This window comes from Pongo abelii, chromosome 8 (genome assembly GCF_028885655.2).
Source record: "Pongo abelii isolate AG06213 chromosome 8, NHGRI_mPonAbe1-v2.0_pri, whole genome shotgun sequence".
Lineage (NCBI taxonomy): Eukaryota > Metazoa > Chordata > Mammalia > Primates > Hominidae > Pongo > Pongo abelii.
In genome coordinates this window covers 122,112,901-123,078,755 of record NC_071993.2, presented here as the reverse complement: position 1 = coordinate 123,078,755, position 965,855 = coordinate 122,112,901, and the positions used below count along the sequence as shown (strand labels likewise).

The 965,855-nt window shown below is 36.1% G+C and overlaps 1 protein-coding gene and 1 long non-coding RNA gene across 6 annotated transcripts; one reads left to right on the top strand and one right to left on the bottom strand.

Annotated features, from left to right (window-relative positions):
* Positions 1–91,104: 91,104 nt before the first annotated feature.
* On the bottom strand, positions 91,105–930,517 carry ATRNL1 (attractin like 1). 4 transcript variants are annotated; one of them, XM_024254146.3, is made up of 29 exons: positions 929,837–930,517; positions 903,132–903,215; positions 901,579–901,692; positions 895,672–895,800; positions 893,853–894,061; positions 862,744–862,918; positions 857,378–857,465; positions 851,714–851,969; positions 810,047–810,230; positions 784,435–784,589; positions 761,200–761,284; positions 759,463–759,671; positions 758,023–758,141; positions 744,833–744,965; positions 740,343–740,524; positions 726,525–726,738; positions 724,713–724,901; positions 709,557–709,775; positions 692,628–692,765; positions 634,103–634,196; positions 599,886–599,938; positions 564,980–565,074; positions 559,768–559,846; positions 557,685–557,842; positions 507,616–507,677; positions 484,088–484,166; positions 309,247–309,354; positions 192,132–192,246; positions 91,105–95,422 (listed from the first exon to the last, which is right to left on the bottom strand). In XM_024254146.3, exons 1-29 carry the CDS (start codon positions 930,127–930,129, stop codon positions 95,301–95,303), a joined length of 4,140 nt encoding a protein of 1,379 aa, XP_024109914.2. In that variant the 5' UTR covers positions 930,130–930,517; the 3' UTR covers positions 91,105–95,300. The 4 variants fall into 4 exon arrangements, with proteins under 4 accessions (XP_024109914.2, XP_054378886.2, XP_024109915.2 ...); XM_054522911.2 differs by lacking the exon at positions 929,837–930,517 and adding an exon at positions 927,013–928,343; XM_024254147.3 differs by lacking the exon at positions 692,628–692,765 and having other exon boundaries at positions 929,837–930,260.
* On the top strand, positions 491,286–502,913 carry LOC129048361 (uncharacterized). Of its 2 annotated transcripts, XR_008510640.2 has the most exons (4): positions 491,286–491,361; positions 499,485–499,610; positions 500,924–501,092; positions 501,182–502,913. It is a non-coding gene; the product is annotated as an uncharacterized LOC129048361 (long non-coding RNA). The 2 variants fall into 2 exon arrangements; XR_008510639.2 differs by lacking the exon at positions 499,485–499,610.
* Positions 930,518–965,855: the final 35,338 nt, after the last annotated feature.

Below are 965,855 nucleotides of genomic sequence, written 5' to 3'. Positions count from 1 at the left end.
CCCCCAGTAGGGGCAGACTGATGCCTCACATGGCCAGGGTACTCTTCTGAGACTAAACTTCCAGAGGAACGATCAGGCAGCAACATTTGCTGCTCACCAGTATCCACTGTTCTGCAGCCTCTGCTGCTGATACCCAGGCAAACAGAGTCTGGAGTGGACCTCCAGCAAACTCCAACAGACCTGCAGCTGAGGGTCCTGATTGTTAGAAGGAAAACTAACAAACAGAAAGGACACCCACACCAAAACCCCATCTGTACGTCACCGTCGTCAAAGACCAAAGGTAGATAAAACCACAAAGATGGGAAAAAGACAGAGCAGAAAAACTGGAAACTCTAAAAATCAGAGCACCTCTCCTCCTCCAAAGGAACACAGCTCCTCACCAGCAATGGAACAAAGCTGGACAGAGAATGACTTTGATGAGTTGAGAGAAGAAGGCTTCAGACGATCAAACTACTCCGAGCTAAAGGAGGAAGTTCGAACACATGGCAAAGAAGTTAAAAACCTTGAAAAAAAATTAGACAAATGGCTAACTAGAATAACCAATGCAGAGAAGTCCTTAAAGGACCTGATGGAGCTGAAAACCAAGGAATAAGAACTACGTGATGAATGCACAAGCCTCAGTAGCAGACTCGATCAACTGGAAGAAAGGGTATCAGTGAAGGAAGATTAAATGAATGAAATGAAGTGAGAAGAGAAGTTTAGAGAAAAAAGAGTAAAAAGAAATGAACAAAGCCTCCAAGAAATATGGGACTATGTGAAAAGACCAAATCTATGTCTGATTGGTGTACCTGAAAGTGACGGGGAGAATGGAACCAAGTTGGAAAACACTCTGCAGGATATTATCCAGGAGAACTTCCCCAATTTAACAAGGCAGGCCAACATTCAAATTCAGAAAATACAGAGAATGCCACAAAGATATTCCTCGAGAAGAGCAACTCCAAGACACATAATTGTCAGATTCACCAAAGTTCAAATGAAGGAAAAAATGTTAAGGGCAGCCAGAGAGAAAGGTCCGGTTACCCACAAAGGGAAGCCCATCAGACTAACAGCGGATCTCTCGGCAGAAACTCTACAACCCAGAAGAGAGTGGGGGCCAATATTCAACATTCTTAAAGAAAAGAATTTTCAACCCAGAATTTCATATCCAGCTAAAATAAGCTTCATAACTGAAGGAGAAATAAAATACTTTACAGACAAGCAAATGCTGAGAGATTTTGTCACCAGCAGGCCTGCCCTAAAAGAGCTCCTGAAGGGAGCACTAAACATGGAAAGGAACAACCGGTACCAGCCACTGCAAAAACATGCCAAATTTTAAAGACCATAGAGGCTAGGAAGAAACTGCATCAACTAATGAGCAAAATAACCAGCTAACATCATAATGACAGAATTAAATTCACACATAACAATATTAACTTTAAATGTAGATGGGCTAAATGCTCCAATTAAAAGACACAGACTAGCAAATTGGATAAAGAGTCGAGACCCATCAGTGTGCTGTATTCAGGAAACCCATCTCACATGCAGAGACAAACATAGGCTCAAAATAAAGGGATGGAGGAAGATCTACCAAGCAAATGGAAAACAAAGGCAGGGGTTGCAATCCTAGTCTCTGATAAAACAGACTTTAAACCAACAAAGATCAAAAGAGACAAAGAAGGCCATTACATAATGGTAAAGGGATCAATTCAACAAGAAGAGCTAAATATCCTAAATATATATGCACCCAATACAGGAACACCCAGATTCATAAAGCAAGTCCCTAGAGACCTAGAAAGAGACTTAGACTCCCACACAATAATAATGGGAGACTTTAACACCCCACTGTCAACATTAGACAGATCAATGAGACAGAAAGTTAACAAGGATATCCAGGAATTGAACTCAGCTCTGCACCAAGTGGAGCTAATAGACATCTACAGAACTCTCCACCCCAAATCAACAGAATATACATTCTTCTCAGCACCACACCGCACTTATTCCAAAATTGACCACATAGTTGGAAGTAAAGCACTCCTCAGCAAATGTAAAAGAACAGAAATTATAATAAACTGTCTCTCAGACCACAGTGCAATCAAACTAGAACTCAGGATTAAGAAACTCACTCAAAACCGCTCAACTACATGGAAACTGAACAACCTGCTCCTGAATGACTACGGGGTACATAATGAAATGAAGGCAGAATAAAGATGTTCTTTGAAACCATCGAGAACAAAGACACAACATACCAGAATCTCTGGGACACATTCAAAGCAGTGTGTAGAGGGAAATTTATAGCACTAAATGCCCACAAGAGAAAGCAGGAAAGATCTAAAATTGACACCCTAACACTACAATTAAAAGAACTAGAGAATCAAGAGCAAACACATTCAAAAGCCAGCAGAAGGCAAGAAATAACTAAGATCAGAGCAGAACTGAAGGAAATAGAGACAGAAAAAACCCTTCAAAAAAATCAATGAATCCAGGAGCTGGTTTTTTGAAAAGATCAACAAAATTGATAGACCACTAGCAAGACTAATAAAGTAAAAAAGAGAGAAGAATCAAATAGATGCAATAAAAAATGATAAAGGGGATATCACCACCGATCCCACAGAAATACAAACTACCATCAGAGAATACTATAAACACCTCTACACAAATAAACTAGAAAATATAGAAGAAATGGATAAATTCCTCGACACATACAACCTCCCAAGACTAAACCAGGAAGAAGTTAAATCTCTGAATAGACCAATAACAAGCTCTGAAATTGAGGCAATAATTAATAGCTTACCAACCAAAGTCCAGGACCAGACGGATTCACAGCCGAATTCTACCAGAGGTACAAGGAGGAGCTGGTACCATTCCTTCTGAAACTATTCCAATCAACAGAAAAAGAGGGAATCCTCCCTAACTCATTTTATGAGGCCAACATCATCCTGATACCGAAGCCTGGCAGAGACACAATAAAACAAAAGAGAATTTTAGACCAATATCCTTGATGAACATCGATGCAAAAACTGTCAATAAAATACTGGCAAACCGAATCCAGCAGCACATCAAAAAGCTTATCCACCATGATCAAGTGGGCTTCATCCCTGGGATGCAAGGCTGGTTCAACATATGCAAATCAATAAACATAATCCAGCATATAAACAGAACCAAAGACAAAAACCACATGATTATCCCAATAGATGCAGAAAAGGCCTTTGACAAAATTCAACAACGCTTCATGCTAAAAACTCTCAATAAATTAGGTATTGATGGGACGTATCTCAAAATAATAAGAGCTATTTATGACAAACCCACAGCCAATATCATACTGAATGGGCAAAAACTGGAAGCATTCCCTTTGAAAACTGGCACAAGACAGGGATGCCCTCTCTCACCACTCCTATTCAACATAGTGTTGGAAGTTCTGGCCAGGGCAATCAGGCAGGAGAAAGAAATAAAGGGTATTCAATTAGGAAAAGAGGAAGTCAAATTGTCCCTGTTTGCAGATGACATGATTGTATATCTAGAAAACCCCATCATCTCAGCCCAAAAGCTCCTTAAGCTGATAGGCAACTTCAGCAAAGTCTCAGGATACAAAATCAATGTGCAAAAATCACAAACATTCTTATACACCAATAACAGACAAACAGACAGCCAAATCATGAGTGAACTCCCATTCACAATTGCTTCAAAGAGAATAAAATACCTAGGAATCCAACTTACAAGGGATGTGAAGGACCTCTTCAGGGAGAACTACAAACCACTGCTCAATGAAATAAAAGAGGACACAAACAAATGGAAGAACATTCCATGCTCATGGGTAGGAAGAATCAATATCATGAAAATGGCCATACTGCCCAAAGTAATTTATAGATTCAATGCCATCCCCATCAAGCTACCAATGACTTTCTTCACAGAATTGGAAAAAACTACTTTAAAGTTCACATGGAACCAAAAAAGAGCCCACATTGCCAAGTCAATCCTAAGCCAAAAGAACAAAGCTGGAGGCATCATGCTACTTGACTTCAAACTGTACTACAAGGCTACAGTAACCAGAACAGCATGGTACTGGTACCAAAACAGAGATATAGACCAATGGAACAGAACAGAGCCCTCAGAAATAATGCTGCATATCTACAACCATCTGATCTTTGACAAACCTGACAAAAACAAGAAACGGGGAAACGATTCCCTATTTAATAAATGGTGCTAGGAAAACTGGCTAGCCATATGTAGAAAGTTGAAACTGGATCCCTTCCTTACACCTTATACAAAAATTAATTCAAGATGGATTAAAGACTTAAATGTTAGACCTAAAACCATAAAAACCCTAGAAGAAAACCTAGGCAATACCATTCAAGACATAGGCATGGGCAAGGACTTCATGTCTAAAACACCAAAAGCAATGGCAACAAAAGCCAAAATTGACAAATGGGATCTAATTAAACTAAAGAGCTTCTGCACAGCAAAAGAAACCACCATCAGAGTGAACAGGCAACCTACAGAACGGGAGAAAATTTTCGCAACCTACTCATCTGACAAAGGGCTAATATCCAGAATCTACAATGAACTCAAACAAATTTACAAGAAAAAAACAAACAAACCCATCAAAAAGTGGGCGAAGGATATGAACAGACACTTCTCAAAAGAATGTCACTTCGCAACATTTATGCAGCCAAAAGACACTTGAAAAAATGCTCATCATCACTGGCCATCAGAGAAATGCAAATCCAAACCACAATGAGATACCATCTCACACCAGTTAGAATGGCGATCATTAAAAAGTCAGGAAACAACAGGTGCTGGAGAGGATGTGGAGAAATAGAAACACTTTTACACTGTTGGTGGGACCGTAAACTGGTTCAAACATTGTGGAAGTCAGTGTGGCGATTCCTCAGGGATCTAGAACTAGAAATACCATTTGTCCCAGCCATCCCATTACTGGGTATATACCCAAAGGATTATAAATCATGCTGCTATAAAGACACACGCACACGTATGTTTATTGCGGCACTATTCACAATAGCAAAGACTTGGAACCAAGCCTAATGTCCAACAATGATAGACTGGATTAAGAAAATGTGGCACATATACACCATGGAATACTACACAGCCATAAAAAATGATGAGTTCATGTCCTTTGTAGGGACATGGATGAAGCCGGACAAACTATTGCAAGGACAGCAAACTATCGCAAGGACAAAAAAAACAAACATTGCATGTTCTCACTCATAGGTGGGAATTGAACAATGAGAACACTTGGACACAGGAAGGGGGACATCACACACCAGGGACTGTTGGGGGGTGGGGGGAGCGGGGATAGCACTAAGAGGTATACCTAATGTAAATGATGAGTTAATGGGTTCAGCACACCAACATGGCACATGTATACATATGTAACAAACCTGCACGTTGTACACATGTACCCTAGAACTTAAAGTATAATAAGAAACAGGCTGAAAAATTTTTTTAATTGTCAACCAAAGATTTTATGTCTAGCAAAATTATCTAGCAAAAATGAAAGGGAAATGCATTCCGAGATAAAAATGGAGATAATTTTTTGCTAGCTGAACTGCCTTGTAAGAAATGCTGAAGTTAGTTCTTCAACTTTGCTGAGAGCAAGTGACCTCAGATGGTAATTAGAATCTATGTGAAAAAAATAAAGACTGTCAATAAGGTGATTATGTATGTAATTATAAAAGACAGTATAACTGTATATACTTTCTCCATTCTATTATTGACTAATATAAAATGTACTTGTATAAAACATGTACATAATTGCATTGTTGGGGCTACAACATAAAGAAATATAAAATATTTGACAATAACAGCTCAAAGAAGTGGGTGGAAACAAAGCTGCATCAGAGTAAGAAAATGACAGCAGTTAGTCAATTCCACAGGAAAAAAGAAAGAGAACCAGAAACAGTAAGTAAGAAGGTTAATATAATCAACTCTGTAAATTTATATTTTTGTTCCACTCTTATTTTTAAGGACATATTATAAAATTATAAAATTATTACAGTAATTGCTGGGTTTGTAACATAGATAGACATAATATGCATAATAATAATAGTACAAAAAAGCAGAGAAATGAATAGAGCGATCTAGGAGCAACATTTGTGTATCTCATTGGAATTTAGTTAGTATAATTATGACATAGGTTATAAAAAGATGTATATTGCAAGACCTAGAACAACCGCTAATAAAATAACCTTTGAAATATGGTAAAATAAATCATAAAAAGAGTTAAGATTATACACTAGAAAATATTCACTTAATGCAAAAGAAATCAGAAACGTGGAACAGAGGAATAAAAAAGGCATAAGACATATAGGAACAGAAATCTAAATGGCAGACATATATCCAATTATATCAACAGTAACATTAAATGAAAATAGACAAAACAATCTAATCAAAAGGCAGAGGTTGTTAGACTGGATAAAACAAACAACATCTATTTGCTGTCTATCTACAGAAGACACATTTTAGGTTCAAAGACACAGAGATCAAAAGTTAAAGGATGGCAAAAAAATATATGATGCAAACAATTCCAGGAAATCTGGAGTTGCTAGACTACTAGCAGGCAAAGTAGAATTTCAGACAAAAAAAAAAAAATGTTACTAGTAATAAAGAGGGGCATTTTATAATGTAAAAAAGTCAATCCATCAGGAAGATATAAGAATTATAAATACATATGCACTTGACAACAAAACACCAAAATACCTGAAACAAAAACTGACAATAATGAGGGGAGAAAAGACAGTTCAACAACAATAGCTGGAGACTTTACTACCCCATTTTCAATAATGGATAACATCTAGGCACAGTATCAATGAGGAAACAGAAGATTTGAACAACACTATAAATAAACTAGATATAAAAGGCATCTGTAGAATATTCTACCCAAAAATAGCAGAACATACATTTTTTTTCACAAATACACATAGAACATTCTTCAGGATAGATCACAAGCCCTGATATAAAACAAACCTTAATTAATTTAAAATGACTGCAATCACACAAAGTATGTTCTCTCACCACAATGGAATGAAATTTAAAAGCAATGATAAAAATAAATTCAGGAAATTCAAAAGTATGCATAAATCAAACCACAAACTCCTAAACAACCAATTGATCAAAGAAATAAATCACAAAAGAAATTTGAAAATACTTTGAAATGAATGAAAATGGAAACACAACATACTGAAATTAATGGGATGCAGCTAAATCAGTACTTAGAGGAAAATTTATAGCTGTAAAATGCCTATATTGAAAAAAGGAGAAAGACTTCAAATCAATTATCTAACTTACCACCCCAAGACACTAGAAAAAGAGCCAAATAAACTGATAGCAAACAAGAGGAAAGAAAAAATAAAGATTAGAGTGAAAATTAATAAAATATTATGGAGTTACTTCTCTGTTTAAAGCCTTTCCGTGTCTCCTCAGTGCTTTTAGGATAAAATCCAAACTCCCAGGTCATTCAAATCTCTTCAGAATCTGACCTTTGTTGACCTCACTGACATTATCTCCCATCACTCCCCATTTTTATCCTGGGACTCAGCCATCCTGAGTGACTTATAAGCCATCTTTCAGATACTGTATATTGAAGTATAGTGGTTAAGTATAATCTCTGAAGAAATGAGGAGTGATTGCTAATGGGTACAGAATTTCTTTGGGAGATAACAAAATATTCTACAAGTGATTGTGATGGTGGTTGAACAACTTTGTGAACACACTAAAAATCACTGAATTATACACTTTAAATGAGTGAATATGTATAATAAGGGATGTGGCAGCAGACCCAGAACAGAGCCACACAGTCCACAGGGATGAACTGCCAGCAGATGACTAGCTGGAGAGCCATAAGGCTCCTTCACCTGTTCGCAGTGCACTGTCTTCAGGGGTTGCACAGAGGGGGTGCCCACATTGGGTATACTTCAGGAGGCACCTGACCTTGCTGTAAGAAAAGGTCCCATTGGGCAGGTCTGGTTCTTCACCAGTGTATTCCTCATTGTGGCTAGTTGAAATAATTACCAAATGAATGCAATGCCAGGTTAGATTTGAGGATTCCTGGGGAAACTGCTTCCTCCTACACAGACAGACCTTCCCTAATAACTTTCCAACCTGAGCCTCACCATAGCTCACATTTGAACACATGCTATGTGCTCCACACTATCTTAGGAGATTTGTAAATATCAACTCATGCAATCCTCAAAGCAACTCTAGGAGCTAGATATTATTCTTATCCCATTTGTGCATGAGGAAATTGAGGCACAAAGATGAAAAATAACATGCCCATAGCTAAGAAGTGGTGAATATGAGATATAAACCTAGACACACTAACTCTGGGGCCCATGTTTTTCACTTCTTTACAGTGTCTGCAATTTTACTATGCAATATTGTGTTTTCAGATTCCTCTGCCTAGGGTTTGTTTTTTTAATCTTAACAATATTCCTAAAGACTAACATATTAAATTGTTACCTATTCAGGTTTACTTCTTTTTCTCTTTCTTTCTTTTCTTTTTTGAGATGGAGTCTCGCTCTGTCACCCAGGCTGGACTGCAGTGGTGCAATCTCAGCTCACTGCAACCTCTGCCTCTGGGATTGAAGCAATTCTCCTGCCTCAGCCTCCAGAGTAGCGGGGATTACAGGCACGCACCACCATACCCAGCTAATTTTTGTATTTGTTGTAGAGATGGGGTTTCACTACATTGGCCAGGCTGGTCTCGAACTCCTGACGCCAAGGGATTCACCTACTTCGGCCTCCCAAAGTGCTGGGATTACAGGCGTGAGCCACCACGCCCAGGCCAGATTTACTTATTTTTGTTTTTCAAGGACCATGTCACTCAAGGAGGCCCAGGAAGAGTGTGGACAAGGACCCCTGGCACAGTTAGTGGCATCTTAAGGTGAACTGAGCCAGAGAGTAATTACAAAATTCAGTCTTTAGGGGCCAAGCAGCGGTCCGAAAGGTTGTATCAGTTCTGAGCTTTAAAGGCTAGGGCAGCCTCAGCCTATGGTTTGGTGGGGTAGATTAATTGCAAACATGGCTCCAGTTTGCCACGTCTCCCATGTATGTCCTTTGTAAAGTGATTTTGTAGCTCCTTCATCAAGAAATGGCATCTACTTCTTAACAAGAGCTGGTCTTGTGACGCACGTTAGCCAGTAGAGCTTCATGGCTCAAAGTTCTGAGCCCAGGATTCCAGTGGCCTCAAACTCCTCAGCACTCTCCTGGATCCCTGCCAACTGCCCCACAAACATGGTCAGCTGGCCTGATGGGGGATGAGAGATCATGTAGAGTAGAGCTCAGTTGTTCCAGCTGAGGCCATTCTAGACCAGCAAGACCCCAGCTGGCCTATCAGCTGACTGCATGAGTGAGCCCACCCAACGCCACAAGAAGTATCCAGTTGAGACCAGCCCAAATTACCAACTGCTAATAGTAACTGTTTTCTGCAATCATGTAGGGTGTGGTTTGTAACACAGCTACATTTATTTGATCCCACTGGTGAGAAGCAAGGTTTGGAAGTGGGCATATGCAGGAACAGAACAGGAACTGAGGCACAGGCTGAGGCCCTATGGGAGGCTGAGGACCCAGCCCCTGCAATGTGAGGTGCAATGGGAAGCATTAGGAGGAAAAATCCCAGGGTCTGGGGTCACTTTTCTTCCAACCGGATGGACTGCAAGGATCTGAGAGCCTCTCCAAGGTGCACAAGAACAGCACTCATGCTGGTCTGGAATCTTCAGGAAATAGAGTGCTTAGGGTAGGGAAGTGGGAGGATATGGATGGGATGGCAGAAGCGGATGGATGGGCAAAGACTGAAGCAACTCCTACTTTCCAGATGTGCCGCAGGCAGACTCATATCACATTAACCTCCCCTGCTCCAACCTTGGGTGGAGGACCTGCTGGATATGCTAAGTGGATGCTGCAGAGATCCAGGGGCCAGGGACGCCACCAGTCACTCATTCAAGGGTGCTTTTCCTGAAACTAGTGGAATGGAAAAGTGCTACTAACAATCAGCAAGATCAAAGAAGGAGGTCTGCCCTGTGCATGTGCTCTTCCGAAGAGCCATCTGTTGGCCCCAGCTTCTCTTATCAAGGCACAGCATTCCAACAGAAAGGATTGCAAAGAAGAAGTGGAACTTGCAACATGTTTATGGTCTAATGCAAACAGCAAGTGGGGTCTGTCAGGAGTACTGGGAAGCCCTAAGGAGCAGGGGGAAGGACAGGCCAGGCTTCTCGTTTGTCCCCAGACAATGGCAGCTCGGGATGGGGGATAGAGGGTGGGCTTAGCCAACCTTCACAGGTACCAGCCTCAACTTCCCAGTTCTCCCAAATCTTCCTGTGGACAGCAAGCCCCCTAGGGCTTCACTTCTCTCCTTTATAACTCTGCCCACTCCCAGACACCAAGAAATCAACATCAACAAAATTAACCCAATATTCACCCATCCTGGAGTCAGACAGACTGGATTAGAATCTTGACCCAACCAGATATCAACTGAGTGACGCCGGGCAGGTTACTTCTCAGGTTCTGTTTCTCTTATCCACCAAAGGACTTGGAAGATGGCAGTCCCTCCACCTCCTGGGGCTGTGGTGAGGAGGTGACATACTCAGCACAGGGTCCGGCATGGAGTAAGCCCACCTGTAGTAAGTATCTTTGTCACTGTCATCATTCAAACACTCATGAACATCTGCAGAGGGCCAGGAGTCGGGGGCTTGGGGTGCATCAGAAGTGGTTCCTACTGAAGAACTCAACAGAATGAATTAATGATTTATAAAGCAGACAAGAGCACCTTACCATCATAAAACCCCAGAATGGTGACAAGGCAAGGGGCTCCCCTAATTCAGAATACCTCAGAATGGTGACCAGGCAAGGGGCTCCCCTAATTCCTGGAGCAGAAAGAGCAGATGGAGCCTTTCTATGAGGCCATCTCTTTCTCTCCCCTGTCCTCTCACTGCTCATCCCCCAAGAGTTGAAAACTCGCAGAAGAATCATCTCTACAAATTAAAGTTGCCCAAGTACAATATAAAGTTTCCTGCACATTATACTCACAGCAGCAGGTCCAAGCTGGACTTCCTCCCTCTTGGAGAAGCATCCAAGAGGGAGGAAGCTTCCCAAAACATCCAGAAGATTCAGCTGCTGAGGATGAGGCTCTTAGGGCAGACAGAGGCAACAGACAATTCCAGAGGCCTGGTGGGGGTCTGTTAGAGAAGCTGGTTCTCAAACATGAATGTGCTCAGGAAGCACCTGGAGTTTTTGTTAAAATGCAGATGCTGATCCAGTAGGTCTGGGGCAGTGCCGGAGAACCTGCATTTCTAACAGACTCCCCTGTGAGGCCAGTGCTGCAGCTCTGTGGACCACACTTTGAGTAGCAAGTGTTCATCTAATATAGGCCACAGGAGAATCACCTGAGAAACTTTTTTAACAGGTTTATTGGGGCATAATTTACATATAGTATGTACAAAGAGCTATATTATACCATTCATCCATTTAAAGTTTATGATTCAATAGTTTTTAGTAGATTCACAGTTGTGCAACCATCACCATAACTAATTTTAGAACCAATCTTTGGTTGGGCCAAGATTCTAATCCAGTCTGTCTGACTACACTGGATGGGTGAATATTGGGTTAATTTTGTTGATGTGGGTTTCTTGGTGTCTGGGAGTGGACAGAGTTATAAAGGAGAGGTGTGAAGTCCTGTGGGCCTGCTGTCCACAGGGCGATCGGGAGAACTGGGAAGCTGAAGCTGGTACCCATGAAGGTTGGCTAAGCCCATCTTCCATGCCCCATCCCCAGCTGCCACTGTCTGGGGACAAATGAGAAGCCTGGCCTGGCCTTCCCCCTACTCATCAGGGCTTCCCAGAACACCTGACAAATCCCACCTGGTGCTTGCATCTACACATCAAGACCCAAAGAATATCAGTACCAGGTGGTGTTTGTCTATATGATACAAATAGTCTTATATTCAGAGCAATTTCACGTGCTAAGCCACTGCCACAGCCATCCCCTGGTGCACCCCAAAAATAAAACTACTCTTTGTTCAAACACCTCCTTCCAATTTTCTTTCAGGCCTTGGTAGTCACTAATCTATGTTCTGTCTCTACAGATTTTCCTCTTCTGGACACTTCACATAAATGACTAATACAATATGCGTCCTTCCTATTTTGCTTCTTTCACTTAGCATATTTTCAAAGATGCATCCATATTACAGCATGGATCAATACTGCGACCATCTTTATTGGCAAATAATAGTCCACTGTATGGATATACCACGTTTTACTTATCCCTTCATCAGTTGATGGACATTTGTGTTGTTTACACACACACACACACACATACACACGCACACACACACACGCACACAGCACATGTGATTTTGGAGGCTTTGCAAGTTTAAAATCTGCACAGTAGGCCAGCAGGCCAGAGTCCTAGGTAAAGAGTTTCAATTTCAGTCCAAAGGCCATCTGCTTATACATTAATTTTGGCTTGAAGAAGTCAGTCTTAGTCTATTAAGTACTTCAACTGATTAGACGAGGTCCACCCACATCATGGAGAGTAATCTGCTTTACTCAAAGGCCACCAATTAAATTAGTATCATCCAAATAATACCTTCACAGAGACATCTAGATTAGTGTTTGACCAAACATCTGGGCACTGTGGCCCAGACAAGCTGACACATGAAATTAACCAATGCAGGTCACTTATTCATTACAAAGCAACAACAATGAACCCCTTACTGTGAACTGCCCCAGGCACTGGGGATATTGAAATGGAGACATGGCCCCTACCCTCGGGAAGGTCATAGTGTAAAATGGGGACACTGACAGTGCCCACCTCACTGGCAGACCATGAGGAATAAGTGGAAAAATAATGCATGCGTGGCAATCAGCATCATGCCTGGCATCAGTAGGTGTCCAGAGCAGCATCTATATATCAGGACCCAAAGACTATCAGTACCAGGTGGTATTCTCTTAGGTGATACAAATAGTCTTACATTCAGAGCAATTTCATACACTAAGCCACTGCCACAGCCATTCCCTGGTGCAGTGTAAGACACCCTCACCCGAGAGAGATTTACTGCCATAAAAAATATTGCCCTGCTGGCCAGGAAAGCCGCAGTGCCTGCTGTACCCGTCGGAGGCCCGCTGCCCACGGCCACACACACCAATCTAAGCAGGATTATTAAAGCATAAATCCCTATCGCTTGTCTCCCTCTCATTGGGCTGAAGCATCACCATGTTCATTAACGGGAAATGTGAGGTTATATAATGTAATTTTTATAACTCTCCAAGGATAGTGCAGGTCATACATTAGGCTGAGACTTCAACCTTTAAAGATAAGGGGAATGTCATTTTTATTAAAAAGGACCACAAAGCATAATGAGAATTATTACCCCAAATAGCCAAAATAACCCAGAATCCATAGAAAGGAGTGCTGATAATTCTAATTCTAGGGTCTCTGAAGCAGGCGTGCAAATTAAGCAGCTCAAGGGCATTTGCCAGGGATGCCCAATCAGCACCCAGCCCCACACACAGACAGAGGGAGGTATGGCACCGTGAATCCTGACACCTGCTGGCCAGGGACTGCCCAGACTCCATCTGCGTTCTCTGCCTGGCCTGGGGAGGGGTAAATCCTGTGGGCTGCCCTGGCTACCCTCACCCTGGAAGACCTGGGCTGGCACCAAGGAACACTCAGCATGAGAAACCCAGGTGGCTCAGGTGAGAAGGCCAGGCCTCTGTGACTGCTCTAGACCTGCAAGTTTGGGTGCTGGACTTCTCTCCCTCCCCCAGACACTCCTCTCAGCCCTCTGTGAGCTGCCAGAGCCAATGATAGTGCTCCAGGGTCAGACGAAAGTGCTCTAGGGTCCGAAGCCACGTCATAGACATGGACTCTGAAGCATCAGCCAAAGTCACCAGCACTTGCCCCATCTGCCATATATTTAAGGGATCCCAGAACAGGTTTACAGGGGCTGGGTGCAGTGGCTCATACCTGGAATTCCAGTGCTTCAGGAGGCCAAGGCAAGAGTATCGCTTGAGACCAGGAGTTCAAGACCAGCCTGGGCAATATAGTGAGACCCAATTTCTACAAAAAATTTTTAAAATTAGCCAGATGTGTTGGCGTGTGCCTGTAGTCTCAGCTACTCAGGAGGCTGAGGTGAGAGGATTGCTTGAGTCCAGTAGTTCAAGGCTGCAGTGAGCTACGATCATGCCACTGCACTCCAACCTGGGCAACAGATCAAGACCCCGCCTCTCTAAAAAAGAAAAGAAATGAAATGAAATAGGTTTCATGGCACATTAGCTGTGTAGAAAACTGGCCATGGGTGGCCGAGATGTTCTTGACTACAGAGTTTCAAGAGATTTGAGAAAATACTGAAGAGTCCAAAGTTTTGACCTGAGAATGCAAATTGCTAGTTTCCCCAGTAAACCTAGTCTCCCTATGCCTGCACATGGCTGCATGCCCCGCCATGCTCAGGATGTAAGTGTTCTTACATGGGCAGCTTCCCTCATTGACTCTTCCTGTCTCCTGACCTTCATCCTACAAACATGGATTGGGAACTTCTGCACTGGAGTCTGGTTATTCACTCATCCATCCCTTTGCTCCAGGTACTCCTTGATCCTCTGCCTACCTGTCTTTGAAGATGTCCTACTCTGCGGGTGAAATCTCTTCGTGGCTGGTTCCCACTGCCTGCCCTTCCCCTTCTCTGTGCTTTCCTGCAGCTCTGCCTTGGGGGTGAGGTTGCTGTTGCTGCTCATGGCTTGGCCCCTTGGCCAGATGTTGAGGGCAGACACACAGTACCCAGACCAGTGCCCAGCATCGTGGAGAAGGTCTCAGTCACTCCTTCAGAATCCATCGCAGTTGCACAAATAGGAAGTGAGGAAGCAAGCCAAGCTCCTTCAAATTCATTTTCCCACATGTCCAATTATGCTGGAGACAGTAACGACCCATCTACTCTATAGCTCAGGGAGAAGTTCAAGGCCCAAAGAGAAGAAGAAGGGATGAAAATCTGAAGACATACAGGCCCAGTTCAGAGTGCACCCCCAGCCCCTCACCCTCACCCTCACCACCAAGAGTTGCTCAGGCAGGAAGTTCTGCTTCAGCTAATCTCAGTCTTTCTTGTTGCAGTTTAAGCCAATTTCTTGGGCAGCATGATGCACTTTTCATCAAGGACACATGGGTGGCAATTATCTTTGAGAGTGGCTATTACAGGCAGGCTTAGCGGATGACAGCCTTTTAAGTTTTCAGAAGTGTGTGTGTATTTATTCTATGCCATATGGACTTCCTGCTTTGTTGTTCTGCATATTTAAAAACTCATCTTCTAGCTTATCTATTTGAAATACATGTAATTCATTGGAACAGTCAGGACATCAAATAAAACCATGTTTGCAGTTTCTGATCAATACCCCAGCAAGGGAATTACTTAAGCAAAGAAGACTTACACTCCAACCTCAGAGCAAGCCTCGCTCAAGAATGTTCCAAAGCTTCACTTCTCTAACTCCCTAAAATCCTGAACTCCTGAGATTTCTGATGAAACACAGAAACAGGTGTTTATAATCAGGTTGTTTTAACCTTAAAAGTATGTTTTCTTTTTTTAAAAAAATTGTGCAGTGTTACAGATGTTTGTAATCAGGTATCCTAAGCTGGAAAACATGTTTCCTTAAGACAGTATGTGCAATTTAGATGATATCCTCTTATGTACAATTTAAAAAGTCATCCTTAGAGAATGATTGTAGCTGGGATTTTGGTAGCTCTTTTCTCGTAAAGAGCTCCAGGCCCTTGAACCTAGACTTTGTGGAAATAAATATTGAAGGAGATGCTGGTATTATTTTATCTTTACAAAATACCCATTGTGAAACCAAGTGTTAAAAAAAAGTAATCAAATCCTTAACACAGATCTGGATGGAGTACTGAAACTTTAATTAGAAGTGTCTCCTCCACCCCTCATTTAGTACAGGAGGCATTTTTCTGTCTGTATGGTCTGATTTGGGATGATATTAACTTTTTATAAAATGTGCATATGGGAATGTCTTCCCTTCCTATAACCTTCCAGTTCTCATTAATGTTGGGTATGAGTGAAATACTTAAGTTTTAAAATACCCCTTTGAGGAAGGAGGACAGACAGGTCTTTGCTGATCTGTATCAAATCTTTGCTTACAATGAAAAACAAGGAACATGTAGACATTTCAAAACAAGTTGTGGGGGTTTGCCAAGACAGACTTTCGATCTCTAGATGCTAGATCCAATAGACCCTCACAACAAGGTGCTCTGCTACAAACCGTGGGACCCCAGTAGGGCTGATGACATCCTTATAAGGGAAGGTCTTCTTAGGGTCATGGAGAAACGACCTGAGTCACTATGGTGGCAGGGGAGAGGCTGGGGAGTGGCTTTTGAACCCCAGTTCTGGGACTTGTGGATCACAAAATGTTCCCTAAGAGCCAGAAACACAGGTATCTGCAGCTTCTGTGAATAACCAACCCATTCTCCTAATGGTTCCATGGGAACAAAATGCCCACGGAACAGTGGCAGAAAGAAAACTAATTCTGAGCAGGAAACCAGTGAGAATCTCAAAGAGTTGAGGGAAAGAACAGAAACTGGTTATTTTCCTAATGGGGCAAGAAAGTATTTTTCATCCAGTTATGATTGATAAAACAGACAACCTAATTGTTATTAAAAATCAAAGGATTCGTTGGCCTCTGGAAAGGCACAATTGCCATGTTTCAGATCTGAACAAAAGGGTTTGGTCTTCATCATTTCAACTGACATGTGCTTAACTTTAGTGACAATTTAAAAAAATATATGTATACTGTCCGGATTTTCCTTTTAATTTTCAATGCTTTTTCTATCCTCAGAATGAGCACAAAATCAACAGATATTAGAACCAAAAATTCACTATAAAACCCCTTGAAAAACTGAATGCATTTAATTTTTGTCAACTCTCTAATAACTAAATCTATTTGCTAATACAAATAGAAAAATATTAAAATAAAAATCATTATATACCAAAAGATTCCATTATTTTCTCTCAGCCTCACCCTCCTTCCATTCTACTTTATTGTCTTTATTATAATAAGCACCGGGAGAGAGAAGATGTGAAAGCAAGAAATCCTGGTTCCAGGGAGGCAATTGCATTTCCAAGCACAATAATTGATCATCTACTTTTCCCATTCATGCTGTTCAAACTCATATTGGTCTTTCTAATTTTAACAGCAAAAGTCAGCTTGGAAAGAATGATTTTGTGCATATTTTCACAAGATGTTAACAATTCCAACAGTGAGGAGTCAATAGTTCCAGCATACATCATAATCATCAAGACTGCATTAAGATGAGATAATTATGAATGGAAAAAATATATATTATTTGTGTCTAATAGCATCTCTGAATGATGAGAATAGGGCCTTGCTCGTGAGAACACATGTTTGGTAATTGAGCTCTCATTTTGGAGATTAATTGTTCAGTGACAGCTGTCTGAGACACAGTGTCTTACCACTGATGGAAAATGGCCCCTCCAAGTCTGTCCTTCTGGAGTCCTAGGCTGGGTTGACAGTATAGGAAAAGTAAAAAGCTCAGGGCTGTGGTTTTGTAAGGGTGTTTGGTCATGGTTCTGCCTCAAATAGATCAATCCTTCTTAAGAAATTCAATCTCCCACCAGACATAGGGCTGTGATCCCCCAAAGGGTGCTTTGTATCCCAAAGATGGCAGGCAAGTTCATTTTAGGTGAGATAGATGTGTAATTTATTTTAATCACTATGTAGTTACTTTCTTGTATATTATTAAAAATATTATTAGCACCTCCAAATGTAATTTCAGAGGTAGGATTACTTAGAATGAAGCAAAGTAACAGAAGTCAGTATATTTAGGTACATGTAAAGAATAACAATAAGTACAGTTGCTTTTGGTGTACGTGGGGTATTGGTTCCAGGTCCAATGTGAATACCCAGATCTGTGCATACTCAAGCCCTGCAGTCAGCCCTGTGGAGCCCGCATATGCAAAACTTGGCCTTCAGTATATATGGATTTTGCCTCCCTTGATTATTGTATTTGAAAAAAATCCATGTATAATTGGACCTGTGCAGTTGAAACCCACGTTGTTCAGAGGTCAACTGCAAATTATAGTGCAGGCATTGCTCTGACATGGCAGGAGACATGAACATGGTTTGAAAATGACTGAGGTTTGGAAACCAGGCTGTGAAATTTTATCTCTACCTACATAGACAAGACAGAAACTCTGACTCTTTTCACTGGAAGAAAGGCCCAGAATGAGGGCAGGGGGTTTTGACTGCATATGTCCAGCACTCAAATTGAATTGAGATACAGCAATGCTCTCTAGTGGGTTTAAAAACAACACGAGTTCATGTTTCCAGGGTTATCCACATGTGGTCCTCAAAACTGCAGTCCAGCCTTCCGTTTTGGCACAGAAATAAGAAAGGTAGAAGCTAAACAATGTGCACATCTCTGAATTCTATGCCTTAAAAGTTTCCCAAGGCCTGCTTTTAAGAATCCTGCTGATATGGTTTGAGTGATATGGTCCCCATCCAAATCTCATCTTGAAATGTAGCTCCCATAATTCCCATGTGTTGTAGGAGGGACCTGGTGGGAGATAAACAAATCATGGGGGCAGTTTCCCCCCATACTGTTCTCATGGTAGTAAGTCTCATGAGATCTGATGGTTTTATAAGTGGTTTCTCCTTTTGTTTGTCTTTCATTCTCTCTTGCCTGCCGCCATGTAAGATGTGCCTTTTGCTTTCCACCATGATTGTGAGGCCTCCCAGTCACATGGAACTGTCAGTCCATTAAACCTCTTTTTCTTTATAAATTACCCAGTCTTGGGTGTGTCTTTATCAATAGTGTGAAAATGAACTAATACACCTGTTCTCTCAGATCCAAAGACCTGGAATTATAGAAACCACTGGGATCTGCAACAACCACCACAACATCTGCATTGTCCATGGTCAGGTGTTGTTCCAAGATCTTGACCCAAATTATCCCATTTCAGCCTCTAACACTCCTGGGGGATGAATTATTATCCCCATTTTATAAATGAAGCAACTGAGATGTGAAGAACTAACAGCTAGCACGAGAAGAACCTAGATTTGGGCCCAGGTCCAGAAGCTGACCTTACAATCTGTAATTTGTAATTAACCATTACAAATATTATACTGCCTGAAATTTTCTATCACTCAATGCACTCCCATCATCAAATGCTCTGGACTATGAAGATTCACAACAAAGAACAAGTCCAGAGAGACTGAGCCAGGAACATGGAGGTTGCTGCGATATCACCTCTTCACCCAATTGCTTGCTCCCTCTCCTGAAGGTTGTGGCCCTAGCTTACCATCTATTTTTGAGAAAAGAGTAAAGGTGCTGTCATTATAAAGTAAGATGCTTGCAAGAAATTGATAGGTAATTGTTTTCTTTCATTTTTCCTTAAATTTCTGGTAAGAAAGAAATGCAATGTTTGGTGATAGCACGATAGAAAAAAGTCTGATCACTACGTCTCAACTTGATCAGAGAAATAAACCACTTTTAGCCTTCTCTTTTTTCAAACTTGATCTTCTTTCCCAGGCTCCACCACTTCAAGATCAGATATGCCTTACGAGAAAACATGATTGAAGACAGTCTACTCATCATTTCTCAGCCTTCCTTGGTTTTTCCCAAAGAGAGTGCCTGTTAGGATGCACAGAGGTGATTTTTCAAATCTACTGTCAAATTGCCTATGAGAACAACTCCTCTTCTCAAGGTCAAATAAGTCTTTGAAAAATATTTGGGATCACTAAGGAGAATTGCTTTTAGGCATCATAATGATAGGCAAAAGCAAAAGAATTCCAATCCCTTTTAGGGTTATTATGAGAATTAATCAAATGCTAAACTCAGAAAATGAGAAAAATATGCACTGTGTGAAGAGAGACACACATCATTTGAGATGGGCAGGGTGCGGGTGTGGAGTTTCTTCTGCTTTTGTGCCAATGCTACTTAATGCCAAATTTCTGACGTGCATGTGGGGAAGCTGCTAGGTCAAAGACCCTGAGTGTGTTTTCTGGTTACAATAAACCCTGTTAAGTTAGGTTGCAAGAAACACATGTGTACTTAGCATGGGAACAAGACAGAAAACCATCAAACACTGGAAGTGCCAGCTCCTTCTTCACGTCTGAACAAAGGCAAGAAAAGAATACTTAACACTTGAAAAAAGCAAACTGTGTAGTTAAACAACCCAACAGGGACATCCCCAAAATGAAACCACTCAAAAATTCAACCAAGCAGCTTTTGACACTCATTTTTTCTTTCTTTTCTATTATCTCCATGTTAGGCCAGCACCGACCAATGGCAAACCCAGAACCACCATCTCCAACTCGGATTTGGGGGACAATCGGCTATAGGGTAGGCCCGAGTGAAGGGCATAGCCACATTCATGCCTCTAACCCTGACTGACACCCTATAGACCAGTCATTAAAATCTCCCATCCCATTCACACTGGAGTTTCAGAACAACAAAAACCATGGGCATCCACATTCTCCAAGTCACGAACTAGAATATTCAGAGAGCTATCACTAACCCCCTGTGTACAGTGCATGCTGAGAGCTTACCAGAGCCATACCATCCACTTCAGGAATGACTAACAGTGACTGGGCACTTACTGTGTGCCAGGCACTGTGTTTGCAACTCTGCTATGTCTTCTTTTGGACAGTGAAGAGTCTCATTTTACAGGTGAAAAAAACAGGCTGGGAGAGGTCCACCTGGCTGAAAGACACGTTAGACCAGCCCTGGCCCCTGGGTGAGGCTGCAGACTCCAGAGCTCATGCTGTCTATCCTGGCTAGTTCAAGTCCAACTGAAGCTGGGCCTCTGAAGTTGATGCTGACAACCACCACTCTGCTGCACAAGTCCCTCGAGAGGGACCCACACTAAGGGTAAAGCTGCCCTGAAAAGCATGCCTTTTCATTCATTAATTTGGCAAATATATGAATACCTCCCATGATCCAGACCTGTTTTGGACACTCCAATAAAGCAGTGAACAAAAGAGGTCAACTCTGTAAGTTAAGGAGCTTATATTCTAGTGAGGGGTGGCAGACATACCCATAAACAAATAGGGACTTCGGTGGTTAGTATTAGGGAAGAATGAAACAGAGTGTGTGTGTTGGAAGGGTGTTATTTCATACAAAATGGTCAGGGAAGTCCTCTCTGATGAGAGGGCTGAGTAGAGACCTGAAGGAAGCAAGTGAGAGAATCATGCAGACCACCGAGGGCAGAGTATTCTAGACAGTGGGGACAGTGAGGGAAGCCTCTGAGCACGGGTGTGCTTGGAGGAACATCAGGAAAGAACGGCTGGGTTTAGGGGAGAGGGAGCAGTGGGAATCTGACGATCACTCATTTAGTGGAACACACACTGAGAACCCACTCTGAGATGCTGGGCCCGGCGGAGACACGAAGAAGCAATCCCAGCCTTCAAGGAGGTAATAATCCCATGGGTGATTCAGAATACAGAAACCTGAAAGAATTACTTGGAGAACAAGTGAGAATGAAGCAAAATGAGCTGCAAGGGGAATGTCGAGGAGTCAGGAGAGATCTCTGTGGCCTGGGAGCATCTGAGAAGGCATAAGAGGTGCAAATGTCTCTTGGCCTTCAAGAATGGCAGAATTCAAAAAGGTAGGGAAAGGGTGGAGGATTATTTACCCCACAGCACAGTGCTGGGCACATAGCAGATACTCAGTGAATCCTGGTTACACAGGCAATAAACTATCAATGAATAAGGAGGCAGTGGGAGGTAAAAATGGAAGGCTACTTGAGATCATACCTTAGAAAGAGGTGAAAACCACCCTATAGGACTTCATAATTAGTGTGTTTCCCACGTGTTCTCTCTTACAAGTGAGAGCTGAACAATGAGAACACATGGACACAGGGAGGGAAACAACACACACTGAGGCCTGTCTGAAGGGTTGTGGGGGTGGGGGAGCATCAGGAAAAATAGCTAATGCATGCAGGACTTAATACCTAGGTGATAGGTTAATAGGTGCAGCAAACCACCATGGCACACATTTACCTATGTAGCAAACCTGCACATGTACCCCAGAACTTAAAATAAAATAAATTTTTTAAAAAAGAATTAGCATGTCTGTGTTCATTCCTACCTTAAGAACAATTATAAATGTATTCTGTAAATTGAAACCTCATTTTTCATAATCAACAACTTTGGAATACATTGGCTTAGCTTAGATGGAGCTAAGAAGATATATAGTACATAAGTTTAAATTTTTCTTTTACTGGCTTTGGCACCAGTGAGCCTGACATTAACAAGACTGGTCTATAAAAGCATGTCATCAAGTTGCATTTTTCACAAAGAGATGGGAGGCCAGGCAGAGCCTAGATCTCCTGAAGGAGAAACTCAAAAATTCACAGATAATTACTTCAGTAACCCCAGATTCTTGCTTATGTTAGGGATGCCTGCCAATGTAGATTTAAAGCGCTGATGGGCTTGTTTTGTTGGGAAATGTCTGAAGAATTTTCACACAGCCCTATTGCAGTAAAGCACTTGAAGGAGACTAGTAAATGACATCACATTGGTTGGGGAAATTTTGTTTTTGTTGTTGTGGAAAAAGTCTCAGGGTAGGTGAGCTGTTTCGTTTTTCCCTCAAGAACCAGCGCAATATGTACACTTCAAAAATGGACCATCCACGTCCGACTGTCAGGAGAATCAGTTTTGATGTAAAATTGCAATTTGAACTGAAGACCAATATCTTCCATGCCATATTAAATAAAACATCACATAAAGCTTAGAAGCAATAGGATAGACGGGAACAAAGTTTGCAAAAATTTAGCAGAGTCACAGATGCCACTGAAACCCAAGACGGAAGCTAACGTCCCAAGACACTGTATTATAGCCTATTGCTTCTAAAAATGAATGCAAAAACAAGTGGAATTAATCCACCATAGAGCTAGGAACTATTATAGGAAAAAGTGATTTGTTTATTTGATCAACGGAACTCTCTAACAGCAGCATCTGTGCCGCAAGAGGTAATTCACAATCAACATCGCTTGGCATCATTGCTGAATTTATTACAAATTTCAAAAATATCAACCTTTGTCAGCTTCTTCTGAGAAAACAAGGCTGGGGTTCAGAATTTCCAGCTTGTGAGGTGGGGTGATCAAGACAGCTCAGAGAGAATTAGTCAGGAAGGATAGAGCCCTTGCTTTAATCCCTCGCTTCAAATTCATTGGCTTCTTCTGCCAGAGTTTACCTAATCCAAGCCCACCCTGGCAGGCTAAATGCACACCATCCCCAAGACAATGGCATGGGTGCAGATGGAAGTGGGGGAAGTTCTCTTTTTTTTTTTTTTGAGATGGAGTCTCACTCTGTTGCCCAGGCTGGAGTGCAGTGGCGCGATCTCGGCTCACTGCAACTTCTGCCTCCTGGGTTCAAATGATTCTCCTCCCTCAGCCTCCCAAGTAGCTGGGATTACAGATGCCAATCACCATGCCCAGCTAATTTTTTTTTGTATTTTCAGTAGAGACAGGGTTTCACCATGTTGGCCAGACTGGTCTCGAACTCCTGACCTCGCGATCTACCCACCTCAGCCTCCCAAAGTGCTGGGATTACAGGCGTGAGCCACCAGGCCTGGCCAAGTTTTCTAGTCTCTTCCTTTAATCCTACAGACTCTTTTGTAATCAGCTAGTCAAGATGTGGGTACTTATTCCCTGTTGTGCAACACTGCCCCCGCAACAGCACAAGGACACCTGGAAGTGAGGGTTCCACAGGTGATGGAAAGCTTGGCCTGCCTGGGAAAGATTAAGCATCTCCTATTTTTTCAAAATGTGCATAAAAAAGGCCAATCAAAGGACACCTCCCCGTACCTCCTCAGGGCAATGACTCAAGCCCTGAAGCTGGGAGAGGCAAGTTTGGTGGATTTTCAGGAGATGAGAGCAGGAGCTGCTGTGATCAATCCCCCAGAACCACACACCGTGTGGGGTGGAAATGGGCATATTTCCTGCGCTCTGATGAGGACTTTATCTTCTCAAGTCCAGGAGGAGGAAGAAAAGCTTGACTGATCTTTCTGATGTCTGCATTATTAAAACTTTCTATCTCTCACCATTCCGTTTCTTTCTCATAGTCTAGTGACCTTTGTTATTAGATGGTGAAGAGAGAGCCTCGTTGCCTTAAACTTATGATCCATTGCCTCGATTTAGTATTCTATTTACTCAAAAACATATCTATGGCCCAGAACCTCTGGAAATATGTTGGAAATACAGATGGGAAAAATACGACTCTTATCAGCTTAAGTGCTTGGTTTAAAAAATAGCCCAGAGCATTATTTAGCAGAAAATATCAGACAATGTATGCAATGTGTTGTATCCCAGACAAAAAGGTTAAGAAAATGGGAAGGTGGCCAGGTATGGGGCTGCTATGTTTACCAAGGACACAGGTAAAGTCCAAGTACCAAGAGTACCAAATTGAAGGCAAGGATGGAGCCCATGTGGGTAAATCTTTATTTCCCAATTCTTCTCTCCTTGATGCGGTTGTCCCATTTACATACTGGCTTTGATGAATTATAATAATGGCTCTGAATGGTACAAGAGTGCTTGCAACATATATTTATAGAAGACTAATTTATTCATCACATAGTCTCCAGGGAAGAGGGCTTGACTGATGGTGTGTAAATCTGCACATGTGAACAAGCACCTTTCTTTTTCCTTGTAATGGAAAAGAAGCACGCATTTCCATAACTGACATATGGACTCTGAAGTCCCAGGTAGAGAAATGCAACATGAAAGGTCCGCCTCCTCATAAGAATATCTTCTGTGGAATCTAAAACTTGGAAATGTGTGATTTTTTAGTCCGTTTAGTTGAACTTCTGGTGACCTCAGAGAGACAGCCAGCAGGCTCAGATCATCATAACATCCAGGTCTAAGGGAACTGTAGTCTTCAGGGGCAGCCATGAGGAAATGAAACCAAAGACTCTAAACTCCTGGAGGTTGTCAAGCTTCTGTTTAACATCAGCTCTGACAAGCAGGTCTCAAGTTCTTAAATGCCTGTGGTAGGAGGTGCTGTGAAAACAGAACTTCACGGCTTTTATCTTTGCCCTCTTGGTGATTATAGTGTTAGAGAAAAATTCACTGAGGTTTTCGTTGGTGGTTTGTTTGTCCCTGAATTAAGATTCCACAAAGAGCTAGGGAAGGACTTTTTTCTCAGACTTCCTATATTATCTGTTTGTTTTTGTTTGTTTGTTTTTAATTGGCTGGCCAACTATCCCAATCATGTCAGGATCTAAGAAGCAAGCAGTAGTCAAGAAAAACAAGACCATTTTTGGCAAACATGAGTACTATTCCAGATTCAAGGCAGGTTCATGAGCCAGCTTAAAGGTCAAAAAAGAAAGAAAGAAGTTGCAAGTACCAGGAACTCTAAAAAGTGATGGTATGGAACCAAAAAGGTGGCATGCAAACTAATCACTGTCCAGGGTTTGTAGCAAACCTGCACTCTGTCTAAAATACTGGGTGACACCAGCACCAGTTTGGAATGTTGAGCTGGAACTCCATGTCTAGAACTGAAGCCTTTGCTATGGACATTCCTTCAACAGGAATGGGTAAGACCTGAGACCAGAGGTTCGCCTGGCCTTCCCACCAAGACTGTAGTTAAATCTAAGGCAGGCGAGTCCTTCAGAAGAAAAGCACATCTGACATCAAAACCCCTTCACAGAGTAGTTGCATTTAAGATGCTGCATTGAGAGGTGGAGTTCAGTTTCCCTCCCCTGAACTGGGGCCCTGTGTCTGCTTAACCAACAGAAGGCATGGAGGTGAAGCTCCTGAGCCCTTTCTAGCCTTCAATAGGGCTGGCGTCTTCAGATTCTTTCCTCCTGCAATGTGTGTGCTTGAGGAGAGAAGCTGGGCCTCCATGTATGTAGTCCAGCTACCGAGCTGGAGAGAACATGCAGAAAGACTGTGCAGAGAGAGAGAGGCCCTGAGACCACACAGAGAGGGAGAGAGGCCCAGACATCCCAGTATCTCAGGTGGCCTCCAGACAACTCCCACCATATTTTACTACAACCAGCAGAAAGACGCAAGTAAGATCAAAATAACTTCCAGGTTAAACCTAGTCTAACCACAGAACTGTGCAATATAAGAAAATGTTTGTTGTTTTAAACAGCTATACTCTGGGGTAATTGGTTACATAACAGTGAATAACTAAAACACAAAAGCATCTGAATGCATTTTCATCCACATGTTGATTTATTCATCTATTTGTCGATTTGACAAATACTTGCCTGCAATAGACCAGGCACTCTGCTAGTTGCTAGGGAATCAGAAGGAACATGACATACCTGGTTTTTTCTCCCTTGGCGCCTCCAGCATCAGAGACAACAATGACCTTCAAACAAGGAATTATAGCCATGATGGATGGCATAAAGGGTTAGGGCCAGGATGCTGTGATTGGAATACAAAATATTCAGCCCCAAACCATTTGTAAAACGCACAATGCCTGGCATCCACTCACAAATTACCAAGCATGTAAAGAATTAGAAAAAGTAGCCCATAATGAGGAAAAACACTAACAATTAAAACAGACTCAGAAATGACACAGAAAATTGAGTTAAAAGCCAAGAGCATCACAACAGCTACAATTATATTCCTTGCCAAGGCAAGACATGGAAGGAAAAAGAAAAGACCCAAACTAAGTTTCTAGAGATGAAAACTACCATAAGATGGAAAACACACTAGATAGTATTAACAGCATATTACATGTACTTGAAGATAGAACAATTGGAAATACATAAAACGAAGCACAGAGAGAGAAAAAAGATTAAAAACAAAACAAACAAAAAGCAGTGATCTGTGGAACATCAAATTCGCTGGGTGGGAGGAGATGGATAAAATATTTGAAAAAAAAATAACCATTTTTTCCTGAATGTGATGACAACTATAAATCCACAGATCCAAGATGCTCAGGAAACCCCAAGCCCAAGAAATATGCAGATGATCTTTGACTTACAGTAGGGGTATGTCTTGATAAACCCATCCCAAGTTGAAAATATTGTAAGTAAAAAAATGCATTTAATACACCTAATCTACCTAACAACACGGCTTAGCCTAGCCGACCTTAAACATACTCAAAACATTTACATTAGCTTACAGTTGGGCAAAATCATCTAACACAAAGCCTATTTTATAATAAAGTATCAAATATCTCATGTAATTTATTGAATATCATACTGAAAGTGAAAAACAGAATGGTTGTATCGGTTCTCAAAGTATGGTTTCAACTAAATGTGTATTGCTTTTGCACTGCCATGAAGTTGAAAAATCGTAAGTCAATCCAGCATAATTCAGGGACCCATCTGTATATCAAAATATATACAACACATTTCATAATCGGATTGTTTAAAATAAGTTATCATGCCTGTAATTCCAGCATTTTGGGAGGCTGAGGCAGGCGGATCACGAGGTCGGGAGATTGAGACCATCCTTGCTAACATGGTGAAACCCCGTCTCTACAAAAAATTAGCCGGGCGTGGTGGTGGGTGCCTGTAGTCCCAGCTACTTGGGAGGCTGAGGCAGAGAATGGCGTGACCTGGGAGGCAGAGCTTGCAGTGAGCCGAGATCGCACCACTGCACTCCAGCCTGGGTGACGAAGTGAGACTCCATCTCAAAATAAATAAATAAATAAATAAATAAATAAATAAATAAAAAGTTACAACAAGAAAAATCTTAAAATCAGCCAGAGGAAAAAATATGTTATATACAGAGGAACAAAAATAAGACTGATAGCAAATTTCTTGTCTAAGTAATGCAAGACAGAAGATAGTGGATTCACATCTTTAAGGTCCTGGGTGAGGATGGGTGGAAGGAAGCACCCAACCTAGAATTCTATGGCCATCAAAAATATCATTCATAAATAAGGATGAGAAGCTGAGTCAGCTTTTCATCTCACATTTTCTGGCTTCATAATTTAATTTGGTTTTCCAGAATTGACAAGCTGATTGTAAAATTTATATAGAAATGCTAAGGACCTAGAATAATCAAAATGACTTTGAACAAGAACAAAGTAGGAAGACACACTAAATTATTTCAAGGCTTATTATAAAGTTACAATAATTACAACAGTGTGGTACTGATATAACAGTTAAAAAGAAATTATCTAGGCAGATAGTGAGAGTAAAGAAGTCCTCAGTAAGGTTTCCCTTTTAATAAAAAGCAGCCCCAAAATTACTTCTTTTCTAACAAAAAGCAGCCTGTAAAAAGCAGCTGCAGACATTGCTAAGCAAGCTGGAAGCCTGCAAGAGTGAATGCCTGTAGGTATGACCATAGGAAAGGCTACATGGGGGCATGTTCAACATGGCGGCCCCATCTACCCTTTTCTTTGTCAACTAAAGGAAAATAAAGGAAATTTTTTGCAACAACGTGTACAACAAGAAGCAGACAACATGGTGCCAGCCAGGTAGAAAACTCATTTGCATAATAAAAGATTAGGATGGGGTGGCCAGCTTCTTCGCATGCTATGTAAACATCACACCTGGTCCAATCAATCTTTGGGCTCTATGTAAATCAGACACTGCCTCCTCAAGCCAGTCTATAAAATCCCATGCACTTCACCACAGGACCAGAAGACCCACTTGGGAACCCCTCTCTGCAGGAGAGAGAGCTTTTCTCTTTCTCTCTATTAAAACTCTGTCTCTATTAAACCTCTGTTCTTAAACTCACTTCTTGTGTGTCTGCATCCTTGATTTTCTTGGTGTGAGATGACAAACCTTGGGCATTTACTCCAGACAATGACATTGCTTCAGTACTGGTGTAAAATGGAAATATAGATTAATGTAACAGGATACAGTTTAATTAAAAAATACTTTATTGCTAAAAAAATCTAACAATCGTGTGAACCTTCAAGGAGTTATATAATATTTTTGCTGGTGGAGGATCTTGCCTCAATGTTGAGGGCTGCTGACTGATCAAGGTAGTAGTTGCTGAAGGATGGAATGGCTATGACAACTTCTAATTTTTTTTTCTTTGAGACAGAGTTTTGCTCTTATTGCCCAGGCTGGAGTGCAATGTCGCTATCTCAGCTCACCACAACCTCTGCCTCCCAGGTTCAAGTGATTCTCCTGCCTCAGCCTCCAGAGTAGCTCGGATTACAGGCATGTGCCACCACACCTGGCTAATTTTTTGTATTTTCAGTAGAGATGGGGTTTCTCCATGTTGGTCAGGCTGGTCTCGAACTCCTGACCTCAGGTGATCCACCTGCTTCGGCCTCCCAAAATGTTGGGATTACAGGCATGAGCCACCACGCTCGGCTGACAACTTTTTAAAATAAGACCGCAGTGAAGTTTTCCGCATTGATTGACTTCCCTTCAGAAAATTTTTCTCTTTAGCATGCCATGCTATTCGATAGCATTTCACCCACTGTAGAACTTTGAAAGTTTGCATCAATCCTTTCAAACTGCTCCATTATCAACTAAGTTTATGTAATATTCCAAATTTTTTGTTGTCATTTCAATAATATAGCATCTTCAGTAGGAGTCAATTTCAAGAAAACTTATTTTTTGCTCATTTATAAGAAGCATGTCCTCATCCACTAAAGTTTTATCATGAGATTGAAGCAACTCAGTCACATCAGGCTTCACTTCTACTTCTAGTTACCTTGCTGCTATTTCCACTACATCTGCAATTACTTCTAAGTTTTGAACTCCTCCAAGTCATTCATAAGGGTTGGAATTAACGTCTTCCAAACTCCTGCTAATGTTGATATTTCAACCTCTTCTTATGAATCACAAATTTTATCAGTGGCTTCTAGAATAGTGAATCCTTTCTAGAAGGTTTTAAATTTACCCAGATCCATCAGAGGAATCGCTAGCTATGGCAGCTATGGCCATATGAAATGTATTTCTTTTTTTTTTTTTTTTTTTTGAGATAAGGTCTGGTTCCATTACCCATGCTGGAGTACAGTGGCAAAATCATGGCTTGCTGCAGCCTCAAACTCCTGGGCTCAAATGATCCTCCTGCCTCAGCCTCCCAAGTATCTGGGACTATAGGCTCACACCACCGTGTCTGGCTGATTTTTTAAGTTTGTCCTTATATTTTTTTAGAGAGAAGTTCTCACTATGTTGCTCAGGCTGCTCTTGAGCTCCTGGCCTCAAGCAATCCTCCTGCCTCAGCCTCCCAAAGTGATAGGGTTACAGGTATGTGCAACCACGCCCTGCCAATATCTAATTCTTAAATAACAAAACCTGAAAGTCAAAATTACTCCTTGATCCATGAGCTGCAGAATGAATGTTAACAGGCATAAAAACAATATTAATTTCCTTGTACATCTCCATCAGAGTTCTTGGGTGGCTGGGTGGATTGTTAATGAACACTAATATTTTGAAAGGTAACCTTCTTTCTGAGCAGTAGTTCTCAACAGCAGGCTCAAATTATTCAGCAAACAATTCCGTAAACAGATGTGTTGCTATCCAGGCTTTGTTGTTCCCATTATAGAGCACAGGCAGAGTAGATTTAGTATAATTGGTAAGGATCCTAGTAGTTTTGGAATGGTGGACGAGCATTGGCTTCAACTTAAAGTTACCAGCTGCATTTGCTTCTAACAAGAGAGCTAGCTTGTCCTTTGAAGTTTTGAAGCTAGACATTGACTTCTCCTCTCTAACTATGAAAGTCTTAGATGGCATCTTCCTCCAATAGAAGGTTGTTTTGTTTGCATTGAAAAATCTATCCTCAATTATCTTAGTTAGGTCTTCCAGATGACTTGATGTAGCTTCTACATTAGCACCTGCTGCTTCACCTTGCCCTTTAATGTTATGAAGATGAGTTATTTCCTTAAACCACATAAACCAACCTCTGCTAGCTTAAAACTTTTCGTCTGCATCTTTATCACCTGTCTTAGCCTTCATAGAATTGAAAAGAGTTAGAACCTTGCTCTGGATTAGGCTTTGGCTTAAGGGAATGTTGTGGCTGGTTTGATCTCCTTTCCAGACCACTTTATATCAGCAATTAAGCCATTTTACTTTCTTTTCATTCATGTGTTCACTGGAGTAGCACTTTTAATTTCCTTCAAGCATTTTTACTTTGAATTTACAACTTGGCTAACTGCTGCAAGAGGTCTAGTATTTGGCCTACCTCAGCGTTCAACATACCTTCCTCACTAAGCTTAATCATTTCTAGCTTTTGATTTGAAGTGAGAGTTATGTGACTCTTCCCTTCACTTGAATAATTAGAAGCATTTGTGCATTGTTAGTTAACCCAATTTCAATATTGTTGTGTCACAGGGAATAGGGAGGTCTGAGGAGAGGGAGAGAGACAGGGAAATGGCTGGTCAGTACAGTAGCCAGAACACATGCAACATTTATCTATTAAGTTTGTCATTTTATAGGGCATGGTTTGTGGCACCCTAAAACTTTACAATAGTAAAATTAAAGACAACTGATCATAAATAACCATAGCAGATATAATAATTGTGAAATTGTTTGAAATATTGCAAGAGTTACCAAAATATGACGCAGAGACACAAAGTGAGTACATGCTGTTGGAAAAAAATGTCACCCATTGGTGTGTTCAATGCAATGTTACTACAAACCTTTAATTTTTAGAAAATGCAATATCTGTGATGTGCATTACAGCAAAGGACAATAAAATGAGTATAAAATGAGTATATAAAATGCCTGTATGTTTCACCACAATAAGAAAAGGAAAAAGCTATTCATATAAGATATCCCTTGCAGTGTTGTAATAGAAAAACGACCAAAAACATTCTAAGTACCTGTGGATTGGGGGCTGGTATAAAAATTATAGCACATTTAAAAAATGTAGCCATTAAAAATAATTAGATGGTTGCCTATATATAGGAGATGATCCCCAAAGCTTATTTGTAAAATAGACATAAGCAAGACACAGAACAGTGTGTGCTCCCAACTGCGTAAATAAAAAGCAAGAAGGAAGGGGCTAGGATTATGCACACACATCCAGACACACAGTTGCATATGCATATGGGTATTTCTGGAAAGATATATAAAGAACTGGCATCAACAGTTGCCTCTGGAAAGGGTGAGAGAGACACCTTTTTATTCTCTGATTTTTTACCATGAGCATGCATAACTTTTTCATTTTAAAAAGTTGTTAAAACAACTGGTCACCTACGCACTAGAAGATTTCATCCTTTTGCAGCTTCCAGGGAACATCACTCCCACACCGAGCTCCTCCCTCTTCAGTAACTTATCCAGCTTATTCCTCACTTCAAAGCCTCTCCTCAAATCTGCTGCCTCCGAATCTGCTGCCTCCTCTAGAGATCCTTTCTCCCTTCTTCCTTTTCCTGATAAGCCTCTGGAAATGGTGGTGATGCCTGCCATCCCTGCTTCCTCACCTGCCAATCACTTCTCAGTCTTCTGCCCTCTCGCTCTCCCTAGCTGCTGTCACTCCACGCCCTGCAACTGCTGCCTTCTTGCCTAACTCAAATGCTTTCCTCACTGACTTCCTGGCAGTATTCAGTAATGCTGACCACTTCCCTGTCCCCAAATTCTATCTTCTTCCCTCCCTGAACCATAACACCATGAGTCTAAGAGCTGCTTGATCACCACTGCCCTATCCTTGGTACTACACAACACCTGGCGCACACCAGGAGCTCAAGGCATGTTTCCCGAATGAACTGGCCCTCCTCCCTCTCCTACTTGTCTACCTACTCCTGTTCTTCTGCAGACTCTTCTCCTTCTCCCTAACTGTGCACATTCCTCAATGCTCACACTTTGCCTTTCTGCTCTTCTCTCTGTTGACAGAGTGTACACCTTTCCCCCACTCAGCCATTGACACGATAGTCCCTTATGTTGCTTCCTCTCTAACTCCTACCTCCAAGGCTTTGTAGAAAACATTCCTTGGATCGCATACCACCAATTCAGAGTCAGGAGCTTGTCTGAACTCATCTGCTCCTCCAAACTGGTCACCTTTCCACTTTTCAGCAATTTGTGATTGTTAATTCTCACTTACTCTTCTATGCAGTTGATAAGGCTGACTGGCTCTTCCTAGAAATATGGCTGCCCCTTCCTCACCCACCTCACCCCACTGCTGCATCCCTGATACAAGCTTCACCCTCTCAAATCCAGTGCCCTACAGCAGACTTCCAACTGGCTGTCCTGTCTCCTATTTCTTGCCTTATCAATACATCCTTCACACAGCCATCAGATTACTACTTTAAACACTTTCTCAGCCACAACTAAAAGTTAAGCTACTCACTTAAAAATGGTTAACTCTATGTTACGTGAATTCACTTTAATTTAAAAAAATCAATTACTGAAACATTGTAACATCTTACTAGTTCCCTCATTAACGAGTAAATAAAATCTTGAACAGGTGTTCATTAAAAAATTAAGCTACTTTACCCTTGTACAACCTGCGTAAAGTACTGTAAATGGTTCTTCAACACCCTCACGAAAAAGTCCATATTCCTTAGATTGGAATTCAGCATCCTGGGATGTCCATTAGAACTTTCTGCTGCGATGGAAATGCTCTATAACTGCAGCGCCCAATAGGGCAGACACTAGATACATGTGACTATTGAGCACTTGCAATGTGACTAGTACAATCAAGAAACTGCATTTTTATTTATTTAGTTTTAATTAAGAAGACTTTAAATAACAACACGTGCGTTCTGACTCTCATTTTGGACAGCACAGTCCTAGACAATCTGAGGAACACTGGTCTTTCCTTCTAATCTTTTCTCCCACTTGTCTTCAGTGTGAACTCCCTTTGCTGGTCTCTTCTTTCTCTTTGGAATGGGTTATGTCACTGAAGATTTTCATTCTTTGCTTATTTCTTTCCTCGATATCCCTTCTTGCTCTCATTCACCTACCTATCAAACCTTCTCCATGTCCAATCCTTATCACACCTTCTTCTGGAAGCTTCACTGATGATCAACAGTGCTTTCCTTGGCTCAGTTCCCTGGAGACTCCATCTGCAGTGCTTATCTTACTCTGGTGCTCAGTGAAACTGCTTTTGAAGAATGGCGTCCTATGGGTTTGTCTATATCCCCTCTCTAGATGGTGAGCTCTTGATCAAGAATACTTTGTACTGTTTTCTTGTCTCCATCTCCAGCTCATCTTATGCCTCACCCATACTCAGAGCATGGTTACAAGACAGCAGCGAAGTGACCAGATGACAACAGTGAGACCATATGCTCACTTCTCCATTCACACTGGCCACTGTGATATTCAAATGAGCATGAGCTGATAATATGAGAAGACTTGCCTGAGCTTTCATAACCAGGAGGAAAAATATTGTACAGTATCACACATGGTCTTCATGTTTTTGTTCAGTGGAAGATTTCTCTTTCAGTCTAAACCCCAAAATTTATTGAACATGTCCCACCAATCGTGTCATTGGGCCATGTAAAGAAAACAAAGGCAACTCAAGGGCACTTAGGTAGAGTTGTGTATCAAGCCAAGAGAGTGAGAAGCTGTGCCCTGGGGTAGTGAGATAAGCAGGCAGTGGCACTTTGGAAGGGAGGAAAACCAGTTTCTTGTGCAATGGTGTTGATCATTCTGTACTTAAATTTGAGCAAGTTCAAACACAGAGGCTGAGTGTAGGCTGCTTAGTACGATGAAATAAAATCTGAGTGCTAGGTAGGAAAACATAAGCACAGATAAATGCATAAAGAGAGAATCTGAGAACTCAGACAGTGCCTGAAAAGATGTACCAGGCTTTGATCATAAACTCTCTTCTCTTTTTGGCCATTTTTGTTAAAAAAAAATTTACTAGTTCTTTAGTGTAAAAGAACTAGAAATTAATCAGACCCTCGCTAAATACTACTGCTAGTAACAATAATAAGGAGGAGGAGAAGGAGAAAGAGGAGGAGAAATAAAGAATAAGAGAAAGAGGAGGAGGAGGGTGAGGAAGGGGAAGGGAGAGGGAAAGAAACAGGAGGAGGAGGAGATGGAGGGGGGAGACATCAAAAATAGCAGTTCTAATAAATATTATAATTGACTATGATAAAATATATATAGTTTTTCCTCCACACTGTGGTTTCAGTTGTACTCAACTAATTTGTTGGGCTGTCTTTGTAAAGCCTCCAGTGAAAGAACATTTCTACTTGGTGTTACAGATAAGTATCTGAACTGAGTAGACCCTGCCTGACTTTGCAGTCAAAATTATAGTGCCCAGAGCAGATAAACACAGGGAAGCAGTCAATTCCCCTACAGAATTGAGTCTTAACAGAGCTTATTTCTCTGTGGATAAGTGTAACTCAGGCTGGAAGCGAGTGGCCCCAGAATATAACGGATCATTCCTGTAGTCAAAGACCTATGTCATGGATATAACAATCCTGTGCAACTATTATAAAGACTAGAGAAAATGACCATAGCTGCTTGGCATATGGTAAAAGCTTAATCAATGGTGGTGATGATAATGACAATGAAGATTATAGGGACTTTGCAAAGGAGTGGTAAGGGCCTTTGTGGCCTGAAATCTTGTAGAAATGTGCCAGCTGTCTTGGCTCTGAAGGGTTTGGCCAGGCCTTCCTCATGTCCTGGGGCAGGGGTCAAGTTATAGAAAGGATCTTCCATAGGGAGAGGGGGTCTGCCTCAATCCTCCTCCCTCCCACCCAGGACTGCATGTAGGCGCCACGGTAGAAGGAGACATGGAGGCTGGACCAAGCTTGCAATGCAGTTATAGCCCACACAAACGAATGGAAAATTAAATTCAAAGAAATACAGAAGACATACAAATATTGTGAGAAATATTGTAACCCCCTGGGCTCGGCTTCTGTCTTAGATACATAAACACGGCTGGGCGCGGTCGCTCACACCTGTAATCCCAGTACTTTGGGAGGCTGAGGTGGGCGGATCATGAGGTCAAGAGATCAAGACCATCCTGGCCAACATGGTAAAACCCTATTTCTACTAAAAAAAAAAAAAAATTAGCTGGGCTTGGTGTATTCTCAGCTACTTGGGAGGCTGAGGCAGGAGACTCATTTGAACCCAGGAGGTAGAGGTTGCAGTGAGCCGAGATCACGCCACTGCATTCCAACCTGGTGACAGAGTGAGACCCCGTCTCAAAAAAGAAAGAAACATAAACATAAACACACACACACACACACACACACACACACACAGTAATTATACCAGAATGATCATTCCCAACACCCCTTTTCCTTTCAGTAAAGAAGAATTGCAGGCAGTACATTTCTCTAGCTGGGTTATTGATTTTTGAAGATAGCAGTATGACAAAGGGAGGGCCTGATCAGGACTGAGGTGATCAGAAATGTGGTAGAGGTACAAAATGGACAAGCCTGCAAGGAAGAAAGCCATGTATCGGCTGAATAGACCAAGCGACCCTTTCTACCCAAACAAACAGGAGCCACCTCTGACCTGGCTCTCTCCTCTTCTCTAATATAATTCAGGTTTGAAAACATCTGACCGCGACCAGAAAGAAGCACACGCTGTACCTGCTAACGCTGCCTATAACAGAAACCAATTCTTGACTTCTTTTTTCCAGTTCTGAATAATAAAGAACAGTTAAGGGGCCAAGGACTCCATGTAATCCTGCCAACTGCCCTAGGAGGTAAGTATCACTATTGTCCTCATCTTTCAGATGAGACAAACTTACTCAGAGAAGTTAAACCATTTACCCAAAGTCCACACATGCTAAGTGGCAAAGCCAGAATTTATACCAAAGATGACTAGAGGTGAAGCCCCTGCCTGTAACCCCTATGCTGTGCTGCATGCAAGCAATGTCTCCAAGGGCCGTGGTCACACTGGCCAAGTCCTCAGCATCTCCCTGTATAGAGAGGTTGCCCCCAACTACATGTCATGTGCCCAAGGCATTCCCTGGGCTGCAGGGAAGTTGCCTTAGGGTTGGGAATGTATGGGAGGGAGGGAGTCCTGCCTCAATTTCTCTGGCACTGGAGATGCTACTGCTTCCAGCCTAGATTATAGTTTCCTCTGTGCTCTGTCTGTGATTAAATCACGGCATCTTCTATGTCCTGTTTCCTCTGGAACTATTTTGGCAACTCTAGTTGCCAACCCCTATTGCCTTATCCGTTTCTCCCCGGTAATTCAATCCAGGAATGTGTTGTCTACAACCCATGATGACTCAGCACAATCCTCCTTCAACCCTCATATGGCTGTTCTGGACACTGAGCAGGTGGGGCCTTGTATTAGTCTGTTTTCACACTGCTATAAAGAAATATCTGAGACTGGGTAATTTATAAAGGAAAGAGGTGTAATTGACTCACCGTTCCTCATGGCGGGGGAGGCTTAAGGAAACTTACAATCATGGTGGAAGGGGAAGCAGGCACATCTTACATGGCAGCAGGCACATCTTACATGGTGGCAGGCATGTATTATATGGTGGCAGGCGAGAGAGAGCAGGGAAAACTGCCTTATAAAACCATCAGATATGGTGAGAACTCACTCATATCACGAGAACAGCATGGAGGAAACCACCCCCATGATCCAATCACCTCCCTCCCTCGACACATGGGGATTACAATTCAAGATGAGATGTGGGTGGGGACACATAGCCAAACCATATCAGGCCTGTTAACTTAGACATGGGCTGCCCAACATGGTAGCCACTGGCCACATGTGGCTCAAGGGCACTTGCAATATGGCTAGGCTGACTTGAGAAGTGCTATCAGTAATAAATGCACTGAAGTTCCTACGAGAAAATTAAAATATCTCATTAATAATATATTTATATTTATTCCATGTTGAAATAATATGTTGAATATATCATGTTGCATATGTTATTAAAATAATGTCACAGATTTCTTTTTTACCTTTTTATGTAGCTGTGAAAAATGCTAATTTCATATGTGGTTGACATTAATTTTCAACAGGGCAGCTGTGACTTTAGCTTTGGCATCTCCACCATCCCCCTGCCAGTCCTGGCTCCCAGTTCCTGCCAGGTGAGTGTTTGAAGACCTGACTCAGTTGTCACAGCCTTGCCCCTCTACCCTCGGAGCTCAAGGGGACAGACAGCTCAGGGTGACAGGCCCCTAGGGCCAAGAAGTTAACCTAAAGCACTTTTAAGGGGCAGCTTCCAGGTCCGCTTGGCTTAAGGTCCCCCTGGAAGCTGTTTTCTCAGCATTCAGAGCCAGAGGGGGGCAAGGGGCAGGGCAGCATCTGGTTAAAAACCAGAAAAATCCCCATGAGGTTCTCACAAACTTTGTCTCTGAAGGAATTTTGAATAATGAACAAGGGAAATAAAAACTCAATTTTCAAAAATAAAAAAAAGAGAGAGTCAAATTAAACTAAATTGAAAAAAAATAACTTCTCGGGGCCGTCAAACACCAGAAGAGAATTTGCGAAAACATATTATTCGTGTTTCAGGGGTTTACCAGATAGATTGATTTGGTGATAAGGGGCTCCGAAAGCTATTTTCTCAGCTTCAGCAGAAGTTAACCACCTCAGAATGCCTCAGTATTTAGCTGTGCAGCTGACGGCAACCATGTCGGGGAAAAGCAAGATAAATGAATGAACATACTGGATCAGAGCCTCTAGCAATCTGTACAGCTCTGTCCCCGGCGGCCACGATTAACATCGAGGCCAGTTTAGAAGTCTCACATTGTTATTCCGGGAACAGGACGGCAGCCAAAGTTCAGTGACATGGAACCTGTTGTCAGCAGCCCTACAAATAGCAAGGAAAGTTTTAATTGGTTTTTTAGCCAGGGAGACAAAGCGGGAAATGGGGAGTGGGGGCGGGGTGGGGAGAGGCTTTTTTGTCTAATGTTCTGCTGTAAGCAACTTCCAGCCTCCAGGCCCGAATCCCCAAAACATACCCACAGTTTTCACTCATTTTTGCTCTGGATGCAAAGCAAAGCAAAATCGTTTATTTATGTTTCTCACCATGAGACCGAGCCAATGACACACTTGTAAACATTTGTTCTTGCAGGGAAAAAGAGAAACCTAATTTCTTGTGTGACACTTGTACAACCCCACTGTGTTTGGATATTTTTGAGACAAGCAATAAAGGCTCTGTCTTCAAAGACTGGTTTGTTCCTGCCGTTTCTGAAAATAAAGGTGTTCTCGAAAACATGTCTAGAAAATGCTCCCAAATTCCAGGTGGTGCTTCTGTTCTCTCTTCCCTTCCCCTGCTCAGCTTCCCTGAGTTAATTACTAATTTCCCGTCACATCCCAAACCACAGATATATAATATTGCTGTTCCAGCCACCGGGGAGAGGGAAATGCCTTTTATTAAAGCTGATAAATAGAAGTGACAGATTGGAAGGTCTTGATGGGATGCACAAGTCAGAGTGTGTCCCCGGCTTGGTCATTCTGTCAGCTCAGGAAGGTTGTCGTTCTGACCTCTGTCTGACCTCAAGAATATATCAGAGCAAAATTTGCTCAGCTCCATCCTCCATCAATCAACAAACTCACACGGAGTGACAACTGTGTACTGTGCTCCTGGAAGAAGACACTGAACAAGCCAGCCAACCTCCTGTGGTAGGGTGGGCTGTGCAGGGTGTGCAGGCTGGGGTCCTGGGGGTTGAACTTGGACATCAAGAGCTCCCAGCTCAGGCTGGGCCAAGGAGTGCTGAGGTTTTTACAATATACGTGATCCTGGTAGACAAACACACACACACACACCCTCCTCTATCAGCCCGTGTGTGTCTCTACTCTCTTGTTTGGAATAAAAGTACACTTAGTCATAAATTTGAGCGACAGTAAAATGCAGCGGTCATGTGTATAGTATCTAGAGCCAGACAGGCCTAGGGTCAAATGCTAGCTCCTGCAGACACTAACCACGTGACCTCAAGTAATTTGTTAACCTCTCTGAGCTCAATTGTCCTCACCTGCAAAATGAAACTAACACCTGTGATTATTGCTATACTGCAGTGCTATCCAACAGGAACAGACTGAAAGCCACCAACGTAAACCATGTGTGTAATTTTAAATTTTCTAGTAACAATATTTTAGAAGGTAAAAATAAAACAGGTGAATTAAATTACATTCATATCTAACCCGATAGATCCAGAATGTAGCCTTTCAAGTCTTTGAAATCCAGTGTCTATTTTATACTGAAAGTGCATCTCAATTCAGATTCACCAGCAGTCACAAGTTGTTAGTGGCTACCATATTGGATAGCTCAGCTCTGGGGGTTAAATAAGTCAGCACAAGCCCAGATGCATAGAGAACCTTCAGCAAATGCTGGTCACTATGACTCTTATTAACACATCTGCTTAGAAAAATGTAGATGAGGAAGTCAGAACTTTCTTCCATCATGGCTGCACTGAGTTAAAGCTCGTTCATTCACAAGTCAGCCAGCAAGGGTTCATGCGGCATATCTAATGTGCTTTGCACCTGGCTAGGTCTTACAGGGTGAAATATACCCATAACCAATAAACCCATCATTCCTGCCTCCAGGAAACTTGCAGATTAGCTGATCATAGGAGTTAAAGTATCACAGAAAATTCATTAAAGACGAAAAAAAATACAGCTAGACAGGGGAAGGGACTAACTTAAGGAAGCAAAAATAGCCAGGGCCAATGATCTCCATGTATGAAACAATCAGTTCATTAAGTGCTTGGTCAAAGGCTTAGGGCTGTAAGTCAGAAAGGGTAAGGTCAGATAGGGCTGTAAGACTCTGGAAAATTTCACCCTTGAGGCATGAGGAGAGGGGCAGGCTGTGCTGGGAAAAGTCACTTATGTTGAGAGCACATGGATTCTCCTTTCATCAAAACTCACCTATCCCAGCCTCATACTGGGGCATGCCTTGGCACTGTACGGCAAAGGACAAATGACTTCAGCAACTATCCCAAATATAAGAACATATATTTTCCCTCTCCACAAACATGACAGCCCATTAATTAACCCCAAATCTCACCATGTTAGTGAGAATCCTGTCCCTATTACAAATCTGTGGGTGATATGTCTGGGGTAAGGAAGAGGCTATAATCCTGTCCTATGGTTTGCTACTCTGAGAGGCCCAGGTAGGTCAGCAGGCAGGCATCTTGCTCCATACCTGGAAGGTTAAGTGCCACCTTCAATGGGGGTCAATGCTCTCTTGAATTCCTGTAAGTTCTGAACAGATAATGATGCCTTACCAGCAACCAATTACAAAGACCAGGCAAATGTGAAGAGAGACAGCCAGCACAAGAAGAGAGTGTAGACCGTTCATGATGCTACCTGGTAAGGGTGTATTCTGCCAACCGCCAAGTCCTTATATGTGCGCAGCATTTTGTAAATTGTAACAGGTTTTATTTGAGCCTCACAAACACTTTGTTTGACAATGGAACAGGTAATATGAGGACCTTTTTAACTCCCATGTCTTCTGGCTCTGACTTCCAATCCTCTAGCCATGAGTCAAACACAGACCCAATTTTTTTTTTTTTGAGTCAGATTTGGGACACCAGGTCTGACAAAGGATGTTAGTATATGAATTTTTATGCAAAGCCCTACAAAGTATACATGTGTAATTATATTGAATGATACATAAAATAAGTTTTATTGAAGAGTGAGAAGAACTTAAAATCAGGACTTTCCTATAATAGCCATGCAGTAAGACCAGTTCAGGATGCCACAGGGCAGTGGATAACCATCTGCCTGACTCATCAGCCCAGCAAGTAGCACCAAGAGTCAGGTGATCTCATAACTGGGGATAGATGAAGTTGTTAAAAGGTGATTCTCCTGAGCCAAGGTCAAGGTAACCATTGCCAGAAGCTCAGACAGACCCAAATCCTTGGGGAGAGGTCTTCAAAAGGCCCCTTCTGACAGATCTCCAGGACTACCCTGCCCTCCCTTCTCTTCCCTTCTCTATTTGTCAATTAAAGGGAAGAGACTAAGTCAGGAATAAGGCACTCAGATCAGTGAGGTCTCCTTTAGACAAGGTCAACAGATCAAAAGAAAAACCGGAGGAGCCCTGAGTAGAAATGCTGTCCAGTCACCACCTCATCTCATTGGTGAGTGCATAGTGGCCTCAAGAGCTCAGCAGCAAGGTGTAGGCTAGACTCCAGATGATGATAATCCAGGGCTCCTGAGCGATCCCTGCTCAGAGGCCAAATCACTTTTCCAGGAAATTTTGTGCTCTAAGCAAGGGCAGGCTCCTTAGTGACTGGATGTATGGTTGCTCTGGCCTGGGTTGGGTGACTTGAGCTGCCTGGCATGTCTACCATGTCTACCCTGCAACTCCTAAACAACTAAGAAACCCAGTCCTTCTCACCCTCCCTGACTCATCCTATGCATTGACTGTCCAACCCAAAAGCATTTGCTGGACATCAACCATGGGGAGCTCAGGACTGTATCCCCAGAGCTTCTGAGCTCCTTTCTGCCCCATCTCTTCTCATGCTAAACATACTGTATAATATCAAAAAATGGATTTCCTAAAATACTTTTGTTTTGCCACTATGAAGTTCAGATTTTTCCTATGTTCTACCATAAGTTATTTTAAATATTAGAATTCCTTTTTCAAACAACTTCCTGTAGAATCCCAATAGTTGATGGACTTGGACCTTGAATCTCCAGCCTTGTGCTAAGTCCCTCGAAACTTTCCCTCATAGGCTGACCATCTCCTAGCCACAGGGCCTCAGATCCTATCTAATGGACTAGCTGAGCAACAGATGCCATGACACCTCTATCATTATTGAATCAGCCCGGACCTACTCTTTTGTGTCCTGGGGCTATTGTAACAAGCAGCACAAACTGAATAAGTTAACAGAAATGTGTTGGAGGCCAGCAGCCTGAATTGAAGTATCAACAGGGCGATGCTTCCTCTGAAGGCTCTTGGATAGTATCTGTCCTAGTTTCTGATAGTTCCTTGGCTTGTGGCAACATAATTGTAATCTCTACATGGTGTTCTCCCTGTGTGTATGTCTTATTTCCATCTCCACATTTCCCCTTTTCAGGAAGAAGCCAATCATATTGGAATGGAACCTACCCTAACAATCTCATCTTTACTTGATTACCTCTGTCAGAGGTGTTTAAACCAGAGCAACTCCATCTTGAATAGGGGCTGGGTAAAATAAGGCTAAGACCTGCTGGGCTGCATTCCTAGGTTAAGGGATTCTAAGTCACAGGATGAGATAGGAGGTCAGCACAAGATAAAAGGTCATAAAGACCTTGCTGATAAAATGGGTTGCAGTAAAGAAGCCAGCCAAAACCCACTAAAACCCAAACGGCAATGAGAGTGACTTCTGGTCATCCTCACTGCTATACTTCCACCAGCGCCATGAGAGTTTACAAATGCCATGGCAACATCAGGAAGTTACCCTATATGGTCTAAAAAGGGGAGGCATAAATAATCCACTCCTTGTTTAGCATACAATCAAAAACCTGTAAAATTGGGCAACCAGCAGTCCTTGGGGCTGCTCTGTCTATGGAGTAGCCATTCTTTATTCTTTTACTTTCCTAATAAACTTGCTTTTACTTTACTTTATGGTTTCACCTCGAATTCTTTTTGCACAAGATCCAAGAACCCTCTCTTGGGGTCTGGATTAGGACCCCTTTCCAGTAACATTTTTCTGGTGACCACAAAAGGGACAATACCGAGAAAACCCCCAACCCGAAGGCTAACTTTGGGTAAGTGGTGGAGTCTGTTAACACCTCTGTCAAGACTCTATTTCCAAATTAGGCCCTATTTGAAAGTACAGGAGGTTAGGAATTCAACATATCTTTTGGGAGTCATGATTTAATCCATAATATCTACCCAGAAGCATCTTTGTGTCTGCCCCCCAACCCAGGCCAACTTCCCTCTATGCTCCCAAAGCAGTTTTAAGCTTCTTGAAGCTTCTTAAAGCTACAGCTTGAATCTCAAGCATCTCCATTTCAGAAGAGAGTTTTGTCTTGACATTTCCGTAACTCCAGTTTGGTGTTTTTCCAAAAACAAAGAAACCATTTAGCCCATCACCACTTCTTATAAGATGGCAAGTTTTGGCTTTTTAAAGGCAAATTGGGTTTCCTTCATTGCTTTTTAGCTTTAGCCCACTAAGATTTCAAAAATTTTAACATCTGTGTTTCTGCTTAGGTACTGTGCAATATTAATATACATTTATTTCATGAGTTCAAATGATTAAATGTTTATGAATATAATGAAGTCAGTCAATGAAAAAAATGAACCTAAAACTTTGAAATCTGTGCCTATGGAAGAAAATGGCAATCTGATATCAGCCTCAACATCGAGTTTATTTGTATATGTAGTTTAAATTGTACAAAATGGAAAAAAATCTTGATTTGGTCCAGTAAAACTGGGACCATTTACAGTTTAATAGCACATACTACAATCTCAGAAGTGCCTTCCATTAAACAGCTATGGCCAGAGTTTTATTCAGAGAGTTGATCTAGTAGCACAAGTTAACCCACTGGAGGTCAACAATGTGTTAGAATTTAGCGTAAATCAAATTTGTGTGTGCCAATGTAATTGTATTACTGTTTAAAATATGTAATTTGGAAAATTAAATTTAAATTATTTACAGAACTCCTGAAGCGCCTCTGTGGTGCTCCGGGCTTCCTTGGAAGAACATAATTAGAATATCTCTGACCTACTCAGCCAGATCCAAGCTCCTCTGCGTCTTACCATCCCCTTCCACCTCATTCTCTTTTGCTCCTCCAACATGCAATAGGCACGTCTAGCTTCAGGCAGACCAGCTTCTCAAGGTTCCTGGTTCAAGTTCAGTATTAAGTCTTTTTCAAGTGTTTGGTTTACTCTGTTACTGCCCCAGCTCCACCAGCTCTACGTTCCCAACTCTTTCTTGAGTTTTGAGTCCTTTCCACTTTTCAGGCTCAAATCATCCATCCGTCCACTTATCCCTCCGCCAGACATCTGCTGGAAACTGTGATGTACAGAGTGTGGCTGTAAAGACGATAAGACCACAGTGCTATCCTGTGGAGCTCCAGGGGCAGGTTCAGGGGAGACACAGTGTGAACAGGATATTAGAATACGGTGAAGTTGCTGGTGGAATGAAGGGAAGGCAGGCATCTGCAGGATCACAGAAGAGCAAGGAATTCCCTCGGAGGCCTCCAGTATACCCTGGTTTCTGTCATTTATGAACATCAGGTTGCTGCCAGTTTTCATTTTATTGTTCATGAATGTGTTCTTAGGCATTAGCTCTATTTTCCCCCATCCCTATTCCATTAGAGACAAGCCTCAAACACCCTTGCAAGCCCTTCAGTGCCAGTCACAAGGATAGGAACATAAGTGTTCAGGAAATGTATGTTGATCAACAAAATAAATAAAAGGATAAATGTAGATGAGGTCAGAGGAGGGGAAGATTGTAGGCAGAAAAGTGTCCAGGGGTGCCCAGAAGGCTCTGCAGTATAGCACAGAAGGTCACATTAGCCCTGCCAGCATGGCATCCTGCAGGGACCATATGGTTGTGCATTTAGCCCTGGCCCCAGTGATGATGTGGCCTTGTTCTGGCAGCTTTCTGCTCTCACTCCCTGGAACTGCAAAGTAAGATTTTGCACCTTCAGAGCAGATGTGACTGGTCAGGCCAAAGCCAGTAGTGTTTTGCTAGAGGATTAACAAAAGCTCTGGTTTATAACACTTGCCAATTGCTGTAGTGTAAATATTCCCATCATGGTTAATTTCAAGCTACCAATGTGGTTTCACTGAACAGGGAGCTGAGAAGAAATGCATACAATTGGCCAGTATGAGGTAGCTCAGACACAACATTGCTTGAAGTTAATGTTTCATGCAAGGGCTCATCACTCAAGGATGGCTCCTATAATCAAACAGGACATTCTGTCTTTGATTAATTTCTATTTCACTGTCAAAAATAGAATATACAAGAGCTTATTTATAGTACAAGACAGAAAGACAGCCAAATGCCTCCCTTCCTTCTAACTGTCTGTTTTGATGAGTAAATAATGATTGACTGGCTTACAGATGAGACAGATCAAAACCAAGCACAAGATGCTATGCTTTGCAGGACTCTGAAGGTTCCAGCTCCTGAGTGTCTCATCACATTTGCATTCCAGAAATAAAGCCCATCCTAAGATCCTATGCAATGTTTCTAAAGGTAGGGTCTGCAGACCAGCCTGTGGAGCTGTGAAAATGAAGATTTTAGTCCCATCCAAACTGCATTCTCAGATTGCAATGTGATAGCTCTGTGGTAAGGTCCCTGAATGAGTACTAAGGTATAAGAACTACTACTCTACAAAAGATTTCAGGGAGAGATACAAGACTGCTCAGGCAACAACTTGCTATGGGCTAGTCTCTGTTCTAGGTGCTGGGCAAACAGTGACAAACAAACCAGATGCAGACCTTAAACTTTAATGGAGAGGTTTCCTCTTTCCCGCTTAAGCTTAACTCTCATACTCCCTTCCTTGCCTCGCTTACCCCATCTATTCTTATTGTAGGATCCTTCCTCCCCAGATGACAGCTGATCTGCCTTCCTGAGCCATAGGGCTAGACCTGGCATGTGTGGCCCCTTGGAGCTAAGACCCTGCTCAGGGGAGGGGGCAGAGGGTGTGCATAGCCCTTCAGACCCTCCATCATCTTACTGTGGGCATTGGGGTAAACAGGAATCTCAGAGTCCAGAATACTAGAACATTTCAGAGACACACACCTTGGAAAAGAGTAGAGCTTGGTGAATGCCCATTCATCTGTCAAAGAGGAGCGTTCTCTCAGAAAGATCCTGTAACCCCAAAGCCTCAGTGTCCCACCTTTTACTAGGTCAGCACAGCTCTTTTATTAGCTTCATCATTCTCCTTTCTCAAGGTCACCAGTTTCCACTCACTGGGAGTAGCTTAATGGGCTGACATAAGTTCAAAGGGATAGGGTTCTCTTGGCTACACTTTGGTACCATATTTATGAATGCTGCATGTCAGTAACAGTTGTTGCTTTGACTGATTAGCCAGCCTGTAAGAGCGATGAGTAAAATTGACTTCCATGAGATATTTATTCAAACTTCTCTTCCAATTCCTGAGCCATGTCTGCAGCGACTTTGAAACGCAGATGGTGGACACTATTGTTCTGCATCCAGATTCTCTCCTTAGAGAGCCTGATGGATTTGCTTTTCCTGCCACGGAAGAAGAAACACTTCTCTAAAGTGCATGCATTGAAAGCCCATCTGTTGGAGTCCTCTGACAGGCATCAGGGGTGGAGACACTCCTAATTTGTCTCTGTCTTTGCCACTGCATGGTCCCAAATTCATGAATGGGGTTTTATGCTTACCTCTTATAATTAATCTCTGTCTCATTGGGAGAAAAACCCAGCTAGCAACAGTGCAGCTTGTGTATCTGCAGGCAGCAGACATTACACCTATTAGAAGTACATGTACCAAGTTTATTTTTCCATAATTAACTCTTCAGGTTTCTAAAACCAGACAGCAGGGTGAGCAAACAAATGAGCCTGTGGATGGCAACTGGGCCACTTGGTGTGGCCTGGGGGAGGACACCGGGTCAGTGAGCAATGGATGGGATGCATCAGGTCTAAGGGCTTTCTGCTGAATGCTAGCCCCAGGGAGCACTTTTCTCCTCAGCAAGTATCTGCAGTTGAGTGGAGTGGTATGACGAGCAGCCTTTTTTCAGAAGCAGGCGACCACAGCTCCCTTCTGCGTGTAATGGCCTCTGTTTCCCCCTCCCTATTGGCAATTAATACTGATGCCATACTGGTTTTTAGGAGGTGCTATTTTCCTTAAGTGGGCTCCATCTGTGAACTTTGCTGAGTTCTGGCACCCTCCATGGGGGCTGGGAATAGCACCAGGCTTGGCCATTAACTTTCTTGTTGGCAATTTCTACTCTCTGCTGTTCTGCAGAATTATATATCTGATGGGAAGTACAAGCACACACGGCCCTAATCCAGAACTTGGTTCTCAGTGGTTTGGACACTGTATTAGTCCATTCTCACACTGCTAGAAAGAACTGGGTAAATTATAAAGAAAAGAGGTTTAATTGCCTCACAGTTCCACAAGGTTGGAGAGGCCTTAGGAAACTCACAATCATGACAGAAGGGGAAGCAAACACGTCTTTCCTCAGATAGTGGCAGGAAGGAGAAGAAAGAACTGAGCAAAGGGGGAAGCCCCTTATCAAACCATCAGCTCTCGTGAGAACTTACTCATTATCGTGAGAATACCATGGGGGAAACCAACCCCATGATTCAGTTACCTCCCACTGGGCCCCTCCCACAACACGTGGGGATTATAGGAACCACAATTCAAGATGAGATTTGGGTGGGGACACAGCCAAACCATTTTCGACACATCTGCTTTCCTGGTTTGTGGGTGCTGGTCTCCTTCTAGATGATGCTGTAAGTGGAATCTCTTGGCTTGTGGAATCTTAAGAGCAAAACATATGGGGCATAGGTGAGAGGAGGGGAAAAGAAGCAGGCTTTTCAAAATGTGGATGCTCATTACTTGAGGCCAACACATGCAAATTACCTTTTGGATGAAGGTTAAAATAAAGTATTTAGAGGAAGTGTTCACCTCCTTAACTTCTTTGGGCCTAATGTGCCTGTGGTTGTGGGCACCTGTTCTTCTACCTCGCTAGCCATTCCTTCTCAATTTTTATCTGAAGACTCACTTGTTACCGCCTTGGTAGCACAGCTTATCCACTGTAGTCTGAATGTGTCCCTCCAGAATTCATGTTCCCTTTGTGGTGATATTAAGAAGTAGAGCCTTTGGGGAGTGATTAAGTCAGAAGGGCTCCGCCCTTATGAATCAGATTAGTGCCCTTATAAAAGGGGTTTAAAGGTGCCCCCTTCCACCTTGAGAGGATGAGCCTAGAAGATACCATCTTTGACAGCCCTTATCTGACACCAAAGCTGCTGGCACCTTCATCTTGGACTTCCCAGCCTCCAAAGCAGTGAGCAAGAAATTTTTGTTGTTTAGAAAGTACCCAGTGTGAAGTATTTTGTTATAGCAACCCAAATGGACTGAGATACTGCCTAAAACTGAGTGTACAAAAATCATTCTGTATTTAAATCGAGTGAAGATCTCTGTGCTTTCTCTTTGTGACCCACCAGATTCATCAGCACATACATGCTCTGGGTAGATTGGTTGACTTCCAGACATTTGTTCCATCCCTGCCTCAATCCCCCTTACAGATGATTGGTCCAAGAAAGTCAAGCTAATTCATTCCCTTTGCTATTGACTGGTTCAAGAACAGGTTTGCAGCCCAATCAGAGACAACAAAATTTGAGGGGAAGAGAAAGCCTTAGAAATAAGTAGTTTCTTCCCTACATTCATCCAAGTTTCCACCTGGTCAGCCAAGATATCCCCCCCAAATCTACATTTTTAGTCTGTTTTTATCCTGAGCTCCAACTCCCTGTATCCGGCTGCCCATGGGAATCCCAGTGCAGTGGAGTGCCATGAGCAAAGCCCTGGGTAGGCATTCAGGAGAACTGTTGTTCCCTGACCTCTAAAATTGTTTACTTATTGGGTTGTTCCACATGACTCATGCTAGGTAAGATTCAATTTTACAACCAAATTTGACTCCAACCTTCTGAGCCCTGAGACCCTAAAGTAGTTAGCTGCTCCTCCTGCCTACCAACTCTGTTGGTTAATATCATCAGTATTCATCCTGTAACCAGGCTGCAAACCTCAGGTTTACCTTCTATTCTGCCTTTCCTTTATTCTACCACACCCAACCAGTTATCCAACCAGTGCCATTTCTCATAATTCAGTCTTGCTCCTGCCCCTGCCTGTGGGATCTGCCTCCTTGAGTATAAGGAGGATAATTATATTAGCTCCAGATCCCAGGTGCTTTGTACAGTCTCTTTCCTCTGAATTGATCTACCATGTGGATATCACACAATTTCTAAAGGTACTGATTTAACTCCCTCTGCCCTCTGCTCAGAAAGATGAAAAGGAAACTGATAGCCTTCAGAATAATTACACAACTTTGGCCCACGGATCAGCATGATATAGCACTAAATTCAATTTTCAGCCTTATTACTTGCTATACTCCTGTTTTCTTGATGCACATTTTACAGAACTTGGATTGGGTTCAATTGTATCCCCCCAAAATTCGTTTCTACCTAGAACCTCAGAATGTTCCCTTATTTGAAAATAGGGTCTTTGAAAATGTAATTAGTTAAGATGAGGTCACACTGGATTACAGTGGGTCTTAATCCAAAGACTGGTGTCTTTATACAAAAGCCATGTGGAGGCACAGATACACACAGAGGGAAACACTGTGTGCAAATGGGGGCAGAAGTCAAAGTTATGCTTCCACAAGCCAAAGAACACTAAGGACTGCTGAAAACCACCAGAAGCTAGAATAAGTGAGAAAGAATCCTTCCCCACAGGCTTCAGAGAGATTATGGCCCTGCCAACACCTTGATTTTGCACATCTAAATTCCAGAACTATGAGGCTAGTGTTCTAGGCTAAATTGCTACTATTTCAAGTCAGTTTATGTCATGGCATGCCCAAGGAAACCAATATAGGGCCTTTCCACAAACTACTCTCTGTTGTCCCATCTCCATTCTTCGGTCCACGTTTCCAAAAAACCCTTCTCTCACCTCTTGTCCTTTGACATCTGTAGATTTCTAGGAATTCAACTGGTAAGTTACCATAAGCAGCCCTACAAGGCCTGGAAGGGATTCTCTGCCTACTTTTCTCACGAGTACTTTGCATGATAGTTTTCCAAGCTGTCTCCCCCTAGACTGGGAATCAGACAACCCTAACCTGGTGCTCTTCATCTTTGGTGCTCTGCCACCCAGTGCAATAGGCCATGGGCTATGGTGGGATCTCAAATGTTAAGGGAAAGATGGAAAGAATGAATTAGTGAATGGACTCCTTGACAAGAGTTTGTACCAGGCTTCTTTTTGTGGAAAAGGGAATGGCATATTTGTGAGGCAGTTAGCAAGTTGGGGAGGGCTATGTCCATTTGTTTATTCTTCCAGGTGAACTTTAAGATAATTTTTTCAAACTCATAAAAAAATACATGAGGACTTCATAAGAATTCCTGTCTTTACATTATGTATTCAAGTATTCTTTTTATTAAATTTTTCTAAACAGCTTTGAGATATAACTAACACATAAACTGTACTTTTTTTTTTTTTTAAGACAGGGCCCCACTTCCTTTTCCCAGGCTGGAGTGGGGTGGCATGATCACAGTTCACTGCAGCCTTGACTTCCCAGGCTCACATGATTCTCCCATCCTAGCCTTCTGAGTAGCTTAGACTACCGGGGCACCCAACCACACCCCGGTATTTTTTTTTTTTAGTAGAGTTTTTTTGTATTTTTTGTATCTTTAGTAGAGATAGGGTTTTGCCATATCGCCCAGGCTGGTCTTGAACTCCTGGGCTCAAGTCATTCACCCACCTCAGCCTCCCAAAGGGCTGAGATTACAGGTGTGAGCCACCATGCCCAACCAAACTGTACATGTTTAAAGTGTACAAATTGATGTTTTGACATTTGTATACGGCCATGAAATTATCACCATAATCAAGATAAGGAACAATTTCCCCATAAGTTTCCTTGTGCCCATTTTAAAAATTGTGATAAAATTTGTATAATATTTACCATCTTAACCATTTTTCAGTGTCTAGTTCAGTGACATTAAGTACATTCACACTGTTGTGCAATAACTGCTACCATCCATCTCCAGAACTTTTTCATCTTCCAAAATGGAAACTCAGTTCCCATTAAACAGTAACTTCCATCCTACTCCCCTCTAGCCTCCAGTAATCACCATTCCACCTTCTGTCACCATGAGCTTGACTACCACACATACTTCACATACATAGAAGCATACAATATTTGACCTTTTGTGACTGGCTTGTTTCACTTAGTGTAATGTCCTCAGGGTTTATTCATGTTTTAGTATGTGTCAGAATGTCCTTCCTTTTTATGGCTGAGTAATATTTCATCTTATGTATATACCACATTTTCTTTATCCATTCATCTGTCAACAGATATTTGGGCTGCTTCCACCATTTGACTACTGTAAATAATGCTTCTGTGAAGATTGCTATACAAATATATGTTTGTAACCCTGCTTTCAATTATTTTAGGCATATATCCAGACATGGAATTAAGGAACTGTTATTTGTATACTTATGAAATTCCACCCTTCAGCCCCTCAAACCCCATTCCCAGGCAACTGCTGATCTACCTTGTCACTATAGGTTAGTTTGCATTTTCAAGAATTTTAAATAAGTGGAATCATACAGTATGTACTTTCTTGTCTTCTTTCACTCAGTGTACTTATTTTGAGGTGTGTGCATGCTGTTGGGTTTACCCATTCCTTTTTATTGCTGAGTAGTTTTCCGTTATATAACTATATCACAATTTCTTCATGCATTCACCTGTTGAAGGCCATTTGGGTTATTTCTAGTGTTTATTATAAATAGAGCTTGTATGAATGTGCATGTACAAGTCTTCCTATGGACATGTGCTTTCGTTTCTCTGAGGTAAATAGCTATGAGTGGAGTAGCTGGATCACATGATAGGTGTATGTTTCATATTTTCAGAAATAGTCAAACTATTTTTAAGTGATTGCATCATTTAACATTTCCATCAAGGTATGAAAGTTCCAATTGCTCCACATCCTTACCAACACTTGTATTGGGTGATCTTTTAAATTTAGGCCTTTCCAGTAGGTGCGCAGTGGTGATATGGTTTGGCTCTGTGTCCCACCCAATCTCAACTTGAATTGTAATCTCAATTGTAATCCCCACATGTCAAGGGAACAAGGGAGGGACCTGGTGGGAGGTGATAGGATCATGGGAGTGGTTTTCTGCATGCTTTTCTCATGAGATCTGGTGGTTTTAAAAAGTACAGTTCCCCCTGTGCTTGCTCGCTCGCTTGCTCTCTCTCTCACCTGCTGCTATGTAAGACGTGCTTGCTTCCCCTTCTCCTTTCGCCATGATTGTAAGTTTTCTGAGGCCTCTAAGCTATGCTTCCTGTTAAGCCTGTGGAACTACGAGTCAATTAAACCTCTTTTCTTTATAAATGACCCAGTCTCAGGTATTCTTTGTAACAGTGTAAAAATGGAGTAATACAAGTGGGATCTCACTGAGGCTCAATTTGCATTTTCCTATTGACTAATACTGTTGAACATCTTTTAATCTTTATCTGCCATCTGTATGTCATCTTTGGTGAAGTGTCTGTCTAAGTCTTTTGCCCTTTTAATTGGGTCATTTGCTTTTTGTATTGAGTTTTAACATCTCTTTATATATTCTGGATGAAAGTCCTTTAACACATATATACTATTTTCTACCACTCTATGACTTGTCTTTTCATTCTCTTTACAGTGTCTTTTGAAGAGCAGTGGTTCTTAATTTTTATGAAGTCTTATTTATCAATTTTTGCTTTTATGGCTCATCTTTTCAGCGATCCATATAACTCTGTCTAACCAAAGTAACAATTATTTGCTTCTGTGTTTCATTCTGGAAGTTTTATAGTTTCAGGTTTTACAGTTTGGTCTGTGATCCAACATGAGTTAATTTTTTTATATAGTGTGAGGTAGGGATCAAAGTTTATTTTTTAGAAGGGCCTATCAAATTGTTTCTGCAACATTTGTTAAAAAGACTATTCTTTTTCCACTGAATTGCCTTTGTAACTTTATCAAAAATCAATTGACCATATATATGTGGTCTTTTCCTGGACTCCTTTTTCTGTTTCATTGATCCATTTATCTGTCTTTACATCAATACTGTACCATCTTGGTGAAGTCTTGAACACAGACAGTATATGTCTTCTTTGTTATTTTTTAGGGTTTTGTTTTTTCCTTTTTCCAATTCTAAGGTCCTTTGAATTTCCATGTGTATTTTAGAATCAGCTTGCCAATTGTATTAGTTTTCTATTGTTTCTATAACAAATTACCACAAACTTAGCAGCTTACAACAACCTAAGTTTATTATCTCACATTTCTGCCGAAGCTTGACATGCATCTTACTGGGCTAAAATCAAAGTGTCAGCCAGGCTGTGTTACTTGCTGGAGGCTCTAGGGAATGCTCTGCTTCTAAGATCATGCAAGCTGCTGGTGGAATCCAGTTCCTTGCATCAGGGCAAAGCTCCCCATTGCCTTGTTGGCTGTCATCTGGAGGCTGCCCTAAGCTTCTTTATGCCTCTCTCATTCTTTCCACATGGGCCTCTACATCTCAGAGCCAGCAACGGTACATTGAAACTTTCTCATGTCTGGAATCTCTCTGACTTTTCCTTTTGCCACCTCTTTCTACTGCTGCCTCTTCTTTCAGTTCAAGACAGTTATTTCCTTTTAAGAACACCTGTGATTAGCTTAGATGGGCCTGCGGCTGGAGAAGAGTGTTTGGAGACACGGAATATAAGAACTTCCTAGAACTAAATCAAATGGAAACACTTCAGTTATAACAGGAAATATCGTCTCCGTTTATATAGGGTGTCTGCCAAGTAAATGACTTTGTAACTTTACTTCATCCTCTTCATTTACATAAGGCGTACACCAAGTAACCAATAGAAACCTGTAGAGGATGTCTAAACCCCAAAAAGTTCTGTAACGAGGCTCTTGAGCCCCTGTGCTCAGACCTGCTCCCACCCTGTGGAATCGTACTTTCATTTTCAATGAATCTCTGCTTTTGTTGCTTAATTCTTTCCTTGCTTTGTTTGTGCATTTTGCCCAATTCTTTGTTCAAGATGCCAAGAACCTGGACACCTTCCACTGGCAAGAGGTCTACCTGAATCATCCATGATAACTTCCCTATGTTAACACCCATAACCTTAATTATACGTAAAAAATCCCCATTGGTATGCAACATAACATATTCATCCAGGGATATGGGCATTGTTGAGGGGCTATTCTGCCTACTCAATTAAAAAGAAAAGCCTGCTAAGATTTTGATTTAGATTGCTTTGAATTTGTGTTTCAATTTGGGGAGAATTGACTTCTTAATGACATTGAGTCATCTGATTCTTTAACAAAGTATCATTCTCCATTTATTTAGGATTTCTTTGTCTCATCGATGTTTGTATTTTCAGTATACAGGTCTCACACATCTTTTGGTAAGATTTATCCCTAAGTGTTTCATGTTTTGATGGTGTTATAAGTGGTATTTTTATTGTAATTTTAATGATTTGTTCCTAGTAATAAAAATCTAATCAATACTTTATATTGACTTTGCCTCTCGCAAACTTGCTATACTCACTTATTAATTCTAGCAGGATTTTTTGTTTTTGTTTCTGGTAGTTTTCTTAAGGAGATAATCGTATCTACTGTGAATAAAGACAGTTTCAGTGCTTCATTTCTAATCTGAATACCTTTTATATTCTACCTTTTTGTGTTATTGCACTGGCTAGAACTTCCAGTATAATGTTGAATAAAAGAAATTAGATTAGCCATCTTTGCCTTGTTCAGGTGTTAGGGGCAAAACATTCTGTTCCCTGTTTAGTGTGATGTTACCTACAGGTTTTTCGTAGATGCCCTGTTATTCTTAGTTTGTTGACATCTTTTAGTAAGAACACTGGATTTTGACAAATGTCTCTTTTTTTGCATCCACTGAGAGGATTAGTTTTCTTTTTAAGTCTGTTAATATGATGAATTAAATTGATTTTCAAATGTTAAACCTATCTTGTATTCCTAGCATAAATCCCACTTGCTATGATGTATTATTCTTTTGATATGTTGTTTAATTCTATTTGTTAAAGTTTTGCTAAGAGCTTTTACTATATGTTCATGAGGGATATTGGTCAGTAGTTTGCTTGCAATGTCTTTGTCTAATTTTGGTATCAGAGTAATGGTGGCCTTACACAATGATTTGGTAAGTAGTTCCTCCTCTTTTATTACCTGGAAGAGTTTGCATAGAATTAATATCATTTGTTCCTTAAATATTCGGTTATAATTCACTAGTGAAGCCATCTGGGCCTGAAGCTTTTGATTTTTTATTACAACTTTATTTAACAGATACAGGACTATTTGAAATATCTATTTCTTCTTGAGTGAGCATTGGTAGTTTGTGTCTTTCAAGAAATTTTTCTGTTCATCCAAGGTTTTACATTTATTGGCATAAATTTGTTCTTAATATTCTCTTATTTATCTTTGTAATATCTTGTAGGATCTGCGGTAATATCATCTCTCTCATTCCCAATATTGGTAATTTGTGTTCTCTCTCTCTCTCTTTTACCTAAATAGTCTAGCTAGAATTATATTCATTTTATTGATGATGTCAAAGAACTAGATTTTTATTTTTTTGGCTTTATTGTTTATCTGTCTCCTATCTCATTGATTTCCACTCTGACATTTATTATTTCATTTCTTCTGCTTATTTTTTGTTCAGTTTGCTGTTATTTTTCTAGTTTTTTAAGGTGGAAACTGAGGTCATTTATTTTAGACTTTTCTCTTTTTTTATGTATTTCATGCTACAAATGTCCCTCTCAATAATGCTTTAGTTGCATTCCACAGATTTTGCTTGCATTTTTATTCTGTTCAAAGTATTTTCTAGCTTCTATTTGATTTCTTCTTTGATCTGTATGATATTTAGAGGTGTATTAGTTTCCAAATATTTGGGAATTTTCCAAATTTCTTTTTATAATCAATTTCTAATTTAATTCCATTGTGATCAGAGAAATACTTTGTGTGGCTTGAATCATTTTGTATTTATTGAGACTTGTTTTGTAACCCAGAATGTAATCTATCTTGGTAAATGTTCCATGCATATTTGAAAATAATTTGTATATTCCTATTTTGGGCTCAACTGTCCTATAAATGTCAACTGGGTCAAGTTGGGTGATATTGTTGTCTTTTATATCTTCATTACTTTTCTGGATTTTTTCCTTCTTCTAACAATTATTGAGAGAGGGTTGATGAAATCTCTGCCAATAACTGTGGATGTGTCTATTTCTCTTTGCAGTTCTTTGGAGTAGGGGGAGTATGGAGGTCAGGAGGCTGAGCGCTACCCCTGGCCAAGACCTAAGAACAAAGCATCACAGTTGAACACAGCAGAGAAGGGAAGCAGTTTGAGGGAAAAAAAAGGAATCCAAAGTACAAGAAGGGGCCCTGCTACAGTGGCCAGGATAGACAGAATGTCTCTTCCAGAAGGAAAGATGCTCAGATGGGCTGACCTCTTTGCTAACTTTCTCTAATGCAGAGGTTCTCAGACTAAGGTGTGAATCAGAATCACTTGAGGGCTTGTTCAAACCAACTGCTGGGCCCTACCCTTAGAGCTTCTGGTTCACTGAGTTTGATTTGCTTGTGATGCTGGTCTGGGAATCGCCCTTTGAGAAGCACTGCTCTCATGCAGCAGGCTCTGCCTTCACTTTGAGTCTTATACCTGTTCCCCTCTGTCTTGAACCCTCCTCTACCCCCACAGCCACCCAGCCCTGGTTAGTATTTCATCAACTTCTTCAATTCTTCATAACCAGGTTAGTTGCCTCCTTCTAGGTGCTCCTAAAGCCCCTGTACATCTCCTTGTCACATTCTGCAGTGATTGCTATCATCCGCCATTTGTCCTCTCCCCGAGGCTGTCAGATCCCTGGAACAAAGGCTCTGTCTTCCTTGTTCACCATCATACTCTCAGAGTGGAGCACATGCTCAAATATTCACTGCACAAATGATGTGTAATTCCGCAAAGTTTGAGTGGTCACACTAAGCCTTACCTGAGCTTTCCATAAATTCTGTGAACCAAATAGGAATTATAATGTTGGCACTATAAGATATCTGGGAATGGGACCAGAGTCTGTGGAGACCTTTCTTTCCTTCTTGGGTGTTAGATTTGGGCAAGAAACACATAGAACCGGAGTGGAGGTTTGCAATAATTTCAAATGTGCCTTCTCTTTGCAATTTCTTCCTGGAACACACACAAGTCACAGGGTGCCGTGGCTCACTCTCAGAGGAGCTGTTTCTGTCATTTCTTAGCCCTTCAGGGCAGCATCTGCTTTGTGTCGGCAGCAGCAGCCAGGTCTAAAGATGAATGATCCGGGTTCTGCCTTGATGGATAGCTGCCCCCAACAAATTGGCATATGATCTGCAGAGATCTTCTTTAGAAAATGTGACAAATGGTGACAGATGAGGAAGGTGAGCTGTACTTCTGTTGCCAGATACACCAGCTCTGAAAAACTTCCTGTAGTGGATGAAAAATCACCCATCAAAGATTAAAGGTGGGGAAAAAAACACCTAGTTCAAGTCGTGAAATTAGGAACACTATGAATTTGAATAATTCGGCACTTCTCAGAGATGCTTTCACTCAATTTTTGAAATTACCCGGTGAGACAGTCTGGAGGGGGAGTAGCATTCCCATTATTCTCATGCACAAATTGAGGCTGGAAGAGGTTCAATGTCAACCCCAAGGTCACAGGGAGCAGAGCCAGGGCCATAGACCCTCTTTTGAGATCCCTCATCCAGGGCTCGTCTTAAACACTAACAAGGCAGTGAGGTGAGGAAAATGCTTTCATTTATTTTGCTACAAAGTAATAAAGGAAAGGCTGACTGGTAAGAAATGTTTGTGTACACATGCTTTATTCTTGAGGCTGATTTATGGGAGAAAAACATCATGGGAAAGCGTATGGTTACAGTTGAAAATGAAAGAGAATCGCATTTTTTGTCATTTCAGGTACTCGGGCATGCCACATTGCCCAGCAAGCCCAAGGTGCATGGCGGGCGGGTGGTCTCTGCTGAGTGCCTTTGATGCAGCTTTATTCCCACTGTAAAAGGGCCTTGTGGAAGCCGCTCATCCACTCTCAGACTGAACTGCAGCATGCATCACTTTAGGGGACAAAGCTGGGGACCATGTACCAGCCTCGGGCCAATTAAGCCTAAAACAAATTCTTAGGCTGCCAGAGCACAGATTACACTTGAAGTGCCGTGGACTCCAACCTACAGTGTAAAGCCTGGATGCGCCCCAGTAATTGGGTTGATGCACCAGCTCCGTCAAAGGCCTCCCTAATGACCAGTGGTGCTGGCTGTTTGTTTAGCAGCATTTAAAAGCGAAAGTGCTAGAAAATGCAGTCAGGGAGCCCACAAGCCTGCCCCCCTTCACTTCCCCGGAAGCCATTTGTTGGACACACACTCTGGATTTTTCTGTCAAATCTAGGGGTGGATAGAGGAGCAGAGATGAAAGGTCAGAGAAACCAGTTATTAAAGCAAGGGCTGAGAAGGCTTCCAGTATGAACAGCAGCCTCAAATCAGGTGGGAAAAAAACCATGGATTTTTCATCAAGAAAATACAAGCTCAGCATTGAAGAGGAAATAATTATTCATAAAGTCCACCCGTTGTAAATGCATGACCCCTCGTCCCATTGGGGAGACATTCTAAATGGCTAATAGCTTCAGGATGATTAATTTGGGCTAGATTAACTTTGTGTTATAAATGGATCAAATCCACACAGTTTAGAGGTTACAAAATTGTCCCTTCCCTGCAGTGTATTTTCATACTCAGAAATAAGAAAATGAGACTTAAGAAGGAGATAACTTCATCTGCTGGATTCCACAGATGTTTTCTGAGTGCCTGCTACATGCCGACGAGGAATACGTCTATCCCCAGGAAGACACAATCTCCTAGGGGTTTGCCCCTTGGGCAGGAGATGTACAGTGACCAAGTGTTTGGATCAGATGGATCCTAACAGTCATCACTGTCTAGACTGAGGGTTGCACACCAAAACACACAGACTGGCCGGGCGCGGTGGTTCATGCCTGTAATCCCAGCACTTTGGGAGGCTGAGGCAGGTGGATCACTTGAGCCCAGGAGTTTGAGACCAGCTTGGCCAACATGGTGAAACCCTGTCTCTACTAAAAATACAAAACCTACCTGGGTGTGGTGGTTCACACCTGTAATTCCAACTACTCAGGAGGCTGAGGCAGGAGAATAACTTGAACCCAGGAGGAGGAGGTTGCAGTGAGCCGAGATCATGCCTCTGTACTCCAGCCTGGGTGACAGAGTGAGACTCTGTCTCAAAATAATAATAGTAATAATAATAATAATAATAATAATAATAATAGTAATAATACACAGGCTGCCTCTCCCTCTGATCCAACCACATTGGATCCAACCAAATTGGTCTGAGGCTAGTACCAGACACGTGTGTTGTTAAAAAGCTCCCCAGGTGAATTGGCTGGAAGCCAGTCTAGTCTAAGTCTCCCACTGTCCTGATGAAACTGACGCCCAGATTAGGGAAGGACCATGCCTGGAGTGAACCTCAGCCCTGCTGGGATGAGGAATCCACAGCTCCCAGCATCCCCAGCAATGCTCTTTCTCCTGTACCTTCTGGCCACTCACTGGTCGTCAGGAAGATTATGATGTCCACGGAGGTGTGCCCTGGCCATGAATAACAACCATTCCAACTGGGCAGATCTGGGAATGTTTCTTGGCAGAGGTGGGATCTGAGCTGAGCCTTGACACATGGGCAGTGATAGTAACAACTTGTTATCACTAATAACACCTGCCTGTCCAGCCCCCAGCCTCTGTTGAAATTTCCCTCCCCCACATCCCTGCCAACACCTCTGCTGACAGGTGGCTCTCTCCCCCACTCTTCCTCTGATTAGACAGAGATAATCTTCTTAATAGAAAAACATCTTCTGGAAATCAAGAAGGAAACCAAAAACAACCATTCAACTAGAAAATGGACAAAATACATGAACACCCAAATCACAGAAAAAGAAATGCTAATGACTTGTGCACCTGTACACTTATGAATAAGAGAAAGAGTGACATCATACTGGGGAAACCTCTTACCTAACAGGCCACGAAAAATCCCAGACCCTGAAAGCGGTTGGGGAACCTGTGGCAAAATAGACATTTGAGGGCATTTTTTTTTTTTTTTTAGACAGGGTTTGCTCTGTTGCTCAGGCTGGAGTGCATTGGTGCAATCATAGCTCACTGCAGCCTCAAAATCTTGGCTTCAAGTGATCCTCCTGCCTTAACCTCCCCAGTAGCTGTGATTACAGGTACGCACCACACTCGGCTAATGTTTTCATTTTTTGTAGAGACAGGGTCTCACTATGGTGCCGAGGCTGGTCTTGAACTTTTGGCTTCAAGCAATCCTCTCACCTCAGCCTCCCAAAGTGCTGGGATTACAGGCATGAGCCACCATGCCCATCCTGAGTGCATTTTTTATGCGAGTACAAAATGGCATAACCCATGTGCAGTCAATCTGACAACATCTATTATAATCACAATATTGTTTTAACTTGTGATTCAGCCAGCAACCCCACTTTTGGGTCCGAACCTTTCTAATCTCCACCCGCTCCAAACATCTACAAAATCACAAGATACAGTCAAGGCAATGGGTCCATGGCAAGTCAAGGTTGGGCAATGAAGCATTATTTGTAGTCATAAAAGACTGGAAACAGCTAAAGAATTCGTCTACAGAGAATAATGGAATCATGGCATGTTTGCCCAGTGCATCTACCACATTGCTAAGGAAGAATCAAGAATCTCACATGGAGAGATCTCCAGATATATTTTAAGAAATCAAAGAAAAAAATGTGTAAAACAGTGCATAATGCATGCTACATTTTGCATTAAAAGGGGGAAAATAATACATATTTGTATTTGCATGTGTTTGCATGAGGTAGCACTGTGAGAATTCTCAATAAATTAATAAAAGTCAATGTGGGTGTGGTAGACCCCGTGTGACAGACAAAACAGGTGTGAGCACAATTTGTCTGTGTATCCTTCCTTACGTCCTCTTTGATTTTTTGAACCTTGTGAATATATCACTTTCTCCAAAAAATTAAATGTAATGTTAACAAGTTCTTCCTCACATTCAGTTCAAATGTATGCCTGTGCCCCCAACTTTTGGCCCTGCCCAGCTCTGGCACTGAGCAGTGCACACATGGCCCTTCAGAACCTGGGGTGGATGTTAGGGTCCCTTTTCAAAGCCTTCCTCACCCCCCCGGACCAACTCAAACAAAGAGGGTCCCTTCCTAACCCACCATGTGTCCTCAGGTAATCGTTGGTGTTTGCATCCACTTGCCTTTATAATTCTAAGGCTGTTCCCCGACTTGGACCCTGTGAGCATCATTAAAGAGCCACCCTAGGAGCCGATATTTACAGAGCCTTTGCTGTGTGTTGGGACCACTGTGAGCACTCACAGTATCACCTCATTTCATCTGTGCTGCAGTCCTGTGGAGTATTATGGATATACCCATTTCGCAGAAGAGAAAATTGAGGCCTGGAGAGCTCAATCACTCGTCTGAAGACACACAGCCATCTCAGCCCTGAGGCAGGGCTCCTGGATGCTGTCTCTGCTGTCACAGTAACCTTCAACCCTCCTGCATCAAAATGAATGATAGTAAAAAATAAATAGCAGCCAGGACCTGCCAAGAGTCACTATTCACCAAGCTCGGTGTTAAACACACGTGTTCTTTCATGTCGTCCTTAGAACAAACCTGAGCAGTGGACACAGTCTCCCTTATACACAGGTGGAAACTGAGGCCCAGAGAGGTTAAGAAATGTGCTGTGGTCACAAGCTAGTGAGAGCAGAAGCTGCCTGAACTCTCAGTCTCCTGGTGCCCCCTACATTCCCCCAATTTCAATGTGCTTCTGGTTTCTCTTTCTAGACTCCAGCTCATGATAGTTGATAGGATTATGGACCTTTCTCCAAGTGTCATCTGCCCCCGACCTGTGTCATGTCCCCACACCTAGTGAATTCTCAGCACACAGGCGGGCAATCCAAGGTCTGTGTCCCTTCTTGCTACCTCTTAATCACCACTCTTTTAGTGCCTCCCTGACGCTCATCTCCAGTGCAGGGAGTGAGACCGGAGGGAGAGAAGGGAGAAATCTCTTTTGGCTTCTTGCATTGTCTTGGATGTGGGGGAAGGACTGAGTTTAAAGGGTCAACTCTCCTCTGGGACCTTCACCTTCCCTGCATCTGTGTCACAGCCACAGGGAGTGGCCCCTCCCAAAGGAGACCCCAGGGCAGAATTGGGATCAATTGACTTTTGAGCTGGCCTGTTGCACCCACAGTTTTCCACAGTGGCATAAGGTTTTATTGTTGTTTTATTGCTCAGGACATTAAAGTGTTTATACGCAGAGCCTGGCTGGGACAGCCCTAGTGCAGGCAGAGCTCATTTCTTCTTTTTCCATTTATCGTCAATGTTCTAAATTGCGGAGGACCCATTAGGACTATTAGGACAGAAAATTAGAAGGGACATAATGCAAGTCTTTCCCAGGATCTGGGACTGTCAAAGCCAGAGCCACACAGCAGGCTCCAAGCCCATGAGAGCAGAAAAAGTCTGGGGACAGAGAGTCAGCTTTAAGAAATGAAATTCAAGAAAAAGCCAGAGTTAAGAGAAAACTGCATTTTTTAGGAGAATTCATGAGGCAAGAAAAAAAAAGTTGTCACAGGAACATTTTTTTTTCTTATAACTCAAAATTTGCCAAGTTTGTAGAGGTCAGTGTCTGATTCTCATTCAAGGGGAATTTCAAAATCGGGAAAATAATGCACCGAGGAAAAAGTGCTGGATCAGGGAAACGCGGCTGAGAAGCAGCAGAGCTGCTAGGAGGCTGCTGGTCATTACTGAGGCAGGAGGTGGAAGGTGTCAGGGATCAGAATATCATTTGAACAGCTTGGGAAAATCTCAGAGGGAAAGAGGGTGTGTGATCCCTTCATTGGCACACACCCCCGCCTTCCTCCATCTCTCTTGTGGCGTCGGGTGTGGGTGTAAGCTCAGCAGCCCAGCTGTGCAAGGGGAGGGCTTCTTCCACTGTGATGGGCAGCCCAAGGGCAAGATGCACACACTGAAGTCTGCAGTGAAGTTGCTGGTTCCACCCAAGTCAGGGGAGCTCATGTCCACAAGAGCCCTACCAGCCAGGGATCAGATGCCATCCTAGGTACACACTTAGGAAACCTGAGAGAACCCTGAAGCTCTGTAAACCTCTGTTTCCTTATCTGTTAAGATTCCTTACAAGGAATCTCTGCTGGGCAGATGAAAAGAGGAAATGCGAAAGCCGTTGACCCAATACCTGTCCCTTCCAGGAATTCAATGTCCATCAGTTCACACATTCATTCCTTGTCAATAACTTAACCATCTTTATTTCACTCAAAGAACCCTGCAGTGCATTCTACACACAAAGGTGCCAAATAAAAAAGTTAAATTGATAGAAAACTAACCAACTAGAAATAAACCAAACCTTACACAAAACCCTCCCTCCCAAAACACAGCCAAAATCTTAGGCAATAGCTGAGGTTGCTTCAAACTTTGCCATTCTCCCTAATTTTTTCTGACTTCAGCCTGTCTTTTTTGTGTATTTGAAATAAATATGTTGCTGAGCATAAAAAGAATAAGAAGTGCTTCTGTTTGTCGAGTGCTGCCCGAGCTATGGATCCCCAAGCCCTGTGAGTTGCCTGCCAGTTACTGATGGGGAAACAGGACGGGCAAAATGTGAAGATTCACTACCTCACCTGCCGTGAGGAAGTCAGCAGCCCAGATTCACAGCTGGTTTTGCAGCGGTCCTTCTGCCCCACAAATGCTCTGGCCTCCCTGAGCAAAGTCATCTTATAGGGATGGAGGAGTGTCAGGCTGTGGGTAGATTCTTTTCTCTTTCCCAGTAGCACCTACTTAACACATCCTTAACAATAGCACCTCACAGCTGGTTTCCAACACAGGGTGAAATTGATCACATTGCTGCATCTTCAAATCTCTGTTTGCAGATCATTAAGTACTTAATCCAGGGTGAATTGGAGATGTTCTAAACAAATAAAGCAACAGTCAGACATTTTCGAAAAAATAAATCTGACTCCATAGTGACAAGATACCCTCACGCATGGAGAGGACATTGTATTCTGCTGTTTGTTTTTAATGTTTGATTTACTAGATAGAAAGCACAGCCCTTGTGGGTGTCTCCAGGGCTTTAGGGGGGTCTCCCTGTAGCCCTAATCCCTGCCCCCCACCAACCTTCCCGAGATTCAATGCCCCCCTCCCCGCCAAGGCCAAGGCCGAGCCCCCAGCCTGCCCAGGTCTAGGGAAGCTGCTTTTGTGCTACCGCAGGCCCAGTGTCTGAAGGTTGGCTTCCAGAAGGGCCTTTGAAAGCCCTTGAGCTGAGATGCACTCAGAGCCGCTTGAGACTGCTTCACAGTAAGGGTTTATAAAGCCCTTTTCCCAGCGAGAGGCACAGCCTGAGAAGTGTTTCCAAAATTGGTGCAATTTGGGACAGCGCAATGTTTAGTCTAACAGGCCCCGCTTCTCACGAGTCCACTTCCAAAAGTAGGGAAGATTCTGGCTGCCTCTAAAAGGGCCTGCTGTAGGCTTTCTCTCCTCTGGGCACCACATTCTTCCACAGTAGACAGGATCCTTAGAAAGAACTGGAAGGCCCTTACCCTATAGCCCTCATGGTGGCCCCAAGCCCTCTGATCTTCTCTCTACAGAGTGGAGGGAGGCTGCTCAGACCAGGCAGGGAACCAGGGAACCAGGAGGCAGTGAGGATCGGTTTGGAGAGGAAGCAGAGCTAAGCCCCCTCCTACAGCAGAGATGGGGAGCCCAGGGACCTGCCAGAACCCCAGGCCTCCCACTGCCCAGGCAGCTGCCTGACTTAACAAGAAATTAGTCAAGGGCAAGAACTGAGGGCTGGAGTCTCCTGCAGTCCATCAACAAGCACTTTTGGAGCACCCGCTAGCATGTCAGGGACCTTTCCAGACACCCTGTCCTGACGGAATAAGACTGAACACTTAAACTTATAAGATAAATGAAGACCATTTAAATGAGAACAGGCAGAGGCATGCAGAGCTTGCTATAGCAAGGGAGTCAGCCGCCGACACTGGTGTTTGGCAGAGGCTCCAAGGCAGGCAGGGGAGTGGGAAGGCTTTACAGCAGAAAAGAGGAAGGCTTCAGGCATGCTTGGATTGGAGGTTATTGGTATGGGGAAGCTGGAGGCACCTAGAAAAGAGGCATCCTATGCAACTGATTAGGGGTGTATGTTGGGCTGTCTCTGGTTGGTCTGAATTGAAGTTTGCGCTCACAGACCAAGTCCTGCCCAACCTGGGTAGGTTGCTGCAGAGGCTGTGGGTCAGAGTGCTATTGTCATGTATAGTCTGGCCACTGTCCATTTGTATATTCAGTCTCTTAGGAATCAATGTCTAATGATGGGACCGTGATAAGATGCTACTACATACCGGCTAGAATGGCTAAACAAACAATGAAACAAAAAGTGACAACATCAAGTGCTGATGAGCAGGTGTAGCAACTGCAGCTCACATCTATTGCTGGTGGGAATGTCAAATGGTACAACCACCCCGGAAAAAAGATTGTCAGAACCCAACTATCCCACCCCTAGATATCTACCCAAGAGAAATGAGGACGTATGTGTACACAAAAACTTGATCCCAAGGGGTTATAGCAGCCTTATTCATATTCACACAAAACTAGAAACAACCCAAATATCCTCAATAGAGAATGGATATACAAACTGTGGTATATGTATACAACAGAATACTATGCAGCAATCAAAAAGAATGAACTACTGATACCCAGCAACGTGAATCCTGAATGTATTATTATAACTTTTTAAAAGGAGATGGGAATCTTGCTGTGTTTCCCAGGCTGGCTCAAACTCCTGGGCTCAAGTGATCCTCCCACCTCAGCCTCCTGAGTAGCTGGGACGACAGGCATGCACCACCACACCTGACTTCCCAAATGCATTATTCTAAGTGAAAGAAGGTAGACTCAAAATGCCACATACTATATAATTCCATTTATGTGATATTATGGAAAACGCAAAACTGTAAGGACAGAAAAGCAATCCGCAAAGAGAGTGGTTATTAACAAAGGGCTGGGAAGGGGCTGAGTCCAAAGGGGGGCAAGTACATTTTGAGGGTGATGGAATTGTTCTCTGTCTTGATTGTGGTGGTGCTTATAGGGCCTGTATTTTTGTCAACACCCAGAGTAAATTTTATTGTACATAGGTTATATAAAAATATGGAAAAAATATAATTATGGGAAGTTATAAGTGCTCTGAAGAAAAAAAATAATGCAAAGGCGGGGCTTGGTGGCTTACGCCTGTAATCCCAGCACTTTGGGAGGCCAAGGCGGGCAGATCACTTGAGGTCAGGAGTTTGAGACCAGCCTGGCCAACATGGTAAAACCCCCATCTCTACTAAAAATATAAAAATTAGCTGGGTGTAGTGGTGGGTGCCTGTAATCCAGCTACTCAGGAGGCTGGGAGAGGAGAATCACTTGAACCTGGGAGGTGGAGGCTGCAATGAGCTGACTGTCTCAGAAAAAAAAAAAGTGAAAATAACGCAGGGGAAAGAGAAGGAGAGAGATACAGTGGGTGCAGTTTAGGTCAGTTTCCAGAGGGGAACTGGGAAATGACATTAGTTCAGAGACATTTGATTTGGGGAGGATGGGATTTCCTAGTGGAGACTGTTCTGGGCTGAGGGACACAGGATAGAGGCAGGGACAGGTGCTGCAGGGAGGTGAGTGAGAGAGGGGACACCAGTGCTGCAGGCAGATCATGGGGCCTGAAACCCAGCACACGCTTTAGATTTGTAGGTGGCTGGGGAGTGCCAGAGGGTTTTATGCAAGAGAAGGACTGGATCCAACTGACACCTGCCAAGGCTGGCCCTGGCTGAAGTGTGGAGCATGGAGCACAAGGGCAAGTGGGAGGCCAGCAGGTGCCCAAGGCCCGTGTCCAGGTGGCGGGTGATGTTGGCTTCACTCAGCAGGTGACCGTGAAGGGCTGAGGTGCAATTCCATTTGGGGCACCTTGGGTGATACAATGAGTATTTACTAACTGATTCTTAGTGAGTTGTGAGAAAATACGAGAGAAGGGGGTCTGGGGTGAATTAAATAGTGAGGCAGGTGGGCCCAGCTTGGCGTCAGGAACAGTCAGAGAAGGGGCTGTGAGATATTAGGTTGGTACAAAAGTAACTGTGGTTTTTGCCATTGAAAGTAAGGGCAAGTGCCACAATTACCTTTGCACCAGCCCAGTGAAAGCCTCTGGACTCCCAGGCTCCTGGCTCCAAAGCCCCATTCCCTTGAAAATCCTTAAGGAAGCTTGGAACCCCTCTGTCCCCAGGTCTCCACCTCCGCCTCTGCCTCCTCCCACGGCTCACCCACAGCCTGCGGTTCCTGCCCAGCCCTGGGCCATAGACCACCTCTGACTGCACTGCCAGCTCTCTGTCCCATGGCTTCCACACCCCTAACACTGAAGCCTCTCCAAGGGCTTTGCCAAGGGTCCTGGCCTGGCCTCTGTTCTGGCTGCACTGTCTCTCTGCTATTCCATGCCTTCCTTCCATTTCAAACGTCTGTCTCTCCATTGGCCACTCTCAAACTGGTCGGGCTTCTTGCCTATCATAAGCTGCCTTGCGTTTCCTTCTGCCTGTAAGATGCTCCTTGGAGCCTCTCATTTAAGAGTTCGAAAGCCAAGCCAGTTGTCTTTTCTGGTGTCTCTCTCTGTGATGGGCGTCCACTCAACCCACACTAGACACCTCGCGCCTCCCCTGCACTCTTGCACCGAAAAGTTCCAGTGTCACCTCAACTGGCCTTCGGGCATCTCTGGTCTAGAGCCTGGCTCCTTCCTGCCATTCCCACTGTCATTGCCTGGACTCTGGCTCTGACCTCCTCTGCCCCCATTGGAGTCTCTCTGTCTCCTTATTTTCTTCTCCATCCCCCTTCCTCCTTGCTACTGGGACAATCTTTCCAAAGCTTACTCGCTATCAGGGCCTTCTTTGTAAGCTCCAGCCATCCCCACCTGCAGGACCAAAGCCTCATTCTTTGGAAAGCACCCACTGCCACCCCAGACTCTTTCTGGCACGGGGTGATCATGGAATTTATCATCTAAACCAGGCCACTTCTGAGCACAGAGGGCACTATTAGAAGTCACGCTGTGACAATGGGCATGCATTGGGACGTGTGGGCTCCTGGCTCTGGCCTCATCTGCAGCCTTGTCTCCCACGTCTAGGCCCATCACGATGCTCACAGGGTCATCTCATCAGACCAGTGAAACCTCAGGCCAGCCTTGGTGCCCATGGGCCGTGTTTTTCCTTTTGTTTGAAATGACATTCTTTCTCCCCAGCTAAATTCAACCTCACTTCCCACTCAGACCCAGCTGTCTCCCCACTTGTCTGGAAAAGTCTGGGAAAACTGTCAGAGTGCCCTCAAAATCCATCCTGCTCCCTCTGGCTCTGCATTGGCGAGCGTTCCAGCCCTGAAGACTGACAGACAAAGCGGCAACCTTGAGCAATCCCATAAGATTCATCTCAGTTTCCAAATCCATGAAATGGGTATAACTGCAGTACATGTGCCTTTCTCATCCAGGCTGCTGTGGGCACTGAATAAGGGGTACGAGGGAGTCACGGGGTGCTGTGCCTGATGGATGGGAGCATTTGGGTCCTCAATCTGATTGTTTTCTCACAGTGCTGTAGACAGCAGCTTCCCTCATTAAAAAGTAAGAAGTGGCCAGACACAGTGGCTTATGCCTATAATCCCAGCACTTCGGGAGGCCCAGTGGAGCAGATCACTTGAGGTCAGAAGTTTGAGACCAGCCTGGCCAACATGGCAAAACACCATCTTTGCTAAAAATAAAATTAAAAGAAAGGCCGGGCGTGGTGGCTCACATCTGTAATCCCAGCACTTTGGGAGGCTGAGGCAGGTGGATCACGAGGTCAGGAGATCGAGACCATTCTGGCCAACATGATGAAACCCCATCTCTACTAAAATACAAAAAAATTAGCCAGGCATGGTGGCCGGTGCCTGTAATCCCAGCTACTTGGGAGGCTGAGGCAGGAGAATCGTTTGAACATGGGAGGCGGAGGTTGCAGTGAGCCGAGATCATGCCACTGCACTCCAGCCTGGTGACAGAGCAAGACTCCGTCTCAAACGAACAAACAAACAAAAAAATTAGCCGGGTATGGTGGTGCGCTTCTATAATCCTAGCTATTGGGAAGGCTGAGGCACGAGAATCACTTGAACCCAGGAGACAGAGGTTGCAGCGAGCCAAGATTGAGCTACTGCATTCCAGCCTGGGCAACAGAGCAAGACTCCGTCTCAAAAAAAAAAAAAAAAGAAAAGAAGCAGCATAAAGTTATGGTTTCCTCTTCTCTACGACCCTGGGTAAAGTCCTGACTTCTCAGCAAGTGCCCAAAAAACATCTGAATAATGGACAACACTGGAGGACGAGCAAAGAAGACCGGCATCTGAGCAATTGAGAGGCGCGCTCCAGGGCCAAGCAGAGTAATTAGCTACTGCTTTGCAAGGGTCCCTAGGAGGAGCCAAGCTCCTAGGAAGGCCTGGGGAGAAGGGGCGGCCCAGCTGATGCAGGCCTGGATGAAAAGTCTTGCAGGATCACTCCAGCCCAGGCGACAGAGCCGTCACCTCTTCTGACTCCTCTTCCAAGTGTTGTGGCTGGGTGTACTGTGAACTCATTAGTGGGAGTCTCCTGTCATCGGTCTTTAATAATTGAGTGTTTCCCCATCTCCTGGCACATCTTGTATACGTGTTAAACTCCCACTGAACACCACACTTGGCTGCTCTGCTCTTCAGCAGCCTGTGCCAGTGAGCCGGAGTGAGCAGAACTCGGGAGCATTTCCTAGCAACTTCTGCCTCCCCAAGCCTATTGTGTCTTAGTGGGTTATGAGGTGTCAGGTGGATCTGGCCAGTTCAGAGGCTGGCGTCTTGACAGTCCCACATCACCATGGACCACGTAAACCCCCTACCCCAAAAGAAAGGAAAAAGACAGAGCGCATGGAGCTTTAAATAGAACCAAAAGCTGTTTGCTGTTTTGCTAAAGCTGGAACAAGGGTGCTTCTTTCACGGAGGATAAAAGACTAAAAATCAATGGCAGGGTTGTCTGAAAACTCAGGTTTCATCTCATTTCAAGGGGGAAAGAAACCAACAGGAATCAGTTATTCCAGTCTTTCTCCATTAGATTTAGTTTAAAGATACCACTCACATTGGCAGTCAAGTGGTATGGGCTATTTATCTGAAAGATGCTTGATGATCCATTTGTTTATTGATTTAGTTAAGCAGGTGTAGGTAACCTTGTTTACTTGGAAGAAAAAGAGGTCTTGCTATGAGAAAGAAACTGTATGGGTTAAAAAAGAGTTCTGTTAACATAAATTAGAAAGTTGGAGTAGAATAACAAAACCCCGTACTGTCTAAGCTCTCAGTCAATTCAGAAGAATCTGGAATATTATGTCAAAATGATGGTTTGCAAAGAGGGGGAGATGTTCTCATAAAACCCAGAGGTGGAGAAAAATGAACCCAAGCGCCTGGAAGTAATGGGTTGTCAGGGAGCTAGAGAGAGAATGGTCCATGTGTTTTGTGTTTGATGCCTGAAGATTTGAAACCTTGTCAGGAACACGGGGAGGGAGTTGGAGATTCAACCAGAAAGATGGCTTGTTATCCTCAGGCAAAGAGATACGTTAGTGTGCACAAAACAGGGAGCATGCTTGAGGAAAACCAGGGCGTCTTCTAAAGAGTCAGGTATTTTAGGGAACAATGGATTTCTGGTTGCTTACAAAACTCTAGGACAAGGAGCTACACATGGACAGAGTTATAAGTCGGTTCTTCAGACATGAGCAGATAGTCTTACAAACAAATGTGTAACTATGAAAGGGAGTCGTGGCACATGAGCAGTAGGCTCTCTCGGAAGAAAACCATTTAAAAAGCTACTCTCCAATCTTCTCTCTCTCTCTGGAGCCTTCCAGGGGAATTTTCCTGTTTGGCTGGCGGGTGGCAGCTGCAGTCATTGTGGCTACCATGTCAAGAAGTGGGCCTTGCACATGGCACAGCACATATGAATGTTTTTCTGTGCCCTCCTGACAGGGTCCTGCACTCCTTCACCACTGGAGGCACCATTCCTGATGTCACAGGTCAAATGCTGGGTGACTTCCCACCAGCATGATCACAGGGGACTTTTCAAAATCCATCCAGACCTAACTGCCCTTTACCATCCAGACTACTTCCATTCTGATCCGATCAACCCTCACCTCCCCCAGATTGTCCCCAAGACTTGTCATTCATGTCCTGTATCCATTCCTGTCCCTTGGCACTTTTTAATCCATACTTAGCAAGCCAGAGTGGTTCTCTTAAAACATGTAACGGAACTCAAGCTAAGCAGCACATCTCTTGATACCACCTGGAAATGTGTGCATGGTCCCCCGAAGACCTGTGTAAGGATGCTCATGGCAGCACCATTCAAGAGCCTTCAACAGAGCCCATTAACAACAGAATGGATACACACACTGATAATGGTTTTGCTGTCCCCACCCACATCTCATCTTGAATTGTAGTTCCCATAATCCCCACATGTCATGGGAGGGACCTAGTGGGAGGTAACTGAATCATGGGGAGGGTTTCCACCATGCTGTTCTTGTGCTAGTGAGTGAATGCTCACCAGATTTGATGGTTTTATAAGGGGCTTTTCCCCTCCTTTGCTCTGCACTTCTCCTTGCTGCTGCCATGTGAAGGACATGTTTGCTTTCCCTTCTGCTATGATTCTAAGTTTCCTGAGACCTCCCCAGCCATGCTAAACTGTGAATCAATTAAACCTCTTTCCTTTATAAATCACCCAGTCTCAAGTATGTCTTTATTAGCAGCATGGGAACAGACTAATACACACACTATAGTCCTTCCGCACGATGACACAGCAGGGAGAACAAACCACTACTTGCCACAACATAGATGAATCTCACAAACATAATGTTGAGCAAAAGAAGTCAGACAGGAAAGAGAAAACATGTTATCATCCATTTCCATGAAGTTTACAAGGAGGCCAGTCTAGACTATGGAGATAGAGGTCAAGAAAGCAGTTACCTTGAGTGGGAGGCAGAGTAGCAACAAGGAGGAAGGAGTCACAGGGTTGCTCTGGGGAGGCCGAAATGCTGTGATTCTTGGTCTGGTCCTGGCTAAAGAGGCTCTCTTTGAGAAATTTCATCCAGCTGTACCCTAACTATTGGCATGCTTTTCTCTCTCTATGCTATACTTTAGTAAAGTGTAAAACATTTCAGATAGTTGCGTAAAGTGAGATTTAAAAATGGACGGTAATGAAAATCATGAGAACTGTTTTATATGCTATGGGCATAGAATATTTAGTGCAAATTTTGAGTGCTTTGTATTGGTGATATGAAAGAATTACTGTTAAATTAGAGCCGTTAAAGTTTATAAAAGAAAATTGGTACCGATATTACCATCTCCACACCATTTTTTTCAGCAAAGGTATTTGGTACTTTTATTCTAGATAATGTTTTTAGTGTAAGTTTTTGAGGCTGTTTTATACTATTTGATTGAGGGTATAGTAAGACCAACTTATTGATATCTTTATCCCAAATATCACAGGTACAGTGGAGAGCAAGTCCGATGATATAACTGCTATCTTCCAAACCTTTCAATGGTCCCATCTCACTCACAGTCAAAAGTGCAAAGTGGCCCTAAGGCCCACAAAGCTCTGCTTGGCCGTCATGCCCTCCCCCTATTTACTGGGCTTTGGGCACAGTAGACTCCAGCAAGCCAGGCATACAGTAACCTCAGAGCCTTTGTACCGGTTGCCTTGCCTTCTGGCTCTCCTTCTGAACATTCTTCCAGATGAAGGCAAGCTTTGTTTCCTCACCTCTTTCCATTTTTGTTTAAATGTCACTATATTAGTTCATTTTCACACACTATAAAGACATACCTGAGACTGGGTAATTTATAAAGAAAAGAGGTTTAATTGACTCACAGTTCCACATGGCTGGGGAGGCCTCAGGAAACTTACAATCATGGCAGAAGGGGAAGTAGGCACGCCTTATTATACTTGGCGGCAGGTGAGAGACAGCCAGCAAGAGCAGGGAAAACTGCCTTATAAAACCATCAGATTTGGTGAGGACTCACTCACTATCATGAGAACAGCATGGGGGAAATCACCCCCATGATCCAATCCCCTCCCTTCCTCAACACGTGGGGATTATAATTCGAGATGAGATTTGGGTGGGGACACAGAGCCAAACCATATCAGTCACTGTCTCTGTGAGTCCCTTCCTGACCACCAGCCATCCCCACCCTCCTCTGCTTTTCCTCCTCATAGCACTTACCTTTCATTACACTATATTATTTAGTTACTTATCTCTTTCCATTAGAACGTAAACTCCATGAATAAATGAATTTTTGTCTATTTTGTTCACTGCTTATGTCCTTAGTGCCTAGAAAAGGACTTGGCAGGTAGCAGAAACTTAGTATTCCAAGAATGCAAGGGTGAAGGAATTAATGAATTTACAAAACTCACTTTGAATCCCATATGGTGTGAAGCAAACTAGAAATGCAGGCAACATCCAGGTCAATAAAACTCAGTTGTAGGAATTCCTCAAGCCAAGTTTAAAGTCAGATCAGGGCTAAAGAAAGGGGGAAAGGATTATTCCCCTGACTATTCCCTGCCTTCACTCTCCCTGCATTCTTATTTGGGTGCTCCAGCTCACTCTTTCATTCTCACTAAACAATATTGGTGCACCTACTATGTGCTAGGCTGTGCTGGTTGCAGGATCCCTGGTTAAGTGGCACCATGATGAAAGATGCTGAAGGATGAGAATCATTTTTAAGGCTTAAGCATTACTGGCATTATCTCAGAACATCATCACTGAAACCATCACAAGAAACTACTATCTCCTAATTTTATATCCTAATTTTACAAAGAGCCTTTCTGAAGTTAAGTGACTTGCCCAATTTATCGGCACCAGGAAGTGGTAGAACAGGGGTCTGCACTAGCCTGCTGGGCTCCAGCCTGCACTCTGCTTTCTCCAGTGAGGGATGAGACTTCAGCCAGAGCTCATCAGGACGTGAGTGTTTAAACCAAATCACATAAGCACAGACCAAAGAACCAAAGCGCTGGCCACGGGGATGTTGTCAGGACATGCATCATGGGGCCTTTGAGGGGATCCTAAAAGACCGGCTGCATTTTGGCAGACAGGGCAGAGGACTGGGTGCAGAATCAAGGAGGGCAAAATCTGAGCAAATGGGTTGCAAATGAGCCAACCCCAGGTAAAAGTAACTCAAGGAACTTTCTCCGCCACCCATCCTACGGTGGACAAGATGATCAAGCTCTTTTTCTGAGATTATGATGGTGGATGCGAACAGGGTCTGGGATATACTAAGTTTGCAATAAATGTCAGTTTCCCTTCTTACTATGCCCAGGGGTTGGGGAGTCATAGGAAGAACGTAGACATGGAGCATTCTATTTCTTCTAAGCAGGCCTGCCTCTAACAAACGCTTTAGACTGATTGCATTTCCACAAGAGTGATGTCACAATCTTCTCCTTGCTGGGGATAAACCCCCTTTGCTATAATCAAAGAATCACAGTGTATCAGGACTGAGAGTGGCCTCAGCTCTCCCAAGACTCTCCTCTTCAGAGGAAGACAGGAGAGGAGAGGTAACTGATCCCTAATCACATAGCTAGTTGCTCAGAAGTAACTAATTTATGATTACACAGCTAGTTGCTGGCACCCTGAGAACTATACCAGGTGGTCCAAATGTGTGTGTGAGCAAATGATGGCCATCAGGGTGAGGGAAGAGTCATTTGAGGGAAAGATGCTCTCCCGCCTCGCCCCTCGCCCCACAAACCCTCTCCCCTTGCAACACCCCTCCCTCGCAGCATCCCTTAATGGCTACGGTTAGGAAAGTTAGCTGTCAGCAGCACTTGGGCCATGGCTGGTTCTTTCTCTTGCAGAGAGCACTTCTTTGGGATTTCTGGGTTCGTAGTCAAAGAATAAGACGCACAGTAGAATACTAGATTACTTGACTATCTGTGGGCTTATGATTTTCCATGTGACATCCATTTAATCAGACTATTCAGTGCCCTGGAACCTGCTATTTACTGATTATGCCTCATTTAAAATCATTTTCTCCACTGCCATCTACCAGACTGAATTCAAGCCCCTGGAGAAGCAGTTCCCTGGGTGGAGGCATATCGAATGTCTCTGGGGAATCTAATATTTTACCTACTTGCATACACTATTGTGAGTGACTATTAGTTTTTTGAAGCAGCTTTCTCAGGAGTGGGAAGAAAAGAAGCTGGCTAACAGTGGGATCTCAAATACCACCAGGCACAACTGAGAGACTGTCCTGAACAATGGAGGAATAGAGCTGGAAAGAGGGGCAGGCAGTGGAGTGTGGAGTGGCTGGGGCACAAGCAGCCCTGACACAGAGAAAGGAGAAAAAGCGTGGAGTCAGGGGAAGGCCTGACGCTTTGCCATCTGGCAGATCTGGGTGTGAATATAGCCCCACTTACCAGCAGGTGGCCTTTGAGAGTGACTTAACCCCTTTGAAGTTTCTGTTTCTTTCTTTATACAAATGAGGCCAATGATTCTGCACAAGTTGTCAGGAGGGTGAGTAGAACCGTGCCTGGCACATAGTAGGTGCTTCACTGAGCTGGCACCCTGCCTTTCTTGTTAAAGCAGATGACACCATTTACCAGCCTCGGCTCCATTAGCCTGGAAGGTGGATTGATTGCCAGGAAAATGCCTCAGTTCTCCAAAGCCTCTTGAATAATTATCTCATGGGCTTTGTCAGAGTAAATGAGGTTTTGCCATACTCAGTTTCCAACGATGCAAAACAGGGATGCATTAGAGGCCCCATTTTATTCAAGAGACCTTCTTACACCACCGGACATCACAGAGTAATGGGGAAACTAGGTTTGGAGTTAGAGTATGAACTGGATCCTTGGGGAAACTTTCCCAGCTTGGATAATGATGATAGGTAATGTCTTCACAGCACCACCATGTGCCAGGCCTGTCCTGAGTACTTTATGCCTGTAACTCATGTGCTCATCTCCAATTGTAGAGAAGCCTTGAAGTAGACACCACTATTATCTGTGTTTTGCAGATCAAGCAACTGAAGCACAGAGAGGCTAAATCACTTGCCCATGGTCAGTCCAGGACATGAACCCAGACTACTTGGCTCCACAGGTCACGAGTGCAGCCGCCGGGCCACACTACCTTCCAGTGCCTCAAAGGGCACAGGTTAAGTGACCCAGATTGGACAAACCTGTGGATTCAGCATAGCACTCTGGGCTTCTGTGCCATCTGAGGACTGCAAAGGATGTCAGTGCCAGGGAATAAGCCCGGACCCTCTTTTCTCCAGGAAGAACGGTGGTCCAGGACCGACTGCTGTGGTCCCTGCACCCTCCAGGGTCTGTTGCCTGTGTGCCCTTTCATCATCAGCTCTCACCTTTGCCAAAGCAATTTGATGGCTATGTTTTTAGGGAGGAAACTGAGGCACAGGGAAAGTGGTAGCCAAAGGTTAAATCCATTTAGAGCCAGCATTTTCTGCCTTCTAACTCTTAGGTCTCTTACAGATCTTGTATTCAGTGTATTTCTTTGTTTATTTGATGAGGCAGTTCAGTATGACCAATGCATCCTTGGGGAGGCACCAAATCTCTGCTTCCTCCTCTGTAGGTGGAGAATATGGCAGCCACATCACAGGTGACTAGAGGGAACTGAGTTGAGTAAGGTTCTACATATCACATCCCTAGGACAATGCACCACAGCAAGTATTTAATGAGTGGTAGTCCTTTTTGGATGGTGTTTATTTGTATCATAAATAATTTTAGTCATGCATGAACCATATTCAATGAGTCTGTGGGATGAGTGAGACCATTTTTAGGAAGTCGTCATCTGTTCAGATCAGCTCCATTGGGAATGACAGAGAAGGAAGTAGAAGTGAATAAAACGGCCAAGCCAAATCCCTCCAAACAATGAGCTGAAATCCAGAGCTGAAGGTGTATTTTTAGTTCATGGCAGGCTGAATCAATTTGGCATATTGGCTATATTTCACAATCCACATCCCCAAGTGTGAAAAGAAAATATTCTCTAATTGAACCTATTTTCTTCTCAAGCTTCCACTCCAACTGTGGCAGAATATTAGGCAAGTCAAGAAAACTCAGCCACTTGAAGGTTTCCCTGAAGGTTTCCAGTCGTTTCGGCCCTCGCCTCTTCCCTAAGCCACATCTACATTCTTGTGGGGGAGGGTGATGGCAGAGATGGGGGTCAAGCCTCTACATCATTTGGGAAGGTGTTTCCTGTTCTCCACCACCTTTTGTCCATGGTGGAATCTCTGGTGATGGCCACTGCATGGTTTTGCTCAGCTTCTATCCCCTTTGGTATCTGTTGAGACAGCTGGGTCCTTCACTGGCCATAGGCTTGCAGAATCTACAGGCTACTTCCAATAGCCAAGACCTTAAGACATCCCAACTTGCACGTGCACATATATCATGCACACACACATAATGCACGCACACATATGTATCCGCTTTGGTCTTGGTCCAAGGAGAGGGGCGAGGGGGCAGGGCCTGGACTCCCTTCCATACATTCTCCCTGCCTCCATCTGGTCATCTATCATCGTCTCTTTCCATGCCTAAGAGAAGTGGCCTTTGGCTAAATATTCTGTTCAACCTATTGCTTACGCTATTGCTTATTTTGGGCCTTTGTAACCTCAAAAATCCAGAATTGAATATTACTCTGTATTATTTCTTTTTGTATTTTAACTTGGGCCTTCTTTCTTTTGAGATAAGGAGCCAAGCTGTGGTTTTCTTGAGGATGTGTTTTATTTTCAGAGGGACACCACCAAGATGATGTAAATAAGGGGAACATTAAAGTGCATGCGTGCACGTGTGCGCACACACACACACACACACACACAACCACTCTAAACTTCATGTATCAGTCCTTGCCATTGGCAAAAGGTTGCACCACAAGGCTCAGATGTGCCAGTGAGGGAGTGCTGAATATTCCTTTATTTTCAAAAAAAGAAGTCAAGGGCCAGGGGATCAGGCTCTGAACCCAGCAGACCTGGAGGTGGAAAAGATGGTTCTGCAGCATGGTGGCCCACCAGCAGTGGAAAGAGCCACGAAGGTGGCTGCATTGCAATGAGCACCATTTAGAAGAACATGAGCTTAGGAGCAGACGGCAGGTCTGTGAGCACATTTCTGAGAAGAAGCTGTGCTTGCAAGATTGTGACAGCTTCTTCCCCCTCCTTCCCAGCAGTGAAAACAATTATTCTTCACATTAGTCTCCCTCAGTTCAGACCCTCATCCATCTCTATCCAAATGGCCTGAGATGAACACTGTCCAAAGAGCTTCTTTAAAAGCCTCCATCAGCACAAATGTGCCAGCTCCAGGAATGGCTTCTTCTCCTTGTTGGAGGACAGGCCTTCCCGTCTGCAGAATTATGGCCTCCCCCGGGCTGGCCTGAGCTGTGGCCTCTGCCTACGGCCATGGCTCTGCACGAGACCTTCACGTCCTCTCTGAGTCTTTCCCCAAGTCAGCTCGCGTCCCTTCAAGATTGCTAATGGCCGCCCTTTGTTCACTCCGGCGGCATGTTTAGCCTCCTCAGAGCTGGCACCTTGACCTTTCTCTGTCTTTATTGTCCTGTCAAATGGTTTTGGTGGAGCAAAGTACAATTTACCCAAATCACTGTAGAAAGGAATCAGAAAAACATCTGTAAAGTTGGTTGTCTAATTGTGCTCCTTCCTTTCTATTCCATGAGCAGCTGAAGTCAAGGGAAGCTGTGTGTGTGTGAGGGAGGAGGGGTCCTTCCTTTCTATTCCATGAGCAGCTGAAGTCAAGGGAAGCTGTGTGTGTGTGAGGGAGGAGGGGTCCTTCCTTTCTATTCCATGAGCAGCTGAAGTCAAGGGAAGCTGTGTGTGTGTGAGGGAGGAGGGGTCCTTCCTTTCTATTCCATGAGCAGCTGAAGTCAAGGGAAGCTGTGTGTGTGTAAGGGAGGAGGGGTGCTAATCTCAGGCCCACCCTCCCGTTACCACGTCTTGCAGGTGGGCAAGGTGATAATGGTAACCAATGACCTCCAAGTAAAATGGCGCAGGATAACTGCCTCTGTGAGCTTCCTGGAGTCCAAATCTTATCCTAACCCAACTGGGATTGTATTCTAACAGTTTTTGAATGTCTCGTCAAAAAAAAATCTACCTATAATGTCATTTGTATTTACACTAAAATAATTAAAAATAACATTGCTGGATTTAAAGCTGTCAAACAGGGAATGTCATGGGCTGCAAGATGGTCATGTTCATTTCTTGGTGGCTGCTGTAACAAATTACCACAAACCTAGTGGCATAAAACAATAGAAATGTGTTCTTTTATAGCTCTGGAGGCCAGAGGTCCAAAATGAGTGGTACATGGCTAAAATCAAGTTGCTGGCAGGTCTTGTTCCTTCTAGAAACTCCAGAGGAAAATCGATTCTGGTTCCTTCTAGAAACTCCAGAGGAGAATCCATCCTGCAGCCTCTCTGGTGGCTGATGACATTTCTTGGCTTATAGTGTCCTCACTCCAGTCTTTGCCTCTGTTGTCACATTGCCTTCTCCTCCTCCTCTGTAGTCAGTCAAATCTTCCTCTGCTTCACTCACAAAGACACTTGTGATCACATTTAGGGCCCAAGTGGATGACCCAGGATAATCTTCCCATCCTCATATCCTTACCTTAATCACATTTGCAAAGTCTCTTTTGCCATATCTGCTAACATTCTCCACACATTCTCCCAGGTTCCTGAGATTAGGACATGGATATTTGTCCTAATATTCCATCTGTCATGGTGAGGGGCCAGTTTCAGCTTGGACTCTATTCAGAAAGTGACGCTTCCTGTCAAAGGGAGTGGAAGACACACATGCCCTTTGTCTCAGCACCCAGGGAGAATACTGAAATGGTCAAAGTGCCAGTAGACGGGGAGAGAGCTGCAGGGCCACCCAAGTGCACCAAAACCATTCCCTGGGTTAGCAATAACATAAACAGCCAGTATTTTGCAGAGCATTTTGGAGAGAAAAGTAGTGGTCACCAAAACAGGTGACAATCCCAGTCTAAGTGATGAGGAATTTGAAGATTGCAAAGACACTGATGGTTGCCCACCCTAAAGCCATTTCCACCTTTCTTGCTAATATAATCTTGATTTTCCCAAGTTGCAGTGTGCTCAGCCCAGGAAACAATTCCTTTGGATCACACTTTGAATAGAGAGGGTCTAGGCAGATCCCATTCCCCCTTGCCAGAAGACTGATTGGTCTAGGGTAAGTATGTGGCTCAGTCTCAGCCCACGAAGGCTAAGAGAGGATATGCTGAAGGGCAGGTGGGCTTCTGAAGATTCCCCTTCCTGATGAAAGACAAGAGGGTTTTAAAGAGAAAGCAAGATCGCCCCTTCCCTGCCTTCTTGCTTTGCACAGTCGTGTGACGAGGTAAGGCCCAGAGCCGTGGCAGCCATCTTGTGACCGAGATGGACACATTGGTGGATAAAAGCCAATCCACTGAGGGCGAGAGGCAGGGGAAAACCTTTAAAACATCAAAACCTCAGGACTGCGCACTGCCATATTGTCTTTTTAAGTGAACTATAAATTCCTTATGGCTCATTCCACTGTTACTCAAATTGTCTGTTATTTGGAGCTCAATGCACCCTAAGTGATAAAACAAACATAAGGTCCTCAGAAGGAACTAACAGAACAGGGACAAGGCACAGAAAACTGGAGTTCAGATGCAGCCTCCCGGATACTAAAGATCCACCCATTCTTCCCAGGGAAGAGCAACCTTACATTGCTATCTGAACTCCAGTACATGGCAGCGTATCACTAAGCATCTTCCTGAGGAGTTACTATATGGCGATGTGCCTAGAGCACTTACTCCTGAGTTTGTAACAGAATCTCGAGCAAACTTTAATCATCTTCATACGTCACAAACTCAATATTCCCTTCAAGTACCATGATACCTGAATTGGTAGATGCTATCGATAAGAGTTAGGACTCTGATGCTTACATTGAACTGCTAAACTAGATAAGTCTCATTTCCTCAGCCCCTCCATTTAGAGATACTCAGGTGTGTCCTTTTTGGGATACTTATTTCAGGCTGGTTATATCACATCTCCTGCACGTACCTTCCAAATCGGAGGGATGTCTCTCAGCTCCATGCATCGCAGCAATCAACCACACGATTAATTAATCCTGAGTGTAACTTAAGCTACTTTAAAGAAAATTCCAGGCAAACAGAGATAAAATACCTATCTTTCTTGCTGAATTGCTTGTTTGAATTCCCTCACTGATATCAGACTTAATTATGCAATATCTCAGAAATACACAAACATCTGTGATTTTATTTCAGAGTGTATTTGAAAGACAAAGATTTAAATGACCAGTGTGGTTTCAGGAACATGATGGATCTTACAGAGGCAGAGATGGGGGAAAAAAAAGAAGAAGAAATAAACCAAACTCCCTTATTCAGGTGAAATAGATTATTCAACATAGTTTGAATTCCAAGGAGGAAGACATTGGCTCATTTCACAATGCAGATTCTAGGTCTTCTACTGATTTTTCTTTTAAGGAATACATCTTTAAAAAGTCACCACCTCTTTTGGGACACAGTTAAAGTATGCCTGTACCACTGATTAGCTACATAACTTTTAATCTAGGAGGTTACTAATTTGTCTGACAACTCCCTGACCATTCGGCTCTGTCCTTTTTTCTGAGTCAGCACACTCACTCTTAGAGAAGCCTGCATCTTGCAGAGCTGTCACTTCTATCAAACACAATGCCCTCAGGGTTTATGCTCATCATTAAAGAAAAAAAAACTTGTTAGAGTATTAGCCAGGCCCAGTGCAGCGCCGTTAAATTAATTTTAGAGATGTATCTAGGTCAGATATCTATCTGCATGTTGCATACAAACACACCAGCTAGTTACCTAGTATTTGCATGTTTCTAGGCTGTTAGGGCCATGCTTGATGGAGAATTACCCTTTATTTTGGCTCCAAATGGAAAAATGTCTGTTTCTGTTCAATATAACCATAAATTGTGGTATTTCTTCTGAAAGTTGGCCACCGCAGAATATTTCCAATGATTTTTTTAGAAGACTGTTTCTAAAGGGCATCAACATTTCTGTCTCTGTTAACTGGCAATTTTTATATAGAATCATTTGACACCCAAATAATTTATGAATCCTCCACATCTCATTTTATCTTCTGTGTAGAAAGAATGTGTTTCATAAAGTCCCTTTAGAGGTAATGAAGTTTCAACACAAAGCTGAGATGATGAAGTTATAATATATTGTCCTTTGGGTAGAAATTAAGCTTCACTGGTGGATAAAGAATATTTAAAGTATGTACGGTGCAGAGGATCTGTATTAGAAAAGATAAAGTCTGTGAGAAGAGTCTGCAATACCCATGTTCTTTCAATATGCTAGGATGCCAACCCAAGCATAACCAAAGGAGTCCAAAATTATTACAGAAGGAAACCTTTTGACCTTGCACATCACACTCCTAGGATGACTTGTGTGCCATTTTAAGAACATATATTTCTTGTGGAGTTGAATGAAACCGACAGGTCCTCACAGTCTTCTCAGAGCTATTTCATAAAAGGCATGACAATGTAGGTAAGCACAATAGCATTGTCACCAGCTGAGAATTCAGACAGAATCAGCCAGTATGTCCTGAAAAAGGCCCTTGTTAGACAAATGAGGAAACCAAGGTTGGGACAAAAAAAAAAAAAAAAGAAGTGACCTGCCTAGTCCCACAAGCATGCTTTAACTGAAAAGTGCTGTGTGTCAATTCCTGTTAGTATGCAATCCGTATAAAGATGACCTCCATGCTTAGATAGTGTTTATGATAGCAACACTAGAGTTCTAGGAAGGAATTGTAATGCCTTTCATAACAACTTGCACTGTGACTTGACCTGATACAAATACTATCTAGAGGACCCATGATAACTGGTGCTTTGTTTCTCCAAAGCTTAGAGTCAGGGGAAAAGCTGGGTAAATGACAGCACAAGACATAGTCCACTGCTCAGTAAGCCCAAGGAGTAGAGAAGGGAGGTGTGCTTAACACTATCCAAGGTAAGTACTAACAAAGCACAAGTGTCACTAGATTGGACTATTGTGCTGATGACTTTTTGCACTGGACTGAAACAAGCATTGCAACTACAGCCTAGAGATCTGAAAATCCCAGCAACGTGGAACACGGACAAAATAATGGCATCAAGATATAACTTGTAATAGCAAGTCACTTTTGATTAGATCACTAGCACTTTTGTGACCCAATGATGTGACATGATTAGGTCTGAAGCCAGCCCAGGAACACGCACAATGATGATTGTGTGATTAACTAGGCTGACTCATGGGAACGGTGGGTCACGGGCAACTGAAAGTCTAAGACTTCCTGGAGCTGGAGAGAGCTAGAGCTCATTTACTCTACATGGGAGATCGAGGACAACTTGAAAAATGAAGACTGCCCATTAGAAAAGGGAGACTATGTCTTGGATTAAAAGGGTTTCTGTCATTGGAAAGTATGATAAAGGAATGATGGTCAGAGTTTCTGACATCATTTTTTCTGACATTGTATGAAGGTTGTGTGCTAATCACAGCAGGTTTGGGGGAAGCAGCATGTTGTGGTAGATTTTTCCCCCTGTCTGCACTTGCTAGCCACGTGAGCTTAGACAGGTCAATGCTCTACGTCTCAGTAAAATGGGGACTCTAATATTCTTCTCTTACTGGTTGTGGGAGGATTAAATAACATGGCATGGTGGGTAGCCCATAGTAGGTGTCACCAAATACTTGAACTTTCAGAAGGTGCATTTCACCACAGGGTCATCTTTTGACTTGATTGCATGTCTACTAATTAATTCTATGTCCACTAATGAATTTTAAGGGAAAATGTAAATGCAATTAAATAATCAATGAAACCAGTATGAGGACCTTCTCTCTTCTCACCCTCCTAAAACTATCTTACAATATGAGAGTCAGAAAAAAATAAACCAGCACTGACAGAACAAAAACAAATCATAATTGAATGTATCACACTGTGCATGAAGATTATACAACCGAGAGGCACACTGGGCCAATTCACATCCACCAAGGAAATCATGCCACACGTCAGGGAAAGCCCCAGCAGAGGAGGTCAGCATGGGCAGCAAGGGGGTCACCTGCTCCAGACAGAGGCTTTATGTGAATGGCCTTCTCCCTGAAGCTCTATATGGGCAACGTTAGCAACTCCGTGAAGAATAGTTCTAAGGAAAACAGATTGCGTCCTTAAGTAGAGCTCCCCAAACTTGTCTGTTAAGAATCAATTGCAGCCTCATTTAAAATACTCATGTCCAACAGAACAGTAGATCATTCTTACTAACAGCAGAGCTGAGAAATGTCTCCCTGGTCTAGCTTTTCACAAGCCAGTTTGGTGCTAGCATTGCCCATTTGCACAGGTGTACCACGACACTATTTCCAGTTAAAAGCTTGTTTTCAGGTGTTTGTAATTCCAGCAAAGCCCTCCAAGGAGAACCCCATGAATTAAAATACAGACAATAATGTCATCCCACTTACCCAAGTCCACCACTTAGCCCCTGCCCAGAAATTCACCCTGGAGGCCACTTCAGAGACATACGAGGACTGCCTACTTTCTGGCAAAGACCCTGTGGAAAATATGCTGAAATATATGAGGAAGGCAGATTCTTTGCTCAGTGCTGCATTCAAACCATGCCCGCCTTATTTTTTATTTGTTTCTAACAGTTCTCACATGGTGATCCTTGAGTTCCAGCATTACTTGAGAATTTGTTGGAAATAAACATTCTGGTCCCACCCCAGACCTACTGAATGAGAAACTCTGGGAGTGGGCCCCAGCAATCTGTTTTAGCACACTTTCAGAAGATTCTAACATACTCTAAAGTTTGAGAGCCACTAGTTAAAAAACAGAAAAATAGGCCGGGCGCAGTGGCTCATGCCTATAATCCTAGCAGTTTGGGAGGCTGAGGCAAGCAGATCATTTGAGGTCAGAAGTTCGAGACCAGCCTGGTAAACATGGTTTCACTGTCTCTAATAAAAAACAAACAAACAAAAAAATTAGATGGGTGTGGTGGCGGGCGCCTGTAATCCCAGCTACTGGGTAGGCTGAGGCAGGAGAATCGCTTGAACCTGGGAGGTGGAGGTTGCAGTGAGCTGAGACCGCGCCATTGCACCCCAACCTGGGTGACAGAGCAAGACTCTGACTCAAAACAAAAACAAAAAACAGACAAACAAACAAAAAACCAGGCCATCTTCCCACTTACTTCAATACTGCGACCCACTAAGTTTGTAACTAGTTACGCCTCCCAAACATTTGTTGAGATTTTTCTACATTCAGTTAGAGGAAGGTAAAAAAACAAACATCATTTTCACACAATTGACATTCTGTAAAGTAGCTATGATTTGAAAACATCAGAGTGAGACAAAAGCTGATCATTAGAAAAGAAAAGCAGTTATTCTAATTTCACCACTTGAGTATTTACTTTCGTAAGGGCAAAGGCACCTGGTGAAGTCATTTTTCACACAAACTAGGATCTAATCAGGCTGCAATGCCTCTTCAAGGCGCAACGGCTGCAGAGCTTATGAATGTTTCTGTGTACATTGTATGGTTTGATTTTAGCGCTCAAAGTATGAACAGCCACTCAGTGACAATTGTCCAAGGGATACAAAGAATGTTTTAAATGTAATGCTTATTTGTAATGTATCCTCTAGCATTCTTTTGCTACATATATATGAGTATACTCTTACATACATGTTTCCTACTTTTCCTAGTGTATATAATAATTAAGGGTATTAAGATGTACGTATAAATATATTCTATATACAGAGAGAAATAAAGGTTGAATGTAAGTAGGCTTTAAATGGGAGAAATTGAAGTCCATTATATTTACACACAAATATATAAGGAAAAAGTGTACTACGGAATACAATATACTCTATTTATTAATTCTCGCATTGGTTTAGAAAACTCAAAAGAACACAGTTAAATGAACAGGAATTGAAGGTGCATGATGGATGCGTCCCTCATAGCATTTAAATCTCTTCCACTTGATTAAAAATTCCTAGTTCCTCTTCACTGAATTGTTTAGAGTTTTTGAGCAGCCTCTGCCCTGATTAAAACAAATTAGCATCAAAGATCCCCTGTTGAATGAGAAATCATTAATTGAGAAGCATGCAATGCTCCTTAATTACCTTTAGAACAGTGAGAGAACAAATAATCTCAGGTTCCAGAGGGCCCTGCCCGCTCTGCACCGTGGACTCATTTCGTGTAGCTGCTGGAATAAAACTCAAGTAGCAAACACTATTGGGAAATATCAATGCAAGCTTCAGTAAACACACTGTAGATTGTTTATCTAAAAGAAAAATATCTAGGTAATGACTAACCGGAAGAGAGGAAAACGTCTTAGTCTGTTATTTTGACGAGAGCTTTAAAAGGGTTTTACATATGCCAATATTGATTGAGAAAGAATGTGAGCTGCTCTTTCTGATACAAATTTTAATGCTTTGTGTAAAACACTTCATTTATGCAATTACCTGATAAGATTTCAGATTCTTAGGTACAGATGTGTAAACTTTATCATTTAACAGTGGAACGGAAAGCTCCAAAGTGTTAAACTGTACAAAATTCAGCTACAGATGGAAATTCAAATTATGATGGGGCACCATAGTTCTTCCTTCCTTTATATACCAATACAATGACAGCTTAGGTAGGTCAGCGATTAATGATGCATCCCCTCCACCTTCAAAATCTGGTAAACCTTTCATAAGACCCCATGGGAATGTCAATAGAAAATCAAATTGTTATAGGTATTATGACAATGTAAAGAATGTTGCCAAATGCTTGTATGCAGCGCCATATGGAGAGTCCTCTGACAAGAAGGGCATGGCACTGAGTGTGAGGTTCTGAAGATTCTAGAAGCACATTCCTCCCAAGCACCCTGGCAGAAAGCAATGTTCTCATTTTTCTACATGGGGTAAATAAAGCATAGTAAAGTATAGTTATTCTGCTGAGGGTAGAATTTTGGTTGTATTCTAGTTTTCCCAGGCCTCCGTTTTAACCACTAGCTCATGCATGCTTCCTCAGCAGTCTTTGAAAAAATTGACAGAATTGATTCAACTATCTCTATTTTTTGGATATTTTGGTTCACCATATAGTTTGCAGACCGATTCAGATAAAATAAAGCACAAAACTTCCCAAACAATACTGCCATATAAGATCTATTAATGTGATTAAGACCCAATTTGGGGAATTTGAATTTTTAGTGGCATGAAGTGACATGTTTTACAAGTTGAATTACACTTTTTACCAACAGTCTCAGATTTCAAACTTTGTAGAGATTATTAATCACTATTCTTTGTCTTGCGTCCCACCAAGATAATAAACTTGATGCTGCTACAGTCTTTGCTAATACCACCAAATAGTCCCTTAGTGCCTACATTATAAGGGCAATTATCAAGACTCCATCAAGAATATGTACACAAAGTAATTTGCACCAAAAAACAGAATGTTATTAACTGTCTTAATGCAGTATAGAGGACTATAAACATGGTCATAATATTTTGAAACAGTAGGAAAATTGTTTTTTCTCAAAGGGTTCCCAGGAAGGTATATGCTTTTTGGGATATCCACAATAATGATCAATCCAGTAATGTGCAAAATGAAAATGGTTCAGATATATCATCACTTACAAGAATTACTAAAAAAAAAGCCATCACATAACTGTCTTCTAGACATTGTTCATAAAAAGAAAATCATGTAATTTAAACATTGCATATTATGTATAAAAACACAACCAAGGCATCCTTGTATGTCGTTACAAACTTCTAGTTTGTAAAGCTCATCATAGACACAGCCTCCTGAGAAACAAAATGATGCTATTTTGTAGTTCTCCCTTCTAGAAACGCTGCTTCAGTTAACAGCCCACACTGGTAGCGTTTTTTGTTTTGTTTTGTTTTTGGCTTTGGAAGGTCAAATTGGAGCTGTCACTTCAGAAATCAACAAGGAGTGAACACCGGATTCTCAGAGTTTTTTCCCTCTTCTAATTAGTTCATCTGCCCCTAAATGTTTGGGGAGCCCATATTCTTTTATCCTCACATGGAAACAAGTTTCAAAGGAACTTGGAGATCTGACTCTCAGAAGGGAATAGTCTTGATAAGTAGCATATCCTGCTCGCCATTATCTATTTGTGTCGCAAGGTAATTCATTTCAGGTTGAAATCAAATTGCTTTAAGCTGAGCTGCTGTTTTTATTGGTGTCCTTCCAGCTGGCCTTCCCTTTTAAGTGCCATTGTATTTCAAACAAGCTGATCTAAAGGAAAAGATTACTGCTGCCAACGTGCATTGTAACAAGGGAATGAAGATGTGCAAGACCTATTTTATGTTATTTATTTATATTTAAAACATCGGTAGAGTTATGAGAGAACTAGTCTGCCACTGGGGGAATGAGCTGACTAGTCAGTGAAGGGTTAGGAGAGGTGTGTGAAGATGAGAAAGAACACCTAACACAATTTGTTAGAATTTGCTATAAAACTGTCACTTAAAGTTGAGGAAGGTAATTTTAAAAATATGTAATAGATATTGTAAAAATCTTGAAAAGCACAACTCTAGATCACCAGGCAACACATACCATTGGTTCCAATTGCAATTTAATTATTTGGGAACTGTGGCACATATAAGCACTTCAGTGTTAAGGCAACAACAACAAAAAAAATCAAGGAAAAAATCAACGCTTATGATTCACTGAATTTAAACCTGGACCTTTTCATAGTAGAAGGAGAGAACATTTAACTATGATCTACTTATTTCAACAACAACTAAAACTCATCACAAAACCTACATGAGTTAGCATTTTTATCTCAGCTTACTCAGAAATTTAGATAACTGGCCCATGGCATTAAAAAAAAAAAAAAAACAACTCGGCATTTGAGTTAAAATTCGAGTATTTCTTCACACAAGACCTGTTCTAAGAAAACTTATATGTCACTGGAAAGAACAAAATTTAAAATATCTTTGGGCAATAGAAGCTATAGAAACACAAAGAATTATAAAATAATTTGCTTGGTAATGCTATTTTCCTAGGCAGATTTTCTAGAGTGAGATTTCCTGACGGTGCACACAGCTGGGCTAAAGAAACTTATGTTTAAACAACTATCTTCCCTGAGTGAAAATACCACTCAGGCCAGATACCACTTCTGCCAAAAATAACCAGAAAATACCACTTCTGCCAAAAATAACCAGAAAATACCACTTCTGCCAAAAATAACACGGGTTAAAGCTTTTGACGGTGAGAAGAATACAGTGTTTCTGCAATGGTCTTTCAGGGGTTTGGTTTCTTGTTCAATTAAAACTACTCTGCACCCAATCCCTGAAGGGGGAAAAGGTTGGAATGGGGGTGGGGGTGGGCGTGGGGGGTGTAGTTTACAGAAGCTCATTTAAAATTATACTGTTGTTTCATATTTGGAAAACAAAATAATACTAGCTGTTTTCGTAGTAGGGCTGGAGAAAGTAAAGCTTGATACCATCTTGGCTGCCATGGCCATGCCAGGTACCCTGATTCTAAACAAGCGAGGAAGCACGTAAGAATCTGGAGCAGGAATTGTGTGTTTACCAAAAGGGTTAGAGGTTGGAGCCGAAAGAACGCCTATCACTCACATCCGCCACTCACCGGTGATTTCTCTGAGCAAACCCTTTTAGGCCAGAGAAAAGTCAGTTTCAAGCTAAACTCTCCAAATCTCCTTATAGCCACTGATCCACCATCAAAAAGCTGAAAAGGAGAGTGTGCAAGGCTTAGATAGATGTTCACAGAGCAGCTGCTGCTGTCTGTGGCGAGAGTCCACCCAACAGCCCTACCTACTTCGGGCGCATCTTCATCTAGGACCCTTCAAAAGCTTCTCTTTCTTCTCTGATGTTTCTAGGAGACGGCAGCCAGGCTGGGCATGTTTCTCAAGGTTCGGTGGTCCTTTTCTTCCCAGCCCCTTCCTGGCCTGGCCTCTTGGAGGTGCGATGGGGAGGAGACCACCATTCCATCCCCTGGAGCACAGGCAGGGCCAGCCTCAGGGTTAGGCCTCAGGTCAGGGTCCTGGAAGAGCCTGCTTGAGGCCCTGAGCCCAGGAGGTGTCCCAGGTGCTGGGCCCAGGTGCTGTGGGGGGAGGGGGCTGGAGAGAAGAGAGAAGTTTAGATCCTCCTTGGTTTTCTCCTTCTCGGTGAGACCTTACAGAGGCCTAGCAGAGCAGTGCCACTGAAAGAAGGCTGGGCCCCAGACGGCCACATAAGGACCAAGCCCAGAGCTTACCAGAGAATATGCAGGCTTTCCCCAGAAGACTCAGCCATGCCAGAGTTGCCCTGGTCTCAGATAGCTGACTTTTATTCTAAGTAAGAGCAATTTCTATAACACATGTCCTGTGGCGTAGACCCTCATTATAGCTAGATTCTTAGCTGCTGGGCCTTGTGAGTTTTGCCTTTAATTCTCAGGAACATTCCAAGTGCTCAGCACGCCCTTCATAGAGAACGCATAGGAAAGGTCAATGCAAATCTGGTGAAGAGGAAAAGAGGGGGAAATGTTTTTTGAATGTCAAAATTCAATAACAAACTATATAATCACCTCTTCGATGGAGAGGGGCTTTTTCAAGTTCTTAGAGTGCTTTTTCCTGTGTGACCACGAAAGGATAAAACAAAAACAAAAACAAAACAAAACTGCATTTGGCAGTGGGGGGTTGGAAGAGCCAATGTTTTTATTTCAATAAAGTCCTGATTAACAGCACATTATAACATAAAATGTTGGCTTTCTAAAATGGGCTTGAACTTTTACACAATCTGTTTTGAACACTGGCATGCACACCTGTGGACATATATATACTGATAGGAGCTCTGGTTCTAATTCTTAATTTCAAAAAATTTTGATAAAACTAAAATGTTAAATGTACACTCTAATGAAATCACTGCTGTAACACCAACCAGATGGCTTGTATTCCTTGGAAAATTCTTTAAAGCATTTTGAATTAGAGCAATAACTTCGTTATTTAGAGAACTCCCTCTGATGGTCGATAAAGGCAGCACTTTGACCCAATGCAGTGTTTCCCTAATTTGCCTAATGGTAAGAAGCACTGAGGAGCTTATTAAGAGTACTGCTCTCCAGGGCCTGCCCCAGTGTTTCTGAAGCTAAATCTCTAGAGGTGAAAGTGGGAATCTGCCTGAACCCAAGCAATTCCTGTAATCAGGTAAGTTTCAAGCTCACCCTAGTATACGGCAAATGGGTTTTGAAACTCGACATTTAAAAAGAGCATAGGTGGGTAGAATTAGTTCATTTGGTCAGTTTTCATTTTAAAATCTTTTTTAAATATAAGACACCTTTCAAATCATTGTCTTATGTTCACTGAGAAAAGATGTATCATGTATAACCACAAAATGTAAGCGCTGACCCTGTCTTGCCTAATTTGTACGTGAAAGGTGATAATTGATGCTCTTGTCTCAATGTCATCAGTCGGTAATTTTAAGAAACACTCTCCTAAAACTATACATTTAAAGAAGAGTTTAAGTCTTTATTAACTAAATGTCAAAGTCGTTTTGTAGAAATCCCTGTATCTTAGAAATACAGGAACTTAAGTTATTCAGGGTGTCTTTTTGCAAAACCTGATTGACCTTTACCTACGATGAAAAGATGGATGAAAATTAATAGGTGGATTCATAAAACAACTGGTAGAAAAAGAGTGGCCTGGTGTCCCCACGGTTGTTAATACCAGCTACGCTGCATCTGGGTCCCACTGTGGGAGCTTTCTGTGTGTTACCATCTAGCCTCGCAATGCCTCGAAAGGTGGGCACCATTACCGCCCTTTACAGATGGAAGGCTGAGGCCTCAAAGGTAAAACTTACCCAGCACCACACACCTGAAAGCTGGGTCCAGTGCCCGTTTTCCAGCCTGTGTGCCAGTGTGCACCCTAAATGACCTTATACCATGAACTGCAGCCAAAAGAAAATGAGATTTTGGGAAGTATAGCAAGGATCAATTACCTTTTTAAATACGAACTATTTGAAGTTTTCCTATTGAACATAACACTATAGTATACGGCATCTCTGTGTATCACTAAAATAAATTTTCATTTAAAGCATTATGAGAATCCTAATCCTCTTAAAATTTATTAGCTGAATCTGTAAGTATGTGCAAATTCTTTTCCAATAGGAATTTTCTAGTTCAAATAGAATCCCCAGGTTAATTTTTAAAACTCCATTGTATTTAACCATTTTTTTTTCATACTTGGCAGAATAAAACATCCTAAAATCTAAGGAATTTTTCAAAGTCATTCTAAACTGAAATGTTTAGAATTCCATTAAGGTTAGTTTTCAAGAGAATCAGCCATTTAACTGCAAAATTCTGGGAAAGTATCTGCATATTTGTGTGGTTTGATTTAAAAAAAATGAAAGCATCCAAATTTAAAGTGTCTGGAATGTAGGGGGAAAAACCAACAGATTCAAAGTGATTATCCTTGATCCTTGATGTCTTTTCAATCCACTTCACTTGAGGGCAAAGAATTTATTGCCAGTGAAAAGCTTTGGTAAGTTGAGAATTAACTGCATAATTAGCCACAGAGTTAGCCATATGTGGCCCAGAAAGGTATAGCATGACTTCAACTTAACATTGCATCGTGTCTCATAATTCTCTACAATTTGAATTTTCAAGTTTTAAGAACCCAATGGGATTTGAGGTGAATAAAACTTGATAATTCTTCCACTGTAATACTATCTGCTTAGCCTCCCTAAAAATATAGCTTATATAGATTTTACATCTAAATCTGTATGTTTTTGTATTTTTATTGTTATGCTCTCTCTTGTGACAATTGTTAGAGATATAAATTGGGCAATCACTTTTTAAAAAATGATTATATCTTTGTAATCATTAGTTTCATCAATTTATTTTTTCATGAGAGAAGTCAATATTTAGACGGTCCAAAAGAAGCTAATAAAATTACTTGATTGTTTTTAGGAGATATTTACAAACTTAGCTCATTCCTTTACTGAGAGAGAAAATATCATAGGGAAGTAGAAACAACCAGTGGCCTCCCCCTCCAAAAAAACCCCTCAGATTATAGATAAAATTACTAAAATTACTCTAAGAATTTGTCTTATTTTTAATGCACAGAAAATAGCAAAATTATCATGCCAACATGAGGAATATATACTATAATTCATAAATGCCTAATTATCAAAATAGTGACATAGTCATGGTTAGATGCAACCTAGCAATCTTATATAAGATGCAACTACATATTGTATGATCATTCCTCCTATATATTACATTCAATCCTCATCAAATTAAGTTATGTATAAACGGCATTATGAAATAAACATTTAATATCACAATAGGGTCGTAGTCTGCTACTGTACAATCATGGCATGCAAGTAACTATGCATTAGCTGTAAACAGTGAAGTGTCATTACCTTCCAGGAATCCAAAGAATGTGAAAAGTACATATATAGTACTAAACATCAATTGTATTTAAATGACCTTCATATTTAACAAAGCTATATCATATACAGCAGCTTTGGAGATTTCTGTCACTGTTATACATATCTTGTAGTCACCCTGAAGTTAGGAAACTGCAATTCCAAACTATATCTGTTAATGCTACCGAGCTTTAGTGAACTGTGGTCAGTATTCGGATGTAAATGATTCTATGTTCTAATGTGAAGTATGTTTTATTTTTCCTTTCTGCCATAATTCAGAATTTTGAGTCACTAAGAGTATGCTGACTGTGGGCAACCATGGACATATTTTCTAAACCATAGACTTTTTCTCATGACATGGATGCGCTTGTGTTGGGAAGAAGACTACTGTTGATGCTTGCCATCCAGTGCTCTTCTCTACTTGTATTCTAGGTGGAACAGTTGGCAGGAAGGAACTCAGGTCATCTTGAGAGATGTCGCCTCTAAAATACATTCTGTAACATTTGTAAAAGGTAGTTAAAATCTAGCAGCTAGGAGAGGAAGGGCAAAGAAAGATTCATTCTTATAAAAATGCAGATGGATCATTTAGGTCTGATCCAGTGATTCTTAGGCAATTAAAAATTATCATACTGGAGCAGAAGCTTGTATGCTGTAAAATAACCATTTCGGCTCTTTTCAGGTTGTGGCATTGGAGGCTCTTTTTGGAAGGAGGGGAACAACTGATCGTTGGACAGGCTTTTCCATGCTCTATCAGCTCTGATAACGAGTTAGGCAGTTGGCATGGATGACAGGAATGTCCTCTACACTGAGCATTCTAATAAGCCTCCTGTGAAGTTGCACAGAATGAGTTGAACTCATTCTGGTCTGCATTCCAGTTAGGTGGAAAGCTGTCACATTCTCAGACTGAGTTTGGACATGATATGGTCATATGAAATATTTAAATACATTACCTATATCCTACTACATCAAAATCTTGCCTTCACATTTACAACTAGATAAAAGAGCATTTAAAGCCATTGCAATGTGTTCATTCCCTGTTCATATACAGGTGATTCAAGTTTGCTTATGAGGCAAAAACTGTACAATTCTCATCATTCAGGCATTAAAAAACGTCTTTCTTTAAAGTCTTGGGATATAAACAGTTGATTTATATGAATTACATATTTTTCATCTTCATTAAGAAACAATATACATCTTTTTCCAGAGTAATTTAATGTTAGCTATAATAAGCCTAAGATAGTGGTAAAAACTGACTTTATCACCTGTGACTGTCAATACTTTTATAAAACTCATGAACATTCTTTGGCCACCTGGGTCGTTGTCCATTTGGAAGGAAACTGTACGCAGGCTCTGGATGATACAGAGATCTGCCTCCATGAAATCCGAGGCCATAGAACAGCTTTAACAGAAGCCCGAAGTAAAACAGTACAGAATATACAGGAGCGGTTTCCATTTCTCAGACACAAGTTCCTTGACGTGTTGAAAGGTGTTTTCGATTCCGGACTCCAGAACTCTTATCTTTACTATCTGAAGCTTTCTGTTGTGAAATATCTATTAGGGCACTGGCAATTGCAAGGCCTGGAAGAAAAGAGAAAAGCATTTAAATGCTTGCTTAGACATTTCTGGGATGGCAACAGTGGTGGTGAAGGGCCCTGTTTTTTATTGCTTTTCATTTAGTCATCACACGTTTGGCTGTTAATGGAAGTTTTCAAGTAGTTTGCCCTTTACCTAAAATGTTTCTTGACTTGGGCATGTGAACTTCACACAAGAAGAAGAACAAAGATCTAAGAAAGTTAACTGACTCTGACTTGGAACAATCAAATCAGTGTTTGACAAATTATCACATTTAGTTGTGCATATGACCCTAAACCTTCCTCTCCATGTCCGAACACAAGTTTGCTGTGGAGGTACTAGAAATTTTAAATGTTACTATTTTTTTTTTTTTTTAGGAACAAAACTAGTCATGTTAAGATTTTTAAAAACATTTCAAGTAGTTTTAGGTTTACAGAAAAATTGAACCAATATTGAGATAAAATTACCAACTAAAGTCCACAATTTACATTAGGGTTTCCGCTGGTTTTGACAAATGCATAATGCAGGGTATCTACCATTAAAGTATCATACAAAATAGTTTCACTGCCCTAAAATACCCCTGCACTTCACCAATTTATCCCTCTCTTTCCCCAAGTCTCTGGCAACCACTGATCTTTCTTTAATGTCTCTGTAGTTTAGCCTTTTCCAGAATGTTGTATGGTTGGAATCACACAGTACGTAGCCTTTCAGACGGTCTCCTTTCACTTAGAAATATGTATTTAATGTACCTCCATCTCTTTTTTTTTGGCTTGATAACTCATTTCCTTTTATTGCTGAATTATATTCCATTGTGCGGATGTGCCATAGTTTGTTTATGCATTCGCTACTGAAAGACATCTTGATTGTCCTTGCTTCCAATTTTTGGTAATTGTGAATAAAGCTGTTAAAAACATCTGTGTGCAGGTTTTTATGTGAACATAACATTTCAATTCATAAGTACCTAGGAGCCTGATTGCTGGATAATATGGTAAGCTTATGTTTTAGTTTAGTAAAAAAAAAAATCCCAAACTGTATTTCACAGTGGCTGTGCCATTTTGTATTTCCACCAGCAATGAATGAGAGTTCTTGTTGCTTCACAACCTCACCAGCATTTGTTGTTGTCAGTGTTTTAGGTGTTAGCCATTCTAATAGGTGTGTGGCAGTATCTTACAGTTGTTTAAATTTGCAATTCTCTAATGATATAGGATGCTGAGCACCTCTTGATATACTTCTTTGCCAAATGTATATCTTCTTTAGTGAGGTGTCTGTTCAGATCTTTTGCCTATTTTTAATTGGGTTGTTTGTTGTCTTACTGTTGAGTTTTAAGAGTTCTTTGAAGATTTTGGATATCAGTTCTTTATCAGATATGTGTTTTGTAAATATTTTTTTCCCAGTCTATGGCTTGACTTTTCATTCTCATAAACTGTTTTAAAAATTACAAAAGCACTCCATGGATAGAGTTATGCTATGTACAAATGGACATGGAAGAAAGACCACTTGACATTTAGCTGATAAGCATCTTAAGTACTAGAAAAGGACCTTGAGTATTATTGACCAAATGTGACCACAAATGCGGAGCTGTAGCTATCACAGATAATTTAAGAAGCATATTGTTTAATTATGTTGATATGCTTTGTTACATTGTTTGTCCAATGATGGACAGGAACACTTGGTAAGATGCTCAGGGATAGTAAAGACTTCATTAAAATTTATAGAAGCAATGGCTCAACCAGATAATTTGGCTTATCATAGCTACATATGAATCATTTTCATATCTGTCGAGCCCCATATAACTCTTGAGTAAAACCAAATGTATCAAATCACCATACTAAACCATGAGGCCAGATTGGCCTTGCTTAAGAAAGGGCCACAAAAGGACTTTTGGCTCATTTTCCTTTCTACAAGGTGTGGAAGACTCGACTTTGAATTGAGCTGACCTCTTCTCCACATGTTACTCTTAGAGAAAGATCATTTTCAGATCTTATCCTACGTAGAATATCATTATTTTATTCCTGTGGGTCAGTTAATTCTGGGTAAGCTTCACATATTTCCTGGCAGGAACAGAATTCAGAGATTTATGGACAGAAAGAAATGCCAATAAAGGGATGTGGGCACTGTAAGAGGAAAGCAAACTAGCCTAGTGCAGTGTTGCGGGAGTCAAGGGAGGGCCAAGCCCAAGGAGTCTGTAAAAAGTGGCAAACGGGCCAGCAGGGTAAGGCCTGTGGCAAAGGCCATTAGACTTCCTCCAAGAAGATTCTGATGATCTTTGAGTCATTTCTGTATCTAACTGAGGATGGAAGCCTGAAAGTTAAGCAAGGAATGGAGTAACAGGAAGTACGGCCAGCAGACATAAGTTCCATGTTTAAGATGTTTAGCAACAGGAAGAGAGATAAGTAAGCTTATCTACATAACAGAATTAGCAGGGTCAGATAGAATTTATGTGGATGCATGGAATTATGTAAGTGCATTATTTAAAGGAAAAGGGAGCCTTGGATACATTTGAAAACAAGAGATTTGTGGAGAAGGAGACATTTATGGTGTTAGCCAAGGAAAGAAATTACAAAATTATAATAAGCACTGGCTAAGCTGATAAATTTACAGATTTACCTTTTAAGGGTTGCTCTTAAGTAATTTGCTCTTTCAGGATATTAAATATCATCCTGAATGTTTTAGAGTTATTACAAGTTCAAAGTTTATATAAAAGCTGTTTTCTTGACCTTTGAAGAGCACGTGGGAACTTCTGAAGAGTCCAACATAGATGTTTTAAACACTTATTCTGCGGTAGTAAATAATTATTTCATTATTTGTTTAATTAATGGAGCTGAAGGACCTTGTTATTATTTTTAAAATTGCAGATTGTGGTGGTGCTAACTAAAAGTTCAGGCTGACTGTAAGTTTCCACTGATCTTCTGGCACACTTCTGTCATTATTTACAACTTCCTGCTATTTTATTCCTGGCACCAACTAATCCAGAGACAGCCAAATATGACAAATAATATATGTCTCCTTTAATGTGGACAGAGACCACTTACACTAATTTCAATGATCACAACATCCAAATATGAAATCATGTTATTCATTAAACTACTGCATGATGTAGTCCAAAGAAGCTCTGAAAAAATAATACTTTCCATTTACATGTGAATGCAAATGTTTTCATTACAGAAGATATAGCATCAGGAGAGGAGTAAGCAGTTTTGAGTTGCCAAAACAGGAAATTCTATGCTAATTCAAAACTGCCACTGTATCTCTGTATTTCATGAAGTCCAGAACCTAATTGAAGCAATGTCTCTCACAACATGTCCTGGGTTTACTAATGATTCTGAAACTTGGAAACACATTCAGTTGAAAATCATAAATATTTCAGTTCTTCATTTACAAATAAAATTGCAAATCATGCTTATTTTTAATTTGACAGCTTTTTGCCATTTCTTATGAAAATGTAACAATCAACTGCATTTTCAGATCTGCATAAATGGCAACGTGTATGTAGAAAGGCTTGCACTTCTCTAGGCAGAGATATTTAAGTGTTCACCATGGTGCACTCACAGAGAACACTCAGGACCATTTGCCCAAAGTCTTATCTGCCCATTTGATGGGCCAAACGATGTTTCATTAGGCTTAGGTCCTTTACTGGACCCCACCACTTGTGGCCCATCATGAGTTATTCTTCTTTATAAACCTTGTAGTTTAATTATGAACAGGATAATAATCATAATAACTGCATTTATATGTGTGTGTGCCTTAAATATCAAGTTATTACTACTTTTGCATTTCTTCATGTTAAATATAAGGTGAACCTTAAAAAAATCAGAAGTTCTTATGTTCTCTTTCAACCTATAAGAGAACCTAGATACAAGAATGAAAAAAAGAGACAAAGCCCCTATCTTATTGAATTCGATAGTGTGTATGGAAGACTCACTAAAAGAGAGAGAGAGAGAGGAGAGAGAGAGAGGGAGAAGAGAGAGAGAGAGTAATCTCTGTCATTGCCTTTCAGCACACTTTGTTATTGTAGGGAATCTAATTTTCTTAATTGATGAAAAGAAAAGCCAAGTCAATAGCTTTTTAAAAAGACAGTATTACCTCCCCCATCCCCTAAATGTAGCAGTTATATTCTGGTAAGACACTGAACATGTAGATAATGCCCAGACCATGTATAAATAGAATTCTGATCCACAACTTGTGGCAACCTGCTCAGGAAACCGAGCTATAATCTGCAATAACCAGCCCAGGAAGCCAGCCTGCTATGTCAGACTTGTAAGAAGTCAGACTGCTATCTCTACTAATAACCCATGAAGTTAAAGTGTAATCCCTGTCACGACTGGCCCCGAATGGCCAGGACTTGATTAATAAATAGCTTCCCTAATTTGTGTCCTCACTTCCAGCCAGAGGAAACCAAATATGTACCCCTAACCACATAGGATGCCCCACTTCTAGTTAGCCTGTCTACAGCTCCCACAAGCCAACAGTCTCTAATCAGGGCACACCTGAAGCTTCCCTTTTTTCACTATAAAGCTTTCCCACTCCTGCCTGTCCTTGAGTCTCCGCCAAAACACAAGTGAAAGTGGCTGACTCCCTTGCTATAGCAAGCTCAGAATACATAGCTTTTGCTTATTTTCATTTGCTTGGTCTTGGTTTATTTTCACACTGGCAACGAAGATATAAGGGTCGTTTGCGATCTTTTCTGGGTTTTAAAAAAGGTATGTATCAATAAAAGAAAAGCAACCTAGAAATAGGTTCTTTGTGTTGCCATTTTTGGCACACACTTTCTCTTGACTTTCCTGAGAATTTTTCCCAGTGAGAGGTCTTCTGGGGATGATCCCGCACTTCTTATGCCATAGGAGGAAGTGCTTCCTCCTAGTTGGATGCTGGGCCCATGCTGCACGCCGCTAGAGTTCCATTTAAAATCAGGTCACTCCAGAAGATCATTTTTCAAAACGTCACACAAATCATCTGATGAAATTCACTTATTGTGTTCTCTAGGCCTAGCATAGTTCCTTGTTATCAAAGCAATACAATTAACTGGGGGAACAATTCATTATTTTAGACTGATGGTCTAAAGGAATTTCATTTACCATGTAAAGATGATGCACAGATGCTGCAGGCTAGCAGGATTTACATAAAAATATACCAGTAGATTCAATAAAAATGCTGGGGTTTCAACAGTTATTATAAGCTTTACCTTTTTGTACTTTTAGTTCTTAAACACTAGACACTATGACATTTAGATTATTTAAATAGGAAGTATAAACCGCATAGGAAGGAACGTACCATCCTTTTTTTCCTGTTCCATTTTCCATGGTCTCTTGGTGTTTCAAACTGGTCCTTGCTAACAGAGAGCAGCCCCAGTGGGGAAATTCCCTCAGAAAATGGGCACAACTCAGTGGTCCCTGGGTTGGATGCCAAGAGTTACCACAGCTATTTTTAAAGCTTATTTTTAATTGACAAATAACTGTGGATATTTACGTGATACAATGTGGTGTTTTGATCTATGTATACATTGTGGAAAGATTCAATCAAGCTAATTAACATATCCATCACCTCTCCAACTTACCATCTTTTTTTTGTGGTGAGAATGTTAAAAATCTATTCTTTTAGTTGTTTTGAAATATATAATACATTATTATTAACTGTGGTAACCATGTAGTGCAATAGATCATTAAAACTTATTCCTCCAGTCTAACTGAAACTTTGTACCCTTAGATCAAAACCTTCCCTTTCCCCATCCCTCCCCCTTCCCCCAGCCTCTGGTAATCAGCTTCCTACTCTCAATTTCTGAGATCACCTTTTTTAGATTCTACATATAAGTGAAGTCATACAGTATTTGTCTTTCTGTGCCTGGCTTATTTCACTTAAAATAATATGCTCCAGTTCCATTCATGTGTTGCAAATGACTGAATTTCCTTCTTTTTTTAAGGCTGTATAATATTCCATTGTTTATAAAGACCACATTCTCTTTATTTATTTTTCCCTTTATCTATTGATGGACACATAGCTGCTTCTATATCTTGACTATTGTGAATAATGCTGAAATGAATGTGGGAGTACCCCACAGCTATTTAGTAAATACACCAAAATCAGACCTTCACCTGCAACCTTAGAAAAAAACAATATATGCCTCCTGAAATTTAAGAATTTTATTTCTCTTTAAACATGTGACAACATCACCTGAAGAGACAGCAATGTAAATAACAGCTAAATAATTAAATGGTAAACATGTCTTTTTAAACCACTAAATTTGCAATGAAAACCACCAAGGAGAAACATCAGGGATTTGGTTATTGTTAGCAAAACTCTAGTTTTCCCTAATGGAAGTGAAATGGTAATAGTAGACTTCAGCAGTAACAATCTAATCATAAAATTACTGATGTGTGTTTTTTACAATTATGCAGAACAATTAATAAGTACAGTAATAAAATACTGCACATCAAATGAAATTGCCTTGGAAAGCACATTCCCGCTTTATATACAAACACAGCACTTCCATTTTACATTTGAACAAAAGCCTCAGAAGTCATTCATTTTGAAATGCTCTCCTCCGAAGTCTGTGTAAAAGCAGGCACCACTATATATTTTAATTTTCCAGGAAAACAGCTTCATTAGGCGAGAAAGGTTAATTGTAGGTTTAAGTGGAGTTCAGGGAATGGTACCGGGTCTGTAGTGAATTGCACAGTCTGCTTCAGGACGACTGAATGAGTGCTATAAACTGTTTGCCCTGCCGAAATGTTTTACTACCTCATTTACTATCTGTCTTCTTTTACTGCTTGTATTTGTAGTTCTTCTAAACCTTTAATGGCTACAGTTTTATTTCACTGTAATCAGATTTAAATGGAAATACCATGCTGGGATGTTTAAATGTTTTTCCTCTGATTGTATATAGTTACATACTACTGATCAAAGTCTTGGCTATCCTTCACATGATTAAGAAAGTGACTTTGGGAAACTTTGATGTTACATAGACTCTAACTATTGTGCAGACTTAATTTAACATTCAGTGTGGCCACCCTCGCCAATATGCAACTAAGGCTGGATGCATAATTAGAAAATATGCATTTCCATTTTAATTTATCTGTTGGAAGGCCAGCACAAGTGAAGTCATTATTGGGCAAAACTCCAAAGGTTACACTGTTGAACAAAAATGGAAAAACTTCAAGTGCCGAAGACACTGGAATGACAAATGCACTAGTCATACTTGTCTGAATTTGAAGAGATATTTCCCCTCACTTGCTGAAAACCAGTGACAACTACAGATGCCAATGTTTAAATGCAAATGATCATTGTATTCTGGTTATAAAATTTTGCCTGGCCTTTAACATATCATAATATTTTACAATTTCATTTAAAGACACACTGTTCAAGTTATAGAAAATGTTATCCTACTCTAGCACCACAGACACCTCATCCAACACTTTCTATAACATTGCTGAGCACTCCCTGACTTTGATACGAATTGTTCTCTCATTGGGTAGAATGTGCTGAGTAAATCATGACTGTCTCAAATCATTGTTTTTAATGCAAATCCTCACGGTTCTTGGCAAGTGATCTCATCAGTTCTATTTTTAATTACATACTCAAAAACTTTACTTGGTTTATTTAAAATATTTTGTTGCCATTGATTTTGGAGACAGAAACACTTACCAGAATCAGACTTGCAGCTACCTTTCCAGATTGTTAAGTAAATTTGGAACTCAAATGGAAATTCCTTCTTTCTAAGCCAACTGGAGAAATCTTTTCTAGTATTTTCTTCTTTCAATTAAACAAAACCCCAACAATTCTGATACTTGACAATCCTTATTATAAACCCTCGTCATTCTTAATTTAAATGCTTACTGCTCATTGAAGAAATGGAATGATGGTAGTATTGTAATAATGGCTGTATTTTATTTTTCATTTGGTAGAGACATTGTATTTCAGTATTTCTAGTGGAAAAATGTCATTAACTGCCTTAAGTGAGGTTATGTATGTGAAAGTGTTTTATAAACTATAATGTATTATATAAATTTAGTTAATAATTTCAATAATAATCTGTTACTACCAATAAGAAATCACAGTCAAACTATAAATGCTCAGAAAACTCCAAGGCCTTGAGAATTAAAACATCATTTGAGAAGCAAATAACTTCACTCAGCAAGTGTTTCTTGAGCGCCTACTATATGCCAGGCACTGCTTTAGTCCCCAAGGATTTAGCAGTGAACAAAACTGATGATATATGAAAGATTCTGTACCTCATGGAGTTTACTTTTTAGTGGATCTAGCACATGAATTCTTTTGACCAAGTCATCGTGAGGATTAAATGTAAAGGGCTTAAAAAATGCCTGGTATATAAGAGTTCAAAAATGTCAATCTTCATTATCATCACCGTCATCCTCATTAACATCAAGTGAGAAGCTTGAAGTCAAATAGGAAATAGTAGACAAAACTCCGGGCACGCAAAGATTTTGCCTGTATCTGCAAAAGCATTCATTCATGCAAAAATCAGTACGTCTACCACGGGTTGAAATGCCATGTAAGGAAAAAATTATTAGAAAGATAGATTCGAAGACAAACAGACAATGTCAATTTAGAGCAACATCATCAGTGAGGTGATTCTGTGTGCAGTCCTCAAAGCAGAATTTATGTGATGCCTGGGATGATGAAATTGAGAATTTGCTCATGAGGAAATACATGACTTACGTGTGTTGTCCACTCACTAGGAAATGCAAAAATAACCGAAAGTGATAATGGCAAAATAGAGGAATGACAACATTCAACAGAGAAAGCATTGTTTATACTAATATTGCCTATGTCATTGGAAATACTACTAATAATTGACTTTTATCATTTTCAGAGTTACAAAATGCTTTTACATTCATTATCCAGGTTGTTTCTCAAAACTATTCTGTTGAAGTGGGTCAGGAAGCTATTTTTGTCCTGATGTCACAGATGGCCAAAATGAGGCACGGAGCGGTTAAATGACTAGTTTATGCCCAGCTAGTTTATGTCACAGCTGGTGACAGTGGTGGCACCTGAACCCACAACTCCAGATCCCTTGACCTGCACTCTGCTCATTTGCAGCCAGAAGAAGGAGGCCGCTACTTTGGTGCAAATGTCTCCCACATGATTGTGAACCAGAAGAAAAAGAAAAACAAAACCTAGTAGAGATGTGAAATCAGCCATGGTCATAAATATTGAGTAATTGCTGATAAAAACAATAATGATAATAATGCAAAAAACTATGATTGATTCTGTTAACATCAACTGAATGCTTGCAATAAGCCAGGCATTACCCTCAGCTCTATATATGCATTATTTTATCAGGATATGTAGTTAGGAGTGGATGACAATACAGGTTAAATTGAGAAACATGTATTGAGGGCATATTGCAGGCAGTGTTGTTGTAGCTGGCTGTTCTCAAAGAACATCAAACTAGGGCAAAGATTCAAGAGCTCCTAGATTTGCTAACAATTGTGCAGAGACCAACTCTATGAAGAAGGCAGAAGCCAAGAGGAAAAGAAAGATAGAGGTGTGATCTCTAAGGGGAATGTGGAGGTTGAAGATTCCCAAGAGAGATGATCTCTGAACTGAGATTTGAATGATGAAGAGGAAGAAGTACACTGGCAGGATGGGCGTGGTGTGTTCCGGATACTGGAAACTACAAAAGCAGCAGCATGGAGGGAAGGAATATTTGAGAAACTTCAGGACATACATTGTAAATGGAACAATGGGAGAAGGGTAAGAGAGAATACAGGAGGTCAGCAGCAAAGGGTCCATAAAGTGGCCTTAGGTGTTACACTAGGACTTTGATTTTTAATCTGCAAGGCACAAAGAGCCATGGAAGGATTTTAAGGAGTAGAGAGGCATAATCAGATTTTTATTTCAAAGAGACACCTCTAGTGTAGCATGGAGGACAGACCGGAGTAGGAGGTGAGGCTACTATTATCGAAACCAGATAAGAATATGGCAATAAGGAAAGATAAACTGGATGAACAGGATAGATATTTAGGAGAGAGAACTATAGGAGATAAAATAGGGCACTCTTGAGTACCTGGGTGCATACAATTGGTATTCACAAACATATGATGGAACAGGAATAGCCAGGGTGTGTGGGAAAGCAGTGGATCATTTGTCTGGCTTCAGACATACTGAATTTGGTGACCTGCAGGTCATTATAGTGGACCTGTCTACTTGGATATGCAGGTGTGAAGCTTAGGAATAAAGTCTGTGCCAGAGATGCAGAATTGGGAGTAATTCGCATAGATGGAATCTGAAGATTTTATAATTATATAGGTGGGGAATGCTAGCTGTTGCAATAGTTAAAGCCTGAAATCTCAAGGGTTTAACAAAATCAAAGTTCGTTTCTCACGATGTAAAGTGTTCCTGATTGGTGGCAGGCTGTCTGGAAGGGGATGGAGAGGAACACAGCTTAGCTCTGGTCTATGGCATTATTTAGGGCCTCAGACCGATGACACTTCTATCATCTTCAATCCAGGGCATCCACCATCGCCTTGAGCATTGGCATCTGGATGGTAGGCAGAAGATGAGCAGGTGGAAAAGGTACCTCCACTCTAAGACACTTTGTTCCCATGCCATTAGCAAGTACTGCTGCCAGGCAACACCTCTCCACTACTCAGTTGGGGCGGGGGTGTGTGTGCAAATCTTGGGTGGAAAACTAGCACTCTACCATTAGAGTGGATGAGGCTTCCCTGGTAGAAAAAATAGAGTAAGAAAGGGAGAAGACCCAGAGGAGGGCTGACGGTGGAGAACACAGGAAAAATGAAGAGAGGTAGGAGAAACCAGGAATGAGATTGTCCACAGGCTCTGTAACACTGGTCAGTAGCTAGTTATAACCTGTGGACCCTGTTTCTGTTTGCAGCAAAAGTCTCAAAATTCCATGGCAACTGTAAGCCAGCTGAGTTTGTGGCTTCCAAGCTGTTCTTGACTTGAAATTCAGCATGTCTCTTGAGAAATTTCTCTTGGAAAGCAGTTGGAGTAGGTGGCTGCTAATGTCACTTCTGGTTCTATGAATTCATGACTGCAGCTGCCTTTCTTCATCAGGCCATGGGCAAGGACCTGGACATCCCTGCTGGCTTCCCCTCCATGTGTGTTTGCGGGCGGCAGCAGAGTGGGCTGCCACAGCATCGCTGTTAAGTCAGGGGACTGGATGGGCTCAAGGACTCCCTTGCTAGAAATGTGCATTTGGTCTTGTTAGTTAATGACTTGAGAAGGACTGGACATGATTCTACAAGAGAACTGCACTGGTAGTACCAGCTATGGTTTGTATTTATGGTTAGGTGTGGATTCTATGATGCCAAAAGCACTAGTGAAGAAGCTGACTCTAAGTTTCACATTACAAGAGTAAAGAGACTGGGCAATGTCAAACACCTGGCTGGGACTTGATCTTGTGTCTAGCAATCTCTGAACAGCCTGGTTGTTTGTTTGTTTTAAAATTTACTTTTCTAATTGGAAGTCCCACCATAAGCATAACTCAGTTCCTGAAGGAATTGCTTGCCAAAGGGAAGAATCTGTTCACCTTTCATATGAGTTCTGATCTCTCTCAAGGGATCTGTGCAAAGTTAGAGCTAACATGAATGTGTTTTTATTTGTTTGTTTTTTAAAGCTCAGATACTTGTTTACAAGAAATTATATTACAGTTTTAAGTCAAGGCTAAAGTGTTGGGTAGTGATGCACATAATAATTTTCCATAGTATTTATGTGAGGGTATAGGAAAATATAGGAGACAGATACAAGGCTTGTAATATTACATAGCACAGATATACCACAATGAATATTAAAAGACAAGCTATCAACTAGAAAAAAAATGAATTTTAGTATTTTTCAAAGTGATATTTCTGCTCTCTTAAGTTCCTAGCAGTCAATATTTTTAAAAGTTTGGCATTAAAATAAATAGAAAATATACAATGATCTCTGCAAAGTCAAAATATTGTTTTAACAAACTCCATTGGTAGAACAAATTTATGACTTCCATATAAAACTAGATCATGGCAAAATGGGAGAAAAAAACTAGAAAAAAAATATGCAAACACTCACTTCTAGCCATTTAGATAAAATGGAAGGGAAAATGGTGTAGAGAATCATGATTTTTTTCTATTAATATTATTATAAATTGCTTAGACCTTACTGAAAGTTATTACAGATAATGTAATGGCCAAAGGCATTTTAATGAAAACAGGTATGTCTGTAACCAAATTTATCCTTGATAAATCTCCTTTGCTGAAGGAAAAAGCAGTAGAGTTGGACAGTACATTTCCCAAAACAGACTTGAAACCTTTCCTCTGATGTTTGCTAAGTGATCCAGGACCCTGATAGTACACATTCTCTCCAGTAATTCAAATCAGGGACTTTTGGAAAGTTGTTTGATTAAATGACCTCCTTTAATCTAACAGAGGATTCTCTGAAGCAATTTTGAGAATCTGACTGAGTATATCCCGTAAATGCTGGCCCTTTTGAGTGAAAAAAGTATCATGGTGCCCTATTTTGCCTTTGGGAGCAATCAAAGTGGCCTCTGAGCTACTATAGATTGAGAAGTGTCAGAAAGAGTCAGCACTAGTGGGGACCTTTCAAACTCCACAGGCAGGTAAATCAGAGAGAGAACAGACTTCAGAGTGATCTGGAATTTTCTGATGTTATATCCAGGGGGGTAAACACTGCCCTGCATCCGCTCCATGGTATTTTTCAGACACAAAGAGAATTCTCATAGATTGGTTCCACAATCGCTGCCGACATGTTTCCTAGATCATTTGACATGTGTATCTGCAGAAGGGGCCCCTTGTTAACCATAGGTTCCTCATAGGATGGCAACATGATGGGTTAAGGGATGGATGGAGATAGAAACTATTAGCACATGTCATTACAGAATGTCATTTGTGGGGAGAGTTGGAAAACTTTGTTCTCTTCATTAGGCATATTCACTTTGCATGCTGTCTACCTACTTTCAGTAAGTGCCTTAGCTGGCATGAAGATGAAAAAAACTTGCTTTCAGGTCAATAAAGGGAATCTCTTATGATCAATGGCTGATTAAAGCAAGATCTTCTGAGCAGTAAGCTCTGGGCTGTGTTCTGTAAAGAGTTTTCAAATTAATCTTCCTCTGAGGTCTGGGCAAGGGGCCAGTTCACCATCCAGCTGTCTCTGACTTTCAGCCCAATCGTACGTGAGTTCCCATAATTAGAGTAATCATTTTATTTTTAAATAAAGAAAAGAAACTTATAATATCATTATACTTTAGAGGCATTAAATCTAAGAAAGTGCAGTGCAGCAGAAGTATGGTACTATCAGGTTTCAAAAAGTATAATTTAATCAGATTTAGTTTCATTTTCTGTTAATCCCAAATCCTAAATTAAATTACTTAATTTAGTAATTTGGGATTGCTAAAATTGGAGAAATGCAGATTACAATTTTTATTTGCAAAGATATTTATCATTTTCCCTAAAGCAATGTAAAAGCAAGTCTTGAAAAGACAAATACATGGCTTATAATCAACCTGGATGTTCACCCCTCCCCCCTCCCTTAGTAAAACGCTGCAAGACTATGTTTCTAGAGCATTTGACAAATTGGGATCCTAATTATCAGAATAAAAGCAAATCCTCTATGAATAACTGCATATTTTAATTAATTATATTCTGTCCCTATTTCACTTTCAGGAGTTGGAAATAGACAGTTGTTTTTCTTTCTTTGTTGAAGTGCTAACTGACAGAAGAGGATGAAGTAAAAATACTGACCCTGAGCCAGTGAGCCACAGTGCCAAAGGGCTACCCATTATTTCTAGAGAGTTAGAATCATCTGCAAAGATGGAAGGTCAGTGTACAAAAACACATTAACTCATAATGCTCATGCCCAGACATTTACCATCCACCAGTATGACTCTTAGTTGTATATTTAATGTAGTCTTTGTATGAGATTTTAAAAAATGTTATCTTTAAAAATGTTGTGTGAGATGCTTGAGATAAAATGTGGCTATATCTTGGGGTAGAATCACTTATCTGACCAGAATTGACCCAGTTGAATATTTTAGCTAAGCCAATTATATCCCAAATTTGATTTTCATTCAAATAAAACCAATAGTTGAATTGTAGGTGGCTGAATTGCCTGGCTGTTGGACTGAACTGTTCAGATCAGTATCGGTTATGATGCCCTTCATGGGATGTATGACTAGTTCTGAAGCTTATGTATGGCTAGTTCTGAAGTTTATGGGATGTATGACACGTTCTGAGGCTTATGACCCGACCTGAAGAAGTTTATACTTCAACTCTGAGCATGGTCTGTATTCAGATGTGCAATCAAACATGACAGAAGCAACTTCTGGGGAAGGAAAAAAACCAAATAAATCTCTAGAATGACTGTGGTTAAAAACACATTGTTTAGTAATTTTAACTAATTTGGGAAAAGGCCTGCTGAGAAGAAAGAAACAAGGCATACAATGTCACATTAAAATAACGTTAAAATACCAAGCACTGGCATTGAAGTGTGAATTGGGCGTAGCTTATCAACCACAGCCACAGCCCCAGAGTTCAAGTTCAGAGGAAATATTTCCTAAACTTCCTAGAATGTCAATATTTTCATATGTAAGCATCTATACCACATTCTTTGGAAAGATTTTAGGAACTGCACCATCAAATTTCAAATGGTGCTTCTTTCACAGGTTGCTTAACCTTCCTCAAACATTTAGATTGGATTCGTATTTGAAAAGTAAGATGAACTTAGAAAAAAACATTTTTATATAGGAAAGCAATCTGTTCAACTTCCCATCTTTAACATATTGACATATGTTTTGCTGTAGTATTAGTCAAAATTAGCTTTGAGATAAAAGTTCATATTAATTATCCCATAATGTAGCCTAATCATTGCTGACATTTTGAAAGAAGACGTTAAGGCAGCCAAGATAAAAACTAAAAAGTGGGTGCAAAAATATTACACATGTTCATCACAAAAATTATAATGGTCCTCCGTGAAGTTATTTTTTCTTAAAGTAAAATCCGAAAGTGACCATGTCTGGAAGATGGACAAACTCATTGGACCCTCTGACCTACTCAAGCCTTGGGTTCCTTCATACCTGGTATGTCTCTGATTTGTAGGTAGATAAACCAAAAACATTTTGGATATGTTTCAGTTTAAATTTTATTGTTTTGTCCATTTTTATGACTTTTAATATGACATAAATATAGGATAGAATGAGTCAAAGGATTTATGCTTTAGTTTTCTCTTTTTCAACTAAAATGATTAGACCCAGAATTAAGTGAACATTAACTCCAATCAGGCATTACCTTCAGAATTTGGTGAACCTTGCAAGTTTTGATGTTAAAAATGAGAAGTGTTTATTATTACACAAATTCCTAAATACCAGTAAGAAATAAGTGTAATCAAACATAGCATCTATAAATTTTTCCTTTTTAAAAACATAAATTAGCCCCTACACTTTGTTTATTTAGTCAATATAAAAAGTTGAAATTTCCCCTTGTTGAAATGAGTAAAAATGCAATTATGATGCAAAAATCAAAAGAAAACACAGATTCTGATTCTCTCACGTTTTTCAGGATCAGTATTCAAAATGGGCTTTGTGAATAGTTAACACTAAAGAAGAACATAAGGATTCAGTGAGTTTGAAAATAACTTTGTTTTGGACAATCACATTGAAGTGAATTTAAATAATCTTAAAAGTATGAGAGAATCAAGTTTAAAGGACATGTTTCTAAAATCATTCTTAAAATCTTATTCCCAATAATAAAGGTGCTTTTCACACCCACAAACACAAACACATACATGAAACACTGATTAAGTCCTATGAACCAAGAAGTTGAAAAATATTTTATCACATGTATACTGGTACTCTTTGTATTATCAATATGAACAGAAGCAAAATACTTCTCTATTTAAAATAATCTGTTTTACTTCTGGTTTTGATCAGAATATTCAAACAGGAAAAAGATAAGAAAGTGATCACCAAAAACTGAACCTGGGACCCTTGGTTTGAGATAATTAACTAATCAATAGACAATTCTTCTCTGCAGGGAATGCACAGAAATGGACATTTATTCGGGAACTTTTCAGATTTTCATACAAGGTAATTAATACAAGCTTCACTATAGACAATTACATTTTAATGACTTTCTGTTCAAATTACATGAATTTTATGTAAGGAAAAGCTTATGAAGTCTAAGATTTTCTTTCCACCCAAGTTATTAAAATTTGTGTTTGAATATAGTTCCTTTCATTAACATTAAATCAGTCAGCTTTAATTTATAAAAAAGGATGCTAAGTTTTACCACAATAGTTTGCACAGCTTTAATTTGCATTCATGAAAAAACACAATAAATTAATTTGCTACTTGGAACAAATTTGACAAATGCATTAATCATAAAGAAACCAAATTCAGTTTTCTTTACTCTTTCTCACAAAGATAGATGTAAGATACGAGACTACTGATTTAGCATTCTTTAAGCAAAATGAGATGTAATGATAATAATGAGGATATTCATAGAACTAGAGAATTGGAGAGCTGGAAGGAGCCTTCGAAATTTCCTGGTTTAACAAATGGGAAAAGAACAATTCAGTCTCCCAAACAGTCCACGGAGCCGAATTCTGAAGAGGGATTATTTTCATTTTCTCCATTGGAAACCACCACAAAAGTTAGACTTTTTCAAGTACTGACTAGTTTGGCTTTGAAATTACTTTGGTTCTTCCTGAACCATACTACTTCTTGTTCCTAAAGTTTTGAGAGTACAGTTTGAGCTCAGAGATTATGCTAAATCACAACATGAAAATACAGCAAAATTTAGTTTTTTTAACAAATAGCATGAAAACAGCACTAAAACGATTCCCAACACCTACACTGTGCACTGATTCTCTTGACAAGTCAATAAAATATTGTCAAACACATTTACAAGTTTGTTTCTCTGTGAAAAGGTTTGGATAAAGAAGCATTTAACAGCAATATACTGTATTGCAAATATTTCTCTTATTTGCTAGTTGTCATTTCATGCTTATTTTTTAAGCTTCAAACTTTTGCTTTTATATATAGTTGAAGCTAAAGATCATCTTAATGTTTATATGGTGTTTGGAAAGGACTTCCCTACTCTTAGATCATAGCAAGATTCTCCCATGTTATCTTCTAATGCTTTTTTTAAATTTAATTTTTTGGTATTATTAAGAAAATTCAAAGGAAGTTACTGAAAGCAACAGTAATCACAGTATTCTTAGCAAAAGTTCAAACGTTATTAATCATTTTTGAATGAAATAGAATTCTACCAGTTTTCAAAGGGAATGCTTCCAGGTTTTGCCCATTCAATATGATATTGGCTGTGGATTTGTCATAAATAGCTCTTGTGATTTTGAGATATGTTCCATCAATACCTGAGAGCTTTTAACATGAAGGGATGTTGAATTTTATCAAAGGCCTTTTCTGCATCTATTGAGATAATCATGTGGTTTTTGTCTTTAGTTCTGTTTATGTGATGGATTGTATCTATTGATTTGTGTATGTTGAACCAGCTTGCATCCCAGGGATGAAGCTGACTTGATCATGGTGGATACGTTTTTTGATGTGCTGCTGGATTCGGTTTGCCAGTATTTTATTGAGGATTTTTGTATCGATGTTCATCAGTGATACTGGCCTAAATTTTTCTTTTTTTGTTGTGTCTCTGCCTGACTTTGGTATCAGGATGATGCTGGCTTCATAAAATGAGTCAGGGAAGAGTCCCTCCTTTTCAATTGTTTGGAATAGTTTCAGAAGGAATGGTACTGGCTCCTCTTTGTACCTCTGGTAGAATTTGGCTGTGAATCCTTCTGGTCCTAGACTTTTTTTTTTGGTTGGTAGGCTATTAATTACCGCCTCAATTTTAGAACTTGTTATTGGTCTATTCAGGGATTCAACTTCTTCCTGGTTTAGTCTTGGGAAGGTGTATGTGTCCAGGAATTTATCCATATCTTCTAGATTTTCTAGTTTATTTGCATAGAGGTGTTTATAGTATTCTCTGATGGTTTGTATGTCTGTGAGCTCAGTGGTGATATTCCCTTTATCATTTTTATTGTGTCTGTTTGATTCTTCTCTCTTTTCTTGTTTATTGGTTTCATTATGGTCTATCTATTTTGTTAATTTTTTCAAAAAACTAGCTCCTGGATTCACTGATTTTTTGGAGGATTTTTTTTTTGTGTCTCTATCTCCTTCAATTCTGCTCTGATCTTAGTTGTTTCTTGTCTTCTGCTACCTTTTGGATTAGTTTGCTCTTGCCTCTCTAGCTCTTTTAATTGTGATGTTAGGGTGTCGATTTGAGATCTTTCTAGCTTTCTGATGTGGGCATTTAGTGCTATGAATTTCCCTGTTAACACCACTTTAGCTGTGTCTCAGAGATTCTGATATGATGTCTCTTCGTTCTCACTGGTTTCAAAGAACTTCTTGATTTCTGCCTTAATTTCATTATTTACCCAGCAGTCATTCAGGAGCAGGTTGTTTAGTTTCCATGTAGTTGTGCAGTTTTGAGTGGGTTTCTTAATCCTGAGTTCTAATTTGATTGCACTGTGGTCTGAGAGACTGTTATGATTTTAGTTCTTTTGCATTTGCTGAGGAGTGTTTTACTTCTGATTATGTGGTCCATTTTAGAATAAGTGCCACGTGGCACTGAGAAGAATGTATATTCTGTTGATTTGGGGTGGAGAGTTCTGTAGATGTCTATTAGGTCCACTTGATCCAGAGCTGAATTCAGGTCCTGAATATCCTTGCTAATTTTCTATCTTGATCTGTCTAATATTGAAAGTGTGTTAAAATCTCCTACTATTATTGTGTAGGAGTCTAAGTCTCTTTATAGGTTTCTGATAACTTGTTTTATGAATCTGGCTGCTCCTGTATTGGGTGCATATATACTTAGAATAGTTAGCTCTTCTTGTTGAATTGTTCCCTTTACCACTACGTAATGCCCTTCTTCGTCTTTTTTGATCATTGTTGGTTTAAAGTCTGTTTTGTCAGATACTAGGATTGCAACCCCTGCTTTTTTTTTTCTTTCTTTCCATGTGCTTGGTAAATTTTCCTGCATCACTTTATTTTGAGCCTATGTGTGTCTTTGCACATGAGATGGGTCTCCTGAATACAGCACACTGATGGTTCTTGACTCTTTATCCAATTTGTCAGTCTGTGTCTTTTAATTGGGGCATTTAGCCCATTTACATTTAAGTTTAGTATTGTTATGTGTGAACCTGATCCTGTCATCCTGATGCTATCTGGTTATTTTGCACACTAGTTGATTCAGTTTCTTCATAGTGTCATTGGTCTTTATATTTTGCCCTCTCTCACCATTCTTATGCAACATAGTACTGGAAGTTCTGGCCAGGGCAATCAGGCAAGAGAAAGAAATAAAGGGTATTCAAATAGGAAGAGAGGAAGTAAAATTGTCTCTGTTTGCAGAGGACACGATTTTATATTTAGAAAGCCCCATCATCTCGGCCCCAAAACATCTTAAACTGATAAGCAACTTCAGCAAAGTCTCAGCATACAAAATAAATGTGCAAAAAATCACAAGCATTCCTTTACAACAACAACAGACAAGCAGGGGGCCAAATCATGAATGTACTCCCATTCACAATTGCTACAAAGAGAATCAAATACCTAGGAATACAGCTAACAAGGGATGTGAAGGATCTCTTCAAGGAGAACTACAAACCACTGCTCAAGGAAATAGGAGAGGACATAAACAAATGGAAAAACATTCCATGTTCATGGATAGGAAGAGTCAATATCGTGAAAATGGCCATACTGCCCAAAGTAATTTATAGATCCAATGCTAGTCTCATCAAACTACCATTGACATTTTCACAGAATTAGAAAAAACTACTTTAAATTTCATATGGAATCAAAGAAGACCCTGTAGAGCCAAGACAATCCTAAACAAAAAGAATAACGCTGGAGGCATCAGACTACCTGACTTCAAACTATCTTACAAGGCTACAGTAATCAAAATGGCATGGTACTGGTACCAAAACAGACATACAGACCAATAGAACAGAACAGAGACCTCAGAAACAATGCCACACATCTACAACCATCTGATCTGCTGACAAAAACAAGCAATGGGGAAAGGACCTCCTATTCAATAAATGGTGCTGGAAAAACTGGTTAGCCATATGCAGAAAACTGAAACAGGACCCCTTCCTTACACCTTATACAAAAATTAATTCAATAATGATTAAAAACTTAAATGTAAAACCCCAATCCATAAAAAAACCCTAGAAAACCTAGGCAATAACATTCAGGACATAGGCATGGGAAAAAACTTCATTACAGAAATGTCAAAAGCAATTGTAACAAAAGCCAAAATTGACAAATGAGATCTTATTAAACTAAAGAGCTTCTGCACAGCAAAAGAAGCTATCATCAGGGTGAACAGTCAACCTACAGAATGAGAGAAAAGTTTTGCAATCTACCCATCTGACAAAGGTCTAATATCCAGATTTTACAAGGAACTTAAGCAAATTTACAAGAAAAAAACAACCCCATAAAAAAGTGGCAAAGGGTATGAACAAACACTTCTCAAAAGAAGACATTTGCATAGCCAACAAATATGTGAAAAAAGCTCAACATCACTGATCACTGAAGAAATGCAAATCAAAACCACAGTGAGATACCACCTCACGCCAGTGAGAATGGTGATTATTAAAAAGTCAAGAAACAATAAATGCTGGTGAGGCTATGGAGAAACAGGAACGCTTTTACACTGTTGGTGGGAATGTACATTAGTTCAACCATTGTGGAAGACAGTATGGCGATTCCTCAAGGATCTAGAACCAGAAATACCATTTGACCCAGCAATCCCATTACTGGGTATATACCCGAAGTAATATATATCATTCTACTATAAAGACACATGCACATGTATGTTTATTGTGGCACTATTTACAACAGCAAAGTCATGGAACCAACCCAAATGCCTATTAATGATAGACTGGATAAAGAAAATGTGGTATATATACACCATGGAATACTACACAGCCATAAAGAGGAGTGAGATCATGTCCTTTGCAGGGACATGGATGGAGCTGGAAGCCATCATCCTCAGCAATCTAACACAGGAACAGAAAACCAAACGCCACATGTTCCCACCCATAAGTGGGAGTTGAACAGTGAGAACACATGGACACAAAGTGGGGAACAACACACACCAGGGCCTGTTGCGAGGGGTTGGGCGCAAAGGGAGGGAACTTAGAGATGGGTCAATAGGTGCAGCAAAGCACCATGGCACAGGTATATCTATGTAATAAACCTGTACATTCTATACATGTGTCCCAGAACTTAAAGTAAAATTTAAGAAAAATAGAATTCTAATTTTTGATCTACTACATATATATATACATATATGTTTTGTGTATATATGTGTATGTACATATATTTTGTTATTGGGTTACATGAAGATGTTGATACAATAATTTAAATCAGGAGACTACTTCATTAGAACCACTTCACTATCATTAGAAACACTTCAATCCTTCAGCTAAGGCTTGGACAAGAAAATACTGTAAGGGACTACAGAATAATCTTTTAAAAATTAAAAATCTTTTTGAGATTCATACATTATGTTGATTCATGGAAATTATTCATATTCCCCCTTTACCATGGGCTAAAGTAACACTGATATCTTAGGAATAGGAAGAGAATAACCCATCTACTACCTCACCATGCATGGGTATTTTCCTTGTGCTAAACATGCTAAATTCTTTTGATCCCACTGGGTCTTTGTTTCTATAGAAATAAATTTATTTCTTCTCCTCTTAACCTATTGTTCTTTCCTCTATACATTGTTGTTATATGAAGAACTTGCCTTACTTATTTTCTTATTAGTTTTTAAAATTTAAAACATGTTCTTACACTACTACATATGTCAGATTGGAAAAGTCAGCATTGATGGAGTATTTCTGCTAAAGATAATCTTAACTGACTTTTGAAAATGAAAACTATCCCACGCTTCCCAGCCTGAGTACAGTGATTCACGCCTGTAATTCCAACATTTTGGGAGGCCAAGGTGAGAGGATCACTTGAGCCCAGAGTTTGAGGCTGCAGTGAGCTTATGATTGCACCACTGCACTCTATCCTGGGTGACAGAGCAAAAACCTGTCTCTAAAAAAAGAAATTAAAACATAATAGATAGACAGATAGATAGAATGAAAACCATCCTGGTTGCTTATTTATATACATGAAAGGATTTTATTATATTATGTTAAGTATATTTAATTTTTCTGGGTTACTCATGATCAGAAAATTTAAATGACATGAAATTTTAGCTAAGTGACTACATGCAAACCACCTTTCATCTGCTTTCTTTATTAAAACATACAGATCCCTGTTGACAAATGATAGTTTTCCTAAAAGACAAGTATTAAAATAAAAATATTTTCCCATATTCAGACAATGTCAAACTGTCCATAGGCATCTAGAGAATTTCTTCACTTCAAGCAAATCTTAGTGCTGAAAACAGTGAACGTGGGGGCAGGGTTCAGAGTAGTTTCAGGCCCTGGTCTGGCACCTCCTTGACCTACAGCCCTGGGTAATGAGGCTGGCAGCAGTCTCAATAGCTGAGCTATCCTTCACCCTACAACTGGAGGTGAGTCAACAATGCCTAAGGCAGGGAAGCTGACTAACGTTTAAGAAACATTTTCAGTCGTAGGTTTGAAATACAATTTTTGGTTAACTCCTGATTAGTCACAATATTAAGTTAATCTGTTTTTATTTTCCAACACTTGAAAATGTGGTGTTATAAAAAGGTTATGTAAATTGGGATAACCCCATGTAAAAATGAGTGGGTTCACCAACACTTTACGCTAACACAATTTTTAAAAAAGATTAGCTACTGCGTGAAGTGAAATTAACTAACATAGTATTTCTTCTGGGTTTAATACTGGGTATACTTAGGTGTCTCTACTACTTGTTCTCAACACCTGAGCAATCTCCTTAAGAATCAAGCCCTAACAAGGAAGAAGAGCTATAGCTAAAAGGTAAATTAGGGCTGTATTATCCAACTATAATACAGTGAAAACCAGAAATATGGGGGTAAGTGGTGTAAAAGAATTAAAGAACCTTAACAGTTATTGTAACTGGAGCCTCTTTTATCATCCTTTAAGAAAGGTGCTAATTCCTAGAGTTTTCTTCTTTATCATTTTTAGAAAACTGCTTTATTGAGGCATGACTGACATACAAAAAGTTGTACATATTGCTTTTTTATCCTTTAATACATTTTAGTTCACATATAAACTTCTGAGACAAAAAATACTGCTTAAATACAACCTACATCCATATCCTTTAGACTATCTATAATTATTTTTTTCTCTTCTTTTTGTCATTTATTCTTCCTCTGTCTCTTTTTAAACCACCCCCTTTAGTTCCTAGCTTCCTTTACTTTCAAAAGCAGGTGGTGTGATTACTGGTATTTGACATTTTTGATTAAATAATAGCATTATCTAAACCATCTTCTATTCTTCAGGGAACTCCTTTCGTGAAACTCCAAAAATGTCTTCTAAAATCTTCCTAATACTATCTTATTCTGTGAGCAACTTAGACTGTCATATCATTATTTGATACTGTAGAAGAGAAGGAAATTTCAGATGATTTCAATAACCATTTCTGTTATTGTACTATTTCTAACTTCTCATTTTAGTTCACAGATAATTTCCATTTAAATATCTTCTATATATACATTAGTTATAGAAATAAATGCTGATATTTTGATACTTCTTAACTTCTTTTTTCTCTTAAAAACTGTTTTTTTGCAATTTTAGTCTTAATATCTATGTAATATTGGGTTTAAACGACTTCTTTTTATGTGTACTGACTAGAAGAGCTCCTGCTTTCATTAATGGTTCCATCTAATGCTGTGAAGGTGATTGTTGTAAAAGACACAGTAAAAATGAATCCAGATTTTGGTTAACCAGGCAAGGTCATTTCAAGGGACAGCTTAAATGTATTCCATGCACTTTTGGGCTCCTCTTCTCCTTATACAAATCCCCCCTGGGGGCCTTTAGCAAATGAGTCTCATGCCAGATCTGGCTAGATGGGTTCTTGTGCCTCTCTTAGATTCTGGGTGTCTGTAACACAGGTAAACAATTATATTATTCCCCAGCAGGGGGATAGGTGAGTGTCTCAGAATTACAGTCTTCATGTTACTCCCTCTTGCTCACAACCAGTCATTTGCTATTTCTTTGGAGGTGCTTGTACTAGCTCTGACTTTCCTGATCTGAGTTCCATGAGTAGCAGCAACGATGACAGAGGTGAGGACAGAACACATTTTACCACAACTTCACGTGCCTGATAAGATCAGAATAAACTGGTAAGGCAGAGTTTAGAGTGACCTGCTGGATATCTGTGAAGGTGAAAATAAAAAGAGTTCAAAATGTGTTTGTTTACAAAACCACGAGTCTAACATAACATGGGCATGGAGTAGTGGGGAATAATGTGACAAGAATGCTGTCCATGAGTCTAGATTTTGAGTTGTTAGGACGGATGATACTGGACTTCAATGAGAAGAGGATACTGGGGGACACAGGCAAGTGAGCAGACTCTTAAAACAACTATAAATTTCAATTTATAGGGTTATGTAGTGAATATGTCCCCCCAAATCCACATGTTGAAATCTTAGCCCACAATGTGATGATATTAGTAAGTGGTGCCTTTTGGTGGTGATTAGGTTATGAGGGTGGAGCCCTCATGAATAGGATTTGTGCCCTTACAAAAGAGATTCTAGAGAGCTTTCTCACTCCTTTCCACCACGTGAGAACACAGTGAGAAGACAGCATCCATGAATCAGCAAGAAGGGCCTCACCAGTCACCAAATCTTCTAGCACCTTGATCTTGGATGCCTCAGCCTCCAGAATTGTGAGAAATAAATGTTTGCTGTTTAAGCTACCCAATGATGTTTTTGTTGTTAACAGCCCATGGACTAAGACTATATATATATGTGTGTATGCATATGTACATATGTATACATATGTGTATACATAATATTAATTATGTATACACATTCAATATGGCATCTATAGCACAGAATGTTAATACCTTCATCATCATTTTATCTGAAGAAAACCAGCCAACATTCACTGTGATTTTTAAATGTTTGCACTTTTTGATGATAGACTTAGTAGGAAATAATTAGACATGTGGGAAGTTTCCAATATGCCTTCTGTACCTACCACTGAGGAACTCTGAGCTGAGATTATAATGAGTAGAGCTGTATTAGAAAACATTCTCCATTCTGCTGCACTTCCTCCGGGCTGAGTGAACACACCGTTTCTTACTGAGTATGTTTTATTTAGCATTTCAGCCAGCTTTCCAATTTAGCTAACTTTCAGGTTCTCTTGTTAACTTATTTACTTGTGTGCCCAAGTAGAATTGGAACACCTCTTTTGCATAATCACAATCAGTAGAATTGGATCACCTCTTTTGCATAATCACAATCTGTTGACCCCTTCTCTTTTGAAGATCTGATGCACAAATTCAGGGCAATGCTGGTTCCCAGCTGGAAATGTGGACCTCAGTGGTGGTATTTCTTCCTATGGGGTTATGTCTGTGAAGTTTTATTGCTGAGTCAGGGCTTTGAGATGGGTTTTATTTAAGTCTAGATGTTTTATTGCTGAATCATTTTAGGCATTCACAGTCAAGTTCTTAGGTTTGCTAGTTATTTGGAAATATTTTACATCCTTATAATGTGAAAGAATTTGCAGATTCCCACTGCAGATCAGCGGTATTAAACACTAAGGAACATTTATTACCTCTGCCTATCCAAATTCTGTTCATTCCTTCAGACCCAGATCAAGACCCAGCTTCACCAGCAAGTTTTTCTGATTATCAAAGACTACACTAAAATTTCTCTCCTTCTGAACTTCTTTAGCACCTAAAGCCCATACTACATAATTCGACCTCTGGTGGTTTTGTTGTTTATTGCTGTTTTAGCAGTTACCACAGAAGAGGCTCTGGCTGTGTGTTTTATCCCCTTTTGCCATTCCCAAATCTCTAACCCCACTACATCTCTACTATATAAATACTTATTGGTTAATTCTAAAAATTCTAATTATTTCTTTAAAGTTACTGAAATAATTGCCTTGAAATTATTTAAACTTTTCCTGGGAATTTCTTAACCTTACATTCTACAAGGAATGTAGCTAGCACTACTTCTTGATCTGTACAACTACTTAGAAGGCAAAGAAAAGACGCTAAAAAGGCCGGGCGCAGTGGCTCATGCCTGTAATCCTAGGACTTTGGGAGGCAAAGGTGGGTGGATTACCTGAGGTCAGGAGTTCAAGACCAGCCTGGCCAACATGGTGAAACCCCGTCTCTACTACAAATACAAAAAAATTAGCCGGCTACAGTGGTGCATGCTTGTAATCCCAGTTACTCGGGAGGCTGAGGCAAGATAATCGCTTGAACCCGGGAGGCGGAGGTTACGGTGAGCCGAGATTGTGCGACTGCACTCTAGCCTGGGCTACCCAGCAAGACTTCGTCTAAAAAAAAAAAAAAAAAAAAGACACTAAAAAATAGATTGCTGTAAGCTAGGACACATGTCACACAAATCAAATCTGAGATTTTTTTATTTTGCAGCAAGGCAATAAACATTTTGAAATGGAGTTTAAACATGATATAAATCTTATTTCTGGGACCTCTTATTTACTATTTTAACAATTATTAGAAATAGGGTTTTACATAAGAAAAGCCAATTAACCAAAGAATACTTATTAATAATTACAATAGCTGTGACTTTTGTTGCCCCTATTTATTTTGTTACTTGTTTACACATGGAAAATACCAGGTGAGGGAGTGCTGAGCTGACCTGAAATACTGTAGTAAGAATCAAGCCCTGCAGAAAATTTTCACTGGAGCATTATTACGAACAAAATGTGGTTCGCAGAAATATCTTAAATATCTGAGAAAAGTAAACAAGAAATTTTCCTTCAAAATATTAATCACATATGAGCTTTTACTCCATGGTAAGGATGTTATACATTTAAATAACCTCTCTCGTTGAAAACAACACAAACGAAAAAACAAAAACCACTACATAGTGAGCAGACGTTCTACTTACTTTGTCTAATGTGGTCCACACGATCACTCTAAAAGGTGAATATCATGGCCCCGTTTTTCTTTTTCTTTTTTTTTTTTTTTTTGAGATGGAGTCTTGCTCTGTCGCCCAGGCTGGAGTGCAGTGGTGTGATCTCGGATCACTGCAAGCTCCGCCTCCTGGGTTCACGCCATTCTCCTGCCTCAGCCTCCCGAGTAGCTGGGACTACAGGCACCCACCGCCATGCCCGGCTAATTTTTTGTATTTTTAGTAGAGACGGGGTTTCACCATGTTAGCCAGGATGGTCTTGATCTCCTGACCTCGTGATCCACCCGCCTCAGCCTCCCAAAGTGCTGGGATTACAGGCGTGAGCCACCACACCCAGCCGGCCCTGTTTTTGAGGAGAGGAAGAAAGTCAGGATCCAGAGAGTGCCCAAGGTAGCACAGCTACTAAAGAGGCAGTCAGAGTTAGACGCCATCTCAAAGCCCTGACAAGGTTCAGCATTGGCAGTGTCGCCACATTTCTGATTTGGACTGTATGACCTGTATGGCTGTATATAGCAGCTCTCTTCACTTATATTGCAAAAGTGAAAACTGGGAACTTAATTTTTTGTAACCACGCCTAGAGGCAGTTCCTGACAGGGGGCCAATCCTAAGCCTGGTCCTCCTAAGCAATATAAATACCCAGAGAGAAGGAAAAGGGAGGTGTTGGAAGCACAGATTCAGGGTATCTCAAAGTGGGATACAATTAACTTTCTCTTGGTCAGAGAAAGAGCTCCCAGTAAATAGAAGACCCTGAGCTCCCAAGGCGGCAGCTTGTATCAGCACTGAGACATCTGGACAGACACAGAGTGGTTGGGGAGTTGGATGTCCGGCAGTCTACATTGTCGGGATCTCTCTCCTAAAGAAATATTCAAATAAGATTTTCATGAATTCTAATGCACGTGGGATTACACAATGGAAATCAGTACAAAAATAGGATTTGCTTTACAGAAATTTACCATGCAGCCAAGTGCTATATAACCTATATAGTCCATGAGGCAAGGGAGAGCTGAAATCATAGCACTATGTTCCCTGTCTGTGCAAGTTCACTTGCTTTAAGCATTGTATTTACAGCCATTTTGCTTCTTTGCCTCTGTGTTGGTGCATGACCAATAGACCGAGACTATTTCAAACAAAAGGTCTCTGAGGGCAAGGCTATATTGACTTGACTTGATGTGTGGAACAGCAGACAGAGCCCAACAGGCATTGTAGGAATTTATAATGTTATTTTGGGCTGGTAATTATGATTAGGCTATAGCTTAAATCTGAAGCAATTCCGCAGTAAAGTTGAGACCAAAACATGGAGTCATTGCCTCCCAGCAGTCACAATCCAATATGTGGTGCATGAGCATGATGCTGCAATTTTAGGGAAGGTGACTGCCCTTTAAGATGGTCCATTTAAACTGGAAAGCCTTCTAGACAAATTCGTGAGAAGGAGCTGACTCACCTATGTGCCTGCAAATACTTTAAAACTATACTTTAAATGATGCTTTGCTTTGAACAGATCACTGGCCCAATTCTGCCCTTTCTCTGAGTCTGTAACTCCCATTGAAATCAATGAGAACTGAATATTCAAAAGGGACCAGAGAACAAAGTTGCAGGTTGAATTAATGGGATAAAGGAGTGTAGATCTCTTAAAGCCTATGCAATTAAATTGTGGCCTTATACAATTCTCTAGGGTCACCAGCAATTTGCTGGCCTAGGAAAGCCAGCTGACTTCACTTTCAGAGGTGTCACAATTTATAGCATGCATATTCTTAGACATTAACACATGATCCTTCTTAGCTCAAAATCTACCTCCTCACTCTAATCTCTTTAGAACCTGATACTTTGGAGTCTGGGATTTCATTCACATGTCCTTATCACCAGCTAAGATAATCAATCAAAAGGCAAGACATTCATTTAAAAGTGCACAGCTAAGCACATATGGATATATTATTTTTCTATACATATATTAGTTTATGCATCTTATCTATATATATACCAATACATATATTTATATATACCTATGTATGTTAATTATCTGATGTCTTTCCCAACTAGAATCAAAGCTCCAACTGACAAGAACTTTGTCTTATTTAATCATTATATCCTTAGCACTTGGCTTCATTGTAACTGTCAAAATTTTTTTTTTTTTTTTTGAGATGGAGTCTCGCTCTGTTGCCCAGGCTGGAGTGCAGTGGCGTGATCTCCGCTCACTGCAAGCTCCGCCCCCCAGTTTCATGCCATTCTCCTGCCTCAGCCTCCCGAGTAGCTGGGACTACAGGCGCCCACCACCACGCCTGGCTAATTTTTTTGTATTTTTAGTAGAGACGGGCTTTCACAGTGTTCACCAGGATGATCTCCATCTCCTGACTTCGTGATCCACCTGCCTCGGCCTCCCAAAGCGCTGGGATTACAGGTGTGAGCCACCGTGCCCAGCCATGACTGTCAAATATTTTTGATCATCAAGACATTTACAAACATATTTGACTAGATAGTCGTAATGCCACAAGAATAATATTTCAGTAATTCTCTTAAATTTTTTTTGTCTGAAGAGAAAAACAGTATCACTTACTAACTATATACTGTATTCTAGTTTTTTTTCCAAATACTTTTCTTTCTCAATAAATTTTTACAACAGTTGGGTGCGATGTCATATTTTTATATTTTTGTTACAAATAGTTTAGAAATGGAGGCTTAGAGAAATTAAACAACTTTGCCAAGGACACAGAACTAGGAAGGGGCACAGTAGAAGTGTGAATCCTCTTCTGACTGCAAAGGCCATACTCTTGTCCCTTATCTCATTTCTTAACATTTGAACAATCGGGAAAAGAAACATACTTATAAAATGGAAAGGTCTCCACCAGTCAACTGTAAGAAACAGTGATGACTACGACGTAGCCTTCAGCATGGGGAAGTACCAAGTAGGTGTCCAGATAAGCTGAGAGGCAATGAAGTGACAGGAAGGAAAGGTCTGGGACTGCCTCACCAGCAGAAATACACCAGGCACCTGGAAGTCCTTGCTGGTCACTTGCTCACTGCTCAGGGCAGGACCACTCAAGCTGGGTACGTATGTGGCATAAACCAATCTCCATCTGCCTTGACTCATTTGGTGGCCTATTCCATACCCCCAAATCCCTGCTCTTTGGTCAACATGACCTCAGAGTCCCATCATTTCCACAGGTGTAACAGACCACACCAGATTTCTTCCTTTCTATCCTATCCTTCCGCAGTGACTTCTGTCTTCCCCGATATACCACCTGTATTAGGTCTTTTCACACCACTATGAAGAAATACCTGAGATTTCTTCATAAATTGGTAAATTACAAAGAAAAGAGGTTTAATTGACTCACAGTTCTACATGGCTGGGGAGGCTTCAAGGAACTTACAATCATTGTGGAAGGGGAAGCAAACACGTTCTTCTTCACATGGTGGCAGGAGAGAGAAGTGCCGAGTGAAGCAGGGAAAAGCCCTTATAAAACCGTCAGATCTCCTGAGAACTCACTTACTATCATGAGAACAGCATGGGGGAACTGCTCCATGATCTAATCACCTCCCGTGAGGTCCCTCCCCCAAAACGTGGGGATTAGAATTTGTGTTACAATTCGAGATGAGATTTGGGTGGGGACACAGGGCTAGGTCATATCACCACCCCTCCCAATATCTTCATGAAGTGTTACAAATGCTAACCACATTCCCAATTTGTACCTATTTCCAAAACCTACATCACGGTAGGTTGAGATGCCCCCAGTCACAGTTTGGGGGCATCCATGAGCAGTCTGGATAGCCCCAAAGGCTGTGGGCCATGCATTGTGACTCCATTCATGCTTTCTGCACAGGCTGACATTGTCCTACACTCTGGAGGCTGCTTCTGTTGTCCGGAACTAGAACATGTGAGCAGTGCTGGGAGGCACAGCATTGTGTAACTGGAAGCTGAAAGCCATCTATGAGTTAGAGGCAGTTGTAGTAATAAAACCTACCATGTGCTGTTTCCTCTGTGCCAGGTATTGCACAGATGATTAAATGAAATAATCTAAATAAAAGCTCACCATCCCTAAGAAGTAGAAGCTGCTATCCCCGTTTTATAGTTGAGGAAACTGTGGCTTTACAGTAGTTAAGCACTTTGGCTAAGGGTCGGCAACTGATATGTGACAAAACTGGGCTTTGAATCAGGTCTTCTGGCCCTAGAGCTAGTCCTGTGCCATAGAGCTACCCTGCAGGGGTCTGGGTGATTTTTGGAGCCACCTTTAGGGGCTGGTGTGGATGGGGATGATCAAAGAACTCAGGACTGTTGGTGGAGGACATCTGCATAATTAGGCTTAAGATACTGGGGGCAGCTGGGGATATGAATGTTCTGGATGTGAAAAAGAATGAAAATTTGTAATCAGTTAAAATATTACTTTAGACACATACCGCAATTTAGTTCATAAAGTACTTTTGCAGCCTGTTATCCATCCCACTAATAGTTTTTTCTCTCCAGTGCCTGCATTCTATGCTACCAGCAGCAGCTGCCCCAGCTTCTTTACCACATCAAAGTTTTCATACACATTATCTCACAATTTGTCTGCTGAGGTAGGTGTAGGGGACACTGGGGGGAACTGGGAACTCTGGGCAGTCTAGTGACTTTGCCATGGCCACACGGTTAGTAAATGATGGCAGCCAGGTCTGGTCCAAAGCCCCATGCTCCTTCCCTGCCTTGTGTGGAGGAAGCCCCTTGTTACTTCACCATTGCTACCATATGAAGAGTGATGACATTCTTCCAAGATTTCAGGAGAATTAATTGTGGTTGACATTTTGTGACATCCTTAAATATTCTTTGCATTATTATGATACAGCACAGAGCTTTGTGATAATTCATGGAATTTTTTTTTTTACCATTCATCTAAGCTGTCAATTTTCTACTTTTACATATCATGTTGTCTTGAGCATTTCTGTTTTGAGTATTTGACCAAATTTCTAATTATTTCCTTAAGGTAGATTCCTAAAAATGAAATTACTGAACCTGAATATGAACTCCTTTGAAGCTCTTCATACATAGCTCCAGTTGCTTTTACTGAAAGACCTATCACACTGTTCTTCTACCAGCAGTATTTTTAAAATATGCCTATTTCATCACATGCACACACATACACACACAAAGATATATATATGTATTTCACTAATTTGACAGGTGAAGATTATTGTTTTAATATCTACTTTATTGACTACTGGTTAGACTACAGTCATTTTTATTAGTCATTAGTTTGTTTATCAAGTGCTCCTTTGTATATTTTGTCCCTTCATTGTATGGATATGTTAGTTTCCTTAATCGATTTCTGTGAGCTTTTCCTATAATCAACAATCAATGGTTTATCATTTGTTTGTACTATTTTCCTGGATTTCCCCCTTGCTTTGGCGGCCTTGTTGTATCTTCATTACTGATGATGACTTCTAGAACTAGGCTGCCCTGTCTCCTGTAGTTCTTCCCCCCAAATGCTTCCCGATGTCCCAATGTGTGGGAAGCTGTTTAAGTCACAAGCCTGAGATTCAATCATTGAATAGTCTTGTGTTAGGGCATGGTGTAGTGGTGAGAAACATAGTACATAAAGGAAGCACACCATACGGGGCTCTATTAAGGTATGCAGACGCAGGAAATGAATCATAAATCAGGACTTTCCAGGCTTCAAACTTTCCAAATGAGCATAGAATGAGTTACTGAAATAATAGGCAGCTCAAACAAGGAGGAATGGGGAGAAACACGGGATGGTGCATGGGAAAAGCAAGGCAGCAGCGGCTTGAGGGGAGAAAGTGGAGTTCATTTATTGGCGTCTCCCTTGTGCTCTTCCTGGTGCCCAGCCCATGGCAGCTGCCTGCTAAGGGCTTGGTGGAGGATGAACAGATGGATGACCACACTCTTCTCTCCTGACTGCCACGCCCACTGGCTCTGTGACTTTAGACAAGTCAACTGCCTCAGCTGACGAAATCGGGCCTCAATTTCATGACCTATAAAATGGGTTTTAGCCAGGTGCGGTGGCTCACGCCTTTAATCCCAGCACATTGGGAAGCCAAGGTGGGTGGATCACCTGAGGAGTTCGGGACCAGCCTGGCCAACATGGTGAAATCCTGTGTCTACTAAAAATACAAAAAATTAGCTGGGCATGGTGGCGGGTGCCTGTAATCCCAGCTGCTCGGGAGGCTGAGGCAGGAGAATCGCTTGAACACAGGAGGTGGAGGTTGCAGTGAGCCAAGATTGCACCATTGCCCTCCAGCCTGGGCAACAAGAGTGAAACTCCATCTTGAAAATAAATAAATAAATAAATAAATAAATAAATAAATAAATACATAAAATAGGTTTTAGGCCGGGCGTGGCGGCTCATGTGTGTAATCCTAGCACTTTGGGAGGCTGAGGCAGTCGGATTGCCTGAGCTCAGGAGTTTGAGAGCAGCCTGGGCAACATGGCAGAACTCTGTATCTACTATAAATACAAAAAATTAGCTGAGCATGGTGGTGCGTGCCTGTAGTGCCAGCAAAGGCTGAGACATGAGAATCATTAGAGCCTGGGAGGCGGAGGTTGCAGGGAGCTGAGATCGCACCATTGCACTCCAGCCTGGGTGACAAAGTGAGACCCTGTCTCCAAAATAAATAAATAAATAAATAATGAAAAATAAAATGAGTTTTACACGGGGTTGTTGCCAAGATCCACTGAGATAACGAATATGAAAACAACTTGTAAACTAGAAAGCAAAAAGAAATGTCAGTCATGCATTTTAGTAGAAGTTTTGCTGTAGTTATTTACTATCTTACAGGAAAAAAATATTGGCAGGTGGGATGAGAAGTTAGGATTTTTCTCATAGGGTTACTCTCATTTCTTTGTGTGCCCCCCTCCCTGCTACAGTGTACATCCAAATGCCTCCAAAAGGCAGGCACTGTAGTCATTTAACTTGATTTCTATAGTGACCAGCACAGACCAGTGAGCGAAATGTTTTCATGAAAAGTCTGCAGGAAAATTCTGTTCTACACACATATATATCCTGTATAGTCCATTAAAGGTTAGCATAAAATATTCATGAATGGCCTTTCCTTGCTTGTGTTGGGTGTGGCAGCTGCTAGGAAGAGCTTCACTGATCGGCTGCTGAGCACAGACAACGGGCAGGAACTGCCTGGTGAGCACATAAGGAGGGTGGGGGGTGGCTCAGTTACTGGAACAGCATGTATAGTGGTCAGGGGGTGTGACAGGGTAACAGGGCATGGCCTGGGTCCCAGAAGGCTTCTCCGAGATGGGGAGACAGGTGTTGACAAAAACTACCTATCAAAAATTCATCCACTCAGAATAGTCAAATTGAGTGCCCTTGACACAGCATTTAAGAAGTAAAAGAGGTCTATGTAAAGGGTATCAAGACCAAGAGTGCAGCTGAGAATGTGGTAACAGCAGCCTCTTTCCTCTGACCCTGTGGCTTTCACTCCTGTGGGTTTAGTCATTCATCCTCCATATGGAGGTGACTTGGGGAGGATGTAATGTCAGTGGCCCTTCTCAGGTTGGTTTCAGTTGCTTTCTTACCACCTAGTGGTGCTAAGGGATCAGGTGAATAAAAGGTGGAACTCTTCCCGAGTGCCAAGCCCCGTCCAGAGGTGAGAGTTCTCATAGTCTTCTCCTCCTCCACTCCTCCCCAAATCAGGCTGCAACATCCCCAGTAACAGCCAACTTTCAATTTATTTAGTTACTCCTAATGCCCATTGAGTAAAATGAGGACTCAGTTATTTGTGGGTATCCCATTTACTTTATTTAGGGAAGATAAGATTTAATAATGCCAAAAACATCCTTCTGGCTAGGAATCACTGATCGCTACAAAGTTATCTCTGATTAACTGTATGTTGTAAAAGGAAACATACATTTAATCTGAATTTAAACATATTCAGTATATGTCCTCCCCTTTCTCAAGGCATGATAATTCTCCTTGGGGGTTCTAGAAAATCCCTCTCTAACACTGGCTGGCATTTGTCCTCCCACCTCACTTCGTCTTTTTATTTTTTTTTTAACATTATCAAAGTGGAAAACAAACAAACAAACATGAAGCTAACCTGAAGTCATGTCCTGTCTTCAGTATGTCTGGCACCTGGCAAGCAGATCTGGTTTGGGGAGGGTGAGATGCAGTAGAAGCAATGGAAGACGAAGCTGGAAGGTCAGGATGGGATCTGATTTGGAAGAGCCCTGTATCTATCCTGAGGAGTTTGGCCTTTATCTTATAAGGGCTTTGTCTTAGCCTTGATGGCAGTTTAAAAATCAAATGAAGTACTGATTCCTGAGTGCAGTGTGAAGTGGAAAAGCTGCCACTATTTGCATTTAATCTATAAAGAAACTGACGCATACAGAGATTAAGGAATATGCGGAGGAGGATATCACAGCTGCTAAGTGGCAGATCTGAGTCTGACAAGTCTATGCCACTGTTGCTTCTGGTACCTTTAACTGACAGGGCATGAGGAGGAAGGGGAGGGGGATTGCGCCTAGGGGGAGAGAGAAAACAAGTTCACTACAGCCATGTACATTATTATTTCACACAAAGTCTTGAATGAATTCCTTGCATGTGGCAATTCTCTAAAGAATATATGTATATTTTCTGAATAAACAGTAGTGAAAACCCAGAGCTAAAGATGGGAAATAAAAATGACAGGGGTGTGCAGGCATGACGTGCACATGTGCCTACATACACTGCTCTGCCCACCAAGGGTCTACCGCACAGGGCATTATTACCAAGAGAATCAAAGGGAGGTAGTGAATCATACATTCCCTGTTATTAGGTTTAAGAAAAAAGTAATGAGTAGGAAGAGAGGCAGCAGCAACTTTAGAAGCAGAATGTAAGGTGCATTAGGGAACCAGTAGCAGGGGCAGAGTGAGATGAACCGAATATACCTCTGAGAATAACTAACGGTGTGTGCTGGGCAGCAGCTTAGGTGCCCTGAGAAATCTGTTCTTCTAGATTTTGCCATGTGCCTCTGTGGCAGGCAAAATAATGGCCCCTCAAGGATGCACATGTACTAAGTCTTGGAATTCTACATGGCAACAGGGACTTTACAGAAGTGATTACATGAAGGACTTTCAGATGCAGAGATTATCGTGGACAACCTGGGTGGGACCAATGTCATCATAAGCATTCTTCAAAGTAGAAGAGGGAGGCAGAAGAGGAGGTCAGAGGGGTGCAGGGTGAGAAATCCACCAACCAGATCCTGCTAGTTTTGAAGATGCAGAAAGGTAGGCATGAACTAAGGAATGCAGGCAGCCTCGAAAAGCTGGAAAAAGGCAAGGAAACAGATTCTTTCCCAGAGCCCCCAGAAAAAAAAATGAAGCTTTGCAGATCCATTTTAGACTTCCGACCTCCAGAACTGTAAGGTAATACATTTGTGTTCTATTTGAAGCTGCCTAGGTCGTGGTAATTTGCTAGGGCCTCCTACAAGCTCAGAATTGTACTCCGTGCAGAGAAGGAGTCATGGAATATTCAAAATCAAGCAAGCAGCCGAAGGGTTCTGGTCTTATGTGTTCACGGAATCTACATTTTCTGTTCTCTGCTGTTTCTTGTAGGAAGTAGATCTCAAAATGACCAAATCAGAAAAATGAGAAATGGAAATAATTCAGGAATTTTCATGGTAATGGATAGGAAAAATAGCTATTACTTTTAAAAAGTTGATTACTTATAAAACTCATAAATAAGACAGTGTATGCTTTCTTCTTTGCCTTATTCAGTATAGCTAGTGTGTACAGAGAAGTAGGCAGGCAGCTTGCTGGTTAGTTTGTCAAGGATTAAAATGAAGTAAGTCCTAACAAGGCCTTTAAGACCTTCATCAGATCCTCTACATGTCATGTCAGAGTAAAAGGTACTCATATTAAATGTAATATTTTATTATAAAATATTTTAAAATTTTTAAATAATTTTATTTTAAAATATTTGCTATAAGTATCTTATATAATGTATGATTGGTTATGATTATTCTGCAATGATCCTGCTTACTTGGGAATTCTAATGAAGTGAGCAATTAAACCTACAGACTGCAAGTGTATTGAAATGTGTATGAAAACTACATTTAACAATAATGTGGGCATTATATTACATGTTGTAGCTATTAAATTAAGGGATTTCTTAATTTTAATTTTGCAGCTTTCTTATTTTGGAGTAAAAATTTTGTTTTCATTCTCAAACATGTTCATAAGGCCCATGGCCTTTTGCTCATAGTGCTCGATGGATAAAGTAGTCCTGTGAGATGAAATAGCAAAACAGCACCTGCAACGAACTGAGCTCAACTGTATGAATGAGCACATACCGAAAGGGAAGAGTTAAGGTTACCATAGAAACTGTAATACAAAAATTCTGGAGCTAAATTATTACCAATCTAATCAGCTTGCTACCGCAGCTTCCTTTTTGATAATGATAAGCATTGTCATTAATGGGAGGCAGAATGGTACAAGGATCAAGAGAATGGACATTAAAGCAAGGCAATGATGAGCTCCAAGCTGGACTCTACCACTTAGAAGACGTGTAACTTTGGCCAGGTCACTTGGACTTTCTAGACCTCAAATTCCTCATCTAGGTAATGGGGATAATAACAGTACAGGTTGAGCATCCCTAATCTGAAAATTCAAAATCCAAAATGCTTCAAAATCTAAAACTCTTTGAGCACTGACTTGACACTCAAAGATCATATTTAAAGGAAATGCTCATTGAAGCATTTCGGATATTGAATTCCTTGATAAGGAATATTCAACCTGTACCAACCTCAGGGGATTATAAGGATTAAGTGAATTAATATTTACAAAGCGCTGGTACATAAGTGGTTTTATATATAGATTTCTGATTTTTTTTAAAAAAAGTATTTGTTCAAAATTTACAAAGTTCAACTATATGGCCTTCACTGTAAAGGTGAAATCTAGGATATAATCCTGTACTCTAGGTGCTGAAATTCTAGCGGGAGGCATGTACTGGAACCCAGGTATGAATAAAGTAATATGAAAACATTGAAGAAAGTAGTCAATTCTAATAATGAAAACTGTTTAACCCACTTATAGTTAAAATTGTTTAATGAAAATATCTCCAAATATTGAAAAATGAAATTAATCAGCAGATTTACTAAATGCCTATTTTGTCTGTAGGCCTGTATAATCTACTGTGATTGTTTTGAATAAAGGCATTTGTTAAGAGAGGAGGAAAACAAGACAGAGAGCCTGCTCTGTGCCAGGGCCTTTTAAGATTTTCTTCCTGAACTTTCTCAATCCTGAAACAAACTTTGAGGTATGTATAATCATTCCCATTTTATAAAATAGTTACCTGAGTCTAAAATATGTTAAGGCAGAGAGAAATCTGAATCCAGATCAAATTCTCACTCTCAAAGCCAATTTTACTTTCGCCAAGCCAGTAGTTTTCAAACTTTATTAGCAGAAACCTAGCTTTAAAACAAAATCATGCATTGTTAAATGTATTATTAGTGTAAATATAAGTTATGTTTATAATTTTTAAAACACAGTCATAACAGTAAATATTTACTTGTTGTAAAGTCAATCAGTGAGAATAACGTGAGTATAGTGATTAACATAGAAATTGGAAATCAAAGGTTATGGACGTTAGTCACAGTTATGCTAGTCTCAGAGCTTGATTTATTTTTTTGTTATTGTTTCATAGTATTAAGAAAACCCTGCATTACATAGTTGTAAATTTTAAAAGAGTTTTAACAGTTCACCCTATAAACCAGGCTGTTCTTCAACTAAGCTGATATAGAAGCTTGAATGACATGAGGAGGAATTAACTTCTCTTAAGTTCTATTTCATAAAAACAATTATTTATCAAGTCCCTCCTTTATGTTAGGCATGGGGCTGGATGCCAAGGATTCCACAGTGCTCATGACAGATGTGATTCCTGGCCTCCAGATAAGTGCTTTGAAAGGGGAATAACCAGGTCAAGAACATTTACTGGAGTAGACCATTTTCAAGAACATTTACTGGAGTTGACCATTTACACGGATGACTTTTTCCCATAAATATAAATGTATAGGGTCTAGTTAACCTCTTATGGAAAGATTTCTTTCAGTTGAATTTATATTCACAGGTCATAGATTCTGGGCATCAAGTATAGCCTGACTGGAATTGTTGGAAGACTAAAACCAGCCAGGCACAGTGGCTCACGCCTGTAGTCCCAGTACTTTGGGAGGCCAAGGTGGGTGGATCACTTGAGCTCAGGAGTTCGAGACCAACCTGGGCAACATAGGAAGACCCTGCCTCTACAAAACTTAAAAAAAAAAAAATTAACTGGGTGTGGTGGTATAGGCCTATGGTCCCAGCTACTCGGGAGGCTGAGGTAGGAGGATCGCTTGAGCCTGGCAGGTTGAGGTTGCAGTGAGCCATGATTGCACCACTGTACTCTAGCCTGGGTGACAGAGTAGGACCCTGTCTTCAAAGGAAAAAAAGACTAAAACCAATATTTTCTCCATCTACTCTCCTTTACTCACTTAGCACTCAATCTCTGCTACAGTTTTAGTAACCCTGGGCACTAGACTAATTACTTTAGTAGCTGGGGACTAGCTCACTTTCTCGTTTGGGTAAGTGCCAGGCCAATAATAATCTTGAGATTTTTAAGGATTTATTTTGAACCCTTTCAGACTTCAGCTGTAATTTATGAAGCACTGAAGGGACTACATCCATCTGAGTGATAGAAACTCCAGGCTGAAGCTGCTCAAGCAATCCTAACTCATCTTATGTATCAATAACCCCAGTACCTGGCACTGAGCAATATCAAAAATTGGAGAGAATAAACTGTGGATATATATTTTTAAAATTTAGCTCACTAGGACAAGAGAATCTGATTGCAGACTTTATGTTCTTTGGACTTTAATTTGTAAAGTGATTGAATATTTGGACTTAAATTTCTCTCCAGGAATTTGAAAATGGTAGGGAGTTTATATTCAAACTTAGGGCATCTTTATGTTGACAGTCGATTAAGTATCTTCACTTAATCAGGTTGTTTGATCTCTACAACCTGTTATGCTGTCTTTTAGAAACATGACTATATATAATTTGAAATGGGGAATAGGAAATAGATTTTGAGCCTTGGCTACAGTATAGTCTTGGAGCTAATTTCATGGATGTACAGGTGTCATTAATCTCAGAGCTTGTGAGGGGGAAATCCACACTGTCTATAGTGATCCCATGGTGACTGCCAAAGCAGCATTAGTTGGCCCTGGGAGAATGGCCAGTAGGAGTAAGACTGTCTTGACAGGTTGCTGATCTCTTCTCCTGAGGGCAACAGCCACACTGCAGGAGGAAAACAAACAGCTGAGAGTGGTGGCCTAAAAAGGTGCTAGTCAGATTTCCTGTGAAGGGGGGCACAGTTGACTCAAAACCCCAAATGCCACCCCTCTGGATCCAGCACCATGTGTGGTGCTGCCAAATTCTTCCAGGATGGTCCCAGCCAGCCAGTGCTGAGCCTGATGGGAGTAGCGGTACAGGTCCATTCCTGCCTGATGTGAAACTTTGCTGGCAGGTGATTGGCTTGAGGACTTTCCACTGGTCTTTTCAAAACTTTCATAGAACTGCACCATGCTACCCAATCATTGTTCCTTCCTTTAGCCTTCCCTCCACCGCCTCTCACAGGTGCCAGACTTACATCCTGGTCTGAGGCTGTCCTTACTTACTCATGCTTCCTCCCTGTACGCTTCATAGGCATGTCCCCCAATAAAGCTCTTGCACATTTCACCTCGTCTTGGCGTCAGCTTCTCAGAGGTCCTGAACTAACACACTAAAAAAATCTTAAGGGGATGAAAGGATTTTTAAAATGCAAAGTTAAAATGAAATGCTTATGGGATCTCCTCGCCATTGCCTTCTCCTTCTCCTCCAGCCCAAGTTCCTCTGGATACATTTTGCAAACCACTTCACAACATAGGAAGTATGGAGGAAAATGTGGTTTTACTGTGAGAAGAAAAATATAGATGATTCTTTAGGAAATTCTGACGAGAGCAGATGAAGGCTGAATTGGATCCCAAGACAGGAGAAGGTATTAAAGGTGATAAATATAAGACAGGGAAAGTCACACTTTAAGCTGAACAAAGAACTCTGGCTAAAGGATTTGAATCTCTTTTGGCTCCAAAGAAAGTTCCAGGTAAGGTTCTGAAGCAGGGAGTTTGTCATAGTTAAGAAAGGAAGCAATTAAAGTAAGAAAGTATCTTAGAAGCATTTTCCAGGTCAGTATGAATAGTAACAACATTCCAGAGATAGTGCTAACCAGACAGGGGGTGGGAGAGACTGGAGGCAAAATATAATGCTTCTGAGCCTGATTTAAGCAGCTAAAGCAAAGTCCAGGCCAGGGAAATGGAGGACAGTTGCAAGATACCACGGAGAGGTTTGTTACTCAGAAGACTGCTTGTATTTTTGAAGTACATTTTCAAAGGGTAAAAAGCAGTTTGAACTTAGCACCCACCAGATGCAAAATGAATGTATCAATATTTTAAAACAATATACAGCATGGAGAGCTAGTCGCACTTTAAATAATTAATTCCCTGGTAATTAACCCAAGAATGACATGATAAAAGAGAAACTTCCCCAGTGTGTGTCAGATTATGTACGTTTAAAATTTAAAACTTTCATAAGGTATACAAGGAGGCCAAGAGGATCACAGATTCAGAGGCTACACTGAAAAGTCAGAAGCAGTCTCCAGATTTTGATAGATTTCTGGAAAGATGTGTCAAAAGATCAGCTTGACACGGACAGCTGGTCTTCCTTGAAAATTAAGTTTCTGTGTACAGAGTTCTTCAGGTATCCAATTTCTACTCTCACCTCTGCCTCCAGAAGCAGGTCTCACAGGACTCCACTGCAGCAAAGACCTGTCAGATCCCCCCGTTGCTTTTCATTGCTGAGTTCCTCCTGTAAGTTGTGTCATTCGTGTTAAAATTACAAATTCATATCCAATTGATTTCTGAAGGAAGGAACTGCCTCCAAATATTCGCTGATTTTCCTCAATATACAAACAAGCAGAAAGCGTAGGGGGAAAACACATTTGTGAATTGAGCTATTTGCTTTTTGTGTAGCTTCTCTCATCAAAAACGTGGGGACATTCACTCCAGACTCTGCTGTTTTCACTTTCTAATATGAGGTCTCCACTCATCTCCATGCAAGTATTACCCTTCCATTAATGTTAATGGAAGTCACTCTGGTGTATCAAGGGGAGAATAGATCCCTTTGTCTTTTTAATTAGTCCTATAAAAAATAAATGAATGCACTATGTGAGTTCTATTGAGAAATATATTTTGGCCATCCACACTATGTGGCTTTTAAAAAAACATTTTCTTAAAAAGAAGATAATATGTAGCTTCCTGGTTGGACACTAGCTAGGAACCAAACACATAAAAAAGTACATCAAGATTAAAGGGATAATAGGTAATTTTGTTCTTTAGGAAGATGATGTTACTAAGTGTGTCTGCAGAGCATGGGGCAGAATACAAAGCACAAGGCGCCTTTTAAGATGAAGCAATTGCAACCGCAATTTAATGGAGGACAAGAAAGCAATTAACAGTGTAAAGTCATTGATGCGAAGGATAGACCTCAGGATTAGAATCTTATTAAAACAAAGGCTGTACAACTTGATTATAACGAGCTAAGTTAAAAGATCTCCAAAACAATCTCAGCGTGCAGATGTGAAAAAGAAAACATAATTTACCCTATTATTACATTTTGAGCCCTATAAGGTGCTGGTAGCATTGAGATCTTTCCCAGGTCAATCTCTAACAAACTGGACAGCCACTGTTTCCAGGACTTAATTCTGCAGGACTGAACTGAGGGGATAGAGGGCATTTGCTTGCTATCATGATTACCTAGTCAAAAAATGATAGTTCAAAGCATGACGGTTTTTAGAACTGTTAGAAACTGTTCTAGAAAAGCAAAGCTTTTTTTTTTTTTTTTTTTTCTCAGTTCTGTTCCTCTCTGGTGTTTTTCTAATAACATCACTAAGACTGTTCTGCAGGTCAGTGTAAAGATAAGCTGTGGTTTGCAATGAACTAAACTGTAATCTTCTGACACTTTCCTTGCTGATTTAGTATTTTAAGATAAAAGCATAAAAGGGACAGTGAGAAATGAGACAAAGGACACCACATTAAATGAAAAAACAAAAACAAAAACAAAAACAAAAAACAAAAAAAACAAAAAACCCACTGCCTAAAAACCTGCCATCAATTAACAGTTACCATTTTGGTTTGTCAATGCCTCCAAGTTGGAATAAAAATCTGTCTTAAATAGGCCCTTAAGAATAAGTTAAATAATTTTTTTCACTCAAATATGTACTATCTTTTTAATCAAAATAGACTTGAGTGAGGCTCATACTTTCCTTCAAGTTTTAAAGATGAATTTTATATTTTACAAACCACTTAATAAACTCCATATACATATTTTATCAATTGAGACATATTTGCTTCTCTTTTTAATAGAACTGTTTCATGTGTCCATGTGGGAGAAAAATGTGACCTAAAGAGATGACTTTTTCCATAAAATTTTTACATAGTAGGACCAAAATATCAATTAATTAACTCTTAAGAGAATGATGACATTAATATATTTGTCAATCTATGCTCCCTCCAGCAGTGTAGAAGAGTCCATATCTGTGCCATTATTTCACACTGGCAAGGATGTGGACTCTTCTACATCATTGTAAATCAGGTGGATGTAAAGTTGTAGCTATAATTTGCATTTCACTGATTACTAGTGAAACTGACTACTATTCATATATTTACTGACCATTTATTTTTCTTCTTCTGTAAAATGACCCTTAGATCTTTTGCCCTTTTTGCACTGTACTGCTAGTCTTTTTTATTATTAATTATAGGTGCTCTTCATATATTTTGAATTATCATCCTTTAATATAGCTGAGGCAGTATAATGTAATGTTGGAGTGATTAAAATAACAGACTTCGAAGCAACTCAGCCTGGGTTCAAATTCCAGCTCTGCTACTTCCTAACTACGTGGGCATGAGCAAGTTCCCTAACTTCTTTGTGCCTCAGTGCTATCTACAAAATGGGGATGACAATACTATTTGTCTCATGGGGTTGTGAAATTAGCAGCATTAATATATGTAAAGCCTTAGGATAAGCATCTGGCACATCATAAGCACTCAAAAATAACTAAATATTATTTTTTGCCTTTTGCAGGTTTTAAAAATATTATCTCCTGTTTTGTAGCTTATCTTCCAATTTTTTTAAATGAAATCTTTTAATGAACAGAAGTTCTCAACTTCAATGTAGTTGAATTAATTTTTTCATCATTTGAGATTTATATTAAAGAAATCTTTCTCTTCCTTTAAAGTCATTAAGATCTTTTGTAGACTGTCTTCTAAATGTTTTATGATATTACCTTTCATATTAAAATTTTAAGCTGAGAGGCATTAATTTTTGAGTTATAATGGGAGGTATGGGCCCAATTTATCTTTTTTAAAAAATATGGACAACCAATTTTCCAGCACAATTTATTGGAAACTCTATTTCTTTCCAACTTGTCTACAATGCCAACTACATCATGAATCAAGTTTCTGGATATGTGTAGACTCTCCACTTTTTAAAATTGGTTCACATATTTGTATTATGCCAGTAGCACATTGTCTTAATTAGTATAGCTTTATAATAATTCCTGAAATCCTGATAAGCAAATCTTTGCTCTTTGATCTTCATTTTCAGGAGTGCCTTGGCTAGTCTTGGCTCTATGACCAAGTTTTTATGAGACGAAGACATTTACTGTTTTGAGGGTGAAAAATTATTCTGGTGGAATCATTTTATGTTCTATATGGCTCTTGAGATTCTTTTAACCATCAGTCATGTAGAAATATTAATTTTTTTTTTACAAAGATGATTTGTTACAGGAAATCAAGAATACAGGAAAGTGGAAAAACTAGAGTAAAAGTAGTCCCAAGTCCAGCATCTCAAGACAATCACTATTAACAATTTTGCGTATCTAACAGGCCTTTTTTTAATACATATAGCTATATGGAGGTATATTAATATGCAACATTTTACTTTAAAAGTTTCATATAATGGGCCTGGCACAGTGGCTCAGGCCTGTAATCCCAGCACTTTGGAAGGCTGAGGTGGGCAGACCACCTGAGGTCGGGAGCTTGAGACCAGCCTGGCCAACGTGGAGGAACCCCGTTTCTACTAAAAATACAAAATTAGCAGGGCGTGGTGGCACATGCCTGTAATCCCAGCTGCTCGGTAGGCTGAGGCAGGAGAATCGCTTGAACCTGGGAGGTGGAGGTTGCGGTGAGCCGAGATCACTCCATTGCCTTCCCGTCTGGGCAATAAGAGCGAAACTCCGTCTCAAAAAAAAAACAAACAAAAAATAGGGACATGGATGAAGCTGGAAACCATCATTCTCAACAAACTATCGCAAGGACAAAACCAAACACCTCATGTTCTCACTCACAGGTGGGAATCGAACAATGAGAACACTTGGACACAGGAAGGGGAACATCACACACCTGGGCCTGTCGTGGGGTGGGGGATGGGGGAGGGATAGCATTAGGAGATATACCTAATGTAAATGAGGAGTTAATGGGTGCAGCACACCAACATGGCACATGTATACATATGTAACAAACCTGCACGTTGTGCACATGTACCCTAGAACTTAAAGTATAATTAAAAAAAAGAAAAAAAAGGAGAAGAAAAAAGTAAACAAACAAAAAGTTTCATATTATGTATTCTGTTTTGCTTCTGATTGTTTTCCTCCACTCAGCCATATAGTGTAGAGATCTTTTCATGTGAGTGAAAATTGCCATATTTTAAACAATTTTAAAAATTAGTCAGCTTTGCTACAAAAACGAACCCAACAGTTTTGGTGACTGGTAACTACAAGTATTGATTTCTTGTTTACACAACATATCAGGGGTTGGTCATTCATTACGGTTCTGCTTCATGTGCTGTCTCATTCCAGGATTCAGGTGGTCCCTGTTTAGGACATAGGCAGAGTATGGAACAGTGGAGTGGAGACCTGTTATGGCCTTAAGGTCTCCTAGACAAGGTGTGTGTCACCTCCACTCTTATGTGTTTGGCCAGAAGGAGACACACGCTCGGCCCCACATTAACGGGCTGGGCCAGTGCACTGCTCATACAGCAGCACTGCCAGGCACACAGTAGAGCATGGGATAGACAATCCTGTCTTGGAGATGGGAAAGCCCACGCTGGGGCAGCAGAACAGCCTGCCACAATGATGGCCTGGAAGTCTTTCACTGCACAAATCACATGGTGTGAACTGGATTTTGAAAGCTAAATTTGGTATTTAATTAATTAATTTTAAAGTAAATTTGTCAACAGGAAACTAGGAAAAGGAAGTGAATAGACAATTCACATACATATATACATTCATACCTATCAAAGAAATAAAAGGGGGGCCAGGCATAGTGGCTCATGCCTGTAATCCCATCACTTTGGGAGGCCAAGGTGGGCGGATCATGAGGTCAAGAGATTGAGACCATCCTGGCCAACACAGTGAAACCCCGTCTCTGCTAAAAATACAAAAATTAGCTGGGCGTGGTGGTGCGTGCCTATAGACCCAGCTACTCGGGAGGCTGAGGCAGGAGAATTGCTTGAACCCGGGAAGACGGAGGTTGCAGTGAGCTGAGACCACGCCATTGCACTCCAGCCTGGTAAGAGAGTGAGACTGTCTCAAAAAAAAAGGAATGACCTATGAGAATATATTTAATGTTGCTAATAATTTTAAAGAAATGCAAGTTATGACTAACGTGAATGATCACTTATGACCTATTAGATAAACAAAGAAGAAACAAATTTATGACATCCAGAGTTGGCGAAAGTGTTGGTTATATATATGATCCACATTGTGTTTTCTTTTACATTTCAGTTTAAAAATCTGGGGACTGCATTCTCAAATTTTGATTTTCAACTTCTCTTACACAAAAATCTGGCAGCCTGGGCTCAGCATTCCCTGATGGTGACAAATAGCTGCAGCTGAGAGTGCCTGTCCCTTTGTGAGGACACTCTCCCATTCGCTATGATCCCATCACTCCCTATTGTCTTCCACCTGAACCATTCCTTCATTTAACTAGCTCCATGATCCCTCTAAGCGTTTAAGCTTTGTATGTCTGCATAGATCAACTGTATCTCCTTCCGATTAACATTTAAAATATTTCAATTTTCATTAGGATCGAAAAAGCTGAAATCAATATCCTTGAATACTTCTTCAAATATCTTTAATTCCTAAGAGGGGTTGCTAGATAAAGTACCTTCCAAATTTTGATTAAGAATTGTCCCACTCCCTCCAACAATGCATGAGCATGCCCATTTCTTCAGGTACTGCCAACATATGATATTATGATTTGTTTCATATTTGTTTATCTAATAAATCATAAGTGATAATTCAGTATAGTCATAACTTGCATTTCTTTAATTATTAGCAAGATTGAATATATTTTCATGTTCATATAGGCCATTCCTATTTCTTTCTTTGGGATGTATGTATGTATGTATGTATAAGTGCCCATTCACTTCCTTTGCCTAGTTTCGTATTGGCAGATTAAAAAAATTAGTTAATCAGGACTCTTTATGTTAGGGATACTGATTCTAAGTGATATAAATAATTTGCTAGTTTGATTTAGTCTTTCACTGAGGTTTGGTTTTAGAATTTATGTGTCAGTGTTGCAGTCACCAGCGATTAGTCTCTTTCTTTGTGGGTCCTCCTTATTACAAATTTGTAAAAATGTTTATTCATATTTCGATCTTATGTATTTATGTATGCCTTTTTATAGTACACTATTTTATCTATCTGGAACTTAAAAATTAATATAAAGAGGAATGGTTGAATTCATATTTTTTGAACAGCTTCTAGCCAACTCTCCCTATACTACTATTGAAAAGTCATCCTTCCTTCATTTATTTTATATTCTTTATTATGGCACTAAATTACCACATATATTTGAGTCTACTTCTGTATTCTTTTTCTTTTTAACTAATTTGCGTAGTGAGGCCAAGGCCCACATTGCTTTAATCTCTATAGTTTTATGTTTTAATATCTGGGATAATTATTCATGCTCCATTAGACTTTTCATTATTATTTTTTCCAGACTTGTACCAGATCTTTTTATACCTTTATTGTCTTGAATAAATTATATCATCAGTTTTTCAAGGCATCATTTTACTGCGCTATCTTTGTCAGGTTTTGCATTCTATAATAAAAGGGTAACTATTTACACTTGCTTTGGAAAAAATTCAGTTTTTTCTCTATGCTGTGAAAGTTTAATTAGCACAGGAATTACTGATTTCTTTGAAATATAAAAAAGTGATATCTTTAAGTCATTTTGTGATTATCTGTCAATTTCAGCTTTCCAACTTGTGAGTCATTACTTACTTTATAATTTAATAGTACAGGCAGAACTATTATGTACAGCATACATATTAGGAAGACAGCATACTACTGAATCTTTATAGAATGGGCAATATGTTTTTATGGGTTTTTAAAAAAAATCAATCTGCTGAACGTGTTAGAAGAATTTTACAAACATGGTTTGATGATGAAGATGATGATGATGATAATGACAGTGACAATTATACAGAAAATGCTAACTGGGCTCCTTGTACACATCCCCTTCTCTCCTTTTATATTCCTTTTCTTGGATTATGGCAACCTCATCCACCTGGTAGAACAAATTAGTAAATACAAAGCCATCCTTTCCACATTCATATATGTTCTTTTCCCTGTGTCTGCTAATGTCTTGACTTCTCATTTGAACCACTTGGCAAATTCCTTGCATCTTTCTAGACCCAGTTCAAGCATCAGCTCCGCTGTGAAGGCCTCCCTGATTCCTCTTCTGCACATTACTCTTGGATAAAATTAGGTGTTACCTCTTTGATTAAGAGTTCTTATGCTTTATTGAAATTACTTGTCTAAATGTCTGTCTTCTTCACAAGACATTAGCATCTTCGAACACAGGGTCCAGGTCTTACTCACTTTTATATCCCTGGAATTCAGCAATGTCCAGTATTCAGTGGATTTTCAATAAGTGTTTGCTGAATGCACAAACAAGGTCTGTGGCTTTCCTGAGTGGAGGGGGACAGTGACAGGCAGAAGATGTTTCACTGAGGGTTTGTCAGATGAAGGAGTCATAGTCAAGAGCGAGTAGAAAGTGATTATAAATGTGCTGGAGCTTCCACAAAGCTGGAAATAATGCATTCACATTAGAATGGCAAGATGAGCACAGCCCGTGTGCAACACGCTGCTGTATGCCTAACCTTGCGGCAGCTGAGAAGGTACTGCACCCGGGAATACTGAATGACAACAAATACCTCCAGGTTATTCAGCTGTATCCCCGGTGGACCAGTGCAGTGTTGTTCCTTCAATACACACTACCACCTTGGACTGTGTACCTCTTGTTTCATTTCAGATCATGCAAGTATCTGATTATTTGTGCTAGTTATGAAGGTAAAATGCTCTTTTTATTTTATTTTTTACTTTTAGAAATGGTCTTTGGAGGAACCAAGAGAACATTACCAATATAATGGCAACTTAAAATACGAAGCTTTTGATGAAATTGTTTTAATTACATAGCCCACTTCAGCATACTTCAGTTTTGATCATTATTCTGGATCTCATGCACACGGCAATTTGAGTTTTACTTAAGAAAACAAGTAAACTAGAATTACCACACACAGCTTGTGAGTGAAACCACAGTTACAACTGAGCGATTGAGAGCCATCTAATTGACCTAGAGGTGTAGTAATTAACTACCAGGGGATAAACTAAAAGCTCATTTTGTAGACTCCAAGTGTTTCTACAGAGACCCCACATGTTATTTCAGTCTGCCGGAAGCAAAAACCATTATGGCTGTCTTTGTACAAACAGAAAGAGGGAGATATTTGTGTTGGATTTTTAAAGAACTGATATTGCCATTCTCTCTGTCCAGGAGTGTTACTGTGGGTAGCATAACAGACACCCCGCGATTTTGCTGCTGACTTAAACAATTATGATAAAAATTTCTTTCATAAGAACATATTCTAGATCTTTATAAGAATGCAACAATGGTCAATATCTTGGCACCAATTTCAAAAACTAATATTCCTTGGGATTTTTAGGTGGTTCCCAGCACATTTATAACTCCAGCAATTTTTTTCAGAGGTCTGGTAAATATCTTGTAATCTTAGAGAAAAAAAAAATTCTCTTGGGTGCTACCTGCCCTACATACATTACATCTATATGTACCCAATTTCAAAGCTCTTAGATTTCTGTAAAGGTGAGAGTAAAACAGTGCTTACTGGATAAACTGTGGCAAGGCTAGCAAGTTCATGACCAGTGCTCAGGAATTAGGGAGACGGAACTCAAGAGCCGAAATTCTGCTGCAGTCATTAATTGCATGTCCTATAAAGAAAAGAAACTCAGCCATCATCTCAGTCCCATTCCACCAACCACTTTGTGGACAGTGGACCTTCATCAATGCCCTTTGCTGCATCTTTGATCTAATATTATGCTAATTAGCATCACTGATTCCATGTCAGTTATGTTGAAGACACCTGGCTTTATATGTGGCCCAGGAATCAGCTCAGGGCTTCCTTGCCAACCGAAGTCTTACTGAAATTTCCATCTATTCCCCTTGTCTCTTTCCTCATCCTGTAGAAGTACAAAGTCTTTCCAAAGATTTTTTTTTTTTTGGTCCATTCTTGAATATCAAGTTGTGATGGTCTTTTGAATTTTGTCTTCCCTGAGAAACTTTCCTTTGCCCTACTGACCCTGGCATGAAACAAAGGTCCTTATTTGGTTCACACTATATCCACACCAAACATCTGTGAGTTCAACAGATATGACAGAAATTATTGTTTGCGTGGGGGCCCTATGGAAGTAGTCACGTTTCATGCCAGGCATCTGTCTCATTTGCTAGCCCTTCACTGCCTACTGCCACCTCTGCTGCCCAGCCACAGCCTCCTCAGTCATCTGGAGGAGTGGCTGGATCTCTGTTTTCTGAATCCAGGGCTATTCAGCTTTCCCCAGGCCTGCACCCAAAGTGCTTATGCTGACCCATCAACATGCTCAGTAGAATACAGTCTTCCAACAGAAGAAGGCAAGATATAAAGAAAAAGAACAAATTATGCTATATCATCTACATTTAACTTTATTCACCCAAAATCTTTTGAGTCATATGTTATTTCAGTTTTATAGAAGGAGCAGCTAGATGCTCAGGGGTTAAATATATTAATAAAAGGCACACAGATTGCAAATCCAAAACCTTGCTCTTTCCTCTGCATCATACTCATTAAACACCTTACTCTTTTAAAGTCTTTTTCTCTCATACATACCCTTTTAAAGTCCTTCCCAGCGATAGACTATCAACTTCTCCATAACTCCCTCCTCTCCACTTCACCTGGCTGCTGAATGATGCCACACAATCATGATCTCCAAGTTCTGCCCCCATTTCCCTCGACCTCATGCCTAAGATCTTGAAATCCAGCTTTTGCCCTTATCTATATGATGAAACTCGAACCTGCATTGTCGGCAGTGGCTCCTGAGTTGCCAAGCCCATGGCCTCTTCACATTCTTTATTTTCCTCCTATTCTTGAGGCATTGGCACACAATGGAGCATAATCTGTTTATGGAAATTCTCTCCTCCCTAGGTTTCCATGACATATATGTTTATAAAGAATTCAATAGCAATTTTTAAAAGCAACTTGTCTTGAGTCTCTCTAAAGTATTAATATAATTTTAATATAAACAACTTTTGAGCTAATATTTTATCAACTTATGGAACATTTAATTAAATTACTTCATTATAATACAGTACAAATATAATTAGAGTTACAATCACAAACACAGGGGCATAAGCAGGCTTGTGAAACAACTCGATCCCTTCTCTTTTCCCAGCTGCCTGAATTTTCTATATCTAGAGTAAATATTCCCTCATCATGAATGATTTCAATCAGAATTCAAATCCATTATGTAGTATGCAGTGCTATGACTTAATAAGATGGGTGGCTTGAGGAAACTCAGGCCCTCTGTAATCTCTAATGCATACAGTAGAGTTTAAATTATATGCTTGCTATGCCTGCTTTCAGAAAGTTCATAGTTTTACAAGATATGTATCATCAGCCTGAAATATTGCTAGCCTAGAATACACTATTCTTATTAGAAGGTAACAAAAAAGTGGTGTATCATATAAAAGTTTTTAAGAGTAAATATATATATTAAAATTGCTGGTAGCTACACAGGACAGAAAGTATATTACTAGATGTATATATAACATGGGGAAACTGAAGATTGTTTTTATATTACACTCTTGGAAACTATAAATCCCCCTTATTGGGTAAAGAGTCTCTTACACAAAAATTTACCATACTCCTTCCAAAGGAAATAGTAACTGATTGTGTTTGCACTGTTTGGCAGGTCTCATAAACAAAAGCCATCAAATTTTGCTTTAATAAAAATCACCATTACAATGTCATGAAATTTCAGAAATATCTTTCTGAGGAGAGAAAAAAAGCCTCAACTGCCTGACTTTAGAATAAACAGAGTAATATAACAACAACAACAAAACCCCAAAATATTTGAAAGGGTTTCAGCAGACTCAGCAGAATCTTGTCCGTATTCACCTTAATATGTATCTTGATCACAGATATCATGAAGCTGGTTTTGCTTTTCTTACCTGGCATCTATCATTCAGGAAGTGAATGTGTGAGCATCCGTACTGCACATTTGTAATGAAATGATGAACTGAATTAACAACGTCCTATTTAAACTGCACAAAATTTAGAATATACAAGATTGTTGGATTAATACAACAAAAAAAATCAGTCTTACTAAGGAAAGACAAACTTTTACTAGCTTACCTGACTGAGTTAAATCAACCTCAGCCAGATAATCTAACTAGTAAAACAAAATAAAACTAAAGCTACCTTTTCTTGTGATATTTGAAGTACCTGTCCATTTCGAGGATACAAATTATCTACAAAAAGGAACTAAGTGATCTTCTAGTATTTGGAGAAGAGTCATTTTAAAACAGAAGACATTGAAAAATAAATGTATAATGACTAGATCCAGGACAGAGGAGTAACTGACAGAAGATTCACGATCATCATTCTGCCTTGCAACTCAGTCATCTGCTCCGAACATTGGCATTATATACGCACCAGATAATTTGCTATACTGTTCACATGAAACGTTTGCTTGGAGATAGTTAAGTATCCCCTTATTTATTTGTGAAACTCTGTATTTCCAAAAAGAAAGACAAGGCTAGTAAGCCTGGTTTTTGGATGTTCTGTTCTTGGATGAAGTTCACAGGCATAGGCAGTTTAGAGATAACAGTTGGCCTCCCTTTTACTTCCAGAACACGATTCTTTGCATTCTCTGCTTCCTGACCCCTCGTTCTCCTCCTTTTATAAGTGTCCTCACTCTCAATTTTCTTCCATGGCTGCCCCAGCTTTGAATATAAAGATAAATGCTATTTTACAGGTTACAAGCTTTCATCTACCACTAAAAGAATCTGTTTAAAATAAGATGAGCATATGATTTTTTTTTAACCTGGGGAAGATAGAACATATTTTACAAAATAAAATGTCTGTTAATGCTGTAGGCAAGAGATGCTCTCCCCTGCCCACACACCTTGATTTGCACCCTTACAGCCAAACAAGAGTTGCTTGGGCATTTCATGAGTCCCCAGTCGGCATCTGCAGTAAAAGGTACCATTTGAGATTAAACCAGGCTGACCGCCTCCAACTTGACGGCCATAACTCTAATATCCAAACTGAATATTCTTCTCATCAGAAACCTCCCTCAACACTAATTTGGCACAGAAGCAAACAGGCCATCGAGCAAACCTGTAAACCGAAGGTGTCAGACACTAAAAGGTACCATTAAGCTGATAAAATATCTCTGCATATGAGTAGGCATCATTAAGGGGCTCTATTTCTTAGGACCTAAAGTTTATTGGCTCATTCTCCAAATCTGACAGTGTCCTTCATGAACTATCAAACATATCATAACATAAGCTATTAAAGGAAATAGAAAGTGTACGTTTCTCTAAATAATCATTTCCTGTTGCAGGTAAACTTAATGCACTTGGAAAAAAATATGTGAAATAACAAGCAGCAGCAATTTCCAAAAGATGATCTGAAGAAAAAAAATCATATTTTATAGGGACTGTGAGTCACATAAAGGCCCTTTTATACAGCACCATTACTGCAAATTTTAACAAAGATTCGGTGAAAATAGGTGATGAATGAGAGTGGTAGAGAAAGATGCATACTACAAAGTGCTCAATCAAATGTCTTTGTGTTCAATAAATAGCTTTAAAGATTAATCATGTTAGAGCTGGTGAAAAATGGAATCCTTCAACTTCTCATTCTCTGCTTAATAGGTTGCATTCTTAACATTACACAGACTGCCACTCTGTCCCCATGTGCACTGATGGTCCACCACCCACAGTGAGCTGGGTATACGGACAATGATTTATAAGGCTTACGACGGCTTCTCTGGTTTTCCTGTGATGAACACCTTCACGATTTAATGTTTGTATTGTACATAAAACTAAGCATAAAGCCAAAAGCTAGTCTTATTTGTGCAAACATATATGAGTATATATATCAATGGAAGAAATGACAAGGTACGTTGTGGCCGTTGTCTCATCTGGAAACCACCACTCCCCCAATGCACACACACCAGAAACATTATCCAAATTGCTCATCACCCTAGCTTTAGAATATGTAACTTAATTAAATACACATATATTCCTTGGAATTTGGCTACTGTCTTGGCAAAATTCTACAAGTGTTTCCTTAGAGTCTATTTCCCAAGGCTAAGTCACAGGGATTATAATGGATAGATTAATCACATTACTTATATGTGCTCATTCTCTGGGTTGATAAATATTCAGATGTTTAATAAACTTCAATGTGGTGTCGTGGTTAAGATCATAGGTTTTAGAGGCAGACAGAGTTCAATGCACATTCTAAGGCAGAAAATTGTGAGTTCTGTGATAAGAATGCCTGTACTGCAGAATTGTTGAAAGAATTACTGTATAGCAGTCTATGTAAAACACCTTGCACACTGTCCAGCACATGGGTGTTATTCTGAAACTTTTCAATAATATCACATATAGGAAGCCACGCTATTACAACAAAAACTAACTGCGGGTGGTGCGTGGTGGCACATGCCTGTTATCCTAGCTACTCAGGTGGCTGAGGCATGAGAATTGCTTGAACCTAGGAGGCTGAGGTTGCAGTGAGCACCATTGCACTCCAGCCTGGGTGACAGAGCAAGACTCTGTCTCAAAAACAAAAACCCCCAAAAACTGACTTTGGGAGGTGGGAGGTGGGGCTGAGGCAGGCTGTTTATCAATTTAGTTAGCACTGCCCAAAAGTGTGTCAGTAGCTGAAACAAATAGTAATGGACTAAGAGAGAGATGCTGTCTTCTAGTGCTGCTCTGTATCTGCCTTTCTGCTTCTCTCTGCTTTTGTCTCCCTCTTCTAAAATCCTCCGCCATTCACTGAATCAGCAATTTGTATTAATTGGCAAATATGGGAGAGGTTGAATACTTTAGTGTTCTGAAAGTGACTTGGGCTTAGATCTTGTCCTCTTTCAAGAGTTTACTACAGTTTGGTAGAGATGACTAGTTTTTACTCATATTTGGCTCTATGCATCCTCCTGGGCATGTAGGGGACTATATTCCATTGTACCATTCATTTAGGAGGAGTCAGATTACTAGTTCCAGCCAATGAAATATCAGCACAAGTGACATGCCATTTCTGTGCCTTGTCATTTAAGAGACTGTGAGGCCTCTCCATGCTTTGTGGCTGCCTTGTGAGCCACATGCTAGGAAAATGGCCTGATAAGATGAAAGGGGCCTAAATCGTCAAGTCACTGGATGAAGGAGTGCTTCAGTTAGCCCAAGTTGAACTGGGTATGAGTGAAATTCAACTTCTGTTTATCTTTTGCAGCAACTAATGGTTACTTACGTTGATTGATAGAGAGAAAAATGCATAGTAATTATTGTAGAAGGTAATAAGTACCTTATAAGAGGATTTGAAGAGGACTTCAGCCGGGAAGATCATATTGAGGAGTTGTTCCTTTAATTCAATCTTGAAAGACAGGTATTATTTATTTAAGTGACGGTGGAGGAGAAGGGCATTCCATCTGGAAGAACCATTCATGAAGAGAGCCAGAGTGGTAAGGACCTGTAAGACATCACCTATCATCTTCTGGCCCTGAAAAAACAGATGTGGTCTCTGCCCTAATGGAGCTTGCACTCTCATGGGGTGCCAGATATTAATCAAAGACACCAAAAATTAATGTTGAGTTACAACAGTGATAAAAATGCAGGGGAATAAGTGGTGTAATTTGAGATCACAGAACAAGAGGAATGAATCTAATTATGGAGGTCAACGAAGGTTTTCTGAGGAAGAAATGATTGAGCTACAATCTAAGGAACAATAGAAGTTCACTAGCTAAACTGAAGGGTAAGGAGAAAGCAAAGTGAGAGAGGACTGCTACCTTAGAGAACTTGGCATGGCACAAGTCTAGAGAGCAAGGAGGACTCGATCTCGTGGGACCACCTGACAGATTTCTGTCTTTATCATGAGAGCAATGTAAGGTCCTTGGGACGTTTTAAGCAAGCTGGTGATAAGTTCCAATATGCCTCTGCAAAAGATTACTCTTTTCCACAACTTACTGTGGAAAATAAACTAGAGGGGATAAGAATGGAAGCAGGGGGACCAGTTCAGAAGACACTGCAAAATACCCAGGTAACACACAAGAGTAGCTTAGATAAGGACGGTGGCAGTGGAGAGAAAGAGTGAAAAAATAGGAGGGAGGTGAGAGATAGTGAACTTGGTGATAAATTAGATATGGGGGGTAAAGTAGAGGAAGGTTTCTGGTTTGCATGAGAGAGTGGATGGTGATGCCATTCACTGAGAAGAGGAAAACTGGAAAAAGAACGAGGTATGGTGAAAAAAAAAAAAGAGCTCTATGTTGAGCATTGTTACGGCCTGAATGTTTGTGCCTCTCCCCGCCCCCTAAATTCATGTAGTGAAACCTAATCACCAGTGTGATGGCATTAGGAGATGAGGCCTTTAGGAGATGATTAGGTCACAAGGGTAGAGCCCTCATGAACGGACTAGTGCCCTTATAAGAGACCCCAGAAAGCTGTCCTGCACCTTCTACGGTGTGTTGTTAGTGAGAAGACATCCGTCTAGGAAGGAAGCTGCCCCTCACTAGACAGAAAATCTGCTGGTGCCTTGATCTTGCACTTCCTAACTTCAGAAATGAGGGTAATAAATGTTTGTTGTTTATAAGCTATCCAGTTTATGATATTTTGTAATATTTTGTAATACCAAAACTAAGACAAACATATTGTGTTTGGGGTAACTTCGAGATGGTCAAGAGGAAGTGTCAGAGAGACAGGCTACCTCCAGGTCTAGTTCTTGGAACAATGCACCTCAAACTTGAATATGCAATCGTATCACCTAGGGATCTTTTGAAAATGCAGATTCTGATTCAGTAGGTCTGGTGTGGGGTCCACGATGATGCATTTTTAACATGTTCACTAGTCAATGCCAATACATGATGCCTGCACATGGTTAGCACTCAATAAATATTTGGCAAACTAGAATGAATGTACTACTGCAGAAAGTATTAAAAATGAAGGGTAAACTAAAGGGAGAAAAGTAACTTGAACAGTCTGTACTCAAATTTGACAGAAACATCAAAAGCCTTAGAATGTTTATAACATTTGACAATAATTTTATGTTTAAGAAATTTCCCTGAGGAAATAATTTATTCCAAGGATATGCATAATGATGTAGCTATGAGGACAGTGTAATCCAAATCGAGAAAATGTATGGATCTATTTTAAAAATGGAAACTTCTTACAGACCCTCACTGTTGACTTAAATTAATTTTACTGTTACTTAGATGTATAAAAATGTGAAATTACACAGTAGCTCTTTAGGATTATGGTTCTTATACAACTATACAATCCAAACAAATGTAAAACAAATCTACAAATTAAATACAATATTTACAAAACACATGACATTCAAAACAACATTAATTTAGAGTTACTAATGTTTTTGTTCTTGTTTTTGTTTTTGTTTTTGAGACAGAGTTTCGCTCTTGTTGCCCAGGCTGGAGTGCAATGGTGCGATCTTGGCTCACTGCAACCTCCGCCTCATGGGTTCAAGCGATTCTCCTGCCTCTGCCTCCCGAGTAGCTGGGATTACAGGCATGCACCACCACACCCGGCTAATTTTGTATTTTTAGTAGAGGCGGGGTCTCTCCATGTTAGTCAGGCTGGTCTCGAAACTAATGATTTTTATGAGAGCCTTGATTGCTGTCTGCTGTGAATATGATATCAACTTCTTGGGTTTCTATTTTCTTTTTTAGTTTTGAGTTTGATGTATCTCTGCTACCTCCACGTGATGGCGCAATCCTGCCCCTGCTTTTTGCTATTTGAACTTCCATTCATCCTGCATACTATGAGGTCTTTTGGTTTCACTCGGTGGAACCAACTATATGATCATTTACTTATTAAGCAGACCTCTGTCCTTTCTCATCAGCTCACAACAATGAAAGTGACATGCAGCACAGCACACTGTGAATACAGATGCAAACGCAGACACTGACATTGTCACAAGGTAATAATTTAGAATGAATGACCTTTAATATGTTTTCATGAAAACACAACATTTAAAAATTCTTTTAGAGAACCCTCACATGGTGAGTGGTAAAATGATAGCAATTAATGTTGAAAAACTAGCCTAAACGTCCATCAAAACTGGTTAAATAATTTAGGGACTATCAATATTACAGAATATAATGGAGTCGTGAGAAATATGATAAAAGACAATAATACTTCATTAGAATGTTCACAATATACCGCTTCTAAAATGCAGGTTGCGAGAAGTATACATATATATGTATATTCAGTGAGATTCATCTACAAGACAGACTGAAAGCATATATGGAAAAAAGTTAACATTGATAAGGAATTATAAGTGATTTCTATTTTCTTCTGTGTGTTTTTCAATATTTTACAAACTTTCCATGATGAATATATGTTAGCATTGTGATCAGATGAAAACATTATTTTTTAAAAGAATTCTTGCACAAAGCATCTGACGTAAAACTACTGGATTTCATAGCTTAGAGACAGGTCAGATTTAGTAAGACAGTGTCTAAGTACTTGTTATTTGATGCATGCCAAGAAAAAAACCATGAGACTTGCTTGGCGCCACTCATCCCTGGTGCTAAGATGAACCACAGTGGGCATCTTCCTGACAGAGTGGCAGTACTATCATCTTCCCACCTTCAAGGAGCTAACAGTATTATTATCAATTCTCGACATGCTATACAATCTCCCTGAGAACAATGGAATTTCAAATGACACGTGAGTCTTTGCATCTGTTTATTTATTTATTTTTGATAAGACACAAATTTTACATAAGTACTCTCTACTTACACAGTCACTGTTCATCATTTAATTACATAGCTAATGCCACGGATTACGATAGTGAGTGCACAAAGATGTAATTATGGGATAAGTACCTGGTAATTTCTATTCTCTAAAGTGAAGACTGAATGTTAATTAGCTTTAAGCATATTATGGTAGGTGCAATTATCAGGTAATCTTTGGGAATGTGTACTTTTTGGATCAGCATTTATTAAGGAAGTCCCATGCAGTTACTGAGGAATGTTACAAAAAGCTGCAGACCTTTGTGCATGGATAAAAAGAAAGTATAATTAGAGAAGTCAATTCCACTGTCACCTTATTGGTATTACTATATTCCCATTGTTCCCTTGTAATTCTGTCCCTGTAAATGCTCAATTATTCACTATTCCCAGGTACCTGGGATATTTGAAAGACCTGTACATGTGATGCATATCTAAGTACGAAATGCCTGAAGAAGCCAAGTCCATCAAATAGAACCTCTCTTCAGCAGTTTTTTTGCATTTAAATATGAAATCATAATGAAGTGTCCAGGTGGCAGAATTTTTTGCTCCAGCAGCTGCAGTAGCGACTCAGGAATTCAAAAGCAGAAGCCCAACAGATTAACGATTCCCCATAATATTATCTCTGTAACATGCAATTTGTTCTCAATGATAATTAGATATTTAGAGAGAGACATAATTAGGAAGAAGCGGCCTAATGCTTTTTGTTGTTGTTGTTGTTTGCTGAGAATCTCCTGACAGCCAGATGATCCACTATGGGAGCAATGTGATTCCGGTATTGGAATTTGCAGTAGCTGGCTATGTTGAGATATGGCTTAAACATTCTGCATGGTGAAATAAAACCACCCTAAATTCAAACCTTCCTAGAGTTAATTGGTGTGTCATATCTCCCATCCTTGAAAATAGGCCAGGATTCTGTTTATAAGGGCTTCATAGCCATGGATTACCAAAAGAAATATTGGACCAGATATAAAGAGAAATGAGGTAAAATGTGATTTCAAATTCATTTTGGAAAGATGGTGGCTAAAACAGCCATGTAAAGGTAAGGTCCAGATGGAAACTGCTATTTTCTTTTGCCTGTTTATGACAGCTTGTTCCATTTTTCCTCAGCTTTAGCATTGTTGCCACAGAAGCCCATATTTAAATGCACACCATCCTTTCCTGAAATTTTACTTACTGAATCAATCATTAGGTTCCTTCCCATGAGCAGAGTGGACACCAAGCTACTCAAAATATCATTCTTCATATCCACTCCAAATGCCTCCACTACAGGCTGAATGGACAGTTTGAAAAGACTGCCTCTGCATCTGGTGAATGTAGGCCATTTCTGAACTGGTCAGAGATTCTTACCCAGGCAGAAGGCCCAGGCCTTAGTCAGAACGTTCACCCCCAAATCAGTTCTTTCTATACCAAAGCTCTAGAAGATCCCCTCTGCTCTCTCCTCCTGAAATATAACTACTAAACTGATTCCTAGCACTATTAATTAGTTGTTCTTTTAAAAAACTTCATATGAAACCATATAGTTCACACCCTTTTGTGGCTGGGTTTTTTTTAGCTCAACCTTATGCACATAGGATCCATCTGCATTGCTGCATGTAGTAGTAGTTTATTCCATTACTGTATACCATACCCGTGTATGAATATACTACACTTTATTTATCCATGTTGTTATTGATGGTTATTTGGATTGTTTCCAGTTTTTAGCTATAAAAATTATGCTGCTGTGAACATTCCTGTATAAGTCCTTTGGTACACATATCCACCCATTTCTGTGGGGTGTTTATCTAAAGATAGGATTGTCCTGCTCACTCCCAACAGCTGTAGCTCATTCACTCATATGCACGAGAGTTTGTTTTCCTAATAGAAGAGAGTTTTATTAAGGACAGGTCTTAGATGGAGTGGGAAGGATAGCGGGGGAAGAAATAGAACTTATTCTCCATTGGAGCTTGCAGACTGGATGTGCAGGAGGGGTAAAAAGTTTCTTGCATGGATGTTGTTCTTGGATGGGTATAGAGTTGTCCAGGGTCCAGAAGATGCACTCCTACCATCTGTGCAAAGCCCTGCCCAGAGCTGGTGCCTTAGAGAACAGGAGTTTGGGATTATCAAGAGGTCACAGGCTTGGATAGCTACTGGCATCTGTTCCCCTGATAGACCATGACAGTGGTGAGGCATCTGTAAAGGCTTTATGGGCAGAGAAGGTGGGCAAGGATGGCTAGAGCCAGAAAGTTCAAACAGCTGGAGTTACAATATATCGTAACTCGTTTATTCCTTCTAGAAATAACTAGTGGCCCATTGGGAGGCAGGGAGCACTAAAAGCTTGCTATATGGCAAGGATGAAGTACCTGTAGACATCTGTCTGTTTTACAAAACTATTCACCATACAAAGTGGCTAATGACATTGCAGCAGAATGAGCAAAGACCTAAGAGCCCTGGGGGGGAAGAGACGCCATTCTACTCCTCATCCTGCTTCTCATTCTCCAACTCAGACCCCTTCCTTACCAAAGCATTCTCCCTTTCTCTATAAAACCACAAAGAAGAGTTGTAACACTGCCTACAAGGAGTCTGGAAGGCTTCACAGAGAAGATGACAATAATGTGTGACCCTGGAGAGTGGAAAATTTTTCCAGATGACAACAAGTCTTACAGACTGAAAAAATAGCACATGTGAAGGAATGGAAGTACGAAAATACAGGGTACCTACGGGAAAGAACAACTAACTCAGTGTAACTAGGAAGTGCAATGTGGGTGTCACAGCCTGGGTTGGGGGCATCTTAAGCCCACTTATTTAGGCAGTTCAGTGAAAATCTTCCCAGCAGCCATCAGTGGGGCAGACCTGACCACTGGCCTTTCTCCCAAAGCCCGCCACACCCCTAACTAGTGTGGGCACCCTGCAGGCATTCTAATGCACGTGCTTATTTGCTCAGCTCTCAGTGTTTATTCAAGGCCTTTTGTGGCTCAGCTTTCCCAGCCACAAATCTCTTCCCCATAGACAACTGTTTTTGAATGCTGAGTGCCAATCCTGCAACATCTTCCCTTTACCATTTATGCCCAGGGCCTGAACGTGTTGGTCTCAGTCTGATGGTGTTGGAGATCGGGCATGAGTATTAGGAACCAAGGCTGGGGAAATAAGTAAAGACTGCATATGACAGGCTGGGAAGGGTGACCTTTATCTGTCAGAAATGGCTAGTCCTCAAACATCTGCAGGTGACAGGATAGGTGGTATGCATTTAAAAGAGTTACCTTCAGCACCAGTGTGGAAGATAGGCTGGTGGAGGGAAAGCGTGAGGTTGGCAAAGCCATTTAATGGTAGGTCCTGGAGCAGATTGATGCACACAGTGTAATGCAGGGCAGGTGACCTTGGAATTTAGAAGCAGACAGACCTGGGTAGGCAGCACTTACTAGCTTGAGGCCATGATACTTAAACTCTCCAAGCCTCGCTTTCCACGTTTATGAAATGAACATAGTGGATGAAGAAGATAGCCTATAATGAGTAAAAGAGACCTAAAGTACCTACCATATGGCAGGGCTCTGTCAATGTTAGTTCTCTTGGTTTTTGAACTACAGAAATAGTCTTTGAGAAATCAGAGGTGGGATCAACACTAGTATTTAACTGAATATAAAGGTTGAGGGAGGAGTCAAAGATGACTTCAATATTTTGGTTAGGTAAGCCAGAGAGAATATAGGAAATAAAGCTTTGCAGGCAAAAGCTATTGAGCTACAGAGTTGATGTGCTGGAGCACCCCTTCATCACCATCTGGCAGAAACAAAAGCAATCCATAGGGGCGCTGCAAACTGCAAATGGCTGTGTGAGTTCATCACTGCACAAGACTCCTGGCTAAGGGCTGGGTGCCGGCTGAAATGCAGATTCCACTCTGTGCGAAGCCATAAACTCTGGAGCAGGATGGCATTTGCTCAAAGGCAATGAAAGCTAGTGGTGGCCCTGGAACTACGGTACTCCCACGTATAGCTGGGTACGCAGCCTACCCTCAGTGGAAGTACCCAGAGATAGGCTCATGTTAGCTAGGCAATGCCCTGAGCACAAAACAGAGAAAGCCCTTCACAGCGAGAGCCTGAAGTCCCAGAAAAGACGGGCCACGCATTGAGGGCACAGGCCCCAGCACAGCTCCACAAAAATACAGTAGGTAGCACCTGCCTCTCAGTCATTTTCACCCTGGGGGAATCAGGACATTCAGAGACTCACAGAAAGTTAAAGTGGGAAGGGGCCTCACACCTCTATTCAGAGCTTGTTCTTTTTGGTTTCTCAAGGGGAAAACAACTCTTATGATTCCCTGCTTCCTCTCTTTCTCTTCTAGAGCAGTCCTTTCAAACCTCATTGATTACCACACATTGCAGCAAGATAAATACTTAAGAGCATAAAGGGTTTAACTACTCGTACATGCACAAAAGAAAAATCCAATACTGACTACGTAAATGACAGGGACACAATTGGCCTAGATGTTCTACAACATCCATCAAATTCTTCCAGGTCCTTCCAGTTCCACAGTACCATTCCCTTTCTTTTTTGTTTTTGTTTTTGAGATGGAGTCTCACTCTATCACCCAGGCTGAAGTGCAGTGGTGAGATCTCGGCTCACTGCAACTTCCACCCCCTGGGTTCAAGCGATTCTCCTCAGCCTCCCAAGTAGCTGAGATTACAGGCACCCATCACCACTCCTGGCTAATTTTTAAAATTTTTATTAGTAGAGACAGGGTTTCACCATGTTGGCCAGGCTGGTCTCAAACTCCTGACCCCAGGTGATCCACCCGCGTTGGCCTCTCAAAGTGCTAGGATTACAGGCATGAGCCACCACGCCTGGCCCCTTTCTCTTTATCACAGGTCTTCTCTAGCCAAAGCCTGGGATTCCTTCACTTTTCTCCATAGTTCACCCTCTCCCATGGCCAGGCTCAGGTTGACCCCACTGTCTCAGATCTCTGGGTCCTTGCAACAGCAGGCTTTTCAGTTAGAGCTACAGATTGTGTCTGTTTCTCCTTGGCTGACAGCCAATGCCAGTTGAGGTGAACCACTCTACTGAAAGGCTCCAGCAGGATGACTTTATCCTGGGAAATAATTTTGGTTCCTAGTCCAGCATATAAGCTGCTTTCTCCTGTCTGAAGCTGTTTTTGCCTTGTTTCCAGGTGCTTTTGGCATCATCTCTGCTATGTTGGCTTTTACCATCTGATGACTTTTGATTTCTAGCTTCTGAAAAATTTCTTGGCTCCTGAGCTCAGCTTTTACTGCCCCACCCTGACCCCAGGCTTCTGCATACTGTTCTTTCAACTTGTTCCCATCCATCACCCACAGCCTCTTCGAGGCTCCCCTGATTTCCTGATGCCCGTGAATGACTGCAGCCTCCGCTGCTGGTTGAAAATACTTTCCTTGCAGCCACTCGAACCACAGTTGGACCAGAATCTCTAGTATTCCCTTAAAAAAACTCACAGTGATTATTATTTATAATCTATTGCTAAAAAGGGGATTTAAAGCAGCTAAGTGACTACTATTGTTTTTATTTTCTGCTTATTTACTACAGTCAGGGTCTTCCCCAGTTCAGCTTCAGTTCAGCCCTCTATTTCTTTCAAAACTCTCGGTTCCCTTTCTCACAACTCCCTTTACCCCGTTATACAGACTCACTGAGTCTACACCCACCTTTTGGTTTATAAAGAAATCTTTCCTCTACCTGCATATATGACTCTCCTATGGCTACATAGCATCATGCTTTGAGTATTGACTTGACAGCTGGACTGTCTGGGTTCAAATCCTCACTCTGTCACTTGTTTGCCATGTCATCTTGGCCAAGGCACTGTACTTTGGTTTCCCCAATCTATAAAATTTCTTTCTTTCTTTCTTTTTTCTTTTTTTTTTTTTTTTTTGAGATAGAGTGTTGCACGTCACCCAGGCTGGAGTGCAGTGGCATGATCATGGCTCACTGCAACATGGAGCTCCTGGGCTCAAGCAATTCTCTAACTTCAGCCTCTTGAGTAGCTGGGACTACAGGCATGTGTCCCCATACCCAGCTATTTTTTTAAATGTAATCTTTAGTAGAAACAGGATCTTGCTATGTTACACAGACTAAAATTTCAGTAAGTATGTTTATCCCATGGGGGCTGCTGTACTATTTAAATGAGTATGTGAATGCACACACATAAATCTTTTTAACACTACCTGGCATAGAATATGCAACATATATATGATGCCATTATAATTTTTCTCTTTCTTATACTATTTTTATGCCTACACATTTTCATCTTTTTCATCTTTTCTGGTCCCTACCACTGGAATCTCTCAATTCTCCAATCAAACAATCAATATTTAGGGGGTCAGGAGGTAAATTTTTCTACAAGTACAGACCATGTTGCTGCTGGGTGAAGGAGCTACTTGTATGCCTCATTTATACACAGTATTAGGGGCACTAGTATTACATGGTATTAACGGTATTAACAAAACACATGCATTATGCAGCAGAGAGTCTTGAAACTGTAAGGCTCCAATACAATGTCAAGCAGGACTTTCTTGTTCTAATTATAAATGAAGCAGATCCCCAGGTCCCTGTTTTGCACAGAGGAAATGCAAAAGGAAACTGCTTGTAGAAACAACAACAAAAAAAAACAGAGAAAATATACTCATACCCCAGATTAATCTACCCAGACTAGAGATGCTCTGATATGTCTAATTATCTGATACTCTGCAAGTTCAGAACCCTTCATCAGGTTCAATAACATGTGTGTGTGTGTATGTGTGTGTAGACAGGTAAGCATATTGAGGCTTCTTGTCCACATCTATTTATTTCTTATTGTTTCTTATAATCTATTTATTTCCTGGGAGAAGAGTCTTCCTACTGGCATTCTCTCTGGCCTAGGCCATGCAGTAAGTAAATTGTGTCTTTCATTGTAATGAGCAAATAGTGTGGCTTTAGGCTGGTTGAAATGAAGGCTTTTTCTTGCGTGTGTGTGGCCGGTATGGCGAGGCTGGCCAGTAAGATCTGAAACAGATTTAGTCCAAATGAAATAGATTCAGCAAAGATTCTTCCATTTTTCTGCACATCAGAACCATATGTAAAGCAATCTTCAAACTAGATCTGCAGAGCCCTACAGAGGAGCGCTGACAGGGCAGTGGGGAGAAGGGGAGTGGCTGGTCTCCTAGCCCTGGGCCACTTCTACAGGCGCTGCTCCCCTCTGATCTGGGAGTCGTCCTAAGAGGGGAGGATACTGCAGAGAGAATACTGAGACACTATTTGCTTCCTGTCTGAATCCCACACAAGACTCTAAGTGTCCATTTAGTGCAGGGCCGTTTGGCACTAGTGCCTAGCACAGTGCTTAGGAATTTTCTTGGACTTAGTTAATATTTTTGAATAAATGAATAAAATATATGTGAAATCTGCCTATCAAGAAAAAAATATTGCCAAGTCCCTAGAGAGATTAAACTAACTTAGGATTTATATAGTTATGTGGTTGGCTGAACTATTTAAATTAATTGTAAAATTTGCTTACTGTTTATATTTACTAGGATTTAAATACTGCCAAACAATGCTTTTGTTCCCAAAGTCCAAATAAAATAATCTCATCCAGGTATTATTGCAAGGGAAATATTTAAACATCAGTATACTTTACCCATTTATTGTGACTAACCTATTTCTGATCTGCCTGTTTATACAAATAAATAAAGCTTTTATGTAGGTATATGTAGGGACCCTCTGGAGTGGGCTTTCCCAAACTTCCATATTCTGGAGAAATGCTAAGGAGAGGTTTTAGTAACTCCCATAGATGTACCTGGTTTGAGCAAACCTGTAGCTTCCCACTGTGATGACCAGAACAGTATCCTAGGGCCTGATTAGATTCAGGGAGGTCTAAGGCTATATGTGTAGCTTTGTTTCTAGCCATGTGTATGGGCTTTAGATATTTATTTGCTGGCTACATTCTAAAGAGAAGTGATATCTCTTTTCACATTAACAGCAAATAAAATGACTGCCTTTCTACCTAAAGTGAAGTACAATGCAAGTAGCATCCTAGCTTCAATCAGATAAATGCCTTCTTCCTAGTTTTGTCCTCGTGCTTCTAAGAAAGCCGGAAAAGGATTCTATGGTAATAGCAGCTCAAAGCCGAGTCTATTACAATATACCAGTTACTCATTTCAGTTTACAATTGCTTATAAAGCACAAAAGTTCTCTGGTTTTTGGCTTGGATCCATAAGGCAGAAAATTTACTGTACTATGCTTCTAATTGCCTACTATTCCTTTTAAAGGGAAAACCATTCTAGATAAATTGTTTGGCTGAAATGCTAGAAATGTTTTAAACAGAAAAAAATGTTTCCTTTCCTGGAACTGTCAGAACATTTCTCTGATTAAAACATGGTAGGTTTATAGTTAAGAGAATATTCAGAGAACAAAAGGTTGCAATTCAGTTTACTAACAACTTAAAAACACAAATTACTAAAAAATGCTTTAAAATTATTTTTTAACGTACACGATCTTAGCAATGAATTAACTATGGTTATCACTGTCAAATCTCTATAATTATACAGTAATCATTCATTCATCAAATCTTAATTGAGCACACACAGAATTCTATGTCTATTTACATATGAATCCCTTAACCCTTTCCCAATCTGAAGATTTCACTTCAGAGAGCCTCAAAGATATGAAACACAATTACAGATCAGGGAATAGGTGGAAAAGACTCAGATAAGCTTCTGAACAGCAAGGAAAATGCCTGTTATAAAGTTCCTACATTTTGCTAGGTATGTGGGTATCTTCATGTTGTTATCCAAATAAATGTGAATTAAATAGAATTACAAAAGAATTGGTGACATCAAGGAAGAGCATATATTGTCTGTCAGGTACTGAATTAAGTATATTGCAGACATTATCTCATTTGAGCCTTTCACAATCCCCAAGAGATAAGCAATATTAGCCCCATTGTACAGATTGAAAAATTAAAGCTGAGAAAGGGTAAGTGCCTTCCCAGGATAAAACAACCAAGAAGTGGTCCACATTCATCTGACTGCAAATCCTATGTTGTGATGTTCTGACCATTAAACATGCTGCCTTTTTCATTTCGCATGTGTCTGTAGGTTCTGAGCTGGGTAATCTGAGGACAATTTGTAATCACATCCATTCCAGGTTCCAGTTTCACCTTGTTCCAAAGCTTAAACCAAATACCTACTTCCTACTCCAAGATTCCCAGTATTCGATCTCCTACTTTGCCTTTCAGTGTCCTTGACATTCAACCTTTTAGTCTTCGCCTGGCTAATTCCCAGTCATCCTTCAAAGTTTCTGCTAGAATATTATTTACTCAGGAACACCATTTTTGACTGTGAAATCTAAGTGGAGAACTCTTGTTTTACCCCCATGCCGTTAGGTTCTTTGCTCAGCCAATACCTAGTAAGTGCTCAATACATACAAGTAACAAAAATGACCTATGCAAAGCTTTCAGCACGGAAGTAGGTACTCAATGCACTTAAGTAATATTATTTCATTAATGAATGGACTACTTAGATCCTTGAATCTCTATCCTCATTTCATGTTCTATTTTGTCTCAGAGACTGATGTCTTAGTTTGGGGAATTTCTTTTGGAGTCCCCTTCCCATTCTTAGAAAAAGTGCCCCTGAATTTGTTTCTCCACTTGTCCCTCAGGATAACTTATCCACAGAATGGTATCTGATCTGGCCAGTCCCTCTGGACTATCTCCCCAAATTGGGCAATGACAGCAAGCTTCAATTGTCTAAATATTTTATGTATTTAGGTTACCTAATTTTAATGATGCCAGATAAATGTGGCCTTGCCTACTAAGATGTTTAGGGTAAATCCAACAGCCTGCCAACTGTATTCAACTAGAAAAGATCTCTCAAATCAACTTACATTAAAAACTTTGCTATTAATATAAAAATCTCCTTAATGAGTTCACTGGTAGAGATGTAGAATGCTGAGGTGCACAAAATAATAAATGATTTATTAGTCAATTTAATTCAATTTGTCACCAAGTCCTATCAATTTCCACTTTCCAATAACTTTTGAATTCATCAGACTCTCCTTTTCTGCTGCAATCTAGACCCTCACCTGCCTGGATTACTGTAATTTTTCCTAGCTGATCTTTAGCTTCTGATCCCACTCTTTAACAGCTGAGTTTGTATACTCCAGAAAAGTAAATGTTCTTAAAACTGTGCATTTTAAGCTTGGATCCCTGCTCAAAAATCCAAAATGGTTTCCCAGTTCCTACCAGATCAAATTCAAGCTCATCTTGGAAGTAAGGGCCTTCCTAGCATCTTCGATCTTTCTCAGCAACCTCCCACTTCCAAAGAACTCTGATTTCTGAGTCTCCTTTGCTCATGTGACTCTCCACTTAGACTGTCCTTGTCCATCTCTGCTGCCTGTCCAGGTTTCTATCACTTGAAAATCTCAGGTTCTGCTGACTCCATTTAACTTTTAGTAAGTGCTCTTTCTCTCTCACCTACATTTTTATCTTTTGTAGAAATGGAAGATACCCATATTATCTATTATCTGCCTGAAGAGATTGTAGTTTCCTTCAGAAGATACCCATATTATCTATTATCTGCCTGAAGAGATTGTAGTTTCCTTCAGAGAAGTGATTATCTAAATGTTCTTTTGTATTCCTACAGTTTGTACATAATTAACATTAATTTCTTTCTCTGATAGTGCCTAGTACTTGAGAAACAAACTCAAGAAACACCTGTAAAGAAAAACAACATTTTATAAATTCTCAAGTTGTTATTGGATGGCAACCTAAGACAAGGTAGGGACCTGATTACCAGTAGGTGATGCTATCTCCTTCAATTAGTATTGGTCAGTGTGAGAACGGAAACTGCAATGGAGAGAGGCAGGGCAATCAGGGAGGTCATCTTCAAGCTGATAGGACTCAGCCCAGTGAGCTCAAGGCTCCTCCAGCTATGGAAGCTGCTTTCTAAGAAAGCCATAGAGTAAAGCCCAGTTGTGGCAGGAGACGTCACTGACTGCCAGAAAACGCAACAGATCTTCTCCAGCAGGCTGTCAGAAGGGCGTCAACCATGACTTTCCCCAAGTTGACAAGCATGAAGAGCTGTGGAGGAGATGTGAAGATGGAAACAGTGAAAGAGGGGAGAGTGGTGGTGCCATTTCTGGGTACCAATTTTGATCCTCTCAGACCTTCTGTCTCGAGTAATTCCTAATACATTTCCAGAACCTTGTCATTAGCCATTCCAGCAGTTATTTGCATCTGGATCAACACCTTTAACTGATCGATGCAATTATTGAAAGCCTTCTTAGAGAATTCTCAATATCATTTCTCCTACCTAAACACTAAAATTAATAAAGTTACTCAATAAAATATTAGAGAATAGTCCACAGGTGTTGTCTCAGTCTCATTGGTCTTTGAATAAATGACTGAAAAGTGGCCAATATATTTCCCTCTGCCGTTTTGACTGAAAATCAAAATGCTAACCTAAATAGTCAATCAATACAGTAAATCACAGACAAAAGCTTCGGAGAAACGAGGTGTCTTCTCCTTCTGGCCCAAAGGGTCCTCACTCCTCCCTTTCTGCAGCCAGAAACTACCTTAAAGAAAGGGTCAGATAATCTATATATACCTATATGTTAAAAGGTTAACAAAGCTTAAAACAAATAAATGAATTGTTAATCACAGAATTTCAGCAAGTTAGAGCAAGTATTTTGTGGGTTGACTAGGGTGGTAAAGACAAAAAGGCATAACTCTTAAAATCATACAGTATATAGCTTCTCACTCTGAACAAGAGGTTGAGTATTTTTCAATCCTACTAAAATTTACTTTTGGATGAATTTAGTAGGTTGTGAAAGAGTACTCCCAGGAGACTCTTCCCCACAATGTTTGCTACTTTAGGGTCTAGGTCCTGGTTCCTTGTCATCCTTGCCTTGGCAATATTTTTCTTTCACTGTGGCATCACCAGTGACACAAAAACAGCATCTCTGCTGACAGTACAGGTAGAAGTTATATGAAGGTCACAGGAAGCAAACACGTAGACAGACAAATGAATATCTTTCTGAAACCAGCCATATCTGGCATGTAGATCTCAACTGATTATGCTCAGCTATTGCACGGCTATCGTCTCCCATTTCAGGGTACTTATCTTTCACTATGAGGAAAACAAAGAAAGGAAACTGTGAAATATGATCGGAAAGATCCTCTTAAATGCTCAATAAATAGTGTGTACAGCTAGAATTTCAGGAGGAGCAGCTATGTTGTAATTCTTGAAGATTCCCAGAAAACCTGGGTTTCCCAGAATTCTGGCCTGATTTACATAAACAAATCAAGGAAATGTTTTCCTGATGGGTTCTTCATTATTTCTCTGACAAATGCTAGAAAAATTGGCAAACTGAAGCATCTGCCTGATTTACAGTTGCTCTTTCTCTGGGGCTCCTGCAGTCAGGATATAACAGTATCTCCCGGAAACTGCAAATATTCACTTTATTTCAATTAGTTTTCTCCACACAGTCCACTGCTTCTTCACCAGCTCAGAAAATATGACTTTTAGCCTTGCTTAAGCTGCTTGACTTGTGAGATAAGCACTGGACTTCTACCTAGTCATTCCCTAGCAAGATTGGATCCTTTGTGTCTTATCAGTTTACCTGCTGGTATTTATTTAACACCGTTTGTGATGAGCTCTCACTTTTTTTGTCTGTTTGAATTTTGACTTGATATTAATTTATCTTTATCTTCTGATTAACACAATTTTACCTTTGTGACCTATAGTCAAATTTTCCTTTGAATAGGCTAGTCTAAACACAAATGTTGGAATTGGACAGAACCCACTTCTGAATAAGACTTTTAAGCTGGCATAGTCTCTATTAGGCTTTTGAACATTTAACAACAGAAAGCACTGACATCTTTCTGTCAGCATTTTCCTGAACCACAAATTGTGCATACATTAGAAATTCTCTAGAAATGACATAGAAAGGCTAGGAAGCAAATGTATTCTTGTAGTGCAGGTCTGCAAGTCCGGGTAATTTCAGAATATACCACATAAGCTGAAAAGATGGCAGATGCAAGAACTGGATTTAACCATAGATGATAACCCAACTTTCTCCATAGCACTGTAACTCAATAAGTCTTTAATGGCTTCTTAGATAAACAGATGGATGTCATCAAAAGGCACAGGATGATAAATCTGATTGGTGTCTGAATAATTTGCACTGCTTTATCCCCAAAACAAGTAGCAAGAGAAAAATGGGAGAACACACACTTAAGCCCCAGCATGGGAGTTTAAATTATTTGATTAGAAACAGTTGTATATTCCCAGTGGCATAATATTGAAAACAACCAGAATGGCAAAGTCCAGGAAGTGCAATCTATCTTTTTTAATTAGGGTCCTTCTTTTGAAGATTTATATTGTTTAGTTTAGCTGTGTTTATTATTATTTAGTTGACTCAGTTTATTTTCATGCAAATTTTCAAATATTCAATTAAGCCCTTTGGAAAATTATGACTTTCAATTATCCATGATAGCCCAGAGTTTATAGACCCTCATGTCCATGGTCCAATTTCTGCTGGTCAAGAAGTTCCTGCTTCTTTGAGTAGTTCCTTTCCTTGGATGCTTTTCATTTAGCTCATTTATTTATCTGGATCATGCAGTGGAATTAGATTTCAAATGGTTCATTGTCAAAAGTCATATATATATATATATAAAGAATCTGACCAGGCCTTTCTAGGACTGGTACTGTCAAATTCTAGACACACTCTGATAACCTCAACCCATCAGTGAGATTTATCCAGATGAATCTAAGAGAAAGGCTATGGCAAAAAAAAAAGTCCTAAAAGGAAATACGCCTTTTGTTGTCATTGTCATTGTTATATCTGGGTTGTAAGATTATGGGAAAGTTGTAAGATTATGGGAATAATGCCTTAGTGTAAAGGGGAAAGTATCAGATGGGTGGTAATGCTAACGGTCCTTCTCCCCAGTATGAGACACTGCTTTCAAATATGTCTGAGAGATCCAAAAGTTTACTAAGTACAGTCATCATAAAAAAAAGAAAAACTTTTCAAGGACAGAACTGAAATATTATTGGGATCCTAGTTGAAAAAAAGCATTCCTTTTATTCCCAAAGCTCAAGCAATTGCTTTAAAATATTTGTATTATCTAATGTTAGTTCCTCTGCTAAAGTTAATTCTTAGCAACTTGAAATAATAACAGTAGGAAATTTGTATATAGCATTTACTATGGGCCTGATATTGTTCCTAGAAATTTATATGTTTTAACTCACTTACTCTTCATGACAACTATAAAGAAAAGAACTATTATTATCTTCAAATTTCGGATGAGAAAACTAAGGCACAGATAGATTAAGTGACTTGCCTAAGATCACACAGCTACTAAATTGTAGAGCTAGGAATTAAATCTCAGACAGTCTGGCTCCAGAGTCTATGCTCTTAGCCATTTTAATGTTTTACTGCGTTTCATAAAATCTTGATTGATATATAAAGATATGCATGATATTATCAGAAATAATGTCAAGATGGATTGGTTAGGTCACACTGAATATGACGATAATAATCTCTGCTTTGGAATATGGTTACTTAGTTATGTAGTCTGGGGAGTTCAGGGGTTAGTCCTTCAGGAGCAGTTGGGTCCCAGATAACCAGTGCTTACCTCAAATGCTTTTAGGATGCAGGTATGCGTCCAATAATAAACTGCATATTCCAAAAGCACTAGCTATATATTGGTATACTTTGCTACCTGGCCCTTCATACGCAAAAGGATGGCCTTGTCTTGATTTCAGATGATTTCTGCTAGACTCTTCCTCTGTTAGCCTCTGCCAGGCTTCTGCTTTGCCAAAGGCAGGAGCTAATAGCTAGTCAATTGTGATCAACCCCTTGATTTGGAAAATCTGACTGCCTTTCTATGTCCCACTGCCATTTTCCTTAGGGAGAGTATGGCCATTTACCATAATTTACTTTTTTGTGACATTCAAAATACCTCAGTTGGCTGAAAAAAGTTGGTAAAATTTTCCTGAAAAACAATTTAGCAATATGTATTGATAAACCTAAGTAAGGTTCATACATACTAGCTTCAGAACAAGTAATGTATCCCTAGGAAATAATCAGAGATGCGGACAAAAGTTTTATCCAGAAATCTTTTTCACGGCGTTATTTATAACACCAAAAAAAAAAAGGTCTGGGAACAACATAAATAGCCAAGAAGAGGAGAATAATTAGGAAGTTTATGATACATCCATAAAATGCAATATGCAGTCATTAAAATTATATTTCTGAAGAATTTTTAATGACATGGAGAAATACTCATTTTATAACATTCAGCAAAAATGCAGAATACAGAACTTCATTAAAAAATGATGCCACTTACGTAAAAAGAAATCCAAATATGTCTAAAGTCTTGAATAAAATATGTGTTTTATTGGTTATCTCGGGGTTGTAAGACTTTTATTTCTGTTTTCTAAATTTTAAACAATGAAAACATTAATTTTATAATCAGAAAATCAACCTATAAAACATAAATAGCCATGAGCTACAGGGAAGACTAGCAGATATTTGTGTGTGGTGGTAGGAGATGAGTGGAAGTGAACAGTAGAAGAGAAATGAGTCCTCCTTTCCCAGAAGGAATATCCCAACACCTCTGGCCCCTCTTCCACCTCCCCCATCCACAGCACCTGTGCATGTGGGCATGCACTCACAGGCACACACATGTAGACAAATATCTGACTGCCCAAGGAGCCTAGCTCTTTCCCACTAATGTTGGGGATTCCTGGCTACTACAGATGAGAATAGAGTCAAAGCCTCCCATTGTATATTTTTATGCAAATTTCTCTGGCTAATAATGCTCCCACTATGAGGCCTTAAATTATTTAGGCTAAAAGTAGAATGGACAGCTCTTTTAATACCCCTTTGCAGATTTTGTAATGCCTTATAGGTTGTGAAACACGTTGTGTGTCCTGGTAGCTTTAGGATAATTCCAAAAATAAAAGCCACCAATTAAAAGAATAAAGACTTGGCCGGGCGCGGTGGCTCACGCCTGTAATCCCAGCACTTTGGGAGGCCGAGGTGGGCGGATCACGAGGTTAGGAGATCAAGACAATTCTGGCCAACACGGTGAAACCCCGTCTCTACTAAAAACACAAAAAATTAGCCGGGCGTGGTGGCGGGCGCCTGGAGTCCCAGCTACTCGGGAGGCTGAGGCCGGAGAATGGCGTGAACCCGGGAGGCAGAGCTTGCAGTGAGCCGAGATCGCGCCACTGCACTCCAGCCTGGGCGACAGAGCGAGACTCCGTCTCAAAAAAAAAAAAAAAAAAAAAAAAGAATAAAGACTTGCCGCCAGATATATTCAAAAGAATATATTGTGGGCTTTGAAAACAATTTAAAAGGAGCCAAAACCTCTTTTGAGCCACATCAGTATTATATGAAACCAACTGGCATTGGCCTGGGAGTTACGAGACCTGAGGTCACATGCTGGTTCTCCGAATAATCAGCTGTATGACCTTGGGCAAACTGCATGCCTTCTTTAGGGCTTCTGTGTCTGTATGTGTAAAATGAGAGGCGGAGAGTATGCATTCATTCATTCATTCAGTGAAGCACTGACGGTCTGTGATATCAGGAGTGTGCTGGACATAGAGAATACTGTGATAAAGAAAGATGGCCCTCGCCTCCATGTTGCTCTTAGTTTAGTTAAGGAGGCAGATGATAACTCTTAGGGTAATGAGTGGGTTGGAGAAAATGAGAGTGCACCCAATTGTCCCTATTAAGAGACTTGGAGGTCATGGGTAACCTCATTGGTGAGAGTTTTAATACAGAAGTGAGTACTGAAGTCAGATTACAATGGGCTAGGGAATAAATGAAGATGGCAATAATAGATGCTAATGTAAGAAATTTTGGAAGAAGATGAAAGAGAAGGCACAGGAGCTAGAATAAGTTGTAACTCCCAGAGTCTTCTCTGTACCTAAAATATTAAGATGCATATCATTCGAATATATACATTTAACCTTCCAAGGTAACAGTCTTGAAAAGGGCAGCAACCAATTCAATGTAGAAGCTCTATGTTTGTATAAAAGTCACATCATGGGCTGGGCATGGTGGCTCAAGCCTGTAATCCCAGCACTTTGGGAGGCTGAGGCAGATGGATAGCTTGAGGCCAGGAGTTCGAGACCAGCCTCACCAACATGGCGAAACCCCATCACTACTAAAATACAAAAAAAAATTAATAATAAAATAAAAAAATAAATAGCTGGGAGTGGTGGCACATGCCTGTGATCCCAGCTATTTGAAAGGCTGAGGCAGGAGAATCACTTGAACTGGGAGGTGGAGGTTGCAGTGAGCCAAGATTGTGCCACTGCACTCCAGCCTGGGCGACAGAGTGAGACTTTGTCTCAAAAAAAAAAAAAAAAAAAAAAAAAAAAAAAAAAAAAAAAAAAAAAAAAATTAACACGGTGGCCACATTCCAAATACTAAAAGGAAATGAAGATGTGGAATTATTACTGTGAGAAACTGTGTGTTCCCAATCTGTGGCTATGTTAAAAAATATAAGATGGAAGTGGCACAAGACAGAGGGCTGAACAAGATGAACTCTAGTTGTCTGATCCTGTTATGCTAATGACACTGCACTTGGAAGAGAGGAAAGAGGACCACTTCAGTGAGAGGAAAAAGCATATGAGGATCCCTAAGCAGCCTGCCAGGCTGCTGATTCCAGTAAGAAGACTTTGACCTTGACTTGTACCATTCTTTTCTACTAAAGATGGTATAAGTAAATGGAAACTTCCTCTTATTATATGACATGGAAAAAATGTTAATGCTTAAGCAGTTAGTTGCTTGGTATTCCTAGATGTGTTATCAAGATGACATTAAATCTAACAAGTGACAGCATGGAATTCTATTGCTCTAAAAAAAGAAATCCAAAAATTGAATTTAATTGTATAAAACAGTTATTATTTTCAATTAAAATTTCTAGGTAATTCTTACATTACCAGTTCAACATTAACACTTTCTTAAAGGACAAATATGGTTTTATTTTTCTAAAGAAAAAATATGTTTTTTACTTGTGAAAAATAGGAACTTCAGAAAGGCAGTTACATTCATCTTTACTGGTCAGAATTCAGATTTATTATGGTAAAGGTTTGAATTTATTTTCTCATTAGCATTTTATCAATTGGACCAATTAGTCTGAGCAAGCCTGAAATTCCCAGGATTTCCTAAAACTGACATCTGTTCCCTTCTTAAGCTGCTGGTGACACACATGATGTAAATTTACCAATTACGAGACTCAGAGGCAGATGCGCATCAGCAGCGGTGAAGCCTTGGGTTTGAATCTGAAGTGCTCTGGGACAAAAGATAAAATCATGTTTGATCTTCGAATTACTCTTTAAAATCCCTTGTAGCTTTTCTTTTTGCTCCTTAAAAAAAAACTCATAAAACAGCAGATTAAATGTAAGCTTAACATATTTCATGTTGGGGCCATTTTTCCTTCTTAGTTTTCTATGCTGTATTTAATGCTTTCCTGTCAGGAAACACTAGAGTACTGTACAAGGATTAAAGGCATAAACTGTAGAGTAGACACAGAAACTAGGTTCATATCTTGGTCCTGTCAGTTATGAACTCTCTAACTACTGGTAGGTTTTTGAACTTTGATTTTGCTAATTTGTAAAACAGACACAGTAGTATCTACCTTACAGAGTTACCGCAAGATTAAATGAGAAAACATAAGAAAATACTTATGATAGTGACTGAATCACAGTAAGTACCTGATAAATGGTGGTTTTTGTTTGTTTTGATTTTGGTTTCTGTATATCTTTTGGACAGTTTCATAGACTACTTGAATGTATTTTCTAAGTTCAGAAAAAGTCATAATAGGAGTGACATTTGCATTAGGAGCCCCACTCCTTATAATTGTTCAGAACACCATGTTCATGTCAACATAATTTATGAATATTTTAATAGGAAAGAGCTTCTTAGCCTAATATTATAGTCTTGAGATGCTTAATTATCTAAAGCATTTAAAAATTTTAACAAAAATATGGTAGCACATTATACGCACAGTGTAATTTAGTAAATATATATCATCTTATTTTAAAATTGTATTAACTTTGCTCCAAATGTTGCACTAGGAGTTCTACACTTTTTGATTTATCTATAAAACATGGTTTTAAAATGGTAGGCAGAATTAGAGAAAAAAATCCACAAACTATTTAAAAGTCACTATTTCTAAAAATAAGGCAATTCTCATGAACAAAATAAACATGAACATTTTGTTCAACAACCCAGGAAAAGAAAAAGAATCAAGGGAAAGATTCCAGAGGACAGCACAGAAGCATTCATAAGATTTGCCCATTTTCAGTGGCTAATATGTGAGTGAGTGGCCTAGCAGATGAAGCTTCAGATACCTCGGCAGGGAAACTCAGCATATGGCATCACACAGACCTGGCTCTAAAATCAGGTCTGCAACTTGCTTGCTCTAAAATCTTAAAATAAAAAATGTGGGGCAAGTAAAGAAACCTTTCTGTAACCTCATTTCTTTACCTGTAAGATAGGGGTATTTTTCTATAATGGGAACATGGCTATACTATGTTATGTTCAAGAGTACAGTGAGACTACTTAGTAAATAGAGATACACATACATATATAAAAATTGTAAGTTAAGTAAGCTTTTGAGGCTGGCCCAGGAACCACACAATGAAATAAATATGATTTCTATGAGAAAATAGAGCCTGTAAACTATAGATTGAACTTTGGAATATGACCAACTTATAAAAGAGTCCTGACAAAGTACTTCTATTGACTTTTTACTTTGAGATAAATTTAGACATATAGGAACACTGCAAATGAGTACAGAGATCTCATTTATTCTTCATTCAGCTTCCCCAAACGAAAACATTTTACATAACCAGAGTACAATGATTAACACCGGAAAATCAACATTGATATACTATCATTGAGTAGTCAACAAACCCTATTTGAATTTTACCAGTTTTCTCAGTTATGTATTACTTTTGGTCCAGGATTTAATGCAGGATTTTATTGCATGTATATGTTATTAGACTCTAATGTATTATTTCCTCAGTCTTTGTCTTTTATGACCTTGGCACTTTTGAAGAGTTTTGGTGGTTTTGTTTGGTAAACTGTCCTTCAATTTGGATTTGTCTGGTCTTTTCTTATGATTACATTGGTGTTACACATTTAACAAGAATACCACAGAAGTGATATTTTGCTCTTCTCCATGCAACATGTCAGTGGTCATATGATTTCTATATGTTTTATTACTAGTTATATTGACCTTGATCATTTGGATAAGTCATGTCTGCTAGGGTTCTTTATTACAAATTTACTGCTTTCCCCTTTTTAATCAATAAATGTCTTGTGGGAAGATACTCTGACTATACATATGTGCTGTTTTACAACGTATTTTGTCCTATTAACTTTAGATTTCATCAATGGTTCTTGCCTTTAACAATTACCACTGTGGTATTTTTCTAATGGTGATTTTTCTATTTCCCTTATTTCTACATCCATTAATTAGAATTCTACTATAAGAAAGTACTGCTCTCTTCTCTCCCACTTCCTTTTTTTTTCTTGTGATACTGGGTCTCACTCTGTTACCCAGGCTTCGAGGCTGGAGTGCAGTGGTGCAATCTCAGCTTATTGCAGCCTCAATCTCCTGGGATCAAGCGATCCTCCCACCTCAGCCTCCTGAATAGCTGGAACTATAAGCACATGCCACCATGGCTGGCTAATTTTTGTATTTTTTGTGGAGACAGGTTTTTTATCATATTGACCAGGCTGGTCTCGAACTATCTCTTCTTTATCTATTCAATCTTTCAGTGTGGACTCATGGATCTTACATTTATTGAGTAATAATCCAATACTATACTTATTTACTTTGTTCGAGTTGTTCCAACTTTGGCCATTAGCTGCTCCTTCAGGTTGGCTCCTAAGTCCTTTTAACATGTCTCATAATTTTTTGAGTACTTATTTTCTGGAACCATTAGATATTCCAAGCTTATCTTGTGTTGGCCCTTCTTAGCCCTGGAATTGACCATATACCCAAAAGTCCTGGTTCATTTTATTGGAGAATGGTGTCAAGAAACCAAGAGATGAGTGCTAAGTACATTTATTGCTACTGAGATATGATTGCTTCTAGGACCTCTCAGCAGGCAGCATTAAGAAACATACAATTGTATACCAACACACATGCATATATCTATATTTCTATGTGCATCCACCTATATGTGAATAAACTCATACTGATCCCTCTAATTCCAACCCAATGCCACAGGGTTCATTCTAGTCTTCTCACTTTCCTGATATGTATCACTTTCTCTGACAGTGAGAAAACTAGCTCTCATTACCCAGAAAATATTTACTTTGTTCAATCCTAGCATGGACATTAAATAGTGTCAGAATTGCTTGTCCATGCTCCTGTTTGCAGAAGAGACAAATATACAACTATAGGACATTTGTATATATATTTTTGGTTGCCTTTACCGTTACAGTATATAGTCAAAATAATCATTTTCTAAAGGTACTTAGGTTGCTCTTTTCTTCTCTATACCCCCAGCATAGTTATTTATTCATTTGAATACATTTAGGTTCATTTTTTACAGTTTGTATTTCATTTTGGGTTCTCCCACATCCTAACTGATTGGGTAGGTGAAAGGTCAGGTTTTTTCTAAGGGTTGGAGTTATATACAAAAGTGTACTCAGAAAAGTGTCCCTCCAACTACCCCTCTCATTGCTCCATTTTTATACCCCATTTCGCTTTATTTCCTGTAGGTAAACAGTCTTGTTGGTTTCTGACTTATCTTTCTACACATCTTTTGCAAAAATGAGTAGACGTTTGTAGATTTCCTTATAGTCCCTATTTCTTACTTTAGGGACAGACACTCTAGATATCTGTATGCACTTTACTTTTCTCACTTAATATATTTTGGAAATAATTTCATATGAGTTTCTCAAGGTCTTCCTTGTTCTTTCTTACAGGTACAGTGTATTCCATTTATGCATGTACCAAATTCATTTTACTGCTTCCCTATGTATGGTCATTCAGGTTATTTCCAACATTTTGTGATTACAAAAAAGTACTAAAATAAATAACTCATGCATATGTAGTTTCATATTGCTGGAGGTGTATTTTAGGGTAAATTCCTAGAAGTGGGACTGCTGGGTCAAAAGAGTACAAGTGTAGCTGTGTTAGGTCTTGTCAAATTCCCCTCCAACAGGGTTGTTGTACCAGTTTGCATTCTTCCCAGCACTAGGTTGCCACACTTTTTAAATTTCACCAACGTAAGAGGTAAGAAATAGTATTTCAGTAGTGTTTTAATTTGCATTTCTGAGAAATACTTTTAATGCATATGAAAAAAGTTTGTTGAGGGGAAGTTCAAATGGACAGGCAAGAGCTGCACAAAGAGCTAAAATGGAACTTAGGAGTGCTCTAACAAGACTATAAGTCACCTAAGAAGCTGACAAAACACAATGATTCTGAAGCATCAGGGAAGGTGAAAAGCAATAAAGCGAGGACTAAAGTGATCCACTGGAAACATAAAGGGAAACAGAATATAACCTGTAATGCAGTAGGCAATAGGTTTAAAAATTTGGCTTGTTTTTATATGTAACAGAAAATACTAATAACAAATAATGCTTTAAAAAGAGACTTTCAAAGTGCTTGAAAAATTTCAGTCCCAAAGAACAACTGTGATCTAAAAATCCACAACAAAGGATACAGGAGCCATGTAGCCTAGCAAGAATCAGCAGAAACTATAAATGGATGGTCCAAGGAGTAGAAGCAGAGTCTGGTGAGTCATACCTAGGCCATCAAGAAAAGTGGTAAGGGCTCCGATCCTGCTTAAAGCACTGAGAATAAAGAATCTATGAAACATTATTTTTTTTTCTTTTCTAATTTTTGTAGAGATGGGGGTCTCACTATGTTGCCTGGGTTTGTCTCAAACGCCTGGCCTCAAGCGATCCTCATACCTTGGCCTCTCAAAGCACTGGGATTACAGGTGTGAGCTTCTGCACCCGGCCTCATTTTTGAGAAAAGGAAAAAGAATGGTGTTAAAAATGATCAAACAATGATCTTATGAATGACCAGAGTATCAAAGTGATATTTTTATATCTGGAAAAAAATAACAAAAGACCGAAAGAAATTTGTTAAACATAGAAAAAATCATGTATTGCGAAATGACTACTAAGACTTGAGACAAACAGGTCACAAGGATGGCGCTGAGACAACAGGCCTAGTTAGTAGTAAGGAACTGATTTAACCTCAATAAGGTTTTCATTTCTATTTCATAAGCCAAATTTCAGGCCAGAGTTTAGGGTGGTTTATCATTTTTAAAACCTGAGAAGCATCTATAATTAATTTATAGCAAGGTACATGACAAAGGGCAGTAGAAAGTGCGAATTTACAGCTAGCTTAAGAGTTGGACTCTGGGACGTTAGCACCAACATGCACAGGTAAGAGAAGTGGGGGAAATAATTAAGCAAGTTGCCTTTTACTATGTTGTAGGCACAATTTAGCCCCTACAGAAATAATAAGGGAAACATCCCTGCCCTTAGGTCGCCTGGGTGGGACGGAGACAGCATAAGAAAAATTTTATAATAGTAAATGAAAAAGCAAAGCAGAGGACTGAGGATGGGTAGACATGGGGACAAGTTTCATGGAAGAGGTGACCTTTGAATTCGAAATTGTCTTGGTGCAAAAGGGGAGGTGTGTATATTGGAGAGGGGCTGATGGGTAGGACAATCTAGGCAGAGGCAATGGTACCTGTAAAGGGACAGAGGTGTGGTGCATTCATAACAAATGGTATTTTAAAAGTCCCTTTGGAATCCAGCACGTGAGGCATCTAACATCTTCCTAAAATTATCATATTTTCAGAAAACATCAAATGGGTCACAGGGCACTGGAAAGGCATTTAAAAGGATAGGATTAAGCTTCAAATATGACCTTGAAACATAAGTGAAACTAACAAACTAACTGCTCCCTTTTTTGTGAAAGAAAAACTGTAGGCATAGATACAAAATGCAGAATGGCAGAAAAGGTCAGGCAGGGACAAAGGAGTCCTACCAAACTGCAAGTGGGGAAGCACTGCCTAGCAGGGCACGGCAGCTGGTTGAAAAGAGAGGTTAGGCACCGAGAAGCAAACAAGGAGAGGAAAGCCCGAGAGGGCTCTTGGATTGGCTCTGCCATACAGTAAATGATGGACTCTGAGGATATCTTTGGATGTCTTTTCTGATAAGCCTGTTTCCTCATCTGTCGAACAAACGGACAGAGTCTCTTTGTATTTCATGTCTCTTGAATCAATAATATTTGGGAAGGTTGAAGAGCATTCTGAGAGTCACCAGATGAGTCAAGCTAGAAGCCAGGCTCTTTAAAGGCCCAGATGGAAGGACTGGGAGTGCTGTATTGAACCTGAACTGAAGGCTGGGTGGTGATTTCAAAACTGCCTTCTACCACATGATGGATTATTATAGGGAGCATAATTAGCTGTTCTCTATTTCTAGAGAGATGAGAACAAGAAGAAAGAGAACAAAAGAAAATGGAATCAAATTGCAGTGAAGACTGTTAAATAACAGAATGAATTAGTCGCGGAAGTTATCAGCATGACTTTTGGGAATGTCTTTAGAAACAGTCTGTCTGTTCAAGATGATTCTGGACTGGGTCACCAGCTGTGGCTGCATGCACATATGTCATTTCAGTGCCCTTCCTAGCTGTGTGTTTCTGCAGTTGTACAACATTATGCATAAATAGAGTAATACCAAATTATCCCATTTATACATTTTATGTATCTATTAATATGGACAACAGCTTCCTTTCCATTTTACCAGTAAAGTTTTGAATACAAATGTAACTCAGCCTCTCTCCATTACAGCTCTGCCTTCAGAGTTAATTGCCTCGCAGAACACTTAAGGAGTCATTTTTCATTGTGATGGTGAGCAAAGGGAAGGCAGATGGCACAGTCATGTTATTGATTTGATGATCCTTGCCTGGCTTGTTGAATAAATGGAACTGAATGTATGGTCACTGCATCCAGACTTTTAGGGGCTTCAAGGTTCAATTCAAATTATATCAGACAGCAGGTTCACAGAACAAGAATCTTTATTCCCTCAAAGCTTCTAAATGATGATTCCAGGGACCATGTAGGATTCCTCAAACCACCTCCCTGAAATTCTGTGGACCAGTTTCAGTCCCAGCTCCTAAGGAAGCAGATGAACTCTCTCATGTTTTTTCCAGTGCTTTTACCTGCATGAAAGCTTTGGATATGCTACCCATCAGTGAGAGAAGCCTGCTCAACTTGCATAGGCTATGCTCATTTGCAAATTATAAAGTGGATAAAAGGAAATAAATTACTCTCTTTTCAGAAGGCCATTAACTTTTTCCCTACAAGCTCTTAGAGAAAGATCACTGTGGCCATAAGGAGTTAATATAATTGTAATCAACATTTACCTTTTATAGAATTACATTTCTGCTGCTGGCGCTTGCTCCTCCACCAGGACTTCCATTAAGAGTAAGGGGACAGCCATACTCAAAAATGCCTTTGGTAGATACTATGGCAACATTAAACAGTCTGTGGCAGGACCCAAGATTAAACCAGCTATCAGTATAACATGGAGTTTTGATCAAAACTTGAACATACTTCTGGATTTGCTGAGGGACCACTGGCCCTTTGAGGTGACCCTCAGAAAAATGCTTCTGTTACTAGAAGGAATTTGCAGAGCCACTTACCCAGTCTTAGCCTTTTACATATTTTCTCAAGTCACTTAATTTTCCTTTCTGGATCTAGGGAGTTCCCTTCTGCCTGCCTTTTCTGGGCTCTGTGTGGCAGAATTGTGCAGTACTGCCTGCTGGTAAGAGGTGAATTATATTATTTTCTTTTTCTGGTTAGGTTTTGCAACATGTTACAATAAATACGAGGGAGGGGTAATATGAGCAGGGACTAGAACCAAGGTCTCTGGATCTCTCACTCCCTGCTTGAGAGATCCAGAGACCTTGGTTCTAGTCATTCTGAGACTCAGAACCCATCCATTCTTGTTAACTACAGAAGAAGGCTGCTATGCCTGAATGTTTGTGCCCCACCTCCTACCAAATTCATACGTTGAAGCACTAATCCCTAATATAATGGTATTTGGAGGTGGGGGGTTTTTGGGGAGGACTAATCAGGTTTAGATAACGGCAAGACAGTGGAGCTTCATGACGAGATTAGTGCCCTTATAAGAAGAAATCAGAGCCCTTTCTCTCTGCCATGTGAGGATACAGCTAGAAGGTGATCATCTGCAAACCAGGAAAACGGCCCTTACCAGACACCAAATTGGCCAGGCATCTTGATCTTGGACTTCCCAGCTTCCAGAATTGTGAGAAACAAATGTTTGTTGTTTAAGTCACCTAGACTCTAATATTTTATTACAGCAGCCTGAGGTAATGAAGGCAGCAACCTTCTTCTGTTAAATTCTCCCAAACCTATGTAAAGTAGAACTATTTAATTCATAAACAATTAAAAGTAATTTTTTACCAATTGGCAGTTTTATATAAACCATGGCGTCAGCTATCATAAAAAAAATAATGGAGGACCTCACAAACTTACCCTTAACATTTATTTTATTTTAAGTTCCGAGGTCCATGTGCAGATGTGCAGGTTTGTTATGTAGGTAAACGTGTGCATGGTGGTTTGCTGAACCTATCAACCCATCACCTAGGTTTTAAGCCCAGCATGCATTAGCTATTTTTCCTAATGCTCTCCCCACAACTCCTCTCTCCCCCGACAGGCCCCAGTGTATGTTGTTCCCCTCACTATTTCCATGTGTTCTCACTGTTCAGCTCCCAGTTAGAAATAAGAATATGCAGTATTTGGCTTTCTCTTCCTGTGTTAGTTTGCTCAGGATAATGGCTTTCAGCTTCATCCATGTCCCTGCAAAGGACATGATCTCATTCCTTTTTATGGCTGTATAGTACTCCATGGTGTATATATACCACCACATTTTCTTTATCCAGGCTATCATTGATGGGCATTTTGGTCTTTGCTATTGTGAACAGTGCTGCAATGAACATACACGTGCATGTATCTTTATAATAGAATTATTTATATTCCTTTGCGTAAACACTCAGCAATGGGATTGTTGGGTTAAATGGTATTTCCAGTTCTAAATCTTTGAGGAATTACCACACTGTCTTTCACAATAGTCGACCCATAACATTGTATTCATACCCACAACGTTCTTGTTTTGTTGTTTTGTTGCTTCAAAGGCAGCTTGGTTATTGCAACACATTTTGATTTTCCTCTTTGGCTTTGTAAGTTGTCTTGTTGAGTTTTAATTTTTTCCTATTTTTCTCTTTGGCCACAGTAATTATTAACAGTCAATTCCAGAAATACCAGAAAGAGGTGGCAGGTGGGAAAGAAGGAAAAAGAAAAGAAAAATGTGTTGGTCATGTTTCAGTGCTGGTGGTCTCATTTTTCATTTCCATGAATCCTGATTTGTCATGTGAGTTTGTTTCTAATTGGTCAGTCTTTAAAGTATTTGAATTAACTTTTAAAGTTGCCTCTTTTCTGCAGCATGTTTAATTAGCCATGTTCACTATTCTTTAAGCTTCTCATCCTTATTTTCTTTTGTTTCCTTTACATATTAATCAATTTCTCACAATTAAAAGTGACAGAAAGATATATTTAAAAGTCTGAAATGGGAGGACCATCACCATGTCATTTTACAGTGACACTGGTCACTAAAAGAAAAAGCTTGTGCTGTCCTCAAAACACAAACAGCTAATGGTCTTTACTCATAGCTAAGAAATGAAACAGCAAAACAAAAACAAAAACATTTATAAAGAGCACTTTGATGTAAAAGTTTTCTGATTTTAAATTCTGACTCCATAATTATTTACTATGTGGCTGTAGGCAAGTTACTTAATATCTATGGTTCATTTTTCTCATATGTGAAAGAAAAGTGATAACATAGTTGACCTTTGAATAAAATGGGGGTTGGAGTGCCAACCCCCTGTGCAGTTTAAAGTCCCTGTATAACTTCTCACTCCTCTAGAACTTAACTACCAAGAGCCTACTTTTGATCAGAAGCCTTACCAATAATATAAACAGTTGATTAACACATATTTTGTATGTTGTATATGTTATATATTGTATTATTATAATAAAGTAAGCTAGAAAAAGGAAAATGTTATTAAGAAAATCATAAAGAAGAGAAAATACATTTACTATTCATTAAGTGGAAATAGGTCATTATAAAGATTTTTATCCTAATTGTCTTAATTTTTGAGTAAGCGGAGGAGGAGGAGGAGAAGGAAAAGGAGAGGCTGGTCTTGGTGTCTCAGGGTGGCATAGACAGAAGAAAATCTGCATATAAATGAACCCACACAGTTCAAACCCATGTTGTTCAAGGGTCAACTGTATATACCTCATAGCGAGGGCCCTCAACCCCAGGCTGCATACATGTACCAGCCTGTAGCCTATTGAGAACCGGGCCTCACAGCAGGAGGTGAGCAATGGGTGGGCGTGAGTGAGCATCACAGCCTGAGCTCCACCTTCTGTCGGATTAGCGGAGGCATTACATTCTCATAGGAGCACAAACCCTACTGTGAACTGCACATGCGAGGGATCTAGGTTGCAAACTCCTCATGAGAATGTAACTAATGCCTGATGACCTGAAGTGGAACAGTTTAATCCCAAAACCATCACCCCTGCCACTGACCCCTAGGTCTGTGGGAAAATTGTCTTCCATAAAACCCGTCCCTGGTGCCAAAAGGTTGGGGACTGCTGCCCTATAGGGTTACAGTAACTCAAAGAACGGCATGGTGCAAAGAACTGATTCACAACAAATAGTATGTATGGCTTTTTTTTTTCGAGACGGAGTTTTGCTCTTGTTGCCCAGGCTGGAGTGCAATGGCATGATCTCAGCTCACTGCAACCTCTGCCTCCTGGGTTCAAGCGTTTCTCCTGCCTCAGCCTCCCCAGTAGCTGGGATTACGGGCATCTGCCACCACGCCTGGCTAATTTTTGTATTTTCAGTAGAGACGGGATTTCACTATGTTGGCCAGGCTAGTCCTGAATTCTGACCTCAGGTGATCCACCTGCCTCGGCCTCCCAAAGTGCTGGGATTACAGGTGTGAGCTACCGTGCCCGGTCTTCCAAACAGTATGTTTTAATGACTACATCAATAATTGATGATTTTTATTTGCCAGTCATCTTTTGTGAGGTTATCTGTCCCGAGTATAACTAATATGTGGACATTTCCATAAGATTCGAAGTCATTTACTTTTCTGGTCATAAAGGGCAGAATTCAGTTGGGCTCTTTCAAACTTAAAATAGTTACAAAAAAAATTACTATCCAAGGAATAAATCAGTGTTCAAATAATGAAAACAGAAGATCTCTATGATAGGTTTCAGACATGCCATATTGGAAATATAAATTGCTTTACTGTTTTGTGTCACCTTTCACTAATATTCTCATGTTCATTGAACCTTAAAGCTAAACAAGTTAGTTCTCATAGATGTATTCCATTGAAAGTACAGTTTTGGGCTTGATTTCAGTCCCTGAAATATGTAGCTTGATCCATCCTACATGAATTATAAAAACACAAAATCCAGTCTATCGAGGTTATGGGCTTGAAGTGAAATTTTACATCGTAAAGTATACATTTGTGGAGTATACATCTTTTGTATATCTTTTTTGGTGAAGAGTCTCCAAAATTTAAAGATAATTTTATTCATCAATTAAATATTTATCAAGCAACTATTAAGTACCAGAAACTTGTTAGCAGCTAGGGATTCAAAGATAAAATAAGATATAGCCACTGCCTTCAGAGAGCTTACTACTGGGGAAAAAAGAAAAGAACATAGCAACTCTGATACATGTTAGAAGGCATGGATATATGTTAGAAGGCGTGGGATTTCAAGACAGTGAGGTCACATTTGTACGGAGGGGACTGAAAAGGTCTCAAGGAAGAGGAAATAGCATTTGAACCAGGCTTTGAAAATAAGCAGCCTAACAGAGGGGATTTCAGGTACAAGAAACAGCAATATGACAGACCACACCTACACTCAGAGAATCATAAGAAAAATACATATGGAATGATAGGCCTAGCAGCAATCACAAAGATATTTTATCTAGTCATTTTTCTCATGTTATACATGAAGAAACTAAAGGTCTGAGAGTTTAAAATAATTGTCCAAGGACCCCCATGTAGCCAGTGGTGCTGTGCAGGTAGGCTTAGGACTCTGAGGGTGCTAAACCTGGAAGAGAAGTTGAGGAGAAGTCAGAGAGGACCTTTCATTCCAGAGTAAACGTCTGGACCTATTTCAACAGGCAATGAAAAGTCTGCAAAGGTATGAGGAAGTGATATGATTAGAGCTGTGCCTTCCTTTGGGAGAAACCCAGGTGAGAAGCAACCACTCCCAGAACAAAGCATGGAGGGAATGAGAATGGAAAAAATAAGATGTCTTCTCTGTCCGCTCCAGGGATAAAATCTATAGAGCTTCACGATTACTGAGATGTAAAAGGGCAGAAAGACAGAGAAGACAGGCTAATTTGAAGGTTTCAAACTTGAGCCATTCCGAAACAGACCTTACAAAAACAGACAAGTCAGGGGAGAAGAGCTGGTCTGGGGAATGGTGGGAAGTGACAGAGGAAAGGGGGAAGGAAGGCTCACTTTACATCTGAACGGGGGGAAATCCAGGTTGAGATGCTGCTGCTCAGCAGGTGAGAGGTGTTGGCTGAAGACCACAGGACTGGCAGTTAGCTGCAGAGAAGTTTTCCTTAAGTGAGTGGAGAGGTAAAAGAAGCTGGCTAAGGATCAGACCTGGGGGAATGCCTGTATGCAAGGGGCAGACGAAGCTGAAGATGCACAGAAAGGAGGTGCTCTACAGCCACTGCCACTAAGTGAATTCTAAGTAGGTACCTGTGATGACTCAAGACACAAAACAACAGAGGAGGGGAAAGTTTCCAGAAGGTGGGGAGGTGAAGTGGGGAATAATCGACAGTCAAACACTACAGAGATGCGAGAATTGAGGAAAGGGCATTTTAATGACTATGTTTATCACTCGATTACTGCTGTAGACAAATATTAAACTTAGTAATTGTATATCTGTTTTATTTCATCTCTCTATTCTTTGTTCATAGCACTTTAACACAACTTGTAAGTATGAATTTATTTGCATGATTATTTGTTGAATGTTTATCTCTGCATAGGCTGTAACCTCTATGAGGGCAGGAACTCTGTTTGGTTCACTATAGTATATCCAGTGCTGTCATATAATAGATACTTTTACACATTTCTTGAATGAGTAAGGGTAGCAAGTGGGGATTCACAATAACTGTATTTTGGATACAAGGTAAAATATTTCCTTCTGTTGATGTTAAAGTCTTTTAATATCAGATATTTTTTGACATGGAGTCATATTTATTAACAAGAATCTCAGATATTTGTTCTTATCTCTGTTGTTTCCTGGGCTCTCTGCCTAATTTTCTAGTTTATTTTACCATGAATGCCACTTTTCCTTTCTTCTTTGTGAAGACACATACGTTGGCTATAAACAATATTTGTATTTGAGGTTAAAGGGTAACTAACATGCCAGATTTTTATAATGAAGTTTTGATATAATTCAGTAGTTCTATTTCTTATTCTAGCCACCTCTAACAAAGAAAGTGCTAAGATTATATCAACAGATGTGTTTCTACAAGTGTGAAGATATGGTGGCAGAATTATAAAAGAAAATCAAAGTGTGAAGGAATAGAAATTTCAGAGGCTGCTAGAAACTGGAAATTTGCTTTAAAAAACTGTCTTCAGAGGAGAAAGTACTACACTGTGAGCCAGCAGACCCGGAGTCCATTTCCAATCCATCTCTGAGATTATGGGAAATGTACCTCTCACTGGTGGTATTAGATTCCTTTTACTCACTTGTAAAATAAGGGCACTATAAACCATCTACATCTTTCAAACATGCTAGGAAGATTTAATTAACACAATTTTAAGATGTTTTTTAAATGTAAGGAGCAATGCTAATTATTTTTAGTCACTAATAATCAATACATATGAAAATAAAGTTTCCCAATGGCTCTGAGCAGCTGAAAAGATAAATCAAGGTACCACTCAGAAGCAAGTTATTTGCTCTCCCCACCCCAAACTGGCATGACTTAGCATAATTTGTAGTATTAAACTGTGCGATGGGGTTAGAGTGAAACGCATCCTAGGAATCTAACCCGAGCCCATCATTTTTTACATGGGAAAATGGAAGACCCAGAGACTAAAAGACTTGCCCATGGTCGCATTGCTAGTTAGTGGCAGAGCTAGGTCTAGATCTTAGGGCTTGTGATTCCAAGTCCAGAACGCAGACATACAAGTTTAATTTCTTTTCCTATGAGTTCCCGGGCTTCTTCCTATTACACCGACTCATAGTTTCATGAGCAGATGCGCCATGGCATGCACAGATTTGCATTTTACCAAATTTCTGAGGTCACCGGCAAAGATAAAATTGTTCTTACTACCATAAGCCCACTGCTTAGCAGAGACCCTCTAGGTCCTTCCTCCTTGACTCTGGATTTAAAGCATTTTCAGGAATAAGGGCTATGCCCCAGTATCTTTATCCACAGGAGCACAGTGATGAGGGAGAGTCACGCAGGCTGAGGAGCCAGTGGCCCTGGATTTGAATTCTGGCTCACTCACTCGCTAGCTGTATTTACCCTGGGAAAGTCATTTAATCTCTCTGGAGTTTTGGTTTTCTGAACAGTAAAAGTGGGATAATCATCTCCACAGAATCATTAAGAGGGTTACACCAATGAATACATAAAGCGCTTAATATAATGCCTGGTCCTCTTTCCCTTTCCTCTTTTCATTAAATTAAAGCAAAGTTCTCTTCTTGTTATCATTATAAATAAGAAAGACATCCATGACACTGTGGGTGAAGTATCATTTTAAACATTATGTAATATTTCTAGATTATTCAAAATAATGTAATCATTCTGCCCAAACTTCTAAGGCTAACGCAGAAAACTTCAAAATTTCAAAACCTTAGACTTTCTAGTAGTATTCTTTCGGTAATGGTATAGTCAATCATATATGAGGCAGGATCATGACAAAATTCTGCTTCTAGTTGTAGCACAAAGCTTCTTTTCAGCAGTGGATATTTGGGCCATTGGGATTTTTGATCCAGTGAGAAAAGTTAATCTGCTTCTCATTAGGAAGAATCCATAAACTATGAAATCCATAATCTTCCATCACAAAGTGACAGCAATCATTATCATTTTCAATTTATGCATCTGAAGAGCTCTATTTACTCTGTCCACATTTCATCTTAATGCGCCTCTAAAACGCTTGGGGACCATGCTGTCCGGGGTGACTGGAGACAAGCTTGGTTGTTTAGTGTCATGCAGGAGAGTTACTTAATGTGTCCTGTTTTCATGGAGATGTCAATCTTTCAACCACTTTGAGGTCAGAAGACAAAGTGGCTGCACAGTGAACATATGCATAAACAACAGCATAAATCCCACCTTAACCGAAGAGTCTGGTATGGATGGCAGTGTCTGCTCACAGAAAATACAGAAATGAAGCAGCAGGTTTACTGGGCGGGGGAGCAGGAAACCTAATTAGCCCAGCTCTAGGAATGCCAAAAAGCCTACTTAATATCTTTTGCCTTACTATTCTAAGCCCCCTAAAGGGAAAATTTCTCCCAAGCACCTAAATTTATATTAAAAAGAGATTAGTGCATGGGTAATCTAAGGGATGAGTCGGCACAGTTTTTCTTTTGACCTCTGGTTAAGACAAGATCCATAAGGAAGGGAGTTCACACATTTCAGAAAGAAACTCAAATGGCCATGTCTAAGCATTACTTGCCACATATTGCTGAAGCAGTTGCCGGTGGAAAGAAAATCAAGTCCAAAGATAATGCTATTTTTTAAATTAAAAAAAAAATCACTAGCTGTTCCTGAAAAGAGATGGCCAAACTAGCTCGTGTGCATTTCTGTCACTCATTTTCAGGGTTGAAATTCACTGTGTGAGAGAAATCCACCATGCTCATAGGATGCTTCTGCCTTTGCAGATCCTCAAGCTCATCCTTCTTAAATGCTCCTATTCATGCCAACGGAGAGTACACATGACACTGACATTTAGTAAGCTACGTTTTAAACAAGGAGCCTGACAAAAAAAAAAATTTAGTAAGCTACACTTCAAACAAGGAGCCTGACAAAAAAAATTGAGATTATGCGAAGTACTATAAGACTTTTAATCTATAAGAAGACTCTTAATAATGAATGCTAATTTAATAACTGAACAGATACACTAACATTTGGAGAAATAAATAACCCAATAGCCAAGAGAAGACCCCTGGCACCCTGTCCTTCACGCAGTGGGGGTGGGGTCAGGAGTCTGCCAACGAAGCTCCACCTCTACCTCCTCCTCAACTCCCCCAACCTGTCACCCTGCACAAATAGTGGAGGAGGCTCAAGAGAACATAGGGCTTCTAGGAGAGGAATCTGGGAAAGGGTAAATGAATTTGAACTCTATTGCTCATTTTACTGAAATTAACTGAAGCTAACAGATTCAAGTGGTTGCTAAAGGTCACATTTCCCAAGTCTCCTATCATTGTCATCAATGATATTATCAAAATAATCATCAATCATTATTATCAAAATAATTTATTAACTGATTTCTATGTGTAGGGCACTGGGATAAGCACAGGCATATATAAGGACTCTCTGTGAAGACACAGAATAAACCAAACTTCAGCAATGAGATAATCAGTGTCAGCATTTGGTTCCCAAGAACCAATATGGTTCCCAAATAATCATTGGAATATATTTCCTCTCAAATATGTGAAGTTTTAATTGGCTGTGCATACACTAAATATTTGGACGAGCACTGAAAAAAATAGTCATTTAGTTCATATATTGGTGTCAGTATTTGCCTTGTTCAGGGAAAACCTAGATGATGATATTGGAAAAATTTTTCTCTACAGATACTGCCTTTTTTCTTGCAGTGAAATCAAGACATTTTGTTTTATTGTTTCCCAACATTTCGTTATTAAATATTTAAACATATATCAGAGTTAAAAGAATTTTATAATGAATACCAGTATTCTTATCACCTAGATCCTACCATTAACATTTTACTTTACTTGCTTTATGACATATCAGTCCATCTACCCATCTTACCCATCTTCCGAACTGATGTAGATAACAGATAATGCTGCAATTTAAAGAGTAGAACCACTGTCTCACTCCTCTAAGAGCTTGAAAAATCTACTAGATTGTTTTTAGAAAACAAAGAACAAGCTCATTCTGAATTATGTACACAGATGCTCATCACAGTTTAATCCTCAGGCACTGTAAAAAGTATGGTAAGCTATTTCAATCTTTTGTCTAGCTCTATCAACCCTGTAGACATTTTCAGTATTCATCCAAATGCTTGCTTTTGTAAAGACATGGGCTGTTGATTTTAGAGAGACTCTCTGCTACAAATCATCAGGAACAATTACCTGGAATGCTAGCAGTAAGTATTTTTTATTCTTTTGCTCTATACTCTAGTATCCCCTCTCCCCAATTATTCCTTGAGTGTAGATATACAGTGCTTTCTACGTCTCACTCTCCTCATTTATAATGTTAGTTTTATAATACCTATCTCACAACCCTGTCATGAGGATCACATGTGAAAAACAGAAGAACATTTTAGAAAAAGTACTATGCATATCTAAGATAACATTACCATTAGTAATCATAATGCAGTTGTTAGAAAACACAGCTGAGGTAATGGTTCACACCACTACTTGTCTCTTTCATATCAGTCAAAAAGGACTTCAAAGGTTAAAGGGACAGAGAATTGGCAGTTGCCTTCAGTCTGCCCATCTCGTGAAGGATCGAGAAAAACCTTGGTGTATATCACACAGACTTGTTTTCATTAGTGAAGTGTTTGTTTTGGAAATCATCCCAGTTTTAAAACAATACTTCCATTAGCTGTGCAAGTACCTATAATTATCCATCTTATCTGACCAGTGCCAAACTATTTTACTTATTGCATCCCATTTACCTTCGAGGTGCTGAAAGCAAAAGAACAAGACATTCACTCAATGTATGAAAAGGTGCAGAAAATGTTTATTTCTTTGAATAAACATCCATAAATGAACTTTGGATAGAAATTCCTGCAATAAGATATCATCAGGTACCATGAATGATGAATCTGAAGGTGATGGAAACTCTCTGCTCCCATATATGGGAAAAATTCTGTTACATGAATACCTAACGTTTACATGGCATAAAGTAGTATGTTTTCCATTTTTTGTGTCTGGTTGGACACAAGTCAAGAAAGTGAGGAGCAAATTCAAAGCCAAGTAGGGAAGTAAGAAAAGATAAAATAAGCAAGGAGGCCAGTTCATCATCAATTACTGTTATTGAGAACTTGCCAGATTGCTGGCATTTTATTTTATGCTTAAGGGGAATTGAATAGAAAAACAGATTTGAAATCACCCTTGCCCTCAAAAAGCATTCATTCCAGTAGTGATTGGACAGATAAAATAATCAGGAGACAGAAAAATTCAAAATTATAAAGATGGAATAGTATATGCAAAAAGAGAGAAAAAAGTGTGGTCTGTAATTTAAGTATGATTTATATTCAACATTGAGCATGCTTAGAATGTGGACACCACCACTGCAATGAGCAGACCTCTAAGAGGACAGGTATAATTATCCTCAAATCAAAAACATGCTTTTCCTACAGGAAAAGGAGAATCAGAACAAAGGCTGGCTGTGCCCACCTAAGACAGAAGGTTTCCCTGGTCCATGAACTCCAGCTGGTGCTGAAAGCAAGGGCATATCTTAAACCTACTGAGATGGTTGCATGAGCTATCATCCTCTGATGCCACTCAACGTTCCAAACATACATGTTCCCTAGTTTGGTTCCACGTTCACAAAGCAAATTTCTAATCATATTTATAATTTGGTTTCCAACATGCCACACATACTGGAAGAAAGGAAGCTGGCTGGAAGGGTCTAGAACATGGTGGCCCTGCTAATGAGATTTCTCATTGTAATTCCAGCAATTAATGGGGGTGTATGTGTGAACATACATACATGTGTATATAATACACCAATAAACACATATTTAACATGTGTTTTTCAGAGAAACACCGGGAAATCTACCTTTATAACAATGCAGATATCTAGATAGTTGGGTAAAAGTTTGTATTCTCATAAAATTTTACCATGCTCTAAATTAGAACCTTGCAAAGGTCCTTACTGTGCTATTTAGTGGTATTGTTTATTTCTTCTGTTCAGTCTACAAGTTTTGCTTAACTGCTGAAGGCTCCTCATTTATCATACCTGACTGCCCAGGGGGAGGGGCACCTGATGATCCTCGTGGTAGACAAAGAAACACAGTCAGAACAGCAGCTCTGTTCCCAGCACATGGTTCAATGGCGATTGGCTTGGGTGCCCCCTGAAAAAGAAAACCCACTTTAAGTTTGCATAATTGACATAGCATTGCTATTTTAATTTTCACCTTATCTATCCTTTAGGTATCTGTGGTGTACATTCCTAGTTGTTCAGGACACACCATGTGTTATTTTAACACTAGCTCCTTGCACACTATAGATGTGCACTTGGCCTACACTTGAATAAATCAACAAATTTCACTATATTTGATGAGCAACTTGTGAGCCACAAAGCTATGCAACTTTTGTTCCTTTTTCCCAATTGTTTCCTCTCACCAATGATGTACAACATAGCGTAGTTTATCTAATTAAGTGATCACAATTCAAAATATTCTGTTGGCATATCTTAATTTTCTTATTTTTACTGTCTATAGAGTGTACAACATGATGTTTTGATATACATATACATATACATACACATATACATACACATGGTGAAATAATTACTACAGTCAACTGAAGTAACATATTCATCACCTGATAGTTACCTATTTTTTCGTGGAAAGAGCACCTAAAATACACTCTCTTAGCAAATTTTCAGTATACAATACAACAGTATTAACTACAGTCCTCCTGCTTACATTAGATCTATAGACTTATTCATCCTACATAAGTGCAAGTTTGTACCCTTTGACCCACATCTTCTCATATCCTCCCCCTCCTTGTCCCTGGTGAATATTGTTCTATTTTCTGTTTCTATGTCTTTGACTTTTTTTAAGAATCCACATGTAAAAGTGAGATCAGGTTGGCATATCTTTAATATTATTTTAGTGAAATACCTATTTACTAATCACCCACCAATGCACTTGTATAAATAACTTTAGAAATAACATAGAGTAAATAAATATATGATAATAATAATAGTAATAGCTAGTATTTTATTAAGTTGTTACTATGGGTTAGGTGTTCAAAGTGCATTACATATATTGACTTATTTAAACCCACAACAACTCTGTAACATGAGAACACTGAAGCAAGAGGTTAAAAAAGCTTGCTCGGATTCATATAGCTAGTTAGCAGTAGTTGGGCTAGCATTTAAGCTCAGGCAGGCTGCCTCCTGACTTCACATTCTTAATCACACAATGCAGGCTTATGACATGTGTGCATATGCAAACATGCAGCACCACACATGTACAAATAAACATATGCACAAGTACACACATGTGCACACAAATCCACATATGAAATTTGGAATTAAACACAGTGTGATCTTTGGAATAGTGAGGCTATCAGTTTAGCCTAGGAATGCTGGTTTTGGCCATCATTTAAAGAGCTATAGAAGAGACATGGTTGATATGTCAAAGCAACATTTCTGAGGAAAGGCAAAATTAAATAGAAGAATAAGTACCACGGCTTTAATTATTAGAACAAATGATTTGTTCAGGTTTTTTTCACTGATGATATTTAAACTTTTCAGAAGAAATACAGACATATGCAGTCATTCACCTAGAATATTCTAGAATACTGCCGTTTCTAGAAAGTTTAATGAGGCATTAAAGATGAAATATGTCTGCTTTCATGTAAAACTTAGACTGAAATTTCTGGTGACAATGGTTTTATGTGGTTATAAAGGATTTCTCCTTTATAGCAACATAAATCTCATGTTTTAAAATTATCCTCATATAGCTACATTTTGGGAGTATTCAATATAAAGGTGAAAGTGGCCATGGTGGCGGAAGCAAAGGGCATAAAAACGTTCCAGGAAAATGCTGTAAGCCACGTTGCAATACTTGTATCAAGTTACATGATCTATGGTTTTACACTTTAAAGCTTACATTTAATTTAACAGACTTATTTTTGAAAATGTTAAGTTAAAATCAGCATAAGTACATAGATACTCTCCAATGATGTAAATATTTAGAGAATAGGTTTGTCTTATTCCAAAGCTAAAAGAAAAATACTATGAAATGTTTCAAATCATATTTACAGGCTACTAAAAGTTATTTTAATTTAATAAATGCAAACAATATGTAAAGGTCAATTGATTAAAATATACTAACAGAACATAAAATAAACTCAAAGTTTAAATGATAGTGATATATTGGAAAAACCATACCTAAGAAACAATCAATCATTTCTACCAACAGGCAAGCTTTTTTTGTTTTTTTCTTTTTAAACTCTCAATGTATTAACTGATACTATTCAGCATATCCAGAGGCATGTTAAAAAAAAAAAAAAACTCGACTGCAAAAATTAGAACAGTAGAATTATATGTTTATATAAAAAAGTTGAGAAACAATGGGTCTTGGTTTAGGAGATTGAGAAAAACAACAAATGATTCAGTAGTACATCAATTTGATCTTTTTGCCAGGCTATCTTTCTGCTGCTTTTAACACAAGCAGAAAATATTTTAAAACATCAAATACTGGTGTTTAAAAATCAACAGCATCAACAGAGAAAAAAATTAATAAAAACTAACTAACCTTCAGGTGGAATATGGCCTAATTAACACTTTAAACTTCAGAGACTTAGCAACAAATAAGGACAGTGGAGTAGAATATCTCAAACGTGGAAAGGAAATTATGCCTGCATAAAAGCTACTTCTATAAAATCTTCCTTTAAAAAGTTACTCTCTCATTCTTAGTTCTACTGCTATTGTATAGAAAACATTCAGAAATTTCTGTATATTGATAAGCTATATAAAAGAAGATTATAATTCTATTTAAAAAAATCAAATTGACTTACAACTTAGTCTATTTTAGGTAAAATAATTTTCATAAAAGGATATTAGCAAAAATATGAATTATTCATTCTGTTTAAAATATTAGTTACTAGCACAGCTCTTTGATACTTCTGGAAGAAATTCACATAATTTAAAATATTATTTCCAAAGAGTATGTGGCAAATATAACTTCCAATACAGAATTTTATATACAAAAATACCAAACAAATCACTTTATAGCACTTGAATTTTACAACAGAAAATAGCAAAACCCCACAAATGATAATGTTTTTGATACCCTGAGGTTTGTCAGTTGTTTCGTGATAACTACATAACCATGAATCAAAATTATTTCACAATGACATAACATGTTCACTGAGCTGTGCAATTTATCATGTATTTTCCATTGCTGCCTTTCAAAGAGATAAGGCCTGGGTTTGTTTGCCCACAGCACTCAGCAACTGTGATTTACTTCTAGGCATTTTCATATTCGTTGTACTGCAAGAAGCTGGTGTTAGGCTCTGCCAGAAAACATCACTGACCATTATGTAATTAGCAGTCCTTGTGTATTAAGCCCACAGCACTTTTAAAAAGACTGCTTTTGTTCACTCTAGTGTTTGTAAAACTGTTGTACTCTTATTTTCAAGTTGCTGTTTTAGGGGCAAAAATTCTATATTAAATACTTTCCATTTTTCAGCTATTACAAACAGAAAAAAATGTTACCAGAGAAGCTTCTAGAATCATGAAGATTTTCAAGATTATAGTTCTTAAAACTTCTAATAATTTGTTCTGAAAATGAGGCGTTCATTTGAGCTCCGGATCAATCCTGGGAAACTGCTGCTACATGAATCACTGCACGTTTGGAAAACATCAATGAGTAAAGCTGGCTACTTGTTTCTTCTTCCACTGGCCCTCTCCAATGGCAAGTGAGGGATTCACTTCTGTAAATCACACTGAGACCCATCACTAGAAACCATATTCCAGCAGCTGAGGGCTTAACAGAATTATCTGATGTCCTTGGACTAGTCATTACAATTTAAGTGGGGTTTAGCAGAACATTCAAGGACTCAAGATTAAAAGATGTTACATCCTTTCTCAAAAACTTTTTCAGTAGTTCCAAAGTAGAACTTGTAAACTAAATCGCTTCAAGGCACAGGTGGGTAACATAGTAATAATAGCTAACATTTATTAAGCACTTACTATATGCCTGATGTCAATACCTACTCGATGAGACATTGACTGTTTCCATTTTACAGATGATGAAACTGAAGGTCTAAGAGTTCAAGTGACATAAATAAAGTTGTAGACCTAATAAGTAGCACAACCAGGAATTTGGACCAAAGCAGTCTATTTTCTGAGCTCGTATGCTTAACTTTATGCTATATTGCCTGTAATAGGTAGGAAGACTGACTTATCCTCTAGAGTAAGACAATAAAAACTAGTGGGTACTAACTAGAAAGTTCTTTAAAGACATTAACTCTTAAAACGTGTGCTGACCAACTGAATATGTCTTGGGTCAAAAGAGGCTTGAGTCCAAAATGACATTCCCTACGTACTCATCTAATCACATCCTTTATTCTGCACAAGCTCTATTTTTTAGTCAAATTAAGTGCTATTAATAACTGTTCAACAACTGTTCCCAGAGTTTTCAGAATCATCTGTGCCTTCTTCACTCTTAATCTTCCTACTGTCTAAGGCATCCTTCCCACAGGTCTCCAACGTTCCTGATCTTATGCGTCCCTCAAAGCCAACTCAAATGTCACCTCATCTATAAAGCCTTCTCTGATCTGAGATATTTAGTTTCTCCCTCTTTAGTTCTTTAACTTTACCTTTTGTGACCCTCTTTATTTTCTACTTTGAATAACAGCTGGGTAAATGTCTATTTCCCATTGGATCAAACTCCTTGAGAACAGGTCCGGTTTCTTATTCATCCCTGTATCCCCTATGCTCACTTCCTCTCTTTGAAATGTCCAAGCATGGTGCTTGTGCCGCCTTTTTGGGACCTATGTCTCCCAATGTTTTATTATACTTATTGATGTCCATGTTGTATAGCCCTGCTTCTGCAAGGCAGATATTATGTTAGATTCTTGTCTTACCTATAGCAACTACTAGAGTGCATTGCACATGGTAAGTGAAAGAGTTAATGAATGAATAAATGAAGTTGTCACAGAGGTCACATGGTGAAATAAGTGATAAGGCATGACCAAGTTTCTCTCCAAATTGTGGATATTAAAGGGATAATAAAACACTAATAATAATAATAATATGTAACATTTACTGAGTACTTACTAGATGCCAAGTGCCATGCTAAGCTTTTTACATGCATTATTGTATGTAATCTAAACAGCAATTCTATTAGCAGGATACTGTTATTTTCCATTTCCTACAGATGAAGTAATTGAAATTCAGAGAGGTCAGACGGTATTCTCAGGGTAAGACAGCTAGTGAGGGGCAGATCCAGGATTGGAACTCTGATTCTAGAATCTAGGTTTTCGGCCACTATACAATATTACTAAAACATATAGCTTAAGAAGCTAAGGAGAATCTCATTCTCTCAGCCTGACTATTAATAGTAAAAATCAATTTAGAATACCAGTTGTAACAATTATATGCAAATACCTACCCCATTTCTGACTAGTGATCAGAACATATGAGTCCTCAGACCAGCTCTCCCACTATCTAGCTGTGTGATCCTGGGCTTGTTACTAAGTCAGTTTCCCCAACTGGAAAATGAACAGGCAGGTTGGACGATTTTTAAGGTCCCTTTCCTCTTTAACATTCTGTGACTACGATTTATGGACAACCTCCAGAATCTGTGACATACCAATATCTAATAGTTTGTCTAAGTATGGTGAAATTTAAAATTTCCAATCCTTAGTATTTTTTTCTTCCTGCTCAGTTACTTTAAATGGCACATCTAATTTTTAAAGAACATTTTTATACCATATGATGAATACATCACATAAGACTAAATGGCCACCATCGCATGCCAAAAAAGCAATTAGAAAATTGAATCAAGGAATTAAGGATTAATGTGGATATGTTATACCTGTCAGCAGTAATAAGTATTTTGACAAGAACAGAATAAATTCTGACAGTATGCACAAATACTAATCTGATATATGAGTGAAATATTAAAAATTCAAACAACTACACATTAATCACTCTAACATTTCCCTACTAAAATACTTTTAATGCTATTCTTATCAGAATTCATCTATAAATAAAAATCAGTCTTTTTCAACAGCTTGCATGACTTGGTATTTGCAGCTTAATAAGTGTTTATATTGATATGAAATTTAGTTTTTAGTCACATTAGTAAAATTGAATTAATTTACTGAGTATTGTATTAAGTGAGCCTGATGACTTGGCTCGCAGATAATCAAGTGTGCTGATTCCATAGGATCAGCAAATACTAAGATTCCATATTTCAAAAACAGATTCTCTGATTCCATTGTTTAGGCTTGGGGAAAAAAATGAAAGCAAAAATCATATTCTTTCCTTATTTACTTTTTGTTTGCATGAAATGATAAAGAAGAAAAAAACACATTAGCTGGGTTTACTCAGTAGAAAGGAGAAGAATTCATATTAATAAAAGAAATTAAGCTAGTGGACACTCAAAAACAGGGTTAAATTGCATTAGAAGCCAATTCAAAGAGAATAAAGTATTACACGTGGGAACAGGTAAAGGAATAAAACACAGTCTTCACGGAATCAGGATGCTGCACTTGAGGTTCTGAAGGTATTCCAACCGTAAACTTCATTTTCATATCCTACCAAATATCTCTCCTTGCTGAAATGCCTCCATGTTCAATCTGTGTTCAAAATTTCTAACTAAACACACACATGTACACAAACACACACATTCATACATACCCATATTTAAGGATTATCTTTATAGTATACTATCTAGATTAACTGAGTTTTTTAGTTATTTTAATTGTGTGGCACTGACTTTGGGAGTAAAGAGGCTGGATTGTGACAGCTTCAGTTTTATCACCTACTTTTCCCTAGGTGTTTAGGTCCCAGAAAGTAAAATGAGACAACACTACCTCTTCTTGAGCTATTATATAATCATGCTTTGCCCTGAGTTGGTTAATAACATGAATGTTAATAGGAGGTGACTCTGAATAGACTATCCTTAAAAGTTGATTCTTGTTAGCATTTTTCAAAACTTTAAAATAGATTTCTATTAAATAATTATCTTAATTAGGTTTGTAACAACCTGTACTTTTCTCCACAGCTCAGTGCAAAAAGCAACCTAACCACTATACTTGATGTATGAGTTTCAAAATTAAGAACATCCTTTCTGGCCTTGAAAGGTACTGTTAAGTGTGAGAGACAACTGTGCCTGCCAAATCAGTCACTTCCCATCTTGCTCATGCCCAGACTTAGGCTTTTTTTCAGGCCCCTCCATTCACGTAGACTTCTTGCCAACATCTACCATTCCTGCCATATTGGCTTAAATCTCTCTACCTGCAAGAAGCCATGCCAGGTCATGCTAGGCCACTCCAGGACCTCTTTGCTCTACTCTCTTTCAACACTTCTGAGTAAATAATTTTTCCTTTTTAACCATTGAAAGGAAGTGTAACGTGGTGGTTATGAGAACAACTTTTAGCACCCAACTACCTGGGTTCAAGGCCATGCTCTCATCCAAGCATGAGTTTGGTTAAAGCACTTAACCTCCCTGTGCCTCAAGTTCTTCATCTGTAAAATAGAGCTAAAAATACCTTACTCACACTGTTATTATAATGATTAAAGGAGTAATATACATACATGAAGTATAGCACACAGTAAGTACTCAGTAAGTCAGTGATTATTATTACACCATTCTGTCCAGTTTTCACTTTGCTTTGGAATTGCTCTTTGTTCCGTATGAAGAATATGCTCAACTCAAAAGAAAGATATCTGAGAACACAGACCATATTTTAAAAATCTCTGTTAATGGCTTGAAATGAATTTATTAAGAAATTCAGCCTTGAGGAGAGATTTTTATTGATGGTTTTCAGGGTAGGAAAAATCTAATCCCAATGCCAAACTTCCCACACTTACCACATCAACACTGCCCCTGAAAGCCTGCCTGTTCTTCCCATTTTTGTTCCCTGCTTTTATCAAGGAATCTGACCTGACTGTAAGCATTATATGCTGCAGAGAATAGACTTTCCCTGGCACCTAAGACTGAGGCGTTTAGGAAATATTTTATGAATAAATGGATATTTGTTTTCCCTTTTCCAAACTGTACACAAGGTAAATCTCAAAGTTATAAACAAAATCTCAGTCTAGAATAGATAGATGTAAACCAGCTGGAAAGTTAGGAAAATCAAGATCTTGATATTACTTCCCAGGCTAGTCCATTCTAAAACACATTATGTTATTCATTAATGTAGAAGGCCACCATAAGAATATAGCTGATAGATCAATTCTTTTTAAAAGGTAAATGTGCTAATTATTGGTGGTAGAGTGCTACATAGGCACAGTACCCACTCTGGTGAAGCATCCTTTTAAGCTAAATGCAACTCTGACTAATTTAGAGCTGAATGCACTGGAAGAGTTATGCACAGAGTCCTGAGGGTAGCAACGGAGAGAGGCAGGCAGGAGAGGGTATGTGAAGTTCTGGAGAAGGACTTTACCTTGCAGAAGATGACTAGGAGTTCACCAAGAGAATGATGAATTTCTGGCAGAAGTAAGGAGGATTTCTGGCAGAAGTAAGGGCATGCACACAGAGGTGCAAAGATATATAGGTTGTACTGGAAATTGATAGAAGTTCATTGGGGATACAGCCTAGGAAATATTCTGTAAAGAGGGATGAGAAGAGGCAAGAGAGGAAGACTGAGGTCCTCCAAAATATCCAGATCCCCCGTTAGCCCTTCCCCATCCTTCCTGGCCATGACTGGGATTCTCACTACCTGCTTAAAATGCTGTGCTGAGATGCTCAGATGGAACTGGACACGTGCAGCACACAGTGGGTCATGGGCAGCCTTCACCAAGATGTGGTGCGCATCATTCCTCGCGAACACGAGCAAACCTCTCCCTATTAGAAACTTGCGGTGTCCCTTTATTAAACTATTAGTCAAATCTGTTATACTGAGGGAACATTAAATTAAAACATTTATTCCTGAAACTTCAATCATAAAAGTAAATCAAGAAGCACTGTGAAAACTAACTGTCAGCAGAAAGAATAAAAGTGCAGATTTGGCAATATTCTTAATGAGGAATCAGATGTTAATAGATCCACATAATAAATGACTTTCTTCTGTAATTATTATACCAGTTGCAACCTGTTATAAGTACAAAAGCATGGACATAATTATGAATGAAAGAGTTCAATATGACTTGGTACAAAAGCATGTATGAAACTACCTGGATTTCTTAGAGAATAAGTCATTCTGGATTACAGAATTTTCCCAGAAAGCTGAACATTAACTCTACAAGAGCTTAAACTTTGCCATTTTAGGGTATTAAAAAAATACTGCGAAATTGCTTAAAACAAATATCCTTTTCTCTGCTTCTCAACAAGTCTATATTAAACATAATTTAATATTATCTTGATGTTCCATGATCAACATTATGAACATCAGCTTTCACAGAATGCTAAAGACATATAGAGTTGCAAATGTGTGAATGAATAAGTATGTTACAGCTATAGCCCTAGGGGTTTCTTTTCTCTCCTCTTCCCCAGTCCCAGAAACCACCAATGCCAGCTTGCTTGTTACTTGTTTCTTTACATAAATACAACCTAAAACTTACGCAGCTGCCAGTGGATAAAGTGACTGCTTTTCTGTAAACCCCATCAGTGAAAGAAATACTGAAATGACCTTCTCAAGAGGTTGTCTTATTTTCCACAACATCTTCTTCCCTGTTGCTGTCAGTGTGCTGTGACCTGTCAGTAACATTCAAAGCACTGCCTAATTTCTACATTACCAATCCCATGTACCACAGACATCCTCTTGACAGTCTGTAACCATCCTCCTATGTCCCTTGAAGTTTGTAGATGGAGTAGCCTTTGCAATTTCAAGAATTTTCACAATAGAGCTTGGAAATAATCTTATTATAAAGTCTAGAAATACTTCAGCAGACCCCAAATGACTTTACTGGACATGAAGTGGGTGTGGGTTCAAATATGGGATTTTAAATAAATTATTGAACTTTTGTGTGCCACAGCTTTTCCATACAGAAAATAGAGATTATAATGCCATTCTTCCAAGTCTACATTGAGGATTATAAAGAATAATATAAGAATAAGGCACTTAGCATAGTGACTGGCAAAAAGTAGTTGTTTAAATACAATTTTATATTAGGTAAAATCACTTGCAAATGCAATTTTTAAAAGTCAAAACCAATTGAATATCAGCAATTTTATATGGGTCAATGTTAATAGTTCCCTTTCCCTTCCTTCCACTTTGTTTTGGTGATTGATGGCAGGTAAATAAAGGGGCTTACACATCAAGATCTTTTCTTATCTTTCTCTCCTGGGTGAAGTCATTCTCTCTGGCGTGGTCCGAAAGTATGGCACCAGTAGTCTAGTGTCTGGTCTAGAACTGAGTTCCAAGTTCAAACATTAGTCTATTTTGGAGAAGATGATAATTGATCAATGCTAGTGTTAGAAAGCTCAGAGGCAAAAGCCATTACAAACGATATATTCTACGCAAACCTTTCTGCTTATACAGCAAATAGAAAAATATTTTATGGATGGATATGCTTAGAAATGCCTCCTAAGGGTGTTCTGGTGTGTGTGTGTGTGTGTGTGGCTTGGGAAGCCTCTTTGCTCACTAGCTGTCTCCTCATTATTTCCTAAATTTAAATTTCCTAATTTTATAATCAAGTCGGGTAAGAGGGAAAAATGAGAGAAAGGCTGGTAGTAGACAGAGGATGCTTTTTGCAGGTCTCTGGGGTCTTCCTGCAGGAATCAAATTTATGGAACTCACAAGACAGGGCTTGCTACCCCTGCGCATGACCTGAGATATGTGGAGTCCTTGTGTGGCCAAACTGAATATATTTGTGTAGCATTCCTTTAGGTCTTTTCCTCAAATTATCTAATATTTGATTGTGTGAACTCAACTACCACATCATGTTGCTTTAGATAATGAAGTATATGAGAGTGAATAAAATATCTCTTCAAATCTGTCTTTTCCCCAAAGCTCCTTTTTTCAGTATGACTAAAAATTAATGGTCAGAGTCTGGGTAATGATCCTTTCCCTGGTTTTACTTATGCTGGTTTACCAACTCCCTGTTGGTCCTACTAATTATCTAATTGATTAAGCCTTCAAGGAGCCTTCTGTCATTGGGTGGCGCCCACTGCACACATCTGGCTCACTGTGTTTTCTTTTAAAGCAGTTAATTAAAAGATCCACAGCACAAATACAGGTATCAACTGGGAAGCAGATCTTGGTTGTTTCCTCAGTTGTTCTCTGCAGAGGGTTGAATAACATCTCCTAAAAGTTCATGTTCATCCAGAACCTCAGAATGTGACCTCTTTTGGAAATAGGGCCTTTGCCAATGTAATTAGTTAAGATTAGGTGAGAGGTCATACTCCATTAGGGTAGGCCTGGCCTACTTTTGATACAAGGAGATGCCACATGGGAGAGTCACCAAAGAGTTCACCACGTGAAGACAGAGGCAGAGACTGCCGTGATGCATCTACAAGCCAAGGAGCACCAAGGTTTGCAGGCAACGCCAGAAGCGAGGGGAGGGGCATAGAAAAACACTCTCCCTCAGGGTCTCAGAGGAATCAACTCTGCCAACACCTTCATTCCAGACTTCTGGCCCCCAGACTGTTTTTTTAAGCCACCAAGTTTGTTGTAATTTAGCCCTCAGGAGCTAATACAGTCTCTCTAGCCACAAACCGACCTTCAACAGAATGGCCAAGGAGTATTGATTGCTTGCCATCTTTTTCTTTTGTTTTGGAAACGATCATAAGTATAATATGGTAACTGGCCAGTCTCAATACCTCAGAATATTTCCCCTATTTGGGGGCCATTCAAGTCACTTTCACTTGAGAAATTAGCTACATATCACATAGCATGGCAAATGCAGCCCACACAAAGGTCAATGGGGAGATTCACTTAGTTATGGGAATTTTGTTCATTGTATGATTGATGATGTTCTTAAAATTGAAAATAGTTGTAATTGCTCCTTAGAATGCAAATGTAGTATATGTTATACGTTGGATTCCCCAGGAAATAGATTCTGAGATTCTGAGACATGTGTGCAGGAGGTTCATTGGGAAGTAGCCACAGGAACAACATCGGTGTGGGGTGACAGAGCAGAGCGTGGCAGAGGGAGAAGTTCACCTGTGGTGTGGCAGCCTCTGCCTGAGTGGGTGGTCCTTTAGAGTTGTATCACATTGAGACAAGAGGCTAAGCCTTTGAACCTATCCATGGATGGAGGCTGTCCTCAGGGAGGGGGCATGACCATTGTGAGAGGCAGCTTCTGTCAGCAGAGGGTGATTTATGGAGAATGACTCGGCTCAGAGCTGTGAAAATGAGAGGCTCAGTCTCGAAGTGGGAAGGCAGGCAGCACATCCCAGTCCTACTATAATATTCACAGTTCTAAAGAGAAATTTCTTTATTAGCTAAGAGTGACTGGGCCAAGGCCCAATTTTATATGTTATGGTATAGATAAGGTTATTGGGCATTTATACTTTTGTTCCTCACCAGGCTTCTGAGGCCGCTATATTATTGCCCTTCCTAATTCTCCCACATGAGTGCTTGCTCTTCAGGACTGAAAGCTTCCTCTTCAATTTTCCTACCTTGGCTGACAATTCTCATGGTGATTTTTATCTTCAAAAAAGGGCAGAAATTATGATCTTGGTGCTAACTCCATGGCTAGGTCAATAGTCTAAAGAACTGAGTAAGCATTACTCAATATTTTATTCTTCACAGTTGGCATTCAAATGATTCAATGTATCTTACTTTTTGTTAAGTCATGAAGCTTTCAGAGGAAGAGGTCACCTTTCCTCTGAAATAAGGTCACTCTTATTTTGCATTCAGGGACAGTGGAAGATGAGTAATTAATGAATCTCACCAAGGTTCTGTAAGGTGTCAAAAGGGATGGCAGAGAAGATGCCAATATCCTCTGTTTGCCTGCTAAGTCATATTCTCTCTTGGAAAACTGCAACTTTATATGTCTTTTCTCTAATAATAATAATAATAATAATGTCAACTATTATTAATTGAGCATGTACTATTTACTGAGCACTCCCTTGAGAAGTAGAGAGTGAACTAAAAAGCAGTTGATGGACACTGTGCTAAGTACTAATACATGTTCCAAGTATTAGCAAGATTAAAAGGTTTTTGAATCTAGAACTTGAATAAGTCACATTAGTTGTAAAAACTACTGCAACAAAGCAAACTAAACCCTTTAGGTGGAACATTTACATCAATACTTTTAAGATAAATATTGGTCCCTATCACACTAAGGCAAGAAAATACACAGCAGAGGAGAATTCATTATCTTGAAGATTAACACATGGTGGAAGGTACTAGGGGAAGGTGCGAGGTGACAACACTGTGGTTCTACATGTAGACATCCCATTGGAGAACAAACAAGGAAGATGCTTTGCTAATACAGATTCCAAATTTGACAACAGCTGCCTGTCTGTTGGCAATCTGATTCTATTCAAAACAAGTAGAAACTGATCATATTACCTAACCAGAGCAAAATGGTAAAGGGAACATTCCAATAAAATATAGGGGTTTGCCTAGAGACAGGCAAACTTTGAAAACAAAGTGGAAGAGTCTGAGAGGCAAGGGAGAAGTAGGGGATTGGGTCAGAAAAGAAGAGTTGTTGAGCCTTATGGACTCAGACATATATACTAAACTTAGGAAAGTGGGTTTCAAAAAGTTCAGAAAAAATTACAGCTATAATCCCACCACTAGAGAATCTAAAATAATATGGCTCAAAGGACAGGAAGCTTTAAAATATTGTATTGAAATCGCAAGTGAGAAAATAAAGAAGGAATACTGGATCTGCAGAAAGTAGTTTCTAATGGGATGCCAGTAGAATAAGAGTATACGACCTCAGACTCACAGGCCTACTGTGGGGAGCAAGTTCTTGGAGTGGACTAAAGGTGTGGGGAATGCAGGGATATGATAGACAACTGGCCCCTGAGATCATAGCAGTTGCCACCAAATTAACTGTAGAAAGAAAGACAGTCAGTCGCTGGCATTCCATTGAGGTATAGCAGTGAAGTGCTCTGGCAGCTGAGCATAGCACAGTCATGGAAAATCATTCCATAAGAAATGTTTGCTCCAAAGGATCTCCATCAGGGAATCATCCAGATTATGAACACATATGGTGAAGAGCAGGCCCTGTTGCTTATGTGGCAGACCTTTAAACTAAAGCTTTACAAGTTAATGTGCTTTATATTAGAATTCAAAAGAATTAGAACACAGGATTAAATTAACTAGGCAGTTTGTATTGGATAGAGGGTAAACATGTGGGCTCTGGTACATTATCACCTAGAATTAATTCTTAACTGCCACTTACTTGGGCATGTTTCTTAACTCTCTGTGATCAATCTCCTCATCTGTAAAATGGCAATAATTCTAATATGTACTTCACTGGATTGTTGTAAGGATAAACTAAATTGATACTTACAAAGCATTTAGAGTACTGCCTGGCATAGGGCAAGTGTTCAATAAATGTCAGCGATTATTATTTAATTTTATCATTTTAATGGTCTGTTTAACATAGCATACACTTTTACTATAATAACAACTTATTCTTATAACTTAGTCTATATCTTCTGATTTATGATAGAATAGCCCAGGAGCTTATATGTGGCCCTGGTGTGACACAGACTTTGAGAAAACTCTTGCAGGCAGGTTCTACATTCAGCACACTATGCCATGAAAAGTAAAATCAAGTTTGAATCTTGGCTCTACCACATACAGATCACGTGACTTTAGGTAACTAGACTACTCTTTCTAGGCCCAAATTTCTTCACCTATAAAAGAGAATGATAATAGTGCTAATTACTCATAGGGTTTTTGCAACGAGTAAACTCAATAACGTATTTAAAGCACCTGGTATATTGTATTGCATACAGTAGGCATTCAATGAACGGCAGCTATGTTATGATTTAGCTCGTTTATCTCCTTAAAAATATATTTAACTTTCCTGCTTATTACAAATGAACACCATACATTCTTAGTTTGCTATTTGAATTTCTTTTTTTTCTCCTCTTACATGTCCTGAAGGAATTTTTAAAAATCTCACTAAAAAGAAATACTGGGACATAAAAATACTTGTGATGGTCATTTTCCATTTAGAAGGGAATTATCTTGATACTTCATTGCATCTCTTCACCATAGATCTTTCTACAATGAAACTCTAATTCATGATCTTGTCAGAGCTGGAGCAGGGGATTCAGGTGTGAGTATCAGATAAAAGGTTGAGACAGAGATGCAGGATCAAGAAGGGGTGGCTTTGAAGCAAGCAAGCAAGGACAGCAAAAGTAAAGGGTTAGAGAATGGATAAATCAGTTGTGGGTTTAGAAGTGACATACACAATAATAATGGCCATTTTTGAATACCTAATGTTTCCTTTGCCTGTGCAAGGAAAGTGGAAGAGTCGAGACTTGGACTCAGACTTATCATCGTTCCAATGCCTAATTCTTCCTCACTTTCCATACTAGCATCTAGAAGTAATGAGATACCACAGGAGACAGACAGACTCATACGTTGTAGTTCAAGATCTGAGACTCAGAATCCAGAAAGTCTATGAGATTTGAAGGAATGAAGTGAGAGCAAAAACAATGTCAAATGATGAGCAAGTATAGAAGAAACACAACAGAAAGGGTTTTCTATCTTTCCCTTAGCATTATGCTCTGCTTCTTGGTAACAGAAGCCAATCTTCCCACTTAGGTTGGTGGAGGCTTTGCAGGTGAGAAAAGGTGAGTGGTAGCTCCTGACCAAGATGAGGCCCACAAGGCAGGAGTCAACAGCACGAGTGAATGGTGGGAAAATCCTGGATTCCTCCCTATTTTACCTTGGCTATTTGATAGCTTTCTGACCCAGACTACAGTTTTAATTTGAAAAGTTCCCCTTTCTACAGAAACTAAACAGGTTTCAAAGCAGAAATATAAATTAATTTTGCCAATTCTGGCAACCACTAACCCATAAATTTTCTATGACCTTAGCTTTTTCCCCCTTTATTTACCTCATAAAAGGGAAGTTAGGACATATTAATCTCTGTAAATAGCTCCATATTTTCTGAGATCACTTCAGAAGAAGACTATTTGAATAAGATGAAATTACTATTTGTCGGGGAATTTAATCATACTCTTTTTCTTGGTGTTGGTTTTCAAGTTTCTTAATGCCTTAGTTAATAGCAGGTAGCTATAGCAATTTTAAAGTATCTCTTTCAGTTATAACACTCTCTGTTGACTTTTTTAAAGCACCTAACAATTGACAAAGCTTTTTAAAAATCTCACTTGAAAAAAAAAAAAGACTCACTTGACTCTTCCAGCTACTATATGAGGTGGTGAGAGCAGCCTTTACTACCCAAACTTTACAAATGACAAAACTAAGGTTCTGAGAGTTAAGAGACTCGCTTGAGGACACCAAGTAGCTATGTCATGTTAGCCGGTGCATGAAGTGAACATCTAAACACTGACTCCTGGGCTCTTGGTAATACAGGAAACACCTTTCCAATTGGTTTGCTTTCCACGCTCCGCTCCACCCTCACCCCGGCGTGCTCGTCACTGGAGGGATTTTCTCATGAGCTCAGTTGGGCTCTGGGCTGTATCATGCTCATCCATATGCACTCATCTATGAGATGCTCATTCCTCTTTATTAAGGAACTATGACAAATAAAATCTGTTTAAAAAAAAGTTCTAGATCTCCAGTTCTCTCTCCTCAAATAATTCTGTACACTCTTGCAAATATGAAAGATGTAAGATTGAGAGATTAAAGGGAAACACATACAAAGAAGGAGGCTGAGAGGTGCTAAGAGGGGAGAGGGGCGTGAACAGGCCTCCTCTGGCTTTCACATGCTCATTCTCTCCCGGGAGTAAAGAGTCAGTGATGCACTTAGGGAAAAGGGAAGCAAACCGGGAAATACCAATGAACCAACCAGCCCATCTGTGTTTCTGGAAGAACAAGGGCAGGTGGGAGTATTTATCTTAGGAAACTGCTTTTCTTGATTTTTTTTTTTTCCAGAAAACGTGGAAAAATCTATGAAGAATGTGGGACAGGGAAGGGAGCAGAATACAAGAGAATGTATGTGGCTAAGGACTGGTGCTCACAGCCAAGGGATAAAAAGGCAAGGCCTGCTCTGTGTTGTAAAGCTGTAAAACTTTCCTTCTGCATACTTTCATATGAATTGGAGAAAAGTCATTCAGGCACTGAGGACTGATGGTCAGAAATTAGCTGATATCAGAGAGGCCAATAAGTTATCTTAGCACAATTGGCCAAAGGCACATAGTTTTCCATGGGAAATGACCACTGAGCTTTGGTTGAGGTTCCCCAAGAGGAAAAGCTCGATTGTGACAGCTTCTTCAATATGCCGCCAAGTGCTTGTGGTTCCATCTGAAACCAACAGTGCAAAAACACTCACACCTCTGCACCTTTTATTTGAAAAGCAAGACATTTTCAGATACTGCTATATTTTCTAACAGAGGGTCTACATCTGAACACGCTTGAATTTTAGGAACTGGTAAACACAAACCCAATGTGAACTATCATCACGACTCATCCCAGCCAAGCAGATGGTCAGGCTAAAACCCCTAAAGCTTATGGCTACAAAGTCTTGGTAACAAGACAGTCATTCAATAAATGTTTATTGAGCATGGCCTATGTGCAAGATACTGTAGCCATGCCAGATTTCTTATTACTCAGTGTGCTGCTCCATATAATGAGAAGGTTGATCTTGCTGAATTTCTAATGAAGAATTGCATCAAATCTTACCTCAAAGGTTGCCAATGATCCATTTATAAAGAGCAAACAAGAATTTATTCTGGTTGTAATTTTTTTCCTACATATTCTCAGGTTATTTAGCCAGATGAATTAGTTTCTGCTAAAAAAAAAAAAAAAAACAAAAAAAAACCCAAACCAAAGCCCTTTGTTCTTTGTATATCCACAAACCAAATATTATTGAGATCCGCCAATGCACCAGGAACTGCATATATGCAGCTAGAACTGCAGACTTTAGGCAGTATTAGGGCAGGAGAATTTTGTAGTAACAAAGGACTCTCTTGTTGCAGGTTTGCTGATTAAGTAATAGTAGCTAACACTTACTGCACTTAATGTAGAATAGAGTCAGCCCCTACATTAAGTGCTTTGCACTGCACAGACCAAGATAAAGATGAGTTCCTATTATGCAATTAAAATTAGTCATGTAAAATCCCTAAAAAGTGGGGCTAAAAGGTGGCATTGCTGTGTTTGTAAATGCCTAAGGAACTCTTCTCCAGGCAGTCAGACAAGAGACAAAACCATTAAGAGTACATCTTCTAGGGCCATCTAGTGTTGATTTTTTTCTGCTTTAGCTCTTGGGGAGTCTCCAAAACCATAAAGGAAAAGAAAATCCCTTGATCCTGCAACTACTGAAGTGGAATTCCTTGGTGGCATAAGACAGAGAAGGTCTTGGAAAAGGGTATATCTTTTTTTGGCTTAAAAGTATATGCTAGCTCAGGAAGGGAAATGAGTTATAAATATCAAGGAGCACTGTGCTGCTCAGCTCGCATTGCAGATAAGGAATATTTTACTTTCTTTCTTTTTTTTTTTTTTGAAAAAGAAAATTTAAAAAGAAAGCCTACTGAAATCTCCTGAAGAGACTGCAAAGTGGAAATCGACATAAGCTTGATCATGTAATACAGAATTAACCTTCCTAAAAAGTTGTTTTTATCTACCTATGTGTCTTACCTGCTTAAAATCTCTTTACTCTCTTCCCTATATAAACTCCAACCCAGTCATGGCTGGTCTGCTCTACTGGTCTTCCTCCTGACACCTCTGATGCTCTCAACTCCTATCTGCCATAAATTTCCCTTTTCTTTTCCTAAAGTAGAAATAATCTGTAGAGATAAAGGATTATCTTCCTGTAGGTCTGGTCATTCAGTGCATTTTTTTTCCCTCAAATGCTATGCGGCATATCACTCTTATGATCAAAATATTTTTTAAATCTTCACTTATGGCTTTTGGTCTTCATGTGATATTTATGGAGGGAAATTCTACAGATAGGAAAACTGAAGAAAAGGATGATTGTGAAATAATGCCCATCTGCAGAAGTTAGGACCCTTCATCTTGAATCCAAGGCCCTCTCCCCTAAAAACGCTATCAGCATGTAGACACCTTGAGGTTTCTAATGACATTGGGAATTTGGAGAGGGCTAATAATGGGACATTACATTTTTTAAAGAGGAATTTAGTAATGCTCTTTTAAATTTATTAGGAGACTCTTATATTTGTCCTGCACAGGCTGATAAATGCATACTTATTTCACTACTTGCACAGACTAGATCAAGGTGAAACTTGGGAGCCATTTAATAGACTCTTATGAAGGTTAGATTTGCAAACAACTCCCCCTAGGCCACGGAAATAGTAATAACATTTAGGGAGGTAAATATAATGATTATAATTTGAGCTTGTCTAAATAATACTGAATGTAAAACATTAATTAAATCCTGAGGAATTAGAAAACAACAACAAAAACAGGTAGACAACTGCCACCATGCTGTGTGCCAGAGTGAGAAGCAAACATCGTACTGTAGCTACCTATTTAAACCTTTCATTGCAATTGAAATATCCTTTAGAGTAAAATAACTGACAAGCCATGAAGAATCTCTGCTTTATTTCCTTGATTTCCATTTTCCACAGTGCCTTTCCACACAGCCTTAACAGCTTCAGGCAGTCTGCTCTTCCAAGCCTTGCACCAGGCTTGGTGTTTCTTTCTTTTTTTTTTTTTTTTTTTTTTGAGACGGAGTTTTGCTCTTGTTGCCCAGGCTGGAGTGCAGTGGTGTGATCTCGGCTCACCACAACCTCCGCCTCCCGGGTTCAAGAGATTCTCCTGCCTCAGCCTCCCAAGTAGCTGGGATTACAGGCATGTGCCACCACGCCCGGCTAATTTTGTATTTTTAGTAGAGACTGGGTTTCTCCATGTTGGTCAGGCTGGTATCGAACTCCGGACCTCAGGTGATCCGCCCAACTCGGTCTCCGAAAGTGCTGGGATTACAGGCGTGAGCCACCGCGCCCGGCTTCAGGCTTGGTGTTTCTTGAAGCATTCATTCCATTCCATGTGAGTTGGGGCCCTTGTTAATGGATCTGCCCTCAGCTCCATTTGGACTGCTGCAGTTCTCTGTGGTCCACTTGTCTTGCGTGCTGAGCAAGAAAGAGCTCTGGGGTACTGCCTTCAGAGACAGCCCCACGGAAACATTCTTTAGCCATGATTTCATTGTGACCACTGCTTAAGGCTAGTCTATTTCATGCTCACTGAGTCCAGGAAAGCTCCCTTGTGTCAGTATTCGACAACTGCTTTTGTTCATATGTCATCTCTTACCTATGCCAACATGTGGCATGTGGAGCCAGTCTGTTGACAAGGCAGCTCTCATCTCTTCTCTAAATTTCATATCTACCCCAGCCAGAAGTTTGGTACAGCCGTTAGGATGTCAGAATTCTTTTGTCCGTATGAAGACTGAAACCCCCACCACATTACGTAATGTGTTCATGATGTGGTCATTCTTTTGGATAATCATCAACATTAAAACCGACCAATATCCTGCCTGTGACCTCAAAGGGATTTAGACTGATGCAACACAACATGGGAAATTGTCTGAGACACCTTACGTCCTGCCAGCATTATCTGCTAAACTGGTATAGGGTTCATTAGATAACACATTAATCGTAGGCACTAATCATGCATATTTTAAACTGTGAAATCCCAGCACACAAGCCAATGTTATGACTGTTTTATCCAGAAACAGTTTGCAGGGAGTGTGGCCTGACTGAGCTGTAATACTTTGGCTCTTGCCTCATGGGCTTAGTTGTTTATAGTTTTTATGAAGCAATGAGTTAAAGTCAATGCTGTTGGACTTTCAGACGTTGGAGTCTCCGTCTATGGCAGGGACACTGTCTTCTAGACCTCTGGCTTTGGGCATGTTAATGTTCTGTCACACAGCACAAGAGGGCCAGCCATGATGTTCACTCCCATCCAGTTTTGCAAAGGAATCTGTGGGGAGACACACTTTGATAATATGTAGCTTTTTGATGTATGACACTTGAATGGAGGTGTCAGGAGACAGATTTCTAGGCAGACAGGGACGGGTCCCTGGTGAAACTTGACCTACAAGCTAAGGATCCTCTGAAGTCTGAAAACCAAACTACCAATTCTGGATAGAGTCCACGAACTAGAGTGAGAACTTTTATTCCTGTTACCTACTCTTTCTCAATTGGTTCTTTCTGCATAATGCTTTTTTATCATTTTTTAATCAAATGTTGCCTTTTCTAAGATTACCTACAGCCTGCGCTTCCTCATTCCAAATGCATAAAAAACCCCGGACTCAGCTTTACGGATGGCTACCCATTTTCAGGTGCCCACTCACTGTCGAGAGCTTTTCTTTTGCTCAATAAAATTCTATTCTGCCTTACTCGCTCTCCGGTGTCCATGACTTCACTCCTCTTAGTCATGGGACAAGAACTCGGAACTTGCTGAACTGTGGGAGCAAAAAGAGCTGTAACACCCCTGCTCACCAAGCTGCAGGAGGTGAGAGTAAAAGGGCTGTAACATTGTTTCCCATATGCCAAACTATGGGAGTGAAAAAGCTGCTGGGTGCCACTCCCTCCAGCTCACCGAGCTGCAGGCAGCTGGAGTAAAAAAAACGTAACCCTCCCTCTTGCTTGCTGAGCAATAGGAGAGAAGATGCCACTGGGTGCCACTCCCTCCCGCCAAGCTATGGGAGTGAAGAAGGGAAGCCACTGGGTACCACTCCTTCCTGCTTGCCTAACTGTGGGAGCAAGAAAGCTGCAACAGAGGGTGCCAGTGTCCAGCAACCCAAGAGAAATTCAGAGGGAAACAGATTTGAAAAAAAATGGGATAGTATATTGTTTGATCCATTTCCAAAAATATACTGGAGAACAGTCATAGCTAGCATGACCATCTATAGATTCCCCAGGAAACAGCTCTCCAAGGAGGTAGTTTTTATCATATGTGTATATTTCATGTGAGTTCACCCTTGCAAAAACTTCAAGATGTATAACACTAAATGACCAAAAGCTTAATTAATAGAAGCTGAAATCCCATGTCTACATATATAATACTAATTTCTATTTATAGCACTCATTCATTCAGCAGTGCACCATTGTGCTAGGCACTGAGCTTAACAGGTGGAATAGTTCAAGTGGGAAAGACCCTAAGGAAAAAAAAAGGTCACAATGCAATGATACATAGGCTGTACAAGCTTGCACAGCTTGACTAACTATATGAAGTTGACTAACTGCTAGAGCCAGGAATCTTCCAGGAGAAGACAGCATTTGGCCAGAAAGCTGGGTCACAAAGGACTAGTATTTATTAATGTTTGGGAAGTCCAGAGAGAGTCTGGCATGCAGCTTGACATGGTTAAAACACATTGACGATTAACAGGAAAAAGTTGAGAGATACAAATGGAGAGGCACCGTGTGGACAGATCTCAAAGGGTCTGTATGCCATTTGTAGGCAACGCATTTGTAACTTTAAGCATATTTTAGGTAATGAGATGCCACGTTGGGGGTGGGGGTGGCAGATCAGGGCAACTTTAAGCATGGGTGTACCAAGTTAATAATGTCTAGTATAGAAAGTCTACTATATGCTAGGTCCTTTTTTATTATTATACATTAAGTTCTGGGATGCATGTGCAGAAGAACGTGCAGGTTTGATACATAGGTATATACGTGTCAAACCCGTCATCTACATTAGGTATTTCTCCTAATGCTATCCCTCCCCTAGTCCCCCACCCCCCGACAGGCCCCGGTGTGAGATGTTCCCCTCTCTGCATCCATGTGTTCTCATTGTTCAACTCCCACTCATGAGTGAGAACATGCGATGTTTGGTTTTCAGTTCCTGTGTTAGTTTGTTGAGAATGATGGTTTCCAGCTTCATCCATGTCCCTGCAAAGGACATGAACTCATCCTTTTTTATGACTGCATAGTATTCCATGGTGTATATGTGCCACATTTTCTTTATACAGTTTATCATTGATGGGCATTTGTGTTGGTTCCAAGTCTTTGCTATTGTGAATAGTGCTGCAATAAACATACATGTGCATGTGTCTTTATAGTAAAATGATTTAAACTCCTTTGGGAATATACCCAGTAATGAGAATGCTGATTCTAGATCCTTAAGGAATCACCACACTGTCTTCCACAATGGCTGAACTAATTTACACACCCACCAACAGTGTACAAGCGTTTCTATTTCTCCACATCCTCTCCAGCATCTGACTTTTCAATGACTGCCATTCTAACTGGTGTGAGATGGTATCTCATTGTGGTTTTTATTTGCATTTCTCTAATCACCATTGATGATGAGCTTTTTTTCATATGTTTGTTGGCAGGATAAATGTCTTCTTTTGAGAAGTGTCTGTTCATATCCTTCGCCCACTTTTTGATGGGGTTGTTTTTTTCTTGTAAGTTTCTTTAAGTTCCTTGTAGATTCTGGATCCTTTGTCAGATGGATAGATTGCAAAAAGTTTCTCCCATTTTGTAGGTTGCCTGTTCACTCTGATGATAGTTTCTTTTGCTGTGCAGAAACTCTTTAGTTTAATCAGATCCCATTTTCCAATTTCGGCTTTTGTTGCCATTGCTTTTGGTGTTTTAGTCATGAAGTCCTTGCCCATGCCTATGTCCTGAATGGTATTGCCTAGGTTTTCTTCTAGGGTTTCTATGGTTTTAGGTCTTATGTTTAAGTCTTTAATCCATCTTGAGTTAATTTCTGTATAAGGTGTAGGGAAGGGGTCCAGTTTCAGTTTTCTTCATATGGCTATCCAGTTTTCCCAACAACATTTATTAAATAGGGAATCCTTTCCCCATTGCTTGTTTTTGTCAGATTCGTCAAACATCAGATGGTTGTAGAGGTGTGGCATTATTTCCGAGGCCTCTGTTCTGTTCCATTGGTCTACATATCTGTTTTGGTACCAGTATCATGCTGTTTTGGTTACTGTAGCCTTGTAGTATAGTTTGAAGTCAGGTAGTCTGATGCCTCCAGCTTTGTTCTTTTTGACTAGGATTGTCTTGGCTATACGGGCTCTTTTTTGGTTCCATATGAAATTTAAAGCAGCTTTTTCTAATTCTGTGAAGAAAGTCAATGGTAACTTGGTGGGGATGGCACTGAATCTATAAATTACTTTGGGCAGTATGGCCATATTCACAATATTGATTCTTCCTATCCATGAGCATGGAATGTTTTTTCATTTGTTTGTGTCCTCTCTTATTTCCTTGAGCAGTGGTTTGTCGTTCTCCTTGAAGAGGTCCTTCACATCCTTTGTAAGTTGTATGCCTAGGTATTTCATTCTCTTTGTAGCAATTGTGAATGGGAATTCACTCATGATTTGCTTCTCTGTTTGTCTATTATTGGTGTATGGAATGCTTGTGAGTTTTGTACATTTATTTTGTATCTTGAGACTTTGCTGAAGTTGCTTATCAGCTTAAAGTGATTTTGGGCTGAGACAATGGGGTTTTCTAAATATACAATCATGTCATCTGCAAACACAGACAATATGACTTCCTCTCTTCCGAATTGAATACCATTTATTTCTTTCTCTTGCCTGATTGCCCTGGCCAGAACTTCCAATACTATGTTGAATAGGAGTGATGAGAGAAGGCATCCTTGTCTTGTGCCAGTTTTCAAAGGGAATGCTTCCAGCTTTTGCCCATTCAGTATGATATTGGCTGTGGGTTTGTCATAAATATCTCTTATTATTTTGAGATATGTTCCATCAATACCTAGTTTATTGAGAATTTTTAGCATGAAGGGATGTTGAATTTTGTCAAAGGTCTTTTTTGCATCTATTGAGATAATCATGTGGTTTTTGTCATTGGTTCTGTTTATGTGATGGATTTTATTGATTAGCGTATGTTGAACCAGACTTGCAGCCCAGGGATGAAACCGATGTGATCATGGTGAATAAGCTTCTTGATGTGCTGCTGGATTCGGTTTGCCAGTATTTTATTGAGGATTTTCGCATTGATGTTCATCAGGGATATTAGACTGAAATTTTCTTTTCTTGTTGTGTCTCTGCCAAGTTTTGGTATCAGGATGATGCTGGCCTCATAAAATGAGTTAGGGAGGAGTCCCCCTTTTTCTGTTGTTTGGAATAGTTACAGAAGGAATGGTACCAGCTCCTTTTTGTACCTCTGGTAGAATTCGGCTGTGAATCCATCTGGTCCTGGGCTTTTTTTGGTTGGTAGGCTATTAGTTACTACCTCAATTTCAGAACTTGTTATTGGTCTATTCAGGGATTCGACTTCTTTCTGGTTTAGTCTTGGAAGGGTGTATGTGTCCAGGAATTTATCCATTTCTTCTAGATTTTCTAGTTTATTTGCACAGAGGTGTTTATAGTATTCTCTAATGGTAGTTTGTATTTCTGTGCGATCAGTGGTGATATTCCCTTTATTATTTTTTATTGTGTCTATTTGATTCTTCTCTCCTTTCTTCTTTATTAGTCTGGCTAGTGGTATATCTATTTTGTTAATCTTTTCAAAAAACCAGTTCCTGGATTCACTGATTTTTTTGAAGGGTTTTTCGTCTCTCTATCTCCTTCAGTTCTGCTCTGATCTTAAGTTATTTCTTACCTTCTTCTAGCTTTTGAATTTGTTTGCTCTTGCTTCTCTAGTTCTTTTACTTGTGATGTTAGGGTGTTGATTTTAGATCTTTCCTGCTTTCTCCTGTGGGCATTTAGTGCTATAAATTTCCCTCTAGACACTGCTTTAGCTGTGTCCCAGAGATTCTGGTATGTTGTGTCCTTGTTCTCATTGGTTTCAAAGAACTTATTTATTTCTGCTTTCATTTTGTTATTTACCCAGTAGTCATTCCAGAGCAGGTTGCTCAGTTTCTATGTAGTTGTGCAGTTTTGAGTGAGTTTCTTAATCCTGAGTTCTTATTTGATTGCACTGTGGTCTGAGAGACTGTTATGATTTCCATTCTTTTGCATTTGCTGAGGAGTGTTTTACTTCCAATTATGCGGTCAACTTTAGAATAAGTGTGATGTGGTGCTGAGTAGAATGTATATTCTGTTGATTTGGGGTGGAAAGTTCTGTAGATGTCTATTATCTCCGCTTGGTCCAGAGCTGAGTTCAAGTCCTGAATATCCCTGTTAATTTTCTGTCTTGTTGATCTAACATTGGCAGTGGGGTGTTAAAGTGTCCCACTATTATTGTGTGGGAGTCTAAGTCTCTTTGTAGGTCTCTACAAACTTGTTTTTATGAATCTGGGTGCTCCTGTATTCAGTGCATATATATTTAGGATAGTTAGCTCTTCTTGTTGCATTGATCCCTTTACCATCAAATAATGCCCTTCTTTGTCTTTTTTGATCTTTGTTGGTTTAAAGTATGTTTTATCAGAGGCTAGGTTTGCAACCCCTGCTTTTTTTGCTTTCCAACTTGGTAAATCTTCCTCCATCCCTTTATTTTGAGCCTATGTGTCTCTTTGCACGTGAGATGGGTCTCCTGAATATAGCACACCAATGGGTCTTGACTCTTTATCCATCTTGCCAGTCTGTGTCTTTTAATCGGGGGCATTTAGACCGTTTACATTTAAGGTTAATATTGTTATGTGGAAGCACTAAAAATGGAAAGTAAAAACCGGTACCAACCACTGCAAAAACATACCAAATTGTAAAGACCATTGACAGTATGAAGAAACTGCATCAACTAATGGGCAAAATAACCAGCTAGCATCATAATGACAGGATCAAATTCACATAAGCTACTTTTCTAAGAAAGATTGAATAACACATATTTAATCTTTGCAACTATTTATGAGGTAGGTGCTTTTATTTCCTGTATTAGTCTGTTCACACACTGCTATAAAGATATACCTGAGACTGGATAATTTATAAAGGAAAGAGGTTTAATTGACTCATAGTTCTACATGGCGAGGGAGGCCTCAGGAAATTTATAATCATGGTGGAAGGTGAGAGAGAGGCAAAGGCATGTATTACATGGCAGCAGGCCTGAGAAAGTGAATAAGCAAAGGGGAAAGAGCCCCTTATAAAACCATGAGATCTCATAAGAACTCACCCACTATCATCAGAACAGCATGGAGGAAACCATCCCCACGATCCCATCACCTCCCACCAGGTCCTGCCCTAGACACTGGGGATTATGCAGATTACAATTCAAGATGAGATTTGGGTGGGGACACAGAGCCAAACCATATCATCTCCCCATTATAAAATGAGGAAATTGAGGCACAAAGGGGTGAGACAGAAGTGACAAAGTTAGTCTTTGATAGAGCCAAGTCAGTGTGACTTCAGAGCACGCACTCTTTACCACAACTTTGTACTGCCTCTCAGATGAGGATCTGAAGGGGCGCTCTAGAGACTATGAAAAATGGACTAAATAGAGAAAACACTGGAACCAGAGTCCTTTGCCTCTGACAGGCTGTAGTAACTGGATGTGATATAGTTAAGGCTGACCTGCCTTCATCAGAAAAAAACGAACTGTCAGAGATCATTTTTTAAATCATGAATATCCAAAGTCTTGACATATGTTGCAAAAAGCACTTAGTAATTTCCCCCAAAGATGGTTCCATCTCCTTTCTGTATCCTGATGGAGGAATTGCTTGAAGCATTACAGTTCTGGAGCGCACACGTAATGGGGCTCCCTGCCATAAACACTGTGTAAAGCTGGAGATACACACAACTAGGGAAGACAACCAATATATTCTATTGTAACAGAAACTTACTAATCAGTAGTAGAGGGAACTTGATGGGCATGAAGATGACATTTACTTATGTGGGACAGATTGAAACGATGAAGGGGAAAATGAATATCATGTTCCAATAAATTATGAAATTTCTGGCAATGTTAAAACCTCAGTGATTTTTAGAGTGAGGCTCAGAGAAAAAGCTGTGTCCTACTCATGCTTTGAAAGAGGATGTACGTAAATGATAAAAAGAGAGCAGCCTAATATTGAGCTGTATTTTGGAGGCCATTTTCACATGTGGATTTGGGGCTGTAGTAACATAGCAGTGTTAGAGCATTTCCTGGTTTCATCTCCAAGCAAACAACCTCACTGCCACCTCTCCCACCTAGTCCTATTCCTCCACCTTAGCCAGGTGTTAGGGGTTTTTTTTTGACTTATTTCTTGGAAATAGAATTCTAGTTTATACATGAACGAAGGGGGTGAGGAGAAAAAGACCTGCTTTGAGATAAGGCAACGTTTCATGTTTAGTTTAGTGTTCAGTGGCAAGAGCCAGTGACTTGGGGTGGAAGAACATGAAAAACTCTGCCTATTTCAAGCACTTGCATCTATACTGAATTTACTTATGAAGTAAAACTTAATTTTCATATAAAATACGGGGTGCTACCGAGAGGGACAGAGATAGAAACAGTGATACAGAGAAGAAACAGTATGCTAAAAGTACAAAAGAAAGGGCTTGAATTAGGCAGAATGATAATAAAAAAGGGATGGATTTGGTGAGAGAATTTGGTGGTATAATTTGCAGGACTAGGGGATCACTTGAACAAATCATGCTAGCGGTGAGGAAGAAGAGTCAAGAAAACCTCTTAATTTACTTAACAAATATTTTGAATTCCTAAATTTCTTAAAACCTAGAGATATAGACCTGATCAGAAAAGTTCTCTATCCTCACAGAATTCAGTAGTGAAAATATTCTAGATAGATAGTAATGCAATTAACCAAGAAATCAAGTATTACTGGAGGGGGGAAACAGTATAAAGAGTACATATTAAAGTTAATGAGTTCAATTTTGAACATGTTTCATTTAAGACGCCAAAGGGACACTGAAGGGGAGATGTCTAGCAAGCTGGTGGCTGATGGGCTTGCAGATCCAGAGAACTGGCATCACAGGCATATGGAGTGTGGCTGAAATCTGAAAAGGAGCTGAAATTATCTGTAGAGAACAGGTGGGGTGAAAAGAGAGACTAGGAGGGATGCCTGAGCAACAGTCATCCTTAACACAAGGGCAAGCAGCCAGCAAATGATACTGTGATAGAGACGTCTGATAAGGTAGATAAAATCTGGATTGAACACAATCATGACATGAAAGGGAAGAGAGTTTTGTGGGCTGTAATTTCCGGTTTTCTTTGAACCTGCCACTGGACAGTAGACTCTGTGTGGGCGATGACCATGGCTCTCTTGCTCACCTTGTCTTCCCAGTGACTAGCATGGCATCTGGGACAAGGGTAGGACTCAATATATATTTTTGAGTGACTTAGTGAAGGAGGAACTGGCAGTACAAAAAGCTACAGCCAGTCAAGTAAGGAAAGGACTGGAAAGCCTCTTCCGGATTTGCCAATTAGGAGATTCCTGGTAGTGTGAGGAAAGTGCAATCTAAGTGACTAGAAGGAAAATAACATAATAAATATCACTGGCTTTTCAAATATTAGAGATGTGAAGAACTGTTAGGAAGGGCACAGCCAACATAATTTCTAGAAAATAACCTTTTCTCTGACAACAGTTTAACTACAATGGAGTCGCATCATATTAATGACTGCTGATTGCTAGACTAACATGAGAGCAGAATACAGATTAAAATCCTTATAATAAAACTATGAAACATTTTTGAATAGGGCATTAAGCCACCAATATAATGGCAAGTCATTTGAAAATCCTGAATAATACAATAAGCCAAATGAGTTCCAACTGTTGCTTAACCTGAACGTAGTTTAGGGACAGAATAGGCAAGACTTGCTTGCAGTGTGGCTTCATGGTAATAAAAGTCTATTCCTTTTCGTAAAGCTCAGCAGCTCCACGCTTCTGGTGCTTATTCACAGAAACTGAAACTAGTGAGTACAGCATTGGCTGACTGTCCAAAAAAAAAAAAAAGCAGAATCAAATAAACCCTGGACTTTAGCTTGGACTTAAGACAATTTGTTTCTAAACAAGCACTTAGAAGCCCTGGAAAGCAATAAAATGAAAGGCAATTTGCACAGACTAATGGAGCAGCTAAAAGAAGAGGGAGTGGAGAACGAGTACTGTGTAATAAAGGAAAAGTTTTGTTTTGGAATTTTGTTGTAAAATAGTCTCTCCCTGATGATAAAACACTGGCTAATGACATCTAGAATTTTCTGTTGGAGCCATGATAACTTCAAGTTTGTGTGACTAAACATTAAAACAGAAAAAAAAAAAAAACCACAACATAAAATCAAAGCCATATGCTAAAATTTTGTATTTGGGAAAGTAGCCTATGTCATAGGCTCAATTAAAATATCTCTCAATTAAAAACAAACCAAAAAAAAAAACTACTTTTTTATGGGCTACTTAGCATAGATATTTAATGCTAAGTGTTAATTCAGCACATGAAACATCTTGACAGTTTCTTTTCCTTCTTGTATAAGAGGTGATTTATTTTTACTAGTGAAACAAAAAGGTAGAAGAAGGAAAATTAAGATTGCTAAGGTGTACTTCAACATAATCACCCTTAAGTGTTTCTCAGTGGGTCCACACAGGTGGTTCACTCTTCTTTCATGTCCTTCTGTCATACATGTATGCATCTGGCTTTATTAGATTGTAAGTAACTTTCAGGTAAAAGGCTGTGTCTCATTCATTTTTGCCTGAGCCCTAGTGCCATATTTTATACTTAGTGCTTAATAAATATTGGTTAAATAAATTATGGTCTTTCAGGTGCTAGAACTCCTCAGATAATTTAGTCTCATGAAATGCATGCTGGGAATGTAATCCATGTTTATTATGACCTCATAAATAATTTCATGATTTTTTTCTGAAAAATTTTTAAATAGTAGTACAGGATAATTATATTGATCCTCATTTCAAAGATTCAGGGAAAACCTATGTTCTTGGTCATTCAAATCCGACCAGGAGATGGAGCTTAAATTCTTGGTTTTAATGAGGATGTCTTTATGTCCCTGTGTTTCACTGGCTCTAGGGCCAAATTTGTGTAAGTAAACATGCAGACGGAGGCCTGGGGATTCTAAAGGCATGGGGATTCTGAAGGGTCTATAAGCTCTTTATTTCTAATCTAGCCTGAGAGTTGGGTTTAGGGAATCAATTTTCTTGCAAATTATCCAGCAATGCAGTAGGAAAAGGAACAGTTAGGTTAAAAAAGTAGAATTTCTATTTGATGAAATAGAAAAATAAGGTTTGGTAAATACCTATTCTAACCCGCACGTAGCTCCAGACATGATTCTATTCCAACTGTTGCTAAAATATTTCAGAGGCATAGTATGGATCAGAGTTACCAGTTTTCTTTCTTCCATTCCTCACAGTGATGAGGGCATATGATACAGATGAAAAGAGACAGGCATTATGTGAAGAAACACCTTAACATCTTATAAGGTGGTTCTGCTAAAAAATAGGAAAATAGTTAAAGTGCCTAGTAGAGGACTGAAACTTAACAGGTAAGGCTGTTTTCTTCCTTCACATGTGTGTGTGTGTGTGTCTGTGTGTGTCTTTATAAGTGTGTCTAAACAGGTTGCTCACTCTTCTTCATGTCCTTCTGTAATATATGTATGTGTCTGTCCCTGATGATAAGACATTGGCTAATGACAATATATGGCCTTACTTGTTAGGTATATATACATTACTAATGATGTTAAATCTACAGAAATTCTTATGAGTGCCCCAGTATCTGGCACAGAGTAACTTCTCACTACATATTTGTTGAATGAATGAATGAATGACTTATACAATATCTGATTCTTAAGCCAATGGAATGTTTCACTGGATTTCTCATTGTTTAGCAACATTCCCGTGGAGTAACAGCCAAAAGAACTTAGTGATACAATGTAGGCAGTCCTCCTTTGCAGAACAAAGTGGCAGACTGTGAGAAACAGCAGTTGGCAGATCACATTGTGTGACCACAGACTCAAAGAATCTGACCGATTTGGCAGGTAGAGCTAGATGTGCAGTGATTAACATCTGCACTTGCTGAATTTCAGTGATAACATTGATGTTTCTTATGTTCTACTGTCACATTAGAGAGGGGTTTCTTTTTGCTTAAAATTGTCTTGGTTAGTCCTAAGACCGTAACTCACTGAATCTGTTTCTGGACAGTGTTTGCAGAGAACACAGTCAGGCCCAAAATGCATGCTTATGTGGGACAATACTGAAGGTTTATGAAATCAGCCTGGTTTCCTACTTATTCTCCTTTTACCTGGCAATTTGAGGCTATAATGTGATTTTTTAAAAGAATTATAAGGCAGGAAATCACTGAGAAGATAAAATGTATAGCATATATTCAGGGTTCTACTATTTTCTTATTTTCCAGCCTTTCTAAATAGACACAGATCTAGAGGCTTCTCCCACTACTGCCACTTATTCTTTGCACACATTTCTATTCATGGATACATATACTTTTGTTACATCCTTCCTGATAAAAGACCAAAGAGAAAAGATTGATTAAAAATGAAAAGAGCTTCTGTTCTGAAGTCAACCTCCACTTGAAGATAGTCCACTAACATTGACCTAAAGATGGTAGAGTATTTTCCAGTTAGGTTAGTGTTTTTGGATGTTTGTTAAGCTTCGTGTAATTTGTGATGTAAGAAAAGTACTGAAAAAAACACAATGGAAACTTATGAATTTAGCATATTCTATATTAAAATACACACACACACACACACACACGCACACCCCCACACACCACATACCAGTGGATGTGTGGATCTGTGGTGGTAAAATTCAATAGCAACTTCATTTTAGGTACTTTAAATAATTCAAATATTAACATATGAACAGAATAGGTCTATTAATTTCAAATAATAAAACTAGACTTTTCTACAATGTAGAGTTCTTACAATACGGGAGGAGATCCTCAGCCCCAGGTCTTAGCTTGTGAGACTCTATTATATTCAGTTAGAAGTGAGAATAAGTTAAGCCTGAAATAAGTATAGAAATAAACTATGCATATCATACTGCCATCACCTAGGATTAATTTTGTGGTGTTTGTTTATTTGTTTAATAGCCACTGTCTATTCATATCAGAAATCTGTAGGCAGGTTGTCTTGGAAATGTGTTCCTCAGATTTTCTTCTAACTTGATCAGGTATGTTACCTGAAACTAAGATATGTAATATTCTTTGCCATCTGAAAACGTTCATTTCACATAATTATGGAATTTAGGTAGCATAGTAATTCTGTGGTGTAGACATTACAATCATCTTTTTAATAGATTAAGCCACTGGGGCCCAGAGAAACTTGGTAACTTGCCACAGATTTTATACCAAGTAGGTAGAAGAGCTGGAACTCCAACTCAGGTCTCGTGACTAACTTTTTGTGTTTTCTGACCAAGCTGGACAGTAAGATAGGCTGCATAAAATGAAAGTGCTTTGTCAATGATCAAACCAGTGCTGCTTCTTCCTCTTTGTCCTTCTGCCTTACCCTGTCAATTAAAGCCCTTCCTGAGACAGGAAAGTTAAGAAGAAACCCTTAGGAAAAAAACATTTAGTCTGCCTTGTCCAGTAAGCAATTGCTCATTTTAATACTTGGATCTCTGTGGGACTGGTAACTCACTATCACATATGTCTATATAACTGAAATTCTTCTTGTACTTTCAAAAATTTATTTTCAAAATTTAAACTTTTGCTTTCAAAAGTTGAACTCTATAGTTTGATTAAAATGAGTATATAAAAGTATTATTATTAAAGGAACCACTGGAATATTCTGATCTTCAGCCAATAATGAGTCTTGAAAATTCTCTTGGGAAATTATTTTTTACTTAAGAATATTTTGTGGGGCAAGTAACTTGACATTGCCCACCATATCAAGATCATGATATTTTCTTCAATACAGTTATTATCATGACTCAAGGTTAAAAGTATGAACTGATCCATTAATTTTACTTTCATATTTGCTCCCTAAATTGAAATATAGGAATATTTAGAAGGCTGAACATTAGGTCATTCACTTACTTAATCTTACATTTATGTGATGTCAGGGAGTGAGCTGGGTGTTGACCTAATTTACTCATTTTTTAAACAAGACATAATTTAAATTTTCTTTCCATAAAACAAAACACAACGGTAGATTCTTAGCACCAACATAATGAGATTCACTGTCATTATGTCAACGAAGGAAAATGAAAAAAGGTAACTTATAAAGTTCTTCTTTTCAGAGTGTACTTGGTTGTCAAGTAATATCTTTTTGTAGGTACAAGATGATCTATGAATGTCCGAACAAACTTAATTAAAGGAGAAATAAAATATATTACTTAAAAATGTCTGCTATAGTTAGCTTTTCTATAAATAGACCAACCACATTTTTCATCAATACCCATTACTGTAGTTTATCTTTTAAGGATTTTAAAAAACTACATATTATTATTCAGGCATCTATTCTATTATTTAATACCATTTTGTAATTGCCACTAACATGATGTTTTAATGGTGATGCACTTTGTTGTGGAAATTTTAAAAATTAATTTAGAGGAGGTTATTTAAATGTTAGTGATAATCTAATGCCAAAAGAATGTTGTTTCATAAGGATACCAAGTACAACCAGCAGCTATCTTATTGCAATAGCATAAAATCAGTTTTTGATATTCTTTCAGTGATATAATCAGGCAACTATTAGTGAAAAACAACAGCACAGTATTTTCATCATCTCAGCTTCAGTTTTGTAAACTTATGGACATGCTTTTTTAGTTTGATAAATATAGAAATTACAGGAAATAGACCCTTCTTTGGGGTATTAATCTCTAAGAAACAATGAAACAAAAATGCAACATTATAGTTGAACAGACTATACATAATAACTCATATCCCTGCAGGGATGTCAGGGACCTCTCTCATATTTTTTTAAATTTAATTTAATTTTATTATTATTATACTTTAAGTTTTAGGGTACATGTGCACAACGTGCAGGTTTCTTACATATGTATACATGTGCCATGTTGTTGTGCTTTACCTATTAACTCATCATTTAGATGATCCCAGGCAGGGTGGGCAAAAGAACCCCACAGAGGCACTTCAAAATGACATTCTAACAGTGTGAAAGAATGGATTGCTGTCATGGCAATCTGGCTAAGGCATTCTCCTTTTATAGAGGAAGAGAAGACATCCATATTCACTCTCTAGCATACTTTCTTCCATTCACGGTTTAAATTAAATAATTAATATTGATATTAATTCTATTAATTCTAGGGATGGTGAAGCCAAAGTAGGGAAAGGCACCTGCTCTAGACTTGAAATATAAGAAAAGCTTCTTAGAGGAATACAATTTTACTGAGATCTGAAGGATGAGCAATAATTTGTTAAGTGTGGTTGAGAAAAAGGGGAAAGGCCAGGCACGGTGGTTCATGCCCGTAATGCCAGCACTTTGGGAGGCCGAGGTGGGTGGATCACCTGAGGTCAGGAGTTTGAGCCAGCCTGGCTAGCACGGTGAAACCCCGTTTCTACTAAAAATGCAAAAAATTATCTGGGTGTGGTGGTGCGTACCTGTAATCCCAGCTACTTGGGAGGCTGAAGCAGGAGAATCACTTGAACCCAGGAGGCAGAGACTGCAATGAGCCGAGATCGTGCCATTGCACTCCAGTTTGGGCAACAAGAACAAAACTCCGTCTGCTTAAGTAGGCAGAGAATAGCTTGTGAAAATATCGGTGGGGTATAAAAAATTGGCCCTTTGAAGGTATTAGAATAAGCTTATGAAGGCTACATGTAGAGTAGAAGAAAAGAAGTGTGAAATATTTATGAGACTATAGGGGTAGGACAACAAGATCCAAACAAGAACCTTGTAAACAAATAATAACGTAATAGATTTTATCCCAACCATACTGATAATTACACTAAATGCAAATGGTTTAAATAGATGAATTAAAAGGTAGAGATTGTCATTTTGGATACAAAAGTAAAAGCCAATTATAGTTGTCTATACGAAACCCATTTTTAAATATAAATATATAACACAGATTAAAAATAAAAAGGTAAAAGAGAAATTTCATGCAAACACAAAAGAAAGCTGAAGTGATGGATGTGCAACATTATGAACGTATTTAATACCACTGAACTGTATACTAAAAAAGAATGAAGATAGTAAATTTTATGTCTTTTACCATACTTATGAAGATAGTAAGTTTTATGTATTTTACCATAAAAATAAAACTTTAAAAGTAGGTATATACACAAAGTTGTTAACAGTGATTACTTTTGGGTAGTGAGCTTACGGCTGATTTTATCTTCCTATTTTTGACTATCAGTATTTTCAAATTTTCACATATTTTTATAATTAAATGTTTCTTACCTATATAATAAAAAAGAAATCTAAAAATGTTTAATTAAAGAAAGAAAGCTGGAGTGGCTATATTAAAGGCACAAAGAGACGACTTCAGATCAAAGAATAGTACCAGGAAAATGTGTAACATTATATAATAATAAAGAAGTCAATTCACCAAGAAGACCTATCGGCTTCTAGCTAACAGTAGACAGCTGAATGTGTATGTGCTTAAAGATAACAGAGCTTCAAAATACATGAAGCAAAAACTGATAGAATATAAAGAAGAAATAAATAAGACTACAATTATAGTTGGAGATTTTTGACACTTCTCTCTGAGGAAGAATCAGTAAGAATATAGAACTAAGTATGTGGAACACCTAATGGCATTATCAATGAAACTAATCTAATTGACAATTCTAGAACTCCACACAAGAGCAGAATACACCTTCAATTCAAATCTAAATGAATCTTTCACCATACAGACCATATTCTCAGCCATAAAACAAACCTTAACAAATTAAAAAAGATGAAAACCATACAGTAATATTCTCTGACCATAATAGGAATAAACTAAAAATAAATTTAAAAATCTGGAAAACTGTGAAACATTTAGAAACAACACACTTCTAAATAACCCAAAGATCAAAGAAATAGTCACAAGGAAAATTGAAAAAAGTTTTGAATTGAATAAAAATGAAAATATAACAAGTCAAAATTTTTGCAATGCAGCTAAAGGGTGCTGAAGGGAAATTTATAGCATCAAATGCTTATACTAAGAAAGAAAAAATGTCTCTAATCAATGTTCCAAACTTCCCTCCTAGGACACTAACAAATAGTAAATTAAACCTAAAGAGAGAGAAGGAAATAATAAAGATACAAATATCAATAACATGCAAAATAGAAAAACAAAGGAAAAAACCCGTAAAGCCCAAAAGCTATTTCTCAGACAATATCAATAAATATGATAAATCTCTAGCCAGACAGACCAAGAAATAGAAACAACATATATCAAGAATGAAAGAGAAGACATCACTATAGTTCCTATAGACATTTTAAAAAATAATAAGGGAATATTTAAAAGATAAGAGACTGCCAATAAATTTGACAACTTAGATAAAATAATGAATTCCTGGAAAATCTAAAACTACCAAAACTCATTCAAGAACTATATAACTTGAACAGCCATATATCTACTAAAGAAACAGAATTTATTAAAGAATATTATATATATTCACATGTATAAACACTTATGTTTTTACTTCCAATAATTAACAAGTATTCTTTTTTATGTTAAAGGTGTTTTAAATCAAACTTACTACTATAATTGCTACTTTATTATCTTACAGACACTGTCAAAATTACCTTGGCCGAAGGTTAGTATGTCAAATAAAAACCATCAAGTTCTTTCATGGAAAAATAAAAGAATTTGTCATTAAAACTATTCCACAGAAAACCCCAAGGACTAGGCAGCTTCAGTGGGCAATTTCTATCAAATACATTTGAGGATGATATAATATCAATTCTATGCAAACTCTCCAGAAAACAGATGAGGAGGAAATATGTCCCCAGTCATTTCATGAAACCAGCATTATTCTGATATTAAACTTGCAAAAGACATGGCAAGTAATAAAAATTACTGACTAGTATACTTTATCAACATCTCAGTAAAAATCCTTTTACAAATTGGCAAATTGAATCTAGCCATGCACAAAAAACATATGTCATGACAAGTGAGCTTAATCTTAAAAAGGCAATGTCAATTTGACATTGGAAAAACAAATTAATTTAATTTACCATAACAACAAACTATATGAAGTAAAAACCATAAGATTTTCTCAAAAAATAAGAAAAATATTGTTAAAAGTCAATATCCATTCCTAAAAAAAATTCTCAGCAAACTAAGAATAGAAAATTTCCTAAACTCTGATAAAGACCATCTTACAAAACCTAAAGTTAACATCATACTTAATGGTAAAAGACTGAATGTTTCCCCCTAATATATGAAATAATGTAGGGGTATTTGTTTGAATTGTTTCAATACCACAGTGTACTAGACAACCTAGCCAGTGCAACAAGGCAAGTAAAAGAAATAATAGGCATACAGATGAAAAAGGAAGAACTAAAATTGTGTTTATTTGAAGATGACAATATTGTTTCATAGGAAACCCTAAGGAATCTACAAAAAAGCTACTAAAATTAATAACTTGAGTGTTGCAATGTCACAAGATAAAAAGATAAATCCACAAAAATTAATTGCATTTCAGTATTCAATGGTAACAAACAATTGGAAATCGAAATGAAAAAAGCTACCATTTATAGTAGTATCAAAAATTTAGGTACAAATTTATTAAAATATTTCACTAAAAATCCATTACTGACAGAAGTTAAAGAAAATCTAAATAAAAGAAGTAATATTATTTAACTTGTAGATTAGAAGAGACACAAGACTTAAGATATCAATTCCCCCATATTGATCCATAGATTCAACCCAATCTCAATCATAATCTGATTTTTTTGATAAATTGAAAAAGTTCATGTCCTTCGCCCACTTTTTGATGGGGTTGTTTGTTTTTTTCTCGTAAATTTGTTGGAGTTCATTGTAGATTCTGGATATTAGCCCTTCGTCAGACGAGTAGGTTGCGAAAATTTTCTCCCATTTTGTAGGTTGCCTGTTCACTCTGATGGTAGTTTCCTTTGCTGTGCAGAAGCTCTCGAGTTTAATTAGATCCCATTTGTCAATTTTGGCTTTTGTTTCCATTGCTTTTGGTGTTTTAGACATGAAGTCCTTGCTCATGCCTATGTCCTGAATGGTCAAAAAGTGGGCGAAGGACATGAACAGACACTTCTCAAAAGAAGACGTTTATGCAGCCAAAAAACACATGAAAAAATGCTCACCATCACTGGCCATCAGAGAAATGCAAATCAAAACCACAATGAGATACCATCTCACACCAGTTAGAATGGCAATCATTAAAAAGTCAGGAAACAACAGGTGCTGGAGAGGATGTGGAGAAATAGGAACACTTTTACACTGTTGGTGGGACTGTAAACTAGTTCAACCCTTGTGGAAGTCAGTGTGGCGATTCCTCAGGGATCTAGAACTAGAAATTCCATTTGACCCAGCCATCCCATTACTGGGTATATACCCAAAGGACGATAAATCATGCTGCTATAAAGACACATGCACACATATGTTTATTGCGGCATTATTCACAATAGCAAAGACTTGGAACCAACCCAAATGTCCAACAATGATAGACTGGATTAAGAAAATGTGGCACATATACACCATGGAATACTATGCAGCCATAAAAAATGATGAGTTCGTGTCCTTTGTAGGGACATGGATGAAATTGGAAATCATCATTCTCAGTAAACTATCGCAAGAACAAAAAACCAAACACCGCATATTCTCACTCATAGGTGGGAACTGAACAATGAAAACACATGGACACAGGAAGGGGAACATCAGACTTCAGGGACTGTTGTGGGGTGGGGGGAGGGGGGAGGGATAGCATTGGGAGATATACCTAATGCTAGATGACGAGTTGGTGGGTGCAGCGCACCAGCATGGCACATGTATACATATGTAACTTACCTGCACGTTGCGCACATGTACCATAGAGCCTAAAGTATAATAATAATAATAGTAATAATAATAAAAAAAACAAAAAAAACAAAAAAAAACAAAAAAAAAGAGGGTCATTATATAATGCTAAAAGGACTAGTCCAACAGGATCACAATTGTAAATATATATGCACCTACCAAAAAAAAAAAAAAAAAAAAAAAAAAAGAAAAGAAAAAGTTGATTCTAAAATTTATACGGAAATGCAGAGTATCTAGAATAGCCAAAACAAATTTGGAAAAGAAGTACAAATTGGAGGCTTCACACTACTTTAAGACCTAATATAGTCACAATAACCAAGACATTGTGGGATTGGTGTTAGGATAGACCTATATATCAATGAAACAGAATGAAGTCAACAAATAGAATCATACATATATAGTTAATTGATTTGCAACAAAGTGGTTAAGGTAATCCAATGGGGGCAAAATAAATGCTGGAACAATTCGGTATTCTTACGAAAAAAACCTTCAGCCCTTATCACATACAACATTAAGAAAAACAAACAAACAAAACATGTGCCAAAATACAATACAGACCTAAATATAATAATAAAAGCAATAAAACTCCTAGGAGGAAGCATAAGAAAATCCTTGTTACCTTGAGTTAGGCAAAAAACTATCAGTTTGACATCAAAGCATGATTCATAAAAGGAGAAAAAGTCAATAAACTGAACATCATTAAAATTAACAGACACATCGCCAAAGTTATATCAGTGGTCAATAAGCAAATGAAAGGATGCTCAACCTCGGAAGTCATGAGGGAAATGGAAAAACAAATCACCATAAGGTACCCAATAGAAAGGCTAACATTAAAAATGCTGACTAGTTCAAGAGTTAATGGTGTGTGGAGCAACTGAAAATTTTGCATATTGCTAGTGGGAATGCATAGTGGTGCCACCCCTTTGAGAACAGTTTGGCAGTTTCTCATAAAGTTACACATATAATTAGCCATACAATCTAGCAGTACTATTCCTGGACTTTTACGTAAGAGAAATGAAGTCAAGTGTCTACAAGAAGACCTATAAACACATGTTCATAGCAGCTTTTATTCATAATAGCTCCAAACTAGAAACAAGCTAAAAGTCCATAAACTGATGAATGAATGAATGATGAAATATCTATAATCAGGATATTTTATTTACTTATAATAAAAATAAATCTACTTTCTTACAATAAAAAAATTTCTTCCTAGCACTGGTTTAAGTATTCTACACTGAAAAAGACATCATTTGGAAAAAGTCATTTATGTCATTTCCAACATGAAAACACGACAAATTTGCAACATCTTTCGAATAATGTCTTTCTCACTCCAGTCCACTTAAACCAGTACTAGAAAGGGGGAAAAAATAGATAAATTTGTTACTAAATATATTTCAATCATTTTATTAACATTTGTTTCAATCACTTATTGTTACTTAATGAAAAATAATAGCTGAATAATACACACATCAAAGATAAATCATATAAGATGGAATGATAAAAGGTAGTACTCTTCCAACTACCTTCTCCCCCAACTACCTTCTCCCTCACTTCACATACACACAAAAAGAACAAACCTCTGAAACCTAGGGAGGCTGTAATTGTAAGAGAAACCTTTAATTAACTTGGGAAATTAAAAACGACTTTTATAAGGCAGTCCTAGTAACAAGACACGCTCAGATGAGCACATAAACACATAATAAAGAACAAGAAGCTATTTCAGATACGTCATTGACTAGGCGGCATTTACATGCAGTTCAAAGGAAGCTAGAACTAAAATTTGTTAATGCTATTAACTAGATAAACAATAGAGTCAAAGCAGTAGGCCTTAATTCTATCTTGTATTATATCTTTATTTCAGTGGCAATACATATTGATCGTAGAATGAACATAAGCATGGCAATGAAAAGGCAACCACATTCTGAAAATCCTGCCACCCTTTCAACGTGGTTGAGGTACAGATCTAAATGCGAGTAATTTCTGTGTTTCTTTTTATATCCTGGTCAATTGCTAATATTCTTCCAAATATTTTCTCAACAATTTCTGAAATCTCAGCAAGAGAAATCCTTTTACTCATGGGGTAAAATTATCAGACACTTGAATTTGTTACCCATAGTATTCACTTAAAAGCACATTCAGTAGGCCAGGGGCAGTGGCTCACACCTGTAATCCCAGCACTTTGGGGGCTGAGGCAGATGGACTGCTTGAGGCCAGGAGTTCGAGAACAGCCTGGCTAACATGATGAAGCTCCATCTCTGCTACAATTACAAAAATTAGCCAGGTGTAGTGACACACGCTTGTAATCCCAGCTACTCGGGAGGCTGAGGTATGAGAATCACTTGAACCCAGGAGGCAGAGTTTGCAGTGAGCTGAGATCATGCCACTACACCACTGCACTCCAGCCTGGGCAACAGAGCGAGACTCCATCTCAAAGAAAAAAAAAAAAAGTACCTGAGTACAACTACATGCATTCGTTGTAGTTCCTGGTAACTCACTTAAAAAGAACTCAGAAAAACGAAGCAAAATTTGCAAATATTTTAAAAACTTAAATTTGTCATCTTAAGATTTGACTCCAGAGGTTGCAGAAAGGGATAGCTAAAGTAAGATGATTTTTCTTAAATTTTAATACTGAGGAAAAAACAGATGCTAATTGCCATCAATGCCTGTGTAGTACTTTCTATATACCAGGTACTATGCATATTAACTCATTTAATCCTCATACCAACCCTATAAGTGTTATTATAATTTGTATTTTAAACATAAAGAGGTACAGCAGGTTAAGTAAATTGTTAAAAGTTTCATGCTAGTAATGGCAAAGCCAGATTTTAAACTCAGGCAGTCTCTTTCTAGAATTTAACTTCTTAACCATTAAACAACACTGATCTGACAAATTTCATATTCTAATCAATTAATTAATGTATATTATATGAAAGTTGATCATTTTTAGATGGCCCTGTTTCTTTGTCAAATTTGCCTTAAGAATTGAGAGGCTTTATAGAATTACAAAAAAAGGAAACCTGTGCAGTTTAATTTATTCTGATGAATTTTAGTGACTTGCAACTGTAGCATATATTTATTCTTGCCGGCCACCCCCTCTTTCATTTTATTAATTTCCTACAGGAAATTGCAAGTTAATAGAAAAAGCAGCACTGGAACTGCCTCACATCCTATAGTTATTAATTAAAGCAAAGTCTGGTTCAGTAACTTTGGATACTAAAAATATAGAGTTAAACAAAGCTGACTGCCTCTTGAAATGAAATTTCAACTTCAATAGTCTGTCTAAAAAATTTATGCACTAAAATCCACATCTTCCCTTAAAGAAATTCTCCACAAAATATTTAGTGAATACAGCAACTCAATATGTGACTGTTCCTCACTAAGACTTCAGAAGTAAAAGGAATCCAAGAAACACAGAAATAAATTACTGAAGTTTAAGTAAGTTCTTTTAAAGGCAGTTAGGCACATTATTCCACTATATTCCCATCTACATGTTATTACCCACAATCAATAAAGCAAGAGACTGTATAAACTATCTTATTAATTTTATATAATGGTTAGTAAACTTTAAAATACTGTACTATAAAACTTTTAAATGTTTCTGATGGCTTTAGATCACACTAGATAATTTATCGTTTTATGTGGCATAAAGTGTTAGGTAAGTGGATACCATGCTGGGGAAAATGCACGCAATTTCTGAATGCAAAAATCTATTCCATTGTAGAGTTTTCTGACATGATTTAAGGTTATTATTGGGATGATTTTTAGAATCTAGTTCCATAAAAGTCCCTGAGTGACAAACATGCCAGATACGACTTTTAGTCACACAGGCTGCCTACCTGTACTTGTATTATCTTCCCCACAAGCACCAACCCTAACCCTGGTTTCTTCTACAGCTGAAGAAACAGGACCCTGACAAGTTTAAGGTGCTTTTTGGTTCTGTGATATTACATAGAACTAAGCTCCCTGATGCTCTCTCACTGAACTCTTAGTATAACAGGGTCAAGTAGGTGATGCTGTCATGGAGTGAAACAGATGGAAATAGTAGTAAATGTTTGATTTAATACAACTAAGATACGAGTGGTAGGAAGTTCCAATTTATGTAACCATTGTTTTATGGTTTCTACATAATTCTAAATGGTGACAGAGAGAGAATGGACCTGCAGAAGTGGGTAACTCCAAGATGTAAAGAAATGTAAAAGTCATGGCATTGTTTACAAAAAAATGCACCATCATGAAACCAACACAATTTGCTTTCACAAGTGAGTGAATCATCCAAGAATAACCTCCGAATGGCCTCTTTTAGGATAGGCAAAACTTCCCAATATCAAGGGAATAGAATGGACTAATAGGATTACAGATAAGTCACATTGGATTCTTGGGCTAAATAACCATGGGGCTGCTTCTTCCACGATTACGAGGTAGACGGGGAATGTTTGGGTGTAGAATTGTACCCCTTGAAAAATAACTCCTAGAATTTTACATATTTACCTAAGAGGCATACTGTGCTGAACTCGATCTTCACCCACTCAACACACAAATGTAGCACATACACATAGTTTGCAAATTATTCTTTAGACTTAACCAAAATGTTGTTAGACTAACCTACAAAACTATAGACTAAACTATAACTTAGACTAATCTTCTTTAAAAGAAATTAAGATATATTCCCAAGAAGTTATGAAGAATAAATTCTTTACATATGAAATAATAGTTCCAATTAACTCCCCTGTGATCTTAATATGTTTCCCACTTGGGAGAGGTATAGAGGAGAGGAAACCTACCTCCACTACATGATGTTACAACCCACTCAAAGTCTTGGTTTTTATTTTAAGGATCCTTGAGCCTTTGTTGTTTGTGGTACGCATGTGTCTCCATCAGTTCAGGCTATCATAACAATTTAGCATAAACTGGGTGGCTTAAACAACAAACGTTTATTTTTCACAGTTTTAGAGGCTGAAGAGACCAAGATCAAGGCACCAGTAGGTTCAGTGTCTTGCAAGGGCACTCATCCTACTTTGCACATGGCTGTCTTCTCACTGTACCCTCACGTGGCAAAGAGCAAAGAGCAGGAGCAAGGTCTCTGTCTCTATTAGTAAGGGCACTAATGCCATTTATGAGGGCCCCAACCTCATGACCTAACCACCTCCCAGAGGCCCTGATTCCTAATGCCATCACATTGAGGGTTAGGATTTCAACATATACACTGTAAAGGGACACAAACATTCAGGCCATAATAGCATGAATTCAGGTATTTTGTGTGTCCTGGGAAGATGTTAGTCAAATAGATAATCAAGAAAGTAAGTTTAAAAGGCAATGCATCAAAGTAGTTAAGAGCCCCAATTAGGGAGTAGTATACAAACCTGGATCTAAGTCCTGGATACTTTTTACTTGCTACATGTTTTGGACCTTCTATTTAACCTCTCTCTAAATGGAGTTTAGCTCCTTTCTGAAGTAATTATAACAGTTACTGTAAAAATTAAAGAAGATAATTATGTGACATTCTCATATGTACCTGGAACATACTAAAAACTAATTAAATGTCAGCAGTATGAGTCAAAATCATTCATTTACAATGCATAACATTACTAATTATTAAACAGATGTACCGTAGTCCATAGATATCTCATCATCTTTATGTGTATTGGTCAGGCCATGATCCCAAGTACCAAGGAGATGTTAATGAGTGCAGAAAAACACAAGACATAAAACTGGAATAAGTTAATATGTTCATAACAAAGTATACCCATTCTGAATTTGCAGTTAAAAGAGTTTATTTATATATTAGTAACCATGGTTAAAATTTCCATAAAAGAAAAAAACATGGAAAAATGGCCTATAGTGAGAATTTCACTAGGATTCAATCTGTAGTAAGGAATGCACCTAATCAAAAAGATATATAAAAAGCCCATTTGCTTAAAATGTAAAAAACAAAACAAACAAACAAAAAAACCCAAACTTCTAAAACAAAAATTATGCAAGAATAAAGTTTCCTCCATATCACTAGTGGAAACTATACATCAGGAAAAACTAAAAATAGAATGATTCTATTTGTTATCATTAACAGTTTACACAGTGATGTTTATCTGCAAGGCCACATAAAATCATAAATGTAGTCTATATAAAAATGTAGTCCTTATTCATATTTCAGAAATGGCTTAATTTACCTTTTACTTTCATGACTGTTGTAAATTTGGGTAAATGCAATATATTATATCCTTCAGGAAAAAAAACACTTAAAAATATTAACATATAAATTTTATTGAATGAGGATTTGAACCAAAATAATCTTGCCAAATTAATTTAGGTAAGTATACTAGGTAAATAAATCTGCACCCTTTTACTTCTAGAAAGCATTCCAAGCAATTTCAAGCCATTAAAAATACTTTCAGCTGCAGCATTTTGCCTTTTAGTGTGGTCTTAGTGGTTACATGACAGCATTTCTAGTACTGGCTGTGTGGCTTTTATTATGTCCTGATAGTAGCAGCATTTTAGAAAACTACAAAGAAAATGAAATTCAGGTGTAATTTTGGAAGAAGTCTTCTAAAATTGTTAAATCAAAAATGACACAAATGTTGTAAGCTCTTGAAAATTCTAATTTCATATATTCTTTTTGCCTGTCAATGGGAAATGAACCCTTCCTAAAAGGACATATAAAACAGGTAACAAATTGCAAAGGAGTAAGGAGCCCCTGGATAATATTCTGGAAAAGTTCTACTAATTTATCTGATTTGCTGATTTATGGATTAGCCTTATAGGCTTCTGACTTAATTTCTCTTAAGTTAACAAACGTCTCATATAGATGAATGTCATTTTGTTTCATATCTATTTAGATTAAAAGCCAAGTCCCACAAGGCAAGAGATAGTCAATTATTTTCATTTTATACTGTTATTATGAAATATTGCCATTTAAAAATGTACTTCTGGAGAATGAGATTTGTTCACCAACATATTTTAAAGTGAATTTTAGGTGTCTAAATGCCAGAGAGAAAATAATGTAATCTCAAAACATAACTTCAAATGAATTGTATTTATAATGATTTTGTAATTTTTTTCACTAAGTTTTCTCTCACAAAAATGATCAATTCTTTTTTTCCACTTCTGTGCTTACTATTACATGCTTCTGAGAGTTAGCATCCCTTCTTTTCAAATAGAAGTATGATGGACATACGGATTCCATATGATAGAGTGGAGAAACTTCCTCCCTGGGCAGAATCAGACCTTTAGTTTACTTTCATAAGTTTGAGAGGAAATGGCTTCAATCACTTGCCTGCTGAATGGTAGCTTTCCCAGAACATCAACAAAATCAGCTTTTTATAGCCTATCATATGACAAAGCTGAGTTCATTGTTTACCACCATAGGGGAGACAGCTTCCTTGACATGGCCTTAGTAGTCTCTGGGAGGAGGAAGGCAAAGTTGGGATATTTAAGAGAATTTGGGTGTGTGTGTGTGGTGGTGGGGGGCAGAAGGTAGAAATTCTGTTTTTTTTTTGTTTTGTGTGTGTGTGTGTGTGTGTGTGTGTGTGTGTGTGTTTCTTTTTTTTTTTAAGGCAAGTTTTTCCATAGGGGAGCATTTGATTTTGTGTCAGTAATGTTGACACTAATGTCTTAACATTGGTTAAGACACTACATAATAATTTAAGTTTCGAAGACACACAAGCTGAAGGTTTCACAATGAATTTTGGAGCATAAACATTCATCTGATGCTAACTGTGAAAGTTGAATTATTTAATATTCCTTTAAATGAATTTTCAAAAAGTTTCTGAAAGGGACAAGAAAATCATTTGCAATTTTTATCTTCCGAGGCAAGAGTTTCTTGGAATAGTAAAATCATGTTGATGAAGACAGTAGAACAGTAAAGTCATGTTAACAAAGACAGCTAAAAAGTAAAGTCATGTTAATGTTGACACTAAGCTGTGTGAGTGTAGATCATTTTGGTTTGTAACCAATATAGTCCTAAACAATATTCCCCATCCACAAGTTAAATACTTACAGAGTTTAGAAAATGAACAATGGTTAACCACATAATTTGCATTTCAAAGATAATAATACCCCAATATTTTTATTGCAAATAAAGGGCAGAATGTTTATTAAGTACAGTTGGAAGCAAAATAATTTGCTGAAATTTCAGAACTTTTTATACTAATAGTTGTAGTTTTCTCTTCCTCTCACTGATCTTTACTCTCTTTCTCTCCTTACTTGTTTCCTCTGTGGCAAGGTACCCTATTCCACCTTAAGGTTTTTCAAGTGGCCATAAAGATTGTAGTTCCTAGTGGACTCATATTTCCTCAAGGTCAAAACAGGCAATCATTTAAAGTCAGACGAGACAGGGGGTTAACTAGTATACCATTATCAGAGGTCTGAGTCTCTAATGAATGGAAAATACAGGGTGTTAAAGCAAGAGAGGAAGGGTTATCCTCACCAAAGAAAAGGAACAGACTAGGACTACAGATGGGCAAGCCTGTGTTTATGTGCAGACAATGACTAGGAAGACAAAAACTTTTCCATTTGGGTCAATGACTGGAAGATGGGGATGTGAACCTGTTTCTGAAGACAGGCCTGAGAAGAAGACCTATATTTTCCTTAGAGAATAACAAGTTACAGTTTTCACCTGCTCTGACTTCTATAACACAATGTCATAGACTGGGGTGGCTTAACCAACAGACATTTATTTCTTGTAGTTCTGGAGGCTGGGAAGTCCTAGATCAGGGAACCTGTGTGGCTAGGTCCTGGTGATGACTCTCCTCCTGGCTTGCAGATGGCTGCCTTCTTGCCATGTCCTCACATGACAGAAAGAGAGAGAGAGAAAACTCACCCTCATGACCTCATCTAAACCTAATTACCTTCCTGAAGCCCCACTTCTTAATACCATCACATTGGGGGTTAGGGCTTCAAGCTATGCATTTCGTAGGGACACAAAAACTCAGTCCATTAATGGTCATGGTAGGAGCCTCTGGTGCGGGAGATAAGCAGGGCAGGTGCAGAGATAAAGGACAGGCTAGAAGCAACTCTTTCCTGGGGGGGAATCAGACCTCTGGGGTTGAAAAAGACAGATGGTAACATACTTCATTTACTTTTCTTTCAAACATATCTTTCTCCCCTTCTCTTTCTGTTTCTTTCCCTACTTTTCTTCTCTACTGTCTCTTTCCTTCCTTTCTTTGATCATTAAATTGAAGTATAGCGGAAATATGACAAGTATGGCATTAGAGTGAGACAGGCTTGAATGTAATTCTTAGGTCTGTCACTTGTCACTTAGCTGTACAAGATACAGCTCTTGGGCAAGAGACATTTCTTCTCTTAGCATCAGATTCTTCCCTTTTTTTTTTTTTTTTTTTTTGAGACGGAGTTTTGCTCTTGTTGCCCAGTCTGGAGTGCAATGGAGCCATCTTGGCACACTGCAACCTCCATCTCCTGGGGTTCAAGCGATTCTCCTGCCTCAGCTTCCTGAGTAGCTGGGATTACAGGCATGCACCACCACGTCCAGCTAATTTTGTATTTTTAGTAGAGACGGAGTTTCTCCATGTTGGTCAGGCTAGTCTTGAACTCCTGACCTCAGGTGATCCACCCGCCTCGGCCTCCCAAAGTGCTGGGATTATAGGTGCGAGCCACTGTGCCCAGCTCAGATTCTTTACTAAAAGAAGAAAAGTATCAGTACCTATTACCGTACAGGTTACTCTGAGCATTAGAGATAAAGCCTGTAAAGTGGCTGGCAGAGTATCTGATATTGCAAGATTTTTAGAAAATGATACAACAAAACTGCCATAATACAATAAGTAGTGCCCCAGAAATTCAGCTGTGTAAAATGTAGGGTTGTGTTATTATGAGATTAGCTACATGGCCAAGGTGAGCCTGTGCATCTGGACATCTGGAAGTTCTGAGTCTATTTGATGCAAATTTCACCTACCCTGGGCTGAAGTTCGCCACCACCTAGTGGTGACTACTCTAACATAAAAATTGATGGGGAGAATTCTGGGGCCTGGCTGGGACTTCTGGGAGAGCAACTGTGATTCCAGGAATCTCTTCGTTAATTGGTGAATGTTTTGTTGGCCTGATCCAGAGAGAATGGGCTGGGAGAATACTGGGAACTAACCCCCACCTCTCTGTTTCCTGAAATAGGATTGTCTAATTTTTCCCTGTCCAGCATCCCCATGAGGGAGAGGCCTCCATGTTCCCTTCTCCTTCCTGAGAAAAGGAATCAGGTAGAGGACAAAAAGCTGCTTTCCAATCATTCCATGTTTGAATTCAAGCTATTCTAATTTGCATTATTGCCAGGTGTGTTATTGTAGAATTTACTACTATTACAATTAATGAGTTGCATTAATAACACTAAATTCAACAAGCATGTATTAAGTCCATATTGTATGCAAAGCAAAGAGACAGGTATTATAAATGTAAAGATAAATAAGACAGGATCTCTGACTTGAAGCTTATTAATGGTGTCTCACGCCTGTAATCCCAGTACTTTGGAAGGCTGAGGTGGGCGGATCACGAGGTCACGAGTTCAAGACCAGCCTGGCCAACATAGTGAAATCCCATCTCTGCTAAAAATTAAAAAATTAGCCAGGCACGGTGGCATGTGCCTGTCGTCCCAGCTACTCAGGAGGCTGAGGCAGGAGAATCGCTTGAGCCCAGGAGGCAGAGGTTGTGGTGAGCTGAGATCGCTGAGATCGCGCCACTGCTCTCCAGCCTGGTAAAGAGAGCGAGGCTCTGACTCAAAAAAAAAAAGAGAGAAAAAAAAGAAACCTTATTATTTGGTGGACAGAGAGATATTTAAGTAAAACTAAAACCAAGTAAGCAGTTTATTCTAATTGGAGAGATCAAGAAACATTTCAAGGAGAAGACTCTATTGGAGTTGAAATTGGAATGAAAAGATAGCCCTCAAGTTCTGAGACTGAACAAATATCCTCCAGGATGAGCAAAGGCATGGAGGTGTAGAGGAGCAGGTGATGGTCTGTAACAGGACAAAACCAGTTTGGTCAGCATATGGGGCAGATCATTTTATGGCATTTCTGAACATAGGGTCCTATACTTCTGCATTTTGGTATGGTGCATGAAAGCCACACAATGGGTCTTCTGAGTGAGAACACACAGTCAGTTATGTTTGAGACGAGCTCCAGCAGTGATGAGGGCAACAGGCAGCGGTATGGGGAGCAGAGAGCTTTGAGGCAGGAAGTTAGAAGCCTCCTGTAACAGGTGAGAGAGCAGGAATCTCACCTAGGCTAACTAAATTTGGAAAAGAAAAGATGGAACAAATTCCAGAAACGAGATTAGTGACGTGGGGAAAGGTAGGTGGGGTGTGGAGTAAAAAGAAGTCTCTGAGAGGCTGGGCGCGGTGGCTCCTGCCTGTAATCCCAGCACTTGGGGAGGCTGAGGTGGGCGGATCACAAGGTCAGGAGATAGAGACCATCCTGGCTAACACGGTGAAACCCCGTCTCTACGAAAAATACAAAAAATTAGCCGGCGTGGTGGCGGGTGCCTGTAGACCCAGCTACTCAGGAGGCTGAGGCAGGAGAACGGCGTGAACCCGGGAGGCAGGGCTTGCAGTGAGCCGAGATCGTGCCACTGCACTGCAGCCTGGGCGACAGAGCGAGACTCCGTCTCAAAAAAAGAAAAAAAAAGTCTCTGAGAAAATTGGACTGTCTCACTGAAGTATTTGCAGCATTGACTGAGAAGAAATTGCATTTGCTCCTGCCACTGCCTGCAGTATCTTGGCCCAGATAGCCCTATGGCTGGCTCCTGCACTTCTCCCAGATCTTTGCTTGAATGTCATCTTCTTAGTGAAGGCTTTCCTAACCTACTTCAAATTGCAGCCCATTTCTATCCACTACACTGAGTACTCCAAATCCCACTTTCCTGCTTTGTTTATTGATTGTCACAGGATTTATCACTACCTAACAGACACTACAGGCACGTGCACACATACGATTTTTTTTTAACTGAGTCTTCTGCTGACATGTGCATTCCATGATGCAGGGACTTTTTGTCTGTTTTGTTCATTCTAATATCCCCAGTGTCAGTCCAAAAACTGGCAGAAGAAGCCTTGCAGTTCGTGGGCTGTGGATGCCTGTACCCCAGCCCTTCCTTCTGCCCCAGGTGAGCCTTCAGGTGCCTATAAAAGTTGATACCTGCTTGGTGAGTACCTCAGTGCCTGAGTGTAAAATTAAATTGCAAATTAAAAGACACTATTCAGGCCAAGAGAGAGACCACGGAAGAAAGGAAAAGGTGTCATATTTTAGGACTTTTAAAGGCCTATTTTTCCTGCGTTTTGAACAAGAGGCCCTGCATTTTCATTTTGTACTGGGCCTCACAAATTATGTTGCCGGCCTGAGTTGTCTAATAACTACATTTTGAATAAATGAACAAACTTCCCAGAAAAGACACAAATAAAAGCTTGTTCCTGCCATTAACAGGAACTAAAAGTCAAGGTCCCTATATTTTAGAATAAAGCCTTTATGTTTGTTATTCCTATGTAATGCTTCAGTCCAAATATCATTTAATTCTCTTTTTGTTTATTACATTTCTTGGAGGAGCCATAAGGATGAAACTATATGGAAACTAATTCACTTGCCTATATTATGAAAATGGAAGAAAGAAGGCATAATTCTGATCAATGATTTTTGATACTAATTAAGAATAAAAGCGCTACATCTAATGAACATTGCTCTAAGTTTATGATTTCAAAATAAATCAATAGATTTAATTTATATTATTAGCAAATTGTATACAGAAGGGTTAGCCCCCATGAAAAAGCTTCATTTTGTTACACTTTTTCAGAAAGATCCTCTTTGGAAGACAACTGGCCAAACTGCTTATTATTTACTTTCCTTTCTAAAATAATGCTCAAAGGGTTTGACTGAGATCACTGATAAGAGCCAAAGACTGGAATTGCTTAAGTTCTCAGCTTTCCACTTGAATGGGGTTAATTTAACAAGCACTTATTGCATTGCTACCTACCTCTATGTATCAGATACTTTGTTAAGAGCTGAGAATAAAAAGACGGAAAAAATGTGGTTCCTTCTGCCATGAACTTCAGTCTAGTGGGTGAGAAAGATGCGTTAAGTTAAAACATTGCATGAGATTTTCCCCTTCCCCTTCCCTTTTGCTTCCTTTTGCTTACCTGTTTCAACAATTTAGTCCTAAAGCCGTTAGGGGCAGCAGAGCAAGGAAGGTGTCCATATTAGCGGGGAAGGGGAAACCATGGTGTGCCAGAACAGGCATCAGAGCCCCAATGGGGTGAGGAGGTGTACATGAAGGAGGGCAGATGTGGCATCAGAACATGAGTGGGGTGAAAAAGGCATCCACATGTGGCAGTTGCCTGGTTTAAAGCTGTCCCAAGCAGGGTGATGATGGCATCTCCACAGAGAGTCAGCCTGGCATGAAGTGTCTGAGAGCCAGCAGAGTGCAGCATGTTGTGGCCCATGTGGGGATCCAAAGCCTGAGTGAGGTGAGATGTGTGTGCATTCAGGGGACAGCTCTGCACAGGGATTTGGAGTTCAGGTGCCCAGGCAGAGTGAGGGGGAAGCTAGATGTGGGAGTGATCTGGCACTCAGCACAAGGGCATGAGCAGAATAAGGAGGGATCCGTGTGGGGCAGAAGCCAGCCCAGCACGGGTGTTGGAGATTGAATGGGGGATGATATGGTTTGGCTCTGTGTCCCCATCCAAATCTCATGGTGAATTGTGATCCCGAGTGTTGAAGGTGGGGCCTGGTGGGAGGTGATTGGATCATGGGGTGGTTTCCAGTGGTTTAGCACTTCGCACCATCCCTCTAGTGCTGTCTCATGGTAGAGTTTGCAAGAGATCTGGTTGTTTCAAAGTATTTAGCACCTCCTCTTTTGCTGTCTCTCTCCCTCTCCTGCCAACCACGTAACGATGCGCTTGCTTCCCCTTAGCCTTCCACCATGATTGTAAGTTTCCTGAGGCCTCCCCAGAAGCAGAAGCCTGTATAGCACACAGAACCATGAGCCAATTAAACTTCTTTTCTTTATAAATTACGCAGTCTCAGGTATGTCTTTATAGCAGTGTGAGAACAGACTAATACATGGGAAATTTGAATCTGCAGTGGGGATGGGAGGAAAGCTTAGACCAGGAGACTGGTCACATAAAAGGAGGCTTTATTTTTGACTCAATACATTAAGGATAATGGAAACCAGGTTCATCACCTAATCAGGTAAAGAAGTTATAAATATGGGAACAGATAAATGAACCTTGGATTCTGGATCAGAATTTTAGCCATTTATATATACTCATGGTGTTCAGTATATAGACAGAGAAATAAATATACATGTAAATGTATACATACATAGATATGTTTTCCAGCTCTGTCTACAGAGAGGCCTAGAAGCAATACCTCAATAGCAATAAGCACACCTAATGTCAGATTGTGGCTTCTAAATACCATTTTCCACTAAAAGAAACCAGGACTTTCTGGAGAAATCACTGAGGCATAGAAAGTACAAGATGAAACTGGAATATCTTGTGCCAGAAAGTAAAGAAATGCTCAAAGAATACAGAGCCTTTTCAAAAGGACACAGAAGCCATCTTAAAGGGGCCTCTCAGATCTGGGACAATTTGAGCATCAAAATAATGACAGTAACAGATGATTATTCAGTGAATAAAATAGGAAGGTGTCATATAAATAAGGAAATATTAAATTGAAAGTTTGATAAGGAATGGGAGGTTTACATAGTTTAATAGTACTTCCCATAAAGTACTTATTAATTGTACAAAGGAAAATAATAATTTTATATTGAAGAAAACACTACCTTATGCAAATGATTAAAGCAAACATCATCAGCAATGCACAAGATGAAATTGTGCACATCTCAATAGGATGCAACGAAAAGAATATAGAATCACTTTTGCTGAAGTGAATATCACCACTAAAGATTACATTACCTGGATGTAATCATGAGGAAACACTGAACAAATCCGAATTGAGGTACATTCTAAAATCCATTATAAAATAATTATTCAAAATTATCAAGCCCATGAAAGTCAAGGAAATACCGAGAAACTGTTGTATACTGAGGAAACGAAATGCAACGCATGATTCTAAACTGGATTCTTTTGCTATAATTTTGCTGTAAATGGAAAAATTGCTGTAACTTGAATGGAGTCTGAGGATTAGGTGGTAGTCATACATCAGTGTTAATTTCTCCATTTTGATGGCTACATTGTGGTTATGTGGAAAAATGTTCTTTTTTTAGGAGATACACATCAAAGTATTAGGAGATAAAAGGGTGTCAGGTGGCAAATTACTCTGAAATGGTATGAGAAAAAAATTCTTTATACTTGTAAATACTTTTTTGTAAATTTGTGATTGTTTAAAAACAAGCATGTAGTTTTTGTAAATTTGTGATTGTTTAAAAACAAGCATGTAGTTTTAAAAACAACCATGTGTCACAAGGCCTGAGTTTTCTTGTGCATGCAAAGCAGAGCAAATGTTAATCCCAAATCCAAATAGTCCGACTTCTTTAGGATTGTCTCATAAACTGTTTGATTCACACTTGTCTACTTGTTCAACACTGGCTGAGAGCCAATAACTTTATGATCAATATCATTATGACATTGTCGTCTTCCATCAATAAAGCTTTGTTTTCCTAAGTAGCTTTACTGAGATTTAATTCACATACCATAAAATCAACGTGTTTAGAGTGGATGCACATAGTTCATTGATTTTTAGTACAATCACAGAATTGTGTAACCATTATTGTCATCTAATTATACAACATTTTCATCACCCACCACAAAGAAAAATCCCACACTCATTGGGATTATCAGTCATTCCTCATTTGCACCCTTATTCATCGTATTTTAAAAACTTAATTCAGTTTCTACTGGTCCAAGGTGTGATGGTACATAAATATAGTGGGTAGTCAATAAATATTTGATGAATGAATCAATTGCCAACTAATTGGTATTACAGCTATTCGACTGGCATCTTCATGGTTCTTTCTCATCTGCTACTTTCCATGTTTTTATTAAAACCAAAGTGGTCCTCAAGCATCTTATTACTAAACTAAATGAAGCTTTCAGCTTCTTCAAAGTTATTTTATAAAATCCATGGTATTAATATTAACTTTATTGTGGTTTAACAGAATATAGATAATGAGCTACTATTATATCAATATATTTTGGAAAGTGTTGAGGTCACTTTAACACAGATAATAATCATCAGCATATCTGAACTTACAACCTTTGCCAGATGGGCAACCTACCATCATTTTCTATGATAAGAGACTACATAAAATTCTTCACATGCCAGATGAGTTTATTACATGATTGAGTTGAAGTTGAATATATAAAAGAAGACATTTCTTCAGATATAACCTTATGACCAAAAATCAGTAGGGCACAGATAATGACTAACCATACAATTATTTAAAAAACTATATTTTATTTTCACTGAAGTCTTGCAACAAGACTTTTTCTTTTCATAATCAGTTCAGTGCAGAACCCTTAAAAATGGTGAAATTATTATTTTGTGGTAGTGATGAAAAAATGTTTAAGCCTCTTCTTTAAAGTATCTCCTTAAAGTTTTACTACTTATATGGAAACAATCATTTGTATATTTGTATTCTTCCAAATACTACTTATTCTAAATATCTGGCAATAACATGTCTCTCAAAGAACTGGATCAGTTTGCCACTGAAGCTAGGTACCCTCTACAAAGAATGATTTTTTTTTCAAACTGAAAATAGATATTTCAGTTATATTTTTAGAAGTAGAGTTCTGTGTATATTTTTGCCTATTTAAACTTAACCGTATTGAGCAGAGGATATAATAATTTTAGCTATCAGTTAAAAACCTGTTCTTTGAATGAAGAACGAAATGAAAAATGCTGAAGCTAATAAATGAAAAAACTAAAGAAAAAGTTATATTTTTTCATATAACATTTTGAATATCCTTTATCAAAAGAGCTTCTAGACTGTCTATGGATAATTTACTGCTCCACAACTTTTGTTTCTGGTAAAATGCAGCCAATGTAGAGAAAAGGCAGAACACTGATAAAATGCTACAAAAGAAGTTAATTTAGATATATACTGCTACACTTACTGCATACTGCTTTAGATAAGTAAAATGGCAATATTCTCAACAGAAGATTTAGATGCTACACGTAATATATGTTGATAGTGCAGTGATTGCCCAATCTAAGAATTCATTTCAGGGGCCAGTGACACAGTGATTACAGCCATTGTAGAACTCAGATTATAGCTGAATGATACATCTAGTTCTAACAACATAAAAAGAAAATGAGTACAGTTCTCTGGACTCTGTAGCATACGAAAGAAAGGTGGACATTGTTCCACTGAAGATTCTGTAGAATAGAATAATAGCTAACTTCAGCTAGATGAGGATGAAGGATACTTGCAAATAGGCAGCAGTCCCAATGATGATAAAGTTTCATTTGCATAACCTCTGATTACTCATTTTGATTGTATATGAAATGATTGAGCACATTATCAAAACAAAATGAGATCATCCGTGAAGCAGTACGCTTGCTGGAATCTTTGGAATAAATCTAAATGGAAATTGTACATGGGATAACTGTAAGCAACCAAAGTCACTCTAAGGATTGCACCAGAGAACAAAAAGTTTGGCTGTCTGGATAAGCATGAGGTTTTCTGTTGCTAGAATAGGTAACACATAGCAGAAACTCTATAACCATTTAAATTTGTTTCAGGAATGAAAGAAATTACCTATTTTCAGTAAAATTTGATTACCTTGGTCAGTTGATTCTGACTTATATCAAAAGTGAAGACTGTCCTGTTAAGAGAATTGGAGAAGAATCTAAAAATCTAGTAGGGGTATGCCAAACTAGGGAAGAAAGGTTGGAAAGAGATGGAAGGTTGGGGGTAAAATAGAGTTAAGAGAGCTGGTGAAGGAAGAGGCAAGTTGATTGGGCTGAGAATAAGTTTTGGAGTATTCTGGAATAGGTCTAGGAACTCATCTATATACAAAGAGTGCCAGATATCTTAGTCTGTTGTTTTAACTAGAATAAATGACTAAATTATGTATTATTATTCACAAATATACATAATTGATAAAACAATAAGAAAACATACGGGAATGACTATCATAAAAGTTGAAACAGTGGTTACCTTTCCGAACACCCAGGGAGCTTCTTATTTCTTAACCTAGGTGGTGATTAGACAGGTGTTTGCTTACTCAGGTGTTTGTTCTAAACTGTGCATATGTATTTTGTACACTCTCCTGTACACATGATATATTTCACAAATAATAATGAGAAAAGGCATAGGTAAGATGATGATGGATGTTATTGAGAAAAATAAGGCAGGAAATGTTGGTGGTTAGAAGTATGTTGGCATGAGGAAGGGGGAAGTACAATTTTAAAGGGTCTGGCTCTGCAAGGCCTCACTGAAAAGGTGACATTTGAGTAAAGACTTGAAGCAGGTAAGGAAGTAAGCTATGTGGACCTTGGGGAGAAAAGATTTTCAGCAAAAAAGAGAAGGATATTAAAAAGTCCTGAGACAGGAACATGTATAATATATTCTTCCAAACATCACCATTGTCATTAGACAGATTCTAATTACCATTGATAGATTTTTAGTTTTTATCTATTTATGTCTCTGACTCTTCTGGGTTATCTCATGTAAATCATATAGGAACTGCATTGGTTTGGCAGATGGCAGAGTAAGAGAAAATGTGTTCATTTGAAAACCACTGAACATTTTTAATGCTAATGAACATCTATGTGAAGCTTGAAGTATGTGTAAGAAACTGAGTAAAGAAAATAGGTGCCTTTTAATTCTTTCTACTTTAAGTTTATTAAAAAAGTAGTAGAAGATAGAAAAAAGAGAATAAAGCTACAAAAGCAGATGAAATATTACCTTAGGCATAGAATTTCTAAAAACATACTGGTCTAGATCTCTCTGACACCAATATATTCAGTTTAAAAGTTTTTTTTTTTAAGTCAAGTTACAAGTTTCTAAAGGTAAATGAGGCAGAATATTTCATTTTCCTTCCCTCTCTCTACCCTCACTCAAATTTACATAATGTTCCTCTGGTTGGATATAAGCTTAACTGAATTATTGTTTGGTCACTGTTTAGGAATAGATATTAAATCAGCTAAAATTCAATCGTAACAGAAAGGCTGTAGAGGCCTTGGGGATTTGGAGGAAAGATTTAGTACATGAGCCTTTTGATATCTGAGACGTTGCCATTTATTCAGGGTCAGAACCTCCCTGTGGCAGTTCTGGGGAACAGCATCTGTGGGTGGAAGTTAGAATGAGCAAGTCAATTCAAGGAAAGGAGGCTCTTTCAAATAATAAGAGATTTTTTTTTCTTTTTAAACTAACAAGGCTGCTTTGGGGGCCACCGCTGGGTAGAGGCTGGGTGACCACTTGTCAGACTGTCCTGCTCTGGAGAGACAATGACAGACCATGCATTCTATGATCTCAAAATTGATTTGGGAAACACATGAAATACACAAACGTAAAAGAAAATGTGTCTGGAAAAAAAAAGCATAGAATATTGAATGGAATACAAATATCTTTATTCTCTGGCTAACAAAACTGTTTTATACTACATTTTAAGAAAAGTCTGATTATTCTTTGTCTCTTGTATAATTAATGCCTTTAATCTTCTTCACTATCCTTCAATCATGGCTAATTAAAAAAATAACCTCTTGGTTGTGTATTTATGTTGGATACCCTTTTCCAGAATTTAATCCTGAATTGTACTGGGGCATTTAAACTGCTCAACTCTAATAGCAGATTTGCATTTGTTTTGACTTTTACTTCAAGGCAAAATTTTCCCATAGTTCGAGACATTTTGCCCTGGCTTAGGAAGCAGGGGGTCCTGATTAAAGTAAATGACTAAGACTAGGCAGGAGGAATGATGGGAAAATACAGAGTAGGGCAAAGAAATTTTAAAATAGGAAAAAATGACAAAGGCATTTTCCCAGTTAAATCATTAATTCTTCTGGCATATTTGCTCTATTCTTGGAAACTCTGACCTAACAGTCCTTAGCTCTCGCAGGCAACTATCTGTGCACAACCCCCGCAGTTGAACCCTTTTAGCAGTAGTGCTCGGTGCCCTGGGAGGAGCACAGGGTGCTATTATCAACAGCACCATCAAGCACACTATAATTTGTGCTATGTATCCCCATTTTGAAATGTGTCAGGAGATGCAGCGATTCAGGCTTTTTCATTTTTCTTCACAGCAGACTTAAATTTTTCAGATAGAGTACCAACTTTCTCAACAAGTTTTATCTTCTTGTTACTTGAGAGCTAAGTTGTTTGACTTGCTGTCATATAAAACAAGTTTTTCTATTTCTACCCTTTCTCATTTACATGGGATAAATAGTTGGGTAATAAAGAACAAAGAGCCCAATCAGAAGCTTAATCGGGCATAAAACCTGCAGGGACTTCAACAACAAAACCTGCTAACCACGGGAGCTTTCTGCAAAAGATGAATTCACTGAAACATTTAACTGAAGTTCTGTTACTTAAAGAACTGGTCAGATGCAGTTGAAAAGCAACTAAACACAAGTGGCTTTCCCCACAGAATCCTTTATTTTATAACGTGTGTGATAACACAACATCATAAAAAATCGCCACTTGAGAATGGATTTCGTAATACGTTATTTCTAGGAATGAAAGAACTTTGAAGATCACAGTGCTCCTGACAGGGATACAAGTTCATGCGCAGGTTATTATTGGCAATAGGGAAACTGCCCCAATTGCAGCCCTTTGCCACAGTTAGAAAGGCTTCTGACAGCCCTCTGACAGGAGGTTGCTTACAGATTATGTAGGTCTAGTTGATGATTTGTTTTACTGCCTGCCATTCTAACATTGCGAGATGGATTAAGTTTCCTGTCACTTTCCAGGGACTGGTTTTCTGCCCAGTAGACACTGGTACCATTTTGGTGGGGACAATTTCCATTCTTGTAATTAGCTGTGGGCACTAATAATTGCTTTTCTAATTACCTGCTTGAGAATGCCAATTATCTCCTTGCCCCCACAAAAGCATATGCAATTGGCTAATCAGACCTTCAAGTAGGCAACTAGAAATATAATTAGCCATTTGAGAGAACAATTACTTGTACCATCAATTTTGCACCCACAAATGAGGGAAGCTTTGGTTTAATCTGTAATTTATAATGTGAAATGAAAACTGAACAGAAGTTGAGGCTTTATAAAGAAATATGAATATTTACAGGGGGGCAAATCTGAAATACACTATTTAGGTAGGAAAAGATGTGCCTCTTTATAAAAGACATCACTGAAATAGCCTCCCAATTTAAAAATCTATTTTACGGGGAAGTTCAGAATTAATTTGACAGGTTAAGTATTTCACTTAAGGACAAAGTGGAGGAATGTTACTCGAAACCCAGTATCAACTCAGAGGATGCACTTTCTGCATAGAACTACTGAGAAACATAACTACTATATATAAATCCAGCAGCCAATTACATTTTTGTTAGGAGTATGGTGTATCTCATATTTTCCAAGGGAAAATGTTACGTACCTGTATTATTTTCCTGAGGCTGCTGTAACAGATTACACAAATTTGGTGGCTTAAAACAACAGAAATGGATTTTCTCACAATTTTGGAGGCCAGGGATTAGAAATCGGTTTGTGTCTAAAGTGCTCAAATCTCTGCATCTACTATCATATTGCCTTTTTCTTTTCTATCTGTTTTCAAATCTTCCCCCGTCTCTTCCTCATAAGGACACTGGTGATTGCATTGAGGGTCTATCCCAATAATCCAGTGTAATCTCCCATCTCAAGGTCTTTAACCTAATCACATGTGCAAAGGTCCTTTTACCAAGTAAGGTAACATTCACAGGTCCCAGGGATTAGGACATGATATCTTTTGGGGGAAATGGGGTGCTGAAGAGGATTTTTTTTTTAGTCAACAACAAACCCAAATGAAATAGGAGCTTGGATCATATTTTCAAAATAAACCTCAAGAAATAACACTCCAATAAAGTTAATAAGTAGTGGGACATGAAGTTTCTAAATATAATATCCCTAGCATGTGGATTACTATGAAGGTAAGATAAGTAAAATACTGCAAGTATATGATGAGAAAAAAGCCTGTACAAAAACCAAAAGGATATTGTTTTGTAAGTTTCCAAATGATAAAACAGACATATCTTCTAAGAGCCAAGCAAGTAAAGAATAGTATTCCTGGAATTAGCTTCATCAAGTGAAAATAATTAAAGCTATGAGTATCAGTCTTAGTGGCCCGAATGGGTAAAGCCTGGCTATATATTGATGTTGCAAATCTCTACTCTCAAGAGCTTAGAAAGTACAATGAATTTACAGTCTTAGATATCATTCTTTTCTTAAAGAATGACCTTCAATTACAAACAAAGTACAAGACTATTGAATACAAAGATGCTTCCAAAATCACTAGCAGCTTATACATTGACTTTGCCATTGATTGATGTGTTAAAGTAACAAATCCCAGGCTAGGTAACCATGGCAGACCATGTATTAAATATCATTTCACAGAATCAGTTAAAGAACCTTTGATATTTTCAACTTGAGCATGTAATTAACTATGAATAAAAACAAAGATTATTATTTAACTACAGTTAGTAGCAGGCAGACATATTAATCCAATAACTTAAAAACAATGTTTTACTGTTTCTGACCTCATCTTGGCAAAAACATAATGTTTAGATTTCTCTAGATGTTGTCACAGTCTGACATAATAAAGGTTTAACATATAGGAAACACATTTTGAAAAGAAATAGAATGCAGATAGTGGGTCAAATAAATAAACTATCACCATAGCAACTTAATATTAGTGTCTTGTCACCTAAAAGAGAAGATGAGGAAGAATTAGAGGTCTGTAAGAACTCAAACTGGGTTGAATAGTGTCCCCTTTAAAATTCTTGTCCATCCAGAATCTCAGAATGTGACCTCACTTGGAAATAGAGTATTGGCTGATATAATTAATTAAGATGAGGTTCAACTGTGTTAGGATAAGCCTTAAATCCAATGACTTGTATCCTTCTACGAAGGCCATATGAAGACACATAAGAAGGAAGAGGAAGCGCATGTGATGAAGAAGGCCCAGATGGGAGTGATACAATTACAAGCCAAAGAATCCTAGGATTGCCAGGAACCACCCGAAGGTAGAAAGAGGCAGTGATTCTTCTTAGAACCTTCCAAGGAAGCATGGCCAACACCTTGATTTCAGACTTCCGGCCTCCAGAATGGTGAAACCATACATTTCTGTTGGTATAAGCCACCTAGTCTGTGGTAATTGGTTATGGTGGCCCTAGGAAACTGACACACATTTTGATACCAAGTAAAGGGTAATAGTACCTAAAAAAAAGTCTGCAAATGGCTTTGGAATTTGGAATTGGGTAATGGGTGGAGGCTAGAAGAATTATGAAGCACATGATAGGAAAAGTCTTGATGACTTAAAAAGAATATTAGTAGAAATATAAATGTTAAAGGTGATTTTGGTGAGGGTTCAAAAAGGAATGAGGGAAGCTGTAGAGAAAGCTTCTATCAGCTTAAAGAATATATAAATCGTCATGAACAGAATGTTCCTAGAAATAAGAACATTAACGGTGCCTCTGATGAGGTCTCATATGAAAATGAAGAACATATTATCGGAAACTAGAGGAAAGTCAGTACTTGTTATAAAGAAATGAGCTGTGTTCAACTCAGTTGTGTTGTGTGGAAGGTGAAACATGTAAAGGGTGAATTTGGATATTTAGCTGAGGAGATTTCGAAGCAAAGTATGAGAAGTGTGGCCTGCTTTCTTCTTACTGCTTACAGTAAAATGCAAGAGGGAAGAGATAAATTGAGGCACAAACTGTTAAGCAAAAACAAACCAGCACTTTATGATTTGGGAAATTCTCAGTCTATTTGGATAGCAAAAGATGAGAAAACATGCTCCGGAGAGAACGCAAAGGTTGTAGCTGGACATTTCATTGAATAGATTAGGTGTGTGGTTAACAGATCTAATAACCAATCTCGGCAGAAGCCAGCAATAGACAAGAGGTTATCTGGAAAAGATATGTGGAGGGAGGTTAAATGATATGTTCACAGTCTTGCATAATGGCATAGACTCCCATGAATTGCATGAGCAAACAACACAGTTTTTGAGAATTTTATACCAACAAGCACTGCTAGGCTTGGACTGAAAGAGACACAGATGAGAGAAAATGGAGGAGGAATGACTCTAAGTGTGGAGCCATGGATGAAGAGGCCATAGAGGGTGGGGATGCCCCAACAAGGGCCCACAAGATAGAATATCATGAGAGGATTATTCCCAAGCCTTGAAACCTAATGGAACTTTCTCTGCTTGATTTCAGATTTGCTTGGAACCAGTGATCCCTTTATTCATTTCATTTGCTCCCTTTTGGAATGGGAATGTCTAAACCTATGCCTCTCTCATCATTGTATTTTGAAAGCAGATAATTTGTTTTCTAGTTTCACACATCCACCGATGGAGAGGGGTTTTGCCCCAGGATAGATCATACTCACAGTCTTACCTATACCTGGTTTAGATGATGAGATTTGGGACTTTTTGAATTTTTAGATGAGAATTTGGATTTAGATTTAATGCTGGAATGGGTTAAGACTTCGGAGGATGTTGAAATGGGGCAAATGTATTTTGCACATGAAATAGAACTTAATTTGGGGGAACCAGAGGGTCCCTGTACTGGGTTGAATAGTGTCCCTCCAAAATTCATGTCCACCCAAAATGTGACCTTACTTGGAAGGAGGTCCTTTGCAAATATAATTAGTTAAAATGAGGTCATATCGGATTAGGGTGGACCTAATCCAATGACTGCTATCTTTATAAGAAGGCCGTGTGAAAACATACAGGTAAGAAGGCCATGTGAGGACTGAGGCAGAAACTGCAGTGATGTAACTGTAAGCTAGGGAACACCAAGGATGCCCAGCAACCGCCAACAGCTAAGAGAGAGGCATGGGATGGTTTCTCCCTCAGAGCCTCCAAAAGAAACCAACCCTGTTGACATCTTGATTTTGGCTTCCAGGACTGAGAGAGGATACATTTTTATTGTTTAAAGTTGCCAAGTTTATGACAATCTGTTACGGCAGTTCTAGAAAACTAATACAGAATCTGCCTTGCAACTGACACATATCTAACTCATTTGTCAACCCTCGGTTTAGGACCAGCTCCTGTGAAAATCTTTTCGGATTCTAATACTACTCCATGAACCTTGGGCATACCTATATCATGGGAATTATCATTTTTTATTGACATTATGTCTTAATATGTGATTCCCCCCACAATCGTTTATGGATTTGAAGGCAAGACTCACGTCTATTCCTATGTATCTACAGTATCTAGGACTATGTCTGGCATACAAAATAAATCTTAATCCTAAGAGCCAATAAGCCCTGTGTGTAGTGATTACATAGTCTCATTGAAGTTTTACAACACTCTATAAGGCATATTATTCCAATTTTACAGAAAAGAAAACTGACATTCAGAGAATTTAATCTCTTGTTTTACTTCACAAAACAAATAAGAGATAAAGCTAGGCCTTCAACACAGTTCTGACTCCGAATCATTTTTTTTGTTGTTGTTGTTGTTTTTGGGATGGAGTCTCGCTCTGTCACCAGGCTGGAGTGCAGTGGCACAATCTCCACTCACTGCAACCTCAGCCTCCCAGGTTCAAGTGACTCTCCTGCCTCAGCCTCCCAAGTAGCTGGGACAACAGGCGCCTGCCACCATGCCCGGCTAATTTTTGTACTTTTAGTAGAGACGGGGTTTCACTGTGTTGGCCAGGATGGTCTCAATCTCTTGACCTCATGATCTGCCTGCCTCGGCCTCCCAAAGTGCTGGGATTACAGGCGTGAGCTACCGTGCCCGGCCCCGAATCACTTTATACTTCTTTCTCATTACTATCTGAGCTAAAGAATTCCTGCTGATCTCCTGTAATTCACTTACAAGAATCAAAGAGTAACTATTCTATGATCTTAAATGACATTATATTTGAATGTGAAAACCCAAAGGTTATCTCAATAATATCTTAAATGTGTAGCTACTTTGCAATTTATACATATTTTAACATTTATTATCATACTTAATAGTCACAGTAAGCTCTTAAGCATTATTATTCTATTTTTCAAAATGAACCTGCTGAGGTGAATGGAGGTTAAATGATATCTTCACAGTTATTTAGCTAGTAAGTCTAAGGGACTTGAACCTCTACTTCCATTTCCAAATCTGAACTCTTTTTATTTGATCATGACAGAGGCCCATATGTCTATGGATTTTTATCAGTCTAATTTAGAACATTAAAAGCATATTTTAGTCTCTTTACTACCTGCCCTTAATGCACACTTAAATGTGTGTGTGTGTGTGTGTGTGTGTGTGTGTGTGTTTGGTATCATATAGACAAATATGAATCCAGAGCCTCCAGTTTTTCATCCTGTTCATAAACTATTGAGAAGGGCTAACAATTCACTGTCACCTCTGCAGTGCCATTAGACTTTAGATGTCCACAATAAATTATATACATTGTCTGCTTTTAGAAAAAAATTAATCCATGATGAATAATACCAACCAGATCACTAAGCACTTTTAATATCCTTAAATGAAATATTTAAGATTTGAAGACATTGTTTAAAAGAGGCTAAGTCATGTGTACTGATTAACAAAAATACCCCTAACAAATATATTTGATCAGTTAACATGACAACACTCTCTAGAATCTTTCATAACTGTCCTGTCCGTTTAAAAAATATTATGTGGCAAAACAATTTGTCCCAAGAGTAAGCTCCTAGAAACCCTTTTATATAGTTATAATCTTATATTTTTATGACTGCTGCTATGTTAAAAGTCACCATTCAAGACATTTCACTGCCAAGGGTTATTATTAAGTTACAGATTGAAAATCTGAAGGTCGGAGAGGTAAAATGATTTTCTAAAAGATCCAACAGAATGACCAATAGAATCAAGAACATGACAGACTCTCAGTTTCGACTTCTCAGCCCTTTTCTCTTTTCAGAGCACTGAAGAGTCATGCTGTAGGATAAGCACAGTTGCTTTACAGGTGGCCTACTATAGCCAGGTGAATGAAATCAGCCACTTAATAATCAATTAGATGATGTGAGGAGGTTTAACAAAATAAGGAGGCTTAACAACAAAATGTCAAGTTGTGATTGCATCAACATTTTTTCTTTTCATCATAATTATTTAACAGAAACAACAATCAACATTAGGGATAAAATAATGTTAATTTAATGTAAAGGTTCAATTTCATTTTGCCCTGTTTATTCCTTTAAAAACAGATTTTGCTGTGCCTGCTGTTAGTTTCTAAGGAGCTTGGTTAAATAAACCGTAAAGCAGAGGTGGTTAAGGTTTGAAGCAGTTAAGAAAAGCTAAAGATCTTACTTGCTTCAGATTGAAGAATGTTTACTGGTTCAAGAACATCTGGACTCTGTGGTATATGGCCTCCTTACATACCACTTTATATGAGTTAAAATAGTGTAAAGACATTTAAACCGAGACATTTGCAGTCTTTCCATTTTCAAAAGCATAGCGATATTAACTCGTTCTTTAATCCTTTCTTGGGTTCATGAATCATCATTTGGAACAAATATCCTAAATTATCTAAATATATCCATGGAGCTACAGGAATTATCATTCAGGGCAAAAAGGCAACAGAATAAAAAACACTGTGGATAAGAGTTGCTACTATATAACAGCTGACCATAATTACCCAATCTGGCCGATTTCAGCCCGTGGAGAAAGATTACTTTTCTTTAAATGGATGGGTTGTTATTGAAATATAGCTTATACAGAAAACTATAAAAATATTAAATGTATAGCTTGGTGAATTTTTATGAAGGGAACAGGCCTTCGTAACCATCACCCATATTAAAGGAGAAAAATACAAGATTTTCATCATCCCAGAAACTTGCCTTATTCCCTCTTCCAGGCACTTCCCCCACATTCCCAAGGGTAACCACTATGCTGGCTTGTACTACCATAGATGAGTCTTCCTGTTACTGAATTTCATATAAGTAGGATACTCTTTTAGTGTCTGGCTTCTTTTGTTCAACATTATGTTTGTGGGATTCACCCATATGGTTGCATGTAGTTGTGATTTGTTAACTTCAGTATTCCATTATGTGACTATACTAAAATGTATTTATTTTAATCTTGATTGACTTTTGACAGTATACAGAGCGCTGCCATAAATCATCTTCTACATTTTTTTTTGGTGAGCACTTGTACTCATTTCTGTTAGGCTTATATCTAGGAGAACTGCTTGGTCATAGAGTATGTATATGTTTAGCTTTAGAATATAGGACCAAATTGTTTCTCCAAATGGTTGTACCAATGGATATTCCCAAAAGTAATGTGTGAGATTTGTGGGTGCTTCACATCTTTGCTTGGATTTGGTGATGCTTCTCTTTAATTTTAGCCATTCTTGTGGATATGTAATGGCATTGCATTGTAGTTTCAATTTGTTTTTCTCTGATGACTAAATGAAGTCGAGCACCTTTATATATGCTCATTGGCCATTTGCAGATCCTCTTGTGAAGTGTCTCCTCAAGTATTTTGCTCATTTCTCTATCGAGTTGACTGTGCCTTTTAAAAACTGATTTGGAGTTCACATATATAGATGTATATGAGAACTTGCATACATATTCCCTCTTCCGGTCTCCCTCCACTTTGCTGAAGAAGTCCCTCACTGTAGCCGCCAAAGCTGGGAATGTGCTGGGTCTCACCTGAAACCAGTACATCTGAGTCTCATTCAAAGCCCATAGCATTCTACCCAAAGCCCACAGCATCACTCCTGGTTTTTAAGGGCCCAAAGACGCTTTAGTCAGCAGGTGATGAATCTTGCCTGGCCTGGGTCCTTCCTTTCAAGGCCAGCAGGTTCCCTTCTGGCCCAGGAGATATCTAGAAATGTCATCCAGGAGCTAGGGTCTGGAAAGTGGGCCTCATGACTCTGACCAGTGCCCTATCCTACTGTTGCTGAGCTGGTATCCAAGTTGCAAGACAAAGTCCTCTTTACTCTTCCCTCTCCTCTCCTCAAACAGAAAAGGAGTCACTTTCATTGCCATGAGCTGTGCAGCCTGGGGTTTGGGGAGGGGTGGCACAAGCACTTCTTTAGCAGCCCCGACTAGTGTCTCACTAGGTTCTGTGCCCCCAACCAAGGTCTACTGGCCCAGCACAGCACTAGGACTTGCCTAGGAGTTGACGTCCTCGCGGTCTAGACTGTGTTTAAAGTTTATTTAGAACCCCAGAGCACTTTAGCCTGTGATGTTGAGGCTTGCTAATACTCAAGTTCTGACCACTGGAACAGGTGATTCCCCTCTGGCTAGGGCTGGTCTAAATGCTCCTTCTGTGGGTGCTGGCTGAGTTCAGCCTGGTTTTGCTGTATCCTGTGACAGAGCAGCACTGAGTTCAATGCAATGTCCCACAATCACTGTGCTCTGCCTCTCCCCATCAAACAGATTCTTTCTCCGTACATATGGCTGCTACTGGGGGATGAAGGAGGAGTGGCAGCGGCAATTTAAGACAGTATTTCCTACTCTCTTCAGTGCCTCTTTCAGCAATATGAAGTTAAAACCAGAAAGTGTGATTGGTCAGCTGATTTCTGGTACTTATGAAGGTGCTTTTCTTGTGCGTAGAAAGTTGTTAAATTTGGTGTTCCTGCAGAAGGGATGATCAATGGCCATCTTGCTTTGCCCGTCTCAAAGAATCATTTTTCCAGGACATATCATTTGTATATAAGACACTATGTTTCATGCTAGTTTTATAGACTACATTGGCATTTTCTATATGTTTTGTACCAACCCTAGAGGAAGGCTAAGGCAGAACATTACCTTGTAAATCATTGAGAGTATTTCCTGTAAAAGCTAAGTTCTAATGTATTCAGTGTAATCTATTTTCTGATGTTTATAGTTATTTAGGCACAAATAATTAAGTTGTAGTGATAGAATTTAGAAAAAATAAAAAAGGATATATGCACAGTCCTCCTAATATTTACCTTTCAAGTGCCAATTATCTCAACTGTATTTTTGGCAGGAGCCAAAAGGAAGGAAATTCAAGATGGAAATTTCTGGTAGGTGCCCTTGATTGTGCACATTGAGTATTGTTTGGCTTAAGATCCACTAGCTTTAGAGACCAGATATGTGAGTGACATTGTAGATGCTCAATTATAAATATTAACTCCCTCAGACCTAGAGGCATTCCACTAGCTTTAATTGCCACCTCTAAACAGATGACTCGCTGACCTAGAGCGCTGTCCTAACTTCTCAGCTGAGTTACATCCACTATCACATTGAGAATGTTGGGCATTATCAATTGGCCAGCCAACCACAACTCACATTTAACATGTATAAAACTGAACTCATTCCCAAATCTGCTTTTATCTTCCTGATTTCCATTTCTATTAGAAGCACCATCAAACTCCCAGGTGCTAAGCTTGAATTTCTGAAGCTTCTTTAAGTGCTTCTGCTTCCATGCAATGGCCTGCCAGATGGGGGACACTGGGAGCAATCTGCCCCGGGTGCAGGCAGCAAAAGGAATATTGTTTTTAGGGAATTTAAGAACGATAATATAACTAAAAACTGGTCTGCTTTTTATCATCATCATGTATTGGCAATTCTAAACAATGTCAATATCTTACTGAACCCCACTTTGGTATACTCTGCTGTCCTGTTGCTCTTGATACTGAATTGGTTGCAAGATATCCTTTTATCCTCTGAAATAGCTCCTTTAATGTCCTTGGTTCAGGTCCTCATTGCCTTGTGGTCATTTTGCCTCTAGATTTTTCTTCCTCCAATTCCTCCTACACAAGCTACCAGACTAACACCAAACAATCAAAACAAAAAAGCTCTCAACTTTTCATTCCTCAGGTCACAATCCTTTAATGTCTTCCTGTTGCCGACAGAATAAGGCCCAAGACACTCAGCATGGTATTCAAGGCCCAGGTGGTCTGGCCCAATTTCCCTTCCAATCATCCTGCTCTCCATAGTCTGCACTGTAGCTGGAAAGAATCACATATTAAATGTCACGCATATGATTTAGTTTGTTCATTGGATCATTCTTATCCCTTTCCTTACTCTTTTACCGTATCTCTGTTCACAATCTACTTATTCCTCTTTAAAGACCAACTCAGTGTTACCTCCTGCATGAATACTTATCCTCCTTTATACAACTATAAGAAAACTCTTCTCTGAATTCACTTAGCATTTTATCTGGTCTTTTTAAATGGCATTTGACATTTTATACTTTGTATATTACAGTTTTGTTTCCTTACCTCTTCTAATAGGCCATAAGCTTTGACTAGCCTGGCATACTCTTGTAATCTAGTAGATAGCTCTTGTTATTGTTACTCTTAAACCTCTTGAAGTAAGGGCCAAATTTCATTCATAGTAACCCTCAGCACCTATCCTAATGCTTTATATGAACCAGACAATAAATAAGCACCTCTTGAAAGGAAGAGAGGTTGTAATATTCAGCTACAATTTCTAGCTGATTGTGGCTAAAAGTTCTGTTTTTATTCTTCCCTCCTCTCCATAATTCTCAAAGAAAGTCCTGCGCCTGAACATTACTCTTTATTCAATTGTGTTTTGTCTTCCACCAAAACCACATGTTCCCAATAAGTTTCTTTCATGTTCCAAAGGGCTTAAATAGGCAGTGAAACTCCCAAAATTTTCACTTCAAGGCTATAATGATTTTTTTCATCTTCTGAACTCTCAGCTCATATTATCTATGTTATTCACTTGATTCTTAATCATTTACTTCTTTGTTACATGTTTTATATTTTTAACTCATGCATTGTTCCTTTTTTGCCCAAGGGTTGCATATTTCTTCCTAACCACACTGAAAGTCTTTTGTGGGTGAGGGCCTTGTATTAAGCAGCTCAATTTTCTGTCCCACAGCATCTAGCACAGGGCCAGTTTTTGTTAAATGAACTGTTTATTTGAAAACAGTATATTCAGTTAGAATTGCATGCTGGATATCTTCTTTCTTGTGTTAAACTAGAGTTAAATTTAAATTTAGTAAAACTTATCTTAAAATACATCAAATACCATGGAATTTGGGTCAATTAATTTTTCTTAGTGCTACAGAATTATTACTGAATTTCAAGATCTATTATAGGAAATATACTACTTTCTTAGCAAGACTTTACATTTCTTGATATAACAAAGTCAAAATTGGTAAAATATCAATAATGATATTTTAGTATATCAAGTTATACTGAAATTAATATTTTAGAAGAATTTTTCAAGGAAATGAAGCTATATAAATACTTTATTCAGTTACTAGTAAATATAAAACTAGTAACAATTTTAAAATCCTTGCACTTTTTGAATGTTTACTAGGTGTCAAACACCTCACATCTTTGTTTTTCCCATCATTTCATAAAGGAAATGTTCAAGCATGCAAAAAAGTAAAGTTGTATATTAACCACCATATATATGCCTATCACCTCAATTCTACAATTCTTAATATTTTGCTACATTTGCTTTATCACCACCTTATCACAGATCTATCAGTTTGTTCCTTTATTAATCCACCTTTTCTTTTGAGACATTTCAAAGTTAGAGACATCAGTACATTTCATCCTTAAAACCTTCAGTATGTATTACAATTAATGTTTATGCTTATCTGTACTGAGAAGAACTCCTGGCCTCAAGTGATCTGCCTGCCTCAGCGTCCCAAAGTGCTGGGATTACAGGTGTGAGCCACCACGCCTGGCCCTTCTCATGCACTCTTAAGATGCTAACCACTGCTGCAAATGGCAGTAACCAATCCCAGAATTCCCAATACAACTGAATCTAATTTGGGTAGGGCTTGGAGGTGTGGCTCATCTCTCAAGATCTTTGCCAAGATAACATATTCATATGCCTAGAAAGCTGGTGCTGGCTGTCAGCTGTCAGCTCATCAAGGGCTGTCAGCAGGGACATTGGTTCCTTTCCACATGGGTCTCTTCAAACATTAAGATGTATGAGCCTCCTTACAGCATAATAGCTTGGTTTCAAGAACGAATATTATGAGAGATGGGAGGGGAATCTGCCATTGTCTTCAAGCCTGGACCCCAAAACTGACAAACTTCACTTCCACCATATTCTATTAGTCAGACAGTCAGATCCCACCCAGATTCAAGAGGAAGAGACCGAGACCCCACCTCTTAATAGAAGAAGTGTCAAAGAATTTGAAGCCATCTTTAATCTACCAAAAGAGGTAAGATTATCTAGCAACTGTACATTATTATGAAAGATTCTTTACGCTTCATCAGGTCACATTCTTCCAGGGAGGCCAAATGGTACTTGGTAGTGGCATATACTATCTAGCTACAGATACTCCATGTCCAGATTAACGTATGCTTTACATAATTGGAGGCCAAGGTCTACTTTGGAGTAAGATCCTAGAGACTGATTTTGGTACTGAATTTACTCGCTAGATAATATACCACTTATTCCTGAACTATCTCATTTATTTTAAATATGTATCGTCTCCCATTTGTGATTAAGCTTGATAACTGCCTAGATTACTCGCTAGATAATATACCACTTATTCCTGAACTATCTCATTTATTTTAAATATGTATCGTCTTCCATTTGTGATTAAGCTTGATAACTGCCTAGATTGCAAACTAATTGGCTATGACATCAAGAAAGCAAACAGCCTATTAACAGTGTTACCTCTTGTATAACGGAGCTGCTTTAATAAAAGAGTATTCAACTTCTCTGTAAATTCATTTTCTCCTTTTTTTTTTTTTTGAGATGGAGTTTCACTCTCATTGCCCAGGCTGGAGTGCAATGGTGCGATCTCGGCTCACTGCAACCTCCGCCTCCCGGGTTAAAGCAATTCTCCTGCCTCAGCCTCCTGAGTAGCTGGGATTACAGGTGCACACCACCATGCCTGGCTAATTTTTGTATTTTTTTAGTAGAGTCGGGGTTTCACCATGTTGGCCAGGCTGGTCTTGAACTCCTAACCTTGTGATCAGCCTGCCTTGGCCTCCCAAACTGCTGGGATTACAGGCATGAGCCACCGTGCCTGGCCCATTTTCTCCTTCTTAAACCCCTATCGTACCTTAAATAAAATTGTGCTTTAAAAAAATTATTGCACTGACTCCTTAAGATTTATTATATATTTTGAAGTCCATATAGGATATTTGTCTTTTTAAGTTCAAATATTATAACTTTTGCTCTAGAGCTTTGGTTTCATGTTAATTTTGTTATATTGGGTAATAATTGGAAGGCTTAAATCTTATAAAGATTCAATTTAGAAGAATAAGTCAATATTTTCTGATTGAAGAAAAAACGTTTCTTGAAGTCAAAGTAATCTATTAAGAAAGAAAGCTCTGTATACAATAAATTGAAGTTTAAAAATGAATACTATTTTACTTAGGTGTTTTCTGTAAGTAAGATGAAAGAATAATACTATTCTAAAAGATCCAGCCAAGTATTGCAAAACTGATTCAATATATTTTAACTTAAGTATTGAAATTCAATGCCAGTAAACTGACAAGCTAAAGCTATATGTTTTAGAAGGGATCATTCGGGGGTAAACATTTCAGAAGTATGCATTAGAATTGCATTGGACAGAATGTAGTTACTCAAAATATATTACTTTTAAAATAAGTTTTTTAATGGCCAACTCATCAAAAGCAGGATTTATTATTATTTTCTAAAGTATAATCTTAAAAATTAACAGCTGATCATTCAAAACCTCAATGGTATTCATTTCTTAGCTAATGTCTTATGACTATTAGTCAACATCACAATAGTCATTCTTTTATTTAACTTCCTTTGATGCCTGTGGGATGGGGGTGGGAAGAAGAAAAGACAGTTTACATTAAAAAAAAAAAAAGCACGACTTCACTAACTCCAAATATAACTGAGTGAAATGTTAGCAAGAAGTGTTATAAGTGCTAGCTAATCTTGAAAAAAAATAAGAGAAAATATTCCGGGGCATTCTGGCAGTGGTAGGAATTATGTGATACTAATTACAGTGCTGTGTCAACAAAAGATGAAGAGGGAGATTTTAATAGAGAATACGTATCTTATTGTTGGACGGTACTAAAGTTGAAACATATGCTAAGAGGAAATAAATATTGGCTTAAACAGCAGCATACTCAAGTTTGAATTGGAATGTAAAAACCTCTTCTACCCAGAAGTGTTTTTTATAGCTTAGGTGACCAAGACTCTTATAGGCTTAATTTCCCTATTATCTGGGCCCTTAGAGCACCTTGCCCAAGGCCACCCCTAGCTTTCACTAATCTAATTTTTTTTTTTGTTTGTTTGAGATGGAGTCTCGCTCTTGTCGCCCAGGCTGGAGTGCAGTGGTGTGATCTCGGCTCACTGCAACTTCCGCGGCCTGGGTTAAGCTTCTTCTGCCTCAGCCTCTTGAGTAGCTGGGATTACAGGTGCCTGCCATCATGCCTGGCTAATTTTTGTACTTTTAGTAGAGACGGGGTTTCCCCACATTGGCCAGGCCGGTCTCAAACTCCTGACCTCAGGTGATACGCCCGCCTCGGCCTCCCAAAGTGAATCTACTTTTAGTGTTTGGCACAACCAGGTATTATCCACACTCATCCTAACTCCAAACCTGGGGCTGGGGAAATTATTGGTTATTCTAGGATGAGTGCTGGTTTGGGGTGGCTATTAGAGAGCAGTCTTTGGCTATTTTCAGCTAGATGACTCATGAGTTAGGAATAGAAAGTGAAGATTAGGCTCTTGAACCTCAGGTTTAAGGGAGAGGTCCAAATCTGAAATGATAATGTGGAACATCATAAATCCTATACTTTCCCATAGAAGATCACACAAAAAGGGAGGCAGATAGGAACAAATAGTTAAATTTAGTGATTTGCAAAGCCCCTAATTAACCCAAAAAGAATTTGGGTTTGAATTTTTGGTATTAATATTAGTGTTGAGCATTTACAAGCCAAAATATTTAGGTAATCTGTAACGAACACTTTCATTAACTAAGTTTGGAATTCATTCAGTCCACTACTATCAAATAAAATGAGAGCTGATTTCATGAGCATGTGGTCTGTGCAGGTGCAGGGGTCCCCAGTCTTAGAAGGGCTCTAAGCTTGGCTGAATGCTCTGCTAAAATTCTTAATAATTTGTTTAACAAGTGGCTCATAGTTACATTTTGTACCATAGGTTACGTAGCCATACCTGAATAAGATCCATTATGACTGGGCTATATCTTATATATTACTAGTGAGAGAGAATAAAATAAATATTAAGCAAAAATGAGGTGTTGGCTAGCATAAGCTATATAGTAATCTTTTTTAAACACCGTGTTTTCCTGAGGCCTGATCTTCCCAAAGCAATTTTCTTGTGCTCCCTTTGTAGTCCAGATAGGAAATAACTTCATGTAGGAAGATTTTTACTCCTCTGGGCATATGAATTTTAAGGGCAACTGAGGAATGAACTCAATGAAGAAATCTAAAAGGAATGAATTGCTAATAGTAGACATTTAGGAGAAATTTTTTGGGAATGGATTTTTTGCCACTTTTCCTTTTATATACAATGTGCACTTCCCTTTAATATTTGAGCTGACAACTGTTAAAAAGAGCCATTCTCCCTGCTCTTGCTCCCTATAGCAATTTCATTTCTCATAGCAAAGTCCCTCTTTTTCTGCTTCCCTAGTAGTTTTCTTCACTAAAATTTCTCTAATGTTCTTTGTATAAAGAGGGTAGCAAGAAAACGCCTCCCCAATCAAATATCAATTGAAACTGCTTATTGGCTGTGGTTGATTTTTACCTCAGTCAGTAGCCACAATTTCCAAGACAATTTCCCTCCATGCTCTTTTATACCACCCCCAAATTTCTCTGCTCATAGCATTATGAATCTCAATACAGCTGAATCATGCAGGTCTGATTTAGCCTGCAAAAATGTCAGTCAAAGCAAGCAAGATGTACTCTTTGGCCTTGACTGCTCTAAGCTGCTATGAATCACAGGTTTAGTTTTTGCTAAATGAAAAGCAATTTCACTTGCAAAAAATATCTGTAGGGATACTTATGGCTTTTAGCTTACAGGGAAAATGTACTTAAATTGTCCAGGGAAAAGGAGAGTTTGTGTAATACACACACACACACACATACACACACACACACATAGAGTATATATTTTGTATATTTATACAGTATATATATACAGAATATTGAATATATATTCAATTTTTTATGAAACCAGATAAAAGCTAGCATTTACTTCATTTGCTTTTAATTAAAATCTTTTTCATTTTTGAGCTTCATCTAACAGGTGTTAACCATTAGACTAATAAATTGCTTCTTCAAATGGACCATGTCAATGAGTTGATACCTAATAAAGTTCACGTTTTCGTAAGGGAACACTTCAGGGAGACTTGGTAATCGAGAATTTTGTAATTAGTTGCCTAAATATTAAGCAACATGATATTTTCTCTGACTCCTATTTAAAAGCACCAGGCACAGTGTGAAATGCCATTGTGAATATTGTAATCAATAATTTTGGAATTTCTGTCCTCAAGAGAGGATTTTACACAAATTGTTAACCTTCTTTTTCACCTTGGAATTCAATTGCACAAACTGCAAGCTTTGTTCTGTTAGTGTGGCACTTCATCTCTAGCCACAGAACACCTATAACGGTCAAAGGAGCAGCTTTCGTTTCTTGTAAGGACTGTCTATCCTGACTTATAGTACAACTTAAGATGGTGTTCATCTTAAGAAAGAAAGAAAAAGGGTTTTTTAAGCATCTCTACAAAAGCAGAGAGACTATATAGTAATAAAAAGGCCACCATGTAGCTCTGATAATTTATGTACATTAGCTCTACTTCTCATAATTAGCAACATATATGTTATTATTCTTATTTTACATACAAAAAAACATGAGGCTAAGAGATTCAGCAATTTATACAAAGTCACAGAGCCAGAAACTGGAAGAGGTAGCACACAAATTATAGGCTGTGCAGGAAATGAATAGAAATATTTTTATATCACACTATCAGTTTATCAATTATTGAGCATTGGGTATATTGATGTCTTTAACATTCTTACTACCAGTAAATTTATAAATCTGTGGTCTGGAAGAGAAAAATGACCTGCTTAAAATATCCATGAAGATGTTCAAACCACTCAGTACTAAAATTATAATAACAAAGCTCTGTCTAGAATTAGAATCCCCAATCATGGTCCTGGGATTATATTAAGACAACAAACAAAACTCTACTGAGGTGATTCTGATATGCAGTCAGGATTGAGATCCACTATGATACATTAAGTTAAACTGACCAATAACAATGAGAGTGAAGTGATAAAAGAGATTAGAGTAAGCTGAGCTATAAAGAAAAAGAGAACATAGAGTAATAGGGATGATAGAGGTCTTGAAAGTTGGTGCTGGTTGATAGGTAAAGGAACAGGCGAAGAAAATTCTAGGCAGAAAAACATGATGAACAAAAGCATAGGTGCAAGAATGAGTCTGGTGCAAGGAAAGAAAAAGTAGTTAGGAGAATACGGGTAACAAGGAGTGCTGCTGAAATATAATTTGGGTTTGATGTGGCACTCAACAGGGGACTCTCAGCTTATAATCACAAGAAGGGACATGAAGAAGGAGGTAGTCTACTTCAACTAATCTAGTTGTGGTATGCAGGATCCACGGGACAGGGAGCACAAGCACAAGAGATGACTGCAAAGTTCCCACCCTCAAGACTAGAAAAATGATAGCATTGACAAAAATGGGGCTGTTGGGAGGAAAAGGCAGTTTGGGGGAAGACAATGGTACTTATTTAATGAATGTTGAATGAATGATGAGTCTATGTGGGACTTGTTCAGTTAGGAGGAGAATTGTTCTGAAATTATTTAGGCTACAGAGTTGAAGATATGGTAAGGCTACACAATGCCCGTGTTTAATAAATAAATGAGTGAGAACAGTTTGAGGTGATCGCAGAAGCACTGAGAAGAGAGAAACTCTCGGGACACTGTGAGTCATGAGATAAAGCAGTGGGTCATAAAACCTTCATAATAATTATCATAAACCCTTGCAATTGTGAAAGGCTTTGCAGTCTAAAAAATAATTCTTACAATAACTCAGTGATGTAGAGAGAGCAAATGTTATTATCCACAATTTTCAGATGAGTAAATTGCAGCTCAGAGTTTATGTGACTTCCCCAAGGTAACACAACTAGTAATTAGGAGAGCCTGCACTCAAATTCCAAGGCTTTTGACTCCAAATTTTGTTCATTAATCAAGGCCAGTTTATATAATTCTAGAGAAGATTCAGCCCATGAATGCATAATGGTCTGAAGATAAGAAAGGATTTATAAAACAGACATTTTAACAAAGAAAAATAAGAGCAAAAAGCACTTTTTCTACACTTGATTGTGGATTTCATATCTTCACTCTATCCCCTTCCCTCTACAATGGAAAACCAAACTTACCTTCATCATTACAATGTACAGTGCTGGAGATTTGTTATACAAAGTTCCACCAAAATGTGAATTCATATGCCAGTTAAAACTATGAGATACTACTTTTCACCATTAGATTTTTAGAGTGAACTGTTTCCTAAAAGACGATATTGGCAATGCTGTGGGGAGATATTTTCATAATTGTCAGTAAGAGTCAAAGGTTGTATAACAATCAGTGCTTCTTAACAAGGGACATTTAGTAATGTCTGGAAACATCTTTGGTTGTCACAACCAGACGATCTGTTAAATAGCCTACAGCACATACCTTCACACAGTAAAGAATTATCAGGCCAAAATGTCAGTAGTGTCAAAGTTGAAATACTCTGTTCTATAATGATCAATTTGGCAATATCTGTCAAAATTACAAATGCCTATCCCTTTTGAACCAGCAATTTGAATTCTATGATTTTTTCCCCTAGATACATTTGTGTAAGAGGCATTCAATCCACAAATATTCACTAAACATTTATTCTATGAGCTAGGGTTACAGTAGGAAACAAATAAAAAAAATCTCTACTTTTTGGATCTAACATGCTAGTATGTGACAGGAGTGAAGTTTGATAATGAAAACAATAAAGAAAATACATAGTATGTTAGATGATGATAAGATCTTTAGTGAGCAGGAGGGGAAAGGATGGTTAATAAGGAGAGCTGGACAAGAATATTCACTGTCTCATTGTTTGCAATAGCTAAAGATTGGAAAAAGTCTAATTGTACATCAGTGGGGGACTAGTTGAATATAGTACTGTGGAACACTATACAGCCACTACAAATGAGGTAGTACCCTCCACAAAAATTAACTCAAAATGAATTGTAGACCTAAATGTAAAATGCAAAATGATACAACCTGTAAAAGATAACAGCAGAAAACCTAGATGACCTGTGGTACTGTAATAATTTTTTACATATAACACCAAAGGCTTAATTCATGAAAGAAATTATTCCTGTGAAAGACAATGTAAGAGAATAAGAAGACAAGTTACAGACTGGGAGAAAATATTTGCAAAATACATCTGATAAAGGCATGTTATCCAAAACATATGAAGAACTCTTAAAACTCAACAATAAGAAACAATGGGTGAACGACTGTTAACTGACACCTTACCAAAGATGATATACACATGGCAAAGAAGCATATGAGATGATGTTCTATAGATCAGAGAAATGCAAAGTAAAACAGCAATGAGATACTATTTCACATCTCTTAAACTGACCAAAATCCAAAACACTGACAACACAAAATCCTGGCAAATACATACAATAACAGGAACTCTCATTCTTTGCTCATGGGAATGCAAAATGGTAAAGTCATTTTGGAAGGCAGTTTGGCAGTTTCTTACAAAACTAAACTATCCTGACCATATGATCCAGCAATTGTTCTCCCTGATACCTACCCAAAGGAGCTGAAAACTTATATCCATACAAAAATCTGCACATGGATGTTTGCAGCAGCATAATTCATAATTGCCAAAACTTGGAAACAACCAAGACTCCCTTCAGTAGGTGAATGAATAAATAAACTGTGATATATCCAGACAATGGGATATTATTTAGCTCTAAAAAGAAGTTAGCTATCAAGACATAAAAAGACATGGAGGAGGCTGGGCACGGTGGCTCACGCCTATAATGCCAGAACTTTGGGAGGCCAAGGCAGGCTGATTGCCTGAGGTCAGGAGTTTGAGACCAGCCTGGCCAACATGGCGAAACCCCGTCTCTACTAGAAATACAACAACTTAGCTGGGTGTGGTGGCAGGCACTTGGAATCCCAGATACTTGGGAGGCTGCGGCAGGGAGAATCGCTTGAACATGGGAGGCAGAGGTTGCAGTGAACCAAGATTGCACCATTGCACTCCAGCCTGGGCAACAGAGCGAGACTCCATCTCAAACAAACAAACAAACAAAACACACACACACAAAGACACGGAGGAAACTTAAATGTATATTTCTGTGTGAATATACATTTCACAGTCTGAAAAGTCTACATATTATCACAATGATCATAGAAATGTATGATTCAAACTATATTACATTCTGGAAAAGGCAAAATTATGGAGACAGTAAAAAGATCACTGTTTGCCAGGGGTTGGTGGGGGCAGGAGTGGGTGTGGGGATGCATAGGCAGAGCACAGAGAATTTTTAGGGCATTGAACATACTCTGTATGATATTATAATGATAAATACATGTCATTACACATTTGCCCAAACCCACAGAATGTAAAACACAAAGAGTGAACTCTAGTGTAAACAATGGACTCTGGATGATTATGATGTGTCAGTGTAGATTCATCAAGTGTAACAACTGTGTCACTCTGGTGGGGATGCTGATAATGATGAAGGCTGTGCACGTAGAGGCAGGAGGTATACAGGAAATCTGAGTACCAACCTCTAAATTTTGCTGTGAACCTAAAACTGCTCTAAAAAAATAAAGTCTTTAATTTTTAAAAAATGTAGTCGTTCCTTAATTGCTGATATGGAATTATCTAGCAAGGTAAGAATACTGCATCTATAAAGCAGAGAACACAAATACTAGTACCTGTATACAATACCTCAAAGAAACGCAAAAATCCCGAAAACAGTGATTGCCTCTAGGAAGGCAAGTAGGTGGCTAGAAAATTGAGATAGAAGAATGGCTTAGTTTTCATTTTCACCGTATCCTCTTCTGTTTCTTTCAAACTTTGAATGTGAATGTTATGTAATAGGCATTTAATATCTACTAAAACAATTCAATATTTCTTCTAAAAGTGTTTCCATGCTATAGAAGTTTTAAAAATACATATATTTTAAATACAAAAATATATATAAATACATACATACATATGTATATGTCTGTATATATACATTAATGGATATGTGTGTATACACACACATACACAGATATCTTTCTAAATACATATAACAGACACACACACATTTTCTTATTGATTGTGCTTAGAAGTCTTCTCCAGTCCCCCACTGTCTACAGAATTCCGAATCTTTGTGTCCATCCCCGACTCCCCTTCCTTGCCTCTCATCATTTTCCTTAGGCTCCATGTCACAACTAGGCCAACCAGACCATGTTCCCTCTTGAATGGAATGCCCTCTGTTCACTAGGGAAATTTATCTTTTTTCTTTTTCAAGATCCTGCTCAAATACTTCCCTCTCATTGAAATAATTACCCCACCTCTCCTGAGCATAATTAGTTTCTATTTTCTTTTTGTTCACAGAGAATATGTACATTTCTCTATGTATGTACTATGTCACATGGTCAAGTATCTGTGTCTCTCCCTTAGCAGATTATGAGAGTCTCAGGAGCAAGGCCTGCATTATATTCATGTTTGCAATTCCAGATTTAACATAGATCTTGGTCTAAAAGAGTTGTTCAATAAATATTTTTGAATGATGGATAAATGAATGAATAAATAAATACATTAATTCATGGATGAATCTTAACCTTTGATGCAAACTGCATAGAGTAATAGGATTAAAATATATATGCAAAACAAAAAAAAACTCACTGATAAGAATTTGAGTATATTTATTGCATGATAACGTTTATAACTTATATAAATTATTGAAACCTTCCCAATCCATCTGAAATTTTATAAATTATACAAATGCCATAAAAAGTGCCGATCACATTTTAATATACATTTATATTTTACCTATTAGTGTTTCTAAATAATTTTTATTTAACTTAAAGAACATTTCAAAAATTTAAACAAAAATGAGTAAAGATATTTCAACACAGTTAGAAAAATTATACGCTTTCATTTTCTAAGCCACTGAAGAAATTCAAAAGTAAAGTTATTAAAGAATAATTATGTTGATTAACTGGTTACATTTAAAACTTTTATGTCATTAGAATCTGTCAATATAAATTATTGATAGTAACTTTCTAAAGCATGGAGTAATTTGTATTATTATAATTTATATAATGTTATATACTATTTTTGGGAGGTTAGTTTTAGGTGGGATGTAAATATACCCTTTCTCCCAAAATCATGTTACAATCTAGATAAATTACATGGCAGATTTCAGTTCTCTAAGTTAATCCTTAAGAAAATAATTCGTTAAGTCCTGATTATTTTTTAAATACTGAGTTCTATATTACTGTTTTGTTTCTTCTCACATTAAATGACTGTTCTATCAATGAATTCTTAATTTTGAACTTTTCACTATTTTCTAGGATGTACTAGATTTTCTGCATTAAATTAATCTGACCCTTCTATATACTTTTAGCCATCATGGATGAGGTCATCCAAATCCTAGCGAATCTGCCAAAAGACCAGGCAGGCTTTCTGAAGAAGTCATCAGTGCAGTCTGAGCCAGGAGGAATAAAACTTTCAGGCTTACTGACATATCTATTAATAGTTTTTGAAACAGAAGAAAGAAGGAAACTTAGTGTTTTGAATTCCTTTTTCCAAGCAGCAAAGAGCCTTCTGCTGGGGCTGGGGTATGCCAGCTACTTCTCATATTCCCCAGAGTTCATGTGTGAGGTGTCATACATGGAGCAAGTGCTCAGAGAAGCTTTGGTGAATAATGAATTCTGACAATGGCCAATTTCTTTTTTACATAATTTGGAGACGTTTATTGTGATCTTAGGTACTTAAAAGACAATAAGTTGACAGAGAAAGAGAAAAGAGCCCTTGTGGGTAAGCTTCCTTAAAATCTCCATCTTCTTAAGGGAGGAAAGTAATGGTTATTGTTGAGCCCTGACTTTGTTTTGGGTAGTATCCTAGGTGTTTTACCTATTTTAGCTCATTTAATTCTCACCACAATCCTGAATTAATCATTATAGTGCCTGATTTTATTTAAGGAAACAAAGTTCAAAGAACTGAATTAACCTACCCAAGTCAAAATCTTATAAGAGAAAAAGCGAGGATTTTTATCCAGCTGATATGACTTCAAAGTTTATTCTAACACACCAATCACAAAACAAAACAAAACCCAACACCAACACCACCAGCAACAGCAAATGTGCTGTTATTTTGTCCTTCCTTTTAATTGTAAGTCATCTCAATTCTTTTTTGGAAGAAAAATTTATTACTTCGGAAGACCATAGTAATAAATGCTGTCAACAAGGGCATCATTCTTCAATCCTATTTTCTCAAATGGAGAATTTAATTGCAGAGATATTTAACTGGGGGGAAGTTATTTATGATTTTTGTGTCTCCACCATACACATATCTGGATCAGCAGGTGGTCCAATGAGGTCTTAGAGCACTGGAATGTGTCTTCTAACTTTTTCCTTATCTCGCCCAATGTGTATGTGTCTCCTCCACCTCCCAAATTATTCCAAAAGGAGATGACAAAGGGTGCCTACAAAGAGGCAAACTTACAAAGTGTAATTATTGGCTTCCTTAATATGTGTTTTAACAGTATTTGAGGCCAATTCCAAGCACTTCACATAATGCATTATTATAATAGAACAAAAGTTTTCTAATAAAACTAGCCTTTTGCTATTATTTTCAGCTTTCTTTTGATAACGTGATTTGATTTTTTAAAAAAGAGCTCCAACAGTGCAGTCTTTGAAACTCTACCTCAAATAGGTCAGAGTCTTACTTCCCTAGTTGTGTTGTGCAGCATGAAAGGCTGCCTATGTTTTCTCATGACTTCACTCCTCAGGAGACCTCCCATGGATCATTTCTCTTAGTAAAAAAGAATCTATTGACTGAGCCTATCCTAAAGCTAACAAACTGGGCTTTCCGTGGGGAAATAACAGCAAATTGAGTGCAGCTATTGACCAGCCTTCTGTAGTTAAAAATACAACAAACTATACCTTGTCTGATTACTTTTAAATTACTGGTCATTTTCATGCTCTGCTAGTATTACTTACTACTTGATAACCTTTCAAACAAGTAGAACAAAAATATTGGACACTATCTTCTATCTGTTTTTGTTATCTGATATCCAGTATATACATACTAATGTATTTTTTATTCATAGCTAATAAGAATAATATTGTTTTTTATATACGTGTGTGTGTATTGTTTCAGAAGAAAGATGTTTAAAATTCAATGGCTTAATTATACCAACAATAACCCAACATTTATATTTATCTTTCAATCAGGGTAATAGGATAATAGGAAATAATGTGCTCTACTAAGTCATATAATTAAACTATAAATTGTTTTATTCAATTTTTAAAAGTCTTCTAGACATACCATTTAGGAATGTTTAAAATTAGTTATAAATTATTTTTATTTAAAATTCAGTACCAATGAATACGTAAAAATATATTTTTCATTCATCTGCTGTCTTTTTGAAGGAGGAAAATGTCATGTCATCACGACAAAATTTATAGAATATTACATGTACTAGAGCAAAAAATAAAACTAAACTTCTTCCCTACTAACATTTAATCAGTATTTGTAAAACCAAAAACAAAACCATTAAAAGCAAAACCACGAATATATTTAGTACGAGTTTAGTCTCTTTTCTTTGGAAAGGGGAGTAATGAACAGTGTTTTGTAGAAAGTATTAATTGAAATAATATGTAATGAGCCACATGGAAAAATACATATTATATATAGTTCTCTTTGTTTTGACTAAAATTCACATTTTTTTTTCTGTAAATTCTATCATATCAATGTAAAATGTTCACAATTAGAAAGTTTTATTTACTCAGGCCAGGTGCGGTGGCTCACGCCTGTAATCCCAGCACTTTGGGAGGCTGAAGTGGGCAGATTATGAGGTCAAGAGTTCGAGATCAGTCTGCCAACATGGTGAAAACTGGTCTCTACTAAAAATACAAAAAAAAAAAAAAAAAAAAATTAGCCAGGCGTGGTGGTGCACACCTGTAATCCCAGCTACTCAGGAGGCTGAGGCAGGAGAATCACCTGAACCCAGGAGGCGGAGGTTGCAGTGAGCCAAGATCATGCCACTGCATTCCAGCCTGGGTGACAGGGAGAGATTCCATCTTAAAAAAAAATTAAAAAAAAGTTTTATTTACTCAATATTTAGTGACTATATCATAAAATGCTTTCAAATTATCATCTTTACTTTTTAATACAAAAGAAAACATTAGTCAAAACCTAACTAATTAAAACTTTGTTCTACTGTAGTTTAACACATCTCACTAATTCTCACTTTTTCCTCACTCATTTGTTCTCACAAATGTCCCCTGGTCACTCCCCCAGGGGCCATCTGACAATGTGGGTAGGAGACATTTTTGGTTATCACAAATGGAACAAGCGTGTTACTGGCATCTAGTGGGTGGTGGCTACAGAGGGTGCTAAACATCCTACGATTCACAGATCGGCCCTCCACAACAATGGATCACCAGTGCAAAATGTCACTAGTGCCTATGTTTTCTCATACAACAACCCAAATATGTATTCATTAGTGCAAACTGTCACTAGTGTCACTAGTTGAGAAACCCTGATTTAAAGAGAAAGGTAAATCAAAACAGAAATTTATTTAAAAATGCCAATTTCCTCAAGACAAAATACATTCAGTCTAACCCAGACTTCCTGCATCCACATAAACAAAATAGTACAATATTGTTGGCACTAATTTTTGTATTTCTGAGCTCCTTTTATTGCTCTATAAGATTCAGGTAGTATAAATGCCTATACTAATGGGCTGTTGCACAGATTGAATGAAGTATTTTAAAATTGTAATACAAATATTTTGTTATTGACACTATTACATAACAAAAAGTTTTTTTTTATAAAAACAAAATTGATTCTGTTGCATCTACTCTATACAGTAAAGTACAAAAATAAGCTAATGTATTTTAACATTTATGTACACCCATAAGAATTAAAAGTATTCTGCTATTGTTGAGGCTTTAGTAGGCGGGATTTACCCTCACAGTGCAAACAAAACCCCCAGGAAGTTCAGACTGGGCGGAGCCCACTGAAGCTCTCCGGGACAAAGCACCTGGGGGAAGGGGCGGCCTTGGGCGCAGCTTCAGTAGATTTAAACATCCCTGCCTGACAGCTCTGAAGAGAGCAGCGGTTCTCCCAGCACAGTGTTTGAGCTCTGATAAGGGACAGACTGCCTCCTCAAGTGGGTCCCTGACACCCCCGTGTATCCGGATTGGGAGACACCTCCCAGTAGGAGCCGACAGACACTTCATACAGGAGAGCTCTGGCTGGCATCTGGTGGGTGCCCCTCTGGGACGAAGCTTTCAGAGGTAGGAACAGGCAGCAATCTTTGTTGTTCTGCAGCCTCCACTGGTGATACCCAGGCAAACAGAGTCTGGAGTGGACCTTCAGCAAACTCCAGCAGACCTGTAGCAGAGGGGCCTGACTGTTAGAAGGAAAACTACCAAACAGAAAGGAATAGTATCAACATCACCAACATCAAAGACCAAAGGTAGATAAATCCATGAAGATGGGGAGAAACCAGTGCAAAAAGGCTGAAAATTCCAAAAACCAAAAGGCCTCTCCTCCTCCAAAGGATCACAACTTCTCACCAGCAAAGGAACAATATGGGACGGAGAATGAGTTTGATGAATTATCAGAAGTAGGCTTCAGAAGGTGGGTAATAACAAACTCCTTCGAGCTAAAGAAGCATGTGCTAACCCAATGCAAGGAAGCTAAGAACCTGGAAAAAAAGGTTATATGAATTGTTAACTAGAATAACCAGCTTAGAGAAGAACATAAATGACCTGATGGAGCTGAAAATCACAGCACGAGAACTTCGTGAAGCATACACAAGTATCAATAACCAAATCACAAGCAGAAGAAAGGATATCAGAGATTGCAGATCAACCCAATGAAATAAAGCAAGAAGACAAGATTAGAGAAAAAAGAGTGAAAAGAGATGAACAAAGCCTCCAAGAAATATGCGACTATGTGAAAAGGACCAAATCTACATTTGACTGTTGTACCTGACAGTGATGGGGAGAATGGAACCGAGCTGGAAAATACTCTTCAGGATATTATCCAAGAGACCTTCCCCAACCTAGCAAGGCAGGCCAACATTCAAATTCTGGAAATACAGAGAACAACACGAAGATATTCCTTGAGAAGAGCAACCCCAAGACACGTAATTGTCAAGATTCACCAAGGTTGAAATGAAGGAAAAAATGTTAAGGGCAGCCAAAGAGAAAGGCTGGGTTACCCACAAAGGGAAGCCCATCAGACTAACAGTGGGTTTCTTTACAGAAACCCTACAAACCAGAAGAGAGTGGCGGACAATATTCAACATTCTTAAAAGAATTTTCAACCCAGAATTTCATATCCAGCCAAACTGAGCTTCATAAGTGAAAGAGAAATAAAATCTTTTACAGACAAGCAAATGCTGAGAGATTTTGTCACCACCAGGCCTACCTTACAAGAGCTCCTGAAGGAAGCACTACACATGGAAAGAAACAACTGGTACCAGCCACTGCAAAAACATACCAAATTGTAAAGAACATCGACACTAGGAAGAAACTGCATCAGCTAAAGGGGAAAATAACCAGCTAGCATCATAATGACAGGATCAAATTCACACATAACCATATTAAACTTAAATGTAAACAGGCTAAATGCCCTAATTAAAAGACACAGACTGGCAAATTGGATAAACAGTCAAGACCCATCAGTGTGCTATATATTCAGGAGACTCATCTCACGTGTAGGGACACACATAGGCTGAAAATGAAGGGATGGAGGAAGATTTACCAAGCAAATGCAAAACAAAAAAAAGCAGGGGTTGCAATACTAGTCTCTAATAAAACAGTTAAACCAACAAAGATGAAAAGAGACAAGAGTATTACATAATGGTAAAGGGAGCAATGCAACAAGAATAGCTAACTATCCTAAATATATATGCACTGAATACAGGAGCACCCAGATTCATAAAGCAAGTTTTTAGAGACCTACAAAGAGACTTAGACTCCCACACAATAATAGGGGGAGACTTTAACACCCCACTGTCAAGATTAGACAGATCAATGAGACAGATAATTAACAAGGATATCCAGGACTTGAACTCAGCTCTGGACCAAGCAGACCTAACAGACATCTACAGAACTCTCCATCTCAAAGCAACAGAATATACATTCTTCTGAGCACCACATCGAACTTATTCTAAAATTGACCACATAATTGGAAGGAAAACACTCCTCGGCAGATGCAAAAGAATGGATCATAACAAACAGTTTCTGAGACCACAGTGCAATCAAATCAGAACTCAGGATTAAGAAACTCACTCAAAACTGCACAACTACATGGAAGCTGAACAACCTGCTCCTGAATGACTACTGGGTAAGTAATGAAATTAAGGCAGAAATAAACATGTTCTTTTAAACCAATGAGAACAAAGACACAATGTACCAGAATCTCTGGGACACAGCTAAAGCAGTGTGGAGAGGGAAATTTATAGCACTAAATACCCACAAGAGAAAGCAGGAAAGATCTAAAATTGACTCCCTAACATCACAATTAAAAGAACTAGAGAAGCAAGAGCAAACAAATTCAAAAGCTAGCAGAAGACAAGAAATAAGATCAGAGCGGAACTGAAGGAGATAGAAAGGTTTTGAAAAACTCTTCAAAAAAATCAATGAATCGAGGAGCTAGTTTTATGAAAAGATCAACGAAATAGATAGACCTCTAGCCAGACTAATAAAGAAGAAAAGAGAGAAGGATCAAATAGACGCAATAAAAAATGATAGAGGATATCACCACCAATCCCACAGAAATATAAACTACCAGCAGAGAATACTATAAACACCTCTATGCAAATAAACTAGAAAATCTAGAAGAAATGGAAAATTCCTGGACACATACACCCTCCCAAGACAAAACCAGGAAGAAGTCAAACCCTGAATAGACCAATAACAAGTTCTAAAACTGAGGCAGTAATTAATAGCCTACCAACCAGAAAATGTCCAGGACCAGACAAATTCACAGCCGAATTCTACCAGAGGTACAAAGAGGAGCTGGTACCATTCCTTTTGAAACTATTCCAAAAAATAGAAAAAAAGGGAATCCTCCCTGACTCATTTGATGAGGCCAGCATCATCCTGATACCAAAACCTGGCAGAAATGCAACCAAAAAAGAAAATTTCAGGCCAATATCCATAATGAACATTGATGCAAAAATCCTCAATAAAATACTGGCAAACTGATTCCAGCAGCACATCATAAAGCTTATCCACCATGATCAAGTCGGCTTCATCCCTGGGATGCAAGGCTAGTTCAACATACACTAATCAATAAAGGTAAACATCACATAAACAGAACCAATGACAAAAACCACATGATTATCTCAATAGATGCAGAAAAGGCCTTCAACAAAATTCAACAGCCCTTCATGCTAAAAACTCTCGATAAACTAGTTATTGATGGAACATATCTCAAAATCATAAGAGCTATTTATGACAAACCCACAGCCAATATCATACTGAACGGGCAAAAACTGGAAGCACTACCTTTTAAAACCAGCACAAGAAAAGGATGCCCTCTCTCACCACTCCTCTTCAACATAGTATTGGAAGTTCTGGCCAGGGCAATCAGACAAGAGAAAGAAACAAAGGGTATTCAATTAGGAAAAGAGGAAGTCAAATTGTCCCTGTTTGCAGATGACACGATTGTATATTTAGGAAACCCCATCATCTCAGCCCAAAATCTCCTTAAGCTGATAAGCAATTTCAGCAGTCTCAGGATACAAAATCAATGTGCAAAAATTAGAAGCATTCCTATACACCAATAACAGACAAACAGAGAGCCAAATCATGAGTCAACTCCCGTTCACAATTGCTACAAGGAGAATAAAATACCTAGGAATACAACTTTCAAGAAATGTGAAGGATCTCTTCAAGGCGAATGACAAACCACTGCTCAAGGAAATAAGAGAGGACACAAACAAATGGAAAAACATTCCACGCTCATGGATAGGAAGAATTAATATCATGAAAATGGCTGTACTGCCCAAGGCAATTTATAGATTCAATGCCATCCCCATCAAGCTACCAATGACTTTCTTCACAGAATTGGAAAAAACTACTTTAAAGTTCATATGGAACCAAAAAAGTGCCCTCACTGCCAAGACAATCCTAGTCAAAAAGAACAAAGCTGGAGGCATCACGCTACCTGACTTCAAACTACACTAAAAGGCAAAGCAAAACAGCATGGTACTGGTACCAAAACAGATATATAAACCAATGTAACAGAACCAGAGGCCTCAGAAATAACACCATACATCTACAACCATTGGATCACTGACAAACCTGACAAAAACAAGAAGTGGGGAAAGGATTCCCTGTTTAATAAATGGTGTTAGGAAAACTGGCTGGCCATATGCAGAAAGCTGAAACTGGATCCCTTCCTTACACCTTATACAGAAATTAACTCAAGATGGATTAAAGACTTAAATGTTAGACCTAAAACCACAAAAACCATAGAAGAAAACCTAGGCAATACCATTCAGGATGTAGGCATGGGCAAAGACTTTATGACTAAAACACCAAAAGCAATGGCGACAAAAGCCAAAATTGACAAATGGGATCTAATTATACTAAAGAGCTTCTGCAGAGCAAAAGAAACTATCATCAGAGTGAGCAGGCAACCTACAGAATGGGAGAAAATTTCTGCAATCTATCCATCTGACAAAGGGCTAATATCCAGAATCTACAAATAACTTAAACAAATTTACAAGAAGAAAACAACTCCATTAAAAAGTGGGCGAAGGATATGAACAGACACTTCTCAAAAGAAGACATTTATGCAGCCAACAAATATATTAAAAAATGCTCATCATCACTGGTCATTAGAGAAATGCAAATCAAAACCACAATGAGATACCATCTCACATCAGTTAGAATGGCAATCAATAAAAAGTCAGGAAACAATAGATGCTGGAGAAGATGTGGAGAAATAGGAAAGCTTTTACACTGTTGGTGGGACTGTAAATTAGTTCAACCATTGTGGAAGACAGTGTGGTGATTCCTCAAGGATCTAGAACCAGAAATACCATTTAACCCAACCATCCCATTACTGGGTATATACCCAAAGGATTATAAGTCATTCGACTATAAACACACATGCACACTTATGTTTATTGCAGCACTGTTTACAATAGCAAAGACCTGGAACCAACCCAAATGCCCATCAGTGATAGATTGGATAAGGAAAATGTGGCACATATATACTATGGAATACTATGCAGCCATTAAAAAGGATGAGTTCACATCCTTTGCAGGGACATGGATGAAGCTGGAAACCATCATTCTCAGCAAACTAACACAAGAACGGAAAACCAAACACTGCATGTTCTCACTCGTAAGTGGTAGCTGAACAATGAGGACACATGGACACAGGGAGGGGAACATCACACACTGGGGCCTGTTGCGGAATGAGGGGCTAGGGGAGAGATAGCATTAGGAGAAATACCTAATGTAGATGACAGATTGATGGGTGCAGCAAACCACTATGGCACATGTATACCTATGTAACAAACCTGCACGTTCTGCACATGTACCCCAGAACTTAAAGTATAATAAAAAAGGGACTTCTAGTTAAAGAGAATTTTTATTATCAAAAATATGTGATTAATAACATCAAATCTTCCATATGTGCATCCCATTTCATGTTCACAACATCACTGAACACAGGTATTATTATTCCTATCTCTTAAATGGAGAAACTGAGCTGTAGGTAAACTAATTCACCTAGTGTCATGCCCTTATTACATGGTAGAAGGGAGTCTCCCAAATTTGACCTTAGCCCTTGACCAAACTCACGCAGAACAGTCCTCATGCAAAACAGCACAGCTTCATTTACAAAAGTGTTGGAAATACTTTGTTTCTATGGAATTTCATTGGTAAAGCAAAGAAAATGAAAAGAACGCTACTTACTTAAAATACTAGGCATAAATATATCAGAGGCTGGACAGTATAAGTACAAAATAATTGCTAACATTAGTTTGCATAACTCTATCATTTTCTTGTCTATTTATGGAGTACTCACTGTCTATTAAAGTGCACAATGTACTACAAGCTCTATAGAGGCTTCTTTAAAATAGGTACGACATATCATACAACATAGTACTTGCTTATTTAAATGTCTGTCTTCATCTAGGGCGACTATGAATGTCCTGGCGATAGGAATGTGCATGCTCTTGCCATGGTCAACACTGATCTCCACTACACTAAATGTAATGGTCAATTCTCAGTTCTTTTCATCTTTTATTTATTGTCTGTTACCCTCATTCTTATAAGCATGCAAGCTCCATGAAGGTAGGAGTTTTTGACTGTTTTAAAAATCACTGAACCCTACTGCCTATAACAGAGTTTGCTCATAATAGGTGCTCAGTATGTATTTGTTGAATATATAACTAACTGAATGAGCACAAAATCTTTATTAGTCTCCTAGGTGGAAGTGCACTCTCATTTCTCTGAAATCCCTTTAAATCTCTCTTTTGGATGTTTCACCACCTTCCTTGCAGTATAATTATGTATCATCTGATTCCCCTACTTGAGGATGAGGCCATAATGAATTCTGAATAAATATTTTTAATGAACTCCATCGTCTATCAGTTTTGAAAACTGCTTTCTGTAAATTAGGGAATTCTCATAAGATTCAGTCATTCATATTTATATTCATTCACATATTAATTCTAACTTGTGCATATTTGAAATATTTTCAATTCCTAAATCAGTAAAACTTTATAGTTGTAATACATTTACAGGGCTATAGAGTCAGATCTGCAAAGTAAAGTACACTTAGGTCTACCTACCATCCCTATTTCCTTCATGCTGTTCTTTTCAGTCCTATGAATAACCACTAAAAAAGAAAAGAAAACCCAAATAATACTTTTTAGTTTATCATTTTATTGTTAAAAAAGCAAATATATATGTGTAGGTAAATGTATACTTATATTCTCCCTCTTCTTCGTCAAATAGTAACATACATTTGTTTTCAACTTGCCACTTTCACTTAACAATATTGCCTGAGATCATTCCACAGCAACATATGAAAACTTTAATTTTTTTACAACTGCGCAGTACAACATAATACCACACTTCTTTCAACCAATTTCTATGAATACATATTTGGGTTGTTCCCAGTATTTTTTGCTATTACAAATAGGGCTGAAAAATCTTTTTACAATATTTGATAGTGACAGAGATGTGTTTGTGGGATCTAAGGGTGAGTGTATATGTAAATATAGCAAAATTCTCCTCCACAGAGGCTGTACAGTTTGCATTCCCAACAATAAATGAAAGTGCCTGTTTTCTCACAACCTTCCTCTTAAGAGTATTGTATTTGTTGTCTAGTGCTATAGCAACAAGTTACCACAAACTTAGTAGATTAAAAACACAAATTTCTTATCTTATAATTCTGGAAATCAGAAGTCAAAAATAGCTCTCACAGAGCTAAAATCAGGGCGACAGCAGATTTGTATTCCTTTCAGAGGCTCTAGGAGAAAATCCATTTCATTGCCTTTTCCAGCTTGTAGAGGTTGCCCACATTCCTTGGCTTGCAGTCCCCTTCCACCTTCAAAGGCACTGATCACACCATTCTAACCTCTGCTTCCATCACCAGATACATCTCATCTGACTGACTCCTCTTTCACTGGTAAGGACCTTTGTGATTACTTTGGGCCCATCTGAGTAATCCAGGATAATCTTCATCTCTCATAATCCTTAATTTAATATCTTCAAAATCTCTTTTGCCATGCGAAGTTCTGGGAACTAGGATGTACACATCTTTGGGGGTCATTTTTCTGCTTACCACAAGTATGTTTTCAACCTTCTGTGCTTTTGCCAACCTTATTGATAAACAATAGTGATTTCAGTGATTTCAATTAGCATTTTTATGAGTGAATTGGAACATCTTTTCCTATGTTTAAGAACCCTTTGCATTTACGTTATGCAAACTATCTTTTGATGTCTCTTGCCCATTTTTATAGAGTTGCTGGTCTTCTTTTAATTTTAAAAGTGCTTTATATTTTAGGGATAACAACCCTTTGTTTATGACAAAAATTGCAAATATTTTCCATTTGTTATTTTGCATTAACAAGTGGAAAATATTTGCAATTATTTTAGTATAAAAAGTTTTTTTTTCTAAATTTTCATATTGTCACCTTTATTAGCCTTTTTCTTTATTGCTTCTGGATTTAGAATCAGTTAAGAAACTTTTGGCCATTCTGAGGTTACAGAGTAATTCACCTTTGTTTTCTTCTAGTAACATAATAGTTTCTGAATTTAAATTTTTCATCTTTTTAGAATTTGATTCTGTTACATTTGGAACAGATTCAGTTTTCTCTTTTCCCATATAGCTGTTCATCTATCCCAATACCACTTGCTGAGAAGCCCATCTTTTTCCTACTGATTAATGCCAATTTTTTCATTTACTAAATTTCCACACTTAATTTGATCTATATATATCTTAATTCTGTTTTTATTAATAGACCTTTCTTTTAAACTATTATATTTTATTATAAAACTACTTAAAGTTGGCAAACATTCTATTAGCAACCTGCCCATTAGTGTCTGTAATTGAAATTAAGTATTTTACTATGTGTTCACGTGTCCTTGCCCATGAGGATTTGAAGTGTTTGGGTACTATCTGAATTCCCTTTTATTTCCCTAGTGTCTAGCAGTGCTCCTTGCATATTGAAGATAATCAATAAATCACTATTTAAAATGTATAAATGAAAATGGTGGACAGTAATTCTCTGCTGGAATACATTATGTTTAGATAACAAATGTTGAGTTTTCCAACTAAATGTACAAATCTTGTTTGATCCAACAAGAACTCTGAGTGCTAGGCATAAAAGGTATTTCTTACCTCGACTTCATAAATGAGAAACTTGAAGCTCAGAAATGCTTAAGTAACTTTCTCAAGGTCACATAAGCTAAAAGTAGAACTGGAACTGAAATTCTGACTTCAAATTTAATTTTTTTTATGTTAGAGATAAGATGTTTGGCATGATTTCATCCCTTTTTGGATATCTCTCTTTCCATTCCAAAATAATTTTTATCATAGGGATGTACATGTTACTAAGGTCTAAACCTGACTAATAACGAGATGAATCAATTATTCTCCACCAAAAAGAATGCATGAGAGCTGAAATAACAGTTATAAAAGGTCAGTTTTAAACATTATTCTGAGGATAATAATATTAATTACATGCCTGAGGGTGGTATTAAAAAATAAAACGTGAGTTTTTGTTCAGCATCTTTACTGTACATGTCTTTTACCCGTTTTTCTACTTCACTTATTTTTTTACTAATATATAATGAAAACTATGTATAAATTTATATGTTTATATATCAGCACAAGGCTCTACACAAAAGCAGCCCAGGAAATGTCAATACTGTATTTCTAAGTACGATTAACAGGACAAAAAGGAATGAACAAGAATAAAAAGAATTAGTGAGTTTTCTTTGTTTTGGAATTATTGGTTTATTGTTTCTAATGATAAACAGATAAAACAAAATAAGTACAATGAAAATACATAAAATTAGTATAAAAAGATGGTTGAAATCCACTATGTTCTTATACTTAAAAAGTTGAATATCTATTTAACAAAGTTGCCCTGATAATATAGTATTCTATTCTAGTTTGTTTGGCAATACATTAACTAACTGATTAACTTAAGAACATCAATTTTGTATTGAGCTCTGCGGTTCATCTTGAGAGATTTACAGTAATATTTTTAATTTAAACACATTTCATTGTGATTATATTGAAAATCATCATAGACTCTAGTAAAATGTCTTATACATTTCATTGTTACTCTGGATCATTAAAAATATATTATTTAAGCTAAATACATTTGCATTTAATAAATAAGTATTCTGAATCTAGACAAAATGTTCATTTCCAGAATTAAGATTCCTAAGGGAGAAAACAAAATTGCTGCTATGGAAGCTAAACATAATGCTGTATAATCGATTGGTTCACTTAAAGGCATCGGCAATGCTCCCTTTGATGACAGATTAAGTAAATATGAGAGTAGACAGCAGAAACATTATGGTATTTTACAACATATTGTAGCAAAGACTATGAACATTGGTCATGCTCTAGAGCAAGCAATGTAGGTGAAAATGTTTTATGAGAAATGTATTTATAAAGAAATTGAGGAAAAATATTTATATTAATTATATAAATAGTGAGTAAATAGTGATATACAGCATAGGGTGATTGAAACCAAAAGAGTGTCCAGGGCTTTCAGAGACAGAAAAAATTTCCAGACCTTTAAAAATAACCAAAATGATCACAAAGATTTCTTTATGTAAAGAACAATCTCCATTTGCATGTGTAATGGAAAAATCCAACGTAAACAAGAAACTACAATCCCTACCAATTTACAACAGAGAGGCAAAAAAAAAAAAAGATGCAGCTGATCATTAACATTGATCAAATGAATTATAGATTAGATAAGCCTGATGACCTGTTACCCTTCCTTCATTGTATAAAACAGCCTGGAAGCTTCAGGAGAGGTCAAAATGTTGTCAACATTGCTGGCTGCCCTGGGAGTAGGTTTCTTTGTTAAATAATATCAGAAAAGCAATAGCAGCACATTCTACATGTCTTACAGGCTTCACTAGCAGGGCCAGTAGATTCAACCACTGTAGGAATGGTTACATGCTTAGGGGCAACAAAGAATATGTAGCTCTTGCTATGGTCTGAATGTTTGTATCCTCCCCCAAATTCATATGAAATCTAATCCACAAAGTGCTGGTGTTACCAGGTGAAGTCTTTGGGATGTAATTAGGTTATAAGAGCCAGACTCTCAAGAATGAGATTAGTGTCCTTATGAAAGAAGGCCAATGGAGTGTGTTTGCATCTTTCACCATAAGAGGATACAGCAAGAAGGCACTATTTATGAACCTGAAAGTTGGGCCCTCACCAGACACTGAATGTGCCAGTGCCTTGATCTTGAACTTACCAGTCCCTGAAACTGTGAGAAATAAATTTCTGTTGTTTATAAGTCAACAGAAGTTTATGGCATTTTTGTTGTAGCAGTCCAAATGGAATAACACACCCCTCACTAGTTGGAATAGTGAAGATCACTGGTGGGAACAATAAGATCAGAGGAAAAGAAGGCTGTCATTCCAGAGTCAAAAACAAGATCATGTCTCTCTCTACCACTCTAGATTCAAAAACAAGAGCATGTCTCATACAACCACAAAGAATGATACTGTATTTGGGTTCTATTCATTACATATTCCTTGGTTAAAGTCAGCCTCCTGAATAAGCATTTGGTGATCTTTCAAGTAATCTGAATCTATTCCCAGTATTACCACTGAGTTATTGATCCAGTTTTCCCACCTGCAAGATGGGGCCAATATCTTGATTGCCTTTCTTTCTTAACCAAGATGTGATGAGAGCAAGTAAGATAACATGCTGTCAGCTATTTGTAAGAACGAAGGAATGCAGAATTTGAAGGTGTTCTAACAGCATATGTAAGATAACAAGATCATCATTCTAGCACAGGTTGGGAGAATGAATACAAATGAATTGGAACCCAAAGCTGTTATCAATAGAGGGTGACATGACACAATAAGAAAAGGCTGCAGGCTGTATTTTGTTTCTTTTCTATCTATGATAACTATGTTCCTTATCAAAGTGAATCCCAACTACTATTGCTCCTTAAAGCTGTCATGTTTTCACAGTCTCATCTGCCTTATAATTGAAATTCTTATTTTAACAGCGTTATCTTAATGTTATTGCTAGCTATGGAATGTCTTGTGAAGAGTGCAACATTAAAGTTAATTTGGCCCTACATCTTTGGTAATGTATACTGTCTGGAATATAATAAACTACAGATACTCACCCAACTGAAATGTGTCAAGGTTACTTTCTCAATTATTGTAGTTTGTTATAGGTGACCCCAACATGGTTAGTTATCATTTCTCACATTTGACGAATCTCATATTGCTTGTGGTCTTTCTTGTTAGAGCAGCAGAAATCAGAATTCCTAATGATGTGAAGTTTTGTTTTCTTTCCTTTTTTAATTCTTAATTAAAACCTGTTATGCACTTCAGCTGAGCTTCCCAGTGAGAAAAATTAGACCAGTGTTATAATATCAGAATTAAGAAAGCACTCCTAGGATTATAGTCAATGTGTAACTCAAAAATATTATACAGTGAATAAAAAATAGGGGCCAATATTGTTAAGTGGCAACTTCCATTAAGCAAAACCTACAGTTCATATAATTTAATGTCTATAAAATGCTATCAAAGAAACTATATACAAAGTATGCTAATAAAGTAAAACAATCGCACTTAATAAGCTTTTATTCCCATTCAGGTATAATGATTTTCCTATTGTTTATTGAATAAATGCCTGGAATATCATTCCTAGCAAATACTTCACATGTAAATAGGTCAAATCAAGAGACTACTAAAACCTTAGGGATTAATACTAAAAGTTTAAAAATTTAAACATTTTAGGAAAATTATTTTCAATATTAATATGATAAATCAAAAACTCTGAGATTCAATTAAAAGTTAATCTTTGATGCCTGGGATTTGCTTCAAAATAATCAATGCTGAAGTTCGGGGTAAGAGAGCATAAAGATGAAACAAGATTGGCCATGGGTCAGCAATTTTCGAAGTTGAGTGATACGATTTATCTCTCTATTTCTATGTATGCTCAGTTTTTTCTTATAAAAGTTAAAAATTAACCTTTGATATTAATATTTCTTTTCTTATATAATGGAGTTATTTCACTAAGAAGGCCTCATAAGAACTGGAAATATACAGCTGTTTATTTTATGAAGATATTTTCCAAAATTCAATTTTTGGATTCTTGTTTTTTAAGCACATATTACATATTCCCCACCCCTTGTCTTTCATTACAGAATATTCCTCAATTGATATATATGCATATATAGCTATGGGAAAATTAACGTTTGAAGATATGCATACCTATAAATGGGTAGCCAGACCCCACCAATGTTGGAAACTAATTTACGTCTCTTCAAAACCAAATTTTGGGTTGCTGCAAAAGTAATTGCAGTTTTTGCCATTACTTCTGCACCAATCTAATACAACAAGATACCATCACACAGTCATTAGAATAACAAAACAAAATACAAAATCTCAACAATACCTAGTGCTGGTGAGGTTGTGAAGCAACTGAAACTCTCATGTGTTGTGGAGTGAAATACAAAATGGCATATACACTTTGGAAAATTGATAAAGTTAAACATACTTTTACCATATGGGCCCAGAAATCCTACTGATAGCTTTTTACCTGAGAGAAATAAAAACATATTTTATTAGAAAGACCTGTATGCAAACATTAATGATGGCTTTATTTACAGTAGCTCCAGGTTGTGAAAAATACAAATGTCTACTATCTGGTGACTGGATAAATAAACTGTGGTGGATATACAATAGAATAAACTACTGATATACGTAATGGCATGGTTGGAGCTCATTGAAAGTATTGTGCTAAGTGAAAGAAACAAGACACAGAAGTCTGCATATAACATGGTTCCCGGGAGGCGGAGGTTGCAGTGAACCGAGATCGCGCCACTGCACTCCAGCCTGGCGACAGAGTGAGACTCCGTCACAAAAAAAAAAAGTTCCATTTTCATGATGTTCTGGGAAAGGCAAAACTATAAAGGCACAAATAAGTGGTTCTAAGGGTCTTGGGGCAGAGGGATGGGCTTTGCTTTCCATGGTGATGAGCACATTGTATATCTTGATTACTGTGGTCACTGTATGACTGCACACACTTGCAGAACAAACAGTGATGCAGTAGGAATGAGGCTTTTTATTTGTATAATATATTTTTCTGTATTTTACAAAATTTTACAATTAAGATACATTACTTTTCTTAGAGAAATAGCTAACATTATTTAAAAATTAATAACTGATGTTATAACAATATTGCCCTCACTATTCAAAAATATGTAGGAAAATAATTATTGTGACAATCACATTGTTGTTCAGTGCTGGATGAAAACTGTGTATATGTATCATGCGTGCATTTACATATTCATACACTCACATTAAATTCAATACAGTGGGAGGCTGATTAGAGGTATATAGTTAATCAAATATTATGGTGAAATGAGGGTTTACATATTAATGTAAATATAATGAAGTATCTTTATTACTAATTATACTAACATTAAACTTACTTAGATGAATCAAAAGTATTCTGAGATCCTATGGTGCTTTGGGTTTATCATCATATGCATGTTATTATAACACATGAGAAATAGTGTGTAGTAAGAGAACTAGACTGAAAGAGAATGAAAGAAGAAGCAGTAGCAGAAGAAGAAAGAGATGATTCAAGGGGTGATATAATTAATGTCATCCTTAACAGCAGATTCTAAGATATTCTAGAGTATCAATTATGTCATAAGCACTTTTGTGCTGTCTGGAATGTCTAGTATAGAGCACTGTACATTATTTTGCTTAATGAATGAGGTCATCAAAATTTAATGTACTTTTAATAATATGTTATTTGGAACTGCTTGAAATTTAATTTATATAGGCATAATCATTCTATTTTGTGAACATAGTTTCTAAAAATTTCTAAAATTCCTCCAAACACATAGATGTTATGATGTATCTTTCAAAGAGATTTAAGAGGCCACATATGCAATACATTTTTAAAAGTTTTGAAAGAATGATTCTTCTAAGAGGAAGTTATAAGCAAAAAATTTATGGAAGTTCATTAATACTCAATATTTACTCACATTTATTCATGTTGAATACATATTCATTTATATTTACTCCTAGAATAAAAACATATGTGTAGATCTGTACAATATACTGGCTGAACAACTTCTTTCAATGTGGTTACAAAAAGATTTTTCCTGTTCACTTAAAATCTGTATTTTTTCTAAACAAAGTTCTTTTTGTTATTTTTTTAAGTCTGAGTTATTGCATGTGTATTTTAATACACATACAATTTTAATAAAATACACATACAATTTTAATAAAATACACATAGTATTTTAATGCATTAATACACATACAATTTTAATAAAATACACATAGTATTTTAATGCATTAATACACATACAATTTTAATAAAATACACATAGTATTTTAATGCATTAAAATACAATAAGAAAGTTGCAAAATTGAGCAACTAAAACACAGATCCACCTAATTGAGAATAATCAATAAATAAAGCAAAATCAGGCAGTCCTAATTACTTTGTAACTCAAATATTTTTTAAGATCTTAAACATCAGTTTCCCCTCTCACTTCCACTTGAATTGTTATTCACAAGAATAGGGACTGTGCTCCTACATAATTTCTATATCCTCAGTGCTTCACTGTTGCCCAGCAATCCTTTTTATCACCTTAAGATAATGTTTCCCATTCTTTTTTTTTATTATTTCTTTCTTTTGTTTCGAACTTTAAGAATTAGTTAAACTCTACCACTTTAGGCAGTTTCCTCTAGGACAAGAGAACAACAGAGACAGAGTCAGAGGCAAGGGCAGGGATGTTGTGTGGAGTCAGCTTATTGGGGTGAAATGGCAAGAAATGGCTTGATAGGAATGGTAGTATCAGATCCATGTAGGGTATATAGTACATTATATAGAGGAGTTGTATTTTTTTTTTTTTTTTTTTTTTTTTTTTACTATAAGAGATAGGAAGCTAATATGGTTTGTCTGTGTCCCCACCCAAATCTCATCTTGATTTGTAGTTCCCGTAATCCCCATGTGTGGTGTCCTGGGAAGCACCTGGTGGGAGGTAACTGAATCATGGAGTGGTTACCTCTATGCTGTTCTCATGATAGTGAGTGAGTTCTCATGAGATCTGATGGCTTTATAAGGGACTTTTCCCCTTTTACTCGGCACTTCTCCTTCCTGCTGCCATGTGGAGAAGGACATATTTGCTTCCCCTTCCTCCTTCATTGTAACTTTCCTGAAGCCTCCCCAGCCATGCTGAACTGTAAGTCAATTAAACCTCTTTCCTTTGTAAATTACCCAGTCTTGGGTATGTCTTTATTAGCAGTGTGAGAATGGACTAATAGAGAAGACGTTGGGGAATTTTGAGCAAGGTGATATGAGAAGATTTGCATGCTAGAAAGATTACTTTAGTAGCAATGTGGAAAATTGCCTGGAAGAGTGAAGGCAGGGAAACCAGTAAGGAGGATAATGTAACAGAGTGGGAAAAAAATCATGAAGGCTTGAAACACAGGGGCAGTAGTGATGATAAAGAGATTCATTTAAGATATACTTAGGCTGTAGAACAGGCAGGGCTCAACGACAGATAGAAAATGAAGAATAGAGTAAAAGGAGATGGATAACTCAGTTTTTGTCTTAACCATCATAGCCTTTGAAACAAGTGTTCTACATCTCTTACTATTCTTAAGCCTCAACCTTGTACATCAAGTTCACTCTCTGCAGGTGACCTTACTTCTAAATTATCATGAAAAATTATAAGATCATCGAAGGTAAACTCCTATCAAATAGAACGGCTCAAAATGTCCTTTCATCTTTACCCATCATTTTATTATCCTTTTTCATCTTTCTAAAATTAATACTTCTACTTGACTTCTTGATCCCTTCTCTGCTTTCACCTCCCCTTTATCCTACTAAACATTTTTTCCCTTGAATATTTCTTCCCAAAAAAACTTTCTCTTGAAACTGCCAATTTCTTAAATTACTATCTCATGTCCTTCCTTCCTTTCAATATTGTCAGTTTCAAAATGGGTCCTCTATCCTTGTTGAATCCAGTTTCTCATCTTCACACATCTCTTGTGGTCTGGCTTCTGCCATTTAATAGAAGTTACTTCCTCAAAAGCCACCAATGACGGCATAATTACCAAATTCCATCTTTTCTCCTAGTGCTTATCTTCATTGACTGCTTTGAAATGGATGATATATTTTACCATACCATCCTTCTTGGCATGCCGTCTTATTCTTAATTCTAATGGTTCTAAAACTCTTCAATCTTCTTAATTCTGTACTCTTTCTCAGCCTGTCATTTGAATCTTTGTTTCTTTGTAGCAATTTTCCTAGATTCTACCTTCAATTCTCTTTTCTCACTCCCATGAGTTCAAGTACATATGAAGAAGACCCAACCTTCTGACCCCTCCCTGTTTTTGACCCAGACTATCCCTATATTCAGTTACTTACATTCTGTATATTCTACATTGTCAAAGTTTTCAGTAATATTTGCACCTTAACATTTTGACAATCACTAGTTCAGTGCCTGCCCTTCCAAATTGTTTCTCTACCTCAATTATTCTTCAATCCAATTGATGCTACAAAATGCTGCCAGTGTAATCTTTCTAAAATTAATCATAAAACTATTCTCAAAAACCTTCTGTGTGATCCTCGGCACCTTGTTTAAATTGTCTTCCATGATACGCTCCTATATTTGCTACCTTAACGCTCACAGCTGCTTCCTCATTGGGTGAATGTGGCCTTCTCACTGCCTCACTCACACACCGCCGTTTTCTGTCTCTGTCCCTCGCTCACCTTGCTCTCTCAACTTGGCATGCTTCTTACTTGTCTCCATCCTCACCTATTCCTATCTCTGCCTACTGACATTTTATGTACCTTTAAAGCCCAAGATAAATGACCACAACCTTTCCTGAAACATTCAGCAATACATTGAATATTGTATTCCTTTTTCCTCTTCTTCATGCTTATTGCCCTTTTGGCATCAATAACATATTTTTATTAGAGGTATTTTTACACGTACATATCTCTCTTGTTAGTCTGTAAGTTTCTGAAAGGTAAAGATAGCATATTTTCCATATCTACCTCCTGTATTGCTTTGCATATAGGTCAATATTTGTGGAGCCAATTGTTCATAGTATATAGAGTTTGTTTTTAAGGTAGAATTTCCAGTTTAAAATATGGAAAAATAAAACTGAGCTGTTATTACTTTTATTTTCCAAGATGTGCTGGGATGAGTAAAAAAATCAAGAAATAAAAACTCCTTCATAAAAAATTGCACTTAAACTTTACATATTTGATAGTCTATTCCATAACATTGTGTGTGTGTGTGTGTGTGTGTGTGTGTGTGTGTGCACATGTGTGTTTAAAAAGATAGGATTGGCTGGGTGTGGTGGCTCACACCTGTAATCCCAGCACTCTGGGAGGCTAAGGCAGGTAGATCACTTGAGGTTAGGAGTTTGAGACCAGCCTGGCCAACATGGTGAATCACCATCTCTACTAAAAATACAAAAATTAGCAAGGCATGGCGGTGTGTGCCTGTATTCCCAGCTACTCAAGAGGTGGAGGCAGAAGAATTGCATGAACCCGGGAGGTGGAGGTTGCAGTGAGCCAAGATTGTGCCACTGCACTCCAGCCTGGGACAGAGCAAGACTCCGTCTCAAAAAAACAAGATAGATAGATAGATAGATAGATAGATAGATAGATAGATAGATAGGATCTTGATATTGCTCAGCCTGGCCTGGAACTTCTGGCCTCATATGATCCTCCCACCTCAGCCTCACAAGTACCTGGGACTATAGGTGTGTGCTGCTGCACCCAACTTTCTGCCCCACTTTTATATGTCATTAATGGTAAATCCAGAGCCTTTCTCTATAAAGCAAATTTAAAAAGGCATATAATAATATAAACAAAATTATCAAGTGTAAATATAAGAAAAGGTCTCTGGTATGAAATATGTAAGAACTATGACGTTTGATGAAAAAAAATCTATATTAAGATTTGAGGTAAATTTGCATATTTAATACTCTAAATTTTGACCTAGTTGCTATTTTATTTTCTAAGAAAGTAAAATATGGGAACACATGAAAATGTTTGTTTATCTAAAGTATAACATTATTGGTTTCTTAGATTCTACATATAAAATATCTAGCTTTACATTTTGAATATCTGGTAATTCACTTCATAAGATTCTATTTGATTTAACAGCATTTTATAAGATTCTTACAGTCAGTTATTCCATTGAGGATATAAACCTGATGAGATTATCACCTACTGCGTGTAACAGAAAAAAGGAAATACAAGTTAAATTAGTAACTGATTTTATGTGAAACATAAGCAAAAAATATATTAAACAAAATCATAAATTTAGTGTAAAAGTAACTGTCATAGGCAATAATAGCCTAATAAAATATTTAAACAAAAACTAGGAAATAACTACTGCATACTACCAGACATAAAATGAATGCTTCAAGACAATCTAAGAGGTTAGAAACAGGAGCCAAAAATATGACTAGCTGATTGCTGTTACAGAGAAAGTTGTATTAATTACGATGTTAATACCACTTTTGTGTTAATGTTTTAAACACAATCATTTTAACATACATAGGAATGAGTATTCAAAGGATTTGACAATACTCAAATTCACCCTACTGTGTTTCATAGATTGTGGAATGTTCTTGGGTGCAGGAGATAAAATCTTCCCATTCTGTTGGGCACAGTTATTTTTGGTGGATTCAATATGTTACCTCTTTTATCTGACGGTAAGTGAAGGGTGGAGGACAGTGTTGGCAATTCAGTCTTGTTTATCCAAAGCTATAACACTGTTCCCAAGCATTGTTAAACTGTATTTATAACTTTCCAATAAAGGATATTATAGTCTTACTTTACATAGCCATTTCTTACTTGCAAGGATGCTGTATAAAAATAGTTTATGCTAGATTGATTCAGCTGTGATATGACCATAAGCTTAAATAATACATTATTCTCTTGAATGGCAGCCAGTATGAGTAAGGTTGATCAGGACTATAAGCCTTTTGTACATCCAAATGTTTCTATTTATTATGTCAGACGCAGTGAAGAGAAACCAGTTTTTTGTTGTTGCTGTTGTTCATTTTCATCTTTACATTTTTCTCCATCATAGTTTATATTCATCTTAAATGATTTAAGATAAGATAAAAATAATATTTCAATAGCACAATGAAAAATTTTATTTGTAAAATTTTAATTTTGGATGTATACAATAATTATAAATATATATATTTAGCTTTGGACTCAGTGAATTCTGAATGAAAGATGATAGCAGTAATTTACTGTATTAGGACAGTTAACCTAGGGCATTTATCAAATTATTTATTTAAAATGTAAACAAATGACTTTTATCACGCTTAAACTTCAGATTATATTAACTTAAAACCATGTAGATTTCAATAATTTCAGTAATACATTATATTCATGCATTTTTAATAGTTCTATTTATATCACGTTAATATTGAAGCACCATTACTTAATTCTTATTTCATGCTTCAATCAATCATGAAACTCACGATATTTATGTTAATACTACAAATCTGACATTTCCAAAAAATTTTTTCCAAAACATTGTCCGCTAAATGGTTTTGGTGAAGAAAGGTCTTTTTATAATTTTAAAATAAAGATGAAGAAAATTCCAAAATGTAGCTGGAAAACTAGATCTTTCCTCACTTCAAGAACCAAAGGTGTGCCTACAAAAATCTCTTATTTATTGTAAATAATTTTCTTAAAATAAAAATTCATGGCCGGGCATGGCGGCTCATGCCTGTAATCCCAGCACTTTGGGAAGCCAAGGCAGGTGGATTACCTGAGGTCAGGAGTTCAAGACAAGCCTGGCCAACATGGTCAAACCCTGTCTCTACTAAACATACAAAAATCAGCTGGGCATTGTAGCATGTGTCTGTAATCCCAGCTACTCAGGAGGCTGAGGCAGGAGAATTGCCTGAATCTGGGAGGCAGAGGTTGCAGTGAGCCGAGATCATGCCACTGCACTCCAGCCTGGGCGACAGAGCAAGATTCCGTCTCAAAAAATAAATAAATAAATAAATAAATAAATAAACAAATAAATAAAAAGGAAAACTGAGTTTGAGATTCCTGCACTATTCCAGAGACCCTGGAAGAAGTGACTACAGAATAAGGAGAGGCCCTTGGTTTTTGGCAGAAGCAATCCTCTATGGAGGAAAGCATTCCTTAGGTCACTAGCAAACCACAAAGTAAGATCAAATAAGAGCTCACAAAGATCACCAAATACACAAGGAAATCAGTCATAATGAGTGAGAGCCAGCAGAAATAATCAACAGATTTAGATTTCCAAGGATTTCAGATATTGAAATGATCAGATACAACATAAAAATAATTTTGTTTGGAATGAAAAATGAAGTAATGAAACCAGTAAGGAAGAAGAGACTTTCAAAAACTGTCAGATTAAAAAAAAAAAACCAAATAGAACTTTAAAAAATAATAAATAATAAAATATAACTTTAAAAAGTAATAAAAATATGTGTTGAAAGTAATCCAAATGGATATAGTAGAAAGCAGGTCAAAAACAGATTTTATACACTTAAAATAATTAGTGAATTGGAACAATGTTCGGAATAAGCCAAAAGAAACAGCATTGAGAAGGAGAGAGAAAATAAAAGAGAAAGACTAAGAGATTGTGAAGATGGAAAGAGGTTTAACACGCATCTAATCAGAGTCTTAGAAGGGGAATAAAGAAAATACAAATGGGATAATGACTCAATAATTTTTAGAAATAACCAAAGACTTGGATCCTCAAATATAGGAAGCACAAAATATGCCAAGTAGGTTAAATACAAATAAAGGTATAATTTGTTAAATTGTGATAAAACTGCTGAACACCAAATACAGGGATTTTGGAGAGAAAAGCTAGATTGTCTATAAAGGAGTGACAATTATACTGAAGGAAAGTTTTTAGTACAGTAGTCTTCCCTTATCCATAGGTTCACTTTCCATGGTTTCAGTTATCTGTAGTCAACTGTGGTCTGAAAATATTAAATGGAAAAATTCCAGGAGAAAAAGATTAAATTGCACATAATTCTGACTTGAAACAAGATGCGAATCATCTCTGTCTAGCATATTCAGCCTGCATCTACACTGTATAAATTACTTGCCCATTAGTCACTTAGTAGCTGTCTTGGTCATCACATCAGCTTTGTAGTATCACAGTACTTGTGTTCAAGTACCCTTATTTTATTTAATAATGGCCCCAAAGTGCAAGAGTAGTGATGCTGGCATGTTATTAATATTGTTCTATTTTATTATTAGTTATGGCTGTTAATCTCTTATTGTGCTTAATTTATAAATTACACTTTATCATAGGTATGTATATCTCGGTTTGGTACTATCCCATATTTCAGGCATCCACGGGGACTCTTGGAACATACTCCCTGGGGATATGAAGGGACCTACTACAGCAACAACCGAAATCAGAAGCCAGCGTCAGAAAAATTTTCACGTGAACACAATGTGCGAGTGTGACCCTCCCACTGAAAGATAACTAGAATGCTTGATAAAGTATATTTTAAATACATTTCTTAGATTGTAAACAATAAGAGGATACTGAAACTGGAGAGGGGAATAGAAAGACTAAGAGAGTTTATTATCAAAAGACGTATGCTAAAGGAATTTCTTAAAGACAGAGCAGGAAAGTAGAAACATTTTAAAAGGAAGCTCTGAAGGCGAAGAACAACTGTGAGCCAAGAAAATACACAATATGTAAGTAAATTTAAACACATATTGATCATATAATACAACAACAATAATGTTTAATTCAAGGAATGACAAAACTCATAGAACTTAACAAAGGTAACAAAAACAATGAAAATTGGAAGCAAGATTTAAATTGTTCTTACATTGTTTGGGAAGAGGGAAAAATGTTCATTAATTTTTGACTTAAACTATGCCTGTGAAAATGTTAAGAGTAACCACTAAAATAAATAAATTTTATAACATGCAAATCAATTGAGGATAAAAGGGAATATTTTTTAAAGATGGAAAAATAATAGGAAATTCAGGATGAAAAGAAAGCAAAGGTAGGGTCTGAAAAATATTACCAAAAGACACAATAAGCTGATTAATTAAAAGTAGAGAAAATATAGCATTTAAAATCAATATCCAAAGAGAGAAAACACTTATAGCAGGTAATTTACAAATGTTTAATATATTTGATCTAGAAGTAAAAAGGCAAGGAATGTTCCAATAGAAAGATGAAGAAAGATATCGAATGAGCTATTCTATCATTTCTAAGTTTTCTAGAATACAATATTTCTTATATAATCAGATGACTATCAATAAATGATATTAAAATAGAAAAGGATTAGAGAATAATGATCAACAAATAAACATCTAGGAAAAATACAAGTGGTTACAGACAATACAAAAATATTCAATTTTACTAACAATAAAAATTTGATTAAAAGAAAGAAGGTAACATTTCTTGTATCAAATTAACAAAGTTGCAAAAATGCTAACAATCATTTTTGACAAGGATGCACGAAAATAGAAATTCTCATACTTTGCTAAAGATAGTGTGAACAGAGACATTTCTAGAAAGTAAATAAGCAATATACCTCAAGATCCTAAAAGTTAATAACTTTTGATTCAGTAGGTTTTTTTTCATAAAGTAAGATTGAGTTATATACAAAAATGAAGTGCAGTCTTATTTATAATAGTGTGAAATTAGAATAATGCTAATTGAAAATAAAATAGGCAAATAAATGATGATATACCACAAAATAATTAAAATGTATTTTTGAATCAAACTTAGATGTGAAAAATGTTCTTATTCTAATACTGAGAAAAACAGAATGCAAAATCACATATAAAATATGCTCTCAATTTTGTAAAAATACAAATATGCAAAATGACAATGTTATTGGAAGGAAATAAAAGTTCTGGCACTGAATATTTATGGGTAATGGGATAACGAAATATTTTAATTTGTATTATATCTGCATTAACATTTATCTATAATGAGGATGTATTCTTTACATAATCAGAATATTAATAGTAAATGATAATAATTAAAAATGTCAAATGTCACAAATCAGCTATAAGAAAAGAGGAAACCTGGGGAAAAGTAAATAAGCTGCTTAGGCCAGTCACTGGAACTACTGTCCATGGATATGGCGGGACAGGAATGAGGAACCAGCGAGACCAATGGCTGTGCCCAAGAGCAGAGGACTGGGCTTAATGTGCTCCAGGAATGAGGCCAGCAAAGCTCTTAACAGGACAGCTGCTTCACTTTGACTGCCTCAGACTTCAACTATGTGTTTTTCACCTTGGGAGAGAGGTTTCTTACATAAGATACGAGGCTGAACTGTCCCAATAAACAGAGAATGAAATTCAATGTGATGTCAAAATTAGCACTGTTAGAGCTACCAAATAGAAAGTAGACTCGAAATTAATTTTTTCTAGGTTACCGTAGCTTCTTACTTGTCCAGTGTCTTTTTGAAAACTCCACTTTATAGTACTCGAAAGCTATAATTTTCTTTATATGTGGAGAGAATCAAAACATTACAAATTTGTAAAATGAAAATTCTGGTATAAAGTAGTTAAAATATATACAGAGAATACTGATGAAATAATTAGTCTGGTAAAAATTAATCATGCTGTATGTAAACATTGTCTTTAAAATTATTAATTAGCCTAGTTGACTATAATTACCAAATAAAACCATCTTAAATTACTTTGTTTCTACAGAACTGTTACTTTATTAGCATAACAAAACTACAAAAGTTATTTTTATAAGAAACTTCTAATATAAAAATAACAGAAAGCTTGTGTGCTGAGTTTATTGCAGTTTAGTAAATCACTTTGATTTCTTTATAGCAATTTAGATTACAATGGATAACTGCTGGAATTCTCTGATACACTAAGACAGCCTATAACTTTCCAAGTGAAAGTTCTTCCTTAAGATCCACAATTATCTATGACTATTTGAGCACCCGGAATCAAAGTATACTACATGAACTTTAAGTAACTCTATTCTTTACAAAAAAAATATTCTACAGATATATTAAGGTCTAAGATGTCTTCTCAATTTGAACGAAAATCAGCATATATAGAGAGCAATGTTGGAAAGGAACCCTTAGGCCAATATAAGATTTGAACCCTGTTTCTCGCTCTACTGGTGACTGAATTTGTGATCTTCAGCATAGGTCTGAAGCTCTCAGAGCCTCAATTTCCTCAATAGTAAATAGAAAAAAAAGATGAAATATGCTCTGCTTATTTTATAGGATTGCCTTAAGACTCAAATGAGATTGAGATAGTGTATGTAAAGGAACTTTGAAAAATAATGTTTTAACCTCAATTTAAACATTTTGATCATTCCCAAGACCTAGGAAGTTCAAATTCAATCTTTAAAACAGTCTTTAAAAAGAACAAAGTTGGATGATTCACATTTTTAGATTCCAAAACTTGCTACAAAGGTAGAGTCATCAAGATAGTGTGGTACTGTCATAAGAATAGATACATAGATTGGTAGAATAATATTGAGATTCCAGAAATAAATCCTCATGGTTATGGTAAATTGATTTTCAACAAGGGTCCCTAGACTATTCAATGGAGAAAGAAAGTACTTTTCAACAAGTGGTAAAAAGTTACGATATAATCCAGCAATTCCACTCTTAGGCGTATACCCAAAAAAATGTAAACATGTTTATACAATTTTTTTTACACAAATGTTCACAGTGGCATCATTCATAGTATCCAAAAAGTGAAAACAACTCAAATAACCATCAACTAATTAATGTATAAACAAATTGTGCCACATCCATACAATGGAATATCATTTGACAATAGAAATGAATGAAGCACTAACACGCACTACAACATGTATCAACTTTAAAGACATTATGCTAAGCAAAAGAAGCTAATCACAAAAGATCACACTGTATATAGTTTTATTGGTATGAAATGTCCAAAACAGTAAAATCTTTAAAGATGGTAGAATAATTCTTGCCTAGGGCTAGGAGATGGGTGTGGGGTAGGGGGTGCAGGGGCTGAAGAAAAATGTCGGGTAGGGAGACTGCTAAAAGGCATAGGATTTCTTTCGGGGTGATGACAAGTTCCGAAATTGACTTTGGTGGTGGTTACGTAACTGTATATATACTAAAAATTAGTGCATTATATATATTAAATTGATGAACTATTGATATATGTTCTATATTTCAATAAAGCTATTTCCATAAAAATACCATATATTACTAACTAGATCTTGATCCCCAAATATAAAGGCCTTTCCTAAATGAGAATTTACATGTAATTATTTTTCTGCAAAAAGTCGTAAAAAAGAAATAGATGCATGCTAGTTATTAAGAGAACTGAGTAAAAAATAAAAATAGTAAGAATTGCAACAATTAATATAATGCTTTATGTTATACCAAGTACTTAAGAAAATGACCCCACAGACAACAAAATAGCAAATCAGAATGAGTCATTTGTTCCCTCTCCTGATTTTAAACATGGAGATAATATGGGCCACAGTCCACAATGTCCTGGATAGACTGGTACCTATCCTACCTGCTGTGGGGCAGGAAAGCAGCAGAACCTGTCAAGTGCCAGCCTAAGGCTGGAGACTGATTGTGATGGTTAATACTGTGTCAACTTGATTGCATTGAAGGATACAATGTATGGATCCTGGGTGTGTCTGTGAGGATGTGCCAAAGGAGATTAACATTTGAGTCAGTGGGCTGGGAAAGGCAGGCCCACCCTTATTCTGGGTGGGCACCATCTAATTATCTGCCAGTGAGGCTAGAATACAAAGCAGGCAGAAAAAAACATGAAAAGACTAGACTGGTCTAGTTCAGCTTTCTCCCATGCTGGATGCTTCCTGCCCTCAAATACTTGACTCCAAGTTCTTCAGTTTTGGGACTTGGACTGGCTCTCCTTGCTCCTCAACTTGCAGATGGCCTATTGTGGGACCTTGTGATCATGTAAGGTAATACTTAATAAACGCCTATATATATAGAATATACACATATACACAACTATATATCTCCTATTAGTTCTGTCCCTCTATAGAACCCTGACTAATACACTGATGACAGCGTAATTATAGGGCTCATCTCAGGGGAGAAATCTCATAGCTATAAAAGCAGACGGTTGGATAACCCTAAACATTCACCTCTCCCCACCTCAACCGCCGATCTAGCAAATACGTAAATTTACGTGTATCTTCCATTACTTGGGAAGAAATAAGAAACATATATATATATACACATCCACACACATATGGACACACTGGAGAAAAATGTATGAACACTGAGAAAGGAGAAAATTCTGAAAAATTCCAAAAAGAAAATGGAGATCATTTACAAAGGACAAAAAATCAAATTGACATCAGACTTGAGACAATGGTTAAAGCTCTGGAGAAGAGAACTTTGAACCTAAAATTTCATATTCAATTAAACTGTTTTGTACACATGAGAAAAACATATTGGTAGGCATTTAGGTTCTCAAAGATAATGCCATACAAAGTTTCTCTTTCTCTCTCTCTCTCTCTCTTTTTTTTTTTTTTTTGAGAAGGAGTCCTACTCTGTTGCCCAGGCTGGAGTGCAGTGGTGCAATCTTGGCTCACTGCAACTTCCATCTCCTGGGTTCAAGCAATTCTCCTGCCTCATTTTCCAGAGTAACTGGGATTACAGGCGTGCACCACCACACCCAGCTAATTTTTGTATTTTCAGTAGAGATGGCGTTTCACCATATTGGCCAGACAGGTCTTGAACTCTTAATCTCAAATGATCTATCCGCCTCGGGCCTCCCAAAGTGCTGGGATTACAGGAGTGAGCCACCGTGCTGGACCCAAAGTTTCTCTTTGAAAAAAATCTTTCAGAGAGGTTATCTTAGTGAAAAATAAAAGAAATGCATGAGCAAATGACTAGATATCAAAAGTAAAGGAGAACAAATAAAATTCATTGTTCTTTACATAGGCCGTAATAAAGAAAGAAGTACATCCATAATGTTTTAATAAAAATTCCAGGTGGTATTAATATATGGAAGGAGAAACAGAGGGAAGTTGAGAGCATGCTAAAGTATTAATTTTATTTGAGATGGGCAATGGAGGAATATGTTTTAATAAGATATAAGCATAGCTAGGGAAAAATCACTATGAATCTTGATAAGGAAAGGGTAGCTATCAGCAATATAAAAATAGAATATGCAATATTCTGTTTAGTAGATGAAAATCAGTTTATGGACAGAAGCTGGGAAAAAAAAAACAAAAAGAAGCAAGGCTAGTAACAACACACACACACACACACACACACACACACACAAAATGGGGTAGCTGAAATAAGCCTTGGTAGAACAGTAGTTAATGTCAGTGTTAACATCAATAAAAAACGAAGTAAACGAAAAAATAAAAAAGCTAACAGAAAAAATAAAAAAGCTAACAGTTTTTTCCAGAAAGTATAGGTGTAAAACAAAAGGATACAGTGAAATTGTAAGCGAAAGAATGAAATAAGGAATATCAGAAAATATGAACTAAAAGAAAGTAGGGCTAGACATTTTTTAACTCTACAAAATACAATTTAAGGTTAAAAATTCACAATGATAAAGAAAGAACCAAAATTTGGAAAAAATAGAACATGAAGATATAATGATTATGAACACATGGGCACCTAACAATACATTATTGAACACTATTAATGCGCAACTGACAAACTATGGTGACACATGTCTGTGTCATATTTGTTCCTTGAGTTTGTGAATTTTCTAGTTCTTTGATAATTTCTTTTTTTCTTTAGTCTATGTGTGCATTACTTACATTTTTTTCTCTTGTTACTCGATTTTTAGCACTATTTGAGAATGTTTTAAACAGATGGGGATAAAAAGAATTTATAATAGTCCAAAAATAGTCTAAGTTTTCTGTGTGTGAAAGGTTTTTTATAAAAGTCATTTGAAACAAGGAACCAAAATGAAATTAGAGCACTTGCTGTAACTTTCATTTAATCATTCTTTTTTGTTATTTTTTCCCCAACAAATAGAAGATATACACATAAATTTCCTAATGTTCTAAGCTTCCATGGCAACCTGTGATCTAGAGTAGTAAAAAATCAAGTACACAAAATGTCTTAAAAATCATAGGGAAACATGCACCCAATATTTCATTTCCTCTAAAAACTGACCCTTTGAGTAGCATCCATGAGTTGTGATTTTGTCTTATTTTTTCAGAAAAACCAAAAATGCTACAGACAGAATCTATTATATGTATACCTAGGTTTTTGAATGATTCTATTTTTCCATTCCTTATTTTCCTTGACAAAAAATAAAATCTGAAAATGGCAACATAAAATTAGTCAAACAAAGTCATTTTTTAAAAAGAGAATAAAATGTTTCAATTCTACAGTTTCTTAACCTTTCTACTTAAATATATCTTACCACATATAAAAGTAAATAAAAGTAATAAACATACAATTAAATTAGTATGCATCATAATGCTTTGAATAGTCATTAATCAGAATTTGTGAATTTTGCATCCTTTTTTTTTTTTTTTTTTTGAGGCGGAGTCTCACTCTGTCTGTCGCCCAGGCTAGAGTACAGTGGCGCGATCTGGGCTCACTGCAAACTCCGCCTCCTGGGTTCACGCCATTCTTCTGCCTCAGTCTCCTGAGTAGCTGGGACCACAGGTGCCCGCCACCACGCCCAGCTAATTTTTTGTATTTTTTTTTTTTTTTTTTTTTAGTAGAGACGGGGTTTCACCGTGTTAGCCAGGATGGTCTTGATCTCCTGACCGCGTGATCTGCCCACCTTGGCCTCCCAAAGTGCTGGGATTGCAGGCGTGAGCCACCGCGCCCGGCCGAATTTTGCATCTTTAGGGATTATTATTTTCAGAAACCACTTCATGTATTAGTTTTGGATTCTAATACCATATTTAGTTGCATATAATGATTTCTGTTTCATCATACTCTATTTCTGCCTTTGCAATAAAGGAATGTAATAATACAGCAATTAACCACAAATAAAAATATTCATTTTATATGTGAGAAACATTCACTTTTCAACATTCAAAAATGAAGCTATGTAATTAAAATGCAACTCATCTCCACCCACCTTTTCTAAGTAAACTTTGTTAACAAAGATAGATGTGAATTGTTAACTAGGGGCACAGAGTACTCCAAAGACTAAATATAGGCGCTTTGTTTCTTCGATCATACCTATATCTTAAATTCCCTCAGCTCCTATCTGTCAGAGAAAGGCTGCCAGGTGAGCAGTCTGTCACTCCTGCCTAGGCTAATAGATTCTCCAGTGGCTTTGTTTACAGCTCATGTCATACTATTAAAACTATGTGCCTTGAAAATGGCATAACATATGTAGCTGAATCTTGTCAACTGTAGATAATCAGACTCTGTTTGGCTTCATAAGCAGATGTAGATTAGAGAAGCAATATAATAAATATGCAAAGCACAGTGGTCCTCTTTCAGCACCGCTGTTCCTACCTCTAATGGCCCTCGCAGAAACTCTGTTTGTTCAGCTCCCACTTCCAGAGCTACATCAACAGAAGCAAAGGGACGGCTGGCCATCTGCTGTCGTTCTCGAAGCAGTTGCTGGAGGGGGTTAAAAATGATTTATCTTAAAATAGGTTTAAAAGCACATGAAATTCAACAATATCTGGTTCCCTTTTTTAACAAATGGCATTGAAAAGTTAGGAATCATATTATACAGATATCCATATCTAGAGTACTAAAGATGAAAATTACTTTCTCCCCACGGCCTCGGTTGTATGTCCACAGAAGCTTTAAACGTATGGTGCCTACAAATAACTTTTCCCCGACCTCTGTCCTGCAGGCCTAATAAAATGTACTCAAAAGCACTTCGAAAGCCGCAGGTGAGAGGTGCTACTTGAGTAAAAAGTGTTATTACAATGATGGCTATGCCAAATTTTCCTACTCAAAATAACTCATACTTTTGTCTTAGCTGAAAAAGAAAAAAAAACAGTAAAAATACTTAAGAAAAGATAATGAAAAGTTGCCAAAATGCATTAATAGAAATTAAATGAACATATACCTGCCAAGACTAAGTTTTGTAAGTCATCAGAATCCCCTGTGAACTGCTATGGAACCAGAAGGAATTATTATTGGCAGTGTTTATAATTTTGTTCAAAGCCTCTGTTTATTATTCAAAATGAGGCATGATTCGTAAGTTGCAGAAATTGTGTGCAAGGACTTCTACAGCAGCCCCAGATACTTGTTTCTTTCTCTTTGTGACTATTCTGGGCTTTGCCTAAGCTAAAACCAATAAACTAGCAAGTCCCCCCAACCAACTACTAAGCTAATTTATCTTTTTGCCTCTCCTTGTAATTATAATACTCATTAAGTCATGATAAAAAAAATTGATGACCAGCACTAGATATTGCAATTCTTGCCCTTCTCATTCTATACAGCTAATAAAATTATTGTTAAATATTAAAATAGGATGTGTGATGCAATTAAATACTCTTTAAAATGAGAAGAAAATTGTATTATTGAAGAAAGGCAAAATCCTTGAACACACGAATGGCTTCATTATTCACAGATATTTTTAAAGACTCTGTTATTAACTTAAAATGTTAACTACTAGTCTTTGAATGTAAATGGATGTAGTCCTGTGAGTGAACATTCATAAAATTCCCTTGTAGATGATAAACGGACACAGGCCAAATTATTTAAACACAAGTTTATTTAAGCAGAAGTTTAAATAATAAACTGACATCACATTTTATTATTTAAAATTTTTGTTTGAATACCTGGTTTTTATTATTAAAAACAGAACATTCACATGACAATATGGGATAGAAATAATGCAACTGTTAATGAGTAACAATTTAAGTTTGTAGATTACATTTTTTGAAATAACAAATTCATTTTAAAAACACATATTCAAAGTAAAAAGTGAATGTGATCTAAATTATCAAATTATTCACTTTAATATAACTTCAAAATTATATTATTAAAAATACAGTTCCTGGCAAATAGAATCTGGTTTATGCCTCTCTCAATAGGAATGGGAAATTGATCTGAACAGTATGTCTATGCAAAATGCAAACATAATGTTATCTCAAATGCTAAGGGATAGTAAATGCAGAAGACACCAGGTTCTTTGTCTTTGGTAAAAACACACACACCAACATGCCCAGACAACACACACAAATACACAATCTACCCTTCCTACAGTCATGTACAAAAAGTCTTGAGAAAATTGTAAATTCCACTTTGTGTTTGAACACAATTTTCTAAGATTTGTATTATCAATTTTCTCCATTTGTATTCGTTCTCCTCAGCATATAAACGGCATCTCATATGACAAGTCATTGCTAGACAAAATGAACAGCTTCTTTTTCCTCATCTTGCCTTTTCCTTATATCTAAAAGTAAAAGGTCTACAAAATAGAACTAATGAATACTCAATATCACATATTGTAATATAAATCAACAAATATTCCAAACTCACAATCGTTGACAAAAAATAGAGTTCCATGGACTGTAATCTATTATTGTGACTCCCAAAAACTCATAAAAAAAATCAGTGACTGATACTTTTGTTCAATTTTTAAATTTGTAGAATTCAAAAGTATATTTAAAAATTCTAGTTTGTTTCCTGAGCTTTGTGTTCCCATCACTTTTTAGGAACGGAATGTCTACTAAATTACTTTATATAAAGAGCAAGAAAAATATTCTTCTTGCCCAGGACTTTACTACTATAGTTTGTAAAGCAAATCTGGTAAAATGGAAATAATTAGGGCACAATATAGTGGATCAGTAAAGTTACAAATAAAGAATTAGACAAATAAATTTATTCTGTGTCACCTAGTGGAAGACTAGTTAGAGAGCCCTTGCTGAAACAGCTGAGTTTCTGCCTTTGGGAGACTAATGCAAATGTTCTTACTGTGAAATTTAGGAAGAGAAAATCATTTTCCCTTGTAGCACTCTTGCTTTAGTGTGATAGCCCTAAAATAATCAAATGGAGTAAATCATGATTATCTTTGCAACTAATTTCTGCCCTCCTCCCCTATTCTTAACAATTGTCCTACTTTTAAATACCAGTTTCTCCACTTTTTAGCTGTTTGAGCTTAACCAAATTATTTAGACCTCTCTAAGCCTCACTTTTTCTCATCTATAAATAACAGTACCTACACTACGCCTATACCTTAGAGGACCTGTTTTAAATCCCAGCTGTTGCACTTACCAGCAAATGGATCATAATCTAATTACTGAGACCTTTCACTCATTCTTTCTCTCCATAAAATGGGAATAGCAATAGTATCTTTAAGTCATAAGGTTGAGACTAAAGAGATAACACACTTGGGCTGTTCCACACAGAGGCTGGCACATTGTGAGCACTCAATAACTGCTAATTGGTACAATTATAATGTTAAATTTCAAGCACTATTTTTGTCTCAGAAGATGGCACACTAATTACAACAGGCCCATTTTCTTCAGCAACAGTGACACATTTTGCTCTACTAGTCTCCCTTTTAACAAATGTTGCAAATTTATGAGACAGTTGGAAACTGTCATTATTGTGGTAAAATGAATTTAGATTTGGAACTGCCTTCCACCATTTGTGACTAAGAATGATAAAAACTCATCCTGAAAATTAGGAAAAACTGTATCGTATTTTCTTAAGAAATTTTATAAATTAATATATTTTCCAGGATTATGTTGTATATAAAATGAAGCTTAACATTTTGTATACCCATAAGAAGCCATACAGCAGATGTGTCTGTTTTATAACTAATCTGCTATTGCCAATTATTCAGCAGAACAATAAAGCCAAAAGAACAAATTGATCATAATACAATAGATTATAATCATACTGCCATAAACATTGTTGTGAAGAAAATATAAAAATTAAAGAAATGTTACTATCTTATTTGTTGTACATAATAACTGTTTTGCTATTCAAAATCTCTTATAAAACAAACCATGGAATTAAAAATCATATGAACATCAGGCCAGGCTCAGCGGCTCACACCTGTAAGCACGTTGGGAGGCTGAGGCAGGTGGATCACCTGAGGTCAGGAGTTCAAGACCAGCCTGACCAACATGGTGAAATCCTGTCTCTGCTAAAAAATAAAAATAAAAATAAAAATAAATTAGCCAGGCATGGTGGCACATGCCTGTAATCCCAGCTACTCAGGAGGCTGAGACACGAGAATCACTTGAACCCGGGAGGTGGAGGTTGCAGTGATCTGAGATTGCGTCATTGCACTCCAGCCTGGGCAAAAGAGCGAAACTCTGTCTCAAAAATAAATAAATAAATAAATAAATAAATAAATAAATAAATAAATAAAAAAGAAAATATCTATGCTTAAATTTGACAACCAGGTAGAGTCAGTGATTCTATCAAATATGAATACAGATAATTCTTCAACTTAATACTATTACTTCAAATACGGTATCATTCCCCAAACTTCATACTAGCTAACTTTCCAAATACCACAAGGCATACAACTCTTTGAATGACTTTAGGATAACAGTCCTTAAAAATACACATACATAAAAAACAAAGCAGTGACTAACTCTGCCTGCAATTGTCTTGATACTTGCTACTACATGACTCTTTTGTATAGGTTCCCTATCTATTCTCTCCTCCACCTTCAAATGTCCTTCTACCTCACCTCAACTTTGAAATGATCAGCTCTTCTATGAATTATTTGTGATATTAATATGGCACCATCTCTTTATGTCTCCATGTTTTTCTGGGATCTTCTTTAAGGCAAAAGCCTATTTTTGTTTTTCATTCCCCACAATACTTAGTTGATAGTCAACAGTGTTTTATGAATGAACAATGAATGAGTGAATAAAATATTGTATAAGAATCTGTTTCATCCAAATGTGGGTAAAGGAAAGTTATGATAAAACTGACTCTAATTATGAATAAACTTTTAAAACTCTTATATATCCTTTGATATTCTAGAATTTATGTCTTATCCTTGAAAGTAGGTAGACATTTATTTTTTTAGAATGGGGAAGTTTTGTGGACCTGTCTTGCAAATCAATATCAGATTTCATATTGTTCCTCATCATCTAGCTTATGGCAATACTGCAAAGATCATAGAAAAAAACTGCCATAAAGTCATCACAATGCATTAATATTTCTAACAGCAATTATATTCAAAACAATTTGGAAAGGTATAAAAAGAGCACTCAGAATGATTTTGTCATTAGTTTTGAGCTACAATCTAAAATAAAGCCTCTGAAGAAAAGATAATGCAACAATTCATGAAATAAGAGGGTTTCTGTTATTAACACAAACATACTTAACATACAGTAGTAATACAAGCAAAAAATAATTTTTTGTTCTTTTGATGTTAGGATGGTGTAAAGAAGAGAAGTGGCAAGAACTTTTAGTATCATTAAATTAGGAAAGCATGGTATTCTACCATTTTATATAACTAAATCTTCAAGGCACAAGGTTCAAATTCTTGTTCAGAAAAATATAGGAAATCTTTTGCTTTCAGTCTTCCAGTGTGAGGTTAATTTTCCTAGATAGTGATGTTAGTCATTATGGGAGTGGTTTGGAAAAACATCTTTATTCAGGTTACAGTTGTTATTTTTTTTCTAGGCTTTTATAATCTTTGACCTACCGGCAATACGCCGTGTTTGAAATAATGTGTTAACTTAAAAATAAAAAAAAATTCTACCTAACACTGACAAGTATTCACTGAGTTGGCTGATAATATTCATTTCCAATGATTTTTGAAATTTCTTTGTCAAATGGTATTTTTGCAATATTTGTATTAACTTGCAAAATAAACTTCAGTGACTGTCCAGAAGGCCTTTAATAATTCAAGATTCCACAAAACCTTAAGATTAGTTATTTTTTCTTCATTATTCAAAAGCAAAGTGTTGTCAAATAGCCACAGCAGATTTTCCAGGTAGGTTGTTCAGTTATTTGGGGTTGCTATTTGGGCAGTAATGTGCCAAAACCTAAACCTACCTTTCACTGTCATCAAGCCTGCTGCCAGACAGAGGAAAGACAAAGGAAAAATGGAAAATGTTTCCGGATCTTTGATTAAAATATAGATTTCAAAATATCCTCTAAAATGTTAATAGCATATATAAGTGATATGGTTTGACTGTGTCCCCACCCAAATCTCAACTTGAATTGTATCTCCCAGAAATCTCTCATGTTGTGGGAGGGACCCAGTGGGAGGAACTGAATCGTGGGGGCTGGTCTTTCCCGTGTTATTCTCATGATAGTGAATAAGTTTCATGAGAACTGATGGGTTTATCAGGCGTTTCTGCTTCTGATTCTTCTTCATTTTCTCTTAACGCTGCCATGTAAGAAGTGCCTTTGGCCTCCCACCATGATTCTGAGGCCTCCCCAGCCATGTGGAACTGTAAGTCCAATTAAACCTCTTTTTCTTCCCAGTCTCAAGTATGTCTTTATCAGTAGTGTGAAAATGGACTAATACAATAAGCTTATATACATGTATATACCCATGCATATATAGTACATGTGCATGTCAATGTATGTAGAAAGTATAAGCATGACTGTGTATCAAAGTAAATACATGATCACTCAAAGTAAAATTAAACCAAAAGGTCAAAATAATGGATTAAATTACGTCAACAAATGAGGGTCTTGTTGTCATCTGGATAACACTGATTATATAATTCATATGACCAAGACACAATCTCCACAGATTTTTAGACCTGGCAGGAACCTCACAGAACCTCTAGGCCAGAGATTCTTCAACCTGCAGATCACAGACCTCTAAAGGGCAAATAGATGAGGACTGGAAAAGTCTATGAACCTGGCACTAATAGATGACACTTTAATTATTTCCCTGCAATTTCAGTGGATTCAATCATTAACTTAATGCTGTCTTCAGAAGCTAACAGCCCCTCATCCTGAACCAAAATGTAACTCTGCTTCCTTATTTCAAGAAATAAATCAATCAACTCACATTAATGCTTAAAAATAAAACAAAAGGGAATAAATTCTAAAAGCCGGCAAAACTACTTTAGAATTACTGACACATTCCTATTTGCTAGATAAGAATTTGAAAATTATCTTCAAGGCAGAATTAGTTCAAAGCTCAGACATTTTAATTGAAAACATTTCATTTATTTGTTTTCTTCATGTAGCTCACTGGTTCTCAAACTTTGTTTTTTCTGTAAACTTTGGTGTATATGCAATGCCACCTATACTCTATACTGAATGATCTTGTTTCTTAAAGATATCAGCCTTACATACTGATTGTAGATCATAACTTCAATGTAAAATCAGTCTCATGGAACTCTGGAAATTGTCAATATTAACAAGAGCAGGGGGGTACAAACTACATGACCTGATAGCATCACCATCATTTCCTTGTAATAAGGTATTTTTAAAAGGTTTCTACTCATAGGAATTAAATAAAATACACCTTACTTTTATAAGTATGGTCCTTTTAAGCATGGGCTGTCGTTGTTTAGGTTAATTTAGGAAATGTCAAAGAAAATGAATAATCTTCATTAGCAAATCTTCCTTATCTTTACATATCCATGCTATCCATTTCTACTTAAACATCATGGGAGACAAAATAGTACTTCTTACAGGGGCAATTCTTTGTAATTAAATTTTGAAGTCAAGAAAATGGAAGGGGTGCCTGACATCTGTCCATTTGTAAGTCTTCATGAAAATAAGTTTAATTTAAAAGGGATAGGGGCCAGACACAGTGGCTCACACCTATAATCCCAGCACTTTGGGAGGCCAAGGTGGGCAGATCACCTGAGGTCATGCGTTCAAGGCCAGCCTAGCCAACATAACGAAACTCTGTCTCTACTAAAAAATACAAAAAATGTATCCAGGCCTGGTGGCGCACACCTGTAATCCCAGCTACTCAGGAGGTTGAAGTAGGAGAATGGCTTGAATCTGGGAGGCAGAGGATACAGTGAGCCAAGACCACCACTGCACTCCAGCCTGCGGCAACACAGCAAGACTCCATCTCAAAAAAAAAAAAAAAAAAAAAAGAGTGTGGGGGGTGGTGGATAGAATTTTACCAAAATTTGAATTTTTCTCAACACAAAAGCTGTGTCTTGAAGCATATCACAAAGTTGTTAATCAAATCAGTTAAGCTTTGTATCTTTGGATAGACCTTGGTAAAATCATTTTTTGGTGGGGGGGATGATCATGCTAATTTGCAGTGTGGAGCAAACAAAGAAAAGTAAAATAATATCCCTATCTAATTATCACATCCATTCCAGAAATTTCTCATGTTTGCTAACACTGAGTATTTTGAAGTAAATTAGGAAAGGATTAGAATTTCATCATTTCTTTTTAGTCTAAGTGAAACAATAACATGATCCAGCATAGACAATCCCTGGTTTTTCTCAACTGTGTGCTTGCTGACTTCTCATTAACAAAGAATTCCAACTTGTGAACACTTTTTCAAAAGAAAATTACTTAAGTCTTCATAATACTGAAGATTAATATTCCATGCAAAACTTTGATTATGCAGATGATATACCTGTGTATACTTGTTTTTATCTTCTACTTGATCACATATCTCATTTTGTTCCTTAATGAGAAATGAAGTTCTGTACGTCATGTGGCACATGTCTTCATGCATTAGCAATAAGAAAATATTTTTCTGTAAAGTCTTAATGCCTTGTCAAGAAACTTCATTAAGGACTGGAAGCAAATTATGAAGTTCTTTACTTCAAATTCCAAAGGATGATCCTGAATAGTTTAGACTAAAATTCTAGGAAAAAAATTGTTCTTTCTTTCATTGTTTTTAAAAAATAAAAGCCTATTTGTAGAAAAATGTGATAGAGAGTTTGCTCATATCAAGATGTCCATGGTGAATAAATTTGCCTGTAATAATTAATTGAATGAATTTTTACTGAGCTCCTACTGCATGCCCTTTTTCTAGGAAGTGATGTATGGAGTGACTCTTTTGATTCTATTCAGCAAGTTTCTCCATGCCAGCAAAAAAAAATACCAGGGACTCTTCTGAACCATGTGCCAGGAAACTGGAAGCAGGCAGCTGGCAGACAGTATAGTCTGATATTGGAGGATGTACTTATGTAGCCTGGAGTTAAAAGCAACAAAGCCATTCGTTAGTGGACGAAGACCTCCACGTATGCAAAAATATTGCAGAATTTTTGAAGGTGACTCTTCGGGAAATTTTAAAATTAAAATACGGACTCTAAATCTTTTCTGTGTTGACACAGATAGCATCACCTATAAAGACTTTGCCAAAGATGATCTCATTTCAGGATAAAAGAAATAATGCAAAATGGATTTATCTAGGAGAGTCTTAAAAACTGTGCTATGGCTTGATACAGGCTATCCTTCCTGGTGACCAACAGGAAATTCAATGGACCTTTGCAAGATAGTATTTTATCTTGCTTTTTGTACTTGTTGACATTAAAACAAAATGTTGAAAAATGAATGCTTATTGCCAACTTTAAAGAATACTCTGGGCACTTAAGAATCATAATTAACAGCACATAGAAATCTTGTTTGTTCGACATTGACTTACATAAACAAATACATAAAAGTATTACGGAAAAAAAATTGCTGTGGGAAACAAAATGCTCAGGGGAAAGATACAGTGCAGAGTGAAAGTGCTTTAGATAGAGTGGTTACAGAAGAGAAATGACATTTGCCCTGAAACCCTGAATAGTTAATCAGAATAGGCACACATCCCCAAAAGCTCAGTAGTTGAACACAGAAAAGTTTATTTTTTGCTCACACAAAATCCTCTGGTCTAGGTAACTTCCCATCTGGTAAATCAGCAATATAGATTGCTTCAATCTTGTCACTTTCCATCTCAACCCAAGACTTCCCGAAGAATCATGGCAGAAAAAGGACTAGTGAATCGTGTACGGACTTTTCAGTGCTTCAGCCCACAAGTGACACACCTCATTATCAGAAATAGTCACACAGTCCAACCTAATTACACAGAAGCCAGAAAATGTAGGGTGGCAAATAGAATATTAGGTGAATGGAACAAAGGAAGCTAGAAAAGAACATTTCAGGCCGGGTGCGGAGGCTCATGCCTGTAATCCCAGCACTTTGGGAAGCTGAGGTGGGCGGATCATGAGGTCAAGAGATGGAGACCATGCTGACCAACAGACATGGTGAAATCCCGTCTCTACTAAAAATACAAAAATTAGCTGGGCATGATGGCACACGCCTGTAGTCCCAGCTACTCAGGAGGCTGAGGGAGGACAATCGCTTTAACCCGGGATGTGGAGATTGCAGTGTGCTGAGAATGCGCCACTGCACTCCAGCCCAGGCGACAGAGCGAGACTCCATCTCAAAAAAAAAAAAAAAAGAACATTTCAGGCAGCGGGAAAAGCAAGCACCAAGTTTTGAGGCAAGCCTGAGCTTAAAATATTCAAGAAACAGACAGAAAGAAGCTGGAATCTTAATAAGCAAGATGGTGAAGGGCAGACTGGCCAAAGGATAATATTGGGTTTATCAAGATTAAGATACATTGAAATCACATCTGTAAATCATTAGGCACACAGGAGCTGAATAAATTAGATTCATTATTTTCTAAAACATAATTTTCTTTGTATCTCTCAGATAGTCCATTCCTGTGGTGTTAGAATTAGCTTGGAACAAAATGGCACAAGAAATAGGCTTTACCATCCTCAAGTAAAGTTATTTAACACATCATTCAGAAAACAGCAACAGCAGTTAATCTCAAATACAATGAACCTAGCTCTCTCAATAAGTATCAAAAGGTCAATTTTGTATGTAACCTTTTTTAATACAAAAGGCCAGGTGGTTGTAATTTATCTGAGCAAATCAAAATGAGCAAAAGGATGAGTACTGAAAAGGTCATTTAAAAGCTAGATCCTCAGAATGGATTTTAATACATATTACTCCTCAAAGAGCAAAAATGAGAACCTGGTTAATTCCAAATTTTGAAATCTGCACTTGAAAAAATTTTTCACACATAGAATACCCCCACAGTCATACCATGGAGTATATTTCTTAAACTTAGAGGTTTAAGTTGTGAAAGAAATACCTGTCCTGCTCTCAAAGAGAGGGACAAATGAATGCTATGTCTCTGACATCCAGGAGGTGCACAATATGATCAAGTCAACCTTGACAAGTGGAAATATAAAAGCATCTGACTACAATAGAAATGACACACTGACTTCTGCTTGTGTGCCAGTAATTTATGACTTGATGCTCTTGCTGCAACAAAGCTCAGATCAATCTCTCAGTAGTTCCCCCAACCCCAAGAAGTAATTTACTAAAGAAAGATTTCTTTTCTCCCTGATTCTGGGAATTAATGCAAAGCTAATGATTCAATTCTGAGCCACAACATGCTAGCTTCTAGGTTAAAAAATTCTAAATGCAACATAATCCAGTTAGCTTTTTCATTTAGTGTATAAGGAGTTCGTGTTGAACATTTAAGTAGTTTATGACTATAATTTTGAAGTTCTTCAAGAGGTTCTTAAATCTTCCTGGATACGTAAATGACCCACACACTGGCATTTTCCTTTTAATCAATACATATATTAAAGATATTTTTTTCCTTTGAGGAAAATGGGATTATTTTGCTATTAGCTAATGGAGTCATTTTCAGTTCAATATTTCAAAATGCTAAAAAATGGTTCTCCAGTAAAATGCTCCTTTGTGAAGACATCTGCTAAATATAATTTTTTAAGTCTCCATTGGAAGATACCTATAATAATCATTGACTAACTGGTGTGATAAATGAATAAGCAATCTGACTTGTTTTTAATATTTTGTGAAAGGAGACATGACATGCTTTTTTTAAAATATGAATTTCAATTGTTTGAATTTTTTAAATGTGAAGGGCAGTTTGATGTAGCATAGATTACTCATGACTGATATAAATTGGCTTTCTTATGTACTTGGAACAATGTGTTAAACCACAAAAATCAGAATGTGAGAAAGTCACAGTCTCATTGGAATAACTCATTCTCGGATTTGGAAGGAATACTGGAGGTTACTTAGTCCAGTGTTCCTATTAAAGCAGGCTCAGAAGTGCTGTGACTTTCCTGACAGATGGTCATCTAGGACCCTTGAATACCTTGAGTGAACTTTGATCAAGACAAGTCTTCTTTACTTAGCATGTCTATGAGTAAATTTTTGAAACTAAATTCGGAACTTCACATTGGTATTTATTATACATATTTCATGTTTTACTGTTGTGATTGTTTTTAATCTATTTTTTTATTGAGTGCAGAATTCTCTTTGAACCTTTAAACTTCCAATGTGTTAGTTGTCTCTCTGCATGTTGTCTTTCATGTTGACCCCTATTCCATTCCCCTGAACAGGTCAATGAGGGCAAAGAGAATCAAGATAGTGAGTTGCCATACTTGCTAGTAATGCAACGCAAATCATAAAAGCCACCACAAGAATGAGTTTTGCTTTTTCATATTCCAGGGTTCCCTCCATGTAGTATATCAAAAGATAGGACAGATAAGGTATATGGATTTAGAAACATTCAGTTTATTATGTCTACTCTGGGTGGCAAGAGATATATGATACCCAAGAAGTTCCCTAGCTAGCAGACTAGGCATGTTTTCCCTTATTTTCAAACTTTGTGAAACCATCCTTTGTCCACTGCAAAACTTACCCAAAACTTAGCCCTCCTTAGCCCTTGCTCTGGAATACAACTTTTTGGACCATATGTTATTGAATTCTAATTTCTGTACTTTGTATATATTTTTATAAGGAGTGGGTTCCAAACTTGGGGCAACTGAGAAAGGCATCTGTGTATTTCTTACTTAGTCAGCCCCTCTGCAGCTGATGACCAGACAGATTTCTTGGCTCATTCAACCTCTCTTGGTCCAATGATGCTCCCAAAAACTTTGCAGCATCTTCCTCTGTGTTTTGTCTGCTTCACCAATCAACTGGTACATTTTCTTGAATGTACTGGCTTATGATATATTCCTGCTAAGAAGACATATCTAACCCTATGATTTTCTTCCCTTTACCAAAAGCATTTTAACTTTCACCAAATATAGTCTATATACTTCACAGTTAATCTACAAATTCCCTTTATTCTAATATATTTCCTTTCTATGAATTTTCCCATAAATATCTAAATTTGATAATCAGGCCATTTATTTCTTGGTTGATGAAAATTTTAAGTGGATAAGAGAAAGAAATACATGCTTCATTACCCTTTCTCTAGAAATGGACACTTACCTAGCAATCAATAATGAATCTATTGAACTGTTGGGGTCTCTGATAAGTTTTCTATTATTAAGTAGACCCTTCTCATCTGCTTGGGATTCTGAACAAGTTAAAAAGTAAAAAGTGAAGATAAAGAACATAATATCATTGAGACAGCCAAGTAAAATGGGCCGCCTGGCAGAACCTCTGACACGCCTGCGCAATGGGAGGAATGCACACTGGGTGCAGCCTCAGAAAGTTCGTGCTGTTTGCAGCGGGAGGAACTTGGCCTCTCCTGTTCTGGGGTGGTACCTGGGAGTCAATTGGTGAGATGGGGGCCTGTTAACAGGAAATTCTCTCACTTTGCTGAGTTTTTTTTCTTTTCACCCAATAAATTCCATTTTTCCCACCCTTCAATGTATCTGTGAGCCTAACCTTTCATGGTCATGTGATAAGGACCCCATTTTTAGCTGAACTAAGGAAAAGGTCCTACAACATCATCTTCGTTACTGATGCTGTTTATTTCACTTAAATTTAGAAATCAAATAAGCCACTCCATTTCCTTAAGGATAGAGCAAGTAATGGGGCAATCTAGAAAACAAAAATGAAGATCACTGGGCTTCAACTAGGGCCAAGGCCTTAATGTGCCATTTACTATGCAAGTGCAACTATTCCTAAGCTTTGCTGAGGCAATGACTTAATCATATGGAAAAAAAGGCTTTGGAAATTATTGAGCAGAATATTTGCTGTTACTAAACATAGTAAACTACAAAGAAGTCAATTTCTAAATTTATAGAACAATGAATTTTAATTTTTGTACTTTGTACAAATACATGAGGAGTGAGTCCCAAACTTGGGGCAACTGAGAAAGGTATCTGTGTATTTCTGTCTTAGCCAGTCCTTCAGCAACTGATGACTAGACAGCTTTCTTGGCTCATTCAATCTCTTACGGAGAGACGATAGATAGATAGATAGATAGATAGATAGATAGATAGATAGATAGATAGACAGATAGACAGATAGATAGAAAATAGAACCTGAATGAGTTTTAAATGGTTACTGTGTACATGTGTGTGTGTATATATATATAAACAGAATGTGAATGAGCTTTAAATGGTTAGTGTTAGGCTTAAGTAGCCAACACTAGTTCCTTTACCTAAAATTTCATTTTCTACTTCTTCCCTGACCACCTCAATTAAAATGTCAATCATCTTCACACAGACACACACACAAACACACACACACACACACACACACACACACGCTGCCACTTTCCCTCTTCCTTGTTTTGTTTTTCTCCACATTATTCTCTATCATCTAATATGCTATATATTTTGCTTGTTTATTTAAAGTTTGTCTCTACTGATAGTACTTGGATTTTTATATATGTTAATCTCAGCATCTAGAAAGTGTTTGATAGATGGAAGATGTTCAATAAATATTTGTTGAATTTAAAAATTAATTTAGGACCAAGATAGGACCTATGGATGAAACTTACAATCATTTAGTTTGAACACAAGCTCAAGGTCACTCTCTACCATGTGGTCTTAGATTGTCTCTGAATTGGCTAATGACAGAGGAGAGACAAATACTTCCTGGGAAGTAAAGTCATAGAGACATACAGTGGCAACAGCCACAGCAAAATAAGATTGAAATGCCTCTGGTTAGTCACAAAAGCATGGGTGCTATTCACCAAACACAGTCACTCTCAATTTAGGGTTGGGATAAATGGAAACTAAAAAGTTTTTAAAATACTGTCTTGGAGGAGAAGGCATGAATAAGATGTACTCAGGGCTGGGCTGATATGATTAAAAATTTCTAATTTTTTTTACTTTTTTTTTTTTTTTGAAACATTGTCTTACTCTGTTGCCCAGCCTGGAGTTAAGTGGCACAATCTTGGCTCACTGCAACCTCCGTCTCCTGGGTTCAAGTAATCATCGTGCCTCAGCCTCCTGAGTAGCTGGTATTACAGGTGCACATCAGCACACCTGGCTAATCTGTGTACTTTTAGTAGAGACAGTGTTTGCACCATGTTGGCCAGGCTGGTCTCAAACTCCTGACCTCAAGTGATCCACCTGCCTTGGCCTCCCAAAGTGCTGGGATTACAGGCATGAGCCACTCCGCCCAGCCACAAATTTCTAAATTTTGCAAGAAGGCAGCAATGTTTCTCTAAGAGGTAAGTATGCATAATACCAAAATCAACCATTTGTTTAGGGATTTCTCCCACTGGGATTTACACCCACAACTCATGAATTCTGGACAACTTGTATAGACCAATAGGTATCATGGCAAGATTAAAATCAGGGTTTACAATCTACCCTTCTTTCCTTAGATACCACTGAGTCTCTGGTATGGTGTTTGGCCACACTAAGAACTAGGTTTAGGCATATCATTTTGCCTGAGATAACTCATTTAAAGGGTAGGAATTGGTCTGCTTTCTAAATTTGGTCACTGTGTGACCAGTGCTCTGAAAATTTTCCATGTATTATTAATAATTTGTATTATTTAAAATCAGGCCCACAGAAGGCTTGGCATTGAACTAATATAGCAGTGTTGACGCTGAAGGAGCTCTAGGCATTCTGGTGAGAAACAGACAATCCCAACTCTTCCTGTGAATGGCGAATGCTTATGGCTGAGACTAATATTGAAGAATGTTTAATATTTTAATAAGAAATATTGAAGAATGGTTTTGGAATTTATTTGAAGAATTTTTAACTCACAAAGGCAAAATAATTTTAGACTTTACTTATGGTTTTAACTTGCCGAGAAATATAATCTTTTAAACTTTAATTACTGTTCCCTGGGAATTTGATAAAGTGAGGAGATTTTATTTAATTAGGGCATTTCTATGTTTTTGGAATTTTATTACTGATGTATCTTTACACATTCTAGTATTAGAGTTATTTAATATGGCCATAGAGTTATATATAATTTAAGATAAGAAATAAGTTGGCGGTAAATTTCCAGCTTCAGATACAGAGTGTCATTGAAGCTGATTTGATATGTGTCCTGTTCCAACCCATTTCAGAATCTTCTCAGTGTAGAATCAAAACTGACGATCATGGATCTCAGGATAATGCCCAAAGCAGCTGACATTAGAATTGGCCTCCTGCCCAAATAAATTGCTGATCTCCTCCCTCACATAGTTGACCACAGGCTTTATGGTTAAACTCAGTGGCCTAAGAGAACAGCTGCAAGGCAAAGTTAGAGGGGAAAATCTTTTGCCATTCCTAATTTTGATGAGGAGGTATTTTCCATGAATACTCTCCTAGCTTCTCTCCTGCTCTTACTCATTGTGTTCCAAGGAGGTGAAGTGATTAATTCTACAGATGAATCTGCCTCTCTTCCTTTTAGAAGCAAGTCTGCCTGCAGATGATGTGAATTTGGTTTGGATCCTCTCTCTCATAAGTTCTTATTTGGGAAGCCTACCCACAGGAGGCAGCATACCTTAATGTATTATCCATGGCAGGGTGACAAAAATCTGCCTAATTCTTGAGTTCAGAATTAGCAAAATAATTTGGTTTATGGACCCAGTTATGTCCTTCAGCATGACTTTTATCAACAAAAAAAATGATCTATTGACCAGTATTTTCAAATTAACTGTTTAGTTCCTATTTGTTTAGAACCCAGAGAAAGAAAAGAGTGCTAATTATTGGCCCCTCTCAGAAACCACCAACAATAACTATGCTATTACCCAGTGTCCATTTTTCTGTCAACTTTAAAAGAACACCAGATATTCATAAATGCCATTATAAAGTTAAGATATATCATATCTGCAGCATAACCTTGCTGTATCAGTCAGGTTATCCTAACAAAAAAAGAAAAAAATTCATTTTGAAGCCTTAACTCACTTATAGCTTTACACTTTCTAATACCATTACTTAAACAGAATAAATGAATGAATGATTTATTGGGGTATTTTATTTTAGCCCTCTTGCCACAGAATCAAAATAGCTTTCCTGTAAACATTTTGGAATAAATTTTGCCAAAATCTGGGGGTATGTAAATGCTTCTCTTCTCTATTCTCTTTCCTTTATATTATATACTCTCAAATGGCATGAAAATTTTCTCTCTCCCAGGACTCCTACATCCCCCACCTGTTGGTTATCTTACTATTCTCTCTGTCTTCTCAAAGTTAAAGCTATTAGCAAAGCAAATCAAGAATGGATGACATCTTCAGCTTTCAGTGGAATATCCAGACAGTTTCTACTTTCCTATAATTACTCTATCTTGATTCAGTGCCAATTTTGTAACCTGTCTGTGGGACAAAGACAATGTGTCACAGGTCATGCAATTATGACTACACACACTTTCAGCTCAAGCAAGATCTTTTGGAATTAATTCAAGTGCAGTACTCATTGCAGCCACCATCTTCAAAATGTAAATAATCTGATTCATGTACCCCTTTTCTATTTATTATACTCTTTCTGTCAATACTATCTTGGCTTACACTGATTTTCCATGTCAGGACTATCACATAAACAAAGTAAATAACTTACTGATGAAATACATGTTCCAAAGCTTCTAAATTTCACCCAAGTCTCTGCATGCTTTCAGTGTTATTTTATTGTTTTTTTTTTACTATAGGATAAATGACTCTTTTTGGTGAAAAATGCTATATATTATACTCAGTCATTAAAGAATTGAGATCCCTCTACAATGCGAGATGCTTTGCTAAAACTACAGAAACTAGCAAGAAATAGGACAGAGTGCTTTTCTTCCAGATTTGTATTCTACTTAGAAAATTGAGATTTAAAGCATAAAATGTTAACTTACAATAACAGATTTTAATCACAGAACAATTCAGAATTGCAAGTGTTCAATCAGTTGTCAAGTAAGTAGCATAAACAAGTGATGAGATTTTAGGAAAAGACATTGTCATGGACCGGACTGGTACTAAAGGCCTTAAGATGTCTGTGAGACAAAGATGTGCAGGATTTGAATAATAACATTGTGATAATTAAATAATTTGGGTTGGAATAATTCTTTTATTGTACAATTCTAGTTTTGTGAGACTAAATGTACCCTTTATCCTTCTTTATACTACAAATTCCTGTTCATTATTTCTTCTCATTTGTCAAAGTCTATACATTGCTCTTCTTTTCTACCTTCTTTTTCTTCAAATCTCTCAAATTTTCTCATCTCTGAATCGCATAAATCTTTTCCTGGCCTGCCTTTTCCATTCCCTTTTAGTTACAGTAACCACAGGAACAAGATTTTACTCTTCAGATATATTGGAATAAGTTTGTGATACCAGAATTCCAAAAAAACAGAACTACATTTGTGTCAATCATTTACTTGACATAAACTTTGCTCACCCAATATATATTTTGCTCACTATATTTGCTCTTCATTACATATATTTCAGTATATAATAATTAGACATGCAAGGTATCTGAATGTGTGACATGCCAACAAATACCGATTGAATTCTAGCATTGTAGTGAGTGTTTTGGGCTTTCTTCAGAAACTGCCTTATACTCACTGACAATTCTAAGGCCAAGTAGGTCAAAATTCAAATAAATATGCAAATTATTAAAAAGTGAATGAATTTGTATAAATATTATTAAAATAGACCTGAACATTTAACTGGTATCTGCTACCTTTTAACCAGCTCTTCTTTCCATCAGTAATAAAAAAGTAATGAATATAGCATAAATTATTATTCAATCTACTGAATGCCACTGTTGTCAAGAAAGCACGTGTGTTCCTTTTCTGAGAATCTTAAGTAAACAGTTATAATTTATTTTCCCAATTCATTGCTTACTTGCTTCAAAAAAAGTGAGATGACTAACTAAGCAAATTATATTCTAATTTAAATCTTGTCTTAACCTTAACAAAATGGACCAAAACTGTATTTTAATTCAAGTTAGAAGTCACTGTAGGCTTGTCAAAGTAATATACACCACAGACATTAGCAAATACACAGAACCAATAAGAGCTTAAATGATATCCTTTAGCAATTTTCTTGCTAACATTTCAGCTTGAACTTATAATAACATTTATGATAATTTACTGTATACTGCTGACTTAAAACATTTAATTGGAAATGATGCAAGCATACCTTCAGACAATGATGTATCAGATATGGCAAGGCTTTCTCTAGTGCAAACAAAAGAGGAAGAGCAAATATAATGTCACTGGAAATTATGTCCCCTTCCTATATAAAGATCTTAGCCATTTCTAACAAACAGTATTAAAAAGGAAGAAAGAGTTTACAAATTTTCAAATATTTTAAAATTATCAATGTATGTAGATTTTGTTAAAACAATAATTCCCTTTAGGAAGATGATTGTATCTTCATAAGAACCCTGAGAGTTCAGGCTCCAATTTTCTCAGGGAAAAGAAGTTACAAAGCAAATATGGGACTTACTAAAAGCTAAAGACACAAAAAATTCTAGTTAATAGTGCTACTTTTGTTCTCATTTTATTTCTATTGCAGTATTGACAACACTGATCTACATGAAGTAAGAAGCCAGAGAACTCTACTCTAAAAGATAAAGAGGACTCTGAATTCCATTCTGTAATCCCTTCCACCTTTAGAAATTATATTCATCATCTCAAATGTTTATGTTCCTTTTCAATATTAGTGGAGTAAGCTGGATAATGATTATTTTATATAAATATCATTATATATAATTTAAATAACTTGAAAGGGATTCATAAGATAAATTAGTAAACAGGAGCACATCAAGAAATATTTTTACCTAATTGGCAAAAATTAAATTAATGAAGCACTTTGGCAAGAGTATTAAGAGAATGCCACTGGTTTGGCCCTTCTGGAAAGCTATTTGCCAACAGATATCAAAAACATCAAAAGTCCACATATCCTTTGACCTAGTAATTCCACCGCTAAGATTCTATATTAATGAAATACATAATGAGAGATATAAGCAAGATTTATAAGTTTCTATGAAAGTGTCATTTATAATAGTGAAAAATTGGAGACAATTTGGTCTATTTGGTTAAACTGGAATACCAAAAAGGTGAAATATCATATGACCATTAAAAATTTTTCAAGGAATCTTAATAACATTGGAAAATGTTAAGAATATAACTTTATATGAAAAATCAGAATAAATTAATGTGTATATATATGTATATGTAAATGCACATACATATATAATCACATATATATATAAAATACAAATAAGATTTGGAATAATGTTTACTTTGGCTTGGGGGATACGGGGAGATGGAATAGGGGAGGGCCAATAAACTTAATATGATATTGTCGATGAGGTTCAAAAGAAGAAAAAACTCACTGTAAGAATCATCCCAATTATATTTCTGTATCATTGATATCCACATCTATACCTATATCTTTATGCCTGGGAAATACAAAAAGTGTTATCTTTAGAACATGAATTTTAACTTACTTAAATATATATTTTCTGAACTTTTCTATAAGTTTCTGTAAGAGGGAAAGAAGAATATTAGCTGTTATTTTGATGTCTCTGAATTGTTTAGACTGATACGATAAGAGTGCAATGATTTTGGAAAACAGTAGAACAATAAAATAATAAGTTTTGCTATTTTAGAAAGCTGCCTTATTTGTAGCCATTATTTTTATTATATATTATGTGATACTACAGGATAAAAGTGACACAGATTAGTACCTGCCTAAGTTGAATTCATTAATGAAACAAGTTCTAGGAAAAATTCTGTATATAAGTAATTAAAATTGAGATGAATAATTAATCATATCAATTAAATTTAGAATTTGTAAGAAATTACTCAAAAACTAAGAGAGACTGCATTGGAAGAATTTTCTGTGAAACAGAAGCATGCTTAGTTGTTGATTAGCTAGATAAGGAAGTAATCTTTTTCAGAAGCCATTAAAGTAGCTCCAATTAATATCTGATTATGTGTAGCTGTTCTCATAAAAAATGATCTAGTGTGATAAAACTTCAGTTGATCTAAACTGCATGGCACTATACAGGACTTTAAATTGGCATATTTAACTACTCAGGTTGTCAAATTAATTTAGATTAGGCCTAAAAATATAATGACAAAGTTTGCCATCTGGCGGTCAGTGTGATACAAGTCGGATGTCTGCACTTAACCTATTTCTATTTCAGAGTTTTGAACTGGGTGTAAAAATGGAAGACAATATCGGTATTAAATAAATTCATGGGCGAAATTAAAGCTGTGGCAGATAACAGTGCACTATGTGATTTGGTCAGATAGTAGCTGTGGTGGGCTGAATAATGCACCCCCCCCCCCTTAAAATCTGCAGGTCCTAATCTCTAGAATCTGTGCAAGTTTCCTTACATGGCAAAAGAGACTTTGCAGATGTGATTAAATTAAGTCTTAAGATGGGGATATTTTCCTGGATCATCCTGAGGGGCCCTACCTGTAATCCCAGTGCTCTTATAACAGAAGTCTAGGGAGATTTAAGTAGAGAAGAAATGAAGGTGATGTGACACTAAAGTAAGATGTGACAGTGCTGGCTTTGACAAGGGCCAGGAGCCAAGGAATGCAAGAAATGTAGTTTTAGAAACTAAAAAAGGCAAGAACATGGATTCTCCCCTACAGCCTCTAGCAGGGGCATGGCTACAGAGACCTTGATTTCAGCAGGGTGGGACTAATTTCAGACTTCTGATCTTCAGAACTGCAAGGGAATACATTGTTTAAAGTCATTGAGTTTACAGTAATTGTGTTGTACTAGCCACAGGGAACTAATATGACAGCTAAGGGGAAGACGGCCTGAGGCTGGGATGATACAAGAAAATATAAGAAGTGTGAAAAAATTAACTCTGTCCACTAACTAGATACTAAATATGACCATGTCTGTCAATAAGTAATGCATTAGCACACAAACTAATTTTTTAAGCCTAGAAAAAGTTGTTTAGAAAGAAACCAAACACAATGCACAAAAATAAACTACTTTCTGCATAATCCCTGTGGTCTGACCTGGTAATTCAAAGGAACAGAATAGTGAAAGTATTTTACTCTACAAATCTTTGGGAGACAGTAATCTTATAGTACACGCATATTTTATTATGACAGTGATCTTACAGTAATCTATAGTACAGTAATCTTACAGTAAAAGACAGTAATCTTATAGTACCTGCATAATTTTATAGTGATGGTAATCTTATAGTACATGCATATTTTACTCACCAAGGTAATGTGATATATTTTAAAAAGTTAAATATTAACCAAAGCAAGGAGCTATCCTGTAGTAGAGAACAGATTTAGAGTAAAATGAGGCTTGAGATAAAATTCACTAAGTATAAAAAAATGAAGAAATATCGCTGGTCTGAGAAGTAATAAATATACAGCATATTCCTTGCTTTTTTAAAATCGATACCTCTATTATTTTAACCAATCTTGTTTTCTGGGAAGTGAAGAAAATTTCTAGATGTAATGCTAAAATATCTGTTAGTATTTGAATCACTATAATGTGTACTTGTGCTTGAAAAATAGAAGCATACAGACAGTATTTTTAGTTCTCAGGATCCAGAGGAAGCAGGCAATCTGATGGCCAAGGTCATAGGTATAGATGAAATATAAATGAGATATTTAACATCATTGGTTTGGTTCAATTAACATTTACTGAGTACAGATCAGATTTCGGGGATCATCCTAGGCATTGAGATTCTCTGCCTTCAGTACATATAAATCAAATAAGCAACGAAAGAGAAATCCACATGCAGCCATGGAAGCAAAAGAGGAGGGCTGTCTCATATGAGAGTGACTGCAGAGTGGGGCCAGAAGGGTTCCACATGAAACGTGAAGGAGAAGAAGGAGTTAACTAGGAGAAGAAAGAGAAAGAGAAGAGGGTTATGGAAGAAGAAAGGAGGAGAAAGAGATAGAAGAAGAAAGATGAGGATATAATAAGCAGAAAGACTATAATAGGAAATGGAAAGACACCAATATTTCTATAAAATAGCATAGAACAGTCAATATTTTGCTTTCTTTAGAATATAAGAAAATGTGGTGGGAATGAAGCTAGACAGGTAGGCAACACCATATACCCCATATCACAAAAAGTATTCTATAGGGATTGCGAACCTAGGTGTGTTAGCTTTCATTTTTTATCTTAAAAATGTTAGTTTAAGGAACAAAGTAGTTATTGTTCATATTTATTCTGCTTAATATTTTTCCTAAAAATAAAATTATTAAATGTATCCTGAAAATAGTACATATAACTCATATATACAATTTAAAAATAACGATTACATGGGTTGAAAATATGTCTCCCCAAAAAGGTAATGTTAAAGTCCTAAACCCTAGTATGTCAGAGTGGGGCCTTATTTGGAAATAGGGCCATTGCAGATGTAACTAGTTAATATATCACAACAAAATAGGGTGGGCCCCCTAATTTAAGATGACCAGTTTCCTTATAAAGACAATTCAATGTAGAGAGACAGAGACATAGGGAGAAAGCCATATGAAGAAGGCAAAGATCAAAGGGATGCACTTACAAGTCAAGAAATGTCGAATATTGCCAGCAACTCACCAGAAGCTAGGGAGAGGCACACACAGCTCTCAGAAGGAACCAACCCTACTGATATTTTGATCTTAGACTTAGAGCCTCCAGAATCGTAAAAGAATACATTTCTGTTGTCTCAAATATTCTCCTATACTTTTTCAAGTTTAAAAATTTTCTTCCTTTTAAGTGAAAACTGACTGTCTTTAATAAATCTGGGATTCATTTTTGTGCATGTGCAAATCGGGATTCTATTTCATTTTTTTCCAGTCAGTTGTCCCACCATCATTAATTAAAGATTCCATCATTTTCCCACTAACTTGAAAATCAAGCCGTATATCAAATTTCCATATATTTGATAAGGGGCCTAAATCTAGACTTTCTATTCAGTTCCATAAATGATTTATCCTTCAGGAAGCTCCACAGTAAATTTTGATATTTGGAAAGAAAATTCCCCCAAACTATTCTATTTTTATAGAGCATTCTGGTTTTCTTTCTTTCATTTCTTTAATATGTTTGTTTTAAATATATTTTTAAATATACAAGAGATTATATGTTTATATATATTATCTACATATATGTTTGTATATTAAGTTAATGCATGTTACATGCATTTATTAAATTAAAAACATAAGATAATGAACATCCATGAACTCACCACTCAACCTAAAAACTAGAATGTTACTAGATCATCCATCAATTTATGTGCTACTTCCCTATTTTATCTCCCTGCTTATCACTCCAGAGGTAACCACTGTCATAAGTAGTTTTGGTACTTTTTGATATTTATAACAATGTTCTCTTTTGCTGTGCAGAAGCTCTTTAGTTTAATTAGATCTGACTTGTCAATTTTTGTTTTTGTTGCAATCGCTTTTGAAGACTTAGTCATAAATTCTTTCCCAAGGTCAGTGTCCAGAATGGTGTTTCCTATGTTGTCTTCTAGGATTCTTATAGTTTGAGGTCTTATATTTAAATCTTTAATTCATCTTGCATTAATTTTTGTATATGGTGAAAGGTAGAGGTCCAGTTTCATTCTTCTGCATATGGTTAGCCAGCTATGCCAGCACCATTTATTGAATAGGGAGTCATTTATCCATTGCTTATTTTTTTTGACTCTGTCAAAGACCACAGGGCCATAAGTGTGTGGCTTTATTTCTGCGATCTCTACCTTGTTCCACTGGTCTATGTGTCTGTCTTTGTACCAGCACCATCTGTTTTGATTACTGTACTCTTGTAGCATAGTTTGAAGTCTATAGTTTGTTCTTTTTGCTTAGGATTGCCTTGCCTATTTGGGCTTTTTTTTTCTTTTTGGTTCCATAGGAAATTTTTTTTTGGTTCCACAGGAACCTACATAATTAGCTTTTTCTAATTCTGTGAAAAATGACTTTGGTAGTTTGATAGGAATAGTGTTGAATCTGCAGATTATTTTTGGCAGTAGATATTGATTCTTCCAATCCATGAGTACAGAATGTTTTTCATTAGTCATCTATGACTTCTTTCAGCAGTGTTTTGTAGTTCTCCTTGTAGAGATCTTTCACCTCCTTGGTTAGATGGATTCCTGGGTATTTTATTTTTTGTGTGACTATTCTAAATGAGATTGTATTCTTGGTTTGGTTCTCAGCTTGAACGTTATTGGTGTATAGAAATCCTGCTGATTTGTGTACATTGATTTTGTATCCTAAAACCTCGCTGAAGATTAGTTCCAGGAGCATTTTGGTGGATTCTTTAGTGTTTTCTAAGTATAGAGTCATTAGTGTTTCCTAAGTTTAGAATTATATCATCAGCAAAGCGAGATAATTTGACTTATTCTTTTACTATTTAGATGCCTTTTCTTTTCCTTGCATGATTGCTCTGGCTAGGACTTCCAGAACTATGTTGAATAGGAACAGTGAGAGTGAGCATCGTTGTCTTATTCCAATTATCAAGGGAAAAGCTTCCAGCTTTTTCCCATCCAGTATTATGTTGGCTGTGGGTTTGTCAAAGATGGCTCTTATTATTTTGAGGTACATTCCTTTGATGACTAGTTTTTTGAGGATTTTTATCATGAAGGGATGTTGGATTTTATTGAAAACTTTTTGGTGTCTATAACAAAAAGTCATAAACTTTGTGTTTTTCATTCTGTTTATGTGTCGAATCACATTTATTTATTTGCATATGTTGAACCAACCTTGCATGCCAGGAATGTAGCTACTCAATCATGGTGAATTAACTTTTTCATGTGCTGCTGGATTCAATTTGCTAGTATTGTGTTGAGGACTTTTGCATAACTTTCTTTTTTTGTTGTGTTTTCCAGGTTTTGGTATCAGGGTGATGCTGGCTTCATAGAATGCTTAGGGAAGAGTCTCTCCTGCTGTATTTTTTGGAATAGTTTCAGTAGAATGAATACCAGCTCTCCTTTGTATGTCTAGTAGAATTCAGCTGTGAATCCATCTGGCCCAGGCTTTTTTTGGTTGGTAGGTTTTACTACTGATTCAGTTTTAGAACTCAATATTGCTCTGTTCAGGGTTTCATTTCTTCTTGATACAATCTTGCGGAAATTGTGTGTTTCTAGAAATTTATCAATTTTCTCTAGATTTTATAATTTGTGTGCAGAGGTGCTCATAATAGTCGCTGAGGAACTTTTATATTTTCGTGGGATTGGCTGTAATATCATCTTTGTTATTTCTGATTTTGGTTATTTGGATCTTCTTCAGTTTGTTTGCTAATCTACCTAGCAGTCTATCAATCTTATTTATCCTTCCAAATAACCAACTTTTGCTTTCGTTGATTCTTTGTATGGATTTTTGTGTCTCAACTTCATTCAGCTATGCTCTGATTTCAGTTATTTCTTTTCTTCTCCTAGCTTTGGGGTTAGTTTTTGTTTTTCTAGTTCCTCTAGCTGTGATGTTAGATAATTAAATTGAGATCTTTCTAATTTTTTGAGGTAGGTGTTTAGCACTATAAGCTTCCTCTGAATACTGCTTTTGCTGCATCCCAGAAATTTTGGTATGTTGTATCTATATTTTCACTTATTTCCAATAATTTTTTGATTCCTGCCTTAATTTTGTTGTTTATCCAAAAGTCATTCAAGGGCAGGTTTTTAAATTTCCATGTAATTGTGTGGTTTTGAGAGATCTTATTGGTATTGATTTCTACTTTTATTCCACTGTGGATTGAAGGTATGGTTGTTATATTTTCAATTTTAAAAATTTATTAAGACTTGTTTTATGGCCAAGCATGGGGTTGATCTTAGAGTATGTTTCATGTGCAGATGAGAATAATGTATATTCTGTGGTTAATAGGTATAGTTTTCTATAGCTATCTTTTAGGTCCAAATGGTCAAGCATAGAATTTAAGCCCAGAAATTCTTTGTTAGTCTTCTGCCTTGATGATCTATCTAATGCTGTTAGTGGGGTGTTGCACTTCCCTCTATTATTGTGTAGCTGTCTGTGTATTTTCATAGGTCTAGAAGGACTTGTTTTTATAACTCTGGGTGCTCCAATGTTGAGTGCATATATATTTAGAATAGTTAAGTCTTTTTGTTGAATTGAACTCTTTATCAATATATAATGCCCTTCTTTGTCCTTCTTTACTGTTATTGGTTTAAAGCCTGAAACTATCAACAAAGTATAACAGATAACATAAAGCATGGGAGAAAATATTCACAAGCTATGCAGCCAATAAAGGTCTAATATGCAGAATCTACAAGGAATTTAAACAATTCAACAAGGAAAAGTCAAATAACCCCAGTAAAAAGTGGGCAAAAGACATGAACAGACACTTCTCAAAAGAAGACATATAAGTGGCTAAAATATATATGAAAAAATGCTTCATATCACTCACCATCAGAGAAATGGAAATCAAAACCACAAAACCACAATGAGATACCATCTCACACCAGCCAGAATGCATATTTTTAAAAAGTCAAACAACAGTAGATGCTGGTGAGGCTGCAGAGAAAAAGAAACACTCACACAGTGTTGGTGGGAGTGTAAATTAGCTCAGCCACTGTGGAAAGCAGTTTGAAGATTTCTCAAAGAACTTAAAACAGAACTACAATTTGACCCAGCAATCCCATTACTGGGTATATATCCAAAAGAAATAAATCATTTAACCAAAAAAGGCACACACATTTGTATTTTTATTCCAGTACAATTCACAATGGTAAAGACATCGAGTCAACTTAAGTGTCCATTAATGACAGATGAATAAGGAAAATGTGGTACATATACACCATGGAATTCTACATAGCCATAAAAATGAATGAAATCTTGTCCTTTGCAGCAACATGGATGTAGCTGAAGGCCGTTATCCTAGGCAAATTAACATAGGAACAGAAAACCAAATACCACATGGTCTCATTTAAAAGTGGGAGCTAAACATTGAGCACTCATGGACATAATGATGACAGCAACAGACAGAGGAGGCTACTAGAGATGAGAGGGCAGAAGGAAAGGGCTGAAAAAGTAACTATGGGGTACTATGCTCACTACCCGGATGACGGGGTCAATGGTACCCCAAACCTCAGTCATGTAATGTACCCATGTAAGAAACCTGCACATGTATCCTTGAATCTAGAATAAAAGCTGCAATTATTTAAAATGATAAACGATAAATAAATAAACAAACAAACAAATAAATGTTCTCTGACTGTGAATGGTCCTTTATATCTTGCTTTTTTCACTTCAGCTTATGTTTCTAACATCCATTTGTGTTTCTGTGTGAAGCTCTCATTTATTCATTTTACTCCCAATAATTTGCAGTGACACATACCAAGTTTTTAATTCTATGTGAGTTTGTTGTTGAACTCTTTACTCTGTTCTCTTGATCTAATTGCCTATCCTTACACAAAAAAACACACTTCTTAATTACTCTAGTTTTATTAAAAAAAACAAAAACAAAACTAGGTATCTTGAAAGGCAAGTCATCTAATCTTATACTTTCTGGTCAAGAGTGTCTTGGATATTCTTGATACTTTGCTTTTCCATGTGAATGTTAGAACTATATTTCATGTTTTATAAAAACCTGTTGCAATGGGAATTTTATTAAATCTACAGATCAATTTGATAATTTTACTACACTGAATCTTCTTAGATTCAGTAGAATTGATGACTTTACTATACTAGACCTTTTTATCCATAAAGTTGCTATTTCTCTCCATTTGGCTGAGTCATCATTAATCCCTCTCAACAAAGCTTTATAAAACTATAATTTTATGACTTCATAATTTTCTACATAACAATCTCGGGCATCTGTTAAAATTATTCCTAAATAGCCATTTTTGTTGCTAATATAGATTTTTTTAAAAAAATCATATTTACTATTTGTTGCTCGTGTATATAAATATGAAATTTCCTTTAGTGTATTTACTTTATCTGGCTACTTTGTTAACTTTTAAATATTACTAAAATTTAATAACTTAATACAAAAAGCACTGAGAAGAATATTGCTAGTAATGGCCATTTCTGGATAGCTGCTCTTTTTTTTGTCTACTCATATTTCTTCTTCTTTTTTTTTTTTTGAGATGGAGTCTCGCTCTGTTGCCAGGCTGAAATGCAGTGGCACCATCTCGGCTCACTGCAACCTCTGCCTCGCAGGTTCAAGTGTCTCTCCTGCCTCAGCCTCCCGAGTAGCTGGGACTACAGGCCCACAACATCATGCCCAGCTAATTTTTGTATTTTTAGTAGAGATGGGTTTCACCATGTTGGTCAGGATGGTCTGGATCTCTTGACCTCGTGATCTGCCTGCCTCGGCCTCCCAAAGTGCTGGGATTACAGGCTTGAGCCACCGCGCCCAGCCCACATTTCTTCTTGACACTAGCAACAACTGTAGCATCTTTATGTTCAACTGAACTCTATCAGTATGCCATATGTTAAGAAAATTCATCATCTTAAAATGCCTTCATGATTTCCCCTGTCCTTACTTGTAAATTCTCCATGTATTCTGATTCAAGGGCATCAGATTTAGCAAAATTCACAAAAATCATGTGGATATAAATCCAGTATTTTACTTGGACTTAATTTGATTTTTTTTCTGTTAGAGTTGTTTGTTTTCATATCATTTAACTAGTTGCATGAGCATTAAATTAGTAGCCTCGTCATTACATTTCTTCTTATTATTTAATGGTTATTCTGGTAGTATATTTAAACTGGGTCCATTTCTCTGAGTGTTGTAGAGCCAAATATACGGAAACTATGCAAGTATCTATAAGGGGTTAATTCCCATTTCTCTATCACTACAATGAGTTTTTCAGTATTAATGTGACAAAGAGCATAAATCAAAATACTCTATCTGGCATTTTAAGCTCTACTTAGTGTGTTTCAAAAGGGAAAAGTGGAACAATTTAGAGTTCATCAATTATATCGCATTAAATTAGCCTCCATCATTGGCTTGGCTCGACAGCCTTCATCTATTTTAATTTACAACAGAAAGGACAGCCAAGTACAGGATAGTAGCAAAGACACGGTCAAAAGGAGGCTCTGTCTTCTTAGTTATAAAAAATGCTTTGTTTTTATAGCATTAAGATAGGCATTAAGATAAAGACCTCTAACTCAAATGAGATTCCAAAATAGCATATCATATATGTCATAATATTTACATTAATAAAAGTAAATTATAATAGAATTATATATGTGACCCACAGAAATTTTTTATTGATTAAAAAAATAGACCAGGTACAGTGGCTCATGCCTGTAACCCTAACACTTTGGGAGCCCGAGGCAGGTGGATCACTTGAGCCCAGGAGTTTCAGACCAGCCTGGGAAACGTGGTGAAACCTTGTCTTTACAAAAAATACAAAAATTAGCTGGGTGTGGTGGTATGCATCTGTATTGCCAGCTACTCGGGAGGCTGAGGTGCCAGAATCGCTTTAGCCCAGAAGGTGGAGGCTGCAGTGAGACATAATCACTCCAGCCTGAGCAACAGAGCAAGATCCTATCTCAAAAAAATACAAAATATGCTTGTACTGTAAAGTATAAATTCCAACTCTGATATTCTGTTAACATGGCAGAATACACTGGTTCTTTAAACAAATTTACAAGGAAAAAAACACACTAAAAAGTGGGCAAAGGACATGAACACTTTTCAAAAGACATACATGTGGCCAACAATTACATGAAAAAAAGCTCAACATCACTGATCATCAGAGAAATGCAAATCAAAACCACCATGAGACACCATCTCACAACAGTCAGAATGGCTATGATATAGTTTGGCTTTGTGTTCCCACCCAGATCTTATCTCAAATTGTAATCTCCACATGTCAAGGAAGAGGCCAGGCGGGAGGTGACTGGACATGGGGGTGGATTTTCCCCCTTGCTGTTCTCCTGATAGTGACTGTGTTCTCACGAGATCTGATGGTTTTAAAGTGTGGCATTTCCCCCCTAGCTCTCTCTCTCTCTCTCTTGCTCTGATATGTGATGACTGTACCTGCTTCCCCTTTGCCTTCTGCCATGATTATAAGTTTCCTGAAGCCTCTCAGCCATGTGGAACTGTGAGTCAATTAAACCTCTTTTCATCATAAATTACCCAGTCTCAAGTAGTTCTTTATAGCAGTGTGAAAATGGACTGATACAGGCTATTATTAGAAAGTCAAAAAAATAACAGATGCAGCAAGGTTGTGGACAAAAAGGAATGCTTACACACTGTTGGTGGGAGTGTAAAATAGTTCAACCATTGTGGAAGACAGTATGGAGATTCCTCAAAGACCTAAAAGCAAAAATATAATTTGATCTAGCAATCCTACCACTGGGCATATACCCAAAGGAACATAAATAGTCCTATTATTTTGTTTTGTTTTGATTTTTGAGACTGGGTATCTCTCTGTCAACCAGGCTGGAGTGCAGTGGCACGATCTTGGCTCACTGCAACCTCTGCCACCCAGGCTCAAGCAATCCTTCTACTTCAGCCTCCTGAGTAGCTGGGATTATAGGCACATGCCACCATGCCTAGCTAATTAAATCATTCCATTATAAAGACCATGCACAGGTATGCTTGTCACAGCACTGTTCACAATAGCAAAGACATGGAATCAACCTAAATGAGCATCAATGCTAGACTGGATAAAGAAGATGTTGTGGCTGGGTGCAGTGGCTCCCCTTTGTAATCCCAGCACTTTGGGAGGCCAAGGCAGGCGGATCACGAGCTCAGGAGATCGAGACCATCCTGGCTAACATGGTGAAACCCCGTCTCTACTAAAAATACAAAAAATTAGCCGGGTGTGGTAGCAGGCGCCTGTAGTCCCAGCTACTCAGGAGGCCGAGGCAGGAGAATGGCGTGAACCTGGGAGGTGGAGCTTGCAGTGAGCCAAGATCATGCCACTGCACTCCAGCCTGGGCGACAGAGCGAGACTCCGTCTCAAAAAAAAAAAAAGAAAAAAAAAGAAAATGTTGTACATATACACCATGGAATACCATGCAGCCATAAAAATAGAATAAGGTTGTATCTTTTCAGGAACATGGATGGAGCTGAAGGACATTGTCCTTAGCAAACTAATGCATTCATTCTTCAACTATTGTGATGCTACTATTAAATGGCTGGGAATAGTCAATGAATTTCTTATTATTTTATAATCTTTATCATTACCTAAGCATCAAGATGTAAATGTTCTTTATTTTTATTCAATTTAATATCCTTAGCATTTTCTTTGTTTATATTATAGAAAAGGATGGTATAGTTCTAATATATAAGGTTATCAATATCATGAATGTGCACTTCATACTGAATGTAAATTACAATACAAATCACATTTACTCCTCGTGGGTTTTAGAATGACATCATATTAGGTTTAAAATATTGAAGCTTGGACTGAATGCTAGGAGATTCAAATAATAACTTACCCATTACTAACTTCACCTTCCATCTTTCAAAAAAAAGAATGTTGAAATACTACTTATAAATACTTCATACTTTTCAGAATAAAACTCTTATAAAAATAACCAGTAGTATTTTCACATTATTGAATTCCAGCGCTGTTTAAATTCCTAACTTTGATAACGGCTCCTTGAATTTGGACCTGACTGATGAGCATAAAAAATTCTCCTTCAGATTTGTACTAAATAGCCAAAATTGAATTTGGCACAACTCAGGGTATTGACAACGGTCCTTTTCTAAACTAATAAAGGGTTTGGAATTTTTCTTTTTTTTCTTTTCTTTTAAAAAATGTGTCAGTTGATTTTTCTCTGAGCACAGTTTTGAAAGTATCACCCTTATTTTATGAAAAACAGTATTCCTTCGGTATTGAAGAAATATTAACTAAATCCAAACCATGTTTCTCAACCCCTTTTATCTCTAAGGAGTCATAAAAATGGATGAAGATACTCTGTGTGTGTGTGTGTGTGTGTGTGTGTGTGTGTGTGCATGAGATTTTATAACATTTGTAAAAAAAAAACCAGGAAAAATAGAATGCACTCATTCACTTGAAATTGCATTTCTACCATCCTCCACCCTCCCAAAATAAAGCAAGGAAAAGTGAATCTTTTATTTAGACTAGTCATAGAAAATGCCTTATTCCCACCTGGGGAAATGCTTTCCCAAATGAAGCTTCATTTTTATAATATCATTGTGTTCCACTCACAATTTTGTTAGTTGTATTGAACATCAAATCATGTTTAAATAAGCTTTAGTACTCTCCAAAATATCATTTATTTACTATCAAGAATCTAAAAGAATGTCAGAAATAACATTCAGTATACACAAAATGAATATAGCAGTATCTGTGTCTTTGAAAATGTATTTTATATATAAATTCAAAAGTCATGCTTTGCATAGCTATTTACATTATGAAAAGTTTTAACATTGCTACCTGAATTTTACTTTAATCAAGATATTTGTCTAGTATTGACTTCCTAAGAACTTATCCACATTAGTTCCATAATGTTAGAGCATCCAAAGTCTTTCTATAATAAATTGTATCTATTCAGAACATGCTTTTATATATTAAACACTTTATTTTTTGAATTCATATATGCCTATATTTTTCAGTAATTTATTACTATAAATATGAACATATTTGTAAACACAACCAATCATGAGACAGGTCTAGTTTTTATACACTGATATACAGTGGGAAGTGTGTGTGCGTGTGTGTGTGCGCGTCTGTGTAGACTGTGGGAGTAGAAGTGAAAAATATGAAAGTTATATTTAGGAACAGAAAATGGCAAATAGAAAGAGGCATAGATAAGGAACAAGTACTATGATTTAGGGATTATACATGGGTTACTATATGAATAGTTATCTGGTATTATGACTTCATACTATATGGATAGTCATTTGACTTACATTATATTTTCCATTCACAGGAGAATTAAAAGCCAGTAGGCTTCTGGCCCCTTATGCCTAGCACCCTCCTGTCAAAGATAACCATGTGTTGTTTAATTATGTTTCTGGTCAATGATGGACTGTATATATTACAGGGCGCCCATGAGAATTTAATGGAGCTACCCTATATATGTGTGCCCAATTTTTATCTTATATATTGCATTATTGCATTTTTACTCTACTTAATTTTTATATTTAGATACACAAATACTTATTGTGTTACAGTTGTTTACAGCATTCGGTACAGTAACATACAACACAGGTTTGTAGCCCAAGAGCAATAGGCCATACCGTATAGCCTAAGTGTGTAGTAGGCTATCCTATCTGGGTTTCTTTAAGGAAACTCTATGATGTTCACACTATGATGAACTTGTCTAACGAGGCATTTCTCAGAAGGTATCTTTTCATTAAGTGATGCCTGATTGTATAGTGTTTTTAATCTTGAACTTGTCTTACGTTTCAGCTTGTGAGTAATTTGGTTTGGACAAAAGGTACTGAAGCTAACAAAAAGCATGAAGCCAATACTCTACAGAAGAAATGTAAAACAGCCATTGGATAAATAGATTTGTCTGGTTCAATAGCTCTGCTAAATCTCAGCCAATATTTGCTTACATGAAATAGTGATGCACTTAGAATCTTAGACTATTGGTAACAACCTGAATTTAAGTCCCATTTCATTTCTGCCCATAATAGGATATTAAAACAGAAATAAATGTAAAAACATTTTTTAAAAAGTGGTTACCTTTCAGCCATTTAAATAGGAACAAAACTATTACTATATATAATGATAAAAGGGCTGGTAAAATGCCCTTATTTGAATGAAATCTTCCCTTTTTATTCTTTTGCATATAAACATATCTAATTAATTTAGGGAAGAATTTTCCACAAAAATGCTCTTAAGTACATAAATACATCAAATATCAATGATCTTACTCAGTGCCTTTTTAAGAATATGGCAACTTGGAAGCAATATTGCCTGGGATGTTGCATTCAAAAGAGATTATGAAAAAACAAGGACTCTCCTTTACTCATAGGTTATATCTTTGGCCAAATGATAACGATCTTAGCATCACATATACATTGAACAATAATCTGGAAATACTCTGTTCTAAAACATCAACGTCTTCTACAACTACGACTTGTTTTTTATAACTATTTTCTACATATTATTTATATTGGATTTCAGCAGGTTAAAATACATTCTAAATAAATAAATAAAATGTTTTAAAAATACATTCTATGAATCTCTTACAGGATTATATTTCATTTTATTTCAAATTTTTTAAAAATTATTTTATTATTTATAAAATTTATACAATTATTTTAGGAATACAAGTGCTATCGTATTACTAAGATATGTTAAGGGATTATTTTTAGAGTACTTGAACAATCTAACATCTGTTGTCAAGTTAAACTTTTAAGGGCCCATAGGCTCTTAAATGTAATACAGCGACCTTCACCTGTAATGTACCTAGAACAATATATGCTTTGGGTTCATGGCTCCTGACTGAAACTTTGTATGCTTTCAGTGATATATGTCAATTTATTCTTCAAATTCCTGCACAATCTTGTTTGCTAATCATTATTCCTGAACTCCTGCTTTACAAGTCTAGTAATCAAAGAATAAATAGTTCTGTCTGCAATTAGATCCTCAAAGCAATAGGGTCCCATCAGGCACCTATTAGCTTCACACATTATTAACAAGAGTTCAGTTGTTTAATAGCCAAAATTTTGCCTTACTATAGTTGGAGGAAATAGTTTTTCTTTAATTTGTTAAAGAATTAGGAATTTAAATTGTATTATTTGATTCAACTCCAGGAAAAAGTTTCAGAACCTCATCAAGTCAAAACTGCCTCATTGGTGAAGTTAAGAATTTCATATTTGGCTTTGTCAATGATTTCTTGGATATGACACAAAAGAGCACTGGCAACAAAACCTAAAATGGTCAAGTGGGATTACACCAAACTAAGAACCTTCCGCAAAGCAAAGGAAACAATCAGCAAAATGAAAAGGCATAGCTTTGGAGAAAATATTTGCAAACTATATATCTGGTAAATGACTAATATCCAAAAAATATAAACAAAATCGACAACTTAATAGCAAAAACAACAAGAAAATTTAAAAATGAAAAATAAGAAAAAAACCCAAAATTTAAAAATGAGCAAAGGAACTGAATAGATTTATTTATTTATTTATTTATTTATTTTTAGACAGGGTCTGCCTCTGTCACCCAGGCTGGAGTGCAGTAGCATGATCTCAGCTCACTGCAACTTATGCTTCCAGGGCTCAAGCCATCCTCTCAACTCAGCCTCCCAAATAGCTGGGACTACAGGCATGCACCACCATGCCCAGCTAATTTTTGTATTTTTTGTAGAGACGGAGTTTGGCCATGTTGCCCAGGCTGGTCTCCAATTCCTGAACTCAGGTGGTCCACCTGCCTCGGCCTCCCAAAGTGCTGGAATTACAGGCATGAGCTACCACGCCTGGCCTGAATAGATATTTTTTCAAAGAAGGTATACAAATGGCCAAAATGTATATGAAAAGGTGCTCAACTTTAGTACCCATCAGGGAAATGCAAATCAAAATAATGAGCTATCACCTCACACCTGTTAGGATGCCTATTACCCAAAAAGCAAAAGATAATCAATATTGGTAAGGAAGTGGAGAAAATGGAACTCTTGTACGTTGTTTGTGGGAATGTAAATTGGTACAGGCACTATGGAAAACACTATGGAAGTTCCTGAAGGTTAAAAATAAGAACACTGGTTCAAGATGGCTAACTACAGACATTGGGCACCTGCCTTCTCCAGAAGGAAGCACCAAAATTATGAATAGATAATCATACCTTGAATAGAACATCTAGGAAAGAACACTGATGTCAAACAGAGATGCCACAGGAAACACCTGAGGCAGAGAAGGAAAAGGTACCCAGCAGCCAGCTCAGAGAAGGTTGGCTTGGGAGCCCCAAGGGGCTTGGTATTGTAGGTAAAGAGTAATTCATCAGTCCACATCCCTACTGTGGACTGCTGCAATTTGAGCAATGGGAGAGTTCTTACGCCCACACAAACCCTGACACTAGCATGGGGGGTGATTTGCAGGGTCCATGAGGGCATTGCTCCAGAAAGAGGACTTGCACATGGTCACTCATTCCTGTCCCTGCCAAGACCTAAGCAGCAGCAGCTGGGCACCCTTGTGAAGGCACAGTTGCCATGGGACTGCATCCTGCCCTGGGAATCATAGCCCCCATATCTCTACGTCCCATGAGCCCCAACTGACATCTCTCAATGTCCACCCAGTGTCCACTAAAGTGGCACAGTGTTGGCTGGTTCCAAGATTCTGCAGAGTCCCCAATACTCTGGTCCAGGGGTCTCCAACCTCTGGGCCACAGACTGGTACCTGACTGTGGCTTGTTAGAAACCAGGCCACACAGCAAGAGATGAACAGTGGGTGAGTGAGCATTACCACCTGAGCCCCACTTCTTGTTAGATCAGCAGGGGCATTAGATTCTCACAGGAACGAGAACCCTATTGCAAACTGTGCCTTTGAGGGATCCAGGTTGTGTCCTCCTTGTCAGAATCTAACTAATGCCTGATGATCTGAGGTGGAACAGTTTCATCCTGAAAGTATCTCCTCCCAATACCCACCCCCATCTGTAGAAAAATTGTCTTCCATGAAACTGGTTCCTGGTTCCAAAAAGGTTGGGGACTGCCGCTGTAATCCACAGGGAGTACTATTTCCTGGGGAAAGGATGGTACAGCGCACCATCCATGGGACAAAGGAAACAAAGCACATGCTTTTCAGAGGCCAAGATCTCCCTGTCTGAGACTATGAGAAGCGACTCTTTCTCCAGCGGTAGTGCAAATTCTGTACTTGGCCTTGCAAGCAGAGAGTGAGATCCCCTCTCACCAGCAAAATGACCTCTCTGCTAGGGCTCATATGTACAGAGTAGGATGCCTTCTTTCCGTCTGCACACTGTTACAAGTACAGCCATTTCTGCTGCCACTGGAGGCTGAGGTGCATGAACAGAGGCTGCCTGTGTGGGGCTATGAATGGCAACTGTGCCCCCACTGATGGTGTGGCCCCAGCGTCCAGGACAGTGTGTGACAGGCAGGGTCCTTCCCCACCTCTACATAACTGTTGCTGCAGAGAGCAGGACAGCCTGAGAGCTGTGTGTCTGGGGCTGTGAATGGTGACCTCTGACTACAGCCACTATCAACACCAGTGCACACTGATCAAGACTCAGAGATACATACTTTCCTGGCCCACTGCTGCCACTACCAGCATCCAAGCAAGCAGCCACCTAGAGGCCTAAGAATCAGTCTGTCTGATCCTGCTAATACTGGTGCCAGTGTATGCTGCTCTGGGGCCCAAGATCAAGCATGCTCATCCCACTGCTGCCAATATGGGCATAGCAACATAAGAACAGTTCTTAGAGGAAAATTTCTTTAAGCAAATGAAAATGAAAACACAACATATGAAAACATAACATTGTTTTGCGGGACACAAAAACAAAGCAGTGCTAAGAGGCAAAGTTTTAGCAATAAATGCCTACATAAAAAAGCCAAAAAGATTTCAAATAAACAATCTAATAATGCATCTCAACAATCTAATGATGCATCTCAAGGAGCTAGAAAATCAAGAACAAACCACACAAAAAATTTGTAGAAGAAACAGCCAAGTTGGAGCCATCACATTACTTGACTTCAAAACATATTATAAGGTTATGGTAAACAAGGCAGCATGGTATTGGTATAAAAACAGACACATAGACCCATAGAATGGAGTAGAGAACCCAGAAACAAATTGAAATATTTACAGCCAACTGATCCTCAACAAAGCTACCAAGAACATACACTAGGGAAAGCACACTCTCTTCAATAAATGTTATTGGGAAAGCTAGATAACTGTATGCAGAAGAATGAAACTTGGACCCCTATCTCTCATCATACACAAAAGTAAACTCAAGATGGATTAATGACTTAAATTAAGACCCAAAACTATAAAACTACTAGAAGAAACAGAGAGAAAAATCTTCAGGACATTGGTATAGGCAAAGATTTTATGGCAAAGCCCTCAAAAGCACAATCATAAAAAAGCAGGGATAATACTAAATTTAAAAGTTTCTCCACAGCAAAGGAAACTATCAGCAGAGTGAATAGACAACTCCCTGAATGGGGAAAATATTGGCAAATTACTAACTGACATGAGACTAATATACAGAATATACAAGGAACTCAAACAACTCAACAGTTTCAAAAAAACCTCATTAAAACATGAGCAAAGGACATGAATAGTCATTTCTCAAAAGAAGACATAAAGATGGCCAATGGGTATATAAAAAAAAATGCCCCAACGTCACTAATCATCAGGAAAATCCAAATCAAAACCATAATCAGATACCATCTCACCCAAGTTAGAATGGCTATTACTAAAAAGACCAAAAATAACAGATGCTGGTGAGGATGCAGAGAACAGGTAACTCATATGTTGTTGGTGGGAATGTAAATTAGTGCAGCCACTGTGGAAACAGTATAGAGGTTTCTCATAAAACTTAAAGTATACCAACCTTATAATCCAACCATCCCACTACTGGGTATCTATCCAAAGGAAATCAGTATATCAAGGGGATACCTGGACTCACATGGTTACTGCCAGCACTGTTCATGATAGCAAAGCTATAGAATCAACCTACATGCTCATCAATGGATGAATGAGTAAAGGAAATGTAATATATATATACACAATGGAATACTACTCAGCCATAACAAAGAATGAAATCATGTCATTTCCAGCAACATGGATGGAACTGGAGGACATTATGTTAAGTGAAACAAGCCAGGCACAGAAAGACAAATACTGCATGTTCTCACTTATAGAAGATAAAAGACTTGATTTCATAGGTATAGAGAATAGAACCATAGATACCAGAGTCTGGGAAGGGTTGCAGTGGAGAGTAGGGGAGTGAATGAAGAGAGGTTAATTAGGGGTAAAAACATACAGTTAGATAAAATAAGTTCTAATCTAATATTTGATAGCAGGCTAGGATGACTATACTTAGCAATAATATAATGTATATTTGAAATAAGTACAAGAGAGAACTTGAAAGAATACCAATACACTAAAAATGATAAACATTCAAGGTGATTGATACCCCAATTACCCTGAATTGAACATTATACAATTTTTGCATACAACAAACACTCCCATGGACCCTGTAACTATATAAATTATTATATATCAATGAAAAGGGAAAAATTAAAAATAGAACTATCATTTGATGGAGAATCCTGCTTCCAAAGGGGCAATAAAATTAGTATCTCAAAGAGGTATCTGTATTCCTATGTTTATTTCAGCATTGCTTACAATACTAACAACCATGTCCATGTCCAACCTAAATGTCCATTAAATTTGAATGGATAAAGAAAATATGGTATATACACACAATGGAATATTACTTAGCCTCAAAAAAGAAGGCAATCTTGCAATTTGCAACAACACAGATGTACCCAGAGGACATTATGCTAAGTAAAATAAGCCAGACACAAAAGGGCAAATACTACCTGGTACCACTTATATGATAAATCTAAAATGACCAAACTCATAGAAGCAAGAGAGTAGAATTGTGATTTTCCAGGAAATGGGGGAAGATGGAAATGGAGAAGTGTGAGTCAAAGTGTACAAAATTTCAGTTAAGCAAGATGAACAAGTCCTAGAGACCTACTATACAACACAATTATATGTATAATTATAGCATAATGTGTATAGTTAATGATAATGTATTATATACTTAAAATTTTGCTAAGAAACTAGATTTTACATTCTGTTATGTAAAACATCATAATCCAAATCAAAATTGCTAATCATCAGGAAAATCCAAATCAAAACCATAATCACCTAAATAAATAAATAAATAAGGTGGAAGGAAATTTCTGGAGGTAATGAATAGGTTTATAGCATAGATGCTGTCGACAGTTCCATGGCTGTATACTTATCTCCAAACTCATCAAGTATATACATTAAATATGCAGAGTTTTTTGAATATAAGTCATCCTTAAATATAGTGGTTTAACAAAACTTTATATTATTACTCAATAAGGTGCTTAGCCAACTTCTCCAAATGTAGTAGTCAAGGTTTCTATCAGTTTTGTAATAGATGTAATGCAAAATGATGGAAGATAACTTGGATATCAAGCCTAAGAGTGTGAAACATGAATTAAATGACTCATTTGAAACATGACTCCTTAAAAGTAATCATACATTTGATATGTGCTGGTTTGGTTAGCTGACTTGAAATCCATTCAGTTTACAAATGCTAACTGAGCACCTATTAATATGCCTTGCAAGCATCATACTAAGTAACAGTGATGAAAAGATAAATAAGATACAGTATCTGCCACTTAGATTTTACATTCTAGGAATGGGATTTTGTTACTGTTCTAAAAACGCAGATTAATGAAGGTTAATAGCAGCTCCTACCAAACTCTCTCATTTTCCCATAAGGACAAAGGGCAAATCTTTCATACTTAGAAAAGGTCAGACTGAGGTTTCTAAGTAGGTGTAGCTCAAGAAATGGTGAGGCTAGAATTCTCTAGAACTATGTAAGGAAGCAGAGTCTTTTGCTGTAAGGAACCATTTGTGGTATTGCACTGTTCTTTCTCAAAAGGCAATTCTTTCTCAAAAGGCAATGCTTCGTCTTCAACCATTCAAATGTGGGTGTACATTTTGCTTACAGTGTGGCATTAATAATTCAGAATTTAGACAAAAATAGCACTTCCTTCTGAGAAAATAGAATAAATGCTATTCATATTGAAATAAAATGCTAACCTATTTTAAAAATGTTATTCAATTATTGGATAAATAATAAATTATAAACATTATTCTAATTTTCCTAAACTTCTATAAATAAAGTTTGTAGAAGTTTCTAGAGTTCTATGTATGGTAACTCAAAAGTGAACAAAAATTAGAAATAATATTTCATATTTGGCAATTATTTATTTTCATGTGAAATAGAACTATCGAGACTCTCATCATTGTGCATTTGGTATATGAAAAAGTATTCTTTAAGAAATATTCAAAAACTAAGAAAAATTTTGATACTTAAATTACATGCCATAGGGAGTGAAGATGGCCTAATAGGAACAGCTCCGGTCTACAGCTCCCAGCGTGAGCCACGCAGAAGACGGGTGATTTCTGCATTTCCATCTGAGGTACCGGGTTCATCTCACTAGGGAGTGCCAGACACTGGGCGCAGGTCAGTGGGTGCACGCACCGTGCGCGAGCCGAAGAAGGGCGAGGCATTGCCTCACTCGGGAAGCGCAAGGGGTCAGGGAGTTCCCTTTCCTAGTCAAAGGAAGGGGTGACAGAGGGCACCTGGAAAATCGGGTCACTCCCACCCAAATACTGCGCTTTTCCGACAGGCTTAAAAAACGGCGCACCAGGAGATTATATCCCGCACCTGGCTCAGAGGGTCCTACGCCCATGGAGTCTCGCTGACGGCTAGCACAGCAGTCTGAGATCAAACTGCAAGGTGGCAGCAAGGCTGGGGGAGGGGCGCCCGCCATTGCGCAGGCTTGCTTAGGTAAACAAAACAGCTGGGAAGCTGGAACTGGGTGGAGTCCACCACAGCTCAAGGAGGCCTGCCTGCCTCTGTAGGCTCCACCTCTGGGGGCAGGGCACAGACAAACAAAAAGACAGCAGTAGCCTCTGCAGACTTAAATGTCCCTGTCTGACAGCTTTGAAGAGAGCAGTGGTTCTCCCAGCACGCAGCTGGAGATCTGAGAACAGGCAGACTGCCTCCTCAAGTGGGTCCCTGACCCCTGACCCCCGAGCAGCCTAACTGGGAGGCACCCCCCAATAGGGGCAGACTGACACCTCACACGGCCGGGTACTCCAACAGACCTGCAGCTGAGGATCCTGTCTGTTAGAAGGAAAACAAACAAACACAAAGGATATCCACACCAAAAACCCATCTGTACATCACCATCATCAAAGACCAAAAGTAGATACAACCACAAAGATGGGGAAAAAACAGAGCAGAAAAACTGGAAACTCTAAAAAGCAGAGCGCCTCTCCTCCTCCAAAGGAACGCAGTTCCTCACCAGCAATGGAACAAAGCTGGACGGAGAATGCTTTGACGACCTGAGAGAAGAAGGCTTCAGACGATCAAATTACTCCGAGCTACGAGAGGATATTCAAACCAAAGGCAAAGAAGTTGAAAACTTTGAAAAAAATTTAGAAGAATGTATAACTAGAATAACCAATACAGAGAAGTGCTTAAAGGAGCTGATGGAGCTGAAAACCAAGGCTTGAGAACTACGTGAAGAATGCAGAAGCCTCAGGAGCCGATGCGATCAACTGGAAGAAAGGGTATCAGCGATGGAAGATAAAATGAATGAAATGAAGCAAGAAGGGAAGTTTAGAGAAAAAAGAATAAAAAGAAACGAGCAAAGCCTCCAAGAAATATGTTACTACGTGAAAAGACCAAATCTACGTCTGATTGCTGTACCTGAAAGTGACGGGGAGAACGGAACCAAGCTGGAAAACACTCTGCAGGATATTATCCAGGAGAACTTCCCCAATCTAGCAAGGCAGGCCAACATTCAGATTCAGGAAATACAGAGAATGCCACAAAGATACTCCTCGAGAAGAGCAACTCCAAGACACATAATTGTCAGATTCACCAAAGTTGAAATGAAGGAAAAAATGTTAAGGACAGCCAGAGAGAAAGGTCGGGTTACCCTCAAAGGGAAGCCCATCAGACTAACAGCAGATCTCTCGGCAGAAACCCTACAAGCCAGAAGAGAGTGGGGGCCAATATTCAACATTCTTAAAGAAAAGAATTTTCAACCCAGAATTTCATATCCAGCCAAACTAAGCTTCATAAGTGAAGGAGAAATAAAATCCTTTACAGGCAAGCAAATGCTGAGAGATTTTGTCACCACCAGGCCTGCCCTAAAAGAGCTCCTGAAGGAAGCGCTAAACATGGAAAGGAACAACTGGTACCAGCTGCTGCAAAATCATGCCAAAATGTAAAGACCATCGAGACTAGGAAGAAACTGCATCAACTAAAGAGCAAAATAACCAGCTAACATCATAATGACAGGATCAAATTCACACATAACAATATTAACTTTAAATGTAAATGGACTAAATGCTCCAATTAAAAGACACAGACTGGCAAATTGGATAAAGACTCAAGACCCATCAGTGTGCTGTATTCAGGAAACCCATCTCACACGCACAGACACACATAGGCTCAAAATAAAAGGATGGAGGAAGATCTACCAAGCAAATGGAAAGCAAAAAAAGGCAGGGGTTGCAATCCTAGTCTCTGATAAAACAGACATTAAACCAATGAAGATCAAAAGAGACAAAGAAGTCCATTACATAATGGTAAAGGGATCAATTCAACAAGAAGAGCTAACTATCCTAAATATATATGCACCCAATACAGGAGCACCCAGATTCATAAAGCAAGTCCTGAGTGACCTACAAAGAGACTTAGACTCCCACACATTAATAATGGGAGACTTTAACACCCCAATGTCAACATTAGACAGATCAACGAGACAGAAAGTCAACAAGGATACCCAGGAATTGAACTCAGCTCTGCACGAAGCGGACCTAATAGACATCTACAGAACTCTCCACCCCAAATCAACAGAATATACATTTTTTTCAGCACCACACCACACCTATTCCAAAATTGACCACATACTTGGAAGTAAATCACTCCTCAGCAAATGTAAAAGAACAGAAATTATAACAAATTGTCTCTCAGACCACAGTGCAATCAAACTAGAACTCAGGATTAAGAATCTCACTCAAAACCGCTCAACTACATGGAAACTGAACAGCCTGCTCCTGAATGACTACTGGGTACATAATGAAATGAAGGCAGAAATGAAGATGTTCTTTGAAACCAATGAGAACAAAGACACAACACACCAGAATCTCAGGGATGCATTCAAAGCAGTGTGTATCAGGAAATTTATAGCACTAAATGCCCACAAGAGAAAGCAGGAAAGATCCAAAATTAACACCCTAACCTCACAATTAAAAGAACTAGAAAAGCAAGAGCAAACACATTCAAAAGCTAGCAGAAGGCAAGAAATAACTAAAATCAGAGCAGAACTGAAGGAAATAGAGACACAAAAAACCCTTCAAAAAATTAATGAATTAATCATTAATTTTTTGAAGGGTTTATCCAATTTGCCAGTCTGTGTCTTTTAATTGGAGCATTTAGTCCATTTACATTTAAAGTTAATATTGTTATGTGTGAATTTGATCCTGTCATTATGATGTTAGCTGGTTATTTTGCTCTTTAGTTGATGCAGTTTCTTCCTAGTCTCGATGGTCTTTACATTTTGGCATGATTTTGCAGCGGCTGGTGCCGGTTGTTCCTTTCCATGTTTAGCGCTTCCTTCAAGGAGCTCTTTTAGGGCAGGCCTGGTGGTGACAAAATCTCTCAGCATTTGCTTGTCTGTAAAGGATTTTATTTCTCCTTCACTTATGAAGCTTAGTTTGGCTGGATATGAAATTCTGGGTTGAAAATTCTTTTCTTTAAGAATGTTGAATATTGGCCCCCACTCTCTTCTGGCTTGTAGGGTTTCTGCCGAGAGATCTGCTGTTAGTCTGATGGGCTTCCCTTTGTGGGTAACCCGACCTTTCTCTCTGGCTGCCCTTAATATTTTTTCCTTCATTTCAACTTTGGTGAATCTGATAATTATGTGTCTTGGAGTTGCGCTTCTCGTTTTCATTATCTAAGAGGATCTTCAGAAAAACTCTCTAGGTATAGAAGGTAGAAATAATGCTTTCCTTACAGATAATGAAATTAACTTAATGTTTGAGAAATTAAGTGGCAACAAATTCAATACTGGAAAGCTTATCATAATAAAAATTATATAAACGACAGTGTCTTTTTGTTTGGTCTTCTAGGAAGCTCAGAGTCAAATCTAAAGGTTAATATTTACACCTCTGTTGGTCCAGAATTCCATGAAATAATTGAAAAGATATTTTAATATGGAATAACATATGTGTTGGTAGACAAATGTATTTAAATTTAAAACATAATTTAATACATAATATACATATATAATTAAACATATATTAAATTAAAAACTTTATCAATTTATTTTACAAATGTATTCATTGTTTTACAAACACTTTAGTAATGCTAATACGTACTTAATAATAGCCTTATGAGAAAAGTTTTTTGATTGTTTCCCTATCCCCCTTTTACAGAAGATGAACTCAAATCTCTGAGAGAATACGCAACTTGCTTGAAGTTACATAGCTAGAAAAGGCAGAACCAGAATTCAAATCCAAGTAATCTCAGTCTAGATTCTGTGCCTTTAATCTCTTTCCTAATACTGCTTCTGTTGTGATACTTAAAAATGTAGTTTCTTGATGAAACTTTGACTTAGAGGTCTACAGCTTCTAAGAGCTAGCAGTTACCAACTGTTTTCTTCCTTTAGAGGGAGATTTCCACCGGTGGGGGCACAAGAGCATAAAGGTAGGGAACTGGCTGGCTCTTCTCCTATCATCATCATCATCATCATCATCATCATCATCATCATCATATGTATTATTATCTATTGAGTGTTTACTATAAAATGGGCACATTTCTATACAGTTTACAAATAGGCATTATTTGGTTCCCACAGCAACATATGAAGTACATATTCCTTTTTGTTTGTTTGTTTGTTTTGTTTGAGATGGCATCTCACTCTGTTGCCCAGGGTGGAGTGCAGTGGTGCGATCTTGGCTCACTGAAACCTCTGTCCCCCAACCGGGTTCAAGCAATTCTCCTGTACCAGCCCCCCAAGTAGCTGGGATTACAGGAACCCACCACAATGCCAGCTAATTTTTGTATTTTTAGTAGAGATGGGGTTCACCATGTTGGCCAGGCTGGTTTCGAACTCCTGACCTCAAGTGATCCACCCACCCTGGCCTCCCAAAGTGCTGGGATTACAGGCGTGAGCCACCATGCCCGGCCCATATTCCTTTTTTTTCTGTTTCACAGATCAGGAAACAAAGGCACAGGATCCTAAGGTAATTTGCCTAAATACACACAGTAAGTTGTGGAGCTAGGGTGAGACCTGTGTTCAGTTTACCTATCCTGCTAATCAAAGGGAACAAGAAAGGAAAACCCAATAGAGTTTTATCTTCACAGCTAGAGTAAGAACTGGTGTTAGACCTCTATCAAGTCTAAAACAGTCTAAAAAAATCACTATAACAATAGAGGGCTGCACACCAAGTTCACACCTTGTTTGACCATGAATCCTTTACTTTTAACCACTGCATTGTATCTCAGGATCAATTTATGGTAATGTGTTTCAGAAAAAATTACCTATATTTCTTTCACATGTCACCTTTCTCCTTACACAGCAAAAACAGTTACCAATATAACCAAGAGCAGTGGTTCTCAAAAAGAGGTGGTGGGTGGTATGGTGTATTAAAATTACATGAAAGTTCTTTTTTAGTTATATATTCACCCAGGTAAACATGTGAGAATGAATGACTGACTGTGAGGCAAGGGAGAAGAGCAGGAAAAAGATCTATGTAGCTTGAAGAATTCCCCTCAGTTGACTATGACATGATAACTACTGAGTTACAGTATAACAACACAAATACACTCTCGAGATGGTTCAATTTGATGATCTAACAAAAATACAACCTTCTATCAAACGGAAGGATACTAGTATACAGTTGGAATTAAGAATGTGGTCTTCTGGAGTCAGACTGCTTGGGTTTGAATACCAGTCCTGCTACTTTTTGTGTGACACTGGGTCAGCTGCTGAACCTACTGCTATCAGTTTTGACATCTTTAAAGTGGGGATAATAATTTTACTGCCAAACTGGATTATTATGAGAAATAAATGAGATAACACACGTAAAAGTCTTTACATGATAACTCAATGAATAACATTATTATTACAGCGACTTTGTCCAATACTCTGTATTAATTTTGATCTATTAACTTTTCAAGGACTTAGCCTCTAATTAACAGATGACATAGAAGGACCAAACAAATCTAGTTTTAATAATCCTATTAATTGACATTCAAAGTTATATTTTAAATCCTTCTATTTTGTATATGAGAAAGGTGTATTCATCATAATCCATTCCCTAGTAATAGTAGAATCCCATTCCACATGTCTGGAAAGAGGTATGTAATGTAAATTTTGATAGTTTAAAAAAGGATATTATTTATAGGCTGCCAACTAAAGCAGAACCACACTAGACTTCAAATATGGATACACTAAGGTATAAATCATTTCTCCTGAAACACAAAAAGTGCGATACCAGGTCACACAAGTGTTCTCTCAAGACCATCATTCAGTCTAATAAATGTCCCAAGTGCTCCCTGTTAAAGAGCATGGTATTCACATGATTATCTTTCCAAAGCTCAAGGATACACTTCAAGGATACCACTTGTTTTCTATAGTCCACTTGCTATATATATAGCTATTGCTTTCAATACATCTCTTTCTTGAACTTACTTTAAAAATTTTGTCCATATCATTCCTTAATGTGTTTGATAAATATATTATTAACCCACTGAAAGAAGAATTAGTTTTGTTTATCTGGTCTCGTCTTCCAAGACTACAAAGCTCAGGATTTCTAATAGCTCTGGAACTACAGCCTTAGCAAATACATACAGCCGTTAATTTACATAGACTTTTCATAACTGCATATACTTTAAGAGTTTTCTCTGTAGAAGAGACTGCAATGCTCACCAAATATTTCATATGATCCCCTATAGTTACTAGGCATCTTGAAATTAGGCAGGGCCATGTAACTAATTTTGCCAATAAACTGTGAGTGGAAATAACATCTATTATATCTGGGCCAAAGCAGAGAAGATGTCAACTCTCCATGTATTCTCTCTACATCTGCTTTGGTGACCAGTGAGGATCTAGATGTGGCTCTTCTGTTAGCCTAGGTCTCTGAGTAACTAGATGGAAGAGAGACCCTTTGCTGATCTGTCTTAGATATGCCTTAGAAGTGAGAAATAAACTCTTGTCATATAAAGCCATTGATATTTCAGGGTTAATTTGCCATCACAGCATAACAAAGCCTATCTAGACTAGTCCAGAAATTGGTATCAGGAGTAGAGTGCTGCTGTTACAAAAACCTAAACTCTGTGGCATTGACTTAGCAGGCAGATTATGAGAAAATTGATACTGGAAGCTGAAGAGCTAGCAATCTATGTTACGCAGTACAAAAACATTTGGTTAAATGTTGTCTTTGATAAAGTGGGAGACAGATCACATATCTCATGTGTTTAAGTTCTAGGAGAAGATAATGGAAAACAGAATATTAGTAGAGTATGTTGACTACTTTTAACAGGGTATTAAGGAAAGACCTTTAATCAAAAAGTAATGTCAGTTTGCAAAGAGAAATGAAATGGAATTCAGAGAGTCCAAAAATTTGAGGCCTTGCAATTTTGGAAAAGCTAACTACTAAAGGCCCTAAAGAGTAAGAAATATAGCTGAGGAAGACTTTGAATGACAGAGGCCCATTAAAATTTAATCAGTATCAAAGATATGATTAAAGGTATAGTGTTCATGCCTATTGTTACAATTGTTGAGCTCACTATGATGTCTCAGGGCAAATATCAAATTAGGGGTTATTACCCCAAAACATTTCAACTGGATAAAATGACTCAGGGTAAAGAACAGAATGAAAACTTAACCTTTCTGCAGAAGTCAGATAGTCTCAATGTAGCTCTCACTGAGTCTAGAGAGTGAAGCATGGGGAGAGAAAGCAAAGCAATACAGCAGATCTGAGAATTACATCTCTAAAAAAAACCTGCAGACAGGGTAATTGGCACATAGGACTCACTGTAATCAAACAGATAAGAAGCCCAGTGAGTTTCAGAGAGGGTTGTACTGCAAAAGGAACAACAAACCTGTAATTAAAAAAAAAAACAACAACCAACCAAACAAACAAAAACTAGTACTGTTCAAGACTTAAAATTACACTTGGGCTACCAACTTGCTTTAAGCACGAAGTAGGAAGAAAAGACTTCACTGAAGCCCCCAAGTAAGGCATATTCCATCACACGTACTTCAAATATGGCCAAAGAGGAAAATGGAAAAGAAGTACCTTCCAGAGAGTACATGCCATGCAGGGATTCCAGGAAATAGTAAGAGAAGGACCTCCTCCCAGGCATCAGGATCCTTCACTTTCACAATTACTGCACAGTGGATTTCCAAAATGCTTGCAGACTATGCCTAACGGTGCCTACCATTTCTTCCATTTTTGAATGGAGGGTTTGCACTGTTTAACTTATTCCTCTTCCACCATTGTCTACTGGGTATGGAGTGAGGAGATACTTTATTTTATCAGTTCCTAGGTCTCAGGACCAAGAAAGCCAAGTCAGAACATAATGTGCAGACTACATCATATGACCAGATTTCTAAACTTGAGCCAGTTGCAGTGACTGGATAGGATTTTTGGTTTGTTCTCCCTTGCTGGCATCTATGATATGCATATGACACCTTTAGTGACAGAAATGATATAAGTAACCTACATGCACTTACAGCATTTGACTTAAGATTTAAGTTCCTTTTGGAAGGGGACAGATAATATAAGACAAATATAAACTTTTGTCTTTAATGTTAATAAGTATTATTATGCTATGTGCATAAGAATGATTATAGATATTCAAATGATATTAAACACAGTTACAAACTGTTTCCCAAAACAGAAGCCAGAACTGAGTTTTCCTAATGAGCAGAGTGGTAATAAAAGAAAATGTAATGATGATTTACTTTTCTTCAGAGTTTACTTCATTTTAACTACTCCACATAAATTTTTAAAATATTAACAAAAGTGGAAGAGTTCATTTCATAATCAATTTTATAAAAAGATTCGTAGTTTATTTCTTAACCTATAGAGATTGGTATTTATTGTTCACTTGTACTTATATTAGTTAAATCATAGAAATGATCCTTAATTTTTGCACATGTACAGTGGTATAAACCTGTTTCTTAATATAATGTTTTAGCTTGATGTGCCTGAAGAAATTTAGTATATGAAAGAATGCTTGGTAAAAACCAATAAACTCACTTCCTCTCTTGGTTGAATTATTATTTTTTATATCATGCTTATTTACTGTTATATAAATCAGCCAAAGATGGCTCCTGTATATTGGTCCATAGATTGTTTATTTCTTCACAGCAGGCTAAGACCTGGTAGTTCAAAAGTAAACCCATACCAAACTCAAATTTTCATTTGTTTCACTATGTTTTCAACATAGACCAAATAAGTAGATATTTAAATAGTTAGAAACAGCCTACTTTGCATACCCCATGAAACTATGCCCGATATCTGCTGGCCCCAGGCTATAGATAGCACCTGGGCTATATATATGCCAAGTCACTGATACCCTTTGGAGCTCTCTGATGCAGTGACTCAATGTGGTGCTGCTGAGGAATATCACCTAGACAGGTAAGCCCCCTCCCTATTCTCTCCCTCCTCTGGGAGTTTCCTTGCTCTATTAGTCTGTTTTCACGTTGCTGATAAAGACATACCCGAGACGGGAAAGAAAAAGAGGTTTAATTGGACTTACAGTCCCACATAGCTAGGGAGGCCTCAGAATCATGGCAGGAGGCAAAAGGCACTTCTTACAGGGCGGCAGCAAAAGAAAAATAAGGAAGAAGCAAAAGCAGAAACCCCTGATAAACCCATCAGATCTCATGAGACTTGTTCACTATCATGAGACTAGCACTGGAAAGACAAGCCCCCATGATTCAATTACCTCCCCGAGTCCCTCCCACAACACATGGGAATTCTGGGAGAGACAATTCAAGTTGAGATTTGGGTGGGGGCACAGCCAAACCATATCACTTGCTGTCCTCCCTTTCTGAATGGTGGCTCCCATGCAGTAACTTCTGGACAGTTCCATGCTGTGAGGGACTTTCCTGTATGCAAACCTGTCAAAGTGTTAGCAAAATAAAGCTTATGTATGCTACCTCTACCTGTGGCCATATCTTTTCATTTTTCTTTTTTTATTATTATTATACTTTAAGTTTTAGGGTACATGTGCACAATGTGCAGGCTAGTTACATATGTATACATGTGCCATGCTGGTGTGCTGCACCCATTAACTCATCATTTAGCATTAGGTATATCTCCTAATGCTATCCCTCCACCCTCCCCCCACCCCACGACAGTCCCCAGAGTGTGATGTTCCCCTTCCTGTGTCCATGTGTTCTCATTGTTCAATTCCCATCTATGAGTGAGAACATGCAGTATTTGGTTTTTTGTCCTTGCGATAGTTTACTGAGAATGATGATTTCCAATTTCATCCATGTCCCTACAAAGGACATGAACTCATCATTTTTTATGGCTTTGTAGTATTCCATGGTGTATATGTGCCACATTTTCTTAATCCAGTCTATCATTGTTGGACATTTGGGTTGATTCCAAGTCTTTGCTATTGTGAATAGTGCCGCAATAAACATACGTGTGCATGTGTCTTTATAGCAGCATGATTTATAGTCCTTTGGGTATATACCCTGTAATGGGATGGCTGGGTCAAATGGTATTCCTAGTTCTAGATGCCTGAGGAATCGCCACACTGACTTCCACAATGGTTGAACTAGTTTACAGTCCCATCAACAAGGTAAAAGTGTTCTTATTTCTCCACATCCTCTCCAGCCCCTGTTGTTTCCTGACTTTTCAATGATTGCCATTCTAACTGGTGTGAGATGGTGTCTCATCGTGGTTTTGATTTGCATTTCTCTGATGGCCAGTGATGATGAGCATTTTTTCATGTGTCTTCTGGCTGCATAAATGTCTTCTTTTGAGAAGTGTCTGTTCATATCCTTTGCCCATTTTTGATGGGGTTGTTTGTTTTTTTCTTGTAAATTTGTTTGAGTTCATTGTAGATTCTGGATATTAGCCCTTTGTCAGATGAGTAGGTTGCAAAAATTTTCTCCCATTTTGTAGGTTGCCTGTTCACTCTGATGGTAGTTTCTTTTGCTGTGCAGAAGCTCTTTAGTTTAATGAGATCCCCTTTGTCAGTTTTGGCTTTTGTTGCCATTGCTTTTGGTGTTTTAGACATGAAGTCCTTGCCCATGCCTATGTCCTGAATGGTAATGCCTAGGTTTTCTTCTAGGGTTTTTACGGTTTTAGGTCTCACATTTAAGTCTTTAATCCATCTTGAATTACTTTTTGTATAAGGTGTAAGGAAGGGATCCAGTTTCAGCTTTCTACATATGGCTAGCCAGTTTTCCCAGCACCATTTATTAAATGGGGAATCCTTTCCCCATTGCTTGTTTTTCTCAGGTTTGTCAAAGATCAGATAGTTGTAGATATGCGGCGTTATTTCTGAGGGCTCTAAGTTCTGGCCAGGGCAATTAGGCAGAAGAAGGAAATAAAGGGTATTCAATTAGGAAAAGAGGAAGTCAAATTGTCCCTGTTTGCAGATGACATGATTGTATATCTAGAAAACCCCATTGTCTCAGCCCAAAATCTCCTTAAGCTGATAAGCAACTTCAGCAAAGCCTCAGGATACAAAATCAATGTACAAAAATCACAAGCATTCTTTTATACCAATAACAGACAAACAGAGAGCCGAATCATGAGTGAACTCCCGTTCACAATTGCTTCAAAGAGAATAAAATACCTAGGAATCCAACTTACAAGGGATGTGAAGGACCTCTTCAAGAAGAACTACAAACCACTGCTCAATGAAATAAAAGAGGATACAAACAAATGGAAGAACATTCCATGCTCATGGGTAGGAAGAATCAATATCGTGAAAATGGCCATACTGCCCAAGGTAATTTATAGATTCAATGCCATCCCCGTCAAGCTACCAAAGACTTTCTTCACAGAATTGGAAAAAACTACTTTAAAGTTCATATGGAACCAAAAAAGAGCCCGCATTGCCAAGTCAATCCTAAGCCAAAAGAACAAAGCTGGAGGCATCACGCCACCTGACTTCAAACTATACTACAAGGCTACAGTAACCAAAACAGCATGGTACTGGTACCAAAACAGAGATATAGATCAATGGAACAGAACAGGGCCATATCTTTTTCATTGAGCAGCCCTGAAATTCCTGGAACCCCTTATATTTGCATTTAGAGCTTTTAGCCCATGAGACTACGTACACATATCAATAGCCCTCTATGGACTTGTTTTCTTTTATTCATTCTTTCATGAATGCATTTATTCAACAGATATTAACCAAATGTGTACTATATGTAAGACGTTATGCTGGGTACTGAGAAATAAGCAAATAAAGCTTCCAGAAATAAAAACAAGTACAGCAATGGAAGAAGTACTGTAAATAAGAGGTATGTATCAGGAAATGTAAGCATTTGTCTTTTGTCTCTACTTTCTTTAACTGAGACATTGGTCATGGGTGTAGCAGAAAAAACACAAACTCAGAAATAAGTTCGATATTTAAGCATATCTGACATGATGTTCCCTGTGAGTGTCTCCATTCAGCAGATGCTGTAAGTAATCAGCCATCCTGCTCTTCTTGTTTATCCTTTTCCTGTCCCTCTTTCTCCACTGTTACTCTTTTTTCTTTCCCCCTCCACTCTATGCTCCTTTCCCCTGACTTATGTTTGCCTTTCTTCATCTTTTTTTAAAAAAAAATACATTTGACACAGCATAAATTAGACATTAGATGTTAGAAAGTTCAGAATTGTGTTCTTAACTTCATACTTACTGAATCATAAATATATATATACATATACAGATACAGTTGTAGATAATACAGATATACATACAGATATAGACAGAGATCTCAGTCACTCACTCCAGATTATATATAACTAATCTGCTATTTTTTCTCATTTGGAAAGTGAAGTTGCATGTGGATTAGAATTATTTAGATAACTGAGTAAATAATTCTACTAAATTTTGCAGATAAGATATGTATTGCAGATGGTTATGCCAAGGTATTGCTGAATAAACATATACTTCTCTAGAAGTATTATTGACTGTTTTCTTTAATGAGTTAAGCTATGATCGATCTCTAGTAAAATGTACAATATCTTTGAAAGTTTTTTTTTGTTTTCTCCAGCCATGATTACTGAGAAACTTGCTTTCTTTAGTTTTTGTGATTAAAGTTTTGTGCATCACAACATCCTTCCCTTATTGTCACCGTATATGGTTTCATATGCTAGAGTAAATTTCATCTAACATTAAGAATTATCCTTAGGAAACTATAATTATATGGATTGTTAACTTTTTGTTATTGGTTAATAGTCACTGAAACGACTATTAGATTTTCTTTCCAGATAGACTGATTTGCAAAATTTTGCCCGGTGTTATTTAGGAACAACTACAAAGGGCTTGGAACTTCCTGTCTTGCTGAGAGCATTGCCAGCACAGCTCTGGAGACAGACGGCCTGGGATCCTGCAATCTTGACTTACTGTTTTCTAGCTCACTAGCTTTTTGAGCGTTCTTCATGCTTCATCTTTAAGATATGAGCATAATAATAACCTATTTAATAAGGTTGTTATAAGAATTACACTGAATATATGTAAAGTATGTAAAAGACTATCTGGCACACAGTAGCACTCATAAATGTTAGCTATTACACCATTATTAACAATATCTTGCCAGGTATGTAACCACAGTGGGTACCCGAGTAGAAGTCCTATTGCCTTTTGCATTTTTCCATTCTTATTTGCTGTAATAAAAATAACTGCCGTGAATAAAATGAACACTGAATCTTGGAAGATAGCATGCCTAGAGAAATATCTGTTAAAAAGAACTTCATTACAATGTATTTCTAGGGAAGCAAGAACATAAGGCAAGACAGAAGCTCCTAAAATGTCTGTTTGGCTTAAGCAGAAAAATAATATACCCCATGACAGAAAATGAACTTTTCTTCTTTCTCTTTCTCTTCCACTTCTTGTTCTTCTTCTCCTTCTTCTTCTTCTTTTTTAAGAGACAGGGTCTTGCTCTGTTGCCCAGGCTGGAGCTGGAGTGTGCAGTCACACAATCATAGCTCACTGCAACCTTAAACTCCTGGGCTCATGAGATCCTCCACTCTCAGCCTCCCAACTAGCTAGGACTACAGGCTAATCTTTTTAGTTTTTGTATAGATTAGGTTTTGCTATCTTGCCCAGGCTGTCTCCAATTCCTGGCTTCAAGCAATCCTTCCACCTAGGCCTCCTGCTGCAATTACAGGCATGAGCCACCATGTGCAGCCAAACATGAGATTTTAAGTGCATTCTAGACTGTGTGTAGGTTCAGCAGAAATAAGTAGTTCTTGCTCTCAAGGAACCCACAGTCTAGTGGAGAGAGAGTAAAGAGAAATGAACACAAACTATCACTAAGGTTTTAGGAGAGAAATGTATCATATTTGGTGATATAGTCATGACATATTTCATAAAGAGGTGGTATTTTAACTGGGTTGTAAAGGCTGGGTTGAATTTTTATGAACAGAGATAATTTATGTCATTTTATGCAACGTTGCTAGCATACGCAAGAATCATAGTGGTCTAGAAATACAGTCCATTTTTTTAGAAAAGTGAGATGTGGTGTGGTTGGAATTTGTGAAAAATAATACATGTATGACAAGTAAAATCAGATTTGAAAGGCTTTGCATTCCAGGCTAAATAATTTGAATTTTCCAAGAAGATCTCTTTTGAAGAAAGTCTATAAATGGGCAAATAAACAGTTAAGTACTTAGAAAAATTTCATCAGTAGACTTGGAGGTCGTTGAGAACTGGGACTACATCTTATTCATCTTTCTATTCCCAGGATGTAGCTGACATGCAGTAGGAACTCAGTAAGTGTAATAAATCAATGATTAAGTAAAATGGAATTTTTTAAAAATGAAGAAAGTATATTATTCAAGAATAGGCCAGGTAGTAAAATAACTCCAAAATCTCAGTAGTGTAAGAATGTCTATTTTTCACTTACACTACATGATGTCTAACAGAGGTTGGCAGGGCTTTCTCTTTCACATAGTGACTTAAGGATCCAGGCTATCTAAAGCTCCGACATCAGAAATTTCATGTTTATTCATACTTGATCTTCTCTGTTATGGTTGGGAAGTGACATTTATCATGCTACTCATAGCTCACTCTTCAAGAATAATTACTTGGCCTCAAACAACTGCAAGGGGCCTAAAAAAATGTGAGTGTGTGCATAGAATATTTGGTAAGCATTATTGTCTCTGTGGCAATATATTCTTCTGGTCATCAAAGATCTCTTTGCTTTCTCCTTTGCACATAAAGACCTTCACTCATAAGTCTAGCACCTGAGTTGGGATGACTTGGAGGCTGGGCCCAGTTGGATGTATTAAGTGTAGTGCTGGCTTGCAGCCTTTTTATGTAGCCTGGGGTTTTGACAGCATGGCAGCTCCCAAGAGGAAGCATGCTGAAGGGGAATTTTCCAGAGAGTCAGTGTTCCAGAACAGTACACTAAGGAAGAAGCTACACGTCTTCTGATCTAGCCTTGGAAGGAACACACATGAATTCTTTTCCATTCCAATGGTTACAAATGAGTTGGTAAGGTCAGTCCACATTCAAAAAGAGGGGAATAAGATTACCTGTTTATGGGGAAGGAGCAAAATCACATTACAGAAGAATATATGGCTTAGGAGATATTGTGGTCATCACTGGAAAACACAAACTGTCACAGATGTTGAAGTTGGTTATATCAATTTGCTTTACTTTTATATTATCTAGTGTTTGGTTGCATATAGTTCTTGATCTTAACATTACTGTACTTGACTTAAAAATCACTGGTTCATATGAAGTGTCTCTCCCACCATTCCAATCATCTTTACCAATGGAGGTACCACTAGTTTTCTAGAAAATGCTGCTGTCACTGAGACTCAAATGCCTGTCTGATATTGCAGTTCAGCAACCCTTACATGCCAGCTCTTACTGTAGTTGTTTCTGACTCTGGGATTTGCAACATGCTCATGGGGCCAGTTGCCTATCAATGGTAGACCGGATGAAGAAAATGTGGTACATATATACCATGAAATACTACACAGCCATGAAAAAGAATAAAATAATGTCTTTTGCAGATTTCTTATTTTTACTTCCCTTAAAGGACAGCCATTATATCACTCAGATTTGAAACTACTGTCTTAAATAGGATCCTAAATTCTGACCTCCCAGGGACAATCTCAAACACCTGCTGGGCATCTCCATCAGAATGCCCTGGTGACACTTCAATATCTGCAAGCTTTACTAAACACTAGGAAACAACACGAACTTCTGGGACACCTTTTGGTAAATAAGGGGACCATATTCATTCCTAAAATCAGTACGATAAAAGATGAGCTGGATTGGATATGGGAGTGGAATAAAGGGAGGTGTGGCAGGATTTGGCAATGAACTAAGTTGCTAAAACAAGGTGTGGTGAGGGTGGAGGAAAAAATACTATAATGTCATACACTGAAGAAATAGTTATTAGTTTACTATAAACATAAAGCTTCAATGTGTATGGATATTCAGAAAGGAATTACTTTTGCCTTTTTTCTTTTTTCCCCAAATGAGATAGAAACATGAGATTAAAAGTAATTTAAGAAATACAAAAATTGGCCAATGTAACAACTTAGTAAGTTGGTGACATTAATGACAGATAATCTTTTTTTAGTAATAAGCATCATACATAAAAAACACTTTCTGTAATAAGTTATTACTTTGAAAATCTAAATCTAAGAAGCCTATATTCTTAACTTCTCAACGTTCAGCTTACATTTGCCTAACTTAATACTACTGCCTTGGGCTATTTTTATCCTCTTAATCATTTTCTTTGCACCAGTTGAAATGTTTTCCACTTTTTTTATATATTATATTCTAAAACGCTATAATTTAGGATTCAATTTATGAGACTATAAATATCGGATTAATAGGAGATGCTTCTATGAGTAATTCCTAAAATAAGTTGTGTTCTTTCAAAAGGAATACAATAAGTTGGAAAAAGAATAGGCTTCGGAGGCAACCTCAATTGAAATTCCAGCTCTGCAACTTCCTAGGCTGTTTAATCTAGGGCAAGTCACTTAACCCCTGAGCTTCCTTTTTCTAATATTAAAAATGAGGCTATCAACATCTACCATGTTTGAAGATAGATGTTTGAAGGGTGAGATCATATAAAGACATCTAGAATATTTCCTGGCTGGGCATATATAAATGGTAGTAGTAATTGTTGTTTTTATCATTAAAAGTACAATGTGTTATATACAATTATGTTATTTGTTTTTCTTTCAATTATTGACTTGTTTAGAGGTTGTGACCATAATATTTACAATTAAAATGTTATTTAAAGTGAATATTATGTAAAAATCTAGTGGCAGTGTCCCTGTATTTTGTTTATTTCTTTATAAATCTGTATGCAAAATTTATTGGGACATCTTGTTTCTCTCACCTTATGGGCAGTCTCAAGATAATATCATATCCAAAAATAACTCTAAATACCCACAACTTCAACTCAAACGGATCGAAATGAAATACAGAAGTTCAGTGACGCTTTCTTGGGATAAGAAGAGAAGGGTACATTACTTACAAACAAACTTCGTAAAAAACCTTCTTTAAATCTCTTGCCTCAAAGATCCCTTTCCTTTGGAGGCTGCCCTAATTGTTCCCTGCCGAGGCAGTGGTCTGGCTGCCCTCACCTACCCCACAAATTCTATTATTCATGCTCTCATCTTTGTCCTTACCCAACAACCTGATTAGGGAAACAGTGGAACTCTTTCAGATAGCTTGAGGAGAAATGTAGATACTTTCCTTGATAGATGTCTTTTCTCAACTAATTGAAGAATCTCAAAGACAAGGCAGGTCTAATCATCATTGGAATGCTATCAAAATGTGTAGCACAATAAATGTTAGTTAAAAATATCAAATATTTTTCCTTTTTCTTATATAGCACTCAGCCTATTGGAAATCTTTTATATTAGAAACATCTACTCTATCCATTACTTTTTCTTTTCTTCTCTTTCCTTTAGGTTATATTCTGGAGTCTATCTTGCAGAGTAAGGATGAAAAGGAGATACAACTGAAATCCGTTAATTTTGACAATTATTAATAGTTCTTAGAAAAATACTTGATAGGAAATTCGTCAAAAGGCTTTGGGCAAAAAGAAGACTTCTAAATCATCTTTTGGACACCATTGATCTGACCTCTAGCTTGGATCACTTCTGCCAAATGCAGCCCGTGTTTCACGACCACACAGTCCTTCTGAGACTTGGCTAGAAATCATTGTCCCTCTCCCTAAGCATGTACATCAGCATGTTCTGCAATGCTCCAAACCCACTACCACAGAATGTATATTCAAAACCAATTTAATCCTTAACCTCTTCAGCAGGATAAAGGTACAGTGGCTTCAATAACACTGCTTTTTATTTCTGTAATATTTTCAGCATCTAAAGTGTTTCGACATTATTTCTCATATTTGATTTTCATACTAATCACAGAATTAGCTGATAAAGAAACTGTGAGTCACAAAGGTAAGAGATCAACATAGCAAGTAAATGGCAGTGACCTTGACCTGAACTCAGGTGTTCCATACATACCTCACTGAAACACAGGGCACTCTCTCCTTCTCCCTCTTAAAGAAATATATTTTATAGTCAAAACAAGGTCTTAGTCTCTAATCAATGTTGAGAAATAGTAAGGTATCAACCTTATATGCTTTACAGAGTAACATGTATATGGCACCCACAAAATGGGCTGATTTCAAAGAGACTACTTGCTCAGTAGTTAAGAGAGTGATTTACTTTGCCTGGTTAAGATAGTGTTAGAGTCTTTAAGACTAGAGACTTTACTCACACAAGTTATTATTAAAGTCCCAATATCTCATATATTGTGAAATATTGTAGAATACGTTATATATACACTTAAAAATGCAACTTAAAATATTAAATAATAGCAAAAGGATCCATTGCATTCTTTTTCACTGCAGGAAAAATGAAATGAAATACATTAATAACAATGACTGGAACTAATTAAATGAGCAAATGTGCTTTCATTGTCTTTCAATAGCAACAATGATAGCAAACACATAGAATTTATTATATGACAGCCACTTTTAAGGCACTATACATATATTAACTCTTAATCCTCACCATAACTGTATAAAGTATGACTACCCCTATGTATATGGATATTATTTCCATTTTAAAGATGAAGAAACTGAGGCATTGAGACAGTAACATGTACAGTGTTAAAAGCAAGTAAGAAACAGAGATGAAATGTAAAACCCAGTTCTCTGGCTCCAGAGTCTGAGCTCTTAACCACTATGCTAGTATAATCTCTCTCAAAGTATTCTATTTTTTACATATATCAAATGTGAAAACTTCCAGGAGTATAACACATTTCTAAATCAAAGAAAAGGGAAATGACAAGTTATGAAATTGGAGAGCTGTTAAAAACACCTCTAAGTAATAACACCTTTTCTTGTTCTCAGTTTTTACATTCAGCTGGGAATTCAGGTGAAAAACATAACAATGTATATTGAAGTTCACAAACATCATCATATATGGGAATTAAACACCTGAAATTTGACCAAAGTTGTAGAAGAAAGGGCATTTAATCCAAATCTCCCTACTAGAATATCAATGTTTACCTGGTATATCACCAAAATATTTCTGTGCTCCAGTGAATATATACGTGATTTATTGCTTAGCAGAATGTACCTGGTCTACTGTTACAAAGTAATGCTTTGTTGGAAAGCTTCCGCACTTGCAGTATGTCAATAAAAAAGTCACTGTAGTTCACAAGAAAGGGATTCTCCCAGGAAAGGAAATGATGGGAATATATCAGGAGCACAATGAACCTGAACATAGAATGTCAGTTGCAAAGAAAAAAAGACACATGTTGCAAAGTTGGCATTTACCTTATGATAAGTCATAAAAATTTATTATAGCTGCAATGAAATATCACAGTAATGTGGTCTCAATATTACAAATCTAGTATTTCTATATCTAGATTAACTCTAGTGTATATCATATTAACAGGTTGTATCTGCTATATTCCCATTTAAAAATATTACATATCCTTCAGACAGCTATCATATTCTGTCAGAAAAATGAGCAAAAAAGTAAAAATTCAGATTTTCAATGATATGACATATACATTGTTAAATTTGTTTAGTATAAATGTTTTCTTAAGTCGGGGTAGTGGGCCATTTAAATTTGCTAAAGCCTTTTATTTCTTTAAGCAGAATAAAAAATAAATTATAAAATAAAACAATATGGTATCAGATATTTACAAATAATCATTTGGAAAACCACTTTAGGTTAATTAAAGGTGGAAAGCTCTCTTCCTTCTAGAATAGGAAGCATTTTTTTCTGGATTTAGTTCTATAAACCTTTAAATAATTTAATATCAAGAAATCAGTATGTCTGAGGGGAATAATGAAATTTAGTTTTTAAAATGCTCAATCCTGAAAACACTGAGTAATCATATGACCATCTGGTTTAAATTTCAATTGTTAAAACAAGCTCATTAATTTATTAATAAGTCAGAAGACAAGCATTGATGAGAGTAGTAAAAGTAGTGAATTCTATTGAACTTAAATGATATAAAAAGGTTAAAGTCGAATGCTTGGTGACCTGTTTAAGACACAAATGTAAAAGATTTATGTAATCCTAGAAAAAAAAATTGACATTTTAGTATACTACTGACATTGATACTGAACACAGAACACAGAACTGAGTCATACAGTTAAAGATTGTCAGTCTGGTCACTGGAGGTTGCAGATGTTACCAAAATCAGAAGATTTCATTTTGAAATAATGGTTTACAGATGTTAGTTAAATTTAATATTCATTCTCCATCAAGATTAAATCCTAATGTAAGAAATCATAAAGACTAAATGTAAAGCTAACTGGGTAAAGGAAAATTTTAAATGCTTTATGATTGCTAAAAAAATTAATAGAATATTGTGAACAATTTCAGGTATAAGGTAGTAAGATAAAGCAACATAACTAATTTTTGAGAATAGATGAAACAGGATCAAGCGGGAAAATAATTCTCCATTCAGGTATTTTGAAGTTACCCCATTGGGGTAAACAGGCATAGGAAATTCACAAGGTGTAATTCAGTGTGTAGGGATTCGTAAGAACCGGGGAGTCACACCACCCCTAAGCTTGGAGGGGTAAGGGGAACAAGTGGTTACCAAGAAATCAAAAGCAAGAAAGTCATGGACAAAGGTCCCTAGACTGAATCTGTGACTTTCAATGGTGGATATGGCTACCAGCAGTCCCTCCTGTATTTGTAGGTGCATGCTGCTTCTCCCATCAAGTCTCATCTCCATCCTTTGAAACTAAGTTGATTCATGACTTGCTTTGGCTGATAAAATGCAGTGATGGTCCAGGTGTGGTGGCTCACACCTGTAATCCCAGCACTTTGGGAGGCAGAGGCAGGCTGATTGCTTGAGCCCAGGGATTTGAGACAAGCCTGGGCAACATAGTGAGACCTCACCTCTACAAAAAAAATAGTAATTAAAAAATTAGCTGGTCATGGTAGCACACACCTGTAGTCCCAGCTACTGGGGAGGCTAAGGTAGGAGGATCACTTGAGCCCCCAGGAGTTTGAGACTGCACTGAGTCATGATCACACCACTGCACTCCAGCCTGGGTGACAGAGCAAGACCCTATCCCAAAGGAGAAAAAAGAAAAAAAAAGATGCAGTAGATGTAATGTTGTGGATGTAATGCTGGACCAGTTCCAGGCCTAGACTTTCAGAGGTCTAGAAACTTTTACTTTCCTCCTCTTGAACCCCTGAGCAATGATGTAGTGTCATTCAACTATAATATATACAGAAAAGATCAGCCACTCTGAGCTGTTCTAGCTACTCCAACTGAGATGCCAGACAGGTTCTGACTTAAGCAGACCTCCCAGTTCAATGTAATCGCATAAGCCAACAAAACTTGGAAAAGAGGAACTTCTCAGATTATTTATTAATGCAGAAAACCCATCGAATTGTGAGAATGAATACATTATTGTTGTTTTAAGTCATTAAATTTTGAGATAGTTCGTTACACCACAATAGGTAACTGATATACCTTGGGTTGTGCAGCACAGTCAGCCTTTGAGACCTTTTTAGAAGGAAGTGGGAGATGTAATATCCTGATCTCATACTCCATACCAAACCTACTGGAAGAAAAAGTGCAAGGAAGTCCGTTGGCATAGTAACTACAGTCAGCTTCTGGGGCAGAGAGCAGGGTAGACAGCGGTGAAGAGTGGACCTGGAGGGGCAGGCAGAATATACCTGGCACACTACCAAAATGTACATATTCATATAAAAGCTGTGCTATTCATCTATAGTCATCCATAGTCCCTAAACTGCATGTATTTGAGATATTGCTCAAAATACGAGCACTGTACCTTCCCTTAGATCCTATGGCAAAATTATTTGACTATCTTTAGTGTTGGCAAATTCTTTTACCCTTTAAAAGTGGATTTAAGTATTGCAAATAATTAAAAGTTCTACAGACTAGTCTTGTGAATAGGGTAGGTGGTCATTCTAGATGAGTGCTGTCCAATAGAACTTTTTGCTTTATATTTATGCTGTTTAATATCGAGAGGTTAAATACCAAGTATTTACTGTGCCTACTGAGGATCTGATATGATGCTGGTATGACTGGGGAACTAGATTTTAAATTGTATTTAATTTTAACTAACTTTAAATAGCCATATGTTGCCAGTGGCTGTCATATTGGATGGCTCAGATCTAGATATCTTTTTGGGGAAAAAATATGAGGCATAGCTATAGCAGTGAGGCTAATTTCTTTACGTGTTTTGCCAATTACCCCTGAAGGTAGTTCCAAATAATAAGTCTGAACTCTATTTTAATTACAAAAGTATGGAGTTGTAGAATTGCAGAAATATAGCTTTCCAAAGCAACCGAGCCAACTCTCAATAAACTAGGGTAATGGGTATTAAGGAAGCTATGAATAATCCAAACACAGAGTAAAAGCATAAACAAACACGTAAAAGCAACAATAAACTAGTCAAAACATGATACACAATGAATTGAATATAAACTTTATCAATTAATCATAACAGCCAATATTTAGACAGTGTAAGTCAGTGTTTTTCAAACCTTGGACGACCTTTAAAATACTCTGGAAGTTTCTTTTAAAATTATATATTCCTACGTCAGAATTTCTGAATATGAGGCTTAAGAATCTATACTTTTGTCAGTGAAACTTTTTACAGCTATCTTTCCATTTTCTTACAGGTGTCCTCTGAATTTCACTATGTCTTAGAACATCTAACCTTTATTTATATTTATCACAATCAAATTACCATACCAATGTTATTTTCATCAACTTTTCACCCTGAAACCTAAGCAAACAAACAAAACCAAAACTGCAAAACAGAAGATGCCTTAAAGTTACAACCCAGTTAAGAATCCTTAACATTTAATGAGTCTGATAGACCAGTGAGGAACAGGTACCACTTTCTGAACAAAAATATACAGGAAACACAACTTATTGAAATTGAGTCCTAGTCATAGGGTGGGGCTGCTTTGGTCCAATGTCTGCCTTATTCAGGTGAATCTTTCTAGATAATGACTCTTCACAGGTTGCCCTGGATGAGCAACAGTGGTCAAACTATGACTCAAGGGGAGTCGCAAGTTATGTTTTTGCTTGATTTCTAACATTAATTTAGTAATTTTTAAATATATATGGTGAAGAAAGAGAATTTCCAGATAGCAACGGATTTAAATTGGTGTCCATTTTTTATTAGAAGTTTTCACTGACTCTCAGTAGCTTTTTCATGGATTTCTTCTTCTTCCTCCTCGTCATCTGCTTCTTCTTCCCTCTCCTCTTCCTCCTTATATATTTTCCCCAAATATTGGTGCATACAAATACTTACGTAGGTTTGTATTTTTTCAAAGGCCAAAAGAGTACTGACTGAAAGTCATGAGATGATATCCTAGTCTTGGTTAATTATTAATTTTTTGGATTATACTGGGTTAAGCCACTTACCTTCTTTGTGTCTCAATTTTTTCTAGGAAAGTGAGGAGTTGTATTAGTGATGTTTAAATATCTTCATAGTTTAATAATCAATGACTCTGTTATATATTTCTATTAAAAATAGTGACTAAATCCCTCTCCCCAACTCCTGTCTTCCAACCTACATCAGCAGTCTTTACCTTCTTGATTACTTTTATTTTAATGCTGGCCACAACAACAAACATATCGCCTCTTCTATTGAACTACATTCTCTGGATTAATGAGAAACCATTAGATGTTTTCCCATCTGGTCTTCAGTTTCAGTGGCCAAATGATCAGGTAGTAACAACATTTCTGGGATAATGTTGAACCATTTTATCTGTGGCTTTAAAATTAAATAAACACAAACTCAGAATTTAATATCAAATGACATAGATTTTTAAGTACAGAAACAGTTAAGAAGTGGAATAGCTTGACATAGGGCAAGGTGACCCTGATCCTGTAGATTTTCACCGCTGGATAAAATTACATTTAGGTAAATTTAAAAGTAAGCATTAAAAGAAATACCTACAAATGATTTGGATTCTAATTCTAGGAGTGAAAATGAGAAAAAAATATTGATTTTTTTCTATATCTAAAAAATAAACTTTGAAATGTGAAGAGAGCAGAGTCTTAAATTATTTATATGATAATTTTCATGTATTGGAAAGTGATTATAAACCTGGATAAAAATAGACTAATTTGAAAAATGTATAACTATTTTATACCTGAATTTTGTTTTATTGCAAAACATTTAATTGTTTCAAAGTGGTATGCTTATTTATACACAGTGATAGGACATATATTTAATAAGCAAAATACTGACTCATCTTGAACACAAATATTTTCTTTTCACATATATATTAGTCACAGCAAATTAAAAATAGAAATTATCAAAAGCCTACATATATCCTCATAAACTATTATTGCTAATATCTAACAGCACAGCAAGAAAGAATACATTTGAGATTCATAATTGTGTCAGGATTTACTGCCTTTCTTTGCTATGCTTTTGCTATGGTGAAGCTGTTACTGCTTTTAAAACACAAGTTCTGAATATCTGACTCAGCCATGGAGAACACAGCATAATACTGACTGTGAGGCTTCTCATAGATTGGTACAGGGAGTTAGTAAGTTCTGGAGAAGCCAGCCACAGAAGCTGTGGGGAACATCTCTTTAGTGGAGAACACTGGCAAAGGGGCCAGGAAGGTAGTCTCCATGAAAACAGGAATCAGGGAAGGATGCTATTGTAGGAAGGCTGGATTTAGGTTAGAACATGGTGGGACAGACCACTCAGGATGAAACTCAGGTAAAGTGGGAGCTGTGGGAAAATGGTATGGGTCAAGCAGTGGGATTTGCCAATGAGCAAAGGCAGGTGCTAGAATTCCAAGTAAACTTCTGTGGCTACATCAGAGTAATATAAAGCAGTCACAGGGCATACAGATTCATGGGGCCACTGTGCTAAAAGCATTTTCAGAACCAGAAAACTCATGATGCTCTTCAGTTTTAGAGGAACCTTAATCCTAAAGCAGATGGATCTCAGCAGGTCCAGTTTGTGTGTACACAAGCCAATGTGATTTTTTGGCATCCATCCATGTTTAGTCCTCATCTCCCCCAAAAAAGTTCTACTTGATGACATATGCCTACATTGAACTCATTTTTAACAAAACTCCTATAGGATTTGCTGCCTCTAACACACACCTTTCATATATTATACTATTATATGATAATGTATATCATACAATTTGGATTATATAACTCACTATTTTACTCATATATGTCATCCTTTTCCAAGCAGAATGAAAGGTAGATAGCATATTATACATACTTGTAAATCATAATTCTTACAGCTGTTCTAAGCATAGTAACAGGTACCACATATTCTTTTAATGCATTTAAGATATATAAACAAATATAGCCTATTATATTATGTATACACAAATATTACATTTAAAGTATAGTCAAAATGTTGCAAATGGCTGAGATTATAATATACATAGTAAGGGTCTAGTGCATGAGCTTTCAAGTCACAGAAACCCAAATTTGAATCCGTGTTTTGCCTAGTTACTAGCCTGTGAGCATATCAAGTTATCTAAATTCTTTGAACCTCAGTTTACTCATTGGATAAGTGGAAATAATAATAATTCATAGTATTGCATAAATTAAATAATATAATGTATATTGAGCACTTAACACAGGCCTTGGCATATACTAACCAGTTACAAAGAGACAACGAGTTTTTAAAATTACACTAAATTTTAATTTATATAACAATAAAAATTTGAATAACTCTTCAGAAGAGATAACAGTACATATTTCTTCACTTGGTAGTTTTCATGTTTAACACTGTTTACTTTAAATGCGAATACAAAGTAATCTAATTTTTAGCAGCAGATGTCAAGGATATATCAACTATTTCCTTTTTCCCTTAAGTACTTTGAACATATGGATTTTAAAGTTTGTATAAGATCAATGGCAAAATTATTATGATTTTAAGTAAAACTTTTCTATTTGGAGCATCATTTTTTATAATATATGAAAATCAATTTGCCATCAAATTAATAATTCTGCCTTTGGAATGATCAGATAGGTGGAATTTGCCTTCTATCATTAAAAAGTAATTTTTTAAATGTATTTTGAAATTCTATTATGAGGGATATCATATAAATTCATAAATCAGATGTTATTGCCAACTAAGCATTTTACCAAAAATTCTCAAAAGATAAAATATCTTTTAAAAAATATTCAATAAGTTTCAGAAAGAAAGTGTGACAAATTGGCTACAGGTAACTGGTCAAAGAGTACACATCTGACTACCACGAGCATAATTAGATAAAATTTAATTTTGGGTATATACCCAGTAATGGGATTGCTGGGTCAAATGGTATTTCTAGTTCTAGATCCCTGAGGAATCGCCACACTGACTTCCACAATGGTTGAACTAGTTTACAGTCCCACCAACAGTGTAAAAGTGTTCCTATTTCTCCACATCCTCTCCAGCACCTGTTGTTTCCTGACTTTTTAATGATCACCATTCAAACTGGTGTGAGATGGTATCTATAAAGACACATGCACACATATGTTTATTGTGGCACTATTCACAAAAGCAAAGACTTGGAACCAACCCAAATGTCCAACAATGATAGACTGGATTAAGAAAATGTGGCACATATACACCATGGAATACTATGCAGCTATAAAAAATGATGAGTTCATGTCCTTTGTAGGGACATGGATGAAACTGGAAACCATCATTCTCAGCAAAGTATCGCAAGGACAAAAAACCAAACACCGCACGTTCTCACTCATAGGTGGGAATTGAACAATGAGGACACATGGACACAGGAAGGGGAACATCACACACTGGGGCCTGTTGTGGGGTGGGGGGACGGGGGACGGGGAGGGATAGCATTAGGAGATATACCTAATGTTAAATAACAAGGTAATGGGTGCAGCACATCAACATGTCACAGGTATACATATGTAACTAACCTGCACGTTGTGTACATGTACTCTAAAACTTAAAGTATAATAAAAAAAATTTAATTTTAATTGAGTCACAGCCAAGCTCCATAGCATATGTCATGATTTTTTATTATAGAATCTAGATTACTTCTGATCTTAAGTTTGAAATTTTAGTATGACAGAAAATCATGTGGCTGGTATATAGTCTAATCTAATGTAAACAGATTTGAGTCTCTTCAAATATAATCAATCAATAAAAAAGAACAGTTGAGATATAGGGTCACAAAAGCAAAAGCTTTCTGCACATAATCATCTTCTGACTGGAACTTATACATTGAGGGAGTTATTATCACATATCATAGTGATATCACCATAGAAATAATGTAGATTCTTTAATTTGAATTTTATTAAATTTAACCATATTGATCTAACTCATTTCTCCCATGTATCATTTTCTGTTTTCATTTAGTATATATCAGGAGAACACTTAAATGGCACTTAGTACTAATTCAAAATTATTAAAACTGTTATTTAATGTCTAAAAGGGATCATTTAAAAAACATTTCTATGGATAAAATACTTAAAGGACATATGTTTGACAGTTTTTGAAGGTAGGATATAATGCAAATGTTGGCTGAGGATCTTGGAAGAGTTCTGAGGTAAATTAACTATTTTATTTTAGCAAGCTATTATTCCTTTTTCCTAAAACTAAAATATAGAAGATTCCAGTATTCTCTAGGTAATGTCTTAGATGCTGAGGATACAAAGAAATATATAGCCTTTGCCTTTTTAGGGATCAAGCTAATAAGAAAGAACAATATACATTGATAATAACGATACTGCTCCTATCCTACCTTCCCCTAAATCTAAATCTAATGATTATTCTCATTTCCCTATACCTTTAACCCACTCCCTACTGCCTGTTTCCATCAGCATTTAAACCACTTTAAGATACCCCCATTAACAGACATAGAATTCTACATATTCATATGTGTACTTACATATGTAAATGCATGCATGCACGCAATCGATGCCCCTGAGCCACCACCATATTTACCAAGACTACAACCCTTTCTCTTCTCTTTCAGGGAAAAAAATACTTGAAAGAGTTATTTTTACTCACTCTACTTTCTCATCTCTTAGTTCTCTAATCTAGGCTTTCTTCCCCACCTTACCATGGAAATTGTCTCAATCAAGGTTTCTTTGTCACCCTGTTCATTTCGTTCTCTGAGCCCTTCTCAGTCCTTACTTATGTGTCATCCTGAAGCGTTCTTAAAATATCCTTGCCTTAGAATATGATACAATCATATTCTGACTTACTGCCCCCACTGCTTCATCTTATCTCCTTTGCTTTAATGGTCAGCTTATGTTGATGACTCTAAAACCATACTACCAATCCTCATCTGTCTCATAAAACTCAAGCCCACTTATCTATATAATTACTACACATTTCCACTTAGATTTATCTATTGCCGCCTTCATGGTTTTTCCTCCAAAACTTGCTCACAGTTCACCTTCTCTATTTCATTGACTATCACTACCAGCCAACTGGTTGCCTGCTCATAAACTTGGAGGTTTAGCCTTGAAATCTCCCACTGTCTTTAGGATTAGGGATTCAGACCCCCAAAATACCAGTAAATTACCCTGTCTTGTAGGTGCTATCTGTAAAATCTCTCTGAAATCTGATCACTCTTCTTCTTCCCCACCAGGTGAATATACATTGGTTCGTCCCCCCATCGTGGCCATACATCCAGTCTCCCTCTCTCCATTCTTATTCTCCTCTTACCTATGCTCTACAACTAATCAGAATAACATTCCCAAAGTTATAATCTGTTCATGTCATGCTTCTTGCTTCAGTGGGTCCTCATTAGAATAAAGGTAAACTTCTTAGCACAGTTTATAATGTCCTTTATAATCTGACCCATATTCTCCAGACTGATCTCTTGACACACCCTCATTCGTCATAAACACATCATCTGTTACCTTTCATTACTCAAATATGCCATGTCTTCCTTTTTTGGTTTTGTAAGTGTGTTTTTCTTGAGCTGGAACATTCCCTTCTCACCGTCAGCCCTCTCTGCGGGTCTAATTCTTACTCACTTTTCTGGTCTCAGCTTAGATTTCACATTCTTTGAGACAATGTCTCCAATGATTATGTGTAAGTTATGAACCTTTTTAATGAAGTTCCATAGCACCATAGACTTCTGTATGTGTAGGACTCATTACATTAAATAACTGCATTACAATAACTGCATAAATAACTGTATTACAATACATTAAATAATATAATGTAAATAACATTACATTAAATAACATTAAATAGCATACAACTGCCTAACTAATGCTGACATAACTTACATGGATATATTTTCCATGTGGGCCCAGGAGACTGCCTGACACTTAGTGGATGCACAATAAATATATGTTGAATTATGTAATAAAGAAATGAATAAAGGAGCTATATGCACAATGTCATGAGAACACCAAGCAGAGAATTAACTGTGCCTGGGGGTTATATCAGTCAGTGCCTAAGAGGAAAGAGATGACACATTCAAATTAGGATAATTTGAGGAAGGTTCACAAAAGGATTATTTACAAAGGTGTGGGCAGAGTGCAGGGAAACTACATTGGGTTGTGTAGGACCCTCCACAAGCAAAAAAGAGAAAAGGAGGGAGAGGTTATTAGAAGCCAGAGAAGAATGTTATGTAGAGATGGTGATATGTTTTGGCTGTGTCCCCACCCAAATCTCATCTTGAACTGTAGTTTCCATAATCCCTATGTGTGATGGGAGACACCCATCACAATTAAATCATGGGGCAGTTTCCCCCATGTTATTCTCCTGATAGTGAGTACATTCTTATGAGAGCTTATGGTTTTATAAGGGGCTTCCCCCATGGCCCAGATCTCATTCTTCTCCTTGCTGCCACCATATGAAGAAGAATGTGTTTTCTTCCCCTTCTGCCATGATTGTAAGTTTCCTGAGGCCTCCACAGCCATGCTGAACTGTGTGTCAGTTAAACCTGTTCCTTTATAAATTACCCAGTCTCGAGTATGCTTTTATTAGCAATATGAGAATGGACTGATACAGATGGCTACCTTGAGAAAAACTCTGCCCTTACAGCAAAGGACATAGTCAGCTTGAGGCAACCCTATGGGGAAGAGGCAGAGGGAATAAACACCCTTACCTCACTAGTGTGCTTTACACTCCAAGCTGGTGCCTGAACTGGTAGCCTTCTGACCAGATAGGGAGGATATTATACCCCCTGGAACTCTCCCTCCTTCAGTGGAGAATGCTGCTAATTTGAAACAAATTGCTTAAAAGTTTATCAAATTATTCCTATCATTAAAAAAGGTTGAAACTTCCAAGACTCATAATTATCCACAGAAAAAGGATACTAATAGAATAGTCTATTTTTCATTCATTCAACAAATATAACAAATACTATATACACATATCCATCTACTTTGGATAAGAGACCCCCTAAATACAAAAATGTGCTCTTTCCTTTAAGGGGCTTTGTATTATTACAAATGAGCAGACTCATATATAGATATAAAAGGAAAAAAATTCCCCGTCTCTACTAAAAATACAAAAAATTAGCCGGGCGTGGTGGCAGGTGCCTGTAGTCCTAGCTACTCGGGAGGCTGAGGCAGGAGAATGGCGTGAACCCAGGAGGTGGAGCTTGCAGTGAGCCAAGATTGCGCCACTGCACTCCAGCCTGGGCGACAGAGCAAGACTCCGTCTCAAAATAAAAAAAAAAAAAGGAAAAAAATTACTAACAGTATAAATTGAGAATTAAACAATATGATGAGTAATATTAGTTAAAAGGTATACTATTAAAAATAGGGTATAGTTTAACATTTATATGTCAAGATTTATGAGAATATATTTGGTAAGAGAATTCATAGAGTCACAATTATGTTATTACATAAGTTTGATAACATTTTGTGGTATGTTTAGTTAGGGTACATTTTATATATTAATCCAGAGAATTCAGGAAACATGTACTGTCAGCAAGATACAGGGGTAGAAACAGAAAAGATAAAGAAGAAAAGGGAGAGTGTTTAAAGCAAAGATTCTTAATTGGTGGAAGTGACATCCCAAAGGGATGTTACGGAAATTTCTTGGGTGTGTGTCAGTGTGGGCGTTATGACAATGAATGGGGAAACAGCTGGGCTGGCATTTAATGGGCCGGGAATTCTAAAGATCCTGCAATGCCCAAGATATTTCCCCCACTGTGAACCATTGTGACTCCTGCATGACATTCAAATGTCTAACCAAGTACTCACCCATTTATAATTATCTAAATCCAATCCCTAACTACATTTGTATGTAAACACTAAGTATATTTTGCACAGTTATTAACACTGAATTTTTCAAGAATGCAACTTCCATGTGCATTTTAAGAGAAGACTTCCCTTCACTTTGTTTCTAAATTTATCGTGAGCCATTTATCCTTTCAAAAAATGTCACTGTACTGCAATGCTGCCCATGGTGGATGAGTCACCAAAACAACAAGCATCTATTTGTTAGCATCTGTAGCCGTCTATTTCTGCTAATTCTATGAATAGATGCAAGCATCTAACTACATCATTATGTCTATAGCACAGTCATATAAACATTTAGCTATTAAATATATATTGATTTATTATAAATTACCTTCATTTTATGTAACTTTTACATTAGGGCATTTTACTGTATTTTTTAAAATCATGTATATTAAGTCCTCACCTAACATTATTGATAGGTCCTTGGAAACTGAGTTTAAGTGAAATGATGTATAATGAAACCAACTTTATTGTAGGCTAATTGATATAAACAAGAGTTAAGTTCCTCTGGTATAATTCTAATTATGTAACATCATCACTTCTAACTAAAGACCTCAAACACTTCTAATATTAAACATTGAAACAAATGTGAGCTATACATATATTTAAGAAGGAGTAATTAAAACAAGTAAGATAATGATTTACCCAATTTTTGGTGAGTCAGTGAGTGACAGTAATCATAGTGGTGGTGGGATATATCAAGGAATAAATATTTGTGAAGAGAAAATTATAAAGAGAACCTCCTGCCACCACTCAGTTCAAAAACAAACGATCACAAATTGGGGGTCAGTGAACACTCTCCTACCACATCATTTACTGCCATACACTTGCATGACTATAGTAAACTTTATGAAATTTTATTTTACAATCATTTTATTCATTCATTCATTCATTCATTCATTCATTCATATTCCAACCAACTTATTCCAGTTCAGGGTGGTGGGTGGCCAGAACCTATCCAGCTCAGGGCAGCAACGCAGGTACCCACCCTGGACAGGATGCTATCCCTTTGCAGGGTGCACACTCACACACACACCCATACTTACTCAGATTGGGACCATTTAGACAGGCCAATGAACCTAACATGCACATCTTTTGGATGTGGGAATAAACTGGAGTAGCCAGAGAAACCCATACAGATATGGGGAGAATGTGCAAACTCTATAAAAAGATACTGGCTTCATCCAGGAAGTATTTTTTTCTCTTTAATATTATATCGAAACAACATTGAATGAAAAGAAGTGATTTGAGGAGCTATATATGTAAGTCATGCTGGTGATGAGTTTCATTTCATGCTAATAAAGGGGACATTACAAAGTATTTGTTTTAATGACATGTAATTCAGAATCAGTGGTTTATATTCATGGAAGCACAACAATAAAACGGGCCAATAATACTGTTGGAGATCAATTAAGTATAGCAGAAGGCCTGGCTAATACCAAAGAGCAGAGGTGCTAATCTCAGTTGTCCTGGTCATGGGATCCTGATTTATGTTAATAACATAATAAAGAGAAAACTCATGTGCAAATAAAGAGTATTTAGGGGCAGCAGCACATATGGTCAGGCTTATTTTCCTATTTAGTGCATGGTGCAAGCAGGAGTTTGGGGAGGAAATTTTTGCAGTAGACAAAGGATAAAATCACAGGGCAAAGATCTTAGTTATAAATTAAAGAAAATACATTGACCCTAACAGCTCAAAGTATTCTTGCTTCTCCTACTGACATGATCATTGGTAGGATAAATAAACAGAACTTTCATTAATTCACATTTGAATTAATTTTAAGTTTTAAGTTTTATTCATTAATATATGGAGAAACTTAAATTGATTTGGATTACTAGCTATTTGTAGTGGCTTGTTGTTCTTGCTGCCACCTAAGAGGGCTGGGCTTGCCCAAAAGGTAAAAGTAAGCCTAAAAAATCAACATGCATATCAAAGAAACTGTTTACAAAATTCAGAAGAAGTAGTTATCACAGAATGAGATGGTCATCTTGCATTCTACTTTATTTACTAAAATTTTATTCCTTAGGGTCCTTCAAACTTTTTTCATGTCAATCTATGAAGAAAAAATAACTTTAATAATTAATTAATAAGGAATATGAAAAGAAATTTTGGCAACATATGCCTATTACTAAGGATGCTCAAGATATAATTCACAATCCACTCTTTATATGTACTATTCATAAATTAGAGAATAAACTATGTTAAACTTCCTTATTTGTATAAAGTGATTGCCCTTTTTTTCCAGTTATCAATGGCCAACCAACCATACCCATAGTTAAATCATGACTGTGAGTTAGGAATCTTGGAAGAACTTGGATAGGTGGTTCATCTCTGACTCATGTTGTGGCAGCTGAGGAAATTAGGACTGGAAAATCCACTTCCAAGATGGATTCACATTCTTCATTCACTTATCTGGTATCCTGGTGTTCTTTGGTCTCTCTCCATCTTTCTTTCTCCCTCCTCTTTTCCCTCTTTCATACCCCCTCACTCAGGGAAGACAGACTTCAATACATGGTAGCTGGCCTACCCAGAACAAACATTCTAAGAGCAAGTGCTCTAAGAGACAAGAAGCGGAAATTGTCAGTCTCTTAAGGTCTCGGCTAAGCAAGTGGCACAGCATCATTTCCACTGTATACAACTGGACAAAGCCTTCTTAGAGTCCATTCAGATTCAAGGGGAGGGGACATAAATGTCACCTTTCTTTGTGAGTAAGGTCAAAGAATTTGTGGTCATCTTAAATCCACCACATTTTGTCTGCAGCAATAATAAAAATGACCCTGTTTCCCATCAATAATTTTCATTACTCATCTAAACATGAACGCCAACAAATGCACAGTTAAGGAGCTATATAAAACACAGTGTCTTACTTAAAGGAATTATAATTTTTACTCAAAAAATGTAAAATGCAACCATTAACAGTTAAACAATCAGTTTCCCAGGTAACATTTTAAATTAGTCAATGAGAAAAGAAGAATGATGGGAATGGTAGTTGCTCATGCCTGTAATCCCTGCACTTTGGGAGGCTGAGGCGGGCAGATTACCTGAGGTCAGGAGTTGAAGACCAGCCTGGCAAACATGGCAAAACCCCGTCTCTACTAAAAATACAAAAAATACCCCGGTGTGGTGGCAGGTGCCTTAATCCCAGCTACTTGGGAGACTGAGGCAGGAGAATCGCTTGAACCCAGGAGGCAGAGGTTGCAGTGAGCCAAGATCGCGCCACTACACTCCAGCCTGGGTGACAGAGCAAGACTCCATCTCAAAAAAAAAAAAAAGAAATTCACAGATTTCCATTCTGTCTATAACAGCAATGCTAGTCTCTCAAACAAATAACTGGAAAACACTTCCATGTTTTGAGGAAATGTCAATAGTGAATATTTCAGACTGCATAGATTTCAATACATATTTCAGACTGCTTATATTGTATTTAGTTCTGAGGATAAAACATAGTTTTAGAGACAAATATGGTGGGTTATTTCACTATTTCACAGGAGATACCTGAGATAATCATATTTAATATCAGTATTCATGGTACATTGTTAATTCCAGAAGTTACACATAAAAAAGGATGTGATCACAGGCACATTTAAGATTGCATTTGTAGGTGAAACTCATGAGTGATTTTGTTTGATAAACACTAATGAAACAAACATTTATTTTGTGTCTGCTATGAGCCATGGCACTGTGCAGGATTGTTTTGGAGATAAAAAGATAAATAAGACACAATATTTGCAAACAAGGAGCTTAGAGTGTTGGGGAGAGAAATGAATAAACAGGAAATTCCATAACAGCATGACCATCACAGAGGTAAACACAGGCTGCTAGAGAACACAGAGAAAATACTTAGCCTGGACTGAGGGTTAATATGCATTGGAGGACCTTCCAGAAAACAATGATAACCAGAGTGCTAAAGGTCCATCAGAAGAATATTGTTATTGTTGTTTGAAAATAGGGGCCAGTTTTGGGTAACAGAGGACTTAGCAAACATTCCAAATGGAAAGGCAAAGTTTGCAAACAGATCTAGAAAACAAAAACCATGGTGGGTTCAGAGCAAAGCCAGTTGGGGTGAAGAGAAAATCTGGGGCAAGAAGTCACATTGAGAGATAGGCCTAAGATTACTGTGATCACATCACTTAGTGCCTTGTATTAGATGCTAATGAGTATGGATTTCATACTGAAAACCACGAAGAGGCACTCATGACCAAAATAAATGTACACGACAATTTCAGATGAATATTTACATGTGCATAGCTACATATATAAAAGCCTATTTGTAAACAGCCAATACAACACTTTTGAAAAGTGACACATCAGAGCTTAAAAATAAAAGCATGTGAAAGCCTTTACATTTAATGTCATAAATCTGAAGGGTTTTACTCACCAGCCAAACGTGTCTTTTCAGTTGCTTACATTTATTAGATTACCTGCTGATTTAGTTTACAGTTTAAGTGTTGTAATTATTTTACGCAATGACAAATAAAAACTAGTATTTAAAAAATAACTAAATCAAAAGCTTCAGTTCTAGTTTTTAACTAGAAACTACATAACTTACAATATATAAATTAGTAATAAACTTTCCTTTTTACTACATTGAAGGAAAATCTACATGCATTATAAATCTCTTAATAATTCATCTATAGTAAATGACAAATATTTAGTTAAAACATAAGATAACCTCAGAAAAATTATTTTTATCCAAGTAAAATTTAAATAAATAGCAAATGTTCTCTTGTCTAATGGCTTTTAGGATTAATAATATATAATGTTCTCTTAAAAGTAAACTGTATGCAGAATGGTATGCGCTCATTCTGATGCTTTTACAATATATGAGACCTCGAATATATACTGCTTCTTTAAGGTGCTGTCCTCAAAAAAGATCAATGACATTTTATTATCAATTAATAGTAAAGGTTATTAATATGTCCATTTCTTCTAGTTATTGTAAATACGTTCTCCATTCTTTAAGCCATCTGTTAATGTTCACTTGCACTGGTTTGGTATATCTGAGTAATAATTCAATAGAAAATAGGTATATTATTAATATGTTAGGGATAAAATATGCATCAGAACTTATTATTATTGGTCAGTGCAAGAATTTTATAGGTATCTGGCTTTTAACTCACATTGAATTCAGTGAATTACTTTCTAGTAATTGAGAACGATGAATGATTTTGTCATCTCAAATATAATGAGAAAAATACAAAACAGAAAAACCTCTAACTTTCCTTAGACTGTGTCAGTCTAATGGAAAAACAACAACAACAACTGATTTCTGGCAGGTATGTTTGCATAGAGAAATGCTAACAATCCCCTTTACAGCTGTGAAAATATGTAAAATTATATGAAAAACTAAAACTGCATAAATCTTAACTAACAATTATTTAGGATTCGACTTTGCAGCATAAATTTACTACAATTCAAAACAAATTTGTGAACAAAATGGTCATTTAATGAATAGAACAAAAAAATTCTTATAACCTATTTTATAAATCCTTTAAACAACGAAGCTACAGTTGTTTTCATGATCATAATAGTAGTTAACTAAACAGTTCATTCTAACATATATTTTCTACAAGTATCTTTTAGTTGGCCAGTTACAAATTTTTTATATCATATTTATTTACTGTTGCCATATAGAAGGATGATAAATTTATCACTAACCAATCATCAGTAAATAAAAAGCAAACTTCAAAATACAAAATTAAAGCAACCTAATCAAAGCTACCATTGCATTTTCTTATTAATCCCAATAGAAACATATTTAATAACTTCTAGCAAGATGCTTATGTAAAGATCCCCCTCTCTAATTTCTCGTAAGCTGTATTAGTTTCACGAATGCCTTGCTCACATTTTCATTTTCTTTAAATTCCCAAATTCATTGAAAAACGTTAATCTACACATCCAGGAAGCTAAACAAACATGAAGTAGGATAAATGCATAGAGATCCACATATAGATACATCGTGATTAAATTGCTGAAAGCCAAAGAAAGAAAAGGAGAAAATCTTGAAAGCAGTAAAAGGAAATGACTTGTCAGTTACAAGTGAAACCCAATAGTATTAATGACTAATTTCCTCTTTTTGATATTAGCATTTCTTTTTAAAATAATTTCGACTTTTATTTTAGATTTAAGGGGCATACGTGCAAGCTTTTGTTACATAGGCCTAATGCGGGACGCTGAAGTTTAGGGTACGAATGATCCCATCACCCAGGCAGTGAGCACAGTACCCAATAGGTAGTTATTCAGCCCTTGTCCTCTTCTCTCACTCCCCATTTAGTAGCATGAATAAAAAGACTGGATCACATTTTCAAACATACACTTTCTTTTAATTCATGCAGAGTCTAGGAACATTGATCTCCCCTTATAAACTAAGTCGTGGCCAATAGCTGAATAAGGGCTTGTAGTTATGTGTGTTTCCAAAGCAAGTCAGCAGAACATTCAAATTGACTCTCATTCTGCCTAGAACTAAGTATATGTATTGAAGCGCATGTAAATATTCTTAGACAGCACATATTCCACAAGGGGCAAATTAAAATATATTCAGAGTTATAAATTAGGAGACTTACTTTAGTGATCAGTACAAAAAGCCTCCCGCAGAGAGAGATTATTCAAGTGGGAATAATCAACGAACCAAAACACAGAAATGGCTTTGGGACAAGTCAATAAGGAAAAAATAAAACATAAAATACACAAAAAAATGAACAACACAACACTCCATAAGCTCTTTCTCTTATTTAGCAGAAGTCAGTGCCTCTAAGATGGCTGACTTAAGTATGTCATTTAATTTTTACGGGCAAAACAAAGCAAAGTGATAGGAGAAATTTAAAAAAAGAAGACAAAACAACAGATCCAATCCCCTTCCTCTATAGTTTCTTTGAAAATCTTTTTAAATCAACATGGTCAGTTTTTCTATTCAAACAAACATATCTGTGTGCATGTGTGTGCACTCCAGTGGAAGTTACTTATTTGTTTTGCTTTACCATTTCATTAGGTATCAAATTATCATCCAGATTTGATACCTCCATAATCATTAATAATTATATTAGTGCCTTATACTCAACCAGTAACTTGACTTATGAAAGTCTCCTGACCAATAAAATTTTATTTATATATAAATCATGATAAACAATATAAGATAAACAATGCCTCCATGATTTGAACAAACAGCATCTCAATTACCAAGATGTTGAACAATCATGTCCAATCGTGTCAGCTCTGCATACACCGAGATTTCGACATCTTTGAACATATTGGGAAGAAGGTCATTGAACTGATCTGTCCTGCATGTGCACAGCTTAAATGCTATAATAATGAAATCACATTTGCTTGGAAGAAAATTGCCCAGTGTTAAGTTGCCAGTGGCCATGTTAATAAGGCTTTCTACCTAACTTGGCTGATAGAAGCTTCCAGATCCAATACTATTTATTTAGTAATTGTAAAACTCATAAGCACAGAAATGAGAAAAGATACTTTGTAAAGAAACATAGATAATTCAGGTCTATTGTTGTTCTTCATAACAATAGAGCTTTTAGTTCTATTCTGTAATTTACTGTCACTTTATCACTTTTATCTTCCACTTTAAGTCTGCTTCTTTTATTGGACTATCTATTCAGCTGATAATTCATTTAGACTTTAGAAGTTCCATGCCATAAAAACTCCATTTAACTGCTTCCTAAATGGTGGTTAATCTGCACAAATTTTAAATTTGACCTTAATGCAACAGCTTATTCCTGAAGTTCTTATGACACTCGGAAAACAGATCATGTCCTTAAAAGTGTACTTTATTTTGAAGGTTTTTTCTTTTCATTCACAAAATGAATTTTGCACAGAGAGATATTTGCAAAGTGCCTTTTACAATAAAATGCACAGTCATTTTCCCATTTGAATTCCATCTAGACAGTTCAGAATCTCACTGAAGCATCAGATGAGGTGTCAAAGTGCTTTGTTAACAAACTTATTTCCCAGATGTGGATAGAACCGGGACAGAAGGCTCAAATGCTCTAACATACCTAACAATTCAATTACAGTTATCTTATGGTGCCATCACATATTTTTCTTCAACAATCAAACAACCTCAGCTGGAAACCTCTAGCAATAACATAAATAAAGGACCATCTGGCTAGAATAATTAAGGAAGGCTGGAAATAAAACGTTAATTAGTGCAGTATTTCAAACGACCTTCAGAGGCCTTATTATGAAATTATATCTAAAACAGGTAATCATTTATTTCATGTTGCTGTTAAATTTAACTAGGCCTGAATAAATACAAATAGCAAATTTTTACTCTTTTAGTGAGGACTGTTAACTCAAAATGATAACGTATTTCTTCAGCACAATAATTAAAGCGACAAATAAATAAATAAAACAAAATGTCACTATAAACCTTTAAAATTTATGTCACTCAAATATCATATAACTTTACCATTGTAAGGAACTTTGAAGATCATAACACATTATCTAACCTCCTTGATTTATGGATGAGGAAAGACAGGCTCAGAGAAATTAAGTGATTCTCCAAGGCCTCACACCTAGAGAGTTACAGAGGCTAGAGGTGAACACAGACCTGATTCTCACTCAAGAAATACTCTGCATTGCAATGAGAATTCACACACAAATGTTCTACCACAAAATGGCACACAACGAAGTGTGGTGGTTATTTTGCCACTTCAGTGAATTAAAATAAATATTTCACGAAACCCGCCAATATATTAAATTTCAGGGCCACATAATGAAACAATACCAAAAGTAATAAACTACCTTAAATAGAGTTTGTGCACAGATGAATAGCTAGTTATCAACGGTTCCCATTCCTTGGGGAGGAGTCAATGATAGGAAGTAACTCCCTAGAAAAGGACTACATATCTCTGAGGGCTCTGTTCCATTTCGTTGGTCTATATCTCTGTTTTGGTACCAGTACCATGCTGTTTTGGTTACTGTAGACTTGTAGTACAGTTTGAAGTCAGGTGGCATGATGCCTCCAGCTTTGTTCTTTTGGCTTAGGATTGTCTTGGCAATGTGGGCTCTTTTTTGGTTTCATGTGAACTTTAAAGTAGTTTTTTCCAATTCTGTGAAGACAGTCATTGGTAGCTTGATGGGGATGGCACTGAATCTATAAATTACTTTGGGCAGTATGGCCATTTTCATGATATTGATTCTTCCTATCCATGAGCATGGAATGTTCTTTCATTTGTTTGTGTCCTCTTTTATTTCATTGAGCAGTGGTATGTAGTTCTCCTTGAAGAGGTCCTTCACATCCCTTGTAAGTTGGATTCCTAGGTATTTTATTCTCTTTGAAGCAATTGTGAATGGGAGTTCACTCACGATTTGGCTCTCTGTCTGTTATTGGTGTATAGGAATGCTTGTGATTTTTGCACATTGATTTTGTATCCTGAACATCTACAACCATCTAATCTTTGACAAACCTGACAAAAACAAGAAATGGGGAAAGGATTCCCTATTTAATAAATGGTGCTGGGAAAACTGGCTAGCCATATGTAGAAAGCTGAAACTGGATTCCTTCCTTACACCTTATACTAAAATTAATTCAAGATGGATTAAAGATTTAAATGTTAGACTTAAAACCATAAAAACCCTGGAAGAAAACCTAGGCATTACCATTCAGGACATAGGCATGGGCAAGGACTTCATGTCTAAAACACCAAAAGCAATAGCAACGAAAGCCAAAATTGACAAATGGGATCTAATTAAACTAAAGAACTTCTGCAGAGCAAAAGAAACTATCATCAGAGTGAACAGGCAACCTACAGAATGGGAGAAAATTTTTACAATCTGCTCATCTGACAAAGGGCTAATATCCAGAATCTACAAAGAACTCAAACAAATTTACAAGAAAAAATCAAAAAACCCCATCAAAAAGTGGGCAAAGGATATGAACAGACACTTCTCAAAAGAAGACATTTAGGCAGCCAACAGACACATGAAAAAATGCTCATCATCGCTGGCCATTAGAGAAATGCAAATCAAAACCACAATGAGATACCATCTCACACCAGTTAGAATGGCAATCCTTAAAAAGTCAGGAAACAACAGGTGTTGGAGAGGATGTAGAGAAATAGGAATGCTTTTACACTGTTGGTGGGACTGTAAACTAGTTTAACCATTGTGGAAGTCAGTGTGGCGATTCCTCAAGGATCTAGAACTAGAAATACCATTTGACCCAGCCATCCCATTACTGGGTATATACTCAAAGGATTATAAATCATGTTGCTATAAAGACACATGCACACGTATGTTTACTGTGGCACTATTCACAATAGCAAAGACTTGGAATCAACCCAAATGTCCATCAATGATAGACTGGATTAAGAAAATGTGGCACATATACACCATGGAATACTATGCAGCCATAAAAAGGATGAGTTCATGTCCTTTGTAGGGACATGGATGAAGCTGAAATCATCATTCTGAGCAAACTATCGCAAGGACAGAAAACCAAACACCGCATGTTCTCACTCATAGGTGGGAATTGAACAATGAGAACACTTGGACGCAGGGTGGGGAACATCACACACTGGGGCCTGTTCTGGGGTGGGGGGAGGGGGGAGGGATAGCATTAGGAGATATACCTAATGTAAATGACGAGTTAATGGGTGCAGCACAGCAACATGGCACATGTATACATATGTAACAAACCTGCATGTTGTGCACATGTACCATAGAACTTAAAGTATAATAATAAAAAAAGCTCATAACATGCTATTCAGCGAAAAATTAAGCAATTAGATAATAGTATGTATGGTATTATGCCCTGCCTAATACACATACATGAATATATATATATATAAATATATTAATATATATATATTAGTCCATAGGGAAAAGTATGGGAGGGCTTTTAATAAAATATTAACAATGGTTATCAAAAAAAAAGAAAAAAAGTAAGGACTACATATCTCAGTCCTCTTCCAATCAGGTATGACCACATGATTACTATTTCTTGTTGCTGAAATGCAGCAGATGTGGTTATGCACATAACCACATCTTGAACCATATGGTTCAAGGCCATAGTTTTTAAGAACCAGATGCCTTCTCCACTGTCTCTTTAACATTTTGCTAGCTGTAGAGTCTAGAAAATGAGGCAGCCATAAACTGGAAAGAACAGGGGTCTTTAACACACTATATGGAGGAAAACATCTTACCGGTGCGAACATCCACATTAAACTGGTCCATGAGAAGTAAACATATTCCTTTGGTTATTACAATTAGTATTACTAAATTATCTAATAAAGGGTCCAAAGCAGACCTTATGGACATAGATGTTCACACTACAGCAGCCATTATTATAAAATAATATCAATGTACAGTTTTAAATGAATATTAGAATAAAGTTATTCTTCATTTTAAAAAATCAGTATAATTTTAAGGCTCTTTCAATAAAGATCATCTCCTTTATACAGATCATCCATAACTTCTAGTATTCCCTCAGCTTAAATGGGAATATATGTTTGTGTGTGTGTGTGTGTGTGTGTGTGTGTAAATTTTAAAATTTTGTAAAAACATACCAAAGAGGATGAAATGGACTAGAGCAAGGTATAGGTGAAAGAATATGGGATCTAAAGGCTGATATCTGGTTTCAAGTACCAATTTTGCCTTGAGGTGCCAAGGACTAAAACATGTCTGCGTTCCTCTTCACCATCTTACAACACTTTAGCTTTCTACTTCAAACACAATAGGGATGGGGTGGCAGGAAATGAGTGGGGCTTCAAGAACAGTAACAATGAAGTTCAATAACAGCTCCAGACTAACTCCATTCTGAATCACTGTCAGAGGCAAAACGATTAAGTAAAACTAGTAAACATTCAGAGTATGTTTCTAATGTCTGTTATTGTCAATCCTCTTAGCAGACATACTAGGGATCCACATGGAACAAACACATCTTTTCATCTAAATGGTGTGCCAAGAACTCAGTTTGGTTAAATGACAAAATTCTTGGCAAATTCTGTAGTGCTTTTATATGCATCCAAAAAAGGAGAAATATCCAGAGGGATATATATATATTTTTTATACTTATATATATACTTTATATATATACTTTATATACTTTTTATAAAGTATATATACTTTTTATATATATACTATATATACTTTATATACTTTATATACTTTTTATACTTTATATATATACTTTATATACTTATATATAAATCTATATAATATAGATATATAAATCTATATAATATAGATATATAAATCTATATTATATAGATATATAAATCTATATTATATAGATATATAAATCTATATAATATAGATATATATATCTATATAATAAATTTATATAGATATATAAATATATATATCTCCCATTGAGAATGGAATAGGAACAGTGTAGAGGAGGAACAACGGAGAAAGAACAATTTTCACTGCATTACTTTTTGGAAAATTTTTTTTTCAAGAAACACAGTGTATTTAAATGAACAGAATACTTTAAAAAAAATAAGTTATGGGCTTAAACAGAAGTATCCCATACAGTTTCTCATTTATATTATAAAATATCATGTAAGTGAATGAACTGGACAAGCCTGATATATACCCTTCTATTGTTGAACACAGAATAGCACAGTAAGCAATGAAAACCTTAAGTGTGCTTCAGAGTCTCTTCGAAAAATAAACTACTTCAGCTTGTCCATTAGTGTTCAGTAATGAAGCAAAAATCTTGATATCATCTCTGACTGTATATGCTCCAAACTCAACTGAGAATGTCAGAAGTGATATACGCCACTCTATCTTGCAAGTGACTGGTTCAGAAATGTAACTAGTTCACGAGAAATTTTAGATAGAATGCAAAGCACATTTTGAGAATGAACTTACTGGAATCAAAGAGGTTTCCCCAATTAAGCATGTATAACAAATACAAGAATAATAATTAAAGCTAACAACATCCCAGATACATTGCTTCTAAGCACCTTATATGTAGTTTTATAATTACTGCAACATCCCAACTATTTATACAGATGAGGAGAGGCATTGAGGCATAATAACAGTCAGCATTTATTTAGTGTTTACTTTACCAAATTGTATATCCTTTTATTACTTAAATTCTCACAGCACTGTGAAATAGCCACATCCAAATTTATCTTTAACATCTAGCAAATCTTAAGAGGAGTAAATGGCTAAACGAGGATTTGAACCCAGGTCTGTCTGACTCACAACCCTCTATATGGCAAAAGTATACAGACTTTGGAATAGATCTGAATACAAAATGTTTGGGCTATGCGACCTTGAGCAAGTTACTCTATCTCTTTGAGACTCATTCTCCTCTTCTGTAAAAATGAGTTTAAAATGCCTACATACAATATTGTCGTGGGAACTAAATGTGAGAGTGCAGCAGTGTTTGGTACACATTGTGCATAGTTAAGGTAAGGTTGGCCATTGTAACAGAGGCCTCCAAGAACACACAGATTAAAGAGTAAAAAAATGTTTTTCTGTAACACAAAACAAGCTCAATGTGATTGGTTCAGGCTGCTGGGGAATCAAATAAAATCTTAGTTTTTGAAATTTTGCTTCTTTTGTTTAGCATAATGCATTTGAGATTCATCCACGCTGTTGTATCAGTAGTTTAGTTCCTTTTAGTACCAGGTAGCATTCCATTGTGTAAATATACCACACTTTGTTTATATTTTGTAATATGTTTGTATGTATGTTTGTAATATTCACCAGGTGATGAATATTAGATTGTTTCCAGGTTTTGGTGTTTATGAATAAAGCCACTATAAACGTTCACATACAGCTTTTGTGTGCACCTAAGTTCTTGCTCCTTTGGGGTAAAGATGGAGAAATGAAATTATGTCATTGGTATGTATATGCTTAACTATACTTAAAAACTGCCTGTTTTTTCAAAGTGATGTACCATTTTGTATTTCCAACAGCAAGGCACAGGAATTGTAGAAGTTCTGTGTTCTCATCTGGTATTTTAAGGGGTTTTTGTTTGTTTGTTTGTTTGGGGGTGTGCGTGTGTGTGTGTGTAGTAGTAGTAGAAGTAGGAGCAGCAGTGGTGTCATACTGCATTCTTAATTTGTATTTGTCTAAGACTAATGATGTTGAGTATCATCATACTCTTACTGGTCATCCATATATCTTCTTTGTTAAAGTGTCTACTCAAATATTTTGCCCTTTTTAAAAACTGCATCATTTTTGTTTTCTTGAGTTTTGAGAACCCTTTATATATTTTAGATTCAAGTTTTTTGTCAGATACGCGCTCTACAAATTTTTATCCCTGTCTGTGGCTTATTTATTCATTATTACTTTGTAATTCTAATTTATCAATATGTTCTTACATGGATCATGGTTTTGATATCGTATCTAGAAAGTCTTTTCCTGGTCCAGGTCACAAAGATTTTCTCCTGTGTTTTGTTTAGGTATTTTATGATTTTTAGCTTTACGTTTAGGTTTATAATCAATTTTAATTTTTGTATATGAATGTGAAGTATGAGGTCAAAGTTATTATTTTTTGCATATTTATACCCAATTGTTCCAGCACTATTTGTTGAAGGGTTTATCTATTCTCCATTGAAACACCTTTGCATCTTGCTTGAAAATCAGTTGATCATATATGTGGTTATATTTATGTTTTATTGGTATATGGATCTACCATGTAATGAATGTTGCACTTTCTTGATTACTGGAGCTTAGATCAGGTTTTTTCAACCTTGCCAATATTAACATTTTGGGCTGGATAATTTGTCTGAGTGCCATACTTTGCATTGCAAATGTTTATCAGATTCCCTAGCCTCTATCCACTAGTTGCCAGTAGAAACCTCGAAGTTATGAGAAGCAAAATGTCCCCAGACATTGCCAAATGTTTCCTAAGGGTGCAAAAGAGTCCTCTGTTGAGAGCCACTGCTTTAGAATAAGCCTCGAAATCAAGTGTTACCAATCCTCCAACTTCATTCTTTCTCAAAATTGTTCAGGCCATTTTAGTTCCTTTGCATTTCCATATACATTTTATCAGCCTACTAATTCATAAAAATACACTAGAATTGGCCAGGCGCAGTGGCTCATGCCTGTAATCCCAGTACTTTGGGAGGCCAAGGCGGGCGGATCACCTGAGGTCAGGAGTTCGAGACCAGCCTGGCCAACATGGTGAAACCCTGTCTCTACTAAAAATACAATTAATTAGCCTGGCATGTTGATAGGCACCTGTAACCCCAACTACTAAGGAGGCTTAGGCAGGAGAATGGCTTGAACCTGGGAGGTGGAGGTTGCAGCGAACTAAGATTGTACCATTGCACTCTAGCCTGGGCAACAAGAGCAAAACTCCATCTCAAAAAAAAAATGCACTAGAATTTTTATTAGGAGTATGTTGAATCTATTGATCAATTTGAGGAAGACTGACAACATTAATTCTTCTAATTCAAAAAAATGTCTATTTCTTCATTAGTTAGGTATTCTTTGATTTTTTTCACCAGTGTTGTGTAGTTTTCAGAACATTTTGTTAAATTCATATGTAAGTATTTCCTATGTTAGGAGGTTTTAGGAATTGTATTCTTTTGATTTCAGTTTCTTATTGTTCATTGTGAATATATGGAAATACCCTTGATTTTATATTTTGGCCTTGTATGTGCTACCCTTACTAACATTACTGAGTTTGAAAACTTTTGTTATTATGCTGCACAATGTAATTTAAAATATTAGTAATATTATGATACTAAAATCTCTAGGTTCACACATATAGTAATAACTCTATTGCTCTGTGTGTTTATTTTATAATAGTGCCAGCTTACCTTATAGTTTACTTGTTTAAGTAATCAATCACATACTTTTGAAATATTCTATAGAGAGCTCATGAAATGATTATAATAATCAAGATGAAATCAGATTGAGAAAGAAGTCTATGATTATTACATGGGCAAAGAATATTAAAATATTTTATATAAAATAATTTTATAATTCTCTACAATAATGAATTACCTTGTTTTTCTGTCCCTTCAATAGATATGATTGAATATCTAATAAATATGTTTCTTATCTATTTGCATTGGCTCATCTTACAGTGCAAAATTAAAACAATTTTAACATAAAAGGTTTAAAAAAGTATGTTGTTAGCTAATGTTTTATGAGAAAATTATGTAAATAATTAAATGAAATAATCTAGAATTTAGTAGCAATCATCTATCTGTGGAGTCTAGTTTTTCTATCTAGGAAGATCTTCCTCTTAAACAACCTGATTTATTTTCTCAAATACTAAGAACCATATCTACAAAGATGATTGGTTTTGGCACTGTAACAATATTTCAGGAACTTAACTGGACAGTATAACTAGGGCAATGTGTGACTTTTTTATAGTAAAAGCTGCTTCTGTGAAAGCATGACAGAAGTAGAGCCTATCAAACAAGTAAATGGTAGCTCCTATTATATTCCAGCCTGGAAGGGTATAGAGAAGCATCAATTGATTATACGATCAAGTTGAAATCGGACTTAGAAAGGAAGCTATAATTATTCCTCAGACAAAGAATTTTAAAAGCTTTTATATAATGTTACAACTATCTGCAATAATGAATTATATTATTGTTTTGCTGTTTCTTCAATAGATATGATTGCATTACTAATAAATATGCTTCTTATCTGCTTACATTGGCTCATCTTCCAGATCAGGGCAAAATAACACTAGTGGTTGTAAGCAACTGCATTTTGTTCCTACCTTTAAAAGCAATGGGGAAAGGATTCCCTATTTAATAAATGGTGCTGGGAAAACTGGCTAGCCATATGCAGAAAACTGAAACTGGACCCCTTCCTTACACCTTATATAAAAATTAACTCAAGATGGATTAAAGGCTTAAATGTAAAACTTAAAACCATAAAAACTCTAGAAGAAAACCTAGGCAATACCATTCAGGACATAGGCATGGGCAAAGACTTCATGACTAAAACACCAAAGGCAATTGCAACAAAAGCGAAAATTGACAAATGGGATCTAATTAAACTAAAGAGCTTCTGCACAGCAAAAGAAATTATCATCAGTGAACAGGCAACCTACAGAATGGAAGAAAATTTTTGCAATCTATCCATCTGACAAAAGGCTAATATCCAGAATCTACAAGGAACTTAAACAAATTTACAAGAAAAATACAACACCATCAAAAAGTGGGTAAAGGATATGAACAGACACTTCTCAAAAGAACACATTTATGCGGCCAACAAACGTATGAAAAAAACTTCATCATCACTGATCATTAAAGAAATGCAAATCAAAACTACAATGAGACACCATCTCATGCCAGTTAGAATGGCGATCACTAAAAAGTCAGGGAACAACAGAGGCTGGCAAGGATGTGGAGAAACTGGAATGCTTACACTGCTGGTGGGAGTGTAAATTAGGTTCAACCATTGTGGAAGACAGTATAGCAATTCCTCAATGATCTAGAACCAGAAATACCATTTGACCCAGCAATCCCATTACTGGGTATATTCCCAAAGGATCATAAATCATTCTACTATAAAGACACATGCACACATATGTTTATTGCAGAGCTATTCACAATAGCAAAGACTTGGAACCAACCCAAATGCCCATCAATGATAGACTGGATAAAGAAACATGGCACATATATGCCATGGAATACTATGCAGCCAAATGAATGAGTTCATGTCCTTGGCAGGGACATGAATGAAGCTGGAAACCATCATTAACAGCAAACACAGGAACAGAAAACCAAACACCGGATGTTCGAGTTGAACAATAAGAACACATGGACCCAGGGAGGGGAACATCACACACCGGGCAGGTCGGGGTGTAGGGGGCCAGGGGAGGGAGAGCACTAGGACAAATACCTAATGCATGTGGAGCTTAAAACCTAGATGACGGTTGATGGGTGCAACAAACCACCATGGCACATGTATATACCTATGTAACAAACTGCACGTTCTGCACATGTATCTCAGAACTTAAAGTATAATCAAAAAAATTGAAAAAACCCCCACATTTTTATCATTTTATCCCTCTCTCTTCTTTTGCCTTCCTTTGGACTACTTTAACACACTTTAGGAATCTATTTTGATTTATTTATAGTGTTGAATGTATCTCCCTGTGTAGTTTTCATAGTGGTTGCTCTGTGTACTGCTACATACATATATGAATTAAAGTAGTTCACCAGTATCAGCATTTTCCACTTAGAATGAAGTGTGAAACCACATGTCCAATTTTTACCTTTACCCTCTCAACTTTTAAATATCATTGCATTGAGTATCAGATAGGATTATACTTTTTGTTTCAATCATAAAAGATTTACAAATTTCATGAGGAAGAGGATAGCCAATGGTATGTAGGTTATACTTTAAATTACTTTCCTTTGTCATTTCCTTTCCATTTGAAGAACTTCTGTTACACAATTTTAAAGGTAAGTCTGTAGCAGATAAATGATTTTAGTTTGCATTCATCTGACAGTGTTTTTGTTTCCCCTTCATTCATGAAGGATAGTTTCTCTAAACACAGAATTCACAGTTTGAAGTTCTTTTCTTATAGCACTTGGAAATTATGCCACTTCTTTACAGCCTCCATAGTTTAAAAAGAGAAATTCACTGACATTCAAATTGGTGTCAATACGTAGTGTGTTGTTTCTGGTTGCTTTTAAGATTTTCTTCTCTGATTATATTTTTCAAAAACTTAATTATGATGTATTTTGGTGAGGATTTCTTAGCATTTAACCTCTTTGGTGTTCAATTGTCTTCTTGGATCTGTAGGTTTCGGTATTTTGCCAAATTGGGATAGTTTTCAGCCTTTATTTCCTCAAATATTCTTTCAGCCCCACCCTCTTCTCCACTCCTGTGACTCAGATGGTACTAATGTTGGCTCTTTAGTCCCTATCACGTAAGAACTGATGCTATGTTCACAATCTTTCACTCTATTTTATCTGCAAAGTGAATACTATTGTTTTATCCTCAGTTTCAGTGATTCAATTCTCTGTCATCTCTACTTTACTACTGGCTAATCCAGCAAATTATTTTTATTTCTCTTACTGAATCTTTCAGTTTTATAATCTTCATTTGATTCTTTATTTAAAATAAGTTTTATACATACCATAAAATTCGCCATGTTCATGTCCAAATGAGTGGTTTTTAGTTTATCTATACAGTTGTGCAACTACCACCAATATCTAATTCCATGTTTTGGTTTTCCTTAAAAGATACTCCATACCCATTAGCAGTCACTACCCATTCCCTACTCTCATAGTGTCTGGAAACCACTAATTACTTTTTGTCTCTGGATTTGCCTATTTGGACATTGTGTACAATAAGTGGCCTTTTGTGTCTGGCTTCTTTCACTTAGAATAATGTATGCAAGGTTCAAGCTTACTATACATATTAATACAGCCATGTGATACTCAATGATGGGGATACATTTCGAGAAATACATCATTAGACAATTTTGTCATTGTGAGAACATCATGGAGTATATTAGGCTATACAGCATAGCCTATTGCTCCTAGGTTACAAACTGTACAGCATGTTACTGTACTGAAGACTGTAGGCAATTGTAATACTACGGTAAGTATCTATATATCTAAACATATCTAAATATAGAAAAGGTACAGTAAAAATACAGGATAAAAGATTAAAAATGTCACACCTATATAGGGCATTTATCATGAATGAAGTTTGCAGGACTGGAAGTTGTTCTTGGTGTCAGTGAGTGAGTAGTGAGTGAATGTGGAAGCCTAGGACATTACTGTATACTACTGTAGACTTTATAAAAACTGTATAGTATAAGTAGGTCACACTACATTTATAAACATATTTTTCTGTCTTTAATAAGAAGTTAATAGCTGGGCGCAGTGGCTCATGCCTGTAATCTTAGCACTTTGGGAGGCCGAGGCAGGCGGATCACGAGGTCAGGAGTTCGAGACCATCCTGATCAACATGGTGAAACCCCGTCTCTACTAAAAAAACAAAAATTAGCTGGGTGTGGTGGTGCGTGCCTGTAATCCCAGCTACTTGGGAGGCTGAGGCAGGTGAATTGCTTGAACCCGGGAGGCGGAGGTTGCAGTGAGCTGAGATTGCACCACTGCACTCCAGCCTGGGCGACAGAGTGAGATTCCATCTCAAAATAATAATAATAATGATGATGATGATGATGATGATAATAATAATAATAAATTGACTTTAGCTTACTTTTTAATTATTTTACTTTATAAGCTTTGTAATTTTTTTAACTTTCTGACTTTCATAATAACACAGGTTAAAACATACATACTGCTATACAAAAATATTTTCTTTAGGTCCTTACTCTATAAGCTTTGATTTACTTTCACATTTTTTTAATTTTAACTCGTTTTACTTTTTAAACTTTTTTTAAAAAACTAAGACAAATGCATATATTACCCTAGGCCTATACAGGGTCAGGTTAAGCAATATCACTGTCTTCCACCTCCACGTCTTATTACACTGGAATGTCTTCAGGAGCAATAACATGCATGAAGCTGTCATCTCCTAGACAAGCATGCCTTTTTCTGGAATGCTTCCTAAAGGACTTGTGTGGGGCTATTCTTGAGGAATTGTTACCCTTTTCAGAAATGTGTCCATGGTGATATGGTCAGTTTATTTTCATCATAGATTTGCTTTTAAGCAGATAGTACACCATGGACATTCTTCTCTGTTAGTTAAGACCACTAGGTATTGAGGTCCATGTTTTCAAACTTTTTAAGGAGCTTCTTGAGGTCTGCAACAGCTTCTTCTGACCCCTTTACTATGAATTTACTTGGGGGTTCTTCGTTTTTTATCTTCCTGTTCCAGTTCCTATAACTCCTGATCTCTTGGGACCATTGCTGTGTACGCAGTCTGACGATGAAATTTTGTTATGTGGCATATGACTGTACATCATTCCTTTTTATTACCAAATAATATTCCACTGTATGGATATGCTATGATTTGATTATTCATTAATCAGTTGCTAGACATTTGAGCTGTTTCCACTTTTTGTTTACTGTGAATAATATTGCTATGTACATTCATATGTAAGTTTTTGAGGCTTATGTTTTCATTTCTCTTGAGTAAATATCTAGTTAAATTTCTGAGCCATATGGTAGCCTATGTTTAATACTTTGAGGTATAGCCAAACTATTCCCTATAAAAGATGAAATCACTTTATATTTCTACAAGCAATTTTTGAGGAAACATGTTTCTCACATAGGAGACTCAGTTCTATTTAAATCTTTTATTTAGTAGGCATTCACCTTGTTAGCACATAACATGTAGGTCTTGACATACTATGGTGGGCTGTGGTTCCAATGATGGTTTAAATTTCATAGCCTTTGCAATCTTATGTTGGTCTTACAGTACATTTGGTGCCTCTGCAGCTCCCACTGGTATGTACTGGTGTTACCTGGGAAGAATTGAAGGGATTTTCTAGGGCTGGCCGCAGGATGTCTCTCTATGAGATAGGGATGTGGTGGGATCCCCCTATTGCTATTGCCAGCTGCCTCTAAGTCTCTAAGTGAGGGAGAAGAGTCTCGGACCCAAGGGATAAAAAGGCTACCAAGGTTTATCTCCTTGTTGTGAACTGGGTCCCTTTTGATGGTTGCCTACCTGCACTGAACACAATTTAAAATTTTACTGGAGTAGAAAATACAGAAATGACGAGAAATCGTAAGTATCTCAACTAATTTTCGAAAATTGAACATATCTGTGTAACTATGATCTAGAATAAGAAATCCTATGTTAGCAGTACTCCAAAAGCCCCCCTCATATTCTTCCCAGTGAAGACCACTCCTCACATGGGGAAGCATTGACCTGACATAACATACTGATTAGTTTTGTCTTTTATTGAACTTTAAATAAACCCAATCCTAAGTATTTATTCTTATGTTTCTAGCTTTGTGTATATGTAGACATTATTTCTTTGAAATCCATCTACCTTGTTATATTTACATGTAGTGGTTCACTCACTCATTTTTTTCCTGTACAGTGTCTGTGAGAATATATGATTATTATCTTTTGTTTTTAAAAATGCTACTATTGACGGGCATTTTGAGTAATACCAGGTTGTGGCTATTATTAGTAGTGCTATTATGAGCATACTTGTATGGTGGTTTTGGCAAACTTATGTTTGCATTGCTATTGGGTATGTATCTAAGAGTCAAATTTCTCAGTTGTAGGGTATCCATATACTCAGCTTTAATATATACTGCCAAATAATTATCAAAAAGAGTTGTACCAATTTACACTCTACAGTAGTGAATAAGAGGTTCAAGTGCTACACATCCTTTTCAAATCTTGTATTGTCTTTTTCATTTTAGCCATTTGATGTGTAATGGTATCTCATTGTAGTTTTATTTTGCATTTCTCAAATAACCAAGGAAGTTGAGATCCTTTACATATGCCTGTTGGGTGTCTGGACACCTATAATGAAGTTCTGTTCAATTTTTTATTTTTTACCACTTTTCCCACTCTGTTGTCTCTTTTTTCATTGATTTGTAAAACGTTCTTTATGTATTCTGAATATGAGATTTATGTATTGAAAATACCTTCTCTCACTCCATTGCTTGTTTTTTCATAAATTTAATAATGTACTTTGACGAAGATAAGTTCTTACTTTAATATGGTCCAGGTTATTAGTTTTATTCTTTTATGATTAATGATTTGAAAAGTCTCATTTAGAAAACTTTGCCTACTCCAAGGTCCTGAAAATATGTTAATAAATATTTTGTTTTCACATTTAGATTTATAACATCTTTTAGAGAATCTAAGACAGCATTTATTAAAATTTCTACAGGAAACTATAACTTTATTTTTGTAATTTTTTTTCAAACTCTCTAGGCCCTAAGGCCCTTTTGTTCTCATGGATACGCAATTTTTATAACACAGCTTTTGATAACTCAAGGTTTTCTGGGAACTACACTATCAGGTGGTGGCAGATCAGAGGCCATCTTGCCGGCACATGTAGACACTGACAATATTTGCATTGTAGACTTATAACCGCTTTAGAAGTGATAAAATGCATCTATTTTTAAACTCTTGAGCATGTTTATTTTTATCTAGTAAAAAATCATATAAATATTTTAAATATTTTAGATTAAGCATTTTTCTAAGTTACATTCAAACAGTAAAGAACTAAGCATTTTTCTAAATTGTATTCAAATAGTAACGGATGATTATCCAAAATAGAATTCCACTTGAATCCTTTGGCTTATATGGGATATAACTCCATTAGGCTTAATGGACTACTAAATTATATGAATTTTTGACATTTTATTTGCATAGTGTCTGGTGGTCAATTAAACTCATTGTTCCAGTATTAATTTCATTAGTCATAAAATATGTTACCTTTTACCAGAATCTAAAACTATCAATATCTAAATGTATGTATCACCATTGTTTGAACCATCCTGTAAATAGGTCAGTTCTTAACATGGTTGATTGAATTCAAGTGCCATTATAGACACTAATGAAATGCCACTGTATAGCATGAAGTGGAAAATATGTTTCATTATAGTGAGTCAGAAAATTGTAAGGATAATTTTGCAAAGACATAAAAGTGCATAATAACCACGGTAGATTGTATACATCAAAAGTTGATTTTAGGCGTTTTAGTGAATAAAATTAGTTTGGCTTACTTTTTCCACGGATACTAATTTTAATTTTCAGAGCTTGGTATCATTAATATTTCCTTATCAAGATGTTACATATAACACTTACTTTTTTATTCTTAAGAGGAAACAAAATTTCAAAATTCTCAGACCCAAGAACCCTCTTTTCCCTGTGATAGTACTGGCAATCCACTTGAGGATAATAAAACATAATAATGATAATAAAGGAAAATTTATTTTATAATAAAGGAATTTACCTACAACTACTAGCAAATATAGCCATGCTAATATGTCTATCAATGGAAATATCAAATTGCTCACTTTCCAAGAAATCACTGGTGTCAAATACTTTAGGATATCAATGTTTTATTATTCTTAGAAATACTCTATGACCAAAGGACTTGTTAGATAGCTAAAAGTGTTTTAAAAATTCCATATTAGATCTTGCTTTCAGTATCTGTAACTCTTAAAATGCACATGTCACATATCCAAATAGGATGGTTTGGGAGTCAATAATGATAAACCATCACTAATTTTATCTATCTTGCAAACAATTAACAAGTTAATTAACAACTCATAGCAAGTAACTACGAGTATTACTGATTGGACTTATTTTTGAATCAGAACCCATGGTTATGTAGTCTTCTATCAAAACATTTCAACTCATAACTTTGAAATAACTATAAATTCTTATAGAAGAAAATAATAAACTTGTTTCCTTATAGTGTAAATCTATAGACCAAATTCAAACACACAGTAAGAAACTGTCCAAGACAAGTCCCAAACAATCAAATGTACAAACTTACAGTGATAAAAATACTTACATTAGCATAGACAGAACCGAGACTCACACATCTTTATTTCAAGATAGAAGTGGTTATCCCATTAGAGATGTATGCATTTTTGCAATGAATAATGGGCAAGAAGATTGTTGCTTAAAATATTAACTTTAGGCCAGGTGCAGTGGCTCACGCCTGTAATCCTAGCACTTTGGGTGGCCAAGGTGGGAGGATCACTTGAGGTGAGGAGTTCGAGGCCAGCCTGGCCAACATGGTAAAACCCTGTCTCTACTACTTAAAACAAAACAAAACAAAATACAAAAATTACCCAGGTGTGGCAGTGCATGCCTTTAATCCCAGCTACTTGGGAGACTGAGGCATGAGAATCATTTAAACCCGGGAGGTGGAGGTTGTAGTGAGCTGGGATCGCACCACTGCACACCAAGCTGGGCAAAAAAATAAGACTCTGTCTCAAAAAATAAAATAAAATAAAATAAAAAGTTAATGTGAGGCCCTAGAATTTGTATTTATACTATTGACTCATTTTTTAAAGTTAGTTTAACATTATTCATGTATTGTGGCTTACCAAAAAATTGTGTGTTTGTGTGTGATAATCTCACCAGTCTCTACCTGCTACGATTTCCCAGTATGATGAATAACAAATAAATAATGCAGCATATTCATTCACCTGATGCATTTTCCCTTTATATTATTAGTTCTTTAGACCTCTTACAGAATATCAAGTATATCACAACATGTAAAATTAGGTTGCTTGTCAAGAAAATCAAAATCAGTACATATTTGAGTGAAATTTGTAAGAGAAAGACAGTTCTTGTCCTTTACAAAATAGATTCTTTAAAACTATAAACCATGTATTTTTAAAAAGAACCATCGTCTTTCTTATCCTTATTATTACTGTTAATATAACAGGAGTTCTTATTTATAACCAACTTGATTATTTCCCTGAAGATCATATAATCAAGCATTGATTTTTATTTATTTCTTTCTGTTTTCCAGTCATGAAGTTATAGTGCTTCTTTCCTTGCAACATTTATTGGATCCACCCAATCCTTTTCAGCGCCAACCTCGTAAGTCTGGTAGCATTATTCATTACTTCACATCTAGATAATTGGATTACTTGCCTATATGGTCTCCTTGCTTCCACCTAGTTCCTAGACTAAATAACTTACTGCTGGGATTTATATAATTCCACAGTTAATTGTTATCTAGAATTAATTCTTCCCTTCTTCTTTTTAGTAATAAAACATCCTGAATTTTAGAAAGGTACAAGGATGCATAACTAAAACCCATACTTCCCAGAATCCTTTTTAGCTAGCATTTAAATTTTGGTCAGCAGAGTATGAACACAGTGATGAGTACAACTATATATTGATATATATTCTTGATAGATGAATTTCCAAAGTGCCAAATCTTATTTCCCCCTAAATATGGGTTGGAATATAGACTTGACTTGCCATTGTTTTTCAGATTACCACTATTCACAGCTCAGTCCTAGAAAACCATTGAAAAGGGTCTCTAGGCATTCTCTTCCTTTCAAAATGTGATCTCGATAATATCAGAAGGTATCAGTATCTTAGATTTGGTAACAGCACTGTAGTTTACATATTTAATATGCTACTATAGGCAGTAATTAACAAGACCATATCATGATCTCTTTATTATAACTTTGATGCTTTGAAAACTCCTCAAGGTGTGGTATCAACACATCTGGCCTCAACAATTATATGCTTATTTAATTATGTTACTGTTGAGTTACAGCATTTCAAAGTGTCTCTCCCATCTATTCCCTTATACTCAATTATCTTCCTAAGAGGATTGATGTGAAACCTAGAAAACATATTACATATGATAGCATACATTGTCTATTTCTATATTCTATTATCCTATTTATACGTAAAATCTTTGTTAGCATGTGTAATATCTTAAGGCTCTTTTTAACTACCATTTGTGCTCCCTATTTATTTAATTATTGTCAATTTATTTTTATAAAATTTATGTATGTTTAAGGTATACAACATATTTTGATATACATATACATAGTGAACTACAGTCAAGCTAATTAATAAATCTATCCCTTCATATAGTTACTATTTTTTTGATGTGGTGGGAACATTTAGGATCTAGCCTCACTTTAGTAAGTTTTGAGTATACAATATTAGTAACTATACTCCCCATGCTGCACATTAGATCTCTAGAATATAGTCATTTCAGTATATGAAACGTTGTTCCATCTGACCAACATCTCCCCATTTCCCGTACACACCCCCCTCCCCACCCCTGGTAAGCATAGTCCTACTTTCTTCTATGATTAGGCCTTTTTACTTTCCACATATAAGTAAGATCCTGCAATATTTTTCTTTGGTGTCTGGCTTATTTCACTTAGCGTAATGTACTCTAGGTTCATCCAGGTTGTTGCAAAAGACAGGATCTCCTTTTTTAAGGCTGAAAAAATTCCAGTGTGTGTGTGTGTGTGTGTGTGTGTGTGTGTGTGTATAATACATATATTATATATCTATTAAATATAGATGTACAATACATATCTATTAAATATATATCTATTAAGTACATATCTATTAAATATATTATATATCTTAAATATAGATATATGATATCTATTAAATATCTATTCAATATAGATATAATATACATATATAAATACTAAATTTGTTAATATATATTTAAATATTCAAATATACATAAATAAATATTTCTTTATCCATTCATCTATCAATGGACAAATGGGTTGTTTGCATATTTTGACTATTATGAATAACGCTGTAATGGGAGTGCAGATGTCTCTTGGACAGACTTATTTCAATTCCTTTGAATATATTCCCAGAAGTAGATTTGTTGGATCATATGGTATTTTTATTTCTAATTTTTTGAGGAATCTCCATATTGTTTTCTATAATAGCTGTACCAATTGACACTCTCACTAACAGTGCTTAAAGTTTCCCTTTTCTCCACATCCTCACTAACACTTGTACTTTTTATTTTTTGATAACAGGCATCCTATCAGATGTAAGATAATATCTCATTGTGGTTTTAATTTTCATTTCCCTGATGCTTGGTAATGTTGAGCATCTTTTCATATATCTATTGTCCTTCTGTATGTTTTCTTTGGGAAAATGCCTATTCAAGTCTTTTGTCCATTTTTTAATTTTTTTTCTACTAAGTTGTATGAGAATTGAAACCATAAAATTCTGATAATTAAACAAAGGGAAACAGCTCCTTGACACTGGTCTTGGTAAAGATATTTTGGATATGACACCATATACAGGCAATGCAAGCAAAAATAAACATGTGGGACTGTATCAGACTAAAAGTCTTTTGCACAGTACAGGAAACAAAATGAAAAGGGAACCTATAAGTTGAGAGAAAATATTTTAAAATCATGCTGCTTCTTTTTAGCTAACTACTACTTGTTCTTTAACATTTAATTCAAAAGTCAACATTCAACTCAAATACCATCTTCTCCGAGAAGCCGTTTAAGTATTCCTTAATCTTATTTAGATGTACTTCTAGTACTGTGTTCCTTACAGGATTTTTTATCTTCAGGAAACAGAATTCCATGTTTAAACTATAATAAAGAGTTAAGGAAATGATGAGCTCACAGAAAAGGAAGACTAAAGATCGGTTCTGAATTCCGATTTGGTTCAACTAATGATTCAGTGATGCCATCAGAAGACAGTTCAGTCTTGACTCTCTGCTCTGCAGTCTCCAATATGGCTTCATGCAACAATTACCATTTTGGAAAACATTTCCTCATTTATTTTCACTGGGAAGAGAGAAGCTTCCTATACTTTCTTTTAAGAGCAATAAAACCATATCCAGAACTCCTCATTAACCTCTCCTGGGGACTCTCATAGCTTAAATTGACTTAGGCATACCTATCCTTGAAAAAATCATGTCTGGCAAGGAGAATAGGATTAATGATTACTTCAGACTAATTACTTGGAGTAGAATAGACATTGGTGAGTACACCTGTTACATCCCCTACACTCCTATAACATCCCGTATTCAATCTGAGCATTTATGAGACTGAACTTAAATTGTTGGTTTGCTAATGTTGGACCTGCACTAAACATTAAGCTCTTTCTTGAGAGTAAAGACAGTATCATATTCAAGTCTATGTTTGCTCTACATAGCACAGTGCCTACAACATATTATCTACATAATTATATCTTAATTTAAAATTCCAGATTAATCATTTAAAAACATTGTGGATAATGCCCAATTCCTAAGTTATTTAGCTTTGAAATATTTGTAAAGATAAACGTATAGAGTAATGGAATTAAAATGATATAAAAATAAAATGGTATTAAATAAAAATGGAATAAAAATGAGAGTAATGGAATAAAAATGAGAGATAAACTCATACATCTATAGCCAATTGATTTTAGAGATGAGGGCCAAGACTATTCAATTGGGAAAGAATAGACTTCAAAAAAATTGGACTGGGACAACTGGATATATTAGATTGGTGCAAAAATAATTGCAGTTTTTGCCATAAAAGTAATACCAAAACCACAATTACTTTTGCACCAAACAAACACTATTGCAAAAATAGAATGAAGTTGGACTCACACCATATACAAAAATTACCTCAAAGTTGATCAAAAACCTAATTATAAGAGCTAAAGCAAAACTGTTAGAAGAAAACAAAGAGATAAATCTTTATGATGTTGGATTTGGCAATGAATTCTTAGGCATGACACCAAAAAGTACAAGCAACAAAAGAAAAAAGTATAAATTGAACTTCATCAAAATTTAAAACTTTTGTGCATTAAATAATATTTTAAAGAAAGTGAAAAGACAATCTACGGAATGGGATAAAACACTTGCAAATCATTTATCTGATAGGGATCTAGCATCTAGATTATATAAAAAACCCTTACAATGCAACAACAAAAAATCATCAGTCCAACTAAGAAATGGGCAAAGAACTCGAATAGACGTTTCTCCAAAAAAGATATACAAATGGCCAAGAAGCATATGAAAAGATGTTCAACATTATTAGTTATTAGGGATAACCAAAATGAGATACACCTTCACACCCATGAGAATAGCTGTATAATTTTAAAAATCAAAAATAAGTGATGGCAAAAATGTGAAGAAACTAAAACTCGCATACATTGCTGATGGAAATACTATAAAATAGTTCATTTCTTTTTTTTTTTCTTTTTTCTTTTTTTTTTTTTGAGACAGAGTCTTGCTCTGTTGCCCAGGCTGGAGTGCAGTGGTGCAATCTCGGCTCACTGTAACCTCTGCCTCCCGGGTTCAAGCAATTCTCCTGCTTCAGCCTCCCAAGTAGCTGGAATTACAGGTGCACACCACCATGCCCAGCTAATTTTTGTATTTTTTTAGTAGAGATGGGGTTTCACTATGTTGGCCAGCCTGGTCTCGAGCTCCTGACCTTGTGATCTGCCTGCCTCAGCCAACATGGTTCATTTCGAACTGTGGAAAACATTCTGGTGGTTCCTCGAAAAGTTAAAAATAGAACAACCATATTAACCGGCAATTCCACTCCTAGGAGTATACCCAAAAGAAGTAAAAACAGGTTATCAAACAAATACACTCGTGTTCTTAGCAGCACTATTCACAATTGCCAAAAGGTAGAAACAGCCCAAATATCAATCAAGGGTTGAAGTGACAAATAAATTGTGGTATGAAAATACAGTGAGGTGGGGTGCAGTAGCTCACACCTGAATCCCACACTTTGGGAGGCTGAGGGGAGCGCATCACTTGAGGTCAGCAGTTCAAGACCAGCCTGGACAACTTGGTGAAACCCTGTCTCTGTTAAAAATACAAGAAATTAGCCAGGCGCGGTTGTGTGTGCCTGTAATCTCAGTTACTCGGGAGGCTGAGGCAAAAGAATAGCTAGAACCCAGGAGGCAGAGGTTGCAATGAGCTGAGGTCTTACCACTGCACTCCAGTCTTAGCAACAGAGTGAGACTATGTCTCAAAAAAAAAAGAAATACTAATACATGACATAATCTGAATAAACTTCAAAAACGTAAAGATAAGTGAAAGAAGCCAAACACAAAAGGTCACATACTGTGTAATTTTATTTATGTGAAATACTCAGAATAGGTAAATACAAAGACACACTTCAGGTTGGTGACTGCCAGGGATCTGGCAGGGGAGAGGAGAATGGGGAGCAACTGCTTAGTGGGTAAAGGGTTTTATTTTGTGGTGCTGAAATGTTTTGAAACTAGATGGAAGCGGTGGGTGCCCATCTTTGTGAATATATAAAATGACACTGGGCTGTTTAAAATAGTTGATTTTCAAGTTTTGCAAATTTTATCTCACTAAAAAATATTTTGTAAAAATTACCTCATTTATGTGCCTAATTATATTTCTATCATCAAATCATAAAATATGGAGGTTATATGGAGGCAAAAACCATGTTAAATATTAGGAGATAGAAATACATATGTGCTGAGGCTATTCAAGAGGCTAATCAACAGTATACCCTCTTTATTGATGATTTCTGCATTAGGAAATGGCTCATATGCAGATTCTACTCTGGAATTCACATGTAAATCAACAATAATACAATAACTTGAGTTTGAAAAATAAATTTTATATCTATATGAATAAGTAATAAATATTTTCTTTACTGTGACAATTCACCTATTTTTCTTTCAAATCTAACCTAATGTAGTCTGTGAAATCTGAGAAAACGATTTGCAAGTTCATTGTTAGTATCAAATTTGAATAAGATGAAAAGTAGATTAAGAGCCACTTAAAACGATTTAAATTGCTGCCTGTCTAAGAAAACATATTAAACATTATCCAAGGACTACTTTGAAAATCTATGGTATTAACTTACTGTAACAGAACCAAATATACCCAACATGAACCAGAACATATTGAAACATTACAAAAGCTAATTCATGGACAGATGCTTAAGCAATATGACCAAAAATAAAGTATTTGAGCCAAATTACTATTACCTCTTAAGTATGATAAGTACCAGAACAGCTGATGTTTAAAATGAACCTATGCTGATTTGGCCACTGAGCAACATATATAATAAAGTATAATTATTCCTAATTCCCTCTTCCACCTTCCAGAAACAGCAACAGACATAGGAAAAGAAAACAAATGCTTTATCTGACAACTTACAGATTATGTATGCCATTGTTTTTAAGTTCTCTTTATTTTTAACAAAGTAAGTGTATGTATATGATTGTGTGTGTTATAAAAATGATGAATGATAAGTAACCAAACTAGCTGAGAAGGGTTTAATATTTTGGAGTATTTTGATTCAGGTCAATACCAGTTTCAGGGGGCATGCAGATATACCATGTAGTACAAATTATTATTAGTAAAATATTTACTCTGCAAGGCAGGCTGGAGAAAATTCAGGAGATGAGGGGGAAAGTGTGAGGACTGTTTAAGTAAGGGTATGCATTCAAGGATAATCTTTATACTGACAGAGGAACGAACAAGTTGGGGCTGCTTGAGGGGCTTAGATTTGGAGGCTTGGAAATGTCATCTAGAAAAAGAAGAGTTTGTTCATTGAGGTTGGAAATATAAGCATATAGGGTCATTCCTATGCGCCTTGGCATCAAATTCTAGGTTCTTGATTAAATTGCATGAATGGAGTTCTGGGAACTCAGGGACTGAATGTGTGAAGTTTCCTTTTTTTGAACCCTCATTTTTCTGTATTTATGTACAGATAAACACCTGCAAAGGTGTTTCCAGAATGTTACGGATAAAACTTTCCAGATAGAATATTCCAGGTCTATTTTTTATTTCTTTTCTAAACTTTTTTGTTTGAATATTTTCAATAAACATGTGTAATATTTTTCAGCAACAATAGTGATTTTTCCTTATCAAAAAGGTATAAAACTACAAGCAACTGTGCCAAGAAATTAATAGCATTAAATTATGAGTGTGGAAATACAAATTATTATTTGCTTCTTAGTATTTTTGAAAATTTCCAAAGTAAAAAATTCAATCAGAAATTTCTATCAGCTCAAAAAATTTACAGTGACAACTCTTCCATTTTCAGTTTCATCCATACAATTTCGAATAAAATGCTAATCATCAGTGTTTGCAGCTATCAAAAGCCCTTGTATTGAAAAACAAAATGTACTGTTCCAAATATACTTATATTTTCCTTATTAAAGGCAGCATCCACTAACACTGTAAAGTATCAAATAAGACACTGTTATAAAACCCAATATCTTATTCAGCTTATAGGGAAGGTATATAATTTTTGTTTCTGCCAGTCTACACTGCTTGTTTCCCAACCTCCCTTCCACAAAGTATCACTTTGAATTTTAAAGGCCATACCTGTTTTGGTTTTAATTTAGTATTATGATAGTAAAATAATATTGCCTGAAAACATTTGAAATCATCTAAGGGGAATTAAAAAGTAGTTCTGGTTACAAATTCTAAAGATATTGCAGATCCAACTTAGAAACTTAAAGAAAAGGAAATATATCCTGTAAAGAAGAGAAGTTATACAAAGATAATCTCCTTATCACCCCCTAATTATTTTATATAGGAGCATTATAGACACTACTTTTATGTATCATATACTCCACACAGTAGTGTGGTAGTAAATGTTTAACAGTCAGCTGTCCAAACAGTGGGGGACGGGTCCTGATCTGCAGGGTTTGCAGATTCCTGTGTTGCAAACACTCTCATCATGGCCTACTTCAAAATACCAAGGTGATGACACTGAACGCAGAGTTGGGAAGAGCTGCACACAATAGGCTCCTACAAATTGGCTCCACGCAGCTTCCACATACCACTCTCACATTGCTTTTATATCTCATTGTTAAATTTTATAATAGAAGATGATATTGCTTAGCTTTTCCAAAACAATTATGTCATTCCAATAATGTTAATATCAAGTCTTATATTTACAACTATATAAACATATGTTTATTGCTGACTATTTTGCAATAAAAATTAAAAACTGATTCTTAAGAGGACCTTAATAAAATACTGTTTAATATTTTTCTATCTTTAGAAAACATAATTTAAACATGCAAAGTATTTTAGGAGGCATAATTATTATAAAATCATATAATATATATTGTACTTAACATAACTTGAGGTATTTTAAAATTTATTATTGTATGTTATTGAATTCAGGGCTGTATCATGACTTTAGTGGGTCCAAAGCACTTTTGCCTTTGTTAGCTCCTTCTTCCCTAAACATATATTAAAAAATAAATACATAAATTCAGCAATAGATATAGAAAAATAATATTTTATGACTATGTAGGTATAGAAACAAATTTAATCCTGCCTGGATTCATTATTAGATATTCATTATGACTATATTCATTTTTTTTACAATTTAAAAAGTAAAATTAAATCCTTTCATGTGTCCCTAAAAATATCCTGAGCCCTAGGCCCTGTACCTACTGTGACTAATAGACTGCTTGGCCTCGTTGAAATGCAGTAAATTTGTAAACACATTATTCTACTAAATATCTATATTTTTATATTACAAGAATCAAGAAAATGCATACTATTTTACTATGTCTACCTTTTCAAACCTACCATTGATTATGTATACCTTCTCTTTTATCTCTTTAATAATCTAGCCAGTCTCTCTCATATATTAGTACTTTTAAAAAAACTGATTGTGGTATTCGTTTACCCCCACTATTTAATTTTTAAAAAATTTTTGTTACTCACTTCATTATTTCTTCTTTGTACTTTATTTTGGTTTTTTTGTAGTTCTTAAATTTCTTACATGAGATACATAGCTCATTAATGTTCAGCTTTTGTATTTGTTTTAAATATGAATAGTTAAGACTATAGATTTTTCTCTAAGTAGTGCTTTTTCCATGTTTTGGTAAGTAACATTTCCAGTATTATCCAACTCCAAGTATTTTCTAATTTCTACCTCAATTACCTCTTTGTCATATTAGATAGTGCTTTCATTTTAAAATTTGTGAATTCCTGGCATTTCAGGTTCAATTTTTTAATTTCAGTTTGAAACTTTTTGCATTACAGTAACAGAATGCAGTCTGTCTGAAACTGATTCTTTAAAACATTCAGAAACTTGCTTTTTGGTGTCATATATAGTTAATCTTCATAAATGTTGTATGTGTACATACATTTTTGTTCCCTTTTTGATCAGGGTTCCATATACCTTATAAATCAAGGTGATTCATTATATGGTACAATTTTTAAATGATTTTTATATGCTTGACCTATCATTTACTGAGAAAGTTATGTTACAATTTTGCCATTTTTTAAAATACAATGATGCTATGCTATTAGATAATTATAAATTATAATGTATTATACCTTTGTGATAAAGACAACCTGTTAGCAGTGAAGATTTTCTATCTTTGCTTTCCGTTTTAAATTCTATTTTTTTTTTTTTTTTTGAGACACAGTCTCGCTCTGTCACCCAGGCTGGAGTGCAGTGGCGCGATCTCAGCTCACTGCAAGCTCCGCCTCCCCGGTTCATGCCATTCTCCTGCCTCAGCCTCCCACGTAGCTGGGACTACAGGCGCCTGCCACCTCGCCTGGCTAATTTTTTGTATTTTTAGTAGAGATGGGGTTTCACTGTGTTAGCCAGGATGGTCTCGATCTCCTGACCCCGTGATCCACCCACCTCGGCCTCCCAAAGTGCTGGGATTACAGGCGTGAGCCACTGCGCCCGGCCCTAAATTCTATTTTACATAATATTAATACAACTACATCAGTTTTCTTTTGCTTAGAATTTGCTTGATATTGTAAAAGTTATCAAACTCAAAATGGAGATGCTTGCGTCAAACCCCAACAAAACACAGATAAAGATGAGAGGTTAAGAAGCAAGGACCCTCACACACTCATGCTTATGATCAGAACAATTACAAATGTCTGTATCAAAAACTTTTGCCAATGACTTTTCAAACTTGAGCTTGCTACATGAGTTACAGGATAGCTAGCTGGATGCATAAGAACACTTGACTAACACTGTCTCCATAATGAACTGGTATCGACTCCTGAGATAAGCCCTTGTCACCAATATTCTCTTTGTTTTGAAATAAATTACATGTTCTTTTTCCTTTTGTCTTTAAAAGTTTCCCCGTTCCTCAATCTCTTTGGATAGGTCTATGAATCCTATAGGCTGCATACCCTGGAAGTGCAAATCCCTTGCACACTCCTGAATAAACTCAGTGTCTTTGGAGACTCTCTCTTCATCTTTTATTCAGGTTAACATATCTAGAGTCAGAAGTGGAGCAAGATTACCTTTGGAAAAAAGCAGTAATTCTTAAGAACAGTGTGCAGCAGTCACCTGAGCCCTCTGCTCTCCCCTTCCACACCTCACCTTTAGTGTCTGGTGAGTCTCCTCTCAGGCCAAGATGCCCTATTTTTGGCAGATGTTTCCTGCTGACTTTATTTGAGATTTGACTTAGATAAATCCACCTTCATAAGGAACCTGCATTTCTCTTAGGAAGACAAAAGACTTTTTGCATTTTTAAAACAAGTCCTTTCTATTAGAGACATTTTGAATTTCTGGTAAGTATATACTTTAAATTTCATACAGCAGGGAAAATGATTTTCTTTGCTCTGAAAGATTAATAAGAAATGGAACGGGATCTTCAAGTTCTAATGGCATTCCAGAACAACCTTCTTTCAGGGATTCTAGGAGGGCTATATTATAGCACATTCTTGTACACATTTTTAAACTGATGAGGAAATTACACAAAAAAATCAGAGCTTGGCCAGGAGCAGTGGCTCACACATTTAACCCCAGCACTATGGGAAGCTGAGGTGGGTGGATTGCTTGAGCCCAGGAGTTCAAGGCCAGCCTGGGCAATATGACAAAACCCCGTCTCTACAAAAAATTCAAAAATTAGCCAGGCATGGTGGTATGGGCCTGTAGCCCCAGTTACTCAGCATGCTGAAGGAGGATTCCCTGAGCCCAGGAGGTCAAGGCTGCAGTGAGCCATGATTAAGCTACTTCACTCCAGCCTGGGTGACAATTAAGACCCTGACTCACTCACTCTCTCTCTCTCTCTATAGACACTTGCAGTCAAGTGTTCTTATTTTCTCTCTCTCTCTGTGTATATATATATATATACATATATATATTCAGAGCTCAATGGCCATTATTTGAACTCTATAAGAAAACTGCATCTATAAGATTTACATGTACAGGCTTTCAAGTTCTCTATGTATTGTTTTTCTTCTGCCTACTCTGAATCTGCTGATTTTTTTTTTTGGCTTGTATTAAAATAAAAACTGAATGCTTCAACAGTCTTTGTAGTTACAAATTTAAATAAAAACAGGGGAAATCTCACTCAAAGATTGTTTTCCTAATGGCATTCCAATGATATAAGGTGGCAAGAAATTAACCCCTAACTCAACTGAAAATGAAAGAAAGGGGAAATGGAGTAAAATATGCATTTTTTAGAAAAAAATTTCTATGAAAACTGCTTTACCTAAAATTTGGTTTACAGCCATGATAAGATTACAGATCAGAACATATTAATGTCTCATGTCTAAAATTCTAAAATGAAAGCTACAATATCTTTGTGTGTATATATGTATTCATGTGTGTTTACACATGTAGTATGTTGTGTCTAAAGGGTAAAATCTAGCATAATTGGTCAGAAATACCTTAAGAAATTCTATTAAGATTGGTTTTAATAAATGAGAACTCATATAATTTAATACTTAAGACTGTTAAAATATTTACTAATTTATCCAAATGCCTTTTAGTTCACATGCTTTGAGTAAATCTTTAATAAATAAGGTGGCTTTAAATTTGTTGGTAAAATAAAAATAAAATTATATTTAGAATTGTTAGCATATATTTTTTAGCCTGGGTTTAATAGCCAGACAGTTTTATATTTGTCTCTAAAATGTTTTAAGGGCATAAAATTATATAAGCAGCTTAAAAGCAAAATGATCATCCTTTATGTAACTCCTTGATAAGTAAGACTGATATAATTTGCATATCTGTCCCTCCAATTCTCATGGTGAAATGTGATTTTCCAGTGTTGGGGGTGGGGCCTGGTGAGAGGTGCTTGGGTCATGAGGGTGGAACCTTCATGAACGGCTTGGTGTCATTCCTGAGGTAATGAGTTACCATGAGATCTGTTTCTTGAAAAGAGTTTCAGACCTCTCCCACCCACATCTTACCTATGTGACAGGCATGCTTCCCCTTCCTCTTCTGCCATGATTGTAAGCCTCCTGAGGCTTTACCAGAAGCAGATGCTAGTGTCACACTTCTACAGACTGCAGAACTGTGAGCAAAATAAACCTCTTTTATTTATGTTATCCAGCCTTAGGTATTCCTTTATAACGGGAAATGGATTAACATAAAGACTAATTAAATATTGCTGGCTTAATGAAAACACCTCTATCTTCTTAATTATCAGCAAAATACCAACACATTTAACCTTAAGATTCATACTTGGGTGATAAACACCTGATCTTGACAGGCTGTAACAAGAAGATAATTAGAAATGATGACTATCCCTGTCTAATATCCCAGTTTTTATAAGTAATCCAGGTATTGTTAAAAATAAATACATTAGGTAAATACAAATGAGACAAACTTTATAAATGAAATTTTTATGTAATTTAAAATATTAAAGTTAAATTAAGCAATGGATATTCATAAAAAGTCTGGGTCAATCCAAATGAGATAAAATACTGAAAAATAAATGGTTAAACATGAAGTTTAAAATTCTATACTTTTAAATTCATATTACAAAAGTATCACAGCATCCACGCATGCCACCCAGGGGCCTCAGGATCAGACTGCCTGGAGTCTGTCAATAGCACTATGGATGCCTGCAAGTGTGGCCTAGGGACCTGAAGACTGGCCCACCCAGCACCCACCCCTGACACAATCAAAGCTCATGTGTACTCACCAGGGGCCTGAGAATCAGTTTGCTCAGGGCACACAGTCCACTTCACTGGTGGAACTGCTATGCACCTCTGGTACTAGGGGCTGTGGGGCCAGCCTGCACAGGGCTCACAGTGGACCTTCCAGTGTTCACATGTGCCATCTATGGCCCCATGGAATGGCTCACCACACATGGGACTCACCACTGCTGCTACCAGCAAACCCACTCCCTTCAGTAGAGGGGCAACCATGCACTTACACATGACCCCAGAGACCCAAGGATTGGCCTGCCTGATGTCCCTGTCCCCAGCAAATCCACTCCACATCCTACACAAACAACCACAACCTAAACCGTGAGGAAGACACAGACATAACTGATGTTGATTACAGCCAAAGAAATCATATGAAGACTACCTTACGGTACAGTCACAGAACCAAAGCCAAAGTATCCTATTCAACTGACACTATAAATACATCTAAAGGAAAAATACATCCTATGAAAGCTATTTCGTAACACTGGAAGAAACAACAGTTACACCAGATGCACAGATATCCAGGTATGAACACAAAAAACACTAAAGGGCAAAGAAACATTGCATCACCCAAGGAACATAATAATACTCCAGGAGGAGACCACAGAAGAAAATGTTTTAAATGCATGAAAACCAAAATAATGATCTTAAGAAAACTCAGTGAGATAAAAGAACAAACAATTAGCCAATAAACAGAAATCAGGGAAAAACTGATAATCTAAATAAATAATTCTACAAAGTAATAGATATCATTATAAAAATCCAAATCTTGAAAACAAATAATTTAATGAACAAAATAAAAAATAGCGTCAACAACAGTGTAGATCAAGGAGAAGAAAGAATTTACCAACTTGAAGAAAGGAATTTGAAATAAACCAGTCCGAAAAAAGAAAAAGGAAAAGGAAAAAAAAATTTAAAAAGGCCAATGTGACATATGAAATACCATTATGCAAATAAGTTCAAATATTTGCATTAAGTGAGTTCCAGAAAGGGAAGAAATGGAAAGCTGCATAAAAAATTCTTATTTAATACAATAATAATTGAATACTTTTCAAGTCTTGGAAAAGATAAAGACATCCACATACAAGATGGTAAAAAATTCCCAAGTAAATTGAACTCAAAAGGTCTTCTCTGAGGAATACTATATTTAACATATCAGAAGTCAAAGAGAAAAACAGAATTCTAAAAACAGTAAGAGAAGAGCATTATATTAGTCCATTATCATATTGCTCTAAAGAAATACCTGAGACTAGGTAATTTATAAAGAAAAGAGGTTTAATTGGTTGATGGTTCTGCAGGCTGTACAAGAAGCATGACAACATCGGCTCAGCTTCAATCATGGCAGAAGACAAAGGGGAAGCTGAAACTTTACAAAGCCAAAACAGGAGAAAGAGAGATGGGGGAGGTGCTACACACTTTTAAAAGGCCAGATCTCATGAGAACTCACTCACTATCACAAGAATGGCAGCAACGAGGAAATCTACCCTATGATCCAATAACCTTCCACAAGACCCCACCTATAATATTAGGAAGTAGTTTTCAAGATGAGATTTGGGTAGGAACACTGATCCAAACAACGTAAGTCCACCCCAGGCCCTCCCAAATCTTATGTCCTTCTCACACTTCAAAATACAATCATGCCTTCCCAACAATCTCCATGCCTTAACTCATTCCAGCACTAACTCAAAAGCCCACAGTCCAGTCTCATCTGAGACAAGGCTAGTCCCTTCTACCTATGAGTGTGTAAAATAAAAACAAAGTTAGTTGGCTAGGCGTGGTGGCTCATGCCTGTAATCCCAGCACCTTGGGAGGCTGAGGCAGGTGGATCATGAGATGAGGAAATCACAACCATCTCGGCCAACATGGTGAAACCCCGTCTCTATAAAAAATACAAAAATTAGCTGGGTGTGGTGGTGCATGCCTGTAATCCTAGCTACTTAGGAGGCTGAGGCACTAGAATTGCTTGAATCCAGGAGGCAGATGTTGCAGTGAGCCGCAATTGTACCACTGCACTCCAGCCTGGTGACAGAGCAAGACTCTGTTTAAAAAAAAAACAAACAAACAAGTTAGTTACTTCCAAGACACAATGGGGTTATAGGCACTGACTAAATACTCGCATTCCAATATGGAGAAATTGGCCAAAAGAAAGTGGTTACAGGCCCCATGCGAGTCTGAAACCAAATAGGGCAGTCATTAAATAATCAGGCTTCAAAATAATATCCCTTGACTGCATGTTTCACATCTAGAGCACACTGGTGCAAGAGGTGGGCTCCCAAGGTCTTGGGCAACCCTGCCCCAGTGGCTTTGCAGGGGTTATTCTACACGACTGATCATGACTGATCTCATGGACTGCTGTTGAGTGTTTGGCTTTTCCAAACACATGGTGCAAGTTACAGTTGGCTCTAACGTTCTGGGGTCTGAGGGATGGTGACCCTCTTCTCACAGCTCCACTAGGCAGTGCCCCAGTGAGGACTCTGTGTAGGAGCTCCAACCTGACATATCCCCTCTGCACTGCCCTAGGAGGGTTTCTACATGAGGGCTCCAACCTGCAGTCCAGCCAGCTTCTGCCTGGCCATCCAGGCTTTCTCACACATCCTCTGAAATCTAGGCAGAGGTTCCCTAGCCTCAAATCTTGCACTGTGTGCATCTACAGGCTTGAAACGATGTGGAAGCCACCAAGGCTTATGGCTTGCACCCTCTGTAGCAGTGGCCTGAGCTGTACCTGGGTCCTTTTGGCCTTGGCTGGAGCTGAAGTGACTAGGATGTGGGGAGCAGTGTCCTGAGGTTGCACAAGGCTATAAGCATGGGCCTTACCCATGGAAGCATTCTTTCCTCTTAGGCCTCTGGGCTTGTGATAGGAGGAGCTTCCATGAAGGTCTCTGAAATGCCTTTGAGGAATTTTCCCCATTGTCTTGGCTACTGGTACTTGGCTCCTCTTTACTTCTGCAAATTTCTGTAGTCTGCTGGAATCCCCCTACCTGCCCAAAAATTGGTTTTTCTTTTCTACCACATGGTCGGGCTGTAAATTTTCCCAAATTGTATGCCCTGCTTTCTTTGTAAATATAACTTCCAGTTTCAAGTCATTTCTTTGCTCATGCATATCAGTGTAGGTGATTAGCTGCAGCCACACCACAACTTGAATGCTTTGTTGCTTAGAAATTTCTTCCACCAGATAACCTAAATCATCATTACCAAGTTCAAAGTTCCACAGATCACTAGGGCAATGATACAATGCAGCTAATTGCTTTGCTATGGAACAAAAGTGAACTTTGCTCCAGTTCTCAAAGAGTTTCTCATTTCCAACTGAGATCTCATCAGCCTCACCTTTACTGTCCATATCACTATCATCATTTTGGTTATAACAATTTAACAAGTCTCTAGGAAGTTCCAAACTTTCCTTCAACTTCCTGTCTTCTTCTGAGGCCTCCACTCTTTCAACCACTGCCCATTACCCAGTCCCAAAGTTCCTTCCACATTTTCAGGTATCTTTATAGCAATGCCTCCCTTGATACCAATTTTCTGTATTAGTCCATTCTCGCATTGCTATAAAGAAATACCTGTGACTGGGTAATTTATAAAGAAAATGGGTTTACTTGGCTCACGGTTCTGCAGGCTGTACAGGAAGATTGGCAGCATCTGCTTGGCTACAATCATGGCAAAAGCTGAAGGGGAACTGGTGCCTTGCAAAGCTGAAACAGGAGGAAGAAAGACAGCAAGGAGGTGCTACACATTTTTAAATGACAAGATCTCGTGAGTACTCACTATCACGAGCATGGCACTGATGGGGAAATCTACCTCCATGATCCAATCACCTCCAACCAGGACCTACCTCCAACAATAGGGACTACATTTCAACATTAGATTTGGGTGGGGACACAGATCCAGACCATATCAAGCATCAAGTCATATCTAAAGGAATCTCTATCAGACTAATAGCAGATTTCTCAACAGAAACTGTACACTCCAGAAAAGAATGATATTATATACCATAATCAAACCGCCAGAAGAAAAGAAAAAAAAAAGCGTTCAACCAAGAATATTATACCTGACAAATCTGTCTCTTCAGAAATGTGGAGAAATTTGCTTGTTGATATCTCAGACAAGCAAAAACTGAGGGAATTCATCACTACTGGTCAGCCCTACAAGATATTATTTAAAAATCCTATATCTGGAAGCAAAAATACAATATATATTATTATAAAAACACTCAAAAAGCATAAAAAATATTGGTATAGCAGATACCCACATGAGAAAGAGAAAGGAATCAAATGTTATTGCAGAAAACCACCAAACCACAAAAATAATAAAAGGAAGAAAGAAACAAAGGATATAAACAATAATCAGAAAATGATTAACAAAATGACAGGAATATGTTTCAATAGAAAAATAAAAACCTTGAATGTAAACACTTTAAATTCCCAAATGAAAAAATACAGAACTGCTGAATTGATTTAAAAAAAACAAGACCCAACAATATTATGGCTATAAGAAACTCACTTCACCTCTAAAGGCACACATAGACTTAAAGTGAAGGGATGAGAAAAAGATATTCCAGGCAAATGGAAAACAAAACCATGCAGGAGTACTATACTTATATCAGACAAAATCGATATTTTAAGTCAAAGAACAAAAGGGACAAATAAGGCAATTATATAATGATAAACAGATCAGTTTGGCAAGAAAATACAATTGTAAATACGCACACACACACACACACACACACGCACTGGAGCACACAGATGTATAAAGCAAATATTAATCAAAGACCGATATAGATAGCAATATAGTAACAGTTGGGTACTTGAACACTCTACTTTCAGCATTGGACAGATTATCTAGACAGAAAAACAAAAATAATCACCAGACTTAAATTGCATTATAGACCAAATAAACCTAACAGACATATACAGAATATTTCAGCCAAGAGCTGCAGAAAACAATCTTCTCTTCAGCGCATGAAATGTTCTCCAGGAGGGAACATATGTTAGGCCACAAAACAAGCGTCAACAAATATTGAAAAATCAAAAATCAAAATCACATCACATATCTTCTTAGATCACAAAGGACTAAAACTAGAAACAAATAACATGAAGAACTCTGGAAATTGTACAAATGCACTGAAATTAAACAACACGCTCCAGAAAGACTAATGGGTCATGGAAGAAATTAAGGAGAAAAAAAAAATCTTGAAACAACTGAAAATAGAAAACAACACCCCAAAACCTACAGGACACAGCAAAAGCAGTACTATGACGGATGTTTATGGCAATAGAAACCTACATCATAATAGTAGAAAGATTTTAAATAAATGATGTAGTGATGCACCTCAAGGAACTAAAAAAGTAAGAAGAAACCAAACAGAAAATTAGTATAAAAAATAAATAATAAAGATCAGAGCAGAACTAAACAAAATACAGACCAAAAAACCCATATAATACAAGATCAGCAAAAAAAAACCTAGTTGTTTGAAACTATAAACATAAGTCAATAAATTATTAGTTAGAGTAAGAAAAAAACAGTGGAGACCCAAATAAAAACAATCAGAAATGAAACAGGAGATATTACAACTGATATCATAGAAATGCAAAAAGACCATTTAGAAAAAAATATGAACAACTACATGCCAACTAGAAAACCTCAAGAAAATGAATAAATTCTGGGACAAATAAAACTTACCAAGATTGAACCAAGAAAAAATAGAAAACCCAAACATATATAAAATCAGTAACTGGACTGAACCAGTAATAGTCTTCTAATAACAAAATACCCAGTACCTGATGGGTTCACTGCTGAATTCTAAACAACTTTTAAAAAATAACTAACACAAATTCTTCTCTAATTATTCCAAAAAACTGATGAAGAAGGAATTTTTTCTAATTCATTTTATGAGGCTAGCATTAGCCTGAAACTAAAAATAGACAAGAATACAACAAAATAAGAAAACTATAGGCAAAAACCCCTGATGAATACAGATGGAAAAATCAACAGAAATACTAGCAAAGTGAATCTAACAGAGCATCAACAAGATTACACACAATAATACAGTGGGATTTACATGAGGGATGTAGGGGTGTTTCAACATGTGCAAATAACTAAATGTGGAACATCACATCAGAGAATAAAGAACAAACAACATGATAATCTCAACAGACATAGGCAAAACATTTGATAAAGATCAGTATCTCTTTGTTGCCTGTCTAACATCTGCAACAGCAAGACTCCTAATAGAATAATACTGGTCCAGTTTTGTTAAAATGATAGCCAACACCTTTGGAACTAACAAAATGGAACTTACCAATGGACTTCAGGCAAAATTAACCAGAGATCCAGGGCTTTCAAACATCCTTGTTGTGCCATTTTGCTAAAATGTTTTTAAAACCGACTCCGAATTTGCTGACCATCCTCACTGATATGAGAAGAACTGAACAATCAGGACAAGATCATACGAGCACTGAGAAATAAAACCTAACTATGAGATGCTTGAGATGGTTGAACAGCAACGCTTTTGGAGAAAGACCTTGATCAAATGAGGAAATGTGAAAGTTGTCAGGATCAAAATAGAGTCATTTGTGTCAAACTTGGACTCCACAAATGGAGTCATTTGTGTCAAAAGTTAAGCTGATAGGTTAGGAAGGGAGGGCCCTCATGCACACATACCTATGATAAGAACTATTACAAAGAACATCTGAAAGTCTCTTACTTGTACATATGCCTGTAAAAAGAACTTTTGCCAAGGACTTTTCAAACTGCATCTTGTTATATGAGTCACAAGGACAGCTAGTGAATGCATAAGAACACTTGCCTGACACACTGTCTCCACAATGACCTGGCATCAACTCCTGTGATAAGCCACTGTAATCAATATTTTGTTTGTTTTAAAACGAATTACGTTCACTTTTTCCTTTGAAAGCTTCCTCTTGTCTCAAACTCTTTGGCTATGCCTATGATCCCCACAGTCCTCATATCCTGGATTAGCATCTATACTGCACACTCCGGAATAGAATGAGTATCTTTAGATAATCTCTCTCTGTTATTTAGGTTGACAGTATGTTAGTAAACACTGTGGCAAGAAAGAAGTTGCACACTAAAACAGGTTATTATGGTGAGTTTATTGAAATAACAGTTTTAACAAAGGCCAAACTTCCTCGGTTGTCTTTTTTTTTTCTTTTGAGATGGAGTTTCACTCTTGTTGGCCTGGCTGGAGTGCAATGGCTTAATCTCGGCTCACTGCAACCTCCGCCTCCCAGGTTCAAGCGATTCTCCTGCCTCAGCCTCCCAAGTAGCTGGGATTACAGGCGTCTGCCACAACACCCAGCTAAGTTTTTGTATTTTTAGTAGAGATGGGGTTTCACCATGTTGGCCAGGCTGGTCTCGAACTCCTAACCTCAGGTGATCCACTTGCCTCGGCCTCCCAGAGTGCTGGAATTACAGGTGTGAGCCACCGTGCCCGGCCCTCAGTTGTCTTCTTATTTTCCAATTCCCCCTTCCTCTTAATTTTTGGCCTTGTAATGACTATCTCTCTTGTCAATTTAGTTCTTTGATGCTATTAATAAATTTTAAAAAATCATATCCACTATTCCAAAATTTACTGGAAAGTTTGCTCTGATTCACATATCCCATCAATAAAATTCCCTACATTACTGGCCTTGATTTTTTGGGATGAAATACTATCCTAAATTATAAATTATGTTTCAAAGAATATTAATCATCTTAATATTAATAAACTTTTACGTCTATATGCATTAGATGACAACTGATAGCATTTACAGAAATATATCACACCATTTAACTATTAAAATTGTAATTGTCTTTTTAAATCAATTAAAAATGAGTTATAAAAAATACTTATTTCCTCACTACAAATATCTTCACAGTAGAATATAAACACCTGAAAGACAGTAGTTAATAAATAATTTATAAGTGTACTTAATACATATGCTAAACCTACTGAATTATATCATCCTAAAAGGACACAAAATAACTATTCTATCAATTTATATTTTCTAAGATATCTATCTCTGTTTAACTTTAAATGTTATATTTTGACAATATCCAACCAATAATATCTGAAGTAGAATCTAAACAATCCAAGATAAGTAAAATAAAAATTACTCTCCAAAGGAAATGTATATATTTTGTAAGCCCGAAATACTACTTATAATTAAAGATTGCACATTAGATATAAAATTATTTTTCTAATTTTCTTATGATTTACCTTATTTATGTCACATGTATTAATCTGCTTGTTTAACAAATCAATTTCATGGGCAATTAAACAATACCCACAGAGGTATACAAATGTTCAATCCAATCAGTTCCATTTTAAGCTGTTTTTTCACTAATTTTATCAAGAGGTATATAGTAAAAAAAAAAAAAAAAAAAAAAGTCCTTTGAAAATTACTGTGTTGGCTGGAAAAGATTCATATTTTGAAACTCTAAATTTGTGTAATATATCATGTACATGTTTAAAATTTTAGAACAAATTAATGTTTATATTTATTATTTTCCCTTCAGGGTAATCTTTATTAATTTAAAGTTACAATGAAAATAGTCTTCATTCCGACATTTTGAAGGTTCCTTAAGTATATAACTCAAGTTGATGATATTTAGTTGAACTTCAATAAAAAAGAATCAACTTTGGTTTCCTTAACTTTGACATGCAATCCCATTTAACAATAATTGCTAAATAACATTTATCGTGTGCTTAGACAAGGTAAGCACTGTTCAAAGACCTCTACATACAGTGGTTTATTTATTGTGGACACAACTTTATAACTGAGGTACTATTATTTTCCCTGATTCACAGATAAAAAAATTGGGCACAAAAGACATTTAATAACATGATGAAAAACTGGCTCTAAGCCACCATGCTATTCTGTCTCTATAAAAGGTTAATCATAACCAAAATTAATTCACTCATAAGAATAAAATGATAAATAGCTGCAAGTATCATTTTGGGGAGTGTGCAGGCAAGAAATGAAAATTCTTGATGAGGCACTGACTCATCACTTCTATAGAAATAAGCTACCAAGAGAAAAAATAAAGTTTTTTTTTGTAGTCATAGAGGGTCTATAATGCAAAACTATTTTCAAAGAAATCAATTGCTTTCATTCGTTTATTAAATTTCCTCTATTTGCTACTAAAATTTGGTTTTAACTGCAAGTTTGGAAAGGCCATAGACTGTATGAGAATGTAGCAGTTAAGAGCACAGTTTCTAAAAGAGTGACACCCTGGGTTTGCATTGTGGTTGCTCCATTACTAGCTTTGTCATCTTGGTAGTTACATAACGTCTACAAGCTTCATTTATAAAATGGGGATAATAATTTTATTCATCTCACAAACTGAAAGTTTTAGAAAGTTGAAAGAAAAATGAAAGTTTATTTTAGAAAGTATTTAGCATAGAATGTAGCATAATACACGGTAAATAAGTTTATTTCTATTGTCAGTTATCTATTTCTATGGTCAGTTATCTCCTGTCCACATGATTAGACTCATAAACAACATGTCTCACAAAATCAGCATCCATAAACCTACTTGTCCCAAATGTACAGAGTGGGCCATGGATATCGTAAGAACAAATCTATCCTCCTTCCACTTACGATGAGGGATCTATGGACGCCAGATATTTCACCATTTACCTCTCCTCAGTGTAACCAACTATTTGACTCTCAGATTCACTCCTTTCTGTCTCATATTACCAGTGCCAAAATTTGAGATTTTATCCCCTGCTTCCCCCCACAACACACTGCCCATTTCCCTATTTTCAAGTACTGTGTTAAAAAAAAATGAATAGGAGAAAGCAGGCAAAATAATCACACTTGCGAACAGTAGGTGTAATAAAATACATTTGTGTATATTTCAGAACATAGAAAAATAAAATGTGAGTTGTTAAAGTACTGATACCATTTTAATGATTATTACAAAATAGTGATTCATAAAAACAAAGATTTATCCGGTTATTTAATATTTTTTAACTCTAATTTAATTCTAAATTAAGCATTCTTTTATAATAATGGCCTATATTACTTCAACTCGGGAGTTAGGGTAAAGTTCCCTGTGGGTGTAACTTCTGGTGCTTCAGAGCAGAGTGTCTTTCCTTGAAAGCTCCTCAGTGGTGCTCTCAACTGCACCCATCCTGGCTACTCCACTGACAAATACTCAGTGTATTCCACATCATGTCAGCAGGGTGCAGGAGAACTAAAGAAATAGTGATGCTTCTGGAGAAAGCTCTGTAATTTTGACAGAGTGAAGACTCTGTAGCTCTATTACAATTATATATTTAACAAATAATTTGGAATTTTCACCAACCATAACTCAGGTGAATTAGTGTTAACCCATTTTAATAACATAAAAATAGATAAACATTTCAACTTAACTTATATATTTTATTTAAATATATTTATTAGCAAAATATTTATATTAATAATACAAGTATAGTATTTAGATACACATAATCAGTAAGTTCATGGTATCCAAACAACTGGAAATTTAAAAATAATCCCCAGTAACTATTACCATTATAATACAGTAAAGCAAACAAAAGCTTGAAGCAATTTTTTTTTCAATTTTGTCTACTAGGATTTATAAGTATTGAGGAACTTATTGCTTCCAAATAAAAGTCCAAAGCATATTTTTGACAGCGAAAACAGAGAAAAGCCAAAGTTGTCTAGCTTTAATCTGTTGGTACTCTTGCTGAACCTAATCCTTTTAAGAACTAATGTTTTCATAATAGGTAAATAATTTTAAATTTCCAACAATGAAAACACTTCTATTTAGTGGCAGTGATGTATATTCTTGATATATTATGTATTTTACATATCTTTAATAATAAAAAATCTAGTGATTGTCCATGTATGATAATTAAAGTGACTGAAAATATGAACGCATACTTTTAGTAATAACAATGAATCCACTGTGATATACTTGGCCTACTATAATATAGGGTTATAATAAACTTTTGTCCAAAAGTATGGTACGTAGTGTTTTTTATTCTTGTTATTTGACCTACAGAAATTTTTCAAAATCAAAATTCTGATACAGAACTTCATAGTTCAGATCTGTTTCTCAAATGGTAGTTGCTCTAATAACCTTGAGGATTTTTTAACACCAGAGTTCAAATTTCTTAATTGTACATTTTACTCTTTAAGACTCTTTGTAGATGAGTAGCTATCGGTTATGGATGTTAACTGATTTATATCACATTGCTAGTAACACAGAATGTAAAAGGTTTGCAGAGTCTTCTTGAAAAATACCACTGAGTAGTGTAACTTTCAATGCAAATTACCATGTCCTTAAAAACTCTAAAAATGCTAAGGGGAAAGAATAAAGACAATTTATATCATATAAAGGTGGGCTGTAATTGGAAAGGCAGTTGCTACTAAACCAATAGCATATATACTGGTTCCTATTTAACCGATAAAATGTAATTATCCCATGTAAACATTTATAATCAATATATACCCTCCTAGGTGAAATTAGATCAACTACAGTAATTGAAAATCTATGAACAATGGCATCTCTAATCTGAGAAAATATTTCCAGTGGAAGAAGACGGTGATTTCCATATATGAAGAAGGAATAGGGTTGGCAATGAACCATGAAGTTTTGTGAATAATGAAATTACATCACTAGAATGGTGATTTAGAAATGCTAATCCAGAAGCAGTGAATATTTAATTACATTATCAGTAACTTCGTTATTCTATAACACATTGCAGTATTTATGTCAGTGATATGCAATCTGCAGATTCTCTATAAATATGAACAAATAAGAATGGAACTGAAGAAAAGATACTGGAATTGGGGTCCAAAATTCTAGATTTAAGTTCAATATCTGTGACCTTAGGGTACTAACAACAATGAGCTCAATTTCCTCAACTGTAAAAAGGGGGTTATATTTCCTAAAGTCTCTACTATATAGAATTGGTATTAGGGCAAAAATAACTATTGCTTGTGAAATCAAGCAATTTAAAGTTGTAAACTTTAAAAGATTATATAAATAAGACACAATTACTAAATACATAACATGAATGGTTATCATATAATGATTATCATTTTTTAAGTAATTTTTATATCCAGAGATCATAAACAGAAAGAGAATTCAGATAGATCAGAGAATTCTAGAGTCTATCTCAAGTTATATTTTCATAGGTAGCAACAAAAAGAACAATAACTAAATGCTGTTTTATTTATTTTAAAAGATGAATTGAAAAATAATGGTTGGTAATTTAAAATACAATTAAATGTAAAAATATGACACAGTCTTCTTTAAATTTTAATATACATTTGCTTCGAATTTTAAAATGTACCGAAAAAACTTGAAGGAACAGGCTAAGATGAAAAATATATTGATTAATAAACAAATTATTGAAAAGTACAGATGAATTTCATCATTTTGACCTTGAGTAAAAAGTCATTGAGAAATATCATCACTGCATTAATACATTTAGCAGTGCAAGAAGACAACGTCCCTCATACTTTATCATGCATCACTGAACTGTAACAAACGCTGACAGTTAGAGAGCGTATCTCTAAACATTATGACACCATCTTAGTGACAGCTAAAGAAGAAAACTGCGTACAATCATTGTTTCATATTTACTAGAACAGGAATGGCTAGAAAATATAAAATAAACTGATTTAAAGCATTTGGATAAACGTCTTTAATTCTGGCACTGTAGAAATAAAAATGGTGGGTGCATTTGTTTAGTCTTTTGCCATCAGCAATTTATTTTCAAGTCTTATGTATAATACTGTCATAGAAACAGCTCTTTAAAAAGTAGTGCTCAATAACCTTGCCCCATTACAAAGCAATTCATGACAAAGATCTTTTGCAGTAGCAATAATATTTGCATAATAATTGCAAGCACAGAAGAAAAGACTGAAATGCTACAACTGTATTCTAAGAGTTTTCTTTTTCATAAATTAAATTTACCCAAAAAGCACTGCAAAAACTCATTATTTTATTTCTGAAATTTGTTACTTAAACATTTGCTTTTAATGGAATATAATATTCCTGTGTTATACCTTGAAAATGAAAAGCAGATAAGACTACTTCTTAATGAACATTTTTGATTGAATATGTTGAACAAGAAGGGATATATTTTCAATGTAGCAATAAATTCAGCATGCAGCTCCCATTAACAGCTTTGGCAGCTGTGCATTTTTTTTCTACGAGTGTGTTGCTGAAAATGTACATTCCTAGAATCAAACATGCGAGCCTAATATGTACAATTGCTATCTGAACTTTTGCCTCTCAATTAAAGAGTCTATGTGAAAAATATTTGCAAAATATACAACAGTGTACATTTGCAAAAATAACAATCCAAGTCATCCCTAATACATTTCAGTTTATTTCAGAACAATGTCAGAAAATGAATCTTAGACTTTTGATACATAGGAATACAATAAACTCAGATAAAAATATCCTTTTCTTCTTTTTCTCCCTATCCCCACATTTATTGTTCATTACGCATGCATCTTTCTTACTGATATAGTAAAGATCATCTCATTCACATTTTTATTTCCAAAAGCTAAGTTATATAGTAACTCAGTCTGTAGGAATTAGGATTACAAATATTGGAAATACTTAGCATAGGATAAACAGATTGAATTATTATTATTATTATTTGTAGACTGATCGCACTCTGTTGCCCAGGTGAATACAGTGGTGCGATCACGGCTTGAATATTTTGATGAATGAGAGTCACTGATATTTTTTCGATGCATTTCTGTATATACATACTAAAAGGCACATGTCTATTTAATTATTCACTGTTGTATAATAAAATATGCTGAAATACAAGATGATCTTCGACTTACAATGAGGTTATTTCCCAATAAACCTGCTGTAAATTGAAAATACTATAAGTTGAAGTAGATTTAATTCCCTCATAAACCCACCATAAAGTCAAAAAAATTGGAAATCAAACCATCATAAGTTAGGGGTCATACGTATAAATATGAAAATAAATGTAAGTCATCTATGCAAAGGTGTATTATTAAAATATATATGCTAACTGTAGTTACAGAAATTTCTATTATTAGTTGTCATGTTTGGACATTCCTCAAGAAGTAAGCTTATTCCATCATCAAGATCTAGTATATTGTTTGTAAGTAAGAAAGACAAATTACTACCATCAGATGGAGAGGGAAATAAAAAATCCTGCTCAATTCCCAGGGATCAGAACAGATTGTTCCTCGTGAACAAAAGATGATAGCAACATTGGATGCAGAAAAACTTTGGCAGTCAAGGTATTATAAGGAGATAATAACTGTAGTAAAAACATTTAAATTGATGTATGCTTATAAACTGTGTAAAAATGACACTAAATATATATAATCTGTATCTGGTAAGTAGTTGTTATACATAATCAGCCATCTTCTAATATGTCCCTCATGTTAATTTACATTAAAAGTTAATATTTTAAATAATACAAAATGTTACAATCCTCTATTATCTAGGACCTGTATAAAGCTCACAATTGAGATAAATATCTTTGGTAACATATATTTCAAGTACTCATTTCACAAAGAAAGAAAATTGCAAATACAAAAATCAAGCAAAATAAGATCTCCACATCTGGCCTTAATTGAGTAACAGAGATCAGATTAACCTCCCACCATAAATAACTAGAAAAGTGGAGAGAATCTATGAAAGGCTTGCTTCCGGGTATTAGACAATAGGCAGAGAAGCACAGTGATTCTTTAGAGAAGGGAAACAAATAAAGTGAGTCAAAAATTGGCCTTGTTGTCTGTCTTGTAGCATAGTATAGCCTGTGATGTAGGAAGGGTATCCTAAATGGGAACTGACTTAAGGAGTAAAAGGTCTAAGTGCGGAGAGGCTGAGTTGTAGGGTGTCAATCAGAAGAGGATGGATATATGCTGAAAAAGAGCTCTAAATATCTCTTTGAATTTTTACCAAATCCTAAAAGGCACAAAGGCAGACAAAGGGTGACCAAAAACTGGTGACTTGCACAGTTTCTGAGCTCAGAAAGGGCTGGCTGGAAGACAGTTGAGCTCCAACTAGCCAGAGTGGAGTCTTTGCTGATCATTCAGAGTACTCAGTAGAAAATTCAAAAAAGATATACCTTAATAGTAGGCTGAATTCTAGGACAAAAGGACAGTCAAGGCTGTTCTATCATAATAAAGTTCAAAAACAAGCCTCAAAAGAATTAAACCTAATCACAAGTAACTTAACTGTCTAGCAGAACAAAACTCAATGCTTATTAAAAATACAACCAAATTCATATCCTCAGTAACGTAAATTTACAAAAATAACATAAAAATATAGAATATCTTGAATCAAATAAAAGTTTATTAGGCCAAGAAGCAGGAAATTGACTATAATGAGAGAAAAATAAGTCAGTAAAAAACAATAGACCCAGAAATGACATCGAAAGAATGACACATTATATGCAGATGAACAGATACAAGATAGCAGACATTTTTCAAGAGAAACTAGACAAAGATGAAAAAGAAAAGACATTTTTAAGGGCCTCCAAGAGGTCCACCTAGAATTCTATACTCAGTAAAAATATCTTTGAAAACTGCAGGCAAAATAAAACATTTTCCATATTAAGTGGAAAGAATCTGTTGCCAGCCTATCTGAACTAATGAAAACACTAAAGAAACGTTTTCAAGAGTAAGGAAAATGATACTAGCTAAAAACTTAAATCTAGACAAAGCAATGGAGAGCAATGGATAGGGTAAATATTTAGATAAATATCAAAACTTTTTCAACTCAAAATTTCACTTGAATGAGATTTGATGCCTGCTTATGATGATGCTTATAAAATAAGTTAAATGTATGACACAATAGTATAAGAAATAAATTGTCAGAAGTTTTATACATTGAAATGGAAATAAATTATGTTTCTTAAAATTTTATAATATGAGGGTAGACTGTTGTGATATAATAATAAATATGTATCTGCCCCCATAAAACTCTTGTAATTTTTTAAGTGATATGGGTACTAGGAGCATCATTTGCTCTAATGTTTGGTCTTTGGCTCTAGCTCCTAAAACGGTTTCTAAAACCCTTATAATTTCCTGATTGATGGGATGACAGGAGTCTCTTAATGTAAAGCCCCTAAATCCCTTGGTATTTCCCAGGCAATATTAGCATCTTTTGTTCTAATGAAGCAATTATTGGTGGGCTTTTGGATAACTTCAGGAGGGCTGGTCATGAGAAAGACTAATTTATCATTAGCTTGGAATTTTCAGTCCTATCCCCTGTACTCCAGGGAGGCGAACAGGGCTGGAGATTGAGTTAATTCATTATACCTATGAAATGAAACCTCCATTAAATCTCAAAACTGCAGTTTAAAGAGCTTCCAGGTTGGTGAACATCCACGTGCTGGGAGAGTGGCATACCCCCACTATGTGGAGACAGAAGCTACTCAGGAACTTTTCAGACCTTGCCCTACGTACCTCTTCATCTGGCTGTTCATTTGTATCTGTTTTAACATTCCTTATAATAAACCAGTAAATTTAAATAAAGTGTATCCCTGAGTTATGTGAGTCATTCTAGCAAATTCTCAGCCATTTGGGACTAGACTTGTGATTGCAATTTTTTTTTTTTTTTTTTTTTTTTTTTTTTTGAGACGAAGTCTCGCTCTGTCACCCAGTCTGGAGTGCAGTGGCGCGATCTCTGCTCACTGCAAACTTCACCTCCTGGGTTCACGCCATTCTCCTACCTCAGTAGCTGGGACTACAGGTGCCTGCCACCACGCCCAGCTAACTTTTTGTGTATTTAGTAGAGACGGGGTTTCACCGTGTTAGCCGGGATGGTCTCAATCTCCTGATCTTGTGATCCACCCGCCTTGGCCTCCCAAAGTGCTTGGATTACAGGCGTGAGCCACTGCACCCGGCCATGATTGCTATTTCAAGTGAGGGGCAGGCCTGTAGGACGGAGCCTCTAACCTTGTAGAGTCTGACACTAATTCTGAATAGTCAGTGTCAGAATTGAGTAAGCATATAAGACACTAAGTTGGTGTCCAGAGAGTTTCTTTGTGTAAACAAAAAAATCCCAAACATTTAGTGTCAGAAGTATTGTGAGTAAAGAAACAGTTTTCCTTTTACTTTATTTATTTATTTGAGACTGAGTTTTGCTCTTTTGCCCAGGCTGGAGTGAAGTGGCATGATCTCAGCTCACTGCAACCTCTGACCCCAGGGTTCGAGATTCTCCTGCCTCAGCCTCCCAAGTAGGTGGGATTATAGGTGCCCACCACCATGCCCAGCTAATTTTTGCATCTGTAGTAGAGACGAGGTTTCACCATGTTGGCCAGGCTGGTCTCGAACTCCTGACCTTAGTTGATCCACCTGCCTCAGGCTCCCAAAGTGCTAAGGTTACAGGCGTGAGCCACTGTGCCAGGCCTCCTTTTACTTCAATAAGTTCAAAATGCATATTGTAAACTCTAGAGCCATTGTCAAAAAGAAAAGTAGATCTAGTAAGAAAATAGTAAAAAAAAAAAATATCCAAAAAGTACTCAATTAGCCTGAAAAAAGGAGGGAAATGAGGAAAAAGCGAACAAGGAAAATATAGAGAAAAAATCCAGATGGGAGACACATAGTATTGATAATTACATTAAAAATATGTAGTCTAAACACTGCAATTAGAAATACAGGAAGAAATTACTGTGCTGGAATAACAAAAGAGTTACAACTATATGCTGTCTATAAGAAACTACTTTTAAATTAAATAAGCAGACAAGTTAGAAAGAAAGAAAAATGATATGTTGTGCAAATATTAAGCATAAAAAGCTAGTTGGCCACACTAATATCATAAAAATAGACTTCAGAACATGAGTTAATACTACGAATAAAAAGGGATATTCATAATAATATGTCAAATCATGAACAAGTCATACCAATCCTAAAACTGCATGCACGCAATAACAAAACTTCAAAGTACATGAAGCAAAACTGACAGAACTGAAAGGAGCAATAGATACATCCACAATTATAGATGGATGTTTCAACACTTCTCTTTGTCACATTATAGAATAAGCAGACAGAACATAAGCCGGAATATAGAAGACATGAAACTACAAGCAAACACTGTCTAATCTAATTGACATTACAATAATTAACCCAATAATTACGATTTTTTTCTAACATATATAGGACATGCATGAATGTAGATCATATTCTGAGCCATAAAACAAGTTTCCAATAGCACTACAATGATATGTATATGGTCTACGTATGTGGTCTACATATGCGGTCTAATACAGAACTAATTAGAATTCAAAACCAGAAATATATTTGGGAAACAATGTCAAATATTTGGAAATTATACAAAATACTTTTAAGTAAGTCATGAGCCAAAGAAGATATTAAAAGGGCAAATATAACTTATTTTGAAATGAAAAAAATGAAAATGCAACATATCAAAATTGAGAGATGCTACAAAAGCAGAAAAAGAACAGACTGTAGGAAATGCAATGCGGAAAGGATAGTGTTTTCGACAATGGTTCTAGAAAATGTGGACATCCATACAGGGCAAAAATAAAAATAAAAATAAAAAACCTCAATCCTTACCTTACATCAGACTCTGAAATCAACTTGAACTAATCATAGACTCAAATAAACAAGCTAAAACCATAAATTTTTAGAAAAAAATGGGAGAAACATTTTTGTAACCATCAAATAGATGTTTCCTTAACTGGAACAAAGAAAACACAAACCGCAGAATAAAATTTTATCAAATTCATCAAAATTAAAACACCTACACTTTGAAAGGTAGTAAAAATATACAAAGCAAGCTTATAGACCTGGGGAAAATACTTGCATTGCATAAAACTGACAAAGGATTTATAACCCAGAACATATTATATAAGAACCGTTTACATCTCAATAATAAGAATACTTTGTCAATTTTAAAAATGAGCAAAAAAATTGAAGACACACATGACAAAAGAGAAACAGATGAAAAGATATTCAATATCATTAGCCAACAAAAACTGAAAATCATAACTATGAGGTACTAGAGTAAAACTACTAGAATAGTTACAATGAAAAATACCAAGAATACTACATCCTTGCCAGCATGTGGAGAAACTCAAACTCTCACATGGAATAGGTGAAATGTGGTATTATACAATCCTTTTGGAAGAGGGTTTGGCATTTTCTAATAAAATCAAACATATTTACAGTAAAATCCAGAAATTCTACTCTTAGGCATTTACTCGAGTTAAATTTTTTAAAATTTCCCAAAAGCTTCTAAACAAACATTCATAACAGTTTTGGAATAGAACTTGGTGAAATCAACGAATGAAGTGGTATAATACATAAAATTACCTATATATCTCAACATTGTTAAGGTGGGTCAAAGAAGGAAGACAGGAAAAAAACACACACACATGCTGCATAATTCTATTTAAATGAAACTCTGGGAAAGACAAAATCAAATCCTTAGTGATAGAAAGCACATGCATGGTTGCCTGGGGTGGAGATGGGAGTGAGGAGTAAATGAAAAGGGTCATGAGGGAACCTTTTGAGATTATGGAAACGTTCTTTATCTTGATTGTGTTGGTGGTTAATTGGATACATACATTTGTCCAAATTCATTAAGCTGTACAGTTAACATCAGTTGCTTTATTGTATATGTTATATTTTTATAATATTGATTTTTTAAGTTAGCACATTACTATAGAGCGACAGTTTTCATAGTGTAGACAGTGGGTGTTGGGGAGTTCTAAAGAATCTTTTCGAGGATACAACTAAATCAAAACTATTTTAATAGTCATTCCAAATTTCCATTTGCCTTTTGCACAGTGCTGATGTTTGCAATGATGGTGAAAAAGCAATGATGGGTAAAACTGCTGGAACCTTAGCACAAATCAAAGCAGTGTTAGCAAACTACTAGTAGTCACTGAATTTTTCACTGCCGAGCCCTTGTAGAATAACAAAAAAATCCGGGTTTACTTTACTTAAAAATATCCTTGATGCATCAGTAAAATTATTAATTTTATTAAATCTTGACTCAAGTATACCAAATGGGAAGTACAAAAACAGCATTTCTGTAACTAAGTGTCTCCTGGAAATGCACTTATGAGACTGAGTTGCATGCTGATTTAGCTGCCTTTTTCAAGAAGCGCCATTTTTAATTGAAAGCACAAGTGACACACAAACCATTCACACTAGATATTTTACAGATATTTTCACAAAAATGAATAAAGTCTGTCACTTGAAGGAAAATAACTGACTGTATTTGTTGGCAATGATAAGATAGGAGGGTAAAGCAAAAATCATAGTTTGGGAAAAATTTTATAGTACACTGTGAGCCTGATAGCTTTCCAATACAGTACTTAAAGCTTGTTCTTCTTATATTGGTGGTGATTTCTTGGTATTACAAAATGAAATGGGTCAATATTCAGAAGACCTGCATAACTCAGTGAATCAATATTTTCCAGAGGACCAATGCATGATGCTAGCAACTCTTGCATGGGTACAAAAATATTTAAACCAACTTCAAGAAATTACCACTTGTCAACTTTCAATAAAGTATAACAGAAAAGTATTCGCAACTATGTGCAAAAACTTAAGAAATACTCCTCTCTTTTCTAACTATGTTTCTGTGTGAGGCTGGATTTTCTTTATATACCTCAACCTGATGAACATATTAAAACAGATTAAATATGGGAATCAGGTATGAGAATTTAGCTGACTTCTATTGAGCCAGGTATTAAAGAAACTTGTAAAGAGTGAAACAAAGCCACTCCTCTCACTTTTTAAAAAACCATAGTTACTTTTATAAAGAATATGTTATTTATTATAACAGATATGGGTTTTTCATTATTTTAAAAATAATTTTTACTTTGAGAGGCTGAGGCAGGTGGATCATGAGGTCAAGAGATTGAGATCATCCTGCCCAACATGGTGAAACCCCGTCTCTACTAAAAATGCAAAAATTAGCCAGGCGTGGTGGTGTGTGCCTGTAGTCCTGGCTACTCAGGAGGCTGAGGCAGGAGAATTGCTTCAACCTGGGAGGCAGAGGTTGCAGTGAGCCGAGATTACGCCTCTGCACCCCAGCTAGGGTGACAGAACGAGATTCCGTCTCAAAATAAATAAATAAATAAATAAATAAATAAATAAATAAATAATAAAATTTTTAAATAAATAATGTAAAATGTTCTCAATTTAAATTTCCAAAGTAGTAAATTTCTCAATTTATCAATTTAAATTTCTACATTTCTAAAGTAGTAAATATCTATAGTTATACTCTCACACCAAACAGTCTGAGAGCTGCTATACTGAATAAAGGAATATGCTGAAGCTATTGCTTTATTGCTTGCCTGGGCTTGCTCTCAGCCTGCTTCCCCATTTCTTCCTTCCTCACCTACCATGCAACAATTACATAATTATTCACCTCTAGTTAACTCACCATGTTCAAATTAGGTCTATTGCTTTTATGTCTTACAATCTTTCAATAGCAGCTAAATACCTGGATTTGTATGTGAAGCTTTTTAAATTTTTAAAACACTGTTTAGGCCAAAAATAATCTATATATCACGAGTTTAGAAGTTCAGTTATATGAACACACCTTAATCTACTACAGAAATGAACAGCAATGTTCTTGGAAATGTCTAAATTTAAAGAGTTCACATAGAGGCCCAGCATGGTGGCTCACGCCTGTAATCCCAGCACTTTAGGAGGCCGAGGTGGGCAGATCACCTGAGGTCCAGTCTGGCCAACATGGTGAAACCCCATCTCTACTAAAAAATACAAAAATTAGCTGAGCGTGGTAGTGGTCACCTGTAATGGAGAATTGCTTGACCCAGGATGCGGAGGTTGCAGTGAGCTGAGATCCTCACACTGCATGCCAGCCTGGGTGACAGAGTGTGACTCTGTCTCAAAAAAAAAAAAAAAAAAAAAAAAGCTCCCATAAATGAATTGTTTCATGTAATGTTTGCAAAGTTTTTTTTCATATTTTGTAATTAAAATTTCATCATTATTAACCCACATTTGTATTCAATTGCCATTTTAATTCATACAACAGATAAATATTTAGTAAATCTAAAAATACAATTTTCTAAAATTGTGTCATCAACATAGATAAGCAGGTACATAGATAGACATTACTGTATATTACATTTACTTCATTTCTCAACCTTTCATAAAACAATAATTTTGTGTAATTTATGAATAAATTATAATTTGAACTAGTTTTTAAATTTACATATGAATGTTTGTGTTACAGAACTTACATGATTCACTAGAGCCTTGAATCATTTTGGTAATACTGAGGAAAAAATTTTAGTAAACATAGAGAAAAATTATTACCTTACATTTAAAATAATTTAATGGTGTAACCTTTCGAGTAAATATAATCAAAATGTTTTACCAGACTATTTAAACTAGAAGAAACTCATTTAGGACTGAAATATTTTGTTAAATGTGGGCTGTGAATACCAAAGGAAATTAACAATACAGTGAAGGATTTTTTTTTTTTACCTTTTTTTGTTGTTCATACTTATTGGCAACCAAAATAAATAGCAAATAAATGTAACGTTATAAATCAATTATTGTAGTAACAATAAATTTCACTTGATTTTAGGATACCAATAACTAGTCCTATTTGATAAAGATTGATGTCTCAGATTTATGAATAATAATATTCTTAAACTAATATTCTTAAAAATAAATGGATTTATAACAATAAGTAATACTCGCATATTACCTTAAGGCTTAACAAAGTATATTTCCACATACAAACTTCCCATAGTCTATCATGTTAAATGTCAATTAATCTGACTGTCACGGGTTTCCAATACTGTCCTAGCTCTACCTTTTAGCCAACTCCAACTAAACACCCTCTTCAGCTCACTGATATTTGCCCATTTTCCCTACTGTAAGATGTCAGGTGAAATTGCTAAGATAAAAGCACAAAGACCTTCCTTTCCATTTGTGACTACTTTAACTTGTTCATGATAATCCATGAATGTCATTGTGTTTACCATAAGTTGAAAATTGTATGTAGTCATATATTTATTTAAATGATAATTTATACCAACTGATTCAAATGAGAATAATGACAGGCCGGGCGTGGTGGCTCATGCCTATAATCCTAGCACTTTGGGAGGCCAAGGCAGGTGGATCACCTGAGGTCGGGAGTTCAAGACCAGCCTTGACAACATGGTGAAACCCCGTCTCTACTAAAAATGCAAAAATTAGCCAGGCATGGTGGCAGGTGCCTGTAATCCCGGCTACTCAGGAGGCTGAGGCAGGAGAATCACTTGAACCCAGGAGGCGGAGCTTGCAGTGAGCCAAGATCATGTCATTGCACTCCTGCTTGGGTGACAAGAGCAAAACTCAGTCTCAAAAAAAAGAATAATGATATAATTCGGGCGTCACATTTCCAAACACCAACACAATATACATAGAAACCATTATGTAACTTTTACTAATAACACTTATTATAGTTCATACCTGTTTTCTAGTTACAAAACCACAGAGATGAAAACTTGGAACGTACCTTTAAAAGCTGTTATCTTTTGACTTGAGGTGAAGTAGTTAGGACTGGTGATTGTCTGATATATTAGTGAAATTCTCAGCCAATTCAAGGAATTTCACAATAAATATACTGACATTTTGATTTTAAGTTCTAACGATTAATCACTAATGCTTCATTATAATTAATACTAATCTTTCAAATTGAGACCAAATTGTAACATCTCCCGAAGAATAATCAATCCATAAAATACTGAGTCATAAATATAAAAAACTGAACAACTGCCATATTGCTATTTTCATGTATAAAAAGACTCAAATGAATCAAATATTATTGTGCACTCAGATCTTAAAAGGAAAAGATAATAAATAGATCCAGCCACTCCAAGTAAGTGGGAGTGTAATAAAAGAGCAAACAAGGAAATGAAAATCCCTGTTTTTCTTTTTGCACAACAATTAAGCTCTTAACTACTGCCTTAATAAATTTAACATATTAACAGAAAAATGTAAATGGAAAATAAATTACCAAATTCAAAGTGAAAGCACAACAGCTTTTAATAACTATTTTCACTAGTTAATATATATTACAAATCTCATGGCAGTCTATACTCAAAGTAGAAATATAATTCATGTGTGCTTGATATTTTCCAGTTGAAAACTCATAATTTTATATAGATTGTATCAGTGTCTCACACTTGACCCCTTTTAAAGCTAAAAAGAAGTAAGAAAAAAGGGAAGGAAGGAAGAATATGAAGGAAGAAAGGAAGGGAGGAAGAAGGAAAAAAATTCAAACACCCAAAGTAACCCATAGATGACTTTAATTAAAATGCCAGAACAGCTATCATTTTGGACAGGCCTGTGATTGGGAGGAGACTTAGTGGATCTTCTGTGGTGCCAGCAAGTTTCTATTGATTTACATGAATGTTTATGGATGATGGTTACACAGAAGTGTCCATTCTGTGAAAATTTATCAAGCTATATATTTCTGATTTGTTTACTGTTCTGTATGCAAATTACACCTCAATAGAACATTTATCTAATGAAAAACTTATGACTAGAGACTTGAAAAGAAGGCTCAAGAAGGATGTCATGTACCTCTAAAAGCTCTGTTTGACTTGGAGCCACAAACCACCTGCTGATCTCTTTAGAGACCTAGAGAATTTAGTTGAAATAGTGTTACTGGCCTGGCACGGTGGCTCACATCTGTAATTCCACCACTTTGGGAGGCTGAGGCAGGCAGATCACTTGAAGTCAGGAGTTTAAGACCAGCCTGGCAAACATGAGGAAACCTCATCTCCATCAAAAATACAAAAATTAGCCAGGTGGTTGTCTATGTCTGTGATCCCAGCTACTTGGTAGGCTGATACAGAAGAATCACTTGAACCCTGGAGGCGGAGATTACAGTAAGCCACGATCGCGCCACTGCACTCCAGCCTGGGTGAAAGAGTGAGACACAGTCTCAAAACAAAACAAAACAAAAAACATGTATTAGTGAAGAATTATTTTCTTATCCTACAGTTCCTCATTAGGATATGCAAATTAAGACCCACCCATAGTCACACTATACCTAACTCAAATTTTGAGTCCTTGAGCAAGTTTATTAAAGCAAAGATGAAATTTCCCAGATTAAAAAAGAAAAGCTCATAAAATCTGCTAAATTTTAGCTTAAAAACACATAAATTATATAATCTGTAATATGTGAGAAATATAAAATATTAAGTACTTATAGAATTCACATATGATATCATGCATATATATGTATAGATTATAGTACTTAGAATCTTGAAGTATTATTGCTTTTGGATATCAAATAATAACTAAGTGTTTCTCCTTCTTCCAAGAAGAATTCTAAATCACTCATAGGTATACGAAAGTATAGTTTTATTTCTTCTGAATCAATAAAAGAAATATGAATTATGTCACTGCTGATATAAATAGATCAAATATAAAGATATCTGAAATCTTACTGACCTAATAATATGTTTTAGAGTTTATTTTCTAGCAAGGTATGAAAACCCATCTCTTTTGGGTCATTTAAATAGATTAAATAAAGCATATATATTTGGAAGAAAATAACTGTATACTACCTGTAGAAAAAACAAGACAATTAAATTTTCATTTTAAAACTGGATAATGATAATAAGTGTAAGCAAAATTTTAATTTAAACAACAAAACTACCCATTTGACAACCATCTCAGAATTATTACAAGGAAATGTCTACACCAATTTTGTTTCAATGAAAATTTTAGATACAATTGTTCAATTATACCATTAAAATAGAGATGTATTGAGAATGTTTATGATATAGTTTTAATTGAAAAAATACTATAATTTCCACATATACAATGATCTCAACAATGTATTATGAGGTACATATATATAAGTGTAGGCATTTGTGGTAAAGTGATAAAATAAGAGTCCACTTTCATTCTTCTCCATGTGGGCATACAGTTTTCTCAGCACCCACTAGTGAAGAGACTGTCCTTTCCCCCATTGTGTGTTCTTGTCACCTTTGCCAAAGATCAGTTGACCATAGATGTGCAGATTTACTTCTGGGATCTTTATTCTGTTCCATTGGTCTATATTTCTGCTTTTGTGCCAAAACCATGCTGTTTTAATTATTGTAGCTTTGTATAGATTTTGGGATTAGGATGTGAGATGTCTCGGCTTTGCTCTTTTTGCTCAAGATTGCTTTGGCTATTTAGCATCTTTTGTGGTGATTAGGTCATGAGGTCCCTGACCCCATAAATGGATTGATGTTCATTTCAAGGGAGTGGGCTAGTTGCCAGGAGAATGGGCTTATTATAAAAGGAAGTTCAGCCCCTTCTGGGCTCCCTTACTCTTGCATTGTTTTGCCCTTCTGCCTTCTGCCATGGGATGATGCAGCAATAAAGCCCTCACTAGGTGCATGCCCCTCAACCTTGAACTTTTCAGGCTCCAGAACTCTAAGAAATACATTTCTACTCATTACAAATTACCCAGTCCGTGGTTATAGTGACACAAAATGGACTAAGATAGATAGACAGACAGACAGACAGTTAGATAAGAAAGAGGGACAGAGAGAAACAGAGAATCAGGAACTGACATTCCCCAAAAAGAATTGTAAGTAGGCACATGTAGCTGACTATAATCAAATATATAGAGTTTCAACAACAAAAGCAATTATGTTTTGAGGAAGCTGTGCTGTTAAAAATGCCACCATCCTGGATAAATAGAAACTGATTGCTAGAGAAATAAAAAAGATGATTTCTAGTATTATTTGGCAATAAAATGTACATGGATGAATGCTGAAAATATTATACCAAGTGAATGATGCTAGTCATAAAGGACCATATATTGTATGAGTTCACTTACATGAAATGTCCAGAATAGGCAAACCCACGGAGGCAAAAAGTAGAGGTGACTACCTAGGACTTAGCGGGGTGGAGTAAGGTAGAGCTGGGTGGGTCTGCTAATGGTTATGTTGTTTCTTTTTAGGATGATGAAAATGTTCTAAAACTGGAGTGACAGTTGTAGAGTTGCAGAATTTTGTGACTATAGTAAAAGCTGCTGAATCATACACTAAATGGCTAAAATGTATGGTGTATGAATTATATTTCAAGAAACACCATCATTGGCGATCTCTTGTTTGTTTGTTTCAACTTTTAGATCTCTACAGGAGGTACATGTGCAGGATTGTTACATGGGTATATTGCACAATGCTAAGGTTTGGGGTATACTGATCCCATCATCCAGGTAGTGAGCACAGTACCCAGTCGTTTTTCAAACCCTGCCTCTTCATCCCTCACTCCACCCCTAGTAGTCCCCAGTATCTATTGTTGCCATCTTTACGACCTTGTGTATCAAATGTTTAGCTCCCACTTAGAAGTGAGACCATCCAGTATTTGTTTTCTGTTCCCTGTGCTAATTAGCTTAGGAAAATGGCCACCAGCTACATACATGCTGCTGCAAAGGGCATGATTTTTTTCTCTTTTATGGCTGCATAGTATTCCATGCTGTACATGTACTACATTTTCTTTATCTACCCCAATTTTGATGGGCACCTAGGTTGACACCATGTCTTTGCTATTGGGAATAGTACTGTGATGAAAATAAGAGTGCATGTGTCTTTTTGGTAGAACAATTTATTTTCTTTTGGATACATGTGCAGTAATGGGATATATACCCAATCATCAAATGAGTAAGTTCTTTGAGTAATCAGCTGCTTTCCATGTGGCTGAAATAACTGAGATTCCCTCCAAAGTATATAAGCGTTTTGGACCTTCTTTGGACCAAAGTTATAGGTAGAAGAAAGGTTGAGAAAGCTACACCATGTCAGGAGACAATGCTCCACGAATATTTCATGTTTCTGCATGGTCAGAGCTTCCTGAACAAAAATTCCAAGTAACATGGGTTAAAAATGATTGAATAGCAAATAAGTCTTGTAAGATAAAGATAGAAATTTCCAAGAAAATTTATGGATATCTCCCTCAGAGAGTTTTGTTTACATTCCAGAGTGGTAAAGTAGAGACCTCTCCATCTTCTCCCCAGAGAGGATTTGCTTACATTCTAGAGAAGGTTCCCTCTCTAGTCTCCAGAGGGCAGAAGGGCCACATGTGCCAATTACCCTATATAAGCCCCAAGATTCGTAATTTCGGAGTTCCTCTCCAGTGTCATAAACCCCATTTTCTGTGCAGGATATATCTGATACTATGTTATCTTGTGGGAAATTGAGGTATAGGGAAGTGACACATGTTACTATGTGAGTAAAGAGTCTATCTCCAAACCAGAGATCTCAAGATATTGCTAATATGTGTGTGTGCATTTTTGTGTATGTGTATTCACATGTTAGTGTGTATACACGTATGTATTAATATATACACGTATACATGCATATCTTGTATGTGCAAGTACAGTGGTACCTAGAACCTTTCATAGTTTCAGACTCAGTGCTCAGATCCAAAAAAGGTGGATTCTCAAATGCCCTGTTCAGATATAACAAAGTGAGATAATTGAAACAGAAGGATTTGCCAGAGGCCAGAGCCAAGAGTCATGAACAATAACTAGGGAGTTGTTCCCAGAAAACCTAAGCAAAGATTTCCCACTCACACAGGAAGGGGGATGGTGAAACCTCTGACCAACAGGAGTTCAGAAATGCTAGTATTCAGGGACTACTATATGTGCCCATCCTTCTATTTCCAATGGAAGTGTTTATTATGATTATCTTGTTCTGTTTCCTCATTGAATGTTGAATGTGGTGAGTGGGGAGCCAGATAATTTGCATTTTTACTTCAAGGCTATTAAGATTAGACAATTAGATGAGACTTTTGAGTTTCTTCCTGGAGGAGGCAGGTGGCAAGTGACTATATTTTATATACAAAAGGAAGGGAAGTATGTATGATAAAACAGACTGTAGTAGATTTTATTAATATTCATAAATATTCCTCTTCCCTTCCTCCACTCCATAGTAGTAGTATATTCTTTTCATGTATTTACTTACTGGGCAAGCAATGGATCTAGAACACAAATAATAAAGAGCACAAGCAGAAAATATTAAATAGGTACCAAAGGAAACAATAATTAGACAACCAAAGGTTAATACACAGAAAGAAAGCAAACTGCTAAAGAAAAGAACTTTTAAGACATGATTAAAAACAGGGTGACACTAAAGATTCAAGCCTCTTCAACACGAAGAACAAAAGTCAGTCATGTGCTTAAATAAACCTACTCATCTTGTTAGGCTATGTATTCATTTAAAATTAGTCTCTGCATCTCTATCTGAAAGAAGCACTAAGACCTTTTACATTTCTGTGGCCTATGGCAGTATATGATCGTTATCTTTTAACGATCAGGCTCTACAATTCAGATTTATTCTTAAGGCTGGAGGAGTCAATGCTTTTAATTTAACTAACACAACATTGTATTATTTTGCCACAGTATATTTTACATTGTGAATCTGACAATGCTAAAGCAAACTGCTATATTAAAGCTAACTCACAGAGAACCAACACAAAGCTATGTCAGATAGAATTTGGTTTCACACAGAAAATAATAAAGAAGAGCAATGAAGATGGCTTCTCACCAACGGAACTGTCTGACAAAACTGGTACTGACCATGACGGGCTCCTGATCTTTCTTGTGGAAGACTAACAGAGTAATCTTTCATTAATACTCAATTTGACATTTTTGATCCAAAAGATTTTTGGGAAAAATTATGTGTTATATAAGTAATTTTAGATCACAACAATGTAATTCAAAGTTACAATCAAAATTAATGAGATTTGCTAAATTTTTGTTAAAAATTATTGCTAAAAAGACAGATATAAGTGTGTATCATGATCTAGGCCAAGGAAATATATCATCCTAACACTCAAATAATAAGAGGGAGAGGGAAATGTTGTCTTTTTGAAAGCATTTGAAAGTAGACTTTGTACAATGAGAATTTAAGCTTTGTGAGGTCTGGAACTCTAATACAATTACTGTCAAAGGAACAGATATTGAAGTATAGTTCCTATAACAATTTAATGTGTTTTCTTCATTAAGTAAATGAGAATCCAATGAAAAAGGTAGGATAATTATAAAATACTGTGAATAAATACAATATTTTCCATACTGATATAGGAAGCCCTAAGAACTTTTTGACCAAGATTATTGATCAGAGTAATTAATTTTAAATAGATCATTTAAATATTCCTCCAGCTTTATGTAACTAATAACCATTGCACATAATTCTCTGGAATTACTGGCAGAAGTTAATGTTTTACAGATCATAAGTTTGTTAATAATATTCAAAAATATCTTAATATGTTATAGTCAAAGTCTAATTATATCTTAAATTATTCTTTTTTCCAGTATCTACCATCAGAAATCATTGAGGTATGCATTTTTGTTATATTTCTTATCATATCTCTATGTCTTATCTATTTGCCATTCTCACAACCACTACTGATCAATATATTACCAGCTGGAATGTTAGTCATAACTTATTTAGCACTGAAAATTCACAATCTAATCCTTTGAAAAGAATGCTAAACATGGAAAATGCAACAACTGCAAGGAAATTACTTATACTTGTTTTATATCTACCATTCTGTCCCAAGGACGTTTGCAGTGGTAATATCTGCAAGATGGAAGAATAGGAAGCTCTTGATTTTCCCTCCTTCCACAGATGCACTAAATAAACAGCTACACATTGATGAATCCCTCTGGGAGAAAGCCAGAAACTAGTTGAGAGACTTGTACATACTGGGAAAATAAGAATATACCCACATCAACACAGGTAGGAAAATCTGGGACACACTCACAAACAAATCCTACCTGGGGACAGCACCTTATGACTGGGAAGGAACCCCAAACTCCCAGCTTTTCCGTGAGTAGCAAAGGGCTTAGACCACACATATAGCACCCCAATTTTTGTTGTTCCTCCCAAAGGGTTTGGTTCTTAAAACACTTAGCTTTGAAAGCAGAAAGAACTCTGCATTCATAAATCTTCCTAAGCCACAGAACACTGTGGAAGGCCATCTTACTAAAGTTGTGGCTTTTGACAGAGGAACACAGATACTGCCACTCTGTGGTCTCTCAGGAAGGGACTTAGGAGAACAATGCTCTGACCTCTCTATCTGCCAATGGTCTAAGCTCCAGATTGTGTCCCCCACAGGTTGAGACCATCAGAAGCTCCAGGGCAAAAGAGGCTCATTGATGTAGTCCATAAATAAATCACCATCCATGGCACAGAGCTGAGGTGAGAGTTGGGGGTGAGAGAGGGATGAGAAGGGAGGACGGTCTAGAATGGTTCTGGAGAGCCAAACTGATGCTACATATCGGGTTTAACATTTTCCATCCTTTCATTTTCAACAGTACTGTCTCTTTACGTTTTAGGGGTGTTTTAGTAAAAAAAGAGGAAAACTTCCATTTATTACCCAGTCTGATAATCCCTGTGTAACCTAGTGAATTTGAACCATTTGCATTTATCATGTTTACTATTATACTTGAATTTGATTTTCATTTCTTATTTCTTTCTCCCTTTCTTCATTTCATTTGAATTAATAAATTCCTCTCCTTTCTCCATTACTACTTCTATTCTATTTGTTTCCTCTACTGGTTTGGAATATAAACTTTGTTATTTTATCGGTTAAAATGGATATTTTTACATCTACTTTAAAAGTTTAGTGTCAATGGTTTCTTTACATACCTTCCAAACTTTGTAAGAATGGAAGACCTGTTTACCTTGGATCAATCTCTCTCCTGACTTATATCTGATTATTATCCACTACTTTAGCTATATCTTTTTACAATACTTTGAAATTATTATACATATGCACATATATATTTTAATTTACATATATCAAACTAGACTTTTAATATTTAATTTTTACATTGCTATGAGTTTTAATGCATGTGAGTTTTGAATGGGTGCACTTCCAATAGCTATGCCTCTAGATCAGAGTGTGTAGTTCAAATGAGAGTGCAGGAATTTCCCACAGATCCTCTTCCTGGCTTAGTGCAGAGTGAGTAAGAGGTAAACTCCCATCTTCAGCTTCTCCATGAGAATACACATCTAACATGCCAAATTTTCCAGATGCATCTCAAGTGACTGGCTTCTATCTTGTCTGTCTTGGGGCACTGACAAAACTTGGCACATACTAATTGGGGATCACTAAAAAAAAGAGATTAAGATAAGCATAAAAGTTGGGGCACCTAGAATCTCTTGCTGAATTGATTAGTGAGGTACGTCTCTTACAAGACACTAGTCTGATAACACAGGGAGAGACAGTTGTCTTATAGAATGTGCAGAAACCAACACAGAGTGTCAATAAAAGTGAAGAAACAAAGAAATAAGCTCCAAATAAAAAACCAAGATAAAGTTCCAGAAACCAGCCTTAGTGAAATAAAGCTATGTGATTTACCCAAGAGAAAATTCAAAGAAACAGTCATATGGGTGTTCACACCAAGGTCAGGAAAACAATGCACGACAAGCTGAGAATTTCAACAAAATGATAGAAAATATTAAAATGTACCAAACAGAAATCATAGAGCTGAAGATTACAATGACTGAACTGAAAAAATCAATAGAGGACTCTATTGATCAGCAAAACTGAAGACAGGTCATTGGAAATTAATCTAAGTAGAAAAAATAATGAAAAAGACTGAAGACAGCTTTATGGGACTTATGGGAAACAATTACAAACATTATAGGAGTATGAGAAGGAGAAAAAAAAAGAAAAAGGGACAAAAAGAGTATTCAAAGAAATAATGGCTGAAAACTTTCCAAACCTGGGAAAGAAAACAGAAATCCAGATTCAGGAAACCTAAGGTACACCAAATAATATGAATCCAAAGAGTTCCACACTGAAACACATTGTAATTGATTTGACAAAAGTTAAAGACAGAGAGAATTTTGAAAGCAGTGAGAAAAAAAGGCTTGTTACTCAGGAAATGCCATCAGACTATCAGTTGATTTTTCAGGAGAAACATTACAGGGCAGAAGGGGGCAGAATAGTATATTCAAAATGCTAAAAGAAACAAATTGCCAACTAAGAATTCTATACCCAGCAAACCAGCCTTTCAAAAACAAAGGGAAGATAAAGACTTCCACAGACATACAAAAGCTGAGGAAGTTTATCACCACTAGACATTTCTTATGAGAAATGCTGTAGGAAGTCACTGAAGTTGAAACAGCAGGATGCCAAACAGCAACATGAATGAACACCAAGTATGAAACTCATTAACAAAGGTAAACATATAGAAACAGAAAGAATATTGTATTACTGTAAGAGTGGTAGATAGATACATGGTAATTTGCTCTAATAGGTAAAAGAAAAAAGTTTCAAATACAACTATAACTAAATTGTGTGAATGGTTCTGCAATATAAGAAGTTGTAAATTGTGACATCAGCAGTGTATAATGTGAGGAGAGGAAAGGTAAAAGCAGTGAATTATGGCATGCAAGTGAAGTTAAGTTGTTATCAGCTAAGCAGAGACTGTTGTAACTACTAGATATTTAAGCCCCTTGATAACCACAAAGAAAATACCTATAAAAGTTACACAAAAGAAAAAGGAACAGCAATTAAAACCTAGCAATACAAACAATAAAAAAAGAGGCAGGAAGCAAGAAAAAGAGGAACAAAAGAACCACAACACAAAAAGAAAACAGTTAACAAAACGGCAATAGTAAATCATTCCTTGTTAATTATCACTTTAAATATAAATGGTTTAAGCTACCCAATAAAAAGATATAGACTGGTTAAATGAATTTTAAAAATCCAAGATTCAACTATATTCATCTATAAGATACTCACTTTTGATTCAAGAACACACATTGGCTGAAAGTGAAGGGATTGAATAAGACATTTCATGCAAATGGAAACCAAAAGAAAGCAGGGAAGCTAAGCTAATATCTGACAATAGGTTTTAAGTCACAAACTGTAACAAGTGACAAAGAAGGTCAATGATAATTACAGAAAGTCAATATAATTTTAGAAGGTCAACATAATGATAAAGATATTATTCTATCAAGAAGACATAATTATAATACACATATATGCATCTTAGATCAGAGAATATAAACATATAAAGCAAACCTTAACAACTAAAGAGAGAAACAGACAGCAATAACGATAGAGAACTTTGATACTACACTTTCAATAATGGATAGATCATCCAGATGAAAATTCAATAAAGAAACATTAAATTTAAGCTATACCTTAGACCTAATCAACATATATAGAACATTCTATTCAGCAGTAATGGAATACACATTCCTCTTAAGTGCACATGTAATAGTCTCTAGGATAGATCACGTTAGACCACAAAACAATTCTTAACAAATTTAAGAAGATCAAAATCATATCAAGAATCTTTTCTGACAACAATGGTATGAAAATAGAAATCAATAAGAGTAAAAAAATGGGAAAGTTCACAAATACGTGAAAATGAAACCAAATACTTTGAAAATGAGGTCAAGAAAAAAATCAAAAAGTATCTTGAGACAAATGAAGATGGAAATACAACATAAGAAAACTTATAGGATGCAGCAAAAGCAACCTAACAAGAAAGCTTAAAGTGAAAAATGTCTACATTAAAACAGAAGAAAGATCTCAAACAACATACCTCACCTCAAGAAACTAGAAAAAGAACAAACTGAATCAAAAGTTAGCAGAATGAAGAAACTAATAAAGACCAGCATAGGAATCAAATAGAAAAGAGAAAAACTATAGGAAATATTAACAAAACTAAAATTTTTTTGAAAATATAAACAAAACCAATATACCCTTAGCTAGAAGAAGAAAGAGAGAAGATGACATTAAAATTAGATATGAAAGAGGAAACATTATAAGGGATACCTCAGAAATAAAGAAGGATCATAAGGAATATTATGAACAATTACATGCCAAGAAATTGGATAATCTAGAGGAAATAAATTCCTGGAAACATGCAACATATAAAGACTGAACAGAGAAGAAATAGCCTGAAAAGACCAATGACAGAAAGTGATTGAAGTGGTAATCGAAATCCTCCTAACAGCAACAAAAGCCTAGGATCAGATGAATTTACAGCAGAATTCTGCCAATTATTAAAAGAAGAATTAATATCCGTAATTCTTAAACACCTCCAAAAAATGAAAATAGAGGGAATACTTCCAAACTCATTTTATGAAGCTAGTATCACCCTGACATCAAAGCTGACAGAGACATCACAAGAAAAGAAAACTATAGGCCAATATTGCTGCTAAACATACATGCAAACATCTTCAACAAAAAACTCGCAAACTAAATACAACAACACATCAAAAAGATTATTCACCATGACTAAGTGGAATTTATTCTTGGGAAGCAAGTTTGCTTTAACATACACGAATCAATATATGTGACACACCACATTAAAAGGATGAAAGATAAAAACCACAGGATCAAGTCAAAGATACAGTAAAGGCATTTGACAAAGTTCAATATCTGTTCATGATTTTTTTTAAATCTTAAAGAAATAGGTACAGAAGGAAATTTCTTGAACATAATAAAGGTCATTTATGAAAAGCCCAAAACTAATATCATAATCAATGGGAAAAAACTGAAAGCTTTGCCTCTAATATATGGTACAATGTAAGGATTTCTACTCTCTCTGCTTCTGTTAAACATAGCACTGATAGTACTAGCAGGAAAATCAGACAAGAAAAAGAAATTAAAGGTATCAAAATTGAAAAGGAAGAATAAAATTATAACTGCTTATAGACTGAATGATTATACATGTAAAATACCCTATAAGACTACATACACACACACACACACACAACCTGTTAGAACAAATAAATTCAGTAAAGTAATAGGGTACAAAATCAACATGGTAAGATCAGTTGTATTTCTTTGTATCAACAATGATCTATTAGATACACCATTAAGAAAACAATTCCATTTACACTGTCATCAAAAAGAATAAACTACTTAGGAATAAATTTAACCAAGAAAGTAAAAGATCTGAACAATAAAAACTATAAAATATTGATTAAAGAAACTGAAGAAGGTACAAATAAATGGAAAGTTCTGTGTTAATGGATTGAAGAATTAATATTGTCAAACTATCCATACTACCCAAAGAGCTCTGCAGATTCAACAGAATCCCTATTAAAATTCCAATGATATTTTTCATAGAAATAGAAAAAACAATATTAAAGTTTGAATAGAACCACAAGACTCTAAATAGCCACAACAATCTTGAGAAATGAAAACAAAGTTGGAAACATATCACTTTCTGATTTCAAATTATATTACAAAACCACAGTGATTAAATATTATGATACCGGCATTAAAACACATAGACCAATAGAACCGAAAAGAGAGCTTCAGAAATAAACCCAAGCACATATAGTAAGTTATTTTCCACAAGGCCACCAAGAGGACACAATAGGGAATGGATAGTCTCTTCCATAAATGGTGGTGGGAAAACTGAATGTCAACATGCAAAGAAATGAAAATGCCCATTATCTTACACCATTCACAAAGATCAACTTAAAATGAATTAAAGACCTAAACACAAGACCTCAAACTGAAAAACTCGTAAGAAATTCATACAGCTCAATAGTAAAATAACAAATAACCTAATTTTAAAAAGGGGAAAGAATGTAAATAGACATTTCTCCAAATAAGACACACAAATGGCTAACGGATATATGGAAAGGTGCTCAATAACACTAATCATCAGAGAAATGCAAATCAAAACCATAATGAGATATCACCTGACACATGTTATGATGGCTATTATAAAAAAGACAAGAGATAAAAAATGTTGGCCAAGATTTGGAGAAAAGTGAACCCTGTACACTATTAATTGAAACGTAAATTGACACAGCTATTATTGAAAACAGTATTGAGATTCCTCAAAAAATGAAAAAAAGAATTACCCTATGGCTCAGAAATCTCTCTGCTTTGTATATGTACATCCAGAGGAAACGAAATCAGCACACCACAGAGCTAGCTGTGATCCATGTTCACTGCAGCATTATCCACAATAGCCAGGATATGGGAACAACTCAGGTGTCCATCAATGCATGAATGGATAAAGAAATTGTGGTGTATATACCATGGAATATATTTAGTCTTAAAAAAAGAGATACTGGCATTTGTGGCAACATAGATGAGCCAGGAGGATATTATGCTGAGTGAAATGAACCAGACACAATGAAAAGTACTGCATGATCTCACCTATATGTGATACCTAAAAAAAGTTCAAATACATACAAATAGGGAGAATAACAGTGGTTTTCAAGGGGAGAGAGGCAGAGCAAAAGGAGAGATATTCATCAAAGTACAAACTTGAAGTTATGTAGGATGACTAATTATAGAGATCTGATGTATAGCAGAAGGATATAGCTAAAAATACTGTATTGTATATTGAAAATTTGCTAAGAGAGTAGATTTCAGGTGCTCTTACCACAAAAAAAGGTAAGAGCTTACTTATAATAATCATTTCACTATGTATATGTATATGAAAACATTATCTTGTACACCTTAAATATATGCAATGAAAAATAAATAAAAAATAAAAAAGAATATTTGCAAAAATGCAATTGTGGCAAGTAGGTGACATTAGCATGCAGAAAGAAAAAGGTTTCTAACACTTGGAAAACACTAACAGGAACGGCAAATGACTATGTGATGAACAATGAAATGAAAGTAAAACACATTATAAAACATGTTGAAAAACACTCCAGATGTCAACAACACTAAAACTTCAGACATTCAGATAATAAATGCAAGAAAGTATACAGAGTTTACTTCTCAACTTAATCTTAGTTAGGGCAGAATTCTGACACTATTCTCTGCTTCATTGCAAATGAACGTGGACATTCTTTAATGCAATGCATTCTGTTTTAAAGGTTTTACTACACACATAATTGCTCAAATCTCAGTTCTAGCTTAGTAAACAAAATGACTTGAAAGTCGATGGTCCATTAACAACACATATTCTAAAACTCAACATTAAGTGGTAAAAGATGAATATATATCACATGCTCTACTTAAATCATTTTTAAAATCTGATATTTTAAAATAATATATTTTATAAATTCTTGGGATAGAGAGTGTTTAAGCACTTTCCATTATAACAATGAGTTTAAAAGGTGCAAGGAAAAAGCAACAATGTTTACTAAAATTCTATTTTAAAATATCTATAAGTTTAGTTACATCGTATTATTCACATTAAGAGTCAGACCTAAAATGCAATAACCTGTTTTGAAATATTATCTCAACTAATTTCCACAAGTTATAGCCATTTCCAAATGATTTACATTTGTCTATTAGCAATTTAAGAGATGTTTCTAATATTTTACAAAGAAAATAGGCTATGTTTAAAATTAATAAGCAAAAAGGCAGAGAGATGGAAAGTCTTGTGCCAGCATCCTATGTGTAGGAAATTGGTAGTCAATAACAGGGCTGAGCAAACCTTAACCGGCTTTGGTATCAGCAATGGCCAGAGAATTTCTAGGGCTCCTGAAATCAGCATGCAGAAATCAACTAAGGAGCATCTGGTGCCCAAGTAACACAGGATTTAAATGTGATTGAGATTGAAGTAGATGGTAACACATTTAGCAAGGAATTTCAGCCAAATATTCAGTACAAGTTGCGGAAAATATAAAAGATTAAGATACATGGTAGATTTGATATTAAATATTTTTGATAATGATATACTAGTTACTGGCTTTTGATATAAGTTCCTAAAAACAAGTGAAGTAAATTTGAAGGAATTAGTTTTAGTGGAATAACATTGGCAACTATAGGCTTTTTTCTCAAAGAATTTCATTCATGCTTCATGTGTGCATATATATACATTTATATATATGTAGTTATATATATAAAACTACTTGTACATATGTAGATATATATATCTGCATAGTTATAGATATAGATATAGATGTACATATGTAGTTATGTATATATAGCTGTAGTTATATATATATAGCTGTAGTTATATTTGTATATATAGATACACATATATATGTATTATATATATAATTATATATAATGGCTGTAGTTATACATATAAAACTGCAGCTGTAGTTTGCTAGTTTGCTTTTTATCATAAGTAAGACAAACGGAATCATAATTTTGCAAGAAATAATTGAGATAACTACTTCCCAAAGAATTTTCTGCTTTAAGTGGTTTACACAAATTTAGGTTACCCATTTCTTTCCTGTCTGTCACAGGTTCTCCTACAATCAGACACAGAAGTATCCTTTCAGCTTTGTCTTTCAACTCTTTTCTTAATTACATACCTGGCATTTGATTATTCAGTATTTTGAAAACAATGGTACTGTCATAACTGCTAGTATTTTCCAAGGACCTTCTCTGTGCCCATACTGACTTTTAATAACATCCTAACCAATTTATCTATCAAGCAAAGGGCTACATATTCTCGATAGCTCAAATGGCACCTATTTGGTGAGGGCTATTCTAACCATCTGCCTTCACTTGGTATTGGAATTTAACACTTTGTGTTACCTATTTATCTTGTTCACTGAGTTGTAACATTCCCAAGGACACTGAGACTTCTGCTCCGAAAATAACACAGACAGGAGACGGAAATACTGGGTAGAAGAGGGCGGTTCCCCGGCAAAGACCCCACCCTCAAGCCTGGATATCCGTGGCCCTAAGTGAGAACAGGTATTTCTGTTTTTGTGCCCCAAAAGTTGCCTTTTGGCCTGCCACACTCCCTATCCTACCCCCAGCCATGCCCCCATCCTGCCCCCATGTAAACCCTGAACCCCAAGCTCCAGAGCAGACCAGCAAGTGAGGACATTGATGAGGACACAAGCAGACAGACAATGGAACAATGTAGGGGAGAAAGAGAGAAGAAGAGAGACATCTGAACACTGAGAAGAATTTGGCTGGGGGAAGTCAGGAAAGAGTCCGGCCACTGGGTGGCCCAACTCCAGACGAAGATCACCTTCCCACTCCATCCCTGCTTCCGGCTCCCCATCCGTATCACTGAGAGCCACCTCTACCACTCAATAAAACCTTGCACTCACCCTTTGAGCCCACATGTGATCCAATTCTTCCAAGATGCCTGAGAAGAGCTTAGGATACAGAAATCTGTCACACTGGTTCTTTACCCTTGCAATAAGGCAGAAGGTCCATTGAACTGATTAACACTCAAGCCTTCTGCAGAAGGCAAAGCTGAAACAGCTTTGCAAAACTGGCGTTGCAGACACTCACCCCTAGACACTACGGTTGAGCTGGAGCCCAAAGCGTTCACCTGGCCTCTGCATCTGCCCCTCTGCACGCTCCCCCTCCCTCAAGCAGTTTGAGCTTCAGGGCAACCAAACAGGCAAGCCACCCCACAGTCATATGTCCTGCAAGGGGAATCAGGGAACTTTCCCATTTCAAAAACAACCCCTGACAAACAGTATTTAACATTAATCAAGACTTGGACCTTGAATATCAGTTTTATGGTATTAATTAGGAAACTTACAGATTCAGCCCAGAACTCTCTCTGGAATCCCAGACTTGTATATCCAAATGTCTTTATGTCCAACTGCTATGTGAACCTTCCCCTCTTGAATCAATCTCTTTTAGGCATTGCAAACCTAACCTCAAATAATGCCCTTGACTGCTGTCTAACTTCCCTCACATTTTTGTCTCTCCCAGTTCTTATGGTTTAGGTTAAGGTACCACCATGTACCTAGTTGTTGAAGGTAAAACCCTAGATTGTGGAGTGAGAATTAGTCTTTTTCTTCCCCCACCCGTTGCATCCAATCTATCAGCAGTGACAATATATTAGGCCTCAAAAACAAATCCTAAATTTTTCTCTGTCTTTCCACCTCTATTACCACCTATGTAGTCCAAACAACTATTTTCTCTTATACCCTGGGCTCCAAATTGTTCCCCCTACTTCTTCCCTTGTTCCCCTATAATCCATTCTCCATACTGTAGCCAGAGCTATGATTTTCTTTTAACAATTTTACTGCAATACTATATATATAGTAAAATTTACTGTAATGTACAATTAAATGAATTTTAGTATATTTAGTCATATAACTGTCATTACACAATCTAATTTTAGAACATTTCCATCACCCCCAAAACCAAACTTCTGTCCATTTGCAATAATTCTTCATTCCAACATCCATCTCTAGGTAGTCTCTTTATATTTCCCTTTTTCTTCACATTTCATATAAACAGTATCATACAATGCATGGCTTTTTCTATGTGTGTATATAAACTTGAAAGAGAATATACAAAACCTACTTGAGGAAAACATTTTTAAATTCCCTAAAGACACAAAAGTAGAACAGATGGTAAGACATAGAAATATGTCTTATATGAATAGGAATATTTTATAATTTTATAAATGACATTTATAATAGAAATATTAGTTTATTATGAATAGTAATAGGAATATATGAATATGGATTAGAAGGTTCAAAATCATAAAGGTAATAGCTGCAAATAAATTAATTTATAATTTTAACTCTAACAATAAATATACCAAGCTATTTTCTCCAGAAAGTCACAAACCCTTTATAAAATCTATTTAGCAAAATAGTTATAGCAAAATAATACATAACAAAATTACACAAGCAAAAAATGAGAAGTAGCCAGCTTACTAGAGAGAAAATATATTGGAAGGTCTCAATACTTACAACAATGTTGTAGTAGTGCCTGGATGGGTAATTCAACAGAAGCTAACGGAAAGCCCAAAAGTATATGGGAATATAACATGCAGTAATAACAGCATCTCAAAATATGGGGGTAAAGAATGTATTAATAAATAGTGTTGGAATGACCTAATCTCTATCTGGAAAATGATAAGTTGAAGCAAATATTTAAATGAAGCAAATATTTAAATGTGTGGCAGATCAAAGATAGAAATTCTTCATCACTCCTTCCTTCCATGAAAAAGCAGGACAATCCATTTTTCCACACTTTTATGTCTGACCTGGTCCTATACTGATTTTGCCAATATACTACAGGTGCAGGTGACACTGTGGAAATTATAGGTCTAGTCTATAAAAGGACTAGAAGCTGCCACTTCCCTCCTATTAAAACAGTTGCCATGGTATAAGAAAAGCCAGCAGCTATATGGATAGGCCCATATGGAGGAAAATTGAGGTCCTTAGCCAACAGCCTGTGCTGAACTCTTAGTTAATGGGGGTAGAAGATTCTCCATCCCCAGTGAAGCTGACCTAGCCGGTGCCATGTTGGGGAGAGATAAGCTATCCCTGCTGAGCTCTGCTCAAATTATGAATAAACCCTATGCTTGGGTTGCTCGGGATGGCTGAAATCAACTGAAGGCTCAAATGAGAGCTCATGTGGAGTCCTAACTGAGGGCTCAGTTGAGGTCACTCTCTAGCAGTGTCAGCTCTCTGGATATAGGCCTCTCCCTGAGGATGCCTTTATACATGATAGCTAGATTCCAAAAAGGAGCATCTCATTAGTAAGCTCCAAAGAGGGAAGAAAAACAACTGTCAGTATAATTAAGGGCTAAACATAAAACTACCAACACATCACTCCAACCACAGTTGACTGGTCAAAGCATTCAGAGTCCCCATCTACAGTCAATACAGAGAGTACAGATAGGCATGAAAATCTGGATACTGAGTTCACTGGGGGGTGACCAAGCTAACAGTATACACAAAATGTAAAAATGAAGCCATAACTGGGTAAACTCCTTTGTAAACTTGAAGTAAGCTGAGTCTTTCTACCTATGACTCAAATTCCAGAAACCATAAAAGAAGTTTACAAAATTTGAAATCAAGCATAAATATATCTTCATGTTTGCTATGGTCAGAAAGTTTGTAACCTTCAAAATTTCATATGCTGAAATCTTAACCCCCAGGGTGATGGTGTTGAGAGGTGGGGTCTTTGGGGAGGTGTTTAGATTATGAGGGCAGAGCCCTCATGATTGGAATTAGTGCTTTAATAAAAGAGATGGCAGAGGCCAGGTGCGGTGGCTCATAGCTGAAATCCCAGCACTCTGGGAAGCCACGGCTGGTGGATCACAAGGTCAGGAGTTTGAGACCAGCCTGGCCAACATGGCGAAACCCCATCTCTACTAAAAAAATACAAAAATTAGCTGGGCATGGTGGTGTGCACCTGTAATCCCAGCTACTCAGGAGGCTGAGGCAGCAGAATTGCTGGAACATGGGAGGCGGAGGTTGCAGTGAGCTGAGATCGCACCATTGCACTCCAGCAGAAAGCTAGCTAGCTCCTTTCACCATGTGAAGATACAGCTGCGAGGTGCCATCTATGAACCAGGAAATAGCTCCTCGCCAGACACCAAATCTGCTGATGCCTAGATCTTAGACGTCCCAGCCTCCAGAGCTGTATGAAATATACTTCTGTTTTTTATAAGCTACCCAGTTTATGGTATTTTGTTACAGCAGCCTTAATAGAGTAATACATTGTTAAAAAAAAAAGTATTTAAAGAATTAAATGGTAAACAGAGAAAAAATATTTTCAACTCATACCAGAGACAAACAGTTATCCTACTCAAAGTTAAAGAGCTTCTAGAAATAAAGAATAAAAAGATCAACAATCTAATTGAAAAATGAGTAAAGGCATGAATAGTTTGCAGAAAAAGAAAATACCACCCTTGAACACTGGATAATATTTTTGGCTTTGCTTTTCTTCAAGATATGCAAATTAGAACCACTTTAAAACATCATTTCCCACTTATCAGGTAGCAAAAATCCAAAGTTTGACAAAACACTCTTCATGCAGTTGGTAGGAAAATAATGTGGCAAAACCCTATAGAGGGCAATCTGCTCATAGCTATAAAAATTACAAATATAATTTCCACTAAGCAAGCAATCCCATTTGGAATTTATCCTATAATTATACCTGCACACATTCAAAATGAACAATGTACAAAGTTCATAACAATGAAAAAGAAAAACATCAAGAGTCTGTTTATAGGGACTAAATAAGTTAGAGTATAATCATACTACAAAATAGAATGCATTTATAATAAAAGAAACAAAAGAGGTTGGCAATGGAAAGATATCCAAGTTATATTGATAAGTGACAAGAGTAATATGTAGTAGAGGGTACATACCATATTTCTTCAACTCTAACAGATGAGTTTTTTCACATTTTAATATTTCTAACATTGCAATGTACTTTATAATCAATGCTGTCACCCTTTAATTGCCAAGATTTTTTCTTTCTTGGTGGTACACAAAAATGTTGTGCAAATTGTCTGAACTCAGGTTTAATGAAATACAGAAATATATTATTTCGTATAATAAAGGAGGGATATATGTTTACATATTTGCATATGTTGATATTGGAATATGCAACATTCTGATAAAGGAAACCTGGAAGGATAGATAATAAACAAGTGTTTATCTATGAAGGCAGGGAGGGAAAGTGTGGACTAGGTTATAGATAAATGTGAAACTTTTTAATTTATAACTTTTTATTTTTTCCTAAATTTGAATTATGTTAATATATTACTTATTTTAAAAATTGAATTAAATTGAAATAAAGCCTAACACTCCAAAATCAAATTTCATTTTTAAAAATCCAGTATAGAAGACTCTACGTTTGTTTTTTATGCACTACCTCACATTCTTGCTAAGACAAAAGCTGAATTTTTTCCAAGCATTAAGAACTTGCTGAGAGCTTTATATTTAGAATCTAAATTCTGGCAAAGATATTTAAGATAATATCCAGTTCACGTAGACATGAATATATATGCTTTATGATCAATATTACCTGAAAATATTACTACCAAAGTGATGTTGCTGGCTTTAAAATCTTTAATAAAGCAAAAAGAACACAGCTTTAGTAATTGGGCATCCTATTTTCAATGGATATACTTAAATTGTTTAGCATTCCTGTATTCAGATAATTAAATTAACTTTAAATATTAAATTTTTAACATGAAGATGAAACCAATTATAATTTATTCTGTATCTTGTGAATTTCAATATTGAGTAAGGACTTCTCTTTTTCCTCTAGCTGAAATAACACGTATCACTATGATTTACTAGCCTGAACAAAAGGACACTGGCCACTTACTATGGTATGACAATAACTTCTGCCAGGCATGATTCTATGTACCTACATTAATAAAACATTATTCCACTGTTACCGTTAACTGTCAGCTTTCAGCATCAAAGTCACCTTCATTTGAAATCCAACAAACATTTATATTAAGAAAAAATAAGAAGTAATTCTAAGCACAGTAATTAGACATATTAAGTAGAATAACAACTAGATAAAGGATGACAGTACTCAGGCTGCCACCAAATATTTCACTCATCAGGTAGCAAAACTATACAGGTTTTATGAAGGTTAAACAAAAAGAGATCACAGACATTGTGACTGTTACTTACTATGCATTATTCTCCTTGCCAAGATTTTCTGGAGAATGTATTTGGTTTTCACCATTCTCATTAAACTAACTGTTATTAAAATACCTCCTAGTTGTTCACTAATGAGCAGGTAATTCCCTAATTAGGAAACATTAAAAATAAGTACGTTTTAACAAAATTTTAAAAAAAGTTCCTGCATTATTCTAAAATTACAAATCAACATAGAATTTGAATCAGTATATGATTAAAATTTTGGATTAAAAAGACTAAAACTATCAACAAAGACAGCAAAAGTGAAATGAATCTTAACAATTCTTCATCTTTTAATAGGTTGCTAGCATGCATGGCATTCCTGGCTAAATCATGTGATATGTACTTTTAATTAATATAAATTTCTGCATAAAATAGATCTGCAAAATTAAATGGAAAACAGTTTTCATTAGGCAAACTCTAATTTTGAATTAATCTTCAGGACAAAATGAGATATGTTTTCATTTAGAAAAACTTATCCCAATACACATCAAAGAGTAATTAAAACACAGTAGTTCACTTTACCACACATATTAAAGGAAAAGAAGGACAGCAGTCTAAAAAAGCATTATCTTTAATTTGTAAAATATTAACCTCACTAAACTGTGATTTAATACATTAAGATTCTAGATAATAATCACCTGGCTACATAACATTTCACAGCTACCATAAGATTCTACACTCAATCTTCATTATAAAATTAAGAAATTTTCAGTTTTAAAACTAAATGCAACAGTTGTTTACCCAATATTGGGTACTTGCTAAACAATGTGTGTTAAGCAAATAGGAGGTTCTTGACAAATACTTACTGTTTGTCCTGGCTAGACAAACAGGTATATCATTTACTATGCCTTCTATAAAATTGAATTTCAGTTGCTAGTAATTGGAATATGATTCATCAATAAGTATGCCATTAAGTGATTATAAATGTATAGATACTCGTTGTTCTTGAGCAGCCTCCTGGGGTGTGTGTGAAAGCCCCTGGGCAGAATACCTACAGCCACAATCAGCCTCCTTTACTAACCTTAGTGTATCTTGCAAACATTAATGTGTACCTTAATGTGAAATTGTCTAGGTATCATAATACAGTCACAATTGCATTATTTCTAAATATAGTATATGTAAAAAAAAATCCAATAATCTAAGTACCTGGGCAGTTTTCCTTGTTTCAGCTGACTGATAAAGTAACCTAAAGTAGTCCATAGAGGTTATAATTTAGCTTTCTTACATACTCCACTCAGATTCTTAAAATATTCATAACAGTCTCCATAGTATCATATAGCAACTCAACTGTCCTAAAATAGTGCATTTTAATTAGATTTTGCATTTCAAAGAACATTCTACATAGAAAACAATTTTACGCAACTTATATCAATACCCTAAGATAAAAGAATAACCAAAGGTTATATGTAAATTACTAATTATCTAAAGGAAGCAAAACTGATTTACTGCTTAATTTATGTTAGCTCTTCTGTTAGGCAAGTAACTATTCTGAAAGTAATAATAAATTGTCCACATCTACAAGAGATACGTGTTTCATATTAAACGATATAATACAAAACTGCTTCTAAGAATAGCATATTTCTTGCACTTTGATTAGAAAACTACAGCTCTTGCCCAGGTGCAACGGCTCACACCTGTAATCCCAACAATTTGGGAAGCTGAGATAGAAGGACTGCTTAAGCCTAGGTGTTCAAGACCAGCCTGGGCCATACAGCAAGACAACATCTCCGATAATAATAAAAAAAAAGAATTAAAAAAAGAAAACTACAGCTGTCATACAGAATTGTTTAAACAATTAGGTGTTTTCTGAAAGTCAAAGATAATTTACCAATTATAGACGTCATTGGAGTTCACAGTGTCAGTACTTCAGCATGAATAGAAATAAGAAATAAGAAGCTCACACTTTCACTCAAACAATTTTAGAGAAATAGACTGAGTAGAATCTTGTTAACCTGTACGTTGATGGAAATTAATGTTATTTTATGGCAATAACTTGGCATTTTTAAGAACAAAATATACTTTTATACTAGTAGAAAAATTTAGGCTGGCAATAATAAATAATAAAAATAATCAAATGGTAAATTTGCAAAATACATAATGGCTTTTAAAGTTTTTAATTATAATCTTACATAGTTTGATTGAAAATACTTAGCAAGTATAGATTTGAAATTTGGATGCTATTGTACCATAAGCTATTAGCAGTTGATGAGTGTGTGCTTCTAAGTCATTCTAAGTTAATTTCCAAAGCAAGCCATTAGGACCAAAGTAATAAATATTAATTGCTATAAATGCATAGGTAGAAAGCCAGAACTTGAATGCCGCTAAGTCTGTACCATTACTTAACACAATAATATGGTACAAATTTATACTTGCATAATATAATAACCATGCAATTACATAGTCTTTCTACACTAACATAAAAAGCAGTTACACACACACACACACAAACTCACACACACATTCATTTAAATGAAGGAAAAAGTAGCAGAAGCCTTTTTTTATTATTTTACATTATTGTCATATTTCATAGAATTTATAACATGATCTAAAGCAGTTTGCCAACATTTTAATTTAATTCTCTAAGACTGTAATTTAGCTTGCTGTGTCTTAAATTTCCTACTGAAATTCTCAGTCATTTTCCTTATATTACTGTTATAAACTTGAGTTAGAGCCATGTAGTTTTTGAGAGGTACTCCACTGTAGTGTGGTTCTAAAAATTATTTCTCAGAATTACATAGTCGGATTGGTATCCTGGAATTCTTAAAAATATCTCTCTAAAAGAATATTCTAAGTGCGTTAGAAATGCTCCACTGTAGAAATAAATAGTAAAGAGAAATAAAGATATAAAGTGTTCAAAATGTGACTATAATGAAAATAAGTTTGTACAGTTTTGACTTCTCATCAATAGATGTGAAATATTATTTTTATGTTGCTAAATAATTCAGAATTATAATAATTTATTAGAACTTTACAGTTACATGCAAAAATATACAAAAACAGGTTATAAAGAATATGCTATTATTAGTGTAAGTAATGTAGAAAAAGATGTATATTCATATTGCTTCTGTATGTATAAAATAACTTCAGAAAACTATACACACACAAAAAAACCCTGATAACACTGATTGGCTATAGAGGGGAGAGAATAATTGAGTGGGTGGGTAATGCTGGTGGCAATGTTGAACTCTGAAACATATAGACATATTACCTATTAAAAATAGATATGAAAAAATGTACAAGGTATAAAAATAATGCTTGATTTGATAGCAAACTGTCCACGTTTATTTCCAATAAAGAGGAGATGACTTCTAAAAATCTCTTCCATTAATAGAATAAAATTTTATAATACCAAATTGCCAAGGAAAGGAAAAAAACACATCTATTAAAAAGAGATATAAGAAAAAAATTATCTTCAATTCTAGCTACTCAAGGAACTAGAACAAATTGGCCCACAGAAAGTGAGTTTGAATGGGCTGTGGGAATACAGAATCAAGCTTTGATTGACTGCCCTTGTTCAAAGTACTGGTTACAATGCTTCATAATTGTTACAATATAATAACAGTGGATTTCAGACTCGAAATAATTAATATACTACAATAGTTAACATTTTCAATATTACATTCATGCATGAATCTAATACCATGTTCATTCAATATACTCTAATAATGGTTTACCTAAATATCACAATTAAAGTACATGAATCATTTCAGTGAATGACAATAAACTAAATTAGACCATAATTATGCTGGCATCAAAATAATTTAAAAATAAATAAATATACTATGCAGCAGGAATACCCTGTAATTTATAGATAAGGACAGTACAGGTCGAACACCAGTTCAGCATGATTTCCAGCACAGATGTGATTCTTGGACATGAGGAGAACAGAATTACTTATCTAATGGGGATATCAAAATCAACCAGACTAGACCTTTTTTTCTAATTATATTATTTTAAGACATCCTCTTTGGTTGAGAATCACTGTCATAGTGAACCACTGCTAGTGATGGAGTATGCACAATATCTGTCATTCAATATATTACCTATTTCCATGTTCCTTACAATGTGGTTGAATTATTGTGAAAGCCAATTATTCAAGATGCTATTATTGCAAACATATTTTTATTCTAAGATAAAATACAAAATAGTTACTAAGACAACTATGTATTTTTAAATGACTAAATTTATTTTCAGAAAATTAATAAAGCATTATAACTATGTTCAAATCACAATAAAATTATTTTGTTTAAAGCTTTTTTTTGCTTAAATTAGAACCAGTAGAATATATTTTAAAAGCTCACAAGACGAAACTTTATATATAAAATACATACTGCTGAATTGTGTATTAGGTTTAAATCTGTATATAAATGCCTAACTGTTAACAGTATATACCTAGCAAACAAATTCCCCTGTAAGGGGAGGTGGGTGGTGGTAGGAAGAGAATTGCTCAGCATGGATGTGCAAATTATGGCATAATTCTTTAAATGAAGGAAATTCTATATTTTAAGCAACAATTTACAGAATGATGAATGAAGTTAATATGGAATGCAGGTAGCATTATCACCTACAAACTCAACTTTTAACATGTCAAATCCTGTCAACAAAATTCAGGGAAACTGTATAACTATCATTCCACAGTAATTTATGCAGTATAAAGAATCTTACACTGTTGCTTTAACAGGCACTCACCAGAAGCAGATACTGGTCCCATGCTTCTTGTACAGCCTGTGGAACCATGAGGCAAATAAACCTGCTTCCTTTATAAATCACCCAGCCTCAGGTATGTTCTTTCATAGCAACACAAAAGAACTAAGAAATATACTGTGTAGTATAATAACACCATCTTGATTACTATAGTTTTGTAGTAAGTGTGAATTCAGGAACTGTAAATTTGTTCTTTTTCAAAAATGTTTCTGCTATTTAGGGTCCTTTGCATTTCCATGTAAGTTTTTGAATCTACTTGTCAATTTCTAGAAATGTATTAGCCCATTCTCACACTGGTTATGAACTTAAGCCCAATTTGTGCAAGACATACTTGAGACTGGTAAAGATGCTTAATTGACTCACAGGTCAGCATGGCTCGGGAGGCCTCAGCAAACTTACAATCATGGCAGAAGGGGAACTGAACACATCCTTATTCACATGGGGACAGGAGAGAGAATAAGTGCCCAGTGAAGGGGGAATCCCCTTATAAAACCATCTGATCTCAAGAGAACTAACTCACTATCATGAGAACAGGATGGGGGAAACGGCCCTCATGATTCAATTATCTCCATCTTGTCCCTCCCACGACATGTGGGGATTATGGGAACTACAATTCAAGATGAAATTTGGGTGGGACACAGTCAAACCATTTCAACAAAGAAGCTTGCCAATTTCTACAAAGAAATTTGTAAATCACCCATTTAGAGCATAAGATTCAATAATATTTAAATTTTTCATAAAGCTGTACAACAATTACCACAGTCTAATTTTAAAACATTTTCATCATCCCAGAAAGAACCCATGTACGCATTAACAATCATTCTCCATCTGGCCCCACATTCCATCAAATACCCAAGCACAGCCCAAGGCAACCGTGAATTTACTTACTGTCTCTTTAGATTTGCCTAATGTTTTCAAGGCTCTTTCATTGTTATAACATGCATCAGTACTTCATTCCTTTTTAATGTAGAATAATATTCCATTTACACACATATCACCTTTTATTTGTCCATTCATCAGTTGCTAGGCATTTGGGATATTTCTACTTTAAAGCTGTAATGAATAATGGTGCTATGAACATTAATGTAAAAGTTTTATATAGACCTACGTTTTCATTTTTCTTCAGTATTCACCTAAGAGTGGAATTGCTGGGTCATATGGAAACATTAATATTGCAAGGAATTGTCAGAGTGTATTACACTACAAAGTGACAGTTTTAAATATCCAACAACAATGTATGAGGAATCTAATTTCTCCACAGCCTCATCAACATTTTGGTGATAATTGGTGATGATTATTGGTGAATAATAATAACATTATTATCGATCACAAGCATTTAGTGGTATCTTATTGTATGTTTGATTTCTATTTCTGCTAATGCTAACGTTGTTGAGCATCTTTTCATTTTCATGAGTTACTGACTACATACATACACACACACACACACACACACACACACACACACACACAGAGTTGTCCCTCGGTATCTGCAGGAGATTGGTTCCAGGATCCCCACAAGGATACCAAAATCCACAGATGCTCAAGTAAATTGTTTAAAAATGGTGTCATAGTGGCATATAACCTATGCACATTTTCCCATTTATATCATCTCTAGATTACTTATAGTGCCCAATACAATGCAAATGTTATGTAAATAGTTGTTACGTAAATAGTTGTTATAATGTATTTTTATTTATTTTATATTTATTGTTATATTTTTCAACATTTTTTCAGAATATTTTCAATCCTTGATTGAGTGAATCCACAGATGTGGAAACCATGAATACAAAGGGCAAACTGCATATATTATATGGAGAATGCCTATTCAAATTCTTTATACATTTTTAAGTGGGTAATTTGCCTTTTGATTACTGACTTGGAAGAGTCCTTTGCATATGTAGATACAAATATCTTATCAGATATATGATATGCAAAAGTGTTCTCCCATTCTGGAGGTTGTATTTTCATTTTCTTCATGGTGTCTTTTAAGCACAAAAGATTTTAATTTCAATGAATTCCAATTTGTTTTTTTTCTTTAATCACCTTTTCTTTTGATGTAATGTCTAAGAAGATTCTGAAAGATCAAGAAGATTTTCTTCTGTATTTTCTTCTAAGAGTTTTATAGTTTAGGTGTCACATATTGGTGTATCAATTCCTATTGACTTAATTTGTGTATGGTGATACGAGTAATGGGTCCAACTTCACTCTTTTGCATGTGGCTACCCAGTTGCCTAGCCCCATTTGTTGCAAAGATGAATCTTTCTTCCATTTGATTGTCTTGGTACCCTTGCAAAAATCAATCAACTATAAATGTAAGAGTTTATTTCTAGATTCTCAGTTACATTCTATGGATCCAAATGTCCAGTCTTATGTCCATTTCACACCATCTTGATTACTATAGTTGCATAGTAAGTTTGAATTTATGAAGTGTAAGCTTTGTTCTTTTTCAAGAATGTTTTTGCTGTTTAGGGCCCTTTGCATCTCCCTGCGGATTTTAGGATCTACTTGTCAATTTCTACAAATAAACTACCTAGTATTTGGATAAGTATCATGTTGAATTTGTAGATCAGTTTGGGAGTACTGTCATCTTAACAACATAAAGTCTTTGAATCCATCAACATATAGTATCTTTCCATTTATTTAGGTCTTCTTTAATTTCTTTCAACAGTGTTTTATAGTTTTCAGAGTGATATGGTTTTGTTGTGTCCCCACCCAAATCTCATCTTGCATTGTAGCTCCCATAATTCCCACCTGTCATAGCAGGGACCCAGTGGGAGGTAACTGAATCATGGGGAGGGTCTCTCCCATGCTGTTCTCATGATAGTGAATAAGTTTCATTCACCTTCTGCCATGATTGTGGGGCCTCCCCAGCCATGTGGAACTGAGAGTCAATTAAGCCTCTTTTCTTTACAAATTACCCAGTCTTGGGTATGTCTTTATTAGCAGTGTGAATATGGACTAATACACATAGCATATGTTTTCTACTGCTTTTGTTAAATTTGTTCCTATGTATTTTATTCTTATTGATGCTATTTTGAATTGAATTGGTTTTTAGTTTTATTTTCAGATTTTTCATTGCTAATGTATAGAAATACAACTGATTTTTATATTGCTCTGCCATCCTGAACCTTGCTAAAATTGTGTATTACTTCTAACAGTTTTTTTAGTGGATTTCTAAGGAATTTTATTTACAAAACATGTTATTTGCAAATAGAGATAGCTTTACTTCTTTCTTCCCAATCTAGATGGCTCTTATGTCATTTCCTTGCCTAACTGCTCTGACTACAATATACAGTAGAATGTTGAATAGAATTAGAGAGAGTGGACATCCTTGACTTGTTCCTGATATAAGTGATTTAAAAAAAGTTAAGTATGATGCCAGATGTGGGTTATTGGCAGATGCCTTTTATCATGTTGAGGATTTCCTTTTCATTCCTAATTTGTTGGGTGTTGTTATGGTAAAAGGTTGTTGGACTTTGTCAAATGTGTTCTCTATATCTATTGAGATTCTCATGTGATTTGCATCCAAGCTCCTTTTATTGGTGAATGGTATTTAGAAATCAAGATCTAGGCAACATGTATGCTACAATAAAGGGAACGAGAGATCCTTGGAGAAATAGCTAATTCTGAGACTGGGGCAAGAAGTATACAAGCTAAACCTGAAGTTTCTTATGGTACCAAAACGTAAGAAGGGTTGCGCATGTGCACGTGCACACACACACACACACAAACACCAAGAATGAGAGTATGTCAGGAATGGAGGAACCATTGGAAAGAGTTCTCTAATATTAGAAAACAAGATCTGGGTGCTAGATGTGCTTGTTGCAAACAGAATGTTGATGTATCTAATTGGAAATTTTAAAAATAACAAATGCAATCTCTGTGCTTGCTATAGGTTTATTTAGATTTTATCTTTTTGAATTGGTTTTGCTAGTTTGTGCAAGCTCTAGAGCTAATGATGGGGACAGTGGCCCATAACTCTCTTATATAATGTTCCTGCTTCATGAGCAGGGTGTTGAGCAGAGGTGTTACTTTTTTGTATTCTCATATTATCTCCCCAGTCATGAAATTTCTACCCTATAAGCAAGGTGGAGAAAGGGAGACTGGGTCCCTGTTACTATCAGGCTGCTATGCCTTGAGAAGAGCTTCTTGCCATGCAGGTGAGGCTCATTAGAAGAAGAGAGCCTCAGGCCTCAGCTGATTTTGCCTGGAATATAGCATCTGCAAAAGGGAGCTGGGGGGATGAGAAATGCTAGTCACAGTGAGCTAGAAGGGGGTAGGAAGGGAGCAAGTTGAGGCTCAAATGCTATAGATTTGCTGTTCTTACTGAGAATTAGTAGATTTTCTTAAATAAGTTTGAGGCAGGAAAATAGGGTCTGCAGACAGGGAACTTAAGGCCAATTTGAGCAAATTTCTAAAACAGAAAACACCAAGGTCTGAGGGCAGAAAATCTAGGGCCAATTCATGCTGATTTCCCAAAGCTGGATCAAAAGGAAAACGCTTGGGTTTGGGGGCAGGGAACCCGAGGCCAATTAATACAAACTTCCTAAAACTAAACCAAAAAGAAAAAAAAAAAACTCTCTCCCCAAGCTGACTAACAAAGGATCAAAAGCTACTCTCCCTACAGCCCTCCCCCTTCCGCCACATCTCAGATGGAAAGGGAGAGTGCCTTGGATAGGCCACAGGCCAAGCAGGGACCACCCCTTTATCTGCATGGGCTGCCAATTCACCTCAGCCTTTAACTAGCCACAGACAAAACCTTCTTCCAGATAAGAGGTAGCCAATAAGAACCTCAAATTAGGTACTTAAAACCCAGAAAACTTTGCATCCAGGCCCTCAAGCAGCTTGCTCAGGCCTCCTCCCACTCTGTGGAGTGCTTTCTTTCTTTAATACATTTCTGCTTTTGCTGCTTCTTTGCTGCATTTCATTCCTCTGCTACCTGGTGCGTTTTGTTCAATTCTTTGTGCAAATCTCCAAGGACCCGGGCAACTCGTACTCAAGACCCTCCACCGGTAACAAGTGTTTCTTTGTTTTCCGTATGCACTTAAAACTATTTCCAGATATTTTAATTTTTTTTTTTTTTTTTTTGAGATGGAGGCTTGCTCTGTCGCCAGGCTGGAGTGCAGTGGCAGGATCTCGGCTCACTGCAACCTCTGCCTCCTGGGTTCAAGCAATTCTCCTGCCTCAGCCCCCCAAGTACTTGGGACTACAGGCATGCACCACCACACCTGGCTAATTCTTGTATTTTTAGTAGAGATGGGGTTTCACCATGTTCGCAGGATGGTCTCCATCTCTTGACCTCATGATCCGCCAACCTCGGCCTCCCAAAGTGTCGGGATTACAGGCATGAGCCACTGCGCCCAGCCGGTTGTTTGTTTTTTAAAGATTTTTCACTAGTTAGCGTTGTTTGTCTGGGGAATAGGTCTCAGGGGCTCCTCTTGCTGTCATTCTAGAAGTCATCTTGTTCTATTCTTTCTCATCAAACTTCAGTCAAACTTTTGCATCCATCAGTCCACTAAAATTGCTGTTGTTGGGGTCAGCAATTATTTCTAAGTGGCTAAATACAATGGTCAATTTTCAGTTATTTCACTTGAACCACCAGAATTTTTTAGACAACTGATAACTCTGCTCCTTTTTATACAGTGTTTGCTTGGCTTCCAGAAGCTCAGCGTTTTTCTCCACCTTCATTGGTAGCTGCTTTCCAGTATTCATGCTGGGTGCTTGTCTTCTCTCTGACTTCTTAAATTTGAATGCCTCAGGGCTTAATCCTCCTCTCTGGGTAATTTTATCTAGGCTCAGGGTTTCAAATGCCATCTATGTGCTGAGATTCCCAAATTTAGCTTCCTACTCAGCTCTGTTTCCTCATGCCAGATGCAACTCCTGCCTCTTCGATAGATCTAATTAGATGTCTAGTAGATATACCAAACTTAACATTAAAAATTTAACTCTTCTCCATAAACCAATTTTACTTGCAGTAAACACAGAAGCACAGTGATCAGCTTAAAATCAGATCTTTTAACTCAGATATCTTTACAAGTTTGTTGGAAACCCTTCTACAGTTTCCCAGCTCTGTCAGAGTAGAAGCTAAAGCAGTGTTTCTAGGCCAATAGTGCATATTAGAACATTTGAGGGCTTTAAAAATAAACACACTTGGCTGAGCCTCACTCATAGAAATTCTGATTTTGTATATCTGATGGGGATGGAACAGTAGAATGGCATGCAAATACACACATACACACACATACACACACGCCCACACACGTTTTAAAGATCCACAGGTGATTCTCAAGGGCCTACTAGATTGAGAACCATTGCATTACAGTAGAAATGGAGGAGTCCAAGATATACAAGAGTTGTTGTTAGTAATATTAATGTATAATGCTGATCATTCTTTATATTACATATCAATAACAGCTAATATTTATTGAAGTCTGTTAGGTAAAATGCAGTGGGGTAAGCCCTTAGTATGCATTAACTCGCTTAGTACTAAACACCTTATAAAGAAGGTTCTACCATATTTGATTGATTCTAAGAAACATTTTTTCACATTTTAATATCTCTGAATTCTAATGTGTTTTAAAAACAATGACATTATATAATCACTGCTGGCCAGATGACAGTTGTGATGTAGTTCTCATTGTCTGCACAGACATAAACTTGATTATTCTAGTCAATGCTACTATGTGAAACATACAATATATTTTAGCTTAACTCAAAAAGTGATTTTTAAAAACTTGGACTATGAAGGTGAATAAGTCGTAGCAAAACTTTACCCAATTTATTTTGCTTTTATTTTCCTCTCTGTATAAATATGAACGACATATGACAAAACTATATCTAAATAATTATATAACAGCTCTTTCAATAAGTAGAAAATATTCTCAGTGGGAAGTGAACATTGTGCAATAGTTGAATAAGTACTGTTTTCTTCGCAAGTGGTACATCAGATAATGATTGTGTCATAATATCAGATGAAATACAACATATTTCCCGTACAACAAACAGATGCATAAGTTACATTATAAGTGGCCCATTATGAAACCAACTTGTTCAAACTCAGGCTATCTCTAAAGTTCTCTGTATGGTTCAGTCTGACAGACTTGGTTTTAAGTTACAGCTTCTTCTTTTACTAGTTGTAAGCTTTGAGCATTGCACTCTAGTCTCCTCAAATTCCTTATACAGGTAAAGGGAAAAAATATATATATTTAGTGTGAAAATTAAATACTATTTTTATTAAGTGCCTAACTTAAAATGTTAGATCATGTTCTCTCAACTTGCCCATTATTTGACTATTTGTTTGTATTATAGTTATCAAATAACACAGTCATTCTTCTTTATCAAATACCAACAGACCCACAATTTCCATGCACATTATGCTTGTGCATGTGTGATTTATACAAATAGAAACATCATACAAACTATGTCATATATTTTCCAGTTAATAATATAGATTTTAAGATCTGTAAACATTTTTGAGGGCTGGGATTTTATTTGGCTTGTTCATTGCTGTATTTGTCTAAAAATGTGCTTGAAACAACAATAGTTGTTCAATAAATATTTGTTGAAGGAAGCAATAAATTAATATTAACACAAATATGCCTCATTATTTTTTTCAGTTACCTAATATCCCACTGTAAGAACACAGAATTTCTTTCTCGAATCTTTTTGAATGATATGAAATAGTTCTGATATACAAAAATCTCTCTGTAAGTGTCTATATATGAGTATACTTTGAAAAGCTAGGCAGATATATATCTTTAAGATATATTTTCAGAAATCTAACTATTGAGTCAAAGAGTTTTTAATTTTGATAGATAATATACGGAGTAAACATCTTTTATTTTTGCTTGCCCAGTATAACTTCCCCTTATTTTGAAAACAAATCAAGATTCTACTTAAGAGAATTATTCCTTTCTACTTCTTTCTGAGTTCCTGTGGATTTTATGAGGTTGAACCCACCCCTGAGCTCCAGGTTGAGCATTTGTGTTGAAAATAAGGTTGCCAGATTGAGCAAATAAAAATACAGAACACTTGGTTAAGTTTGCATTTTAGATAAAAAATGAACTTTTTAGCATAACACATATATACACATAAACATCAGACACATATATCGAGATATACATTCGTTTGAATATATAAGACAGATAAGATTTTGTGGTTAGTGAGACATTTTTTAGAATAAATCAATATAATGTTTTAGTCTAAGTAACTGGGTCTAATATAAAGATAATAGCATATAATAAAGAAAAAGTGATTTTAGACAAATTTGTTATATTGTATATACAGTAAAAACAGTGCCCAAAGTGTTTTTGTTTAGGAGTTTTTTTGAAATTAATCCTGTGTATAATTATGAAACAGTTCACATTTACTTCCATTACTAATCTGACTTCCAGAAAACTTTTCCATATATTCTATCTCCCTATGCATGACATCACAATAAAGTACATCCAGGTGCTCCCCTAAGAACTCTGCACGTGTATGTGTGTGTGTCTTTCTGCCTTACTGAAATGTTTTAAAACTACAAATTCCCCAATAATGGGGCCTATGTCTTTTTCTTTATATCCTCAGTATTTATCAATTTGTCTATAATATAGCAAGAAATTGATACACCTTTGTTGAACTGAGCAAAATGAAAGCACTATATTTACCATGAGGTCTTTGGAAACAGGTTTACAAGGCAAGTATCAGTTATTTGTCAAATCTTAACTGCATACATATTTGACTTCTCAAGTTATTTTAAAGTAAATTTATGTTAAAATTTTGAAAGTATGATAATGCAATAGGCATGCGGAAGACCTGTAATTTCTAGTCTCATAGGATAAAGGAAGAAAATTAATACAACAATAATCATTTTAGTTTGCAATTCAATAAAAAGCAAATGACAAGCAACAGTTAAGTTGACATTGTGGCCATTAACTGCAAAGACATTTATTTGAGTGAAATATTTACTAATGAGTTTTAAAAAGCATGTGTTTAATGGAAAGCTTTATCTATATGTTAAAATGTTTAAACATTTACAAAATACAGAGCTTTGAAGTGCTATGAAATTCTACAAAAGGTTGCAGGCAGTACCTAATCAGTTAATTTGAATTTATCCACCTAAAATAACACTTTCACTTTTTCCTTAAGGTTTTTATTCTGTGCCCAATCCTCTTTCTGTAAATATATTTAGTGTCTAAGGAGAAAAGAGCAGTTCAATTTATAAAACACTGCTACATTGCATTACTATTACTTAGATGAGAATCTATTTATCACTACGTCAGAGAATATTTTATAACTAATTGGTTTATATACCATAAAATGTCATTATTAAAGTATAGTTTAATATTATTACTTTTGTCTGGATTTGTACCAGTAAAACAGGTATAGAAGGAAAGAACTAATGCATTTGCCTCTGGAAAACTAGTTTGTTACTCAAAGCTACTAAAACTCTACTTGTGGGTATTGGTTTATTATTTTTAACTCAAATTTCAGGGTGATAATAAAAAATACAAATCTAAGTTTTATTCTTCATGATTACAAAATGTGCAGGGAGATAGGGTATTATGAACATAAATTCAATCCCTCACTGGGCATGTCTTATCCTCCAAAATTTCCTGTATTGATTTTGAAGCAGAAGAGAAGGGTAATATGTGAGAAATATTAAAAAGTAGTGTGGTAAAGTTCTACATTAAAATATTTTTAAACTTAAAAAAACTGTAAATTTACAAGAATTAAAAAGGGAAAAATTGCTATCACATGAAATGTAGAGCTCATTCAAATACTCAGACTCACTAGTAATAATGAAGTTAATGTAAAAATAACCCTTCCTTTGCCTATGGATCTATTATTCCACAGATTTTGCAGTTAGTTTCACAGAGACATGCTACATTTAAACAACTCAAAATGGAAAAAATTAACTTCTTGTAACTATTAAAATATGCATCATATTTTCACACGATAGCCAAATATATGATCAAATATCTTCATTGCAGGGAACAATTATATCTTCATATTTTTCTGCCTTATGATACCTATTAAAATTCAAATTTCAGATTAAGAATGAAGATTATCAAGCATAAAAATAGCTTAATAGACTCCTTTTTACATATGCTTGCTCCTGACAAATATTTTAGTAATGCGATGACTATAACTGAATGTGCCATTGAAGCTAAATGTTTTTAATACCTCTGTAAAAAGGACAAGCTATATAAATGAATTCATCTTTCTAGTGTATTACAATATTTCCACTTATCAATATACACTTATTGTTTCCATTCGTTAGCGCATCCCAAAAGAAAGTTTTCATCTTTTTAACAGGGTTACCATAGAAATTTGTTTGGGGTTAGTGTATGAAGGGGTTGTATCAAAATTGAAGCCTTTCGTAGTTTCATTTTTTTAATGTGTGTTTAAGAGCCCCTGAATTCTCAGGGGTGTTATTCAAAAGTCATAACATGACTAACTGTCCTCTGAATTTAAAATTATGCCACAAAAAGTATATCTGTGTTTATGAGAAAACAAAACTTTGGTTTAAAAAGTAACACATCTAGTTGAATGAACACAATATGTTAAAACATTTCCAAAGATTATTTTCATGTTAAACTTTCATTACATTTAGAAAAGCAACTAGTATAACTGCTGAAATAAAACTACGTAATTTCTAAGAAGAATCTTTTAAGTAACTTTCATTTACTATAACAGATAAACTGTCATTTTACTAATCAAAGGTGTCCTCTGAGCTTTACAATAATTGATTTCTTCAATGTTTTGAAGAGACAGTAACATCCACATAAAGAAATAATAGTGGGTTCTTTTTCTTTGGGAAATATTACAGTTAATCTAATATTTAAAACTGAATAAAGAGAGGATTAGATATAAACACATTTTTACCTCCACTCACATAAAGTCTATAAATGGAATTATCACATAACTACAACTAGTGTGGTTAAAAATCTCCAGGGCTCTTAAGACCAAAATGAAAAACCATTTCTTAACACAGTAGATCCCCCTTAAATATGTTTCAACACACCCAGGGGATGCCTAAAACTGTGGATACTACTAAGCCCTATATATACTATGTTTTTCCCTATACATACATACCAATGATAAATTTTAATTTATAAATTAGGTACAGCAAGAGATTAACCACAATAATAATGAAATAGAACAATTATAATAATATGCTGTCCTAAAATTTATGTGAATGTGGTCTCTCTCTCTCTGTCACTTCCCACCTCCCCCACCATTTCTTTCTCTCCAAATGTCTTAATAGTTTTGGACTGCAATTGTCTGTGACTAACTGAAACTATGGATAAGGGGGGACAATTGTAATATTAAAATTACTTGCTAATCGCAGATCTTTAATAATCATCAAAGACAATGTCATCTTTACTTTGGACATCAATATATGAATAGTTTCTATAACATTTAGGATTTTACATTTAAAGGAATTTAGTAAAATTAAATTTCAGAAAATTCCTCAAAATATTTTTTAACATGTAATGCTATAGCATAACATAAACCCTCAAGATACATTTTCTTTTTCGGAAGCAGTAGCAAATTAAATGCAAACACTATTATACACTTCAATAGAAAGAAGCACTACCTGGATGAGTTTTGGAAAGAAGGGCATTATATTAAAGGAATTTCCAGAGGACACATAATATTAATAATACAGATAAAAACTGGAAAGTGATCCTAATCCAGCTCCCCTCTACTATTTGTCTTTTATCCTTTCCACATCTACCACATATATTGAAAGATTTTGACTTCCAAAAGATAAATTTATATATATATTTTAAAAATGAAAGTAGTATCGACTTGCCAGAGCACCTAATTAGTATGTAATAAACAGCATTACTACACTGAGATAATACAATATTAGCCAAAATCAATCTGTCATTTTGAGAAGTATGAAAGTTTTATAGCTAAACTATTCATATTAGTTTTAACAAATATTAAATATCATTTCTAAACTTTAGCTACTACATGTAAACATTTATAGGGCTCGAAAGACTAGAACACAACTGAGAATTAGCTCTAGGGTACAAATCCTTTTAAGAGGTAAGGAAATTTAACTACACAACTAACATTCAGCTGCCAGTTAATGGCAGAGTTACAAATTGATATTTTCACAATGCTATATTTACATAGATGCATTTTATAAATTTTAGAGATCAGATATTTAAACAGTGCTCCTCATGATGCAATGGGAACAGAGGCTCCCTGACTGATTCAGCCTTCTCTTCTAATGATTAAGGACATAAATTGTCACTTGCCCTATTCCATTACAGAAAGAAGGCCTTCACACTACCTGCCTATAATTATGATTTTTCCTTCCTGAATCTATAATTTTACTGTAATAGATCATCTAACATGTCTAGAAGATTGTTTACCTCTGCAGAGAATTCCACTTCCTGCCAAATATTTATATATTTATATTTAACAAGCTCTTTTTCCATTGGATTACTTTTTAACATGCAGACTGATGTTGCACTGGCCATAAACAGAAAATCAGAGAGGCAGAGAGTATTAAGATGAATGATTTATCTGAAGGCAGGGAGGGACTCCAGTTTGCAAATATATTATAGATAGTACTGATCTTTGATGGGTGCTTAAAAATAGACTAAGAAGAACCCATATCACTCACTAATTCTATAGCTTAGAACACTCTGGATTATTTTTACATGTCTTTAAATATATTTTTTATGTGGAAAAAAGAAGGTAAGCAATTATACTGTTGTTTTATATTGTTACAAAAAACATCCATATAGAAATATATGGAGAAATGAAATAGCAAATAAAATATTAAGATTAATACAATAGAATACAGTATAATAAAAGAATACTGATAGAAACCAGCTTTTTGAATAAATGAGGTATAGAACAATAAATCTACTGCATACTTTCGCTCCTCAGATGATTTTGTTTCTTTGTTCCTTTCGATTAACGAATATACACAATTTATATAATCAGTTATTATTTTGTAAGAATATTATTGTTTTCATCAATTTTAGGATTATAAGAAAAATAATTAATTCTAATACAGAAATTTACCCAATGGATGTGCTCTTTAAACAGAGTTGGATTATTAGATAATCAAAAAATGGAAAAGATTTGATTCCCAAAAAAAGAATGTTATAATAAATTTCTAGGAGATAAAATCTTTTTCAAAAACCAAAAATAAATATTTATCACTCGTAATTTTAAATTTCAACAGACACTTATGAAAAATAAATTATGTCTTTATAGCATAACTAAATGCCCAAGTTAAATATATTACAAAATTATTTAAACATAATAAATAATTGTATTCACTATAAATTCCAATACCATTTTTAGAAACTGTTTGCAACAAACCAATGCTTTTACAAATACTAACTTAAAATTACAGTGAAAAAGTTTGCTCTACAGCTTAAAAAATACTAGAGTGATTTTTGAATATTAGTATGTAAAAATGATTTGAAATTCTGTATTCCAAGAGAGCATGGTAATTAACAGACAATAGAGATTAATATATTTGCTTAAATCTTTAAACAAAAGATTAAATAATATTACTGATACCTCTCTCCGTCGAGAAGCCCAACAGGTTTGTTTGATCTTCCATACCACAGCAGCCACCAGCAATAAGGATAGGAAACAACTGGAAAATAAAACACAAATAATTTTTGCTCAAAACTTATTTAAACTATGTAATGAAAAAACAGTACACGAAAGACTGAAATACATATATATATAAGTAATAACTTTGTCTAGGTAAACAATAAAAAATATGATAAATTTCCAATGTTTAAAATGTTCTCTCAAATAAAACCAAAATGTACAGGTAGAAAAAATATTTATATTCCTTGCTATAGATTATGGTCAATATTTAGAATTTTCTCTGTCAGAAGGAATGTAAATTTACAATTCCATTGGTCTTATGAAGCAACAGAAATCACAACCAAAATCTAGAATTGCTATTATGAGTCATAAAATATGGAAATGTTATAAATCCAAATGTCACACATGTACATTTATATTATTTTTATCACTATTTTATATATGAACATATTCCAGTGGTTCCCAACCAAAGGTTATTTTGCTCCCTCCCCCTAGGGATCATTTGGTAATGTCTGGAGACATTTTTGTTTGTCAGAACTGGGAGAGGAGTGCAGGGGTGTTGCAAGAATTCTACAATGCACAAGACTGTCCCCAACAGCAAAGGATCAGCAAAATGTCAGTAGTACCGAGGCTGAGAAACCCTGGCATATATTAATGTTTACTTTAAGAAATAAGTCAGTTACAATGTTCTAATGTGGTCTAATATATTAGGTACTATATGCAATAAACTATGATAATGCAGGGTACTTTGTTAGAAGTAACTCAAGCCTGACAAATCTCAAAATGACAGAGATTTACATGAATCTCATTAATCAATCTCAACCCTGTATCACTGTTTATTTTCCCTTTCTTTGCTCTGTGGTCATAGATTATGCTATGAGAAGACCCAGAAGTGAACAGACCTGGGACACTACAAATTCACTGGTCACTGGACACTACAAGAAAAACCTGGTTCTCATCCTTAATCATTGTGTTCATCACTTGAGTCACTCATAAACAGTGGCAATTTTTGACACTTTCCACTCTTGTCAAGTCTTCAATATATTTTGTCTCCTTGCCTTGCCACACTTGAAGCAGAAGACCTTAGAACATCCTTCAATGACAATGATAACAACAATGTCAATTTTAACATCTATCCATTGAGTGCTGCACACATTCCAGATGCTGTGCTAGTACGTCACATTGATGATTGGATTTAGTCTTAGAAATCCTTCAAGATAGTATATACTATTCTTATTTGAGAAAAGAGGAATCCAATCCTCAGAGATTTTGAAGTTAATTGCTTATAGTCACACATGGAGTAAGTCGTAGTACCAAAATACAAATCCAGCTACTTAAGCCTCAAACTTTTTTCCTTTCCATATGCTGGCAGCTCTAAGTGTGCCCACTATCCATCCCATAATCATTCTGTTTCCATATCCATTCTCTAATCCCGCCTCCAGAATCAAAGGAAATCTATTTTTTAAAAAGTCAGTGATACTAACCTTTCCAACCATAGAAGTGATTTTTTAACATAGCACCCTTTATGTAATATTCAATATTTTAGGGGACACTTTTCTCAGAATTTGCTTTCAACAGAGAGTCATCGTGATTTTCTAGAAATTGTATAAACTGGTGCTTTCTCTATTATCAGACTTTAACTTCTCAATTGACAATACCAATCATTCATTCTTTAAAACTCTCTCCTGAATACTTTCTTTCATTTTGTTTTGTTTTGTTTTCCTTAATACTTCCTAACCTAATATAGGTTAAATGAATGTAGGTTACTTTCCAAATTCCCTCTTTTAAATTATGGACATTCCTTAAAATTCACTTCATGCAATTGTGCTCTTCTTTTCTCTTGCCCTCAAAGAGAAAGCTCAGTTATTTTCCTGATGTCAACTACGATCTCAATTGAAATAATTTCCAAATCTGCATCTTTACACCTGTCAAAATAAGAGCATCTTATCCTTGAAAGGGATATAAAAGATTTCTTAGTTTCAAGTCCCTCCCAGGAAGGAAATTCCCAGTACAGCTCTGATAGTGATCCAGCACCTAATTAAATACTCATTGTAGCTGAGAAGTTGCTGACTCACAAGTTAGTGCATTCTATTTCTAGTTAATTCAAATTTTGAAAATATTCCTTTTTTTTATTTTTTTTTGAGATGGAGTCTCACTCTGTCACCCAGGCTGAAGTGTAGTGGCACAATCTTGGCTCACTGCAACCTCTGCCTCCCAGATTCCAGCAATTCTCCCACCTCGGCCTCCTGAGTAGCTAGAATTACAGGTGCACGCCACCACCTCGGCTAATTTTTTTGTATTTTTAGTAGACATGGGGTTTCACCATGTTGGCCAGGCTGGCCTCGAACTCATGACCTCAGGTGATCTGCCGGCCTCGGCCTTCCAAAGTGCTGAAATTACAAGGGTGAGCCACCACACCTGGCCAATATTCTAACTTTTATCAACCAGTGCTGTGTCTGCCTTCTAGGTTAAACAAAATCAGTCTGCTGTATGCTAAAACTTCTTTATATATTTAAAGAATATACAGGTTTTCTTGTATGCAGGATTGCCTCAAGTACAGTGTTTCTTAACCAGGAATGTTTTTGTTCTCCAGGCGATATCTGGCAGTGTATCTAGAAACATTTTTGGGTTTCACCACTTGACAGGCATCTAGTGGGATGTTACTTAAATATCATACATATATAGGTCGCCCTTCCAACAGCATTTTCCCAGCCCAGAATGCTAATATTGCCAAGGTTGAGGAACCCTTCTCTAGTCTGAATTATTATCATAGTGGTTATACTTCTCTTGTTATACCCGGAATAATAGTGTAACTTTTTTTTTTTTTGAGACAGAGTCTCACTCTGTTGCCCAGGCTGGAGTGCAGTGGGGTGATCTCAGCCTCACTGCAGTCTCTGCCTCCCGGGTTCAAGCAACTCTCCTGCCTCAGCCTCCTGAGTAGCTGGGACTACAGATGTGTGCCACCACACCCACTTAATTTGTTTTGTATTTTTAGTAGAGACGGAGTTTCACCATGTTGGCCAGGATGGTCTCGATCTCCTGACCTCATGATCCACCCTCCTCGGCCTCCCAAAGTGCTGGGATTACAGGCGTGAGCCACCGCGCCTGGCCAGTGTAACTCTTAAAATATGGTACTGAGAATGGACACTTTAGATATGATCTGAGGGTTCATTTTTCTGAATTTCAGTCAGACCATCATACCCTTAAGAATTGTGATACAAATATTAATATCACCTCAAACCTACCATGTCCAAGCTGAACCATTAATAATGTTCATGATTAGAAAAGCAACTAACATCTATTGAGTAATATGTACCAAGCACTATGCTGAGTGTTTTACATGAATTATCTCTTTAATTCCTAAAATTACAGGTGATAGATCAAGTATACTGTCATGTGTGCATTTAAAACATGGGAAAGCTAAGTCACAGAGAGTTGAAGTAAATTGTCTAAGGTTCAAAGTATTAAATTGCAAGTTCTTCCCTTTCCCCTGACTTCTCTGTTTCACCATTACTTTCCAGCTAAAATGTTAAAAACAATTTACATTTCAATTATATCATCCCTTACATCCAGATACCAGATCCTGTCAACAGTTTCTTTCAGAATATCTGTTGTAGTAAATACTAGTGTATATAGAAAAGTTACTTATATTCAGTAGATACAACTTAAATACCAAAATGTATTTTTATTTGATTAATAATTCACAACATTCCTCTTCCTTAAGAGTTACATAATAAAGATTCAGTTTGAGATGGGAATACTAGTTGAATTTCTCATGAGGAGCTTAAATTCTTTCTTATCTAAACTTTATGACTCAACTGAGTATCGTTTTTGTAATGATGTATAAGGACAGCATAAAATATACAATTTTCATAATTTCACTTTCTTGAAACAAGGAATTATACACTTTAAGGGTTTGTGTCAGATGCTTTCTATGGTAATTCCTATTAGGTTAGCAGTAAAAGAGCTAACGTGATGTAAAAACTTGGCTGCTAAAATGAATAAACAGTGTAAGAAAATATTTTTTAAATAATATTCTCATAATCTCCAATAAATATCAAAAATCCAGTAAAATATATGTTAGTACTTGGGATATAGTAGGTGTCAATACATTTTTGCTAAATAAATGATTTTTTTTTTTTGAGACGGAGTCTCGCTCTGTCACCCAGGCTGGAGCGACACCCAGTGGCGCGATCTCAGCTCAGTGCAAGCTCCGCCTCCCGGGTTCATGCCATTCTCCTGCCTCAGCCTCCCTAAATTGGTTTTTAAATTGATTTGAATAACATCATTTTTTCTAATACTAAATGTCTCATTTGGCATTATTATCCTTATATAGGGTAATACTTTATAAATGTTCTTGATTTCTAATAAATTACATTGCAAACAAAAGTGACAGTTCTCTTAAAAAATATACATACAAACAAAAAACAGTTTAAGAACACTTGCTTTGTTAGAAAGCAAAACAAACAAACAATAAATATTTGTCATACTTATTCAGCATAGTTAAAAAGTTATATTCTTCCTTTGGTGACTACTAGAGAGTCTCCGTCTTTACTGACAATCTTGGACACCTGAAGAATGACAGAATTTCCATCATCTGAATTTCTTGAATGACCATGTGAAGCTGTGTCCTGTATTCCATGCTATCCCTTCTGATATAGTTTGGATATTTGTCCCGACTCAAATCTCAAGTTGAATTTGTAATCCCCAGTGTTGGAGGTGGGGCCTGGTATTCGGGTCAGGGGAAAAGATCCTTCATGGCTTGATGCTGACTTCACAATAGTGAGTGAGTTCTCCTAAGATCTGGTCACTTAAAAATGTGTGGCACTTCTCCTCCCCTAACTCTCTTGCTTGTTCCTGCTTTCGCCATGGACAAGCCTGCCCCCCCTTCACCTTCTACCATGATTGTAAACTTCCTGAGGCTGCTCTAGAAGTTGAGCAGATGCCAGCACCATCCTTCCTGTAAAGTCTGCAGAACCGTGAGCCAATTAAACCTCTTTTCTTTATAATTTATCCAGACTCAGATATTTTTTATAGCATTGCAAGAACAGCCTACTACACCGTCCACTGGATCCTTTTTTGCCCACTGGACTTGATGTGACACAGAAGCATTGTAAACTTTTATTATGTTAAGTGACATATTTGTAGGTTTGTGTATTCTAGTTAGCTTTTCTCTATCTCTTAAATCAAAGGGTTTAATGGGTAACATTGAACATTAGTATGTTTTAATTTGGTATTGTGGAAAATTTGTCAGAGAAAAATAAATATTTACTGCTTTCTTTCAGGTCTTCTTTTCCTATCATATTATGCAAAAGCTTTTATGCTCCATGATATAGATATTGATGGGGGAATAATTGGGCTTTCTTTTTTTTAAAAAATTATGCTGTATGATAATAATATCAAAAGATCTGAAAGGTTCAACACCCCTCAGTATAATCCACCCAAAGGAAATAGGGAGTAAAAAGAACAAAGAAAGAAAGAAAGAAAACAAACATTAAAAAGCAAGTATATCAGCTACAGGAATAAAAAAGGGAAGCATAAAAACTTAGGGAGAGATATTTCAATAATTTGATTTTATTATTCATAAAATGGTCACTTTGAAAGGATTCTTAATGTAAAAAAATGGAACTTATTAGGTAATCTCATTTAGGGAAAATTAAAAGAATTCAATATAAGTAACATAGTGTGCTATAAGGTTACATTGTAACGCAGGTTGCTAGTGACAAATAAATACCCTCTGGTGGTAATCTAGTTGGCCAATTGTAAAAAGAGATAATATTGTCGCTATTTTATAGCAATTTGAGGTTAACTGATCATAAATGTCAAGTCTTAAGTACATATTTTAAAAGATGGTTTGGGCATATTATTATATTTCATCGAAAAATGTTAGAAACTGGGAAATTGTGTTGAAATGAAGAAATTTGCCTCCTAATAACTGTTATTCCACAAAATATTTTTCAATTTTATACCTTCACGACATTTAAAGGATTTTTTCTTACAAACTAAAATATTAACAGAATACACTTCTAACTTAAAATGCAATAAAAATATGAATGCTAAAAAGAACAAAATTGCTTATATGTTCAAGTCATCAGTTTGAAAAAGATGAAAAATCAAAAGCCCAGTGGCTGAACGTCATAAATAATACAGTGTATTATTGGTCAAACTTCTGAGGGTTGTTAAGCAAGAGTTACTGTACCTTAGGAGCACTATTAGTTAAGATTATTTCAAATGCAAGTAACAGAAAACCTAACTCAAACTGGTATAAAGAAGACATCTACATGAATTTTACACTCTCTGATATGAACTGAATTGTGTTCTTAAATTCATATGTTAAAGCCCTAACCCCCAGTGTGGCTGTATTTGGAGACAGGGCCTTTAGGACATAATTAGGTTTAAATGAAGTTAATAAACATGGGATCCTGATCTGATATAATTACTGTCCTTAAAGGAGAGACACCAAAGAACTTGCATACTCTCCCTCTCTTCCTGCATCTATGGAGGAAAGGCCACGTGAGTACACAGTGTGAAGGCAGCCATTTGCAGAGCCAGGAAGAGAGGTTTTACCAGAAACCAACAACTGGCACCCCGATCTTGAACTGTCTACCCTCTGGAACTGGGAGATAATACATTTCTATTGTTTAACCCACTCAGTCTGTGTTATTTTGTTATGGCAGCCCAAGCAGACTAAGACACTTCCCAAAGTCCAAAGGAAGAAAAGTTCCAGGTTTGGTCTGATCAGGGTCCTAGCTACATTTTCCTGTGATTCTCTGGACTATGCATAACACTATGCACTAACTTTATTTTCAGGCTTGTTTAATTCTTAGGAACAAAAATGAATGCAGCAGTTCCAAGGCTTGTATAATACACTATTATACATGCCCACTCCTTACCAAACATTGACGATGCAATAAATGGCATTGGCACAATCATGAAGCTAGTGAGAGATAAATCCCATTTTAATTGGATGGTTTGCTACACAGCCACGTGGAGGGAGTTAAATGAAGGCTGGGAAAGAATAAAATCTACTAGATATAATTTATGAAAAATGTTCTGTATAGAAGAGTACCTAAATTAACCCCCCTGCCACGGCTCTTTAACAGATTTTGAGGCTACAGAGCATCTTTAATCACTCTTAAATTTTTTCCTAAAACTCTACAGAAAATGGAGCCTCATCAAGCCTCATCTGATGGTGTATTAGAAAGACTAATATCTAACACGGAAAATCTTTCTGGGTAAGTCCTATTACAAGTAGCCTACTGGGATAATACCTTATTCTTCCAAACTTGCAACAAAAAGTGACAAAGGACAATATATACAGTGTTTTTTCCTACAATAAATGTTTTTTGAACCACATCTTTTAAAACCATAGTTAGGATAAAAATTTTAATTATTTTGAAAACCTTTCCTAAATCATTAATGTATAACACAATAGAGAAACCCTAAGTATATAGCTCAATAAATTACCACAAAGACAATATACCCTTGAAATCACCAGCTTGAAGAAACAGAACTTAATTCATTCTCTCCTTCTCAAAAGGAACTATCACATTTATTTTTAATGCCATACTTTAGTCTTGTCTATTCCTAAATTTTTTACAAATATAACACTATAGTATTTATTTTTCTGTTTCTGTCTCTAGCATTCAACACATGTTTGTGTTACCTATTTTAATCCTTTGGCAATTGTTTTATTTTCCCATTGCTCCACATTATATGAGTATATTTTTCCATTCTATTATTTTTGGGTATTTTGATTTTTCCCAGTTTGGGGCATGTAAAACATGCTTCTATAAATATGGTTCACATGACTTTGATGACATGGAATTGTTGGGCCATAGAGTATAGGTAAATTCAACTTTAGAATATAATGTCAACTTGTTTTCAAAGCGATTGCATCAATTTCTAGTGTACTAAAAGTATTAGTAGTTCCACATCCTCTCCAACACTTGGTATTGTCTTTTTCTTTTTATCCACTGTAGTAGGTATATAATAGTATTACATTGTGGTTTTAATTTGAATTCCCAGATAAAAATTAAGTTGAGCACACTTGCATATTCTATTGGACACTTGGATGTCTTCTTTTGTGAAGTGTATGTCAGTCTCTTGTCATTTTTGGAGAAAGGAGTTTTCGGACTATTTTTAATTCACTTATATGAGTTACATAGTGTGAATATAAGGCCTTTGGCTTTTATACAGTTTGCAAATATTTCATACCATTGTGTGACTTGACTCGTCATAATGTTAATGGTGTCTTTTGATAAGAAAAAGTGTTAGTTTTTTTTTGTAGTCTAATTTTGTTATAGTATTTTATGTGTCCTGTTTAAGAATCCATTCTATATTCTAATGTTATGAAGAATAACTCCTACATTACCTTCTAGATGCTTCATTGTTTTTACCTTTCCTCCTAGAACTTATTTTATATTCGAAGCAGGGATCAAACGTCACTTTTCCCATATGCATAGGTAATAGATCTAGTATCTGATGAAAGTTTTCTTAAAGCACTAAACATTGAAAGATAGTCCTTGACTTGGTAATTAAACTTAAGAATGACTACGTCCATTAGAGCCCTCTCCGATGTTCCCTTTTCTTTATTTTTTTTTTAAGATGGAGTTTTGCTCTTGTTGCCCAGGCTGCAGTGCAATGGCGTGATCTTTGTTCACTGCAACCTCTGCCTCCCGGGTTCAAGCAATTCTGCCTCAGCCTCCTGAGTAGCTAGGATTATAGGCACGTGCCACCACTCCCGACTAATTTTTGTATTTTTAGTAGAGACAGGGTTTCACTATCTTGGCCAGGCTGGTCTTGAACTCCTGACCTCGTGATCCACCTGCCTCAGCCTCCCAAAGTGCTGGGAGTACAGGTGTGAGCCACCACGCCCGGCCTCCGCTGTACCCTTTAATCCATCTCTCTTGTGCTACCTTGACTTTACAAAGGGATTGACGTCTTGTTTATACTCTATAGATAATGTTGACATTCTCTAGAGAGATATTTTGTTTTATCCATCTGGAGGCTATGGTCACAATATATCCAAAGCTTTTGAAGTGCTTCTTGAGTCTGTCCAGCGGGAGGACCACCCACTGTTCAGTCCGGGCCCAAAGGAGAGTTCTACCTATGAGCTCAGTTCTCAAATTCTTTGGTATGGTAATGTTAATCAGCATCAGATCAGCACACAGGCAGCTTAGGGGTGATCCCAGAAGTTTATAAAGCATTTGATGGGAAGGCTTTTCTATCTCCATTATCTCCCAGGTCCTTTCTGGTTTTGTGGGCTCTACTTTTCCATCATGTGGCCAGAAACTACACACTTTTCCTATTGTACCATGTTTTGTGCTGGGAGGACAGATAAGAAGGAAATCAAAAGAGTTTATCTTGGCTCTCTGTAGCCAGAGCTCCACTATGATTAGAGGAATATTCCCTTCCCTGGGGATTTTAGTTCTTACAGCTTCCTGCTGTGAGTCATTTTGCTGCTGCCCATGTTCCCGCTTCAGACTGCCTGGAGTATGGGTGAGTGAATTCAGGAAAAAGAGAAAAAATGGGAGGGAGGTCTCCCTCATTCTCTCTGAGCTTAAGAGTTCCCTTTTCCACATCATGGGCCAGAACTAGAGGACTTTTCCCTGTCCAAACTGTGGTACTTTCAAGTTTCAAATTGCATTGACTTCAGGTCAGGGGGCACTAAAGGGGAAAAATGGCAAGCTTCTAGACGGTTCAACAGTACTTTGAATTCTGGTGTTCTTCTCTGCTCTGCCTGCTGACATCATATACCAAATAGCTGCCCATGAATTTTGTCCAGGTTTTATGGTTGAGTTCAGTTAGAGAAAAAGAGATGTGTGTTTACATAATCTTACCTGGGGCTGGAACCCTATGGTGAATGTTTGACAAAGTTGCAAAAGCATTTCAAAATGGAAAGGCTAGTCTTTATAACAAATCATGGTGTAACAACTGGATATCCACATGTGAAATAATCAGCATGAATTACACTTCAACATAAACAAAAAATAACTGAAATGGATCACAGATCTAAAGGTACAATGTAAAAATACAGTCATGTGTCACTTAACAATGGGGATATGTTCTAAGAAATGTATCATTAGACAAATTTCATCCCTGTGCAAACATCATAGAGGGTGCTTAAACAAACACTGATGGTATACCCTACTACACATGAAAGCCATTGGTATAGCCTATTGTTACTAGGGTACAAACCTATATAGCATGTTACTGTATTGAATACTGTAGGTAATTATAACACAATGGTTTTTGTGTATGTAAACATAGAAAAGGTATAGTAAACATATAGTAATATAATCTTATAAGTACCATCATATATGTGGTCTGTCATAGACCAAAATGTTATGTAGTGCATTGACTGTATAAAACTGTTAGAAAGAAATCTATGTAAACTTGAGTTAGGGACAGTCCTTGGATATGACATCAAAAGCATAATCAATTTTTTAAAAAATGCATTAAATTGAATTTTATAAAAACTAAAACTTTTCACTCCATAAAAGATACTGTTAAGAGAATGAAAAGACAATTCAAAGACTAATATTTGCAAATCACATCTGGCAAAAGAGTTGTATCCAGAATATACAAAAAACATTCAATATTCAAAAATAAAAAGCAAAACTAAAAAGCAATTAAAAATAGGCAAAAGATTTGAAAAACATTTCACCAAAGAAAATGAAAGTGTAACTAATAAGCACATGAAAAGATATTCAACGTCATTAGCCATTAAGGAATTGCAAGTTAAAATTACCACAAGATACCACTACACACCTATCAGAATGGGTAAAATAAAAACTGTTGACAGGACCAAGCACTGGTGAGAATGTGCAACAACTGGAACCCTGAGCTTTGCTGGTCACAGCACAAAATTGTACAGTCACTCTGAAAAACAGTGGCAGTTATTATAAAGATGAATATACATCCACCCTGTGACCCAGCAACCCTACTTCCTGGTATTTATGCTAGAGAAATGAAAACTTATGTTTGTGTAAAACTTGTACGTATGTTGATCACAGCAGCATTATTTATAAGTACCAAAAACTGTAACAATCCATATCTCTCAATGGGTGAATGGATAAACAAAGTGTGATATATCCGTATAATGAGATACTACTTAGCAGTGAAATGAAATGGACTATTGATACAAAAAAGCACCTTGGATGAATCTTAAATGCAGTATACTAAGGGAAGGAAGCCATTTGAATGACATTCTGGAAAAGGCAAAACTGTGAGAACAGAGATCAGGTCAATGGTTGCCAGGGTGTATGGGTGGGGAGAAAGTCTGACTGCAAAGAAGGCTCTATGAGGTATTCACTGGGGCTTTGGCATTATTCTGTATCCTGGGAGAGCTGGTAATTATAATAAATGATGCATGTGTTAAAACTCATACAACTGTACTCCCTGCAAAAGGAATTTTACTGCACAGAAATTTTAAAATGCTTCCAACAGAAGTAAAAAACAAACAAACAATAAGGACCAAAAAAATGCTGGAAAAAAAGGCAAGTAATTAACCACTGCCCCCTCTAACAATGAAAAAGTGACTGGTATATTTTAAGTATGAGAATACTCATACTTTGAATTATAAATGTAAAAGGAAGATTTTAAACAGTGGAGTTAATAATTTATGTTTAAAATAACCACTTTGGCTAATTTACATACAATATATTGATAGAAAGAAGTTAGAACTGATGTTCATGTAGGGCATTAAGAGGATTTAAATGAGTCTCAAGTATTCAAGTGAGTTAAATAGTGATACCTATAACTGAGCTACAGAAAACTGGAAAAAAAGAGACTGTTTGCCAGTACAGTAAATTCAATTTAAAGCATGTTAAGTTTGAGGTGTAAAGCAATATTTAAGTCAAAGTGTGAAGTTACTGATATGACTCTTGGAGAAGTCTATTTCAGTGTCTAGTACGTTAAACCTCAGCTTTGTAAACTAGATGGGGAGCACTGGTTTAACTAAGTTGCTAGAAAACGTACCATCACTAGTTTACTCCCACTGCCTTAAATATTTTGGTTTACAAGAACAGTTAGGTCCTAAATATCCACTGTATTCCACAACAAAACCATGGAGAAAATTCCTAAGTGAACTTCCAATACAGTAAGAAATCATTTATTGTTTCTACTTAGCAAAATCCATATCTTCAGATCTCATTTCCATTAACATATCCATCATCATAATCTCATTTTTTTAAATAGGGACTTTTGTGTATTTGTAATTCTTCACAGTGTCCTTACACATTTTTTAAAAAACTTTCTGGCAAATATTCTAGGATTATAACACTTTGATGTAGAGATCCTGTAACTAAATTAGGTTCACCTTTTTTCTTCAGGGAGTTAACATTTTCTTCTTTTTTCTCTTTCAAAATATCTTTATGTACAACATGATTAAATGTCTTATTTTTCCCAAATCATTAACACTATACTTAACTTTGCATTATTTTGCTTACTTGCATGCTTGCTTCCATGTAGTCATCTTTGATTGTTTTTGTTTTTCAAGCGCTTAACTCTTATTATTTCTTTGCCTGTTGTATTCTTTAGACTCCTTTAATCTTTCATTTTTAATTCCTCTAAATATGCATCATCTCTCACCACTTTATGCCCACTAAGATGGCTATAAGAAAGGCTATAAGAAAGTTAATACAAACTTTAGTAAGAATGTGGAAAAAATAAATGTCTGATCCTCGCTGGTAAGATTATAAAATGATACATCTTCTTCAGAAAAAAGGTTGGCAGTTTATCACAATGTTTAACCTAGAGTTACCATGTGATCAACAGTTCTACTCCTAATTATATACTTAAGAGAAATGAAAACATATATCCATATAAAAACTTACATACAAATGTTCATAGTAGTATTATTCACAACAGTGAAAAAGAAGAACTCAAATAACCATCAACTAATAAATAGAGAAATAAAATGTGTTATACACATAAGATGAAATATTATTCAGCAATAAAAAGAAACGAAGTACTGATCCATACTATGTTATGGATAAGAAACATTGTGCTAAATGAAAGGAACCAGTCACAAAAGAACACACATTGATGATTCCATTTATATAAGATGTCCAGAATAGGCAAATCTATGGACAGAAAGTAGATTAGTGATTTTTCAGAACTAGGGGTATGTGAGGGGGGGAGTGACTACTGATGAGTACATGGCTTCTTTTGGGGATGATGATATGTTCTAAAATTGACTGCGATAATGGTTGAAGAATAACTGTGCACTTTCAATTGATGAATTGTATTGTATGTGAATTATATCACCAAAAAAAAACACAAATTAAAATTAGAAATTGGAAAATATGTTTAAAAATTAGACAATGATAAGTAAAAGTTTCAAAGTTTTTTAGTTCTCCTATATGATTCAGGAGAATAAAAGACATACTGATTAATATTATTGTTGGTCAGGGAAATATGCTTGTTAAAATTTAAGAGTAATCATTAAAAAAAATAAAACTATAATTCCTAAACTGCTAAAAGGAAAATAAAAGAATATTAGAAGCTCATTCAATCAATAAAAATCAGAAGAGAAGAAAAAAGAAAATTTCCATTTATTTCCCTGTCACATAAAATTAAGAGATTCTCAGATTATTGAAACAAAACCAAAATATCCAGATATTTTTGGTATAAAAGAAACATACACAAAATATAACAACAGAAAAAATGTTAAAAGATATGCAAAAAGACATAGACAAATTCTAATAAAGAAATACTATATTTAAGTTAAAAATGTTCTTTAAGACAAAAAGTAACAATAGGAACAGAGAGAAATCCAAATGATTAAAACAATAATTCAACTCCATTCTCAGTAAAGGATAGAACAATCAGACAGAAGATAATAAAGGAAACAGAGGTCTAGAGCAATGCAATAAACCACCAAGATCTAATAGATATATACAGGATATTCTACCTAAAAACAACAGAATACACGTTCTCCTGAAGGGCACAGGAGATATACTCCAGGACAGAATATATGTTAGGTAACAAATTATATCTCAATAGATTTTAAAAGATAAATATACAAAGTATCTTCACCACCCACAGTGGGATAAAGTTAGAAATCAATAACAGAAGAAAAACTTGAACATTAAAAAGTACGTGGAAATTACCAACACACATTTGATCAATGGATGAAAGACAAAATCACAATGAAATTAGAAAATATTTAGAGAAATGTGAAAATTAAAACACAACATTCCAAAACTCATGGAACACTGTAAAGCAGTGATAAAAGGGAAATTTATAGTTATAAACATACTAAAAAAGAAGAAAGATCTCAAATATGCAACTTAACTTTACAACTTGAACTAGAAAAAGAAGAACAAACTAAATTCAAAGGTAGCAGAATGAAGGAAATAATAAATATTAGAGCAAGATAAACAATAGAGAAAATCAACAATACCAAAAGTTGATTCTTGAAAAAGAGCAACAAAATTGGCAAACCTTTAGTTAGACTGACCAAAAAAAAGAAAAGAGAAAGAAAACTGAAATTACTAAATTTAGAAATGAAAATGGGGTCATTACTGCCAATTCTACAGAAATAAAAATGATTATAGGAGAGTACTATGAACAATTACACACTAATAAATTGGATAAGCTAGGTGAAATGGACGAATCCCTAGAAACATAAAACCTACCAAGATTGAATGATAAAGAAATAGAAAATGGAATAGATCTATAACCAGTAAGGAGATTGAATCAGTAATCAAATATACCACAACAAAGAAGCCCTGAACTCAATGGCTTCACTGATAAATTCTACCCAAACATTTAAAAAATAACTAATACCAATGCTCAAACTTTTCCCAAAAAGTGAAGAGGAAGGAACAATTCCTAAATCATTCTATGAGGCCAGCATACTACATATTAATGTCTACAGAATGCAGCTGAAGCAGATTATTTTTAGAAATGGGAAGGGGAAGGAAGGAAGGAGGGAGGGAGGGAAGGAAGGAAGGAAGGGAGGGAGGGAGGGAGGGAGGGAAGGAAGGAAAGAAGGAAGGAAGGAGAAGGAAAGAGGGAGGGAGGAAGGGAGGAAGGAAGGAAGGAAGGAAGGAAGGGAGGGAGGGAAGGAAGGAAAAATAGGCAAAATTCTCAATAAAAGGGTAGGCACAATTCTAATATAGAACAAACTTCAGAGTATTAATATTGTAAATATGTCAATGAATTTGTAAAATGAAACAAAGAGGACAATTTCCATTAAAAAGCCAATTACCAACTAGGTCAGGAAAAAATTAAAAACCTCCATAGACACAAATATTACTGAAACTTAGTCAAATTTAAAAATCTACCCTCAAAAATATAAACTACACAAAAATAAATACAAACACATTACCAAAATCATTTTTTACAGGTTTTATAGGTCAGTTCTATCAGTCATCACACAACAAATAACTCCATTGTGCCAACCACTAAGATATACTTCTCTAGCTGGGCACGGTGGCTCACGCCTGTAATCTCAGCACTTTGGAAGGCCGAGGTGAGTGGATCACTTGAGCTCAGGAGTTTGAGACCAGCCTGGGCAACATGGCAAAACCCCATCTCTACCAAAAATACAAAAAACTTAGTCAGGTGTAGTGGCAAGCTCCTGTGGTCCCAGCTACTCGGGAGACTGAGGTGGGAGGATCGCTTGAGCCTGGGAGGCAGAGGTAGAGTGAACTGAGATTGTGCCACTACACTACAGCCTGGGAGGCAGAGTGAGACACCATCTTGGGGGAAAAAAAAAAAAAAGTACCTCTCTGATCCCTGATGGCAGAGAGCATAACTGACTAGTGGCCCCAGCTACTGCACTCTGAAATCCACCATTTTATTCACACTGAGCCCATGTTTCCCAAGGGCTGTCCTTAGTCAAGGACTAAACATGGCAGAGAAACCAAGGCGGGCCTGTTCCTGGGAGATGGAAGACTCCTTTGATGGGTAACTTGCTCAAGGCTGCACCACTGGTGTTAAACATTCTTAGAAGTGCCCTGCATTCTCAGGCTCTTTCACTCACCTTCCCTTTCTTCCTTCTCTCCCTCACAAAGGCAGGTAGGCATTGTGGTCTAAAGTTCCCCCATTATCTCCCCTCCTCTCTCCCAATTTCCCCTCACAGAAGTTCCCCTAACACGTTTATTGCTTATCTAATCCCATCTTGGCTTCTGTGCCTCAGAGGACTTATGGTCCAAGTAAACAGAAGGTAAGATGGAGATGAGGAACTGATTCACTCACTGATTGGCAGGCTAACAGGACAACATCCATGTTGGTGGGTGGAACACAGTTCCTGGCAGAAGACTTAAATTGCTGGATTTCACCAGTGGTAACCTGAGAAAATGCACTGATAGAGAAAATACTTGAAGGTACAGCAATTCAGGTGCTTGGAAGATGGGGAAAACACCTTCAAAAGAGAGTAGAGTAGACTGATTATCATTATGTTGTATTGATACCTGCAGAGGGATAATGAGAGACTGAAGGCCATTAACAAACCATTTACTGGCTAAATAAAAGAGCCAGTGGGTCTCTTTCATAGCTTTAAATGAGGCCCTGATGACATAGCAGAAATGCCAACATGAATGACCAGCAGGATGATGATCTAATTGTTATACAGTTGCAGAGCTCCAGAGATGACAGAATGCTAAGCCAAAGAAGTTGTGTTATACAAAAGGGCCATGGTTCAGGAGACCTAGGAACCTGAAATATGGAATAGGAATATATAAATGAATGCTTCTGAGGATGTTGGTTTTACCAGCCGCTTCCCTAGTAACACCTAGCATTTTGTTATGCTGGAAGACACTAAAGAGCTCTCTTCTCTCTTAGGTAACAGGTGCCCCCTCATAAACCGTCACCACTTCTTTTCTTGGCTGCCAGACTGATCAGCGGGATTAAATCACAGCATGACCCAACTGAGCCTGATAGGAAAGACAATAGATTGCACAATTGAAACGGATGCAAGATTTAGGGAGCACGTACTGGCAGGAGCCATGAAGTATGACCAGATTTAAATATTTGATAAAGGGCAACGAAATGTTAAGACTGGATAAATAAAAATTCATTGGTTTTGGTGCATATTTTCAGGACCACAGAGATGTAATACCCTACTGAGGATTCCAGGAAACGGAGCAAACTTGTTGCTAGAGTGACTCGTAGAAGCCTGAAAAATGCAATGTCCGGTACAAGTGAAATTGAAATGCCTGAGTTGTCCTGGCTTATGGAAGAGAAAGTTATAACAACACTGTGAGAAGGGGATATGCTGGAACGTTTCATATTATGAGGCCAGAAGAACTACCAGGTTGTGTTCCATGGGAGGACTGAGAGGACAAACTATGCATTAAGGCTGTTATGAATATGCTGATAAGAGAGGCACCAGTATTATAAGGAGGCTTAGAGTTGGCTCTCCTCTTCAGAGCAGGCCCCAAAATAGGAGAGACAGTCACAGGGCTATGTTTGTTAATTGCCATAAAATGATGGAGACCCAAAGTAATAGATGACAGGTGTCAGTGCTTAACTGCCAGAATCCAGAAACCACAATTACCATAATTAGATCAACAAGATTGGATGAACTGCCAAGGGGGTTGGCTCACAAAGAGTTGTAGGAATTATTAATAAAGCATGGTATTCTGAAGGGCAAAATAGGTGGGCAGCCAACAGTGGCACTATTTAACATCTGGTTTCATTTTAAGTAAGAATGAAGGAACAGGAGACTGAGGGTTGTTGCTTCAATGGAGGGCCATGTTTCTCTTCACAGTTCCCAGATTTCAGCTAATTTTAAAATCCAAAACCCATTAACTAATCAGGTGACTGAGTCCATAGAAGGAAGGTCCCTGAAACATTTTGAAAAGTGGGTAAAATGATCCCTGAAAATACCTACACCATAAACTTGACTATATACACTGGTATATGCATGAGGATATATATACAGTACAGGAGGAATAAGCAGACATTTTGACTCCCATTAGACATGAGGGTCTAATTGACTCGCATTAGACACAGATAGCCAAGCATTCAAAATATCATCATGTCCTCTTATTAGAGTTGGGATGTTCAGGGGGTGGGGGCACATAACAAATTCTGACTAAATTCTTGCTCACAGTGTGCCCACTATGTCAATGGATCCACCCATTGGTCATTTCCCCACTCTTTAAGTGTATAAATAGAACTGATGTACAAGGTAGCTGGAATAACCTCTACACTGTGTCCCTGGCTTATAGGATAAGATCAGTCATAGTGGAAAAGACCAACTGGTAATCTCTGAAACTACTCCCAACTGGACAAGTTAATAAATACAAAATATTATGTCATCCAATGATATAGAAAATTAATGCCACCACTAAAAGTCTAACACAGGGATAGTAGTCTCCACCAAATTTCCATTTAATTTATTTCTTTACAATAAATAATTCAGATTTTTCTGACTCAGATACATCTACTCTTCCATTTTACACACAAGAAAAGAGTTTATTTAAAAAATTATTATTTTCAATTTTTGAATCATTTACTACATTATTTCACAGCAACAACAAGAAAAAAAAAAAGCCTTTAGTTCAATATATGAAAGGACTGAGATTTAGAGAAGCTAGGTGACTGCTATAGTTTGGATATTTGATCCTCCAAATCAAATGTTAAAATTTGATACTCAATGTTAGAGGTGTGGCCTAATGGGAGGTGTTTGGGTCACGGGGGTAGATCCATCATAAATGGATTGGTGCCATCGTTGTGTCTCATGTTCCCATGACAGCTGGTTATTTAAGAGTCTGGAACTTCTGTCCTCTCTCTCTTGCCTACTTTCTCACCATGTGATCTCTACACATACCAGCTCCCCTTCCTCTTCCACCATGAATGGCAACAGCTTGAGGCCCTCACCAGATGCAAATGCCAACACCATACTTCTTGCACAACCTGCAGAACCATGAGCCAAGTAAACTTCTTTCCTTTATATACTACTCAGCCTCATGTATTCTTTTATAGAAATGCAAATGGACTAAGACAGAAAATTGGTGCCAGGAAGTGGTATGTTGCTATAAAGACACCTAAAAATGTAAAAGTGGCTTTGGAACTGGAGTGCTCATAAGATAGGAAAATGAGGGAAAGTTTGGAACATCTTAGAAATTGGTTAAGTGGCTGTGACCAAAATGCTGATTGAAATATAGACAGTAAAGTCCATGTTGAGTGTCTCAGACTGAAATGAGGAAATCATTGGAACTGAAGCAAAGATAACCTTTATTATGCCCTGTCAAAGAACTTTGCTACATTGTGTCCATGCCAAGCAGCAAAGTGCTCAAGAAGTAATGTGGCTGCTTTTAACAGCTTATGTTCACATGCAGGAGCAAATGAATAACTTAGAGTTGGAATGTATAATCAAAAGGAAAGCAGGGGATAACAATTTGTAGAATCCTCAGCCTGGCCATGTGGCAGAGAAGGAAAGAGTGTTTTCAGAAGAGTGCTGAGGTAGCAAACACTTGTTAAAGAAAGTAGCATGAATAAAAGGAGCCAGGTACTATTAGTAAAGACAATGGGGGAAAGACCCTGAAGTCATTTCACAAATCTGGCAGGCTTCTGGGCTTCCCATGACAGACCAAGAGCCCAAGGAAGATGGTATGGTTTTGGATGACAGGCTTGGGACAACATTGCCATGCCCCATCTCTAGAAAGTGCTCCCCACATCTCGCTTCTCAAATGGCCCCAGGTATTGCGCCTGCTGCCACTGAAGGAGGCTAGAAAGTATGAGTAGTAGAGGCTTGGCGGCTTCCACTGAGATTTCAGGGGATGTATTGAAAAGCCTGAGTGCCCAGGCAGAAGCCTGCCATAGGGGTGGAGACCCTACAGACAGATGCTAGTGAGGCAATCCTGAGCAGAAATATGCGGTTGGAGGCCCTGAAGAGAGTACCCACCAGGGATTGTCTAGTAGAGCAGGGCTATGGTGCATCCATGTTCCCAGGGTGCAGGACATGGAACCAAGGGAGATAATTTTGGAGCTTTAGGATTTAATGTCTTCCTCGTTAGATTTTGGATTTTCATGCAGCATGTTATCACTATATTTTGACCAATTTCTCCCTTTTGGAATGAGATGTTTACTCAATATCTATTCCACCATTGTATCTTGGAGATAAATAATTTGATTTTGATTTTACAGGCTCAAAGCTGAAAGGAACATGCTTTGAGTTTCAGATGAGACTTTGGACTCTGGACATCTGAGTTGATGCTGAAACAAGTTAAGACTTCTGGGAAGTATTGGGATTAAATGATTATATTTTGTATGTGAGAAGGACACCAGGGATTTGAGGGGCCACGGATAGAATGCTATAGTTTTAATATTTGACCCTCCAAACCACATATTGAAATTTGATACCCATTGCTGGAGGTTGAGCCTAATGAAAGGTGTTTGAGTTGCAGGGGCAGATTCCTTGTGAATGACTTGGTGGTGTCCTTATGGTAGCAAATGAGTTCTCACTCTATTAGTTCCCATGAGAGCTGGCTGTTTAAAAGAGTCTCTGGCTCTCACCTCTTCCTTCCCCATGTGATTGCTACACATGCCAGCTCCGCTTCCTCTTCTGCCATGAGTGGAAGCAGTTTGATACCCTCACCAGATGCACATGCTGGCACCCTACTTCTTGTACAGCCAGCACAACTGTGAGCCAAATAAACCTCTTTTTATAAATTACCCAGCCTCAGGTATTCCTTTTCAGCAACACAAACAAACTAAAATAGTGACCTACTTAAGATGGCATAAAACATTAAGAACAGAGCCAGGGTATGTCTGTAAGTGATCTCCCTAGTACTGGCCCAATTATGTTTACCATCAGAACTACACACAATATAGAGGTAAAATCTAACAAAGAGTTTGAGAACCAGCCCCTACAGAACAATGGCTAAACTGCAAAGCTGACACACTCAGCTCTGTTACCAAAATAACAGCAATAACAGTAAAAATGGCCTGATTGAGGGGTCTCCATAAATGTTAACCTGTTTTAAAATCTCCTAAAGTTTAGCAGTAGCTTTATAAAACTTAATAATTAATAAGCTTCAAAATATCCTGTCCATATTTTTCTTAACAATGACACAGTTTTTTAAGTGATCTAATTTACATTTCACTACTAGAAGAATTTAAATGACAAAAAACCCATCAGATATATTTTATCACACCCAAAGATTAGAATATTTTATTTTACATTGTCCATGATGACAACATAATAAATAGGATAATCTCTAAGACATGGTACACATTAACAGTAATTTTCTTTTACTTAACAAAAGAGCTATTAAATTTAAATATGCACACAAATTCAAAAGCTTAAAATAAAAAACCTCAAAACTCAAATAATTTACATACATATTCAACTTTGTGAAATTTTGTACTTAACCAAACTTGCAGTGAATTTTCTTCCAGACTATTCTGCATCAAAAAGTTTTTTTAGGCCAGGCATGGTGGCTCACACTTGTAATCCCAGCACTTTGGGAGGCCGAGGTGGGCAGATCATCTGAGGTCAGGAGATTGAGACCAGCCTGGCCAACATGGTGAAACCCCGTATCTACTAAAAATACAAAAATTAGCTGGGCGTGGTGGCAGGTGCCTGTAATCCCAGCTACTCAGGAGCTGAGGCAGGAGAATTGCTTGAACCCGGGAGGTGGAGGTTGCAGTGAGCCGAAATAGCGCCACTGCACTCCAGCCTGGGTGACAGGGTGAGACCCTGTCTCAACAACAACAAAAGTTGTTTTAATGCATTCAATAATGCTTGTTCAATTGTAACTTCTAGTACTTTCTAAAACCATATCGTAACTTTGTTAATAGCCTTAAAATTCATTTGTTTTCTGAAGTACAAAGTTGTAAAATATTAAACATATTTAAGATGTTTCATCAAATTTCATTTTAAGGAACAATTTAAAGTACGAATGCACTTTTTACACATATTAGTGATAAATATGTTTATAGAAATACATTATAGAAATTATAATATTTTAAGGTGCATGGATGAACATGATTTTTTTCAGAGTAAACTGACCAATATGGCAAAGGTTTCTCTTATGAAGAGAAGTAGAAAAATGAACAAGGAATGTGTAAACTGTAGAAAATACTTTACAAATCTGAAGGGCTGTAAATGGAAATGAGAAATTGAAATTATTATATATGGGCCCATATGGAGGAATTAGGAGAGATATCATAGGGAGGCAGATTTCAGCTCAGTTATAAAGAACAATTTGTTATCTGATGATAGAAAATGCCATCTGAGTAGCTGGTGAGCTTCCTGTCATTAAAGGCATTCAGGCATAAAACTGATCAGTGGTTGGGCAAACTATGTCCACAGGCTGAATTCAATCCACCAGCTGTTTTTATAATAAAGTTTTATTGGAACACAGCCACTCCCATTTGTTTCCATATTGGCTTTGTCTGCTTTAACACTATAGCAGAAAAGTTGCATAGATGCGATGAAGACCATACAGCCCACAAATCTTGAAATATTTACTATCTGGCCCTTAATGGAAAATGTTTGCTGACTCCAGTGAAGAAGATATTAGAAATTCAAATACTTTATGGATATCTGGACAAGACAATCAACAAGATTATGGTTACTTTGTGTTTAGACAAGTTCCAAATACATCATCTGTGCTAAGGATTGAGTTGTGCAGGTCTTTACTGTATGGCAGCCCAGCCAAGTTGGTGAGTTAAAATTCATACTGCACTATTTCCAAACTTGTGTGCCACGATGTGGGGCTTTATCTGCCAGAAGGAGAAGTCATATTTGTCTAATTTGTACAAAGGCACCGAAATGACCAGCATAAACTTCACACGTGAATAATAATGTTAACAAAAATAAGATCTCTTCCAATCCAGAGGATCTACGATCTCATAACACAGATATTTTATAACTTAAACTCCTAACCCAGAGTCTCTACATTTACGTCCCATGGAAATGAAAATAAATGTTCCCTGAAAACAGTTTTCATGTTTTGAGAAATGCTACAAACTATAACCTCTCTTGTAGAATGACATATTGCAAATTAGCATTTTAAAAGTTCTGAGAAGTAATGCCAGTTGAAAACCAACCAAAAGAGCGCTATTTAACTTTAGGACATGCAGCATTTTACAAAGCTGCTTCACTGTGGAACCCTTTTCATGAACCTACAACGAATATGTCACACAATTAACAAAATTAACTAAGAAATAAACAAATTGGTTTAGTTCTTGTAGATGTAACTAATCCATGTGGTGCATGCTTGTTAACTTCATTAATTAAAACAGGCCATAATTATTTTTGTGATGGGGGACACAAAGTTATCCTCTTTCCACTGAATCCGTTAGCTATTAAGTAGTGTAACCGCAAAATAATCTTGCACAAGTACATTTCAGCTATGTTCCCTCTGCTCTGTGGGATATATTTAAGCATATAAAGCTATTTAAGACATACTCTATGATACTTTAAGGTTATAGAATTGGTTGATTATCTAACAGATTGACAGGACATATATCAGAATATAGGCTTGACAAGTTCAAAGTCAGTCAAAGCAAACTTTTACCTGAAGAAGGTGACAAAAAACTGCACAAGGTCCATGATTGTATTGTGTTGTGAGAATGCAATCTGAAAAATCAAAATAAAAAAAATTGAAAGTATGTTCTTCTCTAAAACCTGTGGTGATATTTCATGACATTTGTAACCATAGTTTTTCTAAATCACCAAGACATTTGGATCATGATATTATAAATCAAATATGTGATGGAATCAAAATTTCATCTAGAATACCTAATATATCCAACTGCTAATGATGGTCATAGTGTAGAATATGACATTAAATATTTTAAAAACTATTAGAAAATTACTTTAAGGATGCACGCTAAGAGTTTCATGTGAAATGCTATGACAGATTACATATGCCTAACCAAAACACCCACATTTCAACTCAGGTAAGAAAACAGGGAATTTTCTCCCTATATATCTTCATCTGGGGAAGCTTCATATATATATACAAATGTTTTGTTACAAACCATTCAAATAATAAAATATGTCACATCATTTTGAAACTTGTTAATAAGTTAATTTTAAAAGGTGAAAGTAGCCAAAAAGTTAAAGTCATTCTCCATTTCTGTTAACATTATAGAGATCATACTATAACATCTGTCCTGAGGAACTGTATTATAGTGTATCAATCAACAATATAGCATCTGGATAGAGAATACTGATTGTGTAATGTGGTTTTTCACTTACTAGCCCTGTATATTTTGAAAAACTAGTCTATTTCTCAGTTTTCCCATATGCGAATGGTAATAATAAAAGCATCTACCTTATAATGTTACAGAAAATCTAACTGAATTAATAGAAATTTAATGTTTACCATAATTTCTGGTATGTAAAAGTTACAATATAAACATTATTAAACTTTTGTATCATGTATAAATGAGATGTAAATATAAGTGAGTTTTCCCACACTGCTGAAGCTAAACCATTCAGGTATCAAAATCTCTTTTTCTTTTAATAATATTTTATGAAAATGTTTCAAAAACATAATAGAATTTCTACTGAAAATGGACTAAAAGGAATGAGTTTTCTCTCCTGCTGTAAATAACTGGAAAACTAGGTGAAGTACCTGAAACAACCAATTTCAGGCATTGGACAAGTGGCCAGAGATTATGATCCCTGAGTGAAGAAAAACAAAGGAAATTAATCCTATAACTGTCCCAGCTTTCAGTGCAAGGAAAGAACACTAAGGAATTTAAATGGCATTCTAAAATAAGGGATGTCAGTATTTCTTATGTAAAGAATTACAGTAAGTTGAGAAAATGATTCTTTGGCATCTACATGTAAGCTTAAATATAGTAATATTCATTTCCTACAAGCTTCTAAGCTATTGAATTATGAAACACTTATACAAAGGCTGAAGAAAGATAATTGGCATAGGAGATTGGTTATAGGTGAAAATATCATAAAAGATTAAAGAAAAAACATCTTTTAAAGTTTAAAAGAACGAATTTTCTTCCCAGGTGATTGTCCATAAGAATGTCATAGAAATGAAGCTTATCAAAGAATACTGTCAACAAGAACTTAAATCCATGGTAACAGAATTCTGGAAACAATAAGAACAGGAAAAATCTTCAAAATGAAACTATTTTGAAATCATAATAAAGAAAATTAGTTTATTTAAGACAAATTGGAATAGGAGGAAACCTTATGCAATGTTGATAAATACCTAAATGAAAAGGGGGCATAAGGACCTTGAACAAAGGCTTGAATAAATTAGCAAATATATAAAAAAAGAGAACAGATGAAATAACAAATAAAATAATAAACATAACATAAAATTAACTGAATAAGATAAAGTGCAAATGCAATAAATGTCAACAGGCTGAATCCACATTGAAAGACAGAGATTTTTGCAGTAAAGATAAAATTCAGCTTTACATTTTTAGCAGAAAACACATATAGAACAGTGACACATTTTTATCTAAAATATAAAATACTGTAAGAAGATATAATAGGCACTTAACAATAAAACATATAAACCAATATTAATAGCAAAGTGAAATTCAAAGTCAAAACCTGATCAAATAAAACACTGAGACAAAGAAAATATAACAATAATAAAACAATATGCACCAAAATTACAGGCCAAGTAAGTAAAAACACAATGCCTGGACATATAAGGGGAATTTGATAATGGCAAAATTTTGGAAGAAATTATTAACATGCATATCTCTTTTAAAAGTTATCTGATCAAACAGACACAAAATTGATCTACTTAAATCATTTAAATCATGTAAAAATATTCAAGAAATAGTCACTAAACAAGCTCTGTTCTAGGTGCTAGCGACACCATTGTAATAAGACAAAGCTCCTATTATTTTGGCGTTTATGTTCTAATAGCAGGAGGGAGAAAATAACCAGGTAAACTTGTAGGGGGATATCATAATTGTTGACAGTGGTGTTTTGAGTGGAAAAAAACAAAGATGACATGAGCAAGGAGGATTTGCGGCTAATTTGGATCAGGTGGTTAGAGCTGCTGGCCTCACTAAAGGGGTGATATATGAGCTTATATCCAAATAAGAAGTTTAAAACCACACAAATATCTGTTGGTAGAGGTTTCTCAAGTGTAAAAGATGACGATTAGGTTAGACATGTTTATGAAAAGTCATAAGATCTGGAGTATTGTGAGCAAAGGACAGAGTAGTTGTCAATAAATTCAGATTAGAAAGCAAAAAGCAAGTCACATAGGTCGTTGGCCATGACAAAGAGTTCGAAATATATTATAAGGGCAATGGGAACCCATGGAAAGTTTTGAGTTATGGGAATGACATGATCTAACTCTCAAGAAAAATATCATTCTGGCTGTTGGGTGAGAGAGAAATAATTGGGGAAATTCAGAAGATAAGAGAGGAGGATATTTGATTTTTCTAGTCATAAGGCGATAGTAGCTTGCACAAGAGTAGTAGTCATCAAGACAAAAATAAGTAGTTAGGTACATAATTTAGAGAGAGAAGTGAGGAGACGTGCTGAAGGATTAGATATGACAGGTGAATGAAGAAGGATTAGATATGACAGGTGAATGAAGGAGAACAATCAATCATGACTATTGCAGTTTGCTCTCACAAGAACAAGTGGAAAGATGATATTTCTACTTACTGAGAATAGAAAAGTGCCATGAGGAGCAAGGGAGAAATAAGGAAAGGAAAACTTACTTAGAATATGTTAAATGTGAAATACCTATTAAATGTTCAAGAGTAGACAGTAACTACTAGCTTGAAGCTCAGAGGAAAGGTTAGATTTAAAAATTTGGAAATCAAAGGAATATAAATGTCATCTTAAATCATGTACTTGTATGATAGTCCCTAGGAGACAGAATAGATGCAGGAGAAATTATCTCTAAGAGGATATTCAGGGCCACCCCATTATTAGAGCTTAAAAAAAAGAAGCGGAAAGGCAGGTGGGAGGAAACCAGGAAAGGGTTGTGTCAAGACGGTCAAAGAACACAAATGTTGCAAGAAGAAACTAGTGGTTGATTTTGTTGGTTAAGATAAGGATGAAAATATGGCTACTGGATTTGACAACATGAACTTCATGAGTCATTTAAACAAATGAACTTCCAACAGAGTGGTGGGTATGTTAATATAAACAGAATAATATAAGGAGAATGTGGAACATGACAAAGTAGAAACAAACTACAGGCTGAACTTTCAAGAAGTTATGTTACAAAACAGAGCAGAAATCATCAAGAACACAGATGATTTAAAATATATTTTTAATCCATAGAACATTTTAAAAAGAAGACAATAAACATTGTACAGAGAAAGTATTTTAAAAATCTAAATGGTAGCTTTTATGAGCTATATTAACATATTCCAATAAAATTAAATTAAAACTATAATTTCACATATGGCCAAAACAAGCTTAACTACTTAGAAATTAAAAAATGCAATCCAAGGGACAGAGTTCTGAGTGGGTAGTGGGAGTAGCCGGATAGTTTTTGATATCCTTGACTTCCAATATTAAAATATATAGTAGCTAAATTGAAAAGCCAAAAAAAAAAAAAAGAACAACTATTCTAACAAAAGTAAATGGCAGATTATCCCCTTAAATGTCAAAACATAAACTGGTACGGGTAAACGACAAACTTAAGCTGTGGAAGGTACCAGTGTCTATGAGGCAGGAAAAAGAGGGAATCAATAGGAAAATTCAAAAGTTTCAAAAAGGTATTAACTGGAACTAGGCCAGGCCAATTTGAATAAGGAAGTGAAAACAGAAGTGTAGAGTTACACAATACAAGAGTAGGTTAGTTGAAGGGATCCTGAGGAAGTTCTAAAGAAGCCTGGAACAGTTGGAGTACATGAATTTTCAAAAGCAACCAGTCAAATCTATATTCCAGGACTGGTCTCATAATGAGAAACTGCTAAAAGTGAAAATCAAAATTAAGCAGAACAAAATAAATATAGACAAAACAAAGAAGGTCCAACAAAAGTGGGGAAAGGAACTGAGACGGAAAATTTTCAAAGAGCAAGTGGCATATTTTTAGGGGAAAAAAGTATTAATTATTAAAATATATAATATTCAAATATGGGTCTTCACTAATCCCTTTGTGCAATCCCTATTTAACTCATTATCACTCCCAAATATCTGCCATTCTTTAACATATAAAGGATTTGGCATTTCTTTAATTTAAATGGTGTATAAGTAGTGGGAGTAACCAACAGAGTAACAATATACTTAAATTGATGAAGCACATGATTCAGGCTGGAACTGCAGAATTTTATTATGGTTTACCTGCCATCTGTGGGTCCATATAACTAAGTACCTTATAAGAAAGATCATAATTTCAGGCAAGTAAGCAAGACATAGGCACACATGAAACATCTCTCTATATTTTTTTTACATCTGCCCAAAGAATATTTGAATAAATAAAGTAGCCAGAGGAAAATGACTATTTCTTCAAGTAAAAGTCACAAAGTAAAGAACCAAAACATTCTAAAACTTGAAATAATTATATTATCTATCTTTACCTATTAATAAATATAATAAATACAAATGTAAAAGTTTTCATAAGAAATATGAATGCTATTTTGATTCCAGCTTGTTTTCAGAGAATATGCTGAAATACCACTTCTTGGGCGTGATGAGACACTTGGACCTCCCAAAATTAACACTGTTTCTAAAATTACCAAAAATAATAGCTGCAGTTCAAATTAGGTTACACATGATACTTGAACATTAAGTAAAGTACTGATTGAAGACCTCAACCAACTCCTGCTACAGACAATACTCTCCTACGTTTTACAATAATGAGTATTAATGGTGGGATGAAGTTTATGGGTAAAGTTTCTATAAAAAGTACCATCTGAAATACAGACTTTCTTAAAAACTGATGCAAGGGACACTCAGAGTAACTAATCTGTTAAAATAAATGGCACTCAAGAGTAAATGTAGACTCAGCACAAGCAGTTTTTGTACTTGGAGTCCCATCTGGAGGCTACAGGCTCAGGTTGAATATATTCCATACTGGCTATTCAACAGAAGAGTCAGCACTACAATTTGTTGTACAAATATTTCAAAATGTTCCTCCACCCGAGACTTTCCATAGAAAATTCCACAGGAAATTGTCTATGGAAAATACTGTTGCAGTCCATTGTCAGGTATATACTTTAAAAATAAGATATAATTGATTATGGAAATGGAAGGCAGATCCAAGGATGATTTGGTAAAATTAGTAAGCAATGCCAAGCAGACACTAACTCAATCAGATTCTCTTTCAAGATTCCCTCTTAAGGGGTATACATTTATGCATATATCAAATAAATCACTAAGTATCTATTATATTCTGGGCATTGTACCAGGTACTTGGATGTATCAGTTAAAAATAAAAGCTAGCAGTGAAAAAATTCTTACTGGGAGAGCAGATAATAAATGGCGATAATAATAAATTATATAATATGTTGGAACTCAGTAAGTGCTATGAGAAAAAAGAACATGAAAAATATCCTGTCTTCTACTATTTACATGGGTGGGACAAGAAATCGCTTTTTAACATCTAAAAATATGCAGAAGTGCTGAGATCAAACAGAAAAATTTGATACAGAGAGCAGAAAGAAATGAAGCACAGCATTAGGTTCAAGTGTATCTGGCTATTCTCAGTTTTTCTCTGTCTACAATAGCATACAGCAATTCCAGGTCCCTTCTAATAAAACTGGAAAGTGCAGGGTGACCAATCTTTTGGCTTCCCTGGGCCACAGTGGAAGAAAAAGAATTGTCTTAGGCCATACATAAAACACACTAACACTAACAATAGCTGATGAGCTAAAAACAAAAAAACAAATCGCAAAAAATCTCATAGTGTTTTAAGAAAGTTGACAAAATTTGTGTTGCACTGCATTCAAAGCTGTCCTGGGCTGCATGTGGCCTGTGGGCTGCAGGTTGGACAAGCCTGGTTTCTAGGAAAAGGAATAAGCACAAAGGAGAATCATTCTTAAGTGATGTAGGGCAACTGGTCTTCATATGGCTTGCTCTGTATCATGTAGGTCTCACCGTAAATATTACACTTCTTAAAGACACTCATGTAAAGTAGTTTACCGCCCCCTTACTCTATAGTATTGTATAAAACTATGCTTTTCAAACTACAATCTAAAATTATTTTATTTTACTGGTTGATCACTAGTTAAAATGTCTTTTCCCCACTAAAATGTAAGCTCCTCGAGAATAGTAGCCTTGTTCATATTCTTCACAGCACTCTTCCAATGACTAGAACAGTAGTTGGTAGACAGTATATAGAAAGCACTCATTAAAACTATTGAATAAATAAATAAATTGTTATAAATAAATGAATGTAATTTAGAAATATTTAAAATATAAATAAATAACGTCAAGAAATTTATAGAATAAATAGATTCAATAGCAAGATTTAGCACGGAAGTATTCTTAGGACTTCATATATCCTTATTAAGAGCTATGAAAGGAAGAAGGTACAGATGTTATTGTGTCTCAATTAGGTGGCATTACATGAAATATTATTTCTTAATGTATTAAAAATGATACCATCTTAAAAGAATGTTTATTTAGCCAACTGCTTTTAAAAAACAGTGAGACAAATCAATAACGGCAACAATATTCTAAATTTGTACTTTCTATGAAAGTATATCTTCTCAGGGTATGGGATATTTATGACTGTAAAATCTATTATGTTCTAATTAGGAAGATACCTATTTGTTGATGCCATGGCTAGAATATGACTCTTGCAAATAACGTTTTCCATTTAGTTCTGTGGTATTCCCATGAAAAATATGACATGTTTACACAAGTTACATTTAAAGTTAGTTTTAAAACTTAAGCCAGTATAAATGCACCTTTGTAATTCTGTCTTCTGTAATAATGTTATTCATTATACAGTGATTATTCAAAAAATAATCAAAATAAAGACTGATTAATGACACAATTTCATATTCTCATCTTCCCCATCTGTTTAAAGAACCCTCAAAATAATTGATAAGACAACATGCTAAAAATTAAGTTAGCTGAAACTACAGTAACCCTGATAATACATTTTGTCAATTCAAATATAAATGTAAATTCATATTGAAAATATGTCCAAAATCTAAAACTTGAATTTAAGATATGCTATATTTTTAATGAATTAATAATAATGATCAATATTTTAAATTTTATGATTTTATGAAAAAGTTGCATTAAATGCATTTGGACAGAGAAGTAGATTAATAGCTTGATATTTACTACAAAATGTCAAAATTTGTGAGAGAAAATTTCTTATTTTATGAAAGATAAATTGATGTGTTTGGGCAAAATGTCAGTTTGCCATACATAATAAACTCTGATATAATATTTCAGATAAACAAAAATGAAAATATAATATAAAAGAATGTGCTAAAATTATCAAGTTCATCTAATGAACTGAAGGGAAAGAGAGGATCTTGCAAACCACTATTTGGATTAAAAAGCGTAGTTACATAAAGGATGCTAGTTAGTCATATCTTAAAGACAATCGGGCTGTTTCAGGCAAGCAACCTGAGATCTTATTAGGTTATATTCTTACTTGTTCTTTTGAAAAATATAAACAAATTCAAATTGGAGATTAAATTAGCTGTTACTAAGATCCACGATGATAATCTATTCCATATAAACTTTCAACAGATAATTAATACAATAATAACGTATATAATTCAGACAAGGTAATATTTTTAAAAATATGGTTACACAGAAAATAGACAATTGTAAAAGACAAAATAAAACATATTTCTGGAATAAAACATGAGGAATAAATATACCAGACAGTTATGCATAAGTATTATAGCACATTATTCTGATGATAAATCCTTGGATATTGTTTATAAACATTACATAGTTTAAGTTCTTTCTACAGCAAACACATGCCTAACGAATGAAGGCACTCACAACTTTCCTCATGGTTTAATACACAAACTTAACTGACAAAGTGCTCTCTTTAACCCCAAAAGAGGTTTCTGTGATTCTCCTCCAAACACTTCTTAATTCCCTTGCTTAAATTTCCTCCGTGTTTCTCCCTCAGTTTTATGACATCCAATCACATTAACATATCATATATCAATCTTAGAAACTTAGCCTTGCTTCTTTCTCTACCAATAGCATTAACACTGCAGTCAAATAACAGTACAGGCATATGTTGGAGATGTTGCAAGTTCAGTTACAGACTACTGCAATAAAGTTAATATCGCAATACAGTGGGTCACAAATTTTTTTTGGTTTCCCAGTGCATATAACAGTAATGTTTACACAATGCTGTAGCCTATTAAATGTGCAATAATATTATGTCTAGAAGAAAATATATATAAAATACTTTATGGCTAAAAAATGCTAATGATCACCTGAGCCTTTAGCATGTTTTCTTTTGCTGGTGGAGGGTCTTGCCTCAATGTTAACAGCTGCTGCCTGATCAGGGTAATGGTTCCTGAGGGTTGGAGTGACTGTGGCAATTTCTTAAAATAAGACAACAATGATATTTGCCACAATGACTGACTGCACCTTTCATGAAAGATTTCTCTGCAGCATGCAATGCTGTTTCATAAAAATTTACTAACAGAACTTCTTTTGCAATTGGAGTCGATCCTCAAATCCAGCTGCTTCTTTATCAAGTTTATGTGATATTCCAACTCATTGTCATTTCAACAATGTTCACAGCATCTTCACCAGGAAAAGTTTCCATCTCCAGAAACTACTTTCTTTACTCATCCATAAAAACCAACATCTCATTAATAAAGTTTTATCATTACATTGCAGCAATTCAGTACATCTCCAAACTCCACTTATAATTCTATTAATATTACTCATGCTATCTCTACCACAAGTGCAGTTAGTTCTTCCACTAATATCTAGAACCCCTCAAAGTCATCCATGACGGTGGGAATCAACTTCTTCCAAACTCAAGTTAATGTTGATATCTTGATCTACTCCCATGAATCATGAATGTTATCAAAGGCAGTAAGAATGGTGAATTCTTTCCAGAGATTTTTCTTTGCCTAGATTCATCAGAGGAATCATCACCTATGTCAGCTATAGCCTTACAAAATGTATTTTAATAAAAATAGTACACAAAATCAAAATTACTCCTTGACCCACAGGCTGCCAAATAGTTATTGTACTTAGACCATTCTTGCATTACTATAAAGAAATACCCAAGACCGGGTAATTTATAAAGAAAAGGGGCTTAATTGGCTCATAGATCCACAGGTTGTACAGGAAGCATGATGCTGGCATCTGCAAGGCTTCTGGGGAGGCCTCAGTAAACTTAGAATCATGGTGCAAGATGAAGGCGGAGCAGGCACAGGAGCAGGAATGAGAGAGTGCAGAGGGGGTACTACACAATTTTAAACAACCAGATCTCTCAAGAACTCACTCACTATCAGCACCAAGAGAACAGCAAGAAGGGGATTGTGCTAAACCATTCATGAAGGATCCATCCCCATGATCCAATCACCTCCCACCAGGCCCCCACCTCCAACACTGGGGATTATAACTGAACATGAGATTTTGGTGGGAACGCCACCCAAACCGTATCAGTTATTGTGTCAGCAGGCATGAAAACAGCATTAATCTCCTTGCACATCACCATCAAAGCTCTTGAGTGACTAGGTACATTGTGAATGAGCTGTAATATTTTGAAAGAAGTCTTTTTTTTTCTAAGCAGTAGGCCTCAACAGTGGGCTTAAAATATTCAGTAAACCACACTGTAAATAGATATGCTGTCATGCTGGCTTTATTGTTCCATTTACAGAACATAGGCAGAACATATTTATCATAATTCTTAAGGACTGTAAGATTTTCAGAAGGGTAAATGAGCACTGGCTCATTACCAAGGCTCATAATCACCAGATGCATTAGCTCCTAACAAGAAAGTCATCCTGTCTTTTGAATTTTGATGTCAAGCATTTACATGTCTTCTTTGCTATAAAATTCGTAGGTGGTATCTTCTTTTAGAAAGCTGTTTCATATACATTGAGAATCTGTTATTTAGTGTAGCTACTGCATCAATTAAGTTAGACATGTATCTTCTATATCAGCACTTATTGCTTCACCACCTTGCACTTTTGTTATGAAGATGGCTTCCTTACTTAAACCTCATAAACCACCTTCTGCTGGCTTCCAAATTTTCTTCTGCATCTTCCCCACTTCTCTCAGACTTTGCAGAATTGAAGAAAGTTAGGCTCTACTCTAAATTAAGCTTAGGTTTACAGGAATGTTATAGTGGTGTTGATCTTATATTCGGACAACTAAAACTTTCTCCATATCATTAATAAGGCTATTTCATTTTCTTATGATTTGTGTGTTTACTAAAGTAGCATTCATTTCCTTCAAGAATTTTTCCTTTGCATTCACAGTTCAGCTAATTCTTCGGACAAGAGGCCTAGATTTTGGCCGTATTGGCATTCAACATGCCCTCCTCACTAAGCTTAATCACATGTAGCATTTGATTTAAAGTGACAAGACATGCAACAATTCTTTTCATTTGAACACTGGGAAGCAATTGTAGCATTATTAAACAGCTTAATTTCAATATTGCTGTGTCTCAATGAAAAGGAGGTTTAAGGAGATGGAGACAAGAGAACTTCCAGTCAATGGAGCACTCAGAACAAACACCACATTAATTAAGCTGACTTGTCTTATACAGGTACAGTTTGTGGCATCCCAAAACAATTACAAAAGTAACATCGAAGAGCACTGATCACAAATTGCCATAATCCATACAATAATAATTTAAAAAATAAAAATATTTTTTAAATAACCAAAATGTGGCACAGAGACACAAAGTGAGTACAAGATGTTGGAAAAATTGCACGAACAGACTTGCTTAACCTATGGTTACCACAAAACTTCAATTAGTAAAAAAACTACAACATCTCTGAAGTGCAATAATGTGAAGTAAAATACAACAAGGTATGCCTATACTGGCGGTTTCAAAAACTTGACATACATCAGCAAACCTCTGTAACCCTGTTTGGCACAAACTTTTCCCTCATCCCTTATACCTTCCACCCATGGGTAACTCTTATTCTAGAATCATTGCCTACCAGTTCTGGATTTTGTCTGAATGGCAATCCTCATTTTACTCCTGATTTCTCTACATATACTTCTACAATACTACTACTAAAAAGAGCTGATATTCATAAAGTGCTTACTATTTCCCAGGCACTGTGCTAATCACTTTTCGTACATTAACTGACTTAATACTCCGAGTTACCTCATCAATTAGGTAATGTCATTAATTTCATTTTATAGATGATAAATCAAGGCTTAGAAGGTTATCCAGTCAATAAGCAGTGAAGCTGAAATGAAAATCAGTGCATTCTGACTCTAGTTCTTAAGTACTATATTTTCCTAACAACAATTAGTCACAGTGTACAATCATTATTAGGTTACCTGTCCTTTTTCTTCATTTGACTTTATAATATTTGCAATCACACATTCGATTATTATATTCCTAGTAACTGGCAAAAAATCTTAGCATTTTTACTTATTGAATTGCAGTATCTACTAGAGATGTAACACTTGAGAAAGGAAAATAAATCTGGGAGCCCCCAAATCACTAAGCTAAAGGGAAGAATGAAGCTGGGAACGGCCTAGGGCCAACCTGCTTCCCATTTCATTCAAAGTCACTCCTCTGCTCACTAAGATAAATGCATATCTGATTTCCTCCTTTGGAGAAATTAATCAGAAACTCAAAGGAATGCAACCATTTGTCTCTTATCTACCTATAACCTGGAAGCCCCCTCCCTGCTTCAAGTCTTCCCACCTTTGCTTCAAGCTGTCCTGACTTTTTCAGACTGAACCAATGTTCATCTTATGTATGTTAATTAATGTCTCATGTCTCCCTAAAATGTATAAAACTAAACTGTGCTCTAATCACTTTGGGCACATGTCATCAAAACTTCCTGAGGCTGTGTCACAGGCGCATGTCCTCAACCTTGGCAAATAAACTTTCTAAATTAACTGAGATCTGTCTCAGATTTTGGGGGTTCACATTTTGGTAACCACAAGGGAATCCCGACTGGAGATGTCTCTGACCTTTCACAAATCTCCTATTGGTGCTTGATATCAGCATGAGCGAACATTATGGCTCAAATAGGACAATTTGCTGAGGTCTGGGAGCATACCGTCCAGAGAATCCCTGATCTCCCAAAATTTGGTCAAGATCTAAAGTTTATTTTGCCATACAACTTCCCTTTTTTGGAGTTTTACTTGCTTCCAACAAGGAAGGCAAGATTTTCTGTTTCCATGATGATGAAAGGCAGATAACTCCTTTACGGAGTTTGAGCTCATCTGCAGCAGGGAAGATGAGTTCAGGTTTTTGTTTTTTAGTTTTTTTTCCAGCTTCTAGGATGGTAGAGTACAGTCTTCAGCCTGAGACCCATCCCTAGGTAAGTAGCTAAATTGGGGTTTTGTCTTGGCTAAGTTTAACAACCAGCTGGTCTTAATTTCTCCTTACCATTACAATATTCAGTAATCACATAACTTGTTTGTTTGCTGTCGTTTGTTTAACTGTTTTTGTTGTTGTTGTATGTTTGTTCCTATTTTTATTGTTCCTTCAGTCTTTTTCCCATTGGGTTTAACCAACTCTATCAGACTTGATAAAATTTGAAGGAAAATTCCAAATTATGGGGAACAAGGCCTCTGAAGTGGCTAAATTCCCCACCACCACCCCTGACATCCTGCCACCGCACACACACACAAAGGTGGTGTAGTGGGGGAGAAAATGGAGAGCAAAAGGGAAAAAGAAATGAATATTTTTTTTAATTTTAACTACTAAAGGGGCTTCATTTACACAACAAGGCCACCTATTTACTAGCCAGGCCAAACTGAAAGAACAATGGCTGTCCACCCATGCTGGAGTTCAATAGCTAAGGTTCTGCCTTCTTTTTTTTTTTTTCTTCCACCAGGACACCCTGGATTTGGTTCCTGAATCCAGCCCTTTCTGGTTTGATACTTGGTACTTCTGAAATAGCAGCAATTTCTCCTAGCTTAAATATGATAATGAGATTTTAAAAATTTTTTTAAAGGAGCTCAATGGTTAAGCTTAATAAAAAGCTAACATCCAAGATGTGTGTGTGTGTATGTGTGTCCGTGTGCCTGTTTGTATTTAAAAGGCGTTCATGCTTTTTTTTCTCTCCTAGAACCTTGCCTTTTTTTGAGCAAAATATTTTTTCTTCTCAGTTAACTGAATTCTGTTTTCTTCATTTACATCTATTCTCTCTCCTTTCTCTTGCACCATCTACTGCATGAGGGACCTAAAATAGTTTAAAATAGCTTGGGGGTCCTTAAAGAAATCAGAGAAGGTACCAAGCTCCCTTTTGGGGAGGAACTTCTATTTTTTGTTTGTTTTTTATGGAATACCAAGAGAATATACAGACAAGTTTGTCTCAGCTCTTTAATAAACTGCTTGCTTTTGTATTTTGTAACCTGATTTTTTTAACTAAAATACCTATTACAACAGAGGCTACTTTTGGGTTTTAAGGAAGCATGCAGTTCAGACACTTAGAAATATCTTTGTTTAAAAAGAAATATTTTAAGTGCACTGTAAAAGCATCACATAGTCTAAGATCATAATTATTCTCCCTTTTTGGAGACCCAGGATTCAGTGTGGGCTCTGCCCAGAGCGCAAAGATCCAGTTACAATATAGGTAGTCTGTATCTAAATAAAATTGGTCTCCTTATACAATTCTATGATAGATTTCTATAATTTTATGTTTAATTTGGCATCCATCTTTAATCTCCCTCTAGCACCACCAGACTTTTTGTCTCAGTACCTTATTATGTAAATTTTGTAATTTGATTTTCACCTGAGTTGTCTCCTTTAATATGGAAATTTAAGACTATTTAGCTGAAAACTGCTCTGGGTTATAAAACAGGTTATTAAGAATCTAAAAGTCTAAGAAAAAAGGTCTTTATAAATCTATAAATCTAGAGATGTACTTCTATCGGCATGCCTAATACATCTATGTATTTTTGTGTTGGGTACACAATGTTTCACTACTGAAAATATATAAAAGATCTCTAATTGGCTTAAGAAAATAAAAGTGCTTAAATCAAATACTTTATCATGAAAAAAGGTTAGTCAAATGCTTTTTCAAGTTTATTTAACTTAAGTAAAATCTTTAATAAATAATCCAGCTTTAAAATTATTGGTAAAGTAATATTAAAAATGTCTTAAGAATTGCCAGCATACATTTTCTTTGTATTTATTAATCAAGTAATTTCATACTTATTCCTTTCAAATACTATACAATGTCAAAATTTGGCTATAAACTTTAAACCCAGCCCAAGAGAAAATAATCTTTGCTTCCATAATCTTTAGTAAATAAGACAATAATATGAGTTTAATAAAAATAGATACATCTTAAATTTAGTAAGATTACCATAACTTCTAATTCTGTGGCTTTAGGCGGACTAGTCCACAGGCAATACGGTTTGTTTTGGGAAGGGAATGTTATCTTCATCTTTGATTCAAAGCTAAACTATAAACTAAATTCCTCCTAATTTAGTTTGCTCAGCCAATACCCAGGAATGAACAAGAATCAAGATGAAGCCAGTTAGATTAAATCTTTTTTACTGTCTCAGGTATAATTTTGCAATGGCAGTTCAATAACTTTAAATAATGACTACTTCAGTTTTCATACACAATCTAGGTAAATGATAAAAAGAAAATAATTAGCTAAATGTAATGGGATAAATACTTGTAAACAAAAGTGTTATAATTTAAAATCTAAAGTTATACTAAATTAAATAATAGATATTTCATTATTTGGGCATTTTCCAATAATAATGTATTTGTATAAAAACATTCTTTCTTAAAAAAAAGTGTGTCCTTTTTGAAAAGGTGAACAAATTTTGTCTAATTCAAAGCTAATTTAAAGGTTATATTTTAAGAAGGTAAAAGGAACCAGGAAATAAGAAAGATGTAAAGGAAGTTGTAAAAATAAAAAGGGTTTTTTGGTAAAAAAGCTTAAAGAAAAATAATTTAATATGAAAAAAATCTTGTAGGGTAGATTTAGTCCTATAATAAAATAACTGGTTGTTTAAGAAAAAGTGATGTTCAGGACAAACCAGAAAGTCCAAGCATGTCATGAACAGTCTGGGTAAGTCACAAGAAGAAAATTTATTAAAAAAAATAAAACTTTTACATAATAAAGTTGTCTATAATTAAAGGGAAATTGTAATGGTCTTTCTAAAGACTGGGCTTGATGTATACAAAAACACTCATACACTACATAATTGGTTAAAACAATGAAATTTTCTTAAGGGATTGATTTACTCAATAAATTATATGAGATTTTAATTTGTTTTTAACACAATGTTCAACTTTTATTGCATCTCACTGTTTTAGGTTTTCCCTCCCGTTTTAAGGGTGTAAAATAGCAAAACTTCTCCTTCAACACATTTTCAGCTCATATAATTTTTTTTCCTCATGTTCTGTTTGTTATTGCCTGAGGCTAACAATGTTTTCTTAAAGCTCTAAAGAAAATATTTTCTTCCAACATAATATTGTGTGCAGTGCAAAAGGCCTTTTCTTTTCCCTTCGGTAACTGGCCTAAAAGATTTTACAGTTTATCGAAACAATTCCTATGCTATTATTATTAAGTTTTGGTTTGCTTAGGAAAATAAATAAAATTATTTTTTTTAATTAAGGTTATTACATACGTGTATCCTTCTTCATGTGCTTTTAAAGTCCCTGTAATATTAAGTTACTTGGTTTTAAATCCTGAGTCTAAAAAGGACACCAAGTCCTGCTAAAGCATAAACACTAAAAGCAGTGAAAGCCTCATCTTCAGGCCCGGTAAAATATGCCAGTCAAAATAAACTATATTCCTGAGACACAGGGCCAGAAATTAAAGCTATTCAACTCCTCAAGGCCCAAGAACTATCGTAGAGGAGGTGGGGATGTGAGACTGTTAGGGCCTTTTTTAAAAATTATACTTTAAGTTCTGGGGAACATATGCAGAACGTGCAGTTTTGTTACATAGATATACACGTGCCATGGGATTTGCTGCACTCATCAACCCATCATCTACATTTGGTATTTCTCCTAATGCTATAGGGCCATTTTTAACGATAAAATCAGTTCAGTTTATCTATAAATCAATAATCAATGTCAAAGGCACACTAAGGCAATACCAGCATATGTACAGCTGTGTCAGATTAACAAGGTTTTCTTAAAGCATTAACTGACTCCTTAATAAAGGTTATAAGAGGATTATGGAAGTTATATCCTATGGTCAGGATTAAAATTTTATAAATTGTTTATAAAATTAAAAAAAATTTTAATTGTCTTCATGCTATTTTTACTAGGGCTTCTTGTTTGGAAAATTAAGTCTCCTCTCTCAAAGAATAAGGGTTTTTGCCTCTTTTTAAAAATCCTCGAGTTAGCACTTCGGTTGAATGAATAACTTATTTTACAATAACCTGCTATATCAAGTGTTTTAAAGCTTTGATATTTAACAAACTTTCCAAAATAAAATTATAAATTATGTCTTTTTCTAACCTAATTAATCCTTTAAGATATTAGGGTCCCTAGAGTCCAAAAAAAACATAATTTGGCTTACTTGGTATAAAAATTATACAAGAAGCATTGTCAAATACAAAATGGCATGTGGTTTTCTCTGAGCTGTATTTGTATAAATACGTTATTGATATGTATTCCAAAATTATGGAAAACTCCCATAATTCTGATATAACTTACTGTGCATTATCAGTAATAATTATAATTGTTATGTTAAATTATTGTGTGCCACAGACATAACAAATTTACTTAATTGTGTCTTAAACTTTGGCTATCTTAAAACTTCTCTAATCCAAGGACAATTGTCTTCTTTTAGTCCTCTTTAGAAGGGGGTTTTATAATCAGCTATAAAACTCTAACAGGTGCTCTTGAATGCAATCTCTGATAACTTTGAAGATTTTGATATCTAAATAGAGGAAAAAATTTCAGGACACAGGGAGAGCTGAAATGTTCATAAATGTCAAGCAGAACAGGAATTAACTGCATGGACTGAACTAATAGACAACTACAGTAATCTTTTTAACTTTTTGCTTAAAACATTGCTAATCCTTTGTTTTGTTTTTTCAATGTCAAGAAAACTTTTCTTTAAAGCTATTAATAGCTTCTAATAATTTAGTATACTCCTATAAACAACATTGGTTTCTCTCTACCTGATTTCTACAGAATTTAAAAACTATTTGTTAGTATTCTTAACTTATGGCAATATAGTTATTTCCATATAACTATGGAATGTGCAATAAGAATCTGTTTTAATTTGTAACAGTACAGGACTGAAGAAATGGGTTATTTTTACCAAAGCATTAACTGGAATGATGTACTTTCCTTTAAGGAATCAAACAACTTATGGAGCCAATAAAAGCCCCATGGAAAAACTGGCCTCATACCTTGTCTACATTCCCTGTACAGAGTTCATAACCTGTGGGTTATGAACCATAGCCTGTCACTTTCTAACAGGCCCACGAGCCCCAAGTTTATCTTGAAACCTCAAGAGAAGAGGAATTCACCCAACTCATAGGTATTTAATGGTACAAATCCGTGGCTGGGCTCAGCTTTAAAAAAGTCTCACCTGGGCCAGACACAGTGGCTCACGCCTGTAATCCCAGCACTTTGGGAGGCCAAAACGGGTGGATCACCTGACGTCAGGAGTTCAAGACTAGCCTGGCAAACATGGTGTCTCTACCAAACAATACAAAAATAAGCCAGGCATGGTGGTGGGTGCCTGTAATCTCAGCTACTTGGGAGGCTAAGGCAGGAAGGAGAATTGCTTGAATCCAGGAGGCAGAGGTTGCAGTAAGTGGAGCTCGCACCATTGCACTCCAGCCTGGGCGACAAGAACGAAACTGTATCTCAAAAAAAAAAAAAAAAAGTCTTACCTGAAATTTCTGCTATGAAACAAAGTTCCATCAAAGCCAATTTAAAAGCCTTTGTAAAAAAAAATTATTATTTGGGACAGGCATGGTGGTTCACGCCTGTAATCCCAGCACTCTGGGAGGCCAAGGCAGGCGGATCACCTGAGGTCGGGAGTTTGAGACCAGCCTGACCAACATGGAGAAATCTCGTCTCCACTAAAATTACAAAATTAGCCAGGCGTGGTGGCACATGCCTATAATCCCAGCTACTCGGGAGGCTGGGGCTGGGAATTGCTTGAATCCAGACGCAGAGGTTGCAATGAGCTGAGATCACACCATTGCACTCCAGCCTGGGCAATAAGAGCAAAATTCCATTTCAAAAAAAAAATTATTCTTGCTGCACTGTATACAAATAATGAGGCCAAGTATAATAAAACAAATCAGTCCTACCATGATTTGTCTTTAATAAACATGGGAAACTGGAGAAAAAAAATATATTTCAAAAACTATAGGACATCTGATGTTAGATTCTAGTCTTGCCTAATGTTTTTCAATTTTTATTATTTTCTAAGATTTGGATCAAATTCTAATTTTTCTTGACTACAAATCTGCAAACTAATGTTTTCAATGTGTTTTCCTTATTTTTTCCCCATATTTCCTAATTTGGAGTTACTGAAAACTAAGCTGTGCTTTCGTGAAGCCCTGCAAACTAAAGCTAAACAACTTAAACTTCAGAAAATGTAACAGCAATCTATTTACATACATAAGCCACATTCGTACATGCCTACTGAGGGATGGACTTCAAAGTACTGTGGCCTGTGTCAATTATCCAGGATTGTTCCTTTGTTTGTGGTTGTTTTTCTCCCTTCCTCCCCCTATTTTCTCTTCATAAACATAAGTCTTCAAAACCTGCAAAAAATGAGCTTTCCTAATAACTTGGGACCTACCTGTCTAGGAATAATAAAGCATCCTAGCCATAAGAGATCAGACAAAATCTGAGACCAGAAACTTATTTTCTTCTGAAATGCTTTCTCCAAAAGATGATTAAAAGGAAAAGGGAGTAAACGTGAAAGGAAAATAAACCTTGGTGCCTCCAAATCACTAAGCTACAGGGAAAAAGCAAGCTGGAAACTGCTTAGGGCCAACCAGCCTCTCATTTCATTCAACGTCATCCCTCGGCTCACTAAGATAAATGCATATCTGACTTCCTCCTTTGGAGAGGTTAATCAGAAACTCAAATGAATGCAACTATTTGTCTCTTATCTACCTATAACCTAGAACCCTCTCCCTCCTTCAAGTCTTCCCATCTTTGCTTCCAGCTGTCTTGCCTTTCCAGACTGAATCAATGTTCATCTTATGTCTCCCTAAAATGTATAAAACCAAACTGTGCTCTAACCACCTTAGGCACATGTCATCAAAACCTTCTGAGGCTGTGTCACAGGTGCATGTCCTCAACCTTGGCAAAGAAGCTTTCTAAATTAACTGACACCTGTCTCATCTTTTCGGTGTTCACACACTCAGTGTTCAAAGTAAAAACTCTTAAAATAGTTTCATTTTAGCTAAAGGTCAAGCTGTACTAGGAAACAAGCATTACTTTTTCACAAAGATTATATCAGTTAAAATATGTAGAATTTTATATCTACATTAAAATTGAGCCCAATCTCTTGAGTTAGTTTCTTGAAGGGTATAATTTCTTGAAGTTAAAAGCTATTTTTGTCAAAAACAATATTGTTATAAATGTTAGAAAATAAAACAGAACCTTTAAAATGACAAGATAAAAATTAGTAATTATAATGATACCTGTATTTAATTATAGTATTTGCATATTTATGAGATTTCTTGAAGATTCTCAGATTTCAATTCACAAATCAAAGATTCATAATAGCAATTTGTACTTTTAACACCATTTTATAGAAATTATAATTTTTTTCATAACCTATCTTTTTCCACATACTGTGTTAAGTAGCCAAAGGTACTCATTTTGTAAAGGAAATACACTAAATCGACTTTGTCATTCAGTCTTATCTTTAAAACTTTAGAAATTTGGGTTACGTCTAAAAGCTGAAAGTAGCAAGTATATCCAACAGTCTAAGAGTAAAGCATGTTCTACTACCCAAAACGTTAATTTTTTAATGCATATGTGTTCCTATTAAATGAGTAATAAAACATTTGTACTACAAAACTACATTAACAGTTAAGGAAACAAAACGGCTAAAACTTTCAAATATTGATATCCATATTTATATTTTGTATATTAAAGTATATACTTATATATAGAAAGTATCTAATTTTTAAGAGATAGTCGCTATTCTGTTTTCACTGTTAGACTAATGAAACAGAATGTAGTAACAGTGAGGTGCTTTCCAGAAGAAAAATCTTAAAAAGGTGATTTATTAGGTACCCCACAATTACTGATATTTTTCCCTGATAAACATAGGTTTCCATTAATAAACTACATAAAAAAATGGCATCATAGAGCTTAAGACTCATTATAATCAAAACATGATAAATTTTCAAGTTGAGAGATCATGGCTTTTCAATTTTTTAAAAAATGAAATCTTATGATTATCCAATATAGCTAAAAACAAAGTTGAAAATCATGTAATGCCATATATAGTTTACAGGAATTTATTTGTAACTTTAAAAATCTTTTCTACCCTGTGGTATTTGGAAGGCCTTTTATACCAGAGTATATTAGGCAAAATAATAATAACAGGCAAAGAAAATAAATATCAGACATGTATTTTAATATGGTATTTAAAATATTATTTTCTTAAGTCATGGGTAACTATTATATTTAAATTAAATCTAATGTGGGAAATAAGATGTTGCTGAGCACTAGTCAAATTCAGATTTGGTATCAATTTAATGGCATAAAGTAATTTATTCTTTGAGAAGATTCTTTCTAATGAGTTTTCACTCACTCATAGATAATTTCATGCTTTGATGATTTTTAAAAAGTGCAGTAGGCCAGGCGTGATGCCTCACGCCTGTAATCTCAGCACTGTGGGAGGCCTAGGCAGGTGGATCATGAGGTCAGGAGATCGAGACCATCCTGGATAACATGGTGAAACCCCGTCTCTACTAAAAATACAAAAATTAGCTGGACATGGTGGCACATGCACCTAATCACAGCTATTCGGGAGGCTGAAGCAGGAGAATTGCTTGAACTAGGGAGTCAGAGGTTGCGGTGAGCTGAGATTGTGCCACTGCACTCCAGCATGGCAACAGAGCGAGACTCCGTCTCAAAAAAAAAAAAGAAAAAAAAAAGTACACTTAACTTACACTGAGACTTTACAAGATGGCTGATTAGAACCAATTAGTGTGCACCATTTTCATGGAGAGAAGAGAGTGGTGAGCAACACTAGCCCTTCAACTAGAACATCTAGGTAGACACATTGGGATTCATCAAGGCAAAAATGTGAGCCATGGAAAACAGAAAAGAGTGAGACAGAACTATTGCCCACTCAAAAGTGCCATTGAGCCAAGGGATGTCCTCCACCATGGGGAAATGATAAGTGAGTGATAGTCCCCATGGACTCACATATCTGCCACAGGCTTTTGCACCCTGCACTTAGATCCCCTATGAAGATCATAAAGATTCAGGAGATTCAGGAGCAAGATGAAACCCATCCATAGAATTTACGGATTTCAATAAAATAATGCAAGAGCTGATAGATAAAATGGCCATTACAAGAAAGAACCAAACTGATCTGATAGAGTTGCAAAACACACTACAAAAATTTCATAATGCAATCACAAGTATTCACAGTAGAACAGACCACGCTGAGGAACACATCTTAGAGCTTTTAGACTGGTTCTCCAAACTAACTCAATCAGAAAAAAATTTTTTTTAAGAATTTAAAAAAATGAACAAATCCTCTGAGAAATATGAGATTATGTAAAGAAACGAAATCTACAACTCACTGGTGTCACTGAAAGACAGGGAGAGAAAGCCAGCAACTTTCTCCCCTAGCCTTGCTAGAGAGGCCACATTCAAATTCAGGAAATGCAGGGAACCCCAAGAGATACCTCACAAGAAGACCATCCCTAAGACATATAGTCAACATATTCTCCAAGGTAGAAATGAAGGAAAAAATGTTAAATGGAGCTAGAGAGAAGGGGCAGGTCATCTACAAAGGGAACCCCATCAGGCTAACAGTAGACCTTTGAGCAGAAGCCTTATAAGCCAGAATAGATTGGGAGCTGATACTCAGCAATTTTAAAGAATAAAAACTCAAACCAAGAACTTCATTTCCAAACAAATTAAGAGGAAAGTTTATAGTGCTAAAGGTCCACATTGAAAAGTTAGAATGATCTCAAAATAACAACCTCACATCACACCCATAGGCTCAAAGTAAAAGGATGGAGAAAAATCTACCAATAAATGTGATTTATCACATAAACAGAGCTAAAAACAAAAACCACATAGTCATCTGAATATATGGAGAAAAAGCTTTCAATTAAACCAAACATTCCTTCATAAGCTTCATAAGTGAAGGGAAAATAAGATACTTGTCACACAAGCAAATAACGGAATTCATTACCTGCCTTATAAAAGGTCCTTAAGGAGTGCTAAATCTGGAGAAAAAAGACCATTACTATCCACCACAAAAAGACACTTAAGTACATAGATAACTGAAACCATAAAGAAACTGCACAAACAAGTCTGCATAATAACCAGCTTACATGCTGACCCATCTTACGTGCAATGACACCCATAGGCTCAAAGTAAAAGGATGGAGAAAAACCTACCAAGCAAATGAAAAACAGAAAACAGCAAGGGTTGCTATTATAGTTGCAGACAAAACAAACACTAAGCCAGTAATGATCAAAAAAGACAAAGATGGGTATTATACAATGGTAATGGTTACAATTAAAGAACAACTAACTATCCTAAATAGATATGCACCCAACACAAAAATACCCAATTCATAAAACAAGTTCTTAGAGACATATAAACAGACGTACATAACCACACAATAATAGTGGGTGATGTCAACATCCCAATGGCAATATTAGACAGATCATCAAAGCAGAAAACTAACAAAAATATTCAGAACCTGAACTCGACATTTGATCAAGTGGACCTAACATACATCTACAGAACTCTCCACTCAAAAACAAAAGAATATATTCTTCTCATCTGCAAATAGAACATACTCTGATATTGACCACACAATTGGCCATAAAACAATTCTCAGCAAATTAAAAAAAAACTGAAATCATACCAACAGCATTCTCAGACAGTAGTGCAATAAAAATAAAAATCAATACTTAGAAGATCACTCAAAACTATAAAATCACATGGAAGTTAAACAGCCTACTCCTGAATGACTTTGGGTTAATCAATGAAATTAAGTCAGAAATCAGAAAATTCTTTGAAACCAATGAGAACAAAGATGCAAAACACCAGAATCTCTGGAGCACAGCTAAAGCAGTGTTAAGAGGAAAGTGTATAGTGCTAAACGTCCACACCGAAAAGTTAGAATGATCTCAAATTAACAACCTAACATCATACCTAGAAGAACTAGGTATACAAGGGCATACAAAACCCAAAGCTAGCAGAAGATAAGAAGTAACCAAAATCAGAGCTCAACTGAAGGATACTGAGACACAAAATCATACAAAAAATTAATATATCCACTTCATTCTTTGAAACATAAGTAAGACTCATAGACCACTAGCTATACTAGCTATAGAAGACCACTAGCTATACTACTAAAGAAGAAAAAAGATCCAAATAAATACAATTATAAATGACAAACATAACATTACAACCATTCCCACAGAAATACAAAACACCCACAGAGACTACTATGAACACCTCTATACTAGACCACTAGCTATACTACTAAAGATGAAAAAAGATCCAAATAAATACAATCATAAATGACAAACATAACATTACAACCATTCCCACAGAAATACAAAACACCCACAGAGACTACTATGAACACCTCTATATACACAAACTAGAAAACCTAGAAGAAATAAATTCCTTGAAACATACAACGACCCAAGATTGAATGAGGAAGAAACTGATCGCTGAACAGACAAATAATGAGTTTCAAAATGGAATCAGAAATAAAAAGTCTACCTACCAGAAAAAACCCAAGACCAGACAGATTCACAGACAAAATATATCATTTGTATAAAGAGCTGGCACCATTCCTACTGAAACCATTCCAAAATTTTAGAAGGAGGGACTCCTCTCTAACTCATTCTACAAGGCCAGTGTCATTCTGAAACCAAAATCTGGCAAAGACACAATGAAAAAAGGAAACTTCAGGCTAATATCGTTGATGAACATTGATGGAAGAATTCTCAAAAAAAATACTAGCAAAGTGAATCCAGCAGCATATCAAAAATCCAATCCACCACAATTAAGTAGGCTTTATCTTTGGGATGCAAGGTTGGTTCAACATACCTAGATCAATAAATGTGATTTATCACATAAACAGAGCTAAAAACAAAAACCACATAATCATCTGAATATATGAAGAAAAAGCTTTCAATTAAACCAAACATTCCTTCACGTTAAAACCTTCAACAAACTAGGCACTGAAGGAACGTACCTTGAAATAACAAGAGTCATCTAGGACAAACCCACAGCCAACATCATACCGAATGGGCAAAAGCTATTAATAGCAGCATTCCCCTGGAGAACTGGGACAAAACAAGGATGCCTACTCTCACCACTCCTGTTCAACATAGTACTGGAAGTCCTGGCCACAGCAATCAGGCAAGAGAAAGGAATGAAATGCACCCAAACAGGATGAGAGGAAGTCAAACTATCTCTCTTCACAAATTATATGATTGTATACCTAGAAAACCTCATAGCGTCTGACCAAAAGCTCCTAGATCTGATAAACAACATCAGCAAAGTTTCAGGATACAAAATCATGATGAAGATGCCAAAAGCAATTGCAACAAAAACAAAACTTTACAAAATTTTTGACAAAAATTAAACTGAAGAGCTAGCTTCCAGCAAAAGAAGCTATCAGCATATTAAGCAGCCTATAGAATAAGAGAAAATATTTGCAAACTATGCATCCAACAATGGTCTAAGGATTTATAACCAGAATTTATAAGGAACTTAAAAATTAACAACCAAAAAAACCACAACCCCATTAAAATGTGGGCAAAGAACACAAACTGACACATTTCAAAAGAAGATATACATGTGGCCAAGAAGCATATGAAAAAAATGCTAAATATCACTAATTATTAAAGAAATGCAAATCAAAGCCACAATAATACCATTTCACACTAGTCAGAATATCTACTATTAAAAAGTCAAATAATAACAGAAGCTAGTAAGGTTGCAGAGAAAAGAGAAAACTTATACAGTGTTGGTAGAAATGTAAATTAGTTTGGCCAGTGTGGAAAGCAGTTTGGCAATTTCTCAAAGAACATTAAACAGAACTACCATTCAACCCAGCAATCCCATTATTGGGTATGTACCCAAAGGAATAGAAATCATTCTACCATAAAGAAACATGCACGTGTATGTTTATCACAGCAGTATTCACAATAGAAAAGACACATAATAAACCTAGATGGTCATCAATGGTGGGCTGGATAAAGAAAAAGTGGTACGTATATACTATAGAATACTATACAGCCATAAAAAGAACAAAATCATGTCCTCTGTAGCAACATGAATGGAGCTGAAGGTCAATATCCTAAGCGAAATAATGCAGGAGCAGAAAACCAAATATTGCATGTTCTCACTTACGAGAAGGTGCTAAACATAGAGTACACATAGACATGAAGAAGGGAACAATATACACAAGGGCCTACCTGAGGATGGAGGGTAAGAGGAGGGTGAGGATTGAAAACTACCTATTGTGTACTATGCTCATTACCTGGGCAATGAAATAATCTGTACACCACATCCCCACAAAACATAGTTTACCCATGTAACAAACCTCCACGTGTACCACTAAATCTAAAATAAAAGTTGATAAGAAATAAATAACAATTTCACAAAGCAAAAAAAAGATTTTTTTTATTTTATTGTAAATTGTCAAGTTATAATTCTATATACTTATGGAGTACAAGGTGATGTTGTTTTACATATACATATGAATGACAAAATGAAGCTAATGAACATTTCCATAAAAAAACACTTTAGTAAGGCCAGGTGCGGTGGCTCACGCCTGTAATCCCTGCACTTTGGGAGGCCGAGGCAGGTGGATCACGAGGTCAGGAGACTGAGACTATCCTGGCTAACATGGTGAAACCCCGTCTCTACTAAAAATATAAAAAATTAGCAGGGCATGGTGGCAGGCACCTGTAGTCCCAGATACTCAGGAGGCTGAGGCAGGAGAATGGTGTGAACCCGGGAGGCGGAGCTTGCAGTGAGCCGAGATTGTGCCACTACACTCCAGCCTGGGCAACAGAGTGAGACTCTGTCTCAAAAAAAAAAAAAAAAAAAAAATCACTTCAGTAAAAATGAAAGAATTAAAAGAAATGAATTATAATATATATAATATATAAAGTAAATGAAATATAAATATAAAATATATACATAAAATATATAAAATAAATGAAATATAGAACTCTAGAAACGATAAAAGGAACCTCAAAGTAAACTAATAGAAAGCCAAAAAAGGAAATACAATAACAAAGATAAAAGTAAGCACTAATGATGCAAGACTATGAAGAATGAGAGACCTAATTAAATCAAACTCTAATTTTTCAAAACATTAACAATGTAAGTAAATTGTCAGTTATAATGATCAAGAAGGCAAGGACGAATGCCCACCTCCAAAAAAAGAAATAACCATCGAAACAACAGAAGTTAATAGAATGAGGGATCACTTTGCAGACTTCTAACAAAAACCTCAGAAATCCTGTTAAAAATAAAGAGCTTGAGGATTTGCTAGCAAGATGGCCATACAGGAAGTGCTCCAGGCTGCAGCTCCCAGTGAGATTGACACAGAAGGCGAGTGATGTCTGTATTTCCAACTGAAGTAAACCGTTCATCTCACTGGGACTGGTTGGACAGTGGGTATAGCCCACAGAGGGTGAGCTGAAGCAGGATAGGGCGTTGCCTTACCCGGGAAGCCAAGGGGTCAGAGGATTTCCCTCCCCTAGCCAAGAGAAGCCATGAGAGACAGGAGGAACAGTGCACTCCAGGCCAGATACTGTGAGTTTCCCACGGTCTACACAACCAGCAGACCAGGAGATTCCCTCCAGTGTCTATGCCACCAGGGCCCTAGGTTTCAAGCACAAAACTGGGCAGCCATTTGGGCAGACACTGAGCTAGCTGCAAGAGTTCTTTTTCATATCCCAGTGGCACCTGGAACGCCAGCCAGGAAGAACCATTCACTCTCCTGGAAAGGGGGCTGAAGCCAGGGAGCCAAGTGGTCCAGCTCAGCTGGTCCTACCCCGACAGAGCCCAGCAAGCTAAGATCCACTGGCTTGAAATTCTCGCTGCCAGCACAGCAGTCTGAGGTCGAACTGGGATGCTCCAGCTTGATGGGGGGGTGGCGTCCACCACTGCTGAGGCTTGAGTAGGTGATTTTGCCCTCACAGTGTAAACAAAGCCACTGGGAATTTCAAACAGAGCCGAGCCCACTGCAGCTCAGCAAGGCCACTGCAGCCAGACTGCCTCCCTAGATTCCTCCTCTCTGTGCAGGACATCTCTGAAAAAAAGGCAGCAGCCCCAGTCAGGGACTTAAAGATAAAACCCCCATCTCCCTGGGACAGAGCATCTGCAGGAAGGGGCAGCTGTGGGGACTTAAACATCACTGCCTGACAGCTCTGAAGAGAGTAGCAGATCTCTCAGCACAGTGTTCAAGCTCTGATAAGAAACAGACGGCCTCAAGTGGGTCCTCAAGTGGGTCCCTGACCCCTGGTGTATCATGACTGGGAGACACCTTGCAGTAGGGGCCGACAGACCCCTCATACAGGAGAGCTCTGGCTGGCATTTGGCAGGTGCCCCTCTGGAACGAAGCTTGCTGAGAAAGGAACAGGCAGCAATCTTTGCTGTTTTGCTGGCTCCGCTGGTGATACTCAGGCAAAAAGAGTATGGAGTGGACCTCCAGCAAACTCCAGGAGACCTGCAGCAGAGGGGCCTGACTGTTAGAAGGAAAAACTAACAAACAGAAAGGAATAGTACCAATATCAACAAAAAGGATGTCCACTCAGAAACCCCATCTGAAGGTCACCAACGTCAAAGACCAAAGGTAGATAAATCTACGAAGATGGGGAGAAATAAGCGCAAAAAGGCTGAAAATTCCAACAAACAGAACACCTCTTCTCCTCCAAAGGATCACAACTCCTCGTCAGCAAGGGAACAAAACTGGATGGAGAATGAGTTTGACAAACTGACAGAAGTAGGCTTTAGAAGGTGGGTAATAACTAATTCCTCCAAGCTAAAGGAGCATATCCTAACCCAATGCAAGGAAGATAAGAACCTTGAAAAAAGGTTAGATGAATTGCTAACTAGAATAACCAATTTAGAGAAAAAAACATAAATGACCTGATGGAGCTGAAAAACACAGCACAAAACTTCGTGCAGCATACACAACTATCAATAGCTGAATCAATCAAGGGGAAGAAAGGATACCAGAGATTGAAGATCAGCTCAAAGAAATAAAGCCAGAAGACAAGATTAGAGAAAAAAGAGTAAAAAGAAACAAACAAAGCCTCCAAGAAATAAGGGATTATGAGAAAAGACCGAATCTACATTTGATTGGTATAGCAGAAAGTGACAAGGAGAATGGAACCAAGCTGGGAAAAATTCTTCAGGATATTATCCAGGAGAACTGCCCCAACCTAGCAATGCAGGCCAACATTCGAATTCAAGAAATACAGAGAACACCACAAAGATACTCCTCGAGAAGAGGAACCCCAAGACACATAATCGTCAGATTCACCGAGGTTCAAATGAAGGAAAAAAATGTTAAGGGCAGCCAGAGAGAAAGATCAGGTTACCCAAAAAGGGAAGCCCATCAGACTAACAGTGAATATCTTGGCAGACACCCTACAAGCCAGAAGAGACTGCGGGCTAATATTTAACATTCTTAAAGAAAAGAATTTTCAACCCAGAATTTCGTATACAGCCAAACTAAGCTTCAAAAGAGAAGGAGAAAATAAAATCCTTTACAGGCAAACAAATGCTGAGAGACTGTCACCAACAGGCCTGCCTTACAAGAGCTCCTGAAGGAAGCACTAAACATGGGAAGGAATGACCGGTACCAGCCACTGCAAAAACATACCAAATTGCAAAGACCATCAATGCTATGAAGAAACTGCGTCAACTAACAGGCAAAATAACCAATAACCAGCTAGCATCATAATGACAGGATCAAATTCACACATAACAATATTAACCTTAAATGTAAATGGGCTAAATGCCCCAATTAAAAGACACAGACTGGCAAATTGGATAGAGTCAAGACCCATCAGTGGGCTGTATTCAGGAGACCCATCTCACGTGCAAAGACACACACAGGCTCAAAATAAAGGAGTGGAAAAATATTTGTCAAGCAAATGGAAAGCAAAAAAGCGGCAGAGGTTGCAATCCTAGTCTCTGATAAAACAGACTTTAAACCAACAAAGATCAAAAGAGACAAAGAAGGCCATTACATAATGGTAAAGGGATCAATTCAACAAGAAGAGCTAACTATCCTAAATATATATGCACCCAATATAGGAGCACCCAGATTCAAAAAGTAAGTCCTTAGAGACCAACAAAGAGACTCAGGATCCCACACTATAATAATGGGAGACTTTAATACCACATATTAGACAGATCAATGAGACAGAAAATTAAAAAGGATATCTAGGATTTGAACTCAGCTCTGGACCAAGTGGACCTAATAGACATCCACAGAACTCTCCACCCCAAATCAACAGAATATACATTCTTCTCAGCACCACATTGCACTTATTCTAAAATTGACCACATGATTGTAAGTAAAATACTCCTCAGCAAATGCAAAAGAATGGAAATCATAAGAAACAGTCTCTCAGACACAGTGCAATCAAATTAGAACTCCAGATTAAGAAACTCACTTAAAACCACACAACTACATGGAAACTGAACAAACTGCTCCTGAATGACTACTGGGTAAATAACAAAATTAAGGCAGAAAGAAAGATGTTCTTTGAAACCAATGAGAACAAAGACACAACATACCAGAATCTCTGGGACACATTTAAAGCAGTGTGTAGAGGGATATTTATAGCACTAAATGCCCACAAGAGAAAGCAGGAAAGATCTAAAATTGACACCCTAACATCACAAGTAAAAGAACTAGAGAAGCAAGAACAAACAAACTCAAAAGCGAGCAGAAGACAAGAAATAACCAAGATCAGGGCAGAACTAAAGGAGATAGAGACAGGAAAAACCCTTCAAAAAAATCAGTGAATCCAGGAGCTGGTTTTTTGAAAAGATCCACAAAATACATAGACCGCTAGCCAGCCAGACTAATAAAGAAGAAAAGAGAGAAGGATCAAATAGATACAATAAAAAATGATAAAGGGGATATCACCACCGATCCCACAGAAATACAAACTTCTATCAGAAAATACTATAAACACTTCTATGCAAATAAACTAGAAAATCTAGAAGAAATGGATAAATTCCTGGACACATACACACTCCCAAGACTAAACCAGGAAGAAGTTGAATCCCTAAATAGACCAATAACAAGTTCTGAAATTGAGGCATTAATTAATAGCCTACCAACCAAAAAAAGCCCACTACCAGATGGATTCACAGCCGAATTCTACCAGAGGTACAAAGAGGAACTGGTACCATTCCTTCTGAAACTATTCCAAACAATCGGAAAAGAAGGAATCCTCCCTAACTCATTTTAAGAGGTCAGCATCATCCTGATACCAAAACCTGGTAGAGACACAGCAAAAGGAAAAATTTCAGGCCAATATCCCTGATGAACATCGATGCAAAAATCCTCAATAAAATACTGGCAAATTGAATCCAGCAGCACATCAAAAAGCTTATCCACCACGATCAAGTCAGCTTCATCCCTGAGATGCAAGACTGGTTCAACATATGCAAATCAATAAACTAGTCCATCACATAAACAGAATCAATGACAAAAAAACACGATTATCTCAATAGATGCAGGAAAGGCCTTCAACAAAATTCAACAGCCTTTCACACTAAAAACTCTCAATAAACTAGGATGGAACATATCTCAAAATAATAAGAGCTATTTATGACAAATGCACAGCCAATATCATACTGAATGGGCAAAAACTGGAAGCATTCCCTTTGAAAACTGCCACAAGACAAGGATGCCCTCTCTCATCACTCCTATTCAACAGTATTGGAAGTTCTGGCCAGGGCAATCAGGCAAGAGAAAGAAATAAAGGGTATTCAAATAGGAAAAGAGGAAGCCAAATTGTCTCTGTTTGCAGATGACATGATTGTATATTTAGAAAATCCCATCATCTCAGTCCAAAAACTCCTTAAGCTGACAAGCAACTTCAGCAAAGTGTCCAAATACAAAATCAATATGCAAAAATCACAAGCATTCCTATACACCAATAACAGTCAAATCATGAGTGAAGTCCCATTCACAATTGCTACAAAGAGAATAAAATACCTAGGAATACAACTTACAAGGGATGTGAAGGACCTCCTCAAGGACAACTACAAACCACTGCCGAAGGAAATAAGACAGGACACAAACAAATGGAAAAACATTCCATGGTCATGGATAGGAAGAATCAGTCTTGTGAAAATGGACATACTGCTCAAAGTAATTTATAGAATCAATGCTATCCCCATCAATCTACCATTGACTTTCTTCACAGAATTGGAAAAAAAAAACCTACTTTAAATTTCATATGGGACAAAAAAAGAGCCTGCATATCCCATATAGTCCTAAGCAAAAAGAACAGAGTTGGGGGCATCACGCTACCTGACTTCAAACTATACTACAAGGCTACGGTACCAAAACAGCATGGTACTGGTACCAAAACAGATATATAGACCAATGAAACAGAACAGAAGACTCAGAAATAATACCACACATCTACAACTATCTGATCTTTGACAAACCTGACAAAAAACAAGCAATGGGGGAAGGATTCCCTATTTAATAAATGTTATTGGGAAAACTGGCTAGCCATATGCAGAAAGCTGAAACTGGATCCCTTCCTTACGCCTTATACAAAAATTAACTCAAGATAGATTAAAGACTTAAATGTAAGACCTAAAACCATAAAAACCCTAGAAGAAAACCTGGGCAATACCATTCAGGACATAGGCATGGGCAAAGACTCATGACTAAAACACCAAAAGCAATTGCAACAAAAGCCAAAATTGACAAATGGGAATCTAACTAAACTAAAGAGCTTCTGCACAGCAGAAGAAACTATCGTCAGAGTGAACAGCAACCTACAGAATGGGAGAAAATTTTTGCACTCTATCCATCTGACAAAGGGCTAATATCCAGACTACAAGGAATTTAAACAAATTTACAAGAAAAAAAAAACCCATCAAAAAGTGGGCAAAGGATATGAACAGACACTTCTCAAAAGAAGACATTTCTGTGGCCAAGAAAAATATGAAAAAAAGCTCATCATCACCGGTGATTAGCGAAATGCAAATCAAAACCACAATGAGATACCATCTCATGCCAGTTAGAATGGTGATCATTAAAAAGTCAGGAAACGACAGATGCTGGAGAGGATGTGGAGAAATAGGAACACTTTTTACACTGCTGATGGGAGTGCAAATTAGTTCAACCATTGTGGAAGACAGTGTGGCGATTCCTCAAGGATCTACAACTAGAAATACTATTTGACCCAGTAATCTCATTACTGGGTATATACCGAAAGGATTATAAATCATTCTGTTATAGAGACACATGCACACAGATGTTTATTGCGGCACTGTTCACAATAGCAAAGACTTGGAACCAACCCAAATGCCCATCAATGATAGACTGTACAAAGAAAATGTGGCACATATACACCATGGAATACTATGCAGCCATAAAAAGGATGAGTTCATGTCCTTTGCAGGGACATGGATGAAGCTGGAAACCATCATTCTCAGGAAAGCAACACAAGAACAGAAAACCAAACACTGCATGTTCTCACTCATAAGTGGGAGTTGAACAATGAGAACACATGGACAGGAGTGGGGGCGGGGATCACACACCAGGGCCTATTGGGGGATGGGGGCTGTGGTAGGGATAGCATTATGAGAAATACCTAATGTAGCTAACAGGTTGATGGGTGCAGCAAACCACCATGGCACGTGTATACCTATGTAACAAACCTGCACATTCTGCACATGTATCCCAGAAATTAAAGTATAATAAAAAAAGAAAGATCTTCATTTCTAATGTGTAACACTAGCAGATTCAAATAATTGTAGCAATGCTTACAATAAAATAATTTATAAACTTTTAAAAAAATAAAGACGTTGGGTGATTGAGGAGGGGGTTTGGAGGGACACTGGTTAAAGGATACAAAATTAAAGTTACATAGGAAGAATAAATTTAACAGATTTATTGTATAGAATGGTCACTAAGGTTAATGACAATATGTTGTATTTTCAAAAAATGTTGAGAGACTGGATGTTAAACATTTGCACCAAAGAAATGACAACTATGTGAGGTAACGCATATTTTAATTAGCTAGATTTAACCATTCCAAAATGCATATATACCTTAAAACATCATGTTTACATTATAAATACAATTTTATCTGTTAATTAGAAATAAATAAATTTAGAAAAAAGTAGCTTAAATGGAAAACATTCTGTAGATGAAATAGAGGAAGTTATAAAGAAATTACTCTACAAAAAATACCAGTACCAGAGGTTTCATAGGGAAATTCTACTACGGTTTCAAAGACCAGGTAGTTTAAATGTTATATATATTTTTATAAAACAATAAAAATGAAGGAACACTTTTTAATTCTTTTTATGAAGAAATTATAACACAAATGCCACATCTGACATAGACAGTACAGGAAAAAAAGTTATCAATATCACTTATTAATATCAATGCACACCTACTAAATACTAGCAACACCATACAAAAAAACAGACCATGATCAAGTGATGGATCATTAACAGCTTACACTCATTTTTGCTCACATAGTGATTCTTGCCAACTCCTTCTCTCAATTTCATGATTAATTTTCTCCCTATTGCATGCTCCTGATTTTTACCTAATTTAAATTCTTTAGGTCAATAAATATCTTACATTTCTTCTTAGTCTCCCCCAGATAATTAGCATAGATAGAGCAAATTTAAAGCACTAAAACAAACATATTATTTGAATAGTCTAAAAACGGAAAGATTTTTGAACTATAAAATATGGTTAACTCTGAGAGAAATTTGTAGTCTTCCTCAGAAGACAACTACAGGCAATTCACGTATTGTATATTCAAATATTAAATGTAGAGTTTATGTTCAGATACTATAAGAATAAATATAAGCTAAGATGCTATGGGAATTCGAAGAAGGCAAATATCAATGAAAGTGGTGTTAAAGAAGCACTCATTGGGAAAATAAAATGACCCTTAAAAATTGTATGACTTATTTAAATACACACTGTCCTAAAAAGTATACTGCATATAATAAAAGTATGAAGACTGTAACTTGATACCTTATCCTATTTATTTAAGATAAATTAAATATTCTGCCACTATATTTGATATATATTAATACACTGATTCTTGTTTTTTTAACTGTAAAAGAGTGAACACAAACAAGACCTGAGATAAAATCTCAAAATTAAAATATAAAATAGCATAATCTGTAAGAAGACAGTGAATTGGAAGATTATTCAAAATATGACAAAACAAAATAAAAAAACATAATATTTAAGAACAGCATTTGGTAATTTGCAGAATACTTCATAACCTAAAATCAATGAGATATAGATTCAGAATTTTAAAAGATATGAAAAAGATCTAAGATTTGACATTTAGTGAAAAAAAAAAGATAATCAGAAACAGAGTCTCTTCAATTGCATTTCAAAATTATTACCATTATCCCAAGAAAGGAGTATAAGGCACTCTACTTCTGAGAGATCTAGTGTAGGTTTATTCAACTGTATTCTTACAAATTCTTACAAATGCTACTTGAATATTTCACTTGAGTGGTGGCCCTCTCTCCGCTTCTTTACAGTCTCACAAACAATTAGCCTAAAAGCATGTCAAACTCTAAAAACATGGGCAAATATGAGACTGATTCCTTCTTAGAGTGTGCAAAAATAATGAATATTTCAATATGTTTATTTCATGTGGACTCTATCAAAAACATTGACCTAGCATATAAAATGCTTTAAAAATCATAAGTAAAACGGAATCATAACACTCACATTTAGTTAATCATATTTGTATTAAACTTTACAGTACAATGTGTAAATAATTAAAACAACATATACATATAATTACACAATTTCTTCTAACATCTAGATTTTATGAAAATTAAGTATAATAAAATTGATAAATCTAAAGAAATAACTAAGTTAACAATTTGTAAATTAGGTCTGTACATACAGTCATGTGGTATATTTTGTTGTTACATCAAATTACATTAAATATATTTGGCAATAAGCCAAAATTGTATATGCACAAATGACCAATAAAATGTATGCTAAAAGTTGAAGGAATGAAAGAATTAAATAAAACATAAGCAATGAAAATCTATATTCGTTATATCTCTAGTAATTATGAGACAACATCATTAAAATTTCCTAAATTTTCTTAAAACTTCAATCAAGATGCCCTTTCTAAACAATTTTTTTCCCAGCATGAAAGTTAGAGAACAGTTCTTTATGCAATACAAGTTTCTGGTGACTTAACTTTCATTATATAAACTATTGTTGATTTATGAAGGCGTATGAAATAAATGATGGAACTAATTTCATATCTGACTTGTAAGATGCAGATGTCTTTCTATAGGAGATCAACATGCAATAAGTTTCTTTTTCCATTAGCACAGGGGTTGGTAAATTAATAATTACAAATAATAATGTTCATTTATAATTTGATAGGACCAAAATGTTTTAGGAAAAGCAAAAACTGTCCAGAAATGTTAAAATATACCATTTTATTTACTTAACAAATAAAATATATACTCTTCTATTAGCAAACAGATTATCCCTTACTCTTTCTTACCTTACGGTTAGTACAGAACTGGGAACCTAAGCAAAGAATATGTAAACGAATTATTCAATATCTAGGTATACGCTAAAACAAAGAATATCTAAGACCTTCACCTCTAACTTCTTTTATGCCTAAATTTTAGTTACTAACAACATTCAGTACAGAATAAAGTCTGCTTTTGTATAAATTTTGGATTCTACTTTACAATTCTCTGAGCTTCCTATATGAAGCAACAAAAAATGATTCTTAAATAAAGCTCTAATTCTTGGGACAGATTCAAACTTTATTAATTCTATTTTTATATGTGTTTTTACTGTAATTTATTAGACTACTCAAAGTGAATAATTCAGTAAATGCTTATTAATGAAGAAATTCATTACTACATAATTAATTAAAAATTATTATATTTGTTTATCCAATCATCAAAGTACAAAATAAGGAGAAATATATGATTTAGTATTATAAATATATTAATAAAAGAAGCATTTTTATTCTCGTCAAATTACATAAAAGTTAAAAGAACACGGAAATTTCAAAACTACCACAATTTACATTATCTTACATAATCATTTACTTTGCCATTTGAATAAGCAACTCTTGTAGAGCAATTACAAAAATAAAGACATTAGTAAAAATTCTAAATTTCAACCTACGGCTTTATACATAGAACCCACTGCGTGCTGAATATTAATTTGTAAGGCAATATTTAAAGAATTGCTGTAATCCTCTGTTCTGCATTAATTCAATATTTATTTAGTGATTCTAGTAACATTATATAACAATATGAAACATGAGTCTGAGTAGAAGTACAATCTTAAGTCACATATACCTTTATTACCTATTGAAAGATTCTGAAATATTTGCTATGCTAAGTCATTATATATTAATATTTCATTTGATCCATTATTGTAAACATAACTGCCTTCTGAGATTATGGATATTGATGAATTCTTAAAGGTATCAGTAGTTCACAGATCAAACCCAAAATATAGTACTCACACTTTAATACTTTTGCCAAAAATTAAGTCATTTTTTAAAAAATTTCTGAAGTAGAAGTTCTTAACAAACCCCAAGAGGTAATACTTAATTGTAATTGCAAACAAATCAAGTATAGTTATATTTTTTTCAAATGACTAACTTTTACACACTTCCAGTTTGGGTTTAAAATGGAAGAGTGTCTAGAGCTAAAACAAAATATCCTCAGGAAGCTGTCCTGAGATATAAATATAAGATTATAAATATGTTTGTTTATAAATTCTTCTCAGTAAATATTTTATAAATAGAAAAATGTTCAGCCTTAATATTAATACTAATAAAATGATAGTAAAATAGTGGTAGAATGGGATCTGGTGTCAAATTGACCAGTCTCATATCTCAATTCGATTGCCTACTGTATGAAATTGAACAAGTTATTTTGTTCATTTATAAAAATGTAGATAATAAAAATATTTTATAAGTTAGGAATAACAGCACTACATCATATACAATACCTTGAATAATGCCTAGTGCATAATATCCAATCATATATTTGTTTATATACTTTAACCCAATAATTTAATTTGGGGACATATGTGCAAAAGAAATAATTTTCTAAAATAGAAGATGAATGCACACAAAGATATTCATCACCTTGTTGTTTTTTAAAACAAAAATAACTCCAAATATCCAGTAACAGACTATGGAAGTATATGATCTGAAAAAATTCTCATAGTATTAAAAACATTAATTAATATTATATTAAAACTAAAATTGTCTACAATATGTTATATAAAAACCAGGGTAGTTTATAAAATAATATTATATTACGAGGGCAACCATCTAAAAATATCTATGGGATTATTATGAATATTTAACAAAACTGCATTAAAATTTTTAGAAGAGTTTCATTAGATTTCAAAATATAATTAATGACTTTTTAAAAATTACTAACATAAAGAAATGAAAAATCTTCTTTACTCAAATTTATTTTACCGCTGGAAAAGTTGAAAATGTTTGTCATAAGAAATTTTCTTAGAAAAGCAGATTTTACACTTATACCATCTCACCTAATTCAAACAGTTTTATTCCTTGTAAAGAATAGCTCTGGATAAGGGATTAGATAAGAGCATTTTGCATAAAAAGTCAACGAACTTTTTCTGTAAAGAACCAGACAGTAAATACTTTCAGCTTTGTGGGCAATATGGTCTCTGGTTTCACTACTCAATTCTGTCAATGTAGTGTAAATGTAATATATCTTCCTTGTGAGAATTTTCAGAACATTTGTACCTATCATAGCCAGTATTATTTTATAGCTATTAGAAAATCTTCCATTCTCCTCTATATGTGTTTCTTACATATTTGTTATATCATTCACATTTATGTTTCTAATTAGTATAGTTAATACATCTTTAACTGATAAAATTAACAATTTCTAATACTACCTTTTGAATTTATGTTACCTTGGTTGATTAAATAAGAAAAAGAATTGAAACTTTTTTAAAAAAGAAAAAAGTATATTTGAAAATATATATGATAACTTCTTCAAGCATATAACAATTTAAAAGACAAGAACCACAAATAACGAAAAGTGTTCTGTGTCAATTTGAAAAATATATATATACAAGGGCAACTCCATCAGCACATTTTTATGATAGACTTACTTTTCAAATCATATGTATAAGTTAAAACATCCTCTTTAATACCTACTTAACCAGTAGTTTTCTGTTTCGTGTGTGTGTGTGTGTGTTCGAATGACTCATCTATGTTGAAAATGCTAATTTATTTGTGATAAAATTTTATAGACATTAGCACTAGGATTCACTTCTTTTTCTATTTTGTTCTGTATAACTTAACCAATATTAGTAAGGAAATTAATCAGTATAGAATGGAAATTAGAATTGAAAATTGAAGAATAATTCCTAGCATCATTCTCATTAAAAAATCTAATCTAAATTATGACATCACTTTGCAGATTAATATAATAGTGAATTGTCAAAGCCAGTTTGCTCAGAAACAGGTAATTTAGAGTCAATCTAATTTAATTTAAACTGTGATATATAAATGTTGATGAACAGCACCACTGTAGAATACAAAGTACTTAAGTTCAATACACTTTTTTTGAAGTTATTAGCACTACTGCTATAGTAGTACTTTTTTTCTATTTTTTATTATCAAGATTTAATTGCATGACATTATAAATCATGAAGAACAAGTGCTACCAAAATAAAATCTCATATTACAAACATGCAAATGAACTCAATGGCATGATTCCCAGCATTTCAAAACAAAAAGATTTTTTCCCTGTTTAATTACTATATTATTGGAACATTTATCACATAACACTGCTATATTCTCACAGTCACAACTAGAATTTCTAAAGGATCTTAAGCATATTTAAATGCTAAAGAGATTGGCAACCTAAAACATAAAACACTCTATTAAAGTTTGAAGACAATGAAGAAAACTTTTGTTTGATTTACATTAGATTAAAACAGCTTTCCAAAGTACATAAATTAATCAAATAATATGTTTAAATGGTAGAGGATCTCAATGGCTAAATTAATGTCTGATTAATTCTGTACAAATAGCCACCAACTTAAAATTTCCTACTCTAGTTAGTATATTATGCATTTGACATTTTAAAACATTTCTTGATTTCTAGAATTCCATTCATAGATATAAGACTATGGTACTACAAGAAACTTTTACAACACATATAATTTAGGAACAGTAAAAGAAAAAACTTCTAATTAGTTATCAAAAACTTGGTACAGTATTAACAAAAAAAATCAAAAATCCTTAACAAAGATATTTATTCCTCAAACATCTTTATAAAGAAAAACAGAACCAGTGAATTTTGCCAACAATGATGCTAGTAAACTGAAAAGATAAAACTTGTCTTTTAAATAAACAGTTATCATCACTGTCTTTACCCCCATGAAGCCTTTATACCATAATAATTGCTTGATTGGCATGTAATTCACACAAAAATGTTTTACAGAATAAATTAATAAAAATAAAATTAAAATCTAATCAGTTTACAGAAGAAAGGACAGGAAGTAGGTAGTAGGAGTGAAAACATATTTGATAATATAAATTGTAATAAAATATATTTTATATAAAAAGAACTATTTTGATAAAACTGTAATACTTTTATTTCAGTCAATATCTTTACTCTATTTTCATATACTTTAAATAACTTTCCATTTTTTTACCCTAATTCAAAAGATAAACATATACACATTCTAATATTTTAGTACAATATATGTTAAAGCCTTTCCCTTAAGTATAAGTGGAATCTGTGAATACAATGGAAAATTCACTCCCTTGATTATGTTACATTATATGCCAAAGGTGGTAGAACAGTCACTCCTATGATTATTGAATTTTATCAGTCTCCGTTATAACAGACTGAAGAAAGAGATTTAAAGGAAAAGAGATTGTATAACTGGCCTAAAAGAAGCACAGTATCATGTTGTAGAGAGGGCCATGTGGCAGGGAACAGTGGCCATCTTCTAGAGGCTAAGAAGAGCCCCTGACTAACAGTAACTAGAAAAACCTAAGACCTACAACTTCAATGCACTGAACTCTGCCAACAACTAGTGACCTTGGAAGAAGTCCTTCTGCCTCAGATGAGACGGCAGCTCAACAGACCACAAATTCAGCCTGGTGAAGCCCTGAGGACAGGGTTTAACAAACGGCAGTTAACTCATGCCCAGATTCCCGACCAATGGACACTATAAAATAATAAATGTCCTTGTTTTAACCTGATAAGCTTGTGATAATTTGCTACACAGCAAGAGAAACTAATAAAGGTAGGCAATATTATCATCTCCCATTTGACAGAGGAAGAAATAGAAAGACTGTGACTTAAAAAACAAACAAAAAACCTTCCTCTCAATCCTATCACTTGTAATTTAAGAATTTCAAATTGAGGTAGTAGTTTGACTTAGAACCCGTGTTCTTAATACCTACTGCTTACTGACAATGAGAAAGCAAACTATGGTAACCTGGAAGCAAGATAAGAATATCTACATTAGAATTGGCATTGATGAAAATGTTACATATAATTCACTTTGCAGCAGATTAATTGCATATTTTTAAAAATCACAATAACTGAAGCCTTCTTACTTTAATAACAATTACATTATTTTATAGTCATATTATTTTCCTAGAATAAGGAAATACTGATTTCAGAAGGATATTCTTATTAGATATTAATATGCTTCTATCAAGGTTATCCATGATAATGAGTATTTGTTAACTTTTGATCACCAAATAGCTCCTGACCAAACAAAGAATTATTTCTTCAGATATTTTTTCCTTATTGGGGTTGTGAATCCAAGTCCCACATCTTCGAGCAAAGAAGCCAAAAACTACTTCCCAGGACAATTTTTTTTTCTTGCACCATTATGGGTCAGGAGGAAGTTAGACAGGTGTCCTAAATTTGCCACTTGGACTCATTCACTTAAGATTTTAGATCCTGAGTGAATATTTATAGGATGGGTTGGAGAAATCATGAGATTTCATTCAATATAGCAGGCATGCCCAGTTAAGAATGTCAACTAATGCACATGACTGAAAACTGCTGGAATGAAAGCTTTCTGCTTATTGAAAACCTGACGATTTATTCTTCCCTTTCATATTGTTAGCAACACCTTATGCTAACAATATATTTCCTTCTGTTTGTTAGTCATGCACAATTTCTGTTTCTTACAAAAAATCTTAACTAACAAAACAACTTACTATAAAATTTCATTTTGGGAGAAGAAAGAATTTGGGTTATTATTAAATAAGAAACCCATGTGATTTTTGTAAATATAAGGGAGAAATCTTTTATTGTACTAATAAACTATCTACATTGCATGTTAAAACTTTTTTAAGAGTATAAGAAAGCATATTTTATCTGTACATTCCTTTCTCCAGAGAAATATATTACTCATCTCTCAATTTAAAAACTATTCCTTTAGCTACCTCAGCTAAGTACTAAAAATACAAAAAATATACAGTTTCTTCTGTAAAGGAGTTTGAGGGCTAATAAGAGATAAATAAGTGAAGCAATAAATATAAATAAACTGTGATAAGCTGAAGAATATGCCAGTTGTAAGAAAAGAGTAATTTCTAGTAGTTAGGTATAAGAGGTGGTTATATTCACAATTAGACAAAAGCTAAGCAAGAGAAAAACAAGGTTAAGGCCAGAAAGGTCATTTGAAAGATAAAAATACAGAATGTAAAAATAACCAGCAAAACAAAATAAATGACAGAGGATAGATATTTGGAGAGCTGAAAGTAGTTTGGTATGCAGATTTAATAAAGACAAAAAAGAACATTTCATGAAAATAAAAGGGTCAGTAAAGGGACCTTTTATGTAAATGTATATGTACAAAAACTACAATTTCAAAAAACAAGAAGAAAATCTGACAATATTAAAAAAAGAAACACATCACCAAAAATAGTTGGAAATTTCCAAAATATTCTCAGTAATTGATAGAAAAGGTAGAAAGAAAATCAGCAATAATCTCAGACATTGAATAAGAATCAAATAAATATCCAACTGACATTAAAAGAATAACAAGAGCAGAAGGAACTTTGCTTTTTAAGCACGTGAATTTTCTGCAAAATAAAAAATATGCCAAAAACAAGCCTTATTAAAGTTAAAAAGTATTAATACTATAGTTTTTCTCTGACCATAGAGAAAACTAAATTGGAAATTAATAAAAAGGAGACACCTGAAATATCCCTAAGTATATGAGAATTAAATAACATTTTGGAATAACTTATGCATCAAAGAAAACATCACAGGAAAAATCAGGAAATATTTTGGACTAAATAAAAATGAAAATACAACATACCAAAATGTGTAAAATGTGGTCAAAGCAGTGCATACCGGTTAATTTACAGCTGTAGAGTATATATCAGAAAAAAGAAAAGTTCTAAAATCAATGATTTAAACTCTCACCATAGAAAGATGTAAAACAAGAGTGAATTAAACTAAATATTTTGTCTTTGTAATGATGAGCAGTTATAATTTTTATATGACTTGTAGGAGAAGTAATCAACCTAATATAGATAAGTAAAAGATAAAGGAATAAATTTATCTTAAATATTATGGGAAATCACCAAAGGTTTTAAACAGGTGAGGTAAATGATAAGAAGATTAAAAAAACTCTCTTAAATACCAATGACGTTGATGGTGATGATGAAGAAAAAGGAAATGATGATCATCTATTTACAATTTAGAACAATTATTACAATGTAATAGGTAAGGTTTTGTTTCACATAACTATCTCACATAATCATCATGATAACCCTATAATTAAGTACTACTAGTAATCTTCATTTTATAGATTGGGTAATTGAAGCTCAGAGGAATGAATAACTTGATTGAAACCACAAATATGGGAAAGATAAATGCAACAGAAATTGAAGAAACAGTTATTCCAAATGGAGAAATAAGTGAGATATGCCACAGAGAATTAAACACTATAACGATTAAGAAGTAATCCATTGACATTGGATTACTTCCATTGATAACAATTAGAACATCATTACTGACATCATAACTGACAAACTGATAGGTATAAAGGTGTTTTGCTACATATTAGCTGCCTAATTATCAAAATACATTACATAATGCACATAAATAATAGCAGCATTTCATGCATAATTAAAATAGTAGTTTAATAAGACAAGGATTATTCACTATGACATTAACTAATTTCAATCATCTCCAAAACTCATTAAAATGAAAAAAACATTAAAAACATCATATCTCTACTAATCTAGATGCAAGTGGAAAAAGACCCTAAAAATCTCATTGAGTTATGCTGTGAACCATAATTTAAGCCAATCCTCAAATTCCAAACTATTTCATATCTTCACAGACATAACTGAAAATACTATAGACAATTCCCAAATTAAGGAAATGGAGTGATTTTGGTGGTGGTGTTTTTCTATTAGACAATGGCTTGCAAGCATCTGTGCACATTATCACCTGGGGGGATTTGGGTAAAAAGCAGGATCTCATTCAGTGGCGACAGGGCTAAAATTCTACATTTCTGACATGCTCTTGGGTGATGTCAATGCCTTTGGTTAGTCAGTCTATACTTTGATAGCAGGGTATTGAAGAACTGTTTACTTTGTAATTATTCAAAAAGGGCTATTTTAGAAATTCTTGTTTGTATCCCCAAATTTAAATTTCATTGTTTATCAAAATTTGCTGAAAACTGCCCATAATTACTTTGTGTTTATATAACACTTGATTTTACTTAGTGGATGCTTTAAAAATGTATTCATCCACCACCAGACTCAAGACAGTGAAGAGTCCTAACACCACCAAGATACTCTTTAAAAACCTCTATATCTCCCTTCCATCCCTGCCCTATTTCACCCACAACAGTTCCTAAACTCGAGGCCTCTATTAACTTAAAAATAATGGCTCAAAACTTCCCAAATCTTATGAGAGATACAGATGTGTAGATCCATGAAGCTGAACATCACCAAACAGATTCAATCTAAAAAGGACTTCACTAGGACACATCATAATCCAATCATAAAAACTCAAAAAGAAAATTGCAGAAGAAGATAAAAGTGACCCATCACATATAAGAGAATACTTCTAAGGATATCAACAGATTTCTCAGCAGAAACCTCACAGGTGAGGAGTGAGATGATATATTTAAAGTGCTAAAAGAAAAGTACTACCAACCAAGAATACCTTACTTGGCAATGTTGCCCTTCAGAAATGAAGGAGACATAAAAGCTGATAAACAGAAGCTGAAGAACTTCATGACTACCAGGTCTACCTTACAATAAATGGCAATAGAATTGTTAAACTGTGAAGCCCAAAGTTAGCAGATGGAAGGAAATAATAAAGATCGTGGCGGAAATAAATGAAATACAGAATAGGAAAACAAAAGAAAAGATAAACAGTTGGTTTTTAAAACAATTTTAAAAATTGACAAACCTTGCACGGGACTAACCAAGAAAAAAGAGACATGACTTAAACAAATTATAAATGTATAAGGAGACATTACAACTGACACCATAGATACCAAAAGGTCATAAGAAATGACTGTGGGGAATTGTATGCCAACAAATTAAATAACTTAGAAAAAAATGAATAAATTCCTAGAAAAATACATCTTGCCAAGACTGAATCATGTGAAAATAGAAAACTTGGTCACACCAAAAATAACTAAGGTGATTGAATCAGCTACAAAAAGCTTTCCAACAAAGAAAAGCTCAGGAATAGATGGCTTCACTGCTGAATTCTAACAAACATTTAAAACATTAACACCAAGCCATCTCAAACTCTTCCAAAAAGATGAAGTAGAGTGAACACTTCCGAACTTATGCTGTAAGGCAAGCATTTCCCTGACACCCAAGTCAGACAAGGAGACTACAAGAAAAGAAAATCAATGGCATTTCAGAGACATTGGTAAAAGGACACAAAATTTTAGTTAAATAGATTGATTAAGTTGAAAATTTCTATTGTACAACATGGTGACTATAGTTAATAATGCTGTATTCTGTTCTTTAAAAAATAAATATAACAGCAACAGTAAGAGGGACAACAAATAAATAAAAATGAATACTATTGTACCATAGCTTACCACAGGGAACATATGGAAAAAAAAGAAAAATTACAGGCCAATGTCCTTGATGAATGTAAATGCAAATATCCTCAACAAAATGCTAGCCAACCACATTTGATTCAACAGCACATTGTAAGTATCATAAAACATGATCAAGTAGGATTTATCCCAGGAATGCATGGATGGTTCAACATATATGAATCAAAATGTGATATACCACATTAACAGAATGAAGGACAAAAATTATATGATCATCTCAATAGATGCTGAAAAAGCATTTGACAAAATTTAACACTGTTTCATGACAAAAACTTCCAACAAATTAGGTTTAAGCAGAATGTACCTCAACACAATAAAGAACATATACAACAAGCCAATAGCTAACATCCTACACAATGGCAAGATGCAGAAGGTTTTTCCTCTAATTTTAGGAAAGAAACAAAAATGCCCAGTTTCACTACTTCTATTCAACATAGGACTGGTAGTCCTAGACAAAGCAATTAGACAAGGAAAAGTTAAAGGCATCCAAATTGGAAAAGAAGAAGAAAACCTGTCTCTGTTTGCAGATGACATGTTCTCATACACAAGAAACCCTAGACACTCCACCAATAAACTGTTAAAAAGAATTAAAAACTCAGTCAAGTTGCAGGATACAAAATCAACATACAAAAATCAGTTGCAATTCTATACATTAACAATGAACTCTCCAAATCAGAAGTTAAGTAAACAAATCATATTTACCAGAGCATCAAAAAGAATAAAATACTTAAGAATAAGTTTAACCAAGGAAATGAAAGGCCTGTACACTCAAATTATAAAGCATTGATTAAAGAAATTGAAAACATCAAAAATAAATGGAAAAATACCCTATGTTCATTGATTGGAAGAGTTAACATTGTTTAAATGGCCACTCTACCCAAAGTGTTCTACAGAGTCAATACAATTGCTTTCAAAATTCCAATTACATTTTTCACAGAAATAGAAAAAAAAATTTAAAATACAAAAGGAACCACAAAAGACTGCAAATAGTCAAAGAAATTTTATAAAAGAAGAACAAAGCTGGAGGCATCATATTTACTGATTTCAAAATATATTATGAATCTATAGTAATCAAAATAAGAAGTTGCTGGCCTAAAAATACACTAATACCAATGGAGCAGAATAGAGAGGCTAGAAATAAACTCATAGACAGGGTCAACTGATCTTTGACTCAGTGCCAGGAATAAACAGTAAAGGAAACACAGTCTCTTCAACAAATGGTATTGGTAACACTGGGATATCTATATGCAGAAGATGAAATTGGATTCTTACTTTATACCATATACAAAAATCAACTCAAAATGGATTAAAGATGTAAATATAAGACATGTAATTATAAAAATCCTAAATAGAATAAAGGGACTAAGCTCCTTGACATTGGCTTTATCAATGATTTTTTTGGATATAATACCAAAAGTTCAGGCAACAAAAGCAAAAATAAACAAGTGGGACTGCATCAAACTAAAAAAAGCTTCCTTGCACAGCAAAGGAAACAATCAACAAACTGAAAAGGCAAACTACAGAATAGAAAAAAAATATTTGCAAATGATCTATTGAATAAGAAGTTAACATCCAAAATATGTAAGGAACTCATGAAACTCAATAGCAAGAAAACAAAAACCCAATGGAAACGATGGGCAAAGGACCTGATTATACATTTCTCCAAAGAAGACACACAAATGACCAATAGGTATATGAAATCGTGCTCAGCATTGCTAATCATCAAATAAATGCAAATCAAAACCACAATAAGATATCACCTCACAGCTGTTATGATGGCCATTATCAAAGATACAAAAGATAACAAAAGTGTTAGAATGGGTGTGGAGCAAGGGAAATTCTTACACACAATTGGTGGAATGTAAATTGGTATAGCCATCATGTAAAGCCGTATGAAGATTCCCCCAAAAATTAAAAATAAAACTACCAATGATCCAGCAATCCCACCACTGGGGATATATTCAAAGCAAGTGAAATCAGTATCTCAGAGATACAGCTGCACTCTCACATTCTTTGCAACATTATTTCCAATAGCCAAGATACAGAAGCAAACTGTTTCCATGGATAGATGAAAGCATAAAGAAATTGTGATTTATATCTATATGTTTCATATTCATAATATGTATATATTTATATACATACATATACACACATAACAATGGAATATTATTCAGCCTTTAAAAAGCAGGAAATCTTGCTATTTGTGACAACATAGAAGAAACTGAAGGACATTCTGCTAAATAAACAAGTCAGTCACAAAAAGACAAATATTGCATGATATCACTTATAGGTGGAATCTAAAAAACTTATGAACTTATTGAAAGGGAATACAATGATGGCTGTCAGTATTTACAATCATAATTAAAATAATTTTACTGTGTTTTATAGAATATTATAATTTAAAGTTTATTCTAGTCTTATAAATAAACACATATATTAATGCTTCTATGCTTTAATATAACATATTCCATAGGCATAATAAGTTTAATAAAGAGGATAAATTAGGCCTACATATCTTGTCCATCTCAATTATTTTCCACACTGTATTATTTTGAGAGAGTGGAGTATTTCAACCTCGTTACACAAATTTTGATTTTGCTTCCAGAAGAGTAAGTTCTCAAAAAAACCCAATTTAGAAAGTTAATTCCTAACCGTTAAGTATTCAAGAACATTCTAAAATAACTATGTAATGGTTTTTTCAAAAGTACATAAACAAGAAATGAGGATAGGAAGCAATTTAAAATATAATCATATTAATTTTAATAACTAATTACTAAGTTCTAAAGATGAACCCTTTTCCCTTTCAATCATAATTGAATAAATGAAGTGAAATTTGATAAATATTTCTCTATGAATCTTAGGAAGTAAAGTTATACATCCTTAATGTTAAAATTTTAAAAACAAATATTTATGGCATTTTTCTGACAGTATCAGCATCTAAATCAATCACTATACAATGAAGAAGTAAATTTCTCAAATTAATTCTCAAAAGTGAACTGAATAGTAATTTATACTCATATTTCTTGAACAGTTGAATAATTACCATAATTTAAGCATTACATCAACCATAAAAATAAGAAGAAAAATTTTTTCCAGTAAACATATGATTTTAAAAATCACTCGTTCTTTCCACAAATCACATAGAAATTAATATAAATGAAACCTGCAAACATTTCTAGTTACAGAGCATATGCTATAATTTATTAATATATAGGGAAGGGATGATCTGAAAATCTTTAAAAGATTTTAAAACATAAAAGCCATGAACAAGGATTGATATATATAAGCTATTCAAATAACTAATGTAAATTCAATATAATCAATCATTTGTAAAGGAATGAACAAATCCCAGCATCCCAATAGACAGGCTTTTCTTTCAGGAAAACATAAATTAAGAACACAAACCTTGACTACAAGATAGAAAGAATATTCCAATTCTTTCCTAGAAGTAAATCTGAAGTCTTCAGCAGCCTACCTCTAACTATAACAAAAATGAAATGTAAAACACATATGTAGTATAGATTAGGAAATTAATGATGAGAGGTAATTACTTAAAGAGGTAACTTAAATACTGCTAACTCAAAATCTTTAATGAAAGATCAGATTATTTTCAGAATGTGCTAAAGTAAAAATAAGACTACTCAGATGGAAAATAATTTCAAGTGGGGTTATATGAGAACAGTATTTATTTAACCCTCAGTTAAAGTATAGAATTAATCAGAAAACCAAAACATTTCAGTTGGCTGCATTGCTTAGTACATAATAATCACCGAAAAATTTAAGTATAGCGTTTATTGGTTCCATGAGGGTTTTTACAGAGAAATTCATCATCACAGACATTCGCAGACCTTTATTTATCAAAGGTCAATACACGTTTTTGTATTAGTCAAGTCAGGAAATGTATATATATCATCACTTTGGACAAAAGCACCATTCTTTTCTGAATGATATTGTGGTCATTAGAAGTAAATACTCTCTCAACACTTACCTGTATTTTAATAGGCCAGGAAAAGTTGCTGACGTACACATAGAATGTAATGTTAGGATTGCTTCTAAAGTTAAATTTTTCATAGGAAAAACTATCTCTGTATTCCTTTATATTATTCTTGGAAACTATAGGAGTCTCTTCCCCAGATATTGTTCCAGCTAAAATGTAAATAATTTAAATAATTAATATTAGGAAATATATTTATGAATTTAAAAATGCATATTATAGTTAATTTTTTATAATTGCTCTTATAAAAATACAATTATCAAAATATACTGTTTATAATTTTGAATTAAAGAAAATAAGTTTGCCATAAATATAATGGAAATAAATTTAGTATAAAAATTATTTTTAAAAATGCTACCACTGATTAAGTGCTATGTACTAGGCACTGGCTTAGAGACTTTATATTATTTTTTTAAACCAATAATATCCCAGAAGTATTATCACCTCCATTTTTCAGATTTCAACCTGAGCCTCAGAAAGATTAAAGCATTTGCCCCAAGTTTATAGCTACTAAGCAGTTGGAACTCAGGTATATGTGGCTCTAGAAACTGAGCTCATTCTGTTTACAATGCCACAGAGCATTTAAAAAGAAATCAGACCATATTTTCGTGTGTCTCAATCCAACTAAAAAATGTGAAAAAATCAATTTATTTGTCTTACCACAAATTGAACCATCATTGCTTTAAATAAATTGGGTGGAGGCCATAATTTAAAACATGAGCTAAATGCTCAATTGGTTAAACACATATTGAGTGCTGAATAAATATTTACTGAAGTTAATAAAATAGAACAAAGCATTTCCAACAATCTTAGCAATACTTTCACCTTAATCAACAGTAAAAATAAGTAGAATTAGTATACTGAGTAATTGAATTAATTTTTAACTAACCACTTATTCCATAATCACCTTGTGTGCATTTATAAAATGCAGATTCCATGACTTCATCTCCAAATCTGATAAATAAAAATTTCTGAGATTTGGTCTGGGAATCTGAAAGAACACGTGATTTCTTGCATACTAAAATTATTGTTCTAAAGTGATTAGAAATGTATTATAGACATTTTTGTAGACACATTTTTAAACCCTTACAGTTTTTTTACTGGTCAGAAATAACTTTCAAATTAACACGACAAGTTATTATGAATTTTTCCTTAATGAAACCCATAGCGCCAACATTTTACTATTAAGTTTGGTACTAATAGTAACAAAATGCCTATTCGCCTGAATTTCCATTTTTTCAAAGTAATATATAAATTTTGGAATTGCAAAAGATCTCTTAATTCTTGAATTCTATGTATCCATAATATTCTACATATTAAAATAGCATAATGACTTAAATTTCAGAAATCAAATATAAATTTCTAAGAATCCATAAATTTTCTATAAAAAAGAAACAATTTCCAGCATATTTATGCAACAGTATACCTTTAATATAGAAAATAGATACCAATAAAATTTTTAGAATAAAAGTAAAAATAAAATTAAAGTAAGAATACATTTCATAATTGAACATAAAAATCTGAACAGCTTCTCAGATATACTTTTTAAGTCAGTAATTTAAATTTATTAACCTTATTATGAAACATATATTATGTATCAGTTTTTTAACTCCTCTGAGCACTGAAGCTGACAAGAGGGGTTATATTTTCTAAGCTTGACAATAATAGATGTTTATTGTAATCAGCATGTACAGAAGAATTCCATTGTTTTATATAAATATTAAGGCTAATAATTAAATTTATAGTTTCAATAGTGAATCAAATAATTGAAATTTCAGTCTCTTTAGTCATTAAAGAAGCAATTTATCTTAATTAAAATCACTTTTTATAACACTGCCACTTAAAAATTTAATTTAGTGTATAATATGTTACCAATCTAATTTTAATTGAATAAAGGAGAAAGTTAACAAAATAATGAAGCTCTACTCATGTTTCTACTTATTATTTTTATCAGTAACAGCAAAATAATTATGGCATATAACATTTTTAAATTTCATTTAATTAACAGTAGATCATGTTAGAACAACTTCCAGATAGGAACACATGTAAAAGAGATATGACATCAACATTTTTTTACCTGTTGAACCGACAGACCACGTAATGTTGAGATTAAAGTTGTTTGATGCATTAATTGATATATCCAGATTTTTGTTCGACTACCAGAAAAGAAAATATTAAGGTTAAAAAATAAAAATTACACTAGATATGTATGATTTAGTCTACTGATTTAATTATGTCTGTTTATTCCTTAAACTCTACACATTTTGTAAATATTCAACTGAATATATGTAGATGCCATTTATACATTTTAATGAAGAAAATGTGTAATAAATTCAAAGGTAGATATGAAGTTCCTCATTTATCTTCTCTATTATAATTTGGTCTTTTGTATGCAAGCCAGAGGCTCCTGTAATTTAATATTTTTATTTGGATTGTCTTTGCTTAGTTGTAGACTAAGCTTAGTTTAAATTTGATATTTGTATTTTGATTCTTTTTGCTAGGTTTAAATGATACAGGTTTGGATCACTCCCAAGCAATTTTATAACAATATAAGATTATTTTTTTGAAAGACTTCTTCTTAGGTGTATATTTTTATTATTACACTCATATTTTCTAGTGGGAAAAATTACATAACCTAAAACTTTCAGGTAAAAATGATGAACCTACTCCAAAAAAACAGCAGATCACATTGTTTACACAGTTATAGAGAGGAACACTGAGAATTTAATTTTATGCCAGTCAACCTGCTTCTTGTCATTCATTAGTGGAGTACAGACTCTTTCCATTTAATTTCAGGGAAATATGCCTAAGAGATTTCTTTAAATGTTATTTGTGATTTTCTTACTCCAAGAGGTAAGGAGCAGAAAGTAGGTATACTTACAACTATTTGTTCCTGTGGAAAGGCAAAGAATGATGGTCATAATGGATAAGTTTAGCTTCAGATACTGAGTGTATTATGCTTTATTTTAAATATTCCCTACAAAGACTTGTAGAAAATTCCATACTGCTAAGATCTAGCTAGTGAAATGGAGTAAGAGAGATAGAGAATATATTAATTCCTTAGTTTTACTATTTTTCTAAATATGATAAAGCAGGTAAGCCAATAGAAAATATATTCCCAATTTTCTCAGTGGCTCTTAGGAGAAAGTAAATATGGAAGCAACTAAATTCCCCTTTTCTGATATAACAGTCTTAGGGGAAAACTGACAAGGAAAATGGCCTTTCCCTGATGAATAGCAGGAGAAATAAGGAACATCATAAAAAGCAAAGGCTGCTGGATGATGTGTGATGGCCATCCCATTTAACAGACGTATAAGCCCCAATCTTATGCCTCCAAATAACATCTACTCTTAATGATTTCTCTACATGGAAGAACAGCTTAGTCTCTATGAAGAACTCTTAACAGTGTTCCATATCCATCAAATGATATTGTCACAGTTTCCAGGAAGCAGATAAGATTTCAACAAGAATGATCATCTTGAAAGAGCATGTAAAATAAAATTTGTTATAATAAGGTTGAGTGATTGTCATGTATATTTTTAGAGTAGTACATAGTAATATTGTGGAGAAAGCATCTGAGAATTTGAAGTAGTCAAAGAAAAATAAAACCTTGGATTTTAAATACATAGAGTAAATCAGAAGGCTATTATATTATGCATCATAGTGATATTCATAAATGGCCATGAATATAAGGAAGTTAACTTCCTTCTTATTTTCTATTGATTATCAATTAATACTGAATTCTATTGACAAGCTGTTAACCCTTCTGCAGTACATGCCACAAAACTGTCAAAACATATTGAGATTTTCCTATTTCTTTTAAGATATCAGTGAACACAGAGTTGGCATAAATTCAATGGAAGGCCAGAAAAATAACTGAGTAACTCTTTGACTGTAACAATAAATGCAGAATACTTTTATGTCAGCATGCAGACAGGGACTATTCAATCGATTATGTTGCTCAGTTGTGGTATACAAATATACTTCCAAATATACACAATGTAGTCCTAAGGAAAATCCAGACATCAAAGGTAGATATCTGGTAGCAAATGTTGATTTATGTCATCATAATAAACTAACCAGGCTTGAATCCAGTAACAGTTTCATATACAGTAAATCATTTTCATGAAGCAATGAAAAGAATTAGTGAAGAGTCAGATAACCTTAGATTGAAATTTCAGGTCTTTAATGTACAGGCTGATTGATTAGGGGGAAATTACTTTTCCTTTCCAAAAATCACTTTTCTAATCTCTAAAATGGGGATGTAATTACTTCCCTCAAGAAGCTCTTGTGAGCATTAAATGAAATAATTTCTGGAAAAAACTTTGGTTTCAGCCCATAGTGCTCATAACTGTAGTGTTATCATTATTAGGTATAGTGACAGGGTATATTCTTTTTCTTCTCTTTCTTCATCTTCATCTTCACCCAGAGGACTGGGAACTCAAAAAAAGAACATGCTCTGAGGAGTGGATTTTTTTTTACTATTAATGAAACGGATCCAAAAAGTCACTTTTTTATGAAAGTAAAGGATGGTGAAAACAGTGTACCCTTAAGGAGGCTTAAATCTTTATTTCTCTTGAAATTGCCTCTTCTTAATTACGTGTATCTTATGCTGGATGAGATTAATATGAGCATAACTGTTGTCGCTAAAAGGTCACACAAAATTTCCAATTGATATTAAAAAAACCTATAAAATTCTTTTTGAACTTTTAGTTCATTCTCTATCAATTCCAAGTTTAGGCAATGCTGAATTATATGGTACCATAACTAAAGCAATATAAAAAGCATTTAGGGTTTAAAAAGCTGTACTGAAGAAGTGCACTGTAGTTATTCCAGTAAGTGATAAAATCAGTGATTTAGAACATTGTTCATTAGATATGGATAAGTTTGGCAAAATAACGTTATACAGAAACCTATTCAGAAATTGTTCACATGAAAGCACTGGCTAGAAGTGATGGATAGTGAGTTAAAATTAAATCTGTTTTTCAAAATGTAGGAAATGTATAAATAATTATCTAATTTTTATTATTATTTTCTTATAGAATAAGAAGCCTTGGCCAATAATACATAACAATTTCAGAGATTATTCTCAGGTGAATATATCTTTAAAGAGGGTTACACAAAATGATATTATAAGCATTCTTAGTGATGCCTCTCATGACAGTTATGCATCAAGCTTCAGAGAACACTTTTCTGGTTTCTTGGCTTCAATTGGACAAGATAGTAGAAAGTAAAACAAAGCTGGGACATTGGAAAGCACTTGGGATTGCTGGAAATTGAAGGAGAAAATGACAAAAAGACAAGCAAACTAGAATTGTGGCTAATCTGGACATAAGTGTATGACACTATGGACAATACTGTGGAGGAATATTATTCACTCTCAAATTTGAGTCAGATATCTCTCTTATATCAAATTTCTTAGATCTTCAAAGAACCCCACAGGTTTGGAATTACTATTAATCAACAAGCTAAAGGTAAAGAATGACCTCCGATACATGCTACAACATGGATGAACCTTGGAAACACTATGCTAAGTGAAATAAGCCAGATACAAAAGAACAAATGATTACATTTATATGAGGTACCTAGAGTAAGCCAATTAATACAGGCAGAGAGTAGAATAAAGATACCAGGGGCTGCAGAGAAGTGTGGAATGAGGCATTATTGCTTAATAATCATAGAGTTTCTGTTAGGGATAATGAAAATGTGGATGATGGTGATGATTGCATCACACTGTAAATATACTTAATGCCATTGAATTATATACCTAAAATTATTTAAATAAATGTTATTTTATGTCTATTTTACTACAATAAAAAGTCAATGGTAATTATAATGCAAGTATAAGAACTTTATCACATTGATAAATGTAGTTTCTGAGACTGTTAATATATCTATATAGAAACAGATAATCAGTGAAGGACGGCTTGTATTTGAAACAAAATATCTTTAAAATCCTTATTTAAAAGTCAAAACTTTAAATGTATTCCCCAAGAATACAGTCATTCTTAAAGTCTAGGGAATAAAGAGTCACATAAAATGTAAAATGAACTCTTCTTTTTTTTGGTGATGGGGGAGACAGAATGCTATTTTACTGGAAAAGAAAAATTTAAGAAATTATATTAGTTGTCAGCAAGTCCAGTGAACTACGTTAAAAGGAAAGGAGTTGCAAAATGTCATAGTATTAATATATTTAGATGTTTCACCTACTTGAAAAACCATTAAATATATGATATGGATTTAACATATCATTTAACAATATGGATGAATTCATAATAATATATATATTTAACATAACTTCATTTCAACTGTATGAGTGTTAGTTTTGAAAGAACTAAAATTCAACCCGAATAAACCCTATGGTTGATATTTCCATTCTCAGGATTTTCAAATTAATAAAGTCTCAGATGGATAGCAAAATATGTGTGTTATTTCGACACAACCTAAGAGTCTTTACCTGAATTGATGGATTGAAATTAAAATTCACAATGAATCTTTCATGTATTTAAACTTCAAAAGCTTATACAATATATCAATGATGTGGTAATTTCATTAAAGGAGCCATCATTTATATAACTCAGATAAACTACTGACTGAGAAAAACGACAAATCCTATCACTGTGGAATGGTATAAAGGAAAGGCAAATATATTTAATATAGTATGCTTTGAATTCATTAGTTTTATTTATTTATTTATTTTTTGAGATGAAGTCTCGCTCTGTCGCCAGGCTGGAGTGCAGTGGCGTGATCTCGGCTCACTGCAACCTCCACCTCCTGGGTTCAAGCAAATCTCCTGCCTCAGTCTCCTCAGTAGCTGGGACTACAGGCGCGCACCATCATGCCCAGCTAATTTTTGTATTTTTAGTAGAGACGGGGATTCACCACGTTGGCCAGGATAGTCTCCATCTCTGGGCCTCATGATCTGCCCACCTTGGCCTCCCAAAGTGCTGGGATTACAGGTGTGAGCCACTGCGCCCGACCGAGTTTTATTTTTAAATAAGAACAGTCCGTGCTTGTATAATTATCGGCATAAATTTTGTTACAAGACATATAAAGGGAGAAATTATATTTAATTTAAAATATAGGGCTATTTGCAAAATCTAAAATATCAAACTCACAAATTATTGAATCACGAAGAGAGAAAAAATTAATAGGATTAGTAGTTTCTACAAAGGCCCCACAATATGATAATTCTGAGAAGAGGTAAAATCAAATGAAATATGAAAAAAAAAGTTGTGTCCATTGACAGTAGGATAATTATACTTTAAAAGATAACAATCTTTCCTCACCTGTTCTGGGTTTGCTATAAAGTTTATGGCAGTATGGTGGCGATCATCTTCCTGTAATAAGCTGAAGGTAAACTGATAATCAATCAAAAGGCTGTCTGTAGGGAGGAAAAAAAGTACAATCTTGATATGTACTTTAAAAACTGTCTAAAAAGCAAAATTTAGGTTACAATATATTGTACACTGATATTTAAAATGATTATTGTTAAATACTAGTGGTATATTTAAGTATAACAAAATACAAATCTTTGTCCTCAATCAACAAAAAGCAAAACATAGTTACGGAAGAAGTACTAATGCCTTAAAAATTATATTTATTATTTCTGATGCTATCACAAAGTTAAAACATTATAGACATGCTGGAAACTATACAAAAGTAAGAGAATACAATAAAAATTATCTATAATTTTATAACTAGAAGGAAATACAGTTAACATTTTGGTGCATTTTATTCCAGTTAGAATTCTGTAGCTATAAAGATAGACATTTTCATAAAACTTTGTAACTTTCATAAACTCAAAATTCTTTGAAAACATGAAGTTTGATAGCTAAATAATATTTCTCATATAATGTATTTACTTGTTTTTCCATTGTGTTCACTTCTACTTTTAGTAATTTTAAAATGATTCTATGATAAACATCATTTTACAGATACACCCTTTATTCACAATGATACAAGGAATTCTGGGAAAAGATATTTTTAATTTTGTCCATACATAATGGTGGAACCAAGGTGAAACATTTAAATGTCATAAGTCATGAGTGGCTATGCATATTACATGAAGGTGACGTATTGCTAATAACATTAAACTTCTGCTTTTATAAAAATTATTTCCAATTATTTTAAATAAATATAAATTACTTCTGTCTTTTGGATACACACCTTTCATATACCCTTAACCATTAAAAAGTATTAATATAGAACATACAGATTAAATTACATTAACTGAATTTATTTTTAAAACTATTAAGGCATTATTCGTATGCTTACTTGTATACTTTATAAGATTCACCCTATATATTTATTGTATAATTTAGTGTAAGGCAACATTTTGAATAAGAATTTATAGGTATCCTTATATCTGATAATGAGAATTATGTAGTAGGTCATAGTTCCGATTTTCATCTGACTGCCAAAAAATCGCAGAGGAAAATTCAATGTGCCAGTGTTCTAGGCCCTGGAGATACAATAAAAAAATAAAAATTTCTGTCCTCTTGCAACTAATACTCTACTGAATGAACATCAGTCTTTTGGAGAAGAATAAACCGGTGAAGAGGAGAGAGATACTGTTAGGCAGGAGTATGCTTCCAGCTTTCAGAAGAAACATTTAGAGAATTGAGATAGTAAGAGAATAAGCCATGGAGTTTACCAGAAAAAAATATTCCAGGCAGAGAGGACAAGTACAAAAACCTCAAAGCAAGAGCAAGCCCTAACTGTGATTCTTGTAAAGGCTGTGCCAGTAATACAGGCAGGAGGTAATGGAGGCCAGGGTAACAGCCGTGAGGGCCACAGGAAGTGGTCAAATACAGGGAATGTATTTTGAAGGTACAGCAAACGGGATTAGCTAAATAAAAGAACGCAGCCTTTGTAAGAAAGAAAGGCAAAGTTTTATTTGTTTTTTTTTTTTATTTTTTCCTAAGACCAAGCAAAAATCACCATTAACTTAAATGGAGAAGAGGTTTGATTGCGATGGAACTTGGGGGAATAATTAGGAGCTTAATTTTAAAGATATTAAGTTTGAGAAATTTGTTGAATAGCCAGATGTTGAGTCAAGCTCAGGAGCATGCGTAGTAGATAACAATTTGTAAATTATCAGAAATTACATGGGATTGAAAGCCATGAAGGCAGGAAATCGTCTTTGTAGATAGACAAGAGGTCCAAGAGATTAGCCCTGAGGCAGACCAATGTTAAATAATCAGAGCCTGAAGAGAAACTGGCAAAGGAGACTGAGAAATGGCTACTCCAGGAGAGAAAAAGAAACCCAGAATTTAGTGCTATGGACATCAAGTAAATACAATGTTTAAAAGACTGAGTAGTGATCACCTTGGACAAATGCAGCTGAGTGAGATTCAAATGTAGGGCTGCAGTCTTGAGAAAGAGAATATCTATTTAGAATGAAGAAAAAAATATCACGAAGGAAAAGCAAGCACTTCAAAACTATTTCCACAAATTTGTCTGCTCAAGCATCTTTATTTTTTCAAGACTGCAACTAAGCATTAAGAAGTCAGGAAATAAATGCCCTTTAGGAGGTAGGAACTGGGAGACTTCAGACCCTGGAGCAGTCCTGAGTAAAGGCTGCAATGCCCCAGACCTACAGACATTTTTCTGTCTATATAGACTCCAGCATCTGCCACAAATATGCCCAACCACATTCTTGGCCAGGCATTCAAGCATGATTTTCTCTCTCTTCTTATATTTAATAGAGTTGAAAATACTAGATCAGTATGAAGTATCTTGTGTACGGTAATGATCAATCCTAATGTCAATCAGGCTAAAAATACAAAGCTGAGATCTAGAACAAAATTAGTAGGAGTATTAATCAATTCAAGTGTCTAATAAGAATACCAATGAATGAATGTGCATTACTATAAAGAAAGAAAATTTAGACTTCTACACAACATGTTTCCTTTTAAAGCTGCTTAGAATGAAATTACTCCAGAAGCCGACTACACAATCTTCCACTTAACTAGGAGATACACTTCTCCTCAGAATTTCAAAAATCATGATGGTGTATTTGGTTATGAATGGAAAATTTACCTGGCACTTAAACATGTAACTTAATGCTGAAATATGCTCTGAACTTCTTAGCTAAGTAGGGTACAGGATATAAAACATTAAAATTTAAAATATGTCTCAAGTTTATCCATAAATGTACATAACTTGAAAATAAATTTTTATGCTGCATTAATGAACTACTCTATTATGGTATAAAGAAATTATAACATGATTGACTATAAATCAATTCAAATAATTTATTGCTTAATTGATAAATACAGAGAAATGACAAATTAGCATGAAGAATAAGTATGATCAAGACATGTAAGAAAACTTCAGTTTTAGATTGGGGAAATAACAAAGTTTATGCCAATTGGAAAAAAATTAGTAGAAAAGAAAAAATTGCTAAGAGAGGAGAGGGAGTAGGAATTTTGGAACTATTCCCTGAGGTAGGTAAAAGGTGATGAGATCTTGTGAAAAAAACATAAAGACTGAACATACACAACATGCAGAGAGGAGATCATACTGAACACACAGCAGGAAGGGAAATGTGGTGGCGGGATCATATGGAAGCTCCCTTTGGATTGCTTCCATTTTCTCAATAAAATCAGAAAGGCCATCAGCTGAGAAAGAGAATGGAGGATGAGGGGTTGGGAAATGTGAGGGCAGGGGAAAGATCTAAAGCAGTCATTAAAAAGAGGGAAAGTAAATAGACTGAGGAAATATAGTATTTGTAGTGATAGCAGACAGACAAATTCCTAGGTGGACAGGGACAGGTCCCCGGTGAAAGCCAACCTTCAAGCCAAAGATAGCCTAAAGCCTGAAAAATTGAACTGCCAGTTCTGGATAGAGTCCACAACCAGAGTGAGAACTTCTATCACCAACCCACCCACTCTCTCGATTGGTTCCTGGTGTATGGTGCCTTTTAACTAATTGAATGCTGCTTTTTCCAAGACCACCCATGGACCAATTAGCAAGTACCAGCCTGCCCCCATTTTAAGCCCATAAAAACCCCAGACACAGCCTCACAGAGGGCTACCCACTTACAGGGTCCCCTCTCTCCACTGAGAGCTTGAGAGCTTGAGAGCTTTCCTTCTGTTGCTCAACAAAATTCTTCTCTGCCTTACTCACTCTCCGGTGTCCACATACCTTATTCCTCTTGGTCACGAGACAAGAACCCAGAACTCACTAAGCTGTGGGTGGTGGAAACAAAAGAGCTGTAACCCTCCCATTCACCAAGCTGCAGGTGGTAGGAACAAAAGAGCTGTAACACTTCATTCCACTTGCTGAACAGTGGGAGCAAAAGTCATTGCACACCATTCCTTCCTGCTCACCGAACAACGGGAGCAAAAAAGCCACTGGGTGCCACTCCCTCCCACTCGCTGAACTACAGGAATGAAGAAGCTGAAACAGTATGAGATTGGTGAGCATGCATCTGAAGTGAGACTGATTAGTATATCTGTATGTTTTTCTACAGCAGAGTGTTCAAAAAAAGCTTAGAAATTAGTTGATACTGTTATTAGAGTTTTGTCTGTGGATAGAGGATGAAGTAAAGACAGGGCAACGAAGTTGAGAATATATTCATTAGAGAGTATTATATATATTACTATTCAAATTTTTTTTTTTATTATTATACTTTAAGTTCTGGGATACATGTACAGAATGTGCAGGTGTGTAACATAGGTATACATGTGCCATGGTAGTTTGCCATCAACCTGTCATCTGTATTAGGTATTTCTCCGAAGGCTATCCTTCACCTTGCCTGTCACCCCCTGACAGGCCCTGGTGTGTGATGTTCCCCTCCCTGTGCCCACATGTTCTCGTTGTTCAACTCCCACTTATGAGTGAGAACATGCAGTGTTTGGTTTTCTGTTCTTGTGTTAGTTTGCTAAGAATGATGGTTTCCAGTTTCATCCATGTACCTGCAAAGGACATGAACTCATTCTTTATTATGGCTGCATAATATTCCATGGTGTATATGTGCCACATCTTCTTTGTCCAGTCTAACATAATGGGAATTTGGGTTGGTTCCAAGCCTTTGCTATTGTGAATAATGCTGCAATAAACATATGTGTGCATGTGTCTTTATAGTAGTATGATTTATAATTTTGGGGGTATATACCCAGTAATGGGATTGCTAGGTCAAATAGTATTTCTAGACTTAGATCCTTGAGGAATCGCCACACTTTTTTCCACAATGGTTGAACTATTTACACTCCCACCAACAATGCAAAAGCATTCCTATTTCTCTACATCCTCTCCAGCATCTGTTACTTCCTGACTTTTTAATGATCATCATTCTAACTGGTGTGAGATGGTGTCTCACTGTGGTTTTGATTTGCATTTCTCTAATCACCAGTGATTATGAGCATTTTTTCATATTTTTGTTGGCCACAGAAACATCTTCTGTCTGTTCATATCCTTTGCCCACTTTTTGATGGGGTTGTTTGATTTTTTTCTTGTAAATTTGTTTAAATTCCTTGTAGATTCTGGATATTAGCCCTCTGTCAGATGGATAGATTGCAAAAATTTTCTCCCATTCTGTAGGTTGCCTGTTCACTCTGATGATAGTTTCTTTTGCTGTGCAGAAGCTCTTTGGTTTAATTAGATCCCATTTGTCAATTTTGGCTTTTGTTGCAATTGCTTTTGGTGTTTTAGTCATGAACTCTTTGCCCATGCCTATGTCCTGAATGGTATTGCCTAGGTTTTCTCCTAGGGATTTTATGGTTATAGGTCTTACTTTAAATACTTAATCCATCTTGAGTAAATTTTTGCATAAGGTGTAAGGAAGGGGTCCAGTTTCAGTTTTCTGCATATGGTTATCCAGTTACCCCAACAGCATTTATTACATAGGGAATCCTTTCCTCATTGCTTGTTTCTGTCAGGTTTGTCAAAGATCGGATGGTTGTAGATGTGTGGTATTATTTCTGAGGCCTCTGTTCTGCTCAATTGGTCTATATGTCTGTTTTGGTACCAGTACCGTGCTGTTTTGGTTACTGTAGCCTTGTAGTATAGTTTGAAGTCAGGTAGCATAATGCCTCCAGCTTTGCTCTTTTTGCTTAGGATTGCCTTGGCTATGCAGGCTCTTTTTTGGTTCCATATAATTTAGAGTAGTTTTTTCTAATTCTGTGAAGAATGCCAATGGTAGCTTGATGAGAATAGCACTGAATATATAAATTACTTTGGGCAGCATGGCCATATTCACAATATTAATTCTTCCTATCCATGAGCATGGAATGTTTTTCCATTTGTGTCTTGTCTAATTTCCTTGAGCAGTGGTTTGTAGTTCTCCTTGAAGAGGTCCTTCACATCCCTTCTAAGTTGTATTCCTAGGTATTTTATTCTCTTTGTAGCAATTGTGAATGGGAATTTACTCATGATTTGTCTCTGTTTGTCTATTATTGGTGTATAGGAATGCCTGTGATTTTTGCACATTGGTTTTGTATCCTGAGACTTTGCTGAAGTTGCTTATCAGCTTAAGGAGTTTTGGGTCTGAGATGATATACAATCATGTCATCTGCAAACAGAGATAATTTTACTTCCTCTCTTCCTATTTGAATACCCTTTATTTCTTTTTCTTGCCTGACTTCCCTTGCCAGAACTTCCACTACTATGGTGAATAGGAGTGGTGAGTGCAAAAATCCTCAACAAAATGCTACCAAGCCTAGTTCAACAACACATTAAAAGGACCACACCCCGTGATCAAGTAGGCTTTATCTCTGAGATACAAGGATGGTTCAACATATACAAATCAATAAACGTGATACACTACATTAACAGAACGAAGGATAAAAATTATGTTATCATCAATAGATGCAGAAAAACATCTGACAAAGTTCAACACCCTTTCATGATAAAAAATACTGAACAACTAGGTATAGGAGAAACTTAACACAACAGAGACCATATGTGAATAGCCCACAGCTAATACCATATGCAATGATAAAAAGCTGTAAGTATTCCTTCTATGTTCCAGAACAAGGAAAGGATGTCCACTCTCATCATTTCTATTCAAGACAGTATTGCAAGTAAGGTCCAGGGCAATTAGGCAAGAAAAAGAAAAGGTATCTAAATCAGAAAGAAAAAGTAATCTCTGTTTGCTGATGATAATTATACAGATAAAATACTAAAGGCTCCACACATACACACCCACAAACACAAAAATCTGTTAGAACAAATAAATTCAACAGTGTTGCAGGATACAAAATCAACACACAAAAATCTGTTGCATTGCTATACACTAGCAATGAACTATCTGAAAAAGAAATTAAAGAAAACATTCTTACAATGGCATCAAAAGAAATAAAATACTTAGAAATAAACTTAACCAAAGAGAATAAATACTTGAACATTAAAAACTATAAAACATTGACAAAAGAAATTAAACACAAATAAATAATATGACATCCCATGTTCATGGACTGGAAAACTTAATATGGTTAAAATGTCCATGCTACTAAAAGTGATCTACAGATTCACTGCAAATCCTATCAAAATCCCAGTGCCTTTTTTTACATAAATAGAAAGATAAAACTCCTAAAATTCACATGGAACCACCAAATAACCCAAATGGTCAAAAGGATTTTGAGCAAGAAGAAAAAAGGCTGGAGGTATCATACCCCTGATTTCAAAATATATTACAAGGCTATAATAATCAAAACAGTTTGGTACTGGCATGAAAAAAGATATATAGATAAATGTAATGGGGTAAAGAACCCAGAAATAAACCCATGCATGTAGAGTTAACCGATCTTCAACAAGGATGCCAAGAACATAATGGGGAAGGGACAGTCTCTTCATTAAATGGTGTTGGGAAAACTGCATATTCACATGTAAAAGAATGAAATTGGACCCTTATAACATACAAAGAAATCAATTCAAAGTGGATTAAAAACTTAGATGTAAAACCTGAAACCATCAAACTCGTACAAGGAAACAGAAGAAATGCTTATCAACAGAGAACTTCATAATGATTTCTTGAACATAATACCAAAAGCACAGGCAACAAAAACAAACATTGACAACTGAAATTACATCAAACTAAAAAGTTTCTGCACAGCAAAGGCAACAATCAACAAAAGAAAATGGTACAAAATGAGAGAAAATATTTGCAAATCATACATTAGACAAGGGGTAAATATCCAAAACATAAAAGGAAATCAAACAACTAGATATCAAGTAAACAAATAACCCAATTAAAATTGGACAAAGAGACTGAATAGACATTTCTCTAAAAAACTCTTTTATACTGTTTATGGGAATGCAAATTGGTGCTGCCATTATGAAAAACAGTATGGTGTCTTCTCAAAAAATTAAAAATAGAACTACCATCTATTCCAGCAATCCCACTTTTAGGTATATACAGATCAAAAGAAACTAAACTCAAGATCTCAAAGTGATATCTAGACTTCTATGTTTCTTATAGCATTATTCTCAATAGACAAGACATGGAAGCAATCTTTGTGTTTGTTGACAGATGACAGATAAAGAAACTACAGTATATACATACAATTAAATATTGTTCAGCATTAAAAAGGATGGAAATTCTGCCATTTGCAACAACATAGATAGACCTGGAGAACATGATGCTAAGTGAAATAAGCCTGACCAGAAGAACAAATACTGTATTATCCCATATTTAGAAGAAATCTAAAATAATCAAATTCATACATGCAGAGAATAGAATGGTGGTTACCAGGTGCTGGGATAGGGAGAAAGAAAAGGGGAAGGGTTACTCAAAGGGTACAAAGCTTCAGTTACGCAAAATGATTAAGCTCTGATGATCTACTATACAGGATAGTACTTATAGTTAACAATACTGTATTGTATATTTTTAAAATTGCTAACAAGTTAGGTCTTATATGTTAAGAAAATTAATTAAATAACTTAAGGTGTTGGATGGATATATTTATAGTCTTGAATGTGATGATGTTTTCACGGATATATAATTATATATATTATATATTATATATTATATAATATATAATTATATATAATATATAATTATATATTATATAATATATAATTATATATATAATATATAATTATTTCCTAATTTGTCAAATTGTGGATATTTATTGTGTAAAGTTTTTCTATGCCAATTGTATCTCAATAAAGTACTTTAGAAAAATCTGTGGTGAAACGGAGACTGCAATAAATGGCACAGGAACAAACAATAAAAAAGAAAAACTACAGCATGGATTTATATCCTATATCAAACATAAAAATCAATTTCAGCTAATTAAAGATCTAAATATTAAAAGCAAAACTTTATAGCTTTTCAAAAATACACGAGAGCATCTGTTATGACCTTTAAAAAGCACATCATTAAGATCTAAATCATAAAGGAAAAAATTAATAAAGTTTAAAACCCCTCCACAATAAATATTGTTTTTAAAAAACTTTTATTTTAGGTTCAGAAGTATATGTGAAGATTTATTACATAGGTAAACTTATGTCACAGGGATTTGTCATACAGATTTTTTCATCACCCAGGTATTAAACCCAGTATCCAATAGCTGTCTCTCCCGCTTCCCATTCTCCACTCTCAAGTAGACCCCAGTGTCTGTTGTACCCTTCTTTGTGTTCTTTAGTTCTCATCATTTAGCTACCACTTGTAAGTGAGAACATGCAGTATTTGGTTTTCTGTACCTGCATTGGTTTGCTAAGGATAACAGTCTCTAGCCCTATCCATGTTCCCACAAAATATATGATCTCACTTTTTATGGCTACACAGTATTCCATGGTTTATGCATACCACATTTTCTTTATCTGATCTGTCACTGATGGGCATTTGGGTTGATTCCATGTTTTTGCTATTGTGAACAGTGCTGCAGTGGACATTTGTGTGCAAGTGTCTTTATGGTAGAATGATTTATATTCCTCTGGGCATATACCAAGTAATGGGAATACTGGGTTGAATGGTAGTTCTGCTTTTGGCTCTTTGAGGAATTGCCATACTGCTTTCCACAATGGGTGAACTAATTTACACTCCCACCAACAGTGTATAAGTGCTCCCTTTTCACCACAACCTCACCAGCATCTGTTATTTTTTGACTTTTTAATAATATCCATTCTGACTGGCATGAGATGGTATCTCAATGTGGTTTTGATTTGCATTTCTCTAATGATCAACAATACTGAGCTTTGTTTCATATGCTTGTTGGCCACATGTATGTCTTTTTTTGAAAGTTTCTGTTCATGTCCTTTGCCCACTTTTTAATGAGGTTGCTTGTTTCTTTCTTGAAAATTTAAGTTCCATATACATGCTGGATATTAGATCTCTGATAGATGCACAGTTTGCAAATATTTTCTCCCATTCTATAGGATAGTTGATAGTTTCTCTTGATAGTTTCTTTGCTGTGCAGAAGCTCTTTAATTAGATTCAACTTGTCAGGTTTTGCTTTTGTTGCAATTGCTTTTGGTGTCTTTGTCATGAAATCTTTGCCAGTTCTTTTGTCCAGGATGGCATTGCCTAGCTTGTCTTCCAGGATTTTTATAGTTTTGTGTTTTACATTTAAGTTTTTAATCCATCTTGAGTTAATTTTTGTATATGGTGTAAGGAAGGGGTCCAGTTTCAATCTTCTGCATATGGATAGCCAGTTATCCTAGCACCATTTATTGAAAAGAGAGTCTTCATTGCTTGTTTTTGTGAGCTTTGTTGAAGATCAGATGGTTATAGGTGTGTAGCCTAATTCCTGGCTCTCCATTTTGTTCCATTGGTCTATGTGCCTGTTTTTGTACCCGTATCATGCTGTTTTGGTTACTGTAGCCCTGTAATATAGTTTGAAGCTGGGTAACGTGATGCCTCCAGCTTCATTCTTTTTGCTTAGAATTGCCTTGGCTATTCAGGCTCTATTTGGGTTCCATATGAATTTTGAAATAGTTTTGTTCTAGTTCTGTGAAGAATGCTGCTGGTGGTTTTATGGGAATAGCATTGAATCTGTACATTGCTTTGGACAGTATAGCAATTTTAATGATATTGACAGTTCCTATCCATGATTCTGGATGTTTTTCCATTTGTCTGTGTCTTCTCTTTGAGCAGTGGTTTGTAATTCTCATTATAGAGATCTTTCACCTCCCTGGTTAGCTGTATTCTAAGGTATTTTATTCTTTTTGTAGCAATTGTGAATGGGATTGCCTTTCTGATTTGGCTTTCAGCTTGGCTGTTGGTGCACAGGAACACTAGTAACTTTTGTACAGTGATTTTGTATCTGACTACTTTGCTGAAGTTGTTTAAAAGTTGAAGGAGCTTTTGGACTCAGACTATAGGATTTTCTAAATATAGGATCATGTCTTCTAGAAAGAGGGATAGTTTGACTTCCTCTCTTCCTATTTGTATGCTCTTTATTTCTTTCTCTTGCCTGATTGCTCTGGCTAGGACTTCTAATACTATGTTGAATAAGAGTGGTGAGAGAAGGCATCCTTGTCTTGTGCCAGTTTTCAAGGGGAATGATTCCAGCTATTGTCCATTCAGTATGTTATTGGCTGTGGGTTTGTCATATATGGCTCTTATTATTTTGAGGTATGTTCTTTTAATACCTAAGTTATAGTTTTTAATTATAGAAAGCCTTTTCTGCACCTATTGAGATAATCATGTTGTTTCTGTCTTTAGTTCTGTTTTTGTGATGAATCACATTTATTGATTTGCTTGTGTCAAACCAATCTTGCATCCTGGGGATGAAGCCTACTTACTTACTTGATTGTGGTGTATTAGCTTTTTGATGTGCTGCTGGATTTGGTCTGCAAGTATTTTGTTGGGGAGTTTTGCATTTATGTTCATCCAAGATATCGGCCCGACATTTTCTTTTTCTGTTGTGTCTCCGCCAGGTTTTGGTATCAGGATGATGCTGGCATTGAAACAGAACATTTTCCCTGACCCCTTCATGGGTCTCACAAAAGGGGTGCCTCACTTACTCAGCCCACCGCTCTTAAATAACCCCTTGTGGGAGGGAGAGCATGCAAGTGAGCAGCTGCAGCAACCGGGATGAATGCTTCTGGGCGCCGGCAGAAGCAAAATTCTGTGTAGCCCCATGGCAGTGTCTGGGGGGCACCCACAACCCCTGAAGCCCCAGAGGGCATGTGTTACAGTGTCTTCTTAGCTTTGCCATCCACGGAAGCCTTAAGTGTTAAATAGCTCAAGTGTCCACACCCATGGCTCCTGAGCTCTTGTTCAACATCCAGGAAGAATCAGGTTGCATGAACAAATTGGAGGGTGGTGAATATGGAGGATTTTATTGCCAATGAAAGTGGCTTGCAGTGGGAAGAGGAGGTGGAAAGAATACGAGGTGAGAAGGTGGTCTTTCCCTGGAGTCTTGCTCTCCCCAGCCAAGCTGTTCTCTGATACTCCCCGTCAAGCCATCCCTCTAAAGTCAAGCTGCTTCTCTCCAATGTCTGGCTGCTGCTTCTCTTCTCCCCTTTTCTGCAGCACCTCTGCCAGTGGAGCCTGTGGTTTTTATGGGTACAGAATCAGGGGGGTGGGGTGTGCCAGTGTGATTTTGGAAAAGGCAACATTCGAGCAGAAATACGGTGATAGAAATTTCTCCCTCTGGGCTACTGTTCCAGGCTTGAGGGTGGGGCCCTCCCAGGGACTGCCCTCTTCTACTCAGCATTTCCATCAGTATCATCGAATGATTTGGGGAGGGGTCCCTTCTCCTCAATTTTTTGGAATAGTTTCCATAGGAATAGTACCAGCTCTTCTTTGCACATTTGGTTGAATTCATCTGTGAATTCATCAGGACCTATACTTTTTGTTGTTGTTGTTGTTGTTTGTTGTTGTTGTTGTTGGGCAGGCTATTACATTGCAGCAAAAGTAATTGCAGTTTTTGCCATTACTTTCAATGGCAAAAATAAGTCTAGCTTGCAATATATCTTATTAATAGTTTCAAAAAACCAACTCCTAGATTTGTTTATCTTTTAAAGTTTTTTTTGTGTGTGTGTCTTGATTTCCTTCAGTTCAGCTCTAATTTCAGTTATTTCTTGTCTTCTGCTAACTTTGAGGTTGTTCTTGCTTCTCTAATTATTTCAGTTGTGATGTTAGGTTGTTAATTTGAGATCTTTCTAACTTTTTGATGTGGGCATTTAGCCCTTTGAATTTCCCTCTTAACACTGCCTTAGCTATTATCCCAGAGATTCTGGTATGTTTTAGCTTTGGTCTCATTATTTTTAAAGAACTTCTTGATTTCTGTCTTAATTTCATTATTTATCCAAAAGTCATTCCGGAGCATGTTATTTAATTTCTTGAGCAATTTTCTTTGTCTTGACTTCTATTTTCACATGGTCCAAGAGTGTGTTTGTTATGATTTCAGTTCTTTTGCATTTGTTGAGGATTGTTTTATATCCAATTATGTGGTCAATATTTGATTTTAGGGTAGGTGCCATGTAGCAAAGAGAAGGGTGTATAAATGTCATTTTTAACAAAGATCAAGAGCCAAGTCATAGACTATGAGAAGATATTTGCTGTATAAATAATGAACAAAAAATTAATATCCAGAATTTATTACATTAAAACTAGTATAAATCAATAAGAAAATGCCAACAATATGAAAAAGACAAACTACAAAATAAGAAAAAGACAAAGAATAAGAGCAACAATTCAAAGAAGAGAAACTTAAATACACAATAAATATGTAAAATGATATTAAGTTTCAATTAGTCATAAAGAAATGCAACTAAAAACAAGATAGTATTTCAAAACTATCAGATTGGCAAATATTAAAGAGACTAAAAATATAAAATGTTGGTAAGGAATTGGAAGAAAGGTATTGTATACATGGTGGAGTATAAATTAATATAAATATTTGCAGTGTAATTTGGAAAAACCTAATAAATCTACAATTCTACTTCTACTTGTATATCTCAAAGAACTTCCAGTTCAAGTAGAAATGTATAAGAATTTTAATTCCAGAATTATGTATTATTTTGAAAAATAAAGTACAACTTAGATGTGCATCAAAAGGAGAATGAGTAAATAAATGTTATATCTGTAGAAATATTCTACATAACTAAAATAAATGCACTATGGCTGCATATATTAGCACTGATAAATCTCAAATATGTTGCACATAAAAGCAATTTGTAGGATTCACAGAGTATGTAATTTTTATATAAATAATGTGGTATAGTATTAATTTTTATGGATGATTAAGTGAGCTAATAAATTAAAGGTAGTTATAACAGTATTTGACATATACTAAAGTACTCAATAAATATTGATTATTATATATATTGCAAACAAATAACATTAGTATGATAAGGACAAAACAAAATACAGTTTGGTGGCTCTATCTAAAAAAAGACAGAAAAAAATTCAACTGTATCTGTGATGTTTACTTTCTTTTTAAAAAATCTAAAGCAAATAGAGCAAGACGTTAAGCTTTATTAAAGCTTGGTAACAGGTACACAATTTTTAAGTATATTCTATATACTATGAAATATATATACTACATAAATAGAAGTATATATACTATACCTTTTAACACATTTTAGATTTCCATAACTTAAAAAAAGATAAGCTATTCTTTATGTTTAAATATGCTAGGAACACTTTTTGGAAAACTTTGTTAATAGAAAAAAATACTAAATAGCTGTATTTCAAGGCTTGAAGAATCAAAGCTATAAGTATCTATAAATCAACCTTTTGATTTTAAAGACTGAGCCCAGAGGTTAGAACCACTTTAAATGATATATGTATCTGTTTTTAAATATTTTGGTGAACAATCTGCAAACCACTTCTCATAAATCCAAAAAAATCAGAGATCCACAATTAATTTCCCAATTTTATATAAAAAGAGTTTATAAAAATAGGTAAAATAGATAAAAAGAAAGACCTCTCTTATTTACACTTCTCACTTTTTGTATGAGCTTGGTAGAGCTTCAGGAGAATACAAAACCATTCATACTTCAGGCTCTAAATTCCAATTGCATAGATTTTTTTTAATCATAAAAACAAAAAGATAGGAAAAGTAGTAAACATTTTTGCTTTTCTTACATTATTTTGACTTGCAATGGTAAGAAGAGAAAAAGAGCAAAATCTCATTTTGACAACAATAGATGAAGTAGATACAATTAATTAATATAAGTACAGAGTTTTTTAGTTATTTAAAATACCCATGGGGAACATGTCAAGGGAAAAATAAAATCTAAAAAACACTGACTCCACAAAATTAAAGATGAAAGATGAGATAATAACACCAAAGATTACAATAAAAAGAGAGCGAAATAAATTACAAAAGGAAAAACAAAAAAGTAATAATGTAATGGCAAAATTTAAAAAGTTAATACGAGAATCAGAAAACAGAATAATTAATACAACATAAGACTGAAATAGTGCTATGTAGGTCAAATATGAAAAAGCCTCCCAAAATAGAAATAGAGATGAAAATCACCCAAGAGAAATGATACACAGAAAATTCAGTGTATGCATGACTAATGTAGTTAAAGCAGAGATCATAACGAGTTGAAGGGTAGCACATATAATATTAAATAAAGAAAAAAATCTGTTGATGAAGGAAACCTAAATATTTAAAGGAAGTATCTTGTATAAATATAAAAAGCATATTATATTACACCAATATTATTTATAATAGCCAAAATGTAAAAACAACCCATGTCCATCAACTGAATGGTAAACAAAATATGGTATGTTCACACAATAAAATATTATTTTGTCATAAAAAGAAATAAAGTAATGATATCTGCTATAACATGAATAAACTTCAAAAATACTGTGCTAATGAAAGAAATCAGTCACAAAAGACTGATTTGTCTATTTTGTTATGTCCAAAATAGACAAATCCATACAGACAAAAAGAAGATAAATGGTAGCCACTAGCTGGTGAAAAAAGAATGATAAGTGACTGCTGATATGTTCAGGTTTCTTTTTGGAGCGATAAACATGTTCCAAAATTAGATGGTGCAGATGGTTGCACAACTGTGTATAATATACTAAAAGCTACTGAATTGTACACTTTAAAATGGTGACTTTCATGGTTTGTGAATATATCTCTATGAAGTTATTGTTAAAAAAAAAAAAACAAACTACAGACATCCAGGCATGTCCATGTAGGTAAGTGTATACACACACACACACACACACACACACACACACACACACACACACATTCACACAGACAAATGAGTTATTTACAGAGTAGGATTAGACAACATGCCAAGTGCTTTTTTTTTTTTTTTTTTTTGAGGCGAAATCTCACTCTGTCACCCAGGCTGGAGTGCAGTGGCACGATCTTGGCTCACTGCAGCCTCTGCCTCCCGGGTTCAAGCGATTCTCGTGCCTCAGCTCCTGAGTAACTGGGATTACAGGCATAAGCCATTGTGCCCAGCAGCCAAGTGCTCTTAAGCAGAAATAAATGTCAAAATAAAAAAAATGAAGTAATATTTATGGAAAATATATACTCAGCAATGCTGTCCCCATTCAAGAACAATATAACAATAAATTCAGGGCCGGGCGCAGTGGCTCACGCCTGTAATCCCAGCACTTTGGGAGGCCAAGGCGGGCAGATCACCTGAGGTCAGGAGTTCGAGACCAGCCTGGCCAACATGGTGAAACCCCATCTCTACTAAAAATACAAAAATAGGCTGGTGTGGTGGTGCACGCTTGTAATCCCAGCTTCTCAGGAGGCTGAGGCAGGAGAATCGCATGAACCTGGAAGGCAGAAGTTGCAGTGAGCCAAGATGGCACCACTGCATTCCTTCCTGGGTGACAGAGCAAGACTCCATCTCAAAAATAAAATAAAATAAAATAAAATAATTTCAGGTAAACAGATGTCCTAAAAGGACATAATCTACATATCAATTTTGAAAAAAAAATCAACTCACACACACATTACAACTAAGAGACAAATACAAATACAAAAATGGCAAAGAAAAAAGGTGAATAGATGACACAGGTAAATTACAAAAATATAATTATACAGAAATATGAATATTTTAAAAAAGAAAACAAAGTTGTCTTTTTCTGCCTAGAATCAGTTTACCAAGAAATTAATATAAAACAACTAAAAAGCTATTAAATAATAAACAATTCAGTAATGCAGCCAGATATGACTTAAATATTAATATATAAATACCTTTAGCTTTTATTTGGAGATTATCTTATTACTTCAGTGACTATGCCTATCCCGGCACCAAAAAACAAAACAAAAACAACTCTACACTGCCGTAATTACTGTAACTATCTAGTTAGCCCTAACAGCTGGTAGAGAAACATGTCTAAGAAAGCACTTTAATATTAATTAATCTTGTATCCAACAACCTGACAAACATTCCTGTTATTTCTAATAATTTGCCTGTAGACACTTCGATTTCTTATGGAAACAATTATATCATCTGTAAAATAAATGCAAATTTAAATCCTCTTTTTAATCTTTATGGCTATAATTCATATTTCTATTAACTGTGTTCTTCAGATCTTTGATATTCTTTCTGAATTTTGTCTGCTTGATCTATTAATACTCTAAAGAGGTATGTTTAATTTTTTATTGTAATTTAATCAATTTTTGCTCCACATATTAAGTCTACTTTATTAGTTGCATACACTCAAATATGAAGGAATAATAAATACTCTGAGGCATAGAGACTTCAGAAGCTTTGACATGCAGATTTCTGTTAAAACAATTTTTGATTAAAGACTTAAAAAGAGAAGAGATAAATACAGAATGTGTAGCAAAAAATATATCAAGGGATACGGAGATGGGGCTGATAAAATACCTTGGTGAATTTGTTATCTTTGTAAAAATTGCAATGACCAAAGAAAAATGCATATCCATAATAACCAAGAATAGAAAGTCTAGAGAATATCAAAACACTGTGGTTTCGTAAAAGAATTTCAAAAAAAGTTACAGAATGCTAAAATCTTTATCTTACAGGAGGGGGATATCAGTATGTTTCCCCCTCCAAAAAAGCTATAAAAGGCTTAAAAACAAATATATAAAAAGTAAAAATACAAAATAAAAAAGTAAAATGGTATAAACAGATTCAAAGATATGAATAATAACACCAAAAATAAATGGATTCAACTCATCATTAATCACAAAAATGTACAGATTAGAAAAAAGCAAAATCAAAGTCTTCTATTTTTAAGAGATATGCCTATAAAAAGAGAGCCTACAGACTGAAAGGATGAAGGAAGACACATCAGGCAAATGCTCATCAAAAGAAACAGGTGTAATTACATTTATTTCAATTACAGACTTTGAGACCAAAAATTTGTCATTAACGACATCACTATAAATCATCAACAGAATAATTTGATGATATCAAATCACCAAAAAAATGCAAAAATTTAAACACATATAATCATCAATAGCTTTTCTTTTACATCAATAGAGGTTTTACATTCAACAGAAAATGTAATGGTTTAAAAATTCCATTCTGAATAGCAAACTAATAAAAATCTCCAAACCAAATGAAATCCTAGAAATAAACTAAATATTAATTTACAAAACTACAAAAAATTTAATTTACAAAATTGCAAAATCTATTTTAGGTCATAAAAGAAGATGTAACTATACATGATAAATAGACTGCTAAGAAGCATTCTAAATTTTAATACTTAAAAAAAAATACGTTCTCCTCAGATTAATCTTTTAAATTAATAAAACTCCAATCAGAATTATAGACAGAAGTGAGAAATCAAAGACCTTGTTCCTATGGAGTTTGCATTCTATTAATAGAAGAGAAAACCAAAAATAATCACACAAATAAACAAGACATTTTAAGACAGTGATATATGCTATGAAGATAGCAAGGTAATGTTTTGGAATAGGTGTTACAAATTACTGCCCACAGACCAAATCTGGTCCACAGCCTGTTTCTGTAGATAGTTTATGATAACATAGCCACAACCAATCATTTACATATTGTCTATGGTTGCTTGTCTACTACAGTGGCAGAGTTTAGTAGGAACAACAGAGACCATCTGGCCTGTCATGCCTAAAGTATCTATTATTTGGCCCTTTACAGCAAAAGCTTACCAATCCCTATTACAGGTTCAGAGAAGGTTGCTTTACAAAAGGCACACAAAAGGAAATAACATCTGAAATGATAAATGAAAAACGAGAAGCAAGTCATGTAAACAAAAGTTTACATGATTGAAAAAGTGAAAAGTTCCTGATTGTTTACAGTGAAAAAGTTCCTGATTATTTACACACACACATACAAATAGAGAGAGAGAGAGAGCGCAAAGACAAATGAAAATGAGGTTGCACTGTTTGAGGAAAAAAAATAATTTCACTCTGCTTACAATGATTTTTGGAGGGTTGTAACAGATAAAGTCAGAAAGCAGGTAAGGGCCACATCATGGAAAACCATGAGAAGATCTCAAGCTGGGTAGTGAGATGGTCTGATTTTTAATTTTTAAATGTCACCCTGGTGGCCAATTGCAGAATGTCTGAAGAAAATTAAAACTGAAAATGGGAAAACTACACAAGGAGACTTCTAAAAAGGACCAGAGTCAAAATGACAGTGCCTTGGACAGCGTGGGAGAAGTAGAAGAGAGAAAGATACATATCTTTGGGATATATTGTATAAGGAAATCCAACTGAAGTACTAAACACCCTCACAAAGTAAGGGTTGAGAAAGGAAAGGTATCAGAGAGGGGAGCTCAAAGAAGTCTTTGGAATCAGGAATGAAAGAAGGCTTTCAATATTTGACAAAAGCAAGTATATAGGCATTATGTACATTTACTGAAATGAGGAAGTCTGAGTAAAGAATGAACTTTTAGAAAATGAGGAAAAACCAAGAGTTCTGTTTTGAAAATATTGAATATGGCTTTCTAATAAAATATCTAAATGATGATATCAAACAGAAAGTCAGAGAAATCAGTTTGCAGCTCAGAAAAGTGATCAAAACTACAAGTTTTGGAACATCAAAATTTAGATGCTTCTTAAAACTATGGGAACTGATAAGGTCAAGTGGAAAGAAAAGTAAAAAAGACTAAAAAGGTGCAGTCAGTGACAGAGTAAGAAAAATTGGAAAGTATGATAGGAAAGTCAAGAAATAGACTGTTTCAACTGTTCGACTCTGTGGTATGCTTCCTTAGAAAAGCAATGTCTATGGAGTTCTGGGGATTGAAGAGGAAATGGGTGGTAAGGATTTGGTGACAAGTTTAGGCAACTATTTTGGGAAGGGTTGATCTGAAAGAAAATACAGAAATGGTTCAATAGTTGGAGAAGTACAAGGGGAATAGAAAAATTTTATTTTTAACATAAGATATATTAAAACATGTATATGTGTGCTAACGAAATTGGTTAAGTAGAGTCTAAGCAACTGTTGATAAGGGAGAAATGGAAGAGCAAAGGCCCTTATAGAGTTAAAGGTATAAAATTTAGAGCAAAACAAATTGAAAAATAGGCTTTTGTTAGGAACAGAGGCATTCTTTCCTTGATAATAAACTAAAGGCAGAGAAAATAAGTACAGGTGCAAAAAAGTTTGTTGATTGTGGTGGTAAAAAAAAATGGGGATATTCCCATCTATTTGCTTATATTTTCTCAATGAAGTAGGAGGTAAAATTATTAGCTGGTACAGATAAAGGTTTGAGAATAGAGATGAAGTTTTAAAACACTTATTTGGAGAGTATTAAAAAGGAAACGCAGGAAAACTACCAGGTATTTTTGCATTTTCCTTTGATAAAGCTCAAGACCAACCAGTCAACACAGCTACATGATTTTTTTTTCCCCCAGCAATGTGAGGGTGAAGAAAGTTCAGACACAGAGTAGTGAAGAGTTGGGTTAACCAGAGTTTGCATATTGCTACACAACTAGATAGAAGAAACAGGAGTGGGAAGAAAATATGCAGTTTTAGCTAAGGACTGATAACTATAACGGACCATAAAACCTCACATGGTTAAGGGTATAAAAGAAGACAGCAGGGCACTAGGAAAGGGTGAAAATGAGAAAACAAGTAGGGTTAATGAATTACAAATTTCAATGAGTTTGAATAATTATGGCATTGGTACTTAGTGAGCAAGAAGGACTAAAGGTGGTAAGATATTTGAATTTGGTATTTCATAGGTAATATTATTAATGACAAGGTATCAGGTAATACCATTGTTATACCCTAGTGCATGGGTCAGGAAACCCATAAAATTTTTAAAGGAAAGAAAGAACAAAACCCCAGAACCAATGAGCATATATAATCTCCAATTTTGGTTTCTAAATATTATTCTCCAATATAAGAAACCATGGCATCTTGGGGAAATGGTAACTAGTTGATTCCAGGGCTGGAAGAGGGAAAGTACAAGGTAAGCCCAAAATATCTTGTAGTGCTAGAAAATAAGGATGCACTCAACAAATGATGGAGTCATGTTAAAAAACACGGAAGCCAAATTGAGGGGGTTCTTAATGACCAGATCTGGAACAATTTCAGCTACAAAATAAATAATGACAGTAATTTCTTATAAATCATAAAATTAAATAGATATCCATGAGTTCATACTGATATAAATAAATAATTAAACAAATTAATGAGGAAGGAGAAGGAACAGCTCTCCCTTACAGTTAATAAATGTAAAATAAATGATGAAATAGAAAATCATCATTTGGTAAACACATTAATAATAATTCTTTCATATAAAAATAATCAATGTATGGTAAAAGCTGCCTTTTCCAGCTTCCAAAGCCTGTCCTCATTTGTTGGCTCATGGTCCCTTCCCTCACATCTCTCCACTTGCTTCCATCATCACATCTCCTACCACTGTAATCAAATTTCCTCCACTTCCCTTTCATAAGAATACTTCTTATTACATTGAGCACACCAGGATAGTCCAGAATAGTCTCTCTCAAAATCCTTAGTTTAAGCATATATAACTCCCTCTTATCATTTAAGGTAAGTATGTATCACAGGTTCTGGGGAGGATGTAGACATCTTTGGGGGTGCATTACTCACCCTAACACAGAGTATCAATACATAAATAAATGACTGGAAAACTAGTACAATGTAGTAACAATTTTCTCTAGGTAGAAAAATTAGTAATTTTTATTTTTATTTTTATTTATCTCTTTTCTAGAATAAATATGCAGTATTTCCACTATTGGGCCAAAAAAATGTAAACCAGTGTTCACAGAGTTCCTTTGTTTTAATCCTTGATCTTCAACATGTTTTTCACATGATGTATACTTACATATTAAATAATTAGATTGATATACAGATGACCCTATACAACACAGGTTTGAACTATGCAAGTCCACTCATACGTGAATTTTTTTCTACCTGTGCCACCTCTGAGACAGGAAGACCAACCCCTCCTCTTCCTCATCCTCAGTCTACTCAACATGATGACATTGAGAATGAAGACCTTTATGACAATCCATTTCCACTTCTACTTAATGAATACTAAATATATTTTCTCTTCCTTATGATTTTCTGAATACATTTTCTTTTCTCTAGCTTACTTTACTGTAAGAATACAGTATATAATGCATATAACATACAAAATATATGTGAATCAACTGTTTATGTTATTGGTAAGGTTTCTGGCCAACAGTATCCTATTAGTAGTTAAGTTCAGGGAGAGTAAAAAGATATATGCAGATTTTCGACTACATGCAGGGTTGGTGCCTCTATACCCCAGGGGATTCAAGGGTCAACTGTAGTTATGTTTCTTTCCAAAAATGGCATATTTCATTCCTAATACACAAACCTCTTAGATATAGGCTAACAAAAACATACAAGATAATCAGTCTCGCATCCTAGTCTTATATGACCAGAATATGCCCAGGATTAAGTTTCAACGTGCAGCAGTTGATTTTTTTTAAGGTTGTTTAGTCAATACTGGTCTAGCAGCCATAGTGCAAAAAAGTGTCTGCTATTTACTACAAGAAAAAATTATATACTAAATTAAGCTGATGAGTAAAACACATTGCATGAAAAAGGAGTTTAAGCAAAAAATATATATATAAAGAGAAAAGGCTTTTAACCTATACAAGATGTTTAAAGAAGTCAGATATTAAAAACTAATGATTAGGTGGAAAGTGATGACTAAAAATGTATATGCATAAAAAGACATTTTGAAAGAGAACTTAAACTAAGAAGAAAGTTTCTGAGTACATAATATGCTTGGGATGATGAACGGCAAGTAGTGAATATTTAAGATTTGCTTTACTCTTGCAACAAAATCTGCAGGAAATAATGTATTTTTTAAGAAGATAGTAACCAGTGATAAAAAATCATCAAGGTGTATACTGGAAATATCTTTATATCTGAGATGCAAGATGGCAGACATGTTAGGATAACAAATAAAAATAAACCTGATTTGCATATGCTGTATCAATGGCACTGCTCATGTAAATTTCAACTTATTTGGGAACAAGAATTCTTAGATATAAATTTTGAGTTGTTTCTGAAATTTTATATTTGAATTTTTTGAGAAACAAACTGCAGCTTAATAATTTGCTTTTTCACTGAGTTAATGATTCAGTTAATACTGTGTTTCAGTTTTCATTTAGCATCATCTATACCATTTAAGGAGATCGTGATTGTAATCTCCCATATAACAACTAGGTTATTTTATACAAGTTAATTAAGCTCAATGAGACCCAATGTTACAACAGAGATAAAACCGCCTATGTCATAGGACTGCCTGTAAATTAAACATAATTGTGTGAGTATGTATTTGCCTTAGAGAAGACTGTCTGATAAAATAAAGGCATTCGATAAAGTTATTTCACTGCCTTATTCACTGTAGTTATTTCTGAATGAATTCTGAAGGAATTCAAAAGTTAGATTCCCATATGTATGTTTATTTATATTCATATGTTTGTTAATAAACATATGTTTATGATCCTACAGTCAGCCATCCTGAGGAGTCTGTAAAGGATACATACAGACTTTGACAACAATATCAAGAGTCCAAAAACGTTTAAACAATGGTACGATTATAAATACAACTATTTGCAAACTTAGACAATTGTTTAGTAAATGATAAAAACCCATGTGAATAAAAGTACAAGTATTTTAATAGTCTCAATGTGCTGTAATGATATTTTACAGATAGCTCCAGGAACATGCCTCAAAAAATAAACCAAAAATGGTCTCTTTCATGCTTTATTGCCCCCACCAAGCTGTTTTACATACTGAAAGCAGACTGATTATTTTAAAAGCAAAATGTAACATTTTTCTCTCTTCTAAATACCCTTCAATGGCATCCTATCTTTCTTATGATAAAGACCGTATCTTACATGTTCTATAAAGCACAGCACTGTTTGGATCTTGCAGATCTCATAAGATTCCTATTTTTGCTTTGTATATTCTATGTGTTTCAGTATTGGTTTTCTTTTAGTAACTCAAAACATTGCATGTTCTTTCTAGTCACGAACCTTTGTACATGCTGTCCTTTTTGGTTCCACTTCTTCCTATCTACCCTCACACTATCACATCTTATCAAGTCATTTCTTCAAATCAAAGCTCAATCATTCCCTTACCTCACCTACTCCCTATCCCACAAATTAGGTCAGGCCCTCTTGTAATGTATTCCCAAAGCTCTATAAAGTTTAGAAATACATTCCCAAAACTCTATAATTCTCATTCAGAGTTCTTACGAAAATCACACCTATGAAAATCATATAACTGGTTTAATATCTATTTTCTCTAGTAGTGTATAAGCTTCAATAGAGGAAAAACCATTTTGTTCACCTTGCTATCCACGGAGTCTAACAAAGTAGCTCGTCAATAAATAAATGTAGAATGAATAAACACAAGTTAGTAAATGCAAGTAAATGACAGTCTCTCCAAGCTCTAACAGTTGAATCCTCCAGAAAGTAATTTAATGAGAAAAAAATATGTCACCCTTGGGAATACTGAAATTATTAATATAAAATTGTTTTGTACATAAATATTTAATAAATACTAGCTTTTTCCTTGTTTGCTCAACTGTACTATCCATGCTTAAAATTATTAAGAATTTCTATTGAACCTGGAACATTTAGAACAATTTCAAAAGTAAAATCTGTTGCACAAGTTTTGTAGGTTCAACATTTGCTAGATATCATATCATAGAAAAAACACAGTTGTAATCCAAACTCTGAAAACTACTAATTGCATGACCTAAGATATACAGTTAAATTCATTCAGTCTTACAAATAAATTTTTTAAATAAATAAATAAGAATGGATGATTATCACCAATGCCATACATTAATTCTTCTAATTTATGGGATTTTTAATAATATGCCATGACCTATTCAGAAGCCACCTTTTTTTACTTCATAATAGCTCAAAATCACTAAACTTTCAATTATCCTGCAATGATGAATCGTCATCTATTTAATTTCATTTGAAAGAAATGTTCAATGAAGAAAACAAACCTTGAAATTCATTTTTTCTTTAAATAAAAGACTGATGCTTAAAGTTTTTCAGTGATATAATAGTATTACCCTTTGTCCGTAATAAACTTAAAGCAACTTTTACTTGATAATCTACAATATGATCTCTGGACATTTTTGCTCAAGTAACCCAACAATAAAAATGCTTGCTCATACAGCTAAAATAAATGTAAATTCACTTATGTATTAATAACTTATATGAGTCTACTACCATTAAACATAACTGAAGGTCTGTTATGAGTCATACAGATTTCTAAGTATGGAGATCCAATAAAACAAGGTACTGTGTTCACAGAATTTCATTCTAGTAAAATTTCATTTTACTTAAAAACCTAAATTCAAGTTAAAAACAGAAAGCAACTGAGATAACTTTATACTATGTAAGTGTTAGGATGGAAACAAAAGGTTTGTGATATCTGGAAGAGTCATTTTTGTTAGGTTTGGAATATTAGCTGGGGATAGAGTACTTGAGAGAGAAAAGTAGTAAATACAAAAGCCATAATCTTCGTAAAGTTTGAGATATCTAAGAACAAGCAAATTAAGTCATTAAAGACATACAAATAAAATGACTTGCCATATGTTTTAGTCTGTTTTGTGCTATAACAGAATACCACAAAATGCCACATACTGGGTAATTTATAATAAATAGAAATTTATGGGCTCACAGTTCTGAAGGCTGGAAAGTAGAAGACCAAACAGCTGGCATCTGGTGAGGGCCTTCTTGCTGTCATCCCATGGCAGAAGGCCAAAGGGCAAGAGAGAACAAGAGGGGACTGAAGTTGCCTTTCAATAACAGCACAAATTCCACCTATGAGGGTGGAGTTTTCATGGCCTAGTCACCTCTTAAAGGTCCCAATCCCAGCACTTTGGGAAGCCGAGAAGGGCGGATCACAAGGTCAGGAGATCAAGACCATCCTGGCTAACACGGTGAAACCCCATCTCTACTAAAAATACAAAAACAAAATTAGCCAGGTGTGGTGGTGGGCGCCTGTAGTCCCAACTACTCAAGAGGCAGGGGAATGGCATGAACCCAGGAGGCGGAGCTTGCAGATTGGGCCACTGCACTCCAGCCTGGGCGACAGAGCAAGACTCCGTCACAAAAAAAAAAAAAAAAAAAAAAAAAAAAGTCCCAGGTTTTAATACTGTTAAAATGTCAATTAAATTTCAGCACGAATTTTGGAGGCAACAAACATTCAAACCATAGTACCATATAAATTCCCAAATTATCAGGAACTTAATCTTATACTCCATCTTGTTCATTGATTTAGTGGCATATTCTAATACAAGTTTGGGAGCCAGTGGATACAGTTAGAGTTACAGTTTGTTTGGATATCTACTAAAGTAGGAATTTCTTACTATTCTTCCTGTTTGTAATCTAACTGGATATTCTAAAAGTGTGTTATTTAACTTGAACCTTAAGGTAATTTATTGGAATGCATGCCTTTCAGAAAAAATTGAATGAAATTCTATAATGGAATTAAATAAAATTTTTATATCAATTTTGGGAAGTTATGATATCTTTGGATGAATATTTCTTATTTGAAAAAAGGTATATGATTTTTTAATTGTTTAGATCCTCTTATTTCCTTCAGCATAATGTTTTTATTTCATTCATATAAAAACTTTTTCCTTACATATACCACTAATTTCCACTTCTTTACTGGTTAAGAGGGTTGAAACCTGCCTTTACTGTTTCCTGTGTGATCTTATACAAATTAGTTCAGCTTTCTCTCTCTCTGTTTTCTTATCTATAAAATGGGAATAATAAGCATATCCTTCCCATTTGAGTATTACATAAGCTAATACATATAAAAAGCTGAGAACAGTCTAGTATAGTAAGTTCTCAATAAATGTTAACTAGTATGATCATTATTTTAAAGTCTGGTGGTTGTTCTTTTCCAGTTTGGGAAAAACTATGTTTTATTTACTAAACGCTAATAATGAGCTATGTATCTATAAGAAAAACATTCACAATAATAATATTATGCATGTTATGACCTCTAGGACATAAAATCATTCTCAGGACATGATGCAGAGATTTATTTAGAAGGCAGGCAGTCCCTTCAGTAGACCATTCAACATTTTATACACAAATAAAGAACTATATACCTCTAGCTCAAGGCAGACACAGCCCCACACTAGGGTACATGGCTTAGTGAAAAAGGTAAGTACGGCATATCAGCTCTCAATCTTCCACTTAGCTGAGTACCCTTACAAAGGATACATACTACACAACTCAACTTGGGGGACCTAGTGGGAGGTTTATGGACATTTTAATTTCCTTCCTTAAACTTTTTTATTATTTTTACAGTGAGTCTATGATTTTACATGAAAATAATAATGTAACACTTTTATTGTAAAACATATAAGTCAAATAAATTTTCATCCTCCTACATTAATAGCAATTTTTTTCCTTTTAGCTATTTTAAATTTTCTTATAATCATGTTTATTATCCAGTATTTTGGATTATGCTAAAGGAGTAAATAGTTCTGAAATAAAAATCTAAAAGTACAGGGATACAGGCTTCAGAAAATTTAATAAAAATACTGATGAATCAAAGAACAAGGTTAAAATACCAAAAATGTGACTCATTTATGTCTTGTCAGATACTGTTCAACCCATCATGTCTGCAATCTGTTAAATATAAGAATTTAGATTCTTGGTGTTTATTAAGGTCACTCTGCCCCATGTGTAAATTAAACAGCCAGATCCTACTTAAATAGCAATTTATATCCAATGGTTAAAAAGTCATATAAAACATTCACTAACAAAATGTTCAGTTTAAAACAGGAAAATTATTTTATTCAGTTTTAGAACAAAAACCAGGATAATTCCATTAAATATAAGGGTCAATTCAAGTTTTAATTGGTTTCATTGTTTTCTATGACATACTATTTTAAGTAATTAAACTGACATATTATTTTAAGTCATCTTTTTCAACTTAAATTTCCTACTCTCAAAATAGGTAGTTTATTATTACTACAAAATTCCACCATGAACTCTAAATAAAAGAAACTCTAATAAAAGAAATTCAACATAAAACAGTAATTTTTTTAAAGAGTAAAAGATGAAATAAAATGTGTTCAATTACTTGGAAATATATTAAAACACAATAATTAGGGGTGTGAGCATTGCAAATTACATGTGTTTAAAGAATTAGCACAATAGTGAAATAAAGTAAATGACTGCAGAAAGTGACTTTATGTACTCTCATTCTACTTTTTGAAATATATCATCTATACAGCATTTCTACAGCCTAGTCTTTCATTTTAAGGTTTTCTTTGTTAAAATTATTATTACAATTAAAAGAAAGCATTAAAAAAAACTACACTACTTTGTGATACTTTGTGACTACTACTTTTTGTATTTACTAAGAATATATTGAGTCATTCAATGTTTACAAGGGCCAATAAAATTAGTTAACACTGTTTGAACTTTTTCCTTTCTTTGTGAGGCATGCTTTATAATATACTTGGTTTTTGGTTTTAAAATGAACTTTGAAAAACTACTATAGTAGTAAATAGATTACAACTGCTGACATATTACTTTCAATTAAGTTAATACCACATTGCACTCAATGGCTTTAAGTTACAGTGTGGACTTGCATCTTAAATTTCGATCTAATCTTGAAAATTAGAATAGTTTCTATTAACATTATTACAAGAGTTATTGTCCTTTTCTTTTTTAAGCATCACTTCCTTTCAAATATTAAGCTTTAAACGTCTCACAGCAATACCAAGAGTGCCACCTAGTGCTGTACGATTACGCTTTTGATATTTCTGAAAGAACGCAGGGGTCCTATGTAATCTAGAGAAGAGTTGTCCAATAAGGTTACCACTAGCCATATGTGACTATTGACTAGTTGAAAAGTAACTGATTTGAATTAAAATGTGATGTAAGTATGGAATGTAAACTTTGTTTCAAACACTAGTACAAAAAAAGTAAGATATCTCATTAATGACTTAATGACTTTTAAAACTGATTACACATTAAAATGAAAAAATTTTAGATGTGTTAAGCTAAAAAAAGTTTTATTAACATTAATTTTACTCATTTTCTTTTACTTTTTAAAGGAAGCTACTAGAAACTTTTAAATCACATATGTGGCTCACATCATATTTGTATTGGACAACATTGACATAGGAGAAAAATTATGTTAGTTTTTATAAAAGGGTTAAATATTAGTATATTTGTAATAAACAGAGATTATATAATGTGTTCATAATGGTAACTAGTTACTCCTTTGGCAGGTAAAAGAAACTAAAGACTCAAAAAAATAGAAGAGGAATTTCTAATTTTAAAAAATCAAAGAAAAAAATCCTATAAAATAAATCCAGGATATTTGAAATAAGAAAAACAAAAATGATGTGGAAAAGCTAGAGAATAAAGATAATTTAAATGACACAGTAATTGGACAGCCTGAGCATCAGTAGGAATAATAATTGCACACGGATTAAAACATGTATGGATCTATAAGTTCATTAGTGACAAAAACTGTCATTTTTGAAAGATATTGAGCAAACTTTTTATTTTCAATAAATACATACATACATAAAAGTAGTAAAGGGAATAAATAAAAAATACAGGGAAAAACTGTAACATTTATCATGCCTTTCCTATGCGAACTGTAGCAATAAGTAACCAAACAGCTGATGAGCGAAAATTTGTTTTTACCGAAGTATTCAAACCAGAACATGAAGAAGAAATTGGAATATTATATCTTTTCTTTTCTTTTCTTTTCTTTCTTTTTTTTTTTTTTGAGACAGAGTTTCACTCTTGTTGCCCAGGTGCGAGTGCAATGGCACAATCTCGGTTCTTCGCAACCTCCACCACCTCTCAGGTTCAAGCGATTCTCCTGCCTCAGCCTCCCACGTAGCTGGGATTACAGGCGCACACCACCATGCCCAGCTAATTTTGTATTTTTAGTAGAGACGGGTTTCTCCATGTTGGTCAGGCTGGTCTTGAACTCCCTACCTCAGGTGATTTGCCCGCCTCGGCCTCCCAATTTGTTGGGATTACAGGCATGAGCCACTGTGCCTGGCAGAATATTATATCTTTTCAATCTTGATCAATTAAAATCTAAACATTGAGCGTCAGTGTGTGCCAAGAACGTAAGAGACACTAACAGACATGATATGACTCTTCTAGACAAAGAAAACCAAACCATCTACAATTATTATTTTCTCCAAAACCAGATATAAATTTGATTAAGCCTCTAAATCAGGATTTCTCAACCTAAATACTATTGATATTTTTGGCCACATAATTCTTTGTTCTGGGGAGGTTGTCCTTTTCACTGCAGGATGTTTACCAGCATCCCTAGCCTCTACTCATGAGATGTCCACGGCACCCACGTCCCACTCCCCTGTTGTGACAAGCAAAAATGCCTCCATACCCTGTCAAATGTGTCATAAAGGGCAAAAATACCTTAACAAAATTTGGGATTTTATATGCCACATTCTCAGTAACATTTTTAAAAAATTAAAAATAGCTAACAAATGTTTTGTGGATTGGAGGAGGGTGAGGATCTAAAAACTACCTATCAAATACTACACTTACTACCTGGGAGACGAAATAATCTGGACACCAAACCCCGACAACATGCAATTTACCTATATAACAGGCTGCACATGCAGCCCTGAGCCTAAAATAAAAGTTAAAAAATAAAAATCACTTAAGAAAAGAACTAAGAAAATAATTACATTTTTAAAGATAAAAATGGAATTCATAAATTCTGTAAAAAATGATAATTTTAAAATATTATAGCAAATATAGGCAAAACAACAACAAACAGTATATAAGAGAAGGAAATTATTAAAGACAAAATCTGAAATTGATGAACTAAAAAACAAGATCCACAGAAAAGATAAATAAAACCAAAAGCTAATGCTATGAAATAGCAAAAAATAAAAAAATAATAAATACCAATTAAAAAGCACTAGATCCAAAAATTTTTGTTGAAATACCTAATTTTTATTTAAAGTTTTAACTATTCCTGTTTCAAAAGAAGATAGCAATTGTTCCGAGTTCATTTTTAAAATCTATTACCACATTTGCAGATATATAGAATGGAAAACTTTTTTGTTGTTTGTTTTTGAGACAGAGTCTCACTCTGTAACCCAGGCTGGAGTGCAGTGGCGCGATCTTGGCTCACTGCAAGCTCCGCCTCCCAGGTTCATGACATTCTCCCATCTCAGTCTCTGGAGTAGCTGGGACTACAGGTGCCCGCCACCACGCCGGCTAATATTGTTTTTGTATTTTTAGTAGAGACGGGGTTTCAACGCATCAGCCAGGTGGTCTTGATCTCCTGACCTCGTGATTCGCCCTTCGCAGCCTTCCAAAGTGCTGGGATTACAGGTGTGAGCCACCGTGCCAGGCCGGAAAATAATTTTAAAAAACTGCAGTCATAGGTCATTTAGTTAGAAAAAATAACATACAAAAAAGAGATCATCTTCATTCATACTAAAAATATTCTAAATTAAAATATAAACAACTAATATTTAGCAGTATCCAAATACTAATATGCCATGACTAAGTTTGGTTTAGCCCAGAATGAAAAGATGTGTAATATGAGAAAATCTATTAATGTAACTTAGTATTTAATAAGGCAAAAGAAAGTTATTCATGGTATAACCTTGTCACAAAATAAGATAGGAATTTGTTTAATGTGATACAAGGAATAGTCCATAAATTATAATAAACATCCTACCTGATAAGGATATCTATTATCATCACTGTGATTCAGCCCAGAAATAGAGGTCTCAACATCCCAATAAGAGTGAAAAAATATTGAAAAAGGAAGAAAACTGTGCTTATTTTCATGTAATATAATTAACTGCATTTAAAAATCCAAGCAAATCTACAAACAGAATTTAGTAAGCGTTCACCAAAGTTAATGAATATAAGATCAATATACTAAAACGAATTTTATTTTTAGATATCAAACAAGAGTAGAAAACAAAATTTTGAAAAATACAATTTAAAACAGCAACAAAAACTGAAAAAAGGATAAATTTTACACACCCAGCAAATCATTTTCAAGGCATCAACACATAAAATCACGTTCAACATTATTAGTCGTTAAAGAAATACAAAACAAAACCACAAAATGCCACTACACACACTCTAGAATGTCTATGATCAAAGAGACAATGTTGTATTGATGAGGACGTCAAGGAATGAAATTTCTAGTATCAAAATTTTCTAGTATAAATTAAAAAATGTTACCAACATTCTGGAAAACCATTTGGCAGTTTCTAAAATAGTTAAGCAAAAGCTTATCATACAACCAAACTATACATTGCTAGGAATCTACCAAAGGAAAATAAAAACATATGTTCACATAAAGACCACATGAATACTCATTCACTGCAGCATTTTTCTTAATAGACAAAACCTAGAAAAAAATCCCAATGTCCATGAACTTATGAATGGACAAAAATGGTAGTATATTCTTATAATGTATACCGTTCATTAAATTAAAAATACTAAAATTACTATATTAAAGTAAAATAGAAATTTCTGATAATCATATAATGCAGGAAATGCATTGGACATAAACAACCATTTCTGATAAAAAATGTACCAAAAAGTAGGAATAGAAGGCAATTTCCTTAATCTGATAAAGGCAGTTAGCAAAAACCTACATCATATTTAATGATAAAAGACTGAATGCTTTCCCTCTTAGATCAGAAACAAGACAATAATAAATACTTTCATGTTCACATCTTTTCAACACATTATTAAAGGTGCTAGCTATAGCAATAAGGCAGAAAAAAGAAAGAAAACCATCAAGACAGGAAAAGAAATCCAACTGCCATTATTTGCAGAAAACATTGTATGTGTAGAAATTCTGAGAGAATCAATAAAAAATGGTACTAGAAGTAAAATGTGACTTTTGCAAAGCTACAGGATGTAAAACCAATATAAAATCAATTATAAATGCCAGAAACAATCAGGAATGAAATATTTTAAGCTAACATTATCAATAGTATCACAAATTTAAAATATACAGGGATAAATCTGAAAAAATGTGAAATATGTGTACAGTTATAACTATAAAATATTAATAATAAAAATTAAAGAATTGAGAAAAAATAAAAAATACAATAATTCCAAAGACTCACTATAGTTAACATGCCAATTCTCCCCAAATTCATCTATAAGTTAAACAAAATCACAAAACAAATTATAGCATTTTTTTGGAAAATTGAAAGGTAGATTCTAAAATTCACTTGCAAATGCAAAAAAAAAAAAAAAGAATAGTCAAAACAAGTTTGAAAAGGAAGAACAAAGTTGGAGAATAAATACTAACCAATTTCAGGACTTATAAAATCACATTAATTATAAATGTGCTACATTAGCATGAAAATAAGCAAATAGATTAATGAAACAGAAAAGAGTCCAGAAACAGACCCACACATTTATAGACAGGTGTTTTTCAGCAAAGGTGCACAGGAATTCATTGATTAAAGTATAGTCTTTACATAAAGTGTGCTTGAACATTTAAATATTTACATGGAGAAAAAAGAACTTCAATCCATCACCTACTATATATACAAATATTAATTCAAAATGGACCATATACTTAAATAGAAAACTTAAAAATATAATATTTCTACCAAAACCTGGGGAAAATTATAGTGACCTGTTAGGCTAAGATTTTACAAAAGAACAAACTAATAAGTCAAGCTTCATCTAAATTAAAATCTGTTCTTCAAGCAAATAGTGTTAATAAGATAAAAAGACAAGTTACCACTAGTAAAAAATATTTGCAAGTCATATATCTGATAAAGGACTTGTATCTAGAATGAAGCATGTGGAAAATTCGTTAATATAAAAACAATCTAAAAAGTGGGCAATGGTTTTCAACAGACCCTTCATCGAATAAAATATACAGATGGCAAACAACCCTATGAAAAGATGCTGAACATCATTAGTAATTAGGAAAGTGCAAATTAAAATGAGAGTTAGATACCATTACACACCTATTAGAGTGGCTAAAACTTGGACTAACTCTAAAAAAGTTTCTGAAATGTGGAAGAACTGAAACTTTCATACACTGCTGGTGGGAATGTAAAATGGTACAACCAGTTGGGGAAACAGCATTTGGCTGTTTCTTTAAAAGTTAAAGATAGGCTGGGTGCGGTGGCTCACGCCTGTAATCATAGCACTTTGGGAGGCCAACGTGGGCGGATCATGAGGTCAGGAATTCGAGACCAGCCTGACCAACATGGCAAAACCCCATCTCTACAAAAAACACAAAAATTAGCTGGGCGTGGTGGCAGGCACATGTAATCCCAGCTACCTGGGAGGCTGAGGCAGGAGAATCACTTGAACCTGGGAGGCAGAGGTTGCAGTGAACTGAGATTGTGCCGTTGCACTCCAGCCTGGGCGACAAGAGCAAGACTCCGTCTCAGAAAACAAAACAAAAGTTAAATATATACCTACCATATAATCAGTACCCAATGAAAGCATCTGTTGGTACAAAATCAGTGCAGCCTTTTAGTAATGCCCAAAATTCTGCAAAATATCTATTATAAAATTCAAGTTCTTCAAAAATCCATCATAATGAAAAAGACCACATTACAATCACATGAGTTTATTCAAGTTCTATACTTTGTTCTATGTTCAGAATAAAATCTATTGCTATTTTACTGTCCAGAGTAGAAAAAATGTACCAAATATAATTAAGATAATATATTTCTTAGCAATATATATAAAGTTGTATTATAAAATTTAAGAAATAGAAATTGCAAGATATTAATGACAATTTTAGTTATTCAAGATGACCTTTATTATTTGAAACTAATAGTATGCACCAATTATTTAAAATGAAGAATATACAAATACTTACAATAACATGTTCCTCTAAGTGGATTACCAACATAGCGATTTTCAGAGTCACATCTGCAGAAACACAAAAACTCATTTACTATTAAACAATGCAATTCAAAAGCCTCATGTTTTTCTTCAAGCAAAAAAGTATTTATATTCTACATCAAAACATATTTAAAACTATACCATTATTTGAAATTTTAAAAACACATCTTTGAAAGATGTGTTTGAAATTTGAATTAATTGTAGAAAGCTTTATATATGAGAAAAAGTGAGAGATGAAATAGTGAAGAAAAAGAAAATAAACATACATGATAGGCATATAAGGAATGTTAAAAGGCAGATGAAATATAATTATGAGCTTTGGGATATGTATCCTGCCTTAATAAAGAGAAGAAGTAAAAGTCTGAAATAAGATACAGAGATATTTTTAGGTAGAAGAAAATTCAGGGAATTCATAAATCCACACTATTTTCACACTTGTGGTATTCTTTGAAATTAACATATTTTCTACACCAGTTAAAAAAATTTTCTACACCAGTTTCTACACCAATTAATCTGTATTTTTAAAAACAGATCCCCTCCAGTAAATAATTAGAAAAAAAGGTTTCTCTAACCCAAACAAAATGGACTAATATAGATTAAATTCAGGAGCTCAAACTTTGAATTCACATAAACAGATTTTTAAAAAGTGAAAGAACATACGAGCATCCATACTCATGTACTCTTATATTTAATACATAAAAATATAGTTAACTATAGCAGTGGGAGAAAATCATAAGTATTTTCAAAATTTTTCAAGTTCACAAAACCTTGTTTGCCAAATAAAATTGACAATGTCTAATAGAGATATAGCATGGTTCTGCATAATATTTCTTGGAACGTCCTCCAAAATAAATTATTATAAAATTTATGCACCAGGGTAACTTAATAAAGTGACTTAATATTTAAATAATAAAAATTATATTTGCATATAGTTTATTACATACATATTTTATATAAATATATTACATATATTTCAACTCTAGTTAAAAGTTTAAAGAGGTAAAAGAGTCTAAAATGTCTTCAGTTTTTCAGAAGAGTTCATAAGAACAGAGAAATAGTAGAATACATATATATAATGAAGAGTCAAATAGTGAAAAATTAGAGGCTAAATAATCAGATTACATTCCCAATGCATTTTTCAGCCATGTGCCAGCTAGTTTTTATATTCATGGAAAAAATGAGTTGTAGAATAAATTTTACTGTATATTAATTATAAAATTAAAGTCAAAATATGATAATCCTTTAAAACACTAACTTGGAAGAAAAGGACTCTATGAAACAAAGGAACTTTGGGTGTTAGGTTTTCTGTGACATTTCCAAACACCACTTTTTTTAAAAATTATTATTATACTTTAAGTTTTAGGGTACATGTGCACAATGTGCAGGTTAGTTACATATGTATACATGTGCCATGCTGGTGTGCTGCACCCATTAACTCGTCATTTTAGCATTAGGTATATTTCCTAATGCTATCCCTCCCCTCTCCCCCCAACCCACAACAGTCCCCAGAGTGTGATGTTCCCCTTCCTGTGTCCATGTGTTCTCATTGTTCAATTCCCACCTATGAGTGAGAATATGCGGCCAAACACCACTTTTAAGATTTTGTCATTGACGGTAGTTTTCTAGTTTTAGAAATATGCAACAGAGCACCACAAAGTGTGATTCCTATCTAACTGTAACTTTGTATAAATTGACCAATCTCTCCCCATTCCACCTCCCCATACCCTCCCAAGCCTTTCAAAATCCTCCACAGCCTCTCATAACCACAATTCTCATAACCACAATTCTACATTCAACTTTTATGAGATCTCATAACCACAATTCTACTCTCAACTTCTATGAGATCAGTCTTTTTAGATTCTACATATAAGTGAGATCATGCAGTATTTTTCTTCTGTGCTTGACTTATTTCACATAATATAATGTCCTCTAGGTTCATCCATGTTGTGTCCCAAATGACAGGATTTCATTATTTTTTATGGATAAAACACATTCCAAAAATATATCACATATTTGTATCCATTCATCTCTTGATAGAGACTTAGATTGATTCCATATCTTGGCTACTGTACATAGTGCTGCAGTAAAAGTAAGAGTACAGATATATCTTCAAAATACGAATTTCAATTCCTTTGGATAAATATCCAGTAGTGAGATTATTGAATCATATTTTCGTTCTGTTTTTAATTTTTTCAGAAACTTCCATACTGTTGTCCACAAACAGCTGTATTAATGTGCATTTCCACCAATAGTGGATAGAAGATCCTCTTTCTCCACAACCTCACCAGTATTTGTTATTTTTTTGTCTTTTTCATAATAGCCATTCTAACTAGCGTGAGGTGATATCTCATCATGATTTTGATTTGCATTTTCCTAATGATTAGTGACGTTGAGTTTTTTCTTCTTATATCAGTGGGCCATTCGTATGTCTTCTTTTGAGAAATGTCTATTCAGATCTTTTGTCCACTCTTTACTACTTGTGGGGTTTTTTGCTATTGAGTTCTTTGGGTTCCTAACATATCTGGATATTAATCCCTTGTCAGATGCATAGTTTGCAAATATTTTCTCCCATTCTATAGGTTGTCTCTTTGCTCTGCTGATTATTTCCTTTACTGCGCAGAAGCTTTGTTTTGATGTAATCCCATTTCTCCATTTTTGCTTTTGTTGCCTGTGCTTTTGAGGTCTTTTCCAAAACAAACAAACAAAAACCTTCCCCAGAGAAACGTAATAAAGTGTTACCTCCGTGTTCTCTTCTAGTAGTCTCACAGTTTGAGGACTTACATTTAAATCTTTAATCCATTTTGATCTGATTTTTTTAAATGGTGACAGATGGGTTCTAGTTTCATTCTTCTTAATGAAACTTTTTCCCAGCATAATTTATTAAAGAAAATATTATCTCCCTAACGTGTATTCTTGGCACTTTTGCCAAAAATCAGATGGTATACATGCGTGTAGTTATTTCTGGGTCCTTTATTCTGTTTCATTACTTTGTGTGTCTTTTTAAATTTTTAACTTTTTTGTTTGTTTGTTCCTTTGCTTGTTTATTTTTGAGACACAGTCTCACTCTGTTGCCTAGGCTGGAATACAGTGGTGCAATCTCAGCTCACTGCAGCCTTCACCTCCTGTGCTCAGGTGATTATCCCACCTCAGCCTCCCTAGTAGCTGGGTCTACACACCACCACGCCTGGCTAGCTTTTTGTATTTTTCTTAAGAGAGGGTTTTGCAGTGTTGGCCAGGCTGGTCTCCAACTCCTGGACTCAAGCAATTCACCCACCTCAGCCTCCCAAAGTGCTGGGATTACAGTTTTGAGCCACTGCACCTGGCCAATTTTTACCTTTTAATGTTTATGGGTACATAGTAAGTGTGTTTATTTATGGGGTACATGAGATATTTTGATACAGGCATACATTGTATAATAATGACATCAGGGTAAGAAGGACATCCATCACCTCAAGGATTTATCATTTCTTTGTGTCACAAACTTTCCAATTACACTGTTTTATTTTAAAATGTACAATAAATTATTGTTTTCCTATCATTTTTCTTAACTTTTATTTTAGGTTATACTAGAGGTACATGCGCAGGTTTGTTACATAGGTAAATTGAGTGTCACAGAGGTTTGGGGTACAGATTATTTCACCACCCAGGTAATAAGCATAATACTTGATAGGTGTTTTTTCTAACTTTACCCTCCTCCCTTCCTCCACCCCTCCAGTAGGCTCTGGTGTCTGTTGTTCCCTTCTTTATGTTCGTATGTACACAATGTTTAGCTCCAACTAAAAAGTGAGAACATGTAGTACTTGGTTTTCTGTTTCGGTGTTAGTTCACTTAAGATAATGGCCTCCAGCTCCATCCATGTTGCTGCCAAAAACATGATCTTGTTCTTTTTTATAGCTGCAAGTGTTCCATTGCTGGGTCAAATGGTAACTCTGCTCTGAGTTCTTTCAGAAATTGCTAAACTGCTTTCCACAGTGGCTAAACTAATTTACATTCCCACCAGCAATGTATAAGGTTCCCTTTTCTCTGCAACCTTGCCAGCATCTGTTATTTTTTTAAATAATTCCCATTCTGACTGGTGTGAGATGGTATCATATTGTGGTTCTGATTTGCATCTCTAATGGTTAGTGATGTTGAGCATTTTTTCACATACTTGTTGGACACATGTATGTCTTCTTCTGAAAAGTGTGTGTTCATGTACTTTGCTCACTTTTTAATGGGGTTGTTCATTTTTTGCTTGTTGATTTAAGTTCCATATAGATTCTAGATATTAGATCCTTGTGGGATGCATAGTTTGCAAATATTTTCTCCTATTTTGTAGGGTGTCTGTTTACTCTGCTGGTAGTTTCTTTTGCCATGCAGAAGCTCTTCAGTTTAATTAGGCGCCATTTGTCAATTTTCTTTGTTGTTGCAATTACTCTTGTCATATTCGTCATGAAATCTTTGCCAGGTCCTACATCCAGAATGGTATCTAGGTTATCCTTCAGGGTTTTTATAGTTTTGGGTCTTACATTTAAGTCTTTAATCCATCTTGAGTTGACTTTTGTATATGGTGTAAGAAAGGGGTCCAGTTTCAACTTCTGCATATGGCTAGCCAGGTATTACAGCACCATTTATTGAATAGGGAGTCCTTTCATCACTACTTGTTTTTGTCAGCTTCATTGAAGACTAGATAGTTGTACATATGCAGAATTATTTCTTGGCTCTCTATTCTGATCCATTGGTCTATGTGTCTCTCTTTGTATAAGTACCATCCTGTTTTGGTTACCACAGTCTTGTAATATAGTTTGAAGTCAATTAACATGATATCCCCAGCTTTATTCTTTTTGTTTATGATTACCTTGGCTACTCGAGCTCTTTTTTGATTCCATATGAATTTTAAAATAGTTTTTTCCAATTACGTAAAGAATGTCATAGTTTGATAGGAATGCCATCATACTATGGCATTTGCTTCAGCATTCAAAGGGAAAGCTTTCAACTTTTCCCTGTTTGGTATGATGTTAGCTGTGGATGCATATATGTGCACATATGTTGAGGTGTGTTCCCTCCACACCTAATTTTTCAGGGGTTTTATCATGGAGGAATGTTAAATTTTACCAAATTCTTTTTTTTAGCATCTATTGAGATGATCCTATGGTTTTTGTCCTTCATCCTAGTAATGCAATGTAACACATTTATTGATTTTTGTGGTTTGAATTGTACTTGCATTACTGGGATGAATTTCACTAAATCATGGTCAATGACCTTATGATATGTTGTTGGATTCAGTTTGCTAGTACTGTATTATGGGTTTTTGCATCTATATCTATCATGAATATTGGCCTGTAGTTTATTTTATACTTTTATCCTTGTCTGGTTTTGTTATCAGGGTAATGCTGGCCTCATAGAATGAGTTTGGAAGAATGCCCTCTACTTCAATTTTTTGGAATAGTTTGATAATAATTGGTATGAGTTCATTTTTAAATATTTGCTAGAATTTAGCAATGAAGCAATCAGGTCCTGAACTTTTTTTGATAGGAGTCTTTGTTTTACTGATTCCGTCTTGTTTCTCATTATTGGTCTGTCCAGGTTTTCTATTTCTTCATGATCCAATCTTGGTAAGATAAGCTATAAGAAATTAATTCATCTCTTCTAAGTTTTCAAATTTGTTGGTCTATCATTGCTCATTATAGTCTCTAATGATCCTTTGTATTGCTGTGGTATCAGTTGTGATGTCTCCTTTTTCATCTTTGATTTTATTCATTTGAGTCATTCCTCTTTTTTTCTTAAGCTAGCTAAAGCTTTGTCAATTTCGTTTCTTATTTCAAAAACGAACTCATCATTTTCTTGATGCTTTGTATTTTTTAGTCTCTATTTCCTTTATTTCTTCTCTGTTCTTTATTATTTCTTTCCTTCTCATAATTTTGGACTTAGATCATTCTTGTTTTCTAGGTCTTCGAGGTACAACATTAGGCTGTTTATTTGAGATATTTCTACTTTTTCAAATAGGTGATTATTGCTATAAACTTTCCTTTAAAAACGGTTTTTGCTATATCCCATAAGTTTTGGTATGTTGTATTTCCATTGTGAGTTTTCTCAGGAAATGTTTTAATTTCCTTTTCAATTTCTTCATTGACTTGTTTAATTTCCATGTACATATATGGTTTCCAAAGTTCCTCCTATTATTGGTTTTAGTTTTATTCCACAGTGGTCAGAAAAAAAATACTTGATATGACTTTGATTTTTAAATATTTGAGGCCAGGCGCCATGGCTCATGCCTGTAATCCCAGCACTTTGGGAGGCCGAGGCAGGTGGATCACCTAAGGTCAGGAGTTCGAGATGAGCCTGGCCAACATGGTGAAACCCCGTCTCTACTAAAAATACAAAAATTAGCCAGGCATGGTGGCAGGCACCTGTAATCACAGCAACTCAGGAAGCCGAGGCAGGAGAATTGCTGGAACCTGGGAGGCGGAGGTTGCACTAAGCAGAGATCGCACCATTGCATTCCAGCCTGGGTGACAACAGTGAGACTCTGTCTCAAAAAAAAAAAAAAAAAAAAAAAATTGTTAAGACAAGTTTTGTGCCCTTACACATAATCTATCATAAACAATGTTACATGTGCTGTTGAGAAGACTGTGCCGTCTGCAGCTGTTAGACGGAATGCTCTGTAAATGTCTGTTAGGTCCATTTGGTCAAGAGTGTTGTCTGACACTGAAGTTTCTTTGTTGATTTTCTGTCTGGACGATCTGCACATTGCTGAAAGTGGAGTGTTGAAGTGTTGAAGTCCCCTACTATTATTGTGTTACAGTCTATCTCTCCCTTTAAATCTATTAATATTTGCTTTATATACATAGGTCCTCTGCTAGTGGGTACATATATGTTTATAATTGTATCTGCTTGCTGCATTGACCCCTGCTATTATTATATAATGGCCTTGTCTCTTTTTACAGTTTTTAACTTAAAGTCTATTTTGTTCATATAATTACAGCTACTTCTATTCTTTTTAGGGTTCCATTTCCATGAAATAGCTTTTCCCATCCATTTACTTTCTTTTTTTTTTCTTTTATTATTATTATTATTATTATTATACTTTAGGTTTTATGGTACATGTGCGCAATGTGCAGGTAAGTTACATATGTATACATGTGCCATGCTGGTGCACTGCACCCACCAACTCGTCATCTAGCATTAGGTATATCTCCCAATGCTATCCCTCCCCCCTCCCCCCACCCCACAACAGTCCCCAGAGTGTGATGTTCCCCTTCCTGTGTCCATGTGTTCTCATTGTTCAATTCCCTCCTATGAGTGAGAATATGTGGTGTTTGGTTTTTTGTTCTTGCGATAGTTTACTGAGAATGATGATTTCCAATTTCATCCATGTCCCTACAAAGGACGTGAACTCATCATTTTTTATGGCTGTGTAGTATTCCATGGTGTATATGTGCCACATTTTCTTAATCCAGTCTATCATTGTTGGACATTTGGGTTGGTTCCAAGTCTTTGCTATTGTGAATAATGCCGCAATAAACATACGTGTGCATGTGTCTTTATAGCAGCATGATTTATAGTCCTTTGGGTATATACCCAGTAATGGGATGGCTGGGTCAAATGGAATTTCTAGTTCTAGATCCCTGAGGAATCGCCACACTGACTTCCACAAGGGTTGAACTAGTTTACAGTCCCACCAACAGTGTAAAAGTGTTCCTATTTCTCCACATCCTCTCCAGCACCTGTTGTTTCCTGACTTTTTAATGATTGCCATTCTAACTGGTGTGAGATGGTATCTCATTGTGGTTTTGATTTGCATTTCTCTGATGGCCAGTGATGGTGAGCATTTTTTCATGTGTGTTTTGGCTGCATAAATGTCTTCTTTTGAGAAGTGTCTGTTCATGTCCTTCGCACACTTTTTGATGGGGTTGTTTGTTTTTTTCTTGTAAATTTGTTGGAGTTCATTGTAGATTCTGGATATTAGCCCTTTGTCAGATGAGTAGGTTGCGAAAATTTTCTCCCATTTTGTAGGTTGCCTGTTCACTCTGATGGTAGTTTCTTTTGCTGTGCAGAAGCTCTTGAGTTTAATTAGATCCCATTTGTCAATTTTGGCTTTTGTTGCCATTGCTTTTGGTGTTTTAGACATGAAGTCCTTGCCCATGCCTATGTCCTGAATGGTAATGCCTAGGTTTTCTTCTAGGGTTTTTATGGTTTTAGGTCTAACATTTAAGTCTTTAATCCATCTTGAATTGATTTTTGTATAAGGTGTAAGGAAGGGATCCAGTTTCAGCTTTCTACATATGGCTAGCCAGTTTTCCCAGCACCATTTATTAAATAGGGAATCCTTTCCCCGTTTCTTGTTTTTGTCAGGTTTGTCAAAGATCAGATACTTGTAGATATGTGGCATTATTTCTGACGGCTCTGTTCTGTTCCATTGATCTATATCTCTGTTTTGGTACCAGTACCATGCTGTTTTGGTTACTGTAGCCTTGTAGTATAGTTTGAAGTCAGGTAGTGTGATGCCTCCAGCTTTGTTCTTTTGGCTTAGGATTGACTTGGCGATGCGGGCTCTTTTTTGGGTCCATATGAACTTTAAAGTAGTTTTTTCCAATTCTGTGAAGAAAGTCATTGGTAGTTTGATGGGGATGGCATTGAATCTGTAAATTACCTTGGGAAGGATGGCCATTTTCATGATATTGATTCTTCCTACCCATGAGCATGGAATGTTCTTCCATTTGTTTGTATCCTCTTTTATTTCCTTGAGCAGTGGTTTGTAGTTCTCCTTGAAGAGGTCTTTCACATCCCTTGTAAGTTGGATTCCTAGGTATTTTATTCTCTTTGAAGCAATTGTGAATGGGAGTTCACTCATGATGCATATTGTTTTACACATAAAGTAAGTCTCCTGTAGGCAGCATAGTTTGGTCATATTTTTCTATCCGTTCAGCCCCTCTTTTAACTGAATAATTTCAACCATTTACACTCAAGGTAGTTATTGATAGGTAAGGGATGACTATCATGATTGTGTAACTTCTTTTCTAGTTGTCTAGATATTTTTTCCTTTTTTCCTCTCTTAAAGGCTTCCTTTGTGGTTATGTGATTCACTCTAGTAATGTGTTTTATTCCTTACTTTTTTAGTGTTATCTATTATAGCTTTTAGCTTTTCCGTTACCATGAGACTCACGAAAACATCTTATAGTCATAATAAGTTATTTTAAACCAATAAAAACTTAATTTTGATTGCAAAGGAAAGAATAAAACAACAAAAATAGTACATTTTAACTCATTATCCCTCCATATTTTGAATTTTGATGTCACAGCTTATATTTTTCATATTGCCTATCTCTTAACAAATTATCGTAGTTTTTTATAGTTTTGTCGTTTGTTCTTTATACAAAGACAAATGTGGTTCATACAACACAATTACAGTATTAGCCTAACAATCAATGTAAGTATTCTTTTCTTTAAGTTTGAACAGCTCTCTTTAGCATTTCTTGCAGAATTGGTCTGGTAGCCATTAATTCCCTCAGCTTTTGTTTGTCTGCAGAAGTCCTTCTCTCCTTCATTTTTAAAATACATCTTTTCTGGCTACAGTACTCTTGGTTGGCAGGTAGTTTCCTTCCATACTCTGAATATATTGTCACATTCCCTCCTGCCCTGAAAGGTTTCTGCTGAGAAATTTGCTGCCAGTTATATTAGATCTCTCTTAAATGTTATTTGCTTCTTTTTTCTCACTTCTTTCTAGACCCTCTCTTAGTCATTGATCTTTGTGAGTTTAATTGTGACATGCCTTGTGGTATTCTTATTTGGATTGAATCTGGTGATCTTTGACCTTGCTATAATTGGGCATTCACATCTTTCTCCAAGCTTGAAAAGTTTTCTTATTTTTAATAAGTTTTTGGCCCCTTTGTCTCTCAACTCCTTCTTGAATTCTAATAACACAAATATGTTATTTTGATGTTGTCCCATAGATCTGGTAAGCTTTCTTTGGCCCTTTTCATTCTTTTGGTGCTTTCACCTCTGACTATGTTCTCAAATAGCCTACCTTTGAACTCACTAATTCTTTCTTTTGTTTGATCTATTGTGCTGATGATGCTCTCTATTCCATTTTTATTTCATTCATTTTATTTCAGTCATTCATTTCATTCATCTCTAGGATTTCCATTTGTTTTATTATTAATATTTCAATCTCTTAAGTTTTGTTCATGTATTTCTGATTGCTTCTCTGAATTTTACTGAAGTTTGAGCTTCAGTGAATTTATTGAACTTTCTAAAAACAGCTATTTTGAATTCTTTGTCTGAAAGACCACATGTCTCCATCACCTTAGGGCCAGTCTCTGGCACCTTATTTTGTCTGTTTGGTGAGATCAGATTTCCCTGAATGATCTTGATGCTTATGGACATGCAATAATGTATGTGCACTGAGAGATCAGGTGTTTATTCCAGTCTTCCTAGTCTAGTTTTGTTTTTGCTCATCCTTCTTCAGAGGGCCTTCCAGAGTTTCTAAGGGGACTGACTGTTGTGTTCCCTGAGCCCATGACCGTTGCAACTCCCTAAACACTAGAGGGCAGTCTAAGCCCAGATCTGCCACAAGTCTCAGGAGGGCTCCAAGGTTGGCAGGGCTCTCCAGGGCAGATGGACCTAGGGAAGATCCAAGGAGGGTAACTGGGCTGTGTGGGAAAGCTGGCCAGGAAACCTAGCCCAGAAGACTATCCCAGTGCCCCAGACAATCATGCCTCCCAGGAGGTCTCTGAAAAGGTGAGATATGTCACCAACTGCAGCAGGAGGTGCCAAATCTGAGGCCGGGTCCCCTCAGGATCTACTGTGGGACAAAGGTTGGATAGCCCACCTGAATTCCTCAGATGGTTGCACATCTCCTAGCAGGTCCCTGCACAAATATGATAGTTACCTGACTACAGTGGGGGGAGCTGGGGGTCAGACTGGATCCCTCAGGATGTGCTGTGAGATGACAACCTGGGTATTACTAAAAGATAAGTTTGGCAAGCCTATCAAGGAGGCTCAGACTCACAGTCTGCAGGATATTGGCAAGTCTCCCTCTGGGGTTTTGTGTGAGCAGTTCTGTGCTGGGAACTCAACTGAAGAGAGCTGGAGTTGAGCCACAGGATTACTTCTAGGTTCACTGCTGAGACTGATATCAGTGGGCAAACAAGTCTCTTACACTAGTATACACGATTCCTCCTAGACCCCTTAGAAGATTATTTTAGTTGCGGGCTCAAGGCCAAACAGGGCTGTAGTCAAATCCCTTGGGGATCAAGGCCATTTCTGGGCTTGAACCTGGAAGCAAAATTAATGCATCTATTACCTGGGTGCCAGTCTGCATTCTCAAAACAACCCTCTTTGAGCCTTGGGCTCCACTGGGCTTTCACGCCCTCCTACCTGACTCTTGAGGCGTCTGCCAGTGACTTTTGTCAGTAAATGAGTGCAGAGTTCTTGTTGTTGTGAGGAAATATTAGTAGGTTATCTCCTATTCTGCCATCTTGCTGGCATCACTCTCCCTTAAGTGTTTTCAAAATGACAATACTGGGATATTGACTTAAAAAGCTCAAGGATACAAACTCATTTCTCTAATATACAAGTAATAACATTTTCTTTTTTGTTAACAATATTTGGTTTATTCAAATTACATAATCTTATATTGAACTGAAAATTACTATAATATATTTACCTTCAACACAGTATAAGTTTTACAAAGGAATGGTTGAAATTTTATTTTCTCTAAACTACAAATTTCTTGGAAGGATGAAATTATATGTTCTTGTGTATGAAGTAACTTTGGCATCCCAATTCTAAGCTTTCAATAGTCAACCACAGAAAATTAACAGAAATAACAAATCAACACCACCTTGTTAAGAATTAAACTGAAAAACTTTGCAGAGTTCTGGAAGGTGTCCAATAAAAGAACTACATTCTCTATTAAATATTTATAGCTCAAAAAAGCAAATTAGAAACATATATTATCTAAAGTGGTTTATATTAACAAATAATAATTTTTGAAATAATTTTGAATGTATTAAAAGCGTTTTCAAATTTTATGGGTTAAATTTAAACACCAGTTTTTGGGAGTTTAATTCCATGTGTCATTTAAGGAAACACAGGTACCTCCAAAAGCTAATGAAATAAATACTTTCTATAAAAACATAACAATATGATTTTGGGCATGAAATTCAGCTTGAAAAAGACAAAAGTACATGTAAATAAATGGAAAGACATTATTTATTCTTTTGCAGGACACCTCGACATCATCAGAATAGCAATTAATTTCAAAGATAATCTTTAACTTTAATGTGATTCAATGAAAACTCCAATGAGATTTTATACAAGCTAGAAAAGTTGATCTCAATGCTTAGGGGCAAAAGTAAACATACAAGAATAATTAGAAAAACACTGAAAAAGATGAGCTTTGAAGAGAGGTAGACCTAAAAGATATAAAATATACTCAAAGTCTCTATAATTAAATAGTATGGTACTAGCACGTAAATGGACCAAATGTATACAATAGAAATTCCAGAAACAGGCTCAACTATCACATACTAAAAATCTAGTAAATGATAAAAGTTGTCCTAAATGACTGGAATAAGACAGTCCTCATAATAAATTAAGACAACTTGATAGCTATTGTAAAACTATCAAATCAGATCCAATCCTCATACCATAAACTAAATAAAACTCTAAATGAAGCATAAGTCTAAATGTAAAAAATAAAATTTTCAATATGGTAAAAAAAGATAAGTTAATTACATAATAAAAGGCTTCCTAACCATGAATAAAATTCCAAATGTAATTTTTAAAAGACTAAGAAATATGACTACATTAAGAAAGCTGCATAGCAAAAAAAAAAAAGTGCAATTAGTACAGTCAAGAAACATATGACAAACTGGGAGGAAATATGTGCAACTTATGTCTCACTGAAAAAGAGCTATAATCCCTAATTCATAAAGAACTCTTTAAAAATAAGGGGGAAACTTGACAGTGATGGCTGATCCTTTTAATGTGTTAATAAATTTGGCTTTCTAGTTTTTGAGGAGTTTTGCATTTATGTCCATCAAATATATTGGCCTGTAATTTTCTTGTAATGTCCTTATCTGACTTTGGTATAAGGGCAATACTGGCCTCATAAAAAGAGTTTGGAAGCAGTCCTCCCTCTTCAATTTTTTTGAAATAGTTTGAGAAGGATTGGTGTTAATTCTTCTTTGAATGTTTGGTAGAATTTAGCAGTAATGTCATCAGGTACTGATCTTTGATGAGAGACTTTTTATTACGTATTCAATCTCTTTATCCATTATTGGTGTGTTCAGATTTTCTATTTCTTCATGATTCAGTCTTGGTAGGTTTTTTTTTTTATTTTTTTTATTTATTTTTTATTTATTTTTTATTATTATTATTATTATTATACTTTAGGCTCTATGGTACATGTGCGCAACGTTCAGGTAAGTTACATATGTATACATGTGCAATGCTGGTGCGCTGCACCCACCAACTCGTCATCTAGCATTAGGTATATCTCCCAACGCTATCCCTCCCCCCTCCCCCCACCCCACAACAGTCCCCAGAGTGTGATGTTCCCCCTCCTGTGTCCATGTGTTCTCATTGTTCAATTCCCACCTATGAGTGAGAATATGCAGTGTTTGGTTTTTTGTTCTTGCGATAGTTTACTGAGAATGATGATTTCCAATTTCATCCATGTCCCTACAAAGGACATGAACTCATCATTTTTTATGGCTGCATAGTATTCCATGGTATACACTAACAAAGAATTACCCAAAAAAGAAATCAAGAGAACAAATCATTCACATAGCTACAAACAAATAAATAAAATACTTAAGAATAAATTTAATCAAGGAGGTGAAAGACTTCTACCCTAAAAACTGTAAAAAATTGATGAAAGAAATTGAAATAAACAAATAAATGGAAAAATAAAAAATAAAAAAAGGGGGAAACTAATAATTTTATCGAAAAACTGGCAAAAGACATGAAGAGACAATTCACAAAAGTGATATAAAAATGGCTCTTAACCACATGAAAAAATATTCAACTTCACTTATAATAATGGAAATAGAAATTAAAACTACACAAATTATTCTCCACAAGACTGGCAAAATTTCAGATGCATAGCAATATATCCTGCTTATGAGCCTGTAGATAAATAGGCCATCCCATATTGGCCAGTGGGAATAGAAAATGAGAAAATTCATACGGAGGACAACTTGACAATATCTAAAAAACTACATATGCATGTATTCTTCGACCCAATAATCCCATTGAAAGGAATTTGCTCTTAAGAAAAACCTCCAATATTATAAAACTACATACATGCAAGTTTATTCAGTGTAGCATAATTTTAATTGCAAAATACTAGAAAAATGTCTAAATGTCCCTGAATAGATTTGTTAACTTATGGTACATATACATAATGGAATACTATACATCTGTAAACAAAACAGAATTTTAAAAAATGAACGTTTTTATGAGCTGATATTAACTGAGTTCCAGGAAGTATTATAAAGAAGAAAAAAATGTAAAACTCAAAAGAGTATCTAAAATACATCTAATAATATGTCAGCTTTTGTGTAAGAAGGTAAAATAATAACTATATATATAAATATAAGATATGCATATAGACAGAAACACACATAGCTCATACAGCTTTACTTTTATGAAAGGAAACACATGAAGGATAAACCAGAAAACAATAAAATTGGTTACCTACTGGAAGAGGGAGAAAGAAATGAACAATAATCTCTCTGAGTATACTGTAAGTAGTTTCAGCTTATTAATGTTCACCACATTTAATTAATTATTTTAATACAATAAGAATGGGAAAGGAAAAAATTCATAAAATGAGAAGTAGAAATAAAAGAGCCTAATAAACTTCAAGTGAATCCTATCTCTATACTGATGGAAAAAGAAAGTAAAAAAGGAGGGAAATAGGAGGAGAGGTAAGGGGAAGAGAAGAGGGAAAAAAGGAAGGAAAGAAGAAAGGAAGGGCGGGGGTAAGAGAAGAGGGAGGGAAGGAAGACTCAAAGTAACTTACGAACCCAAAATTTGACTACACACTCCGAATTGGTGCAGAGCAAGGTGGAGGAGGGAAGCTTGAAAGCAGATTCCAGAATCTTTTATGTAGGTTTTCTTATTGAAGTGATATAAGCAAAGTAAATCTGAAACTATTTTAGATTATAATATAGAATTGAGCAAACAAGGAAATATGTTGATGTCGTTGGAAGTCAGTGTTCATTTACTGTACAAGAAGGAACAAATACTGAGCCGGAGAAGGTACAAAGGCCTTGCAGAAATAGATCTGAATTGGAAGGTTTAGTATGAAGAAATGCTTTCTAAAATATTTATATGTGTGTATATACATGCATATGTATGCACATATGTGCACATATGTGTATTTATATGTGCACATAAATAGATTATTATTTCCTTTGTTCACCAAACAACCTACTAAGTAAAGATACCTCAAAGAGCAAAGAGCATACCTAGCACCAAGATCTTGGTCTCTAATATGATATTCCACTACAAGGAACTAGAGTTCCAAAAGGATATACAGCTGATTCCACAACTGAGGCAGAAGAGGAATAAGATGAGCCTGAAATACCTTCTTATACCAGAAAGTAAGGAAGTATTCACAAAATGATAGGTGTGTCACATAAACAAAAGAGCTAGCTTGAAGCCTCTCCTACTGGCCAAATCTTGGACAATGTGAGTGCCAAAGTGGTTAAAAAAAGTAGTGAATTATAAATCATTGGGAAAAAAATAGGAATTCATGAGTCCATTCCAATAATAAATAGATAAATAAATGGAGGAAGAAAGGAGGGCTCTTGCTTATAGAAAAATGTTGAGGTCTGTCTGGTAAATGTGAAGGTGTCTACCATAGCAGTTGGTAAACATCACCATAAAAATTAAGATTAGGCAAGAATAAACAAATTTTTATTTTCATTAATGTCACATCCTATCAGATAAATTTGTTCCATGTTTAATTCACTTAAAAAAGACAAGAGAAAAAAGAATGCAGGCCTACTTGTTATACTTCCACTCAAAATCCAAGATCCTCACAGGCTAGCGAATTGATTCTAATAGCAGAGTCACCACTCGTGGGAAAATATCTCATTACAAAGGATAAAACAGATGAAATCCCAAACAAATGTATAAAATATTACTTATACACAATGCAATGCTATGCAAACCAATGACTCCCCACCTCATTCCTCACATGCCAAAAATAAATGGATAAAACTGTGCTAACCTGTTATAAATATAATAGGTGATATCAAAATGTTCGGCATATACATTATGGATTATGATGTAACCTAATAATAATATGATCCGGAATCAAGGTTATCATAATCCATCAATTTCATTGTAGATCTCCCAAAGAAATGCAAATTAAGAAATCAGAATGGAAGATCTAACTATTTTCAACATAAGAAGAAAACAATATAACAAAATTATAAATACCTTATTAAGGCAGTTTTGCATATATAAATGTAAATTACTCAGATCAATTAAAATAGTTTAACTCATTTATTCTATAACAGTCTACTGTGTTTATTTACACAAAGGTAAAATTTCTTCAGCAATGCTCTGTTCTAGGAAAAGTCTTAATCTGCATTGTTGAAATTATTTTACCCCTTCAAGAAAATATCTACCAAAGACTAGAAATCTCCTTCATAGTCTGAAAACACTTAAGGAATATATTACGTAAATATCTAACGTAGAATTGTATAATTCGGTGAATAAAATATCAGAGTATTTGGATATAATATTTGTACTGGTTATCTATTGCTCAGTAAAAATACATAAATTTGGTAACTATAATCAACACATTTATTATATCACAGTTTCCGTGGATCAAGAGTCTGAGCATGGCATAAATAGGTTCTCTGATTCAGAGTCACAGCAGACTGCAATCAAGACGTTGGCTGCACCTAGGGTCCACTGTAATCCTGCAATCAGGTGTCAGCTGGGAATGGTTTTAATCAGAGGACTAACTAGGGATATGCCTGCTTCTATTTTCCCTCAGGTTTTTGGCAAAATTTATTTCCTTACCACTATAGGACTGAGGGCCTTGGTTTTTCACTGCTATTGGCTGGTGGCTATCCTCAGCTGCTAGAGGATACTCTCAGCTACATTTTTCTCAGAGCCAGCAAAAGAAAAAATCACTAGAGCAAGTTTTCTAGCAAGCACAGACTTCACAGCATACTTACAGAAGTGAAAACCATCACTTTTACCATGTAATGTAACAAAATAATAGGAGTAATATCCCATAAACTTTGCATTATTTTCTGGTTTAGAAACAAGCACAGGTCCTGCCCACACTCAAGGAAGGAAATGGAATTACACAACGGTATGAATACCAGAAGTCATAGATAATTAATGGTTAGTATAGGATCTGCCCAACGTAATATTTTTGTTATAGATAGAATTTTAAAATATAAAATATTTCAATATATTTACTTGAGATATGAACATGAACCACTAATCTAATTCACATAATAAAAAAGCAAATTGAGACATTAAATTATTTTAGCAAGTTCAACTTCAGATTACAACAGGTAAACAAAATGTAAAACGTTTAAATATAAATAATTCCTTAAACAAATTGATACTTTACAACATAAATCATGTTAATCTTTCTGATATTTGAGCTAAATAATATTATAAAAACTCAGAACCCTTCAAGACTGATAAAAACATTAAAAGCCTTTAGAAGTCTTCTGTATGGCTTAATTAAAAATATAATTTCAAAGGGTTTCTGTGTCTAAGCAAAGAGATAATCACACTCCTTTACCACTAAGCAAACTAATCAAGCAGCTGGACTTTCATGGAAAACAGATTTAGGCTGAACTATGTATTACAGACTTTGAAGACGTAAATAATCTTATTAAATGTCACCTAAATAATGATTATCATTTATGTAAATGCTAACATTATGTTATATACATTTTGTATAAAACAAAACATAAAATAATTCTACATTTATAAGTTTTAAAATATTTTTAATTTAAATGTATAAATTAAAATTTTAAAATTTAAATATTTAATTTATTTAAATATTCGAATTTATAATATGAACACTTAGATATTAAATATATTAAATATATATTCAAATGTTTAAATATATACATATACCTTGTCAAGAGATTTTTTTTTTTACTCAGAGACTAAAATAAGGGGCATGTAACAGCCATAATTTTAAAATATGACAGATTATTTAAAACAGCTGAAAATCTGCTAAATAATTTTGCATTTTTATGATTAAATATGAAGGGATAGGCCAAGCACGATGACTCAAGCCTGTAGTCCCAGTACTTTGGGATGCCGAGGTGGGTGGATCACGAGGTCAGGAGTTCAAGACCAGCCTGGCCAACATGGTAAAACCCTGTCTCTACTAAACATACAAAAATTAGCAGGGCATGGTGGCGCACACCTGTAATTCCAGCTACTCAGGAGGCTGAGACAGAAGAATCACTTGAACCCGCAAGGCAGAGGTTGCAGTGAGCCAAGATCGCATCACTGAACCCCAGCCTCGGTGACAAGTTGAGTGAGACTCTGTCTCTGAAAATAAAATAAAGTATTTCTTTTTAAATGAAGATATAAAGATATAAAAGATAAAACACACTTATTTTGCTCTTTTTTTTCCCTAATGAAACCCATCAAACTGCTATCACATAATATTTTTAAAACAGAGAGAGAGAGGCCAGGTGTGGTGGCTCACGCCTGTAATCCCAGCATTTTGGAAGGCCAAGGCGGGCAGATCATGAGGTCAAGAGATCGAGACCACCCTGGCCAACATGGTGAAACCACATCTCTACTAAAAATATAAAAATTAGCTGGGTATGTGGTGTGCACCTGTAGTCCCAGCTACTCGGGAGGCTGAGGCAGGAGAATCACTTGAACCCGGGAGGTGGAGGTTCCAGTGAGCCAAGATTGTGCCACTGCACTCCAGCCTAGAGTCAAAGCAAGACTCTGTCAAAAAAAAAATAAAAGTAGCAATTTTTACAGAGAAATGGCTAAACTTTCTGAAATCCCCAAACTGATAAATGAAAAAATATCAGTAAACAAGACCATCATAGTAAAACAGGATTAGGTTAACCCTGATACCAAAATCAGATAAGGACACAACAACAAAAAGAAAACTATAGGCTAATATCCCTGATGAACATTTTCAAAAATCCTGAACAGAATACTGCAAATCAAATCCAACAATATATAAAAAGATAATACACCAAGATCAAGTGGGGTTTATCCCTGGAATGTAAGGATGGTTCAACACAATGCAAATCAATAAATGTGACACATCACATCAACAAAATGAAGGGAAAAATTCATATGATAATCTCAAAAGATGCAGAAAGAGCATCTGACAAAATTCAACATCTCTCCATGATAAAAAAACTCCCCATAAATTAGGTATAGAAGGAAAGTACCTCAACACAATACAGACCATACATGACAAACCCCACCAAACACTAATTTGAATAGGGAAAAGCTGAATGTTTTTGTTTTGTTTGGGATTTTTGCATACATGTTCATCAGGGATATTAGCCTACAGTTTTTTTTTTTGTTGTTGTATCCTTGTCTGATTTTGGTATCAGGGTTAATCTACTCCTGTTTTACTATGATGCTCTTGGTCTTTTTTTTTTTTTTCCAGTAAGAACTAAAACAAGACAAAAATTCCCACTCTCACCATGCTTATTCAACATAGTGTTGAAAGTCCTAGCCAGAGCAATTGGACAAGAAAAAGATATAAAAGGCATCCAAATTGGAAAAGAGGAAGTGAAATTGTCCTGTTTGCAGATCACATGATCTTGTGTACAGAAAATCCTAAAGATTCTGCCAAAACACTATTATTTAATAGAATTGTTGAATGAATTCACTAAACTTGTAGGTTACAAAATCAACATTAAAAAATCAGTAGCATTTCAATACACAAAAAACAAAGCAGCTGAAAAAGAAATCAAGAAGAAAATCTCATCTAGAATAACTAACAAAAAAGTACCTAGATATAAATATAACCAAGGAGGTGAAAGAACTCTACAAGGAAAACTACAAAATGAACTGATAAAATTGAGGAGAATGCAAACAAATAAAAAGACATCTCATGCTCATGAATCACAATTAATATTGTTAAAATGGCCATATTACACAAAGCTATACAGATGGAATGCAATTCCTTTCAAACTACCAATGACATTGTTCACAGAAATAGAAAAAAATAATAAAATAAAATTTGTATAGAACCTCAGAAGACCTTTAGTAGTCAAAACAATCCTGAGCAAAAAAGAACAAAGCTGGAGGTATCACACTACCAGACTTCAAAATATACCACAAAGTAGTACTAACCAAAATGACTGGTACTGGCATAAAAACAGACACATAGATCAATGAAACATAATGGAGAACACAGAAATTCCATAACTACAGCCAACTGATTTTGACAAAGATGCCAAGAACAAAGATGACTTGGAGAAAAAATAATCTCTTCAATAAATGGTTCTGGGAAAACTGGATATCCATAGGCATTAGAATTAAACTAGACCCCTCACCTCTTGCCCTATATAAAAAACAACTGAAAAATGGATCAAATACCTAAATGTAAGGCCAGAAACAATAAAACTATTGGAAAAAAACACCAGGGGAATGCTTCGGGACATGGATCTGGGAAAAGATTTTATGAATAAGACTTCAAAAGCACAGGCAACAAAGGCAAAAATTAACAAACATAACTATATCAAGATAAAAAATTTCTGCACAGCAAAAGAAACAATCAACAGAGTAAAAAGACAACCCACAGAATGGGTTGCAAACTATTCATCTGACAGGATATTAAGAGCCAGAATACATAAGGAACTCAAACATTGCAACAGCAAGAAAACAAACAATCTAACTGTAAAATGGGCAAATAATCTGAACAGACATTTCTCAAAACAAAACATACAAAATCACGAGCAAATCTATGAAAAAATGGCCAGCATCACTAATCATCAAGAAATGCAAATCAAAACCACAATGAAATATCATCTGACCCCAGTTAAAATGGCTGTGTTAAAAAGACAAAAATATAAGATGCTGGTGGGGATGTGGTAAAAAGGAACGCTTATACATTGTTGATAAGAATGTAAACTAGTACAGCCAGTATGGAAAACTGTATGGAAATTTCTCAAAATACTAAAAATAGAACTACCATATATATGATGCAGACTTCCCACTACTGGGTATTTATACAAAGGAAAATAAATTAGTACGTCAAAGGCATACTTGCATCATCATATTTATTGCAATGCTATTTGCAATAGCAAAGATGTGTAATCAACCTAAGTGTACATCAATAGATGAATAAAGGAAATGTAGTATATATACACAATGGAATATTATTCAGCCATTAAAAAGAAGGAAATCCTGTCGTTCGTGGCAACATGGATGGAACTGGAAGACATTATATGAAGTAAAATAAGCCAGGAATAGAAAGTTAAACACTGCATGTCTTTAGTCATGTGGAAGCTAAAAAAAAGTTTATCTCATAGAAGTAAAAAGTAGAACAGAAGGTACTAGTGGCTGGGAAGGGTGTGGGGAAAGAGAAATAAGGAGAGATTTGTTAAAGCGTATTAAATTACAACTAGATAGGAGGAATAAGTTCTAATGTTCTATACTACTTTAAGAGGACTATAGTTAACAATAATATATTATATAGCTCAAATAGCTAGAAAGATAATATGTGTCAATGTTCCCAACACAAAGAGATTATAAATGCTGATTGCCCTGTCTGATCATTATGCACTGTATGTACTGAAACATCATTATGAACACCATAAATATGTATCATTATTGTGTGTCAATTTAAAAATAAAATCAAATTTAAATAAATAAATGAAAATATTTTAAAGGAAAAGAACAAAACAGACACTAGAAGAAACAAAAATCTGAATAGTTTATATCTTTTAAAGAAACTGGATGAAAGTTAAAACCTTCAGGCCAAAAATAAATTCCATGGCCAACTGGCTATCTGAATACTACTTGATAATGGAGAAGAGAAAGAATTTTTAAACAGAACCCAAAAAAGCAATAACCATAGGGAAAAGATGGATATACTGGATTATATTAAAATTAAGAATGTCTCATTATAGACATACAAATTGGTGTGAAAGTCCAACCACAGAGTGACATTTACTAAGCATATCACCAACAAAAACATGTACATAGCATGTATAAAATATTACTAAAAATGATTAAGAAAAGGAGAATCCAGCAGAAAAATCACAAGAAACTTGAGAGAATACTACGTCATAAAAAGAGAAAATTCCACTGGTGATTAAAGAGATGAAACCTTTAAAGATTAAACATAATAAACTTTTAAGAACTAAGGAATTTTTTAAGCTTAAGAACATAGCAATTACACATCCATCAGAAGTACCAAAATTAAAATGCCTTGGAATACCAACTATCAGCAAAGAAGCAAAGATGTGGAGCATTAATAAAATTCATGAAGACTTGGAATGAGTATAATTTAATATAATCACTTTACAAAATAGTTAATTTTCCAAAGTTGAAAATATGAATAATGAATATGCACTCAACAAAATGTATGCATTTGTAAGCCAGGAAACATAAGAATACTGATAAAACATTAACAGTAATGGTGAAAAAGGAAAAACAAAACAGGAATTATCAAAAAAGAAAACACGCATTGTGGAAGTCAGTGTGGCGATTCCTCAGGAATCTAGAACTAGAAATACCATTTGACCCAGCCATCCCATTACTGGGTATATATCCAAAGGACTATAAATCATGCTGCTATAAAGACACATGCACATGTATGTTTATTGCGGCACTATTCACAATAGCAAAGACTTGGAACTAACTCAAATGCCCAACAATGATAGACTGGATTAAGAAAATGTGGCACATATACACCATGGAATACTATGCAGCCATAAAAAATGATGAGTTCATGTCCTTTGTAGGGACATGGATGAAGCTAGAAACCATCATTCTCAGCAAACTATCGCAAGGACAAAAAATCAAACACCGCATGTTCTCACTCATAGGTGGGAACTGAACAATGAGAATACACGGACACAGGAAGGGGAAGATCACACACCAGGGCCTGTTGTGGGGTGGGGGAGGGGGGAGGGATAGCATTTGGAGATATACCTAATGTTAAATGACGAGTTACTGGGTGCAGCACACCAACATGGCACATGTAAACACATGTAACTAACCTGCACATTGTGCACATGTACCTTAAAACTTAAAGTATAATAATAATAAAAAAAGAAAACAGGCGAATGAATGAATGAAGTGTGTTATATAATGAAATACTCTACAACATTGAATAGGATCACATTACAGCTATCTGAATGCAGCAACTTGGATAAATTTCAAAACATTATGTTGAGGTGAGAGGACAAACATTATTAACCATAAAGAAAGGATATCATATTTGCACCTGCAAATTGCCAAAACAAGACAAAAAAAATTGTTATAAAAAGAGATTACACTGAAATATGTTCAGTCACTTACCATTTTTCCATAAAACTAAAAGTGCTAAACTATACAACACAGCCACTACACTGGAGCCCCCAGAAATAAATCAAAAGGACATACTAGTGTATAGCAGTAGTTCATCTTATAACACACATGCATTTGACATGAGTCCATATTTTGATAAACCATCTACACATATACCAGACATATTTTCTACATTTAAATGTTAAAACTTTATTTCTTCATACAACGTTAAGTTGGGACATACCAGGCTATTTATTTCATCCCCTGATATTTCAAGATAACTTAATAATAAATATATAGAAGACTGATCAAAGTAAAATAAATGCTTAAAGTGCTGTCTCTTTCTTTGACATACACATCTGTTTCTTTTTCTAATTTCTTCCAACTTGTAGGTAGTATATCCTAAATCTTAACTTGATACCCTGTTCTTTACTGTGCACTTTTTTATTAGCAATTCCAACAATTCTATCATGTATTGGGAATCATTCTGACCATCTAGAGTTAAATAAAGCCATTTAACTTTTATGCCTTATGTGAATGTAATAATCAAGTTGGAAATAATGGACTATACTAGTCTCCCAAAAAATAGCTTTAAATGAGAACAGCTTTGATTAAAAACAAACAAACAAAAAGCTAGGAGGTTTTTGCAAGTTTTAAGAGATGAATGGGGATTAAAGAAGAAATTAACCCTAAATACCCCCACACTGTTCACTAACCTACTCCAGCAGTCACACTTAATGAACAGGACCCTTAAGGTTATTTAAATGAAAGTACAGTAATTAAGGATGTCAAGCTAGATGCTAAGGGAATACTAATTACTCATGGAAGGATATGCTAACTCTAGCAAGCAACCTTAAAATCTCAGTAGTTCTATACAATAAGTTTGATTCCAGCTGAAGACACTGTCCAGTGTGGAATGGATTTGGAGAAAAGGTCTTGCTCTATGCAGTCTTCCAGGATCTGGGCTATTCCTAGCCTCTGCAATCTTTCCTCATCTTCCTCTCCATTGAACTGTTGAATGAGGAAACAGAGGGTGTATGGCACATGAGGTTTTTAAGAGCCAGGCCTAGAAGTGGTGGGTGTTACTTCTGTCTACTGGACAGAGCCCAATAACATGACTTCCAACCTAACTGCAATGGAGGCTGGGAAATACAGCTGAGTTGTGTTCAGAATGTTTTCAAAATTGGCGATTAAATGACATTCAATCTAGTACAGTTTTGAGGGACAAGGTGTTGGTATAGAAAGACAGATGGGAGAACTAACATTTAACTTCAAAAGTACATTCCTAAAATCCAAGAGCTTTAAATTCAGTAAGTCATACTCCAAAAGAACTCAAACATTTACCTGACATAGGAAGTTACATGCTCAAGTTAGACTTGTTACCAGAACATATTCCTCAAGGGTAGAAATTGGACAAAACCATATATGGTTTCATACTGGCCAACCTTAACATGAGTAACATGCTTTCTGAACTGATATTTTGAGATGTATGGCTTTTGGTACTGTCTCATAGCCTCTCAGTGAATAAATGTTTACAGAATAAAGCAAGCATAAGAGTTCCTCAAGTATCTTATACATTAGATATCAAGGCTGCTTAACTCATTATTACAAGGAAACCATTAGCCTTATCTGCAGTTGCAAATACAGCAACAAAACAACCTAGAAAAAATCTTAACAATATTTAGTGTTGGAGGCTGGGTGCAGTGGCTCATGCCTGTAATCCCAGCACCTTGGTAGGCTGAGGTGGGCGGATCACTTGAGGTCAGGAGTTTGAGACCAGCCTGGCCAACATGAAACCCCGTCTCTCATAAAAATACAAAAATTAGCCAGGTGTGGTGGCAAGTGCCTGTAGTCCCAGCTACTCGGGAGGCTGAGGCATGAGAATTGCTTGAACCCAGAGGGTGGAGGTTGCAGTAAGCCAAGATTGTGCCACGGCACTCCAGCCTGGGGAACAGAGCTAGACTTTGTCTCAAAACAAAACAAAACAAAAAATTAGTGTTAGTATTTGAAGACTATAGTCACTAGTTACTTATCCAATTGCGTTTATAAAGGTGATAATATATGTGCAGGCAGGCTGTACAGCAAATTATTCTTCCTCTGTAGTCTCTATTATAACAATGTAGACTAAGTCACATAGAGAAAAGATGTACTTTTTATCCCCATTCCCCATATAGCAGACTAAAAAAAAAAAAAAAAAAGATGAGCATAATTAGGAAAAATAAAGATCCAAGGTACATTATTTTTTAAAATATAAAGTCCCTACTATGTGCCAGAATCTGTTCTAGAAAAGAAGGCACAACTTTGATCTTCCTAAAATGGAAAGGAATTCATTGGCATCATCATTAAGGCAATTTCACAAAACAAACAAACAAACAAAAGAGACTTGATAAAACAAGATAGAGAAAAATGGGTAATAATCTTAGATATTACTGGCCTAAAGGTAAGCCAAGGAGGAAAAAAAATGTTCAGGAAGATCTTCCTATGGCAACATTTCTCAAAATGTATCAAGAATTTTTATTTCACAATTTACTATTAGTAAAGTAGAATTTTGGTTCCCATCCCAGGAGTTTAGTCACCATAACCCAGGAGATTCTTCTGTGCCCTAATTTTGAGAACCAGGGTCTTAAGCCTAAAGTAAGTAGCTATGAAGAAGTTGTAAGATCAGTAAATGGGAAAGGTATAAAGAACAGAAAAGGGGAGCCAGTTATAAGTTAATTAGCACAATTAAGAACCTGATTAGTAATATTGCCATATATCTTAGGAAATGGTATTTTTAATTCCAAATGCCTTTGAGAAGTTTATCTTCAATTTACTGTGAACAGAAAGTAAAACAATTTTGAATCAACTCATCAATTTTGACTAATCTACCAACAAAATATCTAAGAGTGCCATTTATATGTACTTTTCACCAGAAATCAATAAAATGATCTGAGATCTTATATTAAACAGTGAAACAATAAACTTTTTTTGGCTAGATAAGGGAAAACACTAATTTTTAAGGCACGTGGTTCTGAGTGGGGATAAATTTGTGAGTAACAATTCATTATTTCCATAATTATGGAGTTCCATTGGAATTTACTGAATGGAATGAAAGAGAAACCAGGGGTGCAGACATCCTACAAAAATACAAAGTAATTCTACAAAATAAAAAAGTGATCAAAATCTCATATAACTTTAGAATAACATGGCAGATGTTTAAGTAGGTGAAAAATGTGCTCATAAATATTTGAGCCTGGAATCTAATTCCATTTTACATATAAGCACAAAGTAGTTTTGCATATTTATAACACATATTGAATTTTCTAAGACTGCAACTATCATGTAAATTGAAAATCTACCTTTTATAATATTATTCAGAATTTGACCAAGAGGTATTCATTTAAGAAAATCTCATCACCAATAGCTATCCTGCTCACACACATCTGTGAGTATACAATGTGTCTGAAGAATATCTGAGACACCTCTTAAGAGATAAAAACAAAAACATATTAAATTGGTGCCAAATTATGAGTACTACTGAATTTCATAATATAGGAACTAAAATTATCATATTATTCCTGTCCTATGCATTTGTTAAAATTTCATGTGCTATAATATAAAATGTATGCGGTAGAAACTACATGGTAAAATTACTGTGGGGAAGATGGCAATTGTTTTTAAACAGGGGACTCTGATAATGTTCCAGAGGTCTACAACATGACTTGACTGGCTCTTATATTACTATTTCCTTTTCAAATAAGTCCCCTATTTCCTAAGACATGATATGGTCTCTACAGTCTTTTTACATACCAGAAACAGAATGTATACATTGACATGTGGTAGGATTTCAAGAAAGAAAATATATTTTCTGTTAGATTTTATCACAATTCTGTCCATATTTTAAGCTAGGGAATTATTTTGGCACTACACTTATAAATAGGATCCAGCTCATATTAGAGAATATCATAATCCCTCATTTTCTCTATTTCAGCAGCCTGCTATTTGTCTTGACATGAGATCTTTGATTTGCCATCTTGACTGGGTCCAGAATGAATGGAATTAGTTTCAAGAGTTTCTTTCTCTTGGCCCCTCTCTACCTTACTGGCTCTTTCTCCACAGGTCAGGAAGCCAATATGAGACATCTGCTGGCTGCTACATACATCCATTTTAATTATGAACTAAGGAACAGGGAAAATGACTACAGAGTGAGTTTGTAGATCTACTGTACTCAATGAAACACATTTGGACTTAGATTTTATTTATTTCTTGGTCTCTGTAAGTGCCCATTCTAATAAGAGGCTGTGACTATTCATCCTCTTATGCCAGTAGCACTCCCCAATTATTAGAATAATTTATTATGAAAACCTATGAAGTTCTAGGGGGTGCTATTCCATCTCCACCAAGAACCATTAACCTAATAAATCGATGTTTATCTTTTTCCAGCCAAAATACGTTTAGTTAGTACACTTACTGTGTATAAGACATAACAATGTCTTTGTTAAATTTTGTTGAAAATTAAATATTTTATGGTAACCTTAAATGTAAATGAGTTAAATGCCCCCAATTAAAAGACATAGAGTGGCAAACCAAATAAAGATCCAAGACCCATTGGTATGCTGTCTTCAAGAAACCCATTTCACATGCAATGACACACATAGCCTCAAAACGAAGGAATGGAGAAAAATCTACCTAGCAAATGAAAAAGAGAAAAAAGCAGGAGTTGTAATCCCAGTTTCTGACAAAACAGACTTTAAAGTAACAAAAATCAAAAAGGCAAAGAACAGCATTACATAATGGTAAAGGGTTCAATTCAATAAGAAAATCTAACTATCCTAAATATATATGCACCTATACAGGAGTATCCAGATTCATAAAGCAAGTTCTCAGAGATATTCAAAGAGACTTAAGCTCCCATACAATCATTGTGGGAGACATTAACACTCCACTGACAATATTAGACAGATCACTGAGACAGAAAACTAACAAAGGTATTCAGGACCTGAACTCAGCACTGGATCAAATGGATCTCATAGATACATGCAGAACTCTCCACTCACAAAGAACACAATATACATTCATCTCATCACTGCATGGCATATACTCTAAAATCAATCACATAATTAGAATTAAAACACTTTTCAACAAATGCAAAAGAACTGAAATCATTACAAACAGTCTCTTGGACCACAGCACAATCAAACTATATAGTTTTACATTTAAGTCTTTAATCCAACTTCAGTTAATTTTTGCATTAACAGTGTGAGGAAGAGGTCGAGTTTTAATTCTAATGATCAGTGATGTTGAACTTTTTTCATATGAGTTTTGGCCACATGTATGTCTTCTTTTGAAAGGTGTCTGTTCACGTCCTTTGCCCACTTTTTATGGGGTTGGTTTTTTCTTGTAAATTTGTTTAAATTCCTTATAGATGATAGAAATTAGACTTTTGTCATATGTATAGTTTGCAAAAACCTTCTCCAATTCTGTAGGCTGTTTACTCTGTTGATGCTTTATTTTGCTGTGCAGACGCTCTTTAATTAGATCCCATTTGCCAATTTTTGCTTTTGTTACAATTGCTTTTGGTGCCTTCATCATGAAATATTTGTCCATGCCTATGTCCTGAATGGCGTTGCCTAGGTTGTCTTCCAGGAAGTGTTAAGACAGAAATTAATAGCACTAAATGTCCACATCAAAAAGTTAGAAAGCTCTCAAGTTAACAACCTAACATCATAACTAAAAGAACTACAGAACCAAGAGCAAACAAATCCCAGAGCTAGCAGAAGACAAGAAATAAACAAAATCAGAGATGAAATGAAAGAGATAAAGACACACACACAAAAAAACAATAAAAAGATCAATGCATCCAGGAGCTGGTTTTTGAAGAAAATAATAAAATTCCTAGACCACTAGCTAGACTAACAAAGGAGAAAAAGAAGATTCAAATAAACACAATCAGAAACAACAAGAAGGGTATTACCACTGACCCCACAGAAATACAAACAACCATGAGAGAATATTATGAAGACCTCCATGCACATAAACTAGAAAATTTAAAAAGGATAAATTTCTGGACACATAAACCCTCCCAAGACTGAACCAGGATGAAACAGAATTCCTGAACAGACCAATAATCAGCTCTGAAATTGAGGCAGTAATAGCCTACCAATCAAAGAAACCCAGGACACGATGAGTTCACAGGTGAATTCTACCAGATATATTCTCCTCAATAAAAAAATTGAGGAAAAGGGACTCCTCCCTAACTCAATCTATGAGGCCAGCCTCATCTTGATACCAAAACCTGGCAGAGACACAACAAAAAAAGAAAATTACAGGTGGATATCCTGGATGAACATTGATGCCAAAATCCTCAACAAAACACTGGCAAACAATTCAGCAGCACATCAAAAAGCTTATCCACTATGATCAAGTAGGCTTTATCCCTGGGATGCAAGGTTGGTTCAACATAAGCAAATCAGTAAATGTGATTCATAATATAAACAGAACTAAACACAAAAAGCACATGATTATCTGAATAGATGCAGAAAGGGCTTTCTATAAAATTCAACATCCATTCATGTTAAAAACTCTCGGTAAATTAGGTACTGAAGGAACATACTTCAAAATATTAAGAGCCATCTATAACGAACCCACAGCTGACATCATACTGAATGCACAAAAGCTGGAAGCACTCCCCTTGAAAACCAGCACAAGACAAGGATGCCCTCTCTCACCGCTTCCATTCAACATTGTATCTGAAGTTCTCACCAGGGCAATCAGGCAAAAGAAATAAACAAAGGCATCCAAATAAAAAGAAGGGAAGTCAAACTATCCCTGTTTGCAGACAACATGATCCTACATCTAGAAAACCCCAGTCTCGGCCCAAAAGCTTCTTCAGCTGATAAACAACTTCAGCAAAGTATCAGGGTACAATGTGCAAAAATCAATAGCATTCCTATACACCAATAACAGTCAAGCTGAGAGCCAAATCAGGAAAGAACTTCCATTCATAACTGCCACACAATTACGTGTGCCTAGGAAAACACCCAGGCAAGAGAAAGATCTCTACAAGGAAAACTAAAAACCACCTTACAAAAAAATCAGAGATGACACAAATGGAAATTCATTTTTAAGTTACAATTTTTGATGATCAGCTGTGTTTTGGGCCAAAAAAAGACTGAGAACTGTCATTACTATGGCAAAATGAATCATTTGGTGATCATCTAAATGAATATTTTGACTGTACTACTGATGCCCTGCCCACTGTGGCTGCCAATCCCTTCCACAAGGTACAACACAAGGAATGCTCTCTTGAAATGTTCATTTTTTTCCCTGAGCAACTGGTGGAAGGGAATGGCAGCCACAATAGGTGGCTTGAAAACTCTACAAAGAGTATGCTCTCCACACTCTTCCAATTTCTGTGGCTCCCAGGAGCTTCACACTATTGACAGTGTATACCTAATCCCTGCCAAATATCAACCACCCTAGCTGATCTCCTCTCATCAGTTTCCAGATGATTTCACTCCAGGTAAGCCAATGTTCACGTCTCATCTCTCTGCAGTCTCTTGTCTCTCTTTAGATTTGTGGCCATTTGGTTACCCTGTCTTCTCAGTTCTCCAATGGTTTCAAGAAAACTCATGAATTTACAGTTTATCCAGCTTTTTTTCCCTTTCATTGTAAGGGTAGAAGCAATATTTTTCCAGCTCTCAACATTCTTGAGCAAAGACCGGAAATGCTATGATCATGTTCATTTTTACTTCTTTGCTTTTATTGATGCTGTTTCCCCTTGTTTCCTATTTTCTTTTTCCAGAAAGTTGATTTTATTACTCCTTCAGGTTCCAGTTCAAACATCCTCTGCTTAAATTTTTCTTATCCAACCAAAATAAATTAATACTTCCCTTTTCAGTGCTCCATCAATACTTTCTTCATTCCATTCTAATAAACAAATTTATTGAACACTTACATTGTGGTATTGTTGCAATGGTCCCCCCAAAAGTTCACTCTAGTAAAGGATATAGACAAGTACACAAATAATGCAAGAAAAGAAATTAACAGATATGAAGAGAACCAATTTCAGTTTAGGATGGTTATTAAGAATATATAAGACATGATATCTGACTAAATACTTAAAACCAAACAGAAATTATCCTAAGAAGTGGAAGGGGTTCATAAGCATATTAAATCACTAATGTAAGAAATTGGTATACTGTATTTTGGTCAGTATCTCCACTGCTAGTCTGAGATACTTTCAGCAAAAACCATATGTTATTCATCTTCATTAGTAGTATCAAGTACTCACTTAACAATTGTTTACTGATTTGAAGGACTAGCTCTCCTTCCTAACAAACCATTTTTTTCAGGTATAAGCACATTTAGCAATTAATTGCTCTAAAAATAATGAGCCTATTCTTTATTGCTCCATACTCAAAAGTTAAATAAACAAAAAAGTAAATGAATGGAATTCTGTGTACAAATACCACCTACGAAATACTCTTTACAAATTAGTATTCCATTATCATCCTCTTCATAAAAAGCCATAAATGAGAACGGGGAAAATGCACTTTTATCATTAAGAACTATATAACTGATTTTCTAATATTTTGCACATATGCCAAATCTTATAACTCTATTTTAGCTAAGCTTACAAGCTCACTATTTCAACAAATTAAAATTCTGCTTTCTTTTGTCTGTAAACAAAAATATGTTACTGCAATACTGTATCAAAGAACTATTTATTATGGATAGTTATATGGCTATACTATTTATGTAAAACTATACTAAGAATATTGTCAGTGTTTACTATCATGGTAGAATCTCATATATTATTTTTATCTGTAATACTGCCACCATGGTCTATAGAAAATATTTTCATTGCTGCACACTGCTATCCAACCAACATATTTAATAGAAGTTAATCAAGAGAAACATTACTTATAACCAGAACTTGCTATTATACATAATTTGAGGGAATAGGAGAGGATTGTGCAAAAGAAGAATGTAGAGTTCTTGTTTAAAAGTTATTAAGAATTTCAAGACGATGATAGCAGAGCACTAAACCAAGTGTGCTGCCCTTGTAAGTGTGGGAACCTGTATAAATTCACAGGCCACATGCCCATGAAGTTGGCCTTACTTATAATCAAGCTTTAGTGTTGCAAAGTATTAGAGGCATCCTGGATCTTAGAACAGAAGATAATGATTTAATTCCATTCGTTTTAAGACCAAAATGGCCTTCCTTAATAGGAATTTCCCCAAGATCTTTTGCTGTGAATTTGTATTTAACTTGAGACTATAGAGAAGGAATAAAAACTGATTGTGCTTACCTTGTCTGAATTTGAAAATCTGTAATACTTAGTTGGCTAAGCAAAGACATAATCACTTAACTTGAAACATTTAGGATAACTCTGCAACAAGTAATATATTTATTTTAAATAAAAATAAAAGGATCATTTTCCATGCTTAATAGACTTTAGGTATAAATTTTTATATATTTATAGTTTTGAAGAATTCTTTATTAAACTTTCCCTATGTTTCTGTAAGTATTATGGTTGGGATTTATTATTTGTGTCAAATACAGTACATATATACCTAATATAAACATGTATTTGTACATATATAATTCAAAACCATAAAAATTTGATTTTAATAATATACATAAACAAGAACAAGAATAAAAAACAATTTAAATAGCCTAAAATGCTGCCTTTTAAAGTTAATTTTTGAAGGAAAATAAAATTTTAGAATAACAACTAAATGCTAAGACAAAAATCCCTCATGAAAGTAAGGAGAGGAGAGTAGCAGTAGAGGGTTCCTGCATACTGAAAGAACAGAGAAAAGAGAGGAAGATGAATATAAGGAACCAGCTGAAAGGGTTAAAGGACAAGAATTAGAATTAATTATCAGAATTAATAATAAACGACTGAAAAAAGAAGGGCACAGAGACATTATATTAGGTATAATATGAAAGAAACGTGTAAAGATAATGTAGATTTGATACATAAGATTAAGAATGCATCTTTTTCTAGAAATACAAAAGATAACATGTTCTATGGAGTTGTTTTAAAGCCTCTACAAAATTGCTATTTAAAAGGTTTAATTTTTAAAGAGAATTCATTAGGTGCAAGTAAATTCTCAAAGAAAAATAAATCATTCTACCAAAAAGACACACGCACTTATATGTTCACTGCAGCACTATTCAGAATAGCAAGGACATGGAATCAACCTAAATGCTCATCAACACTGGACTGGATAAAGAAAATGTGGTCCACATACAACATGGAATACTATACAGCCATAAAAAATAAAATCATATCCTCTGCAACATGGATACATTATCCTAAGCAAATTAACATAGGAACAGAAATCCAAATACCACATGTTTTTGCTTATAAGTGGGAGCTAAATATTGGTACACAGGGACATAAAGATGGGAACAATAGACACTGGGAACTGCTAGAGAGAGAGAGGCAGGAAGGGGAAAAAGTACTTTAAAATTATCTATTGGGTACTATGCACAGTATCTGGATAATGGGATCAATCATATCCCAAACCTCAGCATCATGCAATACACCCATGTTAAAAACCTGCACATGTACCCTCAAATCTAAAATAAAAGTTAAAAATTGTAATAAAGGTATGCACAACACTAAATTAAAAAGTAAAACATAAAAATTACTTCAACAACACAAATTCAATCCAGGAAAGTTCTAAAAAGTCATTCTTACTTACAATTGGCATTGGTCACCTTTTATTCCTTTAGTTGTGCAGAAACATTTTCCTGTGTGCAGATGACAGATATTTGCATGGCCACTGCATGTACAAGCTGTAAGTCAAAACCAAAATGATATTGAATATTCTACATCACAGACATACACATTTCACATTTCAAGTATTATTATTACCTTATTTTTATGTCCTGTAACTTCCTCTTGCCATCCAAAAACTAAGGTTACCAGATAGCATAAATTATTTTTAATTAAAGGGAAGTAAATTCACTTGTCTGAAAATTTTGTAAAATTCCTTAAAGTCTTTGGGGGACATCCTAAGTCTACTGTGGATATAAGTATTTATCTAATTCTTCTTTGGGCTTCTCTCCATTTTTACTTTGGTATATTTCTTTAATAAAGTGAGTTTCAAAGCGTTAGTGCCAGAGCTTTGGACTCAAACAGCTTGGGTTCAAAATTTACATCTAAAATCATTATATGACCTTGGACAATTTACTTAACCTGTTTATGCTTAATTTCTTCATCTGCAAAAGAAGAATAACAGCACTTAGCTTTCAGGATTGATTTGAAAATTAAATGAGGTAATGTAATTTAAGACACCTAACACATATTGAGCACTTAATAATTGGCAGATAGTACTTCCACTGTTATTACTACTGCTAAGAATAATAAAAACATAGCTGCAGATTGTGTTTTAAAAAAGAACATCTATTTATTTCCTCTAAATTCACCTTTTTAAGCTTCTGAGATCATCCTCATCCTTTTAGAGTATCCCTTTAGATCTTTTTAGATCATCCTTTTAGAGTACTAGACGAAACTTTCCATTTGTAAAAGTTGCATGATTAATTTGGTTCATATACACTTGTCTCCTTTTCTTACTTTGCAATCCTTTCTTAAAGAGCACTGTTCAATTATTTAGGACATAAACCTCACACTTTATTGTGTCCAACATCCAGTCAATTGGTAGATTTTAATTTCTACATGTATAATCTTTCTTGTATCTGACCCCTCCTTTTCATTCTAACAGCCACCACAAAGTATTGTCATCCACTTTCTCTTACTGACAACAATATAATCACATAGCAGATATCTTTGCCTTCAGTATTTCTGGGTTACAATTAATTCTCCAATCCAATAACACATTCTAAACAGACAAGGCTGATGGTGTCACTAACTCTTTCAAAAACACCTAGTGAGAACTACTGCTGTTCTTGTACACTGCCAGTTAGCTAAACCATTCTATTGACAAAAATGAAATGATATGGTCTTTTCCTGAATTGTACAGATATATAAAATTAAGTGAATGAGTCAAAATTTCCCAATGTTCAACTTTTTCATTATTTTTCTTCCAATATCAATAGTAACTCTAACATATATGCTAATGAATTAATAAATGCAAACAAAAGTAACCAGATAATCATATTGCTAGTTCAATTGAGTCTCTGAAAGAAAATATATACTGTATATCTAAGTTAAATATAAGGCCAATATGAACATTTTCAAAAGAAGAGACTAAAACAAAAGTTCAAAACCAGTAATCTTTGAACCAGATAGTCAATAAAAGAGGCAAAAAGAGTGAAATTGGGGAACATTGGATGGGGATTATCAGAAAAGCCCATTTCAGTGTTAGTAATCCAGTCTCCTGCCTGCCAAGGGAGTGGTTGTCTGTCCTCTTACACAAGCCTAATGAGTGGGACTTCACAGAAGTTTTCGAAGAGTCTGCTGTGGGTCCTCTTAAAATCCAGGTGGCATATTAGAGGAAATTCTGAACTAGGTGTGACCAGCTATGGCTATTTAACTGAGGTGGAAGGACAAATAGAAACAGTTACTTTTAGGAAGTGTTTGTACTAACACTGAAGTCAAGAAAAAGAAAGTATGTTTCTTCCAGCTAGCCAGCATCTACTTCATATTCTGACCAAGAGGATTGCCTGGAAGCACTGGAGGACTTCAACTGAAAATCAAAGTAAAAGTTGCCAGAACAGGAAGAAAGTATGTGTCTCCCACACATCACGAGAATTGCATCTAGAAAGGTCAAGACTCAGAAGAGCCCCCAAAGACATTTATGTGAGAATGGATCAGCCATTGTGCATCTCTCACACAGAGGACCTTAACTAAATATGACAACTATTCTTCACACATAAGACTGTAATTTTCTCCTCTCCCCTAGAAAGATCAAAAAAATTATTGAGCCAGGAAAGGAGGAAAATCCTAGGTTAAGAATGAAAGAACATAAAGAATAGAGGAAAAGAGAAAATTTGGCTTCAAAATATGTTCAGAGCTCTTACTTTTATCTGATCTAGACAATTTTAATTATTTACTTACACACGTGTTTGCAAATTAAATTTTCTGGAGTTCCTTATATTAACTAAGAGTGAATCTGAGATTTCATACAAGATCAAGGGAAAAATGTAGTGCACTGAATATATTTTAAAGGGTCAGTGACAGAGAAAACTATTGTATTTTGATTATACTCTATGTCTTGCTTGGGAATGATATAAATTACATCTATATAAGAAAAAATCTGAAAAAAGTAAATACTGCTTATTATTTTTGTGAAGACAAAAGATTATGGTGGTGATTTTAAATAGCATATACATTTTATGCTTATAAAAGTGTTAGTAATTTATATAATGGGATAATTAAACTATCTAATTTAAGGACTAGATTTCTAATGCTACCACTTGTATCGATCTGTGTGTTGCTCCCTTAACCTATCTTACTGCCTCTTCCCACCAGAAGTAACCACTAGCCTAAATTTTATGTTTATCAATTCCTGTTTTTAAAAACCAGCATATATAAATCATTTATAATATTTAACTTGCCATTAGCAAATGAAGATAACTGCAACAAATTCCTAAAAATAGTATCATACAATGAGTCCTGATGACAATACAATTAAGTCAAAAATGAATAATAAATAAAACTCTACTAAAACCCCCATATATTTGGATTAAAAAAAAAAACTCTAGAGGAGTGATGTTAGGAAGATAGTGGAATAAGACTTTCTAGTGTTCATCTCTCATAGAAACATCCATTTGAAAAACTATCCATGCATGAAAATACCTTCCCAACAGCTAAGGAATCCAGGCAAGAGATTATATCACCTTACTGCAGTCCGAAAGAAAAAAAAATGCATATAATAGGGTAGAAAAGCCAGTTTAACATTATCCATATTACCCCTCCCGCAAGCCCAAGCAGCACAACACTGAGCAAGATACCCCCAAGTCAGGGAAGAATGAAATAAGCACTCAACTTTTCACTGGACTGCAACACCAGACCTGCCTCACTGAACCCAGTGTCAAGCATGACCCCACAGTCCCAAGCTCCATGCTGTCCACTGCAGTATCAGAATCCAGACCCATCCTACTACCAGACTAGTCCCTGCATTGTCAGGTTCCAGGCCTCAACACAATAAAGGCCATATATTCCACAATTACTTCTGCATCAACCTATGATATATCCACAGCTAACATCATACTGAAAGGTAAAAAGTTTAGCTTTTTTCTATAATCAAAAAAGAAGACAAGGATGTCCACCTTTACCACTTCTGTTCAATGTAGTACTAAAAGTTCTAGCCACAGCAAACAGACAAAAAGAAGAAATAAAGGGCATCCAAATATGAAATTAAAAAGTTAAACTGTTTCTGTTTGCTGATGACATGATCTTGTCTACAGAAAACCCTAAAGATTCCACCAAAAATATGTTAGAACTGATAAAGAAGTTCAGTAAAGTTGCAGAATACAAAATCCACATACAAAAATCAATAATATCCTTTCATACTAACAATGAACTAACTGAAAAAGAAATTAAGACATCAATCCCATTCATGATAGCATAAAAAATACTTGGAAGTAAATTTAACCAAGGACTTAAAAGATCTAAATACTGAAAACCACAAAACATTAAGGAAAGAAATAGTGAGTGACTTATATAAATGGAAAGGTAGCCCATGTTCATGGATTTGGATAATTAGTATTGTTAAAATGCCCATGCTACCAAAAGTAATATACTAAGTCAATGCAATTTCTGACAAAATGCCAATGGCATTTTTTACTGAAAGAGAAAAAGCAATTTTAAAATTCATATGGAAATTAAAAAGATACCCAGTAGCCAAAGCAATCTTGAGCAAGAATAAAAGTGAAGGCATCAAACTATTTGATCTCAAAATACACTACAAACCTATATTAAACAAAACAGCATAGTACCAACATAAAAAAAAGGAACATCAACCAAAGGAACAGAATATAGAGCCCAGCAATAAACCCAAGCACTGACAATCTACTGATTTTTGACAGAAGTGTCAAGAACACGCAATGGAGAAAAGATAGTCTCTTGAATAAATTATGCAGGGAAAACTAGATATTCACATGCAAAATAATGAAATTAGACCCTTATTTGATACACGAAACTCAACTCAAAATGCATTAAAGACTTAAAGGTAAGTCCCGAAACTGTAGAAGAAAACATAAGGGAAATGCTACATGACATTGATCTGGGCAAAAATTTCTTGGTTTTCCCAAAAGCACATGCAAAACAAAGCAAAAATAAACAAATGAGACTGCATCAAACTAAAATAATTAATAAAGAGACAATCCACATACTGGGAGAAAATATTCACAACCCATACATCTGGTAAGAGGCTAATATTCAAAATACATAAGTAATTCAAGCAACTCAATAGCAAGAAAACAAAGAACACAATTTTAAAATGGACAAAGGACCTAAATAAACTTTTTGTAAAAGCAGACATACAAATGGCCAATAGGTATGTGAAAAACTATGCACTATCACTAATCATTAGGAAAATGTAAATTAAAATGACAATGAGTTACCACCTCACACCTGTTTAAATGGCTATTATCAAAATGATGAAAGTTAACAAATGCTGGCAGGGATGAGCAGAAAAAGGAACCATGTGTACTGTTGGTGAAATAATAATAAATAATAGTCATTATAAAAAGAGTTTGGAGTGTCATCTGAAAAGTAAAATTACAATTACCATACAGCCCAGTAACTCCTCTTCTGCACATATATCCAAAGGAAATGAAATCAGTATGCCGAAGAGATAGTCGTATTCCTGTGTTCACTGCAGCATTATTCACAATAGCTAAGATATAGATGCAACCTAGGTGTCCATCATTGGATGAAATACATATACACACACATTTGAATACTATTCAGCTTTTTTTTTTTCTTGACAGAGTCTCAGACTGAAGTGCAATGGTGCAATCTTGGCTCACTGCAACCTCCACCTCCCGGGTTCAAGCGATTCTCCTGCCTCAGCCTCCCAAGTAGCTGGGATTACAAGCACCCGCCACCACTAATGCCCGCCTGGCTAATTTTTGTATTTTTAGTAGAGACGGGGTTTCACTATGTTGGCCAGGCTGGTCTCAAACTCCTGACCTCGTGATCCGCCCTCCTTGGCCTCCCAAAGTGCTGGTATTATAGGTGTGAGCCACCGCACCCGGCCTCAGCTTTTAAAAAGACAAGATGAATTAATGCTAAATGAAATAAACCAGGCAAAAAAGACAACTACTACATGATCTCAATTATATGTGGGATCTAAAAAATATCAAATTCATATCAGAAGAGAGTAGAATGATGATTACCACAAGCCAGGGTTAGGAGTGATGGAAGGGGAAAGAGGAAAGGCTGATCAAAGAGTACAAAATTTTGCTGAGGAGGAATAAGCTTTAGTAATCTACTGGACAGAATGGATACTTCAAAATTACTAAGAGTAGATTTTAAATGTTATTAACACAAAAATAATTAGCTTAGTTTCATCCTTCCAAAATGAAAACATATATCAAAATGTAAATGCCACATTTTACCCCACAAACATATAATACATATAATCATTTGTCAATTAAAAATTAAAAATAAAATTCAAAACATAAAGAACAAAGGTGAGTAATGGAACAAAAATACAAATCTCCATAAATCTAAATATTATTTTTTAATTAAAGAGCAGAGAAACACATCACAGAGAAATAAGCGCAACAAATATAATATGATACATATTATAAATAATGTGTATATATAACATAAATGAGAAAAAATAACCTATCAATAATAACAATGAAGATGAATAGGCTTAACTTAGCTATTTTGTCTCATAAAGCACAACCAACTACATGCTCTAAAGTAGAGCCACATTTAGAACCAAGTGACTCAGCAAAACTAAAAATAAGAGATAGAGAAGGTTTACCAGGCAAATGGAAACAATAAGAATGCAGAGATTACAAACCTGGTATCAATTAAATTAAAATAAAACTTAAACCAAAAAAGCATTAAATATGACAAAGACCTTTTTAGTACCAAAGCTAAAAGTCACCATGAATATATAACAGTTATGAATATTTCAGTGACAAATAACAACGCAACTATGTTTACAAAGCAAAATCATAGAAGATATAAGGAGTAAGGAGACAAATAAAAAGACTTTAGCACACCACACCTAGTAGAAACCAGCACATCACTCTTAGTACAAAACAGTAGATATAAAATATGAAAAACTGTAAAAGGCCTAAAGAAAATAATCACTAAGTTAGATATTATAACAAGATAGCTGAATAGATTCCAAGCTTATGCCTTGATACTAAAGAATACGCCTTCTTCCCAACTACACATAAAACATTCACAAAACATAATCATGTATTATGTCACAGGAAAACATCAGTACCTTACACAAAGTGGTAACGACACTTAATCACATAATAAAACTAAAAATTTATAATAAACACAAATTTCCTTCAAAAGTGATGATGACGATACTATATATCATAACGTAAGTAGTAGATTTATAGTAGTGATACGAGTGATCAGATTCACAATAGCCAATAAGTGGAAACAACCCAAAGGCCCATCAACTTATGAATGATAAAATATCCATACAATGGAATATAATTCAGCAATGAAAAGAAATTAAGTACTAATACATGCTACATAGATGAATCTTAAAAAAAAATGCAGTGAAAAAAAGCCAAACACAAAAGATTACATATTACATGATTCAATTTATAGGAGATATTTAAAACAGATAAATCCATAAAGTCTGAAAGCAGATTTGTAGCTGCCCAGGGCTGGGTTGTTTAATGATTATGGGTTTTGTTTTGCAGTGATGAAAATGGTTGGAAATTGATACAGCTGTTGGCTGCACAACACTGTGAATGTCCTAAATGCCACTGGATTGAAGATTTCATAATAATTTTGTGTTACCTGAATTGTACCTCAATAGAAAACAATTATATTAATAGAGTAATAACATGCAACTAGAAATTGAAATTAACATCTGTTGGGGTTCAATCAGGCTGGTGGCAAAAATATTAGAGATAGTTATAGAGATAGACACAAATCTTGAAAGGCTGAGAAGTTTGCATAGCTTCGGTAATAAAACTGGCTAAAGGCAGCCTGGTCCCTTTACCTTTAAACAAATTAAAGTAGCAACAAAGGAAGGCATAGTAGTTTACCTAGCTAGCTTGTTTACTTGTGTGATCTTAAGACTAACCTTTGATGTACCTTGGGTGCCTAATTGCTTTTTACTGGAGAAGTCCACAATGTCAATTACCTTCTACTGGTGTTGACTCAAGCCTTTGTTAATCAGCCTTACCAAACAAATGCGAGTCTCACTAGCTTATCAAGGCAGTCGCAACTGTTTACAGTACTCAGCGGGGAGTCTGTAAGCAGCTTGAACACCCTCAACTGGATTGGCAAAGCAGAATATCTGTGGGTCAAGTATACGTTTATTCATCCATCGCCAGGTCAAGGATCTGCAAGGGACAGACCCCCCGCAGCTGGTGCCCTCGTGAAAGGAGCGCTGCCGCAAACATTAACATCATTTATTAGCAACAGGTTGTGAAATATTTAGAGACAAATTTAACAAAATATGAGCAAGCTCTATACACTGACAACCATATCTACTGAAAGGATTTTTAAATATCTAAATAAATGGATATGCCACGCACATGAATTGGAAAATTACATATTGGTAAAGTATCATTTCTCCCAAAATTTATATAATAAATTTTATAAAATTTCAATAAAATTCCAGCCGGCTATTTTTGTAGAGACTTGCAAGCTACTTCTAAAACTTATATACATCTTAAAACATGAAGGCAAAAAAAGCATTTAAAAAAGACAAAGATAGAAGACTTAAAAGACATAATTTCAAGATGTGCTTTAAAACCGTAGCAATTAAGAAAGTTTGGTAATGACATTAGGCCAGAGAGAGTGATCAATGGACCAGAATAGAGAAGACAGAAACAATCCTACACATATTCCATCAACTTAGTTTTCAACCAATGTGCTAAAGTAATTCAATGAGAAAAGAATTGCCATTTCAACAAATGGTGCTAGAACAACTGGACATCTGTACGAGAAATAAGGAACCAGTAACACAACTTCACATTACACACAAATTTTACTCAGAATTAATCACAAATTTCCATGTAAGAGTTAACACTACACAATTTCTGGAAGAAAAAATAGAGAAAAAATATTTGCATCCTTGAGGTAAGTAAAGATTTCATGTACGTGATACAAAAAGTATAAAATATCAAAAAAACATATAATTTACCTACTTTAAAATATCTTCGTTTTATAAGAAGATACTCTTAATAAAATGAAAACTGAAGTCATAGGCTGAGGGAAATATTCGCAATCCATATATCTGAGGGAGATCTTCTATGTGAAATATTATAAGACCTCTTAAAATTTAACAGAAAGAAGAAAAATAGCCCAGTTTTTAAAAGTAGACAAAAGATCTGAATAGATACTTCATACACACAAGCAGAAAAGATAGACAACTTGCGAATAAACACATGAAAAGATATTTAATGTCCTTAGCCGACAGACAAATATAATTGTAAATCAACAAGACATACCATCAAACACATATTATAATGGCTAAAATGTAAAAAGATTGACAATACTAAATGTTGACAATAAAATGAAACACTAAAATCCTCATAAACTTCTGGCAGAAATATGCAATGATACAATTACTTTGAAAAACAGTTTGACAATTTCCTATAAGGTGACACATACGTTTACAAATTTATGATAGCACAAATGCAATTCCACTCTAAAGTATTTACCCAAGAGAAATGCAAGACATGCACACATACACTTACACATAAATATTAACATATAAATATTAACACTAATATTGTAAGTAACAATATTAACAAATAATATTGCTACTTACAAACTAGAAACAGACCAGGTGTGATGGAATAAACAAAATGTGGTATATCCAGACAATAAAATACTACTCAGCCAAAAAAAAAAAAAAAAAGAGAAATTAAAAATGGTGAGTGAAAGAAATCAGAAATGAAAGTTCTTTTTAATTCTATGTATGCAAAACTTTAGAAATAACAAATACAGTCTCTAGCAAGGATCATCAAACTATAGCCCATGAGCCAAATCTAGCTTGTCTTTTATTTTTGTATGACCCATGAGCTTAGGGTAGATTTTTAAAATGTTTAATGGTTGAAGAAAAAAAAATGAAGAAAAAATGCATACCATGAAAATTTCATGAAATTCAAATTTCAGTGTATATGAAATAAGTTCTACTGGAATACAGCCACATTCATTTGTTTAAATACTATACGTGACTGCTTTCATTTTATAGAAGCACAGTTGAGCTGCTGCGCACAAACCAAATGGCCCATAAACCATAAAATATTTTCTTAAAAGAAAAAAAAACCCTTATATTTGTGACCAAAAAAAATTAAAAAGCAGACAGTATTTGGCTGCACCTTGGGGCAGGTGAGGAAGTGATGGGAAGGAGATACAATGGAAACTTTTGGGGTGAAAAAAATGTTTATCTTGATTGTGGTAGTGATTTCTTGGATATAGAGAATTTGACATTTATCTAAGGGCACTTTTAAAGAACATGCATTTACTATTTATAACTAATTCTATGAAGATAAAATATATATAGTTATGACAACATGATGTTCCTTGATAGGGAATTGAGAAAAGTTAATATATTTACTTTCATTCGTTTGCATAGGTTTTGCATCTTTTAGTGCTTTAATGACACAAACTCACACTTTTTCAAATATGAAATGAAGATAATACTAATTAAATAATTTTAATTTTAAGACCTGTACTGTTAGATTGTGCCTATTTATAAATGCAAAATAATATATTTTAAATTATGTTACTTTTTGATATTTTCCTTGCTTCTCAGTCGATATCAAGTCAGCTCAAGTGTAATTACTTAAAGGGCATCAAAGAAAGTAAAACTTACATAAAATAAACAAAACCGCATTTTTTCTGAGTCTGTATTTGGAAAAGGTAACTAAATTTTACAGTATTTGAACATACATCATGCTGTCTTTACTTCATTTATTTTGTCAACAAATATTTATTATCTTAATTTGTAAAGTAGCATAATTTGTTATAAATAACATTTTGTGATAGGTGCCTCACATATCCAATTTAAAATATATTTCTGAATATTTGTATATTTTTGGAAGCAGCACCACGTATGATATATTAGATGCCGAATTTTGCAATTTTCTTATGTGACCCTTGATTTGGAAAGGTATCATTCTTATGCCAATAGCACAACTGGAAATTTTTCATTGATATTATATTCAATTTTATAAGTATAAACTTACAAACATAAATGCAGGAAGAGGAAAATGTCTGCAAGTCTTATACACATATACAAATATCTAACTATACACATAGTTAATCTAGCATGCATGTTACTTTTCTGAAATTACATACAGACACAAACCATACAGACACACAAAGATATGAAGATTTTCTCACCCAGTCATAATTATCATTTTTTAAAACATATGTTTTAATCAGGAATGAAAGAGGAGGCATCACTATCAACTTTACAGAAATCTTCAACAAAATATTAGCAAAGCAAATTTAGGCAAACATATTAAAAGATTCCCACCATGATCCAGTGGGCTTTATCCTAGGAAAATGAAGTTGGTTTCACATACAAAAATCAGTAAATGCAATGTACCACACTAACAGAAAAAAGACCAGTAGAGAAAAAAAAAAGAAAAAAAAAAAAACAAGAATAACCGAATAAATACAGAAAAATTATTTTGAAAAATCCAATGTTCTTTCATCATTAAAAATACTCAACTAGAAATAAAAAGAACTTCCTCTCTCTTTCTATTAAACCCACATGATAGTGGCATAAATATACAATGCATATCAGTGAAATGAAATTAAGAGTCCCAAAACAAACCATTACATTTATGGACAATTGATTCTTGACAAGGGTGCACAAATACAGGTACTTGATAAATAACATGGGCATTTTTTTAGAAACTCACATCTAACATGCTTAACAGTAAAAAACAGAATCTTTTCTCCCACTGCAATCAGGAACGAGACATGGATGCCTGCTCTTGCCACTTATTTTCATTCTTGTACTGGAGATTCTTATCAAATCAAGTAGCTAGTAAAAAAAAAAACAAAAAAGCAAAGAAAAGAACTAAAAGTATCCAGACTGGAAAGGAAGAAGTGAAGCTATCAGTACTCACATATGACATGATCTTGGATAGCCTAAATAATCCACAAAAAGTCTATTAGAACTAATAGATTAATTAAGCAAGGATACCAAATCAATGTTTAAGCAGGATATAAAATCAAGGTATAAAAGTCTATTGTACTTCCATACACTAGTAATAAACAATGTGAAAATGAAATTTAAAAAACAATTTCATATAAAATAGCATTAAAATAAAATTCTCATGAAATAATTTAATAAAAGTACAAGATGTACGTAAAAAATTATAAAACGTTTAAAAATTAAAGATGGTATAAATAAATTGAAAGACAGCCCATGTTCATGGATAAGAATTAATATTGGTAAGATGATTTATAAATTTACTCTATAGATTTCATGTAATCCTTACCAGAATCTGAGCTGTCTTATTTGTAGAAAATGACAGGCTGATTCTAAAATACACATATAATTACAAGGAGTCTCAAATAACCAAAAAATTTTTAAAAGAAGAATAAAGTTGGAGACTCAGCCATCCCAATTTCAAACATTACTACAAAGCAACAATATTAAAACTACATAATACTGGTATAAATATAAAATGTGTATAAATGGAAGAAAATTGAAAGTCCAAAAATAAACCATTAGACTTATAGCCAATCAATTCTTGTCAAGGGTGCCAAAATAAGTAAATGGGGGAAGAACAGCCATTTCAACAAATGATGGCAGGACAACTAGATATGCACATTTAAAAAAAATAGAGTTGGGCTCCTACACATCAGACCATGCCCTAAACATCACTCAAAATATATAAGGCACCTAAATATAAGAGTTAAAATTATAAAGCTCTCCAGGAAAATGTATGAATAAAACTTTGTGACCTTGAGTTAATTGTTTTAGTACTAGGAGCACACAAAAAACAAAAATATAAATTGGACTGGATCAGTCTTTAAAAATATTGTGCTACAAATGATACCATCAAAAAAACAAGAGGACAATAAAGAATGGAATAAAATTTTTGCAATTTGTATTTCTTATTTGTATCCAGAATATAAAGAACTCTTCTATTAAATAATAAAAAGATGGCCCGGCGCTGTGGCTTGCACCTGCAAATCCCAGCAGCACTTTGGGAGGCCAAGGTGGGCAGATCACCTGAAGTCAGGAGTTTGAGACCAGCCTGGCCAACATGGTGAAACCCCATGTCTACTAAAAAAAAAAAAAAAAAAAAAAAAAAAAAATAGCCGGGTATGGTGGCATGCATCTGTAGTCCCAGCTACCCAGGAGGCTGAGGCAGGAGAATTGCTTGAACCTGGGAGGCAGAAGTTGCAGTGAGTCGAGATCGCGCCACTGCACTCCAGCCGAGACTCCGTCTCAAAAAATAGTAATAATAAAAATAAACAAAAAACAAAGATAAACGCCCAACTAAAAAAAGTCCAGCAAAATATCTGAATATTCCAAAGAAGATTATTCCAAAGAATATTTACAAATGACTGATAAGCACAGATGAAGATATTTAAAATCATTACTCATTAGAGAAATGCAAATCAAAACTCCAATGAGATCACTTCCCACATATTGGGATGGCTATAATAAAAAAGACAGATAATAATAAGAGTTTGTGGAATGTGGAGAAATAGAAACACATATGAACTGCTGGTCAAGATGTATAATGATGCAGCTATTCTTGGAAACAGTTTGGTAGTGCATGAAAATATTAAACATAATATTTACATATAACCCAGCAAATCTCCTTCTAGAAATATATACCAAAGAGGATTTTTTTAAATGTTCACAATAAAACATACATGGAATGTTCATAGCAGCATTATTCATAATAGCCAAAGAATGGAAATAGGTCAAAAGTCCATCAACTAACGAAGAAACAAAATATGATATAGCCATATTTGAATTGGATATTATAATTGAATTTTATCTGGCAAAAAAAATTAGTAAAGTCCTGGTACATAATAGAACATGGATGAACCTTTATTATACCACATGAAAAAAGTCAGTCATGAAAGATCACATATTTGATAATTTCACTTATATGAAATTTCCAGAAGAACAAAACCTATAGAAATAGGAAGTAGATTATTGATTGTCCAGGGCTACCAGGGGCAGGGCTGGGGGACAAGGGAGGAAGGGGAATGGGTGCTAATGACTGAGGGCTTTTTAGAGGGGGGTGATGAAAACATTTTAGAGGTAGATTATAATTAGGTTTGCATGACCCGGTGAATACAGTAAAAACAACTGAATTATATACTTTCACATGGTAATCTTTTAAATGTATGAATTATATTTTAACAGAGATGTTTGAAAAATCATCAGTACTTGTCATATTATGAAATACTGTAGAACACTAAGTTTCTTGCTAATTGCTTATGATTATTACCTTTGAAAAAACAGATGATTAAAATAAATACACACATCTCCACATGCACACATAAAATTACTTTTGGTACTAGAAAGGTTTCTAAGAACCTGTTTTTCTACTAGAAGACATTTTTACATAAAGGTATAAAGTTGGCCAGGCGCTGTGGCTCACGCCTGTAATCCCAGCACTTTGGGAGGCTGAGGCGGGTGGATCACGAGGTCAGGAGATCGAGACCATCCTGGCTACCAGGGTGAAACCCCGTCTCTACTAAAAATACAAAAACAAAATTAGCCAAGCATGATGGCGGGCACCTGTAGTCCCAGCTACTAAGGAGGCTGAGGTGAGAGAAGGGTGTGAACCCGGGAGGCGGAGCTTGCAATGAGCCGAGATCACGGCCACTGCATTCCAGCCTGGGCCACAGAGCGAGACTCCGTCTCAAAGAAAAAAAAAAGGTATAAAGTTTACTTCATGAAGAATATTTAAATAAACCTACACAGTTTTTTCACTAAGTTTGTAGAATTAACTGCGGGAACATAAGATGTGAGAATTACAGAGTGAAACACAAGGCAGAGAACTGCAGGGAATAAAGGAAACTGTCATCAAGCAGTAAAGACACACCATAATATATTAGTAATATGTAACTTCAAAAATAATGAATATATCATGATGTCTTTTAATATTAATCTGCAGTTTCATATTAATACTGTCTTATATTCAGAGTTACACTAAAATGATGCATATTAATATTTTAAAACTTGGATAAACCTTTTGTTATCTGTTATGGCAAAACTGGATACTAGTTATGCTTGCCGCATTTCTTAAAAGAATTACCATCATACAGTAACTTGAATAATTTCTATGACAGTAACTTTTTGTGAGCTCATTTTGAGAGAATTCCCTTGTGGCACTGTATTTCAGAGTAAAATAGCACAAATGCATTTTAAATTCAATTGTTTAAAATTTATACTTCATGACAGTGCTGAAATTATTCTGTTGTTGTCAGCATTTGTGGCTATCCTTTTATGCTGAACCAGCATCTATGAAGGCATTATACGTGGCCTTTGTTTAAAATTTTATATATGATGATGATTTTATAGTCTAGATATACACTAAAGGAACATAATGAGGCCACATATTTCTGCCCCCTAGAATATAAAGTTGCAGTATCAACTTATAAGCAAAACCAAACAATAAGGATAAAAAAGATGCAAAAAAAGTTATCGAAAAAAGTTGTTTATTAAAAAAAAAACACTTTAGAAACATAAAACCAAAGAGTAGCCAATGGTAGTACCTGTTTCAAAATCAGTTTATGTTCCTATGCCCATTCCTTGCTATATCATTATTTCCTTGCTTGCATCATCATCACCTGTCATATACTTGTAACAACCCCTAGAGGTTAGGATATCATGTAAACTTAATTTTCTTTGTATCCTTACAGCATAATTATACTTAAAGAAATTTAATAGATATGTTATAGATTAAATTTCAAATATAGTAAGAATTCTAACAAAGACAAAAGTTCCAATAGACTATAATTTAAAATTCTATGCTTCAAAAACACTGGGAGACTTGCTGATCTGTGCCACTGTGACAGGCTTGTTGGTCTTATCCCAAAGCAGATCCTGAACAGGTCCCCAGTCTCAGCTCCAGCCCCTCTCTGCTGTGGCCTAGAAACAATCCCACACACACAGGGAACTGCTGGGAGACTAACTCCTCTGCCACTGTGAGAAGCTTGTCAGACTCAGTCCAATAGCACATCCTGGTACAGCCTTGGATCTTGGTCCTAGTATCTCTTATTTACAGTTGTAAAATAGTTCTGCCTAGTCAGGGTGCCACTGGGAAACAAACCCATCTGAGTCCCCAGGACAGCCTTATCAACTTTAGTTTCACAGTAGAACCTGAAATGGCCCTGGATCTTGGGCCTGGCTCATCTTGACTGCAGCCTGAAATCAGTTCTGCCTTCTCAGGGACCTACGGATGGGCGTGTCTGTTACTGCCCCTACAGGCTAACCTGCTGACATTAGTCCCACTGTGGATCTTGAAACGGCCCTATAAATCAGTTGTATCCCCTGTCAACTACAATCTGAGAGCAGGTGTGCCCACCAAAGAACATGCTGGTAAACACACATGTATGATACCCCAGAGACAGATATGAAGACCTTGGCCTCAGGTGTAGACCCTGAAGCAGCTCTGTGACTCAGTCCCAGTCCATCTTGGGTACAGACCAAGGAAGTGCTGTCTGGCTACTAAAGAACCCACCCAGAAATCCAGTAGCAGCCCTTACAAGAATGCAGAAGAAGCCATAGTAGTCCATATATGTGGTCACAGACCAAATGTCTGTTAACTCTGAACCCTCATCTCAGTCTAAGCCCTACAAACCAAGGTCCTGGAGAGAGTGCAGTCCACCTAGGGACCGGAGAGAATTTCTACTTGCTAGAGCCCCAGTAGCAGTGTCATCAACCTCAGACCCTACCACAGAAACAGCATCAGCCACATGAGACAACTCCAATTCCATTCAACCATAATTCCAGAGTCAATTCCATCAGCCCAAGGACCAACAGGAGAAAGACTTATAAAGACATATACAGACTGTCAAACAACATGCATAGACATTCTTCTCAAACACACAAGGAACTTTCTTCAGGATAGATAATATATTAGACCACAAAACAAGTCTTAAAAATTCAAGAAGACTGAAATCATGTCAAGCATCTTTGCCAACCACAATGGTAGTAAATTAGAAATCAGTAACAGGAGGAAAATTTGAAAATTCACAAAGATGTGGAAATTAAACTACCTGTTCCTAAACAAAAAGAATAATTCAAATGAGAAACTTAAATATGTCTTGACAAAAATAAACATGGAATCACAACCTACCAAAAGTTATGGGTTGAACACAACAATACTAATAGGGAAATTTTTGCAATTAATGGCTACTTCAAAAAAGAAGAACATTCTCAAATAAACAGTCTAACTTTAGATCTCAAGAAATAAAGAAGAAAGAAAAAGAAAGAAAAAAAGAAAGAAGGAGGAAGAAGAAGGAAGAAGGAAGAAGAAGGAAGGAAGGAAGGAAGGAAGGAAGGAAGGAAGGAAGGAAGGAAGGAAGGAAGGAAGGAAGGAAGGAAGGAGAGACGAAGAAAAAGAAGGAGAAGGAGAAGAAAGTTGAGTCCAAAGTGAGCAGAAGGGAGGAGGAAATAATAAAAATCACAGCAAAAAAGAAAAAATAAATGAAATAGGAACTAGAAAAACAATAAAAATGATCAATGAAACTAAGAGTTTTTTCTTTGAAAAGATAAACAAAATTGACAAACCATTAGCTAAACTAAGAAAACACAAAAAAGACTCATATGAAGAAAATTAAAGAAATACTACAACTAATATCATAGAGGATTATGAGACTACTATACACAATTTTATATCAACAAATAGAATCACCTATAAGAAATGAGTAAGTTTCTAGAAACATACAATCTACCAAAACTGAATCATGAAGAAATAGAAAATATAAACAGAGTCAAACAATTTAGAAGATTAAATAAATATTGAAAAGTCTACCATCAAAGAAAAGCTCAGATTCTGATGGATTCCCTGCTGAATTCTGCCAAACATTTAAAGAAGAATAAATATTAATGCTTCTGAAACTTTTCCAAAAACATTAAAATAGGAAATGTTTCCAAACTCATTTTTACACGGCCAGCATTACCTTAACCCTAAAGCCAGAAAAGAACACTAAGATAAAATAAATTACCAGTCAATATCTCTAATAAACATAGATGAAAAAAATCAACAAAATATTATGAAACAAATTCAATCATTTCAATAATCCTTTAATGAAAAAAAAAATCATTCATCAAGATCAAGTAAGATTTATCCCAGGGATGCAAGAATGGTCCAACATATGTAGATCAACAACTGTTATATACTACATTAAGAGAATGAAAATTAAAAATCACATAATATCAACAGATGTAGAACAACTATTTGACAGAATACAACATTCTTCCATGACTGAAAAAATGCTCAACAAATTAAGTATTGAATGTACTTCAACATAATAAAGAACTTTGATAAAAACCCATGGCTAACATCATACTCATTAGTGAAAAGTCAAAAGCATTTCCTCTAGAACAATAAATAAGACAAGGTTTCCAACACTCACCACTTCTATTCAACATAATGCTGGAAGTCCTAGCCACAAAAATTAGAAAAGAGAAAGAAATAAAAGCTATCCAAATGTTAAAGAAACAAGTAAAATTGTCCCTGTTTGCAGATGACATGTTTTTACAAAAAACCCCAAAGACTCCACCAAGAAACCATTAGAAATAACAAACAAATTCATTAATCTTCCAGGATACAAAATGAACATACAAAAATCAGCAGCATTTCTATATACTAACAGTGAACTCTCTAAAAACAAAATCAAGAAACAATCTCATTTATAATAGCTATGAAAAACAAAATACTTAGGAATAAATTTAACCAAAGAAGTGAATGACCTATATAATGAAAATTATAAAACATTGATGAAAAAAAGTTGAACAGGACATAAATGAATGGAACAATATCCTGTATTCATGGGCTAAAAGAATTAATTTTGTCAAGATGTCCATATTACCCAAAGTGATCTACTGATATAATGCAATCCCTATCAAAATGCCAATGGCATTTTAGCAGAAACAAAAAACACAACCCTAAAATTATTATGGAACCACAAAATAGCTCATATAGCCACAGCAATAATGAGCAAAAAGAACAAAACTGGAGGCACCACACTATCTTATCTCAAAATAAACTACAAAGCCATAGTAATCGAAACACCACACTACCAGCACAAAAGCAGACATTATGACTGATGAAATAAAATAGAAAGACTAGAAATAAATCCATAAGCATACAGTCAATTGATCTTCAACAAAAGTGGCAAGAACACACAATAAGGAAAGGATAGCCTCTTCAATGACTACTGTTAGGAACGCTGGATATTTACGTGCATAAGAACGAAAATGAAATTTTATCTTATACCATATTCGAAAATAAACTCAAAATGGATTAATGACTTAAAGGTAATCCCTGAAAATTATTAGAGAAAAACATAGGAAGCTTTCTTGACATTACTCTTGGCAAAAATATTTTGAACATGGTCCCAAAAGCACAGACAATTAAAGCTTAAAAATAATAGACAAAAAAAAGACAAATGGGATTGTTTCCAATTAAGAAGCTTCTGCAGAGACAAAGAAGCAATCCACACAGTGAAGAAACAACTTATGAAAATATTTTCAAATCATACACCTGGATGAGGGGTTAACATCAAAAAATATAAAAGGTACTCAAACAACTCAATAGCAAGAAAACAAGTAACCTGATTTTTAAAATGGGCAAAGAACATGTATTAGTCCATTTCCACGCTACTGATAAAGATATACCCAAGACTGGGCGCAATTTACAAAAGAAAGAGGTTTAATGGACTCACAGTTCCACATGGCTGGGGAGGCCACACAATCATGGCAGAAGGTGAAAGCTATGTCTCACATGGCAACAGACAAAAGAAGAGAGCTTGTGCAGAGAAACTCCCCTTTTTCAAACCATCAGATCTCGTGAGACTTATTCACTATCTCAAATAGCATGGAGAGGACCTGTCCCCATGATTCCATTATCTCCCACCAGGTCCTTCCCACAACACATGGGAATTATGGGAGCTACAATTCAAGATGAGACTTGGGTGGGGGCACAGCCAAACCATAACATTCTGACCCTGGCCCCTACCAAATCGAATGTCTTCACATTCCAAAACCAATCATGCCTTCCCAACATTCCCCCAAGTAATAACTCATTTCAGCATTAACTGAAAAGTCCACAGTCCACAGTCTCACCCGAGACAAGGAGAGTCCCTTCTGCCTATAAGCCTGTAAAATCAAAAGTAGGTTAGTTACTTCCTAGATACAATGGGGGTACAGGCATTCGGTAAATACAGTTGTTCCTAATTGGATAAATTGGCCAAAATAAAGGGGCTACAGGCTCCATGTAACTCCAAAATCCAGCAAGGCAATCAAATTTTAAAGCTCCAAAATGATCTCCTTTGACTCCATGTCTCACATCCAGGTTATGCTGATGCAAGAGGTGTGTTCCCACGGTCTTGGGCAGCTCTGCCCCTGTGGCTTTACAGGGTACAGCCTCCCTCCTGGCTGCTTTCACAGGCCAGCATTGAGTGTCTGTGGCTTTTCCAAGTGCAGGGTGCCAGCTGTTGGTGAATCTACCATTCTGGGGTCTGGAGGATGGTGGCCCTCTTCTCACAGCTCCACTAGGCATCACCCCAGCAGGGACTCTGTGTGGGGGTATCCACCCCACAATTCCCTTCCACACTGCCCCAGCAGAGGTTCTCCATGAGTGCCCCACCCCTGAAGCAAACTTCTGCCCAGACATCCAGGCATTTCTATACATTCTCTGAAATCTAGGCAGAGGTTCCCAAACCTCGATTCTTGACTTCTGTGTACCCGCAGGCTCAACACCACATGAAAGCTCCATGGCTTGGGGCTTGCACTTTCTGAACCCATGGCCCAAGCTGTACCTTGGCCCCTTTTATTCATGGCTGGAGCGGCTGGGATGCAGGGAACCAAGTTCCTAGAGCGGACACAGCAGAGGGACCCTGGGCCTGGCCCACAAAAAATGTTTTCCTCTAGGCCTCCTGGCCTGTGGTTGGAAAGCCTGCCTGAAAGTTCCCTGACATGCCCTGGAGACATTTCCCCCCACTGTCTTGGTGATTAGCATTCAGCTCCTCATTACTTATGCAAATTTCTGCAGCTGGCTTGAATTTCTCCTCAGAAAAATGGGATGTTCTTTTCTATCGTATTCTCAGGTTGCACATTTTCTAAACTTTTATGCTGTTTCCCTTTTTATTTTATTATTATTATACTTTAAGTTTTAGGATACATGTGCACAATGTGCAGGTTTGTTACATATGTATACATGTGCCATGTTGGTGTGCTGCACCCATTAACTCGTCATTTAGCATTAGGTATATCTCCTAATGCTATCCCTCCCCTCTCCCTGCACCCTACAACATTCCCTGGAGTGTGATGTTCCCCTTCCTGTGTCCATGTGTTCTCATTGTTCAATTCCCACCTATGAGTGAGAACATGCAGTGTTTGATTTTTTGAAACTGAATGCCTTTAATAGCACCCAAGTCAATTCTTAAATTCTTTGCTGCTTAGAAATTTCTTCCGCCAGATACCCTAAATCATCTCTCTCAAGTTCAAAGTTCCACAAATCTCTAGGGCAGGGGCAAAATGCTGCCAGTCTCTTTGCTAAAACATAACAAGAGTCACTTCTGCTCCAGTTCCCAACGAGTTCCTCATCTCCATCTGAGACCACCTCAGCCTGGATTTCATTGTCCATATCATTATCAGCATTTTAGTCAAAGCCATTCAACAAGTCGCTAGGGAGTTCCACACTTTCCCACATTTCCCTGTCTTCTTCTGAGCCCTCCAAACTGTTCCAACCTTGGCCTGTAACCCAGTTCCAAAGTTGCTTCCACATTTTCAGGTATCTCTTCAGAAGTGCCCCACTCTACTAGTACTAATTTACTGCATTAGTCCATTTTGACGCTGCTGATAAAGACATACTGAGACTGGGCAATTTATAAAAGAAAGAGGTTTAATGGACTCACAGTTCCACATGGCTGGGGAGGCCTCACAATCATGGCAGAATGTGAAAGGCACATCTCACATGGTGGCAGACAAGAGAAAAGATTTTGTGCAGGGAAACTCCCGTTTATAAAACCATCAGATCTTGGGAGACTTATTCACTATGACAAGAATAGCATGGGAAAGATCCACCCCCATGATTCAATTATCTTCTACCAGGTCCCTCCCACAACACCTGGGAATTACAGGAGCTCCAATTCAAGATGAGATTTGGGTGGGGACATAGCCAAACCATATCAGGATGTGAAAAGACACTTCTCAAAAGATTAAAAAATGGTCAATAAATATCAGAAAAGATACTCAACATCATTTATCATCAGGGAATAGCAAATTAAAACCATAGTGAGATACCACCTCACATCTGTTAGAATGGCTGTTATCAGTAAGACAAAAGATAACAAGTGTTAGAGAGGATGTGGAAAAAAGGGAACCTTTGTACATTGTTGGTGGGAATGTAAACTAATATGGCCATTATGGAATGTAGTATGCAGGTTACTCAGAAAACTGAAAATGGACCTTTCATATGATCCCCAAATCCCACTACTGTGTATATATATCCAAGGAAAATGAAATCAATTTTCAAAGAGACATGCACTCCCCATGTTTACTGCAGCATTATTCACAATAGCAAAGATAAAAAATCAACTTAAATATCCATCAACGGATGAATACTCCCCAAAAGTGATCTACTCATTCAAGCCTCATCCTCTCACAAAACCCCAATCCCCCTCACAGAATCCTTCATCCCTCTCACGGAACCCCATCGCCTTCACAGAACCCCTATCCCCTCATAGAACACCCTTCCCCCTCGCAGAACCCCAATCCCCTTCACAGAATTACCTCATCCCCCTCACAGAACCCCTCATCCCCCTCACACAACCCCTATCCTCATCACACAATCCTCCATCCCCCATATTTTCTCCACTTTATATACATAGTATTTATAATATATATATTTAAAAATGAAATATTATTCAGCCTTAAAAAGAAGCAAATCTGGTGTTTTACAACAATATGGATTAACCTAGAGGATATTATTTTATGTGAAAATAAGCCAGGTTAAAAAAAGACTAATACTGTATGATTTCACTTGTATGCAGAATCTAAAAAATCAAATTTACGGCTGCGCGCAGTGGCTTACGCCTGTAATCCCAGCACTTTGAGAGGCCAAGGCGGGCAAATCACTTGAGGTCAGGAGTTCCAGACCAGCTTTGCCAACATGGTGAAACCCCATCTCTACTAAATATACAAAAATTAGCCAGGCGTGGTGGTGGGCACCTGTAATCTCAGCTACTTGGGATGCTAAGGCAGGAGAATCACTTGAACCCAGGAGGTGGTGGTTGCAGTGAGCCAAGATCACACCACTGCATTCCAGCCTGGGCGGCAGAGTGAGAAAAAAAAAAAAAAAAGAATTGAATATACAAAAGCAGAGAGTTACAATGATGTTTACCAGGAGCTGGTGTGGAAAAGGGGATGGGAAATAAGGAGATGGTCAAAATGTACAAAGTTTTTGTTAGAAAGGAAGAATAATTTCTGGAGATCAATTGTACAGCACGGTGACTGTAGCTAAAAACAATGTACTGCATACTTGAAAACTGCTGAGCAGATTTTAAATGTTCTCATAACAAAAAATCATAAGTATGTTAGATGATAAATATGTTAATTTAAGCATTCCACAATATATCCTCATAAACCAAACATGATGTTGTATATCATAAATATATACAATTTTCATTGGTCAATTAAAAATATGAAAAATAAATTCCCATTCTATTTTTTAACTTACATTTTTATTTATAGCTCTAAGCCCAAATTTTCATCAATTTATAGTTTACGAAAAAGGAAAACAACATAGCCGTTTCTTTTTTATATAAATAAATATGAAATGCTGATATCAATATCTTCGCTATCTGATTTTTCTCACAAAAAAAGCCCTAGATTTACAACTATTGCCATATATAACCAGCTGTTAGGAGAAGTGTGAATTTTTTTTTCTTTTGGATACATGATAGCTCTTGCAATTTAAAAAAGGCTATATGACTTACAGATTACTTTGTTTATTTAGGATATTAGGCACCTGTACTTGCCTATATTAAAGAGTGGGAAAACAAGAAATCATTCTTTCTTTGATAAAAAAGGTACAGTAATTCATTCTTTGATCCAGTACTTACTGAATGTTTTCAAAGCATTGCTCCAGTAGTAATGTGAACATGATCATAAACAAGAATTTAAACCTTAAGTAACTGGAATCTTCCAGAAAATATCACTGTTTCAAAAATTTAAGTTATAAGTTGGAGACTCAAAGGGCCAAGAGTGCTATAAAATTTACATTTTACAGTCCAACATTGTATACCATATTAAAAAATGAGAGGAAACCCAAACCATATATTGTAAGGGTCACTAAACTATGATGTGGGGTCCAAATCCAGCCCATGTCCAATTTTTCTATGATTCTCAAGCTAAGAATGTTTTTGCATTTTTAAAGGATTGTGAAGAAGAAGGAAGAAATGAATATTGATGTGTGTGAGGTTATGCATATGTATGAAAATACATGTGTCTGTGGGTAGACATCTATGTAAGCATTTCTGTACACATACATGTATTCTCTAGTTTGTCTGCTGAGGTGATCCACAAACAATGATGCTCATGTAGTACACAGCCCACTAAAAGTACCAAAGCTGCTTGATAAATGCTAGCTTCCACAGCTATGGCTGGAAAAGTACAAGGTAAGTCGAAAATATAAGGAAATGCTCAAAGAATGAAAAGATTACACACATACATACATACATAGACAGACAAAAGAGAGAAAAGAAAGCTTCTCATTATAGTAGAAAGCCAACTAATCAATGTGGAAAGAATAAAGAAATTAGAAAATCACCATTTGGTAAAAATCATAATAATCATTGATTACACAAGAACTATCAATAGATGTTAGAACTAGCAGGTGAAAGACTGAGGACTAACACAACATGCACATAGTCTCAAAGTATCTCCCCTAAGATTCTCATTCATTGTAAAGGATAAAATAGCACCTTTACAGTGATGAAGCCTGGCAGACACCACTGTAACCAAAGGTTCATTGTGAGCATCACTATTAACAGCATGATGACAGCATGTGGCTCCTGATATGTTGATAAGAATTTAACATAATTTCAGAGGTATTCCTGCCAAAAGTGCATAATTGGAACATAATCATGAAGACATAGCAAACACAAATTGTAGCATATTCTATCCATACACAAAAATAATATAGTGTAGTCCTAAAAATGTCAAATGACATGAAATAAAATGAAAGAGTTGGGAAATTATCCAGGTTAAACAAGACTAAAACAGGTGCAGGAATCCACCATGGCACAAGTTTACCTATGTAACAAACCTCCACGTTCTGCAAATGTATCTGGAACTTAGAGTAAAATAAATTTTTTTTTTTAAAAAAGAAGACTAAGAAGGCATCAAAAATGAATACAACTAATAATCGGATTTTTTTTTTTTGCTTTAAAAAACAATATTGAGACAATTGGCAGAACCTGAATAAAATCTATATTTAATAACAATATGCATCAATGTTAAGTTTCTGATTTCAGTAATTATACTGTGGTTAAGAGAATTCCTAGTTTTTAAGAAATATGCACTAAAGTATTTAAGGGGTAAAGAGACCTCAAGTTTACAATGTTTAACTGAAAGCCATGAAGAGAAAAAGGCAATTTGGGGGAACTGTTTGTATTTTCTTTATAGCTCTTTCACATGGACTTACGTCAAAACAAACAAATTAAATAGAACTTTTCCGTTTTATAAATATTAAACATTTCTACACTTAGAAATAGATAATAAAATGCATTTTTATTCTTTTGACTTGTAAATCAATAATAACATTATGTGTAACAACTTTATTTGAAGAGTTCTTTGTTTTTCCTACATATATTAAGGGTAGTTATTTTTTCCTTTTGGGTATTGGGATGTTGTTAGGAATATATGAAATAAACAATTATTCCATTTGTCAAGAAAACACTAGTGCTTAATTTTTAAAATATATAAAACATTATATGTGAATAATTACTTAAATATCTTCTGTTACAAATAATGGGAGATATATAGTCTTATACTACTTTGAACTTCCAGAAGTTGGACGCTTACAGCTAGAAGAATGCACAAAATGTATGTTAAAAATCGCATAAAATACAATTGTTATGGTAAAGTGAAATATTAGTACTTTGAAGTTATCTAGTAACTTATCGTATAGAATAATACATTCTGCTAAAATGACTCCAGAATTAATAGGTTAGTCAAAATGTAAGATAGCTAAGCTTTGAAAAGTCAGATATGAAGATTCTATTTATCTTCTCTAGAAAAACTAGAAACTGAAGAGAGTTACATAAATTGCATTTTCTTCCTTATTTGAGCTTTTCATAACTTCTCTCAACAGTCTTCAATGAAAAAACTTAAATATAAAATATTGCATTATTGCTCAATAAGAGTTATGAGAATGGGAAATCATCTATAATAATTAAAGCCAATCCTCATTCAGAGCAAATATAATACATACATTGGAACTGCCAGTGTTATCTCACTGTTGGCTCAACTGCTGAAAATAAAAGCAAAGCAGAATAATCAATACTTTTAAAAACAGGAAGCTACTTTTTGCCTCTTCCTGTAAAGTAAAAACATTAGTTGAAACTAGAAAACGAGTTTGCTAGGAAGGCTAAATAATATTTTCTTTTAGATAACATAAAAATGATTTAAACAGATGAAACAAATATTATTTTGTAGTAATATTAATACAGCAAAATTCTAACTATGTAGCAAGTACAGTATTACCTATATAGTGAGGATACAAGAATGTAAAAAAATACAAAACAAATGAGACAAAAATTCTCTCACAAAGATGTTCACATCCTGCTAGATAGAAAGACAAGTAAGTTATGACTTGACAAGAACACTGATGGTAATAATCATGGAGGCACAAACCTGCCTGAAGTTAGGGGGGATATTATGACAAGTTTTTAGGCTGGAATTTTATTGGAGCTGAGATTTGAAAAACGAGTAATTTGAGTTCAAAGGCAGGGACATAACACCCATTTAAATGGGTAAAGACCTGGGTTTATATAGAGGAGTGGTTGGATATGAAGTAAAAACTATATAATATTGTGGAAGTCTTGGAAACAGAATAAAATACTGATTAAAAGATCTGTTTAGAAGCTAATATAACAGTCAAGGCTAAATAATAATAGACATAAGTAGGACAATGGATGTGCAATATTATGGCCTTCAAATGGATAAGAGCTGGCCACTAATTGCATGTGAGATTCAAAGAAAATATAAGAACGTACTGGTTTAGACCACTGTTAGAATCAGGTAGTTCAAGGTTCAATTCTCATTCTAGCACTTAATGACTTAACCTTTCAAAACGGGGTTAGGCTTATGTCCTTGGTTTACTCATTTGTAAAATAGGTATACTAAATAATAACTAAAATAGGTATACAAAAATCTTTAAAATGCTTAGAATTAAATGAAAAACACTTAGATTAGCTTCTTAGCAATGTGCCTGGCATAATCAATAAATATTATCCACATTTTTAGATATAATGCTTGGAGCTTAACTGACAAGGAAAATGTTAGTATTATTGACTAAAATGTGAATTGCAAAAAATGAAAAATAAAGATATGATAGAATATGAAAAATATGGTAAGACATAAAGCAAGAAAAGTTATCTGGGCTCAGCATAAAAGGATTTACAAGCCTTATAAAGGAGCTTTAAATGTACTTCATAGATAATTTGCAGGCAACAAATATTTTAGAAATGGTAATAAAATCAATTTTTGAATGACTTTAGGAAGAAAATTGTCTCTTTTTTCTTTTCCTATGAAGGAAGTATAAAGGTGGATTGTAAATGGAGAGAGTCTATATATACATAGTGAGAGCATTAATTCAACGAATATTTAATGAGAACTTATACCATGTCAGGTAATCTGTAACATCTAACAAGAACACAAGAGAAGCAGGATCATGGAGGCCTAAACTAACAAGGGCAATGAACTCCAAGAAGGGAATAAATATCATAGATAGTGCAGAGCCAGGATCAGTTTGGAATTGAATATACTGGTAGAGGGAAAAGATGGAATCAGAAGATGCTTTTGAAATTGAGCCTAAAAGGGTGACAGTATCATTAACTAAGATAGGGATGGAGAGAGAATATATTTAAAATAATAACAACAATGAATTCCATTTCTTAACTAATTAATTTGTATAGTAGTGGGACTTCTTTGGAAATGTTAAGCAGAAAGTTAAAAATTTAAAATTGCCTAATAAAACAGGCTGTACTGTTCAGCAAATATACAATTAAACGTTTATATACTTCCTTTAAAGCCTAAAAACATAAATTATTACTATAAAATCAATAAATTGGCCATAAAGTAAAGGTAAGATAAAAGATATAGATAAAAGTATGCGTAACTAAGAGAAAAGTAAATATTTGGATCCATGTCCTATGACATATCAAATGGATCTTTGAGAGAAAGGCACTTCTTCCTAAATAATATATTAAGGGGGATTTTAATGTGTTTATGAAATGCTTATAAACAATATTTATGCTGAAGCTTTCCTACACCTGCTCTAGGCATGACTAAAATATAATTAACTTCTCCACCATCACTAATTAGTATTCATGCACTATCTGAGCAATGCAAAAGTGTGTGTCCAAATAGGAATTTAGCTTGGTTTTGCCTTTTGAAAAAAATGTACAAATATCAGAATAAAACAAAAAGTATGTTTAAAGTTTCTTAGGTTAACCTATAATCTTCTGAACTGTACTAAATAAATGTTTTATACGTATTAGAATATAAGTAGAACTATGCCCCACTTTAAATTTATCTTTTCTTCACCCTAGGCCTGACATTTCAAGCCAGTAGGAATTCTACAACATTTGTGAGTTGGCATAAGAGCCATTTTTATTATTAAGTTAAATCATAATATCTTACATCACTTTTTAAAAAACCAAATAGTCCCATATTCTTGTAATGCAAACCTCAAGCGATACACTATAGGGGCTAAGCATCACATCAAATAAAATTAAAGAGAAATATTGAACCCTTAAACAAAATAATAGTTTCTCTCTGGCCCCAAATAAATAGTATTCTACCTACAGATCTAAAACTACTGAATAATATTCAAAACTACATAGAGATATATTAGTCCACTTGTTCCTGAAAAGAAAGCAAGTAAATGACACACTTCGTTGTCAAAAACTTGTAAACCAGAGGTGAAGATATTCTATAATATCAGATCTAAGGGCCTAAAATCACTATCCAAATAGCAAAAGTTGAAGTAATGCTTAGTCGAAGTTTGAAGAGGTAGAAAATAAAACTTTGTACAAATAAAATTTAGAAGAAGAGGTCCTGAGGAAGGGAGTAGGTTTGATAAAGCCATGGCAAAGTTCCCCAGGGGAACTTTGGGAATTAGCCCACAGTTCTTTTTAAAAGCATCTAACAGAAATAAGTAATAAACTGCATATTCCAGTAACACATAATGAAGGCATGCTAAAATATCTGACATCAGGGCCAAACAGTTTTCATAGCCTCAGTTCTCCTTACCCTTGAAATTTCTTTTATGAAAACAAAAAGAATGAAAACAGCTCAAAAGGATGGAGATTTTTATAACCTAGGGTTACTAAGCATTGAAGTCAGAGACACTTCTACCAAGGAAAACAAATGGTTTTGAAAACTGGTTTAGCAAGAAGAAAAACTAGCTAAAAACATCATAGAAGCCATGCAGTGAAGAACTTTTTAATCATGCAGTTGAAAGTAAGCAGCTCTGCTTTGCAAAAAGACTTTCTGGCTTTGCTTTACTAAATATGACTGACTTTATAAAAAATGTTTTTCTGTAGAGATTATTTATCAAAGTGTAACTTTATGGCTATATCATATCTAAACATCTATATATAGTTATATTTTGGCTCACATAATTCATTTAATGGCCTCTCTTTGGAATATTCAAAATCTCAAGCTGGCTTTCCTGCGTGACACAGAATGTAGTATGTACTGAGAAAATACAAACTTTTAACTTCGTTGTGTCAAAAGAATAAATAAAACCAATATTTCCATCTCAAGCTATTTTCATTTATCTGCAGCTTGAGATTTTTCAGGTCAATGTTCCTAGTTTGAGAGAATTAAGCTTCCTACACTTATTTTAAGAAATGCTCAACCTCATTTGGTAATAAATTTTCTGCTTCTCTGAATAATCTACAATGTGTGAGAATGGTTTAAAATGAAAAATTTCCTCATCTTAGAAGAGAGAAAAAAAGGTAATTCATCTTCCTTTTTACTACCCTTGAGTCTCAGAGAGTGTTTGGGTCACATTCTAGTGTGTTTATTAAAGTATTAAATACCTCTGTAAAAGTCTGCTATGAACAGATAGTCATAGTATGCCAAAAAGAGAAACGTAAGGTAAAAATAGAACTGTCAGTATGTTGAAAGAACTCTTTTTTCCCCAAAACTGAAAAATCAAAAAGTTTATCACTGTTAAAAACTTAATATAGAGAGAAAAATTAAGAAAATCAGATAAGCCTACTATTCAAAAACCTATAAAAAGATCAACAAAATGAACTAAAAACATAATATATATAAAAACAGACATTACCAATTACAAATCTAATATTAAAGGAAAAAAATGTATTCATAATACCAACAAAACCCATTAAGCACCTTGCAATAAACTTAACCCAAAAGAGTAAGACCTAAAGGGAGGAAACTGTTAGTTACACAGGATTGGAATTTTTTTTAATGTCTTTATATTTCATGATTTGAAGACATATTTTTCTTATAGTACATCTTTTGTTTTACAAATAATTGGATAAACAAATATGTACATAAAAAATGCCCATGCCACCCGTTCCCCAACTCCAGACAGTTCAGGGTAGAGAAGGGCTCCTTATGCTTCTGGAAAAGACAGACAGGGACTTTGCCTGATAACAAAAGGAATTCTCCCTTCACTTTCAGAAGTCTACCCAGGCTATGTACCTAGGAGTCTGCAAGAGTTCAGCATACTTGGGCTTAGGGCTCCCCCTAGTGCTAAAACAACTGCAAGGACCACAGAAATAAGTAATTTAACACTCAATCCCATTTGAATTCTCAGAAAACTTTCTCAAGGACAGGTATAAATAATGCCAGACTGGAAAGACTGGAATAAATACCTAAATTTTTAACGCTCATACATCATCAAATGTCCACAAGCATCAAGAGCATTCAGGAAAACATTACCTCATCACACGGAGTAAATGAGGCACCCATGACCAATTCTAGAGTGGCAGATATATATATTCTCAGACAAAGAATTCAATATACCCGTTTTGAGAAAACATGATGCATTTCAAGATAAAACAGAGAAATTTAACAAAGACACTGAAATAAACAATAAAAAATCACTCGAGCTGAAAAAGTCAACTGACTGAAAAATTCATCAGAATCTCTCAAAAACAAAATTGATCCAGCAAAAACAGAAATATTTAGTTCAAGACATACTATATGAAAATAGATTAAAAAGAATAAAATATGATTACAGGATCTAAAAAAGAGCCTCAAAAGGGAAAATCTAAGAGTCACTGGTCTTAAAGAGGATACAAAGAAAAAGACCGGGGTAGAAAGTTTATTCAAAGAAAGTAATAAGAGAACTTTTCAAACCTAGAAAAAGATACAAACATTTAGGTAAAGAAGGTGAAAGAACACCAAGAAGATTCAACTGAAATAAGACTACCACAAGGATATAATAATCAAACTATTAAAAGTCAGAGATGAAAGAATCATCCTAGAAGCAACAAGAAGAAAAAAGCAAATAACATATAAAGGAGCTCTGATATTTCTGGCAGCAGCCTTCTCAGCAGGGAGTTTACAGACCAGAATGAGCAAGATAGCATATTAAAAGTGCTAAAGGGAAAAAACTTCCAACCTAGAATACTGCATACAGGAAAGATATCCTTCAATATGGAGGAGAAATAAGACTTTCCCAGACAAACAAAAGCTGAGTAAATTCATCATCACCAGATGAATGCTGAAGAGATTTTACAAAAAACCTGCTGAAGAGATTTTATCACTCTGAAAGTAAAGGCTGCTAACATATAACAAGAAAACATCTGAAAGCATGAAATTCAGTGGAAAAGGTAAGAACAAAGACAAATTCAGAATACTCTAACAGAAGAATCCAACATTAGAAGAATTGTCATGCGCCACATATAAAATACACTATCACTAATGATAGTGCATGAGCTAAAAAAAAAAATTATAATGTTTTAAGAAAGTTTACCAATTTGTGTTGGGCCATATTCAAAGCTGTCCTGGGCTGCATGTGGCCCACAAGCTGCGGGTTAGACAACCTTGCTCTAGTATAACAATTGTGGTGTATAAACCACTTACATTTTCAGTATGAGGACCAAAAGAAAAATCTATCAAAAATAATAACTACAACAATTTTTGAAAGATAGACAATATGAAAAGATATAGAGACAACAAAAAGTCAAAAAGTAGGAGGGAGTTAGAGGAAAAGTTAAGAGTACAGATTTTTTTTAGTTTTTTCTTTGCTTGTTTTCCTTTTTTTCCCTCTTCTTTGAGATTAGAGTTTTTATCAATTTAACATTGTTGGCTATAAAATATTTTTGCAAGTCTCACAGTAATGACAAAGCAAACACCTAGATTAGAAATTGAAAAAATAAAAAGCAAGGAATTAAAACATACAGCCAGAGGAAATCACTAATCTAAAAAGGAAGAGAGGAAGAAAGGAAGAGAAAATTTACAAAACAATCAAGAAAAATGACAAACTGGAAGTAGTTAAGTCCTAACCTTTCAACAATAACATTGAATGTAAATGGACTAAATTCTTCAAATAAAAGACAGAGAGTGGCTGAATGGATTAAAACAAGACTCAAATATATGCTGCCCATAAGAAATTTACTTTAGCTATAAAAACAACATATACTAAAAATGAAGGAAATGAAATGAAATATTCCATGCAAATGGAAACAAAAAACAAGAATAGCTATACCTATGTCAGATAAAATAGATTTCAAGGCAAAAACTGTAAGAAGAGTCAAAGAAGGTCATTATATAATAATAAAATGGTCAAATTCAGCCAAAGAATATTAAAATTGCAAATATTTCTTGCACAAAACATTGGAGCATCCAGATAATATAAAGCAAACATTACTAGACCTAAAGAGAAAGACAGACTCCAATATAATAATGCCTGGGGACTTCAACACCCACTTTCAACACTGAGCATATATTTTCAATAGAAAATCCACAATGTAACATTAGACTTAATATGCACTATAGACCAGATGGACCTAATGATCATTAAGAGAACATTTCATCCAACAGGTGAAAAATATACATTCTTCTCATTAGCACATGGAATATTCTTGAGGAGAGACCATCTCTTAGGCCAGGAAGATAGTCTCAACAAAGTATTACATGTCAAAATAATATCAAGTTGTTTTTTGTTGTTTTTTTTTTTTAAAGACAGAGTTTTGCTCTTGTTGCCCAGGCTGGAGTGCAATGGCACAATCTCGGCTCACCACAACCTCCACCTCCTGGGTTTAAGTGATTCTCCTGCCTCAGCCTCCTGAGTAGCTGGGACTACAGGCATGTGCCACCACACTCAGCTAATTTTTTTGTATTTTTAGTACAGACAGGGTTTCTCCATTTTGATCAGGCTAGTCTTGAACTCCCAACCTCAGGTGATCCAGCTGCCTCGGCCTCCCAAAGAGAATATCAAGTATTTTTTCTAACAACAGTGGAATTAACTAGAAATGAATAATGACACTTTGGAAACTATACAAATATATGGAAATGAAACAATATGCTGCTGAAGGAATTAAAACATTAAATTTCAATTAAGAAATTAAGAATAAAACTTTAAAATGGCTTGAAACAAATAAAAATAGAATCACAACATACCAAAACCTATGGGACACCACAAAAACAATACTGCCTACATCAAAAAAGAAGAAAGATTTCAAATAAAAACACTTAATAGTGCACCTTAGAAAATAAAAAAGCAGAACAAACTAAACCCAAAATTAGGAGAAGAGAAGAACTAATAAAGACTACAGCACAAATGAATAAGTTAGAGACTAAAAAATAAATATAAAAGATCAACAAAAGGAGAAGTTATTTGGGAAGAAATAACTAAAATTTACAAACTTTTAGCTACACTAAGAAAAAAAGAGAGAAGATAAACATAATTAAGAAATGAAAAAGAAGACACTACAATTGATACCACAGGAATTCAAAGAATCATTAGAGACTATGATAAGCAACTATATCCCAATAAATTGTAAAGCCTGGGAGACAAGTATAAATTCCTAAATACATACAAACTACCAAAATTGAAACATGAAGAAACAGAAAAACTAAACAGACCAATAGCAAGTTATGAAATAGAAACAATAATAAAGACTCCCATCAAAGAAAAGCCCAATATCAGATAGTCTGACTGCTGAATTCTACAAATCATTTACAGAAGAACTAACAAATTCTACTTATTATATTCTACAAAGTCAAGGATGAGAGAATACTCTCAAATTCATCCTATCTGGCCAGCATTATCCTGATACCAAAACTAGACAAAGACACAATTAAAAAAAAAAAAAAAAAAAAACCAAGAAAAGAAAACTACAGGCCAATATTACTCATGAACAAGATGCAAAAATCTGTAACAAAATTCAGCAAACTGATTTCAACAACATATTAAAAAGATCGTTCATCGTAATGAAGTAAGATTCATCCCAGGGGTGCAAGATAGTTCAACATACAAATCGATAAATGTGATACGTCATATCGCATTTAACAAAATATAGCATATTTGCTAAAACATACAACAAAATAAAGGTCAAAAATTATTTCAGTGGTTGAAAAAGCATTCAATGAAATTCAACGTCCCTTAATGATTTAAAAAAAAAACTCTCAAAAAACAAGGGATACAAGAAATATAACTCAAAACAATAAAGGTCATATACAACAAACCCACCACTGGCATCATACTGACTAGGGAAACACTGAAAGCCTTTCCTCTAAGATCTGGAACACAACAAAGATGCCCACTTTCACCACTTTTATTAGACATAGTACTGGAAGTCCCACCTAGAGCAATTAGACAAAAGAAAGAAATAAAGAGCATCCAAACAGGAAAGGAGGAAGTAAAATTATCCTTGTTTACAGATCATACGATCTTATACTTCAAAAAACCCAAAGACTCCTCCAAAAACCTATTAGAACTAATAAATAAATTCAGTAGAGCTGCAGGATACAAAATTGAAATATAAATTCAGTAGCATTTCTGTATGGCAACAGAGAACAATCTGAAAAACCAAAAAGTAATCCCATTTAAAATAGCTACAAATAAAATAAATGGATTCAAAGTAGTAAAAGCTCTGTATAATTAAAACTACAAAACATTGATGAAAGAAACTGAAAAGGACACAAAAAAGAAAATATATATCATGTTCATGAATTGGAAGAACAAATATTGTTAAAATATCCATACAACCCAAAGGTATCTACAGATTAAATGCACACCTTATCAAAATACCAATGACATTTTTCTCAGAAATGGAAAAAAAAAAAATCCTAAAATTCATATTGAACCATAAAAGGCTCAGAATAGCCAAAGCAATCTTGACCAAAAAGAACAAAGCTAGAGGCAGCATATTACCTGACTTCAAATTATGGTATACAGCTATACAGTAAACAAAACAGCATGATACTGGCATAAAGACAAATAGTCCAATAGAACAGAGAGCCCAGAAATAAACCCACACACTTATAAACAACTCATTTTCAAAGAAGGTGCCAAGAACATACACTGGGGCAATAGTCTCTCAATAAATGGTGCTCAGAAAATTATATCCTGTATATACAGAAGAATGGAACTAGACCCCCTAACTCTCAAGATATATATAAATTAAAACAAAATAGATTTAAAACTTAAATGTAAGACCTGAAACTTTGAAACTACTAGAAGAAAACATTGAGGAAATTCTTTTTTTTTTTTTGAGACAGAGTCTTGCTCTGTCACCAGGCTGGAGTGCAGTGGCGCAATCTTGGCTCACTGCAACCTCCGCCTCCTGGGTTCAAGTGATTCTCCTGCCTCAGCCTCCCAAGTAGCTGGGACTGCAGGCGCACACCACCACGCCCAGCTAATTTTTGTATTTTTAGTAGAGACAGGGTTTCACCATGTTGGCCAGGATGGTCTCAATCTCTTGACGTCATGATCTGCCCACTTTGGCCTCCCAAAGTGATGGGATTACAGGCGTGAGCCATTGTGCCTGGCAAACATTGAGGAAATTCTACAGAACATTGGTCTGGGCAAAGATTTCGAGTAAGACCTCTAAATCACACGTAACCAAAGCAATATTGAAAAAATGAAATCACATCAAGCTAAAATGCTTCTGCAAAGCTAACAATCAACAAAGTAAAGAGAAAACCTACAGAATGGGGAGAAAGTATTTGCAAACAACTCATATGACAAGGGATTAATAACCAGAACACATAAGGAGCTCAAACAACTCAATAACAAAATAATAATAATAATACAATTAAAAATTGGGCTAAAGACCTGAAGAGACATTTCGGAAAAGAAGACTTATAAATGGCCAACAGGTTTATGAAAAAATGTTCAACGTCAGTAATAATCAGGGAAATGCAAACCAAAACCAAAAGGAGACATCATCTCACCACAGTTAAAATGGCTTTTATCTAAAAGACAGAATACAACAAATGCTGGTGAGGATGCAGAAACAGGGGCATGCTCTCACACACTGTTGGTCAGGATGTAAATTAGTACAACCACTATGGAAAACAGTATGGAGGTTTATGGAAGTTCTGCAAAAAACTACAAACAGAACTATGTATGATCCAGAAATTCCACTACTGGTTATATCCAAAAGAAGGAAAATCAGTATATCAAAGAAATATCTGCATATCCATGTTTATTGCAGCATTATTTGCAATAGGCAAGATTTGGAATCCATGTAGGTGTCCATCAACAGATGAACAATGAAAGAAAATGTGGTATATATACACAAATGGAACATTATTCCACCATTAAAAAAAATGAAATCCTGTCATTTGCAATGACACTGATGGACTACAGAACATTATGTTAAGTGAAATAAGCCAGGTCCAAAAGACAAATGTCTCATGTTCTCATTCATATGTGGGAGCTAAAACAATTGATATCCTGGAGGTAGTGAATGAAATGGTGGTTACTAGAGGCTGTGAACACTAGTGAGGAGGTGAGGATAAACAGAAATGGTTAATGGATATAAAAATACAATTAGAAAGAAAGAATAAGATCTAGTGTTCTACAGCATAATAAAGTGACTATAGTTTAAAATAATTTATTGTATATTTCAAAATATCCAGAAGAGTAGACTTGGAATGTTCACAACACAAAGAAATGATACATGTTTGAGGTGATGGATATTTCAATTATCCAGATTTGATCATTACACATTATCTATTTGTATTAAAATACCACATGTACCCCTTAAATATGTACAACTATTATATATCCAATTATTTTTTTAAATATTGAAGAAATGAAAGACCTTCCAAGACCAGATTCTTCAATGAGAATTCATTTCTTTGTCACTAATCCTATCACTCAATTTCTTCATAACACTATAATAGCACCCACACAATGTATATAAATTTAAGTCCTAACATTGTCCCTTGCATTTATTAGGCATTCAGTAAGTATTTATGGAGTTCAAGGATATTCCTTCATTGCAAATAACATAATTTGTAATGTACTGAGCCATTCTTCTATTCAACTAAATATTAATTTAGTTTCTTTTACTACAGTTTATAAGTCAGATTGGAAATAATATGACAAAAATAATACTGCCATAAAAGTTTGAATCATACATTTTTATCAAAATACTAAACTTATTGATATTATGAACAGTAATAATAATATCACAATAATAGCTAGGATTAGGGAGTTAACATTTGCCAGGAACATATATTATACAACATATAAAGTACCACATTTATGACTTACTATTCCACCATAAATTAAATTAGCTGCATTTTGTAGACGAGAAAACTAAGACACTAAAAAGTTAAATAGGCCAGGGGCGGTGCCTCATGCCTGTAATTCCAGCACTTTGGGAGGTCAAGGCAGGCGGATCACCTGAGGTCAGGAATCTGAGACCAGCCTGGCCAACATGTGAAACCCTGTCTCTACTAAAAATACAAAAATTAGCTCGGTGCAGTGGCGCGTGCCTGTCGTCCCAGCTACTAGGAAGGCTGAGGCAGGAGAATCCCTTGAACCCAGGAGGCTGGGGTTGCAGTGAACCGAGATCATACCACTGCACTCCAGCCTGGGCAACAGAGCAAGACTGCATCTCAAAAAATAAAATTAGGTTAAAAGTTAAATAATTTATCCAAGGTGACAGTGGCATTGCCAGCATGGAGACTCAAGTGGTATGATTCCAAAGCCCAAGCATTTAACATTGTTATATTTTTCCATAGCCACAAAGATTACATATACATATATATACTATATATACAGTATACATATACACACATAAGTATTTTATATATCTCCAAAGCAAGTTTTTAATCAGAGAATCTTCCTGAACATTATAAATAAAATTTTAATAAAACATTTTAAGAGTAAATTATAATAACTGACTAACCATAATATAATAATAATTGACAATAATGTTAGTTTGGCTTTATTAGGTTGGATTTTTAAAATAATATATATGCTGCAGTATACTTAAAGCTTTGCCATTCAAATATAAATTTATTTCCTACTTTCCCTTAATATTGGCATGCACTTTGAATTTTAATAAGTATATTTACTAGTTTTAAAAATGAGCTTTTCCCAATAAAGTGAACTAAAAATGAAAGAATAGTAATAAATGTTTACTTTATGAAAGAACAGTAATAAATGTTTACTTTCCACTCTTTATAAATTGATTTTAGACATTACTACATTAAAATAATTCATCAGATGTGACTTATTGTTTATTATTAGGTAGCTAATGTGGCCCCAAAAAATAAAAATGACTTTTACCCATCACATCACCATATAAAAGTCATAGACAGCAAAATATTTCCTGCCAACTTTAAGAAACACAGAAACTCTTAAAGAATTATTTAAAAATTTCATAAACTACCAGAGAAAGTATAACAGTGAATACAACAGGCATCTATTACTCTACTTAATTTTTCATTGCTTTTACTTTGGCTTGTCAAATGTATCATGTCAGTAACAAAAATTAATGTGAAATAACTAAACTCGTCTTCAACCTAGCAGAGAAGTATTATCCTTAAAGTGGAACATATTCCTAAAAGCACTCTGCCTGTTAGAATAGTAAAACTTACCAAAATAATTTAAAACATTTTGTAGCTAATAGAGCCATTCACATATTACTTTTACCTATGTTGGCAAAAAAATAATCATTGTGATGTTACATAGGGCAATGTATTTGTAGATATGACACCAAAAATATAAGCAACAAAATAAAAAAATAGATAAACTATCGAAATGGAAACTTTTGCGTTTTAAAGGATACCATCAAAAAAGTGAACACAACCAACAGAATGGTGGAAAATACAAATCATATATCTGATGCAAGCCTCATATCTAGAAGATACATAGAACTTTTTCAATTTTCAATTCAACAGCAAAAAAAAGCCTAATTAAAAAATAAGTAAAAGATTTGAATAGACATTTCTCTAAGGAAGATAAAGAAATGGCTAATAAGCATATGAAAAGACATAAATACTCAAAAAGATATTTGTAAGCTATATACTTAGCAGCATTATTTACAACAGCCAAAAGGTGGAAGCAACTCAACTGCCCATCAATGAATAAATAGATAGACAAAATATGATGTGTGTAAGAACTAGATAAAGGTGACAGTTGTACAACATTGTGAATGTACTAATACATAATGAAACATTATTCCACCTTAGAAAGGAAAGACAGTCTGATACATGCTATAACACGAATGAACCATGAAGGCATTATGCTAAGAGAAATAAGCCAGTCACCAAAGGACAAAAACTGCATGATTCCACTTACATGAGGTATCTATAGCCATCAAATTCACAGAAACAGAAAGTAGAATGGCAGTTCTTAGGGTCTGGAAGGAGGTAGGGGGAGTGGGTAGCTATTTTTTAATGGGTATAGAGTTTCAGACTTACAAGATTAAAAAGTTTTAAAGAGGAATGAAAATGATGGTGGCAAAACAATGCACATGTCCTTAATGCCACTAAACTGTATACTTAAAAATGGTTACAATGGTAAACTTTATATTATGTATATTTTTCAAAATTTAAGAAAACAAAGTTTCTTTAAACAGGCAAAGTACTTGAATAAGTATTTCTCCAAACTAAGATACAATGGCTAACAAGCACATCAAAACATATTCAATATTTAATCATTAAGGAAATGGAAATCAAAACCACAGTATTATTTAGCTGTGAAAAGGTATTAAGTATTGGTACTTGCTACAATGAGAACGAACATCAAAAACATTACATTTAGTGAAAGAAGGAAGTCCCAAGATGTTACATACTGTGATTCCATTTATATGAAATATCTAGAATATAAGTAAATTCATAAAGACAGATAGCAGAGCAGTGGTTGCCAGGGGCTGGGGTGACTCCTTAATGAGTACGGAGTTTCCTTTTGGGATGATAAAAAATGTTTAAGAAATAGATAAAGGTGATAGAGATGCAGAGCAAGACAGCAGAACAGAAGGTTCCATCAATCGTCCCCTCCAACAGGGACATCAATTTAACAACTACCTAAACAGAAGAAAACACCTTCATAAAACCAAAAATCAGGTGAGCCCTCATAGTACCTGGTGTTAACTTCTATCAGTGAAAGAGGCACTGAAGTGATTTCTTAAAAATTCTCCAATTGCCAACATCAGCCCTCTCCCACCTCCCTGCAGTGGCAGCATATGGTGAGGAGAGTATCTCTAGGCACTATAGGAGGGAGAAAACAAGAATCATGAGGGACTGAACTCACTGCTGTCCTGTTATAGCAGAAAGGAGAACTGAACAAAACTCAGGGGACACCTGCCTACAGAAGGCGCATATAAACAAAGGAAAATCGCCAATCCTAGCGGTCTGAACTTCAGTTCCCACTGACCTCACCACCAAGGGCTAAAATGCTCTGAGTCTTTGAGTAAAGTTGAAAGGCAGTCTGGGCCATAAGGACTACAATTCTCAGGCAAGTCCTAGTGCTGAACTGGGCCCAAAAACAGTGAACTGGAGGGCACAGGAACTGCTGGGACAGCAGAGGGGGTGAATAAGGGAGTACTGGCATTGCCTCTCGTCTAATCCCAGACTGCACAAATCGCGGTTCCAAAAGAGACCCCTAACTTCCACCTGAGAAAAGGTATGGGAAAAGTGGAGAGGACTTTGTCTTGGCACCAGTCAGAATGACGAGGCCCTCCTTCCAGGTCTTAGCTTCCAGATGACATTTCTAGACACATACTGGGCCAGAAAGGAACCCACCTGACTTGAAGGAAAGGACCCAGTCCTGGAAGCATTCATCACCTGGTTAACTGAAGAGTACTTGGGTCCTGAATAACCAGCAGCAATACCCACGTTCTATGTTGAGGGTCTTAGGTGAGCCTCTGAGACTTGCTGGCTTCAGGTGAAACACAGCACATTACCAGCTGTGGTGGCTAAAGGGCAAAACTCTTCTGCTTGAGAAAAGCACGGGGAAAAGTAAATAGTACTTTGCCTTGTACCTTAGGAATTAACAGTCACAGGTGGATGGAGCACCAAGTGGGGTCTTGGGGTCCCCAATTTTAGGGCTTGACTCTTGGATGGCATTTCTGAACATACCCTAGGCCAGAGGGGAGTCCACTCCCCTACAGAGTGAGTCCCAGGCCAGGCAGCATTCACCATAAGCTTACTTAAGAGCCCTTAGGCCTTAAGGGATTATCAGCTGTAGTCTGGCAGTACTCCCCATGGCCTTTGATGGCAGTGGCTATGAGGTGAGGCTCTTCTGCCTTTGGAAAAGGGAGGGAAGAGTGGGAAGGACTGTATATTGTGTTTTGAGTGCCAGCTCAGCCAAAGTACAATAGAACACTAAGTAGACTTCTAAGGTTTTTAACTGTAGTCCCTAACTCCTATATAGCACCTCTGGACCCACCAGGGGCCTGAGGGAACTCATCATCCAGAAGGGAAGAAGACAGGCCTAGCTGGCTTTGCCACCTGCTGATTGTAGAGCCCCAGGACCTTAGGCGAACACAGGCAGTAACCAGTGAGTGGATACAGCAGGCTGTAGGCAAGATCCAATGTTGTGCTGGCTTCATGTCTAGGCAGCACAGTCATACCGGTGATGGCCACAGTGGTACTTCTGTCACTCCACCCCCAGCTTTAAGTGGCCCAGAACAGAGAGAGAAATTCTGTTTGTTCAGGAGAAAATAAGGTAAGAGAACAATAGTCTCTGCCTGGTATTCCAGAATTCTCCCAGAACTTGTCCAAGACCATCAAGGCAGTTCCTCTATGAGTTTGTAAGTAAAGTGTTACTGGGCTTAGGGTCCCCTCTATAGCAGATACAACTAATACCATAACATCCAAGTCCCAAGTCCTTTCAAACATCTAGAAAGACTTCCCAAGGAGGACAGGTACAAACAAGCCCAGACAGTGGGGGCTACAATAAATAACTAACTGATCAATGCCCAGATAATGAAGAACATCTACTAGCACCAACACCATCCAGGAAAACACGACCTCATCAAATGAAACAGACAAGCCACCAGGGACCAATCCTGGAGAAACAGAAATATGTGACCTTTCAAACAGAGAATTTAAAATACCTGTGTTCATGAAACTCAAAGAAATGCAAGATAACAAAAAGAAGAAATTGAGAATTCTACTAGATGACTGTAACAAAGAGACTGAAATAATTAAAAGGTATCAAGGAGAAATTCTGTAGCTGGAAGATGTAATTCGCATATGGAAGAATGCATCAGTCTTTTAATAGCAGAATTAATCAAGCAAAAGAAAAAATTAGTGAGCTTAAAGACAGGCTATTTGAAAATACGCTGTCAGAAAAGACAAAAGAAGAAGATTAAAAACAATGAAGCACATCTACAGAATTTAGAGAATAGCTACAAAAGTGCAAATCTAAGAGTTTGCGGCCTTAAAAAGGAAGAAGTGAAACAGTTAAGGGTAGAAAGTTTATTCAAAGGGAAAACAACACAAAACTTCTCAAACTAGAGAAATATATCAATATCAAAGTACAAGAAGGTTATAGAACACCAAACAGAACTAATCCCAAAGAAGACTACATCAAGGCATTTAATAATCAATCAAACTCCCAAAGATCAAGAATAAAGAAAGGATCCTAAAAGCAGCAAGGGAAAAGCAACAAATCACATACAATGGAGCTCCAATACATCTGGCGGCAGACTGTTCAGTGGAAACCTTACGGGCCGGGAGACAGTGGCATGACATATTTAAAGTGCTGAAGGAAAATAACTTTTACATTTGAAATGTATATATATCCTAAAATGTATATATTTGAAGTGTATATATATCCTACAAACATGAAGGAGAAATAAAGCCTTTCCCAGACAAACAAAAGCTGAGTGATTTCATCAGCACCAGACCTGTCCTAAAAGAAATGCTAAAGGGAGTACTCCAGACAGAAAAAAAAATGACATTAATCAGCAATAAGTAATCACCTGAAAACACAAAACTCACTGGTAACAGTGAGTACACATAAAAACACAGAATATTATAACACTGCAACTGTGGTGAGTAAAATACTCTTATCCTACATAGAAAGACTAAACAATGAACCACTCAAAAATAATAACAACTTTTCAAGATGTTGACAGTAAAATAACATATAAATACAAACAACAAGTTAAAAAGCAGATGGATAAAGTTAAGGTATAGAGTTTTTATTAGTTTTCGTTTTGCTTGTTTGTTTATGCAAACAGTGTCAAGTTGTTATTAGGTTAAAATAATGGGCTATAAGGTAGTTTTTGCAAGACTCATGGTAACCTCAAACCAAAAACATACAATGGATACACAAAAAATAAAAACTAAAAAACTGTATCATGGGGAGGAACCAAGATGGCCGAATAGGAACAGCTCCGGTCTACAGCTCCCAGCGTGAGCCACGCAGAAGACGGGTGATTTCTGCATTTCCATCTGAGGTACCGGGTTCATCTCACTAGGGAGTGCCAGACAGTGGGTGCAGGTCAGTGGGTGCGCGCACCCTGCGCGAGCCAAAGAAGGGCCAGGCATTGCCTCACTCGGGAAGCGCAAGGGGTCAGGGAGTTGCCTTTCCTAGTCAAAGAAAGGGGTGACAGACGGCACCTGGAAAATCGGGTCACTCCCACCCAAATACCGCGCCTTTCCCACGGGCTTAAAAAACAGCGCACCAGGAGATTATATCCCGCACCTGGCTTGGAGGGTCCTACGCCCACGGAGTCTCCCTGATTGCTAGCACAGCAGTCTGAGATCAAACTGCAAGACGGCAGCGAGGCTGGGGGAGGGGCGCCCACCATTGCCCAGGCTTGCTTAGGTAAACAAAGCAGGTGGGAAGCTCGAACTGGGTGGAGCCCACCACAGCTCAAGGAGGCCTGCCTGCCTCTGTAGGCTCCACCTCTGGGGGCAGGGCACAGACAAACAAAAAGACAGCAGTAACCTCTGCAGACTTAAATGTCCCTGTCTGACAGCTTTGAAGAGAGTAGTGGTTCTCCCAGCACGCAGCTGGAGATCTGAGAACGGGCTGACTGCCTCCTCAAATGGGTCCCTGACCCCTGACCCCCGAGCAGCCTAACTGGGAGGCACCCCCACAGCGGGGGCAGACTGACACCTCACACCGCCAGGTACTCCAACAGACCTGCAGCTGAGGGTCCTGTCTGTTAGAAGGAAAACTAACAAACACAAAGGACATCCACACCAAAAACCCATCTGTACATCACCATCATCAAAGACCAAAAATAGATACAACCACAAAGATGGGGAAAAAACAGAGCAGAAAAACTGGAAACTCTAAAAAGCAGAGCGCCTCTCCTCCTCCAAAGGAACGCAGTTCCTCACCAACAACGGAACAAAGCTGGACAGAGAATGACTTTGACGAGCTGAGAGAAGAAGGCTTCAGACGATCAAATTACTCCGAGCTACGGGAGGATATTCAAAACAAAGCCAAAGAAGTTGAAAACTTTGAAAAAAATTTAAAAGAATGTATAACTAGAATAACCAATACAGAGAAGTGCTTAAAGGAGCTGATGGAGCTGAAAACCAAGGCTCGAGAACTACGTAAAGAATGCAGAAGCCTCAGGAGCTGATGCGATCAACTGGAAGAAAGGGTATCAGCCCTGGAAGATGAAATGAATGAAATGAAGCGAGAAGGGAAGTTTAGAGAAAAAAGGAGAAAAAGAAGCGAGCAAAGCCTCTAAGAAATATGGGACTATGTGAAAAGATCAAATCTACCTCTGATTGGTGTATCTGAAAGTGACGGGGAGAATGGAACCAAGTTGGAAAACACTCTGCAGGATATTATCCAGGAGAACTTCCCCAATCTAGCAAGGCAGGCCAACATTCAGATTCAGGAAATACAGAGAACGCCACAAAGATACTCCTCGAGAAGAGCAACTCCAAGACACATAATTGTCAGATTCACCAAAGCCGAAATGGAGGAAAAAATGTTAAGGACAGCTAGAGAGAAAGCTCGGGTTACCCTCAAAGGGAATCCCATCAGACTAACAGCGGATCTCTCGGCAGAAACCCTACAAGCTGGAAGAGAGTGGGGGCCAATAGTCAACATTCTTAAAGAAAATAATTTTCAACCCAGAATTTCATATCCAGCCAAAATAAGCTCCATAAGTGAAGGAGAAATAAAATACTTTACAGACAAGCAAAAGCTGAGAGATTTTGTCACCACCAGTCCTACCCTAAAAGAGCTCCTGAAGGAAGTGCTAAACATGGAAAGGAACAACTGGTACCAGCTGCTGCAAAATCATGCCAAAATGTAAAGACCATAGAGACTAGGAAAAGACTGCATCAACTAACAAGCAAAATAACCAGCTAACATCATAATGACAGGATCAAATTCACACATAACAATATTAACTTTAAATGTAAATGGACTAAATGCTCCAATTAAAAGACACAGACTGGCAAATTGGATAAAGACGCAAGACCCATCAGTGTGCTGTATTCAGGAAACCCATCTCACGTGCAGAGACACACATAGGCTCAAAATAAAAGGATGGAAGAAGATCTACCAAGCAAATGGAAAGCAAAAAAAGGCAGGGGTTGCAATCCTAGTCTCTGATAAAACAGACTTTAAACCAACAAGGATCAAAAGAGACAAAGAAAGCCATTAAATAATGGTAAAGGGATCAATTCAACAAGAAGAGCTAACTATCCTAAATATATATGCACCCAATACAGGAGCACCCAGATTCATAAAGCAAGTCCTGAGTGACCTACAAAGAGACTTAGACTCCCACACAGTAATAATGGGAGACTTTAACACCCCACTGTCAACATTAGACAGATCAACGAGACAGAAAGTCAACAAGGATACCCAGGAATTGAACTCAGCTCTGCACCAAGCAGACCTAATAGACATCTACAGAACTCTCCACCCCAAATCAACAGAATATACATTTTTTTCAGCACCGCACCACACCACACCTATTCCAGAATTGACCACATACTTGGAAGTAAAGCTCTCCTCAACAAATGTAAAAGAACAGAAATTATAACAAACTATCTCTCAGATCACAGTGCAATCAAGCTAGAACTCAGGATTAAGAATCTCACTCAAAACCGCTCAACTATATGGAAACTGAACAACCTGCTCCTGAATGACTACTGGGTACATAACGAAATGAAGGCAGAAATAAAGATGTTCTTTGAAACCACTGAGAACCAAGACACAACATACCAGAATCTCTGGGATGCATTCAAAGCAGTGTGTATCAGGAAATTTATAGCACTAAATGCCCACAAGAGAAAGCAGGAAAGATCCAAAATTCACACCCTAACATCACAATTAAAAGAACTAGAAAAGCAAGAGCAAACACATTTAAAAGCTAGCAGAAGGCAAGAAATAACTAAAATCAGAGCAGAACTGAAGGAAATAGAGACACAAAAAACCCTTCAAAAAATTAATGAATCCAGGAGCTGGTTTTTTGAAAGGATCAACAAAATTGATAGACCGCTAGCAAGACTAATAAAGAGAAAAAGAGAGAAGAATCAAATAGATGCAATAAAAAATGATAAAGGGGTATCACCACCGATCCCACAGAAATACAAACTACCATCAGAGAATACTACAAACACCTCTACGCAAATAAACTAGAAAATCTAGAATGAATGGATAAATTCCTCGACACATACACTCTCCCAAGACTAAACCAGGAAGAAGCTGAATCTCTGAATAGACCAATAACAGGAGCTGAAATTGTGGCATTAATCAATAGATTACCAACCAAAAAGAGTCCAGGACCAGATGGATTCACAGCCGAATTCTACCGGAGGTACAAGGAAGAACTGGTACCGTTACTTCTGAAACTATTCCAATCAATAGAAAAAGAGGGAATCCTCCCTAACTCATTTTATGACGCCAGCATCATCCTTATACCAAAGCCGGGCAGGGACACAACCAAAAAAGAGAATTTTAGACCAATATCCTTGATGAACATTGATGCGAAAATCCTCAATAAAATACTGGCAAACCGAATCCAGCAGCACATCTAAAAGCTTATCCACCATGATCAAGTGGGCTTCATCCCTGGGATGCAAGGCTGGTTCAACATATGCAAATCAATAAATGTAATCCAGCATATAAACAGAACCAAAGACAGAAACCACATGATTATCTCAATAGATGCAGAAAAGGCCTTTGACAAAATTCAACAACTCTTCATGCTAAAAACTCTCAATAATTTAGGTATTGATGGGACGTATCTCAAAATAATAAGAGCTATCTATGACAAACCCACAGCCAATATCATACTGAATGGGCAAAAACTGGAAGCATTCCCTTTGAAAACTGGCACAAGACAGGGATGCCCTCTCTCACCACTCCTATTCAACATAGTGTTGGAAGTTCTGGCGAGGGCAATTAGGCAGGAGAAGGAAATAAAGGGTATTCAATTAGGAAAAGAGGAAGTCAAATTGTCCCTGTTTGCAGATGACATGATTGTATATCTAGAAAACCCCATTGTCTCAGCCCAAAATCTCCTTAAACTGATAAGCAACTTCAGCAAAGTCTCAGGATACAAAATCAATGTACAAAAATCACAAGCATTCTTATACACCAACAACAGACAAACAGAGAGCCAAATCATGAGTGAACTCCCATTCACAATTGCTTCAAAGAGAATAAAATACCTAGGAATCCAACTTACAAGGGACGTGAAGGACCTCTTCAAGGAGAACTACAAACCACTGCTCAAGGAAATAAAAGAGGATACAAACAAATGGAAGAACATTCCATGCTCATGGGTAGGAAGAATCAATATCGTGAAAATAGCCATACTGCCCAAGGTAATTTACAGATTCAATGCCATCCCCATCAAGCTACCAATGACTTTCTTCACAGAATTGGAAAAAACTACTTTAAAGTTCATATGGAACCAAACAAGAGCCCGCATCGCCAAGTCAATCCTAAGCCAAAAGAACAGAGCCGGAGGCATCACGCTACCTGACTTCAAACTATACTACAAGGCTACAGTAACCAAAACAGCATGGTACTGGTACCAAAACAGAGATACAGATCAATGGAACAGAACAGAGCCGTCAGAAATAACACCACATATCTACAACTGTCTGATCTTTGACAAACCTGACAAAAACAAGAAATGGGGAAAGCATTCCCTATTTAATAAATGGTGCTGGGAAAACTGGCTAGCCATATGTAGAAAGCTGAAACTGGATCCCTTCCTTACACCTTATACAAAAATCAATTCAAGATAGATTAAAGACTTAAATGTTAGACCTAAAACCATAAAAACCATGGAAGAAAACCTAGGCATTACCATTCAGGACATAGGCATGGGCAAGGACTTCATGTCTAAAACACCAAAAGCAATGGCAACAAAAGCCAAAATTGACAAATGGGATCTCATTAAACTAAAGAGCTTCTGCACAGCAAAAGAAACTACCATCAGAGTGAACAGGCAACCTACAAAATGGGAGAAAATTTTCGCAACCTACTCATCTGACAAAGGGCTAATATCCAGAATCTACAATGAACTCCAACAAATTTACAAGAAAAAACCAAACAACCCCATCAAAAAGTGGGCGAAGGACATGAACAGACACTTCTCAAAAGAAGACGTTTATGCAGCCAAAACACACATGAAAAAATGCTCACCATCACTGTCCATCAGAGAAATGCAAATCAAAACCACAATGAGATACCATCTCACACCAGTTAGAATGGCGATCATTAAAAAGTCAGGAAACAACAGGTGCTGGAGAGGATGTGGAGAAATAGGAACACTTTTACACTGTTGGTGGGACTGTAAACTAGTTCAACCATTGTGGAAGTCAGTGTGGCGATTCCTCAGGGATCTAGAACTAGAAATACCATTTGACCCAGCAATCCCATTACTGGGTATATACCCAAAGGACTATAAGTCATGCTGCTATAAAGACACATGCACACGTATGTTTATTGAGGCATTATTCACAATAGCAAAGACTTGGAACCAACCCAAATGTCCAACAATGATAGACTGGATTAAGAAAATGTGGCACATATACACCATGGAATACTATGCAGCCATAAAAGATGATGAGTTCCTGTCCTTTGTAGGGACATGGATGAAATTGGAAATCATCATTCTTAGTAAACTATCGCAAGAACAAAAAACCAAACACCGCATATTCTCACTCATAGGTGTGAATTGAACAACGAGAACACATGGACACAGGAAGGGGAACATCACATTCTGGGGACTGTTGTGGGGTGAGGGGAGGGGGGAGGGATAGCATTGGGAGATATACCTAATGCTAGATGACGAGTTAGTGGGTCCAGCACACCAGCATGGCACATGTATACATATGTAACTAACCTGCACATTGCGCACATGTACCCTAAAACCTAAAGTATAATAATAATAAATTAATTAATTTAAAAAAAAACTATATCATATCACCAGGAAAAAAAATGACCTTCACTAAAGGAAGACAGGAGGGAAAGAAAGAAGGAAAAGAGGAACACAAAAAGTGTCAAGTTGTTATCAGCTTAAATAATGGGTTATAACGTACTATTTACAAGTCTCGTGGTAACCTCAAAACAAAAAACATGCAATGGATACACAAGAAATAAAAACCAAGAAACTAAATCATATCACCTTCACTAAAGGAAGACAGAAAGAAAGAAGGAAGAGAAGAACACAAAACAACCAGAAAACAAATAATAAAATGGCAGAAGTAAGTCCTTACTTATCAATAATAGCTTTCAATGTAAATAGACTAAACTCTTCAATCAAAAGAGAGTGGCTGAATGGATGTAAAAAAAATACTCAATAACTGTTGCCTACAATAAACATATTTTACAAATAAAGACACATGTAGGCTATGAATAAAGGAATGGAAAAAGATATTCCATGCAAATGGAAACCAAAAAAGAATAGGAGTAGCTATACTTACATCAAACAAAATAGATTTCAAGACGAAAAACAAAAGAATAGACAAAGAAGGTCACTATATAATGATAAAGCGGTCAATTCAGCAAGAAGATATAACAATTTTAAACATATGTATACACCCAACAATGAAGCACCCAGATATATAAAGCAAATATTATTATTAGAGGTAAACAGAGAGAGAGGCCCCAATAAAGTAATAGCTGGAGATTTCAACACTGCACTTTCAGCTATGAACAGATCTTTCTTCGAAGAAAATCAGCAAAGAAACATGGGACTTAATCTGCACTACAGACCAAATAGATCTATCAGATATTTACAGAAAATTTCATCCAACAGCTGCAGAATACACATTATTTTCTTCACCACATGGATCATTCTCAAGTATAGACCATATGTTAGGTCACAAAACAAGTTGTAAAACATTTTTAAAAAACTGAAATAATATAAAGCATCATCTCTGACCACAATGGAATAAAACTAGAAATTAATAAGAAGCGGAATTTACAAATACATGGAAATTAAACAATATGCTCCTGAATGACCAGAGGGTCAATGAAGAAAGTAAGAAGGAAACTGAAAATTTTCTTGAAACATGATAATAGAAACACAACATACTAAAACCTATAAGATACAGCAAAGCAATACTAAGAGGGAAGTATCTAGCTATAAGTGCCTACATCAAAAAAAGAGGAAAAGCTTCAAATAATCTAATGATGCATCTTAAAGAACTAGAAAAGGAAGAGCAAACCAAAACCAAAATTAGCAGAAGAAAATAAGAAAGATCAAAGCAGAAATAATAAAATTGAAATGAAGAAAACAATAAAAAAAGACTGATGAAACAAAAGGTTGATTTTTGAAAGGTTAAACAAAATAGAAAAACCTTTAGCCAGAGAAGACACACACACAAAAATTCAATCAGAAAGGAAAAGGAGACATTTCAAAGGATACTGCAAAAATTCAAAGGATCACTAGTGGCTACTATGAACAACTACATGCCAATAAATTGGAACATCTAGAAGAAGTAAAAGATTCCTACAGAGATACAACCTACCGAGATTGAACTAGGAAGAAATCCAAAACCTGAACAGACCAATAACAAGTAATATTATTGAAGGTATAATAAAAAGTCTCCCAATAAAGAAAAGCCTGGGGTCTGATGGCTTCACAGCTGAATTCTACCAAACATTTAAAGCAGAACTAATACCAATCCTACTCAAACTATTCTGAAAAATACAGGAGGAGGAAATACTTCCAAACTCATTCTACAAGGCCAATATTACCCTGATATTAAAACCAGACAAAGACACACACACACACACACAAAAAAAGAAAGAAAACTAGCTGGGTGTGGTGGCTCACGCCTGTAATCCCAGCACTTTGGGAGGCCAAGGCAGTCAGATCCCAAGGTCAGGAGATCTAGACCATCCTGGCTAACACGGTGAAACCCCATCTCTACTAAAAATCCAAAAAATTAACCGGGCATGTTGGCACGTGCCCAGCTACTCGGAGGCTGAGGCAGGAGAATCACTTGAACCCGGGAGGTGGAGGCTGCAATGAGCTGAGATCGTGCCACTGCACTCCAGCCTGGGCAACAGAGTGAGACTCCATGTCAAAAACAAACAAACAAACAAACAAAAAAAACCACAGGCCAATATCTCTAGTGAATGTTGGTGCAAAATACTAGCAAACAAAATTCAACAATACATCAGAAAGATCATTCATAATCAAGTGGGATTTATCCCCCTGGAATGCAAGAATGGTTCAACATATGCAAGTTAGTCCATGTGATGCATCATATCAACAGAATGAAGGATAAAAATGATCTAATCATTTCAATTGACAGTGAAAATGCATTTGATAAAATCCAACATCTCTTCATGATAAAAACCCTCAAAAAATTGGGGATTGAAGGAACATAACTCAACCTAATAAAAGCCATATATGACAGACCCACAGCTAGTATCATACTGAAGGGGGAAAAATTGAGAGGCTTTTTTCTAAAATCTGGAACACAATAAGGATGCCCACTTTCACCACTGTTATTGAACATAGTCCTGAATGTCCTAGCTAGAGCAATAAGAAAAAAGGAAGATATAAAGGGCATTCAAATAGGAAAGGAGGAAGCCAAATTATCCTTGTTTCCAGATAATATGATCTTATATTTGGAAAAACCTAAAGACTCCATAAAAATCTTAGAACTGATAAATTCAGTAAAATTGAAGGATACAAAATCAACATACAAAAATCAGTAGCATTTCTATATGCCAATAGTGAATAATATAAAAAAGAAATTAAGAAAGTAATCCCATTTATAATAGCCACACATAAAATTAAATACCTGGGAATTAACCAAAGAAGCAAAAGATCTCTATAATGAAAACTATAAAACACTAATTAAAGAAATTGAAGAGGACACCAAAAATGCACTGGAAGAATCAATTCATGGATTGGAAGAATCAATATTGTTAAAATGTCCATATTACCCAAGGCAGTCTACAGATACAGTGCAATCCCTCTCATAATAACATTTGTCACAGAAACAGAAAAAAAAAATTAAAATATATATGGAAACACAAAAGACCCAGAATAGCCAAAGCTATCCAAAGCAAAAAGAACTGAAGGAATGACATTACCTGACTTCAAGTTATACTAAGGAGCTATAGTAACCAAAGCAGCATAATACTGGCATAAAAACAGACACACAGTCCAATGGAACAGAACAGAGAACTCAGAAACAAATCGGCACAGCTACAGTGAATTCATTTTCAACAAAGGTGACCAGAACATATACTGGGGAAAAGACAGATTCTTCAATAAATGGTGCTGGGAAAACTGGAGATCCATATGCAGAAGAATGAAACTACAGCTATCTTTTGCCATATATAAAAAGCATATGGTATAAAGACTTAAATCTAAGACCTCAAACTATGAAACTACCAGAACAAAACATTGGGGAAAAATCTCCAGGACATTGGTCTGGGCCAAAATTTCTTAGACAATACCCTGTAAGCACAGGCAACTAAAGCAAAAATGGACAAATGGGATTACAACAAGTTAAACAGCTTCTGCACAGCAAAGGATACAATCAACAAAGTGAAGAGAAAACCCACAGAATGGGAGAGAATATTTGCAAACTACCCATCTAACAAAGGATTAGTAACCCAAATATATAAGGAGCTGAAACAATGCCACAGAAAAAAATCTAATAATCCAGTCAAAAAGTGGGCAAAATATTTGAAGAGATATTTCTCAAAAGAAGACATACAAATGACAAACAGGCATGTGCAAAGGTGCTCAAAATCATGGATCATCAGAGAAACACAAATCAGAACTGTAATGAGATATCACCCCAGTTAAAATGGCTTATATCCAAAGACAGGCAATAACAAATGTCTGTGAGGATGTGGAGAAACCAGAACCCTTGTACACAGTTGGTGAGAATGTAAATTAGTACAAGCACTATAGAGAAAAGTTTGAAGGTTCCTCAAAAAACTAAAAATTGAGCAACCATATGATCCAGCAAGTCCATGGCTGGATATAAACCTTAAAAATAGGACATTGGTATATCAAAGAGATACCTGCACTCCTATGTTGCAACAATGTTTACAACAGATAAAATCTGGAAGCAACCTAAGTGTCCATTAACACAGGGGTCCCCAGCCCCTGGGTATGGACTGGTACCGGTCTATTTCCTGTTAGGAACCAGCTGCACAGCAGAAGGTGATCAGCAGGTGAAAAAGCATTAAGGCCAGAGCTCTGCCTCCTGTCAGATCTGTGGTGGCATTAGATTCTCATAGGAGCTCAAACCCTATTGTGAACTGCACATGTGAGGAATCTAGACTGCACACTCCTTATGAGAATCTAACTAATGCCTGATGATCTGAGGCAGAATAGTTTCATCCACAAACTATACCCCACCACCATCCCATCCGTGGAAAAATTGTCTTCCCCAAAACTACTCCCTGATGCCAAAAATGTTGGGGACTGCTGTATTAACAGATGAGTGGATAAAGAAAATGTGGTATATATATTTTTATGGCATTCACCCATAAAAAAGAATGAGATCTTGTCATTTGCAACAACATGGATAGAACTGGAGATCACTATGTTAAGTGAAATAAGACAGGCACAGAAAGACAAACATCGCATGTTCTCACTTATTTGCGGAATCTAAAAATCAAAACAATTCAATTCATGAACATAGAGAGTAAAAGGATGGTTACCAGAGTCTGGGAAGGGTAATGGGGTGCTGGGGAGAAGGTAGGGATGATTAATGGGTACAAAAACAATATTTAGAGGGCTGGAGGGCAGGGGGTATAGTTAAGGGGTACAAAAAAATAGGAAGAATGAAGAAGACCTACTATTTGATAGCACAATAAGGGGACTATAGTCAATAGTAACTTAATTGTACATTTTAAAATAACTTGAAATAACTTAAAGAGTGTAATTAGATTGTTTGTAATACAAAGGATAAATGCTTGAGCATATGGTTACCCTATTCTCCATGAAGTGATTATTTCACATTGCATGCCTGTATCAAGACATTTCATGTACTCCATAAATATATACACCTACTATGTACCCACAAAATTAAAAATTGAATTCTTTTTAATTAAAAACTTTAAAAAATGCCCGGGCATGGTGGCTCACGCCTGTAACCACAGCACTTTGGGAGGCTGAGGCGGACAGATCATGAGGTTAGGAGTTTTAAGACCATCCTGGCCAACATAGTGAAACTCCGTCTCTATTAAAAATACAAAAAAAAAAAAAAAAAATAGCCAGGCGTGGTGGCGGGCCCCTGTAGTCCCAGTTACTTGGGAGGCTGAGGCAGGAGAATTGCTTGAACCCAGGATGCAGAGGTTGCAGTGAGCCAAGATCACACCACTGCACTCCAGCCTGGGCAACATAGCGAGACTCTGTCTAAAAAAAAAAAAGAAAAAAAATCAGATAGTTGCACAACACTGTACATAGTTAAGTGTCTGTTATGTGGGTTTCACTTTGCTAAAAAGTCATTCTCAAGAATTGGAGTTATGGTTAGAAGCATTATATAAATGCCAACACTAATATATTAAGTCAATTACAGAATGAACTAATTACATATGGACATTAAAATATGTTGGAAAATAGAACACCAGAACTCATTCCTTCTTCATTCTTTATTTTTATTTATTTATTTTTATTTTTATTTATTTTTTATTTTTTTTATTTTTTTATTTTTCTTTTTATTATTATTATTATTATTATACTTTAGGCTCTATGGTACATGTGCACAATGTGCAGGTAAGTTACATATGTATACATGTGCCATGCTGGTGCGCTGCACCCACCAACTCGTCATCTAGCATTAGGTATATCTCCCAATGCTATCCCTCCCCCCTCCCCCCACCCCACAATAGTTTACAGTAAGATTTAGTAAATTACAAAATAGCTAGATAAGAGGTTTTTGAATGTCTTCACCATTAAAAAAAAAAAAGATAAATGAAAAAAAAAAGAAAAAAGGCTTAAGTGATAATTTTAATGAGATAATGTTATTTGAGTGTGACTTCATTAATGTTATCAAGAAACCACAGATTTTTTGGCATATGGTTAACTACTCCTAAGTTTGATATGCATAGCATTAAAAATTCAAACTCAATTTACTCTTCCATTTTTTCTCTCTCTATTTGTTATTTTCTGGAGTTGGCCTATTGAGACTTCTGTTAATGAGTAAATCCATTCAACAATCTGTTTTTGAGAAGTAACATGAAAATAGTTGGAAGAAACACAAGTTCCATTTGGACAAACTATGCCCCTAAATAATTTGTGACAAGAAATAGCTCTAAATTGCCGTAGATTTCACTGAAGACTTATTTAGTTAAAGCAATGATTATCTTTCTTACTTAATGTCAAAGATGTTGATACTCTGTACATCTAAATAGCATTACTGTATGGGAAGCATCAGTCTGCCATGGGCTTTATTTGTACTATTTGTTGTCCTTTCTAAAAATAAACAGTTTCTGCTTTGATTAAAAAAAAAAAAAAAAAAAAAAAAAGAAAATATGTTGGAAAATATATCTAAAATAATTTTCATAAAAGTAAAATAAAACATACCACAATTTTATATTAAATACATGACAGTTTACAGAGACACACAAATTGTAATGTGAATGAAAACATCTCATAGTATATTTTTTCTTCAAATTATGCAATCAATACATTAACACACATAACCTATCTGAAACATGCACTTTCTCCAATAAAATGTATGGCCACGGAAAATTCGGTACTAAAACACTTTAGAAAGAGCTTGTCTTGAAAACCTTGGTCTTTTTAGAAACATAAAATTAAAAAACACTATGACTCTAGTATGTAGTCTAGTATGTAGACTCTAAATTTTGTGGATTCCACTTGGCCCATAATTACTGCACCTTATGTATCCACTGGACAGAGCACTAAGCTGTGGCTTTTAGGTGAGAACAACTGGATCTTCCTGGTCCATATTAACATAACTCCTGCATTAACAGTTAAGAGCGAGGTTTAGGAATGAGACATTTTCTTGCTCTAACTAGCAATATGATCTTGGGTATTTTAGATAACTTCTTTGTGCATTAAATATTTGTGTCCACATGTAAAATGAGGATCAAAGTAATACCATACAGTTTTGTAAAGCTAATATAAAATAATGACAATAAAGCTATTAGTACAGTGCCTAGGATATAAAAAATGCTAAATGTGAGCCAATGCATCTGTATTAGAGCTTCAAATGGATCAGAGCACTGCATAACACAAAACTTCCATTCACCTATCTTTATTTGTCACCCAACATACTACAGTAGGCCCTCCTTACTGATGGGTTCCACATCCGTGAACTCAACCAACAGCAGATCAAAAATATTCAGAAAAAAATTCCCCAAATTCCAAAATGCAAAATTTATATTTGCCATGCACCAAGTATACTTTGAATCCATGTGAATGAAGTGAAATGTAGGCATTGTATTAGGAATTACAACTAAAGATGATTTGAAGTACACAGGAGGATATGCATCAGTTATATGCAAATACTACACCACTATGTAAGGGACTTCACCATCTGCAGATGTTGGTACACAGGAAAGGTCTTGGAATTAATCCACATGGATACCAAGGTACAACTGTATTAGCTGCACAATTTTGTTGACTCAAAGGTTGAATCAGTTCATCATTCCCCATATGTCTCAACTCTGAGTGCATATTAGTCACTTGGGAAACATTTAAAAAGAACAATTACCTAAGAATCATCCTACAACCACAACCCAGATAATGATTTAACTGTTTTAGAAAGTGGCCCAGACATCCATATTTTTAAAAGCTTTCCAGCTGGTTCTAATATGCAGCTAGTGTTAAAAAAAAATTATCCAACCAGAGTCAGACTCCACTCCCTCCAATTCCTCACATCTTCACAGCCAAAAACATATTTCTGTGGGTGCTATGCAGGCAAACTCCATTTAGAGACGGTAGATTAAAAATTTAAAAGAAAAGTTCCAATCTAGAGATAATGAAGGATTTCTATTAAATTCTACTTTAAAAGGAAATTATATTTAAAGGCCAAATATTATTTACAAAGTAGGAGAAAGAAGTGGCAGAATAGAGAGGAAGATGGAGGAAAGCAGGATTTAGTAAACTAGAATGTGATGATTATGGCTAGCATTTATAATGCTCTTTTTTATGTGCTTCAATTCCTAAGGCCTATATTACATATAATCTCATTTGACCTTTAAAACAACTCAGTGAATTATTATCATCTCCATTTTACATATGGGAAAAATAAGACACTGAGAGGTTAATGAACCAAGGTCATACATTTGAACAGTGACAGAGTTGGGATTTCAGCCCAGAACTGGTTCCAAACCCATACTCTCCTAAATACTATCCTATACTGCCACCCTGTGCAATAAAAATCTTACCTGATCTAAGTTAAACACATTTAACTTTTAATTATTATTTCTGAAGTCAAAACAATAAATTAGTACTTATTAAAAAAAACTATCAGCAATGATTATTTTTGAATAGTGAGACAGTAGGTTATTTTTTCTTCTATTTAATCTGTATTTGATAAATTACAATAAGAAACATGCATTCATTTTGAAATAAGAAAAAGGAATATTTTTAAATCAAGCATATTACAGAATTTTTATAGTTCACAGTTTCTAATACGTATTACTTTAGAAAACATATTAAAACTGAGTAAAAAATTTTCTGTAGTAATATATATTCTCCATAACAGGCGCTGCTTTCTTAATTATCTTTTCCTTTAGTAAAAATACACTAAAATTTGCTTAAAAGAAACTTACCTGTGCACTGTCCTCCATTGGTTGGATCTCCATAATAACCTGGCATACAATCTTGACACTGCTTTCCTGTGGTGAGATTTTTACACTGTTCGCACACATTATTATTGATGCAAGTGCTATGTCCATTACACTGGCAAGCTAAAGGAAACAGTAAAAAGTATTACAAATATCTAACATAATATCAAGTATAATAGCTATCAAAACAAAGAATGTATCCTAAAAAGCTGGATTGTAAAAATGTCCAAAGAGCATCTTCCAAGTTTTGTTTAAAAATTAATAACACATATAGCCCAAAGTTTTGTGCAAGACAGTGTGTACCATAAATCATGTGTTGAAATTTTACCTTAACCTCTTTACAATGCCATGGTTAAAGATGAACTGGAACATAAAAGTTATAGCTAAAGAGGGAAAAATCTTTAGCATAATCCTTAAAAATTCATAAGAATAGTATGTCTGTTAAGTTATATAAACACAAGGCTAAATACTATAACTTTGATAAAGAATGCTAAAATTCATCTTAATTATATTAACACATAATAATAAAGAATCAATCAATATAGAAAATTGTGTGGCAATAGATTCTAACTAGAATAAAGTAAACTAATAGTAAAATTAATAAAAATAGTACTTTTGAGCCAGGCGTGGTGGCTCACGCCTGTAATTCCAGCACTTTGGGAGGCCGAGGTGGGCAGATCACTTGAGGTCAGGAGTTCGAGACCAGCCTGGCCAACTTGGTGAAACCCCGTCTCTACTAAAAATACAAAAAAATTAGCTGGGCATGGTGGTGCATGCCTGTAATCTTAGCTACTCGGGAGGCTGAGGCAGGAGAATTCGCTTGAACCTGGGAGACAGATGTTGCAGTGAGCCGAGATCATGCCACTGCACTCTAGCCTGGGCAACAGAGCAAGACTCCATCTCAAAAAAAAAAAAAAAAGTACTTTTGAATTAATTTGCATAAATGTGTATCTTCTTTAGGTAAGAAAAACTTCAAGATTTAACTGAAAGTCTATTTAAGTTTGAACTAAACAGAATGAAATATAAAGTATGAGATTGTTTCTATATCTGTGTAACTGAGACTTCCATGTTTCGATGTTAATATTACAGCAGAATACAAAAATTTCAGAATAAAGTTCATATATGAAAGGTTATGCTCTTTGTGCCTATTTGGGACATAATATTAACTTAGTCTGGTAACTGCTTGGCCAAAAATCATCTTAATTGTCACCCTCATGATTATTTTTACTTATTACAACTATGATAGCAAATAGCATTTAACTGAGCTCTCTCTCACTCCATGAGGAAAGCCAATATTCTGCTGATGCCAATTGTTTGTAGTTGGTATCTGTTCTGATTGGTAAGTGTACATAAGCATCAATTTTTAAACACTGTAAACACCATGCCTTGGCCAGACAGAGGACCAAATTGTACACATGAATTTTATTATTTAATCTTCAAAACAATGCTATGTGGAAGTTGCTGTGGTCAGGACTGATTCTAAGATGGGGAAATCTGGGTTAAGCAACTACACAAAGTCACACAGCTAATCAACGACAGAAACAAATACGTATATGGAACACTGAATGTAAAAAAAAACCAGATATTAAATAGCATGTAAAACTGCCTCTTATATTCAGAAAATCTGAAAGTGAGAGGAATTCCCAAGAGGCTAGCATGGGATCATCAAAACGAATTAGCATGTGAAGAAACAGACAAACAAAAGAGTAAAACCATATACTTAACAGAAATTCTTAGAGGTGCAACTCTATTGTAACGCATTATAGAAAGAATATGCAATTATGAAAAAATGGTCATCATCCTCTTTATGAAATTGAGAAAAATTATAATATGTTTTTAAACTCCATATTACATTATGAAACAATTAGAAAATTTAATAGCAAGGAATAATGTTCATGACAAATTAAGAGAAGCAATTAATACAGAGCATTATATTTAGAAAGATCGCAATGTTAAACTCAAGGAAGCAGAGCAAACAGCAAAATAGGTTTCTCCAACAATTATACCCATGAAGAAACATCAATTTGAACAACCACCCACACACACAATTGCCTTCATGAGGGCTAAAAAAAAACCTGAATGCACAAGTAAGGCTGTGAAGCCTCTCCAGACTACAGACTAGTAAAAGTATGGCTGGATGGTAAGAGAATCAGTTTTCTGTAACCACAATACCCATCCCCAAGCCCTTAGAGTACTATATGCAGAAAGGCCTCCAGGACTCAGGGATTCTACACTCAAAAGAGGAAGCTGGAGGTAGGCATTATGCTTCTCTACCATCCTGAATCCCTTTATGGGAGATTTGCTTCTGCATCAGCCCATGAAGAGCACCACAAGTACAATGGGGCTGAACCACCTGAGGCCACTTATGGAAAAAAGAAAGAGTAGGGCTGGTAACAGGCAGCACAGAGAACTTGGCAGTGGCTTACCATCCCTGGCAGAGAGGATGCCACACCACAGAGAATGTTTATGAGTGCCACAATGTCAGATGGATGGTCTACAATCCTTCACACGTGAGGGTCTGACCCTGATCTCTTACGTGGCCTGGGCACCCAATGTGGATCTCCCATGATCACAATGAGTTTGGATCCTGCATTAGACAATCATGTCAAAGCTGGGCTCAGGGCACCTTCTAGCACTAAAATGAAATACAAGAGTCAGTATGCTCAGAATATGTCAACAAGCCCACCGAAATAGAACAGTCACAAACAAATCCAGACTGCAAAGACTGGAAAAAAATACCTAGTTCGTCAATAAACATACAGAGACACATGTAAAGAAGAAATAAGATTAGCTTGGAAAAGATGGCCTCATAAATTCCCAAAACAAGGTGCCAATTACTAATCCTAAACATATGCACATAAATCATAGGCAATTAAAGAATTAAAATATAGCTGTTTTAAGAAAAATCAGCAATGTCAATACAACACAGAGGAACAAATGAGGAATTTGTTAGAGAAATTCAACAAACAAATTGAAATAATTTTAAAAAATCAAACAGTAATCCAGGAGCTAAAAATATTAATAAATGAAATGAAAAATGCAGGCTACACGCCTGTAATCCCAGCACTGTGGGAGGCCGAGGCGGGCAGATCACAAGGTCAGGAGATTGAGATGATCCTGGCTAACATGGTGAAACCCCATCTCTACTAAAAATACAAAAAAATTAGCCAGGCGTGGTGGCAGGCGCCTGTAGTCCCAGCTACTTGGGAGGCTGAGGTAGGAGAATGGCTTGAATCCAGGAGGCAGAGGTTGCAGTGAGCCGAGATCGCACCACTGCACTACAGCCTGGGCAACAGAGCAAGACTCCATCAAAAAAAAAAAAAATGCAATAAAGTACATCAATAGCAGAATTACAAAGCAGAAGAATCACTGATTTCAAAAACAAGCTATTGGAAAATACACACTCAGAGAAGAAAAAAGATAAGCAATGAAAAAAACACCGAGGTTCTATGAAACAGTGTCAAAAGAGTAAATCTGTGTATCATTAGTGTTCAAAAAAGAATAAAAAATGAAAATGGGGAAGAAAGCTTATTTAAAAAAATAATAACAGAAAATGTCCCAACCTGAAGAAAGATATAAATATTCAAGTACAGAAAGGTGAAAGGTAACAAAACAGATTCAATCCAAATAAGATAACCCTAAGACATATATAACCACTCTCTCAAAAGTCAAAGACAGAGAACACTGAAAGCAGCATGAGAAAAAAAAAAAAAAAGCAAATAACACATAAAGGAATTCCAATATGCCTGACAGGAGAGTTACCAGGAGAAACCCCACAGGCCAGGAGAGAGCGGAATGACATATTCAAAGACAACAAAACTGCCTGCCAAGAATACTGTATAGAGCAAACTTATTCATTAGAAATAAAGACTAAAGACATTCCCAGATAAACAAAAGCTGAAGAAAACCTTTGTAACCAGAACTACATTACAAAAAAATACTGAAAGGAGTTGTTCGAACTAAAAGAAAAAATAATAATCCTAATGTGTAACAAAAAAACGTTCAAAACTATAAAAGTGACAGGTAAAAACAAGTATCTAAACAAATTCAGAATACTCTAATATGGTAATCATGGGTCAAGAAACAATTATATCCTTATTAGGAAGGTTAAAAAACAAAGCAAATAAAAATAATAACAACTAAAATGATTTGGTTAAGGGATAAGCAATATAAGATGTAAATTATGACATCAAAAATGCAAAATGTAGAAGAGTAATGAAGTTAAAGAATAGAGTGGGTTTTTCCTTTTTTTCTGACCAAAATTAACTTATCAATACAAAATAGCCTTTTAAAATGATAAGATGTTTTTTGTTAGGCTCAAGGTAAGCAAAAACCAAAAGCCTACAATATATACACTAAAAATAAAAAGCAAGAAATCAAATCATATTGCTAGAGAAAATCACTTAACACAAAGGGAGGCAGTAAGAGAAGAAGAAAGAAAGAAATGTTCTACAAAACAACTAGAAAACAAGTAGCAATACGGCAGTACAAAATCCTTACCTTCCAATAATTACCTTGAATGTAAAGGGCTTAAATTCTCCAAATAAAAGACAACAGTGAGTCAATGAATAAAGAAACAAGACCCAACTACATACTGCCAACAAAAGATTCAATTCACCTTTAAGAATGTGCATAGACTTCAAGTAATGAGATGCAAAACATATTGCATGCAAATGGAAAAGTAAGCAGGATTAACTATACTTCTATTAGACAAAATAGACTTCAAGTCAAAAACTATACAAAGAGATAAATGAGGTCAATACTTACTGATAAAGGGATCAATACAAGAGGATAGAACAATTGAGAATTTATATGGAATGCACATTGGAGTAACTTAATATAGAAAGCAAACATTAATAGATCCAAAGGGAGGTATAGAAAGCAAAACGATAGTAGGGGAATGTTAACACCCAACTCTCAGCAATCGACCGATCATCAAGACAGAAAATAAATAAGGAAACACTGGACATAAACTGAATTTAAGACAAAAATGACTTCACATATACAAAATATTCCATCCAAAAGCTGCAGAATTCACATTCTTCTCAAATGCGTATGCAACATTCTTCAGGTTAGCTAATATGTTAGGAAAAAAGTCTTAATGAAGTAAATATATCAAAAATCATATGAAGTATCTTTTCTGACCATAATGAAATAAAACTAGAAGAAAAGAGAAGGAACTTCAAACACTGTACAAATAGATAGAAATTAAAGAACATGCTCCTAAACAGCCATGGGTAAATTATAAAATTGACAGTGAAAAAAACAAATGCTGGCATGTATGTGGAGAAAGGGGAACTCTATACATTTTCTATGGGAATATAAATTGGTACATCAAAAACAGTTGGAGGTTTCTCAAAAAAATAAAAATATAATACTATATGATCCAGCAAGCCCACTACTGGGTGTATATCCAAAGGAAATAAAATCAGTATGATGAAGAGACATCAGCACCTCAATGTATTAATATATTGCAGCACTACACACAATAGCCAAAATATAGGATCAACCTAAATACTAAACACAGATGGATAAAGTGTGAATAAATAAATAAATAAATACACACACACACACACACACACACACACACACACACACAATGAAATATTCTTCAGCCATGAAAAAGCTCCATAAAAAAATAAAATCCCATCATTTGGGACAACATGGATGAGTTTAGATGACATTTTCTTAAGTGAAATAAGCCAGGCACAGAAAGACAATCACCACATGATCTCAGTCATATATGGTTTCTTTAAAAAAAAGATCTCAGAGACATTAAGAGTATAATGATGATTACAAGAAACTGGAGAGAATAGGAGGAGGGGGAGATAGGGACATGTTGGTTAATGCATACAATGTTACACATAGGAGGAATACCTACTATGCAATAGAGTACAAGAACAGTAGTAAGGTGATTATAGCTAACAATAATGCATTTCAAATAGCTACAAGAGAGGATTCTGAATGTTCTCACAACAAAGACATTATAAATGTTTAAGGTAATAGATATGTTAATTACCATGATTCGACCACTATACAACGTATACCTGTATTAAAACATCGCATTGAACCCGTGAAACATGTGCATATTTTGTTTCAATTTAACATAATGACAATTTTGTGATGAAATGTATAAATATGCTTATGGAAAAGCTGATGGGTATCTTACTATAGTGAGATTTTTCTGTATTACCAATTGTCTATAATAAATTAATATTATCTTTACAATAATGTTATTAAAAACTTTAATTTTATAACACTATCCTTAAAAGCTTAAGGTATTGTTTCATAGAAAATTTACTCTGCGACACCACTAATTAATTCACTCAGGTAAAAACAAAATTTATTGAGTGCCCACTACATGTAAAGACTTACCAGAAGATTTAAAGTAAGAAATGGGTTACTGTAACAACTTCATGAAATTTCTGGCCATTTGGAAGAATCATTTAAAAAAAATGTTTTAACATCTGAATAAGACAGCTAAATTTAGCACTCATATCTAACATCTCCCTCACAGATTAACAGTAAAATAATAAGTAAATGTACCAGCAATGATAGGCATTATGGTGACCTACATGAACAAAACTAGAAGGTATTAATCTATAATACCTCTTGATGATAAAAGAGGTTCCCTAGCAAAATGCCACTCAACCCTCCTTTCCTGAGTAAGAAAAATTCTGAAAACAAAGGTTAGTCACAGGGCAGTCAAGAAGCATATCACTGGTATTCCTTCATCCATCTGGTGGAAAGTATAAATCAAGGAAGCCTGACATGGTCTACATATGATGCAGAAAGCCAGTATACTTTAGACCTAACTGCAGAAAAAATATCTGGTGAAAAAAGTCTGGTAATTGTCACACCTTATAACTACTATGGTAGCAATGGCAAAGGAGAAAGTATATTATAGAAAAAGGGACCCAGGCATAATGGCTGTATCAAATAACAACAAGAAAATGATATATTAGTAAGCCTATGGTTATGTTCTATTCCCCACTACCAAAAGAGTGTTAGATCGACAGGTAATGTAAGCTTGCACATAAGAGTGTTGAGGTTACATTGTTGCTTGAAAGGTTCTAATCTCATCTAATATCTCAGTAGCTATGGAATATAAATAAAACTAAAGAGAAGTCATCCATTCTATTTTCTCTAAATTTTAAAACCACTCCAGATGGCTCCTCATTTATGGACACACAAACAGAAAAAAATCAAAATAAAATATAATGACAACTCAGCATTTGATGTGCAAATAAGTACATAGTTTTGAAAAATAGTTACTCTGCAACAGATGCGCAACATTTAAAAATATCTTTGTGACAATCTTAATAAATTTTAAAAATATACACAGAAATTTAAGACAAAAATTTACCCAAAGCATTTTTTCAATACATATACCACTTTAAAAGAAATGGGAATTATCAGATGCTAGAAATGAAGCACAGATTCAAAATAAGAATAGTAAAGCTAAGTTTGAGCTAGCGACCAAATTTTACTATATGTAGAATAGACGAATAAGAACTAGGAGGCATGGGTTCCAAAATCCAGCAGAACAAGAGGATATAATTTTTGGCATCCTAAAGGAAGCAAGCTAAACTGAACCATGTTCATAAAGTGATCCTATCAACTGGAGACACTATGTATGAAAAAGGTATTAAAACACATCACAAGCTCTACAAAAAGCAGAAAAGAATTTCAAGTCCCCTGGGATATGTTTATGAAAGAAAAACATCACTTGTGAGAACTTAAAGGATATGTCAGGCTTATATGGTAATCTTAAACTCACATCATACATTTGGTGAACAAACCACCAAGTAAAATATTAATACAAACCTGCTCTGAAAACAAAAAAAAAACCCACAGATATTGTAAAAGCAGATGTAAATGGCCCTTGTAGATACATCCACAACCCAGGTCATACAAATATACTACAAGAAAGGAATTGGTAAAACTTTTTTTACATAAAAGACTAGATAGCATTTTATGCTTTGCAGGCCAGTCTCTATCACAACTATTCCTTTCTGCAACTGTAGTGCAAAAGCAAACAAACATAATACACAAATAACTGGGTAGAGTTTTACTTTGATAAAACATCCTTTACATAAATCTGCAGCAGACCAGATTTGGCCTACCGACCTTGGTTTGCCAAACCCTGACATGGAAGAGAAAAAAAAATTCTAAATTAAATCTCAAAATAAAAAATTCAAAAACACCATAAAAACCGGGATATTAAAAAAAGAGAGAGAGTTGATTTAAACAAAGAAGACACATAAAAGATAAAAATAGGTTGGGTGCGGTGGCTCACACCTGTAATCCCAGCACTTTGGGAGGCTGAGGCGGGCAGATCACGAGGTCAGGAGATCGAGACCATCCTGGCTAACATGGTGAAACCCTGTCTCTATTAAAAATACAAAAAATTAGCCAGGCGTGGTGGCGGGCACCTGTAGTTCCAGCTACTTGGGAAGCTGAGGCAGGAGAATGGCGTGAACCCAGGATGCGGAGCTTGCGGTGAGCCGAGATCGTGCCACTGCACTCCAGCCTGGGCAACAGAGTGAGACTCTGTCTCAGAAAAAAAAAAAAAAGAGATAAAAATATTCAAAAATAATTAAAGATATAAAAAATAAGGGGCCAGGCACGGTGGCTCATGCCTGTAATTCCAGCACTTTGGGAGGCCAAGGTGGGCAGATCACCTGAGGTCAGGAGTTGAAGGACAGCCTGGCCAACACAGCGAAAATCTATCTCTACTAAAAATACAAAATTAGTCAGGTGTGGTGGCACGTGCCTGTAATCCCAGCTACTCAGGAGGCTGAGGCAGGAGAATTGCTTGAACCCAGGAGGCGGAGGTTGCAGTGAGCTGAGATCCCGCCATTGCACTCCAGCCTAGGCAACAAGAGTGAAACTCTGTCTCAACAAATAAATGGGAAGGGAAGGGGAGGGGAGGGGAGGGGAGGGGAAGGGAGTGGAGGGAGAAATCATGCCTGAAGAAGAAGGGTATGATGACAATGTCTCATCAAATAGAGAATATCAACAAAGAAATAAAAATTTTTAAGAAAAAACAAATGAAGTAGAAACGTACAATAACATACACTAGAAGAATTCAACAGAAGATCTGAACTGGTAGAGAAATAATCAGCAAGCTTAAAGATAGACTGACAGATTATGTAATCTAAAATACAGAGAGAACTAGGAATGGAGAAAAGTAAGCAGAGCTTGGAAAAACATATGGGATATCATTAATTTTACCATCACATGAATAATAGAAACACTGGAAAGAGAGGAGGGAGAAAGAAAAGAAAATAAAAATTATTTGAAAACATCGTTTCTGAAAACTCAAATTTGATGAAAAACATTAACTTACACATCCAAGAAACCTAAAACACTCTAAATAGGACAAACACAAAGAGATCCACAAAAAGACCCATTATAATTAAAATGATGAAAGCAACAACAAGGACAAAATCTTGAAAGAAGAAAGAGATAAAATCATTTCTCACTTGCAAAAAAGCCCAATAAGATTAACAACTGATTTTAAATCAGAAATAATAGAGGCCAGTAAGCAGTATAATAATATATACTCAAAAGAACAATGCTAACTAAGAATCCTCTATCAAGCAAAGCTACCTTTAAAAAAATTAGAGAAATAATGACATTCCTAAATATTAAAAAATTAGGAGAATTAGATGCTAGAAGGCCAGCCATACAAGAAATACTAAAGGAAGTTGTTCAAGGAAAGCAAGTGACCCAGACGGTAGTTCAACTCCATGCAAAAAGAAGAAACAGTACTGGTAATTATTGTGTAATAATAAAAATAGGAAATGCATATTTATTTTCCTTTTTTCTATTACCTGATATTTTTAAGGAATTATTTTTAAATATATGTATATAATGGTATTATTTGTCCTATAACCATAAAAATGTAACATGTTTGCCAATAAAAGCACAAAATAAGTGAGTCAAGAAAACCTGTATTGGGCTAAAGACACGATACCTGATGGTTTGGAGCCATGGGAACAAATAAAGAAAACCAGAAATGGTAAAAAGATTAATATAATAAAAGCTATAAATATATACTTGCCCTCCTTTCATCACTCAAATTCTTTAAAAGATATAAAATTATATAAAGTAATCATTTTAATAAAGTACTGTTGGGTCCACAACATATATAGATGTAGTAGCAAAAATAAGACAAAAATGAAGAAAAAGAATAGACCTATATGAATAACATTATTATATGTCACCGGTAGTAATACAAATCTGAAAAATATTTTAACAAGTTAAAATGTATATGTTAAAGGTTTCTAGGTCTTTCATCTCCTTGGTTAAATTTATTCCTAAGTATTTTAATTATTTGTAGCTACTGTAAATGGTATTACCTTCTTGATTTCCTTTTCTCCTAGTCATTGTTCATGTATGAAAATGCTACTGATTTTTGTGTGTTGATTAGGCATTCTGTAACTTTACTGAATTCATTTGTCAGTACTAACAGTTTCTTGATAGAATCTTTATGCTTTTCTACATATAAGATTATGTAACCTGCAAACAGGTACAATTTGACTCCCTTCTTTCCAATTTAGATCCATTTAATTTCTTGCTTTTGCCTAATTGCTCTGTCTGAAGACTTTCAGTACTATGTTAAACAAGAGTGGTGCAAGTGGGCATCCCTGTGTTGTTCCAGTTCTTAAAAAAAAAAAAAAAGCTTTCAGCTTTCCCCCTTCAGTATTATGATAGCTATGTTCAGACAAGCAAAAACAGGGAATTCATTACCACTAGCAAGTCCTGAAACAGATGCTTCAGGAAGTGAAAGGACAATATTTGCCATCATAAAAACAAATGAAAGTATAAAACTCCCTGATGAAGCAAGGACACAAATAAGAAAGAGAAAGGACTCAAATGCTACCACTACAGAATACTAAAAAACCACAATGATAAACAATAAGAGAGAAATGAGCAAAGGATATATAAAACAACCATAAATCAATTAACAAAGTGCCATAAATAAGCTCTCACATATCAAATAGTAACTTTTAAGGTAAACAAATTAAACTCCCCACTTAAAAGACACAGACTTGCTGACCCTCAAGGTCAGAGATCCCAGAAAAAGGCGCAGGAACCCATCTGTGCTGTTCTCCAGTCTCCTTGAGTGATATCTCCAGGTGTAGGAGTGAAGCAGATGAATAGGGGCTGAAGTGAACCCCCAGCAAACCACAGCAGTCCTACATAAGAGGGACCTGATCATTGAAAGAAAAACAAACAGAAAGCAACAACAACAAAAAAAGGCCCCACAAAAAAACCCTATCCAAGGGTAAACAGCCTCAAAGAAAACAGACAAACTGAAACTCAAACTCAAAATTAGACAAACTCAAGAAGATGAGAAAGAATCAACAACAACAACAAAAATGACAAAAACCCAAAAGGCCAAAGTGCCTACTCTCCTCCAAATGATCACAACATCTCTCCAGCAAGGGTGCAGAACTGGACAGACAATGAGATGGACAAATTCACAGAAGTAGGCTTCAGAAGGCAGGTAATAAAAAACTACGCTGAGCTAAAGGAAGCTAAGAACCTTGATAAAAGGTTAGAGGAGCTGCTAACTAGAATAACCAGTTTAGAGAGAAACATAAATATCTGATGGAGCTGAAAAAAAAACAGCACAAGAACTTCATGAAGCAAACACAAGTATCAATAGCCGAAGTGATGAAGCGGAAGAAAAAATAAAAGAGTTTGAAGACCACCTTGCTGAAATAAGGCATGCAGACAAGACTACAGAAAAAAAGAATGAAAAGAAACAAAGCTTCCAAGAAATATGGGACCTCATAAAGAAACCAAACCTGCAATTGATTGGAGTACCTGAAGTAGACAGGGAGAATGAAAACAAGCTGGAAAATACACTTCAGAATATTATCCAGGAGAACTTCCCCAACCTAGGAAGGCAGGCCAATATTCAAATTCAGGAAATACAGAGAACACCACTAAGACACTCCATGAGAAGATCAACCAAAGACACATAACCATCAGATTCTCTAAGGGCGAAATGAAGGCAAAAATGTGAATGGCAGCCAGACAAAAAGACCAGGTCACCTACAAAGGGAAGCCCATAGACTTAATAGTGGACCTCTCAGCAGAAACCCTACAAGCCAGAGGAGACTAGGGACCAATATTCAGCATTCTTAAAGAAAATAATTTTCAATCCAGAATTTCATATCCAGCCAAACTAAGCTTAATAAGAAAGGAGAAATAAAATATTTTCCAGACAAGCAAATGCTAAGGGATTTTGTTACCACCAGGCCTGCCTTGCAAGAGATCCTAAAAGAAGCAGTAAATATGGAATGGAAAAGGTGGTACCAACCACTACAAAAACACACCGAGATATAAAGATCAATGACACTATGAAGAAACTGCATCAACTAGTGTGCAAAATAACCAGATAGCATCATGATGACAGGATCAAATTCACACATAACAGTATTAACCTTAAATGTAAATGGGCTAAATCCCCCAATTAAAAGACACAGACTTGCAAACTGGATAAAGAGTAAAGACCAATCAGTGTGCTGTATTCAGGAGACCCATCTCATAGGCAAAGACACACATAGGCTCAAAATAAAGAGATGGAGGAAAATTTACCAAGCAAATGGAAAGTTAAAAAAAAAAAAAAGCAGGGGATGCAATACTAGTCTCTGACAAACAGACTTTAAATCAGCAAAGATCAAAAAAGACAAAAAAAAGGCATTACATAATGGTAAAGAGAACAATTCAACAAGAAGAGTTAACTATTCTAAATATATATGCACCCAATACAAGAGCATCCAGATTCATAAAACAAGTTTGTAGAGACCTACAAAGAGACTTAGACTCCCACACAATAATAGTGGGACACTTTAACACCCCACTGTCAATATTAGACAGATCAAGACAAAAAATTAACAAGGATATTCAGGACTTGAACTCAGCTCTGGATCAAGTGGACCTAATAGACATCTAGAAAACTCTCCAACCCAAATCAACAGAATATACATTCTTCTCAGTGCCACACAGCACTTATTCTAAAATTGACCACATAATTGGAAGTAAAACACTCCTCAGCAAATGGAAAAGAATTGAAATCATTACAAAGTCTCTCAGACAACAGGGCAATCAAATTAGAACTCAGGATTAAGAAATTCACTCAAAACCACACACTTACATGGAAATTGAACAACCTGCTCCTGAATGACTCTTGGGTAAATAACGAAATTAACGCACAAAAGAAGAAGTTCTTTGAAAACAATGAGAACAAAGAGACAAAACACCAGAATCTCTGGGACACAGCTAAAGGAGTGTTCAGAGAAAAATTTATAGCACTAAATGCCCACATGAGAAGGCTGGAAAGATCTCAAATTGATACCTTAACATCACAACTAAAAGAACTAGAGAAGCAACAGCAAACAAATCCAAAAGCTAGCAGAGGACAAGAAATAACTGAGATTAGAGCAGAACTAAAACAGATAGAGACATGAAAAACCCTCCAAAACATCAATGAATCCAGGAGCTGGTTTTTTGAAAAACTAAGAAAATAGAGAGAATGCTAGCTAGACTAATAAAGAAGAAAAGAAAGAAGAATCAAATAGACACAATAAAAAAAATGATAAAGGGGATATGACCACTGACCCCACAGAAATATAGACTACCATCAGAGAATACTATAAACACCCCTATGCAAATAAACTAGAAAACCTAGAAGAAATGGATAAATTTCTGGACACATACACACATCCTCCCAAGACTAAACCAGGAAGAAATTGAATCCCTGAATAGACCAATAACAGTTCTGAAATTGAGGGAGTAATTAATAGCCTACCAACCAAAAAAAGCCCAGGACCAGACAGATTCACAGCCAAATTCTACCAGAGGTACAAAGAGGAGCTAGTGCCATTCCTGCTGAAACTTCCAAACAACTGAAAGGGAAAGACTCCTCTCTAACTAATTTTATGAAGCCAGCATCAACCTGATACCAAAACCAGGAAGAGACACAACAAAAAAAGAAAATTCTGGCCCGTTTCCCTGATGAACATCAATGTGAAAATCCTCAATAAAATACTGGCAAACCGAATCCAACAGCACATCAAAATACTTATCCACCAGAAGTCAACTTCATCTCTGGGATGCAAGGCTAGTTCAACATATGCAAATCAATAAACGTAACTCCTCACATAAACAGAACCAAAGCCAAAAAGTACATGATTATCTCAATAGATGCAGAAAAGGCCTTTGATAAAATTCAACATCCTTTCATGTTAAAAACTCTCACTAAACTAGGTATTGATGGAACATAGCTCGATAATAGAAAGCTTCTTACGACAATCCCACAGCAATATCATATTAAATGGGCAAAAGCTGGAAGCATTTGCTTTGAAAACCAGTACAAGACAAGAATGCCCTCTCTCACCACTCCTATCCAACATGGTACTAGAAGTTCTGGCAAGGGCTATCAGGCAAGAGAAAGAAATAAAGGGTATTCAAACAGGAAGAGAAGAAGTCAAGTTTTCTTTGTTTGCAGATGACATGATTTTAAGTTTAGAAAACCCCATCATCTCAGCCCAAAAACTACTTACACTGATAATCAACTTCAGCTGATTATCAATCAAGTCTCAAGATACAAAATCATTTTGCAAAAATCACCAGCATTCCTTTACACCAACAATACACAAGGAGAGAGCCAAATCATGAATGAATTCGCATTCACAATTGTTACAAAGAGAATAAAATACCTAGAAATACAGCTAACAAGGGATGTGAAGGACCTCTTCAAGGAGAACTACAAAGCAAGCACTGCTCAATGAAATAAGATAGGACATAAACAAGTGGAAAAACATTCTATCTCATGGAGAGGAAGAATCAATATCGTAAAAATGGCCACACTGCCCAAAGTAATTTATAGATTCAATGCTATTCCCATCAACCTATCATTGACATTCTTCACAGAATTAGAAAAAACTACTTTAAATTTCATACGGAATCAAAGAAGACCCCCATATAGCCAAGACGATCCTAAGCAAAAAGAACAAAGCTGGAGACATCATGCTACCTGACTTCAAACTATACTACAAGACTACAGTAACCAAAACAGACATAGACCAATGGAACAGAACAGAGACCTCAGAAATAACACCACACATCTACAACCATCTGATCATCAACAAACCTGACAAAAGCAAGCAATGGGGAAAGGATCTCCTGTTCAATAAATGGTACTGGGAAAACTGGCTTGCCATATGCAGAAAACTGAAACTGGACCCATTCCTTATACCTTACATAAAAATTAACTCAAGATGGATTAAAGAGTTAAATGTAAAACCCAAAACCATAAAAAACCCTAGAACAAAACCTAGGCAATAACATTTAGGACATAGGCATGGGCAAAGACTTCATAATGAAAATCCCAAAAGCAGCTGCAACAAAGTCAAAATTGATAAGAAGAGTTAACTATTCTAAATATATATGCACCCAATACAGGAGCATCCAGATTCATAAAAACAAGTTTGTAGAGACCTACAAAGAGACTTAGACTCCCACACAATAATAGTGGGACACTTTAACACCCCACTGTCAATATTAGACAGATCAAGACAAAAAATTAACAAGGATATTCAGGACTTGAACTCAGCTCTGGATCAAGTGGACCTAATAGACATCTAGAAAACTCTCCAGCCCAAATCAACAGAATATACATTCTAATAATTAGAATAAGATCTAATTAAACTACAGAGCTTCTGCACAGCAAAAGAAACTATCATCAGCATGAACAGGCAACCTACAGAATAAGAGAAAATTTTTGCAATCTACCCATCTGACATAGGTCTAATATCCAGAATTTACAAGGAACTTAAACAAATTTACAAGAAAAAAATGAACAACTCCATAAAAAACTGGGCAAAGGATATGAACAGACACTTCTCAAAATAAGACATTTACACAGCCAACAAACATATGAAAAAAAGCTCAACATCACTGATCATTAGAGAAATGCAAATCAAAACCACAATGAGATACCATCTCACACCAGTCAGAATGGCGATGATTAAAAAGTCAAGAAACAATAGATGCTGGCGAGGCTGTGGAGAAATAGGCTCGTTTTTACACTGTGATTCCTCAAGAATCTAGAACCAGAAATACCATTTGACCCAGCAATCCCATTACTGGGTATATACATAAAGGAATATAAATCATTCTACTATAAAGACACATGCACATGTATCTTTATTATGGAATGGAACTATTTGCAATAGCAAAGTCATGGAACCAACCCAAACGCCCATTAATGATAGACTGGATATAGAAAATGTGGTTCGTATACACCATGGAATACTACATAGCCATAAAAATTAATGAGATCATGTCCTTTGCAGGGACATGGATGAAGCTGGAAGCCATCATCCTCAGCCAACTAACACAGGAACAGAAAATGAAACACTGCATGTTCTCACTCCAAAGTGGGAGTTGAACAATGAGAACACATGGACACAGGGAGGGGAACAACATGCACCAGGGCCTGTTGCGGGGCTGGGGGTGAGGGGAAGGAACTCAGAGGATGGGTCAATAGGAGCAGCAAACCACCATGTTGCACATATACTTATGTAACCTGCACGTTCTGCACATGTATCCCAGAACTTAAACTAAATAACAAAATATTAAAAAAGAAATGAAAGCTAATCATGATATTCCATGAATTCATTTAGCCTATCTAATGATTCTAAAGAGAATACCACCTGCATAAACTGAGATAGATATAGTCTACGGAATAATTTTTTATCTTTGACATTTTAGTCTCATTTTCATTGTTCTTATTTTCTAAAGCTAAATTTTCTTTATTATAAGAACAAAAAACTCCTTCTTGGATCCCTTAAGCAGGAACTGAAATTGTTTCCATCACATTATTATTACCTGGACACTGGATAAAGGACCACTCATAGTTCTTTTCTTTGGGGCAAAGATTGGTGTCAAGAACCATCTCATTGTGGTGCATTCCAATAAGCTTCATTGGTCCCCGTGAAGAACCTTCAACGCAATGTCCTCTTCCTGTATTACTAGGATCATTGCACCAGCCACATCCAGGCTGTTCCAAACACTGTCCACAGGTTCTCAATCCAGAACAATTTTGAGCTGCGTGACAGGAACATTGACAAATATGTTAACCTGACTATACATTCAAACAGAATTATAGGCTAATAAAAAATAAATATGATCATGATAAAAACCATGAAAGGTCATCTATAGTTAATGTAAACATTTTTGCAATAATACTTAAGAGACAGCAATTACTAAAAGCAAATAAAACATACATCACAAACAAAGAGGAGATAAACAAGTCGCCATAGGAGTGAAAAAAGGTGTGGTTAACCATGACATGGAGAAAAATAAAATCAGTAATTGAAGACCCCTGAAAATTCTGGCAGTACTAGAACTTTTGGGGAGCTCATCTAGGGCCCTACAGACCACCTTTATTATTGTCTGTGATATAAAGCCATGTTAGCCATTCTTATTGTGCCTCGTAAGGACCTTCAATGAAAGAACTCTGTATTCTGCCTGTGGACATCCAGTGTAAGTGATGTCTGCCCGTTTCCTGAGATTGCTGGGCTATATTTGGACTACCTGTTATGGACAATGCTCCTCGCAAGGGTCCAGGATACTAGTATTTGGCTACTATGTGATGAATAAACTTAATCTCATCAAAAAAGCCAAGCTGGGTGGGAACATGAAAACCTGGTACTCTCCTTCAGCCAGGCAACCAGAGCACACATTCTAGTTTTCAGGGCTATAAAATAACACTCCATGACTCATTTGCAGATACTCACTCTACCTTTGTTGTTGTTGGTTTTTTGTCTTTTTGTTTTTTGATTCAGGTATAACCTATGAGACTCAACAAAGCCTATGAATGTGGTGATGTTTGCCAAAGATAAGCAGACATTATAGTCAAACACCGTAGACATAGCCATTGCTATGAAAGTTTTAAATTTTGACTTAACAACCAAAGCATCTTACATTAAGCTGAGAGACTTCTCATATTTACATAGTTACTTTTACTATTATTTAGCTAGGAATATTATATTTTGTCTTCGGGATTGTTTATAAATAGAAGATAGTGACAGACATACACAGCATCATGAATGATGTCTTCTAGTCACATGAAAGAAAAAACAATGGAAGAAAAAAATGGTAGATTTCTGGCAGACTCAATTTCATTGTATAATGTTAATGGCTCAGCTGCCACTCAGTGTTTAATACTACTGGAAACAAAAACATTCCCAAGAAAACTACAAACAGTGGCACAAATTTCTCAGTGAATATCAGGAACTTGATATCGTTGACTGTGCACAGATAATAGAATATTGGATTTAAAAATTTACCAATTATAACATTATTTGTAGTTGTCAATCCTTTGAGGGGTAAGGATCTCACACCTTCATAGGAAGGTAGAGAGTACATATCATCTCCTGTATTTTCTTAATAAGAAATAAAAAAGGAAGAATACTCTTTGAGTCATTAAATAAAAGTGGCTAATTTTAAATTTGTAGATAAATATTTCATTGACACAGTCTTCCTTTAAAATCTTACATTTTTTCAACAGTACACAGTGCTAAATGACACAATTTTAAAAATCCTTAGATAACTGAACATTTCCTATTTACCATATCCCTCCTTAGTTTTGTTGGTTTAAAACATTTATTGTGTATCTATGATTACAATTAGCCCACAGTATTGTTAACTAGTTTATTCTAATTGTTTTCAAAAGTATATTGGGTTACTATGCTATCAATAGGACATAAGGGAAAATATCTAATTAGTAATATTGTCTTGGCATTCCAATTATTTACTATCGTGTAATGATTTGTATTATATATCATGTGAGGAGAAAGTAAATCTTTAGTGGGACTCACCCTGAATAAATCAAATTTTCTAATATTGTTATACAGGTATTTCCTAAGAAAGTAAGTTTTATTTTAAAACTATCTTTTTTTAAGAAAGGATCATGATACCTGCTTTAGCAACAGCCAGATTTTACCTGTGGACACCACCTATCGACCTAAAGTCTGAATTGTTCAACCCAGTGAATAAAATACTGGGGAAAGAAAAAATAAATAAATAAAAAAGTACATGCCACTGGCGAATGAAATAAGCTTCATGATACCTCTGCCATTCCAACCCCACAAGAGACAGTGCACCTGCTTATAAATGGAGCACATCATTACTACAACCAGTATCTGAGAAAGCCACCATGAAAAGGCTCTCTATGACCAAGGAACTTATACAGAGTCTTCATGACTGAAAGCACCAAGAGCCAAATTAGATTAAAATAAACTACAAACATTAAAGTCACATTCTCAAGGGGAAAAAAAGAAATGAAAAAAGCACAGCTGAATCAAAAATAAATTCAAAAATAATTATAAGAGCCTACAGAAATAAGAAGGAACCAGAAAAATAATTCTGGCAATATGAAAAATAGGGTTTTATAATACCGCCAAAAGATCACACTAGCTCTTCAGCAATAGATCCAAACCAAGATGAAATCCTTGAAATGTCAGACAAAGAATTCAGAAGGTTGACTACTGTGTTACTCAAGGAGATAAAAGAGAAAAGTGAAAACCAACATAAGAAAATGTAAAAAAATAATTCAGGATATAAATAAAAATTTTAACAAAATAATACATTTTAAAAAAACCAACTTCTAGAAATGAAAGGCACATTTAGAAAATTGCAAAATGCAAGTGGAAAGTTTTAACAATACTTTGTCTTAGACAAATACTACTCTAAGACAAAGTAGAAGAAATAATTTCAAACCTCATATCATAGACAAAGCTTTTGAATTACACCAATCAAACAATAATAAAGAAAAAATAATTTAAAAAAGGAACAAAGTCTCCAAGAAATACGAGGTTAGGTAAAACAGCCAAACCTAAGAATCACTGGTGTTCCTGAGGGAAAAGAAAGAGAAAAACATCTGAAAAACTTATTTGAGGGAATAACTTGAGAAAAAAATCCCTGGCCTTGCTAGAAATGTAGACACCCAAATACAAGAAGCTCAAAGAGCTCCTGAGAGATTCATTGCACAAACGACATTACCAATGTATATAGTCATCATTCTCTCTGAAGTCAACATGAATAAAAGAATTCTAAGAGCACTAAGACAAAAGTATCAGATAATCTATAAAGAAACACTTATCAGACTAATAGTAGACTTCTCAGCAGAAACCTGACAGGCCAGAAGGGATCAAGGTTCTCTCTTTACCCTCCTGAAGCAGAATAACTGCCAGCCAATAATTTTGTATCCAGCAAAACTAACTTTCATAAATGAAGGAGAAATAAAGTCCTTCTCAGACAAGCAAATGCTAAAGATTTTGTCACTACCAGACCAGCCCTACAAGAAAAGCTAAAAAGAATTCTAAATCTTAAAATGAAAGGTCAATATGCACCAGAATAGAACCTCTTGAAAGTATAAAACTCACAGGGCCTATAAAGCAATAACACAATGAGGAAAACAAAGTAACTAGGTAACAATCAACATGATGACTAGAAATGTACCCCACATCTCAAAATTAATATTACATGTAAATGGTATAAATGCTCCCCATAAAAGACATAGACTGGTAGAATGGATGAAAAACCACAAACCAAATATCTGCTATCTTCAAGAGACACATCTAACATTTAAAGATTCTTATAGACTCAAGGTAAATGGGTGGAAAAAGATATTCAATGCCAACGGAAACCAAAAGCAAGCAGGAGTAGGTATTCTTGTATCAGATAAAACAGACTTTAAAGGAACAACAGTAAAGAAAAAAAAAAGAAGTTCATTATATAATGATAAAAGTTTCAATGCAACAAGAAGGTATTACAATCTAAAATATATATGCACCTAACACTAGAGCTCCCAAATTCATAAAACAATCAATACTAGACCTAAGAAAGAGATAGACTGCAGCACAATAATGGTGGAGGACTTCAACACTCCACTAGACAGATCATCAAAGCAGAAAGTCATCAAACACTGGATTTAAATTACACTCTAGAACAAATGGACTTAACAGATATTAACAGAACATTCTACCCAAGAACTGCAGAATATGCATTCTTCTCATCAACATATGGAACATTTTCCAAGATAGACCATATGACAGGCCGCAAAACAAGTCTCAATAAGTTCTAAAAAATCAAAATCGGCCGGGCGCGGTGGCTCACGCCTGTAATCCCAGCACTTTGGGAGGCCAAGGCAGGTGGATCATGAAGTCAGGAGTTTGAGACCAGCCTGACCAACATGGTGAAACCGGTTTCTACTAAAAATACAAAAAGTAGCCAGGTATGCTGGCATGCGCCTGTGATCCCAACTACTCGGGAGGCTGAGGCAGGAGAATTGCTTGAATCCGGGAGGTGGAGGTTGCAGTGAGCCAAGACTGTGCCACGGCACTCCAGCCTGGGCCACAGAGGGAGACTCTGTCTCAAACAAACAAAAAAAAAAATCAAAATCTTATCAAGTATCTTGACCACAGTAGAATGAAACTAGAAATCAATTCCAAAAGGAACCTTCAAAACCATATAAATACATGAAAATTTAACAATCTGCTCCTGAACAATTTTGGGGTTAACAATTAAATCAAGATGAAAAGTTTTAAATTCTGCAAAAAGAACAATAACTGCGACATAAGTTATCTAAACCTTGAATATAGCAAAAGTGGTGCCAAGAAAAAAGTTTATACTACTAAATGCCTGCATCAAAAAGTCTGAAAGATCACACACTGACAACCTAATGTCACATCTCAAAGAACTAGAGAAACAAGAACAAACCAAATCCAAAGCTAGCAGAATAAAATAAGTAACAAATCTCAGAGTAGAACTAAATAAAATTGAAAGCAAGAAAATACAAAAGACCAATGAAATGAAAACTAGTCTTTTTGAAAAGATAAAATTGATAGACCATTAGCTAGATTAACAAAGAAGAGAGGATTCAAATAAGTTTAATTAGAAATGAAAATGGAGACATTACAAACAACATCACAGAAATACAAAAGATCATTTGAGACAACTCTGAACACTTCTATGCATACAAACTAGAAAATCTAGTGGAAATGGAAAAATTCCTAGAAACATACAACTCTCCTAGCTTAAATCAGGAAGAAATCAAAATCCTGAACAGATCGATAACAAGCAGCGGGACTGAATCAGTAATACCAATTTGCCAGCCAAAAAAATCAAGAGCCAGGGTATTCACAGCCGAATTATACTAGATATTCAAACAATTGGTACCAATCCTAACGAAACTGTTGCAAAAGACTGAGAAATAGGAAATTTTTCCTAACTCATTCTATGAAGCCAGGATCACTCTGACAGCAAAATCAGGGAAGAACATAAGAAAACTACAGACTAATATCCCTGATGAACATAAATGAAAAAATCCTCAACAAAATACTAGCAAGCTGAATCCAATGGCACGTCAAAAAGATAATTCATCATGATCAAGTAGGTTTCATCCCAGGGATGGTTCAACATATGCAAGTCAATAAATATGATTCATCATATAAAATGAATTAAAAACAAAAGTGATATGATAATCTCAAATAATTACAGGAAAGGCATTCATTAAAATCCAGCATATCTTTATAATTAAAAACTCTCAACAAACTAGGCAGAGAAGGAACATATCACAAAATAATAAAAGCCATATATGACAAACCCACAGCAAACATAACAGTGAATGGGGAAATGTTGAAAGCATTACCTCTAAGTACTAGAAGAAGACAGGTAGGCCCACTTTCATCACTTCTATTTAATATAGTACTGAAAATCCTACCCAGAGGAATCAGGCAAAAGAAAGAAATAAAGGGCATCCAAATAGGAAACAAGGAAGTCAAACTACCCTTTTTGCCAATGATATGATTGTATACCTAGAAAACTCTAAAGACTATGAAGTGATTTTATACTGGTTTATATATATTTTATATATATAAAACCTATATTTTATATAGGTTTTAGAAAACCCTAAAGACTTTGATATGATTGTATACCTAGAAAACCCTAAAGACTCCTAGATTTGATAAATCAATTCAGTAAAGTCTAAGGTTACAAAAACAATGTATACCGATCAGTAGCACTGCTATACACCAAAAATGACCAACCTGAGAATCAAATCAAGAACTCAACCCCTTTTACAACAGCTGCAAAAATAAAATACCTAGGAATATACTTAACCAAGGAGGTAAACTCCCTACAAGGAGAACTACAAAATACTGCTGAAAGAAATCACAGATGACAAAAACAAATGGAAACACATTCCACACTCAGGGGCTGGAAGAACTGATATCATGAGAATAATCATACTGCCCAAAACAATCTGCAGGTTCAATGCACTCCCAGTGAAATAACCAACATCACTTCTCACAGAATTAGAAAAAATAATCCTAAAATTCATATAGAACCAAAAAATAGCCGAAATAGCCAAACCAATCCTAAGTAAAAATAACAAATCGGAAGGCATCATATTACCCGACTTCAAATTATACTATAAGACTATAGTAATCAAAACATCATAGTATTGGTATAAAAATAGATACATAGAAAAATGGGGATACACCGAAAAATGGAACAGAATAGAGAACCCAGATATAAAGCCAAATACTTACAACCAATTGATTTTTTGGCAAATTATACAGAAACATAAATTGAGGAAAGGACACCCTATTCAATGAATGGTGCTGGGATAGCTGAATCAACACCTGTAGAAGAATGAAACTGGATCTACGTCTCTCACCATATACAAAAATCAACTCAAGATGGATTAAAGATTTAAATCTAACACCTGAAACCATAAAAATTCTGGAAGAAACCTCAGGAAAACTCTTCTGGACATTGGCATAAGCAATTTATGACTAAGACCCCGAAATCAAATGCAACAAAAACAAAAATACATAAAAGGAACCTAATTAAACTCAAAAGCTTCTAAACACCAAAACAGATAATTATCCAAGTAAACAGACAACCCACAAGACAGGAGAAAATATTTGCAAACTATGCATCTGACAAAGGACTAATATCCAGAATCTACAAGGAACTCAAACATATCAACAAGAAGAAAACAAATAATCCCATTGAAAAGTTGACAAATGACATGAATAGATATTTGTCAAAAGATGATACACAAATGGCCAACAAAGGTGAAAAATGTTCCACAACATTAATCATCAGGGAAATGTAAATTTAAACCACAATGACATATCACTTTACTCCAGACAAAATGAACATTATTAAAAAGTCAAAAAACAATAGACGTTGGCATGGATATGGTGAAAAGGGAAAGCTTATTTATACACTGCTGGTGGTAATGTAAATTATTACAACCGCTATGAAAAACAGTATGAAGGTTTCCTGAAAAACTAAAAGTAGATCTACCATTTGATCCAGTAATCCTACTACTGGGTATCTACCCAAAGGAAAATAAGTCATTACATCAAAAAGACACCTGCATACATGTGTTTATCACAGCACAACTCACAACTGCAAAGATATGGAACCAACCTAAGTGATAATCTAGTGACAAGTGGATAAAGAAAATGTGTTATACATACACCAGGGAATATTACCGAGCCATTAAAAAGAAGAAAATAAAGTCTTTTGCAGCAACTTGGATGGAGCCAACAGCATTGTTCTAAGTAACTCAAGAATGGAAAAACAAATAGTATGTGTTGTCACTTATAAGTGAGAGCTAAGCTATGGGTTCACAGAGGCATACAGAGTGGTATAACTGACACTGAAGACTCAGAAGAGCAAAGGAGGGAGATGAGAGATTAAAAAAACTATACGTTGGGTACAACGTACACTACTCAGGTGACAGGTGCACTAAAATCTCAGACTTCACCAGTATACAATTCATCCATATAACTACAAACCAATTGTACCCCTAAAGCCACTGAAATTTTAAAAATTTAATTTAATTAAAAAAATAAATGCTCCTTACAGGACTAAAATTTCAAAATCAAAAAATAGAAAAGATAATCATTAAAATATCTTAAGATGCACTATGGACACATTAAATCTGAACTATTCTCAATAGAACATTCTTATTCATGCTTCCAAACAGCTGGGGAAATCTTAGGTTACATACAGAATCCTGGGTTTTTGTACTGACAATGAGAAACTATTAATCCTCTAGTTCTGCTTATCTATTAGGTTTTAGCCTTTAATAATAAGTTCAAAAATGTCAAGTTCAGAGCAACATCCTAATTCTCTTGGATTTCATTTCAGATATAAAAATATTAAATGAGGTAATGTTGATTTTGTTTTTGTTCAAGAGTAGAAAGCAACATGCATTGCTAAATAATTAACAGAAAATTAATTAATATTTAGTAGGGACTCAAAAACTGACATATGCAAATTTTTCTCCTCTTTCTTATAGAAAATAATATACGAGAAACCTTATGCAGGCTATGCTATTGTTCCTAAAGTTATGTGTAGTATAAGGACTTGTATGAAATATGGGTAATTGGAGCAATCCTGTTTATTTTATTTATTTTTGGCTTTTCAAAAGATCAAGTTGTAAAATATTCAATATGGTTTTTCAAATGGGTAAGAATATTAAAAAATCAATCTGTAAGAAATTGTCATCTAATTTTAAAAATGATTACCTTCCTTAATTGTTAAAGTGTTTTAATTGAACACATAAACTTACAAATACTGAAAAAAATACAGATTTGTGAGATAACACCTTATCCTCAAGTTGCGTATTATTCTATTTTTACTATATCAACTGAATTGAATTTTCATTTGAACCTTTATACATTTGGGGCTAAATCTCCTATTATTGCTTTAAACATTGCCCTGGAATTCATTTTCACAAGTAGAATATCTGACTACCCAAAATATATCAATTATTAATAACGCCAATTATTAGCAAAGCTTTCTCAGAAACCATTAGTCAAAAATTGTCTTAAAATATATTTCCTCTCTTCAATTTGTGAATTTTAAACAACGATATCACAATATTATGACTGAAAAATACTGGAGAATATTGCAAAATCCTATTTGTTTCTCATTTCCAAAGAAAAGTTTCCCTTAATTTCTATTTACCAGTAAACCTCAAATGAACATTGAGGCAACTTTATGAAGGCAACTAAAAGACCACTTCCAACACAAAGTTTTGTTGATAAGTATAAAAATATTTTAAAGACTCAAATGTTAAATGAATAGACGTGTAGTAGAAAATGATAATGTAAATATATTATATATAATTTATCCTGAAAAGTTATAAAGTTAAAGTCAAAAGCATACTAAAACCATTGCCAAGAAGCTGACGTCTATGAAAGAGTAACACTCAGCTACTTTCAACTTGCATTTTGAACAAGAATGTCATTTTACTCCTAGTCCCTATTGTACTTCCTGGCATTTCTTCACTACTCTACAAATATTTGTTGGTTAAAAACATGGGAAAAATTAAACATAATGAAGGAGTTTATTATTCACAAACAGTGGATCACTGCCAGGTAACTACTTCTTCCAGAAATACAAAGTCTCCTTGAGGCAATGTTCAATGCCCTTCTTCCCCGCAACGACACAAAGGGTGTATAATAAAAAGCCTGTGGAGGCTGGGCGCAGTAGCTCACACCTGTAATGCCAGCATGTTGGGAGGCCAAGGTGGGCAGATTACTTGAAGTCAGGAGTTCAAGACCAGCCTGGCCAACATGGTGAAACCCCGTCTCTACTAAAAACACAAAAATCAGCCAGGCATGGGGCAGGCACCTATAGTCCCAGCTACTCGGGAGGCTGCAGCAGGAGAATTGCTTCAACCCAGGAGGCGGAGATTGCACTGGGCCAAGATTGTGCCACTGCACTCCAGCCTGGGTGACAGAGCGAGACCCTGTCTCAAAAAAACAAAAACAAACAAACAAAAAAACCATGTGAAATAGAAATAATTGTTAGAGTAGCATTGGACATTATCAGCACAAATGATCTATACACAGCTTCAGGAAAGGCGAACATGACAACAGAACAGAGAAAGGAACTATAGATAAGAAAAAATAGCAAACTAGACTATCTGCTCAAGGAACAAATGGTAGAAGTAGACAATGAAGCCTCTATAATAATCAAGAAAACAAAAGAAGCAGAAGATCAAAAACAAGAGAGACAATGGCAGACATGAAGACCTGACTTATGCTTGCCTAGCTGACAATCCCACCAGCGGTATTTAGTTATCATTATTTGATTTGTCAGTGGTAGAATTTAATTCATACCTGTGTTAAAATAGTGAATTATGTTTCATTAACTTTCTCAAAAAAAATCAGTTACAACAATTTTTATATTTGCACTGTATAATTACAGTGTTCTCAAAAAACTTATTTCAACTAAATAAAAAGTCCCAAGGATTATAAAAGGAAATATAGCTAAATATTAGCAAACAAAAATACAAAAAATGCAAATAGAGTTAAGAAATATTAAGAAATATCTAGAAGTTCCAGCAACTATTTTAATATTTGCAACAAGAGTAAAAAGAAGAAAACATGTATTTAAGACATTACAGAACATTTTTAGCAGATGAAGAAACAAACTACTCTTCAGATTTAAAGAGCCAATGAGAAAATCTAAAAAATCTAAAAGACCTTTTCTTCAATGAGAAACTGTAAAAAAAATTAATTTTAAAGATCCACATCAATCACTGAAAAACTGAATTAAAACAATGAAAAATTTTAGAATGCCAACAAGAAAGAAAAAAATCTTAAAAGCTCCCACAGGGGGGATAAAAAAGATGTTCCAGGAAGGAGTGAAAATTAGATTGGCATTGGAATTCTTATCCACAACACTGAATGCTAAAGAGGTTCCAAGGAAAAAATTATTTAGAATACCACATTTAGCCATTTTATCATTCAAGTGAACATGAAAAGTACACTTTTAGACATGCAAAGACTCAAAAGTTTGTCACAATTTATTTGAAAGAAATTACTAAAGATTATTTACCAATGGTTAAAATGGTAAAATTTATGTTATGTGTGTTATACCACCAAAAAAAATTGTAAAAAAACAAAAAAGTAGAACAAATTAGAAGGAATGGGATATAAGAAAAAATTGTGAGAACATAAGCTTAATTCTAAATAATTTTTAGAAAGTTGTTAAGAGTATAAGAGCTTAGACTTTCACAAACCAGTTTTTCTCTACTTTTTAGCCTCTTTTATTGTGAAATATAACACATATACAATTACAAAAAGAAAAATATAAGATTAATAAATTACTATAAACACACACTCTGGACCTGCACAAAGCCTAGAAGTGGAGCATTGCCTCTCTTGTTTCATTTCCTAATCAGCACCCCTAAACTTCTCCCAGCAACATCCTCTAGCTGACATTTTTGAGAATACACTTTTGCCTTACTCTACAGTTTTACCACCTAAATACGCATTTCTAAGCAATACAGTGCAGTTTTGACTATTTTTTAACTTTATACCTAACTGTAGTCAAACAGTATGTAATCTTTCATGTCTAGCTTCTTTCATTGAACAATAATGTTTGTGGAGAGACAAGCATGACTATCAAGGCAGGAGAAGGTACGCATTGTCTCATTCCCCACAAGTCTTCAACTCTTGTATTCAACTCTCCTGGGCAGCTGGCTCCTAGTTTTGAAATGTTTTGCTGTGCTAAAAAGGCCATTTTATGCCTGCAACCACCACACTGCCACACACTTGATCAGGTACAACACCCCCATTCCTTATCACAATCCCTAAAAAGGGATATCAACAGGGAACTCAACCCATAATACATCCAACCATGTCCATCCCAGGCATACCTCTCCACTTGATGCCAAGAGCCTGAAGGAACAAATGAACACGACAGCTCCAGCTGGGATTCTAGCCTGCATTGTGTTACTGTCTTGCCTTAGCTCTTCAAGCAACAGTGGTGCCCACTATGGACCAAATACATATTTGACTGGACCACTGGAAGTGAGGAAAGGCCTAGAAAGTCAGTGAGTCTCTATGTGCATTGCCTTATGCAGTGGCTACCTCTCAATGGGAAAATGACTCATCTGAGCAAGAAGGACTAATATCAACTGGGTGACCATGTTGTCCAAGGGCCATACACTTACAGGCTTCAACATAGTAGATTTACCAGCAACAGGGATCTCAGAATTATGAAGTTACCGTGATAGAAGTTATTAAGAAATTATTTTAGGCAGATAGAAAAGGGGTCCTTGGAAAGTTTTCATTTCTTTTTAAAACACCTCCAAAAGTGTTTCTTGTCTAACAGAAAAGTCCCAGCTCTTAGAGCCAAGCCGGCAACCTTTAGTATGCATATGCAAGCCATTAGAAACTGGGTCCACTCAACATGGCGATTCCCACCTTAGTCCTCTTGCCCTTGCCCCACATGTACTTGGGAACATGGCCGCCCCACATATCCCCATGTGTGTAGAACATCATGGTGCCCTGCATTTGCATATTAAAAGGCTAGGGTGGGAAGGCCAGTTTTTTTCCGAGGGCTACCTGAATGAATGCCTGGTCAAACCAATCCCCTAAGCCCTATGCAAATCAGACGCCCCCTCCTCCAGCCTCTACATATACCTGCCTGGTATGCACCACACTTGGAGTTTCCTCTTTCGGCTGTGGAGCCCCCATCCCTCTGTCTCTGTAAGTGCGAACCTCTTCCTTCTGCCTTCTCTTTTCTTTCTTGCCTAATAAACTCTCTGCTCCTTAAAACCACTCCACATGTGTCCATATTGTTTAATCTAACTCAACGTGAGACAAGAGCCCTGGTGTTCCTCCACTCATTGGAGCCATGTCATTACTATAATTGCTAACTAGAATGGGTTGCCTCTCAGAGGAAAAACAAGCAAGCTCAAAAGGAGGGAAGGAAGAGTGGACGGGCAGAAAATAAATATTGCTGCTGGGATAGTTGTTTGTATTTTCATCAGTCAGGCTGCCAGTGGCTGCTCCTATGGAGGGACTGCAAGAAAGTCAATGATCTAATAAGAAAGTCCTGAAGATACTTAGGAAAGTTATAGAAACAAGCTGTGTTATGTATGGCCTACACTCCTAGGAAAACTCCAAGTGGCTGTTTCCTGGAGAGAAAGGGCCAGAGGGAAACTAGTGGACTGATGCCAAAATCTAAAATGGACCTTTGACCTTTAAAAGTTTCAAATATGACAAAAGAAGAGAGACGATGATAGTGGAGAACTTAGGGCTGTTAGGAGAAAGGAATTAGAATCGGGATAAAGATCCCATGGAGAGAATTCCTGTATAGAGAGGGAAACTGTTGCTTTCCCTATCTCATTGAATACATTTCAACCACAACATATTCCTGAGTTTAATAGATACACTGTAACTACACTTCCTTTGGAACCTGGAACAAACACACCAACATGTTAATTAGATTCACTCATTTCAAATCCTGTTTACTGCAGGTTAAAGTATTGGAAGAAAAAAATCTAAGGACTCTTGCTCCTTTTTTCTTTGTGAGCTTCCTGGACACTCAGATGTTGACAAGAAGGGAATTGAAAAAGAAGCAAAAGAACTTCTCATTTTATTTGTCTGTTTGGACTTTACCAAGTAACTGATATTTTGCTTTGTTCAAATCAAAGCATCCTCAATGGACATAAACTTGGATTCCGGCCAGGCACGGTGGCTCACGCCTGTAATCCCAGCACTTTGGGAGGCCAAGCTGGGTGGATCATGAGGTCAGGAGTTCAAGATCAGCCTGGCCAACAGTGAAACCCCATCTCTAAAAAAAGTACAAAAATTAGCCGGGCATGGTGGCACATGCCTGTAGTCCCAGCTACTCGGGAGGCTAAGGCAAGAGAATCACTTGAACCAGGGAGATGGAGGTTGCAGTGAGCTGAAATTAGGCCACTGCACTCCAGCCTGGGCTACAGAGTGAGACTCCATCTCAATAAAAAAAAAAAAAAAAAAACCTGGATACCAATCCAGGTGATTCTGTGGCTTTCTATGGTGGAAGAATGGTAACTACTGGGCCCCTGAAAAGTATATTATTCAAAAAAAAAGACATAAAGTCTGTATTAATTACAAGAGGGACAGATACCAATGAGTGGGATATGAATGAACGCAACCAACATTGAGAAACAGGTCATGAGAGCAGCAGGAGTAAATAAAACTTTCTACTTTTTTGTTCCAAATATGAACATATCAATTAATTCAGGTGAAAAGGCATATTTTTGATGAGCATTCAGTGTCAAAGAGTGGATTGTGGAAAGATAAACCATATTCTCTGCTATGAAGAAGCTAGCTAAGATCGTTACTTTCTTCTCCCAAGCAGAAAGAGTTTCACATGGTCTCAAGTTCCTACAAGGCTCACAAGTGCTACCAGTAGCATTATGCAATTCCTTTGGCAGGTATATTTTGATGCCATTTGTGTTTGTAAGCAAGGCCACTCTCACCACATAGTACCCAGTATTAAATATTGATTCATGTGCAGCCTTATCCTATAGTCCTTAGAAAACATGAGAGACCAGCAAGGGGCAAGATCTTTTTCCTGAAGTACAACTCATAGCAAGCCCAATACTGCCCTGCTGACATAACTCTATGTGATTTCAAGACTGTGCATTCTATACTTGTAGCAGATATACCAACATTAATAAAATATTCTTGCCCCCACATGCTTTCCTGAATCTAATCATGAGGGAAAAATTAGACAAATCCAAATTGAGAAACCTCCAAAACAATTGGTATAGGTTATTCAAAAATATCAAAGTCATATAAGGAAAAGATATGGGAACTGCACTAAATTAAAAGACACTAAAAAGGCTCACCAAAGCAATCTGTGATGTTTGAGGTGAACACTCTGATGAAGTGTTACGCTGTCTGCAACATACACACAGTTCAGGGAGAAGAGGCTGTACATATGTGGCAATATGTTAATATTTAGGGTAAGATACTTAGTGGAATGCAAAATGATGATATAATAAAAATCAGAGGTTAACAGTACCAGTTGGTTTCAAAAGTAGCCGTAACAATATTTTTTCTCATTTTTTGAAACTTCTTCAAATATTTAATTCTTCTTTACATCACAGAAAAGTAATTTATGTTGCTGTCAAGTGAAAAGTCACTCTAGATAAATACTTACGGGAGCAGGTGGCAGTTTGCCACTCTAGACATTGTCCATATGGAAAAGAGATGATATAGGCATTAGAGTCAACACATCGTTTCGTACTGCTGCACCACATACACTCCATGCCATTGCTTGTACAGTTGGAACATGATGTCCTTAGAGAGCATGGCTTTTTGCATGGCCTCGCATTTTGATTTGGACTAACTGGAATAAATAAACAAATACAATAATTTCATTTTAAACTTCATGTTAACATAATTGTATGGGTTTTCTTTGCTTTGCTGTTCAGGGCATGTTTCAATTAAGCCAACGGTGGCATTATAATATGATGAGGTAAATAAAAACAAAGACGATATATCAATACTTCTTAAAATTTTTATTAAATTTGAAAATGTATAACTCCTTTGAAATTTTTAATTCTTTACAAAGTATATAAAGTCGTATAATTTTAAATATTATAAGTAGTAATGTAATCTATGACCTAGTTTGTATACCAGCACTGTTTATTTTCCCAGCCACAATTTTTTCCCAGTCACAATGTTTTCCATAGCATTCCACATCTTACAAAGTAAATGTCCCATAAGTGAACATGTCTTTGATATAAACAAAGAATAAAAATACAGCTTATCATAAAATATTACACAAGATACACAAGATACAATATTTATCACAGCCTTTAGGATGGCCATTATTTAAAAATAATAGGAAATAAATATTGGCAAGGATGGAAAGAAATTGAAACCTTTGTGCACTGCTGGTGGGAATGTGAAAAACAGAACTGCCACATTATTTTGCAATTCTGCTTCTGGCTATATATATATATACCCCAAAGAAGTGAAAGCAAGAAGCTGAACAGTTATTCATACACCCACATTCACAGCAGCATTACTCACAATAGCCAAAAGTTAGAAGCAAGGCAAGTATCCATTGATAAATGAATGGATGAACAAAATGTAGTATTTACATATAATGTAATATTGGTCAACCTTAAAAAGGAAGGAAATTCTCATATATCCTACAACTTGGTTAAACCCTAAAGACATTATGCTAAGGGAATAAGCCAGTCACAAAGCACATATACTGTATGATTCCACCATATGAGTTACCTGAAGTAGTAAATTCATAGAGACAGAAAGTAGAATAGTAGTTGCTAGGGACTGTAGGGGGTGGGGTAGAGGAAATGGAGAGTTATTGTTTAATGGGTACAGATTTTTAGTTTTGCAAAATGAAAAAGTTCTGGAGATAAATGGTGATGATGTTAGCACAACAGTGTCAAAGTATTTGATGTCATTGAGTTGGCATTAAAATACATTTACAATGGTTCAAATGGTAAATTTTAAGTATATTTTACCACGATAAAAATATAAGATTTAAAAGAAAAGAATTCAATATTCCTTTCTTAACAAAAATCCATTTCAGAAGATGTAACAAAAATGTTTCTTTTTACTTGATAACTGAAATAATATGTCTACAAGAGTAAAAGGAGTCCCAATTAGCCATTAATCTTAAAAGCAAATCTTCTTCCCAAACACTATCATGATAAAAGTAAAAGACATTAATGAATTAAGAATAGATTATTGCTATAAGTAACTACAACCAAATGTTCATAATCTCACTATTTGAACCAACAAAGATTGCATAAAATAATAATATGATGTTATTTTCACAAGTTAATGCTGAGATCACTAATAGTAAGTGGGGAAGAATGTGTATAAAAATAAAATTTACATAAATATCAGAGAATCAGACTACACTCTAGAAGGAAGGAATGAGAAGATGGGTGGGAAACATACTTTTAAAGGAATGCTAATTTACTGGACTACTTACCAACAGGTTTTTCACAGACAAGGCCATTTGCCATAGATGTACAAGGATTAGCTTTCAAGCCTGCCACGGCGGCCCTTTCTAGATATGCACAAAACCCAGAATCATTGGGTTCGCCAGGAAGCCACTGTAGTGTTGTGTTTGTAAAAGGAGACATGTCTTCCCATCCCCAATAGGATATATTGATCTTGCGCAAGCCTACCCAAGGTGATACTTTCTGTAAACAACAGGAAAAGGGGCATTCAAAGAAAGTTAGATGTAAAAATATGGCATATTCCTTAGCAAATAGTTCATTATCATTAAAAATTATATTTGAAAATATATAAAACTGCCTTTCTAATGAGTTTTAATACTAAGAATAACTAACAATTACAGCATATTTTGGAGGATGATGTAGAATAGAACACTGTTTTTAAAACACAGGTTTTATGTTTAGCTACATGATTGGCATCATTTATTTAGCCTTCATGAACCTCAGTTTCCTGATAAGGCAGGATTATTTAAAAACTTAGCATATTGTTATTGCTGCTGCTGCTTCTATTACTATTACTACTATCAATGTAATCAGTTATAGGATTAAGACTCTAAAGATAAATTGCCATTATCTGCATTGTGAAAATAGAAAATAAAATCAACAAACGATATATAGAGTCTGTGTGAAGACTTCATAACAAGACCTAGCAAAAAGACTTACAGAAGAATAACTGCCTCTCTCTTAGCTCAGACGTCTACAAATAAATTTGGACTTCTATATGATTTTTGGATAAATTAATGTCATATAATTTTATTAATAAAAAACAAAAGTAATAAAATCTGATGCTTGTGCCTAAAATTTAACTAAGATTGACAAATACTACATAACTATTCTTAATGCTGTAATATTTCAAAATTAACTTGAAATAAAAATCTTTACCATATTTATAACCTTAATAATTACTCAATTTTAAAATGTTCTTCTTATATTTAAAAATGATATATTCATGATCCAACTTACTAATCTTTAAAAATTTTTTTAGGTTCTAAACACCTCCATTTTAATATATATAATAGATTTATTTTCCAAACTACTAAGCTACCAATATTATATTACAATGTGAAATGATTTCAAAACTCCACATTGTTCTTTTTTTTTTAACATTATGGTGTACCAGGATAGAGAAAAATGTTTCTCCACATTAGACATTAACAACATAGAAATAAGATATTTATATCCAGTATTTATTCTAATTATGATGTGCATATGGTCCTAGAGATCTTAAAAGATAGCCACACCTAGAAATGTGTGCAGAGTACAAATACAATAAATTTCACATAGTAAACACTCAACAAATGTTTCTTGGATAAAATTTAAATATCTTATAAATTCTTGTTATGACAATAGATCTCGTATTGCCCAAGTACTGTACACATAGTAGGTAATCAGTAAATTTTGCTAAACAAAATTCATTAGAATAAAAATTATCTTCCATCATCAGCATGGTACCTAAAACAAAGATGGTACTTAATAAATAATGTTTCTAATTATAAAAATACAAATGCTGCTTCACATTGTGATCAGCATGTATTTCATATACTATTGTGAAAAGTATTTTAATAAGCAAAAACTTATAACATTCTTACAGCTCTTGATAATAACAGCAGGAGTCAATTCAACATAGATATTTCAGATTAACAACTGTGTTTCACATGACAGCAATTCTGCCTATATCGTTGAACTATCTATAGTCAAGACAAGTCATTTAAAATGAAATATTACTCCCTAACTCATCATGATAAAAATCTGAGAGGAAGAGGAGGAAAACAGAAAAATGAAGCTGCTGATAAAACATTTAAAGTAACTATTACTCAGTAAATGAACTGGACAGGCAGTTCATTATCTTATGTAAGATAAATAACTATATTATGAAAATTTACTGCAGCACACCATAAATCACTGTAACATTTCATTAGCCATTTCCGATAAGTAAATGATCATTTGACCCAAGATATCTCTATAAAGTGCATGAATTTGTCAATCTTTATTTGCCAAAAAAGGGTTATCTTCAGTTTATACAACTGTAATGACTCAGAATTCATTTTATATAAAGATATGCATAATTGAATGTCACCTTGCAGAAGTCTCCACCTTTGAAATCTTGCTAAAGTTCAGCTTTCTGATAAAGCAAAACATTCTTCATTTACAGGGCATGCTAGTTAGCATCATATTCCTTAGCAAATGGAACTTTTGAATGCATAATGAACTTATCAAGTCTAAGTTCATCACACATTCAAAATAATTATTAGTTCAATCATTATTATTTATAATAATAGGGAAGAAAAAATGAACACTAACATAACAATCTTGAAATATGCAATCTCAAAAAAGCACATTTCAAGGTTATATTGTAAGAACTAAAAATAATATGTCTTAAGCAAGAAAGAAAACAACAGAGTTCTAATATCAAATACCAGTACTTTCTAAATATCAGGGAATTTGAATCTGCCAATAATAAGCTCTGCATAAGTGGTAGTGAGAACTAATTTTCACATGTTCATTGGTAATTGTCCCTTTTCTTTTTTTTTAAGACGGAGTCTCACTCTGTAGCCCAGGCTGAAGTGCAGTGGCGCGATCTCAATCTTGGGCTCACTGCAGGCTCCGCCTCCCGGGTTCACGCCATTCTCCTGCCTCGGCCTCCTGAGTAGCTGGGACTACAGGCGCCCGCCACCATGCCTGGCTAATTTTTTTGTATTTTTTTTAGTAGACACGGGGTTTCATCGTGTTAGCCAGGATGGTCTCGAACTCCTGACCTCGTGATCCGCCTGCCTCGGCCCCCCAAAGTGCTGGGATTACAGGCGTCAGCCACCGCGCCCGGACGGTAATTGTACCTTATTTTTTGTAGTAAAAGAAATAAAGCTCCTGGCATCACAAGAATATAAACAGATTTTAACTTATGTTGTTTGTCCCATATGCTAAAAATAAAACTTTACAAATACACCTTGTCACATTCTTCAAAAATATTATAAAACTGATAGGTCTCTCCTACATGCTACCTCATATATCTTATCCTCTAGCCATTAAGATAGTAGCTCTCAAGACAAGTTAAGAGAAAAGACAGGCATTTCTCTGGCCTCTTTACCAATATTTTCATGTGCTGGCCAACTCCGAATCCTGTAAGACATAGCTAGGGCACTACTCTAGGAAATTATTCTTAGGTCCACATTACTGGTTAGATGCCTACCCTTTATCTTCATATAGCACCCTGTGTGCATCTATCATTGCAATTATCACATTTCAGTAGAATTGTGTTTCTCTCTCTCTCCACTAAGCTCTTTGAGAACAGCAATTGTCTTTTGATCTCTGTAATCTCAGAAAGCAGTAGATTGCCAAGTACACTGAAAGTAATAAATGTATACTAAATGAATAACTACTGGTCTATCCTTCACAGAAAAATAGCTACAGTTCACAGAAAAGTAGTTTACTGAATCAACTGTTCATATAAATATGATTAGTATAGTTTTTCTTTACCCTATTAATCCCAGACATAAAAAAAACTTATAAGGCCAAAAAGTACCATATTGAAATATCCACTTCAAAATATTTTAATATTTATAAAAGCCAAAGGATATAATTAATTCATCAGTTTTATTAATGGGGAGGAGGGCTTTGGCTGTATAGACAGAAACTGGGGATAGAAATTAGATTATCCATTATTGATACTCATGAGAAATATACATGCTAATATTAATATATTTCATCACAAAAATTAGGGTTGGCAGTAACAGTGGACTTAGTGTCCATACAAAAATTTTAGGAGTGATGTCAGCAAGATGTCTGACTAGAGACACCTGGGGCTCATCCCTTCCACAAGAGATGATTGAGACAATGAATAAAGAGCTACGCTTTGACTGGAGTGTCGAAGGGAGAGTGTTGGAGTGCAGTGGGGGAGTGGAGATGGACCTGTGGTGAATGGAAGTCCAGAAAGGCAGCATGGAGGCACCCAGCCTTTGCCCTGTCTTCTCCACCTGGATTGGATCTGTTTAGGATCAGCAGTGACTTCCTGTTATAGGGAATAGGTAAGGAGAAGATCCCCACCAGCCCCCATTGCTATCAAAAACACCTACAATCCTTACTACAGAAGAATCCCACAGTCCTTACAAGCTCTGAGCCCAGTTTAGAAAGCTGCCAGGAATTCCCTCAGCTGCATTGCCCTCAATTAAGAATACAAGGTGTGTACTTCTCATTCCCTACTCAAGCCCTGCGAGCCAAGATGCTGCAGCATGGTGCCATCTTGAGACCAGAGCCACCTCTGAAGTGTACCTTGCTCAAGTGTCCAGTAGCCTCTGCACCTCTCCAGTACTGCAGTTCATTTTCATTCCACCAAGCCCACACAGGCGGCTGAATGCCACAACCCCAGCTGAATGGAGCCTAGGTCCAAGACTGGCAGTGACTCTGGTCCTACACAGCAGGGAAACCAATCCCCACCACTGCACTTCTGAGCCAAAGGAATGTTCTGGCAGTCCCACACAGGACAATGTGGTCTTTGAGCCAGCCGAGCCAGTCAAACCATTGCATGCCCTCCCCCAAGCAGGAGAGGCCCTTGAGCCTCTGTGCAGCTAATACGCCCCTAGGCCAGAGGAGCGGCTACATGCCTGCACTCAGGGCCTGAGAAACAGCCACATTGCAACCTCTCCAGGCAGGCCCTTGGCCTGCCTAAAAGCCTTGCACTGGCAATCAGGGCCTAGAAACAGTTCCACAGGCTGCCACTGTTGGGCATGCCTCCATGCAATACAAGCAGCCATGAGTCCACATCCAGCACTGGAGAAACACCTCTACAGACCACCCCTGGCAGGCACACCCACAGGCTTGCCAGGAAGCCATATAAGCATATCCTGGGCCTGAGGCACGACCCCATGAGGCATTCCCAGCAGATATTCCCCCAAGCCAGCCAAGCAGCAATGCACCTGCATCCTGGGATTAAGAAATAGCCCTGTGGGTTGTTCCTGGCAAGCAAGCCCCCAGGACAGCCAAGCAGCCTTGAACCTGGCTCCTGGGCCTGAAAAACAGTCCCAAAGGCCAACTCTAGAAAAAATCTTTCCAGGCCAACTGAGCGGCTATACACTCACATCTTAAGCTTGAAAAACAATCTCATAGGTTGTTCCTGGCAGGCAAGCCCCCAGGTCAGCCAAGTGACTGCATGCCTATGCTCCCAGAGTGAGAGTCCTGTGTCCTCAACTCCAGCAAGCCAGAATGCAAGTTGCTCTACCCACTGTGTGTACTCACATGCCCATAATCTGAGAAACAGCAAGGTGAGCACACTCTCCAATAAAGCCACACCACCACTGCTACAAACTCTCTTTGCAAAGGCTACCAAGACACTTGAAAATGTCACTACTATGTCACTAGTGTGGACTATAGCTGAAGAAACTACATGGAGACTACACTACTTCATCTACCTAGAACCAATACCAATACACCCCATTGAACTAATACCCCAAGACCCATTCATACTAATAATTCTTTCCATACAAAACCTACTCCATAAAATTGGAAGAATTTTATGTAGGAATTCCTACATAAAATGTAGGAATACATCAAACATGAAAAAGCAAAAAAAAAATGATATCCCCAAGGGAAAACAATATTTCTCCAGTAATAGAACCCAACATAAGTAAACATATGAAATATCAGAAAGAAAATTCAAAATAATCTTAAGGAACTTCAGTGAGATATAGGAGAATACAGATAGACAATTCAACAAAATAAGGAAAACAATTTATAATTTGAAAGAAAAATTCAACAACAGAGATAACAGAAAAAAAGAACAAAATAAATCCTAGATCTGAAGAAGTCAATGAATAAAACTTTAAAAATGCAACAGAGAGCTTCAACCACAGACTTGACTAAGCAGAAAAAATAATTACTCTTTCTTCTTTTTAACAGAGATGGGATCTTGCTATGTTGCCTAGGCTAGCCTCAATCTCCTGGGCTTACAAGCGATCCTCCTAGCTCAGCGTCCCAAGCAGCTAGGACTACAGGTTCACACCACCATGCCCAGCTAGAAGAATCACTGGACTTAAAAGCAAATAACACAGGCAACAAAAATAAAATAGAATATGGAATGAGGAAGGCCTACAGCATTTACAAGAAACATTTAGTGAAAACCTATTTGTATTATAGGCACTACAAAAGAGAACAGAAGGGAACAGGTGTCTAGAAATATTTAATAAATCACTTGAAAACTTCCCAAGTCTTCAGAAAGAAACGGACATCCAGGTTGAGGAAGCTTAAAGAACACCAAATAGATTCAGCCTATACAGGTCCTCTCCAATGCACACAATACTCAAATCATCAACAATCAAACACAAAGAAAGAATTCTAAAAGCAGCAACAGAAAAGCATAAAGTCAGATATAGGAAAATCCCCATTTCAGCAATAGTGAATTTCTTAGCAGAAACCATAAAGGCCAAGAGGAATGGAATGATATATTCAAACTATTGAGAAGAAAACAAAAAAAACTGTCAACCACAAATATTATACCCAGTAAAGCTATCCTTCAGAAATTAAGGAGAAATAATATCTTCCACAGACAAAATCTAATGAAATTAATCACCAATAGACTAGCCTTACAATAAATGCTCAAAGGAGCCTAACAACTAGAATGGAAAACATGATAACCACCATCATGAACACATACAAAATTATAAAACTCATTCTTTCACTAAGGACAAAGAGAAAGAAATAAAACCATATCGCTACAGAAAGCCACGTAACTACAAAAATAAACAATAAGAGAGGAAGAAAGGAACAAAGGATAGAAAGGATATACAAAGGAAGAAAAGATGTATGAAAACCAGAAAACGACCAATACATTGACAGGAATAATTCTCACCTTCCAATAATAACCTTGAAAGTAAATGAATTCCCTTACTTAAGAGATATAGACCGTCTGAGGGTATTTTTTTAAAAAATAACTAACAATATGCTGCATACAAGAAACTTACCTCACCTGGAAAGACATATATAGACTAAAAGTGAAGGGATGAAAAAAGATATTCCATGCAAACAGAAAGCAAAAGTGAACAGAAGTAGCTACACTTATATCAGACAAAGCAGACTTTAACTTAAAAGCTGTAAGAGAGATAAAGAAGCATATTATACAATAAGAAAGGGATTAATTCAGTAAGAGACTATAAATTGTAAATATACATGCACCCAATGCTGGAGCACTTAGATACATAAGGAAAATATTATTAGATATCAAAAGAGAAATATGCCCCAAAACAATAATACTTGGCGACTTCAACACCATGCTCTCAGCATTGGACAGATGATCTAGACAGAAAATCAGCAAAGAAACATCAGATTTAAACTGCAGCATAAACCAAATGGACCTAACAGACATTTACAGAACACTGTACTGAAGAATACACATACTTTTCATCAGCATGTGGAACATTCTCCAGGAATGACTATATATGGTAGGACACAAAACAAATATCAACAAATTTTTAAAAATCAAAATCATACATATCTTACATGACCACAATGGAATAAAACTAGACATTAGTAAAAAGAGGAACACTCAAAACAATGTGAATAAATGGAAATTAAACAATATAGTCCTCAACACTGGGTGAAGAAAGAAATTAAGAATGAAATTTAAATATTAAGACTGCTGAAAACAGAAACGCAACATACTAAAGCCTAAAGGATATAGCAAAAGGAGTATTGAGAGGGAAGTTTATAGTAATAAATGTCTACATCAAAAAAAAACCAGAATGATTTCAAATAAACACCCTAATGTTGCATCACAAAGAATTAGCAAAGTAAGAAAAAACCAAATCCAAATTAGAAGAAGGAAAAAAATAAAGATCATGGCAATCATGATCTTTATTGAAATGAAATCAGGACTAAAATAATACAGAAGATCAATGACACAAAATGTCGGTCTTGTTCAAAAAATAAAGAAAACTGATAAACCATTTGCTAGACTAAACAAGAAAAAGAGAGGACCCAAATAAATAAAATCAGAAGTGAAAATTCAGGAGACATTAAAATAACACAGAAACATAAAGGGTCATTAGAGACTACTATAAACAACTATATTCCAAGAAATTGAAAACTTACGGGAAATGAATACATTTCTGTACATGTGCAACCTAGAAATTGAACCAAAAAGAAATAGAAAACTTGAAAATACCAACAAAATTCATGATTTTGAATGAATGATGAAAAGTCTCACAACAAAGAAAAGTCCAGGACCAGATGGCTTCACTGCTGAATTCTACTAAACCTTTCAAAAATAATTAAAACCAATCCTTCTCAAATTATTTCAAAGAACTGAAGGAGAGGGGATTTTCTTAACTCATTCTATGGGGCTCTCAGCATAACACTGATAGCAAAACTAGACCAGGACATTCAAAAAAAAAAAAACCTAGAGGCCAATATCTCTGATGAACATATGCAACAATGCTCAACAAAATACTAGCAAAATGAATCCAACAATATCAGAACAATACACACCATGACCAAGAAGGATTTATCCAAGGGCTACAAGGATGGTTCAACCTACATAAATTAATAAACATCAAATATCACATCAATAGAAGGACAAAAACCATACAATCCTCTCAATAGATGCAGCAAAAGCATTCAACAGAATTCAACATCTCATCAAGATAAAAACTTCAATTAGGTATTTACATAGGAATTACCTAATTTAGGAAGGAAATAAATAAACAAATACCTTTATTTAGGAAGGAATGTACCTGAAAATAATAAAGGCCATATGTGACAAAACCACAGCTAACATCATACTGAATAGGAAAAGATAAAAGCCTTTCTTCTAAGAATTGGAACAAGACAAGGATGCCCATTCTCACCACAATTATTTAACATAGCACTGTAAGTCCATGGCCAGGGCAATTAGGCAACAGAAGAAATAAAAGACATCCAAATTGAAACAGAAGAAGTCAAAGTGTCCCTGTTTGTAGATGACATGATACAGAGAAAAACCTTAAGACTCTTATACAAGAACTAGAAAGAAATTATTTAGGTAGATAGTGAGGGTAAGAGAGTCCTCAGCAAGCCTTCCTTTTTAACAAAAAGCAGCTCCAAAATCATTATTTTTCTAACAAAGAGCAGCCTGTGAAATTGAGCTGCAGACAGAGATAAGAAAGCTGGAAGCTTACACCGGTGAATGCCGAAACCGTGCCACTAGGTGAAGGCTAGGTGGGGGCCAGGCATGTTCAACATGGAGGCTACATCTTCCCTTTTCTTTTTCAACCACGTGTACAGTAAAGGAACAGGCAACATGGCACTAGCCAAGTAGAGAACCCATCTGCATAATAAAAGATTAAGGTAGGGCAGCCAGCTTCTTCACTATGTAAATGGCACACCTGGTCAGATCAATCTTTTGGGCTCTATGTAAATCAGACACCACCTCCTTAAGCTTGTCTATAAAACCCCATGCATTTCACCACAGAACTAGAAGACCCACTCCAGAGCCCCTCTCTCTCTGCAGGAGAGAAAGGTTTTCTCTTTCTTTCACCTATTAAACCTCTGCTCTTTTTTGGGCAGTTTTTTGGGCTCTTTTTTGGGGTTGCAGTTTCACTCTTGTCACCCAGGCTGGGGTGCAGTGGCACGACCTCAGCTCACTGCAACCTCCGCCTCCCAGATTCAAGCAATTCTCCCGCCTCAGCCTCCGAAGTGGCTGGGATTACAGGTGCCCGCCACCAGGCCCAGCTAATTTTTTATATTTTTAGTAGAGACGGCGTTTCACCTTGATGGCCAGGCTGGTCTCAAGCTCCTGATCTCAGGTGATCCATTCGCCTCAGCCTCCAAAAGTGCTGGAATTACAGGCATGAGCCACCATGCCCGGCAACCTCTGATCTTAATTTCACTCCTTGTGTGTCTGTGTCCTTGATTTCCTTGGTGTGAGGCAAAGAACCTCAAGTATTACCCTAGAGGAATGACACCACTTCAACTCTACCAGAAAACTCTTAGTACTGATAAACTAATTCAGCAAAGTTTCAGGTTACAAAATCAACACACAAAAATCGGTAGCATTTCTATACACAAACTAGGTGGAAAATAAATCAAGAAGGTAACACCATTTACAATACTTAGAATTAATTTAACCAAGAAGGTAAAAGACCTCTACAAAAAAAACTACACAACACTGATTAAAGAAATTGAAGAGTATCTAAACAAATGGAATGACATTCCATGCAAACGGATCAGAAGACTTAATATTCCTAAAACAACCATGCTACTCAAAGCAGTCTACAGACTCAATGCACTACCTATAAAATACCAATGACATTGTTCACAGAAATAGGAAAAGCAATCCTAAAACTTGTATGGAACAAAAAAGAGCCCTAATAGCCAAAGCAATCCTAAGCAAAATGAACAAAGCTAGAGCTATCAAACTACCAGGCTTCAAAATACGCTACAAAGTTGTAGTAAACAAAACAGCATGGTACTGGTATAAAAACATACACATATACCAATGGAAGAGAATAGAGAACCCACAAATAATTCCCATAGCTGCAGCCAGCTGATTTTTGACAATTACACCAAGAACATGCATAGGGGAAAGGACAATCTCTTCAATAAATAGTGCTAGAAAAACTGGATCTCTATATGCATTAGAATTAAACTAGACCCCCACCTCTTACCCTATACAAAAACAACAACAAAAAAATGGATCAAAGAACTAAATTTAAGGCCCAAAACAATAAAACTACTAGAAGAAAACATACGAAAAAACTTCAGGAAGGGGTTTACAAAAAGATTTTATGAACTAGACCTCAAAAGCACAGGAAACAAAAGCAAAAATAAACAAATGGGATTATATAAAAATAAAAAGCTTCTGCACAGCAAAGGAAACAACGCAGTGAAAAGACAACCTACAGAAAGGGAGATTATATGGTTTGGCTGTGTTCCCATCCATATCTCATCTTGAATTACCACGTGTTGTGGGAGGGATCTGATGGGAAGTAATTGAATCATGGGGGCAGGTCTTTCCTGTGCTGTTCTCATGGCAGTGAATAAGTCTCACAAGATCTGATGGTTTTAAAAAGAGGAATTCCCCTACACAAGCTCTCCCTCTCTTTCCCCGCTGCCATCCATGTAACATGTGACTTTCTCCTTCTTGCCTTTTGCCATGATTCTGAGGCCTCCCCAGCCATGTGGAACTGTAAGTCCATTAAACCTCTTTTTCTCCCCAGTCTCGGATATGTCTTTATCAGCAGCATGAAAACATACTAATAGGAGAAAATATTGGTAAACTATTCATTTGATAGGGAATTAATATCCAGAATATATAAGGAACTAAAAAATTTCAACAGCAAAAAACCACAATCTGAATTAGAAAAGAATGAATGATCTGAACAGACATTTCCCAAAAGAAGACATACAGGCCGGACACAGTGGCTCATGCCTGTAATCCCAGCACTTTGGGAGGCCAAGGCGGGCGGATTACCTGAGGTCAGGAGTTTGAGACCAGCCTGGCCAACATGGTGAAACCCCGTCTCTACTAAAAATACAAAAATTAGCTGGGCATGGGAGCACACACCTGTAATCCCAGCTACTCGGGAGGCTGAGGCAGAAGAATTGCTTGAGCCCAGGATACAGAGGTTGCAGTGAGCCAAGATCATGCCACCACACTCCAGCCTGGCCAACAGAGCAAGACTCTGTCTCAAAAAAAAAAAAAAAAAAAAAAAAGAAGACATACAAGTGACCAACAAAAGTGTGAAAAAAATGGTCAACATCACTAATCATCAGGGAAACACAAATAAAAACCACAACGAGATATCATCTCACCTCCAGATGTCTATTATCAAAAAGTCAAAAAATACTGGTGAGGATGCAGAGAAAAGGGAATTCTTATATGTTGTTGGTGGGAATGTAAATTAGTACAGCCCCTATGGAGAACAATATAGAAGTTCCTCAGAAAACTACAAATAGAACTATCATTTGTTCCAGCAATCCCACTATTGGGCATTTATCCAAAGGAAAGAAAATCAGTATATCAATGGGATACCTGCATTCTCATGTTTATTGCAGCACTATTCACAATAGCCAAGATGTGGAACCAACCTGGGTTTCCAACAAGAAAAAAATAGATAAACAAAATGTGATATATATATGTAAGGGGATAATATTCAGTCATTAAAAAAGAATGAAATCCTGTCATTCATGGCAACATGGATGGAAGTGGAGGACATTTTGTTAAGTAAAATAAGAGAGGCCCAGAAAGTTACACACCTTGTGTTCTCATTCATAAGTGGAAGCTTAAAAAAAAACAAAACAGTTGATCTTATAGAAGTAAAATGTAGAGGAGAGGTACTAGAGGCTGGGAAGAGTGAGGGGAAAGGGAGGGATAAGAAGAGATTTATTAGAGGATTGAAAATTACAGCTTGATAAGACGAATAAGTTCTCATGTTCTATAATAATGTAGGATGACTATTGTTAACAATAATATATCACATAGTTTCAAATGGCTAGAAGGAGGATATTGAATGTTCACAACACAAATGATAATAAATGATAATAAATGTTTGAGATAATGGATATGCTAATTTCCCTGATTTGCTCACTATACAGTATATGTATTAAACCAGCACTATGTACCCCATAAATACATACAATTCTTCAGTGAAAATAAAATAAATTTTAATAGAACCTTGAACAAAAAAATGTACTTACCATAGAAAAATTAAGACATTTTTCCACAATCAGTTTCAATATTAACTATTTACCAGATAAATTCATTTAGTTACCTAAAAATTCATTGTCTAAATAATGATTCCTGGAAATAGTAGTAATAGCAGTAGTGGGAACAAAGACATAAAAATAGTATCTCTTAAAATGGAAATAGTAAAAATTGTAACCAAGGTTAACTCTCAAAAATAAATTTTTCTATATTCTTTACATGCAGTATCTCATTTATTACCCATAATAAACATATGAAGTAGCCATGATTATTATGCCAGTTTACAAATGAGAAACATAGGAATGTTAACTTGCTACTAAGTTGTAGAAATAAGCATATGTCCAGATTTTATGCTGTCCACCATTTTGATATGCTATCTACAATGCTTCTTTAAAGTAAGCTGTAACAAGTAAGCATTACTTGTTTCTATATAGAAAGTAATTGGTAACATAGTCACCTCTCTGTATCCATGGAGGATATGGAGGTCTCTTGTGGATTCCAATATCCATAAATATCATATCCCTTATGTAATATAAAATGGCATAGTATTCCAAGTAACCTATCCATATCCTCCCACATACTTAAAATCATCTCTAGATTATTACTGAATACAATGTAAATGTTATTGAATAGCTGTTATGCTGTATTGTTTAGAGACTAATGGCAAGAAAAAAAGTCTGTACATGTTCAGTACAGACACAACCATACTTTTTAAAAATATTTTTCATCTGTGGTTGGTTGACTCCATGAATGCAGAATCTATAGATACAGAGGATCGACTATAATTGCTCTGAAAAGTTTTCAAGCAAAAATTGTTTCTGCCACACTATACCAAGTGGAGTTATAATTCTTAAATTATATACTCTTTAAGTGTATCTATTCATATAAGATCACTTCTTGGTAAGGTAATACAGTGGTTTACTCTGCAAAAAGTGATAATTTACAAAACCTTATTACCTTATTACTTATACAAAATAAGTCTTCTGCCAATTCACTTGAGAAATCAATTTCACTTTTATTTCCAAAATTAGCAACAATAATGTATTAAAACCAAAAATAAATTTCAAATAATTATGAAATTATCATAGCATATTTCCATAATGTAAACAAGTAGAAATGTTACCTGTTGTGTATACTTCTGTATTTCATCCAGAACAAATTCTACTTCTTTTGAGGTTGTTAATGAAGCAAGATTTCCACTAAGATTATAGCAATAAAGTTTTGCATTGTCATAGTTTTCTCTACTGGAATTGACTCTAAGACAAGCATCCCCAATATGACTCCAACCTTCTCCACAAAGATGAGCTAGTAAGAAAAAAAATGTGTCTTATTGTTAGATTACCAAAAAGCAAATGTATTTTTCAATTATTTCAAAGTACTTCTGTATTTGTTTAAATTATTTTTGAAATAAAACATATTAAATATCTCAATATTTCAAATAAATTTTTTCTAATAGTTTGGCAGAGAATGAAAGCAGAACATCCCAATTTTTTCTTTAAATCTTAAACATGAGATAAATTATGGCTCTATGACACCTGTTAAATGTGTTGACTGCTAGGTTTTCTGTGTAAAGTCTGGTATATTGGCATATGGTATTTCAATAAGTAAAATCACTACTATATTTATGTCCCAAGGTCTAGTTTACATAAGACAAGATTACTTTAATAGAAAAAGAACAAGCTTATAACAAAAGCAGTTTCAAAGTTACTCCTATAAGTGAAGCTAATTGACCTCTAAATCTAATTTCTATAGCTCAGGTATATAGTTGTGGTATAAGTTGGGTTCTTTGATTCTTTCATAAGTATGGGTAGAGAAGTCTCATTTCACTTATGATTAGTAAAGGAGCTATGATCTTTCCTTAGTGATGTTTATTTTTACACAATTATTCATGTCTTTCTAAAGATGAAACATACTGTTCAGTAATAGTGGTTTATCTATAGAATCCAAATTGAACTTGAAACACCGTTTTCCAAAACACAGGTTTATATAATAAATATATTAATAAGGCTAAACTTTAGTGTGCACTAATTAACAATAGTGTTTCATTAATATAGTGATCTATAAAGCTAGACTACATTTTAGTTTCTATATCATATGAAATGTATTAGCACCTCTAGCCCTGTAAGAAGGACCTTGGATATATTGCTGCAACTCTTATAAAATTATTCTAAAGAAGCTGTTCTCAAATTTTTGGTCTTTAAGTCTTAAAAATTATTGAGGGTCCCACAGGACTTCTCTTTATGCATGCTATATCTACTGATTTGGAGCATTTTAAAGTTAAAAATGCTAACTTTAACAAATACATGTATTTATTCATTTAAAATAATAATTTTAAACCCCACTATAAATCACTCTTCCAGCTGCTGAGATGTTTTTCCCCCTATGGTATACAAATAGGCCCAAAGGAAATGTATCCTCAAATTCCCTTCCCGAGGGAAAGTAGCTGACAATTCAAATCAGACCTCAGCATCAAAAAATAAAGAAGGATTAATGAACGAATAGGGGATGGATAGGCAGAGAGATCAGGGATAGCGCAGATAGAGCAATATGTTAATTGTAGAATCTAGAATGTAGGTATCGGGTGTCCTCTCCACAATTATTTCTGTTTTTTTAATATTTCTGTTTTAATATTTCATAACAAAATGTTGAAGGGGAACATTACAACTTAATAGCATATTTTATTTTTATTGTTTTATATTTTTGTAAATGTCTTTAATATTTGGCATTTGACAGCTATATTCTCATACCTTCTTCTACATTCAGTCTATTGGAATAGCATACATCAGATAGCCGTTATAAAACTCCATGGTAAACCCATAACAAATGGAGAATTTTAAAAGCAAATAATGTCTCAGTACTATTAGTCTTCACCAAATGGACCCACTCGAAAGCATCTTGGGGACTCCTGTTCATTCATGGTTGCTGCTCTAAGGATTAAATTGGGTACCATGAATAACTCACAGCAGTTGGAACATAGTAATCCCTCAATAAACTATAATTATCATTTAATAAGACTGTGTAGCATGTCCTGGTTTTCAGTTTCAAGCTATATGTGTTTCAATTTTCCCAGTCATTTTAAATCCAAAATACCAAAAAACTTCTCCTTACAATGCAAAACTTTTCTTAAATTATGGTTTTTCTCACCTTACTGAATCAAGTAAGAATTTAGATTATTATTGCCTGTCTCCTCATTTATTTTTTAGTGAGAACAAAAATAGTTCATTGACAAATCATCCAAAAAAAACAAATGCATGGGCCTTTGTGGCTAAACTAAATTATACTACCAAACTGAATATTTTTATACTTCAGGCTTTTGTAGTATTGAGCATCAACTTAGCAGTGGGGTTAAAAAGAAGGCAATTAATTTATAATGAGTTTAGTGAGATAAATTCAAATTGCCAAGCTCATATGAGATCAATGTAAAAAAAATGCAATACACCAATTGTCATGCAATTGTACAACTGCTCTACAGACTGGGCCCTCTATTTAGAGCATTTACTTCCTTGAGATAAGCTGAATGGAAATCAAACGATATATAGCCAGTTGGCTGCTTAGTAAATATGAATTAAGAAAAGGGAATTTGTGCATAATATATTTCATTACATCTCCAAAATAATAGCCGGGTCAAGTGGAGCCTTTATAACAAAGCAACATTTTTTTCCTAGGGAATGAGTAAATGAGTACTACTAAAAGTAACTTTACTATCATTTTTCCAAACTTCCAATGGCAACTAATTTCCATTCTTATCAAAGTAATATTCCTTTAAATATATACATTCCTTCATTCGAATCTTATTTTGGTCCAAGATTAACCTTGTCATTTTAAGGAAACTTTGTAAATATTTTCATTGATCTACATTTTCATTTTATAGTTTAATTCTTAGAGATCAATACCACTTTCAACTTCTTAGTATCATCTCACTGTTGCTTCTTAAACCCTGCCTACTGCATTATTAATACTATCTTTCTCAAAATGAGCACACATGCACATCGCACTGTTTAAAAGCTTTAAGGGCCAGTATGTAAACAAAATTCAAAGTATGAATGACATTCCAGTGCCTCAATGGTGTGTTTGTTTGTTTGTTTTTGAGACGGAGTCTCACTCTGTCACCCAGGCTGGGGTGCAATGGCGCGATCTCTGCTCCCTGCAACCTCCACCTCCTGGGTTCAAGTGATTCTCCTGCCTCAGCCTCCTGAGTAGCTGGAATTACAGGTGCCCACCACCACACCCAGCTAAATTTTGTATTTTTAGTAGAGACGGGGTTTCACCATGATGGCCAGGCTGGTCTTCAACTCCTGACCTCAAGTGATCCACCCACCTCAGCCTCCCAAAGTGCTAGAATTACAGGTGTGAGACACCGTACCTGGCCTCAATGGTATTTTTAAAGGCAGAATAATTTTGATTTTTATTACATTAACTTGTAAGAAAGATTCTCTTTCAGACAAATTCTGTGATGGAATTTTCCAATATGTTTTAGAATTAAATAGGCTCAGAAACTTTTCTTTAAAAAAAAAAAAAAAAAAAAAAAACCCTGGGATAAAGAGAGGCAAAATACTAAACAGAAATAAAACACCTAGTTAATAGCTACAACTCTGTCATTTACAAGCCACATAATTTTTAGCATATCACTTAACCAGCATGGATCTCAGTTTATCTGTATAACAAGCAGAACTGGTTAAATGCCTGTATTACCTTTCAATTTTCTAATTTTATCTTTTATATTTCAAAGGAAGAGTACTTAGCATCCACTAGCAATATTAACTGTGAAAAAGTGAAATTACTTTTAAAAATGAGCTTTGCTGTAGTTTGTAAAATTCGGATTCTCATAAAAGCAGATATTTATTATAAGAAATGTATTTATTATAAAATTATATTATATAGGATAATATATTATATAAAAATATAATTTATATTATATTATATATTATAAATGTAATATAATAATATATAAATTTATGGTTTAAATTTATTAAATATATAAATTATATATTTATATAGTTAAAATTACTAGATACATAATTTTAATATATTATATGTTACATATGATATAAGTAATATATTTATGTATTTATTGTTAATATATTATATATGTAATTTTTTAAAACCCTGGGATACAGAGAGGGAAAATACAAAATATATATATTTTAGGATATAGAGACGCAAAATATATAATATATAATAAATATGTTCTATATTATTATTGCCTTAAAATATTTTTTATAAATGTTATAATGTATAATGAAAATATGCACTGAGTTTGGAAAATAAAGGGCACTTAAATAAAATATGACAAAATGTTAGTATTTGTTAAATCTGAATATTAAGTCTGAGTGCTTATTATTTTCTAAATTTTTAAGATTTTTTTTCAATGAAAAGGTATCTAATCAGTTCAACAGTATCATAAATATATGAACACCTTAAAATAATTGGAAGCAAATATGTAATCAAAAAACTTTTCCTGTAGAAACAGTGCTATTAGTACTACAATATTATAGGTTGATATTTGTTATGACTTTAATTTTAGAAAATGTAGTGTCCTTACTAAATGTACTTTTCTATGTCAGTATTTATCTGTAGACCATAAACTCATTTACTAAATTTTGAAATCTTTACCTGGTAAAGCCTGGCATTCTTGCTGTCTCTGATCCCACTGGCAATTCAAGTTTAGTGAACAGCTTTTACAGCTGGTAAGTTTGTTACAAATCTGCTCATTTCTCACATGACATTTGGTGTAGTTCTTGACAGACTAGAAAATTAAAAGAGTGTGTTATTTTTCACCTTTGTACAGCAATGATTCTTAAACTTCAGTGTGTATTTAAATCCTCTGGTGAACTTTAAAATAAACATTTCTAACTCCAAATACAATTCAACTGAATCAGACTCTCTTATTTCATTAGTTTATTAAATTAAATTAAATTTGGCCTAAAGCTGCCTCTATAAGTGGTGAACTACAACCTAATTTAGGATTAAACAAACTGCAACCTAACTTACAAGCATATTCTTGTAACAGATAGTTGAGTCTCAGCCAATCACAGCAATAGAGGCATGTGTTTCAATGGACAAACTGCAAAATATTCAAATAAGGTATTATAAACACAATGGCATTAGGCAAAGCGAACTACACTGCCTTGTTCAAAGGTATTACAAATTAAAATGGCAATCATATCCACTCCCACTGGAAAACACAGATTGACCCCTTATAAAATGGTTACTGGAAGGCCTATGCCCCTAATAATAGAACCTCATGTATCTACTGCTTTTATAAACTCTGACATGACTTGATACTGCAAGGCTTTAATGCATTTTGCCAAAGTATATTTTCACCCGATAGAAGAAGCCACCACGAACTGATGACAACCAGACCTTTCATGGTCTACACCCTGGAGACTGGGTCTTTTCAAAAGAGACACCAGAGAAAGACTGCCCTTGAAGTCAGCTGCAAGGGACTACACGAAGTTCTTCTCTGAAGCAAAACTTCAGGGCCTTGAGCCTGAGCCTTGGATCCACATTTCTCAATTTAAGAGGACCCTTCCAGTCTCGGGACAGTACACCCACTGGAAACCTCAAGGCAAAATTGACCAGGGACCTTTCTCCTCAGAAACAAATGACATCCTAGACATGAACAGCTTTCCCAAGAAGACACATCAAGATTTCTTTCCTTAGTCACCATGAAACCATGGTCCTTTTCCTCTTTTCTCTGTTTTTATTTTTTATGTATACCCAGGAAGATAACATGCTTATTATGATTTCATAATCAATAGCTTTTGCAGGGAACGTAACTGAATGTTGGATATGTTATGTTAAACCTAAATCCTTAAATGATCTTAGAGATTCTCTGCTTCACCTTCTAACAAATTTCTCTGATGTTCTAAGAGCAATATCTGATCCTCTGTATAGGGTTAGGCTTTTAGATTCACACATCAGGTTCTTTGTTTAAATCTAACAGTAGTCAAAACCTATAATGAGGGATTTGCAGTTACATTATGCCAGAAATTGAATAGGATAACCAAAAGAAAGATAATTCAACAGTTATAGGTTGAATAGAGAAATTTATCACGTTAATCCCTTTAATTGTCAAGATCCTTCAACCATGCAATGATTTCATAATGGAGTCTTGAAGAAATATTACTAGTGCTTCTCTACTGTGGCCCCTAACACACAAAGCACAGAACTGTCTGTCGTGCCTCTCCAGGGTATATTTTTATCTGTATAGGATTTAACAACCAACCATATATGTGAGCAACTCCATGTCTCAATAAATGGAAAATGTCGAATAGGGATTTTAACAGTAATACTGTTAGAATTGTCATGATTATTTCCAATAACCAACTGGAAATTGAACATTGGTCTACACCTCTTAATTTAACTATAGAATAAAGAGGAGTTTGCCAGCAAGTCTAATTATCCCTAAACGGGCATCTTTTGGTAGAATGTTCCTTCCCTGGCTTGGCATAAATGTAAATGAGACTATGATTAGAAATCTGTCTCAAACATTAGCTACTATAGCAGAAATTGGCTACACTTGCCCATCAAACATCTTTAAATTCTCTTGCTAAAGTTGTTTTAGATAACACGATTGCTTTGGCCTATCCGTTGACTGAAGAGGGAAGAGTGTGTGCAACAGATGACACCTCCTATTGCCCTTGGAAAATTATGTCCAACATGATAGAAATTCAGTTTTAAGAAATCAACAAACGAGATAATTGATTAAAACAAGTAGATTCCTCTTCTGGCTTGTTGTTGGTATATTTGATTTTGACCAACTTGATTCACGGGAGCACCTATTAAGAAGTATACTTCAGTCTCTTAATATTACCCTCATGATAGTATTATAATAGTCTCCTTAGTAGGCCATATCCTCTCAAAAGTCTTTATTATTATTTTATTATTATTATTTTTTGAGACAGAGTCTTGCTCTGTCGCCCAGGCTGGAGTGCAGTGGTGCGATCTCGGCTTACTGCAAGCTCCACATCTCGAGTTCACGCCATTGTCCTGCCTCAGCCTCCTGAGTAGCTGGGACTACAGGCGCCCACCACCACACCCAGCTAATTTTTTGTATTTTTAGTAGAGATGGGGTTTCACTGTGTTAGCCAGGATGGTCTCGATCTCCTGACCTCGTGATCCACGTGCCTCAGCCTCCCAAAGTGCTGGGATTACAGGTGTAAGCCACCGTGCCCAGCCCCTCTCAAGTCTTAAATGTTCATATGCAGCCATCTGTTATACATCAGATGGTCTCACTATAGTTAAAATAATAAAAACACAAAGAGAATATTAAAAAATCATCCAACTGACTTGACATTGCAAATTGTGAATTCCATATTCAGACCAAACAAGTCCATTATGATAGTGACAGAAAGTAGTATTAGTGCCTAAGGTTTTTGGTCAATTTCTCAAAACTGACAGCTGGCCAAAAGGGGAGATTAAATTAAATTTGGCCTGATTTAGTATGTAAACAAACTGCAACCTAATTTATGAGTGTATTCTTATAACAGATAGCTTAGTCTCAGCTAATCACAGCAGCTGAGCTTCAGCCAAACACATGCTGCCAACTGATCAGACTATTTCCATACAAGGCAAATGCCTCATCACACCATGCCCAAATAGGGCAAATGGTGACCTGTAGCCAGTCAAGATGTTCCTAAATGTCACTTCCTTTTTCTGTCTAAAAATACTTCCTGCCCACATTGATAGCTGGAGGTGTCCGAAGCTCTTGGTTCAGAATGCTGCTCAATTCATGAAGCAGTCTTTGTTCAAATAAGCTCTGCTAAATTTATTTTGTCTTAAGTTTTTCTTTTAACAAGTTAAACTATTGTTCTTGGAATTGGAATGAATGTTTATTAAAAAATAAAGTGTGCAAATTACATAATTTGAAACAGGCACCATCTAATAAAAACTTTTTTCAGTGAATTAGAAAACAGCCTTCCAATTCAAGAACTAAAGTCATGTACAAAGTCATTTCCATTAATGATGACATGAAATGGTTCTAGTCTTAATAAAAGTATCATGCAGACCCCTGGGAATGAGGCAGAAATGAAAAGTAGTAAAAGGTAAAGAGATGCTTTATCAAAATCCAATACAATATAAAAAGATAAATGACTGTCACAACAACTCAAACTAATTTTACTTCCATAGACACTAAATAATGGTTCTGGTTAATTGAGATTTCTTCTGTACATATCTGTCACATTTCCTCCATTGAGGCTTCAAAGAATCTGCAAAAGTTTTATTTTATTTCCAAATCTACGTAATGTAATCATATTTCAACTAATCCTGGCATTGAGAGATTAAAAGTTAATTTCCAAGAAAGAAAAAAAGTAGACAATATAGAAACTTTGATGGTGGTTCCTTACATATACCCAGGTTCAGATAATTCACATATTATCAATACCTATGATAAAACCTAACTCATGAAAAATAAATATTAAAATTTTTGGCTCAACTTTTCCTGTGGCTCTACTTTATAAGAAAAGAAAATACAAAGATTTAATGCTAAACATTGAGCCCCCACCTCAATCTTTTTGTTTTGTTTTGACTATAGGTATAAACACCTCAGGCCTTCTCATGTAAGGGAGCTAAATATTTGTTTTCACTCAATAAAGTTAAGAGTTAAAATTAAGTTATAGCTATCCTATAGATAAAATTTATTGAAGCAATTTTTAACCACTTAGAGACTTTAAATTTCACTCACCAAGTATTTATTTATAAGCCACTTCCTTCATAAAATACATTGCCATCACCTCCATTCCAAAGTTGTTAATTTCTATTAGAGCATATTATACTTACTGTAAAGTAATAGATAAAAAGTACCCAGACATAATTTTTGTCTTTATTCATCCTAAAAAATTACAGAAGATACATTTTTGTAAATTTCAAATCACTTTATGACTTTTTCAACCACTCCATTTTCATTAGAAACATAAACTTTCTTATTGTTATTTGTTCTGATTCATAATTTTTTGTTTTCATATAGTATATAAATATTAGCATTATTCTATATAATCATTATAGTTCTAAACATTTGATAGCTAACAAAAATAATTAAATTTACCTGAAGTATCAGATAAATAAAAAAACCTATAAAAATGACATGAGAATGGCTAAACATGTTGGAATAAGAAAAAGAATAATAGTTTTATGTCAATCTTTAGAATAACAATGGTAACAGAGTCTCCATCCAAAGAACTCTACTGCTCTTCATTAAGAAAAACATAGTATTTATTGATACTAAACAAGTACAAAAAATGAAAATATATTTCAATCACACATAGAGCCAAGTTAATCAACGGTAAAAGAAAGCTATTATTCTGAAACACAGCTGGCATTTTTGGCCTAATAAACCAGACACACTTATGAATAGTAACCACTACTCTACTGATCTTCACTCTAATATACTGAGATATAAATTTTAAATGAAAATATCTGAGAATAAAGCACATTGTTTGACCTATATGAAATAGGATATCAATGTATATAATCTAGACTGAAATCCCAAAGACCTCTCTTTGCCGTTAACATTTGGTTTAGCTTAATCACAAGACATTCTGATAAAACTGTCTAAAGGACACATTACATCAAATTCTAAATTACGAGTACCATCTGCTCTCTTACACTATCTCATCCAATGCTTTCCTTGTTAACACATCATCATCGAATAAAATATAAAGCAAAACACCACTTTATAAATACTTGATAGCAATTTACATAATACAATTTTTAAGATATGTCTGTTTTCACTCAGATATGTTGTATTTTCATATCTAAATGTCTGTCATGGACTGAAAGTTTGCATCTCCCAAAATTCATATTTTGAAACCCAATCCCACTGTGATGTTATTAGGAGGTGCAACTTTTGGGAGGTAATTTAATCATAATGGTGGAGTCCTCATATATGGGATTAACACCATTATAAGCGGTTGAAGACACAAGAGCTCCCCTTCTACCAGGGGAGGAAGCAGTGAAAAGACATCTTCTGTGAACCAGAAAGTAGGCCGTTACCAGATACCAAATCTACTAGCACCAAGATCTTGGACTTCCCAGCCTTCAGAACAGTAAAAGTATGGGAAAACGATAGACAAAACATAAAGTTGGATCAGGCAAAATTTATTGATATGGGCTCACTAAGCAGAAATTATACATTCAATGTTATAGGTTGGAGAGTCAGAAAGGGCTCTTTTTGTTAGTTGGCTAAAACATAGACCAAAAGGTGGCCCACAGTGAGTGACTTGGAAATGCTGGATCTGCCTTGGTTTAATATAGAAGACATTTAATGGCTTAGGGAGATTGGAATGTTAGAGTGGATTTGTCCTTTAAGATCTGCTCACCCTCACTGAGAGGGTCCAGAAGACACACCTTTCACCAGTATTGAAAGGAATAAACTTGGGAGGGGAGCACTGGCATCCTTGAAGAGCTCCATGATTGTTCTTTTCTGTATGCCCAGCCTTGCAGTGGGAAGTGCAGCCACTGAATTGGGAAACATAAATGCAACAGGAATAATTGGATCTAGGTTGGCAGGGGCCAGGTAGCAGCACTCAACTAACAAAGGTAAGGTGGGTGAGGTTACTATGATGAACAGCAGAGTTAAAGCAGCAATTGGAATAGTCTGACTTGCTTACATCTATGGCATTGGTGAGTTGAGCATGAGGTTGTTCCTAGGAGTAAAATATATAGAAATCCTACTAAATCCTAACTATGCACTGGGGAAAGGGAAATAATCAGTATCAGTACTAGATGCTGGTTCTAAACTGACATTAATTCCAGGAGACCCAAAACATCACTGTGGGCCACCAGTCAGAGGCTTGTGACTGCCAGATGATCAATGGAATTCAGGTCCCTCTCACAGTGGGCCCACTGGGTTCCAAACCCATCCTGTGGCTATTTTCCCAGTTCCAGAATGCATAATTGGAATAGACATACTCAGCAGCTGAAAGAAAACTCACACTGGTTCCTTGACCTGTGGAGTGAGGACAATTATGGAGGGAAAAGCCAAGAAGAAGCCACTAGAACAGCCTCTATGTAGAAAAATGGTAAGCCAAAAGCAATACTCCATTCCTGGAGGGATTGCAAAGATTAGTGCCACAATCAAGGACTTAAAGGATGCCGGGGTGGTAATTCCCACCATATTCCCATGGAATTTGCCTATTTAGTCTATGCAGAAGACAGACGGATTTTGGAGAATAACAGTGAATTACCATAAGCTTAACCGAGTGGTAATACCAATTATAATTGCCTTATCAGATGTGGTTTAATTGCTTGTGCAATTAACACATTCCCTTGCAACTGGCAAGCAGCTAAACATCTGGCAAATGCTTCTTTCTTGAAATTTGTTAGTAAAGATTACTAGAAGCAGTTCGTTTTCAGCTGGCAATGGTAGCAATACATCTTCACTGTTCTACCTCAGGAGTATACCAACTCTCCACTCCTATGTAATAATTTAGTTCTGAGGAATTTAACTGCCTTTTCATTCCACAAGACATCACACTGATCCATAATATTGATAACATCACACAGATTGGACCTAGTGAGCAAGATGTAGCAACTACTCTAGACTTACTGGCAAGATATTTGGTGTTAGAGGTTGGGAAATAAATTCATCTAAAATTCAGGGGCCTTCTAACTCAGTGAAATCTCTAGGGGTCTAGCAGTACGGGGCATGTGAAGATATCCCTTTCAAAGGTGAATGTTAAGTTGTTGCCTCTGGCCCCTCCTATAACCAAAAGAAAAAAGAGGGAGAATGTCTAATAGGCCTCTTTGGATTTTGGAGGTAACACATTCCTCATTGGGGTATGTTAGTTTGACCCATTTACCAAGTGATCTAAAAAGCTGCGAATTCCAAGTAGATCTCAGAATAAGAGAGGGCTCTGCAACAGGTCCAGGCTATTATACAAGCTCTGCCAGTTGGGCTACATGATCCTGCAGATGCAATGGTACATGAAATATCAGTGGCAGACAGGATGCTGTTTGGAGCCTTTGGCAGGCCCCTGTAGGCAAATAATAGTGCAGACCCTTAGGATTTTGTAGCAAAACATCACCATCCTCTGCAGATACTACTCTCCTTTAGCAGAAACAGCTCTTAGTCTGCTACTGGGCCTTAATAGAAACTGAATGTTTAACCATGGGCCACCAAATTATCATGTGATTTCAGCCCATCATGAACTGGGTGTTATCTGACCCACCAACCCATGAGGTTGGGTATGCACAGCAGCACTCTATCAATAAAAGTGGTATATACATGATCAGGCTCAAGGAGGCCCAGAAGGAGCAACTAAGTCACATGAAGAGGCCCAAATGCCCACAATCCCCACTTCTGCCATACTGCCTTCTCTCTCCCAGTCTGACCTATCGCTTCATGAGAAGTTCCCTAGATCACTTGACAGAGGAAGAGAAGACTGGTTTCATTTACAGATGGTTCTGCACAATATGCAGGTACCACCCAAAAAAGGACTGCTGAAGTTCTGCTACCCCTTCCTGGGACCTCCCTGAAGTACAGTAGTGAAAGGAAATCTTCCCAGTGGGCAAAATCAAGCAGTGCTACTCATTGTTCATTCTGTTTGGAAGAAGAAATGGCCAGATGTGCAATTATGTATGGATTCATGGGCTGTGGCCAATGGTTTGTCTGTATGGTCAGGAACTTGGAAGGAACATGAATGGAAAATTGGTGACAAAAAAAAATTTGTGGAAAAGGGATGTGGACAGATCTCACTGAATGACAAATCAGTGAAGATACTTGTATCCAGCATAAATGTTTACCAAAAGGTGACATCAGTAAAAGAGTATTTTAATAATCACAGGTATAAGATGACCACTTCTGTGGATACCTTCTTCCCTAGCCACCTGTGTCATCACCCAACAGGCTCATGGACAAAGTGGCCATGGTGGCAGGGATGGAGATTATGCATGGGCTCAGCAAAATGGACTTCCATCCACCAAGGCCAACCTGGCTATGACCACTGCTGAGTACCCAATATGCCAGTAGCAGAAACCAACACTGAGCTCCTGATATGGTTCCATCCCCCTAGGTAATCAGCCAGCTACCTGGAGGCAGGTTGATACAGCTTCAATCAAGGAAAGGGAAGCATTTTGTTTTTGCTGAAACAGACGTTTATTCTGGCAATAGATTTGCCTTCCTTGCTCACAATGCTTCTGCCATAACTCCCATCAGTAAACTTACAGAATTCTTTCTCTACTAGCTTGGTATTCCACACAGCATTGCTTCTGACCAAGGAACTCACATCACAGCACATGGAGGACAGCAATGGGCCTATGCTCATTGGTCTTATCATGTTCCCTACAATTGTCAAGCAACTTGTTTCATAAAACAGTGGAATGGGCTTTTCACGATTCAGTTACAGTGCCAGCTACGTAGTAATACCTTGCAAGGCTGAGAGAAGGGTTCTCCAGAAAGCCACATAAGCTCTGGGTCAGCATCCAATATATGGTGCTTTTTCTCTCACAGCCAGCATATATGGGTCCAAGAATCAAGGGGTGGAAATGGGAGTGGTACTACTCACTATTTTCCCTAGTAATTCATCAGCAAAATGTTTCTTCCTACTCCTGTGACCTTATTCTTTGCTGACCTAGATGTCTTAATTCCAGAGGAAGGAATAATTTTTTCCAGAAAACACAACACTGATTCCATAGAATTGGAAATTAAGACTGCCACTTGGCCACTTTGGGTTCCTTACACCTCTAAATCATCAGTCAAAGAAGAGTTACTGTGCTGGTTGGGGTGACTGCTTCTAGTACAGGGAAACTGAACTGCTACTTCACACAGGAGGCTAGGAAGAATATGTCTAGAATACAGGAGATCCCTTATGGCATCTTTCAGTATTACCATACCCTACACCCTGTGTGTTGGGCCATTCTTGCATTGCTATAAAGGAATACTTGAAATCGGGTAATTCATAAAGAAACGAGGTTTAGTTGGCTCACAGTTCTGCAAGCTTTACAGGAAATGTGGCACCAGCATCTGCTCTGCTTCTGCAGAGGCCTCAGGGAACTTTTACTCATTGCAGAAGGCAAAGTGGCAGCAAGCATCTCACATGGCAGAATAGGAGCAAGAGTGAGAATGGAGGTGGAGGTGCCACATACTTTTAAACAACCAGATCTCAAGTGAACCCAGAGCGAGAGTTCACTTATCAACAAGCGGATGGCCCAAGCCATTCATGAGGGATCCACTCCTGTAATCCAAACACCTCCTACCAAGCCCCACCTCCAAGACTGGGGATTACATTTCAACAGAAATTTGGGCAGGGACAAATGTCCAAATTATATTACCCTGTGATTAAGATCAATGGAAAACTACAACAATCCAATTCAAGCAGGACTACTAATGAAGAATGACCCTTCAAGAATAAAGGTTTGAGTCACCCCAACAGATAAAAAACCACAAGCAGGTAAGGTGCTTGCTGAAGGTAAAGGAAATACAGAATGGTTAGGTGAGAATATACGTATAATCCAGTCTATCATTGATGGATATCTGGGTTGGTTCCAAGTCTTTGCTATTGTGAACAGTGCTGCAATAAACATACGTGTGCATTTGTCTTTATAGGAACATGATTTACAATCCTTTAGGTATACACCCAGTAATGGGATGGCTGGGTCAAATGGTATTTCTAGTTCTAGATCCTTGAGGAATTGCTGGGGCCTGTCATGGGGTGGGGACAGAGGAGAGGGATAGCATTAGGAGATATACCTAACGTAAATGACGAATTAATAGGTGCAGCACACCAACATGGCACATGTATACATATGTAACAAACCTGCACATTGTGCACATGTACCCTAGAACTTAAAGTATAATAAAAAAAGAATATACGTATAAATATTAGCTACAACCACATGATCAGTTACAGAAATAAGGACTGTATTTCCTCCTCATTTTGCTAAGAATACATCTGTGTGTGTGTGTGTGTGTGTGTTAATATCTTTGTTTTCTTTCCTCTCTTATTCCCTCATCATGTAACATAAGATGCTCATATCAGAATTTAAGTACTGTTGATTTTACATCATAGTATTTAAGTTACAGAATATCAAGGAGAGGAGTAAATATCACTCAAGGACTTTACCTCCTTTTCTGGGAAAGAGATTGATGTGTTTTCCAGTTGTACACAGGATACTTGTAACATGTTAGGTAGAATTATGACCTTGTTATTATCTTCATTTGAAAATTAAGTATGGTTTATGTAGATATGTATAGGTGACAAGTTGACAAGGGGTAGACTTGTGATGGTTAATTTTATGTGTCAACTTTTCCAAGACATGGGGTGGCCACATATTAAGCTAAGCATTATTTCTGGATATGCCTGTCGGGGGCGGTTCTGGATGAGACTGATTGGTAAACCAAGTAAAGTAAAATGTTCTCCCTATGGTGGGCGTCATCCAATCCATTGAGGACCTGAAAGAACAACAAAGTAGAGGGAGAAAGAATTTCCTCTCTCTGCCTTTTCTTGCTCTTGGACTGAGACTTACACCATCTGCACTCCTGGTTCTCAAGCCTCCATACGTAGAGTAGAATTTACATCATCAGCTTTCCTGGGTCTTCAGTTTGCAGATGGCAGATCCTGGGACTTTTCAGCCTTCATAACCACATGAGCCAATTTCTTATAATAAATCTCATTATATATATACATATATTTATATATTATATATAAACAAATATATATTATATTTATATATTTATATATATTTGTTTATACATTAATATGTAATATATAAACAAATATATAGATATATAAACAAATATATAATATATAAACAAATAAATTGTTTATATATTTACATATAATATATAAACAAATATATAATATACAAATATATAAACAAATAAACAAATATATAAACAAATATTTATATATAATATATAAACATATATTATATATTTATATATAATATATAAACATATATTATATATTTATATATAATATATAAACATATATTATATATTTATATATAATATATAAACATATATTATATATTTATATATAATATATAAACATATATTATATATTTATATATATAAACTGTGTATGTGTATATATATATATAGACAGATTCTGTTTCTCTGAAGAACTGTAATACAAGTCCCTGATTCCCATGTCTTATTTTATTTAACTCCGACTTCTACTAAAATAACTCCCATTAGATGAATATTAGTGGATATCTTCAAACGTAATTTAAATTTTCAAAGCATAACCATGTTATATTTATGTTAAAACTCAAATAAAATTGAAGTATATCTTGTTATTAAAACAACTTGTATCACTGGAAAGTATATAACAACAGAGTATGTATGAAAACAAAAGGGTTCAATCTAATGAATCAGTAACTGCAAATTTCCCTCAATTTTAAGTTCTGAATATTAGATTAAAATCATAAAACTTACATATTTTGAATTATTAATTAGTGAAGAATTTTTTTAATTATACAATCAAATTTTTTACTTAGTTTCAACTCCCTTTTCTTTGCCTTTTACCTCTGCCTGCTATCTTGAAAAACAAGTAGATACTTTCAGTAATAAAAATTCCAAAAAAGAAAAAATAATACATTATATTGAGTTGGAAATATGTATCCATGCTATTTATTTTTACTCAAGCTACAGGCCCATGAAAGAATCTTTGGGCTGGGTGCAGTGCCTCATGCCTGTAATCCCAGCACTTTGGGAGGCTGAGGTGGGCACATCACTTGAGGCCAGGAGTTCAAGACCAGCCTGGCCAACAGGGTGAAACCCTGTCTCTACTAAAATATAAAAATTAGCCAGGCATGGTGGTGCTTGCCTATAATCCCAGCTACTCAGGAGGCTGGCACAAGAATCACTCGAACCCAGGAGGTGGAGGTTGCAGTGAGCCGAGATCATGCCACTGCATTCCAGCCTGGGTGATAGAGTGAGACTCTGTCTCAAAAACACAAAACAAAACAAAAAAATATTTAATCCTACTAAATACTACTTTTTAAAATTTTTCCCTTCGATTTGTTGATATCTCCTACATAACACAGAATGTTTAGATGCTACCACTTAAAATCTTAATTTTTGCTGCTCTTAATCCATTTTCATCTACCATAAAAATTTTATGTTTTTTTATTCTGCAATATATAGAACAGCCCTCCCACAACAAATAAACAAATAAACAAATAATTATAGGGCTTAAAATGTCAATAGTGCTAAAACTCTACTTTAGATGAAAAAGGACTTTAAAAAATTTTATAAAATTGTAGAATGTTTAGCAGCATCCCTTGCTTCTACCTATTAGATGCCAATAGCAGCTCCACATTTGTGACAACCAAAACGTCTCTGTGAAATGTCCCCTGTGAGACAAAATTGCCTCAACTTGAGAACCACTAATGTATAGACAGTTAAAAGAGAAACTACTACTACCAACAGCTCAGGTTAAACTTACACACAAAGTGTGAAAACAAAGCACTAGACCACACGACCACTAATGCATGTCTGACAGGAATCCAGTGGAAATTATTTCAATACCTACTTATGTAATCTTATTTTCATCAGCACAGAAGACAACATTTATAGTTATAGTCTTTTTTAATATCAGTTTTGAAAAAGTGTTCCCAGTCTCATCCATGAAAAGAAGTAAAGTTGATGGATCCAAAATGGAATCTAGACTGACAAATTTGAACAACAAACCAGTCTAACTTTACAATTTGCCAAGAAGTGAATGATTCCCTATATACTTTCAAAGTGTCTTAATGTGTAAAGTGTTTTTTTCCTACAGTGCTACTAAATGGTAAGCTAATGATCATAAAGCAGCAGTCTGTTATAACTACAGCACCATTTACCCATAAATACTAACCATACTGCAGTTACTATTTGCCGAAATGCATTTCTTGTCATCACACCATTGGCACCCATTTGTATTGGCAGTACAGCTGGCACAATCTGCATATCTGTAACATCTGTCATCAGGAGCAGCTATAATACAAATGGGAGACAACATATCAGCATGGAAAAGAAAATCTTACTCTTGTTAATTTACAATATCTATTTAAGAATCATTAAGAATCACTAAGACATTTTTTAACCAAAGAAATGACCTTCAATTTCAAAGTAAGTTTTCTAAAGATTAAGATAACTTTTGTAGTTCAATTGTGTTTACAGGATTTTCGAGACCTTTTATCCCCATTTTAATTATTCAATATACAAGGATCCTACAGCCATTTTAAATTCATACATTTTGGGCCAGGCGCGGTAGCTCATGCCTGCAATCCCAGAACTTTTAAAAGCCAAGGTAGGTAGATCACTTGAGGTCAGGAGTTCAAGACAAGCCTGGCCAACATCACGAAACCCATCTCTACTAAAAATACAAAAATTAGCCAGGCGTGGTGGCACATGCCTGTAATTCCAGCTACTCGGAAAGCTAAGGCAGCAGAATTGCTTGAACCCAGGAGACAGAGTTTGATCACACCACTGCACTCCAGCCTGGGTGACAGAGTGAGACTCTGTCTCAAAAAATAAACTAAAATAAATAAATTCACATATTTTAGAGAAGGTCAAAGGATTTACATATATTTTACTGAACAAAGTGTATTACTATACATACAAAAGAAAACATCATAACAAATACTGTTTATCATCCTTTCTAAAGATATAAAAGACATCTGAATTAATATAGATTAGTAAAATTTAAAAATACATTTATTAATTGTAACCTCAAAAATGTATAAAAACTCTCACCACTTAAAAAACCAAAGAATAGTTATCCAAATAATTAATTAGCTAACTGACTAATAATTGACTGGTAACTTTTCATAAGTCTTATTTATTTATTCACCATTTTACAAGAAATATAAAACCAGATCATTAGTCATGAAATGCTATAGCATTTTTTTACTTTATGGTGTGGTTTGGCAATAATTCAGGAAGAAAAAAAAAATACCACATGGAAAATAAATTATTTCATTTTATTTCTTTGAATCTAACAGCATTTCTTAGAAATGATGTATTGGAAAGCATTTTAAACTTATATTAGAAAATAATTCATATATATGACCATGTTATATATAAAATATTGATATATATACTATATATACAGATTTCAAAAATGAAGCTAAAAATAACTAATAAAGGTATTAAATTATTAATCACTAGGTTCAAACATTAGAATTCCTAATTATGGTAATACAAATTTTTCATTTCTGTAGCTACTAAAGTAACTCTTATAAGCAGAAGATATTTCTATTTCTGTAGAAGAGAAATTTTGCTGCCAGAAAGACGAAAAGAAAAAGAAATTTACCTGTTTTAGGAGGGCACTTTGCTCTAAGAATATTATTAGTATTCCCAGATTCCCAAGATTCACAGTGATTTTTATTCCAAACACATTTTATCCCGGGACCAGCATTTTTACAAAGTTCTTCATCTCTAAAAGCCTTGCAATTTGGAGGCTTGTATACAAGGATATCATTAAGGAGTACACTAGAAAATCCCCCAAATATATACATGGACCTATTAAAAACAAAACAAGAATCTTAAAGAAACGCTATTAAAAGTCTCTATCTAATGATTTAGTTATAAAAATAAGCAAAGATTTAAATACACATTTTATACTATTTTTAAGTACTTGTTAGTACTGTTGTTTAAAATCATATTTCTAGCATATGATATGATATAAAAACACCAGAGGAACTACTATATAATTTCTTGAAGACTTTCCAGAGAAAATAATGAAATATTCTATAAATATTAATATATTAAGAAAACACTAAGTCTTCAAAACATGTTTTATTTTTAATACAAGAAAGGAAAAGAAACAATGATTATATACAACATTCCTTTGTCAGAAAAATAAGTATTGTTTTTAATAATGTAGTAAACAATGTTTTAAAAAAATAGATAATAGCTATACATGGACAAGACACACTTTAGAACTGCTATCTAGAATTATAACTTTTCAATATAGACACAGAATTTTGAAATTAGATACCGAGTTCTTCTTACGGTGTTTCATTCTTTTAAAATAAGAAAACTAAGAGTAAAATAATCAAAAAGATTTTTCAAATTTCAGTCTGGAAAGAGAAGCCTAGACAATACTAAATTAATACTAAGCAGTGCCAAAAAAGGTTGAGATGCCCTTAAAACAGCGTATTTTTCATGTCAAAAATATTATTAACATAATAAATTGAATCAGTCAAAAAAGTCTTCAAGAATGTCTTTTATTATTTAAAAAAGTAAAATAAAAATCAACCAGAGAACCCTAAAGGTTTTATGTTTCACAGCTTTCATTTATTACTGTTTGGACAGCCAATTGACATCAGTTACACAGTTTCATTGTGGTTAAGTCATTTAGTGGCAATAGTGAAGAATTTTTACATATTTAGGATAAGGTGGTAATAAAATGGGCTTATAAAAAGGTCATTCTGATTTACAAATGTTAAGCTACTAAATGAGCTAGCAGATTGTTTACTGTCACTGGATTCCAAATTACCAAATTTTTGCCATAGAAATACAAAAATTATATTAACTTAAATGGGGAAGGCAATGTAATGACCATTGAGTCCAATTTCTCAATGGATATAAGGATTTTAAGGTCCAGAGAAGTTAAGAGACTTGTCAAAAATCACACATTTAGTAAATGACAGAACTAAAATGAGAATCTAATTCTTCTCACTTTCCTTGTTCTCCTTGATAGAAATATGGGGCTAGCCTATCATTTCAGTTCCATCTTTTTAAAAGAAGAGTCATTCCTTATCTGATCTCTGGAAAAAGAAAAGAAGGCAGGATGACATAAAAGGGTATCTGATGTCTTATCTCAGCACCTTTCCTTTACCTACTCCCATGTCCCTTAAATATATTAAACAAGAAAGGAAAAAAAGATACGACTGACAAATCAAAATGTATTCTGTGGTAGAGAAGAGATGCATAAAATCCAATACCATTAAGTACCAATGATAATTTTCAAAAAGAATACCAGAATATGAGGATAGTATGACTGATATAAGTGACCCTCTAAAAATTGGAAATGTGCTTCTTTTACCCATTAATGACTACTGCAGAGTGTCCAAATCTGTTGACATCTCTATGAAGATTTGGTTTTGGTAGTATTTTCCATTCATCACAAGCTAGAAAAAAGAAAACAGAAAAACAAAAAATGAAATAAAAGAATAAACTAAGACAAACAATATAAAAACATCATTGGCCGAATTAAAGATGTACTATGCACAAGCAGGAAGCAAAAAAAAATTCTCATTAATTTTCCATGACCTACAATTTAGTATAATTACTCAACTAACATTATTCATTAAATAAAAATAACTCTTGCCTAGAATTCTCACAAATAATTTTAAGCATATGAGAACAAGAAAATGAAAAGAATGAACTTAGAGGTATTTTATATTGGAAGAAAATATTGAAGACATATATTTATTAAATATTCCAGGTAAAACTTATGAATGTCAGTATAGGGCACACCTATTTGAAAGTTATATACTAAATCAAATATGACATGTACGTATACAAAAGTCAATGGCATATACAATGTTCACTGAAAGAATACCTAAAAATATAATCATCAGGATAAAACATTTAAATCACTTTAATGATTTGAATTCTCAAAAGAAAAGCTTTTTTATGTAGAAGCGAATTATTTTAACTGCAAAACTTCTAGATAAAAAAATGAAAATCATAAATAATCTATGAACTATATAAAAACTATGGAAAGTGGTTAAGAAAAATGTGTATTATTTCAATATAAACTCAGAACTGACATATATACTAACGTAAATTTGAGATTTAAAATAATTCATCATTCAGTGACTAGGAACATTCTCAATACAGTGTTTTAGATTTCAACTTCTTAGAAATGTCATATTTATAAAGGCATGCCTTGGTATTTCATAAAAGCATATAGATATAACAAGATTTTTTAAAACAAATTAATTTTGTTTAGGTAAAAGCCTTTATGGAACAAGAAAATCATTTTAAGTACAGTTAGTTGTAAAAGTTAAAGTAATGAATTACTTGTTTTCTTATTTAAGTAATTACATCTATAACAATAATAAAATAAATTTGGTTTCAACTCAATATTTTATTAATGAACATCAAAAAATTATAAAAACCAAAACTGTAAGTTTAGAAAATGATGCTGAACACCAACATGGCACATGTATACATATGTAACAAACATGCACGTTGTGCACATGAACCCTAGAACTTAAAGTATAATTAAAAAAAAAAAGGAAGAAAATGATGCTGAAAGACTGAGAACAATAAAATACATGTTGACTTGTACATGCTAAGGTATAATCCAGGAAACACAAATCTCCCCCGAAAAAGTGTATTCATTTAGTTTGTATAATCTGTCTTTTTAGTCCACATGGTATATTTGCCTATTAAATATTCTCAAAGAGAGAGTGTAAAAGTACAGAAATCTAACCTAACTTTATTTAACACAGTGTTTTCCCAATGTTTTGTCCAAAGAAGCACTTTTCACATAATGCCTATTAAGATCCTCATGAGTCAATGCTCTGAAGATCACATTTTAGAAAATATTATCATAGAGGCCTATGATAAAGATTAAGATGGCCAATTTTACATGTTAGAGTTACTTTAATAAATGTACATTATATGTTTGTAGCACTATTAGGTTGGTGCAAAATAAATTATACAAAGTATAAATTGTATACTTTTATAAATTAAGTATACATAAAAGTTCCAAAGTGTTTTCATCGCATATCTTAAAATGGTCTTTATAAGAATCCAGTGAAATTGATTGAGCAGGTATTACCCTATGTTAGAAATGAAGAATCAGACCTATGCAAAGGTGAATAACTTCTTTGAGGTCCATTTGATTAATGGATCATATAGTAATTCTGGGTTCAACTTTTTAAGAAACTGCCATTCTGTTTTCCATAGCAGCTGGACAATTTTACATTTTTACCAGTAATGCAAAAGGGTTCATATGTCTCCACATCCTGGTCAACCCTTGTTATCTTCTGTTTTTTTAATCATAGCCATCCTAATGAGTATGAATTAGTATATCATTGTGGTTTTGACTTGCATTCCCTAATGATTAGTGATGTTGAGCATCTTTTCATGTGCTTATTGGACATTTGTATATCTTTGGAGAAATGTCAATTCAACAGCTCATTTAAATTTATAGATACAAGTGGTACTGTGTGCTCACTGTAACCATGTTAGAGTTTTCCATGTTATGAGTATACAAAATATTTACCCATTAAGTCGTTAATAATTAGCCTTTTTTTAGATTTTTTCCTATTGCAAGTCATGTTGGTATATTCACTGTTATATGTATCTTGTGCATATTTTGAATGTTTCTCTAGATTTCCAAGAGGTATAAGAAAAGACATAACTTCGATTTTACTAGATTTTCCCAATTTGCTCCCCATAGTAGTTGTGTTGACTCACATTAGCAGTGTACAACAGTTCCTCTTGTTTTATATTCTCTACAACATGTAGTTCTGTCAGACTTTAAATTTTTACCAATCTGATGAATGGCTTGATTTTACATTTTTCCAGTTACTGGTGAGTCAACTTATTTTCACATATATAGGTTATTTGTTTTAGTCTTCTATGAAATCACTGTTTAAGCCTTGCTCATTTTTCTATTTGCTTTTTGTCTTTTTCTTAATAATTCAAATAATTATTGATTAAATACTCTGGATACTAATCCTTTGCTGGCTATATGTATTACCATATATTCTTCCATGCTACAGCATCTTTTTTTCACTTAGTTTATGAAATCTTGTTTTACAGAAAGTTGGTCTTATCTTTAAGTCACCTTATGATCTGTGCTTGTTTATTCAGTAAACAGATTTTAAAACTAATCTTTAATTTTCTAGTAAAGGTTTTTCAGTTGGCTTTTACTATTTTGGTCTTCAATCTTTTTGGAACTTATTTTTGTATATCTGGTAAGCATCAAACTTAATTTTTCCCATATATCATATTTTCCAGATAGTTCCAAGTATATGTCAATGCACTAATTTTCCCAATTTTTGAACATTTATCCTTGAACCACTAACTTGTCCATCATTTATGTACTGTTATAGTTTGCTTTTATTTTATCATTTTTAAATATATACATGTGTGAAGCTCAAAAGTCCAACATTTCTACAAGGTATATCAAAAAAAAAAAAAATCCACTGCCCCCTATCTTCCCAAAGCATATTCCAGAATCACGGAGGCAAGCACTTTTAATTCTAAACAGCTATAAAGAGTTTTTGTTTTTGTTTTTTGTATTTTCATCTGTCCTAAACAGCATGCCTAGTTCCCAGTTTCAGATAATATGCCTGACTTCCTTCTTCAGACGGTGAAAATTAAGCTCTTACACAGACTTACACACATATACTTCCTCTCCCTCCATTCTCTATACATTTATATTATAATTTTGTTTAGAGCAATATTCAGTTTCTTATTTGTTTTTTAGAGATGGGGAATTGCTATATTGCCTAGACTGGACTAAATTAATTCCTGGGCTCAAGCAATCCTCCTGCCTCAGCCTCCAGAGTTTCTGGAATTATAGGTGCACACCACCACACTCAGCTAATGTTCAGTTTTTATTATCTGTGATAGTATATATCTGTGATATTATTCACAGATAAGCCAGGTAGCATACTACATTTTTATTCTTAAATAACTTACTTTCTCCACAAATTATATTTTCACTTTTTTGCTTAATTTTCTGTATATCTACCACTATTTCTCCCCCAACCCTTTGCCAGATGTGTACATTTCTTCTCAATATCTTCTAATACATCAAGTTATCTGGCAATTTCATTTATTTTGTAAAGACATCCCTCCTGAAACTCCATCTTTCTTCTCCAATCTGAACTTACTGCTCTCTAGGCCCATTACATCATCATAAGGATTCCCTCCATATTTCTCCTCTGTTATATATTCCATTTCTTAGATTTCATCTGTTTATTTAATCTCACATTTCAATAGGAGATATAATCCTAAAGTTTCTAAATAAAGTGTACATTGGAGGTATATTTTTGAGAATCTGCAATTCTAAAAAATAATTTTATTTCACTCTAACACTTTTAGTATGATTTGATTGGTGTTAGAATTCTAACATGGAAAACATTTTCAGATATTGAAGGTACTAGTCCACTCTCTTGGCTTCTCGTATTGCTTTTGTAAGGCACGATGCTATCGAGTCTCATGATTTATTTGTCCTATTTATTTTCTCTCTATATAAGTTTTTAGGTTCTTTTTGTCTTTTTGTAATGAGCTTTGCTGTGAGTCTTTTGTATTCATTTTTCTGGGGCTCAGTAGGCTCTTTTAGTCTTAAAATTTGTGTACTTCAATCCCAAACATATTTTTTGAATTACTCACTTGATAATTTCCTTCCTGTCTAAAATGTTATGTTCTTTGCTTTTTGAATTCTATTACTGAGACACAAAGTTTTCTGGAATAGTCATCTTAAATTTCTCATTTTTTACCCTATTTTCCACTTGTCCATTATTCATAATACTTTATGGAGATTCTTCACTTTATCATCAGATCATTGATTTGTTTTCCTAATTTTAATTTCCAAGAGCCCATTTTTTTCTTTTCTGAATGAACTATTTTTATTAAAATCTCACATTTTGCTTCACAAATGTAACATCTTCTATCCATAAAGATTTAACTTATAATCTCCTCTGTGGATTATCTCTATTTCCTCTAATTTCTTATTTTTTCCTACTCGTTTGACATTTTGGTCAAATTTAGTAACTTTTTGTAATTGTCAAAATAACAACTGGCTGAAAATTTAAGAGTGAGGCACCACAAGAGTCGTTAGGAATTTAGTGCTTAAGAAGGACATGTTGACCTCTGGGATTCTGATCAGGTAGAACCATTTCAGTTACAGACCTCCAAATGTCAGTATTTCTATATGCTTTCTCTTAGGCTGGTCAGATTCCTTCAGATAATTTTCCAGTCTCCTTCCTGGAAACCATAAATCGGAATAACAGCATTTTAGGAAGACCCTAAGTGGATGAAAGTAGCTAGAGGGTTTCACTCTTAAGTATGTATACTTTCATTTAATCCCACTGTTTACAAAATAGTCCTTATGCTCTCAGTCATGTTCTGGTTTTCTTTTGTTTTGTTTTTAAAGTACACAAGTCCTACAGAAGAGAAACATTACAGCACAGTAATAGTAATGTAATTATACATGAAGGCAATTAATTTAGACAAATAATAATAAAACATAATTCTACTTCTAGAAGTTATTTGCCTTTCAATACATGTAGTGGTAAGAAGTGACAGCTTTATTACTATCTCCAAGACATCATCTTCAATTATACTAAAAGTTTAAAAAAGAATTACATACAATATTTTTGATAGACATTTGTGCTGTTCAACAAAATATTTCAGTTCCTTTCCTTCTGGCACAAAATTATACTCTTACAATCCCTAGAAGTTGAATGTATCAATTTAATGCAAGCTACTGGAATACCTGTGGTTCTGGTTGGAGGCATTTGATTAGCAATGAAAGCCTATGTCTTCTGTCAGCCTGGGTCCCTAAATAATGACCAAAAAAAAATCGGAGGGGTGTTCCAAGATGGCCGAATAGGAACAGCTCCAGTCTGCAGCTCCCAGTGTGATCGATGCAGAAGATGGGTGATTTCTGCATTTCCAGCTGAGGTACCTGGTTCATCTCACTGGGACTAGTTGGACATTGGGTGCAGCCCACAGTGGGTGAGCCGAAGCAGGGCGGGGCATCACCTCACCCGGGAAGCACAAGGGGTTGGGGGATTTCCCTTTCCTAGCCAAGGGAAGCTGTGACAGACCACCTGTAAAAACGGGACGCTCCTGCCCAAATACTGCGCTTTTCCCAAGGTTTTAGCAATCGGCAGACAAGGAGATTCTCTCCAGTGCCTGGCTCGGCAGGCACCACACCCATAGAGCCTTGCTCACTGCTAGCATGGCAGTCTGAGATCGAACTGCGAGGCGGCAGCCTGGCTGGGGGAGGGGCATCCGCCATTGCTGAGGCTTGACTAGGTAAACAAAGTGGCCAGGAAGCTTGAAGTGGACGGAGCCCATCACAGCTCACCAAGGCCTACTGTCTCTAGACTCCACCTCTGTGGCAAGGGCATAGCTGAACAAAAGGCAGCAGACAACTTCTGCAGACTAAAAGTCCCTGTCTGACAGCTCTGAAGAGGGCAGTGGCTCTCCCAGCATGGCGTTTGAGCTCTGGGAACAAACAGACTGCCTCCTCAAGTGGGTCCCTGACCCCCGTGTAGCCTAACTGGGAGACACCTCCCAGTAGGGGCCGACTGACACCTCATATAGGTGGCTGCCCCTCTGGGATGAAGCTTCCAGAGGGAGGATCAGGCAGTAATATTTGCTGTTCTGCAGCCTCCGCTGGTGATACCCAGGCAAACAGGGTCTGGAGTGAACCTCCAGCAAACTCCAACAGACTTGCAGCTGAGGGACCTGACTATTAGAAGGAAAACTAACAAACAGAAAGGAATAGCAGCAACATCAACAAAAGGTCATCTAGACCAAAACCCCATCTGTAGGTCACCAAAATCAAAGACCAAAGGTAGATAAAACCACAAAGATGGGGAGAAACCAGAGCAGAAAAGGTGAAAATTCTAGAAATCGGAGTGCCTCTTCTCCTCCAAAGGATCGCAACTACTTGCCAGCAATGGAACAAAGCTGGATGGAGAATGACTTTGACAAGTTAACAGAAGTAGGCTTCAGAAGGTAGGTAATAACAAACTTCTCCGAGCTAAAGGACGATGTTCGAACCCATCACAAGGAAGCTAAAAACCTTGAAAAAAGATTAGATGAATGGCTAACTAGGATAAACAGTGTAGAGAAGACCTTAAATGACCTGATGGAGCTGAAAACCGTGACAGGAGAACTTCATGATGCATGCACAAGCTTCAATAGCTGATTCAATCAAGTAGAAGAAAGGGTATCAGTGATTGAAGATCAAATTAATGAAATAAAGTGAGAAGACAAAGTCAGAGAAAAAACAGACTAAAAAGAAACAAACAAAGCCTCCAAGAAATATGGGGACTATGTGAAAAGACCAAATCTACATTTGATTGATTGGTGTACCTGAAAGTGATAGGGAGAATGGAACCAAGTTGGAAAACACTCTTCAGGATATTATCCAGCAGAACTTCCCCAACCTAGCAAGGCAGGCCAACATTCAGATTCAGGAAATACAGAGAACACCACAAAGATACTCCCCAAGAAGAGCAACCCCAAGACACATAACTGTCGGATTCATCAAGGTTGAAATGACAGAAAAAGTGTTAAGGGCAGCCAGAGAGAAAGGTCGGGTTACCCACAAAGGGAAGCACATCAGACTAACAGCAGATCTCTTGGCAGAAACCCAACAAGCCAGAAGAGAGTAGGGGCCAAAATTCAACATTCTTAAAGAAAAAAATTTTCAACCCAGAATTTCATATCCAGCCAAACTAACCTTCATAAGTCAAGGAGAAATAAAATCCTTTACAGACAACCAAATGCTGAGAGATTTGTCACCATCAGGCCTGCCTTACAAGAGCTCCTGAAGGAAGCAATAAACATGGAAAGAAATAACCAGTACTAGCCACTGCAAAAACATGCCAAATTATGAAGACCATAGATGCTACAAAGAAACTGCATCAATTAACAGGCAAAATAACCAGCGAACATCATAATGACAGGATCAAATTCACACATAACAATATTAACCTTAAATGGAAACGGGCTAAATTCCCCAATTAAAAGACAAAGTCAAGACCCATCAGTGTGCTGTATTCAGGAGACCCATCTCACATGCAAAGACGCACATAGGCTCAAAATAAAGGGATGGAGGAAGATCTACCAAGCAAATGGAAAGCAAAAAAAAGCAGGGGTTGCAATCCTAGTCTCTGATAAAACAGACTTTAAACCAACAAAGATCAAAAGAGACAAAGAAGGCCAATACATAATGGTAAAGGGATCAATTCAACAAGAAGAGCTAACTATGATAAATATATAGGCACCCAATACAGGAGCACCCAGATTGATAAAGCAAGCCCTTAGAGACCTACAAAGAGACTTAGACTCCCACACAATAATCATGGGAGACTTTAACACCCCACTGTCAATATTAGAGAGATCATTGAGACAGGTTAACAAGGATATCCAGGACTTGAACTCAGCTCTGCAACAAGCAAACCTAAAAGACATCCACAGAACTCTCCACCCCAAATTAACAGAATATACTCTTCTCAGCACCACATCGCACTTATTCTAAAGTTGACCACATAATTAGAAATAAAGCACTACTCAGCAAATGTAAAAGAACAGAAATCACAAAAAACTGTCTCTCAGAACACAATGCAATCAAATTAGAACTCAGGATTAAGAAACTCACTCAAAACCGCTCAACTACATGGAAACTGAACTTGCTCCTGAATGACTACTGGGTAAATAACTAAATGAAGGCAGAAAGATGTTCTTTGAAACCAATGAGAACAAAGACACAATATACCAGAATCTCTGGGACACATTTAAAGCAGTGTGTAGATGAAATTTATAGCACTAAATGCCCACAAGAGAAGGCAGGAAAGATCTAAAATCGACACCCAACATCACAAATAAGAGAACTAGAGAAGCAAGAGCAAACACATTCAAAACCTAGCAGAAGGCAAGAAATAACTAAGATCAGAGCAGAAGTGAAAGAGATAGAGACAAAAAAAACCCTTCAAAAACTCAATGAATCCCAGAGCTGGTTTTTTGAAAAGATTAACAAAATTGATAGACCGCTAGCAAGACTAATAAAGAAGAAAAGAGAGAAGAATCATATGGATGCAATAAAAATGATAAAGGTGATATCACCACCGATCCCAAAGAAATACAAACTACCATCAGAGAATACTACAAACACCTCTACGCAAATAAACTAGAAAATCTAAAAGAAATGGATAAATTCCTGGACACATACACTCTCCCAAGACTAAACCACGAAGAAGTTGAATCTCTGAATAGACCAATAACAGGCTCTGAAATTGAGGCAATAATTAATAGCCTACCAACCAAAAAAAGTCCAGGACCAGATGGATTCACAGCTGAATTCTACCAGAGGTACAAAGAGGAGCTGGTACCCTTCCTTCTGAAACTATTCCAATCAATAGAAAAAGAGGGAATCCTCCCTAACTCCTTTTATGAGGCCAGCATCATCCTGATACCAAAGCCTGGTAGAGACACAACAAAAAAAGAGCATTTTAGACCAATATCCCTGATGAACATGGATGTGAAAATCCTCAATAAAATACTGGCAAACCAAACCCATCAGCACATCAAAAAGCTTATCCACCACGATCAAGTCAGCTTTATCCCTGGGATGCAAGGCTGGTTCAACATGTGCAAATCAATAAATGTAATCCATCATATAAACAGAACCAATGACAAAAACCACATGATTATCTCAATAGATGCAGAAAAGGCCTTCGACAAAATTCAACAGCCCTTCAGGCTAAAAACTCTCAATAAATTAGGTATTGATGGAAGGTATCTCAAAATAATAAGAGCTATTTATGAAAAACCCACAGCCAGTATCATATTGAATGGGCAAAGCCTGGAAGCATTCCCTTCGAAAACTGGCACAAGACAGGGATGCCCTCTCTGACCACTCCTCTTCAACATTGTGCTGGAAGTTCTGGCCAGGGCAATCAAGCAAGAGAAGAAAGAAATGGTATTCAATTAGGAAAAGAGGAAGTCAAATTGTCCCTGTTTGCAGATGACATGATTGTATATTTAGAAATCCCCATCATCTCAGCCCAAAATCTCCTTAAGCTGATAAGCAACTTTAGCAAAGTCTCAGGATACAAAATCAATGTGCAAAAATCACAAACATTCCTATACACCATTAACAGACAAACAGAGAGTCAAATTATGAGTGAACTCCCATTCACAATTGCCACAAAGAGAATAAAATACCTAGGAAGCCAACTTACAAGGGATGTGAAGGGCCTCTTCAAGGAGAACTACAAACCACTGCTCAACGAAATAAAAGAGGACACAAACAAATGGAAGAATATTCCACGTTCATGGATAGGAATAATCAATATCGTGAAAATGGCCATACTGCCCAAGGTAATTTATAGATTCAATGCCATCCCCATCAAGCTACCAATGACTGTCTTCACAGAATTGGAAAAAACTACTTTAAAGTTCATATGGAACCAAAAAAGAGTCCGCATTGCCAAGACAATCCTAAGCCAAAAGAACAAAGCTGGAGGATCATGCCATCTGACTTCAAACTATACTACAAGGCTACAGTAACCAAAACAGCATGGTACTGGTACCAAAACAGAGATATAGACCAAGGAACAGAACAGAGCCCTCAGAAATAATACCACACATCTACAAACATCTGATCTTTGACAAACCTGACAAAAACAAGAAATGGGGAAAGGATTCCCTATTTAATAAATGGTGCTGGGAAAACTGGCTAGCCACATGTAGAAAACTGAAACTGGATCCCTTCCTTACACCTATACAAAAATTAATTCAAGATGGATTAAAGATTTAAATGTTAGACCTAAAACCATAAAAACACTAGAAGAAAACCTAGGCAATACCATTCAGGACATAGACATGGGCAAGGACTTCATGACTACAACACCAAAGCAATGGCAACAAAAGCCAAAATAGACAAACAGAATCTAATTAAACTAAAGAGCTTCTGCACAGCAAAAGAAACTACCATCAGAGTGAACAGGCAATCTACAGAATGGGAGAAAATTTTTGCAATCTACCCATCTGACAAAGGGCTAATATCCAGAACCTAAAAAGAACTCAAACAAATTTACAAGAAAAAAAACAAACAACCCCATCAAAAAGTGGGCAAAGGATATGAACAGACACTTATCAAAAGAAGACATTTATGCAGCCAACAGACACATGAAAAATGCTCATCATCACTGGTCATCAGAGAAATGCAAATCAAAACCACAATGAGATACCATCTCACACCAGTTAGAATGGCGATCATTAAAAAGTCAGGAAACAACAGATGTTGGAGAGGATGCGGAGAAATAGGAACGCTTTTACACTGTTGGTGGGAGCGTAAATTAGTTCAACCATTGTGGAAGACAGTGTGGCGATTCCTCAAGGATTTAGAACTAGAATTACCATTTGACCCATCAATCCCATTACTGGGTATATACCCAAAGGATTATAAATCATGCTACTATAAAGGCACATGCACACGTATGTTTACTGCAGCACTATTCACAATAGCAAAGACTTGGAACCAACCCATATGTCCATCAATGATAGACTGGATTAAGAAAATGTGGCACATATGCACCATGGAATACTATGCAGCCATAAAAAAGGATGAGTTCATGTCCTTTGCAGGGACATGGATGAAGCTGGAAACCATCTTTCTCAGCAAACTATCACAATGACAGAAAACCAAACACCACATGTTCTCACTCATAGGTGGGAATTGAACAATGAGATCACTTGGACACGGTGGGGGAATATCACACAAAGGGGCCCGTTGTGGGGTTGGGGGCCTGGGGAGGGATAGCATTAAGAGAAATACCTAATGTAAATGATGAGTTGATGGGTGCAGCAAACCGACATGGCACATGTATACCTATGTATCAAACCTGCACATTATGCACATGTACCCTAGAACTTAAAGCATAATAATAATAAAAAAAATCTGCCCTGCCAACCAATGATGAACATGTATAAAGGGTGAAAAATAAATTTTTATTTGGTGTTAATCATGTGAAGTTTGGATATTTCTGGTAGACATGGATATATGCTGCCCAGATCATCATTCAAAAAAAAACTTGTTGTCTGGGTTGCTAGCAGCGCTGTCAGTGAAGAGTCAGTTGCAAGCTACCTCACAAACTGCCTGAGGAACACAGGCCCACTTCACTCAAGGGCACACCCTTCCTAGAATGACCCATATTGAATGACTAATCAATGTAGTGGTATAAAGGCCTGGCCATTCCAGCCCAACATGGGAGAAGTATGACCAATTATTTTGCCTTCAGTCAATCCTTACAGGGTTGACTAAGGTTATCCATCGAGCATCACAACTCAGCTTCTCCCTGTGTCTAATTCTGCTTCATCCCCCTACCTCTTGCAAAGGCATTGATTGTAAGGGTACTCCCAATTAACATCATGAATACTAAACTCTACCTCAGAGTCTGCTTTCCAGAGGACTCAAACTCTGACTTGTTTCAGGAATGGTATAACAAAGTAAGAAATAAGTTGGAGTTGAGAGCTGGCTCATACATTGTCAGGCTAGCAATGAAAAACTCATCCTTGGTGGTAGGTGGAGCACAGATAGCTCTTGGCACAAAGTGGCCATCAAGCAACTGCAGAAACTTAAACTAGTGATAAATTAGGAAGGCATGCCAATAGAAGGGAATAGTATAGCAAGAGTGAAGTACTAGATGCTTGAAAAACATGAGGAAGGACAACTATTAAGATACTAGAATTGCATGTCTACTGCTTAGCCCCAGTGAGCTCTAGAAAAAGATAATGAAAGGCTGATAAAGCCAGAGGGTCTCCTCAGTACCATATAAAGAGACTGCCAATTACAGAAGATCTGCCAATTAAAGAAGGTCAAGCCCCAGAAGAAAAAGGACTCTGACACACAAAATGGGAATATCAGAAGTTGATGCTCCTTAAAATCTTCCCAAATTTTGAATTCCCAAATTTTCCTGAATCATCTGACACTGCAGAATGATCCACCCTACCCTCCTAAAAGACAGATAGCACTCTGCCTTTGCTTAAACACAATATAGAGGCTACTCTCCAGCAAGACCTGTGGCCCAGGTCAGAATCTGCTCACATCTTCAGTACTGGCTAGAGGGCCTATAACTTGGGTTGGGTATCAACATAACTCATCTAGGTACATGCTGGGACTGCTAAGGAAAGAAAGAGAGTATGCCACCAAAGAATCTATAAGAACTTCGCTGGTGGCAGTGGCTCACGCCTGTAATCCCAGCACTTTGGGAGGCTGAGGCAGGCGGATCACAAGGTCAAGAGTTCGAGACCAGCCTGGCCAACATAGTGAAATCCCCGTCTCTACTAAAAGTACAAAAAAATTAGCTGGGTGTGGTGGTGGGCACCTGTAGTCCCAGCTACTCAGGAGGCTGAGGCAGGAGAATTGTTTGAACCCGGGAGACGGAGGTTGCAGTGAGCCAAGATCGCACCACTGCAGTCCAGCCTGGATGTCAGAGCAAGGCTCTGTCTCAAAACAACAACAACAACAACAACAAAAACAAAAACAAACCTAGACAGCTAGACAGCACATGTTGGCAGGAGGTGGGAGAGTATAAGTGGTACAAGGTTCAGAGGGGAGCTTGATCAAGGGGGCCAGAACCTTATGACTGGATTAAGGAGAGTTTACTGATTTGAAAGCCTTCTCCCAAGATGCAGGATTTCCCTTTCTGACAAGGATGCCACAAGAGGTGATGTTAACTTGCTATCTGGATGACTCCTAGAAACATGTAAAACATGAAAAATATACCCCATGCTAAGTAAGGTCAAAATGCCGGAACTGCCATAGCCAACAGTAAAGGCAGTGATTAAAAGTCTAAAAATGTGCACATGCTGAAGTCGATATACTATGTGATGCCAGAAAACCCACCAGGCCATTTTATCTATGGAAAGGGCCAGAGGATATGCCAATTACCAAAGCCATGAAGAATATGATGGTGGGAGAGAAACTAGCATCACTAAGAATTTCGTGGCTTTCCTCCATAGACCAAAGCTGATGGTAGGAGAAACTGTAATAGAACTGAGCCCAATGATGGGAGACAATAGGAAAACAGCTGGACAAGGTCCAGCTCAAAATGGGTCCACTGGGTCACAGACTCACCCAGTGATCATGTCTTCAGTTGCTGGATATAGAATTGGAAAAAACAGACTTAGCAAATGGCACAACACCTACCACATTTGGTCTTTGCTTCTCACAGTGGAAGCCTCTGGGAGCTTTTATCCCCTGGATAATACCATAAATTTTAAAATACTATTACATTCCAGAGAGAGTGGGTAGAAGCAATTAGTATCACCCTAAAGAATCTAAATAATGCCAGGATAATGGACCCCATCAAATCTCCATTTAAATCATCAGTTTGGCCCCTGCAAACTAAACAAAGCTTAAAGGATAGCAGTCACCTACTACCAAGTAGAACTAAAATTGCAGGTGTCGTGCAAGATGTATATCTTTATTAGAGCAGATTAACATGGCCATGGAGTTGGCAAATGTGTTCTTTGCTAACTATCAAAAAGGAGGATCAAAAATAGTTTGCATTCACATGGAGGGGAAACTAGTATACTTTCACACTTTTGCCTTAGGATGATATTAATTCCGCCCTCTTTTGTCATACATAGTCAGAATACATTTGATCCTGTTGGATATCTTGCAGAACATTACGTTGTTCTACTACATTAACAACATTAGGCTAATTGGGCCAGATGGCCAAGAATAATGCAACAGAGACCTTCTTAAGACATATGCTTCAAAGGGTGGAAAATAAAACCTACAAGGATTCAGAGACTTTGATATTGGTAAAATATTTAGGGGTCCAGTGGAAAAGAACATTCTCAGACAGCTCATCTGAATTAAAAGACCAATTATGCATCTCGCAACTCCCACTATAAAGAAGAAAGCAAACCATCTGGTAGGCCTCTTTGTGTTCTAAAGGCAGCATATTCCACTCCTAGGAATGCTGCTTCAGCCCATATACTGGAAGACATTAAAGGCTGCCAGCTCTTTCCAGCCAGGGTAGGAAATAGCTCTGCTGTCAGTGAAGTCTACCCTGCATGCAACTCTGCAGCTAGAGACATATGACCCAGTACATACTATAGTTATTGGTAGTGTCACGGTTGGAAAAAGTAGTATGTGGAATTTATGGCAAGCCCCAGTGAAAGAATCACAATGCAGTCTTCACACACATGTCAAAGGCCATACCATTTGTGGTGGAAAGTTATATACCTCTATTACTGCCATGCCATTGGGTCCAGATAAAAATAGAATGCTTGACCATGGGTAATCAAGTGACTATGTGTTGAGAGTTTGCAATCATGAGCTAGTTCTGTTACCAATAACCCTAAGAATATAAAATGGAAGTGGTACCCATGATCAAGTATGAGCAGAAACACAGGGCGCAAGCAATCTTTATAAGTACGTAGCTTAAATCCCTATGTCATCCAGCACTGTTACATCAACACCCCTCCCTATGGCCATATGGGGAATTCTCTGCTGTCCAGATAACAAGAGGAAGAAAACACAAATATGCCAGCTTGATATGTGGGCATAAATCAAATGCCTTAAAGCTCAATACTAAATAAATATAATGTGTTTACAAGTAGTCTAAACCAATTCTTACACTAAAATTCTTACAAGTAGTCTAAACCAATTCTTACATTTTTAATCTGTCTGACTATAATTTATATTTCTTGCCAAGAAGAAAATATATTTCTGGAGCACTTAGGTTATTATCACTTCATAAACAGTTCAAGGCCAAACAAATTAATGCAAATTCCATAGTTACTGACATCATGAAAATTACAGAAATAATGTTCTATACCAACAAAACAGCCACGATGAAAAGAATGAAAACCAAGATAATATACACTCTCTGGAATACAGTCTTAAAAAAATAAAAAATAAAATAACATACCTGTTAATGTACTCATTATTTAGGGTACTAAATATTAATTATGAACCATATACTCAATACACATAAGATCAAAAAATTAGAGTTACTGTTCTCTCAAACCCAAATTTGAGCAAACGGTACTATACTATCAAAACTATTTACACATGAGGGATAGATAATTACATTAAAACTCAAGCTGAAGGGAGACTGATTTATTTTAACAATTATACATTAAAAAATGCAAGTGGAAAATGTAAATTCACTGGCTAATTTTTCCATAAATGCTCATGTTTTTTTCATAATATACATATACATATATATAAACATATGTGTGTGTGTGTGTGTATATATATATCTGTATTACTGTAAAGACACTTTAAAAAATCTTTTGGCCAGGCACGGTGGCTCACGCATGTAATCCCAGCACTTTGGGAGGCCAAGGCAGGCAGATCACCTGAGGTCAGGAGTTCAAGACCAGCCTGGCCAACATGATGAAATCCTGTCTCTACTGAAAAATACAAAAAAAAAAAATACAAAAATTAGCCGGAGATGGTGACAGGCGCCTGTAATCTCAGCTACTTGGGAGGCTGAGGCAGGAGAGTCACTTGAACCTGGGAGGCAGAGGTTGCAGTGAGCTGAGGTCATACCATTGCACTCCATCTCAAAAAAAAAAAATCTTTTACTGTTTCACTTAAAATGCCAATTCATAAGTTAGTCTTAACTGCAAATTTGAAATAAGACAGAAAGTACACATAGGTTGTATGTACAAGGCTCATAACAAGATGAATATAAAGAAAAACCTATATTAGCCATTTCAAAACTTCTGTAATAGATTACATTTCTGGATGTTGCCAAATATCTTTTCCCACCTGCCCCTGAAATGATGGTACTTTACTGGGATTTTGTTTTTTGGCTCCCTACTTCAAAACTTCTTTTAATATTCTAAAATAAGCACAATGTACTCTAGGTTATCTCATTCTCAGTTAAAAAAAAAAAACTCATTCATACCCATATCTTCTCTTAGGATTTGTCCCCTGGCATTCATTAAATATTTATTTAGTTTTTTACTGTCTGCCAGGCAAAGTAGGCGAAATCATTTTATAGTGTCTTAACACACAATGATATGTCCTGTTGCTTTAGTAGTTTTGAACTAATAAATTATATTTATAGATTCCCAGATAACGAATCACAGTTGAATTCCTAGAATGAATCCTACCTGAACATAGTTTATTAAGTTTTTGAAATATGGTTGGATCCTATGTGTTAATATTTTATTTTAAAATTTTTATTCTACATTCATGACTTCTTTGTCCTGCCTTCTTCTCCCAAGAGTTAAGACTTTTTAAAACTTTTTTCCTTTTTTACAGTTTTTGCTGAGAAATAATTGTACATATTACAATTGTACATATTAATGGAGTATGTAGTGATGCTTCAATACATATAATGTATAGTGATCAGATCAGGGTAATTGGCATATCAATCATCTCGAACACTTATCATATCCTAGAATTAGGATATTTATTCAATATCCTAATTCTAGATATTTGAAACTATACATAATAGTTAACTATAGTCATCTTACACTGGTATAGAACACTACAATGTATTCCTCCTATCTAGCTGTAATTTTGCATTCTTTAACAAATCTCTCTGTGTAACCTACCACTTCCCCCTACCCTCCTCTAGTATCTTCTGTTCTACTTTTGTCTTCTATGAGATGAACTTTTTTTAGCTTCCACATATGAGTGAAAACATACAGTGTTTAACTTTCTGTTCCTGGCTTATTTCGCTTAACATAATGTCTTCCAGTTCCATCTATGTTGCCACAAATGATAGGACTTCATTCTTTTTATGGCTGAATAGTATTTCAGCATGTATATATACCACATTTTTCAAATTCATTCATCTCTTGTTGGAAACCTAGGTGTTTCCATATCTTGGATGTTGTGAATAGTACTGCAATAAACCTGGAGGTGCAGGTGTCTCTTTAATATACTGATTTTCTTTCCTTTGGATAAATGTCCAGTGGTGGTATTGCTAGATCATATAATAGTTCTATTTGTAGTTTTTGAAGAACCTCCATACTGTTCTCCATAGTGGCTGTACTAGCTTACATTTCCATCAAAAACATTTCCCCATTGTTCTGCATCCTCACCAGCATTTGTTATTTTTTTGTCTTTTTGATAATAGATATCCTAAATGGCGTGAGATGATACTTCATTGTGTTTTGATTTGTATTTCCCTGATGAATACTGATGTTGAGCATGTTATCATATATTATTGGTTATTTGTATGTCTTCTTTTGAGAAATATCTGTTGAGATCATTTCCCTATTTTTGTTAAATATTTGCAAAATGGATTGTTTGTTGAGGTTTTTTTATCATTGAGTTTTTTTAGTTCCTTGTATATTCTGGATGTTAATCCCCTATCAGATGAATAGTTTGCAAATATTTTCTCCCCTTCTGGAGATTGTCTTTTCATTCTGTTGATTGTCCTTTTCTTTGCAAAAGCTTTTTATTTTTATATGATCCCATTTGTTTACTTTTGCTTTTGTTGCCTGTGCTGTTGCGGCCTTTTTCAGAAAATCTTCTCCAGACCCATGTCTTGAAGGATTACTCCTGTCTTCTGTTGTTTTATTGTTTTGATCCATTTTTAGTTTAGAGTGGAGGGTCTAGTTTCATACTGCTGCAAATGAATGTCAACTTTTCCCAGCACTATTTATTAAAGAGGATGCTTTTTCAGAGCATTTTTTTCATTAATCTTTATTCAGTAATTTTTGTATTCAATACAGTCTCTCAAAATGGATACAGACTTGTTAAGAATGAGAGAGATTCATTATCCATTATCCTTTTCTTTCTCCTAGATTTTCTATCTTGAGGTCACTATTTTCCAATCAACTTATTCGGGACGGGGACAGGTAGAGTGAAATTCAAATACATCTCAGAAATATGATTAAATCTATTGATAAAAACTATTTTTGAATGTCTTATTACACTAACAAGTTCTTTCCAACTGAAATTCCAATTTTTTCCTGTTAAACCAGGAAAAATAAATATCACAGCGTATAGTGTTAGTATCAAAAGGACTCTGAATGTAGACTTAACTTTAAATTCTGAATACAACATCTTATAGCCTGTGTGAGTTTGGGTTTAACCATAGTAAATCACAGTGTCTTCTTCTATAAATTAAATATAGTAATGTACACTACACAGATGTAACAATAATTACATTATAAATCATGTGTGACATGCCAAGCACTATTGAAAACATTAGATAAATGTTAGTTCATCCTTTCCTCAAAATAAAAGGTTATTTTTTCTTTTACTTAGTGGCTTCTTATTAAAAAAGATTAAACTACTATTTCTTGTATATAATCCCAAAAAAATGAAAGAGAACACCTTGAGCAAAGGATACAATGAAGCTTAAAACAGTCAACAGTTGGCTAAATTCATTGAAAGAAATGTGTGATGATTCTAAGGATTTTCCTGATCTACAAAGGAACTGTTTCTTTCAGATGGCCAGGTAAGTGGTACCACTTTCATCAAGAAAGAGCCCTAAGAATTTAACGAAGTGCATAGAGAAATACTGATAAACAGAGAGAGGAACTAATACAATAACCTCCAGAAAATAAAAATAATTATAAACATGAAAAGCAAGCAGATTGGAATTTTCATAATTTTGCGTGAGTATTCCAAAAAATTAAATAATTAGATGTCTTAATTTGAATATGATTTTGCTATGAAATTATATGCCTTACCAAACTATATCTATTATATATGTATACATATATATCACTCCAAAGGGTTGGACAAAATCAGGTATCCTAGGCTTCATTAATTAGTTAAGTGATTTTTTTTTTTTTGAGATGGAGTGTCGGTCTTGTTGCGCAGGCTGGAGTGCAATGGCGTGATCTCGGCTCACTGCAATCTCCTGCTCCAGGGTACAAGCGATTCTCCTGCCTCAGCCTCCTGAGTAGCTGGGATTACAGGCATGCACCACCACACCCAGCTAATTTTTGTATTTTTAGTAGAGATGGGGTTTCTCCATGTTGGTCAGGCTGGTCTCAAACTCCCAACCTCAGGTGATCAGCCTGCCTCTGCCTCCCAAAGTGGTGGGATGACAGGAGTCAGTCACCACGCCTGGCCAGTTAAGTGATCTTTTGAGAGTACACAGAACTGCAATTTCACTGTATTATAAAATGGTTAAGAATATACATTATTATATACTACCAATTAAAATATTACTTTCTCAAATATAAAATTTCTTTTTAGTTTTTACTGATTTAGTTTTTAAATAATCACCTACAAAGAAATTAATGTCATAAGTAAACCACTATGTTCAGGGAATTTATTTTGAAAACTCAATTATTCTTTAAATCTCATTTGAAATTTCAGCTGTTCTACTTTCTGCAAGATATAGTTCTTATACAAATCCTATTCCCTACGCATTCTTAAATAATTTAACTCAGGAAATGACATTTTCATGTTTCTATTATCCTCTATTATCTTTTTGATTCAGAAAAAATATGGTCAATAAGTTGTTTTGCATCTTGTTTCAGAATTCTGTGTGAATTCTAAATAGAAGGTTATCTTTACCAGAAAGTTCTTGTTAACCTTGAAGAAGGTGTCATGGTGGCTTTCTGAAAGTAATAATAACAGCACTAACAATAACAAAAAAAATTAATAGTTTTTGGATTCTAAAATCTGACCTCAAACTAGATTTACAAACTAGAACATTAAGAAACGTGTCATGTCATATGTTACAGTCAAATTAAGAAATGTGTCATGCTATGTGTTATACTCAACCTATCTTATTCACCACCCTAGCTGTATTATCAGCGGCACTTTAGTCACTTTTAAAAAACATAGATGTCCAGTATCCAATCTCAAAGAATCTGATTACATAAGTTAGTTTTTTTTTCCAACCAACCTCCAAAGAGGATGCCAAGTTATGGGCATGTTTGAAAATCACCAGCATATGCCTTCTACATCCATCATGCAATAATAGAATGGGAACTGTGAAGGCAAGGTTATATACCCAAAGATTAGCGATATTGACTGTATAAAATTTACTGTGAGAGTAATGTTGAAATAATACATTTTGCAACAATAAAAAATTAGAAATGGTACAAATATTCCTATCTGTTTAAATATCATATGACACAAAACAATCAGCTAAACTTTTAAGTGCCTTCCATAAATGCACCAAAAAAGTCCTGGTGTACCACAGTGAAAAGAAAAACTACCAACATGACATTTTTTCTGTTTCCTAATTGGTTTATTATATAATGCTTATATCTATTTCCACAAAAACATACTCCATGAGGAAAACAATTATTTTGAAAGACATTTGTTGAAGTATAAAGAATAATATGAAAAATACCTTTTACCAGGAAAATAGTCCAACATTTCATACTCCAAACCCAAGAGGAAAAAACAGATTATTTTAGAGAACCTTTTTGAGAACTACCTACAAATAATCAAATGAGATAAAGCCAAACAGTTTTAACCTATGTTGAATTGTGGAACTGTCTTTATGTTTTTGTTGTCAGTGTTAGCACAAGGGGAAAAAAAAAACCTTTGTTAAAATGTAAAACTGTTTAAAATATGCTATTCCTTCCTCCAGTCTGAACAACTTGCTTGAAAAAATGGAACTCATATTTTCTTCTACATTTCCACAGCATTAAGAAACAAGCATTACTAAGAATAAGGTAATTTGTTGCCATAATTAAGAACATACACTGGGCCCAACTAATCAGCATGATGTAGTCAAATAGAAAAACTACCACAAGTTTTAGGAGTTAGAAAAGTTAGATCTACCACCTACTACCTGCATGGCTTTGGCAAGTTCCTGTTACTCTCATCTGTTTAATCTTCTGAAAATTAGGATAATAGTACCATGCTACAAGGTAGGTTAAAGATTTTGTATATAAATTACTTAACATAGTACCTAGCACATAGAAGGAAATTAAATAAATAATAGTAATTAGAATCATCATAATCTGACATCTTTCTATTTCTGAAACAAAATTCTCCAAATTTTTTCACCTAAGTTTTTTGACACATAAAACTTGATACGTCATAATCTTCAACAATATGAAAAAATAAAAATACATTCCCATTTTGTCAGCCAGAAAATAGCTCAACCTTAAATTCTTCATTGAAGTATAGACATTGTGTGGAAGCTCCTTGAAGAACCTTTTGCAAAAGTTCAAAATTCCACTTCATGGATTTTTAACAATGACAACAACAATCTATACTTTTTGGGGGATTTTTTTTCCCCAGAAGAAAAACAAGCAAACAAAACTTTCATCAACTTCCAGAAAAATAAGCCCAGTGTCTTATCACCATAGCCAAAACAATAATATATTGACAGGCCCAATCTAGCAATGAGATAAAGTCACTGCCAGCCTAGATTCAATACTTCATTCAACCCATTTTACTAATTTCAAACAATGATTCATGAGCCTCCTAAAATCTGAGACAATCCCATGTTCATCAGAAGTTACCACTTCAAATTATTATTTCAAAAAGAAAAAGATTAAATTACTAGTATCGAATGATTAATCACAGAATGACATTCATTACTTAGATTTAAAAACCATGCTTAACTTTACTACTAGGAATTTCCTTTGAAACAACTGTAATAGTAAAAAGATTAAAGTGCTTATTAATAGTGATAGTTTTCTTTACATGATTCTACTTGAAATAATTTACCAAAGCAGATTATGTGCCTTTATGAGGTTTAAGAGAAAAAATATACTTCTTACATCTATTAAATGTGTTCTTTTATTTTTACTTATAAAAATGTTTCCTAATTGCTTCAAATTGGTATAATACTTTATTTATACCCTCAATAAAAGGTGCTCTTAAGTACTGATAAGTATATTGTAAATATCGGCTAGGTTTTATATATAATACGATACATAGAAAAACAATATTTTCACTACAAGGGTCTACTGGATACCTAAATTTAGTATTTCAATAAATACATTCACTTAAATATTCAGAAATTGACAGGACTATATTGCATAACTAAAATTAGGTGAATTGTATAAATGCACACTGTTTTTAGTTCTTTGGGAAAACGTGCTTATATAGTTGTTTCCCAGATACATCTGGGTTTCCATTTCGTCTCAAAATCTTATTTCTTTAGCTCTACTATCTCTATTCCTTTCTCTAGTTCTATCAGATTCCTATACTTAGTAAGTATATCCGAAATGTTTAATATATTTTTGCTTATCCCTTAAAATCTAAAATGTTTACATTCCTACTATGTATAAAAATTTACATAATTCAACAGTATTCCATATCTACCCATTATCAAAATTAATATGTAGCAAACACAATAAACTGATACAGTGTTCACAAAGGGAAACAACATAAAAAGTCTTCAAAAAGGACACCCAAATCCAGCTTTTTGTATTCCCCTGTATCTACCACTACTTCTGCTCAGTACTTCTGTTCTCCTGCCTCTATTACTATAATACTACTATGCTGAAATTAGAAAGAATTCCATTCATACTCTATCACTTATCTCTAAAATGACATATACACATGCTATCAATTAATGTATTTGAGAATATCTATATGGAAAATTTCTGGTATTTCCTACTTTGTACAATCCTAACAGATACATACCTATGTCATATGCCAGGAAATCGGCAGAAAAACATTTTGCACCGTTACTCAAGGAAGTGTCATTATGGGTATTTCCTCCAAAAATAAGCATAGCTCCATTGATAAGAACAGCTGAATGAAGGTATCTGGCAAACCCACTTTCTTTCAAAATAGTCCTACAGAATAAAATTTAAAAATGTATTACAAAGGATAAAATGACCTCCCTGATTTTATATATGTTATATAAAGGGTCTACTTTGCATACAGAGTTTTCCCTGGAATTGTGGGGGAAAAAAACATATTTTTTAACAATTTATAAATGACCTCTAAACTTCAATATTTCAAAAAAAAATATTTTGAGGCTCATAGCATCTTAAAATGCTTTGAGGAGACACAATATCAAAAAGAATTTTTAATACTCATAATAATTTATATTATAAATTATTTTTTCATTTACAAAGATAGGAAACAAGCCATCTTAAAACTAGAGGCCCAAAACTAATTTTAAAATACCAAATAAGTAAAAAGTTAAATATAGTAAATTTAGTCTAAACTGTATTTGGTTAAAACTTTATAACTCATATGGACTCCATAATAAACTTTTAAGTTTTTATTTAAGTATAACATGCATAAAACTGAACATATCAGAAGCCTAAAACTCAATGATTTTTCACAACATGAACACAACTAAGTAATCAGCACTCACATATAAAACTATAAGAATATTACCACTGTTCTAACAGCATAAATTCATTTGCTGTTTTTGTACCTTACCTAAGTGGAGTCTATAGATTGCACTCATTGATGAATAGGTACATTTGCTCAAGATATATATATATTTGAGATATATATTTTTTGTGTAATCAAAAATTACAATTACAATGCATCTTGTGAAACATTACAATTAATATAAATGTTCTTTTAATTAAAGTATAATTCTGAGAGAAAGTATTATAAATATATGCTCACAATTATAACTGATCTGAATGAATGGATATGTAGTAAAGGTGCATGACAATATAAATAAATACTAAATAACTACTCTAAAGCCCTGATACAAACAATTAGAAGTTAGAATTATTATATACATAAACATAGCTAATACATAAAGTATAGTTAGTATAGTATATTTAGCAGCTCCAAAACCATGGATTATAATATCAATTAATTTCTAAAGAATATGAAGCTCAGCCGGGCAAGGTGTTGTCTCACGCCTGTAACCCCAGCACTTTGAGAGGCCAAGGCGGGTGGATCACGAGATCAGGAGATCAAGACCATCCTGGGTTGATCCAGGGCGAAACCCTGTCTCTACCAAAAATACAAAAAATTACCCGGGCATGGTGGCACGTGCCTGTAGTCCCTGCTACTCGGGAGGCTGAGGCAGGAGAATTGCTTGAACCCGGGAGGCAGAGGTTGCAGTGAGCCAAGATCGCACCACTGCACTCCAGCCTGGGCAACAGGCTGAGTTTTTTTTTGAGACTCTGTCTCAAACCAAAAAAGGAAAAAAAGTATGAAGCTCACTTACAGAATGGTAACATGAGGAGTTCTACAAACACTCCCACTAGGAAAAGAACTATAATTGGTAAAAATTATAAAAAGCAATCATTAACCTCAGAAAATTTTACTAAGAGCAACACCAAATAAAGAAACATTTACTCAAAAAGAACAGCAATAGTCTATGGTAATAGATACATTACTTACCCCAACCCCCTCACGCCTGCCTCACACACACACAACCAATTCAGCATGATAGAAATTCTACCGCAGGCAAGTAAAGCCAAGAACATAAGGCTCCTTCATCCCTCAACTCCCACTCTAGGCCAGCGATATCTCACTAGGAGTGGCAGGATACCAGCACTTCCCATTCCCTCCAGCTCTGGGTTACAGAAGCTCTATTCTGGGAAAGATCATGAGAGGTCTGGGTGCTCTTCCTATGCCCAGTTGCCACTCATAGGGTGGTAGCTATACACTAATTCCAGCAGGCTAACAACATTGGACCCAATAGTCTTCATCCCACCTCACTCGTAAGGCAGAGTGTTGCATGCCGAAAGAGCCAAGTTGAGAAGACTCCAGAGACTACTATCGCCATCTAGTGCTCTGTACATAAAGTAGTGGTGTCACTCTAAGAGGAACAGGCCACTAAGCCCCTCCACCTACAACTCCAAAGCAGTAGCACAGAAGTTTTTCCCCAGGAGGAGAGGGAGGCTAAGAAAAAATACAGCCCCGGCCGGGCGTGGTGCTCACGCCTGTAATCCCAGCACTTTGGGAGGCGGAGGTGGGCGAATCACGAGGTCATGAGTTCTAGACTAGGCTGGCCAACATGGTGAAACCCCATCTCTACTAAAAATACAAAAATTTAGCTGGGTGTGGTAGCATGCACCTGTAGTCCCAGCTACTCAGGAGGCTAAGGCAGGAGAATCGCTTGAACCCGGGAGGCAGAGGTTCCAGCGAGCTGAGATCACACCACTGCACTCTAGCCCAGGTGACAGAGTGAGACTCCATCACAAAAAATAAAATAAAATAAAATAAAATAAAATAAAATAAAATAAAATAAAATAAAATAAATAAAATAATCTCTGGTCTCTAATTTTTCTTCACAAAACAAACAAGAAAATACTATAATCTAGTGGACAGTAAATTAATAATATGGATGAAGGAACAAAATATTCTCTAGTAGAACAATATTTAAGCTAAGATAATTTAAATATAATGAGGAAGAAGGTGGAACTTATTCCAAGTATGCTAGGCTGGTTCAACATTCAAAGTCAATTGACTCAATCCATCATGTCGATAAGCTAACAAAGAAAATCATATGATCATATCAATAGATGGAGAAAAAGCATTGACAAAATCCAACATTCAGTCATGATAAAAACTCAGCAAACTAGGAATAGAGGGAAAATACCTCAGCTTGATAAACATCTATAAAAACATCATATTTAATAGTGAGAAACAATGTTTTCCTTCCAAGAAAAGGAATAAGGCAAGGATGTTTCATCTCACCATTTCTATTCAACATTTTAGTGGAAGTCCTTGCTACTGCAATAAGACAAGAGAATGAAATAAAAGATATACAGATTGGGAAGGAAGAAATAAAATGGTCTTTTTTCACAAATGATATGACTGTCTACAAAGTAAATCCCAAAGAATCAACAACAACAACAACAAAAACCGTCTAGAACTAATAAGCTAGTATAGCAAGGTTGCAGGACACAAGGGTAATATACAATTGATTTTTTATATACCAGCAGTGAATAAGAACAAAAACACAATACCATTTACATTAGAACCAAAAGAAAAGAAATACTTAGGTAGAAACCTAACAAAATATGTACAAGACTGGTATGAGGAAAACTACAAACAATAAAATAAACCAAAAATCTAAATAAATAAAGAGATAGTACATGAACACACATAGGAAAACTAATACTGGCAATATGCCAGCTCTTCCCAGCTTGATATACAGATTCAGTGTAATACAAATCAAAATTCCAGCAAGATTTTTAGTAATAAATTTACCAAATTTTTATCAAACTGATTCTAAAATTTATATGTAAAGGCAAAAGACCTAAAATAGCCAGCACAATATTGAAGAAGAAGAACAGTCAAAGACTGACACCACCTGGCTTTGGGAATTACTATAAAGCTACAGTAATCAAGTCAGTCCCTGGGACTGGCAAAAGAATAGACAAATAAATAAGGAAACAGAATAGAGAGGTCAGAAATAGACACATACAAATATGGTCAACTGATCTTTGACAAAATAGAAAAAACAATTCAACAATGAAAGGACTGTCTATTGGACAAATATTGCTGGAACAACAGGGCATCACAGTAGTAATAATAGAAATAATCATCTAGATACAGACCTTACATCTTTTACAAAAATTAACTCAGAATAGATCACACACCTAAATGTAAAATGCAAAATTATTTAATATAAAACTCCTAGGAGATAACATATGAGAAAATCTAGGTAACCTTGGGTTTGGTGATGACATTTTAGATACAGCAACAAAAGCATAAATGATGAAAGAAAAAAGTCATAATTTGGATTCTATCAAAATTAAAAACCTCTCCTCAGTGAAAGACATTGTTATGAGAATGAAACAACAAGCCACAGTCTGGGAGAACATATTTGTAACACATAGCTAATAAAGGACTGGTATCCAAAATACACAAGGATCCCTTAAAACTCAACAAAAAAACAAGCTCATTTTAAAAAAGGCAAAAGATCTGAACAGACACCTTTCCAAAGAAGACATATAGATGTCAAGTAAGCATGTTAAAAGATATCCCACATTACATGTCACAGGGAAATGCAGATTAAAATAACAATGAGATACCACTACACACATATTAGAATAGCTAAAATCTAAAATGCTGACAAAAGATGGCAAGGATCTAGAGCAACAGGAACTCTCATTCATCTCTGCTGGGAATGAAAAATGATACAGCCAGCCACTTTGGCAGTTTCTCACAAAACTAAACATAACTTTACGATACCATCCAGGAATTGCACTCCATGGTGTTTACCTGAATGAGTTGAAAATATGTCCACACAAAAATCTGCACACAGATGTTTATAGCAGCTTTATTCATAATTGTCAAAATTTGGAGGCAACCAAGATGTTCTTCAATAGGTAAGAGGATAAACAAAAGATGGTTTCCATACAATTGAACGTAATTCAGCAATAAAAGACATGGGCTATTATGTCATGAAGAGACATAAAGGAACTTTAAATGCTTATTGCTAAGTGAAAGAAGCCAAAATTAAAAGGCTACATACTACATGATTCCAGCTTTATGACATTCTAGAAAAGGCAAAAGTATGGAGACAGTAAAAATATCAGTGGTTGCCAAGAGTTTGGAGGGAGGAAGAGATAAGCAAGAGGATCACAGGTTATTTTTAGGAAAATTAAAATATTCTGTATGAAATGATCATGGTAGATACATGTCACTATACATTTGTGAAAGTCCATAGAATATACAGCACAAAAGTGAACCCTAATATAAACTACGGACTTTAGTTAATGAGTAATTTATCAACATTGACTCATTGATTGTAATGAATGTACCATATTCATGTAAGACACATAATAGAAGACGTGGGGATAGGGGAGATGGGGAGATAACAGAGTATTTGGAAACATTCTGTACTTTCTGCTCATTTATCCATAAAACTAAAACTGCTCTAAAACATAAAGTTTATTGCTAAAAAAAAAGCAAAACAAACAAAAAAGGTAGGGATTAAAATTACATCTGATTTACCAGATATGGTATATTAAATGGAAAAAGTAAATCTTGTTCCTCATACTTCACATACAAAAATATTTTGTAATGTATGAAGCATAAAATGGAAACCAAGTTTCTCACTGGCAGAAGAGATTTACAAATGTGAAAGAGGGGAAGGCAAAAATGATCCCTGTAATGCTGTATGGCATCATTATGCAATTTAGACAGACAGCATTTAAGCACAGATAGATATGTAGAGCTACAGATATATGCCCAGATTTATAAATGGATATGGGGGGGGCTGTGTGTGTGTGTGTATTTTCTGGCTATATCTGCTGAAAGGGTCTGGGGAAAAATTACACCAAAACAGCAATAAGCATGCCTAGTTCTCTAATCTTAGTTTTTAAAGAACAGTCTCCACTAAAAGTAACCTAGGTTCCTTGGGGGAAATGACTTATTCGAGCACTAGGACAGGGAGAGTACAAGATGTGAATCAAATTTTTGTGCAGAAAGTAAAGGAGTGCACAAAGAATGATGGGGACATATCTAAAGAATACAGACACCTGATTGAAAGGAGCTCACTGGGCAAATCTGGGACAATATAAGCACCAGAATAAAGAATAGCAATTGATTACAAAACATTAAATAAAATAAAAATACATGAATTCATACTGATATAAATGAATATATAGGCTGGGGAGACTAAGAAGGAATAATGAAATATAACCACTTAGTAACCATCATAGTAGTAACTCTTTCTAGTGAGAATCATCAATGGGTATTAAAACTGTTATGTAAAGGTTTAATAAGAAATAAAATATTTACATAATCTGAAAGTATCTCCCAATAAGGCACTTAGTAATTTAAAAAGGAAAAATAGTATCTTTACCATTTAGAAAACTAAAATACACCACTTTTACCAAGATATAAAAGTTAACCTTTCCAGAAATGTTCACAGCAGCTTCATTCTTAAAAGTCGAAAGTGAAAACAACCCAAACATCTATTGACAAATAGATTTTTTAAATGTGGTATATTGAGATAATGGAATATTATTCAGTCATAACAAAAACAATGAAGCACTGATACATGGTATAATATGGATGAACTCTGGAAAAAAAATTACAATAACTGAAAGAAGCCACACACAAGAGGCCATGTTTGTACAATTCCACATATACAAAATATCCAGATTAGACAAATCCATAGAGAAAGAGAAATTAAATTAGTGGTTGCCAGAAGATGGAGATAGGGAGAATAGACACGTATGGGGTTTCTTTTGGGGCTGATGGAAATATTCTGGAACTAGTGGTAATAGTTGCACAATATTATGAATATACTGAAAACCACTAAATTGTACTGTTTTAAATGATCAAAATTAAGAAGTTTATGTTATGACTTTTATCTCAATAAAAAACGTTTTTTCACGAAAATTTAACTTCACCAGCCATGAGAGAAGAATATGACATTTTGGTATTCCAAACAAAAATACAAAATGTGAATCTAATCATGTAGAAACATCAGATAAACCCAAACCAGGCACATACTTCAAATGAGAAGATGACGACTATTCCAAATTAAAGGAGACTAAAAAGACATGATAACTAAATGTCTGCATGCTCCTGGATATAATCCTGGATCAAGAAAAGATACCCAAACTCGGTAAGGAAAAAAGTATCAAAATCTGAGAAGGAGAGTATAAAAAGGGAAAACCACAGGCCAATCACATATGTGAACATTCATGAAAACTTATTAAGAAATCAAATCCGGCTCATACCAGTAAACCCAGCACTTTGGGAGGCCAAGGCGGGCGGATGGCTTGACCTCAGGAGTTCGAGACCAGCCAGGGCAACATGGCAAAACCCAGTCCCTAATAAATACAAAAATTAGTCGGCCCTGCTGGCACCCATCTGGGGTCCCAGTGACTCGAGAGTCTAAAGTGAGAGGATCGCTTGAACCTGGGAAGTGGAGGTTGCAGTGAGCCGAGATCGTACCACTGCTCTCAAGCATGGGCAACAGAGTGAGACCATGTCTCAAAAAAAAAAGAAAAAGAAAAAAATCGAATCCAGCAATTTTAATAAGTTATAATTTGTAAAAAATATTGGTACAATTGAAAAAATTAAATAAGTGTTGGATTATAAAATTCTATCCATGTTATTTTCTAAATTTGATCCTTATGTAAGAGAGTATCTTTGTTTTTTAGTAAATACATTTTAAAATATTTATGCTTAAGAGGGCATCATGTAAGCAACTCCGTTCAAAAACAATACATAGATATATAGAGAGATATAAATAAATGCAGTATTAAAAATAATTAAAAGGGAACACAACTACAGATATTGCAGATATTAAAAGATCCTGAGAGAATATATGAACATCTTTATAACAATTTAACTGAAGATATTAGTTTCATGGATAAATTCCTTTAAATATATCTTACCAAAACAGACTCAACAACAAATAGAACATCTGAATGTTCTTACAACTATTATATTGAATTCAGTAGTTAAAACTCTACACCCTGAAGAAAACGTCAGACCTAGTTGGCCCAAAGTTTATTATTTTAAAATAGGAAAAATAATTCCAATAATATATACATATATACGTGTTATAAATGTTCCAGAGTATTAAAAAGAATACTCCCCAACTCATTTTAAAAGCCCGAAGTAACACAACCAAAGAGCTGACATGAATATCTCGAAAAAAACATGTGCAAATCTCACATATTAACATCAATGTAAAAATCCTTATAAAAATACTAGCAAACTAAAAAAAACACATAATACATTATGACTAAGTTTGATTTAACCCAAGTTGAGTTAATAATAAATTAAAATAATATTCCACATTAAATTATTTAGTAGAAAAATCAAGTAAGTCATTCCTAAAACAGCCTTTGGCAAAACCAAGCATCCATTCATAATATAAACCCTTATCAAACCAGGAAAAAAGAGACCTTTCTTTATAATGATATCTAAAAAACCCACAGTGAACATCATTCTTAGTGAAGAAACACTGAAAGCATTTTTTAAAAGCTCAGTAATAAAATAGATGCCTGTTATCACACTTCTATTCAACAATGAGCTGAAGGTTATAGCAGAAATTATAAGACAAGAAAAATATAAAGCTGTAAGACCCAGAAAGGAAGAAACAAAACTGTCATTATTTGTATATAATCTGATCAACTATTATTAAAAAAAAACACTAAAAAAGTCTACACATAAATTACAAAAATACAGCAAACTGTTAGACAATAAGAGTAATATAAAAATCAATTGCCTTTCAGTCTATCAAATCATAAACAGAAAAAGAAATTAAAAGATAATGTACTGGTTGAATGAATACTGTCCTCCCAAAATTGTTCACCTGGAACCTTGGAGTATGACCTTAGTTTGAAAATAGGGTCTTTGCAGATAGTTAAGTTAAAATGAGATCACATAGATCTAATACTAAACGAGTATGGGTCCTAAATCCAGTGACTAGTGTCCTTATAAGAAGGCCACGTTCAGACACATACAAACACACAAGGAGAAGTCCTTACGAAGTCCAAGACTTAGACTGGAGTAACGCAGCTACAACCAAAGTATGCCCAGGAATGCCTGGAGCTGCCAAATGCTGGAAAAGGCTAGAAGGATTCTTCCCTGGAGCCTTTCAAGAGGGAATGGCCCTGCTGACACCTGGATTTCAGACTTTCAGCCACCTGAACTGTGAGAAGCTAAATTTCTGTTGTTTTAAGCCTCCAAGTCTATGATAGTTTATTATAGTAGCCATAGGAAATGAATACAGATTTCACTTAGAAAAGCATATAAAACATCAATCACCTGGAAGTAATTCTAACCAAAAAAACTGTTAGTATTGCGGACCACTAATGGAAAGGATTTTTCAATAAATAGTTCTGGGAGCACTGGTTGTGCACACACACATACGCACACATACACACAAAAAAAAGTCCTTATCCAGTTGGGTTAAAGACTAAATGTGTGGAAGGCAATATTGAAAACACTAAGGTAAGTAAGTATTATTTAAGCAAGACACAAAGCAAAATCCATAAAATATTGACAACTTCTGCTATATTAAAATTAATAAGTTTTGTTTATCAAATATCACACAAAGAGTAAAAAGATGATCCACAATCTGAGAGATAAAATGTTGGCAAAATATAAAACTAACAAAAAATTATTATCAAAAAAGTGTACACAAACAACTACATATGACAATATGGGTGAAAATTTCAGAGTAGCTGTTTGGCCAATAAATATGAAAAGATGTTATACCTCATTAGCAATTAAGGAAACACAAATTAAACCAAAATAGGACACGATTTTATACTCACCATATTGGCAAAAAATATTCAAAAATGAAAAAACATCAAATCTTAATGAGATTGTTGAGAAGAAATGGGAACTGTCATTTACCACTGGTAGAAGTGCAAATTAGTAAGATGAGGCTGGAGTATAGTTGGGTAAAATAGAGCATGACCAAGCATTTATACTATTAAGTAAATAGCTTAGACAAACTTGTCGTGAAACAATAGAAGACTAAATAAGAACATTTTTGCTACAATTGCTCATAATAGCAAAAACTAAGGACAATTCCAGTATGCATCCACAGTAGGGCAGAAAACATAAAAAGGCTCTGTGTTTGCACATTAAGGGTCTCTCACGTGGGAAAATTCTGCCAAGGATCCTACTACACTTCCCTAACTCATTCACTCTCCCTCCCTCCTAAATGATTTCATACTTCTCTTTTCAAACCTCAATCTTCCACTATCCCTCACTCTCACCCTCAAGTGATGACTCTACTTCCTACTTCACTGAGAAAATAAAAAGAAACAAAATTTTCAAGAGTTCTCTCCACCTCTACTTATTTACCTGTATTTGTATTCAAATAACCTGACTTCATATCTGTTCCTATGAATAAAGTGCCCATGCTCTTCCTAGGTAAGGTTTACCATTCTTTGTTCACTAGATCCCATTGCTACTTGTTTTCTTAAGTACGTCCCTCTAGCACATTATTCCCTTTATTTTTGGCATCATTTCTTACATCTTCTTGATCTTTCCTGTCAACCTACAAACATAATTATTTCTCCAAACTTAAAATATATATATATCTTGTCCCACATCCCTTACCACTTGTTACCCTGTTTCTTTCCTTTCCTTATAACTCCTCAAAAAAGTTGTTAGTACTTTTCTTTAATTCCTCTTCTCTCATCTTTATTTGACACATGCCAATCAAGACTTCACCACCCACTGAAACTTCTCTTGTCAAGTTCAGCAAAAAGCACTGGTTTGCCAGATTCCATGACCATTACTCAATCCTCATATTAGTTTACCAATCAGCAGCTTCTGACAAATTCTCTTTCCTTTGAAATATGCTCTTGGCTTCTAGAATACCATATTCTCCTAGTTTTCCTCCTAACTCATTAACCGCTCATTCTCAGTCTCCTTTTCTGGTTGTTTCTCCTCATCTCTTTGACCAGAAAATTAGAGTGTCCACGTCCTGAAATTCCTACATCCAGCCACCTATTTAACATATCCACAAGCTGTATAGTATGTATCTCAAATTAAACGTGTCTAAAACCAAGTTTCCATTCTTCCTAACACCAAACCTACTTCTCCCACAAAATTCATCATCCCAACTAATGCCAACTCCATGCTTTCAGGTCTTCAAGCCAAATGCCTGCTTCATCTTTCACTGTTCTCTCTCTCTCTCTCTCTCATCCACTCTATATCCAGTCCCCTAGTTTTTTCAATTCCTGTTGGTTCTACCTTGAAAATATATTCAGAATCCAACCAATTCTCACTACCTTCACATTGGCCTCTATGGTTCCAGATACCATCATCTCCCTCTTAGATCATTAAAATAGCCTCCTAAATGATCTTCCTGCTTCTGCTCTTGCATCGTAATTACAACACTGCTCCTGTAAAAATCTAAGTCAGAGCATGTCACATATGTCAGATATGTCACATATCTGTTCAAAACCCTCAAAGTCTACCCATACCAAAGTAAAAGCTCTATAATGTTTTTTAAGGCCCTACATGATTGGGTTTCCAATTATTTCTCTAAGGGAAGATAATTTCCATCTTACTCCAAGACACTCGACTACACTAGCCCCTTTGCTGTTCCAAATGACAAGGATGTTCCCATCTCAAGGCTTTTGCACTAGCTGGACCTCCTCCTAGAACATCTGTCCCCCAGATATTTGCATGGCTCACTCCTTAATCGCCTTTAGGTTTTATTAAGATGTCTTATGAGGTCTTCTCTGGCCACTCTTTTTAAATGCAACAATCTGAAACTCTCTATCTTCCTTCCCTGCTTTCTTTTCTCTTCATAGCACTTATTATATTTAAAATATATTTTACTTATTTCCATATTTATTGTCTGCCTCTCTCCATTAAAATATATCTCCAGAGCATAAAGCTGACTTTTTAAAGATCTCTGAAGAAAGCATACAATGATAAACAATTTATGCAAAATTTTAAAACGGAAAAACTAAATGAAAGGTTTGCTGGTAAATACATACATGGAGGGTAAAAATGTGCAATGAAAAGCAAGGAAATAACACAATATTAAGAATAATGGAGGGGGATAATATAAGGGGTACAATCATAAAGGGACACATGGGGGCTTCTAGGGTATCGTAATGTCCTCTTTCTTAGCACAGGTAGGCAGGGAATTCATTTTACTATGGTTTTGAAACTATATATACATACTATCATACAGTCTTTTGTCCATATGTAATATTTCCCAATTTATAAAAGAGAACTAGTAAAAAGCAAGTATTACAAATTTTTTAATCACTGTGAAAAGCAAAGCTACAGATAAGTACTTATTTAAATTATCAATATGGGATTTTAACCAGACATTCCAAAATTCCAAATCTCTTATCACGATGTTTTTAAAGATAATAGTCTTTTTGCCTATATAAACATTTTATTTTCATTTTAATAAATCTCTGATATCTTCGCAACTATGTTTGTGTGCTTGTGTGTGTATATATTTCTATTATTTCCCTCATAAATATATAAAATTAAATTTTAAATTCTCAATCTCCCTTACTGAGAACTACTTAGGATTATTCCCAAAACAGGGCTTGATAAAGAGCCAACAAAATTTTCACTGAAAAGATTTCAGACACTCAATAAGCAGAGACAGAAAAATGCTGATGTTCATCAGTATTTACTGAAATGGGTTTTAAATAATAACATAATTTATAAAATTAACCTCTATCGCTTTCCAAAACCTCTGACAGGAAATTTTTTAGAGAAATCACAAAAAAAACAATAATTTAATAACATAGTTTTTAATACTTTAATGTAAAAACAACTTCCATTATATCAAATTGAAGCTAGATTAAATCATTTCATGTAACCAGGTGTGGCCTCACTATGAAAATATTTTTTAAGTATATGTGATTAGAAAGACATTTTAAAAGTACAGAATTAACTTGTACCACAGAAGCATTACCATTAGATTCACTACCTATCTTTTTAATGTCTGTAGAAACATAATTGAAGTTGGGCAAGCATGGTGGCTCATGCCTGTAATCTCAGCACTATGGGAGGTCGAGGTGGGTGGATCACTTGAGGCCAGGAGTTCGAGACCAGCCTGGCCAACATGGTGAAACCCCGTCTATACTAAAAATACAAAAACATAGCCTGGTGTGGTGTCAGGTGCCTGTAATCCCAGCTACTCAGGAGGCCAAGGCAAGAGAATCACTTGAACCTGGGAGGCAGAGGTTGCAGTGAGCCGAGATTGTGCCGCTGCACTCTAGCCTGGGAAACAAGAGCAAAACTTCATCTCAAAAAAAAAAAAAAAAAAAAAAAAAAAGAAATATAATTGAAGTCTTTTTCCCTCACTGGAAAAAAATTTAAAAAAAAAAAAAAAAAAACAAGTTGATAATTACAGCTGAAAGTTATAAATGGTAAAGTTTAATATATTCCTTATGTGTTAAAACTTACTGTGCTTTTTACAGGCTAAAGGAATACAACAATTGAGGAAAAGACCTAAACAATAGGCCAAGAAAATCTGAGGTCTCCACTATCAGAGAAAAGTCTTCACATAGAAAAATAATGAAGACATAAGCTCCTATTATAAGTTGTACAAACATATGCAAAGAAAGTTATGAGATGCCTCATTTAACAAGGCTATAAAATCAAGATCACAATGACCCCAATATTCAAAATCATTACACCAAAGTTAAAGTCCCTGAGCAAAGATAATATTAATCAGCAAAACATACCAAAAACATAAAAGGAATCATTTTTGAGCAACAGGAACTCCTATAAGTTCAAGATGTTTATTCTCTCTTACTTATTAAATGTAACGAAACCAGATGCAACTACTCCTGAAGGAGTGGGATAGCAGAAATGACTGAACTTTTATGTCTCCATCCTTTTCTAACACTGATAATAAAAATGTATTTTGCTAACTTTACATAAAAAATTGACCCTCTTTTGGTATGTCAAATTATCATAATCTTTTAGCATATAAGAAGTCAAATCGAACTCAGATTTCTATTTTTTTAATAAATTTTTATGAAGTATAATATATATGCCAAAAGTATAAAAATCTTAAGTGTATAGTTCAATGAATTATCACAAAGTGAACACACAACCACTCCAGAAGCTTTGCTGCTACTCATTCAAATCACTCACAGGCAATCCCTATCATAACTTCTAAGCCCATAATTCTGTTTTTCCTGGTGCTGAACTTTATATCAATAGAAGAATATACTATGTTTTCTTTTATGTCTGGTTTATTTTATTTTCTGTTCCTGCATTAATTTCGCTTAGGATTATGGCCTCCAACTGCATCCATGTTGCTGCAAAAGACAAGATTTCACTCTTCTTTATGACTGCATAATATTCCATGGTATCTATGTACCACATTTTCTTAATCTAATCTACCATTGATGGGCACCTGGATTGATTCCATGTCTTTGCTACTGTGAATAGCACAGCAATGAACAAACAAGTGCATATGTCTCTTTGGTAGAATGATTTATTTTCCTTTGGGCATATACCCAGCAATGGGATTGCTGGGTCAAATGGTAGCTCAGTTTTAAGTTCTTTAAGAAATCTCCAAACTATTTTCCACAGTGGCTGAAATAATTTACATTCATTCCCATCAACAGCGTCTAAGCATTCCCTTTTCTCTGCAGTCTCATAAGAATCTGCTGTGTTGTTGTTGTTGTTGTTGTTGTTTTTACTTTTTAAAAATAGCCATTCTGATTGGTGTGATATCTCATTTGCATTTCTCTAGTGATTAGTGATGCTGACCATTTTTGCATGTTTGTTGGGCACTTGTATGTCTTCTTTTGAGAAGTGTCTGTTCATGTCCTTTGCCCATTTTTTAATGGGGTTATTTGTCTTTTGCCTGTGGACTTAAGTTCTCTATGGATTCCGGATATTAGGCCTCTGTCAGATGCACAGTTTGAGAATATCTTCTCCCATTTTGTAGGTTGTCTGTTTACTTTGCTAATAGTTTATTTTGCTGTGAAGAGCTCTTTAGTTTGATTAGGTCCTACTTGTCAATTTTTGTTTTTGTTGCAATTACTTTTGGAGACTTAGCCAAAAATTATTTATCAAGGCCAATGTCAAGAAGAGTTATTTCCTTGGTTGTCTGTTAGGATTTGTATAGTTTGAGGTCTTACATTTCAATCTTTGATCGATTTTGAGTTGATTTTGTATATGTTGAAAGGTAGGGGTCCAGCTTCAATCTTTGGCATATGGCTAGCCAGTTATCCAGCATCATTTATTGAATAGGGAGTCCTTTCCTCATTGCTTGTTTTTGTCAGCCTTGTCAAAGATCAGATGATTGTAAGTGTGTGGCTTTATGTTCAAGTTTTCTATTCAGTTCAATTGGTTTACATGTCCATTTTTCTACCTGTATCATGCTGTTTGGGTTACTGTAGCTTTCCATAGTACAGTTTGAAGTCAGGTAGTGTGATGCCTCCAGCTTTGTTCTTTTTGCTTAGGATTGCTTTGGTTATTCGGGCTCTTTTTTGGTTATATATTAATTTTAGGATAGTTTTTTTTTCTAATTCTGGGAAGAATGACATTGGTAGTCTGATAGGAATAGCACCGATTCTGTAAATGTAAAAATGGCCAGTATGGCCATTTTTACAATATTGATTCTTCTGATCCATGAGCATGGAATGTTTATGTTCTTACTGACTTTTTAGACATATAAATATAGTTCAGTCTATCATTTTTCTTTTATTAATGAAACTACTCAAATTCCATTTAAGAAATCTTTCTTTACTCATAAATATGAAGATATTTGCCTCTGTTATCTTCTAGAATATTATTGTACTTCCACATTTAGATCTAACATTGATCTGAAACAGATCTTTGTTTATGATGATGTGAGGTAGGACTCAATATTCATTTTTTCCAATTATACACCCAATTGGCCCAGAACAATTTATTAAGAAAAACTGCTCTGTAGTTCCACTTTTGTCATAGATTAAGTGCCCATAAATGTATAGGTCTGTCTGTGGAATTCCTATTTGCTGCATTAGCCTATTTCCGTATCTTTGCAACAACACTTAATTATTGTAACTTCATAAGTGATGAGATCTGATAGAGAACTCCTCCAGCTTTGTTCTTCTAAAATTTGGATAGAAAAGTCCTCCAGCTTTGTTCTTCTAAAGTTTTTCTTTTGGAAATTGACATGGAGATTCTAAAATTTATACAAAAATAACCCTTCACATTTTTGTATAAATTTTAGAATCACCATGTCAATTTCCAAAAGAAAAACACCTGCTAAAATTTTGTTTGGGATCACATTAAATCTACAGATCAATTTGGGCAGAATAGACATCTGCATAATATTGAGTTTTTCAAACAATTGTCATAATTTGGTCTGAGATATATTTAAATTTTATTTAATTTCTCACAATAAGGTTTTATAGTTTTCTGTGTAAAGATCTTGCACATAAGTCATTAGATTTATTCCTTATGTTATTAATGTTCTGACAGTGACATAAATTATATTATTTTTAAATTATCAGTTTTAAACTGTTCCTGGTATACAGAATTACTCTGGATTAATTTTTCATATTGATGTTATTTGCAGCAACTGATTACCCATATACATATTATATTATATTATATCATATTATATCATATTATATTATATTATATTTATTATATTATATTATATTATATTTATTATATTATATTGATCTGCCTTATTACACTGGCAGGAAATTCCAATACAATGTTGAATAAAAGTGGTGACAGTGAGCACCCTTATCCCATTCCCAATCTTAGAGGGAAAGCTCTCTATATTTCACCATAATGCTTAAAGTTTTCATGTGTCCTTGTACATTTTACCACATAAATGATTTGCTTCCATTCCTAGTTCACCAGAGGTTTTATCATAAATACATGTTAAATTTTATCTATACTTTTTTCTGCATCTTTCAAGAAGATTATAGATCATTACTTCTCTATTTTCTTAATTATTCAAATTTTATAAATTTTTACTAACCTTATATTCTTTGAATGAACCCAAATAATCTATCATTTTCTTTCTAAATTGCTGGAATCATCCATGGAAAAGATAATACTAAAATTTTCCTTACCTGTAATATTCTTTTCATATTTTTATATCAAGGTTATGCTTGCCTCATAAATCTCAACATAATTATTTCTGTTTCCAGAAAGTTTGAGAAAGATTGATGTTATTTATTTCTTAAATGCTTATTTCTTAAATATTTGGGAAAATTCACCAGTAAAGTGATCAGGGCCTGGAGAATTTGTTTTGTTTTGTTTTTATTTGTTCATCTGTATGTATGCTTCTGTATTCTGAGGCAACAACGTTTCAATTAAAAATTCTAGTTATTTGACATAAGATTATTTCAATGTTCATATGTCAATTCTGGTAAGTTTTGTTTTTCTAGAAATTTGTCATAGTTCATCTACTTTTTCAAATTTACTGTCATAGAGTTGCTTATCATATGTTCTTACTAACTTTTAATCTCTACATGATCTGTCATGATATCCCTTTTCATTCTTGGCATGGATTATTTGAGTAATCTTTGTTTCTAAGTCTGTGTGGGGATTTATCTATTACTTTTAAAAACAACTAACTTTGTTGAGTTTTGGTGGCTTTATGGATCATTTCTATCACGTTTCCTGTTTCATTAATTCATGCTCTTATCTCATGTTCCTTTCCTTTATCGTAACTTTATTTCCTTTATCCTTTCTTGGGATCATTCTGCTGTTCTTTTTCTAACTTCTCAAGGGGATTCTTAGACTATTGATTTTCAGACTTTTAGAAAATCATTTCTAATAAATGCATTTAGATCTATAAGTGTCCCTCCTTAGCTGAATCACATGCATTTTGATGTGTCATCATTCAGTAATTTTAAGTATGAAAATTTTCAGTATGAAAATTATACTAGGGTTTTTTGGCCAGGTGCGGTGGCTCACGCCTGTAATCCCAGCACTTTGGGAGGCCAAGGCGGGGGGATCACGAGGTCAAGAGATTGAGACCATCCTGGCTAACAGGGTGAAACCCCATCTGTACTAAAAATACAAAAAAATTAGCCAGGTGTGGTGGCACACGCCTGTAGTCCCAGCTACTCAGGAGGCTGAGGCAGGAGAATTGCTTGAACCCAAGAAGGAGAGGTTGCAGTGAACTGAGATTGTGTCACTGCACTCCAGGCTGGGTGACGGAGGGAGAGTCTGTCTCAAAAAAAATATATATATATATATCTATATATATACACACACACACACACACACACATACATATATATATACACACACACACACATATATATACACACATATATATATACACACACACACATATATATATACACACACACACATATATTAAATACACATATATAAATATATATACACATATATATTAAATACACATATATAAATATATATACACATATATATTAGGGTTTTTCTTATTATTTTTATGTAATCACCAAAAAGTTACTTTTTATTTCACTGTGGTCAATTAATTTGTATTATTTTAATCCTTTTAAATTTATTAAGACTTGCATTAAAACCCAGAATACAGTAAATTCCGGGAAAGTTCCTTTGTTCTTGGAAACCATGTATATGCTTCAATTATAAGGTATTATGTTCTCAAATATCAAGTGAGACAAAATTGTTCATTGTGCTATTCAAATGTTTTATATTCTTGCTGTTTTTTGGTCTCCTGGTACTACCGGTTACCAAGAAAGTTGGGTTAAAAACATCTCACTATGTTTTGTCTCTTTTCTTTGGTCAATTTTACATTATTTCAACACTGCGTTATAAATTATATATAAATTAAGAACTGTTATGCCTTCCTTTTACTTTCAACTTTTCTAAATATTTTTATTTAAGGTTTATCTTTTCTAAGCAGCAGATGGCTAAGTTTTGTTTTTATATCCAATCCAAAAATTCTTGGCTTTTAACTGGAATGTTTAGTCTCTCACATTTAGTATAACTGGAATTTCTTTTTGTTTTTTGAGACAGAGTCTCTGTCGCCCAGGCTGGAGTCCAGTGATGCAATCTTGGCTCACTGCAACCTCTGCCTCCTGGGTTCAAGTGATTCTCGTGCCTCGGCCTCCCAAGTAGCTGGGACTACAAGCACATGCCACCATGCCTGGCTAATTTTTTGTATTTTTAGTGGAGATGGGTTTCAGCATGTTGGCCAGGCTGGTATTGAACCCCTGGCTTCAAGTGATCTGCCCACTTCCGCCCTCCAAAGTGCTAGGATTACAGGCATGAGCCGCCATGCCCGGCCAACTTTCAGACTTTTTAACACTAATTTACCCCTTTTCTAACTTATGTGCTATTAGGGCCATGCATTTAAATTTTGTGTATATGCAAGACACTATTATTACTATAGCTTTATATGATAGTTATTTAGAATCATCTCTATAATTTCATTGCATTCGATCCAGTAACTGGGATCATTTTTCTTCTACTTCAATAGCACTTATTGTAATTAGTATTTCCTTTATTGAAAGACTACTATTGTCAAGTCATCTCAGTCATTGTTTTTCTAAAAATGCTCTTATTTTGCTTACATTTTTAAGAATATTTAATTATGTAGAATTTTAGATGGATGATTATTGTCTTTAAGCTATTTGAAAACATGTATTCTGGATCCCATTTCCTCAGTTAAAAAATTAATTGTCAGTCTTCATGCTGTTCCTTTAAAGGAAATATGCCCTTTTTTCTCTATCTGCTTTGAAATTTTTGTCTTCATGTTTTTGTTTTCATCAGTTTTACTATAATATTTCTGAGTTTCTTTGTATTTATGACCCTTGGTGCTCACAGAACTTCTTTGATCTGTGGGGCTTGATGTCTTTGTCACTTTTGAAAATTTCTTACTTAGTATCACTTCAAATAATGTTCCACATTTGTCTTCACTCTTCTCTTTTTAGGATTCCAATTACACATGTGGGCTAGACAATTTCCACATCTTCCTTGTATTTCTTTCTGTCCTTTTTTGGTCATCATCTTGTCTTTCTTTACTTCCTTCTGGATGTTTCCTTCTGATCTCTCTTCCATTTCATATTTCCCCCTTCAGCTGTGTCTAATCTGCTGTTATTTCCATCCAAGGAATTCTTAATTTACTCAAAGTATTTTTCAGTTCTAGAATTTCCATTTGATTCATAAGTATGAGTATCCAGTCCTATCCTAATATTCTCTACCTTAAATTTTAATTCCTTGAACATACAATAATTATTTTAAAGTTTGTATCTAAAACACTCCATTATCCTATATGTATGTTTCTAATGGATGTTGTTTTTTCGTATCTTATCTTCTTCCAAGCTTTTTTTTTAGTTTGTGCCAGATATTGTATATGATATATAGAAGAAATACTTTAAGGCTCTGTATGATGTTATCTCACTTAATAAAGTATTTACTTTTTATGTTGCCATCTAACTACATTATGGGCATTTCACCATAATCTAATAAAAGATTGTGATGATTCAAAGTTGGGCTAATTATCACGAGTAGGGTTTAGAATCTCAGGGGCCAGACTAAATCGTTAAGTATGTACCAAGGCTCCTCTTCCTTGGCACATCTGGAAATCTAATTTTGTTCCTCCATAATGACTGACAAAAGGACTGCTCAGTGTCTCAGGAAGTTTCCAGGATTTCTAACTGTCTCAAGGTTAAAATTACACAAAATGTCTGTCTCGTATCCCTTGACATTGTACCTCTCCTAAATCTCTGACAAATTCTCATGGTTTTGATAGTTCTCTCATGCTTTAGGCAAATAAAATTCCTAATTTTTCTCAGGGGAAGTAACAGTCCAAAAGAATTCATTTCACCACTGAAAAAGAGTAAGTCCTCAAAACACATTTCCTAGTATCTCAACAAAGTGCTCTATCTATGTAACCACATCTACTAAAAACCGAAACCAGTTCTGACGTGGTAAAAAATAAATATCGGTCTATACAGTGGATACATAATGCTGATACATAATGGACACATAATGGTGACATCACATACAATATAATCCAAGGGTTCTCAACACCCTGTTAGGAACCAGGCCGCAGAGCAGGAGGTGAGTAGCACGTGAGGGAACACAGCTTCATCTGTCTTTACAGACATTCCCCATCACTTGCATTACTGCCTGAGCTCCACCTCCTGTCAGATGAGCGGCAACATTAGATTATCATAGAAGTGCAAATCCTATTGTAAACTGCACATGTGAGGAATCTAGGTTGCATGCCCCTATGAGAATCTAATGCTTGGTGATCTGAGGTGGAGCTGAGGTGGTGATGACAGGGCTGGGGAGTGGCTGCAAATACAGATTAATGTTAGCAGAGAGGTTTGACTGCACAGGGATCATAATAAATCAATTGCTTGCAGACTCATATCAAAACCCTATCAGTGAGTGAGTGGCAAGTGATAATTAAGCTGCATCTGGTAGCAGGCTTTATAGTGGCAAGTGAGATGATGTACTTCAATTGTACAGTCGCATCTGGTAGCAGGCTTGAAGGCAGAATCTAATACTTATTTTAGTCCATGCAGGCACTGCCTGCCCCCACCCCCCATTATTTTATTTACCATTTCTGTCCACACCTCTTTCCCACACTGCACACTTGTCTCAGTTACAGTTTTGGTAAGTCCACAAACAAACCTCAGCCAAACTGAGTAAAAAACAAACGTCACTGGAGAGCTTCTTTGAAAAGGGGGAATGATGAGATAGCAGAAGACTCTTAGACTGCCAACAAAAAGAAAGCTGCATTTCAAATAAAATACTAAGAGTCCTACTTAAATTACGGGTTCATTACAACAGGTGATTCACATTCTCCAAGTCCACTTTGTATAATACGTGGCAACCAGCCATCCAATGAAACCATGAAACCTTCAAAACTGCTTCGCCACAAGGAGACCAAGCACCCTGCATTAAAAAACAAGCCCTTGGAGTTTTTCAAAAGAGAAAAAGTGAACACGAAGAGCCGAAGCAATTGTTGAAAGCCACCACTTCGTCAAATGGGTCTGTACTGAGAGCATCATTCTTAGTAGCTAACAGCATTGCTAAATCTTAGAAGCCCTTTACTATTGATGAAGAGTTGATCCTGCCTATTGCTAAAGACATTTGTACTCTTTTAGGAGAGACTGCAGTTCAAAAGTTGGCACGTGTTCCTCTTTCAGCTAGCACCATAACTGGATGAATTGATGAAACAGCAGAGGATACTGAGGCACAATTGTTAGAATTAATGAGTCACCTTGGTAAGCAATCCAGGTTGATGAGTCGACTGATGTTGACAATAAAACAACAATGTTTGTTTTTATGCAATATATTTTTCAGGAGGATGTGCATGAGGATATGTTATGTGCACATTTCTCTCTCTCTCTCTCTCTCTCTCTCTCTCTCTCTTTAATTTTTTTGAGACAGGGTCTCACTCTGTCACCCAGGCTGGAGGACAGTGGCATGATCTTGGCTCACCACAGCCTCCACCTCCCATGTTCAAGCAATCCTCCCACCTCAGACCTTCAAGTAGCTGGGACTACAGGCATGTGCCATCATGCCTGGCTAACTTTTGTATTTTTGGTAGAGATGGCTACTACTGTACTGTACTCGCCCAGGCTGGAGTACAGTGGCGTGATCTCGGCTCACTGCAACCTCCGCCTCCTGGGTTCAAGCAATTCTTCTGCCTCAGCTTCCCAAGTACCTGGGACTACAGGCATGCATCACCATGCCCAACTAATTTTTGTATTTTTAGTAGAGATGGGGTTTCACCATATTGGCCAGGCTGGTCTCGAACTCCTGACCTCGTGATCCGCCCACATCGGCCTCTCAGTGGTGGGATTACAGGCGTGAGCCACCGCACCCAGCCGCATGTCTTCTCTTATACACAGAATTGAGATGGCTTTCTAAAGGTGGGTCACTGGTCAGAGTTTTTGACTTACAAGGGCTACTGCAGAGATTTCTTTTAGAAAAACAGTCACCACCGGCAGCACATTTCAGTGACACAGAATGGGTTGCAAAACTTGCTTACTTGTGTGACATATTCAACCTCTTCAAGAAACTCATTCTGTCACTTCAGGAGAGAATAACAACTGCATTCAAGTTTGCAGGTAAAGTGGCTGCATTCAATGCCAAACTGGAATTATGGGTGCGACAGTAAACTCTCAAATTTCTGACATGTTTCAAACATTAGAAGAGATTCTTTCTCCCAGCACCTTCTTTCTCCCAGCTGGTGCATGAATAACTATTACAGCTTACAAAAGAATTTCACCATTACCTCGCAACTACAAAAGACTCCAAACTGGGAAGGAATGGATCCGCGACCCATTTGGAAGTAAGCCAGGTGAATCGACTTTGTCCATGCTAGAAAAGGATCAACTGCATGAGATCACAAATGACAGTAGCCTTAAAAGTATGTTTGAGACAACTTCAAATCACTATACATTGTGAATTAAAGTCAAGGCAGAATATCCTGAGATTGCCACAAAAGCACCAAAAAGCCTGCTTCTATTTCCAGCATCCTGTCTTTGTGAAGCAGAGTCTTCTGCAGTGACAGCAACCAAAATGAGATTACGGAGTAGACTGAACATAGGCAAAACACTTGCGGTGACACTGTCTCCCATCACTCCCAGAATGGGACCATCTAGTTGCAGGAAAACAAGCCCAGGGTTCCCACTTATTCTACATTATGGTGAGTTGTATAATTGTTTCATTATATACTATAATGTAATAATAATAATAGAAATAAAGTACACAATAAATATAATGCACTTCAATCATTCCAAAACCATCTCCCCTCCCTGGGTCCGTGGAAAAAGTCTCCACAAAACCAGTCCCTGCTGCCGAAAAGGTTGGGGACCACTGATATAATCCACATATAATAGCAAACTTGACAAATAAGCTAAAAAAGATCTAAGCTTAAAGAATACTACAAACTTTAAGGATAATGAAAAAATCAATTAGTGCTCACTGATAACTTTGTGTGTTTAAGAAATTTAAGGCCAATTAAAATATTAAAGCATCATACATCTACAATGTATTTGTAATGAGGTGTTTAAAATAATTTACAAATTATTTTAGTAAATTGTTTTACATATAAATATCCAGTGCCATTTGTGCACATACTAAAATTGCCAGGGCTGATAATTATATTCATCTAGGCAAAACTTTCACTGTGTAAAGTTTTCAGGTAGAAAACCATGGAAAATTTGACAAAATTTCATTCAAGTAGTGAGCAACAACTGAATCTCTCATTTTGACTTTACACAAATAATATCCAATTCTGCTCTCTTATCCATTCACTTTTATTAAGATTCTTCTTACCTGAGCATTGCTATACCCATTATTATTACTGTGAACTACACTGTCTCCTTCACACAGAAGTTATTCTTCCCTTTTGGTATGATACAGCATGTAAAATATATTTTTAGGGCCAGGCATGGTTACTCACACCTATAATCCCAGCACTTTGGGAGGCCGAGGCGGGTGGATCACCTGAGGTCAGGAGTTCAAGACCAGGCTCACCAACATGGTGAAACCCCATCTGTACTAAAAACAAAAAATTAGCCGGGCATGGTGGTGTGTGCATGTAATCCCAGCTACTCAAGAGGCTGAGGCAGGAGAATTGCTTGAACTTGGGAGGTGGACGTGGCAGTGAGCCAAGATCGTGCCACTGCACTCCAGCCTGGGCAACAAGAGTAAAACTCCATCTCAAATAAATTAATTAAATTAAATTAAATACATGTTTAAAATGTGAAACAGACTGATAGTACCTTAATCACTATACCACAATTCCACTTGCTAACACAGCAAAACGTCAGAGAAAAATTTACAAATATTAAATGTACGGAAGTAAGATGCTATTTATGAGTTATACAAAATAAAAATGAATATAAAAATATAAAGAATAAAACTACATTTTATTAGACTAAAAATAAGAATAACAAAATTACCAAAAGAAAAAAGGTGCTATAATTCTATATTTTTTTAAAAAGTAGAAATTAGGATATATGTATGAAAGTGAAGAGGGTAGAACAAATCATGATTTAGTGGAAACCTGTGTATTTCCTTTGATCACGTAAAGTAACTTAATGCTAGAAGTTTAAAAGAATCTATACTGTCTTAAAAGAAAAAAAGTCATTTCCCAGATTTTACAAAGAAAAATTAGTAGAACAAATATTTTATTTTAAGACTTCTATAACCAAAAAATCAATAAATGAAAAACTAATTAATAATATTTCAAACATAAAGAGAATATTATGGATATGAATAGGCAATTCATTAAACAGGAAACAATAGCAAATCAACACATAAAAAGATGTTTACAATACTAATCAGGAAAATGCACATTAAAATACTATTCACACCCATCACCTTGGCAAAAGTAAAAATTCTCACAATTTTCAAGTGTTGGTGACAACATGAAGAATCAGGGACACATACCCTGTTGGTGGAAGTATATACACATTACCACAGCGACTTGAAAAGCACTTCGGCAACATGTAATAAAGTTGAGGATATAAATACTCTCAGATACAAAAATCTCACTTTTAAGTATGCACCCTAGAGCAACTCTTAAATATGTACATGAAAAGACCAGTGCAAGAAGTGCAGTGTAGCATTGTTTATAACAATAAAAGGTGAAAATTTACCCAAATGCCACAAGCTCTGTATTTCACAGGAAGTTAGATGATGAAACTAAATAAATGCTTTTTAAAATTTACAGATGACAATAAAATGTGAGTGCAAAGAAGAACAAATCCCTGAACAGATGATATCGAAGTCATACTGGTAAACAAAATTACTCATCTGAAATTAAAACGATATCAGCATTTACAATGAATGCATATAAAGTAAGTATTTCTATGTCAGAAACCATTTTAAAGTCAATCATTTACAATAATAATGGCAACATAGAAAATGTGTTATTTTGTGTACTCACCAAGTCTTAGTGTTAACTTCATATTTATAAAGATCATCAACCAATCCATATTTGTTGCCTGGCAATGCTTTATACCCTCCATGAACATAAATGGACTTCGTTATTTCATCATACACACTGGTATGGCCATATCCACCTTGTACAATAGCTCCTTTAGTTTCTGGAACAAGCCAAGTATTTGATGCTGTAACAGAAAGAAAATACATTATAAATTTCAAGTAGTATTTTTAAATATAACTAATATATCACCAAAAATACCAACAAGTTAATTCTAATGACATATTTTTATGAGTAAACATTGTATATATCTAATATTAATTTAATCAAGAAACACTTATTAAATATGTGCCAGGTTAGGTGCTGGGGTTGAAGTTGAGTAACACTGGTCTTTCCATAGATGAAGTTAAACTCTGAAACACTAAAAAGAACATTTCGTGTGTTTGCAAGAGAAAAAGGAAAACTTTATTCTTATATTACATAAATAGCTCTGAAAAAATTTTTTAACAAATATTTTATAAGAGCCTACGTGACAGTTAGTCACTGATATTATAAAGATAAAATTATATGATCCCTAACCTTAGAAATCTAAAATTAATTGAACACATTTTTAGTACTGTGCTGGTCCTTTATTTGTTGGTTATAAGCCCCACTTTCCTTTTTATAAAGTCCTTTGTATTGTGGAGGATGAAAACCTAAACAATAAAATTTCCAAGACTCTCTTGACAATTGTGTTACTATTAGGTTCCACCAATGGGAGTACTAGTATGAGATTAAAGGGCAAGAGGAAAGATTCTGATTTTGCCTCTAGCAGCAGGAACAGGAAGGCAATTACAGTAGGTAATGGCAGTGCTGGCTTAATAGGTATTCCCTGCTCAGTAGCAAAACTGGTATGTTTAGTTGCTCAGTGGCAAATGTGATCATAGGCTCCAGCCTAGGTATGTAGCACCTCTGGATTTCTGGGTGATCCCTTCCCTTTGGTATCTCTAGTCCTTCTAACACTTTTGTATCTAATTTCCGATATTAAAATCCCACTCTGCTTGCTATATCTACAAGAGATTCATTTCCCAATGCAGTTTCCCTAATAAAAACACCAATCATATGCAAGGGATGCTTTTAAGAAATGCATATGAAAAACCCACAATTTCTTGGCCTTAGAAAATTTATTATAAAAAGCAGCTATATAAAAATCTGTCATTTGTTTTTAAATATGCATATAGATCACATCTCCATCCTTCCTCTAACCGGCCACCTAAAATGTGGCATCCTAGTCAGCTCATTGAAAATACCTAAATCAACTAATAGAAAAGGATAATGCTTAAAAACTCTTTGCATTTACAAAATTCTAAAGTAGTAAAGAAAATGATTCTACAGTGGTCATAAAAAATAGAAATATCCAAAAAAAGTCATCCAAGCCACTGGTACTTTACCTATGTTAAGAAACTTTGCAGAACTCATATGTAACTAACGGGCATTACATTTTGGAGGTAATTTCCAAAAAATGAAGTAAAAGACAACTTATCAGAAATAATTTGATTAATATTCTTTAACCACTTAACTATATATATAAATTTGAACTAAAAGATTTTCACATTTTTATTCATTTTCCTTTTAATAAAGGTAAACTTGATCCTTACCAAAAAATATTGAATTAAGAGATATAAAATGTAAAAGTTACCCTTTCCCCCAGCCCACTACCTAGAGGTACTTTTCACAATTTGTTACATACAGACTATTTTCAAACTACAGTTCTGAATATTTTAGTATACATAAAACACTTGTACATGTTTTTTAGATAGATAGATACGTTTATATATGTGTGTGTGTGTATGTGTATTTGTACTTCTAAAAAATACTATGTTGCAACTACTGTTTCACTTAAGAAGACATTTGGGGCATCATTCTGTGTCCCATTTATTACTTTTTTAAGAGCTAAATTCCATTGTGTTGATAATATATAATTTATTTAAATAACTCTACATTGTTACTCATTTGGGTTTCAATTAGCCCTTAGAAACAATGGTGCAATAAACAACCTTGCAATCAACAGCAGCATCATTCTCTAATAGAGCACTGTTGTCAGTAACTCATTATCTCATTTATCTCATTATCTCATTTAATAATAACCTTTGGAGGGTTATATTATTGCTATCTCTTCTTTACAACTTAGGAAATTCAAAGCTAGAAAAACTGAATAACACATCAAAAGTTTAAAAGTTAGTAAGTGGAGCAAGATAGTGTAGACTGATTTTTCCCTGCTCCCCCCGCCACAGACCTTAGAAACTGTGTAAGAGATAACCAAAGAAAAAATCTAAAAAGTGTAAAGAGGAAGGCAGACCGGCTAGGGACTGGAGAATGTGTGTCTCATGACACTCACTCACCCAACAGAAGAAGGTTACTCAGGCCCAGCATTTCTCAACCCCCATCCTTAGAATAAAAGGTTACTTGGGTAGGCTTATTCCTTAGCCAAACTGAGCAACAGTCCAATGGACAAAACCAGATGACCCTAGCAGCACTAGCAAGAGGGACCTGCCAAATACTGCTTATAATAAATACACAGGGAAAGCACTCTCCTTCCCCACAAGGCCTAAGACTGGAAAGAGAGATCTCACCACAAGACCTGAATGCAAAACCCAAACTAGGTGACTACCTGCTAAGATAAAAGATTTAAAATAGGACCCAGAGACTTCCATTATAAAACCCAAAATGTCAAGATACGATCAAAAATTCCCTGTCATACCGACAACAAGAAAAATCACAACTTGAATGAGAAAAGACAATCAAGTAATACTAACACTGAGATGAATGGATCAGATGTTAAAATTACCTAAAAAGAATTTTAAAGTAGCCATGACAAAAATACTCCAACAAGTAATTATAATTATTTTTAACTTTTATTTTAAGTTCTGGGGTACAAGTGCAGGTTTGTTACATAGGTAAATCTATGTCACGGGGGTTTGTTGTACAGATTATTTCATCACCCAAGTATTAATCCTAGTACCCATTAGTTACTTTTCCTGATCCTCTCCCTCCTTCCACCATTCACCTCCGACAGGCCCCAGTGTGCATTTTTTCCCTCTATGTGTCCATGTGTTCTCATCATTTAGCTCCCACTTGTAAGTGAGAACATGCGGTATTTGGTTTTCTGTTCCTGTGTTAATCGGCGAAGGATAATGGCCTGCAGCTCCAACCATGTCCCTGCAAAAGACATGATCTCATTCTTTTTTGTGGCTGCATAATATTCTATGGTGTATATGTACCACATTTTCTTTATTCAGTCTATCATTGATGGGCATTTAGGTTGATTCTTTGCTATGGTGAATAGTGCTGCAATGAACATATGTGTGCATGTGTCTTTATAATAGAATAATTTATTAATATATTTCTTTGGATATATACCTAGTAACAGGATGGCTGAATTGAATGGTATTCCCATCTTTAGGTCTTTGAGAAATACCACAGTGTCTTCCACCATGGTTGAACTAACTTACACTCCCACAAACAATGTATAAGCATTCCTTTTTCTCTGCAACCTCACTACTATTACAAATTATCTTGAAACAAACAAAAATGTCTCAGCAAAAAAAAAAAAAGGTTAAAAAAACTACAATAACAAATAAAAACTAACTGGATAGGCTCAATACCAGAGTGGAAATGACAAAGAAAAGAATTGTTAAACTTGAGGATGGAACAATAAAATTTATCAAGAGAGAAGGAGTGGGGCAAGGGGTGAATAACTATTGGGTACTAGGCTCAATATCCCTGTGTGACAGGATCAATAATACTCCAAACCTCAGCATCATGCAATACAGCCACATAACAAATCTGCATTTAGATTCACCCCCCTGAATCTAAAATAAAAGTTAAAATTATAAAAATAAAAAATTAAAAATAAAAATAAATTAAATTTATCCAATACGAAAAATAGAGAAAACAGACTAGGGAGAAAAAGTGAACCAGAGTCTCAGAGACCCTTAGGACAATAACAAATGATCCAACATTTCTAGCACCATAATCCCAGAAGTAGAAGAAAAAGAAATGGGGCTTACAGAGTTTTTAAAGAAATGATGGCCAAATACTTCCAAATTTTGTAAAAGACATAAACCTACAGATTCAAGAAACTAAGTAAATCTTAAATAGGTTAAACCCAAAGAAATCCATGCCAAGACACCTCATAATCAAACTTCTAAAAACTAAAGACAAGGAAAAAAACCTTGAAAGCAGCCAGAGTGAAATGACAAATTACCTAGGAAAACAATAATTTTAATAATAGTGGACTTCTCATCTGAAACCATGGAGGCCCAAAAGAAGTAGCACAACTGTTTTGAAATGCTGGAGAGAAAAAGAACTGTAAAGTATGAATTCTACCTCCAGTGAAACTATCCTTCAGAAATTAAGAAGGAAAAAACTTCTTAAATTTAAAAAAACTAAAAGAATTTGTCATTAGCAGGTCTCTCCTTAAATAATGATTAAAGGAACTTCTTCAAACAGAAAGATAAAGGAAGGAAGCTCGGAGCATCAAAAAAAAAAAAAAAGAAAGAAAGAAAGAAAGAAGTCAGAACAACAAATAGAGCAGAAATATGAATACAAACAACAGATTATCCTTCTCATGAATGTTTATAAATAATATATGATGATGGAAAAAAATTATAACACCATGTGATACTCAAGATAATGATATTTAAAAGTGAGAAGAGTAAAGGTAAAGTGACGTAAATGAAAGCAAGGTTTCCACGCCTCACTTGAGGTGTTAAATTATTGATGCCAGTAGACTGTGACAAGTCAAATACGTATATTTTAATACCCAGACCAACCACTAAGAAAATTATACAGAAGATATTATCAAAATCATACAAAGAGATACTATCAAGAACATTATATAAGTGCATCAAAATGGAATCCTAAAAATTATTCACACAACCCACAGGAAGCAAGTAAAGAGAAAAAGAGGCACAAGAAAAGGAAACAAACAGAAAACAAATAATAAAATAGCAGACTTAGTCACTAATATATCAACATTACCTTAAATGTAAACGATCCATCTATAAAACCTTCTTGGAATTAGAAAAGTATAAAAATGGAGAACAAACCGGTGGTTGTGAGGAGCCAGGGTAGAAAGGGTGTAGGTGTGGTTAAAGGGGCAACGAGAAGGATCTTGGGGGTGAAGAACTACTCTATATCTTAACTGTGGTGGGAGATACATGAAACAACAGGTGTGATAAAACTGCACAGAATGAAATATGCACACAGACACACAAATGAATACAAATAAAACCGGGAATATCTGAGTAAGATCATAGGACTGTATCCAGATCAGTATCTAGACTTACAATGTTACACATTTGTACAAGATGTTACTAAGAGAGAAAACTGTGTAAAGGGTATACTCTTATTATTTCTTACAACTATATACCCATAACTACATTTATCTCAAAATAAAATGTATATTTTAAAAATATAATGTTCACCCTACTAGCAACCAGCATAATTCATTATGAAATATAGTATTTCACTTAACTACTTGGCAAACTTTTTTAAAAAAACTTTGGAACTGTAAGAGCAAAGACACAGGTCTAACACCAAAATATGCATTCTTGTACTAACTCAATGTTTCTCTAGGTTCAGTCACTAGCAGTTCAGGCAAGGAATTCATAAGTGGTATAGTAGTTTCAGATGAAAAATTAAAAGGAAACAATTGTGTTCCCATACAGGAGACAAATTTCAAAAGTAAGATTAATTTGATTCACATTCTCATCATATTCTTCTTATATTTTGCATTTGGAAATGTGTATATAAGGAACCGACTGGTCTCAATAAACATGCAAGGTAACAAAATATAGATCACCTCAGAAAAAGTATTTTCTTATCCTCTGCTGTTATTTGCATATGCAGGAATTTTTTTTCAACTTGGTAGTGTGCTTTATCATATTCTCAATTTATAAAAAAGTAAATCACTGGTTCAAAAGTAGGTCACTAACAAGAAAAGACAGTGGTGAAAACAGATGCATGAATACATGAACTGACTCAGGATAATACTGCAAAAGTAAAAAGCAAAAATGACAAATATACCAAGAGTTCTTCATTAGGCCATGATGGAGTAATTTAGAAAGCATTTCCTGCCACAAACAACTCAAAAACCAGAAAAAAAAAACAAAAAAACAAAATAAAAAATGCTTTACGGATACTAGATACCAAGCAGCATAAGACTGTGATCCTGTGACAGCATAGGACTATGACTCTAAAAGAAACAGAAACAATGTAGGCTCTGTGATTGCCAGAGCATACTGCTTGTAGGCAATACCCTGGCCATGACACAAGATGGGGGAAGTAAAGAGAAATAAATAAACTTTTTAGTGTGTAATAAATATTTCTCTTTATTTAAAGAGAAATAAATAAATATGTTACTTCTGCTTGTCATCTAACATCTGTGAAGCATTTTTCATATATTTTTTCTGGTTTTTGAGTTGTTTATGGCAGGAAATGCTTTCCAAATTACTCCATCATGGCCTAATAAAGAACTGTTGTTATATTTGAGTCATTCTTACTTTTTACTTTTACAGTAGTTTCTGTTTTTGTAGTATTTTAAGTGAAATACTATATTTCATAATGAATTACGCTGATTACTTGTAAGATGAACAGAAACTCAGTGAGATCCCAAATAGAGTGGTGATCTCACTAACTTGAGAAAACAAAGATTAGAGTTTAAAGAAATCATGTACCCTAGAATTTAAAGTATAATAATAAAAAAAGGAAAGAAATCAAACCAGATTGCACATAGAGAAAATGCAAGAGATCTGCAGAAATGTCCCACATGTCTTTAGCTGAGTACTGATCTGCATGTGCAAAACGGGAAAACTACTTAAGGCTATGGAAAGGACCAAGAAAAAACTAGTAAATAACTCTTGAGTCTTACACAGCACTGGGAACAGTTTGTGCTCCAAGCAACAACAGAAAAATGACCTCATACTACAGGAGGCATTAGGTAGAGTCCTGAGAAGAGCTGTAGTACCAAAATAAATGAGTACCAAAATAAATGTAGTACCAAAATAAACTGAAAGTTGCTCTGGATCCACTCTAACAAGACTAAGGAGCAAACTCCCAGAATGTTCAAACTGGTAAAAGGCAACTTAACTGTGCGTCAGTACAAAGTCCAACACCCCTTAAAAGAATACAACAAAATCTAATAGCCAACAAGTTTAAAATATACATGTCTTAATGTTAAATGATGAGTTAATGGGTGCAGCACACCAACATGGCACATGTATACATACATATGTAACAAACCTGCACATTGTGCACATGTACCCTAAAACTTAAAGTATAATAAAATATATATATATACATGTCTAAAATGTATGAAAAAATTAACAAGTATAGAAGGCAAAGAAAATATAATTCATAACAAAAAGAAAATCATTCAATAGAAAGAGACCCAGAAATAAAACAAAAGATAGAAGTGGTAGAACAGAATGTTTTAAAAAATGATTAGAAATATACTCAAATATGTTTAATAATGCTGCAGAAAACATGAATATGATAAAGAGTAATAGAAAGATTTTTAGAAACTAAAATAGAAGGCCTATAAATGAAATAGAATGCCTATAAATGAATGCCTCAAATGAAAAATACATTTAACAGAATTAGCACAAGATTAGAGATTACAGAAGAACAGTGAACTTATATAGAAATAGAAACTGTCCAAAATGAAGCACATAAACAAAAATGATTGAAAAACCTGGATAACAATATCAAGCAGCCTAATCTAGAGTGATAAGACTTTGAGATATGTGATGGTGATGTGGTGGACAGAAATATTATTTGAAGAAATAATTTCCAAAATTTAACAAAATTTGTAATTCCACAAAACCAAGAAACTCAACAAAATACACACAAGATCTGGGTGGGCGGGGTGGGAAATTTAAAGAAACTCACACCAAGAATTTCATGAAGTGATGAAAACAAAAAAGCAGAACAAAGATAAGAATGACAGCTGACTTTTCATCAGAAACCACTTGCAAGTCAGAGGACAGTGGAGTCATCTTTTTAAGCTAGTAAAATGTGGGGGAGCATGGGGAGGAACTGCCAACCCATAATTCTATATTAAAAACAAAGGAAAACTATCAAAATAGAACTCTACACTCAGAAAATTTTTTTTCAAAAATGAAAGTGAAATAAAAATTTTCAGACTAAAAGAAAAAAAAAATCAGAGACTTGCCCTACAGGAGATGACAGCAAAATTCCTTGGACTGAAAATTATACCTGCTATTGCCAACAGACATACGAAAAAATGCTCATCCTCACTGGTCATCAGACAAGCGCAAATCAAAACCACAATAAGATACCATCTCATGCCAGTTAGAATGGCGATCATTAAAAAGTCAGGAAACAACAGATGCTGGAGAGAATATGGAGAAATAGGAACACTTTTACACTGTTGGTGGGACTGTAAATTAGTTCAACCATTGTGGAAGACAGTGTGGTGATTCCTCAAGGATCTAGAACTAGAAATACCATTTGACCCAGCCATCCCATTACTGGGTATATACCCAAAGGATTATAAATCATGCTGCTATAAAGACACATGCACACGTATGTTTACTGTGGCACTATTCACAATAGCAAAGACTCGGAATGAACCCAAATGTCCATCAATGATAGACTGGATTAAGAAAATGCGGCACATATACACCATGGAATACTAGGCAGCCATAAAAAAGGATGAGTTCACGTCCTTTGCAGGGACATGGATGAAGCTGGAAACCATCATTCTCAGCAAACTATCACAAGGACAGAAAACCAAACACTGCATGTTCTCACTCATAGGTGGGAGTTAAACAATGAGAACACATGGACACAGGGTGGGGAACATCACACCCTGGGGCCTGTCACGGGGTGAGGGGCTGGAGGAGGGATATCATTAGGAGAAATACCTAATGCAAATGATGAGTTGATGGGTGCAGCAAACCAACATGGCGCATGTATACCTATGTAACAAACCTGCACATTGTGCACATGTACCCTAGAACTTGAAGTATAATTTAAAAAAAGAAAATTACACCTGCTATTATACAGAATTTGGATTTATACAGATGAATAAAGAGAATAGGAGAAAGTTAATATGTAGATAAATATAAATCATCTATCATTTTTATCTCTATTAAATGATAATTTACTGTTAAAAACAAACATTATAACAATTTATTGTGTTGTTTATAACCTATATAGATATTATATTAGCTCAAGAGAAACAATTTAAAAAATCAGGTATACTATTTTAAGGTTCTGACACTATATATGAAGTGATATAATTAAAGGTAGAATCTGATAAGCTAAAAATGTATGTTGTAAATAATACAGCAACCATTTAAAAAAAAACAAAAAGATGTAGTTAATAATAGTCTTAAAGATTCAGGAACCTGAACAAATCACAAACAAGGTATTTTCAAAAAAATCCACACCAAGCATGTAACAATTAAACTGTTGAAAAATAAAAATGAAGAAATCATCTTGGAAGCTGCTACAGAAAAATAACAAATTATATAAGGGAACAACAATTTAAATGACTATGGTTCTATCACAAGAAACCATAAAGGCCAGAAAGAAGTGGCCCAACATTTTTTAAGTGCTAATAATTATAACTCGGAATTCTATATGCAACAGAAATATCCTACATGGATAAGTGTGAAATAAAGACGTTCTCAGATGCAGAAAAACTAAGATAATCTATACAGTCAGTGGAGCTGCTCTAAAAGAAATGCTAAATGAGGCCCTTCAGATAGAAGGGATATGAAGCAGAAGGCAACTTGAAATGAGGAAATAACAATAGATATGGTAAATTTCTGGGTAAATGCAATACACTGTTCTTCCCTTTTTGAGTTCTTTAAGGTATGCTTGATGGTTGGGAAAGCAAAAATATTAACATGGCCTTATGGGATTTTCTATGTTAGTAGATGAAATATACAAGAACTATATGAAAGGAGAAGGTAAAGGTACCTGTAAAGTGTAAGGTTTCTGCATTCCAAACCATGTGACAAAATATTGATTCTTATGGAGCAATCACTTAAAAATTACAAAGAGATAATAGTAAATATCACATTTAGATAAGATTAAAATAGAATACTAAAAAATGTTCAAATAATCCAAATGAATACAGGAAAAAGGAAACAAGAATAAAAAACAGGAAACACAAAGAACTGAATAATAAAATAGTAGACCTAAATTTAAATATATCAACAATTACATTCAAGAAGTTAATAATGGAGAAAAAATGAAATTGTAAGAGGAAAAATAAACTAATAGAATAATTAGAGGGCAAAAATCAAAACAGCATGATTAAATCCAAGCATATTGATAATTACATTAAATATAAATTGTCTAAAACTGTCAATTAGAAGGCAACATCTGTCACATTGAAAAAAAATAGGCAAAGTCCTATCAGCTATCAAAGAGACTAAAACATATGAAAGTATAAAACTCACTAGTAAAAGTAAGGACACAATTCAAAATATTCTAATACTGTAATGGTGGTGTGTGAATCACTGTTATCTGTAGTATAAAGGTTAATAGACAAAAGTGTCAAAAATAATAGCTACAATAATTTGCTAAGGAATATACAATAAAATAGATAAATCATGACACCAAAAACATAAAACGTGAGGGGTAGCGTTGCCATAAAAGTGTATAGTTATTTTATGTGATCTAAGTTAAGATGTTATCAGCTTAAAAGAGCATTACAACTATAAGATTGAATCACTAATCAAAAGTTTTTGAATCATTAATCAAAAACCTCCCAACAAAGAACGCCCAGGAACAAATGAGCTTCGCTAATGAATTCTGCCAAATATCTAAAGAAGAACTAACAACAATCCTTTTCAAACTTTTCCACAAAATCGAAGAGGGAACACTTCCAAACTCATTTCTCAAGGCCAGCATTATCCTAATACCAAAGCCAGACAATGACACTATAAGAAAAGAAAAATAAAGGCCAATATTCCTGATAAATATAGAAGGAAAAATATTCAACAAAATACTAGCAAATAAAAATCAAGATCACAGTAAAAGAATAATTCACTGTGATAAAATGGGATTTATCCCAAGGAAGCAATGATGGGTTAACATGCAAAAATCAATTAATGTGATATACCACATTAACAGAATGAAGAACAAAAATTCTATGATCATCTCAATAGATGCAGAAAAAGCATTTGATAGAATTCAATATCTTTTCATAATAAAAACTCTCAGCAAATTACGTATCAAAGGAATGTACTTCAACATAATAAAGGCCATATATGACAAATCCACATCCAACACTACAGTGGTGAAAAGTTGAAGGCTTTTCCTCTAATATTAAGAACAAGACAGGGATGCTCATTCCCACCACTTCTATTCAACATAGTACAAGAAGCCCTAGCCAGACGAATTAGGCAAAAGAAAGAAAGAAAAGACATCCAAATTGGAAAGAAGTGTTGCCTCTGTTTGCAGATCACATGATGTTATATGTAAAAAACTCTAAAGTCTCCACCAAAAAACTGTAAAAAAAAAAAAATTCAGTAAAGTTGCAGGATATGAACATACAAAAATCAGTAGCATTTCTATATGCTAACAATGAAACTATCTGAAAAAGAAACCAAAAAAAGATCCCACTTACAACATTAAAAACTAAAATACTTAAAAATAAGCAAGGATTATATCTCCAAGATATTATTTACCAAAAAGACTATATATTCTTTACTTGATTATGTCTATATTTTTAAATTTAGAAATATAGTAATTTCAACCATAGGATAAATTTTAAAGTTGACCCAATCTAGGCCAGGTGCGGTGGCTCATTCCTGTAATCCCAGTACTTTGGGAGGCCAAGACAGGAGGATCAATTGAGGCCAAGAGTTCAAGAGCAGCCTAGCCAACACAGTGAAACGCTGTCTCTACTAAAAATACAAAAAAAAAAAAAAAATAGCCGGGCACAGTGGTGCACTTCTGTAGTCCCAGCTACTCAGGAGGCTGAGGCACAAGAGTCGTTTGACTTCAGGAGGCATAAGTTGCAGTGAGCCAAGAGCGTGCCACTACACTCCAGCCTGGGTGACAGAGCAGGACTCCATCTCAAAAAAAATAAAAAATAAATAAAGTTGGCACAATCTAGTTTTAAACTTTTAAGAATCCTAAGAGGCTCAAAAGTAAACTAAACGCTCAAGAAGAGTACATTTTATGCTTTATCATGTACCACGAAATGACCAGATCCTGGGCTTACTTCCTAGCCTGCCCTTCCATAGGCATTCAGTTAGACAGTTAAGACATGAGGGGGCTGTTATTTACTGTGAACCTGACATAGGGTCTGTTTTTTCTCTGAGAAGTCATGGTAGATGTCTTCAAAAGATTCCCTTCAACAGCTTACATGGCAAACACCAATCTCTATTACTGCTCTAGGTTTGAAGTTTCGCTTATTTACATTTGTTGGTGGAGTATTACCACTTTTTTGAAAACTTTTATACTTGTAGATGCCATAATAAAAGAAACTCATCATTGTTAGGGCTTTTGAACCCTGCTTCTGGTTGTAATAACAAAGTAGCTGTATATTAAAATACAACCATTTCAAACTTTCACAATGACCAAGCTATTCTCTGATTCTAATAAACTAAACAAGTAACAAAAAAATCAATTTTTAAAAATCTGTGGCTAACCCCAAATTGTTAGTATTATCTAAATTCAGCAGAAATGAAATAAATGTGATAAAACTGAACTGTATTTGTATCTTACTTTAATGGGTATTTTTTTAATCGCTAGATTAGTTCATCTTGCTAACATAGAAAAATATACTCTGGTCTACTGAACACCCTATGCAAACATTAGTCTGAATTCCCTCCCTGATGGTGCCCTCTCAGCAACTAAGCACAAATCTGATTCAGAGGAAATTAAGTAATGTAACTGTTCACCTGTCTACAGAGATGACTTCTGGATGTCTCTTTGCTTTAACGTAGAAAGAATAAAAGCATTCTGAATAGAAGCATTCAAACATTTTTTTCTCATGTTTTAGTCCTGTTAAGTCTTGAAAATAGTTTACTGAAACAGCAAACAAACAAGTTTACATTTTCCCACTAATGCCAGTGTAGCTATATTTCCACAATCTCTCATAATTACTACCACTTTAGCTTGCTAAGAAGTCTCCACAACTCCGTTGCTATTCATGTACCTAATACCAACCCTACTACATTATCTACACAGATATCAAGATATTTTTATAAAAAGCAGATATAATCAAGTTTCAGTCATGCTTAACTGTTGAATTTTTTTTTTTTTTTTTTTTTTTTTAGATGGAGTCTTGCTCTGTCGCCAGGCTGAAGTGCAGTGGTGCAGTCTCAGCTCACTGCAACCCCCACTGCCCAGGTTCAAGCTATTCTCCTGCCTCAGCCTCCCGAGTAGCTGGGACTACAGGCATGCGCCACTACGCCCAGCTAATTTTTGTATTTTTAGTAGAGACGGGGTTTCACCATGTTGGCCTGGATGGTCTCAATCTCTTGACCTTGTGATCCGCCCATCTTGGCCTCCCAAAGTGCTGGGATTACAGGAGCCACTGCACCCAGCCGAAACATTTTCTTTCACTGCTCACTAAAAAAACTGAAAATCCTTGAAATAAATAAATAAATGTAACCAATGAGGTGAAAGATCTGTACAATGAAAACTATAAAACATTGATGAAATAAATTGAAAAAGACACAAATAAATGGAAAGATCCCACATTCACAATTGGAAAAATTAATATTGTTATAATATCCATACTTCCCAAAGTGATCTACAGATTCAGAGCAATCCCTACCACACTCTCAATGACATTTTTCACAAAAAATTTTTTAAAAATCCTAAAATCAGTATGAAACCACAAAAAGTCCCAAAGAGCTAAGGCAAACTTAAGCAAAAAGAACAAATCCAGAGGCCTCCCATTAGTTGATTTCAAAATCTACTACAAAACTGTAGTAATGAAAACAACATTGTACAGGCATGGTACTAACACAAGACCAGTGGAACAGAACAGGGGGCCTGAAAATAAATTCACACATTTATAATCAATTAACTTTTGATGAAGATGCCTAAACACACAACAGGAAAAAGACAGTCTCTTCAATTAATGATTCTAGGAAAACTGGATATCCACATGCAGAAGAATAAAATTAGACCCTCATTTCACACCATATATAAAAATCAACTAAAAATGGATTAAAGACTTAAAGATAAGACATGAAATGGTGAAACTACTAGAAAAAAAACATAGTGGAAAAGTTAATGACATTCATTGGGTAAAGATTTATTGGATATGATGCCAAAAGCACAGGTAACAAAAGCAAAAGTAGACAAATGATATTACATCAAACAAGCTTCTGCATAGCAAGGAGACAATCAACAAACTGAAGAGATAACCTATGAAATGGGAAGATACACTTGCAAATGATATATCTGTTAAAGGGTTAATATGCAAAATATATAAGGAACTCAAAGAACTTAACAGCAAGAAAACAAATAACCAAACTAAAACACGGGCAAAGGACATGAGTGGACATTTCTCAAAAGAAGATATACGAATGCCCAACAGGTATATGAAAAAATGTTCAACATTACTCACCATCAGAAAAATGCAAATTAAAACCAAAATGATATATCATTTCACATCTGTTAGAATTGTTATTATCAGAAAGACAAAAGATAACAAGTGTTGGCAAGAATGCGGAGAAAAGGGAATCCTTGTACACTGTTGGTGGGAATGTAACTAAGTACACCCATTATGGAAAACAATATAAAGCTTCCTCAAAAAATTAAAAGTAGAACTATTGTATGGCCCAGCAATTTCACTATTGGGTATATATCTAAAGAATATGAAATCAGCATGTCAAAAAGATATCTGCATTTCCATGTTCATTATAACATTAGTCTCAATAGCCAAGATATGGAATCAACATAAGGGCTCATCATCCTAAGGGTCCATCCAATGGAATGAATAAATGAAGAACATGTGGCATATTGACGATGCTTGAATAACATGGGTTTGAACTTCATGAGTCCACTTATGCGCGGGCTCACTTATATGTAGATTCTTTCAACCAAATGCAAATAGAAAATACCATATTTGCAGGGTGCAAAACTTGTGTTTAGGGGGAGCCAACTTTTCCTATAAAGAGAGGGCCAATTTTTCCTACATGTGGATTCCCCAGGCCAACTGCACTGGCTTTGGTATGGGGTCCTGGAACCAATCCCCCATATATACTGAGGGACAACTGTATATACACAGTGTAATCTTATTTGACCTTAGAAAGGGAGAAAACCCTGTCATTTGCGACAATTTGAACCTGGATATCTCTACATCTATTAAAGAAAATACATACATAGTTAAAATCATTCTCACAAAGTCCTGGAAGAGATAGTTTCCCTGATCAAATTCTATCAACCATTTACGACAGAAATAATATCAATTCTACATAAACTCTTAAAAAAGATGAAACACGCTTTAAATCATTTAACATTAGCCAGATTACAAAACCATATAAAGATATTACAAGAAAAATACATACTCTAGTATCTCTTATGAATATAGACATAGAAATCTTTAAGATTTCAGCAAACGAAATTCAGCAATATATGAAAAGGAAAATACATTATGACCAAGTAAGTTTTATCCAAGAATGCAATGGCAGTTTAACATGTAAAAGTCAATCAATATCATTCACCATATTAAAAAATCAGAAAAATAAAAAACAAAAGTTTTTCTCAAAAGATATGAAAAAAACTATTTAGAGGAAATTTAACACTATTCATGAAAAAAACTAAACAAACTAGAAATAAAAGTAAATTTCCTCAACCTGATAAAAGTCATGTTAAACACATTGCTAAGACTGCATAATTCCCTACTAAAATTAGGGAAAAGGCAGGAATATCTGCTGTCACTACTTCTACTCAGTAGTGTACTAATGATCCTAATAATACAAGACAAAGAAAATTAGTAAAAGGCATACACACTGAAAAAGAAAGAGTAAAACAATGTTTATTACCACACCACATAAGCATCTATGTAGAAAATAAGTTGTTGACCAATGGACTACAGGGATTAATAAGTGTGTTTAGCAACGTTGCATGACCAAACCAATATTTGAAAATGAATTTTTTCCATAGACTAGCAATCGGCTATTGTAAATTTAAAATTTTTAAATACCATTCAGTAATATTAAACATATGAAATATTTAGGAATTTAGCAAACTATGTACAACACCAGTACACTGAAAAATATAAAATACTGCTGAAACAAAAGAGACCTAAATAAAGAAGTGATATACCATGTCCATGCATTAGAACACCCCATATTGTTAAAGACTCAATTTTCCCCTCTCTGATCCAATGCAACTCCAATTAAAATCCTTGCAGCCTTCTTTCAAAAATTGACAAGTTGATTCTAAATTTTATATTGCAATATGAAGGACCTAGAATAGCTCAAAACTTTTTAAAATGGAAAAAAAGATGGAAGACTTACACTGCCAGATTTAGAGAGCTACAGTAATCAATAGAGTGTGATACTAGAATAACCATAATATACATCAATGGACCAGAATAGAGTCCAAAAATCGGCTCACACATATATGGCCAATTGATTTTTCAACAGAGATACCATGGTAATTCAATGGAAAAAGCTGGAACAATTGGATATTTATTCATTCATTCATTCATTCATTCATTCAGGCACAGGGTTTTGCCTGTCTCTAAATGACAGGCTTCAGTGCAGTGGCACAATCATAGTTCACTGTAGCCTTGAACTCTTGGGCTCAAGTAGTCTCCCCACCTCAGGCTCCTGAGCAGCTGGGATTATAGGTGTGAGCCACTGGACCCAGCCTATTTTTATAAAATTCTCAGGCCTTACTTCACACAATACATGAAAATTCACTCAAATGGATCACAAATATCTGAGGACAAGAGCCAAAATTATAAAACATCTACTAGAAAACACATGAGAAAAATCTTTGTGACCTTGAGTTTGGCAAAGGTCTTTTAGATAGAATACAAAAAGTACAGACATTTTTTAAAATAATAATAAGTTGTAATTCATCAAAATTTACAACCTCTGGTTTATAAAGAAGATGAAAAGTTATCCCAAAGAGTTACTGGCCTTAATTAGTAGGTAGAAATAAAGATTGAGCTAGAAAGTTTATTCAAAGAAATAATAACTGAGAACTTTCCAAACTTGTAGAAAGATATAAATATCCAGATACAAGGTTATAAAACACCAACAGATACCACAAATAAGACTACTTCAAGGTATATAATATTCAGACTCTCAAAGGTCAAGGATAAGGAACAGATCCAAAAGCAGCAGAGAAAAGAGGCACATAACATAAAGAATCCCTGACATATCTGGCAGCAGGCTTCTCAGTAGGAAACTTACAGGCCAGGAGAGTGAGATGACATTTTAAAAGTGCTGAAGGAAAGAAAACATCCAACCTAGAAAGTTATATATATCCAGCAAAATTATCCTTCAAACATAAAGGAGAAATACTTTCTCAGAAAAATAAAAACCAAAGGATTTCATCAACAACATTATGTGTCTTACAAGAAATGTTAAAGGGAGTTCTTCAATGTGAAAGAAGAGGATATTAACAAACAATAGGAAATCATCTAAAGGTATAAAACTCACTGGCAATAGTAAGTATACAAACATACAGAGAATACTCTTAATACTATAACTGAAATACATAAAGCACTCATATCTGTAGTAGAAAAACTAAAAAACAAACCAATCGAAACTAAAAACTACCACAACTTTTTCAGGTAGACTGTATAAAAAGATATAAATACAGACAATAAAAAGTCCAAAGCCAGAAAGAATGTATAGAGTTTTTTTTAGTTTTTTATTTGCTTATTTGTTTTGTTTTTTTCTTTTCCTTGTAATCAAAATTAATTTGTCATCAGCTTAAAATAACTGGTTATAAGATTTTATTTGCAAACCTCATGGTAACCATAAAACAAAAACCTAAAACAGATATACAAAAAATAAAAAGCAAGAAATTAAAATATACTACCAGAAAAAAAAATCACTTTTATACAAAGGAATTCAGGAGGAAAAAAGAAAGACCAACAAAATGACCAGAAAACAAACAACAAAATGGCAGTAGTAAGTTCTTATGATCAATAATAATATTGAATGTAAACGGACTAAATTCTCCAAGCAAAAGACATAGAAGAATGGATAAAAAATAAGACCCCACTACATGCTGCCTAGAAGAAACACTTCACCCATAAAGACACACAGACCTAAAATAAAGGGATGAAAAAAGATATTCCATGCCACTGGCAACAAACAAACAAACAAAAAAGCAAGAAGGAGTAGCTATACTTGTATCACATAAATAGATTTCAAGAGAAAAAAACTGCAAAAAGAGACAAGGTTATTACATAATGATAAAGGAGTCTCTTCAGCAAGAGGATATAACAATTGTAAATCTATAAGTACCCAATACTGGAGCACCAAAAATATAATGCAAACATTATTAGATCTAAAAAGAGAGAAGACCCCAAAACAACAATATCTTGGGACTTCAACAGCACATTTTCAGGATTGGACAGATCATCCAGACAGAAAATCAGCAAAGAAACATCAGATCAGACCTTAATCTGCACTACAGACCAAATAGACATCTACAGACCATTTCATCTAACAGGTACAGAATACATATTCTTCTCCTCAGCACATAGAATACTCTCCAAGACAGACCATTCATTAGGACACAAAACATATCTCAAAAATTCAAAACAATGTAAATCATATCAAGTATCAAGTATCTCTTCTGATCACGACAGAATAAAACTAGAAATCAATAGCAGGAGGAACTTCGAAAACTATACAAACTCATGGAAATGCTTCTCAAAAAACCACTTCGGTCAAGAAATTCAGAAGAAAATTTTAAAATTTTCGGAAAAAATGAAAATGGAGACAAACATATCAAAACCTAAAGAACACAGCAAAAGCAGTACTAAGAGGGAAGTTTACAGCAATAAATCCTTACATTAAAAAAATAGAAAAACTTCAAATAAACAACCTAATGGCACATCTTAAAGAACTCAAAGAGCAAGAGCAAACCAAATCCAAAATTAGTAGGAGAAATAAAATAATAAAGATCAGAGCAGAAATTAAATCAATAATAAAAAATACAAAAGGTCAATGAAATGAAGTTTATTTTTGAAAAGATAAATAATATAGACAAATCTTTTCAGACAAAAAAGAGAGAAGACCTAAAAAAATAAAATCAGAGATGAAAAAGGAGACATTACAAGGGATACCACAGAAAATCAAAGAATCATTAGAGACTATTAGGAGACAAAGTGCCAATACACTGTAAAACAGAAGAAACAGATAAATTACTTGCAACATACCAAGATTAAACCATGGAGAAATTCAAAACCTGAGTAGGTCAATAACACATAGCAAGATGGATGCACTGATGAAATGTCTCCCATCAAACAAAAGCCTAGTACCTGATGGTGTAAACAGAATGAAGAGAAAAATCATACGACCATTTCAATTGATGCCAAAATGCATTCAATAATTCAAAATCCCTTCACTATAAAAACTAAAAAACTGGGTACAGAAGAAACATACTTCAATAGTTTAAAAGCCATATACAACAAACCCACAGCTAGTATCATAATAAATGGGGAAAAACTGAAAGCCTTTCCTCTAATATCTAGAACACTATAGGATCCTTTCACCACCTGTATTCAACATAGTACTGGAATCCTAGCTACAGCAATTAGACAAGAGAAAGAAATAAAGGACATCCTAATTAGAAAGGAAGAAATCAAGTTTTTCCTTGTTTATAGATTACATGATCTTATATTTAGAAAACCTAAGGACTCCAAAAACTATTGGACTGATAAACATATCCAGTAATGTTGCATGGATACAAAATCAAGATACAAAAAAACAGTAGCATTCCTATATGGCAACAGTGAACAATCTGAAAAAGAAACCAAAAAAAAGTAATCTCATTTAAAATAGCTACAATTAAAATAAAATGTCTGGGAATTAACTTGACCAAAGAAGTGAAAGATCTCTACAATTAAAATTATAAGACACTGATGAAAGAAATTGAAGAGAATACACAAAAAAATGGAAATATCCCATGTTCACGGATTAGAAAAATATTGTTAAAATGTCCAAACTACCCAAAGGATCTATAGATTAAACATAATGCCTATCAAAATACTAACGACACCCTTCACAGAAATAGAAGGAATAATCCTAAAATTTATATGAAACCACAAAGACCCAGAATAGCCAAAGCCATCCTGAGCAAAAAGAACAAAACAGGAGGCATCACATTACCAGACTTGAAATTATATTACAAAGCCATAGTAGTCAAAACAGCATTGTACTGGCATAAAAACAGAAATATAGACCAATGGAACAGAATACAGACTCCAGAAATAAATTCACACATTTACAGTCAACTTGTTTTTTAGAAGGATGCCAAGAACATACATTGGGGAAAGGACAGTCTCTTCAATAAATGGTTCTGGGAAAACTGGATATCCGTATGCAGAAGAATGAAACTAGACCCCTACCTCTCACCATATACGAAAATAAAATCAAAATGGATTAAAGACTTACATCTAACACATGAAACTATGAAAATACCAGAAGAAAACACTGGAGAAACACTCCAGGACATTGGTCTGGGCAGATTTCTTGAGTAGGACCTCAAAAGCACAGGTAACCAAAGCAAAAAATGGGCAAAGCCATCACATCAAGCTAAAAAAATCTTCTGCACAGCAAAGGAGACAATCAACACAGTGAAGAGACAACCCACAGAATGAGAGAAAATATTTTCAAAGTACCCTCTGACAAGGGATTAATAACCAGAATATACAAAGTTATCAAACAACTGAATAGGGAAAAAAAGATCTTATTTTTAAATGGGCAAAAGATCTGAATAGAACTTTTCTCAAAAGACAACATATGTTATTAGCCCGTTTTCACACTGCTGTAAAGAACTGCCCAAGACTGAGTAATTTATAAAGGAAAGGGGTTTAATTGACTCACAGTTCAGCACGGCTGAGGAGGCCTCAGGGAACTTGCAATCATAGCGGAAGGTGAAGGGGAAGGAAGGCACCTTCTACAAAGGGTGGCAGGGAGGATAATGAACACAGGAGGAACTACGAAATACTTATAAAACCATCAGATCTCATGAGAACTCACTCACTATAATGAGAACAACATGGGGGAAGCTGCTCCCATGATGTAATTACCTCTCCCTGGTCTCTTCCTTGATACATGGGGATTTTGGTGAATATGGGGATTACAATTTAATTGAGATTTTGGTGGGGACACAAAGCCTAATCATATCAACATAAAAATGGCAAACAGGTATATGAAAAAATACTTACTAATCATCAGATAAATACAATCAAAATTATAATGAGATATAATCTCACTCCAGTTAAAATGGCTTTTATCCAAAAGACAGGCAATAATGCTGATGAGGATGTGGAGAAAGGAGAATCCTCATACACTGCCGGTGAGAACATAAATTAGTACAACCACTATGAAGAACAGTTTGGAATTCCTAAAAAACTAAAAATAGAACTACCACATGATCCAGCAATACCACTGCTGGATATATATCCAAAAGAAAGAAAATCTGTATATCAAAGAGATATCTGCATTCCCATGTTTATTGCAGCACTATTCACAATAGCCAAGCTACGAAAGCAACCTAAGTAACCATCAACAGATGAATGGATAAAGAAAATTCTGTACATATACACAATGGAACATTATTTAGCCATAAAAAAAGAATGAAATTCTGTCATCTGCAACAACACGGATGAAACTGAAGGGCACTGTTAAGTGAAATAAGCCAGGCACAGAAAGACAAATATCACATATTCTCACTTACATGTGGAAGCCAAAAATTGTTGAATTTATGGATATAAAGAGTGGAATGACAGTTGCTAGAGGCTAGGAAAGGTAGCAGAGAGCAGGGGATAAAGTGAGGCTGGTTAATGGGTACAAAAATACAGATAGAATGAATAAGAGATAGAATGAATATTTGGCAGCAAAATAGGGTGACTACAGTTAACAATAATTTATTGTGTATTTTTATTAGGTTGGTGCAAAAGCAATAAATAACTAAACAAGTATAACTGAAATGTTCCTAACACAAAAACTAATAAAGGCTTGAAGTGATGGATATCCCAGTTACCCTGATTCGATCATTACACATTGTATGCCTGTATCAAAACATCCCATGTATCTCATAAACATACACAACTATTATGTGCTTATAATAATCAAAAATAAAAAATGTTATAAGTACAAATTACAGGGACTGCGTATTTCTTCCAAATAAATAAAACGTTTAAAATATATAAAGTAATAGAATGGCTGCCTTTTAAGGCACTGATATATCCATCAATGAAAGAATGTTAAGCAGATACGGAAAAATAAGAATTTTCTGAATATGAATGCACATCTACTGAAACTTTTTAATATAGTCAATGCAAATTTTCAAGGATATGTATAATATTTTTGTAGTTCTTAAATAGCTTAAAAGCATATGGTTTAATAATTCACTTACCAAAACTAAAAACATTTAGTAAGTAAAAAAAAAATGTATACAATTTTAACAGTAGCATTTGTCACTGGCAAAGCAGTTTGCTAGAATGATACAGTCGTGTGTTCCTTAACAACGAGGATACGTTCTGAGAAATGCACTGTTAGACAATTTCATCACTGTGTGAACATCACAGAGTATACTTCTACAAACCTAAATGGTATAGCCTACTACATACCTAGCTGTATGATACAGCCTATTGCTCCTGAACGAAAAACCCGTACAGCATGTTGTTGTACTGAATACTGTAGGTAATTAGAACACAATGGTATTTGTGTATCTAAACATATAGAAAACGTATGGTAAAAGTGTGGTGTAAAAAATAAAAAATGGTATACCTGTACAGGACACTTACCATGAATGAAGCTTGCAGGACTAGAAGTTGCTCTGGATGAGTCAATGGATAAGTGGTGAGTGAATGTGAAGGCCTAGGACATTACTGTATACTACTGTAGAATTTATAAGCACTGTATACTTAGTCAACACTAAATTTATTTTTAAAATATTTTTTCTTCCTTCAATAATAAATTAACCTTAGCTTACTATAAATTTTTACTTATAAACTTTTTAATTTTTTAACTTTTTGATCCTTCTGTAATAACAGCCTAAAACACAAACATATTTTACACCTATAAAAAAAATTGTTCCTTATATCCTTATTATATAAGCTTTTTCCTATTTTTTCATTTTTTATTTTATTTTTTAAAATTTTTTGCTAAAAACAAAGACACACACACATTAGCCTAAGCCTACACAAAGTCAGGATCATCAATATCACTGTCTTCCACCTCCACATCTTGTCCCACTGGAAGGTCTTCAGGGGCATTCATATGCATGGAGCTCTCATCTCCTATGATAATAATGCCTTCTTCTGGAATACCTCCTGCCTAAGGCTATTTTACAGGTTTTTTTTTCTTGTAAGTAGAAGGAGTATACTCTAAAATAACAATAAAAAGTACAGTAAACACATAAATCACTAAGATAGTTGTTTATTATCAGCATCAAATATTATGTACCATATATAATTGTACGTGCCATACTTCTGTACGACTGGCAGTGAAGTAGGTTTGTTTACACCAGCATCACCACAAACACATGAGCAATGCATCGCACTATGACATTTTGACAGCTACATCATCTCCAGGGATAGGAATTTTTCAGTTCCAGCATAATCTTATGAGACCTCCATCATATATTCAGTCTGTGATTAACTGAAATATTATGCATGGCATAACTGTATTTTACTCATTATATTGATACTATTTCATTTTACTTAATTATTCCTAAAAAGGTCTGCACAAATGAAACTCTACCACAAATGCCAAGCCTAATTGCAACACATAATAAAATTTTGCTTTTTGTGATTCCTATGATTGAATTGTTTCTAAACTGGAGATTTCTCCTATTAAAAATCCCTAATTCCCACCACTTAATACATCTGTTTTATGGATCTATTTTCAGACACCAGTGTGCTAAAAGTCAATGTCCAATTTACACTTAAAATTCACCAAAGAATTTTTAAAAACATGTGATACTAAGAGCAGAGGAGAAACTCATAGTATCACTAAATTTAAATTAAAAAATACCTTTCTGAAAAAATCTAATGATTTTTAGATCAAAAGGAAAAAAGTTAACATTAAATGACATTAATTATGGCTTCCCAACTACACCTCCAAAATTCTTAAAGCATGAAAAATACTAAAGCAAAACATTAATATTATACTCACCTTGAGACTCATATTGAGATTCTTAGAAAGTTTATGAGGTATTGCTAACCTAAAGTGAAATAAATTTCCCACAGGACTAACCCAGAAGAGCTTTATGGTCCAAGTTAGTAAAACCATCCACATAATTCCCCTCTGAGATTTGTAGATTCCCTAAAAGCCATAATTCTAAGTATAACGAAAAAGGACAAACTGACATTTCCTTTACTGCCACAGCAAGTTCAAGGGAATTCTTAAAATCTTCAGTTAAATATATATTCCACATAACCAAATATGAAAAAACATTTATCTACTTCTTTTATTTTTGCATTTTATTTGCAAATAATTTCAAAAGTGCAAGAATAGCCAAAGAACTCCTCATACACATATACCTCTCATTCAGATTCCCTAATTGTCAACATTTTTCCCGTTTATCATTAATTCTTTCTCCCTCTCTCCCTTCCTCTCCCTTTCCCCCTCTCTCCCTTCCTCTCCCTTTCCCCCTCCCCCTTTCTCCCTCTCCCTCTCTCCCAGTTGTATACATCATTCTTATTGTCCCTAATACTTTGGTGTGTATTTCTTAAGAACCAGCTGGGTGCGGTGGCTCATGCCGATAATCCCAGCACTTTGGGAGACCGAGGTGGGTGGATCACGAGATCAGGAGATCAAGACCATCCTGGTTAACATGGTGAAACCCCGTCTCTACTAAAAATAAAAAAAATTAACCAGGCGTGCTGGCGCATGCCTGTAGTCCCAGCTACTCAGGAGGCTGAGGCAGGAGAATCACTTGAACCCGGGAAGCGGAGGTTGTAGTGAGCCGAGATCACTCCAGCCTGGGCTAGAGGGAGACTCCATCTCAAATAACAAACAAACAAATAAAACAAACAAACAAACAAAAAAACCAAGCACCCTCTTTCTATTATACATAACCACATTGCAGTTATCAACTTTAAGCAATTTAACATTTGTACAATACTTTAATGTAGCTATACATTTAAGTTTTGTGAACTGAGTACATAATGTCCTTCATAGCATTTTTTAAATTTTTCATCCAGCATAGAATCCAGTCTGGGATCACCAGTTCTCATGCATTTGTTGTCACCATGTTGTGCACCAGTGGTCAACAACCAGCTGTCACGTCTTGTAAGCTTCCTTTAATCTGGAACAATTTTTCAACCTTTCTTTGTCTCTCATAACATGGATATTTTTGAAGAATAAAGCCATTCATCCCTCTTTTTAGATGGCATATTCTTCATTTGAAGTTTGTCTGATATTGCTTCATGATTAGCTTCAGGTTAGGCATTTCTAGTCACAATACTGTAAGGTAGGTGTTGGTAAGCTATGTCCTGTGGGGTCAAACCTACTCTGCTGCTCATTTTTGTTAAAAAAAAAAAAAAAAAAATTATTCTCAGCAACAGTATACAAGTACTCCCTGTTTTCCACATCCTCACCAATACTTGTTATCTTTTGTCTTTTTTACAGCCATTCTAACAGGTGTGAGGGGAAAGATCATAGATCATTGTAGTTTTAATTTGCATTTCCCTGATGACTAGTAATATTGAGCATATTTTCACACACCTGTTGGCCATTTTTATGTTTTGCTTTATAAATTTTTTTATTTTTAATTTTTGTGGTCACATAGATGTATATATTTATGGGTTACATGAGATATTTTGAAACAAGCATACAATGCATAATAATCACATCAAACATGTATTCATTTCTTTGATACAAATAATCCAATTCTACTGTATTATTTTAAAATGTAAAATAAACTGTTGTTCACTATAGTCATTGTTGTGCTATCAAATAGTGGATTTTACTCATTGTATATATACTTTCTGCACCCATTAATCATCCTCACATCCCCACCAACGACCCTTCCCAGCCTCTGGTAACCATCATTCTTCTATCCCCATGAGTTTGTTTTTATTTTTAGCTCCCACAACTAAGTGAGAACATGAAGTTTTCTTTCTGTGCCTGGCTTATTTCACTTAATGATTTCCAGTTCCATCCATGTTGCAAATGACAGGGTTGCGTTCTTTTTTATGGCTGAATGGTACTCCATTGTATATGTGGACCATTTTTTCTTTATCCATTCCTGTTGATGGACACTTAGGTTGCTTCCAAATCTTGGCTATGATGAATATAATGCAACAAACATGGGAGTGTAGATATCTCTTCACTATAATGATCTTCTTTCTTTTGGGTATGTGTCTAGCAGTGAGATTGCTGGGTCATTTGGTAACTCTATTTTTAGCTTTTTTGAGGAACCTCCAAACTGTTCTCCATCATGGTTGTACTAATTTACATTCCCACCAATAATGTATGAGGGCTCCCTTTTCTCCATATTCTTGAAAGCGTTTCTTACCATTTGTATGTCTTCTTTGAGAAATGTCTACTTAGATCCTTTGCCCATTTTTTAATCGGGTTGTTTTAAGTTGTTGTTTATATATTTTGGATATTAACCTCTTATCAGATGTATAATTTGTGAATATTTTCCCCCTTTCCATAAAATGTCTCCTCATTCTGTTCACTCAGTTACTTATCTATGGCTTGCTTTCACCCCATAATGGCAGAATTGGCAGAACTGAATAGATGAGACAGAGACTGCATAGTCCACAAAGCCCAAAATATTTACTATTTCAACTTTTACAGAACTGGTTTGCAGAACTCTATCACATGCAATGTCTCTTTCTGTAGGTATCATATACAAAGGCACACAGTGTCCAATTCCCCTTAGTTTGTGATGTTAATTTTGATCACTCAGACAAGTTATTGACAGGTTTCTCTACTATGTAGTTATGATTTTTCTCCCGCACCTTATCAGCAATCTGTAGGGAAGACTTAAATGCCATGCATATATCATAAAAAAACTTCATACCCACCCCCACAGATTTAACATCCATTGATGATTCTTTCCCATCCCAACTTTTACTATGACTTTTGCAAAATGATTTTTCAACCCCAGCTATGACAGTCTGCATTCTATGTAAAGTAGAGGCTTCCCTTCTTCTGTATTTGTACCTGTCTACTCTTAGTGTAAGCTTATGCATTCCTATTTATTTTTTCAATAGTTTTTAATGTATTTCTTTCCTAAATTATTTTAATGCTCAAATTGTCCCATGTTTTACCAATGGGATCCCCTAGAAGGTGATTCCTGTGTTCTTTTGACATCACCCATCATTTTCTTGAGCGCTTCCTTAATTTGATATAACAAGATGTACTCGGCTTATCTTTACTTCCCTTGTCACAGTCATAGAATCAGCTCCTCCAAGGAGCCCTGCTTTCTTTTCATAGGAAATATTACAAACCAGATCTGGGAATATGAGTGCTCAGTGCGCTCGCTACTACTGGGGTGTCTTAGCTTCTGGGCCCTTTCAGAAGAATCTATATCTATGTATTAACCTATTTATTTATATATCTACATATCCATGTATCTATTTATCTACGTAACCATAAACTCATACTGATACCTCCAATTGCAATCCATCCAGGCCAGGATTCTTCCTTGACTTCCCCATTTCATAGCTGCAGTTCTCATCTTCTGGATAACTTTGGTTCCCAAAAACAATATATTTACTTATTTTTCAGTCTAAACATATATCTAAAATAATTTCAGAATTGCTTCACCTAAACCTTCAAAAAACAAACCTCAAAGATTTGTTTGCAGTCCTTCTTCACATCTACACCTAGACTGAGAGCATACAGTCAAATACTGTGTTCAAAAACCACTTGCATTAGTTCTTTCCATCCCCTTTCAGAATGATTATCCTATTCATTTGAAACATAGTTGGGTTCATTTGTTTCAGCTTACATTGTTTTATGATTTTTTTCTTCCTTTCCTTTTTTATTTAATTGTTCAATATGTAAATGATTAATATGCTTCTAAAAATCAATGTTTCTAAAAGTCGACTTTTTTTAAAAAGAGTAAACACAGGTAAATATACTTTCATGTCATATCTTTACCATACCATTCTCTACCACCCCTTGTAAATAACCAACATAATTTTTTTTGTTTTATCTTTCCTGTGTTCATTTTTGCCCAAATTAGCATGCATAACTATATTTTACTTCCCTTACACAAAAAGTAGTACATGTATATATATTACTACTTCATAGTTATATAGTTGTGTGTGTGTGTATATATATACAGTTATACATAGTTGTGTATATATACTTATATACATAGTTGTGTGTGTATGTGTGTGTATATATATAACCTTGCACTGGAGATAGTGTGCACACTTGTTTTGTTCTTGAAGTGAATAGAAATGCTTATTTCCCTTATTAAGTATAAGATGCTGGCTTTGGGATTGAAACATATTTATTATGTTCATACAGTAGCCATCCATTCCCATTTTCTCAAGCGTTATTAGAAATGTGATTTTTTTAATACCAATGAAAATAATCATATCATTTTTCTCCTTTGACCTATTAATATAGTGAGTTTTATTAATATATTTCATAATAGTCATCCTTGGATGCTTGGTTATATATCCCACTTAATTATACTTAATTATCTATTAATGTGTATTTTATTATTAATGTGTATTTTATTATTAAATGGGATATATACCCAGGCATCCAAGGATGCTTATTATAAAATACATTAATAAAACTCAACACACATTAAGAAAAGAATGTGTTGGAGTGTTCATTTTATTCAGAATTTTGTGTTGATATTTAACGGGGAAAGGTTTTATTTCATTTTTAATCATATACATATGTAAATTTTCCATTTCTGTGTAGTGGGTTTAAGTGGTAATGTTATACTTCCCTTATAAAGCAAATTTGGAAGTTTTCCTTCCTTTATCATTCTCTAAAACAACCTACACAGCATTCAGACTATCCAGCTATTAAGATTTTGCTAAATTTACTCTCTGGTATCATCTAGGCCTGGTGCTTTCTCCACTTTTTCTACGGAAAGTGCTTTATATAAATTTTTTATATTTACTGGGTTCAATTTGGAAAATTGCTACTTTCTATGAAATAATTCATTTCTTCAACATTTTCAAATTTAATTGCATTGATGTACAAGATAGTCTATTATTTTAATATCCTATCAATATTATTTCTCATCATTTCTTGTTTTGTGTATTTGTGCTTGCTCTCTCGTTTCTTGATTAAATGAGCTGCTGGCTTCTCTATTTTGTTTTTTTCAAAAAAATTAATCTATTTTTCTGTTCTTACATCATTAATTTCAGCTTTTATTTTTATTTTCCTCCTAGTTATGTAAAAAGTTATGCAAAAATCTTTACTCGTTGGTTTAGCTATTCTTTTTCTAGCTTTTTGAATTGGGAATGTGGTGCATTTATTTTCATTCATATTAATATAGTTGTTTAATGTTATAAATATACTTCTGATAACTGCCCTAAATGTATCCCATAAATTTTTATATGTGTTGCTTTTACTGTCACTATTTTTCAGAAATTCTGTAATTTTTCCTTCTGTTTCCCCATTCACCCAATAGAAAGATTTTATTTAATATTCAGGTGTTTATTTTCAATACTTCCATTCTTGGGAAACTACTAATTTATATATATATATATATATATTCAGTCAATTTTTGTGGGTTTTCCATGTGCATTTGAGAAGACAACATTCTCTATAATCAGGCTGTATTGTTTGCTATACATCCTTAACTCCAACTTTATTCGTTATGTTGTTTAGATTTTTTTAGATACTTTCTTATTTTTTATTCTGTCATGTATTGACAATAATGACTGACCTGTTTTGTACTGAAGTGACACTGTTTCTCTTCACTGCCTGTGGTTTCTGTTTTCTACAGGTGGTTGCTGGGTTGTCTGGTGTATAGATAATATTCTTCTAATATATATTATATCATTGTGGTGAATTGTGGGTTTTAGTAATTATAAGGTATTCTTGTCTCGTATAATGTTTTGGTATTCCCTACTGTCTTACTGTAATCATTCACCTATGAAATCTTTCTCTGTTCCTTTATTTTCATCGTTTCTGCATCAATATGTTGTAAATGTCTCCTAAATCAAGCACAGATTTGGGTTTTGTTTTATGCAGCAAGTTGAAATGTTTTCTTTTAATAAGCAAGTTAATCCCATTCCCATGTACTGATATTATGGTGAATCTCAACTCTGTCACATAATTTTATGTCATAATTACTGTGTGTGTTATAATGCATTTTTCTGAGTTTTTTCCTATTTGATATTTCTTTGCTTTTATTTCTTTTGGTATGTAAGAACATTTCTATCTTTGTTACAGTGTTTTCCTTTGTGTATGTACCTTTCATAGTGCCCTTAATTCTCGTCTTTCTTACCTAATTTTATTATCTGTTCTGTCAGTTTTAATCCTCAGTATACCTAGAACAATAGCAATCAGCATTTATCATGATTCAATGGTTCCTTTTAGTTGCTTTATCACGTCATGTTATAAGTATTTTACACAAGAAAAAAGTGTCAGTCAAAAACTACCTTTTGCAAATTCCAAAAAGAATTTAAATATAGCAAACCTCTTTGTTTTAAAGTGTTGGGGCATATAAACATAATAAAAAATAAAAATGTATTGTTCACTCATTGAATCTAAGAGTTTGAAAAAATTCATTTAGGATATCATTTCCTGAAGATCCATAGTCTGAGATTTAGTGTAAACTCACCAGAGTTTACAGTGTTGCCATCTGTCTCTTTGCATTCTTATCTGTCTCTTTGCATTCATCTTCTTATTTGTCTAATAACTGTGAAAGATCTTTCAACTTTTTACTAGTATGAGCAGAAAATGAAAAATTTTAAATTCTCAACTGTGTTCAACAAAAACTAAAAGCGGGCTACAATGATGGTACTTTGTCTTCTTGTATGCCTTCTTTAAAGGTAATAAAATACTTTGGGAACTGCAATAATACAACTAAAGGATGACAGTTTTTTTCACTGTGGCATCATCTTTCTAAAAAACTTCAGTTTTATTGTTAATTTTTAGCATAGTTGGAAATAATTGATAAGTAATGAATTAGTTCCTAAAATGATAAATAGCAAAATGCTTCAGAACATAGAAAATAACAACATTTAAATTCCATAGTGTATCTTAGATTTTTAAAAGAATGCAACAGACCCATCTGGTAATTACGGACAGAATATTTTATTCTGATTTTTTTTTAACAAGTAAATGTTCTCTTTGCTCTTTGAAAGACTTCTAAGAAAGAATAAAATGTATAAAATAATAGTCTTCACAAATAGTTAGGCCTGCTCAGAAAACAAACTAAAAACTAAAATTGGGTCCAATCGACCTTGATGGAATATCAAGTGTTAAATGGCATCTTTTGATTCCTACCTATTACATATGCAGCTGTCAATGTTCTTATCTCTGATTTCCCCTTTCCTCTCCCTTCTCCCACTTTTAACTGCATTATTTCAACTTGGACAGAACATGTAACATTTGCACACTCAGTTGTCTACCCATATTCCTACCTTTATTTTAGTCTTAGCTCTAAAATTAAGTATGGGAAATGTTTTCCATCAATCTTTTACCTGAAGTGTTCCCATTTATCTGTTCATTAGATGAAGCTCATTCTCCAGGACAGGGATTGGAAAATTACAGCCCATTAACTCCACCAATTGTTTTTGTAAATCAGGTTTTACTGGACATAGCCACATTCACCCTTTTATGCAATTTATACTGTCTGTATACAGTTTCAATGGAAGAACTGAGTAGTGACAACAGAGTCAACAGAATTTAGTAGGATACAAAACCTAAATTATTTACTATATGAAACCTTACCAAAAAACATCTGCACACCTCTACCCTAGTATATAAATTTCTCAGGTAAGGGCACACACATACAGTATTAACTTGGCTTTTCTATGTTCAAAATTATTTTTGATAGCCTTGACACTTGAGGTACAATTTGGCAAGACATAAAACCCTTGGTCTATACTTTCTTAAGTGTCTTGAAAATTTTGTTCCATGGTTGCCTTGATCTGTATGTTGCTTTTGAAAAATCTGATACTAGTCTAATCTCTTGCCCTTGTAAGATATTTCATCTTTCTGCTGGAAAATCCTTAGGATTTTTTTCTTTATCTCTTAAAATGCAATAGTTTATCAGGATATGTCTCAAAATGGCTACTGTGGGTAAATTTTACCAGATACCAAATCCAAAAGCGCTAAAGCAGGGAAATAAGTAAATAAATTGTGGTAGAGTTATACAACGAATAAAATACAGAAATATAAAGAAGCTAAATGCAGCAATATATAATGACATGGATGAATCTTGGTAATAATCGTGATAAACAAAATCAAACAAAGCCTGAGAAAATGGCATAAGTACGACCTTTTTATAAAGGTCAAAAATAAGCAAACCAGATGATATGCACATGTATATGTGATAAAGCTATTTTTAAAAACAAATATACAATAAGAATTTCTGGATTTCAGAATAATGGAGAAGTTGAAAAAAATTCAACAATTTTTTTAAATGACCATGATTTTAAAGAGAAAACTTAAAGGAGTACAGCAAATGGGCTTTTAAAAAAATAAATATCCTCCCATCAAATACACTTTGGAGGTATTTTGCTACTAAGACATGATTACTTCTACGTTGATAGCATAATAACCAAAAAAAGTTGAGTCTGAGTTAGCATAATTCAAAAAGAAATTTAAAAGAATATCCAACAAAAAAGTTTTCTTGAATAAATAAGAAGAAATACACAAATAAGGATTCTGCTTACTAAAAAATTGGAACAGCTACTCTTGAAAGATGATAAATATATTAATCTTTAACATTAAGAGAAAATGTAATATTAAAGATGACCATGTGATATTAAAATTTAAAAATTCAAAAATAAGCATAGAAATGGACTGAAGGACCTAATTCCATGCTATTCTGAAATGTTTATACTTCTGCCAACATTTTTATCCACTAATAAAGTGTGAAATCCTCCCACAAAACACTTCTTCCTCTCAACTTCCAGAATAAGAACATACGAAGGATCATTTTGGTCAAAAGTTATATTTGAATCTCTATAAAGCCAATAGTAGCTACTATATCAGCCAGGGTGCTGACAGGAAATAAATAATATGCTCAAAACAATTATAAAGTATCTAATAAAAGGCTATTTATAAAGGTATGACCAGGGCAATATCCTGAGACCTACCACAACAGGAAGCCTTTACCACCCCTTGGCCTTAAAAAAGCAAGAGGAAGGAGTGTTTCCAAAATTCCTGGAGGATAGCTATATGAAGACACCTGACAGTTCAGCCTTCAATAAAGCAACACAACTAACCCAAGGTTATCCAGCAGGGAGAAAGTTGGTGGAATAAAATACCACAACCCCACTCATCTCCCACCATCAGATCTACCACCACTGGCTCAGCCTACCTGGAAGCCAGAGGGCATGGAAACAGGATGGAAAAAAATAAAAGGTAGATGTGGAGAGACAAATGGAGAACATCAAGCACAGCATGTTATGACTCACCACTAGAAGGAGAATAATAATTATGTATAGTACACAATTTAAATAATTTGGTTAATATACTAAAAACAAAGTCAAGAAACAGATTCACACTTTTAAGGAAAGTGTGATGAAAACCCTATTTATTCATCACACATATTTATCAAGCATTTAATATATGGCCCTTTACTAGAAAGTATACACGCAGGAGGTATGCTGCAGAATTCCTCCTCTAAAACTTCTTAGAAAAAGAATATAAATTTTTTTAGAAAAAAAAGAGTACCTATAAAAAACAGCATATATGTAATTAATAAACAATGGAAATTTATTTCTAACCGTTCTGGAAACTAGGAATTTCAAAATCAAGGTGTTGGCAGCTTTGGTGTCTGCTGAGAGCTATGCTCTGCTTCCAGATGGTGCCTTGTTTGCTACGTCCTCCAGAGGGGAAGAATGCTGTGTCCTCACATGGTGGAAGGATGGAAGGCAAAAAGGACCCAGCTAGCTCCCTCCAGCACTTTTTGTAAGGCACTAATCCATTCATGACAGCAGAGCCATCCTGACTTAATCATACCCCAAAAAGCCCCACCTCTTAATACTACTACAATGGGGATTAGGTTTCAACATGAATTTTGGAGGGGACATATTCAAATTGTAGCATGTGTCATATTAATTTAAAAACAAAAGGACACAGGAGCTTAGAGGAAAATAAAACTACTTCCAGAAAATGAAAAATGCAGTAAATAAAGCTGTGGATTAACAAGTCTTTTCATCATTATACAATTATGAAGGCCACTTCCACTCTGTGACAAACAAAAGCATGTGGAACCTTTACTGCAAGCCAATTTCTTCATTAAACTTTTTCTGGATTTTTCCAATAATTTTGAATATAAATCTTGTTGTCACTGTCACACCGAAGCACTTGATAACCCAACATCACTTTTAGAAGTTGTACTCTAGGATGTTCTCACAAAAAGTTTCCCTTCCTTGGCCAGGCACAGTGGCTCATGCCTGTAGTCCCAGCACTTTGGGAGGTCGAAGAAGGCAGATCACTTGAGCTCAGGAGTTCAAGACAGGCATGGCAAAACCCCATCTCTACTAAAAATACAAAAATTAGCTGGGTGTGGTGGTGCAATCCTATAATCCCAACCACTCGGGAGGCTGAGGTAGGAGGATCACTTGAACCCAGGAGGCAGAGGCTGCAGTGAGCTGAGATCATGCCACTGCATTCCAGCCCCTGCAACCGAGTCAGACTGTCTCAAAAAAAAAAAAAAAAAAACCACAGCTCCCTTCCTGATTTATTTGTGTATGCTTCGCACAAGCTATTTTCTTAAGTATTCTGTTGTCTTATCTCTATAAACATTTTCATATTAATCAAGCCACACTGGGTGACACAGTACTTTGTAATCCCAGAACTTTGGGACGTCAAAACAGGCAGATCACTTGAGCTCAGGAGTGCGAGATAGGCATGGCGAAACCCCATCCCTACTAAAAATGGATAGGTTCTCTACTAAGAATGGGTAGGTTTTGGAGACATAGTCCATGGGACACATCAACTGACAACTGACAGGGTTAATAGTTAAAGAAAATTTCAGAGATTATGTGTCAATTGAAGCCTGGACCTTTAAATGGCTGCCTTCTCGTCCTTGTATCACTTCTCAACTCCCCTAACAGTGTTACCTACACTTTCCCAAATAGAATTACTGTACTGAAATCCTGTCTCATTGTCTGCTTCTGTAAAAATCCAAGCTAAAAAAGGATCCTACGTTTCTTGCCAGTTTCTGCTCACTTTGTGCTTTCCTTTTCAAACACATTTCCTTGAAAGAGCTGGCTCCAACCATCATTTCCACTTCTACTCCTGCCATTCCCTATTAAATCCAATATTGTGAGACTTTCACCCCACCACCACACAGAAATTGTTCCTGTCAAGATCACCAATGACTGCACAGTGCTAAATTCAATGATCAATCCTTAGTAATCATTGTACTTGAGGCATCAGCAGAATGTGGCTCCATTGATTACTTTCCCACTTAATATTCTTTCTGCACTTGGCTTACACTTCACTGTACTCTTCCTTGCTTACCTTCCTTTTCTCCCCTACCTCTTATTATTCGGGGACCCTATAGCTCAATCCTTTTATTCTCCTTTTTATCTACACCCACTTCATTAGTGATCTGATCTAGTCTCCTGGCTTTAAGAACTCCCAAGAACTCCCAAATTTACACCTTCAGCCCAAATCTTTCTCTCTAGGACTCCAGTAAGAATATGGCACTTTACTAGAAAGTGTACACACAAGGAGGTATACTGCAGAATTCCTGCTCTAAAACTTCTTAAAAAAGAATATAAATTTTTTAAAAAGAGTACCTATAGCAACATATATACCCAACTGTCTGCTTGACATTTTCTCTGACATCTAGTGGCTATCTCACATATAACATGTCCAAACTGAACTCCTCATCTTCAAAACACCTTCGCCCCAAACCTGCTTCACAATCTACTACATATCGGTTGATGGCAATTTCATCTTTCCAGCTGCTCAGGGCCAAAATTTTGGAATCACCCTTGGTTCCTCTCTTTTATCTCACACTCTACATCTAAACCCTCAGCAAATACTATTGACTCTACTTTTTAAAAAAATCAAACAAATCGACTAATTCTCATCATCATTTTTGGCCCAGATTACCGTTAACAACTTCCTAACTATCCTCTTTCTGTTCTTTCTTCCATAAAGTTTATTTACAACATGCAGCCAAAACAATTCACAGGACATAGGCATGGGCAAGGACTTCATGTCTAAAACACCAAACCAATGGCAACAAAAGCCAAAATTGACAAATGGGATCTAATTAAACTAAAGAGCTTCTGCACAGCAAAAGAAACTACCAGCAGAGTGAACAGGCAACCTACAGAATGGGAGAAAATTTTTGCAATCTACTCATCTGGCAAAGGGCTAATATCCAGAATCTACAAAGAACTCAAACAAATTTACAAGAAAAAAACAAACAACCCCATCAAAAAGTGGGTGAAGGATATGAACAGACACTTCTCAAAAGAAGACATTTAGGCAGCCAACAGACACATGAAAAAATGCTCATCATCACTGGCCATCAGAGAAATGCAAATCAAAACCACAATGAGATACCATCTCACACCAGTTAGAATGGCGATCATTAAAAAGACAGGAAACAACCGGTGCTGGAGAGGATGTGGAGAAACAGGAACACTTTTACACTGTTAGTGGGACTGCAAACTAGTTCAACCATTGTGGAAGACAGTGTGGTGAACTTAATTATTCTGACAGCATCTTTAAACTACATTTACCCATCGTTTTGTACTCTTTTCTTTGAAAGTACTATAGATTATTTTATGACACCACATACTTTCAACATGTAAGCAGCAAATTCAAAATGCATTAGGAATAAGTAAAGTAAGATATTAATTTTTCTATTAAGAAATAATTTTACAAAAAATTTGTTGGGTTTTGCTTTGTACTTCAATAATTCACAGAATGTGAAACTGCCCATGGTTTATCTATTATTCTTATAAAACTCATCAATCATGTATTCTTCCCATTTTCATCTTACACTACATTCTTAAGTATGCCTGACAAGTAATGCAGTTAGTAAGACAAAAATCAAGCCAAAAATACCCTGCTGATAAATTTATTTAGACATAGTATTTTGGTTGTAGAATAAGCCAAAAGAAACTCAATATAAAAATATGTTTAGATTATCTAAAACAAAATTGGCATTCTGTAATCAATTATCCCAAATCAGACAAAAACCTACCAGGAGATGAATATATCAGCTAACAACCTATATCAATATTTATCACTAATAGTTGATCAGAATAAACCCATAGTGCTTTCCTAGCCATCCTCGGAAAGCATAACCACCATTATTATGTCTGAAGGCTGAGTGGGACAAACATTCAATAAACGAAACTATGAAGCACACAAAATATATTCTGCCAACTGTGAATTATAAACAATATTCAGTAAGGATGACATATACTAATCAGGTGGCCTAGACATTCCATTTTAATGGCCAACATTGAAGGTGGACCCATGTAGGTATAAGATTAGAGAGTATCTATATAAAGTCAAGATCCTTGAAAGTGTACATCCTCAATGAAAAAGTGAGTTTTTAAAAATATACTCTGTGGAGGCAGATAGATAGCATCTATTTCAGCCTTGGTTCCACATAAACGAAACAACTGTTCCCCCTGGGAACTTTGGGTCATTTACTAGATATCAGGCTACTTTGGGGCATGAATTTTCCCTATATATAATGTCCAAAAAAAACTATATGCCAAATTTTAATTAAGTTGGATCAGGGTTGTTAGGGCCCTAGAAGCATACTCTCTCTCTTAAGAGCAAGTGTAAGCAAAGTAAGGCCCAAAGGCTAAATCTAGTCCACCACCTGTTTTTGTAAATAAATTTTTATTGAACACAACCATGCCCATTTGTTTATGTATTGTCTATGGCAACTTTCAGGCTACAAGGCAGAGTTAATTAGTTGTGACAGAGAATGTATGACCAACAAAGCCTAAGATATTTACTATCTGGTCATTTATAGATGCCTTTTGCTGACCCCTGTAAACAAATGATATACTTACTGTTTATTTTTAATTTATTTATATTATAAAATGATACAATTATCATTGTATCATTGTGTTTGAAACAAAACAAAAATAACTAAAACAGTGGAAAACAGTATCCTATAAATTGGAGGTTGAGCAAAGAATAAGAGTATTGCTTAACTTTAGACTAAGTACTCATTTTAAAATTTCAAAAGTCAAAACCTGTGTTTCAAGGACAAATGTGGTAACAGTTTAGTTCTGAATCTCCCCCATTCTCCCTGGAAAAGAAATAGAAAACAAAAGGAAAACATGGGGAAAGCAGATAAAGTGAAAGGAAAAGAAAATTACATTTCCAGAGAAATTACGAGGGTAAAAAAAAAATTCCTCATAAAGTCTAGATTAGGAATGAATGTACAAAAATCAAGTGAAACCAAAACAGCTAAACAGAAGCAGCCACAAAAATGCTGAAAGGGCAACGAGAAACAAGTAGCATAGAGGAAACTAATGGAAGCAGATCTCAAAACTTACCATACCCATCCCCACAAAAAAATAAAACAAAGTAAGGGGAAGGCGGGCCCTAAACGTGAGAAGAGCTATAATTAAAAACAAACTAACAAAAAAGGCAAGAATGACTTTTGAAAATATAAGACATGTACAGAAAATGTACAAAAAAAAACAGGAATCACAAAGCAAAATTCAACTCTCTCGTATGCAAGAAATACATTTTTTAAAAAAGTGATTCTAAGACACTAAACGATAATAACAATAGAGGGATGAGCAAAGGTATACTAGGAAAAGACTGACCAAAAAAACAAAACAAGGGCAATATTAATAACAGATAAGGTAGAATTCAGGTCAAGAAAACATTAAACAAATCACTTTATAATATTAAGTAATACAATTTACAATAAACACATAACAATTATTAATATTTGTAATAGCAACTTCCAATTTTAGTATATGTGCTGCCGAAGCGAGCACTAGCAACTTCTATAAAACATAAATTCCAGAATATATAAGGAGAAATAGGAAAAATGCACTAACACTTTAAAATTTTACTTCAACTTTCACAGCAAGATAGATCAAGAACAAAAAATACTAAGTAACAGAAGGCCTAAACAATATAATCAATAAAGCCAATTTTGTAAATAAATAATATCAAACTCCATACCTTGATATTACTGGATTTATCTTCTTCTCAAGTGCCTATCAAATATTTGTGAAAACTGAGCCACAAAGAAAATTTCAATAAATTTAAAAAGTAGAAATAAGACCAACATTTCCTGAGCACTATAATAAAACCAAAAATTAGTAACAAAATCAGAAAAGAAAACTGCCCTTCTACATAGAACATCTGTTAACTCTTGCTTAAAAACTCCTGGGCCCATTTCAAAAGTTGGAATAACTCAGCCACACGTCTGCCTCAACGTTGTCATGAGTTTGTTATGATCATAATGTATGTAAGCAAGCTTACTCAACGTAGCATTGCTTATTAACCATCACCCTCCAACGTGTTCCCATCAATAGCCATTCTCTTCTGATTACTTCTATTTTCTCAGTAAAATAAGAACTAACTCAGGTCATCAATTGAGAGTGATGATAGAGAAGGAACTGTTTGAAACTTGAGGACAGAGGAACAGGAATGAAATAGTCATCCAGGAGAGCTGGGAGCGAGACCAAGCTAGACTGGCAGAAGTTCCAGATGTCATTAAGGGTCAACTTGACATGAGTAATTATAAACTTACAGCTGAGTAAGTACCAGATATCATTTAAAAAAAAAAAAACCAACTTGAGAACGGTAATTATGAAATTTAAAGCTAGGTACGTTTAGAACTATGGGTAGGGTTAGAAGTATGGATAAAAAAGGTAGGGTTAGAAATATGGACCAAAAAAGAGTGAGAGATAGTGGAAAAACTGATAGTCTCAACAGACTAAAGGCTCTGGTAAGGTCAAAGAATTGTCAGAGTGTGGACATTAGAAACAGTAAGCTGGAGAGATCAGTGGTACTTGAAAAGTAAGATATTTCAAATGGATATTATGGACTCATTGTACTGGAATAACAAGGTCTAGAACGTAACAATGGAGAGAGTGGCTCAAGGAGGATGGAAAACAAAATCTTTGGTAGATCAAGAAATTGACAGGCCAGGTAGGAGAAGTACTTAAGTGCATATTTACAATATAAAAATATTTGCCTTATGTATTCTGGACACAGTGACAGTAAGCCAGAAGCTAAATTCCCCAAGAAATAAAACACAGCCATCTGAGAGCAAAGGATGAGTGCAGGAAGGTGAAGTAATAGGTGACATGTTCTGATGATGTAAGAGTCAAAGCCAGGCAATTTAAAGGAGGAGGAATTGAGAATAGAGTAGAAATGGCAATAAGAAGTAAAAAGGATATGTAACCCACTTTTGACCCAGCCGTACTGAGAATATGTAAACAAAAACAGCCATCACTTGAAAGGACTGCAAGGGAAACAGTGGAGTATTTTGAAGGGGAGTCTTCCTCTAAGCATACAAGTACTCTCTTGCTAATGGTGGTCTGCAAATGAGTTTTCTCATTAAGACTGCACAAGGACTCTAAATAGTTGTATATATAGTTGTCCATACACAAAAGAGCCAAGAATTTGAGTTCATAATACTGCCCAGAGCCAGAAAAGAATTATTTTCTTGAATCTGAATAACCACCACAGGGCATATATTTGTAAACAAACTAAAAACAATAAAAAAGGTTACCACTGTTTTAAAAATGTTATAAATAATTCAAAAAAATGAAGTACCAGAAAAACAAAAAGGAGTAAAGGTATAGCACAAAAACTCACATGTAGATTGCCCTAGTCACCTTCACCTTCACATAACAGATAATAATCTCTTATAGAAGCCAGCAGACTATCCTTGAGAAGCTGACTTTAAAGAAGTAATACATACATAAAGATATAGCAGTAAGATTAGAAATAGAATGCTAAAAAATGAAAAATCCTGAAACCATGCAATGCATAGTAAAGAGATTGGGATAGTTTCAGTGCTTCGTTCATAAATAAAATCCAAAGAAATAGCACCACCTACTGTAATTTCACATTTTTTAAAAAAAATTCACTAATCTTAGAAAATGAGACTATTATGTAATATTTCCCCTCATTTGGTTAAAAAGGTAAGCTTAAATATTAAAGGACAAAATCTAACATAATCAAAAAAGCTTATATTAAAAATTATTATCAGCTTATAATTTCAACCTCAAATAACTCACCATTTTGACTAAATTCATATGAAGATTTTATTAAAGAGAAAAACATTCCCAATCAATAAAGAAATTACAATTTTTAAGTAACTCACAGATATGGTATTCCTGTATGCTGCTTGTATAACCATATATTGCAGAATATCCAAATATTATGATCATGACAACATCTCTACTATCCAACTCCATAATATGTGCTGAATGTCCCTCCACAGCATACTGCTGACCATGTCCAAGAACAGTAGGAGTTTTTGTACTCCATGACTGACTATGTATGTTAAAAACCCATAATTCATCTGTGACATTGCCATCATTTGTTTCAATTCTGCCTCCATACATAAAGATGTTTTCCTGTAAATTAAAATACACATATTAATAGATAAAATAATGTTATATCTTAACACATATTAATTAAAAATAAAGGTTAAATTTACATAAAATTTTAGTAATTGCTCACAACATGCATAAGGCATTGTTCTCATTTGTAAAAAGTAATGAGAACACATGAATAATGACAACTAACACTTTTATATACAAAAAGGGGGGGAAACAGCAAAGCTTTCAAAAAGCTACTTTAAATATATTTTTTAACTATTACATTATGTAGTCAATTAAGTATACTTTTAATTATCATACAGGAAGAGAACACTAAACTACTGCTTTAAGAATGGAAAACGCAATAAGCTAATCAAGAACTTAGAATTTAAGGGTGAGGTAGTCCTATAACAAAGAATAATGTACTCCTCCCATATAACTGAAGAGTAACAAACTAAGTTGCTGATTAATATTACTCATAGTCTTTTCAATATTTGAATCATCTGAGTCCCTAGTAGTTACATTTGAATTTTACCATCTATTTGTACTGCTTTGTGCTATTCTCAATTATTTACTGTTTTCATCAAGTGCTCTTCACCAAAAAGGCATATCACATTTGTGCATCACGTAGAGTACACCTCTGTTACCATTTCTAATGGCTATAGACAGACACTACATGCCTTCAGTTCACCTTTGGTAAATCCTTGTAGAACTTTTAAATAATACAAATTATTTCAAATGCATATGATGGAAATAAATGGTACATAAATGATGTAAATTATCATTATTTCAACAAACTAGAAATAGAAAAAAATTTTTCCAACCTGACAAAAGATATTTAAGGAAACCCACAGCTAACATTATACCTAACGGTGAAAGACTAGATATATTTCCCTAAGGTCAGGAACAAGATAAGCATGCCTGCTTTTGCCACTTATATTCAACATTGTAGTGGATGTTCCAGCTAGAGCAAAAACTAAATAAAGACATCCAGATTGGAAAGAAGAAGTAAAATATTTCCATTTGCAGATGATGCAATCTTGTATATAGAAAGTCCTAAAAAATTTTTAAAAAAAAGCACTTAGAGCTAATAAATTAATCAGCAATATTACAGAATGTAATATCAATGTACAAAAAGTAAATTGTATTTCCATGCACTTGTAATGAACAACCCAAAAATAAAATTGGGAAAATAATTACATTGACAAAAGCATCCAAAAGAATAAAATACTTATAAATAAATTTAATAAAGGGAGTCCAAAACTTATACTCTGAAAATTACAAAACATTGTTTAAATAAATGTTTAAAAGATATAAATAAATGAAAAGACATCCCATGTTTATGGGTCTGAAGACTTAACATCGTTAAGATAATACTCTCCAAATTGATTAAGAGGATAATACTCTCCAAATTGATCTACAGATTCAACACAATCCCTATCAAAATCTCAGCTGGCTTCTTTGTAGAAACTGACAAATTGATTCCAAAATTCATATGAAATTGCAAGGGATGCAGAACATCAGAACAATCTTGTAAAAGAACAAAACTGGAGTACTCACACTTCTCAAAAACTTACTGCAAAGCAAAAGTAATCAAGATAGGTTGGGCATGGTGGCTCATGACTGTAATCCCAGCACTTTGAAAGTCCAAGGCGAGTGGATCACTTGAGGTCAGGAGTTCAAAACCAGCCTGGCCAGCATGGTGAAACTCCATCTCTACTAAACCACAAAAAATTAGCTGGGCATGGTGGCAGGCGCCTGTAATCCCAGCTACTCAGCAGGCTGAGGCAGGACAATCGCTTGAACCCAGGAGGCAGAGGTTGCAGTGAGCCGAGATTATACCACTGCACTCCAGCCTCGGTGACAGAGCAAGACTCTGTCTCAAAAAAAAAAAAAAAAAAGTAATCAAAACAGAGTGATACTGGGATAAATCAATGGAATAGAACTGAGAGTCCAGAAATAAACCCACACATCTATGGCCAATTGATTTTTGACAAGAGTACCAAGACCATTTAAAGACAAAAGAATAGGTCTTGTGAACAAATGCTGCTAGGAGAACTGGATAGTCACATGCAAAAAAAAAAAATGAACTTGCACCCTTACTGCACACTATATACAAAACTTAACTCAAAATAGGTCAAAGAACTAAATGCAAGAATCAAAACTGTAAAACTCTTAAAAGAAAAAAAAATTGGGTTAAGTCTTTATGACCTGAGATTTGGCAATGAATTATTAAATATGACACCAAATCACAAGCAATAAAAAGAAAAAAAGTTAAATTGGACTTTATCAAAATAGAGTCCAATTTTTTGTGTTTAAAAAGATAACATCAAGAAAGTGAAAACAGCACACGAAATGGGTGAAAATATTTGCAAATTATTTACCTGATAATGGCTTGTATGTAGAACATATGAAGAATTCTTACAACTCAATAATAAAAGGACAACTTAATTTTAAAATGAGCAAAGGACTTGAATAGACATTTCTCCAAAGACAATATACAAATGGCCAAAAGCACACAAAAAGATGCTCAACATCATTAGTTAACAGGGAAATACAAATCAAAACCACAATGAGATAATACCTCACCCCACTAGGATGGCAATAATCAAAAAGGCAGATACTAATAAGTGTTGGCAAGGATGTATAGAAATAGAAACCTTCATACATGGCTGGTGGGAATGCAAAATGATGTAGCAACTTTGGAAAACATTCTGTCAGTTCTTCAAAAAGTGAATTTGACCCAGTAAGTCCACCCCTATGTATATACCCAAAAGAAATGAAAACATATGTCCAGACAAAATCTTAAACAGCAATGCTGTTAGTAGCATTATTCATAATAGACAAAAGGTGGAGACAACTCAAATGTCCTCAACCGATGAATAAACAACACGTTATATATTCATACAATGTAATATTATTTAGCCATAAAAAGGAATGAAGAAGTACTGATACATTCTACAACATGGATAAACCTTGAAATTACGCTAAGTGAAATATGATAGTCATAAAATACATAGTATATGACTTCATTTATATGAAATGTCCAGCATGGACCAATATATAGAGAAAGTAAGTAGCTTTGTGACTGGTTAAGGCTAGGGAAGACGAGGAAGTGTGAGGTGATACCTAAAGGATACCAAGTTTCTTTGTGAAGTAATAAAAATATTCTAAAAGTGATTACACAACTCTGTAATCTTACATAAATCTGCAAAAGATGGTTGCACAACTCTGAATACACTAAAAACCACTGAATTGTACACTTTAAATGAGTGAAATGTATGGTATATCAATTATATCTCAGTAAGGCTGTTACAAAAAGGGAAATAAAGAAAAAATAAGACAAAAAAATGTATGTATATGTTTCCATACATAGAAATATTTTTATTTCACTTTTAAAACACACAAATGCATGGATAAACAGGTGGTAGTTTGTTCTTTATACTGCTCCCATGCTTTCCAATTTTTTTTAACAACAGCACAGAAAACATATAAATTCATATTTAGACGGCCTAGCCAAAGGCCACAAAATACATGAATTTTTGTTGATTCAAAATGAAAACCAATCAGGTGTCCTGTCATTTTAATCATGCTAAATTTATGAATCCCACAAATACATAAAAATAACTAATGTCAATACAATCCCTGTCAAAACCCCAACATTTTTGCAGAAATAGAAAACTCAACCCTAAAACTCATCTAGACTTTCAAGGGGCCCTGAATAGCCAAAACAATCTTGAGAAATAAAAACAAAGTAGGAAGTATCACACTTCTTAACTTCAAAACTTATTAAAAAGCTACAGTAATCTAAATAGTATGGTACTAGCATAAAGACAGACATACAGATCAATAGAATAAAATAGAGAGTCCAGAAAAAAAACCCTCATATACATGGTCAAAGGACTTTCAGCTAGGGTGCCAAGACCATTTAATGGGAAAAAGACAGTTTTTTTTTTAACAAGTGATGTTGGGGAAACTGGCTATCCACATGCAAAGGAATGAAAATGGACCCTTAAATCAGACACAATTAACTCAAAATGCAACAAAAACTTAAACCTAAGAACTAAAACTTTAAAACTCTGACGAGAAAATATAGAGGAAAAGCTTCATGACATTGGATCTAGCAATGATTTCTTGTATATGACACAAAAGCATAGGTAACAAAAGAAAAAATAAATTAAACTACATCAAAATTAAAATTCTGTGCATCAAAGGACACTCTCAACAAAGTGAAAAGACAGCCCATAAAGGGGGAAAATATCTGGAAATCATATTCTGATAAGGTGTTAATACCATAATGTATAAAGAGCTCCTCCAACTCAACAACCAAACAAAACAACCCAATAAAAAACTGGCAAAAGACCTAAATAGACATTTCTCCAAAAAGGATATACAAATAGCCAATAAGCACTTAAAAAGATATTTAACATCAATAATCATTAGAGAAATGCAAATCAAAATCACAGTGAGATACTCATTAGGTCAATTATCAAAAAAACAAAAACAGAAAATAACAAGTGTTGACAAGGCTGTGGACAAACTGGAACCCTTGTGCACTGCTGGTGGAAATGTAAAATGGTGCAGCCATAGTGGAAAACACTATGGCAGTGCTAAAAAAAAAAAAAAATTAAACACAGAATTACCACATGATTTAGCAATTCCACTTCTGGGTATACACCAAAAAAAAAAAATGCAAACAGAGACTCAGATAGTTGTACACACATGTTCATAGAAACATTATTCACAATGGCCAAAAGATGGAAGCTATCTAAGTGTCCATCAACAGATGGATGGATAAACAAAATGTGGTATATACATATAATGGAATATTTCTTCAGCTTTAAAAGGAAGGACATTCTGACACATGATACAACATGGATGATCCTTGAAGATAGTGTGCTAAGGGAAACAAATCAGTCATAAAAGGACAAATAATGTACAATCCCATTTACATGAGGTACCTAGAGCAGTTAAATTCACAGAGACAGAAAAGTAGATTAGTGGTTTCAAGAGGATAAGGGAAGAGGGAAATGAGAAGTTATTGCTTCAGTTTTACAAGATGAAAAATGTTCTGAAGATAATGGTGGCCATGGTTACACAACAATGTCAATGTACTTAATGCCACTGAACTCTATACTTAAAAATAGTTAAAATGGTAAATTTTATGTTACATGTATTTCGCCATAATTTTTTTAAGTGATTGACTAGGCATAAAGTAATAGACAAAAACTCAATCTTCATTTCTTTACATGTCATGTGGGGGATTGTTCTAAAATCTATTTTACTAAAAGCATAAGAGTATGTGGTATCTCAAGTTATTATGATCCACATAATCTATTGTTCTCATTAAATATTTGAAATAAATCTGAGATATAGTATTTTTTAGCTTGTGGTAAACTATCAAAAACAAAATCTGATTAAAATTTAAAAAGCAGGAGGCATACCTGATATAAAGCAAGAGAGTGTCCATATCTCTGGAGAGGTCCCCTTGACAGAGTTCCTACATTCCATATACTGCTTTCTAAATTGTAACTAAAAGCAAGAAAAGAAAATAACTTCATAAGCTAAGATTCATTTTAGTGTTTTTAATTTTCACGTGCTTTTTATTCACTTGTGTCCAAGTATTCATTAAATTCAGAGATTTACAACTAATAAACTCATAATTTCATATGCCATATTAGAAATTTCTAATAAAGACTCATTCAAGATACACCTACACTAAATTAGGATTCAATCTCCTGAATGTATAATATACATTAACTTGATTAGGATATTACTGGAATTAATTGTCCAATTGCCTTTAATAATTTCAATCAATTGATTAAGCTAAACAATAGTGATTTGACTGTATTTTTTAATTTTTTTTTTTAAAGCCAGGTTTCCTTCTTGGAAACAGATGAAAATTCTCTCCATTTGTTTTAGGTATTTATTTTTATTCCTTTTTTTTAGTTGGCCTGATACTTATAAGTTTTTTATTGATATTTAAGTTGTACATATATGGTATACACATGGTATTTTGATATATGTATAGAATATGTGTAATGATCAAATCAAGTTAATTAGAATATCTATTACCTCAAACATTTATCTCTTCTTTGTGTTGGGAGCATAACATTTCTTCTCTTCTAGCTATTTTGAAATATACAATAAATTATTAACTATAATTTCCCTACTTTCCTATCAAATACTAGAACTTATTCCTTCTATCTAATTGCTTTTTGGTACTTATTAACCAACTTCTCTTTGTCCCCTTCTCCCTGCTTCTCTTCTCATGCTGTGATAGCCACCATTCTACTCTCCACCTATATGAAATCAACTTTTATAGCTCTGACATTTGAGTGAAGACATGCAATATTTGTCTCTCTGTGCCTGGTTTATTTCACTTATAATGACTTCCTGTTCCATCCATGTTGCTGCAAATGACATGATTTCATTTTGGGGGGGCTAAATAATATTCCATTGTGTATATATACCACATTTTCTTTATCAATTTATCAGCTGATGGACACATGTTGAGTCCATATTATGGCTATTGTAAATAGTGCTGCAATAAACATGAGAGTGCAGATATCGCTTTGATATACTGATTTACTTTCTTTTGGCTACATATCTAGCAGTGGGTTTGCCGGATCATATAGTAATTCTATTTCAGTTTGAGGAACCTCCGCACTGTTTACCATAATGACTGTGCTACTTTACATACTCACACACTTATCTTAGCATTATATAAATTAACCAATAAGTATTTATTTCCTATGCACAAATATAGCTTGTTTACTGATAATTTTTTAAGACTGTATAAAATGAATTTGGCAGTAGAGAAGCTTCTATAAAAATAAGTCACTATTGGATTATGTAACATGAAAAGAAAATTCGTATTTTTTTCTACTGGTGTAATACATATGAAAACAGAAGTCCCAAATTATGAATCTCAAATGCTTACACTCTATGCTCAAATCTCCTCCATTTGCTAAAATATACAAAAGGAAGCATCCAGCCAAGAAATAGGAGCCTGTTTTAAGTTAAGAAGTTTGCTATCAATTGTTATCTTCCCCACTTCTCTTTCTTCCTCCAATGAATTAGGAAAGGAAAGGACGTGCCCAAGTGCCCCTTCACAAGAAAGGTAAGGGTTACCAAATTTGTCTGCAGCACTGTTTAACTTATTTCCTACCTTGGAGTCGTAAGATAAATGTGTATGATATAAATGAGGAAATATAATCAGAACATAACTTCCACAGATTCACACCACTAGTCCACCAATCTACCAGTATCTGCAGCCAACACACTGCTTTCCAAGTTATCATAAATTAGGGCTGTACAAACTATTTCTGTAAAGGGCCAGACAGTAAATATTTTAGGCTTTGTGGGCCACAATGGTCTCACATATTCTTCATTTTTTTACAGCCCATTAAAAGTACAAAATCCAGGCCAGGCACAGTAGCTCACACCTGAAATCGCAGCACTTTGGGAAGCCGAGGTGGGAGGATCATTTGAGCACTGGAGTTAGAGACTAGCCAGGGCAATATAGGGAGACCCTGCCTCTACAAAAAAATTTAAAAATTAGCTAGGCATAGTGGTGCATGCCTGTAATCCCAGCTACTCAGGAGGCTGAGGTGGGAGGATCGCCTGAGCCCAGGAGGTCAAGGCTGCAGTGAGCCATGATCACGCCACTGCACTCCAGCCCCTGGGTGACAGAGCAAGACCCTGTCTCAAATAAAAGAAAAAAAGCAAAAACTAAAAATGCTAAGAAAAAATTCTTAGCTTCCAGGCCCTGAGCCCCTATTCTGCAGTTTGATGAGCCCAAGAATAACAAGTGATTCTTCTTCCTTGCGCACAAGATCTCTTTCCTACATCACCATGTTTTGTCTTACTAGATCTTTGCCATCAGCACACAAACATGGTGTTATAAACCATTAATAATAAAAGAAAAACCTCTTGACCACACTCTCCCTTAAGCTACTCCCCCATTTCTTTATTACCCCCATCCCCACCCCACTTTCCATTCTCTCTTAAACTAACTCTAGACACGCTTTTAACCCCTTCACTCCAGGAAAACTGCTTTTGTTATGCTCAATTTCCTTATGCTAAATCCATGACCAGTTTTCAGTCTTCATTTTCGTTGACCTGGATAATCGTCAGCATTTGACATTATTAATTACTCCTTAATCCTCATATAATGTCTTTCCTTGCCTTTGAAGATACTGTACTCCAGGTTTTCCTATCTCACCAGTCATTCTTTTTCAGTCTCCTTTGATGGCTTCCCCTGTTCCCCACAACCTTTTAGTGATATGGTGCCTCAGGCTCAGTTCCTGGTCCTTTTGTGTATCTAGAATGCATTCCCTTGATAATTTCATCTTAACTCAAATACCATTTCTAATCTTCCTCCTAATCCCCAGTATATCATCAATAAACCACCATGGTAACACTTTTAAAGTATGGATCAACACATGCTCAAAACCCTCCCGTGACTCCCAAAAGATCTACAACATCCTACATGATCTGTCTCTCTCCTCTGTTATCACTCTAATTTAATGTATCCCTCTCATATACTCCATGCAAATTGCATGGGCCTGGTTGTTGCTCCTCAAACACCTCAAGGAGTTCCTATCTTAAGTCTTTGATCTGGCTCCTTTCTGTGCCTACAAATAACTGCAATCCTCTGATCTCCTTCAAGTTTTTGTTCAGTTCTCACCTTTGTTATGAAGCCTACCTTAACTATTACATTTATAATTGCAACTCCCTCTTCTTTGGCACTCCTGATTTACCTACCCCTACTATCTATCTATATCTATCCATCCATCCATCCCATCTATGTCTCTATATGTATATATGTTCATATCTATAATTTACTTTGGTAAGAATTTTTTTTTTTTGTCATTGTCAGCCTTTCCTCACTAACTTTACAAAGACACGGGCATTTGTTATATCCAATGATATATCCCAAGCATCAAGCATGTAGTGTTTTCAAAAGTTTGCTATCCTCATGAATACATGTTAATTTTCATTAATGTTAATGTATATATATTCTGTAAAAGTCTTTCTAATTTAATAGACACTAATACAGAGCTTTTATATTTAGTGAATAATTTGTCTTAAAATGTAACATTTCCACCCCAATTAAATTCCACTATAGAAGATGATTAAATCAATTTATGACTTATCCTATCACTTCTGAAAGCTGTTATCCTTACCTACAATTGAACTACATTCAGAATGATGAAAAGTATTCTCTAACCTGTGAAAACAGCAACACAATTATTCTACTCTGATCCCTCATTTGTTTATATAAACACTGTAACCAAAATACCCAGATTTCAGACAAAAAAAAGTTGGCTTAAATAGTTTATCTGGTTGCAATGGAAAATATGCAAATTTAAACGAATATCAAATAATATTCATCATTTAATTCTCGATATGCTACTCATCTTGCAAAGAACACAAACTTAAAATTTACAAACTTCCTTGTTGACAATGTTGCTCTTTGTCTTCACAAACTCAACTTTGGAAATATCACAATTTAATTCAAAGTTCAACTCTACTTTCATTGACTTTTCATTTTCTTTAAACATAGTTAATTTCCTTTTAATTTTCACGTTTAAATATCATTATTTCTCCAGGTTTTTATCTTAACAATTCATTTTAATCCCACCAACTCTCTTTCAGTTCTTCCTTCTGTATTCTATTCTTCATATGTTAAAAAATTCTAATTTGTCACTTAAATACTTACATAAAACTCCCTCCTTCTCTCCAGAATTTATTCGATTTTCTAATTTAATTTCAGTCACATTCAATCATAGTTTTAAAGCAATCTCCTCTTACAGAATTTCTGAAATCTTCCTAATTATGAGGTTTAATATATTCAGTGCTTAGGGTTGGCAGATAAAATACAAGATACCCAGTTAAATTTGAATTCAGATAAACAACAAACAATTTTTTGTTAAAGAATGACCCATGCAAAATTTGTAAAAAAATATATATATACATACAGCAAAAGGGCCTTCTTATACTAAAAATGCACTTGTTTTTTATCTGAAATTCAAGTTTAACTGGGTATCCTGTATATTTATCTGCTAAATCTGGCAATTCTTTTGGGTATACACCGTTATGGTATACTGTCCAGGGCAAGTTCTGATTGTTTGATGCCCAAGCTGTACCAGTTATTACATAATATGAACGCTACCCCTGGAAACAACATTAAAAATCAAATGATTCTCCCTATTTCCTTTTTTATTCTGTTACTAAACAGTTCATAAAACACAATCATTAGCTGAAAAAGAAATCAGATAAAGCTGCCATCCATATGATTCCCCTTATCCAATCACGCAGAGAACAATCTCTATTGAGCCAACAGTAAATCAATCATGTCTCTCATAATACTAGAACTGTTCCCCCAATGAAAGCTTGTAAAGTACATACAAAGTAAAAGTTCAGGTACATTAAAATTTACAGAACCAACTGAAAGGATTTTTATATATGAGATTATACTTCATTAAAAAAAAGGTGGCATGATTCATTTTATCCATTATAGGCAAGGCCTGCTTGTATTTGAAGTTAGTATTTTCTTACTCAGAATTTATTAAAAGTATTCTAGAGAAGTAATAACATTTCTACATGAAGCAAACTTCTATGTGCAATGACAGCTATGGACATACTGAGTTCATATATTCACAAATCAGTCTCACTAGCAAATAGATACTACCACAAAAATAACCACTTTTACTCTCGGACAACAATGTAAAAAACAAAAAAAAGACATTTTGGATAAAAATCCAGCTTAAAAAACAGTGAGAATCTGAAAATAAATACTTACTTTAGGACCATTTGAAAAGAACTGTAGTTAAAAGTATATCCACCAATCACCCACATAAATTTCCCATATAAAACTGCTTTATGTGAAGCCCGACCTACAGAAGGACTGAAGGGTTTAACATTTGGCAGAATCCAGTAAGACTCAGTAGAGGGAACATTCAAAGAACAATCAGGACCTATTAAAAAAAAAAATCAAACAACACACTAGATTAAACAAAGCCCTCAGATTATAGAAATACAATATATGGATTAAGAGAATTTAAGAATTCAATGTTTATCATATTAACAAATACACACATAAATTATCTGAAATATAATTTACAAGAATAATACAGCAAATGTAATGCTTAGAGGTGAAAAAAGTCATATACTCACAATTGGACTTGGATGTTCAAATAAATCTCACAATTTTAAAGAATTATTTAAATAATATAAAATGTCAGATTTACTTTAGTATGCTACAAGAGTATTAAAATAGAAAACAATGTACTCAAATATCAGTTCTGTCAGGCAAGTATGTTTACCTCTTGCATCATCAAGCCTCCATCTACAAAAATGGATATAATAATCTACCACCAAGGGTTATAATAAATATTTAGTTTTTTAAAATAGTGGCAGTAAAAGCATTTAAAAATTAAAGTTTAAAAATTATTATTAAACAAATATAAAAAAAGATTACATTTTTCTTAGCATTATTAAGAACAACCAAAGTTTGCTTCAGTAGAGTCCTCAAAAAGAAAAAAAAATTATGCATCATAAAATAAAAATTATTAAATTAGTGCAGAATAATTTCAAATACTATAAAGTTGAAAACACAGCCTTTTCCTATCCATACTCATGATGTTACTCATAAGTCTTGGTTTCCCCATCAGTGTTTCTCAAACATAATAGAAGGAATCCTCCTAAAGGGAATATATTTTCATCAAACTTTAGGGCTCACAAATTATTTTAATTTTAATGAAACTAAAAAATTCTCAAATACTAGACATAAACTCCTATGTTTAAATTTCTTTTATAAGCATAAAACAAACATACATTTATAAAGTATATATAAGTAAATTTATAAAACTAATATTTACTGAATATGATAAATAATATTGTTTTGCTTAAAATAATGGGTCCCAAGTTAAAAATGATACTAATTCTCATAATGCCTTTTTCACATAATTTTAGCACACCTACATTATTTTGACAACATAATTCTCCCACCATTTTTCTTCAACCTACTTTTTACAAATCTTTTAAATTCATATACTATGGCATATAATCATTTACCCTTCACTTGTCACAAAAGTATTAGTACACTTCAGTTGTATTGTTTTTAGCCTACAATAATTAAAGGGATGCTACTTAATCCCAACTTTAAATTGTCAACACAACTGCTGGCATTACAATACAGTGGCATTACTCAATTATGAGATCAGGCAGTTAATATTCAATTTGCTTATATCAAAAAGTTTTAAGATTGTCATTTAACAACAAAATTTTAAAACTCCCAAGCAGAGTCAGATTTAACGAATATTGACCCATACAGTTTTCATTTCTTCATGTGTTCACTCACCGAGGTATTAATTGATTCATCTTCAAGATTTTTTTCAATGCTTACATTGTATAGGTCTGCATTTTTGAGGTACAAACTAGGAAGTATCTCAGATTATCTCTTTGATAATGATAATATTTTAAATCAGCTATAGAAAACTATTATTTCTGAGTGAGAAAAGACTGTGAACTATTCCTTAGTAATCAGAGATATTAAAGGAACCTCTTTTTAAATTTAACTACAGTAACTTAGAAATTATTTAATAGTTTTATTAAAACACAGCCATGTTCATTCAGTTAAGTATTGTCTATGGCTGCTTCAGCAGAGCTGAGTGGTTGCAACAGAGCCATGTAACTTGCATAGAAAAAGTATTTACTACCTGGCCTTTTACGGAAAGTTTGCCAACCTCTAATTTAACTGAAAAGACATGAAATCATATAGAAATTATATATAATGCATCTATTGGTACAAATGTTGTATCTATTTTCAGAAAAGGAAATACAGATTTATTTTAACATGTAAGTCAGTTATACCAAAGAAAATAGAGTAAAATGTTAATAGGTGAATCTGGGAAAAGGACATTCAGATTGTCTTTGTACCATTCTTATTCTTGTATAATAACTTTTCTAAAACTTTAAAATTATTTCTAAATAAAACATTAAAAACAGGCCACCACCCAAAGGCATAGAGTTGAAGGCAGCCAAGTAATATGTGGGTATTACTTGGAAAAGAGTTTGATAGAGAACACTGGCATGAAAAAGATCTTGAAAATTGGGTACATTTTTAAACCACCAATATATTTATCAAATCTGCATTAAAGCAAAATACTGCAGAACAAGTTTCCAGTGGACTGAATAATAAGCCCCCAAAGGTATCCAGGTCTTAATCACCTGAAGCTTTGGATTTTACCTTATATGGCAAAAGGAACGTTACAGATGTATTAAATTAAGGATTTTGAAATTTGGGAGAGATTATCGTGAATTATCTAAATTGGCTCTAAATACAATTACAAGTGTCCTTATAAGAGAGGGAGATTTCACTGCAGAAGGAAGCAATGTGACTATCAAAGCAAGATGCTGCAGTCCCGGATTTGAAGATAGAGGAAGAGGCAAGGAGGCAAAGAATGCAGGGAATGCAGTTCCAGGAGCTGGAAAAAAAATCAAAGAAACAGATGATCTCCTTTACCTTCCAAAGGAGGTGCAACCCTGCTAAGACCTTTATTTTGGCCCAGTGAAACTGATTTCCGATTTCTGACCTCCAGAATGGTAAGAGATTAACAAAGGTATTTTGTTTTAAGATACCAAATTTGTGACAATTTGTTACAGCATCTGTAAAATACCAACACTAATAGTTAAATTTATTTAACAAAATATTGTTATTAATACATAAAATAAACTTCTAATGATTTTAATTCTGTAATAGAAAACACTTCATTTTCCACAAAAAAAAGAAAATAATCAAAATTCTTCCTCTCTTTGTTACTAGTACATCTTATGTAACTCGTGGAAACTACTAGAAGAAATGGTCTATAGCCCAATCTATATGTTGTCTTTATTTTACTCTAAATTAATCCATTTATAAATAGAATGACAAGATTTATAAATATAATTCAAAGATTTAAGAAAAAAATTAGATGTCTTAATTTGAAGCCTTCTGTATTCTATAACCAAAATGACTTAAAATGTAAATTAATAAACTGAATATTAATTTAAAACACAAACAACCACACAAAGACTTTTCACCCATTAAATAGCTAATACTAATATCTACACTTAAGGCCATCTAAGCAAGACTCCACTTTTTTAAATTTTTTTTCTGATACTGAACAATTATACACATTTATGGTCTACATGTGATATTTTGATACATGTATACAATGTGTAACAACCAAAACAAGGTAATTAGGATATCTGTTGCCTCAAACACACTTGTGTTGTAAACACTCCAAATATTCTAGCTATGAAATATATAATCAATTATTAACTATAGTCACCCTACTATGTTACTGAACTAGAACATATTCCCTCTGTCTGACTATATTTTTGTATCTATTATCCAACCTCTCGTCATCCCTCTCTCCCCAAAACCTTTCCCAGCCTCTGGTAACCATCATTCCACTCTACCTCCATGATATCAACTTTTTTAGCCCCCACATATGAATAAGAACATACTATATGTGCAAGACTCCTTTTTTATAAAAATATATCCATAAAAATTCTTCTACCACTTCATACTTTAGTATCTCATGCAACATATCCCCACAACTCTCTCTGCATTACTTTTCTCAATCAATATGGCAACTTCTCAAGGTAGTGTATCTCAGCTGTTTTTTAAAGGGTGTAATAAACAAATTCACCTTATAGTGCAATTTCAAAAAGAATCTTCTCCTCAGGTTATGTACTGTTTTAAAAAACCAAAGAGTATAAATGAATTTCTAACACTGTAACTTTAAGCATTAGTGTCGTGCTGCAGAGAGATTTTTTAAGGGAAAAAGCTACTACATAATCATACAGAGTAGAATTGTGCTCTGATATATCCCAAATGTATATGTCCAGTCCCACAATCTCTCATGAATTCAAACTACTACTTGACATTTACACTTGGATATCTACAGAGGGTCATCTCAAACTTCACATGTATAAAACTAAAACCTTATCATTTCCTCCCAAATTGATTCCTTCAGCAGTGTTTGCCAGCTGAGTAAACGGCACTTCCATTCATCCAGTTGCTCAGGGCAAAAACTTTGGTGCCATTCTTAAGTTGCCTCTTTCTCCAATACCCCATACAACCAACCCACAAACAGACTGAATATTAATTAGGTATGCAGGGATTACAGTCTTTCCACATGTTAAAGTATACAAGTTTCAATGATTGTTGGTAAGTAGATGTACCTCAGCATCCCACGTATCAGTCTTGCTGTCCCTGTTCCCCTGACTCCTCACTTGAGATAATTCAAACCTCCCTACAATAGATAACTAGAGGGGTAACGCCTGGCACAACATGGCACATCAAGATTTTACTCTAGTCCAATGGCCACAATCCATTTGGATAGGTGTCTGGTCTGTATCTTACTAATTATAAGAATTTTTAAATTCTAGCACCCCACGATACCCCAATCACTGATCCCTTTCTCTACAACTACCATTTCAGTCCAAGCCACCACCCACCCTCACCTGGACTACTGCAATAGTCTACAAACTGGTCTTCTTATTTCCATACTTATCCCTTTCCTATAACATTCAACTATCCAGAATGCAACCAGAATGATTAAAAACATAATTCTACTCACTCCTATCATTCCCCTACTAATAATCCTTCAGTGACTTCCCATCATATTAAAATACAATGAAAAGTACTTAACATAGCCAACAATTACTAATGATTAGCCTCAGTATACACTTACGGAATCAATCAATCAATGGATGGATGAATGAAAAGCACCTTAAGCTGTAAAGGAGTAACAGCATGAGCTATGCAGTCAAATCTAGCTTTCCTACTTACTAGCTGTGAAACCTTGGACAAACTTACTTAATTTCTCTAAGCTTCAGTTTAATTGTGGAGCTTCCACCTAAAATATATGATTTTTCTAAAGATAAAATGAGATTCTAAGTAAAATGCTTAATATTTAATACTATAATAAATGCTTCATAATAGTAACCTTGTTATTATTAAGACAACCTTCTCGTTTTATACACAAAAAAATTAAATATAATTAAGTCCCCATATATCAATAGTAAGCTTGATTGTAAACAAATTAAACCTTCCACTTAAAAAACACAGACTGGCTGAATGGATTTTTAAAAAAGAAAAAACAAGAAAAACATGATCCAACTGCAGGAAACTCATACTACCTGTAAAGACATATAGAGGCTGAAAATAAAGGGATAGAAAAAAAAAATCCATTAAAACGGAAACTAGAAAAGAGCAAGAGTAACTCTACTTAGATAAAACATATGTTAAGTCAAAAACAATAAAGAGAGACAAAGAAGGTCATTTTATAATGATAGAGGGATCAATTCAGCAAAAGGATATAACAATTCTAAACAAATACGTAGCCATCACTGGAGCATCTAGACATATAAAGCAAACATTACCACATTTAAAGGAAGAAATTAATAAATTTAAAGGGAGAAATTTAAAGGGAGAAATTGGCCCTGGGCCAATCTTTGGGCCTTAGGGGTGACAGCGGCAGTCTAAGAGTGCCTGACTTGGGCTCCCTGGCACCGTTTCTTGGCACTAGTGTTATTTGATCCAATAAAATAACAGTTGGGGACTTCAACACCCTACTCTCAGCATTAGACAGATCATCTAGACAGAAAAAGAAATATTGGATTTAAACTGCACATTAGACCAAATGGACCTAGCAGACATTTACAGAACATTTCAATCAACAGCTACAAAATACACATCTTCTCATCAGCACATAAAATGTTCTCCAGGATAGACTATATGTTAGGACACAAAAGAAAACTCAAGGAAAACAAAAAAAGCCAGGGGTTGCAATTCTAGTCTCTGATAAAACAGACTTTAAACCAACAAAGATCAAAAGAGACGAAGAAGCTACCTTTCTTCTTTGAAGAATGGTACCCTTACCATTACATAATGGTAAAGGGATCAATTCAACAAGAAGAGCTAACTATCCTAAATTTATATGTACCCAATACAGGAACACCCAGATTCCTTAAAGCAAGTCCTTAGAGACTTACAAAGAGACTTAGACTCCCACACAATAATAATGGGAGACTTTAACACCCCATTGTCAACATCAGACAGCTCAACGAGACAGAAGGTTCACAAGGATATCCAGGAATTGAACTCAGCTCTGCACCAAGTGGACCTAATAGACATCTACAGAACTCTCCACCCCAAATCGACAGAATATACATTCTTCTCAGCACCACGTCGCACTTATTCCAAAATTGACCACATAGTTGGAAGTAAAGCACTCCTCAGCAAATGTAAAAGAACAGAAATTATAACAAACTGTCTCTCAGACCACAGTGCAATCAAACTAGAACTCAGGATTAAGAAACTCACTCAAAACCGCTCAACTACATGGAAACTGAACAACCTCCTCCTGAATGACTACTGGGTACTTAATGAAATGAAGGCAGAAATAAAGATGTTCTTTGAAACCAATGAGAACAAAGACACAACATACCAGAATCTCTGGGACACATTTAAAGCATTGGGTAGAGGGAAATTTATAGCACTAAATGCCCACAAGAGAGAAAGATCTAAAGTTGACACCCTAACATCACAATTAAAAGAACTAGAGAAGAAAAAGCAAACACATTCAAAAGCTAGCAGAAGGCAAGAAATAACTAAGATCAGAGCAGAACTGAAGGAGATAGAGACACAAAAAACCCTCCAAAAAATAAATGAATCCAGGAGCTGGATTTTTGAAAAAATCAACAAAATTGATAGACCACTAGCAAGTCTAATAAAGAAGAAAAGAGAGAAGAATCAAACAGACACAATAAAAAATGATAAAGGGGATATCACCACCGATCCCAAAGAAATACAAACTACCATCAGAGAATACTATAAACATCTCTACACAAATAAACTAGAAAATCTAGAAGAAATGGATAATTTCCTGGACACATACACCCTCCCAAGACTAAACCAGGAAGAAGTTGAATCTCTGAATAGACCAGGCTCTGAAATTGAGGCAATAATTAATAGCTTACCAACCAAAAAGTGTCCAGGAGCAGACGGATTCACAGCCGAATTCTACCAGAGGTATAAGGAGGAGCTGGTACCATTCCTTCTGAAACTATTCCAACCAATAGAAAAAGAGGGAATCCTCCCTAACTCATTTTATGAGGCCAACATCATCCTGATACCAAAGCCTGGCAGAGACACAACAAAAAAAGAGAATTTTAGACCAATATCCCTGATGAATATCGATGCAAAAATCCTCAATAAAATACTGGCAAACCGAATCCAGCAACACATCAAAAAGCTTATCCACCATGATCAAGTGGGCTTCATCCCTGGGATGCAAAGCTGGTTCAACACACACAAATCAATAAACGTAATCCAGCATATAAACAGAACCAAAGACAAAAACCACATGATTATCTCAATAGATGCAGAAAAGGCCTTTGACAAAATTCAACAGCCCTTCATGCTAAAAACTCTCAATAAATTAGGTATTGATGGGACGTATCTCAAAATAATAAGAGGCATTTATGACAGACCCACAGCCAATATCATACTGAATGGGCAAAAACTGGAAGCATTCCCTTTGAAAACTGGCACAAGACAAGGATGCCCTCTCTCACCACTCCTATTCAACATAGTGTTGGAAGTTCTGGCCAGGGCAGTCAGGCAGGAGAAAGAAATAGAGGGTATTCAATTAGGAAAAGAGGAAGTCAAATTGTCCCTGTTTGCAGATCACATGATTGTATATTTAGAAAACCCCATCATCTCAGCCAAAATCTCCTTAAGCTGACAAGCAACTTTAGCAAAGTCTCAGGATACAAAATCATGTGTGAAAGTCACAAGCATTCTTCTACACCAATAACATTCAAACAGAGAGCCAAATCATGAGTGAACTCCCATTCCAATTGCTTCAAAGGGAATAAAATACCTAAGAATGCAACTTACAAGGGATGTGAAGGACCTCTTCAAGGAGAACTACAAACCACTGCTCAATGAAAAAAAAAGAGGATACAAACAAACGGAAGAACATTCCATGCTTATGGACAGGGAGAATCAATATCATGAACATGGCCATACTGCCCAAGGTAATTTATAGATTCAACGCCATCCCCATCAAGCTACCAATGACTTTCTTTACAGAATTGGAAAAAACCACTTTAAAGTTCATATGGAACCAAAGAAGAGCCCACATTGCCAAGACAATCCTAAGCCAAAAGAACAAAGCTGGAGGCATCACGCTATGTGACTTCAAACTATACTACAAGGCTACAGTTACCAAAACAGCATGGTACAGGTACCAAAACAGAGACATAGACCAGTGGAACAGAGCGGAGCCCTCAGAAATAATACCACACATCTACAACCATCTGATCTTTGACAAACCTGACAAAAACAAGAAATGGGGAAAGCATTCCCTATTTAATAAATGGTGCTGGTAAAACTGGCTAGCCATATGTAGAAAGCTGAAACTGGATCCCTTCCTTACACCTTATACAAAAAGTAATTCAAGATGAATTAAAGACTTAAATGTTGGACCTAAAACTATAAAAACCCTAGAAGAAAACCTACGCAATACCATTCAGGACATAGGCATGGGCAAGGACTTCATGTCTAAAACACCAAACCAATGGCAACAAAAGCCAAAATTGACAAATGGGATCTAATTAAACTAAAGAACTTCTGCACAGCAAAAGAAACTACCATCAAAGTGAACACGCAACCTACAGAATGGGAGAAAGTTTTTGCAATCTACTCATCTGGCAAAGGGCTCATATCCAGAATCTACAAAGAACTCAAACAAATTTACAAGAATAAAACAACCCCATCAAAAAGTGGGTGAAGGATATGAACAGACACTTCTCAAAAGAAGACATTTAGGCAGCCAACAGACACATGAAAAAATGCTCATCATCACTAGCCATCACAGAAATGCAAATCAAAACCACAATGAGATACCATCTCACACCAGTTAGAATGGTGATCATTAAAAAGTCAGGAAACAACAGGTGCTGGAGAGGATGTGGAGAAATAGGAATACTTTTACACTGTTGGTGGGACTGTAAACTAGTTCAACCATTGTGGAAGACAGTGTGGCAATTCCTCAAGGATCTAGAACTAGAAATACCATTTGACCCAGCAATCCCATTACTGGGTATATACCCAAAGGATTATAAATCATGCTGCTATAAAGACACATGCACACGTATGTTTATTGCGGCACTATTCACAGTAGCAAAGACTTGGAACCAACCCAAATGTCCATCAATGATAGACTGGATTAAGAAAATGTGGCACATATACACCATGGCATACTATGCAGTAATAAAAAAGGATGAGTTCATGTCCTTTGTAGGGACATGGATGAAGCTGGAAACCATCATTCTCAGCAAACTATCACAAGGACAGAAAACCAAACACTGCATTTTCTCACTCATAGGTGGGAATTGAACAATGAGAACACTTGGACACAGGAAGGGGAACATCACACACCGGGGCCTGTCGTGGGGTGGGTGGAGCAGGGAGGGATAGCATTAGGAGATATACCTAATGTAAATGACGAGTTAATAGGTGCAGCACACCAACGTGGCACATGTATACATATGTAACAAACCTACACATTGTACACATGTGTCCTAGAACTTAAAGTATAATAATAAAAGAACTTCAAAAAATTTTTAAAAATCAAAATCATGCCTTGTGAAACCACAGTGAAATAAAACTAGAAATCAATGAAAAGAGGAACTTTGGAAACTGTACAAATACATGCAAATTTAAAAACATGTTCCTAAATGATCAAAGGATTAAAGAATAAATTAAAGAGAAAATAAAAAAATTTTTTGAAACAAATGAAAATCAAAACATAACATATTAAAAGCTATTGGATACAGCAAAAGCAATGTTAAGAAGGAAGTTTACAGCAATAAGTACCCACATCAAAAAAGCAGAAAGGTTTAAAATGAACTAAAGATGCACCTCAAAGAATTAGAAAAGTAAGAATAAACCAAACTCAAAATTACTAGAAGAAGATAAATAATAAAAGCAGAACTAAATGAAATAGAGGCGGAAAAAAAAAATACAAAGGATCAACATGAACAGATGTGGTCTACCAATAAACCATTTGCTAGATTAAGCAACAACAACAACAAAAAATGAGAAAATCCAAATCAACAAAATCAGAAATGAAAAAGGACACATTACAACTGATACCACAGAAATACAAAAGATTATCAAAGATTATTATAAATAACTATACACTAACAAACTGGAGCATATTGAGAAAATCCACAAATTCCTAGACACATACATCCTACCAAGATTTAATCAAGAAAAAATATTTAGACAACCTAAACAGACCATTAACAACTGAAAAGATCAAAGTAGTAATAAAAAGTCTCCCAACAAAGGAAAGTCCAGGACAGGACGGCTTCACGGCCAAAGTCTACCAAACTTTCAAAGAAGAATTAATGCCAATTCTCCTCAAGCTAGTCCAAAAAAAAAAAAAAAAAGGAAAAGGAGACAATTCTCCCTAATTCATTTTACAAGGCCAGGATTAACCTAACACCAAACCCAAATATTAAAGTAACAAAAAAAGGAAAACTACAGGCCAACATCCCTGATGAACACAGATGCAAAGATACTCAAAAAATACCAAATCCAGTGGCATATTAAAAAAAATAATAAACCATGATCAAGTGAGATTTATCCCAGGGATGCAAGGATGGCTCAACATAGGCAAATCAATAAATGTGATTTATCATAACAGCAACATGAAGAACAAAAACCATATTATCATCTCAAGAGATGCAGAAAAAACATTTGATAAAGTTCAACATCCCTTCACGATAAAAACTCTCAACAAACTAAGAATGAAAGGAATATACCAAGATATAAAAAAGGCCATATATGACAAACCCACAGTTAATATCATACTGTTACAGGAGTTAAAAAGAAATTATTTAGGCAGTTAGTAAGGGTAAAAGAGTTCTCAGTGGAATTTCCTTTTAATAAAAAGCAGCTCCAAAATCACTTGTTTTCTAACAAAAAGCAACCTGAAAAAGCAAGCTGCAAGCATAGATAAGCAAGCTGGAATGCTGGAAGCTGTGCCAATAGAAAAGGGATACCTAGAAGCCAGGTATATTCAACATGGAGATTTTCTCTTCCCTTTTGTTGCCATGTGTGCAGGCGTCTACACTGGCCAGGAAAAGACCCCACCTGCGTAATAAAAGATTAGGGTGGGATGGCCAGCCTCTTAGTACACTACGTAAATGGTACACCTGGTCCAACAAATTCTCTGGGCCCTATGTAAATCAGACACCGCCTCCGAAAGCCCCTCTATAAAACCAACCACAGCCAGGCATAGTGGCTTACACCTGTAATCCCAGCACTTTGGGAGGCCAAGGCAGGTGGATCACCTGAGGTCAGGAGGTGAGACCAGCCTGGCCAACATGGCGAAATCTCAACTCTACTAAAAATACAAAAATTAGCTGGGTGTGGTGGTGCACACCTGTAGTCCCAGCTACTCAGGAGGCTGAGACAGGAGAATCACTTGAACCTGGGAGTAGGATGTTGCAGTGAGCCAAGATCGTGTCACCACACTCCAGCCTGGGCAACAGAGTCAGATTCTAAAAAAGAAAAAAACAAAACAAAAAAACGCATCTGGCCTCAAAGGGGGAAATCCATTCAGAACCCCACTCTCTCTGCACAGGGGAGCTTTTCTCTTCTTTACTTTGCCTATTAAACTTTTTGCACTTAAACTCACTCGCTGTGTGTCCACGTCTTCGATTTCCTTAGCGCGAGACAACAAACCTTGGCTATTTCCCCAAATGATGCCACTTCAATACCAAATGGAGAAAAACCAAAAGCTTTTTTTCTAAGAACTGGAGGAAGACAAAGGTGTCCACTTTCACCACCTAATCAATATACTACTTCAAGTCCTAGCCAGAGAAATTAGGCAAGAGAAAGAAAGAAAAGGCATCCAAACTGGAAAAGAGGAAGTCAAACTGCCACTCTTTGCTGATGATATAATCTTGTATCTAGAAAACCTATAGCCTCCACCAAAAAACTCTTAAATCTAATAAATGAATTCAGTAAACTTGCAGGTTACAAAACCAACATACAAAAATCTGTAGCATTTCTATACACAAATAATGAACTAGCTGAGACAGAAATCAAGAAGGCAATACAATAGCTACAAATAAATAAAATACCTAGAAATATATTTAACCAAGCATGTGGACAATCTCTGTAGGAAAACTACAAAACACAGAAGAAAGAAATTGAAGAGGACACAAACAAATGGAAACACATCCCATGTACATGGATTGGGAGAATTAATATTGTTAAAATGACCATACTACCCAAAGCAATCTACAGAGTCAATGCAAATTACCATAGTCATTTTTCACATAATTAGAAAAAACAATTCTAAAATTCATATGGAACCAAGAAAGAGGCCAATAGCCAAAGAAATCCTGAGCAAGAAGAATAAGACTGAAGGTATCACATTACTGGACTTCAAAATATATTACAAGGCTATAGTAACCAAAACAGCATGGTACTGGTACAAAACCAGACATATAGATCAATGAAACATAATAGTGAAAGAATAAATCTACATATTTATACTCACTGATTTCAAAGGCACCAAGAACATACATTGGAGAAAGCACAGTCTCTTCGATAAATTGTGCTGCGAATACTGGATATTCACATGCGGAAGAATGAAACTACACCCCTTATCTCTCACCATATACAAAAATAAACTCAAAATGGATTAAAGACTTACACCCTAAGACCCAAAACTATCAAACTACTAGAAGAAAGCATAGGCAAAATGCTTCAAGACATTGACCTAGGCAAAGATTTTTTGGCTAAGACCTCAAAAGCACAGGCAAAAAAAATAAAAATAGACAAATGAGACTATATTCAACTAAAAAGCTTCTGCACAGCAAAGGAAACAATCCACAAAGTGAACAGACAACCTGCAGGATGGGAGAAAATATCTGAAAACTATGTTACTGACAGGGACCTAAAATCCAGGATATACAAGGAACTCAAAACAACTGAACAGTAAACAAATAATCCTATTTAAAAGTGAGCAAAGATCATGAAGTCATTTCTCAAAAGAAGACTTACAAATGGCCAACAGGTACATGAAAAATAGTTTAACATCACCAATCACCAGGGAATTTGCCAATCAAAAACCACAATGAGATATCATCTTAGTTAAAACAGTTACTATTAAAAAGACTAAAAATAACAGATGCTGGCAAGGATTCAGAGAAAAGGGAACTCTTAATACAGTGTTGGTAGGGATGTAAATTAGTACAGCCACTATGGTAAACAGTATGGAAACTCCTCAAAAAACTTAAAATAGAACTATCATATGATCCAGCAATCCCACTAGTGGGTATTTATCCAAAGGAGACAAAATCACTGTAACAGAGAGATACCTGCACTCGCATATTTACTGCAGCACTATTCACAATAGCAAAGATATGGAATCAACCTAAGTGTCCCTCAACAGACAAAAGGTTAATGAAAATATAGTGTATATACATAATGGAATGCTAGTCAGCCACAAAAAAAAAGAATGAAATCATATCATTTGTAGCAACATGGATGGAATTGGAGGTCATTATGTTAAGTGAAATAAGCCAGCCACAAAAAGACAAATATCGTAAGTTCTCACTCACACGTGGGAGTTAAAAGAGTTGCTCTCATGGAGGTATAGAATAGAATGATGGATACCAGAGGCTGGACAGGGTGTGTGTGTGTGGGTAGTGGGGGAGGACAGACATTGGCTAATGGATACAAACATATACTTAGAAGATACAAATTATAATAATCAATGGCAGTGTAGGGTAACTATAGTTGGCAACAATGTATTGTATATTTCTAAGTAGTTAGAAAAGAGCACTTGAAATGCTCCCAACACAGAAATGATAAATACTCAAAGTGAAGAATACCCCAAATACCCTGACTTCATCATTACACATTCTATGCAGATAACAAATACTCACATATACCCCATAAATATGTAAATATTATGTATCAATAAAAAATAAGTAAAAGGGAAAGTAAGCAAAAAATAATCTTACTCCAGGATTTTAGACTTTTTGATGTAGTTTTGGCTCATAACCTTAATTTATATTTAATCTATACTACCATGAAAAAAGCATTCATTTTACTGTTAAAGTGGTACATGTTTAAAGAGCCAACTGTATTCATTTTCTTTTTGCAGTTTTCAACTGAACACATTAAATAAATATTGCTAACTTTGAATTATATCAAATGCAGGTTGCTGATATAATTTTGGGTATTTTAAAGAAGTCTAATAACCAGAAAAAAAAAAAAAACGCACTCTAACAGTATCTCTAAGGTGGTACTTCAGTTCGTTTTCTTACATGTGAGTCACAGAAATTAATTTGGCTAGCTTAAGGGAAAATGGGACTGTATTGAAAAAATATGTAGAAATTCAGAGAGTTTTTCAAAGAAAAAAATCAAGCTTAGAATAGACACGTACCTGGATTTTTTCATCCCAGCAAGACTATGCTACGTTAGCAAAAGACAATTTCCCAGAAGAAACTGGATTGTTAATAAGAAGGGGAAGATATGCTGGGAATAAAGATTTTAAGAGCTAGAGGGGTAAACGTAGCTTATTGTAATCATTCCAGATATATAGTCTTATGATTTAGTATGTACTGAATCTGAAGTTCTCCAATAAAAGTCAAAACAAGATTTCAATGCAAGAGTTCTCTCTTCTAACATCATTTTAAAAATTTGATTTTGTTACAGTATCCAAAGTATTCTACACATGTTCTAGACCCATAAAATCAATCTCCAAAGGCCAGGTATTAACTTTTGTCTATTTTAAATATCCACGACTATTCTGACAATCTGTTCATTTTATAAGACAATGAATTGTGTGAGTGGTAATCATTATACTAGATCTGTTCCAAGAATACTTGGCTCTTACAGTTTTGGTCAATGATGCTATTGTAGCATGGAAACAAATTGCCCTCTTGTTTAAAGATCAATGGTTTCCAATTTACTCTTTTTGGGCTGCAGAAGGCTTAAAACAAAGTTTTACAAGGAATCTCAATATGTAAAATATTGCAAAGTGATGACACTACGGTTGAGGCAGAAAAGGAACAGTCACTTATCTTCCATCCCACCCCAACCCATCTCCTTATATAATCCTTGCACCACAAATTTTGAAAACTCCTGGTATTATCAAAATATGTATGCTTAGAAAAGACTAACTTTAAAAATTTTAAAGACCAGATTTTTGAATAATCATAACTGTCAAATCATATTTCAAAAACATCTAAAATAATAAATTATAAAATAATGAAAGCATGTATGTCAAAATTTCTTCTAGGTACAAAAGTTAAAATGCCCATTTTATTAGACTGGTGCATGTATAAAGCTCACAGAATATGTAAAGAGTTGCCTAATATATAAATATTATTCACAAATTCAATTTTTTTATTAACAAAATATACTGAACCTCATTGCAAACAGAATATTTTACTAAATCAAACTATTACAAAATGTCTACTTACTAAAAAGGAAACTGCTACTGTAATATCAGCCAGTCAAAAATAAACGGCAAGACACTATTTCAATTCACTTTGATCAAGTTATCATCCCAAGACTCAGACAAGGGCAAATAATCTCTTTGTATAAATAATGAAATTTATAACCAGATAGTTAATTGACTTTCCCAAGATAACTTTAATTGTGAATAGAGAAGAGTTCCTCCATAAATTGAAATAACATTAAGAAACATTCATTCTAAGAATTTTCATGGCCCAGGCAGGGTGGCTCATGCCTGTAATCCCAGGACTTTGGGCAGCTGAGGCGGGCAGACCACGAGGTCAGGAGTTTGAGACCAGCCTGGCCAACGTAGTGAAACCCCATATCTACTAAAAATACAAAAAATTGGCCAGGCGCAGTGGCTCATGCCTGTAATCCCAGCACTTTGGGAGGCTGAGGCAGGTGGATCACGAGGTCAGGAGGTCGAGACCATCCTGGGTAACATGGTGAGACCCCGTCTCTGCTAAAAAATACAAAAAATTAGACAGGCATGGTGGCAGGTGCCTGCAGTCCCAGCTACTCGGGAGGCTGAGGCAGAAGAATAGCATAAACCCAAGAGGCAGAGCTTGCAGTGAGCCGAGATCAAGCCACTGCACTCCAGCCTGGGCGACAGCACGAGACTCAGTCTCAAAAAAATACAAAAACTTGGCTGGGCGTGGTGGCGGGCACTTGTAATCCAGCTACTTGGGAGGCTGAGACTTGAGAATCACTTGAAACTGGGAGGCAGAGGTTGCAGTAAGCCGAGATAGCGCCACTGCACTCCAGCCCAGGCGGCAGTGCAAGACTCTGTCTCAAAAAAAAAAAAAAAAATTCTCATATTATTGACTGAATGCCTGTGTCCCTTCAAAATTTATATGTTGAAACCCTAACTCCCAACGTGATAGTATTAGTAGGTGGGGCTCTGGACAGGTAATTAGATTTAGATAAGGTTATCAGGGTAGGGTCCTCATGGTGAGATCAGTGCCTTACAATGAGAGACCAGAGAGCTTGCTCACTCTCTCCAGCTCTCACAAGTTCGTGCTCTCACGTGCATTCTCTCTCCCTCTCTCTCTCTGGCTCTCTCTTGCTCTCGCTCTCTCCTCCTCCCCTTCTCTCTGTCATATAAGGATAGAACAAAAAGTCAGTCATTTTGTTCTATCTTTACGTGGCAGAGTGAGAGGGCCAGGAAGATGGCCCTCACCATGACAGCACCCTGGTATTGGACTTCCAGTCTCCAGAACTGTGAGAAATAAATGCCTATTGTTTAAGCAACCTAATCTGTGGTGTTTTGTTACAGCAGCCTGAGCTAAGACATTATGCTTTGAAGAAAATTGATAAACCATGTTAAGAGTATGGACAGGGCAATACACACTATTAAAAAAAAATCCCAAGAAAGATTTTAAGACCTTGGTTCTGATCAGCTGAAAATGACAAAAGTAAAATTAGCTATATTGAGAGCAGGATTTGTTCATTTTACATTGTCCTACACAGTCAGAGGCAACAAAATCTTATAAAGTCAGAGGCAACAAAATAAGTGGTTATAAATAGTTCAACATAAGGCAAGCTTATCTAAGAAAGGAATTTATATGCCTAGCACAGAATACTCTGAATTTTGTTGTGACCCACAGTTCAGTCTTTGGTTCTATTCTCTCTATGCTAACTTTCCTGGTAATCTCATCCAATTTCATCAATGGTTTCCAATTTAATATGTAAGCCAACTACCTCCAAATTTGTATCTATAGTACAGATCTCTCTCCATCAATTTCCAGACCCATATATCCAACTGCCTCCTCACTATCTCCTTTTGAATATCTCAGAGACATCTCTAACTTGCACACCATAACCAAATATTCTTCCTAAAATCTTCCTCATATTAGTTGATGACAACTCTGTCTTTCCATTTGCTCAAACCAAAAACCTTAGTCATCTTTGACTCTTCTTTCCCTCACCCTCCACATCTAGACCATCAGCAAATCCTATTAATCCTGCATTAAAATCACATTCAGTATTTAAGCAATTGTCACCACCTCCATAGCTACCAATCTATCCAAGCTACCATTATCATCATCTCTCACCTAGATTATAGCAGTAGCCTCTGAACTGGTACACTGCTACTACAGTCTATTCTCAGGTGGAAACCAATAGGGGCTTTATAAAACTAAGCCATATAATATTAATCTTCTGCTCAAAATCCTTCAATGGCTCCCTCATTTCACTTAGGGTAAGAGTCAAAATCCTTACAATGGTCTACAAAGCTAAGAATATTTAGCTGATATAGCTCCATCCTTCACAGATCTCCATCCCCGCCAGCAACCCCTTAATTCTACATCCCCAACCATCTCCCTTGTTGTGTAACTTCTGAGTCCATATCTGACTAATCTCCCCATCAGTAATTCAATTCCAGCCACAATGGCCTTTTTACTGGTCCTTATGCACACCTGGCTTGCTCCTGCCTTAGGGTCTTTGAACTGACAGGTCTCTGCCTAGAATGTTCTTCCCCTAGATATCTACATGGTTGAACTCTCTCGCTTGCTTAAAGTCTTTTCTCACATGTCATCTTCTCCATAAAACCTAAGCATATCATCATATTTTAAACGTAACCCCCAGATCTTTCTATTCTTCTTTCTCTGTTCTACTTTAATTTTCCATTGTACTTATCACCTTCTAACATACTATATAATGTATATTTATTATTTAGGGTCTGTCTCTCCTAGCTTGAATGTAAATTCCACAAGGATCTTTGTCTTCTTTGTTCCATGATGTATCCCAAGGACCTAGAGCAGTCCCTAGCACTTAACAGAAACTCAAAAAAAGAAACTGTTACATTAATAAATGAAAAAGATAAATAAATGAATTCATGAAAAAGGGCTGTCATATATACATTTTAATGCTGCTTTTATTTTCAGTCAACTTTCTTAGTAGGTTAAGAGTAAAAATTTAATTTTATTAGCTCTCACAAAAAAGTCAGATCTGCTGTTTTTGCTAAGTGGGAAGAATTTAACAGAATTAAATGCATTACCTGTCACTTCTCCCTCCTCAAAGTTAAAAGAGAAGAAATAGATTGACCGTGTTCATTATTATTATATTTCTAAAGGAAAATGTAAGCTACTTTGTGAATTTCTTCAAGGCAACCTATAATCTCACGTGTATACTATCCTAAAATAACTAAATATGTCCTTATATGTTATATGACTAACCCAGATAAAATACTTCAGATAAAATATTCATGATTTTGAGTTGAAAGATTTTACATTTTTCTAAGTCAAACAAAACTACCAAGTTTTTACAACTTGAATGCCAGCGTTTAAGTGAGTTTTCTGGTAGTCAATACTGCCACCCAATGGCAAATGTTAAAATCTAAAACCAAAGGATTGAAACAAAATAAGACCAAGATTCCAAGAATCAATGCTTGATAAAATAACATTTTTAAAAATGTTCAAATTCAATTGCCTCTCTCAATGTTCAGAAGTAATTATACAGGAAGTAAATAACATAGTTTATTAGAGTAACAATATTATAAAACATCTCTAACTGAATGTCTACATATCACTATACTAGTAAACTAATACATTTCTAATTCATTCATTCAATAACAACAACAAATGCAAGTGGCTAGTACATGCCATGCACTGTATTAGGTTCTGGAAACCCAAAGATGATCAAAACATAATCATTCTTAACTTCTTGGAGTTTATATTCCACTGGGAAAGATAATCAAAGAATCATACAAGCACATAATTATAAACTGTGATAAATGATATAAATTTAAAAGATAGGGTCCCATGACAGCATATTACAGGGGGATCTGACCTGGACTTAGAATATGAATGGGGTAAGGGTTTTCTAGGAAGGACTTTGGAATTAAGAAACGTATTGAGATAGTGAGGGACAAAGAGCATCTGAGAAACTGGAGTAAGTTACAATAAAGTGTGACTTTAAATAAAGATCAGAGGCACTATGCAACAAAACTATTAAATTACATGATTTATATTTCCAGATACTGTATTTCAATCAATAATTTAAGAGTTTAAAACAGCCAACTTCAATCCTTATATGAGAACTGTACCTGAATTGAATTAAAAAGGAATACTAAAAACATAAAAATGTCCTGAAGACATTTAAAAGAACCGAGCAATAGGATTGAGCAGGACATTCTGGAATAGAAAAGGAACAGGAACAATTTGATAATAGTTAAGCAACTGTCTTATATATAAATGATGGTGACCTGTTTTTCACTGTTCTCTGTAGAATAGGAAAAAAAAAATCTGTTGTAATACATTAAGAAAAAATTGTATGCTGAAGCTTGCTGGTTTGTCTCTTAACCTGTCTACCCCTACATCTAGTCCACATTGCAAAGTTTCTCTGAGTAGACATGAGAGAACAAATTAGCCCATTCCTTGTTAATTATGGTAACCATCTATAGTTAAAAACATATTATTTGAATTTTTTATTTGTTTGGGAATCTCAATCATTTGAATCCCCTTTCCTATGTTTGGGAGAATCCTTTATTGTGTGGATTTTGTTCAGAAAGAGAACCTCTTTCACTACATATAACAGAAAAGTTAAATTCCCTATTTCATATCTCTAGGCAGCCACGGTATGGACAAGACCTAGCTTTAGCCAAGCAGATACTATTAAGCAGGACTCAGTCTTAATAAGTGATGCAAAGATGTAAAGACAATTTACAATTCTTTCTCTCCATTCCTGTAGCATCCAGTATCTACTGAAAGGGTGCCAGTGGTAGTAACCCAGGATCCTATGGCAATGACAGGAATATCCTACTCAAACTTTCCTTTGGCTTCATCTTTGCTGTAGGCTAGCCTTTATTTGTATCTGGCCTCTTTCCAACAATAGTTTATCCAGTCTTCTCATTTCTCCTGTGAGCTACTCAATATCCTTTTGTATTATTCAGAGAACAGGTTGAGTGAAGCAAAATAAGTTGCTGAAATAAGGGAAAAGCTTATTTCTCTCTAATGAACATTATAGAGATGAATGGGCCAGTGCTACTTATTATAGTTGTTGCCATTTATCAGCCATAGGAAAATATCTGAATGATCTAATATTTGCATACAGATTTTCTACTCACATCCTGCCAATCTAAACTTAGTAACTGATATGGTTTGGTTGTGTCCTCACCCAAATCTCATCTTGAATTCCCACGTTACGGAAGGCACCCAGTAGGAGGTAACTGAAACATGGGGGTAGGTCTTTCCTGTGCTCTTCTCGTGATAGCAAGTTAAGTCTCACAAGATCTGATGGTTGTAAAAAGGGGAGTTTCCCTGCACAATCTCTTTTCTGTTGTCTGCCACCATGTGAGACACGCCTTCCACCTTCCACCATGATTGTGAGGCCTCCGCAACCATGTGGAACTGTAAGTCCATTAAATCTCTTTGTTTTGTAAATTGCCTGGTCTCAGGTATGTCTTTATCAGCAGTGTGGAAAAAGACTAATACAGTAAATTGGTACCAGTAGAGTGGAGCACGGCTGAAAAGATACCCGAAAATGTAGAAGTGACTTTGGAACTGGGTAACAGGCAGAGGTTGGAACGCTTTGAAGGGCTCAGAAGAAGATAGAAAAATGTGGGAAAGTGTGGACTCCCTAGAGACTTGTTGAATGACTTTGACAAAAATGCTGATAATGATATGGACAATGAAATCCAGGCTGAGGTGGTCTCAGATGGAGATGAGGAGGAACTTCTTGGGAAATGGAACAAAGGTGACTCTTGTTTTGTTTTAGCAAAGAGATTGGTGGCATTTTGCCCCTGCCCTAGAGATTTGTGGAACTTTGAACTTGAGAGAGATGATTTAGGGTATCTGGTGGAAGAAATTTCTAAGCAGCAAAGCATTCACGATGTGACTTGGATGCTGTTAAAGGCATTCAGTTTTAAAAGGGACACACAGCATAAAAGTTTGGAAAATGTGCAGCCTGACAACGCCATAGAAAAGAAAATCCCATTTTATAAGGAGAAAGCTGGCTGCAGAAATTTGCATAAGTAATGAGGAGCTGAATGTTAATCACCAAGACAATGGGGAAAATGTCTCCAGGGCATGTCAGTGGTCTTCATGGCAGCCCCTCCCATCACAGGCCCAGAGGCCTACGAGGAAAAGATGGCTTCATGGGTCAGGTACAGGGCCCCCCTGCTCTGTGCGGCCTAGGGACTTGGTACCCTGTATTCCAGCCACTCCAGCCATGACTAAAAAGGGCCACGGTACAGTTCTGGATGTTGCTTCAGACGGTGGAAGCCCCGGGCCTTGGCAGCTTCCATGTGGTGTTGAGCCTTCAGGTACATGCAAGTCAAAAATTGAGGTTTGGGAACCTCCACCTAGATTTCGGAGGATGTATGAAAATGCCTGGATGCCCAGGCAGAAGTCTGCTGCAGGGGCAGGGCCCTCATGGAGAACCTCTGCTAGGGCAGTGCAGAAGAGAAACGTAGGGTTGGACACCCACACAGAGTCCCTACTGGGGCACCACCTAGTGGAGCTGTGAGAAGAGGGCCACTGTCCTCGAAACCCCAGAATGGTAGATCCACCAACAGCTTGCACCATGTGCCTGGAAAAGCCACAGACACTCAATGCCAGCCCCTGAAAGCAAGTGGGAGGCGGGACTAAACCCTGCAAAGCCACGGGAGCAGAGCTGCCCAAGACCATGGGAGCCCACCTCTTGCATCAGCGTGACCCGGATGTGAGACCTGGAGTCAAAGGAGAACATTTTGGAGCTTTAAGGTTTGACTGCCCTGCTGGATTTCAGACTTGCACTGGGCCTGTAGCGCCTTTGCTTTGCCAATTTCTCCCATTTGGAATGGCTGTATTTACCCAATGGCTGTACCCCGATTGTCATCTAGGAAGTAACTAACTTGCTTTTGATTTTACAAGCTCATAGGCAGAAGGGACTTGCCTTGTCTCAGATGAGACTTAGGACTTCAGTTAATGCTGAAATGAGTTACGACTTCGGGGGACTGTTGGGAAGGCATCATTGGTTTTGAAATGTGAGGACATGAGATTTGGGAGGGGCCAGGGGTGGAATGATATGGTTTGGCTGTGTCCCCACCCAAATCTCATCTTGAATTCCCATGTGTTGTGGGAGGGACCCAGTAGGAGGTAACTGAATCATGGGGGCAGGTCTTTCCATGCTATTCTCATGACAGCGAATAAGTCTCACAAGATCTGATGGTTTTAAAAAGGGGGAGCTTCCCTGTACAAGCTCTCTTATCTTGTCTGCTGCCGTGTGAGACATGCCTTCCACCTTCTGCCATGATTGTGAGGCCTCCCCAGCCATGTGGAATTGTAAGCCTATTAAATCTCTTTCTTTTGTAAATTGCCCAGTCTTGGGTATGTCTTTACCAACAGCATAAAACAGACTCATACAGTAACATAGCCATACTAGCTGCAAGGCAGCATGAGAAACTTGGTATATAGATGGAAGGTCATGTGCTGAGCTAAATGAGAATTCTATTACAATGAGAATTCTATAATGAATGCTGGGAGACAGCAGTCTCTGTCTCTGCATACTTTCCAATAACCGACTTTTCTGCTCAAGTCAGCCAGATTGTTTCTGTTGCTTTCAACCAAAGACCTCCCATCATTCAGATTTTTTTTTGAGACGGATTTTCATTCTTGTTGCCCAGGCTGGGGCGCAATGGCACGATCTTGGCTCACAACCTCCACCTCCTGGGTTCAAGTGATTCTCCTGCCTCAGCCTCCTCAGATTTTTTAAAAGTTATATAAAACAGAGAAACATGCAGCTACTCGGAAGAGAGTTGGTGGGAGGAATATCATACTTTGGAATCTACTTTGAAAATTACTGTTCTATTGTGTTCTTTACACGTGAACATGAATTCAATTTGTTATCTCTTGCTTTTCATGTCTTATAAAAATTGCTCTTCTATCCCAATGTTTGGAAGCCATTTTAAGAGATCAGTGCTTTTCAAAGTTGCCTTTTTCCCTCAGGTGACTTATTAAAATTTAAACAAATTTTACAGAAGCAACCAAGATGTCCTTCAGTAGGTGAATGGATAAACAAACTGTGGTATATCCATACAATGGAATATTATTCAGTGCTGAAAAGGAATTAGCTATCAAGCCATAAAAAGACATGGAGGAAACTTAAACATATCTTGTCAAGTCAAAAAGGCCAATCATAAAAAGCTACATACTGTATGATTACAACTATATGATATTTGGGAAGAGGCAAAATTGTGGAGACAGTAAAAAGATCAGTGGTTGGCAGGGGTAGGGGGACGAAAGAATGAATAGGCAGAGCATAGGGGATTTTTAGGTTAAAAAAAACTATTCTGTTGATACTATAATGGTGGATACAGGTAATGATACATTTGTCCAAACCCACAGAATGTCCAACACTGACAGTGAACCCTAATGTAAACTATGACTTTGGTTGATAATGATTTGTCAGTGTGAGCTCATGAACTGTAACGAATATACACTCTGGTGGGAGATACTGATAATGAGAGAAGCTGTGTATGCATTGGGGCAGGAGGTAAATGGGAATTCTCTGTACCTTCTGTTCAATTTTCCTGTGAACCTCAAACTACTCTTAAAAATGAAGTCTATTTTTTTATTTTACTGTCATAGAAGCACATGAGTCTACACAGGTCCCTATACTTTTGGTCATATACTTAATATGTATATATCATTATCTTTAACAACTATACATTATGACAAAATTAAGTATTATACAACAAACTTGTGTGCCCTCAAGTAGTCCCAGCTACTCTAAAGGCCAAGGTGGGAGGATCACTGGAGCCCAGGAGTTTGAGACCAGCCTGAGCAACATAGAAAGACCTCATCTCTACAAAAAATAAATTTAATTAGCTGGGAATGGTGGTGTGCAACCTGTGGTGTCAGCTACTCAAGAGGCTGAGGTGGGAGGATCATTTCAGCATGGAAGGTCAACACTTCAAAGAGCTGTGATCATGACACTGCACTCTAGCCTGAGCCACAGAGTGAGATCCTATCTCCAAGAAAAAGAAAAACCAAAGAAAAAAACGACACACAAAGACCAGGTAGGTTAAGCAAAAGAGAAATGTTAGGAAGGAACTCAAGACTTAACATAGTTTGAAGTCAGGTAGCATGATGCCTCCAGCTTTGTTCTTTTGGCTTAGGATTGTCTTGGCAATGCAGGCTCTTTTTTGGTTCCATATGAACTTTAAAGTAGTTTTTTCCAATTCTGTGAAGAAAGTCATTGGTAGCTTGATGGGGATGGCATTGAATCTATAAATTACCTTGGGCAGTATGGCCATTTTCACAGTATTCATTCTTCCTATCCATGAGCATGGAATGTTCTTCCATTTGTTTGTGTCCTCTTTTATTTTGTTGAGCAGTGGTTTGTAGTTCTCCTTGAAGAGGTCCTTCACATCCCTTGTAAGTTGGATTCCTAGGTATTTTATTCTCTTTGAAGCAATTGTGAATGGGAGTTCACTCATGATTTGGCTCTCTGTTTGAATGTTATTGGTGTAGAAGAATGCTTGTGATTTTTGTACATTGATTTTGTATCCTGAGATTTTGCTGAAGTTGCTTATCAGCTTAAGGAGATTTTGGGCTGAGATGATGGGGTTTTCTAAATATACAATCATGTCATCTGCAAACAGGGACAATTTGACTTCCTCTTTTCCTAACTGAATACCCTCTATTTCTTTCTCCTGCCTGACTGCCCTGGCCAGAACTTCCAACACTATGTTGAATAGGAGTGGTGAGAGAGGGCATCCCTGTCTTGTGCCAGTTTTCAAAGGGAATGCTTCCAGTTTTTGCCCATTCAGTATGATATTGGCTGTGGGTCCGTCATAAATGCCTCTTATTATTTTGAGATACATCCTATCAATACCTAATTTATTGAGAGTTTTTAGCATGAAGGGCTGTTGAATTTTGTCAAAGGCCTTTTCTGCATCTATTGAGATAATCATGTGGTTTTTGTCTTTGGTTCTGTTTATATGCTGGATTATGTTTATTGATTTGCATATGTTGAACCAGCCTTGCATCCCAGGGACAAAGCCCACTTGATCATGGTGGATAAGCTTTTTGATGTGTTGCTGGATTCGGTTTGCCAGTATTTTATTGAGGATTTTTGCACTGATGTTCATCAGAGACATTGGTCTAAAATTCTCTTTTTTTGTTATGTCTCTGCCAGGCTTTGGTATCAGGATGACGCTGGCCTCATAAAATGAGTTAGGGAGGATTCCCTCTTTTTCTATTGATTGAAATAGTTTCAGAAGGAATGGTACCAGCTCTTCCTTGTACCTCTGGTAGAATTTGGCTGTGAATCCGTCTGGTCCTGGACATTTTTTGGTTGGTAAGCTATTAATTATTGCCACAATTTCAGAGCCTGTTATTGGTCTATCCAGAGATTCAACTTCTTCCTGGTTTAGTCTTGGGAGGGTGTATGTGTTGAGAAATTATCCATTTCTTCTAGATTTTCTAGTTCATTTGCATAGAGGTGTTTATAGTATTCTCTGATGGTAGTTTGTATCTCTGTGGGATCGGTGGTGATATCACCTTTATCATTTTTTATTGCATCTATTTGATTCTTCTCTCTTTTCCTCTTTAATAGTCTTGCTAGCAGTCTATGAATTTTGTTGATCTTTTCAAAAAACCAGCTCCTGGATTCATTGATTTTTTTGAAGGGTTTTTTGTGTCTCTATCTCCTTCAGTTCTGCTCTGATCTTAGTTATTTCTTGCCTTCTGCTAGCTTTTGAATGTGTTTGCTCTTGCTTCTCTAGTTCTTTTAATTGTGATGTTAGGGTGTCAATTTTAGATCTTTCCTGCTTTCTCTTGTGGGCATTTAGTGCTATAAATTTCCCTCTACACACTGCTTTAAATGTGTCCCAGAGATTCTGGTATGTTGTGTCTTTGTTCTCATTGGTTTCAAAGAACATCTTTATTTCTGCCTTCATTTCGTTATGTACCCAGTAGTCATTCAGGAGGAGGTTGTTCAGTTTCCATGTAGTTCAGCGGTTCTGAGTGAGTTTCTTAATCCTGAGTTCTAGTTTGATTGCATTGTGGTCTGAGAGACAGTTTGTTATAATTTCTGTTCTTTCACATTTGCTGAGGAGTGCTTTACTTCCAACTATGTGGTCAATTTTAGAGTAAGTGCGACGTGGTGCTGAGAAGAATGTATATTCTGTCGATTTGGGGTGGAGAGTTCTGTAGATGTCTATTAGGTCCACTTGGTGCAGAGCTGAGTTCAATTCCTGGATATCCTTGTTAACCTTCTGTCTCGTTGATCTGTCTAATATTGACAGTGGGGTGTTAAATTCTCCCACTATTATTGTGTGGGAGCCTAAGTCTCTTTGTGGGCCTCTAAGGACTTGCTTTATGAATCTGGGTGCTCCTGTATTGGGTGCATATATATCTAGGATAGTCAGCTCTTCTAGTTGAATTGATCCCTTTACCATTATGTAATGGCCTTGTCTCTTTTGATCTCTGTTGGTTTAAAGTCTGTTTTATCAGAGACTAGGATTGCAACCCCAGCCTTTTTTTGTTTTCCATTTGCTACCTGACTTCAAACTATACTACAAGGTTATAGTAACCAAAACAGCATGGTACTGATACCAAAAAAGAGATATAGACCAATGGAACAGAACAGAGCCCTCAGAAATAATACCACACATCTACAACCATCTGATCTTTGACAAACCTGACAAAAACAAGAAATGGGGAAAGCATTCCCTATTTAATAAATGGTGCTGGTAAAACTGGCTAGCCATATGTAGAAAGCTGAAACGGGATCCCTTCCTTACACCTTATACAAAAAGTAATTCAAGATGAATTAAATACTTAAATGTTGGACAGAAAACCATAAAAACCCTAGAAGAAAACCTAGGCAATACCATTCAGGACATAGGCACGGGCAAGGACTTCATGTCTAAAACACCAAACCAATGGCAACAAAAGCCAAAATTGACAAATGGGATCTAATTAAACTAAAGAACTTCTGCACAGCAAAAGAAACTACCATCAGAGTGAACAGGCAACCTACAGAATGGGAGAAAACTTTTGCAATCTACTCATCTGGCAAAGGGCTAATATCCAGAATCTACAAAGAACTCAAACAAATTTACAGGAAAAAATCAAACAACCCCATTAAAAAGTGGGCAAAGGATATGAACAGACACTTCTCAAAAGAAGACATTTAGGCAGCCAACAGACACATGAAAAAATGCTCATCATCACTGGCCATCAGAGAAATGCAAATCAAAACCACAATGAGATACCATCTCACACCAGTTAGAATGGCGATCATTAAAAAGTCAGGAAACAACAGGTGCTGGAGAGAATGTGGAGAAATAGGGACACTTTTACACTGTTGGTGGGACTGTAAACTAGTTCAACCATTGTGGAAGACTGTGTGGTGATTCCTCAAGGATCTAGAACTAGAAATACCATTTGACCCAGCCATCCCATTACTGGGTGTATACCCAAAGGATTATAAATCATGTTGCTATAAAGACACATGCACACGTATGTTTATTGCGGCACTATTCACAATAGCAAAGACTTGGCACCAACCCAAATGTCCATCAATGATAGACTGGATTAAGAAAATGTGGCAAATATACACCATGGAATACTATACAGCCATAAAAAATGATGAGTTCATGTCCTTTGTAGGGACATGGATGAAGCTGGAAACCATCATTCTCAGTAAACTATCGCAAGGACAAAAAACCAAACACCGCATGTTCTCACTCATAGGTGGGAATTGAACAGTGAGAACACTTGGACACAGGGAGGGGAACATCACACACCGGGGCCTGTTGTGGGGTGTAGGGAGGGGGGAGGGATAGAATTAGGAGATATACCTAATGTAAATGATGAGTTAATGGGTGCAGCACACCAACATGGCACATGTATACATATGTAACAAACCTGCACGTTGTGCACATGTGCCCTAAAACTTAAAGTATAATAAAAAAATAAAAAATAAAATAAAATAAGGACTTAATATAAAGCTAGGTTTTTCCTCTGTGTTATCTTAATAAAACCCAAGTTTTTAGAGAGTAACACTCATTTTTAAAAAATATACATTAGGCATAGAGCCAAACAGAATAAGTAAAACCAAGCAACAACAAAGGATAAAATATAATGGAGGTAACAACAATCTGTTACTCTAACCTAAATAATCCAGTTCCAAATAACACCTTGTATAAAACTACCAGATTTTGAAACTCATAAAGATTGCCTATTTTCACATATCTCTCATTCTTTGATCATTCCCCATTTGTCCTAGAAGCAAATCTATCTCTTCTTCTTACCTCACTGATTCCTTCTCATTCTATATATATCTGAAATAAAAACATCATTTTCCCCTAAATGATTTTGCTCACAATCCTACCTACTTTGGAGCTATGCTTCCTTAAATACAGAATCAGGATCAGTTTTGAGGCACAAAGTAACCAGTCTGCACATAATTTGTCTTGAAAACACCATATTATCTCATTTACAAGCCCTCCTTCAAACATATCAATTCAGAAATCATTTCCTTAATTATTAAGAAAATGGTATAAAATTGTCTTATTTCTGCACTTTATAATTTACAAAGCACTTTCATACTATTCTCCATATAAAATATATATGTAGTTATAAATATATGTGTATATACGCATACACACACACATACACACACACAGACAAGTATTTCTTAGACTATTGATATTATAACTTTGCTTTAAAAGTGAACATACCCAGTATTTGCTTCCCCATTTCCATTTGCTTATAGACATATTACATTCAGGAATTCTTATGATTTGGGACATTACTGATGAGAATAATAGGATACGAAAAGGCCAAAAAACAAAGGCCAGAAAAAAATTCTTAATACTTTGAATCAGATCTATACTACAAGACTCACACAAAATAAAGCATTTCAAAGAAGGATTAATGAAAGTAAGTAAAAAACAGAAAAGGGGACAGAGTTGTTCACAGAGAATGTTATACAAATGTATTTCCTCATTTGTTTTCAAGACTGCTGAAATGAGGTGGAGACTAATAGCAATTGAAGACCAGTTTGAAAAATACTGTGTGTATGAGCTATATTTCTATTTCTCAGGCCTTAAATTAAATATAATATGGATACACCACTGTCTCTATAGAAAAGACAGTTATTTTAGTTTCATGACAGAAATGAAAATAAAATTACATCTCAAGGCACTTTTGGGGGGAAGAAAAGTCACAAATGATTAAAAGAGTCACTTAAAATACATGTCCCTATAATTACAGAACATTTAGAAATTTTTATCTGTCGCAATTGCAATTGGTAACCAAATTCGATTTAATAAGAAATCATAGATCTTTTGTGTAGTTGACATACTTAATATTTTTTAATGAGCTAACATGAGCTTAAGACAGGCATAATTTACACAAAGCCTAAAATAATTCCTCTAAGTAAGTACTCAACATACCCAACAACACTTTTTTGAAAAGGTCATCTCAGGAATAATGAATACAACTACATGAAGAGTATGTTCTCTTTGGTTTTTAACTTGGGAACTATTGCTACTATTTATTACACTGTATTATAATAACACAAGATCAAGTACTTCAGGTTATGTAATTATTGAGTCAAATTTCCCTATTTCAACAGGATTAATATGTTGGCACAAAGGAAGCTCTTCATATGTAAATGTAACTAGCAAAAAGTAAGCTCTAGGTGTGTAGGTGTATGTATAACTAAGCATATCTCTTAATTTCATAATGACAATATTATTTTATATACAGATAAATAAGCCAACATTCTTCACTGCAGTCTAAACTTAATCTTTGATGATAGATATTTATAAAAATTACCTAGAAATTCTTTCCTAGGAATCTGACTTCTGCAACAGGCAGCTAAAATACTTTTAAAACTAGTCTAATTCTTTTAAAATAGCCACAAGATGTCAGCCTTTCCTGAGAAATAAGTTTCATATACTGCAGTCCCTTTGAACATTTATTTTTGTAGTATACTATTTATATTACCCTTATAAATCAAATTTGAATGCACCACATTAAATTCAGTGAAGTCACCAAATTTGGGGAGATTCAACAACAAATTACAGAAGACCATAATGATCACACAGCTAACAATTCAGTTCATATACATAACTCCATTTAATCTTCAAAGGAGTATGGAGACAAAATCTTTGCCAATTAACTCTATTTGTGACAAAAAAATTATTAAGAAGTTGATTATTAATCTGAACATTCTAAAAATAAAATAAATATATGAGGCTTGGGTGTGCAAACTATAAGGAAACAAATGTGTGGAATTTGTATTAATCTATTACATATATGAATCAATGTTGCAAAAGCCATCACACCACATGTGCTTACCTTGCCAACTATCATTGCAGACACATAATTTTTCTCCAGTCAGGTCACAGTAACCGTGATCTGGACTGCCGCAATTGGCTTTGCAGTAAGGAATATCACAAGCTTCACCCTTCCAGTATTTATCACATTCACAATATACTTGACTTGGAACAGAGACACTAGTTGTACACTTCCCATGACCAGAGCAATTGTTAGGACAAGAATTGATTCTGTAAAATATAATTCATATATATTCAAATTCAAGGTAATTGAAAAAGAATTTTGGTTGATACATCATAAACTTTATAATTTTTATACTGTGTCCTATGTGCTATAAACGTAACAGAATTTCACAATGTAGTTTTAATTCTTTACTCTGTACCCTCTTACTCTTATGAAATTGTTAGTATTTATTTGCAGTTGGTCTTAAGTTTATTCAACAGATTTACTTTGATACCAAGACTCCAAACGTCTAACAACTACATGCTAAACATCTGCAGGATCTGTACAGTTCCAGGCAAAATGTTTTGTAAAGACTTAAGTACTCAAATGTTTTGATTGTATATTTTACAGAAAAAAATTAAATTCATGAACATTCAAAACTATATGAGAAGTCAAGATATAACTTGGTTGTATAATATTTAAAGAGCATGCCATCACCCATACACTCTTATGGAAGAAAAGGGATGTTTATCGTATTTAATTTTAAGACTCTTTTTTTTTTTTTTTTTTTAAGAAGCAGTCTCGCTCTGTCGCCCAGGCTGGAATGCAGTGGTGCGATCTCGGCTCACTGCAAGCTCCGCCTCCCAGGTTCACACCATTCTCCTGCCTCAGCCTCCCGAGTAGCTGGGACTACAGGAGCCTGTCACCATGCCTGGCTAACTTTTTGTATTTTTAGTAGAGACGGAGTTTCACCGTGTTAGCCAAGATGGTCTCGATCTCCTGACCTCGTGATCCGCCCACCTCAGCCTCCCAAAGTGCTGGGATTCCAGGCGTGAGCCACTGTGTGATTATATTCTACTATATATTTGTTCTCCCTTGCATACATACTTGGATACACTGTAGGATAAATAAATTCCATAATAAACTGCTGATTCAAGGATATTTAGAATATTTCTGGTGAAAAATTCTCTGGTTACGAATTTCTACATTCTGAAGAAAAGAAAAAAATAATATATAGACTTCCTCTCTAGCCATTCCTGTGAAAGCATCTGAAAGCATCTCTCATTACTTCACCCTCAGTCTTCTAGATATAAAAATGTATATAAAGTATCAGGCATATAATAGATTCTCAATGAATATTACTTTTCTTATTTTAGAGGAGATAGTGGTATAGCCACTTAACTCTTAAGCCACAATTTCCTCATGTGTCAATGGGAAATATACCCACTTGACAGAATTGAAGGTAATTAAATGACATAATGTATGTATAGCATTCAGTACAGTCTCTGCAATAGAGACTACAAACACTTAGCTCCCATAATCCTCTACAAATTACAAGTGATGTACCTTAGAGCACTGAAAGGCAGTTCACAATTCCCTGCAGTCCCACCACATCTGTTGCTACCAGTAAAGCTACACTAGTATTTGTATATTGTTTGCCAAAACACAATTGTAAATTTCATAATTAATTTTCAACCAAACTTATGGGCTTAGATCACATTTTGTGGCATATTATTAAGATTTTATGTCACTTAAGAAGGGATCCTGCCTACTAATTTGAAATTTAACACAGTAGCCTGCTTCTGGTATATAAGACATTAATAAAAATAAACAAAAAAACTCTTTTACATTAAATTACAAGAATCATTAAAAGATGGAACTTTTAAAAAATACTTACGAATAGAAAATGTTGAAACCAGTTAGATTATATGCAGCATCACTAAAAAAATGTAACAGTGCATAGCCAGATGTAGTAACAACTTCAGGCACAGTTTCATTGCCCCTTATTTCAGGGACTATCAAACCACTAAAAGAGAACAAAACTGAATATTGTATGTATAGATATACATAAGACTGTTAAGCACATAAAATTTACTCAGAAATATTCTTACCAGGATCAGTAATGCTTGTACATCAGAATGGGCAACTAAAAGGAGAAGAAATCTAAAAGAAGTTCCTATCCATTTCTCACCAAATTAGTTCTACTACTGCCGCCAATACACTAAAATCTACTCTCATGCCACTGTACCCCATTTTTTTCTTATCACTATTTGTAAGGCAATGTCTCATTTCTCCTTTTTGTCCTGCTATCCATCCTGTCATAATACTACAGGGTAGTCTTCCACTTACTTCATAGAAAACGTCACTTAAAGTCACCTTGCTACTCTAATAAGACCCTGTACCTTTACTTATTCTGATTGGTTTAAAAATCCAATGAAGCTGGAAGACACTCTACATCAATTAAGCAATTACAATTACATTCTAGTTATAGTTATACATTTCCAATACATTTATCTAGGTGATTTAAAATATTTACTTTAAAAAATTTTAAACTATATATACTTTAATGTTTTTCTAATTTTGCATATCTATGCAAATTGCATTAACATATAACTATTCCAAAACATAATATTGCTCACATAAGCCCATAAGCACACAAACAAAAACTTGGGGTGGGGGAGATATAAATATACAAAATAGTTTTAAACTAGTAATTTGTACTTCTTTTTAAGGCTACTTGTTCATGAGGAAAATTACCTATCTTCATTTAGTTATATGTTCTAACCTCTCTAAATATATGAAAACATGCAATAGGTGAAAGAAAAGAAGCTGCTAACAAACAAATTATATAACTCGACACAGTCAATTCCTTTAAACAGTTAAAATTATGTTTAGGTACCACTAAGAACTGAATTCCCCCATTCAAATCATATTTGACACATAAATGAAATATTATAGTCAAATAATTGATTTGGAAAATACATTCTCAAATGCAAACAAGTTAAAAAGTAATCAACTCTTGATTTAACGCTTTAGTAATTATTATTACATCTACTAGGTTATGTTTGTGAAGCAACAAATGATTTTAAAATGAGACTCTCAAAATAATACAAACTCTATGACACCAGTCTTAAGATATACATACATATTGTTCGTTGTAATAAAATTATATAAAGGTGAGTATTACTAAAAATAATAGGTCTTTGTAATAGATACAGCTAGTCTCTGAGAACTCTCTGAAAGAGATAAAAAGAATAGGTCTGGGCCGGGCGCAGTGGCTCACGCCTGTAATCGCAATACTTTGGAAGGTGGAGGCAGGCGGATAACGAGGTCAAGAGATCAGGACCACCCTGGCCAACACAGTGAAACCCCACTTCTACTAAAAATACAAAAAAATCAGGTGGGCATGGTGGTGCATGCCGGTAGTCTCAGCTACTCGGGAGGCTGAGGCAGGAGAATTGCTTGAACCTGGGAGGTGGAGGTTGCAGTGAGCCAAGATCACACCACTGCACTCCAGCCTGGTGACAGAGCGAGACTCCGTCTCAAAAAAACAAACAAACAAAAAAGAATAGATCTGTTTGGTTTTTTGTTTACAAGTATTTTAAAAACAATAAATATAAGAGAGTTTCCACTTATTGTATAATACACCAGGAAATTCGGACCAACTGAAATCTAGTAAAATGACAAATTATATAAAAACAAAAAAATCAGCTTGAAGACCTGCCCAGGCATTGAGGTCATTTACCCTAGTGGCATTTGCTGATTTCAAGGCTGGAGGTAAGATTTGAAGGGCTAAAAAAAACTCGGTGGTAATTTCAGAGATTTTACAGAGTGAGGGAAACAAAAAGTGAAACCCAGGGCCTTCATGTTGAACTGGGACTCCAGTGGTTGGAAGTGAAAGCAAACTACCTAAAGTTAGGCCCTCCAAAGGACTGCACTGCAGCTGAGCTATGAATCACCTCAGTATCTGAGTTTGGATTGAGTTGAATATGGATTGCTAGCGTCCCCAGGTAGTCTCCGCAAGAATGTAATCTTTCTAGGCCTCAAATTATTACTATATATGATTTTCCAAACAACAACGTCCAACACACAATAGTCCAGCACACAGTAAAAATAAATAAATAAATAACACTTCTCCATTCCAATCCATTCTCCACATTCTAAAAAGTCTTGCCTACAGAATAAAAGCCCAACTACTTTAGTGTGGTGTACAAGAAAGCAATATTACAGTGAGTAAGGGATTAGGACCTATAGTTACATAACCTAGATTCATATTCTGACTTACCAGCTAGGCAACCTTCAGGCCACTCACAGAAAATCTCTGTGTCTCAATTCTGCATTTGTAAAATTGCAATATTAATACCTACCTAAAGGTTATTTTGAGGATTAAATAAACTAATGCATATAAAGAACTCCTGCACATTGGCACAAGATGAGCACTAAGTAAATGTCACTGATTGCTGTTTTGGGGTAATGTGACTCCTACGTATCCTTCACAGTTCCTACAATCAAGTTACTCAAAACTTTTTACTATTGCCCTAAAATATAATGCTCTTTAATGTGTCTATACCTTTGTATATATGCTTTTCTCTCTCTAGAATGTCCTATCTGACCCCCATACTTCATTCTTTTACTCACGATGAAAGTCGACATGAAGGATTAGTTATTTATTTTGAAATTATATACAACTCCTTCATAACCTGATTGTAACACTAACTAGGCTGTGTGAAAAATCTGCTTATATACCCCCACTAATGCATGACTACTGCATACTAAAGAATTTGGCTGGCTTTTGTCCCCAGTTCTTGGGACATAACCTCTAAATTCTTGAAATTTCCTGAGTGATGGAAGTGTCTTCCTATTCATAGTGAGCCCTGAAAATTTATGCCAATGAGGTGATTCATGGTGGGCCCCTAATTAATTTAAGCTAAAGATATAATTCAGAATAGGGGATGGCCACTCCAGAAACACTACCCATGTGATTAAAATGTTGGGGCCATATGGTATTAGCCTAACTTCCCGAGAGAGAAGGGGATGGGAGGGGCTAGAGATTTGAGTTCAGCCTCATGGCCAATGATTCAATCACTCATGGCTACGTAATGAAACTTCAATAAAACTCTGGACACCTGAAGCTCAGATGAGCTTCCTTGTTGGTGATACATGTTGATGTGCTGGGTGGGTAACACATTCTGAGGACCCAGAAGCTTTGCATTTATGATCCTCCCAGACCTCACTCTATGGTTCTCTTTATTTGGCTGGCTCTGATTTCTATCCTTCATGATAAAACTATAGTCATAAGTGTAGAACTTTCCTGAGTTCTATGACAATTCTAGTGAATTATCAAACTTTTAGGAGAGAGTAGGAACCCCTAAATATGTAGCCAGATGGTCAGAGTAGGTGGGGACCACCAAGCTTGCAGCTAGTGTCTGAAATGACAGCAGTGTTATAGAGCAGCAGTCCCCAACCTTTTTGGAACCAGGGACCAGTTTCATGGAAGACAAAATTTCCACAGACCAGGGGGAGGATGATTTTGGGACGATTCAAGCATATTACATTTATTATGCACTTTATTTCTATATTATTACATTGTAATATGTAATGAAATAATTATACAACCCGCCATAATGTAGAATCAGTGGAAGCCCTGAGCTTGATTTCCTGCAACTAGATGGTCCCTTCTAGGGGTGATGGGAGACAGTGACAGACCATCAGGCATTAGAACCTCATAAGGAATGAGCAAGCTAGATCCCTCACATGCGCAGTTCACAGTAGTGTCTGTACTCCTATGAGAATCTAATGCCGCTGCTGATCTGACAGGAGGTGGAGCTCAGGCAGTAATGCAAGCAATGGGGAGCAGTTGTACATAAAGATGAAGCTTTGCTCACTTGCCCACCACTCACTTACTACTGTGTAGCCCTGTTCCTAACAGGCCATGGACTGGTACGTGGATCTGGGGTGGAGAGGAGACCCTTGTTGTAGAGGACTGTGCTTTTAACCTAGGAAATCTGTTCTAGCCCAACTGCAGGTAGTTGGTGTCTAAAGTCACTGCGATAGCCTATGCCTTCTTCCTTACTATGTACTCTAAGCCTGTGACAGTCTCTGTAATTAAATGTTGAGTAATAAATATTTATACAATTGAAATAATTCAAACATATTAGATTCTGAATTCTTAGCAAGATGAAATACAAACAGCATATGCTTTTACATCAGGAGATTGAGATTCAAGTCCTAATCCTAGCTCTACCATCTATTAGAAGGAAATAACTTCTCTGAATGTCAATTTTCTCAACTGTAAAATGGGGATAATAGTACTTAGTACTTCCCCAACAAGATCTTTGTGAGGATTAGATGACATTTAAACTGCCTAGCCTAGTGCTTAACATCAAGTGGATATTCAATATCAATAAACATGAGTTTTCCATTTCCCTTAGGAGGGCTAACAAGAACACTTGCTAATGAGAAATCACTAATTCCATCTTCACAGTCATATACTAAATCCCACCTGCTAATTGTCTTCCTTTAATAGCAAGAAAGTGTTGGTAAGAATGCTAATGGATGAGTATTAATACAAAGTAATTAGAATTACTAGATAAACAAATGAACAGGCACACATCTAAATGATGGTCAGTCAACGGTATCATAAAAATAGAGTTAAGATAGCAAAGTGATGTTTAAATTGCTAAAAATAAATGTATGAACTGAGGATCAAATTTAATTGTTACAATAAATTATCTTACAACCTAATTATTTGCAAGGCTCCACTCTATTTTCTCTCTATTGTCCTTAGATGAAGGGCTGCTTATGGCTATCCTTTTTGTAATGTTCAAACAACTCAAAAATTTAAGCAATAGCAATATCACAGAATAAGTACCTAAGCTCCTAAGGAAATACAAGTCCTTACATTTTTGTCCAAAATAATAATTCACATTCCTGATAAAATAGAACAAAATAAAATGTATTAGAATAGAATGAAATAGAATATTTGTCACATGAATAGTAAAAAGAAAAAATTGGAAAGAAAAAATTTTCAAGGGACCAATAAGCTTTTATCCATACTTAAATTTCCAACAATGACAGAACATATAAGAGATATTGTATAAATAGCAAAAGTAAATAATATAATGAGTAACTTATCAACAATCATGTTAAATTATATACAAAATCTATACATGTTCATAATTTTTTCTGTGTCTAATAGATTTTCTCCTATTCATGAAACTTTTTATAATAATCTAAACATACATAAGAAAAGATTTTTAAATTGATACAATGCTATAATTTTAAAATTAATAATCTACCTTACTACTAACAATAAAATATTTTGAAACAAATAAAATTCTCACATTTTGACAATTGGTAGAAACTGCATCTTTATTAATCATTGCACAAAGCATAACTTAACCCTTTCATGCAGAATTTAAAATTTTACCATTTCACTATAATAAAAAAAACTATTAAAAAACAAAACTTGTCCATTTACTTGTCAGCTAGAACTCATGCTAATATATCCAAATAGATAGCTCTAAAAACATATTCAAGCCACTTTAAAAGAATAAACTAAATACAATGAGAATAAAAAATATTTAGAAAGAAATCTATATTTCCAATATAGTACTTATATCAATATTTACATAATTATTACCTAAATTGACAGTTACAGCACATAACAAAGTATTATAATCATCTGTGAAATGTAACTATCAATATCTTTACTAAATTTATTTTGCAGTAAATATCAATATATATTTAAAGTTAAGCAATTACACAGTCACTTTTCTGCAACTGATTAAATATAATTACTCACCTAAGTACAGCTATTAAAGGTGCATATATTGAATCTCCATCATAAACATACATATGATCCCAGCTACATTCTGTAGCAAAATGATTGAATCTTAATCTTAACACTGCATTTGGACTGAAAATAAATATGAAATATTTTTAAAATTAAAATATAATATACAAAGCACAGAATGAATAAATACATAATATTTATTATATAATATACAAAGCACAGAGTGAAGAAGCTTTAGATAGAGTATTTTATTAGAAATCTGTTTATAGATAATTTTGCTATAAATCCTTATATCATCAGGGTGAAAGACTGATAAGCCATCATATCTAATTTGTACAAATAAAATGTAACTTTCAAAATCTATTAACAGGACATATGTATGTATCATTGTTTTCGAAAAATGTAGTCAATAAAAAATGTTCATCCAGGTGCGGTGGCTCTCGCCTGTAATCCCGGCACTTTGAGAGGCCAAGGCAGGTGGATCACGAGGTCAGGAGATCAAGATCATCCTGGCCAACATGGTAAAACCCATCTCTACTGAAAATACAAAAATTAGCTGGTCATGGCGGCACGCGCCTCCAGTCCCAGCTACTCAGGAGGCTGAGGCAGGAGAATTGCTTGAACTCAGGAGGCAGAGGCTGCAGTGACCCAAGATCGCACCACTGCACTCCAGCCTGGGTAACAGAGTGAGACTCTGTCTCAAAAAAAATAATCTTCTGTGTCTTGATTGAAAGCAGAGGTTACATAGACTGTATACATCACTGAAACCTTATGGAACTGTACACTTAAAATGAGTGCATTTTATTGTATACAAATGGTACTTAAATAAAGTTGATTTTTAAAAATCAACACTCAAGAAGCCACTATTCTTATTTTTACAGAACTCTTAAGTGGAGGCACTAAAAAACTATTTAAATTTTAATCAAAATTCTCAATGTGATATAATGTTAACAAATAAACAAAATGTAACTATAGGTGCACAGCAGAGAATGAACAGCTTTTAAGTTAGAAAAATTTAAATACAAAATTTTCCAAATATACTCTTTAGAAATTATAAAACAGTTCAAAAATAATTCATATCAATTATTTTATGCTCCACTCACAATACCTTTAAATAGATTGTTTCAAGCCCTAATTACTGAAAATACCTCTAAATGAATAATTAACTCTCTCTTCTACAAAACGTTCTTTTAAAAATACCCCTAGAACTAAAATGCTAAATTATATGAATAGCATAGCTCAGCATGAAATATTTTTATAATTTCTATGAAGTCTTCAAATTTCATAACAAGATGCTCAAAATAAACCAAAACAATGCCTACTCAATTTAATACCACAGTAACGTAACTCAAAAACAAAATATATATAAAAATTAAACTATTGTCACAAGTGAAGAGGTAGTGTAATTTACATTAAATGTAATGTCTAGAAGTTGTAAATATTATCTAATAATAAACAAACTAAATGATAAAGTAATTATACTCTAATGCTCTGACATTAATAGGATCACCTTTATCATTTAAGAATAAAATACATTAATTTGACCCAGACTGTATACTTACTAGCCTTCAATGAGCCATGTACATTTAGTTTTATATTTATAGTTAATTGGGCCATCTGTTAAATATCCAGAAGGTTCTGTTAACCTGGAAGAGAAAATAAAATAATGAAAATAATTACCTTAAAATAACTTTAAGACATATAGCAGGATAAGAAAATTTAAAAGTCATTAAGCCAAAGGAACGGGACATAACAATTTTCAAAAAGGAGGATTTATTTACAACTTAGGAAAATTTTGAAGTGCTGTATTTTTTTTTACATCTCAAAAGATACTTATTCTGGATTTCTTTAAACCTTAATATATCATGACCATTTCAATTTACGAAGCGAAAAAAGACACTGAAAGACTGAACACAGTACTGAAGGATTCAATGTTGATGCAAAATAGAATAAGTTAAACTTCATCTGCACAAAAATTAGGTTGAGGCAGAAGGAAGATCAAATACAAATCTATGGAATAGAGAAAAAGTATATGTATGTTCCACTTTGGGGAGTTACTCTGTAAGCTATATTTTTTCTTCATGCACTGGTATTGCTAAAATAGGTGTCACCAAATTTTAAAGAGTTCTGCTATAAATATATTTTTTATTATCATTTTCTCCTGTCTACTTTACATCTAGTCCAAGAACTCAATTTTTAAAACAGGACAAATAAAAAAAATTGTATCTTCTATTTTATGCATAAAAAGAAAAAGATATTTGGAAAAACTCTATTTTCAGAAATTAAAAATCTTTAAAACAAAAATCTCAATTCTATTTCATTTTGTTTTTCTTACTTCCAGCCCAATTATTTTATCAAGAGGCCATATTTTAAATAATTAAAATGTCTTCCCATGTAACATTTATATACTATACTTATATATGCATATACACACACATCACAGCTAATCAGTTTTTACATATTCACATAAACATACACACACACATATACATATCAGGGCCATTATCTACTTTTAGATAAAATTAAATTTTCCTTATAGTATACAGCCTTAAATACATTAGGGGGGAAAAACTTTAATTTACCTAAATCAGGGTTTACAGAAATGTCAGTCAATGTTAATGTCATTTGCAAGTCTTTCATAATCCCTGCAAATTACTTCTGTAATAAAGTGGCTAATTCATGCTTGGAAAATCTTTGAAGAGCAACAAATTCCTATATTCTCAAATAAATGTAATAATAACTTAAGCATTTTCTACATGTCAGGTACCACTATAAACACACAATGTGTTGCCTCATTTAAAAATCTCAAAAAACCTATAAGATAATAAATAATTAACAACTCCATATTACAGATGAGAAGTCGGAAGCACATTTTAAGTAACAAGTTAAATAACTTGCCCTGATTTTTCACTTCCAATAATATTAACACCAAGTGCAGTAATTCAGAAAAACTCTCCACTGAAGACAACTTAAAAAGTTAAAGGACAATTTTAAAATCTTACAAGTAACAAAATGATAAAATGTACAAAGCCAAGATGCAGAAGTTGCCAATTCTTTAACAGGAGGCAGGCATTCAGAGATGCTTTTGTCGTGAGAGATTTGCTTATTTAGAAGAGACTGCCAAAAGGTTGAGAGTGCATTTGGTAGCCTCAAGGAAAGAGGAGGACAAAAGTTGGAAGCAATAACCTACAAAACATAGGGGCTCAAATAAACAACAGGGCACTTTGACTTGGGACATAATGACTTGCTATTAAAATAATGGTGTACCAGAAGTTAACCAGCCTTTACCTCAACTGTAGGTTAGCTATGAGTCATCTGAACAGCAGAAAACACCCAAGTCTTAAAATCGCCTTATGGTGCTGCTAGAACTGCCAATATGCCAGGTCTCCTAACAGAAGATACATGGTACCTCTAAAGAAAGATAACATTATCCTGGGCCTCAAATTATTTCTATCAATAATTTTCAAATAAAATGTCTAGCATAATAACAGGTAATTAAGCATATGAAACTACTACAAGAAAACATTGGGGAAACTCTTCCGGATATTGGACTGGGCAAAGATTTCTTGAGGAATAACCCACAAGCACAGACAACCAAAGCAAAAATGGACAAATGGGATCACATTAAGTTAAAAAGTTTCTGCACAGCAAAGTAAACAGCAACATGAAGAGACAACCCACGGAATGGGAGAAAATATTTACAAACTATCCATCTGACAAAGGATTAATAACCAGAATATATACGGTGCTCAAATACCTCAACAGGAAAAAAAGCCAACAATCCAATTTAAAAAATGGGCTAAAGGTTTGAACAGACATTTCTCAAAAGAAGACATACAAATTTCAAATACGTATATGAAAAGGTGCTCAACATCACTGATCATCACAGAAATGAAAAGCAAAACTAAAATGAGATATCATCTCACCCCAGTTAAAATGGCTTATATCCAAAAGACAGGTAGTAAGAAATGCTGGCAAGGATATAGAGAAAAGGGAACCCTCTTATATTGTTTGTGGGAATGTAAATTAGTACAACCACTATGGAGAACACTTTGGAGGTTCCTCATAAAAGTAAAAATTTAGCTACCATACAATTCAGCAATCCCACTGTTGGGTATATACCCGAAAGAAAGGAAATCAATATATTGAAATATCTGCACTCCCATGTTTGTTGCAGCTTTGTTCACAATAGCCAAGATTTGGAAGCAACCTATGCGTCCATCAACAGATGAACAGATAAAGAAATGTGGTACATATAAACAATGAATTACTATTCAGCCATAAAAATAATGTGATTCAGTCATTTGCAACAAAATGGATGTAACTGGACGTCATTATGTTTCGTGAAATAAGCCAGACACAGAAAGATAAACATTATATGTTCTCACTGATTTGTGGGATCTAAAAAGCAAAGCAATCGAACCCATGGAGATAGAGAGTAGGAAGATGGTCACCAGAGGCTGGGAAGTGTAGTGGTAAAGTGAGGAGGAGGTAGGGATGGTTAAGGGGTACAAAAAAAATAGAATGAATGAATGAATGAGACTAGTATTTGAAAGCACAACAGGATGACTATAGTCAATAATAATTTAATTGTACATTTTAAAATAACTGAGAGTATAATTGGATTGTTTGTAACACAAACGATACATGCTTGAGATAAATACCCTATCTTCCATGATGTGATTATGCATTGCATGACTACCAAAATATCCCACATACCCCATAAATATATACACCTACTCTGTATCCACAAAAATTAAAAATATATATCCCCCCTCCTCCAAAGAAACATATATTGTAGGAGTTACCATAGTAATCCTTATCTCCCTCTTATAAGAAGTGATGTGAAGGAACTGTTATGCCTCCCTACCTAAGCTAAACAATTGGAGTACCTGAAAACTACACACCCTGTCCCGTCCTATTCAACTTCAGTAGTACAATTTCCCAAACTTAAAAGGAAACTACTCACCACAATCCCTGAATTCCTTATCCTTAGCACTAAAGATCCTACCAAGAGCCCACCTTTTCCTCCACTTACTACAAAAACGTTTCCTCCTTGCCAATTCCAGTCCACTGGAAGCATGGGAGGATGTCACCAATCAAGGTAAAAGAAATGGAAAATTCCTTCTCACCACCAAAAGACATGCGTAAAGGGGAGAAATCTCCTGCTACTTCTATAATAAAGAAAGGACAATTCTCCTTCTGCAGTTTCATGATCTCTTCTTAAACTCCAAGAACCTTTACCTGCATGCCACTTGGGCAAAGCATTCCCATTACATACTCTGGACGTCTTTACAGTCTAGAACTGTTCTAAAATTCAGAAGCCTTGCACTCCAGGACCATACTCTAACCATAAACACCTAGTTTTCCATTTTTTTTTTTTACTTCTTACTCCTAATACCCTTACATTCCAATTGTGTAGCGCTCTCCAGAAATTAGGTAGCACATAGTTCAACTCCCTACAAAAAGTAAAATAGGCTCTTACATAACTATTTCTAATATTATTTCTAATACATACTCCAAGTTTCAAACAACTTTTTTTTAAACTTTGTATCATTCCTCTTCTTGAACTGAGAACCATACTGACTTACTCATCTAGATCAGTACTACATAAACTACTAGCCTACTGTTGGTGTAAATGAGGTTTTATTGGAACACAACTACACTAGTTTGTTTAAATATTATCTAAGATTGCTAACACCCTATGAAGACAGAGTTGAGTATTGGCAACAGAGACCATCTGGCCAACAAAGCCTAAAATATCTACTATCTGGCCCTTTACAGAAAAAGTTTGCCAATTACTTGTCTAGATGCCTGCCACATAGCCAAATGCCTTGTCAATATCTCATTCTAGCTGAAAGTAGAGTCCTTAATTAAAAGCATGCTGGGCTGTTTATAACACAAGGTTGGCCACTAATAAATGCAGGAAAACCAGCACAAATATTAGACAGTACTAAAATTAAATCTAGTGGGATATTGTTGTCTATCCTGACTATGGATATATAATTTGACTATGGATATATAATTTAACACATTATAAAAATAAGAAAGTGTGACAGTTTTAATATTATGAAATATCTGAAACAATAAATCCTGTTTACCACAGAATATAGGTTTAGTCCTGGCATAACCAGCCTACAAGGAATAGTCAGATCTACTCAGGGATAGTCTTTATGCAGGGTGTCCTTTGTAAACCTTTTTCACGTAGAACTCTTTTTTAAAAACAGACTTTCTAGTTAAAATACTATTTATCAGCTTATTAATTCCTTTTTATTTTCATTTCATCTTTATTGACAAATAATAGTTGTATATAGTCATGGGGTAAAATGTGATACTTCAATACATGTATACATTGCAGATTGAGCAGATCAGGCTAATTAACATACCCATCACCCCACAGACATATTTTTTGCAGCAAAAATATTTAAAATCCACTCTATTAGCAATGTAGTATATGAAATACACAATGCACAATTAGTAACATTAGTCACTTCACTGTACAATAGAACGCCAACAGAATAATAGAACACTTATTCTTCCTAATTGAAACTTTGCACCCTTTGACCAATATTTTTCCTTTTCCTGCCCAACCGATCACCACCCACAGCTTCTGGTAACCCCCATTCTACTCTCTACTTCAATTGATTCAAATTTTTAGATTCCACATGTAAGTGAGATCAGGTGATATTTGTCTTTCTAAGCCTAGCTTATTTTGCATAACCTAATGGCCTCTAGTTTCATCTATGTTGTCACAAATGACAGGATTTTGTCCCTTTATAGGCTGAATACTATTTCATTATGTATATATACCTCTTTTTTTATCCATTGATCCCTTGGTGGGCACTTAGGTTGTTTCCCAATATTGGCTATTATGAACAATGCTGCAATGAACATGCGAATGCAAACATCTCTCCAACATACTGATTTCAACTCCTTTGGATATATACTCAGACTGCTGGATCATATGGTAATTCTATTTTCAGTTTTTTGATGAACCTCCATACTGTTTTTCAGAATGGCTATACTAATTTACTTTCCCCCAACAGTGTACAAAAGTTCCCTTTTTGCCATATCCTCACCAACACTTGTTATCTTTCATCTTTTTTATAAGAACCATTTTAAGAGGTATGAGATGACATCCCATTGTGGTTTTGATCTGCATTTCCCTGATGATTAGTAATGTTGAGCATGTTTTCATATATGTGTTGGCCTTTTGTATGTTTTCTTTTGAAAAATGTCTATTCAGATTCTTTGCCCATGTTTAAATAGGGTTATTTGTTTTCTTGTTATTGAGTGATCTGAGTTCATTTTATGTCTTGGGTATGAGTCCCTTATCTGATGTATGATTTGCAAATATTTTCTCTCGATGTGTGGGTTGTCTCTTCACTCTGTTATTTCCTTTGATGTATAGAAGCTTCTTGATTCAATACTATTTGTCTATTTTTGCTTTTGCTGCCTGTGCTTTTGGAATCATGCAAGAAGTCATTGCTCAGACCAAAGTCATAGCTTTTCTCCTATGTTTCCTTCTAGTAGTTTTAGTTTCAGATCTTCCGTTTAAATCTTTAATCCATTTTGAGTTGATTCTTCTATAAGGGATCAGATAAGGGTTTAATTTCATTCTTCTACATTTGGATACCTAGTTTTTTGGAATCATTTATTGACAAGACTGTCCTTTCTCCAATGTGTATTCCTTGAGCCTCTGTTGAAAATCAGTGGACAGCAGACAGGTGAATTTATTTCTGGGCTCTCTATCCTGTTCCATGGGTCAATTTGTCTGTTTTTATGCGGGTATCATGCTGTTTTAATAACTATAAGATGACTAAAAGTTCATGGGAAAAAAAAAACAGATAAAAATAAAAAATATAAATTTTATTTCTCAACATAAGTTCCATCAAAGTCAAGAAGCTTTTGTAAGCAATGATACCAGTCATTTAGTACATCCCTAAAGAGCTGAAGGTCCTAGGAATTTAACCATGTCAATGCAGTCTTGTTTACATTATCAACTGAAGAAAAATAGGTGACCTTCGAAAACATTTTAAGATTAGTGTATTAGCGCCCATTTTCATGCTGCTGATAAAGACATACCTGAGACCGGGCAATTTACAAAAGAAAGAGGTTTAATGGATTTACAGTTCCACATGGCTGGGGAGCACTCACAATCATGGTGGAAGGCAAGGAGGAGCAAGTCATGTCTTACATGGATGGCAGCAGGCAGAGAGAGCTTGTGCAGGGGAACTCCTCTTTATAAAACCATCAGATCTCATAAGACTTATTCACTATCATGAGAACAGCATGGGAGAGACTTGGCCCCATGATTCAATTACCTCCCACCAGATCCCTCCCACAACATGTGGGAATTCAAGATAAGATTTGGGTGGGGACACAGCCAAACCATATCAATTAGGAAACAAACAAAACTCAAAAGGAGCCAAATCAGTACTATAAGGTGGATGCCTAATGATTTTCCATAGAAACTCTCACAAAATTGCCCTTGTTTGATGAAAGAAATGAACAGAAGCATTGTCATGGTGAAGATGGACTCTCTGGTGAAGCTTTCCCAGGTGTTTTTCTGCTAAAGTTTTGGCTAACTCTCAAAACACTCTCATAATAAGCAGATGTTATATTTTGGCCATCCAGAAAGTCAACAAGCAAAATGCCTTTAGCATCCCAAAAAACTGCTGCCATGACCTTTGCTCTTGACCAGTCCACTTTTGCTTTGATTGAACCCCTTCTACCTCCTGGTAGCCATTGCTTTGATTGTGCTTTATCTTCAGAATTGCAGTGGTAAAGTCATGCTTCACCTGTTACAATTCTTCCAGGAAATACTTCAGGATCTTGATCCCACTTGCTTATAATTTCCACTAAAACCTCTGCTCTTATCTGTAGCTAATCTGGTCCGAGTGGTTTTGGCACCCATAGATTGGAAAGTTTAGTCAACTTTAATTTGCATTCAGAATTGAGTAAGTTGAATTAATTGAGATGTCTATGGTGTTGGCTATTGCTTCTGCTGTCAAACATCAGTCCTCTTCAATTAGAGAATGAACAAGATGATTTTTTCCTCACAAATTGATGTGAATAGTCTGCTGCTGCAGGCTTCATCTTCAACATCATATCATCCCTTCTTAAAATGAGTTACCCATTTATAAACTGCTGATTACTTTGGGGCATTGTCCTCCTAAACTTTTCATAAAGCATCAATAATTTCACCTTCTTCCACCCAAGCTTCACCATAAATTTGACGTTTGCTCTCGCTTCAATTTTAGCAGAATTTATGTTGCTCTGATAGGGGCCCTTTTCAAACCAATGTCTTATCCTCCTTAGTGCCTCAAACTTGATCCCATTCAGACTTGTTATAACAATTTGGTATGGGTTTATTTTGGTGCAAAAAAAATTTGAAATCCATGCAGTTTTTTCATAATATGCATTTTCCATTAACTTTTCAAAGACCAGTCAAGTAGTATAATGCCTCTAGCTTTGTTCTTTTTGCTCAACACTGCTTTAGCTATTTTGGGTCTTTTGTGATTTCAAACAAATTATAGGATTTTTTTTCTATTTCTATTTTGATAGGATTGCATAGAATCTGTGGATTACTTTGGGTAATATAGACATTTTAGCAATACTCTTTCACTTCATGAATACACAAAGTATCTTTCCATTTACTTGTGTCATCTTCAATTTCTTTCATTAATGTTTTCTAGTTTTCTACATATAGATCTTTTACCTCTTTGGTTAAACTTATCGTAAGTTGTTTTTTTGTGTTTGTTTTGTTTTTTGATGCTATTGTAAATGGGACTGTTTTTCCTAACTTCTTTATCAGATCATTCACTGTCAGACTATTCTAGGCACAAGAAATGCATTCTGACTACTATCTTCCACTACCGTTGTCCTACCCCGCAATACAGATCAGCAGTTGCCTAACTTGGCCCATAAATGAGTGGGTAATTTAATTTTGAGGTGAAGTATTAGCCCATTATGGCCACACAAGAAAAACACATTCTCCAATTCAGTATTGATATAGCTGATATTTTAACCATTATCTATCTGACTTCGAGGTCTAATTCTCAACTGCTATGGTTTGAATATATGACTCCTCCAAACCTTACACTGAAATTTGATCCCCAATGTCAGAGGTGAGGCCTACTGAGAAGTGTTTGGGTCATGGAGGCAGATCCCTCATGAATGGCTTGGGGCCATCCTCACAGTAAAGAGTGAGTTCTCGCTCTATTAGTTCCTGAGAGAATTGGTTATGAAAAAGGGCCTGGCTGCTCCCACCCCTTGCTTCCTCTCCTGCCATATGAAATCTGCAGATACCAGCTCCCATTTGCCTTCTGCCATGAGTAGACGCAGCCTGAGCCCTGCAATACAAGCAGATGCTGATGCCATGCTTCTTGTACATCCTGCAAAATCATGAGCCAAACAAATCTCTTTTCCTTACACATTATCCAGCCTTAAGTATTCCTTCGTAGCAATACAAATGGACTAAAACATCAGCTCATTCTGAGCTCTATAATTCTAACAAGGATATTTCCAAATAAGATTTTAGCTCATTAATACATTTTTTTCCTCAACGTTCCCTTCAGCTACTGAGATAACTATACAACTCAAACATTTTTTAATCAGGGAGTACTTCTCTTGCACATGGTAATCATTATTTTCAAATTAATCTACTATCTAATGATAAGATCAATCTCTTCCCCTTTTGGCTAAACTTCATCACATCTACTGATCATTTCATAACTTTATGCTATCTGTAAAATATTTCTCCTATTCACTTTTTGGCTCAAATGGTAGACTGGAAGTATACTGTGCATCAAATAGGGTCAAATAAATCAGATATCTAAAATGCCAGAGCATCTTCCTTTCATGGATCCAGACAGCAATTAGTAACCTTATGCCAAACATTTTGAGCATTAATTCTAACCATTCATGGCAGACCAAAGAAATCAAAGACAGGTACACAAGGTGTTATAAAAAGCTTAAATTAATAAATCACAATCACCTTGTATTATTACTGTTAAAGATAATAAAACTCAATTGACCATCATGTTTAAAGAATTAATTTAATTTTCTAGTTAACTTAATATCATTGACTGAAATTCAACCAGAAATAACTTTTTTCAATGATGTATTGCTAAATATGCCCCTAAATTTGTTTTTACTGCTGGTAACAAATTACCATAAACATTTAAAAGAACATCCATTTATTATCTCACAGTTCTACAGGACAGAAGTCCCTATAGCCTCAGATGGGTGTTAATTGAGCTAGGCTGTTATCCAGAGGCTCCAGAAAAGCATCCACTTCCAGGCTTATTCACTGTTGGTAGAATTCAGTTCCTTCCAGTTATATGAATGAGGTCCCAACTTTCTTGCCAGTTGCTGACCGGGGTTGCTCGCTCTCCGCACCAAGAGGCCACTTTCTCTAGTACTTTCAGGCATGGCTCCCTCCATCTTCAAATAAGCATTAGCATGTCAAATCCAGCTTATGCTTTGAGTCTTTAGCTTCCTCTTCTGCTAGCACCCAGGGGAAACACTCTGCTTTTAAAGGGCTCATGTGATTAGAGTAAGAAAACCCAAATAATCTCCCTTTTGACAAATGACATAACATAATCATGACAGTAATACCAGGGATAAAAGTCAAAAGGGCCATCTTAAAGTTTTGCCTACCTCAGTTTATTTCTATATTTTTGGAAATTATAATATGCTTTGATAATTCAGGATGGTAAAATACTGATATAATGATGTTATAATAAAACATCATTATAAAAATTCATTTTTATACATCTAAAGTATAGATTAGTTTGATTTTATACTGACTATATAAGATACCCTAGAAATTATTTTTTAACAAGTCATAGATACCAATTTGTTTATATAATTTGGCTTTTCAGCCTAAAATTAGGTAATGGTGATGGTTGTACCACTCTCTAAATATGCTAAACATAAGTGAACTGTACATCTTTAAAAGGTGAATATGGTGAGGTGCAAATTGTAACTAATTTGCTCTGTTTTTTGAAAAATGAGCTAGGTCATGTGTGCTGAACCAAAACAAGTTGATTGCCTCCTAAAACAGAATATTTAATTATGAGGCAATTCTGAGGAGATCTCAGACAGAAAGGAGGAAAGAGATACTGCAAACTGGAGTAACAGCCATCCTTGACATGAAGCAGAGTCTCTGCTATGGTTTGAATGTGTCCCTCCAAAAAAGTGTTGAAAACTTAATCCCTGATGCAACAGTGTGGGGATGTGGGACCTAATGAGAGGTGATTAGGCCATGAGAGCATAGCCCTCATGAATGGATTAATGCTGTTATTGCAGGAATGAGTTCCTTATAAAAGGATGAGTTTACCCCCTTTTGCCCTCCTCTCTTTCTCTCTTTACCCTCTCTTTGCTCTTCTGTCATGCAATGATGCAACAAGAAAGCTCTTGCCAAATTCTGGCCCCTCAATCTTGGCCTTCCCAACAGAATCATAAGCCAATAAATTTTTATTCATTATAAATCACTAGGTCTCAAGTATTCTGTTATAGCAGCACAAAACTGAGTAACACAAAAAAACTGGTATTGAAGCACAGAACGCTGCTTTATCAAATATCTGAAAATAGGGAAGCCACTTTGAAACTCAGCAATAAGTAGAGGCTGGGAGAGTTTGGAAAAAAAGGCTAGAAAAAGCTTGTATGGGCGTGAAAAGAACATTAAGGATGATTCTGATGAAGGCTCAGAAGAGAACTGCAGGGAAAGTCTAAAACTTCGTAGAAATTACATTAGTGCTTGTGATCAGAATATTGGTAGAAATGTGGAGAGTAAAGGCAATTCTGAGGAGATCTCAGACAGAAAGGAGGAAAGAGATATTGCAAACTGGAGTAACAGCCATCCTTGACATGAAGCAGCAAATAACTTGGCTGAATTGTGCCCATATCTGAGTGCTTCATGGAAGTCAGAATTTAAGAGCAATAAGCTAGTATAATGGGAGTTAGAAAGGAATTACTTAGTCAGATAACAAGGGCATGGGAGTCCTTGGTAAGGCTTTCCTTTTCAATGAAAAGCAGCCCCAAATCATTTTCTAACAAAGAGCAGCCTGCAAGCTGGGAGCTTGCATGGGTGAATGCCGACAGGAACTAAGGACTAGACATTTTCAAAATGGCGGCTCCATCCTCTCTTCTCTGCCAGCCATGTGTATTGTAAGGAGCAGACAAGATGGCGCTGATCAACTGGGAAATCCATTTTCATAAGAAGATTATGGTGGGGCAACCAGCCTTCCCCATGCACTACGTAAACTTCATACCTGATCTAACCAATCGGTGACCCCTACACAAATCAAACACTGCCTCCTCAAACTGGACTATAAAACTCGGCACATTTGCCACCAGCCAGTCCTTTCTGATCAGAGACCCCTTCCTTTATAAAGGAGGCTGTTTCTCTTTCTTCTACCTATTAAACCTCTACTCCTAAACCCCTTGTGTGTGTCCATGCCCTAAATTTTCCTGGTGCATGATGATGAACCCCAGGGTATATACCCCAGACAACATAGCCGCTTCACTAGGATATCTGGTGGAAAAAATTTCTAAGCAAAATATTGAAAGAGCTGCGTGGCTACTTTTAACTGCATATAGTAAAGATGCGACAAGGTAGAATGATTTAAAAACAAAACATATTATTAAAAGGGAAGCAGAAAGTAATGATTTGGAAACGTCACAGTTTGTATATGTAAAGAACAAAAAAGCAAAGCATGCAAGGGTGTGGCCAAGGAACCCTTGCATAAGGGGATTGGCATGGATAAAATGAAGTCAAGTGCTATTGATCAAGATAGAAAGAGATCTTGAAGGCATTTCAGAGGTCTTCTGGGCTGCCCCTCCCACCTAGGATCCTGAGATCACAATTTCCAGAAAGGCATCTATGGGACCTCAGCATTCACTGCCCTGTGCTCCCTCAAGTATCTGCTCCCTGCATTCTGCCACAGCTTCCCTTAGCCTCCCCAGTCACTGCTCAAGCAAACCAGGGTGTGTCTCTGGCTGCAGCTCTGGAAAGTATAGGAAATAAACCTTGGTAGTATCCATCCACATGGTGCCAATTCTGCAGGTGCACAGACTGCACAAGTTGTGGAGATGCGGCTACCTCAATGTAGATCTGAAAGGATGCTACAGCAGCAGAGTCATCATAAAGTACTTGCTAGAGCAATGCCTAATAGGGCCATGGGAGCAGGGCTGCCTCTGAGACCTCAGAACTATAGAGTCACCCATGTGCAGCCTCAGACTATAAAAGCGGCAGGCATGAGCCTCCAACCCATGAGAGCTGCTATGTAGGCTCAGCCCAGCAAAGCCTAAGGGCTGGGCTGCCTGAGGTCTTGGGAGCCCAATCCTCATCCGAGTATGCTCAGAAGGTGAAACATAAAGTCAAAAAAGATTATTCTCTAGCTTTCAGATTTAACATTGTTTGTTCTGTTGGGTTCTGGACTTATTTGGGGCCTGTTACCCCTTTTTTTTCTTTTGGAACAGGAATGTAGATCCTATACCTGTCTCACCATTGCACTTTGGAAGTTAACAACTTGTTTTGATTTCATAGGCTCACAGCTGGAAGGGAATTTGCCCCAGGATGAATTGTGCCTTGAGTCTCACCTATATGTGATTTAGAAGAGACCCCAGACTTTGGACTTTTGAGTTGGTGCCGGACTGAGTGTTGGCTCTGGATTAGTGTTGAGAGGTGGGGCATAATGGGAGGTGATTAAACCATGAGGGCATTAATGCTGTTACCTCAGGAGTGAGTTCATTATCAGGGGAATGGATTCCTTATAAAAGGATGAGATTTGAATGCTTTTGCCTACCCCTTGACCCTCTATTTACCCTCTGCCACAGGATGATGCAGCAAGAAAGCCCTTACAAGATGTCAGCCTCTTGATCTTAGACTTCCCAGCCTCCAGAATCATGAGCCAATATATCTCTATTCATTATAAATTACCAAGTGTATTAGTCCATTTTCACACTGCTGACAAAGACACACCCAAAACTGGGAAGAAAAGGAGATTTAACCAGACTTACAGTTCCACATGGCTGGGGAGGCCTCAGAATCATGGTGGGAGGCGAAAGGCACTTCTTACATGGCAGCGGCAAGAGAAAAATGAGGAAGAAGCAAAAGTAGAAACCCCTGATAAACCCAGCAGATATTGTTGAGACTTATTCCTACCACGAGAATAGCACGGGAAAGACTGGCCCCCATGATTCAATGACCTACCACTGGGTAATTCCTTCACATAACACATCAAAAAATTCTAGCAGATAAAATTCAATCTAAGACTTTAATGGGAACACAGCCAAACCATATCATTCTGCCCCTGGCTGGCCCCTCCAAATCTCATGTCCTCACATTTCAAAACAAATGATGCTTTCCCAACAGTCCCCCAAATCTTAACTCATTTCAGCACCCCTCACTTCAGGTCTCATCTGAGACAAGGCAAGTTTTTTCCATCTATGAGCCTGTAAAATCAAAAGCAAGCTAGTTACTTCCTAGATACAATAGGGCTATAGGTATTGGATAACTACAGCCATTCCAAATGGGAGAAATTGGCCAAAACAAAGGGGTTACAGGGCCCATGCAAATCCGAAATCCAACAGGGTAGTCAAATTTTAAAGCTCCAAAATGATCTCCTTTGACTCCAGGTCTCACATCTAGGTCACGCTGATGCAAGAGGTGGGTTCCCATGGTCTTGGGCACCTCTGACCCTGTGACTTTGCAGAGTGCAGCCTCATCCTGGCTGCTTTCATGGGCTGTCGTTGAACATCTGCGGCTTTTCCAGGCACATGGTGCAAGGTGTAGAAATATCTACTCTTCTGGGGTCTGCAGGACAGTAGCCCTCTTCTCACAGCTCCACTAGGCAATGTTCCAGTAGGGACTCTGTGTGGGGGCTCCAACCCCACTTTTCCCTTCCACACTGACCTACAAAGGTTCTCCATGAGAGTCCCACCCCTGCAGCAAACTTCTTCCTGGACATCCAGGCTTTTCCATAAATCTTCTGAAATGTAGACAGAGGTTCCCAAACCTTGATTCTTGACTCCTGTGCACCCGCAGGCTCAACACCACATGGAAGCTGCCAAGGCTTGGAGCTTGCACCCTCTGAAGCCACAGCCTGAGCTGCACCTTGGCCCCTTTTAGTCACAGCTAGAGCAGCTGGGACACGGGACACCAAGTCCCTAGGCTGCATACAGCACAGGAACCCTGGGCCTGGCCCACAAAACCATTTTTTCCTCCTATGCTTCCAGGCCTGTGATGAGAGGAGCTTCCCCGAAGACCTCTGACATGGCCTGGGGACATTTTCCCCATTGTCTTGGGAATTAACATTTGGCTTCTCGTTACTCATGCCAATTTCTGCAGCTGGCTTAAATTTCTCCTCAGAAAATGGGATTTTCTTTTCTATCATCGTCAGGCTGTACATTTTCCAAACTTTTATGCTCTGTTTCCCTTTTAGAATGGAATGCCTTTAACAGCACCCAAGTCACATCTTGAATGCTTTGCTGCTTAGAAATTTCTTCTGCCAGATACCTTAAATCATCTCACTGAAGTTCAAAGTTCCACAAATCTCTAGGCAGGGGAAAAATGAAAGAAATTGAAGAAGACACCAAAAAAAATGGAAAGATATTTCATGCTCATGGATTGGAAGAATCAATATTAATTTAAATGTTCATACTATCCAAAATAATCTACAGATTCAAGGTAATCCCTATCAAAATGCCAATGACATTTTTCACAAAAATAGAAAAAAAAATCATAAAATGTATGTGGAACCAAAAAGACCCAGAATAGCCAAAGCCATTCTGAGCAAAAAGCAATACTGGAAGCATCATATTACCTGACTTTAAATTATACCACAGAGCTATAGTAACCAAAGCAGCATGGTACTGGCATTAAAAAAAAAGAAAAAAAAAAAAGGACACATAGAACAATTACAGAATAGGGAACCCAGAATAAATCCATACTTACAGTGAACTCATTTTTGACAAAGGTGTCAAGCACATACACTGGGGAAGTAACAGTCTCCTCAATAAATTGTGCTGGGAATACTGGATATCTATATGAAGAATAATAAAGCTGGACCCCTATCTCTCACCATATACAACAATCAAATGAAAATGGATTAAAGACTTAGAAATCTAAGACCTCAAACTATGAAACTACTACAACATTGGGAAAACTCTCCAGGACACCTGGAGACTAGGCAAAGATTTCTTGAGTAATACCCCACAAGCACAGGCAACCAAAGCAAAAATGAATAAATGGGATCATGTCGAGTTAAAAAGTTTCTGCACAGCAAAGGAAACAATCAACAACATGAAGAGACAATCCACAAAATGGAAGAAAATATTTGCAAACTATCATTCTGACAAGGGATTAATAACCAGAATATATAATAAGCTCAAACAACACTGTAAGAAAAAAAATCTAATAATCCAATTCAAAAATATGCAAAAGATCTGAATAGATATTTCTCAAAAGAAGACATACCAATGTCAAAAGGTAAATAAAAAGGTGCTCAACATCACTGATCATCAGAGAAATGAAAATCAAAACTGCAATGTGATATCATCTCACTCCAGTTAAACAGCTCATATCCAAAAGGCAGACAGAAACAAATGCTGGCAAGGATATAGAGAAAAGGGAACCCTCCTACATTGTGGGTGAGAAGGTAAATTAGTGTAACTACTATGGAGAACAGTTTGCAGGTTCCTCAAGAAATTAAAAATAGAGCTACCATATGATTCGGCAATCCCACTGCTAGGTATATACCTAAAAGAAAGGAAATCAGTATATTGACGAGACAGCTGTACTTCAATGTTTGCTGCAGCTCTATTCACAATAGCCAAAATTTGGAAGCAACTGAAATGACCATCAACAAATGAATGGATAAATAAAATGTGGTACATATACACAAGGGAGTACTATTCAGCCACAAAAAAGAATGATATCCTGTCATTCACAACAACATGGATGGAACTGGACGTCATTACATTACATGAAATAAGCCAGGCACAGAAAGACAAACATTGCATTTTCTCAGTTATTTCTGGGAGCTAAAAATTAAAATAATTGAATTCATGGAGATAGAGAGTAGAATGATGGTTACCTGAGGCTGGGAAAGGTATTGGGGTGGGGGAAATGGGGATGGTTAATGGGTAGAAAGTATAATTAGTATGAATTGTTTATAACACAAAGAAAGGATAAATGCTTGAGGTAAAGAATACCCTATTTACCCTGATGTGGTTATTAGGCATTGTATACCTGTATCAAAATATCTCATTTATCCCATAAATGTATACACCTATAATGTAACCACAAAAATAAAAAATAAAGAGATATGGGCAAGGAAATATCACCAAAGAAAGATTTCCAAATGTTTAGTCAGCCTTGTACTACTGGGATAACCTCTACTTGGTCACAATGTATTATGTTTTTTATGTATTGCTAGATATGATTTGCTAATACTTTGTTAAAGATTTTTGCTTCTGTGTTCATGACAGCTATTGCTCTTTTCTGGTAATGCCTTTCTTTGGTTTTCTTATCATGGTAATGCCAGCCTTGCAAATTAAGTTAGAAAGTATTCTCTCTTATTCTGTCTTCTAGAAAAACTTACATAGAATTAGTATTACTTCTTTCTTAAACATTTGGTAAAATTTACCAGTCATGCCATCTGAGCCTGAAATTTTCCTTGTATGAAGGTTTGCAATTTGAATTCAATTTATTCAATAGACATAGAAATATTCATTTCATTTACCTCCTCATGAGTGACTTTTGTTAATTTGTATGATACAGGGAATTGGTCCATTTCATTTACTTCAAATTTATGGGCATAAAGTCATTTATAATATTCCCTTATTATTTTTTTAAAATCTACAAACTGGAAATTGAAATTAAAAGAAATACTACCAACTACAATAGCCTTAAAGAACATAAAATATTTTGGTATAAAATTGAAAAATATGGCCAGGTGCAGTGGCTCACATCTGTAATCCCAGCACTTTGGGAGGCTGAGGCAGGCGGATTGCCTGAGGTCAGAAGTTCGAGACCAGCCTGGCCAACATGGTGAAACCCCATCTCTACAAAAAATACAAAAAATCAGCCAGGCGCGATGATGGGCGCCTGTAATCCCAGCTACTCAAGAGGCTGAGGCACAAGAATCACGTGAACCCAGGAAGCAGGGGTTGCAGTAAGCCGAGATCATGCGACTCCATCTCAAAGAAAAAAAAAAAAAAAAAAACCCACTAAAAATATATACACAGAATCTGTATCTGATAACTACAAAAAACTGTTGTAAAAAATCAATGAAAACCCAAATAGATGAAAAAAACATACCGCAATGAGGAACAAGATAATTCAATATTATTTACATATCAATTCTCCTCAAAATGATTTACTAAGTCAACATAATCTCAATAAAAATCCCAGCAAGTCTTTTTTAATTGACAAACTGTTCTAAAATGTATATGAAAAACAAAATGAACCAAGTAAATTTTCAAAAATAAAAATAAAGTTGGGAGAATCTCATTATCTAACTTCAAGACTTACTGTAAAAATATACTAATCCTAGTATTTTGGGAGGCCGAGGTGGGTGGATCACCTGAGGTCAGGAATTAGAGACCACCAGCCTGGCCAACATGGCAAAACCTCATCTCTACCAAAAATACAAAAATTAGCCAGGTGTGGTGGCACGTGCTTGTAATCCCAGCTGCTCGAGAGGCTGAGGCAGGAGAACCGCTTGAACCCGGCGAGCAGAGATTTCAGTGAGCCAATACCATGCCACTGCACTCCAGCCTGGGCAACAGAGTGAGACTCTGTCTCAAATATATGTATGTATATATATACACATATACATACATTAATAAAGTACATACATACATTAATAAAGTAAGTGAAGAATTTGCAAAAGGATAGAGATATTGATCAATGGAACAGAAAAGAGTCAAAAAATAAATATACATAAAGATGTCCAATTAACTTTCAATAAAGATACAAAGACATTAATGAAAAAAGGATAGTCTTTTCAACAAATGGTCATTGGATAATGATAAAGGCTCAGTTTATCAGGAGGACATAATCCAAAATTTTATGCACCTAATAACATAGTTTCAAAATACACGAAGGATAAACAGATAAGACAGCAGGGACAAACAGGTAAATACAGAATTATAACTGAAGATACCCTTCTCTCAATAAGTGGTAAAAACAGACAGAAAATCAGAATGGTTGTAGAAGACTTGAACAAGACTATCAACCAAGTTGACCTAACTGAAATGTATACAACACTCCACCCATCAATAGAAGAATACGCATTATTTTCACACACCCAAAAAAATACTTACCAAGATAGACAATATTCTGGCCAATAAATTTTAAAGGATTCTAGTCGTATAGCCTTCTGTATATTAAATAAGTTGAATTTATATTAATAAAAGTTGAATTTAGAGTTAAAGAAAACTTCAGGCCTAGAGGGCGTCAATGGTGAATTCCACCAAACACTAATGAAGAAATAACGCGAATTCCCTAAAAACTCTTTCAGCAAATGATCAGGAGAGTCCCATGGGGCTCATTATATGAGGCCAGCATTAGCTTGTCACCAAAACTAGTCATATATTATAAGAAAAGTGCAGACTAATATCTCTCACGAACACAGATACAAAAATTCTAAATAAAACTTTAACAAACCAAATCCAACCTAAAATAAAAAGGAATGCATATCGTGTCAGAGGAAGTTTATCTTAGGAATGTGAGGTTGGTTTAACATTCAAAAATTATGTACATAATTCACCATGTTAACAAACTTGAAAAAATCATATGATTATCTCAATGGGCACAGAAAATGCATTTAATGCAATCCAGTTTCCATCACTGGTAAAAACTCTTGGCAAACTAGGAATAGAAGGGAACTTTCTCAGTGTGATAAAAGGCATCTAAAAAAAAAACTTACAGATAACATCATACTTCATGGTTAAAGATCAAATATCTCCCCCTAAATCATGAGTAAGATTGACCACTCTCATCACCTCTATTCATTACTGTAATAGAGGTTCTGGCCAGTGAAATAAGGCAAGAAAAAAAAAAGGCATCTAGATTGCAAAGAAAGAAGTAAATATATCTTTATCTGTAAACAATATAATCATCTAAGTAGAAAACCATAAGGAATCTGCAAAAATCTACTACAAGTAATAAGCAAGTTTGGCAAGATTGCAAGATAAAAAATCAAACATACAAAAATCAGTTGTGTTTCAGTATAACAGCAACAATCAAAAGTGAAAGTTTAAAAAATGCCATTTACAATAGCATCCAAAAATATTAACTACTTACGGAAAAATCTGACAAAAGAGGTGCAAGAACTATTCACTAGAAATTTAAAAACACTGCTGACAGATTAAACAACTAAATAAATAAACAGATATACCATGTTAGGAAACTCAATATTGACAAGGTATTCATTTTCCCCAAAACTGATCTATAGACTCAACATAATTACAAACAAAATCCTAGTAGGCTTCTTATAGAAACTGACAAGCTGATTCTAAAATTCATATGGAAATACAAAGGACTCAGAGTAGCCAAAATAACTGGAAAATAACAAAACTGAAAAACACTCCCAGAATTCAAGACTTACAAAGAAACAATAATCAAGACATTGTTGTACTGACATACAAATAGACAAAGAGATCAAGAAACAAAGCAGAGTCCAGAAATAGAAACACAAATATATGAATGGTTTCAACAAAGGTGCAAAGCTACTTTAACAGAGAAAGAATACTCTTCTCAACAAATACTGCTAAAACAAATACCTATATGCCAAAAAACTGAATTTAGATTCATACCTCTCCCCATATATAGAAATTAACTTAAAATGGACCATAAATATAAATGTAAAATCTAAAATTACAAAACTTCTAGAGAAAAAAAATGAAGAAAATCTTCATCAACTTGGTTTAGGCAGTTTTCTTTTTTCTTTCTTTTTTTTATTTTTTAAAGACATGGTCTTGCTGTGTTGCCCAGGCTGGAGTACAGTGACACAATCACAGCTCAGCTCACTACAGCCTCCAATTCCTGTGTTAAAAGTGATCCTCCCATCTCAGCCTTCCAAGTAGATGGGCTAAATGCACACACCGCCACGCCCAGCTAATTTTTCAAATGTTTTTGTATAGGCACGGTGTTGCCTTGTTTCCCAGGCTGCTCTCAAACTCCTAGACTCAAGTGATCCTCCTGTCTCAGGCTCCCAAAGTGCTGGGATTACACACATGAGCCACAGTACCCAGCCTAGGCAAACTTTTCTTAGGCACAACATGAAAAGCATAATCCATAAAAGAAAAAAATGATAAACTGGAATTAACCAATTTAAAACTTAGATTCTTTGAAAAATACTGTCAAGACATTTCGTTCTCTTTTCATTGTGTTTTCATAGACAAGCCCCAGACTGGTAGAAAATATATGCAAACGATATACTTCATAAGAAGCTAGTAATCCAGAAAATGTAAAGAACTCACAAAAATCAGTAAGAAAATTTTTTTAACATGCAAAAGATCTGAATAAATGCCTATTAAAGAAGATATACAGATGGCAAGTAAGCAGATGAGAAGATACTCAATATCATTAGTAATTAGGGAAATGCAAACTAAAACCCAATAATATACCATTCACTTATTAGAATCACAAAAATTTAAAAGACTAACCATACCAAGTATTGGTATGGATGTGAAATTAACTAGATAGAACACTGACTCACTGCTGGTAGAACATAAATGATACAACTACTTTGGAAAACAGTTTGTCAGTTTCTTTAACAGTTACACATGTATCTACCCATATGATCCAGCCATTCTCAGGTTATTTCCCCAAGAGAAAGGAAAACATATGACTATACAAAGATATAAAGGCTTCCACATGAAACTTCATAGCAGCTTTATAAGGAACAGCCAAAAATTTGAAACAATCCAAATGCCCATCAGCAGTTGAATGGATAAACAAATTGTGGTGTATCCAGACACTGGAACACTATTCGACAGTAGAATAAACTACTAATACACCATGAATGAATCTCAAAATAAACATGCTGTGTGAAAGAAGCCAGACAAAAAAGAAGTATATAATGTATGATTCTATTTACAAAAAGCTCTAGAAAATACCAACAAATCTATAGTTAGAAAAAGCGGATCAACAGTTGCCCTGGGACAGGAATAGGCAACTGGGAAAGGGAGGGTTTACAAAGAAAGCACATGGAAACTTTCTAGCGTGATTGAGATTTTTATGATTTTGATTGTGGTGACAGTTTCAGATGCAAATACATATGACAAAACTTATCAAAATTGTATAATTTAAATAAATAAATTGTACATTTTAAATTGTGCTGTTTGACAATTATACCTCAATCTCTTAAAAATTTTGTTTAAATAACTATCAAAATTATAATTAAATACCTCATTTTTGACAATACTAAGAAGGAAAAATAGTGCTATAAGGGCAGAATATAAGGGGTAACCTAGTGTGAAGAGTCAGACAAGCCTCCTTTAGAAACTACTATTTAAGCGGCCAGGCGCAGTGGCTCACGCCTGTAATCCCAGCACTTTAGGAGGCTGAGGCGGGTGGATCACGAGGTCAGGAGATCGAGACCATCCTGGCTAACACGGTGAAACCCTGCCTCTACTAAACAAAAAATTAGCCGGGCATAGTGGCGGGCGCCTGTAGTCCCAGCTACTTGGGAGGCTGAGGCAGGAGAATGGCGTGAACCCAGGAAGCGGAGCTTGCAGTAAGCCGAGACTGCGCCACTGCACTCCAGCCTGGGCGACAGAGCCAGACTCGGTCTCAAAAAAAAAAAAAAAAGAAACCAGTATTTAAGCTAAGATTAGAAGGATGATCAGTAATCATGCAAAAGACCAGAGAGGAAAGAGTTCACAGAAGTAACTGTGTATAAAATGCACTAAGGCCAAAAAGAATGTGACACTTTCAAAGAACTTTAAAAGACCAGTCAGGGCAGAGGAAAGGAGGCCTGAGTCTAATCAGCTAAAGGGGCCAAATCATGCAGACACGTGTTCTTGAAAACCATGCTACTATGCTACTACAAGTAACTTATCTTATCAATTTAGAATCTAAGAAACACTCAATTTAAATTATTTTAAATTCCTACTGTGTGATTACATACTTTAATAATGTAAAAATAATCCATGGATATAAATTATCCATTACAACAAAACTTTGAAATAAAGAAGTCTCAGGGACAGGGAACATTCAGTTTAAGTTTATAATTACTGTCAGTTTCCTTACAAGTAAAAATGATTCCAAATATATATGTATTTACATACGCATATATATATTTGTTTTATTTTTATTTTTTGTTTATTTTTGTTTTGTTTTGAGACACAGTCTCGCTCTGTTGCCCAGGCTGGAGTGCAGTGGCGTGACCTATGCTCACTGCAACCTCCACCTCCTGGGTTCAAGTGATTCTCCTGCCTCAGCCTCCTAAGTAACTGGGACTACAGGCGCGTGCCATCACACCCGGCTAATTTTTGTCTTTTTAATAGAGACGGGGTTTCACCTTGTTAGCTAGGATGGTCTCGATCTCCTGACGTCATGATCCACCCACCTCGGCCTCTCAAAGCGTTGGGATTACAGGCGTGAGACACCAAGCCAGGCAATATGCATATATTTTTAACAGCTTAGGGGAAGAGTTTACACACTTAATTCTGCCCCTTTTTGTTTACAATAACAACCTAATTCCTGACATTATATCATTATATCTTCATTTTGCTGTCACTACAAATAGAATGCTTCATATATGTACATATAAAATTTTGAGAAGAGTCTCACTCTGATACCCAGGCTGGAGCGCAGTGGTGTGATTACAGCTCACTGCAGCCTCAACCTCCTGAGCTCAAGTAATCCTTCCGCCTTACTCTCTCGTAGCTGTGACCACAGGTGTGTGCCACCATGCCCAGCTACTTTTTAAATATTTTTTGTAGAGATGAGGTCTCACTATCTTGCCCAGGCTGACCTCAAACTTCTGGGCTCAAGGGATCCTCCCACCTCGGCCTCCCAAAGTGCTGGGATTACAGGCCTGAGCCACGGCACCCAGCATACTTCCATTTTAAATGCGTGAAATGAAGTATCCAAATTTGACTAACCTAAGAGGGGTAAAAATATACCCCTTTATATTTGTCTAATATAAAGAGAAATACTCTTTATATAAATTTATATAAATCTCAACTACTCTACAAAATTAATTCTCAAGAGCTCCCTTCTAAAAGAGAATGTCATTCAAATAGATTATAGCAAAATATTTTCTTGCTTAACATTACACTGAACTATTCAAATAAATACAACTTGAATTACAGTCTGTATCTTTGATTATTATATTTCAAATATATTTTCCTATTCTCAATCCCAAATCCTTTAGTCTAGCTTTGGGTGAAAAATCAATGTTCCTTTTGTTTTACCTGTGTAAGGAAGGAATGGCTTGTTATTCTGAGTGCTTTATTCTTTTCAAATGGAAACAGAAGACTGGAATCAATGCTAAGAGAACTGAAGTACCACTTTTGATACTATATTTGCTTCTGCATTTCTTCCCCCAACTATCAATCTTCTATCCTCAAGATGCATTTGAAGAACACTTTTATTCCCTGGCGAAATCCCTATAGTAGAAAAAAAGCTAAGTTACCATGGAGCCAACCAATTAATTTTGACACCTGCTTACCAAGATTGATCAATCATTTTTGATGTCTGTTTGTAAGGTTGCTATCCTTCAGTTTAGAAAAAGATTTTCAAGATAATTAGTGAAGTGAGATTTTCTAGTTAAAGTCTTTCCCACTGTGTTATTACTTCAAACGCCAGGTAAAACAAGCTACTATCTTCAAATAAACCTTTCATAGGTTTATTTGCATGTACTTTACCAAGAATTCTTTTCTACTAAATATAATCCTTCTCTTTAACATTAAATACCAATGTGTTCTTTATCCCTAAGAGTATACATAATAAAAACACAGATAGTTACACCAGTTATATTTACTCTAATTAATAGCTTGTATTCCACAGAGAAATGCAAAAGCATTTACCCAATAGAATACAATGAGTCCTAGGAAATAATAGCTTCCAAGGAAATAATGAATAATCAGTGATTAGCTCAGGATTTACTGTTATTTAACAATATCTACATCAAATATCTATTCTTCTTCTACTCACTAATGTATTTTGTGTATGAACACCACCTCTCAATGTTATTTAAGCTAGTTTTAACTTGATCTGTGATCTTTTTAACTGGGACAACATCTGCTAGTGAGGTCACAGGCTGCTGATCCAGCTGATTAACAAGTTCCGCTACTTTAAAATGTATAATAAATATGAAGCTTCTCAGGACTGCAGCAATTTTTGTCCTCTTTAGACAAACGGAGCAAACCCACCCACACAAAAGCCAATATCCCTAAATTACATATAAATCAGGCACTCTCCCTATTTATGTAAAAAAATGTAAAAAATGGATGAGGCTTTTTCACTGCTGACTACCAGTTTATATGTTCAAAATTCTCTCTTGCTAGGTAAAGACGCTGAATTCCACTGTCATAGCAAACGTTTAAGAACACAAGCAAAAAAAAGCAACTAACAAGCAGAATTCATTAAGATCTCTTTCCTCATCTTGAAACACTTTTTAAACTTTTAATCGGCATCTCTCCTAATTTTTTTAAAAAGTAGTTTTAAAACTACATTGCTATACTAACTTTAAAGTATAAACCCTAGAAAAATTTCAACCTATTGCATAAATTTCATAAAACTTCACTTTAAGATTTCACTTCCAAAACCTTCTAGTTAATTTAAATCATAGACTCTACCTAAAATTTTAAAGTGCCATTTTAAAAATATACATTTTTACATTGAGTTTTAAGGGACATTTATTTTAATCAGTAATAGTAAGTTTTTGTTTTTTTTTTAAAAGAAGGGGTAAGTATGCTGTGTTTAAAACTCCAGGAAATTGTCCTAGAATACATTAATAAGGTGAACCAGTCTTACCTTTGCCTTAGAGCCCAAGAGAAATTTCACCTAGATTTTGGCTATCAGCCTAACAATATCAGTAATCTACAATATTCAAGAGCCACAAACCAGCCGGCAAACTTCATATTAAGTATCTAGAAGACTAAGAAGCTGACTTTCTTAATGACTCTTACCTGCATGTTGTTAGAAGCCTGCCCCAACGTTAGCTGACTTTTGCTACTCCCCTACACTGTGACCCATTGCTTTTTATATCAGGCAAGAATGTAATAAACACCAACCAGTACGAAGAAAGTACCTTCACCTTAGCAAGCAAACTTCTTAGGCTCCTTGAGCTTCAGAAAAGCCAAAGCGATGTTCCCGCACAAAAGCTGATAGTGAATTAACCGATCAGAAAAAAATCCATTATCCTCACCACGTAAAAACGTCCGAGTATTTCATCCTTCTATCTAACCTAAAGTCACCTTTGTATTTCTCAATTCAAGATTGTCCTAGCAAATACAACACAGCAAATTCGTTAAAAGTACACATTCTGGAGTGTGTACTGGCTCCAGAATGTGCCAGCTGATTTGGAATCAAAACTCGGCCCTTACTACTGTGTAATCCTGGCCAAGTTACTTAACTGTATCGCCTCGATTTCTCTCCGTAAATCCAGCGTAATAATTCTAGCAACTCATAGAGTTGTAAGGAATAAATGAGAAAATCGACATAAAGCGCTTAGAAGAGTGTCTGGCACTTAGCAAGTCCATCATAAACTCTACTTATTAAGATCACTATGATGACTAAATAAATGCTAGAAGGGGTCACCTCTAGAGAGAAGAGGAGGATAGGGAAAGAGAGAGGTACTGGTAGAGCATAACTGAACCTTTACACTTTTGTGAATTTTTCACAATGCGCATGTATTTCATAAGTAACTTGGACAATTTCTGATTTTAAAATATTATCCCAAGAAAATGGTGCTGGGCATCATAACTGATTGTGAAAATGTTCGTGCTGAACAGCGGATCAGAAGTCGCTGCGGACATCTGGAACGCTCGAGAAATGCTTAGCTCCCCGTTGGTCAGGGCTCCGCGCGGGCCCGAGCGCTCCCGGGGCGCCCCGGGGCTGGAGGGGGCGCGGCACGGGCCCCACTCTTGCCCGCTCCCGCCGCGCGCTGAGGTTCACTCCCGGCCGGGGGATCAGAGGCAGCGACGGGGGAGGGGGAGGCCGCGACGGGGGCTGGGAAGGCCGCGACGGGAGCGAGGCAGGGCTGCAGGTTCTGGGTCCGGCGAAGACACTTACTTGAACCTGCCCTGGCAGTGCTGGCACTGGTCCCCCACCCAGCCCGGGTCGCAGAGGCAGGTGGAGTTGACACAGCGGCCCGAGAAGCAGGAGCCGGTCCTCTCGCACGGCTTGGACTGGGACACCTGCGCGTAGAACGCCAGGTAGAGGAAGCCATAGCACAGCAGCCAGCTGTTCCCGTCCAGCAGCCAGGAGGAGGCGCCCCCGCCGCCGCCGCCCGCCGGCCGAGCCCTCCACAGCCCCTGGGCCGCCGGATGCGGGGTACCAGTGCGGGCCCGGCCCCCAGTCTCCATCTTCCCCGGCGCCCCTGCCCGGCGAGACTGCGCTCGCGGGCGCCGACAGGGATGCTGTTGAAGGGAATTCCGGCCGCAGAAAACCTCTCCGCCGCCGCTTCTTCTTCCCTCCTCACCGGCGCCCGTCCCAGTCCCGCTCCCTGGTCAGGAGGGACAGATCCCAACCGCCGTCGCCTCCGCTCGGCTGCCTCCAGTCGCACTCGGGCATCGCCACCCAGTCTCCTGACCTTGTCCTTAGCGGGCCGACCCCACAGCCGCGGCGTCCCGGACCCGGCCGGAGGCGGGGAGCGGGAGGCGCAGACTGCGCCCGGCGCTCCTGAGGGGATCTGACCGGGAGGAGGAGGGGACCCCGCGCGCGGCCCCGCCTCGCCCGCGGCCCGCGCCAACTGCCTCGGCTCCGAGCGCCGCGCGCCCGGGAGGGCGGGGGCCGAGCGGGCGCCCCGAAGTGGGCGCGCCCAACGCGGAAGGGGGCGATCAAGGAGGCGGCGGTCAGCCCCGCCTCGCCCGCCCGGCGGTCAAGGGCGCCCCGGCAGCCATTCTGTCGCCGGTGCCTCGAGCCGGCTGCAGCGGCAGCGCCAGGAGCCCGGGATGCGTCGGGCCGCCCCCCGCCCTCGCGCGCGCCTACACTCCTCCCCACAGGCCCGGCGCCTTGGTCTCGCCCCGCCCCTGACAGGGACCGGGGACTTCCCCCCGCGCGCGCCCACCCCGCCTGGCCCGCGCGCTGACGGGAGGCAGGCCCCCCAGGTGTGGCCCGCGTGCCCGTCCCCCCCGGCCCGTGCGGGCACCCCGGCCCCACCCGCACCCCGCGCCCCGGGAGCCCCACGAATGAGAGATCGACACAGGCTTCGCAGCTTCAGCAGAAAAGAAGTCCTTCCCGTCCGCCGTCTGCAGCTGCAAAAGTGCAGCGCTTTTTCCCTAGCGCTTCCCCCTTCCTCCGCCCCGTGCTCCTGCCTATTTCTTCTTTTTCTCTTAAGAGAGAAAAACTCCAACAACACACAAAGAGCTGAGCATGTGCAGCAGGCAAAAGCCTTAAAGGTATCGCAGTCCGACCACGTTGTGGGGTCAGCGAGGGCTGGGAGGGGCGGGATTGGGGACTGCCAGAGGCGCGAGGCGGTCTCCGCGGAGGGACCTCCGAGGGGGAGCCATTGCTGCCTCAGAAATAACGAAGCCCCCGCCCCCAACAAAGAACTGCGGGGCTCCGAGCCCCGCGCTCTCCACCCCTTACAGACGCTGCCTCGAAACCCCGCGTCTCGCCTTTTCTGCTTGTCAGTGCTCCCTCCTCCATCTGGGACGATATTCTGCCTTGAAAAATATTGCAGCATCGGGGCTTTTTTTCGGAAGAGCAGAAGTGATGCCCACAAAAGGGCCGTTTTCCTTCCTCAGCAGCACTTTTTCTTCTTCGGATGACTTTCCAAGATTGGCTGGTATATTCTGAGATTTTTGTTTTGTACTTTGGTGCCTTCTCTAAACAGTTGCCTTTTTATTTGACCCCCTTGAGAAAGGAAGCCAAACACACATTGCAGCCGTATATCCTCGAGTTACAGCAATGTTGCTGGAGTCCCACAAAAGAACAGGCAGTATGAAAAAGAATTCGAAATCAACCAAAGGCATTTCTCACAGAAAAAAAAAAAAAGAAGAAAGAAAAGTTTGTTGTAACTACACAGTCAAAATATTATTGTTAGGATTCAACTCGTGTTTATTTCAGTTCTTTTCATGTCTCTTATCCCCACTTGCAGATGAAATCCTCCATTAACCCCATTTTGCAGATGAGAAAGAGCAACTCAGAAAGGTTGAAATATTGGCCAATGGCAGGTTAGGAGTAATGAACTGAGCTTTAGACACGACGCCTCTGACTGCTGTGCTTTTTTCACTGCTTCTATTAGCAGATGCTTTGTTCTTCCTTTGGTGAATAAAATATACGTGTTGGCTTGGTTTACAAATACCTCAGCAGTGACTTAAGGAAGAAAAAATAAAAACAAAGATCTAGAAGGAGTTGGCTCCTTCGCAAGGAAAAGAGCAAAAGGAAAACCACGATTCTCATTGGCATACAGAACAAATCATAATTTCCATAATTTCAGGGTTTTAGCAGTATCAAAAATGTCCTTATCAAACCTAGAATTAGGATGCCCCCTTCTTCCCTTATCATCTTTTCCACATCAGGCTGCCTCTTAGAGACTTCTTGAAATGAGTGAAGAAGCAGAGGAGAGAACACTGCAGACACCAGTTAAAAGGAAGATCCTGTTCTGGATCACATCTTTTCATTTCAATGACTGTGAAATCCAGAAGAATTCTTTCTAGTGTCAGCCATGCATGAACACTGTCTGCTGCTTTTCCATTCTTCTCCATCTGCCAGCCAAAGTCAGCCGCATCTTTCTCACATCTAAGGTAGAGTCGCTTTCAGGCGTGGGGAAAGTGGCCAAACTCTTAAAACCGTCAGTGAGTGTGAAGGTAATTCAGAGGGTGCGCTGTAGTCCCTTTGACAAGAGAGATCACAGCTCAGTCACATACTGACTGTAGCCTGTATTTGAGCAGAGCTTGCCCATTAAAAATATACTCATAAGTGGGAGTTGAACAATGAGAACACATGGACAGAGGGAGGGGAACATCACTCACCAGGGCCTGTTGTGGGGTGGGGGGCTAGGGGAGAGATAGCATTAGGAGAAATACCTAATGTAGATGACGGGATGATGGGTGCAGCAAACCACCGTGGCACGTGTATACGTATGTAACAAACCTGCACGTTCTGCACATGTATCCCAGAACTTAAAGTATAATAATAATTTTAAAATACATATCTTTTAATTGAATAACCACTATAATCAGCTCAGTACTTCACATTACACTGAAGAACATGCAGCCTCACGGGCCTCCTCTCAACATTGCCTTTAGAATCAAGCTGAATATATTAAATTTATATGAATTATTCTCACAAGGATCTCAGAATTTTCACTCACCCTGTATTTTGTTTCTCTCTCAAACACCTTTAGTCAACATTTACTGAGTAACTATTATGAATTTAAGCAAGAGAAAACAAATATGAATAAAGCATGATTTCTACCCCAGATTAGCTTATCTTCTATCAAGCTCACTAGACTGTGAGCTCATTATACAGTTGAGTGTCATATACTTTACAAATGTAGACACAGAAAACTTAAATTATTTTAAATGGTCACACAAAAACTCAATGGCAAAGCTTGCCTAGAATCATGAGTTATATTTCAGTACCTTCTATGATCAAGAAATTTTAAAGCTCCAACATGATATTTTCTTTTTTTCCAATGAAGTAGAGTCAGCCTCCTAGAAGTGCTGTATCGTACTGAAATAATTCATAGTATTGGTAATAGCAGTCATAAATCTAGCAAAAAGGTGAAAATTAACTCCAAAGCCATACTGGGGGAAAATTCACCCTAGTGAAGTAGGATGAAGCTGTTAAGAATTATCTATCTAAATTCATCCAAGGGGAAAGATAAGAAAAGACTATTTGTTTTCTTTAGCCTTATATCAGGACCATTAGATATTTTGAGGTGTATGTTTCATTTCCATTCATACTACTTAACGATGATGTTATAATATGATGGGCAAAATCTAATATCACGTCACCAGATTGTTTAAAGGAAATTTAAGTAATTTTTTAAGAGAACAAAAGAAATGATAGATCCAATGTCTTTTGATTGCTGCTCAAAAAGTAAAAGATCCTATTTGGGCTAATGAACCAAAGCAGACTCTTTTCAGTTGCTTAATTTAAGAATCTCTGCTCTCTGGTTATTGTTCGCCCTTTGGCTTATATGAGGCTTCTGAAAGCAACCAAGAAAATGAGAGCTGCAGATAGCCTGGCCTCAAAAGCTAGAAATGCATTCACTCAAAGACACCCACAGCGAAACTGGGGCAGTATTCTTAAGACACTAATAGATGATGAATGGTCTGTAACGTTAGACAGTTAAAAAAAAAAAAAACATCAAATTTAGGTACTTATTAAAAAATTATTGATGATATTTAAAATGTTTATATGGCTATGGATCTGAAACACCACCACCGTCCCAATCAAAATCTAACATTCTGCTTTCTCTTGGATTCATTCTTTTCTTCCATCGGTTTCCCTTGCTGTCACAGTTGCAAACACACACATACATTTCTGCCAATTTTTCTACTTAACACATTTCAAACATATTGTTATAAGTAAATCCAAGGAAATAAATCCAAAGATTATAAATTCACTATGCTGCGGTACTACATTCTTTTTTAGCTGAGAAATAAAATGAACATCCTTAAACTTTTAATCCTAAATATTCAGCCTTGTCACCAAAAAAAGTTGATTGCTAATAGCCAATTGCAGAAACTTGTCTTTTGTGAAATCTAATTCAATAAAAATATGAGCTAGAGCTTCCTGATAAACAAAGTAGATCAAGTATGTGTATTTACCTCTGCTCCCTCTGCAAACTCTACCAACATGACAGGAAAGGTTTTTGTTTTTTGGTTGTTTTTTTTTTTAATTTTTTCAGGTATAAACTCACAATGATAAAGAAAATGAGAAAACAGCTAACTTGCAGATGAGAGGTGACAAGGCATTTGGAAGTGTCAATGAAGGAGAAAAGTGAATGCAGAAGTAATAACTAAAACATACACGCCATCAGAGATGAGTAACAACAAGAAACAAATCTGTTTCTCCCAAAGATCCCCAGAAAGCCTCAGGACTCAGATGCAAGAGTTACCAGGAAGGCAGAGGTGGGGCTCTAGGATAAAAATAAGGGGAATGGTTGGGAGCAGAATAAGGACCCATACTCTCCCTCTCATCCCAAGAAGGTAAACACTACCCCAAACCCAGCCCTGACAGAGGTTTAATCTCTTGAGAAATTGAATCGGAGGCTCCAGACTTGGAGCACCAGGCACAGTAGAAGGAAACACTGAATAAAAAGACTCACAAACTGAGGGGGGAAAGACAAATGCAATGGATTAGAGGTAAGAATAGCATTAAAATTCTCAACAACAAACCCGAGATGTAAGGGAAAAAGTAGATACATAAGGGAAAATTATTTTCAACCTAGAATTCTATACCCAGCCAAGCTGTCAGTAAAGTATGAGGATAAAGACATTTATCAGTAAGATATGAGGATAAAGACACACAAGCATTTATAAAATTTATCTCCCAGTGTGCCCTTTTTTAGGCTACTACTAGAAAATATAATAAAGGAAGAGACAAAACAGAAGAGAATTGTGCAGGGACATCTCAGGATGACATACAGCTGTGCCCCAGGCCAACAGAATAAGCAATCTAACCTGGAACAGAGAGCTAGGGAGAGAGGTATCCATGAAGATAATAGATATGAGTTGATATGATTTGGATCTCTGTCCCCACCAAATCTCATGTTGAACTATAATCCCCAGTGTTGGAGGTGGGGCCTGGTGGGAGGTGGTTGGATCATGGGGGTGGAGGTATCTTAAATGGGTTAGTACCATCCCCTCAGTGCTATTCTCGTGATAGTGAGTGAGTGAGTTATCATGAGATCTAGTTGTTTAAAAGTGTGTGGCACCTCCCTGCTTCCTGTCTTCCTCTTGCTCCAGCCATGTAAGACATGCCTTCTTCCCCTTCTGCCATGATTGTAAGTTTCCTGAGGCCTCCCCAGAAGCAGAATCCACTATGCTTCCTGTACAGCCTACAGAACCGTAATTAAACCTTTTTCTTCATAATTTATCCAGTCTCAGATATTTCTTTATAGTAGTGTGAGAACTAATACATGAGTATTTGGAAATGTTTGGACTTTTGGAAAGAAGATTAACAAGATGTGACAGATCTTGGAGTATTGAGGGAAGAAATAGAATAAACACATAGGAATTTGAGAAAATGAACAAAATAAGGCAATTGTTGACTAGAAAAAAATGTACAAGATGTGATCAATACTTGCTTATATAGTTATAGTAAGGTAAACATTGACCATCGATTTAACCAAAAATTAGAATTACCTATTTTTAAAAGATAGAAGCAGGGAAACAGTAATGTTAAATCCTAATTTTTTAGTAAGAAGTCATTATATGTCCAAATTAATAAATCCAGAAATAGCAGTATAATCACACTACGTTGAAGAAAAAATTTGAAAGCTTCTTACTCTGGGGCATAGGAAAGAAGGGCAGGAGATGTACATTTTATGATAAGGCTTTTAGTACTCTTTGATTGATTAAAAATTAAAAATTCTAAGACAGATAAAAATAACAAATAAATATGTGCACTCATAATAAAATAGAGAGTCATGGCACCAAAGACTCATAAAAACCTGGGTTTGATTCCTAATTCTGCTGTCTATATGCTGGTTACCCTTGAGTGAGCCATTAACGTCTGTGCCTTAGTTTCCCAACACATAAAATCAGAGTAGTCAAATATCTATCAATGTTCATTTTAGGACTGAGATGAGGGTCCAAATAGAACATATGAAAGCACCTAGTAAATGATATAAAGCATTAAACAAACTTTGATATTTAATGTTCACCAAAAATTATTATTAGGAAGAGATTATATTCCCATGTGAAGGAAAGGTTTATTGAAAGGGATTTGGGTCAATACACATACACACACACCCCCACAAACACACACACACACATACACATACAAAAACAGGCAAACCTAGAAGAAGAGGAGATAATTTTAAAGATGAATGTAGCCAAAGTTCCTTATTTTCCAAGGTTCAATAAAGTTAAGTGACTTGGCCAAGATCGCATAAGTAAGTAGTGGAGTAAACCAAAAATAACCCAACAGCCAGAGCACAAACCTTGAACCAAAAACTCAGAACCAAATGAAAGTTCACCAGAATGGTTAAAGGCATAAATTAAAAGCCCAGCCCAGTCTGTAACATAGCAGATTATCAATAATATAATCTGCTGTATTGCTATATTAACTAGCTGATTACAGTTCCTGCCTAAATATGGAGAGAAGAGCTAGAAAGAAAATAGGCATGCTTTAAAAAGAAAAATAGCAATTAGGCAAGCAGACTCAGCAACAGAATATTCCTCTTGAAAATGGAGACGTGAAAATTGGATTCATCAAATCAGGAGAGAGAGTGAGAAAAAGGAAAGGAAACAAATGAAGAAAGGGCATGGCCTAGTGATGGACAAAATATGTCAAGAAGTGCCTGAATTTGGAACTCCTGAAGCTATTGCAAAACAACTAATAGGCTTCCCCATTTTCTCCTCCTTGGGATAATGTTGAAAGGGATGAGGACATGAGGAAGTTGAAAGGGTCAGGGACCTTTCCTCCATTCCATACAGGAAATCATTTGCTGGCACTTTTCTTCATAAAAGGCCAGGGGGCGGGGTGTTGCTGGGACTCTTTTTAAGAATACAGTTCTGTGAATTAAAATGAACAGAAGTTCAATTTGAATCAAGTAGCAAAAAAGAAAATATCATACTATTTTACTTTCAGAAGTCATAAATTTTCCCTAAGAGATAATTCTAATTTCTCTAGGTAACTCTTATGAGGAATCACTGCATTGTGTTGTATCATCTTAAATCTAAACAAACCAATTTTAAGTGTCATTGAACATAAAGAGAGGCACTTTTGATTTTGAGAAACAGAAAGGATCGTTTTGGTTGTGAGAGCATCCAACAACTGCTACAATAAGGCATCGCTCACATGTAGATAAACCAGGTAAAAATTTCTATAATCCTTAAATTGAGGATTGTTTCATGTGCTCTGTGTTTAAAGAAAAAGTCAGTCACAGGAAGTACTTAAAAAACAAAACTCCCAAGCAAAATAAACAATTCATAAGAACAATAACATACTGGCTTTTAGAAAGCTGCTTGGGGTTCTGACACAGGAAAATATGTTTATGTTTACAAGGAAAGGAGCATGAAAGAGAATTACGGACCCTCTCAAAGGAGAGACAAAGCCATCAGGATGCAACAAGGTTTTCTTGAAAAGAGCTCAGAGACAAAAAGGAACCACAAAACAGCACACACATAAAAAAAGAAAAATATCTGACAAATGATAGCCAGGCCCCACGAATCCCGATAACACGACATTCCACTTATTAAAACCATCAGTCTTGGAAGACTTCAAGCACAGTAATTTTGGAAATGTACACAAGTAAATTAAAACCAGGCTTATGATTCTTCTCATTTTAAGTCCCTCACTCATACCCCTCTGCAAAAGCTGATGTGAAATTTAAAATTAAATGAAAAAAAGTCAACGTGAACCTTGCTGATTTTAAGCAAGAGCCCCAAGTTTTACATTTTTAAATTGGAATGTAGTCTAAAAGTCTCTCTGCACATGAAAAGGAAGCATACTTTCCTAGGAAAAGTTGTTCCAGGGTAAACAGGAAATGCTATATCTACAATTAGGAAGCATGTGTGACAGTTTTATTTATTAAGTTATCTGAACCACTTGGTAGCAGATATTTTAGGACATGTTTTATGGCCATGTTCTTTATTACTGGACACAATCCTTTATGGAGGTAGCAGGAGGTAGTGCCAAGAGAACTGGACAAAGAGCCAGCAGACCCAGTCTCAACAACCAAACAGGGCATGCCTCATTCACCCTGTTTCTTTATTCGTAAAAGAGCAAAAAATATTGAGCCTCCCTGAACATTGTTGGAAGAATCCAAAGTCCAAATAAGATAAGATGTCAAAATTATTTTAAAAACAGTGAAACCTTATTGAACTGTGTCAGCTTCGATTCCTTTCTCTGCACAAGGACCTAGCGGGGCCATGTAACACTGGTGAACCATAGAGCAAGCTCAATAATTCCTCTGCAGCAACAGCCCCCATCACCTGTCACTGGGGCAGGGAGTGGTGGGGGAGCAGCAACTTCACAGCGCATTGCTTTATGCCTAGGCAAGGTAAGTGACCACCTGTGTAGGGTGACTGAAGTGACCATCAGAAGACCCCAGAGAACAAAATACAGTGCCCCCACACTCTTGCTATAAACTTGGAACTCCAGCTAAGGATTCTGTCCTTTAGGCTAAGGGTTTGGGGGCACTTGTTCCATTGCAAAAGGCTTTGAAAGGCTAACACATTTCGTTTGTACCAATTATTGACATCTTACCATGAATGACTTTGTACCTATTCTTGAGAGTAGTTTTCATAACGAATATAAGAAAAATATAAAGATATATCACTTCTACTGCCACCAACAACTCCCCCCAACCCAGCACACACACAGCACACACAATGTGGACATTCTTTGTTACCTGGCCTCTTAAAGGAAACATGTATCTGAGAATCACTAACATCCTCTATTGATCTTAGCATAATATCTCATCAATGGAGGGAAAGCTCATTTTATTTTTTAAAAGAATACCAAAAGAGGGAATGAACACAAAGGAGTTAAGTACTAATGGTGAGATTTGAGACAGAGTGGCTCCTGGATGAAAGATTTGACATATATCTCAAGTCAGTTATGGTAGGTAGCTGCTTACATCCCCTAAGTGGAAATCAAAACTAGCAGTGGAATTTTGGCATCTCTGACTACACAGTGAATGAATCTAAGGGGAGAATTAAAATGAAAGGTTAGGTCTTCACTGGGAAACACTCTTCCCAAACTCAAGTCTGGCAGATATCATCAGCAACAGTTCTGCTATTTTTAATGGCTAGGAGGGTGCTTAAGGAAATGTCAGTCTCTAAGATTATCCCAACTCTCCTCTGCATAAATAATAACATCATTACCGACAGATTCTTGGCTCAACCGATCTTCTTTTAAACATGCAGACTAGTCAAAATGAAATACTTATTAGAGAAAGATTGGAAAGGGTAAAACTGAAAATGATCACTCAAAATTAGAAAAAAATCAGCCTCATTAAAAGAAGAAAAAATATGGGCATTCTGAGCTAGCTAGATACCAAAAATATGTATGAATAAACAGCAAAGCAGCAATACTGTTTTGGTAATATGGCCTTTGAGGATGCAATGACTCAAAGGAAACCACCAGAGAAGCCAGTGCTAACCCCCAGTACATGCTCAGAGGCTTGTAGATCCCCAGCAATCCTGGCAGGTCGACAATATTATACCAGCTGGGAACATTTCCTCTGGCTTATGCTCAGTGTATGCCCTAAAGTCTCAGGACTTTCTAATGCTCATTATTTTTATTTTAACTCTGGTGCTGGAAATGCTATCCTCATTCCCATGAATGCTTAATCTTTCTGAATCATCCTAAACTATCTGTAGCAATTATCCTATGATTGAAGTTCTAAAGTTAATTGTTAAGTTTGAAAAAAGACTCATGAGTTTTAAATTTTTCTGCCTTTTCATTTTATCAAGTGTCTTTTTATTCCTTTATTATTAGAAAATATAAATAAGCATCCAATCATCCTTCTCTTTAACATTTATTATTTTATAGCTCTTATCGGATTTCTACTGTTTTTTCTCCCAACTTAAAAGTCCTGGTCATTCACCTTTGGGCTCTATCTTGCCACTGTAATTTTTATGACCTCCTTTACACTATTTCTTGTCTAGCTCAGTCATTTTTAAGATGAAGAAGATAAAATGGAACAGGCCATTCAAAATTAGGATGATTATATACCCTGTAAAAATGAATATAAATGTATCATATTGTTTTCTATAACGCTTTTTAGCCAGAATAGTTTCTTATTTACTAATTATCACTGCTCTTTAAAAAGGTGTATTCTTTGAACTGTCCATGATGGTGTCTACATGCTTTTCCTGAAGGGTTATAACTAAGTCAGTACCCGTGAAGATATTATTTATTTCCTTCTGAGATGCATTAGAATCATAGATTCTCGAGTTAAATTTCCGCCTTTGGTGTGTTCATCTACCTGGTTAAGTAAAATACCTAGATGCTTCTAGATTTCTAACTCCTTTACCATCTGCACTAGATAATTATGGTGGCAGCAGACAGGCCCTTAACACTTTCTGAAGAAAACTGTCCAGCACATGTCCTCCACTGATAAAGCCCACTTATGCAGCTGTGTTTTGTATACATGATTCTGCTCTCCTCAGCTACTGATTAGAACAGAGGCAAGCACCAAACTGCGGGCAGCCAATCCCTAGGCTCACTGGCAGTTTTACAAGTTGATTGGCATGAAAGTGCCAATCAAACACTGGGATGCACTGGGACAACCAAATTCTCACTTTGGGGAATTTGAATTAAGAAATATAGAAAAGGCCAGGTGTAGTGGCTCATGCCTGTAATCCCAACACTTTGGGAGGCCGAGGCAGGCAGATCACTTGAGGTCAGGAATTTGAGACCAGCCCGGCCAACGTGGTGAAACCCTGTCTCTACTAAAAATACAAAAATTAGCCAGGCGTGGTGGCATGTGCCTGCCTGCAGTCCTAGCTACTTGAGAGGCTACTTGGGAGAATCGCTTGAACCTGGGAGGTGGAGGTTGCAGTGAGCCGATGGTGCCACTGCACTCCAGCCTAGGAGACAGAGTGAGACTCTGTCCCTCTCTCTCTCTCTCTCTCTCTCACACACATACACACACACACACACACACACACAGAAAGAAGTAATTAAAATCAAGAGCTAAGGCTAAAAATTTGTGCAGAAAAAGAGAGATCATTAGATAGGGAGGGGCAAAAAAAGAGCTGAGTAACAGTTACAAGAAGGTAAAAATTATGAGTAAGAAGAACTTGTGGATTAGTAGCAACTTATGACATGGAGACATAGAGTAGAAGATGAAGAGATTTCTGTCTACTGGTGATTAGACATAGAGAAGCAAACACTGGAGAGTTGTTGAGTCATATTGCTGGCTAAGCAGTAGAGATTCATGAACACTAGCTGCTGAGCATTCTAGAGCTGCCTTGGATTCAAGATGGCTATTGAGTTTTAGTTTCAGTCTCTGTTTTTTTAAAAAAATTATTTTCGTTAATTAAAAAAATTTTTTTGAAACAGGGTCTCACTCTGTAACCTAGGCTGGAGTTCAGTGGTATGATCATGGCTCACTGCAGCCTCAACCTCCTGGGCTCATGCAATCCTCCCATCTCAGCCTCCCAAGTAGCTGGGTATATAGGCACAAGTCACCATGCCCAGCTATTTTTTTTTTTTTCTGTTTTTAAGATGGAGTTTCACTCTTGTTGCCCAGGCTGGAGTGCAATGGTGCAATCTCGGCTCACCACAACCTCCACCTCCCAGGTTCAAGCGATTCTCCTGCCTCAGCCTCCTGGGTAGCTGGGATTACAGGTGTGTGTCACCACACCTAGCTACTTTTGTATTTTTAGTAGAGACAGGGTTTCTCCAAGTTGGTCAGGCTGGTTTTGAACTCCCAACCTCAGGTGATCCTCCTGCCTTGGCCTCCCAAAGTGCTGAGATTACAGGCGTGAACCATCACCCTGGCCTGGAATTGTGGTCTTAGATAGAGTAATCGGGAAGTGCCCACTGATAAAATGACATCAGAGCAGAAATCCAGAAGGAAGGGATGGGTGAACCAGACAGTTGGAGGAAGAAGGTCCTAGAGGAGAAGAACAGCAAGTGCCAAGACTGTGAGCTGAAAGTGTGTGTGGTGTGTTTGAGGAGGCCAGAGCACCTGGAGCAGAGTGAGTTGAAGGACAGCATAGCAGGAGATGAAGTTAGAAAGGAGGAGACTAGGGGTAGATGACATGGGGTCTTATAGGCCAATGTAGAGACTTTTAGTTCCATGACAAGCCATTGGAAGGTTTTGAATATACCTACATGTTCTGGCTTACCATTTTAAAGGTTTGTAGGCAACCATTCTGGCTGCTTCTTTAAGATTATACTGTAGGGGAAACGAAGGTGGAAGAAAGGGGACAAATTATTAGGAAGCTATTACAATAATCCAAGAAAGAGATAACAGTGGCTTGGACCAAAGTGGTAATTGCAGAGTGAAGAAAAGTGGTGAAAGTCTGAGTATATCTTGAAGATAGAGGCATCAGAATGTGGTGATGGATTGAATGTGGGGTGTGAGAAAGAGAAGAGTCAAGGATAACTCCCAAATTTTTGGCATGAGCAATTGGAAGGATGGAATTCCTATTTACTGAGATGGGGAAATCCATGGGAGAAGCAGGTTTGGGAGGGAAGATTAGAACCTCACTTTTGAACATGACAAGTTTGAGATGCCTATTCAAAATCCAAGTGAAGATATTGCATAGGCAGTTGGATATTAAAAACTAAATGCAAGGTGGTTCCAAGATGGCTGAATAGGAACAGCTCCAGTCTACAGCTCCCAGCATGAGTGATGCAGAAGGCGGGTGATTTCTGCATTTCCAACTGAGGTACCGGGTTCATCCCACTGGGGCTTGTTGGACACTGGGTGTAGGACAGTGGGTGCAGTGCACCAAGCATGAGCCAAAGCAGGGCGAGGCATCGCCTCACCCGGGAGGTGCAAGGGGTCAGGGAATTCCCTTTCATAGCCAAGCAAAGCTGTGACAGACGGCACCTGGAAAATCGGGTCACTCCCACCCTAATACTGCGCTTTTCCAACAGTCTTAGCAAACGGCACACCAGGAGATTATATCCCATGCCTGGCTCGGAGTGTCCCACGCCCACGGAGCCTCGCTCATTGCCAGCACAGCAGTCTGAGATCAAACTGCAAAGCGGCAGCGAGGCTGGGGGAGGGGCGCTCACCATTGCTGAGGCTTGAGTAGGCAGTTGGATATTAGAGGCTGGAGGTTAGGAGAACAATCGGGGATGGAGATATAAATTCGGGGATTATCAGTATATACAGTTATTTAAAATATGTTAAATGATGACACTGGATGAAATCACTCAAGTGATGATAGAGGAGAGAGGTCAAAAGGTTATATAAAATAATGCATATAAAATCTGAATACAGTAGATGTAGACTTCTACAGGTTTGGCACACTTCCCAACTCCCTTGTAAAAATTAGTTATTATAACCTGATTAGTCAGATGGCCAGAACACTGATGGGGAATTTATACTAGTGTTCAGAATCACTGTGTGTTTTAAAAAATTGCACGTGTGGATATGGCAGTTCTTTCCCCCACTGTTTCTCTAATCAAGCAGCCAGATCAGTAAGAGAGCCACTTTCTTATGAAAAAGAAAGAGGGAAACATCATCATTTCTCTTTCCTCTTTGATCGAGTGTGCTTGGATTCTCTCATCAGTTTATTATTTTTTTTTAATCTCAATTGTCATGGAGGGTTTGGGCTTAGGAGGAGAGAAAGATTTCCCTCTTTACCTCCTACCCTGACCTTTGGACCTTGCCTCTAAATCCTGTAATCCAGTCCATTTTACCAGCATATTCTGCAGTGAAGTTTAGGGTACAAGCTCAGATAATAATAAAGTGATACTTTCATCGCGCCACTGCACTACAGCGTAGTAACAGAGCAAGACTCCATCTCAAAAAAATTAAATAAAAAATAAAAATAAAAAATAAAGTGATACTTTGATTCCCTATCTTCCATTAGCCCTTACACGTATATCTATCCCACCTAGGTTACCTCAAGGGGAATGGTGGCTCTACATTGAGGTAGAATTTTGGCACTCCTGGGCCCCACACCATAACAGTATCAAATTAGTATTAACTCCAATCAGTCAGCACTCAATAAGCATATGTTCTTTTGCCTTAACATGCCAATAATTCCTATTAGAGAGGCACTGACCCAGACATCAAAGGGAAGATTTGTTAATAAATAGAAGGCTGACTATTCCCTTAGTCCTTCACTATGACACCAAACCCACGCTCAACTTGCCTGCAAGATCAACACCAGAGTCAACAGAGAAAGAGAAGAATGACAGAGGGTCAGGTGAAGAAATTATAGGAAAAGTAGGGAAGTGGATATATGCAGGTCTGCTAGCTTGTCTGATAATGTATATCTAGTTACTTGCACATAAGAATGTGGGCAAATCTAGAAAAAGAGGTGCAAGGATCATGGAAGAATGGTATAAGGAAGGTTCTGAGGCATCACTCTGTAGAAATCTTCCATCAGGAGCTATAATGGAGTGGACGCTAGCAGCCAATAGAAGGAAAGCAGGCTCCCACTGCTCCAGCCATTTCTGATGTGCTTATCTGCTGACTCCAAGGACAGATATCTTGCTGCCTTTGAGGTTAATTCACCAAACCCTGAACTGTCTGAATTCTGTGCAAGCAGAATATATTGAGGTCCTGACCACGGTGCCCAGCCCTGCTGTAGAACTATGTGGATCATTTTCAGACTTGATTCAATTTTCTGTTTTGTAGAGTCACTCACTGCAAGTTTTGATGCTCAATGGGCCACCAGAGAGAGAGAAAGCAAAATATGTTAAAATGATTTATCAACATGTCCTGTTTGTGGAGCCATTCTAATAGCTCTCATTTATAGCATATGCTTATCAGCCTCAGTCCTCCCACCCATCTCCCCACCTGGAGACTCAGCCCTGTCCCAGATGCCAGACAGGAAGTACTTGGGCAGCCTCAGCCTGCCATCCTAGAGAGGTTAGTTACGTTGATTTAGAAGCAGTGTCCCAGCAGTGATCACTAGGCCCCCCACATTGGGCCCTAAATGCCACTCTTCTTATTATGTTGAGATGAGTCCTAATCAGAACTAACAAGCTTATACCAAATGTGGTCAGTTGATAGATGGGATAACTGCAATATCCAACTAACTCATAGAACATCTGCATTTCAAGTTTAGTTTTAAGGTCATGTATAGTTGAGCCTGCTAAGACTCTACCTCCTACCCCGAAATACCACAAATTCCATCATCTTTAGTAGGTTCCATTGATATAACTACCTAGGACCTGTAGCAAAGATTGTTCGACCAAAGGAGAGCTGACATATTTGCTCTTGAGCCTAGAATGCAAATGTATGTCCCAGGCAGGACTCTGAGTCCTCCCTCTGAATGTGAAATCCAACTACTCCTGAGAAGTTTCTAGTCCTCCAAGGTGCTCCTGGTCCCATCTTTACTATCTGTGACTTAGTAACAATAATAAGACAATGTTTGTTTATTTTTCCTGTTTTAAAAGACAAAAAAAACTGCTATATGTCCAGAATAAGAAATTATGAAGAAAAGGCAGTGTGTGGAATAAAATGCAAATGTTTTCAATGTACATTAAAATTTTGATATATTGATCTTAGATTTAAGAGGTTAGATGTGGGTGGTTCCTTGCTCTTCTCTCTCTTTTTTTTTTAAAAAAAAAAGGTCATTTACTTGTGAAATAATGGATTTTGACTCATATTAATGGCTTTTTAAAAAAAAATCAAAATTCAGCATGGAAATTTCTATGTAACCAAAAGACATCTTGAGACTAGTAAGAACATTTCAATTATCTGAACTTTGACTTTTACACAGGTGAGTATTCAGTGATTTCAAGGTCCTGTTAAATGCATTCTGTTTAGTATTTCTGTTTTCTGACACCATAGTTTAAAACATCATTCACAAAAAATGCCTAATATAAGTAACATTCTTTAAATGCAATTTAAGTTCATCTATTTGAAGAGGATTAATAAACACAACATGCTTACCAGATATTTCTACATTTTGCTACTACAGTCAGCTCTTTGCTTGTTGGTCAGCCCTGTGGTGATGACATTGGACATAATTACAAATAGTACTTAAAAGTATCCAGTTGATTGATAACATTAATATTTAAGATCTTTGCATCTTTGTTAACACCGAGAACATTTTCCAGCCATGTAGGAGCTGCCCCAGGACTTGGCTAAAAATAACATTTTATATCAAATTCAACAAACAAGAAGAATCTTTTTGCTATGCTAAAAATATAGATAACCAGAACTTTTCCAATAAAGTTTATAAAAATCTCCAGATGTGAACTTGACTTTAGAAGACAGTCTGTTCCTAGTTTTAATGGATTTGATTTGTTTTGCTTGTTTTACTGCAGAAACAAATTTCCCCTGGCAATCATGATTGATATTTTCTTGAACTAATTTTTTCTTAATTTTTTCTGTGAAAGGAGAACTATTTTAATTGACATTTATCACCAGACAGACTAAGAAGCATTTCAGTTCTAAAATTTTGGAAGTAACATTTCCCATCTGTTTCAATAACCCAACTAGCTAATTACATTGCCAAGAATAATTTGTCACAAACAGAAAGACCATTCTTTGGGGTTGGGGGGAACTCTTACTGCTTGATCTTACATCACATACTGATTGATGAGCAATTATAGAAAACTTATGATACTAATTTATGCCATGGATTTATTCTATGAATGAGATTCTGAAAGGAATAACAGAAAGCTGGTTAATCATTTACATTACTTAAAAAGAGGGGATGGAGTCTCTTGATTAGTTCATATCAGAGAAGGTACATGTATTTACCTTTATATCCTGCCTTTAAGGTGTGGACAACTGAGGTATGAATGGCTCGGCCTAACAAGGAGGAGACAAAATGCAGGCAGTGTGTCTGCAGTATCATCACTATCCTCTGCGATTTTTAACATTGCAGGTGGGCAGTCCTCCAGTGTGGTGGTGAAGAATGTGGGCTCGGACACTAAACTGCCTGTGTTTGAATTCCAACTTTAGCATTTACTTGTTTGCCAAATTATGTAGATTTTTGGTGTCTTGAATTCTTCATCTGTAGAAGGGGTATATTAATAATAGTAGTCCCTACAAAGGACGTGAAAATCATCATTCTCAGTAAACTATCGCAAGAACAAAAAACCAAACACCGCATATTCTCACTCATAGGTGGGAATTAAACAATGAGAACACATGGACACAGGAAGGGGAACATCACACTCTGGGGACTGTTGTGGGGTGGGGGGAGGGGGGAGGGATAGCACTGGGAGATATACCTAATGCTAGATGACGAGTTGGTGGGTGCAGCGCACCAGCATGGCACATGTATATATATGTAACTTACCTGCACATTGTGCACATGTACCATAAAACCTAAAGTATAATAATAATAATAAAAAAAGAAAAAAAAAAAAAAAGAACAAAAAAAAAAAAAAGAAAAATTAAACACTTAACTACTTAACTAGTCTTTAGATTTATTTAGATAAAACTAAAAAATTGTAATTATTTACACACCAATTACTATAAAATTAAAAATTAACACGTGAAAAAAAAAAATAAAAAAAAAAAATAATAATAGTAGTAACTGCCTCAGAGTCATTGAGAATTAAATCAGCGAACACATTTAAAGTTCATTCAATGTTATTAATATATTATGATCATTATTAATATTAGTATACTACTTGGGTATTAACAGCTTTCTGGTCTCAATTCTGGCTACATATTGGAATCAACTGGGAAGCTTTAGATTTAAAACAAAACAAAACAAAGACAAAAAAACCCCAATGCCCAGGAGCCACCCGAAACAGACTCTAATTTAACAGGTCTTAGTTAGGGCCTAGAAGCACCCCCTAGCCCCCCTGCCAAATATTTTTTTTTTGTTTAGTTGCTCAGGAGTTTTCTAATATACAGCCAGGAATCTTAGCAAGAATTGCTAAAAGTCAGCAGGGTGAAAACCTTAGGAACAAGTATATTAACACTAGGAAAGGCAAACAGATAGGAAAGACTGAAGACCAGGACAATAGGATAAGTTAGGGTGGAAAGGCCTCTCCACTTTGTCCAGGGAGAGCCATGCTAAAGTGCTTGCTTCTTAGGGCTCATTCTACCATAATTATTTCTTTATAAGGCCCTAAGATCAGGCTTGACAACCAACTTTTCTGGTGACCTCTGCCCTTTCCTGTGTCTTCAACCACATATCTTGCTTTACCTTTTGGTGGTGCCCCTATTTTAAAAGCACCAGAACCCTTCTTTGAATATTTAGTTTGTAAATTCCAATGAGGAACCCCATTTCCTTAGTAATAATGTATACCTCAGACAGTTTGAATGTAGTTATGGTGATGAATGGTTTCAGCTCAAGAGACTCTTAGCCACTAAATAGATGTGTTTGTTCTTTGGAAGGAATAAGAGGCTCCAAAATGTGAGGATGAACTAGGCTGTTGTTCTTGTTCTATAATAGCTTCAAAAGCTCACTTTGCTTTTAACTAAAAAGAGAAGAGGAGGGAGAAAGATGAGGATAATACCCACATTCAAAGAGTCAGAGAAATGGGCCATGCAGTAGCAGAAAAAAGTCTTACATTTCTGATGCTTTATAAAAACCTGAAATTCTGAGTGATCTTATCCTTTCATTTCTGTCTTTGCCTCGCATATTCATTATAGGAAAATTCCAAATGGTAGTGAAAAGTACAAAAAGAACTTGAAAATGACTCATAATTTCAACACTTGTTTTCTTCTTTTGCTTTTAGTTCATAAAATGAAGAATAAAAGTCTACCTTCCTCCATGTCTCCAAAGGTAAACTCTTGCAAAAATGTTTTATATTTATGTGTATGTATACATCTTAGCCCTATCTTATGTTCAGTTACTATGCTAAGCAATGCATGGGAATGACCTCATTTAATCTCCACAATAACCATTGGAGGTAGATCTATTAATATTTTTCTTACCCTCATTTTAGAGATGAGGAAACAGAGCCTTAGAGAAGTTGCCTTACCCAAGTTGAACTCCCATTTATTCATTCGCTCCGCAAGTATTTATTGAGTCCCTACTATGTGCCAAGCATGATGCCTTAGCATAGGGGATATAAGAGTGAATCAGCCAGACACACTCATAATTCATCTCTTACCTACTCTACTGCTGTCACTCTGGTCTAAGCCACTATCATCTCTCACTTGGATTGTTGTAACAGTTTCTAACTGGCCTTCCCACCTCTACCCTTATTCCCCTGTAGTCCATTCTAAACACAGTCACTCCTCTACTCAAACATCTTTGACGGCCCTTCATGTCACTCAGAATGGAATGAAACCTGGAGATGTGCCAGTGATCAATAACATGCTGCCTGACTTGTGCCTCCTGTACCATCTCCTCATCTCCTGCCACCCATACCCTCATGCTCTGCTGTCATTCATCACCTTGGCTTCCCAGATGTCTCTTGAATATACCAGGCATGTTCCTGTCTAAGGGCCTTTGCATTCCCAGTTCCTTCAGCCTGGAATATCCTTACCCCATGAAATGGCTCAGAACATGCCACCTCAAAATATGCCACTTTGGCATAATGATTATTTTGAGCTGAAGGCACTTGAGAAACAGTAGGGGCAGGAAGAGCTCTCAGACTTCCCCTTTCTACCAAAAAGCAGGTCATAAAATTTCCCATGAGAAAGGTGCCCTCCTTGTGCCAGGAAGAGAAAAATAGTATCACCAGAGACGACTGGAGTTATCATCGAAATGGACCTGTAAAAACAAACTAAAATCATCCTCATTTTCCACTAGTTTTGCCTGTATATCCCTTACTCCCACAATTTACTGCTTCTAGCCCAAGGCCTTTTGTCTTGTCACATCTCCACAGTTTATCATTCTTTGTGTAAAAATGTATATAAGCTTTGGGGCATAAAGTCTTCTTTGGGTCTTCATTTTTCTCTGAGGACTCCCATGTATACATAAAAACATTAAATAAATGTGCATGCTTTTCTCTTGTTAATCTATGTTGTTTTAATTCTTAGGTTAGCCACCAAACCTAAGAGGGTAGAAGGACGTTTTTCCTTCCCTACACCCAAATACTCACATGGCTCACTTCCATACCCCTTTGAAGACTTTGCTCAAATGTCCCCTTTTCAATAAAGCCTCCAATGACCATCCTATTTGTAACTGCAATATCTGCCCCACCCCATGCTTCCCCCTCTTCACTTTTATTTTACATATATACCACGTAGTTTGTTTTGCTTATTTTTCTCTCCTTATAATGTAAGCTTTATGAGGGCAGGCATTTTTCCTGCTTCAATCACTGCTCTTTGCAGAATGGCTATTTTGCTTTTTGTAGCATTTAGTTATTTAAGAAAGACTGCACACTTAATATCTTCTAGCAAAACCAACTCAATATTCTTCTAAAAATATCAATTCATTTAATCCTCACAATGTCTCTATAAGACAGGCATTATTGCTATCCCTATTTTGAAGAGACCAAATCAGAGGTCTACAAGGATTAAGTAGCTTGCTAAAGGTCGCACAGAGAGTAGTGGCAGGACCAGGATTTGAGTTCAGGCAGGTTGGCCCCAAGGTCCAAACTTTTACCTACTTTACTATGCAGCCTCATCTTCAAACCCATGCTCTCCTGTGAGCAACAGTATAATCCAGGACCTTAATACATGGGCTAGCCCCTTCTTTGCTGCAGTAACCTTGTTCTTTAAACCCAAAATATGGATATACAAGTTTACTGTGTTAACTAAAGGATAATTCAAGAGCAAATGAAAAGAAAAATACTAATTTTACTATAATTTTGCTAAAGAATACAATAAATAAAACACATATTGTATCCTCATACTTGCAGGTAAGGTTTACAGAGTCTCAGGGATTTCCTCTTATTTCTAAAGCAAGGAAAACTCAGGTTCAGAACTGTACATGTTTATGCTTCATGTTCAACATAAAAAAAATACAGCATTAGTCCTCTGTAGTTGACTGCAATGTAGGTGAAGGTACTGTTTAATGATATGAGGCAGGAACAGAAGATTAAATTTAATGCCCAAGAATTGAATGAAGTACTTCAACGACGTTACAGATTGTTCCAAGAACTTTCTATTTACAAAACATGACATGTGCAAGAGATGCAGATTGGATCATATTTTACTTTTAATATTTTGGGATAAGCCAAGGCTAGTGAGCACAGAAACTAGACTTAAGTTCATCAGGCCTGAAGTCCTTTAGCTCTGATATTGTTCTTTTGTTGATTTTTTTTTATAGTAAACTTGCAGCTGATGATTATGATACAAATACATTTAAGACATATATCGTAAATTGGAAGCACAAGAGAAATAGGATATCATGCTTTTATTCCAAATTTGTATTTGTTATAGAAACCACATTAATATATATAAAATAAAATTATAAAAATAAAATAATCACCCATAGCCCTACTATCAAAGCACAGTAATTCTTCTCTTTTTTCTCTGTATCTTCTTCGTTTTTGTCTATGAACTCACTTACAAAAATCAATAAATCTCCAACTAAAGGAAGAATTGGGTCTTTTGTATAGTTGAGTTCAGTTACTGCCACACTCTTTCTAGGAACCCCCCCTAAATATAGCATATATTTGAAATGCTGAAATCAGGGTATGGTGGAGCTGGGAAGAACCTTAGAGATTATCTGAATTCAACCCCAGCATTTTAGTGGTGGCTGTATGGTCAGTATTGTCAGTTTTAGTAGTAGTTATAACAGCTGCTGCCATTCCTTCAACATCAGGAATATGTGCTGGATACTTTCTATGTCTAATCTTCCTGACAATTATGAAAGGAAGAGTGAGTAGAAATGATTTGGGTTTGAGTCCCATAGCATAGGAACAACAATGCCTCCGACCTCCTAGGTTTGTAAGGAAGATGAATAGAGGGGAAATATGTAAATCACTTGGCGTGGAGCCTAGTTATTTTTATCATCATCATTCATTTTTCAGGTGAGGAAACAGGCTCAGAAAGAACTTGGTCACACAATTTTGTGCTTCAGTTTCTCACAGTCAACTAAGCCAGTGCCTAGGACCTAAAGTTAATGTTTCATAAGCATACTCAGTAGACCCCATGCTTCAAAATCACCTGGTGTGAATAATAAAGATTCCATTTCTTAGGCCCTTCCCCAAGCTAACTCAATCAGACCCTCTGGAAATAGAGAACAGAAATATACATTTCAAAATTTCACTGGCTGTTTCTGTGCACTAAGATTATAATCATTGCTGTTCAAGCTTTCCAAACTCACCAGCCAAGTTCCTGGGCCCTAACCCAGGTTTCCCCCTCTGTGAAACGGGAATAATATTACTGCCTATCAAACTAATCAGGAGGATGAAAATAACATATTGTATAAGAAAGTGCTTTGTACACTATAAAATAATGATTGTTTCTCTCTACCTGAATCAAGCTCTTTCCAAATAGGGAAAGACAATATCCAATGTCTCCATCACAAATTAATAGCACCATCACAGACACAGTTCATGCTAGGTCTAACCAGGTAGCCAATGAAATTGTATTGCATTTGTTTTCTCTCATTATTTAACTCTTTGTCCTAAACATATAGGCACTGTTTTGAAAACTTGATGTCATCCCTTTGCATCCCTCACTGCCATGGTCTTCCCAGACAAAATTAGACATTGCCACAATTGATCTTAAATGCCATTCTTCACTGTGTTCTTTCCTCACCTCTTCTAATAGAATCAGCTCTATTTGTCTGTGGGTGACTAGCAAGCCTGCAGTTTTCTGAAGAGGTCTTCGTACTTCATGTTTTGTATCTGGAGCTATTATAGTGTGTCTGACATTTTCTTTTCGAGGTATGTGATTATGGGTTAAACCAGCACATAATCAAACCAGCCTACTTGCCTAATCTCCCTCTTAATAAGAGTAGCTTTTAGGGAAGGGAATATAAGCAGCATGCAAAGGAGAAAGAAAAAGCCCAGAAGCAACAAGAGTAAGGAATAATGTGTGATCCGTGGGCAGGACTGGACTAAAGTAGCAATAAGAATGGTCCCCAGTGAAAAACAGCATGAGTTGTTTCTTCCCACTCTCTCCCACAAAGTTAGCCTCTCCATGGAAACTCCCCTCAAAGAGAATGGAAAAATTTTAGCTAGAAGAACATGGATTTCCATCTGCCTAAAGGGAAATGTTCAGGTTCACCTAGGCTCTGAATATCTAGATTCCCAGAACCACGTACTATAAAGCCAGTGGAGAGCTATTGATTTCTGTTTGATTAGTTCCTACTTTGCTCCATTTTTGTGAGATTTGTGGAGCCACCAATCCTAGTTCTGAATTCCCCTATTCAAAGTGAATTCTCCAAGGTTAGACATACAACTCAGGCCTAGCCAATAAATGTTCTGCCCTGGGATTCTTATTAAATTTTGAAGCTGGAGAAGCAGCAGCTTTGCATTTTTGGTCACAGAGCTAGAAGGGTGAGACTGAAGGAAATGTTATTGGTTATCATCACCACTGTGGATAGAAAGTCTGTTTGTGGAAAGAGAATAAAATATACAGAATTCAAAAGAATCTGGAATGAGAGTGGACACCCTGCTCCCTGGTCCCTGCAGTTACCTAGTGCCTTTGTAACAAAATCTCCTATGGTTTAAACTCGTCTGAATTAGCTTCTGTACCTTGCAAACCAGAGTTCTGCCTAAGTACAGCTGTGCCCTCAGTTCCTTCTTGTCTTCTCACACACAACCTGGATACACAGTACTAACCTCAAATCCATTATAAATCACATCTACATCTTCCTCAACTTGATAAACTATCCCTTTGGGAAATAGCATGAAAGGGCTAGTAAATTAATCTGCTTGAGGTAACTCATGACTGATCCTGCCTTAATGTGCTACCTTTCCCAGGAAATCATGCATCTTCGTACAACGACTACTGCTACTACTACTACCAATAATAATAACAGCAACAATAATAGCATTGAGTGGCAGGTACTGTGCTAAACACATTATGTACATTAACTCATTTAATCCTTATAACAACCCTAATGACATGTGGTGGTGAAGGGACTCTTCAACCAAAGAAATAATCCCCAATAGTATATTTTCAGGAACGGTATCCAGGAGTTATATGCACATCCATCCTTAAACCTATGTTACCACCCATATATAGCTCTTCATGTGCAATCAGCCAGGGTAAGGAGTAGCGCTGGTCAGCGAGTCTCATATTTTGCTTTTTATCTGGAGACTTGAGGGTTAAGAGAGGCCACAGTTCAGCATTTGCCAGATAAGAAGGAAAGTCATATATTATTCGTTCAAAACAAGCAAGGAGCAGGCTGGAAGCCAAGGAACTCTGGCCAAAAGAGACTGAGGCAAGAGAATATTCATCATCAACTCTGATCCATACAGTGAACACATGGTTGAATTATTCCCCAGGGGAAAGGAGTCAATGACATTGGGAATATGGTTCAGTGAGATAAGCCAGTGTTTTCTAGTCAAGCCCCTTGCAAGACTGATCTTTACCAAGCTTAGGAGTAAGACAAGCTCCATTCCAGAGTTTCTTCCCTCCTATCCCTCCCTCCCTTCTTTCCTTCCTCCCTCCCTTCCTTCCTTCTTCCTTCCTTCTTTTCTGTCTTCCTGCCTTCTTGCCTTCCCTCCTTCCTTCCTTCCTTTCTTCCCTCCTTTCCTTCTTCCTTTTCTTCTTTCCTTCTCTCCTTCCTTTCCTCTATAGATATTTAGTGATTCTCTGTGATATACTGAGATAAGATTCCTGCTTTTGGGAAGGTTGTAATTCACAGGAAAAACAGGCAATAAAGCCAACAATAACAATAGAGTATGGTATATGTGGTGATATTGTAGAAAAAGCATAAGCTTAGGAGCCAAATAGATTCAGCTCAGAATCACGACTCTGCCTCCTACAAATAGATATGATTTTTTTTTTTGCAAGTTATTTAACTATGTGTGCTTGGCCCTGCATGGTGGTTCTTGCTTGTAATCCCAGCACTTTGGGAGGCCGAAGCAGGCAGATCATCAAGTCAGGAGTTCGAGATCAGCCTGGCCAACATAGTGAAACCCCATCTCTACTAAAAGGACAAAAATTAGCCGGGCATGGTGGCACATGCCTGTAGTCCCAGCTACTCGGGAGGCTGAGGCAGGAGAATGGCCTGAACCCAGGAGCAGAGGTTGCGGTGAGCCAAGATTGTGCTACTGCACTCCAGCCTGGCAACAGAGCAAGACTCCGTCTCAAAAAAAACAATGTGTGCCTGTGTTTCCTCATCTGTAGATGAGGATAATGATCATATATATTTACTAGTGTTGTTGAGATGATCAAATTAGGTATATTTAATCATTGTGTGAAAAAGTTGACATGTAAAATCCATGTAAAAAAGTTGGCAGAAGAGACAAACTGGTAAAGCAGGCGTTCTTCATTTCTGATTTCATTCAACAAGCATCATTAACAGCCTAGAAAGAACACAATATCTAGGAAAAATCAAAGATTATCAAGCTCATGTTCTATAATCAAGCAATTTATAAACTAGCAGAAGAACAAGACAGATGAATAAGAAACTGTGTATGTTTAAATGCTAAGAAGTTCAATTCAAATAAATGTCCCTGGAGGACTAGTGTGGTCAGAAATGTTTCATAGAATTGGTGGGTCTGAACCTGGGCTTTGAAAGAAAGATAAGATCGCTTCTCGGCCTTTGGGCTAAGATCAAGTGAAAGAAAGATAAGATGTGGTGAGGAGAAGGAAGGTAATCATGGCAAGGAAACAGCATGAGTAAGTACTGTTCTGGGATGAGGCAGACCAGTCTTGCTGGGGTTTGCTTCCTACTGGGAATCAGTAGGTCAGAAGGTTGGAAAGGATCATTGGGTCCTGTGTGACAGGCTGGGGAGTGTGAACTTGACCCTGAATTCAATGGGTAACCATGAAGGTTTGCATTTTGGAGTATGGTACAGCGTTAGTGCTTTATGGGTAATATTTATTGCTCTATGCATGAAGGGTAGATTGCTGGGGACCAAATTCCAAGGGGTAGAAGTGGGGAGACCAGTTTGATGACTACAATTGTGCATACATTGGGCCATGGAGACCTGAATATGGCTGCAGTAGTAAGGAAGACAAGGAAGCTGACTACAACAGGCTATTTTAAACTTTTTTTAAAAACAGTGATAAAATATACATAACATAAAATTTACCATCTTAACCGTATCTAAGCATAGAGCTCAGTAGTGGTAAGTATATTCGCATTGTTGTGCCACCAATATCCGCAACTTTTTCCTCTTGCAAAGCTAAAACTATAACCATTGAGCAATTTTCCATTTCCCTCTCCTCTCAGCCCCTGGCAATTGTCATTCTACTTTCTGTATAACAGACACTTCATATCATTTAGAACACTTTAGATTTTTAAGAGCAAAAGACAACTTAAGCTAACACGCAAAGGGGGTGGCAAGGGATTTATTATTGATTTACAAAAGAGGATCACAATGCTTCCAGACAGGAATGCGTCTGGGCCTCTGAACTGACTGGAATCTAAGCAGAAAGGTGTCAGACATCTCCGAGTGTCTGCTTCTCTCTGTGTGCTACTGCATTCCGTCTGTGCAGACTGGCTTCCTCTGCTTCTCTCTCTGCTTGATAGAATATTGTATCTCTCTAGCTCTGGGTTCATATGTTACAGTTCTAGCCACAAACAGAGACTACATAGCTGTTTCTCAATCTCAATTTGAGATTTCAGAGAGCAAAAGAGAGAGATAGAGAATATCAATACGATTGGTCCACCTTGTGGCAACTGTCTATCACTGTTCTAATCAGCTATTGTCTCAGAAAGAGTCATATAGACCATATATGGTGGCCGGGTGCAGTGGTTCACGCCTGTAATCCCAGCACTTTGGGAGGCCAAAGTGGGCGGATCACGAGGTCAGGAGATCGAGACCATCCTGGCTAACATGGTGAAACCCCGTCTCTACTAAAAATACAAAAAAATTAGCTGGGCATGGTAGCAGGTGCCTGTAGTCCCAGCTACTTGGGAGGCTGAGGCAGGAGAATGGCATGAACCCGGGAGGCGGAGCTTGCAGTGAGCCAAGATCACGCCACTGCACTCCAGTCTGGGCAACAGAGCAAAACTCTGTCTCAAACAAACAAACAAACAAACAAAACCCATATATGGCTGCAAGGACAGATTTCCAAAGACGGCAGGGGTCTTTGTGAACTGGGCAAATACCCTAAAAGGAGTCTACTACACATTTCAGAAAAAGAATTACAATGGCTTGGTAAGTGATTTTTGAAATTGTGGGGCAGAAGAGTGGCTGAGGAGATCAGAGAAGAGTGAAAGATACACTTGCTGCCTTCAGGCAGCTCACAGCCTAACTGGGAAGACAGATTATACAAGAACCGTTCAACTCAGAGATGGTTGCAAAGAACTCACCCATTTTCAAAGTAACTATTGCTATCCCCTTTTGGAGGCACTGCTACAATCTCATAAATTTAACAAGATATTACTAGACTGGGAAAAGAAGCTAAAATACAACATTTACATCTTTTTATGAGAAACAGAAGAAGAAAGAGCACCTTTACCTCTAGGGTCATTGCAAAAGGACAGCGGACACATCTCAGGCACAACCCAAAGGCTGAGAAGCACTGGCTGTGATTTATAAAACTGCCTCCAAGATCAGGGTAGTTTCAGAGGCTTTCCAGGGGGATTTCTGCAAAGGCACAGTTTGTTCCTATTATAGTCATGCATCGCATAATGTTTCAGTCAATGACGGACTGCATATATAGCGGTGGTCCCATAAGATTATAATACTGTATTTTTATTGTACCTTTTCTATGTTTAGATAGGTTTAGATACACAAATACCAGTGTTGCAATTGCCTACAGTAGTTAGTACAGTAACATGCTATACAGGTTTGTAGTCTGGAAGCAATAGGCTCTACCATATAGCAGAGGTGTGTAGTAGGCTATGCCATCTAGGTTTATGTAAGTACACTGTGATGTTTGCACATGGCAAAATCACCTAATAATGCATTTCTCAGAACATATCCCTGTCATTAGGTGGCACATGACTGTATTAAGCAACAACAACAACAACAAAAAACATGAGAAGGCAGAGTTCAGAGAGGAACTAAAGTTAAAAATAAAATGCAAATCAAATCAGTCTCTGATACATCCTGAGCACCTCCCACAAACCATTCTAGAGTTTGTTATCAGCAGATCGGTGACTGTAGCTATACTTAAAATGCAATAAACATAATTAAATATGGCATTCAAAAGGATAAAGTGATATAGTCACAAAGCTACAGGAGGCTTCCTTTCCTCAAAATATTTAAGCTCTAGCTTCTTTAAATTTAATTTTACCTGAATATTTCAAGAGACCAGCTGAGTTCTTTGAGATTACATATTCTGTTTTAGATGAAAGCTGAGTGGTTCAGTGAATTGTATTTCAACTCATTTCTCTAGACATCAGTTACCAGAAACCCTTTTAATGAAAGCTTTGAGGACTGTCTGTCCATTATGCTACTAAGGCTCCTGAGTCAGCAAGCTCATTCAGATTTAAAAATTTAACTGGCCCTCATCCAATCGTTAATCAAAACCTAATGCACTTTTCCAACCTAAGTCTTTTGCATTCACTGTCTAGAAAGGATGCCGAATCAAATGTTTTAGGGAAACAGCTGGTTCAATATGCAAGCTGCCATCACAGTTGTGTTGCAGTATTGTTGTGAGTGTGTGCATGTGTGTATTTTTTCTTAAAAGGCATGACTTATAGCAGATCCTCACAGTTATCGAGCATTAACGAGCCTTTGTGAAGGTCAGACTTGCCACAAATGCTTTTTCTCCTGCACTGAAAATGGAGCAAGGTGGGCAGAATTAACAACTGAATCGGTTTGGGTAAGGGCAGGGAAGTTCTTCAAAGAATCTAAGTTCCTTCCCTGGAAGAGCTCTGTGATAAGGCTGAGTATATCCCAGAAGGCAAGAAGTTGAATATTTAATTCCTTGTAGTGGAACTAATCACAAATGAGAGAAAAATTACCCATGTCGGACCATGGGACAACATTTAATGAATCGGAGAAGGTAACTACCAGATCGAATTCTGGCAGAATGACTTCTCCAAGGATGGAGGAGAAGTTCTCCCAGAGGGATTTGTTTATTCCCTTCAGTTCACTGAAAGACTAAAACAAAATCCAGCTTGCTTTTAAGAGCAAGCTTGGGTGCTTAACTTGGCACCTGTGCCATATAAGACTTTATGGCAAAGCCTCCTTTCTACATAGGGATCAAAGGCCAAAAAGCTCACCACTGTCCACTTGAGTCAAGATAGTTCTCATCATAAAGAATTCAAATACTTTTTAATAGATTCTCAATGACCAGATTAAACAAATACTTTGACTTTCACATGGTTTCTTTTTCTTATTTTTATATAGAGTAAAACCAGCTTGTTCTTCTAATTACATAGATTATATTTTTTGTTCCTTAGCTAATGACTTCCTTATGATAAGTGAGCACAGAAATTGACAGATCAGTCTATTTCAGCCAATCTAATGAATTCTTTACATATGAGACCTGTGGAGAAAAGACTTCTGTATCACATTGCTCAATACCCCTTTTATATGTAAGCAAAGAGCCTTAGTGCATATAAAACATTTATGCTTAAGAAGCACAGCTCTCATAATAGATATGTATTAGCAAAGCCAAGTGTTACATGAGAGGGAATCGTGTGTAGACGACTTATGGGAAAATTGTAGAAATTATCAGTGAGTTCAAAATAATTATGCAGTAAAATTAGGGGGCTTGTGAAAAAGCAAGCTTTACCTGAAGAGCCCAGCTTTCTCATTTCTCTCTCACGGTGTGTCACACACTTTGGAGATCCAGCGGTAGACACCTTCTAGGACTGTCAGGAGCACTTACTAGTCCAGATGGTGGTCTGAGGATTCAGGTCTGATGTTCCTATGGAGAGTCAGCAGAAAACACAGCTGACTTCTGAAGGAAGAAAGGCTGGACACACACAGAGGTCAGTTCCACTCCTGAGGCTGCACTGCCTGAGACTAACTATATGGACATGACAAACTTAGTGGAGTTAATTTCAGTGCTGTGCCCTAAGTAGTGGAAAATAGTTAAGTGCCCAAAATACAGCTCTCTAGAACATCCCATATTGAGGAGGCCACCCTACGTTCCAGGAGCAGCTTAGTTGGTGTTTGTTTCCATAGGGGAATCCTTTAATTACAAAATGTGAATAGATCTCACAACATGTCAAAAAGAATCAATTGCTAGAATGTCTATTGTTAACTAGGCCTGTCTTTTTCCAAGAATGCTTGACCTAAACTAAGGTGAAGAGCCCTGGGAACATGGTCCAGTTGGAGGAGGAAGAGCCTGGCCCAGTGGCTATAGTTTATTTGGTCTAGGATAATCTGAAGACATTGTCCCCAGGAAAAAAACCAAAGCAAAGCTAAGGCAGTCCATGCAAACAGCCACCAGTCCCAGAGGTGAGGAAAAGAGAAAGATCACTAGAGTGAGGCAACAGAAATGGGAGAGAGCCATATAAGGAACCCAGCTTAGGAGAAACCCTGCAGAAGCTTTTACAGGGCATATGGCCTCAGGTACAAGCAGTGAGTAAGCCGTGAAAAGCAAGTACAAGGCTTAAGATACAAGCACCCACCAGTAGAGTCCCTGTGTTCTTTTTCCTGTGTGCTACTTTGTTGGAAGCATTGGTGAAATTAAGGAAGACATCAAAGAAAACCATTTTTAGCATGATATAGTGGCCCTTGCCCTTGTTTGCTTAGCCCTACCTTCATCCTAACATGCACTCCTTCCTCCCATAAGACTCTACCATCGCTACCACCACCTCAGGGACAGGAAGGTGACCTGTCCTGGACTAATCCTAGTATTCCTAGAATTTGGGAACAATTCCCTTGTTCCCAAAGCCTCTTCCATCCTGCCCTCTCTGTGAGAAGGTTACATGAGCCAATATATTTTCGTTTTGACTTATGTTGGTTTGAATTGAGTTTCTGTCACTTGCAATCCAAGGGTTCTGAACAATATGCATGTTAATCTATTTTTCACTCTCTTTTTCTTTTTCTCATACAAATAAAGATGTGCTTATCCTAAACAAACACCAGAATACTCAGTATTCTCATTCTTATAATTACATAAAATGATTTTCTATTTATCTAGCCCTTTTACTATGGGGCTTAGTCCTCATAAAGAGCCTAGCATAGGTACACAGTGTAGGTTGGGGAGGAGATGATCAAGCGATAACCCCCAAGCCACGGAGCATCAGAAGGCTGAGGTCCTGATAACAGGACAGCATTTAAACATGTTTCTCTGGGTCCTCTTTTAGTTACTGTGGGGATAGGAACATAGCTGCAAGTAAAGCTACCTGCTTTCTCTGGTACTCCCATGGAGATGTTTGAAATTATTGAGAAATGCTGGGGATAAAGAAGGAAAAAATGGAGCAATGAATCAATAATGCCAGTTGTGTACTTCCTCTGTGAAAGACACTGCTAGGTGCTGTGATATCTACAGATGGATAGAACATGGGCCAATACCCTTGAGAAGACCACATTTTATTTGAGGAAACAAGACATGCATATAAACAGACAATTACCCAATAGAAGGAAGCAAACACTAAAGACTAGTAGGTCGGGGCCAGGTGCGGCGGCTCACGCCTGTAATCCCAGCACTTTGGGAACCCGAGGAGGGCAGATTGCCTGAGCTCAGGAGTTCGTGACCAGCCTGGGCAACACGGTGAAACCCTGTCTCTCCTAAAATACAAAAATTAGCCAGACATGGTGGCATGCACCTGTAGTCCCAGCTACTCAGGAGGCTGAGGCTGGGGAATTGCTTGAACCCGGGAGGCAGAGGTTGCAGCGAGCTGAGATTGCACCATTGCACTCCATCCTGAGCAACAGAGCGAGACTCCGTCTCAAAAAAAAAAAAAAGACTAGTAGGTGGATTAGATAGGAAGTGCTGCATAAGTTTGGCGGAAGCAACATAGAACATTGCAAGCTGGTATTTTATTTGTTCTTTGGTTACAAGGAGATTCTGGCCAACTTTAGCCAAAATAGAAACTTATTGAAAAAGCAGCTCATAGGACTGAAGACAGAGTTAAGCAACAAACCTTCAGAAGGATCCAAACCAGGGTAGCCCGAAAAGACCTCCATGGTCATGATGATAGTGTCAGCTGAATAATAAGTGGCTGGACTTAGTGGGAGGCAGTGAGAAGGAAAAAAGGGGCAAGAAAGGCATTTGAAAGTTCTCCTGTCCCCTTAACCTGACACAATGTGTACTTAGCACTCTTAGAGACTGGAGACAGTTGATTATATAACATATATATCTCTATGATTCAGGGATCTAAGAGACGGAGGAAAGACATATATATTAAGGGCAAAAATATCACAGCAGAATGTCAGCCATAACTAAATTCTCCAGACTCAGATTAAAGACCAGCTAGGGATTTTAACCACTTAAGAACCAAGACTAATATTCTAAAACTGACTGCCTAGAAAGCCCTTCTGCACTGAGAAATCTGACTCAGCAATCAGTATGCAGAAGGGAACGCTTGGCCTTCTGGCTTTATTGAGCTTTATTGACAGGACCAGGCATCCATGACAGCTAATCACAAAGTTACAATTAGCTCTCGTCTCCTCCTGCCCTTCCACAGGGCATCTGCTGCCCAAATGAGGCTGGCACTCACTTTGGCCTGGATGGGACCCTACAGGGAAACAGAGAGAATAAGCTGCCCAAACATTGTGAAAGGGTTACATCAGAGAGCAAACAAGACAAGGGTTCTGACATTGAGCTGTATTTTATAGAAACAAAACACATTTTGTTTTTTAAAGGAACACTTTAAAGGGAGTCTTATGACCACATGGTAGGGCGTCAAGGAGTGGGTGTGGAATGACAAAGTTGACAATATCATATGGAGCAGCCACAGATGGTTCCATTCCACTCAGCCAAGTAGGAGGCAGAACGAGCTGAGGAAATACTCCCCATGATCCTTGTAAGTGATTTCCTATTACTAATAGAGCTGGGGATTCTTCACTGTTAAAGGGAAGTCTTATTCCCCCAAACCTCATATTCCCATAAAGAATTCCAGGAAAAACTTGGGAGGAAACTGCCCTCTCTTTCTCCACACCACCTGTCTGGCTTTGTCCCGAATGAATTATGTGATTGTTTACTTAGGAAGGGGGACCTGACCAGCTGGTGCCTTTGGTGCTCTGCTTTTTGGAGAAGCCTGTTCTCGGTCGACTTTTTCGTCCACCTCCATGCAGTAAGAGGTTGTTCTGTGGGAGAGACACAGAGTGTCCAGCTCTGCCAGTGACTGGATGAGGAAGTTTGTCTTCTCACCCAGTCAGGAAGTGTTAGGAAGCTCATTGTGGCCACACAAGTAAGCCACATTCCAATCCAGTTGATATTTTCAACCTCATCCATTGGACATGCATATGTAACTCAACTGCTTCACAACTCAGAGCAGAAAGAGAGGAGTGGGTATCCCAAGGCCCCAGTATTCTTTATTATTATTATTATTTTCTTTTTTTTTTAGAGACAGGGTCTCACTCTGCTGTCCAGGCTAGAGTACAGTGGTGCAATCACAGCTCACTGCAACTTGAAACTACTGGACTAAAGTTATCCTCCCACCTCACCCTCCTGAGTATCTGGGACTACAGGTGTGTGCCACTACACCTGGCTGCTTTTTTTTTTGTAGAGAAGGGGTCTCACTATGTTGCCCAGGTTGGTCTTGAACTCATGGCCTTGGGTGATCCTCCTGTCTCAGGCTCCCAAAGTGCTGGCATTATAGGAATAAGCCAATGTACCTGGCCCCAATATTCTTTATGACCTCTAATAGCAGTCAGAGACATTCATCCATGGTGTTCAGGGATCTAAGTAATCACGCTAACACTTGACATCTGTACAGCACTCTTCCACATTATCTCTATGTGCCTCACGAAATCTTAGGACATAGGTAGAGCAAGTATTATTGTCTTAGTTTTAAAGATTAGAAAATGAAGATTCAAAGACGTTGAGTGAATTCCTCAAGTTTGTCTGGTTACTAAGTGATGAAATTGGGACTCCAATCTGGCTTTCTAACCTAAAGTTCTATAGGAATGAGATGGCTGAGATGCAGTTTTAGAATGCAGGTTTAAAAGCCATATAGATTTGGGTTCTGGCTCTGGTACTGCCCTTGGGAAAATTAGTCATGTTCTTGAAGCCTTCCTGTCCTTACTTATGAAATAGGAAAGTAGGATCATTTTGAAGATGTCATAGAATAATACAAAGCCCCTGACAAAGTGTATATTAAACATTCAGTAAGTGTCATCTTTCTATTATAGATTTAAGCCAGTTGAATAAGCAATTTATGTAACCAACCTAGGTTTGGTACAGATCATCTATAAATGTCTGTTTGGCCGTAACTCTAAGGATTCCGTAAATAACCCAATGAAATTATTTTAAACTGAAAACGTTCTATGTTCCTATTTCAAGTACTTTATCGTCTATTACAAGGTCCTCCTGAACAGAGAGACAAATTTTTGTAATATTTTTTCAGTAGTACTTTCTGTTATATATAATACAAAATGTAAACTGGTATAATCCTCTTAAAAAGCATTTGCACAATTTATATTAAGAATCAGAAAAATGTTCATACCTTTTGACTAAGTAATTCCACTTCTGAGAAATTATATAAAATATATAAAAAGCTACATCCGTACAAACAGGCACACACAAAGAAGTATATCACAGAAGTATTCAAGATAATAAAAATAACCAAAGTGCCTAGCAACAAGTCTATCATTTAGAGTTCCTTGGTTGCAAAGAACAGAAAACAACTCTATCTTCTTTTCTGACTATCTGTCTTCCAAAGACACTGTTGGAAAGATTGGGTAGTTCCTCAAATGAATGGCATCAGGAAGAATGGAAACCAGGAGTGTCAGTATAAAAGCCTCATTGACAGTCTTTCTTTGGGGTACAGGTGTTAATTAAAATGACCCAGCTTTAGTCTCTTCTGCTCATCTCCAACCAAGCCTTGTGTGGGGTGATACTGTGATCAATACGGTAATTCTCTGAAGATTGTGTGTAACTGGCCTGGCTTGGGTCTTCTGTTTACATCTTGTGAGGCAAAATGGGGAGTGAAAACACCGTGATCAACGGTTCCATCCAGAACCCATGCAAAAAGTGGGTAGCATTTCCCTAAAAGAAAGAGAGGTGCTGAGCGGGCAGAATGACAGGTGTCTGCTACTTGGCAGAATGGCCGAATAAATTATTATTAATATATATTGACAATTTCAGACTATTTTATTGTCTTAATCATGACCATTATAGAGACTATCTAGAATGTTTATCCTGTCATTTTTTTTTTTTTTTTTTTTTGAGACGGAGTTTCGCTCTTGTTGCCCAGGCTGGAGTGCAATGGCAAGATCTCAGCTCACTGCAACCTCTACC

Coding starts and splice junctions, on each gene's coding strand:
- ATRNL1 (XM_024254146.3), bottom strand. CDS start 930,129: ATGGAGACTGGGGGCCGGGCCCGCACTGGTACCCCGCATCCGGCGGCC. Junction 894,062..895,671: donor GGTTTCAACATTTTCTATTC/GTAAGTATTTTT, acceptor TATATTTTACAG/AATCAATTCTTGTCCTAACA. Junction 761,285..784,434: donor TTTCCTGGCATATGACATAG/GTATGTATCTGT, acceptor TCTTTTTTCTAG/CTTGTGATGAATGGAAAATA.